This window comes from Halictus rubicundus, chromosome 14 (assembly GCF_050948215.1).
Source record: "Halictus rubicundus isolate RS-2024b chromosome 14, iyHalRubi1_principal, whole genome shotgun sequence".
Classification (NCBI taxonomy): Eukaryota; Metazoa; Arthropoda; class Insecta; order Hymenoptera; family Halictidae; genus Halictus; species Halictus rubicundus.
Window position 1 is genome coordinate 9,707,006 of NC_135162.1, and position 965,765 is coordinate 10,672,770.

General features: G+C 43.1%; 30 protein-coding genes, 9 long non-coding RNA genes, 10 other non-coding genes and 1 pseudogene across 78 annotated transcripts; 17 read left to right on the top strand and 33 right to left on the bottom strand.

Annotated features, from left to right (window-relative positions):
- Nucleotides 1-1,067: 1,067 nt before the first annotated feature.
- Nucleotides 1,068-4,538, bottom strand: LOC143360793 (uncharacterized). The gene is made up of 2 exons (XR_013083346.1): nt 4,084-4,538; nt 1,068-3,994 (listed from the first exon to the last, which is right to left on the bottom strand). It is a non-coding gene; the product is annotated as an uncharacterized LOC143360793 (long non-coding RNA).
- Nucleotides 4,539-6,197: 1,659 nt separating this feature from the next.
- LOC143360970 (uncharacterized) lies at nt 6,198-13,940 on the top strand. Its single transcript, XR_013083387.1, has 2 exons — nt 6,198-11,261; nt 11,314-13,940. It is a non-coding gene; the product is annotated as an uncharacterized LOC143360970 (long non-coding RNA).
- A 1,504-nt stretch (nt 13,941-15,444) lies between these two features.
- LOC143360960 (terminal nucleotidyltransferase 5C) lies at nt 15,445-154,216 on the bottom strand. 3 transcript variants are annotated; one of them, XM_076800181.1, is made up of 2 exons: nt 153,983-154,216; nt 15,445-18,255 (listed from the first exon to the last, which is right to left on the bottom strand). In XM_076800181.1, the coding sequence occupies exons 1-2, from the start codon at nt 154,133-154,135 to the stop codon at nt 16,927-16,929; spliced, it is 1,482 nt and encodes a 493-aa protein (XP_076656296.1). In that variant the 5' UTR covers nt 154,136-154,216; the 3' UTR covers nt 15,445-16,926. The 3 variants fall into 3 exon arrangements, with proteins under 3 accessions (XP_076656296.1, XP_076656298.1, XP_076656297.1); XM_076800183.1 differs by lacking the exon at nt 153,983-154,216 and adding an exon at nt 86,832-87,648; XM_076800182.1 differs by lacking the exon at nt 153,983-154,216 and adding an exon at nt 24,682-24,834.
- Nucleotides 154,217-160,544: 6,328 nt separating this feature from the next.
- Bckdhb (Branched chain keto acid dehydrogenase E1 subunit beta) lies at nt 160,545-174,243 on the bottom strand. 2 transcript variants are annotated; one of them, XM_076799932.1, is made up of 8 exons: nt 173,636-174,241; nt 172,855-172,932; nt 171,963-172,165; nt 171,524-171,679; nt 169,284-169,455; nt 168,265-168,410; nt 162,991-163,077; nt 160,545-161,396 (listed from the first exon to the last, which is right to left on the bottom strand). In XM_076799932.1, exons 1-8 carry the CDS (start codon nt 173,823-173,825, stop codon nt 161,256-161,258), a joined length of 1,173 nt encoding a protein of 390 aa, XP_076656047.1. In that variant the 5' UTR covers nt 173,826-174,241; the 3' UTR covers nt 160,545-161,255. The 2 variants fall into 2 exon arrangements, with proteins under 2 accessions (XP_076656047.1, XP_076656048.1); XM_076799933.1 differs by lacking the exon at nt 168,265-168,410 and having other exon boundaries at nt 173,636-174,243.
- A 1,354-nt stretch (nt 174,244-175,597) lies between these two features.
- Nucleotides 175,598-177,537, bottom strand: LOC143361071 (uncharacterized). Its single transcript, XM_076800333.1, has 3 exons — nt 177,457-177,537; nt 177,074-177,219; nt 175,598-175,983 (listed from the first exon to the last, which is right to left on the bottom strand). The coding sequence occupies exons 1-3, from the start codon at nt 177,514-177,516 to the stop codon at nt 175,785-175,787; spliced, it is 405 nt and encodes a 134-aa protein (XP_076656448.1). The 5' UTR covers nt 177,517-177,537; the 3' UTR covers nt 175,598-175,784.
- Nucleotides 177,538-182,154: 4,617 nt separating this feature from the next.
- LOC143360945 (uncharacterized) lies at nt 182,155-182,858 on the bottom strand. 2 transcript variants are annotated; one of them, XR_013083384.1, is made up of 3 exons: nt 182,712-182,858; nt 182,584-182,634; nt 182,155-182,522 (listed from the first exon to the last, which is right to left on the bottom strand). It is a non-coding gene; the product is annotated as an uncharacterized LOC143360945 (long non-coding RNA). The 2 variants fall into 2 exon arrangements; XR_013083385.1 differs by having other exon boundaries at nt 182,155-182,509; nt 182,712-182,808.
- A 554-nt stretch (nt 182,859-183,412) lies between these two features.
- Fdl (fused lobes) lies at nt 183,413-214,826 on the top strand. 6 transcript variants are annotated; one of them, XM_076800282.1, is made up of 8 exons: nt 183,413-183,961; nt 198,374-198,447; nt 208,334-208,477; nt 208,868-208,966; nt 211,443-211,705; nt 212,183-212,794; nt 212,945-213,674; nt 214,188-214,824. In XM_076800282.1, the coding sequence occupies exons 2-8, from the start codon at nt 198,398-198,400 to the stop codon at nt 214,333-214,335; spliced, it is 2,046 nt and encodes a 681-aa protein (XP_076656397.1). In that variant the 5' UTR covers nt 183,413-183,961; nt 198,374-198,397; the 3' UTR covers nt 214,336-214,824. The 6 variants fall into 6 exon arrangements, with proteins under 6 accessions (XP_076656397.1, XP_076656400.1, XP_076656401.1 ...); XM_076800283.1 differs by lacking the exon at nt 183,413-183,961 and adding an exon at nt 197,418-197,553; XM_076800285.1 differs by lacking the exon at nt 198,374-198,447 and having other exon boundaries at nt 214,188-214,823.
- On the bottom strand, nt 195,522-203,247 carry S-cup (spermiogenesis-related protein stanley-cup). The gene is made up of 5 exons (XM_076800317.1): nt 202,932-203,247; nt 200,414-200,592; nt 199,718-199,918; nt 197,360-197,516; nt 195,522-195,910 (listed from the first exon to the last, which is right to left on the bottom strand). Exons 2-5 carry the CDS (start codon nt 200,503-200,505, stop codon nt 195,572-195,574), a joined length of 789 nt encoding a protein of 262 aa, XP_076656432.1. The 5' UTR covers nt 200,506-200,592; nt 202,932-203,247; the 3' UTR covers nt 195,522-195,571.
- Nucleotides 214,827-215,258: 432 nt separating the features above from the next.
- LOC143361066 (uncharacterized) lies at nt 215,259-218,308 on the top strand. The gene is made up of 2 exons (XR_013083405.1): nt 215,259-216,383; nt 216,416-218,308. It is a non-coding gene; the product is annotated as an uncharacterized LOC143361066 (long non-coding RNA).
- A 924-nt stretch (nt 218,309-219,232) lies between these two features.
- LOC143360846 (vasoactive intestinal polypeptide receptor 2) lies at nt 219,233-223,321 on the top strand. Its single transcript, XM_076799997.1, has 9 exons — nt 219,233-219,609; nt 220,309-220,651; nt 220,970-221,064; nt 221,402-221,567; nt 221,706-221,868; nt 221,982-222,112; nt 222,193-222,284; nt 222,404-222,542; nt 222,798-223,321. The coding sequence occupies exons 1-9, from the start codon at nt 219,527-219,529 to the stop codon at nt 223,050-223,052; spliced, it is 1,467 nt and encodes a 488-aa protein (XP_076656112.1). The 5' UTR covers nt 219,233-219,526; the 3' UTR covers nt 223,053-223,321.
- Nucleotides 223,322-223,592: 271 nt separating this feature from the next.
- On the top strand, nt 223,593-226,827 carry LOC143360791 (protein KRI1 homolog). Its single transcript, XM_076799921.1, has 7 exons — nt 223,593-224,017; nt 224,087-224,178; nt 224,261-224,656; nt 224,715-225,476; nt 225,562-225,822; nt 225,895-226,052; nt 226,126-226,827. The coding sequence occupies exons 1-7, from the start codon at nt 223,906-223,908 to the stop codon at nt 226,754-226,756; spliced, it is 2,412 nt and encodes an 803-aa protein (XP_076656036.1). The 5' UTR covers nt 223,593-223,905; the 3' UTR covers nt 226,757-226,827.
- Nucleotides 226,828-229,037: 2,210 nt separating this feature from the next.
- Nucleotides 229,038-230,947, bottom strand: LOC143360906 (putative gustatory receptor 28b). Its single transcript, XM_076800093.1, has 5 exons — nt 230,716-230,947; nt 230,159-230,335; nt 229,484-229,733; nt 229,320-229,388; nt 229,038-229,225 (listed from the first exon to the last, which is right to left on the bottom strand). The coding sequence occupies exons 1-5, from the start codon at nt 230,937-230,939 to the stop codon at nt 229,100-229,102; spliced, it is 846 nt and encodes a 281-aa protein (XP_076656208.1). The 5' UTR covers nt 230,940-230,947; the 3' UTR covers nt 229,038-229,099.
- Nucleotides 230,948-251,424: 20,477 nt separating this feature from the next.
- LOC143360859 (helix-loop-helix protein 1) lies at nt 251,425-253,190 on the bottom strand. Its single transcript, XM_076800010.1, has 2 exons — nt 252,947-253,190; nt 251,425-251,578 (listed from the first exon to the last, which is right to left on the bottom strand). Exons 1-2 carry the CDS (start codon nt 253,081-253,083, stop codon nt 251,425-251,427), a joined length of 291 nt encoding a protein of 96 aa, XP_076656125.1. The 5' UTR covers nt 253,084-253,190.
- Nucleotides 253,191-258,447: 5,257 nt separating this feature from the next.
- LOC143361058 (NADH dehydrogenase [ubiquinone] 1 alpha subcomplex assembly factor 4) lies at nt 258,448-259,791 on the top strand. 2 transcript variants are annotated; one of them, XM_076800318.1, is made up of 5 exons: nt 258,448-258,592; nt 258,683-258,840; nt 259,050-259,159; nt 259,228-259,450; nt 259,532-259,791. In XM_076800318.1, exons 1-5 carry the CDS (start codon nt 258,576-258,578, stop codon nt 259,615-259,617), a joined length of 594 nt encoding a protein of 197 aa, XP_076656433.1. In that variant the 5' UTR covers nt 258,448-258,575; the 3' UTR covers nt 259,618-259,791. The 2 variants fall into 2 exon arrangements, with proteins under 2 accessions (XP_076656433.1, XP_076656434.1); XM_076800319.1 differs by having other exon boundaries at nt 259,050-259,141.
- A 155-nt stretch (nt 259,792-259,946) lies between these two features.
- LOC143361037 (xaa-Pro aminopeptidase 1) lies at nt 259,947-300,353 on the bottom strand. Of its 2 annotated transcripts, XM_076800279.1 has the most exons (14): nt 300,176-300,353; nt 268,061-268,284; nt 267,587-267,628; nt 266,934-267,113; nt 265,358-265,475; nt 264,492-264,870; nt 264,023-264,143; nt 262,044-262,407; nt 261,564-261,797; nt 261,145-261,311; nt 260,943-261,032; nt 260,634-260,865; nt 260,124-260,561; nt 259,947-260,067 (listed from the first exon to the last, which is right to left on the bottom strand). In XM_076800279.1, the coding sequence occupies exons 1-13, from the start codon at nt 300,351-300,353 to the stop codon at nt 260,539-260,541; spliced, it is 2,352 nt and encodes a 783-aa protein (XP_076656394.1). In that variant the 3' UTR covers nt 259,947-260,067; nt 260,124-260,538. The 2 variants fall into 2 exon arrangements, with proteins under 2 accessions (XP_076656394.1, XP_076656395.1); XM_076800280.1 differs by lacking the exon at nt 267,587-267,628.
- Nucleotides 265,912-266,127, bottom strand: LOC143361177 (small nucleolar RNA U3). Its single transcript, XR_013083422.1, has one exon. It is a non-coding gene; the product is annotated as a small nucleolar RNA U3 (small nucleolar RNA).
- Trnaa-agc (transfer RNA alanine (anticodon AGC)) lies at nt 268,697-268,769 on the bottom strand. Its single transcript has one exon. It is a non-coding gene; the product is annotated as a tRNA-Ala (tRNA).
- LOC143361039 (esterase FE4) lies at nt 271,009-274,731 on the top strand. Its single transcript, XM_076800287.1, has 9 exons — nt 271,009-271,238; nt 271,762-272,050; nt 272,317-272,502; nt 272,888-273,087; nt 273,179-273,347; nt 273,416-273,582; nt 273,841-273,985; nt 274,182-274,314; nt 274,442-274,731. The coding sequence occupies exons 1-9, from the start codon at nt 271,047-271,049 to the stop codon at nt 274,611-274,613; spliced, it is 1,653 nt and encodes a 550-aa protein (XP_076656402.1). The 5' UTR covers nt 271,009-271,046; the 3' UTR covers nt 274,614-274,731.
- Nucleotides 271,962-272,370, bottom strand: LOC143361063 (uncharacterized). Its single transcript, XR_013083401.1, has 2 exons — nt 272,234-272,370; nt 271,962-272,162 (listed from the first exon to the last, which is right to left on the bottom strand). It is a non-coding gene; the product is annotated as an uncharacterized LOC143361063 (long non-coding RNA).
- Trnaa-agc (transfer RNA alanine (anticodon AGC)) lies at nt 289,870-289,942 on the bottom strand. The gene has a single exon. It is a non-coding gene; the product is annotated as a tRNA-Ala (tRNA).
- Nucleotides 300,354-311,309: 10,956 nt separating the features above from the next.
- On the bottom strand, nt 311,310-945,462 carry Alpha-man-ia (alpha-Mannosidase class I a). The gene is made up of 9 exons (XM_076800321.1): nt 944,942-945,462; nt 940,409-940,633; nt 454,785-455,000; nt 321,589-321,768; nt 318,582-318,795; nt 315,981-316,205; nt 314,879-315,084; nt 314,192-314,386; nt 311,310-311,865 (listed from the first exon to the last, which is right to left on the bottom strand). The coding sequence occupies exons 1-9, from the start codon at nt 945,326-945,328 to the stop codon at nt 311,743-311,745; spliced, it is 1,971 nt and encodes a 656-aa protein (XP_076656436.1). The 5' UTR covers nt 945,329-945,462; the 3' UTR covers nt 311,310-311,742.
- LOC143361047 (uncharacterized) lies at nt 339,758-358,614 on the top strand. Of its 3 annotated transcripts, none has more exons than XM_076800301.1 (8): nt 339,758-340,550; nt 341,153-341,272; nt 356,115-356,229; nt 356,525-356,786; nt 357,586-357,702; nt 357,811-357,901; nt 357,980-358,125; nt 358,460-358,614. In XM_076800301.1, the coding sequence occupies exons 1-8, from the start codon at nt 340,314-340,316 to the stop codon at nt 358,605-358,607; spliced, it is 1,236 nt and encodes a 411-aa protein (XP_076656416.1). In that variant the 5' UTR covers nt 339,758-340,313; the 3' UTR covers nt 358,608-358,614. The 3 variants fall into 3 exon arrangements, with proteins under 3 accessions (XP_076656416.1, XP_076656418.1, XP_076656417.1); XM_076800303.1 differs by lacking the exons at nt 339,758-340,550; nt 341,153-341,272 and adding exons at nt 354,581-355,242; nt 355,919-356,038; XM_076800302.1 differs by lacking the exons at nt 339,758-340,550; nt 341,153-341,272 and adding exons at nt 355,249-355,411; nt 355,919-356,038.
- Nucleotides 344,072-345,427, top strand: LOC143361062 (uncharacterized). The gene is made up of 3 exons (XR_013083400.1): nt 344,072-344,203; nt 344,976-345,079; nt 345,168-345,427. It is a non-coding gene; the product is annotated as an uncharacterized LOC143361062 (long non-coding RNA).
- On the bottom strand, nt 360,707-364,957 carry LOC143361055 (uncharacterized). Of its 2 annotated transcripts, XM_076800315.1 has the most exons (8): nt 364,759-364,957; nt 364,145-364,262; nt 363,651-363,912; nt 363,074-363,190; nt 362,888-362,978; nt 361,615-361,760; nt 361,038-361,170; nt 360,707-360,954 (listed from the first exon to the last, which is right to left on the bottom strand). In XM_076800315.1, exons 1-8 carry the CDS (start codon nt 364,909-364,911, stop codon nt 360,901-360,903), a joined length of 1,074 nt encoding a protein of 357 aa, XP_076656430.1. In that variant the 5' UTR covers nt 364,912-364,957; the 3' UTR covers nt 360,707-360,900. The 2 variants fall into 2 exon arrangements, 1 of the variants encoding a protein (XP_076656430.1); XR_013083399.1 differs by lacking the exon at nt 360,707-360,954 and having other exon boundaries at nt 361,037-361,415; nt 361,546-361,760.
- On the bottom strand, nt 366,625-371,105 carry LOC143361056 (uncharacterized). Its single transcript, XM_076800316.1, has 9 exons — nt 370,428-371,105; nt 369,726-369,848; nt 369,505-369,622; nt 368,897-369,143; nt 368,298-368,411; nt 367,939-368,029; nt 367,431-367,576; nt 366,902-367,034; nt 366,625-366,822 (listed from the first exon to the last, which is right to left on the bottom strand). The coding sequence occupies exons 1-7, from the start codon at nt 370,590-370,592 to the stop codon at nt 367,472-367,474; spliced, it is 963 nt and encodes a 320-aa protein (XP_076656431.1). The 5' UTR covers nt 370,593-371,105; the 3' UTR covers nt 366,625-366,822; nt 366,902-367,034; nt 367,431-367,471.
- LOC143361044 (uncharacterized) lies at nt 371,358-375,668 on the bottom strand. Of its 2 annotated transcripts, none has more exons than XM_076800293.1 (9): nt 375,155-375,668; nt 374,578-374,697; nt 374,374-374,491; nt 373,709-373,958; nt 373,445-373,537; nt 372,874-372,964; nt 372,335-372,480; nt 371,664-371,796; nt 371,358-371,587 (listed from the first exon to the last, which is right to left on the bottom strand). In XM_076800293.1, exons 1-9 carry the CDS (start codon nt 375,545-375,547, stop codon nt 371,540-371,542), a joined length of 1,392 nt encoding a protein of 463 aa, XP_076656408.1. In that variant the 5' UTR covers nt 375,548-375,668; the 3' UTR covers nt 371,358-371,539. The 2 variants fall into 2 exon arrangements, with proteins under 2 accessions (XP_076656408.1, XP_076656407.1); XM_076800292.1 differs by having other exon boundaries at nt 373,709-373,973.
- On the bottom strand, nt 381,796-386,111 carry LOC143361053 (uncharacterized). Its single transcript, XM_076800313.1, has 9 exons — nt 385,928-386,111; nt 385,247-385,366; nt 385,055-385,172; nt 384,407-384,653; nt 383,146-383,244; nt 382,925-383,015; nt 382,708-382,853; nt 381,982-382,114; nt 381,796-381,904 (listed from the first exon to the last, which is right to left on the bottom strand). Exons 1-9 carry the CDS (start codon nt 386,066-386,068, stop codon nt 381,857-381,859), a joined length of 1,143 nt encoding a protein of 380 aa, XP_076656428.1. The 5' UTR covers nt 386,069-386,111; the 3' UTR covers nt 381,796-381,856.
- On the bottom strand, nt 387,362-394,015 carry LOC143361052 (uncharacterized). Of its 4 annotated transcripts, XR_013083398.1 has the most exons (10): nt 393,837-394,015; nt 393,156-393,275; nt 392,964-393,081; nt 392,306-392,552; nt 391,048-391,146; nt 390,827-390,917; nt 390,610-390,755; nt 388,050-388,182; nt 387,827-387,977; nt 387,362-387,434 (listed from the first exon to the last, which is right to left on the bottom strand). XR_013083398.1 is itself a non-coding variant. In XM_076800310.1 (9 exons), the coding sequence occupies exons 1-9, from the start codon at nt 393,975-393,977 to the stop codon at nt 387,930-387,932; spliced, it is 1,143 nt and encodes a 380-aa protein (XP_076656425.1). In that variant the 5' UTR covers nt 393,978-394,015; the 3' UTR covers nt 387,704-387,929. The 4 variants fall into 4 exon arrangements, 3 of the variants coding, with proteins under 3 accessions (XP_076656425.1, XP_076656424.1, XP_076656426.1); XM_076800310.1 differs by lacking the exon at nt 387,362-387,434 and having other exon boundaries at nt 387,704-387,977; XM_076800309.1 differs by lacking the exons at nt 387,362-387,434; nt 387,827-387,977; nt 388,050-388,182 and adding exons at nt 389,645-389,808; nt 389,886-390,018 and having other exon boundaries at nt 393,837-394,011.
- Nucleotides 395,291-399,415, bottom strand: LOC143361054 (uncharacterized). Its single transcript, XM_076800314.1, has 10 exons — nt 399,233-399,415; nt 398,465-398,584; nt 398,246-398,363; nt 397,855-398,101; nt 397,270-397,368; nt 396,557-396,647; nt 396,332-396,477; nt 395,979-396,111; nt 395,756-395,906; nt 395,291-395,363 (listed from the first exon to the last, which is right to left on the bottom strand). Exons 1-9 carry the CDS (start codon nt 399,371-399,373, stop codon nt 395,859-395,861), a joined length of 1,143 nt encoding a protein of 380 aa, XP_076656429.1. The 5' UTR covers nt 399,374-399,415; the 3' UTR covers nt 395,291-395,363; nt 395,756-395,858.
- On the top strand, nt 395,300-488,290 carry LOC143361064 (uncharacterized). 2 transcript variants are annotated; one of them, XR_013083403.1, is made up of 4 exons: nt 395,300-395,397; nt 452,669-454,130; nt 454,290-454,723; nt 488,093-488,290. It is a non-coding gene; the product is annotated as an uncharacterized LOC143361064 (long non-coding RNA). The 2 variants fall into 2 exon arrangements; XR_013083402.1 differs by lacking the exon at nt 395,300-395,397 and having other exon boundaries at nt 452,367-454,130.
- LOC143361049 (uncharacterized) lies at nt 401,149-406,258 on the bottom strand. The gene is made up of 9 exons (XM_076800306.1): nt 405,938-406,258; nt 405,464-405,583; nt 404,982-405,099; nt 404,421-404,667; nt 402,671-402,769; nt 402,445-402,535; nt 402,073-402,224; nt 401,356-401,488; nt 401,149-401,279 (listed from the first exon to the last, which is right to left on the bottom strand). The coding sequence occupies exons 1-9, from the start codon at nt 406,076-406,078 to the stop codon at nt 401,229-401,231; spliced, it is 1,152 nt and encodes a 383-aa protein (XP_076656421.1). The 5' UTR covers nt 406,079-406,258; the 3' UTR covers nt 401,149-401,228.
- On the bottom strand, nt 407,394-412,916 carry LOC143361046 (uncharacterized). Of its 2 annotated transcripts, XM_076800299.1 has the most exons (9): nt 412,750-412,916; nt 412,283-412,402; nt 411,657-411,774; nt 410,997-411,243; nt 409,334-409,432; nt 409,111-409,201; nt 408,195-408,340; nt 407,808-407,940; nt 407,396-407,714 (listed from the first exon to the last, which is right to left on the bottom strand). In XM_076800299.1, exons 1-9 carry the CDS (start codon nt 412,888-412,890, stop codon nt 407,667-407,669), a joined length of 1,143 nt encoding a protein of 380 aa, XP_076656414.1. In that variant the 5' UTR covers nt 412,891-412,916; the 3' UTR covers nt 407,396-407,666. The 2 variants fall into 2 exon arrangements, with proteins under 2 accessions (XP_076656413.1, XP_076656414.1); XM_076800298.1 differs by having other exon boundaries at nt 407,394-407,714; nt 409,111-409,432.
- LOC143361048 (uncharacterized) lies at nt 413,781-419,231 on the bottom strand. 6 transcript variants are annotated; one of them, XR_013083396.1, is made up of 10 exons: nt 419,108-419,231; nt 418,611-418,730; nt 418,394-418,511; nt 417,602-417,848; nt 416,974-417,072; nt 415,136-415,226; nt 414,885-415,030; nt 414,361-414,493; nt 414,112-414,291; nt 413,781-414,023 (listed from the first exon to the last, which is right to left on the bottom strand). XR_013083396.1 is itself a non-coding variant. In XM_076800304.1 (9 exons), exons 1-9 carry the CDS (start codon nt 419,137-419,139, stop codon nt 414,241-414,243), a joined length of 1,158 nt encoding a protein of 385 aa, XP_076656419.1. In that variant the 5' UTR covers nt 419,140-419,217; the 3' UTR covers nt 413,781-414,240. The 6 variants fall into 6 exon arrangements, 2 of the variants coding, with proteins under 2 accessions (XP_076656419.1, XP_076656420.1); XR_013083395.1 differs by having other exon boundaries at nt 414,142-414,291; nt 418,987-419,217; XR_013083394.1 differs by having other exon boundaries at nt 418,987-419,217.
- On the bottom strand, nt 420,723-434,522 carry LOC143361050 (uncharacterized). 2 transcript variants are annotated; one of them, XM_076800307.1, is made up of 9 exons: nt 434,350-434,522; nt 423,389-423,508; nt 423,160-423,277; nt 422,490-422,736; nt 422,256-422,357; nt 421,486-421,576; nt 421,275-421,420; nt 421,027-421,159; nt 420,723-420,787 (listed from the first exon to the last, which is right to left on the bottom strand). In XM_076800307.1, the coding sequence occupies exons 1-9, from the start codon at nt 434,488-434,490 to the stop codon at nt 420,740-420,742; spliced, it is 1,146 nt and encodes a 381-aa protein (XP_076656422.1). In that variant the 5' UTR covers nt 434,491-434,522; the 3' UTR covers nt 420,723-420,739. The 2 variants fall into 2 exon arrangements, with proteins under 2 accessions (XP_076656422.1, XP_076656423.1); XM_076800308.1 differs by lacking the exon at nt 420,723-420,787 and having other exon boundaries at nt 422,252-422,357.
- LOC143361065 (uncharacterized) lies at nt 434,188-434,795 on the top strand. Its single transcript, XR_013083404.1, has 3 exons — nt 434,188-434,210; nt 434,307-434,457; nt 434,695-434,795. It is a non-coding gene; the product is annotated as an uncharacterized LOC143361065 (long non-coding RNA).
- LOC143361060 (uncharacterized) lies at nt 435,314-437,239 on the bottom strand. The gene is made up of 4 exons (XM_076800320.1): nt 437,181-437,239; nt 436,901-437,046; nt 435,907-436,039; nt 435,314-435,474 (listed from the first exon to the last, which is right to left on the bottom strand). Exons 2-4 carry the CDS (start codon nt 437,023-437,025, stop codon nt 435,424-435,426), a joined length of 309 nt encoding a protein of 102 aa, XP_076656435.1. The 5' UTR covers nt 437,026-437,046; nt 437,181-437,239; the 3' UTR covers nt 435,314-435,423.
- Nucleotides 438,121-442,019, bottom strand: LOC143361009 (uncharacterized). Its single transcript, XM_076800249.1, has 5 exons — nt 441,804-442,019; nt 439,505-439,624; nt 439,256-439,373; nt 438,165-438,207; nt 438,121-438,133 (listed from the first exon to the last, which is right to left on the bottom strand). The coding sequence occupies exons 1-5, from the start codon at nt 441,942-441,944 to the stop codon at nt 438,121-438,123; spliced, it is 435 nt and encodes a 144-aa protein (XP_076656364.1). The 5' UTR covers nt 441,945-442,019.
- On the bottom strand, nt 443,253-449,477 carry LOC143361045 (uncharacterized). Of its 4 annotated transcripts, none has more exons than XM_076800296.1 (9): nt 449,311-449,477; nt 447,844-447,963; nt 447,631-447,748; nt 445,913-446,144; nt 445,336-445,437; nt 445,116-445,210; nt 444,852-444,997; nt 443,838-443,970; nt 443,253-443,440 (listed from the first exon to the last, which is right to left on the bottom strand). In XM_076800296.1, exons 1-9 carry the CDS (start codon nt 449,449-449,451, stop codon nt 443,268-443,270), a joined length of 1,260 nt encoding a protein of 419 aa, XP_076656411.1. In that variant the 5' UTR covers nt 449,452-449,477; the 3' UTR covers nt 443,253-443,267. The 4 variants fall into 4 exon arrangements, with proteins under 4 accessions (XP_076656411.1, XP_076656409.1, XP_076656410.1 ...); XM_076800294.1 differs by having other exon boundaries at nt 445,913-446,159; XM_076800295.1 differs by having other exon boundaries at nt 445,116-445,206; nt 445,332-445,437; nt 445,913-446,159.
- On the top strand, nt 563,652-563,723 carry Trnae-uuc (transfer RNA glutamic acid (anticodon UUC)). Its single transcript has one exon. It is a non-coding gene; the product is annotated as a tRNA-Glu (tRNA).
- Nucleotides 726,432-727,661, bottom strand: LOC143361010 (facilitated trehalose transporter Tret1-like; annotated as a pseudogene).
- LOC143361042 (facilitated trehalose transporter Tret1-like) lies at nt 728,286-730,208 on the bottom strand. Its single transcript, XM_076800289.1, has one exon. The coding sequence runs from the start codon at nt 730,118-730,120 to the stop codon at nt 728,705-728,707; it is 1,416 nt and encodes a 471-aa protein (XP_076656404.1). The 5' UTR covers nt 730,121-730,208; the 3' UTR covers nt 728,286-728,704.
- Nucleotides 730,958-733,002, bottom strand: LOC143361043 (facilitated trehalose transporter Tret1-like). The gene has a single exon (XM_076800290.1). The coding sequence runs from the start codon at nt 732,774-732,776 to the stop codon at nt 731,361-731,363; it is 1,416 nt and encodes a 471-aa protein (XP_076656405.1). The 5' UTR covers nt 732,777-733,002; the 3' UTR covers nt 730,958-731,360.
- On the bottom strand, nt 733,892-735,492 carry LOC143361041 (facilitated trehalose transporter Tret1-like). Its single transcript, XM_076800288.1, has one exon. It carries the CDS (start codon nt 735,426-735,428, stop codon nt 733,989-733,991), a length of 1,440 nt encoding a protein of 479 aa, XP_076656403.1. The 5' UTR covers nt 735,429-735,492; the 3' UTR covers nt 733,892-733,988.
- On the top strand, nt 742,799-742,870 carry Trnae-uuc (transfer RNA glutamic acid (anticodon UUC)). The gene has a single exon. It is a non-coding gene; the product is annotated as a tRNA-Glu (tRNA).
- On the top strand, nt 769,347-769,420 carry Trnai-aau (transfer RNA isoleucine (anticodon AAU)). Its single transcript has one exon. It is a non-coding gene; the product is annotated as a tRNA-Ile (tRNA).
- On the bottom strand, nt 770,088-770,160 carry Trnar-acg (transfer RNA arginine (anticodon ACG)). The gene has a single exon. It is a non-coding gene; the product is annotated as a tRNA-Arg (tRNA).
- Nucleotides 797,671-797,752, top strand: Trnas-aga (transfer RNA serine (anticodon AGA)). Its single transcript has one exon. It is a non-coding gene; the product is annotated as a tRNA-Ser (tRNA).
- LOC143361178 (small nucleolar RNA U3) lies at nt 798,592-798,806 on the bottom strand. Its single transcript, XR_013083423.1, has one exon. It is a non-coding gene; the product is annotated as a small nucleolar RNA U3 (small nucleolar RNA).
- Nucleotides 891,791-891,861, top strand: Trnag-gcc (transfer RNA glycine (anticodon GCC)). Its single transcript has one exon. It is a non-coding gene; the product is annotated as a tRNA-Gly (tRNA).
- Nucleotides 945,463-959,591: 14,129 nt separating the features above from the next.
- Nucleotides 959,592-960,277, top strand: LOC143360858 (uncharacterized). Its single transcript, XR_013083358.1, has 3 exons — nt 959,592-959,697; nt 959,962-960,094; nt 960,168-960,277. It is a non-coding gene; the product is annotated as an uncharacterized LOC143360858 (long non-coding RNA).
- Nucleotides 960,278-965,765: the final 5,488 nt, after the last annotated feature.

Here is a 965,765-nt window from a genome sequence, read left to right on the forward strand (position 1 = left end):
TCGAAAATTTCTTAATTTTGGTTTTTCGGCAACGAAACTTTTGCCATCGCATTCGTCTCCTTTTTCCGAGTAAAATGACACCAAACACGACATAGTTACGATCGTAAAGCTTCCGACTTGACATTTACGGTAGAGGTACCCGAATTTGAACTTCGCTTGTTACACAAGTAATTGTGATCGGAACTATGTCGTGTTTGGTGTCATTTTAATTGGAAAAAACGAGACGAATACGATGGTAATAGTTTCATAAGATAAATGAAAAATTTTTTAAATTTGCAAACTTTTGGTTCGCCTGCATTAGTGTGAGTCTCGCGTTCGACCGGGTGGATCAGTTAGGAAAGCAGGTCGACGTACATATTAATGTGCCAAAATTAATAATAATTAATAACCACAGTGGAATAGACGAACGTTAATTATTGGGTGTGCTAATAACGTTCTATTTACAATTGTACAAATTGATGGTAATTTATATTCACGCGGTTGCGACCGGAAATTATGAACACTTGTTATCCATCAATTATTATATTGCAAACGTTCGGCCTCGTGCGTCAATGTTATCAATACTTTCAGCTATCTGAAGTACGCAAATATGTATTCCACCGTTCCTAGAACAATGATGTTGATCAGATAGTGGAAGTAATGAGCTGCTCACGATAACGACGAAACGTGTCGCATGTCACGGAACATCGTTGCTTTATTTTTGCAATTATATCGCTGATAATCAGAAAATGCAATAATTATATGTATTTTTAGTAAATATATTTTGCAACGATGCCAAAGTTTATGTGAACGTACTGTTTCGCTTGTAGATCAACGTACGAGATTTGCAACAAACAATCTTTTCGAAAATTTTTGTTCAACTTTTTGTTTAGCCAGTGATTAAATACAAAACTGAGAAGTCATTCGAATTTATGAATGTTATGTTATTTTTGAGTTTTTAACGTGACAATTTTGCATAAATAAATCTCTTTGAAAAATGTGACTATGAAAAAAATGAATTTATGATGAAAACGAAGATTTCGCAGTATGCAGAAGGGGGTATAGATCAGAATGAACTCGTTGAAGAATTGTCGGTGTTTATATGATATTTATTTTCGTGTTTTATAGGTATTAACAGTTCCTTACATATAGGAATACATTACCCATGGGCAAGTCAGAGAAATAAAAAAAGGGAAAAAAATCATGTCACTCGTTTGAACATTTCATTGTTATTTCATCTCGTTCAAAATAGACGACTCTCTCTCTCTTTCAAAACGAACACACACACACGCAAACACACACACAAACACGCACTTGATTGAAATTTACAGTACAACTTCTCTCCCCTTTTTTCGATTTTCCTCTTTTAACGTATAAACGGGTAATGTTAAACTTTATCAATATCGTTATCGTTAGCATCATTATCGACAGATCGACAATCGATGAAAAACCGATTAACATTAATCATCTAATCCATGATTCCCGTACATCTCGTGTGCGTGCATCGTTGTTTCATATTTCTCTATGTTCCCTCCTCGCGTACCTTCGCGGATACAAAGTCTATTTATTAATTAACAAATAATGTAACAAATAATCTTTGCTGTTTCGTACAGACGAATCTCAGGAAAGAACAGATCGGTTTGTAAATCGTTTCGAGACCAGTCTCTCTCTCTGTTCGTCGAAGATGCGTCGAGGACTTCCGGTTCCTACATTATAGAACTACACTTCTCTGTAATCAGTTAACAATTACTAAAATCACATAGAAAATCGTAATTACGCCTAGGATTCTACATTTTTGTAACCACGAGACCGAGAAAACAGACGACTAAAGAATATTTAACCTGGAAGTATAACAAATACAGGTTAGTAGCCCTTACCGGATTCGCATAACCGATGTATTGTGGTAGGATCGTAACGCTTTTATGGATTTTGTTGGCAACAAAATTCCGCACGAGGTTCGCGACCGAATAATAGAATTATTTATTAGTGGACTGCGGTTTTTATGCGTTTAGAAGAAAAACGTACAGGTCAATTGTTAAAATATTAAAAAGATATTGTTATACCATTTTCGACCTCCTAAGACAATTAAAAGTGAGGCTACATTTTTATTCATTTTCGGTTTGTTACAATTGACCCGAACAATGTTTATTTTCCATAAAAATCCGCAGGCTATTTACATATGAAATATCGTTTCTTTCATTCAGCTGATGACAATACATTGTTTTTTAAATTGTATTGTAAAACAGTTGAGTCTTTCTACATTTAAAAAACACATACTTTTTGTAAAACTGTCGACTTAACAAAACATGATTTTAACAAATTAATTCCTTTCTCTCAATGCAACATTGTTTCAAATGTAACACATTGGTGGTTCCTTAATTGTAAAATTATTTATAAATGCACAGGAAGCGATGCGTACTTTTGTCAGAACAGAATATACTTTAATTATTCATAAATAATAATTGAGTTCACCAACGTAAGGGCTACGATTTAATTTGTGCAATATTAAAAGTAATCTGCAAACAGTAATTCCGTTTCGCATATAATTTTGTTAATAATATCATGTTTGACTCAAAGAAAAATGCATTAATAAATCCTCTTTAGTTTGTTGTCCCCATGTGACAATTAGACTGCGGACATTTTATGCGAAATAAAAATTGTCTGCATCCATTGCAACAAGTTGCAAATAATCAAAAAAATTTCTTAAAGTCTTGAAATGTTTTTACTGTTGTAAAATTGTTTTTGTTATAAACGCATAGGGTCCGCAGTCTAGTGATAAATATTCGGAAACAATATTTCATATGTGCCGACGACGCCATTGCTACAGTCTAATCGAATTTCCTACGGTTCTATTACTAATTGATCTAATCCTCGTTATAGTACATCCTACCCTAATCAGAAAAGAATGTATTTGTACAGCCTAACAGGTATGTATATCTACAATGTGATTTACGTCAGAATCAGTCTGCTCGAGTTTCGATCGTTCCCTTTCGGATCGAGATCCACACGAAGGTCTGCTCGAAAAGTGCTAAATGTTTATTTAACCCTAAAAAGTTGTTCTACGTCCCCTGGACCTTCTCGTTCGTTCATTGTCTATTGTCCTAATCGATTCATCGCTTCATCTCGTCCCGTACAAAATCGTGTTGCTCGAAGCCGGAAATCGAAATTAATTTTAAAAATCGCAATTAATTAAAATTCGGGACCACCAAATTACAAATTTTTCCATCATTTTCTGGACTCAGTATGTCACCGACCGGAAACCTATTTAATAAGCTTTCGAGTGACATATAAAAAAGAAGCTTTACGCTAATATATAGTTTTGCAAAGCGTAATAATAATTGAAAAATTTAGAAAAGTTATCTTCGTGATTCTCACGTTTAGTACTGACTCAAATTACTGTAAGTTACTTTTTAAATTGCTAATAATTACACGAAAGATTTTTCAGGCTGCTGGATCGGCACTCGAAGTGTTACAGAAAGAATAACAATTTTGTTTTGGCTCTTCCGTCTCATAATTGACTCGGACAATTTTTATTTTGCAACTGAAGTCCGCAGTCTATTGTTAATGGTACTTTCCTCCGGTACAGTAGCCGCGTGTCTTCGCTCACGGGTAAAAGCACAATCTTAAAACGTTTCAATTAGCCCTCGTTTTCAGAGAAAATAGTCCAGCCGAAGACATAGAAAATGGCGGTCGTTTGGAGTTAACCTGGCGAAAGAGGGAAAATGGTACTCATTGGTAATTACTCGTCGCTTTCGCCTGATTTCTGTGAAAATTAGGAGAGTGGTCCCGAACCTGCCTCTACTATACTCCCATTCCTTAACTTATGCACTCTCTTTTATAGTAATTCGCTCGTTCGACAATCGTGAAAATTATCTCTCTCTCTCTCACACACTCGTTTTGTCGCTTATAGAACTATGTAATTAGTAGGCTGCGGATTTTATGCGTTTCCGGGAAAATGAGTAGGTGACATACAAAATACAAGAAACCATATGTCACATGTAATATTGCATTATACCTATCAAAATTATTTTAAGAGCAGAAATCAATTTTATACGACTCTCCTTTCTCGTAATTGATGCAATTTTTATTATGGGTGCATTATACCTATCAAAATCATTTTAAGAGAAGAAATACATTTTGTATGTCACTCCCCTTTCTCGTAATTGATGCAATTTTTATTATAGGTGCATTATATCAAAATTATTTTAAGAGCAGAAATCAATTTTACATTCGACTCCCATTCTTCGTAATTGATGCAATTTTTACCATAGGTGCATTATACCCATAAAAATTATTTTAGAAGCAGAAATTAATTCCATACGTGACTCCCCTTTTTCGTAATTGACGCAGACAATTTTTGCACAAAGCTCCGCAGTCTGTTAATTAGTTGCCGCCGCTCGGTTCAAGCAATTACATAGCTAAAGGTTCTCGCACATTGTTTATGCAGAGAGGTCTGTGCCATGAGACGATGATCTTTATCTTGATAGTATTTCGATCGGTTATGATTTTCGGACGAATTCTGGACGAAAAGTTGCGATTATGTTTCAGGATTTGTCGCGTTCGTGTAGAGGAAACGGTAAGCTTTGTTTCATGGGGTTTCCCGTAGGACGGCGATAGAACGATGGAAGGATGTGTTGCATCGATTAAATAATAATATATAACATCGCGAAAAATAATAAAACTGTTTTCACTGTGGCTCCCAGTGCATCTGATCTTGTTAAATCACTATATCAAACAATAAAGATAAACTATATAGGACCGTTGACAAAAATTTCGCTTCAGTACTGTGATTTCTCTATATATGTCGCCAAGGCCTGGATGATAAATGTCGCGGAATTATCCCCACTACCGCGGGGTATACCCCGTGAGGGGCCACGAAGCTCGAGAGGCCTCGGATGCCGAGGAGTGTAAACTCCTGGACGATATATGTCGCTGGCAAGACCCGTGTTGCTGACATATATCGAGAATTCGCTGTACTTACTTTGAACAAAATAAAGAAAGTGCAGTCAAGGTGTTGCCACGTGTCCTCGAGAAAGATATTTTCGTGATATTAAAAATTTTTAATTTTGCCGACAATTTGAAACTCGGCGGTGTACCCCCTCGATTAATAAAGGTCGTCTGGTCTTATATCGAGGAATTCGCAGAGACTCGTTCTCATTTCGCGATTTTCTCCCTTTCTCCCGCAGAACAATGAAAGGATTAAGGATCCCTTGATCCAGGTAATTTTAAAAGGGACGCGCAGATTAAAAATGGCGACGATTAAATTTCCCGCAGGACGCACGATCTCCTCAGCGTCTCGTCGACTCTTCTCGTTTTAATTATAAGCATAATCGTATTTTACACGAGGCAATCTTTTTCATAGCAATTTTTATTAAGTCGTGATATACCCTCTTCAGATTAGTGTTTCCAAATGCAAGTCAAGTAGAATTGTATCTCCAAATTGAAACAAAATATTCGAAGACTACTCAACCATAATTTTTCTACATATGGTATAGGGATCAAGAAGCACCTCAAAAATATCCAACACGAAAAAGCATAAGCGTTTAAGGATAGTTCAGTCGGGAAAACCGATAGGAGGTTGTGCGTGATAAAATCACTGACCCCTCGCTATCATTCCCAACCCTCCACCCCTGTTCATTCATACTTCATTAACTACATTCTTCGTTGTTGCTTTGTGATTACGAGCATCGATCGAGCAACATCATCCCCCTGTACTTTATCAAAAAAAAAAAAGAAAAGATAAATCACCTACCCTCCTCTTGAGAAAATTATACTGTAGCGTCTGTGTCGGGTAGTATGGTATAAATTATACTGTATTCAACATTACAAACTAAATGTAACGAGTGTACATCACTGAGAAACGTGCTGAAGTTTTGTATAAATAATCATGGTTGACAGAAAGAAGGTTCCTCTTCACCTTTAATGAACAATAAAGTGCAACTGATTCTCGAGAAATTGTCAAATTGAAAAAATAGTAGAATAATAAATTTCGACTGAAATGCGGTTCCAAATCGAAAAACACAGTTCTCCAAAATCAGAGCACCACTGTTAAGTGTCATCGATACTGACTGCGGATTTCATGCAATTGCGACAAAAAGAAAAAGATTAGGTGAAAATCGTAACGGTATATCGAAAGAATTTGAACAAAAAACCCCGCTTAAAAAAATATTTCAAGGGAGAAACAAATTTGTGATTGACTCAAACAATCTTTATCCCGCGAAAGAATCCGCAGTCTGATCGTTCGATGATTAAATCTCATCGAGACTCGATCCGCTGTTAGCGTGTCGATCGAAAGGAGGGATCCAGATCTTCGAAAATAAATTCACAAACCTCTGAATAATAACCATAGTGTTGTGTCTGGTAAATGCATTTTATTTCCTCTTCTCTTTCAAATATAAAAATCATTATAATCATCGGGGCGAGTACAGTGTCGCGCGGCATCATCGTACAAAAAATCGGTGTGGCGAGCGTATGGTTATTATTCACGTTCCAGCTCGAACATTGCGGATCGATTACGCGGTAATTAATAATAACGATAGTAATTAAAAGGAAAAAAAAAACAGAAAAGAAACTGAACGATCCGCAGAATATCAATAACGCATTGTTGTATCCGATAGTTTTCGCTATCCACCGACCTATCATCACCAACATCATCATCATCATCATCATCAAGTCATCATCATCATCATCAAGTCATCATCAACATCATCATCATAATCATTATAATCATCATTATAATAATAATCATCATCATCATCATCAACATCATCATCATCATCATCATCATCATCATCGTTTTCTTTGCTTTTTCGTTTCTTTTCATCCGCCTAGCTATCGATTCTGCTCGAGGCATCGATCGCACGCTGCACGCTTCGAATCATGACGAATTAATAATGACGCGACGTAATTACGAATTAATTTATTTACACAACGACAGAACGCAGCCGGCTTTCCTGTCCGTTCGTCGCAGGAACTAGTCCTCTCTGTCTCTTTTGATCATGCTTCGTGGCAATTTCGACCGTTCTAATCGAATGATTCCTGCGGAACTTTTCGTTTCGCAGGAATCAGTGAAATCAATTGCAGCCGCCGCCGCCGCCGCCGATCGATCGATCGTCGATCACTCTACCTCTCGGAACTGTGCACAGGGATCCAGAAAATGTACCCTAATTCCCGTCGCAAAACTGCTCGTAGCATGTTTCGAATTAGGAGAAAGACCCTAAATTTGGTCATTAAAATGTCGCTTTGCAATGGCGTATCAATATCTCGGTGTACAAGGCCGTCAGTTTTAATTCTCTCGATCATTGTACGTCGACGAACCGTTCGAAATGGATCATAGTGATTTGTCTGCATGCTCTAACAGTCCCGAAACGAAAGATTAACAATTGAGGAGATTGTTGAAGATTTGCCAATTAAGTGTAAGGGATAATTGTAAGCGTAACTTCTTCTGAAATTATTATTTAAAATAGTCGAGCTTTTTTTTTTGTGGAAACACAGTCGTTAAAAAGTCTTTTAACAGGCTCTCGGTACATTAAAGTTATAATATAATATTATAAAATAAAGACATTAAAATAAACAGATTACAGGAATTTTTATAAGATTATCGAATACAAGCGAACAAATTCATAGATCATTTGACTATATTAAAATATTTATAGATAGTGTGTAACACAAAAACACAAATTAGTATTATTATTATTATTATCGATGACGTGTACGCGTGATGACTTATTTATAACCGTGAATGAAAATGGCCGTTCATACAATTTCTTTTATTTTCTCTAGGTAGACTATAATCGTATTTAACTAATCGATTATTGTTACAATTAGTCGATGACCAAAAATGATGACTTTCATCGAATACTGTTCTCGAGTATGATTTTCATACTCGACGAGGTTTAGGCCATTGAGTACACAGGACATTTTGAGAAAGTGGGCAAGAGATAATTAAAATGAGACAGAGCTCGTTAACGGACAGAATTGTTTTCGAATTATAAAGATCATGAGATCCTCGGATCGAAGAAGAACCCTAAACGCGCCCCCGGTGATTATTTACAAAAGGAAAAGCGAACAACTGTGCGTCTTTGGTACGAATGATTCAGATGATGACTATCCACCTTGATATCAATCTGCGATGCATGCTCGCTCGACATTGTACGGGAAGAATAATGTTTACCGCGAGCGTAAACAATTTTCGAAAAATTCGACAACAATCGATTAACTACCAATACAGCAATTAAACTGCCGATTTAGTGCAAACGAACGAGTGAGAAACGAAGAAGAATTTATGAATATTGTACATGTTAATTTAATTGTCCACTATGCAGTCGACTTGGACAATTTTTATTTTGCATAATAATTGCCAACGATAATTGGGATTTTATGCACGAAAATGAATACAAATCGAAACTGTGAAGACGGTAGTAAAACTTATGAACAAACATTATATTTCGACATTTTAAACGTCCTGCAACATTTTTTGAAAATTATTATTTTTCATAAAAATCAACGATTGATAGCACTCGATCGTTCCTAACCCTTTGCATTATACCAAGTTAGATTTACAAATAAAATTTATCAACACTGAAATTGTTTCTGCCTAGTGCAAGGAGTTAATCGATTTTTTTTTCATCCAGTATAGTAACGTTCAAACGTTTCCGAAATTCCAAGAAGAAATTGGAATTGTTGATTACAGTGTGGAAATCTTTCTGTTTTTTTTTTATTTATTCAATTTTAGTTATATAAAAATGATTCGATGACGTACCATTAGAATACTCATGAAAACGGGACACACACAAATAGGAAATCGTAATTAAAGCTAGAAAATTTATTTTTTTTTTTGTAACTTTCTTCGTTAATTTTGTTTATAAACATTTTGTACCCGCAGTTTTGAGCAGAGTTTTAAAAGTTAATGAACGAAATCGGCTGTCGAGAAATTCGTCACGATAAAGCAGACGACTCGATCCCTCGATCGTTCCCATAGATCCCGTTCTCGTGATTGATCGCCGAGCGAATCGATCGATCGATCGATCGGCTTACCACACGCGAGATCGTGAGGCGTTCTCCAGTTCCAGCATCGCCGATCGAAAGCAACGAAACGATTCGCCGAATAAATTATTCTATAAAACATTCGGCTCACTTTGCGAACTCTAAAAAATTGTTATTTCTAAACTGCGGATTTTACGCATCGGTGAAAACACAAAATAGGAAAAATATCAAACGATTTGGCGTTTGCGACTTATTAAAATGATGCGGAAAATAAATAAATAATTATGCGGCTCCGGTACTCTTGCAAAACTGTACACATAATTTCTCTATTTTTCGCATAAATATCCGCAGTTGTTTTTCCCGTGCTCGAACGTAACTGTTCGCATTAATTCTAAAAAATTTTCTAAATAATACACAGAGTAGGCATGATGTGAATAAAAATTGAAACAACAAAGAGAATCGATCCCTCAACAACAATCAATCGTTATCTATTTCCGCGGCGCGCAATGCGCCATCTAAAACGCGAATTTATTCTAAGTTAATTTTCTCTTTCATAATATATGCATCTAAAAAAATATTTTGGAATGAGAAATTTCTTATTGTATCGACGCGAATCAATCATTTTTACTTTCCGAGGAAAGCGTGGCTCCGAGTGTAACTGAGAATCATTGATTGATGTTCCATAAAAAAGAATGCTTAAAAACGCATCTGTATTGTAGAATGTATTCTATTAAAATTGACAAAAAATGTTGAATAAAAGTTTAACTGTTAACGCGTGTTTCGTTTATACAACAGAAATATGTATAATATGTATATATAAGTATATCGTAATCATGTCACCTAAAATTAAAACGATCAGTATGATCCAGATCGAAACAGATAGATCGCGACGATGATCGATGTCGAGAACGCTGTTTGAAGCTTTCGGGAATTAAATTGATAATTAATAATACATCAGTGAAGAGACGGGCTCGATTGTCTTTTCATTCCGGTTCGCCTAATCTTCGATGTCGTTCGCGTAAGAATCGCCAGGAGACTTCGGAATTAAACAAAGTGAAATTGCAAGGAAGAAAACCGGGATAATATTAAAAAAATTTAAAAACACTAATTTCATAAGTAGCTTCTATATATTGTAATTAATAAAAAAAATTTGTTTTGCATGAAGATTGTCGAAATATAGTGGACTCCCGATATATGTCAACACCTCCGAGGCCCCTCGCGAGGTATACCCCGCGGTAGTGGGGATAACTCCACGACATTTATAGTCCAGGCCTTGGCGACATATCTGGAGAAATAACTGTACTGCAAAAAGTTTAGGAGAATCTAATACTCTTGCACTGTTTGTACTCGTGAAGAGATAAAGTATAAATTTAATTTTTATTTATTGTTTCTTGCAATTGACAATTGGAAAATGTTGTGCATGAAATTACTCGGTCGCTGGTTTGATGGGAGGGGTCCTCCGAGTTCACACGAACCGCATCGAAGAAAAGAAGTCTGACAAAGTTCCAGGAAAACTCGGCACAAAGTATCCAAGCAGCCATGTTGTCGAAAAGAGCACCGAATTCCCCGACAAGCTCGATTCACCACAGTCTGTTGAGAGTGCCAACTTTCCTCGCAAGATTAAGCTGAAGTCTGAAGTCGGTAAACGACTCGAGTCACCTTCTGGTTTTAATTAGCCTATCACCGCCGTGATCTTGAAAACAATTAGAAGATTGCAGGATTCGGGCCGAATGGGAAGACAGGACCTGAGACTCTCGGTTGTTAATTCCAAGAGCCGCCGAGTTCTCGATTGAAATTCAATTCTAAATTCTCGGTTCGAATTCAATTCCATATTTTCAATTCTAGGAGCCACCCAACGAAGGGGACGGCTCCAACCTCACTTTTACAATAAATTTTCAATCTCCCGCAAAATTCGGGATCGGACCTGCTTCGAATGATGATAATGTCTACTTTAAACTGATAACTCATCGAAAGATGACTCGAGTCCCTTTTATCCTCAAGGTCTAGATTAGGCCAACCTGGTTCAAATGCTGATAACGTCCACTAGTCTACAAGTCTCCATTAGGACTCGACAACTCATGATAAGGTGACCCTTCGATATTCAAGGTCCAAGCAGGATACTTCCTCGAGGACTCTGCACAATAAAGAGTATCCTTTCAACCTGACGGATCACCTGGATCTTAGGGGTCTTCAAGAACTTCGTGCTGTTATTTTGCTCAAACAGGACATCAAGAGACTGGAAGGTCATCCGGCCCTAGAAGGACACTCAGAGCCTAGGAGATCATGCGGACCTAGAAGTCCCCCAGGCCTGGAAGGTCCTCCAGGCCTAGGTCATCCAAAGCCTAGAAGGTCACCCAGGTTACTTTAGCGAACCCAGGTGGGGTCTGGATACCCACCAATGCCAACAGGATTATAGCTAATGCGTTTAGATCTAGTAGAGGTACCTCCCAAAAGGATTGACCTGTCTATTGAGAGTCTACAAACGTGATGGATTGGGGGTTTTGGTATTTGGTTCGAGTCCAGGTGATCAGAGTCAACAAAGTTTAGTCTAACGATTAGGACGCTGACCAATGTCAACACGATCGTAGAGCCTAATGCGTTTAGCACTAGTAGAAGTATCATCAGCGAGGGCCCTATTGAGACAATGAGACCTGTCGCTGGGAAGGTCGAGCCTAGAAATGCGATCGAGTGTTTTGGAGTTTTCGGGGGATTCAGTTTGAACCCTGGTGAGCAGGAGCCCGACGGTTAGGACCCAGGTCAAAATCAACGCTAGTGAGGAGTCTTCCGTGAGTACTTGTTCATTGTGGCCTGCTGTGGCTAAGAGGGTGGTAGGATCACGAGCCTGGAAACTCAATTGAGTGCTTCTGTTTAGAATCCAGGTGAGCAGGAGCCAGACGGTTAGGGCCAATGTCAACGCTAATGGGGAGTCTAGTGCTCTTCCGTGAGGACTTGTCCATTGAGGCCTTCTGTGGCTAGGAGGATGATAGGATCGCGGGCCCAGAAATGCAATTGAGTGCTTCTGTTTTGAATCCAGGTGAGCAGGAGCCAGACGGTTAGGGCCAATGTCAACGCTAATGGGGAGTCTAGTGCTCTTCCGTGAGGACTTGTCCATTGAGGCCTTCTGTGGCTAGGAGGATGATAGGATCGCGGGCCTGGAAATGCAATTGAGTGCTTCTGTTTTGAACCCAGGTGAGCAGGAGCCTGATGGTTAGGGCCAATGTCAACGCTAATGGGGAGTCTAGTGCTCTTCCGTGAGGACTTGTCCATTGAGGCCTTCTGTGGCTAGGAGGATGATAGGATCGCGGGCCTGGAAATGCAATTGAGTGCTTCTGTTTTGAACCCAGGTGAGCAGGAGCCTGATGGTTAGGGCCAATGTCAACGCTAATGGGGGTGTCTAGTGGTGTATCTTCCGTGAGGGCTTGTCCATCGAGACGTTCTGTCGCTGGAAAATCGTTAGACCGAGAAACGCGTTTCGGTTCTGTGCGCAGGTGAGCAGAGTTTGGAGGCAAGGCTGGCAACGAACGAACGGTCGAAAAAGACGACTCTAACGACGAGGACTGAAGTAGTGGTTAGTCTAGACTCGGTGGTAGTAGATCGGCGTAGAGCAGAGCCGGATAGAGGTGCACACAGCAGTCGGCCTGGCTCTCCTTAGCATTAACACGCGATATACCAGAAAAACCAGTTTGCAGGCGTTTTTATTAGGCCTTTACTTTCGCCTGCAAACTGAAAGGAAGAGTGAGCGATTGAGCGAGCTGGTCGAACGAGGCCTGCTAGACTAACCGATGAGCGAGCGGGCGAGCGAACGAGCAAAGTGACTGAGCTCTGAGCTAACTAACGGGGTCACCAGTCGATACCAACACGCACGCACACATCGCGCAGAGAGCGTATACCGTGCACACATGTACACTGTCTCTCTCACTCTCACACTCTCACTCTCTCTCTTTCTTTCTCTCGTTTTGCACGCACACTCGTCGAAGACCGCAGAAATCGCAGCGTGTTGTTTCTGTGCGTGTATAGAGCATGTATAGACGCGCAGACACATAATCCGCGTCGCCGCGCTCGCATACTCGCACACCTATGGATCGACATACAAGAACATGTGCGCGGTCGCACACAACCACAGTTTCGAGCGGCACCGACGCTCTCGCTGGCGGTATTAAATAATTACGGTATCTAATAAAGAAAGTTATGCAAGCAGTTGCCGCCGCGACGCGAGAGTTAGGGTCGCCGCAAGGATCGCTCGAGCGCGCACATGTGTGCGATTATGTGTGTCGCTGAAAGATTCCTCCGAAGTTCGCGGGCTCAAGGTTTCCCCTATTTTTTTTTTCTTTTTTTCGTTTCTCGCGAAAATCGAAGCAATCCTCGGGAACTTTTCGATTTTGCTCGTTCCTCGCGATCGATCGGAGATTTTCTGAAATCGTACCTTGACTCGTTATTAGTGTCAACGCACGGTGACAATTAAAGGGGAGACAGGTGAGATCGTTCCGACCGTTTCCTGTTCGCGCAAACTCGTTCCGATCGTCGCGCCGATCGCTCATTCTCGATTTTCCTTTTCAAAAATTTGTATCACGTTACATAGTATCTAAATGAAATGTGTTCACAGCCACACATTAATATTTATACATAGATTTATACATGTATTTTTATATATATATATATATATATTTAAATATATATATATATTTATTTATATTTATATATATATTTATAATATTTTTGTTTTGCAAACGCCACGCCCGTTAATCGTTTTTGTTTTCTGTTTGTTTCGTGTAATCGTTACCACTACTTTCCCCCTCCCCCCACTTCTCGCAGAAATTTCCGTTTCGCAGCAACACGTGCTCTCTCGATTATACGCGCGCATCATTCTCCTCCCGTTTTGTTTGTCGTGTCGTACTCGTTTCACAATTTTTTTTTACGGCTTTTTTCTCTGTTTTTCCGACATTTTGAAAAAGAAAGAGGGGCGACCGGAACACACGCTATGACGCCTCGTGACGCGTGCGGAGCCGTATACACGTGTGCATGTATACGACAGGTATATATACATATAGTTGTACAGTCGGTCGGAGAAGTCTTTGCGCATCCTGCAAAAGTGGAGGAATTTTTCTGCAAATGAGTCGAAACAGCTTGGACCTTTTTTCTTCCTTTTTTTTTTTTTTTGAGATGCTGGAAGAATTAATTTACCAGCTGTGCACTTTAGAAAGAAATTGCTTTTGGTTGAAATCGTAGAGGACACGGTCAAGGTCATCATGTTTACAATTCTTTTTTTCTTATCTGTAACTCTAATGAAAATTGAAAGATTACGATTCGTAGATTTCGTTTCAGTTGTCGTATACATGTTAAAAATTTCATTGAAATTGTTTGGCGCAAAAACATGTGGCGAGCACTGAAAATGTTCAATTTTCCACACATTATTTACCAGAGTATTTAATCTATTTTAAACTTCGTGATTCACAGCTGAGTATTTCTTTAAAAAATTATTTAACATTCTACCTACCGGATGCCTAACCCTTTGCGGACGAAGATTTTCTAAAACATTAAAAATATTGTTCCCGAGGAACCAGATCATACGTCATAACCTTATACTAGCGGAATAAATTTATTTGTAGCCGTCACAATTAATTATTTTAAATCTAGATATTATATCCTCCAAATGAAAGGTCCGTTAATTATTTATCAGATGGGGTAAATGTACAAACAGTGACGGAAATTATTTCTTAATTTGATTGTTTAGCAATAATTAATAAATTGAGAAGAGGGCTACGAATTAACTCTGCATTATTTAAATAATTGCATCGTTTGTTTGCACCCTTAAGGTATAAGCCTAATGCCAGTACTATGTCGACATGCGTCCTCAAAAGGTTAACAGGCTTCTTAATGAGTGTAAAATCATCTGAGATTAAGACCTTGAGTATAAAAGATTAGGATAACAAGACTGTAACAATGTTATCAAATTTCAACAAAATTTCCAGCACGTACATCAAAATAGACTGCAGATCTTTATGGAAAACGAAAATTTTCAACAATTGCAAAACACAGGAATCGTACAGAAACTTCTTCCTTTAACCATTGTTATCTGTTCTGCGGATTTGATGAATTTACAAATGGATCGGTAAAATATCGAATACAACAATATTCTACAGTATTGTCCATTTGTTAATACTATTAAACAAAGAACTTTACGTAACTCCTATTTTGTCCGATCGAAGCAGAAAATTTCTATTTCGCATAAAAATACACAGTCCATCTGTCATTATATGATTAAAAAATGTTTTAAATTCTATAATTAACAATTTTTTCCTATTGCATTGGTATTCTGAAATTCCTTTCAATTTTCTATTGTTTAAAACTTCAACCACTTATATTTATCATGAAGGCATAAATCTGCAAAGCGTATTTCGTCAATTTTCATTAAAAGCCCCAAAAAATACTGTAAAATAAACAATTACTATTTCTTCCACAATTTTCCTATCAACAGTAACTCCCATAGCCCTCGCACGTTCTCCAGAATAAAAATTCATCCATTTACAATTGTGACATATAAAACATAAATTTACTGGTTTAAAATATAAAGCAAATATGCGTGAGACATGTATAAACATTTTTCCGGTTGCGTGATCTACTGAGTTTTCTCGTGCACAAAACAAAATCCGCAAACCAATCGAATCTCTTCAGCAACCATTTTTCTGAATCGCGTACGAGGCTGCGAAATATGTTCAGAGACGTCCCGTGTCCGAATCCGGTTTCAAAAGAGCTCGAACCGTTCGACACGCTTTTCGAAAAAGTCCCTCCATTTTTGGTAGACCTCCCGGACCGATCGTGGATGTACATAGAGAGAGAGAGAGAGAGAGAACAAATCCGTTTCAGTCGTGATTCGCGGGTCGCGTCGCCCAAGCTCGTATTCTCTTCAAGTTCCTGCGCGTTTCCCTCGCGCGATCCTCTTCTCATACCGCTCGCGCTCGTCGAACGTCGCATGAGCGCACGAGCGAGCGAAAGAGAGCACAGTCTCATGAAACCACAGAATCCTCTCAACGAGCGCCGCCGTCTTGGCTAGTTCAAGGTCACCTGACCATCATCATCATCATCAAAACCTCACCCTAACCCCCCCCCCTTTTATTTAATCAATAAACGCGCATGTTTACGTGTGTGTACGTGTGTTTATGCATGTGTCTATGTGTCTGTATATATATATTTATGTTTAAGTGTCTAGATGCTGTCCCGTCTCTCCCATTCGAATGGTTAGGCACAACACAATGTTACTTCGTGTGTCTGGGTCTCTGCACGGAGTCTTGTAGTCTCTCGGTTGATCTCCAACGACCATTTTGTATATAGCGCAGCAGCAAGAGTACCATCGTGGAAATACAAAGGATCCTGCCCCCGTGTGTGTACGTGTGTCCCCGCCCCCACCCCACACACCATCCCCCACCCATATCCTCCTCCATCGGACAACCGAGCTAAGTGTCCACCGCAGTTGTTACACTTTGGCCTAGGGGGAGGGGAGGCCGGGGGGAGGGGGCGGAGAGCAGAGCCAACAAGCTAAAAAAGCACATCAGAAAAAATGCTACATCTTTCCCCTCGACTCTCTCAGTCTTTGTGAAAAAAACTGGTCAGTCACCGACGGTCGCGACAAAAAGCGTCCATCCTCGATCCCCGATGTCCCCCCCTCCCCGTGCGCCTGGATCCCCATATCCTGGATCCTGGATCCGTGATTCATTCCGAGCGTCAACTGAGGAGCTCGCCGGGCCGGCGATCCTGGAAGATCCTCTTATCCTCGAGATCCTGAAGAGAACAGGGACCGTCTAATCGACCGTGGCGATCAGCGTGCCGAAGTCTGTCGCGATTGATGTCCTCGTTGTCCTCCTCTTTGTCCCTTTCGGCGACACCGTTGACAGCGCCGTGGGTGACTGGGCCGGTGGTGGTTGCGGTGGCGGCGGTGATGGCGGCGTTGTTGGCTCCAGTGTCGCATCACGACGAGCACGCCATCCACGAGTTGCAGGTGCACGTGTAGCACGCGGTTGGTATCACCGGAGCGTAGTAGAAACCGTTCGCGTAAACGTAGGTGGCTTGGGGCCCGGGCGGCGCTTGTTGATGATTCGTGAGCCGTTGCTGTTGCTCCTGGCACAGCACCTGATAGGCGAGGCTCTCGATCAGCGAGAGGGTCTGTCGTCTCTCGTGACCCATCAGACACACCGTGGACTCCTCCACGACGTTGTACAGCAGCATCAGGTACTGGTATTTCAGAGCCTCCTCCTCGGGCCCGACGAAATGATTCCACAGGTAGTTCTCCAGCTTGGCGCGTTGCTGGCTGATGTCCGGGAAATCGATGAAGAATCTCGAGCACATGTAACGCTCGAGGGTCTTGATGTAGTCCGGCTGGTAGGGTTTGTACATCTTGACCAGCAGGTTGCAGTACTTGAGCAAACCGCCTCCGCGGATCTCCTCCGGATGCCTGGTGGAGATCAGTTTCTTGTGGAGGTGGTACAACGCCTCTTGGAAGTCTCCGTAGACCGACTCGCCGACCACGGTTGGGTAGAAGTTCTCGCCGATCGGCAGCTTGCTGCACTCGTAGAACAACAGCAGAGAGTCGAGGACGATCTGGAACGAGTCGACGGAGAACTCGAACTGCCGCCTCATCGAGTCGACGAACTTCAGCTCGACGTTCCTGTGACCCCGGGAGTTGCCGAGGGAGATCAGGGACCACCGGTCGCCGTCGTTGTTCACTTTCACCATCTTGCTGACGTAGGCCTCCTTCAGGCTGCAGGTGGTGATGCGTTTGCGGCTGACCCCTTCCGGCAGCAGGTCGAACAACGAGCCGAGCACCGCGGTCTTCACCTTGTCGTAGTTCCTGCCGCTGGACAGCTCCACCGCGAAGATCAGGTCCAGGTCGTTGTAGGGCTGGGACTCGGTCGCTAGAACGTGGGACGCTGCACCGCCGTTCAGCCGGATGTCCCGTACCCTCATGCCAGCTCCGCCGTTGCTAGGGTCCGTCTCCAGTTTGCTCCGGACCACCGTCACCAGGTCCCTCAGACGGACCTCCAGCGTTGGGAAGTTGCCACGCCCGTGGATGCAGACCACCTCGTTCATCACGTCGTTCAGACGACGAACTTGCTCGAAGCTGAGCACCGCCAACCTCTGTTGCGGGTCCGGACAGTCCGGATTGTTGCTCGTGCTGTTGATGCTGTTGGTCTCGTTGCCACCGTTCCCGCCATTCGTCTTCGTGCCGTTCACCTGGCAGAGGGACTCCATCATTGCGACCCGACGCTGGCGTTCCTCGCCGATCTCCAGGGAGCCACACTGCGAACCAATCGAAACAGGATATGTTATTAACCGTGTCATTACCCCGGCCGGGATGGATCCGGTACGAAGGTCCGTTGCTCCCGGGTAGAGGGCGCTGCGAACGTTCGAGTGTAGGGGTGTAATATATTTCTCCAAATAAAGGACGTGTTATCTCTTTCAGTATTTATTTTAATCTGTTGCAATTTGTTATATCAATAAGTTTGTTGGTAGGAAACCAGAAACAAAATAAATGTTAACGACTAAATATAATCAAATTAATCGATACAGAAATCTACATTATCTACAACCGCCACACGAGCAACGAGAGGACACCCGACCACGTTTCGTTTATTTCATGGCGGTCGAACTCGAAATTTAGGGAAATTTATTTATTCGGTGGGAATTTAAAGGCTCAGAGGTGTCTGCTTAACGGGGCCATTTTGTTCTTTTATTTACAGCTTAGCACTTTCAATGCCAATGCTGCTAGCTCAACCGTTGTGCAAGATAAAAATTATTTAACGAAACGAAAATTAATATTCTCTGTCACTGTTCTAAGGTTTTACAGCTTCCGAAAAATGTATTACAGTATGGCCTCGATCGAAGAATTTTTAGTGACATTTTTCCAAATATTGGTACCGATTGGTTTTAAAATTGATATTCCGAACCTCAGAAATAGAAAAATTGAATGATAATATATTTATGGTCCAGTTATGTTGCATTTTGGTTTCGCATAAGGAACTACGAGAGACCTAAGAATAATTAGAACTAGCAATGATAATTACAAGTGTGACAAGAATGCACACAAACGAAGATACCCTGGATGTTATGCATTTAGGATAGTAGGTCGAATGCAAAACAGTAGGACCATATTAAAAATTTTAAGTTGCATTGTTTTCAGCTCGCTGAAATTCTTGAGAAAAAAAATATATCGTTTTAAATAAATAAATAATAGTTCAAAACTATTACGTAAAATGGTATAAAACTCCTTCCCTTTTCTTGTCCCACTAAAATATTTTCAAATTATATAAAAAAAATTAAATGAAACTGAATTAAGGTACAGCAGTATAGAATATTCTTTTGAAAAATATCCTCTTTTTAATAACTAAAGACCTTTAGGGAACAACAAGCGACGGCGAAAACCTCTTGCGGGTTACCGAGGAGAGTGTCCTCGACTACGTGCAAAGGTCAAGGTCATCGGAGCTGCCTCTCCAAGACGTTTCACTCTAATGATTGAAATGCGAGAGTGAAGAATGTTTAAACGTACCCTGCAACTATTTCAAAAAGAACTAGGATCGTTTGGATAAATTTTTAAACGGTTGTGAGAAGTTCGGTAGTATTTATTTGCAATTATAATTTAGGCGGTAACGAAACTCGAGAACCGCAACGTAACATTATAATGTACACAACGCCTAACATAATACGTTCGCATCTTCTTAGAAACTGTGTTTAGATTATTGACACTCAAGATGTTTACGCTACGCTGCAGATAAGCGCTCACCTAAGTCCTTCATTTTCTATCTACACCCAGTTCAAACAGTATCATTGGACATTGCACAGTGAAACATACCAAGCTTTTGTTACATATTCACTTATACATTATATCGTAATTTTTCTTTCGTTTTAAGTAATTCATATTTCGTGTCTGTTATTATCCTCTGTTTATCGAGTTCATTAGTTACATTCACATATTGATTTCATTGCATTTTTTCGTTAAATTGCAATTTAATTATGCTCGGTAAAGCATTTATATACACATTCATGTAATATATTATACATACACGCGTACCTAAAACTGGTACACAAAACATTTGCAATAGATAAATTCCCTTTTAAACAGATGCATCTTTTTTGAAAAACAAAAAAAAAAAGAAATACCCTTCTTAGGTTCTTAATTCGTAGCAATGGGTTAACAAGACATTTTAGATTAAACAGTTATCACAGTTTAGATTAAAAAGTAGATAGTCCGACCTTTAAAATCTTTTTTATTTCATAATTGTCTCAGAAAATTTTTATTTTGTCTCTGTGTTTCACAATTGTCTCAGAAAATTTTTATTTCGTTTCTGTGTTCTATAATTGTCTCAGAAACATTTTATATCGTTTCTGTGTTTCATAATTGTCTTAGAAAATTTTTATTTCGTTTCTGTGTTCTATAATTGTCTCAGAAACATTTTGTTTCGTTTCTGTGTTCTATAATTGTCTCAGAAACATTTTATTTCGTTTCTATGTTCCATAATTGTCTTAGAAAATTTTTATTTCGTTTCTGTGTTCTATAATTGTCTCAGAAACATTTTGTTTCGTTTCTGTGTTCTGTAATTGTCTCAGAAACATTTTGTTTCGTTTCTGTGTTCTATAATTGTCTCAGAAACATTTTGTTTCGTTTCTATGTTCCATAATTGTCTTAGAAAATTTTTATTTCCTTTCTGTGTTCTATAATTGTCTCAAAAACATTTTATTTCGTTTCAGTGTTTTATAATTGTCTCAAAAACATTTTACTTCGTTTCTGCGTTTTACAATTGTCTCAGAAACAATTTAATTTCGTTTCTGCGTTTTATAATTGTCTCAGAAACAATTTAATTTCGTTTCTGTGTTTTATAATTCTCTCAAAAACACTTTTATTTCGTTTCTGTGTTTTAGAATTGTCTCACAAAATGTTTACTCTGCATAAATTATTTTTGGCACTGAAAGAATTTGGCGTAAAAAGTACAATGTTTTTAATAGAGTGAAAATAGGAGCGCGAAAAAAAATGGTCGAATGAGTATCGGAGGGAGAGAGAGTAAGCAAGTACTGCGAGTGTCGATGTGTGCGAAATGTACGCGTGCACATTTCGAAATGCCACGAGGTTACGTCCGGGTAGTGTGCACATTCACGTCTCTAGACCTATTCCAAGTTCTCGCCTGCTATTCCATGGATTCCCATGGAATCGTTCGAACTTTCAAGGAAATGAAGTTGCTTTAACCTTCGCGAGAAACTGCCGCGATTATCCCGACATCCGCATGGAAAACAGAACTTCGCGCGTTGCAATTAAAATGTTATCAACGTACAACAATTACACTTGAGAACGTACAAACATACGTAGTCTTCAATGAATTGCGATAACTGCACCGCGGAATGTAATTTATGCAACAGAATGAAATTAATTTTACAGTTACATTAAACTATACAGTTATAGTGTTTTTTTTTTTTTATTTTAATTGATTTACAGGAAAGTTTCCGTAGGTGATGGTAAGGGTCCCAATTACAGTGCCCTATATTAATTATACTTATTTTTTAAGCATAATGAATACTAAAAAAGAGATATATATATATATATATTAACTGATTTTAATGAAAAAATTTAATATCGCTTTTTCTTAAGAGATTTAAAATGGCCGGCAACTTTATTTCCGTGATTTTCACTTTGACATTTTCCGAGCACAATTTTTAATTTTTTGTTGATTGACAGTTTGATTTTAGGGTAGATAGAAAATTGTGTTACGCGAGAATCCGTTTGAGTTATTTTCGGACTGTTTCAAATCCTGTTTTGAATTGCGGTTCGAGCACGTATGTACATATGTATACACACGTATAGAGTTGCATGCGTGTTGAGACGGACGCGATTATGCTCAATTATCGCCGCTGCATAAGCCGATAGCGCGGCCCGCTCGATTACGAGCTGACAAACGTCATTACAGTTATCGATAGCGGCGACTTACAAGGAGAGGCCCCGTCATGCACCGGGATTTCAAAACTGGATGCCGTAATATTATGCTCCACTTTTCAAAAGAGAAGAGCAAACTGTGGGGATACCGATCACTATGTTAATTGTACCTATTTTTAAAGCAAAATGACTATTAAAAAAGAGGGATACACAAAAATTTTTTTAATTTAATATCTCTTTTTTCCCATATCAACTATGTTACAAAAATAAGTGTAATTAATATAGGCACAGCAATTGGTAACCCCACAGTAATTGCGCCCCTTACCCCAGAAACTTGGAAACTACGATATCGGTTTTGATTTTCAGGTCACGAAACATTTTTATTCTGAACAATAATTGTTCTGTCACGAGAGGGCTCGAAATTTTGGACTGTATCAGTTTTACGATTTTTTTTTATCAGTTTTATAACTCGATTTTTTAGGTTCTGCGTCACCGCAACACTTGTAGAACCGATTCTCAAAAATCTCATTCTCATAAATGAAATCGCCACGATATATTAAAATTTGTTTTTAAGTTTATTTTCTATAATTGTATTAATTTTCATCACTTTGTATCCTCATCGTTCATCGATCAAGACAGATATTCTAATCACCCTCGGACGGCGGGAATTGGGTCCGTTTTGACCCAGCGGTATATTCTTTCGATCAGAACTTTTATAGACAACGATTATTCAGAATGTAAATTGTTCATCTTGTTTTCTCGATCTGAACTTTTACGTAACTGTTGGAAACACGTATTTTCGAAAGTCTTTCGAACCCTGACCCAAAGTCATAATGGCCGTCTACGCAACTTCTGCTGCAGCTCTCATTAATATTCAAACAGTTTTTGACACTTTGAAATTCGAAACATTACTTCTCTTTTACTTCGGAACTTCCTACGACACCGTGTAATTCAATTATTTCTTCGCAGAGTCGCTGAATATTGCAAGTCTGAAGTCACGGGAGTGCTGCGAACAGCTATTGTCACTTTAGTTATTGTCGCTTTCTATTTTTTAAAAATTTTCTTCCCGCGCGAACTACTTTTGACAATTTAAATCGAAGGATTTGAATAAATTGCTATAATTACACTGAGATCTATCAAGAATCGTTATAAAATTTTATCCGAACAGAAATTTCAACAAACAATATGTTTATTTGTTAATTTCACTAAACAAATCGATATGAGATCAAGTACTTTTATGTCCCATAAATAGTTTAATAAATTCCAATTTAATATTATTCTGATAAATAATTCAATCTTTTACCGTGATTTCGTTAGAATTATAGCCTAAGTGACCGCCATTATCCTTACGTGTCCCGCATACGAAGTGCTAAAATTTTTAGTTAAAAAATCATTCGAACTTGAGAAATATAAATGCGAATTCGAAATGCAAATTAATTTGAACGTGTGGGTCAGACTTTGTGGGACAGACTGTATACGAAAATTGCACCAGCTGTTGCACTATAATTGCCAACAATGTGACAGTTACTGCCCACGGGTGTGCAAAATAGATATCAAAATCACGTTTCGTTTATTCGCTAACCGCGCTAAATAAATCAATTCGAATAATTCTCCTGTCCTATAAATAAGAGCCAACAATCTAATATCCGAAAAAGGTAATTAAAAAAAAAAGGTTCTGCAGCGATCGCAGAAAACAGGATTCAACCAAAACTGTACTTCTCTGCCTAATGCTAGTTCGAATAAATAGAAAACCATGTAAAAATATTCTCAAAATCTCTTCACTGACATTTTAACACGGGGCTTTCCAAAACGTTGCTTTCCTAAAAAAATTCTCTTACGTCCGAACTTTGAAAATTTCCGAAAAAATGTACACGTAAAAATATTTGCAAACCCCCCGGTTAAAGCGTGCAGGGAAACAAGAGGAAACAAAAAAAAACTGTTCGAAGCTATCGCTGATAGTTCCTGAGAAAAGCAGCATCGAATATTGTAACGTTTAAGTGACCGTCGTTAGCCCGGTTCTTCCGTGGCACAATGCGTTACGATAAAAATTCCTCGAACAAAATGGCAATTTATTCTTCCGTAAAATGGCGATTGATTCGAAATCCAGCATCCGTTAATACTCGAAAATCCCGATTCAACCACGAATGGCGTCTCCTCGTTACTGTCAATCGAGCCCTCGGTCGTTGCACGGGCCGGCTCGAAATTCCGTTCGCCTCTCTCGCGGAGCGCACCAACCTGCACGTACGTACATGTATGCGCGTGTACGTACGTGTCCACCGATTCCCATTGATTTCCCAGCTCTGGATCCGTTATCACCGCGCACTTCAGCCCCGATAACACCTGTAACTTCGCCAGCAACAGCCGCTCGCTCGATTACAGCTGGTTACGTCACACGCGGAACGCGCCGCACTTCGCGAAGTTGCTGCACCTGCGATCAGCGACTAGGATCGATCGACATCAAGTGGCATCCTCTATCGCGATCGCTTTTCTTTTTTGATCGTGAAAGTAAAAACGTCCACTGAACAAAAAAAAAACCTCGATACACCTGAGACCACCTGAGAGATCACCTGCGAGCTGACCAGAGCAGGGACGAAGAGAGAACTTTCACTCGAACGCGGCGAACGCACACTCGCAGCCAGGCCCACACGCATGCATACCCCGTTCGTTCCCCGACGACGAAGAGGAGAACCCGAAGAGCGAACGAGAACACCACCTGTGGCTCCTGATAGCCGCACGAGATACCACTATGCTAAATAATCGAAATCGGGACCACGAAGGATATCCTTGGCCCTGTCGCGTAGGCTTACCATGAAGAAGCGCTCGACGAGTTCGTCGAGTGGACTCGGTTTGTCTTTCTCTATCGATCCTCTTTCTCTCTGGCTTTGTCGGAACGGTTTTCAAACGAACACTCGGCTCTCGGGGGGTTTTCTTTTGTTTTCTTCTTTTTGATTTTTGATCGACACCGATCCACTGGGAGATCTTCTTCAGGGAGATCTTGTTCACTTCGGCGAGGGGGGTTAGACCGCGATTGATCTGAACCGTGGGTGCGCGTAGATGCTAGGCCAGGGGTCCTAGTCCGTCACGATCGGGAGAGATCCGCAGCTGATGAGAGGCACCAGCGAACTAAGGCCAGCCGAGTGAAAGGCGAATCATGCGAACTGGCGGCGGCGGCGGTAGCGATGGTGGTGGTAGCGACGCTGGTGGCGGAGGTGGTAGCGGCGACAGCACCATCAGCAGGAGCAGTAGCGAAGTCGACGCTGCTCTAGGAGCAGCGACGGCTTCGAGCGGCTCGCGAGTCGGCTGATCAAATTCCTTCGGACACTTCGACTCTACTTTTATCCAAGTTTCTACCAATTTTGTTGTCGAGATAACAGCGAGATACGTTTCTGCTGCAATCTACAACACTTCTGCCAACCGGGAATTCTTTAATTCCGGTAAACCTGGTTCGAAGCCGATTGTCAACGCTTTCTCGATTTTTACTACGGCGGAGGAGTGTATTGGGGAATGCTGCCATGGCGTTCTGAAAGTAGAGACTCCGCGCTTTAAAACGAGACAAGTCTGATCGTTCTGCGACGTTTCGTTGCGGAGTTACGACTGTTTGAAGATCGACCATTTTTGGGCGGAGATTTGGGACTTGTTTGATTTTGCAATTTGGCGGGCTTGCGAATTCGAATTTGCTGACGAAGACACGTTCACGGTGGCCGGCACAGTTTTCTGATTGAAATGATACCAAACACGATGCAATTTGGTTCACAGTTACTCGTGGAATCCACGATGTAGTGGGACCTCTGTTATCCGAACTAACCAGTGGAAGAGTTCAGATAATCGGGGCTCTATTGAATTACGTATTAAACAAGTGAATGTGAACCGAATTGTATCGTGTTTGTTCTGATTTCAACCAGAAGAATGTCACAAATATGATGGTAAAAATTCTATAAAAAATAACTGAACATAAAAAATTATATAAACCAAATTAACACAATTATGAACATAATTAGGTCGTGTTTGGGCTCATTTTACCCAGGAGAATGTCACGAATATGTTAAAAAAATGATTGAATAATTAGATATATTTGTAATGAATATAACCAAAAAACACCGGTTCGGGTAATCGAGATTCTAGAGTATCACAAATTAAATAAGTAAACGTGAACGAAATTGTGTCGTGTTTGGACTGGTTTTAACAAGAAGAATGATGATGATGTGTTAGTAAAAATGCTATAAAAAATAACTGAACATAAAAAACAAATATTAACCAAATCGTGTCGTGTTTGGACTCATTTTAACGAGCAGATTGTCACGAATGCGTTGACATAGGTAGAGAACAATCTCTGTACACGGTAGAAGTGAAATTTTACCGTTCATGAATGGAGAACGCATTCGTCGAGGCATTACCGTGTTTATCAGCACGTTTCCGAAACGCGTACTCGTTCGGGAGTTCGAAAGCAACTCGCATAAAATGATTACGGTACATGGAACTCGGTTACCGAGATTGACTCGAATTCGCAAATGCATACTGAACTTGATTCCGTCGATATCTGTAAGCGCTGCGCAAACCCGCTAATAGAAACCGGAAACTGCGCGTGTGTAGCGGTAACAGAGTGATCCCGAGACGAATTTATCGGCTTGTAAATCTGAGTACGATGTTGCACGGTGCATATGGCAAATTAATGGGCCAGAGCAGTCGCTCGTAGCGCTTAGTATGCCGCGGAATTTCCGAAATTCTTGCCATGCTACTCATAGAACCGCCAAACGTTTGTGTTACAGAGAACAATGCTCGCATTGTTTGCACGATTCATTGTGTTGTCCTGCAAATGAGTATATGATTTTGAATCACTATACACCGCCGATCCTGGGGAGAAATACAAACATCTTCTGCATCCGTTGTAAGATAGCCACGTTTTCCTTTTTTTAAATAATTTTACTAACAATTTTTTTTTAATAATATTCTATCGATCAAATTCGGAAATAAATATGCAATTGTTCTCCACACATACATATTTACGAACAGAAAAAAAATAGATAAATTTATAAAGCGTTCATTGTTTCTAACATTCTCGGAATTGTTGCAAAAAAAAAAACAAAGAGCATAGGAGCTAGAAAACAATCCTAGGAAATTGATGATACAGCCCGTAGATATGATTGCCTTCAGCATTGTTTTTCGTATGTAAACGATAACATTATCTGCGACTCTAATCAACGATGCACATTATCAATCATAGCAACCAATACAATGAAGTATATTTTTAAATTCGTAACCAGTGGAACTCTGGTTTAGAATTTTCAGGAATTCGTCCATTTTTCACTCCTTCGACGTGCGAAGAACATGATGGAAAATTTCGAAACTTTTAAACCAACGTTATAAACTGTTTAGCGGCTGCCTGGTCGTACAACGTTTAATGCAATTTTTTCACGAAGCAATTTTTTTAAAGTGAAGAACATACTTTTCCGCGGGCAGCAAATTTTTCATACTTCGAGGGTTTTCAAGGAAAAATCTGAATGGACGCAGCCTTGTTACTTTGATAAAGTAAAATTGTTATTTTCCGTAGTGTTAAACAAATCGATGGAACGCTGCAAAATGCTCGAACATATGGAACTAATCTTGCACGAGGTAACTGTTCTCGTGACGTAACCCTTTCGCTACGACCAGAAATATCAAAGTTTGATCAACTGGCGAGCGAGAGGAGAGAGAGAGAGAGAGAGAGGAGAGAGAGAGAGAGGAGAGAGAGGCGGTGGCCCAGATCTCGTCACGCTCCTCCAGTGCTTTTTCTATGACGTCAGAGCGAGGAGAACGCGTGGGCGTCACTGAATGAACAGGGTAAGGTTATAGTGTTGCGTGGACAGAACATAGTGAACTCGTAAATTAAAAAGACCGCGAACAGGGGTGCACGTTCTCAGCGTGGGAGGACGAAAGCCGCCATTTTTAAACATTATGCGGGCTCCTCGAAACCCTTCAAACCTTTATAAAGAAGACATTTTTTCAAAAACATTTTCCTCGGGGAACTACCGATTATCATCGATTATTATAACTGATTAACAGTCGACTAATAATTTCTTAGACAATACAGAATAAAAATTTTCTTCGTCAACTGCAGGGAACAGTTTACGAAAGTTTTGAAGCGAGTGGTTTTCAAAGTATTTTATTTTAAAATAAGTATAAAAAGTTTGTGCGTCAGTTGCAGGAGCTGTTCTATATTTTTCGTTAATAATTCTCAAGAATAATTTTGAGCGAAAATATTATAGAAATATTCTTAAAGTGTTTAGATGTATTTATCGACCAGTGTGCAATTTTACAGCACAAGCGATAACCGTTTAATAATTTGTTTTGCTAGAACGCAATATTGTTTATTAACAATATTGTGCGTTAATATTTGCGGCAGTGCGCGAGTCGTAGAAAAATTTATACGCAAGCGATTTATAGCTGAGCGATACGCAAATAGCTTGCTATTAACTGCCGGATAGATTGCGGATGTTTATGCAAATGCGGACTTTTGCGTGTCGATGCGCAGAGATTACAATCTCGGAAATGTTTATTCGGGTCTATTAACTGGTTGTGCTCTGTCGAGATGTATTGCTTCGAGAACGTTCCTCTCAAAAACTGACCTAACACTTTATGCAATGTTTCAGTAGTTGGAATGGTTTACAGAAAGTGTCGCATCAATTTTTGAATTAATCAATTCGTCCAGATCTGCGTGTAATGTATTGTATTATTTAATCGATATTTTTTCACCTGAAATCGTCCGCCATTTTGTCCCGAATCGGTATTTCCAAAAAGGTGTCTCAGCTAAAGGAGGCCACCTAAATATCTCCTCCATTTCTAATGCCACAAAAACTATTTATGGCATAATTTAAATGGTACCGAAGAAAAATTTCTTTTGTCCAGTTATTTTTTCATAGATTTTTCGAGGTCATCTTTTTATCAGGAAAACTTATTCTTTTCTTATTCCGTCTTGTAGGTGGCTGAAAAAATACATTTGAATATTTTTAAGTCATGACCTACAGGTGACCTTGATTACCAAAAATGTGATAAAATTCTAGGATGAAATAAAGCAAGTGGCCTCTTGCAGCTGAGACACCCTGTATAACAAACATCAGATTGCATTTTTATTATATTTTATTTACTGCATTTGCAACTTTGTTTACAATCTTGTGGTCCTGTCAACAAGTCTGTTTCGAGTATCAGTATCGCTACAAACATTTTTTCGACGAGGCTTCTCGACGAACAAACGGTGCAACATGGAATTTCATGGAATTTCGTCATTTCAACAATTTCCAACGTGAACTGTTTATTTCAGTACGAACGATAATGATAAACATGTTGATTAGGAATATTCTCGACTTTTCTGCTTCAGCTCATTCGGAGCGCTTCAATCACCTACTCCGACGAGATACAATGTTTAAACACGTGTTTATCACGGGCAAGATAAAACGAAAGAAACATTTAATTAAGACCTCAGAAAAAATTGTTATGAATGACGAAAAACTGATTGAGCAAACTACAAGCGAAAATGATAACGGTGAACGTATCGTCGGTTTAAAAAGAGATTCGCGAGAATCGTTAAATTTTGCAACGTTTACACAAGAATTTAACAATTGAACTACTGCTGAACGATGCTCACATAATTTTTCGTTTATGACTTTCTGTGAAGATGCGTTTACGGGGAGCTATGTAAAAACTTGTTAGAAATCTGGATAAATACTACTGCTTGTTAACCCTCTGTTGCAAAGTTATAAATATTCGAAATATCACGTTAAATTAGCGACTGCAAAAGTCACCCTAGAATTTTAAAAGTTATTGTATTTTTTAACTACTTCAAAAATTAACCTCTAAACCCCTGTACACCACTATAGTGGCTTCCGTGGATAGCTTTAGTTCGAACGTTACGAACCACTATAGTGGCTCTCTTGGCTTCCGCGGTCAGGCTCGCCGTCCCTGGGAAGCAGAGTTGCGGACAAACGCTCCGTACTGGGGAGATAGAATTGCGGACGAGCGCGCCGTGCTTACGAGGTTAAATAACAATTCGCGAATACTAATTTCAACGGACATGCGCTGATTCGGTGGACAGGTCGCGGGGTTGTAAATGACACAAGAGGCCATCGCGTTATCTCCTTTCGCCAGGATTTTCAATGACCGAGCCCAGGCGACAGCGTCGAGTTAGCACGCTACTTGAAAATGGCCGTATAGATTCACCGCAACCGTTTCACCGACCTTACGCCCACGCAGGGATGGTCGTTGGTCTTGGTGAAGGGTGCGTATTTCCTGACGCCCACGCGATCCGCTCCGGTGGAACAAATGCTGGACCAGTTACGAGAGCGAGGAAGGGTCGACGGGTATTATCGATCTCTCGGACGGACGCAGCCCTCGGCCCACATCAACGCGGTGCCACGATTTTATTTTTACGCCGTTGTCGCCCGTCGTAATCCCGAACGGCGACGAAAATGTACTACGATGGGGTGGAGCTTTCGTGCGTAGTTTTTTGCCCGTGAAACAGGGGGAGAACACTACCCTACAGAAAGCGAGGGTGATCAAACGGTGACGCGATGCTGGAAGACGGATACTAGGGAGGATATTTGGCGTTGCTGATGGCAGAGTAATCGCCAGATCAAGACTTGTTCCCCCACTCTAACTTCCCCCTCTACCGCGCTGTTCCCCCACGCTCCAGTCACGGGCCGATCACGTGACGCACTCCGTCTCTGTGTCACGTGACTGACCCGCTACTGGCAGAGAGAGGGTAACTTTCTCCCTCCCCTCATCTGTCGACTATGGGCAGAGTAGTGGCCAGACCCATCTCTGTGTCAAGGTGTCACGTGACTGTCCCGGTACTGGCAGAGAGAGGGTAACTTTCTCCCTCCCCTCATCTGGCTATGGGCAGAGGTCCTCATTAAGGGGGCCGGCATGGTTTGAAATCCATATACATATGCAAGGGTCAAAATCTAGACAAACTGCCGCTTCAATATCGCAACGAGCAGTTTAGAAGTGGTCAATTGTGTTCCCTAAAAGTCCAATCTACGTCTGTATGGAGCCCAAATTGCGAATTTCTACCTCATCGTGGAGTAATTTGTAATATTCGGCAGAAAATTCGAATTCTGAAGCAAGTATGACGTCACAAGATGGCTGCTGCTGAGAGATTCTCTTAATTTCGAGAGATTTAGTGTTCGTATCGAAGAAAAGGCTCCATACAGACGTAGCAAAGACATGTACAAACACCGTGGTATGCATTTTTAATTGATTACTTACTTATTTAAGACGTAAAATGTCTAGAAAAAAGGCACAGCGTAACATAGCGTGACAGTCAAGCCTGCCGGCCCCCTTAATATTCGTCGACATATTTTTTGGAGATGTTGGATTTATAATGTCGAACCAGAATATTGGGAGATTTCGAGGATTTTGTGTCATTAATAGACTGCGGATTTCGATGCGAAATAAAAATTGTTCTAGTCAATTTTAAGAAACAGGTGAAATTGTGTTGTGTTTGAAAATGACTCGACGAATTCGTTCAGCTCCCGTGCGGCACGTAAATTTGAGAAATGTCAGCAATACACAGTGTCCTCACAGCGGTGATTATATAACATCAAATAGAGAAGGAAGATCGAGAGTCATCGCGTTATCACTTGACCGCGTTGCTTTCTGCATTTGTGACATTTACAGATTGGCAAGTGATAACGCAACGTTCACGTTAGCAAACATTAATGACATTTCCATTTGGCTGTTCTCACAATAGATTCCACTTTTCGCAACGGCGGATATCTATGTAGGCATGGGTTTTACGTTAAAAAATAAAAATAGAAACAATTCCAATTGAAAACTTGAGAAAAAATAAGTTATACAAAAAGTTTCGACACTTGAGTTAATTGGGGTTAATTGGACCCCCGAACAGTGTTAGCCCAGGGCCCCCCAAGTTAACGGTCCGCCACTGAGTTTTCGTCGCCTTTCGACACCCTTCTCTTCGTTTATTCGAACAACAGTGACAGAAAAATTCGAGAACATTTCGAAGACAGCAAACGAGGAAGAAAATGATTCAATAGAAATTTAGCTATTTATGAAAATTCGAGAGGGTGAAAGGAGAAGATGGCGACAGAAAGTTCGAAAGTTTCTTCAGTGTGGACGCAGCTTTAGGCATCGATCAGTGAACCACCGAGCGCGGTCACCGAATTCGCAATCTACCCGGAATCGTAGTAATTAATTAGCGACGAGTTCGCGGAAAACATGTCCGCTGTCAAGGTTAGAGGAAAAGAGAGAGAGACACACACGTTAGTCGGTCAACGTCACAGAATTTTTGACGCGCATTAGCTGTTGCGCAACCAGGAGGAGTTAATAGTCTTTGTGGAACAGAAGTTGAGTAGTTTTACCACCGTCGGTGCCATTGTCGGGCGCGTTGACGTAAAACGAAAAGCGTTTATCGTATCGCTCTTGCATTGGAAAACTTCCCTCTCGAGAGAGAGAGGAAGAGTGAGAGAGAGGGGGGAGACGCCGTTCGGGAGACCAACCCTGCTGACGGCGTTTTTCCATTGTGTCCACGGAACGACACCAGGTTCAAAAGAAACCCGGAGAATTCCGTTTTAAGACACGCCGTGTAACGAACGTCTGCGTTCGACACGCGACCACCGACAGAATAAATAAAGCCGACCACGCGTTTTTCCATGGAGTCTGACGGGTCCGCCATATTTAGACCGCTTTTATACTATGCTTCTCGTTTTGCAACCTCGTTTAAAAATCGCATACTTTTCTTTCCATCGAGCCGAACGTGCCGAGACTTTTTCACATCTCAGAAAACTCAGTTTACCATATACAGCGTTTACTCGATATATGTCCAAAACACGGGTCCAGCCAGCGACATATATAGGCGAGGAGATACTATTCTTTGACCCACGTCGAACATAGAAAAGTACAGCGAAGTCCTAGAGGCGTTGTTTCCGATATCTCAGTGGGGACAGTTGTGGGACTTTTATCGGCTAGGCATTTGGGACGTATATAGAGTGAACACCGTAACGGGTGAAAGAAATTTTGAAAATATTGCTGCTGGTCGGAATTGCGAAGAAAATAGTAGAAGTCAATTTTTGGACTCGTGTGTTTTGATAACCGGTTTTTATATTTAGTTAACTAATTCCTCTAGCGTGTCAAACAATTGCAACTCACTTGGTTCAATTTTAGGAAAATTAATTTTTGGGTATTTTTAGTATTAACGTTCGCAAACTGGCCTAATTTCGTTCTAAATTAGTTGATGCGACCAAACCGGGCGCTGACAAACGGTCATTTATTTCCGACTAATTAGCGTTCGGGTTTATCGGTTGATTCAATTACCACTTTCTACGATGAACATCCAGCGGAATGACGTTAGCGAACATTATAACGTAATCTCCATAAGCGTCCTCGTGTGGACCGCGGGAGGAGGGGGGGCGGCAAAATAAACTCGTTCACTCTTTAGTCTTCTTTCTAAATCGCCTTACGTCATTTATGCGAGCCACGTGAAACACGAACGAGCCGAGTCAAGTGCGCGTAGCACAGAAATTGCGTTTTTCCCGGAACAATAGCCGGAGCCCGGGGACGCAAAGAAACGGCCAGAGATTAATTCCGCGTGATGCCGTTTCGCGAGAAAATGGCGACAAAGACTCCAGCAAAACCGCGGATCCGAAGAATACGTGGCGAAACGAACATTGCAAATTTCGCGACGATAATCCAATGGCTTCGACGCACCGTGCATGCCACATGGACAAAACCAAAATTTTGAGCCGGTAGTTTATTGTCAAAAAATATTTATATTAACTTTGAGGGGGTATCATGTTGATAAAAATTATTTCTATGAGTTTTGAAGGGATATTTTATTGATAAAAAAGATTTCTATTAATTTTGAAGCGGCAATTTATAAATAAAAAAATATTTCTAGTAATTTTTTCTCCTTGATCTGTAACAATTACCGTAATTTTACGAAGACCACCTAGAATTTTGTAGTTGGCAATTGTTCCTAAAGGAAATGAGTGAAAACAGTACATTTTTTTAGGTTAGGTACCCCCTTAAAGAGAACCTTGGCGATTTTTTGAAATTTAATTGGGCGTTGAGAAACATAAAAATACAGTTTGGTCCAGCAAGATTCCATTTCTCAGTACCGAGTGAAATCGATCGAAGGGTAATTGTGCTTCTACTTCTACTTCAGAAGAATCGAGGGAACGGCGATTTTTACAAGGAAAACCGTTGCCACATCTTTTCTGTATTCAGGACGTGGAATGGATACAGTTTTTTCCTCCCGAAGTAATAGTGTGCGCCATTTTTCCCTTCTTTGCGATCCTCGACAGACTTTGCGTAGGCTTGCTTTAAACAATCAGCAAACAAAGTAAACTTTTGCCGTAAATATTAATTTTGTAGTCAACGAGTAGACTATACTATTTTCACTATTTAAATAATGCTTTAGCACTGTGTCAATTTTTAGTCAAATTGAGAGTGATATTGTATTATACATTTGCTGTCGATTACATATCAATTTTTCTGCTATTTATTTATTAGTATACCATCATATATTTATTTATTATTCCGTAGAGATTTCAAGTTAATAATGTTGTATGGAATAAAATTGACGGAATGTTTCTGGTCGAACGCGTTCAATACAGGCTCATATTGTTCCAATTAATAAAGAGTGATCGTCAAACGCTTGATATAATTGAACAGCGTGAAGGAAAGTCCGAACAAACGTTATTGTATATTGAAAAAACCGGCAATGACTTTTAACGAGGATTACGTAATTGCTTAAATTAATTGTTTTCTGATCAGCACGTTCAACAATCGACAGATTTAATCAACTTAGATTGGATTAACACTTAAACTTTAGATCGAATCGACAGATGTCGAATGGCTTCGTTTTGCCGATTGGAGTTTTGATGTGCAATAAAATTTAGCGACACGTCTTATTGTATTTCATAGACTTACAAGTGCCACGAGCATGCAATACTGCTAATAAACAATGCTAGTGTATTTTATTTCACTGTATACAAGTGCACGTTACTTGTACATTCAGTGTAACAAATATTTGAAAAACTTATTGCAGTATACATAGAAATGTACTGTACATAAAGTACATTTAAATACATAGAAATGTACTGTACATAAAGTACATTTAAATACATAGAAATGTACTGTACATAAAGTACATTTAAATACATAGAAATGTACTGTACATAAAGTACATTTAAATACATAGAAATGTACTGTACATAAAGTACATTTAAATACATAGAAATGTACTGTACATAAAGTACATTTAAATACATAGAAATGTACTGTACATAAAGTACATTTAAATACATAGAAATGTACTGTACATAAAGTACATTTAAATACATATAAATATAGATATAAATGTACTCTACATAGAGTACATTTAGGGACTATATGTATAGTATATTTATGATCTAGTAAAATGTTTATGTGAATTATCACGATTCAAACACGGTTTAACACTGTGCATTTAGGATTAATTATGTCATAGGCAACACACACTTAATTAGTCAAAACAAAAACTCAAAAAATAGTGGGATTTGAAAAGAAAAGATTAATAATCTTCAGATAAGTGAATCTTGGGATTCGAGAGAGTTGAAAGAATTCTGTGCTAAATATTGCCTAATCTTGACCTTAATTTCCGATTAAATGAGAAGAAATAGCAATGTTAATAAAACAACATTTTCAAAATACGAAATAATTTGACGGTAGAAAGGGGATCGAAATTTCCCTTTGGATCAAAGGCGAGGGTATATGTCGGCAAATATTTGTCGCCAAATGAAAATGTGACACGCGCACTCCTTGCAGTGGAGTACCTTAATGAGTATACTTACGCGTGCAGTGCACACAGTCTTACGGTGCACGGATCGCGAAGTGCACTCGACGGACTGCAACCTCGTCGATCGAGTATGTCGCAACGTGGGCATAATTCATGTAACAACGTTGTATCGTTTGACAGGGGAAGAGGTACGACCAACAGGTACAGCCGTTATTATAGTAATTACAGTGAAAGACGTTTTCTCGTTAGAATCAAAAATCTAATAGGGTGTATCTATTAACTGGGTCGAATTCGGTTGTTATTGAAAATTGGGAAACAAATTGTAGAAGAAAGTCCCGCATTGATTAATAAATCGTGTCGTCTTTTTTTTTTTACTGAAGTGCAAGAATTTTTGGAAAAAATGTACGGAATGCAAACGTTCCATCGAGCTTAGGCAAACTATAGCGTACGAACTATAGGAGAGCGTTGGCTCTTAGAGGCCCTACAAGAACTTGTATCTCTGTTACATGAAAATTGGAAATCTTGCATAATCACGTATTACATTAAAAGGATTGAACTTAGGATGTATAGCAATCAAAACCGTGTTTACTTTCCTCAACAAGTGCTAATGAGGTATGCTAAATTAAATTAATGTAACTCAACTTTGTTTGCGATCCTCACTGTTGTACATTCTTCGTCCATTTTCTTTTTCAGATGCTAAAGATAAAATCTTTCATAGTACTTAACTTTTCAATTTTTGTTTTATTCAATAAATTGCACTGATTTTGTCTAATTTTTGATATTGTTTAATCGATGGTGTGATCTATTAAAATTTGATAAATGGTTTCTTGGTTTTTATTTTATTAAATAAGCTGTCTTCATTTTATCTAATTTTTAAAATATGATGTGCCATAAAATGTTTGCATTGTTCCACCAGGATTCCAAACACCAACAGCAAGATAAATAAGTATGCGGAACGCGCGACGTTCGAGTGGCGCAATAAACATTTTTTGTAACCAGCGCCAATTAGAATTCTATACTTCTATTTTTTTCAAATATCTAGCACCCACATCGACTGCAAAGTGAATCGAGGCAGGTGTTGCAAACGGAAAATTAAAAGCACTCGATGGGATACGCTGATTAATTAGCCCCGATCGAACGATAGATAAATATTAACGAGCAAAACTTATAAAACAGAGCGTCAGAGTGTGTAATCAACGCGATATCCAGCACTTCGAGAATTAATTAAAAATGCGATCGAATAATATCGGAACAAAAGCCGGTACACGCGTAGTATCTTCATTAATTACGATTTCTATCGAGGTTCCATCGTGATTCAAATTAAGCGTTAATAACGACTTTTGATTAGCTGTGTACCGAAGGTCAGGCTTATACAACTTCAAATTCAGGCGCGATCTGGTTAGACAGGAAAATGATCACGGATGTTCGATCTTTGCTGCGATTTGTCTGAGATTGTGATAACGTTCAATATAAATATTTATATTATAATAACATCAAAGGTTAATATATAGTAATTGAGGGCAAAATATAGTAATTGCTTGAGAATTTTTTGTGCAACTATTTTCCGTTTTGATATTGTTCGAGAAGTTGTTTGAAACTGTTTGAAACTGTTTGGGTTCGTTTGAAGTGAAAAAATTGGAAGTTTTGACTGACTCAGTAGAGAAAAGACAAACTTTCTGCAAAATATAGGGAGAAGAAGTTGTTCGCGCAGTTTGTTGCTGTTGTTCGAAGTTGTTTGAAACTGTTTGAGTTCATTTGAAGTGAAAAAATTGGGGATTTTGACTGACTCAGTAGAGAAAAGTCAAAATTCCTGCAAAATATAGAGAGAAGAAGTTGTTCGTGCAGTTTGTTGCTGTTGTTCGAAGTTGTTTGAACCCGTTTGAAGCTGTTTGAAGCAGTTTGGATTCGTTTGAAATGAAAAATTCGGGAGTTTTGGCTGACTCGGTGGCGAAGAGAAAACTTCTGCAAAACATAAATAGTTTTTGGGAAATTAGAAATGCTCATAAAGTTCACTTAGCAACATAAGCAATATCGAAGTCCATAAACCAGGTCTAACATGTTAGTAAAATTTATTCGCGGTACAATTTATTCAAACCGGGTACACGACGCACAAGCCTTTAATTAAATTACACGGTATAAAGTGGATAACGTATCCGCGTAGGATCTTTCGTGGGACTATTTCTGAAGCTCGCTCTGAAGATTTTCGAGTTCGAGAGGAGAATTTCCCTTTCGTGGCCGACAGATAAACGTCTTAAACGTTGCGATGGCGTGCGGTGCAAATAAATATCAGCGGGTTGAAAGATCAATAAATATCGGATATACTCGAGAGAAGCAGCGAGATGAAATAACGATGCAACCGGTCGATCGCAGCATGCCGCGGACGATAATCGGCCACGCTGACAGAGAAGTTAAGTACCGGCAACGGTTTACTGCCGTCGTAATTCCGCCTTTAGCAGCGCGCTGTCCGCTTCTGCTCGGGGCCCGTTCTCGTTAAGCCCGCGATTCCGAGGAAAACCGCGCTCGCGGTCCTGTCGAACGACCTGATCACAAGGCGGACTTCTCTTGAAAAATCATGTTTATGTAATCCAGTCATGAATCTCAATGCAATCGCTTTAATCGTCCGCGAGTTTTGTCCGAGTTTCCCCGCAACTTGTCCTCGATGTACTGCTTCGATCGCGTTAGTCAATACACCTCCAACCCGGACTAGTCACGAAAATTCCAAACAGTGTCTACTAGGGGGCTATTCTGGTTTTTGAGTGCCATATTTGCCATACTTTGGGAATTTTTTCTGGGAAAACTATTGGATCTCTCGTATCGACATTTAGCACACAGATTTATAGGCATTTGAAGTATATTCACGATTTTTTATAGGTAAAAATAATAAAAATTGCACGAGCTATGCATTTTTTTATGAAGCCTGTTTTAAGGGAGTGTTCTGGTTTTGAGTGCCAAATTTGCCATACTTTGGGAATTTTTTCTGGGAAAACTATTGGATCTCTCGTATCGACATTTATCACACACATTTATAGGCATTTGAAGTATATTCACGAATTTTTATAAGTAAAAATAATAAAAATTGCACGAGCTATGCATTTTTTTATGAAGCCTATTTTAAGGGAGTGTTCTGGTATTGAGTGCCATATTTGCCATACTTTGGGAATTTTTTCTGGGAAAACTATTGGATCTTCCGTATCGACATTTAGCGCACACATTTGCGGATACTTGAAGAGCATTCACGATTTTTTTTCAGGTAAAATTAATCAAAATTGCATGAGTTATGTATCTTTTTATGGAGCCTTTTTTGAAAAACATGGTTCGTCCGTACGTCACAACACACCAATACCGAAGCAATAAAATAACTATAGACGTACGCTAAAGATAGATTTTCTTTGTGTCCTAGAAAACGGTTAACCCTGGGACGTGCGCCTTCTCTTCAACATTACTATTTCCGTGTGCCGTCGCGTCGCGTCGTTGCAAATAATTTGTGTGCAAATTGCGCTGGCAAATAACAACGCTAGGAGCAGTTTCGCGCAGCGAAAGGACGATTCGTTGTGCTCGGCAGATGCGACGTTAGGCCAACGACCGACGAAATATTATGCAATGCGTTTTCAATAGACATGGGGGTCCCTGACGGTGAACAGTTCGCCGCTATCTTCGTTAAAAATACTTCAACGAACATACTCGCCGATCGATGATCCGACAGCGTGCGCTACTTTGCTATACTAAATCCCTCGACAATTATTACGCTGCTAAAATAGTTATCTAGCTAGAATAGGATTTTTGTGCAAAATAAAAATTTCAGGGGGTTCCCAAAGTTTGGGTGAGCCAAATTCCAAAACATTTGGCGGACCAAATAAAACTTAGACAAAAGGGAAAGACGTGAGTGTTTCTATTAATTCAGTACAGCAGTGTGCTCTGTTTGGAATAATTCAGCATCGGTGCACTTTGAGTCCCTTTTTTCGAAGAAATGACTATAGCAAAAGTGGCCGATGGTCGCCGGCACGTTTGCCTCAATCGAGGCAAAACCGTCCCCCACCACAGCGCCCACGGTCCCCTTCCCCTAAACGCCGTTACCATGGAGAAAGGACGCGCTTCGCCCGAGGCGTATTGCTACGGAGCTACATACGGCGCGGGCAACGAAGACGCGAGACCGCAGCGAGCGCGACGAAGGTGCGCGCTGCACGAAACAGAGGTATGGTGGGGGGAAGCGAGCGTTTGAGGGGCCCCGACCGTGCCTAGCACTGGTCGCAGGAATCCGCGGCAATTTTTCACGGAGCACGACGGAATAATATACCCCTCGTGGAGAATCTAGGCCAGCAAATGTCGGTTTATGCAACAGCTCCGCGGCCGCCTATATCCGTAGCCGAACGGCCGCTCTTAAATTCTTTAGCGCGTCGATGCGCGATCAATTATTTATCAATTTTCTTTTTTTTGCCGCGCGCCGCTTATCTATAGGCCTCGCGACCAACGCGATACCTGCCTTTCTGGCTTCCGTTGCGAACGATCGTTTTCGATCCAGTGCTTCCTCCGTCTCATCGGCGTATCGAACACAATCTCCCGCCACTTCTTATCCTTCCAAGTGTGACTTATTCATTTTCACACAGTGCACTCGTATTGAAAAGAGACACGTTTTTTTTTTGTCGAGCGTCTCCAAGGCTTCGCGGTTCACAACTGGTCTACGTCGTCGCCGCGTGCCCCTGTTTACACTTTCCCCCGCGATCCAGACTCGATCCTTCGCGATCCGAAACGATCCAGAACGCTCGAGAACGTTCCGTTGGAACCACGGTGAGAAGCGACATCGACCACATCTTCCGGAAATTATGCAAAATTTTGACCACGCGATTATTTGCTGAGATTCCAGAAGCATATACAGAGTGTCCAAAAAGTATTTCATCGCTAAATTCTCGAGGAGTTTTGTAATATCCCTCGGGGGTTGTATGATGACTTTTAATCCCGAAGACCTGTGCAACGAAACGCATGCGGCGGAACGTTCGCGATTTAAGTTCGCCGTTAAGTACGCACGAAGTTTCGCGGACCGTTTACTCGATAAAATCACGCCCGGTCGCGGTTAGGTGTATAGGTTTTCCATCGGCGTGCGGGCACTACAGCCCGAGTACTTATAATTTACAATATCCCCAGTGTGTCATTCGCGTTCACCATAATTTCCCCGGCTAAATTTACCTCGCGCTCATCCTTGGCGCGCGAGCACACATACATGCACACGGCCCGGCATAAATTATTTAAAGGAGCCGCGGCGCGGAACGCGCGGCTCTTTGATTTATAAGACTGATGCTGTACATTAGAATCCATCGAAACCCGTTATCGATCCTGCGGAATCGTAACGCGTCGCCGAACGTCATTCGCGGGGAAACGAATTTTCCGAAAAATCTATCCCCACCTTTCTGTTTCGAATTATTCTTTAACGAAACTTTTACCGACACATTCCTCACATTCTTCCGGGTAAGACGAGCACAAACACGATACATTTCGCATCGCATTTGCCCGTTTAAAACGCGATTCTGTGGAACCTCGATTATCCGAACCGGTGGTTTCAGAAGATATTACTGGACTGCGGTTGGTCATGCTGAATAGAGATTTTCTGCATCATTTGCGAGCTACTGGGACCGAAAATATGAGACTGAAATTTTTCAAAATCCACCATTTATATTATTTATTTATTTTTTAAAAATTATTTTTATTTTTTCGTTTCGAGTTCTAAAGACAAGTGAAGTAACGGAGCATCGAATGCGAGTTTCGACCCCGTTGGTGGGTCGAATGTTAACGTTGTTAACGTTGCATTGGGAACGGGACAGACTCTTCGAGATCGTTCGAGAATCTCGATGCGGTTCAGCGAAGCGTGGAGCGTTGTTCTGCGAGCGGAGAGCTGAGAACACGCGGAAAAAGGCCCCGGCACGGATCGTTACTGAAATTGAATGGTGCACACTAAATCGCGTGTCGTTCGAGCAGAGTATGCGCGACACGGTGTCGCCTACATGCAATTATCGCCGCGATTGTTACCGCGTTGCATGTCTCAGTCGACTGCATAATTCTCCCACTGAACACTTTCCATTTTCTTTCTCCGCTTTGAATACGCTCGGAATCTGTTCTTCACGCTCGGATCGCGTCCGAAGAAGACATACTGCATTGCCATAACATCGGAACTACGGATCATTATTCGGTTGTCGCGAAAATTATTGCGGCTTCCGTCGGTTCAAATTTCGGAAGGCGATTTTTCGGAATCGACGGAAAAAGGCGAAAATTGTTTTGCACTTAAATTTAATATTTTCCCAGGTCTTATTCGCTCTTTTGCAAAACAAATTCACATTTTTGCGAATTAAATTCGCCGTTTTGCAACTCGAATTTTTCTACAAATTTGAAAGTAATGGTCAAAATGAATTAAGAATACAAATCTATTATTTTCAGCTTGTCAAAGTTTGTCAGGAATTTAACTGGTAAAAGGGCGAATTTGTTGTCTTTTCAAAATCCGTTCGGTCGACTTTGCACGATTTTCGACATAGTACGTGTTACTGGTTCAATCGTCTGACATAATCGCCAGTAGGTGATTTCGCGCGCGTAGTACGAGTAACTATAGTTCGCAAGGCAATTAGCGTAGATCTGGTTGATTGTTGCGCCGCGATAAATCCGAATATAATTAATGTAATTAAGATCGCCCAGTTCTCTGTTCGAGCCCGGGACCCTCATTCGTCTTTTCTTCCACATTATCTGCGCCTATTAATCGTACTGGTTCACGGGATCCCTTTCAAAACCGGTTGAAATCAGATTTTGAAACGAGACCCTCGGCAACAGGTGGTTGAGAATATTTGACACGTTCACTGCCAATCCTAAATCTCACGCGATCAGAGTACCTTAATTGAATCGAAACAGCAGAGTTCAAGTTTTCACCTTTTCACGCTCCACACTGAAATGAAATTCAGTTCAGACATCTATTATAAGTATAAATCGATTTTTCAACGGAATACAGAGTTTACTCGATATATGTCCCAAATGCCTAGCCGATAAAAGTCATAGAGCTATCCCCACTCCCGCGGGGTGTATCACGTGAGGGGTCAAGATCTTCGCTGTCTTTACTCGATATATGTCCCTGGCTAGACCTGTGTTTTGGACATATATCGAGTAAACACTATTTTTAAAGCCTTTAAAAATTAATAACTTTTTAAAAATTGGACCGAACAATTTCAGTCTTTCAGAGATGTTAGAGGGATCAGTTTAGTATGTAATGTGCAGAAATATTTGTTTTAATTGCTCGGTATTTGGAAAATAGAAATTTTAATTTTCGACTGTTTTATCCGTGCCTATAATGAAATTTGAAAATATGTCTTTTCGAGATCGAAGTAGATTATATGCGTGGACAAAGACTCATCGAAGTCTGATTTCGAGAAAAGAAGCTTCCCGTTTTGGAACGGGAAGTTTTCACCGGTTGTGTTCTTCCTATTGTAATTCACAGCGGACCTGCACGATCGCTTTCATTCTACGCGAACCGTTACGAGCAGGAGGACGTGTCGCGACTCTGTATTTTCGCGTTCTCCCATTTCGTTCGCTCGTTTTCTCCTTCTGCCTCCACTCGGTTTCTTTCTCCCATTTTGCGTGCAAACACTGCTGTTCACACTGGTTTCGCACTCCAAGCAGATTCCCGAGATCATTTCAAGCAACTTTTCCCTTTCCGGAACTGTTCTACGCGGCTTCGTTAACGAGTTATTCGCGAAAAAACACGAGCCAATCGGAGCGCGGCTACGCTTGAGAGCAGCGTTGGCACTGGCCGAGCCGGAACCCGTCCGCCGTAGCCGCGCTCTGATTGGTCCGTGTTTTTCGTTAATAACTCGCAAACCAAGCCGCGGGGAACATTTCCGAAAAGGAAAAAGTTGCTACGAATCACCTCGGGAATCGACTACTTCAAGAAAAATAAAATAAAACAAATGTTGTAAAAATTACAAATATTGTAAAAACATTTTCGTAGAAAAACTCGAGTTTCAAGAGGGCGAATTTGATCTGCGAAAGGGGTGTAGGTTTGCAAGGGGGTAAATTTGCAAAGGGGTGAGTTCAATTTGCAAAAAGATACGATCCAGAAAAGGGTTAATTCGGAGTGGAAAACCCGTTTTGTTCCGGGCTGGATCAGGAAGAGATCCGAGGAAGATCGGGGAGGATCAACAGGCGAGAGGGGGTGTTGGCGTGCGTTCGGCCGGGGAATCCGCGCGGATCCGCGCGAAAAGCGAAGCGTGGGCCGCGTGGTCGACGGGGACGCGTCGTTGCTCGCGACGTAACTGGAAAACGGGGTCATCGTGTGTACGCGGGCAAAGACGACGTCGCAGAACCGGCGAGGATGTCCCAGTTTCGTTGCACCGGGGTCGATGCACCCGGCTTCAGTCAGCCGGCGCTCGCGGCCACCGTCGTCGTCGCGAGCTGCAACGCGCGCTGCAACGCGAGAGAGTTTCGATTTCGCGATCGCGCGCATCCGGGATACGTAATTCCCCGCCGCGCCGCGAAAAAAGAAAAGATATGTAGATCCCTCTTCCCCTCCCCCTCCCCACGGGACGAAAGCATCGGCCGCTGAACCGATCCCGACACGCGCGTGCGAAGTGCATCCAGATGCAACGAGATGCAACGGAAGACGCGCGCGCGTCAGAGTGCGCCGGCGATATTGCACCCCTCTGCGCTGCGTCGCAAGCTTGACACCTTCGCTACCAAAATGGCTGCCACGTCTTTCTGGTTTAAGATGTCTGGTTCAAATTTTTGGCAAATACTATTTAAACATTGTGCAACAAGATGTGCGAATTCATTTGCAGAAGCAACATTATTTTCTGTCATGAAAAAATTTATGAATGTTAAGAAACCCGGAGACACATCTACAACTGATAAGGATGTCTGGTAGAGATGGTTCTGGGAAAATGGTTGCCACGTCCTTCTGGTTTAAGATATCTAGCTCAAATTTTTAGCAGATACTATTTAAACATTGTACAACAAGATGTGCGTATTCATTTTCCGAAGCGCTATAATTTTCTGTCATGAAAAAATTGTTGAATGTTAAAAAACCCGAAGACGCATCTAGAATTGATAAGGATGTATGGTAGAGACGATTCTGGGAAAATGGCTACCACGTCCTGCTAGTTAAAGTTATCCAGCTGAAATTTTCAGCAAATACCATTCAAACATCATACAACAGGACGTGCATATTCATTTTACGAAGCAGTGTAATTTTCTGTCATGAAAAAATTGTTGAATGTTAAAAACCCCGGAGACATATCTGCGCAACTGCTAAGGATGTCTGATAGAGATGGTTCTGGGAAAATGGCTGCCACGTCCTTCTGGTTTAAGATATCTAGCTGAAATTTTCAGCAAATACTACTCGAACATAGTATAACCAGATGTATATATTCATTTTTCAAAGCACCGTAATTTTCAGTCATGAAAAAATTGTTGATACTTTGCAAGAGTTCGAAGGTATCCATCCCTTTCAAGCGATAAAATTTCTCGTCGTTCCGAACCGAATTCCATTCTATTTAGTAGAATGAATTACGTACTAGGAAGTGTCACGGTGGGTAGAACATCACTTCGCCGGTGTCGTGGTGTACAATAGACTGACCCCTTTAACCGTCGACACGCATTTTCGAAGAAGCTCGTGTTTCCGCGGTGCTCTTTCACGCGTCCCGTGAAAGTGGCCGCCGCGAGTGTAATTCTGTGTAACACGCTTATCACGTTACCACTACCACCGTACAGCGGCGATTTGCCGGCGTTTTCCAATCTTACATAGCGGAGGCAATCGAACGAGAGTTTTCTCCGCGAGGCCAATATTGAAAGAATAACGAGAGATAGACGATGCGTTCTCGTTTCTCGTAATCCGCTTTAATGATCGCTCGACTGGATCCACGGAATGGCGGATCAACCTGTCCTCAAGCGTTTACGGTCACCGACATTGTCTTTTCTAGCTTTGCACAAAGGATTTTCCAACATTTTTTACCATACAATTACCACTAAATTCTTTTTCACATGGCAAACGTGATCCTCGAAAAATCGCCCCAGAAGACCTGATTATCGAGAAATTGAACATATTCAACCCGTTGCCATTTCGTAAAAAAAAATCGCACGGCAACGAATTTGGACTGATTTTGAAGCTCGAGTATTCTACTTTCGCACGCCGTTACTCACTTTTCTCGAAAATATTTTTACATTATCTGGGAGACGAGAAACCGATGGGCCATTTTTACTAGAAAATGTGGCAAATTCAAACGTCTCCCAAAACTTTGAAAAATTTTTTCCGTGAACTAATCCTCCACGGGTTCGAAGACTGAAGCCTCCCCTACGCAACGAGACCTTGAACGTTGATGTACGATTTTTCTTCACCGATTTATGGAATAAAAATGAGGACCGTGTTCGGTGGCCCGTTGTCACGAATGCAGAAAATTCAGAATAGGCAGATTTAAAAAAAAAATATTTTTCACTCTCCCACAATTGAGATTACTAGCAGAAGAAATCAATTTTTACATAACTTTCTTTTCTTGGAAATCGGGCATAAAAATTTTCACGGAATTCCCAGTTTACTCGTAATGGTGAAGATTCCGAATAATTAAGACTGCTATGGCCACTGTACCATTGAAACGAGTGCCATAAAATTTATTTAAGTCTGAGAACGGAGAATTGTCTTTCGCCGGTGTGAATGGAAGTGATCTAATTCTCGGTTCGCGGAGGATTCAAATGGTGAAACGATAATAACGGCATCAGGCACAGGAATAATCTATTGCGCGGCCGGGTTACGTAGACAAGGTTCGTTTCGCTGATGCAAGAAGAATGAAACACAATAGGTACGAAAAAGAAGCTTCGATGATGAGAAAGGGAGGGGGACGGGGAAGACTGATGGGAAGTCGTACCGGTGAAATGATTATTCCCTGGGAATGAAACGACGCGGAGTCTCCGAGAGGTTCTCTTTTCGTCGTCCTTGTTCCTTCCGATCCGACAACAATTGAAATAGAAAACGCCTCGTAACACTTCAAATCCAGATCAAACAGAACGCCTAACCTTCGAACGCCGTCGCAAACTTATGGCAAACGTCTTCGAATCGTGGAACAAAAATTGAGAAAATTAAATAATATGTTCCCCTTTCTCCGTTTGGAAATCGTGAAAGTACATTTATAAACAAATAAAATTTTAGGACTTCCGTGACTAGATTATGCAACTAATTACGGAAAACTGTACACATTTAACGCTTGGGGACACTGAAAATAAATTTTCGAAAGATCTACAGTGTTTTCTCGATATATGTCCGAAATATCTACACGATAAAAGTCACAGCACTATCCCCACTATCCCCGTGAGGGGCCCCGATCCTCGAGAGACCTCGAGGAGTGATAACAAAACCTTTTTATTTTTTATGATTTTTTTATGGGACTTTCGGCAACATATTGCTGGCATTTTTCTAATTACGATGATAAAATAGATAAATAAATAATAACGTAAATTATCATTTAAAAAATTGTGGAGACACGCTGCTTTCGCAATTGAATGTATATAGTTTTTTAGTTGCCTCCAGAATAAAGAGACAGATTGTTTATACACCTCCGTGTTTCAATATACTTTGTTTTGCTTTTTTCTGCTCAGATGCATGCTCATTTTTCTTCTGTGATTAATTGCTTACGAGATAAGCGATCCAGTATAGTGTAGTTTGCAATTCCAATGTTATCGACTATTTTCACGGCTTGAGCATGAAAAATCCCAGTTAAAAACTAATCACTGTTTTATGTAATATGAATCATTAACCTGATGATCGAAGGCAAGACCGGTGTGCAAATTCATGCGCGTCTGAGAGAATCATTGGAAAACTTCCTCGTTTATCGGTCGAGGCGTTGTTTAAACATTTGTCAAGCTCAATTGTGCAACGTTCAAATTTATACACGCGATCCGCAGAAAACGTAATTATATACATTTATAACAAAAGCAGAAATCACAAAACTGCGATAACTTAACACTGGGATAATTTAAAAAACACTAATTTTTGTTTCACAATTTCTGTAATTGTAAAAATGTAGGGCGAGGGACCCAATTACTGTAGGGATGACAATATTAATCATACGAATGCCTATATTAATTATACTTATTTTTAAAGCGTAATGGATTTCAAAAAAGAGATATTAAATTTTTCACTTGTTATATTATTTTTATTTTAATATTGAATATGTTTTGAAAATAAGTATAATTAATATAGGCATTGGTACCCCCACAGTAATTGGGTCCCGCATCAAATGAATTTGTTATTTAGGTTCTAGTGCTGAGAGAATAAACATGTTTTCATTTAAATTCCGTTTCTCACAATCGACTACATACATTTTCATTTAATCGTCCGCAGTCTAATGATAAACTTCATTGGCTCTCGTGTGACAAAAAATTATGACTACAGCATGATAAGGCGTAATCATAAAGGCAGTCTTTTTGCGAACAAGGGAAATAGAAATTCTACAAGTTTTTCTAGCATGAACGTGAACATCTCGTGCCATGAGTGAGCAAAAACACGTAGTGTCATTGCCTGTCGTAGCAGGTGCAATATAAAACGCAGAAATCTCTTGATGAACATTTAATTAGTGAACGTGACGATAAAAAGATGCGAATCTCAACTCGGTTTATAAATCAGCTCCGAGTTCGTTCATCTTCCGCGAAGCTTTGCTGTTAGATCGAATAGTGCACTGTCCCAGAAAAACGATTGTTGTAGATGCGAATTTAATTGTTCGACGGAACTGTGTCATCGCTTCATTAATATCATTTTTAGGAGGAAGTTCCTAGAAAACGAAGTTCGAAGTGTTCCAATATGATCGAATCGAATCGCATCAAATATTCAATTTTGCCACCTGTTAAACATTACAACTTTCCTCGAGACGCATTTCCTCAAAAATTCAAACGTCTCCAAAAACTATCAAAAATTTTAGACATAAATCTCAAGTCACTTTAGATACTTTCTATCGAGTTTCCGAACAAAAATCTAATATTTCCCATATTTCTAATATTAATAGTTCTAATATTTTTTATTTACAATTCCTTCAAAGGGTTGATTCCTCAGGACATTCGAAGTAACTTTTCCCTTTGCGAAAATTTTCTCCGCGGCTCCGTTAAGGAGTTATTACCGAAAAAGACTGACCAATTAGAGCGCGGCTCGCGCTGAGCCAGACGTTGGCATTGGCCGAGCCGAGGTCCGTCCGTCGTAGCCGCGCTCTGATTGGTCCGTGTCTATAACTCCGCAACGAAGTCGCGGAGAGCATTATCGCAAAGGAAAAAGTTACTTCAAACGACCTCCGGAATCACGCCCTTCAAGGACGTACGACATTTTTGGGACGCCCTGTACACTGTAGAAGAAAAAATATAATATTTTTAAAAACAGTCAGTTTTCCGTAAAGCTGGTGTAAAATGGAGGTAGTAGCAATTTAAAAGGATTTTTAACTCAATTTGTTACCGATAATTGTCCAGAAATTTCGATTTAAAAATCGTAGAAAATTTCGGAGGATTTTCACCTGACTTTGAAAGAGTTGGGGATGTGTCGTAGGTCATGGTTGAATTCTTGGTCGTCGGAGGAGAGAAAAAATCTGTTCTCTCTCTCTCTCTCTCTCTTTCTCTCTCTCGATCGCACGCTTTCCTTTGATCCACGGATCGAATACGAATATGCCTGGCTCCAATGATACGTGGACGACGTTTGCATGCATGATCACGCGCGGGTATCACGTGTCGTCGTCTTAGACAGGTTCTCTCTATTATTAGCGTGGTCGTTTCTTGCACGAATTCATTCAGGTAAGAATACGACGCACGGGAATCGAATCGAGACACACTTAGCCGGTAAGAGCTCGGGATGAATCAGCGTCCGAGGAGAGCAGCTATAATAAACCCGGGTCGAAGAATCCCCGTTTCCAAAGTTAGAAACAATCTCTTAGTTTGGTTACAGCCAGCGGCGGATCTAGGCATGCGGCTTTGCGGCCTGCAGTCCGGGGCCCCTTCGCGGTAAAAAAAAATTATTTCAATTGAAAACTTAAGAAAATAATAAAAATTACAGAAAAATAATAATAATCCAAAAATTTCACTACTTCAGTTAATTCGGGTTAATTCGGCACAGGGCCCACAAATTAACGGTCCGCCCCTGGGTACAGCGATTAACCTGTTCGCCTTGCGATGCTCTATCCTAAATGCATAGCGAATTAATTTGCGAGTTTCGCGGAAAAAGTTTGTCCAATTCTTCTGTCTTAGGGTAACGCGACAATTATTTCTGTCCCTGAATGTTAAAGTTCCATAAATGTTAACGTTAGTAAATAATGCACTTTCACAAAACTCCTCTTTCCTTCTGACTTGGACAATTTTTATTTCCCGTAAATGTCTGCAATCCAGCTATAATGTTGATAGACCGTGTATAGGTTTATATTTATAATAAATCCAAAAACTTGCAAAATGTACGGGCGTGCATTAAATTGTTTAATATAGTATTAGCAGTAACGTACTATTAATAGTATACTATATTTAATATAATATTAGAAAGATTGACATGTCTGGACATATGTCAATATCACATAAAATAAATATTTCACACTCCTGTTGTAAAACAAAATGTTCATCCCCGCCGTTCACAGCTTCCCGGTGCTCACAGGTGGAAGAAAAATATAAAATTTTCTAATACTAATAATTTCCCGGTTATCGCCTGAGCCCAATAAAAATGGCGTTCGCCAAAGGTCAAAATGGCGCGACGCTTCAAGCGGGTCGCCGAGAATTCCAGAAGAGTCTAGCGTCGCGGCGCCTAGACGCCTAACTCACACAGTCGAGTAAGCAATTATATGGCATCGCGACGTTATTTCGTATACAACGCGAGGGCTCTGGCAGCTGTCCGAGGGATTATGTTTGCGGGCGATTCGCCTGGCGACAACGCGGAGGATCAAACGGAATGGAGACTGAAACGAGAATAGAATCCGAAAAGTGGTGGGAGGAGGACAGAAGGGGAGAGAGAGGGAGAGAGAGAGAGAGAGAGAGAGAGAGAGAGAGGAGAGAAGAATCGCGTACAGAGGGGGAAACCTCAGAGGAGAGCCTCTGTATACAGGAAACGCCACGACCTTGTCGAGGTTGAGGCGAACCCTTGCTGGCTTCGTCGGTGAACTTCACAGCTGGACATGCAAATCAGCTTCGTCGAGCTCCCGGCTTTTGTAACGCTCGCGGAGACGTATCTGGGTCGAAATCTACAAGTGGTCGTTGCCTTCCATGTACGGGGTGTCGAGAACGATTTTACACGTCGACCTCTGCCGGACACAAAATGGGGCAATGTTGTGACGTAAATGATCTCGCAAATAAATGAATTTTTCGCGGGTTAACACCTTCTCGTAAAGATTGTCTAGATACACTCAGTGGTGCAACAAAAAATATACGTTTCCATTCGAAAAAATTGAATGACCTTCATATGACCTCTACGCGCCAAACTACATACAAAACCACTACATCAGAATGTAACCATTCGACTGACATAATGGTCATGTGTAAATCGAAGTGGTAATATGCGGTGACCCACCGTGTATAGGGGTTAGTAGAAATTTCGTATACAGGGTGACTCTGGGAACTGGAATAGATTATTTTTTAAAGCGAAAATTTAAAGGATTTTTTCACATATGCAGGTTAACACTTTCTCGTAAAGATTGTCTAGATATACTCAGTGGTGCAACAAAAAATATATGTTTTTTTATGAAAAAATTGAATGACCTTCGTATGACCTCTACGCGCCAAACTACATACAAAACCACTACATCAGAATGTAACCATTCGACTGACATAATGGTCATGTGTAAATCGAAGTGGTAATATGCGATGATCCACCGTGTATAGGGGTTAGTAGAAATTTCGTATACAGGGTGACTCTGGGAACTGGAATAGATTATTTTTTAAAGCGAAAATTGAAAGGATTTTGTCACATATGCAGGTTAACACTTTCTCGTAAAGATTGTCTAGATACACTCAATTGTGCAACCAAAAATATACGTTTCCATTCGAAAAAATTGAGTGACCTTCGTATGACCTCTACGCGTCAAACTACATACAAAACGTCAGAATCTGACCATTCAACTGACATAATAGTCATGTGTAAATCGAAGTGGTAATATGCGGTGACCCACCCTGTATAAGGGTTAGTAGAAATTTCGTATACATGGTGACTCTGGGAACTGGGGCATATTATAGCTATTTTTTAAAGAGAAAATAAAAAAAAATGATAGAGAAAAGATCGTATGACATGATACGTCCTTTTGACCTTTAATGCAACCCAATAATATTTTTTGTTAAACCAAGCGATCCCTTTTAATGTCCTGCGTGTAAAACTGCTGACCCAAGGTCATCGGAATGTCATTGCTTCGCGAGATAATTGCATAAAATCCGCCAGTGTAATAATGAACGATACTTTCGAGCAGCAGTATAGTAGTCAGTTCAATAAACGTATCGACAGAATCTCGAATCTCGTGAATCGTCTGGTGAGTGTAATAAGCGCGCGCGCGCGCGTGTGTGTGGGGCTTGTCACACACGAACTGGCGTTACTTTCTTTTCGTGCGTCAGCCTGTCACGTGATTGCTCATTAACGTGATCACGTGGATTCTACAAGGAACGTGCCAGCCAGGAGAGAAGTAGAATCGAAAGCGACCGTCTCTTGGCAGGGATCTATGACATTACGCAATGGGACAGTTGGGATTGAAATCCGGCGTCTTATGGGGTCATGCCTGGCAGTTAATGATCCGCGAAAGAACGTGATCTTTCGGAATTTTTCCTCGTAAAAATCAATGCACTAATGGGGGAGGGGCTATGCAACCGCAAGCCTAATAAAATGCAATAACATTTTCTTTTTCCTCAAATATAGATACTGTGAAACAAAATTTTTCTTTTTGGGGGGGGGGACATATTAAGCAACATTTTAGCTTCATTTTCACATTTTTTGTGTCACATGAAATTATAAAATGCTGGAGTTGTATAACATTATCTAACTCCATGTCGAGCAGAAAAGTGACTGGAATATTAAAATTGAAAAATTGTATTACCCGAGATGAAAAATAGATTATCTTCCATATCCAATTTTTTAATAATTTCGACAAATGTGACAGTGGCTCTTCAAATCAGCAATATCTTTCGTTGAAAAAAAATCAACTTTAACTTCTTATATTCGTAGTTTTTAATTCTAAAAAGAGAAACATGAAAACAAAGCTAAACTGTTGCTGAACAAATGGTCCCCAAAAGTCTTTTTAGAGCCAAGAGTTCGTCAATATTTTGAAGATACATAAATTCTGAACGTAGTAAAATGGCTGTCCAGCAAAATCTTAGAGTCGCATAATTCGTTCGTAAAGTATGAAACGCACACATCAAAATGATTCACGAGTGGGTGAAACAACAGCGTGGACGTCGACTTTGCATAGTAATCTATTCAACATGGAACGCGCGAGTGCCATCAAACATCTTTTTCAACGTCACGATGACATTGTGTTAATGCCTCGCGTTTAGTGAGCCGTTGTTTCGCATCGAGGATTGTTTATTGAATGTCTGACACGGAATGATAGTTTCCACTGACGCGCGAACGTGTTTCCGAGTTATTTCATGTCTGACACAGGTTGACACTTTCTACTGAATTGCCACACAATTTTTCACAGGTTTCTAAATTTATTTCTATTTTAATTACTATTTGCAATAGTAATTTAATTTCCAATCCGAGTCTTTAAAATTTTCGATTTCTTGTCAGTGATAATAAAGTTTTTGAATTGAAGATAATTGATTTATTTTTTCATTTTAATTTCTTATATTCGTCGTTATTTCAACTCGCAAAATAATTATTTACCTTCACACTCCCTTGTGTAACGATTTCGTTATTCGACGGGCACAGATTTACATAAATTTTTGCAACGATAATGTTGATAAAATTAATTTATACTTCGGTATTGAATAACATGGTAATTAACGGTTTTATTCAAGATTATTTTAATTCTCGTGCAACGGCTGGCGTTTAGGTGTGCAGAGATTAACAACACAGGATTGTTAAAAGAGATTTGTCATTTAAAGGTTAAGAAGAACGCGCACGAATGTAGTATTAAGGGATCATCGGCTCCACGCGTTAAAAATATCACCCGCGTGCGTACATTAACATATTAATTAACTCCTGCGATAAGCGTAATACAAACCGACATGATCACGAATGAGACACGTGTCTGGCGATTACAAGTTATTTATAAAAATACCCAAGGATTCCTCAGCGTCATTTGATTGCGTCTATCGATCCATGTCTCGAACGATTCAGAGTGATCTGTTTATCGTTTACCGCGCGAACTTTTTCTGAATTAATTTTAATCTAATGCTTTCACATCCATAAACAACTGGACGCTAATTATAGAAGCACGTTCAAAACAATGACGCCGTTCGCTTCGAATTCCGTTTAGAGCCTCGAACGTCCAAGAAAATAAAATTCAATTACAAAATACAGTAGGCACATCTATTTCTTCTCTTGGCAATTTTATCGAGTCGAAAACGATACGTCCTCAAATTGTTTAAATGCTTCCACTGCTTCCTATTACATTATTTTCAAAGTAGCTATTTTTGTTTAATTACTGTATTGACCTAGAAAATGTTAACTTTGGTTAAAATCCGCAGTTAACCCCTATCACTTTATTTTCAGCCGATTAGAATTATCGAAAGTGATTTTTATTTAACTATTGTATATGCTTAGAAAATTTGAATATGCCGAAAATACATTTCTTTAATTCCTTCAATATTTTTATCGTATCATTTTATTCTGCTAAAAATGAATCTGATACGGTAGAAAACTAATTGCTCTATTTGGTAATTCCGCTAAGTTGTTAAAACTCTTTTGAACTCCGTTTCTTCAGTGCAAATATTTTTTTTTTTTCATTTTGCAAGTTCCATACTAGTGAATGTTTCGTGCCGATAATAATTGCGGTTTTCGTCGCGGTTGGAACGCGCTCCATTGCAACATTGTCTCGAAAGACGAACGTGTCCAGCGACGACTGTCCTCGCGGCAGCTCTTCGACGCGAAGAAGACGTTATCTCGCGAGCCGTTTCGTAACAGACATTGACATTACGGTAAAATGCTCGTTCCCGCGGATCGTCGACCGCATTTCAACGCGTGGACGCAGTTCATTCACGGCCGACGCCTTTTCCTGGACGCCGGCGTCGTTCGAGCACAAGTCCGTATCGTCCATGATAACACGCTGACACGGTGACTCGACGGAAAACTACCCTAACGGAACTCCCGTGCTCGAGGTATTCGCTATTTATTCCCGGCTGCGGCGTTCTCCAATTTTTGTATTGTCATATTTTTCTACTGCTCACATAAATGCATAAACACTGTGTATTTGATTAAAATTTGTAAATATATACAGTATATTTTATTTTGGAACTTTTGCAACTTTCAATGTTGCATTTTCCACAACACAATTTTCTACATGAACGGGGTGTAAAAATATTGCCATAGTTTTCCACTGCTCACATAAATGAATAAATACTGTGTATTTGATTAAAATTTATAGATATATACAGTATATTTTATTTTGGAATTTTTGCAACTTTCAATGCTGCATTTTCCACAACACAATTTTCTACGTGAACGGGGTGTAAAAGTATTGTCATAGTTTTCCACTGCTCACATAAATGAATAAATACTGTGTATTTGATTAAAATTTGTAGATATGTACAGTATATTTTATTTTGGAATTTTTGCAGCTTTCAATGTTGCATTTTCCACAACTCAATTTCATTGTGGTGAACAGGGTGTACGAATATTATTGTTATATTTTTGCACTGCTCACATATAATTAGAAATGCATGAACACTGTATATTTCATTAAAATATGTAGACACATACAGTACATTTTACTTTGGAATTTTTGCAATTTTCTATTTTCTCCCAATCTGTACTATTTTATTAAAATATATCCTACACATAGATATATTTAATTTTAGAATTTTCAGTAAATTTCTACCACTCTACATTTTGCAAAAATCGGAATCAATTGGTTCTACTTATCGCATTCAACGCAAGCAACAAACCCCCTTCGGCGAACTATATCTACTTTGCCGTGCATTATTAGCTTACATTATCTACAAACAAGTAAGCCCAATAATTACTTTAATGGCAAAATGTTAACACGGTTGTAACGATCCAGAACTGTCATGGAACAAAATTTTAAAATTTACGGTTCCAACGTTGCATGCACCGGTAGCACGATTATCGTGTAAGTAGATTAGGTATGGTAATGGTCAGACAGCTTTGAGCTGCTTCGAATCTTCCCTTTTCAGAGCACGTTCTCCGAGCAATTAGAAACCCGAAAATTCCAATAAAACAGCGTTGTAAATTTTACATTTACATCCTCTTTCCCCAATTGAAATAAAAGATTGTTATTTCACGAAGCTGTTACACTATACTAGATTCAAAACACAATGATTCGTGCGATCCGGACGAGCAGCGTGGTCGCGTCGGTGAGAAAACATTCGCCGCGATCTAGCAGGTATGCAGATGCATTTGCGTACGTGTTCATTCGATTATCGATTTAACCGAAGCCACGGGAACCAGTTCTTTGCGAGCAAGGCTCTTACGTAACGAGTTCTCGTACATTGTTCGCGGACGTCATTGACGTAGCGCGATTATCGGACTTCCTTCTAAGCAGGTGTGACAGATCGACGGTCGCGTACGAACTCCTTCGCATTTCTGATACCAATCCTTTCCCCTAATACGATCCAATTCTTTCGCAGAATTTTCAGTCCGCTAATCAAATATTTGCTCGATATATGTCCCAAATATCTCGCCGATAAAAGTCGCAGAACTATCCCCACTCTGTCCTTTTCTACGTTCGGTGTATCAAAGAATAATATCTCCTACCCGATATATGTCACTGGGTAGACCGTGTTGTGGACATGTATCGAGTAGACGCTGTACTTGGCGCGGAAGAGTCGACGATTATTGGAAAGCTTATTCAGTTTTAAGAATAAAATATTTTATTTACTAGAAAAAGTTTTCAAACTAGTACTAAAAATAGTGTGAATTTGAGGGGGTGATTCGACGCGAGAAAATTAATTTTTATTCGAGATAATAAGTATGTAAGAAACATCTTAAGTAGGATTATTATCACCTCGTTGAAATTATGAAAGGAAGAATTTTACTTGGCTCGCGGTCACTCGTGAATAATTTATATTTTCCATAAAAATTCGCAGTCTATTATTATTTTGGATATAAATATCAATATTCTTCGCTGTACAAGAGAAACTTGTTCTCCAACAGATACGTAAAGATAAAAATTTCGGAGACTAACTAACATTTTAGTACGTTGGAAAATGTCGGCGTCTGCTAACAAGAAACAGGTATTTGCAACATTTTAGCTGCCGCGTACAATTCCGGAAAACACGAGAGACACACGGCGTTCTCGTTTCGGGCGTCCGGTTACAAAAGCCGTCGGGTTGACGTTACACATTCCGCGACTGGTTTTCGACGTTACACGACGTTACACGACGTTAAATAGACGGGCGAGAGCCGCGCCGGCATAGAATTGGAAATTACGGTCGGCATTACAACGAGAGCCTTCCAGCTGTATAGTGTTACGCGGGCGTCGAGTCGAGTCGAGTCGCGAGGCTTCATTCAAATCGAACAGATTTTCTCGTCGGAGCGGGTCGCTGCATAATGCAACAGAGAAGGGAATCGTTCGGTTCGTAAACAACATATCAAAGCAAGGTGTTCGATTGTTCGCAGCGTGCCGGAGAGCCGGGCTTGTGAAAGGCTACACCTCGGGGCTCCGTTTTCCCGTCATCATCGCGTGCCGCCGAACCTACGACGGATCAGCTGTCCTTTGAAATAAAAGTACGGTACTGCCTCGATGCGTGTACAACCCTTCAAAACATTCCGCTAGACATTACGCGTCGTTTGGGGTCGGGTGAAAATTTCGTCCTTCGAATTTTTATTTCTATTGTAAAATTGATTAAACATTCCGCTGAAGTGACATTTATACATTAAAGCAGAGCCTTCGATAAGTGTCTCAGAATTTTTTCAGATTTTTTTACTGCCTGGAATAATAAACATTCAGACCAGGGAGTAAAAGACTCGTAACGCAGAACGCGTTGGTAAAAAAACAATATTGCTGGCGATGGGTTAATTATTTCGCTTAAGTGACATTTATACATTAATGTAGGGACTTCGATAAGTGTCTCAGAATTTTTTCAGATTTTTTTACTGCCTGGAATAATAAACATTCAGGCCCTGGAGTAAAAGACTCGTAATGCAGAAAGCGTTAGTAAAAAAACAATATTGCTGGCGATGCGTTAATTATTTTGCTTAAGTGACATTTATACATTAATGTAGAGACTTCGATAAGTGTCTCGGAATTTTTTCAGATTTTTTTACTGCCTGGAATAATAAACATTCAGACCAGGGAGTAAAAGACTCGTAATGCCGAACGCGTTAGTAAAAAACAATATTGTCGGCGATGAGTTAATTATTTTGCTTAAGTGACATTTATACATTAATGTAGGTACTTCGATAAGTGTCTCGGAATTTTTTCAGATTTTTTTACTGCCTGGAATAATAAACATTTAGGCTCGGGAATGAAAGACTGGTAATGTAGTATAACAGGTCCATTAAGTAAAAAATAATAACAAATAATTTTGAAAATATACGCCTACAACTTAGCTATGGCACTGGGTTAAATCTTCACTGTTTGGTGGAATAAATTCTATTGTCTACGAACCCCTTTTGATCGAATTATTTGAAACACGTATTCGGATATGATCAGTTCGGATAATCGAGGTTCTACTAAACCGTGAATTAAACAGGCAATTAAGCTCCGAATTGTGTCGTGTTTGGGCTCGTTTTAATCAGAAAAATGTGACCGATGCTTCAATAAAACTTTTACCAAAAAATAATTAAGAATAAAACTGGTCTATTGCAGGATTAATATTATTTGGACAATGTTGCGCAGGTATTTCCTCAATTTTGGGGCGGTGTTACAGCGAAACCGTGTTGCAAGAGCAGTGCATTAGTAAAAGGACACCAATACCCTTAAAAACTGCAATAGAACGATCGGCTTCGAATGGAAAAACGTCAAACGCGTGTAAAAATTCGAGGATCGCGAGGCAGCGTCAATCATCGACTCGATCTGCGATTCTATAGCTTAATTATCGAACGGTAATCGCTGGGTTGAAAAAGGCATGGTGGCCTGGGAGGCAAGTGTCCTGTCGACATAACGGCGTCGAATGAAGTCAAAACACTCGAGAAATTTCGCGGTAATTAAGCGCACCAGTTACGTGATCGTTGCACAAAGAAGGCGCGCGAACGAAGTCTACGGTCTCTCGCGAGAGAGGGAGAGAGAGAGAGAGAGAGAGAAACGATTTCTACAATGTTTCAATTTTATACAGGGTGTCCCGCATACCGTGGACGACCGATTGCGAAGTAATTTTGCACGCAAAAGCGAGTCGAAAAGAAAGAACAACATTTTTTCTATTTGAAATTATTCAATAAATTTTCCGAAATCTGATTAAATTCAGTCTCGTAATTTTTATAAAATAACGTACACCAGTGACGGTTCAGTATATGTAACGAATCAGTAGGTCATTTTTGACGAATTTTCATAATCGATTTACTCTAAAACGGGGCGTCAAACGAAAACAATTTTTTCTTTCTTTCCGAGTCACTTTTGCATGTAGAATTGCGGGACACCCTGTACATACATTAGCATGTTTCTCGTCATCGTCGATTTATCTACCCGGAATGCCTACGCTCGTACCGGCGGCCGTTGTATGGAAATAGTTTGAATGCATTTTTCGCGTTCTCGCGTACGCGCACGTTCCTCTGGTACGCATTCTGTCGCAAATCACTATAGCCACGCGACTTCTTCTAGGCGAAACGACGGAACGTACAACAGGACCAAATCGCAAAGACAGTGGTTGAAATCGCGAAATGGGCTCTAATTTGTTTATTGGAAAATCGGTGCTGAAGAAAAATCGGTACCGAAGGAAAATCGGAGCTGAAGATAAATCGGTTCCGGAGAAAAATCGGTTATGAAGAAAAAGCGGTGCAAAAGAAAAATCGGTTTGGGAAAAAATCGGTTTGGGAAAAAATCGGTTCTGAAGAAAAATCGGCACTGAAGGAAAAATCGGTTCTGAAGAAAAATCGGTTCCGGAGAAAAATCGGTTCCGGAGAAAAATCGGTTCTGAAGAATAAGCGGTGCAAAAGAAAAATCGGTTTGGGAAAAAATCGGTTCTGAAGAAAATCGGTTCTGAAGAAAAATCGGCACTGAAGGAAAAATCGATTCTGAAGAAAAATCTGTTCTGAAAAAAATCGGTGCTAAAGAAAAATCGGTGCTAAAGAAAAATCGGTACTAAAGAAAAACCGGCGTTAAAGAAAAATCGGTACTGAAGGAAAAATCGAATCTGAAGAAAAATTGGTTTTCAAGAAAAATCAGTTCTGAAGAAAAATCTGTACCGAAGGAAAATCGGTGCTTCTTTGTATGAACAATCGTTATCGGACGAAAGATTGCAAGAATTGAAGAGCATCGATACCGTTCTTACAGCTGAATAAAACCACTAAAAAGAGGAATAAATTCCTACTTGGTTCCCACGGCTTGCAATGAATGCGAACGATTTTTATTCCGCATATATTTCCGCTGTCTAACAATAACGACTCGTAAAAAGTTGGGAATCACTGTGTCAGATTTTTCTGTAGAAGATTGCAATTCTAGGGTGAAGAAAGGACAGCAACGGAGAAAAGCGAACAACTCTGTCACAGTTAAAGAGGTTTAATTGCGGTTACGTCGCTGAGTCTGACCATGGGGCAACTAGATTCATTACTCTTATGGCCAGACACAGTGTAATCTGTCCTGGATGAGCAACACGTTCCTCACCTCATTTAATTTATCTTACATTACCAACTGTTTCGTTTTTTTCTTCTTCCATGCCCTTAAACAGAGCTCCGTCTTCAAGTTACAATTAAGAGCACAGTTGACACATTTTTTAACCTTAAAACCCATTAACCCTCGCGAGCCAGATACCTCTGACGATTTTAGGGCGATCGTGACTGGATGTGCTAATCCATGAGCATCAATCTTGTTCGCATAATTTTTGAGCCTACTTCTTTCGGGTCAACGTTGACATTCCTACAGGGCCAAGTAAGTATAGTTAACAGCGTCGATTGGCTCCTAGAAAATTAGAATTTAGAGGGTGCAAGGAGAATATTGTGATTGCGGGTCAAAATTGACCCGAATTCCGACATACAACGGCTACTCAACGATTTATTTTAGCCAATTTTTTACTACTCCCTGCAATCTGACTATTTCTTTCAGGATTGTCATTCAAGGAAAGAAATTAACTAATTTCTTTATTAATTTACTATTTTATTCCTTTTAAAATTATTCGTTGAAAAAATCGTTTACTTTTAATTGGTTGGATATGCGATTTTCGGCCTACTAAAATTCTGAAAGAAAAAATAAAATCAAATAAAATAAAATTCTGAATTCGCAGGTGCCTCGTGTCTCACGTCACAAACGCAGAAAATTTCCATTGTAACAATAGCAAAGGCGAAGGGCAAGCTATACTCAAAATGCGAAGAGGACCTAACGCGCTCTTGCGGGGCTAATAATTTCGAAGGGTCGGGGCTGTGCAAAGAAGCAACATTGCCTTTCCGATTGGTTGGGATTAGGCTCGGCCCTAAACGGCGAGGTGTGACGATTGCTGGAAGCGATTCCGCGGAGCTGCGCAACAGCCGAGAACACGTCGGCGAATACCTTTTATCCTAAATACCAGAAAAAGGTCACGTTCGCGGCGAGCGACTCGTCTAAAGTCGGATCGATGGAAGAAGAATAGGGGGACCAACCACGGACATTGTTCGTCACAGATGCATCTTTTCTTCGGCCGCGGATGCACTTTCACGGGGACGCGAGAACCGCGACCGATGCATTTTCTTCGGTGCAATTGCTTGCCGCTGCCGCTGCTGCTGTTGCAGGATCGCCGTGTGTGTGTTTCTCGGTTCGAGAACGCGCGAGAACACAAAGAAAGTGAACGGTTTAGTTCCGACGCAACCGGGAAACGGCCCGTTTATGCAACGGCGACACGTATAACATGTTAGACCGCGCAGCTCGCGGAATTATGCGAGCCTGGGATTAGAAACGATGGGATTCCGCGTTTTTCGCTTATGGCATCCACGTCCGGTTTCCTGAAGATCGCTTCTCCTTCGCCGAGTCCTCCAGCTTTCACTGGACCGGAGACCATTTGCAAATTTTTTTTTAATTTACAGTTTTGTAGACGACAGGTTAATAGCGACTTTGTAAAATAAGGGTAGATTGTATTATCTTTTTGTCGCCAAAGTTGTCCTTGAAATTGATCGCAAAATAAAGTGAAGCTCGAGTGAAGTAGAAATTTATACCTACTCCTTTTTTGTCATAAATCCGCTGTTGCAGAGATTACTATTCTCTGTAGAATATTGTAACTGAGGACGTTTTCGTGACGTCAAACTACGGTGAACGCTTTGCGCATGCGTGGGCGGCTGCGGATTTTTGTGGGAAATAGAAATTTTCGACAGAAGCTACTTGTTTCCTTTCTTGATAATTTTATTTAGTCGAAAGCAATACTAAGTTCAAATTCTTTGCCCCTTAAAATGCAGTAACTTTTTAAAACGGTCTACGAACGGTTTGAGAAAATTAGATTTTGTAGAAATCACTGAAATGGTAGAGTTTGTACAATTTTTTTTTTCTTTTTTAGATCTGTAACGGCAACGAGAATTGAAGTATCGCAAATTGTCATTGGAAAATTGTCTACTGTATTATTAGAGACACCGATGACCAAGTGGTGTCAATAGATCTATTGCTATGACGTATCATTCGTCAAGATCAACATTCAAGTTGGTACCATGAGTCAAGAACGATTCAATTGTTCAAACGGATTAAATTATTATCAATCCACCTCGAGTTCTTAGCATTATTACTTACAGCTATTTGTACGACACGTGTAATTGCACTGTAAAAGCACGATCCGACTTACCTGAAACAATAAAAAAAAAAATCTCGCGTTAGTATCGATGTTGTAAAATAGATTAGATAATAGTATAAAAGTCCTTGTTGACCTTTGAACAGTGTTATACCTAATACAGCGTCTGCTCGACATATGTCCAAAACACGGGTCTGGCCAGGGACATATATCTGATAGATATTTGTGACATATATCTGATAGATATTTGTGACATATATCTGATAGATATTTGTGACATATATCTGATAGATATTTGTGACATATATCGAGTAAAGACTGGAGAAACTTTGCATATTTCCCTCTGGCGCTTTTCAATATGCAATCTAAAATTAGTAGTACAGATTTAGCGAAAGCAGAAAGCATAATTTTGTAATGCGAAGACTTTATTTTAAATTAAAATTTAAATAAACAATTTAGGGAACAATTATTTTTTCGGTTCTAAATGTTCAAATACTTTTTGGTCCTCCGCATGCATTTCGTGCGTTTACACTATTTACGTAGAATGGTGAACATATTAAGAGAATTTTGTAGAATTTAAGAGAATATTAGTTTGCTACCGTTTCTCGTGATCGATGCCCAAAACGGATCATGCTGCAGAGGATCGTTTTCGCGACAGGGGCCACGCAACCCGACGAAGTGATTTGACATTTCCTTGCCTCTCGCCGTTCACTACCTTCGAGGAAAAAACGAGACCTCCAGAAAGCCGGTGAATGTAACCTCGAAGGGTCTCAAGGTGGAACCGGTGCACGGGAAGGAAATTGGGTCGCGAGCCAGCTCGGATTCCCGAGCACGAGATACTTGCAAGAGGCGCACAACAGTGGCAAAAGGCTCGCCCGATCGCATGAGCAGAGTAGGCTGTCTCGCAATAACCACAAGGCTCGAAAAACAACCCGAAAGACCGCTTAAGACCCTCGAATAAAGCATTATGGGACCATGCAGGTCCACGCCCGATCAAGGTCTGGGTCTTTTATTCTCGAGGTTCGGACAACGTGCACGCCTTAATGCATCCGCGAATGCAGGAATGAAAAATAAACAAGAAAATCTCCGACCGAGTTGCGCAAACAGAAAGTAAAAGCCTGAACACTTCCACAGTTTACAGAAAAAATACGCCTTGTTTTTACAATCTTCGAATACTAAACAACAAGGGACAACATAAATCAATAACTTTACCATTGGTGTACTCATTTTTATATTTCTGAGTCGACACAGTTCGCGAATATGATGTAATAATTATTAGGTGCAATTCTATTTTATTCTTCATCAACTGCAACAAAGTGGTTGTAATCTGTCCCAGTACATCATTGCATAGAATTTTTTATAACTTTCGCAATTGTTAACCGCTTCGCTCCAAATTTGATATACACAATCTCGATACTTGTATTTTAGAATATCTACAATATTATTCTGCTAGCATATCTCTAAGTTACATATTTTATTTTTTAAACTCCCAATAGTGAACATTTGAATACTTAACCCTGTTCCAGAACATCATTGCATAGAATATTTTATAATTTTCGCAATTGTTAACCGATTCGCTCCAAATTTGATATACATAATCCCGATACTTGTATTTTACAATATCTACAATATTATTCTGCTAGCATATCTCTAAGTTACATATTTTATTTTTTAAATTCCCAATAGTTAACATCTGAATACTTAACCCTGTTCCAGGACATTATTGCATAGAATATTTTATAATTTTCGCAATTGTTAACCGATTCGCTCCAAATTTTATACACACAATCTTGATACTTGTATTTTACAATATCTAAAATATTATTCCCCCATCTAAACTCAAACTTGCATATTTTATTTTTTAAATTCCCAATAGTGAACATTTGAATACTTAACCCTGTTCCAGAACATCATTGCATAGAATATTTTATAACTTTCGCAATTGTTGCCCGATTCGCTCCAAATTTTATACACACAATCTTAATACTTGTATCTTACAATATCTAAAATATTGTTCTCCCATCTTGACTCAAGCTTGCATATTTAATTTTTTAAATTCCCAATAGTGAACATTTTCGCGACCCATCGAAGAGATTTTTCAAACCCTCTCCAGCTTTTGAAATTTCACCTTTTATCGCAAAATCCGCAGAGTCTTATGACGAACCAGTGCTACGAGATCGCCCAGATTTATTGTCGCGCAATCACTCGACTGTAAAGTCTCTTTTAATTTCAGAAATCGGGTTGACACACTTTCCCAAGAAGATTCCCTGTAGAAGTTCGGGAAAATGCGCAACAAGCGGATGTCCGCTCGAATAAATTTTTGTTAAGACACCGAGCTCTTGGGACCCGATAGAATATTTTTAAAGCTCGCCCGTCCGAGGACCAGTTTTGTTTTGTAATTTCCCCGAGGACCGCCGGTTGACATGGTTTCGCACGGACGTTGAATTGTTTCTAACCGGAAAACGAAAATGTTACAACTAATCACGACTTTCTGTACTGTTAACAACAATATATTACGCCGGCAATTGCACACACAAATGCGAACAGTCTGCAATCTTTTACTGTACCACAAAAACAGGAAAATCTCAATCGCATTTTAATTTAATTCGGGAATTGAAAGTGTAGAAATAAATTAAGAAATGGCACGTTTTAGGTGCCCTCCATTATCATACTTAATTACATTAAAATCTGCATAAAGCGACAATAAACTACAGAATGATTCTACGTAATAACCGCATACCTGTCGCCATTAAAACACACGTTGCAGTAAGAAAAGGATTGCAGGTTCTTGTTCAACATATGTGCATAAATACAATAAATTCCATCGGGTATTTCACGTTACCCTAATCGCCGGCGAATTGTCTGGGATTGTGGCTCGTGTCTCGTGAGAAGGCAATAAAGACTATGAAACCGAGGAATGCAGTAGTCGCCACCGATGCATTCGCTCATAATTGCCTCTCTCCGATAAAATAAATTTCCGCGTGCAGGCGCGAAGAAAGAAAATATATTAATAACTCCAAGTAACGTCTCTATACGAACACGTAACATTCGCTTGTCTCCTCGGCCTAATCGAGACGCTATACGAGCAGGAATCAAGAAGAAGAAAAAAAAATATCCGAGTGTCAACACACTGTCTATTCAATCGCGGTATAAAGTTGTCGAGCACTCGACGGATTCTCGGCTACCGAAGAATACTTTCTCAACGTTATGGCATATAATGGTAGCTCCCTCGACCTGTCTGCCCGCTGATAGGAAAGTCAATAAAAGTCCCTGTCAATCGCGAAGTTTATCGACCTGTCGGGAGCAACTTAACGACAGCCCGGCGAACAGCTATCATAACCGATACGGAGATGTAGCTGCGAAATCGTTACATAAAGCCACCGGAGGATTAGTTAATCCTTTGAGGCCACGCTGATTGCGTTAGGCTTCTCTTCGTCTTCTACTCTTATGTTTTACATGCCCCGAAACTCTGTAGAGAATTCCGATAATTCCAGAGTTTATAATACAGACATTACAATTCTAATTGTAACAAAGTTTTCCGGGAATATCTCGGAAGTTTGTAATTTCCGCCGGAAACGGAAGACATATTCGTATTCAGGACGTCGAAACGAACAGAATGACGTATCACAGGCCTCGAAAGCTCGTGGGGACAATTGTAAAGTTCGGATCATTGGTTCGGATAATCGAGGCTCCACTAAAACGTGGATTAAACGGACGAACGAGCTCCGAATTGTATCGTGTTTGGGTTCGTTTTAATCAGAAGAATGTCACCAATGTTTCGACAAAAGTTTCAGAAAAAAATAATCAAAATCAAAATGGTGGGGATAAATTTTTCCCGAAAAATCGTGCGTATCCGCACAATATATCGGTAGATTGCTGCACATAGAGAGCGTAGGGAAGTCGAGCGTCAAAGTTCTAATTCTGTTAGTATGCCTAACTCTCCTGAGAGTACCGTATTCGATCGGTTTCGAGCAAAAAAAGCGCAGCGATCGATCGGGTCGCAAAAAGAAAGTGAAACGAATATGAACGCGTGTGTCGCGGCCGTTCGAGAGACACAGAACCACGATGCTAGGCCGCCGGGGGTAAAAAAGGTCCGAAGAAAATCGAGCATGCAAAACAAGTGGCATGTCAGTCAGCCCACCGCGGGATTTGCCAATCATAACGAGATCGGTTATTGCTTCGCCAGTCGGATTTCCAGGTGCATACCACGCCCTGGTACGTGCTCGTGAACCTTGAAAGACCAGCGACATTCCTTTTACAGGGCTGAACTGGAGCATTCCCGCATAAAACGCGCGCGCTCTGTGTTCGTTGGAAAACGAACGTTGCACACACATGATCGGCTGGTGAAATGCGCGAGGCATTTCGTACTTCGTTCTCGTTACGGGACATGTAGCTCGGCCATTTTATATAGAGCAGCCTTGCCTCGAACAATTACCGCGAGAGCGAAAACGATCGAGAGAGATCTATCGATCCCTCGCGCCGTCTGTGTCACGCCGATTTTTTTGTCAGCAATGGCAGCTGTCCATTGAAGTACCGATAAAAGGCCGTTTCGATAATAGCGAATAACTCTGCCATTTTTTGATATTTTGCTTCGAGAAAAATTGAGAATAAAGTTAAGGGTTCTGTTAATATGACTGTGAAAGGCCGGAATTTTTCACCGTTTAATTCTCCTTAAAAAAAATTTCAAAAACAGTATGCTTGTAGATGGTCAAGGTGGTCTAGGATCTGGGATGGGTTTCCAAAACGGCGAATAAGTCAGTAATTTTTTAGTATACTATTCTGAAAAAAATGGGGAATACAGTTAAGAGTTATGTTAATATCGCTGTAAAAGGCCGGATTTTTTCACCCATTAATTATCCTTAAAAAAATGTTCAAACACAGTATGCTTGTAGGTGGTCAAGGTGGTCTAGGGTCTGGGATGGGTTTCCAAAACGGCGAATAACTCGGCCATTTTTGAGTATTCTATTCTCAAAAAAATGGGGAATCAAGTTAAGAGTTATGCTAATATCGCTGTAAAAGGCCGGAATTTTTCACCCATTAATTATCCTTGGAAAAATTCCCGAAAGGAGCATCCTTTCAGATGGTCAAGGTGATCTACCCTCTTAGAAGACTACAGGTTCGTTGAAGCGTTCTTGGAAACGCGTTGCGTCTGAACAAGGTTGCCTATCAATTCAGGCAAGAAAAGGAAAAATCCTTTTTTTTTTCCCCCAGTTGTTGCAACTGGCTCCGCCCTGAAATTGTCAAGATACACTCGTTCATCTCGCGGAGACGAGCGACCTCGAGCATCCGGCGATGTGGGACACGCCGAGACGCACTCGGCATCGCCTTGCCGATAAGAGCATGTGAAATGAGTATGCGAAGACCTTGACAGAGGCGACTCCTCCCACGAGTGACCAAGACAAGGTAGACGTCGTGGATCGCATACGATATCGTCGGTTTCTCCGTTGACCGAGGGCCTAACCCGATTCAAATGAATCTTTCTAGACGATCGTCGCGCGAGTTTCGACACACACGGAGCAGACAAGCAATAGTAAATATTTTCGATGTTTCACACAGACCTTTCAATTCGTAACATTTTGTGTCTACTATGTCTACGACATAGTTCAAATTATATCGCCTCCCTATGTCCCCAGTGTCCCCGATGTGGCACAGTATTCCGAAGATCGCAGCGTCCGACAGGCGCCAACGTAATAATTAGATCACCGCATTAAACTCGCATCCTCGTCGGGCTGAATGGCTCGGGGTCGCATAACGCAACATCGTCAGACGTAAACTGGCGATTCGTAGACCCCACTCTTTATTGAAGCATCGGAACAATTCGACGGTCCAGCTCGGTAAACTTTTTGAGCTCGTCAAGTCTCGGCCCGTGGGCCCAGTGTCGCCAGATTAAGATTTGTTTCTCCCACTCCACCCTTCCCCTTCTACGCCGCTATTCCCCCACTCTCCGGCGAGAATCTCCACTTTCTGACCCGTCACGTGACCTGATGCGCGCGCCGAATTCGGGTTGCGCCTGCGTCGTGACTAACCCGGAGTAGCGGCGGAGAGGGGGATACTGTATTCCCCTGGATTGCCCCTGTGTGGTGACAATATCTCTGGTAAATGTCGCTAGACTGAAGTCCCACTGTACCTTTCCCCTTCTACGACGCTATTTCCCCACTCTCCGGCGAGAATCCCCAGAGTCCCGTCACGTGACTTAATGCGCGCGCCGAATTCGCGTTGCGCCTGCGTCGTGACTAACCCGGGGTAGCGGTGGAGAGGGGGTAGCTGTATTCCCCTGGATTGCCCCTGTGTGGTGACACTATCTCTGGTAAATGTCGCTAGATTGAAGTCCCACTGTACCCTTCCCCTTCTACGACGCTATTCCCCCACTCTCCAGTGAGAATCCCCACTTTCTGACCCGTCACGTGACTTGATGCGCGCGCCGAATTCGCGTTGCGTCCGCGCCTGCGTCGTGACTCACGCGGCAATGTTAGAGAGGGGGTAACTGTATTCCCCTCGACTCGAGTAAATTCCCCTGATCTGGCGACACTGCGTGGGCCATTGTTCCCGATGTCAGCGACGCGATAGCAACCGTGCTCGATAGCGCTGGTCTCGATAGGGAAGAAGAAGTGGGCCAGTCGACGATAAACCAACGGTTTCCAACGAATTCGTGGGTGGAGCCCGGCGGTCGCGTGCTCATAAAATTGACAGTGTTCCGTGTCCTATTATAGTGTCGCGATTACGTCGTTTCCGACGGTCTGTTAATCGCCAAGCGCCTCGTTCCACTATTTTATTATGCAATTCGTTCTGCAAACCGTGCCCGGCAAATTCGCCAATCAACTGAACAGCGACATTCCACGCAATTTCTCGAAAATATTTAAACGAAAAAATTAATAACGAAAGTATGGTCTTCGATCTTTAAAATCAGCCGAAAATTATTATTGTGATATTTTTTTCAACGAAGTTGTCACAGTTTATATGTCCACTATTTCTCGATAACATAGTGGTCACACTTTTTGGATTAAAACGTTGAACCCTCGAGGTGGTTTTTTTTTTTTAATTTTTACGTTTTACACGGAACCTTAATTGCATAGTTCTGCGATTCTTTCGACCCCTCAGCGTCCGTCGGGACAGGAAAAATGGCGACCGCCGACGATTTCCAATGTTCGCATGACCGACGCAGCCAGCGGGAAGTGTTAAAGACAATAAGTGTTAAAGACAATAATTGGAGCCTTCGGCGCCGAGCGAAGTTAAACGGCAAGTTGCGCGTAAATCCGATTAATGTTTCCAGTCGAACGAATGGCGCGATTACTTCCCTGCTTTCCGCCCTCGAATGAAAACTCCAATTCCGCAAATTGCACTTGGTCCGCGAGCAGAAACTAGCGAGTTGGCGAGAGTGCGTTCAAGTTAGGTTCGCCATCGCTGGCGAAGAAGAACGTACATCGTGTTTGCGAAAAAAAAATGTACAAAAAATAGATGACTCCGTGACCCAGTTGGAGACGCACGATTGCTATCGATTGGTTTGCCAATCCACGGTAAAAAAGTTGCGAAAATGTGTTTTAACAAGTTGCTAAATAAAAACGCTCAATGGCGAATAACGATCAAAAATAGTAAAAGAAAATTGTTTTTGCCTCGACCCAATGGTACTCAGTATGCAAGAATAGGAGAGATCTTTATTGTATAGATCACTTTCGTGATCCTTAGATCCCAAAAAAAAATTTGATTTGCATGATAATTATTGTAGCAAATAAATCAGTTTATTGTACAAATTATTTTAGTGTAAATAGATACACTATAAATTGTCCATTCACAATCTCAAACGATCCGATAAGCTCGATGGAAAATATATTTTTGTTAACTCGGTTGTTCAACAAATTGGTACCGCACACGAGTCACGATTACAGCACTACAATACTGTGTACACTCCACTATAGTAAATACAAAGTCCACAAGGTCTCGAAACAATGAACAGTCGACGTCTCGAAACACGTCGGGGAATGCAGGAGCAGCGTCTGACCAATGCTGGCATATTCTACTGAACGCGCGCGTTAACGCGAGAAGCCTGCAATTTTTAAAAGCGAATCACGCATAAACCGGAAATAAATAAAACACAAAATTTAATTAGAAACAAATTGAACTCGTCACAAGGTGGGCCATTGAACGTCTCTAATTATTCTCGTTATTAGCGAACAAAATTGTTATCGGACACGATTTCGAAGGTCCTTCAAAATGACACAATTTTTCCTAATTTTTGCTTGATCCCTTGAGTAAATTTTTGAAAAATAATTTTCAGGGTCGCCGGTGTGTACTAAAAAATCCCTAGGTCCCTAGAGTGAAACATAAAATAACAAGGCAATTAATTTCTGTCGGTACACCTGTCTGCTCTCGCATTTCACGAAAAATAGATTCTCGCTTAATTTATATTCCCCCGGTCCCGGAGACTTTTAATTTGGCACGGAGACGGGCAGCCTAATCGACAAGGTTCGAGTGCGTGACAAATGCTTCGGTTCTCGATTGTAATCGCTAATGAACGGCACAAGTTCGACGGGAGCCGAAAGAAAGCGTCTCGAAATCCGCGTGGCAGGGCCTCCCCCTCGAGGTCTTTTTCCTCGCTGGCCGATATTCGCCGGTCTTTAATTAGCCACATGGAGTCGTGGCCGCCGTCGAGAAGGTAAGTCTTTCGCCTCGTGCACCGTATTTAGACGGCCGATTAATTATGCGCTCGAACCATAGACGGCAGTCACCTGTTTCGAGCGGCCGTACACGCGCCTTTACGTCTTACTTCGGCTCGGCTGCTCTAAATCTACCAGCGAGCGCGTGCAACACGTATACTTGACACCGTGCCAGGAGACACCATTCGAAAAACGCGCCTCTTCAACTTTCTACGATTTTGAAGGTCAACCACCCTCCACCGTAGCGGAACAAGAACAATAACTCTCCGACCCAATTTTATATTTATTAAAACACCTGACCAAAAATTCACCTCAATTTATACAAGAATTAACACAATAAATAATTGAAGGAATAGAATAAAATAAATCCTCCTACACCTACAGACTATCTGTTTTCATCCCCAAAAAGTCCAGCCCCGTATGTCCAATAGTTATTCAGAAAAGAATTCTTGAAAATCACTTGTTTCCACAGGGGCGTTAAAGCCACCCCCAAAACACCTGACCAAAAATTCACCTCAATTTATACAAGAATTAACACAATAAATAATTGTAGGAATAGAATAAAAAAAAACCTCCTACACCTACAGACTATCTGTTTTCATCCCCAAAAAGTCCAGCCCCGTATGTCCAATAGTTATTCAGAAAAGAATTCTTGAAAATCACTTGTTTCCACAGGGGCGTTAAAGCCACCCCCAAAACACCTGACCAAAAATTCACCTCAATTTATACAAGAATTAACGCAATAAATAATTGAAGGAATGGAATAAAAAAAATCCTCCTACACCTACAGACTATCTGTTTTCATCCCCAAAAAGTCCAGCCCCGTATGTCCAATAGTTATTCAGAAAAGAATTCTTGAAAATCACTTGTTTCCACAGGGGCGTTAAAGCCACCCCCAAAACACCTGACCAAAAATTCACCTCAATTTATACAAGAATTAACGCAATAAATAATTGAAGGAATAGAATAAAAAAAAACCTCCTACACCTACAGACTATCTGTTTTCATCCCCAAAAAGTCCAGCCCCGTATGTCCAATAGTTATTCAAAAAAAAATTCTTGAAAATCACTTGTTTCCACCAAGGCGTTAAAGCCACCCCCAAAAATAAAAGAAGGAAAACTGAAGTATAAGCAAATGTTATTTGAAAATACTATTGCGAAAATGGATAGATCTAGGGTGATTCAGGCAATTTCTATTTTGCATAAATAATTGAATGCAGTAGATTGATACTCGGTGGGATTGATTGTACGACTAATAATAATTTTTAAGCAGCTCGATAGCGCCGGTGTCGCGTTAATTTGATAAATTGCAGCTTTTCAACGCGAATTTGGCAATCCGAAGATTAATTGATTACCAGGTCGTTAATCGTGCGCGGAGCACCGCCCACGTTTCTCGTATCAATGGGACGATGAAGAAACGTCGAGATAAAGGAAAAAGGTTTGCAATGAATTATCGAAGGAACTGGATTACGAAACGATTTTTCGTGGTGCACGAGACTATACTTAAACACGCGAGACCGAGACGCTCGTACAGAATGGCCGCGTAATCACCACTTGTAGCCCGGCGATGACTTGCGAAACGAGTTTCAGTGAGCACTGCATTGAAGATTAATTTCACCGACAAAAATCGCGATAGCCGATTGAAGGTAATTCGGTGTCATCAAGATCCACGAGGAACAACGTTCGACTGTCTTATTGCAGTGTTCACCTTAGTGCGTTGTCTGCGCTATGTAATAACAACTTTGTTGCGCAACGCGCACGGAAAAATTAATTTAATCGGTTTTTTTTTATCCGCAGGTAGCAGGTGCGACTTTTTTCCGTGCTCAGTTTAATTGGAATTTCACTTATTGTTGGATACGAAAAAAGTAATGGAATATTCATACAATTACAGTTTGCAAAAACGGGCACATTTTTCATGGTAACGGTAAAATTCTCGCGTTTATGGCAATGGTAAAAGTCAGCTCGCCGAAGTGTTACATAGTTTTATGTACAGGGTGTCACGGAAAACACACGTTCAACACTGAATACCCGATTCTTGAAAAATTGCCTAGATTCGAGTTGTAATAACTTCCTAAAAAATTATCGTAGGATTATAAATTTGGACTCATTTTAAAGCTAGAAGCCTCTAGTTTCATACTACGTTGTCTATTTTATTCTAAGATTTTTTTCTCGGTGCAGCGGTCGAGAAACCGGAGGCCCAGTTTTCCTAAAGATTCTGCAAATTCAAACGTCTGTGAGAATTTTGAAAAATTTTTCCCGTGAATGAAACCACCGTAGATTTAGAGGCAGAAGCTTCCTTTTTTCAACGAGACCTTAAAAATTGATATACGATTTTTTTTCACGATGCAGCGGTCGAGAAACTGGAGGCCCATTTTTCGTAAAATTGCTGCAAATTCAAACGTCTGTGAGAACTTCGAAAAATGTTTTCTCTGTAATGTTTAAATATTTTTTGGGGGGACTATGAGAATTGCAAAAATAGTGCGCTTAAAAATTCCGGGAAGGTGCGAACGAACCTAACAGTGCCGGAAGAAGGAAGTATCTTCCGAACTAGCAGCATCGTGCACAAAATGAGCAACTTTGTTCTCCTAAAAATTTCACCATCGTAACTACACGAGCTAAGAACAATGGCCGCCTTTTAAAGAAAGGAGAGCTATGGGGGGCTCGTTACATCGAGAACAAAGGCGACAAAATATTCGCTGCGTAAATGGGGTCGCCTGTTAGACTAGGAAGTAGAAGAAGAAGACGAAGAGGAAGAAGGAATTCGTGGAAAGACGAGAATGCGAAAATTGCCTTAAGGAAAATTGTTTTAAATCGGCAAAGTAAGCAAAATGGAACGTCCACGGACAATTTAAAAATAAAATGTCTGATTCTCGAGAAATTGCGATATTTAACCTGTTGTAATTTCGTAAAAAAAAAAACAATCGTACAGCAATAAAACTTGGACCATTATTTATTTTCCTCCAAGATATTTTTACACGCTGCAGCAGATGAGAAACTGAATACCCATTTTTCCTCAAAAAGTGTTACAAATTCAAAGCTCTGTGAAAACGTTGAAAACGTTTGTTTTTTTTTGCGAACGAATCTTCCACAGATTTGAAGGTTGAAGCCGGCCCTTTACAACGACGCCTTAAAAAGTGATGTACGATTTTTTTTTTCGCTGTTCTATGGAACAAAAACTGGGACCAAGTTCGGTGGCGTAAAACCTTCAACATCGCTGTAAAGTTGGTTGTACGCTTAAACCTTAATAGAAAGTGTAAAAAAAATCGTACGTCACTTTTTAAGGGCTCGTTGTAAAAAGGAAGCATCAATCTTTACATCTAATGTGGTTTCGGCCACGAGAAGAACGTTTGAAAGTTTTCAGAGACGTTTGAGTGTACAGAATGTTCGAGCAAAAATACGTTTTTGGTGAAAGAGATATGAGTTGCATTTTCCGGGGGGGTGCGAAATCGGAAAATTTGCAAGGCGCCCAGAATGGTGAAATGAGAAATGGGCGATGGCGAGAAAAATCGTAGGAAAGGTGAGCATCGGCGGAAAAGAGGGGGGAAGGGGCCGGTAGGCGCGGGCATTACGCTTTTGCGATGGAACGCGCGCGTCAGTAAGCGCACGTTTTAATGTCAAGGAAGGCGCACAACACGTTTTGCAACAATGCGAACGTGGGCTAACAGCCGTCGAGCACGAAGGTGTCCTTTATGCGGCTGCTGGCCTGACCTCGAAAAGATTAACCCCTACCGCGCCACGAGAGATTCAGTTCGATTCAGCTCGATCCTACACATACAGCGACTCCCATTAATATTCCAACAAAATCACCTTTTCAACATCGAACCATGATTAGAGCACCACACGACGCGGGAAAAATTTTTTTTACAATTTCAATTGCAGTGAAAATACCAAAAAAAAATTTCACAACTCTTTTAAGAGGCCCCATGTCAATGGGGGGCCAAATATTTTTATTTATTTTCATTTATTTAAATTATTACAAATATTTTAAACGTGTCAAGACTTTTTGCAACGCTCCGATAGTTTCGCTGGAATTTTTCCAAAATTTTTTCTCCGCGTCATGTGGTAAAATAATTATTCTAAATTCGCAAAAGAAATTCAAGCCGTATGGTTCGATATAAAAAAAGTTATCTTTTTGGGAGTGTCCGAATGTTAATGGGAGTCATTGCAGGTGGAATCGTTCTGCCGGCGACCTAATCTATCTACAGGGTGGGCCGTAATACATGTGTGCGTGGCGCAGCTGAGATCCCATTCCATTAACGTGCCACGAAATGTCGCATTTTTCATCTTATGATCGGTCTCGACGATCCATTGAACTTTAAGATAATGAAATACGATTGCGTCGATTTGTCGCGCCGTATCGCATTATGCATTCTTGACGCTTTCAGGATTGCGTGCAAAGGTCGCCCGGGGTGAATGATACAGTCACTATAAGATAGAGCACGATGCGATAGAACGTACTAATTGGTTCTGGAATCTTGTTTGTTGGGCATACACGCTCGTTGCGCTGTGTAAGTGCATAAGTGATATTTCTCGAATCTTCTCCATATTTGCATCATCACTCAAGTCTAATTTAATGTCAAAGTTCTCGTGAAACAATTCTTGACGAACGGTAAACGAAGTACACCCAAAACCAGAACACTCCCTAAAACAGGCTCCATATAAAAATATATAACTAGCGTAATTCTGATTATTTTTGCTTGAAAAAAATCACGCGTGTACTTCAAACACCAATAAATATGTGTGTAAAATCCCGATGCAACAGGTTTGATACTTTTTTGAGAAAAAATTCTTGAGCATTGGTAAAAGAATGACGCTTAAAACCAGAACACCTCCTAATACAGACTCCATATAAAAATATATAACTCGCGTAATTTTCATTATTTTTACTTGAAAAAAATCACGCGTGTACTTCAAACACCAATAAATATGTGTGTAAAATCCCAATGAAATAGGTTCAATAGTTTTTTTTTAGAAAAAATTCTAGGCAAAGGTTACCCTCCCTCTGTCAGTACCGGAGTAGTCACGTGACATTGCGACGCATGCGCGACAGAGACGGAACGCGTCACGTGACCGTGCTGTGGGGTAAGAGTGGGGGGAATAGCGCAGTAGAAGGGGAAGGTGTCTTAATCTGGCGACTATGGTTGCAGCAAAAGGAGGCTTAGAAATTCTTTGATGACGTTACTATAGCTGAATTGTTCCTTCACAGTTGAAATTGCTGTGGAAAAGTCCACTGGAAAGTCTTCTAAAAATTATGTAATAATCACTGGTAAGTAATGTGTTAAAGAAATTTCTGAAAAATTTCTCTTTGCATTGGGAATTTAAGAACGGAGATTGCCACAGGAAGAATATGTTAATCCGCGGCTGAACTCGTTCACGGTAGAGAAAATTACTGTTGAAAACACTCGAATCGTCCTAATTAGCAGTTTCATTCGGATCAGAAAAAAATTCGCGGCCTTCCTCGTTCGCCTCGCGGTACGGGGTTCTACGGCTCGTGGAAATTAGCCTTTAAGCACGCGAAGAGCAGGCTTTTTGAGCGTTTCGCGGTCGAAGGGCCACGGAAGAATACGAGCACCGCGGGTAATATTTTCTAAATGAGGTCTCGAGCAGGATCGGCGTGGGTGTTACCCGCGGAATGATCTTTTATTTATAGCCGTCGGTAAAACCCGGGAAATTCTGCCATTGAAACTCTGTTGCGACGGCAACGACTGTTCTATTAAAGCGTCTTACAATCTTAAACGCTTCGGTACTCGGCAGATAGAGGCTTGATTGAACTCTTCTGCACGCCGGGGACACAATGAACCGAACGTTCTCAACAACTCTCCAACATCCTCGCTGCAAATATCCGAAAAGAAAGAACAACACTGGAGATAAACGAAAAACTTACAAATTTTCCCGGATTTTTAGGCAAAATAAAAATGATTTTTATTAAATGATGGAGTTACCTATTTATGTTTTGGAACGACGTCCTCCTCGTCCACAATGAATTAAAGGCAAACGAAAGTGTTTCACTCTCATTGTCCCTTTTCCGCGCTAAAATCAACGTTCGCTTATCGCGAAACCACCGATTAAACAACTCTAATTGGTGGCGTACTCCTAATTACGTATTATTCGGTGAGCTGATGATACGCACATCGACGCCAGTGTTGAAACTTGCTATTATCCCTTATTATATTCGATCTGACTATCCTATTGACACCATAGATCACTCTAATTCGGAGTTTCATCTTCGGTGAAATTGCTGTTATTATTATCGTCGGGTTCAATACCGAGCCGGGTTTATTTCCCGGTGTAAACGTAGACTGGTGTTACATCATTGTCGTATAAATAAACCGATCATGGTCGCCAAAAACTGGACAAAATTCATGAAAAATGTTCGGAACGCTTGGGGACCGTCGACCCACGCCTTTCGAAACTTTATTAAAAAATTTATAGCTCAAGGAATTTTTATTATTTTTACTTGAAAAAAATCATACGTGTACTTCAAATACCAGTAAATATGTGTGCGAAATCCTGATGCGGAAAGTTTAATAATTCTCTTGAAAAAAATTCCTGAGGACCGGTAAAAGAGCGACATTCAAAACCGGAACACCCCCTAAAACAGGCTCCACATAAAAATATATAACTCGCGTAATTGTGATTATTTTTAGTTGAAAAAAATCACGAGTGTACTTCAAATACCAGTAAATATGTGTGTAAAATCCCAATGCAACAGGTTCAGTAGGTTTTGAGAAAAAATTCTTGATGATTGGTAAAAGAATGATACCCAAAACCAGAACACACCCTAGAACGTACTTTATAAAAAAAACATATAGCTCACGCAATTTTGTTGATTTGTACTTGAAAAAAATCACGAGTGTGCTTCAAATGCCAATAAATAAGTGTGCAAAATCCCAGTGCAGCGGGTTCGATAGTTCTCCTGAAATAAATTCCCAAAAATTCGTGTAAAAACGGCCTCGAAAACAAGGACCCTTAATTAATTAGTTTGCGGAAACGGCCCACCGTGCACGGTGTATAAATAGTGATTTTGATTATATATACTTTTGTTCGAGTATTCCACGGCGGATCCTGTCCGGACATCCGGTTAACCGAGACAATATTTATCTTTGGATCCCGGTTGCGGAATCCGAATACGCGGTCAGTGGAGTTTCCTCGTGTTACGATTGCGTGTATCGTGAAATTGACATAAGCGTTCAGTATATTTCCACATTAATTGGCATTAAACAAATTATTGAACGGAGAAACAATTTAATCTTCCGTGTCTTCCCCTCGAAAAAATTTTATTTTCCACTAAAAACCCGTCTACTATTTAAAACGCACTTTCGCCGCGTCATTAAGAAAACACACGTGTCAAAAGTTTTTGCGAACAGAGTATGTTCTACCAAAGTTCGATCAAAATCGGTGATTGCATATTACAAAACCGGAGAATCCGATTTCTAATGTTCCTGTCTGTCGCGACGTCCACGAATGTTCGCGCAAACAGAGTAGATAACAGTCGGAGAGCTGTGTCATTAGATGACGTCGAAATGACGACTTCGCAAGTCGCACTATCATCGCAAGAAAGTCGGTTTCGCAGGTCTGGGCGTGCAGAAACAGAGTCAACGAAAGTAGGAAGTGCGCGAGATGAGTGAAAGGACCAGTTTGCAATGATATTACGTGCGGGGATCGTGATCTCAAGAAAGAAAAAATAAAACAGCAAAGATTGATAACAATGTGTGCTACGTGAACGTTCCCCAGGAAAGGAGGAAGTGAAAGCTAAAAATCAGAAATAAAGAAGTACTATTATTGGATTAGGCCAGGGCCCCTCAGGGTGTATGGCGGTGTGGATAGTCCTGTGACTTTTATCTGCTAGATATTTGGGACATGTATCTGATAGACTGTAATCGGTTTCTTCACGATTTTTGGAAAGAAAACAAAATGGTTTACTTCTAAGGATTAATGGAAAGAGTAACGTTTGCAGTATATTCAGCAATTTTTCTTTATTATTTATTGAATTACGGATTTGACTTTTCTGGTAACATGTAGAAGTCATTACGTGTGTCATTTTGACGGGCTCGGTAGTGGTAGTGTTAAGAGATATTCCGATTTCAATATTGCGAAATGGCACTATGAAATCAGGAAAATACGATACGGTTAGTATGATTTCCGGTGGAATGAAATTCGCGGAATTCTAGCGTTATATAATGCCTCGCGGTAGAACGCCAAGTAAAAAGACGACATCGAGAAACGACGATGCTCTCAATGACAAGTTACAAATCGCTACCCCTAACGTAAGGGTAGTTACAGGGTGAGCACGGAATTATGCTCCATTTCTCCCGTTCTGTTTAACGAAAAATTCCGAAAAAATTCATGAACATTCTACCCACCAGCACGCGCGACCGTGAATTTTTTCCGAATTTTCGACCGCATGATCGATTTTTCAAAAATTCCTGAAACCTGTAAAACTTCCTTTTGTCCGAAAATTTTCAATAGGTTGTACAGCAGCTCGTACAACTGTAGAGTTGAGGAACCGCGATTATGTTCGGGTCGATCCAACCCAACGAGAGGGATCGGGCGAGCTCGTTGATTATGCGAGCATGCGACGCGGTGAGAGGTCCGAGGGAACGTCCGAGGATCGAAAACGCGACGCCTTGGTCCCGAGGCGAATCATCCGGCGCAAAGATAATAGGAGGAAAGGAGGAAGTGTGCTGAGACGACGCCGACGCCGACGCCGACGACGACGACGACGACGACGAGTGAAAGGCGTGATTGGAAAATTCAGTGGCGAGATTACAACTCGAACACGACGCACGTGCGCGACGTATCGTGTCACGTAATGTCGCTATCTCGATTCGCTCTCCCAATAGGAATCGAGCGGTGATGCACAGGCGAAACGTGGCGAATCGCATTCACTGGCCCGAGACACGAAAGATACCGAGAGCGAACAGAACGTTGGTTGTTGCCCAACACGACCAGACGTTTTGCACCGGGTCTCGCTCCTTTCCTAGCTCCCCGATGCACTCGCGACACGTGTACGCCGACTTCCCGTTGCATTCTCCTCGAGACGCTCAGCTTCATAAATTGTCCTCCGACCGGATCCGCGATCAACGGTCCCGAAACCGAGAGTCATGCTGCCGACAACACGTGTACCATACACGAATTATTTATATATATTCAAATGAATTATGTCATCATTTTGACTGTATTAAAATTGCTTAAGACCATGCGAGAAGGGTGAACCGCGAGTTGGATTCGTGGGGTATACCCCGCGGCAGTGGGGGTCTGTGACTCTTAGCGGCGAGATAGTTGGGACATATATCGGGAAGACACTGTACTCGGTGGTATCATACTTCTTAACCCTTTTTGTAACTATGTAGTTGCTGTTTGGGACGCTCCTTTATTTAAAATATTCTTCCAAGTGCTTGTAGACACATTAATCCTTTCATTTAATTAATTCGCCAGGAGCTAGTTGAGGTGCTGGATCAAGAAATAATTAGAAGATCAGGAGAACCACTCTTGGTGCCATAGAAATTTTCTGAATTTTGTGTTTACTCTATATATGTCGCAAATGCCTAGCGGATGAAAGTCCCAGAACTATCCCCACTGAGGTATACCCCGCGAGGGGCCAAGAAGATGAAAGGACATGTGGGATCTGTAAGGTCACGTGGATCAAAGAATCCTATCTCCTAGCCGATACATGTCCCTGGCTAGACCCGTGTTTTGGACATATATCGAGTAACCACTGTAATAATATTGCCGGAAACGTTAATAAACGCTTTCCAGTCGAATGATCGAGAATGTCTAAGAAATTGTGCAGGTCCACACCCTCCCGTATAAGGGGGTCGCGAAGTCTACGACCCGAGAGTCAGCTTTCCCCTTTCTATTAGCCAAGGTGAATCGTGTAATTTCGTGACGCGATGCTCGCAATGACCCGCCAGTCAGCCGCGCCATCGAACAAGAGCATCATCATCGAGCTGCGAGTGGGTCACGCCATCCTAAACGCGTCAGCCTTCTAAAATGTCACCGTCCAGGACGCCATCTCCCCACAAGATCATTCCGTCACTCGACTGACTCGAGTATAGTCCGTTAAGGACGGACAACTTCACGGGGCCCGTAAAATCTCGGCCCACTGAAGAACAAACAGGTACCCCCGCATCCGTAGTACGTCGAAAGCCGTCCCGGAGCCACTGACTTATATCGAGAGAGCGTCGCACTTGTTCCTAATTCTCGATGTATGGCAGCAACACGGTTCCTGTCAGCGACGTGTATCATCCAGATATACCTGAGCCGTGTTATGTTTGAACTCCTCGACGCGGTAGTGGGGATAGTTCCGCGACGTTTATCGTCGAGACCTTGGCAACATATGACGGCGCAGAACGCAGTAGGACTCGCCACGACGAGACGCAGAAGCGGCTCTCCCGTAGCAGATTATTTAATTTGTGTCAGCTGTTCGATCGCGACGCGCCGCGGAATGACAATCGGGTCCCTTGAGGTTAACCGTTGCGCATAACCGCGCGCTCAGAAGCATCCGTTTTTGGCACGTCGACGCGGCTAATTGCGCAGTCAACAGGTTGCTCGCGATCGTGAACGCGAACCGTGGCAAAAATCACGGTTAAATAATCGGAGGCCGGGAATTAATTCGCGGCGGTGTATGCGTGTGCGCGCGTGTGTGTGTGTGTGTGTGTGTGTGTGCAGGTTGCAACACGCGCCGTTTCTTCTTCGCATTCTCCCGTCGCCTAGCATCATGCCTGGGATCTCTTCAATCTCTTGTTTGTCGCGCTGCCGCACGGCCCGATCGTGTATTGTTAGAACGATTACGAAATCCCATACTCGAGAATACGCGCGCGGGACGCTCGTGTGACGCGACCTAGGGCAACCGTGTTCGTCGGCAGAGTGCAACAGGCTGTTTCTCCTCGACGCTAACATAATCCGTGGCCTGGTCTCTCTCTCTCTCTCTCTCTCTCTCTCTCTCTCTCTCTCTCTTTTTCTCTCGAAACTTTTACGGCCTCGCCCAAGCGCGATGCCGTCGCCGATAAAATCGCATTATTCTCTTTTCGGTATTTCACTTTCCGCGCCCTCCTGCCCCGTCCCCCCTCCCCACCGGTCAACAAGATCGAAGGTTACGTCATTATACACGGTGTCGTCGGTAGACTGTAGATCAGCCTCGCGGCGGGCAGGGGCGCCCCGCCGATGTCCGCGGGCACAGCCGAGGGCAACGTGACGTCAACAAAGGCAGAGCCATCTCAAGCGAAAAAGAAGTAAACACGTACAAAGTCGCGGCGAACGAACGGACGCAAACCTGTGGCGTTCGGCAGGCACAGCAGGAAGTTGCGACGAATGAAGTATGGCTCGCAAAACGCGCTTAAGAAATCCCATGAGGAGAGTTGTAAATCAAAAACGCGACATCACGCGACGCCCTGGCGAGCCTGCCTGTTTAATGTTTTCTCGAACGTTCAATAGAAAACGGCGTTGAAGATGCTACACAACCAAAAGAAAATGGCTGATTTAAAAACTAGAAAAATGCTAGTAGAATGCTCCGCGAAATAAAACTTCCGATGTGGGAAAGGAAGAGATGAAAAGGGGAAAAAGAAGGGAAACCGTGAAAAGGGAAAAACTCGGTAAAAAGGAAGGTCAAAAGGCAACTGGACGGAGTCGGAAGGATCTATATAATTATATGTTCCCGGGGTAATGAAGGCCCTAGTAATGCCGACAGGATAACAAACAACTACCACTTTTATTACCGCCATTACTGCACGCCACGAGATAAGAGAAACACTTGTTACTCTTCTTTTCGCGTTCGAATTTAAATGCCATAGTTAGACGAAATGATACTTCCTAGCTACGAACACAATAATAGCTAAAAAGTAGTGCCCGCAAAAAACATTCATATCCTTTTCCCGCGTCCGACGCAAGAATAAATAAACAAATAATAAATATTCGTTAAATCGAAAAAAATTGATAAATTGATTTAGAAATCTTTTTTCATTGGTAATGGGTTAATTATTTGTTCGACAAATATGATGCAACGGCCACATGTGTTTTAGAAAACAATAATAAAATAAAAATTTTCTGTCGATTTTAAGAAATTTCTTCATGTTTCATTTTTGAACTCACGTCTGCGTAGTTTTCGACGATTTAAAAAATTAATTTTTCAGATAAATACTACACGAAAGGGGCGATTGAGATTTTCGTGTTGCCGTTCACTATTTGGAAGTCGGCTATGGTCTATTCGAGTGTGCGCGGCTGTTCTATGAAAGCATGTTTGTCGAGTATGTTCGTGGTGGTGCAGCTAGCTGAAAAGGAACTTTTCCGGTGGAAAACATTTCACGTGGCGAGAGCAGATGTATGGCAACCCTATTCTACCCCCATCGCAACGGTTAGAAGCACTACTGCGATGGCTACCTGCGTTGAGTCTCAACGAACGTATCCTGCAAAATGTGCTGCGCATCAGAACATCGTCGAAACAAAATTATAAACTTTATGTCTCAGAATTTTCTCGAAAAATAAACTTTCAGACGACACACATCGTTAAACTACCTTTATGCAAAAATAAAACTGGTCCACTAGAAGGGGAGTTGCATAAAAATTGATTTCTTCTGATCAATTCTTTCTTTATTCATTTTTATTTGAACTAATCTTACCAATAATCAACCACCATTAAATTGAAATTGTATTAAGAGAATTTAACAAAAATTTAGACGGTCTGTATGAATCTTCTCAAATGATTAAAAATGAAGTCGGGATTGATTAGTTTCGAGGGCCACGAATTGATTTGTATACCTAACAAAAGCTATTCACAGTTTTACAAGAGAACGGTCGTTAAATCCTGGTGCCTTTGCATTTCATAATAAAAAGAAAGCGAAGCCCGTTTTATATCTTTCCATTAATCTTGTATACACAAAGAAGTAAGCAGTAACGAAAGTTAACAGTCCCGCGAAGCTTTAAATAACTTTAGATAACTCTTGGTCAGAGTTAATAATCGCGAGTGCTAATAAAACCCGTTGGGGGACAAACTGCATCAAATGCAATATAGAACCGGGACACTGGGTCCCGACGTTTTATTGCATTCTATTCTTTTGCTCCGGAGAAAAGTGATATTTATTGATACAGGGACGTACAAACACTATCCAATACTTCCTAACAGGAGCACTTGTTCGTCGGGTCGCGGAAAACCCGAAAGAATAACATGATGAAATAATTGAACAATTGTAAAGGCAATAAAATGTAATCTAAATTTAATTTGAATTTAATTTAAAATTAAAAATCTGAAAAATACAGTAACTTTTTTCGAACTTCCTTTAGATACAGATTAGTCAACAAAAATCTATTAATAGACTTCCGGTAGATAAAGCGTTGAATTGTTGAACTCCAAAAATTATGAATCGTTCGTTTCGAAAATTGGTTGAAAGTTCGAGCAGGAAGTAAATAGTTCTTTCGTTGGAGAGATATGGTATAAACGCAAACGAGTGTAAACAAATAAAGATATATGCAAACACGGCGTGAAAACGAGCAAGCATCTCGAGGAACAGGATGCGATAAAATACAAGAGGATAATAATCGACGTGTTTTGTAAGAATCAGTGTTGTCCCGTGTGTGTAATTTACGATTAACAGATGGATTAACAATTGCCGTGAATAACACCCTCTTACCCATCCGCGCGTCAATCGATTCTGAGAAAATACGCGAATGTTTGACCTTGATCGATTTGAGGCTTCCCGGAAGACAGTGTCGCGGAAAAAACAATTTTCTAATCAATAACGTTAATTTCGTTGACTTTGTAGACATTCGTCTCTCGATCGTAGATATTGCAATAGTAAAACAATCTTTTCCCTTTTTCTTTTTACTATGGTTTTATGTCGCATCGACTGTTGAGTTGTCTTGTCGTTAACTGAAAATATTATGACTCGGTTGCATTTATGGCAAAAGTGTGAGTAGAGGAAACACAAAATAGCAGAAACCTCGGATGAATTTAATATCAAATTATTTACAACGCATTCAAATTTTTTCGTGTAGCCGCCCTTTCTTGCAACTAATGTAATTTTTATTTTGCATATATAAGTCGCTCCACTTTAACCGTACACTTTCTGTAATTTATAATTCAATTACGACGAATGAAAGTTTCATAAAATTAATTTTTTCACAAGGGTTAAACGATACATTAAATGCAAGTCTGAACCCGAATTATAAATTTTGATTTGATCAGAGAAGAGTTCGAGAAAAAATTCAATTTGTGGTTCCGATTATTATCTGTTTCTAATCAGGCTGATGAATCGGAATACATATAGTAAACTACGAGTTCTAATGCAATTCAATAGTTTAAAATGATAATTCGATTTCTAATTACGGTTGAAGTTACGGCGCGTGTACACCTCATGCCACACAAATTTCAATTAAAAAAAATTAAAATTTATATATTTGTACAGTGATTTCTAACTCCACGACTTCAATTTTAATCACTAGATTACGAATTTTCATGCATTCGTGACGTGTGCGTAAAATTAGATACACGAAAACATTTACATTCTCAGAAAATAATCTTCTAATCAACAATAATTTAATTGTTAGAAAAGAACCTACGAGAATATCAAAATCGCATAATTATTTGGAAGAAGATAATTTACATCTATTATCTGTTCTGCAGTGGCAATATGTTGGCAACAACAAAATAGCATTTTATTCCGATTCAAAGGGAACTAATTTTCCCTCCATTTAATTTCAAAAACGACTCCTACATGTCCGAAGAAGCGATCGAAGTCATAAATAAATTATTTCGTGTGTGTCATCTATTCAAATTAAATTCGTCATCGATACGTTTCCAGACGCCATTCCGTATTCATAATAACGCGCCTCATTTCCAATTACCATTACGTTCCCGTTTCAATTAAACTACATCCCGCCAGCTTGTGAAACACGCGTCTCGATTCTTTCAAATTCCTCAATCCAAAAAGTATCGTGTTGCGTAACGTCGTAATAACGTAACAGATCGAACATGAAAATATTTATTCCAAATTGAATATTTCTCGAATCGTTCAAAAAGACGCGCGGTTACACAGTCTTTAGGAACAATATTCGATCGCAGCCGTTGCCGCCATATTCGCCAATCCTCGTTCGAATTTCACTATTCCCTAACGCGAGTGGTTTCCTGCGGGAGTGGGGGTAAAATGGGGAAAAGAACCGGCTGAAAAAAAGCTATGTACGGCGAAAGGAAGAAAAGGACTGAGGAAAGGTCGCGCGCCTGCGCGGACGATGCACGTTCTAGAAAGAGCGCGACCGTTCGTATATCCGCGTTTACGGTCGCGTAGGCTCGTTTTAAAAACGCCGTCGGTAACGTAGACCCTCCTATAAACCAGCTAGCCTAACATCGCCAGCCGCGTACACGGAATAGTTCGATGAATCTCTCCGATTCTGTAACTCGCGGATCTTCTAGAATCGTCGAACGCTTAACCGACGTTCTTCTAGCGCGAAGTAAGGTTAGGTTCGGCGAGCCGCGTTTGAATCGGATCACTAGAGCCGGCCGATCGATACCGTCCAACATGGTGGGGAAACGGATTCCGCTGCCATATGGAGGCCGGTATAGACAACAAGGTATGTATGTATATCGTACTTACATCAGTTAAGTGCCTCTCGCCTCGCAGTCGTCGGGACGCGTTCGCAAACAACACGTATATTTTCTCTTTTCTTTTTCAGCGGTGCGTTCACGAGGTGTCTTGGGCGGGTCGCATACGAGTATATCCGATCCGATTACGTTTCTTCTGGGTCCACTGGCGCTTCTGTTTATGCGGGGACGATCGATCACCCACACGTGACCGTTCGCAAAACCGTGCGAGAATAGACTTCGAACGAGAATGAATACGGTGCGAGCTCGTCGAGTCTCGCGCTCGAACAGAGTACGGAACAACACAGACACGCACGCACACACACAGTCCTCGGTCCTCGTCACCGACGATGGCGGGGTTCTCTCTCGCAGGTGTTGGAGCCTCTCTTCCACAAAACAAAAACAAATAGGTAACTTCGAGACGGAGTACTATCGCTGCCCGTCGTCCGTGACGGGCAGATGCGAACGAAACGTAATAGACGGCGAACTGGGAACGAATTCGATCGCAGATCCTCTCTCCGTTTATATATATATATATATAGATGTGTATGTATTATGTGTGTGCGTGTGTGTATCTACGTCTGATCGATTCCGGTTTTCACGAGACACCCGTTGACGGTGCGGCGTCGCTTGCCCTCGTGGCTTGTTGGTAAACACACAAGAAGTCACGGGGGGGTTTCGAGCGCGAGAACCTTTCGAAACTCTCGCCGTTTGCGAGAAACGGTTATAGCGCGCGATCGAGAGAAAAAACCTCGGCGGATTTCCAACGTTTGGTTTACACGTTCGACAACACACAACAAGTCGCCGCGGCGAACCAATTGACACTGACAGCCGCGTTCAACTCGAGCGCGCACGCACTCTAACGTCCTCCCCCTCCCGCCTACCCTCCCCTCCTCTGCCAATCGTTCCCCCCACCCACCGCGCGAAATGCCTGTCACCTTCCCTCTTGCCGTGGACACCTTACTCCCACCATTCGATTTCATTGCCTTCTATCCTTCTCCCTCCTCCGCGAACGTCGGCGAAACGTCGTCGACGTCGGCGTCGGCGTTTGGCTCCTCTCTATCTCGTCCGTTTCCAGATAGATACACGCGCTACTGACTCGCACCGCGCGACTCTGATTTTGACGTACGCGTTTACACGCGCGCGTCTTCTGCCACTGCCAGAGGATGGCACGAAAGAATGCCGGCCGGCCCCCGATAACCGACTGCCCCGACGAACGATCATACGTATTTTTAAATATTCGGTGGCCTTTCAGTTCAGTTTTACGAGAGTAAGCGATGCGAACCGTACTGTTTTAACCCGCGCGGCTAGGTGGGGGTACCGTGATCCCGGTCACGTAGACGACTGATAGTAACACGGTGCAAAAATTATGGTAATCTATTAGGTTGGCAAGAAAGTAATTTCGGTTTTTCACTAATACATGGCTTTATGGTTTGTTTGATTGACTTCTGTTAACGTTCCATTTGTTTTCTTTCTGACATTTCATAACTGCATCTTTTAGGTTACTTTTGAAGCAAATTACACGTAATTTTGATGAAAATTGTTAGTTCTGTGTCAATTTGAACATCGAGTTCAAAAACGAACATTATAGGCACATATTTGCTTTTTTATTTCCGTAGAGGTAAAAAAGCTGCCGAGGCTCACAAAGATATATGTGAAGTTTATGGTGTGGATTGCTTAACAGAACGCACGTGCCAGAATTGGTTTAAAAAATTCCGTTCTGGAAATTTCTCACTTGAAGACGACCAACGTTCTGGTCGACCATCTGAAGTTGACGATGACCAAATGAAAGCCATTATTGAATCGGATCGTCATATAACTGTCCGAGAGATTGCAGACAGGTTAAATGTCCCGCATACAACTATAGAATATCGTTTAAAAAGTCTCCGAACCGTTAAGAAGCTCGATATTTGGGTTCCACACGAATTGAAAGAAATTCACTTAACGCAGCGCATCAACATACGCGATATGCATCTCAAACGAAATGAAATCGACCCTTTTCTGAAGCGAATCATCACTGGTGATGAGAAATGGGTTGTTTACAATTACACAACTCGAAAACGATCATGGTCCAAGTGTGATGGATCAGACCAAACCACGCCGAAAGCTGAATTGCACCAAAAGAAGATCATGTTGTCAATTTGCTGGGATTACAAAGGTATTGTGTATTTTGAGTTGCTCCCAAGGAACCAAACCATCAATTCAGATGTTTATTGTCTACAACTAACAAAACTGGACATAGCAATCAAAGAAAAGCAGCCAGAATTGGCAAATCGCAAAGGAATCGTGTTCCACCATGATAACGCTAGGCCACACACATCTTTGGTAACACGTAAAAAGTTATTAGAGCTTGGTTGGGAAGTGATGTCACATCCACCATATAGCCCTGACATTGCACCATCAGATTATCATTTATTCCGAAGTTTACACAACTCTTTGAATGGTAAATTATTCACTAATGATGATGATCTGAAATCGCACTTGGATCAGTTTTTCACCGTAAAGGATCAGAAGTTTTATGAGCGCGGAATTATGAAACTACCAGAAAGATGGCAAAAGATCATAGAACAAGATGGAAAATATTTTATTGATTAAAGTTCATTGCTTTGATAAAAAAATTGGATTTTATTTCCCCAGATAAGAGACCCCACTATAACACGGTTTCTGAATTTATTTTTTGTAAATGTCGAAAAGATCTCTATCGTAACTGTCGTATTTTTACTCCCACCACTGGGGGATCCCCCTTGGAGACAGTCAAGCGGTAAACACGCTCAGTCAGGCTCTATCGGTGAGACTCGCACTAATAAGCAAAAAGCAAAATATTGCAACTTTTCTAATTTTTCATTTTTTTTTTACCAAACTATTACCATCCCATTCGTCTCGTTTTTCTAAGTAAAATGACACCAAACACGATACAGTTACGACCATAATTACTCGTGTAACAGCGACGTTGAAAATCCGAGTATACCTCTACCGTAAATGTCAAGTCAGTAATTGTGACCGTAACTGTATCGTGTTTGGAGTCGTTTTAATCGGAAAAACGAGACGAATAGGACGGTGAAAGTTTCGTTGACGAGAAATCAAAAGCAAGGAATTTTGATTTTTCAATTTAATAGCTGTTTACCGAACGCTAGTCGAGTATTGAAAATTGTGTCGGGAATATTTTGGCGCGCAGAGTGTTTCGAACAGTGCGGCCAAATTGGACCGTTTGAATCGACTAGGTCGGATTAAACGTGGCAGGTTAATTGCTCGAATCCGCAGGAACTTTCACGGTAACGATAGGCGGACAAACCCGAGCGATTTTCACGAAGCGAATTCCCTGCCGACTCAAATGTCATGCGTCATAGACAGCATCACTCGAGCTAAAGGTTATTTTGAGTTCGATTGTTGCCTCAGCTTTCGAGCCGGTATCGCCTACATTTGCTGACCAATGGCACTGTCAAACGCTGGCTTTATTCTCGGGTCGAAGCACGGAATTTGAACGATGAAAGCACAACAAGGACAACAAATTATCACAAGAGGAAATACACTTTTACGCGACTTCTGTTTCGTACAATTGACTTGGATAATTGTCGTTCTGCGTAAAGGTCCGCAGCCTTTCGGTAACTGTCCGACGAATTTATTCTTTCGCAAATTTCTTCGGCAGTCGAACGGATCTCAGAAGCGCGAAGTCGCACAGAAGCTGTTGCGCAATTACTGTTAATTACGGAGCAATTAACTTTTGATGTTTAAGAGCACCGGGACCGCTTTGTGCGCTTCCTACGTGAATAAACATTTCATGAATTGTGGAGCTCTTATCTGGTCGCAGCTGTCACAACGCTTTCGTAACATGAGCGATGGTTTACAACGATAGTAGTACCGAATGCACGGTATTTTTCTATCGCGGAATAGTCACGATTTATTCTTAAGCAGACACCGAACTCCTCTGTTTTGTCTAACCTTCGTATAAGGTCAATTCTATCTCTCAACTATTTAACCCTAGAGCATTAATCTTCGCTATGCCGCCTGCCATTTATCTCTTTTCTGTAATGACCGATTACAATCTCCAATGAAACATAAATAATTATACCTATCGGTGGCAATAGAATATCATTTATTCGAACCGTGATGGCAAGCGAATCCTCACTAAAAAATTTCCGTGAAAATTTATGTTGAAAATATGCAAAAATACGTTTACGGTAATTTGCCTATCATGCTTTACCGACGTAGCAACATTGGGAATGGGCACGGTTAAACGGTGAATAACATTGAACGACATACAAATATTCTGAATCTATTATAGGAAACAGAAGTTGAATAAAATCGTATTTCTTCTTTAAATAATTTCGACTTCAAGAGGTCGTAATAATATTCTCAAACCGTTCCAATGTCTCCGCATTTTAATCAAAATTGTCCACCTATTAATTACTTTTAAAAAAAATACCGGGAACACGTGTCCAGATAGTGTGCTCAGATATGCTCAGTTCGGATAATCGAGGTTCTACTAAATCGTGGATTAAACGAACAAGTAAGCACCGAATGGTGTCGTGTTGGGTATCGTGTTACTCGGCAAAGTGGCGCGAACACGTCGGCAAAAGTCCCATAAAAAGATAATTAAGAACAACAAAGTTTTCCGTCATTGAATTAGCATTTTTGCGTTGCTACCGAGTTCCCGGGCTTCTCTACGCCGGGGGTTGTTGGCATAAACAAAAATGGGACATTGACAAATTGAATGGGACACTGACAAATTCAAATCAGACATCACCGGTACAGATCGGAGCGGTTAATTGATCGTTGAACTTCCCAGGAGTTACGGATCAGTTGGTCCGGTGGAGTTTCGCGTGGAAAGGCGAGTATTGCGCCCACGTTAATTTTGTAACGTTTCGAGCGGTTTCTAGAATTGCGATACTACGGTCATCTATAGCCGGGATGTCCATAGGCGATGACTCTCCGACAAAGCCAGTTAAATATTTCCACATCGACGGAAGTTTCAAAGTGCTGTCGCCCTAGTTTGACACGCGGTCTTCCCATTCGAATAGAAATTTTCTAGATCGATGCTGGGGCACTATGGACTGGCTGGTTTCTTCCGGCGCGGTAGCCGTCGGGGCACGTTCACGCAGAAACCCATTCCGGGGTGCACGCGGAAAAAGGAAGACGGTAATTAATGCAATTAAGATGCAACGTGGCCGAGAGCTGTGTCCGAGAGCGCGCGCACACACGAGCACGTGCAGAGATCATGCGAATTAAATGTGCACGCAAAGAGTGGCGTGGTACGGCTCTCGTAATGTCCGCATAATATTTTCATAATATTCGAGCACGATAAACGGCCATGATATCGGCGCACGCGTTTATCCGGCTCGGGCTATTTCTCTATTGGTGAAGAAAAAAAGCAACGTGATACGAGTAACTACTGGTTTTAATTGGCTGCCGGAGGAACGGGGGGAAAAGATCGTGTTAAATTACACGCGCTCGAGAAATGGTTTCCAACTTTCGCGGCAGCTCGGGGATTCCCGTTGCGGGAAATTCTTAACGCGAATGCTGCGCTGCAACCACGGAATGCGTTCGCGTGTGCGTGAACTCCGAGTTATAATACTGTAATTCTGCAAGACAGACTTCGTAATGATCGATCTTTATGGATCCTCGTGCGAAAGAAAAATTGTCGGCGCTACTCGCACACAGCAGGAGCGAAATGAAAACTTCGTTCTTTAATGATCTCTGATTAATCCGCTTTAAATTGCACCTACTCGCATTTGTCGTTCTTGTCGGCTCCAATGGGGGGATTTAATCCTAATGGTTTTACGGTAGGAGAAGGAACAGAGGGCACGTGAAGGTCACCTTGAATTTTTTTGGCGAGACTATACACTTTTTAGTGCACCGGTCGATGCGGTTTATTAATTTTATTGTTTCCTATGAAAAATTGTTAAACTTATCACACCGAAAATTAGTTTTGTACTTCAATTCAGGGTGAAGGGTAAAAAAATGTAAATTTTAAGGACCCAGTTGTCGTGGGGGTACCAATTACCGTGCCCATGTTAATTATACTTACTTTTAAAGTATAATGCATATTAAAATAAGTATAATTAACATAGGCACAGTAATCGTAACATAGCGTGTAACATGCACGGTAGCTGTTGTCAAACAATCTAAATTGATTCCCAGAACAGACACCGGCTGCAAAACTTCTAGTTTAAAAGTAACGCTTTGCGTTCCCTGCTAAGAGTACAAAGTGAACAAACTAAGTCCACCGTATTGATATAGTGAATATTCTATATCGCGGCACGTATTTGAGGCTGCGTAGGGACACCATTAGCCTAACTAGTTGCTTCTTTCTTTCTTTCTCCTTTAATTGCGATTCGCGTTTTATTAGACAGAGAGGCACGTCGGCAGAGTTTCAAATTGTAGGTCACTCAGTTATCGCGGGTTATTGACTCTACGTCAGATCGTTACTTTCACGTCACAATGTTGGTCGAGCTTTTCAATGAAAACCGTGCAATTTGTCTATTCCCGGTCTTTGTCCGGTTATAAGACAGTTCGAATTCGTGGCAGTTCGAATTCTCCCTTGGAGACATTGCGGATCCCTGATGCAAAATAAAAATTGTCCAAATCGAAGCAAAAATGTAAACCCATTGCCTCTTGTAACAATTTTAATCAGCCGAGGACAATATGTATAACCAAACGGGTCTACAGGAAATATTTTTTTAATATTTTGTGGAGGAAAATACGTTTCAAAAAATTGATAAAAAAAGCTGCGAACGGTCCGGGGCAACGTCAATTTTACAACTGCGAAAAAGATTCATAAATAATTTGTAATCAGGAGAAACAGCGCTGTTTCCTTATAGGTCAATACAGAGGAATTCGAGGACGGTTCGAGAAAACAGAAAACTGAACCGGTCTTCCCATGGTGTTGTTCAGGGTGGAAGGCTTCAGGGCCAGATTTACGACATAGTAGACACGCGACTTGAAAAGAGAATTTGTACTTCCTCAAGCCATTTTATCCATCGTGGTCGTATTTTGCCACGGAAGACGGTTGGACGTTTAGCATCCTTGAAACTAACGGTGTGAATAACGAACGCTGGACTCCTATGGTGGACGTAAATGTTGCACGAAACTGGTTGGTGCACTATAACGATAGCAACCGAGAGTCCTCCGTTTTCTAATAATGCTTATCTTTCTTCCAATTAACGGGGAGGAAGATGTCGTGACGAACGAACGACTCACTTATGGCGCCAATACGCTTGACATATTGTGTAGAGGAGGGAATAATCGAACACTGTATCCAACAATTCTTCTTACTCTGAGATATGACCAGTGGACCCAAAAACTGTCTAATAATTCAAAAAATAATCGAATTGACGGGACATATATCAGAATTGCAGAGCCCCGGTCGAAATGGCAAATTTCAAATTTTCGAGAAATATTTTCTTGGGAAATCCTGCTGTTATTATAAAGGAATGTACTAGTAATAATAAAGCTCGAATCGTTTGGTTGAATTTGCAAAAATTTCGCATGTCGCGAAGAGCGTTCAATGTTGCGAACGCAGTGATGAGCGGGAACGCACATGATCGGGACCAACAAACGAAAGAGCAACGAATGGCGAAGAGCATCGTGCTCGGGAGCACGGGCGAAGTGAAGGTGTCGATGACGTAACGTGCGGCAACCACGAGAGATACGTGGCCGGGGGGAGGGGGGAGCGTCAGTGACAGTAAAGCGGGGCAGCGGGCAACGTGTCACGTGAGAGGGCGAGGGGTAGGGGACAACGCATCGGGTGCGCGCAAGCGCAACGACGCGCAACGTTTGTGGTGCGCACCCGCGTTGTGCTCTGCTGCGCCGTCGCTTAGGCTACGCTTAGGCGACCGTCAAGGACGTTCGCGCTCGGCTCTCCGTGTCGAAGGAGAGAAAGAGTACAGATTAGGAATTATTCGCATAGTTAGGGCACAATGGTTAGGGGCACAGAACGCTCTGTGGACTCCACAGGGCCCCGATTTACACCATTATGTCAGTGTATAATTGAGCCAACTATTTTTAATTTCCAGGCTTCACAGAGCCCCGATTTACCATTATGTCGGTGCATAATTGAGTCAACCATTCTTAATTTGTGTTTAATACCTACATGCATTTTATGTTACATGGAAAATTTACCATTTAGTGCAAACGAATATTCTTATAAGTTTGTTGACTTTGTGATTTTTGGTTTTTTGATGCCAGTAAGGCATGTGCCTCTCTTCGGGGAACTATAACTCCTACAATTTGAGGTATTTCGACTTCAAAGAATTCTGTTGTATGGTCCAAGTAGTGGAAAGTGTGTGTGCGAAAGCTTGATACAAAATAATTATCCGGTTTCTTCAGAAAAATTTCCAAAAATGACGAACCAAAGGTCCCCTCAGCCCTTTTGCATTCTTCAAGTGAAGGGACTGTAACTTCTACAATTCTAAGTATTTCGACTTGAAAAAATTCTGTAGTATGGTCCAAATAATAGAAAATACGTATGCAAAATTTCGACACAAAAGAGTCATCCAATTTTTCGTAAAAAAATTGCCAAGAACGAGGTGTACCCCCCCCCCCCCCCTTAAGTGTCCTCGCAGTTTTGCTAATTTCCCGAAACGCATAGACGGCGCAGTGCACTGATGACGCACGGGTATGCACCTGGGACGCATCGGGCGCGACGGGTGGCTGAATCCCGTGGAATCGGATTCGATTTGTCTCTGAAAAGTTCAATATGTGGTAAGAACCGCGCGGCCACGTTGCATAACGCAAAGAAACAGGCGAACGAACGAACGTTGCGAGGCCGTAGTTATAAATTAAAAACGATTCCCTTGCGCGATAATAAATTTCTTTCGTTGAAAATTGACTTCACATCGTCCCGGCTAAACGATTGCGTTATCCTTCTTTTTTTTTCATGTTCGCCCGCTAATTTCTCTTCGCCGTTCCGATCGACGTTGTCTTAACCTCTATGCCACTGCTGACCGATACGTCGGACGAGATCCACGGATAAAAGGCGGCTCTAATGCCATCGGTTACGCTGGAGGCAACTTAGGCGAACTGCCTTTTTTTTTTTATTTCGACTATCCACTTTCTAAAACACATCTAGTATATCCCCCCCCCCCTCCGCAAATAGTTCATATTTCATTTTAATACGTGACATTTTCCGCGACTATCAACTGTACACTGGCATCAGAATGAATTACAATACCAGAGATAGGCGTGATGTCACCGAACATATGGCTCCTAATTTAGGGCGGTCACTGCTGGGTCGATCATCGCGAAGACTTCTGCCGAGGCCGGAGTCCAGCAGTTTTTCAAATCGTCGAGGAAGATTTTATTCTATTCGCTTCCGGTGCTTAAAATTTATTTGAAAAAATTGCTTAAAATCACGTTTCCAATTAACTAGCTAAATTTCAGTCTCTTAGAAGCACCCACCTAAGCGGGACCCCGATGACCCCTAAACCCGTTCCGTCTGTACATAATTGGTAATGTATATTTAACAGAAATGTTGAGCTTCGTTGGATTTATTTTCGAGCTTCAGATTTATTTTTATATTTAACTTTAAAAATATTTCAGCTGGGGAAGTTTCGCAACTTCGTCGCTGATTTTTAAAACAGATTGGAACACATTTCGAGCTCGTTCGGAGCACTTCACAGTGGTTTCTCGATCGGGAGAGGCAAGGGGGAACGAGTGACTAGAAACGAGAGAGAGAAAGAGTGAGGGGGGGGGGGAGAGAAGAGAGCGAGAGTCGGTACGAAAGCGAGTGAATGAGAGAGGCAGAGCGAGAAAGTTGCTAGAGCCGTTCCACAGGAAAAGGACGCACTGATCGAGCGAGTGCTAGCGCGCGATGGAGGGAGAAAGAGCGGAGCATAGTGAACGAGAGAGAGAGAGAGAGAGAGAGAGAGAGAGAGAGAGAGAGAGATCGCGCGACTGTTGCAGGAGTGTGCGTGGAAACGAGAGGGAAACCGAGAGTGAATGCACCCGCACGATGGAGACGGAAGATAGAGACAAAGGAAGAAAGAGAGAGAGGAGATGAGAGAGAAAGCGGCCGACCGCCGGTGGGACAGAGAAGAGGGAAGAGTACCTCTTGCTTACCGCACCCGCGAATCAACGAATTCGTGCCACTCGATCGGCCTCGAGCGGCCTTGAATGTATCGCAACCGAGTACCGAGCGGAGCAAGATTGTTGCTCGCTTTCTACGATGGTTCTGAGAGCCGCTATTCGCAATACGTTCCGCGGTTTAAATCCAGCTGTGCGCCTCGCAGTCTTGAAACTCAATTTTTATTAAAACAAAAAAAAAAAAATTCAGTTAAAATATCTCTTAAATTATTAATTTTTCCGACACAATACTCCTTTTATAGACCAACGAGTGTAACAGTGCTTGGAAAAATGTATGTTTCCACTTAAGAGAGTCAAGGTGACCTTGAAAACTCCGAAGCTCTTCCACCCAAACAAAATACTGTTACTGCCATATGGTAGTGCTCTTTGTACTGAAAAACTTTGGCTCTTGCAGTTTTTTGATATTTTCAAAAACAACGGAGACAATTATGTGCTAGTGGACCACCCCGTAGAATTTGATGCCGAGGAGGTCCAGAATTTTTCTACAGTTTTTCAGGGCTTCGCAAGCGTCTTTGTTTCGGGGGGAACAGTGTAAATCTCGGCGATGGTGAAATGCTCGATCAACTATATCGCGGGTCATTGATTTAGCCGGTCTCTCGCCTATGCACAGTGTGCACAGCCGGTTGCAGTCGTTATGCATTATGCAAAGCGTCCCCCTCCCCCTCTCTTCTCCCCGCTGTTTCCTCGCGCCACGAAAACCGCCGAGCGCCGTGACTTTAGTCATCCGGCTGGGGAGGGGGGACGAGGGAGGGGGAGGAGGAGGAAAGAAGCGGAAAAAGAAAGAAGCTTGTGCGGCAAACGTTTCTGTCCCTCGCGTTCTACTAGAATTCCTGCGAGAAACGAACACGATACCATTGTGACTACATATACCCACTGGAACTGGTTTATATGCAACCGATACTCGGCCGGTCATTTATGACCGGTGAATTAGATCGCCACCGAGGGCGAAAACTTTGAACTTGTTCGTAAACGCGCCAACTTCCTGCGAAATATTGATACCGACACGACTGGACATAGGTGAAGAGTAATGTGTGCGTACTACGGTGATGCGAATACAGTGACCCTCGTTAATATTCGAACGCACTTTCGAACAGTATTTGTTCGAACTAAACGATTTGACTTTCTTCGAGAAGTTAGTACGATTAGACTATTGGACGATGTATGAGAGAGCCGTTTGAAAGATTGCGACAATTTTGGTGGATTTACAGTGACCCCAGTTAACATTCCGACGCTCTTTCGAAAAGTATTTATTCCAACGACTTGACATAGAAGTTAGTACGATTAGACTATAGGTGTATTTCTATTTTATTTAAATTACGGAACTTCAGGCCGGACTTTTATGCGAAGTAACATTTACCAGCATGAATTGCAAGCTACAGAAACTGCATAGACATTTTTTAATTTTCTTCATAACTTTAGTAAGTCGAAAATAATACAACGGCATTTTCAGATTGAATATTTTCACTGTTTTGCATTTACAGTGACGCTCAGAGTCGCCAGATTAAGATTTGTTTCCCCTCCCGCGACGCTGTTCCCCCACGCTTCCGCCACGGCCCGGTCACGTGACGCGTCTCTGTCGCGCATGCGCCGCAACGTCACGTGACTAATCCTGCGCTGGCAGAGAGAGGGGGTCACTGTTTCCCCTCGATCCGGTCGATTCCCCTGATCTGGCGATTCTGGCTGTGGATCCGTAAAATGTTTAAAAATCGTGGAAGTGTTTAAAAATTTACAGTGACGCTCGTGAACCTTTGGACGTTCTTTCAGCGGAGAAAAAATTGATTTTCGAATGGTTCAGAACCAGAATCGCAGTTGCACGCTTCCATCCGGATGTCATCAAAATTAAATAAAGTATGGAGAGGGTTAAAACGCGAGATCGGCGGACGCGATCGCAGGATCCAGTACTCAACAACCGCGACGAATATTGTATTACAATTACAAGCGATTCGCGTGATGAAAGGGATCGGTTTTTCGTATTATGAGAGACCCGCCCGCGGCTTTGATCGATAACCCGATGGCCTTGAATGGACACCGGACTTTTCTAACCGAGTAAAAGTCGTCTCGGAGGCCGGCCGTTTTACAATTTTAAGAGATTGCATGTCGCCGAAGGCGCATTCGATCATGCGTATTTATGCCAATACGATTGTTCGAAACACTTTCTAATACCTGGCGCGTTGACGCGCGATCATGCGCCGAGAGCAACGTGACCGGCGAAACGTGTCATCGAGCCGGGAAAATTAAGGGGAGATTCTCGCGTGAAGGAAAATTATTTTCATAGCTGCTGACATACGTCCAGAAATTAGAAAAAAATGTTGTATTTATCTTTTGATCGCTATTACAAGCTGCATACAGTTTTTATTCTCTACTATGGTGTTACATTTTGTACAGGGTGTTCCAAAAATGTATTTCCTTGGAAGGGGTGATTCCTGACGAAATTTCAAGTAACTTTTTCCTTTGCGAAAATGTTCTCCGCTGCTCCGTTGAGGAGTTATTAACGAAAAACACGGACCAATCGGAGCGCGGCTACGGCGGATGGACTCCGCCTCCTCGACAGGTCCAGCTGCGCGCGCCGTTGTTATTGACGGAGGCGGAGTCCGTCCGCTGTAGCCGCGCTCCGATTGGTCCGTGTTTTTCGTTAATAACTCCTGAATAAAGCCGCGGAGGAGATTTTCGCAAAGGAAAATGTTACTTCAAATGACCTCAGGAATTATCTCGTCCAAAGAAGTACGACATTTTCGGGACACCCTCTAGATCACTAACTTTGTGTACTGCGTCGTTAGATTGAGACACGGTCGTGCATTTTTTTGTCTCTTAGGTGGGGAAAACAACGCGACTAGGAAATTTCGATAAGATAGATTGGAGTATGTACAACGTGTAGGTTTAATTAATCGGAAAGATACGAGTGTACACCTGAAGATCGCGCGACACCTGGAAAATACGTGGCTTGCGTCAGAGTACAAACAACCGATGCTGTAGTTAATTGGATTGACGTCTTTTCTTTTGCAGTTCGGAGGAACGCGTGAATTTATAACAAAGACCGATAGAATTTTATTTCTATTCTTTTGCTATTAAAAAATAATAGGCTTGACGTGTTTTCCTTCTCGGTAATCGTTGTCGGGAGGATCGCGTGAATTTCAATCATAAAACAATAGAATTTAATTTCCGTTTGTTTAGCAGGAAATAATCGAATTTTCTTTTTCTTTTTGCGCTATTGAAAAATAATTGGTTTGCCGTACGCAATAATTTCGGCCACGGCGACTGATTTTAATCAATTCCGGTATACTACTACCGTAACTATTTATCAAGTTCACATTACCCAATTACTATCTGATATATAATCTCGTTTGCCACATAATGTATCGGCAACTCGTCGCTGGGTGATGCATATTTTGAAAGACTATAACTCGTTTAAAATGATCGATTAGCGATCGATGTAAATTTCAATTTAATAGTCATCTCGCAAGGCTATGACTGAAGCGAGTAGCGATTTACATAAAAATTGGGGCATCTAGATTGGAGATAGAATATTAATTGTTTTACTACTACTATATTTCTTAGTAGTAGTACTGAATAAATAAAGGAAAAATATTATTATTAGACTGCGGATTTTATGCATTTATTACAAAAATAGGTGCATCTAATTTAAAACAGTATATACATTAGGACAATTTAAGAACGTCCATATATTATTTTTAAAAATTTTTAAGGATGGAAAAAAATTTTTATACGATTTCCGTGTCTTGTAAATGACGAAGAAAATTTGTATTTTGCTTAAACATCCGTAAATCTATTATTGAAACATGTTCGAAACATGTCAGTCCGTAGTTTTGGAGCACCCTGTACCGGTTCCGCGTCTTCCTGGTTCAAGAGACAAGATTTAGTAATTAGTGCCTGATGATCAAAACGCACAAGATGTATACCATCGATAAAGCCACTGTAAAAAGCGACTCGTATTCCGAGTGACGTACTTGGCGATAGCATCTGGATCGAATTCGTCGGACCGTTAATTTATGCAACAGGGTCAGAGCAAAATTTGATCGATCGCCGATCGAAATCCGTCAGCTGTTCCGCTGGCGATCGGAAGGGGTACGGACATGCTGATCGAGAAAGTATACGGGTTTTTCATCATCGAAAAGGTTCAATAGTTCTCCTGAAAACATTTCCCAAAATTTGACAAATTTGACACTGAAAGCCAGAATAGCCCCTTAAAGCAGGGTCTATAAACAAATTTATATCTTATGCAATTTGTATTATTTCTATTTGAAAAAAATTGTGAATACACTTCAAATATCTGTGAACGTGTGTGCAAAATCTCAATTGAAAAGTTTCAGTAGTTTTCATTTAAAAAATTCTCGAAAACTGGAAAGGCACTCAAAACCAGAACAGCCCCTAAAACGTGCGGTATTAAAAAATATATAGCTCATGCAATTTTTATTATTTCTATTTGAAAAAAATTGTGAATACACTTCAAATATCTGTGAACGTGTGTGCAAAGTCCCAATTGAAAAGGTTCAGTAGTTTTCCTTTAAAAAATTCTCAAAAATTGGAAAGGCAGTCAAAACCAGAACACCCCCTAAAACAAGCCGTACAAAAAGATATATAGCTCGTGCAATTTTGTTTATTTTTATTTGAAAAAATTGCGAATGCACTTCAAATACCTGTGAATGTGTGTGTGCAAAATTCCGATACAAAAGGTCCAGTAGTTTTTCAGAAAAAAATTCCTAAAAATTTATTGAGAAATTAATGAAGGGTGTAGCCTGGTTTTGAGTGCGATTTTTGAGAACAACTGTTAGGAATTTCTAAGGTGGCAGAAATCTCAACTTGACAAACCGATCGTACGATGACGTTGCGCAAGACAGCGTTACGGGCACGAGCAGTATTCTTTCGTAACTGTTTCTGCACTATGTTCGCGAGCATTTAATCCGTGATAACTCGCGTTCAGCCGTGATCGGGAAACACGGTATTTTCGCAGTGATACCGGTACGAAATTATGCGAACACGTTCTCCAGCAATCGGCGAACAGATGTCCGTGCCGTTTGTACAACGCGACTGCAAATGCCACTTCGGGAGTAACGAAATATCGGCGATATGAAATAAATCTTCGCGAGTTCAAAAGTTCAGTGTCAGATAACCGGACGTTTCCAGCAAAATACCATTGTCCCTCGCATTGATGAAAATTTATTTAAAAAATTCAAACAGCTTTCGACACATTCGCGGAAATTCGCCCGACATTTATCGTATAAAGAATTAGAAAACAATAGCTTCAGGAATAGTAGCTGTTGAATTTTTGACTGAATGAAGATCAGCATGAACACAGTTTAAATTTTTCGTGAATAAAATATTTTTTTTTATATTGACAGTTAAATGAAAGTAATAATTCCAGGTTGAAAATATATTTTTTGTGGCTCGAATAATTTGATGATTGGACGTTTCTCGAGATCGAAGCCGTTTAAGGGAATACGTTAGGCCACGGTTAGGCAGTCGGCTACAGTGGGAACAAGCAACAAAGATTTATGGCAGGCCTTCTGATGAGCGTGGGAAGCGTCACCACGGTTCGCACAACCGCAAACTGTATCAGTTTTAATTGCAATCCCAAATGGTAGCACGTAACAGCGTTTGCTGGGTAACTCAGTTGGCTGTGACTTGAGCAAGAATTTCATCTTCAATCTCGGGCGATGTTGTTGAACAACTTTAGCAACCGTGTTTGCCGGGACTACAAGCGATATTATGCTGGGTGACTCTGGAAAACTGGGTTAGGCTGCGAGCCTAAGTAACGCTGCGAGATCAAAGTCTTGTTAATTTAATCGCTTTTTCTCTTTGTCCAACGAGTTTTAGCTTTCTCGAATTCTACGCGTACCGAATTAGTACATTTGAATCCGTTAGAAATTTGTTGAAACAAATTCCCACAAGATTTGCTATGTTAATCCTACCCAGCACTGAAACTGATTATACAGTCAAAAATATATATATATATATATATATATATATATATATATATATATATATATATATATATATATAATAAGTATAATGTAATATAAAAATAGGTTGGTGAAATCCAGTTTGATTTTAATTATTACGTGTCATTGAACCTATCCTGAAATATTGTGCAAAACGGATGGGAATCGGTTATTACAAGGGTCCGTTCCCGTAATCCATAACGGCCGCCATTGTTAACCAATATCTCGCAGTTGAAGGGTTTACCTGGTTGAGCCGTATCGTGAATGGAATTCGAATTTATCGTCGCTTTAATAAGATTAATTAAATCAATATCGACCGGGGCCATCTGGGCTAAGTCGAGCGCAGTTTGTTCCCCTGGTAACCGCATAAACGTCTGACGGACCTCAGCCTTGTCGAGGAAAGTGAACGATTGCGTCCTCGAAACGGCTCGATACACCGGAAACATTGAAAACACGAAGTACTGGTGTTTTATACAATTTTTAGACTGTGGATCTTTACGTGACGGAAAAATATGAAAAAGAATACGAAAAGTTGGAAAAGTTCTAAGACTAAACAAGCTATATAAGGTGTCCCAAAAATGTTGTACTCCCTTGAGATGATTCCTCAGGTCATTTGAAGAAACTTTTTCCTTTGCGAAAATGTTCTCCGCGGCTTCGTTAAGGAGTTATCAACGAAAAACGCGGACCAATCCGAGCGCGGCTACGGCGAATGGACTCCGCCCCGGCGACAGGCCCCGCCTAGCGTGGCGTTGGCACTGGCCGAGCCGGAATCCGTCCGCGCTCCGATTGGTCCGCGTTTTTCGTTAATAACTCCTTAACGAAACATGGGACGGCATTTTCGCAAAGGAAAAAGTTACTTCAAATGACCTGAGCAATCATTCCTCCAAAGTACAACATTTTGGGACAGCTTATATAACTTATATTGTTCAGACAACAATTATTCTCTCGATTTTAGACTTTCCAAGAATTTTTAAATTAGAAAATACAAACTTCTAATTATTGTGGCTATGAAGAAGGGGTCGAGGGTGGGGAAACGTGGAAGAATGGAAAACGCAGGGTTACAAAACAGGTATACGCGAGACGTTTCGTGGTAGAGTGGCCGGCGAGCGAACCCGATTACGAAAGTTTCGCGCACTGGAGAAGGAATTTATCTGTTTAATCGAATCACCATATAATTCGCGTTTCGACCGCAGGCAACGTGCTCCAACAAATTCCGCCACATCGTCCGGCCGACCGCAAATGCCGCTAATTTTGCAAACGGTAATAGAACCGTGTCCGCTACTGTCCACGTTGCACCATATCGATAGCATTCTTCTAACATGTTCATGGATCTGCGACGGGGAATCAATCTTCGCCGTGGCGGGCTGTCCCTTTCATCTTCCTGCGTCGAACACCGGCGAAACATTTTTCTACTATACTTCGGTCTTCGCGATTATTATCGTTCCACGGTGCGCCCAAGAATGTCCTTCTCGCCGATGTATTTATGGACGGCGAGCCGAGATTCCGCGGAAAGATGCCCGTCCACGGCGTTTCATTCGAGACCGCTCGAAACATGAATGGCACGCGAAAATAAAATTAATTAAAGAAATAAATTTGTTAAATGATTCCTCGTGGATGTGTCTCTACAATCGTAATATGAAAAATATTATTTTCACGGGTTCTAAGCCCAGTGTTAAAAGGGTCCCCTGGAGGAACTTAGTAAAATTAATGAGAATTTTCGGAATTTTTTGTCAGAAAGTGTTTAATATTCAGGCGTATTTCATTGAATAATTAAACAGAAAAAAATCGGTCGAAATGGGATCACGACACCCACAGCGTTCGTCGGAGCGTCTGCGGATGTATTGGTCCGGAAACCTAAAAACATTCATATATTCTGCATGAACACCGTGGCGATAAGTGTACAGTAAATGCATAAAGAATTGTTTGAAAAGACTGTGTTACCGTAAAGGATAGGTATAAACTTTCTTTCGCAATAATTTTCGATCGCGTTATAAGGGAGTCTATAACCGTAGAAGATATGAATTGTATCCAGCCTTTAGCGATTCTTGCTCGCTGTGCAGCAATTGTATATTTATTATTGAACGTGCAGTGGAACGGAAGAACGCACTAGGGTTTAGGATGCCTCTACACATCCGAAGAAAGTTTATTCTCGCACTGTCAATAGTTTTCTCCGCCTTGAAGGGACAGCTTCCAAGGCTGAGTCGCAGTGTTAATCGATTTGCGAGCCTCTAGGCTAGTGATGGGTGCGATCCGATTCAGGTGATTTTCAAGTAATTCGAAAGTCGAAAAGTAAAGTACTCGGTATCGGGAGCTGATATTGATAATTATGGGTCATACAATCGTGGGTTGCTATCAGGAATCGAGACTGATCGAGAAGGATCATACCCATCACTACTTCTTCACTCATCCTTTCCTCCATCCCTAAGAAACTGATAAATACACTGTGCAGGCAACTTGTTCTACAAAAAAAAAAAAAATAAAAAAAATTTTTTAATCGTAAATCAAAATACAATCGTGGGTTGCTATTAGAAATGGGTAGTGACCGAGAAGGATCATGCCCATCACTACTCGACACCGCTCAGGCGAACCTGCTGTGTTCCTACAGCGATGCAAATCGTTTCGGGGCCTTTCGATCGAACGAAAAAACGAACGGAAAAAACGCGTTCGACCAGTCGCCAGCACGATTAGATCGTAGAAAGTAAATTAACATACAAGATCCCGCGAGCACGATAGACCTTCGTTATTTTTGGGCGTGTACATTTCGTCGGAGACAGTAGCTCCTCGACGGAAACGTTAAACCGTATCGAAAAGTCGGCCACGTTTCGTCTACTCGGTAGACGTACAAGTTGTTAGCAGACTTCTCGAAACTGGCGAACGATATAGTAGTCTACTGGGCACGGTTGGGGCCCCTCAAACGCTTGCTTCCCCCACCAACCTGCAGAGCGCACCTTCGTCGCTTCGGAGCAATACATCTCAGGCGAAGCGCGTCCCATCTCCATGGTAACGGCGCTTACTGGAGGGGGGCACTGGGCGCTATGGTGGGGGCTCTACTGTATCAAGTTTTTCTTTGACTTTGTCGTTCTTATCGAGAACCGGAACCATTAATTTCTGTTTTATCTGTCAGCCCGGACCAGAGACAGCGATTTTTATGAACTTTTTTACGGATTCAATTTAAATTACAGCAGGCTAGAAAGATATCACGGGCGGCCGCCCTAATCTCGGGAACGGCTCGTTTAAATAATGCGACATCAGCGATTCCGACGGTTGCAGGAGATTAGGCGACGGGGACGCGGATTACACGCTGAACCGGCTCCCATAGCCTGAATGATCGTGAACCGTTAGGGGGTCTATCTGCTTTTTCGAGAAGCAGAAACTTTTTTGCTGTTTGTCAATCGCTGCATCTCAGTTTCTGCAAATTTCAAAATATTCTAGAATCCAAATGAAAGAAGATAGAGGGATGAAAAAAATACTGACCTAATCTTTGAAGTCTCTTTTCACCACGAAAAAATAACCAATCGAATTCGATAATGTAGACATACCGAAAAAAATGTTGGTGTCTGAATAGTACTGTTAGTCAGTGTACCTCAGTTTCTGCAAATTTCAAAATATTCTAGAATCCAAATGGAAGAAGATATACGGATGAAAAAAATACTGACCTAATCTTTGAAGTCTCTTTTCACAACGAAAAAGTAACCAACCGAATCCGATAATGTAGACATACTGAAAAAAATGTTGGTGTCTGAATATTAATTTTACTTACTGTACCCCAATTTCTGCAAATTTCAAAATATTCTAGAATCCAAATGGAAGAAGATATAGGGATGAAAAAAATACTGACCTAACATTTGAAGTGTCTTTTCACAACGAAAAAATAACCAACCGAATCCGATAATGTAGACATACCGAAAAAAATGTTGGTATCTGAATATTAACTTTACTTACTGTACCCCAATTTCTGCAAAGTTCAAAATATTCTAGAATCCAAATGGAAGAAGATATACGGATAAAAAAAAATACTGACCTAATCTTTGAAGTCTCTTTTCACAACGAAAAAATAACCAACAGAATTCGACAATGTAGATACACTGAAAAAAAATGGTGAACCAAACGTGAAGGTTGTGGGTTCATAGGTTAAATGTCCGTTTATTAACGTAATTAAATGCGACGACGTCTAATATAATCAGAAGTGTAGCAAAAGCAGTCCGATGGAAGATTTCAGCGATTTTAATCCGTTAATCGACGAACCATAGTTAGTGGGACAGGAAACGTTCCTGCAGATTGCGAGCTCTAATTGAAAATATTTTCCAAATACAACGCGGCGATGGAACTACGTCCTGTCGCAATGTTCGCATTGTTCGCGGCTTGTATTCAAAAGACAGTGGGCACAGATATCCATCGAGGAGCGTTCGGTCGTAATAATAATCGACTTTAATGACCCCCATTGTTGACGAGAGCCGGTTACCGTCTTCGTTTCGACGAACCGAGCAGCTACCGGACAAAAATTCAGGCCTCCGCGTACACGGGGCGACCATAATCGTTTTTTCCGACGATATGCGGGGTGGATCTACAGAAAAATAATTTACAATTGACAAGTTAAAAATCTGCTGATCATTAGGATCAATTAGAACAAGAAATACAACGTATCTCATATCTAACATGAAATTAATTTAGATAAATGATTCATGTATTCATTTAGAGCTGTGTCACATCAACGAGGAGATTCATCGTTGTAACCTGCGAATACAATGACGATAAAGGAAAGTTTCAATATAAAGATTGCGATTGGAAATTAACAACATACGTGGATTACACATATAGTGATCGAAAGATAAGATTTATGTTGAAACTGGTTTCAGGAAGGTTGACTTTTACTGCAATGGACAGTGAATAATTCATACGGGTGTAAAACACTCGTAAAATATTCTCTCATGTGTATAATGTCAATAATCATAACTTTCCGACAATTTTTATTCCAATCCTCCAGGTTTTAATCCTTGAATTCTTAAAATCTTTTCACTGTTTCAGATTGCAACTGTTCCTAAATAAAATCCGCAGTCTAAATATAGATATTACGATCTTCACTTTGCAGAGAAATTGAAAATACCTGCATAAAAAAATAATTTTTGATTTTCCGAAGCAAAGAAAGACGAACACTGGCACAGCTCGTTTTAAAAAATTGTCGCACAATTCGGATTTCCACGGTTTATTTATTTCGACAAACCGCCGGTTCCTCGACAAACGAAAGCCGTGTGCGACTTCCGTATCGCGGGCACGGTTCAAGATATACCGCAGATTAGGCTATCGGTGTCTTCCGTTGTCATGCTTCGCTTTCTTCGCTCGAAAAACAAGTCGAGATTGCGGTTGAACCACATTAGAAGATAACCCACCTCAATGTATTTACAAGTGCAGCACGCTTTCGCGAATATCTTTCCTGTTTTGATAAAAACAAAACACTGTTTAGTATATCTCTCCTGGAATTATAAATTTAACTGGGGAAAATTATCGCTCGTATCTCCCACGATACCCCTTTTTTATTTCATTTTCTTTTCGGCCTTATCGCGGGTCGCCTCCTTAAGCCGAGACAAACAACGCCGACGATGTTTTAATGTCTACGTTCAAATGTCAAACGTTTCAAATTCCTCCAAATATATTTCATTCAATTTCAAATGGTTCATTATATTTCAAACGGTTTAAACTATAAATATATTTTATTTCACATCAAAGTTTATCACCAAATTGTTCACCCTCTTCTAAATATATTTTATTTATTCAATGGTTCACCTCCTTTTAGTATATTCTATGTTATAAATGGTATACAGTGTCTACTCGATGTATGTCAGTGACATATATCGGCAATGGGGATAGCTCTGGGACTCTTATCGGCTAGGCATTTCGGACATATATAGAGTGAACGCTGCGCCCTCTATATATATTTTCTTTTGAATATATTTTTTTTTATAAATGGCATAGCTTCTTTTAAATATATTGTATTTTATAAATGGCATACCTTCTTTTAAATATATTTAATTTTATAAATGGCATACCTTCGAAATATATTTTACTTGCAAATTGGTTCGCTTTCTTGAATACATTTCATTCGAATTTTAATGAGCCACCGTTCCAACCCAACAGCAAAGTTCAGAGAGATTTTCAAGGTGAAGTGATCTAACAGAGGTAGAGATTACTAAACTAACTAAACTAACTACCGTATTGTAGAAAGATTGCCTACATCAGAATCGTTTGCGTTCTTCATCGACGTGCAGTAACCGGCCCGTTAATTAGCTATTATTCTGCCGTGAAATAGCAGGAAGAGCTCGGCGCCAGCTCAACCGACGCCTAATCCACGCAAGTTGATGAGCTGGCAGACGATAGGGTTTCTGGCATGCCGGCCCACGTTGGCGTCGATCGGTGTCGTAATCGAAAACCGGCAGGCCCTAGATATTATTTTTTCATGTCGAATTAGTAATATACACTGTATCTTCCAATACATTCCCAATGAAAATTCCAATATCATTGAAAATCCATAAACTAGAGCACAGTATTTGTGCGCGACATATCGTCGTCGGCACTATTTGCAACTGCAGCCGACAACATTGTTGTCGTCACTGAAATAGTTAAACAATCGTGGTTGCGGGGGGGGGGGGCGAGTCCTCCGTTCGGACAGAAGTCTTTAAAAAGACTCCGGAAGAGAATAGTGTTCTCTTGACACGGCGATTGCACCCGGAGATTGCATCGATGTTGCAACGGAGCCATGCGGTTGTGCACTCGGTTCCTAGTGCACGTGATGCGGCGCACTGGCTCGTTGCGAATTTTGAACCCGGTCCAATTGGTGTCCAGACACGGCCAGATTAGGACTCGTCTCCCCCCACTCACCCCGTTCCCCCTCCACGGCGCCGTTTCCCCCACGCTTCCGCCACGGGCCGGTCACGTGACCCGTCACGTGTCACTGATCCGGCACTGGCGGAGAGAGAGGGGGCAACATTTTCCCCCTCGATTCGAGTCCATTCCCCTGATCAGGCGACTCCGTGCGCGGTGTCTCGGCCGACTACCAAAAATTCGCGTCACTTATAGCATAGATCGAACGTCACGAGCGCTGTCTTCCGCCTCTTTCGTCGGCGCACGATCCAGACGATCGCCGCAGGCGTGATTCGCTCTGTCAGTGCCAAAATCTTCGCTCGCGAATTTGTCCAACTCTTTGCTGAACTATTTAGAGCAGTAACGGGACTAAAAAAAGAAAATCGTGCATGAAATTTTTACTCTTTCTGAAATTCAGACTCCGAGGTAATGGCTATTTTTAAAAACTGAAACCTTGTATTTTTATTCCGATGTCCTTGTGAAAGCGCGAGAGAACAAATTCGACGACCTGCACAACCATTTTCGACCATTTCGGGAGGCGCATTTAACAGCACGAATTTTCATGCAGATGAAAAAGAATATGAGAAAAAAAGTTAACGTGCACGCTGAAAGCAAAATGATAATTTCTTTATTACAGCACGCCCATTAGCACATTAAGGTTAACGAGTTTGGCCGGTAAACAAGTGGTGCCAATATAAACGTGTTTAATCACCATAATAAGTTACACGGGCACGCGAGAACGCATCTCCGATAATATTTGTCAGATTTATTCAAATATTTCAATCACCCTAATTTGCTCGTGCAAATTGATCGCCGTGTCAGCAATGATTAAATGTTCATTATTTCTCGTATCCAGTGTGTAAAATCGAAGTTTCAATTTTCGTCATTGTCACTCGTATGCGAAACGTGTGCAACAACAACGACAATGTAAAACAGCCATTGGACAACTATTACCTTTAAGGGTACAATTTTTTAAATTGCAAACAGGAATTAGCGATCCAACACTGTCGCCGGACCAATACATCTCGGTACTTAGAAGTTCTTCAGGGACCATAACCGTTACAACAGAAATGTAAAAGAGCCATTGGACAACTATTACCTTTAAAGGTACAATTTTTTAAATTGAAAACAGAAATTGGCGACCCAACACTGTCGCCGGACCAATACATCTCGGTATTTAGAAATTTTTCAGGGACCATAACTGCTACAACAGAAATGTAAAAGAGCCATTGGACAACTATTACCTTTAAGGGTACAATTTTTTTAATTGCAAACAGGAATTAGCGACCCGACACTGTTGCCGGACCAATACATCTCGGCATTTAGAAGTTTTCGTAATATTAAAAATGACATTTAAAGTCAAAGTAAAAGGGTGATCATAACCAGAAATAAAGTTGAACGATTTTATATTTATTGAAAATGTTATGAGCACATTTTGAAGCCATGGAATTTCGGTGCGGTACGACATCGTCGATATGCGTTCGAGTTGCGCAAAACGCGGCGAGACAAAGAACAGTCCGAGTAAACCGAGATTTAGAAAGGATTAGACGTTAACATTGCAAATGAGCTCGCTCGGACGAAATAGAGACGCAGCGCGACACACAGACGGAAACAAGACCGCGCGAACTTTCTAGATTTTCGTACTCCAAATTAATTATCAGACTGCGGATCATTATGCAACGAAATCCTTAACGCTAACAATTACATTGACACACGGCAAAATATTCCGAGTCGATGTGAAACGGTAGCCCCCTTTCATTACAACGATTTGCAGTCTAGTTAGAACAATTATCCAAGCAGAACATTTGCAACTACTTGCAAACATAATCCCAGTTAGAACACTTGAAGCTTTCCAGTCAGACAGATCGCCAGCCGATAAATCTTGAATAACTTTTTATCTTATTCGGTAAAATTTTCCGAAGTTTCATTCAATATAAAAAAAGAACTCTCCCCTTTCGCTTCGATGCTTGTCGAATACTTTATCGCGTGATAGGCAGTGATAAGATATCGACTATCGCGTGGTGAAATCTTCCAGTTGGTCAATCGAAGTATTATAATTCAGGGACCATGACTGCTACAACGAAAATGCAAAAGAGCCATTGGACAACTGTTACCTTTAAAGGTACAATTTTTTAAATTGCAAACAGGAATTAACGATCCAACACTGTCGCCGGACCAATACACCTCGGTACTTAGAAGTTTTTCAGGGAGCATAACTGCTACAATAGAAATGTAAAAGAGCCACTGGATAACTATTACCTTTAAAGGTACCATTTTTGTAATTGTAAATAGGAATTGGCGACGAAACACTGTCGCCGGACCAATACACCTCGGTACTTTGAAGTTTTTCAGGGACTATAACTGCTACAATAGAAATGTAAAAGAGCCACTGGATAACTATTACCTTTCAAGGTACCATTTTTGTAATTGTAAATAGGAATTGGCGACGAAACACTGTCGCCGGACCAATACACCTCGGTACTTAAAAATTTTTCAGGGACTATAACTGCTACAATAGAAATGTGAAAGAGCCACTGGATAACTATTACCTTTAAAGGTACCATTTTTGTAATTGTAAATAGGAATTAGCGACGAAACACTGTCGCCGGACCAATACACCTCGGTACTTAAAAATTTTTCAGGGACTATAACTGCTACAATAGAAATGGGAAAGAGTCATTGGATAACTATTACCTTCAAAGGTCCCTTTTTTAAATTGTAAATAGGAATTCGCGACGAAACACTGTCGCCGGACCAATACACCTCGGTACTTTTTCGGTCGATCTCCGTCGAAGCAACACATCGGCCTTCACTCGCTAATGAGTTCGTGCGTACGCTTCCTACTGGTTCGCCATCGCGATATATGCTGCTCAATGGCCCGTTTAAATCGTAAATAAACTATATACCGAAACATTGTTTCTATTTGGCCTGTTAAAAATTCGTAAAAAAGAATCGTACGACGATAAAATTGGACTCATTTCAAACCTTGAAGCCTCTACTTTCGCAACCCATCGTTCACTATCTCCTAAACTATTTTTCATAATTTAACAAGCGAAACCGACGACACTGAGAATTTTCAACATGGATAAAAATGATCGAAATGAAGTGGTTCGACGAAATAGGCGAAACAAGATTGCTTATCGAGCCGCGTTTACCTGCCAGGTGACCGATAAAGGAATCGATCGAAGTTACCTTTCGACAGGAACGGGGACAATTTTAAGCCTCGCTCCTTGAACAATTCGTTCGAGCGAGTAGATAATGGCGCCAGCGTGAATGTAGTCAACCTTGTGCGTTACCTACCACACCCTGGTTCTGGATGTAAAACTCGAGAGGTCGGTTTTCACCAGTTTCGAAGTGTGGAAGGTCGCAAGTGACAGGAAAATCGATTTTTTCCCCTTCATTCCGCTACCGGTTTCGTTGCCATTTTTCTATCCGTTCGCGGAACGGAACCTACTCGAAACCCGTAAGTATGCTTTCGCACCTTGGTCTCGCTGAAATTCATAGGAGAAATCGAAAACGGTAAACAGTTACGAATGAAATGAAACATAGTTCCTTTTTTTTGGATTTCTCACGGTGTTTCTTACACACAGCAATTTTTTAAAAATATCAAACGTGTACGAAACGATGAATAATTTTCTCAGAATTTCTCACAGAAACACCGTTTTTCATGCTGTGGACAGTGCCGCCAGATCAAGACTTGTCTCCCCACTCTACGCTTCCCCTTCTACGGCGCTATTCCCCCACTTCTCAGCGGCAAGCATCTCCACGCTTCCGGGTCACGTGACCTGATGCCCAATTCGCGTTGCGTCTAGGTCGCGACTAGCCCGTGGTAGAGAGGGGGTAGCTGCGTTCCCCTCGATTTCCCCTTTCTGGCGACACTACCTCTGTCAAATGTCGCCAGATTGAGACTTGTCTCCCACTCTACGTTTCCCCTTCTATGACGCTATTCCCCCACTTCCAGGCGACTAGCATCTCCACGCTTCCGGGTCACATGACCTGATGCCCAATTCGCGTTGCGTCTGCGTCGCGACTAGCCCGTGGTAGAGAGGGGGTAGCTGTGTTCCCCTCGATTTCCCCTTTCTGACGACACTACCTCTGTCAAACGTCGCCAGATTGAGACTTGTCTCCCACTACGCTCCCCTAGGCTTGCCTTCCCCTCCTACGACGCTGTTCCCCCACGCTTCCGCCACGGTCCGGTCACGTGACGCGTCTCGTCTCTGTCGCGCATGCGTTGCAACGCCGCGTGACTGACAGAGAGGGGGTAACTATTTCCCCTGATGCGGCGACCCTCCGGCTGTGGGTCCGGGTCTCTGAAAATGAAAATGTCCGGCGAGGAAAACGGGCACGGTGGCGGTGGAATGGCTCGTAAACGGATAAGAGAGAACCGTTCGTCTGGAAGAAAGGAACGTTCGCGCCGGTAACCAGAAAAGAATGCGGACCGGCGTGACTTTCGCAACACGTTGAAACGAGACGACGAAGCAGCTGGTGGCCTTGTCATATCGGGCAACGGGAGAATCAATAAGGGGCAGCCGTTAAATAATTAAGAAGAGCATCTCGTGGGATTTATCGGCCAGACCGCCATGTGGTACGTAATTGCGCGCGGCCACCCATATAAACGATATCTCGCCGATCGATGGGGGTCTCGCTCTCCCTCTCTCTCTCTCTCTCTCTCTCTCTCTCTCTCTCTTTCTCTAATGCAAAGGCGTCACGCCCTCAACACTTCGCGAGCGCCGATTGATTTTCAAACGGAGCCAACCTGTTCGACAAGGTGTCCTCTATCACGGCACGCGGTCGACCCTGCCTGGAAAACGGAAACCTCGCGGAACCGAGAATATTATCCCATTTGAAATGCTAACTAGTCCCTGGAGATTGCTCCCCCGGGGGGGATCTTCGCGAGGCGACTTTACTTCTTGTTCTCAGAAGCGGAACGCGCCCGGTTAGGCTAGAACAGGTGGTGGAATCGATGTCCCATTTGCAGCTCTTCACGCGCAGTTCAACGCCAACGGACAGGCGGGCCCTGACAATCATGGCGGCGCGGCTCCGAATTCTCAAGGTTTCGGTTACGGTAAACGATTCTGCGTTAGGCGCCAATAACAATGTTCTCTTACAATTTGGCACATCCATACAACTCAAAAAGCAAGCTTAGTTTTCCATTTTCTTACAAATTAAATGACAAAAAAAAAGACAAGTTGGTGAAGCGGCGTCTGTCACATATAGTGTAGGAGAGATGCCACCTGTCTTCGTATTTTCTCCTGGCGATGCCAAGTCCATTATGTTTCCATATGTCCTTCCTTTGACCTTCATGCTTTGATACCTCATTTTTGTTGTCACTTTTCTATAATAGATACCAGAAGCTTGGGGGAGGGGGGATTGCAAAGTCCCTGGGGATTATTACCACCAATTAAGCTCGGTGCAGTTTCAACTGGTCTCGTCGGTCCAGGCCGTTTTCTTTTCCGGATCTCCTTGGGACGATCTTTCCGGATCTGAGGCGCAGCGTCTTGAGATTGTCCGGCAAAACGTCATCGAGCAATCTCCGCCGTGTGACACCAGTTGCTCTTGACATTATAAAAAGCGCATCAACCGAGCGTGCACAAAGAGGATTCGCAGTTGCTTTTACTCGGTCCGCTTGTGCCGGAGGCATTTTCGTAATGCCATCGGGCATAGGCAGCGGCAGGCATAAATATCTCTCGTCTAACGTAATATTTCGTCGGTTACGATGCGCGCTAATTTCGCGAGAGGAATCCGCGCGACTCCGTTGAATAATCGTTCGGCACCGGTTGAGCAACCTCGTGGAAAGCTTCGAACGCTATGCACGTAGGATCGGAGGTTTTGCTTTTTGTTTTCAATCACTTTGTGGAACTAGTTAGCGACACGCGAGAAGGATTCACAAAAATTTGTGAACTGATGAAACTGATCTCTGGCTACGACCGGATTTAGCGACTCCTTATGCTGTCTCTCCGCTCGTCCCCCTTTGTTTACGTTATTTTCGTGCGCGCCGCTGTAACGCTCGTCGCGGCTTGTTTACATTTTTTTCGTGCGCCCGTCATCCTTCGGACATACACAATCGGGGACGAGAAAGATAGGACACCGGTGTTATTGACAATATGAACGAAACCACGCAATCCTGTGGACAAAACATCACTTTCCTATTCATATAAAATAAAATACACGACGATCACATCGATCCACGATGAACTAAACTTTATTGTAGAAAGTAAAGTTAAAGCTCCAGCTTTGTGTACTGAGATAATCCTTACTTAAAAATGTGGAGCTAGACATCTAAATTAAGATTGAAGGTAAGACCTTAACAATCAGCTTTCCAAGGCAAAACAAATTATTTTAATTACCAGGAAGACAAAGTTGCTATTGGCTCCTAACGCAAAAAGCGTTTCTCCCACGTTTACCCTGTATACTCCACATTATTTTTGGAATTTAACCCTGCCGGGCCCCAGGGACCGACACAGCTTTTGTCAGCCCAATATCATTTGTAGGAAGCTTGAGTTGCAAAGGGGTGAGTTCAAAGCTTGAGTTGAATTTGATTTACAAAAATGTGAATCTGCAAAATATTTGCAGCGCAAAAAGGTGAATGTGATCTACAAAAGGGTACCTGTACGATAGGGCACCTGTAGGTAAAGAACCTGTAGGGACTGCACCACAGAGCACCGAAAACAATGCCCGATATCGCGAATTTTCGGGTCATCGTTTTCCCCCCCTGGTAGAGGTGTCGATAGTCGAGTACGTGTTTCCCGACAGACTCTCAGCTCGCTAATTAACGGCGGCTCGTAAATCGAGAGCTCGATCGGCTCGTCAGATAAGAAAGCGAACCGCGCCTGTTAAAAGCTGCGCGCGATTTAGAGGCTGGTCGGTGCGCGCAGAAAGAGACAGACACTTACGAGCCGCGGCGCGCAATGTGCTCGATTAAAACGTACAACTGAATTACGATAGAGTCCTCCCGGTGATTTATGGCACTCCGAGAGAGCAGCCTGACTCTTGTGCCCGCCGTCGTCGTTCGCCTGTCCGCCGCTCTCGGGATCGATTTAGGCTCGAGACTATGGACTCTGATCGCGAAATGAACGACGTAAATAAATAAAAAAAAAAAAATAATTGACGCAAGCAAACTGCACCGTTGGCGCAGGACACTGGGCGTACAGAGCGCTAAAACTGACTATTTCACCCGAAAAGGAGAAAAATATTTAAAAAGAAATAACAAGTAAATTAAAAATATTGGTACCCGTCAGTTCGAGTCATTGACGAGTCCATCAAACCCAGGATTAAGGGGGGATCCGTGGGAGCAAATTAGTAAAATAAATTGGAATTTTTTATTAGAAAAACATTTGATACTCAGGGCTATTTTACTGGCTAATTGAACAGTATAAGAATATTTTTCTTTAGCACAAGAAAATCAGTCGAGACGGGTCCTCGACACCAAGAGCGTTCATCGGAGCGGCCGCGTTGTATTGGTCCGGCGCCGAACCAACACATCGGGCACCGTTTCTGACCAAAGAACGTACGTATGATAATTTAGGAGGAAATAATCGTTGGCAACGCGAGTCAATCATTTTCTTTCGTCACAATCCATTCGAATTCGTATCGTTCAATTCTTTTCACGCCCTGTAACCACGTAAATTGCTATAATTACGAACGATGGCCTTGAGCGAGCCCCGCGTATTTTGTTCGGTTCACACTTTGCTTTTGTAACAGCAACAAAACGGCAAAGGGGACGCTTTTCCCGGGCGCGTTAAACGGGCTGAAAACCTTCATAAATTACGTACTCTTTCTTCGCGACCGTTGGGAATTTGCGTTTAATTAATTCCGAAGGTTGCGCGCGTATAAATTCCCATAATTATAATCTCGCGCGTCGGTGTTTTGTTAAATCTTCCTCTTTAAAGGAGAACGCCCGTGGTTGCCGGTCGGGAACGCGTTAGAGAAACGGCCCGGCTGACAACGCTTCATGCGGAGAATTAATTGTCGGACAGTAAGCCGGCCGATTAAAATCGAGAAAGTATGATCGCCGGCGAGGATGTTGTTCGCCGTACGATCACTCTACGTGGAAATCCTCTCGACGGAGTTCTCTTTCTCTCGGCGCGCGCAAAAATTGCTTTTTCCCCCGGGAAAATGTCCTCCGGAACGTTTTACGCTTCGTTCGGGCCGGAATCGTTCTGTTATAATTACGTCTTGTTTAGGAGAAAATGCGATGCAGCTGTGCAAACTGTGAGTGAAAATTATGCAATTCCCCATTCTGCTTCTGTTAACTAGGAACCCCTCGCAGCCGAAGAAACCGATTTCATTCATTCCGGCCTAATTGCAGCGTTTACTCTATATATGTCGCAAATGCCTAGCCGATAAGAGTCACAGAACTATCCCCACTCCCGCGCGGTATTTCGCTGTCCTTTTCCACGTTCGGCGTAGTATCTCCTGGCCGATATATGTCCCTGGCTAGACCCATGTTTTGGACATATATCTATATGGTTAATTGTCTAGTAGGGACAACATGGCGGCGATTATTTTCCATAGTAGGGCACGTATTAATTGTTTATAAATTCGGAAGGGAGGTCCGCGAATCAATTTGTGCCCCTAATCAAATTGAAGAATTAGATAGATAGGTGTTATCATCTCGAGACAATAATTCAGGTCCCAGCTTTAATTAGAACGGAGCTAAATTGATCGAAGTACTTTCTATAAATACGACTGAATGGTAATTTGTTGGGATCGTCTAGACACGATCCACTACCATTATTGTCTAATTTCAACAGATCACCGCCACCCATTGTTGCTCGCCGAGTGACATTTACACATCGTGAACGCGGCTGTCACCGTGCTATTGTTCTCAGGTGAATGGGTGTTTATTATCAATTTCTGGCTCGATAGTCGGCTGCAAGGTCCGTCGGTCGTTGCCACTGAATAATTCTAAATCAAATTCAAATGACGATTACGTCTGTAGGATTCTAGTCGGCGATCGGCTACAAGAGATTTCACCTCTGCACACCGAACTTGATCCTCATTTTCGATTCATAAAACAATTTGAAAAAATCGTACATCAATTTTTGAGGCCTCGTTGTAAAGGGGAGGCTTCAATCTTGAAATCTGTGGAAGATTCATCCGCCAAAAAAATTTTTTAACGTTTTTACAGACCATTCAATACACGAAAGTTTGTCCCTACGATCCTACCGAACTTAAGTAGTACCTGATTTTTCAGCTTCCATTCAGAGCTTGACGAAACGGTGGAAAAAAATCGTAGATTATTTTTTAAGGTCTCGTTGCAAAGGGGAGGCTTCAATCTTGAAATCTGTGGAGGATTCATCCGCGAAGGAAATTTTTTAACCTTTTTACAGACGATTCAATACGCCAAAGTTCGTCCCTACGATCCTACTTAACTTAAGTAGTACCTGATTTTCCAGCTCCCATTCAGAGCTTGATGAAACGGTGGAAAAAAATCGTAGATCATTTTTTAAGGTCTCGTTGCAAACGGGAGACTTCAATCTTGAGATCTGTGGAAGATTTATCCGCGAAAAAAATTTTTTAACGTTTTTACAGACGATTCAATACACCAAAGTTGGTCCCTACGATACTACTGAACTTAAGTAGTACCTGCTGTTCCAGCTCCCATTCAGAGCTTGACGAAACGGTGGAAAAAAATCGTAGATCATTTTTTAAGGTCTCGCTGGAAAGGGGAGGCTTCAATCTTGAAATCTGTGGAGGATTCATCCACGGAAAAAATTTTGTATTGCTTCTACAGAGGTTTCAATTTAATTTTTGACGAAAAATAGGGTCTTCGGTTCCTCGTCATGTTGAAATACTTTTCGGATCCGCTGCACCCAGTGTTTGAGGGACACATGTGCCTTGCAAAAAGAAAGTTGGTTGACGGATGTTGTCAACAGGCGAATCGGTGGCGTTATCAGTCAGCTCGTCGCACAGCTCGTACCTAATCAATCCCTGTGAATTAACTCGGATCTGTTTGCTCGAGCACGCAAAACGGCGAGGGAATCGACGAGGGGGTCGAGGTTTGATTACTTATTCGCCCACGTAATTGATCCGGAATCGTCCCCCGGCGTAGTGGACGTGTGTATCTACGGGGGTTGGTCGCGTTATTTCCCTATTCAACGAGGAATGACGTCGCTGGGACGCGACGACGCGTTGCGTCGCGACGCTCTCTCCGTGGCACACAACCCCCTACACACAGACGAACGACGCGCAACGTAGCCGGTTTCAGATGATGCGTGGGAAAAGACCACCAACTTGTTACCAGGCAACCGATTGACCCAGATATATCCTTGGCTGCCGTATACAGCGTACGTGTACACCTCGTACCTATACTATACACGAGGTGTTGCCCTCGACGTTGCTCGGGGCGCTCGGATGTCGCTCGGATGTCGCTTCGAGAGCCTGGGGCGAGAAAAAGCGGCAGGATCAACGAAGAATGACGTACCCGCGCGTTATCGACCCCCACCAGCTTCAACGCTATCGCAGTCTCCCATAGTGCCTCGATTCAATGGGATTTTTCGATCAGCGTCTCGGTTTTTATTAAATATTTCAGCATCGTTCCCGTAAAAATCAATATCATGTTTCCGGTGTATGTACCATATCAATCCAGTGATTTCTTTATATATGTCGCCAAGACCTCGATGACGAATGTCGCGGAAGTATCCCCAGTGCCGCAAAGGTCGAGACGCCTCGGACGCTGAGGAGTGTAAACATACTTGGTTATGTCTCCTGGATAATACACGACGCTGGCGAGACCCGTGTTGTTGACATATATCGAGAATTATGTTACTAATTTTCTTTAAATAAAATTCTATTTTGTTCTAGTCGATGTACGGTTTTTGACCAGACCTTTTTCGAGCAATCAGAGGAATTGGTTTACCAAATGACCTGCAAAACAGATTTTGAAAAAGTTGCAACTGCCAAGAATCGCACGAGAAAATAGAAATGGTAGTTTTTGAAACTTTTTTGTTTGAGTAATGAAAATTTGAAGTATTTTGCACGCGTGTTGAGAATTTCATCTCGCGTCAGGGAATTGTTTAAAAAATGGGAAACAGCTGGTTATAGAGGCTTTTCTCACGGTCGAAGTGGAAAATTGGATTTTTTTCCCCGAGTTAAATTGAATCACCCGGGGAAAATAATTGAATTCGTCATCTGGCCCGGTAATTGTCTCCCCCTCTGACACACTGGCAACTTCGGTGACGTTAGTCTGGATCAATGTCACTGGGCGAGCGGTCCGACGTCACAGAAACCCGGCGCCCTGTCACACTGTTGCGCTTCGCAGCGTTTCGCATACAGGCGGCGGCGTGGGGTCCTATGAATGCTAACGAGTACATCGTGGATGCTCATGTATTTACCGTATACACAGTCGTCGAAAATTCAGTGCGCCACACTGTTGCCAGAACGGTAAATACAGTCACCGCTAATGAGATTTCCATTACGCCTCGCACTCTCGTCGAGTGTAAACCATAATTTCCAGCCCGCTTACGAGAAACATTATCTATTTTTTATATCGTTATTTCGCCCCAACTGTCAGTTCTTTAAGAAATTATTTTTTATACCGACGTAGGATTTTTCGAACGCAAAACCGGTAAAGTAGAAATCTTTATCCTACTTTATCGACTTGTATCCCTACTTTACCGACTTTAATTCAATTAGCAGCATTTTCATTTTCGACCAAAAAGGTGTCCTCGGTTTTTCGCCTTTCGTGGTCAGCTTCGAAAGTAGTCCAAATTTATTATCGTGCTATAATAATTAATTATTTATTAATTTTTGTATTTTTTTTCAAAATTTCGATAGTTCAAATGTTGATAATATCTCGAAAATCAGAGTGTTCGAGTAGTTTTTGACGTTCAAGACTGACTGCACTAGTAGAAAAATATTTAAAAAATTCTCATATGTTTATTGTGCTCGTCCTGTTGGTTTTGGTGATAAGTGTATAAAATCGGGCGTTTGTTTATAACTTTCTAAGAGCATTTAGCCGGTACCAGGCAGCACACAGGTGTCCACCGTGTTACGTGGTTAATTTATTGGTGTTGCCACTGTACAGATAAGAGTTGCTCGATGACAGTTACCGAGTAGATGTATGATAAAGCTTGTCGCGGCCGGAATACAAGGTAGCAGAAGTGTGAATAATTCCGAACAAGTCAGCGAAGTTAAAGAGACGGTCGAGCTCGAATCGATAGAACAAACTCTTCGCTTTAACTTCCACTTCATCAATTATTATAATGAAACGTCACCGGTGGGATTGGTAACGAGCTCTTCTGAAATTCTATCCAGAAAACCGAGCGTTTATTTAAATAAATTATGTAATGCATCCACCGTTCCGATAATTCGCATTCACTGTATACACTTTAATTTGCGAACATTCATGTGAATATTCATAATATTGCTTCTCGATTGGCCTTCAAACTTTGTGTCTACCTTTGACACACCTGTTGCTACACTCGGCTCTATAATTGAGTCAAAACAAGTTTTTATTTGAGTTTTATAACGTCCAGAAGATCGAAGAAACTGATGATAAAATCGATACTCTATTTACAAACGACGGGGTTCCTTTGAATATTCAGTATTACTGTGATAAATTTAGTTATGCTAACAACAAATTCAATTTCTTCTTTATCTCATTCGTAAGGTACCCAATGAAAAAAATTAATATCTCTTTCTTAATATTCATTATGTTTTAAAAATAAGTATGATTAACATAGGCACAGTAATTGCTACCCCCACGGTAATTGGGTCCCTTACGCGTTCCGTCTCCCCACTCTACCCTTCCCTTTCCACGACGCCAGTCTCTGTCGCGCATGCGCCGCGGCTCGGTCACGTGACTAACCGGTATTGGCAGAGAGAGGGAAACTTCCCCTTAATTTGATTCAACTCCCCTGATCTTCGATTTTCGTGCTTTTGTTGGTCTTCGCGAGAATTATACATTCTGGAAATGTCGAAATCGATTTATGCAAAAATGTTTCGATTTATTACTACAGTCCGAATCTTTATGCAAATTCTAAACTTCATGGGTTGTTTTACAAAAACCAGGACGAGGAACAGGTTAAATTTATCAACTAGGAAATTCGGCACGATAAGCAGGCAGTATAAATGTCGTTAACGTTTCTTACATGTTTTTTTATATTTTAAAGAATAAACGCACAAAGAACGGAGTCTAGTTATAATTTCTTTATTATTTGTTTTGTATGTGTAGTAAAAATATCTTTAGCAACAATGTGCGTTCTTACGTCAGCTATTAGTATTGTATAATCGAAAATTGTTGATTTACGATTTGTAATTTTATCGCCGATTACGATTCCAAGATAATGAAATTTAAATTGCCGATTTAATAAATGAGTTTTGCACGTGTGGCCGAGATAGGTACATCATTGTCATGTATCAGATAATTGAATCTTGAGTCGAGCTAATAAATCAGGGTATAAATATCGGGAAAAAAAAATCGCGCAATATTTATTTTGCCTCCGAGTATGGCGAACATGACAGAAAACATTTTTCATAGGAATTGAAGAGATTTATTTTAGGAGATTATTTGCTACAATTTTTCTATCTTAATGTAACACACTTTTTGACGATCCTGTTCGCTGTTATTGATTGCAATTTATCAATCGAACGGATGTTTGACAGATAGGAGATCTTACGTGTAATAACCGTTTGCGCATGCTTCGATAATAAAAGTACAATGATTTACGTCAATCGTCGATTATCGGCGTCCGTACGAACACGAAAAAGCAATAAAAATATTTCCTAATTAATAGTCCGAGACGTATTCCATTTTTACGAAGTTTCATTGGCACATTGTACACATTTATGGCTCTTTATCTAACAACGGATCAACTATCCCCGAGTTCGAGCGCGTTCCGAGCAGATTTTTACAGCTGACCTTCGTCTTATAAGCTCCGGAGCTTATATTAGATAGCACTGCACTCGACAATCTGTTAATCGGAAACACACCTTTCTGATAACGTCACGCTACTTCGATCACTATAACACCGGCACCAGAACTATTCTAATCACCGTATCAAATCGTGTCATTGACAATATCGATCAAATTTATTCCTTTTCTTATCGGCGTTCACTCACTCGAGTAGTTAACGTGTTCATTAACCCTCACACGTGTACAGTTATTCCACAAACTGTCTGAACAATTAATTTACAATTTTTGCAAAATTTTTTTATATATTTAACAGGTCCACCGGTGCCATCGTATGCTTGAAACTGATTTCCAGAAATTAATGCCACTGAATATCAATTTTTCAATATTAAAATTGTTCCGCGGGGTGGAAACTTTATTGTTAAGTAACTCGCAATTTTTATTAACACTAGGTTTCTGGTATTTCTTGGCCCCTCGCCAAGAGGGTGTGCCCCCCAGTGGAGGGGGTCGGCGAACTGACTTAGATCGTGCAGCTCCGGCAGCTCTGGCTTAGATCGAGACTTTACTGTACTCTGTTGTATTAGTTTCTGTAAATTATAATATTAGAACTATATTGTATTATGTACCATTTTTACTATGTTAGTGCGAATTACATTGTTATTTTACTTTCCTAAAAAATTCATTCCTTTTCTGTTCACACTTCCATCAGATAAAAATGTAGAAAGTCTGAAATTCAATTAAGTTGAAGTCGAATTATTATTAACGCAGTCAAAACACATTACCTTGATGATCGATAACATCACATTTCTGATCGAGACAATCTACTCTGTTTATGATAAGAATATACCACTTTGAATTTTTATTATTTTTCATTCGAAAAGAGAGAACAATTTAGAATTATTTAAATTACAAATTATTTAACTAGACTATATAATTTCTACTCAGTTTTGCCATAAATTCATTAAGTGTTAAAAAATTTATTATAATGTTTTTTACGCACTTATGGCAAAACCTAGTAGATCAAATAATAAAAATATCGGAAGAATTGAACGTTCGATTACACAAATTTCCACACACTTCCTGTAATCTTGCGAGCCATGCACAAAATTTTTCTTTTGCACAAACATCCGCAGTCCATTGACTACTGTTAAATCGACAATTAAAGCAGAGAGCGATTATGTGCTGAACAAGTTGTTCCTTCGAGTGTGTTCTCGCTTCGAAGACCGGATGCTGCTTATCTAGGTTTATAATTGCTTATGTGGTGGTCGTTTAAATGTCTAGATACTAATTAATTTCTTTTTTTTTTCAATTTGCTTATTTAACCTGCACTGCGACACTGTTTTCTCGAACTTTACAGCGCGATAGTGAGAGAACGTTGCGTCAGATAACTGCTGCCAAAGACGTTACGATCACGTGCATTGTTAATTCATATGTTATGTCACTTATCCAACAAAATTAATTTTATCCAATAGAATTTATACCTTGTAATTTCAGGTTAATTTTTGGTGCTGTTCCCGCAGGAAATTTTATATTTATATTTCTGGCTTCGCATGCTCCACGTGTACGTTAATAACAGTATTGATAAAATTTTAAATATTTGTTTTAGCGAAAAAAAATTTCTTCTGTATCATATCAAAACGAAGTTCAACAATTTTATTTGAAATTACATAAATTAAAAAATTCGGAACCCGTCAGTTTCAGTATTAACACAAGCCAATTCTGTTTACCTGGCATTCAATTTCGATTACTTAACAAATGTATACTCTGTCTTTTACTGCTTTATGAAATCAGTGAATGTTGCTTGTAAATATTAGTACAGGTTTCACAGAAATTAGTTACGAAGTAATCTTATCAACTTTCGCACGAACCTTGACGCTTGCAGAAGTATGAACAATTAATTTTTACTTTAGCATTTTTCCATCGGTGTAAATGACTATTGTGCTTTGGGAAGTATGAAAAAGTCTCTTTTGTAAATGAATTATTCCTTGGCTGCTTCAATTCTTTCACGCTGACTCAGAATGATTCGAGTATCTACTTACTTTACGCGGTTGATTATGTGTGTCTGATTAACAATAACCCGATAATGAATGGCGGCTACACGTGGCTCGTATTCGAGCATCGAATTCGATAAGACTGATAATATTAAATGTACAAAATCATTCTTTCTTAAACCCAAACGTCAAAAATCACGCGTGCCTTCGAATCCTTGAAATATTCCTTAATAAACAAAATTAATAAAAAATCTTTCGGTCCTCGGAAAAATTTGATATGCTTTTTCAAAATGGTATTACATATTACGCCAAATGATGGAGTGACAATTTTTCTTATTATTTATTATTTAATAATAATAATTATTATTATTTTCTTACACAACAATAACTAGATCAAATAGAAAAAAATATTTAAAACTTTGCACTCGAGTGGTGACTCTGAAGCACCACTAGAAATTGTAGTGGCATTATTTCAAAGAAATTACAAAAAATATTACAATGCATTTGTTACATTACAAAATTTATATTCAACAGATTACCAAATATTTAAATATTATATGTGGTAATCGGATCAGTTTCGTATGAATGAACTGAAAATATTCATAAAACGGAAGAAAAATTTATTTTTAGAATGAAAACAGCTCCGAGTGAAAAGGGTTGAAATGTTTTTAAACCGTTATATAAATATTCTCGTTGGCTACTGTAACAGAATCCTGAAATAAAACCATAACAAGATACACCAGTAAAGGTGTAAAAAGAGACTGGCCGGTGGCGTTTGAAAAGTGAAAATTCACGCTCGCTGAAATGAGTATAGATACAGAATTCTCCGGGGGATATCGAGTTCGAGATTTTTCTGATTTTATTTTTTTCCTTTGCCCGACGAAGCGTCCGTTGCGCTCAAATAGATTCGATTCGGGATTGAAAGGCTATTGCACCGATCGAGCAACAAGTGTCAGTCAACATTCAGCGCGAAGAGAATTTTTCTTTTTCACGGTGGCTCTTTTGTCAATGGCTACACTTCGCGTGCATGCCTCTTCTATCTAATCAATCAGATTTCATGCGGCGTTATGCGCGTCGCCTCCTGACAGCGATTTCTCGCTTGGAAACTCGAATCGAAATAACGCAATGTGTTCTTGGACGTCACAGTTTTCATTTCGGGCTGTTATACTTCACCGGAACAATACATCTCAGACTGAACTTGCCACATTTTCTTTCACTGACGCAGGAACGACTTCATGTGGCTTCTTTTCGTAACAAATATACCGCAGTTTAGGCCAATCTTCAAAATACAACAATTTGTGCACGCGAACGACAATTATTATTTTTATTTCATTTCTACTGCAAGGGATTCTTTAGTCGACGACGGAAATTTTTATTCTAATTTGCACGATTGCATGTCTGAGTGGTGTTTTATGCAAAATGAATTATGGCAATAAATTGGAACCAATGTTTACTCTGTATATGTCCCAAATGCCTAGCCGATAAAAGTCCCAGAGCTGCATATACATTATATACCCTGTATAGGGGTATATACCCAATATATTATATGAACATTATATTATTATATTTTGTAAAACCGTGCAGCCTAACTATCGCAAATTGAATTGTTGTCCGAGAAATGTTTTTGCAAGATTGTCCGTATGATAAGTCGCTTCGGCTTTCGCGTCACTTTCGCCACGTGTGACGAGACGAGCGGCGGGCAACAATTTTTCAAACTTATTTTTCTCGGCCATTATCGCGGCGACAGGCGAGAATTTAGACCGCGCGAGCCGCGTAAACAGAATTTTAGCCGGGAGATTAATCCCCGTTTACACGGCTCCTGCTTAGGGGACGCTCCGCAAATATAATTAACTCGGCCGAGTTACGAGGCACCCGGTATTTGTCTTTAATATGGATCTACCAGCTTGTCGTCGACGTCGAAACTCCTCTCGATTTCGGTTTTAATGTTCCGCGGAAACTGTTGCGCGCAGAAACGGTTCGCAATTTCAGTTCGCAAAGCGAGTCTCGCGTTGAAAATAAAACCAGAATGTTATTAAACAAAAAACCCTTTACCAACAGGAAAAATTTATTATCCCCTATGTCGATATCCGGATGTCTGCATTTTGTTCTTAAAATTTACGTTCCCATTGACAAATAGCGAAATTGGTATTAATTATAATTGTAAATTATTTTATATTACAAGCATAAAAATAGGCACAAGCATAAATATACTATATAAAATTGTACGTGCTTTTAGATGTTCCCTTGCAGTAAATTGCGTTAACAATTTTTCTATTAATCTTTGTTCGTCCCTCGTGTCAATTTATCACATTTGTTCCTCGTTAACAACTATTTTAACTACTACGTTTTCCTACATTTTTCAACTACGTTTATAACCAGTATATAAAATTATACGTTTTTCAGAATTTTGCTCGCTAAATAGCATTGCAAATTTTGAGTTCTATCTGTTGCGTGGATGTATTTGTTAATATAATTTTGTGTTATTTAACATTAGTTTCGTTGAATTCTTTGCTACTGTTAAATAATACAAAATTATAAATCGACGCAACTCGAAATTTTCAATGCTATTTAGTGAACAAAATTTTGAAAAACGTATAATTTTATATAGTAGTGAAAAATGTGATAACGAGGAACAAATGTGATAAATTGGCACGAGGGACGAATAAAGATCAAAATTAACATTAGTTTCGCGGAATTCTTTGCTAGTGTTAATTTCTTCTACGTTCTGTTCGCATTAAAAATTTTGTGCTTGATAAATCGCTATTGTTCGGAGCTTTTGTCCCCGGTCCACGACACGGACCACGAGGGAGGCCTACGCCCACGCATCCGCGTTGTTTCCTTGTCATTAAATTCGATTGTCTCGCGCGCACGTTCTGTAATTCTTTGGGGGGGTTGCGTGGGCGGAGGCTGTCGTCGGAAACCATTTTCTCCCTTTGTCGGACACGAGGGTGAAAATAGGGGTGAACATACAGTCGGTGGTAAAAGTCTTCCTTCACCCTCCGAGATAAAGGAACTTTTTTTCTAGCGAATTGTTTTCCGTCAATTTTCTAATATCTCTTCTCAAACTTAAATAACAGATTTCCATGGAAAATACAAATTGTCCAAGTCAATTGTACGGAACAGAATATAAAAGAAAATGCATTTTATGAATTTTAATGAATTATTTGGCCATTCGATTTTTGTCATAAATAATAGAGATAAGAAGAGCTGACAATAAAGTTGGTCTACTAAATAAAATTGGTTGATTTACTAAATTAAATAAAAAAAAAATGTATTTGTGTGCTCGTTTAGTGTGTTTACTCGAGAGACACGAATTTATTCATAATAATTCGTATTAATTGTTGTTTCGTGCGACCCTCGATGACCAACTGTCCAGAAATAAGGTATCTGTTTAATAGCTCTTGTTTTGCCATAATTTTTATACGTTTTACACGCCTCGAGTGGCTCGCGGGCGTATATCGATCAGCTAATTTGTCTGATAACATTTAATTAACAAATCCCGTGGACTTCATTAACTGGCAACGCGTTACGATACACTTAATTTAGAGAAATATGGCCATATCGGGGCCATTTTTCACCGGGGTTGAACGAACTCCCGTCTGCGATCTCCACGGATCCAGTATTCTTAGCTGGCATAATCACGAAATTATCAACTTATCATGCGAAACTAAAAAACGTGTGTTTTCTGTACTTTGCCGTTCCAATGTTACAACAATGTCATCGTGAAGTATAAAACTGCTTAATCAATGGCTTCGTGGTTCGAGAAATCTTCTTTACAAGTAAATGAACTGTACCACCCAAATTTATACTAATAAATATTTCATGTGTAATTGTTTATAAATTTTTATGAAAGTTTGCTATCTCACCACGTTTCTATTTACCATTTCGATAGAGATTGATATTAAACATCAATTGTTTTAAATATTTTATATATAACAATATTAACTAAAATTTAACTGAATCTAAAATAGAATAAAATTTTAAAAATAAGAAAAATTTAAATGTGGTATTTCTTTGAAATTGAACCAAATTAATTTTTTTGAGATATCAGAAGAATTCTTGCTGAATGTGTCGAAAATTTCGTTTTCAAAATTTCTGTCCGAAAATATTTGGCACACGCTTATTCTAATCAGGCCACACTGCTCTGAACTATTTTTTAACAACTGTGTTTTCTCCACGTTTCACCAAAAAAATTCGCGCGCACCTTCTTGCATGGTTTAGTGGCTCGGTCTACTACGATTTCAATATGTGCTGGCTTTGTTGCAAAACATATTGAAATTGTAGCGAATCCGACCACCGGAGCGTGCATTGGATTCCACTCAAAGAGAAATTCAAGCAGACAATAAAGATGGAGATTATAGCTAGGAACGCATTCATTTGTATTAAAATAATTCACTATTCACAACAACAAGAAGAATACATAAAAATTCAAAAACCCGATTTTAAATTATTTAAATCCGAAACAACAGAATCTCCGTAACTGTCGTATCGTCGGATCTGCGGAGCGACAGTTATGGTAGAGCACCGCCTCTCCTTCTTTTCCGTTCTTATTTAACCAATTATAATCGTAATTATACCGTGTTTGGTGTCATTTAAATCAGGGAACCGAGACGAGTACGACGGCAAAAGTTCCATAAAAAAAAATGAAAATTTAAAAAATTTGCAATCTTTTGTTTCGCGTGCATTAGTGTGGATCTCACCGATACTCGGCCCCACCGTTTGACTGGTTCCCAGGGGGGATCCCCCCGGTGGTGGGGATGAACTATCGACAGTTACGGTGGAGACGTTCGCGACAGTTACGGAGACAATACTCTACTTCTGTCCGTAGCAGGGTTAAGATTCTAATCTCGTAATAGTTCTCGCGGTGAACTAGTTTTTTTTTTGGGAAAATTCCCAGTTTCATTGTTTGCGAGGCCGGCCGACGAAAAGCGAGCTGCGAAGGAGAGAAAAAAGGGGAAAAAAGAGAGTCGGCGTCGGTGTTGTTGCGTGCGTCGACTTATCGGTTCAACGAGCGCATGCGGATAAAGTTGCGTAAGTGAGCGGTGACAAGCAAAGTTATTCCGTTCAATGATCAATTTGTCGAGCGGGCAATACGCTGCGAACGCGGCCCGCTGCTCGGCCGCGCCGCGCCGGCTCTATTTGGAGCGAATCTCGCAAAAGGTTCGCGATAACGACGCGATTTTCGACTTAACCGCTCAATCGACTCGATCGAATGCCAAACAGCTCGGGCACGGCCTGTCGGCGTGTTCGATTTGAATCGATCCCGGTCAGGTTTCACCCGGGCAGCAAAAAAAAAAAGAAACGTTTCTGCAATCGTGTTCTCACTCGCCGCGCAAAACCGAATCTAGACCAAACCGGAGAGCAATTTTAATGCAAATCGGGGGCCGGCTGTCGCGCACAACTTTTAACACAAATTCCAACGGGTCCGGGACTAATTCGAATTGTTCTAGTCGAATGCGGGACAATAGCGTGGAACAATGATTAGATAATAATAGTATTTCTTTTCACGCGGTGTACCAAAGATGTGCTTCCTCGAGAGAGGTGATTCCCAAGGCCATTTGAAGGAACTTTTTCCTTTGCGGAAATGTTCTCCGTGGCTTCGTTCAAGAGTTATTGAGGAAAAACGCGGGCCAATCAGAGCGCGGCTACACCGGACGAACTCCGCCTCGGTCGAGGACAGCGCCGCGCGCAGCGGGAGGCGGAGTCCGTCGCTGTAGCCGCGCTCTGATTGGTCCGTGTTTTTCGTTAATAACTCCTCAACGGAGCCGCAGAGAACATTTCCGCAAAGGAAAAAGTTTCTTCAAATAACCTTGGGAATCGCCTCTTTCGAGGAGGGACAAGATTTTCGGGACGCCATGTAGAAATTTGTTGACAGAATATGTTGATTGCGATGCTGCTTGCTGGGGTCGATAAGATTTGTTGAAAAAAAGGTATGGAGCAATCTAATACGTGAAAATGATGCGAGAGAATTGGATCACTCCCATCACTGTTGCTCGTCGTTCTATTGCGTGCAGTGTCTCGCGTACTCGAACGCACGTACTCGCTAACCGTAGAAAGGCAAGGCCTTGATATTTCGTATAATATGCTTTGAGAATGATCTGCTGGGGATTGGTGCAGGCCTGGTTTCAACTGTCTTTCTTTCTCTCTCTCTCTCTCTCTCTCTCTCTCTCTCTCTCTCTCTCTCTCTCTCTTTCTTTGCCTCTCGCTCAAGTTTTCTCGCGGTGGACCGATATCCGCAGGCCTGTGCTCGCCCAGACAAAAGTATCGCGACACTAACACGAGAGGGAGCACGGTCGCGTTACGCCAGCCGATTTTGATGAAACTCAAAATCTTCAGATGAAAAATATTCGGCACGGTTTCTTCTTTCATCGTTCACGTTGAAGGGGTAAAAGCAGCCCTGGAAATTCAGGGTTAAGGGGGTCGCAACCCTGTAAGCCTAATAAAATGGGGTAGATCTAACATTTTTTTTTCGCGTACAAAGGTACTGTTAAAAAAAAGATTTTTTAGGGGAACATTAAGCAACACTTTAGCTTCATTGTCGTATTTTTTTTACTACATAAAATTACAGAATGGCGGAGTTGTATATTCTTTATGTCCCAGTCACTTTTACCCCAAGCCACCAAGGTTTTGCCGGACATGGAGTCAGATAATGTTATACAACTCCTCCATTTTGTAATTTTATGTAAAAAAAAAAATATGAAAATGAAACTGAAATGTTGCTTAATGTGCCCTAAAAAAAATCTTTTTCTTTTACAATCCCTGTACGCGCGAAAAAAAATGTTACATTAACTCCATTTTATGAGATGTATAGGTTCGTATGGCACTTTAATAATAGAGGTATCTTTAAAAAATGGCGGATGCAGGACAGTCCATTTTTTTTTAAATTGTGCATTTTCGAATTTGTTTGAACAGTCTGAGAAACAATGAACAAATGAAAAGCATTTCCAGTATATTTCATTGCATATTACAAAGTATTTGCAGTATATTTTATTGCGTTGTAGGGTAGGTTTTTAATAGATTTGGATCGTGTTTTACACAATACACAGTCGTAAAATCAGCTAGCTAGTAAAAATCGATACTACACAAGACCTGTTCAGCGTCTCAATCAGAAAAGGAATTATATTGATTCAAACATAAAATGGATTTTATTGATACGAACGTAAAGTGAATTTTATCGATTCTAGCAGTAAAGCACACACTTAAAATGCCGAGATAAGACACTCTCGAGCAACATTTATTTTCTTTATTTATCTGAATTTCCGGTGTATTTTCGATATCCTCCGATTAACGTACTATTATTAAAAAGATTTTCCCTTGAATATACAATTTTATTTCGATCAGTGCACACACAATTTAAAATAAACTATTTCCTATTTACATGTTTGTGGGACACCGTGTACATGTACACGTGCTCGCACACGTGCTACTATTGCAACAACAACAAAAATAGTGAGCTTTTTACAAATAAAAAGCAGATATCGATTTTCAGAAGGTTCTACAGAAAACATGCTCTCGCGCGGAGCTTGTTTGTTTAAACGTTTCAGTTTATTTCGAGACATTTCGCGATCATTGACAACCGTATGGTCCCACGTGTCCGATAAATGCGAGATTGAATATAACATATGCGGCGCATAAATTATGCTTACTGGTTTCTGGAATGCTCGTGTTCAAGGAATACCGGTCACTCGGTAAATAGTTATTTAACGATTACAAGACGAGAAATTTTTCATCGGTTGGATGGCTGATTACCCTTCGCGCAAGATAAACAGGTGGATGAGAAAACGCATGAAATTATTACGACAAGCAACAGGCTGAAAATGTCAAGCTTATCGATTCCCCGTAATTAATAGATTTACCGTAATTAGCGCTCGACGTTCGTCGTTCCTGTACGCGAAAGAAAAAACGAAAAAGACTGTTAAAACACGATTTTGTTCGGACGAACGCGTAAAACCGGAAATATTGTCGTCTTTCGGTAAAATAATTATTTTCCTTTCGCGCAACATTCGCCGAGCGAGAAGATAAAAGTTATTCGGTTAAACGAAAAGAGCTTTCATGATAATTTTCAACCTCCCAAACTCAATTACAACGACCAAGAATGAAATTACAGGTACCTCGTTTTACACTTTTAACAGTTTTTTAACGAATCGGAAAGTTGGGGAACGTAAACGAAAGCTTCCGATAATTGCATTGTTTCTTGAGTGTGGAATAAGAGTATCTCGTGTGGAAAGATAATTAATTAACAAATTGCCTATTCAATTTCTCACATTCGTAATCGACGCAGAAAATTGTTATTTCGCATAACGATCCGCAGTCTAATCAATAACGACCCGATACCGGTGTACCTGTAATATCCAATCGCTTATTAATTAACTCTGCCATCTCCGTTGCCGAAATCTCATCGAGCCACGATTCCTCGATTCGCAACCGGCAAATGAGAATCGAGAATCGATCCGGGATGCACGATTAAGAAATTCCGATCGTGGTTGGTCAGCATCTTACCTGAAACATTCAAATAAATCGAAATTAATTTCCAGAACAGCCAGACCCATTCAGATTACAGAACGTGTAATGTTTTCCGAGAATTTTATAGAAGAATGCGATCGGAGAAAAATGGACGAATTTTTCACGAAATGATCACGATTGAACAATGATCCTTCTTGGAACCATTGATAATTCACTTGATCCAGCGAACGGCAGAAAGGTCGTCGCTGAATGTCGAACACTCCCGAAGTCAAAAACCAGCCGGCGCTCGATCGATCGGTTAAATCGCGTAGGCCGCGAAAGGAAATCATCATAGTAATCGCCGGCGATCGTTGCACGCCTGGAGGCTTTCTCGACGGTGAAATACCATGCAGAAATTCCGCGTCCCTTTCATCGAAGCTCCAATCATCCTCGGCGTCGCGTTGCCCCGTGCTAGTACGTAAAAGCGGACGCAAGAAAGTACATCGTGTGCCGGACTACGCAACGTTTTCTTCTCTCTCCGTTGCGCAATCAACGGCACGGTCACGCGGGCTAATCTACCAGAACAGATAATACACCGGCGACGCCGAATTAACGATCTATTGTTTCGGTAGAGCGGATCCGGCCGCTTCGGTGAACCTCCCGGACTCGAACAGTAGCCTTCGATTCTACGAAGACGAAGTTTCCATTAAGGGGCTATAGTGTTATGGGGACCAGCCCACGGTAATTGACTGCTCACGAGCAGTCGACGCTCGAGCCCTATCCCCACCACCGCGCTCCGACTCGCAGTAGTGGGGGTACGAGCGCCGTGGTGGGGCTAGCGACTCGTGCGCAGTCGCCGCTCGAGTGCTGTCCCCACCAACGCGCTCCGAATCCCGCGAGCTCCAGTAGTGGGGGTAGCAGCTCATGCGCAATCCACTCTTGAGCCCTCTCCCCACCAACGCGCTCCGACTCCCACGAGCAGAAGTAGTGGGGGAAGCGACACGTGCATAGTCCACTCTTGAGCCCTCTCCCCACCAACGCGCTCCGACTCCCGCGAGCTCCAGTAGTGAGGCTAGCGGCTCATGCGCAAACCACTCTTGAGCCCTCTCCCCACCAACGCGCTCCGACTCCCACGAGCAGAAGTAGTGGGGGAAGCGACGCGTGCACATTCGACTCTTGAGCCCTCTCCCCACCAAGGCGCTCCGACTTCCGTGAGCTCCAGTAGTGGGGGTAGCAGCTCATGCGCAATCCACTCTTGAGCCCTCTCCCCACCCACGCGCTCCGAATCCCGCGAGCTCGAGTAGTGGGGGAAGCGGTTCATGCGCAGTCCACTCTTGAGCCCTCTCCCCACCAACGCGCTTCGACTCGCGCGAGCTCCAGTAGTGGGGGTAGCGATTCGTGCGCAGTCGCCGCTCGAGCCCTATCCCCACCAAGGCTCTCCGACCCGCAGCAGTGGGGATACCAGCGCGATAGTGGGGATAGCGCCTCGAGCGTCGGCAGCTCGCTACCAATCGGCGCTCGAGCTCTATCCCCACCACCGCGCTCCGACTCCAGCGAGCTGTAATAGTGGGGAGGTAAAAGCGCGGTAGTGGGGCTAACCGCTCGAGCGTCAGCAGCTCGTGAGCGGTCAGTATAGCATCAGGCCCCTAAATCTTTGCCCTTTAAATGGTAAAAGACACCACATTTTGTTTTTCAAATGTACTTGACGCTTTCGTGAGAGTATTTTCGAAGGGTTTTACTACTGATTTCCGTAACAAAATGGAGTTTTACGAACCGCTACGTGAAGCTACCCCTTAGGAACGATGGTTGGTAGAGCACTTGGGAGCTCTTTGAGCGAATCACTATTGTTCCACGCGGAGAATAACTGTGCACGTGGCAGATGCGCAAGCATCCGCGAATGTGTAACGCTGCCGGCCGCTGGAACTGATCGGCCGGCCAATTTCCAAGCTGTTGGATTCATCACTTTCGCGTGCCGTATCTGCGGACTCGTGAAAGGCCGAGCGGATCGGGTTGTGTAATCGCAGACGATTTTTTAATGATTTGCGACGGGTTTTGAAATAGGCGACGACGCTAAGCCGCCGCGGGTCCGGCGAAGACGGAGCTGATGAATAGAAAGAAAGGGTTAGGGAGATTGGAAGAGGTCTTGCAGTGGGGTTAACGTTGGACATTTGGAGGAACAAAGTTGTTATAGAAATTCGGTTTCTTAATTTTGTTAAGAAATATAACAACCATGACTCTTGACCGGTGGGTCTTGGGGTGCGTGTACCCCTGGGGGTGTGAAGTTTCTGAATTTATTTTTCGGTAAATAAATTATCTTGGAACAGATATAATATTATAAATGAAGAAATAGAAACATATTTTTCAAGGGAGTGGCGATCACTGGAAAGGTCAAGGAACCACTGTTGTATACTAACTGCCGGTAGACTAAATTTTTGACGGGGCAACCTGGCCTCACATAGCAAGTTGGCGTTATGGAACGTGCGAAACGTTCGCGAGGCCTTGATCCGCAAATAGCACCGGCCTGGTAAGAATACCGCACGAAAATCGAAGACCTGCGTTTTTCTTGTGTAATACTAACCGATTCGACCCGATCTGTGAACCCGTCGCCTAATTGGAGCAAGACTGGGTCACTAGACCGCGGATTTTATGCATTTATGATAAAAATCAGTGAATCAGTGAAGACATTTTTCAGTAGACAATTTTAATTTTACATAAAAATCCGTACACGTGAGTTTGTAAGTGTTCGTAAACGTTTATAATTTTATAGAATTTATTGTTTGTGTCGTCTGTAATTTCAAGATGCAAGAGCTACACATGCACACGTCGCAGATGGAGTGTAAGATGGTACATATTTACACCTGTGCCATCACACCTCTGCGATTTGATTGCACAGACGTCTGATCACATTGCGGGGCTGTTCGATCACATTATAGAAACGTGTCGATAAGTTTGCACAGCGTATCACATAATATCAAATAATCGTATCGCATATCAAATGATTATAATTAATCTTTTTTTATTTTAATTTATTACTATTCATCATTTATTTTCTATTTCATGCCGAAAACAGTTGGGTCTATTTTAGCCCACACCTAAATTTAATTTTCCAGTAGCTAATTGTGTCGAATAAGGAGATTAATGTTGATCACGAGGAAGTTAAAAAACATGTTAAATAAAAGCGTGAATCAACTGCATAGGCCACCCTATATACAAAGAGAGGGAGGAGCCTCTCCTCTTTCTCTGACGTCATTTGCCCGAAGCGTTGCCCCAGGGAGCAATCCAAGGCGCTCCTGGGGCAAAGAATGCATGTTGCGCACACTTCAACTGAATCCTAGAGGTTAACATGAAACGAATAAATTCAAAAAGTTTATATAAGTGGCTAAACACTGGGGCCGGCACACGTTGTGTCCGATTTTTTTTTTCATACCTCAGTTTATCGAATGTTTACGAATATTTATTTAAACAATTCATTCTTCTCCGGGAAAAATGATTGCGTTCCTGCAACATACAAGAAATTTTGAATGGTACCAACAACTTTAAACTTGCATGGTGATATGCTCCCTTAAGGGTCAAGGTTTTCCAAAATGACCCCTAAAAATATATCCCCATTTTATTCAAGAACTACCGGGGAAAAGGAAATTTTAAATTTACCAATAATTTTAAACTCGCATGATGGTATGCATTCCCTTAAGGGTCAAGGTCTTGCTAAATGACCCCTAAAAATATATTCTCATTTTATTCGACAATTACCGGGGAAAATAAATTTTTAATTTTACCAATAATTTTAAACTCGCATGGTGATAAGCATTCCCTTAAGGGTCAAGGTCTTGCTAAATGTCCCCTAAAAATATATTCTCATTTTATTCGACAATTACCGGGGAAAATAAATTTTTAATTTTACCAATAATTTTAAACTCGCATGGTGATAAGCATTCCCTTAAGGGTCAAGGTCTTGCTAAATGTCCCCTAAAAATATATTCTCATTTTATTCGACAATTACCGGAAAAGAGAAATTTTTAAATTTACCAATAATTTTAAACTCGCATGAAGGAGTGTCCCCTCGATTCCCGAAGTAATCGGAATAATGTTGCAGGCATGAATTCCTGAGACAGTTCGCACAACTCGGTGCAGTTCGTCCCGTGTTCTAGTTGCAACGGGACGATGTCTCTCCCATGGGATCAATGGGTCATTGCCCCGTGACTGCAGCATCGGAACAGGGCGGCAGGGACACGGAGCCAACCCATGGAAAGTGTTTCTCAACACCCTGCCGCCCGCTTCCACATAAATAATAAAACGATTCTCACAGAGGAAAAAAAAATCGTTCCTTTGGCCGCGGCTCGTCCGATAGCATCGCGAAATATGAGAATTTTCTGGTTTTCGCGTTGCACACCTCGATTAACACCGCGTTTTCTAATTAACGGATCGCGTGGATGTGGAAACCTACGCACGCGTAGAAAACAGGCCCCGGAACAATACATCGCTTTCCTTTGATGCTCCGACTTTACGTCTTCAACTATGCAAACTGAACGCATTATCTACCCACCAGTGTTTTATCATTTTTTAATCCATCTTTTAATCATTTTGATCCCTCGAGAGCAACAAAAATTTCACTGGTGAACCAATACATCCCCAGTCGTCTAATATGAATAAAACACCATTTACGGTGCCGGATCAGACCTCTTTGTGATTTTCAAAATACAATCCTTTTTTTGTACATAAAATTATTAAAAAATCAATATATTCAAGGTAAAAAAAAAATTCAGGTCTTTTTTAATTTTACAATTAAACTGGACAAAATTCCTCGTTGACGACAATTTCGAAAAAATAAGTTTCTAAAAAAGTTACAGCTATGTTGATCTCAAATGTATAATTATCTAAGTTCTCAGCTTCCTTTGTCTCCTTTTTTGTGACAGAACAGAGAAATAAATAAAAATATTTATTGCAGTATTCTGATGATTCTAAATGTTTTTTTTTTTTTTTTGGTGCACTAAACATGTTAGACGTGGTGCCAAAAATATTTCACTGTGATCCCAACTCCTTTTTCAGAAGATGAAAGATTTTAGAGTGGGGGAAGGGGGTATGATGAAAAATGTGAAAAAATTGGAGCTGCATCCTTTCATGTCGCAAGTCCTCGGATTGTATCCATGGGAATTAGATAATAATTGGTTCACTTACCCAGTGAAACACATTACTCAGCTGGCCATTCGATATCCTGGAAGTGCGTATCGCGCAGTTAATAAGAACCGAGTGAAAGTGCGCAGGATATTGATTACACGGCGCGGGATTTTTTGAAGGACCGACATCTTTGTGCGGTTTTGCTTTTTCGTAATGCACCACCGGCCAAGTATTATTTGCCTTGTTGCGCGGAAACGGTGACGCAACGGCGGGGGAGTGAACGGCATTTTCGATGACGATGATGGTGACGCCGTTTTAAAAATAACAGGCCCGTTACGATTAGTACCGGTCCAAATACACTCGCTGCTAAAACTCCTCCTAGTGCAGCTGCACCCAATATTTATATTTTTAGCCGTGTCGGTACCTTGCAAATTTTTCAACATTCGACAAAGAATGCCCGGAAAAATGTCCGTTTTCAAATTAAAATTCGACGATAACATTAAGACTTATATTATCAATAACATATTTTCTATTACTTTTTCTTAGTTTAACTATTGAACAATCCTATTAATAAATATCTGAATTTTGGGTTCCGTCCTGTGACATAGATCGTGTAGGACTACTATTTTTGAGGGGATAGGCGAACTGACTAAGATCGTGTAGCTCCGTTCGGCTTAGATCGAGACCTTACTGTAGAAAGTCTGTAGCTTTACATAACAGAGAGAAAAAATGATCGCTCACAAATTAAAAATTGTATTTAACACAGAGAACTCATTTAAATATTTCAAGATATCAACGTTTTGCCATACCTTTGTTCCTATTATCCGATTAAATTGGAAGAAAATTAGTATCTTGTTAATAATGACTATGATGCCGGTAGGAAAATATAGTGACGTATGCTTGTATAGTGGTGGACTTACAGTGACACGAAGCCCGAGTCCCACGTTGAACGAACAACTTCATAATTTCGTAGGCGTCGTTAGGTAGTAATAATCATGGTTTGGAAAACATCAACCTATAATTATTCAATTAGCTACGTGCACAATGCATCCAATTAAAAGGCTGTAACTTGAAGGTGATACACATAAACTGACGCACACACAGTAGTCTTAAAATGGTAGTCTATACATAGTGGTCTCAAATTAATTTATATGTATCTACAGTAACAGGTATAATTGGAAAAAATTAGAAATTATTAGAATTAATTAGAAAATGTGGAAAAATGTTCTCGGTCTGTTCGACAATTATCGAGTAAAAAAATTTTTTATTTCGCCAACAACGTGCAGGATTGTAGTGTAATGATTACAGTGTGACACGATAAAATACATTTAACTGTATAACAATATTAATTATGAACTTTTCGGAATTTTCTCTACACTTTTTCAAAGAGACGGCTTATTTTTCAAACAACAAAGCAACTGTCGTTTTTAGTTGTTCGGCGATCCGAGGCTAGAGGAAAAAAGTGTCAATAAAGAGCGCGGAACGTCGCGCTGCGATAAAACAGAACAAAAAAGTACTTCAAACAGAGCCGCGTGTATTTCGCTGGAACTCGCGTAATTGACAACGCAAAGTCAGTCGTTAATGTCAACGTACACGGTAATGTATGCCACGTGCGATTCTGTTTAAACACCAGCTGCGCGTAGGGGGTCGGATATGTTTCTGAGTATATCGGGTCGTCTCTCTGATAACCGCTTTCCGCAAGTTAGGCGACAAATTTGCGTTTGGCCTAACCGTAGGCACCATCACATCACGGTGGTCAATTAACTATACCATGCGTGTGATAAATATATGCGGCCTTACCCGCAGGGGCGTGGCTTCATGCCCATGGGGCGTGGCTTAGTGCCCACGGGGCGTGGCTTCGTACCCGCCGCTCTGTGTATGCCCAGATCTATGTTAATGTGAATGTACTTTCGTGTATTAGACTAATAATTATTATTATCTGTACTATTATTGTTGCAATGATTAATAACATCCACCATATGTTCACGGATCGAAACGTCTTCAACAGGGTTCGGGTCAAACCGTCAACTGTGTAGACGCATAATTTACAATACCGACGTCTCGCGTGAATAAGTATAATAAATTGATAGCGACCTACTAACCGCTGTATGTAACAATGCGAACCGGAAAGACAATGTTATCTTATCGCTACAGATAGCGTGCTAAATCGAATAAATAAGCTGTTTACGTTGGAAATACTTTATCCAGGATTACAGAAACGTAAATCATGCATACGAACCAAAGGGGAATCACTGAATACACAAGATAACAGAATCGATATTCGAAACAAGTTATGCAAGGAAGAAATTTCGTGTTATATTTTTAAAATATGCCACTAAACGCATTCGCAGTCTAGTTACCATAAACACGAATCCTTGGTGCATTGGTGTCGATCAACAGCGTACAACAAATAAACCTTCATGTTTACAAAATGAGACACGCTCGCGCCCAGCAACTCCCATTCAATATTCCGTTGAATCGACGATGTACCAGCTTTAATTAAGAAGTAATCACGCATTTATGAACGTCAATTAAGACGGGATTATCGTGCACAACACTCGCTTGAACAAAAGCATTATGTGCAGTTCCTATATGCCGAAGTTCATCCTTCGCGTTTAACAATTTCACGTTGCGTAATTAATCAACGATTTACCAGGAGCGCAGACCATAACCTCGTTAATCGGTCACTGTATTTTCTCGAACATAACCTTGTCGATAGGTCAAAGTATTTTCTCGATCGTCGCAAAAACGTGCCACTCGAAATTCAAACTCGTATTATCTGCGCAAGAAGCATTTTGTTAGTAAATAGTTGGCAAGTTTTTGCAAGTTAATTAACAATAGTTTTGCAAGTTAATTGTAAGAAACGGATGTCAAGTGCTGTGCGTGCCGCGCAAGAAGTCCCGTGAAAGGAATGCGGGGCTGATTGGTCAGGGGGCACGCCTCTAGCTGCTCTATTGGCTAAAGCGGTCGCACATACTATACTATACGTGTGACGTCAAAGCCTGAGCATTGGACCACTGTAGCGTCAACGGTAGAAATGGGCGGAGCGAGGGAGGAGCCTCTTAGCCGTTGTGCCGCCCCGCGAGACTTCTTGTGAAGCATGGACAGTATAAATATCCTTCTTCCTTTTCTAATTTTGACAAACATTTTTGACAAAAATCAGTAGCCATGAATTGTCTTAAAATGGTTCCACCATTCTAGTATCAACACAAAATGTAGGATAAAATGTAAGATCCTCCCATCAGAGAGACTGTGAAAAACGGTTCGCAGCATCGTCGGGACGCCTCGCGCCGTAAATTTTCGCCTTCCATTTTATCCGCGCGAAAAAATCGTCGGGTTTAGCGCGGATGCCGTGCATAAAACAGACACGAGCTGCCCGAGGTTCATTTTGCAGAAAGATGATTTTTTGTCGGCCGCATTTCTCGCGTACCGGCGGAATTCTCTCGTAAATTGCCATCTTCCGTATTGTCAGAGACGGTGCTTAAGCCGCGGGGAAAGTTTTTCCAATCTCCTGCGACGACGTCGAATCCGCGATGCAGGATCGCCGTGGATCGCTCGATCCGATCGCGAGACGCAGCACGCCGTTACATCTCGCCGCGAAGGCCGCGATAAATTTCTCTCGTCTGGCCTAGGTGTGTGGAAAAGATGCACCTGTGCACCCGACTATGCAGACGCGCTGCAGCGGTTCCCAAACTTGCCACTCGACGCCATAATCGACCCATAAACCCTTGCACCACTATTTATTTTGCGGTTATTTCTTCATCGTTCAGAATTTCGTAGAGAAAAAAAGAAAGCTTATGTTTATTGTATGCCTCCAGAGATTATACAGGATATCTAAAAAATGTTGTACTTTCACGGGATGGTTCCTGAGGTCATTCGAAGCAACTTTTTCCTTTACGAAAATCTTCTCCGCGGCTCCGTTGAGGAGTTATTGACGAAAAACACGGACCAATCAAAGCGCGGCTACAGAACGCCGCGCGCAGCGGGAGGCGGAGTCCGTCGCTCTAGCCGCGCTCTGATTGGACCATGTTTTTCGTGAATAACTCCTGAACGAAGCCTCGGAGAACATTTTCGCAAAGGAAAAAGTTGCTTGAAATGACCTCGGGCATCTCCCTTTTCAAGGAAGTACAATGTTTCTGGTACACCCCGTGTATCAACTACAACAGAATAGAATTTTATTTCGTTAGCGTTAAAAGAGACTATTTTATAGAAATAACAAGAATGTATCTATCGAAATTTTTAGGCATGCTTTTGATAATATAGACTCAAAGAATCCTAGACTAAAAATATTAGAATCCGCCGAAATATTTTAAAGAAAATTAATAACCCGTTTGGTAGACTCTGTTCAGAATCTTCTGATGTATGAGATTAGTGCCGCACAGGTCGAGAACACGAAGAGGATGTGACACCTCTTGCGGTCATTGGTAAAAATAGTAACACTGGCGGTCAGACACAGCAGAGCACCGCTAGTTAAGGTCAGGATATTTGTAGACGTCGATGAAAGTGGTGCCACTTGGTAATGAAGGCGAACCCATTCGAAGATTCGAACAATGGAGATAGAACGAGATACAGTGGCACGCAAAAGTATTATCCGAACGCTCCCTATTCAAACTTCCAACAATAAAACCGCACAGTAGCTTGCATTAGCTGTGGAAATGAGTTCCTTCTAATTAATTTTATACAATCAGTACCGTACACCCCAAAAGTTTCCATACTTTGAAAAAAAAATTATTTCTTAAAAATTCTTTTAAAAAATTTTTTTGAAAAAGGTAATGCAAGATAGTCACTTTTAGTTCGCCTAAGGGTTGAGTGAACATGCAAATATTCCAAATCGAGGAACAATTTAAATTGCTGCTTTCCGAACAAAATTTTTCTGTATGAAAACACGAATGTTGTTCGCGGCATTTTATCGGAACGGATTACATTATCAATAAGATCTCGTCGCCGGATTACTTTATCAATTCCTGCTTTAAAATGTGTCTCCATTTCTGGCGTTGTATACAACTCGCATGAACGACCGAAACAATACGCTCGTTCGCGGACTTCGCTCACCTTGCCAGGATATGTTTCCATTTGCGCAAGATTACCCTCGAGCATCTCGGGCGCGATGGATGAGGGATTTGCATGTAAACTACCGCGAACAGAGCGTAGCTAATATAAAGTATAAAGTCGCCATTCCAGTCTTCATCCACCGAGAAATCGCATTCTCTCACGAGAAAGCCTCCCCGACAATTTATCACCTAACTCTTTCAGCGATTCAAGCGACATTAATTGCGTCCATATTGTACGATGGTAATATTGTTAAGGCGGCGAATACATTGACATATCGATGAGTTAACCAAAACTCTCAGAAATGACACACAGGGTGTCCCAAGAATGTTGTGCTTCCTCGGAACGATTCTTGACGTCATTTCAAGCAACTTTTTCCTTTGCGAAAATGTTCTCCGTGGCTTCGTTCAGGAGTTATTCACGAAAAACGCTGGCCAATCAGAGCGCGGCAACAGCGGACGGACTCCGCCCCCGTCAACGACAACGCCGCGCCCAGCGGGAGGCGGAGTCCGTCGCTGTAGCCGCGCTCTGATTGGTCCGTGTTTTTCGTTAATAACTCCTCAACGAAGCCTCGGAGCACATTTTCGTAAAGGAAAAAGTTGCTTCAAATAATCTCAGGAATCGTGCCAAGGAAGTGCAACATTTGTGGGACACCCTGTATTTCGAGGGACAGAAATAGTTTTCTTGTTTTAACCATGTTAATTAACCGATGATATTAAAGTTTATTACTCGTAAACAATGTATTCCCTTAAATTCCCATTTTTGCCATAAAAACCGCAGTCCAACAATCATTCTTTCACTATGTCATTTTTTAACTACTTGAACATTGAAACTATGTAAAAACGATGTAAATGTCAAAAAATTGTTTAGAGGAGACTGCGCAGAGCATTTTCCGTGACGGTGAGTGTACAGACTTTTCGAACAATCTTTTTTCGTGCATCCACTGTACGTTCACCGTCACCGGGGATTCGTGTCGACGGTCATTCGGTTCTTGAAAAGACTGGTGAAAAACTCTGAACGGCGTAGAGGCGATGGAAAAATTAGTGGAAAAAACGTTGGTGGACGTTGACATATACCGAGGGATTACAGTGGTCGATCCAAGCTGCATTCCATTTAAAGCCCGTTGAATTAGCAATGGCGAGGCGGCCGTTTGGGTAGACCAAAGTGGTTCTACCTTTCGCTTAACCTTTTCTTCATTCACGTTACTTTCACGTACGATCACCGACCCCCGATGTCGGTGACAAAACGTTATTCTATTTAAAGATCAGTCCGGTTATCGATGTCGACGGGCAACTGTAACGAAGAATGCCCGCGACGTGGGCGGTGGAAAAACCGTTTCGAACCAGAGAGAACAAAGCGACGGCCGACGAACCTGAGCGCACCGATGCAAAATTAATGCAAACAAATTTAATCATTCACAGGAATATTAAACCCAGTGGATTTGAATTTCCCGCTTCAATCCTCGGACTCCTTGCCAGTTCTACGCCTATGCCGGGGTCATTTCTGACCCACGCCGTGGGTCATGTGACAGTTTCTCTTTCGATATAAGTCGATGTCTCGGGACCGGCCGTATTTCGGATAAAGAAGAAGAGGGGAGAGCGAATGTTCTTATTTCGAAATAAAAGGCGTCCTCTTATATCGGAATAAAATCCCCACCCCGCGACGGGTCACTAATGACTCGTGCGGAACGCCTCTTGTTATTAATATTTACGTGCTATTTAATCTAGGTTACAATGTAATACAGAGAATTCTCGATTTATGTCAACAACACGGATCTAGCCAGCGACATGTATCGTGTAGGAGACATACCTGAGCCGGGTCATCACGGGATATACCCCGCGGTAGTGGGGATAATTCCGCGACGTTTATCATCCAGGGCTTGGCGACATATATAAAGAAATCACTGTACTAATGTAGGGATAAAATTTTTCCTTCGTTCTATTAATATTTCCTGACAACAGTTGATAGGAACATTCACGATTCGCAGTCGAACTTTCCCGAAATGGCGCGACGGTCCGCCATCTTTTTTCAGCATTAGAATTTCGTCAGCAGAAGAAGAAATATGTCGGCGAGCGTTAACCACAGCTCATTACCGTATGCACGCGGGCAATTATAGTACGCGGCCAAGGAATACCGGAGGAGCTTTCACTGGAAGATGTTGTCCCGGCTTCCGGTAGCATAGTGACACTTTTTAGTGGGACGTTCCATTTGACTTTATAATGCGCGCCGTGTTTCCGGTATGCAACGGCCATTGCGAATTTCAATCGAATGCACGCGATCGAATATGGCCGACTCGCGCGTTCTGGACTTTGTGCATTTATCGCGGCCAAACGATTTTCTGCGTGAACAATCTGTCACCGGTTGCTAATCGCTTCGTTAACAAATCCAATTCTTTCCCATGGCCAATTTAAACGAGGATCAAAAGAGCCTAGAAGCGCCAATATATTATTTATAAAGATTATTATTATAGAATATTGTTGGATTGCTATTCAATTTTTATATATTATTATTATATATTATTTATATTATACTTATCATACTAAATAATAAAATAATATAATATTATTTATGTAATTTATTATATCATTTCTATTTGTTCTTTATATTGATTTGTATAGATATATATTATTATATTACTGATAAAGATTAGAATATTATTTTTAATTTATAAGAATTACTAAACAAAGAATATATTATTATTATATATAATTATATTATACTTATCATACTAAATAATAAAATAATATAATATTATTTATGTAATTTATTATATCATTTCTATTTGTTCTTTATATTGATTTGTATAGATATATATTATTATATTACTGATAAAGATTAGAATATTATTTTTAATTTATAAGAATTACTAAACAAAGAATATATTATTATTATATATAATTATATTATACTTATAATAATAAATAATAAAATAATATAATATTTAGATATATAGATCTATGTTATTGTATTAATTATAAAGATCGGAATATTATCATTAATTTATAAAAATTACTAAGCAGAGAATTTTCAGTCAATTTTATAATTTTGCATTCGGACTCTGTTCACGATTTTCTTACGTTGGACAAGTGTATCCTGTTGAAATTAACGCGAGTGACCTTGGCTTCGTAAAATAAAGGTGAAGGCGGTCTTCATGTTTCGATGGAACCTTTTACTCGGAACAGAACGATTGGCAAACAGCTTCGACAGTTTTACAGAAGTTTAAATGGCCAAATTAGCACATACACCTATTAATTAGAAATTGAAGAGTGTAAGACATTTTTCTTTTATGTTGAACATCGCCAACTGAGCAATTACTGCTACTATCATATCGTCGTTTGATTGGTATTTCAATCATTTTGATTGATTGTACTGCACGAAAGAGTAGTTGTTTCCATTTAGAATGTTGAAACACTTTACGGCCGCTATGAATTTATTTAACATGTTGACCGATGAGCCAACATCCACGGAGCACTTTCAATCGTCGGGAAATTTATTTACCTGCAAGGTGAAATCGATCGTGTTAATTATTCCTACGAGCCTTTTAAATCTGTAGAAAATTTAAGAAAATTCGGTTTACAATAACAACGACAACGATTAGTATTCGAAGACCAACGAAGAATTATGTCACCTATACGACCGACGTGGACTGCAAACTTTAAATGTTCTAACATTTTAAATGTTATTCGTTTTCCACGAAGAGATACATGCAAAACTATCCATTACAATTTTTTTCCATTTTTTCCCCATTTTTTTCCTGTTCTTTTCGTTGTCTCCAATATCAACCGAGTTATAATTTGTACAGTATAAACAAATTCACTTGACAATGTGATATTCCGGTACTGTAAATAATTGTTAATCGAATAGCTTTCCAAATGTCAGCGTGTAAATATGTAAACATATTGGATTCTATGTTAAGTCATTAATTTGTTCTCCAAGAGTAACCTGACATTTCCAATTATAAATAAACTGCGGATAAAATATAAAATATAAAAAGAATTTTGAGACTTTAAAAACATCGGTACATTCTTTTCTGGTTACTAAAATTATTAATGGAAAAATTGTTGGCTTCCATCTCTCGAAATTAACACGAACAATTGTTATTTTACAAAAATGCTCCACAGTCTTATTATTAGACACCGGATTTTATTAAAACAGTAAAAAATACTGTTATATTGTTTTCAACCTAAAAACAATTCTCCGGTTGTTGCAGGTCAGATAAACAATATGTATTTAGCAGAATCATCGGTCATTAGAAAGATTATCGGTCATTAGACAAATTATGGGTTTGCTCGAGCTAATCGTAATTTTTGTAAAATGGAGCAGCCGGGTACTCCGAGCTTTTCATACTGTTTCATACGTTTCGAGGGAAAATAAACGAACGATAACCGGCAGCATTGAAACAGAAACGTTTCCGAGCAATTGCATAACATTTTCGTAACACCTGCGTCATCAGGACATCTGAGTTAATTAATTCAATAATCCAGAGGAGTTTATAGCACCTCGAGCGAGCGGGACACAAGCGAAAATTATTAAAAGTTTATACGTGTACGGTAGGTGGGTTGCTCGTTAAGTAATCAGACGCGCTGGCAGCTGTTGTCATAACTTCACCGAACGTATGTTTCTGACCACCACTTTTCGAAAAAAAATTTCTACAAAATTCGATTCAACGCAAAATTTAACGTTCAATTATTTTTACGAACAATTCGCTCGAAAATCGACTGTCAAAAAACGCGGTATCCTTTAAATAAACAAACAAATTAATATATTAATTTCATGCCTAAAAGATAGAGAATTTTATTTTCTCCTTCAAACAAATAATGTTTACGTAAAGAACATGTTTGAAACGAATCGTCTATTTTCATTTTTATTTTACAGTGAGTGTACAACAAATAAAAAAAAAAAGAAATAAAAAAACCTGCAGACTTATCGCCACTGAAGATGCATTTATCATCTTAAACAATTTTTTCTTTCACACTGAATTCGAATTTTGCGAACCGTGAAATGCAAAATTTTAATGCTTCTGCTATTTTCATTTTTAATTGATTCGCTGAACGAAACAACCGGCCGCGAGACACGCGAAATGCAAATCAGATGTAAATGTAGTTTGACAAAGTTTAATTTTGTATTAGATGTAAAGTTTCCGTTTCGAAGTGCGCGTGCAGGACACTTTAAAATTGCGAATCATGGCGGACATATTCGCGGGAGGAAGATTAATTGCGTAACTGGCCGGCTACAAATGCGGCGAACTGTTTTATCCACGCGCGTGATCACATTTTAATTTCTGAAATGAGAATCGCGGCCGACGTAATGTATTTACGGATCTCACGCCGCCGGGCATTCCGCGAATGAATCGTGCCGAGTGAATATCGCCGTTCATTGCATATTCATCGGCCCGTGATTTCAAATGATTCGATCGTTTTCGAGTTCGCATTAATCCACCGACACCGTGCCTCCTGGCTGAATTCATTCTGCGGTACAGAATGACTGTACAGATTGACTTCGCATCAGTGTTTCAAAGTGGCCACCGATGACTGTGGAAATGACAGAAGAAATGGTCAGAAAAAAATAAAAACAATCTGAATTAAATAGTTACGAAAAAAAAACAAAATGATATCAAAATTTTTGCTACCTCAATTAATTTGGGTAAATTTGCCCCAAACGGTGTTAGCCCAGGGCCCCAAAATTGACGGTACACCGCTGAGTATCGTGCTTTTCAATTTTCAAAAATATAAAACTCGTCATTGGCACTGTAGACAAATTTTCCTATCGCCTACTACAGTGTTTACTTGATATCTGTCGAAGGGTCTAGCCAGGGACATATATCGTGTAGGAGATACTATTCCTTAATCCACGCCGAATGTAGAAAAGCGAATCTCTAGAGGCCTCGGTTCATGGACCCTCACGGGGTATACCCCGCGGGAGTGGGGATAGTTCTAGGACGTTTATCGCCTAGATATTTGCGACATATATCGAGTAAACACCGTATTTATTAGAAAAGGAGTCCGAGTAGCAATCGGCAGAATAAAAGCGAGTCTCCGCGAGCGTAAAAACAGAAAAATGTAATTACGATATTATTTTTCCGAGTCATTGTTATCTGACTGGTCCCGCGCGGGAATTATCTGGGGGACTGGTTTGTATTGCCATAAATACACGATATACGAACGGTGTGCTCGTATAGTTCGACTGTAAAAACATCCAGCTTCGATAACCGTTTCTCCCGTGTTATCAGCACCTCTCCCCGTACACATATATCCGTGATTCGCGGCCGTCGAATAATCGAGATCACGTTAAAATTCATCGTCCGAGCCTAACCGCGCTCTCGCTTTATCTCCGGCGACGTCCGGGAGACGTCCGCGAGACGTTCCTCTAGCGCACAGGATATCGGATGGAGAACAATGTCGGCTGCCCACGCAGGATCCAAGTTTTCTCTGAAGCGGACCGATCGATACCTCGCGCCGGAAGTCATCCTTTAGTTTCGAAACTGACGTCACGCCCGGCGAAATACGGCCGGATGTCTCGTGGGCGTGCGGGAGCTACGAAGGTATTCCGGTTTTTCATTTTCAAAACATTTGCTTTTCCTTTTTGACACGTTGTTCAACTCTTACGACAATTACCGGGTAGCCACTATCAAAATTAGTTTTTGAAACTGGTTTTATATTAACCGTCGATCCTTCTTTTGAATTTTAAAAAATTGTGAGTGCACCTTAAACTGCAATAAATGTTTGTGCAAAATCCCAATGCAAAAGGTTCAATAGTTCTCTCGAAAAAAATTTTCGAAAATTGGTGAATTTGGCACTGGAAGCCAGAACACCCTCTAAAAACGTGCTCTGTAAAAGTATATGTAACTCTTGCAATTTTTATTGTCCCTACTTTTAAAAAATTAAGAATGCACCTCAAATGCCAATAAATATGTATGCAAAATCCCAATGCAAGAGGTTCAACAGTTTTTCCAAAAAAAATTCCCAACAATTGGCAAATTTAGCATTGGAAGCCAGAATACCCCCTAAAAACGTGCTCTATAAAAGTATATGTAACTCTTGCAGTTTTTATTGTTTCCACTTTTTAAAAATCATGAATGCACCCATAATACCAATAAATATGTATGCAAAATCCCAATGCAAGAGGTTCAATAATTCTCCGGAAAAAAATTCCAAAAATTGGCAAATGTAGCACTGAAATCCAGAATGCCCCCTATGAAGGAGTGTTTTCGAAGAAATTGTTTCAAGTGTACACTGTGTTCTCTTATTGTTTACGAGGTCGGTGTTTTTACGGAATTCTTGTTATTAGATTATGGTCGCAGGTCCATCTACGAAGACGATAAACAAACATTATCGTCGATGTACTGTGTAGCCCCAGACTCGTAACCGGAAGGTCACGTTTTTTCCATAACACGCGATGACTATGCCGCGCGTGGACATACGTGAAATAACATGCGAGGCGAGATTGTCTGAAATGGGTGTATTATCTTCACGATACACCCGATAACCTTCTGTCTGAAAATTCAGGTTCTATGGTGTCTGTGGACGATGCTCGATCACTCTCTTATGCCCGATTTTTAATACTATACAAATTTAGTGTTAAACAATAATATAGTCCGTTTCAAAACGAATTGATATTCAATGCCACTAAATGTAAAATATTTTAAATGCTGAAGCATTGAAGCCTACATCAAGTAGAAATAGACAGCCATGAACAGACAAATTGGCCGAGTATACTCGGACGATATGTCCGAGTGAATTATTTCTATCTTTCTCCTGTTAGGTAGAAAGAATAATAATAATATTCTAATAATTAAGAATATACTGCGAAGTTATTCATTATTTTTTTTTTTAATCGTTAACCACAGATTTACATTAATTCCAATTATTTCCTTCATTTAATATATTTAAGATTTCTAATGAAAATGTATGCAAAGAAACAACGTGAATAACGTGTAGCTATAGTCTTATATACTTTTTAAAAAATCTTTGAAAGTCTAACACCATTCGAAGCACAGAATAAATGTGGTATTACACGAAGTAGAATCGTCTGTTCGTGCACAGACACACGTCAGACGACTACTACTCGGCATACTTGACAAACTTTCAAGTTCAATTTTCTCGAAAATAATGTCGGCTAGAGAACGTCAAATATTTTCGAACAAACATTATTTACGTTTCCTCAAATTTACATAATCCATGTAAATGAAGTGGGCCAATTATTTATCATTCTAACACTTGCATTTCTCATGCTTCCTGTTCAATAATTTGTATTACAAATTTTTCTGTTCAACCCTGAACATCTAATCGGAACATTTGAATCTAGTGACATTAGACGATACACAAAATGCTTCAAGTGACAAATAAAATTTCTTCGTTGACTGTATCCTGTTTTTTTATAAGGTAAAAATTTTTCCAAAATAAATTATGCATAATTTTCATAATTTTGTATCTTTTAAAACTCTACGGATAGAAACCACCCAAAAAGACACCATACAGCTACCAAAGTTAACTCACTCTAATTCCGAGCCCACAAATTCATCTGGACAACCCCATTAGAACTCTACAATCCGCCCACAGAAATTCGCCGATTTCCATAACCTAATTTCTAACCCAAAAAGACACCAGAGAGCTACCCAAGCTAACTCACTCTAATTTTGAGCCCACAATTTAATCTGGATACCCCCATTAGAACTCTACAATCCGCCCAAAGAAATTCGCCGATTTCCATAACCCCATTTCTAACCTCAAAATACACCATAGAACTACCCAAGCCAACTCACTCTAATTCCGAGCCCCCAAATTAATCCGAACACCCCCATTAGAACTCTACAATCCGCCCACAGAAATTCGCCGATTTCCCATTTTTAAGGTTACCACTCAAAAAAAAAACACCATAGAACTACCCAAGCCAACTCACTCTAATTCCGAGCCAACAAATTAATCCGGACACCCCCATTAGAACTCTACAATCCGCCCACAGAAATTCGCCGATTTCCACAACCGCATTTTTAAGGTCACCACCCAAAAAAAAAAAAAAACACCATAGAACTATCCAAGCCAACTCACTCTAATTCCGAGCCAACAAATTAATCCGGACACCCCCATTAGAATTCTACAATCCGCCCACAGAAATTCGCCGATTTCCACAACCGCATTTTTAAGGTCACCACCCAAAAAAAAAAACACCATAGAACTACCCAAGCCAACTCACTCTAATTCCGAGCCAACAAATTAATCCGGACACCCCCATTAGAACTCTACAATCCGCCCACAGAAATTCGCCGATTTCCATAACCCCATTTCTAACCTAAAAATACACCATAGAACTACCGAAGCCAAACCGTTCCCATTCCGTTCTAAGAAACGAACACGTTTCGCCCATGCACCAACCCTCGGAAATCAATTCCATGCGCCCGCACGAGACTTCCGCAATCCTCCCGCAGAAGTTCATCGATTTTCCCCGAAGTTCATCTTCGAGGTTACCGACCGAAAAGGTCCAATCGGCATGGACGGGAGCTTGTCCGCCGGAAGTCCGCAGCGAGGCCGGAGATCGATCGACCGTCCCCGTGAACAAAAATCGTTACAACCGGCGCAAGTGGAATTCTTGCGCTTGCTTTGTCCCCTCGTGAAAAGATCGCCCTCTCTCGAGGACGCGTCCGCGTTATCGAGCGAGAGAGCGATCAAAAACCGTGCCTTTATTCCGTTCCCGTCGGTTAATGACACCGGGAGCAGAGTATCGGGCGCACGCTCGGTCTCCGCGAGCTATAGTCGCGCACCATCGGCATCGTGGCGCACGAGGCACGAGCCAGCAGGCCGTTCTCGTGTTACATAAGCCTTACCTGCATCAACGGCAGCGCCTGGTTACGATCGACAGGTCTGATCATCTGGTTCTTCGCTATCTGTTCGTCGTTCGTCGCATCCTCTCCTCCGCTAGGCTCCGCCTTTCTCGCCTGGGCCGGTGATTTTTCAGTCACAACCTTCACTTCCTCCATGGTAGAGAGACCGGTGGGACGAGAACTGATCCGATGTTACACTGAGACGTTTTCTTTTTGTCCCCCGAGGAGGCCTGTCCGATAACGTTCGCACAAAGAATACCGGGTGTACTTAAAGGGCAGTGTCGGCCCCGGACGAGAATTCTCACTTTACGCGTGTCACGTGGTCGTGGTCGGGACACCTTCGGGTCAATCGGGTTGCCGATGAGAAGAAAGACGTCCGGTATCACACGCAACGACGGATGTAAGATCGACGGTCGATTTATCCGCGTGTAGATAGACGGTGGAACGAACGGTGGTCGAGGATCGAGGAAACGGTCGATGGCGATGCCGAAAAGAACAACGAGACGACCGGCGGGATTCGACACTGCGAGATTCTCATGCCGCTCCGAACCCGGCGTGATGTCGCCCCACCCGAGCCGAGTTGAACGCCGCGTAACTAGACTCCCCCCTCCCTCCAACGTCAGAGGCCTGGCCGCACGTCTGCCCGAAATCGCCCGAAAGCTGCCGGTCGTCTACGTCGGAACGACGGAGCAGCGCCACCGGCGACCCGTCGCCGACGGTAACGAGGGAAATGCGGACGCTTACACCGCGTGACGGCGGCGCGCCGCGCATTCACATCCGTACCAATACGCCGCACAGTGGGCAATTTGGACGAAATCGGATTCAAAATCAAAGAACTTTCGATAGACATGAGGTAGAGCGATGAAATTTTTTTTAAATTAAAGCTGACACTTTGTAGAATATGGGAAAAATAGGGGGATTGTGGTACGAACGCTTTTTAACCTTGAGAAAATTCGTTAAACTTGCACAATTTCAAGAAAATTTTAGTTTTTCCAATGCCACGGGCGGAAAACATTTTTTTTTAACATGCTATACATCATTTCCCATAGATTTTTTCACGCTGATTTCAGATCTGGTCTCACAATTTGTCTACGGCCTCGGGATTTTGCAAAAAATAGATTTTTGTGAGAAAAACTAATGAAGCCACTTTTTCGTTGAAATGATTGGATGGTAATAATCTCCCTATTTTTCCCAAGTTCTACAAGGTTTCAGCTTGAATTTTTAAAAAATTTCATCGCTCTACCTCATTTCTATCGAAAGTTCTTTGATTTTGAATCCGGTTTCGTCGAAATTGCCCACTGTGACAAAATCGGATTCAAAATCAAGGAACTTTCGATAGACATGAGGTAGAGCGATGAAATTTTTTTTAAATTAAAGCTGACACTTTGTAGAATATGGGAAAAATAGGGGGATTGTGGTACGAACGCTTTTTAACCTTGAGAAAATTCGTTAAACTTGCACAATTTCAAGAAAATTTTAGTTTTTCCAATGCCACGGGCGGAAAACATTTTTTTTTAACATGCTATACATCATTTCCCATAGATTTTTTCACGCTGATTTCAGATCTGGTCTCACAATTTGTCTACGGCCTCGGGATTTTGCAAAAAATAGATTTTTGTGAGAAAAACTAATGAAGCCATTTTTTCGTTGAAATGATTGGATGGTAATAATCTCCCTATTTCTCCCAAGTTCTACAAGGTTTCAGCTTGAATTTTTAAAAAATTTCATCGCTCTACCTCATTTCTATCGAAAGTTCTTTGATTTTGAATCCGATTTCGTCGAAATTGCCCACTGTGACAAAATCGGATTCAAAATCAAGGAACTTTCGATAGAAATGTGGTAGAGCGATGAAATTTTTTTTAAATTAAAGCTGACACTTTGTAGAATATGGGAAAAATAGGGGGATTGTGGTACGAACGCTTTTTAACCTTGAGAAAATTCGTTAAACTTGCACAATTTCAAGAAAATTTTAGTTTTTCCAATGCCACGGGCGGAAAACATTTTTTTTTAACATGCCATACATCATTTCCCATAGATTTTTTCACGCTGATTTCAGATCTGGTCTCACAATTTGTCTACGGCCTCGGGATTTTGCAAAAAATAGATTTTTGTGAGAAAAACTAATGAAGCCATTTTTTCGTTGAAATGATTGGATGGTAATAATCTCCCTATTTTTCCCAAGTTCTACAAGGTTTCTCAGCTTGAATTTTTAAAAAATTTCATCGCTCTACCTCATTTCTATCGAAAGTTCTTTGATTTTGAATCCGATTTCGTCGAAATTGCCCACTGTGCACCGCACAAATGCCAAATGGCCAAAAAGCGGCAAAAAATCTGTAAAAACGAAACTATCCAACGAATCTGTTTGAAAATTTGTGGAGAGATTGCCACAGGTACAACGCTTGTTTGGCGAAGAACATTTTTGTAAAAAGTTGTTAGCATCAAGTGATACGGGCTAATCGAAAATCTCTGTTTTCTGCCCATTTGTTATTTATGGAAGCATACAACAAATCCTTTAATAGATTTTGGTCTGGAATTAATCGTTTTGCCAAGGTGTAATATTGATCTAACTTTGTGCAAAAAATCGTGAGACCCTTCGAGACCCTTTCGCCACAATTTAAGTTTAAATATCAACTTTCAGAATTTCCAAGAGTGGATCGTGCGGAAGTTACGATTATTTGATGTTCCAGGTGAAATTTTTTAGTATTAATATTCCCAATTCTTTGCAACAACTCGGCAGTCCGGCTTGCAAAATTATGAAATACAAGCGTGCGTGAATAAATGCATGCGGTAATGATAAAATCAAACGTTACTATCCATAAGTAACGTTTCTGTCTGTAACGGACAATCCTGGATTTAATTAGACGAATTTAGTTTCTTATTTAATTCTGTAATTATCGCGATGTTAAGAGGAAACGAGAGAACGCTTCCGGACTTGCCAACAGATAATCTACTTCACAAAAAATTGCACACAGTATGCCCAATGGTTTCCAGCACGTTGTGCGCATTTTCTTCTTTTTAATTAACCGAAGTACGAACAATGCTGCGAAGAACAAACAGCTCTTCATATCGGACTGAGACAATTGTAACTTCGTTTCCCCCCCCCCCCCCCATTTTATCTTCGTTTGGTCTCGAAGCAGCGCAATTCCATTTCCGCGTTTCGCGGAGTCGTAAATTCCGCTCGCTCAAACGAGTTTTTGAAATTGATAAATAGACTGCGGCTCGTTATTCAAAATGTACATCGTTGAACTGGAAAAAATTCACTCGGACCCATTTTCGAAACGGCAATGTGCTTACCAATTTTAGAAAATTTGGTCTACTTTAAAGGACGTAGAGAGGCCATTTTGACTGATGTATTGATAAGCGACGTATTAAAAATTACGACAAATTCGAGTTTGGTAAAAATCCGTGCGGGCCAATTTTAGAAAAGATATTCCATTTTGAAGATCGCTTCTAGAAAAATTGCTCTAGTTTAAAGGACGTAGAGAGGCTATTTTGACTGACGTATTAAAAATTAGGACCAATGCAAATTTGGTAAAAATCCGTGCGGGCCAATTTTATGAAAGATATTCCATTTTGAAGGGTAAAAATTAGAGCGAATTCGAATTTTGCAAAAATCTAAACAGATTGATTCTAGAGAAATTGCTCTACTTTAAAAGACGTAGAGAGGCTATTTTGAGTAGCGTATTGATAAGCGACGTATTAAAAATTAGGACAAATTGAAATTTTGCAAAAATATGTCCAGAACGCTTCTAGAAAAATTGCTCTACTTTAAAAGACGTAGAGAGGCTATTTTGACTAGCGTATTGATAAGCGACGTATTAAAAATTAGGACAAATTGAAATTTTGCAAAAATATGTCCAGAACGCTTCTAGAAAAATTGCTCTACTTTAAAAGACGTAGAGAGGCGATTTTGACTAGCGTATTGATAATCGACGTATTAAAAATCGGGATAAATGCAAATTGGGTAAAAATCCATGCGGGCCAATTTTAGAAAAGTTATTCCATTTTGAGGGGTACGCGGAGACTACTTTTGTCGAATTTAAGTGTGTACTATTTCGGTTGTATGAATTGCAAGGGTTAGAGGGAATTGAAATTTTTGCAAAAATCTGTCCACTTTTATTTTGCATTTTGAAAATTGGGGCAAATTCGAATTTTGCAAGCCCTCCGACGGGAGATGATTAGGCGCATCAGGCTGGAGCGATCGAAAATCTTCGAGTTCGCGAGGACTGCAAGCGCGTCGGTGCCATATGTTAGCGTGCACAGAACCGTTGCTCTATTCCCGCAAAAATCGACTAATAAAAAGGCAACTCGTCGACCTTCGATATAGTCTACGCCTTCGCGGCAATTGGCTCTTAGTATCTTCCTCTCTGTTCCTTTCCGCGCTGTTCTCTCCCTCTCCCTCGCTCGTCCTTTCTCTCTTTCTCCCACTCTCTCTCTCTCTCTCTCTCTCCCCCTCTCTCTATCTATCTCACTCCTCCGCAGTGAACCCGTTCGTCTCACTTCTTCTCACCCCCTCCGGTTTCAGCTTGCCCGTGCGGTTCGACAGTGTGCACCGTTGCCAACTTTCACGTATCATAATACACAGTGAAAGAATGTGGTTTCCCTTTCAAATTACAAAATACGGTGTGAGCTCACTGCGGCACCGCACACTTCCTTCGATTATTTCGTCCTGCCCCTTCTGCCTCCGTTTTCCCAGACCCTTAACCCTTTCAAGGTCCGGAGAACCTCCGAAAATGTCTGGATAATTTTTGAAATAAATAACACGGTCCAGATACCTACGGGTCCGATCCAAAAAAAAATTACACTGAAATAATTTATAAGCACCGTTGCGCTGACTTCAACTCCGCAAAGCTATTAAGAGAAATAACAAGTGTCCCTGTACCGTGCAATTTATGCACAGAATATTTATGTTGCATAAAAATCAGCCGTCCAATTTCTAGGCACTTGAATAAGTTTCTGACGTCCAGAATATGCAAAAAGACATGACAATGTAATTTTTCAGCATGACAATGCTAGACCACGCATCGCCAAACCCAGTCGGGGAAACGGGGCTTTCGCAGTTACGGTAGAGACCTTCGCGACAATTACGGAGAGGACACTGTATTATCAAAGTGAGAAGATAGGTTATGGCTAGACTGCGGATCTTTATGCGAATAATAGTTAATGGATCTGTTAATAGACTGTACAATAATTGTGCTGTGCCAAATGGAAGGTTAAAAAGAAAATTTTTAAAATACAAAATTGTAGACTAACCGCCGGTAGATAATTAATTTTACCGGGAATATTTCTATCGGGGACTAGGAAATTCCTCGCGGCAGAAACGAAACAAAAATGTTATTAATTGATATGCTTTCTTGCACTGTAGAAATTTGCACATACTATAGCACTGAAACAGGCCTCTCCCAGTTACGGTAGAGACCTTCGCGACAGTTACGGAGAGGACACTGTATTATCAAAGATGAAAGATAGGTTATGGCTAGACTTTATGCGAATAATAGTTAATAAATCTGTTCATAGACTGTACAATAATTGTGCTGTGCCAAATGGAAGGTTAAAAAGAAAATTTTTAAAATACAAAATTGTAGACTAACCGCCGGTAGATAATTAATTTTACCGGGAATATTTCTATCGGGGACTAGGAAATTCCTCGCGACAGGAATGAAACAAAAATGTTATTAATTTCGAAATTTGCACATACTATAGCATCGTGGGCTAGTGGTAGCTAACGAAGGGAAGTACTTGGAGTAAAATATTCTCTATTTTTCTATTATTTTCTATATGGAGGGCTTTCGTTTGCTAAGAAGAACGTCGGAAAGTTGTTCGCGTGGCTAATAGTTTGTTCGGCACTGCGCGGATCGTTCGTGATCGTTAACCTTTCCGCGAGCGACGATGCTTATCGTGTCGGCGCGACATTCTTCGTTCACGTCATTATTCATCGTTGTTGTCGGTCATTTCCGCATCGATTACAAGGTCCCGGTCGACGGGGGATCACCGGTTGCCGGTTAAATTGGCCGACAGGACAGGCTTCCGAGTAAAATCGCCGATTCCATCGGACGAATCTCTCCTCTCTTGTTCCCCGAGGATAGGCGGGGACAACCGACCCGCCGAGCAACACCTGAGCCAGGAGCCTTGATTGAGATATTACGTTGCCACGCATGACCCGTGGTCTATCTCGATTTTACTGCTAAAGACAGACTTGACCCAGATAATAAGAACCGAACCGAACATTCTAATTGCGAGTATCGGGACTCGTCGGTCGCCGCTAACTTGTTGCGGCCCGCTCCGACGAGACAATGTGTATCATCTTTCGCGCGATTAGTTTGAGCAGGAAAGTATTTGCGCGGTAAACCGGGCCAGGGACGCGGATTCTGCGTCCGCAACGCGAACAATAAAAACCTGATCCTGAGGACTATCCAAATCCTAAACACAGAAGTTTAATTTTTAGAATAATTTTCACAGTGAAATTTTTTTTTTTTTTTTTGTTAACAACAAAGTTATCAAAAACTGCAAATTTATGGAACATTTATTTTCGTAGAGTGACTAAACGATCGCTTTTATGATTTTTTTTTTTCTTTTTCTTTTAAACGCCACACAAATAGTATAATTTCAATTTAGAACAAATTGTACCAAGTACAAATATGAAATAAAATTGAAATCTGTAATTGAAGAACAGCAATGTACAGGGTGTCCCATTTGAAGTGAACCACTCGACACCACTGAAGTGACTAGTATGTATGTTAATGGTTTGCTTTTCTTTTAGGTGGAAGGGTAGAGGTCGCACGAAGGTCACCACCAATAAAATTGAAATCTGAAATTGAACTGTGGATTTTTCTGCAAAATTTTCTTCGTCAATCGCGGGACGGAGAACAGCAATGTACAGGGTGTCCCGTTTGAAGTGAATCACTCGACTTCTTTTAGGTGGAAGGGTAGAGGTGACACGAAGGTCACCACCAATATTTTTAATGGAACCATTCGTTATTTCTCGTAAAAAAATGATTAACTTACTCGTGTCAACTAACCATTAGTTCAGGTGACATATAAAGTGAAGAGTGACAATTTGAGGAGAAATAAATTCCCCGGACAAATAACGCGCAGATAAAAATAATCTCTGAATCAGTCCAGAACGAGCAGCGGAGTGTTGGTACACAAAGAATGAAAGAAATCGATGGTGCAGACGGCGGCGTGTTCATCTCGCGTGGGCGCTGTCCAGCTAGGCAACAGGTTTCCGACGTGTTTCACTGTACCGCAGCTCGGGAGAACATCCCCGGTTTCAGTTTCAGTAGTTCAGGACGTTTCTGACAGCGGCGAAGCACCGCCATTTATCAGGCAGGTAGAACGGCTCGAAGACGTGGGGGAAGGGGCTGTCCCAACCTGTCACCCTTTGTACAGGTGCCTCCAGATTCAAAAAACAGGCCTCCTATTTAAAAACATAATAATTTAGCGTTAGAAAATCTCTCGTCAAGTGTCTCCAATTGCTACTTCCCTAGGGGCTCAGGAATTCGGCAACATTGAGAAGCTCAAGGAGTCGTTCATTGATAAAACTGTATTGTCTTTAATTATTTCTTTGTGAAACTTTTACCATCATATTCGTGACGTTTCTGTGATTAAAACGAGCCCAAACACAATGCAATTCGTGCAATTTGATCAAACTATACTAATTCAGTGACAATATTTTTTCACGTTTGGATAGTCCTTTACGAAACTGTTACCATGATACTCGTGACATTTTTCTGGTGAAAACGAGCCGAAACACGATGCACTTTGGATCACATGTACCCGTTTGATCCACGATTTAGTGCAACCTCGATTATCCGAACCGATGATATCAAAATTCCCCATTGTTTACACTTTGAGGACGACTTTCGTCATATTGGCGTCCTTAGTATAAACTTTAACGTTGCAGACAAGTAATCTAAGACTTTGATATAGGATTTAAATTTTTAGAGAAAATATTTAAAATATTTAAATAAAAGATTAAATGCAAACAGTTGTCTAGCTGTAGTGTTAGATTGGGTCTTTACAGATTTGCACTGACTCGCTTTAGATTGAACTGTTTGTATTTAATATTGATCGATTTAGCCATCGTCCGTTCGGATAATAGAGGGCGTGCAAGAATCGTGGATTGAACAGTTAAATAATGTCCAAAAAGCGTCGTGTTTGGACTCATTGTAATCAGAAAAGTGCCACGAATATGCTAGTACAACTTTCATGAAAAAATTCATTAGTAACAAAAATCTGCAACTAGTTTGATAAAAATTGTTTTCAACTGTGTCCAAGTTTCTGAACGATAGAGTACGCATTTTGGTAATTGTGAAAAGAAAGGGCAGGGAATTAATTTGTACAGTTCGTGTAGGATCGAAGAATTTGTAGCTTAATCCGGGATTCAAAATTTTGCAAGGGACGCGTTTGCACATCTGAAGAAATCGAAGCGTATCGAACCGTCACGAAGTGCACACGTGTGACGTAACAGAAACACGTATAATGATATCCTGCCACATTCCAACGATGCATTCTAATGCATTTTAGGCAGCGAACTGGTTCGCGCTTAATACCTGTAAATAATTTCGTAACTGCACCAGTTAAAATTTCGTTCAACTATTAAACATACCAACGTATAGACAGTCCGGATAAATTATTATATTGACGCGCGCTTTAACTACTACTTGTTCCGCGTTATTGAACATGCCAACATTTACAATATTGTTATTTCATTACTGCTACGGAATCGATATAATTATGTAAACAATATGTAACGTTCAATTTATACAAGGTCTTAAACAAATTTTATGTAAATCCGCTTTGCAAATAACAGCACAATTTTAACACTTTATCTACGGACCACGCCATCTGGCATCGAATCGAACACTGTGCGCTGATACGGATGACGCCATCTGGCGTCAAATTGAATACTACTTTCTACAAAAAATCTCTGAAAAGTTGCTATGTATTTTTTACGGTTTATATTCCATACGTTGTTATCTCCGTTGAGAAAATAAAAAAAAGATATTTACCTGAATGGTCGACGCTATTTCCGCTCCGAATCCGTTCGTTAGCGGTGCTTCGTGTGCGATCACAACTCGTCCCGTTTTCTTCGCTGACTGCAACATTATGCGTTACATTAAACCGTTTGCATAATGAGATTCCTCTCGAGACTTTTACGGACCATTATATATTGCGCAACAACTGAAAGGGTAAACGGGGAAAAGTATCGGGGGAAAAAATATATCATTCTTGAAATCCGTGTAATCGGTGCAACAATTTATGGAATCGAAAGTAAAAGAACTATTTGGTAATGTGAATAATAAAAACGAACGGTTGGGAAACTAGGATTAAGTGCATTTCTCGATTACAGGCTGAATGATGTCTAGAAGAGATGCCGATCTGCATTTCCAGGTTACATCATCTAAAATGTTAGTTTAATTAGTAACATTAGTAAAATAGTTACTAAAATTTACTAATTTAATAGTTCACTAATTCACTAGTTTACTGGGTTACTAATTTACTAGTTTACTAGGCTGTAAATTTACTAATTTAATAGTTCACTAATTCACTAGTTTACTAGGTTACTAATTTACTAGTTTACTAGGCTATAAATTTACTAATTTACTAGTTTACTAGGCTATAAATTTCCTAATTTACTAATTTACTAGTTTAGTAGTTTACTAATTTACTAGTTTACTAGGCTACTAATTTACTAGTTTACTAGGCTACTAATTTACTAGTTTTCTAGTTTACTAGTTCACTAATTTACTAGTTTCCTAGGCTATAAATTTCCTAATTTACTAATTTACTAGTTTAGTAGTTTACTAATTTACTAGTTTACTAGGCTACTAATTTACTACTTTTCTAGTCTACTAGTTTACTAATTTACTAGTTTTCTAGTTTACTAGTTTACTAATTTACTAGTTTACTAGTTTACTAATTTACTAATTTACCAATTTACTAATTTACTAGTTTACTAGTTTGCTAATTTACTAGTTTACTAACTTACTAGTTTACTAGTTTCCTAATTTACTAATTTACTAGTTTACTAGGCTACTAATTTACTAGTTTACTAGGCTACTAATTTACTAGTTTACTAGGCTACTAATTTACTAGTTTACTAGGCTACTAATTTACTAGTTTACTAGGCTACTAATTTACTAGTTTACTAGGCTACTAATTTACTAGTTTTCTAGTTTACTAGTTTACTAATTTACTAGTTTACTAGTTTACTAATTTACTAATTTACCAATTTACTAATTTACAAGTTTACTAGGCCACAAATTTACTAATTTACTAATTTACTAGTTTACTAATTTACTAGTTTACTAGGCTACTAATTCACTAGTTTACTAATTTACTAGTTTACTAATTTACTACTTTACTAATAAAAATTTGCTAATCTAAATTTCTAGACAAAATGGCAGGTTCTAAATTGTTTAATTGTGTAATGTACAACTATTGAGATTGCAAAGAAGCATTTACAGAAAATTTATTCAAAACATTCGTTCCTTGGGATATGTATTTACGGTGAAAACCGCTAAAAATCTGACTAAATAAATTCTTGTTATTTTTATAAAATAATCGAAAATTGCCGGTTTTTGTGTCCGGTGAACCTAATCTTAATGCAAACCCACTGTTTAGTAATTGTTGCTATTTCGTTGAGCACTGTCGGTAGCAAACGTCTGATGGGATTCAGGTGTCCGTAATTTCGAATTGGACAAGAACCGGCGCGGTGTCTACACACGTAGGCGCATTGAATACCCTAACACGTGTCAAGGGGAGGTAATTCCATGTGCGAACGAAGGCACGGGCTCACGGTTCAATTCGTGAATGATTTATGCGCCGTCCCATACGAGCCGGCGTAACAATAATTTATAAGCGACTTGACGCTAAGCGATGCATTAATACAACAGGCCGGACGAATCGTTTTGTTGGCGAGCGTCGATTTCATGGGCGGTGATCGACGTTAGAAACAAGCCGATCGGTGCTCCGTAATTAAGACACGTAGGCGAGCCTAAGCGCGTGTTGTAAATCATTAGGAACGGGTAACTCGATAGTGCTCTCGCGACTTCTATACGCCGGCGCGCAAGTTACCGTGACATTTCCAATTTCAGGTGACCTTACTACAGCGATCGGTACGGTCCTCAATTTATACATTCGGCCGGCAAACTTAACGCCGTTTCAACGCGTTAATGAACACTTAAAACACGCATTTTGTAATAAATCCCAGCACAAAGTCTAACTTCGACAAAATTTCTCACTTGTGTTCTAATCACTGTGACGGGGCGCTTCATTATCGTTTTGTGTATTATAGAATCTGAGGGAATTCATTTTCTATTGCAGTGGACTCTGAGTGACCTTGAGCGACCTTCATAGCAGGCCATTGTATTCGTCTAGCAAAACTCGATCAGAATGTAAATAAAAGGCCGTACCGTTCCATTTAAAAATACAGAGTTGACCTTCATATCTCCTTGACGCCTCCACTTATACACATACAATAGTCACTTGAGATTATGAGCCAAGCGAATTTGGTCCGGTGCATGGACTTTTATCTCCAAAGATAAAGGTTTTAAATGCCCAATCCTGTACAATATAGTTACCCTACAAAAAAATTCTTAGAAATCATTTGTTTTTACTGTTGTTGCACGGGAAGCCCCCCCCCCCCCTAACCTTCAGTTACCCGCACACCACTTTCTACATAACTTTCTACATGGAACTTTACACAACTCCAACATAGATAAATTTTTACCAAATGAAATAACTGCTTTAATGTAAAATAAATGTTTGAGATTGTAAGTAATTACCGTATGCGAGTAATTAAACGTTGATAATGTTGCGAGGCAATAAATGTGCTCTAACGAAATTTGACAGACGTGCATAGTTGAATTTTGTCAAACTTTACGAACCGGACAAATAAAGAACGAACGATTACGTTGTTGACGGGAAATAATTGTTGACCGGTTTCGGAATGGTGGGGGGGGGGGGAGGGGCGCGTCGTCGTGCTCGGTGAATCCGTGAACGTATCGAAATTACGCGAAACGGGTTTCCAATTACGGCCGCCACCTCTCGCGCCTGTTCACGGCTCGGTTGTGTGCACGCGCGAGAATAATGTGCATACCGTACAATCGGCATATCATTAAGCGACTAAAGATCGATTAGCATAAATCGACGCGATATTTAGTGTCCGCCGCTGTATCCCCGGGTATCGTAATTCGGACGAGTGAATGCCGGTTTCGTTTGCGTTTTCGTTGCGCGCGCCGACACAGAACGGAAAGGGCCTTTAACATGTAGGACACCAGATCTTCGCGGACGAGGGAAACGCGTGCTCACAACGCATCATAAAGATTCGCGGTTCATTTGTTACACACACAGTGAACCACAGTAATATTCAGACACTTTTGAAAGGACAATAACTTCCTCAATATTGGACGAATTGGATTTTTCTTTTAAGTTAAAAAAAAATTTTTTGGAAAAATTGCTATTGGTCAGAGTTACAGATATATGTCACAAATATCTAGCCGATAAAAGTCCCAGGTACCATGTCCCAGGACCATGAACCGAGGCCTCTAAAGAATAGTATCTCCTGGCCGATATATGTCACCGGCTAGACCCGTGTTGTGGACATATATCGAGGAAACACTGTACACGGTGACCGGTATTGTACGTCTCTATAACACGTTAAAACGTCGTCGATAGGTGAGAGACATTCACTGCAAGGAAGTTGCTCGTGAGAACAACAATTCGCTGGTGTCGCAACGATGAAGTAATTTCGCGGCCTGAGGTCGACCAGTTGTTACAGGACAATAAAGCGGCGTATCAATTACGGCAAAAAATAGGAGAGAAGAACAAAAAACGAAATATGTTTATACGCATGTAACAACTGTGTTCCGTCGGTGCCATTCCGAAAGGTGCCGTTTCATACCGCGCGCAACGGAATAATACAATCGCGTGAAAGGACATCAACGTTTTACGACTTTTTTACAATAATATCTGTACGACGTCGAACAATCGGCTAGTGTCCGAATAACGCTTTTTTACGGCCGGTGCATAGGAACGATGCACAATATTATACGGGCGTAAATCACGGTGACGAAATAATGGCTCGCGGAAATGCATTCCCGCAAAAACGGTGCGCGTATAATCATAGTGCAATCTTTCTTTTTTTACGAATTTATAATAATCGGTGCCGGCTTCTTTCCACGGTGGTTTCCAAATCGAATGGCGTCGGAATCAACAGGTACGTTTCGGTTCACCGAGAGATTGCCAAATAGGAGCGGTGAGGTGAGATGAAAGGGACATTTCTGTTTCGGATAGCGAAACAGTCGAGCGAACATTTCAAGCCTAATTTGTGGCATTAGAAAGAGCAATTATCTGGTAATCATTTTTTCCCCGATTGTTTTTACTTTTTAGAAAAAGTCCATTTGCTCCGTTTCGTAAATATCGAAATGGACGTACAGTGTGTTCCACAAACTCTGTCGAAGTATCTTCGTTAATTCAAACCAGTGCCGGACACGGTTGGGGCCCCTCAAACGCTTGACTCCCCCACCAGTCTTCGTTGACCCACCGTACGTACCTCCGTAGCAATACGCCTCAGGCGAAGCGCGTCCTTTCTCCATGGTAACGACGCTTACAGGAAGGGGGCAGTGGGCGTTATGGCGGGGACGATCGAGGCAAACGCGCCCGCCACTGTTTTGAACAGTACGCGAGAATTTTTTAAATAAAAATTACCGGATTCGAAGCAATCAATAATATAGTAATATCAGTTTTGTGACAAGTGGACGCAGAAAATAGATACGAAGATCCCTTTTCTGAATGGTGTCACCCTCAATTTCAATAGAACGGCAAATTCCGAATAAAAAAAAGTGCAAAAATCCTATTAATCTTTTTTTCATTTCGATCACACTCCGTAATTGGAAATGAAACGAAAATTCCGCTTGATTAAGAAATTTCTTCGATCCCCGCGTACGTGCGAGAGGGTCTCCATATAATTCCAAAAAAAAAAAAAAAAAATAATAATGTGAAAACCGGTCATTCGACAGATGGCATCGTTAATCAAAATTCCGTGGTGCCCCGGCTCAATTAAATGAAACAGTTCTTCCTCAATAAACCGTGCACGCTCGAAGTGAAATGCCACGGGTGCTCGTGCCTCTCACCGTCTTTGTTACGCGAAGGACATACGGGCCCACGTAATACATACGCTCGCGAACGTAACACACGCGGTTTAAAACGTAATGCCATGCAAACGATCCGGTTGCATTAACGCACGAAGAAAACAGAGCAAATTATAATGACGAAATTACCTTGCAAACGAGTTCCGCGTCCCAAGGTAGGATAGAAACGAGGTCTATCACCTCGCAGGACACGTCGAGCTTCTCCTGGACGAGATCGGCCACCTCCAACAGCACATGCACCTGAGTGCCCCAGCCCACGAGTGTCACCGCATCACCTACGTGCAGAATCGCACACGTGTACACCACACGCACACCGGTTATCGCGGCCGATCGTTTCACCTTACGCGTTCGCGTTCGAGGTGTATTGCTACGACGACTGTGTGCGCGCCGCTCCGCGCCGCGCCAGTTATTCCCCGGTTGAGTATCCTGTTTCAGGACTACGTCGCGTGCAACCCGATTGGACAATGAAAGGACGATTGCGACCGATAAATATTATATTCTAGAATGACGGCTCGTTATTCCCGTGGCACACGCGGCCTGCGACTACAGTGATTCCAAAAAGTATCGGCACATCGAATTTACGATTTCACGGAAAATCGGGGAACCAAATTCTACAGAAATAAATCCGCTCTAAATCTGGCTCTGATTTTTTTTTTCTGAAAGCATTTAATAAAGCAAACGTCCGAAAATCGATTGGAAAGAAAAAAAGCTAAAAATTTCGTGAATACCCAAAAATAAATCAGTCAATCCCTGGGGGTTTCTTAACTCGTTTCTTCGCATTGGTCGAAGTATAAAAATGACCAACCAGCCTCGATTAAAGCGACTTTTGAAATTCCTGTATGGCTAAGTAAGTATGCAAACTTTTGGTATGCAAGAAGTTAAGAAAATGCCAATGGCGCGTTTATAAAAATTCGACACGTTAAAAATTAGTCAAATAGCCCCGGTCTCTCCCACTTTCGAAAGCAACTATCGACGCAGACTCTCACGTAGAAATCCAGCTTCACGGGAGACATTGCACGGTGCATATTTACGAAAATCTGCATAAGCGACAGCCGAGCATTAGCGTCAAATCGTGAGAATATTTGTCGCGTTACGCGACATAACGAGCGAATGATTCCAGGCGCTCGTCTATCTTTCTGGACGCCCACCTTCTCTCACAATCTCAGCTTTGCCGATCTCTATCTTATAATGAGCTGTCGGCACCTCGTCGATCGCCGTGCGGTATAATATTTTCGGCTCGAACATGATGCAGGGATCCGGTTCCTCTATGCAGCTCAACAAGAGACCCTTGGCCTGGCTCGCACCTCGGGGAATAACGATCTGGAAAAAGAACCTTCGGTTAGATATCACTGTACAGTATTCGCTCCGTAACTGTCTAAACCATCTCTACCGTAACTGTCGAAATTTCAACCCCAACTCTTCTAATTTTTCGATTTTTTCTTATGCAACTTTCAACATCTCGTTTTTCTCATTAAAATGACTCCAAACACGATGTAATTACGATCATAATTATTTGTGGAACGAGCAAAGTTAAAAATTCGTGGACCTCTACCGTAAATGTCAAGTCCGAAACTGTTTTGCGTTTGATCTACTCGTTTTTGTCATAAACGCAGTCCACTTATTACCTTGAATACGTGATACAGTGTTTTCTCGATATATGTCAACAACACGGGTCTTGCCAGCGACATATATCGTCGAGGAGATTCTTTGATCCACGCTGAACGTCGTACCCGACGTATTATTTAGGCTGACGAATAAATCTAGGTGTCGGTTAGGCTGCATCTTTGTTTACGCGGCAGATGTGTTCTATTGAAGAGGACCGTGCGATCTTTCAGCTTCAGGAAATGTCGGCGCGATGTTGCGCGACGTAGTTCGCGTAATCGGGATGTATAGTAGCTGTGCAGCGGTGCTTTGTGTGTTCGCGAGGAAAACTTTCTTCATGCATACGCAAAGTACATGTGTCGTACAATATTCATGGAATCTCTTCAAGAAAGTTGAGAGCCGACGACGACTATAGGCAACGCGCAACCTAGCGCCGCAAAGTGTATCCATGGACATAGAAATTCGTTCGCCATTGCTCGCAGAGTTTCTTTTTTCTTACCTCTCGCCATAACTTCGCGCAGTTCACTCTATTAACTCTTTAATCCTCGGACAATATTCTCGGGTCACCCATCAGCAACTCGAGCGCATTTCTTTATTCATTATTTAGGGAAATGATCGTCCTATTTAGGTGCAGTTGGGCAGGGAAGTTTATTGATACAAATATTTAGTAACAGAAATTTTAGTGTCTCTTTGAAAGGGACATTTAACTTGCTATTTACTAGACTGCGAATCTTTATGCAAAATAAGAATTGCAGCAAACTAAATGCATTCCACTCTACAAAATAATCTCCGCCACTTTCTATGGATCTCCATTTCACAATTTATTAATGAATCTCAAATATGTCCACAATAATTGCAAGGACCCTCGGATACATGTGTTTTAGACATTTTCATTCGAAAACGTGATAGTGCACCCATCTAGCGGCAAATACAGTAAGTATAACGCACCCATGTATAGTGACTGTCGGTAATTTTGGCTAACAGTTTGAGCATTTCGCCGCTACGTCGAGTGGCGCTATTTGGAGATTTTACGGAGAAAATGATTCGTGCCGCCGAATACACAGTGCCTTATGAACGATTTGGCAAGAATCACATCTCAAGAATATACATTCGCATCCTGCACCATGAAGCCATCGATAATTCATTTAATCATCGATGAAAAGATACTTTGTACATCATGGAACATTCAATGGTGTTTTATGCGTACATACTGTTCGAAAAAGTCAATTTATTATGTTAGAAAATAAGAAATATTAATTGTTCGTTCTAGTGCAAATGATTCTTACCGAGTCCTTCATAAGGCGCTGTGCAAACTGCGGCACGAATCATCTGCTCCGTAAAATCTCAAAATAGCGCCACTCGACGTAGTGGCGAAACGCTGAAACTGGTCGACAAAATTACCGGCAGTCGGTAATAGTAGTTTTCAAAGGAATACCGACCGTCGGTAATTTTGTCTACTAGTTTGAGCATTTGGCCACTACGTCGAGTGGCGCTATTTGGAGGTTTTACGGAGCAGAAGATTCGTGCCGCAATTTACACGGTGCCTTATGAGAGGATCGGCAAGAATCATTTGCATTAGAACAAACGATTAATATTTTTCATTTTCTAACATAATAAACTAAGGTTCTCCAACTGTATGGACCCATTTAAGCCCAAGGAACATTCCATTCAATTATAAATTATGAAAACTGATTACGGTATCCAGGGCGTGACAGTTAAATAGGGATTTTTAGAAGCACGAAAGAAATATAAAAGCGTTATTTGTGATAGCATAATTATTACGTACCTTTAAACCTGGGGCATGTGCAAAATATGCTTCCGGACTTTGCGAGTGATAGAGTCCGCCATGACCAACGGCACCGCAAGGTGCACGAAGCGTTAATTTGCCACAGTCGAACTCACCGCCGCTACGGTATCTCACTTTGGCAGCCTCATTCACTAACTAACAACAAAGCAACAAGAATTAATGAATAAAACTAGCACATAAATCGGAAATGTCTAAACACTTTCCTGTTTCGAGCAAATTTTGATCAATCTTTGTAATCGTACTTTGCGAGAAAAATGCGGTCATTCTGGTGTCAAGACCATGTTTCGAGCAGAGTTTGGTCCGTATTTGCTATGAACTTGCCACCAAAACTTGTCGACACCTTTATTTTACTTATTTCCCACATCTCGCAGTAAATTCTGCGCAGTTTATGGAACATGTCGAATTGTCGAATAAGTACCTGATCGAAAGCGGGATATATGTAATCAGCGAATTGAATTTCTGCAATCGCAGTCACGCCGATGGTAGCTAAACCGATGCCAAATCCAGCGATGCCTTGTTCGCAAAGAGGCGTATTGAAAACGCGTTCTTTGCCAAATTCCTTCTGAAGATCCATCGTGCATCGAAAAACGCCACCGAAAGCCACGTCTTCTCCAAATATTACTAATCACGAACACAAATAATTAAGATTCTGATAATTACTTATAGACACGGTGACCCGCATAATTATTCACCCGGTTTAAATCAGAATAACGATTTCAGTTTTTCAGCGAAGCTAGAAGAATTATTTATTTATTAATGCTTCAGCTGGTTCATTTATCATAAAAATTGTGAAGGACTGTAATCTTTGTTGTAAATGTAATAATTTCTGCGTTAGCATGTTTCAGAGCGAAAAAGTGTTACCACCGTCCTCAGTCAATCTTAAATAACATTAACGCAGGAATGAATTATTCATTTGGAGTAATGTATTACATTTAATCATGACCGTGACCATTGTAGTCTTATACTAACAATAAATTATACTTCCATTTCCATTTAAAATTCGTTTGGTTTTTTCCAGTTTGTTCCTCTTGTTTGTAACATTTTTATCGTTTATTCGGGTTTTCTTGTGTAGTTCTCGTATTGTATGCTAGTACAGTGATCTGTCTGAACGAATCACAATTGAGTGACATAATAGTTGTGGGCATAAATGCAATTACTATTACTATCTAACGAGTTTCGAACGATAAGATAAAGCAAGTTCAACGCGTTCAACGCGTTCTCATAACATTGGATCAGAACACAAGCAATATTTATTACAAATTTCACGTTTCTCTGCTGAAAGAAAAAAAGAAATGGAAAATTAATGTTACCTGCGGTGGGATCTTTCGTCAACGCCAGTCGAAGTCCATGATTAATGGCTTGGTACATATTCATCTTTTCAGTTTGCCCTAAAACGAAAGTGATTCATCAATTTTCCCACCTCGACATGCTACATTTACAATTTCAGAAATGATCAATAATCAAACACACACGACTCGTTATGGTCACAACTTTATTCGTAACCAATAATTAATTATAAGTCCGATTTATAAATAATTTTTTTCTGTCTGTAAAATGTATTTCTAATAATTCTGTTGTTTTAAAAACATTTGTAAAAATAATAAAGTACAAGCTATCACCTCCGAGACATATTTCTAATATTCCGTAAGTATTTATAAGCATAAAATAATGTAGCTGTTTAAACGGGACTAAATTTAGACACAATTGCGTTTACGCTTAGATACGCGTACAAATAACAAATTAATATTATTTGTGACAGTGTTTGCGATGACGTAAAAATAATCTCCTTTTATCTTGTATTTTCTCAAAGTGTTTTCGTCATTGGCTACATCGCACCGAACATTGTAACTCGATAGTGTTTCGCAATTGTGAAACTACGGATTTGACAAAATTGATTGGGTAAAATTTCAGATTAAAAGAAAAATTCAAGAACATTTAAGAGTATTGAAATTATTGAGAAAAGAAATGCTCGTGCGCACAATGCAAACAATTTTTATTTGATCTGTTCTATTCTACTTGACCTTGTCTATCTGTTATCTTTGTGTGTACGCGACAACACACTACTGTGAGAAAATTTCAATATTTGCTCACCGCCATCGAACGCATTTTTGTCCGCGTGATAAGTGAAATGTATGCACCGTACATTCTTCCGTCGCACATGTCCGTTCCACAATTTGAAAACCAAAGAGCCACGGGTGTTCACTAACCGCGTGGACAGTTCACTGAGCATCATCGTGCATAAATGCCGCTCGTAAGACCGCAACGATAATGCGTAAGACATTATCTTCCGTCGGTTATTTACATACAATATGATATTTCCGAGCTCGGCTCACGAATTTCGTAACCGGCTCGAGATAACGCACGTACACCACTGGAAACGCTGCTTTTCGATTAGTATCTGCCGTTCTTATTGTAGGAGTTTGTGTGTCGAACGATAAGAAACATTTGTTCGTTTGGCTACTAAACGCTAGAACTGCCGATAATAATTAATGCGATCGATCTAATAACATGCTTCGTAATAACGGCAAGAATGCACTTTATTCAGACGTCGTACAATTTTTATTGTGATATGCGTGCTTCGATAATGAAATTAATTCGAGTTTTACTTCACGACTACGACGTACTACAAAGAGCGCGGGCTCTCGGGTGCGGCCCAGTGTCGCCAAGTGCTACCAAAAGTGCTACCAAGTGCTCTCCTTCTTTTCCCCTTCCACTATCCTATTATATCCCCCACTAAGACCGTAGACTGGTGACGTGGCGTCTAGAATCACCGTCGCGCACGCGCAACGTGTTACATGTTACTCTAGTCATCAGAGAGGGGGTACATTGTATTCCCCTCGATTTTCTCCACCTGGAGACACTGGTGCGGCCGCGTGCTTTCTAAACCCCTTGACTCAGATTGAAGAACTGGAGCCAATACCGTGAGTTCTCGATATATGTCAACAAACACGGGCCATGCCAGCGTCGTGTATCGTCCAAGAGACATCTCGAGGCCTCTCGAGCTTCGCGGCCCCTCACGGGCTATACCCCGCGGTAGTGGGGATACTTCCGCGACATTTATCGTCCAGTTCTTGGCGACATATATAGAGAAATCTCCGTATCGTGAATCGTTATTTCGACCTGCAAGATCCGTCCAGTCGCGAGGGCCATTCCCGTTATTCCGGGCTCGGCTTCTCCAGAGAAATCATCGTGTTTCACGCGGTACCCTTCCGGTGCCTGGCGCCCGATCAGAAGGCCTCTTTTTTTTTGTCGAACCTTCGAGGTCGCGTTTGTACCGGGCAGAGTTGGGCAGTATCTAAGTAAAAACTTGTTTAAATAACTTTCAGATAAAGATACTCTGTACCCTTGGCTTTTATTCGAAGTCGGATGAAGCGCGAGAAGTTATCTGTATCTTTATTCGTCGAGTTTCTGGTTATCTTCGGGATTTATTCGAGAGTCAGATACAGCCCAGGATTTATTCGATGGATTTATTCCATTTGAATTACAATCTTGTCCCTCACAGGTTACAAATTAGTTCCACTTTTATATTGCTCAAAGCGTGCTAATTACTCTCTAATCTGCTGAGTCATATTTTATCCGTACTCTAGCGCGGTAGAATTCGAATGTTTAAGAAGTATACTTCTTATATATATATTTTTAGTAATAATTTGTAATTCATTGTTTCAATTTTATTGTCTTAAAATGATATTGTAAATGGTTAACTTGTTACTTATTTAGTACTTTTCCAGATAATTTAAATCATCGATGTCTTTGATTCTAAATTTCTGCATTCTCTACAGAGTCGGTAATTCAGGTATAGGATACCTCGTCTGTGGCTGTATCTTACGAATAACGCCTCTCAAACAAATTCTCACCGCTAGAGGCGTTGAATACGCATACGCCGTTACTTCGAGATTCGATAACCCACGTATGACGAATGAAAATCGTGAAAAGTATCTTACGGATAAACTGTGGTGAATATGTATCTGAGAAAAATGAGTTCGAATGAAAGATAACTTTTGGTTACTTTTTATTCGAAAATTTTAGATAATTTTTTGCCCAACTCTGGTACCGGGTGGACCGCGACCGTACGGCCGTGCGAGGCCCGGCCTCAGCGAATATACAATCCCGGGGTTCTACGATTTCCTGCTTTGCTATGCGGTGAAAAGAATAGCAACGTTACAACATCGAACAGAGAAGAGTGAAGTACGAGAAAGCGGTGCTCGCCATCTGAAGCAGATAGAAACAAAAAGAAAACATGTTAGATCCAGGACAGAACGATCATTTTGAACAACGTGTATGTAATTATGCAGATCGTATCGGTTACCCTTGCACTGCCTTCGTTTGACACGAGGTATAAACCGCCGCAATTAAGCTCGAGAAATAGCTGGCATTTCATTATAGTGAACAGCACCATCTTTTGCATCTTCGGCGGTAAAAGGTACCACAATGTATCGTATCTGTTACATTTAACATCGTCCCATCGTTATTCGCTTATTATATAGTTTACCACATACGTTGTTGATTGTTTTCTAACGAGATTTCAAAGTGGTCGATAGTTTTTTTGTAGGACACCCTATATAGTTTCTTCGATATTCCGGTAGAGCGCGAATAGACGAATCCAATGACTACCATGACCATACAATTACGATCACTTAATTTCGAGATATTTACGTCTGAAAGGATCAAACCTAACCCAGCCTTTATCTTTCAGACGCAAATATCCCGAGATTGAATGATCATAATGGTATGGTTATGGTAGTCGTTGGATTCGCCTTTTTATGCTCTACAAGAATATCGAAGGAAACATGTAGGGTATCTGTTCCGTCGTAAAAACCCTCTGCAAAGGGACGTCGGTACAACCGTGAAGGTCAGTTAGACTAACCACCCGCGGCATAATGACCATTACCGCCATAAAAAACCTACCGTAGTTTGGCGTAGTCAAAAATCCGAACAACCTCAGCTGACGATCACATGTTGACCTGCGAACCGTTAGCGTACCGAAATTTATAGTTCATAGCCGTAGCCGCCTGTAACCAAATGTACCTTCCACTCCCACTCTTCCTAATTTTCCACCACTTCCAACACCTTCCAAACACATCCTTCAACCAATCATAGATAACTTCCCAACACCACACCCACATCCGAGCCTACCTTATTCCAAAATATTGTAACAACAACTGAACTGTCTGATACACCGAACTGTCTAGTACACCGAGCTGTCTAGAACTATCGAGAACCGAATTCCTTCAAACACCGAGCTGTTTAGAAGTTACCGAAGGCAAGCCGAGTCTTGCATTTAGAAATAAAGACTAGTTCTCCGGAGTTTGAAATTACAATCATTCGCCGTTAACCCTTACCCAGTCGCGAGCCGATTCTCCCGAATTCCGGGATCGACGCGACACCACAGTATCGCATAAAAAACATACCGATGACCTTGAAATCTCGTTGACAAATTACATCGAGGATTCTTTTCACTGTTACATGTACCCTTTGAGACGGTATAGCTTTGTTCCAGGGTCTAGGTTCTAATTAGGTAAACGAACTCACGTGGCATCGTAGTAATCAGCGCTGGCGTTCAGCATTACTTGTCCGCTATAATTGTCACCGAAACAAAATGTCAAATACGCAATGACGAAGTGTATAGAAAGCATCAGCGCGTCCTTGTCAGTATAGTTCGTGACGTTCATGTGAAACTGTGAAATTGCGAGAAACAGTCTCATTATCTTTCTTATTGTTTGCCGGGTTCTAATAACTAGACAGCGGATATTTATGCGAAATAAAAATGTTCTGCCTGAAGTGAAATTTAATTTATTTTTATTTGTTTATTAAAATATAACAGTTTTTATAAATAGTTTGAACGTTTTAAATTACACCTAGTCCTTTTTTTCGTCGTAAATTCACAAAATCCGCTGCCTACTAATAACACTTACCCGATATAAATTTACTCCACCCCCGACAATAGACAGTGGTACCATGCACAATATAGTCATTTCGATTTCTGTCACGTACTTATGAACAAAACTTCATCCGAGAAACATGTAACAAAAATACGGCGAAACACACCCCAATAACGGTTCACTATCCGAATATAATATTTTGATAATGTTACCAACTTAATTGCACGACGATGCATGCTTATTGCCGGCACTATGTTAAATTCTTTAATCTTGCTCGAGAACGCCACTGCTTCAATCGCTGTTTTCAGTCGGTGGCTGAAGGAAGAAAAGTATACAGGGTGTATCATCTAAACGGAATCACCTAAACATCTGCATTAGTTACTGTTGTATGAAGAAAAAACTTTCGGAAGTTTCAAGCGATAAGTTATACATATAACAGTGGAAAGAATCATTTCCCAAGATCATTTCGTAACAAGATTTTAAACCTTATATTTCGAAACCTTACATTTTTTTCTTAGATATTATTGTGGAGCATAAAAAGATGAATCCAACGACTATAATAACCATACCACTCCGATCATTTAATCTGAAAGATGAGGCATCCAAACTTTCAGACATAAATATCGAAACGGTATAGTTATTGAGGTCGTTGGATTCGTCTTGTTCTACTCTACAAGAATATCGAAGCAAACATATAGGATTGTACTTAAGGACACACCGATGACCTTCAAATCTCGTTGGCAAATGACCTTGGGAAAAGATTTTTCTGCTGTGATATGTACCTCTTGAGATAGTATAAGTTTATTCTGAGAAGTTTTAACATACAACAGTAAATAAGGCAGATAATTACGTGATCCCATTTAGTTGAGACACCCTGTATATAGATGCTATTCAAATAATCAAGTCCCTATTCGAGCAAGTCAATTTTAGTATAATTAGATTGTGCATTTAATAAATATAATTAGACTGTGCGTTTTATACATTTATAGAAAAAATTAGAACCATTTAAAAATACCGTTCTATTATTTTCGTTCCATTAAAATTATTAAAAAAAAAAGAAAAAGAAATCAATGTCTATGCAACTCTTATACCTTGCAATTAATTCAGAAAATTTTTAATTTGCATAGAAATCGGCAGTTTAATTATTATATACCCCATTATTCAATTTCATTACTATTCCAATAAGAGAAGAGAGAGATTCGAATGATAAGACACATTACGTCACACAGTGAGAATTTCAGAAAACTAATTGAAACGTACTTGGCTATTTTCAGCAAACCACTCGTGTGGGTGGAAATAAGCATGAGCCCCGCTTCCGTGACTGTTAAAACCATTAAACCATACACTGTTGTACATATTATGTGCCAACAAGAAAAAAAGCTTAGCAGACTTGTCTCTTTGTAAACAAATCCCAAGAGGGACAGGTAGTGAAGCTGCATCTCCGGCTCCCCGAATGAAGATAGCCCTAAAGTTGCAAGAAGAGATAATCCGCCCATGCACACCGAAACTGGAACCCAGAATTATGTAATATTAGAGTACCACTTAGGGTAAATGGTTTTGTTCATTTCGGCGGAAGTGTATCGGCGAGACAGTAGTAATCTAATGACGAAACTCTTCTATTAGTAATTATTTTTCTATGAAACTTTCATCATCATATCATATTTCTGACATTTTTCTGATTAAAACGATACCAAACACGATACAATTTGGATTATATTTACTTAGTTAATTCACGATTTTCTAGAACCTCGATTATCCGAACCGATATCGAGGTTCTACTGTATTGTCGATTAAACGAGCAATTGCGACCCAAATTGCATTATGTTTGAACTCATTTTAATCAGAAAAATGTCACGAACATGCTAGCAAAGGTTTTATTAAAAATTGACTAAAAGCAAAGTAGTTTTGTCACTGGTCAAAATATATATCATTGAAGCCATTACAGAAGTATACGTAAACGATGCGGTTAACTATTATCGAATCTTCCAGTAGCAGCTGCAGTTCGACAGGATTGTTTTTCACTTCATCATAATCTTCTTGCATACGTTCGTACATAAATGTCATCTAAAACCACGTTACAAGTAGAAATAAGAAAAAAACGTTATTTGTATGTTAGAAACGCTTCGTTACAAAGTCATATACAAATGAAATTGAATTTGGTAACGGTATCATGTTCTTTCACTTACCAATGGAAATATTATAATAGTACTAGAGTACCGTACAAGATATAAAAGTAACGTACAAGTGAATGACAGCAACACTATTATAGTCTCCAATCCCATTTCTGCATTTCTTACAGTACTACTGATCTGAAAAATATTCCACTTATGGTTTCAAAGTTTTCAATCCCAGCCGGCATTTTACTTGATACAAAACAAACATTTCTTGAACAAATATAATTTCAATGTACATTTGAAATGGAATTTCATTTGAATTATTCAAATATTTCAGAATTGACTTTCACAATTATTGACATGACTGTTGGCATAATGTATGCACACCATTTCTCTATGAAATAATTACCACAGACATCGATAGCCGCGTTCTTTACATAAGATATAAACAAAATCAGTGGCAAACAGATAGTATAATATCATATAATAATAGTCCAGCGTTTCAAAAACAAAAAAAAAAAAATAAATATACGAATGAGTAAATCGACGTAAATCGATGAGTATACTTTCCAATTTCTGTACAAACAAATACGAAAGTTAACAATCCTTATGGATTCGTGGACTCATTATTTCACACGAAACAATTGAAATAAAATTATTCAACTGTGTGCTGTAAATGAAAAGGTGCAAATTTTTTTAAGGGATCATTCCTTTGATTCAGCACCTGAAGATACAGAAACACACACACACACACACACACACACACACAAAGCAAATAAATAAATGGCCAAAGATGTAAGGAAAAAAACATTCATTCAATCGAAGCAAGATAAAAACAAAAGAATAACGGCACTCGTGCGACACCGAGTACAAAGTGCAGTTAACAAATAAATTAATGCAAGATCTTCAGCTATATTACGAATCGGCCGTATGTCCACATTCAGTCGATGAAATGATAAAAGCAACCTAGGCGACACACAGTCTCAAAATTTCGACTGACGACAATTCTACCATTTCTATTGTCCGAAGAAAATTCTTATGCCAGCACTCTTTCTTAATGAGGATTCCATGTTTGTAATGAGGAGGTATAAATTGTCACATGTACTCTCCCAGCGCAAGAGTTTGGATCTAATAAATAATAGCACGCCTACAGTAGAGCTGTTCAGCATCTTTCTTCCCTTGGGCATACGCAGAAACGGCGGCCACGAAGCCACGCCCCTACGGGCACGAGACCACGCCTCTGCGGGCGAGGCTGCACGTATTTGTTGCACGCACTGTCACAGCTACGTGGCCAGCTACACCTGTGCTACGGAGACTGTTGCCAAATGCATACTAATCGATTGCGAATCTTAATACGAAATAAACGTTTCCCATGTCAATTGTTGTATTTAACTTTTGTAATTTAAATGCGTTCAGAGGAATGACCCCTTAAAGAAATATTCGATTATGTCTTGAACCATTATCACCTGGGACACTACACAAGTAATGGTCATCAGAGTGCAAACGAATCTCTGTGTATTCTTAAAACTGGACCTGTCGAAGGGCCAGAGGCCAGTAAAGCGCGTCAAAGTATATAACAATTTATAATTCGTATACTCGAACACTTCCATCTTTCCCGCTGCTGAATCGCGTCTGCCCGAGGAATCTAAAGCAACGTCCAACTACACCTCGGAACCATACTTTATTCATGCTATCCTACTTCAGTTTCAATTTTCCGACAGCTTAAATTGTCCTGACAAAATTGGCTGTAATTCGTTCGCATTATAAACCTCCGTCTGGAATAGATCGGCTCAATTAAGTATACCCAAGGAAATGTCGGAAAAATAATAGACGCTACATTCTTTAAACACGAGTATGACAACTGTGGCCTCTATATCCCTTTGTTTTTCTTGCCTGACGTCTTCCTTGGGGAAAAATATTCCCCGAATTTACTTTCTCCTCTCGATCGGACCTTTCTGTGAATATTCTACATTATTACTCAGTATTATACTACTTTTCTATATTATATTTTATATTAATCCTTTCCTAAATAAGTAGTGACTTGTGAATATTATTTTTATTTTCATAAACAGTGATTTATTTTCCTTTTCATAAATAGTGAGTTTTGTAGTTATTATTATATAATATAAGTATATCATTTTGTACTTACTCTTGTAGTTATACAAGAACGACCGGAAAAGATTAAAACTTTTACATAGCAAGGCTATGTGTATAATTTTTGAAAATAGCAGCAACGTTTCTCAGAAATAATAGAACTTAAATTATTGATGACTAAACGTGAGTGCATGGTATTAATAATTTCGTACATAACAACCGGCCATGATTCACGTATAATAAACGCGTGATGGCTCCCATATCGTGTGGTTCTCAGTGAGCCCATAGACGATTATTCGCGAGAGTGATCGAACCTCGGGGATAGATGATCACTTGCCGTGTAGAAATCTTTCTCTTTTCCTATTCTTATAATAGTAATCTATGCAATTAAACTTACCATAAATTAAAGTTTCATTTAAGCCTTGTGCACTGTTCCGGAAATTGTTGTGTTTTTAGAATTCAATTGGATATAAGAAGGATGTAAAGAATTCTCAAAAAATTATTTATTGTTATGCATGTACAAGTTTAATATGATACTTCGTTGACGACTTGCAGGCATTGGCATTGCAAGATATAAGCACTTAAACCGAGGACATCTCCCATGATTGACATAGGGTAAAGGGCCCAATTACTGCGGCTATCTTAATTATACTTACTTCGTAACACAAAATATTATGAAAATTTAGCGATAACTAGTTCTTATCGCATATACTCGTGAATAGTTAATTATTACCTTAACGGTAATTATGTTGTCAATGGCGACTAAGAAAGGCGACTATAAGACTTCATCATTAATCTCTTATTATCTCTTTTGGTGATAATATTTCATCTTCTAATTGTCTTCTTGCTTCTTTGATCGCAATGTGATTGGTGACAAGCTTAAATGACAAACTTTTATGAAATAAATGAATTAGGTTCATAGAAGAAGAAGCTTATGAAAAAATCTGCTTACTGAAACATTATTTAGTGACCCAGTCTATTATGATTTCTCAAAATATTGAACCTGTAAATTAAAATTGCAATTATCAAATAGCAACCACATCTACAAAATTTTATTTTTTAGTATTAGCATTGACTTACCTTATCCTGTCTTTCTGCAAACAGCTCCAATAAAAAACCTAACCTACATAACGTGTACACATGTAATTAAACCTAGCGGGATCCCGCTGTCAAACAGAGGGGAAATGAGAGTGCTCACGCCCGGGATTTCAGTGTCACCGGTATAGTGCTTCCCTCTAATGTAATTTTTAGCCTGGACCAGAACCTGCATTATCTTACCTGCATCATTAGCAGCGGATTCCTAATAATGCCAGAGTGGATGCTACTTCTATGTTAAAAGAGGCTCTCCTATGTAGGCTCTGATCCAGCCTAAAAGATGATGCAGCTTCTAATACAGGTTAAAAAGATGATGCAGGTTCTGGTCCAGGCTAAAAAGTTGATGCAGGTTCTGTTCCATGCTGAAAAGGTGATGCAGGTTCTGTTCCAGGCTAAAAAGATGATGCAGAAAAATGGGAACACTAAAACCCCGAGCGTGAGCACTCTCATTCCTCTCTGTCTGTGTCAAACTTCCCACGTCCACGGTCACATCGTCAACATCATCACATCTCGTTTCCAGGGTGTACCGTCAGGTGTCCCCAGACTCTGGTTCCATCGCATCAATGCGGTGCTCCGCTCGCGAGCAACACGTTCAGTCGGCGAGCGGTTGTCGCGAGTGTGTGTTCTCTCATAGCATTTCGCTTCAAGCGAAATAGCTGCTGTTGGCGTAATCGTGATACATATAGAAGAAACGCGGGAGAGCTAGTCCGTGGCTGCGTACGGAGACGTTTCGATTCAATACATACAAGGCGATCCATCAGAGTACAGAACGGACTATATTATGCTCGAGGTGTTAGGGACGCTACACCGGGCCAGGTCTTTCGGTGTGTGCCAGTGAAAGAAGACCCACATCGGGAGAAAGATAGAGGGAGAGAAAGAGAGAGAGAGAGAGAGAGAGAGAGAGAGAGCGTGAGCGCGCGCGCAAATTGTGCCTGCTTTCGTGTTTTCGACATGGCTGGGATATACCGTTACCCGTGAACAATTTTTTTTCCCAACCCGTGATAAATCATCCCACCTATTTTCCACGATTTTCTTCTTGTGTCTCATCCCCCCCCCCCTCGTACGGTCTCCCCCTGTCAGACGTGTCTCTCTACCCCCTCGATGAAGGCTCGACCGAAAGGGGTGAATCAGGATTGAATCAATCGCCGCGCGACGGCTACATGGAAAAGTTTCGTCGGGCACGGGGCTACGCGGAACTGGCCAGCGAACCAACTGCGGTCCTGCTGCAAGGTTAGGTGAGTTCGACTGACACGAGCCGAGCCCGGCCCCGATTATGCTCCTCTTCTTCGCACGCACCAGTCCTGCGGACAAGTTCGAGCGGCTCCATTGATTTCCGACGACGCGCTTTTCCGCACGGTTTACCGAGCCCTGTCTGTGACCGCATACTTACTCTAATGAAATGTTTTTTTTTAACCTGTAAGGCTCGGTTAAATTCCACCGAATTAACAACGCAGAGAAACGAGACGATAAAGGGGGGTCCTTGCTCGCGAGAATTTCGCTGCCCCAGCTCGCGAACTCGTGGAATTTTAAGCATCTACGGACTAAATTTGGAATCGACGCTTAGGCACCCTCGGTTGTTTCTATTCGGTCGACTCGCGGACCGAGTTTTAGGGAATTGTATAGTGATTTTATTTATTTATTTATTTTTTGTCATAAAGGCGTCCTCGCTTGCGAGAAGTTGACTGTTCCTGATGGAATTTGGAGTATTTGTGAATTAAGTTGTGAGTTGACGCTTAGGCTCTGTTTTCATTTGTTCGACTTGCGGACCGAGTTTTAGGGAATTGTATAGTGATTTTATTAATTTATTTATTTTTTGTCACAAAGGCGTCCTCGCTTGCGAGAATTTGACTGTTCCTAATGGAATTTTGAGTATTTGCGAATTAAATTGTGAATTCATGCTTAGGCTCTGTTTTCATTTGTTCGACTTGAGGACCGAGTTTTATCGTTCTGAGAATTGTACAGGGCGATTTTATCGTGAGAGGTTTTTATAGATGATTCAGGTTGTTAGGGTAGCGAGACAGCGATCATGCGTCGTTCAAATAACGTGTTTTTACTAGGTCTACAATAACTGTCATTAGTATGACGATAACTCTGATGAAACTGGCGGTATTGTGACTAATGCTTCTGAGACTTCTATCATTCCGTGTTATGTTTATGCAGTCACGAAGCAGGATGAGGCGATGGAAATTATTGTCGTCTGTTGCTAACTATTTTTCGGCGCAAGTTTTTTTCGTAAATGGATATTGGCATCCGCTTTTTCTGGGCCATGTTGGGATTCTTGATTGGCCTAGTATAAATTAGTTTAATCCCTTCAAAGATACCACCTCAATAGTCTTCTACGTATATCACTATGTAGTGTAAAGGACTCAATTACTATGGGGTTACCAATTACTGGCGATATATTGATTATACTTATTTTTAAAGCATAATGGATATTAAAAGAAAGATATTGTTCATGATAGATATGTTCATAATCATTTTAAATCTTCAGTTTTATGAGTGTTGGTATTTCTTATCAACAGATGATAAAGAATATTGAGTCACGTTGAACCGTGACAAATCAGAGCCAACATCGATAAAATTCTTTTACTTCGACTTTTCCAAATTTGTATGTCCATAATTATTGTTGGCCTTTCTTATGTTGTTAAAAAATGTTTAAAAGAGGTCCACAACCAAAATCGGACAGGCCTTCTGCAAATTTGTATTGAAAAAACCTCTGGCACTAATATTTGAGGTTCAATATTGAGTTTGGTAATATTTGCTAATATTTGAGTTTGGTAATATTAATAGAATTATTAATCAACTCTCCATTGAGGACAAATGTTGTCTGCACACAATTAAGAAAACTCGAAGCAGTTAAACAACAGTTGAAATGTTGCTCCTGATGCATGCAGTTCTTGTTGAACGAAAAAAGATATTAATAAAATCGATGTGAATTGATTTGTGCTATAATTAGACTGTGGATTTTATGTATTCATGAGAAACACGAGCGCATCAATCGCAAAACGGGAAAATCGTTTAAAGAATTTAAATATACTTTTCTGTTGCTCCTGTATGCAATCCAGCTATAATTCACGATGCAATCTAATCTAATGCAGTTCGAATGCAATCTAATCGGTGCAGTTAAAGATGCATTAAAAATGCTTCGGCAAATAAACAAGAAAACTTGGAGTAGTTAAATGTAGGACGTGTTTCAATAAATCTCTGAAATCGAACATATGCTGCAATAAAAATAGCCAAAAATTATTGTTGAAATAAAAAAAATGGTTATATTAATTATTGTAAAAAATTGTAGCTAAAAATTAGTGTCAACAGGTTCCAGTAAAAATTGATTTCCCGCAGAAAAACATTTCGTCGACATGCGCGATCGACGATCGAGATGTTAAATAATACACCCATCGAGATTTCATTTCTTAGGCACATATACTATAGTTCTCGGTGAATACTTTTCCCTAGCACGATAAACGCAGGAAAATAGAAGTCTGTCTAATAAATGGAACACGGCACACCGACACGAATAAGCGAGAGCCGCCGTCTGCACACACGAACGATCGAACAAAGGCGTAGCTTGTCCGTGTGTGTGGACGTAGTATCGCGTACGTGTGCACACGAGAGCGTGTATCTTTGTGGAGTACAGGTGAATGGGAGGTGTTGTGAAACTCAAAGAACCGAAGCCCAGTTCACTCGGAGAGGATTCCTTTCGTCGAATCGATCGGTGTGCGTAAATCTGCGCCGCACACTGTGCACAATTAACACCATACACGCACACGTCCAAATGTTTAACCCTTAACCCACTGCAGTCCCGTGTCATTTCGAAAGTCACCTTCCGATATAACAATATTTTTCAATCTAATTCGGCAAGCATTGTGACAGGGCATTGTGACGTCAGCGGGTAAGATATTCTCATAGCCAGTTCTAGATCAGTCCCGTTCAATGTCGCCAGAGGAGGGGAGGGAGCACGAATTGAGGGGAAAAGGTTACTCCCTCTCCGCCAGTACCGGGTCAGTCACGTGACAGAGACGGGACGCGTCACGTGACCGCGCCAAGGCGGAAGCGTGGGGGACAGCGCGGTGGAAGGGGAAGTTAGAGTGGGGGGGGGGCAAGCCTTGATCCGCCGACAACATAGTTAAAACGTGTCACGTGACCGGCCTACGGCGGAAGCGTGGGGGACAGCGCGGTGGAAGGGGAAGTTAGAGTGGGGGAACAAGTCTTGATCTGGCGACACTGGTCCTCTTCAGCAAGGCTTGCGGCGGGCCTAGCTGAGCGCATTGTGACGTCAGCGGGAAGGATATTCTCGTGGGCTGAACCATCGAAAGTGGGCGTGGTTCGTTGCCCGCCTATGCCCGGAATAAACAAGGAATTGTCAATTATTCTTTCACGCCCGAGTCAATTCGATTTTAATTGAGTCAAATTTTCATTACAAAAATTCGACACGTAAGGGGGCGGGTGGTGTCATTCGGGGGATTTTTTCCAATAGTGAATCGGGCGTCGAGCGTATTGTATTGTTATTTTAAGGTGGGTAAAATCGGAGCTGAGAAGGTGGTCGGCGACGACGAGCGGAATTAACGGTTATGCTCGTCGTTCAAGGTTTCGGGGGCAATGAAATGGAGCGCGTAGTATCGGAAGAACGCATTTGCCTGTTATCCATTGAACGTGCCCGCGGATAATAGAGCCTCGAGGAACAGAGTCGCGGAACGACGACGTCCTGTTGTTTATTATCCTAATTACGCAAGCCCGATAAAATCATCGGCGTTCCATGCGGAGCGCGCGCGCGCGCGCGGCAAGAACCTGAAGCAAGCATAAGCGAAAACGAGAGAGGAGACGAGAGAGACAGTGAGCTTATCATCGCGACAGCGGATCGTTTCGGAGCGCAACGGCTGCAAGTGACTTTCGTGCCTTCTCATTGATGATTTATCGAGGCGATCGTGTTATCTTTAAATTTGATATACTTGACCCATTCGCATCATTAGTGTATATCTACGCTCAATTTTTCTGGTCACTATCAACGGAGCGTATACATATATACGCTCAATTGATTTTTTCTTCTAATGCTGAAATATGAAGTTCTTTTATATGTAGTCATTTTTGTACTTAAATATAATAAAAGGAAAAGTTTCGTGATAAAGCCCCTCATTTCATATTTCCTTATGATGCGAATGGGTTAATATTTTCATAAATCCACAAAATCCGCAGTCTGTAACGAAAATTAGTAAATGTCTGAATGAAAATCTATTCTTGTTATTTTCGCGAAGTAATTTAGATAGTAATGTTGAATGGAAGTCTACCGATCCGTATATTCAGCGGTACCATAATCTACTGGTGATTTAGATGCATACACAGCTGTCCTCGAGTTCTAGAAAGTAAATAACGATGCATGAAAGCGTGTCGTTGCTAATAATCTGTTCAATAAATTTTGAAATATCCGTCCGACCGTGTAGAACGCACAGACGTCGTTCTAGGAATAATTTATCATTTGTGAAAAGTAAGGAAGATGAGAGAGGAGAGACGGCGTTGTCTGTCGGGAACGTTAGGCGATAACTTTATTGTGTGCTATACGTCACCGTCCACGCTTCCAGTTACTCCTGATGATGCAGAACTTATGATGGACGCGTGCAGCTATCTCGCCGGAACTTCCAGGCAATAGCGAACGAATAATTGTCTCGATCTCAGTTTCGAAATGCCCTCATCGATCTTCGGGATATCGATCGTTATTTTTAAGCTTCTCCTTTCCGATCGAGTCTCTTGGCGTGTCTCGACACACGCTTATGGCGATCAGGCGTATTCGGACAAAAATAAGCAGGAGGAATTTAACTCTTGGATGCCGTGGGTCAATTTTGACCCGGCGTTAAAAAGAATTCCATCGAAATTATAAGTTTGTAGCAACCAACTTAAATTATTAATTGTTTACATTGGCTTTCGAAATATCCAAAAAATATTCGTACCGATTACTGGCATTTTTTGGGATTTTACAGCCAAAAAATTACTATAAATTGCACGATATATGTCCGTTTAAAGTCGAGACATAATCGAGCTGTATACACCCTCACGGGGTATACCCCGCGGTAGTGGGGACAATTCCGCGACGTTTATCACCCAGGCCTCGGCGACATATACAGAGAAATGTACAAAAAATTCTAGTTCGGAGAGAAATCTGTAAACATTGCAACGTTTCGTGCGGTCTAATCAAAAGAACGGATCCTCGAATTTATTTTGTAATTTCGTTCCGCGAATTCGACGAGGTCCAAGGTTGCAGCATCCCAGATGCCGGCGCATCGTTTCCTTTAATTTCTATAATTCCGCTCGGCTTCCTCCGACCACGGTTGAATATTAAAATAATTACGGCAGCGCGTTTCTGCCTGCCTGTCCCCGTTGTTCCTGCATCGAGGATGCGTGCGCCAGCTCGTTACATTGAAAAATGTTTCAACGGCCCCATTGTTTTCTACGATACCGCGAGCGGTTCCGGGAAAAGAAGGATTTGCTCCTCCTTCGGTGAAAATCGAAGTGACTTAATTTATTTACAAACATATCCCAGTTTAATCTGAAACCGATCATTTTCAATAGAACCTAAAACAGTAGAATGTACTGTTTTTTTTTTTTCTTTTTGGAAACGATCGAGAAATTCGCGAAGGTCGACGAACTAACCCTTAGCATGGCTACAATAAGGCGTCGCTAAGAATTTGCTATATCATTATACAAAATATTTTTCAAATGATTAAATTTGCTTGTATTCAACAAATTGCTAAACATTTCAGTATTGTACGAGTAAATCGTTCCAGGTCGGAGGAAACGGAGTTAAAATAGCTTCGAGTGCGAAGGGTTAATTTCTGCAAATGATGCGTCGACAGGTGAAAAGTGCAAGTAGCAGGCCACGGGAAGCCAAGCCAGCTCGATCGAAAATATCCTATTAATGGTGAAAAGGGGACGAAACGGGGGTAACGGGACAGAAGTCTTTGAAGCGTGCACACGCGACGAGCCTCTCCTCTTACCGTGCGGATCGGCCTTAAATCCGATGACGTTGTGAAAACACACGATCATCCTGTCGATGGGGCCAGTCAACGTGGATAATAACTCGGCCGGTGGCACCATTTGCGCAAGGTCAATTAACCCTCGCACGACGAACGCCGTATCATTATGACCCAGACCGCTCTGTTGTTGCAACCACTAGGGCACACGGTTTCAACTTTTATCGGACCAATCGGGGAAACGAGTTTCTAATTGACAAAGTTAGCAAGCGATAACAAAATTTAGGGATGTACCCCGTTTCCTCGATATATGTCAGCAACACCGGTCTTCCCAGCGACATATATCGTCCAGGAGATCCATCGTCCGGCGCCCTTCGCAGGTCATACACCCCGGGTGGTGGGGATAGTTCTGCGACTTTTATCTGCCAGGTATTCGCGACATATATCGAGAAAAGACCGTACGTTTTGGTTTATACGAGACCTTTGGAAGAGAGCGTTCCCACAAGAATCACGCTAATAGAACCCATACTTGAATTCCTGTTTGTCATGATCGTCGTAATAAACGCGGGCGGCACGTCCACGCGCAGACCTTGCTCGATCCACGTTGATCTAAATACGTGTTTATCGTGGATCGTCCTCCTTCTCTTTCTTCTTTCTTTTGTCCTCCTCATTTGCGAAACTTGTCTCGCGCCACGCGTAGTATTACATCGGTCGAAGTAATTAACTGGGGCAAGATTATGCAAAGTCGGCATGACACAGTACGTGTGTGTATGTGCGTGTATGTGTGTACACTGGCTCGTCTAAAAGGATTAAAAGACCTCGCTAAATATCACTATACACGCCACCGTCGAAAGAGATATATTCGTTTGTCTGCTCGAGATCGAAAATTTCATCAACACCTTGACACTATAGATTGTTTAAACTATTAGCTCTTAAGTGGACTAATAATACCTTATTAGTAGAACTTACTAATTAATAGAACTTGAGAAGATACGACAGTAAATGTACAGAAAATTGTTTAGCGAGACTGCACACTTTCTGCCACGGAAAATATATACAGGGTGGTACAACAACTTGGACCACCTTGAATATTTCCGTCATTTTGTAACAATATGAAAAAATGATTTGTAGAAAACTTGCACGGTATAGAGGGGGGAAATATTGTAACGCAAACAGTGTTTATACGGGTGAAGGAGATTTCAAGGTCACCTTGGTTTCCTTAGACGGAGTTTTGCATGGTGAATCGAAATATCCAAGGTGGTTGATGTTATTGTACACCACCCTGTATACACAGTGTTCTAAAACGATTTGGGCATTAAAATGATCGTGATCCGTGCTTGGAACGTTCAACCTTGAAGAGGCCAAGCAGCGTGCATCTTGTTTCATTGTTTCGTAACTTGGCACGCATGAAATACTTACAACTTGTTAGCTCGGCGGATCGCTCGTGATCCTCTTTCGCCGGGGAGTTCGTTCGCGGATCGTTAAACCCTATTTACGAGGGTCGTTCGAAAAGTTTCGGCCCCCTTTTTTCCGGGAGAGCAGGTGGAAAATTATCATAACTCCGCTCGGAAAGTTTCCCGCTCTCGATCAGGGAGTTTGACGAGGTTCTGCTCCTGAACCGGTTGCGTCCCCAAAAATTAATAACATGTTCGCTACCAATTTCATTACTACACTATTCATGCATCCGAAAATTTACCTATTAATTATAACTGGATAGTTCATCTAATTAATTCCGACAAATAGTTCCACGATAACTCGTCGATAGTACAAAATCAAATTTATTTAGTGCAATCGAAACTACAAAAATCAAATTTATTATACTAATTACTGGAGAGCGGATTTTTCATGCAAAATGAAAATTGTCCAAATTGATTGTAGGAAACCGAAGCTAGATAAAAAGATATTTTCAATATTAACAATATCGTTCAATTCGTTTTCCACGTTTTCCATTTTTATGCATCAAATCCGTAATTAAGCAGTCGCGCACGCGAAACAACGAATCAGGAGATGAATTCTATAGTGATAGTTTTCATGCATATAGCGATGAAATTCATTTTTTCGCAAGACTGCGGATAACGATAACGATAACGATAACACCACTATCACTGCGTTTTGGTATACTAGTTGGGCTGTTATCATGCAAACGGTGGGTGAATATCATGAAGAAAGGAAAAACACTCTCGGTCTGCCGATTAGTAATCAACCCAGTACTAACAAGACAATTTACATCATCGTTACTGTAATTATAACGAGCCATTAAACACGTTCGACGTATCTTAACCGATTTGTTGTTAAACGTCGTCTCCGGTCAGAATAAATAGTACAATTATCTTGTCTAATCAGTTACATTGTTTTTCTTCGATTAGGAAGAATAATGTGTTGCAAGAAGAGCCTCTTTTGACTCACAAGTGCTGTGAATTAAGAGAGTTGAAGTAATCGTTGATTCGCTTGTGTGTGCTTTACAAAATGTCTCGGACAAACGCAGCTATCTGCCTTATTTACTGTTGTATGAAAAAACTTCTCAGAATAAAGTTACACTATCACAAGAGGTACATATACACAGTAGAAAGAATCTTTTCTCAAGGTCACTTTTTAACGAGACTTTAACATCACCGGTGTATTCTTAAATACCACCCTGTATATTCGCTTCGATATTCTCGTAGAGCACAAAAAGACGAATCCAACGACTACAATAACCATACCACTCCGATCATTTGATCTCGAGATATTTGTGTCTGAAAGATCAGGCATCCAAACTTTCAGACATAAATATCTCGAGATCGAATGATCGGAATGGTACGGTTATGGTACTCGTTGGATTCGTCTTTTTGTGCTCTACAATAATATCTAAGAATAATGTCAATAGTTGCCTAGGAAATTGTACAACCAGGAACGCAACCTTTCAGGTGAAATCGAGCTGAACAGGCTTAGGATATTGTTCTTCCAGCGCGATCGGTTGAATAATTACACGCGTTGCAGGAGACCAGACGAATTTACAACACTCGATTAGGCTCGCGAGCTGCTCTAAACGAAGCGGTGGTTCACGGACTGCCTAAAGTGGTCTTTAAGCTGATCAATGAGCTAGTCGAGGACCGCTGGAATGGCCTTCGCTGTTCTGAAGGTTAAGATCTCAGATTTTAATTCGTGGGATAATCAAGTGATGAGGTTCCAGATAATTGTCAAATTTTAATTTAAATTAAATTTGTCGGACTAAACTGATATTCTTTTGTTTCAAGAAAGTCTGAGCTAAAAATTTTTCTTGTGGGTTGGGAGATTAATTTTTCGATACCGAAGGTTATAAACAAATTGTTGCATTGTCTCGCCTACGAGATGGGCTCTGATTCAAGGGAGAGCCATTGAAATTAACATAACGAGCTGTTAAAGGTCGCGTGCGCCCTATTTCACGTAATAAGCCCCACGCTGCGCACCATGGTCGGCTGTTAGCGTTGCTTGTGCCCCATATTACCTCGAATGTGGTTTAAGAACAGTGTTCGCAAGTACCGTACTAATTATAGCGGTCTCATTTACAGCTACTCTCATTTTCATCAACCATCAAACTATCGGTATAGAGTATTTCGCATGGAACAGAAACGAGACAATTGTTATTAAAATTGTTGTTTTAAACTGTAACCCACATGTGCTTTGACAGTCTTGTTATGCTTGACGTCGCTAATGTCGACACTTTATTTACACAAATGTACAATGCGCGTTTCTCGAAAACGCTCGACAACAAATTCCCCTGGAACTGTGAAATTTTTTTATAAATTCTCCGACGTCGTCACATTCAAATTTCTTATTCGAAATATACTATTAATATCAGACTGCGGACCTTTATGAAAAATAAATAATAAATTAGTGCTAAACAGAAATTTATTTGTTTTATTAATTTCGACAAGTTCGGAAGATCGTCATCTTCGAATACTTCTGGAATTTCGACTTCTGTATGTTTTACGCGCTCATTTTCATAAATGCATAAAATCCGCAGTCTAATTATTACGTACTTAAACAATATCTCAGTCGCTATCGTCGGTGAAAAAAATGCCCTGACAGAGGTCCGTGTTTTCAGGACAGCAACATGTTTCTGGATAACGTGTTTTTCAGAAACAAGAAATTTTCGAGTACGATAACTCCTCAAGTATAAATCGAATTTTGTGTTCTTCGATAACACAGTGCTTCAGACCGCATCGATAACACATGATTCCCAATTCGTGATAAACAGTTCTTAAAAAATGTTGACTGCTCGCGTTAACAAGTTATCTCAATCTCACAAGATTATTGTGAATCACAGTTGATAAAAAATACAGAAACAGCTCGAGATGTTTCTCTGAGCAGATTACGAATATTTCACAATTTCTTTTCGACGCTTATGCAGGCAACCGGGCCATTATTGCCAGATCAAGACTTGTTCCCCCACTCTACCCTTCCCCTCCTACCGCGCTGTTCCCCCACTCCGCCGCGGGCCGGTCACGTGACGCGTTTCGTCTCTGTCGCGCATGTGTCAGAACGAATCACGTGACTAACGCGGTACCGGCAGAGAGGGGATAACTTTTTTCCCCTCGATTCGTGCTCCCTCCCCTCATCTGGCGATACTGAACTCGGCAAACATACTTTTACGATCACGAAAACTTTTGACACTCCGATTTAGATCTTCCAGGACAATGTTTAGTAATCAATAAACAAATTCTTGTCCGCAAAGTCTTAAATATTCGGCAAAAAGAAAAATACATACTGGTTTTTCGTTATGCGTACAATCGAATTTGTTGCTAAATACCGCTACCTGTTAATTTCTAAGTACTAATAAATTCGGTTACGTAGTTGGTTTATGTTGGAACTGTGACAAAAGTTCTGCGACACAGAAATAGATTTTTTTCTGAAAAATATTTCTCAATTGTCAGTAGTGAACGTAAACAACACGCACGTTTCATCCTGTAATGTACTTCATAACATATCTGAAGCAAATCTGTTACGGTTATTTGCATTCTTCTGATCTGATAGCGAAGATCTAATAAACACTTTGCTCATGAATATTCCTTCGTCCATTATCAATATGGTTATGTATCAACGATGAGAACGGCGATAATGGTATTCTTATTCATCCAATAAACACTTCCATTAGAAAACAATAGAATTCATTAAAAAAAAACAATAGTATTCCCACGGTTCGGTTTGATAGTTTATTGCAGTTCCGACATAAACGCAACCTTAAGCCCCACGCACACGTCGAAAAATATTGCGTGAAAGTCTTTTGTTCTTAATTATATTTCTGATGATGAAACTCTCGCCAACGCATTCGCCACAGTTTTCTGATTAAAACGAGTCCAAGCACGACACAATTCGGAGCACATTTACTTGTTTAATCCGCGATACAGTAGAACCTCTATTATCCGAACCGATCAGTGTTTAGATAGTAGCTGCTGTGTTAGCAGACTATGGCGGACATTCTCTCATAAAACCCTTCGGAGCCTGAAGAAAGTAGGTTGCCAAAGTAGTTGACGAAGTATGTCGATTTAACGGTCAGACATCGTTAACAATAATTGATTTACCAGGTTGAAAATAACAGTAATTCGTAAATTCTTCTAATTGTTTTTTATCCTGAATCACACCTACTTTGTCGTAAACGCCTAAAATCCGCTGTCTAGCGTTAACTTTGGCTCCGGGTCAAAGTAGACCCAGGCTCCGCTGGAAAAGGGTTGGACAGTCAGTACGCAACTAGACCGCGGATTTTTGTGTGAAAATTGTCAAGACACGGAGGCTGCACATTCGTTTCTCTTCCGAATAACTATGATGGGTTGGAAATAATGGTAGGTCGGGATGCCTCGAATTGAAAAAAATGTTTCTTTTCTTTGATCCGTTCATTTTGATCGAATGCACAAAATCCGCAGTCTACACGTAGCCGTTCGCGTCCAGTTTCAACGCGGTCTCGTAAGAAGGCAGACCCTCGTCGACGCCATCTTGCTCGGTGGACTCATTTCGTTCGGCGGATCTCACGGGTGTAGCGGTCAGCCCGAGAAGGCTGGACACCATCGACGGAATGATGGCGCCAGGTGTCTCCGGGCCTTCAGACTTCTTCTCGATGTTGGCTGGCAAGCTGCGATGATCGAAGATCAGGCTGTCGTAGGTCGGCGGCGGTCCTGGACCAGAGTTAGGCGTCACAGGGCATGATTGGACATCGTATATACTGTCCTCGTGGTGTCCCTCCGTGGCTGATTGTCTCTCGCAGCACTGGACAACGAAAAGAACTTGATTAGGCGCTCCTCAATCAGAGGCACAGTAGCGTTGCGTCACATTCTCATCGGGGACCTTTTAACCTTGACACGAGACAGGGTCGAACAGTACTATTGGACCTCCGTGGAAATCGTTTATGCGTTATTTCGCACTCTCGTGGCAACGCGCTCGCCCTGGACGTAAAAAAGCGACAGTGGAATCGTCGGTTCGGATAACAGAGGCTCCACTAAATCGTGAATTAAACGAGCAAACGTGCTCCGAACTGTATCGTGCTCGGGCTCGTTTTAATCAGGAGAACGTCAGCGATGCATCGGTACAAGTTTCATAAAAATATTGCAATTCTACCGATTGTTATTATAAAAAAATTCGCAAGGATCAGACTGCGGATTTTGTGCATTTCTGGAAAAGCGGGTGGGCGCAATGTAAGAAACGTTGTGGGAACGAAACAATTCGAGGATAATTTTCTCGGTTTTCATGAACAAAGATTCGCGGACGTGCAACGAGGAACAAAGCGATGACGTTTCGAAGCAAACGGTGTTTGACGGAGCATGGTCGAGCGGTGTATTTGCCGGCTCGAGTATGTTGAATGAACAAGCCCAAGACCAACGAGGCAGAGGATAACTAGAAGAGTTTCGGTGCGACGATATTGAGGGAACGAGGCACGGATATAAAAGGCGTAAAAGTAGCCGAAGAGAGCCGAGGAATTCCGAGACGAGGCTAATAGTAGCTTGGCACTCGGCCGTTCACTTGCCACTAGTCTAACAGGATCTCGGTGCAGGTGATAAATTTAATTATCCGTGGCCTGATCAGTGGAACAGCACTTGTTAAACATTATTGAGATCCGAGCATTATCGTCGCCGACAAATAATACTTCAGGCTTCCGGGGCAGGGGGGTGGGGGAAGCGTAAAAGGAAGCTTCTCGATTGGTCATACTAATTTCCCTTACAACCACAAACGATTTCACCGCAAATCGAGTAGCGGTGTAGGTACGCAGAAGCGAGAGCCAGTTCGCAGTAAGTCGAAACACCGGTACTATTTTACATTCAATACGGGATGAACGGAGGTATTGAAATTATATATGCCAGAACCGTTGGCAAACTGGTTTCGTTCCGATCGTGTTAGACTAAGCTTCCTTCTCCCGGCCGAGAAAAAAAAAGAAAAAAAAAACTGTGGAAATGTTTTACTGCCGTTTTTAGAGCTTCCGCTTAACGAATCCTAATGAAGTTATACGTTAGCTTCGATTCGATACGCTTCGAGGGGTTCGATCGTAATTCGCCGGATATTGATTCCGACGGGTGGGGACCGTCGCGACATTTACGATGGAGGCCGTCGCGACATTTACGGTAGAGAATGGTTTTTCCGTTCGAACGGGTAGCGTTGATTTTCCCCGTTTGGGGCCGATATAATGCATAGACGCGAATTATAGCTCGCTGAAAGATGACTCACCGCGGCGTGCGCTTCCGTGGTAAACACTTCCAGGCTGTGGACGTCCGGCTCTGCCCTCCAGTATTGCGGATACTCCTGCGGCCGGCTCTTTCTGATGCTCTTGTGACAGCAGTAGCACATCAATGCGACGACTATAATCACGGCGCTTAGCATCGCTCTGAAAAACACGGCGCGCCACGCGATCCAGAGCATAGGTGAGAGACCGGGCGTATATTTAGCGCGCGTCAACCAACCGCGAGACCCAAGACGATCCGCATAACATTATCGGGGCTCAGTCCGCCGTGATATCGGCCTATAAACCACGACTTTTCCGCCGAGGCGGCCCGGAATCCGCGCGACCTCTCCTCGTTGACCCTATTTGGCGCTACACCCCGAGTGCTATCTCTCTCCGTCGAATAGGATCACTTTCGAACTCAAAAATTGAAAAATTGGCGAACGCGCATGAATCCTGGAACGAGTTCGAGGAGTTTGGGACGAATCAGGGGAAACTGAGATAATATCTTTGCTGCCTCTTTGAACATTCGGCGAGCGAGAAACTGTTTTGAAATATTTTATTATTGATTTGAGTTTTTGTTTTAATCAGAACCCCTTCTGAAATTATGCCCAACGGGGTAAAGAAATTTGTCTCCTATTACACAGTGTACATGCAAATAGCTCTTATTTATATATTGTTATTGTCAAATATATTTTAATTCTTTCGTTAAAGTTACCGAAAACGAGCGATTTAAATTCTTTTTTTTTTCGTAATCAGAACGCGATCCCCTTCCACAGTTCTTTCCGACAGAATAAATAAATTTGTCTCGTATTTTATAGCGTGAACAGCTGTTATTTATACAGTGTTATTGTTAAAGGTATTTTAAGCGGGAGTAATTTTGCAATGAGCGGTACGCAGCGTGAAAATTTGCGATTTAATTATTGTTTCGAATCGGAACGCGATCCCCTCCTCCCTAAAATCGCTTCTGAAGCCGCACGCCAGCCTCGAGGAGGAGCCTAACGCCGTTTACTTTGAACTAGACTGTACGAAATCGCTGGCACGGGATGCTACCGAGGAACGACAGAACGTGCTCACGGATCTTTGGTTTATCCAGGTAATTCTTGCGCTTCTAAATTAGCCTAGAGAGTCAGGCGAGAGCCGGCCAATTGTCCCGTTATTTACGAGCTCGCGTGTATTAACCGATTAGGTTTACCGTAACGCAATTGTTCTTGCGATGATCGCGGTGACGTGTACCGTTTCCCTTTTCTTTAATCAACGTTACCCGGTCGTTTCGAGCCGGCCTGTTACTCGGGCCCGCCATTTTTCTGCTCGGCGAGCGGAACGTCTCCGTCTCGAGTTTGCAGAATTTTTCGGACGCTTTTGGACCTTGCAGAAATTTCAAAAATTGCTGAATATATTTTCGATTGATCGGAGAAGACCGTGTGCAAAATATCTGTGAAACTGTACTATGCTTTCCTTCATTTTGGATTTTTTGGAATTGTTGGCGATCGCCTGTGCAATTTTCAGAATTTTTTAAACGCTTTTCGACCGCGCAGAAATTTCAGAAATCGCTAAATTTATTTTAGATTGCTCGGAAAATACCGTATCTATGAAACTATACTATGTCCCCTTGAATTTTGAATTCTTTGGAAATTTTCAGAATTTTTTAAACGGTTCTGGACCGTGCAGAAATTTCGGAAAACGCTAAATTTATTTTAGATTGCTCGGGAAATACCGTGTGCGACATATCTACGAAACTATACTATGCTCCCCTTCAATTTTGAAATGTTTAGAAATTTTATGTACACCTGTGCAATTTTCAGAATTTTTCAAACGCTCTGCAAAATTACCAGAATTTATCATTTTGCATCAATCGGTTAGGACTGTGTGCGAAGTACTCGTGAAACGTGGACACATACTGTACATAATCGTAAAGATAGTACACCTAATTCCAGAGAGATTAGAATCGTCGAATTTGTTTTTAAAAGATCGGTTCCTCGGGTTAATTCGACAGCCTGCTAGACTCTCTCTGCCTCTCTGCACATAACCTAGAGAGTCCGAGTTTCGAATTCGGGAAGTTCGGGTAGTCCGAAGGAGGCACTTAGGCTAATCGAGTTGGCGAGCGTCGTGTTCTCCGGGCGAACGTGCTCGCGATAAGAGAGACTGCGCGTTATCGCTTGTTTCCTTTAGTTTCCGTTGCTTTTGCGGGAAAGGTCGCCGCAGAAATTCCGTGGATCGCGATTGAGACAGAAAAAGAAACCGGTTCCGATGAGTTCAGAGTCGGACCACTACACCGCGCGTGAGCCGGGGACTGGTAGTCGCGGATTACGCTCGCACGATCGATAGATCCCCGGGATCGACAATGGGTTAGGCTATCTACTCACCCGCCCAGAAGAATGTTGACATTCCCATGCAAATCGGTCTCGAAATGGCTCGTCTTGCTGGCCGCGCCGCTCGAAGACGTGGTGACGTTGTATCCCGGCAAGATGGCCACCTCCTCGTCCACGTTTGCGTTCGTATTGTTCCGTTTGTGCAGACCGAGCTGCGTCGCGGTCAACACCGTCATCTTTCGACCGTACGTCATCCTGAAAGGATTTTCGGTCCATCGATCCCCGTTGACATAGGTATACAGTCTTTACTCGATATATGTCACAAATATCTAGCTGATAAATGTCCCAGAACTATCCCCACTGCCGCGGGCTATTGTCCTTTTCGGCAGTGTATCTAAGAACAGTATCTTCTACCCGATATATGTCTCTGGGTAGCGACACGTGTTGCGACATACATCGAGTAGACACTGCGGCGATGAAACTATCCTCTATTTTTCTTGAAGTTTCGATAATTTTTAGTGTCAGGATTTATTTGTGTTGTTGAGGGATTCATAGATTTAGTCGGGGGCGGAACACTCTGAATATGGTCGCGAGAAAGGGCTGGAGAAGTTGGGGTGGGGGGAATACAGTTTTATAAGGGGAGCCCGAGAAGGGACACACTGGAGACCTTTTTTTACTCTCCTTCGATTTTATCGACCACGTCCTTTGCACGAAAAGTCACCCCCAAAGCTAGCACGAGCCACCCCTTACCTTTTCGTCCGTGGATTCGCGCCCTGGGACATATCCAAACGTCGCGAGAACCGTGACATCATGCTCTTATATCGACACCATCCACGATGCATCCCCGGCGAATTTGCATCGAATTATTCGACATTCAATCCTCCTGGGTAGCCTCGGTCGAGACGCTCGTCTCTTTCGCATCCCTCTGCCTGCGCAATTTACGTTTTTCTTTTTATTATAAAAGACAGAGGAGAGTTACCTGATACGGGGGGGGGGGGGGGGGGCTTTTTAATCGATCATAGATTCCACGTAAATAGAAGAAAATTTTGCATTTATTTATTATATAATCAAACTGCACAACTAAAACACAAAATTATTGAAATGATTAAGAGGGGAAGTTTGTTTTTATTTAATTTTTATCTTTCACCATAGACTTGGAAATTTTCATTCTGCATAAAGATCCGCAGTGAAAAGCGAATACACGAGTACCTACATCTCGTTAGTGAAAAATTGGTACGTTTCTTTGCACCTGCCATTTTCGTTTCGTTCCTTTCATGTTTTTTTTGGGGGGGGGGGGAGTGTTTTAAAATAGACTACATAGATACTACAATCGAATGCGTCTGCGTTTCATCTGAAATACAAATTGTATAGTTGCGGCAAATGAATCTTGGCATAGCTGAACCGATACGAACAGTATGAACACGACTATCAGTGAATGGAAACCTCGACCGAAAGAATTTTATGGATATGAAAACACGCTGCACGTCCTAGTTTCGCTCGCATGTTTTCAACGGGGGAACGATCCTGGATACTAGCATACATAATTAATGCCTTGACATAGTATTCAAATATCAGCAACAGTGGTCTATCAAGATTTCGACATGAGCCCGTAGAATTGTCTGTATCGTCGTGCTAATTGTTTTAAATCTGTTGCCTTTAGTTCGCAATTTTTAATGGTCACTTTTTCAAGGTCTTCGATGTTTTTTCTTCGATAGCCTTGTAGAGCATGAAAAGGCGAATCCAACGACTACCACGACCGTATCATTACGATCATTCAGTCTCGAGATATTCGTGTCTGAAAGATAAGCTCTGGATTAAGTTTGACCCTTTCAGACACGAATATCTCGAGATTGAATGATCCGAATGATACGGTCATGGTAGTCGTTGGATTCGTCTTTTTATGCTCTATAGGAATACAGAAGAAAAAACATATGGTGTCACATAAAAAAATACCAATGGCCTTAAAATATTAGAGAATGACTGGGAGAATATTCTTTCCTATATTGCGTACACCACTTAAATAACGCAGATATTCTGTTTAATAGGGGCACTCTGTATGTACATACTTGTTTAATTGCGATCAATACTTTCTTTCCTCGGGATCGATATATGCATTTTTATGGCAGTGCGGTGCACGTTTTTCTCACAGTAATGCTAACTATAAATCGACAGGAGGTTCAGAAACCATCGATCGGCAAACGAAGAAAAATATTTTATGTGTCCGTCGCGCACATAAGCTGGTTAGTCGAACGAAAAGAGCCTCTCCGGAGTTCTTGTGCCATTCGTTTCGGCCTTCGCGGGTATACCATCGATTTCTACCAAGCCTGCTCAATTGACGAAACTTTTAGTCTAGCAGGAAAATGTCGGATAAATTCGTGACGTATAAATGTTAGACTAGTATCGATCGTTCGTGAGTCTGCAATATTTACGACCGTGTCAGAACCGTCTTCGAGCATTATCACGTTGACCTCGAAAATTGGGCGAAGTCGAAGCAACTTGTTTTACAAAAATAAAATTGACAAATTAAAATTTCTGGTGTTAAGCCTTTTACAGACCATAAGTAAATTTGGCACGCTCTATCTGTCAGTGCAGAAATAAATTTTTAAGTCTCGAGAAACAATTCAACATCGAAGCAATTCATGTAACGAAATTGAAAATGCTGCGTTAAAATTTCTGGTGTTAATTACTGTCATTACTGTCATTATTGCAATAGGAATATATATTGTTAATTCCTTTTAAATTCAAATACTAACCTGTCACAATAATATTTTATTCAACATTAATATTCAAATAGTGAACTAAGTGGTACCTACAAATGTGCATCTAGTTAACTATAACCAAGAAGTTCTAACTGCAGCAAAATTAGTAAACAAAATGCTCCCCATAACCGATCAAAAATCGAACAGCTTTGCAGCATAATTGCTCGGATCCGTTCAAACGATCGATCACTATGAAGACTCGTTTATCCACTTGACTGGGCGTACTGTGTCCGCGAGAATCCTCTCGATCCCGTAGATCACTTTGAAACCTGCTCGACCAGGGTGCATTCACACTCGTTAGAACGCTGAACGGAGAATCAATCAATTACACAACGAACGATACTAATTCCGCAAATCGATCCTCCGGTTTCAATCACTGCGCAACGATCCGATCGCCTATGGATCGTCGGAAAAACCGATCGCGAGATATCCCGTTTCTGTGTTCCGGTCCATTCGTTTCGAGCTGATTCATCGAGCATGATCGGAGCATGATCGTGTAGAATACGTACGCGGGTTTCCACGATTTCCGCGAGTTTCCGATCGGCGTTTTCACCGGTTCCGCGCGTCCTCTATTGCCGCGATGGACGCCGGGCTCTCGATCGGGTTCGCAGGATTTGCTGGTCGCGCGGAACTCTGTAGAAAATTTTGTTTCGAATTCGGCCGATCCGCTCCGGCAACCGTTTCGTTTCGCACTATTACCGTTGGTCATATTATGCGCGTTGCCTGGCTACGCCACACACGCGATTCCAGGCGTCGCGACGCCGTTGCCGACCCGGCGCACGCCGCGAGGCGTCGCGACGCTTTGCAAAGCCAGGACGAAGCGGGATAGCCGACCACTGACGTGGAACTAGGACGAAAGCAGGGACGAACAGGGCCAAGGTGTGCACACCGACCAGCCGTAGAGGATTAGGCCTTCGATATCTTCCCTTACTTAGCCCCCTCCCACCCCCCGCCCCCGCCCTTTATCCTTTCGAAACGGTATCAATCTAGGACAACGACCAACCTTTGCGATTTCGTTCAGTGACCGTAGCCTGCCACCACCGAAATTGAAAAAGTCTTAATGCAATATTCACAAGCTCCATATTTTGAACAAATTTTTATGCACGTCGATTGGTAACCCTTCAAGCCTTCAAAATCTAAAATATCCGCCATTTCAGATAATTATACGCACAGGAACATCACTCTGAAGACGAAATTCAGGAATTCAATGTGAAACCAATTCCTTTTGAATTAATGTTCTATACAGGCTGACCTTGAAATGAGTGATTCCCGAGGTCATTTCAAGTAACTTTTTCCTTTACGAAAACGTTCTCCGAGGCTCCGTTCAGGAGTTATCAACGAAAAACACGGACCAATCGGAACGCGGCTACAGCAGACGGACTCCGCCCCGGCGACGGACTCCGCCTCTTTCCAGCTGCGCGCGGCGTTCATTGACCGAGGCGGAGTCCGTCCGCTGCAGCCGCGCTCTGATTGGTCCGTGTTTTTCGTTAATATCTCCGTAAGAAAGCCGCGCAGAACATTTTCGCAAAGGAAAAAGTTGCTTGAAATGACCTCAGGAATCGTCTCTTTCAAGGAAGCGTATTTGTGGGACTTTCAGAATGTAAGCTTTGAGAAGGGTTTTGAAAAAATGTCTATAACAAATACTAGATTTCTTATGGACCATCTTTTATCACTACCGGGCAGTAATTGTTGAAAAATCCTACAAAAATCAAGTTCAAGCATGCTTGCTTTGTTTGTACGAACTTCTCTGGAGTTGTTACAAGTTGAACTGGCGCGATTTGCTCCCGCCAGAACTATTTCGATAGTTTCCGGAGCGATCGCATAAGCGAACGTTTAGTTTGTTCGATTCGATCGTTCTCGAGCATTAAGCCGATCGAATCTCGACCTACTTGCTCGCATCTAACTAAATCGGAGTCGAGCTTCACGCGGATCGAGCGGCTTCGGGGAAGCTTGAGCTTTTCAAGCCATTCGGGGAATCGATCGTTTTATTCGATTAAACATTCTCAACTTCCCGCGAACTATGCGGGGTTCAATTAGCGTACAACAAACGTGGCGTCTCTCCTACGTTTAGCCAATGAGTTTCGGAAAAGGAGGGAATTTTCTCCGAGGAAACGACCGTCACGAAGTCATTTTCTGGTACATGCTGAAGGACTATCATTACGCTCACACGTGTGCTCGTGGGACACACGTTACATGACTCACGGACGGGTGCGAGACTTTTGTGCAATTAGGTCTCGCGACCCCCCAAGGCGTACCGTACAATTCTCGTGCTCGCGAAAATAATTCGTGGTTTTCGGCCGAGCGAGGATAAAGATAAACGCCTAAGTTTATACCGGGTGTCCCACTTTAATTCGTTCACGCGATCACCCTACCGAACTGTTCATTATTTTAGAAAATTTTTCGAATCGAACTTGTCTACTCGATATATGTCCAAAACGCGGGTCTAGCCAGAGACAAATATCGGCCAGGAGATACTATTCTTTAAAGGGACAGCGAAGCTCTAGAGGCGACCGAGGTCTCTCGAGCTTAGTTCCGGGACTTTTATCGGCTAGGCATCTGCGACATATATCGAGTAAATATCACTGAACCGTGCTAGCAGTAGTATCGGGCCACACAGTGTACACGGGGACAGATTGTTGAAAGATAATTTCAGATTACATTGACCACGAACAGCGAAATGATCGATAAGTACCTCCATTTTCATATAATATGCTTCACGACTATAAGTTATACGGCCATCTTAATTGTATTCCGATCGATACCGGCGTTAGAGAAGCTCGCGAACACGTTTAACTAAAAACTTGTTATACAAACTCCCATTTGGTTCCCGGGCTTTGCAATGAAAACTAATTTTTATTAACACTAGGTTCACTAAAAATCACTATTCTACATTATTTTATAAAAACATCAAGAATTTATCTATCGAAATTTTTAGCTGTTCCTTTTTACAGTACATACCCAAAGAAATCAATTTTTCGAATAATTTCCCATGTAATTGTAAATTGAAAAGATTATATTCCGTCATTTTGGCGAGCTCGTTAAATTGAAATTTCGTGAAAGGGAGATAGATCGTTGAATAAAATATGGCAATTAAAAATTATAGGAAAATGACAGCAGTAGCAAACGCGCGTTAACTTGTACCGGGTTTAGGCGTTCTGGATAATATTGTTAATTAGTCGGGCGGCTATCGAACGCAATCAAAAGCACAGAGTTCGGTTTTCCACCCTTCTCTTAGCGAGCGTAACACGGTACGCGTCGCGACGGCCGTGTCTGCATAAAATTACCGTGAAACTTCCGCTTGTCCTTCGAGTCAATTTATCGTGCAGCTTGTCTGAATCGATTCGCGGCCGGCAGTTGTTCGTTAACACGAAAACTTTAGTCTTTCGATACGCAATACCGCCGGCGGCGAGTTAGTCTCGGTCTGTTTGAGCCGAACTGCGGAACAACTTGGTGGTCGATGTGTGCAGTATCGAGGCATGGCGACCCGTTTGCCACGGGGCCGAGAAACCCCATCGAATTCGACGTCTTCCTCGCGAATTGTGCCAAAAGGTATCCATCACGTCGCCTCCTCAAGCCCCGGCGACACCTCGTCGACAGTGAAACAAAATTAGAGTGATCAGAACCAGTGAATGAAGACTTGACCTTCCGACGGAGACGCCTGGGTCCATCTCGACCCAGAATTATCAAAATTTATGCACAGCTTTGGCAATTAAACTGAATGCATTGGGTCCTGAAAAACATATTTAAAGAAATTATTAATTAAACCTGTAAACGAACACCGTCAATTATGGATAATTATAAAAAGTGTAGTTAAAAAAGTGAAAAAAATCGCACATCAATTTTTAAGGCGTCGTTGTAAAGAGGTGAATTCGGTCTTCAAATTTATGGTAGATTCGTTCCGCAAAAAATTTTTTAATATTTTTACAGAGGTTTCAATTTGTAGCGCTTTCGGAAAAATGAGTCTCCGGTTTGGTTTCTCGTCTGCTATATCGTGTAAGAATATTTTGGAGGAAAACGCATAGTGGTGCGCGAAAGTAGAATCTTCAGGCTTTAAAATGAGCCCAAGTTTATTGCTGGGCGATTGTTTTTTAGGAAGTTACAGCAGGTTAAATATCGTCGGTCTGTCGAGAATCGCAAAATTCACTTTGCGACAGGTTGTGAGTGATAGCGTGAATTACATTTCGTAAGAATTGTGCCGTAAAAGGCAGACGTCTGTTAGTCTCGTTTCGGGCAATCATTGCGCAATGATCGAACTGCATTGCGAAACGAGAATGTCGAGCGTCTCCGGAAAAATCTAGTTATGGGTGATGTGGCAAAAATTAGTCGACCGAACAAATCAATCGTCTGCCACTGTAATTAAGACAATGTTACAATATGTTACAAAGAATCTGAAACTTAACAAATTTTGAAACAAAAGTTGTCACCATGAAACATAAAGTATAAAACGGACGAAAGACTTGGAGAATTTTAGAATTTTCAAATACATTCGTTAATATTTTTAATGTATCCATTTTTTTCACGACACCTTATGCTTTTTCTTAGATATTCTTGTAGAGCACGATAAGACGAGTCCAACGAGTACCAACACCATACCGTTACGATCATTCAATCTCGAGATATTCGTGTCTGAAAGATAAGGTCTCGATTAGGTTCGTTCCTTTCAAACACAAATATCTCGAGATAGACTGATCGTAAGGGTATGGTGTTTGTACTCGTTGGATCCGTCTCTTCATGCCCTTCAAGAATATTGGAAAAGTGGAAGCTGCTAACTTAATAACACTCCATTCGGTAACGTAATCACTTATTTACAAATGTAGCAAAATAGTGTAGGAGTGGGTGACTTTATGCTACGAACTTCTGAACTTTGACATAGCTCCACATGTAAAGAGTTAATAACTTTTACGTTGGAAAAGTGGTCGCATGCCGTGCAAATGATTCGATTTACGAAACAGCAGGTGTAGCATTCGCTAGGACGAAGCCATAGGAGCCATACTAAATCTGTTTAGACTTCGAACAGTCTAAACCCCCAGCCCTGAATCGAACTTGATGGTTTCCCTGTGCATCAAACAGAATTAACGCCTCCGTGAACCTTAAACACGACAAAGCTCAACCGTAATTCTCAATGTTAGTGTAAAAGTAGAGTGGAAAAGAAGCTCATCGATGACTATGCGGATTTTCCGCATTGATATCGTTTACGTGCACGCGAGATGCGACAACGTAAACATCTTACGCCAACGCTTCGCGACACCCTCCCGCGAACTTCTTGGAATTCTCGGCGAAAGCTTTCCTTCAGTAAAGCAATAAATTATTTATCGCGTGATAAACACCTCACTTCGTTATGGCACCCTTCACGCGAATTTCTTAATTCTGCATGTCTCACTTTTACAGAGAAATAAAACAGGGTGTCTCAAAAATATATTTCCTTGAAGGGGATGATTCCCGAGGTCATTTCGAGTAACATTTTCCTTTGCGAAAATGTTCTACGTGGCTTTGTTTAGGAGATATTAAGGAAAAACATGGTCCAATCGGAGCGCGGCTACAGCGGACGGACTCCGCCTCGGCCAATGACAACGCCGCGCGCAGCGGGACCAAGGCGGAGTCTGTCTGCCGTAGCCGCGCTCTGATTGGTCCGTGTTTTTCGTCAATATCTCCTTAACGGAGCCGCGTAGAACAATTTCGTAAAGGAAAGAGTTGCTTGAAATGACCTCAGGAATCAGCCCTTCCAAGGAAGTACGTTTTTGGGACTCCCTGTAGAAATCTATCCAAAAAATCTTGAAAAAAAGAATAGTGGACAGGCCTACGTTGGTTACCTTATAGTGCCTGAATAATTTCCGTATGTTAGGGAGACCTAACTTTTAGCAGGCGATTAATATTTTCGTGCGTCATTGTAATTTCGAATGTTCGGTTTCAGACTCGCCAGAATGATGGGTAGCGTGCCCAGCGGATGGATGAGGAAGGTTCTCCTCTTCCTGGTCCTGATGACTGGGGTGTTGCTCATAGCGATGTACGCACACGCGCCACCCCTCGTCTCTCTGCAGCCATTCTCGTCTCGCCGGTAAGTGTCATCATGCTGGATTAAATCGAACCATGAAACTCGCTCCTCGATCCTGCAATCGTTCACTGAAGATTCCGTAAGTTGACCACCGCGCCTCGATTATTCCGATTCGAAAATAAAAGAATTTAAAAAAACAAAAAAGAAAGAAAGTAAGATTGCAACGGAGCAAAGAAAAAAAAGAGTCCGAAGAGTCATGCTCGATCGGCCAAAGAACCCTCTCAGCGTATCCCAAACACCTTCCTCTCTCTCTCTCTCTCTCTCTCTCTCCTCCAGCGATCATTCTCACCCGACCACCTTAACTTTGGTTACACGCCATCTCTTTCTCTGTTTCTTTTTTTTATTTTTTCGTTAATTACCTCGCATTCCCCGACGACTCGGCGCGCATCAAAGACTGAAGGAGTTGCAACGAGGCTTGGTTACATTCCTGGTCGGTAATGAAAGCACGAAGAGACCCGAGGAACGGCTCTACGAGTATCTGGAAGAGCCTAGGTAACATTCCCCTCTGCCGGAGGGGGTGAACACCAGTACTTGCTAAAGCTTCCTTTGTTCCTTGAAAACACACGCACACAATGGAAAACAACAAGTCCTCGCGATCTTCGGATCATTTCGAAAACAAAAGATAAGCTTTTCGACTTGGTCGAGCCCGTTTCTCTTGCATGATATGTACAACGCTGATCTTAGAACCTTCTTCATTCTAGAACCTCTCTCGAAATGTTTGACTCTTGTCCCGTTGTCGATCGTCTCTTTTATCGAACTTTCATCCTCGTTTCTAACATCGTTCCTTCTGGATTTTCGATTTTCCTAATCAACTGGAGATCTATAGTTACGGATAATTGTGTAAGTCTAAAATGTACATTTAAGTGATCCTAGGCCACTTTCTCCCGATATTTCAAGGTCATCAATATTTTTTTTGACGATACCTTATATTTTTTCATAGATATTCTTGTAGAGCACGAAAAGACGAATCCAACGAGTACCAACACCATACCGTTACGATCATTCAGTCTCGAGATATTCGTGTCTGAAAGGTAAGCTCTGGATTAGGTTTGTTTCTTTCGAACAGAAATATCTCCTGACTGAATGATCGTAAGGGTATGGTGTTTGTACTCGTTGGATTCGTCTTTTCATGCCCTACAAGAATATTGAAGAAAATGTATAAGGTTACGAAACTTTTGAACATTCTATTTATTAATTGCATAAATTAATGTGGTCCTACTAGAAAATTAATGACTTCGTGAAGAAGGAAAAAATAACACATACATAAATTGAACAAAGACTTTATAAAATGTAGCTTCCACTATGAACTTTTGGAAAATTAACAGAGAATAAATAAAATGAAAGCAGTCTAAAAATTCTGGATCGAAAGAAACGTTTGTATTTGTGAAGGGTTTAATTATTTCACCAAAGGGAAGGAAAAATACGAGAATACATTAAACAATTCTTGGAAAAATGTGTGATAAACAAAAACCTTTTTGCATATACTCTTAACGAATCGATAATGTTAATCAGATCGGTCACGCAATAAAAATATCTTTCCACGTATCATTTAATGCAATCTCGTGTAATGAAAACACCGTTATCGTATTTCTAGATTATGTTCGTGAATCGTACAGCAAATGATCGTTTTATCAGGGATAAATGTATCACCGGGTTGTAAGATTTGTTGCGTTCCGTTCGCACAAACGTTTTCGATTGGGAACGGCGTTGCTTTAACTCGTTTAATCCCCCCTATCTAGAACGTCCTCGGAGAAAAATTAATTCTCATAAATAAAACTGCAGTCGGGGATAGCAGTCTCATGAATACTTATCGCCGCAATTTTATCTGAACAACAGCGGCATTGTACACCTATATGTTTACGCGTAAAACAATCACCGCGTAGTTTTTTGTCGCGAGCGATTTATTCGATGCTTTTCTATTTACAGTGTTTACTCTATATATGTCCCAAACGCCTGTCCGATAAAAGTCCCAGAACCATCCCCACTGCTGCGGAGTATACCACAGTGAGGGGCCATGATACATTTAGCGTGGATCAAAGAATCTCCTGGCCGATATATGTTCCTGACAAGACCCGCGTTTTGGACATATATCGAGTAAACACTGTACACTTTCCAACTTTTATCTCCCGTTCTGCGAGTGTCCACAGTGTGCACATGTGATCATACCTAAAGTTTGCATGGTGTATCTTATCTCTGCGTTCACAAAATTCGAAAGGAGATATCAACAATCGCAGTTGCTCCATTCATACTTTCCTGTTTCATACAATATTCATAGTTTGTGCTTCCTTCTCAATGCAGCACTGAGTTACGCTCGGCTCGTTAATCATTTTCCGCCGCTGTGTATCCGTGAATATACAATATACAATACAATACATATATATATATATTTTTGTTAACAAATGTCTGCAGCTTCTGTATGCCGTCCTCTGTGCTTTCCTTTCGTATACTCTATTACTTCTTTAGCGTGTAAGCTATTCTGTACAATAATCTACAAACGAAAGTCGATTAACCCTTCGACGGCGGTGCCTGGGTCTATTCTGACCCGGAGCATCAAAATGGTCATTTATGCAATCTCCGGCAATGAAATAAATAACTGTTGGTACAGAAAGTACCTAAAAAAAAAAAAAAATTAATAATTAAAGCTATAAACGGACCTAAGCATCGTCAATTTGTACAAAATGGCCGGTCGTTCGGGGGTTAAGGAAGATTGATGGGCACTTGGGCCTACTGGGAAAGATACTTGATCGATTAAATGTGTATATGTTTATTTGTTTATGCGACACCTACTTGCTGGGGAATGTGTTAATAACATCAGCTGTTCGCGACTGTGCTCAAGTGCCCGGGAAGCTTCCGAAGGATTTTCGATTATTCGGATCGCTCGTTTCACGGGAGATTCATTAACAAAATGACACGGTATGTCCGTGGACAGTCTTAAGACGTTTCTATTCTGCTCGGGGGGTGAGTACAGGACATTCCAGAGCCCATGGTCATGGGCATGTGTGGCTGGTCGATGCGAGAGGAGAGCCGTGAGGTCGTCCCGTACATCGTTGGCGAGCTGCATCGCCCTTTGCGGTGGCAACACTCGGCTACTTTGGCCCAGGCCGACTGGCAACACCCTCCTAGGTGAAGACAGCGTGGTCATACACTACCAGCAAATAGAGTTTGCCACCGTGAACACCAGCGACCAGGAAACGAAGAACCTGTTGGAGCACGCGAAGGATATTTTCATCGGTGAGAACAAACCGAATTTGTTTAATGCACAAATCAGTTCCCTTCGCGCGACCATTATCGTCACAGTAGTGCCCAAATATACGTGAAAATGAGCAAGCCAAAATATCGCTCACATCGTGCGCAAATACTTTTTCTTGGTCCTTTGTTAGCCTCGAACGTGGAGAGGGATGGAGAAAAGTGGGCATAACTTTTTTCACTTAAATTATTTTTCAACGGAACTTTCACGAACAGACTCGTCGCATTTTTCCGATTAAAACGAGCCCAAACACGGCGCCGTTTGGATCGTGTTTGCTCGATTAATCCACGATTTCATGGAACCTCGATTATCCGAACCGATCGTTTTACCGACACATTTGTGACATGTTTCGTGATTAGAATGGCACCGTCTGTGGTGGGGATAAAATTGTCACGGTTACGGTAGCCAGGTTCGCGACAGTTACGGAGACAGTACCGAATACAAAACCGAATTTCTTTCAGGAAACGTCAGGAGCCTGGTGAAGGTAGCAAACGCGAAGAGCCGGTCCGGGGTGGACACTTTCGTGATTTATCTGAGCGCCGGGAACGGCCGAGCAGTGGGGCCGGGCTTGGACACCGACGAGTCCTATACCCTGGATATAGTGCACAAGGGAAAAGTCCTGGAGGCGAAGATCACCGGGAACAGTTACTTCGGGGTTAGACACGGCTTGGAGACACTCGGACAGATGATCTGGTGGGACGAGATCGCCGGAAGGGAGGGCGCGCTTCGAGTGTTATCTCGCGCCTCTGTGGAGGACAAGCCGGCGTTCCCTTATCGGGGATTGCTGGTCGATACCGGAAGACAGTTCTTCCCGATCGAGAGGCTGAAGAGGGTGATCGACGGAATGGCCGCCTCCAAGTTGAACACATTCCACTGGCACCTGACCGACTCGCAGAGTTTCCCGTTCGACTCGGTCCAGTTCCCGGAGATGGCCAGGTGGGGCGCCTATAGCGGCGATCAGATATACACGCCCGACGACGTGAAAGATCTCGCCGATTATGCGAGGATCCGGGGCGTCAGGGTGCTCGTCGAGATCGATTCGCCAGCCCATGCCGGCGCCGGATGGCAGTGGGGTGAGTTCGCGATTCGCGTTCGCCTTGGAAACATACCTAAGAGCCTATATCCCGCGACCCTGAAGAGCATAATTATCATCCCGGCGTTAAATTAATTTTAGCAATGTCAGGAACCACTGAAGAACCTAGTCCTCGATACGTTTGTTTCAGGGACAGAGTACGGGTACGGGGAGCTGGCACTGTGCGTCGATCAGCAACCATGGTCTTCGTACTGCGGCGAGCCTAACTGCGGCCAGCTGAATCCGATCAACGAGCACTCCTACAGAATATTAGAGGGTCTGTACCGCGAACTGCTCGACCTGACAGAGATCCGGGACATCGTGCACTTAGGGGGCGACGAGGTGAACCTCGACTGCTGGGCCCAGTACGGGAACATCACGGCCGCGATGCAGGCGCAGAACATGACCGATCATCACGCGATGTGGGCCGAGTTCGAGACGAAGATGCTGCAGAGGTTGGTCAAGGCGAACCGGGACGAGACACCGAAAGCGGTGATCCTCTGGAGCTCCCCGTTGACCAAGAGGCCCTACATCACCATGCACTTCGACCCGAAGATTCACGTGATCCAATCATGGGGAGGCAGCAACTGGCCAGAGACACCGGAACTGTTGGAGGATGGGTTCCGTGTGATCGTCTCGCATGTTGACGCTTGGTACCTGGACTGCGGGTTCGGAAAGTGGAGGGAAAGTGGGGAGGCTGCATGTGGAGAGTATCGTACCTGGCAGACGGTCTACAATCATCGTCCATGGAGGGACTATCCCCAACAGCACCTGAATCTTGTTCTCGGCGGTGAGGCTGCCATCTGGAGCGAGCAGACCGGCGACGGTTCCTTAGGTCCTCGACTATGGCCTAGGGCTTCAGCTCTCGCCGAACGACTATGGTAGGTGTTGGAACTGTCAGTTTGTCAAGTGTCCTGGTGAGATGGGGACATGGTCCCTGAAAGGATACTATGTAGCACAGGCCTGGGCACGGTGGTGCCTTTCAAACGCTCGCTTGCCCCACCAACCTCGCTTTCATGCAGCGCGCATATTCGTCCCGTTCGCTGGTGCCCCGTGTCTTTTCTGACCCACCGTGCGTACCTTCGTTGCTGCTCGCGACAGGCGAAGCGGGTCCTTTCTCCGCGGTAACGGCGCTTGCTGGAAGGGGACGGTAGTGGGCGCTACGTCATCTCAATTGAGATAAATGTGCCCAGGCCTGGTGTACCGTGTGATGTCAATGCGTAAACATTGGGACTACGGGAGCGTCAGAGGTGGCGGACCTAGCGGTAGACTCCTCTTGCCCCCGTGCTGTCCCGGGACTCTTCCTCTCATCTCACTAGACCTCCAGTACTAGAGGAGTCAAACTGCGTCTTTTTAATAGGATGACAATTGACGCGAGACATTTCTGTACACAGGAGCGACCTGCCAACGAACGGTTTCACAACGGACGAGAGCGTGTACACAAGACTGGCCAGCCACGTGGAGCTTCTGACGAGCCGGGGATTGAAAACGGAAGCGATGTGGCCGCAATGGTGCTCCCAGAACCCAGGGAAATGTCTCTGACCGTTCGTCAGTCCGAATCTGATCACCGAGTTCAGTTGGTATCGTATGCGTGGCTGCTATGAGGCCCAATGAGGCGGCTATGGCGGGTTCACCTGGGCCACGTTCAAGGTCACCAGGCATTGTGAACAGTATACACGTAACACCCTGATCAGGGTGATGCCGTCTCGAGGCACCGAGCCCATGGCGCGCAGCACTGTAGATGATGTCCTCACAAGCTGGACCGTGTCGTATTCGTCACAGATTGCATCAATCCTGGAGTGCCACCTGGTCGTCGTCAAACGGTGATGTAAGATCGTCGAAGAAGGTGATGATACCGTCGAGGAATACATGATCCAATGGACCGTAGAAGAACGGGACAGCTTAACCCATAAGATCCTTCGCTAGGCTTATCTTTATTACCTGTGCGGAGTGTCATCAATGGACTGCGGATTTTATGCATTCCTGACAAAAATTGGTAGCTGCAATTTTGGAGAGTAGAAACATTAAACGAATCGAAGAGTATCCATTACTTTTGTCCTGCCAACAGTATTAAAGGAAGAAACAATTTTTATTCGGCCCCGGTACCTTGTAATCTCTATTTTGCGTAAAGATCCACAGTCTAATCATCAATATCCAATCCAATGGACCATAGAAGAACCGAAAGATCCTTTGCTAGGCTCTCCTTTGCTACCAGGACCTTGCGCAGAGTATCATCAATTTCCCCAATCAAACTCCCCAAAGTTGTATTCGATGGTGGCAGCGGAAGTCCACTTTGTGATTGATTTGCGCCACGTGGAAAGTCACTATTAGCCGTCGTAGCTTCCACAAAGGTTATGCCAGTTTCCTGACACGACGCATCAACCTTAACCGTGCTCACGAAGTTCCAGGGAATCCAGCCTAATGGACGTCAAGCTGGAGGATGCATCGGGTGTGAGAGAGACTAGGTCATCCCGAACTATCATTCACCATCACGGACAGGGGACTTTCAAAGCGGATGACCTATTGGAAGAGATCAGTACTTAGAACCCTAGTGTAATACTGCATACTACATTCTCTGAAGCTAACGATCTTCCTGGCCTGATGTAGCCTGATTCCACGCCTGGAGTCCTCACTCAACGCCGCTCAAGAATAAGGGTACTCAGCTTATGTCGTTCAGAACACTATCCTTTGATCCACCGTACAACAATGGAAGCTGCTTACACCGAACGAACCATGTAAGCTGTAAGATGTAAGATGTAAGCTGGATTAACGAGAGATTTGGCTAGTCTACTTTTGCGCCAGCAATGTTGGAGTTGTGATACCGGTGATCATTAACTTCTACCTAGATACCTACGCTCATCCACTTAAAAAAAGCATTATGGTGTTCATGAAACTGCGTTCCTCGACGCCCGTCACCTTCTGCAGCTCCTTCGACGGCTCCGATTCATCAGCTAATTGCATCTACTCCTCTAAGAATTCATTCTTGTCGCCTCTGGAGCCTAGTTCAGCAAGCCTCGGCTACCAAGCTTGAGATATACAAATCAGATGTCTCACATCGGAGGTTCCCATTCTTGGACTCACTCCTTGAAGATGTGACAACGAACACTCCAGATGAGCAGGTCTATGAAGACTCGAGCGGTCGGGACAATCACAACACTGCGGCTGATCAGGAGACATAATCGGTCGTCCAACGCTAAAATTGTCAAGCTGAACAATAAGAAAGTAGACTAACAAGTTGAACAATAAGAAAGTAGACTAACAAGCTGAACAATAAGCGTTTAGGGGCGCAGGAAAGCGACGAGCCATCATCAAGAGGCAGTCCAGGTGGCACCAGTAGGCACCGACTACCAGTCAGACTGATCCCTTGGTAGCGAAAGGTTGGAACGACGTCTAGATCATTAGCGGTTTACTTAAAAAAAGAAAAAATGAAAAAAATGAAAAAAAAAAAACAAAACAAAACGACGGCGGGAAGGAATTAATCGAGCGTTTCTCTGTTCTGCCACGGAGACGAAGGCACAATTCGTTCCAAACACGATTTTTTTTTCTCTTTTTTTCTCTCACTCTCTCTCTCTGTCTCTGTCTCTGTCCCTGTCTCTGTCTCTGTCTGTCTCTCTCTCTGAAGAAACGAACGATACTTCGAGGGACACTACGATACGAATTAACGTCAATTCGAGGATTCGCGGGGGAGCCTCGCGGAACGCCTTTTGCCGTAGCTCGATGCCATACTTTTCGTTTGAAGTGCCTTTCCAATTGTAATCTTACACGCGCACGATGAAGAAAAGAAGACTTCGTTCGTCGCACGAATGACAAACACCACACCGTTCCTAAAAAACAGTTCTCGGGAATGGCCGCAGCCGAGACCGCGTGCGCGCGCGCGCAGCGCGTTGTCGTCCTTGTATTTAGAAGAAAGAAAAGAAGAAAACAGGAATCGAAAGAAAGAAAGAAAGAATAAAAAAAAAACAGGATCGTCTTTAGCTAAGCTCTCTCTCTCTGCCCTCTGGATCATCTTTCAGAAGGCAGGATAAACGGGTCCCCTTTCCAAGGGCGTCCGAATTAAGTTTCAGATCTTTTATTGTACCTATATGACATGGTCGACCTTTATTGAGAATTTTAAAGATTTTTAAAAAGAACCTATTTAGCGGGGCGGAAAAAAAGAATGGCTATTCGAGATTTGGTTCTAGAGACTGAGGAAAATCGCCGGCGAGTTATGATTATTGAGCGGACCGTTCGAAGATAGTTGCTAAGATTTGTTGGACTACTTTTACGAGGAAAATCCGTCTTACGAGGAGGGGAAAGTGGTGTAATGGCCTTAGGAAATTTATTGGAGGTCCTAAATCGTAATGCTTCAGTTAGAGACATCACGGGAAGATGTTCATCGGGATGAAGTTTTGACGACACCCCGAGAGAAATAAATAATCGACAACAACGGTATCAGAGGGAAAAGAGCCTCTTCCTTGTTTTACCATGGAGGTACCATTTCGCCGAGCAGTCGGGGTTAAGGAAAATGGCGGCTGTCCGCCCAGACTTCTCTTTAAACTGCCAGATTTGGGTCCTAAAGAAAGATTTGCAGAGGTTTTGTCAGAGGGTGACGAAAAAACGGTAACGCGGCAGATTCGCTCACGTTTATACTCATAATTGTTGCGAAGCCCGGTTAGAACGTTGACAGGAGAGAATCGTCAAAGAGGAGCCATTGTCGCATAATAATCCAGCACCGATTGTCTATTCTAATAACAGGTCGTAGAACGGAATGCTATAACGTCCGGATTGGCGTGACGATTTAATTACGGAATATTTGCGAAATTGTAAACGATTGTACCATTTTTTGTTTTGTTTCGTTATTGTTGTTGTTGTTGTTGTTGTTGTTGTTGTTGTTGCTTGTACCGAACACGTAACACACAGTTGAAACGAACCGACGTCAATTTTTAGAACGTAAACAAATGGCTCTGGATACACGGTTTAATGCAGCTTGCAGGTTTCAATTTCGTTGCGTTAATCCGTGGCTTATTGGATTCGTCTCGAGGATCGAGACACGGCGTCAACGTGGAATAAACAATACGGCCTACCACGATCGATAGACTTGTAAATACGCGATCACTCTTTGGACGGGCGGGAGCAGCGGCGACCCAACGATTACATATTGTAGCTAATTAACGAAATCGAAGACGCTAGCTAGCAGGATGACGAACAGATCGTCTGTACTTACTGACACTTACCGACATCGATGGCTGTAAAATGGAAGTGTGATTTTTAAGCACGATCTCGTGCGATCCGACGCGTCAGATCATCCGCCATGCTGGCCGGATCACCTGTCTAAGCTGTTTCTTGCGGTTTTTTGAATGAATTTTAGTCGGCGACGTGTGCAGAAATTTGGCGACACGCCTCGCGACATTGCGTGAGATTATTATGGTACTGCGAGATCGCATGCGGATGATTTTGCGAATTGATCCACGAACAATACAATCCGTTGTAAAGTGTGGTTGGTGTAAGTTTAACATAAAAGAAATTTTGAATACAACCCGCTTGTTGAGACCTCATTCTTCTCTCCCTTCAGTTAAATGCTAATCGCCTTGAGCTAATTATTTTTATTATTATCGATATCTCAAAAATTCACTTAAAAATGACCTTGGATTACATCATTACAAGGTCATAGTCCTGTGCTATAATATAAACTGCATGAAAGGTATTACATTGATAAAGAATAATGATTATTTCACTGCGGATTTTACGCATTTATGGCAAAAATGGGTAAGTGTAATTTCAAACTATAAAAAGGACAAGAATTTGGGAGTACCAATACACTTATCATGCAACTTGATAAAATCAGTATAGAGAGTAATAAATTCCTATTTGGTTCCTACGTCTTGCAATTAATGCGAACGATTATAAAGAGGATATACAATCTAATATTACATTGTGTGAAAATCCATAAAAGCATAAATAGTATCACAGTGATGGTGGAATAAAACTGGGTAACTGATCATTGCCTCATAATCCTATCGGTATAGATCGTGTCAGTATTGATGTACTCGGTGGAACACTTTAGCCATCATGATTTTGATGGATGGTCCACGTGGTGGTAAACCGATTTGCTTTATTGCATTTGCCGTTTCATACTCCAATAATGGTATTTCATCATTCTGTATCAATATACTTCACTGATCGCTGGTTCATTACCAGATTGCAGAAATGGTTGCAGAAAAATTGTTCGGGATAAATCTGCAAATAATAATATCGAATATTTTATAACAGTACAGACTTTAATAATATTTTAAAAATATTTCCAATGCAGATTCTTCAGGAGTGCTAAGGGTTGAAATATATGCAGTAAACACCGTCCAATAAACAATTCATTTCTTGAAAATATTCCTCGGTGACAAACTAATTTCTAAAGAAGATGTTACGTAAAATAATGCGATGGAAGCTACCCTTATCTGTCCACCTTTCACCTGAAGTTTACCTGTCCTTCCCCACGAGACCATAACGGAAAGAAAATGGTGGGCGAGGCAGGACAGCAAACAGGCCGATTGCCATCCACTCGGGGCTCACTTCGATCCCAGATTTCAAATACCTCACATCGTCTCCTCGCGCTACAAGGAATGCAACTTCCTCTTTACTATCGAGTCTCTCAACTGCTTGTAAATTCAAGTTCGTCGAACCGGTAAATAAATATGAACAATTGAAGTTCGTGAAACGTTGAATTTCCGTCATAGTTCTCCGCAACGTCCCGAGGATCATGATGGCCAATGTCACAGCGACGATGGACAGCTTTTACAGAGAAGAGCAGCTGAAATGCGAACGACTGCGGTCGGAGTGTGAGTCCTTTACAATTATTAACTAGTTAGTTTCGGGATTAATTTATTTAACTCTGGTTCTTACACTTTTCTAAACTATAAATCTTTTGGTTTTTTATTATTTTTGCATAGAACTTCTACCAGCGTATTCTTGACATTTTTCCGATTAAAACGAGTCCAAACACGGTGCAACTTGGATCACATTTACTCATCTAATTCACAATATAGTAGAGCCTCTATTATCCGAACTGATTAGAGAAATCTAACTACAGTATCAGATTAAATCTTTACTGATTTATACAACAAGCCATGCTCTACATATACGAACAGCTTTGAAACATGTGCTCCAATAATGAAGAATTTACATATGACCGGTTCGGATAACAGAGGTCCTACTGAATTGTGGATTAAATAAGCAAATATGCTTCGAATTGCGTCGTGTTTGGACTCATTTCAATCAGAAAAATGTCACAAATACGCTGGTAGAAGTTTCACAAAAAAAAAAAGAAATAATGAAAAACCAAAAAATTTTGTCATTAAATCAGAATTTTACCGAAAGCAACCTAAAGCGTTACTGTAATGAAAAACGCTTAAGCAAGTACAATTGAATTATATTCACAAATGGTCAGAACCACATCCCTCGAAAACCAAAGTCAGTTCAAAGTTAAAAACCGATTTATTTCATTTGATTTTCGCGAGTAGATGATGAAACATCATTGAACAGCGCGGAATTTGGTCACTGTCCCCCATTTTTCGACGGCATTCTCTGCTGGCCATCCACAAGGGCCTCGACAACAGCGATCCTACCTTGCCCACCTGGGACAAAGTTCGAGCCCGATGCAGAACCGAGAACCATAATGGACATGAACGATATGTCGATCGCTACTAAAGTCTGTCTTCCAAACAGCGAGTGGTACAAAAATTCTGAAAGGATTTCGTGGGGCAATTACAGCCTCTGCAATTTTTCTGATGAGTCCACAACTCAGACTGTTATGGAAATCGGCGGCCTAAGGTTCGAGATGGCGTATTCGAGCGAATATGGCCACTCTGATACCTTCCTACTAGGCGTAAGAATTAAATATTATTAGACAGCGGATTATATACAATTACAAAAACGAGTGGGTGCAATTTGAAACGGTAAAACCACTGGTAGAATATAATAGGTTAAAAATAATAGTATTTTTCAATTCTACCAATGTTTCTACTCTTCCAAAATGGCAAAATAAAGATATTCTACCTGAATTGAAATTTATTTTCTTCTTGATATGTTTGTTGCAATTCAGCTGGAAAATTGTTGTTTTGCATAAAGATTCGCTGTCCAAATATTATCTTCGGAGTATCTTGAGAAGCGGACACGTGACTGACCTTGGTTTTTACGTCTGCAGAAATGGCTGCCGATCGTCAGGATCGTCTCGCAGATCGGGTACACTACTTCGTTCACCATGCTCGTCATTGCAATGATTATCTTCTCTCTGTTAAGGTACTTGCACGCCAAAACAGCTTTAATTTTGTGACTTTCAACGTTAACCTAAAAAAGATCTCTTTATGGGCCATTTTATAAAGTTTCACTGAGTAGTTCGGATAATCGAGGTTCCACTAAATCGTGTATTAGACAAGCAAGCGCAATCCAAATTGTATCGTGTTGGGTGTCATTTTCACCGGAAAAGTGTCGCAAAAGTGTTGGCGCAAGTTTCATTAAAAAATAATTAAAACTAACAAAATTATTTCAAAAAATTATTTATTTTTTTACTATTTGCGATTCCCTTGTACACATTTTGCCCCAAACTGACCTAAAACCCGAAACATCCGCACTCTAGAAAACTGAGGAATCCTAGAAACAGACTGCACATGCACCTGTTCGCCTCGTTCATAATGAGGGCGTTTATGGCACTGATCAGGGACTGGATTTTCGACGATGGGATCGGTTTAGCTGTGGACGTCATCTACGTCGACGGGAAGGACGCGTTCATCAAACAGCGAAACGTAGGCATCCTAATGATTCGACTGCGGATTTTTATGCAAAAGAAAAATGGTCCGCAAAAATCCGCAGTCTAGCAATGGCTCCAGCAACAAGATAAAGTTCGTAACTATGAATAAAACAACTTGGAATCGCACGATCAGTTCCAGATCTTGGTATGCAAGACAATTACAAGCATGTGGCAGTACTTTATCGTTGCCAATTACTCGTGGATACTGATGGAGGGACTGTACCTCCATAATCTGGTTGTTTTGGCGTTTTGCGCAGACAGCGCGGCGACTAATCTTTATATTTTTATGGGATGGGGTAAGATGAAGTGGGGAATAATATTCTACAAATTAGCATGCTAAATTAGCTTGTACTTGAAATGCTTGGAGCTGTTTGCTTCAAATTTGATTTGTTACTTTTTCGGGACGAAGGTTTGCCTGTGTTTGTGGTGGCTCCATGGATCATAATTCGAGCTACGATCGAGGACACACTTTGCTGGACCACTCACGAGAATCCATCTTTGTTCTTGGTCATCAGAATACCCATCATGATCTCGATCATAGTGAGTAGTTTTTCAATTGCGTCAAACCCAATCGAACATTAAACAGTATTACGAGATAGACGTAATGAACCTCTTGGCAGTTCAACTTCCTGCTGTTCATCAACATAGTTCGCGTGCTTTTCGTCAAGCTGAAGACCTCTGTGCACCTGCAGCGCAAGAAGATGCAGTACAGGTGAGCTCTCTGCACCTGTGTACTGATTATTCGTCAAACTGTGTACCATTTCTAATACTATTTCTTATTTTTCATAATATCGTCGGTAAAAACTACAATTATATATTATACTTGCACAGTAGGTGGGCCAAGTCCACGTTAGTTCTCGTCCCCCTTTTCGGAGCTCACTATGCGCTGTTTTTGGGCTTCTCTTATCATAAAGATCACCGTGTGGAGCTCATTTGGCTCTTCTGCGACCAGTTCTTCGCCTCTTTTCAGGTAGATCAATCTCCTCGCATTTTGTACAAAGTAAAAATGATCAGAACCATCAAGTTCAACATTTTATTTTTGCACGCGACTGTCCGTTTATTATTAAACCTCACGCGCCACAGATATATTAAGATTAGACTGCGAATTTTATGCATTTTCTATTTTTATTAGGAAATCTTTAGGAAATTGTTTTTGTTAATCATCTAATAATTGAATTTCGTTTCATTTCGTTTCCATGAATTTATGAATGCTCATCATTTCCAGGGTACCTTCGTAGCTCTACTATACTGCCTGCTAAACGCAGAAGTACGCTCGGAGATAAAATTAGCCTGGAGAGCCAGATGGTCCAAGAAAGCCATTTGTCACTCCCTGTGCAAAGCGTCGAGGAGAAGGAAACTAAAACGACAATGCCAGAAGTCCTCAGATTACGAGCAACCCACCATCAGCGGCTCCACTATGAGAAACGTTTTCGTATTGCAAGTGGGCAACCATCAGACACATTCTAGTCATACATTTTAGATGTGCAAACAGATCAATTATTCATTAAAGATTCTACTAAGATATAGTAAGATCCCTTATCAATTTTTCCAACCGAATACTTTTCTGTGTACTAATGTAGGCAAATATTTTATAATTCTCTATCGAGTGCGTGTCAACTAACACTATTTCTCTGTATTATTCCTGACATTTATATATGTATATATATGTATATTGTACATTTATATGTATATTTACAAATTAAAGCCGGCTCGTTATAAATAAATGCAGCATTTGGTTCCTCTAAATTATACAATAGATGGTGTCGCGCCAACGTTATCGATAGTTCGCGGGTTTGGGCGTATTAGCAAGAACTGAGTATTCTGTATACTTCATTTTTACTACGGGTGTTTGTGTCCATGCTAACGAGGAACAAATTAGGTTTTGGTTCGCTTGGTGCAGCACTATCGTTGCAACAAAAGTTGAAGGGATCGAAAATCCTGGAGTTATTGATTATTAAATGATATGATATCAGAGAGGAATAAAAATTTTAATAAATCGTGCGTAATTCTAATTTTTATGTGGCTTATACCAAGGATCGCAGATCTGCAAACAGCTCTCCCTTCCCCGCATGAGTAGCTTATGCCTGTAACACAAGACGTGTTTACGCGAAATGTTGTGTTGTGAGAAGCATGTGGTTTTGCAACGTGCTTGTGACACATAACCTAATTTAACCTGTACAACCGATCGTGTACAGATTTATTTTGTATTCGTCGCAAACAGGAGCCCTTTATCTCATCTTACAGATAATTCTTACCATTTCTATCTATAATTCTGGAAACGCTTAAGAAAAAGTGAGAATTTGTTTATTATCGTTAAATGACTGTATGACACAATGTCCACACTTTTTAATGTAGAGAATTCTGACTCTGACGGAGAACTGAAAATAAACGCTGACTATGCTAAGAACTATAATAATTGGCGGCAGAAGGAAGAGTTAAACAAATGTAAGTATACATTACGCTTTACGATTTTTATTAAATCGCAGCTCTTGATCGAGAATTTTAACGTTTCAGTGAAGACAAAGTATGGAGACATCAATGGAACTACGGTTTCGGATGGAGATTCTGATTCTGAGAGCTCATCGTCCTCTGAAGAGGAAGAAAATGTACAATCACTCACTATCACTCACTCGGTGTAATGAACGAGTACCTAACTGTACTTTGTTCTAATGGATTTCATTTTTACAGGAGGTATCGGAACAGTTTGACAAAGATTTCTACAAAACCCTAGCTTTGTTAAAGAAGAAGGATCCTAATATTTATAAGCAAGACGTAACTTTCTTCGATGACACGAATAAAGTGCAAGAGTCGTACTACGAAAAGAAGAAATCCTCCGATAAATCTAAGAAAGAGAAAGCAGTCTACTTGAGAGATTACGAGAGAGACATCATAGTAAAGCGAGAGGGAAAATTCAGTGACAGTGAAGACGAGGGTACGTTAAGGAAAAGCAAAGTGGAAGCTGAGAAAGTAACATATACGCAAGAACAAGAGCAAATAAAAGAAAGTTTCAAGAATGCATTGCATGACGAGGATGAAGACGATTTGTTAAAACCGAAATCCAAGTCTGAAAAAGAGAAGGAGAAGGTAAGTTATTAGTAAACTCTTCAATTTTCATGTGAAGAACATTACGTTGTTTATTCAGGAAGAAGCGGATTACAAAGAATGGCTGAAGGGACAAGAGTCTAATATAAATGAGGAGGAACAGGAAACACTGAAACCTTTGCGTGATTTTTGGACCAATCCTGATCTAGATGTGAACGAGAAGTTCTTAAGAGACTATGTATTGAATAATAAGTACTCAGACAATGATTATGTAGGCCCTGATTTAGATGGTACCCATTTAGTACACGACAGTGATGACAATTTATCGGAAGATGAGAAAAATATAGAGAGGCAGGAAGAGTTTGAACATAAATACAACTTCAGGTTCGAGGAACCAGATCAGGAGTTTATTAAGAGGTATCCACGTACCATGGAGAATTCAATGCGAAAGAAAGACACACGTAGAGCACAAAAGAGAGCGGAAGTAAAACAGAGAAAGGAAGAGGACAAGCTTCGAAAGAAGGAGGAGCTGAAACAGCTGAAAGCATTAAAGAGGAAAGAGATCGAAGAGAAGATTGAGAAACTGAAAGAAATTACGGGAAACGATGACATAAAGTTTAACGATGTTGACTTAGACGGTGATTTTGATCCGAATGAGTATGACAAGAAAATGTCTGAAATGTTTAATGATGACTACTACGGAGCTACCGAAGAAGATATAAAACCTGAATTTCCGGATATTGACGAGGAACTCGAAATTGAAAGTACGTGGGACAATTATGATCCGAGTGCGGAAAATAATGAGGCATATGACGAAGAGGGGCACAAAGAGGATCCACACTGCGAGGATGAAGGCTTCAATGTAATGTATTTACTATCGATTTACGATAGGTTCCTCTACCTTAAGGATTTTTTCAAACAATAATACGTAACTTATGAAAATCTAGATGGATGCTGACTATGACCCGTCCAAAAGTAATCAGACAGAGGAAGATGGAACGAAGAAAAGGAAACGCAGACGGAAATCCAAGTTTGCTGAACTGATAGCGCAGAAGAAACCGAAGTTTGACCCCCAGCATTACGAGTCCTACCAAGAGTACTTTGACAAGTATTACTCTTTGAACTATGAGGATATGATTGGGGATATACCGTGCAGATTTAAATATAGAAAAGTTGTGCCCAATGATTATGGTTTGAGTGTGGAAGAGGTTTGTGTAGATTTATTAAACATTTTTCTTAGGTTTACAATAATGTAATAATATAATATATGTGTTAATTAGGTTCTAATGGCGGATGACAAGGAGTTAAATAAATGGTGTTCCTTGAAAAAAGCGCTTCAGTACAAACCGGATCATGCGGAATTAAATGATGTCCGAATGTACCAGCAGAAGGCCAGTAACGAGGCACTTAAAAGGAAGATACTCACGAGTTTATACAAGTATGAACATTAAATGACACCATGAGTTCGAAAAATCAATATCAGGTGCACGTTTTATATGAATATTTTTCAGAAATCCGGAGGATGAAGAGGAAGAGGGTATAACGCAGAATGGCACAAACGATGCTACTGTCACTGAGGATGGGAAAGAGACAAAGAAGAAACGTCGCAGGAAAAAGAAGAAACAAGAAGCGCAGAATATTCTATCTTCTAACGAAACAAATGAAGGAACATCAAATAAAACCGATGAAATCAATAAAGACATTACAAATGTTTCCGAAATGGTCTCTAAAAAGTCTAAAAAGAAGAATAGGGAAAATCAAAAACGAGAAAGGGCTGAGGAACAGCTTGAACCATCTGAAGAACCATCGAAGAAGAAGAAGAAACAGCATAATGCAGATAAATCTATTTCTAAATCGGTCACCGAGAACGAATCGCGCGAAGAGAATGAATCCAACAAATCTTTGAAGAGTAAAAACACTGTTGCTGGACGAAGTAACGGTGAAGTTAGTTCCAAGAAGTTGAAGAAGTTGAAGCTGAAGGAGAAATTGAAGAACAAGAAATTCGACAAAAAGAAAGGAAAAGGCTCTAAGCCGAAAGAAACGAATGACATTGTTTCGTTGAATCCGGAAAGGCTAAAAACATACGGAATAAATCCGAAGAAGTTTAAGAATAAATTAAAATACGGGACTAAGCAACATTAGCCTCGGTATTGGCACTGTAAATACAAATTTGTATATATTATTGCCGAAAGAAATAGAGAATGTTTCTTGTATAGACAAATCTGGTATTATACAGCAATTTATTTTGTTTTATGTATGTTAATTATGGAAGGTACAGCCCTGTTTGATGTAAATAGAGGGGGAGAGGGGATACACATTTGGCAAGCAATTGGTTGCCCGCACCCTCGAGTGGGAGTGGCCATGTTGGGGTGAATCCATCTGACATGATAAACGATGTTTGCGGATTATTAGAATCGCAGCAGTCTGCTTGCGTTTATTCTTCCGAAATCTCCATCTTTAATCCCGGCCATATGCTTTGATCGAGGAAATCGGTGCGCAGCTATCTTGAAGTCCTTGATCAAAGTGTTTCTGATTTTTCTTTTCTCACGATTATTAAAACTACGAGAATGTTTTTATGAGCAATTTATTAATATCTCATTCTAATTATACAATTTGGATTTCCCCTGGCTGCATGAAGCTTGTTACATAAATCGATAACATGTGACAAAAGATAGTATAGTGGCAAAACTAGGTAGCTATGCGCATCCGAAGAACTTTTGAGATATTCATGGATTTTAGTTTTTCAATGTTCAAAGTGAAAAGATAGAACAATGTGTCCGAGGATGAACACAGAGCGCGTCCCCGCGAATTCTATTCCAGTGACTGGAATAATTTAATCGACAATAAAGCCGAGGTATCTCTTACGAACGTTAGTTAACGAGACGGGAGAGGATTAGGGGACGGAGGGGCACTTTCGCCCATCGAAACTGGCCTTCACATAGCCTGTGTGCCCCCTTGGGTACAATATATCAATTCTCCTTACCCTCAACGGTAGCAGGTGGCTCCTGACGGCCTGCATCGTTCGCACCCTTAATTCCCAATTAATGTTACACCCGTTGTAAACGTATGCCGACCGTGTCCTGGCCACTGCAACACTTCTTGCGAAACTATTCGTCCCATCGAAACTGAGTACATTTCAAGTAAACAGTATTGGGTGGGGGTGATTTTTCGCCAATTTTTTTCGGAAGAACTATTGAACCTTTTGCATAAAAATTTTGCACACCTATTTATGGATATTTGGAGTACGTTAAGTATTTTTTTTTTAAGTAAATGCAGTCAAAACTGCATGAGTTTCATATTTTTTTATAGAATCTGTTTTAGTGGGTGTTTTGGTTTTGAATGTCATTTTCACCGATTTTTAGGAATTTTTGTCGGGAGAACTGTTGGACCTTTTACAATAAAATCTTGCACAACTATTTATGGATATTTGGAGTACGTTAAGTATATTTTTTAAAGTAAATCCAGTCAAAACTGCATGAGCTGCATATTTTTTTATGGAATCTGTTTTGGTGGGTGTTCTGGTTTTGAATGTCATTTTCGCCAATTTTTAGGAAATTTTTTCGGGAGAACTGTTGGACCTTTTGCAATAAAATTTTGCACACCTATTTATGGATATTTGAAGTACATTTACCCTTATTAGCGACGCGCGGCAACATCATTTTCGCAAATTAAGGATCGATTAGGGACCGATCAAAGGAGGAATCACCTTCGCCGAATTACAAGCTATCGAGTTTCAGGATTACCGAATTTCACGGACTAACGCCTCCATCTGGAATTGCACGAGGTGCTTAGGGGATAGTGTAATTGAGGCATCATCCCTGTCCGCGTTCTAATTGGCGGAAAATTGTTAGGGCGATGGTTCGGGAAGCTTTAACCACCTGCCCGGAGATTCGAGCAAAAATGTCCAAGTATTTTATTTATATTCTCCATTCGAATTTGTTTGTTATCAAACAGAGATGCGTAGAACAGATGCGTTTGTTTCATACTAATTTCCTAAACTGCAAGTTGCAAGAATTTTATTTATATTTTTCGTCTGAATTAGTTGAGTGACGAGTATTTTGTTTAACATTCTATTTTCTAAATTAGCCTCTTACAAATTTCAACTCGTACATAGACCTCTACGATTTAATAATAACATTAATGTAGTCGTACTTATTTATTCAATATTCTTTTACAGATCATGTTTTATCCCCTTCTTTAACGCGTTGACTGCCATGTCAGCCATATTAATATATATTAATATAAATAAATTGCTTTACTCAATTTTTGTGATTGTCGAGTGAACGTGCTAAATTAAGGAATTGATGTTATTTTGTCTTTAATTTGAACAACGCAATGTAATTTTTTACATTGTTTAAATTGCTGCCACGGGCGCAGTTCCATTTACAACTGTCTCGGGCAGATCGATCTGGCTCACTTGGATTAAAATCACTAAATAAGTGCTGATTGTCCCCACCACCTGAAAGTAGAACGTTTTAATTGAATCTAATTAATTTTTTGTGTATCATTTAATAGACGTACTCCATGAATGAACGAATCATCCAAATAGAAAAATCCGCAGGCGGTGAACACCAGTGGATTTTGAATCATCTGCATACTGAAGTCTCGAATCTATAACGAAGAATCATTCAATAGGTATTTATTAGGTGTACAAACCAGTTATAGTATAGTGTTTTATTATAAAAAAATTATTGTAAAATTTCACCTCGGCTCGGAATTCTTTGCTCGTTGAAGGCTCGTAGAGCTGACAGATAAGTTCGCCCGTGTCCGAGGCCTAGAAATAAAAATTAACTATGAACAACAATAATAAATAAAATGTTTCTTTTCTTTTTTAAATTTTTTCTCGAAAATGGAGAAACTCCTCCTGACCTCGCTGCAGATCCTGTTGCACACGTGACTCAGGGTGAAGAGCTTCGACAGGTAGAACAGTATGTTGAGAAGCAATTGTGTGAAGTGACTATGAAATTCGTCGTCGAAATCGCTGGAGAAAATAGTTTTGTAGGCGGAGAACAGCAGCATAGTCAGAAAAACGAAGACCGTACACATTGTCAGTAGAAGCTGCACCCCGAAGAAGTCGTTTACGATCCTGGCAATTTTCACCAGTTGCAGGTGAATTTGCCTAGGTTGAAAAAGAAGCTCGATTTGAATTTGCCGCTGAAACTTGTCTACAAATTGCGACCGATCTGGCTCGGTTCCGATGGCAAAACCAGGGCAGACTCTGTCCTCGTGTAGAGGGCAGGACGGTCGCACTAAGAGCGAACCTAACCTTGCTCTAAGAGTAAACATCAGGAAAAATCCGAGTAAACCATGCTGTAGGAGGAAAAATGAAACTAAACTATTGAGAATACTTGAGATAACTTAAGATTACATAATTTAGAAGTTCAAATAAAATTCAAGGTTTAGGTTCTATCAGCAATGTTAGGAAAATATAATATATTTTCAACCAATTCTTCCCTAAACGAAGTTAGCATTAGCGATAGATTTTTAAAATATTGCCACTGGGTTTAAATTTGATTTGGAATAATAGAGAACCGAAATTCTCACTTTACCGCCCTCATAGTGTTCGCGTTCCCATTGACAACGCGAACGCCTTCCGTCCCGGGCGATTTCTCTTCAACATCGTAGATCATCTTCGAGATCCCTTTCTCTGATGTCGAGTCTGTCGTGGGCAGCATGGCTCTCAGCAGATTGTTCAGTTGATAGAACTTTGTCGTCACATAACTGTTTCATGTTCGTGAGGATACAAAATTGAAATGAAACATTTTGCTGGATCTTCGTGCAAAATAGAAACTCCTCAAAATTGTAGGAAACTGAAGTGAACTGGAAATGTATTTTCTGTTTTCGAATCTTAAAAAGCAGAGAATAATAGGACAACATTCTTCTAATGTCTTTTCATTTTTGTCATAAATGCATAATTCAATTAAAAATAATTTCAAATAATCGATTAAACGAATTTTATGCCAAAACCGATCGAATGCAAAGCAGTGAAGACATTGAAAGAATTGAGAAATACTATTATACCGTTCCCAATTTATTAAAGTCATTAACAGAATTTTCATTTTGCAGAAGAACCCGCAATTTGATTATTATGTATCTCGTACTTGACCCAGAAGAGGAAAGAGACGTCGGCGCTCAGTATTAGGAACATCGGCAAATTCATGGCGCAGACGAGGGTCAGTTTCAAATGCAACGGCATTGTTTCCTCCAACTGGCAATTGTAACTCATTATCACGAATACTGCACCGATCAGAGTGCAGGTTGCAATGAGCTTGAGCTGTTGCCTGTAGTGCTGGTCACGATGCATTAACATCCCCATGTTCTCCATTCTGTGGTCGCTGCAGTCCAACAACGTGATCGCCTCGTGCATTTTCTGACGAACAAAAATATAAACGAACAGCAGATTTCAGTTTATTAAACCTTTATGCAAAATAAAAGTTATGCCCATTAAACAAACACGAGCCAAATTTCAATTAGCATTTTTGGAAAATTCTGAAAATAGTTTAGAGGAAAATGAACCACGGGCTGCGAAAGTATACTCTTCAAGCATTAAAATGAGTCCAAATTTATTGCTGTACGATTGTTTTTCACGAAATTGACGACAGGTCAAAAATCAATTTCTTCAAATACTCATCAGGTACTCATCAGGTACTCGTTAAGTACTCTTCAGGTACTCATTTCCGTGCACGCATGAAATTCTCAGTGCAGCGATAAAAATTGCAAAATAAATAAGCCTGCCACTGTCTGAGCGAACGAAAGGTGTGCACTGACCTTGACATTGACTCTAACTGCGATCATCAGCAAGATCGTCAGCGTAACGTTCCACCAGAAGCCAACAAAGAGCCCTGAGGTGTGCAGGTTGAAATGAACGTGATAGGTTCGCAGGTCGGCGAAAGTGTACCATGAAATAATGGCGATCACGATGGAGTACAAGCTCGTGTACGCGATCTCCGCAACTTGCCGGCAATTAGGTGTCTCCTCGGAGACGTCGAAGTAGCCTACTCCAGTTAGGATGTTCAGGTAACGCAGGGGTTTGGTAATTTGTTGGAACGTGTTCTGTTGGACCATCTCGGACCGAAATGCACGGGAGCGAGTTCGATAGTTCACTGTCTTTTCACGTTTCAGCGGCGGCTTCGACGACTATGCTTGTCATCCTGCGACCTTTCAAATTAATGGCTGTATAACCTAATGGAAGTGTGGAATCGTCTGCTCACTCGTCCGTATCGATTTTACCCTCGTGGTTAGCGTTAATGTTGTTATTATGCGCGATCATGGGCCGATTCGGCTGTAATGCGATGGTCCTGATGACGAGTAAATTGTTTAATGAATGTTTTATACATGTACAGAGTGAGTCGGTAACAATTACCAGCCGAACCGACTTATCATTTATTGACTTTATCGAGAAATGTTTGAAATTAAATTTATCCGAGAGGGCTCATTAGAAAAAGAATTCGATTTTTGAAGGATATTTTCAGAGATGTCAAGGTGACCTTGAGTTTTTCGGATGACAATCTACATTGTTTTTGTTGCTACATTGCAGTCCTTAAGAAGGACGAATTCAACAACTTATAACGAAGTACCTTCAACTGACCTTGAACCTCGACACTGTATTGATTCTATTCGTGACTGTCCTTGAACCGGACTTGTAACTTTTAGATTACTTCCTTTCTGTTCTCAATTAATTTTTTGTATTAATGAGTTAGATTTGTTGCAAGAGTTTTAATGGTTGTTTTACATTTGATTAATAAATGTTCTGGAGGAGCTTCAAATATATAATGTTAGTAAAGTTTCATCTAAATCCTCAAGTGAGTTAATAATAGTAACGCGATAATTATTAGCATGAGGATTGAGGGTACTACGCGAAAGTTATTTTTATAATTATAAAAATAATATTTTAAGTGGTCATGAACAGGAAAAATATAGGAGAGAAAGCACCTTGTGGTAATCGTGTACCTAATAGTTTTATTAATGGCAAGAGGTAATAAAAAAGGACAGGTATCACTTCTTAGATTGACAATAAATTAAGAATTAATTGATCGGAGAGTATTATTATGAACCCGGGCTGGTCACAGTCGAATTCAAACTGGATGGCGAGCCTGTAGACAGTGCCTCAGTCCACTGTATCATAACGAGAAAGTACGTAATCACAGCGCCGATGCTCTGTGACAGGCAAACGATAATTAATTTTATTGTTTACGTAAGAATGCAAGAAACAGCCTACCTGTATTATGAACAAGTTGTTCAGCGGGAAGAGACGCGCCTCTTTCTTGTCCCAATCACTGAGCGAGACTTGCAGAGAAAATTGTTTCAGCTGAAACCAACAAAATCGTAAAAAATAACAATCGACTATTAGAAAATTATACTTTTACTTCATAGAATTTTTATTTTCGAGGAGTTCCCTAATTGGATGATGTGTTAATTTATTCCAGCCCCGTTCAGCTGTCGCCCGTGCGGGCAGAGCGAGATTAGAGCGTGACCCCACTCTAACTTCCCCTTCTACCATGCTGTTCTCCACGCGGTCCGGTCACGTGACGCGTTTCCCCTCCACTCATCCGAAGAGTGCGAAATGGCGGCACGGACCTCGGGCGGCACGTGGGCCACTAATTTTGCCCGCGGGCATCGGCGGGCGCCCCTGCCCGCCGCAAAACTTGCTGAAAGGGACTGATTTATTCTCACCTCGTGTTTCAACTCGAAATCGGAATTGTGTATGGAGCACACTTGAAGAATCTGTGCCACTTTCTTTATCTGGAAATACGGACGCAACTTTTTAGTAAATTAAAAATTGCAAAATCTTGGCATTTTTCAGCTCTATCATGAACAATAGTTACCGACGCAAATGCAAGTTCCCTCACCTCTTTGACGGTGTTCTCGCAGAGGAGGCACGCCGAAACAACTTTCAGCCAAATGTATAGCGCGTCGATCATATAGATAGGCAGAAAATCCATCAGAGCATCCGTAAATGTAGATAGACTTGTCCATTGTGTGTAAGTATAGTACAAAATTGTGACGAAGTTTATCATGGTCACTGTCGAATGACACACTATTTGCGTGCCGAATATCTTCTTCAGCGATTTCGTAATCACGCACAATTGCAGATGGACGTGTCTTCGAGCGGAAAATGAACTGCGTAATTAATCGAATTTCACCTGACCGGTGCACGAGGGTTAGAAACAATCCCGGATACCTGATTTGCTGAAGCATACTGATCTTGTTCGCAGGATACAACTGGCGCTTCATGATTTGAGTTCCAGTGTACGGAATGATTTTGTTCCGATCGGAAATACGATCGACGTGCCACTCGTTTAAACATCTTTGCAACCAAGAAGAAACCAGTTCGTCATTCCACTCCTCCATTCCTATCTGGCACTCCTCGATGAAGAACTTTTTCAGGAGATCGTTTGTTCGTTTGACGTTGTTTCTCAGCCAGCTGGTATGCGAGAATGCGAAATATTATTGTAAAAGTAACACCGAACGTTGATTGGAAGTTGTTGCCGATAGTATTTCACATCCGCAAACGCGTTCCATTATATTATTCTGTGCGGCAGCGCGTGGACCGACCGACGACAATTCACCAATCATTCTCCGTATTTTATCGATGGAAATGTATTGGAAATGACGGAGAGTCTTTTCAAATTTATGAAAGAAAGTGCCACCAACTAATTTGTCATTTAACATTGCAGTGACTTTCAATCTGGACCGGTACAGTCATTATCTAAATTTCTATTGGTTCTTCCTTTGCCATACGTGGGTGCTTCATAAATTTGATTGACCCTCTCAGGATGAATACAGTGTCTACTCGATAATTGTCCAAAACACGGGTCCGGCCAGGGACAATTATCGGCAAGGCGATACTATTCTTTGATCCACTGCCGAACGTACAAAAGGACAGCGAAGCACGAGAGGCCTATCCCCTGGTGGGGATAGTTCTGGGACAATTATAGGCTAGACATTTGCGACATTTCTCGAGTAGAGACTGAATCGCAAATATTTCGGAAATCGGTCACGTACCAAACGTGTGCCGTGAAGTCAGCGAGAATTATTCCTCCAATGCCCACTAAGACAGTATATAGCATGTTGCTGCAAAAGTGTGGCACATTGAAGATAAACAAATACGCCTGGTATAAATACAAGGCAATGTATCCGAATATGATACAGACACTGCAAACACACATGACGATTATCGGCGGAAACACGTTCCGATGCTCGACGGCAACGTTCAGTTTCATTAGGTTCTGATCCGTTTCAGCGATATTCTTCCGCAATAGTGACATCTCCTGCAAGAGAGGAATATTTCCCAGAATACTCTAAAGGGCACTATTAAATTTATGATTCATGTAACGTCAGAATTAATGCACAGTAATTCTACGATGAAACTGAGAACAATATACAGTTGTCTAGTCGATGTATGTCCACAGCACGGGTCTATCCAGAGACATATATCGGATAGGAGATACTTGATCCACGCCGAACGTAGAAAAGGACAGAGATATACACCGCGGTAGTAGGGACAGTTCTGGGACAATTATAGGCTAGATACTCGCGACATATATCGAGCAGAGACCGTATCAGGGAAAAATAGCACTGGAATTTTTTAATTGTCAGCCTCTAATGTGAGTATGAATAGTTAACATATTGTTTTAATTTATTTACCTTGTAGTGTAGCCAGCCTAACGTTTGGCTAGTGAGAGCACACACAATGGTGACCAATAATGCCACCGCGTACATTATATATGCTAAGAAGTTTAACAGTGTTGCGTTCACAATCTGAAAGTTGTAGTACACACAAATAGTCAAACCTACCATTAGGATTAATTTATAGAAAAAGCTTAACGACAACCAAAGCCGTGTATTGGAGTGATCGAGCGTCCTCACTCCAATTAGGCGACTCATCGCGACGATAATCGCGGTTTCGTTGGCGAAATTCTCCGCTTTCATTAAGCGTTCTTTTCTCTTTCACTTCACAGTTTGATTTTTTATGTACTCCGTTCGTTGTCCTTAACAATGGCCAAAACTTGACCAGTTCGTCTTCGAACTGTTTTACAATTTTTTATTCCCCGGGTATCGAAAAATTGTTTACTCGTTGTTTACGAGTGACACATGCAGCTAACGAGCTATATCCTCACTAACGATGGAGGAGACACGAGCATGGTATTTAGTCATAGGCACATGCGTAATTGTTATTAGTATGGCAAAACGCGCAGCCCCCCGATAAAAAGGCAATTCCATTAGAACGAACAATAACGATTATGACTATTATTAAAAGGCTGAATTTTTCACTGAAATTGAATGTATTAGGTGGATTATCTAATTGAAAAGTATGCTAGTTTGATCAAGTTCCACAACTAACTATGGCAGACGGTTTCCACAGTTTGCTAAGATAAAATCAGGTTTATTGTCATTTGCATTGAATAAATAATTGACGAATATTGATTAATAGTACGGAACAAAGTCTATGTTATTCGGTAAATCATGCAAGGATTCTACTAATGACACAACAATATGTCATTTGTTTTATTACGTGCGACAAGTATATTAACCAAACAAGGAAACTTGTTTTGACAAAATGTACGTACATGATTTGCATAACTCTGGTTCACGAAATTATAACAATTCTTCTTCTTTCGAATAAATGTTTAAGGGTATAAAAGTGACGAAATATATTTGTAATTCCGGTATTATTTAATAGGTTGAAAGTAGGATAAATGTAGAAGAGAAAGCACATTCTGATTTTTGTATAATCATTTTATTTTATTAACAACAAGAGAAAGACTGACACTAATAATAAATTACATGCATTTTATAACAATTTTCTCGGAACGAGAAGGAAAATAACATTATCATTTACTGTCATTCCATAGTGAAATAAAAATTTTGTAAATGATTTAATAAACTGTTGCAGGTTGAGCCAGAATTAATTATCCCCAAATTCGTAGTTATTACAGCTTGAACTTGATATTAAATAATTGTCGGAAAAATGGCCTTGTCCTTAAAAAAATTAAAGGTCAAATGTCAATATCTTTTTGTTCGATTCAATTGCGTCTGAAACGATTCAGTAGTATTTAATCCTGATGGCTGTTCCGGCTGTATCGATTGAGCCCATTGTATTATGATGACAAGATACGTGGTTATGGAACCGATGCACTGTAACAGACAGAATTCTTAAAAGAACAAACGAGTATTTTTCGATAAGACGTGTTTGTAGATTAGGATCATCGGATGGCGAACAAACCTGTCTCATAAAGCTGAAATTCAGACGGAAGAAATCGGACTTTATGTTGCAAACTTGGTTCAACGAAAGTTGCAGAGAAAACTGCAATATCTAGACAGACAAACATTGTTAAATTGCAGATCTCTTCAAATAAATTAATCACAAATGCCGTCACTAACTGTTAACATTTTTTTCAGGTGAACATGTGCTGACCGTAATAACAAAAGAAAATACAAAGGAAGTAAGTTAACGAAGATGACAATTAAAATAATTCTCACCTCATCCTTCAATTCCATGTCAAAATCGGAAATCGAGCACTCGTGAATGATCTCTACCACTTTCTTCATCTGGAAAATAGAGGGGACTTGCGTCAGATAGCAAATCACACTGCGAATACAGTGACTTCTCGATATATGTCAGCAACACGGGTCTTGTCAGTGTCATGGATCGTCCAGGAGACATATCCGTGTTACGTTTACACTCCTAGGCCTCTCTAGCTTCGCGGCATACCCCGCGGTAGTGGGGATAATTCCGCGACATTTATCGTCCAGGTCTTGGTGACATATATGGAGAAATCACTGTACAACGAAACATCGAAATGGTAAAATGTTTCTGTTTTTTTATTGGAATTATTGTAGTCCAAAAGAAGGTAAATAATAGTTCGTTAAATCTTTTTATATATTCTATATACTGAGTTTAATAATAATTCGCATAATAGTGTTAACATTTTACCTCCTTGATAGTGTCTTCGCAGACGTAACATGTTACAGTGATCTTTATACATGTGTACAACATGTTCAACACTGCCACAGAAGTTGCTGTAATCCCCGATGTATCTCCATTGAACGTTCTCAATACTGTGTAAACGTAGTACAGAATCGCAACCATGTTTAAGACGATCACGAACGAGTAAACCATGATTTGCGCGTCGAAGGCTCTGTTCATCGTTTTCATGATCCTACACAGGTGCAGGTGGATGCATCTTTGAACACATAATTATTGTTACTGTCACTACGTATTCTTTGTTGATAACCTTTAACGACACCAGTGACATCTTTAAGTGGCAGGATCTCTCATGAAAAATACAGGGGCTAGTTGAGACGTTCAATGAAATCAAGTAATCTTGTACAGGTCACTATGAAAGACGGAATTTTATAATAACAAATTGTAAGTGACTGTTTAAATTATTACCTGATTTCTTGAAGCATATGAACCTTTTTCACAGCCTGCAGCTCGTGTTTCACGCTAGGTATCTTGGTCAATGGGGCAACTCGTATTCGACGGTGAGAATGCTCGGGCCTCCATTTGTTTACATATTTTTGCATATTTATTCGATCTGTTCTGGCCTCGTTTGTTTCATTGCTTAGATCGCCTGTCTTTATCTGACGACCCTCCACCAGGAACTTCTTCAGCAGATCGTTCGTCTGCTGGAAGCTGAATTTCAGCCAACTGATGCATGAAAATGTAAAGAAAAATATTAATAGTAACTTTAATGGAGTTAAATGAAATTTTAATGAGATCAGAAATAAAATACATACCTGGCGTAAGTCAAAAAATCCAGAAGCACCTGCGAGCCGATGTTCGTTACATAGTTGAAGAAGAGTTGGAAGAATATATAGCGTACAGGCCAGATAAAATAACCGCAAACGAAGTGAAGTATCAGCACGTGCAACATCGTGACACTATAACTTCCTATTATCCACAAAAGTATGTTGCGGTTGTTGACGACAGCGCCCAGTTTTGCCAAACTCTCTTCCAAGACAGCGATCCTTCGCCTCAGGCCTGGAATTACCTAGAAGAAACAGGAAGAGGCAATTGGGTGTTATGCGATCGCCTAAACCAGAGCTGTGCAGCGTCTGCCCGTACGGGCAGCGATTTTGTTGCCCTGGGCGTACAAAGAACGGTGGGCACGAAACCACGCCCCCGCGGGCGCGAAGCCACGCCCCTGCGGGCAAGACTGCATGTATTTGTCACAGGCGTCGTCACAGCTACGGGGCCAATTACGTCCAAGCTACAGCCTACCCCCACTCCCCTAAATCTCTTGCCCGTAGCTGTGCCCACAATCGCCAGATCGAGACTTGTTCCCCCACCCTAATTTCCCCTTCTACCGCGCTATTCTCCCACCCTTCCGCCGCGGCCCGGTCACGTGACGCGTTCCTGCTCTGTGGTTAAAAAATGTTCCTGTCTGACAATTGTAGCTACCCTTTAAAACCTAAAAAATTGATTTCTTCTCTTAACAATTTTAATTGCTTGTAAATAATCTGCCTGTAATGTTAGATTCGCCTGGTGTCTCTTCTATTGTTTGTTTCGCTCACTAATTTTTGCTGTGAATGCATAAAATCTATTTATCATAATAATCACTTGTGGTGTCTCCGTGACACCTTGTAAAAATGCTTCGGGTCACTTAATGAATTGCAGTAAAAACTGTTTTCGAAGTTTGATCAGGATATTGTGTCGTCCGTGTGCGATCGAGATTTGTGCATTTTTTACGATCGATGTGGAAAATGTTTGTGTATATTACTTACATCAGAATGATAGCCACCCAAAGCCAGAAGACACACGTAGCACAAATAGTTCGCGATTCTCAAGGACAAATACACCACGGTGTCCACTTTCAAACTATTCTTGAGGAATTGGTACACATAAATCCAATACACACCGTAACCCACAGAGATCATCATGACTATTCTGTAAGTGTAGTTTAAGAATATCCAAAATTTCGTTTCGGAGTCACGGAGCGGTCTCAATCCAGTTACGTTGTTCACTGCGATGACTATCTTCGTAGCACTTGCGAAACTGATCACTTCCGGTTCACGCTTGCTCACTGTCTCCTCGGTCGAATTATTTCGCATTTTGCTTTTTCGTGACGTAGCCCTTTCCGAGATCAGTAGAACCTTTTTACTGACTTTTTTATTTCTTATTGCACCCTTCCGCGTACTCAATTTTTTATTTTTTATTTTTTGACCGCAAAATCTGCTTGTTCTGATTTTATATGGTCCAGACACTGTTTGCTATTCAAACTCTAAATTCTTTTTGCTACACTCTTTTTGCCATTCATTATTCTCTTCACCCTCCTTTGTTCATTTCATTAATTCTGTTGTCCACACCTCAAAAGATTCTGCTTCACTTCAGTCTTCTATCGAGTGCATTAATTATTAAATATTGTCTTCGTTCCTCTTTTCTCTTGTTCAGGAATTCTATCGTTTGCACTTCCAAGGGTGCAAAATATTCCATTACTGTTCCATTAAAACAGATAATCATCTAGTCATTCCATTTACTGCACAATACTTTCTAACATACTTTCTTATAAGTTCAGAATATTTTTTAATGTCTTAGTTTCTGCACTTGGACGTCATGAATCTTCTTTCCACCTTCACCGTTTCGTTCATTCAGAATCGCGATAGTACAAATGGCTAACAGATTAGGGTACCAACGTGCTTGCTTCTGTTTCCATACTAACAACGTGGAAAACACTGTGGCGGTGTGCACGCTCCTGTAACGATTAACAGGCAATTCATTTGGCTGGAACGCAGTGGCGATTATGGTTGTCTTGGCGGTATGATGTTTGTCATGTTTCAGAATATTGGGTTCACTTCGGAAAATTGCTCGGGAATATAGTCAGAATGTTAGGGCAATTTATTATCGATGCACACTTCGCGAGCGTGAGTTTATGGTGATAACCGGCATATTACACGAACTTTTTAATTCGGCGTGTGATAGAAAATTAGTTTTATTTTCATAAAACAATAGGCTGTGGATTTTATTCGTTCATGAAGATGAAATTTGGTATGACGGAAAATGTGTACTTAATTTGTTTAATTCTGGTTCACAAGACAATCGCATTCATGTATGTAAAATTTTTAACAACAATTCAATTTTCAGTTAAAATTTTTAACAGTTATTTCACATTATTTTTGTTAGTAGAAACTCTGGACAATTATGTTCTTTCGAGCAAATGTGTAAGGGTATAAAAGTGAACGAATATTTTTGTGTTTTATTATTATGTATAATAAATATAGAAGAGAAAACACATTCTGATTTTTATATTTATTTTATTACCAGCAAGAGAAGTATTTCACTAACAGAAAATTACATGCATTTTCTTACAATTTTTTCGGAACGAGGAAGACCATAAAATTATTATTTACTGTCATTTCATAGTGAAATAAAAATTACTTTTGTTCAGATCTCGTTCCCTAATTTTATAAATGCCTCGATGAAATGTTAGTTGCAGTTTGAGCCAAAATTAATTATCACCAAATTCGTAGTTATTATAGCTTGAGCTAAATATAAAATAATTGTCGGAAGAATCTCCTTGTCCTTGAAGAATTAAAGGTCAAATGTTAATATCTTTTTGTCCGATTGAATTGTGCGTGAAACGATTGAGTAGCGTTTAAGCCTAATGGCTGTTCCGGCTGTATGGATTGAGCCCATTGTATCAAGATGACAAGATACGTGGTTATGGAACTGATGCACTGTAACAGACAGAAGTAGGACAGAATTCTTAAAAGAACAAAGGAGTATCTTTCGATAATACGTGTTTGTAGATTAGGATCATCGGATGGCGAACAAACCTGTCTCAAAAAGCTGAAACCCAGACGGAAGCAATCGGACTTTGTGTTGCACACTTTGTTCAATGAAAGTTGCAGAGAAAACTGCGAAATCTAAACCGAAAAACATTGTGAAATTGTCGATCTCTTCAAATAAATTAATCACAAATGCCTTCACTAACTGTTAACATTTTTTTCAGGTGAACATGTGCTGACCGTAATAACAAAAGAAAATACAAAGGAAGTAAGTTAACAAAGACGTCAATTAAAATAATTCTCACCTCATCCTTCAATTCCATGTCAAAATCGGAAATCGAGCACTCGTGAATGATCTCTACCACTTTCTTCATCTGGAAAATAAAAGGAACTTGGGTCAGACAGCAAATCACACTGCGAATACAGTGACTTCTCGATATATGTCAGCAACACGGGTCTTGTCAGTGTCATGTATCGTCCAGGAGACATACCCGTGTTATGTTTACACTCCTAGGCCTCTCTAGCTTCGGGGCCCCTCGCGGGGCATACCCCGCAGTAGTGGGGATAATTCCGCGACATTTATCGTCCAGGCCTTGGTGACATATATGGAGAAATCATTGTACAACGAAACATTGAAATGGTAAAATAGTTCTATTTTCTTATTGTAATTATCGTAGGCCAAAAGAAGGTAAATTCGTTAAATCTTTTTATACATTCTATGATATTGTACTGAGTTTAATAATAATTCGAATAATAGCGTCATCATTTTACCTCTTTGACAGTGCCCTCGCAGACGCAACATGTTATAACGATCTTCGTACATGTATGCAATACGTCCAACACTGGCACAGAAGTCTTACTAAGCTCCGTCGGATCGTCTGTGAACTTTTTAACTTCAACATAAACGTTGTACAGAATAATGACGAGGTTCGAGATAATCACAAACGAGTAAACCGTGATTTGCGCGTCGAAGGCTCTGTTCACTGTTTTCATGATCTCACACAGGTGCAGGTGGATGCACCTTTGAACACATAATTATTGTTACTGTCACTACGTATTCTTTGTTGATAACCTTTAACGATACCAGTGACATATTTAAGTGGTAGGATCTCTCATGAAAAATACAGGGGCTAGTTGAGACGTTTAATGAAATCAAGTAATCTTGTACAGGGCACTATGAAAGGCGGAATTTTATAACAACAAATTGTAAGTGACTGTTCAAATTATTACCTGATTTCATGAAGCATGTGAACCTTTTTTACCATTTGCAGCTCATGTTCCGCCCCAAGAATCATGCTCAACGGGGCAACTTGTATTCGTCGGACACAATGTTCGAGCCTCCATTTGTTTATATCTTTTTGCACATTTGTCCGATCCGTTTTATCTTCGGTTATTCTATTGCTCAGATCCCCCGTTTTTATCCGACGACTCTCCGCCAGGAATTTTTTTAGAAGATCGTTCGTTTGCTTGAAGCTGCATTTTAACCAACTGATGCATGAAAGTATTAAGAAAATGTTAATTGTAATTGCTATTTATTTGTCAGACAGAAGGTCATACACATACAGTCCTAAATAAAGATTGTATTAGAAGTTGACTGTGAATTCTGTACGTTTTATAATTTTCCAATGTTATTTAATTTTCCAATTGTCAAATAAAAAATTCCATGGGTCTCTTATGATCTCTCACGAACAACTATTCCACCCCAATGCTACAATCATTAGGTCGCAAACGGTTGTGCAATTGTATCGTTTACGAATCCGAAAATTGAAACAAACTTTGTGAATGACATCAAAGTAATTTAACTTTACAATACATTTTTTTTACAATGTTCCACAATGTAGTATTCGTGGTAATCTCCGATTGAAATGTTTAACGAAGAAAAATCACAGAGAAAATCGCCTACCAGGCATACGTCAAAAACTCCAAAAGGGACTGCGAGCCGATGTTCGTTATGTAGTTGAAGAAGGGTCGGTAAATTGCAGTGTGCGAAGGATAGATATAGTATCCTAACCAGACGAAGACTACTAACAGGTGCAAAATTGTTGAAATATAAGCTCCTATTATCCACAAAAGTATGTTGCGGTTATTGACGACAGCGCCCAGTTTTGTCAAAGTCTCCTCCAAGACAGCGATCCTTCGTCTCAGGCCTGGAATTACCTAGAAGAAACAGGAAGAGGCAACTGGGTGTTATGCGATCGCCTAAACCAGAGCTGTGCAGCGTCTGCCCGTACGGGCAGCGATTTTGTTGCTCTGGGCGTACACAGAACGGTGGGCACGAAACCACGCCCCCGCGGGCGCGAAGCCACGCCCCTGCGGGCAGGACTGCATGTATTTGTCACACGCGTCGTCACAGCTACGGGGCCAATTACGGCCACGCTACAGCCTACCCCCACTCCCCTAAATCTCTTGCCCGTAGCTGTGCCCACAATCGCCAGATCGAGACTTGTTCCCCCACCCTAATTTCCCCTTCTACCGCGCTATTCTCCCACCCTTCCGCGGCGGCCCGGCCACGTGACGCGTTCCTTCTCTGTGGTTAAAAAATGTTCCTGTCTGACAATTGTAACTACCGTTTAAAACCTAAAAAATTGATTTCTTTTCTTAACAATTTTAATTGCTTGTAAATAATCTGCCTGCAATGTTAGATTCGCCTGGTGTCTCTTCTATTGTTTGTTTCGCTCACTCATTTTTGCTGTGAATGCATAAAATCTATTTATCGTAACAATCACTTGTGGTGTCACCGTGGCACCTTGTAACAAAGCTTCCGGTCACTTAAAGAATTGCAGTAAAAATTGTTTTCGATGTTTGATAATGAAATTGTGTCGTCCGTGTGCGATCGAGATTTGTGCAGTTTTTACGATCAATGTGGAAAATGTTTGTGTATATGACTTACACGCGAATGACAGCATCCCAAAACCAGTATACACACGAAGCACAAATAGTTCACGATTCTCGCAGACAAATACACCAGGCGGTCATCTTTGACGTGCACCTTGAGCAGCTTGTACATGTAGATCCAATACATAATATAACCCACGCTGGTGATCATGATCATTCTGTAAGAGTAGTTTAAGAATATCCAAAATTTCCTGTCGGAGTAATGGAGCGGTCTTAATCCAGTTAGGGTGTTCAATGCGACGACAATTTTGGTAGCACTCGCGAAACTGATCACTTCCGGTGCACGCTTCCTCACTGTCTCCTCGGTCGAATTATTTCGCATTTTGCTTTTCCGTGACGTAGAACCTTTTTACTGATTTTTTTATTCTCAATTTTTTATTTTCTTTTTATTTGTAATTTTTTGACCGCAAAATCTGCCTGCTCTGATTTAATATGGTCCAGACACTACCATACGTTCGCCTAATTATGAAAGCTTCGACGGTGTGCACGATCGGCAGCCATCCCATCTGCCTCAAATGCAGTGTCGTTTATGGTTGTGTAAGAAATACGATGTGCTGTTTGTCACCGTTTAGAATATTACATTCACTTCGGGAAATTGCCCGAGAATATAGTCACTATTATCGATGCGCACCTCGCGAGCATAAACTAGTTTATAGTGATAACCGGCAAATTAAACGAACTTTTTTATTTGTTGTCGATTGTGTGATAGAGAATTACAGGCCGGTCTCCGTTAACGATCACTGGACTGTGGGTGTTACGCGCTTATGGTGAAAATGGATGAGTTGGAATAGTTTAAGAATATTGTTGCATCGTTTTCCATTTATTAAAACTATTAAACGAAGAAATACATATTCACCTAAATTCTGTTTTTTTACGATCGATGCAAATAATTTTCATTTTGCATAAAAATCCACAGTCTAATGACTATAATTAATGGAGAAGCGACAAGCAACTTTTAAATTAAGACAAGCAATTTTTTAATTAAAAAATCACTTTATTGTAATTTTTATTCGGACTGTAAGACAATTGTTATTCTCATAATACTGCCAACAATAATGTTACATCTCGAAATGCTGTGAAAAACTGTATTTGAGAGAGTCTAAAGAATTAATTGTTCTAAGAATTTTTTTGCAAATGTTACTGTGTTATTAAATGAAATCTCTTCAAAATTGATTAGTGTGTTATTAACTCTGGATGGTCACGGTTGAATTGACACCCGAAGAATCGAATGAATTCGACGTCTCGTTCCACTGTATCATAACCACAAGGTACGTGACCACGGCACCGATGCTCTGCGAAAGAAATTAGTTTTGTTATTTATACAAGCTGCGGCCGAACAGCGCGTACAAGCGGAAGTGATTCCTCACGAGAGATTAAGTGAAAAGTGTAGAATAAAATTTTTTCATCCGAAGCTTCGTTTCCGAGAAAATCGAGTTTGAAAATGCAGTGACCTGCATATACTATAGCACGCGAACATACTATAGCGGCGGAAAGTGTACCCAGCTCTCCCACTGGACGAAAATGTTACTATTCAGCTTCTTCTAGCGGCCGTTCGTTCCTTCATAGCGCGACGATCATTCCGTCAAGGTCATATTCTAGTACACCCCTCGATTTTCTCGAAAACAAGGCATCGAACGAAAAAATGTTCTTCCTCCTTTTCGATTTATATTTACACGTCGAATCACCCTGTATGGGAATAACAAAAGAACCTACTTGTGTCACGAAAGTATCATTCAGCCAGAAGAGATGCGTGTCATCGCGGTCCACTTCACTGAGCGAGACTTGCAGAGAAAATTGTATGAGCTAAAACCAACAAAATCGTAAATCGCTCCATTATCATTGGACAAGGATTTTATAGAATTTTTATTTTCCTAATGGTGGTCGTGTTAATTGATTCTCACCTCGTTTTTCAGCTCGATGTTGGAATTGTGTATGGAGCACACGTGAATAATATGTGCTACCTCCTTTGCCTGGGGACGTAGGCGAAATTGTTTATTGAGCATTGGAAAATCTTGGGACCTTTGTTTTCCAAGGAGACATTTAACTCAATTTCAGTGAATTCTCGATATATGTCAACATATGTCAAAAATATGTGCTGTGTGTACCTCTCGAGCTTCGTCGCCCCTCATGGGATATCCCCCGCGGTAGTGGGGATAATTTCGCGACGTTTATCGTCCAGGCCTTGGCGACATATATAGAGAAATCACTGTAGTCGATGAAAAATTTGCTCACCTCTTTGACGGTCTTCTCGCAGAGACAGCTGATCAAAACAACTTTTGCCCAAACGTAAAACGCATCAAGCAAACAAAAAATGAAAAAAAAACGCAACTCAGCTGCTATTTCAGTTGGATTTACCAACTGTGCGTAATAATAGTAAAAAATGCCGACAAGGTTCAGCGTGCACACTGTCGAGAAGAACATTATCTGCTTGTCGAATATCCTGTTCAGTGATTTTGTAATTATGCACAGTTGCAGATGAACGTATCTTCGAGAGGAAAATTTTTAATTAATACAAGCTACTTAATTATTCCCCGATACTCGAAACAACCCTCGTGCGCCGTTTTAATTACAAATTTAACCATTCTAATAGTATTCATTCTACAGATACTGGTTTTTCCAAACTGTGTAAATGGTATAACATTAATAAACATTGGAAACAATCTCGTTTCGTCTGAATTTGACCTGACCGGTGCTCGAGGGTTGAAAACAATCTCCGATACCTGATTCGCTGAAGCATACTGATCTTGTTCGCAGGATACAGCCGGCGCTTCATGATTTGAGTTCCATTGTACGGAATGATTTTGTTCCGATCGGAAATACGATCGACGTGCCACTCGTTTAAACATCTTTGCAACCAAGAAGACACCAGTTTGTTATTCCACTCCTCCGTTCCAATCTGGCACTCCTCGACGAAGAACATTTTCAGGAGATCGTTTATTCGTTTGAAGTTGTTTCTCAACCAGCTGGTATGCGAGAATGCGAAATATTATTGTAAAAGTAACACCGAACGTTGATTGGAAGTTGTTGCCGATAGTATTTCACATCCACAAACGCGTTCCATTATATTATTCTGTGCGGCAGCGCGTGGACCGACCGACGACAATTCACCAATCATTCTCTGTATTTTATCGATGGAAATGTATTGGAAATGACGGAGAGTCTTTTCAAATTTATGAAAGAAAGTGCCACCAACTAATTTGTCATTTAACATTGCAGTGACTTTCAATCTGGACCGGTACAGTCATTATCCAAATTTCTATTGGTTCTTCCTTTGCCATACGTGGGTGCTTCATAAATTTGATTGACCCTTTCAGGATGAATACAGTGTCTACTCGATAATTGTCCAAAACACGGGTCCGGCCAGGGACAATTATCGGCAAGGCGATACTATTCTTTGATCCACTGCCGAACGTACAAAAGGACAGCGAAGCTCGAGTGGCCTATCCCCTGGTGGGGATAGTTCTGAGACAATTATAGGCTAGACATTTGCGACATTTATCGAGTAGAGACTGTATCGCAAATATTTCGGAAATCGGTCACGTACCAAACGTGCATCATGAAGTCCAAGGCAACCGTTCCGCCAATATACAGCATGAAGCTATATACTACTTCGCTGTACGTGAAATTTGAAACAATGTTTCCCATATATGTCAGATATGTAATGAAGAATGCGTTTATAAAAGAAATAGTAGAAATTGTCACCGTCCATACGAATACGTTCCGATGATTCACGACTGCGTTCATTCTCTTCAGGCTCTCATCCGTCTCGGCGATATTCTTTCGCAAAACTGACAAATCCTGCAAGAGTGTAACATTTACCTGAATACTACAGTGATTTCACTACTGAGTACAGTGATTTCTCTATATATGTCGCCAAGTTCTGAACGATAAACGTCGCGGAATTATCCCCACCACCGGGGATAAACATAACATAACACGGCTCGGGTATGTCTCCTGGACGATACACGTCGCTGGCAAGACCCGCGTTGTGACATATATCGAGAATTCTTTGTCAAGGAGTCGAAATATTTTTGGGACACACTGTATATGTTCTCACTCACCTTCTGGTACCACCAGCCTAATATCTGCATACAAATATTACTCATAGAGGAAAGTATCAATATGGCTATGTATGTCACGCTCGCTATGTAGTTGTACAGTTCCAAATCTGCCAACACACAGTTCAAATACACGGCATAACTAATTCCCATTATTGCAACCAATTTATAGAAAAAACTGAACGACAACCAAAAGCCATTGGAATCGCTGATTGGTCGAATTGCTAGCATGCGATTTAACGCAACGACGATCGCGCTTTGATCGTCAAAATTGTCTGCTTTCATCGAGCGTTCTTTCACTCTTCCTTTTTGCACAATTTAATTGTTTAAATACTCCCTGTGTTATTCTCGCACAATGACCGAATCTCGGCCAGCTAGTCTCCGAATTTTTCAGAATTCTCAATATATTTTTTATCCTCGGGAAATCGAACGATGTTTCTCAATTTTTTTATTTCTATCAATCGTTTGTTTAAACGTTAAATTGTTTGTTTTAAACGCCCCGAAATTGTCTGCTTTTTTTCCGTCGAGGAACACGTGCAGCTAACAATTGTTACTAACGACGAAGAGGACGCGAGCGACAGCGTTTAGGCATAGACGTTTGAATAATTGTTGTCGCCGTGGCAGGAGTGCACAGCTCTTTGACGATAAAAAAAGGCAATCCATTAGAGCCCAGAAGAAGAAAAAAAAGGGTGATTATGGCAATTATAAATGGGTCGCATTGCCTGTTGAAGTTGTCGGCGTTGCGACCAGGGTTGTTCTTGAAACCTGAAGGTTCGCTAACGGGGTACGGAATAATAATTGTTGTAATTAATTGTATTTATTTTGTACTAAAATTTTGCTAAAAATTGAAAATTAGAAATTTTTATTTAAAATTTTGTTAAATAAGACAGTTAAGTGGCACAGGATGGATAATCGCCATTTACATTCCCGCCATTGCTATCAATGTTTGCGACCAATATATAATTTACTTTTACAAATAAAAATTCCTCGATGATAGTTAATCTTATCCGGCACGTATGCCACCCCTTAAGTAACCGCGGGGAGATCAATACTTGCTTCGAGTGCTTTTAAAGTTCAGTATTTCTGAACATGCTCGAGCAACAGCATAAGAGTAACAAAATTTTCTAAAAAAAAACTGTGCAGATACTTAAAGAATCTAACAATTGTGCTGTATTATTTTCTCAAAAAAAAAAAAAAAAAGAAAAGGAATGAATGTCTAGGGTAAGGGACCCAATTACTGTGGTGGTGCCGATTACTGTGCCTATGTTAATTATACTTATTTTTACAATAGATACTAAAAATGAAAAAAATATAAATATTAAATATTAAAGAAGAGATGTATAATTTTAATATTCATTATGCTTTAAAAATAAGTATAGGTAATTTAGGCACGGTACCCCCACAGTGATTGGGTCCCGTACCCTATGTAGTTCTATATTTTGTAGTTGAATAGTAGTTAGGAGTCTCAAAGGATTATGGCAGATCATTTGCAGGCCTGCGACTCGGAAGCGTGACGGAAAAATGGAAACAAGAGAGGAAACCGATGAGCCGTGAAGTTGGTTCTTTCGGACAACACTGATCGAATGCCAGTTTCGTTCGACGATGGCCAGTAACGATCGAGGAAGTTAGAATTTGGCCTCTCGAGGTCACCGAACGACCACCTCCCCTCCCCCCCCCCCGCATGTCGTCTGCTCGTTATCCTGATTCGATCGTTCCGGTCTCTGCCCCGCCCAATTCCCTGAAACAAGTGGAAACTGCTAAAAATGCACGCAATTCCCTAACAGGATTTCGTAAAAAAGAATTTTAACGCTCTCCCGAAAACTGTATTTGTCACGCGAGGTGACCCTGACCAACGACTATTTTTCACGGCGGAAACACCGTGTTCGATTGCAGTAGTTAGGTGACGAGGACTATAAGGGGAAATAGGGGATTTAGGACCGCGTGGGGCGCCGATAATCCCAGGGGTACCAAACTCTGAGACGGTTCGCTAATTCCCTGAACAAGATTGATTTAAGTGGACCGAGTTTTCTGGTCGATTTCGAACGGCATTGTTGCATTTTTGGAGTTGTACAATGCTCATCGCGTTTGTTTCAAACATTAGCATAGATGTTAAAAATACGATTAAAATACGATTCGAGAAAAAAATATAAATATAATTAAGAATACAATTAGAAAAACTAGTTAATTTCGTTGCGAATTTTCTGTGTTTTATTTATTTATTTATCCAAAGCTCACACATGTTTTACTCGTGAATTATAATAAATAATAACGTCTAATAGTGGTAAACTGTGCAGCATCGTAGCAGTGTTCGTTCGATCAACAACACGCTGCACAACAAACGCATTTTTCGCGGATGTACAGGGTGTCCCAAAAAAATATGTAACTTCCATGTCATAAATTTCTGATTTTTCTTTCTTTTCCGGGTGTAATTAATTGGGAATAATGAGTGGACCAAGATTCAAACTGTGTATTTTTTGGGACACCCTGTACAACGGTTCGTCTACATGATAATTGTACATAATAACTCGTTTACGTGAACAATACAGTTAACAGTAGTGACTAGAGTAACTTATAATTAGATTGCAGATTCCATGATAACTTAAGCTGTGTCCACACTGAACAGATGCACTAAAAGTTGCTGGTTGTTGCGTCCGTGTGGGCGTGGCTTAATATAACAAAGTCCTTGTAACTCGCAATTCTCGGTCGAGTTAGTAAATAAATTACTCCTACAAAATAAAACAACAAAAATCTAAACCGAATCTTGTCATAATCGATAATTGTCGTACATACATGTCGATATAACTGTCATACTTCAATAGGAGAAACGATTGTCCATTAACCCTCGTGCAGTTTGTTGCTTGTCGCATTCTGGGTTACAGAGATGTATGAACTAATTTAATACCAACTATTTATATTACAATGTTGAGTTGTGAGATAGCTTCATTTATAGCTTAAATGGCTACAATTATGAAGCTTAAATTTCATTTGCGAGACATTAATCCAAACAAGCATTAACGCATTTACGCATTAACGCATCAACGCTGTACCGTGTGAGGTGTGCTCGAAGGAATAGTCGCGTCGACGCCTAATTAGGCCCTGTAAAAATAGATTTTCTTCCGTTTCGAGTCAAGCCTCGAGAACATGATTCAAATAGGCGATGTAGCAAATTGCTAACCGGAGGATCTCGATTTTGGAGAGCTTCTTGTCCGGTGGCAGCGTGGGCAACAGCTTCCGAAGCTCTGCGAAGGCTAGATTGAAGGCCTCTACTCTCACCCTTTCTCTGTAAATATTAATTAATTAGTTTTCATCAATGTTCTGTACATACAGAGGATCCAAGAAGTGCTTGAATACTAAATACCCTAAGGGTTTGATATAAGCAACATCCTCGGGTCCGTGCCTTTGCTTAGATCAGTGGTAGGGGCCCCTCAGCTGCCTGCTTCCCCCACCAACGCCTCTTTCGTGCAGCGCGCATCTTCGCTGCGCAGCGGTGCCTCGTGGATGTGGATAAACAACCTAAGCCGCGCATAGGTTAGCTATGGCGGGACTTACGGGGGGAGAGACGGAGGCACCGATGCGCAGCGATGATGCGCGCTGCGCAAAAGAGGCGTTGGTGGGGGAAGCGTGCACAGTGGAGGGGATGTTGCTTAGATCGTACAGTTCGAGTTTGCTTCGATCGAATCTTTACTGTACCAGATCCTACAAAAATTGCCCGTATTTAAACTGTGATAATTTCGCAAAAAATGGTCGCACGACAATAAATTTAGGCTCATTTTAAACCTTGAACATTCCGCTTTCGCTCCCCGTTATTCATTTTATTCCAGGATTTTTTTTTCATGATGTAGCTGGCGAGAAACCGAAGATACGTTTTTTCTCGAGAATGCTATACATTCACACGACCGTGTGAACCATGAAAAATTTTTTTCGTGACTGAAACCACCACAGATTTAAAGATTGAAGCTTCCGTTTTCCAACGAGATCCTAAAAATTGACGTACGATTTTTTTCACATCGTTTTATCGAGCTTCGAACGGGAAGGTGTACCGTCAGTAGCATAAATGGTTCCTTGGGGAACTTGTTCCTCGTTGTTGTTCCATAAAACAGTGGGAAAAAATCGTACATCAATTTTTAAAATATCCTTGCAAAGGGGAGGCTTCAATCTTCAAATCTGTGGAAGATTCATTCGCGTACAAAATTTTTTAATGTTTTCACAGAGGTTTCAGTGTGGAACATTTTAGAGGAGAAAAATGGGTCTTCGGTTTCTGATCTGCCACGTCATGTGAAAATATTTTGGAGGGAAATGAACACTGCGCTTTTTGAAAATAGAGACTTCAAGCTTCGAAATGAGCCTCGATTTATTGTTGTGCTATTTTTTCGAAGGAAATTATCACAGTTCGAATATCGACACTTTTCCGAGTAGTATGTAAATGTTTTTTTGGTCTACAATTTTCTGGAGGGGAAGAAGGTCCTTTTACGGTCCTGGATTTGCAGATTAGTTGTAAATGTTTATATAATTAATAGGGGAAACATTCGACTAACGCTAATTGATGGACGAATCTTTGAACCACATTTTCTGAAACTGTCTCCACTATACCTCGAGTCGAGCAATCGACTTGAAACTTTCAGAGGATCTTCAGCTATATCGCACTCACCGTGTAGCATGAGCTGTTCGATACTTTTGCGTCGCTCTTCTGCGTCTTCGTCTCTCTTCTCTCGAAAGAGTGCCTCCGCCGGGTGCACCTGTTCCATTCACGACAACCCCGTGTCCACTGTTCATGGAATTCTTCATTTGCGTCTTTTTTTTGTTTGTGAAACTAGAAATTAGATAGCTTGCAAGAATTCCTGTTAGTCGACTCCTCCTCCTCTGATTTTTATTATCCTCGTCTCATTCTAATTATCCACGTGGAACAGAAGTTGCAACAGGCACGTCCATTATTGTCTCCACCCTCTGTAATTCAATGTACGGAACATGAAATTCAATATTATTATATTATATAGGGGAGCTAATCTTCAAATCAGTGGAAGATTCATTCACGAAGAAAATTTTTTAATGTTTTTACAGAGGTTTCAATTTATGTCATTTCGAGGAAAAATGGGTCATCGGTTTCTCATCTGCTACGTCATGCAAACACTTCTCACAGGAAAATGAATAACGGGGTGCAAAAGTGGAATGTTCAAGCTTTAAAATGAGTCCAAGTTTATTGCTTTGCGATTGTTTTTTAGGAAATTACAACAGGTTGAATATCGCTGATTTTGCGAGAATCGGAAATTTGATGGTCAAATACTTTTTGGTTCCACTGTATAAACAACGAAATAAATGGGACTATAACAATAACATATTTCGGACGTTGCAAATTATATTTGTTATTAACAGATTATTACGGTTTATCACAATGACCAAGTGATAATTTCATTCGCGCAGGCTGTAAAAATATTCCTGCAGTAAAATCAAAAGGGATTGTGACAATAACATATATATTGGCCTTCTGAATTATGTTATTAATAGAGCTTATTACGCGTAATTGACAGTGGATGTTTTAATTATAGTCTCAGTATGAAAATCGTATTTGATGAACGATATTACCTACAGTTACATGTACATTCACAATTCAGTATAGCAAGCTTGAACAATTTGATCAGCCTTTGAAACGGCACAAATGAGTGATCACTATGATAAACTTAAACTCTGCCGCTTCGGTGTGACTAACAAAATTATTTTGATTCCATCTGGTATTTTTTGGAGTGGTGACTCAACGCGTTAAATTCTTACCAGTGTGTTCAATTCAATTTTTAATTTAATACTGTATTAATGGTAGTACAAGTTATTATATTGTCATAACAGTACAACAATAAAACTAGTGAAGCTATTTTGTCATAATTAATCAGAAAAGATGTCTACACGCGCAGAAACAGCTTCGATGGATTTATTTGATGGAGCACAAAGTAATGGAATTATTTTATTCGCATTATCACCCTCGGTCACGCGCACCAACCATGAAAACATCAGTCGATGTGCCTATCGGCTGAAATCGTCAGATAGTCCCGCGGGAATCACGTCCGAATTCGGGAAGAGAGAAATAATAACTTAATCAAATATTTGCCACACAATGTTTCCGCACGGAACACTATGAAAGGGTTATGTTCCGTCGGGGGTTTTTCTATCCGTTAAACTCGACCATGACGAAATTGGGAAAACCCGTATCAACGTGCAACGCTTATTGAAGTATAAATAAAGTAGGAAATAAATAGAAATAAATTCAATTCTAATAAAAGCAATTTCGTATTTTGCACAAAGATCCACCAAATTATTAAATACACTGTTCATTTAAGGGATACTCTATCCCGCCCTTTGCGTTAGTAAAAGTAGACTGTACGTTGTCCTTTAAAGGACGAAAATAAAAGATAGCGCACCGATAAATAAACTATCGAAGCGGCCAAAGAATCCGGAGACGAACAGAACCGTATTAAAGAAGAAATAGCCCCCGATCCCCAATGGGCTCTTAAATCCCGAGCAATTCGATGGAAACTGACGAAAGGTAGCGTTGCATAATTCAAAAAATGCGTCGCCATTCTGCACAGGATGCGGGGTGATCCTCCTCAATTATTAACAGCAAACGTCCCTCGATCTATCCCGCGATCTGATTCTTATGATAAATCCGACGATCTGTATGGACAGGTCGCGGTCATTTTAATATTTCACAGTATTCGCCACACGTCCACGTACTTTTATGATCAACACGATTTCGCGTAACATCGTACCCCATCTCTGTTTCGTATTCCACCCCAAAAACCACCGAATTACAATTTTATAAATGTGTTTTTTTAACATCTTTTTGACACCCGAAGCCGCAGATGGTTTCTCTTTAACACTGTAATAATTGTGCCAATTTGTGCTACTTTTAATTGCACTATTTCCAAAACTGCATTTATTTAGACCTCGAACGATTTTTATATTGTAATAAATGAAAACATCTTTTTGCTACTCTCAGTTGCACAATTTTCAGAACTGCATTTATTCCGGCTTCGTGCAATTTTTGTAATGTGTGCTCGAACGAAGAAATCTTTGTGCCACTTTCAATTGCGCTATATTCAAGACTATATTTATTTATGTTTATGTAGACCTTGTAAAATTTTTAAATTGTAATACGTGCTTCAATGAAGAAATCTTTGTGCCACTTTCAGTTGCACTATTTTCAAAACTGCATTTATTTAGGCTTCGTGCAATTTTCGTAATGTGTGCTCGAACGAAGAAATCTTTGTGCCACTTTCAATTGCGCTATATTCAAGACTATATTTATTTATGTTTATGTAGACCTTGTAAAATTTTTAAATTGTAATACGTGCTTCAATGAAGAAATCTTTGTGCCACTTTCAACTGCACAATTTTCAAAACTGCATTTATTAGGACTCCATGCAATTATTGTAATATGTGCTTCAATGAAGCAAACCTTTGTGCTACTTTCAACTGCGCTAATTTCAAAACTGCATCGATTTGGTCCAAAACGAGAAAAAAACTGAGATGTAATAAAATGCAATACTAACCATGAGATCATAGTCCGGTCTTCGTCCAGCTCTTCTAAAATCCGTTTACACCCATGGCTCACTTTGGGAACGAAGTGAAAATTTATACTCGTCGTCCGATCACTGTATTATTTTCAAAAACACTATTTTTGCGCGATTGAGAACTGGAGTTTTGAACTCGGCGATTTGATCGAAGCGTTTTTCGACGCAGTATTTTCGCGATTTTTGAGTGGCAAGTGTCAAGGACGATTGCTCCACGAGATCAACAGCACCTCTGATAAGATCTCCAGGATTCCCGTCGGTAGGATGCAACCCCTGCCAGCAGGAAGATCTACCCTTGAACCCTGAGACCACGCCTACGACGCATTCTCTCGTTTTCCACCGTTCGTGTCTCGTTCGTTCATCTTTCTCCCACAGCATCCCCCGAATTCTCCAATCGGATCGTCGATTAGGGGTTGCAAGACCGCCCCAAACCGCCCGCCATTCTGTCGGCGCCGAGAATGTGCGAAGCGTAGGACGTAGATACGCGAATGGGTGGACCATTTTATCGATCATGCGAGCTCTTTAGGCTCCACGATTCTGGCCACCGTGGTGTTCGAAAATTGCTTCGTTTTTCTATATTTCATTGCGCAAACTGAATTTCACTTGAACGTTCCGTTAGGCGTACGAACTAATGGCCTTTTTCATTGGAAATTTGTTTATTCAAGGACGATCGAAACAAGCAGGAAAATTAGCCATCCTGTCGCAGGAAGTTCTTTTATTTTGTTAACAATCCAGAGCTTCAAAAAATTATTATTTAAATGAAAATTATCGGGCTTGTTTCAAATATAATTCAATCATCATTAAAAAGGGTTAACCCTTAAGTAAACTATTGGGGCCGATGAGGTCCCGCTCAAATTTGTGCTAATAATTATTGTGTAACTATTGATAATCTAACTATTTTCGTATGTATTTAATTTTGAATTTTCTATTTACTATTTCGATATAAAATATATTCGAGTATTTTTGGAACTTCTGAAAATGGTTGGAAAATCTTGGAACGACAAACATGGCCGTTTGTGGTCGGCGCTGTTAAATTAAAAACATTGAAATAGATTTATTATCAGTTTTAACAGAACTGATTTGATTTTTTAAGATTTCTCGAAGTGCTGGACCCACTGTAAGATTTCAATAATAATGTATTTTAAGTATTTCGGATTACACTTGTTATTAAACAGGTTTCCCGAATATTCGTATTTTTCAGTTTGTTTATCTACAGTTAAGTAAATTGGCGGAGGGGAGAAGAGATTATTATGTCGCGAGCATCAGCACAGATGCTCCTCCTTCAGCACCTGATCCTCCAAGGAAATCCATACTGTGTTTCGCTGTCCCATCACTCCGTTCATTTTCATACTACTCTATAAAAGTAATCAGCATTTGTTATGTTATTCTCCAATCGGGCACGAGCTTTTGCAAACGTCTAGGGTAAGGGAGCCAATTACTGTGGGGGTGGGGGTGTAACATATATATCAAGTGATTTTAATGAAAAAAATTTAATATATCTTTTTTTAATATTCATTACGCTTTAAAGATAAGTGCAATTAATGTAGACACAGTAATCGGGTCCCTTTCCTGATGAGTTTCGATACAGAAGGAAGACACAGAATGACAACAAAAGAAAGCAGAAGGGTTTCGAACGACAGAGAGATTTCGAATGAAAAACGTCGAGCACGAAGGGGCAGCTTTCGAATATTACAATTGCACAAATTGTTCCGACAAATTGCAACATACGAGCAAAGGGTGAATAACCGAGTGATCAACGTTGAGTAATAATCATGTTGCGGGCAGGGTACAACGGTCACGTGTCGTTGATTACAATCCTGCACTGGGTAAGCTGGACCATCTAGACCACATTCTAATCGACTACCACCCGATTAATATTTCTGGTGGTTACAAGTGTCATGAGATAGTTCAACGTTCGCTATTTTTCATCCCCCAGCCCTTTCAACACCCTTTCTTTTCGTGGGACACGTGACTTTAGAGGGTTGGGAGTGCGGTTGTTGAGAGCTTGAATTGTTGCTCTAATAATTTTCCTGGCTGCACAACTCGTGAACCTGTAACACACAAAAACAGTGAAAAAGTCCAACTGAAAACTATTTGTGAATTTATTAGCGAGTGAATGTATTAGCAAGAACTGGATATATCATATACTTCATTTCTACTACGTGTGTGTAATATGATTTGAAGTCTGTAGGTGTTTGTCTGTGTGATTGGTCTACTCCTATACCTCGTCTGCGATAGTAGCATAAGTTTTTGAGGGTTTATAATTTCTATTTTACTGTATGTTGCAACAATTGCCTCTCCGGTTGCAATCTTATGTAGTTCATTGACTGACCGCTACATTTAGGTAGAGTTCGCTACCATACTGTAGCTTTTTCTACGCTGTCGGTAATTCAGAACTGTAGACAAACAAAATTGTTGTGGAAATTGTTTACAGGGTGTCGAAACACAGGAAATAAACTATATAATTCTAAAATTTGCTTACCTTTCAATAGAGTGGAATTTCTTCCGATTTTAATCGTTCAAATTTCCCGCCTACCTGTTTTGGCAGTCCTGTATCAGAAACCCTACTTTTTGGCAAAAATCGAAACAAGGCGATAGGTTGGCATCATTGTATATGAATCGGAAGACATTAACCTATATTAGGTTAACTAACCGCTGTTAACTATTGCATAAGAATATGTAAAAGTTACATTGTTATTTTAATTGACTGTTACAAATATGAAAAGTATCGAATTGTAATTATGCAGCGAACTTATTAATTCCATTTTGGAAGATAAAATATACAGCGAAATCTGTGTTATCATATCATAATATTCTTATTTAAGGTTAGGACTTATCATGGGAAAGGTATTATCACGTCTGACACGTCCGATTCGAACTATGAATATCGAAAATCGAGCACAGAAAGTTATTTCGAGAGAAAAACCAGTTCCTGCGCCTCATCATGCTTCAGTATCTAAACAAAAAGAATTAGTTGATAAAAGTAAGTAACTTTTCATTTATCAAAACATGCGTATGAGCTTAGAGTCAATTTTAAATTAATTTTAATTTATACTGCACAACTAAATAGATACATGAACGCACTGAGATTATTATTTCCGAGGGTTGTAACAAAGTAAAACACAATTTTTATCATCGCGGTATCCATAACTCTTTTGTATCGAAGTTTCACTATTGCATTTTTTATTTCAGTGTACCCTAACTTCATGGAAGAGCATAACGTGAAGAATCCAGCACTAGATGAACGTTTAAAGAATGTTTTCGTCACCTCCGATGATCCTGTGGTATTTGCTGCTTCTATAGCTGGTCATTTTATTAACTTTGAAATTAGATAACATGCCAAAGTAAACATTTTGTATATCTCCAACAGCAACCAGAACAAAAAACAAAAGAGGAGACAGCAAAAGTATTACCACAAAAAGGAGTTAGTGCACCAGACTTTGAGTTTGGTTTTTACGAAGCAGATACAATTCCTGAGGGCCGATGTTCTCTTAGACAGGCTCTGGCTTTTATGAAGAGCCACGCTGATAATCCTACTGAACACACTATAGAAAAAATAGCTGTACAATATAAACTAGACAAAAATGTTGTAGGTACGTAGTAGTAGACACAATAAGCATTCAAATTATTTATTCTGGGTCATGTTATTTATGATATATTGTGTTTGGTTGCAGCAAGTATACTAAAGCATTTTAAGATCCCTGAGGTTGAAACAAAAACTAACGTAACCGACATAACTATCACACTCAGATCTCTCTAGACTTGACTAGTTTTTATAAGTAGTTTATATATAATTTATGTAAATGATGTATAGATATTTAAATACGCTATTTAATCGGAATCGTAGCCATCTTACCTAGTTTCCGAAATATTTATAAGCATTTGTTTTATTTAGGCTCAATGTAAACAATAAAAAAGAAAAATTAATTGAGTATAGGGTGTATTAAATCAATACCACTATGCTAGTTGTAATATGTGTATTAGATTGATTGAAACAAATCATACATCAAGTTTTTGGAGGTTCTATGGTCTATACAAAAGTCAGGGTAACTTTGATTTATTATAGGAAGCATTATTTATATGCAAGTGCATTTTTAACTACTCTATATTTTGAATCTATACAATAAATTACATGTATTTACAAAAAATTATGATTAATCAAACGGTCATATGTTATTCTATAACAATCTTTTCCTATGTTTTGTCACATCTAAATCTTTTTTATTGTAATTTAAAATTCATCGTGTGTAGACTTTTGTCACTAACAATGAGTAGATATTATGCAGAATTTCAAATCAAACTAAAAATATCTAAATTTTCCGAAAAGTCTGTGTATATGTAAAGAAAAAATTAATTTGACAGTTTTTATTAGAAAACCCTGAATAATATAAATAACTAGATTCTAATGTAAAACAAGTGCGTATCTATATATTTCTTTAAATACTATATGCCAAATGATCTATTACATAAATAACTTATATTAATCTGTTTATTATCACTAGGCTGCGGATTTTATGCATTCATTAAGAATACGACTACTGACTTACTAAAATGATTAAAACAAGAAATAAATATCTATGCGGCCTCCTGTCTCATCCACTCGATATACAAAATTTTGCATAAAAATTCGTAGTCTAATTATCACTCATTTCACAAATTCATGTGACCTCGTTTCCCTTAGTTAACTCCATATATTTGAAAGACCTGAAATATGAAAGAAACGTTCAAATGAACTTAATTAATTACTTAATTAATTAATTACTAGACTACACTTACCGAGTAGAACGTGGCAAACAGAGACCACGAAAACTAATATATGGAATTGTTTAAATAAATAAGATGGCGAGCTGGAAAATCCGAAAAATAATCCCTCGTCGACTGGACTGGATTCCGGGATGATTGCGGTTTTTGTCAAAAGCCAATCGAAAGCGTTCATTTTGAGTCTTCTTTTCAGCTCCGAGCCAACTTCGTTTCGAATTCGACGATTGTAATTATTCAGCCACCGCCTCTGCGTAAACATCATCTCAGAATGTGAAAGAAATAGAATTACTCAATAATCATTACTCAATAATTTATTTAACTCACGTGAGATGGATTCAGCATACTGATGTCTATTAATTTTGGCTCGTACGGAACCAGCGTGACGTCTCTGAATTTCAGAAATTCCGCGGTCTCCTACATCAATTTTATAACCATGATTATAGATTAAGATTGATCAATAGGGTAGGCAGTTTTCAATTATGTTGTTTCGATCTACCCTAATACGTTTAAGCAAAATTATTTTTACCGTTTTATTCGCTTCTACGACTTCAAGAACGTTCTCTAAACGCACACCAAAATCGCCTTCCTTGTAGTATCCCGGTTCATTAGTTAAGAAATATCTTGGTTGCAATTGTATTGTTTCGCACACGTTGTCCGATGTGGCAACTTGCATGTAGTGCATGCTAATAGGTGCTGAAATTGCAGAAAAATTCAATCAGCGAAACAGTGGACCCAAAAAACTGAACGCTAAATTTTGCATTCTCGAGAAATTGTCGACGAAATTGAACTGTGACAATTTCGTTAAAAATGGTACAATAATTTGGGACTCATTTTAACACGTCAAGCGACACGTCGGTCCCTGGGGAGCGACACTAGGCTTTTCGTTTAGTCGACGCGTCTTGGAAGGATTTGTGAATACTTCATTTCTTTTTCATAACTACGAACATTCATGGACAGACGAGAAATGGCCGATCCCGTGGCTGGTTCCATGCAAATAGTCGTAGCCGACGTTCCATAACGGAGACCGTGCGACAACATCCAACTGGCTGGCCGTTAGGCTGCTTGGAAAAACCATGGAGGCTAATTGTATTGCTCCGATTAGCACTCTGGTGTACGCTTTCTTTTGTTCGTCCGTCGGAATGCCGAAATGCAGTGTCCTCGTCACGTCGGTTGTTCCATCTGCAACCAAATATTTAAAAACAATATAACATCGTGCGAATAATTCACAAGTTAATTTATAAATAGACTGCGGATTTGTTGTGCGAAATAAAAATTTTTCAAAGTCAATTCAAAGTTACACAAAATGTATTTCCTTCTCAATAATTTTAATAAGATGAGGATAATTGTACAACATGCTTAAATATCAAATCAACAAGAATGTGAAAAGCAGTAAGATTAAAACAATCATCTCGAGTTATTTATTACCTAAATATTGACCTCCGGAGTCCACTACCAAAGTGGACGTTCTCCCAATCATGATGTTCGTGAGATTGTTAGGCACGTAATGAGGTATAGCAGCGTTGGGCCCGTATCCGGCGATAGTCGGGAATGAAATGCCTCGATTGTTGTCCTGTTCGTATCGGAATTCGTTCGCCAATCTGGCCACCTGCATCTCGTCCCAACCATCCGAATTCAATTCGTACTGGTCCTCCATGTATGCCAGAAAATCGCACATCGCCACTGCGTCCCTCAAATGCGATCTTCGCATACCTTCCGCCTCGATCGCGTTCTTTTGCGTTTGGAAGTCCACGATCGGCGACGGTTTTTGCAAACGTTTCTCTGGCGGAATCTGAAAATCAATAAATACGTATCATTACGCAATATTTAAGCAGTGTGTGAAAACATTCAGCTGAATATATTGGTACAGACGGCGGCCATTTTCCCAAAGCCATTTCTAGAAAACATTAGTATCAGATATTCAGGACTCGTCAAATTTTCTTACATATAAAACTATGTTTCTTTAAAAATTCAAGATGTACATTTTATTGTGTAATATTTAAGTAATATTTACTGGAAATTTGAGTTAAATATCTTGAACGAGAAGGACGTGGCAGCGATTGCCATTTCCGCCAATTCTGCCATTTCTGCAAAACATTGTTTGTGGTACCATATCTTTGTGCTTTTCAGAATTCAGCAATTTGTTCTTTAAAAATTCAAGATGTACATTTTATTGTGTAATATTTAAGTAATATTTACTGGAAATTTGAGTTAAATATCTTGAACGAGAAGGACGTGGCAGCGATTGCCATTTCCGCCAATTCTGCCATTTCTGCAAAACATTGTTTGTGGTACCATATCTTTGTGCTTTTCAGAATTGAGCAATTTGTTCTTTAAAAATTCAAGATGTACATTTTATTGTGTAATATTTAAGTAATATTTACTGGAAATTTGAGTTAAATATCTTGAACGAGAAGGACGTGGCAGCGATTGCCATTTCGGCCATTTCTGCAAAGTTTGCAGTCTGCAGTCGGTGGCCAAAAATTGTTTTCTTTGCATTAATGAAGTCCGTTGAATTAATCGAATTCTGTTTGCGTTCCTTATAGTTAGAACGTAGATTTTTATGTGTTGTCTGTGTCAATTAGGACAGAGGAGTCAAATAAAAATTTGTTCCTGTCTGCGATAGTGTTGGCGTGACGTAGTGCGCGATGCTAGCTCGAGAAGGTTGGGAAGCACTGTGCCATAATAACGAGCGAATTGCTCTCTGGTTTCTGATGCCGCGGGCGTCCAGGCGTCCCTAAGCTCCGGCGATCATGCGGAAGAGAAGGTGGAATCCGTTCGCTATAAGCGCTACGGGTCCGCGTTGCATCGCGTTTCAGCGTTCTACATGGCTATCTCGTTGCTCGGCAGTTGTGCCTCGTGTCTCGGACATTAGGGTAATCAGAATACGGCAAGATTGCGTGAAAACGTGAAAAGGCCACTCGTCCGTGTTTGGACGGTGTTTACGAAGGTGTGTCAGCTCGTCACGTGGCGATCAAGCTAAGCTCAACAAGCTCTACGCGACTAGGGGAACATGACGGAGAAGGTGTCTCTTCGCCTAGGATTATCTGCTCTAATACGCGTATAGCCGAGCGGATCACTATACGTGCCACCACGCCACAGTATCCAGACATTTCTCGTATTTATGACAAAAATTAGTCGACGAAATTTTTGGAACGGTGCAACAATATTATTTCCTTTTATTTTTATTTTTATGCATTTATTAGAAAAATTACCAAGTCAAATAGAAAACTGGAAAGATAGTACAGATTTTAAGGGCACTATTATTTTCGACTTTTCGAAATGATTAAAAGAGACAATACTTGTTTCTTAACCTTCGGTTGCTCACAAGTGAACCGGACAATTTTTGTGTTGCACGAAAACCGCTAATCTAATTATCGACAATTAATGAACGAATTTATACTTACACTATCGTACACTTCCTTGGAAACACCTGGCGTGTAGCCGCATTGCGTCGGCAACCACACAGTGTTCCATGCTTGCGACATGGTCCGCAAGTCATACCAAATCGAAGTATAGTTGTGCCATCTGTAGCAAAAACGCATACACAAATATAATAACAAATATTGCAATTTTCAGCCTCGCTCAATCGTGGTCGACGTGAATGTAAAAACAGTAAACATGATATAACTAAACTACGAATATAGGTCCCGGAGCCATCGCCTTATAACGAAAGAAAATTGTACAGTGAATTCTCGATATATGTCAACAACACGGATCTTGCGTCGTGTATCGTCCAGGAGACATACCCGTGTTATGTTCAGAGTCCTTGGCGTCTATACCCCGGGGTAGTGGGGATAATTCCGCGACGTTTATCATGCAGGCCTTGGGCGACATATATAGAGAGATCACTGGGGTAAACTGTCGTATCCTTACATGACGCAGTTCTCGTGATTGCAGTAGTCCATTTTCAGATGCAGCTCGACCGATCGCAGGATTTTCTGTCGGGGCGCGTACAGGTGAATCGAGGTGAGCGTAACGACAGCGTACGCTCTCAAGACAGGTGTGTCGGGCAGGTCGGATCCACGGATATTGAATAGCCAGGCTATTTCGTCGAGAGCGGTGACGACAAAAGCATCGGCGCCCGAGATTTCCATTTCCTCTCGAACCAACCGGACCTTTTCCTGCCAGGCTCTTCCGGAGAACTTGTCCGGCAGCGGATAAGCCGCGTGCGGATTGTAATTCGGTCGGCCGACCTGCCAGATCAAGTCCACCAGGTTGTTACGGACAGGAACCAATTTTACGGGTGAATTCGCTGGACACGAATCGCTATCGTTAATTTCGGGACATCGTCGTTCGAGGATATCGGGCTGTGGCTGAACAAATCGGGGTTTCTTACAGCGAACAGCAAACACGCGAATCAACACACCCGTTGTAACACCTTTTTTCAAATTCTGTTTCTTTTTTTCAATACTATAGGCGTTTGGAATGATTTTTTTAAAAAGAATCGTTTAGAAGATACCATGAAATATGTTGACAAATATATATAGTGGTCGTTTGTGGAGATTTATATTTTTAATTTGTCGTGAAAAATCACTTCGTTCGTCACTTCGGAAACAAGTTAACACACGAGAAATTTATCGAAGGCTTTAAAGATGTACGAAAATGAAACACGCACGATCATTCGTGTTGATAGAGACGGACTTTTGTACGGCTGCTCTCGATGAGAAACGGTACATATAAATTCAATGTTTATTTGCGCCGACGGTTTTAGTGTCTTTCGGACACTTTTCATTACCTACCTAATGCCTCTTCCCATGAAATCCAAAGGCTGGCGGAAACTAACGTTGGATCTGCGCCAATACGCGCTGAAGGAACGCCTCGAAACTCGTTTATCAGCCATTCAGTGATGTTAGGTACCTAAGATTGTTGAAATATATGTCAGTTAAAAGATTCGAATACATTTTACAGTGTTCGTGTAAGCTGTCCACACCCCTTCTAATTGTGGACAATGAAATAGAACGAAATAAGAACTTGCACAGAAAAAGATAGACTTGATGAAATGGGACTGACTCTTTCGAAAGTTCAAGAGCAATGTTAAAACAGAATTTAAAAAAGAATGACATTGTAATAATAATTATATAAAGGGAGCTGTAAAAATAGTTTTACCAATTGTAAAAAGAATGTTATATTATAATTTTAGTTGTTGGAAGATAGTAATAATTTTGTTTACTTAAGTAATATATAAAAAGACTACTAAAAACAGTTTTCTTTATACCAAATTTGCAAAGAATGTTATATACAAATATTTGTTGGAAGATTAATAAAATTGTGTTTATTATAAATAAATAAAAGGACCACTCAGAAAGCTCCACTTCCCATGTCCCCCGCACTGAGTACAGGGGATGAACGATCATCGATGACTGAGAAATTGGACGAAGCCAACTTCTCGAGTCTTCCTCACGCTCAGGGAAAGGAGCTACGACTCCTCATCGTGGCTGCATCGACTCTAAATTAGAATCAAAGAGAAAAATAGATATACTACAGAAATGATCCTGTGAAGTATGATCTTGGTTTTCCTCACTCGCAGCGACCTATATATCTTAGACAGTGCACATCTTTAGCAGCGAGCGAGCGCGTTCAGCGCGGCGGCCATCTAGCGGCGAAAAGTTGAACTAGCAATTGTAGTAGCGCGCTATAAGTAGCGCGCTCGATTCACCTCAAAACTCTCAAATATCTCGAAAAATATAAATAACACGAGAAAATGTTTGAAACAAAATTTGCTATACACGGAGAGCGGTATATCGTACTCTTACCTATTTTATTATGCAATGCTTTAGAAACGTTCTACGAGAAACACAATCTAATTTTTAAATAGGAACATATATTTTTTATTAGATATTCTTGTAGCTGGCATCGAGACCTTCACAAAACACTACATACTTGTGTGTCTCACTCGATGCGTTATCGAGATATAAATTTTCAAAGTTGGCACGTTCAATTTGTCCAGGTTTTTGATTTTTTGCAATCTGGCTGTTAAACTTAAAATTCAAGAACAAATTGTAGAATATGTATCTAGCTGTTTGACACGTGTCAGATTTTTTACAGAATTTATGCACGCTGTTAAATAGTCAAAGGGGGGAATGAAACTAATTTTTCTAGTTCAATATTACTATTAGAATTTTCCTCGCAGTCAACACAATAGTAAATAAGATTATACTGTTATTTTCGACAATTGTTAAAATACATTGCCGTCGAACTTATTAAAAAAAATTTTATTTTGCGTGCAGAGCCGCAGTCTAATTGTTACCCTTAATTGTCTGTAAAACGAAAAATGCGATTTCCACGACCGGCAAACGGAAGTATGATTGCACTTACATAATCTCGAAAATTCTTCATGAGCATCCAATTACAATCAAGCTGCTGGTCTGCCTGAACATGATACCTTCCATCGGTCCAAAACACAGCCTTCCTCAAGGTAATCACAGCTTCTCCAGAACTGCCAGTGAACCCGGTGATGAATTCTCTTCTCATGTCCCGTGGATCTACCACTTCGCTCTAATGATCAAGCCGGTGATATAATTATGCACAGATCAAGAAGTGATTAGCTGTATTGTGTACTTATGTCATTCGTCGATCTCCAGAATTCCGAAGCTATTAATGATCAACAATTCTCAACCAAATGGAACAACACTCGTGATTAGAAAACACCATGGCGGTACGTCACGTGTGTTCGCTATCAGCGTTTATGGTATTTCAGCCACAACTTTCATACCTGCAGACTGCTGATTTCATGCAATTACGATAAAAATCAATAGTTATAATGCATAACATCAAACGCATCGAACTCTCGCGTGAAATACAAAATGGTGGCCGCTGGTAGCGAACGTGGTAACGGGAAATTGTAATTGGGGGGTGGTTTTTTGCAATTCTCAAACTCGTTAAAATAATTCCTGTTAAATTGGCAAACTTTGGATTTCAAACTGGAAGCTCAAGAAATCTGCAAACGCGATGTCTTACGCGAATTATACCTCCAACGGGCCCATCCGGCCACGACTAACGTAGCTCACTGTCTGAAAAGTTAATGCATCTTCAGGTTGATAACGAAACAACGTTGATACAACGTATCTCGTCGTTTGAAAGTCTGCTTTGTTCGGAACGATAATAAAACGTTTGTAACGATAATATAATAATTGACCATTGGCTGAAAATATTCGATCACCGTTAAATATAATTTTCATTTTATATATAATTAATGAAATTGTATTTATATTTAATATTCGTCTCCATCAATATGATAAATATCTACAAACAGTTATATTGTTACACATTAAACAATTATTCCCATTTCGAGTGGGGCTGCATAGTTCAGAGTTCACATTGTTAATATTTCGATCGAATATTTTCTGCCAGAGATAGAAGAATTGAAATACTTTGAAAGCTATTCAAATAGGATGATATTGTAAATCACAATTTGTAAAATTTGTTTTGTTTATTGGAATTACCTGATGTGCGTCATCCGAGGTGACAATATATCCGTCCAAAGGTGGCCCTTGGACGGAAGCGATGCGATGCATTTCCGATCGCAATTGTTTCAATCTCAACGATGTGTCCTGTCGATTGCCGGGCTGTTTATGGCTTTTTGGTGGACAATGAGATCGTTTTGCACCGTTGTAGTTCAAACTCTGGTCCGTGATTAGAGTTTCAGCTTGTAACGCGTCCGTCACGCCTGCAACATTGATAGTCATTTTCAATTGTAGACTGAGGATTTTTACGTGACATGAAAATTGTCTTTGTTAATTTTAACACTAGGTTTACGGGTTCTAATATTTTTAATTTACGGTTATCGTGATTGTGAAGATCCATCTACGTGGAATTACTCAACAAACTCATTTGCTTAGGTATATATTATTTTAAAAATGGCTGAAAACTTGGATAGACACATTCTTTTTATTTTTATAAGGTAATGTAAAATACTCACATCCAATGCTCCGTAAACCTAGTGTTAACAACGAGTTGGTGCAACTTATAACAGTAGAATTATTTAGAAAAGCGTCTATACAGTGTCCTCAACTTATTGAGATTGTAAAAGAACGTAAAAAATATTTTATACAGGAAAAAAATAACATCCAAGTTACACTTGGAGGCGCCGGGCATCGATCCCGGTACCTCTCGCATGCTAAGCGAGCGCTCTACCATCTGAGCTACGCCCCCGTTGGAAACAGTGCTTCTAAACTGGAATACAAACAGTAATCCTTAAATAAAATAACTATAAACCTGCAAATTTGAAATACAGTGTAAATATACAAGTAACAGAAATAACAATTACCTTTAACTAGTCAGTGAAATGACTACGTGGTACATTATCGACTAATTCACGATTGTAGATATATGCATATGTATACATACAACCTAAAATAATTCACATTCAATGTGTATTTAGGTTGTTTTTTTTTATTTACATTTTTCTTATTCCCATCTTTCTCATTTTCTTATTTAGAAAATCTCATTGGAGATTTGGACTTTCTTGATTGATATATTATTTTCAGTGACCCCATAATATATTTATTTAAATTAGTACTACATTATGCATATATTTATTTATTATTATTAAATAATTCCCCACAAATGAATGTTTGCAATCTCAATAATACCGAAGTAAAAAATTCAGAGTAGCTTTAGAACAGTGTGTCCAGACATCTGCCAATTATCGTATAAGTCGTTGATGATTGTTTCGCTCGTTTGTTATAATTAGACCTTTACGCAAAATAAAAATTGTCTGCACCGATTGCAAGTAAGGGGAGTTGCATATAAATCGATTTGATTTCCTAATAATTTTAAAAGGTTGTGAACAAGATGTACCAGTAATATTCAATTCATCTGATGTTTCTTCTATTTTATGTCACCCGACTGTTTCGCCTAACTCTTCTCTAAATGTGTAAAATCAGTCTAGGAGTTATATAATCGACTCAAGTCTAATATTCCGACGCGTGCATTTCCTGCGCGTAACAAATAGACTGCGGATCTTTTCAGCAAAACAAATAAATTTGCCGAATAAATTTCAACAAGTTGTAATTAAACAAAAAAAAAAAAAAAAAAAAGAAAAACAACAAGTGAAAGGGACAAAACAGGTACAAGATAGTCCTGTGGGAATTCAGAGGGTGTGCTGAGTGGTGCTCGCATAGCAGGAACGCAGATCTCTCGAGGAGGTCGGCCATTCCGAAATCCACGGTTTCGATCGATCCAATTATTTACCTGGCGGATATTATTTAATTGTTACTAATTTCCGCATCGAAATAATAATCACTCGTCCTTATTTCCCTTCTGCACGATCGAATCTACGAAACACAATAATCGACTCTGTTTGTGACAAGCTGTTGCATGTCAGTTTTAACGAAAATACCGTGGAAAATCGATACACGGTTACAGAAATTGCAGAAACGGACTTTCTGCGAGGACTGTACGGCACCCAAGGCAACCGGTCCTAGAATTGTTTAATTTAATAATTTAACGTAAATATCAAGTAATATTAAATATGTTACTAGGGTAGTAGGAGCGCAACGAAAGCGGCTTTTACTCTGTTGTAACTTTACAATTTTCACCGCGCAAGTTTTCCTATGTAAGCGTCCATGTGCCCGAAGGGATGTAAGCTTGCTCCTTTTTTATTTCTGGTCGCGCCATGTCACGCGAGCCTACTCGCTGTAAGCCTAATCGGGCGGATCCGCATTCGTACATTTTTTTCTATCTCGGTGGAAAATTGTCAGGAAAAATTTCTTCGGAGTAATATACGCGATTTTGTCAACACAGAACTGGTTCTAATTTTATCCTTTAAACAATTACAGATGTAACGGCAATCAATAAACTCGACAATGTATGCAGTGAGTATAAAGAAATGTTTGGTCCTTGACCTTAAATGCCAAGGTCAAATTTGTTTGCATTGCGTCAATTGAATTATCGGAAATTTGACCGTGACATTCAAGGTCAAGGACAATCTTGCGGTAACAATTAGTAATGTTTTCAATGAGGCAAATTATTTCTTATTTCAGTTCTCATCGAATTAACTATGAAAATAGGAAATTATTACACTGCTACTATCTTTTTTCCAAAAAAAAAAAAAGAAAAGAAGAATTGTATTCAAATCTTCTCGAAGAAACGCTAACCTAAGCCATACATGACGTAATTTGGCCTAATAGTGCACAACACTTAGTCGTCCCTTGACATTTATTACTTAACGCTGCCGGAAGCATTGTTCAGTTCCGATTGGTATAATTTTATGGAAAATGATTTGCGAAAATCATCGTTCATTGTTATTGCACGGATAATCCATGCTTATGCGAGCACGTTCGCATCGCAGCGACGCTTACGCAATCTATTTTTCCGGTGACTGTCCTTTATGAAGCACTGATGGCCGATCTTTGGACAAAGATGTCCTCTTCTATAAAAGCAACGTCATCAGCGTCCAACGATCTATTCGCGTTCCAGTAATTCAACATGTGGCTGAACAAATGGTTGCTCTACGGATTGGTGTTGGTTTGTGTGAACGCAGATCAGGATGTTCAACTGGAGATACCTCAGGGGATCCTGAAGGGCCTCAAAACTGAGACCATTCTACACAACAAGGGCTACTACAGCTTCAAGGGCATACCCTACGCACAGCCGAATGTGGGCCCCAACAAGTTTCGCGTGAGTACGCAGCTGACTCGGCTGACCTGTCCAGTTCACCTACCGGGTGAATCAACATAATTCATAAACGATGATCGGATATAATTCAAACGTTTTACTGATATATTCCTGACATTTTTCCGATTGAAATGAGTCCAAACACGATACAATTCGGATCGTATTTGCTCGTTTAATCCATGATAATGTGGAGCCTCTACTATCCGAACTGGTTAGTGGAGTTTCAGAGTTTCAACAGCTGCTTAGCTGCAGTGCTAGAATGAATCGTCACTGGCATTTGTACAATAAATTGCTTTAGAATTTCGTAGAGAAATTGATTGTAGTAGAGAATTTCGATATCAGTTCGGATAATCGAGGTTCTACTGTATCGAGAATTACAGAAGCAAATGTGATCCAAGTCGCATCGTGTTTGGACTCATTCTACTCGGAAAAATGTCACAAATAGGTTGGGGAACGTTCCATAAAAAAATAATTTGAAATGTTTTGTCATTGAAGTACTATTGTCTCGCCGCTATATAATTTTTAGATAGCAGAGCCAGCAGAACCCTGGGAAGGCGTGTACGATGCAACCGAACATCGTGGCGCATGTCCGTTCTACTGCATGATTAAAAAAGGGCTAGTCGGTGAAGAGGATTGCCTCTACCTAAATGTTTACACTCCAGTTTTGGACAAAGAAGCCCGCAAAGCTGTTATGGTGTGGTTCCACCCTGGCGGATGGAACCAAGGAACTGCTGACGACATGCTCTTTGGACCAGACTTTTTAGTCGAGCATGATGTCCTAGTTGTTACCGTTAACTATAGACTCGGTGCCCTTGGTAACTACTTTATCCATTTAATTAATTTATGTCTTGGTTGCCGTAGGTGTATTGTACATGTTCGGATCGATAGAGATCCGCAAAAACAAGTTGCTGCAAAATTGTCCTTGACCTTGAATGTCGAGGTCAAATTTTTTGATTGACACGACGCGTAGAATACAATGCAATAAAAGCAAATTTGACCTTGAAACAATTTGGCGAATTGATAATTATAGAACAGTCTTTTTGAAACTCTTGCTCTAATTGATTGATTATGCGTGTTTCAGGATATTTGAATACTGGGGACAAAAGTGCTCCTGGGAATGCTGGCATGAAGGACCAAGTATTGGCCTTGAAGTGGGTCAAGGATAACATACACTTCTTTGGCGGTTGCCCTAATCGAGTTACTATTTTCGGTGCAAGCTCTGGCGGAGGGTCTGTTCAGTATCACATGTACTCTCCCATGTCTGAAGGTAACTGATTTTATCACAACTTTAGAATACTTTTTGGGGTTAGACTTCACCTTGGCAACCCAGAAATTTTTAACTGTTTTTATATAATCCGGTAGATTTTGACGAGAAAATACCGAACATCTAAGTTTTAGACACAACCACACGGTGATGTCGATAACGTAGATTTCTGCTCAACTTTACACACGTATAACTTTTGAACCAGTGAATTCCTGACAACGAAACTTGGATTTTTGGCACTTTCTTGTCAAAATCTACAGGATTCTATAAAAAAAGTTAAAAATTTATGGGTTGCCAAGGTGAAGTTAAGCCAATATATTGACCGTTTATAAATGTTTTCTAGATCTTTGCATGAAATTGTAATAACTACCATTTTTGGCAATTCCAGGCCTGTTCAACGCCGTGATCCAGCAAAGTGGATCGATGCTTCCTCAAATGGCGCTGCAAATCAATGCCAGAGATCATGCGTTCATGCTAGGAGAAGCTCTCGGCATAAAAACCACGGACTCCGCAGAGTTGGTGCAGAAACTCTCCGAGTTCCACGTTAAAGATATCATTGCAGCCACCGACGAAATAACAAAGTCTCTGGTAAAGAATGCTTACATAAATATCAAAGTTAGGTGTACACCCCCGGTATTCAAAATAAATTTTTACGTTCTACCTTTTAACCTGATTGCAGAATGCTTTAGAGGGCAACTTTTTTATATTCGCTCCTTCCATCGAGGCTGATCTGGGACAAGACATGTTTCTTTCAAACGATCCGTGGTACCTGGCGAAGAATGGACAAGCTGCAGACGTACCTACGATGACAGGAATAGTTGCTGAAGAGGGACTGACTTTTGCGCAAAGTATGATTCACAACGTGCTTCGTTAAACTTTAAAATCAATTTTTCTTTTTTATTCAAATCGTAATTAGTGTTGCTGGACTACATCGAGGTGTTGAACACCGAACCAGAACGGTTCTTACCGTCCAACATGAATATTACCGATCCAGATATGCTGAAAGAGCATGGCCAATGCCTGAAGAGGTTCTATTTTGGAGACAATGAAGTGACGAAAGAGCACTTGAACGAATACATTAAGGTAATTGCAACATTGGGACGCAAGGCTTGATCTGGCAACACTGCTCCTCTCCCACTCTACCCACTATTCCCCCACGCTTCCGTCACGGCGCGGTCACGTGACGCGTTTCGTCCCCGTCGCGCATGCGTCGCAATATCACGTGACTAATCCGGTAGAGAGAGAGAGAGAGAGAGGATAACTTTTTCCCCTCGATTCATATGAATTCCCCAGATTTTAGTGAATTTTGGCTTTATCATTAACTTCATTCGCGTTTCACAGCTGATAAGTGACTCTTTCTTCAACGCGGGGCAAATTTTGGGGCTGGACTTCATAAAAAAGAAAAACTCAGCTCCGATCTATCTATATGAGTTCAACTACGAAGGGACGTTTGGATTCGTGAAGAATTTGTTCGGCATTACTAATGGTGAGTTGCTCCTGACACGGTTCTAAAATATTCACTAAGATGAAATTGTTATTAAAATGATAAAAACTGAGATTCTCCTTAATAAATTCTGCCGCTTTTTATTATGAAATTATTTTGATTTACAATTATACTCCCCTAATATTTAATTTCATCAAACGATTCTCTTTAATTATTTTAAATAATCGTTTTTGCACAGGAGTTGCACACTGCGACGAAGTGGGCTATCTGTTTTACGCCAATGCTTTTAAGAACCTGCCCGAGCCAGGTTCTTCTGCAGAAAAGATGATGAACATCATGACTAAACTGTGGACGAATTTTGCCAAAGACAAGTCAGTAATATTAGCCGCTGAATGATCAATTTTAATTCTACCGAATAGTTATGAAATTAAAATAGTTTGGTTTCTGTATTCATTTTGAAACTGTTTACGAATGAAATTCAACAATGATTGTTTCCAGTAATCCAACCTCCAAACTGGATGACGACATCACTGTGAATTGGGAGCCCAGGGGAGACGAGAACAATTACCTCATTATCGACACAGAATTAAAGATGGGGAAGAATTTGTTCCAAGATCGGATGGATTATTGGAAAAAGAAGTACAGCAACGTTATCGGAAACGAAATATGATATTAGAGTCAGGTTTAGAACACACGCCTGTTATGATAACTGTACCTATAATTACAGATAAGGTGAACTGAAACTTAAACGTACAAAATATATTCTACACAATTTATTCACTAGAGAAGCAACGTTGAATATGTTCTTGTATAAAAGAGTTACAATATTTTTTAGAGACTTGTTAATTCGCAATTTATTTTCATTAACCTCAATTTAACCTCAAAAGCTTTCACTGTTGCTATAAAAAAGTCTGAAAAAATTAAGAACATTGCTTTCGACAAAATCTCACCATTTTTATAAAAAAAAATACACATTTAAAAAAAAAACCGGTATCTTTGAAACTTCAACGAGGAGTATACATTCTTCCGAAGAACTTCAATTTTTTAAACATGTTCGCCTAGTCCGAAAAATCTGAGAAAAATACACATTAATAAACGTGACAAGACGCAACTGGAATTAAGTTCCTGGAATTAGTTAAAAATCGATTTTGCGGTGAAAAATTCGAAGAGCGAGAGAAGAGACGAGTGTCGCTGTCCACCGAAGAAAGAGTCGCTATTCGCCTAAGTTCCCGTAATCTGCGACACAGCGACGACCACGTCCGCAGCTTTCCGTTCCGCTGGACACAATTTTTCGTTCTCCTCGTCTCGCTTCGTTCTCGGCTATTGGTTCACCACTCGCATTCTTGTCCCGCGTGTACCGGGCTCGCATAACCGCCGAGAAGGTGCGCTCCGCGCGAGGACCAATTGCATGGCGGAGTTCCGCGTTCACGAGAATCGGGGAACCCGCCGGTTGTACACATACATACATGCATGTTTACAAACCGAAAACCGTTGGGCGCGCTCGACCCGAAGACGCGAAAGAAGAGGCAACGAGCCCGCCATCTTAATTATCCTGTGAAGTGACCAGCGCGATTCGCTTTCTTAGTCGTTACCACGTTGCCATTGTAGGTTTACCATTTGTTCACCACTCACTTTTGTGCTTCGAATCGATTAGTGTCGCAGGAACGCGAGGAGATCGTGCGTGCCGGCTCATGCATGCGCACGTTGCATGACCCGCTTCGTTACCCCCTGAGATCAATAACAATGGAGCCAATCTAGCAAACAAGACTGTTAGTTTACATATTTGTTTAATCAATTTTATCATCGTCCTACCGTGGAATCTCCTCATTTGATATAATTTGTTGATCTGCGCAGACCTCGATTTTATAACGACGTTGATTAATTTTAATATCAACACTGATTCACCTTGATTAATTATAACATTAATATTAACATTCACTAATTTATTTTTACTCTAATGTATCATGTGTGCGCAACTTTCGTGCTGTGCATAGTATCGCAACAGAATTGACGATTGCAGTCGATCTCCTCGGAAGGTATCGCGTAATCAAATGATCCCGAGCCTCCTAGGGGAGATGATCAAGATGCTGCATTGGTGGACCGTTTCTCGAGATGATCTTCAACATCTTCAGATCAGGCTCGCATAGACGGACAGCTGGTCTGCGTTTCATCTTAGATCTTTGGACCAGTTTGCTCGCTCCATTCAGCCACTTATTCCCTTTCATCTGTCCCCGTCACGTAATTCTAATACCGAATTGTCGATGCACAATTGTCTAGTCGATTCGCTTTGACGTGCCGCACGGAGTTGCGTTTCCGACGGGGAATACCGATGACTGCGGATTTTTCTGCAAAATTTCAATTAATTCCAAGCCACAAAAGCTTCCATGTAGTCTGAATAGTATTCTCAAATTCATCCCTGATTATTACTGCGGCAATAAAAATATACTACAATGTGGTCGCCGATGACCCTACCGCGACCTTTATAAATAAACCACTAAATAAAAGTGTTCCTATATTCTTTAAATGTTTTTTTTATTCATTTTCATCAGTCCCGTTCAGCTATTGCCCGTGCGGGCAGAGAATTTGGTTCCCCGGGCAACGAACCACGCCCCCTTTCGATGGCTCAGCCTATGAGAATATTTTCGCCGGTGACGTCACATGGCCCTAAGCTACGCCCCCTTGCCCGCCGGGCGACTTGCCGATCGGGGCTGCTCTACACTGACAATTTATCCCATTCCCGTTCAGCTGTTGCCCGTGCGGGCAGAGAAGTTGGTTCCGCGGGAAAAGAACCACGCCCCCTTTTGATGGTTCAACTTATGAGAATATTTTTCCCGGTGACGTCACATGGCCCTCAGCTACGCCCGCGGGCACCGACGGGCTCCCATTGCCCGCCGGGAGGCTTGACCGATTTCGATCATGAAAATGACGCAACAGTGTCCTCAAATTCTCGCGATGTCTTCACGGTTTCGTGTGCGAATCGGTTTTATTGTGAACGCGTCAAATCCACAGTTTGATAGTTCGCGGGCAAAATTCTGCGATGATGTTCGTCGAGCTCGGCCGAGAGGCAGCGATTATTCAAGCGCACGCAGTTTGCGTCGAGATGATTTTCAGTTTCTCCGTACTAGGTTCTCATGACACGAAGCTGATCTCCCCGGCGCGGCGGCCGCTGGACCAGTTCTTTCATAATTCCCGTTCCGTTCTCTCCCTGTTTTCGTGGACATCCCTTCCATCGATCCGTCCGCTCTCCGCAGCTTTCTTTCTCCGATCCAGGTGTCCCCCCCCCCTTTCTGGATCGGCGAGCATCGGGCCTTGTCGAAGCCGTTTCCGCGAACGAGACAGAACACAGAGCTCTTCTCTGTGTCGCTGTCTTTCACGGGTTCGTCAGGATCGAAGCCTCCGTCGGTAGACGAAAGAAGGAATGCCGGATCAGCGGTCCATATAGTCGAGAAAGTATCAAGTGCTCGAAAAATGCTCGCCGTACCCACACATCCCAGCGCAGACGAGCATTTCGCGGGACACTGTGTATGTGTGCGCGTGCGTTTGGCTTCTCGGTCAAACGGGCTTCGATTTGGGATGGCTCGAGGCTTTTTATAACAGGGCACCAGGAATCCGACAGGGTGTATCCTAGAGGGTAGTTTCCCCGACAGGATACCCGCTCCTTTTGCACCCTTTGCGGCCGGGCACGTTTTATTGTTCTAGATTTTAGGCGGCGGTCGCGGAAACGAGTGGGGCGATCTGTCCAGAGGATTAGCATGATTCGTATGGAACGAAAACATAAGAAAGGAGGCCCACCATCTTCAGGGACTCCCTCAACAGCAACGCAAAACTCACGGAACGAAACAGTCGAAAGCGTGCAGAGTTGTGGCCAACAAGCGATTTACAACTACGTCACCAATTTTAAAAGTAAAATTGAATCGCAATGAAAGCTGAAGTGTGTGCCTGAAAATTAGGTATATATTAAACTTGAAGATGATTTTCAATATTAAATTAATTGAAATTATACTTCGGTTACTTTCGCCTTTCGTCACACGTAACCCCCTAATCAGTTTACCTACATTTTAAGCAAAAATTCAGATGAATTTACAAATCGGAGTTTAGGAAAACATATAAAACCTGTGAGAGGGGTGGGGGGGGGGGGGGTACTTCCCCTACGCAAGTTTCTCATCTGTCATAGATAGGTTACCAGAGCTACCTGTGGAACTATAATTGACTGATGTCGTTTCATACGAAGTTCTGAAGCGAAAGAGAGGGAACCAGAGTTGCACACGGTTAAAGTGTCCACGTCTGATGTCCATTGCAGGTCGCCTCGGGGTGCGACAAGTGGCTGTGTAGCCGTTCGAAATGAAGGTTGCAGAGCAAAATCGAACGGCCAGGGGGTGTTCGACAGCGGCGATGCGTGACGAGTTGTCGCAACCCCGACCGCGGGTGGGTGGGGGTTGGGGGGGTGGGTTTGCACGTGCAGATATGCGCGCGACGGGGGTGGCGCGCTGGCGCTGTCAGCCATCATCGGCAGAGATCGATAACCGGGGATCGGTGTGCGTGTACACGTTCGGGACGAGCCGCGGAAACACGAAAAAAAGGTCGAAGAAAAATAATGAAGGGGTTCGGCGCTTGTATGAGGGATAGGTGGGGGTCCGTTAGAGGGGGCAGGGGGGAGAGAGAGAGTAAAAAGACATCATAAATCGCGCTGAACCGCGACAAAAGCCCGCGCAAAACCCCCTCGCTTCCCATATGATCCTGGCCGTAGTGAGATGGCCGGTTGCTTAAGTGGCCGATTCCCTGGGCCAAGGTCCCTGGGCCCTGTCTCCAGGCGTTCGTCCGTCGAAAGTCTACACGCGAAAAAGATGCTGCCGGAGGTTTTTGTCGGTTCCTTTCGCGGGACGAAGCGTCGCCGGTGCCCGCCACCTTGCCAGGCTAGCATGAAACGACGGAGGTTAGTTCACGGCTGCGGATAGGAAGGGGACACCTCGGCCGCTCTCTAACCCGATTGGAGTAAACCGTTCCGCGGTTAGGGAATGCGTAGTTCGGCCGTCCACCGCCGGAAGCGCTGGCTGCTGCCGTAAACATGGCCTCCGCGCGCACGACGACGAGCGGAGCGGGTGCTCAACCTTCTGCCAGCACACTCGAAATAAATACACATGCTCCTCGAAACACCGTCTAGAAGAAGCTATTGAAAACCTAACTGTATAAATTATTACAAATTTCTGATTCCCGAAAAATTCACAACATGTAATTTCGTCGAAAAACAAAAGAATCGTACAGAAATACATTTGGATTCATTTTCACGCTTGAAGATTCCACTTTCTCGCTTCCAGTTATCCGTTTTCCTCTGAGAAATTTTTTGAGAGATTTTTAAATCATAGAGTTTCGACGAAGTGGACCAAACAGCCAGGAATTATCGGAAACCAATATGTGAAGGAGGTTTGCCGATGGCATTATCTCTTGAACAGGATTCCAGAATCATTGAAAGGTCATCGAAGCATTATTATTCATCGATCGAAACAATATGTCATATATTTGAAGTAGTTACACAACATTTTATTAATATGCGTGATCAGCTCATTAAAATCGCGTGCAACTTGTCTGACATAACAGTCAACAAGGACCTCAAAACTTACGCAAGTTTTGTTAAATTAATATTAATGTACCAAAAACCACAAAATTTAAAATAAGAGTGTATTAACACTCGGTTGAGTACGTGCAAGCGTATTTAACTTATAGGTGAGTAAAAGCGATACTGACGCACGTAACAAAAAAAATACAAAACACTTTCTAACCTTTTCGAATATGGCGCCAATGGATTGTTGAGACCCTCGCGACTAAAACGAGTCCAAACACGCCGTGAATCGGCCTACTTTTATAAACTTGGCGCATAGCAATCACACCTACATGCTCAAATTTCTATTTTTCGAAATCTACGAAACTAGTCCGATCCACGCCGTGTTTGGACTCATTTTAATCAGAAAAGTCTGAACAATCCACCGGTACTACGTTCGGAGAGGGTAACTCAAAAATGGCTAAATTTGAAATTTTCATTGTCGCATGATTAGCGGCACCTATTTTGCTACGGAGGCTCCGGTGGCTCGAGTTACTAACAATAGGGGAAGAGTGGGGATTGCGTGATAATAAGAAACAAAATTGCAGAACGTTCGAGGGCATAGTTTTAAAGTTTACGTTTGTACTGCGATCGATAGACCAGCTGCAAGGCGTCCGAGCGCCGAAGAGGCCAGCTGCGCGACACCCTCAGCAAGTAACACGATCTATGAGCAGCTGTGCCGGTCGATGACTGTCTCGTGAGGTCGTTTAATGAATAACGGAACCAGCTATTCTCCGCGGGGGTTGAAAACCAGCCCCTACGTCCTCGTGTTACCCTGCTACCGAACCGCCCTTGTTTTCCAATAAATACAAAGTGTGCAGCCCTGGACAGACCGGCCTGCACGTAAGGGTTGGACCGTTCGCCACCCTCGCAGGGGTTGAACAGAGCCACACGCGTCCCGCCTTGAACGTTCTATTGGAAACCAATAAGACATTATCGGAAGTATCGGCTCCACTTCTTGGGAATTCTAACAGCCTGCTCCATTTCCGGTCGAGTTTCCACTGAGCGTGCGAGCGGTCGAGTTCGATTTATCGATTCCCGACGAACCGCCACCGTCGCCGGTTGAAAACCTCTAGTTCTCGTATGTCGCCCCGCTCCGCAAACCAATCGGGAATTCCTGCTCCCGATCGGCGAGCAACCCCCGTATTTATTGGCTATCGAACCCGTCGATACGCACCCCCCACGCGCTGATGAACTCTCGATACTTCAAGTTCTCGTAAGATTTGCCCTCGCGCCGCTGATCTTACGTGGACGACGCCCCGAGCACGATCCATCGCGAACTATGCTAATCAACGTCTAATGGCTAAATCTGTAACCCTTATATTTGCACTATATGTTCCACCAATTTTCCCCTACCACTCGGCGCCTCGAGCTCGGAGCCTTGTCTCGGCAGGCAAGGAGAAGGACTTCAAAGAGACGCCGCTGAAAGGTAATTTGGTAGTTTTTTTTTCAATTTCAAATTTGGTACTTTGTCTTATCTTTTCTGACGCGGTACCGGTGGTTTGCTGAGATTCTTCTGGTTAAAACGAGCCCAAACACGACCTGGATCGCAGTAGTTTCGTTGACTTCCAAAAAAAGAATTTTAAGAAATTTTACGATCGCTAGGTATGAAGTCTGTGAATGTCGACCGATTTGTGGCATGTTTGGGCTCGTTTTAATCGGGACGATCCGAGTAACCCGTTGGCACTACATGTGAGACGGTAAGACGAAAATGGTTGAATTTGAAATTTTATTTGTTGCTTAATTTTGCTCGACCCGTCCCACTATTCTCCTGGCTCGAGCTCGATGGTGCGTTATCTCAGCAGACGAGGTTAGAGAATAAACCGAAGGAAAGGAGACAGGCTTCAAAGAGGTGCTGCCAAAGGGTGATATTCAAAATTTCAAATTCCGTAATTTTTGTCGTACATTCCCAAACGCGGTGCCAGTGGATTGTCGAGCTTTTTCTGATTAAAATGAGGACAAACACGACGCGAATCGGACTACGTTCATAGACTTTGTTACAATAAATTTTCGGATTATTGCTATGTGCGAAGTTTATGAAAGTCGACCGATTCACGGCATGTTTGGACTCGTTTTAATCGGGATGATCCCAGCAACCCGTTGGTACCACGTTTGAAAAGGTAGGACGAAGATTGTCCAATTTGAATGTTTCATTGCGCTTTTGTTGTTTCATATTCGCGGCGTCGCATCGCATTCGGGTAATACGAGCGCATAATCGGGAGCTGCTTTGGTCTTAAAAAGCGACCGAGGCTTGCCAAAGAGATTAAACGACGTCAAGGAGGTGGCTTGTGCTCGTTACCGCGATATTAGAGGAGTATCAACATTGTGGGAGTTTGTTCTGATCCTCCTCGATGAAAATTAGCTTTCGATAATGACGCGGCGAAAGTCGCCGATGCTTGACCGGCCAACTTCCACGAAAACCATGAAAGGAAGAGAAGCGTACGCTGGACGAGAACAGAGACTTTCGTGGAAAGAAATGGGTTAGAACAGACGAGACACGCGACTATTAGGAACGCAGGAACGTCGAGCAACGGAACCGGTCCACTGGCCCCAATCGACAGCATGGGTGATTAAAAATCATGCTGATGGGAAAAAATTGCACAATTATAGCTGCAGTCTTGCATTATAACACTGCAAAATATTAGTGTTCTTCTGAATATTTTTTATAATAATGATTAAAACAATGTTTACTCTTTTCGCATGCCAATAATCCTACGTCAATTTACAATTAGACATATTGCTGTCAATTACAACACAGTTTAAAAATTTATTCCGACAAATAAAGAACACATTCAATATTATTCTCCAACTCTATAAAAATACTAACAAGCTTTTCAAATAACTTTTAGATACAGCCACACAACAGCAATAATTATTTTAGAGATAGTATCCCGAATTTAAATACAATTTTAAAAATTCGAGAGTGTGTCTAACAAATAGATTTTATGCGCTGATGAGAAAATTGAGACATTCAGAAAAAAATCATATCAATCTCAACCAATTAAAATTAACCAGGAGAGAAAAAAAAAGTGAAATGAAAAGATTTTCGAGAGACTGGCGGAACGATTGTTAGTTAACAACAACACAGATTTCGCGAACGGAGCATTCGCGTCCCTCTCTTATCATTTCTGCAGCCGGTTATCTCCGTTCCGCACTTACATTATACCGCTTCGCGTTTATGTTCCTCGGGAATAAATTCTCTCACTGCAAAATGAATATTTGTAATAACTTTACATTGTAAACATTGAGCGCGCGACTACAGCGTCAACGATACACTCCAGGAGAGAGTGAGAGAGAGAGAGAGAGAGTGTGTATAGTTTGTTATACGAGAGATATAGTGACGCGAGGATAGGGGTCTAACGGTGGATCGTAATGGCGGCTGTGTAGGTGTACTATAATTCTGTACATTTTGCAACGGGTATGTAACAAAATCGTTGTAAACCAAGTAAAGTTTGCAATTACACAGGAAAACAGAAGGCACGGCGATGTATTACCGATAAACGCGGCGGCGTTACATTTGTAAAGTTCACCTACTCGCCGCGTGTTAACCTGATACGCGACGCGACATTTTGTATTTAAAAAAAAGCACGTTTATTGAACGCGGACGTGTTCGACGCCGCCTCCCGTTTGCCCCCCACTCGATAATTAATTCCAATGCAGTTTCCGCTAATGAATCGACGCGAACCGACCGCTCGTAAAAACACCTCCCACGAATTCCGAAGACGTCTGTGCCCGGAAAACACATTTCTCCAATTTTCAGAGGATCAAGAATTTTTATATTTGTTTTTGTTGTATTTTTCGTTATATTTTTGCACAAGAATCTCCGTAATTGAATTTACACGCAATCGCGTACGTTAATTGGCAATTTATTGCAGCGAATTACGATTTGAAAAAAGAATAGAATAGTTTAAAATTAATTTTGCAGGAGCACAATAAATTAACTAGTAAACTTTCGGTACAATTATATATATATATATATATAATAATGTTTCAGAACTAACCGTTCCAACTGTCATTTTACAAACACCTGAATGTGGAACAAGAAATTTATGTGGAACAATTAATTTATCAACAACAAATTTTTTCACAGCGAGAACAGTATAAACCTGTTATTAATGTCGCTGTACGTATATCTTTCTATTTCAGAAATACAGAAGTACCATAAAAATGCATAATGGAGTCTAATAATGACTCGTAGTTGCCTATAGTCTTCCGCCATTTTGTGATCGACTCCTACCTCTTCCGTCGTGTATAAATTAGAGGAAAATTGAAAGAGACTGAAACGTTTGTGCACGTTTAACAGGTGGAATGATTAGGGTGCAGATTCTATGCATTTATGGGAGAAATGGATAGGGGACATAGAAAAAGAAAAACAGTGATTAAAAGAGTATAGATTACATTATTTCCAATCTGTTGAGCCAATTAGGAATGGGAATCAATTTTTATTTCGCATAAAGGTCCAAGGTCCACGATTGAATGAGCAGTTTCTTGTCGTTGACTCACACGCGTGCAGTAGCGCGCTAGTATGGCAGCCATTCATCTTTCCTCGGGTGTTGTCAATGACCATTTTTTGTTTACAGATATTGGATAAGTGACAGTGCGAGGTAACAGGCAGCCATGACGCGCAGGAACTGTGCGCGTCGCGACGAAGGACGGATACTACTTGTTGTGGATATTAATTAGGGTGGAACAATAGAGAACGAGATTTTTTATCAGGAACGCATCAGGCTAAGGAGGTCGAGGTGTGGGAGTAGCATTGCGCTCGATACCAACATAATCGAATAGCTCCGCTCACTGTACACGTCGACCATGTGTGTCTGGCTTTTTCAAAATCATTTCCTTCTGGAAAGAACATAATCACGATCCATGTTTTTTAATGTTTCGGCGTAGGGGTGTGTACAATATAATTTATCATTAGAGTTCGGATTTTATGTATTTCTGGCAACAATTAGTAATTTAAAACTTTCGAACATTTATACAATTTTTATATACTGTTTTCACCGGATTAAAATTATTAGTGAAAAATATACATTTGTGCACAAACTTTTGCATACAGATCCGGAGTCTATTTATTTTTAATACTAGGTTACCGGGTTTCTAATATTTTTAATTATAAAACATATTATACAAATTTTTCGTAGACACATTCTCGTTATTTTTATAAATTAATGCAGTCGCTTTCAGCGTTCCATGGACCCAGTGTTAATGATCTGCGAGGCGCTATAATAATTACAAAAATAGGAAAACTGAAAAATTATGTGAATTGTTACACAGGAAACGCCATTGTTTAAATCTTTTCTTGTAACCTCATACAGGCTCTTGCAAGTAATCCTGTGTCCATCAACAGTCGTTCAAATGTCCTTGACAAGGGTCGATCATGTAAACGTTAGAATACAGAATTACTGTGTTATGGTATTAAAATAAATTTTAACCTCCCGGTTTCGGCTCCGTTAATTAAAATACTTTGCTCTTATGGGAATTTTGCGGTTGATATCCGGCACTTGACATGTTAACAGCGGGTCGCATAACGTAAAGAGAATGAAGTTCGTGTAAAATTGCATGGTACTACAAGGACATGGAGGAACGAAGGGCTTGAGAAGCAATGCGTGGCCTTACCAAGGTATCAGCCCCCATAGGGAGTGTTCAAAGGGTCCGACCACTTTCCATGTGTTCTATATATATAAATACACATGTTCAGAAGACGCGCGTACGCACACCTTATTGTGTACAGCGTCGATTAAAAGTTTCCGGCGAGCCTCGTCTTCGCTAGGGGGACGAAGGTCAGCGAACTCTAGCTCTAGCGAAGGTCAGCAAATCCTAAACAATCAATTTGAGATATACACGTAACAGCAGTCTGTATATATTGAAATTAAAATTGCCTCTGGCGGAATCTAAAATTATCTAAATTAGCTGTACGCAAAATGTGCATTACAGTAAGAAACGGGTGCGAAGTTGTTTAATAATTTGAAAATAATTCTTAACAGTCTGACTATTTTAAATAATGCCACATTTTGTCACTAAACTTTGCATTCCACTAAACCGCTTTTATGCAAAAGAGAAACCACGGGTTAAATAAAAAGGTGTTTTCTATCTCAATCATTTTGATGGGTTAAAAATAATTTAACAGCGTGTTCAGGATTGTTTTTACTGTTTCATAGCTCACCTATGCTGTCGTCATAAACACATAAACTCCGCTAAAGTGTCCATCGACTCCTGTCGCCCGCGTTCCTCGATCGGCGCGAAAGCTGCGAATTTCCCGCGAAGAATCTCGCTGAATTCGTTCCGCCATCTTTTTAGCCGGCACTGTACAGTCGCACGCGGCAACACCATAACTTTGCAACGGTTTACAGACTGGTTAGGCTCACGCACTGCTCTGCGAGCGTGAGTTATCGGGGAAGCATGATCTCTGCTCCGCTCCTTTGGCTCCTTCCACGTTTGCTCCTTTTTGGGGCCGATGCCAAAGCCTGACTGCGGTCCAACTGTGCAAGGGACGCATAAACAACGAGTATCCTATGGCGTTCGCCACGTGGTGCAACACCATCCCCGTCCAGGGAACCGCGTCCTTGCACAAGTGCACCGGCCCAGGGCGACGCAACAAAATTCTTTTGAACGTCACGGAAAAACTACTGGGTCAACGGACTCGATTACTGTGGGTGTACCGATTACTGTGCCGACATTCACTGTATTTATTTTCAAAGCATAGTGGATATAAAAAATAAATATAATTAACTTAGGCACGGAAATTGGGTGCCTTACCCTTAGGTACCTCAATAACCCTAATGGGTACCTTGGTAGCCTGATTCCCTATCTAATTTCAGATGGGGACAAAGTAAACAACGCTTGAAGAGCATTGAGTCCAAATTTTTATTAGTCGATGCTAAGTGGCCCGTCGGAGTTAGCCCTTAAATGCATGAGTGGGGTCCGCAAAGGACCCCAGTGTTGGATTTTGTGTTAACATTTTTAGCCGCGCCATTTTTAGTTTACAACTAGTTCACTAATTTTTAGTTTAGTCCCACTCTGTCCAGACTCCCCTACCATCGCACGCACTGTCGCTATTGGCCGAAAATGATACCGAAACGCGACAGCGGGCCATACCGAGACCGAGTGAAATAAGTATGATTTCACAACATCGGCGTAGTGTCCTAATCCTGTGACGTCATCGTTCCGTTTCACTCGGTCTCGGCATGACCGCTGCCGCGTCCTTCGTCGGCGTCTCCTCGGTCGATAGCAACAACAGCGATGGTAGGGGAGCTTGAGGTGTTGCTGCATTATTTCATTTCAAAGAGAAGCGCAGCCGAGCACATAGATATTTACTTCATGGTTAAATAATGCTAGCGAAGTGGAAAATGGTACAACGGTATTTTTAATTTCTTCAAATGTTTTCGCAGTTCACCGCTGTAACACGTTCGTCGCCGCGTGATCCATATGTGGGTGACGGAATTATTTGTGCAGGTTTTAAAATGAATTTTTGCGTTGATCTATTCATTGTACTAAACTTGATTAGGATCTGTAACATGCAAGAAAGTTGGACGATTACTCAGTATCATACATTTAATTTTTTGCAATTTTTATTTCATTAAATAACTTACTTCGATTTCATGGAATTTTTGGGGTTTCCAGTTGGGCGTTCAAAGTGTTCAATTGCGCCCACCCGTTTCTGCCACAAACGCACAAAATCTATTGTCAAGTCGAATTGGAGTTGCCCTGCGACGCGAGGACGACTGCGCAACCACGCACCATTACGTCACCAGAGCTACACACGCATTATTAGGATCGTAGGACGCAGGTTGCTGCGGTCGTCCGAACACATACGCAACGCATAGTCGCAAGGGGTGTGAGCATGAGTTCAACGGAGCTCGGGACACGTGCGCTGTGCACGTGATGCTCGTCATAATGGGTGGTGAATTCTGAAACGTTGAACAAAGAAAAAACATGCGGAGCAACAGGAGAACACGACGAAGCGAAAGCTGTTCGACGACAGGCTTGTGTGGGTGTGTCGGTGTGTGCCGTTTATTGTGACCTTCTTTGACCCAGTTGGGTCGACGAGGGTCGCCGCAGGGTCAAAGGGCGTGACAAAAATTCGGGATGACGCACGAGCATGTTCCGTTGAAACGTTACGGCCGCTCGGATGCTAAGGAAATTACGTTAAACGCTCGTTTCTTAATGGGAGCAGCCAAATTTTGGGGTCAAAAAGTCGAATCTGGTAGCGCGTATTTTAGCCAAAGGCTTTTTCGAAATTCGGCCCACGGTCGGATTGACGGTGTCATTTATGTTGAAGGTAAGAGTGCAGCAACGTCCACACGTTCATAGGGTCGCATAATTTTTTCTATTCGGTATCTCAAGATTCTCTTTGGCTCAAATGTATATCTAGTATGTCATTAGGTGCTCTGAAAATTTGAAGTTGATAGCTGCAGTAGATCCTGAGAAAAAGCAAAATGAAGCTGGCTATGTCCCGAAAAAATGCCACTCGTGGTTTCGCTTTAAAGAATTCAAGGTGACCTTTATTTTTTTAAGGGGAATCTTATGTTTTCATTTAGCTAGGCATGTAGCCCGTTCCAGGTCATTCAAGGTCATTCATTGCTGATTAAATCATACGTTCGTGAGATACGTGGTCATTTTTTAGCAGCACTTGTAGCACTCGAAAAATTGTTTTTACTATAGAATATAGCTCCGAATATTGTCCATTATCAACTAAAAATATATTTCATGTCCTGACGTTTAAAAAGTGCCTAACGTCTTTAAACAAATTTGATGGCCATCGTGAAATGTTCTTCCCGAAACAGAACGAGTTTTGAAATTGAAACGGGACACCCCGTATATAGCTTCCTTGAGAATGCTATGCCTGTCACGGTCGTCTCTTTGCGGGCTTGAGTTTCAAAGGGCTCGGTAGTCGTCGGTTATGCTAAAGGACACTTGACCGCGTCCGAACAATGGCGCTGAGAACATAGATCGAGGGAAGAACCAGGATCGCAGAATCCAGAAGGGATGACACAAGATTCAGCAGGAGGCAAGACAATCGCTTCACTATAATTTCAACCAAAAAAAGCCGTCAGACTTCCTCCAACCTTAAAGAAATCAAAATTGCTCAGGTTTAAACATTGTCTGACTAAAAAATTACAACGTAAAAAAAATCCAACTTTTTCTCTTGCCTGAAGAATTGAACAAACACCCTCCCCTCTAAAATAAATTATAAACGTACATAAAACAATAGTCCAATTAACATACAAGACCAAATACAATCATATGAACAATTGATTTTTTAAAAGCACAGACGTCTCCTATACTTTCCTCTAAGCTGCACGAATATTCATAAAACTGGTTGTTAGTGTTGTTTATTTATATTCCACGTAGTCCGATAGTTAATAAATTTATCAACTTCGGCGTGAAAACCGTTTGCAGTTACTATTCGGTAAAATTGTTGAAGTATTTGTTACAGTTCCGCGTATGTTTATACATTGTTGAATCGTTTAAGAATCGTTTTAAGAATTAAACAATTTTCGAAATATCGACCCGTCCGGTTTCTCTACCGTTTCCAATTGTAATAACAATTTGATTGACCAGTAACGAGGTGTGGCTCGGCGCGCTGGTGTTGGTAAATAGCATAACCTAATAATACGTGCGCGTTCAGCAACCTGCAAACATGGCCGTTAGAAAGGGGATTAGAAGCGAGCTTGCCCAGTGAGCTCGGCGCTAGTTTCACCGGCAGTTGTTAGTAAATCATGGTTTAGAATCAACCGGGGAACAGACACGACGTGGAGGTAGCTGGAGGAGCTAAACGAGCTTAGGATAGCACTACGAAGAACGCCTAAATGCTATACCTGAATATTCCTCCGGCGCTGTCGAATGTCAGCGTGGCCACGCTACGATGAATGCCGGGCGAATCACGTTCGGGGTCACTTCTTATTCATTGCGCTTCAATTACGTCACTCATAATTCCTACCGTGAAGTCAAAGACTATTTATTACAGTCATTACAGTTTCTAATTGGCCGAATTATAAGCGCCTCGCTTCCTACTTCGCTAGTGGTTTATGAGTAATTTAATTTTTTTCTTTTTTTTTTTTTTTGTTAGGTTTTAGAGCAATTTACCTTTAGCGACTGCGTAGTCTATGACGCTATTATTGTGAGCGGTTGCCAAGAATTGTGTTTCCTTAAAAATTTTATGAAGTATTATAATTTATTTCTTTTTTATAATAATTTTGTTTGGGATTACTTTTAAGTTTTCTTCGGCTGTAGCACGGTTATTAATGATTAATTGTCAAAAATTTTGTTAACACCAATGGACTTCTATAGTAGAGGTGTTAAATATTATTTGAAAAGAAAAAAAATTATTTGGAGGCGCCGGGCATCGATCCCGGTACCTCTCGCATGCTAAGCGAGCGCTCTACCATCTGAGCTACGCCCCCTGGATGTTTCCAACGATTTATTTCCACGTTACAAACAATCGAGAAACAACTTTCCAACAAAACCGAGAACAAAGTGTAACAAATTAATTACTTCAAAAGTATCCGAATTCAAATTAATATCGAACGATCTCAATTTCTCGATCCGCTAAACCCGAAAGAACGTGTTACACTTTATTCCAAAACCAACTACATGGCCTTGTTTTTTGTGTATAATAATTCCAAATTCTGATTTTCTTATGCATAATAATTCTAAATTCTAATTTGTCTTATGTACAATAATGATTACCACATACATTACTAAACTCCTAAATAAATTACTAAATTCATCTTTTCTTGTTGATTTCTGGTTTGTATATCTTGTTCAGATTAGGTTTAAAATGTGGACGTGAATTGTTATCTTCGCGTACAAATTTAACAAGATCGTGTACAGTGCGGATTATTTGTTCACATTTGTACGATTCAGTCGTCACTCCATTTCGTTTGCTTTCTCATTTGATCGCGTGGCGCCACCGAGATCGTAGGATCACAGAAACGCCAAGAAGTATACTATACACACCGCTATACTACTCTACGAAGCTCCTCGAGATTACTTATCTTTCATTGATAACTTGGAAGCAGCATGATATTCTATGCGAAGTGTGAACAAGTAGGAAAACGTGTTTCAAGTTCTTTCTAAAATTCAAATTTAAGTTATATTGTTTGCGGACTCTATTCTTCAATGTTAAAACAATTATGAAACCTTTTTGTTTCTAATGGTACTTCGCCAACGCATTTGTGACATTTTCCGGATTAAAACGAGCCTAAACTTAAAACGAGATATAGTGGCACCTCGATTATCCGAACTGAAAGTGGAGTAGACCCGTTACCGAGGTACAGTGCTAGATTAAATCGTTACCGATTTGTCCCATAATTCATCTTGCATAAGGGTCACCTTATTCGTGTCACTATCATTCGTTCAACAATTTGGCCATTTTTTTATATTCATGTATTTCACATTCACAAAAATATTCAATATTAAGTACAGGACTGAGACGAATAAAGGAGATCAAGAGGAGATCAAATTCTATCAAATTGAATCCTTGATGGGTCATCCCACAGAGCACAAGTTTTACTGATTCGTTCGGATAATAGAGGTTCCACTATATCGTGGATTACACCGTCAAATGCAATCTAAATGGTACCGTGTTTGGACTCGTTTTAACCGGAAAAATGTCACCGAATATGTCCGTATAAATATCATAAAGAAACGATTAAAACAAAATGGCCGAATTGGTATTCTCTCACCGTATCGAATTCTTCTGAACTCCTCACGCACGGTTCTCGATCGAGGGAGCAGAAAACACAATGAAAAACATAATTTAAGCTTCCAATGTCCCAAAGGGAGCTTTATCGACAGGATATGAAGGGATGACGACGGGAGGAGGTGGATAATCGATCAGGGACGCAGCTCTCGATACCTTGCCCCCGATACTTCGATTTTCGATGCGGTTACGGCTCGTTGCCGCTAATTCGATCGGAACAACAGATATCGTTTAGCGATAACCCGTGGACGCAAACGGCCACACATTTATCGGATTTGGAAATAGTGTACACCGAAATGGGAAAGCTGTTTCGAGGGTGAAAGTGTGACCGAGAGAATGCGAGATCCTGCGAACCTCTGTCGCCATATGACAGCCTGCTACGGGAGATAGCTTCTTTTCCGATAATTTGCCAGCCATTAACATAAAAGGGGGCACACCTGGGCGGGGAAGATGTTTTGGATTTTATGGTTAAAAGTGCGTTTCGGCTCCTGTCGCCGGCTGTGGCCCTGCTCACCGTTTGCTCTTATTTTCCAATACCACGGAGCACGTGCTCTCTTTTCGAGATGGCTGCCTTGTCCGGGAAATTCTGTTCAATTTTTTAATATCAATCAGCAATTAAAGTCTCCTCACCTCGCCCAATTTCATTGGCTCGGCACACGCGGTGTGCCTAACCTCAAAACTACCAAACTGATCAAATTGACCTTTCAGAAATGTCTCCACAAGAGGTTTTTGAATAAAGTTACAATTGCAATTAGACCGCGTCGACTGTAAATAACAATTGATTCGAGTACCCCAACTAATGGTTGGACTGCCGATCTTTGTGCAAGCCTATTCTGTCAGAGAGAGGTTAATTGAAAATGTTTTTCTGCCGTTAGCAATTTTGGAAATAGTCCTAATACTTAATGCAATTTAAATCAGTAAAATTTAAAGAATTTCCGAATGCCGAGATATTGTCATCAACTAATTTATATTGTTACAGAACAGGAGACAGTGGTGTGTGTTGCAATTGATTAGCAACAGTTGGTTGGAATTAATGACGACAATTTTTACTTCGCATAAAGTCCCAATGTAGTTATATAGTCAATTTATAGTTATAGGTGTAATCATATAGTCAGCATGAAGACGCGTCTGAGTGACTGGTGAGTTTGAATGACACTTCAGAATCTTCAAGAAAGTGAAACACAATTGGAACACTGGACGTATTAGAACGATAAAATCGAGAGAAACAACACGGCGCTGACATAACCTCGAGGAATTCGAAGGATTCGTTGCGTCGCGAGAGAAATTGTGTCTTAACGTCGTGGCATCTGGTCTGAAAGGTGCGCAAAAATAGATGGGGCACTATTTCTGTCGAATAAACTGTCTGAATAGTCTGGTTTATTGGATCGCTTGAATTCCACACGGTGACTAATTGTGTGTAGAAACGTAACCAATTCTAAACCTTAAAATTTTAAATTTCCCTCAATTATTCCTAACCTCTATCAACATTGATTAGAAGTTTCAATTTTCCATTCAAATTCATCGCAAAACAATATTTATCAATTAAGGTCGATCGAAGAGAATTCAGTTGTTCGAATTTTCTGCAAAAGTGCACTTTGCGATCCCAAACTCATCCAGCTTTGACTCGACCGTAACTGTGCGCGTCGTGTGTGGTTCGACGTGTATGAGGTCCACGTTTTCAAAGGAATTTCCGGTATGCATACTCCGCATAGTTGGTTCAGCTATCTAGAGGCTTTGCCCAGTTGAACTAACATCGCTAGTATAGCGACCGATTTTGCATATAAACGGCTGCAAGACTGACAAATCTTGTGTGTATGCTGATTCCATCGTTTTGCATTGCTTCAAGTGCAATATCCTGTAAACAGTCTGCAATCGAAACACGGTATGAAATTATGCTATCGGAAACGATACTTTTCCAAAAATAATTTCTGAAATAATTGAATACGCCGTAATTGTTGAGTAGTTTTGGTTGTACATTGTTTATGCCAAACTTCGCAAGGAAGAATATAAATGTTACCGAAAGGCTTGTTTCATTGGCACATTCGGGGATTAAGTAATAATTAAGTAATAATAAGTAAATGTTGCTAAAATCCGTAAAGTACCTGCAACATTTTCACAGTGATAGTTCGAAAGTCACGTTGTTTGGGTTATGTCACAAGTGTGCGATATGTGTCTCGCTTCTATTTTGAGAATCAGCTGGAATTCACGAGAAAAAAGCACCTCCGAGGTACAGTGGCTTCGAAAAGTATTCGAACACAGGATTTATTCGACCTTTAACAAAGTCTTGATATTTAAACGATTCAAGTTGTTCCAATATGACATAATGGGTGGGGAGAGACTAAAGACACGTTTCTTTGTCTATAAAAACATTGGAAACACGTTTTTTATTCATGTAAATATTAACATTTTTTCCCATAAAATGTCTACATTAACGTGTTCACATACGAGCAGTATAATTATAACTTAGTATTATAATTATAAAATGGTCCGACTATGACGCGGAGTCTCGATTGCTCGGTGAATGCTCCCAAGAAGAGACAGTTGGTCAGGTTGTACTATAAATAACGAAAGTTTGCGAACACATTGCCGGTTAAGTTATTCCCGTGGCGGCGCCGTTAAAATATGCACTTGACTCGACAATGAGTCCCGGTAGCATAACAGTTGCCACGTGTTTGGTAATTACACTGCCGGACCTTTATGCAAAATAAAACTTCTCTGCGTCAATTGCAAAAGACAGGAGCCGAATGGACATATTCATTCGTTCTTTAATCATTTTAAAAAGTTGTCGACGCAATGTGTCCCAGAAATGACGTACTTCCTCGAAAGGGGAGATTTCTGAGATCATTTGCAGAAACTTGTTCCTTTGCGAAAATGTCCTCCGCGGCTTTGTTGCGCAGTTATTCACGAAAAACGCCGACCAATCGGAGCGCGGTTACAGCGGACGGATTCCGGCTTGGCGAATCACGGCGCCACGCTAACTCCCCCCTCTACCGCGCCACTCCCCACGCTTCCGCCGAGGCACGGTCACGTGACGCTTTCGCCTCTGTAGCTGCGCTCTGATTGGTCCGTGTTTTTCGTTAATAACTCCTCAACAAGGGCGCGGAGAACATTTTCGCAAAGGAAAAAGTTACTTCAAATCACCCCAGGAATCATCTCCTGCAAGGAAATTCATTTTTGAGACGAAATGCATTCAGCTAAATGAATGAGCTTATCACGCTATACTAAAATTTAATCATCTCATTTGTTTCGACACAGAAAAGAAATTTTTATTTGCATAAAAATCCGCGGTCTAATTGTTACGTTATTCCAAAATTTGTTTTCACGGTACTACCGTGTTGTTAACGAGGAATCAAGTTACACGAACCGGCTTTCGTGAAATTCGTGTGAGAAATAGTTCTTAAAAAAATATTTTTAGAGGCTGTGGATATTTTTTTAAGTTGCCCGATATTTTTCCTCGAACTATTCGTCACCGAAGATTTAGACCAGAAAGAATTTCGCAGAAGCAGATTTTCCAAAAATCCGTGGTCGTAGATTATTAGTACGTGGATTTATATTTACACTCGTCGTCACACGTGTTCGCGGAAGAACTTAAAAAGCGTTTTCTTGGTCGACTGTGAGACTCGGTGTAAAAAAAAAACCGGTAAAAATATTGCCATTTCCCAATTTCCAATAGCATCGAAAATTACCTATAGCATTTCAATTAATCATTTTTAATAATCATTTGACATACGATCAATTTTGATATCTAGTTTCAAAAGCTTCAAAATGCATTTTCAATATACAGATGGTGGAGTAAATTATTATTATTATTATGTAGAATTCTTGTTCTTCTGTTGTGTATAGCCCGTGCTGTAGAACTACACTATAGTCATTAGATCTGAAGACATAAAAATATTCACACGGTGCAGTAAATTATAATTATAATAATAATAATTATTATTATGGAGAATTCTTGTTCTCATGGAATGAAGTCTTTGCCACGATGTGTCTTAAGTTTCGGTTACGTTTAATTATAAAGGGGAAAGTTATGAAGCAGCCGGCACAGGATTATGATGGTCCCCGCGTTCGCGTAATATTTCATTAAAATGAGTAGCTTGTAATAAAGCAGAAACTTGTTTCTGCGAGACATGGAGCACCTGTTTCACATGGCTCGCCAATTATTAAATAGAGTTGCAATCGCCTTTAAACACAAAACTTTTCATAGCGCATGTCCTCTCTTTTGTAAATCGAACTGCTACTTCAAGTTCACACATTCCCATATTTAATTCATTCATTGTTCATTATTTTCTTTTTTTGTTTGTAATTATTATAATCAATTAGACGGGCAATTACACGGGATGCTCGCGGGACGATGGAAGTGCATTTTGCAACAAGTTGGAAAAATTTTGTATAACTCAGTAGAAAATTGTAACGAGATGGCGTCACAAGATGGCTGCCGCTGAGGGATTCTCTTAATTTCGAGAGATTTAGCATTCGTATCGAAAAAAAGGCTCCATACAGACGTAGCAAAGACATGTACAAACACGGTGGTATGCATTTTTAATTGATTACTTACTTGTTTAAGACGTAAAATGTCTAGAAAAAAAGGCACAGCGTAACATAGCGTGACAGTCAAGGCCAAATGCCTGCCGGCCCCCTTAAGGATCCCTGTGGAGATCGATATTTTGAGGCAAGTGGAAGAAGTTCTCCTCTGAAATTCGCATAAGCTATTTGAAGTTCGCCTATAGATCGCACACAGCCGGAGATTATTAGCCAGTTAAGTTCAATGTTACATCCTCTCCGAGGGTTACAGAAGGTCTCCCCCCCAGGCTATCTCTGACGTTGCTCAGATAATCTGCGATACGATCGCGTCACTTAGTTCCGCGGTATTGTTGTTTTATCACTTCCGTGTCTGTCGAACGTGTCACAGCCGCCGTAAAAGACAGCTGTCTGTTATCTTCATTTCGGCCGATCAACCTGTCAAATTTCCGAGATTCCCAAAACCGCACTGCGAAACGCGAACGTTCCTGCCTGCGATGTATTGGTACAACGCTACGGTGTATTGGTTCAAACATGAGTTCAAAGAACGCGAACGATCATTCAGAGTCGAATGACTGGACTTCAGGCAAAAAATGTCCTCCACGGAATTGTGAGAAACAGGACCAAGATCCATAAATTTTCGCATTTTTTAACTGTTTTAAATTTCGCCACTTTTCTGGCAAACACGGAAAATCCGCTGTCGACTGACTGGGCAATATTTTACGAAAATAATACAAATTTAAATACACATACGGATTGCAAGTAACCACACAAAAATCTATTTTTAATTTATTTTATTTAAAACATTTTTTTTTTAATTAGCGTTGCCCGTACTGGGGACTGGGCAATATTTTACGAAAATAATAAAAATTTAAATATACGTACAGATGCAAGTAACCACACAAAAATCTATTTTTAGTTTATTTTATTTAAAAAATTATTTTTTTAAAAATTGGCATTGCCCGTACTGGGGACCCCCTCTCTCTTTCGTATTAGTTTCGTTAAGCGTTTTGCTCTGAAATTTTTATTTCTATTTTTTCAAATTCACCAAAATTTGTCGTAAATTCACAGAATCTGAAGGCGATTAATATCGTCGAGGACTAACGCACTCGCGAAAGCCAACAAAACGTAGTTTTTTCGGACGGAAGCTCGCGGGGACAGCGGATTAAACAGCCGCCCGGTAAAACTCGATTTTCACGCGAACGTCCTTCCGGTAGCCGGTTTATCTGTCGCGCCCCCGTGGCAGCCTCGTCTTGTCTCGTTTTTATTTCCGTTTCGAGGGCGCACGTGAGGCTTTCCGAACGACGTTGTTGTACACCGTTTCCGGTGATCGTAAAACATCGATTTAACAGGCCGCGAACAATCGTCGACGTAAATTCATTGTATAACCCGGGCACACCGCGGACGACCGCCATAGCCAATCTCCATCGTCGAATTCTTTTTCATTTATAGGGGAACTCTTTCGACGCTCCGGTGTCCATTTCCGCCCTTTCACGTGTCCTTTTTTTAGACCACCGTTTTTGCTTTTTTCCCCGCTGTTCGTGGCATTGCAGTTGCCTATCGTTCAACGGCGACACCCTTTTATCCGACGCTTTTACGAAGATTTATCTGCTCGCCCCGGAAAAACGAGGGACGCGTCGCGTCGTCGCTTTTCTTCCCGATCGTTCGACGCTAAGTGACCCGTTGGCGTTAGGCTCGTTTCCGAATCATTTTTACTTATTTCACCATCCGTCCGGCAACCTGGGCCGTTTACGACCGGAGCCGAATTTCAACGTCATTTTCTTTTGTTCCAATATTTTGTTTGCCCCCATTAATTTTTCAAACCTTCGACGTTCCGACGATTATTTAACATAGGGACGTCGATACCTATGCCAGAATTTTTTCAGATTGTTTTAAAACCCGGAAGCCACGCCCCTGCGGGCACGAAGCCACGCCCCTCCAGGCGCGAAGCCACGCCCCTGCGGGTAAGGGTATTTGTCACAAGTATTGTCACAGCTACACCTATTGTCTCCACTTATTGTACAATTGGGAAAAGGTTACAACTAACGATGGAAAATGATTTTTGTTTCGAACGAAGGATTGTTATTTACTAAAAGAACGGCAGAAGCTTATTCCAGTACCTCATAAAATTATTGAAAAGAAGCAGCCGTTTATTTAATTTCGGTTTCTTACGATTGAGCTAGAAAATTGTTATTTTGCACAAAGATCCGTCTATTTGTTGCACGCGTCCTTACCGTGACCGTGCCTCGGTACGTATTGCGTTACAAAATTGCACAATCCGGCACTTCGGCGCAAATCGGTGCCCCTCGTCATTTGTCATACTTAGCGCACCCATGCGCGCGTCATTTTTTAATAACGATACAAATGCGACAAGTGTTTAACTGCAAAAACGCTTCGCGCCGGCGCGGCGAGACATCAAGGGGGCTTCGGATAAATTGTTGCATCAGCCGGTAAATGTGATTTTCCACTGTCAATTTTCGTTCGTTGCGCGTACGTTCGCTTTAGTTCGATAACAATTAATGTTAAGAATCGGATAATTGATTTTAGTTTGTTTCACGTATGTTTTCCGGTTGCTCGATGACAGTTAATTTTGAAGATCTGATAATTGATTAACTAATCATTTTATTCATTCTAGAAATTGAATAAAATGAATTGTTGTTATAGTTCAACGTACACAACAGGATGTTGCTTTGGCGTCAGAGGATTAATGTGTACTGTGCACGCGTTATCCCCGCCACGGCAACTAACAGATGCTTTGAGGTAACGCCACGGTCTAACTATAGCAGTGAACACTGATTTATAACCGAATCAGGGCAATTTTCTGCGTGGAGCACAGCCAAAATCGTCATCCCCGCAGAGCATCGTCCGGACTAAAGCTAAACCATAAATTTTGCGATGGTGTCACGTGAGAGAATCGCAAGTTCGTCGAACTTTTGCAAATCTTGTGTACATTCGCGCCAATTACTGTGCCTCTATCAAATATACTCATTTTTAAAGCTTAATGAATATTAAAACAGAGATCTATAACATTAACTGATTTCCATAAAAAAGATTTAATATCTCTTTTTTAACATTCATCGTGGTTTAAAAATAAATATAATTAATGTACAGTAATTGGGTCCCTTCCCTTAGACGCTCGGACAAGGAAATTAATTTTATTTCCCATAAATAAATTCTTATAATTTTATTAATCAGTGTAGTGTCAAATCCAGACTCCCTAGACACGCTGTAAATAATTATCCGCAAAATATTCTCCCATTAAAAGGGCGCACATTCATTAATTCATTTCGGGAGGGGCAAATGGAAAAGTGGTTGGAAACTGTAACCGCGCTATTACTTCGTTTCTAAAAACAGCGTCACTCTGATTTCACGTAGGTATAAATGCGATCCATTCAGAGAGCTTAATAAGCACAGAGCTCGTGATTACTCGCAGTTAATTCACGGACGCGAAACTTTTGATTCGGAAATCTTTCAAGAATGTCGACGTTCATGCGATTCGTTTAAAGATCGTCGCCGAGCGTCACTGAAATTGCAGTCGGTTGAATGCGCTTTACGCTTCCTACGTGACACGAGGTATTCATTTACTTTTACTACCGCCCTCTATTCTTAATTTTCTTTCACAAACTGCCCGTGTCATGGGTGCATCTCTCGTCTCTTCGTCGAAAAGAAATATTTTATCACGATAACATGTAACATACAATTTGTCACTGTATAATTACAGCAAAATCAATCCCTTTGGAATTTTCTTAATTCCATTTTCAAATGGTCCAGTGACTTTTAAACCACCCTGTATAAACATGAAAGTTACCGTAGACAGACGATAAATATAAATCTCCTTCTCCCACTGCAAAAGGATAAAAAATTTCCAATCATATGAAGAGACTAATGTGGTACGGGGTTGAACGATTAACTAACTAAAAATTAATATTTCTATCACAAGAGGCGCCATAGCTGTGAGAAAATTAACACGGCAAGGGATTAAACAAACTACGAACCACAAATTAATATTTCCAGTACAAGAGGTGCCATAGCGGTGAGGAAATTAATATGGCAAGGGGTTGAACAAACGACAAACTAAAAATCAGTATTTCTAGTACAAGAGCAGTACAATAGCCGTGAGAAACTTAATACGGCAAGGGATTAAACAAATTACGGACCACAAATTAATATTTCTGGTAGAAGAGGTGCCATAGCGGTGAGAAAATTACTATGGCAAGGGATTAAACAAATTACCAGCCAGAGATTAATATATCCAGCGCGAGAAACTGTGCCAAAGGGTGAAACTAAAATCGCGAAACCGGAAGCGAGCACATCAACATTCCCGAACCCGCGTCCGCATTGACCCGAATCCATTTTCGCCGACTGTTTTCCCCCCAAACAAACAAATCCCCAGGCAAACAAACTCTGCACTTACCAGCGACGCAGACGGCGATCAAGATCCACCACGTAGATCCCCGCATCTTCGTCCCGTCTCCGCCAGGCGGTAAAACAAAACCACAATCCGGTCGATGTTGCGCGATACTCGGAACGCCGAGGTCGAAATAAAAAGAGAAGGCACCGTCGCGTGTATAGGTTCTGTTCGCGTCAAGCATACGGCCCTCTCACCTATATTTAGGCGGCACTGCAATAATAGCAGCGACCACGTTCCCCGAACAGGAGAAGCTGGAGAACCGAAAGGAAAGCAACGCAGCGTTCGAGCGGCCGGCCGATCCTCCGATAACCTTCCAGCCAGTTACAATACGTCGCGACCACCTTTTCTTCGGGGTCCCTCCATTCAGCCGTCGAAACTCGACCTCTGATTCGCCACCGCGACCGTCGCGACACTCTCTACGAAACGGCGCCGCCGAATGTTTACCCTAAAACGGACTATCCCGAGCAACCTGACAGACCCGACCGAGCTTGGTCTAGGTGAGGGGTCTCATCTTGGTCCCACGCTCCAACGATCAACACTTCCGAATCACCGAGGACACATATTCCTGATGGACACTGGTCTCCCACTTCTTCGAGCACCTTCAGTACACCTTCGGTTCACTCAAGCTGTTGGGGATAGTCATCGCTCGGAGCGACGATCAGGAAGTGTTGTGTCACTCCAGTGGAACTTGAAGATGACTCTCGATCGACTTTTGCGGAGGCTTTCGGGGGTCCGGGCGAGAGTTTGCCGACGAGAGGACGATCTGGCCGAGGTGGTAGGTACGTTGGCCTGTTGGAGCCTGTCTGGGACAGCGTTTGAATGACGGGGAATCGAAAAGCACGAGGGCGACTGGTCCAGGCTCTAATTCTCTGTCTCGCTCCTCGTCTGCCTCCGCCTCCGCCTCTTGCTCTTCCTCCTCCGCCACCTACTCCACTGACATCAGCGGTGTCGTCAACGAACACTTCCCCTTCCCCAGCATGTTGCTACTGTGTCACCGGCGAGGATTCATAATGTTTTCGAACCGTCGGGAACGCGACGACCCTACGGAGGCCTAGTGTGCACCTAGCGCGAGTCCGTGTTGTTTCTTGGGCCGTGTGGTTTACGACTTTTTTCGTGACCTCGCCGAACGCAGAGAAGGACGGCGCGTGTACACAATGGCCGCGCGTGCCGATGGCGCAACAAACAATCGGTGAGACAATGCTGTGACGCAATCATACAGCTTATTTATTTTTACTTATTTTCAACGACATTTGACCAACACTTTTCTCCATATTTTTCGGATTGAAGTGACACCAAACAGCAAACATTTCAGCTTGCAATATATTTAACACGTTGGACGACGCGCCAGCCGTGCGTGGCTGACGGAATTATTTGTGCAGGTTTTAAAATGAATTTTTACGTTGGTATATTCATTGTACTGAACTTGATTAGGATCTGTGACATGCAAGGAAGTTGGAGGATTACTCGGTATCGTACATCTAATTTTTTGCAATTTTTATTTCGTTAAATAACTCACTTTGATTTTATGGAATTTTTCGGGTTTCTAGTTTGGCGTTCAAAGGGTTAATGGGGGTTACAGAAAAGTTGACAGAACGACGATACAATATTAATTTATTCGTGTATTATAATGAAATAGTAACATCGTATGGGCTCGACGAGTTTTGTGTTGATTCATAGTTATTGTCGGCGCGTTGGATTAGATTTTAGATATATCGTAGAATGTGATAGTACCATATTACAAATAATTCATATCGGTTTTCAACACTGACTGGGTGGGACACATTCGTTTTTGTCGTCTCTGAGCAAATTCTCTTTGCATCGGCAATCAGCTTTCGCGAGAAGTCGGCATTCCTAAACATTACAAAAACGTCAATATAGTTATGAATTATGATTAATTGTTACCGATATACTTACAAGGCCTTGCAGACGTCTGCAAACTAAAGTCTCCCTTGGATTTGGAAGTTTGCAGCTTGGCTCGCAACTTTTTCCACATTCCGACCACCGTTCACTCGAAGAACATTGAGCAGCGCCTACATACGTAGAATAAAATACTAGCTTCAATTAACCTTACAACTGTCGACTTTTTTTAACTTTGTCTCTGTCGCAGGGAATTTTGCATTGTTTGAATATCGTTTGATATGGGTAACTGATATAAAAAAGAAAACTTGGAATAAAATCGGATTGTGAAATTATCGCAGCTTGAATACAGCGCTCTCGCGATAATTGTCCAAAACACGGGTCCGGCCGGGGACATTTGTCGCGAAGAAAGTAACGAGGAAAAATATCATCGGAATTATGTCATGTCTGGTATCATTTTAATCAGAAAAATGCCACGAATATGTTGGTGAAAGTCCCATAAAAAAATAATGCAAAATAAACAAATTGGTTATGGGATTAGTAGTGGTCTCACACCCATATACCCGGTGTCATGTTTACACTAACGGGGCTAGATATTTGGGACATACATCGAGTAAAGACTGTATGTGTCCCGTAATCACTTTATAAGACGTTCTATCGTATCGACATTTTTCAATGCCTGTTTGAAAACTTACAGGTGGCTATCATGGCGCCGAAGAGAAGTACAATAAACGCTCGAGACATTTTCTGCTTCGTTGATTCTTCTCGATTCAGGTCCAGTTTCGTTTCTAGCTGCCAACGCCATCGACTCTGCCAATTTATACTACCTTTCATGCAGACTTTGTCCTTGAAGATAAGATTACAAGGACGTGCACGGTAAACAAATATTTATTGCTTGTTAAAGAAACATAAGTATCGCTTATCACAGGCCACCGATGAATATGCGCGAATATAACGTTGGTTCTGGATAACTCTGTGTACAGGATGATTACAAAGTACTGATCCACTTGAATGAAAATGGCTGATTACTCGAAAAGTAGCTTTACTAAATTAATGAAACAATTTTAATAAATATTCTCGTCACGGTGGCCTTCCATGCAATATTTCATAGTAAATTAAAAAACTTTCAGTGACATAACCAATGTAATAGTTTTCTGTCGTCGTTCTAAGTTTTCGATCCTTCGCTCATTAATAACAAGGGTGGCCCAGAAAGATCGTTCAAAATTCGAATTTGTTTGTGAGAGATTAAACGTGAATTTTTAAAGTAAATGAATCATTTGTATAAATAAATTAATCCGTGAAAATGATTCTCGACAACGAAATCGCATTCGGTAGATCATTTCCGGTTGGTTATCGATAGTACTTGGCAGCCTGGTCATTAAGAGGATTCAATCGGCCATCCAAGGGATTTGTGACTTCGAAGTCAATGGATACTCTCTGTCCGCCGTGGTCCCAATTAGCACGCGATGCAGATGCGGCTTATTCGCGTTAATAGATGACAGTGCCGTTGTTCAGGAACGATCGAAGACACCATAATTAACAGAAGTGTCAAAATCACTAACATTTTCTGTTATAATTGGACCGCGAATTTTATGCATTCACGAAAAAAATTAACGATTTAAAATTCCACAAAGTTAAAAGATCGTTGAAGGCAGAAAGAATCTTCTACACGTTTACTGTCTCTTGCGAGTGATGTAAACAATTTCTATTATTTTTTAATTTTATTCTTTATTATCAATTTTTGTTATTTTGGGGATGGGTGCAGTTGAAAATAGTGGAAAGATTAAACGGCTTCAAGAGTATTAATACGTTATTTTCACTATGTAAAAAGTGAGAATTACCGAGAGGACAAATGGAGGGGTAAAATAACAAACCAGACAACGTGCGATTGTTTGTTTATTCATATAATTTTTAACGTGTACTAGAGGTTCGAGTAAAAACGCTCCGGGGGTTGTTCAAGTGCAGTTTCATTGTTAAAGTATTATCATCATTTATTTATTTCACTGATCATGACAAAGTAATAATCACATAAAGCTGTTAAAAGTAAAACCCCGTTATCACTAGATCGTGTATTGTATGTACAAGTATTATAGTTCCGCGTCATCGTTTTCATTTATCATTCACGTACCTCCGTCTCTCTTCATATACTTTTTTCTTCATCTTTTGTGTTTTTCTCTGTTGTTTCATTCTGGCGTGTCTGTATCGCTCGGCTTACAAAAATTAGGTAAGTAAAGCTAAAAACAGTTTTCTCTAACTTTCTCTCTATCTTTCTCGGTTCTTTGACAGAAGCGCACTTAGAAATTGTCGCTCTCTCTCTCTCTCTCTCTCTCTCTCTCTCTCTCTCTCTCTCTCTCTCTTGCACACACACACGTACACGCACACTTTCTCCCTCCCTTTTTCCCCCTGTCAATCAATCACCCCCTCCGGCGTATGAAATGATATTTTATTGGTACCCAAAATCCCGTTTAATGAAATCTCTCAAATAAAATACTCTAGTTAACAATAAATTATTAAATATCTATTCACAAATATATGTATAGGCTAATTATCAACTGTTTTTCCTCATTTATTACTATCCACGTCGCGTCAACCTATTTCTCAAAACCCCCTCGTCGCTCGCCATCGCCAATGATTATCATTTTCTTTTTTATTCATTTTCGTTTTCGGCACTACTTTGTTACACAGACAACGGCCTAAGGTTCTCCTGTTTACATATATGCATAGATCGAAGGTACAAAAGGATCGTTTGTCCGCAAAGAAAGAGAGGGAAACGAAGATTCCTGTCATACCGAATCGTTTCGCATACTGGATTCGGCAATTGCTTCAGGTAGTGAGATAACAATTGCAATAAGGAATAATAAATACAGTAGAAATCGAGGTTGCGCAACGAAAGAGGTTACCGATCATAGTGATTCATCACAATCCCCACCACGAGTTCTATGACCTTGAACGCGATGGGGGTCGCTGGTAGGCAACGAACGAGGTTGCAACCAGCGAGGTTTTACTATAATATTGTTGAATACGATTGTATTGATTTTTCCACAAATTGTTGACTCACTTTCCGAGGCAACTGTACCAAGTATTGCTGTTCTATTCGCTGACACTGATTCATCGAACTGATTCCCCGTCAGACATGATCAACAAATAACGGATTTTATGCATTAATAACAACAATGTACAGCTACGATTTTAAACAGTAGAGGCGTTAACGCTCATGTCAATAATCAAAATTTTCTACTACGGTCATCGGAGGACATAAAAAAAGTTTACGAATAATTTTGCTACTTGTCAACGAAAATAAGTTTGAAAAAGAAACTGAAAGTGGGTACCTAGGGACCCGGTTAAAAGAATCGAAGAGTATATTACTTTTGTCGTGTTAACAGTACTAGCCCTTGGTACGGCTGGGTCTCCGACGACCCGTTAACAATCCGGTTGATTTTGCGATTCGTTAGGCAATTCGAAAATTTGCTGCACACTTTCGGAATGAAATGTAGCCTTAATGCGTCACACACTCGAATAATTTTGTTTCAGATCCTGAGCATTAATTAAATCGCGTTTTGGGTCATGCTCGTCACGTCATCGTACCAACTGAAGGTCAAACGAAGAAACAAACCTCTGTTCGGTTCCGGTACCTTGCGATTGATGCAGACAATTTTTATTTTGCATCGAAATCCGCCGTCTGACGAATTTTCACCGATTCCTGTTGCGCAGCAATTTTCACGAAAAAAATAACTCGTTGCCAAGATCCACGTCGAGTCACGTGTCCTACAATCATTGAGACGAATCGACAAACAAAACGACAAGAAGACGCAAGTTTCGCAGGTAAACGATCGCACGTTTTCGCGATCGGTTCGTAAATCATTTTTTCTAACCCTCACCAAAAACCCCCTATATTTTGTTATTTAATAAAAAGAAAAAGAAAAAACGCTGAAAAGTATAACGCGCAGTTACAATTCGATGCAAAAGTGTTAAGGAGGCAGTCACGCGTACCACGGGTCAACAAATCGATTTTTTCTTTTACTGTATTTAACTCAAAAGTCCCACAATTTTGTGTTTGGATTACTTTGAAACCTGCCGCACAAAATTATATATTTTTCTAAATTGGAAATTTCGGATTGTGTAACGAATTATTTACTTTCTTGTAGTTTTTATTATCCGTAAAAATGTTTTGTACCCCGACAAAATTGGCTAAATCGATTACGAAAAACATTAGGACGCAAGAGGCGTGATCGCTTTGGGAATTGTTAAATTTAGCAGCGTTCGCGCGAGACCGCCCCCTTTGAAATGAATTTCCGCGTGTGTCGACGACGGAAGTCAACGCGCGAACGAACGGACGACAGTTGAACGAACGGATCACTTGGTAGCGTGACAACGATAAAAGAGTCTCCATTAGAAAGCATATACATATCTGTTCTTTCGCGCAAACGGCAGAGTTTGCTCGTTCCGTCCCATTTCCGAGCACTTCGTTCTCGAGTCGAAACGCGAGAAACACATGCACGGTGTCGTTTCCGACGCGTGCACAGACGTGCGCGCGAGCGCCGGCCATTGTTCCGGATGAACGCTCAAAAGCCGGCCGAAACGATCACTTTTGAGGGGCCACCGGAAGTCGAGGAACGAAACGCGGGATTATTTATAATTTATAGCGTATTAAGTAACTTTCTGGCCGTCTCGGTCGTCGACGAACACTCGCGACGCTCGATCGTTGTTTTCGGAAACTGGACGCGGGACATTTCCCTCGGAACCGATCCTCCGGAACGCGCCATTTTGTTGGCGGGCTCCGCGCCATCTTGCGGTGCTCGCGAGCCGCGGTCGGACTGCGAGGAACCATGGTTTTTCTTTATTGGTCAGGAGCCAGACGAACGTTTAAATCTTTTTCCAATAATTTTGACAAGTTGAACGTATCGGATATTCTTAAATTATTATTCCCAGTGTTAAATTCTAATTGACCGGGGGACATGTGAGAGGACCATTGTAACTCCCAAGATGGCGGACACGGTGCGAAGTCTCGCTACCCACTGAACCAATAACATTTCGCCTGGGGGGAAAAAATTTCTCCACCTTTTATAATGTTTGATAATTTGTTGCTCGCAATCGACCACGGCGATCCGACAGCGAAACGGATCCGGCTCGAAGGAGTCCACGACCGAAGGACGCGTCTGCCGCTCGAAATTCGCATGGTCATACAGTCACACGAGAAAAAACGCACTCACACTCGCTCGTTTTCGTTGCAAAGCCTATACAATTACACCAGTACCTCTACAACTCTGATCTACGCCTCGTACCTCGTATAGAATATGACTTTCTTTTTTTCCTTTTCTTTGAAATTCTTTATATACACGCTAGAGTTTATCGGCTGCTATGTCGTTTACTAACTACGACGCGATTCGCTCGCGCTGCCTTTTGCTTTCCCCTCGTCATTGGCTCGCACGTGAACGCGAGAGCCCTACCGACTGTCGGCCAACGGCGCCGACAGTCCCTCGGATTCACACACAAGCGCAGAACAAACAAACAAACAAACAACAAAATATTCTTCCATCCACACACTCACACGAGAAACTTCTGATGAGAGGCTGCGCGTTGACGAAACCCTTCCGACCAGCTTCCCGAACGAAACGAGATCGAACGCTCTCGAAGATCCCCGAAATCGGTACCTCCAACGTCCCTTTACAGCGAATACTCGATATATGTCAGCAACACGGGTCCTGCCAGCGACATGAATCGTCCAGGAGACATACACGAGCCCTGGCATGTTTACGTTTAGAAGGGACTTGCGACAGATAGCAAATCACACTGCAAGTACAGTGCCTTCTCGATATATGTCAGCAACACGGGTCTTGCCAGTGTCGTGTATCGTGCAGGAGACATACCCGTGTTACGTTTACACTCCTAGGCCTCTCTAGCTTCGTGGCCCCTCACGGGCTACACCCCGCGGTAGTGGGGATGATTCCGCGACGCTTATCATCCAGGCCTTCGCGACATATATGGAGCTGTATATTTGATTCGAGTTCGATCGGTGAAAAATTTAAAAACTGCAGACGTTCTCAAATTTCGTCCACGTTCACTCTAAAAATTCAGCGGGCCAGAGTTTTTGACATTTAATCCCTCGCACTCGGAACTCTTCCTCTTGCACTTATTTGTTTATTATCCACGGAAATAGTTATACTATGTTTAAATACGTTTTGGCATGGAATTTGATTGACACTCTGAACGAGACAGATTCGAGTGCAGAGGGTTAACTGGTTATGTAAATGTAAACACAAAGAAATGTAGATATCAAGAAAAATTAATGTTATCTTGTTCTAAATTAAGGAAGTCTGGACACGATTTTATTGCTTATCCCGATTTTTATGAAACAGGATACGACGAGAAAGAATTCGCATGAAGACCTGCAGTCTAGTAATCAGTAGGCTACAGATTTTAATGTATAAATTTGTTGCAAATACAAATATAAGAATTTGAGGATGCTGTTATTTTATTTTTTAACGTAATTCCTAAGAACGGAAGTTAGACTGAAAATTGCAATTTAGAATGGGAATCCAAAGTGTAATAATGAGAGTTCTTAGGTGATTTGATTAAAATTATTTCCACTTAATTTAGAGTGAATTATTCATTTACAGTGGAGGTACCCTAACTTCGAGGCCTGTCGACTCGGTTTCGCCCGGGTATGCTAGAAAGGCTTGTCGAACGCGAGGATCGATGCTACGGTGATCGTATATCGGTTTGTTGGAAGGGGAACCCTCTGTTCAACTTTTATTGATGATCATTGTGGCAATATCTAGATGACTGTGACACTTGGAGACGTGAGAATTCACTCGATTGTACTGGATTGATTGACTCTAGTTTCAACAAGTTCTACGGACCTAGTTTTCGTCTTTCACACAGATCAACAAACACTCATTTGTTCTTCGAAATCGTCGCGAAGTTCCCCAACCAGGTTTGATTAAAAACTCGTAGAATGTAGAAAGAAATGTGGGAACCGCAGTGGAAACTTCCATTTTGAAAAGTGATTCATGCTTTTACGATATACAGTCGTAGGTGAGCTATCACAATTCGTGGGGAATATGATTAAAAAATGTGTGTGCAAACGGATGTATTAGAAATAGATTAAATTGCAAAATCAAAAAATCGTAAAATTTGTGAAATTGCAACAGTTCAAATTCGTAAATTTTTGTGAAATGGCAAAAATCCGAATTTGCAAAATGCCAGCAAGTAACAAACGTCTGCATCGACACAAATCGGTAGCATTTTATTTTGACCTGGTAGCCGAAAAAAACTGTCTAATTTATTCTGCTTTTTGTAAAACGGTCCATAGAAATGAAAAATTTCCACAAAGATTCGCAGTCTAGTTAGAATAGAGTGGGACATGTTAATTGCTTAACAAGTAGTTTCTTTGAAATAGAATAAATTAGAAGATAAATTTGTTTAAACATTTCCCCACGAATTGCGATCGTTCGCTTCCCGAGGCGGCTGCGTTAGGTGTACAAATTAATTCACGGCTATTAGGCTGTCCCAGAAATTCGTAATTGTCAATATGAGCGTAACACGATCATATCAATTTCTCGTTGTTTCCCAAGCTTCCCGTTATTTAACCGCGCCATTTGCTAATTGTAAACACTATCCGGAACTCACGTTCCGCGCACCAGCGAAGATTTGGAACAGCATAATTTGTACACCTAACGAGTCTCCCGATTAATCTCCCGAATTCACCGGGGCTTTAATTGACAATCAAATTGTACAGTGACCTTTAACGAATCGTCAGGTTCGAAGGTATCCTTCGCAGATCGAGGTAAGTCTTATCAAATGAATGGATTATAATTATAGAGCACCGACGTGTACGTACTTCCCCTAATTGCTCCCCGTGGTTAGATGCTAACCGCTCGAACAGAGAGTTGCCCTCCGCGTTCATGAACGTACATATACCGAAACGTCTAAACAAGTCGACGCTAACGAACAATTCCACGACTGGTCTCTATCAGTACACCATAGCTCGCTGACAAGAAAAGATGGTCGAACAGGCATGATCGATCGAACGAATTGGCGGTTCCCGGCCACCGAGATCGCAGAGGCGCGGATATTATTTATTTAAAAAGTAGAAAATTGTTAGAAAAAAGCGGCGAACGGGTTCTCGTCTCGGTGGAGTTGTGAAGAGTAAGATCGTGATCGATCGACGAGGATCGATCGTTTCCTGGTTTCCTCTTGAAAATTCGGTTTAATCAACTTGCCCCAATTGTTATCAAATTTCAATCGAATCACGATTTTCTTTTTCCTCGGCGCGCCACGTTTTCGAGTACGGTAGAACCTCGCTCGTTGCACGGAAACCGGACCGAGATCGCGCGATCTCTTCTCCCACTCTCTCGCTCCGTATCCCCCCACTCCCTGAACTGCTCGGGACACTAATGCAGCCACCACAATCCCCACCACGATTCGTTAGAAGTTCTGGGACTCGTGGAGGGAGTCGCCTACTGTGTCACGAAAGAGGTAACCAATCGCGCGATCTGTGTCCCCACTCTCATACCGTATTCCCCCACTCCTTAAGTTGCTCGGGATATCGTATAGCCACCATAATCCCCACCACGAGTCTCATAACCTTGAACTTCTCATGGTGGGAGTCGCTAGCGTGCGACGAAAGGGGCAACCAATCGCGTGATCCGTCCCCCCACTCCTTAAGTTGCTCGGGATATCGTATAGCCACCATAATCCCCACCACGAGTTCCATAACCTTGAACTTTTCATGGTGTGAGTGGTTGTTGCGCAACGAAAGAAGATCCCGGTGGAGAAAAAACGGGGTTGCAACGAGCGAGGTTTTACTGTAGAATGTAGAAGAAGTAGAAGATTAAGAGGAGAGGTCGGATCGCCTAATCGACCACGTGAAACGGCCAACAAACTCTGAAGAATCGTTCAGAATTCCGTCCGAGCTGGTTCCGGTATCGTGTCGCGGGCAAAACGAGGAAACAGGAAAGAAAGGGAACAAGATAATGGTCGAAGCACTCGCGCTTAGGGCAAAGAGAAAATATGTTCGCTCTCCCCCAAAGTCCTCGCGCCGCATTCGTGCTTTTTATACTCTACTATTATGTATTCTTGCGCAGTCTCGCTCACCTGTTTTCTTCTTTCTCGCTATTTACAAACGTGTCTTATGCGTGTTGTTTTTATTATTTTTCTGTTTTTTTCTTTTAAATAACGTCCTGTTATCGTCTCGCGCCCCCCACCCCACCCCCTATTTCCACGATTTACCTAAAATAATTATTTTAACCGTATCGTCCTATCTCTCTCTCTCTCTCTCTCTCGCTCTCTCTCGTTCTCTCTCGTTACTCGCTATCTCATTGTCTGTAGTATCTCTCTTCCAGTAAACGATATACATAATGCTTTACAATTTCGAATGTTCACTTTATACCCTGCGCCGCGTGCACTGCCGGAATTCTTCCCTCCGTGTCTCCGTTCTCTATTTCTCTTTTTCTCTCGTTTTCGCATCGTTTCGACCGGTGTGTTCGTTTCCTTTTTTCTTTTTTTTTTTCTCTTCTTCTTACGCTTTCAAGTTTCCCTTTAAATGCTTCCAGAGTATTCTCCTAGTTTTTGGTTATCTCTTGTTCACGTGTACTCGAGCTGAATAGTCTTCACTCGCGTCCGATTTTCGGCCACGGTCGTCGTTACGACAGTCTTTCGCCGTCGTTGTCGACGCCTGGTTGCACCGTCGAACCGTGAGTATTCCTTTCGAATTATAAAGATGGGGATGGCCGGTATAGCGGGTTGCCTCTGATGGGGAGCACGTGCGCCTCCGAGTTGAACACCCAGTCGTCCAGACTTATGAGGTCGTCGTTGCTGAACAGCAGGTAGAGGTACTGAAACAATAATCGAACAGCTAGTTAGTCGGGAACTCTCTGAGCCGAGGCATCGCGAGCCTTCAGGAGGGAGTATGGTGCACAGGGTTGAGAAAATCGATTTTTATTTTCCATACGTCGATGATGTAACCCGGGACTGGACAACTGACTACTCACGAGCTACTGACGCTCGAGCATTTACCCCCACTACCGCGCTGTATTCCCACTAGCACTCTCTACCCCCACTACCGCGCTCCTACTCGCATGTTAGCGTATCGCTAGAGCCGCATCCCCACTACCGCGCTGTATTCCCACTAGCACTCTCTACCCCCACTACCGCTTCTATTCCCACTAGCACTCTTTACCCCCACTACCGCTTTCTATTCCCACTAGCACTCTCTGCCCTCGCTTCCGCGCTCTACCCCCACTACCGCGCTCCTACTCGCATGAGAGCGTATCGCTAGAGCCTCATCCCCACTACCGCTTCTATTCCCACTAGCACTCTCTACCCCCACTACCGCTTCTATTCCCACTAGCACTCTCTACTCCCACTACCGCTTTCTATTCCCACTAGCACTCTCTGCCCTCGCTACCGCGCTCTACCCCCACTACCGCGCTCCTACTCGCATGAGAGCGTATTGCTAGAGCCTCATCCCCACTACCGCTTCTATTCCCACTAGCACTCTCTACCCCCACTACCGCTTCTATTCCCACTAGCACTCTCTACTCCCACTGCCGCTTTCTATTCCCACTAGCACTCTCTGCCCTCGCTACCGCGCTCTACCCCCACTACCGCGCTCCTACTCGCATGAGAGCGTACCGCTAAAGCCGCATCCCCACTACCGCGCTGTATTCCCACTAGCACTCTCTACCCCCACTACCGCTTCTATTCCCACTAGCACTCTTTACCCCCACTACCGCTTTCTATTCCCACTAGCACTCTCTGCCCTCGCTTCCGCGCTCTACCCCCACTACCGCGCTCCTACTCGCATGAGAGCGTATCGCTAGAGCCTCATCCCCACTACCGCTTCTATTTCCACTAGCACTCTCTACCCCCACTACCGCTTCTATTCCCACTAGCACTCTCTACTCCCACTACCGCTTTCTATTCCCACTAGCACTCTCTGCCCCCACTACCGCGATCCGACTAGCAAGAGGGCGTAGGATAATTCTGTAGACTCTCCAGAACGCTGCAGTGTACTTTTTAATAACATTACAGGCACGTAGGAATGTTTGAAAAATTTTTGAAGAGGGCAACTTTTTGGTCATTGACATAAGGGTTCAGTGTTCGCTCCACACGAACATGTCCTCCAGTTCTAATTCAATACAAGATGACTGTGGTTACCAGGATGTTATTAATTTGCTTTTAGCAGACCCGGGAGCTTGCGAGGCTTGCCGCGTATAATTTCCCGGCGACTTCAGGTTAATTAGCACCTTCGCATCTCACAATTAACACGAAACGCTTTCTCTGTTCCGGCCGAAACGGCAAATGACCGGGCTCCTTTCGCAATGTTCCGCGCGAATACGTTGGCTCCGCAAATTTTCATTTGACCCGGAGAGCCGAGCCGGGGTCGCGGCCGCATCGATGAAACATTTTCGCCGGGGCTCTCTCTCTCTCTCTCTCTCTCTCTCTCTCTCTCTCTCTCTCGGCGGGATCCGCTCGCGTTTAAAGTTGCATTATCATGAATGCGAAGCAACCTCGTTAAGTTTGCCGCGCGGAGCTTTTTGTTACGCCGGAAGCGATTAAAATGATCAAGCCGCGACCGCGAAACAGAGCTATAATATTGAACACGCCCAGGGATCGGAGCCGGTGATTAGTAGACAGCGGATCCATTATGCAAAAATTTTTGGTGAAAAACAAGACCCACTTAGAAATGTAATTTTACCGCCAATGAAACATATCCGTCTAATGTGTTACCGTAACAGAAATTCAAAGTCTTAGGAGTCACCATCCCCTCCAAAAATTGTTTAAACAAACCTAAGTGCTCGTAATATTATTAAAAAATATACCGCTGTGTCCGGGAGAGTCTACAGAACTGTTCTAAAAATGTTTGAATTTGAAAATTCGGTTTCTGCTTCAGAACAAAATTTCTGAATGTCTGAGTCTTTCTTTAAAAAAAAAAAAAAAATGCTCGTAGCGTTATTGAAAATTACAGTATTGTATTCGGGAGAGTCTAGGGAATTCCCCTATGGAAAAATCGTTTGTATAATTAATAAAAATTTTTCTGTTGAAAGTTGGACGGGTATTAATGCATAATGGTAGGTACAGGGATGACTTCAGCTTCGGTAAAAGGCTCGCAAATGAAATTGCGGTCGGGGCTAGTTAGAAATTCAGTTTAAAGCTTACCTTGAGCGTCTCGGCGAAGAAGTAGCTTTGTTGAACATCGTCCTGCGGCGGATCAATCAGGTAAACATTGTGAAGCCCGGTGAAGCCTCCAGGAACACGACAGTATTTCTCTAACGCTTGGACCGCTTCCCATCCCCACTCGCGGTATTTCTGGTCCTTTGTTAGCCGCCACATCACGAAATACGATTCAAAGGTCTGAAAAGAAAATATTTTACCTCGGAATTTGGCGTGCGGCCCGTGTGTTTATCCGACAAGCGACGCGGAAACGACGGATTCGCTATTTAAACCTTTCGTTTATTGGCCGACATGATTGTTTTCAATTTCTCCCGCTGTCGTTCAACGTGATTTCTCGTGGAAATAGATCGACGACTTTTCAATTATCGCGTACCAAGAAAAGTGCACATTCGGGTCGCGAGCATTTTTAACTGCACCGAAACAATTAAAGTCGAATTTTATTGGACCTCCCAAATTTGTTAAAATAACATTACATTTCGAAATGAAGATATTTCTGTCAGAATGTTCGACGTCGGAAAGACAGCCACGTCTCTCAAATTTAATTACCCCTTTCGAAGAAATTACAACGAATATCGACAAATTACTCTATCGACCTTATACTCATCAAATTTTCTCCGCTATTCCTGCACGGTTCTCTTTCAGAATTGATTTTGATTATGGCGCAACACTTACTTCCGGTCGGAGGATGTAGTATTTCTCGCCGTTCTTTAAACTCTTCGCTTCGTTGCCCTCGATGAAGTGGAAAGCCTCGGGGCCGAGTTTCGTGAAGCTGCGATCGTACGACTCGTGGCACGTGTTCGTCAAACCGGCGGCTACTGTCATGTATCTGTCGGACAGCTCGTTCTCCATAGTTTTCGCGCCTAATGCGAACATGCCACCTAGAAGGAAACAGATGTTCTTCATGGTCGCTGTATCGTAATACACAGTAGCGCATGTACATTAGAATATATCGGAATCTTCCAAAAATGTACATTTCAATCTACAGGAATGTTCCAAGAATGTACATTGCAATGTACAGGAATGTTTCACAAATGTACGTTACATGTACATTGCAATGTACAGGAATGTTTCACAAATGTACATTACATGTACATTGCAATGTACAGGAATGTTTCACAAATGTACGTTACGATATACAGGAATGTTTCGGAAATGTACATTGCAATGTACAGAAATGTTTCAAGAATGTACATTGCAATATACAGTAATGTGTGTACATTATAATATACAGGAATGTTTCGAAAATGTACATTGCAATGTACAGGAATGTTTCGAGAATATACCTTGTAATATACAGTAATGTACGTGCATTATAATATATAGGAATGTTTCGAAAATGTACATTGCAATGTACAGGAATGTTTCAAGAATGTACATTGTAATATAGAGTAGTGTATGTACACTAGAATATACAGAATGTTTCAAGAATGTACATTGCAATGTACAGGAATGTTTCAGAAATGTACTCTGCAATGTACAGGAATGTTTCAAGAATGTACATCGCAATGTACAGGAATGTTTCAAGAATGTACATCGCAATGTACAGGAATGTTTCAGGAAAGTATATTGCAATGTACAGGAATGTTTCGAAAATGTACATTTCAATGTACAGGAATGTTTCAAGAATGTACATTGCAATATGCAGGAATGTTTCAAGAATGCACATTGTAATGTACAGGAATGTTTCAAGAATGTACATTCCAATGTGCATTACAGTATACAGGAATGTTTCAATGCTAAAAACATTGCTCGGTGCGAATGGTGTGAAGCTTACCAGCGAAACAGGCGAGATGTCCCATTTTGTGGTCCGGCCTGTCGTACTTCAGATCGGACACGTAGAGCAGCTTGCCCGGCGATGTCTTGATCATGTGCTGATCTATGGCAGCGATCGCCTCGTCGTACATTTGCCGAGCCTCGACATCTTCTTTGCCCGATTGGATCCAGGCTTTCAGCAGGTACTCGTAGAAACTGTCGCCGAGTCCTCCCAACGACATGTGATCTGCGGTTCACAGTGAAAACATTGTTAATAATCTAGTTAACTGACCCTTGATTTCATTCGACCCTCACCCTTTTAGTTAACCCTCACGCTTGTGCCAATTTCACAAATTTGTCGCCTATTCCGAAAAATTAGGTTGACTGTCATTTAACCATTCCCTTATAGCTAGACTTCTTTATGGGTTCTTAAAATTTTCAGAAAATTCTATTTAACACTATTTTTATCCATTTCCACGAGGGTCACTGAGAATGAGATTTTATTTGACTCCTCTTTCTGAAGATACGTTTACAAAAATTGCAAACTACTCATGACCTTACTTATGACCTTGTCTATCGGGTTGGAACGAAGGTTCCTAGCGTTTTGAGAAAACTTTCTTCAAGACACTTGTTTACATATCCGATACACCGTAGCCACGCAACACCGAGTGCAGAAGCCTCGGCGAAACGGAAAACGGCTCGATTTAAACGGGACCGGCCCGAGAGTTCGGAACACCGGTCATCCGGTAATTAATTCGGATCTCAGCGGTTAGGTTCGCCGGAAGCGATGGTCGGCCCTCGATACTCAACCCTTCAATGGAACGATAAATTCCGTCGGAGGGTTCGGCAGCCGGGCTTGACGGTCGCCGGTGCGGTGTCGGGTTCAGAAGAATACGAAAAAGAAACCGAAAAGAGGAGAAGGGCGGGGGGGGGGGGGTACGGGCTTCGGAAGGACGGCCGATTGGTTCCAGGAGGATGATAAATATTCGAAGGGGGGTCGTCATACGCGGAACCTGGAAAAGTACGGGGCAGAACAACGGGAGGGAAAAAAGGCTTTAGCACCTGAGGGGGGATGCGTGGCATGATAAATGCGATATTCGGGATCGTGCAAAGAGATCTCTCCTCGGAAGACGACGGAAGCACAAAAGGAAGAGGGGGGGGGGGGTTGGGGGAGATCCGTGAAACGGGAGCAGAAGAGAACTGACCCCTTCCCCTCTCCCCTTTCCCCTCTCCCCCTTCTCCGCCCCACCACCCAGCTTCTCGCGGCGAAACTATTTCGGCGATATAATTGATGGCCGTCAGATTAAAAATCTATTTTGACCCGAAACTCGGCCGGTGGATGATTTATTAAATTAAATTACAGTACCGAAACACGATCCCCCCCCCCCCCCCCCCCTCTTCGTTGAACCGTGCCCGGTCGAGTTTTTCGATTTTTCGTCCCGGCTCGCATTAAAGCGCCCAATGATTCTCACGTGTAATGAGCGTGTCATGTTCCTTTCTCGCTCTCGGCTTGACCGGTCGCTCGCGGGATCGACGATTTCGATCGGAAACCGCGGCCGGTTGCTTTTATTCCCCATTCGTGCTTAAGTATCGGGTGCGACGAATCACTTTTTACCCGGCCGCCCCGAGGATTTATGAAGATGCGCACCGGAGGACAATTAACCCTTACAGTGTATATTTAGGCGCGCTAATGCGACCGGTAGTTGAAATCCGCGTCACGGTCCTCCGGGATATTAAGGCCCCGATGCCGCGCGGGGTTTCTCCAGCGTATTTGTCAGGGTCGGTGAACCGTAAGAGTTCCTCGGCGACTCGCAGAAAATCAATTTTAGCTAACTCCGGCAACGAGCGGTTATCGAGTATGACAATTACGGTAGAACGAACGACACAAGTCTGCGAACTCATTCGGAAAATTTTCTTTCCGTGAATAGATCGTTCCACGGATTCGAAGATTGAATTAAAAGTTGATCTAGGATTTTATTTTTCATTGTTTCATCGAACCGAAACGAGGTCCTGCTAAATTCTCGCATTATCGTCGAGTTGCCGGTACACCTCCCACTTGAAATTCAATAATTCGGCGAACTAAAATCGTAGATCAAGTTTTAAGCATTGGTTGTGAAGGGGAAGCGCCAATCTTCGAATCTAAGGTGGATTCAGTCGCGGAAAAAATTTTTGAACGTTTTTACGGAACTTTGAAGTTTTTTGAGTTTCTCAAGTTTCTCCAACTCTCGAGTCGGAACGTGTTTTCAGTTTACCCCCCACCACGTCAAATGCAAACGTCTTTTTCGGAAATGAACTAGGGGAGATGAAAGTGGAGATTTCGAGCTTTAAAACGAGACCAAGTTTATTATTTTACTATTTTTTTTCACGAAGTTATCACAGTTTGAAGATCGACAATTTTCCAAGGGAGGCTGTTTCAGCGCATCATTGCAATTAGGGTTTCATAACTTCCGCAAATGTTATCGGATTCGTTCCAAATTTTATACATAAAATTTGCACACTCGCATCTTATAGTTATAAGATCATTTCCGGGTCTGACGTGCATATTTTATTTGTGCGAAGTTTTATAAATCGGATGGGTTAAGGCGAGACAAAATCAATGATATTGATTATTAGAACGACTTACGTTGGCCCCATTTTCCGGTCCTCGGGTGAATATAATTCGGATAGAGTCCTTTAGGCTTCTCGAGGTTCTTCAACACTTTCCGGACATTCTCGACTTTGCTTTTGTAAACGGGATTGCCGGTGATGTCGCTGAGGTACGTGAACTCCAGATGCATCGTGCCAATTTCTGACAGTATGCTGCAACCGCTGCTTGCCCATCCGTAATTCTTGCTCGCCTGGAAATTCAAGAGCAACATTCGGACTTAATTAACAAGACGAAGATTCAAGAGCCGTTTATCGCATTCCAGTATAATAACCAGCCCGACTCGACCCGAAGATTCTACCGAATGTACCGAATATGAATGTTACTCCTTTCTTAAGGAGATCTTCCGGTCTGAAGCGCCATTTTGTAGGCCACGTTTCGAAATTTTTGTTTCGAAACTTTCATCACCGCATTCCTGACATTTTTCCGATTAAAACGAGTCCAAACACGATGCAATTTTCATCGTGCTTGCTTGTTTAATCCGCGATATTGTGGAACCTCGATTATCCGAACTCACGAACGGAGCTTATACAGGCCTTGTTTTCGGAAATTTTTGTAAAGAAATCAGACGACTGTTTTGCGTGAGAATGAGAGCACGTTTAATGAGTTCATTTACCTCAATTGTAAACAATTTTTTGAAAATCTTCTTCTTCTTTTCTCATTCCTTTAATTTTCAAATTAAATTAAAAAATTATAAAATTGGGTGCATGGTTCTTAGTGCATGGTTCTCTATTTAAACATAGCTCGAGCATGTTTAAATCTGTATAATGTTATCAAAAATGTAGGGCAATTAAATTTTGCCTCGGTCCCTTCATTTTCAAAATACATAAATAGAAGGGCGTCTAAAAAAATGTGCACTAAATGCATCGTTCTCTATTTAAACATAGCTCGAGCATGTTTAAATCTGTATAATGTCATAAAAAATGTAGGGCAATTAAATTTTGCCTTGGTCCCTTCATTTCCAAAATACATAAATAGAAGGGCGTCTAAAAAAATGTGCACTAAATGCATCGTTCTCTATTTAAACATAGCTCGAGCATGTTTAAATCTGTATAATGTTATCTATTGAAAATAATGCGTCTATATTTTAATAATACAGTTTATTTTCCGCTTTACAAAAAAAAAATGTTAGAGTAGCAAAACGAACACGTCGTGTCGGTTGCCTGGTCAGAGTTTAAACTAAACATCGGTGGCATCGCAAACACAAAACTGTAACGAAGAGAGCACAGCCGATTAATCAAATCGGTGGGCGCCTTCTCATTGGCTATTGTCATGGCATAGAGTATGAAAAGCTCGAAGAGAGCACAGCCGACTAATCAAATCGGTGGGCGCCTTCTCATTGGCTATTGTCATGGCATAGAGTATGAAAAGCTCATATTCCAACATTATCAAAAATGTAGGGCAATTAAATTTTGCCTCGGTCCCTTAATTTTCAAAACGAGTTTCAAAACGTCTAAAAAATTAGGTTCCTTAATTGCATCGTTCTCTATTTAAACACAGCTCGAAGAAGTTTAAATTTTTACATAGCTATCACAAGCAATGGTCGAATCAAATTTAATAAAATTTCGCCTCGGTCCGTTAATTTTCGAAACGCCTAAATTGAAGGGCGGCCAAAAAATTGTATCAGGATCTATTTAAATAAAGCATGGATATATTTCAACGTTTATTATTGCGATTGGTAAAAACAGCCCGTGGAATCGTTCGCACAGGTTTCCACGGATCGATAATGGCTTTGGCGAATCGGCGGGACTCTGTCGAGGGGCAAAAGGAAAGTTGAAATTTGTTTGACAGTTCAATTTGAAAAAAAAGAGAATCGGGGGAGAAGTAGAAGGGAATAAATAAATACGGGGGAAAACGGAGCGGAGGGAAGAACCGATCGAGGAGGGGAAGACGAGCGGAAGGAAGAAAATGAAAAGTTTTGGTATAGTGACTGGGCACCGCCTTTCGCGGCCTCATTATTCGTCCAATTAAGAATTTGCATATTAATCGCGGGCCCGTCGTTTCGGCCTCGAAACGTGACTCGACGGAATCGTTTCAATTAGACCGGCGAATACAACATCGTTCCTCCGTTTCCTAATGTGCGCACAAAAACCGTGGGCGGGATCCACAAAAGATCCACAGATCTTTCCGGCCCTTTTTACGCTGCCGCGGGCATATGCATTGCCGGCAACAAGGAGAAAAAACAAGAGAACAGGGAGAGAGAGAGAGAGAGAGAGAGAAAGAAAAAAAGAAAAGAAGAAGAAGGAGAAAAATGAATTTTACCACGGCATAAAAACCGCAGGCGCATCTTCTTTTCCCGTACTCGCAGCTTACACGCGATTTGAATATTTTTATGTTTCCGACAGGAAGAACTCTCCCGCGATGCTTACGTTACGGTTCCTCCGCGGAAACTATTATTTAATCGGACATTTGAAGCTAGACTGCGCGTGACTTTATGCTAAACGCGCATCTCCATAGATACTGTTTTTAACACGTTGGAAAAAGCGGTTTCTGTTGTTTTTTTCTACTACGCCATACCCCACCAAAAAATCTAAAAATACTCATTGGCAATGCTCGTCACGATATACTAATACAGTCAAAATTAAAACGGCGTCGCTCTTAAACTTCAATGGTAAATCCGATTTTTTGAGGTTTTTGATTTTTCACGACCACAAGTTTCGAGTTTCAAATCTGAAACGAATCGCAGTGTACTTGTCTATCTGTTGGACATCTGTTCGATTTTTTTCAGAATTTTTCCGTACAATTAAGTAGGGAAAATGTGCCAAAAACTGATTTTACCATTTAACCCCTTAACTACCCCCCCGGTCGAGATATGGGGTTAAAATTTTACACATGCTTTTTCTTGAAGCCCTATCGAACGGCTCACGGGCCAATAGTTCTCAATTGTTTCGTGGACGCGTAATTACATAAGAAATAATTAACCTCAAAACGCGGCGATGTCGGCAACAAGGCCCGGCCGTGAAACTGGGAGATCCCAGAGACTTACCCCGCTGTGGAGATTGATGAGAGAATGAGGAATTCCGGTTTCCGTCTGGAAAGCAGGCAACATCCGTTCGCCGAGCTGAGCCGCCTTATCCCGGAACATCACGTCCCCGGTGAGAGCGTAACAAGCCAGCAGACTTCCCATGAAACGAATGTTTGTTTCGAAAAGAGATATCTCCGAGTTCTGTAAAAAGGAAACAGAACAAATCCTCCCGTTAGAGTGCGTCGACAAGTGCATATTCCTGCAAAGGGGTTAATTTTAGCGGCTAGGTATCGGCGATTAATCTGTTACTGGTCCCTGGGACGTTGGCCATCGGGGGAATTGGACAATGGGAGCTATTGGTCTTTGGGGGCATTGACACCTGGGAGCATTGACCCCGAGGGTGTTGATCCTTGGGGTATTAGGCTTTGGGGGCATTAACACCTGGGTGCATTGACCCCGGGGGTGTTGATCCTTGGGGTATTAGGCTTTGGGAGCATTGGCCATTGGGGCATTGGCTATTGGGGGTATTGGTCCTTGGGGGTATTGGCCATCGGGAGTATTGATCTTTGGAAGTATTGGATCTTGGGGGTATTGGGCCTTGAGGATATTGGGTCCTGGGGGTTTTGGCCATTGGGGGTATTGATCTTTGGAGGTATTGGCTCTTGAGGATATGGGGTCCCGGGGCTTTTAGCCATTGGGGGTATTGGTCTTTGGAGCTATTGGCTGTTGGGGGTATTGGCTATTGGCGGTATTAGTCTTGGGGGTATTGGTCTTTGGAAGTATTGGCTCTCGGGGGTATTGGCCATTGGCGGTATTGGTCTTGGAGGTATTGGCCCTTGGGGGTATTGGTCTTTGGAGGTATTGGCTCTTGGGGGTATTGGGTCCTGGGGATGTTGGCCTTTGGTGGTATTGCTCTTTGGAGGTATTGGCTCTTGGGGGTATTGGGCCTCGAGGATATTGAGTCCTGGGGGTGTTGGCCCTTGGGAACACTAGTCAATGGGAGATTTAGTCTTTGAGGGCATTGACCCCCGGGGGTATTGGCTCTTGGTGGCATTGACCCTTGGAGGCATTGGCCCCTGGAGGTGTTGATCCAGGGATCATTGACATCGGAAGCATTTGCTCCTGGGGGCGTTGGCCATTGTGGGCTTTGATCCCTGGGGGATTGGCCCCTGGTCTCATTGGCCACATTTTCATAATTTTAATAACCATAAAATGAGAAACTGGTCATTCGACCACAGTAGATTTAGCATGATATTCTCTAACGAAATATTTTTGTCCGTTTACGAACGTTCATTTGAACCCAATTGATTCTTGCCGATATTAATCTCCCGTTTTTATCGTTTTCTCCGGATTCGCAGAGTCCGTGCGTTTATTATTTCGAAACATTACGGGAAAACATCGGCAAAGAAGCCGGAATGGAAACACACCTGAGTCCGGCTGCACTGGTTTTATCATTCGCAATACAACACGGCTTTGCGAAGTCGGTTATTACAATTGTCTTTTTGCGTGCACGTTTGCCTTGTTTATCGCGCTAACTCGGGTTACGTGCAATTTCGTATTTTTGCCTCGAAAAAGCAGAAACGGGCAAATATATAGGATACAATATTTTGATACTTATTCGTTCATGAAATTATTGAGATCCACAAAGTGTCTCCAACTTGTTCCCCTTTACTTTGTTTAATTTATTAATTATAGTACTCTCTTTGTTCCGAATTCGACAGCAATCCAAAATACTAGCAAAAAGATATATTCAATCATTTTTCCAAAAATCTTCTAACAGAGCTAGAAGTTTCTGAAGGTGAAATAACTCTAAGATCATGTGGTTTTTCAGATTTTTGAGACTCCGTCTTAACGGAATACAGAACGATTTTTCGGGAAAAGGATTTCATCGGTTCGAATTTTCTCCTCACTGTACTTCAAGCTTGTGAAAGCAGCAGGTCCAACTAGGTCAATTACATATTTGATAATTTTGAAAAATGCTCCCCGAGTAAATACTGAGGGATACTGCGAATTGAGGTGCACCCACTGGCCTCTGCATTTACCACGGAACTGCATCACGAACGTGCTCAGCGTAATGCCAAAACTGGATGCAGAAAAACCGTGCATTTTTCTCCATTCGTACGCTTCATCAGTGCATGCACCGTACTTTCTTCGTTAAATTCGCGAGGAAATGCTGCCGGACATTCGCAGAATAGTACATTGCCAAGAAACACTTTTACACGTTGTTTGATCAACCGTTTATGGTCGCCTATGCGTGTACATTACGGGGACCCAGAAGAAAATCGCGATTTTTTTCAAATTTGGCTATTTTTTGCAATTTCTTACAAATTTTGCAATGTACCTGCAAATTTCTGCAATTTTTTGCTATGTCTTGCAAATTTTGCAATTTTTTGCACATTTTGCAATTTTTTGTAACACCTTGCAAATTTTTGCAATGTCTTGTAAATTTGCCAATTTTTTGCAATTTCTTGCTATGTCTTGCAAATTTTGCAATTTCTTACAATCTTTTGCAGTCTTGCAATTTCTTGCTATGTCTTGCAAATTTTGCAATTTCTTACAATCTTTTGGAGTCTTGCAAATTTTGCAATTTTTTACTATGTCTTGCAAATTTTGCAATACCTTGCACATTTTGCAATTTTTTGCAACATCTTGCAATTTTTTGCAATTTCTTGCAAATGTTGCAATTTTTTGCAATTTCTTGCAAATGTTGCAATTTTTTGCAATGTCTTGCATATTTTGCAATTTCTTGCAAATTTTGCTGAAAATTTTTTTCTTGAAAGCAGTTTGCTCCTTCAATATTTCATTTTATGCGGTTTCGTGGTTAGGTGTCCGCATTTCCCCCACTCTGCCGCGTTCGTTCGCGGATTTATGGTGCGCAGAGTTCGAGACAATCGTAAAACAGTTGCTGGTCGGTTTATCAGCGATTGTCTGTACACGGGACGCAAGACAATGCGACTTGATTGCGTTGGACAAGTTTGCCGGCGTGCGTTTGCTCGGGATTGTGTGCGCACATATTCGCGTCGGAACGCATCGTTTCACCGCGAAAGGACGTCGGCATAACGCGCAGAAATGCAACTCCGTTTCGCGGAATAATGCCCCCTGCCCCCCACCACCACCCCTCATCCTTCGCCGGGACGCGATAAACTTGCGAAATTTAAAGTTCGCGGTAGCTTGTATCCGAGTTTATACGCGCCGCGAGAGCAGATGTCTGGAAAGCGGCGGAAATTCGGTAATTAAGTTTCCACTGTGTTTAATGAGCTAAGATTATTATTAGTTTATCAAGTTATTCAGACCGACAAAGTGTCTGGAACTTGTCCCCGTTTACTTTATTCCGTTCGGTTCACGCTTAATATTGTTGTTCGCGATTTCGGCACTCGTTGCCGCCGGTTAATCATTCGTACGTTACCGTCAGACTATACTAATTCAGTGGCAAAACTTTGCTATCTTCAATTATTATCTTATGAAACTTTTAGCAACGTATCAGTGACAATTTTCTGATTAAAACGATACCAAACACGATGCAATTTCGATCGTAATTGCACGTTTAATCCATGATTTGGTAGAACCTCGATTATCCGAACCAGTTAGTGGAACATCCGATAGTTCAGTTAATAGAACAGTTAACAGCGTCAGTTGATATTGTATACGAATTGTTTCAGATCGAGCCACGTATTCGGATAACGAAGAATGCGAATATCATCGGTTCGGATAATGGAGGTTCCACTAAATCGAGGATTAAACAAACAAATACGGTCCAAACTGTATCGTGTTTGGGCTCATTTTAATCAGAAAAATGTCACGAATAGACCGGCAAAAGTTTCGCAGGGAACTAATTAAAAAACAAACTGGTTTTGCCATTAAGATGAATTTTTGTTTTCTGTTGTCCGACAGGAATTGGGAATTAAACGGTGACGCAGCCGGGTCCAGGCGCGCAGCTAATTGAAATATGAAGTGCACCGACAGCAGTTAAAGACTTCATTGTCATTAGCGGTTAAATAGTCTCGGATTAACTGGCTGGTTAAGTGTCCCTCCGGTTTCTTGCGGCCGCCCCGTAGAACCGAGCGGTAATACGTACTTTTGCGTCGACGAGTTGTTAAGAAGCTCGCTGTAGGCTACAATCAACGGGGTATAGGTGCTAATTAGCAAGAACACGAAGATGGCATCCGCAGAAGACGAAAGTATAATAACGCGTCGCGCTCGCAGCCAGTCCGAGGGATCCTTTGATCTCTGTTTTAAAAAGCAAACTGCCGCTAATTGACATTTACGACTTAACGCACCGATTGGAACACGGATAGCTATTTGTCGATGCGAACGTGTGCTGAAACTATAGTATATGCATATATATATATATATATATATAGATGCATACGTATATTCATGTATTCCGCGGGTGTGTGTACGCGGACGGAACTATCATGGACGAAATCAACACAGGTAACAAGATCATTATGTCCACGGAGAGTATGAAAATAATTTTATTGGCACTTTAACGAGGATACTGTCCCTTGTGACGTTAGGGTCGACGCGTCTGTTGCTAGATTGGTTCATAATAGGTCCAACATATATTGTTATATGCGATATCAATTATGGACAATAAATTTGCATCGTCGACAGTGTTAGTGTACCGATTGCGGGACAAGCTAATTATGTCAGTCGGCTGGAGGGGATTAGTCAACCTAAACAAATTGAAATTTTCAAATTTTCAAGGTTGCACACTAGGAAGTTTTTCGGATTCGAAGCAACGCAGCACGGTAAATCGTGTTCGGGACGCGTCAGAAGTTTCGATGTGATGTATCGCGGACTGTTTTGATTACAGGGATCATTGGCGGAGCTTGGTGGCTGTTGCGAAAGCGATTACGTCTTTCTCCTTGATACCACACCCCTGTCTACGGTATCTCGCGTATTAGGATAAACTGCCGCGATTACGACAGGTGGAGCCGCTCGTATTTTGCAATTTTCCTGTCGGCTGTGCGGCTCCGCGAGATGCAGCAAATTGCAGCAAGCTATTTACGAGCACCGTACGCACATTTCGTTCCATCATGCTACTTCTGACGCCCCGTTCTCCGCCGATACAACAACCAGAGAGCACAGTGTTTCTCATTTGCGCGACGGTCAGTCAATTATACGCCCGACCTTTCGCTCTTATTTTATACTACGGCGAAACTTTACGATAGATACAAACCAGTCATTTATCTGTACGCGTTCTGCTACAATCTACAGTAGAGCCTCGCTACTTGTAAACTCGTTTATGGCGCGGAATCCTCGCTCGCTGCACACTAACGACTCCCACCACTAGGCGTTCTGATTCTAGAACTCGTGGTGGGGATTGTGGTGACTATACGATGTCCCTAGCAGCTTAGGGAGTGGGGGAATATGGAGTGAGAGAGTGGGGAAACGGATCGCGCCATTGGTTACCTCTTTCGCTGCACAGTAGCGACTCCCACCACTAGGTGTTCTGGTTCTGGAAGTCGTGGTGGGGATTGTGGTGACTATATGATGTCCCGCTCAGCTTAGGGAGTGGGGGAATATGGAGTGAGTGAGTGGGGAAACGGATCGCGCCATTGGTTACCTTTTCCGCTGCACAGTAGCAACTCCCACCACTAGGCGTTCTGGAACTCGTGGTGGGGATTGTGGTGACTATATGATATCCTGCTCAGCTTAGGGAGTGGGGGAATACGGAGTGAGTGAGTGGGGAAAAGGATCGCGCCATTGGTTACCTTTTCCGCTGCACAGTAGCAACTCCCGCCACTAGGTGTTCTGATTCTAGAACTCGTGGTGGGGATTGTGGTGGCTATATGATATCTCGCTTAGCTTAGGGAGTGGGGGAATATGAAGTGACAGACTGGGGAAACGAATCGCGCCATTGGTTACCTCTTTCGCTGCACAGTAGCGACTCCCACCACTAGGTGCTCTGGTTCTGGAAGTCGTGGTGGGGATTGTGGTGACTATATGATGTCCCGCTCAGCTTGGGGAGTGGGGGAATATGGAGTGAGAGAGTGGGGAAACGGATCGCGCCATTGGTTACCTCTTTCGCTGCACAGTAGCGACTCCCACCTCTAGGTGCTCTGGTTCTGGAAGTCGTGGTGGGGATTGTGGTGACTATATGATAACCCGCCCAGCTTAGGGAGTGGGGGAATATGGAGTGAAAGAGTGGGGAAACGGATCGCGCCATTGGTTACCTGTTTCGCTGCACACTAGCGACTCCCACCACGAGTCCCGGAACCTCTAACGAATGGTGGTGGGGATCGTGGCGGCAGTCAGGCATCGTCGACCAGCGGAGGGAAAATGAATTTCGCGAGGAATGAAATCGATCAAGCGGTGCACCTTTCTGCAAAGAATCGAAATTGCTTTTTAAAACGATGCAAGTACGTAGAAAGCCCGCGTAACGAGTTATTTAAGCGTCGGCACGGGGCGACGCGACGCGACGCGACGGATCGAATCGATGTCCCGATTGTTAGCGAATCAGTGGCAAACATGACATTTCAATTAAAAGTTCTCTGTGACAGAGAGCATGAAATGTTTCCCGCGAGCTGGCAGTAACTGTCGATGAAGGAAACGAGGCGGAAGGAACTTGGGAAGATTAATCGGCGAAAAGATAATGCATAACTGGATTGAAACGTACAGGTCCTTTCGAGACCGTGTCAACGGTCTAATGAGAAAAGTTATTGGAACAAATAGTTTCATGCGAAAGCGAGAATTCCGTCGAGAGAAAACGTTTCCGCGTGAGGAATGTGCGTTTTCAGATTGCAGTCGAATAGTTGTAGGGGGGCCCCTTTTTTTTATTTTATTCGACGCACTTCTTTCTAAAGAATAAAGTACACCTACTTTTGGAAATTATTGCGTGGTTACTTTTTACCAGTTTTTAGATAACTTATCATGTTACTGAATCAGCCTATGAATTAATATCTTAATTTTGTGCTTGTCCAACAGTAATGGGCCCCCGAAGGTCATGCGAAGGTCAACTTTGTTTATCAAACATTTCTGTATCCTCAGTCTACCGTGAGACGTTTCCCCGAGCAAAATGATGGATAGAACGTTCCCCGACAACAAAATTTAAATTTCGATCATATATAGCTAACGCGAGACCCGGCCCGGTTTCTGAAATGACGAGCGAGCCCCGAGGCAACAGAGAAAGAAATCGGCAGCTAGGGGCCAGGGTGTATAAAATTGAAAGAGCGGCGCTCCCATCGGCGGAAAAATCGGGTTAGAGGCCACCAAGGAGAGCAGCTCCTTTTAACGAAGTTACATGCTTAATAAGAAGGTAGCGCTATTAGGTCCTAAGTAAACGAGTTAATCCGGTACACCTGCCAAACCGGAAAGTGTTGCGACGCGGAGCAACGTCTGATAGACGTCGACTCCTTTTAACTTAACGACCTCATAAACCAGCTATCTCGCCCGGCAATATATGAAGCCCTCATTCGTCGACACTCCTCTCCACTTTTTCTTTTCCCATCCGGCACTTATACCCGATCGAATTATAAATACAACCGTCTCGGACCATGGCAATCGTTGCAGCCTAACGTTACTGTCCGCTTCGAATTTCTGGTCAGGTGACTATCCATGTACATTTCTGATCAGCTGTAGGTAATGTAGATCTCTGTTTCACATGAATGTTCAATGTTGTACATTCCTGACCAGCTGTAGATTGATTTAACCCGACGTCCCACATGAATGTACATTTCTGATAAGCTGTAGATCAATGCAGTTCAATGCTCCACATGAATGTACATTCCTGATCAGCTGTAGAGTAACGTAGTTCCATGTCATAAATTTCTGATCAGCTGTAGATTAATTTAGGTAAACGTTCTACACGAATGTACATTCCTGATCAGCTGTAGATTGATTTAGCTTAACGTTCCACATGAATGTACATTCCTGGTCAGCTGTAGATTAATTTAGGTCAACGTTCTACAGGAATATACATTCCCGATCAACTGTAGATTGATTTGACTCAACATTCTAGGTGAATGTACATTCCTGATCAGCTGTAGGTTAATTTAGTGCAATGCTTCACATGATTGTACATTCCTGATCAGCTGTAGAGTAATTTAGCTCGACGCTCCATATGAATGTACATTTCTAATTAGCTGTAGATTAATGTAGTTCAATGTTCCACATGAATGCGCATTCCTGATCAGCTGTAGATCGATTTAGCTCAACATTCTACACGAATGTACATTCCTGATCAACTGTAGATCAACGCAGTTCAATGTTATACATTTCTAATTAGCTGTAGATTAATGTAGTTCAATGTTCCACTTGAATGTGCATTGCTGATCAGCTGTAGATCGATTAAGCTCAACATTCCACGCGAATGTACATTCCTGATCAGCTGTAGATTAATTTATCTCAACATTCCGCACGAATGTACATTCCTGATCAGCTGTAGAATGATTTAGCTGAACATTCCGCGCGAATGTACATTCCTGATCAGCTGTAGAATGATTTAGGTGAACATTCCGCACGAATGTACATTCCTGTAGAACGATTTAGCTGACCGTGGCACACTTCCGATGAGGTGTAGATTGATTTCGCCGAACGTGGCACACTTCCGATCAGCTCCAGGTCAATTTAGCTCACCGTAGAACATGTTACCGAGGAGAATGTTGTGTTTCGAGCAGAGATCGTGGGATTTCTCGCGAGAACGGAAATGAGAGGACGTGGATAGGGGTCGGGGGGGGGGGGGGGCGTGTAGCGGGAAAGGTAATCCCGTTATCGCGGCGTCTTCTACTTTTTAATCTTCGCAATCGCGAAAATCTACGGATGGGGTGGGGGTCGTAGGGGCAAGCGGTTTAACTTTACAGCAACGAGTTTAAGGCTGCTTCTTGCGGCGTGGCTTGTAACGCGATATACACAGAGCGTAAGGCGTATAAACCGCGGGTATCGCATTGTTCGTTCCAGTTTTAAGCGCATTGCCGCCACGAAGTTACCCCCGGACTACTTTTCATTCGCACGAGATACGAGATACTCGTAACCGGCCGGGTCCTGGTCAAAGTAACGTTCCCTGGCACTTAACGTAACCTATTATTCGGGATATAGCAGGATTTACGGTTCACCGAGGGTTTAGGGTTAAGTTTAATGACGGTCGGATTCCATTCAACCGGGCCCGGGCCAATCGGGCGCTCCTATCGAACGTTTCGATGAATTATCTATTATTTCCGGCCGAATTCAATACAGTAGAATCTTCGCTGTACGACCTAATTGGGTCGCCGGAGCGTTTACATATTAATACTTCATTTACATCCGCGATAGTCGTTCCAAGTTTCGGCATCGACGGTCGGGGATTTCTCAAGGAATTGTTCAAAATCACCGCAATTTCATTCATAATTCAGCAGATTTTCAGTGTCAATGTAATACAACAATTTCTTCCGAAATTCTTGCACCGAGGACGGGGTAAGAACATAAGTTTTCCATCAAGGCTTTGGCCACCACACGATATTGACACTTCCGATTTTTTACCAGGTCAGATTTGCTCTCATTTTGAAAATATAAAAACATCAAAATACGATTCACAAGATTTGCATGTTCATCAAATGTCTGTGTTCGACTTTTCCATTTGCATCCGAGCATTTCTAGATCAAAGAATAAAATCGGTATCTGATATTCCTACCCTTTCCTTTACTTATTTTGCGATAGGTATGTAACAATAATTGTAATGTTTTGCAAGTTCTGAACTGAAAGAGAGACGGGAAAGGCAGCAACGGGTCGAAAACATTTCAGTTCAATAAAAGAGTTGATACGGTTATCGACAAAAAATTCTTGGCCAAGTCCTTTGCATTCAAAGGGTTAATTTAAATCATCGATTCCCAGGCAGTTCCTTTCTCGTATGGGCGCTCGATCGGACCGTTGCATCGTCGAGATTCCCTGTTGCGTTACAGGCCACGGTTCACGGGACAGTAAAACGGAATTGTGATGATTATTACGCCCCATGAATGGGAATGACGCGGAAAAAGTAACGGCGGTCGCAAGACGATGGGGGTTGAAGGGAATCAAGGAGAACACCATGGGGAGAGCTGCTTGAGGAGAATCACGGCGCGAGGGTGGATCAGGTGCCGAGTCGACTGGAAATTGGTCCTTGGCCGGCATTACGCTCGAGAATGAGAGCCGCACGATGTTGTCTTCAACTACGAAATACGTGACGGGCCATTTAATGATTCATCGACAGCCAACGTTCACTACCAAAGCTTTCTATTTGATGGTTTCTTCCTTTTCTTGTTCGCAGAATTTGGTGCTCTATCCGACAAAAAGAAATATTTGGCATTCCATTAAAAAAGAAAACTGAAGGTGACCCTCACATCTCGACAAAAAATGTCAGAGACCAAAAAATGATTCCTGAGGTCATTTCAAGTAACTTTTTCCTTTACACAATTTTTCTCCGTGGCTTCGTTAAGGAGTTATCAACGAAAAACACGGACCAATCAGAGCGCGGCTGCTGCGGGCCGATTCTGGCCGGGCGAGAGGCCCCGCTGAGCGTGGCGCTGGCATTGGCCGAGCCGGAATCGGTCCCCAGCAGCCGCGCTCGGATTGGTCCGTGTTTTTCGTTGATAACTCCGTAACCAAGCCACGGAGACGATTTTCGCAAAGGAAAAAGTTACTCGAAATGACTTCAAGAATCGGCCCGCTCGTTCAATTCCATGTAACAAAATCGAAAACTGCTTTTGCTTTCCGGCACATGGATTTTTCGTTTCAAGTATATGGATGTACTGTTCTAGGAAAAACAAATTGTTTCATTTGTTGTTCGCTCGTGATGCGAAAGCGTTTCTGCGAAGTTCACCCTAACAACGCAGATTCCGAGGGTGATATTGTTCGCGAGACGTGCGTTCGCGATCCATAGCTCGAAAACCACTCGCGTGTTTTCCAGCCACTTGTAAGAGCGTGCCACGACTGCACAGCCTGGAGACAGCCACGAAAGCACTTCCGCGAGTAACAAGTTTCGACGCTGGTTTCGCATGCCACCACTTTCGCCCCCGCGTCTCTTCGTTTTCGGGGTGGAAAGTGGCTCACACAGGGAAATGAGCTCCGCCGTTTCTGTCTCGTCGTGTCTCTGTGGAATCAAGAGACAAAAAAAAAAACGGAAGAAAATACAGAAAAACGCGGCGGAAGATGCGTGCGACTTAAGTGTCCGTGGGGACTTACGAGTGTCGTGCTCGTGCGAGCTCGAGTTGGCTCGAGAGACTGCAAGAACCAGCCTCCCCCGAAAAACAGTACAACAATATATACCTCGGTTTATTTTCAAGCCTCCACTTCTGCCATACATCGTTCATTTTTGTCCGAGACATTTACGATGTTTCCAAGAAAATATTCCCGCATATTTTAGAGGATGCATCGTAGATAGAAAGTTATTATTTTTAATAAACATCCGGCGGAAAAGAAATTTTACTTATTCTATTTATTACGGAGAATTTATTCCACCGATCAAACCAAGAAGACCCATTTCGTTCAAAGTACAGCGAATTCTCGATATATGTCAACAACACGGGTCTTGCGTCATGTATCGTACAGGAGACATACCCGAGCTCTGTTATGTTTACACTCCCCGGCGTCCGAGGCCTCTCACGGGCTATTCCCCGCGGTAGTGGGGACAACTCCGCGACATTTATCACCGAGGTCTTGGCGACATATATAGAGAGAGTATTTCCATGTAATAGCGTTTTAAATTGCTTTTATTATAATGAGCGCACAGTGGTTGCGCAACGATTTCTTTCGGATCTGTCTTTTTTCAATATGAATTTGGAAAAAATCGGGACCGCATGAAAGCATCGTTAATAAGTGCTCCACGATTTCCCGTAACGGAACGTCGACTCGTACTATACTTAGGCAAGCGTAATGTTTAATCAACGTTGCGCGGGCAACATCATAATTTCGTGTTATCCGTGGCTCGTTTATAAATTCCATTAGACTAAGAGCTCTCGTTCCTGCCGCTGACATACTCGCGGGCATGATTTTTCCTTAAGCAGCGCTTGGAAATGCGAGTTCCGAACAAAGTTTCGCTGTTACAAGATCTGAAGAGTGGACCGACTGATAGGAATTTATTCAATGGCCGTAATTTAACTGCGGACGAGACATTAGCGACTGCAATCTCTCGATAGCAATCGTATCTTCTGGCTGTGATTAATGTTGTTAAAACTGCCGAGCAATAAACGCGACTGATGTATATTGCTTTGGCATAATTAAACAGCGGATCTTTCGGGAAAATCACATTTATCTGCATTAATCGCGAGAGGTAGGACCGTAATAAAAAGTTCACCAAACTGGAAACAATATATATTGACAATCTAACATTTGTTTAATTTTTATACAATTTTCAATTTCAGCGACTCAATTTTCGCCCAAATGAAAAAGTCTACTAAGAATGTATAATAAGAACAATATTTCGTTCGTTGAATAAGTTATTCGTTCCATAGAAAATGATTCCAACGGTAACAGCTGTAGTCTGTATCTCATCGCACATAAGGGCACATAGGTTCATACATCATGGTAGATAGAACATGCTCAGCAACAGGTGTGATCGGTGGCTAGCACTATTTTTAAACATGTGTGTTGCAGCAGTCCTCATGCACACTTATTATTTTATTAAGATTTACATTTATTATAACTAGAATATTATGCATTATCCGACGATAACAAATGCTCGAGATATAATACAATAAAAACATTAGAATTGAAAAATATTATCATCAATTTATTACAATGATCAAGAGACGAATTAAATTCTCATTTAACCCCTGCTTCATTGTAATAATGGCAGTTTTATCCGGTAAATATTCGTCGCGTTTATTATTTAACATATGTGAATATTTAAGTATTTCTGTTACAAAATAACGAAAGGATTAAACTTCGTTCGATTTTCATAAAAGGCATTAATTAGTTCGCATTTCAAGCTCATCCGAAATATTCCCGATCGCAAAATTTCCGATCCCTGAAGCTTGTGATTGTAAGTTACTCCGCGGGGAATCGAGTATATCCTGCTTTGTCGAGTCGCTTTAAACACGTTTCATTCCGACCGTCGGTTCACATTGAAACCCGGCCATTACTGGTCGCATTACTGTTCGAAAACAATTTCGTGCATCGACTGCTGCAAACGGAACTGCTCCAAGCATAGGAATACCCCTTTTCATTGACAAGGAAACGATCTGGTTTTCTTCGATTCGAAGCGCAAGTGCGTTCCAACTACTGAATAGAAACGAACTTTTGCTGGGAGCCGTTCCCGGCGCAGAAAGCACTCCTTTGCCGTCGATCGAGGCACCGACACAACGACGGGGGAATTCATACTTCTCGAAAGCTCATACATTCCGTTTTACACGCAAAATAACTATCTAGATTCATTACCGAGAGCAGAATCTCTTCTCAAGATAATTTATTACCTTATTCCAAGGACATCAATATTTTTTTACACGGAATTCCATAAGTTTTATTTGATAGAGTTGTAGAGCGTGAAAAGACGAATCCAACGACTATAATGAACATACCATTATGTCCACTCAATCTCGAGATATCAGTGTCTGAATGGTCAGATCTAGGTTAGGTGACTTTTCTTTCAGACAAGAATATCTCGCGATCGGATGATCGTAGTGGTATGGTCATTATAGTCGTTGGATTCGTCTTTTCGTGCTCTACAAGAATATCGGAGAAAATGAATAGAATTCCGTATGAAAATGATCTGGGTCAGGTACGCTACCTTTCAGACACGAATATCTCGAGATCGAATGATCGCAGGGGTATGGTCATTGTAGTCGTTGGACTCGTCTCTTCACGCTCTACGATACTAACGAAGAAAAATGTAAGATTTCTCCTGGAGGAAATATTTCTTTTTTTTTATTTTCAAGGAAAAATCGCAGGAGTCCGAATGTATCCGTAGAATCGAGGTCTGAGGCAGAGAGGCGAATGAAACAGAGGAGGATGAGCGGGAGGAGAGGTGGGGTGGGGGGAGGGGCAGAAAAACGACGTCAGGATTTTCTCTAACGTGTCATTAACTGGAGGAACCGACGACGCCGCTCGGCACTGCACGGTTTTCACGGATTTCACCTGGTGATCTCACGCGAGCACGTAACTTCGCGCTCGGAGCGATAATGTTCCTCTGGTATGGCGGTTCAAAAACGCCGGATAGAGACATTATGCTAGAGTTCAGATAAGAGAGCGGCGTCACACTTCACCAGCCAGCGCCTCGGAGCTGCCCAGCACGCATATCCGTGCCCTATAAGATAGAGATCTGGGCTGCTTCTCTCACCCCTTTTGTTTTTCCAGCCGTTTCGCGGGAACGGGCTGCGCGATTTCTCACAATTATACTCGATCATGCTCTCTCGGACTTGCTCGTTGATTGCCGGGTAGCCGCCGCTTCATGCTCGGTTCCCCGCAAACGACCTTCTTCTGGTTGACAGACAAGTTGGAGAGCTTCCGGCCGGTTATCGCTTTGTCGCGCTCTAAATTTTATCGTTGTTTACAATCGTAAATTCATAATAATTTGCAATTTGCGTATTTCGGATCAGGGTACGGCTGGACATCGTTCTCGAGTGGGCCGAGACTGCACGCGGAGAATAACCGTCGAATAAATTCGAGGTTACAGCGTTTACTCTATATATGTCGCAAACGCCTAGCCTATAAAAGTCATAGAACTATCCCCACTCCCGCTGGGTATACCCCGTGAGGAGCTATGAACCTCTAGAGCTTCGCTGTCCTTTTCGGCGTGGATCGAAGAATAGTATCTCCTGCACGATATATGTCACTGGCTAGACCCTAAGCACTGTATTTGCCGTTTTGCCCGGAAATCACGTTAATTTTCGCGGAGCTCCGACCGGAATTGCGGGGGCAGCCTAAACCCTGTCTCCTTTCAGAAAATTGTGTCGACCTTTCGGCGATATTGCAGCTGACATTACGAAGGATCTGAGAATGCTGCAGCGTCCGGTAACGTCCGGCAGCATTCTCAGACTTTAAATGAAGCCGGGCCGCAATGGCTGGCGGAACGTCGGGTTCATTTTCCAAATGTCACAGCTTACACACGGGCAGCATGAAACTACGGCATTAACTGCAAGAACCAGAATCGCGAGAGCTCCAAGGATCCCATTCGGCTGCGCTAACACTCCTCATTTTCTGCAAACGGAAACATTGATTGTCCTAAACACTCAACGAAATTAGTCGGACGGGGAGAGCCCGACGATGGCGACTGCGGGTTCGCGTGATACAGTTTAAACCGACGCACCACGGCACGGCGCGACATTTAAATCGGGATTCCGGACAGCAATCGAAAAATGTATACGGTGTCACTTCAAATAGGATAGCGGATTTTATGCCAAAAATGGTTGGGTGTAATTTAAAACAGAAAAAACATTAGAGGAATCCAAAACTGTGTATGGTGTCACTTGAAATATGTCCAGATAGCGGATTGTATGCGTTATATGACAAAAATGTTTAGGCGTAATTTAAGAAAGAAAAAACATTAGGAAAATCCAAAAATTTAGACAGTCATTTAAAGTACATCCAGATAGCGGATTTTATGCGTTATGTGACAAAAGTGTTTAGGCGTAATTTAAGAAAGAAAAACATTAGAAAAATCCGAAAATTTATACAGTCATTTAAAATACATCCAGATAGCGGATTTTATGCGTTATAAGACAAAAATGTTTAGGCGTAATTTAAGAAAGAAAAAACATTAGAAAAATCAAAGAATGTATACAGTGACACTTAAGATACATCCAGATAGCGGATTTTGTGCGTTATATGACAAAAATGTTTAGGCGTAATTTAAAAAGGAAAAAACATTAGAAAAATCCGAAAATTTATACAGTCATTTAAAATACATCCAGATAGCGGATTTTATGCGTTATATGACAAAAATGTTTAGGCGTAATTTAAGAAAGAAAAAACATTAGGAAAGTCCAAAAATTTATACAGTCATTTAAAATACATCCAGATAGCGGATTTTATGCGTTATATGACAAAAGTGTTTAGGCGTAATTTAAGAAAGAAAAAACATTAGAAAAATCAAAGAATGTATACAGTGACACTTAAGATACATCCAGATAGCGGATTTTGTGCGTTATATGACAAAAATGTTTAGGCGTAATTTAAAAAGGAAAAAACATTAGAAAAATCCGAAAATTTATACAGTCATTTAAAATACATCCAGATAGCGGATTTTATGCGTTATATGACAAAAATGTTTAGGCGTAATTTAAGAAAGAAAAAACATTAGAAAAATCAAAGAATGTATACAGTGACACTTAAGATACATCCAGATAGCGGATTTTATGCGTTATATGACAAAAATGTTTAGGCGTAATTTAAGAAAGAAAAAACATTAGAAAAATCAAAGAATGTATACAGTGACACTTAAGATACATCCAGATAGCGGATTTTGTGCGTTATATGACAAAAGTGTTTAGGCGTAATTTAAAAAGGAGAAAACATTAGAAAAATTCAAAAATGTATACAGTGTCACTTAAGATACATCCAGATAGCGGATTTTCTGCGTTATATGACAAAAATGGTTAGGTGTAAATTGAAAGAGTAAAAACATTTAATGAATTAAAAAAACTGCCACGGTTCTGAAGTCTAAAAAATTAATTCAGAAAAGAATAGATTTTTTCATTGCAGCACGTACTAGGGGTCCTTAGCTATGGACCGCGAATTTTCAAAAATTGTGGAATAGTCCGTAGAAAATGTGTTAGGGTAACGTGGAAGAAAAATAAAGAAAACGTTCGATTTTTCATGGTTCCAGATCGGAAGAGCCGGTCCAATGGGAATCCGTTGATCGTCGCCTCCTTATTTCTTAACGGAGTGTAATGAATTACTACGAAATTGGTAATTACTCGGCTCCTCGGTCTGCTTCAACCCTTTTCAACATTAAACATCGCGGAATGACGTTGGCGGGGCGCATTACCGGCGACGTGAACGACAGACACTATAATTTTAGCGCAGACTGCATCGGTTGTGTGCACTGGCAAATGAAGGGGTAAGATCATTCGATACATCATCATGACACAGTGCAGCACGGGCGAGTGCGAAGATTAAACGTTATTTAAAAAATTGTACGCCGGCTGCGCGAACTCGCGCCGGATAATTTTTCACGCGATACACCGTATTAGCATAAATAAGTTATACAGTAATTCCGGGTAAGCTGGCCCTGCGGGTAACACCACTCGCGGTCTCTCGTATAAATTATAAACAAATTCCAAATTTCAGCTTTTCGTAGCAGTACGCGCAACCGTACGATCTTTAAGATAACGCAAATAATGTTTCAATATTATATTACGTAAATTGTGTTTCTCCCGGTTTTATAAGAAGAAAAAAAATTCATAAATTGCGCGAATGTATTTATGTTGTAATAGAAAATGATTTTTCAAGACGCACATAATTTATTCTCGTTTCTGTGTTCCCCGCTTTTTTTGGTTCATTCGGACTTGATTTTTATGCAAGCACGTTACGCAAAATGTGCGTGTAATCCTCAGAAGCATATGTAAATCCATGTTAATGTTTCAAAAGAGTTACAAAGGGACGTGTGAATGAAACGAACGTTTCACCAGAAAATCGAATTCATATACAGTGATTTCTCGATATATGTCGCCAAGGCCTGGATGATAAATGTCGTGAAACTATCCCCACTACGGCGGTGTATACCCCGTGAGGGGCCTCGAAGCTCGAAAGGCCTCGGACGCCGAGGAGTGTAAACATAACACGGCTCCGGTATGTCTCCTGGACGATACTTGACGCTGACAAGACCCGTGTTGTTGACATATATCGAGAATTCACTGTAAAAGCAAAAATGAAAAGGGTAAAAATTCATTATCGCGACGATTCTTCTTGAAACCCTTCATCAGCGTAACTTAAATATTAAACCATAACGTCGCTCGACCACTTTCCGGCAATAAGTCATATCCTTCGCGTTCTTGAACTTCTGAGAATGTCTACGAAAAAATAATTAGAACAAAGCGAGCAGAACTGCGTTTTCAGAGGCAGTTGTATTTGCGTTATAGTTCGGAATGGACGAGGAACAGGCGCGTTATTACAAATTGAACGGAAGTCGCGAAGTCTTGTTTGATCTGTGGCCATACATCAGTCGAAGGAAGTAGAAAATGCAATGATTATCTGTGCCGTATGTGGCGGTGCCAACTATAACAATTAATAAGGCTGACGACCGTTGAAGGATGAACCTACCTGTAGCTTTTCAGCCTACCTTCTTCGGTGTTTCGGTGAAATTATTTCAATCCGTGTTCCGACACGTTGTTTAAAATTACCAATCCCATCGTGGATACAAATAACAGCTTCGTGCAAGTTAATTGTCGCAAGAAATTATTTGACTACAATCTTCGCCGTTGAACAGTTCACTCTGTACCCATGACGTTTAAAAAACATTACCATCGACCATCGGAACACCTATGTTCGTCTGTCCACGAGAGGTCAATTCTACTTGTTCCACGTGCGGCGTTCTACGGAAGACTGAAGATTTTCGAGGGATGTCAATGTCCCGCGTTGCACCGGGGGTGGGTGCGGTGGGGGTTGGAGGGGCGGTAAAATGCGAGGAAAAAATACGCGACACAGGCACCCAACGCGAATTCTCAAAACATGTCCGCTTTCGTAGAACCGTATAATTTCCGTAATAGTCATGCATACATCATCGGTGGCGGAAGCACATATCGACCTTTCACGCTGTCCTAGCGCATGAATAAGTAACGTTGTAATTGTAGAATACGTCAGTCTTAATTGTCTCGCTTCCGTGAATTTTCTTTTTTCTTTTTCTACATTTTGCAAGAATGTATTTCCCTAGGGGAAGAAAAAAAATGACAACGCCGAACCTGAAACTGGAAAACCGGAAGTCGGTGAGAGTCGCGTTTCAACCGTTGCTCGCGATGGCTGCATGGGACACGCATTACAAGTTGAGCGTACGTCTGATGACGATACTAGGACTCTGGCCGTACGTCAACGTGAACTATCGCCGTGTACTAAGTACCATCGTGAATTTCGTTTGCGCTACTTTAGCAGCTGTACAGGTACAGACCCTTGAGCTGCCTCTAACGTCCGGCGTGTTTAATATTCCGAGAGGAAATTAATTCTTTTAACGAAGTTTTATGTCAACGTTGTGTCGACGTTCGGTCAAAATGCGGCGACTAATCGAAGCATTATTCGTTGATAGTAAAAAACTGCTGGGGATGACAATTTTGCGAATGAATCGCGCGGTTGTTCAAAAAAATTCAATCTCTACCGTAATTGTCGTTGCACGGGTTGTGATTCATTGATGGTGCACGTTCTTAATCGATGAGAATATTTTGTAAAAAGTTGCGATCGATTAACGTTTATTGGCATTGCATACGCAACGACCTGTATTCATACTGACACATACTATACCGTATTTACGTCGATTGCGATGATATTTTTGTCTCATTAATTTGATTCGATCGGCATAGTAAGTGACAAGAATGATATAGAAGAACCAAATAATTCTTAATAGCAAGATATTGGTAATACAAACATTAATATTTTCATTTTATTAACATATTAAGAAGTTGACTCTAAAAATCTTAAGGGAAAATCGAGAATCTATCGAGTCGACCGGAATTGACGGTGAAGCAAAATGTGGATGCGATTCTTTCAGATGATACCTCTCAAGGACAACAGCATGGAGCTCGTGGAGGTGCTGCAGTGCCTGTCTTTTATAATAATGGTCCTAGGTTCTGTAGTGAAGTTCAACGCTTTCTTTTCCGGAATCGGTACAGTGAGTGCCAAAGCGATTTCTAGTTAAATTAACGCAGATCGAATCAGATCGGACAATTTAAGACGATTGGAAATACAGATCAAGATCATAATGGACACCGTAAAGGATACTTGGAACACAACGCACCAGGACACGCTCGACATTTTAGAGAGGCGTGCCATTCTAGGGAAGCAACAGGGAGCCATTTATGCGAGTAAGGATGGACAGTGGTGCTACGATAATCGCTCGGTCGGTAGACTCTTCCAATTCTGCGTATAGGTCAGTGCCCGGGCACGGTAGGGGCCCCTCAAACGCTTGCTTCCCCCACCAACCACTCTTTCATGCGGTGCCCCGCCGCACAGTGGGCAATTCGGACAAAATCGGATTCAAAATCAAAGAACTTTCGATAGAAATGCGGTAGAGCGATGAAATTTTTTTAAAATTAAAGCTGAAACTTTGTAGAATATGGGAGAAATGTTCAATCATTTCCATGAAAAAATGACATCGTTAGTTTTTGTCACAAAAATCTATTTTTCGCAAAATCCTGAGGTCGTAGACAAAGTTTGTGACCAGATTTGAAATCAGCGTGAAAAAATCTATGGGAAATGATGTGTAGCATGTTAAAAAAAATTCTTTCCGCGCCTGCTATTGGACAAACTAAAATTTTCTTGAATTCGTGCGCGTTTAACGAATTTTCTCGAGGTTAAAAAACATTCGTACCACAATCTCTCTATTTTTCCCATATTTTACAAAGTTGCAGCTTTCATTTGCAGAAAGTTCCTTGATTTTGAATCCGATTTTGTCAAAATTGCCCACTGTGCGCCGTACGTAGCTCCGGAGCAATACACCTCGGGCGAAACGCGTCCTGTCTCCATGGTAACGGGGGACAGTGGAGGGGGGCAGTGGGCGCTATGGTGGGGGACGGTTTTCCCTCAATCTGACGAGGGGAGAAAGCAGATAAACAATTGTAATATATATTTTTGGGGGGATCGTAATTGGTAGATCGTTGTTGGTAGGATAATAGGTTTATTATCGAGCTCGAGCGATTGATCAACGCATCACTGCGTCGCGGACGAGACCGATAAATGTTTTACGTCACAATCGTGCATATGTTACAGTATTTATTTACCCGTCGGCTGTATTCGCGATGCTGTTCCGCATCTCGTCCTATGTACTGGTCGTAACAGCACCCCCGAACAAGAATCAAACAGACATTTTCCCGCTCGTCACGGACTATATTGTCGACGGGGAGAAGAACTTCCTCCCTATAATAATTCACCAATGTTTTGGGTTCTTCTACGTTGCGACTATATATGTGGCTACGGAGACCTTGTTCATTATGTGGCTGCAGCACAGTATCGGCTTGTTCGAACTCGCGAGGTAAAACACCTTCTCAAATCACTCTTCCAACCAGAGCACCTTTAATCGACGGCCCTGTTGTACAGTCGGTGGAAAAAGTATTCGTGCACCCTTTAAGAACGAATGACTCAAATTGGACCGAACGGCTAGAGTGTTCGTTTTTATTTGTGTTAGAAGGCGGCCCCTCACGGGGTATACCCCACGGTAGTGGGGATAATTCCGCGACGTTTATCATACAAGCCTCGACGACATATATAACGTTGCGTGATATGGTTTCCAGTTACCACGTCGAAAAAGGGATTTGCGAGGCACCGTCCTACATCTCGCACGAGGTTCTGGAACTTTACAGGAAAAAGTGTTTAGCAAGCTCGGTCACTTACCACAACGAGGCAAAAATGTTAGTATTCGCCGTATCGAAAACATTCGAGCCTGTGCGGGGTCGTACATTTTCAAAAGTCTCAGAGAGGAAACATTCTAGTCACACACGTGCGACGACCACGACTTTGTGAATCGAACGAATATTTTGCACATTGTTATTCAAAAGTGTACGCAGCATGATATCCGGGGAATTCCTAATTTGAAAAAGGGTGAATAAGAATCAAATTTTTAGAGAAACTCGGGTTGCGAACGGGACACTTTGTTTTGCAAACAGGTGAAATTGATTTACGAAAGGATTAATTTGAAGTGCAAAAAGGTGAAGTTGATTTACAAAAGAATTAATTTGGAGTGCAAAAAGGTGAATTTACAGCAGTATTAGTTTGGAGTCCAGAACCTGTATTAATTGTCCACTCGTGTTTTTGTTTGTTCTTAAAGCTTCGCGATGAACTTGAAAGATAGTTTCTCATTCTCGTATGCCGTTCTTCTCGTGTTCGCTGTCATCTCGTTGAGCATCAATTTCTTCCGTGTAAGTCGATCTGTCGCACCATCGATCACGATACAACCATTGTAATCATGCGTTTCTCCAAATGTGCGCATCTTTCAGCTATCCTTCGCCATCTGCGTGACCCACAATATGGAAGAGATGATGCTGTCCTTATTGTTCTCCATGTCCGAGTTAGTGTACATGTTCTACCTAAACTACGTGGTGCAACAACTTCTGGACTACGCGGATGATTTTTCCACAATCGTGTAAGCTCGGAAGTTTTCTGTTTGTTGTCGGCAGACTACGCTTCGCGACATTACTGTAGGACGGTGAGAGTCACGGTGGATTCGTACAGTTTCGGGTTAAACTTCACTTTGGGAACCCTGAAATTTGTAACTTTTTTTTATGTAATCCTGTAGACTTTGACGCGAAAATGCCAAAAATCCAAGTTTCAATGTTAGGAATTCACAGGTTCGACATTTGCGTCTGAACATCAAGTCACGGTAGATTTTTATAGTTCTGCAACCTTATAGTTTTGTCGTGAATGCTGCTGGGATTGGTTAATTAAACACGCAGATCAATTTTATTCGTGTTACAGATACTCCACTCCCTGGTACAAAATGTCAGTTACCATTCAGAAGGATCTACTGATTATCTTGATAAGGTGCTGCGAGCCGATTATATTCGACTTTTATGGTTTTTATAATGCGTCGGTGGAAGGTTTCTCAGGGGTTTGTAATTATTATTAATCAATGCGTCACAAGAGCACAGTGGCAATATTGCTACAAAAATTAATGTATTTGGAAAGAACGTAATATGGATCGAAAGTACGCTCGGAATACGAATACGCCCTGACACTGGATTGATAGAACACGGAACAAAAGAATTTTATAAACGAACAAGCACTTGAAACAATTGAGTCGCGCATGCACGAAGCGCACGCATAGTCGCCAGATCAAGACTTGCTCCCCCACTCTAATTTCCCCTTCTACCGCGCTATTCGCCACGCTTCCGCCGCGGCCCGGTCACGTGACGCGTTTCGTCTCTATCGTGCACACTCCGATACTCGCAGAGAGGGGGTAACTTTTTCCCCTCGAACCGTGCTCCCTCCCCTCATCTGGCGACGCTGAGTGCACGACAGAAAGCGTGTCATTGTGATCGACTGGCTATCCTAGTCACCCGACGCAAATCCCATAAAAAAGTTTGGTCTATTCTGAAGCACTAGCATGAAGAAACATGTATGATAAAATTCAGAATATTAATTGACCAAAAACACAGAGGTCACTAGTAATTTCGAACGGAAAATTAGTAGAAAGCACGCCAGAACGTTGTCAAACTATAATCGACAATGAAGGAAATTCGAGCAACTATTAAGTAAAAGTGTACCGGTGTTTTGCATGTAAATTTTATTCATATTAAATTTTATGCAATGCATTAGTATTTGCAGATATATCGCCACTACGCTTTTGTGTGTACGTTGTCTTATTGAACCGTGCTTTCCAGCTGGTGAAGTCCACAATGTCCTATTTTATGATGATGACATCTCTCCAGTGAAGAATCCAATGATTCCTTATCCAGAGATACTGGGCCAAGTAGTAAAACCGTTAGTAAGTGTCGTCTTCGCGGTCATAAATATTATCTCATCTCTTTCATAGCACGATGTACCTGTTCAAATAGCGACATTACTTGTTACAGGATTTTCCGTAGTTTGTGCGACAACAGGCGAGACTGTTAACGAATCTACGCTGCGTTTGCGAAGCAGCTACTGACGTCTGTTTCCCCGCGGGATGATTCGAATGATTTAATGGGAATTTCGGGCCGGTTTTATACCCACCGTTCTAAACAATTTAGCTGTAATTATTTTTATCGGTATCGAAGTGGGTGGATATTCGAGTTTACGTGTCAAATGTATGTAGAGAAAGCTGGATAACGTAGATAAACTAATTTTAATTTTAATTACGGAATATTAGGTATGTTAAATTTTGTTAAGGTCTACTAGGTACAAGAAGTTTACGAAAATTCATCGTGGTTGCTACAATAAATAGATATCGTCTTTTCTATTCTTATATTATCGAAATAAGTTGCTCTGATTTTGCGTGACTTTCATGGGCACTGTACACATATAAAATGTAGAAATAAAAATGTTTCTATAACTGGAGCTTTGTCCCTCCGTATCGAAAAGATTCTCAAAAAAAAATGTCATCGTTAGAATGGGAATTTCTGTGCAAAATAACAGTAGTACAGCGATTTCTCTATATGTGTCGCCAAGGTCTGGATGATAAACGTCGCGGAGTTATCCCCACTACCGCGCGGTATACCCCGTGAGATATATCGAGAAGTGACATATATCGAGAAGTCACCTAAATTTTTTTAGTATTCTCACTGTTTTGAATTTGATCTAGTGATTTCCATCATTGGGAACACATATCGACAGAAAAATAACAACACACTGAGAAGAAAAGTAATCGTCACGGTACATTGTTTAGGAACACTAACAAACAATCAGGTTGAATCATTATGCAAAGAAAAATATTTCTTTACTTGCCTTCACTGAAAAGTTTCACTGTTCCGATTCAACATTTCGAACGCTTTTACACTGCCTCAAACACACACACTTTTACACGATTTCAGACACACGCTTTTACACCGTTTCAAGAGAGTATTCGGCATTATAGTCGATCGGTTTTGTTGCTTAATTGCCAAGATGTTTTTGGTGTTCCATGGTGCAGCTTCGCATCAGGTACCCTGCGCGATGGGCAGAGGAGATAGTAGAGGAATTACAGTTGGAATTACAACGTTGGAATTACCAAGATAACGAAGAAATGGAAAGGATTAAGACAAGGGGGATTACGCGAGAAGAAGTCGTCCGTGCGAGATGAGATATGATTGGCCGGCAAGTGAAAAAAGATGGACGTTAAGGGCGATTGTGGAGATAAGGGTTCAAAGGATTGAAAAAAAGGTTCGAGTTGGAAAGGCGAGGACTTTGAGGGAAGCTGGGGATCACAGTAAACGTGGAGGTGAAGAGGAAAAAGGTAAAGAGAAAATTACGGGGGTGAGGGCTGCGAAAAATAAAAATTCTCGACAAAAATGGACGTTGAAAATTGATAACAGCCGAATATTTTGTAGAAGATAACATTTTTTCGGAACGAATCTATCTGAGAATCGAAGATTGAATTTCCCCCCACTACCTGCTTAAAACAGGCACGTATGTCTGTCGCAGGAAAAACGCTTCCCCCACCAACGTCTCTTCCGTGCAGCGCGCACCTTCGCTGCGCAGCGGTGCCTCCCTCTCTCCCCTCCTACGTCCCGTCATGGCCAATCCGCGCGCGGCTTATGCTGCCTATCCACATCCGCATGCACGAAAGAGACGTTGGTGGGGGTAGCAGGCAGCTCAGGGGCCCCTACCGCGCCCGCCACTGGCTTAAAACTTGATCTACGGTTTTTCCATGAATATTTTTTATTCATACGACGTGAGCTGAACAATTCATATTTGCAGAGAAATGTCTTGCGAACGTTGGTCGCACAAGTTTCTCGGTGACGGTGTCAAAGGCCTATCGTAATCGCTAGCAGGTACGTACGTAGTGGCGAAGTGTGTGTAACACGTTGCAATTGCGCCGAACAATCGATTACTATTTTGACAAAGCGACGCTGCGTAACATCCGGTGATCTTGTCTACACCGAAGAGACCAACGTGAAATAAGAGAACGCTAGCTTGATATTCTGTAAAGAACGATTCGTATGAATTGAACGTAGAATAACCGGAAGTTGATCTTTACGCAGGCAAACGACACCGTTACCCAGCCAAATCCTTCGAGGTTCGCCTGGTAGAGGCCACCGGCAAAATTGAAACCGATAGGCTGACAATGTTGCAGAAGGAACAATATCATTTTTTGCGATGCGACGGTTCCCTTGTACCATGGAGCATCGGATCTAGAAGAAAAGGTACAGAGCACTCGGCACGGCTGTGCAATTCTTACGAAATGTTTAAATGTCTATGTAAATCAGGGGTAATCGAACTTCTCCGGCCGGGTGCCAGGGAGTCCCCAACGCGACGGTTCTCCCACCACCGGCCTAACCATAGTCGCCGGATGAGGGGAGGTAGCGCGAATTGAAGGGAAAAAGTTACCCCCTCTCTGCCAGTACCGGGCTAGTCACGTGACCGGTGGCGGAAGCGTGGGGGCATAGCACGGTGGAAGGGGAAGTGAGAGTGGGGGCATAGCGCGGTGGAAGGGGAAGTTAAAGTGGGGGCATAGCGCGGTGGAAGGGGAAGTTAGAGGGGGGAATAGCGCGGTGGAAGGGGAAGTTAGAGTGGGGGAATAGCACGGCCTAAGCGACAGACTCTGGACCTAACCTGTGTGACGCGCATGATACCCCACTCCTCCACCTCCGTTCAGCGGCCAAGTAGAGGGGGCAACTCTCCTCCCCCCAAGTTGGAGAGAAGAGTGGGAATGGGGGCCACAACTGGCCCGCGAGCCGACAGTTCGCCACCCCTGATCTAAATGATATCTATGATCATCTCGAGATTCTTCTTTTACTTACAATGACCAAAAGATGTCGCCGCTGGTATCGAGGCACATTTGACAAATGTTATTCACAATGTACCCGTAGTACATGAACATAGGTAGGAAAGCTAGGTGCACTAATAATTCCTGGATTTGAAATGTTGGCTGCACCACCAGGCGGTCATGCGCCTGCAGATTTATCGAGGGTGTTAGATCGTTCAGAAACATCGAGGAGTCTCGACGCGCATAATTGTGACAAAAGTGACAAATTCATTCTGATGGTCACGGATTACCATGTAACACGAACGAGGGTTACCATATTCATACTTACACGCAGCATACACAAACTGGTAGCCACTACGATCCAAACTTGCGTTGGGTAATACATCTTCGAGCAAACCGAATGTATATAATTTACGAACCTTTAAAAAGCATTATACGCTAAACTTTGGAGACGAGGCATTTTGGTCTTCGATAGAATGAATTGGATACGTGATTGACTGCGAAAGTTTATGCTGGCATAACGAGCAGCGGGTACGCGAACTATACGCACATCATGTAATATGGAATATCTTAATTTCTAGATCTAGAATGTAGAATATTTTGCCACGATTACTATGATAAATATGTACAACAGTGCTGGGCACGGTTGGGGCCCCTCAAATGCTTGACTTCCTCCACCAAACTTCGTTCCGTGCAGCACGCACCTGCGCGCTGCGCTAGCCTACGTAGCTTCGGAGCAATACACCTCAGGCCAATCGCGTCCTGTCTCCATGGTAACGGGGACAGTGGAGGGGGACAGTGGGCGCTATGGTGGGGACGGTTTTGCCTCCATTCAGGCAAACGTGCCCGGCACTGATGCACAATATGCAAAATATGCAAAATGAACAATATATTTTTGACATTCTTCAACAACGATTCGTATTGCAACGGAAATCCCATTAACTAAATCTACCCCTACAAAAATATGCATTCGCATAAATTTTTGCAGTCGAGTAACGCCTAACGATACCTACTGCGCTCCTTGTTGGTGCAACTCCGCGATATCCATTATGTTTTGTGTCTCTACCTTCTGTCTCTCGACGGGCGGAAGACCTTCTGATTTCTCGAACGCAACGTCACAACGATGTCTGTCACATGCAACACCCATGACAGTTGTTAGTTACTAATTGGAGTGATAGAGGGCAAATGTGTAACGCCATATGTGCGTTCCAACGCGTCTTACTTGGTAATCCGAAATAATCCGACTGCGTGTAGAGTAGTGACATACGATGCACTATCAAATCCTATGAAGGTGGAGCATGGCAAAATAGTACAAGCAATCATATGCAACAGCCTGACGTAAGAAAGCTTAGGGTCGTTGGAAAAATAGTACAGTGTAATGCCAGGAGCGGAGCTGTTGGGGGAATAGATCCCCAGTAAATTATATGACGTCAAGCAAACCGCATGCAGAATGACAGCAACTGTAACATCCACGAAAAACATGATATTGTGTTTTAAAAAATACCAATGACCTTGATATCTCGTTACTATATGACCTTGAGAGAAGATTCGTTCCACTGTTACCCCTTGAGATAGTGCAAAATTATCCTGAGGAATTTCCTCACACAACAGTAAATATGGCGGATAGTTACTTGTGAAAACACGATTCCACCTGTCTGTGTCAATATCTTGTGCATACATTATTTTGCGTTCTTCCGCGTCGGTGATTACGTTTCTCTGAGTTTCTACTGTGTCGAACAGTGCCCGTAGCTGAATGAACAAAGTGGCATCGTTATTCCTGGAAAACCGATCTATTCGCAATGACTTATTGTTTATAGCGACTCGCAATAAATAATTCTTCAAAGCGGACCAAACGATTTAAGGTTTCCCGAGTTAGTAAAAGTAACTATTTACACAGAGACGGGACGCGTCACGTGACCCGCGGCGGAAGCGTGCTAGAGGGGAGATTAGAGTGGGGGAACAAGTCTTGATCTGGCAACACTGGTCCCATGGGCCCCACAGAGAGGAAATGAGAGTGCTCACGCCCGGGATTTTAGTGTCCCCGGTATAGTGCTGTCCCCTAGTCTAATTTTTAGCCTGGACCAGAACCTGTATCATCTTTTTAGCCTGGACCAGAACCTGCATCATCTTACCTGCGTCATTAGCAGCGGATTCCAAATAATGCCAGAGTGGATGTCTTCTATGTTAAAAGAGGCTCTTCTATGTAGGCTCTGATCCAGCCTAAAAGGTGATGCAGGTTCTACTACAGGTTAAAAAGATGATGCAGGTTCTGGTCCAGGCTAAAAAGATGATGCAGGTTCTGTTCCAAGCTAGCAGTGGTGCTGAAGAGTGGGAGAACCGGTGGCGGGGGTAGGGAAGACCCTTGAAGCTTCACGTTATTTGAACTTACGTTTGCAATGTTCAACATGAAACCCATGTATCTTGTCAGATGCATCACGTAAAGTAACGCATTTATGACGAAGTTGACGATATTGTCCCGAGTATTTTCTTCGTCCAAAAACCCGAGTAACTGTAACCGACAACATCAGAGCTCATAATACTTGGCGAAATCAGGCTCGTTCCGCTGACACCTTCAAATCTTCAAATAACATTCTCTGTTCACGTTAACGCTAGGTTTACGGAGCACTGAAAATTACTATTTTACATTACATTATGTGTTGAAATTTTTGGCCATATTTCGTATAATTAATACACACACATTACTGTAAATATAGTATAATAAAATATAGTAATATAGTTTTGTTATTGGATCAGTAGTGGTCTCACACCGATTCACCCGACCCCCATTATGTTTACTGTTCTTTCCTACGTTCGGCAGTGGATCAAAGAATATCTTCTATCCGATAATTGTCCCCGGACAGACCCGTGTTTTGGACAATTATCGCGTAGACACTGTGTTCCAGAATTCTACTAAACAGGTGTATATAACCAATAATATTAACACAATTAATAAATAAATTTGTCGAATACGTATCGACAAGGTTAACTATTTCGCCGGGCCCCGTAAACCCATTTGTTAACAAAAGGAAAAACGATTAATGTCGAGAGATCAACACCTGGAACACGAACTCCGTCGTTATTGTGAACATGTACATAAATCTCTTCACATAAACGACCCAGCTATCGTCGTACGGCCAAAGTCCAACAATATGTAGAAAGACCTTGACGATCTTAAGGTGAACGTTCGCGTCCTTCCGATTGTCGTCCATTGCAGCTCCGAAACTGAACAGCAGCTGCACGATCGGCGGCAACAAGTTGCACGGTGCGACGACGACAAACGAATGACGCGGCCGCCTCGCTCGTCGCATTATCGTCGGGGAAAAATTTCTCCTGTTCCAGAAGTTCGCGACACTTTTGACTCCCTAATAATGGGAACGCGGCAATCGGTGTTCCACGATGTTCGAACTCGTGAAAAGCAACCGCGTTCCAGTGAAAAAAAGAAAAAAAGAAACATTTACTGCGATTTAGCAGCGGCAACTTATGGTCAAGAGGGACACAATCTATTGTCGCGATCGGATCGATCGCCGCCAACCAGCAATCATCTCGTCCGATCGTGAGCAGTTCGGAAATTGTCTTTCGATTCTCCGCGGGTCGCGATATTTCGGTCTATTATCTATTCAAGTGATACGCGCGCGCGAGGAAAACACGGAACCATTGGAACGACAAAAAAAAAAAGAAGAAGAGAAACTCGCGAGAATGTTCCGGACGTCTGTTAGCTCAGTTGTTGTCTGGCCGCCGAGCTGTAACGGGCGCGAGCGATCAAGCGGACGTAAACACTCGTCTCAAGGTCGCCAATGTGTTCCTGCATCTTGTCGGACTTTTGTGTACGCGAGCATAACGACAACGGAGTTCGTGATTCAGGTGTCGATCTTTCATCGTTAATCCCGTTATGTTGTTAACCCATTTGCATCATTAGCGTATATATACGCTGAATATTCCTGGTCACTGTCACCGGAGCGTGTATATACGCTCAATTTATTGTCTTCTTATAATGCTGAAATATGAAGTTCTTTTACTTGTAGTCATTTTTGTACTTAAATATAATAAAAAAAAAAAGTTTGGCGATAAAGGCCTTCTTTTCATGTCTCCTTATGATGCAAATGGGTTCATAGACTGCGGGTTTTATGCATTTTCATCGTGGAAATCACGCGTATCATGGAAGAGAGAGATAGAGAGAGGTAAATTCTTATTTAGTTCCCATGCATTGAAATTCATGCGAACAATTTTTATTTAACAACGATTTACAGCGAGTTCTAAGCTAATCTTAAGCTAGTTCTGTAAACCCGAACTTTGAACGGTGATTTTGCGACTGCAAGCAGACGTAAGACCGACATTCGCCGTAACAAGCGGGCAAGGTCAAAGAGAACACTGATTTAACCTAACTTCTGTTATTGTGTGTAGCTACGGGACCAACTATCCGCCTTATTTACTGTTGTGTGAAGAAACTCCTCAGGAGAATGTTGCACTATCTCAAGGGGTACATGTAACAGTGGAACGAATCCTTTCTCAAGGTCATATAGCAACGAGATCTCAAGGTCATTGGTATTTTTTAAAACACAATATCATGTTTTTCGTTGACGTTACTGTAGAGCATAAAAATGTGACTCCAACGACTATAATAACATTTCGATAATTCACTTTTTAGATATTTGTGTCTGAAATGTATGATATTCGACGCGTTCAGACACAAATTGCTCGGGACATGATGATCGAAATGGATATTTAGGTCGCTGGATTCGTCTTTCTAGAGTCTACAAGAGTATTGATGACCAATTATATGGTTTCATTAAAAAGGACATACTGGTGTCCTTGTAACCTTGTTAAAATATGACCTCGAGGTATGATTCTTTTCGCCGTTATATGAAGTTATACACCCCTTGGGATGGTGTAACTCTGTTCTGAACAGTTTTCCCGTACGCATTATTTATTTATTTATTTTTTGTTTGTAGCCCTGTTATTCAGTTGCACCTACTCCGCTACGGTTACTGTCATTCTGCATGCGGTTTGCTTGACGTCGTATAATTTACTGGGCATCTATTTCCCCAACAACTCCGCCCCCGGCGTAACATTGTATTATTTTTCCACCGACCCTAAACGTCCTCCCGTCAAGCTGTTGCATATGTTCGCTTAGGCTATTTTGCCACGCTCTGCCTTCATAAGGTGCGATACTGCAACGTTTGTCACTATTCTACGTGCAAACGGATTATTTCGGATTACCAAGTAGGACAAGTATTACTCGACTACAAACATTTATGCAAATGAATATTTTTGTAGGAATAGATTAGGTTAATGGGATTTCCGCTGCGATATGAATCGTTGTTGAAGAATGTCAAGAATGTATTGTGCATTTTGCGTATTTTGCACATTGTACATCAGTCTACCGTCCCCGTCCAGTAAGCGTCGTTACCATGGAGATGGGACGCGCTTCGCCTGACGCGTATTGCTACGACGCCACGGTGTATTGCTACGTACGTACGATGATGCAACGAAGACGCGAGACACCAGCGAACGCGACGGAACATGTGAACTCACGTCACATTTATATATGATTTCACAATTTGTCCAAGTGCGATGTATGTATATACGATTTGGTGAAATTGGGTGATCGCTAAAAATTAGAGTTAAAAGTCAATGCTGCCGATGGCGAGGTTAAAATGTCACTGTACTTTTGCCTTTTTCAGACGTAAGGGCAAATTGAAGGGCGACGTCAATAATGACATGAAACTAGAACAATTTCACGTGCTCGTTTTCAGCACCAACACGAGTTCACCGGTGCTTATGCCACTTGGAATAGGAGCACCAACAATCGAAACATTCTGAGTAGAACGTCAACAAATTAATTTCTTATAGACATTGCTACCCGCCCAAAACTTATTGGTAATATATTCTTATGGTATATGTTAGAGGTATGTAATTTTACAAGGTATGTTCTCTGAGATTTAGTAAATAATATTTCTACAATGTGAATGTGTTCCTCAGTGACAGAAATGAATGATTTCTCCATATATGTCGCCAAGACCTGTATGATAAACGTCGCGGAATTATCCCCACTACCGCGGTGTATACCGCGTGAGGGGCTGCGAAGCTCGAGAGGCCTCGGTCGCCGGAAGTGTAAACATAACACGGCACGGGTATGTCTCCTGGACGATACTTGACGCTGACAAGACCCGTGTTGTTGACATATATCGAGAATTCACTGTAAAAGCAAAAATGAAAAGGGTAAAAATTCATTATCGCGACGATTCTTCTTGAAACCCTTCATCAGCGTAACTTAAATACTAAACCATAACGTCGCTCGACCACTTTCCGGCAATGAGTCATATCCTTCGCGTTCTTGAACTTCTGAGAATGTCTACGAAAAAATAATTAGAACAAAACGAGCAGAATTGCGTTTTCAGAGGCAGTTGTATTTGCGTTATAGTTCGGAATGGACGAGAAACAGGCGCGTTATTACAAATTGAACGGAAGTCGCGAAGTTTTGTTTGATCTGTGGCCATACATCAGTCGAAGGAAGTAGAAAATGCAATAATTATCTGTGCCGTATGTGGCGGTGCTAACTATAACAATTAATAAGGCTGACGACCGTTGAAGGATGAACCCACCTGTAGCTTTTCAGCGTACCTTCTTCGGTGTTTCGGTGAAATTATTTCAATCCGTGTTCCGACAGGTTATTTAAAATTACCAATCTCATCGTGGACACAAATAACAGCTTCGTGCAAGTTAATTGTCGCAAGAAATTATTTGACTACAATCTTCGCCGTTGAACAGTTCACTCTGTACCCATGACGTTTAAAAAACGTTACCATCGACCATCGAAACACCTATGTTCGTTTGCCCACGAGAGGTCAATTCTACTTGTTCCACGTGCGGCGTTCTACGGAAGACTGAAGATTTTCGAGGGATGTCAATGTCCCGCGTTGTACCGGGGGTGGGTGGGGTGGGGGTTGGAGGGGCGGTAAAATGCGAGGAAAAAATACGCGACACAGGCACCCAACGCGAATTCTCAAAAGATGTCCCCTTTGGTGCAACCGTATAATTTCCGTAATAGTCATGCGTACATCATCGGTGGCGGAAGCACATATCGACCTTTCACGCTGTCCTAGCGCATGAATAAGTAACTTTGTAATTGTAGAATACGTCAGTCTTAATTGTCTCGCTTCCGTGAATTTTCTTTTTTCTTTTTCTACATTTTGCAAGAATGTATTTCCCTAGAGGAAGAAAAGAAAATGACAACGCCGAACCTGAAACTGGAAAACAGGCAGTCAGTGAGTCGCGTTTCAGCCATTACTCGCGATGGCTGCATTGGACACGCATTACAAGCTGAGCACCCGTCTGCTGACGATCCTAGGGCTCTGGCCCTACGTCAACGTGCATTTTCGTCGTATACAAAGCATCGTCGTGAACAGCGTATGTTCACTTTTAGTAGTTGTGCAGGTATTGTCACTTCAACCGAAGCTAACAATCTATTAGTGTACATAATATTCTCGTGTCGCGTATTGCTGATAACACTAATGCGATTAAGATATGCCGATCATAAATTAAATTTTTTTTCATTCCTGTGTTCATCAGGACAACGTCTATCTAAGCGATCAGAATGAAAAAATCTTTCTGTTAGCAGGCTAAGAATAATATCTGATTATACCTTATTTTATTACTATATCACATTTAGTATATTACTCAGCTGACCGGAGTGCTGATGTTGCTCTGTCTTGATATCAAGATATTATTGATAAAACTGCTAACACTTAAATTGAATTTATTAAAAATTTCGCTTTCTGGCTATGAAATATAATCGTATTACTAATTGTCATTACCTGCGTAATTAGGAATGTAATAACTCTTCCACGTATAATCAGTAGGCAACACAATATGTTCTTTTATTATTAATCATCTCTCATCGATACTTCTATTAATCGCGGTTAGAAATTCCGGTTCTTTCAGATCACACCTATGACGCACGACGACGTTGACTTGTTTGTGATCCTACAGTCCCTGTCCCTTGCAATAATGATCCTGGGTTCTATAGTGAAGTTCAACTCAATCATGACGAAGATCGGTACAGTGAGTGCCAAACGATTTCTAGTTAGATTAACGCAGATCGAATCAGATCGGACAATAAAGACGATTGCAAATGCAGATCAGGATCGTGATGGACAGCATAAAGAGTAAGTGGAACACGAGGCACGAGGACACGCTCAAAATTTTGGAGAAGAGGGCCATTCTAGGGAAGCAACAGGGAGCCATTTATGCCAGTAAGGAAATACAGTGGTGCTGCGAAAATTACTCGGTCGTATCTACTTCTTTTGACAATAAGCGATCGCAGTGTGTCGTTTCACCTCGTTGATAATCGTCAACGGAGCTGCGAAAGAGCAGATTCGAATCTACGAAATAAACAACCGTTGTACGCTTTTGGAAAATTCGGAATCGGAAACGATCGCATAACTGTCGCATAAGCAGATGCTCGAGCGATTTATCAATGCATTACTGCGTCGCGAACGAGACCGATAGAATCCATTGTTTTATGTCACGATCATGTGTATGTTGCAGTATTTATTTATCCATCATCACTACTCCTGATGGTATTCCGCACCGCATCCTATGTTCTGCTCGTAACAGCACCCCCGAACTCGAATCTAACAGATCCTTTCCCGGTTGTGACGGACTATTTGATCGATGAAGAGAAATATTTCTTCCTCATAATAGTACATCAAAATTTAACGTTCTTCTTCATGGCAACTATATATGTGGCTACGGAGACCTTGTTCATTATGTGGCTGCAGCACAGTATCGGCTTGTTGGAACTCGCGAGGTAAAAGAAGTCTAACCTACTGCGCGTGCTGCGCAAGAAGTCTCGCGAAAGGAATGCGGGGCTGATTGGTCAGAGGGGAAGGGGCACGCCTCCAGCTGCTCTATTGGCTAAAGCGGTCGCACATACTATGCAGCGCGTGACGTCAAAGCCTAACCATTGGCCTACTGGAGCGTCGACGACGCGGACAGGCGGAGCGAGCGAGCGCCCCTTTGCCCTTGGATCGTTCCGCGGGACTTCTTGCGAGGCACGGTCAGTACTCGATGCACTCTTGCAAACATAGCATTGTTAGTCGTCGACACTTTGATACAACTAATAGCAGGCCCTGAGAATTGTTATTATTACGGTGTTGTTTATGACCGATTTTAGAATGCAAATTTTGCGAAGCTTTTTGATCAAGAAATACTACTGTAGTCTACAGATTTATTGTACATTATTTTCAGCGACAAAGCTGATATTTAAGGTTCCTTTTTTTAGTTTTTATATAGATACATAACTTTGTATCTGGATAAAGTGTATCTCGCTATTAACTTTGCGATTTCAAATTTCATACCGCAATGCATCATCATGTTATTAGAAACGAACAGCTCTCATTCAGGAACTTTCACAAAAAAAGCACGTGACCCAAAACATTCTAGTTTCTTTCATTCTCTCGTGTATTTCTAAACCGATTGAAATTGTTCAGCTTCACTTCGAAAGTGTACCTGACTGAGATTGTATTCTATTGTTCCCGTTGCTTAAGGAATTTTAAAACAATTTCACGATAATCCAAATCCTGAACGCGGCATCCTATGATTTCCAGTTACCACATCGAAAAAGGGATTTCCGAGAGACCGGCCCATATCTCGGAGAAGCTTATGGACGCTTACAGAATGAAGTGCTTGGCAACCGCAGTCACTTACCACAAAGACGCAAAAGCGTTAGTATTCGTCATATCGTATTATACGCGCAGAAAAATCTTAATTAAAACGTCATCTTGAACGGAATCTTTCGATTTTGGCATTGACATTTTTTTTTGTTCTTAAAGCTTCCTGATGTACATGAAAAAAAAATTCTCATTCTCGTATGCCGTTCTTCTGGTGTTCGCTGTCATCTCATTGGCAATCAATTTCTTTCGTGTACGTCGATCTGCCCTTTCATTGATTAGGGTATAAACGTTATTGTCATGGAATTCTAAAAGAATTCGCCTTTTTCAGCTATCCACCGCTATATGCAAGACACACGACATAGAAGAGATGGTACTGTCCTTTTTGTTTTCCACGTCCGAGTTAGTGTATATGTTCTATCTAAACTATGTGGTGCAACAAATCCTGGACTATTCGGATAATTTTTCCACACTCATGTAAGCTACATTATTGTAAGACGATGAAAGTCACGGTAGATTACTACAATTCTGGGTTAAACTTCACCTTGCCAAACCAGAACTCTTTAACTTTTTTTTATATAATCCTGCAGATTTTTACGGGTAAATGCTAATAATCCAAGTTTCAATGTTAGGAATTCACTGGTTCAAAAGGTGCGTTTGAATATCAATGGGAACCACGGTAGATTTTTATAGTTCTGCGACCTTATAGTTTTGTCGCGGAGTATGTGTACAAGCAGCGAATAACGAATGAAAATGAACAGTGCTGGGACCGATTCGTTGAACTCGACGATCAGTTTTACTCATGTTACAGTTACTCTACTCCGTGGTACAACAGGTCGGTCTCCATTCAGAAGAGTCTACTGATTATCATGATAAGGTGCAGCGAGCCGCTTATATTCGACTTTTACGGTTTTTATAATGCGTCGGTGGAAGGTTTCTCAGGGGTTTGTAATTATTAATAATCAATGCGTCACAAGAGCACGGTGGCAATATTGCTACAAAAATTAATGTATTTGGAAAGAACGTAATATGGATCGAAAGTACGCTTGGAATACGAATACGCCCTGACACTGGATTAATAGAACTCGGAACAAAAGAATTTTATAAACGAACAAGTACTTGCAACAATGGAGTCGCGCATGCACGAAGTGCACGCATAGTCGCCGGATCAAGACCTGCTCCCCCACTCTAATTTCCCCTTCTACCGCGCTATTCGCCACGCTTCCGCCGCGGCCCGGTCACGTGACGCGTTTCGTCTCTATCGTGCACACTCCGATACTCGCAGAGAGGGGGTAACTTTTTCCCCTCGAACCGTGCTCCCTCCCCTCATCTGGCGACGCTGAGTGCACGACAGAAAGCGTGTCATTGTGATCGACTGGCTATCCTAGTCACCCGACGCAAATCCCATAAAAAAGTTTGGTGTATTCTAAAGCACTAGCATGAAGAAACATGTATGATAAAATTCAGAATATTAATTGACCAAAAACGCAGAGGTCACTAGTAATTTCGAACGGAAAATTAGTAGAAAGCACGCCAGAGCGTTGTCAAACTATAATCGATAATGAAGGAAATTCGAGCAACTATTAAGTAAAAGTGTATCGGTGTTTTGCATGTAAATTTTATTCATTATGCAATGCATTAGTATTTGCAGAGATATCACCACTACGCTCTTGTGGGTACGTTGTCTTATTGAACCCTGCTTTCCAGTTGGTGAAGACCACAGTGTCCTATTTTATGATGATAACATCTCTCCAATGAGAATCCAATGTTTTCTAATTCATCGATATGGGCCGAGTAGTGTACCCGCTAGTAAGTGTCCTCTTGATGATTGCAAATGCTATTCCATCTTTTTCATAGCACGATGTACCGGTTCAAATTGCGACATAACTTGTTACAGGATTTTTCGTAGTTTGTGCGACAACAGCAGAGAGTACAACGAACCCACGTGTGCATTTGTGAAGCAACTACATACGTGTGTTTCCGTGTGGGAATGTTTGAATGATTTAATAACAATTTCGAACCGATGTCGTGCCCACCATTCTAAACAATTTAGCTATAATCGTTTTTATCGATATCGAAGTGAGTGCATATTCTAGTTTATAATTGTTGCGTGCGTCTACAATGGTGTCAAATGATTGTAGAAAACTCTACCAGACGTAGATAAATTATTTTTTGATTATTCGGCAATCTTTCAAAGAACTTTCTTTTTCTGATCCTTCTGACATCAATATTATATCATAGGTGGCGTCGTTTCGAGTGTTTCGTCAATATTGCTGTCGGTTAAAGCAATTAATCCTCTGGGTATAATGATAGGTAAATATATTTAACAATAACACGATACAATAAGCTCATTGCCAAGTTCTGGTCTAGCATGTTAAACAAACAATTTAAGCATCGTGTGACTAAAGTGATTTGTATATATCCGTGGCTAATCTTGTTCGTGTGTGTACGTTTGCGTGTGTTCGTTTGTGTAAATATGAAAATAAAAAAAATGCTAGTTTAATCCATTTTTGTAATAATGATCGTGTAATTCTCGGGAAATTTGTGTCGTAAAAATGTTAGTTTTGCAACGAAATTGGTCACCGTGTTAAATACTAAATTGCATTTAAATACACTAAAATTGTGTAATGTTATACACAATAATGGTTGAAGTAATATTACTCCGGTGATGATATTCGCTTTATTAAATTCAGATCGGTAACAAACGTTTGATGGGAATATTTAATTCGACTGACAATTGTGGAAAATCATGCATTTCTTTAAGTACGATACATACAGTCAGGCTTTGGAGATAATCCACTCATGCTCGGTCCGCTTATGCTTCTCTTAGCAAACGTAAGGTACTCACCTGCAAACAAAAGAAAAACCATACGTTTATACAATATCAGAGGATGCATAAAAATATAATTTTCGGTAGTAGCATAGATTCGTCAAATATTATTACTCGATGCTTTTGCGAAGCACAGTGTATACTCTGTATATGTCGCCAATGCCTGGATGATAAACGTCGCGGAATTATCATGAAGCTCGAGAGGCCTTGGACGCCGAGGAGTGTAAACATAACTCCTGCACGATACTCGACTCTGGCAAGACCCGTGTTGTTGACATATATCGAGAATTCACTGTGTTTGGTGTTAAAATTATTTTCGCCTGGAACATACGTACCAGAATGTTCGCGTTAATCATGATAATCCTCTAAAAGAATTCTACGCAAGAATTCCGCAGAACTGTCGTACACGTAACTTTATCGGCTCATATGTCCATAGAATACATGACCATTAAGTAAGACACTGATAATTTGGTCATCTGCAAAATAGGATTCGAAGAAACTTCAAAAGATAGTGAGTTCGCGATAAATGTCGATGAATAAATATCTTGAAATGTTGTACCACGGTGAATCCTTCGTAAGACGGGCAGAAGATCCCTCCAAACACAAACACAATATCTTTCACACTGTGACACATAATGAACAACAATAATTTCTGCGCTGGGACAGTCGCTCGGTACCACATGCCAGTGTATCTGCGCAGAAACGGAAACAAATGGCCGCTTTATTTGAGAATTTGATGTTTAATCCTCCGTCAGTGAGGCCTGGGTCCATTCTGACCCAGAGTCCCAAAGTCGTCAATCAATTGCCCAGTTTCTAGCAAACTACAGTGATTTCTCTATATATGCCGCCAAGACCTAGACGATAAACGTCGCGGAATGATCCCCACTACGTGTTGTTGACATATATCGAGAATTCACTGACAACTAGCGTACAGTTACTGCTCTGGGAACAACAGCATGACTAACATGTCCACAAGAAGCAGCTACAAAACTATCTTTCAGAAAGCCCATAAATACAGTGACGAATGACCCTGAGCATCATCAATTGTACGATCCTCTCTGCGAGACTTCATTCGAACTAACTTTGCTCACAGTGCGAATTTTCCCGCGGACAGGTGTATAATCAGTTCGACTCACGTGTCAGAAAAGAATTTGGCGCTGTTGTCGATGGCCATTTGTCCCAAATGATTCGCCAAACCGATGTACAAGAAGTGTCCGATGATCACGGCCGCTATAGGCAAAATTTGCGACAGTCTCCGAAATCGAAGGATAGCGTAAGAGAACTGTACGATCCCGAAAACAACATTCGGTAAGGTTCATTTTATTCGACAGTGGACGCGAGCAACGTGCGGAGAGAAGAGACTCGGAAGGAACGCGGGTCTTATTGGTCAGGCCCAATGTCGCCAAATTAATACTTCTTCCCCACTCTACCTTACCTCTGTCGCGTGACGCGCTTCGTATCTGTCGCGCATGCGTCAGAATGCGTGGGGGAATGGCGTCGTAGAAGGGGTAAGGTAGAGTGGGATACAAGTCTTAAGGGGGCCGGCAGGCATTTGGCCTTGACTGTCACGCTATGTTATCCTGTGCCTTTTTTCTAGACATTTTAGGTCTTAAATAAGTAAGTAATCAATTAAAAATGCATACCACCGCGTTTGTACATGTCTTTGCTACGTTTGTATGGAGCCTTTTTTTCGATACGAACACTAAATCTCTCGAAATTAAGAGAATCTCTCAGCGGCAGCCATCTTGTGACGTCATATTTGCTTCAGAATTCGAATTTTCTGCCGAATATTACAAATTACTCCAGGATGAGGTAGAAATTCGCAATTTGGGCTCCATACAGACGTAGATTGGACTTTTAGGAAACACAATTGACCTGTTCTAAACTGCTCATTGCAATATTGAAGCGGCAGTTTGTCTAGATTTTGACCCTTCCATACGTATATGGATTTCAAAACATGCCGGCCCCCTTAATCTGGGGGCGTATAATGAGTACCTGCTTCCCCACTATCGCTTCACGACCCCCACTACCACTGTTCCCCCACCACTGGCCACTTCATATTACCCTAACGGGCTTTTATCTCTCCTGGAGACAACCTCCTATAGGCTCCTGGCTGCCTAACCCTTTCTCCCACACTCTATGGGAGCAAGGTGGGGGGTCCTCAGGGGTGGGGGGTCTCAGGAGTAGGAAGAGGTCTCGCGTGTGGCTCGCGAGCCACCAGTTGCCCAGGCCTGGCGTCGGCGTCTGTTTTGAAGCGTCGCTGAGCAACCACATAGCAAATGTGAAGGTCAAGTGAGCGTTCAAGGTGGGGATTGGGCGGAGCGAGAAGCTTGCCTCTCTCGCCTCCCGTGCCCGAGTCTCCTCTTTCAGGACGATACGCTCGTTAGGACTCGGGACGTATAAACTCACACGCAGGAGGTTCAAGCTGAGAGAGGCCATCGCCACGACAAGCAGAAAGAAATACCCCATCAGAATCGATTCGTCCACCAGTTTGCGATACCTTCGCACCGTTAAACAAAGGAGATCAGTGTGGGGTCACGCGAATACAGAATTTGCAAACGCTGTTTTGGGACCAACATTCATGGATATACTAACCGAAGCACACGTATGTGGAGCATCGCGACGTCGATGACCTTTTCGATGGTCGCTCTATCCCCCTTTGGCGCTGTAACGGCCATTTTGTTGTCGTTGAAAGCGTTTCGTACGCGGTGGCTGTTGGAACACCGGGAAGGAGGAGTTACAGGTACGTTTGATGGTGTGTTTTGTTCTTCGGGGCAGTTTTTGAACGAAATATTCGGAATTGTTTTCGGAAAAAGTATTTGAGATGCATTGGGATTTCGCGCGCATAGTATATGGTACGCAGTATCGGTGCAATCATGGCAACCCTCCATCCATGCGTTTCAAAACATACTGTCTAAAACAGTATATAACTCGTGTAATATTGATTGTTTTTGCATCGAAAAAATCACACGCGTACCTCAAATACCAATAAGTATGTGTGCAAAATACCGATGCAAAAGGTTCAATATTTTTCCTCAAAAAAATTCAGGAACGGTCTCGAAAACCAGAATGTCACTATAGTGGCGTACGGTGCTTAAGATGTTAATAAGCTCCTTGACAAAATGGTAGCTTTAAGCGAGGCTTAGCCGTTCACATTTTTATTGCAGCTTACCGCAGTATTTGAATCATCCCGAAAGCATGATGGCCGCATAGAACCGTTGTTGCCTCTGTCCCAGCCAAGGTCATTAACCCACAGAGAACCACAATATACGTGTGCATCAATGAGGCGAAATAATATTTCTCGTCGTTTTTCGTGTACGTTAACTTGAGACGCGAGTAGACCATGTAATCGTCCTCCGTGGTCGTAGAATTGGAAACATTATGCATTGTGGTTATGAAGACTACGTAACTCATTATCAGTACGTGAATTCCGGCTGTGTGTGTGTGGGGAAAATGTTTCTGTGTATTAGTGACGTCGACTTCTGAACACGTCGAGTGTCACACGAAACTTTAGAACGTCCATACAAATCACATGAGATCAAAATAACTTATTTAATGATGCAAAAATTAAAAAGGCATTAAGTTCGTCATAGCTAAACTGCAGGTTTAATATCCAGGTAAAAATATCCAATTTTAACATAATTAGAATTAGAATAACATAATTACCCGACAGAATCAGCCCCATGAACTTTCCGTCGTCAGCGTTTTTTAGTAATAATGTCATCTCGTATTCGTTGTTTATTTGTTTCCAATCTTCGCGTATCATTTCAAAAAGTTGTCTTATCTAGAAAATGGCAAATATCCTCCTATGTGCGAGAATGACAGTTCACGTGATTTCTCTATATATGTCGCGAATGCCTGGATGATAAACGTCGCGGAATTATCCCCACTACCACTCGGACGCCGAGGAGTGTAAACATAACGCGGCTCGGGTATGCCTTCTGGACGATATATGTCGCAGGCAAGACCCGTGTTGTTGACATAAATCGAGAATTCACTGTACTGCGTACAGCTGACGAGTGGACAGCTATAACTAGACTGCGGATTTTATGCATTTATGGGAATCACGAATGAGTGCAGTTTGAAACAGCAGAGAGGTCAAAAGAATTTCAGAATATTTCCAACATATTAAAATCATTAATAAAAGAACGAAAAAATGAAGAAGAACGTTAACTTAGCTCCGGTACCGTGCAATTGACGCACGAAAATGTCATTCCGCATAAAGGACCGCAGTCTGTTAATAAATAATCATCGCTAGAATTGCTGAAGTTTCAACTTACACCTTTGAGATGAGACAAATATAATACGTGCTTCAAGAGGCTTATTAGAGTGAAGGTAATGTTCGTTACTGCGTCGAATATGATATTGGAGCTTAATTCATCACAAAACAATAGCGTGCTTATCTGGAACCAACGATAGCAGGTATCAACCATAATTCGGACATAGCCACGTACAGTGATTTCTCTATATATGTCGCCAAGATCTGTCGCCAAGGTCCCCTGGACGATACAAGTCGCTAACAAGACCCGCGTTCTTGACATATATCGAGAATTCGCTGTAATAATTATGCTTCACTGTTGTCATTATTATGTGCAGCCTCGGGACAAGAGGATGGCACATTTTACATTTTTCCACGAAATTAAGAAAGTAATACGTCTATTTTAGATTATTATTAAACTGTGCCCGAACCGGTCGTCAACGACAATACCTGAGCCGTAATCGCGGACACCACAATCAACAGGTAAGTGACTCTCTTCGCATAAGTGTACCATGCTCGCTCGTACGGCCACAGTCCAACACACGACAAGAGAACTCTGGTCACGGTATAGTGATGATCATCGAGACTGTCCATCACTGTGCGACCGCCGGATCGCGTCTAAGCCAGCGAGCCTCCAAAATTACGCTTCACCCTTTGCTTCGTTTTTGTACCGTTCCGTGTCATTTGAATAAATAATGACTCAAAACATCAACCGCACAAAGGAGAGGGAGACCAGCGTCAGGAATCGCTCAGAGTCGAGCGAGATGATTGTAGGGTTCACTATCGATCGGATCGCGAACCTAGCAAATACAAATTATTTCCTCTAAATCCCGGTAAATTGCACACTGGAGGCAAACGCGACTGTTTTTTTTTTAATTTTTTCTTTTTTTTTGTTCGGTAGAACGTTACTCTCCCTCTTGGATCTGAGCATCGATTGTAGTACACCATCTGCCGATTCCCATTATCAGGCGAGCGGAGACCTATACTCCAGGAAAAAAAAAAGTGAAGTCAACGTGAAGCAAGGTGACAAGCGAGCCGATCGCCCTCGCTGCGTTTCATTCTTCTATAGTCATTCCACCGTGCAACAACTTGATCCCGATTCCGCACTTGGACCACTTAGGCTACCGTCGGGGTTGTCCAGAAGAGACCCGGCCACAGGAACGACACAGATAAGCTCCTCGCTACGCCTAATCCCCACTCTGCACGCTCGAGTGGCCTTGAGACTAATTATCAACACTTATATTGTTCTGTTTCGTACATATAATATTTTTCATAATTTTCGAAAGTCTATAACTAAATTTTTAAGGGACGTTCTTTCACGTTGCGAAGGTTTTCCAAAGTACAGTGTTAACTATCAGTATACAGTGATTTCTCTATATATGTCGCGATGGCCTGGATTATAAACGTCGTGGAATTATCCCCACTACCGCGGGGGTATATCCCGCGAGGGGCCAAGCAGCTCGAGAGGCCTCGGACGTCAAGGAATGTAACCATAACACGGCTAGGGTATGTCTCCTCGACGATATATGACGCTGACAAGACCCGTGTTGTGGACATATATCGAGAATTCACCGCACCCCGTGAGGGGTCAGGAAGCTCGAGAGGCCTCGGACGTCAAGGAGTGTAAACATAACACGACTAGGGTATGTCTCCTCGACGATATATGACGCTGACAAGACCCGTGTTGTGGACATATATCGAGAATTCACCGTACCCCGTGAGGGGCCGTGAAGCTCGACAGATCTCGATCGCGTGGATCAAGGAATAGTCCTGGCCGATACATGTCCCTGACTGGAGCCGTGTTTTGGACATATATCGAGTAAACACTGTAATGGAGTTTACCTTTTTCCTAGTCGTCAAGTCATTCTCTCAGTTTTTTTTTTCGTTCCATGATTATTAATGTGTTATCTGGATAAATTATATTTGTATACACACTGACAATAAAAATATTGAATAGTAGCCAGTATAAAACTGGTTCTTAGAAAGTGTGTTTCACAAAAATAGTTTTTTCTTTAATATTCACGCCAGTGAGTCACATCGACGCAGAATACATAACTGTGAAATAGGAGAAAGACATCTTGAGGAGCTGCAACGAAAAGAACAATTCGTAGAAGCTTGTTGATTGAAAATCGAAGGTGAGATTTACCGATCAACAATTTCGTTACCTTGCCGAACCCTTCGTAACCCGGCGTGAAGAGGCCACCGATTAGGAAGGTGTAGCTCTTCGTCGAATGGTGTATAAAAAAGAGTAACAATTTTTGCGTTCGCACCGACGACGTGTACCATCGACAGTTACATCTGCATAGAGAGCGAAGACTATACATTTCGACTGTTGCTGCAGAAAATTGAAGTCATAGACGAAATCGTGGCACACCGATAGTCGTGATACGGTTTTGCTCCGATATAAGGTGTTCGTTCCGAAATAAGAAAGTCGCTGTCCCCTCTTTTCCTTTTCGTTCGCTCGACATTAGTGCCATAACGAGAGGTTACGTTACACTCTACCCTCTTCCCAACGAAATATATCGTCAACCCGTGTGGTTACCCTGATCCGAAGTACGTCGACCCCAGGTCCCGAGCCTTCGCCTTATATCGGATCAAAACTGTAGTTTGGTTATCCCGTTTTTGCAAACTTTGTGCACACTTCGTAGAGGACCCCAGGCGTCTTAATTGCATACATTAATTGGCGTTACTTACAGTTCCGCGAATAGCTCAGAACTACTGTCCATGACTACTTGTCAAATATAGTTTATCAGAAACAGGCACAGCATGTGCGCGGATATTAATATCAGCTGAATCAACAGCTCTTTCAGCTCGCATTGTTCCTGTACTGACTGAGCCATCTGCATGTTTAACAAAGACATTAAAAAGCAGTTCGTGCAAAAAAAATTATGATTTTCATCTTAGCTTGCCAGGAATTGTAGCTTGATTTTTGAGGATATCATTGTACAGTGAATTCTCGATATATGTCTTGAGCTTCGCGGCCCCCCACGGGGCGATAGTGGGGATAATTCCGCGACGTTTATCATCCAGGCCTTGGCGACATATATGGAGAAATCACTGTATTCATTTCGACATACTGAAGTTGTAATAATAAATAAGAAGTTAAATGAAGATACACGGTCCAGTCGTAATAAATCATATTCCACTGCACACCGTGTCCAGATATTTTCAACTAATTTTTCGGAAACGTTACTATACTTACACGCAGTAGGTTCAAGCTCAAGGAAATAACTGCCAGCCAAAGCAACATGAAATACGAAGAAGACAGACAATCCGATAATTGTTTCGCGTACCTTAAAAAAGTATTATTGTCAAAGCGCTTTAAACAAGAAATAGCTATCCTTAAAATATTAATGCAACGAATTGAAAATGTGATTTTCGAGCTGTAAAGTATTTCATTTCGTTTCGAGAACTTGCGCGTGTCTGCTTAATTATTTTCAAAGCTATTATTTAATAAAAAATGCAAAATTCTTCCGAGTACACTGGTCGTTAGGCAAAAAATTCCATCTTCTCGTGACGAGTATACTCGACGTGAACGGTGGTTAGATTAATGATACGAACATTATCGTCTCTTTGTGCAACTTCGTAGCGCTGATTAGTTTGTCCATCGTTAATTTATCTTTCTCGAAGTCGGAGATCCCCGATGATTGGGCGAACGCAGTTTTCACGCGGTAACTAATTCATATGGAACAGCAATTATCAGATGAATTGGTTAATCTTCACCTTGGCGACCCAGAAATTTTTAATGTCCCACTATATAATCCTGTACATCTTGACGAGAAAATTTAAAAAATCGAGGTTTTAAGGCGAGGAATCTGCTGGTTCAAAAGTTATGCGCGTTTATAGTTGAGCGATTTTAAGCGCTTTTGACAGGTAGGGGCGCCGCCATGGACGGCAGCATAAGCTCGCGACGATGTCGATAATGTACATTTGCAAGCCTGGTCGGTCAGCTTGTCCCAGAAAAAATTGTAACCGCCCAACTTCAAAGACGCATAACTTTTGAACCAGTGAATTCCTCGCCTTGAAACAGTGATTTTTGGCATTTTCTCGCCAAGATGTACAGGATTGTGTAGCAAAAAGTGAAAAATTTCTGGCTTGCCAAGGTGAAGTTAAACCGATCGATTAATTCGATTAATAACAGACTGACTAATTTTTCGTACCGGACAACCTCAAACAACGAACGCGTGTGATGAGTGAATACAGCTGCCATCAGGTCAGGCCCGATAATGCCTGTTATCCCAAACACCATGAATAAAGATGAATGTAGGTGCAAGATGTAAGAGAAATTCGGATTATCGGTAAAATAATACATCTTTATGTGTATGTCGAGACCATCCTTGGAATTGTTGTAATTGTTCGGCGATAAATCGTAGAGCAGGTAGCCGCAGATTAATAAATATATGCTAGCTGCAACGGTGCACGTTTAAATAAATTAATCCTCGATAAGATCGATAAAATATCATAAAATATGTGAGAAATTTATTTATAGATTTGATAGATTCTTATGACGAAAATGAGTAGGTGCAATTTCAAGAAGGAAAAATTGTCGGAGAATTTTTAAAGCTTCTGTATGCAACTTTTTCAAATCGTTAAAGGGAGATATATTTTTTATTCGGCCCTCATGTTTTGTGATTAACGCAGAAAATGTTTATTTCGCGTGAAGGCCCGCAGTCTAATCATTATATATCTATTGCACCTCTGTGTAGGCACTGTTCAATATCGGTGAACTTAATTTATTTAATAGAGAGGAATAAGCAGCAATTATTACTTGCAAAACGACGAATCTTAACATTCAGGTCAGCGATATTTTTAAATATAATTACGCGCTCGTTCTCGTCGGTGATGGACGTTCTGTGGTGTGAAATTGCATCGCACAGCTTCCGCAGCTGCGACAATAACGAAGTGTCATTGAATAATTAAGAGAACGGCATGTGGGTAAAATAATAAATATAATATGTAGACTTGCAGGCGCAGATTACTTCGACTTACGAACTCAATACTATACTGGAAACTAGTATGTCTAAACATGACTATAATGGTTAATGCCATATTCGTCACAAATGTGACAATAGTGTTCTGAGTGTACACTGCCTCGTGCAGAAATGCTGCCAGCTGAAAGCAACAATGCAAATCGAGCATTAAATCGATCCAGAAATTTTTTACATAAAGATCCACACATACAGTGGATCCAAAAACGATGGGTGAATCTCGAACAATCACTTCCAAAAATTCCAAAAAGCACAGTGCCCTCGCGACAAATGTCCAAAAGATCTACACTTCAATTGTCCCAGAACTATCCCCACTACCACAGGGTATACACCACTACTAATCCAATAAAAAAACTTCTTTATTTTTCATTGCATTTTGATGGGACTTTCACGAAACATATTTTGCTGATTAAAATGATACCAAATATGATATAATTTATTCGAACAGTATTTTCTTCACGGTACATGTCCCCGATCGGACCCGTGTCTTGGACAACTATCGAGTAGCAACTGTAATTTACTCCAAACTGCAGAATTAGCTCGTGCAACACCTAAGCTCGGCCCAAGCGACCGTATTATGAACAAAATAAAATTTTAAACATATAATTGTGTCACGTGTCAAGTGTTAACGATTCTTCGGGACATTTAACTTTTTGGATCCACATGTAAACGTCAAGATCAACGAATACTGAAAGGGCAATACCTGGAACACAATCGCCGACAATATTAGCAACGTGTACGTCACCCTTTTCGCATAAGCGAAGAACGTTCGCTCGTACGGCCACAGTCCGACGATCGACAGGAGAAACTTGATCAGCTTATGGTAGTCGCTTATTTCGTCCATTGCTCTCCGAAAGCCGGGCACCATCTAACTTCGGAGTTCCACGAAAATTTTCCACGACCTTCATCGTTGCTTCGCGCGGTTGTTTAAATAAATAACGAACCAAAATATCATGGGACGCGTCAAGGGGAAGGACAATTTCGAAATAGTCGAGCATCGAGCGCTATGATTATAGGTTTAGGTTCATCGATCCGTTCGGAACACTACATTTCCGCGGCGAACCCCTCGATTTTGTGGAATCACTATGCCGATACATACGATTCGACTCGAACATTGTTCACGATACACCGACTGCCTTTTCTCACCGTTATCGATGCCTAATGCCTCTCTCCCCTGCACCGTTCACTATAATCGAAAAATCGCAGACCGAACCTGCCACTCGACCATGGACGCTCCGACGTGCAACAAGTTGATGCGAGTTGTTCGCGCGTATGGTCGCCATAGTGTCCGCGCCTAAACTTTGCGAGACGGACTCTCGATTCTACGCACAGGACCTATCGAAATATTTCGACACCAAGATCAAAATTTTGCGTTTTTTTTTCCTTTTTAAGAAAATCAAATTATTCGGTGGAGTTCCAACTTGCAGGTCAAAATTGAACGTTGACAAAATAATTCTAGTTGAAAAAGACAAGAAATTTTCTGGCGATTGTTCAATTTCATAAAATTAAATAAAATTTGAAAGAACGTGGACTGTATAACAAAAATAAATGAACGATTGTCACGGGTGTGTTGAGATTGATCGAATTTGTCATCGAAATATGCAACCAATTTGTTGTTTAATTTTTAATTCTGAATGTTTGGTTTTATTCGAGTTTTTAATCTTCGCTTGAATGTTACAGGTGTATGTGAGGCTCCTTGTGACCACCGTAATGTGCAAGTTGATCATGTTCGTGCGCGTATATTTGCTGTTCGACGTCTACGATCGAAGAATTCTCAACGAAATGTTACTATACTAGGTTCCAGAGCGCAGATCGTTATATTGAATACAGGAACATGAAGTAGGACATCGACATGTTGCATATCTAAAAGGAAGCACGAAATTAATGCCGCGGAAAAATTAAATAACACGAGCTGTGAAGCGCCATTGTTCCACGTTACCATCGCAAAACCTTCGCACGAAGGTGCATACACTTTTGCAAGCGTGAGTATGCTGGGCGTTATGCTTCTTTTCATAATGAAAATTATTAATTTCTGCACTGGTACTGGAATCGAGTACCACTCCGTGTCGTATCTACAAAATTCACTTAACTAAGAACTCGGTATTATGAAAGTGTACATAAAGTGGCAGACAATTGTGTTTGTGCATAATACATTTTTGTGAAATTTATTCGATTTTGTAATATCATTTTCATATAATATAAACACCCAATCGAAGTCGATTTTTCCGGACAAAATTTAACGATTTAATCTCGAATTAATTATTCAAAGATTTAAACGATTGCCTTGTAAGTGCATATTTAAGTGTCAACACTTCGATGGCTGACTGTACATGCAAACGTGTGCATTTTCATTTGAAAAATGAATTTCATCTGAAAACAAAACTGAGAAGCTCATTTCTCGATGAATATTTTGATCTTGTATTTTTTTATAGTACATTTTCTTTGAAGCTGACTGCGATTGGCCGTTCGATAAGTGTACATTCCGCCTCGGAGCCCCCGAGTGTCTCACTTATCGAACAGCCCCGTCAATCGTGAAACATGCGGGTATAAAATCGAATGTTGAGCAAAAAATTACATGAGGTTGCAACGAGAAATTGTTTCAATACGCACATTACTGCAAAAATGCTGGAACTATGGTTTATCAACGACTGCGACACGTAGTGGCACAAGAATAGATAGCTGAACTGAAGAACTATGAAGTAAGCTGCTTCTGTTAGGTCACGAGTAGCTTGTGTCGCTTTTACAGCATTAGCGAGCTGGACAAACATAACTATGATGCGATGGTTAACAATTAGCGTTCACTAAGATACACGGGGTGTTCCGTTTAAATTTCCGAAAAATGTTTCAAAGAAATCCTACGCTCTTTCTATGGCTTAGAGTTTCAATATTACATTTCGTATTATTTTAATGTTAATATTTGCAATAACAAAAAAAAAAAACAGGATATTTATGCAAAATAAAAATGTTGCGCAGCAACGGAATGTACAGGAGCTAAACGAAAATTAATTTCTTAATTGTTTTAGGTGAAAAAGAAGTCAAGCTGGACAACGCACAGTCTAATTATTACCATAATAACAATGAAATTATTTCGGACAAGATCGGGTCGAGAATGATCGAAAAATCGGTGAGCAGTTATCGACGTTACTCACACGGTACAGAGTCATGGTTATAGAAGTCGAGCCGAGTACGAGGAAACCAAAGTAGGATGTCGAGTAAATTTCTCGCTGGACGTCGGCGAACCTTGCAAATTTGATTATGTAGAAATTATTTACGATACCGTCAAATTTATATAAATTTACATTTCTTGTTATTAGACTGCGGATTTTATGCGTTTGTGATAGAAATGAGTAGATCGAATGAAAAACAGTGAAAACATTTTTCAAATTTAATTTTCGACACATTCAGATTATTAAGAAAATAAATAAATGTCTATGCAGACATTTTTTATTTCGCATAAAAATCCGCAGTTATTATACATGTAGGGCAGTGCTGCTCAGCATGCCTGTTAGCGGGCAAGGGCGCCCGCCGGTGCCCGTGGGCACGGCTACGGGTCAGTGACTCGGCGGAGTGGGGGTAGGCCTCAGCACAGCCACGTAGCTGCAGCCTTGCCCACAGGGGCGTGGTTTCGAGCCCCCGGGGGCGTGGCTTCGTGCCCACGGGGCGTGGCTTCGTGCCCGTTCCGTGTATGCCCAGGGCAAGAAAATATATAAGTATACTGACTCGACGGCTCCTTGATGAATCAACGTTGCCTCGACGAATCTCGTACGAACTGAAAGATTCTCCTTAGTGTTGATCGCACGTTGCAGACGATGGCTACGAGAAAAATGTGTCGATTGTGTGCTGTATTGTTAATTTTAATTGGCACAATTACATGCGTTTCTTTAAGTGTAACAGATTTATTTCGTGGAAGTCGATCATTAAAATCATGTCTAACACACGGATTTATGGTCCGGGTTTCAGGGCCGTGCAAACCTGTAATCTTACCCGGCTATTTTGAACATGGCGCAGTTGTGCATTATGAACATGACGACAGACCCGTCGGTAATTGTCATTGTCGTGACACCCAAGAAGATCACGATCGCCAGAACAGTGTTCACCGACACGAAATGTTCGAGCGGATCGATCACGAAGAATTCGGCCGCGAACAGAAATCTTCTGGGACGAGATTCGTTCAGAGGCACCAGGTAGTCGAGGACAACAGGAGCGTATCCGTACATCACCGTAACCAGTGAGCCTGGTACTGAGAATACTATAATTTCGGTAAATTAACATTAGGTTTACGGAACACTGAAAGTTTTACATTAATTTATAATAAGAACAATAGCGCGTCCGTCCGAATTGTTCGCCATTTTTGTATAATACACGGCCAAAAGAAGTAAATTTGTGAAGGCAATTTTAACGGATTTTTCAAGGTCATCGCATTTTTTCTTCGCACATTAACATGGTAGTCGGCATCGAGGTCAGTTCAACGACCTACACGCCATGACCTTGAAGTGACCTTGAAGGCGAAAAAAGCAGTTTCAGTTTGGGGAACGGATGAGGGTTGAATGAGAAGCATAAGTTAACAATAATTTCTGGAATTTAAGGTAACTTTAAGGTAACTGGATTATCGGTCAAATTGTGCCGAGAAAAGGTTTTCTTTTCCTTACGTATGAAAATCGTTTGGACGAGTTTACTATTCTCGGTGTACCTCTTCAGTATATCATACTCATCTGTGTTATCCAACGTGTTCCAGTCCTGCTCAATGCGCGCGAACAAGAATCTCACCTAACGAGCACAATTCTCGTGTCACAATGAAGACTGATGGCCGAATAAGACATACAATATGGTAACAGTAGTTCTTACTAACTTACTTTTCTGATGTGAATATACAACATTAGATATTTGTTGAAGAACGAGTAAGAGCAATGAATAAATATCAACGTTCTAGACGTCTCCTGTAGACTGTATTTGTGCGTGCACAAAGCAGCCACCTGAAATTCGATTATACTAATATTTTAATATTTTAATATTCAACAGTTCCCAATGCAAAGAAAAATTACTTTACCTGATTTCATAGTTTCACGTGTAAAGAAAAATGAGTTTACCCAATTGAACAACTCCAGAAGCAAAGGTAAGAATATTTTAAATAATACAGGGTGTTCGACTAGAGGTGGTAGAAAATTTAAGGGGCGATTATAAGACGAAAATGAAGAATAAAAAAATTGCAATTATGGCTTAATTTGATAGTTATTGTCAATTGAAAAATCCGCCTGAAACGCGGCAACCCGAGCAACAGAGGAGTGCGTTGCTTACGTCACAATGGCGTGCGACAGTCACGTATCAAAGGGGGTTCTCGCCCGTGCTCACCTACTCGAATATTTTCAAGTGCGAAGGACAATGAATTCCCCCTAATTTGATAGTTTCGTGCGCAAAGAACAACGAGTATACCTGAACAAGAATGCTCATGAGAAAGAAATAAAGCAGAGCGAGCCTCAAAAGTATTTCCGGCGTCCTGGGCTTCGTGTTCCACAGTCGCAGGAATTTCAGAATCCCATAATTGAGCCTATAGTAACGATAGCTCGAGAACGTCATGCTCGTTCGAAGGTTCGGTGACCGACTGTCGCGCCTCGACTTTCTCGAAAAATGTTTTTCCCAACTTGCCCCGCGGGAATTCTGAATAAATTGCGGCGGATAAACGGTGACGTATCGAACGGTCGAATTGATACCACTTTTCTTCTGTTTTGTTTTTTTTTTTTTGTTCGAACTGGAAATAGTCGTGGATTCTTCCGATATTTCGAAACTTCGCGGCTTTTGCTTTCTGCCCTGCGAACCCCCCTCCATGAATTTTTAACGCTCGCGGACGCGACGTGGATTTTGCGGACCGGAAAATACCGTCAGTCTTGTTTCGGCGGTTGCGCCACTGACATCACGTTTTCTCGACTGTTACGGAAGTTTGATAGTGATCCTTTGGCCGTGTGGATAATGCTAAACAGTTTTTATATTATCTATACTATAATATAGAAATATTGTACTATATATAATATCTATACTATATTCTATATTATCTATAATATAGTATAGATCATAGATTGTATTATATATCATAATATACATCATAGTTTGTACTACATATCATAATATTGATAATATTTTATATGTTAAACACGTTTTTGTATTTTTATGTGGGAATTGTTTCGAGGTCACGTATTGTGTTTAAACTGCGAGTTTCAAAAATCAGTGAATCGATTGCAAAACAGTAGAAGCGTCCGAAGAATTTACATACACTGTTTTTTTATTAGCCATTTGAAATTATTAAGAAAATAACTTAATATCTGCGAAGCCATCTCACAATTAAGACAGACACAATTTTTATTTTACATGAAACTACGCATTTTAATTATGTTATATTAATACACACATATACAGTGTGTCTAATGTTCCAGATTTCTCAACATTTTTCATTTCTCGAGAAATAAGAAATAAGACTATATTTCTCGAAAATTCTCGAGAATTTTTAATAAAATAAAAAAATATTGGGAAACTTATAATATTTGGAATATCGTTAATAATATTTATCGAAAGGGCAAAAAACCTTAACTCGGTGTTTATTCCTGTTCAATATGTACATAACTTTAAAAAAAAGGGAAAAATAGACGCCAAATATAACCGATAAATTTATTTATTGAAAACCAGACTTTTATAAAGTGAAACATTACGCTTTTGTTTTGAAATAACTTCTTAAGAGACATAAGTCTAATGTACAATCAGAAAATCTACTTCTTTTTTTTGTGACAAAATTTGTAGCCGTAGAAAAATTTCTTTCATTTTGTGTGGATGTTGGCTTTACTAATTATTATAAATTTTCACATTGCAAACATGCATACGTAGGCATTGATTATGCTGCCTGTAGATACGCTTATACGTGCGCGATCGATTAGTAATATGCAATTTGAGTTAACTGAAAATTCATTTCCGAAAACACGTTATAAAATAAATGAGATTCATAAGAATTTTCCTAGATTTCAGTTTCTCGAGAAATACTGGAGAAGGAACACTAAGTGTGTCCAAAATTTATTTCAACACTAAATTTTGCGTTCTCTCAGAAATTGTTGATAGATAATTAATATAATTGTTTTGCAGCACGAACTGAACTTTCCGGGTGCAGGTTAGCTTTGCACAGATTTACTTTGGCCTGCCCCCCCCCCACCCCACCCCTCCCCTGGGGCCGCATTAATTTTAGATATTTTATGCAATGGATACCGGCACGTATTACGACGCTCATTAGGTTCGTCTCGAGAGCAGTTGCCATATTGTAAAAACCATTCCACTTACGAATATTAAATTGCCCCTGGCACTTCGCTCATTTCTACGTCTGCAGGCAAACCCGAGCATATTATATTCTTTCAGAGGGAAAAAACAGCTTTTAGTTTCAAAACAATCTTCTCGCATTTTTCATTCCTTACCGGTAGTTACAACAACAATTTCCTCGAGTATAACAACAAATTGTATTAACAATCCTTCCGAGATTTTTTCTAGTCGTTTTATCGAGGTTCCAATACACGTGCAAACGGGCGTAAAAGTTGCCCAACAAGACGAAGGCGAAAGTGAGAAAAATGTGAGGGAACAAAGTGAAAACAAAAAGAAGAAAAACATTTTAGAACGACAACAAAGTTGCCCACAAAATATTGTTACCAAATTCTTTTGCAGCGGAACACCTGCGCACCTCTAGGTTCCTTCCGTCCTCGAGAGCCCTGTTCGATTCTCTTGCGCAGGTTCGCATAGCTGCTATAAATATACATTGTTTATTGTATAGAGCAGGCTGCAATAACCAACTTCAGCGTGGGATCTTCCCCCTCAACGCAATTGGGGCACCTCGGGAAGATGCCGAGAACGTTAAGTACAGTAAAGTCACGATCTAAGCCCAATCCTCGGCTCCGTGCTGTGACATAGATCGTGTAGGGGTTACTCTATTTTCTAGTGAACAACAATGTCACGTTCAAACTGAATACTTTCTGTCACTGACTAACACAGGGCGGAGGAGGAACTTCCCCCTAATTAACTCGCGCACTTTTGAAACCCCGCACAACCAAGCGCGGTCCAATAGAAAAGCTTCCTGCACTTCCTGAATTCAAAAGAAACAAAAAATCTTGAAACGCAAAAGCCGCGTTTTGTTTTCTGCACTTCTTTCGATGGACTTTTGTAAAAAGATTCACTTCTCCGACGTTCCCGGCACTGTCCGAGTCGAGGCAATTTTGGAGTTAGATTAAACAGAACATTTTGATCGGGTCCCTCTCGTTGTCGCTCACAGATTCTTCATCTTCAGTTGACCAGCATCAGAAGAAGGCGTTCCTCCCCGAACAGTACCGAAGTGATCGGCAAGGTCACCGTCATCAGGAGCAACGTCGACGACCATGATCGTGACACGATGTGAAGGACGCGACTGCAACGCGATCGATTTGCCGGTGTTTTTATAGGGGCGCTCACCCCCCGTTTTCGAGACGACGGTGCGACGGAGGGGGTGACGCGCGACGCGACGGTCGCCACGGAATATTGGCATAAGCTGCAATTACAATTCAACGGCCACCGGGATTTCTCCGACGGCAAAGGTAGAAAACAGGGTGCATGAATGATGACCATGAAGAAATGTCCTTACACTCTTGGCCTTGAACTCCCCCATGCTTCGAAACCACCCCAATAGTGTGCACAGTTAATTAGTTTATTTGCCGATTTTTATGGACAATTTAAAACTAAATACTCCGATTCTCGAAAATCGTTTGCACAGTGCCCTCCCGATAAATGTCGAAAAGATCTTGACTTTAATTGTCCCAGAACTATCCCCACCACCGCGGGGTATACCCTGTTTGTTGCCGAGCAGTGTAAACATAATACGAGTCGGGTGTGTCGGTGTGAGACCACTACTAATCCAATAACCAAATTTGTTTATTTTTCATTAATTTTTTTATGGGACTCTCACCGACATGCTCGTGGCATCTTTCTGGTTAAAATGATACCAAATATGATATAATTCCGATGATATTTTTCGTTTTCTGTTTCTTCGCGATAAATGTCCCTCACCGGGCCCGTGCTTATGGACAATTATCGAGAGGGCGCTGTATTCGAATTGCGATCATTTCTATCTAGTCTTGTAATAGTCTAATAGTCTTCTATTTGCTTTTACGAAATGATCACAATTTCAATGTCGACAATTTTTCGAGAATCAGACATTTTTCGAAATAATACCCCCGAAGGTGAATAACAATATCCCATTAAAGAATGGGGAAACGTGTTACCGGAGGAACGTGCCAAAAGAAAATCGATAAGTCCTCCTGACACAGTGAACAGGTGGACGTCGAAGGTCTTCACCCTCAACCACTTACGCATACAGAAGATCACTATATTTTGTATTGTTGTATTGTTTTCATTTGAATTTTAAATTCTTCTTCTGCCATTTAGAAAATCTTGATTTTACATAGGATCCAATAAGTTGAACACAAAATTTCTGATTGTCGAGAAATCGACGATATTTAACCTGCTGTAATTTCGTAAAAACTAATCGTACAGCAATAAATTTAGACTCATTTTAAAGCTTAAACATTCTACTTTCGCGCACCGTTATTGATTTCCCTCGAAGATATGTCTCATCACGTGACAGATGAGAAATCGAATACTCATTTTTCCCCAAAAATACTGTAACTTCAAACACCTGTAAAAACATTAAAAAATTTTCTTCGTGAACGAATCTTCCACAGGTTTGAAGATCGAAGCCTCCTCTTTGCAACGAGATCTTAAAAATTGATGTACCATTGTTTTTTCACTGTTCTACGGAAGAAAAATGAGGGCCAAGTTTGGTAAGTCCTCATGTAAAGTTGCCCGTACACCTTTCATTTGAACATTGATAAAACGACTAAAAAAAATCGTACATCAAGTTTTCTTGCGTCGTTGTAAAGGAGAGACTTCAATCTTCAAATTCGTGGAAGATTCAGTCACGAAAAAATTTTTTTAATGTTTTTAGAGACGCTTCAATTGGTAGCATTTTCGAGAGAAAACGCGTGGTCAGTCTTGTACCTATCATTTCGTGCAAGATTGTCCCAGGCAAAACTAAATAACGACTAATTAGAGTAGAAGTTTCAAGCCTCAAAATGAGCCTGTTCGTTGACATCATAATAAAATCGAACTTACCAGAAATGTTCATGAAATTAATTTCTACAGCTTGAAACGGAATTGCGTCACTCGGTTCGCATAAATGCTTCTGTGTATTTTCCGGTCGGAATATTGTACTGCCGTCGCATGAATAATACAAATGTGCACAAATGCTTGCACAAATTTGAAAACTTATCAGTCTGAATGCCGAAAGAGTGTGTAACAAACATTGTGAAAGGAAGCCCTTTCCTTGAAAGAGATAATTTTACATAAAGATGGCTCGCCCTCATGAAAGTAAACATCTTCCTATCTTCCTACTCTCATCTACAAGTATGCAGAACTACGCATACCCCGTATACCAATTTTCTACGCTACGTAGCACTTAAATTGTACTATGTTACTGCTGGGATCATGGTTACGACGGGTTCCCTCTGAGCGAACAGATCGTAGTGAAATAAGAGAAGGATGAACTCATCATCTGAAATCGAACCATAATGCAGCATATATGTACTGCGAAGTCTATCATAATCTACTTATAGTGGATCCAAAAAGTATCTGAACACTACATTTCCGGTTCTCGAAAAATACAGTCGATACAGTGATTTCTCGATATATGTCACCAAGGCCTGGATGATTAATGTCCTAGAACTATCCCCACTACCGCTCTAGAGGCCTCGGTCGCCGAGGAGTATAAACATAACACAGGTCGGGTGTATCGGTGTGAGACCACTACTAATCCACTAAGAAAACTTCTTTGTTTTTCATAATTTCTTGACGGAATTTACACTAACATATTCGTGGCATTTTTCTAATGAAAATGATACCAAATATGACATAATTCCGATGATATTTACTTGTGCAGGTTTTCATATTGAATTAGTAGTGGTCTCACACCGATACACCCGTATAGACCAAAGAATGGTAGCTTCTATCCGATAATTGTCGCTGGCCAGAACCGTGAATTTGGACAGTTATCGAGTAGGCGCGTCATACTTGACCCATCTTAGTTCGTTACGCGAGGAATGATAATTTCTACCTAATAGAAAACTAGACTTACGTTTCATTGTAGACGTAGTTACAAGTGTTGCAAAGCTGCTGATCGCTGTAATTATTTAGGAACATGATTACAATATGCGTCACGACCACTACGATAGCCAGCAAGGTTTCCTCCAGTTGCGTGTTCTCCAATAGCAACAGAGAAGCCTGTTGTAAAACGAGAACAGTATTGCACAGAATTTCCCCATCGGTCTACAGTAAATTATCGTTCTATGTCAGTACCACCGTTCTTTTAACTGACACTCATACGAAATCGGTGGTTCTCGCCGAGCGTCCCATTCGAAACACACAGGGCACGCTGGAAACCTAAGAGTCATACCGCGTGAAAGTCATGACGTACAAACATGACTGACGTTCAAACGGAAAGAATATCCGTCTCCGATATAATGTTGCACTGGCTATGTCGGTGTCAGACCAGAAGACCACTACTAATGCAATTACAAAACTTCTTTATTCTTCGTTATTTCTTTATGAAACTTCTAGCAACATATTCGTGGCATTTTTCTGATTAAAATGAAACCAAATATGATATAGATACATACATTGTAATTTTCATGTCTTCACTTTCCCCGTAGTTTGCGAATTTTGTTTATTTTGCGAACTGACATTGTTCTCCGTGGGCTACAGTATTGTTAAAAATTGTGATACCGTCGAATTTTTAGTGGATTAACCTCTTGAGCACTGTACGCCACTATAGTGGCTTCCGTGGAAAGCATTAGTTTGTACGGTACGAACCACTTTGGTGGCTCTTGAGGCCTTCCGCGGCCAGGCGCGCCGTCCCTGGTAAACAGAGTTGCGGACGGGTTCGCCGTACTTGGGAGATAGAGTTGCGGACGAGCGCACCGGGCTTAAGACGTTAAAAACGTATTCGCTCCACCACTAATTGTGCAGTATTTTATTTGTAAAATAAATCGTTGATAACTAATATGTAGACCACCGATTCCAAATTCTCTACTAGACCGAATACAGAACGGTAAAATATGAAAAGGACGAGCTCATCATCTGAAACAGAAACTTGTTCAGTCCGAAGCTTGTCGAGTGAAGATTATTGCTAAAAGCATACGAGCTTGATTAATTACCATCGTGAAGCCTTCGTAACATGGACTGAATAACCCAGCAATATTAAACTTATATTCATTCGCGGTGTTCATCAATACGAACAATAACAGTTTCTGTGACTTCGGTGGTATACAGTACCACATCGAATTGTATCTGTTGCATTCAATAGTTTCGTTATTTCCTTATCATTAGAAATAAAGGTTAAACTTCACCTTGGAAGCCCAGAAATTTTTTACATTTTTTTATACGATCCTGTAGGTTTTGACGAGAAAATGCCAAAAATCCGAGTTTTAATGTCAGGAATTCTCTGGTTCGAAAGTTACGAGTGTCTAAAGTTGAGCGACCGTAAGCGTTTTCGACAGGTAAGGCCGCCGCCATGCTAGTATGTACTCAGCGACTAATAACGTAGGTTTGCAAGCGTAGTCGCCCTCTCCTCTCCGCCCCTCACACGAACCTAATAACCCTGACCAATCTCCTCGAGGCTCGACTCATTGGACGATGCCTGACTACATACCAATATGGCGGCGTCCTTACCTGTCGGAAACGCTTAAAATCGCTTACACACGTATAACTGTCGAACCAGTGAATTCCTAACATTAAGACTTGAATTTTTGGCATTTTCTCGTCAAAATCTACAAGATTATATAAAAAAAAAAAGTTAAAAATTGTTGGGTCGCCAAGGTGAAGTTAAGCCATACTGTTATATAAGAAATGAAAATTTCTATTTGATCGATATCTAGACTTACGTTTCATTGAAGACACTGATACTAATATTGGCAAGCTGCTGACCGCTGTAATTATTTAGGAACATGACTACAAGATGCGTTAAGACTACTAGGAAAGACATAATCGTTTCGTCCAGTTGGTTCATTTCCGATATCAACAGAGAAGCCTGTTGCAAAGCGGGAACAGTATCGTACAGAATCCCCCTCGTCGTTCTACTTGAATTCTGGTAATACTCACGCGATACAAATTCACGGCGAACGAGGCAATAACCACCATGATCGCGAATAAATACGAGAGCATCATACTCTTCTCTGCATACTTATGGAGTCTTTGGTCAGGAATTCAAGTTCCCGCATATTCACGGCCGCGATACGCGAGATGGATAACGCAAGAAACAAAACAGTGATTTGATACACGGTAAACAATGCCGCGGTAATGGTCTACGTAAAGGTACCTACGTAGAAGCTCTTTGGTGCACCTCCATGGCAGGGCCGATGTCTATTGGCTTCGACGTGATCAACTGAGCCGCGTTGTCGACTGTCTTTCGTATTCGATAACTGGACCAAGGAAAATATATCGATACAGTAAAGGTTCGATCTAAGCCAGGCCTCGGAATTAATAGCTCACGTGGAAATCTATTGTCACGAGCGTTGCCCTAATGCGCCCGAGGAGCTCCGAGCACTAGGGCCGCCATGAAGCGAGACGCGTGGCCGGGTCAACGGGGCGTAACCTTCGAAAATCGGCCGTCGCGACGCGTCGTGAGCTATTGATTCCGAGGTCTTAGATCGTACAGTTCCACTATTATTTTATGATCGCGCCGACCGTGGAAAAGGACATCGCCTGTGTTAACACGAACCGCACGTACTCTCTATAATATGTACAGTCTCTACTCGATAATTGTCACAAATGTCTAGATTATAATTGTCTCAGAACTATCCCCACTACCGCGCGACATACCCCGTGAGGGGCCGCGAAGCACGAGATGCCTCGATCGCCGAGTAGTGTGAAAGCAATACTGGTCGGGTGTATCGGTGTGAGACCACTACTAACCCAATAAAGACACTCCTTTACTTTCCATTATTTTTTATGGGACTTTCACCAACATATTCGAGGCATTTTTCTCATGAAAATGGTACCAAATATGATATAATTGCGATGATATTTTCTTGTTTAAGTCTTGTTATCGAACTAGTAGTGGTCTCACACCGATACGTCCTTTTCTACGTTCGGCAGTGGATCAAAGAATAGCACCTTCTAGCCGATAATTGTCCCTGGCCAGACCCGCGGTTTGGACAATTATCGAGTGCCTGTCGAATATATGCAATATAGCATGTTGTGTATACTATTGAACACATACTATGGACCGCTTATTTTGAAAATGGATTAAGTCCATTTTTTTTTTTTTTTAATGAGATCACATAATTTCTATACTTGTGTTTTTGTTATCAACAATAAATGGACTTGCACCACTTTCAAAGTAAACGGTCCATATATGTCTGCATCTGTATTAGAGGGAAGTGTTTATATTGTACAAGGTGAAATAAGTTTTACATTTAAATGTAGTAATGCTATGTTTTGTTCATGTATCATGTATAACACAACCACGAAGCAGGTACTAATGTAACAAGCGTGCAGAGCACTATCAGAAGAAGTGTTAGTAGTGTGAACTGTTAGTAGTTATTTTCATGCATGTTTTTGTAAACATTATTTCGGACATACCCAACAATTTCCAACAATCCACACAAGTACAATGAAACAACTGCGAGAAACCCCTCCGTGCATGCAATTGTTAATAAACCAATTGCGCTGGTCAGTGTCAGATGTACGCTCGCCCAGTCAGCCTGCTTGTTTTGTTCGGAGTAAAAGAACCCGTAGAATCGAAGGGAATACAATTGATATTCTGATCGCAGTAGAGTAGGAGTCAGTACTCTAACTGCTATGAAAGATATTACCACAATTGACAAACCTACAATTCGAAATCGTCCCTCATTTAGTTGTACTAATTAAAAGAGGTAGCAAAATGAACTCAATCAAACGATATTTTCAAAACCGTATTCCTGGCATTGTATCTTTGAATCATGTGCCAATAAGAATAATTTGAAACCAGTAAAGGTCTATTGTAAGTTAATAACAAAAATGCAAAAATAAGTAGCTGTCATTAAAAACGGTAGAAACATTGAAAAAAAATGCTCTTATATTATTTTCTATTAAACATATTAAAATGAGAAAATTTGTATTTTACATAAAAATCCGCAGCCCAGAAATTGCAAATGAAATCTCGAGTCTTTTCTAAAAATCGAATAATCGAAAGCACTGGAGGTTTCAATAATGGTACCCCGTGGCAGGACATTGTTCAATTCTTTTTACCAAGAAACATAAAAATGATGGTCCTCGTTTTGTCTATGTATTTTTCTAGTATCTTCGCCTCCACCGGATTCCGAATCGAGACACAATCGTTGCTTATGCTCTGTACAGTAGTCTTCACCTGCAGTCACATTGCGACAGTTAGATTTGTAATTGACAAGCTCGAACAATTGCTCGATTAATTCACGTACTCACTAGTGGGAAAACAGTGACAAAACCAAGATACCGTAACCAGTATAATAACATCGGACAAGCGTACGATAACAATGTGAGGATATTGCTCAAGGTCATTTCTACTTGTCGTATTGTATTCACCTAGGACGAATAGCATTAGAACATCAAGTGATTATTAGTTTATGTCGAACGAGCAGACTGCGGAGTCTTTATGCAATTATGGCTTCTGAGAATTTTCAAAAAATTCTAGAATATAAAATTCGACAGAATTTAGCATGACTCTAATTTATTTCAGATCCAAAGAGGATACTGCCAAGAAAAATAACACCTGATTGATCAAATATTGCAAATTGCATAAACATCCGCAGTCTACAGTCATCAGCAATCGCGGTAATACATTTTGTTAAAACTAAGGATTCAACAATAATTTTGCATTTGTAGCTTCTCGTTTCTCTATAAAAAATCTCACTGTTCCGCGATCGACACAGTACGCGATAAACAAAAATTAGAAATAACAATGTCCAATCGAAACGTGACGCAAACCTCCAATATGTTCTATGAAAATAATGTCTCGCGTCTGAATTGTGCTCGATACTTTTGCCACGAGTGAGACGTAAACGAAACCACGTGAGCATAGAAATGAAAGAACGTTTAATTATACGTCAGGGAAATAATTCGCTACGAGGTAGATACGTTGATCACCTGAATCAGTATACAGCACAGTGTAAACACCGAGAAAAAGGTTCTCTGAATCTTCGGAAAGATGGAGTCGTCTAAGGGCCAGAGTCCCGTGAAGCGTAACATGAGGTAGTAAGTATTATATTTCCTCCGAAACACGTCCATTTGGGGTGAGGGTGAAGAATGTCTGCGTAGAAAATCTCAAGTGTCGTCCGTTCATCACTAGGCGCCATGTTTTATTCATGCTACCCTGTTTCCGTTACGAATTTCCGTCGGGTAGATTGTCCATAGAAGAGGACTGTAGTCCGTTTTAATAGTTGCCTTCCGTTCCGGATCGATTTCATTAAAATGACAGCCGCAGGAATAATAAAACAGAATATCAATTTTCACGTTCTGGGAATCAATAGCGACCCAAGATATGCCGTTCATTCCCTTCTGTTCCTTCTCTTTTGTGTAAAGAAAGCGTGGAATTGCGTTCTTCGGCGCCATTTCGCAATGTTCACGCGGACATCGTGGGGATTAGATCGCCCTGCGAATTTTCATCGGGAAATTATCCGCGTCACTGCCAGCGTCAAGTGTAACACCGTAGAACCGTTCGAGTACCAAATGAACACCATGCGCAAGGAACATGATTCGTTAATCATAACGATGCGACGATCTACTGTGAACAGTGGCGGGTTTAACGGTAAGCGGACTAAGCGGCCGCGTGGGCCCCCTTCCTTTTTCGTTAATAAGTTTATGAGAGTTTCCTTGCAACTTCTATTTCCAACTTGAGCTTCGGGGCCCGAAAATTTTTGCCGCTCGGGGCCTCCACTCGACTTGAGCCGCCACTGACTGTGAAGTCGTACTCGGACGAAGAACTGAAGGATCGATGCGATTCAAATGATAATAATTTTAACACGCTTCTGCATTTCTCCGCTTTCGATCGTGAAAAACTGTGTGCTCGTCCGCTGGTGCAACAATGGTCGAAGATCGGGTGCAAAAATGTTTTCGGAAGATTATTTGCAGTGATCAATAAGTGAATTGATGTTGTTCATAGTTCATGTTCACTTTCGGCCCGCTCCGATACCCTGATCCGAAATATGGCGGTAGCCGGTCCCGAGCCTTCGTCTTGCATCGGAACAAAACCGTTTACCCAAACATAAGGAGTCGTAGAAGCACCAAGCATTCTAAACGATACAGTGCTCGCTGAGGCCTGGCCGATAAAGCTCAACAACAAGACACGTGTTGTTGACATATATCGAGAATTCGCTGTATGTTATCTATTCGTTGAGACTAATGAAAAAGTATGATACAATGGAATGTCAAGTTTTATTTCCCTTTACACGTTTGTCAACGTCCTACAATCTTTTCAGTAACGTCATGGATTGTTGCTTGCTCGAATTGGAAAATACTCCTCGCATCCTTGCAACTGAATTATGTCATGAACAATTTCTCATTGTTTCAGGTTACCAGTAACGATGCTTTCGATTCGAATCCATCCCTCTGTATGGTGCATTTGCTACTTGATGACAGTTAACCGTTGTCGTATCTACAGGGCAGAATTAACAACGGTTGCGTAAAACGTGAGTACTTAATCACGATTAATTGCTTCTACTAGAAAGTATATCTTCGAGTAAGTATTTGAAAAAAATTGTATCAACAAGGTCTTCGGTTTCAATTATCCAGATCAGGTGTGACGAACTTTCTGACCTAACTCGTGTGCTAGAGTGACGCGGACATGATACCTCACTCTTCCACCTCCGTTCAAGGTCAAGTATAGGGGGCAACTCTAAGCCAGAGGGAAGAGTGGGGATGGGAGCGACAGCTGGCTCGCGAGCCGCCAGTTCGGCAAGCCTGATCTAGATGACCGAGCGTTCGTCTGCCATATTTTTCGAACGCAGGTATGCGAATTTCGCTAAAAAGTCTTAAACAACGACAGACCTCAATTGGCGTTGAATCACCTCCAATTGACTTCGCGTGGACTTGCAACGTTCGAGTCATCTGAATCCTCTACGGCAACTACTATCGGAACCTAATTGCTTTGCTAGACCGAGTAGAGAACAGTAAAGTAGGAGAAGGATGAACTCATCATCTGAAACAGAAGTTTCCTCGCTAGATTGTTATACGTCGGGATTGTTGATAAGATATGAGAGTAACAATTTACCGTCGCAAAGCCCTCGTAACATGGAATGAACAAACCGGCAAGGTTGAACTGTACTTCGGTCGAGCTTTTCATCAGTATGAATAGCAACGTTTTTTGGGACTCGAGTGGTACACAGTACCACAACGAGTTATGTCTGTTCTATTCAACAACTTCACTGTATTATTCTTTTACGAGATACGTTTCCATATTACAAACGGAGTGTACCATAATTTCCCACAATTCTACGCTCAACTCTAAATCGACCTCTCAATGCAATGTTCTATTTCACTGATTCAAAATGGTAACATAATTCTCCAACTACAGTGAAGATTCGAGTTTTGTCACTCCCGACGTTCCCAGCTATTGTCACCCGGACACCTCACACCACTCGAGAACCGGCGCGACGCGGCCACAACATTGTCGCGTATATCGGTGTGAGGCTAGAAGACCACTACTAATCCAATTACAAAACTTCTTTATTTTTCATTATTTCTTGACGGAATTTACACTAACATATTCGTGGCATTTTTCTAATGAAAATGATACCAAATATGACATAATTCCGATGATATTTACTTGTGCAGGTTTTCTTATTGAATTAGTAGTGGTCTCACACCGATACACCCGTATAGACCAAAGAATAGTAGCTTCTATCCGATAATTGTCGCTGGCCAGAACCGTGAATTTGGACAGTTATCGAGTAGGCGCGTCATACTTGACCCATCTTAGTTCGTTACGCGAGGAATGATAATTTCTACCTAATAGAAAACTAGACTTACGTTTCATTGTAGACGTAGTTACAAGTGTTGCAAAGCTGCTGATCGCTGTAATTATTTAGGAACATGATTACAATATGCGTCACGACCACTACGATAGCCAGCAAGGTTTCCTCCAGTTGCGTGTTCTCCAATAGCAACAGAGAAGCCTGTTGTAAAACGAGAACAGTATTGCACAGAATTTCCCCATCGGTCTACAGTAAATTATCGTTCTATGTCAGTACCACCGTTCTTTTAACTGACACTCATACGAAATCGGTGGTTCTCGCCGAGCGTCCCATTCGAAATACACAGGGCACGCTGGAAACCTAAGAGTCATACCGCGTGAAAGTCATGACGTACAAACATGACTGACGTTCAAACGGAAAGAATATCCGTCTCCGATATAATGTTGCACTGGCTATGTCGGTGTCAGGCCAGAAGACCACTACTAATGCAATTACAAAACTTCTTTATTCTTCGTTATTTCTTTATGAAACTTCTAGCAACATATTCGTGGCATTTTTCTGATTAAAATGAAACCAAATATGATATAGATACATACATTGTAATTTTCATGTCTTCACTTTCCCCGTAGTTTGCGAATTTTGTTTATTTTGCGAACTGACATTGTTCTCCGTGGGCTACAGTATTGTTAAAAATTGTGATACCGTCGAATTTTTAGTGGATTAACCTCTTGAGCACTGTACGCCACTATAGTGGCTTCCGTGGAAAGCATTAGTTTGTACGGTACGAACCACTTTGGTGGCTCTTGAGGCCTTCCGCGGCCAGGCGCGCCGTCCCTGGTAGACAGAGTTGCGGACGGGTTCGCCGTACTTGGGAGATAGAGTTGCGGACGAGCGCACCGGGCTTAAGACGTTAAAAACGTATTCGCTCCACCACTAATTGTGCAGTATTTTATTTGTAAAATAAATCGTTGATAACTAATATGTAGACCACCGATTCCAAATTCTCTACTAGACCGAATACAGAACGGTAAAATATGAAAAGGACGAGCTCATCATCTGAAACAGAAACTTGTTCAGTCCGAAGCTTGTCGAGTGAAGATTATTGCTAAAAGGATACGAGCTTGATTAATTACCATCGTGAAGCCTTCGTAACATGGACTGAATAACCCAGCAAGATTAAACTTATATTCATTCGCGGTTTTCATCAATACGAGCAATAACAGTTTCTGTGACTTCGGTGGTATACAGTACCACATCGAATTGTATCTGTTGCATTCAATAGTTTCGTTATTTCCTTATCATTAGAAATAAAGGTTAAACTTCACCTTGGAAGCCCAGAAATTTTTTACATTCTTTTATACGATCCTGTAGGTTTTGACGAGAAAATGCCAAAAATCCGAGTTTTAATGTCAGGAATTCTCTGGTTCGAAAGTTACGAGTGTCTAAAGTTGAGCGACCGTAAGCGTTGTCGACAGGTAAGGCCGCCGCCATGCTAGTATGTACTCAGCGACTAATAACGTAGGTTTGCAAGCGTAGTCGCCCTCTCCTCTCCGCCCCTCACACGAACCTAATAACCCTGACCAATCTCCTCGAGGCTCGACTCATTGGACGATGCCTGACTACATACCAATATGGCGGCGCCCTTACCTGTCGGAAACGCTTAAAATCGCTTACACACGTATAACTGTCGAACCAGTGAATTCCTAACATTCAGACTTGAATTTTTGGCATTTTCTCGTCAAAATCTACAAGATTATATAAAAAAAAAGTTAAAAATTGTTGGGTCGCCAAGGTGAAGTTAAGCCATACTGTTATATAAGAAATGAAAATTTCTATTTGATCGATATCTAGACTTACGTTTCATTGAAGACATTGATACTAATATTGGCAAGCTGCTGACCGCTGTAATTATTTAGGAACATGACTACAAGATGCGTTAAGACTACTAGGAAAGACATAATCGTTTCGTCCAGTTGGTTCATTTCCAATATCAACAGAGAAGCCTGTTGCAAAGCGGGAACAGTATCGTACAGAATCCCCCTCGTCGTTCTACTTGAATTCTGGTAATACTCACGCGATACAAATTCACGGCGAACGAGACAATAACCATCATGATCGCTAATAAATACGAGAGCATCATACTCTTCTCTGCAGACTTAGCGAGTCTTTGGTCAGGAATTCATGTTCCCGCATATTCACGGCCGCGATACGCGAGATGGATAACGCAAGAAACAAAACAGTGATTTGATACACGGTAAACAATGCCGCGGTAATGGTCTACGTAAAGGTACCAACGTAAAAGCTCTTTGGTGCACCTCCATGGCAGGGCCGACGTCTATTGGCTTCGACGTGATCAACTGAGCCGCGTTGTCGACTGTCTTTCGTATTCGATAACTGGACCAAGGGAAATATATCGATACAGTAAAGGTTCGATCTAAGCCAGGCCTCGGAATTAATAGCTCACGTGGAAATCTATTGACACGAGCGTTGCCCTAATGCGCCCGAGGAGCTCCGAGCACTAGGGCCGCCATGAAGCGAGACGCGTGGCCGGGTCAACGGGGCGTAACCTTCGAAAATCGGCCGTCGCGACGCGTCGTGAGCTATTGATTCCGAGGTCTTAGATCGTACAGTTCCACTATTATTTTATGATCGCGCCGACCGTGGAAAAGGACATCGCCTGTGTTAACACGAACCGCACGTACTCTCTATAATATGTACAGTCTCTACTCGATAATTGTCACAAATGTCTAGATTATAATTGTCTCAGAACTATCCCCACTACCGCGCGACATACCCCGTGAGGGGCCGCGAAGCACGAGATGCCTCGATCGCCGAGTAGTGTGAAAGCAATACTGGTCGGGTGTATCGGTGTGAGACCACTACTAACCCAATAAAGACACTCCTTTACTTTCCATTATTTTTTATGGGACTTTCACCAACTTATTCGAGGCATTTTTCTCGTGAAAATGGTACCAAATATGATATAATTGCGATGATATTTTCTTGTTTAAGTCTTGTTATCGAACTAGTAGTGGTCTCACACCGATACGTCCTTTTCTACGTTCGGCAGTGGATCAAAGAATAGCACCTTCTAGCCGATAATTGTCCCTGGCCAGACCCGTGGTTTGGACAATTATCGAGTGCCTGTTGAATATATGCAATATAGCATGTTGTGTATACTATTGAACACATACTATGGACCGCTTATTTTGAAAATGGATTAAGTCCATTTTTTTTTTTTAATGAGATCACATAATTTCTATACTTGTGTTTTTGTTATCAACAATAAATGGACTTGCACCACTTTCAAAGTAAACGGTCCATATATGTCTGCATCTGTATTAGAGGGAAGTGTTTATATTGTACAAGGTGAAATAAGTTTTACATTTAAATGTAGTAATGCTATGTTTTGTTCATGTATCATGTATAACACAACCACGAAGCAGGTACTAATGTAACAAGCGTGCAGAGCACTATCAGAAGAAGTGTTAGTAGTGTGAACTGTTAGTAGTTATTTTCATGCATGTTTTTGTAAACATTATTTCGGACATACCCAACAATTTCGAACAATCCACACAAGTACAATGAAAAAACTGCGAGAAACCCCTCCGTGCATGCAATTGTTAATAAACCAATTGCGCTGGTCAGTGTCAGATGTACGCTCGCCCAGTCAGCCTGCTTGTTTTGTTCGGAGTAAAAGAACCCGTAGAATCGAAGGGAATACAATTGATATTCTGATCGCAGTAGAGTAGGAGTCAGTACTCTAAATGCTATGAAAGACATTCCCACAATTGACAAACCTACAATTCGAAATCGTCCCTCATTTAGTTGTACTAATTAAAAGAGGTAGCGAAATGAACTCAATCAAACGATTTTTTCAAAACCGTATTCCTGGCATTGTATCTTTGAATCATGTGCCAATAAGAATAATTTGAAACCAGTAAAGGTCTATTGTAAGTTAATATGCAATTATGCAGTTATGCGAAAAATAAGTAGCTGTCATTAAAAACGGTAGAAACATTGAAAAAAAATGCTCTTATATTATTTTCTATTAAACATATTAAAATGAAAAAATTTGTATTTTACATAAAAATCCGCAGCCCAGCAATTGCAAATGAAATCTCGAGTCTTTTCTAAAAATCGAATAATCGAAAGCATTGGAGGTTTCAATAATGGTACCCCGTGGCAGGACATTGTTCAATTCTTTTTACCAAGAAACATCAAAATGATGGTCCTCGTTTTGTCTATGTATTTTTCTAGTATCTTCGCCTCCACCGGATTCCGCATCGAGACACAATCGTTGCTTATGCTCTGTACAATAGTCTTCACCTGCAGTCACATTGCGACAGTTAGATTTGTAATTGACAAGCTCGAACAATTGCTCGATTAATTCACGTACTCACTAGTGGGAAAACAGTGACAAAACCAAGATACCGTAACCAGTATAATAACATCGGACAAGCGTACGATAACAATGTGAGGATATTGCTCAAGGTCATTTCTACTTGTCGTATTGTATTCACCTAGGACGAATAGCATTAGAACATCAAGTGATTATTAGTTTATGTCGAACGAGCAGACTGCGGAGTCTTTATGCAATTATGGCTTCTGAGAATTTTCAAAAAATTCTAGAATATAAAATTCGACAGAATTTAGCATGACTCTAATTTATTTCAGATCCAAAGAGGATACTGCCAAGAAAAATAACACCTGATTGATCAAATATTGCAAATTGCATAAACATCCGCAGTCTACAGTCATCAGCAATCGCGGTAATACATTTTGTTAAAACTAAGGATTCAACAATAATTTTGCATTTGTAGCTTCTCGTTTCTCTATAAAAAATCTCACTGTTCCGCGATCGACACAGTACGCGATAAACAAAAATTAGAAATAACAATGTCCAATCGAAACGTGACGCAAACCTCCAATATGTTCTATGAAAATAATGTCTCGCGTCTGAATTGTGCTCGATACTTTTGCCACGAGTGAGACGTAAACGAAACCACGTGAGCATAGAAATGAAAGAACGTTTAATTATACGTCAGGGAAATAATTCGCTACGAGGTAGATACGTTGATCACCTGAATCAGTATACAGCACAGTGTAAACACCGAGAAAAATGTTCTCTGAATCTTCGGAAAGATGGAGTCGTCTAAGGGCCAGAGTCCCGTGAAGCGTAACATGAGGTAGTAAGTATTATATTTCCTCCGAAACACGTCCATTTCGGGTGAGGGTGAAGAATGTCTGCGTAGAAAATCTCAAGTGTCGTCCGTTCATCACTAGGCGCCATGTTTTATTCATGCTACCCTGTTTCCGTTACGAATTTCCGTCGGGTAGATTGTCCATAGAAGAGGACTGTAGTCCGTTCTAATAGTTGCCTTCCGTTCCGGATCGCTTCATTAAAATGACAGCCGCAGGAATAATAAAACAGAATATCAATTTTCACGTTCTGGGAATCAATAGCGACCCAAGATATGCCGTTCATTCTCTTCTGTTCCTTCTCTTTTGTGTAAAGAAAGAGTGGAATTGCGTTCTTCGGCGCCATTTCGCAATGTTCACGCGGACATCGTGGGGATTAGATCGCCCTGCGAATTTTCATCGGGAAATTATCCGCGTCACTGCCAGCGTCAAGTGTAACACCGTAGAACCGTTCGAGTACCAAATGAACACCATGCGCAAGGAACATGATTCGTTAATCATAACGATGCGACGATCTACTGTGAACAGTGGCGGGTTTAACGGTAAGCGGACTAAGCGGCCGCGTGGGCCCCCTTCCTTTTTCGTTAATAAGTTTATGAGAGTTTCCTTGCAACTTCTATTTCCAACTTGAGCTTCGGGGCCCGAAAATTTTTGCCGCTCGGGGCCTCCACTCGACTTGAGCCGCCACTGACTGTGAAGTCGTACTCGGACGAAGAACTGAAGGATCGATGCGATTCAAATGATAATAATTTTAACACGCTTCTGCATTTCTCCGCTTTCGATCGTGAAAAACTGTGTGCTCGTCCGCTGGTGCAACAATGGTCGAAGATCGGGTGCAAAAATGTTTTCGGAAGATTATTTGCAGTGATCAATAAGTGAATTGATGTTGTTCATAGTTCATGTTCACTTTCGGCCCGCTCGAGAGCAAAGTCAAACCGCGTGGATACCCTGATCCGAAATATGGCGGTAGCCGGTCCCGAGCCTTCGCCTTACATCGGAACAGAACCTTTTACCCAAACATAAAGGGTCGTAGAAGCACCAAGCATTCTAAACGATACAGTGCTCGCTGAGGCCTGGCCGATAAAGCTCAACAACAAGACACGTGTTGTTGACATATATCGAGAATTCGCTGTATGTTATCTATTCGTTGAGACTAATGAAAAAGTATGATACAATGGAATGTCAAGTTTTATTTCCCTTTACACGTTTGTCAACGTCCTACAATCTTTTCAGTAACGTCATGGATTGTTGCTTGCTCGAATTGGAAAATATTCCTCGCATCCTTGCAACTGAATTATGTCCTGAACAATTTCTCATTGTTTCAGGTTACCAGTAACGATGCTTGCGATTCGAATCCATCCCTCTGTATGGTGCATTTGCTACTTGATGACAGTTAACCGTTGTCGTATCTACAGGGCAGAATTAACAACGGTTGCGTAAAACGTGAGTACTTAATCACGATTAATTGCTTCTACTAGAAAGTATATCTTCGAGTAAGTATTTGAAAAAAATTGTATCAACAAGGTCTTCGGTTTCAATTATCCAGATCAGGTGTGACGAACTTTCTGACCTAACTCGTGTGCTAGAGTGACGCGGACATGATACCTCACTCTTCCACCTCCGTTCAAGGTCAAGTATAGGGGCCAACTCTAAGCCAGAGGGAAGAGTGGGGATGGGAGCGACAGCTGGCTCGCGAGCCGCCAGTTCGGCAAGCCTGATCTAGATGACCGAGCGTTCGTCTGCCATATTTTTCGAACGCAGGTATGCGAATTTCGCTAACAAGTCTTAAACAACGACAGACCTCAATTGGCGTTGAATCACCTCCAATTGACTTCGCGTGGACTTGCAACGTTCGAGTCATCTGAATCCTCTACGGCAACTACTATCGGAACCTAATTGCTTTGCTAGACCGAGTAGAGAACAGTAAAGTAGGAGAAGGATGAACTCATCATCTGAAACAGAAGTTTCCTCGCTAGATTGTTATACGTCGGGATTGTTGATAAGATATGAGAGTAACAATTTACCGTCGCAAAGCCCTCGTAACATGGAATGAACAAACCGGCAAGGTTGAACTGTACTTCGGTCGAGCTTTTCATCAGTATGAATAGCAACGTTTTTTGGGACTCGAGTGGTACACAGTACCACAACGAGTTATGTCTGTTCTATTCAACAACTTCACTGTATTATTCTTTTACGAGATACGTTTCCATATTACAAACGGAGTGTACCATAATTTCCCACAATTCTACGCTCAACTCTAAATCGACCTCTCAATGCAATGTTCTATTTCACTGATTCAAAATGGTAACATAATTCTCCAACTACGACCAATTCGATACATTTCGAGTGTGCTTAATCAGAAGAGACGCGGACTTACGTTTCCTTGAAAACCTCGTTACTATTATCAATTAGAGTCTGGCCCGAATAGTTATCTACAAAGATGATCAGCACATGCCCTAACACCATTACGATAGCGAGAATCACCTCGTCGATCGGACTCGTCTCTGTGATCGACAGGAATGCCTGTTGTACATCAAAAGATCTTTTCGTCATAGTTCGTTCTATAGACAGACAGAGTAGTTTATATTCTACCGATACTTACACGATATAAATTCACGGAGAACGACAAGACAGCCGCCAGAATCGCCGACAAAGAGGAAATCATCATATCGGTGCCCACAGAATCGGCACGCCTTTCATTCGAAATTCATGACACGTTATCACGATCGATAAATTCAAGACGCGAAACACAGTGATTTCTCTATATTTGTCGCCAGGCCCTGGACGATAAACGTCGCGGAATTATCCCCACCACCGCGGGGTATACCCCGTGAGGCCGAGGAGTGTGAACATAACACACGGTGTGTTGTTGACATATGTCGAGAATTCACTGTATGTACAGGGTGTACCAGAAATGTTGTGCTTCATTGAACGGGGAGGTTACCGGGGTCAATTCAAGTAACTTTCTCCTTTGCGAAAATGTTCTCCGCAGCTTTGTTCAGGAGTTATTCAGGAAAAACATTGACCAATCAGAGCGCGGCTACGGCGGAGGGATTCCGGCTCGTCGACCGATCCCACTGAGCGCGACGTTCTCATTGGCCGAGCCGGGACCCCTCCGCTGCAGCCGCGCTGTGATTGGTCCTTGTTTTTCGTTGATATCTCTTTAACCAAGCGGCGGAGAGCATTTTCGCGAAGGGAAAAGTTGCCTGGAATGACCCCAGGAACCTCTCCCTTCAAGGGGAAGTACAACATTTTCGGGGCACAACGTATAATAAAACACGAATATCGCAGAAATTTCGATGCAATAGTACCAACTTAAAAGCTCTCTGATGCATAGTCACAGCGGAACGGATGTCTATCGAGCCTGGCGAAATCAACATAGCTGAGTCGTCGACTGCTCTTCGTATTCTATAACTGAACGTTGAACAATATGTTGATACAGTGTCATACTTGATGACGACTACACCGAGAATCAGTTTAGCGTCGGCTATGAATTCTTACTGCATCCTCAACGCGAGTTTCTTTAACCTTGACTTGACCTCCAGAGGCGGGGAACTGGCGTGAGTTAGAGTGGGGAGACAAGTCTTAGTCTGCCGACTATGGGCCAGTGTCGCCCAATGGGAGGAGGGGAATCGAGGGGGAAAAGTTACCCTGCCAGTATTGGAGTATGCATGACAGAAACGAAGCGTGTCACGTGACCGTCATGCGGTGGGAGCGGAGAGGGGGGGATAGCGCGGTAGAGGGGGAAGTTAGAGTGGGGAGACAAGTCTTGATCTGGCAACTCTGGGCCCATGGGCCGCCAGTTCCCCGGCTCGCATTCACGTCACTACTGACAATGTCCACCGTTATCTGCGACGATTCAGAATATTTTCTGGAAAAGTGTCGTTTAGATCTTTTTACCTGACGATCTGAAATAACGCAGATAAGTAGAAGCCGTAGAAACCAAACGTCGCTTCTGTAGACGCTATTGCTAATATCCCTATCGAGCCTGTCAGTACAATCTGCAGGCAAACCAGATCGTTCGCTCTGCTTCGCTCGTTGTAAAAATATCCGATAAAATGGAGGTAATGCAGCTGATGCTTCGATGGTATGAACGTGGGAACCAGCAGGAACACAAAGTAGACGAGGAACACTATCACCACTTGGCCTGAAATTCGGAATTACGTTTCGTATAAATCATTTCAAAAATTGAAGTTCGAAATTTTCATCTGATCGTTTGATTCGAGTGGTTCGTTTCGCCTTGAAAATATGATATTGTTCGAAATCTCGGCTGTCTATCGAAAATTCTTACCGCAAATTACAAAGCTCAGGCGGTTCGAATTTTGGATCTGCTTCGAAAGTATTTCCATTTCCGTTTCGTTTCTCAGCCTCTTGTAGTCTCTGTCTATGTCCTCTAGAAATGATTTCAGCTAAACACGCGTAAAACGGGAATAGTGAGATCCTGACAATTACATTCGCAAGCAACAATGATCCACGGGAGAACAGCATAGTCACGCGTTCGCGTACTTACTAGATCGAAATTGGCGATGAAACCGGAATATCGCACGAAGTACACCACCATCAGAAGGGTGTACGACAACATCGAGACTATGTTTTTCAACGTATGCTCTACATTTTTTAACGTCAGTATCTGAAAAAGATTGAACTTTCATTCGGAAGCTTTACGTTAGTAAATGTCGTGCTCGCCTAAACAGCAGCTGTCTAAAAAAAGAGAATAAATTGAATCTCCATTTAATAGGGAAGTAATCAAAAGGACCCGCCAATTTTAACAACCATTTTGGAAAAATCTTTGGCAACCCCAATTGGTCGGAGACCTTAATTGATTTAAAAGCGCAATCGCGTCCGTAACTACTGATACGTCGAATAAAACGGCACACGAAGAGGTATCAGAAGGACCAATAAATAATTGAAACTCGAAACAAATTTTCCCTGGGAACCATGTACAGGGAGTACAGGTGAAAATGAAGAATTGAAAAACCAGGATTTCGGCTTCATTTTTTAGTTATTATCGATTAAGTAAATGCTGATCGGGTTGCCGCATTTTAGGGGCATTTTGAATGGTTAATAACTAGAAAATGAAGCGGAAATCGCAATTTTTTTATTCTTCATTTTCGTCTTATGTTACCCCCTAAATTTTCTCCCACCCTGTGTACCATAAATGCCTTCCGATTATTCTATTAAAATGGTACTACAAGTATTAAGAAGTGGCAAGACCAGTGGAACAGTTTAAACAGATTCATGTCCAGCAATAAATCACCGGAAATCAAATTCGCATCACCTGGCACACTATGCAGCCGATTAGGAGCACATTGGAAAGAACTCTCTGGACTCTTGCACGGATAGAGTTGTCGTACGGCCAGAGACCGGCGTAATACAACATACTATAATACATGCGACAGTTTTTCCGTATCGTGTCCATCTCGCCGAATACTGAACAACAGCTCCGTGAAAAATTATACGTGTCGACCCTCTACGTTTCAATTATGCATCACACCAGGAACAATGTGATATTTATGCTGTTGTACTTCCTCCCACATTTTCATTCTCACGATTGCCCGTAAAAACGATATCTACAGCTTACTCTAATGGCTGACTTCCGTTGAAAATCGATACGATTATCTCGTTTGGAAATGTTGTTGTACCCGAGGTAGACGTTATTCGAATCGCAACGTTCCACCAACGCTAATCTCCGTGGAACTTTGTGAAATTGCCGTAACACAGTACTTCAAGAAGATGCTGATTCCCTGGTGAAGTATGTACAGGGTGTATACAAACTAATGGTCATCCGTCCTAGGGGTGAATCTACACTTCCGGATCGGTGGACATTTGTCAAAGAAACTTGCCGCGAAAATCGTTTATAACAAGGACAATTGTTGTTAATTACAGGATTATTTTGTTCGTGGTCGGAGTAACTTCTTCTCGTTCGCTGTCACGATTTCGTTAAGTGTGTTGTGCAGAGTTTAGTGATTGTGGCCCAATTATTCGGACGTATTCGCGTGAGTCAATAATAGTGTTCTATGGATACGACGGCGGAACAGATGATCCTGAAAAATTTGTAAGTGTACTTTACAGTAGTATTTTATAATGTAGAATTAGTATTCGTATGTAGAACGTTGGATGTAGTGTTTTCTGTCTAAGTGCTGTCTGAAGATGTATTAGTGAGTTCGCATTATTTCACAAAATTATGTTATCCTACCGAGCCGAAATATTAGTTCACGAAAAATATCGTTCCGTTGAGTTGCGTTCAGTAACTACGATATATCTCACAGTGTATACTGGTTTAAACGGTATAGTGATTCCTCTTTGGTGGGAAAAGAAAACAGGCAGAATAGGTGCTACTCGGTTGTGTATTCTACAATAATGATACACAGTAATGTTTGCAATGGTCTTCGATTAAACATTGTTTTCTGAATCCATGCCCGATCTATTATGTTTAATCGTGCCTGTTAAATATCGTTGGAGTTATTTGCTGTACATTCTTGACTCGGTCGCATGATTACAGTTTATGCTTCAAGATCCCAGTCTTCTGGTGTCCCTAAACGAAAAAAGCTGCAAGTTGTAAACTGAATATGGTGGCTGGGCCACGAATGTTTATGCAAATTCCTATTTTTGTTATTTTGTGAAATTTTTAGCCTATCCCATTTCTCATAAAATAACAAAAAAATATATACATATACATATATTAGCTATCATTGACGATATGTTTATTCTATTTTGTTCTCAAGCAACCTTGTACTCAGAGTAAACTGTGTCTTAATACATGTACAATTAATATTCTCATTAACAATATTCATATTTTATTTTGTTCTCAAGGAATTTTCTCCTGAGAATAAAGTGTACACGTCATTAATAATATTTCTATTTTATTTTGTTCTCAAGGAATTATCTCCTGAGCATTTCCTTGCATTTTATAAACTTGTACAAGCTACAAATGCACAAAGATCTGCAGTCTAACGACGACTAAGGAAACGTGTGAACGGTGACACGATGGTATCATATTATAGAAATAAATGTTCAAGTTCGATCAGTAAGAAAGAGTAGCCTGAAAGTCTTCCGAACAGTCAAAGTTCTGAACGTCTACAATATTGCGAGATATAAAATTAAACAGTGTTCGCAAATCCATCAAGATCTACCTTTGAAGGCGAGCAAATTATTATGCGCGATTAATCAGACATCGGATTTTGAGCCGTGCTGTATGTTACTTCGAATATTCGATGTCTTTGAACGCTGAACCTCTAGGACGTCTACTAACACAACTGTTATTCCGAAATGCTCTACTGGAACGAATAGAGAACGGTAAAATAGGAAAAAGACGAGCTCACCATCTGAAACAAAAATTTCTTGGTGTCCGACTTAGGTGATCATTGTTGCGAAGTCGATAGAAATGCGTGTGGAAATTACCATTGACAAGCCTTCGTAACACGGAATGAACAAACCGGCAAAACTAATCTGCACTCCGTTCAAACTATTTAGCAACACGAGCAACAACATTTTCTGCGAGCTCGATGGTATACGATACCACGCAGAATTGTATCTGTTTCATTCAATAATGCCATCTTGTTATTTTCTTTTATCGTACCAAGTTTTCAATTCGGAAGGTGGTTGGCATAATAATGAATCATTAGACTGCGGATCTTTGTACAAGATAAAACTGTTCTATCCCAGTCGCGACAAACTGCAGCGACATAAAAATTCAGTTTCTTTACAATACTTTCTAAACAATGCTTTGAAATTCTTTCACTATGTTTACTACTCTGTGCTACTCGTACTGATTTTTGTCACGAACGCAGCAAATCCGCAGTCTATTAATCGTAATTTCATGAAAGACAAATTATGAACGAATTCACAGTGAAGTACAGTGAATTCTCGATATATGTCAACAACACGGGTCTTGCCAGCGACATGTATCGTCCAGGAGACATACCCGAGCCCTGTTATGGTTACACTCCTCGGCGTCTGAGGCCTCCGGAACATCATTCATAATTCCACGATATTTATCATCCAGGCCTCGGCGACATATATAGAGAGATCACTGTAATTTCTATGGAATTGATAGACAATAGGAAAGAATTTTCCAACGGGTATGAAGTTTTCTGTTAAACAGAATTTCAGACTTACGTTTCAGTGAAAATTTGGGAACTAGTGTTGCGAACAGCCTGGCCGCTGTAATTGTTTAGAAACATAATTACCATATGCATGAATGTCACCATAATAGAGACAAGGACTTCCTCCGGGTCTCTAGTCCCTAGTTCCGTGAGCGATAGAAAAGTCTGTTGTGTATTAAAATCTGTCAGATGTCTTCACAATACAAAAAAGCGTTATAGTGAATTCTCGATATATGTCACACGGTTCTCGCCAGCGTCTTGTATCGTCCAAGAGACGATATATATACCCCGGCGGTAGTGGGGATAATTCCGCGACTTTTATCATCCAGGCGTTGGCGACATATATAGAGAAATCACCGTATTTCAGAATTTGAATACTACTTACACGGTACAAATTCACGGCGAACGAAACAATGGCTGTTACGATTGTTATAAGATATGACATGACCATATCTTTCCCTAGAGCATCGGAGAGCCTTTTTTTTCAAGAATCGACAACGTTCCCGTACGTTCATCGTCCAACGATGTGGGATGCATAATACACGTAATGGATGCATTAGTAGGATATACGAATAAAAATGTTACAGTAACGTGCGCATAATGGTACCGACTCATGAGCTCTCTGGTGCATGTCCACGGCAGGGCCAAGGTTTATAAGATCGGTCGAAACGAACATAGCGGCGTTGTCAACTGTGCTTCGTATTCGATAACTGGGTGAAGAAAAATATATTAATGTAGGTTAACCGTTGCTTATACCATAACTGTCCAGTGTCTGCTCCGTACGGGCAGCGATTTTCTTGTCCCGGGCATACACAGAACGGCGAGCACGAAGCCACGCCCCTGTGGGGGCGAAGCTACGCCCCTGCGGGCACGAAGCCACGCCCCTCAGAGCAAGGCCGCATCTGTTAGTCACACGCATTGTCTCAGCTACGTGGCACGCTACGGCTTTGCAACGGCCCACCCCCACACTACGCTAAGTAGTGTGCCCGTAGCTGTGCCCACAGTCATTTGTCATTTATTAACCATTGTCGTAAATTGAATTACTATTCATTTACTGTAGTCTTCAACGTCTTGTGCATGTCAGACAAGTGAATAATATACCAGGAGCATCTTGCAACGTTATCACCGTCCGCGTACAACCTTTAATCCACACCAATTAACCAACAAGTTTTAATCAGGAATGTTCAGGCACGCGCCGTATTGGCATGTTTCCACTTAAACGAGAGATATTAGGAAGAAACTAACTTTAATAGCGAGCTAATTTCGAACGGTACAGAGTCCTCGTAAGCAGAGAATTGAAAACATAATTGACTCGAGCTGTACGGACACATACGACAAGGAGCCTCATTCAGTGATAGCGTTCTGATGATTAGTATCGCTGTTTAGAAAGGGCTAATTACTAATGAAACGATTGCATGAATGTACACCAGTGCTGGGCACGGTAGGGGCCCCTCTAACGCCTGCTTCCCCCACCAACTTCTCTTTCATGCAGCACGCACCTGAGCGCCGCGTTACGCTCGCTGGTGTCTCGGTTGTCCGGTGTCGCCAGATCGAGAAAATCGAGGGGAATACGATGCACCCCCTCTCTGATGACCAGAGTAATATGTGACAGGTTGCGCGTGCGCGACGGGGATCGAGTGGGACACCAGGCGTCGCCTAAGTCGCGCGCGGCACGTCACGTGACCAGTCTACGGTCTTAGTGGGGGACGTTGGAGTGTGCTCATGGTGGTGGAATGGGATAGTGGAAGGGGAAAAGGAGGAGAGGAAACGGATAGCCAAATGGGCATCTTCTGACGACACTGCGGTTGTCCCACCGTGCTTACCCTCGGAGCAATACACCACAGGCGAAAAGCGTCCTGGCTCCATGGTGACGGCGCTCGCTGGAGGGGGAAAGTGGGCGCTATGGTGGGGAAACGGTTTTGCAATTGAGGCACGCGTGCTCAGCACTGATGTACACCGTTGGAACGGCGATTTGCGTTCGGTTAATCGTTCCGATGACCAAAAAATCGTAAGAACAATTGCGTCAACGCTCACGAACGAACGTTTGCATTATATGTAGAAATCAATTCGCGAATCGAGAAAGTAAAATATATCCGCGAATAGAGTATTTCGCGAAGGAAAGGCTACGAATGTATTTTGACAGCTGTATGTACAGTGATTTCTCTATATATGTCGCCAAGGCCTAGATGATAAACGTCGCGGAGTTATCCCCACTACCGCGGGGGGCCAAGGGAGCTCTAGAAACGTCGGATGCCGAGGAGTGTGATCAAAGAATATTGTCTCCTGGACGATACATGTCATTGGCAAGACCCGCGTTTTTGACATATATCGAGAATTCACTGTATGCTGTTTTGAACGTACCCAACAATTTCGAACAGTCCACATAGATAGTGTGAGAGGACAGAGAACAACGCCTCCGTGCACGAAAGTATCAGCAAACCAAGTGACATCGTTGCGGCGAGGTGCAGGTAAATGAAGATAATGTATTCGTCATCGGCGGAGTAAAAGAATCCGATCATCTGAATGTACTGCGACAGAGTTTTCGATTCCATTAACGCAGGAATGAATGATAGTGCCAGCACGGCGCATATTCCGATCGTTGACATACCTGGAATAATTGACAGAAACGATACTCACTTAGCAGAAAAACTCGCGGTCCACCGATCACCATCGATACAGAAATTCAAATTGTTATATCTTTTGGAGCCAATTTTCTATGAATTTTTAAATTAAAAAAAAAAATTAACTCTCACTCTAACTCTCGGCTTTTTAATTATTTTTTCTATTGTTTTGTTTTTCTATTAATTTTATATATATATATATATATATATATATACCATAAGCGTAGAATCACGGTTATTTTAGAGAAATGTGTGAGAGTGTCTTTTGATTAGGGTGCTCCGCGAAGATGAATGTTCTTACCTAAAAATATAAACACTATGCGTCTCCCTTTCTCTATATGTTTTATCAATATCTGTGCCTCAATCGGATTGTCCAACATGTCGCAATCATGCTGCATGTTTCGCATGAAAGACTTCACCTGGAGTCACACGGACGAATCACCGAGATTGTAATAGTTATTGCAAACCGTAAAATATTTGGCGGGGAGAGGCGACTCGCGCAACGCGCTGACCCGATTGTTCACAAAAAGTTGAACACGGTATTTTCGAAAAATTTTGTTGACCTGCAGTCGCACATTCTAGAAAATAAAACCGGATCGTTTTCCGTTAAATATGAAAGAAGAACCCACCAAAAATCGGATCGGATCGGATTTTGCAAAATGCAGTCGTTCGAACGACCAATTTCTCAATAAAGATTGAATCTGTGAAGCCGTTGGGCGAGTTATCCCTCTCAATTAATTATTTAATGTAACCAAAGCAGCAGCCTCGTGTCCTCGTACTTACTACTGGGAAATTGACGACGAAACCAATGTATCGTATCATAAACAACATCATCGGACAAGTATACGACAACATCGTAAGCATATTGTGCAACGTGACCTCCACACGTTTTATAGAGGACACCTGAAAAATATTTCATTTAAACACGAGGATTCTAATTATTTAATCGAGCGCAAGTCGCCAACAGAAAATAACACCGAAGTGTAGTTATAGTATATTTTCACAAAAATTGTACAAATTCGAATGCACTCTGTCGCTTTTCATTTCGACTCGGAGAAACGCGTCCTGTGTATAAATTGTCCATCAGAATGATCGAACTCTACACGGCAACTATAGCAAAAGCGATTATAAGCGTAAAATTAATAACGAGAACTTGAGGTAGATTCACATTTTCCCTGGGAAGACAGTTGTGCACACTAAACAGTTGTTCAGTTTCATGTTCGAAGAATACTTTGTTGTAAATGAAATGTTCGTCACCTGGATCACTATACAGAAGAACGTGAGCAGAAACACCAGGATTCTGTGGATCTTTGACAGAATAGATTCATTGTAGGGCCACAGACCTGTGAGGCATAGCACACAGTAGTAGACAGTATAGTATCTCCGGAACGCTTGCATGCTCTCCGAGGCTGTTGTCGAATGTTTGCATGAATATACTGAAGCATCGTTCGACGACGGTTCGTCGCCATATTTTATTCAGTAAGTTTCCGTCGTCAATTTCCGCCAACTGTCACTTTGTAAAATCGTATGTAACGGTTCAAATTGCCACCTTCCGCTCGTACTACATTCTTGTCCCTTTTGTATACATATTTCTTTTTTTTTTTTTTTTTTTTTTTCGTTTCCGTTAAAATCGGGCAACCATTGCTTCGTCCTGTCAAGTTTCTCAGTTCCTGTTACACTTCTCGCGGACTGGGCGCTCGTGCGTGCGGCAATTTGTTATTAACCGGAGTTGTGGAAATATATTTTTAACCGTGTACTTTTTCTGTCGGTGCAAGAACTCATGTTCACGGGAACCGATTGATTTCAATAGGGGGACCGGAAAGTATCGTGCGATTATTGAGGTCATTACTAAATGAAAATGTTGCGCATCAATTTCAAGGTACGGGATTATTTCTTTCGTTAACGATCTTCATACAATATTTTCTAATGTTGCCACCGTTTGATACTTTAGTTTTACCGTGAGTGCACAAAATCCACAGTTTCGTAGCGGTATATTCGCGATAGTAATGCAAATCGATGGACAGCAGCGGCTTTCTAATCGTTAATTAAGCACCATTAATTTAAACCTTAGCTTTGGGTTTTCAATGGAGAAATTGGTCTTAGCATTTACTGTATTCTGTGTGACTGTTTTCTCCTGAAACCAAACTTCAAGAATGAAATTTAATCTGAGAAAATGAGGTAGTGTCAGATTTATGTTGACGAAATTCACATAGAAGCAATGAATTCCTAATATTAAAACTTGGATTTTTGGCACTTTCTCATTAAAATCTACAGGATCATGTTTAAAAAAGTTGAAAATTTCTGGTTTGCCAAGCAGAAGTTCAGCCAGAAAATTTGAGAAATTTCGGTCCTATGCAAGTCGTTGCTCGAATAACGCGGCACTGTCAGTGGTGGATACAATTACGAGGCGAGATGATCAACGAGATCTATATATTTGCAAACTTCAACAACAAATTTACAGTGAAAGGAAAGTAAACAAAATTGTACAAAGTGACCGTTGAAAGACCATTCTACCGAAGCACACGTTAGGAATGTAATTTTGAGTCGTGTATAGAATAATTATTTATTACTGAAGAATAATGAATATTAGCAGGATAGATACACATGTAAACGGTATAGTGAATCAGAGACGATATAGTTGTATATTCTACAAGCATAACATGTAATGTTTGATTTTCTCGTTCTTCGACGAAACAACGCTCTGTCGTCGAATTTATCACGTTCCCAAATTTTTTCAAAAATTGTTCCATTCGCATGTTGGATATTATTATCGTTACGCTCGTATGTTCGAAGGTTCCAGCATTTAGGCGTCCCTAAACAAATTACAAGACCGATTTCATTGGAATACAGTAATGTCTGAAACTGCGACATGTTTGCTCACAATTCGATTTGTAATCGTGTAGCATGTTACTTGTAATATTCGATGCTGCTGAATGCTGATCGTCGGCGACGTTTACTATCATAACCGTTCACACAAAATACGCTACTAGACCGAGTACAGAACGGTAAAATACGAGAAAGACGAGCTCATCATCTGTAACAAAAATTTCTCCTGTCTGACTGGGAATAGAAATGTATTAAAAACCAAAAACGAAAAAAAAAAAGATTAAAAAATATGTTAAATTACCATTGAGAAACCTTCGTAACACGGAACGAATAAACCAGCGAGATTAATCTTCACTCCATTCAGACTGTTCACTAACACGAGTAGCAACATTTTCTGCGAGCTCGGTGGTATAAGGTACCACACCGAATTGTATCTGTTTCAATTGAATACCTTCCTGTTGTTATTTTCTTATCATATAGATATGCTTCCGGTGTAGAAGTGGGTTGTCGTATAATTATTCATAATTGTACACAGAACATTTAATCAATCGCTTCAATTTTAGTTTAGCATCGCTTGCCAGCAAATTGGGGAACAATTTTCCAACCGGTAGTCAAACTGATCCAATTCTGTATAGATTTTCTTCGAACAAGTTTAGATATTTTCTATATGACAGAGTGTCAGACTTACGTTTCAATGAAAACATCGGAGCTAGTGTTTATCACAGACTGGCCGCTATAATTGTTTAGGAACATGATTAGCAGATGAATCGATGTCACTAGAACGGGAACAGCGATCTCATCCAGGGTATAATCCTCCATGATCGATAGAAAAACCTGTTGTATATTAAAATCCATCTCGTCACACCGAAACGTTTTTCTATTAGGTTGTTGCATATTGTGAAGTGTCCGATTTTGTACAGTGACGTTCAACGAACGCAGCTTTTATCGAAATCAGGGATGGGTGTATTGGTCCCAGTTCAGACAAGACCGTCCCCACCATAGCGCCCACGATCCCCTTCCCCTAAGCGCAGTTACCATGGAGATAGGACGCGCTTCGCCCGAGGTGTATTGCTACGGAGACGCGAGACGCCAGCGACGAAGGTGGTGGGAGAAGCAGGGGCGTTTGAGGGGCCCCTACCGTGCCCATTGCTGATCTAAATAGATCTATTGATAAAAGTAAGGAATGTTATAATCGACGTGTTCTGTCAATGAATTTTAAGTTTCGTGATTGTGATACGGCAGAAATTGAATTTTGTGATCACTCGCCTACTTTAGTTTCTAGATTGCCGTCTCTACTTTTTATTTTCTTTTTTTTTTTTTTTTGTTTTTTATCATCCGCGAAGAGTACGTAAACTAATCGCCACATTTTGTTTTCCACGCATATGAAAAGAATGCATGACAACCGATTGACGTTGAAACATTTCGGATATAAATTAAAATTGATCTTAAACTTTACACACTGAAAGTATAATAAACTGTAATATTATTCCCGGATCGAAACTCATTGTAACATTTGCAATTCCAAAATCGGGCAATTCGTATGCAACAACCTAACATTCCTACGAGTATAAAGTATTAAGTTCCTCAATTTAGATAATACTTACGCGGTATAAATTCACGGCGAATGAACCAACAACCGCTAAGATTGCCAGCAAGTAGGAGATTATCACATTTTTTCCTAGGGCAGTGGTGAGCCTTTTGTTAAGAATCCATAACGTTCCGGTAACGTTCCGCAATGGAAAGTCATGAGATACATAATACACGTAATGAAGCAAAAGTACAATATACGAATAAATGTTACAGCCGCGTGTGCGTAAAGGTACCAACTCATAAGCTCTCTGGTGCATGTCCACGGCGGGGCCGATGTTTATAGGATCCAATGTAACCAACCTTGCTGCTTTTTCGACTGTGCATCGTATTCGATAACTGGATGAATAGAAATTTAGTAATGTAGGGTAACCCTCGCGCTTATACCAGAGCTGTTTAGCGTTTGCCCGCAAGGGCAGCGATTTTCTTGCCCGGGGCATACGCAGAACGGCGAGCACGAAGCCACGCCCCTGTGGGGACGAAGCCACGCCCCGGTGGGGACGAAGCCACGCCTCTGTGGGCACGAAGCCACGCCCCTGCGATCAAGGCTGCACGTACTTGTCACACGTATTGTCACAGCTACGTGACGGCTGTGCTATAGCCTATCCGCACTACGCTAAGTCGCTTGCCCGTAGCTATGCCCGTGGCTGTGCCCACGGGCATCGCCGGGCGCCCCTGCCCTCTAATAGGCATGTTCAGTGTCGCCAGATCAAGACTTGTATCCCCACTCTAACTTCCCTTTCTACCGCGCTGTTCCCCATGCTTCCGCTTTGGCTCGGTCACGTGACGCGTTCTGTCTCTGTCGTGCACACTCCGTTAATGGCAGAGGGAGGGTAACTTTCTCCCTCCACTCATCTGGCGACACTGGGCATGTTGAGCAGCTCTGGGTTATACGAAGGCATGCTCCGTATTGACGCGTTTAGACTTAAACAAGATGTATTAGGAACAAACGAACTTTAATAGCAAAATAATTTCGGACAGTACAGTCTTCTCGCAAGCAGAGAATTCAAAACATAATTGACTCGAGCATACGACAAGGAGTCTCATTCAGTGATAGCGTTCTGATGATTAGTATGGCTGTTTAGAAAGGGCTAATTACTAATGAAACGATTGCATGAATGTACACCAGTGCTGGGCACGGTAGGGGCCCCTCTAACGCCTGCTTCCCCCACCAACTTCTCTTTCATGCAGCACGCACCTGAGCGCCGCGTTACGTTCGCTGGTGTCTCGGTTGTCCGGTGTCGCCAGATCGAGAAAATCGAGGGGAATACGATGCACCCCCTCTCTGATGACCAGAGTAATATGTGACAGGTTGCGCGTGCGCGACGGGGATCGAGTGGGACACCAGGCGTCGCCTAAGTCGCGCGCGGCACGTCACGTGACCAGTCTACGGTCTTAGTGGGGGACGTTGGAGTGTGCTCATGGTGGTGGAATGGGACAGTGGAAGGGGAAAAGGAGGAGAGGAAACAGATAGCCAAATGGGCATCTTCTGACGACACTGCGGTTGTCCCACCGTGCTTAGCCTCGGAGCAATACACCACAGGCGAAGCGCGTCCTGTCTCCATGGTGACGGCGCTCGCTGGAGGGGGAAAGTGGGCGCTATGGTGGGGGGACGTTTTCGCAATTGAGGCACGCGTGCTCGGCACTGATGTACACCGTTGGAACGGCGATTTGCGTTCGGTTAATCGTTCCGATGACCAAAAAATCGTAAGAACAATTGCGTCAACGCTCACGAACGAACGTTTGCATTATATGTAGAAATCAATTCGTAGATTAAGATATTGTAAAAGCGTCGAAAGTGATGCGGATTATTTTGGAAAGTAGAATGTATCAGAATTGTTCGATAGTAAACAACACACTCGCGAAGAAGGGGCTACGAATGAACTTGAACACCTGAACGTACCCAACAATTTCGAACAGTCCGGATAGATAGCACGCAAAGACAGCCAGCGACGCTTCCGTACACGCAACTGTTAATAAACCAAGCACCGTCGTTATGCAGACGTGTAAGGAAACCAAGTCAGTCTTGTTGTTATGCTCATTGTAAAAGAATCCGATTAACTGCAGTATGCGTAGTTGATATTTGAAATGTAGCAACGTGGGAAGCAGTATCAGAAATACCACGGCGCATATTCCAAGAAACGACATACCTAAAATTTCGTATTAATTTCATTCGTTGAATACTGTCGCATAGCCATCCCCCCTCCCCCCGCGGGAAACGAACTGATCGAATCATTTCTACGGAAGCAGTTGTGCTATAAACGTGGATTATCCTAGTGCAATTTAATTGACACCGTAATGACTAGACAGCGGACATTTGTGCAACATAAAAATGTACAAATTAAAATATTTTTGACAAATTAAACTGTCATTCCGTTGTTAATAATTCCAGCAAACCGAAAGAAATGCGTCGATATTCTTTTAATTCATTTGGTAATTTACATTTCATCATCTTGTTTTTGTCATAGTAAATTTTGATCATTTTCGATTTTAAAGAATTAGCATGTGCAAAGCTGTTTTCCGATTACGGTGCCTTGAGAAGGTGATGGTCGAATATTCTTACCGAGAAATATAAAAACCAAGAACTTGGACTTTTCTATATGTTTTAACAATATTTTCATCTCATGCGGATTTTCCAACATTTTGCAATCATTCTCCATGTTTTGTAAGAAAGACCTCACCTGTAGCCACACGAAGACATTGCTAAGATTGTATTAGTTTTTGCAAACTATAAAATACAGTCTATATTCGATAAATGTCTCAAACATCTAGCCTATAATTGACCCAGAACGATCCACAATTAGATACGTGGCAACCACGGGCCCGTGATTTAGACAATTATCGAGCAGACACTGTATTCGGTGGAAAGAGGCAACTCACGTAACGCACTGACAAAATGGCGATTGTAGGAACCGTTGTTCAAAAAAATTGTACACAGTATTTTGGAAAAATTTTGTTGACTTGTAACTGCACATTCTAGACAATAAAACCCATTGTACTCCGTTAAATATTTACAAATATTTTTTTTATATCAATTATATCGAATTTTGGATGTGCAATTCGCAAAATGCAATCGTTCGTATTACCAATTTCTCGATAAAGATTGAATCTGGCAAGCTGTCAGGCGAGTTATCCCTCCGAATTAATCATTTAATGTAATGGTTCTGATACTCGGGTTCTCGTACTTACTACTGGGAAATTGACGACAAAACCAACATATCGTAAAAAGAACAACAGCATCGGTCCGGTGTACGATAACATCGTGAGCAAATTGTGCAACGTGATCTCGACATGTGTTAGAGAGAATATCTGAAAAATATTTCGATAATGTCGTTCGGCAAGGTTGGTCGAAAGTACTATAAAAAGCGCAAGTCGCCAATACAAAAGTGTAGTTGTAGTGTATTTTCAAAAAATTGTAAAAATTTCTGTGCACGCTGTCGCTTTTTACTTAGGGGGGGGGCGCATCCTACGTGAACTGTCCATCGGAATGGTGAAACTTTACATGGCAACTATAACAAGAGCGATCATGAGCGTGAAATTAATAACGAGAACTTGAGGTAAATTCGCATTTTCCCTGGGAAGACAGTTGTGCACACTAAATAGTTGTTCAGTTTCATATTCGAAGAATACTTTGTTGTGAATGAAATGTTCGTCACCTGGACCGCTATGCAGCACAATGTCAGCATGGAAACAACGACTCTTTGAATCTTCGACAGCGTAGAGACTTCGTAGGGCCAAAGCCCTGTAAAGCACAGGACAGAATAATAGACACCGTAGTTCCTTCGAAACGCGTCCATCTCTTCCGAGTGTGTAGATACGAATGATAACATATAGAATTTCCTGGCTTTTCCAACCACAAATCGTCGCCATATTTAATTCAGACAGTCTCCGGCACGAGTATCCGTCAAGTGGTCCGTTCACACAAATCGATTGTTTTTTTTTCAATCTTAATTGACATGTTCCTTTCGTGCGCTCAGTTGACTTCCCTGTCGCTTTTTCCTCTTCCTTCGTTCCCACATCTTTCCCCCAGTTGCAACCATACACCCGTGCGAGTCGGATCTCTATAGTGATCGATTGGCTCCTGGCATTTGCTTCCCGTTTACGGCAAAGTAGAGAATTACGACCGATCATTTAAAAAATCTATTCACCACGAATCTGTTTCATTTATAGAAGAACAGTTATTTGCATGTAGAATGAGGCACAACCGACTTGAAAAAATGTCATAAAATTTCAGATGCGATGCAATAACCAGCTAAGAATGCCTCGAACTAAAGTCCAACAACAAGTGGCCAGAAAACTTTATAACTCATTTTCTTTTCCACAATTGTGCGACGCATCGTACGGAGGTGAGTAATGATAATTATTCATGGTTTACACTTACTCTCTTCTTTATTAATCGCGTATTATATATTTGTATGTATTAACAGTCTTTATATTTATTCGCCTCTATTCACTCGTATCCGTGACCTTGTGAAAATGCAGTCGTAGACTATATCACGGAAATGCTTAAATTGTTAACAATGATTTTCTTAACCAAACTTCCAAATAATATGGCTCTTTTGAAATGTTCTCTTAGAGAGAACGACACATTATGAAATGACTCTTGATTGTAAATTGAGTATCAGATCGACAGTACGATAAACCATAATAGGGGTTGTTTTAAGAATAAATAATGAGCGCTTGTGAATCTGGATAAAAATATTATGATATTTCTATGCACACTCAACGTCTTGTCGTGCTAATTGTCGCATTCCTGCAAATTGCCTGCAACAATTCCGAACGCTCAAACATGTTTTCTTTAAAAATCATGATTTTCTCGTTACGTCACTGTTGCTTTGGCTTCGGTATTTTGCGTGCTCGAGATGACATTGCACGCGCGGATTAGAAGACGTTGAAATGATCTTTGACTATCCCACTTGAAATCTGAAAGCTGCTTAAATTAAATATACAGTAAATTATTATTACTCGACAGTCGGTACGATTGTGTTCAGTGACGGAGATTTAGAAATGTTACATACATAACACTATGCACAGTTGGAGTTACTAACGATTGAAAACTCGCTAGGCTTCTTCGAGCAGACATTTTGGAGGTTGTGCCTATGTAGCCTTCACGATTACTACCATCTTGATCAACAGTTTGGAATATTTTACTGAGCCGAGTAGAGAACAGTAAAATACGAAAAAGATGAGCTCATCATCTGAAACAAACGGTTGATGAGCCTGTAACCGAACACTGTCGTTGATAAGATATAGATGTAGTTAATTACCATGTTAAAGCCTTCGAAACACGGAGTGAACAAACCGGCGAGATTGAACTGAACTTCGTGTGCACTTTTCATCAGTATGAATAGCAACAATTTTTGCGACTTCGGTGGTATACGGTACCACAACGAATTATACCTGTTTTCATTAGACAGAGTCATTTCGTTATGGTTGTATCGTGCACTTTTGCAGCTTAGAACCGCTTAACCATCCAACAGCGAAGTCTGGGTCTGTTTCGACTCAGAATATCAAATCGATATTTAATTACTCAGTTTCTGGCGGTTAATTTAAATTGACAGCTGTTACGTTAGTAAAAAAAAAAAAGGAAGGAAGGAAGACTAACGTGTCTACAAGTAGTGCTATCGAAACCGCGTTTCCAAAAGTTGACAAATAAAGCAGTGAACGAAAGATAAAATAACGTGCGAGTCTTTAGGAAATAAACGAGTTATTCTGAATTTTGAATTGGTTCAGTGAATTTCGGACCACCCTGTAGAAACAATTCTTGTGCCGCACGAGAACACGGACTTACGTTCCATGGAAGATCTCAACACTGGTACTTATCAGCTTCTGCCCGCTATAATTGTTCAAGAACATGATCATGGCATGCACCAAAACGAACTGTGTGCTAATCACCACGTTATCTAATTCCTCCAACAGCGTAACTGCTAGGAAAAGCTGTCACAGACCAAAATCAACACGTTTTCAACGATACAGATTTCCAACGTATGATTTAAATATGGCGCTGCCTCCTTATTGCACCTGTATTGAAATGATGCTTACACGGTATAGATTTACAGCGAACGAGACGATGACTGCCACGATCGCCACTAAATACGAAATCAGCATGTTCCTCGTAAGATCTGCTGCCAGCCTTCGTTTATAATATTCCAGCGTGGTCAGGATCGAAAAATCAGGACGTGATAACAGAGGAATATTGTTATCCAGAGGGACCAGAGTCGCCAGATTAGGGGAATCGACTCGAATCGAGGGGAATACAGTTACCCCCTCTCTGCCAGTACCGGATTAGTCGCGTGACATTGTGACGCATGCGCGACAGAGACGAAACGCGTCACGTGACCGCGGCGCACAGTGGTGCCAAATGGCCAAAAAGCGGCAAAAAATCTGCAAAAACGAAACTATACAACGAATTTGTTTGAAAATTTGCGGAGAGATTGCCACAGATGCAACGCTTATTTGCCAAAAAAAAACTTTTGTAAAAAGTTGTTAACATTAAGTAATATGGGCTAATCGAAAATCTCTGTTTTCTGCCCATTTTTTATTTATGAAAGCATACAACAAATCCTTTAATAAAGGATTAATAATGGATCCATAACTTGCCAAAACGATTAGTTCCGGATCGAAGCTTTTCAAACGATTTTTTGTATTCCTCCATAAATAAAAAATAAGCGTAACGCAAAGAGGCTTCAGGTTAGTCCATATTACTTAATGTTAAACAACTTTATTTGAAAAAATTTTTTTGGCAGTTAATAGTTGAAGCCATTTGCAATAACGCATATAATTTGTAGACCCCTGAGTATTCAATTATAGGCGGAGTAATTACATAACTATCGCACTGAAAACTGATGAATTCCAGGAGCGAAGAAATGCTTATTTACCATGCGTATATTTCCGTGAAAAAATTTTGTTTCGAAGATCTGTCTTTGGCACATCATGCACGCACTATTAGGCTGTACAAAAATAATTTTCTTTTTATAAAAATCGAAAATTTATAAAATGGATTTTATGCCGCCTTGGCACCATTGTGCGGCAAGTGGTCAATTTGGACGAAATCGGATTCAAAGTCAAAGAACTTTCGATAGAAATGAGGTAGAGCGATGAAATTTGTTTTAAATGAAAGCTGAAACTTTGTAGAATATGGGGAAAATAGGGAGATTATTACCATCCGATCATTTCAACGAAAAAATGATTTCATTAGTTTTTCTCACAAAAATCTATTTTTTGCAAAATCCTGAGGTCGTAGACAAATTTTGAGACCAGGTTTGAAATCAGCGTGAAAAAATCTATGGGAAATGATGTATAGCATGTTAGAAAAAAAAATTTTCCGCGCGTGGTATTGGAAAAACTAAAATTTTCTTGAATTTGTGCGCGTTTAACGAATTTTCTCGAGGTTAACAAACGTTCATACCACAATCTGTCTATTTTTCCTATATTCTACAAAGTTGCAGCTTTCATTTAAAAAAAATTTCATCGCTCTACCTCATTCCTATCGATAGTTCCTTGATTTTGAATCCGATTTTGTCCAAATTGCCCACTGTGCGCCGTGGCGGAAGCGTGAGGCCATAGGCGTCGTAGAAGGAGAAGCGTATAGTATACAAGCCTGAATCTGGCGACTCTGGGCCAGTGTCGCCAGATGAGGGGAGGGAGCACGAATCGAGGGGAAAAAGTTACCCTCTCTCTGCCGGTACCGAAGCATGCACGACAGAGACAAAGCGTGTCACGTGATCGGGCCGCCGCGCAAGCGTGGGGATGCTCGCCGCCGGAAAGTGGGGGAATAACGTCGTAGAAGGGGAACGGTGGAGTGGGGGCGAAGTCTTAATCTGGCGACACCGTGCGCAACACCGACAACATTGTCAGAACAACTGTTCAAAGATACTAACGTGACGGCTCGCTGGTGTATTCTCACTGCCGAACCTATGTTCAACGAACTCGGTGTGGTCGAGTCTGACATCTCTTTGACAGCGGTTTGTATTCGGTAACTGAAGCAGTCAAAACGTATGAACGTTACTGAACTCATTCTAATTCGCTTAATCTTTCGCTAATCGTTCGGGGAGATTGAAATATAGTTCCGCGTGTCACTGTCAGTGGTTCTCAACGTCAGCGATTGTTTCTTATTTACGGCAGCGTTATTATATTATATTATCGTCTGCATGTACGAACCCGAAATTTTATGTGCTGATATTTATTATTTGTTCTAACGATTACTAAAAATTTTGACGGCGCAATAAATCGCAACGATATTTGCGGAACTGAAGACGCGTCCTTCAGACTTGTCTCGGGCCCCGAATTTTGAGAATGTTGCCGGTGTAGAAGCGTCTCGCTCTTCTCTAATCACAGTATGAACATACTTAAAACATCGCAATGTCATTACAAAAATATACCGCCGTATTTCGGAGAGTCTGTGGAATCGCTCTAGGTGAGAAACACTGGTACAGCATTTGCGGTTGGAGCAGTGAAATTTCTCGAAGCTTCAAATGTGAAAATTTAGAAAAATGATTTCAAACATACCTGGCGATTTCAAACAATCCACACAAGTAGAAGGAAGAAACAGCGAGTGTCGCTTCCGTACCTGCTAACGCTATTACGCCGATCGTGCTTACCAGTACGAGATGGTAGCAAACCAAATCGGTTTGCAGGCCCGTCTCATCGTAAAAAAATCCAAAGATTTTCAGATAGTGAATTTGAAGTTTCGAGTGCAGTAGCGTCGGTAGCAGTAACGTTGCCACTACGAAGAGTGTCACACCAAGCGACAGAGCTGCAAATCCGAATAGCTGTCGTTTAAACAAATTTGACGCTGCACGAGCGAAATTCGACGAATTTCTGCATTATGATTTTTGCCGTTCTATTTTACACTTCGAATCGTATATATATATAAACTCATAAACTTTTCGACCGAATACGAAGCAATTTTCAACACGTACATATATCATTGCTTACGCGAATCTACAAAACAAATCTGACAAATGTTCGTCACAAGCCCGAATAAAAAAGGTTGCGAAAAGAAGCAACTCTCGTTACTACTCTTTTCATCATTCCGGTTAAACGAGATATATTTCGAAAAATTTGTGGTGTACGTCGCCGTCGGGTAAACGAATCCGTCGAATTTGCCAAAACAAAACCGAAGACGTTCGGTGCATTTATAAACGAGTGGTTCCGGTTTGAAGCGTGTGTACCATATCGATTGAACTACGCTATTGCTAACAATAAGTTTTCAACACTGTCGCACGCAAAGAAATGTCCATGCGATTGGGATAACTCCGTTCCGATAATGTGGCACGTCAGTCCGACGTGTATCTTTACCTAATAGCGTTAGAACTACGCGACGAGTCTCCGCGATTTGTTTCGTCAGGATGTCGGACTCGATGCGATTGTTCAACGTCGTGTAATCGTTCTCGATGTTTTCGTACAAACATCGTAACTGACGCCACATGAAACGAAGGCAGATATGTAGTAGTTTATAAAAACGCTGATGCGCTCGACGCAGTCGAAACGATTGCGACGTGGCCGTTCAACTTACAACTGGAAAATTAACAACGAAGCCGACGTATCGCAGAAGGAACAATAACATCGGAAAGGCGTACGATAACGTTAGAACTACATTGTACAAAGACAGTTCGATCAGTCTTAGCGTCCGCACCTGGAAAACGTTTCGAATGATTGCGCGGGCGACGTTCCTCGGGAAAGTACACGACAACATCGTTCGACGAGAGAAAATGAAAATGATAAACGACGATAAAGACTGTGAAAACTTTCGGATGCACGATGCACTTTCCATCGGTCGCCATTATTTTTTATGCGACAGGTCATCGTCTCGAGGAAACTTAAGAGCACAGTCTAATTTCTCGGTCAACGAATATTACGTAATATTTCACTGTGTCTTGATTCTCCATCACCTGTATCGCTATACAGCACACAGTTAGAACGGGAAAAACTATTCTGAGGATCTTTGCGAATAGAGACTGGTTGTATGGCCAAAGACCTGTAACGTACAACACGTTATAATAGGTACTGTACTTCTGCCGGAAGAGGTCCATCTTGGAGTTCATGGTGACGACTGAATGCAAGGAATATCGGAAATATCGTCCGACTACACCTCGGTAGCATATTTTATTCAGGCCACTGTTTCCGTTGTCGACCGGTTTCTAGACCATTAATGTAATTCACCCTAATTGTAGATTTCCATCCAGAATTGATATTTCCTTTCTACGATATAACGTATTATTACCATATTTTACTTCAACTTCGTTTACCACGCGATAATATTCTACCGTATCATTTCCCAATAGCAATGGAGACGTGTCAGGGTATTATGGGTTCTCCCTGTGAATTCTAACCTGTGTGTCCGTTTACAACTACAAGAGTGAAACACATGCTCGAGAGGGAACGGCTAAAGTGCCATTTCTCGGATTTGTAAAAGTCAAAGTGAAAGTCAACCCTGAATGAATTCTGAATGCTTTGTCATCCAATTAGCAAGTCGGGACATAAAGAATTCCATCAAACGTACCGATCGGTCAATGGAGTATTTTCGCGCTCGTGCGTTCGCAATGGTCAATGACTATACACGGATCTCTAAGAGTAACCAGCGACCGCGCAATCTCGCTGTGCGCACGTGTTAATTATGTCGGCTGCATAATAACGGATTTGCGCACGTCAACGTCGCGAACAATGAGATGGAACAATACACATAATAATTGGACGCATTCTTTTAAACCGTACGTACGCAGAGATACACGTACACGTACACGCGCTCGTGCGTACAGCACCGTTCAAAAGTTCGGGATCAGTTAAACAAAATTTTAGACTGGTCAGTTACGGATTATTCAGTACACTATACATTCTTTATTTTGCTATATTCATAACTCGATACTTTAATCTTCTACATTCCACCGACAAATCTGTACACACGTTATACATAAGAGAATCAACTTAGTCGTGAAGAATAGAAATATTGTTGCTAAATTCTGGCCTCATCAAATAGACCATCAGATTTTTATAACGTCTAAACAAATTTTCGGCGTTCTGTTTATTCATTTTTGAAAATTTCCAATAAACTTTCACGACGGTCAATTTACTGTTATGATCGTAGCGGCACGGGAACCGGGACGCAGTGTTGCCAGATCAAGACTTGTTCCCCCACTCTAATCCCCCCTTTCACCGGTACTAGCAGAGTGAGGGTCACTTTTTCCCCTCAATCCGTGCTCCCTCCCCTCATCTGGCAACGCTGCAAAACGCTTTCCCCTCCTCGCTTTCGTGCAGCGCGCACCTTTGCTGCGCAACGGTGCCTCGTGGGTGTGGATAGACAGCATAAGCCGCGCACTGGTTGGTTACGGTGGGACGTAGGAGGGGAGAGAGGCAGGCACCGCTGCGCAGCGAAGATGCGCGTTGCACGAAAGAGACGTTGGTGGGGGAAGCAGGCAGCTGAGGGGCCCCTACCGTGCCCATCACTGTTCTACGCGCTACTACGTTTTGCGTTTTAGGAAGGGGTGCGGAGGGGGGGGGGGGTGGCGGGGACAATGCGGTAAGAATTGCTAAAGTGAATAATAACGAACGGATTTAATCAATCCACAAGATGCTCAACACCGTACACGTAGAAGAGTGTACGCAACTGGAACGACCACCAGCTTCTTTAGTAATTGACATTAAACATTAAACCGATAAGAGAACGGTAAAATACGAAAAAGACGAGCTCATCATCTGGAAAAAGAAGCTTGTTAAATTACAGGATAAAGACGTCAATGGCGGGTAGACTGCGGTTCTTCAAGCAGAATACAAATTTTCTAGATCGATTATACGAGAAATCTGAACGAAGTATATCATTCGAGCAAATCGAAAAGAGTGCAACAATATTCAATAAAAGAATCTTCTCGAATGGCTACTCAGTTTTGCTGTAAATGCGTAAAATCCGCAGTCCATTGGTAAACGTAATTAATTACCGTGGTGAAGCCTTGGTAACACGGAACGAACAAACCGGCGAGATTGAATTGCACTTCCACAGCACTCTTCATCAACACGAATAACAACATTTTCTGCGACTTCGGTGGTATACAGTACCACAATGAGTTGTATCTGTTGTGTATCGAACAGCATGGTTTATGCGCGACATTTACGATGTTACGAATGAACCAATGGGATCGGCTGAAGCTTTGCCGTATACCCAATATAAACAAAATTGTGGACTTACGTTTGGTGGAAAACTTCAATGCTAATTGTCATTAGTTTCTGCCCGCTATAATTGTTTAGCAGCATGATTATCACGTGTACCAGCACAATCATCACAGTGATCACAAGGTTTTCGGGTTGGCTCATCTCGTTCATCGCAAGGAGAAGCTATCGAAACCAATCTTATCACACTTCCGTTCAGAGAAAATTGGAAATGTATTGCGGTTGCTTACGCGATATAAATTGACAGCGAACGATGCGACAACCGCCACGATCGCCACTAAATAAGACAACATCATGTTGCTCGTGAGAGATGACGAGAGCCTTCGTTCGTGAATTCACAGTGTCCCATTATGTTCCGAAATAATGCAAGATAAATGTGAACCATTACATACAGTAACAAGAATAACGAACGCACAGCGTACGTATAGCTAAAACACAGTTGCCCCGGGAAGCTAACGATCGCAATTTCTGGGGAAATGACAATTATCGGCTACACTTCGCACACGGGACACAGAAATTTTTAACATTTTTTTGTATGATCCTGCAGACTTTGACGTGACAATACCAGAAAACCAAGTTCTAATGTTAGGAATTGACTGGTTCAAAAGTTATGCGCGTTCAAAGCTGGCCGATTTCAAGCGTTTTTGGCAGGTGAGGGCACCGTCATATTGGTATGTATTCAGATGTCGTCCAATGAGCCGAGCCACCTGTCAAAAACGCTTGAAATCGGTCCACTTTGAACAGGAATAACTTTTGAACCAGTGTATTCCTAACGTTAAAATTTGGATTTTTGGCACTTTCTCATCAACATCTACAGGATCGTATAAAATGAAAATCAGGAATTTCTGGGTTCCGTAAGTGAAGTACAGCCCAATCACGATTTTCGGAAAAATTTACAGCATCTTTTAAATGGTTCGGATATCCCGCACAAATTGCGATGGCTAACTTACTTTCCTGCACATCAACACTGTTGCTTTAATATCCAAACGAAGGTACCAACTCAACAGCACGCCGATGTATGTCCACAGCTGATCTTATATCGATCAGTATGCCCGATTTTTCCGATTTCGCCATTGTGTTGACAGCCGTTTGTATGCGGTAACTAGAGAAATAAAAATATATTTTGTTGAAACGGTCATTTCGACTAATACATTCCTAATTGATTTTCTCATATTGTTGCTAAAAGTTTGGTTAGAGTTTCGTTAGAGTTAAACGTTTAAACAGCGCGCTATACCTGGCGATCTCGAATAATCCGCATAGATAGGAGGAAAAGACGGCGAGCGATGCTTCTGTACACGCTACCGATAGTAAACCGATTGTAGATATGTATAAAATTTGAAAACAAACGAGATCGGTTTCATGGTTTCTCTCGACATACAGAAATCCGAAGACGTTCAGATAGTAAATCTGACGCTGCGATTTTAGTATCGTGGGAACCAGTAACGCAGAAAACAAGATTAGCACTCCTAAGCACATCAGGCCTAGAACCAAGAATGATGTTATTTATTTATAAGAGAGTATCCATTCTGAACATTTATATATTTCGATAAAGGTCCGCAGTCCAGTCACTTTATTATTATTATAGCTCGTTCTACAAAATATCCCAAATAACACTTTCTCTGTCTCTGGGTGGACGTGCTTCCGAGGTTTCAAGGTGACCTCTATTTTATTTTTCTTTTTTATACTGTATGTTTTATATACGAAGGTCATTCAAGGTCATTCGGTGACAGAAGCACGCCCACCTAGAGATTATTTGTCATAAGAAGTCTTCCCCTGAAACAGAGCAAGTTTCGTTTGAAATATTTTTCAGTTTTTGGCGTAATTGCGCGCGCAAAACTTCAAACGGGACACCCTCTACGACAGCAATTTGTATATTCGTAATTAGAAATCGGTCGACTAATCACCTACTAGCGCCACGATCACGCGACGAGTCTCTGCGATTTGTTTCATCAGCATTCCCGCCTCGATGGGATTTTGCAGCGCGACGAAATCTTTTTCGATATTCTCAAACATGCATTTTATCTGAAGCCACATGGAAGAAAAAAGGCGATTAACCGATTCGATCGTTGCACGAAACGCCGTCGCACCCGATGCAACCGAAACGATAGTAGCAATGCTTTTCCTTGAACTTACTACTGGAAAATTCACGACGAATCCAACGTATCGTAAAAAGAACAATAACATTGGAAATCCGTACGACATTACCATAACGCAATTGTAAACAGACATGTCTGCCATTCGTAATGTCGATATCTGAAAAATCGTTTCACTCGATACTCGAAAATTTCAAACATTCGCCCGCGATAATTGACCTCCGTATCACGCGTCAAAAGAAAAAAAAAAAGATTTTCAAACGACCCTGTACACGTAGATTTCGTGTTAGTAAGTGTACAGTACTTTCAAACAACACTGTATGACTGCACATTTACCGTCACATGAAATTACGTGTACAAATTAATCCGTGGCTCTTTCTTCATTTCCTTGCCCCGTCGCGAACAACCGAAGTACAGCGTGTCTCCCCGAAAAAATGACCTTGACCTTGACCTTGAAAGTCAAGGTAAAGAAAAACAAAATGTTCTTTTTTGTTATTCAATCGAAATTCTTTTATTGTTTAGAACGAAATTGTTTTGAACAAAACTATCGAGTATCAAATTATTGCAATCGTCGTCGCAACGTCTCCTTAACCTCTTAAGCACGGCGCACAGTGGGCAATTTGGACGAAATCGGATTCAAAATCAAGGAACTTTCGATAGGAATGAGGTAGAGCGATGAAATTTTTTTTAAATGAAAGCTGCAACTTTGTAGAATATGGGAAAAATAGAGAGATTGTGGTACGAACGTTTTTTAACCCCGAGAAAATTCGTTAAACGCGCATAAATTCAAGAAAATTTTAGTTTTTCCAATACCACGCGCGGAAAATTTTTGTTTCTAACATGCTTGTAACCGTATCGATTACATATCGATCAAGCAACGCGTTGCCTGAGTGACGCGGGCCCCCACCACAGCGTTCCGCGTCGTCCTGCTGTCCTTTTCGTAACAAAGGATCGCAGGATCTCCCACTAATTAGTATGCGCAAGCATCGATCCCCACTCGATAGCGATCGAAGGAGGTCGATGCGAGCGATAGATCCAGCACTCTACGTCTAGGCGCGATCGGGCGAACACGCGGATCCGGGAAGATCCCATAAATTCGGTACGCGGCGGTGAGAGTCAAACCGACTCGGGAACGATAGTCAAACCGACTACGTTGCCCTCGCCTCGCGCACACCTCAAACCGAGGAGCTGGTCGTGCAAACCGCACGACAGCAAATAAACATCATAGTAATCCAGGTGAGGTGACGAGACGAGGATAACGTGTCAATCCCGAGTGTCTTCCATCTTTGAGAATATCGTGTCGTAGTCCACGTACGGGTTAGTGCAGTAGAAGTTACCTCCCCGATACCGGAAGGCATCTTAACCCACTGAAAGTGACGATTGATGCAATCCTCAGGGTCGGAAGAGTAAGGGACGCTTGGTACTCGTCGCCATACTTGTACTCTTCCTGAGAAATCAGCCGAGTGAGAGTGTGCTGCGACGGCCCTCCGGGAATCGCGAATAACGCGTCGTGATACGCATACGGGTTAGTACAGTGGAAGTTACCTCCCCGATACCGGAAAGCATCATAACCCACTGAAAGTGACGATTGATGCAATCCTCAGGGTCAGAAGAGTAACGGACACTTTGTACTCGTCGCCATACTGGTACTCTTCCTGAGAAATCAGCCGAGTGCGAGTGTGCTGCGACGGCCCTCCGGGAATCACGAACATCGCGTCGTGATACGCGTACGGGTTAGTGCGGTTGGAGTCACCTCCCCGACACCGGAAGGCATCGTAACCCGCTACAAGCGACGATCGATGCAATCCTCAGGGTCGGAAGAGTGACGGACACTTTGTACGCGTCGCCACACTTGTACTCTTCCTGAGAAACCAGCCGAGTACGGGGGTGCTGCGACGGCCCTCCGGGATCACGAATATCGCGTTGTGCTCCGCGTACGGGTTAGTGCGGTTGAAGTCACCTCCCCGACACCGGAAAGCATCGTAACCCACTACCAGTGACGATCGATGCGATCCTCAGGGTCGGAAGAGTGACGGACACTTTGTACGCGACGCCACACTTGCACTCTTCCTGAGAAATCAGCCGAGTGCAAGTGTGCTGCGGCGGCCCTCCGTCAATCGGGTAAATCGTGACGCGTTCACATCCGTCGAAAGACCGTCACGAAATCATAAAAGAATACCGAACGCGAATCGCGCTATCGAGCCGAAACATCTAGGCGTAGAGGCCATTGAAATCAAACGAGCGCACCACCACGGTGATGATTTATATAATAGAGCTTAATGAAATGGGCGAATATTAAACTAGAATTGTATACTCAATAGAATTTAAAGTCGTACTGCGTCACGCGAACGCATAAATAAATTGTAAAGCATTAAGGACAAAATATACTGTCATTCTACCTCCCACATCATCTCCGATTGATTTAAAAGTAGATAGAACCTCTCCGTCTCACAGACACGAACCGAGCTATCCAAGGGTGGTAACCGTCCCTTGATTCAAGAAGTGTGATCATTGCCGATCACGCACAGGAAGCGTTAAAAGATAAAATAAACGGTTACATATTTGGCGCCCGAACAGGGACGGCGAGGTTCAGGTACATTAAACCAATCGGAATTGACCTTAAACATGTCAACTGAAACTCGAGCAAGGTCGCGGAAAAATCCGGGGACACCAGTCGTTGTGAGAAATATCGAGTCAGGTTCCGGGACAAACGTAGTTTCTCCGCCAAAAGACCAACTTGACGACCACCTTGACGCGATGAGTATAGAGCAGTTGCGCGATTTGATTCGCGACTTACGATCAAAAATTTCGCGACAGGACGAACGAATCCTCCAACTCGAGGTTAAGCTCGCCGCGGGGATGGGTATGCACGTTGAAAACGCGGAAGCCCGTGCACAAATTGCTGACTGGAAACTCGCAGTAGAATCACGATTAGATCGCGAAATAGAGGCCAACAAAAAACGCGAACAAGAACTCGATGCGAGGTTAGCCGAAATCAGGGAAACCATGATTAGCAACGACGAGTTATACGACAGGATTAGTGCGCACAAGCGCGAGATGCGAGATTGGAGGCGCGAAATAGAAACACGAATTGACCGCGAATCACTGCTGGCCGCAGAGATCGAGGAGCGTCTCCGTAAGGAGATGCACGACGGCTTCGACGAAGTTCTCGCGCTGTCGGAGATACCACGCCGCGTTGCCGCACATGAAGATGCAAGAGAACCTCATTCTCGTGAGCAACGCATCGAACAACACATCTCAAGAGGGATGAACCGTCCACGCGTCTCCATCCAGCCAGAGGCTCCCAATAACCGATGGCAAGCGTACGAATCCACGAGGTTAGAGGCATCGCAATTTGCCGCATCAAGGCCATTCGCCGTAAAACCCAAACTCCCAGTTTTCGAGGGAAAAGCTACGGAAAAACCTCCGAGGTTTCTCCGCGAGATGCGGCAATTCATCGAGGCCGCACGAGTGCCAGACGATGAGCTAAAGTTTATCATTACGCAGGCACTAAAAGGGGTGGCAAGCGAATGGTGGGACATAGTCACCGAACAAGTGACTTCGTGGAATTATTTTTCCCGACTATTCCTCGAACGATTTTGGAGCACGGCCATCCAAAGAAAAATAAAGGATAACCTCGATTCCGGTGTATATCGCCCAGAACCCGGATTGACACGCGTGGCGTATGCCATGAGGTTGATCGGAAGCGCACGTGACCTCGTACCACGACCTGCTGACGAGGAAATCGTATTGTCTCTTGCCCGACATTTTACGCAAGCAGTGGACGACTGCGTTTTGGGACAGAACATAACTACCATCGATTCGTTCTTGGCTTTATTAGAACGATTCGATAATGGCGGAACGGTCAACCGGCAGCGGACGAACGAAAGACAATCTGGCGAAAAGGAATGGATTCCACGTCCGAGCTACGAACCACCACCCCGGAGCCAAACATACGGGTCGAGCGGGCCGCGCCCGCAGTCCAACGAAACTAGCCAACGACCTTCAAGGGAACCTCAGCGTCAAATGGGCGAGTATCAACGCAGGGCGCCAGAAATCCCACGTCCATCTAGGGAAAATTATTCACAGCAAGAGCGGCGTCCCGAGGGTCGAAATCAGGAGGATCGACGATGGAATCCTCGCCCGACTCACATTCGAGCGGCGCAGGTAGAGGAAGAAAACCCTGAAGAAGGCATTGGAATTGGTGAAGAAGAAATATCCATCTCGGAAAACGAGTAAGGAGGAACTCAGAAGAACATCTGAGCGACTTCCCCACTCAGATAAGAGCCACCTCCAAGGAGCCATCTAGGGAAGACCTCTGCTTAACAGTTGGATCGATTTTCGGAGACCTCCGACGTGACCTCACCAACGAGGAATGTCACCAATCAAGACCAGTCCTAGGGACCAATAACAGTCCAGAGGTCTACTTGAAAATCGAGGGCGTTCCCGTTAAAGCTCTCGTCGATACAGGCAGCACCGTAACAGCTATGTCAGAAGAATGGTACCTGAAACATCAAGGTCACTTGAAGAAGTGCCCCATGCTACCAGTCTCGGGAGCAGTCGTAATTGGAGCAACGGGCAGTAAATCAGCCCGACTGAAAAAACAAATATGGGTAACCATCACGCACCCAGAGGTTACATTAGAAGCTCCGGTAGTAATCGTTCCCGGACTAATCTGTGATCTGATCATAGGCGTGGACACGTTACGAAAGTCAAAGGCTACGATCGACTTTGCAAATGACACACTAATAATATCAACCGACAGAACAGGAGTCGTCATCAAGATGAATCAAGAAAGTGCCGAAACGGAAGCGCTCAGAACAATAAAAGGTTCTGTCACGCGTCAAGACAATCTAACATCATTGGAAGCCGTTCAAGCAACTCCCCGGCAAAAGAAAGAACTGCAACGGGTGATCGAGTCCTTTCCCCGAGTTTGGAAAGAGGAGATAGGACGTCTTACGTGCTATGAACATCACCTGCACGTAAAGGCGGACACCCCGTATTTTTGCAGGACATATCCCACACCACTAAAATATCTAGAGGCGGCGGATGCGGAGATACAAAGAATGCTGGACAATAACATCATACAACCCAGCAAGAGCCCGTATATCAATCCAGTGGTTCCCGTATTAAAAAAGAACGGATCGCTCCGTCTATGTCTGGACGCCAGAATGCTGAATCAAGCTCTTGTTGACGACCACGAAATGTCAGAAACACCGGATGCAATCTTCCAACGCTTCAAGAAGGTGGATTTTCTCACAAGTCTCGATCTAACGAGCAGCTTCTGGCAAATTCCACTAACAAAAGCATCACGAAAGTACACTGCTTTCATATATCGCGGGAGGTGCTATGAATACGTAGTAACACCGTTTGGCCTCAAGACAAGCAGTGCAAGTCTGGTCAGAGCCCTACGGCGGGTACTTGAAGGAATGGAGGGCTTCGTGGTGAACTTCATCGATGATATCTTATGCTTCTCAAGAACATTCGAAGAGCACATGCAACACCTGACGACCTTGTTGGAGCGATTGGAGGCGCACAACCTTACGGTCAACTTGGATAAATGTCACTTTATGAGACGAGAAATCAAATTCCTCGGCCACGTCTTGTCGGCAGAAGGATTGAAACAAGATCCGGAAAAACTCGCAGCAATTCGAGAATTTCCGGTACCACGAAACGTAAAACAGCTACGTGGATTTCTCGGACTCATAAATTACTACAGCAAGTTCACGGACAAGCATGCTGATGTCACAACACCATTACTGACCCTCTTAAAAAAGGGAAAACGATGGTCATGGAACGAGGCACAAGAGGCAGCGCTCGAAAAAGCGAAGCAAATTTTCTGTAAAGAAGTGGCACTGCAATATGCGGACGCCAGCAGAGAATTTTACCTGGCCACCGACGCGAGCTTCGTTGCAGTCGGAGCCGTGATCGAGCAGCGAGACGCGACGGGAAATCTGCGGCCAGTAGCATTCGCGAGTCGAACGTTGAAAGGACCAGAATTAACGTATTTTACCACCGAAAAAGAATTATTAGCGATAGTCTGGGCATTGGGAAAGTTTAGATCCTATGTATATGGTGCAAAAATAATACTGTTAACTGACCACAAGGCAATCACTTTCCTAATGAGCAGTAAGCTATTAAACCAGCGTCTCACGCGGTGGATTTTGTCAATTCAAGATTACCGCGTCGAAATTCGGTACCGACCGGGCAAGGAAAACATCCCAGCAGACGTAATGAGCCGGTCGTATAATGAGTCAGACAAAGACAACGTAGGCCGCGAAACTCGAGTACCCATCCTCGCCGCGGTGGCGCAAGCCATGTCCACGAAACTCGCAAAGGCGCTTAAAAGTTTGTCTAATTGGCAACAGGGGGACGACAGGATCCGCGCGATTATAGAAAAGTATTCCCGGCAGGATAAATGTACCATCAAAAGGTATAGAATCCACGAGAATACTTTATATCACGTGGATCGGACCGGTAAAGTCAGGGCCGTGATTCCCGCTCAGCTGCGTGACCGACTAATTACGGAAGTGCATGAAATATACGCGCATCTCGGTAGCGACAAAATCATAGCACTTGTTGCTGAAAGTTTTTATGTTCCAAAACTTCACCGATATGCGCGTAAATTGATAGCTACGTGCGATATTTGTCAACGTGTTAAAATTCCAACACATGCTTTGCATTTCGATCTGCAAACAATTTTGCCCAAAAAGCCACTAGAGATCGTTTCAATAGACTACTATGGTCCATTACCAACATCAAGGGGAGGTGTAAAATATATCTTAGTAATTGAAGAACTATTTACTAAGTTCGTTAAGCTCTATTCTGTTAAAAACGCGACGACGGCAATAACGCTCACGCGCATCTTTAAAAACTACATCCCGCGATATGGTAAGCCACAGAAAATGCTGACGGACCATGGGACCCAATTCACCTCTAAAAAGTGGACACAGAGGTTACACGAAGAAGGGATCCAACACATATTATCATCGGTTAGACATCCTCAAAGTAACCCTGTCGAGAGAGTGAATCGCGAAATTGGGCGAATATTCCGCACGCTAGCGGCAAAGGCACATACATCGTGGGCCATATGGGTGAAAGTGGTGGAAACCTGCTGTAACGAGGTGATACACGACAGTACGGGTTTCACGCCGATGGAGCTCCTTCTGGGAAAACCGCCCACACGACCATGGACCAAATGGTTTATTCAAGAAAAACTGAGCGACGGAACAGTGGAACAAAAATTGCAACTAGCATTCCGTAATGTGTCACGAAAGGCGCATAAACGATGCGAACGAGCAAACAAGGGTAGGACGCACGTACAATTTGACATCGGTGACACTGTCCTGCTAAGAACGAATCCCATTTCAAACGCCGTTGAGCGAGAAGTCGCAAAGTTTTTCCACCTATACGAAGGACCGTACGAGGTGAAAGAGAGAAAAGGTCCCGCGACGTACGTTCTGCGACGCCCGCAGACAGGAGCTATCAGAGGCACATTCCACGCGACAAGTCTCCGGCAATATCATCGGCCAGACAAGGAAGCACATAACGTAAACACAACAGGTAAGATGCGAACAAAGCCAACGTGCAAAACTAGAGCACCCAGCAGATAAACAGAATTATGTCGAGGCAAGGATTCCAAGAATCCCCAAACCTATGGCCTATAAATACGCGCGGAAACTAACATTGAGACACAGTTCGCAATGGAAAACCAAAACGTAACCGTTGAGAAACGCGAGGTGGGCACGCAGGCCTACGCCTCATGGGCTATGGTATCCAGGCCCACACAAACGGGGATGGATCTCCATTATCACGAAATCCCAGAATTAACGATACCGACAATAGTACCGCGGCCCTGGTCCATCGGTCGTGGATCCCGGTATCGTGGCGGCGTGGCCACGCAAGCCACGCTACGAAAAACTCACGCACGGGTACAAACACCGAAGAAGGGTCCGTTAACTGGGACCACTAGGGTCAGTCACCAGATTAAACCCTCCACAACGGCTGGTCCGTCAACGCCGGTGAAGGAATTAGACCTCTCGTGGGAGGTAATCCCACAGGATAACGACAACCATCGCCAGCCGCATGCAGCGGAACTCAGCCCGGGGCTTCCTCCGGAGTCTTCAAAGGAAAACCTGGATTTCTCCTGGGACCAGGTGGAAGACTACGAGGTGGAGGTAGCCGACCTGGATCCCAAGGACCCACTCGGCCTCCTCCCGCTCACGGAAGAGCTCATCCACGAGCTGCTAGAATCACCACGAAACGATAAGCGATAAAAAAGAAAAATAATTAGTTTTTTTTTTTTTTTTTTTTCTTCTTTTCGTTTTACTCTTAGTTATATAAGTTAATATAAATTTTAAGGTACGTGCAAAAGAGCCCGTTTGCTCAAGGCAATATTATAAAGGCAAGGCAAGGTAATATTACTTTTTTTTTGTTAAATTTCAAAGCAGTATATTTTCTTTTCTCTCCTTCTGTTGTTACATTAAGTGTAAAGGGATGCGCAAAAGAAATGTCTTTTTTTTTGTTTGTTGGTGACACATAGAAATTTTTAGTTATTGTTTTGATTAAGGGTGCGCAAAAGAACGTCAGTATGCTCGTTTACTCAAGTCAATATTATTTTATTAATTCTCAAAACAATATATTTTTTTTTTTCTCCTTTTTTCCGTTATGTTACATCAAGTTTGAGTGGGAACGCAAAATAAAAATTTTCTTTTAAGAGTCCTCGTTGGGTCAAGTAAATATTATTTAGTTAAATGTCAGAGCAATATATTTTCCTTTCGTTTTCAAGAACTTTGTTTGTTTATACATCGCGACTGCAGTGCATCTAGACTGCGTTCCTGCGACTGCAGTCGCGAATTCAGTGGGGGGGGGGGGGGGCATATGTAACCGTATCGATTACATATCGATCAAGCAACGCGTTGCCTGAGTGACGCGGGCCCCCACCACAGCGTTCCGCGTCGTCCTGCTGTCCTTTTCGTAACAAAGGATCGCAGGATCTCCCACTAATTAGTATGCGCAAGCATCGATCCCCACTCGATAGCGATCGAAGGAGGTCGATGCGAGCGATAGATCCAGCACTCTACGTCTAGGCGCGATCGGGCGAACACGCGGATCCGGGAAGATCCCATAAATTCGGTACGCGGCGGTGAGAGTCAAACCGACTCGGGAACGATAGTCAAACCGACTACGTTGCCCTCGCCTCGCGCACACCTCAAACCGAGGAGCTGGTCGTGCAAACCGCACGACAGCAAATAAACATCATAGTAATCCAGGTGAGGTGACGAGACGAGGATAACGTGTCAATCCCGAGTGTCTTCCATCTTTGAGAATATCGTGTCGTAGTCCACGTACGGGTTAGTGCAGTAGAAGTTACCTCCCCGATACCGGAAGGCATCTTAACCCACTGAAAGTGACGATTGATGCAATCCTCAGGGTCGGAAGAGTAAGGGACGCTTGGTACTCGTCGCCATACTTGTACTCTTCCTGAGAAATCAGCCGAGTGAGAGTGTGCTGCGACGGCCCTCCGGGAATCGCGAATAACGCGTCGTGATACGCATACGGGTTAGTACAGTGGAAGTTACCTCCCCGATACCGGAAAGCATCATAACCCACTGAAAGTGACGATTGATGCAATCCTCAGGGTCAGAAGAGTAACGGACACTTTGTACTCGTCGCCATACTGGTACTCTTCCTGAGAAATCAGCCGAGTGCGAGTGTGCTGCGACGGCCCTCCGGGATCACGAATATCGCGTTGTGCTCCGCGTACGGGTTAGTGCGGTTGAAGTCACCTCCCCGACACCGGAAAGCATCGTAACCCACTACCAGTGACGATCGATGCGATCCTCAGGGTCGGAAGAGTGACGGACACTTTGTACGCGACGCCACACTTGCACTCTTCCTGAGAAATCAGCCGAGTGCAAGTGTGCTGCGGCGGCCCTCCGTCAATCGGGTAAATCGTGACGCGTTCACATCCGTCGAAAGACCGTCACGAAATCATAAAAGAATACCGAACGCGAATCGCGCTATCGAGCCGAAACATCTAGGCGTAGAGGCCATTGAAATCAAACGAGCGCACCACCACGGTGATGATTTATATAATAGAGCTTAATGAAATGGGCGAATATTAAACTAGAATTGTATACTCAATAGAATTTAAAGTCGTACTGCGTCACGCGAACGCATAAATAAATTGTAAAGCATTAAGGACAAAATATACTGTCATTCTACCTCCCACATCATCTCCGATTGATTTAAAAGTAGATAGAACCTCTCCGTCTCACAGACACGAACCGAGCTATCCAAGGGTGGTAACCGTCCCTTGATTCAAGAAGTGTGATCATTGCCGATCACGCACAGGAAGCGTTAAAAGATAAAATAAACGGTTACATGCTATACATCATTTCCCATAGATTTTTTCACGCTGATTTCAAATCTGGTCTCAAAATTTGTCTACGACCTCAGGATTTTGCAAAAAATAGATTTTTGTGACAAAAACTAATGAAGTCATTTTTTCGTTGAAATGAACGGATGGTAATAACCTCCCTATTTTTTCCATATTCTACAAAGTTTCAGCTTTCATTTAAAACCAATTTCATCGCTCTACCTCATTTCTATCGAAAGTTCTTTGATTTTGAATCCGATTTCCGCGATTCTATCTCCCAGGTACGGCGCGCTCGTCCGCAACTCAGTCTCCCAGGGACGGCGCGCCTGGCCGCGGAAGGCACAAGAGCCACTATAGTGGTTCGTACCGTTCAAACTGACGCTTTCCACGGAAGCCACTATAGTGGCGTACGGTGTTTAAGAGGTTAATGGATAAGCACATTGAGGAACGATACGTGAGTAAAAGAACATCCAGTTGCACGGTCGTTTTCCAATTTTGCATTACGGATCAGTATATTTTTAAATACGTGGTCCGTTACTTTGACGGGGACGAGCGAATTGAATTTTTCAGTTAACAGAATATTTTGAAGGAAGTCGTGGCGAGGCTCGAATCTCCATCACCTGGATCACTATGCAGCACAAAGTAACAACACTGTAAACAACTCTCTGCAGCTTTGCCGTCAGAGAGTGATTGTACGGCCACAGACCAGTAAAGTTCAACACGTTATAGTAAGTACTGTAGTTCTGCTTGAACACGTCCATCTCGGTGTCGGTGGTGACGTACGTATGTATGAAAAATCAGGAATATCGTCCGAGAATACTTCGGTGGCATATATTATTCATTACACTTTGCACCCCTCGCCCATTTCCATCGACCACCTCCCCCTTATAAGTCGAGCGTAATTGCACGCAATTACGAGCTTCTGGCCAGGATCGATGAGAAGTATATCAAATCATTTTTTACAGGAAACATACAAATTACTGTATCTACATCTCGACCGCCGAGCGACGACTTTTTTCCATAATACCGAATGGCAATGGAGACACGACAGGAAATGGAATCCCCCTATAAATTATATTCTGCGTATCTCTTGACAATTACAAAAGAATAAAATACGACCCGTCAAGGAATCGCTGTAGCGACGTTTCGCGGATTTACACAAAAATCGGTCTGTTCGCCATGACAGTGAAACGACCAGCAGCGAAGTGAACTACAACGCGATGAAAACAAGAAAATAGTGTACAGGCACCGAATCTGTTAGGTGTCTACACTACGACAACACTGTGAAAGAAAGGGACTTTAAAGAATCTTTTGTCTCACAATAATTATTTGATATATTAGGCTAGACTTTTTCGTGATCAGACAGCTTTGAAGTACAAGATGTCTCTTTCAGTTCAATTGTTCTTCTTGTTTGTTGTTTAACACGCACGTTTCTCGAAACTATTTCAAACGGACGTGCGCGATCACTAGAAAAGTAGTAATCAACTTCGTGCGAGACTCGTTCATTCGTTGACATATTTATTTAAGGATTGAATATTTGATTTTGTATTTATAATAGTTTTTTTAAACAGTATGCATATACTCATTATACAGTAAGCACAAGTAATTAGAGTTTCTACAAGCTGGAAACAAGTCAAGCTTAGTGCTTATGATAGATGTAGTCGTTAATGTCACGGCCACCTCGTGAAACTTTGTTACTTGAACGACAGGATCATGGTGAAATACGAAAAAGACGAGCTCATCATCTGCAAAAAAAAAGCTCGTTGAATTTAGGATTAAGACTGTCTATGTAGACAATATACAGCGGACTCTCGATATATGTCACCAACACGGCTCTTGCCGGCGTCGTGTATCGTCCAGGAGACATACCCGATTATGTTTACACTCCTCACGGAGTATACCCCGCGGTAATTGGGATAACCCCGCGACGTTTATCATCGAGGCCTCGGCGACATATATAGAGAAATCACCGTCGGTAGACGGCGGTTTTTTCAGCAGAATACAAATTTTCTGGATCAATTGTGAGAAACAGAAATTGAATGAGAATGTATTTTCTCTCGTAATGATTTCAACAAATCGAAAATAGTGTAACAATATGCCTAAGCTGTTCCAATGACTTCTCGGTTCTGCTATAAATTGCGTAAAATCCGCAGTCTATTGATAATGTAATTAATTACCATGTTGAAGCCTTCGTAACCCGGAACGAACAAACCGGCGAGATTAAATTTTAATATCTGTATACTTCTCATCATTGTGAACAACAACATTCTCTGCGACTGCGGTGGTATACGGTACCACAACGAATTGTATCTACGGAATTGAATATCGTGGATTCATTATCTCCTAGAAGCCCCCCCCCCACCCCCACTTTCAGAATTATGTAATTTCAACAGTTGCGCTGAGTTGTACTAAGCTTGTGCTACATTGTAATATTAAAAATGCGATAGAAAGTAGACAAAAAAAAAACGACTTTTAGAGCAGCCCCCCACTTTTAATTTTTTGCAATTTTCTCGACTGTGCCGAGTTTGGATAACTGTCACTAACTTAACCCTTTGCACCCTTGGCGCTATTTTCATTCTAAAACTAAATTTTTCTGCCGTCTTAGAATATTTTCATTTTATTCATACGAAACTGATTCGATTTCCACATATAATATTTAAATGTTTAGTAATCTATTGAATACAAATTTTGTAATGTAACAAATATTTTGTAATATTTTTTGTAATTTCCTTGAAATATTGCCACAACAATTTCCAGTGGTGCTGCAGAGTCGCCACTCGAGTGCTAAGGGTTAACAATTACCTGCACGCCCAAAACTATTGTTTACCACAACTTTTTCCTAGTCATTGTTTTGAAGTAATACCTTAGCACAATGTCAGCACAACTTAGCAGAATTGAGAAAATTGCAAAAAATTAAGAGTGGGGGGCTACTCTAAATCGTTTTTTCTTTTCTTTTTTTTTTATTATATTGTCAATATTCGAGCACAACGTGGCACAAGCTTAGCACATTTCAGCGCAACTGTTGAATTTACGTTTTCTGAAAGTGGTGGGCCAACTTCAAGTGTCTTCAAGTTCGAAAGTGTTGTAGAGCAACATTTTCCATTACTATGATTTTATTTTTTCGTCATCCTAGACGTTGGTAACGTATTCTTAGAAAAAATGTGGACTTACGTTCTGTCGAACAATTCAATGCTAGTAGACATCAGTTTCTGGCCGCTATAATTATTTAGGAACATGATCAGGATGTGTAGCGCAATGATTTCTATAGACAAGACGACATTGTCCAGTTTGTCCATATCCAAAAGCGCCAGATAAAGCTGTTAGGTATCAAAAGCAATACCGTTACGTTCCCATTGGTGATAATTCATACACAAATGTCGGACGATTGTTCCCGTTGATTTGTTTATATACATATACACACACACGCATACAAAATTCGAACAATGCTTACACGATATAAATTTATAGCAAACGAGATGATAACAGCTATGATCGCTATTAAATACGAAATTATCAGGTTCTCCGAGAAACTTGAACAGAGCCTTCCTCCGCACGTTCATAATATTCCAGCATGTTCACGACGACGAAGAGATAAAAGGTAAAATCAGACGTGATGAATGCATATCGAAATACCGATAATGTTGTTCTGATATATTAACGAAGGTACCGACTTAATAGCACGCCGATGCATCTCCATGGCTGATCGTATGTCGATTAGCGTGTTCGAATTTACCGAGTTCGCCATCTCGTTGACAGCCGTTTCCATTCGGTGACTATAAAAATCAAAATATATTTCTGTTGTTAACAAGCTCGTCTTCACTAGCATTCAAGCTCCTTAAGAAGATTTAGCACGGACTAATAGCCGCGAAAAGTACAGCGAATTCTCGATATATGTCAATAACACGGGTCTTGCCAGCGACATATATCGTCCAGGTGACATACCCGAGCCGTGTTGTGTTTACACTGCTCGGTGTCCGAGTCCTCTCGAGTTTCGTGGCCTCTGACGGAGTATACCCCGCCTGTGGTGGGGATAATTCCGCGACCTTTATCATGCAGGCCTTGACGCCATATGTATAGAGAAATCACTGTACCTCTTAACGATCAAAATCGTCATCGATAAATTTGATCAGCGATAAGCTAAATATATTTCGTTCCAACAATTGAATAACAGACTGTAAACAAAGTCTGTGATCTATAAAAATCCATTGATTTTATAAAAATGACCACATACCTGGCGATCTCAAGTAATCCACAAAAATAGGATGAAACTACAGCAAGCGATGATTCCGTACATGCCATCGCGATTAAAGCAAAAGCGGCACCGACCGCGGTTGTACAAGCAGTCAAATCACTCTCCAGGTTTCTCTCAACAAAGTAAAATCCCAAGGCATTTAAGAAACGTGTCTGAAGATTCGATTGCAGTATCGTGGGAAGCAGTAGTGTAAAAGTTACGATGATCACTCCTGCGTACGCTACGGCTACAATCCGCAATAACATTATGTTTCGATTATCGGTTGTACACGACGATTTCAGGGTTCTTATTATACACATTGGTAGACAATATTAGGTACTCGAAGAAGTTTCTGCCTTTGACTAATAGATATTCGGATTAATTGTAGTTGTCCGTAACTTGCGATGGTGTAGCATCTACGTGACAGTACTATAAACAAGCTTTAAGCCCTTCAGTATATGAAATCTGAGTCTAGTGAGAACAGCAAGTGTTTTCGTTACAATGTCGAATTTCGTGCCGACAAAACAGCCTTCGCGGGAGGTGCAGCTGCGTTGCTTCATTTCAAAGAAAAGTGCAGCCGGAAGACGTCGTTTGCTTGCAGAAGTCTATCATCACAGAGCGTTATCCGAAAGAAGTTGTAGAGATTGGTTTCCAGGATTTAAAAATGACGATTTCGACGCGAAAGGCCGGGATCTCTGTGGCGCGCCAGAGAAGTTGCAAGACAAAGGATTCGAAGCATTACTCGACGACGGTCCACGTCAGAGACTCGGAGGATTGTGGGGAACCATCACCGCTAATCGTTATCGAGAACGATTGGTCAATTTAAGTCGGGCATTCACAGAAAAACGTCCGGAATATGCGAAAAGACATGACAAAGCGTTTCTTCAACATGACAATGCTAGGATCGGAAGTTGCAAACACTGTCAAGGATTCGCTGGAACTGTTTCGATGGAATGAGCTACCGCACCCGGCATATTCGCCAGATATTGTTTCATCGGGTTGCCATTTATTCTGATCAATACAGCATGGTCATTCGCATCTGTACTTCGGTGCTTATGAAGATTTCGAACAGTGGCTTGAATTCTTCTATCGCGGAATCCACTTGTAACAAAAGTGGGGATAGGCTACAGCTAACGATGGAACATACTTTGAATAAAATTCTGCCTGAAATTCTGATTTCTCTATTCCAACAAAAGACTTTTACTTACGAAACGAATGGCAGCAACTTATTCCAGCACCGAACAATCATTTTCTAGTAATTTTTCGAGCAATTAGGGGCCGTTAAACGCGTTTACCTAGATGTGCGATGATGACGCGTTTTGCATCTACTATTTGATCCATCATAATTTTCGTTTCGACAGGATCTGTCAGCGAGGCGGTATCATTTTCAATATTTTCGAACACGGATCTGATCTGGAGCAACATGGAAGAAAAAACGGTTAATGGATTGCACAAATATTAGATAGGATAGTTGCAATAAAATGCTCATGCATAATGGCAACGGCTGTTAACGCAAGGAGAATTATATGCTTTGCAAAACTTACTACTGGAAAATTAACGGCGAACCCAACGTATCGTAAAATCCCCAAAATGAAACAAAATGCGAACGATAACAACTGAAGCAAATTAGACAGCGTGAATTCTATCATTCTTAGCGTCGATGCCTGAAAAGATTGTATTTCGAATTAAGAGTTTCAAATCTTTGCAGGAATAACCATTTTTATTTAGAACACCTCGGATCAAAGTGTTTTATGACGGACTATTTTCAAAATTCTTCAACTGTCGTAAAACGTACAGTTTCGATACTTTAGGAGACATTCAGATTTTGAACCTTCAAACAATCAATTTTCCCCATTTTTTAAAAGTACAAGTATTCGTGAGCATGTGTACAAGAGAATTTCGATTGAAAATTGGCAAGATGAAATTGAAAACAGAGGAAAACCCTTCCGGTGTTTATAAAACGGTATTTATTAAAAAAGTCTGACGTATTGTGCTGTTATTATTTTCAATACGGATTTAAAGTAAAGGGAATCCCAAAAAGTGTTTAAACTATTTTGAACACAGTATTTTCGAATGTCGAAAAATTGTTGATCTCTGAACTATGATAACTGTCGCCCGGCAGACCCGAAGATGCGACAGTTACAAAGAGAATACTGCACAAACGAACCAGAACTGTTTCGACCACAGATTTACCAGTACAGTGTTTAATCCATATATGTCCCAACTGCCTAGCCGATAAAAGTCCCAGAACTATCCCCACTGTCGCGGGGTATACCCCGTGAGGGGCCAAGAAGCTCGAGAGACCTCGGTCGCCGAGGAGTGTAAGGTCACGCGGATCAAAGAATAGTATCTCCTGACCGATACATGTCCGTGGCTAGACCCGTGTTTTGGACATATATCGAGTAAACACTGTATCTCTAAATTTAACCGATCTGGTCTTAGAGACGCAAGCCGAGACTCGCAATTACCAAATAAACGAAAGTTCTTCTGCGAAGTTTGTCGGTACAACCATTCCTCGAAATTTCTCCGCGTGATCCAACACCCGTATTTACCCATGAAACACCGCACGAGTATTAAATATATCGATTGAAACATTGAATTTCTGAAGTACATTTTGAAAGTCCTCAGGATTAAGCTTCGAATAGTGAAAAGGTCGGCAGACTTCAAGAATACTGTCAGACCATTCTCAACTTATCAAAGTAATCCAAGGAAGGAACGAATTTCTATTTAATTCTCGTACCGTACAAACGACGCAGAAAATTTCAATTTTGCACAAAGACCCACGGCCTAGTCTACACACTTGTTTAATAAATCCGTGAAAATTCGTCCCGGCAAATATCACGGCAGATTTCAAGGAAACAGTGAAAACTTTCCCGACCCTCGGTCACTTCTCGTTTCATCACTATGGATCGCCTGTTTTCGATATACATACGCTGGTACCGCGACGAGGATAAAAATGTTCTAATAATTCGATTATAACAATATTCCACCGGGATTCGAGTCTTCGTCACCTGGATCACAATCCAGCAAACGGTCAGCAGAGCATCGCCGACTCGTTGGACCTTCTTTAAGAATGTGAGGTCATAGAGCCAGAGTCCGGTGATGCACAAGATATTGTAATAGGTATTGTAATTCTTTCGGAACATATCCATGTCGAAGGCAATTGTAAAATTTGCATGGAACAGGGAATCTAATGTATCGATATAGTATACCTCGGTAGCATATATTATTCAAAATGCGCTGTTTCCCTCGCGCATTTCCATCGACGACCCTCCCCTATTCGTCGCGCGTAATTGCATGTAATTATGAGCTTCTGGCCAGAATGGATAAATATATGAAAAACATCTTTAATAGAAAACGTATAAATTACTCTATCTATGTGTCATCCATCGCACGGCGACTTTTTTTACGTAAGTTAGAAAAACGCGACGTATTTTAATAATTCCCAGTAACGAAGAAGAAACGACAGGATATGCCCCCTACGAATTACAATCGCTGTATCTCTGTACAATTGAATAAAATACGAACGTCGAAGAATTGCCGAAGCGACATTTCACGGACTTTCACAGAAAAAAAAACGGTTCGTTCGCCGCGACAGTGAAACAACCCGCAGCGAAGTGTCAAACTAATCCGAAGGGGAAACGAATTTCTATTTAATGAAAATTTCAATTGTTAACGAATCCGTGACAATTCGTCCCGGCGGAGCTCAAGGAGACAGTGGGGACTTTTGCGACGCACGGTCACTACTCGGCTGCATCACTATACACTGGTGCCTCGACAAGGTTGACAGCGTTTGATGATTCGATTAAAACAATATTCCATCGGGATTCGAGCCATCGTCACCTGGATCGCAATGGAGGTGAAGAGTATCGTAGGGTGCATGACTCGCTGGACCTTCTTCAAGAAACTATTGTCGTACGGCCAAAGTGCAGTGAAGCGCAACGCATTGTAATAGGTAGTGTAATGGTTTCGGAACGTGTCCATGTCAAAGGCGATAGTGGAATGCGCGTGGAACGGGAAATCTAATGTATCGGTCGATTCGGCCTTGATGCCATGTATTATTGAGGGCGCTGTATGTCAGCCAGCCGACGCTCGGCTGTTTAAATCAAATTGAATAGTATACGGCGGCGTTGCATTATGCACGTCGCTTTCTGACGTTCAATCAAATTGCTCTCGTTTTTGCGAGAGATACTCACGAATTTAGTTACACGCGTCTCCGTTTGATATCCGAAGATCTTCAGTACTGCGTGCGGAAAATTGCTGTAGAAAAAATTTGTTGTCTTAGAAAAAGAAAAAGCGACATATAAACACAGATAGTAAACGATCCTACCAGTATACGAATGAATTCTGTGCATTTCCGTATTTGGTTTTTATTCCTAAGGGAAGTACAGCGTCTGCTCGATATATGTCCTATACACGGGTCTGTTCACGGACATATATCCAGGAGACGTATAGCCAGGAGATACTGTCGAGCTTCTTGGCCCCTCACGGGCTACACAGTGAATACTCGATGCGTGTCAACAACACGGGTCTTGCCAACGACATATATCGTCGAGGACACATTCCCCTCGCGGAGTATCCCCCGCGGTAGTGGGGATAATTCCGCGACGTTTACCATCCAGGCCTTGGCGACATATATGGAGAAATCACCGCGGCAGTGCGGACAGTTCAGGGACTTTTATCGGCTAGGATTTGGGACATATACAGAGTAAACAACTGTACTCGTAACTGGAATTGATTTCGATTACTTACGAGCGTTCAACGATCATGCTTTGATTTTCATTTTTTTTTTCTTACTCCTTCGGTGTGGCGAAATACTGTCGAACAGTTGGACCTTGACATTCGACGATCCACCAATCAGTCGCGAGATAGCACAATCTTCTGAAAATACGTTTCTGAATTTTCTGAAGATCCAGACGACGGAATTGCAAATAATACCTTGAAATTTGTGACTTTTGCAAAATCCGATAGGACTCAGAGCACTGTTTCGGTCTTTTTCAGATTTCGCGATCGCTATGTCGCCGGTGAACCTACTACCGTGAACGTATGGCACCTGCTATCTTTGGGAAGGTGGGAACAAACGGCTCAACTGTCTTCCAATGAGTAAGTCGGGATATTAAGAATTAATTTATATCCGAATCATGGAATATATTCTTTTACATCACATACATATAAACATACACACGCATGTACATTGGAGGGGGGGGGGGGGTAGGGGGAGGAGCAGAGAGAAAAGCAAAAATTATATAACAAAGGAATTCAAGTTTGTAAACTCATAAGACGTTTAACGTTGCACACAAAACGAGTTCAAACACAAGTAGGGTTACTGCTAGCGGGAAACAAGTCAAGCTTAGAGCTTGTGTCACTCGATGCCTTAGATTTCGGTTTTGTTGTAATCGGTAATGTCACGTCCAACACACGAAACTTTGTTACTAGAACGACAGGAGAACGGTAAAATACGAAAACGACGAGCTCATCATCTGGAAAAGAAACTTTGTTGAATTTAGGATTAAGACTGTCTATGTAGACAATATACAGCGAAATCTCGATATATGTCACCAACACGGGTCTTGCCGTCTGTTTACACTCCTCACGGAGTATACCCCGCGGTAGTGGGTATAATTCCGCGACGTTTATCATCCAGGCTTCGGCGACATATATAGAGAGATCACTGTACGTAGACTGCGGTTCTTCGCGACAGAATACAAATTTTCAATTGTGAGAAACAGAAATGAGATGAGAACGTATTTTCTCTTCGGATGATCTCGACAAATCGAAAAATAGTGTAACAATATTCTGATACTGTTCCAACGACTTCTCTCGGTTTTCGCCGTGAACGCATAAAATCCGCAGTCTATTGACAATGTAATCAATTACCATGGTGAAGCCTTCGAAACACGGGACGAACAAACCGGCGAGATTGAATTGCACTTCTGTTATGCTTCTCATCAACACGAACAACAACATTCTCTGCGACTTCGGTGGTATACAGTACCACAGCGAATTGTATCTATCGAATTGAATACCGCGGGTTCATTATTCTGCATCGCGCGTGACCCGGCCGACTAAACTTACAACGTAATTAATGGGTAACTCGATCGAAAGCGTGCAGAGTCAGAGCCGGGCAACTTCCTCCCCACCGTCGTTGCGCAACCCCCACCACTAGTTCCCCGGTTCTCCCACTCCACAACATCACTACGAGCCAGTGTTGCCATATCAACACTTGTTCCCCCACTCTAATTTCCCCTTCCACCACGGCCCGGTCACGTGTGGCGTTTCGCCTCTGTCGTGCATCCTCCGGTACTGGCGGAGTGGGGGTCACTTTTTCCCCTCAATTCGTTGTACCTCCCCTCTTCTGACCACAGTGAGCACGCGGTTTCTCTCGTAGGATACCAGTCGAATGGTGGGGGATGCTGGGAGGCGCTGAGAAAAGGGGAAAGCAGCAGCCTGCTGCCCATGGGCTCAGAGTAGCCATATCAAGGCTTGTTCCCCCACTCTAACTTCCCCTCCCACCGCGCTATTCCCCCACGCTTCCGCCGCGGCCCGGTCACGTGACGCGTATCGCCTCTGTCGTGCATCCTCCGGTACTGGCGGAGTGGGGGTCACTTTTTCCCCTCAATTCGTGTTCCCTCCCCTCGTCTGTCGACAGTGTCCCGAGCGAGACCTCATCTCCAGAGAGGGGGAACTGGTTTCCGCGGGCCGCACGCTCAGTGTCGACCCGTCAACACTTGTTCCCCCACTCCAACTTCCCCTTCCACCGCGCTGTTCCCCCACTATTACCAGTCGAATAGTGGGGGACGCTGGCCCAACGGGCCGCCAGTTGCCCGGCTCTAGTGCGAGAGGAACCTTTTGGCAATGGAAATGCATTTTTATACTAGAGTTCGAACTTACGTTGCGTGGAAAACTTCGATGCTCGTGGACATCAGTTTCTGGCCGCTGTAATTGTTTAGGAACATAATCAGCACGTGTACCAGAAAGATTTGAAGACTGATGAAGAAGCTGTCCAGTTTCTCCAACTCCAAAAACGCCAGATAAAGCTGTTCCGTATCAAAAGCAATACTGTCATGTTCCCGTTGTGCAATGATTCGCATGGAAATGTCGGACGATTAGGTCCTCGACTCCATTTTATCCGTACAGAATTCGAACGATGCTTACACGATATAAATTTACAGCGAACGAGACGATAACTGCCACGATCGCCACCAAATACGACAACATCATGTTGTCCGTGAGATTCGTACTGAGCCTTCCTTCGCAAGTTCATAACAATGCAGCATGTTCACGACGACGAAGAGATAAAAGGTAAAATCAGACGTGATGAATGCATATCGAAATACCGATAATGTTGTTCTGATATATTAACGAAGGTACCGACTCAACAGCACGCCGATGCATCTCCATGGCTGATCGTATGTCGATTAGCGTGTTCGAATTTTCCGAGTGCGCCTTCGCGTTGACGGCCATTTGTATTCGGTAACTGGAGAAATCAAAATATATTTCTGTTGTTAACAAGCTCATTTCCACGAACATCGTGACGAGACATTCTCTCGGTCGCAAATGTCAATATGCCGAAGTTTTCACGATTCAACTATATTGCAGATGTCTTCTGTTTTCTGCGACCAATTCGTTTTTGCCATAAATACTGTCTAACGATAGAGATACCGAACATACTTGAACGTATTCATGCTACGGTTCAATATACAGTGAATTCTCGATATATGTCAACAACGCGGGTCTTGCCAGCGACATGTATCGTCCAGGAGACATAACCGAGCCGTGTTGTGTTTACACTGCTCGGTGATAATTCCGCGACCTTTATCATCCAGGCCTTGGCGACATATATAGAGAAATCACTGTACCTCTTAACGATCAAAATCATTACGAATAAATTTGATCAGCGATAAGCCAAATATTTTTCATTTGTTGCATTGTTTGGACAAGTGACCACATACCTGGTGATCTCAAATAAGCCGCACAAGTAGGATGAAAAGACAGCGAGCGATGATTCCGTACATGTCACCGTCAGTAAACCAAACGTGGTTACGATCAGGAGTTGACAGCAAACGAAATTAGTGTGCTGGCTTATCTCGGGATAGAAAAATCCTAAGATATTTAAATAACGTATCTGAAGGTTCGATTGTAATACCGTGGGAACCACGAATACTGCAATTGCGAAGACAATGCCTAAGCACGATAGGCCTACAATCAGGAATAAAATTATTTCTCGAGTATCGTTCGTACAGGATGATTTCAGAGCTTCTATTATAGGTATTAGTAGATCATGAAGTAGAGTCTTGATTATCCGAGACCCGTTTAACCGAGCTTCCGTATTATCCGTGGTGCCCTAATCTCTAGGGTAGTCAATTTTTCGAAAGGTTAACACAAATAGTACAAAAGTGTAAAAAGTCATATTTGGTTACGACAACCTTCAGTCGATTAAACAGTTGATTAAACTCAAATATGTGTGCAATATTGCATTATCAAAGTGCTTTGAGCTGATTTATGGCTCAGTACACATATCCTCGGATAATCGAGACTCTACTGTACAAGGCACGGTGAATTCTCGATATATGTCAACAACACGGGTCTTGCCAGCGTCGTGTATCGTCCAGGAGACATACCCGAGCCGTGTTATGTTTTCCGAGGCCTCACGAGCTTCGCGATAGTGGGGATAATTCCGCGACGTTTATCATCCAGGCCTCGGCGACATATATAGGGAAATCACTGTACTCGAAGAGACTTCTGCGTTTGAGTAATAGATACTAGGATTAATGGCTGTAACTTGCGATGGTGTAGCATGTACGTGACAGTACTATAAACAAGGTTTGAGACCTTCAGTATATAAACTCAGAGTCTAGTGAGAACAGCAAGAGTTTTCGTTACAATGTCGAATTTCGTGCCGACAAAACAGCCTTCGCGGGAGGTGCAGCTGCGTTGCTTCATTTCAAAGAAACGTGCAGCCGGAAGACGTCGTTTGCTTGCAGAAGTCTATCATCACAGAGCGTTATCCGAAAGAAGTTTAAGAGATTGGTTTCCAGGATTTAAAAATGACGATTTCGACGCGAAAGGCCGGGATCTCTGCGGCGCGCCAGAGAAGTTGCAAGACAAAGGATTCGAAGCATTACTCGACGACGGTCCACGTCAGAGACTCGGAGGATTGTGGGAAACCATCACCGCTAATCGTTATCGAGAACGATTGGTCAATTGAAGTCGGGCATTCACAGAAAAACGTCCGGAATATGCGAAAAGACATGACAAAGCGTTTCTTCAACATGACAATGCTAGGATCGCAAGTTGCAAACCCTGTCCAGGATTCGCTGGAACTGTTTCGATGGAATGAGCTACCGCACCCGGCATATTCGCCAGATATTGTTTCATCGGGTTGCCATTTATTCTGATCAATACAGCATGGTCATTCGCATCTGTACTTCGGTGCTTATGAAGATTTCGAACAGTGGCTTGAATTCTTCTATCGCGGAATCCACTTGTAACAAAAGTGGGGATAGGTTACAGCTAACGATGGAAAATACTTTGATTAAAATTTTGCCGATTTTTCTATTCGAACGAAGGACTTTTATTGACCAAACGAATGGCAGTAACTTATTCCAGCACCGAACAATCATTTTCTAGTAATTTTTCGAGCAAATCAGAGTTCGTCAAACACCTTTACCTAGTAGTGACAGGACCACGCGTTTGGACTGTACTATCTGTTTCATCAACAGTTCCATTTCGACAGGATTTTTCAGCGAGTTGCAATCATATTCGATGTTATCAAAAACGGATCTGATCTTGAGCAACATAGAAGAAAAAACGGTTAATGGTTTGCAGAAATATTCGTTGAGGCTGTTAACGCAAGGAGAATTATATGATTTACAAAACTTACTACTGGAAAATTAACGACGAACCCAACGTACCGCAGAAAGAACAAAAGCATTGGAAATCCGAACGATAACAGCTGAAGCAAATTGTACAGCGAGATATCTACCAATCTTAGCGTCGATGCCTGAAAAGATTGTATTTCGGATTAAGCGTTTCAAATCTTTGCAGGAATAACCATTTTTATTTAGAACACCTCGGATCAAAGTGTTTTATGATGGACTATTTTCAAAATTCTTCAACTGTCGTAAAACGTACAGTTTCGATAGTTTAGGAGACATTCAGATTTTGAACCTTCAAAAAATCAATTTTCCCCATTTTTTAAAAGTACAAGTATTCGTGAACATGTGTAAAAGAGAATTTCGATTGAAAATTGGCAAGATGAAATTGAAAACAGAGGAAAACCCTTCCGGTGTTTATAAAACGGTATTTATTAAAAAAGTCTGACGTATTGTGCTGTTATTATTTTCAATACGGATTTAAAGTAAAGGGAATCCCAAAAAGTGTTTAAACTATTTTGAACACAGTATTTTCGAATGTCGAAAAATTGTTGATCTCTGAACTATGATAACTGTCGCCCGGCAGACCCGAAGATACGACAGTTACAAAGAGAATACTGCACAACCGAACCAGAACTGTTTCGACCACAGATTTACCAGTACAGTGTTTAATCCATATATGTCCCAACTGCCTAGCCGATAAAAGTCCCAGAACTGTCCCCACTGTCGCGGGGTATACCCCGTGAGGGGCCAAGAAGCTCGAGAGACCTCGGTCGCCGAGGAGTGTAAGGTCACGCGGATCAAAGAATAGTATCTCCTGACCGATACATGTCCGTGGCTAGACCCGTGTTTTCGACATATATCGAGTAAACACTGTATCTCTAAATTTGACCGATCTGGTCTTAGAGACGCAAGCCGAGACTCGCAATTACCAAATAAACGAAAGTTCTTCTGCGAAGTTTGTCGGTACAACCATTCCACGAAATTTCTCCGCGTGATCCCACACCCGTATTTACCCATGAAACAGCGCACGAGTATTAAATATATCGATTGAAACATTGAATTTCTGAAGTACATTTTGAAAGTCCTCAGGATTAAGCTTCGAATAGTGAAAAGGTCGGCAGACTTCAAGAATACTGTCAGACCATTCTCAACTTATCAAAGTAATCCAAGGAAGGAACGAATTTCTATTTAATTCTCGTACCGTACAAACGACGCAGAAAATTTCAATTTTCCACAAAGACCCGCGGCCTAGTCTACACACTTGTTTAATAAATCCGTGAAAATTCGTCCTGGAAAATATCACGGCAGATTTTAAGGAAACAGTGAAAACTTTCCCGACCCTCGGTCACTTCTCGTTTCATCACTATGGATCGCCTGTTTTCGATATGCATACGTTGGTACCGCGACGAGGATAAAAATGTTCTAATAATTCGATTATAACAATATTCCACCGGTATTCGAGTCTTCATCACCTGGATCACAATGCAGCAGACGGTCAGCAGAGCGTATCCGACTCGCTGGACCTTCTTTAAGAATGTGTGGTCATAGGGCCACAGCCCGGTGATGCACAAGACATTGTAATAGGTATTGTAATTCTTTCGGAACATATCCATGTCGAAGGCTATTGTAAAATGTTCACCGTACAGGGAATCTAACGTATCGATATAGTATACCCCGGTAGCATATATTATTCAAAATGCGCTGTTTCCCTCGTCCATTTCTATCGACGATCCTCCCCTATTCGTCGCACGTAACTGCACATAATAATGACTTTCTGGTCAGAATGGATACATATGAGAGAAACATCTTTAATAGAAAACGTATAAATTACTCTATCTATGTGTCATCCATCGCACGGCGACTTACGCGGCGTCGCACGTGACGCATTGTAATAATTCCCAGTAACGAAGAAGAGACGACAGGATATGCCCCCTACGAATTACAATCCGTTGAAAACCCTCCCCTATTAGTCGCACGTAATTGCATGTAATTGTGACCTTCATTTCTCTCGCGCAATACCTCTGTGGCAATGTAGACATCACACGAAACGGACGCCTCTGCGAATTTTAATTAGCGCATCCGGTTGGAACTACGGTATAAATTATAACGGTAAACGATTGTTAAGGTGCCCTGTCACGGATTTATGAAAGTCGGTCTGCGGAACACGACGGTGAAACAATCCGCCGCGAAGTGAACTAAACGATTAGGCGTGTACACTGTCATCCGCGTCCGAACACCCTAGCGTAGGTGAGATTGTTAGAAAAATTTTTTTCTCACCATACCTATTGGATATATGACGTTAGACTTTTTCGGCATGCGAACCGACAGTTTTCAAAAGTACAAGATGTTTCTTTCGGTTCAATTGTTCTTCTCATTTATTGTTTCGCGTGTCTCGAAAATAATGGAAGAATAATATTACCAGTGATTTCTCTATATATGTCGCCAACGCCTGGGTGATAAACGTCGTGAAGGCCACGAAGCTCGAGAGGCCTCGGTGAACATAACACGGCTCGGGTATGCGTCCTGGACGATACATGTCGCTGCCAAGACTCGTGTTGTTGACATGAATCGAGAATTCACTGTACCGTTGTTCGTGTTGCATGATTCGGTTCTAAGTGCTTTCAAACTTTCAGGCAATTGGCGGGACGTGGACGAAGACGAGCGTTTATTCTAGAAGATTTGTGATCATTTGCGTCATTTTTAACGCCGACCTCGCACGCCTCGTGTCAACATAACCATGACAGATTACGAAAGGTGCGTACATCTTTTATACAGTCGGGGAGAAAATTAAGTGGGATACCTTCCTGAGTTGTTGCGAGGATTAGTTTACCAATGATGATGATGATTGGTCTTAACCTTCGGAGGCCCTAAGCACTGACAAGATGTTGCGGCTCCTTTATACGGGATCATACTACTTCAACGCAATGTAGGCTGGACCTGTACGATTTCTTCGGCATTTTTGACAAATTAATTAACAGGTGATTTTCCAAAAAGAAATTGCTCGCTCACTGTGTTTCATCTTTCGTTCTTTTCCACACACACACACACACACACACACACACACACACATATGCACGCAAACACTTAAGGATATTATTACCATGTAAAATTCAGAAATTTTCTACGGTGCCCCCCCCCCCACTTCTTCCTATTCCCTAAGCACGTGATTATTTTGCTTATTGTTAACCGCTGTGCGACTGTACACGAGAAAGTGAACGCGTCAGCCCGCCTTCCATATTTTAGGTTTGGGAACGCGCTATCGTGCCGAGGGCACGATCAATCGGGGCGAAAGCTATTTCGAAAATAGGGTCTGATAGCGTGTTTTTCGTCGGGGTTATTCGACTGGACGTTTCGCCGGATTACAAGAGACCGGGGTTTGAACCAAAAAAAAAAAAAAAAAAGAAAAAAATACGATCGAAGAGGGCGCTGGAAGTATTAATCTTCGACCGGGTACGCGTTGCCCGGGCCGAAGTCAATTTCAATGCAGGCGCCTATGCAAAAAGGATACAGGCTGCATAATAAACGCCGGGCCGCGACTGAATACGCCCGGTACGTTGATATATATACTGCCTTACGCAAGATTTATAAAAGAATGAAAACAGTGCGTGCCGGTTTGCTGCACACCTGGACAAAAAGATAGCGCATCTGTCGTTTTTCTTTTTTTCGGTTTTGTTTAAGTTCCCCAGCAGAAAAACTGGTACAAATATATTTTTCACTTCGGCAGGCCCGGGCGGGCCCGATTTCTGCCCGGAACTCTCTTGTCCCTAGAAATATTTAGCAAACAAAAATTGCAGATATCGAAATTTTTGAAAATTTTTTTAAATGTTTTTAACCTTGTTAGAACAATTTTCTCGTACGACAAACAAGTTACGGGTTGTTCGAAGTCGTCATATATGTCGTCCGTGTATGTCTTTGAACGTATACTGAAATAGCGCGTGGAAAGAAGTTCCGGTTGGGGTGCGAGATTAAATGAAAATCATGCGAATCTTGATGCATGCTATCTTTTTGTCCCGGAGTGTAGACCGAGGCCGTTGAAACCGTGGGCCAAGGTGGAAATCGATCGTGAAAGGGTTGTGTAGACTGGCCCGTGATTCGGACAGGCAATAAATTCAAGGAGGAAGCTGCGAGGGCTTCACTGTGGCAGGCAAAACGAAAAATCATGGCGTATTATGCGCTAGTCGGGACGAAATCGTTTCCACGTGGTCGAAATGGGAGACCACCGATCCCAACGATTCTTAACAGACTCTATAAAAAAACATATAACTAATGTGATTTTCAATATTTTTGCTCTAAACAAACAATTTGTGTACCTAAAATACTGCTAAACGCGTATGCAAAATCCCAGTGCGAGGGGTTCAATAGTTTTTTGGAAAGAAATTCCAAAAAATTGGCAAATTTGGCACTCAAAACCAGAACATCCTCTCAAGGCATACCCCACAAAAGTATGCATAACTCATGCAATTTTGATTGTTTCTGATTTTAAAAAATCGTGGGTACACTTCAAGTGCCTATTAACATGTATGCAAAAGCCTAATGCGAGGGGTTCAATAGTTATCCTGGAAAAAATTCCGCAAGATTGGCAAATTTGGCATTCAAAACCAGAATGTCCTCTGAAAGCATAACCCACAAAAGTACGCACAACTCCTTCAATTTTAATTGTTTTTAGTTGAAAAAAATCACGTAGATACTTCAACTACCCACAAATGCGTGTACGAAATCGGAATACGAAAGGTTCAATAGTTTTTCAGAAAAAAATTCCTAAATATTCACGCAAGACCCCCTCAAGATTTCATGAATAGAGCTCGATCTAACTGCGTTCGAAAATTGCAGGATTTCGCAAAGTGGCGGCAAGAAGCGGCGAATGGCGTCTCCGTCGTGCAGAGAGTTCAACGAATGATAAGCGTGTTGCAGAAGTGTGAAATACCAACGCGGGAATTCCGGGAAGAACAACGGAACAGTTTCCACGCACGAATTTGCAGTGCGGTGAAGTGACTAATACGAGAAGTTATCCGTTCAGGAATCCGCCATAAATACTTGAGGGTTGGTATAGACCAAGAAAATGTTTGACGTTCCATTATCCAATGCCAGGAATCGAAATCCGCCGAGGATATTCCCCGGGGAAGCCAAATATTTGAGCCGCTCCGAGTCTTCTGGCTCGGTGTACAAGCGTCTCCGCCTCTAGCGGCCTATAGCGATTTTTCGTTTCGCTGAATCATGCTTATCGGTCGATCGGTGTTTAGCAAACCGTTTAAATGTGGGAAACATTGACTGCAGATTACCATTTCGTTGGAAGCGAAACCGCAGCCAGATTACTTGACGTGGTTCCCGAGATCATTTGAAGAAACTTTTTCCTTTGCGAAAATTTCCGCCGCGGTTTTGTTAAAGAGTTATTAACGAAAAACGCCGACCAATCAGAGCGCGGCTATAGTGACGTGTCCCGCTGAGCGCGGCGCCGCCATTGGCCGAGCCCGAATCCAGCCGCTGTACCCGCGCTCTGATTGGTCCGCGTTTTTCGTTAATAACTCCTTAACGAAGCCGCGGCGGAAATTTTCGCAAAGGAAAAAGTTACTTGAAATGACCTCGGCAACCACCTCTTTCGAGATTGCTGGAACATTTTCGGGTCACCCTATAGAGTGCCTATTTGCGTGGATAAGAGTGTGCGCAGACAATAGACACTTTCGGGGACGCAGCAGTAACAGGACTGTTACCAAGTTCGCCTAAACTGAGCTAAGTTTGTCGGTGCTTACAGGCCCTTACAGGTGTGCGTGCCTGTCGGCGAAAACGCTCGGAAGTTTATTCCCATTCTGGTCCTCTCTCTCCCTCTCTACCGTCGCCTCTGCCTCGTGTCCCCCTGCCCTCGGAGAAATACCGGGGACACTGATTTACATAACGATTAAGTTAATTAACGAGGTCCGCCGGCGGATTGTTAATCCCGCGCACGGAAGGACGCGTCACGTCGCGTCGCGTCGAACGTCCCCATGGTGTTTCCCATGGCGTCCCCAACCCCCATCCCCCTCGCCAGCCCCCCCCCCCCCGCAGAACGAGAATTATTAGCGGTCCGGGGTGTGGGTTGTTTGACTTGCGATCGAGCAAGTTAAACGAGCCCGACCTTCGAAAGTGTTGTTCTTCGTTTGTTAGCGGCACGCTCGTGGATTGATCCGCCGGGAATTCTCGAAAGCTAGATTTATGACGAGGGTTTAGGCGGGGGGGGGGCGTAATTGGTTGAAACAAAGCGTACAGGCGGTCCGCTTTTAACGCGTTAAGCGCCATGCACCAATTATTAGGGCACTTGGTACGTATGCTTGCACACCGAATCGATCAGTTCGGTGTCCCATGCCAGGTGCGATCGAAAATTAATTTTTCAATAGGGTATTGTCACCGGGACTATCCCGAATTTTTTCACAATTTTTTAACGTTAAGACGCTTTACTTAACGGTAATATGATTTACAGTAACAGCGTTACCAGGTCAAGGGAATTGAGAAAGAAGATAGTGGGGGAAACTCTATAGTCGGAGCCTCAGTGACGTCACGAAGCTATAGTCTAGTCTACCATAGATTGTGGCGTCGCTATTCGTGCTGCGGGTGGGGATCCTATCGCGATCCTACAGCGTGGAACGTGACGTCACTGGTCACCCCCACTATTGGTACGTTGGTGGGCCACATCTCGGAACGTGACGCAGTGTTGCCAGGTTGAGACAATGCTGGCTATCGTTCATTCGGCGAGACTTTCTTCAGGGATAACGCGCCTGATAAAAATCGTAGGGTTTCTACCTCCTTCTTCACGAAGAAGTTTTCGCAGCTTGACGCAATGACGTTTAGCGTCCATGATGCGTGTGATCCACGCTAGTTGCTCTTCAGCGACGTTGCCGTTTCCCAAGGCGAAAGGTGATCAATGTGCACTGATGAGACACTGGTCTCATTGCGCGAAAAGAAAATTGGTACTCACGATGTCGAAGTCGAGGTTCTCTGCGATCCAGTCCCGGCCCTGTTTGAACTCGTCGTGAAGTCCCATGATGTACAAGGTGTCCAAACCGTCGACGATCGTTGCTCCCATGTTCGCTGCTCCGAAGATGCTCGCACTATGACCCTTCTTCGAGATCGGTTTCAGTTCGTTCTTTCCCCACGCGTACCTGACGTAGTTGTCCCAGCCATGTTTCATCATCTGTGCAAATAAAAATTGAACCATGAGTTAGGTCCGTCTCGGCTCCTTTGCAGTGGAAAAAATATTTTTGAGAGAAATCTTATGTTTTTTCTTAGATATTATCGTAGAGCATAAAAAGACGAATCCAACGACTACAAGAACCATACCGTTTCGACCATCCAGTCCCAAGATATTCGTGTCTGAAATCTAAGATTTTAGGTTAGGTTTGCTCCTTTCAGACACGAATATCTCGAGATTGAATAATCGTAGTGGTATGGTGTTTGTAGTCGTTGGATTCGTCTTTTTATGCTCCACAAGAATATGAAAGAAAACATATAGGGTTCCGTATAAATAAATACCGATGACTTATAAAACATTGTGATTTTGTCCTGAAAAATTTGTTTCGGGCGTAAAGCACAAACGAAAACGTACGAAAATGCGTAAATAAATTGTATGACTTTATACGATAATTGTATGTGTCCATATTTATCTGGTTATTGTACTAACATAAACAGTTTAGCCTAGCGCAAAGTAGTTGGAGTACGTTATCGCAACAAAGGAGGAGTGAATCATCCCCTAAAACATTTAACGTATACGTAGTTGAACACCCTGCACAAGCGCTGATGCGGTCGGCTGATACAGATGTTTGGATCACAACACATTATCCAACGATCTTCCTGTGTACTCTAACGAGAGCCATAATCATCGGCGTTCTAAAGTAATATCGGGATGAACGTGATAGCAACACGGTGCCATTACAGGCCGCGCGCGCTATGCACGATTTACCTGTGTCTACACGTCGATAATTATGCGGCGAGATGAGTTCCCGCATAAACACCAGGAAACGCAACCGCATGGTTAGCCGAAAGTATACTTCAAACCGGAGACCTAACGATCGGGTAGCACATTTTTCTCGGCGAACACGTTCCTTGGAATGTGTGCTGCAAAGAAACGAACTTCCACGAGACTTCAGAGAAGTACAGTCAGTGGCGCACACTTGAAATCAGAATAACTTTTTTCATAAATCAACGGGTGGGCTAGTTTACTAGATGACGCGAGGAATTTCTTAAAAATCGATTTTGCAGTCGAAAATTCGGAAAAAATTCACGGTCGCTAGTACCATGGGGTAGAACGTTCACGAATTTTTTTCGTAATTTTTAAGCAAGCAGAACGGAAGAAATACAGTATAATTCGTCAAACCGTTTTCACCCTATAGCTACCCTTGCGGTGGGGGTACCGACTTGAAACTTACCACAGAGAGTGTTCTTCGGGGAGCCTATCGAATGGTACGAGGAAAGATCAATTTGGTTCGTGTCCCCCCGCGGTAGTGGGGAGAAATCCGCGACGTTTATCATCGAGGCCTTGGCGACATATACAGAGACATCACTGTATACCCTGAAACTGTGAGGGGACAGGGGATTATTCGGTAAACAGTTTCGAGATTCTATTGTTTTAACAACCGTTCGCGAGTCGGGGTAGACTGTAAAGGTCACCGCGAGAAAAGGTCGCCTCGAAGGCCGCAACGAAGACGCAGTTTCTCTCGTTTCACGCATCTTCCTTTTCACAGAAAATCCCAACGAATTCTCGCGAAGCCGTGACAACGCTCGAGGGAACGAGATCCCGACGAGACGCCGGAGGTCGGAGAAGGGAGCGACGTTGCAGAAAATTGCAGATGGTGGCCATCGCGGTAGATACTGGTGTCTCGGATCGCGACGATCGACCCTTTTTGGCGTTATCCACGTAACCGCTACTAATTTGTTCCATGGCGACCGCAAAGAGAGAGAGAGAGAGAGAGAGAGAGAGAGAGAGAGAGAGAGAGAGAGAGAGAAAAGAGAGCGTGTAGGAGAGACTCTGGACAGTCGACTCCGCCGCTCGGTAATCTGGTTAACAACCGTGTTAGGATTAAACCATTAGCCCGGCGGGGAGGGACACTGGAAGGAAGAAGAACGGGGTAGCCGAAGCACGGTGTACGACGTGCGGTCTCGTCCGATTACTTTACCTCTGTTACGCTATTCACGGCCCTGACACTTGGTCTCTCCTTTCAGCGATCTCCCTTAACGGTCTCGACTCGGCCCGAGTGCGCCAGGCTGGGGAAATCGAGGGGAATACAGTTCTACCCCCTCTGTCTGTCATCACCGGATTGGTCACGTGATACTGCGACACGTGCACGGCAGACCACGTGGCCGAAGACAAGTCGAAGAGAGAGATGAGAAAGAAAGAAAGAGAGATTTCAAGGTGACCTCTGTTTTCTCATACGGAACATACAGTTTTTATTTAGGCAAGGTGACCTAACCCGAGACGAATACACTGACTTACAACGCTTTCGTCTGCCAAGGTGATTCAAGGTCGTTCAGTGCCGTTTCTAATTTAGCTCAGCTAGAGGTCAGGTCCGCCTAGAGACGATTCAACAGAGTCAATATTATTTGAAATATCTTTTACGACGAGCTACAGTTTGAGAAACAATTGCGTGCGAGATTTCAAGTGGGACACCCTGTACATTCTTCAAAGACATTCATTTTAAGAAAGCCTTTTTAACCTAGCTCACCAGGTTCGCGTGTGCGAGCAGTTTGCCGTGTAAGACGAAGACGATCACCTGCACTATTATTTGAAAAACAAAAGACAATGGCACGTTGCGAACGGCGGTGTATAAAAATCGCGAAGACAGAAGGAAGCGTCTGCCGGTCGATTGAGAACGCACAATAAACGAAACGACAAATGGAAAAAGAACAGGCAGGGCCACTAGGTTCAGTTCGCGAACCGGTGCACCTTGCGTTGCAGATGGCTGCGTGTGTGCAACGGTGCAGCGGTGCATCGGGAAATCAGTCACCGTATGATTCGATCCCGTCCGGGACTCGACTGATGAAAACTGATTTGCGGACGGAATTGATTTCCTCAGCAGGTAAACGCGGAATGCAAACGAACGCTTGCATCGTTTTTCCTATGTTCGAAGCAATTGTCGCCTAACTGCGGGCCCGGTTTTCTTTTACTATTACGGACGAATTTGTTATTACAATTTATGACGAACATGGGTGAGTGCAATTTCAAATGGTGGAAGGATTAAAACAGTTCCAAAAATACCTAAATCCAGCCGTAAAATCGCGATCCGCCGATCAGTTCGGATAATCGAGGTCCCACTCTATCGTGGATTACTCGGGTAAACATGATCCTAATTGCGTGCTGTTTGGAGTCGTTTTATTCGGGAAAATGTCGCCTAGAAGCTGGTGGAAGTTTCATTTGCTGAACACTTAATTTGCCAAAAGTCTCGTTGTTGTTCGATTTTCAGAACTCCGTTTCCCGTATCGACAATAATCTCTCCGGGTCAGTACTCTCTCAAGAGCGAGATTGCAGAGGCATTTAAAGAGTGGCTGCCCCGTAAAACGCTCAGACGGTTTATGATTCGCGTTGAGATATTACGTTGTGCCCTCATCTCTATTAAATTCGCCAGGCACGCGGAAGAATACCGGCCATCGTCTATTACTCTCATTTCTGGATACCCCGGTGGTTTATGCGTTTCCGATACACGGGCGGCTACGAAAAATTCGGATCAAATTAGTCGGCCCGATATCGAGAACCTCCGCGACCTTTATCGATCGTTCCGCGTGTCAACGGGGTTGCATAGCTTCCCGCCCGTCATTCGATTTTCCCCTAGTGGACGAATGATTATCACTGGGTGCAATTTGAAACACCGAAAGAGTATTAATATATTGTTTACAATCTATTAAAATTGTCACCGGAAGATACTCGGATAGACACAGTTACAGACACGTAATTCCCTATTTCTTAATGTTGCTACGGGAAGAAAAACATTCCCATTTGGCTCCTGTTTTGTTGCAACAGACGCAGAGAATTTTTATTTTGCAGGGAAACCCGCAGCGATCACAGATTAATTTACCTAACCCTAACCCTAACCCGCAGCGATCACAGACTACACTTGAGGCACGAAGATATATGTCAGTGGTGGGCAGGGTAGGGGCCCCTGAGCTGCCTGCTTCCCCCACCAACGTCCCTCTCGTGCAGCGCGCATCTTCGCTGCGCAGTGGTGCCTCGCGTATGTGGATAGACAGCCTAAGCCGCGCACGGGTTGGCTACGGTGGGACGTAGGAGGGGAGAGAGGGAGGCGCCGCTGCGCAGCGAAGGTGCGCGTTGCACGAAAGAGACGTTGGTGGGGGAAGCGTTTTGCCTGCGGCAGGCATACGTGCCCGTCACTGACAGATCTGTTGAATACGGCAACAATTGAAGATTGAGAAACTGTTGTTTATCGACGGAAGGGTTAAAATCGCATTTTTTACGATCACGAAAGTTGCTATTTTCGTGGTTTGATCGAAAGCCAACAGATTCCGCAGCTTGATCCGTTTCCAGGAGATACGGGAAGTTCGTTTTTCAATTTGATAAGTAACTTTCCTTCGAGAAAAGTTGCCTGTGAATGCCAACGAATTATTGTATAGAACCGGCGGATTACTCCCGGCCCGCTTCTCCTTGGAAATATTTCTTGAGTTCCGTTTCTGTTGCAGGATACAAGCGGAGGGAACTTACAATTTCAGTTCCCTTATATCCGGTGGAATGGGAACGGAAGTTGTTCCGTTTCGTTGAAAACTTTTCCCCTGTCCCGGAATCAGTGCAAGTTTATCGTGCCGCCTTAGCAGCGAGATCTTCGTTAAAAATATCGCGGCGGATATTTCGGAGATTACAACCGACGTAAAAATACGGACGAACGTCCCCGCGAAATACCGTACGATACGGACCGGTGCTCGAGGGAGAAACCCCCAACCCCGAAACGGAAATGGAAAACATCAACGTGCGACCGGGGCGACAAAGGAGGGATCGTCTAATCAACTAATTAATCTGGCTTCTCATCCTCAAAAAAACGATTTCCTTCGCGTCTTCTTCTACTACAATTTATTTTACACGGTGACTTCGGTTTCCACCCTCCTGATCGGATAAATACGTCTTCAAGAAAAAAAAGTTAACCAAGAGATGTGAAGGTGGAGGCTTCAGAGAGAGGCTTTAACGAGATCATCGCGGTTTAAATAGTATTGGTGCTATGTACAGTGTTCACTCGATATGTGTCCAAAACATGGATCTAGCCAGAGACATATATCGACCAGGAGACACTATGTTTCACGCCGAACGTAGAAGAGGACAGCGAAGGTGGGCCCCCAAGATGCCAGCTTCCCCCACCAACGTCTCCTTCGTGCAGCGCGCATCTTCGCTGCGCAGCGGTGCCTCGTGGATGTGGATAGACAGCATAATGCCTCCGCTTATGTTGTCTATCCACATCCACGAGGCCCCGCTGCGCAGCGAAGGTGCGCGAAAGACACGTTACCCTGCGGCAGTGGGGATAGTTCTGGGACCCTTATCGACTAGGCACTTGGGACATATACAGAGCAAACACTGTATGTCGATATATGCCCCTGGGTAGGCTCGTGTTGGGGACATATATAACCACTGTGCACCGCTGCCTCTTGATTTAGCCGGTCTCGATAATTGTTCCTAAAAATAGTATTAGGTTAACATTTAACATTGAAACACTGGTGAGGGAGAACAGAAGTATCTCCATGGGACTGATTACGCACTTCCCGAAGTTTTCGCGGTTCCAATCGTGTCGCGAGCACCCTCGACTATGGCCCGAACGATTTTGCAATCGAAAGGTTCATGGGAAAAGGCAATTGCGGCCATGCCCCCCCCCCCTCCCCCCACGGATATCATTATATCCGGTAACGAGTTGACGCTATAATTGGGCTCGGCCTAGCGTGACGATGAGTTGCTGCTTCAACGCCTAGGATGATCCTTCAGGCCGGCGAAGGAGCTCTCTCGCTGCTGCGCGCACCTGCAGTTTTGTACCGTGGCGCCCTCCCTCGGGGAGATGAACCGGCCGAACCTAATTTTCCGCTGAACGGGTAAGAAAAATTGACAGTAGTCGGGGACCGGTGATCGAGTTTTTCCGGAACCTAAACGACGCTTCCCTCGCCGTAGGGAGGGTTCCGTGGCCTTGGTCCTTCGGCGGATGGAAGTTAAATTGCTTCGAGGAATTAATTTCAATATTCCCCCGAGGAATTCCCGGCCACTTTTTAGCGGACCCGGTCGCTAACCAACCGTGGTACGCTTCACTCTGTTTCCTTTCGATAAAAATTTTACGTTTCCAGCCGTTCAGCCGTGGCCAAATCTGATCACGTAATATTTAGGTGCATTGAATACCTCATCAGGCTTTATCACCTTCTAACACTCGAGTGGCGACCGTAAGGCGCCACTAAAAATTGCTGTACCGTCATTGAAAATATTCTTCACATCGTTAACACTAGATTTACGGGACCCGTCAAAATGACGGGTTCTAATATTTTGAATTTGATATTATTAAGATTCTAAGGATGCATACGTAAGAAATTGTTTAGCAAATCTATTTCATTGCGTATATATTATTTTAAAAATATTTCTAAAAATGTGGGTAGCACGTTCTTGTTATTTTTATGAAGTAATGCAAAACAGTCGCTTTTAGTGCTCCGTAAACCTAGTGTTATAGTTGTTCGCATTTAACAAGTTACTAAGCACTTCAGTGTTGCACGAGCAAATTGTGACCGTTTTTGTATGCACAACATGAAAAATATATTGGGTGTACCCATAAGTAATTAATATTATTTGGAAAGAATTTGTTTTGCCTTTGGTTCTGTACTGATCCGTTAATGATGCGTCGATCATTTAATAGTGAAATCGCGTTATAGATTTAGACTACCGCCGCGGCCGCCTGCCAAGTCAAACGCGAATTTCAAGTACTGTTCCGCGAGCCACGGAATGTTCTCAATGGCCTGGGAACTTCTCTGTGGCCAATTAAAGGAGCATTAACTGCGAGAATCGAACGAGATCGACGGATCGAACGAAAGCCGATACGGCGGGTATCATCGACGATGAAGGAAAATGTATTGACGGAATTACGGAATTCCGGTTAAGGGGACCGGCGCGCCGCTGTATGAAACTTTACAGAAGTCGAAGTCGACGTCGAAACGCCTTACCCATAGTGATTAATTTAGCGGAGAGCAGTGAAGTGGATACCGTCGATAATGCCCCGCGCGGAGCTACATAGATCCGACGCGATAACGATTCGATCACATTAGGACTATCTGGAACCGCGTACCCGCGATTATCACTTTGAAAGTCTCCTCTTCGGCTATTCTGAGAACCTGAAGACGTGCTTTCCCTCGAAAATCTCACATTCGAACGCCTGTGAAAATTTGGACAAATTTTTTCCGTAATTGAAACCATCGCAGGCTTGAAGATTGAAGCTTCCCCTTTGCAACGACACCTTGAAAATTGATGTACGATTTTTTTCTGTCGAGTTATCGGCCTTTGAATGGGAGGCACGCATTCATGCTACACCCACTAACTCCCCTCCCCGTTCCGACTCGAACCAGCGCAAGAGGGGAATACAAGCTCCTCCCTAGCTAAAGGCGTGGTCGTGTTCCCCTCTCGCGCTCACGCGAGCTGGAGCGTAGTAGTGGGGGTAGCGACTAGAGCGCCACCGTGTTCCCCTCTCGCGCTCATGCGAGCTGGAGCGTGGTAGTGGGGGTAGCGACTAGAGCCGGCCCGTGAGCAATCAGTTGCAACTGAGGCACCTCATTTTTTATCCATGCAACAGTGAAAAAAATCGTACATCAATTTTTAAGGAGTTGTTGTGAGGAGGAGGCTTCGGTCTGCGAACCTGTGACATTCGCGAGAGGAATTTTGGAAAGCTTTTGGAGACGGATTATTGCAGCATTTTTGAAGAAAAAAAATAGGTGTAGACTTTCCCACATTATTGTAAAAATATCATAGAGAAAAATAAACACGTTAGAAAAATAGAAGCTTCGAATTTTGAAATGAGTCCAGACTTATGGCTGTAGTATTTGTTTTTGCGAAATGATCGCCAGTTAAATGTCGACAATTGTTCGGTCGGCAATGTAGCGTTTAAATACTTCTCGAGCTTGTTTAAGAACAATTGACAATACCTTTGCGCGCGACGTCAGAACGCCAGTTTATGGTTATTTGATAGCGTTCGAGGAGCCGAAATGGCCACTTGGGCGGAGCCCCCCGAAACCGAGGGGGACACGATGCACATTGTCGTTTTATATTGCCAATTCCGGGCGATCATATTGTTAAGAACCCATGCGCAAAATGGGACGCGAATAGGTAAATTGAGTTCCACTTCGGAACGCGGTTTGCCCATTTCGTGAATTATGTGAGTCCACTCGGAAAGCAAATTGCTTCGTTCGGAACGTACGATACGTAACTTTGCTTGAACATTTCGCAACTGCGGGCGAGTATGCTATGGCGGACTTGCTCGACTATATTCGCTGGGATCCAATTACAGAACTAATTATATTTCGGGATCGTAAAAATAGCTCCCTATTAGCCGAAACGGAGCTGACGTGAAATTACTATTCATGCAGATTTTACTGACGCCTTTGTTCTTCGGGAAACAAAGTGGGAAACGTGGAAATTGTTTCAGACGTATCATCTCGGAACAAGGAATATTTAATTCAACCAATTTTTTATACGTATTTTGCCGAAGGTCGTTGCAAGTCGTACAAGTCGTTCACTCTCACTCAATGCCAATAATCAAAGCTATAAAAAAAGTACCAATTACTCTTTCAATCCTCCCACTACTTCTAATAATACCATTTTGTAAATATTGATTCCCGGGTCTTCGTTTCTTATTAATTTCACCAAGCTTCTCCTGCATACCTCGCCCACTTTGTAAACCAATTATGCTCATTGTCTCGGACAGTTTACACAATATTTGTGTCGGCCACAATAAGTAAGACTTCTTACATAATGCTTGTCTGACCCATTCGCGAAGCTTTAAAAGAAACCGTAAACATTCCCGACACCGCACCTAAGAACTATTCCATATTGCTGCGGATATTAACAGACATCTTACAAAAGCATTTCATACACAAAGTATTTAACATTAAAAAAGATCACAGTCAAAATTATTATAGAAAGATTGTCTAGCTGTCTCCCCTCTCACGGTAGGGGCCCCTCAAACTTCCCCCACCAACCCCTCTTTCGTGCAGCGCGCACCTTCCTCGCGTTCGTTGGTGGGTAGCTTCGGAGCAATACATCTCAGGCGAATCGCGTCCTTTCTCCATAGCAACGGCGGTTAGGCGAAGGGGACAGCGGGCGCTATGGTGGCAAAAATTATTATAGAAAGATTGTCTGTCTGTCTCCAGTCTTTTGAAATTGACTTGTAGAATTTTTATTTTCCATATAGAGTCTAGTTCAGTGACGGGCACGGTAGGGGCCCCTCAAACGCTTGCTTCCCCCACCAACCCCTCTTTCGTGCAGCGCGCGCCTTCGTCGCGTTCGTTGGTTGGTAGCTTCGGAGCAATACATCTCAGGCGAATCGCGTCCTTTCTCCATAGCAACGGCGGTTAGGGGAAGGGGACAGCGGGCGCTATGGTGGGGACGGTCTTCTCTCAATCGAGAGAAAAATGCCCATCCCTGGTCTACTTGCTATAACAATTTAATAATCAGAATAATAACCAGAAAATCTCTTTCGTTGCCGATAATTTGATACAATAAAAATCCTTGAAAATACAGGCTGCATGATTTTTTACAAGAAACCACAGACCAGTAATGTAGCTTTTGTTGCTCAGCTACTCTGCGTCTTCAAGATCTTGCATCGAGCGAATCGGCGGCGCGAGTAGGCGTATTAATGCAGATACAGAATGGCGAAGCAACTACGCTCCTCCGAGAAGCCTTCAAGGAGATCGATAGGTCTTGATCGTTTGTTATTCGCGTGTCCGAAGGATTTCATTTCTCATTTTAACAATTGCGCGACCGCGGCTGCAGATCTGTTTTCGTTTTATCGCCGATTTATCATACGCCACCGGTGCTTTCGTTTTGTATGCACGTGTCACGACGAAGATCGCGATTGCGACACTATGATTTACCATCGCCGTACGATAGTTTCGTAAGAAACACTATTCTTAAGTATCTAGCCCCAAACAATTCCATTTCGCGTAGCAGTTTAATACTGAGAGGAATTTTAGTTGGTGGAAAAAAATTTTTATTCTGCACAAATCAACCTCTGTGTCGTTTCTGTCGCTTGTAACTAATTCATCGAATTTTTATTTTGCGTAAATTAATTTCTATTTCGTTTCTGTCGCTTGCAACCAATGCAGACAATTTTTATTTTGCATACATTAATTTCTATTTGGTTTCTGTCGCTTGTAACCAATGCAGACAATTTTTATTTTGCGTAAATTAATTTCTATTTCGTTTCTGTCGCTTGCAACCAATGCAGACAATTTTTATTTCCCATAAATTAATTTCTATTTCGTTTCTGTTGCCTGCAACCAATTGTGAAAATTTTTATCTTGCACAAATTAATTTCTATTTCGTTTCTGTTGCCTGCAACCAATTGTGAAAATTTTTATTTTACATAAATTAATTTCTATTTCGTTCCTATTGCCTGCAACCAATGCAGACAATTTTTACCTCCCATAAATTAATTTCTATTTCGTTTCTGTCGCTTGCAATCGCTGCAAACAATTTTTATTTTGCACAAAGCATTAATTAATCAAAGTGTTAACGAGTCTCCAATATGGCGATCGAATGATTCGAATTGAAAATAAAGTTGCAATAGATTTGGACGTTTATGTCGTATAGAGCGTGCACATCGTGGAAAGAACTTTCAGTACTAATAACGCATAGGAGGTTAGGTTTGTTCCTACACTTCGCGCGTGTCGCTGTCAATTTTTCCTGCCCGTTCAGTATAAAATTACGCTCGGCTCCCCGAGGGAGGTCGTGCAGCACCGCGGCGCACAAAACTGCAACGTGCATGCACTGCGCAACGAGCTCCTTCGGCGTCCCGAAGGATCAGCATGGGCGTTGGAGCAGGAACTCATCTTCACGGCAGAACGAGCCCAATTATAGCGTCAACTCGTTACCCGGTATAATGATATTCGCAGAGGAACGAGGCCGCAATTGCTTTTTCCAATGGACCTTTCAATTGGAAAATCGCTCGGCCCATAGTCAAGGACGCTCCCGACATTCTGAAATTCCAAGGACACCGCGCGAACTTAGGGTAACGCACAATCGGTCACTCGGAATGCCTGTCCTCTTTTACTGGAGCCCAACTATTTTTTTCTTTTTCAGATGGTCAGTACCAATTGGACCTCCACGCTAAATGACAATTGTCAGATGATTGAACCCTAGGAACGCGTCAAATTAGTCGTCTGGTGACGTAACAATCGTTGTTGCTATGAATTATTATTGTTTAGAATGAAAAAGAAATAAGATCGACAGAGATATTTCATTCGGTCATGTTCGTTGCAGGACACCCGGTATGAACGGAACCGAAGGATAGCAGGGGCAGCCCTATTGAGACCTTCTTTCATTCACAGATCAGAGAATAAGATTCGCGCTGGAAGGGCGGGGGTGTCGGTTCCCCGGCAAAGAATAATTCACGCTATTAGTCCGCTAGCGTGGTACAATGCGGCCCGGCCCACGACAATAAACAAAGACATAATTATCGTGAACCTCCGGAGAATTCTGGTCGTCTTCCCTTTTATATCTTCTCCGTCCCTTTTCCTCTTCCTCCCCGTTCGTCTATCGCAGTCAATCCCTGCGAGAAATAGAGGTTCCCTAAGACCTTGTTGCGCGCATCTAAGACGTTGCGCGCGCGTGTGTCGGCGCGCGTGCCTGTGTGCAGTGTTGTCAAGCGTCTAAGACCAGGGGAGTTCCCGTGTCTCGCCCTTATGCCACGTTCCCATGGCGTTCCCATGGTGTTGCCGCTCTCACGTCCCGCGTGACCAGCCTGAATAGCGTGCTCACCATGCCCCGACGCTGAACGATAGTCCTCCGCATCAGAGAATTCCCTCCTGCCATTTTTATGCGAAATAAAAATTGCACTAAATCTATTGATACAGAGATTTACCCGACAGACTGCTAGTCTCCAATAAAAATTGGGACGCAGACAATTGTTAGCTCGCTGCAACAATTAGCAGAAAGAAGGAACGATGTACGGTAACGTCGCGACCTAAGCACGCTCGAACTGCATGATCTAAGCGAGGCGCCTATCCCCTCCACTGCGGGGCATACGTCACGGTCGCCGAGCAGTGTAGAGTGTAAACATGTGAACCACTACTAATCCGATTACCTATCTTCTTTATTTTTCATTATTTTTTCATGGGACTTTCACCCACTTATTCGTGGCGTTTTTCTGATTGAAACGACACTAAATACGATATAATTCGAACTGTGTTTAGTGGTTTAATTGCCCTGTCCTCTTCGTGATCACGAAAAGAATCGTAGAGATGTACGATCTAAGGAAAGCCACGAGTAGAAGTTAATTTATTTACTGCTGAAGCCAAGTAAACTTTTGATTCTTTTTTTTTTTTAATAATTTTGAGCAAGTTGAAATTAATATGCCGGTGTACTGTTAATAATACAGGGTGGCAAGAACGAAGATATTTTACAAAATGACTAGGGTGTTTTGGAAAAGTCGTTTAACGTTAGTTTGTACAGTTCGCGGGTGCGCTAATAATTAGAGGCCACGTTGAAGTGTAATCCCTAATACCCGGGGATTGGCAAACGTTTGAGCAACGTAGTTCCGAGGATCTATCTAATCAGGTCGATATTATTCTGGATCGATTCCGACGCCATTCGAGGCGTGCTGTGCCCTTGCTTTCGGAATATGCGAGCTATTGAATTGGAAATCTGGATCGAAATAAGCCCCGGAAATAACCCCTTGCATTTCGAATTTCAATGAAATTATTATTTCGAACCTGTGCCGGGTACACACCTCTGCTCACGTTTAATTAAATCTTTCTGATTAATTAAATCTTGGTGTTCCCGAACCGCTTGTCATTTATTGCGACATAATAGAATAGATAAGTATTTACATTAATTGTGGCAACTTCGTTGTTATGTCAATTTCATTTCCACGTTTCTCTGAACGTTCAACATTTCAAATTTACTGAATTGAAAAACTAAATAAATAAATTCGGTTACTATTTAAGCTTGAAACTATATCCACATACATTTACAATATAGTCCTATTTACTCCATTTATGTCGCAAGTATCTAGCCGATAATTGTCCCTGGACAGACCCGTGTTTTGGACATATATCGAGTAGACACTGTACTTAGAAAATGTTAAACAGTACCATAGTTGAGAAAATACGTAATTGAAGAAACGACAGGATGAAAATCTAGTCTCAAATAATTTATCCACGTATTCTTCTGAACGTTGTGGAAAACTCGAGCAATTTCATGCCAAAGATAAAGTTGCTTCAATGTTGCTTATCAAGAACTGAAAGACGGGCATTTTTAATTTAAAAACGTTCCGCCTGGATTTTTTAAAGAACGTTGTCACTAGCCCGAGGGTACATTATGCTGTTCTGAATTTTTTACCAAACGAACCACCTTCCATCAACAACACCAAAGAACTTGCGAAACTTCGATTTTTGCTAACTAAGTGACTCATAAAGTTGATCAAAGTTCGTAATAGCATGATACAGCCTCGAGCTACCAAAGAAGATTTATAAAAGTCCAAGGAACCATTGTAAGCTTAAAATGCTTTCTACATAATCCACACTAAAAACAACACGAAAATATTCGATACGATGCAAATTTCTAATATTCAGTCTTAAATAAAGATCAGTAATTTCCGTAAACTGACAAAAAAGCAATTAAAATAATCAAGCGTTTTATATTCCTCTGAACAACTTTTACGCTGAATATGAAACCTTTTTTGACAAAAACTTTGTTTTAATTTAACTAAAAAAAAATAATAAAATAAAATAAAATAGAAAATAGAAAAAATAGTAAGTACCCACTGAAACATAGTATCAATTACTATCATTCGTAATATTGCGAAAATACTGACACTATAGTGCGATTAGTTAGAAATCGTGTCAAGTGCTGACCTATTAATTTTTTCGAAAACGAAACCACAACTAGAAAATTGTTATTGCATATTTTCCATTCATTTTTTCATAAACAATCCACCCGTCTTCGGTTTTACTACAGATTCCGAAACACCCTGTACATAAGTCAACTTTTACCTGCACAATTAATTCAGTCCAAGTTAATTTCAATATTAACAAAAATATTTTTCGAGCAACAGTATCCCGCGAGATTTGACGCGTTGGTGGGGGCAGCATTGAATTAATAGGACCGATTAATTAAGATGACGAAATCGACGGAAGGCAAGCTGACGGCGTGCTATCATCGGCGCGTAGGCGAAAACTCATGTAGTCGCGGAATTTCGGTGCGGAGGAGGTTAAACTTTGCCGAACTTAAAACGCCTCCGCCATTTTCGTGTAATTGATTTAGCGAGGAGCAGCAAACTGGGTATTGACGGTAATGCCGTCTGAGGAGCAAGATCCGCAACGATAATGAGTCAATCACATTAGGTCTGTTCGAAACTCTGTCGGTACGATTATCTCTTTGTAAGGTGGCTCGTCCTTTCTCCGTGTTCCATTCCGCGCCTCTATTCCTGCGAATCTACTTCATCCGATCGATTATCGGTCCACCACATCAAATACGATGGATTTGTCGTCGAGCTGAATCCGCAGTTTCGAAAATTACAACTGACATGACCGATCTTTTACCGTTGCCAAAAAATCAGATTGAACCGAAAATTCGAAAAAAGTAATTAAAAATTGTAAAAACAGATCATTTTACCATTACATTCCGAATTCGACGAATTTACAAGCGAATATCTGCAGGTGAAATATAAAAATGTAAAAACATCAAAAGAATTTAGTATCGACGCACTATCATTCGTTCGTTCAAAATAATGGAAAAAGAAAAATCAATGGACTCATTTTCTAATTAATTTCCATCTCTTGCTCCAACAAAATGGAACAGTCATGGTTCACAAAATTTAAAAAATTAGAATTAAAAGAGTAATTTAAATTGAAGAAAATTAATTTTTTAAAATTATAGATTACCCTTTGTGGTATTATAGATACCGACTGTCAACTTAATGGCAGCTTCTGGAAAAATGACTACAGATGGCAGGATATTGATCGTTTCAGTGCATTCCAGTCGATGCGTTTGCTGCAGGATGCACTGGCAGTCCGTTTAATCGAATGTCGTCGGTTATTTTATAATTGTCAAATTTATCAGAGCAATTTACAGCTTCATTACAAATTTACTGTGAACATGCGACTGGAATTTTTACGGGACTTATAAATGGTAGGGGGACTTCGCCAGTACAAATTTTTTTTTAATGTATAAAATTGAACGTATCTCTTTAATTTCTCCATTGCATCAAATTGCATTAAGAACCTTGAGCAAATCAAATATACGAAACAATAAAAAAAAAACATTCAATTTTTATCATTACTCTATAAACAAATTATGCAGTTTCTTTTTCATTAACATTTGACGGATTTACAAATACTGCTGTATTATTGCCAAGTTATCACAAAAACTCCAATGTGTCATAATATCTTTTGTTATGTCGATTTTACTTGCCTCTTCGTTACTTCGTGAATATTCATAATTAAAAAGTCACCGAGGCACAAGATTAAATTGCATTTTTAATAATCTGTGGCTTTAGAGTGCAGCTGGAATTGCAAGTTGAAAAGTCGGAAAAGGTACTTCGTCGATAATTCTGCTGAAAGAGGGCATGATTAAAAAGTTTCCAGTGCGTTCCTTGTTTCGCTTTCTCAGCAACAAAATTAACCGTAAACTCTGTATAAACAGCGGTTTCGTTCCGCCTCTGTTTCAGCTCGTAGGACGCTATTTTTACGATCGTGAAATATAATTAGTTCTGTAATTGGATCCCGGCGAATACAGTCAGCGCGCAACTACAACCATACTCGCTCCGAACTGACGAAATGTTCGAGCAGAGTTACGCGCGTCTCGCCCACCAACACCTATCGTTCATTCCGAACGAAGCAATTTGTCTCGCGACTGGACTCGCATAATTTACGAAACGGACAAAACCACGTTCGCGACTTCAACTGAATTCGCGCGTCATCTTGTAATTGGGTTCCATTCGAAATTGCCAGCATCGAAACGCTTGCTGTCGAATTAAATACAGATCAGGTATTGGCAATAAATAGACCGACGGTCTTTATGCAAAATACAAAGTTACCAAGTCAGGTATTATTTTATAGGGCAACCTACATATTCTCTTCAAGATTCTCGTAGAGCGTAAAAAGACGAATCCAACGAGTATAATGACCGTACCATTAAGATCATTCAATCACGAGATATTCGTGTCTGAAAGCTAAACTTTTGGGTTAGGCTTGTCCCTTTCAGACACGGATATCTCGAGATTGAATCGTCGAAACCATATGGTCATGGTAGTCGTTGGATTCGTCTTTTCACGCTCTACCGGAATATCGAAGAAACTACATAGGGTGTCCTACAAAAAACTACCGACCACCCTGAAATCTCGTTGAAAAAAAATTAAAAAATGACCTTAAAACCTCAGAAAAGCTGTAAAGCTTGAAATCTTTGAAATTCTCGGGTAGCAGTTTAAAAAATTGATTGTTCCTGCTGCAGGTGAACCCGGGAACGCACAGAAGTCCGGCCGGCGTTCAAAAACAAGGAACAACGGTTCATCTAGATCAGAGGAAAATGAACCATAACAGCCCGTGCCCCGTGCTCTCGGGGAGCACGCACAGGTAATTAGCAGGTGTCGGAACGCGGAAGTCTGGCGTGTAGGATCGAAGGAGCCGCTTACCTCTTTGATCTTCTCGCGGCGCTGATTGGTCACATCATCCAGCGGCGGATTAGGCGGTTTAATGACATAGGGTCCTGGCACTGGGATCGGCGGGGGACCGACAGCCGACGGTTCCGACTGTCTATTCGGGGAAACCAACCTCAGCCGATCCTTATCCTCGATCTTCGGCTCGTCCTGTCCGGGGATCGCGTTGTTCTGCACCCAGGCCGGGTTCAGAGGCTCGATTCGTTCTTCGGGCGCGACGCCGCGTTCCACCACGTTCGCCATGCTCCGACGGGTCACGAACGTACCCGTCAGAAGGACGATCAGTATCACGGACAACAGTCCGCTAACTGCCAATCTCTGCATCAGCCTCATGTCGTCCAGGCACTTGCTGCACTTCGACAAGCTGCCCGGAGTTTCGGTGGTTGCGCTCGTATTGACGGAGCTGCGCTCACAGGGCAGAAAATCCTCTTTGCTCGGGTTTCCTCCGACGGTCGTCGAAAATTTTTCGAATAGATTTTTGATTTTCGCCGATTTCTCGGTTTTGTTTCGTGCTTGTTCGTCGACAGCGCCGGATGAATGGCTGCGGTGCTGGGGCAGTCTGTTGGTGGAACGTTCAGCGGGCTACAGTGAGTTCTGTATAGTGATCGAATCGGTGTCCAATAGAGGGCGTTTACTTCTAAATTATTCGGACCAACTTTGTGCGGCTACTTGGACAAACAGGAGAGAGTCAAGTGCAGTAGGGCCTCGCTAGTTGCAACCTCGTTCGTCGCGCGCTCGCGACTCCCACCACGAGCTCCTCAAGGTTATGGGACTCGTGGTGGGGATTCTGGTGGCTATGAAGATCGACTCAGAGAGTCACTATGATTCTTCACCTCTTTCGGTTTGCATCCTCGTCACCGTTGCGTGCAACCAGCGAGGCTCTACTGTACTTTACTATTCGAACATGAACAGTATTGTCTACTTATTTTTGTCATAAATGCACAAGATACGTCGTCTTCTCATAAAAGTCTCACAGAATCAAAATAAGTTATTCGATCAGTTAGATTGGAGTTTAACCAACGAATATTTATAATTTTTTTTTAACGGTCCCTTCTACTAGACACTCGTTCGATTTGGGATTGCGTCCTGAGGGTTCGACTCTAGGAGTACCAACCACTGAACTAGTTAATTTTGAAAAATAAAAATTAATTTTAGAAAATAAAATAATTTGATAATATTCGTTTGGTAGCGCCATTGTTGAAGGTACTCCTGGGTTCTGAATAGAGAGGACATTTTTGACCGAGGGAAACGGATTGATTGTCTTCGAAAATACTAAAAGGTATAGTAATTGCCATGGTTTAGTGAAGTCGTTGATGATTAACGGCTGCAAGTACATTTTTCTTAAAAATCTCAAATAAAGCTATCAAAAAAGACCGCATGCGATGGTTTCAGAGATTTAATCTTGAAATTTTTATTTCATGAAAATATTTCCAATTTTTTAAATAATTTTACGGACCTTGCTACACCATGAGCTACTACTATACTTAACATTTCAAGCATCGAAGACAAGAAAGGGGGATGGGATGTTGGGAATGTCTCGGATCACGATCATAACGTTACGTGTCTTAAGAAGAACAACATTCCAAACTGTCTTATTCGATTGTTTAAATAAATAGTACATAAAAATGAATCCAACGAATATAATAACCATATGGGCGTCAGAAAGCGTTAAACAAGAGTGGAGCAAAAATAGCGATTTATTTTATACGAAATTGAATTGAATTTAATCTGATTTGCAGTAACTCCGAGTTCCCTGTACCGCGGTGCAAAAATAGCGATTTGTATCAAATTTGATTTGATTTTACCCAATTTCACCTAATTATGATTTCCTTATAAGTCCACTTAAACGGAGCTGGTTTTTGGTTCTGGTGCAAAAATCTCTTGAATTCTGCAATTCTTCAACAAATCAAAACAACGTATAAAAGGTACCAGAACTCATGCATGTTATGATTCAATAACCATATATATGACTCGTACAGTGATTTCTCTATATATGTCGCCAAGGCCTTCATGATAAACGTCGCGGAATTATATCCACTACTACGGAGCTCGTGAGACCTCTAACGCCGAGGAGTGTAAACATAACCCCGGTCGGTTATGACTCCTGTACGATACATGACGTTGGCAAGCCCCGCGTTGGTGACATATATCGAGAAGTGACTGTAATCAGTCCAGAGACTTTTCTCATCGACACGTAAAGTTAGATCGATCCGGGAAACTTGCGGAAAAACGGGTTCGCGAAAATCAAACTCACTTACTTGAGAGCCACCTGTTGTCGATGACTCGAGCACCGCGACGAGTGCTCGATGATCGTTTTTAAGTGTCCTTCAATGACGACTGCCGCTGGTTTTTTTCAGCTCCGGTTCGATTTCATCGACACCGGCTGCTTTGTCACTGGCTAAGCCTCTAAATTACTGGCAGCTGCGGAGAGAAATCATTGATTGCGTTCAGCATCGAACGACCACGAAGTACAATCGGGAGGATAAATCTTTTCTGGGCGGATTTTGCTCGTTCCTCGAGTTCGACTCTTCGCGGTCGGAGCCGCACGATCATGCGAAAACTTTCGACCTCCTTTCTTGCGATGATTTTGTTCGGGCTAACGGATTCGAAAAATCGAAGGCGATCGATTTGTCAACGTATTTGCAATCCTCGGGATTCCTTCGAAGAATTTCTTTCGAAGCGGAATTCTTGAGGCACTTGATCAACATTTTAAATTTTGCGAGGTAATAAATACCTGTATGTATTCAATTAGAGACTTAGGTATAATATTGTAACTTTAATCCTTTGCGGCCAGGGATTTTTAAAAATATTGAAATACAAAATGCACAAGTTCTGAGATATGCATTATTTCCCCCCCGAAAACACTATAAGCCTAAACCTCTGTGAAAGCATTAAAAAATGTTTTCGTGAAACGAGTTAAGATCAATTCTATAGATAGTTAATTTTTTACGTTATTAATACTGGTAAAGTATAGTTAATTTTAACAGAAGTAAATATTATATACAGTTGGACTGTACAACAAATCCAACATTTCCATTTTTCCTACAAATATTTTTTCCTAAAAAAAAAAAGAATGTATGCTACACCAGTTGGTAATTGTTTTAACACAAAGCAAAGATGATTTAAAAAACCAGCAGGAATTAAGGAAGCACACGCTGTCATAATTGGCGGCTAGTCGTCGACAAAACGAATTCCCGAACGTTCGAATATGCATTAAGCGGAACTCGCGATATAAACCTGATTCAATGGGAGCGGTGTCCCGATTACCGGGGGTAATCAGATTTTCGAATTAACAAATCAGGGGCCGGTTATCAACTTAACTTTTAATTGAGAACAATAGCACCTGCGTACTCGGCCCCCGGAGCAGTTTCGTTCGCGGCCGTAACTCTCCGCTGTATTACCGGAACGGTTGTTTTGCCATTACACGCGGGGAAATTCAATTCAGAAGGGAACGAACGGGCCCGGGTAATTGGAAATGTTTGAATTCGCGGCGAATATTAAATCGCCGCCGCGGCGGAATTATTCCTTTCGGACGCGACGGAAAAACGTACGCGTTACATTAAACCGCGGCGACATTAACCGCCACGAATAAATTATCTTCGGCGGCCATCGCGATTTTTCATTTTTATAAAAACATCCAGTTTTCCCTTTTTCGCATTTCCTGCGATAATCGTAGCACACGCGAGCAAGAGGATTTCTTCGAATTTCGCCCGATGTTCATCTGATAATCGAATTTATAAAAATAAAATGTTACGAAGATTTTCAGCCCTTCAGAAAAACGCTTATAAATAATAAATATCGCTTATCACGTAAATCACTTAATATTTTATTTTATACCAAAGTGAACGTATGATAAAACCGTACAGGGTGTGTCAAAATTATATGTCACGACATTAAAATTATATGTCGCGAAATTATATATCGCGAATTGACCTTGACCTCCGAAATCAAGGTCAAAGCGTCCAGAAATTTCTGTTTTATTGCATCAAATAGTACTCATCGCTCAAATCTTCCGACGCTTTTGACCTTGATCCCCGGGGTCAAGGTCAATTTTGCGGTGCACTTTTTTAACAGATCTCCACCGAATCCGGGGTTGTAGAATCACGCAATGGTGGTGGTGAAATTTTTTTTTATTGCGTGCTATAGTACCCATCGCTCAAATTTTCCGACGCATTTGACCTTGATTTTCAAGGTCGATTTTGCGTTGTACATTTTTAAGAGATCTCCACCGAACCCGGAGGTGTGGAATATAATTCGCAGGCATGTAATTTTTATACACCCTGTACGTTGATTCGGGAATCGGTCGAGCATCATGGACAAAACGATGCACTCGATCGCGCCGGGCCGAGTGCAAGCGAGTGCAATGCGTTCGCGAAGTGCGAATCAGAAGAAGCGCAGGCAGATTGGAGATTCCGAAGTCTCTGTCGAAACGTGATCACTGCATTTTTTATCGAGCCCGGGGCATCGCGAAAGGTTTCTTTCTCCCCTACTCTCTGACACACACACAAGCGCGCGCGCGCATACACACATTTTATCCGAACACCGTTGCATCGTTGCATCGAAAGTCCGCGGCGCATTTTATCACCCGGTCGCTGCGGGCGTTACACCTGCAGAGTTCCGATTTTCTTTCCTTTTTGCGGGCCCGGCGATGCACCGTGCCGCTATTTCAAAACCTCCGGGAGGATGCCGCCGCCGCGATTCTCTCGCGCGCGCTATAGTTCTCCACGCTTCGGAGGATTTTCTGCACCCGCGACAAAATCGACGCGACAAAACCGTGTGTCGGGTCGCCTAGCGCCGTTCCATTCGTTTTGCTTCGCCGATCCCTCAACGATTCTGATTCGTCCATCGCTTATTCCGGCAAATTTTTATTTCTACGTTGTAATAAAAAATTTTTAATGTACAGGGTGCAAAGAAACGATGTCGCGACTCCCACAGCGAGATTCTACACCCTCGTCATGGTGGAAATTGACGTGAGAAAGCTGCCGCGAAATTAGCTCTGACCTTGGATTTCAAGGTCAAAAGGTCAAACGTTTCTTTTCATCGCATCGTATACTATCCATCTCAAGGATAAAAAGTGCAAGAGCAACCATTGGTCTAAAACTCGATCGTTCTCTTAAAAAATGACGGTAAAGTTTTCTCATTGTCAAACCGATTTTATTTATATTATATTTCCATTCCTGAGGTGTTTGCAATAGCTTGCCACCGACGAAGAGGTTGGAAATTATTCCTTGCCGCGTGAAATATGTCGAAAATATAATATAAATAAAATCAGTTTAATAATAAAGAAGTTATATCATAATTTTTTAAGAGAACCGTTGAGTTTCGACGTTTCTTCAGAGCTTTTCATTCTTGCGATGAGTGGAATACGAAGCAACGAAAAAAAAATGTTTGACCTTTTGACCTTGACATTAATTACGCGGCCGGTTTTTTGAGTACGAATATTTTTACTATCCTTCCGATTCATTGAAATTATTAAACGCAGAAATAAATTTTTATCAAAGCTCCGTTTCCTCACGATTGATTTAGAAAGTTTGTATTTTGCATACAGATCCGCTATCTAGTGACAACGACAAACTCAAAGGAAATTTGTTACCAAGTTATCAAGAGCCCTGAACGCTCGGTCGAATATCCGAGCATAGTGATTGGAGCGACAGAGAGGGCGACGAGCCAATCGGCGCGGCGGCTGCGTTCGCTCTCGTGCGGTCGGAACTTCCGGCGAAAAAGCGACGAGTCAGGCTTCAACGTCGGCGAACAAAGCGCTAATTACCGTGAGTTACGTTTCACCGGGCTCGGTCGGCCCGTCGTAAACGCGCGGATAAGATATCAAATACCAGATGCAATTTGTGTTTCCTGCGATTCTGGTTTCTGTTTTCGTCCCCCTCCCCTCTCTACCCCCACCCCCTCCATTCGTTTTCGCGCGCTCGCCCCGCCGTTGGCTGGACGAAGGAAACTCGGATTCCCTCGGCAGCCCTGTCTGCTACTTTAATTAAGGTATCGCCGCGATTAAGCGGTCCTAATTGTAGATCTCGCTAAGGTTACCAGGGTGACGAGTGTCCCGAACGAAATTGAAGGGATTAGGGGGGTCGGAGAAATCGGCGGAAGGGCCGTCCCGTGATTCGTTTGTTACGCGACCCACCCCACCGTTCCGAGATACTTCCGGCCGATGTTTTTAATTAGTTCGGGCACCCGGGGATGTCGGTGACGCGCGGTTTAGGGTGACACGTAATTGGAAGGGTTGCCCGGGTAGTTTTCTTTGGTGTTTCTTGATTAGTTCGGCTCTCCGGTTCTGCCGGAATGCTCCGCAATTTCGACGGACCGTTGTTGCGGACGTGCGATTTATTATTCATTGCACCGCCGATCGAGAGGCGACACCGTACCCTCCTCCTGACGTGTCATGACACTTGAGGACTTCACGCAAGTGTATTTTGTAAATTTAAACTGTTATTTTGTTCAGTAAACCTTTATGGGTTCGTTGTGAGACGACATTTTCCAGAAAGAAAATACTATCGAGAGGGGTACGTTTAACAGTGGAGAGAACCCTTTCTCAATTTTCTAAATAGATCGCTTCGATATAGTTTTTATGCGACACCCCATAGATTTGCTTCGATATTCTCGTAGAGCACGAGAAGACGAATGCAACGAGTATAATGACCATACCGTTTCGATCGTCCGGTCTCGAGATATTCGTGTCTGAAACCTAAGATTTTAGGTTAGCTTTGCTCCTTTCAGACACGAATATCTCTAGACTGAACGGTCGAAACGATACAGTCATTATAGTCGTTGGACTCGTCTTTTCACGCTCTACAAGAATAATGAATGAACAGTCGATTTGATGCACTTAACAAAAATGTTTAAGTAAAAACAATTGAATAAAAATAGTAGAAGAATTTGAGAACGCCGTTACATTATTTTCAAAGCATGGAAAACATATTAAGAAAGATAATAAATTTCTATTTCGCGCTAGTTTGTTGCAGTTCAGGCGGAATATTTTTATTTTGCATAAAAATCCGTCCAGCAATGAAAAACACGTAGGATTGCACATGAAATGATGCGAATAACCTTGGAATCTCGTCGATGAATCGGAGCAGAGTAAAACAGCGAATTGAGAGATACGCGTAAACAGGGTACAATGAAGAGGAGAGAGAGAGAGAGAGAGAGAGAGAGAGAGAGAGAGAGAGATGGGGTGAGAAAAACAGTGAATGGAAACGAAATGCGCGAAAGTACAAAGCACTCGTGAAGACAAAAGGGACTTGGAAATTAACAGAACGAGGAGACGTTGCAAAACTGTCCGGATGAGGAGAGATAATGGGGGAAGGTGGGGGGAGGAGGAAGGATCAAGAAAGGGACAATGGAAAGGGGAAAACCGAGTGCGAAGAAACGGGAGGGGGGGGGACTGAAAAAGGAGAAAGTATCGGTGGTAGAGAAAGAGAAAAGTGAAAGAGGACGGCGCGCGAAGGAAATAAGGGCGAAAGGGCGAGGGGTGGGGGGAAGGGAAGAAGATAAATCGTCGCAGGTACACTCGGTAGCCAATAAATCGTGCACCGGGGCCCCGAGGTTACCAAGATTGCTACGTGTCACATTCTTGCGGAAAATTGGACCGGTGGAAGTGCTTTAAAGCCAGGCAAATTCGTGTCGCGAACGGACACATATGCGAGCATGCACGACCACCCAGCGATTCGAAAGAGGACCGGACGGAAAATGGAATTTTCTCGGCCGTTCTCGTCCTGGTTGACCACCGACGAGCTTGTTGCCACACCAGAAAATTATGCGAAACCGATTCCAAAATGCTGCGGGGCAAAGTTTATTTTTTCTTTTCCGGAGACTTGCCAAACATATGTATTTACGCGTACTGCAACGAACTCACGACAATTCGGAATACGCGCAGTCCCATTATTTTCCTAACGCAATTTCGAAAATTCTCGCGTTTGACGCTGCAGCGTTAATCAACAATAATGACCAATTAAAAATTGCGTTCGAACATACGTGTCCACTATGAATTATAAATTTGTTTCCGAGCGGTACGAGCATAACGTAAAACTTCGGCAAAACAAATGTTCATCGCCACACACACACATATATATATATATATATATATATATATATATATATATATATATATATATATATATATATATATATATATACACATACCGTATGGGAAGTAGTTAAACAGGGAAACTTTTTTGCACGGTGCTAATGAAAACGAGTTAATTCCGTCTCCGGCTTGCCTTCGAAAGGGAATTAATTAATCGAGTTTCCAGCAGGAAACGGTCAGTTTAGTATGCATTTTAGTATGCATCAGGGGAATTCACTCGAACTGAGGGGAGTACAGCTACCCCCTCTCCGCGACTACCGACGCAGACGCAGACGCACCGCGAATCCGGTGCGCGCGTCACGTCACGTGACCGATCGGTGGCGTGGAAAGAGGGGGAGGAATAACGCCGTAGAGGGGGAAGGACAGAGTGGGAGGCAAGTCTTAATCGCACGGATCGAGGGGAATACAGTTACCCTCTCTCTGCCAGTACCGGGTTAGTCACGTGACGGGGGAAGGGGACGTGGAGGGGGGAAGTTGGAGTGGGGGCACAGGTCTCGATCTAACCTACGACTAAACCCGCGCCCTTCCCTTTCCCCCCTCTCCCGCTTGAATCGCCAGCAAATAGACTTCGCACCGAAAAGTTCGCCGGCGGCGCGGACAATGGCGGCGGTTAGAACGAGAGCGTCCCGCGATTACGTGTCTTCGGTTGATCAGGGGAACGACGGCGTTCTGGCCTAAGGGCCGGAAACTGGTGGTGTTCGTCGGCGGCCCGGATTGGCAAGCTGTTCGTGATTTCGCGGCCGAAACTGACCGTGCGATAATTTGTTTCGCGGATCGTCGTCGTCGTCGGACGCGCACCGAGAGGCGATGCTTAATTAGATTCGGCCGGGACGTCGGATAAGATCTCATTAAAATTCCATCGCGGGCATCCGTGCCCGCTCGAAACCGCCTCGTGCGCGCGTCCGCTCCGCTGACGCGTGATAATACGGTTTTTCTCCTAAGGGCAGCGGAATGCACACGCGAACGCTCGCGAGCAAGGACAGTTCCTTTCCTTCGTCGACGGAACGGTGATTTTTCTTTTTTTTTCGCTCTCACTCTCTCTCTCTCTCTCTCTCTCTCTCTCTCTCTCTCTGACTCTCTGAAAGTGAGATGGCGCACCGGATGCACCGCCGCGTCCTTATCCGTAATGAAACTGTTGCTCCTCGTGGCAGGTAATTACCGTAATCTCGTTGCCGGGCAATCGTAGCTGCACTTTCGCCCGATCCGCGAACTTATTACGACGTAGACGCCCGTTGCACGTTTGTTTCTGCCTAAAGCCCCGTGCACGCCTCTTGATTGATACCCGCGATGCAATTTAGTCACGTGACCGCGCTTAGAGTGAGCACGACCGAGGCTGCCGCGCGGGAGACTCGTCGGCTGACGTTCTTCGTGTACAGCCAACACTATTTCACGCCATCGTTTGATTATCGTCACGCTCATTTCAAAACTGTGCCTTGTAAACTGCAATACCTTATCGATATAAAAGTCCCACGAAACACAAATATATTAACCCTCTGCACTCGAAGCCATTTTAACTCCGAAACGAAACATTTCTTCCGACCTAGAATATTTCCCTTCTATATATATACTTCTTTCATGTTATACATACGAGAACGGTGAAATTTACTCGTACAATACCGAAGTGTGTAATTTAATAATGTGAAAAATATTTTGCTAAGGTTAAGTATATTGTGCTAAGGGTTAAATTCTGTAATTTTTCCATTTAACGTTCTACGTAATATTCGAATGAATAGAAAATTGCAGAAAATTCTTAGGATGCTTGGACTAGTTTTCTGCAAAGCTTCAGCCGTAAAATTGCGTCCGGGGAATCTTCTGAAAGCAGATTTTCGTCCGCGTTTGAACCAGCGTGCGCTTGTCCCACCGTGGAACACGGCCTCGTGGTCTTGCCTCGCGGAGGCGGGAGCCGTTTCGCGTCTTTTTCGTCTTATTATTCCCGAAGAAGAAACGGGCCGGGCCGGGCTGGGCCGGTCCGATCTCACAAAAGGTCGTATCTGCCGGCGCATCGAGTTCGACGCGGCGTTTGCAACCCTGCCACGCCGAATTACGAGACGAGGAAAAAGAATGGGAAGGGGGGGGGGGTTCGAGCGGATTAAGGTTCGACGGGGAAATAACAAAGAGTTAAAGAGTCAGCCGGAGAGATGGTAAGGGGACCCGAACAACGGGGGGGACAACGAACGAAAACGAAAGGGGCCACTAATAAAATGGAACATTGTGAACGCGCACGCACGGCAATATGCAAATGCGCCGGAAGATATGCGTGTCAAACCGGAGACAGAATGAAATCCGATAAAATATTCCGCTCCGAAGGATCCAACTAGCGAACGACTTGTACCGTTCGCGCCTTTTTTGCAATTTTTTCGTAAACATTATTCGGATCGCTACCGTTTATTAAAAGTTACGCAATTTTTTAACGGGAGTCGTTCTTGGTCCTTGATTTTCCTTTAAATAAAGTTGTTCCGTATCGAGCACAGTGCGCAATTTAATAATTAGCTTTAAAGCTAAAAAGTTGTCGAACGATAATTTTGTTATGTGCAATGTTTGTAAGAATAATGTGTAACATTTGATTTTACCAAGTTAGTTTTAATTGAAATCACGCTTCCTGAGAACCGGTCTAGAAATTCCCATCTAAGTAACCATCGTTTTCTAACTTTTAATTCTTAATTCTTAATTTTTCATAACTTTTTTGTAAGCGAACGTAGATGGTTTCGTCAATATTCTTTTAGAGCGCGAAAAGACGAATCCAACGAGTATAATAACCATACAGTTCCGATCATTCCATCTCGAGATATTCGTGTCTGAAAGGTACCATTTTTCATCCCCACCTTATCACACCCGACCTTTCAGACACGAATATCTCGAGATTGAATGATCAGAACAATATGGTAATGGTACTCGTTGGATTCGTTTTTTCGTGTTCTACACGAATATCGATGGAAATATATAGGGTGTCGAATAAAAAAAGAATTAAATATTCAACGAAACCGAGATATGTATTCGATTGCATTTATTTCTTCATTTTTGGGGCCTACACGGTTGTTCCAAAAAGCTTTCTTTTCAGGTTTCCCTAAAAGGATATTTCTATTTTATCGAACAATTACTAGAAAACAAATTTTCTATTCTCCCAACAATTTTAAAGTTACAAGGCGGTGTATCTCGACAAGGGACTGCGGACGCGATAAAAATTAGTCAATTAGCGTGTCGTTTGAAATGCAACCGTGGAAAAACGGACGGTGGTGTCGACGGTAAAATTCGAGACGAAGTGGAATCACGTTTCCTCCGGAGAATTCGAAAATTTCATTCCAAGAGACACGAAGCTTCCCTCGGCGAATTGTGTAATGACTTGTTAAACCAGTTGGACGTGGCTCTCGCATGGTTCGCCCGCAACCGACTATACACCGGGAAACCGGTGAAGTTTGGCTACAACTTGGTGGATCTTCGCCACCGACACGCCGACCCACAATACACCCCGACAACCAAACTACCCGCTTGTTTCCGTTTCCATGGTCCAAGAGACGGAATTCTCGTCTACGAACCGCGTAAACTCCTTCAATGAACCCTCACCGACAGCCCTCTACCCGAAAATCGATTCCGAATATATCAAATTCGGAAACGGAATCTTACTGCAATATTCCACTGCGAATATCCCCCTCAATGCACGGTGCAAGTCGTTAATACTCAAAACGGAGTAACCTCTTTCAAATTCAATCCTACAGAATAATCTCCGTAACTGTCGCGGAGGTCTCTACCGTAACTGTCCAAATTTTATCACCACCAACGCCCCTCCCCTTGGAACCAGTCAAGCGGTAAAAATACGCTCGACGACCTAGCCTGCGAGGGGTCGAGTATCGGTTAGCGCTAATGCGTACGGAAAAAAATTTTTTATTTTTGGTTTCTCATGAGTCAAATTAGTATACCCCGTGAGGGGTCACGCACCGAGGCCAAAGCTTCACTGTCCGTTTCTGCGTTCGGCGTGGATCGAAATACCCGATATATGTCACTGGCCGATATTTGTCACTGGCTAGACCCGAGTTTTGGACATAGATCGAGTAAACATTGTGGTGAATCTGCTGCATTATTTTCGACTTAAGAAGGAGATTACGTTGCTTCTGTATTTTGCACGCGGCCAAGTTTTACGTCGCAGGAGGACCGCGGTTTTGTTGTCGCAAAGTTTAGGGGAATCGGGCGAGCGTTTGTTCGCCGGCTAAACGTCTGACCAAGTGCCGTCCCATTCTACTGGCCAGCAGCGCGACCGCATATCGATCAATTTTCCTAGGAGTACGGTCGGACATCGCGTCGGTCTCTACCACTAGCCGGGCACGTCCGGGGGGCCGTCGTCTTAGGGAGAAGTGGTTGACTTAATCGCGCGACGTAAGTTAGTGGTCCCGAGTGTCGGTGACGTCAGTCGACGGCGTCGGAGGTTTGCGGTGTCTGGGGATGCGGGAGCTGCCTCGAAAGACCCACCCACGACCGAGAGATAGTTGGGCCAACCATGATAAACACGCGGTATCCTGGGATTAACACGTTGCCCGCATTGTCTTCGGGCCAGCTCCTTCATTCTCGCCGCTGGTTGTATGCAAGCATCACGACCCTAACCGCCGTCGGACCCGTACGCCAAACGATCTCGGACGACTTCGCCGCGAAAGCAGTTACCCACCCGCGCTCTGATGGAAATTGGTTGCGCGCGGGCGACGGATTATACCGAAATTTTCGCCTAACGAACCCTCCCCTTTAGCTCTTGACCATTACAGCGACGAAAGATAATTATAAGTGGTAATGGAAGTGGGCTAAACTTTACTTGAGGAAACCAGAAATATTCAATTTTTAAAAATTTGATACTATAGATTCTGGCGAGAAACTGCCGAAAATCCAAATTTTAATCCTAGGAGATCACCAGTTCCAAAGTTATGCATGTGTAAAGATGACGTAGGTAGAACCTTCCCTTAGCTCTTGACCATTACAGCGTCGACATAGATAATTATAAGTGGTAATGGAAGTGGACTAAACTTTACTTGAGGAAACCAGAAATATTCAATTTTTAAAAATTTGATACTATAGATTCTGGCGAGAAACTGCCGAAAATCCAAATTTTAATCCTAGGAGATCACCAGTTCCAATGTTATGTAAAGATGACGTAGATAAAACCTTCCCTTAGCTCTTGACCATTACAGCGACGAAAGATGGTTGGAGAAACAAGGATAATAAAATATCTTCTGTTTTGTCGATCTCGACTGTTTTCATTTTGAAAATAATAATTTTCCCGCCCAAGGGTTACAGCAGCTTCGAAATTTGATGTGCCACGGCTGGTGACTATTTAATTGGTAGTTAACAAGCTGATAGTCACTCGGAATATGCATCTTAAACAACACCGCCCCGTATTGGCTGCCTCCGTTCGAGATCTTCCATTATGGCGCCATCATGTATAACCTGCTCAGCAGGTGCATAATCATCCCTCAGAATTTCACCCTCGAACGCATGAATACCATTAAGCCACGAGAAGCAGAAATGAGCTGCCTGTTGACACGGGGAAGGAATTGACAGGAACCTAACAGAGGCTGCGATGAACCAACACCTCAAAACAATAAATAATTCTGTATCAAACGACGCCTACTCATTTTTGTCATAAATGCATAAAATCCGCTGTCTAGCCATTCATTTCATCAAATTCTCTTTTATTGTGTTGAATATATAGTCATCGAAGACTGCACAGAATACAAATTTCTGCGTCCACCAGGAAATGATTTACAGCGTTCACTCGATATATGTCCCAAATGCCTAGCCGATAAAAGTCCCAGAACTACCTCCATTGCTGCAGGGCCTATGAGGGACCTCTAGAGCTTCACTGTCCCTTTCTACGTTCGGCGTGACTCAAAATAGTATCTCCTGGCCGATATATGTCCCTGGCTAGACCGGTGTTTTGGACAAGTATCGAAAAACGCCGGAGCCCATACATGTAACAGTTGCCCTAACTTCTCAAAACCCTTCTCGTTGCAGCTACACGAGAACCGATCCCGAACCGAACCAATACACCTGAACGAATTAAAGTCGCTAAACCAAAAAAGAAAAAAAAAAAAAACGAGAAACATACGCACCTGGAGGGAAACAAAGAGAGGTAATGGTTCGAAGTTTCAATCGCGTTAGCGGCACGCGGAAGTCGTTCGTTTGCGTCGCAGAGAGCTTGCAAGTTTCCCGGGTCCGCCGCCGCTCTTAACGAAGTTTCTTTTCCGGGCGTAGTTAACCGTCCCTTACTTGCCTTGCTCGGGCTTAATGTCTATTATTTTCCAACCGGGAGAGAGGGGTGGGGAGCGGGGAGTGGGGGGGGGCGGCGGGGAGGAGACATTAAGGATTCATTGTGACGAAACGTGGCTCGAGAACGCGAGCAATAAAGCCTGTCGTCGTGTGCGCCGGCAGGTGTCAAGCAGACTCGACGAAAGCTTCCCTTTCATCTTACCCCAACGCCTTCAGGGTGGGGGGGGGGCTGCTGCTACGGCACGGTTTCCGGCGGATGTGGACTCGTCGTTAGCCAGGTGAGAGGGACGCTTTGTCAGGCAATAACCTGTTCTGTGACCTGCTACGTTACCGCGACTACAACGACGACACTCCGGATCCTCTCTGACTCGGGACAATTACCACCGAGAAGTTTACCATCGTACTTGGAATTTCATTTTGATGCGGTGCCCGTCCGGGAATGATGCACAAGCTGCCGAGGTGTCGCGCTTTTTTCAGTATTATCTCGCTCAACAACGCGTTTCCCTTACGGCGACTCATATCGGGTAAACACGTTCTTGTTATTTCATAAAGTACAGTGATTTCTCTGTATATGTCGCGAAGGCCTGGACGATAAACGTCGCGGAATTATCCCCACTACCGCGGGGTATAGTCCGTGACGGGCCAGGAAGAGTAAACATAACACGATTATTATTAATATTCGGACAGTTTTAAGAGGATGATAAGTTTTTCGATATCGGACCAATACATCGTTAGGCTACAGGTGTATTGGTCCGATACGACTGAAGCGGTTCCAGTGTGAAGATAGCTTTAGATTATCAGTTAGTTATTTCTGATATTAGTGGAGGATGTTAATTTTGTAGAGCGAAGTGAGTGGAGCTTTCACGAAAGCGGTCAGTTCAGGTCACGCAGTGGAAAAGTACACGAGACACCGTTGTATTTCGGGAAAGGTAGTGAAAATTTAAATCTGGCACGGATCGTGCTCCAATTCCCAGCGTAACGCGACTCGAGGTGGCTGACCAACCTGTTGGCCGCAAACCACATGTGGCAAAATCCTCGATCAAAGTTCCGCTGACATGTTGAAATCGCAAAAACGAGCGATTTCCTATTCGACGGAATTTGATTGTCACACGCGCAGCGTAACAGGGCTCCGCCATTTCTGACCGAGTTTAATTAATTCGTTGTGTACCGTACAACGTCGGGCTATAGCATGAATAAACCTCTTTTCTTAAATTATTAATAAATCACACAGTCGTATCGCATCGATTGCATAATTTCTGACCAGATATAATTTGGAATTAATAAAAATATATCTTTTTAAAGTTTGTAAATTTTATCGTAAATATATTTTCAAAAATTGATGTAGAACACTGTGTAAATATATATGCTCAGAGATTGATATAGAAAATTTAAATTATATTTCGAAAATTTGATATAAAATAATATGTGAATATATTTTCAAAGAGTGATCAAAATGATATGTAAATATATTTTCAAAAATTGATGTAGAAGGACGTGTAAATATATTCTCAGAGATTGATATAGAAAATTTAAATTACATTTCGAAAATTTGATATAGAATAATATGTGAATATATTTTCAAAGAGTGATCAAAATGATATGTAAATATATTTTCAAAAATTGATGTAGAAGGACGTGTAAATATATTCTCAGAGATTGATAGAGAAAATTTAAATTACATTTCGAAAATTTGATATAGAATAATATGTGAATATATTTTCAAAAATTGATATAGAAGGCTGTGTAAATATATTCTCAGAGATCGCTATAGAAAATTTAAATTACATTTCGAAAATTTGATACAGAATAATATGTGAATATATTTTCAAAAATTGATATAGAAAATGTAAATATAATCTCATGGATTGATATAGAAAATTTGATATAGAATAATATGTGAATATATTTTCAAAAATTGATATAGAAAATGTAAATATAATCTCATGGATTGATATAGAAAATTTGATATAGAATAATATGTGAATATATTTTCAAAAATTGATATAGAAGGCTGTGTAAATATATTCTCAAAGATTGATATAGAATGATATGCTGGTATGTTTTCAGACTAAATGAGACACAACAACGGGGGTCTAACAGAACCGAACGGATTCGATCGGCGAGAAATTCTAATGGATGAAAACGCGAAGTTGCTTAAACGGAATTAAGTTTGATATCTGGTTTTGCACGCAACTGCGAATGAACTCCCTCGAGCTTTGCTTTACAGAAACCCTCACAGGCTTGGCTATTATCCAGCTACTATTTCGGGCTGAGTCTTCCGTTTATTGATTCCTGAAACGTCGAACAGGTGTTCGTTGACCGATAAATACTATTCCATTCATGAACGAAGTGACTGAAGTTTTTCTTCCTCGAGGGGTCGCAATGGAGTCCTTTACATCATTACTGGAATAACTAGTATGGCAACTTTCAGCTCCTCATAATTTCAATAGGCTGTAATATTAATCCTTTGCTCTCGGCGCTATTTTCATTCTGAAACTAAATTTTTCTTCCGTCTCAGAATATTTTCATTTTATTCATACGAAACTGATCCGATTAACACGAACCACAATCCACGTATAATATTGAAATGTTTAGTAATCTATCAAATAAAAATTTTGTAATGTAACAAATATTTTGTAATTTCTTTGAAACAATGCCACAAAAATTTCTAGTGCCGCTTCAGAGTCACCAGTCGGGTGCAAAGGGTTAAATTCATCTGTTTCTCCTCAATTTTGTCATAAACGCATGAAAAATCCGCAGTCTAACAAAAAAAAAAAGAAAAATGAATTTTCAAGTGGCTGACGCAGGAAACTTGCTTAAAAAGATCCCGAAGATCCTTTCACAAGGTCTGAAGCAAGCGGATCTAATTGCAGGTTGTTGCTGGAGGAGAATGAAGAGGCCTCGGCTAATTATCAATATCGCGGACACGGACTATCGGAAGTAGCCCGGAAGACTCGTCCGAGCGAAGATTCGGCCGCGCGAGAGGCAATTTATCGTTATCCAACGGCGAAATCTTTTTCCGCGGTGCGCACAGCTGCGCCGAACTTTCGCCGACAACGCATTCTCCCCTGGTCTCATCGGTTCTTCTTTCGCTCGGGTCATGCTCACGCCTACGCGCACGCATCCACTTAATCACGGTGCGCGCAGCCTCGAATGTTTGCGAGCGATGCAACACGATGCAGATAAGGAGTCCCCTTTACGTTCGGGGTTCCCCCGGAGCCCGAGAGAGCGCGCGCGCGCGCGCGAGAGAGAGAAACACGGAAATAAAATTACTGGAACGCGAGGCCGCGCGAAAACATTCTTAATTTGGACGGGGAACAACGGTCGTACGCGATCGACCATAATTGCGAGAACCGGCCGCGAGAGACGTTACCGCCGAGGCTCAAGTGCATCGCTAGGAAATCGATGCAACCAAGTCGACGAATAAATCGAATTGATCCTTTGTACACCTCATCCGCCTACTCCTCCTCCTCCTCCTTCTCCTCCTCTTCCTCCTCCTCCACCGAGGCGTTCCAACCCCGGTAAATTGAATTTATTGCGCTTTGACGTGCACTTCCCAGTACGAAAGTGTTACTGCATTACGGTCTCGTCGACCCGGTTGATATCCTGATTAGGAAGTTTCGTGGATGTGACTTTTTCTTTGGAAATATTTAAGAAACACACGTTCTGCGAACATATTGGGACTGGGTGTGTCCACGTTTCTAACTAATGCGGCTCTGCAATCTCAATGATCGTCAATTAATAACTCCCTTCTAGTGTGGTCCGGTATATCCTATTTATTCTAGTGAATTTTACTATATTCTGGTATGGTCTAGTATATTCTACTACATTCTGGTACGTTCTAGTATATTGTAGTATATTTTAGTATACTGTAGTGTATTCTAGTACGTTTTAGTATATTCTACTACATTCTGGTACATTCTAGTATACTGTAGTATATTTTAATATACTATAGTGTATTCTAGTACGTTCTAGTATATTCTACTACATTCTGGTACATTCTAGTATATTGTAGTATATTTTAGTATATTTTTTAGTATACTGTAGTGTATTCTAGTGTAATCTAGTACATTCTAGTATATTCTAGTACATTCTAGTATATTCTACTATGTTCTGGTACATTCTAGTATATTTTAGTATACTGTGGCGTGCTCTAGTATATTCTAGTACATTCTAGTATATTCTTGTATATTATAGTATATTCTACTGTGCTCTGGTATATTCTGGTATATTCTAGTATATTTTAGTATATTCTACTATGTTCCGGTATATTGTACTATGTTCTGGTATATTGTACTATGTTCTGGTACATTGTAGTATATTCTAGTATATTTTAGTATACTGTAGTGTATTCTAGTATATTCTAGTACATTCTACTATGTTCTGGTACGTGTTAGTATATTCTAGTATATTCTACTATTGTATGTTCTGGTATATTGTACTATGTTCTGTTACATTTTAGTATATTCCAGTATATTTTAGTATACTGTAATGTATTATAGTATATTCTAGTACATTCTAGTTTCTTCTTGTATATTATAGTGTATTCTACTATATTCTACAATATTCTGGTACATTTTAGTACACTGTAGTGTATTCTAGTATATTTTAGTACATTCTAGTATACTCTACTATATTCTACAATATTCTGCTACATTTTAGTACACTGTAGTGTATTCTAGTATATTTTAGTACATTCTAGTATACTCTACTATATTCTACAATATTCTGGTACATTTTAGTACACTGTAGTATATTCTAGTACATTCTAGTACATTCTTGTACATTCTGGTATATTCTACTATGTTCTGGTATGTTCTGGTATATTCGAGAACGTTCTGGTACATTCTGGTACATTCTGGCACAATCTAGTGTATTCGAGCAGGTTCGATGATAAGCAGAAGACGTTCGAGAGCATCACGGCGCGCAGTGTTACCTGGAATAAATTCGCCTAAACACGCGCACTTAAGTATTTTCGTGGTGCTCCTGGGAGTGATTCTGACATTTCGCGATTCCTCCCCGGAGCCGGCGAAGTGCACTCTTGTTCCGCCCTGTGACATTATTCGACAGACGCGCGAAAATAACTTATTCGTATCGGGACCGCCAGCACTTGACATTTCGATCTAATGCCGTGCGAAACTTATCTTCGGTATTGGTTTTTAAATATATATCGGTCGACGACTGGCCGGGTTCGAAGGAAGCTTGCGGCTATGTTTGTCCTCCGGTTGAAGGCGAAATTATTATCACAACTAATCTCCGTGTAGGTTTTATGTAACTGTCGATTTCTTATTGTATGCACTTTGTACCGCTATCAATCTGTTTTATTCTTTGACACGTAGGAACGAGTGCAAATTATAAGCTGAAGGTCACGGAAGATTAGGCGCACATTTTGCTTCATTTACAAACGTTTTTATACTCTAGTGAGCAGCTATTGCGATGTAATTTAATTTAATTTTAATTTTATGAAATTGCAAATAGTAAAGTAAATGATTGCAAATTTCTTTACTTGTATACAGTAGCTCAGATCAAGTAAGATAAAAATTCTAAATAAATGCGTAAACTTTTGGTGGACGAGAAATCAGCAACATTTCATTCCTAAAAATTAGGTGTGTTACTTATTGGCTAGTTGTAGCATTTTTTTTTTCGTGAACTGTGGCTTTTTTGGTAAAATTTAATGGGAACCGTAATTGATCGCGTCAGCACAGGTACAGGTAACATTTTTAACGGAAGTAACAGCGTATACGATAAATCCATCGTTCATAACTTTACATGGTTAACTAGTTTGCGCCAGTTTCTGGAGTTGCCGACTGTACAGTCGGCAAACGCAACTCTGGAAAATGTTCAACTTCCATGCTTGCCGTGTATAGTTCTCGTTACATCGATCCTATCGTTCTTATCGTTACCTATTTTCAATTAGCTGCTGGTTTAATTAGTTCACGTTGCATGGCCCAACAACGACCGATCCAGCCATACTATTTTCATGTAATTTATTGAATAGCAAACGCCGGTTGTTACGCAACGTGTCATCGGCAGGTGCTGGAGAACAGAATACATTTTTCAAGTTTATTTATCGCGTGCTCGCGGTGAAAAATTATGAGGTCGACTCAAGCCGACCGACGATCGATTTCGAAAACCTTTCGAACGAATGTTAATTGTTTCGTTTCAGGAAACGATGCGTAAAAAAACAATACGAAATTACAAAGCGTATGTTAAACATTTTCGAAATGTTTATTCGGATTAAATCGTAGAATCGCGTCGCATTAAAGCAGATTTGTTAACACGGAACGAAAACAATAACGACGCTTGAATCGGCGGAACGCAATTAGCGCAAACGTTTCATTAAATTAATAACAACTGGATTACCGTGGCGGCGCAACCACTATTAAACATGATTAGGTTGATTAAATGATACCTGGCATCAAATTTCAGAGCAGTACGCACAACGTGTCGTGGGGCAAGTTATTGAAAGTCCCAGCAACCGTGGCGACAAGCACGTTTGATTAACCTAATTGCTTTCGAAGTATTTTACCCATAACGCGACCGACCCTGTCCGCTATAATTAAGTTTCACTATGGGACGCTGCCGCGATTTAGTCGTTCGAAACTATACCGTATCATTTCATCGATGAAGTTTTAATACGAAGGGACCACGCAGAACCGCGATTTGCAATCTTCACTGTGGCGTCATAAACTAAAAACTAATTATAATAATCTTGCTTCTGTTTGTTACATTAGTTTCATCTTAGGGGAATTCATTTTGGAATTCAACCAAAAATTTGTTCTGATTTGAAATAATTATAAGTAGTAATAGTAGTAGACTAAACTTTACTTGAGGAAACCAGAAATTTGCAACTTTTTCAAATTTAATACTGTAGATTTTGGCGAGAAAGTGCCGAAAATACAAATTTTAATTCTAGGAGATCAGCGGTTCCAAAGTTATGCGTGTGTAAAGATAACGTAGATAGAGACTACGCTTGCAAATCTACTTTATCGACATCGCCACGTGCTTGTGCTGCCACCTAGCGATTGAAACTGGGATTTTCGACACTTTCTCGCCAAAATCTACAAGATTACACAAAAAAAAGTTAAAAATTTCTGGTTTCTTCAGGTAAAGTTTAACCATAGCACTATACTAATAATTAAACTCCAGAATTTGAAGCAACATAAAAATTGTCTGCATTTGTTTCAAGCTACAGAGGTTACGTAGACATTTACCACTTTTATTAATAAAAGTAACGAAATGTTTCTGCAAAATGGCAGAATGTTTCACATTTTCTGCAAACGTCAAGAGACTAGTAAGCAAGATAGCCAGCACACAATAAAAATTATTGTATCATGGAAACGGCTGGGTTCACGACGAACGTTTACCAATGCTTTTTCGCTCGATACGCTATAGCCCGTTCGTCATAATAATTTCGAATTTTTTTCCGGAACACCCTGTACGTTATTGCAGCAAACGTGAACGCGATGCAATGCCACGGATGAGTGCCAATTATATTTCGAGTTTCCCGTGTACTGCAGTTCACCGGCTTGCTTCAATATTTTACCGAGTCTCGTAATCGCTCTGAATTAGTAATGAACCGATTACGCTCATCGCCGGAATATGCCTGCTCTCTGTGCACGAGCAACCTGGAAAACGCAGCCGGCGGTAAGCAAACTACGGATTTCATGCATTTCGAGTGGAGACGGACGTAATTTCGCCGATTCTGATGTTCGTCCGATAAAAACGTTGTTTCAACAGATTTAACGTCGCGATCCCGGCGATCGGTGCTGTAAAATTTAATTGGGACGTTCGATTCCAGAATCGTTGCTTTTACAGTCAAAAGAATATTACGATTGCAGTCATGAAGGGAATTTCCTACTCTAAAGGCTGCACAGTGGTTTGGAAATCGGCTTTTCGTGGCCAAATGAAATTTTTTTTCCAAAAATGTACTTCCTTGAAAGGGGTGATTCCTGAGGCGATTTGAAGTAACTTTTTCCTTTGCGAAAATGCTCTCCGTTGCTTCGTTACGGAGTTATTAACGAAAAACGCGGACCAATCAGAGCGCGCCTACATTCCGGCTCGACCAATGGTAACGCCCCGCTCAGTGGGACCCAGAGTCGCCATATTACGACTTGTCTCCCACTCTACGCTTCCCCTTCCACGACGCTTTTCTCCCCACGGTCCGGTCACGTGACTGACCGGTGGCAGCAGAGAGGGGGTAGCCGCGCTCTGATTGGCCCCGTGTTTTTCGTTACTAACTCCTCAACGGAGCGGCGGAGAAGATTTTCGCAAAGGAAAAAGTTACTTCGAATCGCCTAAGGAATCACCCAAGTGCAATATTTTGTCGACCTATTCCTTGGGAACACGGGAAATTAATAACATATTTAGCAGAGCGCGATGTTCAAGTGCAAGGGGTTGAGTACACAAATTAGTTCATAGCTCTTCATTTTCTCGTTCCTTAATAAACGACCAAAATACATTCGAAAATGTATCGAGATTTTCAGTTACAATGGATCAGGGCTACGGAATTAATTAGCACACCGAATGAATTCTTCACGGAAACTGAAATAGTTGACGGAATTTCTGAAATTATTATACAACCTGTTGCAGATCCGCGCGCGCGCGCGCGCGGAATTGTAGTCTGTTTTACCGCGTTTCACGCGAACGCGGCAAGTGCACGAAACGCGCGCAGCCTGTTGTTCGACGTGGCTCGTAAATATCAATTTTCTTGAGGTCGCAATTAGCGTCGGAAACGATATCAGTTATGAAACGATCCAATCATTTCTCGCTCGGCGATTCTAAACAAATTGACGATCGGCCGGCCTCGCGCGTTTAAATAGTATGATGCAGGCTCATCCGGTATCCAGATAACTCACGCACGGCTCTTAATTCCGGACCGGTTCTTTTCGACAATTATTCCCGACCAATTAGGCTCTGTACACGGTATCGGTCCGCTCGCTCTCGTCTCCCGATTCGCTCGACAGATCTGCGTCCTTGGACGATGTTTACGCCAAACGGAAATTCCCAGTGGTTAATTACACGATACCAAATCAGAGTTCCTTTCCTCCTCCGAAAATTATAATAAAAATATCGGCACACTTAACTGCCTTTGATTTGCGTGCCATTTTATATTCCAGCTACTCAACCTTCTTCGTAAATACATAAAATCTTTATTCATCGTTTAGTGTGAAATAACACAGCCGGAACAATACATCGCAGCGGAACGGCGTTCGACTGGGCCGGGAACGGAGCCGATAGTGTGTACCGAGCTTTAACATCCGGTGGAGCAGCGTGCATCATCATCATCGGTTGCTCGATCTTACATAACGACGTCTAAATACACGTGTGTGTACCCGATTGTTCATTAGTCACGCGAATTATACGTGCGGCGTGTTGTTTGATTTCGCGAGCCGCGCTCGATCCTTCAATGAAATAATGACCCGGTAACAAAGATGTCAGGTTTATGCGCGTCCGACGCGGAACACCTGATTAAGGGGTTCATAAAATATTCGACGAGTATTTACATGTTCGCCGTTTATAGTCCCAGTCGGATTCCACGCGCACAGACTCGTGGAATATTTAACAGCTTTCGCCGTGCGATCAATATATCGTTACGCGTCTCCCGCGACGGAAACTCGAATGCCCGGGCATCCTTCGTCTGGAATCCGTTTAATTAATCTTTCATTCTATCGCCCGGCTCGGTGGAATTAATTTCACTCTACATTCTTATAGTATTCGCACAGCCTCTTTCTTCCGCTTCCTCCTACTTGATCGTTCCTCGTACCGTTCGACAGGACCCCCAAGTACAACGCTCTGTGCCAAGTTTCACGTCCGCACCCCTACCACAGGGGTAGTTATGGGGTAAAAACAGTTTAACGAATTTTGCTCTGTTTCTCCCGTTCCGCTTAACAAAAAATTACAAAAAAATTCATGTACATTCTACCCGATAGTGTACACGACTGTGAATTTTTTCAGAATTTTCGGTTGCAAATTCGATTTTTAAAAAATTGTAGAAAGTCGAGGTTGAAACTGATTTTATATGGAGGTTATCACGTTTATGGTGTTATGGTTGTTAATGAGTAATATTCCGTGCGTCGCGAAGAGAGTTCTTGATTAATTGCAGCGTTTCACCGAGGGCACTTATTATCACGCGATCGCCCCTGACACTCTAGTCACATCACACGTGTTTACACACGTTCCAGCTCGTTATGGCACTTTGACCAATCCGTGTTAGGTTCGAAGGTGTGACTGATGGATCAACATTCCCGGCTTGGGAATTTTACTAATTGTTGCGATCATGCTCTAAGACTGCAAAATAGCAAGAGAATTTAATTTTCAACTTTTACAAAATCACTGACGGAGAAAGGACATTTCCATTTAACTCCCATGCAACTGTGCAATTGTGGGACACAATTTTGATTTCACATAAAAATCCGCTGTTCATCTAAAAAGTATTCGAACACTGTGAAATGCAAAAATATCGTAGGCAATAAATAAACAATTTGGCAAAAGCTTTAAAATGAATCAACATTGTTGTACTACTTTTTAAAAATAAAATTGTCGCAGTTCAAATATCGTCAATTTCTCGAAAATTGGAAATTTACTGTGCAAATAGTTTTCGAAAAGAATTGTAGTCGTAATTGTTTGTGTAAAGAATTTATTACTTCAGACCCACGTGTCTCCATTTAGTTCGCATAATCGAGGTTCCCCCGCATTTACGAGAACACAACGCGAGATAAACTAAAGTGGGCCAGAACTTGCCTGCCATGAATGCTGTAGTGCGACAAAGTGTTTCTTTACGCTGCCATAACAAAGTTGCGCTTACGGATAGATTACGATTATTCTATAAGTGTCTGACTCGTTCTATTCACAGGCCAGTTCTTGCACGGAAAATGACGGCTACGTACGCAGTTAGGGTTTTGCTGGGATTCGCGTACCCCTTAGCTATAACTCAGCGTGAACTATGCTTATGGACCTTGCACTTCGTGTGACTCAGACAATGAGTAACTGGGTATGAGTTAGTAACCTCGTTTTCACAGTGGACATATTAAACTGGGGGACACATTAAACTGAATGCATCTGAACAAAGTGAAACGCTTATTGTTCGAACTGTGATCAAGCGAAATGTGGAACGATGTTACCACATTCTATTCTCCCGTAGCATTTACGCTGCGATCAATTGTTTATGTACGGGTCACAGAATTTTGAACGTCGTCCACTTAAAGTGACAACATTTCTGTATTTTTATATTTATGATATTTATGCATTTATAGCATTTACTCATTCTTTAAATATAGGAGAACACTTATAGCACGGTGGTGGGCACGGTAGGGGCCCCTCGGCTGCCTGCTTCCCCCACCAACGTCTCTTTCGTGCAGCGCGCATCTTCGCTGCGCAGCGGCGCCTCCGTCTCTCCCCTCCAGCGACTTATGCTGTCTATCCACATCCACGAGGCACTGCTGCGCAGCGAAGGTGCGCGGTACACTTAAGAGACGATGGTGGGGGAAGCGTTCTGCCTGCGGCAGTTATGCGTGCCCACCACTGGGTATAATGATGACATCTTCACTGCATGCTCACTGTCAGAAATGTACTGTTTGACGAATTGACCTTGTCAATGTCAAAATCAAAAAATCAACAATGAAAGTTCAAATTTCCATAAACACCTCCTGTCTACTTATAAAACTTTTTGTGCAATTGTAACTAGTTTCCGGAAATTTGTAACAATTGGGGGAGAGTGGGTGAATTGGGGACACTTAAGGAAAAAGTCTAACAATTCTTTGTGCTTTTTGAACAATCTTTTCTGCATCTACTGCCACCCAAAGTAGGGTAAACGGTATTTGTTGATGTCGAAGTTTTTCTCGTATTTCGCAAGTTTACACGCTGCAATATTCGAGGTATTGCGATTCTATTGGAATTATAGGTTAGGTGACCGCCGCAGATGATGCGTGCGACGGAGTAGGCGTTCGAGTAATTCGCATTCGACTGGCTCCGGTAACAGTCGTTCGGCCTCCAGCAGGCATGCTCGCTCGTGCGCCAATTAGATACCGTTGCCAAAGTAATTAAACGAAATTGTTGTTCACCCGTTAGATCCTAGGAAGTGGCTGTGTCGCTTATCGTGAAATTAATTTGGCTCGCGTGACGCGACGCGACAGCAGTCGCGAGCGTCTCGTTATGGCGTTACGGATTGCAACATTCCGTTTCGCTCGAAGCGGCGAGCATAGTTGCTGTTAGAACCGCGGGCATTCCTTGCTGTTTTCGGCCACCTGTTCCGGCGTAATTGAAAAGTACAGATCCAGCCGCTATATTAACTACAAATCACCCGACGCGCGGCAGCAACATTTATTAATACGAGGTGTGTCCAGAAAAGTCCAATAATTTTTCACGACGACAGTCGCATTGATTGACGTTGAAATAAAATTTGAAAAAGTAGCTAATGAACCTGTAGACTGTATTAGCTCAAAGCTTTATGTTCCAAAAATGTATTGCGTTGAACAGGCCGATTCCTAAGATCATTCGAAATAACTTTCTCCTTTACGAGAATGATCTGCGCGGCTTCGTTGAGGAGTTATTAAGGAAAAACACGGACCAATCAGAGCGCGGCTACAGCGGACGGACCCCGCCCCGGTGACGGGCCCCGCCGCTCAGTACTTGCCGCTAAGGCGGAGTCCATTCGCCGTAGCCGCGCTCTGATTGGTCCGTGTTTTTCGTTAATAACTCCCCAACGAAGCCGAGGAGGACATTTTCGCAAAGGAAAAAGTTGTTTGAAATGACCTTGGGAATGGCTCGACGAAATACTTTCTTCGAACGCACTGTACACCAAACCTGTAATGGCACTTCTCGATCAAAACGTTTTATAAGAATAAAACAATAATCCGGCAGTGTTTTCCGACGTTTGCAGGGGAGCGTCATGTACAAGGACACGGTGTCGCACAATTTGACCGCAGACTGTTCGAAGGTTAAGGAGATCCCCTTCCGCGAAATTACATAACTCGAGCAGAAGTGGGATTCCAGGTGTTGCAGAATAGCTTCTTCTCGCGTAGACCTCACGCGAGGAATCCTGACCGCGTCGCTTAGGCTAACTATCGCGTTCTTGTTCACGTCAGCTTCATCTATTCCGTCCACATGTCGACACGCGCCACGCCGTGACGTTCCCGGAAATGCGGCCGCTTCTTACATGGTAATGCGATCGCCAGTTATGCCAACAGAGTAGTCAGTTGCAGTGCTGGATTCAATCTACATCGATTTGTATTTGGTCCTCGCATATGAAACGTCCCGTTCGTAACAGTATAATCAACATACTGTGGTTTCTCGATATACGTCAACAACACGGATCTTGCCAGCGACATATATCGTCAAGGAGATACTATTGTTTGGTCCACACTGCACGTAGGACCCGATTATGTTGACTCTCGAGCTTCGATGCTCCGCGGCTTTTATGACTTTCATCAGCCAGGTATCTGCGACATATATCGAGAGAAGACTGTACCGCAAACTTCTTGATCGTATCATGGTTTCAGAAAATTGTAACGAGCGGGGACAATCTATCGAATGTTTCGAATAGAAAAATCACCCGAATAACAGCTTAAACCCTCCCGTCGTTATGCAATAAAATTCCTGCAAAAGTCCTCTTTGCAAAACCGCCTCAGACGACTACAATAAATGGAGTGGCATGTATTCGAGTGCTTATCGATTCCTCGCTCGCCCCGGACTCGAGGAACGTTGCACACGTTTCTTGTGCCTGACGGTGGGGCGCCATCGGACCCGCCTCTAAATCCTCTTTGAATTCGAGTCCTCAATCGCGACCGCATTTTCCGGCAAATCGTATTAGTCGAAATGAAAGAAAAATGAAACGGATCGGTATCTCTTGACGAAATCGACCCGAGCCACCTAGCCGGCGCGCATACACACACGCCCGGCCTGCGCGCACACACGCGTGCATACACATTGACCCGCTCCGCAAATTTATCGTCGGCGAACGAGCTGTCAGGTGGCCGTTTCGTCGTGCTCTCGCGAAAAAACTTGCCGGAGGTAAAGATCGATTCTCGGTAGTTGATCCTTTGCGTCCACTGATTGATGTCTTTCTTTCTCTCTCTCTCTCTCTCTCTCTCTCTCTCTCTCTCTCTCTTCTTCTCTGCGACGTTGTGTTCACTACAAAATTATTGCGGCCCATCGATCATCGAAATTTGACACTTATATGCACCGAAATCTCCCTAACAGTGCCACGGCCCACGGGTCAGGGATGATCGATCGCTCCTCATCGTGATTGATCCGCAGCTACCGCGCGGAATACGTCGTGGGTCGTGTCCTTCTTCAGGGCTGCCTTGTGCCTTGGGACTTTCATTGGCCGCGGCGGGGATCATGACTGTCGAAAAATTTTGATCAAACGGAAAGCGATCGCGTCGAGCGTTCAGCTCCGGCGTGAGCCTCGAACTCGAACTCGTTTGATGATCGAATCGCAAGGACTTCTCAATGTGAATCAGAAGTATGTGGCATCGAGCGGACTGCGAATCTTTGTGCAAAAGTAGAAATTGTATGAATCGAAAGAAACGGGAGCTAGGTGCCCGCAGGGGCGTGGCTTCGTACCCGTGGAGGCGTGGCTTCGCGCGCAGGGGTGTGGCTTAGTGCCCGCCCAGTCCTCTGATAAGTCCAAAACGTTGAAAATTCTTGTTGTTTCTTTGACGATCAATTGGTAGACGATAACGAAACCGTAACCTCGTCCGTTTTCGCCTGGACTCGTGAACAAGACGTTTGACCGATGGTTTCAGCTTGCGAAATAAGTGTGCAGAATGTGTCAAAGCGAACCGAGCCGAGTCAAAGGGGGATTTTTTAACTGGCGTACGTTGGAGTGGTTGTTTTATGAAAAGCGGAGGGGAGGGGGGTGGTGCGAAATTGCTTCGGACTGGCTCGACTGGCAGATAGGCCAGTAGATTTTTAGCGGAGCGAGCCGAAATGGGACGGTGAGTGAAAAATCGTGGTTTTAGAAACGCGGTGTAGTGCTCCGCAGCTTTCTGGACGGAGCGAGCGAAAATTGCGGTTTAGCGGAGGCACGGTGAAAAACACTGGACCGAAAAAAGCCGCCGAGCGAAAGAGCGACAGAGAGAGAGAGAGAGAGAGAGAGAGAGAGAGAGAGAGAGAGAGAAAGAGAGAGGGGGGAGGAGAGGGGCTCCGCGGGAGCAAGCGAAATTGAGATGTTACGCGAAGGCGAGCGAGACTGGGCTTTTAAAGGAGCGAAGAAAAAATTGAGTCGCCGGGAACGGGGAAACAAAGTGGTATCCTCGACGATAGAACGACGTGAAATTACTAAAAAATTAATTCCGTACTAATCAAAATGACATCAGGCTCCGGTTTAAGCGACGAAAGCTTATTCCTCTCTTTCTTCCGCACAACTTTCACTCCAGGCTCGATAACTCGACTGGAAAAAATCGTAGATCGAGTATCGAGCGTTCGTTGCAAAGGGGAAGCTTCGATCTTCAAATCCACGGTGGTTACAGTCGCGAGAAAAATTTTTCAACCGCTCTACCGCCGTTCCAATTTGTAACGATTTGGAGCAGAAACAGGGTCCTCTGTTACTCGGGCCCAGTGTCGTGGAAAAATATCTGAGACAGTAATAAACAATGGATGGAGGGGAGTGGAGGCTTCGAGCTTCGAAATGAGAGCGGGTATGGCGTCGTACTATTTTTTTTTTCTTTTACCGAAATTATCGCAGTTCAAATATCGACAATTTCGGTGCATCTTCGATTTTGCACGCCGGCGCATAAAAGAAAAATGGCTCCGATCGGCGTCCGAGCAAGGTTCCTCTGTAATTCACGGAGATCAGGCATTTTTCGGAGCATCGCGTTCGCCCGTAAGACACTCGTTCGATCGAAACCGCCTCGGTTCTTTTTTCCGTTCCGGAGGAGGAGAGGGCGGGTGTGGTGGGGGCGGGGAAAAAATTATTTAGAATTACCCGAATCCGGCGAAACTGCCGGCAAGATCCGCCGTGGCATAATCCGATACGGAGGATCTCGGGTGGATCGGCCGTTCACCTCCGGTATCAGCTTCCCGATCTCGGGGGCTAACGTCTTCGGATTCCTCGCGGCGCTTTAATCCGGCCGCGGCCCCGAAATCTCGCTCTTATTACCGCCCCACGGAAAGCCGGATTATCACTGTCTTTATCCCGGGCCTGCCTCGCCGAAATTATATCGTGCCTTATCGATCCGCAACAATATGTCAACCCATCGATCACGGTAATCGCGGATCGACCGGTCGACGCGCCCACCGGGCTACAGCGCCCGGCAAAAGAAACTTTCGGTGAGCGTTCCCGCTTTCGAAAAATCAGATACTTTTGAACCGAGCATAAATTGAATAACCCTGTGCACTCGAAGCCGTTTGAAGAATTTTTTAGTTTTAGAATATTTCCCTTCTATATACTTCTGTTTTCGTGTTATACATACGAAAATGGTGCAATCGTACTCGTACAATACCGAAGTGTTTAGTAATTTATTAGATACAAACAAATTTAACGCTCGATTCACGGAACACGTCAAAATGACGGATTCTAATAGTTTTAATTTACGAATGTTGAGATTGTGAAGATGCGAACACGAGGAATTATTTAACAAATTGATTTCTTTGGGTATATATTGTTAAAAAGATGGCTACAAATTTTGATAGATACGTTCATGTTGTTTTGTATCAAGTAATGTGTAACAGTCATTTTTAGTGCTCCGTGAACCTAGTGTTAATAATGCGAAAAATATTTTGAATAATGATACAGCAATTTCTAGCGGCGCCTTGCAGTCACCACTCGAGTGCAAAGGGTTAAAAGGACGACAAAAAGTTGCTCAGTGGGGACATAATTAATTCCGATATCGAGCAAATTCCATATGAAAATCGAGGGGAGTACAATGTACCCCCTCTCCGACGAGCAGAGTAACATGTGACACGTTGCGCGTGCGCGACGGGGACACCACGTCACGTGACCAGTCTACGGTCTTAATGGGGGACCTTGGAGTGTCCCCATGGTGGTGGAATGGGACAGTGGAAGGGGAAAAGGAGGAGAGGAATTTTCTGACGACATTGGAACTCGAATTGAGGGGAAGAGTTACCCCCTCTCTCTCTCTCTCTCTGTCGGCACTGGATTAGGGGGGAGGGGCTTCGCGGAGGGGGAGCGGTAGAGTGGGGGAAAAGTCTCGATCTGCCTACTCTGATTCTCCCCGAGCGTTCACTCTGAAAACAAGATGGCAGCGAGAAACGCCACAGTTTTTCCGTTCCGGCAAACTCCGAAACGCCTGGAAACAACTTGCAGCTCGTTGAACCGCTTAGGCGAAGGAACGTTTCATCATGCGGGGAAAAGCCGTTTTTCGCGCGGGCAAAGCCTGATTAGTTATCGGACAGGGCGACTGACTGGCGGGCGGGCGGGCGGCAACGATAACTTTCCCCGAAGTTGCCCGGAAACTATTTTGTGTGTGTGTGTGTGTGTCTCGAACAATAAGGATGGATATATCGGTTGTCCTGATTCGGTGTAAACTCGCTGGCAGTGCTCGACTTCGCGGAGCTGGTTCTAATTAATTGGCATCGCGCGCGAACTAATAACGCCGTAAGAAAGACTCGGTCACCTCGGCACGATGGCTCGCTCCGACGAAATTGACAAACCGGACGTGCCCAGGCGATCCTAACTCTCCGACGGTCCGGCAAGTTCTGATGGTCAAACTATAATCACGCACACCTGTTTCGGAATACCGCGTCCTGATAATCACCTGCCATCTTGTAATCGCCCGTTAGAACCGGCCTCGGGTCTCCTCTCTCGTAACAGCACTATTATTAGTAATAATTTATTATACATAAATATTGTTTAAAAACAGTATCCAAACGATAAAAAGAATTTTGGACAGACGCGTTGTTTTTCCAGTGAAATATTCATGTGGAACCGCTAGGCCGGTTTACGCGCTAAGTATAGCGGGTGTCGAGCATGACTTCAACTTCGCCAGTAATTCGGTTGACCTAGATTGACGGTGACTTAGTCATTCATTGAATAAACTCGGTTATCATCCCACAGTCGCGAACAGTCGATTATAGTCGGAGACAGAAGGAACTCACGTGCCAGATTAGCATCGCATTACGGAACATAGCGATTCTAATCGTATCAGCGGCACTTGTTTCATAATTAGCGGAATCTATTGAACGGTCGAGTGATCATTGCCACTCGTTAGTTGCGCCAGCGAGTCTGCACGCTATTTGTCAGTACAGTGTTCACTCGATATATGTCCAAAATGCGGGCCTAGCCAGTGACATGTATCGTCCAGGAGATACTGTTTTAAGGACAGTGAAACATATAGACCTCGATTCACGGGGTATACACCGCAGGGAGTGGAGATAGTTCTGGGACATTTATCGGCTAGGTATTTCGGACATATATCGAGTAAACAGTGTATACACCGTCCCCGATTGTGGCCATATAAAAATATTTTTCCGTTCATGTAGAATCAATAGAAACCTCCGCGTATTAGGCAACTTGCTCTAACGTAGTTAGTAGATTTTTCGCTAAATAAATTGAAAGCCGGTTAGCCCCACCCCCCGCCCCCCACCCTCAGGTTTACATCGAAGTTCCGCCCCGTTATTAAGTAGTTCGCCGTATTCGCGGAAGCTCGCCGGGGCTCTTCCGTAAATCGCAACAACGGAATTCAGTAAGACCCTCGCAAGTCCTTGAAACTTAAAACAACCAACATGCCCCGGGGTTCTTGCGAACGTCGAGCGTATCTACTCGGGCCGCCGCACCATCGGAAATTCCCCGATCCCTACAGCTTCCGAACGATAACGGGGAAATCTCGGGACAGAAGTGAATCCGCGCACAAGGCCTGCGATTTTCTGCGTTCCAGTAAATCGCAGTTAATGCGCACCAGCCGGACGCCGATCAGAGCCTAACCTTCAACTAAGCGCGCGCGCACAGCAGAAGCGAATAATGGACACGCTACGAACTACGAAGAACACGTTAACCAGTTGCGTTGCGATTCATTTTACGCGGTTTCGGTGATTAGAACCTTTTTCTTTTGTAGTTCGTAATTTCCCCCTCCCCCCAATAAAGGGGAGAATTTATGTGTCTGTGTGTTGTCCAATGGATGTACATTAACGAAACCGAAATAGAATTTTATTTCGGCTTAAGGGCCCGGACTTCGTAGATTGCCGATAAGGTAGAGTGACCAGGTTACCGACGAAAAATGGTTTCACGCATCTCAACTTTTCGTCCCGATACGAGAATATTTTTCGCCGGGAAAGGGCTTATTCGAAGGAGAAAGGATCGATCCAGCGCGCGCTGGTCGTGAGCTGACGAGATTATGCAAATATTTGGTAACATAAGCGATAGAAGTAGGCCAAACATTAACGATGTGCGTCCACAACAGAGTCGCCGGATCAGGGGAACTGACTCGAATTGAGGGGAAAAAGTCTCACTCTGATTAGTCACGTGACGTTACAACACACGCACGAAAGAGGCGGAGCGCGTCACGTGACTGGGGCGTGGCCGAAGAGTGGGGGAGTGGCCTAATGAAAGGGGAGCAGTAGAGTGGGGAGACAAGGCTTACTCTGGCGACTCTGCGACACAGAGGGGGAACGCGTCACGTGACTGGGGCGTGGCCGAAGAGTGGGGGAGTGGCCTAATGAAAGGGGAGCGGAAGAGTGGGGAGACAAGGACTACACTGGCGACTCTGCGACACAGAGGGGGAACGCGTCACGTGACTGGGGCGTGGCCGAAGAGTGGGGGAGTGGCCTAATGGAAGGGAAACGGTACAGTGGGGAGAGTAGTGATAACCTTGCGATTCTCGACGCGACCAAGGTGGGCGTTGCTTGAGACAGAGGTTGGTGGGGGAAACAGGCGTAGGAGGGGCCCCCCTTCCTCTAAGGAGCACCGAGCAGTGCTGGGGAATGATGGGACGCACAGCCGTCCCTGTGACGAAAGTCGGAGCACGTCCAGGACTCCTTCGACCACGGAATCATATTAAATCGAATCTCTGCAGGTGAATCCGGCCAGGTGGCGGTATCAACGTGGTCCTGTCGCCCTCTCTCTCTCTCTCTCTCTCTCTCTCTCTCTCTCTCTCTCTCTGTCTCGTCTGTGAAACAGGTTCAAGGAACAAAAGGAGAAAAGGCACGGGCGTGGGGAACCGGCGGAAACGGAACGGGGTGAATAAACGAAGCGGCGGCGCATTCATCATTGGCGATCGCGAGATCGATAACGGAAAATGGCGGGACCGGGACGGATCTTCGCGCTGCCGGCCGAACTCTTCGGGCGTGTTCGCGGAAAATCGAATATCCCCGGACAAATGAGTATTTATTGGAATTTCGTCGGGTGAATGCAGCCCCGAATAGTTCATCCGACGGTTCGCGCAGCAGCGTGTTTCATGCCGGTCGTCGTTTTGCCGCGCGCCTTTCAACCCCTGCGCGAGGCATCGCGAGGCATCGCCTCGCTTTTCATCCCGTCAAACAAAGTGACTCTTCCTCCCTCTATCCCCCTCTATCTCTCTCTCTCTCTCTCTCTCTCTCTCTCTCTCTCTCTCTCTCTCGCGTGCTCTCTATCTCTGCAGGCATCGAACCGGCCCAATACACCGTGGAAATTGGGTAGACATTGGAAATGAATCGAAAGAGCAAATAACGGCGAGGGTAAGCGACGAAACCGTGGGCTCCGCGGCAAGTATCTGCAGCCTTTGTGCACGGTTCAAGTGCACTTCCACCATCGCCTGGAACACGATTTTACTGCACTCGCGATGGATACTCGAGTCCCTTGTCCCCGTACCACCGATCCCTCGAGCACCCTCCATCCGGATGATCCAACCCCCTCTTCCTCTCCCACTCTCCCTTTCGCTTTCTCTTTCTCCTTCTCCCGCCCCTCTCGCTTCTCCTTTTGACGCTGGCCGACGCAACGGGGAAACCAGGCTAGCGCCTCGAGCCCGTTAAATGTTACTGATTGAATTTTCGAAGGGTGATTCACGCGACAAAAGGGGACACCCCGATTGTGCGCGGCCAGTCCACGGACCAAACCGTCCGGTAATTCGGCCGGTTTTCGATCCGGATTTCGCGTTGCTCTGCAACATAGCGGGTTCGAGTGGCTGCGCGGGAATCATGGCGACGGTTACTATTTTCGGTGGTGAATTCATTTAGGGTCCGGACACTTCTGCTATTGCGAGCTTGGTTGAAGCGTTTGCCGTCCGAAGTGATTTCTCTCTGTTATTTCGCGGGTCGCTTCAACCTCGTATAAGTCAATTAGATTGTTCTCATTGTGCACAGCGGCCCACCAAAGTGTTCGAAAGTGACATTGGAATGACCTTCTTTTTTTCGAAAATTGGACCAGACGAATTGACTTCATTTTTGGTAGTTGGAACCGTGTGCGTAAACGATTCCTAGAAAATTTGAAATTGGTTACAGGAGAAAATAAAAAAAGCCTTTTGTAAGAACTTTTGTAAGAGAATTTTCGATAATTGCGTTTGCGCTTTCTCAAACTTTTTTATTCGCAATGAAAACTGAAAATATGTGACCTGTGGATATAGTAATTATCAACTTTCTGGCAGTTTTGTGTAGACTCCACATCGTGCCCCTGTTCATTAACACCTTGCAACAATATTCCGAAATAGTCCCAGCAATTTCACCGAATAATTTTCCTCCGAAAATCCTTAATCTAAATGTAATTAATAGCCGCGGATCTGTGTGCAAAGTTTACATTGCATGGCTTATTCAATAGAAGCCAGAACGGGGAGTATGTTTAATTTATCAACTAGAAGATTCCTCATGGTAATAATATTGTTATTGTTTGTTATTATACATGCTGCAACTACTGCACTTTGCACGCACTATGAATGCATGAAGGTCCACACTCTATTAATCTGCATACTGTTCCAGTTCGACTGTAATTATCACAAAACTGCGTAAATCGAATATAAAACAATAAATCCTTAATGTTCAAAAAATACTGTTGCCTCGAACTCTATAAATTGATTACAAAAAGAAATAATTCTCCTGTGTCTTGCAATTAATACCGACAATTTTCATTTCACTTTCAGTTTTTATTCATTCATCTTTATTCCATTTTTAAAGATCCAGTGTTTCCATAGCAACGAACAATTTCCAGATTCTACGCGTCCTCCACCGAGCTCGAAAATGATGAAAGTCGGCGCGCGTTTTCTTTAATTAAAATTTCGACGTTATTTTTCAAGGGAGCACCGTTGCGTGCTCGCCGGGGCCGTGTTTAATTTATTTCCGTTTCTAAGGTTAAGCAGTTTTAATTAATTTCTTGCCGCTAAGCTTTCTTCATTTTTTAATCTGTGACCGGACGCGTTCGACTTCCGACGGGGGAGGCGCCAGATTATGTATTGCAAATTTTGTTCGCCCGCCGCCACGGCCGTGTTAATAAATCGGCGCGCGCCCCCGCGCCTTAAGAAAGTCAACTTTCTTTAATTAAAAGAACTACGGTGGCTTAGTTTTCGAGCAAACTCGACACCGAGTACCACTCTCGCTCTGAAGTATGATTAACGGGGACCGCGCGATTCTGCTGGTTTTCCCTGTGCCGAAAAAAGAGGGAACAATTTAATAATTATTATTTATGGTAACCCCGATGATCTGAAATTTAACGTGCATTAAACCGCACACAGTATCTCTTACATATTACTGTTTACTGCAGCCTCGATAATCTAAAATTGAATTATGTTACAGAAGCGGATACAGTTCCATAAATAAAAGAAAAAGAAATTTATTTCTTTTCCTAGGATACAGCTTCAAACAGATAAAATACGACAGTGTTCTTGGTATCTTTATGCGCTATAATAGTGATGAAAGATAATCTGTCATAGGGTAAGGGACCCAATTACTGTGGGGGTGCCAGTTACTGGAATTTTGTAAAAAAAAAAAAAATTACTGGATTTTAAGGAGAAAAGAATTGAATATTTTTAATTCTCGCTATGCTTTAAGAATAAGTGTAATTATTGTAGGCACAGTAATTGGTACCCCCACAGTAATCGAGACCCCCACCATATTCTAGTATATTTATATTTGCCGGAAAAATACTGAAAAATATCTGATTCTTGGATAATGGTTGAGGATAGCGTTTGAGACAGTCGAAGCCAATTAGCAATGCGAATGTTATTGACAAGAGATCTGAACGCGTTCGCCGGAAGCCCGTTAACAGGGAGAATGAAATTGGGTAAGCGAGAAGTTTAAATAATCTTCTGTAAAATGGCATTCAACAGAATGGTTTTCTCCGAGGACAGAAGCCGGTGGTAAGAAACTGGCAAATATTGGCTTATTTAGCAGACGAAGGTTCTTTTGAAAGAAAGGCAGGGGACGCGACGCGACGCGGCGCGGCGCCGGCAAACACGGACGGAATTCATAAACTGTTCGTTCCCATGATGCTCCGGCGAGAGGCCGAAGGTGCCAGACTTTGCCGCATACTTGCGTCCTATTAGTCGCCGGCAATTACGCGTTAATGCCTCCAGTTAACGCATTAATTATTTACACAAGGCGACCGCGGGATTAAGGATTCCGAGAGGCTGCCAAGCCCCCGGGTTTCTTGAGGTTGCAGAGACTACCTGGGCTTGTCTGCTGCGACTGACTAAGCGTTCGCCAGACGAAGGAATTTAATTAATTTCGGAAAAGATCATCTTAATTCGCGAGCGCGGCCGCCCTCGACATTTTCTAGAGAGACCGGCACGAATCATTCATTCCTGGCGCGTCCCGCGAAATTCAATTTCCGCGAATTTCAATAAAATATCCGATTCAATTTGTATTTGCGGGATCGTTGATTAAAGTCCAGACGAATTTAGGATTGCCTTTTGCTGGCCGAACATAACGTTTCAATGGAATCGCTGGGAACGTCGAATTGTAATTAATTTTTTATTTTGAGGCGGGATATCGGCTCGTCGATGTCGTTAATTTGTGCACATTTCATTCACATTTCATTATTTTTCCTCGTATTAAAAAGAATTTAGCGAGATCCATGCACATAAAGATATTTGACGAATTTAATTAGTCTGGGAATGTATTTTCGTCCTGATTATGTTTGTTCTGTTTGGAAATGAAAGACTGGATTTAATTTGGATGAAGCCAGACCGAGATTAAATTTTGATTTCTTGAAAATTTTGTATTTTTTTTTCCCCCTCGAGGAATTAAGATTAATTACACGGTTTATACACAATAGCACAACACGCAATTTCTTTCTGAAAGACAGTGAAAAATGCGACAAATTGACACTGGCAATTTAGGTTTCGTTTAAACCCTTCCTCAATTTATAATTAGTATAATTACGGTAAATGCAGGACAAAATTTGCAACGAATGCTAAGCAACGACCAGAACTGTTGGCCACGTATCAGGTTACACAGTAACACACTAAAGCATCCCATCAATTATACGGTCGTCTCATAATCGATTCACTCGCCTAAGATGATTATTGTAGATCTCATGCTTGACACTTGTCGACGGTGAGAATGTTTGCTCCTGGGAACGTGTCCCAGCCACTTAAGACTAATATACACAAGATTAGAACTGAATAGTTTGGAATTGTACCGCGAACTATATAGAAATGTTAGAACCAATTGTTCAAATTCTGAGGAACGATTAGACGCACAATGGTAAACAATTCGGAAATTAAATGATTGGAAACACTAATTGCTCTCACAAAAACCAAGCAGCATTGAACCATTAAAACACCAATGAAATTAATATTACTCAATTTGACCCACTCATTTGTCAATTCGATTAACTCCACAATATAAAAAATAAAGAAAATCGAATGAAATAGTGTACATTCGATTGAAAATGTCCTTTCAATTTTTGCAATTCAGCGGAACTAAGACGGACTTTTATGCGAAATAAAAATTGTCGATGTCAAATGCAAGCAACACTAACCCTATAAAATATTGTTTCCAACTTTATTAATTTTTATAATTTGACAATAATATATTGACATTCTCTTTCTACCGTCTTAAATTGTACAAACTCTTTTCCGCGATAAACGCGTAAAATCCGCAACTCTAGAAAATTAGTTTTGGCCGAAAAATGCAATAAAAATTCGAAAGGTGAATCAACTCGAACTTGGCCTGAAGTTTCGACGAAGCAATGCATAAAACACGCGTTCATCCGAGGGCGGAGGAAATTTCGAAGTTTGTTTCGCGAGTAGTCGAGCATCTCTTGTATTTGGAAAGTACAATTATTTGCGGGGCAAAGCAGCGGAAACGCTCGTATTGATCAATAGATCGGCCAAAGGCTCCGCTGGGCCACGGTGGTGTCGCGTCAATCATTAATCACGGGTCAGTGGATCGCGATAACCGACAGCAAAGAAACCCACCGGTGTATTCTGATATTCAACTCCCCGGCGGGAATGAATCATTTAAACACGCGGGTCCCGGCAACTTCGTAATGATATCTAATTTAATGTCCAACGCGCGACACTGAACGATCGTTCCCATCAGTTACGCGTCGCAAACTTTCCCCGATGCACGAACGGACCGTATTAACCGGCCATTTCTCCGCGCCTCCCCCGCGAGCGAGCCAACAGAGTCACGAAACGCGGAAATGACCTACGCGGAAATTCCGCGTGCGTTTCCGCGAAACGTGTACGATCCCCCCCCCCCCCCCCGGGGAAAAAATAAAAAAATTCAATTACCCCGAGCGATCGATCGCTGATAACTCGTCCTCCCCCGGCAAGAAGCGCCGATATTTTTCAACCGTTTCATTCATCATCATAACCAGACATTACTCGACTCTCTATTACCCTACTTTGCGGTGGGTGACGCCATGCTGAAGACCGACGGGTTCAAGAGTCGTACAAATTAGAGGCGACAATGAAAGTCTTGAAGATGTGGCGGGGTTAGGCGTTCTTGAACGGTTGAGAAATAGGAGATGTTCGACGATTTTTTAAATATGCAAAATTATGTTTCTTTGAAAATTGAATAGGTGCGTCTTGTTGTGCGATGTTTGAGTAATACTTGCTGAAAATTTCAGCTGAATATTTTGAACACGGAGGACGTGGCAGCCATTTTCCTAAAGTCGTTTCTACGAAACTTTTCCGTCTAACCAATACACCTCCTCTTTTTCTAAACTTCAACAATTTTTTAAGTATATAAAATTATGCTTCTTTGAAAATTGAATATGTACGTCTTGTTGTGCGATGTTTGAGTAATACTTGCTGAAAATTTCAGCTGAATATTTTGAACACGGAGGACGTGGCAGCCATTTTCCTAAAGTCGTTTCTACGAAACTTTTCCGTCTAACCAATACACCTCCTCTTGTTCTAAACTTCAATAATTTTTTAAGTATATAAAATTATGTTTCTTTGAAAATTGAATATGTACGTCTTGTTGTGCGATGTTTGAGTAATACTTGCTGAAAATTTCAGCTGAATATTTTGAACAGGGAGGACGTGGCAGCCATTTTCCTAAAGTCGTTTCTACGAAACTTTTCCGTCTAACCAATACACCTCCTCTTTTTATAAACTTCAACAATTTTTTAAGTATATAAAATTATGTTTCTTTGAAAATTGAATATGTACGTCTTGTTGTGCGATGTTTGAGTAATACTTGCTGAAAATTTCAGCTGAATATTTTGAACAGGGAGGACGCGGCAGCCATTTTCCTAAAGTCGTTTCTACGAAACACTTCCGTCTAACCAATACATCTCCCCATTTTCAAAGCTTGAGCAATTTCTTAACTACATAAAATCGTACTGCTTCGAAAAACCGATATGTACATATCATTGTACGACGTTTAAATAATATTCGAGGAAAAATTCAATTGAATATCTGAAACTAACGGGAAGTTAAAGCGGTTATGTTAGAACGGTTGGAGAATAAATTACGCGAGGATACTTCCGTAATAAAAGACACGCAGCGAATGTTGGAAGGATCGTTACGAGTTCTGACAATAATCGTTCAGATAAATGCATAGCTCGGGCGTAGTTGTGGACTGAGATATTGTCATGTTGTAGTCGTTTCAACTGGTTCGACGGTTCCGCCGACGGCATCGACTCGCGTAACACGATCCCCTCGGAAGATATCGAGGATCGCGAATTTTTTGCAACTTTCACCGGCGATCTTCCGTGGGTCGATCGCGACTGTCCGCGGCGAACGTGGGAACCGATTCCGTTAATGAAGTTACGGGCACGAGCAAGGTAATTTAATTGCGCCGGGAGAAAAGCTATCGGCCGTGTAGCGATCGCTCGCTCGCGCGCGCGCGCGCGCCCGCTTGTCCTGGAAATCGAACTCATTTTCACGCCGGCCAACCAGCTATTCTTCGATGAATGATCCGCTCGTCGTGCCGCTAACGAATACGCTGCCGGTATCCTTCGACACCGCGTGTGGAAAACCGCGGTCCGGTTCGGTGGAAAACCGAATCGGTGTCCGATAACTCTCGGCTGGTACGGCCGTAATTAACTCGCCTTAATTATAAATGTGATCCCATTCAAAACGGGCCGCGGGCTCGGACGAAAAGTCGCGGGGCGAGCGAACAGGCTCTGCAAGCGTTTCGCGGTGGTGTATGTTTTTCGCGAGGAACAGGAATGGGCTGGGGGGAGAGAGAGGAAGCTTCTTTGTATAATCCGCGAACGTTGCCCGTGTGCCCACGAAATGAATCCAATTTCATGGAATTGACATTTCATTCTGTCATTTATTATTCATACGCTGGCTCGGGGGATCTGTTGACACACATATAAAACAGCGGCGAGCGAGGATTGTTACTCTCTGGATACTGTCTCTCATTCTCTCTCTGCTCCCCCTCTCTCTCAGTGATTGAGAAGAGAGACAGAGAGAGAGAGAGAGAGAGAGAGAGAGAGAGAGAGAGAGAGGATGTTCTGTTGTCACCTTGCGTGAAATTGCGCCAATGATCGCTGTGGACAAACTAGAGCAGGCCACCGGTGCCCCGAGAGTCTGTGACGTAGAAGCGGCTACCCCCACCATCGCGCCCCAGTCGCTCGGCCGTATTCCCCTCTCGCGCGAGTCGGCCGAGCGGAGCGCGATAGTGGGGGTAGCCTAAGTCATCGACGCTCGGAGCACCAATTACCCAGGTTTGAGCTTAGAGTCTAGAGCAGTGATGGGCAAACCGCTTCTCCCACCAACGTCTCTGTGCAGCGCGCACCTCCTCTGCGCAACGGTGCCTCCGCCTCTCCCCTCCTACGTCCAGCCGTAGCCAATCCGTGCGCGACTTATGCTGTCTATCCACATCCACGAGGCACCGCTGCGCAACGGAGATGCGCGCTCCACGAAAGAGACGTTGGTGGGGGAAGCAGACAGCTCAGACGGCTCACCTAACTTAGAGCAGACCCCATAAACGCTTGCTTACCCCACCAACCTCTGTTTCTTGCAGTCGCGTACCATTGTCTCGAGGAGAGGGATCTAGGGGAGGCAAGGGAAAGGGTAGAGGGGATCTAGGGTAGAGGGGATCTAGGGGAACCAAGGGAAAGGGTAGAGGGGATCTAGGGGAGGCAAGGGAAAGGGTAGAGGGGATCTAGAGGAAGCAAGGGAAAGGGTAGAGGAGATCAAGGGTAGAGGGGATCTAGGGGAGGCAGGGGAAAGGGTAGTGGTGATCTAGGGGAGGCAGGGGAAAGGGTAGTGGGGATCTAGGGTAGAGGGGATCTAGGGGAACCAAGGGAAAGGGTAGAGGGGATCTAGGGGGGCAAGGGGAAGGGTAGAGGGGATCTAGAGGAAGCAAGAGAAAGGGTAGAGGGGATCTAGGGGAGGCAGGGGAAAGGGTAGTGGGGATCTAGGGGAGGCAGGGGAAAGGGTAGTGGGGATCTAGGGGAGGCAGGGAAAATGGTAGAGGGGATCTTGCGAAGGGGGGATTTAGGGGAAGAGAAAAATGGGTAGGAAAAATTTTTAAAAATTAGAAAGATTAGAAGAAGTTATGTAGATTACTATTTATGTAGATTAAATGTTGTAGGTAGCTCCTTGCAATTGATATTGACAGTTTTACATGAAAATCCGCAGTCTACTCATTGGTTACTCCCAAAAATTCTTTCTCATGCTTTCCTCGTGAAATACATCTTATCGCTACGTTTCGATTGCTAAATAAAATGAGTAAGAGTATGAGTAACGAGCACGACCCGATATTAACACTAGGTTCACGGAGCACTGAAAGTGGATTATTTCAGATCGGATTATTTAATAAAAATATGAAGACTATATTCAGCCAGATTTTCAGCAGCTTTTACCATTCTTTTTATGTACATTCCAAGCAATAAATGTTTCAAATAAATTTCCAATAAATTCACTTTTACAATCACAGTAATTGCAAATTGAAGAACCTAGAATCCGTCGTTTCGACTGTCCAACGTGAAGTGGCTCTCTACAATAAAAGTTTCCCGACCAAGCAGCGATCGGGAAGGTGTCGCAAAAATCCCCCCCAAAAAGAGAAGAAAAAATGTCGCGAAAAACAGCAGAGTCAGCCGCGGAGCAAGCTCGTCCGATAAGACGATCGTGGCGCTTTTTCGGGCCGGCTCGCTGACAAATTGACAGGGGCTGTCGATCCATGGAAATCGCTGGCAACTCGGAAACGTTCCCCCGTCTGCCTCCGAATAGCTTTTCTCGCCGATCCGAGAGGGGATCGCATCGCGGGAGCGCTATAGCAAGGTCGCACTATAGCAAGGTCGCACTGTAGCAGGTGCCGCACGTGCTTCCGGCTCGCGCGCGGAATTCCGTTCGCGATATATTCATGGGAATTCGTCGAACTCGAAGCGGTAATGAGCCCCGTCGATTTCGAGCTCGGAAATTAGAAAAGGCGAGACAACCGGCGACGTGGTGGGGGAAATGGAACGGCAGGGGAGGGGAAGGGAGGGGAGGGGACTGATAAGTCATGCAAGGAAAGAGTCGGATACGTGATTTGTCGTGGACCCGACGGGACTTTATCGGGGAATTCGAGTCTGGTGGTACGCGAGAGTTCCGCTTCCGGTCCCCTTTTTATGGTTCCTCGAGCGTGGAAATTATGCGACGAACGAGAACCGGCGTAATTCAACCGGCGGACCCGGGGATTCCTCTCGCGAATAATAATTGCGGAGCCGATTGCCGAGGAGGCGTCTTCTCGCGAATGAAGCGGAGATATCGGGAGGCATCGAGCCTCGGGAAATTATTTTAATATTTTCTTATTATTATTCTATAGAATTTTATTGTATAACATTCGCGTGGCATTTAACAGGTTAAAATATAAATTTGGTTTCGAAGTTCACCGGCGAGGGTGAGCAATTGTTTGCGTAACAAGCGGATATTTCTACCGAGTAATGTATATTCATTTAAGAAACCAGCCCCCCCCCCTAAATTTCAGTGATATAGATCAGGGAACACGCCGGTAACGAATATTCATATAATGGTGACATTAATGCGCGATAACACCGACGCAGGGTTAATAACGGAGGAAACCAGGTAACCAATGTTCCACCCATATTTCCCATCGCGCTGTTTGCCCCATGCTTCTTCATTAATTAGTATGTCAGCTTCTCGTTCCGCTTACTACGCGAAGGACACACCGGTTACGCCTCTGATAACCCGGGAAACACGACATTAGTCTTATTACGCCAACCGAAAAAAACCACCCACCCCCCTAGTGAACTAATTACCCCGGCCCGTTAATGAATTAATGGACGAGATGTATTACGGCTGCTTAGTTCGCCTAGAATTAGGCGGGACACATTAGCATCGTAATAAATCTGTGTTCGACCGTGTGTCGAGCGCGGCAACTTCGAACTCGAAATACCAGTCGAAGATTAATCAATTAATCAATTAATAAAACACAACGAACGAACCACGGATTTCTAAGGGAAATAACGATTTATCAAAAATTCATCTTGAATGTCAAAAAGTTGAAAATTACGTGTCCCAATCGATCTCCAATGTTAATGACAAATTACTTTCTCGATCACGATTAATATTTAACTGTTCCATTTAACAGCGGAATTAAGCGATTTATAGGCTGCGGATTTTAAACACACAAATTAGTGGACCCAATTCACAGCAATAAACAGATTAAAAGAATTACAGAATTTTGATATTTCACTCGAAATTTATTAAAATTAATTAAGTAAGGAAACAATGTTTGTTTAGCTCCTGTTTCTGGTAATTAAGGCACGAAATTTTTATTTTGAATTTTTTATACAATTTTTGTTCTTACAATATGTGCTTCAATAAAGAAATTCGTTTGGAATTTTCTCAGGAAAATATTTCCACAATTTGAATAATTCTGGATAAAAAAAAAAAATTCAAAGAAAGACATTTCGATCCCGTAGATTTAGTGTTAGGATCACAAGGAATATATTTCTTGCATTTCGTTCTGGAAGCATTGTTTAGCGAGCGAAGCATGCTCCGCGGAAAAATTCGAAAAAACGGATCCCCGACAGAACACGAAAATCGCACAAAGGGTTCGCAGGAAGAACGAGGAAAGTATCATCACAAAGACCTCGCGAACGAGGATCAAAGTGCATCTTGAAGTTCAGAATGCTAAATGCCAACAAAAAGGAGAGCGTGTAATCGAGGAGGACAAGGAAACAGTATGAATATACATGCTCCGAAAGGGGTCGCTACCCCCTGGCACGGTTGTATGCATCTTTACACGCAGGAAACAACCTGCAGAAGGTAATTAGCATTTTACCAGCCGGCGTTCTCGCCGTGGGGAGACTTCCCCGAAGGGAACACGCCGCCTCGGTTTCGAACGGTGCAAGTATGCTGCGAAATTGAATTATTTCGTTGTTCCCGATGCGTGTTTCCCTTCCTTGAAATTTGGAATGGGGGAGAACATAAATAACAACACGAAGTGACTATTAGCAAATCCCAAAATACCCTAGAATCCAAATGAGAGCAGAAATTGCGACGAGAAAATATTTCTCTGTATATGTCGCCAAGACCTTGACGATAAACGTCGCGAAATTATCCCCACTACCGCAATACTCCGCGAAGGCCTCCGAAGCTCGACAGACCTCGAACGCCGAGAAGCGTAAACCTAACACGGGTATGTGTCCTAGACGATACATGACGCGTGTCGTTGACATATATCGAGAATTCGCTGTATCGATTTTCGAAGTCTCCTTCTGCAACGACCAAACGACAGACACGTCGATAATGCAAATTCCGTGGGGGAAAAAAAATTGTTAGAGCAACGTGGGACCTCGATATGTTAACGAGGAAGGTGAAATAGAATTTTTAATGAGATTTGCGAATTACTCGGAGGGGACACCGACGTATCTGAATGTGTGCGATAATTTATGTAACAGCAGCCTCGTCCCTATATTTCATCTATGGCGGAGGTTCGGGCTGGTTCAAAGCACGCGTGAAAATGACCGGAAACACGGGAACAAGTTCTCGGCCGTGGATTTTTCAGCCGTCCGGTTGCAGGGGACAAGAAATTGCACCGGGAAGACGGAGTCCGCAGTGTGCATCAACGACCGTGCGGCCGTCGGTCGTGTAATGAGAACTCGAAAAAAAAAAGGTTGCGCGTCCCTCGCCGAGAAAATACGCCCGAGACTCGCGCGAACATTACGCCGGATTTTTCTTGCAACCTTCACACGGCGGAATTTCGATCGCGTTTCATTAGTTCGTGCAAAAATAATTCTGACTCCCTAGAAATTCAAAGTTACACGGGATAAGGTCAGACGGGCGGCGCGAGGGACGATTCTACGTTTAAAAATAAATCCGAAAGAAGAAACAACCTTTTTTTCCCCTCAACTTCCCCTTCCACCGCGCTGTTCCCCCACTTTTCGGCAGCGCGCCCCCCCCCCCCCCCACGCTCCAGCCACGGCCGGTCACGTGACCCGATGCGCGCGACGCAGCGATGCGGGCGACGCGGTGGAAGGGGCAGCTAGAGTGGGAGAATATCGCGGTGGAAGGGGCAGATGGGGTGGGGGAATAGCGCGATGGAAGGGGTAGCTAGAGTGGGGGAATAGCGCGGTAGGGGCAGCTAGAGTGGGGGAATAGCGCGGTAGAGGCAGCTAGAGTAGGAGAATTGCCGGTAGGGGCAGCTAGAGTGGGGGAATAGCGTGATAGGGGCAGCTAGAATGGTGGAATAGCGTGATAGGGGCAGCTAGAGTGGGGGAATAGCGCGGTAGGGGCAGCTAAAGTGGGGGAATAGCGTGATAGGGGCAGCTAGAATGGAGGAGTAGCGTGATAGGGGCAGTTAGAGTGGGGGAATAGCGCGGTAGTGCCAGCTAGAGTGGGGGAATAAACGCCGTGGAAGGGGCAACTAGAGTGGGAGAATAGCGCGGTGGAAAGGGCAGCTGGAGTGGAGGAATAGCGCGGTAGGGGCAGGTAGAGTGGGGGAATAGCGCGGTAGGGGCAGCTAGAGTGGGAGAATTGCCGGTAGGGGCAGCTAGAGTGGGGGAATAGCGCGGTAGGGGCAGCTAGAGTGGGAGAATTGCCGGTAGGGGCAGCTAGAGTGGGGGAATAGCGTGATAGGGGCAGCTAGAGTGGGGGAATAGCGCGATAGGGGCAGCTAGAATGGAGGAGTAGCGTGATAGGGGCAGTTAGAGTGGGGGAATAGCGCGGTAGGGCCAGCTAGAGTGGGGGAATAAACGCCGTGGAAGGGGCAACTAGAGTGGGAGAATAGCGCGGTGGAAAGGGCAGCTGGAGTGGAGGAATAGCGCGGTAGGGGCAGGTAGAGTGGGGGAATAGCGCGGTAGGGGCAGCTAGAGTGGGAGAATTGCCGGTAGGGGCAGCTAGAGTGGGGGAATAGCGCGGTAGGGGCAGCTAGAGTGGGAGAATTGCCGGTAGGGGCAGCTAGAGTGGGGGAATAGCGTGATAGGGGCAGCTAGAGTGGGGGAATAGCGCGATAGGGGCAGCTACAGTGGGGGAACTGCCGGTAGAGGAGTGGGGAGCGAGCGATCTGTATTGGAATGGCTACGCAGCACGCGCACGTGTTAATAAACTGTTCTGCTTGAGCGAAGAGTGTCCTATATTTAATTTAGGGACCCGTTCTTCCAAAACATGATGTAAAAATGCTCACTTTTAGCGGTCCGTGGGGCCAGCGTTAAAGACACGAATAGAACGCATGAGAACCGATCTGGAACAGGCGAGGGGCGTCTGTGCCGTCGTCGTCGGCCGTGACACCAAAGAAGATCGCGCGCGCAAACACCGTCAAAGAGACTCGCGAGCCGGCGAATCAGGTCGTGTCGTTCTTATCAAACGCGAAGTACAAATATCCAGCTAATCAGGGTGGATCTCGTCGAAATTCGCAGCCGGTAAACTGCGACGCGCTCTGATTCACCGGCGTCCTTCGGGATGTCCTCGGGGGAGAAGGAACGACGACGACGACGACGACGGGACGGTGAGAGATACGGAGAAGGAAACGGCAGAGTAAACGGAAGGGATGCAGTAAATTCGAGAAACGAACGGACGATTATAGCTCGACGGTTTCTTTTAGTTATGCAAACTGGCGAGGACCCGGGAACTTTCGCGCCCGGAAAGCGTCGGGATATCCTCTCGTTAAAGGAACGGGAACTAGCTGCAGTCACTGAAGGGGGGCATGGAGGGAGAAAAAAAAAGTGCATCGTTCGCCTTATAGGAGAGTCCTGCCTCCGTCTCTCCCCTCCCGCCCCCTCTCCGCGCCGAAAAATACGACGAGCTCGCGCGAGAATCGACTCCTCGACGTGACTCCGAGAGATATGCCGGCCATTCGGCTTCAGGGCCTCTCAAACTTGAATCCACGACGAGCCGTGTTGTCTATTAACGTCCGACGGGAACCGGTAAGTGATCGTTTGTACGCCGCTCGGTCAAAATACCAGACGGAAGCGAACCGACGAGTTTATCCGCACGAGAGATGCCCGGAGAATTTTTTAAAGAAGTAGCACACTCAACTTTGCACGCGCATAACTTTTCAACTGGCGATCTCCTGGGACTGAAACTTGGATTTTCGGAATTTTCTCGCCAAACTATACGGGACTGCGTGAAAAACAGTTGGAAATTTCTGGTTTCCTCAAGTGAAGTTTAGCCTTTTTTGGGAATTTTATTGGAATCGCGAGAGACCAGAATACCACTGCAGGGTGAATAATACTGCTTCGCGCGACGAGTATTGAAACGATACATTTATAATTTCCGCGTAATCGTCATAAAAATTTTTTGAGAATTTTTTGAGACCAACGAATCGGTATCAATTTCTCGACAGAAAATGCGCGATAAACCGGGCGCGTGCGGATCTAAATCAAACCGCAGGGAAACTGCGACGGTTACGTAACCGAAGAAACATAATCGTAAATCTGCTTTCAGTACGGCGTTATTAACTTCGGAAGTCAGGGTGAAGATCAAATTACGGGAACACGTTTCATTACTTCGCGTAACGTGATACTCGTAGGAGAGATGTTTCTTTCCGTTTCCCCTCCTTATCGGCCGGGATTTTCTTATCAAGAGAGACTTCCAAAGACGGTTCCCGCTGATTAATCATCATTACAATGGACGGGGAAGATTGAAAGAGCATACTAATGTTCCGCGAAGTTTTCTCGTCAAAGAGAATCGCCGATTCTTTGGCGTTCCAGAAAAGATTCCGGCCGTTTCAGAAAAGTTCCGGTACCCCTCGGATTGATTAAAATATTCGGTCGTTCGATCAATCGGTCAATTATAATTAACCCTGAAATAGTTTCCCGTTTTTTGCCGAAAAATCACAATAGAAATTTATTGCAACAGACAGCAGCAAAATGGACGTACACTTCTCCCTCTAATAATATTACAGACTCATGTTATTATATCAAGGTTAAGTATCACAAAATTTATAATTTTCAACAGGGACCTGAATTACTGTGCCCACATTAATTATACTTATTTTTAAAGGGTACTGAACATTAAAAAAAAAGAGACATTAAATTTTCTTTCATTAAAATCGGTTTTAATAGTCGCTATGCTTCAAAAATAAGTGTAATTAATATAGGCACAGTAATTGGCACACCCTCAGTAATTGGGGGTCCTCGCTCTATCCAAGCACGAATTAATTTCAGAAAAATGAATGATTCAATTCGCATAGTTCCACAGCCGCGGCAATATCTCGGCGAGCATAACCTCGAAAGAGTCGGGGGGGGGGGGGCAGCCATAAGCAGTGGTCCCTGCCATAATTTCTACGCAACTTCTTACTTCTTTATCTACTTTGGCATTTTAGCCGCGCTTAAAAAGAAAGCGGCCGCAGTAAGGACTCGAATGGCCGCGGCCGGAAATTAAAGTTCCCGGGTTTACTTCCAGGTTTGAATAGAAATAAAAAATGGAGTTTTATCTAAATATATGAGTAATAAAACGCAACACGCGAGCCAGAGGTTGCGGAGTTCTCCCTGTTACGTTCTCTTTTCTTTTCTTTTCTTTTTTCATTCCGGACCGAGTCCGGACACAGGCACAAACTAACAAGGATCACAAGATCGTTTCGACGTTTTATACTGCCTCATAAGAGCATCTTTATCGTGGTAAATTGTGGCGGGCTCGCACGCTCCGCTACTTACAGTTATTATTGTGGTCTTTAAACGGCACGTCATCATTTTCCATTTACTTCCTCCGCGGGGCCCGGCCTGCTCTCTCGCAAACCGGTCTACGTCGAAGCTCGAACATATCGGTGACAATGTCACGGCGATAACGTCGCTTAAAGAATTTACTTTGAACTGCCTGCGACGCGTTTCACCGGAAACGGAAGACTTATTGTAGCTGCATCAATGGAACAGTACTAATTTAACAACAAACCGTTTCAATCTTAATTATTTCTTCGTGAAATATTTACTAGTGTATTCCTGACATTTTTCTGATTCTAACGAGCCCCAACACGACACCATTCGGACCCTGATTGCTCGTTTAATACACGATTTAGTAGCACCTCGATTATCCGAACCGTTGATATCCGAATACAGTCCAATCCACAACCAATTTCTATACAACATAATTTATCATACAAATCAGTGAAGACTTAATCTAATGTTGCAGTAAGTGTCCTAATATTCCAATACACATTTTGCACTGGTCAGTTCGGATAGTCGAGGTTCCACTTAATTGTTGATTAAACAAGTAAATATGACCGGAATTGTGCCGTGTTTGGACTCATTTTAATCAGAAGAATGTCACGAATATGTTGGTAAAACTTTTTTTATGTACAGTCAAAGTAGTGTTCGCCTATAGTTCATCCGTGATAATTTCGTGAAAAATGAAATGATGTTACCGAAGAGAGAGAAGCTATCTGAACCTTGCATAATAATTGAAGAACAATGAATCATTAATAAGTTTCAGAGGAGAAAGTCCTCTCGAGACGCACACGCTCTCGTTTCCGTATTTGTGTGGGTACGTAAGCCGATTAAAAAGTAATGAGATACCTTTAAAAATGTATCGATGCGCATAACTAAGGCAAGAGAGTTCTCTGATGTTGGCGAAACGTGACACATGTATAATGGAACACCGTTACAAATTTATGACAGCAACTTCACCGAAGAAGACATATATAAATGCACTTTCTTCTTGCGAACGCGAGAAAACGAAACGACAGTGAAATATTTTCAACGATCTCTCGCTTCGTCAACTTTGAAATTAGTTCGAATGTTGAATTCGTAGAAGAGAAATTTGCAGGGTTCGCGATATGCAAAAGTTATGGAAATCTTTTTTATTCGTCCCCCTTGCAAATCGCGATAGTTTATCTACTTGAATTTCCACTCATTTCTGCCGTAAACAATTCCTGGAAATTTTCTGAGCAAATGATGAAATGAGGTCACGCTCTGAAAAAATTATGGAAGAGAATAAAAATGAAACAAAATATTACAAAATTAATATTTAGTGTATCAATTGCAAAAATGCTGTCATATTATTTCAATTCTATTAAACACGTTCGGAGAGAAAATAAATTGTTAGTTTACTGCAATTTACTGCGGAGATACGTGATCACAATTCCGCAAACATACTGAGAACGGAAAATTACTTTGAGCAACAGAAGACACATGCGGGAAATACGAAGCGATAAGGAAACGTGGATGTGTGTGCCGGATGATGTGTGTTGTAATGGTGACTCACTGTCAATGGTCAAGTTACATAGAGGCACACGGCTGTACGTCGAAGACAAACAAAAATAATAATCTCAACATAACCAAGATATCGTGTTGCGAGTTTCGAAGTTTTCGAAAAAAACCGTGAATTGAGTTTACGTTTTTATGGCGTGCCGGTACCTTCATTAGGGCCTACGTCTTTTATGGCAGTCGGTAAATCAGCCTCCATGCATTTTTATAGCTCCACACTTACCTTCACTTTGGCTCTGTAATTAATTGTTATGGCTAGAAAACGATGGCGAGTGTATTCTGATGGTGAGCGAAGCCTCGAATACTATACCAATAAGTGGCCTGAATTTTATTCAGATTATTGCAGGAGAAAATTTTGTATATTGTCATAATATTATCTCAATATTTGTGAAAATGTTATATTAGTTTACTTTATTAGATTTGCAAAAAAACAAGAGTGGAAGAGACATAAAACGTGAGAAAGAGAAAAAGAATTTACTCGATATATGTCCAAAACGTGGGTCTAGCCAGGGACATATATCGTCCAGGAGATACGCCGAACGTAGAAAAGGAGAACGAAGTTTTAAAGGTCTCTGGGGATAGAAGTGGGGATAGTTCTGGGACTTTTATCGGCTAGGACTTTGCGACATATATCGCGTGAACACTGTATAATCTTTACTGACGCAAACTGCTTTTTAATAAAGTCCGATTCAATAATTTTTTATAAAATGAAGAGCTATCATCTGTAGATATTTGTTGAACAAGTTGAAAAATTATTTTTGACATATTAGGAATGAATTAGGATCGAAGGATAAGGTTTTCGCGTAAATTGATAAAGTAAATGAATGTATTGGCCGGAGATTCCGCGGGACGCTTCGAAATATCGGATTTTCGGGAAACACTTGCACCGCCACAGTGAAACACTTAGGCGATCGAAGATTCCGCTCGACGCGACGGTAAGGCCAAGCCCTGAAAAGACCTCGTGGCCTAGTTCGCGAACTCGGGACAGCGAAACACTTTATTCGATTTTGGTCTACCCCGTTTCCACATGCCGCAGGAAAATGTAGTTGAAGTAGTTCGACGCAAAGACAATATTGATCTTCATTCAACAATGAATATCGTTGGGGCTGGTGCAGCCGCCGCATTCGCGGAAGCCCGAGTCCCTCGACCGAAAAACGATCAAATTTATCAAGGCTTGCACAGAAATGAAAAGACAATATACGACGAAAAAGTCGACAAAATTTTCGCCAAAAAGGCCACGGACATTTTTTTTTATATAGTGCTCAAACGCCTCGAATTTCTTTCTCGATCACTGACCTCGAATTTACTCTATCAAACAAGTCTGGAAAAGATGAGACGTTGAAATAAATCGAAATCTGTAAATATTTATTAGATTGTGTATATCTTCTATCCACAGAACCGAGTAAATAATTTTATCAACAAATTTGTGACATTCTTCTGATTAAAATGAGTCCAAACACGACACAATTCCGGTCATATTTACTTCTTCAATCCACGATTAACTGGAACCTCGACTATCCGAACTGACCGGTACAAAATGTGTATTTGAATAATGAAACACTGACTACGACATTAGATTAACTCTTTACCGATCTGTATAATAAATTACGTTGTATACAAGTCGCTTTAGATTGTATCCGGATATCGACAGTTCGGATAATCGAGGTTCTACTATAAATCGTGTATTAAACGAGCAAGCAGGGTCCAAATAGTATCGTGTTGGGGCTCGTTTTAACCGGAAAAATGTCAGGAATACACTAGTAAATATTTCACGAAGAAATAATTAAGATTAAAATAGTTTGTTGTTAAATTAGTACTGTCTCACTGATGTGTACAATTCTTAATTTGCCGAGCTGCTAAAGGAATATTCCGTGCGAAAGTTGGGACAAATATTTCGCAAACATTATTTACGTTACAGAATTCGCCGAGTCAGCCGGCGATCAAGTGGAATAGGACACGTGTCCATATCAGTCAGAGACATTATCATCAGCCTCCGTTGTTCCGGCCAGTGGTTCGTTCGGAAGAGTTTAAGCCTGCTGTCAGTTGACACAACGCTAGTTCTCATCGGGTTCTATTGTTTATGTGGACCGCGCTACACTATCGCGGCGACCAAGTTTCCGAAGTGGGCCGCGTCGCCCCTCTGTTATCGCTGAACGTCTCTAATCGCGACCCCCTAGTCTCATCTGTCGATAACCCCGCACTATGAAATTGCAAAGTTTCATCGCTAGCCTACTGCGAACGTCTTCCCCTGCCGTGCAGTTTTGCAAACATTAACTTAAACACTGCGCAATTATAGAATATATAGTATTTGTTATGTCAGAATTGTTCTTCAAACCGATTTTAACAAATAGCCTTCTACTCTTCAAGTTTGTGTCCATTGTACAAAATTTTATTTTTCTGTGGTCTTTGTTCCACGTTGAAATTAATCAGCACCAAAAACAATTGATTTATAATCCACATTGCTGGACAATTACAGAATATCTGAACTGATATTCAATTGAATTGAAATCGATTTTTCAATCTACGTTCAACCAAGAAAATTTCTTTTTGTTTATTTTCCCGGGGAGAGGTGCTCACACAGCATCCAGCATTATTTAAACCGTGTCCCCATCGAGTAGAATATTCTGTCGTAATTTCTTACGTCAGTTCCTTCACACATTTTCCTCAAGATTAAATAAATTATGAACTCCACCCCCCCCCCCCCACCACCGTGTTGGCACCGTAGCATAAAATTTCTGGTGAATCATGACCGCACCACCGAACCCAAGAATGCGAAAATTAAAATGAGCGAAATACTTAAGATTCTCATGTGAAGCAGGAGGAACGATATTTTGAAATGTTTTCTGGGAAATTATTACCCGTAAAAGTTTGTTATTCTACGAAGAGAGAAGCCCAGAAGAAAATGTTGAAAGTCTTGGAAAAATGAAGAAATTATGAAATTATGAAAATTATGGAATTTCGAGGTAATTCCACGAATTCGCTATAGGATGTGTTCCCGTAGGAATTTAAAAATTTTGTGGGGCAATTTTGATGTTACCTTGCATGCTTAACCCCTCGGCTTACAATGACGTGTCAGAGACGTGCTAAGTCTACCGGGCCAAACAGAAACAAGTCATGACAGAGACGTGATGTGCTGACCAGGGCCAAACATCAACAAGACGTCACGGAGACGTGGTGGGGCGGCCGTGCCAAATGTAAACAAAACGTCTCGGAGACGTTGTAGAGTAGAAGAGACATGTATAATATACAAATCATAGGACGTCTGTGTACAATTTCGAACGGTCAGCCAAATCGTGAATGTCCCGACGCGTGACCGACATTGTAATTTATGGCACACGCTATTGGAAGTTAAATCGTAAGTGGTTAATTAGTAGCATCGAACGCTTTTGTCCACCGTCACGGTATTACGACAGACCCGGCCGTTTGATTTTTCTCCGCCTGGACGAGCGGTTTCCCCCACCGCGCGCCGCCGCGGCCGTAAATAAAGATCATCGTGTACACAAGTGACTTAAATAGTGTTTCGGAGGGTACAAAGAGAGCCGGCGAGATGGATGCGACGGCGGGAAAAGTTTTATATTCAGAGGTAGGAGAATTCACAGTCGGCGGCGTTGCGAGAGAGCCCCGGGACCATAGAAAAGGATACTTGTCAGAGCGGTTTCACGTAGCCGTTTCCTGACTATTCATTACGAGGTAAAAATTCCGACGGACCCGGGGCGCTGTTCCCGACAGCAAAATATATTTCCGCGAGGCGTTAATCAGGCCGTGGAAATAAATCAACCGGTGCCCGGTATTGTTCCAGGGTCAACGCGGACTTCTCTCCTCTCTCCGCGAGAGGAGAGACGCGCGCGAACGGACCAAACCCGCGGGAGGGCGGGGCGAGGCGGGGCTGGACGGCCGGAGGAGGGGAGGGGGAAGTTCCTCGACGGAAGTTCTCCCTGGTGAACTTTCATTACGCCCTCCCTCCCTCCCTCCCGTTCCTCCTTTTTCCCTACCCCTTGCCGGTTCTCCGGCAAGTTCCGCTCCAGGTATGATTGGAAAAGTTCGGAAGATAGGGTGCCGGTTATTTCCGAATGTCGATTTCCGACGATAGCTCGACACGCGTGCTAGAACGCTGCTCAAACCGAGATCTAACCCCGGGACCCGGCAGATGAATTTTACCGCGGGCTAATTCGTTCTGAAGGATCTCCGGCGAACAGCGCTTCTAATACCGCGATAATCGTTCCACGAAAGATACACGCTCCGAATCGGATGAGTTCTATTGTAACTTCGCAGATGTCTTGCTTAATGAGCTCTCCATCCGTTTTACAACCCACTCGGCAGTACATTAATTAATTTAGGAGCTGTTCCAACGACATCTCTCGAAGTATACCGTCAGATCAGTCATTCAGTGTTTCGAGGTACCCTTCCCCTTCTACGACACTATTCCCCCACTTCCCGGCACGCTTCCGCAGCCACCTATCGGTCACGTGACGTTGCGCGCGCAACCCATTCGCGTTGGGTCTGCGTCGTGACTAACCCGATAGAGAGGGGGTAACTGTATTCCCCTCGATCTCTCCTTTCTGGTGACACTACCTCTGGTAAATATCGCCAGAGTAGGATTTCTTTCCCACTGTACCCTTCCCCTCCTACGACGCTGTTCCCCCACTTCCAGGCGGTGAGCTTCCCCACGCTTCCGCGCCACCTATCGGTCAGGTGACGTTGCGCGCGCAACCCATTCGCGTTGCGTCTACGTCGTGACTGACCCGGTAGAGAGGGGGTAACTGTATTCCCCTCGAATCGAATAAGATTGGTCCCCCACTCTACCATTCCCTTTCTACGACGTTATTCCCTTTCTAAGACGAATGATGTCCTCTCGCGACGATTCAAGTCCGAGGTCGCGTGATGCACACGGTCGATTTCTCCGGCGAGTGTTTACCTGGCGCAGGAACGACGCGCCACGGTGCACAACAGATTGATACACGATGGTGCGTCGTTGCACGAACGAGGCTCGTGTGACGTACGGCTTCAATGATTCGCCGTGAGGCGAATTGCCATTCATGCCGCGCCGCGAACTATACCCGTCGCCCGCTATCTCCGAGATATGAACGTGGCTCGTAAATAGATAGCCTCCTTACCACCTTGACCGTATATCCCCGAGATTTCGCGTCCCCGTTCCACGACGCCCACGTTGCACGTCGCTCCCTTTCGGCGTCGTCTGACCCTATTCTTCCGTGGACAATCATTTCCTCTGCTCTTTATTACATACCTTCTTCTTAAACGGCCTTTAACGCCGCTCTTAATCCCGCCGCATTGTTCGAGTAATTGCTACCGGGGACCCTACGAATGTGAGACACCGTTTCGCTTTTTTTTTAAAGTCAGAATAGAAAAATCGAGGCACATACTTGTACTCGAAATTATCCATTTTAAACCATCCAATTTTAATCTATGTGCGACCAAGTTCACTCGAGTTTTGGGGTCACCCGAGCTTTGGGGTCACTCGAGCTTTGGAGTCACTCGAGCTTTGGAGTCACTCGAGCTTTGGAGTCACTCAAGCTTTGGGGTCACTTTTGGGATTACTCGAGCTTTGGGGTCACTCGAGCTTTGGGGTCACTTGAGCTTTGGGGTCACTCGAGCTTTGGGGTCACTCGAGCTTTGGGGTTACTCAAGCTTTGGGGTCACTCGAGCTTTGGGGTCACTTTTGGGATTACTCGAGCTTTGGGGTTACTCGAGCTTTGGGGTCACTTGAGCTTTGGGGTCACTCGAGCTTTGGGGTTACTCAAGCTTTGGGGTCACTCGAGCTTTGGGGTCACCTTTGGGATTACTCGAGCTTTGGGGTCACTCGAGCTTTGGTGTCACTCGAGCTTTGGGGTCACTCGAGCTTTGGTGTCACTCGAGCTTTGGGGTCACTCGAGCTTTGGAGTCACTCGAGCTTTGGGGTCACTTTTGGGATTACTCGAGCTTTGGTGTTACTCGAGCTTTGGGGCTACTCGAGCTTTGGGGTCACTCGAGCTTTGGTGTCACTCGAGCTTTGGGGTCACTCGAGCTTTGGGGCCCCTCTCGGGCTATACTTCGCTACAGTGGGGGTAGTTCTGGGACTTATATCGCCTAGACATTTCGGACAAATATCGAGTAAAGACGGTATTTTGAAATTTGCAGAAAGCAAAGTACTTTCAGCAGTCTTTTGACGCTACAAAATATATAATTTAACGTTAGAAAAATTAAAAAAAAGTCCTCCACGTGAAAAATGTCAAATTGACACCAGGGACGGATAAAATAAAATGAGTCGTTTCACTTTGAACAAGGCTAATAATTTTTCCAAAACCGAAGAGACGAAACCGAACACCTGCTCTCTGCGTTATTCAGGTCCGATTTGTGACCTGCATGAACTGCCGATACACGAACGCGTTTGTCGCCCACAGACGGCGCACGGCGCGCGGTGCGCAGGCCACCGTGTGTTGTGCAAACGCGAACTATTTGTACCGCAACGCCGCCGCCGCCGTGAGCTGCCTAATTGATAAGGTTTTCTCGTGGTTCCAGGGGAAAATAAAAGCGTTGTCCCGATCGCGACACCTGAAGCTTCGATCGAGCCTCTCGCGCAGCGCTAAAAACTTTTAAAAAGTCAGACGAAACTTTTCTAAACGAAATTACTGTCCGAGACTTGTTAGAGGGGTTTATCCGTCTCGTATATCCGCACAGGAATTTTTATAGTGATTTTGCGTGTCGTGTGGCCTTAGAAAGTTGGCTAATCGCGTCGACGATCACTTTCACTGTTGCTGAAAAACTTTATTGATAGTTTCTCATGAATATTCAACAAGGAGAAAAAGATTAACGCGACATATGCCATTTTTTGTGTTCCATTAAGGGTTTCGTTTAAACAAATACAAAATGAAATCTTTTTTTCTGGATCGTGTTTTTAAATGATATTTATTTTAATAAAGCAACTATTTCGTTATTATTGACAGACTCGATTACAAAATAAAAATTTTCAAAGAAAATAATAATTTCAACATGTCAATAATAATATAACAACATTCTTAAATTCTACCAATGTCCCCACTGTTTTTCACTCATGTCCGACGCAAGCGCGTAAAATCCGCAAATTATTAGCAAACGATGTTAAAACTTGGACAATTTGAAACACTCTTTTTTTATTATACGGCGCTATTCAAATACGTGCGAAACAAGCGTACGGTGTCACGTACGGTCATCATGTTTTATTAATGGAAAAATTTAATTCGTAGTGCGTTCGAAAATCGTCGTTTTACGCGCGGTGTACATTTGTTGGACAAAAATTTTTTAAATTCCAACTATAAAATAATTTCGTTACGTTTTCCAGGCTGCGAGGAAAAATTGCAAAGTGCGGGGAGTTCATGAAGAGATATCGAATCGATTAGGGATCCGTTTATGTCGGTCGATGATTAATATTTTTCGATTGAGAGTTTCGAAGAATTTGAGTTGGTCAAAGCGGTATCGGTGCGCGCGTCGCACCACCACATTCATACCGACACATGCTGTGGAGATTATCGTATTAAGCACATGGAACTGGGTTGAGGGGTTAACGCCATGTGTGCAACACGAAATGCTCGAGCTATATCCGACATTAACAGGAAGACACTTCAACGATAGGTGATACCTGCCGTCACACGCGAAGATGATACACGTGTCTTCGCAAAAAATGGTTTCTTCAATCCGAACCACTCATACATCAATTTAAAAAAAAAATACATAAACACAAAATTTCCCATTCTCGAAGAATCCACTCGATACGTCAACTGTGATAGGGACCCGATTACTGTGGGGGTACCGATTACTGTGCCTATATTAATTATACTCATTTTCAAAACATAATGAAAAGGAATTTAATGAAAAGAGTTTAATGTTCATTGTTCTTTAAAAATAAGCATAATTAATGGACAGTACAGTGATTTCTTTATATATGTCGCGAAGGCCTACATGATAAACGTCACTACTCCACACCGAGATGCCCGGGTATGTCTCCAGGACCATATATGTCGCCGGCAGGACCCGTTGTTGACATATATCGAGTATTCACTGTAATTGATAACCCCACAGGAATTGGTTCCCCCACCCTAATTTTACTTTCAAAAACAGTACAACAATATTTTTGCATAAACCCAGTGGCATTTAAATACAAATTGTTCGAATTTATTTTAATCAAAAGTATATTGGTAAACGTTTCACAGAGAAATAAATAAAAACAAGAAAAAATAGTTTTGTCATTAGATTATTACTCAAGGACTAATGTACTGAAGGGATCAACGTACTCGAGGGATTAATGTACTCATGGGCTCCCTACACGAGTAGGTCATCAATTTCGTGATGATGTTAGTAGCACGGATACTTGTTTTCTAATACGTTCGTCTCTTTTTAATGGAAAATCAATCTGCAATTATTCGGGAATACGACCCGTAATACCTTCGTTTATCTATTTAGCAATTATTGGTGTTGGAAACCAGCGGTGCACTCGAGCGCACTTGTTAGTGATGCCGGAAGTGATTATAATGTTATGGTAGTCCGATTGACAGATAGATGAATAGTGTTTTGGTATATTATTGCAAGCGTTGTATCCTTTGCTGGTTGCCGCAACTAGCTGCAAAATTATCGATATTGAATTATCGGAGTGTAACTGAAATGCATTCGCGCGGTCGCATGTGGTTCATATTAATAACATTCCATTCGAAAAATAGCATAATCGCTTTTGCAACTGATCGGTTTAATGTAATATTCAAATACTGGACACCGTCCGAGTAAAAACTCACCACAAACAGAAGATACACAACTAATCTAACTTTAAAAAATTTTTTATCTTTTGGGATCCGATGATTGATACAAGTCTAATTTTCTACTCTTTGGTTGTGTCTTTGTACCTATAAAATAATCATCTATTACAGCTAATGGTTTTCTAATAAATGTTAAAATATTAGACTTGGTTAAAATATTTTTCTGCTTCGGATAAAAACCCCCCCTTAATCCTTTGTACCGTGATTTATTTTGCAATTGCCAGTGACTAGAACTGAAGGAGTTCAAATCCATTTCTGCTCATTTTCTTGTTCACGACTCAACGCCAGCTCGACGCTGTCGCTACGCTCCGCGGTGGCCAGTGTCCGTCAGACGCGCTCCTAATTTCGTTAATAACTCGAAAACAAAACGCTGCAGCGCGAAATGGCAAAGGAAAATGTTGCTCGGGATCGCCTCAGGAATCGCCCCTTTCCGGTCGCAATCACTTCAAATGACGAACACCCTCTCGATTTATTATTCCCGAGCAACCGAGCCGGATTTCTCTCGGTCCGCGCGATGCACCGGTGCAGCTCGATAGTTGCAATCGAACGAGTCGAGAACGAGAACGGGGCGGATCGTTCTGGCGGTTGGTCGTCGGGGGAAACGTGACGTTCTAGCCGCGATAAATATTTCGCAGCGACTTCTTCGGCGTTACGAGGATCCGTCAGACTGGTTTTTCTGGATTTCGAGCCGGGCGAAAATATGAGACGGCCAGGGCACCTAATATTATCTCCCGAAACGGACGGTTCTGCACGTTGCCGGACGTTAATCAGCATATTAATTGCGCGATATCGGTGGACGCAAAGTGGTCGGAGAGAGAGATAGTCCCGGGAGGAAATACAAATAGCATGGCCCGGTGGTTTTTATAGCCGGCTTCGACCGATAAACGTCTCGTATCGACACCGTCTTGATGCACGACACGGCCCGTCGTCGATGTCGCGCGTTTTATGGTTCGTTAAACATAAACGGAAAGACATTAGTCAACGCCGAGGACGTCGCAGATACCTGCGGGCCGAAATGGAATTTTTATTTCCGAGATACAGTGGCTCGCGATAACCGTTCGATCGCTCGGCGATAGAACTTTTCATGAATAAATTATACACGTTCGGCTTCAGATTTTAGAACACTATCGTGACTATTATAAGATACAGGTGTCAGGATTGTGTATGTCAAATTTGGAGCGGCTCCGATGACATTTCTCAAAGTTATTAAATATTCACTGCAAGAGTGTAATCAAATAGGGCCACGAAAGTGCACCCACACTATTAGAATTTCCATAAATAAATTGTGGACGTTAGACTTCAGATTTGAAAATAACATTTTGACTATTATAGAACACAGGTATCAGGATTGTGTATGTCAAATTTGGAGCGAATCCGAAGACATTTGTAAAAGTTATTAAACATTCATTCCAGTGGTGTACTGAAGCGGACTAACAAAAGAGCACCCACCCTGTTAGAATTTTAAATAAATAAATTATGCACATTGGACTTGAGATTCGCAAGTAATATTGCTACTGCTACAGTACACAAGTATCAAGATCGTGTATATAAAATTTCGAGCGAATCGAATTACATTTGCCAAAGTTCATGCTATCGATTCAACTGCATAAACTGTTTAATACACTCAGCGAACTGTCCATTGAATAGCATTCAGTATGTCACAATGATCGAGAACTTTTTTAATATCGACAAACTGTCCGCTCCCGCGGCAGACAAAAAATTTTTATTTCTATATTTCATAACTTCTATTCATGTTAAAAACTTCCGAAGAAACTCTTCTTTATCCGTTCCCGCCGGAAGTTATAATGTGAAGACATTTTTTAGAAAAGTTCCACCTTTTAAACGAAACCCATTACAAAGTGCCATAACTTCCTCGGTCTCTGCTTGAATAACGCACATATATATGTCAGCTACATAGAAAAATATCAAAAATTTTAAATGTCTAAAATATCAATTTATCACAATACGGCTATCGCTGTTCGGCGACATCTTCAACGCTAAATTTCCCAGTCTCGAGAAAACGTTTAAACAATTATTTCGTTAAAAAAGAAAAAATGGTACAATAACAGTTCCGGTATTATTTGAAAATCCTGAGGTACGTACATTTTTCGAACGAGAAACGGGGATGTATTATTCAAGGAACAAGTGTAGATGGTTCCAGACCGTTCCCTTCCCAGACGCTATTCCGAAGCCGGCACAATCGAAACGCCTTTCACTTTCAGCGCACGGGCATCGGCGCGGCGTTGTTGAAATTAGCATGAAATGTCAATGAAAGAAAGTTCAAAACTATCGGGTAACCCAGACTGGACGGGGAGTGTCGAAGAACGCGGGCATTGTGCGCCCGACCGAATATTAGTTGCACAATAAACAATACAGAGTTTCGCGTGCCTGGAAGAACTACACTTCATGTCCAAAAACGAATCAACCCAATTTAAAACAGTACGTTAAAAGAATTTAATAACATATACTACTCCCACCTCTATGAAAAAGATTGTATTAATTTAAAAAGTATAAATCATCTGCGGTAGAACCCCGCTCGTTGCACGGCACTGGGCCCCGAAACCGCGTGCAAAAATCAAGGTTGTGCCACAATCTCCCACTATGAGTCCCATAACCTTGAACGCCTCGTGGTGGGGGTCGCTACTGTTCGACCAGAGAGAGCTAACCAATCATAGTGATTCGCAGTCGCCGGAGTCCCCACCACTAGGCCCATGACCTTGAACGCCTCGTGGTGGGGGTCGCTACTGTTCGACCAGAGAGAGGTAACCAATCATAGTGATTCGCAGTCGCCGGAGTCCCCACCACTAGGCCCATGACCTTGAACGCCTCGTGGTGGGGGTCGCTACTGTTCGACCAGAGAGAGCTAACCAATCATAGTGATTCGCAGTCGCCGGAGTCCCCACCACTAGGCCCATGACCTTGAACGCCTCGTGGTGGGGGTCGCTACTGTTCGACCAGAGAGAGGTAACCAATCATAGTGATTCGTAGCCGCCGGAGTCCCCACCACGAGTGCCATAACCTCGAACAACTCGTGGTGGGGGTCGCTAGCGTGCAACGAAAGACTATTGAGAATTGCCGGTGAGTGTTGACGTTTTTTCTTTTATTTTCTATTGAAAAACGGTAGTGCTTCCAGTGTGCTGTACGAGATCTGAGATTCTCAAACGGAATGATCGTTACAGAAGAACGCGGGTTGTTCTGGCAGAGGAGATTTCCCGCGCGCAAGCTCTAACAAGCAAACAACGAAAATGATAAATAAACAAGGAATGTAGCCGACAGGGGAGGAGAACAGCCCTGCGAGATAAAGGATCGCGGGGGCGGTTTGTTGTGGGTGACAAAGATGGGAAGGGCGAGGGAGGGGAGGGGGGAACAGAAAGACGGGCACTCGAAAGAAACGGAAAATGAGGCCGGGGAGCATAAAGTTGCATGCGACGCTGCACCGAGGGCGCAATTTAAATTTTCGGACTGACTCACCCCGCGTCTGGAACTTTTTCAATGTATACAGTTTTAAAAGGCCGGTTGCATAATGCAGAGCACCCTCGTATCATCCGCTCCCCCTCCCCCCCCCCCCTCTCGCAGAGTCGGGGGAGGATTCTCGGCTATCTTGTTCGTGAATTTGTACGTGCATAGAATATAAGCGTGGCGGCCTCGAGCTTTGCCAGGGTTACCATTTAACGCGACGTATTCCACCATTTTTTCGCCCCCGTTCCTCCATTTTTTCGCGGTATCCACCCCAGAACCTCCCGGCGCTAGGAAATTTACGATCCTCCGATTTCACCTTTTCCCACCCCTTCGCCAGCCCTTTCCCTTGTTCGCCCAACCCTTTGCCCCGCGAGCTCGTCCCTTCTTCCAACACTTCAACCCCTCGCACATCTGCGAAACTATTCGACGAGCCTACTTGACTTTCATAAGCGGCACGCGCGCGCGCGCACGCGACCATATCCATTCCACCACGTGAACGTGACCGTAGAGACCGCGGCATGATCGAATGAATTTCTCAGCTCGCACCGCGCGTGTCTTACTCATTGGTTTACATGCCTAGTGTAATTAGGGTTTTAAATATAAATATTTGTAAAATATTTAGTTAAGTATTTAGTGCATCGATTGCAATAAATAGGGACCTCACGAAATATTCTCTCCCTAATGATTTTAATCGACTGAAAAGAATATACAGGGTTTCCCAAAAATGCATTTCCTTCGACAGGGTGATTCCCAAGGTCATTTGGAATAACTTTTCCCTTTGCGAAAATGTTCTCCTCAGCTTCGTTGGGGAGTTATTAACGAAAAACACGGACCAATCAGAGCGCCGCTACGGCGGATGAGCTCCGCCTCGGCGACAGGTGCCGCCTAGCAGGGCGTTATTCCGCGCTCTGATTGGTCCGTGGTTTTTCGTTAATAACTCTTTAACGGAGCCACGGAGAACATTTTCGTAAAGGGAAAAGTTATGTCAAATCACCTTAGGAATCATTCTTTTCAAGGAAATACATTTTTTGGACACCGTACACATCGACGTTCCTAATTTCCAATTTCAAATCTGACACCAATTTTGCGAAAAATGCATAACATCCCCGCGAGTCCAGTAATATAATTCTTATGCTGAAAACTGTCTGTACTCCGCAATTTCCAGTTAACGCGATAACGACTTTAATCAGCGAGACGCATCGAAATCGTTCGCGCACAGTGAAATCCTGCCATAGAAATCGGTTTCGGTTTCAGGCATATCGGAGCCGAACTTCGTTCTCCTTTCTCTTCGCAGCATCCACGTAAAACGAGGCCGATTCCGCGTGCGCAAGTGTAGCGTACACGCGGCTATCTATGTACACGTACGTGTATACACAGATACGAGCAGAGACGGTTCACTCGAGGGGAGATTCAATGAAAAGCGGTGTTATACGCTTCACTCAGGAATGCTAAGGGTCTTACGGCATCGAGAAATTTCATAAGAACGAACCGGTTTGGTTCTCGAATTACTCGTCCCGATGCAGCACCGTGGAATCCACCGAGGTTCGTTAAAAGTGTCAAATATCGAGGAGGAAGGCGATACGGGACGGAAACCGTGCGACGCGTGGTCCATAGCCAACGCGAGAATCAATATTTTCACGGGAAAGTACCAATTTTATCAACTAACAGTCCTCCCAGTGGCGGCTCGAGTCAACTCGAGGCCCCAAACGGTAAAAAGTTTGGGACCCTTAGAAGTAGAAGTTGCCAGGAAACTGATAAACTTATTAAATAAATTAATGCTCCGAAATTCGGGGACCCATGGTATCCCGGGGCCCCACGCGGTCCTTAGTCCGCCCCTGGGCCCCCCCAGATAGAAATCGCGTTAGAAAAGGAGACCAATAATAAAGTACAGTGAATTCTCGATATATGTCAACAAGGCGAGCTCGTGGCCCCCCCTTCGTAGTGGGGATAATTCCGCGACGTTTATCATGCAGGCCTTGGCGACATATACAGAGAGATCACCGTACACAACATTAATTATGTTCCATAATTGTCCGTTATCACAACGTACTCGAATTACACACTTTGTTGTTACTTTCTACAGAGTGTATTGTTAATATTCCAGCTTTATGAATTATTTAGTAAAAATTGAACTGGGAGGAGCATCTGTTGAACTCGATCGGCAAAGTTCATTCGATCTGCATAAAGACAACCCTTATAGAAATTTGTAATAATTCTCTGATATTCCACTTGTGTAAATTATTTGTTAAAAATTGTACTGGGAGGAAGTCTTTAATTGGACGATTCCTGGTAATAACAAATTCGCAATAGTACTCGGGGGGGAAGTGAACATTTCGCAGAGCCTCGACTACGGAGATTCGTCAGCTCGAACCTAATCGCCGCATCGATCATTCTCGGTTGGATTTTACGCCGTTCCCGAGATCGAAGATCGCTGACTAATCGCCGATTCTTTCGAATTCCGCGACGTCGAGGTTTATGGCGCGGCGAAAACACGCATGATTCCACGAGCGCGTCGACGAGAATTTTATCCGGCTTGTTTACAATGGCGGGAGATGGCGAAGCATGAGCGTGCGTCAATTACGCGACAAAAATGTGTGTGCTCGGTAAATGGCTCCGACGCGTGAACGGCATGCGAATCGGCGACAGTTTTCGAACGGCATAATCGAAAACAGTCGACGGAATTTCGGCTCGGATTCAATTATTTAATCGAGCGATTATTATAAAACGGTTTGTTCGCACTCGGCGAAAGAGGATTCGAACGAGATTCGAAAGAGATCACGGTTGTTCGAAGATGTCCGAAGCCTGGAGAAAATAATGAATCTAATAAAAGGGAATGAAACAGTAACAATAAAAACGCCGGTATGAAATAGAGTCGTAGGAAAAAGGGACTGAATAATTCATATTGCGAGCTTTCTGCTGGCCAAGATGCGCATTGTTGACATTCGTTTTATTGCGCGATTTGATTTAAGTGCGTGGTTTGTTGCACGGTCAAATGGCGGACGAGCGAAGATAAGAAATTGTTACGCTCGTCCTTCTTTTTTTTATTCGTTCCTCTCTGATTTATGAATCATTCCGTTGAAAATCGAGCGTTAAAGCACTCGTCTTTATTACATCAGAATGGACAAATTTCAAAAAGTAAGAACACCACGTTTCCGGCCGTATTACTAAGTAAAATAACTCGTACACGTACACTAATGCTGCAAATAGGTTAATAGGATTTTTAATAATTTTTGATAATTAATAATAATTACATAATAATACTGTCGAAGTGTCCATTAAGAAAATCTTAGCCACGGATGACAGTGAGATTTCATTTTCGAGCGTTTATTCGAATAAAGCAAAAACTCGGACATCGTCGGTTCGGATAAGCGAGGTTCCGGTTTCTCGTGGATTAAACGCGTCAATGCGATCCTAATTGCGTCGTGTTTGGACTCGTTTTATCGGGAAAATTGTCGCGGATATGGCGATGGAAGTTTCCCGAAGAAAATCATTTCACACAGACGTGAAAATAAGAAAAAATTGCACCGTACGATACGAGGTATCGGAGTTTCGAGCGTGACTATATTCGTTCCGCTTGAATTAGGCGCACGGGAAGCTGTTTGCCAGAAGGTGAAGCGAGAACGTAAGGTTGTGCAAACTTGTGGAACGACATTTAAGGTACGAGCAACGATACACAGAAAGAGGTAGGAATCGCAGCCGGTGGCTCAGGTAAACGTGCGATCCTCGCACAGGTGTTTGTTCATCGTCGGAAAGGTTACTTTGGCTCGTTCTGCTCAATTTAAGGACGCAATTTAAAAATCAGACGATCTCACCGGGAAACGTAATGAGGAAAGGCGGCTCGTTTATGTTGGTTTTATTGATCTTCCTCCCCACCCCTCACCCCTATCTCTCTCTCTCTCTCTCTCTCTCTCTCTCTCTCTCTCTCTCTGCTAGCCACGCACACCGATACAGTTTTTACTCTGATTCTGACAATCGACGATAATTGCGGGTCGAAACGATAGTGGAGCGCCACACGGGCATCACGCGATACAACGTTTATAAAACTATAAAGCGGCAGGAACCGTGGAAAACGCGTGGTACGTCTGACCAGGCACGCCACTCCTATTTCCGGTTTCACACGGTCACCGGGCTACCTCGCTACACCGAACTATAGTGAACTCTCCCGCGGACGAGGAGGAATTGTTTTGTCACACGTGTCAGAAATAATAATACTCGGCGAAGCAGAAGGGAGCATCGTCCCTTGGATTTCTGTATCATTCGGCCCCTCATTTGTTTATTTTTAACGCCCGCTTTCGACTATGCTCGATACATCTGATCATTATACCGGATATTCGATTAGTTTTAGCGTCCTGTAATTTTGAGAGTTCTGTAATTTTTTAATCTGATTTTCTTAGATATGAACGCGACCTTCAATTTTTTAAACGGAATGTTCTAAGTATTTTTTACTATTATATGTACACATGTGCCATAACGAATTCATACGTATACGACGTAATGGCCATCAAGGTGACACAAGGTCAAATTATTCTGTGGCGTCTGCTCAACTATGCTCGACAAACTTTATTGTTTTTTCATGTCAAGTTATGTATCTGTTTAGAAATGAAGGTGACCTTCAATTTCTTCAACGAAATGTTGTGTATCTCTTCAGAAACGAAGGTGACCTTCAATTTCTTCAACGAAATGTTCCAAGTATTTTTTAATATTATACGTACACGCGTGCCATAACGAATTCATACGTATACGAGATAAAGGCCTTCAAGGTGACACAAGGTCAAATTATTTTTTAGCGTCTGCTCAACTGTGTTCGACAGACGATTATTTTTCATGTCAAGCTTAACTATGTTCGACATATTTAACGACCTTTTTTTTTTGTTGATTGAACGATATTCGAATAATTTATACAGTTCAAAATTCGATTTATTTCCTATCGTTATACGGCGCCTGATACGCGCAAATTGATATATTTGAATTTAGTAATTAATTCAGTTTTTTTCTCAATAACCTCTTCCCCAGGAGAAATTATTATTTTATTTGAACAGGGAAAATGAATTTTTTGTTATTCGCCAAAATGAGGATAATGAAATGTTCGAAATGGTTGTTTGTTATCTCGTTTTGAGCAACATGCGCCCAACAACGCTGGTTCGACGCAAAGATTAATGTTACACTGTTTCTCGTTTATGCTAAACGATGCACATACATTTAAAGGAAAATAGTACACGTGTCGTGCATTTATGAAAAATGAACAACACTTCACTTTGTCAGATACACACATACATGAATACCTTGACGGATAGTTGTTGCACAGTCTATTTGCAAAATTTACGTTTGCTTAGCAAACTCGTGGGAATTTCCAATGTTTTACGAAAGATGGCAATTAATATCACAGTTCGGCGGAAGTAATGCGGAGGAGCGGTTATTGGAGAACGAAGAGGTCACACGTTTCAACTGTGTAATAAATATTTATAGTTAGAAACGTGTGGCTGTTCATGCTCTAAATAATTTAGTGTTCTCCGGAGTTCGGTAGATGTAAAATGGTAAAATGGTTTATATATGTCTTCGTACACGAGAATAAACTCAGCTAAATTTGATCCGATTGCTATTTTGGTAACTGCATTTATGTATACTTCGATTTGAATACTAAATCTGTACGAAAAATTAATAAACTCATTTACAGTCACTTCTGTGCATCATTGTGCACGTTACTGTGATTTATGACATTTATAGAATATCTACGTATGACATTTATCAGAATAATAATGTAATGCAGATTACAAAATGTACATAAGTAATTAGGAATTAATATACTAACATTCTCAGTCTTTTAACCATGCCACTTTGTTAAATTACACCTAATCATTTTTATCATATATAAATGCATAAAATTGGCGGTCTAATAATAGCAATACCGTTTCGTCCATTTTTAATAAAAATTTTTTTTCAAGGTGCAGTGTCGATTATATATATGTCGCAAATGAGGGGCCAAGAAATTGTAAGATCGCGTGGATCAAGGAACAGTATCTCCTAGCGGATATATGTCACCGGCTAGACCCGTGTTTTGGACATATATCGAGAATCCGTTTCTTTTCGACCATGTTACGTAATGCTCGCAAACTCTGTCCTCCCAAACCGAAAAATCACTCATCGAAACAATTACACCTCCCCGTTACGTAGTCGATAATCGCTGTTCCATTGTACACCGAAACACGCGAATAATTAATATCGCAATTACGCGAATTCAGTTGATCGATTACCCTGTTATCACGAATATTACTCAGCTTTCAGCAACCGGGTAAAGTCCTGTCGACGTTAAGATGAAATAATAGTAAAAATAGCTACCTAATTACCCGCACTTATCGAATATCGAACTTCGATCAACGCGCGCTTCGAGGTAGCACAACTCGACACAGTCGCTATCACGTTCCGAACCACGTGCCGAAAGAATTCAGCCTCTCCAGAGAAAGCCACGGTTTATCTCCGCCGATGAAAGGTATTTTATCGCGTAGCGGAACGAGCGAACACAATCAGAGATGCGATATCACAAACTTTCTCGTACTTCGAAATATCTATTAGAAACGTCCATCGGTCTGAAACAACCTTGATTCCGTACACAGCCAATCCAGAAGCGCAGACGCTTTTGAAGGGACGATAAAACTTTTTTAATACCGGACCACGCGCGATTTGCATTTTTCTAAAGCCGGGCACGATTATTTCGCTACCACGGAAAAAAATTTTCAAAAAATTGCGATCGCTTGATCTCGCAATGATACTTCTAAGTTCACGAACGTGGGCCTGGAAAATTTCGAAAGTACACAGATCTGTACCGATTACACAGTACCCCAAATCTGGTACAATGATAGGATTGGTACCACCTCAAAATGCAAATTGCTAATCGATTAGACCGGTGGTTCTTAATTTTCAGATGGAAAATTTATTTTTCAATGAATAATCTTGCTCACAATTCTCTAGACAAAGAAATAGAAATGCACTTTCCAAGGGCGGTGTGAGGACTTATTTCTAGATTCAAGGGTGCGCCTTCTGTCGGATAACAGCTAAATAAATTATTACAGTGGCACACAGGTGAAAAAAAAAATTGTGTCTCTTCAGCGAGACGTCCGTGAATTAACAGCAAAATTACTGTGAATAACGGCAAATGTTATTTTTCCGATTTAATAGAAATTACCCGAAAACTCGCCCTCGTGGCCCTAGCCCGTGAGCTCAAAACTTCGGAATTCCTTCATAGACCTTTTCTCCCCCCCGCCCCTTCACCAGTGAGGTATCCGTTGGTCAAAGAGTAGGGTACCGGTCGGCGAAGTCGACGAACTCGTAGAAGGTTGACGAAGGCCGTTCGGATCTATTTATAGCGAGCCGGTAACGAGGTAGACATTTGTCCGGAATCGTATTTTGGTAGATCCCCGAGTATTCGGGGAATACCACGCGATAGCTACAGCACTGGTCTCATCGAACCACGCAATTATTTTCGCGATGACCCTTGGCGAGCTTCCTCGGGGGCCGAGCTGCTTATCAATGCGACCATTCACGCGGCGCGCGAACGCGAACGTGCCGATGGGATTGCGGATCTTTGTGCGAAATAAATTAACAAGCCGAACAGAAAAAACATTTTTCCGTCCGACGCCTCGGTCTCGAGAAAAGCGAGTTCACTCTTACGGGGAACTATCATAGAATTGATCGATTATTGTCCTAGGGGTCCTCCGAGAGTTTTTAATAATTGTTAGCAACAATTGCAGGGGACAGTAACCGTACAGATTTTCTGCTTCAACAATTTTGACAAGTTGAAGAAAATATACCGACCGTATTAAATTCTTGTAATGTTGCAAATTTCAAGCTGAGATTGCTCCAAGTGCGACAGTTCAGAAGAATGTACAGAATTGTTCACCTCATTTTGACAATTGTTGATGAATATCCATCTACGATTCCCACGATTTTTTTAAAAAAAATTGTCCTCAGGGTCGTTAATTTGCACAGTAGTGCGACGTTTTAGTCAATGTTTATGGGAATATTGTTAACAAAAGATGCTGAGATTACATAATTTTTTGGAGTCAGCTCAGGTTTTCATTTTTTGAAATGCTGTCTTCAGGGTCGTTAACCTGAAGAGTACTGTGACGTTTAAACCAATACTTATGGGAATATTATTAACAGAAGATGCTGAGATTACATAATTTTTTGGAGCCAACTCTGGTTTTCATTTTTTGAAATGCAGTCTTCAGGGTCGTTAACCTGAAGAGTACTGTGACGTTTTAACCAATACTTATGGGAATATTATTAACAAAAGATGCTGAGATTACATAATTTTTTGGAGTCAGCTCAGGTTTTCATTTTTTGAAATGCAGTCTTCAGGGTCGTTAACCTGAAGAGTACTGTGACGTTTTAACCAATACTTATGGGAATATTATTAACAAAAGATGCTGAGATTACATAATTTTTTGGAGTCAGCTCAGGTTTTCATTTTTTGAAATGCAGTCTTCAGGGTCGTTAACCTGAAGAGTACTGTGCCGTTTAAACCAATACTTATGGGAATATTATTAACAGAAGATGCTGAGATAACATAATTTTTTGGAGTCAGCTCAGGTTTTCATTTTTTGAAATAGTGTCTTCAGGGTCGTTAACCTGAAGAGTACTGTGACGTTTTAACCAATACTTATGGGAATATTATTAACAAAAGATGCTGAGATTACATAATTTTTTGGAGTCAGCTCAGGTTTTCATTTTTTGAAATGCAGTCTTCAGGGTCGTTAACCTGAAGAGTACTGTGACGTTTTAACCAATACTTATGGGAATATTATTAACAAAAGATGCTGAGATTACATAATTTTTTGGAGTCAGCTCAGGTTTTCATTTTTTGAAATGCAGTCTTCAGGGTCGTTAACCTGAAGAGTACTGTGACGTTTTAACCAATACTTATGGGAATATTATTAACAGAAGATGCTGAGATTACACAATTTTCGGAGCCAGCTTTAATTTCCATGATTTCTGAAAATACTGTCTTCAGGGTCGTTAACCTGAAGAGTACTGTGACGTTTCAGTTTCTTGACACAAAAATCCGGGAAAGATCCGAGACAATACATTCCACCGATGAAATCGCGAAGCGTTATCTGAGCACCCGTTTAAGAATTAAACGAACCACGAAGAGACCTAAAATCACGTTCACGTGTAAACAGTCAACAGAGATCGCGGGCTATCTAAGCGTCGGCCGAAGAGATCGCACCGAAACGATCTGCTCTCAACCGGCGCGATGAATTATGTAAACACAATCGTACTCCGCGTCCTAGCCTATTATCAATTCAAGCATCGGCGCGCTGACAATGGCGCCGACAACGGACAAATTGTCCGCGTAATCTCGGCATCGAAACTAGAGAATCGAGTTCCCAACGCGGCTGAATTACGTTCTAAGATCCCCTCCAATTCGATCGTGGATCGCGGGAAACACGCTGCCAGAAAAATAAAAGAAAACCGTCGTCCCGAGGGTCGGACAATAGCAACAAACGGAGATCGATCGATCGGTACACGATTCACCGATATCCGGTTCGTCGGGGACGAAAGGTCGCGTTTTCAATTTCCCTGGCCGGCTGGGTATCCGAGCACAATGACACCGTGGGCTCCGATTGCTAGACAAGAACGCGAGTCGAACTCATTAACGACGCACTCCGGAACGAGCAAAAAGCCTCCCGGAGAGTCTGGGACACCGAAAGCAACAAAGACTCCGGCGGGAGAAAGGGCGCAAAGGGCCCCCTCCTTCTCTTCCCCCGCCGGTGACTTGGGGGGTTAAAGTTCGAATGAAAAGTAGTAAAATTACCTATATACACGGTGTGTCCCGGCAGCTGGATCGTCGATCGCGAGGACACGGATATTCAGGGGCTCCGTTATCTTCCCCCACGATCAAAGGGGGCCCGTTAATTAACAGCAATCGAATCGCGCTCGACTGCCAATTACCGTCGCGCCGTTTTCACTTCGCGGAGCACAGAGGTTGTCGGAGCACTCTCTCGCACGCACACAGGAACTGGCGACAACGGTTTTTCGAGCCGGCTGAAAGTCGAGGACAAAAAGGCGTCGAGCGTGGCAGACCGGAAGTCGTCGAATGGCAGTGAGAGACACGTGGGTCCCCGATGAATCCCGTGCGGCTGCTAGGAATGTCTAGGGAACAAGGCCGATGGCAAGGCAGATTAGGCCGCTTCCGATAACACGAGGTCACCTCGCCCGTATCAACACAATTCCCGTGGATCCCCGGCGAAATTCGGTGGGACCAGGTGCGAGGCTAGTTAGCGCACGGGTGGCGTGCTCGAGAAACGACGATCACTCTCACACCGCACACAGGAGGGATCTCTTCGAGATCACGAGCACTGGCACTGCACACGAGGAGATCGTTGACGATCGATACCGGATTTTTCTAAAATTGGGGGGGGGGGTGGAGGGCCGCACTGGGTCTGGGTGGTGTTGGTCGTGTTCACGAAAGAATGGATCGACGGAGATACGCGTCCCTGCTTCTCTGATTTCGATTACTATACCCTCTCGCGTGGAGACCGACGCTACTGTACGACACACTCACGCGCGCGATCGCGTCCGCCGGAGCACTGACACCACTCAGAATTCCACGAGTGACTGCAGCCGCACACACGACTCCAGTCGGACGACTTCTCTTTCGGCGGCGCGGCTCGTGCGGCCCGAGCGCAGCCGAATCGCCACGAACCCGCTTCTTTGCGCTGCCGACGACAGCCAACTGCTAGCAATACCACGCCGACCGTCCGACGTGACGGAACGAGAGACTGGATCTCTCCGCTCCGTACACGAGCGATCGAGATCCAACTTTCCCAGTTTCAACCGTTTTTTGGGTGTGCACGAAGTTCCCTTCTTCAGCGTCCTCGTCACGGTCTCCGTTCGGAGAAGTGTTTCTTCAAGTTGTGGTGGCAGTGAGGAGATAGTTTTTAGGACAGAGTCAGCTCTGATCATTGCTAGATAGATATGATTTTCGTGGGCTTTCTTTGGTACATGTCTTCCGGGTTGAACACTCTTGCGAGGTTCTCGGGTTTTTGGAGCGTCGATTTAGACGATTTTTCGAACTACGAGTGGTGTTTCAGGCGATTGGGGAGATGTGGATAATGATTGTTTATACGAATGTAGTTGATACTGGGCCCTGCTCCGATTTCGAGCATTTTTAAGATGCTCAACAGGGGTGATCATACTGAGATGTGTTGGTTCGGTTTTAGAGAATGTTTAGTCAAAGCTAGTCAGCAAAAAGTCTAGATGAATGTACATGACCTATTGGAGCCAGCTCCGATTTCGACAATTTTTGAGATGATGTACAGGGGTGATCATTCTGAGGTGTGTTGGTTCGGTTTTAGAGAATGTTTAGTCAAAGCTAGTCAGCAAAAAGTCTAGATGAATGTACATGATCTATTGGAGCCAGCTCCGATTTCGACAATTTTTGAGATGATGTACAGGGGTGATCATACTGAGATGTGTTGGTTCGGTTTTAGAGAATGTTTAGTCAAAGCTAGTCAGCAAAAAGTCTAGATGAATGTACATGACCTATTGGAGCCAGCTCCGATTTCGACAATTTTTGAGATGATGTACAGGGGTGATCATTCTGAGGTGTGTTGGTTCGGTTTTAGAGAATGTTTAGTCAAAGCGTGTCAGCAAAGAGTCTAGATGAATGTACATGATTTTTTGAAGCCAGCTCCGATTTCGACGATTTTTGAGATGCTGTACAGGGGTGATCACACTGAGATGTGTTGGTTCGGTTTTAGAGAATATTCAGCGAAAGCTTGTCAGCAAAAAGTCTAGATGAATGTACATGATCTTTTGGAGCCTGCTCCGATTTCGACGATTTTTTAGATGCTCTACAGGAGCGATCATACTGAGATGTGTTGGTTCGGTTTTAGAGAATATTCAGCGAAAGCTTGTCAGCAAAGAGTCTAGATGAATGTACATGATCTTTTGGAGCCTGCTCCGATTTCGACGATTTTTTAAATGCTCTACAGGAGCGATCATACTGAGATGTGTTGGTTCGGTTTTAGAGCATTGTCCTTCCCCGTTCAAATGCTTTGTACGCTCACCGGGCACAGCTATAGAGCGGCCTGATAGAGTCGCGTGTCTAATTCCCCTATACATCAAGTGCCAGCCCGTCGAAAGCTGCAGCTCGGGCAGCTTCGTTTCTTTCGAAGACAAAACAGCCTGGTCCCCGAGAAACTGTGTGAAACAATCACCCCGACGGTGTCAAGCATCTCGCTGACACAAATCAATACGTGTCGCTGCCAACCGGGTGGCAGCGTACGTGATCGCAATCTGCGAGGTGTCGCAGCTCCGCAGCTGACGAACGGATCAACCAAATAGGTAGCCGTGCATTTTCTCGTAGATCTTATTTTTCCACGAAAGAGTAAGATCTACGGATTTCGACGAAATTAAAATTGAATTATCTCTTGAAGTAATAATTTTCCGACACGCATGGGTTAGTACTTTTTTTATAGAGAACACCGAGATGCACCGAATGGCGCATACAAAATGATTCCGTAAAAGAAAATATAGATGACCTTCGTGTGCCCTTCACGCGTAAAAGTAGAAAACGAAACATCGGCGCTGGATTATTCATTGAAATTAGACAGCCTGTGTATTTCGCGATAGAAAAATAGAAATTTTAGGCGAATTGTTCTAGAAATGGCGGAACGACAGCATCCTTTGCGTCGGGTCGACTCGAGGGTTAACGTTCGGCCGAATTTCGCGATGATGATGTAATCTTGCCGGCTGCTAGGTGGGCTCGCGTGCTCCCGGTTATTAGGCCGAAGTTCGACAATTCGCGAGCACAGTTAAACAGATTTCGATGAACCCGTATTAGCTCGGATGCGCACGTCGCCGAATCTTCTCCGCGAATCGAACACCTCGCGAAAATCATTTTCGTCGCGCGCCTCGCCCCCTCGCACCCCTAATCTAACGCGAAACTCGAGCGAGTTACGGTCGCATCGCGATCGAGTACGAGACGCTCCCATTCAGCTCGGATTAAGTTCGCCGGTTTCGCGCGCCCGGTTGAATAATTTTATGGCGTCGTTGCGCGAATCCTCGCGCGCGAACGTGACCGCCTTTTATTAGCATGAAATTCTTTATTGAAACGGAAGATCCTCGCTCTCCTCTGGCCGGCATTACGCTTCCCGCCGCGAAATACAGTGAGTTCTCGATATATGTCAACAACACGGGTCCTGCCGGCGTCATATATCGTCCAGGAGACATACCCGAGCCGTGTTGCGTTTACCGAGGTCTCTCGAGCTTCATGGCCCCTCACGGGGTATACCCCGCGGTAGTGGGGATAATTCCGCGACGTTTATCACCGAGGCCTTGGCGACATATATAGAAAAATCACTGTACTTTGTTTCCTTTAATTACATCTCGGAAACGTAAAGGTGTCTGAACTTATCGGTGACTCCTTCATGTTTTTTTTTTTAGAGTTCGATGGCGGTGATGTTAAAGTGCGAGCAATTATGTTTTAGCAACATTATCGTTAAATAAAATTAAAATTGTCTTTATCAATAGCAAGGTATCAGGTGTGATTAAAAAGACATCTTGTCACGGATAAGTGTCGCCCACAACCCCGCAGTTTATGCGCTCCCTCATAGGGCTTATATTTTAAACAAATACGTCTCGTAACACCAACAGAAAGTGATCAATCATTTTCGGCTTTAACAGGATCACTATCATCGTCACAGATAAGTGTCGCCCACAACCCCGCAGTTTGTACGCTGCTCTGACATTGTCACACGAAAAATGCTAGTATGATAATTCACCCATTTCTGCTGTACACTTTAAATCAATGAATTACGTTTCATTTATAGCGTGACATTTTAAATAAATATGTGTAGCAACATTAACAGAAAAAATCGTTCCGCAGCCCGTTTTGAAATATACTCGTTTCTGTCACAAATCATGGCAAAATGATGTATTTCGCGAACATAAAAAATTCACGTTACAATATTTCCGCATCGTAATATTTCGAGAAGATATTTCGATGGCCTCCTTCGGCAGAGACATACTATGCAGAGTTGCCACCTGTGCCAATGCATGCAAATCGTAAGCTCGCAGCCATGGTTCGAGTCGCTGCAGCTCGCGGTAATGCGAAATCAAGATCAACCGAAGCTGACAAAAAAGATGCGGTCCATGAAAAGCTGATGCGAATGAAATTCGAACGGTATTCAGATTTCCAAGAGCCCGACGCTTTTGTACGTCGAGAATATAATTCGCAAGATTTCCCTTACGCCTTTCATGCAGAATTTTTATCCCGCATAAAAATCCGCCAGTCAGGCTCAAAATGATATATTTTTCTGCGTAACGATCGGTTATCTCGAGCAACTTTGATCGCAATAAATAAAGCTCACCGAATAAATGTTTGATCACTGAAATTTCAGGTAAGTACACGATCAATAATATACTATTTACTCCGCCGAGGAGCATCGTTCTATCCAGCATCCGCTTAATGTTCTTTCACTCTGAATATTCGTCTCGATACCGAGCCCCATTGGAAATCAATAATCAATAATAAATTACGTTTGGAAACCGTTCCGCGACTTAAAACACAATGCGGACTTTGATTTACTCGTAGGGTTGCCGGATGCCTCGAGAACGGATCAAGTTGTCCAACTAAACTGTACAATCGAATTCGACGATCGATCGATCCCGGCAATTCAAGCTGAAAACATTGACCATCCTAATAAAATATTTCCCTCGACTGAACGAGTCGCCTTTATCGACCGACAATAAGCGTAATCGCATTCCCTTAAGACGCGTTTTGCACCGGAGACGTGACTTTTAGAATACACCTTTAGGATTAGTAACAATAATAATATAATTCACTATTTGGCTAATTTTGCTTTTTCATTGGAAAATTTGGTAATATTGGTAATATTATTCGTTTATTGTTGGTTTTATTTGGTAATATTTTTAAATGATCGATTTTCTGGTGGTATCGTTAATTTTATAAATTGAAAAATGAATTTTGATAACAGTGGGCGGGCTTAATTATTTTAATGGTTTAATCAAACATCGAGAATACTAAAGAAATGGAATATCGAAGGTGACTTATATTAATGTATATTAATTCGTAAAGGATTGTAGTAATTTTTAGAAAGCTCTGTAGTTTACATGTTTCAGCCAGCCAAAGACAACAATTTCGAATAATTTCTCATTACAGAACTTCGAGCAACTGTCTCCCGCGGTTTGTAAAGCAATAAGAACTTCTCCGCGTTCCGCAATACATCTCAATGGCGAATCGGTATTTCTTTATGGAAGCAAGTTTCGAAGTTGTAATGAGCACCATCTTGTTAGCAAATTTCTCGCGTGTTTACAGAACTCTCGTATGTACCCGGTGGCTTGTGCAACGTATCGAACAAACAAGGTGTACTTGAGAACATTAGAAGGTGCGAAAGTGTGAAGCAGTTTCAGCAGATTATTCGCGCAATCTGTTTAACTGTTTAATTAGCAGCATCTATTGGAAAATGTGAAACTCAAAACTGAAGATTTCTCTTACTACAAACGAATAACGTAATAGGAGCACAGTGAGAAAGGTGTCACCAGAATTGACCTTCAATTTCAAGGTCAAAAGGTCAACCATTTTTTTTTCACTACAGCGTATTCTACTCGGCGCAAGGATAAAAAGTGCAGAAGGAACCATCGGTCGAAACGCAATCGTTCTCTTAAAAAATTATGCTAAAATTTTTTCAGTATCGAACTGATTTTTTTTTTGTATTATTATTTTTTGTATTAAATAACATAGTGTGTTATTGTCGAAGCCGTTGGAAACGATTACTTTGCGCGCGAAATATACCGAAACTATAATACGAGTAAAATCAGTTTGATATTGAAAAAATTTTGTAATAATTTTGTCCAGAGAACTTTTCTTTTTTTGAGTTCCGACCGATGGTTTGTTTCGCACTTTTTCTCCTCGCGATGAATAGAACACGATGGGATGAAAACAATGTTGTTGACCTTTCGACCATGAAATTAATTTTACTCGCGAGACATTACCTGGAAAGAAAGGTTTGAAATGGTCGAGAATCGACAATTAGGTGCGATCGGTTATGGTTGCCAACACTTTCGCAACTATCTCCGAGCGGAATGAAGTTAGGGAGACCAGTTCGACCGCGGCGCCAAGGAGAAACAAGAACAAAATTATGTTGCAGCGTTCGAGGAGCTAGTTAGCATATCAATAACGTAGCCGGGAGTTCGATAACCGGGGCCGTTCGCCCTCGAAAACACGTTGTCTTACTATCAGTATGTTCGGGTAGCATACCACTCGGAATACTGCACTCCAATTTACCTGAATGTAAATCCGAAGTTTGACCGCCGCCTGCTACGCCGGTTTCGCGGTCACACGTAAATTGAACGGCAACCTGGCGAACCGTGTCGAAGTTCGACGACCGATCGACGACGAAAAAATGTCTTCTCGATCTTACCTGCAAACATAAACAAGAACAAATGTAGTATACGCAATATACACGGTGAACAATTTATTTATATTACAGTATTTATTACTAGTCCGGATTGCCTCGTCGTTGGTACGGACGAAATTCTTTTTGTCAAGCATGAGACAGCGCGAGAGAGCTTTAACAAAAATTATTTTTAAATTTTATTGCCAATTATTTTTCAGGAATTTTCAAGGTCACCATCAACTTTTTACAAGTGAACCTATAATCCTTTTACACTTGCCGTTCAGTGGATATTCAGGCGAATTCTTTCGCAAAGCAGTGCTTTTATTTTCCACGTGTTTGGTTTACCGATCAGTTCGGATAACAGAGGCTCTACTGTATCGAGGATTAATCGAGCAAATGTGACGCGAATTGTGTCGTGTTTGGTATCGTTTCGATCGGAAAAGCGTCCCTGACATGATCGAAGTGTCTTCGTTCACAAATTTTAATTTGCAAACACACCGACGTGCAAAATTAGGGAGGCCCCAGATCTCCGTCCGTAAATTGTTGATTTTCAAACTGTTGTATCTTTGGAAGAAAAAATCGTAGAACGATGATACTTGTCTCGTTTTCAAGCGTGGAATCTCCACTTTCAAAGCGCCGTAGCAATCCTCCCCAAGAAATTCCCCAATCATAGTAAAAATCGCGGTGGGTAGGTGATTAAAATATCGAAGGCGTTCAGACTGAAGTACGTGGGCTTTGGACCGAAGCATCGCTTTGGAAAAAATTCCGGCGAAACGGAGCGTTATTAGCAACGCGTCGCGCGTCATTTCGACCGTCGACGCTGAACAATCGATCTCGATTAACACCGCAAAGCTGCCGATATCCTTCGACTCGGTTCGGGACAAAGGGAAAACAGGGCGAAACGGCTCCGGTGGCGGAAAGTAAGGAGAACAGCGAAAGAGGCAAACAATGGAGGCGAAGAGAGAGAGAGAGAGAAAGATAGAGGCGGTTTTGTAATTCATATTAGACATCCAAAGGAGAAAGAGAGAGAGAGAGAGAGAGAGAGAGAGAGAGAGAGAGAGAGCAATCAAGCGGTCGACTATCCGGATTCCCGTGTCGAATTAAACTTACAGATCGTCGCGAGGAGAGATCCGGGCGAATTCGAATGAAAGGGAAATATTGTATTTTTTATGAGACCCCGACGACGTCTCCGGCCAGATTCACGGGGGTGGGGGCGAACGGGAAAAAGACAAGAAGAATGGGAGGTTGTTCCGGGTGTTGAACCGTGACGCAAAGAGAAGGAAAATATCGGGGCCGGCCCGGAAGGATCAAAGTTAAATGAATGCGTTCCGTGGAACACAAAGGATTTTCAGAGCACTTTATTAAGCCGAGGAACCGTGCCCCCCTCCCCATCCCTGCCTTCTCTCTCTCTCTCTCTCTCTCTCTCTCTCTCTCTCTCTCTCTGATTTTGGCCCTTTTCGTTCGGCGCCGCTTGTCTCGCCCGGCCGAGAGAGAATCTTAATGGAAATGTAAATTCACGCTGCGAGCACGCGCGACGTATTCCGTCGAATGCTTGCCCGTCCTCCTATTCTTATTCTTCGCTTTCGGCGCGCGCCGGTTTTCATTGAAATTTTTCGACCGGGATATTGTTGTCGCGATGGTCCAGCCTCGGACTCGCTCGTTTTTGTTTTTCACCCCGAAGATGCTTCTCGCCCATTACAGTGATTTCTCTGTATATGTCGCCGAGGCCTGGATGATATACGTCGCGGAATGTGTGAAAAGTGTGGGTGTATGAAACGTAATGGTCATCCGTCCTAGGGGTCCTAGGGGAATCTACATCTCTGGGTCGGTGGACATTTGTCGCAGAAACTTGCCGCGAAATTGTTGCTAACAAAGAGAATTGTTGTTAAAGTTTTTAAAAGAAAAGAAAGAGAAAAGAAAAAGTTTGCAAGGAACCGTATGTCGCAAACAAATAGTCATCGAGATATAAGCTGTTGATATAGAATAACATAGAATTAGTATCCGTATGTAGAATATTGGATATAGTGTGTATATATATCTCAATAACTATTTGCTTGCCATATATGGTTCCTTTCAAACGTTCTCTTTTCTCGATGTATAGAAGTTGCCGATGTGAAAAAGCGTAAACCACCATTTTCTTTGTCATAAACAATTTTGCGGCAAGTCTCTTTGACCAACGTCCACCGATCCAGAGGTGTATCTACATTGCATTTCATGCACCCTGTCCAATGAACGCTAACAGTGTCGAACGCCTGTGTTCAACGAATTGCTAGATGCGTAACCGAGATAGAGAGAAAAGGTTTCGCGTTCGAAGATTGAACGCATCGTCCGAGAAATTAGAGATAGCACGCTATAATTTTGCTAGTGCGGTGGAAACGTCTTCGCCGCGGTACGTGCGAAGACAATTCCCTCGGGACCCGTGTCCGTTGCCGTTTCGTTCGCGAAAAAGTTTCGCGGCACATTCCGCGCGTACGTTTAGATAAACCACTTTGGTTGGCAGGTCGTTAGACGTGCGTTGAATGAAGATGCGCCGCTCGACCGCGGAGACGTGTAGACGGAAATTTACGTTTATCACACGGCATCGAAACCGAATTGTTCGGCGCATCTTCTCCGCTCACCAATCAACACCCTTCCCCCACACCGAATTGCGTTAACCCTTTCTGTTAACTGTGTTCCAGAAATATTCAATTTGTCACCCCCTCCCCCCGCCCCTGGTACAATACGTTGCCCAGCTTGTTTTCTACAATAGGTCAAAATGTCGGAGGAAAAAAATATTTCCTTTTTGAAGGGACGAATGGGATTAAAATTTTTCTGAAGGTCATCGAAGGTTTTTCAAAATGGAACCACATATTCTCACCATCGCGATACGATAGTCAAGGTGCATCCAAACACCTATAATACTATGACCTTCGCGTGACCTTGAGCGCAAAAGATCCAGCTTGCGTCCAGTGCGTCCGGGCTTACGGTCGCACTGTTTGTTTTCACGAAATGATCAAAATTTCTCGATTGTGATTTAGCGTAACATTTCTTGTCGGAGATTGAATTCTCGATATATGTCAACAGCATCCGAGGCGTCTTGAGCTTGGTGGCCCCTCGCGGGATATATCCCGCGGTAGTGGGGATAATTCCGCGACGTTTATCGTCGAGGCCTTGGCGACATATACAGAGAAATCGCTGTAGATATGGGTTCCGAAGAAAATGAAGTACCGCTTCCGGAGCGACAGCAGTCGAAGCGGAATTAACATGGTCGATCTCCCGAATTCCACGTTTCCCGAAGGATCTTAGGGACGGTTGGGTCGAAATTAACACAGATCCGAGGCGTGGCGTGGCGACTCCCGGTAAACGTCAAGGTAATATAACTTTTGTTGGTAAACGGCGGATAGAGGAAGACGGAATGAGACGGAGAGGGAGAGGGAGAGAGAGAGAGAGAGAGAGAGAGGATCCGAGGACAAATCAGTTGAGCTCTCGCGACGGTAAGCCCGCAGAATCTATCTAATTTAGGGTCATATTGGAGGGCAGCGCAGGAAGATATACCGGGGGCACGTAGGAGAGATTTGCCCCGAGGACGAAACCACTAATCCTTGTGTGGTAATCGACGATTTCCGTCCCTAAATTGTCCTTCCTTCTCCTCCCCAGCCCGTCCTCCCCCCCCCCCCCTCTCCCTTGCAGGACGGGAAGACCCCTTACGGCATTAACCTTAAAGCGGGGCCGCTTTTGTTCCTGCGACAGTAGCTGCGGTATAATTGTTTCGATTACCGGGCGATCAGACCTTGATGGTCACGATTACGACCGGAAGATTCGACGGTCGGTTTTACCGCGTTTAGATGATAGTGAGGATAAGGAGAATGATAATGGAGGCGGCGGCACTTCATGATAAAGACGGGAAACAGAAACGACGCGGTTTTCCGGACTTCATTGTACGTAACGCCGGTGGAGATCGCTGGAAGATCGCTGGAAGATCGCTTAGAAGGTCGATTTATAATATCCGCATAGACAAGGGAACGGTTCCGTTCAGCGCCGATCGGACGATTCTTGAATGCGTCGGAATGTTCCGGACACGTATCGGAAACTGAACAAAAATGGCGTTATTAAATATATATTATTATACTGAACGCATCACACAAATACTCTACGGAACTGAGAATCGACCTTTAAGGGGGCGTATTCTCGTTTTGAGTCTTCACAGAAACGATTTTTGTTGCGTTCTCTTCAAGTATGCTCTTGGACGTGCGTGCAAAAACAAATTTGTTGGAATTCGTAAAATTGATTCGATCATGGCCGTTCGAAGGATGCAACTCGATAGGGTAGAAATACGAGACCCCGGAATTTTCACCGATACGCAATATTAATTTTAGTTCTATTCTGAGAATTTCTAGATTGAAAAGCAAAATGGGTCACTGTGTACAGGGTGTAAAAAAATTATATCTCTTGTACGCCCCTGGATCGGTGGGGATCTGTTAAAAAAATGCACCGCGAAATTCAAGTTCTTGATTGACCTTGAAAGTCAAGGTCAAAGTCAATTTTGCTGTTAATCATGCTATGGTGGTCGTGACATATAACTTTTATACACCCTGTACAAGTTCTCTATTGCCTCCGGAATTTAAGTACCGTTTATTTTGAAAGTGTGTCCATTTTGAAAAAAATTGAGATATCGCATAATATGTATTTTTTTTATGTCAACAAAAAGTGGACTTGCACCACATTGCAAAATGAACGGCCCGCAAGAAGATCGAAGAAGTAGTCGTACCGTCTGTTTCTGTTTTTATTAAATAAATAGCTTCGAATTTTTGTGATGGCTGGATAAAGAGACATCGAACGTGACCGAGGCGTATTTACGTTACGAGCCGTAATAAGGTAAAATAGGGACGTGTGTTTCGCATAGTTTGGAAAAGAGGGGTCGACAGTGTCTGGCGTCTTTATGGAGACACGCCCCCATCGCGTGTTCCGAGGCTAATATGAAAAATCGATGGCCCCTTTTTGGGGTCGTGATTAAAGGAAGCGACGGGTTTCGCGCCCTCCGTAGCGTGACAGCCGTTCACGTTGCCCTGTGACACGTAATTTTTTCGATGGAACGATAGATCGCGCTGTAGTTACACAGAGGGGGGTTCTAATTTTGTATTGTCAGCGATGGTAACGGCGCAAAGTGGGCAGACAGGGATGGTAATTGATCGGCCGTGATTCGGGAAATGGGAGTACACCGTTTTCAGATCCGATTACAAAGTCCTCCAACACTTCCTTTCAAACGAATTAAATTAAACGCCTTTGTACACTGGCAACATATTTATGTTGACTGTAAGTGTCACTACGGTGTTTACTCTATATACGTCCCAAACGCCTAGCCGATAAAAGTCCCAGAACTATCCCCACTCTCCATCTGCAAAGAATAGTATCTCCTGGCCGATATATGTCAGTGGCCAGACCCGTGTTTTTGACATATATCGAGTAAACACCGTATACTACTGAATTACGACCCCATGAGATATATACGTTAATAGAAACTGTATTGACAGCAACTATTATCTAACTAGTTGCAACTATCGCCAACTATTTCCGGCATTTTAATCGGAACAATGCAAGTGAAGCACACAGCATTTGTACTAATGGCAAGATTATCGTCCCCGTTTGTCTTCAACGTTCCAGATCAAAGAAAGGCACTTAACAAAATGGCTGCTCCGCGACGCACGGGTATATGAAAAGTTGAAACCTATTTGTTGATTGCTTTTCCGTGAAATCCGCACGGCCGTGAGCGAGAACAAGGACATGTTCGTTTGTCGCGGGACCGGGCCGAGCATCATCCTGAAAATGCTAGTTTTTATTTATGAGAAACGCGCGCGTGCAGTTCATACATTACGGCCGTATGTCGTTTTAATTTATGCGTAACGAGAATCTGCGGAGATTAAATGTACAATGCTTTTCCTATTTTTTTGTTTTTGTCTGTTGTTATCATCTGGCTACCTGGTCATTGTGTTTTACTGCACGGTCGACTGTAATATACCTTAGCACTGTCTGGCTCGTATCTTTCGTATTTCAAACGCTATTATCTATAAACATTTTTCCAAAACAATTTATTTTATCTTGACGTTATACTCGACGTCGCTGGTGCCGCGGTTGATTCACTATGCGAACCGTTGTTTTTATAAAGTAACGCAAAATACATGGATTCCTCTATATATGTCGCCGAGGCCTGGACGATAAACGTCGCGGAATTATCCCCACTGTCGCGGGGTATGCCCCTTGAGGGGCCTCGAGAGGCCTTGGAAGCCGAGGAGTGTAGACATAACACGGCTCGGGCATGTCTCCTGGACGATATATGTCGCTGGCAAGACCCGTGTCGTTGACATATATCGAGAATTCACTGTAGTCACTCTAAACAATTACCAAACAGAGCGTCGGTGTGTCTAACAAGTTTACGATTGTAATGGTTATAATTTTCTATTTTCCTTTTTCCTTTTCGCGAACTATGGCACCGGTGGAATGATCTGTTTCTCCGGAACAACGGGAAAGCGCTGATCAGTCCGAGGCGAGTTCAGAGTCCGGCTGCTGAGCTGGTCCACGCGGGAGAGCTCGGTAGCTTTAATACTCATGTGTCAGCACATACATACACGCAACTCTATTCACACACACGCGCGCGCCCGCCGTCCGACTGTCGTATTTCTGTCCCGAGTTTACACACCGCGATCAGACACCGTGATTCTCCGATGGGGCCACAGGCGATCGCTCGATCCACTTCCATGGATTGGCCCGGGCATCAGCAAATGCGACCAAACGTAATCCATCTCGCAGCAACTCTCACGCTCGACTTCTTGCTGCTTCTTCGAATCCCGTACGCATTAGCTTTCACTTCTACGAAGCCATAATGTGCTGACTCTCGCGAGCAATCGAACTTCTTTAGTCAACTGGAATCGACATCTTTATTCGGTACTCCGAAAATTCGGCAACTTCATGCTAATTCCTTTTGGAACCTAGAGCAGACACCAACTTGAAATTTTAGGAGCATCTGGTATCGTGATAGAGCTGCATTTTGGCAAAAGGAAATTTTTAAATACACAGTAGAAACAACTGTGTAACGGTTTCAATGGGAAAATGGAAATTATGGGAAGTGGACGGTTTTGAGGTACACAGAAAATAGAGCAACTTTATGCTAACTTTTCTCAGAATCTAGAGCAGACATAAATTTGAAATTTTTAGAGTAGCTGGTACCATGATAGAGGTACATTTTAGCCGAAGGGAATTTTTAAATTCCGAGTAGAAACAATTGTGTAACAGTTTTAATGTAAAATGCAAATTATGGGAAGTGGGCGTTTTTGGGTACACAGAAAATAGAGCAACTTTAGGCTAACTTTTCTCGGAATCTAGAGCGGGTATCAACTTGAAATTTTTTAGGCCTCTGGTAGCATGATAGAGGTGCATTTTAGCCGAAGGGAATTTTTTAATTCCGAGTAGAAACAATTTTTTAACAGTTTTAATGTAAAATGCAAATTATGGGAAGTGGGCGCTTTTGGGATACACAGAAAATAGAGCAACTTTAGGCTAACTTTTCTGAGAATCTAGAGCAGACATAAATCTGAAATTTTTAGAGTAGCTGGTACCATGATAGAGGTGCATTTTAGCCGAAGGGAATTTTTAAATTCCGAGTAGAAACAATTGTGTAACAGTTTTAATGTAAAATGCAAATTATGGGAAGTGGGCGTTTTTGGGTACACAGAAAATAGAGCAACTTTAGGCTAACTTTTCTGAGAATCTAGAGCAGACATAAATCTGAAATTTTTAGAGTAGCTGGTACCATGATAGAGGTGCATTCTAGCCGAAGGGAATTTTTTAATTCCGAGTAGAAACAATTTTTTAACAGTTTTAATGTAAAATGCAAATTATGGGAAGTGGGCGTTTTCGGGGTACACAGAAAATAGAGCAACTTTAGGCTAATTTTTCTCAGAATCTAGAGCAGACATAAATCTGAAATTTTTTGAGCATCTGGTACCATGATAGAACTGCATTTTGGCCAAAAGAAATTTTGAAATACCGTGTAGAAAGAATTATACAACCCCATCAATGTGCACAAATTTTGCACTCTTTCCTACAACCTAGATCATGCTGCCAATCCAGCTGCAGGCCGAATTTCGAAAAAGTCTTTGGTGAAAACACATGGTTATCTGTAGCAGTAAAAGTATCAAAAATTTCAACTCTGGAGAACTGGACAAGTGTTCACAATCGAAGAATCAACCCCTAACTCTCCTAACTTGATTCATCCATTAGAGCACCGATGGGAACGACAATATAATATGAAAAAATAACTGAAAGCACGTTTTTCTGGAGAACAAAAAACGAAATTGCCTACTGGTTTTTGTACGTGGAAAAAATGTGTTGAATTGAGGCAACGAACTGGATTCGGGAGGCGCGAGTTAAAAGCACCAGTCAAGCAGCGGTTTTTATTGTTCCTGCAACTATTGCCCCATTTAGGTTTTTGGCCGCCTATAGTTTCTCGTTCGCGCTCCGGCAAAACTCGTTAACTGTATCTTGAATCGTTTTTTTTTTCTTCTCCCGTGTTCGTTTGTTAATCTCGATTTGCCCGAGTTGAAGAGAATTCTTTTTTAGTTGGCACTTATCGGCCGCCATTCCGCTCGACGTTGCATTCATACGGTGAATTCACATAGTTTCATACGCTGCACTCTGTAATATTTTATATATTTTTTTTATATCAAATTCGCATTGTCCCCGTGGATTTTATGCACCAACGAGACGCAGCAACAAATCGGCCAAGAACCTCGAAGCCTAGTTAGCTTCCAGCACCTATTGCCTCCATTATGGTCGTTTCAATTATCCATCCTGCAAAACCTTTTAACGAGCCAACGAGAACGAAGCTAACAGCCTGCAAAGACGTGACATAACTTTCGCTCGCGGGTGTTAATTTAGGCGGTGACGCGTGACAGAAACAGAAGCTGCATCGACGTCGACTTCTTCTCGTAATAATTCCAATTGTTTACAAATAATCCGTTGCTCGCCCAAAGGAAATCCAGGCAAGCTGATACATTTTTCAGTTTTTCGTCTCTTTGCCATTTTTATACACATTGTCAACATAACTGCAATTATGTAATTGTCGTAGGAGATCGGTTAAACAATTCTGGAACTATTTGTTCAATACTGGTCTAATTACGGAAGATAAATGACAAGTAAACGGCACACTCCATACTTAAAACTCTCTTAGTGATACCATACGGCGATCCTAACCTCCAACCATAGTCGCCAGGTGAGAGCGTTACCCTCTCTATGCCAGTAGCGGATCAGTCACGTGACATTGCGACACACGACAGAGACGGGACGCGTCACGTGACCGTGCCGTGGAAGTTAGAGTGGGGGAACGAGTCTCGATCTGGCAACTACGCCTCCGACCTCAGCGCTGCCAACTCTCACACCTGACACTTAACTCATACTCATACGTTCAAACTCATTCGTAACACCTGTGTCAATTACTTGCATAAAGTGAGAAACGTCGAATTCGGTCGGTAAGGAAGAAAACGACAGGATTAGTTAGAGAGCAAAAATGATGAGAAACTATAATTTTAAACATTTCCAGCTCCTCGCAACGTTGGCCGATTTGTGTGACGCTTACAGAATGTATTCTATAATTGACACGGGTCCACGGCCGCGTGAAATTCGCGGTCAGTTCCGAAAATTCGAGCAACTCCGGTGGATGAAGACCGCCTCATTAATTCAAGAACCGGCATTCGGTAAATGCAATTTGTCCCCGATTTAAGCGTCCATTAGGACACCGCAAAAGTGCCGTGCGGGTCGTGAAAAGAACAAAAACGGACCGGGATTCGGGGCCCGACGCGAAATTTCCGGGGGAATCATCGAAACGAGTCGGCGGATTTTTTTACCGGGGAGTATCTCACGCACCCCCGGAATGAGTATAAAACGTTTCGCACGGTGTCCTTGCTCCTCGGCTAATTCCCGGGCATCAAGGTGGCTACCACCGAAACTGGCCGTGATATTGCCATTCGTTAGCGGGCCGGTCGGATGGGCGTACCGGCATGGCAGACAAACTGGGCCGACAACAGTTGTTTACGATAAGTGACGCGAAATAGCACCGGGCCGAAAAACGGAACGGTGCCTTGACGAACGGCTCGCCGCGGACAAGAAAACTCGGCGAAATTCCCGATGAGATAGATATATTACTTAGCCGGGGCTTTCGTTCGGTGAACGGGCTTTTTCGGGCCCGGATTTGTGCGGCCCATTACCATTCCGGAGCAAGGTATTCAAGATGCTACTCCTTTGACTACCATCGCCGAGGAGCCACTAGAGGGACCTTATACCAAGGGTGTTCGATTACCCGTGTCAAATATTTTCGGGAATCATGCCACGCGTTCGTTAACCCCTCGCCCTTTAATGCAGTTTTTGGAACACATTTTCTGCCCCGGAGCAATACACCGGTTCACGAATGCTGTCGGACACTCGCTGTTAGTGAATAAATTAGGCAAGTTTGGCGCCTGGAAATTATACTGACTACTACACCATACGAGTGTCCAGGTAAACTTAAAATTAATATTATATTTTTATATTAAAATTGTATTTTATGTTCTTATATTAAAATTATATATTATATTTTCATGTTAAAATTATATATTATATTTTTATATTCAAATTATATATTATATTTTTATATTCAAATTATATATTATATTCTTATATCCAAATTATATATTATATTCTTATATTCAAATTATGTATTATGTTCTTATATTCAAATTATATATTATGTTCTTATATTCAAATTATATATTATATTCTTATATCCAAATTATATATTATATTCTTATATTCAAATTATATATTATATTCTTATATTCAAATTATATATTATATTCTTATATTCAAATTATATATTATATTCTTATATTCAAATTATGTATTATGTTCTTATATTCAAATTGTATATTATGTTCTTATATTCAAATTATATATTATATTCTTATATTCAAATTATATATTATATTCTTATATTCAAATTACATATTATATACATACTTAATATCTTTCCATTCATTCCGTCCGGTATGGTCTAGTGGCTAGGATACCTGGCTTTCACCCAGGAGGCTCGGGTTCGATTCCCGGTACCGGAATATCTTTTTTTCAAAATTGTATATTACATTTTTATTTTAAAATTGTATATTCTAAATTATATTCTTAAATTTAAATTAATAATATATTTTTATATTAAAATTATATAGTATGTTCTTATGATTTAAAATTTGGCGCAGGTCAATGTTTCAAAAACAGAAAATTCGCAGTCTACCGATTACATCGAATTGAAATTAAAATGAATTCATAATTCTTCAGTTTGTATGTTAAATTTAGTTTTAAAATGCATATGTTCGAACACCGATTTCTTGATTATGTTGTGTAGAGAGTTAATTTGATCAGAAGAGCGGATAACAATCTGTATATTCAGCTGTTTTCCTTCTGTTTCTCGATTAGGCTGGGGCAGATCGGGCTATTTATGAGAATGCACAGTTTCTGCGAACATTTCTCCAAATAAATGTGCCGCGGGCGTGCGTCAGAGCGGAATTCTGCAGGATTTCGGTACGTCGAATTTATTCACGCGGGGCAATCCTATCACCGGTCGGACCGTAGTTTCAATGCTTATGGTATTTAGTCTGAAATACCTTTCCTATGGTGGTAGTATACTGATTTCGTAAATCAAAGGCTAATCGCGTAACCCACATGTGATTCGCCTGTGTTCCGGAAAGGTAAGCAGCCATCGAACGTTACTGGCGAACGCAAATAGTCGGACAACCACGCGTTAATTACCTTTTGAAATATGCTCTTTGCTCTGTCTCTCCCCACTGTCGATCATTCTCCGGAGTTTTCAATTCCGAGCTGCCAAATATTAATGATAACCAGAGCCAATTACCAGGGTATAATTATTCAACTTTGAGAACATTCTCCGTATAAGCCGAACAGTTGAACAGACACGATTGACACCATCGAAGAAAAATATTTTCTTACAGTTCAAGCATGTGTCTATACATTCCAGGAAAGTTTGTTCATATATTGTTAATAGTTTGCTGGGAAAAAATTCGTGGAGATTGATTCACTCGTCGGAAGTAATATTAACCGAGAAGTTAAACTGACTGGACTTTTTTAGTTAACAAGCGAGGTTGCTTTATAAGTCTCCTAATGTTGGTGTAAGTAATTAATTAGTAAGAATAAATTTCTTTTGACAGAACAAAATGCAAAGTTGAAGCTGAAATTCTTCGTGCTGGAATTCTCAACAATGTTGCTAACATTAATAAATCAGGACCTGAAGTGGTTTAACGAAGTTTGAAAAAATAAGAACGTTGCAGAAGCATTCGAGCAGGTCATGCATTGCTTCGAACTAGTCGCTCGTAATTACTTGAAACGTTCTTCCTCGAGACAGAACTTTTAAAACCGGTTGCACCGGTAACTCAATTTACAAGCAATTTATTTGCAAGTTTACGTGAAGGCCAGTGATTAAATTCTGTTCGGTCGCAACTTTTTCCTGTTAAAAAGAATTTCAATTTCCTTAAAATTAATTTTCTGCAAACCTACAGTCATTCCATGATAAGTCGATCATTTCTCGACGGCACCATCCGCGATTTTGTTCTAAACAAAATATGTTGTAAACCATGTGAAATTAGGGGGGGTTCAAGTCATCATTTTGCCGGTTTAGAATTTGTTTAGAAATTATTTGTATTTAATTTATCGAAGGTTGCAATTTTTGCCGATTTTGACCAAAAAGGGGGTTCAATCACGAATTTTTATCTCGGGAACTGATCGTCCGATTCAGCTAAAACTTTTTTCGTTTTATTCAGAAAAGATTGGGCTATTGTAAAATAATTTCAAGGAACATGTCCATTCGTTTTTCAAATTTTAAATCACTTTGGCCCATCACCGAAAAAAACGCAAATACAGAATTTGTTTACATTTTTCGACACTATGAAGTTAATTATCGAGGTTGAAAAATTATCTTACAATAGCCCGATCCTTTCTGAATAAAACGAAACAAAATTTAGCTCAACCGGACAAACGGTTCCCGAGATAAAAATTCGTAAGTGAAGCCCATTTTTGGTCAAAATCGGCAAAAATTGCAAACTTCGAAGGCGAGTAATTTCTAAACAAATTCGAAACCGGCAAAGTGATGACATAAAAACGCTTACTCGCGGAAAGTTGCAAACCCAAGTATGTGTTAGACAGTGCAATCGGTCGTTCTCAATGACCGGTCGATAATGCGGTCAAGTTATGATCGTGTTTCGACCGATTCTAGGATCCTGGCGAATCCTTTTTCGGCAAATTGGATATACGAAACTGTGCGTTGCGAAAACGGGTCGATCCGGACCGGATCTAACGTGGGACAGAAATAGGATCCTCAGAATCCCGGCAATTTTGGGCAAAACCGGGCTCCCTGTTCTCGTCCGAACAAATCTATCCTAGCCAGCGGTGTTACCCAAGTATTAAACATATCAGATTTCTGGATCCCGGAGATTGGATGCGAGGATGCGAAAATGTATCGATCTTCTATTTCCTGATACAAAATTCCATCAATCAGTAATGAGCTGCAGCCAATATCCAACGAGAACTCCTTCTTTACTTTTCATTCGCTCCTAATGAGAACCACTTCTATTAAGGATCACTTAAAAATTGTACAGGGTGTTTCAAAATTACATCTCGCGACCACTGTAGCGTGACTCTGCACCTCTGGATAGGTGGAGATTTATTTAAAAAAAGTGATTAAACAATTGACCTTGAGACTTTTTTCAAGGTCAAACAATTTTTTTTATTGTATCCTATAGTCTTGATCGCGGGGAACAAAAGACCTCGAAGGAAGTATAGGCCCGAAGTGAACCGTTCTCTTAAAAAACAACCTTAAAGTTTCGTAAGCTATTTTATTCCATGCTGGATCACCCAAAATGGCATAAACGTGTAGGGGAGAATCGAAAATCTTTACAGTTTTATATTTGAGCTATACATTTTTACCATAAATATATGTAGTTTACTAATGGCGCGGGAATTTGAATGTGTCGTAGCGACCAGTGCCGAGTAGCCTCAACGAAATAGTCTATTATCGTCGGACCGCGTATTCAACATTTATATTATGCATTGATCCGGGTGCTTGCGGTGCCCGTAACGACGATTCGGGAGAAATGCATACGGTTTGCGCGGCGTGTGTAGGTGTACAATAAAATCGGAATGTATTATAATATTTTCCACGGCGGGACAGCGACGTGATTTAATTCTTTTATGAAGTAAAAGCGCGGCGCGGCTCGATAAAACTGAATATTCAATTTTCTTCCTTTTCGACGAGCGTGCTTGAAACGTCATCCCGCTCTCATAACGCAATATTGGCAGCATGTCGCGGCACAGAAATCACTCGTCGCGAGTTTTCCCTGTGTTCCCCCGACACGAGAAATTTATCTGGATCCCACATGGGAGCAGATAGCTGTTTCTATCCGCGAGATCCTCGAGGAGGCTTCCGGTCCCGTATTCCAAAGCAGAAATGCACGTTGCCCTTTGACGCGCCGCGGATATATACGCCATTTCCACGGTGAATATGAAATGGTCGATTCCGTGAATTCATAATACCTCGCCCGTGAAATATCCGATAGCGCGGCCACTAAAATATCGGCTGTTCGAGGAAACGTTCGCTAATTGGCCGGCGATATAAATTTAATGGTTTAAAAAAAACATTTGGCCCTTGCCCTGCACGCTATAAATAAAGTACAGTAGAACCTCGTCCGTGCTCCAAATTCAAACGTCTCCGAAAACTGTCGAAAATTTTTCTCGTAGATGAAACTACGACTGATTTGAAGTCTGAAGCCTCCTTTTTGCAACGACACCTTGAAAATTGTTGTACGATTTTTTTTCACTGTTTTATGCAACAAAAAGTGAAGAGACCTCGGGCCTAGGCAACTCACGTCGACGCTCGGGGTCGTTACCCCCACTCAGTGTCGCCAGATGAGGGGAGGGGAGTAGAAGGGGAAGTTAGAGTGGGGGCACAAGTCTTGATCCGGCAACGCTGCCCCCGCCATCACGCTTCGACTCGCATGGGCGCGAGAGGGGAGTACGTCCGGCGCGTTTTGCCAGCAACGAGCTGGTATTCCCCTCTTGCGCTGGCGCGAGTCGGCGCGCGGTAGTGGGGGTAGCGTGCGGTTGAAGGCGCGCCTCTGGAGCTCGATAAAACGACTATAAAAAATCGCACGCCAGTTTTCGAGGTGTCGTTGCGAAGGGGAAACTTCGATCTGTATATCCGTGGTAGTTTCAGTAGCGGGAAAAATGTTTCAAAAGTTTTTCACACGAGAATTGGCCCCGGTTGACGCGTCGACCACCGGAATGTCGCAAACCGGGCTTTCACGAGAAACTTTGCAATAAAAATCGTTGGTGGCAGTATCGGTGGATGAGCCAGCCGGTTACCGTATCGGGAAGAGTAGCAAAATTCTCTGACAGTCGGAGCACCGTTCCCACCGTGGTAAAAACGTTCCGGCGGTGATCGCACGTTGTTAATTAACGTTCTTCCGTTCGCGTTCCAACGGAAAAAGAGGTTGACCGATAATGAACCGCGGGCAGAAACAACCACCCCCCCCCCCACCGGGTAATCCGCGATACCTCGTGTTATGGTTGTGTGCGAGCCATCGCGTGATTTTCCCCGTTGCTCTGTCCGATGAAATTCGTTCGAAGGGGATCGAGGGCTGTTTTGCAAAACGTTCCGAGGGCGGAGAATAATGCGCTGGGAGGCATCGAGCGGAATGATGAATGCGCGTAACAGCTGCTACAAGCTCGGATAAGAACGCGCGTGACATTCTCAAAAAAAAAAAAAAAAAACACGACCCGGGGGGTGTTAAATCTGTGAAAACAATGACGACATGATTAACCCTCTGACTGCGAAAGACGCGTACACTACTGTGTACTGTGTACTGTGTACTGTGCGCTACATTCGCGATATATGTCGCCGAGGTCTGCATGATAAATGTCGCGGAAGTATCCCCACTACCGGGGGGGGGGGGTATACTCCGTGAGGGATCAGGAAGAGAAACCTTGGTCGCCGAGGAGTGTAACGTAATCCAAAGAATGACTTTGACTAATAAAATATAGGACGAATGTATTTACACTGCTCGGCGGCGAGCATCGCTGTCCTTTTCTAGGTTCGACGCGGATCAACGACCTGGCGGATAAACGACATCAAGAGCCGTGTTGGTGACATATATCGTATAGTGACTAATAGACTTCGGATCTTTATGGAAAATAAAAATGATAAATTGTACAACACAGGAGCCAACCAGAAATGTGTCATTCCGTCTGTAATGATTTTAATCAGACTGGGCTTGTAATTTATTTTAACTATTCAAAAGGATATTGTTCGTCGACTGCAAACGAAAATTCCTACTGGTCCGTTGACGCGAATATTGCGAGCGAAATAATTGAAAATAAACCATATAATGTTTAACTGCCTCTTTCAAATGATAAATGCATTATTAACGCGGTATAAATCTATTAGCAATAATCGTGCACGGTTCTACACTGGAGCCTGATAATTATATTCATGTGAACAATAATTACTGCGATACCCCGGACAGTTTTTCATGGATGCAAAATCGTGCAAGGCAATTGATCATGTTAATCGGTTGCGCATTACCGCGACTATCGCAACAAATGGGTTAACAGAAATATATGTATAAAAAACAATTGCGAGAAGCGCATAATGTCCCCCAAAAGGTGCACCATCGAATCAAAAGATAATGTCGGAATAAAATATAGATACAATTAGAGGAAATAATGTCCTCCCGAAGGTGTCCTATCGGGTCAGGAGGTGTTAATCATTGCATAATGGCCCTAATGAATTGTGTTTATTGCATCATTTCGTGAAACGGGCAAATTATTGATAATAGAATTAATAGTAACCGAATAGCTGTTAAGTGAAATACTAAAATTACATTCCCACGCTATTTCGGAGTCGCCGGGATTCACTGAATCGGAATCTGTCTCGATCCTGGCGGAGCCTTACGGCTTGCTCAATAATTAAACGTTGACATTAGCAGATCAACTGTGCGTCCTGTTATCATGGTTGTGGCAACGCTGACGTGGCGTAGATAGCACCAAAAAGTGGTCACGTCTCGGGAGAACAGGCAGTTTGGTAATTCATGTGACATCGCGACTATCTTGAGACATCTAACGCTAATGAAACGCCCTGGGCCAATAGGAAATTGTGGCTCGGTAAACATTAATAAACTTGCACACGCGCCACGTTCACCGACGTATCAAAGTGTCGCGGAACGTGCCCACACGCCAACTAATTCCATCGCCGGTCAGATGTTACCTGAACCCCCGACAGATTCAGATGATCATCTCTCATTATTTACTATTTCACGAGTGGATCGAAATTTTGTGGTATTGCCCCAACGTTGGTGGAAAAATATGCAACATAATAATTGCCAATCCGATAGTTGCGTGCCCCCAGAAACTCAATAAAATTGAGAAGCTTGGATTAAACATACTAATTTAATGACATAACTTTTTCGTATTCAATTGTTTCTTTATGGAAAGTTTAGTAGTACATTCCTGACATTCTTCTGATTAAAATGAGCCCAAACACGATGCAATTTGGATCACTATTACTCGTTTAATCCACGATTTAGTGGAACCTCTACTATCCGAACTGTGAATTCTGTATATTCTATCAGGGTATAGCGTTCTATATGAAAAACAATTTGTTGTACACTCTAATATTGCAGCTAGCTATCTGTTCTGTTATTCAAACACACGTTTTTCACTGGTTAGTTCGGATAATCGAGGTTCCACTTTATCGTCGATTAAACAGGTAAATATGGTGCAAATTGTATCGTGTTTGGACTCATTTTAACGAGAAAAATGTGACAAATACATTGGTAGAACTGTTTATAGAAATTCGCTTTTACATTGTAGTTGTCATGAAATGAAGAACGAGGAGCAAGCTTTGTCAAATAAAATTGTAAACTTCATCATAACGAAGCTGTTATAAATTTATTTATCTGTAACCCATTTTGTCGAAACTGTGACATTTCAGTCACTGGAAATCAGGATTGAAAAATCCCCAAAAATTTTGACGGATGTGGTCTTGCGAAGAATAATGAAAAAAATAGTAGGAACGGTGGTCTGTCATTTTTGTTCGAATCACGTCTTTCAGGGATTTTCGATGAACAATCCGGAATAAGTTGGTGGCATAAAAGCTCGAAAATCTCGACTTTCGGTACGTGAAAATTGGAAACCGAACGATTCGATCGTGGTTGATTACGCAACGGCTCGTCAACCGTTGCGTTGTTTCGCGAAAATAAAGACCGCAGCAGTCGACAAGTTCGTGTCTCTTGTCCTCCCGAGTGTCACCGATTGCGAACGAACGGACGACAGATAGAAGAATTCCGAATAACGAGAATGCCCGGGAATGATCATCAACGGAATGCAATTCCGCCCGCGAAAGAGCAATAATTAAACATTGTCTTATAAACTCTGTTCTCCGTTCTACACTAAATATTCAAACGTCTGTGAAAGCTTCGAAAATTTGTTTTCCCCACCGAAACCACCACAGATTTGAAGATCGAAGCTTCCTCTTTCCAACGACAACCTTAAACATTGATCTACGATTTTTTCTAACCGAGTTATTGATATTTCAGTGGTAGGTCCACAGGCAACTTTGCAGATAAAGCGGCGTTCACACTGAAGCAAGATCGAGTGACTTTTTGTCGCCTCTCGTTGCCTTCTTTTATTCGGTAAAACCAGCGACTTCTTCAAGGCGCACGCAACATCGAATAGAAGTTGCTCGTTGTCGCTCCGGTGTGGACGTAGCTTTATGCGCAAAGTTGCCAGGAGACGTTCCACTCAAAGCTGAATAACTCGGCGAAAAAAAATCGTACATCGCTGTTCGAGGTGTCATTTTAAAGAGGAAGCTTCAGTCTTCAAATCTGTGGTGGTTTTGGTAACGAAAAAAATTTTTCGGAGTTTTGGCAGACGTTCGAAATTGTGGTATTTCTGACAGAAACGTGTCATTGGTTTCCGGGCCGCCGTGTCGTGACAAATGGTGTCAGGAGAAAATGAGCGACGGGTTTCGAAAGTAGAGGCTTCTGGCTTTGAAATGAGACCAAATTTGTCGTCGTGCGATCATTTTAGACGGAATTGTAGCGCTTCGAACGTGGACGATTTTAGGAAAATTATAAATTTACGGCGACGAGGAGGGGATTGGGTTGAATTTCGACTTGAACTGGAAGAAAAAAAATATTTTCCTCGGGGGCTGGACGTTTCGGTAGATCGACCGGCTAATGCGTCGAGATCAGAATCACGATTCAGGAACCATCGTCAGAAATAAAATAGTTCCCGGGACCCACGGTGGCTCGGCCGAGGAGATAAATGGGCTCGTCCGCTTAAAAGTAACACGTCGACCCCGTTTTATCAGCGCTACGGGATTCGTTCGTTCTCATGGCAGGTTGCGCTAAACCCGGCCAGATAACGAACATCCAGCACTGTTATTATTCCGTAACCGGCGATAGTTAGGTTCCTGCCGGATTGATTCGCTGCCCGGTAAGCGTAACTACCAGCGTTGCTATCGCCCCTTTACAAATTGCAGTGGAGCCTCCCGTATCCGAACTAACACAAAAATCTTCTAACATTAAATTTCATCTATTCAAGACTCTCCACAATTCGCGTAGCATTTAACGATCCCAATTATTTCGCCTAAATCACACTTTTCAACGTAAATAACTATGCGAAAACATTTTTTCTCGAGTATGAATCTTCTTCAGGTTCGAAGAGCGAAGTCTCCCCTTTACAATGCCACCAAAAAACTTGATGCACGATTTTTTCTAGCCATTTTATTAGTGTCCCGATCGACAGGTGCGCCGGCTACTTTGCGATTCAGCCACCGAACAAGGTCCTCGTTTTCGTTGCATAAAACCGTGGAAAAAAATCGTACAACAATTTTCAAGGCGTCGTTGCAAACCGGAGGCTTGGATCTTCAAATCCTCGGAAGGTTCATTCGCGAGAAAAATGTTTTACGGTTTCCACGGTGGTTTCAATTCGTAGCGTTTTTCCGGGAAAACGGGTCTCCGGTTCCTCGTCCGTTGCGTCGCGTAAAAATATCTGAGAGAAAAGGGGACAACGGGGTTCGAAAGTAGAGGCTTCGAGCTGCGAAACGAGCCCAAGAAGATCGCTGTAGAATGATTTTTGACGAAATCGCGGCAGGTTCAGTATCGTCAATTTCTCGGGAATCGGACATTTTTAGGGGCCTTTTTGGCACGGTGTTTTCAGGGACATTCGTGCGAGGATAAGAGTCGGGTTAAACGTCGCCGATTTTTCGCGAAGGTTCAAGTGTCCGGGAACTTCTGGGCAGGAGTGTACACCACGCAATATGACTGAAGTAGCAACGGGGCGGGGGCGGGCAAAACGAGAGAAAGCTCAGACTCCCCGAGACATTAATCTCCTTAAAACTAAGCCAAGTATTACACGATTAGTTGCTGCCTTAAATTTGTTCCGACAGAGCCGGCGGCGTAGCAGAAGCACTGGATTTACCGGTTGAAACCCATTGTATCGTTGGTGTTACAAAGTTATCGAATAAAGTATGCATCCGGCCCTGGCGCCCGTACGAAGTTACTCCCGAAAATTATTCGCCCGACCGGCCGCGAAGCTGGTTGAGTATTGCACCGGGCATAAATAAAGGAGAATTTGCCGAACGGTTTATATCTTGGGGCGTTAATCTTCTTAAAACCGGCGGCAAGCATTATAAGATTAGTTGCTGCCTTAAATTCGGCCGAGCGTAATCTTTGCGTAAGAGGATTTCTGGTACCTACGCGGCCGCGGTTATTAATATGTTATCAGTCCGGAGACTCCCGCCAATTCTTTCTACTTTCGAACGATCACGGACAATTCGAACGGAGTTCTGCGAGTCGATTCGTCGCGTGGGACAAGCGAGTTGCGGATTTTGTGCGCCAAGATCTGGAATTCCGAGCATTTGGAGTTTTTCAAAAATCGAATTCGCAGCCGAAAATTTTGAAAAAATTCACAGTCGTGCACGCTGTCAGGTAGAATGTACATGAATTTTTTTGTAATTTTTTGTTCGGCAGAACGGCAGAAATGGGGTATAATTCATAAAACCGTCTGCACCCTGTAGCTACCCCTGTGGTGGGGACAACGACTTGAAACTTGTCACAGAGGGTGCTCTTTGGGATCCCTATCGAACGGTGCGGAGAAAGATCAATTTGCTTAGAGGGGAGAGAATTGACCCCCTCGTAGGGTCATAGAGAGGGTAGGACCTATTTTATTTTTTAATCTGGAAATTCTCAGAGCAGAGATAAATGCAGAAATTCGAGGAGTTTCATACGTGATGTGCTGCGTAAACATAAATATTGTAGATCGAATAGTGCAAAATTGAATTTGCAGAAGGGTGAGAATTCGGTTTGCAGAAGTTCCGATCTGCAGAACGGTGAGCTTCGAGTGCAGAGTCTATAATGACGACAATAAATCGCAGCCGTCTCACTCACTCTCTCTCTTTCGTATATGGTATTAGATCTTAAAACTGGATCGATGGCGATCAATTTGACCGGGGTCCGGTCCAGTCGTAAAAAAAAAAAGGAATCTATAAATTCCCGTAAGGAGCCTCTGTGAACTTTCCACTTGAAAACACCGCTGAGTCGTCGTTAAACCGTCGAGGAGCGAAGGGGGAGGGGGGTGAAGAGGGAGGGTAGAAGAGGGAGGGTGGGGGTAAAAATGCTCGAGAAAACGAATTGCGAAGGTGGTCGTCGACGAGGTCAGGTCCGACGGAGTCGTTATGACCGTACGAACTCGGGTTGCCCGACGATTTTCGCCAACGGGAACGGCCATGCGGTTGCTGCCGCGAGCCTTGACTATCGCAGATTAGGGATACTTCGTTGTGAACGTGACCTGCGAACGCTCGCCCCACTATCTCTCGATGTTACCCGCACTTCTCTCCAGATAGCAGCCGGTAAAAAATTGTTTATTTGACCGACGGTTGTCAAACGGGCAGTGTCTCCTCGGGCACTAATAATAATTTCAGGACCGTTAAATAAATGACGCTCCCGACCACCCGAAATCATCTCCGCACACGCACAATTTGCCAGCGACAAATATTGAAAATACAGTGATTTCTCTGTATATGTCGCCTGGGCCTCGGTGATAAATGTCGCGGGATTATCCCCACTACCGCGGGGTATACCCCGTGAGGAAACTCGAGAGCAGACCATTGAAACAAATTTAATTCCCGGATCTCGCAGACACAAGTTAATAAATTGTTAACAAATTTTGAAAAATATTTAGATCAGATTGCTGGTAATAGTCTCACCTTGCTAATGTTTTTACCGTTTTCTATTTCGTCACCCCCTTTTTTGTCCTGAGCGCGTAAAATCCGATTTGTTATCAACATCATAAATATTTTGTGATTAACATTATAAATCGTCAAAGATGTACCGAAATGTGTCTGGGAAAGCGAAGATACGGACCACTCGGTGTGGAAATGTAAATCGTGTGTTTCCCAAAGAGCAACATTAATCAAAAACATACTGAAAATAATGTTAATATTCCTTCTCTCTAATTTTTAAATTCTACGTGACGTCTCTGCGAAGCCCGGTGTCGAGGCTGCAGATTTTTATGGGAAATGTTTGGCATCAATTACAAGAGGCAGGGACTACTTAATGAGTTCTAAATGATGAATGGACTCATCTGAAATTTTTTCCAGTTGTTCTACTGCCTCGATATGCAGCAGCTCATTGTTGTAAATGAAACGGTATTTTTACGAGAATCTCGAGTTCCGAATTTCTATTTTATTAAATAAACTGTTGCAGCTTTTGGTTGTGGTTTGGAACCAACAAGATTGGCTCTGGGAGCAGAGGGGAGTGTCCCTCTTTCATTATGTTGAAAACTTCGAACGGTCAGTCCTTCGGCGTTGTCCAGCCTCCTACTTTAAGATATACAGCTGCAACGGGATGAATTATCACGAGTGCAGTTTCATCACGGAAATGTGTTGGCTACGGAACAGGGGGGGAAAAAGAAAGAAGAGGAGGATGAAGAAGTGGAAGAAGAACGTTAGCAACCGGGCGCGAAATAAGAGACCGGACGTAGCATACGCTTTTCTAAATTCCCGCGGAAAGTGCCGCGTTCCGTGCCGCGTCTGCCAGCACGCTTCCGGTGCGGTGGCTTTCAAAGAATTTCATTGCTGTGAAACATGACGGCAACTTCTATCAGAATTTTCATTACGATTATTTTCACTCCGGTATACAGGCTCTACAGCTTTCCTTCGCTATTTTTTAGGCGCAGTTAACAAAACTTTTCTAAACCTCGAAAAATGCTGTTCACGTAAACGAAGTAAAGGTCACCTTGACTCTCTTTAAATGGCACCATATGCTTTGGACGTCCAGACGAGTTCCACAGTCCGTTATACTGTGACCTTGAAATGACCTTCACACTAGGTTCACGGGACCAGTCAAAATGACGGGTTCTGATATTTTTAATTTACAATTATTAAGATTCTAAAGATACATCTATTATTCAACAGATTTATTTCTTTGGGTATATGTGCTTAAAAATGGCTAAAAATTTGGGCAGCACAGTCTTGTTATTTTTAGAAATGTAATGTAAAATAGTGCTCCGTAAATCTAGTATAAAAATATTATTTCTTTTCAGAATTTCGAGGCGAACTGGGTAATGCAAATCCACCGAAAGAAAAGAGAAAAAATGGCGAATATTCACAACGTCCAGGCAACGTGGAATCTGAACGGGTTAAGTGTCACGCTTTTCGTCCCGATTTCCGCGGGCAACTGAAATGATAGCGAAAAAAGAAAAGATATTACCGGGACATCAAAGAAAGAAAAGAAGAGAAAAGAAAAAATTGAAACATTTCAGCGCGACGTTTCACGTGAAGAATTAATAACTACAGGAGGCTGTCGCTTGCACCCGAGATCGAAATGAAATCGAGCGGGGGTCGACCGGTGGAATTGGACTCGAAAGAAAAAAAAACCACGGGTCCGTTTCTCTATTCCCGTGGCTTTGTAATCATCGGAAACGTTCCCGTGGAAAGAACGGGGAAAAGTATCGAGCCCGGGTTGACCCGGTCGTAGCCCGTAAGAGGAAAGGGTGAACAATTGACCCGTCGCTGGCCGTGTGACGAAAACGAAGACGAGTCGCATCGAACGGAGTCAAATACAGGGAAGATGGACAAAAAAAGAAAAAAAAAACACGAACAAAGCAAAAGAAAAAAAAAAGGAAAATAGAACCCGTGGCGAATAAAAGGGAAGAAGGTAACCGAGGAGAAGTGTGTCGATCGTAACAACCGTGCGAAGTCGAAAAAGCCAGAGAGAAAGGAAATACGAGGAGACGGTTCAACCAGAGAAAAGTGAAATTGGAATGCACCGACGAAAACGGATCGAGTAACCAAAAAAATTTCGCACGCTACGCTTCAGGTACGGGACTACAGTGATTTCTCTGTATATGTCGCCGAAGCCTGGACGATTAACGCCGCGGAATTATCCCCACGCATTCCTCTGCCCACGGTCGCCAGATGAGGGGAGGGAGCACGAATTGAGGGGAAAAAGTTGGCCTCTCTCCCAGTACCGGACGCGTCACGTGACCGGTGGCGGAAGCGTGGGGGAATAACGCGGTGGAAGGGGAACTTAGAGTGGGGGCATAGCGCGGTGGAAGGGGAAGTTAGAGTGGGGGAAGTTCGCGGTGGAAAGGGAAGTTAGAGTGGGGGAATAGAGCGGTGGAAGGGGAAATTAGAGTGGGGGAATAGAGCGATGGAAGGGGAAGTTAGAGTGGGGGCAGTGCGCGGTGGAAGGGGAAGTTAGAGTGGGGGCATAGCGCGGTGGGAGGGGAAGTTAGAATAGGAGCATAGCGCGATTGAAAGGGAAGTTAGAGTGCGGGCATAGCACGGTGGAAATGGAAGTTAGAGTGGGGGAATAGCGCGGTGGAAGGGGAAGTGATAGTGGGGGCACAAATCCCAATCAGGCGACTCTGGACCTAACGCGTGTGCCAGAGTGATGTGCATGATACCCCACTCTTCCTCCTCCGCAGCCAAGAAGAGGGGGTAACTCTCCTTCGCCTAAGCCGGAGGAAAGAGTGGGGATGTTGCTCGCCAGGTGGTCAATGCATGACTCGATTCGAATGTTGAATAACTTTCGCAAATCTGATCAGATTCGTCTCAAATTTGATATAAATAATCTCGATGCTTGTGTCTCACAGCAGTTACAGTATCAATCGCAGATCTTAAGTCTAACGTGCATAATTATTTAATTAATATATTTATATTTCTGAAAAATACTTTCCCTGTCCCATGTTCAATAACTTTTACACACGCGATCGGATTCGCGTGAAATTTTATACATAGAATGTTTATTCGCATATCTTTCAGTAATTATAATATTATTTGCATATTTTAACCGTAACGTCATATTTTATTTAGTTGAAGTTTCGAATGGCGTTGGAATGCTTTCGTGGCCCAGCGTAGATAGATAGGAAGATTGGCGAAATGCTGACGGAGATGAGGATGAAGGGAAAAGGGAGGTAGGTCCGGAAGGGTAACAATAATAAGGGAACGCTGGCAAAGGCCGCCGGTGGGAAGAATAGTGGTACGTGCGTCGGGGTATGTAGAAAAGACACGTGAAATCATCGGTGTACCGATTTCACGAGGTACAGCTGTTTCGCAGGGACAGAAGGGAGCTACGAACGGCCATTACGCGAACGTTATTTCACTGAAAGGTTCGTTTTCGTGCCGGAGAGAACGAGCAGTAATCGAAACACCGTTGTACGCCCGGTTTTTTCCCTCCTTTCTATTCGACCGGTCGTGAACTAGCAAGGGCTGAACTGGCAAGCTTTTTCCAGGTTCGTTTCGATCCTTTTTTCAGATCGACTGGAACGAATTCGTTTCGAAAGATCCGTCGGATACGTTTGATCCAGCGCACCGGACGGTGGCCGTAATAACAACCGTTTTAATGGATTGGTGTATTAGAAAAGCTGCCTTCAATTTTTATATTTTATTAGACCTGGAACAGGTCCAAATTAATTACTCTATCCCCATTTCTATACAATTACCTCTCCACTAATGGGGCATTCCTAGGCAAACTTTTGCATAACTTTCTGTCAATTTTTTTTTGCAACTTTTCAAAAACCTAAAGCGATAAAAAACTAGATCTTTACTTACTAGACGGCGAATCTTTGTGTAAAATAAATATTGTCTAGTGTATTTTTCTTTTTTTAATAATTTCAGTGGGTTGGAGATATTGTTTGCCGGTGATACGAAGCGTATCCAATGTTTCTCCTATTTTGTGTTCTAAATACGGATTGTTGACATAACGAAATGAAGAGCGCAAACACCTTTATATTTGTCTCGGTCAATTTTCTCTTGTGGGCATTGATGATTGTCGGGCAAGTTTCAATTGTTTGTCAGAAATACGAGGTCTACCATGACTCCTAACTTTACAGAGGCATCCAGTTGTTCCCAAATTTTCCATGCCAATCACAGATAGGTTCTCTAGTTGCCATAGTTTCTCGAAACCAATTCGGAACTTCCGCTGCATAACAGTGACGGAACACGGTTTGCTTAATTGAAGAACACAGAATACCTTCTACACCGACGGCGAGGACCTATTGCTCTACTTTGGTCCAGACAGCATCTAGTCTATCAATTTTACTGTACCCATCTCCGGATTTACTTGCATGTCAAATTTCCAAATTTGTATTTCAACAATTTATTTTTGGGCCACCTCTGACACTTAAACTGTCATAACTTCGGGAAAACGAACCACATGATGATCATTCTGGGCTCATTTCAAAGCGCAAATCCTCCACTTTCGGAAATCCTAATCAACTTTCCCGAAGCGGTATCTGCATCACGCTGAAAAATAGAAAAGCGAGGACAGCTACCTCCCTACAAAACTCCCTGCCAACGATAAGTTGATGATATTTAAAATAATACAATTTCTGGAAAACGAATCGCACGATGATCATTCTGGGCTCATTTCAAAGCGCAAATCCTCCACTTTCGGAAACCCTAATCAACTTTCTCAAAGCGGTATTTGCATCACGCTGAAAAATAGAAAAGCGAGGACAGCTATCTCCCTACAAAACTCCCTGCCAACGATAAGTTGATGATATTTAAAATAATACAATTTCTGGAAAACGAATCGCACGATGATCATTCTGGGCTCATTTCAAAGCGCAAATCCTCCACTTTCGGAAACCCTAATCAACTTTCCCGAAGCGGTATCTGCATCACGCTGAAAAATAGAAAAGCGAGGACAGCTATCTCCCTACAAAACTCCCTGCCAACAATAAGTTGATGATATTTAAAATAATACAATTTCTGGAAAACGAATCGCACGATGATCATTCTGGGCTCATTTCAAAGCGCAAATCCTCCACTTTCGGAAATCCTAATCAACTTTCCCGAAGCGGTTTCTGCATCACGCTGAAAAATAGAAAAGCGAGGAGACCTTTTCCTTTTCAAACAATTTTTTTGACAGCGGCGCTCTTTTCATTCAAAATTCAATAAAACGGTGGCAAAAAATCGCACACAAAATTTTCAGAATTCCTTTCAAAGAGGAGACTCTGAGCTTCAAATCCTCGGTGATTTTTCCCGTCAAAAAAAAAAAATTTTAAGTTAGGAGAGTCGTTTGAATTTGGAGGATTGGACCGACCTATGGTTTGAACCGAAGCGTTGCGACCGAACTATAAGGCAAAGGGTTGATTAGAATTCGCGCGGCAATCGCATAACCGCGGACGGAAGATTCGGGTGGGAAGGGAACGTGATAGAGTGACGGGGGATGACGAGGGTCGGAGGGAAGAAAAGTAACTAAGGAATACGGGGGAACGACGGGAATAAGTTTCTGTAATTTTACTGGGCAAATAGTAGTAATGGGCTCGGAAATCCCCCGGGACTTCTAAGTGGCGGACTATCGGGGAACTAACTCTCGCGACTTCAGCAATTCCGTAATGACACTCTCGGATGTAGCTTGGCACGTGTTACGAAGCTACCAATTAGCGTTGCTCTCGTTTACATTAGAAATCGCCGCATGCCGAGCGTAAAACTAGTCGCCGGTTACCGATTAAAGACACCACCTGGCGCATCAAGATCGTTAATTACTTAATTACCCGGCTAGGCCGCGGCCCCGAGCGTCATTTTCATTGGCTAATGGCACCTGGCTGACGCCGGGGGCTCCGCGGGCCCGGTCCATTCGAAACCTTGAAGAACCACGACTGGTTCACGCTAACACACCTGACCGACCCGTATCGAAACCACCGCCATCTCACCTGTCTGCGTTTATGGGCCTGCCACGTGCTTTGGTTAAGAATAAATATTCAACTATTATTGTCTCCGAATACTGCAAAATGTTTGATTTTTGTTGGGGAAAGTAGTGAAATTTCGAGCAGTAAATAGGATCGGCTCAGTTGACTATTCGAGGGCAATTAGTACCGCAAGACTGCAAATTGTGCAAAATAAAAATTGCTCGCGTCAACTATAACAGAGCTGTTTAAAGCCACGCCCCTGTGGGTAAGAAGCCACGCCCCTGCAGGTACGAAGCCACGCCCCTGCGGGGAAGGCATGTACTGGTCACACGCATTTTCACAGCTCCGCGTCCAGCTACGATTCTGGTACGGATTACCCCTATTAGCAATATAGTACTGTGATATTTCTAGCTGAATGGTGGTACCGTTAACAACAAGAAATATGGAAAAATTCTCAACGATACCGTTGCCGTGATTGAAAAGTGTGTTGCATCATTTTAATTCCAAGACACGTTTACGCGGTCTTTATTTCCGCGGATCTGTTTTTATGGAAGATCCAGAAAAATCTGTTTTGATCTCGCGGGCAGACGGTAAACCGCAGAGCCGAACATGGAAAAGAAGCCGCGTCGTCGGTGGTGCGAGAGCAGATTTATGGGAATGTTTAATGAGAATCTCGGTAGATGAGACTCCGGAAACGAGATGTTGTCGGGGGGATTGCAATATCATGTATGAAGCTTAGGAGAGCGCACTGGAGAGATACCGGAGAGAAGGAGAACGAGAGAGAGAGAGAGAGAGAGAGGGGGAAATTCATCGGCGCGCGACTTGCATATGGCGACAGCTGTTTTTGTACATTCAATTTTGCGTAATAATATTAATTTAAAAGTCAACCTCTATAAAGTTACAACTTGTCGGATCTGGAAAAAAAAGGTGGACTGTCGTGTCGCTCACATTTGAAGAGCTGCATCTTCAGACAAAATTTGGTTGACTACGATGAAAAGATTGAAGAAGTAATTCACACGCAAATCTTAATTTTTATTTCAGCAAATAAATTGCTTCGAACTTTTCCAATTTTTGTAATCGCCGATTAGGCGTGGCAGGGGCCCCTCATCTGCCTGCTTCCCCCACCAACGTCTCTTCCGTCCAGCGCGCATCTTCGCTGCGCAGCGGTGCCTCGCGGATGTGGATACACAGCATAAGCCGCGCATAAGCATAAGCCTAAACCGCGCATATTATGAAAGAGAGGTGGGGAAAGCATTTCATCACGCATACGTGCCCACCACTGACTTAAGAAATACTATTAAATATTAAAAATACTTGACTTCTAGGTGTTCACTTTATTAAATAAATTACTTCGGTTTCGCCCGATTTTCGTGGCCGTGGAAACGATTGTTTAACATTTTCTCTGTCCTAGTAGTTTTTGTTCACAACTATTGAGACTGTAAATGTGCACCAATTCCTCAACAAATCTATTTCTTCGAGCGCAGATTATTTAAAAATTGGGATACGCACAGTCTCGTTATTTTTGCAAAGCAATGCGAAATAGTGTTGGTGCAGCGTAAAGCTGGCGTCAATAGTGTTTATGATACTATTTCTGTAGTCTCGATGTGGTATTTCCGCGCGGACTATCATTAACATCGACGATGATCGGTCGGGACGGTGTGGCTTGTTAATCGATAAGATTGCGGTTGATACGCGTGTCTAAACATTGGCCGCTGGAATATCATTGAGGGAAGAGAGTAGAGGGAAGCCTTATTCGCACATGCTTTATTCACGGGGCGAATCTATCATCATCGTGAATAACAGCGACGGAGTAGTCGGGAGTAATTTCACCCCGATCACGGCAGATCGTCGAACGATAAAGAGCTTGCTCGCACGTGAAACGAAGAAATAATTTCCTGGGAGCCAAGTCGTGCACGCGACCGTGGATCTCCTATGGATCGCGTGCCGCCGCTATTATTTTATTATTGGTCTCCCTTATCCGCGGATCTTTTTACGTATCGTGGAAACCGGATATTACCGATGTGTGCTGCACGCTGCGGACCCGAACGGGAGCACATTCTCCCCTAACATCCGCCGAGAATCGTACGAATTATTTCTCCGGGGGTTTCTCGTGCCTCGAATTCGTCATACAACTGTAATTAAAAAATAATAAAAAGTCCCCCCAACCAAATTGATTTTTCGTCACACCATTCGACAGGGCTCCCAAAGAAACCCCTCTGTGGCAAGTCTCAAGTAGCTACCCCTGCCACGAGGGTAGTTACAGGGTGAGCACCGTTTAATCAACTATCCCCTATTTCTTCTGCCCGGCTGAACAAAAAATTACGAAAAAATTCATGAACATTCCACCGAGTAGCGCACACGACAGTGAATTATTTCAGATTTTTTGGTTGTAAAATCGATTTTTTAAAAATCCATAAAATTGCCGATGGATCGAAATCTTCAATCTTTATCTTTACACCCTGTAGAATCTCGAATCTCCGTCCAGTAAAATTACAGAAACTTATTCCCCGTCTTTCCTTAGTTACTATCCCACCCCCCGCCACCCCCAACCATTCTTTCTCCCTCTTCGTCCCCGTTTCGGAGCTGCAGCTTTCTCAGTCGTTCGCATTATCTTCTTACTCTTCTTCTCCCTTTTCACTCATTCTTATTGCCTCGGTTATCCCCTCCCTCTTCCCATTCACCCCTCCCTTCGCCCCCCATAACGCCCGACCGTCGCTATACCCGTTCATCGAATGAATCTCGTCCGCTTCGTTTGTTCAATCGATATAACAAAGTGCCAATTAAGTGGCCGCTCAAACTTTTCGACGATAATGAGGAGGAAAATCGGTATGGCGTCGGGCACCGGGGCGGAGTGGAAGGAGAGGGGCGGGGGCCTGTAATAAGCAGGCAGGGAGATACTTTTTAATGTAATTAGGGGCGCGATGGATTTAACGGCGCACGGCTATTAAGTCTTGACCGATGACGAGCGTTCCTGAAGGAAGAATTAATCTCGCCGTGCGTAAACTCCACCCGGCGGAAATAACTTTTTCTATGCCGTGAGACCTGCCGGGACGTTTTCTCTACTCCCCCCTCCCCGCCCCTAAAAATATGGTAATTAAAGAGCCGAGGGAAACTGCTGAATGATGTATTAATTTTGGTTGACGGCGGAGCCGTGTCTCGCTGACAAAAGTTTGCCTTTCAAAACAGAATGTTTGCCGCGACGGTAAAACAGTTACAAAAACTGCTCCGTAGACGCGACCCGACAGAAAAATTTAGCGTGCAAATGTCAAAATACAGAATTTTATAATTCGATGGCGTGCAAATTTAGACTAACTTAATACGCTTCGGGTGGGGTGAGGGACCCCAATTACTGCGGGGGTGTCAATTACTGTGCCTCTATTGTACTTATTTTTGAAGCATAATGAATATTGAAAAAAGAGACATTAAATTTCTTTCGTTAAAATCGTAAAATCAAAGTAATTGGGTGCCCCACCCTATTCGAGGTAAACAAGAAAAATTTGGAAAAATGTTTACTCGATCTATGTCCAGAACACGGGTCTAGCCACGGACATATATCGGAGAGGACACACCATTCTCTGATCCACGCCATTTGGGACATATATAGAATGAACACTGTATATGTCAAAAATTTGTTAACGTTGAAGGAACATCGAAGGGCGAAGGGACACGTTTCTTACGGGTCCAAAGAGACCCGGTGTCTGTGAGAGAGCAACTTCTGAAGATCTTCTTGTTCCGTGATCGAGATCGAGTACCGGCGAACAAAGAGCTCGGGCTATTCCGTCATTCGCGGCTGGTGAGCCCTAATTATGGTTCCCATGGTACGCGAAAACGTATCGCCGAGTCATTGGGAATGAGTTTCATTCGCCGGAAGGAATCCGACGCGCATGGCTACGTACAGAACGAACCGAAACGATCCGATTGTTCCCGAATGAGGTCTGTGTCAGAAGATTAATCGCCATTAAAACCGAATCACGAGAAACGCGACCCGAGTTTTCGCCTACTTTCTTCGTTTTCAGTTCGACGAATAATTTAACAGAGTCCTGGACAACAACGGAATCTCATTCTCGCATCAGAACGATCCACCGCGTTCAAAGTTGTTTTGACCTTCCGTGACCTTCTCTCGGCGAAGCCTGGGTCTATCTTGACCCAACGTATATCAACGCCGTTATTCAATTAGGCAATTCCCAGCGATAAAATCAAGAGGTACTACCTACTAAAAAAAAAAAAACTAACTTGTCTACAAAAAGTATTTTCAAATGTTTTAAAAAATTAAATAAATACTATTAATTATTTTAATACTTGTCCGCTAACCGAGGACTAATCGTCAACTAGTGTAGCTGGAAAAAATCACGCTGCAATATTTTTAGCCTCTGTTGTTTATCTTTTTTCAATTTTTACTTTTTCAACAGAATACGTGCAGACATTTTTATGTGCTCACAATGGAAATATTCGTATTAATTATAGGATCATCGATTATTTAAAATACTAATGTTCACAGTGCACGCGTGTTCCGAATGGAAATGGGAATCATCGCAGCGTGAAAATGAACAAAATGCCGCAGAAGCAACGTAAAACGAAGAATTTCAATATCCATTATGTGGAATCCGGTCGAGTGGCAATCATTTTATTACGAATTCCCCATTAAATGGGAGTAATCGAAATTTACACGTCGAACGATTTTAACTTTTTCCGAATGGTACGCCTCGTACTATTACGTTGCCGCTGGTAACATTGTTTATTATATTTGCAATGCTTTACTGTGCCAATTACCGTGCCTATATTCATTATACCTATTTCTAAAGCATAATAAATATGAAAAACGAGGTAAACAATGATTTCTCTGTATATGTCGCCAAGGCCTGCACGATAATCGTCGCGGAATTATCCCCACTACCGCGGACGCCGAGGAGTGTAAACATAACACGGCCCCTGGACGATACATGACCCCGGCAAGACCCGTATTGGTGACATATATCGAGAATTCACAGGAATTAGGTCCGTTACCCTAATTTTACTTTCAAAAATATCACAACTTTTTTTCGCATAAACCCAGTAGCTTTTGAATACCACTTTAGCCCAGTAACAGCAGATATGATCCAAATTGTTTGACCGGCGGACAAGAGGCGTTTGCAGGTCCAAGGGAGGGAGAAAGGGGAAAGAGGGGCGTGTATAATTTTCTTAAGCGCCGGGGGAATAAGTTACCCCCCCCCCAGGGAGGGGTAGATAGAAGAATAATGGTGGTTCCGTTCGATAGGGAAACCGCGTTGTTAGGTGAGATCCAGAGGAAATGGAAAGGAGCGAGGGGGCAGAGGGGATGAGAAATAAAAGCGGTGGACATAGAAGACGAGGAGGAGAGGACACTGAGAAGAGGAGGAAGGGTTGAATGTCGTGTCGGCGGATCGAAGGACAGCAACAAGTGGTGGCGCGACTCTTCTCTCTCCCCCTCCCCTCCCCTACCCGCCGTCGCCCCCCACCCCACCCGCCCCTTCTCTCGCTCTTTCCGGCCACAAAACGACAGAGAACAGAGAAACGACGGAATCGAGGGTTGAAGCAGATGCGGGACCTCTGAACCGCTCTCCACGGGCCGGAAGTGAAAATTCATCGCGGAATCCAGCCGCAGTTCGTGACGCCGGAAGAAGAGCCACCGGGAGCTGTAAAAAGCGTGTTCGAAAGTCCCGGGTTTTTGCGAGGCGACGCGGTCGGCTTTATTTTCCGCCCTGCCTGCTCTGACTTTCAATGAAGATCTCGACGGACAAATTCTGCCCCTAATGAATCTCGTAAATTCCGGCGCCGTCCTCGTAAAAATTGATTCGGGAACCCCGCTTCGAACATCGATCCTCCCTTCTGTCTCTATCCTTCCCCTCCCTTCTCCTCCCCCCCCTGACTGCTCTCTTCGTTCACCATTGTTCCCACTACGCACAGTGATACGAGCGGATGATAATCGATATGGAGGAAATTCATGGGCGCCCCCAAATGCCTCCTGCCGATTCGCGTCGTCTCCGCGCGACGCACTATACAGTTTTCTCTCCGTAAATGTCGTATCGTCGGGTCTGCCGAGCGACAGTTATAAAATAGCATAGTTCTGGGATAGTTCTTTGTCTTCGAACGTGTTCACCGCTTGACTGGTTCCAAGGGGAATCCCCCCAACGGTGGGGACAGAATTGCGACAGTTACGGTGGAGACCTTCGCGACATTTACAGAAAATTTATCTCATAATCTGAGAAATTATACGTATGTTTTTGTACTCTTTCGCTCACTCCGGAACCAACTACGGTGTGTATAGCTGATATAAAAATATGAAAATTATAAAAAATTGGCGGTGAGAGGATTAATTTCCACGCTTCCTTGCGATGCAAATAGGTCAAGGGTCAATGTTGTTAGTGAGAGGGTAACTGTCGCGAGTGAACGACATTTTCTAGTGGACCGTTCCTAACGGGTCGTTAATTAGCGCAAGCGGGAATACGCATAAAAATCTATGGACCCGGTTATTAGAAAAACGTATTTTAACCTGTTGCCGGGTGTACGTGGCCAAACCCGCATTTCTGCGACATGTTAAGGGCGGAACACTGAGAGTTATCATTCTACGGCGCGCGGGCGCGATTACGAGCAACACCAGTCGCTGCTTAATGATGCTTGATGAATGGCATTTCTGCCGCTCATTGAGTACTCGGCGCAAATGTTCCTCCGGAGAATTGGATATTGGAAACCCGACGGAGTGGGTACTCGATTCCAACAAATTGGAGACCCGCTCGGCGAATAAATACGCAAATCTCGGTATTCTCGGAACGGTATTCATGAGGATGGGTTTCGTTCTTTCCGAAGAAGTTATTCCGCTCGACAGATCCATAATTAATTACGGATGGATGCGTGTTACACGCTATTCCCGGTTTCCAGAGTTGCACGCGGATTTTTACCCACTGCGAGTAAAGAAAAAAGCGATGATGTATAAATATTATACTAATACGATTATTTTATTTGTAACCTGTCCGAAGTCTAACGTAAATAACACGTTACAATTAATTTTCTGTTGCAGTTGGAGACAAGTGACCTTGCATGACCTTCAGAAAAAGTCACCGTATTCGTCCTGGGACACTGTCAGAATGTAAACAAAAGGCGATACCGGTCCATTTGGAAAAGAAAACAGAGTTGACCTTCGTGTCTCCTTGACGCCTCCGAGTAAGTATGGGCTGACGCAATGAAGAATGATAGGGAAATTCGTTGCAGTGGAGGAAGATGGGTTTCGAGGGAAAAGTTGGGCGCAGATGGCGAATATATTCGAACGATTCGGAGGGAAATACCGTGCGGACGGAATGGCGATCGTCGAAGTCGAAACAGACGAACGTGACGACGAGAGCGGCCGGTCCATTCGCATCTAACGATATTGCTGGCGCGTCGAAATCGATGGTAAAGCAATTTGCCGAGCGTTTACACGACATATTAATGCAATTTGCATGGGTCCGTGGTTCCGGTGGTTCCGCACGCGAGTCGATTCAGCCGATTTCACGTGGCTCAGTTTTATCGCCCCTCCTCCGTAGGGCACGATCAGCCAGACACGCTCGAATATTGCTGATCGATTATGTCCTTCACAAGGTGGCCCCAATCGCGTGGCAAACTCGCGGAAATTCCCGAGAAACTCCATGAATTATTCCATTTCGACGCGAAATACTATAAAGGACAGAAAGGGGAGTGGGGGTTTTTCATGCAACGGCGACAAGTGATTTTTCAGAATTTTACTAAGTAAGTTATTAATTAATTAACTTAGAATTCATATTAAGGCATTATAGTAAGGAGGTCAAAAGTGCCCCCGAAGCAAATTGAATTTCCAATAGGCCATTCGATAGCTTGTCCAAAGAAAATACTCTCTGCCAATTTTCAACCCCACAGGTCGACATGGGGGGTAGTAACGGGGTGACAAAGAAAATCAGGTTTTTCCGTGATTTCTCTCACCCTCCCCAATTGAAAATTCTGAAAAAAATCAGGCATGTTTTAGCTCTTAGAATGCACATCTGTGAATTTTTTCAGAATTTTTAGCTTCGAATCCGAATTTTAGAAAATGAAAATAAATTGAGAAATATCGATTTCTTGTAGAAGTTATGAGATACTGGGTTTATATTTTTACAGATTTAGTAATTTCTCTCACTCTCTTCAATTGAAAATTCCGAAAAAAATCAGGCATGTTTCAGCTGTTAGAATGCACATCTACGAATTTCTTTCAGAATTTTTAGCCGAGAAACCGAATTTTAAAAAAAGGAAAAATGTTTGAAATGCCGATTTCTTGTAGAAGTTATGAGATACTGAGTTTATATTTTTACAGATTTAGCACCTAGTTATGGTTGTTGACATATAGTTTTTTCAGATTTTTCAAAGTGTGGCCGCATAGAAAATTCGTTTAATGTCGGCAATCTTGAAGTGCTCCTCGTTATTGAATGGTCGAACGGAACTATTGAAAGGGTTTCCCTTTGAATCGCAGAGGTTCACCTCGGCACCACTATGCTACACTATTTATTTACCCCCTATTAGTCGCAATTTACGTTCCCGGCGACATGCAGGAAACGTAAAAACACTCGGCCATTAACTCCGCCGCTAACGAAAGCGGAAACTTTGTGAGCTTAAAACGCGCTTAATGACGCCCGTACCTTCCTCAGCGAATTCAAGTGTGTTTTTAATGAAAGTTTTCAGCCGCGAAGTGTCTTTTAATTTCCATCAAGTACCCGGCCGTCACGGTGGCACGCACGGAATGTTATTATAACCAAAAGTGGTTATAATCGCTGGCTCGAACGTTTCCGCTTCGAGGGGAACCAGAGGAAACGCGGCGATTAACGTTCAAACTTCCAATTACTATAATGTAATTGGAATAATTCGTTCGCGTGTTTTACGGGCCAACTGGGTATTTTACTGTTGCATGATAATCGCTAGATTACAACCACGATTCTTACGGCTTTGGCATCCTTATTTATAAATTTTTTACAACACAATTTTCATGGAAATTTTTTAAAAATGTTTCGACCACAACATCAGAAAATGTCCTTTTCTCAGTTTCTCAATTTTTCTCTTCCGTTCCGTTGAACGAAAAATTACGAAAAAATTCACGAACGTTCCACCAAACGGCACACACGTCCATGAATTTTTTCAAAATTTTTGACCGCAAAGTCGATTTTTAAAAAATTGCCTTACACTAAAGTTATCCGATGACCAGGTTTTTAACGGTGTCTTATGATTATTAACGCGTACTGTAATCCCAATAATAGTGCGTTAAAAATTTATAAACTCATCGTTCCGCCGAATCTCATAGTTTCACAGCTGGAGGTTGCTGAATTTAGGTGGGGGGCGGTACAATAGAAGTTCGAATAACAGGTGTTCACATAACGGAGGTTCTGCTCTGCAACCACCATTTGCCTTATGAATCGCCATAACCACAATAGCCAGGAAACAGGAAGAAACAAGAATCCCGCGGATTTCCGATCGATAGATCTCCGTCGCCGGAATTAATTCGCCGCTTAAATACGATCACAACTTTCCTGCACCGCTCGCTCCGCCCCCTGGCCCCGTGGGCCAGGGGCCAGGGGCCAAGGGGCCAAGGGGTTATGCAACGTCGTTCGTCGGCCGACGTGACTCAAATTTACAGCCACGCTTCCCTTTTTTTAATACCCGTTCGGCCCCGATATTACGCTGTTTTCACAATGACGGGAGCAGCCGGGCGCGCTAGGGGTGTTCCGGGCGCGAGCTGTACGCGCCGCGTCCTCGCTAAAATTAATTGCCCATAAAATGAAACGGCTATTTTTATGGTCCCGAGGATGTCCAATTACGGGAGCGGACAGTCGAGACCCGGGCGGGGGTGCGCGGTGCGAGCGCGCGCGCGCGCGCAAGCGGATCTATGAGGCCGTTGCGTTTTTCGCAATTTTGTACTCAACAGTTGAGGATTGATTGCGCGAGCTAATGGAACGCGTGCTGCGTTCGTATCAATGAAAAATTACGAACGAAAACCGACCGGGAACGCGACGCGGATTTTCCGCCGAGGATCTATCACGCTCGGAATATTAGATGCGCGGCGCGAGAAAATGTTTGCATCGATCGCAGGACAACGAGGAACCCGATCAAAATTTCTTTTCCCTTACAATGATCTCAGCTGAAAGTGATACACTGATTAAAGTACTAATTTTTCTCAGAAATGCCTGAAATCCGCTGTCTAGCGCGTACTGTGCGCGCTCCGCGAGTTGTACTGTGTAGGAAAGCGCGGCGCTGATTGGTCAGAGCGGAGGGGGCACGCCCATGTGGCACGTGACGCCGGAACCCTGAACGCTGGGACCACGTGACCCTCAAGGCGGAGCGATCAGTTTGAATAATATTGTTTGCTACAGTTTCACTAAGAATAGTGTCCCTGCTACCGTCTTGTATGCCGTTTTTGTTTGCACTAATTTGCAAGAACGACCTGACGCAATTTAGGACAGCAAAGAAATTAAAAGAGTCCAGGTCTATATATTATTTTCAATTTATCATTGAAGGAAGAAAGGCAAAAATAACTCGTTGGCATTTTGAAAGAATTCTACAGAAGTCGAGAATTGGAGATGCAAAAAATGTCCAATTAGCGGACAGGATTGTCCATGTAAGGAAATAAATAATTTCTTAGTTTCACGACTGGCCTGGGTAAAAACACGGTCGCACTGCAGAGCAGTTATTAGTTAGGCCAGGCTCCGCAGATTACGGTGGCCTATGCATCATCCTTGCGTCGCATACGTGCACGACAAATGTCGCAGAGTTAGCATGAGTTCGTGAAAGTGTAACAGTTGGGCCACCGCGCGACGAAAATCACACTTTAACTCTTGCTGCTTCTCCCCGAATTTGGCCACTCCGGATACATACATACGTTCGTCGTTAGCAGTTTGCTCGAATGGACAATTTCGCTCGAGGGTGCTTCGGGGAGCATCTTCATCACTTTTTTCTAGATTACTGTGCGAAGTGGAACAATAAACATCGAGCAGCACACACGATCTGATGAAACATTCAGCGACAATCCAGAATGAACTGTACGCAAAATTTCGTGTATGTATTTTTCATTGTAACGCGGATTTTTATACAAAATAATTTCTCTTTGTACCGACAAAAAAAAAAGAGCTGAAAATTTAGACCAGAAATATTTGAGTTGAAATAGCTGGAACTATTTTAAAAATTCATTTTTCCGATATTTGCTTTGACGAATACTAACTTATTTTGGACCAGTTTAAAGATTAATAATATTTCTGTTGGATGAAGATTCTAGTTTTAGATATTTAGGTCAATTTTTCAGAAAATACGTCTAATATAATATTTCAGAGGAGTTCCTATAATTATTTAATTTTACATTTAATTTTGGTGGGATTCTCGAGTTCAAATTAATCTGAAAAGAATTTTTATAATACAACAATCTAGTGTCAATTTTAATGCAAAGTGCATCGATGGCAAGAAATAGCACCGCACTGCAAATAATAAAATCGAGTTCTCAAAATCCGATATTTTGCACTCGGCGCAATTTTAATTCTAAAACTAAATTTTTCTTGCGTCTTAGAATATTTTCATTTTATTCATACGAAACTGATCCGATTGGCTAAGCGACCATAGGCTTCAATTAAAAATCAAAAATTTCGTATGTCCGCGTTCGTCCCGGCGAGCGGGCCTCTTGATTTTTCGTTTATTTATCGAAACGATAAAAATCAAGCTCCGCCGGTGCAGTTGACTTATTGAATCGACGATTGTGAATCGGACTAGTATCGCGTGATTGGAAAAACAGTCGTACAGAACACGGACCGCACTGTATTTGTTGTACTTTTCATTTCATGTTGGACCGCGCGCGGGTCGCTCTATAGAAACAAGAATACATGCACGAGAACGCTAATTGAATTGCAATATAATATTGTACAGCGGAGCTTCTATTACTTTCGTGTTCTGTGTAACAATACACAATTTAGACCAACTTCATGCTACGCGATTTCCCCGAACCGTAGAAAACCAGTTCTCCGATTATGTTCCCAGTTGGAAACAGTTGTTGTAACAATTTTAGAAGTGGACTAATAATTTATATTAATACACTACTATTTGGAATTTCCGATAGGCCCTTCGAAACACTTTCTGCCAATTTGCAACCCCATAACTCGACATGGGGGGGTAGTTACGGGGTGACAAGGAAAATCAGGTTTTTCCCTAATTTCTCTCACCCCCTTCAATTGAAAATTCCGAAGAAAATCAGGCACATGTCAGCTGCTACAATGCACATCTACGATTTTTTTCAGAATTTTTAGCTTCGAATCCGAATTTTAAAAAATAAATTTAGAAATATTGATTGCTTGTAGAAGTTATGAGATACTGAGTTTATATTTTTACAGATTTAGTAGTTTCTCTCACCCATTTCAATTGAAAATTCCGAAAAAAATCAGGCACATGTCAGCTGCCACAATGCACATCTGTGCATTTTTTCAGAATTTTTAGCTTCGAATCCGAATTTTAAAAAATAAAAATAAATTGAGAAATATCGATTTCTTGTAGAAGTTATGGGACACTGAGTTTATATTTTTACAGATTTAGCACCCAGTTATGGTTGTTGGCCGAAGTGGGGGCACACAGTTAAAAATCAAAAACCGCTATTTTTTCTATCGGTGTGCATTCATATTCTGAAAAATATGCCATTAGCAAATACATTATTGAATGTTCTGAAAAAATATAGGGGGTGTCCTAAATTATGTAGCACGGATACAGTGTGTTTTAAACAAATGTAGGTCAGCTTGTTTAACGGAAGCAAATACCCCGGCAGTGCTGCGAGGGTAAAAAAAAAATGGCAACGAGCGTACTCTCCGTCGAAAAAGTCGAAAATCGATGTAACGAGGGTAAACGTGGAAAACCGAACGGGTTAGGCGAACAGCGGAGATAGTTTCCGGACTTGTGTTAAGCAAATTCTTCATTATAGTCAGCAGAATCGCTTAGGAACGAGAGCCGAATAAGGCTTTTCCACGGTCGGTAGGCGCATTGTTCCCATTGGATACCAGTTATTCGCAATCTGCAGGGGTGCAGGCTTTAGTTTGAAGTTCGAAACGGATCTCCCGCGACCGTACAATGCTAACTCGGTAATTTTGAGAGCTCCGGCAAATAGTTAATGCGCAAAATGGCGTGCCGGTCAGGTGAATGGCCAGAAACCGTGGGGGAGGGGGACGAGATAGATAACCGTGCCAATTTATTCAACCGAGTCCGCTGCATTCGATCAACGCCGCCCGCAATAGAGATATGCTCATCGAATCGTTCATGCATTGGCCTTTTTCTCGCGACTTCCACGGACAGTATAAGCCGAGGCTCATTTTCAATCTTGACGCATTCATTTTCCCAAAGCAGCGTTCGTTTTCCTCTAAAATTATTTTATAAATGGGAATCTCAGTGACAAATTTTTCTCTTGAACGAACGACACCTTGAAAATTGATGTACCATTTGTTAACACTAAATCTACCACGGTCGAAACGACCGGTTTTATGTCTCACAATTATTGAAACTGGCAAAATTTATGGATAACAGTGGAATAAATTTCCTTGTCCAGGCATTTGTTGTATCGAAAATTAGGGACAATCAATTTAGGGGTGCCATTTTGCTAAGGCAATATTTACTGGATACATGCTTGTTAGCGTTAAAACGGATTTGCTATAGAAAATTCTGCTAAACCGATCTCTGCAATTTAATGTTACAAATTACTACCAAAAGCGGTCCCTTTGACGGCACCGCGTAACGATCATGGCACGGACTGTGTCCGCCGGTATATGTAATCTCGCTATCATTGGTTACCGCGGCGTCGGTGCCGCAGTCATCGAAACGCGGCCTTAGTGACAGGCCTGCATTTTCCGTTTGAGCTGTATCACCGGCCTCTGATTTTCCGTCAACGCTGTCGGCGTCGGTGTTTGATTGGAGTCAACAGTCGTGTCGAAAGGGTTAATATACCATGGCAGCGACGCGCAGAGCTATCGCTGCTTCCCGGTGATTAGGCTCGCACAATCGGGCCCGGTAATGCACCGGCGACGCCTGCATTCCTCGAGGGGCCACGCACGGTGCGTTCAACGGCACTGCGTGCACCTATTCGCCGCGCTGCGCTTCGATAGGGCGCGTTGAAAAGCCCGTTCTCTCCACGGAATTACGTCGCTCGAAAATTACAGGCGACGCGACAAAAATATTCCGAATTTTCAAAATTCTCGATATACGTCAACAACGCGGTTCTTGTCAGCGTCGTGTATCGTCGAGGTGTCCGAGGCCTCTCGGTTTCGGTGGCCCCTCGCGAGGTATACCCTGCAGTGGTGGGGATAATCCCGCGACATTTATCCTCCAGGTCTTGGCGACATAGAGAGATCACTGTACAGTATTGTGTTCGTTTGACATTGCAGTAACCTTGGAAAGCTCTGCAGAGATCACAGTATACTTGAAGGTGACACCGGGGCGTTTTCAAAACACTGGAACACTTTTGTCGGAGTTGATGTGCCGATATTGCACAGTCCTTCTATAAACAATTAACGAAAGTACAAGATTTAGGATTCTCCCAATTCTCCTAAGAAATCGTTCAAAATTAACGGCAGGCAAGAGCAGCTAAATCAATAAGGAGGATAATGAGGCGTTCAAGTTTACATGATTGATCTGAAGAAAATGGAAAAATAAGCAAACGTCAAAATAACAAGTAGAAGAGTTTTTAGTTTTTTTTTTTTAACACGAGCGCACTAGCACAGTGGGTAAACAAATCTCAATAGAAACTTTTCGCTCGGCAGGTGAAGCATCCGTGCTATGTCGTTGGTGTTAGTGTCATTGCTTTGTAACAGATATCTAGGGACTCATCTACGGAGGCTTCTTATTTTCGTCCTTTGTCGTCGCAACTGTGCGCTGCGCTGCGAGCGAGAAACGCGAAAGCAGAGTGCTGTAGAAAGGGGAAGAGCGTCCCGAGCGTGCCGTGACAATGCCGTGGGAGCGCTTTGAAGCCCGTCTTGTCGATCCAGCGGGAACACCGAATAAAAATCTCCTCCCCTAACAGCCGCTCTGCCGCTCTTCAGACGACACTCGAGAAAATATAACGCGCAGCGGCGTCATCCTTATCGGCCCTACCGTGTCGCATCTGCCGGCACCGGATTAGTCACGTGACATCGCGACGCGTCACGTGACCGCGCCGTGGTGGGGGAAGGGTAGAGTGGGGAGACAAGTCTTGATCTGGCAACACTGCGCCAGAGACGTGTCACGTGACCGGCCCGTGGTGGGGGAACAGCGTCGTGGAAGGGGAACGGTGGAAAAGGTTAGAATTGTCAACGATTTATCGCTCTGAGAATGTTTACTCATGCGTCGAGACAAATTTGTCTACTGGCTAAATGATTTAGAACAAATATTCGCGTGATATTACACAAATCCAGTAAATATTCGTTTGGAAATAGCAGGACATATTACGACATGGAAATGCATGTATGCAGGTGGTAGTTGGGTATTAATTTATTGACTTAAAATTCCCAATGAACGATAAACACCTTTGCCGTACACGTCGGTATCGCGGGCGTTTAAACGCTTTGTTACACGCGCGAAGTGCGTTCATAAATAATTATTGACGGGAACTGCATTCGATGAAAAATCATTGGAGCTTCGGTCACCGTTAATGAATCGTGCTCCGGTTAATCGCACTCCGCCGAGAACTTACGACCGGTCTACGCGAGCTTTCGTCGAACAGGCTCGGTTGTGTCGGACGGAAGTTGATAAATAATTGCCGAGAGTCGAGCGGAACACGGAGCGTACGCGATCTTCGAAACAGGTCCGTGGGGAGACGTACCAGTTCCCGACAGAGAGCACTGGAGACGACTAAAATACGATACAGAGTGCTTCGACGATCATCGTCATATTACCGGAAACGTGTCCTCGCCTGGATAACTGACGACATTCACCTCAAACGACGCCTTCGAACTTTGGGGTTGAAAAATAGGAGGAGCTCGACAAATCTTTTTACATGGAAAATTGTTTAAAAATTGGTAGCTACATCTTGTTGTGTTTCTGTAGCGTTCACTGAAACATTCAGCTGGATATCTTCAACAAAAAGATTTAGATCGTTTTGAAAAATATTCAACAATTATGTGTATCAAACGAGTGGGGGTAGGCCCTAGCACAGCCGTAGCTTGCCACGTACAAATACATGCCTGCCTTGCCCGAGGGGCGTGGCTTCGTACCCTCGGGGGCGTGGCTTCGACTCTCAAAGGCGTGGCTTCGACCCTCAGGGGCGTGGCTAGACGCTGAACAGCTCCGAACTGGACGGAAAAGACAGGTAGAGGGTGGGGGAGGGGCGGTTCCAGTTGAAGCCGATTTTGAAAAAGTCAATTTTATGTATCGAGGGAATGTTTTGCAGGATAAGTAACACGGCATCGTTTGCCTAGCTATTCGCCGCGGTTTCTCCACCGCGGCCCCCGTCGTAGCTATTTTCCGGCACTCTCATCTATCCTCATTCCAGCAGAAAGGTACACGTTCTAAATTTCCAGGAGAGAAGGGTAGGTGCTTCGGATAGTGGCGGGCTCCTTTTGGCGCTTACCCCTAAAAAGCTCATAATATACGAACTTGCCACCGCCGACCTCCTCGCGATTACTCTATTTTGCCCGTGTTTCGAGCTCGCTAGTAAGCTCCTCCGTATCAGCGTGAGTTCATCGTGGCTGGATGCTTGCACCGTTACACTCATGCGACCAAGGACATTGCATAATACTCGAACTAGGTCGTCGGTTTCTTTGCTTTCGATGGAACGGCCCGTTCATACCCTTCCCCGTTAACCCTTTCGACCCTGACACAACATACAGCGGATTCGGAAAGTGTTTGCAAGAAAATAATCTGGGGACATCGATGTGTTACATTCCTTCCACTATTGTTAATCATTTTAGAAGGAAATCCGTATTTTTAATTTGTATCACCCTCGGCAGTCCAGCGATCAGTCATAAGTACCTGTTAAAAACTTTAAACACGCGTGGCTTGTGAACCGGTGAATTCCTAACGTTAAAACTTGGATTTTTGGTATTGTCTCGTCAAAAATTACAGGATTAGACGAAAAAAAGTCGAAAATTTGTGGTCCCCTAAGCTGAAGTTTAACCCAAATTGAATTCCTAAATCAAATCTGGCAAACAGGGGTTCATTCAAAATGTTTTCCTTTTTCTAATAGTTTTAATATATTAAAAATAATATAATTCGATCAACTAACAAAATTTCAAGCATAAATTCTGGCGTTCAGACGTGAGGGAACGCAAATTCCCATCGGCAAATAAGCTTCTCGGTTTCCAAATTCACACGGGCCGGATCCGTTCGTCGCTCGTTTCCAGCAAGGAACAGGGGAGCCGGTTTCGTCCAGGTAACCTGACACTGAAGGCTTAACGCGTTAGCACCATACGAACCGTTAGCACCATGGGCCGGTTGAACCCCCGAGAAATTCAATCACGGACACACGCGAATAAAAGGCCCCCATTGTACGCCATTGTTTCTCCGAACGGTTGATTAAGATCCGTAAATACAGCCGGCTGATCACTGTGGGAAGAAAAGAGGGGGGCCGATGGCACGTACAGGGTGTTCCGTTTATCTTCTCCACTCTTCTCTTCGTCATTATGCAAACAGACAAAAATGACTGAGAAAAATTGTGATTCCTATGTTTTTTTTTTTTAATATTTATATTATAGGATTTTATAAATTTATGGCAAAAATGAGTGGGTGTAATTTGAAACAGAGGAAAGATCAAAGGAATTTGAGAACGTCAACGCATTGTTTACAATTTAATAAAACTACAATCGAATTAGAAAATAAAAAAAAAGATCAAGTTAGAAACAATTAGAATAAAAGGACCTATACCCTTAAAAATTGGAAAAACGTGTTAAAATCTCCTCCCACGCTGGCACAACAATTTTCAAAGAAGCGTTCAATAAACAAAGCGCAGCACATTCAGGTTAAACGTGTCGGCCACTTCGGGGGCGTTTAGGGTCGATTCATATCGGGTTTAATTCGATCGAGACGACAAGTACCCACGACATCCTCGGTCACCATTATTAATTACTAATTGGCGTTAGGACAGTGTGCGCCGGTTATAAGATACCGACAGTGTGCCCCCTTTATCCCCCCACCACGCTCCCGCATGGTTCGTATAATTAGTCGAAGAGGACCAACCAGCCTGGCGAGGATCATTAAGGATTTATTTACAGCTGGTACAATGCCCGCTGATCTTCGACAAGATACCGGGTGACCTTTTAACCCCTTCCACCCTCGACAGGATCCTCATCCTTAAAGGGGTCTTCTGGTCCAGGGCGTCATTTTGTAGGTCTCATTTGGCAATTTTTTTTAGAGAAATTGAACAACCAGTTTGTATCGAAGTTTTGCGTACTTATTTGCTACTATTTCGGCTGTACGATAGAATTTTTTGAAGCCAAAATAATTGAAATTGTAGGAGTTATGGTTCCTTAGCTTGAGGTATGCAAGAGGGTTAGGGGGGTCCTCTGGTCCAGGGCGTCATTTTGTAGGCCTCATTTGGCAATTTTTTTAGAGAAATTGGACGACCATTTTGTAGCAACGTTTTGCATACTTATTTTCTATTATTTGGACTGTGCGATAGAATTTTTTGAAGCCAAAATAATTGAAATTGTAGGAGTTATGGTTCCTTAGCTTGAGGTATGCAAGAGGGTTAGGGGGGTCCTCTGGTTCAAAGCGTCGTTTTTTAGGCCTCATGTGGCAATTTTTTTAGAGAAATTGGACGACCATTTTGTAGCAAGGTTTTGCATACTTATTTTCTATTATTTGGACTGTGCGATAGAATTTTTTGAAGCCAAAATATTTGCAATTGTAGGAGTTATGGTTCCTTAGCTTGAGGTATGCAAGAGGCTTAGAGGGGTCCTCAGGTCCAGGGTATTATTTTGTAGGCCTCATTTGGCAATTTTTATGGAGAAATTGAACAACCAGTTTGTATCGAGGTTTTGCATACTTATTTTCCATTATTTGGCCAGTACGACAAAATTTTTTCATAGTTAAATAATTATTAAAAACTGAAAGAAATAGCACGGGGGCAGCTAGCTCTTGTTGATTCCGGTAGATCCTTTCGCGAAAGCGCGAGACGTGTTTCCGTCGCCTGGGACGCAAAAGCAATCGGTTAATTGTCACTCGGCGCGAACAGTTCGACGTCTAGAGGTCCAGGTAGTGCGGGGTAATCCTCTCGAAAGGATCGATTCCCACTAAATCGACCCTCGCTCTAGCAAACCCGGTGTAACTAGGCTGAAACTTCTCCAGGAGTGTGTCTGCGCGGAGTAGGACAAGGATACCGCATTAAACCACATTACGTAAACCCTTATAGTTTAAGCTTAAACCCGATAGCACAGATGCAGCCGGTCCTCGGGGATTTCACGGGCTCCTAAAACTTTCATCAAGTCGTTCGTTAAGCCAGCTCGCGGTTTATAGACGTATCCGCCAGTGGCACGGTTGAAAACCGCCGCGCCGGCCGATCGGCCTTCTCTCTCTCTCTCTCTCTCTCTCTCTCTCTCTCTCTCTCTCTCCGAATCCCTATCAGCAACGTATTCTTCGGGCCTGTTCCGTAGATCCTCCTGACGCGTCGATGCCCCCGGGCAATATATTAGCGGGGATTTAACGCCTAGGCTAGCTACACGCTAGCTATGCTGGCTGCCAGCCGGGTGGCTGCTAAAAAGGACTTAACGCGTGGAATTTCGACGACAGACGAAGTTCCTGGAATTAGAGGGGGATTACCGGCAACCGAAAAAGTACTCGCGGGGATGACACATATGGCACCAGAAATTTTCCTTAATTAACTTTCTGTAGCCCTTTTAACGCGATTTAAGTCCCCAAGTCCACTTGCGAGATGAGTCCCGCAAGTGGGCGTGGCCTGAACATCAAATCCGAGATCCATTGATCACCTCGAAGGCAAGTGGCCGGAAGAAGTCGTTGAGTCCCTGAAAACGTCTAATCGCAAGACGATGCGGTGGTACTCCGCTGGCCAATTAGGCGAACCGGGCTCCTCTCCCGAAGCATCGTGCAGGTGGTCGAAAAGCAAAATTTCCATGTCCACGTCCGAGGACTTTTCTCCTTCTTCTTTTTTTTTTTTATTTTTTCGCGTTGCTCAGTTAGAGGTACGGTCCTCGCATCTCCATCACACAGCCAATTATTCGGCGAATCCGTATCCGGTCCCCGGGGCTACGGCGAAAGGCTGCGTCCCCTCGGCCATTATTGTAGAAGCGAGACTCTCATCAAGGAAACGTTCCGGCATCCTCCGGACTGAAGTGCGCGGGGGTACTTTTGCAGTCTTTCTGGCTCCTCCTCGTCGTCTGTCGTCTGTCGTCCGACTCGCCGGAGCAAAGGGTCGGCCCTGGATGATGCTAGAAAAGCGGACAATCAAACATACTACAGATGCCGGCCGAGTCGAGGAAAGCCCCTGGCTACGACGAGGTCTGGTTCTCTCTGATTTCAACGTCCGGTCCACCGTCTCTGTCTTCGTTCGTTCCCGGCCTTGCCCTCTTCCTTTGACTCGATATTTGCGTGCCGACGGGAAACCGGCGTACTCGGCGGTGGCGAAACGCGGATTCCCGTCATCGACCGGCCAGCCAACGCAAACACGCGACTAGGCACGTTTTCATGGCAGTCGTCTCCTGGACCTCCCAAAAGATATGTACGCTTCGTCGTTGACACATTCACCGGCTGCTTGGTACTGATTTGTTCGAAAAAAAGGATTCTTCATGCGTGGAGCGATTCCTCAGGTCATTTGAAGAAACTTTTCCCTTTGCGAAAATGTTCTCCGCCGCTTCGTTGAGGAGATATCAACGAAAAACGCGGACCAATCAGCCCACTGACTGTCACGTGACACTGCGGCTCATGCGCGACAGCGACGAACACGTCACGTGACCGCGCCGTGGGGGACCAGCGTCGGCAGGTCCCGTTGAGCGCGTGGTTGCCATTGGCCGAGCCGGAATCCGTCCGCAGTGGCCGCGCTCTGATTGGTCCGCGTTTTTCGCTAATAACTCCTGAACGAAGCGGCGGAGAACATTTTCGCAAAGGAAAAAGTTCCTTCGAATCACCTGAGGAATCGTCCTCTTCAAGGAAATATATTTTTGTCGAGAATCTATTTTTGCATCGTCGCGTCTTGATTGGTTGAGCGTTTAAAAACAATTTCGCCTGAGCAATCGTAAAAAGGTTGTGTGGACTGAAGGAAGGCCTCGTCCACTGGAACAGCGCAATTTGATCCCGATAGTCGAATCGATCTAGTTTATGTCAGCTCGTTTGACAGAAAGGGGGTGGGGGGGACACTGAAGAGATCGCGTGGAGATCCTGTAGCGCGAATGCGAATCGTTTTTTATCCAACTGTTACCGAAGTCTGTCGACTGTTTTACGATTCCCGGTTTATATACTGGAATTCTCCCGATGGCTGGATCGACTCCCTATAAACTTTACTCTTCCGGAAAGTGGTCCGCAGACTGAAGCCTCCCGTCAAAACGTGTCCGTGACGAGCAAAGACACCGAGCATCGACAGATCCACGCTCCCGGGAATCATATTTCACCGGAGGAACTTAATCTTGCGCCGACGCGAGAGAGACACCGAAATAAAGTGAAAAATGAAGAATCTATAAAATCCGGACGACGCCCGCCCTGGGACTTTACGGGCTTCCAAAAAATTTGCACGTAATTTATCTTTACTGTTCTCCGCGTCGATCCGTGAACTCATATCTCCGGAACCCGTTCAGTTTTCGAATATTCTTTTTTACTGTTCGTCTTCGTTCCGGTCCGAATGTTTTTCACCTGCGAAAAACTGAAATTAAATTTCCACGGTTGTCGGGCACCTATTTTCATTCGGACTGTTCAGAAAATTCTCTATTGCGCGATCAAACCTATTTTTTGTTTTTGAGACTTTTGTGTCCACTTTTTTAATGTTTGAAACTTTCACCGACCGCTTGGAAATTCCTTTATTATTTCGCTATTGTATCGACGAGCTATTGTATTTTATTGTAAAAGCTTCGATTTGTTTAATTCAGGTGATTTTTGTAGAAATAATACCTTATTAAAAAGTCCACGTTTTAGGCTCAACATTTTTAAGTTCTTTAAAACACTACCTAGGAATAGTAACAATTCCACAAATTGACCACTAACTCTTTAGACCATGAGGACTTTTTATTTTTTTGTATAATTTACTGACAAGTTATACTTCTTAAGACAAACCTGTTAGGACACACAATGCAAAAGCTGCTCAAAAAATGACACTTTCACGATTCGGCCAATACCTAAATTTTAAATATTTACAAAAAAAAAAAAATTAATTGCCAAATATTGTCCCGATGGATCGATCGTCCTGGTTCGCGAGAAACTCGGTATTGTCGGAGGATTCTAGATCCGGTCTAATTATACTCGCGCCTGTTATTACATTCGCAGTTGTAAATTCCGCCTGGCAAGTGTTCCAGCGGAACGAAAAAATCTGAATAAATCCGTCGGGCGAGCAGGGCCGGCCACGTTAAGCGTACGCTAATTGCGGGAAATCGGATTTTGCAAATGACGCATCGCGCTGGCTCGTTCGCCCTAGCAGATCCGTTTTATTTCAACCGGCGGCGCGGCACAACGATTCCGATTTATGATCCGCTCGAGGGTGAAAAAGAAAAAAAAAAAAAAAAGAATTGCACGAAACACCGCGCGGATTCCGACGACGACGAGCAGGCATCCGCGGACCGTAATCCTTTTCGGCCAGCTGATTCCCCGTAAATCCACTTTCGCCTCTTAAGGGACAAACTCGAACTGTTCGGGAACTTCTTCCGGACCTGTCCATGATGAAGGCGACCGCGTCGAATCAGTTCCCATGGAATCCCGATGCTTCGCTGTGCTCGCAAATCGAGACTCAACAGCTCCGAATCAATACAACGTAATGCGAGGCTCAGCCGGACGAGTATCGGGACGTTTTCTCGAATTTCCTAGCCCAGTGGACATTTCTCAAAACGAGTTATCCTCCTATACACCGGGACAAAATTAAGAGGACACCATTAGTAACGGCACTGGGCACGGTTGGGGCCCCTCAAACGCTTCGATCCCCCCACCAACCCGCGCGGCGCGTTCGCTGGCGTCGGAGCAATACACCGTCGCGTCGGACCAATACATCTCAGGCGAAATGCGTCGTTTCTTCACTATAACGACGCCGACTGGAAGGGGACAGTGGGCGATATGGTGGGGACGGTTTCCCCTCATATTAACACTAACGTGCCCAGGCCTGACGTGAAACGATTTTTAAGAAAATTTGCAATATTCCTTCGGCAGATCTAAATAGGTTATATTCAGGTCAGTGCAAAGTGTCCCGAATCCTTGTATTTTAACCCTAATTTTTTTAGAATACACTCAATACGAATTTATGCATTGCGAATCGTAACTTAACGCATTGATATTTCTTTTTTAAATAACTTTTTGGCCATCGAACGTCGCAGAGGGTTGTTGTCCGCGTTCGTTCTTTGACCGATTGTTGTCCGCGGACTTCGGGACCGAGGGAGACTTGTCGGCCGGCGTAAGAACGGTGACGCGAGATTACGGCTCGCTTATTGCAGTTATTATCGTAGCAGTTTCGCTGACAGCGGGCTGGCCAGGTTCTCGCGAGGGAGCGAGCGAGCTGTTTTAAGGAGCCAATTAAAACATTTTTATCTCGTTGCTGGTTCAACTCTGTTCGGTACTAGCCCGAGTGCATTTTAATCTAGAGATGGCCGACCCGGAGGTTCTTTGAAAATCGAGCAGTCCGCCCGTCGTACACTCGACCTTTCGTCCTCTCCCCCCCACCCTACCGTTCTTGTTCTTCTTCGCCCTGGTCTTCGAAATTCTGCGTAACGAGAACACGCGAACCGGTGGATATACCTTGGAAGATGGACTCGTGATTAACGAGGTCATTAAAATATTTCATATTAAAATCACCATTGCATCGGGTCGGTATACAATTACGCGGAACAACTCATTCGCAAAGTTGCGAGCAACTAGCTTGTAATTTGCTAGCCGTCAGACGAGAATGAGATACATTGCAGCAGCGGATTTACACAAAATTGGGACCTCGTAATCCGTTTAATAAACTCTCCTCCATGCCCTCGATGTGTTTTTGTTTTTTTGGATTTCTTTTGTATCCTTGTGATAGCCTTCGACGGCGAATTTTTTCGGGCATCAGACGGAGAAATCGTTTGGCCGTACATTTTGTAAAATGTTTTTATTAAAGTGTAACTCCATACCTGAAGTTAATTTATCCTTCAGTGCCGCGACGTGAATTTGTCCGAAAGCTTGATATCAAATTCTTGTTCAATTTCAAAAATTTGTTCGATGCATTTTATTTTATTCATTGGACCCTGAAAACGGGGTTACTTTTTCGGTAGAATTTCGAGGAGCAAGGTCATATTTCGTCTGAATTTGAATCAACTGATTTACAAAGTAACAATTTATAATGTTGAACATTTGAAGGTCGATACAGTAGATTCTCGATATTTGTCAACAACTTGCCTCTGGCGCTTCGCGGCCCCTCACGGGGGATACCCCGCGGTAGTGGGGATAATTCCGCGACGTTTATCATCCAGGCCTTGGCGACATATATGGAGAAATCACTGTACTCCATTTTTAATATTTCAATATTTTTTTAATATCTCTGTGAACTTATTATCAGCTATAAAAATGAACTCTTTTCGACTATTAGGTCCAGAGATAATCCATATTAATGACAATCTAAGTACGTACCAAAAATTTAATCCTGAAAAATATTAATTTCAAAATTCACTTTCAATAGAAATTTCACGAGTTCGACTATTCGCGCCTCGGTGGGGCGCGGGAGAGGTTCTCCGCAAGATGGCGTCCGACGTATATTAATTTTTGCGAAGTATCAAACTTTAAGTGGCGGTTTCGACTAATAGTTTCGGAGATAATTCATATTAATGACAATCTAAGTACGTACCGAAAATTTAATCCTGAAAAATATTAATTTCAAAATTCACTTTCAATAGAAATTTCACGAGTTCGACTATTCGCGCCTCGGTGGGGCGCAGGAGAGGTTCTCCGCAAGATGGCGTCCGACGTATATTAATTTTTGCAAGGCATGAAACTTTAAGGGCCGGCAAATTATCCGTTTTCTGGTCGCACACATTGGGACCGTTTTCGTGTAGTCGCGGCGGGGGTTGAAGGGGGCCGGTGGTTCGATGAAAAAAATTCGGAGATTCTCGTGACGTAATAACCAGCTATCGTGCAAATGACGAATGGAAACGGGGAATCAAGAATGGAGCAAGGCAGCAGCTGCCATCGCTCGAAATCCCAGCACTTTGCTGACATTAATCACGAGTATGGTGGCGAGGGTAAGCCACGTCGGCGGCAATATCGTCCGCAAACGTTATTTTATCGCGGTGAACGTCGGTAATTGTACAGTAATGTTACCTTTATTAATATCGACGATGATAATGACGTCAGGGCCCGGGCAACGCCGCCGTTACGATAATGGCGGTAATGACTGTCTGCCGTAGGACGGGTCCATCGGCCCCGATAAAATCATTTCAACAATGACCGTCCACCCCTCCCCTCCCCCCTTCCCCGCCTGCCCGCACTGTCGTTTTTGCTTGTCGAAAATCAATATTTGCACTGTTTTGCAACGCCACGGTCGCCCAACCGGCCGCGGTTAATTACATTATTTAAAACCGTTCCGCGACGTTGTTTTAAACGCCGACCGTCATTAAGCATTCCCTTTCGATTCGATTGCATAACCGGTCACGAAATGGCTTGCGATCCGACCATGATTAATAAACGGCGGACGACTCGATCGAATCGTCGACGCACAACCCGGTTCGCAATACTCGGTTACGGTTGATTCGGTTTGGGGACACTACGTCATTACTATGCATTGTTGTTGCTAGATTTTTATGCAAAATTACGAGGCACCCAGTAAAAATGTCGTCCCTCCTTTAACAACTTCAGGAAGCCGGAGACAATACGTCGGTACGCAGTAATTGTTTCCCGGAGCTACAAAAATTTGCAATGACCTTGAATGACCTTGGAAGACGACAGTGTCATAGATCAGTGGGATAGGTGAAAACAAACAGTATGAGAAAACAGAGGTCACCCTGAAGTCACGGAAACGTATCGAGGTTTTGCATTTTGCAACTGCACCGAATTTTGCAACAGATAAATGCGATTTTCTTAATTTAACTCTGTCGAACTCGCCCGTAAAAATGGGAATTCATATGTTCGGTGTGCCGCCGCTAATTTTACGAACTCATATCGGCCGATGTCAAGAACCTGTCCCATATTGTCCCGTTAAAAGTATTTTAGCGGAAGCAATAAACCTCGGTTATGCGAAACATTTCATATCCTTTCAAGACCGGCCGGAGTTTTCCGCGGGAAATTTGACGAAGATTATAACGCATTTCGGGCGGAAATATTACGGTCGGCGCGCGCGAGTCGTTCCGAGGCCGCACCGGCAATTAAACTTGCGTTCATCGATCGTTTCGAATGGTACGCCAGCCGAAATTTCTATTCCGTCCTATTCTTCGGCAGACTATAATCAAGTTCGCCTAATCGATTTCTCCCGGAGGCGGCTAGTTCTTGTACCTCGTCTCCCCGGCGAACTATTCGAAAACTTCGCCGGGGATGTGTTCAAGATGAAGAGAACAGCGAACTACGGAGATTGGAATGGTCCCAAGTGAAAGTATGGGATGGAAGTGAAAGTTTATGAACGGTTCATTCGTCAAATATCGTCCCGAAGACGCGATAGCATCCGATCAAATCTTGGAGAGAAAAGTCCCCGAATTTCCTTTTGATTAAATCCAAGAATCTGCATCAGAATTGCTAGGCGTTCCCTTTAAATGGGAATTTAAATTTAACCCTTTCGATGTCGAATAAATTTTTTTGAGTTTCATTTTTTTTTTTTACGAAACTTGTACCGAGATACCCGTGACATTCCCCCCGTTAAAATGAGTCCAAACACGACACAATTCGGTTCGCATTTGCTTTTTTCTAATCCTCCCACCTGTTCCATTGGTTAGTTTGGATAACAGAGGCTCCACTATACCGTGGATTACACGAGTAAATGCGATGCAAATCGTGTCGTGTTTGGTATCGTTTCGATCGGAAAAATGTCCCTGCTACTGTCAACGTGTTTTCGTTTGCAAATTTTAATTTGCAAGTACACTAACTTGCAAAATTAAAAAATCCCCAAATCTTCACGCGGAAATCGTTGATCTTTAAACTGGTATAACTTTGCAACAAATCATCGCAGAACGACCAATCTTGTCCCATTTTAAAGCGTGAAATCTGTACTTTGAGAGTGCTGTAGCAGTCTTTCCCCAAAACGTTCCTTCATCATAGTAATTTTAAATTTTAATTAATTTTGATACATTGAACGGAATTTCTGAGGACCCATGATTTCCGAATGGTTTTTGCTACCAAGAGCTGTTTAACTTCCATAGTGTTTTGCTCTTAGGACAATATTACGAGCAACTGTGGTCACCTGTGAGCTGCATTCAATTTCTCTCGGTGTTATCCTCTTAACGCGCGAGCTTTTGTTGCAGGAAAGAATGTGGAGATAACGATAATAGACTTTTAAAATTTTAATTAATCCCCTATCCGGCCTTCTTTCCCTTCTTTTGTAGGGGGCTCGTCCGGTGAAAGGAGCGGAAGAATAACTGGATATAAGGCAATTTTTTCGAGATCCTTTGATATGGGGATTGAATTACAAAGGTGAAACCTGCTTGCAGTCAAATGTGTATCCTCGTGTCCATTGTGCAGTTTGCAGACCAATTAATTCGACGATTAATCCACAATCGTGTAAGTAATGTGCTTGTCAAAAAATACAGTTTTAAGTGTACAGAATGTGGAATTTTAAAATGCACAAAATGTAGAATTTGAAAATGTAGAAAATGTAGAATTTTAAAATGTAGAAAATATGGAATTTTAGAATGTACAAAATGTACAATTCTAATATGTTATTTTAATAATATAACTTATTACTAATAAAATCTGGTATAGTATAGTATGTTCTAGTACACAACATTTTATTTTAATATTATTACTTAATGTTAGAAAAAATTAATATTATTATTATTCATTCACAATTGCGAATCGGTAGGTATCGCGAACTTTTAAGTGATCTTCAATTAATCAGAGGTATTAGCAGAGGAAGATCACATTTAATTCGTATCAATTTTCCAAGTCGATCATCCCCGCCGATATAAATCGTAAAAGCTGAAACAAATTCATACTTGTGATTATTTGATCGTGCGAATGGTTCTCCCGCATCGTTTAAATAAAAAGGGAACGGTCGGAGCGATCCCGAGAATTTATACAAGCTGATAATCGCAACCCATAAAAATGTATCGAGAGGAAAATATAAAATGATCAGCATCGAAGTAATGAAATTCCTTCACCGAGGAATGTTCGGGAATACTTTTGGCTCGCGAAGTATCGCAAGAAATTTCGCAATGAGGGGGTGGGGGAGGAGAGAGAGAGAGAGAGAGAGAGAGAGAGAGAGAGAGAGAGAGAGAGAGAGAGAGGGAGAGGGAGAGCTCCGTATTAACAATGAAATAAAGTGAAGTTTAAATTGCTGCACAGTGAAAGGTATTGACACTCGATTGCAGGGCACGATCTCCATTATCCTCGTAAAGTTAATCACCGTCAGAACCTTCGATATTTAATTCCCTATTCCACGGCAGTCAGACGTGCCGCATATTGGCTGCCACCCTTCTACAGGGTAGGGAGCTGTCCAGAAATAATAGAACAGAATCCAGCCGTTTTCTCTTGTTCGGCTGCTGGAAAAGTCTTATCGAAAATAAAAATCCAGAAGCTATCCAGAAGAGTATTTAACAACTCTCAAGTACGGTACGCCACTATAGTGGCTTTCCGTGGAAAGCATCAGTGTGAATGGTACGCCACTATAGTGGCTTTCCGTGGAAAGCATCAGTTCGAACGGTAACGCCACTATAGTGGCTTTTGTGCCCTCTGCGGCCAGGCGCGCCGTCCCTGGGAGATAGAGTTGCGGACGAGTGCGCCGTACCTGGGAGATAGAGTTGCGGACGGGCGCGTCGTGTTTACGAGGTTAACCTTTTCTCCTATAGTTTTGGAGACTTTTTAATCTGACTTTCTCCTTAAAAAAAAATACGTAGCAAGGATTGTGTGATTATGTGATTGTGTGATGAGAGGGTCAGTATTATGGCTGTCAGAATTTTAAACTCCAGTATAAAAGCGGAGAACGAACTGACAGGGGAGAAAGAACTATGCAAGAACAATATAAAAGTAATGCAAAAATGAAACGTCCCGAGAGAGCACGATATTTGTGGAAAAGATATCCCCACATTATTCCGATTAAAATGAGTCCAAACACGACGCAATTTGGATCATATTTGCCCGTTTAATCCACGATTCGATAGAACCTCGATTATCCGAACGGTTGACGAATTCTCCATTAAGTAATTACTCGCGTATAAACAGTCCAATCTACGTTACATACAACAGAATTTGTCCTGCAAATGCTAGTTTGGCAGCTTATTACCCCAACGCTCATGCTCCACTCGTTCGGATAATCGAGGTTCCACTAAACCGTGTATTAAAGGGGTAAACATAGTCGAAATAGCGTCGTGTTTGGGCTCGTTTTAATCAGAAAAATGTCACGAATGTGTTGATTAATGATCAGACAGCGGATATTTATGCAAAATAAAAATAACCCACATTGTCACAAAGTGGAGTGAAATGAATAGTTTGAATAGTTTGAAAACAATATAGTTTTAAATTAATGTTTCTACAGTACTAAATTACACCTACTGATTTTTACCGTAAATGTAAATCCGAAGTAAATTCTTCGTAGATTCCAGTAGAAACATTTTCAGAAACGTCTGCGCGAAACGAGCAGACGAGAACAAAGAACTCAAGAAGCAAGAACGCTCCATAAAAGAGACTCGGAAAAAGGGAACGTCAGAAGGCTACCAAAAGAGACGGGGGAGGGGGTGCAGGTGGGGGGATGATGCAAACTGCGAGGGGTATGAAGAGAACCGAGGAAAGGGGTAGGTTAGGGTCGCAGGGACGGAAGGAATAAATTCTGTTACGTCGCAGTCCTCGTGCCATCTCGCAAATAGGCCATGGAGTCAGAGTGGTTCGGTATAGGTGCCGTGGGATTCCCTTGCACTTTCTTAGCCCCGGAACATCAACAGGGTAGATCTTCGGGAACGGCGTCGCCCCCGGGCCGTCGGCGGTTATTTACTTTTATCCAAAATCGATGCGGACCGACCACGCTGTACGTCTTCCCGTGGAGAACTTTTCTTGCCTTGTTTTGCGCCGTGCCGGATCCTGTAACCTTCCTCTCTACCTTGTTCACGGAAGCGACGTCTTCCCGCCAGAGATCCGACGTTGCCTCTCTCCCCAGAATTTCGGAAATGGTGCACCACTAACGCTGGGTTTACCGGGCACAAAGAGTGGCAATTCTGGATCGATAAAAATTTTAAAATTCTTGAAAACACCAATTCTCTATATATGTCGCCAAGGCCTCGGTGATAAACGTCGCAGAACTATCCCCACTACCAGGGGCTTTCCCGTGAGAGAATACAGAGGACTGTAAACATAATACAGGATATGTGTCGCTGGCAGGGTCGAGAAAACACTGTACAGTGATTTCTCTATATATGTCGCCAAGGCCTGGGTGATAAACGTCGCAGAACTATCCCCACTACCAGGGGCTTTCCCGTGAGGGAATACAGAGGACTGTAAACATAATACAGGAAAAATGTCGCTGGCACGATCGAGAAAACTCTGTACAGTGATTTCTCTGTATATGTCGCCAAGGCCTGGGTGATAAACGTCGCGGAGTTATCCCTACTAACGCCGGGTATACCGCGGAGTATACGTCAGCCGATTTTAACGAAAAAGATTTAATATTCATTACACTTTAAAAGTTATTAATATCGGCACAGTAATCGGTACCCCCACAGTAACTGGGCCCCTTGTCCTATACGCGTTGGAAGGAATAGATGTACCGAATAAATTTTCTGTAATTTTTTACGGTGCCAATAATTGTCAATTAAAAAATTTAGAACCCGTCCCCTCGACGCAAGCAAATTGGGCCCGACATGAGGGGGACGTTCCTCGGGGCCCGTTTCTTGCGGGACCACCCAGTCGCGGCTTGTACACCGGGGGACATCCCCGGTGACCGGTGCAAGAACCGCCATCGGTGACTTAGATTTAGGCTCGGTACGTTATACGAGCAGCGAGTACGCGAAAAACACCGGTAAGCCGCGTTGCCTGGTGGACAACGACGACGAGCGTTATTCCCTCGTGAGCGACGGTGACGTGACGGCGAAACCTTTTTTTGCGAAACACCACCATCCATCCACCATATGCTCTCCGGTACCTCCGGGCCTGGACCCGTGACACACGCTGGAACGATCATCGTCTCGAACACGGCGCGGGACAAATCCTCGCTGATACCCCTAACCGATATTCGCGACGTACACGGTGACTCTTAATACAAGTCGAAAATTATTTTACTTTAACTCTCAAATGAGATTTATTTCACCAAAGATATTTGACGTGTTTGTGTTTCCAAAGATATATTAAATGTCTTGAGGACAAAGTTGGATGGTGAAATATAGCTCACAGGATACCTAAACAATGTTTGTTTTCTTGGGGACGTCAAGGTCACCTTCATTTTCTTAAATGGGAACACCTCTTTTGAAACTCCCACGATGATAGACCCTTTCATCGGGAATTCAGTGAGTATAATTACTCAAGGTCATTCAAGGTCACATACAGAGGAAATTGAGAGTGCATCAAGATCACCTTCATTTTCTTAAACTGGACCACCTCCTTTTAAACACCTACGATGATAGACCCTTTCATCAGGAATTCAGTGACTATAATTACTCAAGGTCACTCAAGGTCACAGACAGAGAAAATGGAGAGAATCAATGAATCAGTGTCAGCTTTTAAAAACGAGCAAGGCGAGACAGAAATTTTTATTTTGCACAAAGATCCGGACGTCTATAAACAAATTGAATTCGATAAATGCGAACACTCTACGGTTCAAGAGAAACACGCCATTTTGTGTTCGGAAAGTTTCAACTTTCACGACCAACCCGCTTCCACCGTGGATTGTATACCTTTCCAGGTTAAGAAACAATTAACAACTAGTTTGCTCGGCCGCGGAATGGATGATGAGGCAACCTGTACGGAGCTAAAACAAAATTCCGGAAATAATTTATAACGTCGGTGCGTTACGAACAACTGTTTCGACAAGTTTGTTGGGCTTGTAGAGACTCCGGGAGCTGTTTAAGTGTTTGATCAAAGTTTTAGCATTCGGTAAACATATTCGTATCGATACCAATCAAGCTAATCCGCGTCGGTGTGTTTAACATGCAGCGTTAGCCGAAAGTTAGTTAATCGAGTTAAACGGTTAAAGTAAAGTATGCGAAACGCAGAGATTGATCCTGGCACACGCGTTGTATTTCCGGTAAAGAGGGGAGGGGAGGGGAGGGGAGGGTTTAGGCAGAGAGTGATATTGAAAACAGTATAGCAACATGGGAGTTCGGTTAGTTTTTTTTTTTTTGTTTTTTAGTCAGAATCCGTTCTCTTTTCGAGCAGCTCATCTTTTTCATTCCATTTGTCCTACACGAGCGGACCCGCTGCGATTCGATGTTCGATAAACGATCCGCAGTAAAAACAGCTGCTGACCGGTGTATCGCGTGTTAGGGGAAAGTTAACTCGATCAGGCTTTCGGATGTTGCTTCGACCTGAAATCGGTGTCTGCTTGGCGAACGAAGCACGTACGTACGTTAGAAATGGTGAAACTAGAATTTCTTTGTCAGGTCCTTTTCAAGTGGAGTAGCAAAACAAAAAAAAAGTGAATTAAAAGGTAAATGTATGGTAGTCTACTACTTGCAGCATACACTGCGAACGAATCGAGTGGGAGCACAGAAAACGCGACTGAAAACGGAACCTGCTTGAAAGCACTGCTTTCCTTTTCACGAAGTGCTGTACTCTCTTTCTCTCTCTCTCTCTCTGTAAATGTGAAACAGACGCCCACGATATTTGTGCAACATGTATCCTCGCGTTTTTCTGATTAAAACGAGCCCAAACACGATACGGTTTGGAGTGTACAGTGTCTACTTCATATATGTCGCGAATGCCTATCCGATAAAAGTCCCAGCACTATCCCCACTGCCTCGGAGTGACCTAGGTCGCCGAGGAGTGTAAGATAACACGTGAATCAAACAACAGTATCTCCTGGCCGATACCTGTCAGTGGCTAGACCCGTGTTTTGGACATATATCGAGTGAATACTGTATTAAGAGCAAACAAGGTCCAAATTACATCGTGTTTGGGCTCGTTTTAATCGGGAAAACGCCACGAGCACGTTGCTCAAGGTTTCATAACGGAAAACAGAAGAAATTCTTTCTTCTAGGATCTCTCTTCCCTTTCAACGAACAAAAAGAGAAGACCCCAGCCGACGACATACCCGTGACTTGACATCGGTAATGAGTGTTCCAGGTGGGCCAGTTCTCGCGAGCAATCACTTTCCCAGACGTGGTCTACATGCTCGCCGGCGTGCTGCGCGTGTATTCAAAAGAAACTCGGCTTTAAACTGCGAAAGCAGAGATATAGAAAAAAGAGTCATTCCCCTGGCGGTTAGGAGACAGTAAAAGTGCCGTAAACCATTGGTAATTCCTCGTGGAGGAAGGGGGTTAGTTTCGAGGAAAGAGGCGGCGCGGCGGAAAGGCTGACGGGCCGCGAAGGGAACCTAAACGCGGCGTATCAGAGTCGGCCGACGAAATGATCTTGTGATAAACGAAGAGGGATATGCGGAGCAGCAGCTATCGCGATCCCCGCGAAATCCGTCGACACGAGCGGCACGTTATAGCGCCGGGGTATAGCGAGCGGCTGCACCGTATGCAGTATGCAAATGTCGTCGTCGTCGGCGGCGGCGGCGCGCGATGCACCGCCGATGCAGGGCCCCGCGATGCAACCTCTGAAAGCTGAGGAGCGTCCGGCAGATCGCGTGACGCCGCGGCGCGGCACGAGCGGGAAATTATCCCATCTTCGCGTGGTTTGCACGCCATCGTAGACCGCCAGCGTGTTCAACGAGTAGCGGGAGGTCTCTGATGGAGATTGCCGCCCCGCCACGCTGGTAAAACGGGATTAGCGACTGCTCCCCGGACACCGGGGGACGTATCGGTCACAGTTTTCGGCTACCTTGTCGCGCCATAACCTCCCGAGCCCCGACGATCGTTACCCTCAATTTTTATTACAGGGAAACGGACCACGTGGAATTTCGCTGGTCTTTTGGGGGGTTTGTTAGCCCCTACACTGCGATTTTAAACAATTTTTTTTGCAGCAAAATAAAGGTGGTAGGAATTCGCAGTTTTGGCATTTGTTTGCCCCCTGACTCAAAATTTTAGACAATTTTTCTTAGGAGGAAATTGACAGTTTTTGACGTTTTCTAGTCCCCTACCTTGCGATTTTAATGAATCTTTATTTCAGCAAAATAGGGGAGGCATTAATTTGCAATTTTTGGAGTTTGTGCACCACCTACCTTGCAAAATTAACTAATTTTTATTAGGAGGAAAGTGGCAGTTTTTGACGTTTTTTAGTCCCCTACGTTGCAATTTTAATGAATTTATTTATCCTAGCAAAATAGAGGAGGTATTAATTTGCAATTTTTGGAGTTTGTTCACCCCCTGCCTTGCAATATTAGCCAATTTTTATTATAAGGAAATCGGCAGTTTTTGTCCTTTTGTAGTCCCCTACCTTGCAATTTTTTCTTATCAAAATAAAGGAGGTATTGATTTACAATTTCCGGAGTTTGTTCACCCCCTGCTTTGCAAAATTATACAATTTTTATTAAAAATAAATCGGCAGTTTTTGCCCTTTTTAGGTCCCCTACCTTGCAATGTTTATCTTAGCGAAACAGAGGACGTATTAATTTGCAGTTTTTCGAGTTTGTTAAAGTTTTATTAGGAAGAAATAACCAAGTAGGAAATTTGCAGCTTCTGACCTCTATCACTTGGAATTTTAACTAATTTCGATCAGAGCATGATAGAGAAGATAGGAATTTATAATGGTTTTTTTTTTAATGCCAGTGTTACAATCGATCGAAACAGAGGAAAGATTGCTCTAGAGAGAATCGCTTCCGGCTAAGGTCAATGCTCAGTGTTCCTTTGGTTTATTCCTCACTTTCCAGCTGAAATGGAATGCTTCTCGGTAAGAAGTTCCAGCTCGACCGGTTTTCCGTGTTGGACGATTCTGTCGCGACGGTTTCAACTTCTATTTATCGTGATCGCAACGACTTTTGATTCTTCTTCGAGAACAGTCGGCGGAAACTGTTCTTCCTCGAAATGGCAGTGTATTGGATGCATTTCCAACTTTTCCAACGGCGATATTTTTCTTCGTGCTTCGAAGAAAAAGTAGGAGGTTACGTTGCGGTTTGCAAAACGTTGTGGGCTGCACTGCGGACTTTGTGAAATAGAGAAATATACAAGTATAGAAATATGGAAATATAGAAATACAGAAATACAGAAATATAGAAGTATATGGAAATATAGTAAAATATAGAAAAATATAGAAAAATATAGAAATATATGGAAATATAAGAAAAATGTAGAAATATAGAAGTATATAGAAATATGTGGAAATATATAGAAATATAAAAAATGTAGAAATATAGAAATATAGAAATATAGAAATATAGAAATATAAAAATATAGAAATCTAGAAATATAGAAATCTAGAAATATAGAAATATAGAAATATAGAAATATAGAAATATAGAAATATAGAAATATAGAAATCTAGAAATATAGAAATATAGAAATCTAGAAATCTAGAAATCTAGAAATATAGAAATATAGAAATATAGAAATATAGAAATATAGAAATATAGAAATATAGAAATATAGAAATATAGAAATATAGAAATATAGAAATATAGAAATATAGAAATATAGAAATTTAGAAATATAGAAATGTACAAATATAGTAATATAGTAATATAGAAATATAGAAATATACAAATATAGAAAAATATAGAAAAACAGAAATATGGAAATATAGTAATATAGAGGTATAGTTTGACTTCAAACTGATGTTGCCTAGACAGTATTAGACACAGGGCTGAACTATTATCAGACTCGAGCACCAACTGTGGAAGCTTGACATTAATTACTAGCACAGCCATTAAATTATTATTGCGAAATGATATCGAATGAATAACATTCTATGTGGCGAGGAAGACTAATCTTATCATTCTTCGAATCGATTAATAATTTACATCGTCTAATAACTCACGGTAGAAGGATCCTCAGTATTTATCATGTCATCTGAAATATTAGCCACTATCGTGAATATCGCATTGCACGAAGAGGTTTCATTTTAACGCATTTAGAATTGGATAACGGTTCCGGTCAGGATTACGTCACTGCAGTCGTGCGAACTATACGTCTTTCGCGTAATTTTTCCTCCACGAAAAATATACAATCATACATATTTCCTGCTCTTTTAAATATTTAATCTGACTTCAATCATTTTTCGTCTTTCTCTTTTAAACCGTTCAGATCGCGTCATAAACACACACACACACACACACATAACTCGACTCATAATTTTCACCGAACGTTTCTACGGCCGCAGTATTAATTAATTGCACGTATGTTTAGTCGAAGCAAGCAAACAGTGCAAATGAATGAAAAGTCAACAGTATAACGTACGAGTGTTTTCTTCGTTCGAAAACAAAGCTGCTACAATGATAACAAACTCGACGGTTTTTAACATATGCAAGTCGTACGTTATGTTAATATCACATTTCGTCGCTCCTCTATGCTTTTCCAAATTTCGAGCCCACGTCCCAGAACCGTAGCTTCATTTTGCATAAAACAAATACTTAAATTATCGAACACGCATCCGAACTATTTTCAACAGTAAATAGCAGGCATAAACAATACCGATAACAATACATTTTCATACATCAGCTTTAGTCACAATTCTGACGTATGTCGATTGTTGCTCGAAAGCCGTATAAAATTATATCGTCTCTAGGCAATAAATAAATTTAGGAAATTTAATTTTCTGTTTTTGGGAGACAAGAATATCTGACCCCCGTATTTATGTCATATTATTCAGAAATTTTTCGAACATTTTAACTCATTTGACAGAATTTTTTAACAATTATAGATTAACAAATAATAGACAATCGTGACCAATTAGTGTGTCTATATTAATTATACTTACTTTTAAAGCGAAATAAATATCAGAAGAAGAGATATACAGTGATTTCTCTATATATGTCGCCGAGGCCTGGATGATAAACGTCGCAAAATTATCCCCACTACCGCGGGGTATACCTCTTGAGGGGTTAAGAAGCTCGGGAAGCCTCGGATTGAGAAGTGTAAACATAACTCGGCTCGGTTATGCCTCCTGTACGATGCATGTCACTGGCAAGACCCGTTTCGTTGACATATATCGAGAATTCGAGCTCATCTCCACCGCTACGGGTCTCGGATGACTCCGGCATAGCACAGAGGACGGATCAGCGTACAATATGAAGCATAATCAAAAACAAAGCAAATCTACTGTGACCTAAAAGCATAACGTCGGGGCACTCTACCGGATTAAAATAAACGGATCCGATGTCGCCGTCGATAATGTCACTTTCATACCAATCTCGTCGAGTAATTCGCCCTTGATACTCGACCCGGCTTCGACCCAGTTTATGGAGAAAAGCGCCATAATTCCCAGCCCGTGTAGCCCTTAAATAATCCTCGCGTAAAAAAAAACGCGTACGGTCGCGCGTTATGGTCGCCGCCATAAAAGATCCCGGAGCCATTCTCGTTTCTTTCCGCGGAGGACGTGAGCATTAAAGGTTCGTCGGGATGAGCCTATCGTACATAGAAATTCGTACTGTTAATCCAAATCGCGGTCGTAAATGTTTAACGACGTAACTTCCGTTCCGCGTATGTTGCTTAATGACAAACCTTCGCGCGACGATTCGCGGCCTAACGACCGTTTAAACCTAACCTGTCGCGATCTGTCCGCCTGCAGGACGCGCGTCGATACACTGTCGTGAAATTAATAGGGTCCGAGCTGTCTCCTCTGAACCTCGAAGCGTTATGGGAACGGTATGGGAACCCTCGGATATATGGGGGGCAGAATTAAACGCTCCCGTAATCTCCTACTTAAAGTTACGCTTGCCCGGAACGGCCGTATAAAACTCATTTTCTACTTTTACCCGTGGACGCGCTACGGACAACAGTCCGACAGAAATGCCAGCTGAATTTAACCACCTGCACAATTTTCTTCGCCGCTACAACAATTAGAACCTCGTTTCTTTAACAATTTTTAACGTTTTTTTAACAATTTTTTTCCGTCGCTGAGTCCACCGTGGAATCGAAGATCGAAGCTTCCGCTTTGGAATCATGTATCCTGAAAATCTACGATTCCTTTTTTACCACTGTGTCACGAAACAAAAGCGAGAAACCACTCCGGACCAATACACCGCTCGAGGTGTAGTGGAAAGTTGACGGTACACCTTCGGAGCTCAATAAAACGAGTAAAAAAAATCGTAGATCAATTTTTTCGGGCTCGTCGTGAAGAGGAAGCTCCGGTCTTTAAACCAAAAACGAAAAAAAATTCGAGAAAAAATTTTTTCAATTTTCTGAAATAAAAATAAACCGTCAAGATGTATCCTACACCGCTCGAGGTGTAGTGGAAAGTTGACGGTACACCTTCGGAGCTCAATAAAACGAGTAAAAAAAATCGTAGATCAAATTTTTGGGGCTCGTCGTGAAGAGGAAGCTTCGATCTTCAAACCAAACAAGAAAGAAATTAAAAAAAAATTTTTTTTTAATTTTCTGAAATAAAAATAAACCGTGAAGATGTATCCTACACCGCTACACCGCTGGAGGTGTAGTGGAAAGTTGACGGTACACCTTCGGAGCTCAATAAAACGTAAAAAAAATCATAGATCAAGTTTTTGGGGCTCGTCGTAAAGAGGAAGCTCCGGTCCTTAAACCAAAAAAGAAAAAAAATTCGGAAAAAAATTTTTTCAATTTTCTGAAATAAAAATAAACCGATAAGATGTACCTTACAGTTGAAAAGAAAAATTGTTGAACATTTTCGGGGGTGTTTTTCGGGTTTCAACGTTATTTTCGGCGGATTAAAATACTAATATTTGCGGAGTTGTGGCCGGAACGGTTTCGCGGGGCGGACAATATGATCTCTATTGCGGCGGGACACGTTAGAACGTTCGGATCCAAAGTTCCCGGAAACAGTTTTCCACGGTATCCACCAGTTTGACCCGTTCAAAGTGATTTCCGAAGTAAAGGGCGAGGCGCCGGGATCGCGGAGGAACGCGAGCACAATTTCCAACGCGTCGAGGTGTATTGGTTCGAGCCTCGGTTTAAACAGCGTTTCGCACGTACCCGGCCGCGTTGCTCGGAACGTGCGACTGCATTTCCGTGGAACAACTGTCATCGGCCACGCAACCAGAGCATTTCCCGAAAGACGACGCAATTTCGAGGAGAATATCTTCTGGCTTCCGGTGGAGCGAGCGGCGGGGATTGTCGCGGAAGTTGTCAAAGACACTGCGGCACGTTCGGTATATACAAAATCGAAAAGGCGGATCTCCGCGAGCTCGCGCCCCGAAAAGAAAGACCGTGTCTCGCGTTAAACGTGACGAATGTACCAAATGAGAATGGTAACGTTGAAGAGACGCTGGTGATATCACACCGCATGTATTCCGGAATTACACCAGCAATTATTTACCGAATTTCCGATTCTCGAGACGTTCACAAAAAAAAAAAAAAAAAAAATACAAAGGGTCAAAAATAGAGAAAAAAGATTTCGCACGATAGTTTTCCGCGGTATTGGAAGCCGGGGGGGGCTCCGGTCGAATTCTTAATCGGCGAAATAGTTTATTCGATTCCGTCTGCTGATTTTTCCTATTCAGAACGCGATACAAAAGCGGAAGGTCGGCGGAGAAAACGGTTCGGGATCCGAGTGATGAACGAATTCGTGCTTCGCGGCTGCAGCTGCGCGGCGTACGTAAGCGTGATTTATCTCGTTTTGCATACCAATTTCGGCTGCCTCCGTTTGCCGGCCGTTGGGACTTCCGGTTTACGTTCGGATAAATTACCTCTGCGTTTCGAGCGGACGAGCATCGATTCGGAATCGATTTTACCCCGTCACAACGGCCGCGGGAAGTCGCGTCCCCATTTTTACCATTCGCCCGCGGCGAATATTAAATAACGAAATTGTTTAACGCCCTCCTATTCGATTTTATTCTTATTCCCGGTTCGCACGTTCTCCCGTCCCCTCGCCGACTGATTATGAGATATTTCCAGCGTCGATTCAATTTCATTCGTATTCTCGGATTGACCCATCGTTGGCATACAGGGCGTCCCAAAAATTGTTGCACCCGAAATGGAACATTGGGATCATTTGAAGCAACTTTTTCCTTTGCGAAAATACTCTCCGCGGCTCCGTTGAGGAGTTATCGACGAAAAACACGGACCAATCAGAGCGCGGCCACAGCGGGCGGACCCCGGCAAGGGGCGGGTCCCGCGCAGCGCGGCGGTGGCATTGGCCGCTGCGGCATCGCTCTGATTGGTCCGTGTTTTTCGTTAATAACTCGAGAACAAGGCCACGGAGAAGATTACTGCAAAGGGGAAAGTTTCTTCAAATGACCTGAGGAATTAGCCCCTTCAAGGAAATACAACATTTTTGGAACGGCCTGTATAGGGTCCCTTATTACTGTCATTATTTCCTTTAATAAACAAAATTGGTAACAAGGAGTGCAAAATGTGTTTAGCATGCATTAAAAATAACAAATGTGATCTTGTGAAAATTTTATTTAATTTATAATACCTAGAATAACTTCAAAAATAGCTTCATAACAGTTTCAGGTTTCAGGAATATTTTGTAAAAATAGGAATTGATTGGAAATGCTGAAGAATCGTCCGCAATTGGCATCCCCGCGAAATGAGCCGGTCTTGTAGACAAAGAAACAGGAGGGGACCGAATTAAGTGGGATAAGAAAGTGTCTCGAAGCGGATCTATTGTTCGTCGCTCAGTTAGAAGGGGGGGATGGGGTACAGGAAGAGGTAAACAAACGAACCAAAAAGAAAGGAGAAAAAAAAAACGGAAAAGAGAAATGAAAGAAATGAGCGATTGTTCTTGGCGACCCGACGTCATTACGGTGACCCCCGTGGTCCGCGCCCCCGGCGCAAGTTTCGTTTACGTTCACCCTTACGTTCTCTAATGAGGAAGCTATAATATTACGCGACGTAAGTAATGGACGTACAGAATGAGCCCCGTTACGACAACGTCTTGCCCTGGGTGATGGTTAACGGCTAACGATCCGCCATCCTCTCCTTCCTCTGCTTCTTCCGCTTTCATCCGGTTGCTTTGTGTCTCTGAAAAGGAGACAACTTTGTGTCTCTTCTCCGTCACCCTCCCCCCTTTTTGCCGTTCCTCTCCCGCAGTGTTTGCATTCGGTGCCCGCGAACGCTGAATTTACGGAGCGAAGCGCTACTTCCTGCGGTCTCGCTATACTAGTCCTAAACCCGGAGACCATAACCGCCGTCAACGAAATGGACAAGGTCGTCAGCGATAAACATTTTTTTGCATCTGTCAACACGAGCGCGGGAACAATTTTTTCCCCCCTTTTCACAGTCATTTTAGCAGGTCGAACATAATGCATACGATATTTTGCACCTCTTTGCTGTTTTAAAATAATTCTGCTCTCGTCGTGAATGCATCAAATTCACTTCATGTTTTGACAGAACAATAAGTATATTGTATAGTACACGTCAATTAACTATTTCTCCCGGTTACGCTCTGATTTATCAAAGTGTGGGCCTTGGGAGAACTTGAAACTTGAGGGCAGAGTTGTACAACATGATAAAAAATTTGTTATATTTGTGATAAAATTTTTCTAATTTTACTGAAATTGTCACCAACATATGCGCGACATTTTTCCGAGCAAAATGAGCCCAAGCACGGTATAGTTTGCATCGCGTTCGCTCGTGTAATCCTCGATTCCGTAGAACCTCGATTATCCGAACCGTCTTCGAGGTTTTTCTGTACCGCGATTTAAACGAGTAAATGTGATGCAAATTGCATCGTGTTTGGGCTCGTTTCAATCGGGAGGGCGTCAAGAATATGTTGATGAATGTTTCATAAAGGAAATCAGACATTCGTATCTTTTCATACTTTCGATGTCCGCGTGGCTATGACCTCGATTCAAACGGGATTTGAAATTCGGCAGAACTGAAAACTTGACCCGTAGTTTCCATGTTCTTAGTACACTTGTTGCACGTTGCCGTTACAGCGCCCGCCGAGCTAAACTTGGTAGCTATAACTTTAAGAAAGCGCCGTCTATTAGAGCTACTGATTTAGCTTCTCTCATTATCCCGTCGGTAACTGCGTTATTGCCGGTTTCACTTGCACTAGATAATACTAGAAGTAATAGCCGTGTTGTTGTTCTCTTGTTCGCTGATTGTTTCAAACATTTCATTGTTCTGTTGCACTATTTCCGACTTTTTCGAATGATCAACAAAAATATTTCCGTTACCTGTAATAGTATGAAAAGGGACCTAGAGGAACTATGGAAAATATTGTGATGTAAACACTTTATATGCGCGAGAGCGTTTCAAGGAGATTTCAAGGTCACCTTGATTTCTGGGAAGATCTTTTTTTGTATCATGAATCGATAGAGTATCAAATTCTGCTTAAAAATGTGTTGACCTTTATATGACCTCTAGGATCAGTATTAGATCTATCTCTACTTAACGAGATGTATTGGATTATTGCGCCACCCAGTATGTATGTCCGCTATTGTGACGAATGCAGATGTCCTCCATCTTTCGTGTTCAATAAATGACGGAATCATGGCAGTCTACGATCTCGCTTCACCCTCGGGATCACAGTCTTTGACGAATTACGTACACGCGGGATTCTCCTAAATCTATCGGATCAGGCGGGCAGGTAAACAAGAGGTGTTAATTACATGGCGGCACAGGGAGGTGTACAACGAACACCAAGACGCACCGATGGATTCTGATCGGCGTATTACGTGTGTTTGATCATGGATCGTTCCGGCCGCCCGGATCGTTCGTCGATTGCCGTACAAATTAAGCAGAGCCGGCTGGTGCGCGGTGCCACGGATTGTCTCGGAATGTTTGCCTATTCGCCCGGGATGACTTCCAATTGGACAGCCGAAGGATACCTTGACTTGCTGATCCTGATGGCGTCCGTCCGATCGCGCGCGAGAGAGTTTCTCTAGTTTCCCCGAATCGACACAAAGGAACGTTTCTCTACCGTTATCTCGGATCGCAGACATTCCCAGCTCGATTTGAAAACAAAACACGAAGACAAGCAAGACAATAATTTTCTAACCGATTCCTCTGTAAAACGTTTACCAACGTATTCGCGGCACTTTCCCGATTAAAATGAGCCCAAACACGATGCAATTTGAACCGTGTTTACTCGTCTAAAACGCGGTACAGTAAAAACTCGAAACCGGTTCGGATAGTCGAGGTTCTATTAAATCGAGGATTAAACGGGTATAAGTGATCCAAACTGCGTCGTGTTTGGGCTCGTTTTAATCAGAAAAGCGTCACAAATACAATGGTGACAGTACCATCAAAAAAAAAAAAAAAAAAAATAGTGAAAAGAAAAATATTTTTGTCCCGAGATTATTATTGTCTCTTCGGACTATTCAATGTTACTGGTTTTCTGGGCTTCCATAGGCGTGCACGCCCCTTTCCCAACGACCGAGGCATCGTTTCAACTATATTGCCCGACAACGCCTACTCAAATCATGCATCGCCGCGTCCCTTGATCGATAGCGTCTTCGCCGAAAGCTCTTCTAATTTCGTCGGTGGCGTAGGCTCGCCGGCTAATGTTCGCCTGTCGGTGTGTTTCGCGTTCGCGCCTAGGCGTCAGGAGGCGACCGGAAGCCGACTCGGCGCGGGATCCGCCGCTAGAACCCAAGGGCAAAAAGGCTCCGGTGTGCGTGGCGTGGCGAGAGGCGGCTACGCGGCGATCAATCACGCAGCGGGGCGAAACACGCGGCGCGAAAGCTCGTGGCGAACGACGAAAAATGACGCGGCCGGGTTCGCTTGCAGGGCTTATTCACGCCGCGTCCGCTCCTCCGATTACAATGTCCCCGGGACTCCTGTTTCCCGCGAGCAAGCACAACGGATTTACGGCAACAACGGGGTTGAGGCACGGGGGCTGCATATTTATTCCCCCGCGGATCACCGCGGAACATCGGTCACGCGTACACCCGGACCCCGCGATAACATCGGCCATTATCTCGCCTATCATTCATTACCCTCGAATATCCTTAGGCTCCGCGCGCCGCCGGCCAGTTTACGTCGTCGCCGCGGCCGTAAAGCAGCGACGACACGCATTTACACCGCGACGAGAAAGAAACGCGGGCCCGAGACCCGGTCGCAACAGCGGATACGGCACCGGGCAATGGGATCCGCGAGCACACCTCGAAGACGTCCGTCTTCGGATTAATAAATGACCACGAGCGACCGCCTCGCGAATGTCACGCTTTCGAACGGCTGCGAAACGCTTTGCTCGCTGAACGCGCGTCCACCGGGTGAGTCGAACGTGACGAGGTGCGAACATTACAATTGCTGGAAAAATTGAACCAATGAAACCATTTTTCTTTTTCATCGTTGTCTGTGTATTTGTGACGCTCTCCCGATTAAAATGAGCCCAAACACGACGCAGTTTGGATCACGTTTACTCGTGTAATCCTCGATTTAATAGAACCTCGATTATCCGAACCGTTTTCGAGTTTTTACTGTACCGCGATTTAAACGAGCAAATATGGTCCGAATTGCATCGTGTTTGGGCTCATTTTAATCGGGAGAGTGTCAGGAATATGGTGTTGAAAGTGTCACAGAGAAATAATTATTTTATCTAGGTTACCTACCCGAGCAAAAATTTTTATCGAAATTTCATTCCAGTTTCGCCTTTCGTTTCGGATAGTTAAACTTGTTCGGTCCGCCTTGTATTTAATGAAAATAGATAGTTTGAAACTCTTTCGTTTAATTCGAGAAGGACGGTTCGAATAGTTCGTTCCGGTTTTTGTTTAACTCGAATATCCCCGTGGAACGTTGATCGTCCGTCACAGGAAGACACATTTCATCGCGAAACGTTACAGTATAATATTTTTCCTTCGGGAAGCGGCTCGCATCGAATCTCCAAACGAAAGTTTCGCGGCAGAACGGTCTGACAGAAACTTGCGACGTAGGACACTGATTTATTTTCCGCTGGCAAAAGTACGAATTCCTCAGCTTCCCTTCGCAGTTGGTAAACGAGTACCTCGCGAAGAGTGATAGGCGAGTTTATCTTGCGCGCGGCTACGCTGACACCCGAATGCCTTGCATGACTGATGCCACAAGTGATCCTGAAGAGAAATATAGATCTGCGTGCTCTGTCGTCGCTGTAAATCTTCCCATTTTCTATAGGAAACAAACGCAACCCCTGCGGCGAAAGGACGAGACGAAACTTCGCCCTCTCTGCGCCAGTCTCCAGCCAGTAAACGATCCAAAGTATACGGTCCTACACTTTCATGCACCGCGCGAAACTAGGCAATACTGACATGAAAACAGAAAGCTGGAGAAAACAGCTGCAAGTATAAAAATGTTCTATAATTATCCTGCAATGATTCTATAATTACTAGACCACGGAATTTGAGGCGTGGTTCGGAACAGAAAGAAAATATTTTTCTGTCTCGCTTCGTTGCAATTCAGAAAAACTTATTGTTCAAAAATTGTTGCACTTGAGAGAGATAATTCCTGAGACCATTTGAAGCAACTTTTTCCTTTGCGAAAATATTCTACGAGGCTTCGTTAAGGAGTTATTAACGAAAAACACGGACCAATCAGGGCGCCAATGCCAACGCCACGCTGGGCGGGACCTGTCGCCGGGGCGGAGTCCGTCCGCAGTTGCCGTGCCCTGATTGGTCCGTGTTTTTCGCTAATAACTCCTAAACGGAGCGGCGGAGAAAATTTTCGCAAAGGAGAAAGTTGTTGCAAATTGCAGGAGCAATTGCCCTGCATAATAAATTATTACTGTTATGTTAGTTCTGGAGCGAGTTCTGAAATAAAAGAGAGAAAATATTTCGAACTTCACGGGGTTAAATCTTATTGGGCTGTATAAATAATTTATGGATTCGATCGTCAAATGGTTTTTCCAATTGTAACGTTTGCGGAACGAAGAAAAGAACGGAGTACGAGTACTTCTGATGTCCTTTCTTGGAGAACCGTCGGGTTTAATCTTTTCTCGCGAATAAGGAGTCACGGTCCTGTTGATTTTGTCGAATGTTACGCTCCATTCTATCGTCGCGGGGGAAGAGCGTTTGCTTATTGAAGAACGAAACTGTCGGGTAGGAATCGTTCGTTGCTCGGGATCGCGGGCGCAGTTACCGAGTTGAGAAAGCTCGCTCGCGAAACGGGGTTGATACCACCCCGAGGAAGTTCTTATCGGTGACCCGGGGGCACACCGTAAAACGAGCCCTTATCCTCTACGTAAACGACTATCTGTATCCGTAGAATAAATAGGTTTCTCTCCTCCTCGAAACTCCCATTAAGAAAGCTAATATTTTTCCGCGTGAGCCTCTCTGTCGCCCCGGTTTTATATCGTCCGCGAGCGTCCCGACGCCTCTTCCCTGCTAATAAAGTAAACCTTTTGTAACGGAGATTCTTGATTACAACGTGTGATTTGCATTTTTCGGTGCTAAATCGTTTGCTCTCGCAAAGCCAATCCATTTACTCGACGATAACGGAAACAGCAGCACCGGGCGCAACGTGACAGTATTATTTGGTGCTTGACGGATTAGTTAATTATGCACTTTTTTCCCCCTTTATTGTCCCTCGTTAGCCCAGCTTACATCTTTATGTTTTCACTCTGGAATCATTTCACTGTCCTCAATATTGAGTTGCGAACGGTTGCGAGATTGCAGTTGATTTATTTTCTATTGACCTTGAGTGACCTTGAGTGACCTTTCTAATCCTTGAGCTTCGGTCATTGTATACCATTTCATTTGAGAAAACAGACGTGACCTTCGTGTCTCCTTGACGCCTCTACCTATGAAAGAAATAGGATTAGTTAATTATTACCGCAGAGTGTTTGGTGTCACATAGTGAATTCTCGATATATGTCAACAACACAGGTCTCGGCAGCGCCGTGTGTCGTGCAGGAGACATAATTATGTTTACACTCCACGGCGCCGGAGGCTCCTCACGGGCTATACACCGTGGAAGTGGGGATGGTTCCGCGACGCTTATCGTCCAAGTCTCGGCGACATATATAGAGAAAGCACGGTAGTGTTTTAACTTAGTAAATGAACCAAATGGAAATTGAAAGTATAGGCTTTCCATCCCCGTATTACACTTACACGAGGGGGCGCAGAGTGTTCAGTGTCACATAGTGAATTCTCGATATATGTCAACAACACGGGTCTTGCCAGCGTCTTGCCAGCATAATTATGTTTACTCTCCACGGCGCCGGAGGCCCCTCACGGGGAATACTCCGCGGAAGTGGGGATAGTTCCGCGACGTATATCGTCCAAGTCTCGGCGACATATATAGAGAAATCACGGTAGTGTTTTAACTTAGTAAATGAACCAAATGGAAATTGAAAGTATAGGCTTTCCATCCCCGTATTACACTTACACGAGGGGGCGCAGAGTGTTTAGTGTCACATAGTGAATTCTCGATATATGTCAACAACACGGGTCTTGCCAGCATAATTATGTTTACTCTCCACGGCGCCGGAGGCCCCTCACGGGGAACACTCCGCGGTGGTGGGGATAGTTCCGCGACGTATATCGTCCAGGCGTCGGCGACATATATAGAGAAATGCGGTATGGAAATGTACCAGGTTCGGAGCAATTGCGAGGAACGGAGTACCGAAACGCAGAGATTTATGAAACGGACTACAGCGGAGGGAGACAGGCGTCCGCTCGAATGGCAACAGAGTTCGGACTATCAGCGCCTCTTTCACGGCATCTGTCGTTGACTAAGTTTTACGAATCACCGGGCGAGATTCCGGCGCCGAAACGCTTCTTGCCCGCTTATCGAGGCCAGCGGACAAGCCCGATTAATCTTCCAGGTTCCAACTTCTACAGCCCACTCGCTGAAACAATGCGCCGCATCTCGCATAAACTTCCGCGCGCGCGCGCGCGCGCTCCTTCGCTCGCTCGCGCACGCCTCGCCGCTTGCTACGAACTGGTAGCCACTCGTAACTCCTCTGCAAAGCGGCCGCATACAGATAGACACGCTCGCACCGGGTCCCCGTGCGAGCCTCCGGGTCAGATAGAGGCCTCGGTGTCGACCGTTTCTCGTTCGATATATCGCGGGAAGTGCCGGCTGCCAGCCCCGTCGACAGCCACGGTCAGCTCCGGAGTGGCCGTGCGTGTCGCGTCAACCACAGTCCGTCTCGCAACACCGATACCTCTGGCGAACATTAACGCGTATGCGATTTTAATCACCGGCACTTACCGTCGGCGATCAACTTTCCCTCGAAACTTTTCCCTGTGCACGATACACGTCGCTGACAAGACCCGCGCAACTGACATATATCGAAAATGCAGAAGAGAACTTTCTACGGCAATTTACCAGAGATTCTCGGACCCTGAAGAGTCCCCGAAGAGTCTGAGATAAACTCGCCACCGTTAGCAGCAGTTATCGAGATGGGGGAATCGACTGAAAATTGTTTAAACAAAAGTGTCCGGAGCCGGGTGACGGTAACCTCGGCGTGAAAAACGTTACTGCGCCGCGCAGCTGACATATATCGAGAATGCAGAAGAGAACTTTCTACGGAAATGTACCGGAGATTCTCGGACCCTGAAGAGTCCCCGAAGAGTCTGAGATAAACTCGCCACCGTTAGCAGCAGTTATCGAGATGGGGGAATCGACTGAGAATTGTTTAAACAAAAGTGTCCGGAGCCGGGTGACGGTAACCTCGGCGTGAAAAACGTTTCTGCGCCGCGCAGCTGACATATATCGAGAATGCAGAAGAGAACTTTCTACGGAAATGTACCGGAGATTCTCGGACCCTGAAGAGTCCCCGAAGAGTCTGAGATAAACTCGCCACCGTTAGCAGCAGTTATCGAGATGGGGGAATCGACTGAGAATTGTTTAAACAAAAGTGTCCGGAGCCGGGTGACGGTAACCTCGGCGTGAAAAACGTTTCTGCGCCGCGCAGCTGACATATATCGAGAATGCAGAAGAGAACTTTCTACGGAAATGTACCGGAGATTCTCGGACCCTGAAGAGTCCCCGAAGAGTCTGAGGTAAACTCGCCACCGTTAGCAGCAGTTATCGAGATGGGGGAATCGACTGAGAATTGTTTAAACAAAAGTGTCCGGAGCCGGGTGACGGTAGCGACGGTGTGAAAAACGTTATTGCGCCGCGCGCAGTAACGTTAACTAAGCTCGGCGCAGCGATTACAGTCGAATAAACGTCTTAATGGTTAGCCATAAGAATGATTCAGCTCGAACTTCTCGACTCCGGTGTCCCCCCTCGTAATCTCTTACGTTATTAACATCTCGAACACCTGCTGTTCTAGCCAACGTGAAATACGTTTACACAGAGCGTTGTCCCGGCGTTTTTTCCTTTTGCCCGGAACAGCGGCGAGAGGCACACATCCTGAGGGGGGAGGAGAGGGAGAGAGAGAGAGAGGGAGAGAGAAATAGAGAGAGTCTGCGGACCGTAACTAACTCGGCTAGTAGCCCGTGGAGGTTGTCAAACACGCGAAGAATAAACGTATTTCAAGCTGTTTTACGCAGCTCGTTCGAACCCGGCACTGGCTAGAGGATAATCATCGACGCGACTATACATTGCCGGGGAGTCCACCAGTCATTGAACGAAACGCGCGTCGACGGAAGCCATCCTAACCGGCCGCTTTCCGCCATTAACGATCAGAAGGAAAGTGGAGATATCGTTGGTTCAACTGTGATAAGAATACCTGATAATTGGACCGCGAATGTTTATCAATGCGAATTGTAATGCCTCATTACCGAAGGCCTCATTATCCGACGGTACTAATTTTTGTACAGGTGGAGGCGTCAAGGAGACAGGAAGGTCAACTTCAAATGGAACGGTACGGTTTTATATTTACATTCTGACAGTCGGTTTCAAGACGAAAACAATAATCTATTTTATGAAGGTTATTCAAGGTCACTCGAGGCTAGCTGCAATGGAAACTATCGATAGCAATTTAAAAGAGGAAATTATTCCCGCATTACCTAGTAAATTTATATCTCGAGGAAACTCGGGCGCCATTCGGCTCAATTCTTAAAAAGTTCATTATTATCTTAATTTTTGCTCCCGTTTCAAGTTACCCGTCCTCATTATGAAACCGGTAGTCAACCGATGATCATGCGAGCCAGCATCGCTGACAACGAAGAGCCGCCGAATCAATACACCGCGGAGCAACACATCTCGACACTTCGCTCGCTAATAAGTCGGTGGTAAGTTGAAGAATTTGGAGAGGGATCATTTCGGATTATTCATGACACACCGGACCGTTGGTAGACACGCCTAATGGTCCCGGAGCATTCCGGGCAAGCGAACAATTCGAATTCCATAATACCGAGACGTCTGAATTGGCAACGTCGATTCAGAAGAAAATTCCGCAAACAGCGAGTTATCCCCCTTTTCTGGCGGCAACAAAGCCTGTCACCCTTTCAACGTGTCCCCGGCGCGGAGGGTGGCGGTTCCTACAGGACAACGGTCCCGAACGAAATACGTTTCTTTCCCTGTCAATGGGACTCTGAAATAAATTCCATTGCCGGAGGGGTTGCGGGAGTTGCATGGTATTTTCGTTTGCACAAGGAAACCGCAATAATGCGGAAAGGATAGAAGAGAGGCGGGCGGCTTGGAAAATACGGGTTTCACAGAGGGTGGCGACGCTTTTTGTTCGCGCGCCGCCGCGTCTGTGGCGGGTCACGAAGTGAGAAGGGTTTGGGGGAACAGGTTCAGAGCGGCGCGGAACGGCGCGGTTAGGGGCGCGGAGGGTGCCAGGAAAAGACGGGGTGCTCGGATATAAAGTCCCCGGTGAGAAAGTTGTAAGTAAACCTGCCGGGGGTAGTTTCCTGTTCGCGGGTTTAACGACGCGTTCTGATTTCCATCCCGTTTTCCCGCGCGTCCGAGTTATTGTGTTTCGCGATTCCGCTTTTTTCCCCCGAAAAGGTGTAGCCGAATATGCTAAAAAATGCCCTTCGAATTAAACGGCCTACGAGCCATCCGATAGGCCATCGAGAGAAAGCATGTGTCCAATTTTAACCCTATACACCGACCAGGGGGGTAGTTGTGGCACACAATGGAAACAATTAGATTGTGGCCTATTTTCCCTATTTAGTCGCGTGCGAAAATTCTGAAAAAAATGGAACAGACGTCAAACACCCGGACCCATGTCCCGGAATTAATTCGGATTTTTGGGTTGAAAATCCTGGTTGTGAAAAATCGAAAACATTCGAAAATATTTTTGCAAATGGTAACAAGGTACCAAACAGGTTCTTTTTGCACTGGAAAATTGTAATTTTAACAACGAGGAATAAATCTTCTCTGCGCCGTTAGTAAAATGATATTATAACCGTAGAAGTGTGTAATTCACGAGGAGCTGTATATAGCGGTGCGAGTCATTAAACGGCGCAAAACGTTTGAGAATGGCCGTGAGGATATCAGTGATGAATATCGCGAAGGAAGGCCGAGAATAGCGACATCTCCAGAGCCCACGTTCTGCAACCATAACTCAAGAGTTATTGCGTAAATTTCGGTGGGAACAATGGGGAACGCCCAGCTTGCAGTCTGGATTTATCGCCGTGCGATTTTCATGCGTTTCGTCGAGCGTAGACCGATTTCGACTGGTAATTGTTTCGGACGTTCATTTTTTTTTCACGAAACTAGATTGAACGTTGTCACATCTTCAAGAATCCGAAATGTTTAAATACTCCCTTGGTTCCGTAAAAAGAATTATAGCTCCAAGAGAACTGTCGTTCAGCTGTCTAGGCGACAATCAACAAAGTCACAACCAGTTTCTTCTTTGATCGCCAAGCGTGTGCGGAAGACCCTCGCCCAAACCCCGAAGATGTTAAACACGCGCGACAAAGGACCACGAAAAACGAGGTTCCCGAAGCAAACCGGGAGCACGAGGGTACGATTCCGCTTAATTGGCCCGCGTTCCATATAAATGTATTTCATTTCACGGCTCGACAATCCCCCGAGAGACTGATGTTTTTCGCCCCGGAGATTTATCGCGGATCGAGAGAAAGAGAGAGCGAGCAAGAGAGAGAGAGAGAAACAGAGAGAGAGAGAGCGTTTTCCTTCTCGCGAGGGACGTTATCCTTTGAGGAGCCAGAAGAAGAAAGCTGGCCCGCACAATGGGCTTCTTTGTCCGACCTAATAACACGGGATATCGGGGCTGCCCTCCCTCCCCTATCTCTGGATCGGGTCAGGAATAACCACGTCGCGATACAATAATACGATCGATCGTTTTCGATAGCGCCGACCGAAGGGGAAACGGGCCGGGAACGTTCCGACGATTTAGCACCATAGAGCCCTAGATGAGGGGAGGCAGCACTGAGGGGAATACAGCTACCCTCTATCTGCCAGTACCCGGTTAGCCACGTGACGTTGCGACACATGCGCGACAGAGGCGGAACGCGTCACGTGACTGGACGGCAGCGTGGGGGGAATAGCACGGTAGAAGGGGAAGTTAGAGTGGGGGGGACAAGTCTTGATCTGGCAACTCTGGCTGGGATATCGGAAGGCAACGTAATCGCCAGAAGAGGGGAGGCAGCACGAATTGAGGGGAATACAGTTACCAGCTCTCTCCCTCTCTCTCTCTCTCTCTCTCTCTCTCTCTCTCTCTCTCTCTCTCTCTCTCTCTCTCTCTCTCTCTCAGTACCGGGTCAGTCACGTGACGTTGCGACTCACGCAAGATAGAGACGGAACGCGTCACGTGACTGGACGGCAGCGTGGGGGGAGTAGCGCGGTAGAAGGGGAAATTAGAGTGGGGAGACAAGTTGCCTGATGAAGGGAGGCTGCACGAATTGAGGGGAATACAGTTACCGTCTCTCTCTGCCAGTACCTGGTCAGTCACGTGACGTTGCGACACATGCGCGACAGAGACGGAACGCGTCACGTGACCTTGCGGAAGCGTGGGGGAATCGTGCGGTAGAAGGAGAAGTTAGAGTGGGAGCACAAGTCCTAATCTGGCGACTAGCACTTATTGCGTTAATTCTCCTGTTTTTTTTCTCTCGCTTGAACGCGTAAAATTTCAGCGCGAACCGTTGAACTGATTCGATCGTGGATAAGGAGAAAGACAATTGAACGTGTCGATTTCAACCGCGCGCAATAAAATCGAGCGCAATTACGAGGGAGAATGCGTTGCGGAAACGCGTTATTCGCCGAGCTATCGCTGGAAATATTCGATTACACAACTAGTCACCCTTGAAAATTGATTGGTAGATAATTGCCGGGCGGAACGAATATAGCAATCACTGCTATCATAATTAAATCTGAATGAATAATCAATCGCATCCATTTAGCAATTACATGTATTTTCAGCAGGTTGTAGAACAAATCGGCGTTTAGCGAGACAAATTTCGGGAACGTGTTTGCCACGGGCTGTCCGACTGTTTCATTTTTCTTCCGACTTAGAGCGCGTATACACTGGTCACGGTAGAGTTAAAATTAAATTAACATTTTCGTTTTGATTGTGCTGAAAATTAGCTTTCTAGACGATCCACGTGCGAGTGACACAATTACTCCTTCGGATTTAAAAATTAATTTTAATGTTTCACGAAGTCGTATCACATTCAGTGTAAAATACAGTACGTTCGTGTAACATACGGTGTGAAATGTACAGTACATTCGTGTAACATACAGCGTGAAACGTACAGTAGATTCGTGTACAGTAAAAGTGTTCGATGTAATCGGCGCGCGGAGAAAGATTTCATAGAAAAATAATTAAGTTGATCATCGTGCGAATGAATTATCGTTATTGTTCCCCGTAGCTGTTGCCCGTTAGACCGTCGATTAATCTTCGGCAACGCGCGAACAATGCAACAAGATATATTTTCCCGAAATATACAATGCCTTTATTTCTACGGTTTTTATTGATCGTCGATAATTTTTCATGTCGGCCGGTCGCGTGTTAACCGAGGCTTAACTGTTGTTGAATTGATACAAATTGTAACAGGCCGAAAGCCTGTCCGGCCGCTGATAAACGATCAGTCGAAGGTGGCTGTACAGAACAACACACTCGGTACCTACACTTAAAAATAACACATCAAACTTGATCCCTGGCTTTATTAAAAAAAAAAAAAGAACAAAAACCGTCTCCTCGTGCGCCATAAGTGAAACGTAACGGTAAGGGCGAAAAAATGATCGTGACATGCTATCGTGAGCAATTTATACAATTTTATAAGGGACCGATTGTTAAATCAAAAAACTCCGGTAATAAATCTCTGGTAATAAAAATTTGCAGGAAAATTCATATTTCACAGTCTGTGATGATATAAACTCTGTTTGCTTGCAAATTTTCTCTACTCGAGTCTCTACTCGATAATTGTCGCAAATATCTAGCCCGTAATTGTCACAGAACCATCCCCACCACCGTGGGGTATACCCTGTGGGAAAGTTGTGAGAAATAATTGTTACAGAATTGTCATAATATATCGCGTGGTAAAGTGATCCATCTGGCTTGGCAGAAAGACTGAAGACTGACATTTACAAAACAGTTTGTGCCATCAATTATGAGACCGATCGTACATGTAGAGGGAGCAAAGTAAATATTCGAGTCCGTTCGCCGATTTCCCATAATCCATGGGGGGTGGGGGGGGGGGGGCCGGGCGAGCACCAATATTCGGGGGAAGAAAGATCGGATCAATTATCGATAAGATGATTATCGCGGACCGCGCGTTTATCGAATCTTTATTACATGCTCCAGCGAGCCGGCAAAGAAGTTTCACGGGAGCTTAATTGAAACGCAGTTGCGGCGAACCCTGTGAAAACATTTTTCCGAATCAAGAACTTCCCCGAAGTATTTCCGAGATCTCCCTTCGGTCGCGTTTCTTTCCACTTTGTTACTTCCGTCGCGCCTTTAAAAACCTGAAATGTCCAATAACCGCTCTTTGGCTCTGTCTGAATAAATTTTCCGTGCTACCGTTCAATTTTTAAATAATTGGCGAACTTGGCTCTCAAATAATTATATTTTTCTCATCTGAAATCGTTGCCAAATATTTCCACAGGACCTGCAACATTTTTTAAATAAAATGGGACAAACTGGCAGATCACTAAAAATTTTTATAAACACTCCTCAATTTTTTTTTAAAATTGGACCAAACTGGTAAAATGGTTATTGTCCTCCCAAAGTGTCCAAATATTACTGGGTTTATTATTTTTATTATTTGTTTGGTTGCGGTTGATGAAGAAAATCTTGCAGTAAAAAAAATTGTGCAATTTCCAATTTTTGTAGATAAATTTTTAAAAAGTGGGGTCAAATATCATCTCACTTTCAGTGGTAATAGGCTTTGTAGATTAAAAATTAAAAATGTAAACTTTACCAAATCTTATAGTCCACCATTTTTAAATGTCCCAAATGCCTAGGCGATAAAAGTCCCATAACTATCCCCACTACCGCGGGGTATACCCCGTGAGGGGCCGCGAATCTCGAGAGACCTCGCGCGGATCAAAGAATAGCATCTCCTAGCCGATACATGTCAGTGGCCGGACCCATTTTTGGACATATATCGGGTAGACACAGTATCCGCAGTCTAGTAATAACAATAAAGTGGTAACGGTCTAGATCGTGTGTCTCGGATTTAATTGAAGAATAATACCGGCAATAATAATCCAGATCTGAGATTTAATGGTGAGCGTTAGCGTACGGTCACAATAATAGTTTCTCAGAGAGTAATTCGCAACGAATTCTCTTCGTCCACTCGTAATAGTGATTTCCTCTGGTGGAAGAGAAATTCCTAGAACTGAACGCCTTAAGAACAAACAGCCGTGACGTAGGTGGGGCAATTTCCACGTAGGAACGGAACTCGCGAATACTTGGAAATACTGAAAACTGCAAAGCACTTCGGGAACCCGTGCCTGCACGCGACCCAGCCTTCGCTCGAGCCACGCGTACGGATATTTTCCGCGGAAAATTACAAATTGCCTCGCGCCCCCTTCTTTTCTAATAACCGAGGGCATCAATGGAGGACCTAATGGAATTGTTCGAGTGCAACTCAGACTCTTCTCCCACGGGCGGAACAATGCTTATTCAACGCCGGACAAAAAGTTTTATGAAATCACCGGTTCGTCTTGGGAACTCCTCGAGAAGGATTTTAATTTCGACTTGAAATTCGGGTGAGACTATTGGCGAAATTATCCTTCATCTTTTCTCCCTCCCTCTCCCCCCTCAGTTTCTTACTGGCAGAGATAATTAAATTACACCAGTGGTGGGCCCGGGTAGGGGCCCCTGAGCTGCCTGCTTCCCCCACCAACGTCTCTTCCATGCAGCGCGCATCTCCCCTGCGCAGCGGTGTCTCGTGGTGTGGATAGACAGCATAAGTCGACTATGGAGGGGAGAGTGCGCAGCGAAGGTGCGCGCTGCACGAAAGAAACGTTGGTGGGGGAAGCGTCTTCTTGCCAGCGGTAGGCATAACAGGAATTACACTTATCATTATACCGGCAGCTCTTCTTGCAAAATAAAAATGGTCAGCAACAACAGCAAGAAACAGGAACCAAATAAAAATGTAGCTGTTCTATCAATAATTTCGAAGTGATATATTGATACACTTAAATTAATTTAATTCTTTTACTGTTTCATATTCCATCCTTTCGTCATGCTATATAAATCCTGTATGGTTTAAAGCAACAAATGAATAAATAATAAGTGCATAATATGTACAGCCTTATGTTTTACATTTCCTTAGGAATGCTCGTGTCTTTGTGAATTTGACTTTAGAAGTTTTCTTTTTTGGGCAAACAATTTGTGAGTTACGGAAGCGGAAACGGGAGAATTGTGGTGTACAGTTTGTGCGTGAAGTATGGTTTATGGTATTGCCGAGTTTGTTTAGGAGTATGATGTCGGGGACTAGGAAACACAGCGGTTGTTCGAATAAATATCTTGCCTGCATCATTGTCGATCGCGGCCACTAATTCATTCCCCATTGTCTGTCGCAGATCGTCGATACTAACCGCGTGTACGCGAGGATCTTTCGCTCCGCCACGCAGGAAGAGGTAATAGAAATATCCTCGCGGTGACGTAGACAGTGGCGTCGGGGCGGATGTGTGATCGAACCGTTTGCGCACGCGTGGAAGATGACGATCGATCGAGCTATTTCAACGTTCTATAAAATTATTTTTATAAAATGTTTCTGGGACACCCTGTATATAGGATCGGGTTTTTGGTTAAACTAGCTAACGACATGCGAGAACAATGACAGTAACAAAAATAATTTATAAAACTGATGCGCTCTCTAGTTACGACCGGACACGACTGGGCAGTGTTGCCGGTGGAGGGGAGGGACCACGAATTGAGGGGAATACAGTTACCCTCTCCCTCCGCCAGTACCGCAGTACGCGCGACAGAGCGGAACGCGTCACGTGACCGGGCAGAAGCGTGGGGGAGCAGCGCGGTAGAAGGGGAAGTTAGAGTGGGGGAACAAGTCTCCAAATGAGGGGAGGCAGCACAAATTGAGGGGAATACAGTTACCCTCTCTCTCTCTCTGCTAGTACCGGGTCAGTCACGTGACGTTTCGACACACGCAAGATAGAGGCGTAACGCATCACGTGACTGGGCAGAAGCGTGGGGGAGCAGCGCGGTAGAAGGGGAAGTTAGAGTGGGGGAACAAGTCTTGATCTGGCAACGCTGTCGCCTTTTGTTTACATTATTTTTGTGCGTGCCGCTACGACGCTTGTCCCGGCCTAATCTTAGTCTACATCTTCGCTCTCGTGTGCTGGTCTTGAAACCTAGCGATGCTCCACTTCGCATAAGCGCCACCACATGCTGTCCGAAAGGTTAGGCCTATTGTTAGTACATCTTCCCGGAGTATTGAACAGTCGGTCGTACTTGTTCGTTCCTTTGTGTTTGTCAGGGCTCGTTGCAAGACCTCCTTACATAGATTTACTTTCTAAAAGCAGCTGGGGAACCTATCGACAAAGTTATTAATAATGTGACCGACTTCTATGGATTGGGAATTATGCGAGATTCAAAGCACATAGACGAAATGCAGAGCACTGGTATTATTTTATCGTAAAATATATTCCGATTAAAAATAATATCAGTACGATCAGAACAATGCGAGATCCAGAATGCGTCTCAAGTTGTTGGTATTTGAACTGCCATAACTTCGTAAAGAAAAATGGCACGACAATAAACCCACACTCATTTTGAAGCTTGAAGCCTCTACTTTCACAACTCCGTCGTCCATTTTCTTGGAAAAATTGTATTGCGAGATATAGCGGGTGGGAAACTGAATATACATGTATTGTATAATTACAGTGCGTTCTCGATATATGTCAACAACACGGCGTCATATATCGTCTAGGAGACATACCGGAGTCGTGTTATGTTCACACTCCTCGGCGTCCGAAGCCCCACGGGGTATACCCCGCGGTAGTGGGGACAATTCCGCGACGTTTATCATCGAGACCTTGGCGACATATACCGAGAAATCACTATATTTCTATTCAGTATTACAAAATTCCCTTCGGCTAAAATGCAGCTCGAGCATGGTGCTAGAAGCTCGAACAATTTGAAGTCGACATCTGCGGTAGGTCAGTAGAAAAAAAAATGTCCACTCCCTTAAATCATAAAAGGCAACGGGACAAGCGACAAAGCAGCACAGCGACGCTAACAAGGTAGAAGATGGGAAGTCGCCGCACGACTGCGCAGCCCTGTTGAAGTAATTCAGTCATCCGACGGTATTGCAAGAATAAGAAGGTAGAAGCAAAATCATTTGCGCGAATCGGCTTCTACCGCCTACGCCACTGTCTCGGAATGCCGGCGGGGTATACGCGCGGCAGTAGGCAGAAGACTATGGAGGACCGAAGGAGGACTATAGCGGGGCGAGCAAGGCACGCGAGCACCCCATCGGTTCTTTGGCGAACGAAGACGTGGGAGTGCCCATTGGCACGGAGTTACGACTCTCGTCGCCGTCGTTCGTTACGTTTTCCCGCGACCCTCTCCCCCCGCCCCCCAGGACTATAGTCCCATGACTTTTCGACCTTCGCCGCCGTACACCGGGGCACGCCTCGCCTTTGTCTAACGCGGGGCTTCCAGAAGTCCTCGCGATGACGCCGCGGCAACTTCGCCGGGAGGAGCGTAAGGATTCCCAGCCTTCCCCCTCCCCTCCCCCTCCCCCTCTGCATTACTTCGTGTGGCAGATTTGAAATTTTATTTACGAGCCGGCAAACTTTGCCGGAAACTCCCGATGGGACGGGCACGCTCGGCCTCCCTGTACACCCGGAAACGACTAGAAACGGCCGGGCAAAGTTGCCCGGGTGTTTACACTTCCGACTTGGTTGCAAAACTTTTTGAAGATTCATACGGGCAACCACGAGCGTCAAGCGATACGAGCCCGTGGTGAAAATTTTACTGACGAGCGAGTTGAAACATATTTTTGGTGGCACTTCTCCTGGACACGTCTTTCTATTGTCTCTCATTTCTAACCGAGTACGGTAAAACCTCGATCTAAGCGCAACTAGGCTACGCGCTCTTAGTCGCTTCGCCCCTCCCCTACGCTGGGTGGTTAAAATTCGCGGGCGAGTTGAAAGATATTTTTCGTGGCACTTCTCCTGGACACTCGTTAGTCTTCTCATCGACAACCGAGTACGGTAAAACCTCGATCTAAGCGCAACTAGGCTACGCGCTCTTAGTCGCTTCGCCCCTCTCCTTCACTGGGTGGTTAAAATTTTATTGGCGGGCGAGTGGAAACATATTTTTGGTGTTACTTCTCCTGGACACGTCTTTCTATTGTCTCTCATTTCTAACCGAGTACGGTAAAACCTCGATCTAAGCGCAACCGGGCTACGCGCTCTTAGTCGCTTCGCCCCTCCCCTCCGCTGGGGGCGTACCCCTCGAGGGGCCGCGGAGCTCGAGTGTACAGTGTAAACATGGCGCGCTGTCCTTGCCTACGTTCGCAAGAAGATAGTAGCCCTACACGATCTATGTCACGAGGACACTGTGCTTAGATCAGGACTCCAAGCGACGATTTTGATATTCCGGATCAAAATAGACCCAAGCCCCGTCGTTGACCCACATGCACCCTGACAGATCATGGTTTCACAATTGGTCGGGACCTATGGGAAGGCAGCTAATATTTTAGGGGTTGTTCCGATTCTGGCTTGTTGAAGTCCCTTTCGGATCCGCTGTAGTTTTAATGCGAAAACTAGGCGTACACCGGCGAAACCAGCTCGCCGGTGATCATTAATATCGCATAGAGCAGACGGTATAATTAGGAACGAGCGTACATCATAATTAATGGAATGATACCAGGTTGAAACATACTCGTAATTGATCGATATCTCCCGACCGGCGAAAACACGGGCTCGTAGGTACAAGCAGTCGGCGATCCCGAGTCATTAATCTAATCCCGGTATCAAGATGACCCGGTAGCCGTCGACCCGTTCGATCAGTTCTAGTTGAATTAACATCTCGCCGCTCCTTTCGGACGCCTCGTCTAGTTTCGCGGAGCAGGCCACGACGAGCAAAAATAGGCGAACGAAAGCGCACATTTCGGACGCGACGCGCCGGTGCCCCGGATCCCCCTTGATCGCGAATCGATCGGACCGGGCTCGATCGGTGGTCCGGTTCCACCTACGATCGGCGAGAGACAGTTCTCGGAACTGCCCACGTCGATCGACCGATATCGGCGTCCGGCTACCGATGTCCGCGCAAGAATCGTAATTCGTCATACAGCGAAATGTCCGAACGGTTTACGTGGCCATGATCGCGTGCGCCGCGAGTATGTCGCGCCTGATGTTGCAATTCCGGCTCGTGTCTATAAATCATACACCTCGCGGTTTCAATAAGCGCCGACTCGAAATGCGACATGCTTCACGCATGCTTTATGCATGTGTCGTAAAAATCCTACAAAATTTAAATATGGTCTCGAGCACAGTGATTACTCGATATATGTCAACAACGCGGGTCTTTCCAGCGTCTCGTAACGCCCAGGAGTGTGTCACACGGTGGCGGGGACAATTCCGCGACGTTTATCACCCAGGCCTCAGCGACATGTATAGTGAAATCACTGGATAACACCGATAAGTCCAGTTTTCTCTGAAATGGACATAGATCAAAAGATTTGTTGTGAACAGATATGTAATTATCAGTTCTAATTATTAGTGTGTCCCAAAAATGTTGTCCGAGAACGAGGTGATTCCTCAGATTATTTAAAAGAACTTTTTCCTTTGCGAGAATGTCCTCCGCGGCTTCGTTCAGGAGTTATTACCAAAAAACGCGAGCCAATCGGAACGCCGCTGCAGCGAACGTCGACTGACGGCATTGGCCGAGCCGCGAGCCGTCCGACGTAGCGGCGCTCTGATTGGTCCGGAGTTTTCGTGAATAGCTCGTGAACGCAGCCGCGGAGAACATTTTCGCAAAGGAAAAAGTTCTTTCAAATGACCTTGGGAATCCTTTTCAAGGAAGTAGAACATTCTTGGGAAAGGTCGAACACGGTTGACCTGTCGACCTTGAAAATCTTTTTGCTCGGTGTGTTTTGTGTACCAAATAGATACAGAACGATTAATTCTGACACTATAGGAGGGAAGGTCAGATTCATTTACGTAACACTGATCTCTATGGTTTCGTGTAGCGTCTTATGGCGTTGCGGTGGCACGGGGCGGCCTGTCGGGCCGCCGGTAATAAAATGGCGGGCAGGAACGGTCGCAGGAACCGTTCGGCTCTAACAATCTTCCCACACGCAGGCCCGGGGATCTCTTTCACAGTCGCGAGTTCAATCACATCGCTGCGTGTCGTTCCCAAAGGAACAGCGGCGGCCGGTCGGCATCGTGGCATTTAATTTTCCTGGTCGGCAGCGCGAGGCCGGATGAAAGGATCTTGCCTGGACTCGCAAGGAGGAAGGACGAGAGAAAATTCCGGTCCTCAAAGAGACCTCTCTGGATCGCCCACGCCACGTGCCGCCGCGAGATCACGTCTTCTGTTCCGCCATTTTCGCGTGCGTTCGCGATTGTCTCTGTGCGAGCTGCGCTGTGGCTGCCATCTTTATCTTGCTCGGCAATACACAACGTTATCGCGGTATTCCCGCATAATTGCATCGAGCACAGTGATCGCGTGTTAGCAGGGGTTAGGCATCCACCAAACCAAAGGACGTTTGATCCCCCCTTCCTTTGTCTATCAATTGTTCTACTTTCCGGCGGCCCTTTCTTCAATCAAAGTCCGAGCAAGCTGATACACAGGCCCGTCATAGGAGCAATCAGCGGCGTTTAGTAAATGGCTGATGCCAGCTGGATGCTATACCCGATGCGGTGTCCTCCACCGAAAGAGGCGCTGGCGGATCCGAGAAGTGAACTGTCAGTCCATCGTTGCGGCCGGATTACGCAGTTGACATTATACCGACCAAAAGCTACCCCCCCCCCCTCCCCAACCCCCTTCTGTTGCTTTGTCACGTTGCCATCAGATTCGTCGCTCGTCTCTGTTTGTTCCATCGCGGGGAGAAATTCCATTCGGAGCCCGACAGATTCGCGAGATTAGCTCCATTGACCAACAATGCCACATTGTTCGGCCAGGGTTCCCGCAATGGTTTAGAACGCCAACTTCCGCCACCGATGCCGCATCCGACTTATCCGATGATCAACTTCGAACAATCGGCATTGTCGGCCGGGGGGGGGGGGGACTCGCGCGCCGCTTTTAGCCTGATCGATACCTGGAACCGGTAATTATTATACCGGCGAAATTAAATCGATGACGGATTGCCGATACTTGAACCGTAACACCGCGAGAAACCTCGCGCGACGCGATCTCGAGGAGCTACGTGTCTTCCTCTCGTCCGTTTGGGAAAACGAGAGAGACACAACAATTCTTTTTATATGCGAAATTACGTTTCTTTGAAGAATCATTATATACATATTGTTGCACGATAGTTAAGTAATGTTTTCTGAAAATTTGAGCTCAATATCTTAAACTAGGAGAAAATGGCAGCCATTTACATGTGCCTTTGAGGTTAGAAAATAGAAATATACCTTTGAGGTTAGAAAAGAGGAGTATACCTTTGAGGTTATAGAAAATAGGAGAACTTCAACCATTTTTTTCCTATGTACAATTATGTTCCCTTGAGAAATCATTATATACATATTGTTGCACGATATTTCAGTAGTATTCGCTGAAAATTTTAGCTCAATATCTTGCAGTGGGAGAAAATGGCAGCCATTTTCCCGGAACCAATTCTGCAAGACACCGTTTGCGGAATATACCTTTGAGGTTAGGAAATAGGAGAACTTCAACCATTTTTTTCCTATGTACAATTATGTTCCCTTGAGAAATCATTATATACATATTATTGCACGATATTTCAGTAGTATTCGCTGAAAATTTTAGCTCAATTACTTGAAGTGGGAGAAAATGGCAGCCATTTTCCCGGAGCCAATTCTGCAAGACACCGTTTGCGGTGCCAGAGGTGTTCGATATTTTCGAGGGCGGCGTATCAAAGGGTGACCATGACAATCCTGCTTTTTTCGGGACGAACCCGACGGATCTGGGGCTGCAGGACGCAGCTGACAAGCAGCGGATAATTCAACGATTCGTCTCTGATTGGCGATTGTGTCCCTGAATCGAATTAACCTTCGCTCCTGTCGTTAAAACGTGCCGCGCTCGCTTATTTCCTTGAAGATCCTTGAACTCTGACGACAAAAGGAATCCACCGGGATGAAGAACGAAAGTCCTTTTACGAACATCCTCCGCGTGGTCGAAGGTCAGTCGAGAGAGATCAAGATCATTTCTCCCTGAGCCATTCGAGAACTGTGACATCGAGATATTTAAATATTGGCACAGTGAGTGGCATACAAAAATATATTAATTTTTACATATTTTTTATCAAAAATTTAATTCTTAAAGAAGCTCTATCTTTGGCAAGCTTTTAAACTCGATGGAGTAAAATATTTGACACGTTATGGCCACTAGACAATATTATTTTCAAACTATTAAATATATTGAGAAAGAAAATAAATTTCTATTCGGAGGTTTCTTTCAAAATTTTAATTTTGCGTAAAGATCCTCTGGTCCTAATAAATAATATTAAATTGTTAAACAAATCTTGAAAAGTATTTTAAACACAGTTATGATGTATGCAGTTCCCTCGTTTAAATACGCACAACGATCGTTTCGCACAGGTCCATTTTTCCAGCACAATGGCTACGATTTTTCTTCTTAGGTTTACAACGTGAAACTCGAAAAATTCGCCAAGTGGCCGTAGACCGTCCGATACACCGTCGAAATATCGGACTCATTGGAAGAATTCAGGGCACGAGATTATCACAGCGTCGGGGTCGCGCGGCTCTCATGCTCTTGTTATATCGAATTCCTTTGGCGACGTGGTTCCAGAGGAAAACGGTGTTCAGGTTTGTTTTTCATGTCCGACCCGATTGGAAAGTTCTCCCGGTCGCTTCCTTGCGAAAAAGTTTGCTCTTATCGTGTCCGTGTCACCGCGCATTATCAAGTTAAAGCGGAAAGAAGCGTGCGCAGACGTACACACAGTATGTTTCGCCCTCTTGTCGCTGATGAATCCCGAGAACCTGTCCGAAGTTGTACCGGTTTCTCCCGGACAATGAGAAAGCACGAAGGAAACCGTGCGTCTACTTTGTAAAAGAAAATTTATCAAAGAAATAAACCCATCTGAAAGATTACCATTGAATTTTTCCTGTCCCGCGTTTACGCGATTGACGTGTGTCTTGAAGTATTCAGAATTCACTGTGGAGACATTTGAGAATGTTATAATTCGTTTTACGGGGATAATGAGAATTTTGTTTTAGCTAGTTTTAATTTTGCTGGATTAATCCTCGTGAGATAGTTGTGAAAATTGTAGAGATTGATGTATTGTAAAAATTCTTTTCAAGCTTTTGTTAACTGAATAACGTTAATAAATTAATAGAGCAGGGATGGGTACTTTGGTCCCAATTGAGGCAAGGCCATCCCCACCATAGCGCCCACTGTAACCTCATAGTAAGCGCCGTTGCTATGGAAATAGGACGCGATTCGTCTGAGATGTATTGCTACGAAGCGAACGCGACGAAGGTGCATGAAAGAGAGGTTGGTGGGGGAAGCAGGCGTTTGAGGGGCCCCTACCGTGCCCATTACTGCTATAGAATATTATTTACTAAATTATAACAATCTTAAAAATTCTTCTCAAGCTTTAATAAATCAACAGAGTCTTATTTACTAACTTATAACAATCCCAAAAATTCTTTTCCACCTTGAATGAACTGAACGCCTTTAATAAAATAACAGAGTATTATTTTCTATTAAACTATTGACATTATTATAGAATATAATTACCGAGAAGACAATAATAGAGCATTATTCGATGCATTATGAATTGCTTTCACCTACTGCGAAACGATTTCCGTCTACGTTCTCAAAATGCGATTTTCAAAAACGTGACCTCATAAATACAGCACACCGTGTCGATTTAAAGCAATAATCGTGCAGCGAAGTTCGAGTAAACGCTCGAGATTTTCCGGGAAAACTCCGGCAAAATTCATGAATATGTTTCGAAAGAGGAACGACCGAAAACTAAATTAAAGGTTAGAATGTACACAGGGGCAGGGGCGGGGAGGGGGAGGGAACTTTCGAAGCTAATGAATTCTTCAGTCGCGTTTCTAAAACGGCGAGAGTGTTAGCTGCACAGCTACAAAGAGGAAAAGCGAGGAGGCGAAGATACGGATTCGCTTTTATGTCCCCATCAAATCAGCTCAGAAATCTCCATGACAATGGCCGGGCGAGCTCGGCCGACTTTCGCAATCAGTCTTCATCACTTGATGATTCGTGTTATCGAGTTTAATCCCTTTGTGCAAACGAATTGTCGCACGATCTCGCCCGGGACCCGCGATCTTGTTTCACCGACACGCGATTATCCTCGATGAACAGGCTCCGCTGGCGAATTAAACGAACGGAGTGGGGGAATTTATTATACTAATGCCCGGAAAGTGCGCGACAATGTTCGCAAATAAGCTCCGGATTCTATGGATTTACGACGAAATTGATTATGACGGAATTAAATCAAATGAAAATGTCCTGCTTTCTCGGGGTACTGTGTTTTCTCGATATATGTCCCGAATATCTAGCACATAAAAGTCCGACAACTGCCGCAGGGTGTACCCCGCAAGGGTCCATAAACTGAAGACTCTATACTTTCGGTATAATTCGATATGTGTCCTTGGCTGGACCCGTGTCGTGGACTTATATCGAGAAAACACCGTATACGTCAGTAGGGGTAGTTCTGGGACTCTTATCGCCTAGGCATTTGCGACATATATAGAGCGAGCCCTGTAATTTAATATGGTTTCGAAATTGTTTAACCGTTTTTACAGTTCTGCAGTCCATTCATTACTATCTTTACCTCGGCTTTATCTGGACTAGTCCATTTACATATTTCAGTTCATTTTTCTCCATGCGAAAATGACACGAATTTAAAATGGACTTCCCCGAAGGCAATTGCAGGAGGGCTTAGTGGATGAACATGTTAAGTAACAATTTCGTGGATTTGAGAAAATTCTCTTCAAATTTATTAGGAAGTCTCCATTATAAAAACAAAAAGATTTTACCTGTTCATCCCCTAAGCCGTTGAATTATAAAGTTCAGCCATGTGAAGTTGAAGATCCCGCTTGTCTTATCCAGGCTTAGCCATGCTGTTAATACAAAATCCGTAATTTCGTGGCATCCGGGCTATCAAGAAATCTTTAAAATCCCCCGGCGAAAGAAAGAAACTTCGATCGCCACCTACGCTGGAGTGAGCGTTCCCCCTCTGTGTGTGTGTGCGTGTGTGTGTGAGAGAGAGAGAGAGAGAGAGAGAGAGAGAAGACCCATTACCACAAAAGCAGAGAGACACGCCTTCTCGCCCGAAGAATTTCGCTTGACGAACCCGGAGGCGGAGGATGGCGGGGACAACTCGGTAAACCGAAGTTCTCTCCGGCGAATACTGAGTCAACAGTCGTCCAATATATATTCGACCCGGTGAACTTGCACGGGCTGACGTTAGGACTGGGTAAATAAACTCCAGTAAATAAAGCAGCTTCTAGTTGCCGGCCTCGCGAGCTAGAGAAGTGCTCCTTCTTGGTACACGAGTGGCCGCCACCGCACAGTCTGTAGCACCCTCTTCTCGGCCTCCCCGACCGCTAGATTTTATGGGGATTCCGTTAATGGCATGGGTGGAGGGAACCGTTCCTCCCCTTCACTCTCCCCTCCCTCCCCCCTCCCTCCCCCCTTCGACGTTACCTACTTTTCCGGCGGAGTTTAACCGTGCCTCCAGTTTCGGTTCGCTGAAACGTTCGAAATCCTCGAGACCGCCGCCACCCCCTCTTCATGGTAGACCCGCTCGCTATACTGTTTCGGTTTTTGCCGCAGAAAACTGTACAAACTGATTACGGGGGCGGGTTGTCGTTCCCGGACCGCAGCCTCCTCCGAAGAAATCGACCGAGAAACCGGCACCGATCCTCCTGGGTTTTATCGCCGACAGTTCCCCCCACCCTCGATCCACGAAAACTCCCGAGGCCTCGCTGATTGAAATTCGCAGAAAGCTCGATGTCCTCTGCCACGCGGGTACACCTTGATCGCGATTCCCTTCGGGATTCCGCCTTGTTTCGCCCCGTCGTAAAGCGACGAAGAGATCGTCCAGATATTTCCCAGCCACTTTTATTTTCAGCTTTATATCACCTGCCTTTGTTCCCGCGAAAAATGAAAAAGCTGAACGAGTGCTCGGCAGATTTGAAGGTCACCTTGGTCTCTCTAGATGGAATCATATGTTTTCAAACTCCTACGACCGTACTCCCTTCCCGAGACAATTTCAACGATATTCTCATTCAAGGTCACTCAAGGTCATTTCAGGTGATGAACCTAAAAAAGGTGTACTATTAACCAGTTAGGTGTCTATTAACCAGTTTCTGAGGGGTATACTCGTCATGAGGAAATGGGAATGCAGTCTTCGCTCGATGTATGTCACTAATATCTAGCGGATAAAAGTCCCAGAACTGGGGTATACCCCAAAACTAGAGAGATCTTGGTCTCCGGGGAGTGTAAGGCGCCTGCAACAAAGAATAGTGTCTCCTGCCCGATATATGTCCGTGGCTGGACCCCTGTTTTGGACATATATCGAGTACACTCGAACAGGTTAATTTTTGCGACCGAATTTAGGTACACAAAAGAGCAACAGCTGACTGGTTAATGAAATCGGACTGATTTCAAGGTCGTTGCCGATCGCCCTCCACAGGGCGATCCTGATTGGGGTCATCTTCTTTTTACCTAGCCCATATTTGGACTTTGTATTCCGTGTTCGGTAGAATGAAAGTGTTTATGAACGTGTTCGAGGGTTTCATAAAAATTTTTCGATAAAACGTTCGAAATCCCGGCAGCGGGCAGCAGAGAATAGAAGAATGAAACGCCACCATAAAAGAATATCAACGCGCCAAAATGAAGAGAGCATTCTGTTCGAGGCATCTTTCTAGTCCCTTTGTAGCAGGTTTTATGAGGATTCCCCTAATGTCGTTAAGAAGGCAGTAGCCTTTCCACAGCCTCCGGAAAAACCTCTCCACCGGCGGATATATACCGGCATAACGTCTAGCCGACGTACTTGAATAGGAGAAGTATCTTCCGGACATGTCTTCAGTTCGGATTTACGACGGATAAGAAAGCATAGCTATAGTCGCTGAAAATGTTTCTAACAAGATCTTCGTGATTGCTCCTTGCTGTTTCTGCTGAATTACCCGTGCCTCTCGATAGAACCTGTACGCCATTTTTCCCGGATTAGTAGCCCTGCGCTCTTCGAGTACTTCCCGGAGCGATCATATTTTTATCTCAGACTGTACTGTATATTAGTTCTTGTTCGATCTCGTTACTTCAAGGCCAATTGGAGGAACACCGTAAACAATATTATTACTAGTTTCAAAAATTGAATTTTGGAGAAATTGGATTTTCAAAATTGAAGAACCAACAATATTCAAATTAAAATATCTGCTATAATACTTTTAGGGTTGTTTTAAGGGTTAATAATTTTTTGTGGAGAATAAAAGACTGCATCGGTAGGTGCTCAAAAAAGTGTACGGCCCCATTCAAAAAATCAAAGGTGACCTTCAAATCGCCTAAACGCCTCCACTATTGAAGAAGTCGTCCACAACTTGCCCCTCCTGGTACCAAGTAAAATTTGTGAAAATAATTTTTTTGTGCAGCGCAGAATTTAGAAGTTATTCAACTGTATAAAGAGAAAAATTGTTATGATATTATCTCTCTCTCTCTCTCTCCCTCTTAATTACAGCCACCGAGTCATTGGCGGCGGATACGAATGCGTCGACGTTGATGATAACGAAGTAGCCCGAAAAATGTCCGCAGCGAAGGAGGGTGGGGGGGGGGGGCAAAATTGGAAGCGGGCAGCGTGGTTCTGACAGGGCGCGAAATAATGTTTCAAACCGGGTCGCAACCGCGACAGCGCGAAATAGAATCGAGCGAACGGAAAGCCTCAGGTTCCAGCAACCTGGTTGATAAAAAAAGGAACAAACAAACGAAGAAGAGCTGCGAGCCGACGAATAAAGCGCGAGGGAACAGCGTGTCCCTCGGATGTGACGGTGCAACAAGCCCATTCGTTAGAACTTTTCGTTCGCTGCGACTTTCCCGTTTCGCTCGGCGGGCTCTCTTGTGTGGCCGCGTGATCGACCGCAGGAACGACAAGCAGAAATGAAAATTCATAAATCGGTCAACAGCGTTCCTCCTGCGGGAGCTCGTCCTTCTTCAGATCCTCGTTAAAAAGTTAGAGTGGACTCCTCGCCGGGATTGATAAGTAGCCCTACACGGAAACACTGGTACAACCACCTAAAGAACAACGAAACTGGGTAATGGCTGCTCGAATTTCATCCTTGTCGTCGAAACTTTTACCTAACCCCCGGTTATCTTCTCTTCCGTTCGTTTATTTTTACTCTGGCTGGTCGATAGGCGAATTAGAACAGCGGGACAGAAAAATTATTTGAAAAAACTGATTTTAATGTCGTTGATAATTTTGTTTTTGTACGGTACCCTATATGTTTCCGTCGATATTCTTGTGGAGCACGAAAAGACGAGTCCAACGAGTACCATGACGATACCATTACGATAATTCAATCTTGAGATATCCGTATTTGAAAACGTAAAAAATCATACCTCACCGACACGAATAGCTCGAGATTGAATTATCGTAATGGTATCGTCATGGTACTCGTTGGATTCGTCTTTTCACGCTCTATAATAATATCTAAGAAAAATATACGATTTCAATAATATATCAGCACATATAACAAAACTTTATATATTCTTCGATACGAAACTCGCTTTAAAACAATCGCATGCCATAGCGATTTATAATTGTCGACTTTACGAAGAACACCTAAATTGCTATGGTAGGATGCATCGTTTTTCGCAGCCGAAATTTAGGGTTTCAGCGAACCGAGTTTGTTCGGAACACAGTGAAACTATTTCAACTTCTTCGCGGCGATCACAAAGTTGAAACAGCACCTAATGCGTCAACAATTCACCGACGCCATTAAAAGTTCCAAACACAGCTGGAAATAATTTCGAACCGAAGCGAACGAACGCGCACCTAATTGCTGATTCTTAGTCCCGTGCTAATTAAAAGCGCCGGCCTACACCCCCTCCCCCTCCCCGCCGATTTTATACGCGCAGCTTTGTAGAAACAGAAGCACCGTGAATCATGGAGAGCCGTCGTTTTCGGTAGTCTTTTTCATCTCGTCTTTTTACTCTTTTGCTTTCTTTCTCTTTTTTTTTCAGCACCAGAAAAAAAAAACGCGACCCGTGGCGAAAAACCGGGGGAAATTTCGCATTTTGGGTCGAGGGAAATTTCAGTGACCCGAATTGCCCGCTGATGCTCGTTACCGGCAAATTAAGGATCATTTCTGGCCACTATTCTGACCACAAAACGAGCAAAGTCGGTAAAACGTAGCCAAATGTGCAGTAGCATTTTGTTTTTCGAATGTCACGCCTAATTCCCACACCACTCGTGACAAATAGAATGTCAATATTCGATCACGTGTTTGCGCTGAATTTAAGAGCGACGTTATAATTCCAAAAACAGGTTAATCTATCTTAAAATCGAATTTTAAACATTAAATTTCCGGTTCTCGAAAAATTGTCGATATTTTATTCTAAACTAATAATCTTATTAAAAACGTAATAAGTCCTCAGCCGTGGGCGATAGATTTAAAAAAATTATGAAATCATTTCAAATATCCAATAAACGAATATTACAGAAATTAATAATTTCCTAATTAGACAGATTTCCATCGAGTAAAGTCGTGGCAGTTCGAAGAGGCGGAAGCTGGAAAATGTTACAGTGTATCGTTAAATTTTTAAATGCGGTCCTCTTTTAAAATAACGCTGACATTTCCGAATAATTTTAGAAGAGTCCGCCAACGGTATAACGCGCGAGGATGCTTGAAAAGTCGCTGTCTGATAATCAGATTCATTCGTTGCTTTTAGGGGAAAAAAGTTAATAATAAAAGTTCCATATTTCGACGGTTGCCGAATGCATGAAAAATTTGTTTCCAAATGCGGAACGTTGTAACAGAGATGAAGTGCGTACACTCGAAATGAAAAAATTTTCGGGAATATGTGATTATTATTCGGAATTTTTTAGAACTCGTTTCGAGGACTCCGAAAACTGCGAGGAAAGAAATTATAAATAGTAAACAATTCGTGAGAATCCAAAATGCATTTCTTATGTTTACACCACTCGGCGTCAATAGTGGGGATATTTCCGCGACGTTTATCTTGCAGACTTTGGCGACATATATCGAGAAATCACTGTAATTTCTTTTAAGAAACTAGAGGTAAAATGCCCGAATGCATTTCTTCGTTTATATTTTCTCTTTTGGCAAACAATTTACTAAAATGTCGAACAAAAAATTCTCAGGAATCCAAAATACATTATGCAATACGTATTTTTGCTTGTGATTTCTGGATGCATCATCGCAAAATCAGAACGATCGCATGACACGGTTCCACGGCTCGTAAGTTTATATTATACTGGGCGTGGAGTAGGCTAGGGCTCCGTTTCGATTAGGCGAAATTGCCGCCGTACTCGGTACGTTACAAAACACATAGCCGTAGTGCAGAAATAATACAGTTGCGTGAAATAACATAGTCGTCTGTAACAAACGATCTTCAGCGTACATGGCCTACTCCGATAATTGAATATTGATCGGAGTTACTGACGTTGGTATTCCTCAGGATCGCGTATCGTGTTCACACTGATGGAATTACTTAAGCTAGCTATGCTTTGATCGAGAATCCATTCGATTCAATGATATTTCTCGTAGATCATACTTCGCTGTTCCGAGCTTATTCCGTTCCCCACAGTTCCTTAAATAAATCATTTCCACGGCTACAATAATCGTCAACCCCTGCTGATATTAATTTCTTCGGAAACGATTAAAACTTCTTTATTCTTCATGATAGAGATAGCAAAAATTTAGAATTTATCTGTATCATTGCTTAAATATTGCTAACACATGAACAAAATTTTATTTCAACTGAAAGGCAACAAATAACTATTTTTTCAATTCTGTTTAGAAGTTTCATCCCTTCGTTTTCTTTAAGTGTTTAATTGAAAAATAATCTTGGTTTACAAGTGAAATTATTAGTATTGCAAAATTTTTAAAGAGCAATTGATAGTGCTTCCTTCGTGGAAAATTATTAAATTATTGCTGGTAGCTTCACTTATTAAATTAGACAATTTTTATGAATAATTTGATTTGTGAAAAAATATTAAATAATTGCTGGCAGGTAAAGCGTTCGCTTACTGAATAAACCGGACAATTTTTACAATGACAAGGGCCGAAGTGCTAACAAAAATAACTAGGGTAAAATGATTACCGATCGGCACACAAAACGGTTTCCAAATATTTGACAGCGATGTTCCTTTTCAGGAAGAACTCGCCTGTCACGAAAGATTTCTCCTCCGATTCGTCGGCGTGTGCATGTTATTATTTTTGGCACGGAAACAAAAGCGTCGAGGGTGGAACAAGCTCCGTCGTCGGAAATTTGCGAGATCGGCGAACAGGAAGGGGTGGAGGCGCGCGAAAACAATGATTTACCGTTTTATTTTTACACAAACAAGAACGGCGGAGGGGCTTGGTCGCGGCATAGTCACGGAAGACTCGCGAATCGACAGTTCGAGCTCGAGAACTGCAAGGAACTGTAAATTTAACTTGATTATTCAAAAAAAAGTTTTTCCATTTTTTTTTTTCTTCACCCAACAATGACTCTCACCAACATATTCCTGGCATTTCTCCGACGAAAATGATACCAAACATGACATAATTCCGACGATAGCTCCGGGACATTAATCTGCTAGATGTTTAGGACATATATCGAGTGAAGACTGTAAATCGAAACTGTAGGTAGGACTTGAAAGATCTGTGACTTCAAATGACATGAAATGAACCTTTAGATTTTAATACTATTTTCTGATTAAAATACTTACACAAAACGCACTTACACGTACACAAAACGATCTAGAACAGTGAATTCTCGATATATGTCAACAGTACGGGTTTTGCCAGCGTCGCGTATCGTCCAGGAGACATAAGGTATACAGGGGTATAACCAGCGGTACCGGGGACAATTCCGCGACATTTATCATCGAGGTCTTGGCGACATATACAGAGAAATCACTGAACTCAAAACAACTCGTGTAAAAGACAAATGTGCCCAGCCGTAACAAACAAGCTAATCAATCGGCCAAGCACTGAACTAACGGCAGCAGGGCAACAGTATCACGAGGAAGACGCGATAGACGAATTTCCTCCGTGGAAGGAATACATTTCACCGTGAACCGTCTCAATTCTCCCGGACCCGTCCATCGGGTTCCCGCGAATGAATCAATCCGCGCGGAAATTCCGAGGCTGTGTCGAAATTGTTTCCCCTTGACAGACGCTTTATCCTCTTAATCCAATTAAAAAGCGTCGGCGGAGCCGCGAGGAATCGTGACGGGACAAAAGAACGAGGAGGGGAGGGGAGGGCGGTGGGGGGAGGAGGAGGAGGAGGAGGAGGAGAAACAGAGAGAAGACAAAACGGAAAGAAAGGGAAGGAGGAAAAGTAGGATGGACCCGAACCGATTTTCCGGCCTCTCGTGTCTTCCGGTTCCACGGATTCCTCGGTTCACGATCGAAGTAATTACTGCGCCTGGAAACGTACGGGGCCACATAAATTGGCCGGAATCGAATTGGATCCGAAGGAACGTGTAACATCGGCTCCTTTCCGTCGCGTAGATCTCGCAGCCGTTCGATCCCGCCGAAGAACGGAAACGTGGTTGTACGCCGGTAAAAAATCAAAAAAAAAAAAAGGAAAAAAAGAAAAAAGAAACGAAAGGAACGAAAGAAAGGATGAGGGGGAATCGATCGACGCGTCGCGACCGGTGAATCGGACACGCTGTTGATTCACGTTTCTCCGTTCGTTTCGACGTGGCTCGAGGAATGCGCGCCCGTTCCGTTCGATTTCATTGCTCGCGCTGCCGAGAATTCCTACTGGATCTCTAATTGATTCATAAACGGGCGAGGTACGTGTCACTCGCGAGCCGTATTTCTTTAGCAAGGATGTTCAAGGACGTTGAGAGAGTTTCCCAATAAAAATTGTTCGAAAGTGACGGCGATTTGTAGCTCTAGAATTAATATAATAAAAGGAAAAAATTTTCAAAGTAATTTTTTAACGAGATTTCTTCGATATTCTTTTAGAGCCCGAAAAGCCGAATCCAACGAGTATAATAACCATACCGTTTGGTTCGTTGAATCTCGAGATATTTACTGTTGAAAACGTAAAAAATCGTACTTTCGGAAACGAATACCTCGAGATTGAGTGATCGAAAAGGTATGGTCATTGTACTCGTTGGATTCGTCTTTTGATGCCCTACAAGAATATCGAAGAAACAACATATGGTACACTCAAAATAAAAAAAAAATCGACGCCCTATAATCTCGTAAAAAGAATGCACCCTTTGATATAGTGTAACATGGTCCGGAAAAGCAATAAATGACACAGATAGTGACCCTAGTTAACTGTCACACCTAGGCATGTCTTCAAAAAATGGCGGACGTCGGATAAAAAAAAATGGATTCGCATCTGCGGTGAATCGTCAGGTATTTCAGAAGTGAGAGATCGGTTTCAGCGACGAGATTTTATTTAGTTTCCGGATTCTGTTAATTATTTTCTATCTATTTCCCAGCGGAGCACGGTCCGCCGGTGTTTCCTGATTGAAAGGATTCGCGCAGTTCGACGACGCTCAAAGGTGAAATAAACAGAAGCAAAACGTTCGGTAACATTTATTGCAACGGGATCGCGTTCATTTCGTTCGCCGTGTGCGAGCTATCCGTGACTCTGAAATTAAAGCTTCGGAAGAAATTTCATTTCACCGTTCGCTGCCGATTCATCGCTCTGCATCGCCGCGAACACAATCTCGCGCGTTTCCCCGTCGTTCACCGAGGACAATGTTTCGAGCATAATCCGTCGCGGATACGACGCGCGATACCACTCCTCCGAAAGAACAACTTTTCCTACGAGCGAAATAAATCGGCCGAAATCGAGCAGGAGCCGTGCTGGAACAGAGACGCTTTCGCGTTGCTCGCTTTCTCGATCGATCGCGAACGCCTCGTTGGAAACAACGAACGGAAGGGAAAACGGATTGATTTGTTGACTGCCGATCGAATGTTCCGCTTCGATTTTCGGTCTCGTGCCGACTGCCCGTTTATTTGCGTACCCTTTCACGTCCGGATACGCGACTGCGCCTCTTAAAGTGGCTGGAAGCGTTTAAACACCATTCTTCTCAGCTTTTCCGCGACCTCTACAAATTAATTGAGCGACTACAAATTTATCATATGAAAGATTCCATTTGAAAATAATATACAAAATTATAACAAAAATATAACTCCTTGAGAGGGACGATTCCTCAGGTCATTTCAAGTAACTTTTTCCTTTGCGAAATTTTCCGCCTCCGCTTCGTTAGGGAGTTATTCACGAAAAACACGGACCAATCAGAGCGCGGGTACAGCGGCTGGATTCGGGCTCGGCCAATGGCGGCGCCGCGCTCAGCGGGACACGTCACTATAGCCGCGCTCAGCGGGACCCGTCACTACAGCCGCACTCTGATTGGTCCGCGTTTTTCGTTAATAACTCCTTAACGAAGCCGCGGAGAAGATTTTCGCAAAGGAAAAAGTTGCTTCAAATGACCTAAGGAACCTACCAAGGTTCAAGGTTCCCACAATTACGAATTTTTAAGACAGATCTTTTATTTTATTTATGTTGGCTACATTAATGGTAAAATCTGAGAAGGTTATAAATTCTCCGAATACCATGTCGTGCGTTATTTAAGTAAGGACGTGCACAAAATTAATATGATACTCTTCATGCATTGGGTCGTAACAGAAATTTTATCTCGAATATCTTGCCTTCATTTACGAATAAAGCGGAGAATTATTGAATAACATTACTAAGTCACTCGTTCGAATGTACCCTTGCAATTTTTAGTGGGGGTTGGAAATGGGTCACTTTAACTGGCTGGCGTTAATCAAGCGAAATGAAGAATTATGACAAAACGTGCAATCACTCAAAGAGCTACGAATTGTGTTTCGATCACCACCAAGGTGAAGACGCAACAGCGCCCCGGAAGGTTTCCCGCAAAAATGAGAAGGCAGCGATAATCGATCACTCCGAGACCCGGCGAAAGGGGTCGGTGTTTCCATCAATCCGCGCATTTCGAGCGTCGAACAGCGTCTGGAACTGTATCGAGCAGGGGGGGAACATTTATGGGACAAGCATAGCCATCGCAATGTCTCATCGGTTCGGGTCCATAACTTTTTCAGCTCAACAAAGCGGGCTCCACCTGACGCGTAAACTCCGGCTGACAAAAAAAAAACCGTCGAATGAGTCATTCAAGTGGGGGCCCATCTTCGAAAAGTGCAGCAATTCATCCCCCGGGCTCCCGGTGTCACGGGCCCCGGGCCCCAGGTTCCCGGGTCCCAGGTCCCGGGTCCCGGGGACGTCCGAAGGTACAAAGCGCCAACCGGACAAAAAAGCTCGAACGCCTTCCGAGATTCGACTCAATTAAGCAGGGAGCCCTCGGGCCTCTTGACAAAGTACGACATCATTGTTCCTTTATGGGCGGCCCTAAATAAGCTGGTCTGCCAGCATATTGAGCAGCGAGCTGCCGGACGGATGAAGAGGACCGCCTTGTAAAAACGAGAGGCGAGCTCGCGATTCCGCCCCGAAACGAAAAAGGAACGGAGGGAGAGCAGCACGATCGACAGTACGAACGCACGACAGCGACTGTCGCGATCGGCAAAGAACCGGACGAAGAAACCACCAAAGAAAGAACACGAGGGGGGAACATCTTGTCAGTCACTCAGCGGGAGCGTCAGACTGCTGCTCGACGACGTGGGTAACCGCCAGTTGCGAACTGCCCGAGTTTTTTTCCCCCCTACCCCGCCCCCTTTGTCTCAGCGAACCCGGAAATTCGGATGCTCAATTGGTACCACTGATTCATTGCAACAGGACATATCCGTAACGAATGTACCACCGCGCGTCGAAAGCCTAAACGACTGTCTGTCAATGGCCCCCGAAGAATGAATGGCGGTTGCCGGGAACCCCGCACAACGGTGCCCTAACGCATTTTTAGAAATATGGTTACGAGAGTAGCCCCTGGCCAAGCAATTAAGCTAATATATAACATTAGAACTACCGAGCAAATAAACAGATTTTTCCATTCGCAATTCGTCAAGTGATACCAAAAATGTTGTACCTCCTTAAAAGGAACGATGCCCAAGGTCATTTGGGATAACTTTTTCCTTTGCGAAAATCTTCTGCGCGGCTTCGTTGTGGAGTTATTAACGAAAAACGCGGACCAATCACAGCGCGGCTGTAGTGAACGGACTCCGCCCGGGTCACGTGTCCCGCTGAGCGCGCTGTTACCGTTGGCCGAGCCGGAACCGATTCGTTGGAGCGGGGCTCTGATTGGTCCGCGTTTTTCGCGGATAGCTCGGTAACGAAGCCACGGAGAACATTTTCGCGAAGGAAAAAGTTACTTCGAATGATCTCAGGAATCACCTGCGACAAGTAAAAAATAATAATAGTAGGGGTGTCGTGAATTTTGTGCAATGATCTCGGTGCGCCGCCAGACGGACAAGTCTGAGAACCACTGGAGGTAGCGAATGTATAAATTAATAAATAAATTTAATATTACGAAAGTCTTGAAATAAAGCTTATTCAGAGGATGCACAAGGAGGTTTGTGAACGTCGATTAACGTTCCGCGATTAATTCAATACTTTGTGGATGCCGCCCGGACGGTTTCCTGCGGCACAGTGAAAACGTGAATCGTGCTCGCGGTCGCAAGGGATTACGGATCAGTGAAATGCTCCAACGAAAACGCGTCGGCCCTCTTGGGAGCCGAGAGTAGGAACAGAAGGGGGCTAGGGCATTCAGTTTAATTTTAAAGGTTCCCAGCTTCCAAGCCGGAGGGGACAAAGAATGGGAAAGACGGGGACAGTTGCATCTTTCAACGATTGCCAGAGTCGAATCATTCGCCTCGTTTCACCGAGGACAATCGCGCTTCAATCCTTTCAAGCTGCTCTGCTCCTCCCCTCCCTTCCCCTCCCGCCGTCCTACGTTAAATCTCCTTTACCTCGACGAATAATTTCGCTCGAGCGACTTAATTACGGCTCGAAGGAAATCCAACGACGCGTGCGTTTCGCGTCAGTTTTTGGCGATTTTCGTTCGATACCCTGGACACCGTATTCCCGCGTTCGATCGAGTTAGGCGAGTTCGACGGGTAAGGGGATCCATCCGAAACGTCGCCGATGTAAAGCCGATGTAAAGGTTCGCGATGATTTTGAAGACACAGCGAATTCTCGATATATGTCCACGACATATAGGGGCTAGGAGATGCTATTCTTTGATCCACGCGACCTTACCACTCCTCGGCGTACGAGTAGATCAAATTCAAAACGGTGAGAATACTAAAACAATTTAGACTTCTCGATATATGTCAACAATACAGGTCTTGCCAGCGTCATGTATCGTCCAGGAGACGTGTTATGTTTACACTCCCAGTAGCCTCTTCTAGTGACCACTCACGGGGTATACGGCAGTGGGGATAATTCCGTGACGCTTATCGTCCATGCATTGGCGACATATATAGAGTTGTTTTACTTTAGAGTTGTTTTACTTTTTAGTGTTGTTTTATTTTACACTGCATTATAACAGCCATGGATAGCTCGGACGGGGAAAGTTACTTCAAATGACCTTCATATGACCTTCACATTGTTCCGTTTCAGGGAATCCAACATTTTTGGAAAACCCTGTATTTATAATAACAAGGTGGCCGATTACTGGCACGAATGGCTGCGTGCGATGACCCTACACCGAAATTCAGGGGAGGCAACGATCAACAAAATGGCCGTGATTAAACATTTGTACCGGTGAGAAACGGTTCGGGTGAGATTCGACGGATAATCCTGTTCAAAATGAAGAAAAGAAATCCGGCAACGGCGGCGGAGCCCCCGGGTTAAACATTTCCGTGACAGGTTAAAAATATTTCTTCTATATGTTTAACACCGTGACGTTTCGCCGACGAAATATCGCCGCACTTACCGTAAAAGGGATCAACGCGTATTTCCAGCGCGCCGCCCGGAAAACTGCCCGCGCGCTTGCTATGATTTATGCAAATACCGACACGCGGATATAGGAATATAACGTTCGCAAGTCGGCCGCTCGGAACGGGAACGAATAGATCACGATTACTCGACGACAGAGTCCGAGGAACTTAGGGCATGCGCGAGCAATACGTATCACTTTGAGTTTGAAGTGAATGGAATAAATATCTCTCTCTCTCTCTCTCTCTCTCTCTCTCTCTCTCTCTCTCTTTCTCTCTCTCTTCGCGCGGCGGCCGACCCTCGAGCCCTTTCAGCTGTTGCGATTTATTAAAATACAGCTCGCGAGCCTACTGGCGCTGACGCGTCCGAAATTCGCGATGTAAATTTCCCCTGGACCATAACCGCTCCGACCGAATTGAAAAAGGCGGATTAAAAATGATTTCATCCGACCGAAACAATTTTCGTGTTATTTTCCTCTCACGGAGTACACATTTATACCTCTTTTTAATCGTTCTGCGAAGTAAAAGGAACAGTCTACACGATAATTGTCCAAAACACGGGTCTGGCCGGGGACAACTATCGGCTAGGAGACACTATTCTTCGATCCACTGCCGAACGTAGAGGCCTCATTTTCATTATAAAAATGAAACAAATATATTGGCGAAAATCTCATAAAAAAATAATGAAAAATAAAGAAGTTTTTTTTTTTATTGGATTAGTAGTGGTCTTACACGGATATACCCGATCGGTATTATGGCAACCGAGCCCTCTAGAGCTTCTTGGCCCTTCACGTGTTATAACCCGCGGTAGTGGGGATAGTTCCGGGACAATTATAGGCTAGACATTTGTGACATTTATCGAGTAGAGATTGTACAACCAGCGGCGGACCTGGTTAATTTTGGGGCCCTGGGCTAACACTGTTTGGGGGCCAATTAACCCAAATTAACCAGAAAAAATTAGCAAGAACACTTTTTGTATAATTTATTTCTTCCTAAGTTTTTAAATTGTTTTGCTTTTTTTAGCTCAATTTCAGTGACTTCGTCGTTGTAAGAAGAAAGTTAACAGACTGGTCGCAAAGTTGTAGTATATGTACGTGCCATTAAGGGACTCGTAAAATTGTTTACCTCACTTCTCCCGGTTCAAATTAGCTTCAATTCACGAATTAATTATCAGATGGATCATCAAGGATCGGCGCATTTCGATTTCATCGGGACAGTGCCTGTTCGTAGCGGAACTGTAATTACCTTCTAATCGATCCCGATGTGGTTTTTAATTCATGATTGCAATTTCCGCACGACACATGCATGAATAGTGCATTAACTGTTTTTATGTGAAGTCGTTAACGTTTCCATTAACCCCTCGCACTGCGATCTATTTTACGATTAAAATGATTAGAACTTCTTTGCTCGATTATAGCTCACAGGAGAAAAAGGAGAACAATCTGGACACGATAGCAATTTAATGATTGCTCAAAATGATTGCTCATGATTTTGCTTTGATGCAAAGTTAATATTTAATTTTATTATCCCTAAGTACCCTAATTTAACTGATACAAGTGTTGAAAAAATTGATCAGACTATGCTACATCTTGTGGCAGTAAGTGACAGGAAATTTCCCAATTACTTACTAATCAATTAACAATCGGAATCGTTACGGGTCGTCCGAGATCCGGCCATACCAATAACGGTTAATACTATTAGCAGGGCAAAATTAATGTTTTGAAGTAAAACTTTCTAATTGCTTACCAATCAGGAACCGAACAATCGGAACCACCATGGGTCGCCAGAGACCCAACGACAGCCAGCTACGGGATAAATGTCACTCGGAGAGTGTTCCGTGAAAAATGCATTTTTCGGGAAACACGTTAATAATGGCTGCCACCTTAATCTTCCTCTCCCGCTTCGTGACGCAAGACTCGAGGATTGCGAAACAGTTACATCTTCGGGGCTCAAGAATGTCGTCAAAGGATTCCTTTATCTAAAGAATAAAATACGCCGCGGGAGGGATCAGTTTAGTCGTTTTGCTTCCGGCGCGGTCGCCCAGTGGCTGCCCAGGATTTATTGGGCCTCGCGAGGGAACGTCTTAAGGAGATTGCAATAACTTTCGCATTATTACACGGACCTGGCAACCATCCCATTGTTGAACACGAACGTTAAGTTTTGCGACCTGAAATCTGGTCACGATCTCCCGTCATCTCGTCGGTCGACGTCGTTAAACCTGCCAATTCAATTAACGTCGACTCAACAACAGAATTAAATATTATTCAACAAAAATTGCCTAACATAGACAGGTTTTTTTTTTAAAGAAAATGATTTTACATAAATAGAAGAAGATTAAAAAGCCTTGAATCTATCGCTCCTACCGTTGTGATGCATTTCCACTTTCAGTGTTTTGTGCACAACATAACCTCAAAATTTTATAATTTCTATATCTATATATTCTACACATATTTTATTTTATCTTATAAATGGAACAAATAACATACGCACACTAAGTACTAATCACAGGGCCCACCATTTTCTAAGACAATTGTATAATTATTTCAGTGTTTTATGCACAACATAACCTCAAAATTTTATAATTTCTATATCTATATATTCTACATATATTTTATTTTATTTTACAAATGGAACAAATAACTTACGCACACTAAGTACTAATTTCAGGGCCCACTATTTTCTAAGACAGTTGAATAATTATTCCGAGTATTAACTATAATTTTTGGTATTCCACGGTCGGATAGCAGGCATACTGTGCATGCGCATTAAAATTCCTGACGTTCTCACAGGACGGTCGGCCGGCAAACAGATCCGCCGAAGATCGTATCAGCCGTTCCGAGATCTCTCGATCGGTAACAGAAAAAGGATCACGCAATCGTGACTAAGAAATCCCTACCGAAAAGTTCGTGGCACAGGAGCAGGAAGTTAGTGGACCCCGCCGATTGGTCACGACAGCAATCAGGTCTGGACTTCCTGCAGCGTCAGAGGCTTCATAACCTTCGGCTTCGTTTCAGCTTCGTTCACTCCGTGAACCCACGCTAAAGATTATCCCACGAGAGATTATCTCGTTCGATCGCCGGGCCTCGATCATTAACTTGCGCACTGTACTTTGTTCGGAATGTCTTTCCGCCCATTCGCCATGTCCGACTTGATTTTACTCCCGAGATTACCGGGGACGGCGAAATCGGGGGTCAAGCGCGACACTTATCCCGAACATTCGAATAAAACAAATCTTCTCTTTGATGCATGGGTTTTACGTTCTGGTTGTTAATGGGAATGTAGATTTTGATGGAAAATAAAATTTTTGTTGCTTATAATTTTAGTGAATTGAAGATAATGTAGCGGTATTTGTCACCGGAGAATATTTGAAAAATTGAATTTTCCGGAGCACGTTTGCGCACGGTCGAGGGCAGTGCACGGTGCAATCGCTATGAATACTGAATCGCGGCCACCGTTAATCGACGGAAGATCGAATCGCAGGTACGGAGAGCCTAAACCCTATTAAACAGACAGTAGAGTTTAAATCACATTACGATTGAGAACTGCGGGCAGAGTTTGCGTCCGATCTAGTGACGGCTGTTCCCTACGTACAAAAGTTAAGTCGTGACTTGACCCGGAGTTAAATGGTGTGCCGTGCTCTGCTCGTTTCCCGTCTGATGAAACAACGGACTCTCCCGGCGCAGTTATTTTCGAGCCCCATAAACTTCAAATTTTCAGTGAATACTGGATACACCAGAAGTTGATACGGGAATGGAAACAGTGCCGAGTGAAGACTGGCTTAGCGCCGCATTCTCTGTGTAATTAAACGGAAAATTGCGGGCCTGGTACCTTGCGGTGTGGGATACGGTGTTGGCTTTGCTGTTACGACATACTTTTTAGCGAAACAGTACCGTGCCGCTGAAGGATAATTCAGATTCTTCCTGATGAACAGCTCCGGAGCTGGATTATAGTGAGAGGGCGTTGCAACTTTGGGGCATGGTAATTTTGGGGCGTGGCCATTTCGGGGCGTTGTGAACTTTGGGTGTTGCAATTATGGGGCGTTGCAACTTTGGGGCGTGGCAATTTCGGGGCGTTGCAACTTTGGGGCGTTGCAATTTTGGGGCGTAGGAACTCTGAGGCGTTGCAATTTTGGGGCGTTGCAACTTTGGGGCGTAGGAATTTTGAGGCGTTGCAATTATGGGGAGTTGCAACTTTGGGGCGTGGCAATTTCGGGGCGTTGCAACTTTGGGGCGTTGTAATTTTGGGGCGTAGGAACTTTGAGGCGTTGCAATTTTGGGGCGTTGCAACTTTGGGGCGTGGCAATTTCGGGGCGTTGCAACTTTGGGGCGTAGGAACTTTGAGGCGTTGCAATTTTGGGGCGTAGGAACTTGGCGGCGTTGCAATTTTGGGGCGTTGCAACTTTGGGGCGTAGGAACTTTGAGGCGTTGCAATTATGGGGAGTTGCAACTTTGGGGCGTGGCAATTTCGGGGCGTAGCAATTTTGAGGCGTAGCAACTTTGGGGCGTTGCAACTTTGGGGCGTTGCAACTTTGGGGCGTGGCAATTTCGGGGCGTTGCAACTTTGGGGTGTTGCAACTTTGGGGTGTTGCAACTTTGGGGCGTTGCAATTTTGGGGCGTAGCAACTTTGGGGCATAGCAATTTTGGGGCGTAGCAATTTTGGGGCGTTGCAAATTTGGGGCGTAGCAATTTTGGGGCGTAGCAATTTCGGGGCGTGGCGAATTTGTTATTTTCATTGTGAAAAAATGTTCCATAATTGCCAGAGTAGTCTCCAGCCCAGCGCTGTATTGTCGGTGAACCGAAGCCCCATCTGCCACGATCCCCATATCGAAGTGGTCGTTCCCTTTCTCTCTGTCTCTCGATACTCTCGTTCGACCGACAAACGAGTCCTCGTGAACACACGGGTTAGAGTACCGCAGCGTGAGATTATCTCGCGATCCCGAGTCTCTATTATGATTCAACTGACAAGCTATTTGTTGTCCCCGGGGGAAGAGCTCTCTGTAGCTCCGTCTTTCTCAGCGAGCTAGACGTTACAAAGCGAAGACACGAACCCGGTGTCCGTCTTCTTTTTTCACGGTCTCCTTGGCCACCCGTTCTCTTTCTCTGACTTTTCTTCATCGTTCCCGTCGCGTTGGTCGCCTTCGAGAGCCAGCATCCTCTCTCTCTCTCTTTCTCTCTCTCTTTCTACCTTTCTCTCGTCCCTCGTTGTCTTTCCCCTGGTCGGATAAGGGATAAGGAGTCACGGCTCGGGACAGGCGAACCCGGGGCATTTTTACTTCGTCCACGAGGATCACGAGCACCTTCCTGAAGGTACCAGGACTCCAGAGAACAGATGCCGGCCCGATATCTTCTAACCGGACCCAGGCACGAACGCGCCGCGCATTTCTGATTTGCGAGCGACGCGTCCTCTTCGAGAACCCCCGTTGCTGTTCTCTGTTCTCACTCTCCCTCCTCTCTCTCCCTCTCTCCCTCTCTCTCTCTCTCTCTCTCTTCTTTCTCTCTTCTTTCTAGCTGTCCCCTTCGACCAAACGCCGCCGGAATTTCAGGGCGACGACCATAGGCATTTTAACTGGGCACGGACAACGGACTATCGCGTGGCTCTGATGCTTCGGAACGGACCCGAGAGCCGGGTCACTTGTTGCCCATTAGGGGTGGCACAGGTATGCCCTGATTTGGCACTGTTTAACCCTTCTCCGATGTCCGCTGGCTCAGCGAACGGGCTCATTCTTTATTCAGCCGCGGTCTGCCCTCCGTGAGACACTCCGGGAGCTTTGCAATGACAATTAACCTTCGTATTCGACCGCAAACGGTTAAACAAGAAAGCGATCGCGCGGTTTAACGGTGACCGAATATTAATAGGAGTCCTCGAAACAGGAAAATCCACAAAAGTGTTTCCGTCGCGACAAAATCTATTCGGTCGAGTCGAGTTCGAGCAAACGGTTGAGGGACCGGGCGAAGTGAGCTTGTCGCGCAGAAGTGACTCATAAATATCAGTTAGTCCTGCGGCGACGTTTTCACGGTCCTTTTGATACAGTGGCCCGCGGTCTCGCTGGGTGTTCAAAAGCCGCCACGGGAGAGAACCAACTGCGTCATTCCGGTCTGGCCCTCTCGTCTTCTCATCCTCTATCTCCTCTCTCTCTCTCTCTCTCTCTCTCTCTCTCTCTCTCTCTCTCTCTCTCTCTCTCTCTCTCTCGCGGGCCGGTTGCCCGGCTCACGGTTGTTGTCCCGCTGCTCGGCACGGTCTGTTTAGTGGCCCGGATGGGATTTGTGGGCATCGCGTGATGTATCGTCGATACCCGTTCGACGCTGGTTCGGGCCGAGTCGCCTGCTGGGTCCACGAAAAGGGACCCGGTTTGTCCGAAACGTCGCGATATACCGGAGGGAGCCGACAGAACCGACGAGGAAAGAAGAGGAGCGCACTCTCTCTCTCTCTCTCTCTCTCTCTCTCTCCCCTCCCTGCCTCTCATCTCTGCGGACGGTCAGGTGACCTCGACGACGATTTAGCCAAGGACGAGGCCGGTTCCCGCACGACCGGACCTCCCAAAGTTCTGTCCACCGGCGATCCTTATTCGGGCAACTTGCCCGGCTGAAGATACGTACTTCGTCGCAGATCCTGATCATGCACATCAGCCGGCTGCGTGGTGTGGAAGCGTTGATCTTGCAAAAATTGTCACTAGGGGTGTGCGAGAACCCGAAATATCGGGTCGGGTCGGGAACGCGAAATTTTGTCGGGTTCGGGACGGGTACCCGAAAATTTAGAGATTCTCAAAAGTGTCGGGATTCTCGAAATAATCGGGATTCCCTAAAGAGTCGTGAATTATTTTCAAGAGTGTCATACGTTATGTCCTCGAAATTTTCGGGAAAACCGATTCCTTATGGGAATCTCGAAATTTTTCGGGAACCCGACCCGACCCGACCCGACCTCTTCCCTATTCGCCCGAACCATTGGATTCTCGATATTTCGGGTTCTCGCACATCCCTAATGATCACACAACCCGCAGAAATACTCGGGAACGAGGTTGAATTGGAGAAAATTTTACGTCTTCGGAAGCTCTGATTGTTTCTTCAACTCCGTCGGTATTGTTAACCTACTATTATATTTTGTAAATGTCCCAGGCGAGGACACGACGCTGCAGGCGAGGAATAGGAAACTGTGAGTCACCGTATTATCACGTCGGGTGTTAATTAATTGTCGGTATTACCGCGGAGGAAGATCAAAGTCCTGCCGACAGGCATCCTCCAGAAACAAGAGGGGAAAGTAGAGTCGAGGAATTTCATTGACAGGGATCTGTTAATTGCTCGTGGCGGCGACGGATTTTGCAGTTGTTTACTCACTTTTCTCACTTTATTATCCACGCCTGATTTCCCAGTAGAGAATTCTTCGCTCGCTGCACTACGACCGGTTATGTTCAATCCTTACCTGGAACAGAGGAAGAAGAAAACATGTAACATGTGTTGCGGAGTATAACCCGCGGTAGTGAGCGATAGTGATTCTGCGACAATTATAGTCTACATATTTTGGACATTTATCGAGTAGCGATTGTACAGTGTCTTGGCTGCCATAAGCGTATTCTACATCTACGGATCGATGAATACTTGCAAAAAAAAAGAGTTGCCGTGAAATTGTCCTTGACCCTGAATTCCAAGGTCAAACTTCTTTTCGTCGCATTATATTCTACGCTTCGTGTCAATACAGAGAAATTTAACCTTGAGATTCAAGGACAAGGACGATTTTGCGGTAACCTTTTTTTTTTTACAGATCTTGTGTAAACATTTCTTTACACCCTGTACAATCAGGGGCGGACCTGGTTAATTTTTGGGGCCCCGGGCTAGCGCTGTTTGGGGGCGCACCCAATTAACCCAAATTAACTGAAGCAGCAATAATTTTTGTGTAATTTATTTTTTCTTGAGTTCTTAATTGAAATTGTTTTTGTTTCTTTTTTTTTACCAGGAAGGGGGCCCTGGACTGCAGCCCATGCCCAAACCCATTTTTCGTTTTGCTTTAGATTTTATCTAGATTAGGGACCCTTCGTCCTTAACCCTTCAAGGGAAAAATTGTTACGGTCAATTTCAGTTACTTCGTCGTGTACTCTTATAAAAAGAAAGTAACAAATCGGTGGCAAAAATTATGGTATACGTATGCGCCATTAAGGGACTGGTAGAGTTGTCAGCCTCGGTTTCGTTACGATTTTGCAAGCAGCGTGGTCTGCGAAGGGACGAATTTGCTATTGTAAGAAGCTTGGAAGAGAGCTCGCGTAAGGGTGGATTCGAAGTGCAGGACCTGTAGAGCATCCTGAGGAACAGTAAAATCGCCGCAGCCGAGAAACCGATCCGCGATTACGTTCGAGCTCTCGGTAGCTGGTGTCGCATAATTTCTTTCCGATGGCCCCCGGAGCCTCTGCCCCGAAAGGCAGCTTTGACTTTCATGGATCCCGAGCATAGAGAGGAAGAAGAATCGGGGGCGAGTTACCCCCCTCCCACCCCTCCCTCACCCCCTCCCTTTCTTCTTATTTCCCTTTTTCCTCCGGTTTTATCGGAGGAAACGAGAACTCTCATTCCCATGCGCCGGGACACGGGGGTTGTGCGCGCCGTGTGTCTGCAGCCTCTGCGGACCAACCTCGATGTCCTTCGCATAACAGCTTCATTATGCGACATCTACGATCTTTCCGGGTGCACGACCCGGATACGTGGCCGGCCCAGAGGCCGGAGGAGGCCAGCTTTTCTTAATTTCGGGCCGGAGGACTCGGCTCGATTTAGGAACGTTAGTTAGGAGAGGTCCGCGAGGTCCTTCAGGGACGCTGTGAAGGGCTTCGTGCCCTTCCGAGCTGCTTCCGTGTCCCCTAACTTTCAAAACTTTCTATCCCACAGGGAGATCCGCTCCTGCTGCACAGGATCCTGCCCGGCCTTTGAGTCCGGTCCCGTTGTGTCTTCAGAGGAGACACCGTCTTCGTCAATGGGGCTTAATGGTGTTGGAACTTTGGAAAAATTTACCCTTCGCAATAAAACAAATTGTAATAAACAATTTTATTATCTAGCTTCAGGTACAGCTAGAGCAATTTTTATTATCCTGAGAATTATTTTTCTCTTGCAATTTGTCGCTCCAGAAGTGCCTGTAGAAAGTATCGGTATTGTGTTTACTCGATATACGTCTCAAATGCCTAGCAGATTAATGTCCCAGAACTATCCCCTCTGCCGCGGGGTATTCCCCGTGAGGGGCCAAGAAGAGACCTCGGATCAGAGAGTTAATCGTCTCCTGGACGATATATGTCCGTGGGTTTTGGACATGTATCGAGTAAACAAATTGTTTTTGTTTATTGTATTCTGTCGAATCGCCATGAAAATTGTCCACGAGTGGAGCAGACAGCCTCGGGCTTTTTCTTGTCAATTCTGAAATATCGAGGGCCTGAAAAATATTTTTGATTTCGTTCAGCTCATTCAAATTGAATTTCAACGGGGTAGTTGCAACCTAACTAATGTAAACTAATTTTTGAGGTACACACTAGGTGATGTAGTAACATAACCCTGCATTGTTTGTATCGTCTATGCTATATAAATATTATGCGGTTTAAAGCAACGAATAAATAAACAATAATAATAACCTCTTCAAGATTATAACACCACTTTTGGACTGACAATTGAAATTAGACACATGTGGCATTATCGAAGATTTAATAATTTAACGTCATTCAACAAATGAACCGAACAGCTCGGAGAGAACAGTCCAATATCTATTTTCGGATTCATTTATTCGTCGCAAAAATGATTGTAGTGGCAGTGGATTGCGATCTAGTTGTAGTTCAACGGAGGTCAACGACCCCGGATTCTTATAGAAATAACGCTCGGTAGATTAAAGAACCATTTGTGAATATTAATTTCGGAGGACATCCGGGTGAAATGTGTTTTGTGCAAAAAAATTTGGGTAAAATTCCAGAATTCTCGTGAATTTTGTAAAGTAATAAGAAATGTCCTCCGTAAACCCAGTGTGATAAACCTGTAGACTACGATAGCGATTCTAGATCCGTTTGTCAAAAGCGCCCGCCTAACAGCAGCGCGTCGTTTGAAAAAATGTGTGTTCCACGGAAACCGGAAGTGCACTCCTAATCCGAGCCGCAACCGCAGAATCCGGGCGAGAGTGGGACGGTCGGGGGAACGACCATGGCTCATCGGAACTAATTATAAGAAGCTACACCGGTAGTTTTAACGTTCTTTTAGGCAAGTTCGCTGGCGAAGTACGCTGTAGCGCATCCACGGGGCCCGAAATTAGTTGACTAAGCGAAAAAAGACAAGCAATTTCTTCGGTGGGTGCCCACGAAGAGGTCGAGTGCGGTCTCTCCTCTATATATTTCTTTTTTTTTTCTCTTTCTTTCCGGCGGTTTCCTTTTTTTTTTTTTCGAAAGCCAGTCTCTGCCGCGTTGGCCCTGGAAAATAAACTGGCCACTTTTATCGATCGACGGTTCTGGAGTCGTTTCGTGTCCGCTATTAAACGCCCCGCTTGCATTGAGCCTCCTGCACTCCTCCGCCCCTATATCCGTTTGCTTCTATCCGTTCCTCCTATCCTTTCTCCTCGGCAACCATCCCCGATGGCTAGCCGGCTGCCTCCAACCCTTCGCGATCCACCCCCTCCGCTCCATTAAGCTCGAATAATCAGCCCTCTCTTTGCAGGCGAGCTCATCGCAACGAGTAGAGGCACGTCCTCCTCGACCTCATATCCGCGAAACAGGATTTCGAGAGCTCATTATCCGTGATTCAGTGGCCGCGCGGCTCACACCGCGAGGATAACGCGCGCCAAACCTCACTTCCTCCGATTTTCGGACTATTTAGCCGACGATCAGAGCCCCTCTATCGCCATTCGCATTGTCCCTGTCGTCTCGACGCACAGCCGGATACGTACGCGCGCCATAACGCGGCGCACTTTCCCGATTTTTGTCACGGTACAGGAACCTCCTGGGAAAAACTTCTGCGGCGGATTGAAAGCGGAGATTCGACGCTTTAAAATGAGACAAGTGTCGTCGTTCTGCGAAATTTTGTTCGAAAGTTGCAACAGTTTAAAGATCGACGATTTGTGGACGGGGCTTCTGCTCGATTTTGCGCGTCTGTGTAGATTATCGACTTTTATCGCGGTGCAGGAACCTCCTGGGAAAAACTTCTACGGCGGATTGAAAGCGGAGATTCGACGCTTTAAAATGAGACAAGTGTCGTCGTTCTACGATATTTTGTTCCAAAGTTAGAACGGTTGAAAGATCAACGATTACCGGGCGGAGATTCGGGGATTCTTCCATTTTGCACGACAGCGTGTTTGCAAATTCGAATTTGTAAAGGACAATACGTGGAGAGTAACAGGGACACTTTTCCGATTGAAACGATACCAAACACGACACACTTCGGGCCGTTTTTGCTCGTTTAATACACGATATAGTGGAACCTCTATTATCCGAACGCGGTGGAACAGGAGTTTCATATTTATTTATTAAAACGTTCGCTGTATAAGCGAATATAACTCGAATTATAACTACTCGAAGCGTCCCAAGGAAAGGACTGGCAGTACATAGATGGAGTGCCATAAGTTGTTTACCGAGCCATTGCTGTTTAACGCCACGAGGCCATTAGTATTGGAAACGACTCCGCGGTCCGATCGTTCACATTTCCAATTTACGATACGGACAGCAGAAACAACAATGACACAAATTCAAGTCATCGATGAAGCATTGCAGCGGCGAATGCAGTTGTGCACCGCGATGACGCAGTGATACAGATAGCCGCCGGATGCGGCGGAAACTAAACGCTCGCGCACCGGAAATGATGCCGGCCACCTCCGTGCACTTCCCTGTTGGGCTTCCTCGATTTGATCGTGTTCGCGTTACATCCAGCGGACATTCGTCTGGCGATCTCGTACCGAGTTGCCAGGATTATGGAGCCGGTGCTCCCCAGTCGATCGAAAACGCAATTATTCTCGAACTGTTGAAAAATTGACTCGAAATACTCCTGACCCGTCCAATGGACGAACATTATTAAACGGAAAAATTACAATTATGACGTTGTATACAGTAATTCCTGGAAATGGCGTGGATCAGGTTCATACGAAACATTTTTGAAAAACATTTTTTTTTTTAATGGAACTTGACATTTTCTCTTCGATATTCTTATAGAGCATGAAAAGACGAGTCCAACGAGTATAATGACCATACCATTTCGATCACTCAATCTCGAGATATTCGTGTCTGAAAGGTAAGGTTTGAGTTAGGTTTGGTTTTGGTGCTTTTTTCAGACACGAATATCTCGAAACCGAATGATCGGAATGGTATGGTCATTATACTCGTTGGATTCGTCTTTTCGCGGTCTACAAGAATATCGAAGAAAATATATATGGTTCCTCACTAACAAAATACCGATCACCTTCGAACTTAAATATTTTCCATCGACGAAGGAAAATCTCTGTTCGAACATGTCCAAATCGAATTAAATCGAGCTGGTCGCCGTGTAATGCGTTCGGATTCAGCACCTAAAACGGGGGATGTATATCGGGGTAGATAAACGATCGTTCTCGCCGGGGGGTTTCATTGAATAAGAACGCGAAATAAGATTTACCGAGGGCAGAACTATTCTTTATGGACCCTTCGATCACTCGTAAACGAGTCCTGCCGAATATTCCTCCAAAAACGCGGCCTCTATCAGGCGATTCATAGTCGCCGTGAAACTAGCCTTGCATAAATCCATCGGGCGGGGGGAGGGGGAGGAGCAGGAAGAGGAGGAGATCAGAATAAAATTCGATGGTGCGGAAACAGGTGATGCTGGAACACGGCCAGAAAAAATATTTGCGAAAAGTAGGTCGATTTATAATTTTTCCCATGCGAATCAACGTCGAAACGACGTTTCTTCTTCTTTTTTGAAACGTCGTTCTTTTTCTACAATTTAATAATTGCGCACGCTTTTGCAAAACTCTCCCGCATTCCGAAATTGTTGGCAATTTGGTACATGTTAAGCGGACAGCATTTTTTCAGCCGGGAGATTGAGAATTTTAATTTCGGAAATTGTGGGCATTGTGAACTTTGCGCGACGATGCTTTGTGAAATAACAAATACTCGTGTGCTGTATAATATGCACGAGGCTTTAAAGCATCCTCCACTTTCCGAATAAATGAAACATTCTCTTTTATTATACGTAAAAGTTGTTACAATGTTGCAACGAGATCGAGATTGAAAATTATAAAGCCGAGCCAAAATTGCAGTACTATCATATTTGCGCCAAAGTAAGACAAAATGAGATTCTTTACGTAATTATTTACGAGAACAGTAAATCCTCAAATTCGAAGACTATTTCTATTGAAAAATAAAGATTTTGCGGATTTACAGCAAACAGAAAATAGTAAGAAGGTTAGAAGAATTTAAAAATATTGTTTCCAACGTAGTAAAATTATTAAGAAAGCAAAACATTTTTTTAAACCCTGCGGTTGAAGCAGAAGAATTTTATTTTGCGTAAAGCTACGCTTTTAAAGGAGTAAAAATGTTAAAAGGAACTTAAAAATACTAAAAATAGAATTTCAACATTCTGATTCTCACGGTATTAAAATTATTAAGAAAGGGAAAACGTTCCTGTTTAAAATCTGTTTGTTGCAAGTCGGATGCAAAAGTTTTATTTTGCAAAATGATTTTTCATGAATCCAGTTATTAATACATATTAAATACTGTGTTCAACATCAAATTCTCGATATTGTGGTCGAGCGAAACCACCAAAAATATGAACAATTTCGATTATGCGGTCTATGTCAACCGTAGGAAGTTTATGAACAATTGGGATGGCAGAAAGCAGCTTTCTCTTCTCGTTAAAAACGATGACTTATACCAAGCGCCAACCGATCCGATCAGTATAGTAGCGAGGAGCATCGATCGATCCGGGACACAATTGATCGTCCAGTACCATAAACATCTCTACTATGTCAGCTTTATCGAACGTTAACTCGACGTTTATCGACGAGCATCGCTCGTCATCGCTCATCCTGAAATCCTCGCGAGACACGCGCGGCATTCGCGACCGCACGTATGATCATTTTTCAGCATAGTTATCGAATGATCGTGTTCCGTGTCGTGTCCGAAGATCTTGTCTTTTTGCAATAGACTGTCAAAAGTATTTCTGACCGACCGCGTCCGTGCAAAAAGTACACCGTTTTTTCAACAAATCAGTGGAAAATATTCGTCGAGTGCAAAAGTTAATTATAACAAAATGGCCGCTCATAAATTTATTAAAAATTTCGCCCGACCGGGACATGCATTTGTTCGTCAAATAATCAAGCCATAAGAACGCTTGAATGTTGTAAAATTCCACGGGCATTCTATCACCGAATAATGTTATTAACGCAGTTCGCGCGGAGACGAGCGTTGCACAAACAAATCGAAAATTGCGTTATCGCGAATCGCGTGACGCATGTAGCCCGGGTTTCGCAAATCCAATTTTCCCGATAAAAGTGGATTCGAAATGAATCTCCGGGCTTTTTCTGTTTATAATTTCCTGTCCCGCATTTGTTTACATATTGCCTGCGCGGAGAAATAAATGTTCGCGCGTTATTGTTTGATTAACGGCTCCTTCCTGTGCGATTTCCGTTTTAATTTGATGCCGAAAGGAATATTCGAACGTCAGATAGTTAAAATGCAATCGGTTTCAACCGTATTTTAAACATTGTTTCGAATTCATATTGACGGTAATTGCCCGCAAATTATTGGCGATCTCAATTCTTGTAAATGCGTTCCAAAGGTCATGTAAAAATATTGTCACAAATTATTCAAGGAATGTAATGCAATTTTCCTAAGTGTACACATATATTTTTTGAATGATGTCTTAGTTATTTTTTATGATACTTCTCGCCGACATATTCGTGACAGTTTTCCGATTAAAATGAGTCCAAACACGACGCATTTTGGACACATTTACCCGTTTAATCCACAATACAGTAAAACCTCGATAACAGATCGGATAATCGAGGTTCTACTAAATCGTGGATTAAACAAGTACCTGCGATCCAAATGGCATCGTGTTTGTACTCATTTTAATCAGAAAAATGTGACGAATAATTTAGCAAAGACTCCATAGAAAAATAATTAAAATCATATTTTTAAATAATTGACCTTCTGGGATAAACTTTCCAGAAATATACGTATCCGTTCCAAATGGTGTACTTACGTATTCATAATGAAGGACAACGCAAGTTTTGCGAAATTATAGTTAACGAATGGAAGAACGCGGCCACGGTAGTCGGTCCGATTGCTAATGAAATAAGTTAATTAAAGGCACAGCGACTTTCTTGCAGTTTCAATGAGGTGGTTAACGAGGTCGCGAAGGAGCTTGATTTAGAATTTCGATTTCGAATCGCTGTATCCTGATGAGCCCTGTGAATCCATGTCATTAGCAATCGTGAGCTACGTGACTGGAACGAGAAAAATTGCCCGTGAAACTCGAACTTCGCGTGACGACGTTAAGATCTTTGTTCTCTGGACCGGGACCGAGATATCCTTCGTTACAGCTATGGAATGATCAAGACTATGGGAACAGAACGGACCGAACTTTTCGAATTCACACGATTTGAAGTCTCCTTTTGTTATAAATTTTTCAAATATCAATAAAAATGTCAAAACTTCCCTTTACAAATTCTTTTACAATTTTTAATAAATTATTTTTTAATTTTGGTCATACATTGACAGATATTGAAAAATGAAATTTTGTAAAGCCAGTACGATAATAATTAAATTAACTACGAAGTCGTGTACAATGGTTATTTATTGTATCCTGTGAATGATGATATTCGCCGGATAAAATTTTGCGAAACATAAAATACGAGGCAGGGGCTTTCCTTTGCAAATCTTATTGGCAGTCTTTTATATCCGGCGACCGCCATCTTCTTTCCGGATTAATTAAGGCCGAGACACAGCAGCGGTTATAATTTCCTTTCCACGTTTTAATTACGAGCAGGACGCTCGTCGGCGAAGTTTCCTTCAATCTTTCGTCTTCGGAACGTCAAATATTTTTACCTCTGAAATCATCCCCCTCTGAAGTCCTCCGTAGTGACGTGAACAGTTATGGAAGGGGTGGGGGGTTAGAGCACTCAAACTTATCCCATGGAACAACACTTTTTCCAAAGTTTCTGTATAAATTCCGCTTTCGACCGTTCACCGCGAAATATTTCTCGCCCGAGACCGTAATTCCACATCGAAGTTATTTGTTGGCCTCCACGGGCGCGGGACTGAATGTTCCGCTGGGAGCGGCGGTGTGTCGACGAATCACCTATTTTTCAAGTTTTTAACGCTGTCTAATTGACAGTGCGGTGTCCTACGGTTTTCTTTAGGGGGGCAGGTATACCCCCACTTATGGGGATAGACTACCTAAAAATCTGTTGGTTTCGAGAATTTTTTTAAACAATAAATAATGAGTGAAAAATTCTGATATTTCACAGTGATATTGACATAACTGTTACCTGTATTCTCCATTTTTTCCAGAACAAAATATCAAAAAATGACGGAGTTATTCGCTGTTTTCGAAACCTACTCCAGACCACCCTCGCTATCGAAAAATGTGCCGAATTCGAGAATTTTTTTAAACAATAAATAATAAGTAAAAAATTCGGGTCTTTCACGGTAATATTAACATTATTCTTATCTGTATTCTCCATTTTTTCCAAAACAAAATATCAAAAAATGACGGAGTTATTCGCTGTTTTCGAAACCTACTCCAGACCACCCTCGCTATCGAAAAATGTGCCGATTTCGAGAATTTCTTTAAACAATAAATAATGAGTGAAAACTTCTGGTATTTCACGGTGATATTGACATAACTCTTAACTGTACTCTCAATTTTTTCCAGAACAAAACATTGAAAAATGGCGGAGTTATCGCTTTTTTGCTGCGGGGTTGTGGACGACACTTATCCGTGACGTGTTCTAGAGATTTTTGTACCGCAGTATTTGATACTGTCGCGAGCAGCTCGGAAGCCGGAAATCCGCAGTTTACGTATGATCACGCGCACGAGAAACCGCGCGGCGTTAATATCGAGAAATTCCGGATCTAATCGAAACGAACCGAATGATCGATACCGTTCCACGGGAAATCCAATCGGCAATTATCAGCCGCAAACTTAATCGGCGGCTGCCACGGTTTCCCTTGTTATAATGAATTCCAAGCTTGCCTCCGTTCCGATTTGGTATCCGTTGTCGGCGGATATATCCGGCGAACTCGGATGCACCGCGATAAATAAGCGATAAGGCCACCGGACTGTGCATCCTACATTCGATCCTGAATCCTTGCTCGATCGTATAAATCAATTAGCGAGTCGGCTGATAATGTTAACGAACGTATTCGCACCGCTGCCCAACGGTTCAAAATATTTTCGCCAGCGCCTTTCAACGTTCCACGACCGTAAAATAGTTAAAATAGTTCCTCACGTTATTGTGCACGAGAATGTACAGGGTGTTTCAAAATTACAAGTCGCGACCACTATAGCGTGATTCTGAACCTCTGGATGAGTGGAGATTTGTTTAAAAAAGTGGTCCGCAAGAATGACCTTGACGCTTTTTTCAAGGTCAACTATTTCTTTTGATCGCATCCTATAGTACTCATCGCGAAGAGCAAAAGTCTCGAAGGAGCCATAGGTCTCTGGACAACCGTTCTCTTAAAAAATAACTTTAAAGTTCCGTAAACTATTTTATTCCATATATGTCTATAGGATGTCCCAAAATGGCATGAACGCGGAACTTTTCTACTCGCAGTGTTTGTAAGACGGTGAAATGAATGAATAAAACTGTTGAATCCACAGGAAATGTAATGATTATTTATGCAAATTAACACCATTACGGTTCGGAACGTGGTAATGCGAATTAAACAGGCATTTGTCTCTTGAGTGAGTGCTTTCGCTAATTTAAACATTAAACGGAAAACAGAATTAATCCCCGTTTCCCTGTTGCATTATACCTTCCGATACGTTCTATTTTAATGATTTGCATGCTCCATAAAGCAAATTTGCGCGTCCGACCGCACACGAGTATTGTACATTTAATAATTGTAATCGGGTAACAAAGGACGAAAAATTATGAAAATGCGTATGTTCATGGAACACACGCAGCGAATTTACAGGAAAACAGATTAGATTAGAAATAAAAATTAATTTTCAAACACGTCATTTTTTTTGTTAATTAGTGTGGGCAATTGGCAGGATTAAAAGTACACAGCTAGCATCTCACTAAAAATGTCAAAAAGAGAAATGTCAGAACACGTTCCGATCGTGTGTCTTGCACGATAATTGACACAAGCGGTTTTTACACAGCAGAAAGGAAGGTCCAGCGATGATAAATTCAAAAACGACAGATTCCAAATAAAAACAATGGAAACGGAAGTTTCGAAAGTCTGCGGAACACGCGGGTAAAGTAAGTAATTCAGGACATCTGGCTCTGGTCCAAGTAACGTCTCGCTTCCTTTGTCAGTCCTGTTCCCTCGCCGCATATATTCTCCCTCAATTTCCCATAATTCACTTTGGCCTATTCGAGATATAAATTGATATATTAGTACCCATTACCTTGCAAATTTCTGGTTTAGCTCGGCGAATTCGCCGAACGCGGGAAGAATCGCTAAATTTCAAGTATGATCTTTCTTCTGCCGCGCGTCACGAAGCTGTTCGTTCATCGTAAAAACCCATCGATCATTTGACAAATAAAAAAGTCCTTCTCCGAAAGAAATAAAATCACTCGATTCATTCGCTCGTTTTTGCAACTCGTCTTTGCCAATCGTTTTCAGCAACGGCTGAACAAAGGGCGCCACGATAAAATCGACAATTACAGTGAATTCTCGATATATGTCAATATCACGGGTCTTGCCTTGTATCGTCCAGGAGACGTGTTTATACTCCTCGGCGTCCGAGGCCTGTCGAGCTTCGGGGAATATCCCGAAGTAGTGGGGATAATTCCGCGACATTTATCATGAAGGTCTCGGCGACATATATAGAGAAATCAAAAGTGAAAGTGAAATAAATCGGAAACTTAGGTGTAGAAGTTATTCACAGCTTCGCCGAATGTATAAATGTCTATGTATTTTTCAATTTCTAAAAAAGTGTAATTCAATGAAAGAGAAAAAATTGACCACCGTGTTACCTCTGGATAAAAATAAAATTGTAATTTTTAGAACTTGTATTTTATCGTTGTATTTATCGTAATAATATTGTACTTGTTAAACAGAGCCGATTCGAAGGTAAAATAAATCCGGTTTAAAACATCGGCGAACGATTTGAAATGAAATCCGTGAGATCGGAATAAAATATACTTGCAGCGAAGTAGAATGTTTCGAAAAGAATTCGAGGCTCTCGGCGAACGTTCGAGAAAAGTGCTAATGACTGAAGGAAACGGGTCTTCGGAAGACAGCCTCGAAATTCCTCGCCGCTGATTTCCACCCTCTTCTTCTCCACGGCCGGAGACACCCGCCATCTTAGCTATTTTCCAGCCTGATGGTTTATTAATCTTTAATGGGTATAACTTCCAACACCGAAAGAGTTTTATATCCTCGAACATTTTACGCGGCACTATCCTTTTTCATCGAGCCACCCCCGACGTCCTTTCAACCACCCCCTCCCCACCCCCCTTCCGCTTTCTCTCTTTCTTTCTCTCCCCTCTCATCGTCTGGCTTTTTTACCCGGTGCTACGACTTGGCTCGTATAAAATGATAAAATGATTCGGCTATACACAGTCAGTCGGAAAAGTCTTCCTGCACCCTTAAAACACAGCAACTTTTTTTAAGATCGATTCGAACGACTTTTTGTTTGGGATGTTAAATGAATACTAGCTGATGAATCCAATTGTATAAACATAAAATACTCCTGCCAAAATTTTCCTTTCTCCAGTTTTTCATAATTTTCTTAAGCCACCCCTTAAAAGAGAATAACTTTTTTAAGACCGATAACATCTTGAGTCTTGCGAGCACCAAGAATATTAACCCAAAATTAGAAGCGTTCAGTATGGGTTAAACTTCACCTTGGCAACCCAGAAATGTTTAACTTTTTTCTATATAATCCTGTACATCTTGACGAAACAATTCCAAAAATCGAAGTTTCAAGGCGAGGAATTCACTGATTGAAAATAGTTAAAAATTTATCGACTGCCAACGTGAAATAAAGCCCGAATATGATCTTCTTTCGGTATATTTTATTGGCAACATTTTTGTAAATAATATCCTTTAATTTGCTTGCAACGTTTAATTAAATTTGCTGTATACTGGACCGGACAGTTTTGTAAACAAATTTCACGGTTTTCACCAAATTCCAGGAGAATTGGATTTTCCGGGGGGGATTCTTTATCGCGCAGTATCGATTACAAAATAATTGCTGTATAAATCGGTTAATAAAAACTAAGCCGCACAAATCTGTTTACGTGATAAAACGTGTACAGAGAGAGAAATCTGCACCGAGGTTGAATTAATTGGAAACATTCGGCGCACGCACGGTGTTCCACCAATTTTTTTCCGCGGCGCGTACACGCTGCCAGCGAATTATCGGTTAATTGCACACATCGGGAAAGCAAGTCATTTTTTTTTTCGAGGCAGATTTTCATTTTCAGGAAGCGGGGCCACACCAAAGCCATAAATTGTCTCTCAGAATAATAAAGGGAAGCATGCTAATAATCCGGAATTATAAATCCCTCGGACTATTGATCGGCCTGCAGTTGGGTAAATCATTAATTATGAGAGCAGGTAACGCGGAAAATTATTTATGTAATGGAATTTACGGCGATGTCATATGATGTTATGAGGATATCAAAACTGAAGCTTTATGAAATTTCGCTAATAGAATAAACCAATGAAGATGCTCCCGGAGCATAATAATCTCTTTACGAACTCGTGTTTGCAACGATTATCTCGTTTGCTCGTTGCAAACAATTTAATTGGCTTACTGGCAAAAAAACAAAAATCAAGAATGTGTAAAACCCGACTATAAAAAAACATATAACTGATGTAATTTTGATTATGTTTTCTTCAAAAAAATAATTTAGATACTTCAAATATCCATAAGTGACTATGTAAAATCCTAATGCAAAAAGTTCTACAGTTCTTCAGAAAAAATTTGTCAAAGATGGTTACAAATTTCGAAACGAGAATACCCCCTAAAACAGACTCTACAAAAAAAATATATAACTCGTGTAATTTTGATTCTTTTTTCTCAAAAAAAAATAATTTACGTGCTCCGAATATCCACCGATGAGTATATAAAATACTAATGCAAAAAGTTTTACAGTTCTTCAGAAAAAATTTGTCAAAGATGGTTACAAATTTCGAAACGAGAATACCCCCTAAAACAGACTCTACAAAAAAATATATCACTCGTGTAATTTTGATTCTTTTTTCTTCAAAAAAATAATTTACGTACTTCAAATATCCACCAATGAGTATGTAAAATTCTAATGCAAAAAGTTTTACACTTCTTCGGAAAAAAATTCCCAAAGATGGGTACAAATTTCGAAACGAGAATACCCCCTAAAACAGACTCTACAAAAAAACATATAACTCGTGTAATTTTGATTCTTGTTTATTAAAAAAAATAATTTACGTACTTCAAATATCCACCAATGAGTATATAAAATCCTAATGCAAAAAGTTTTACAGTTCTTCTGAAAAAAATTCCCAAAGATGCGAAAATTCCTATAAATGAGTGTGCAGAATCCCAAAGCAAAAAGTTGAACAGTTTGCCTGCAATATTTAGGACAGTGATTGAGAACATTTTTAATTTATGGACAAGTGATGTGTTCGAATGGGAACTGATTAATTATAAAAATATAAAGTCCGAGAATGGTTGAAGCCGTTCCGAATGTAGACCACTGTCAGTTATTTCACGAGCTGTCATCGTCGACGTGTACAAGTGAACGGACATCGATGTAGACCACTTGTCTTCCAAAGTTAATGTTAATCAATATTGTTGTCAATAACGTTGTCGACGTAGCCTGGTTTCGGTGGGTTCCTGTCAGGGAAGACAGCGAGAAACTGTCGGGCGCCGATCTCGCCCCGGCCATATAACGCGCGAAGTGTCGGTAATTAAATTAAAAAGCTGTTCGCGCGTTTTACGATTATCATAACGCTGCCTTAATTACTCTTAATGGTAACGGCCGAGCTCATCGCCGTTCAATGAGTCCAAAATGGCGGTGGAAATCCTTCAACGTGCGGGGAAACTAGGGTATAATCGCCAGTTAGTTGCCGGCGAACGACGTGCCCGGTAATTTCGCGTGTGTTTCATCGTGTTTACTGTGTTTCCTGCGGAAAATTGTTCCCAGAGGCCGCGTCTCGCCGAGGAAGAATGCGACGCGGGAAATCATGCGAATATTTTATGGCGCATAAAACCGCTGAACGGCTAAAGCCTACTTCTGCCACGCTTCGCGTCGTAAAGCAGCTATTAAAACTATCATGGTCTATGAACGTGCGAAATATTTTTCGTCGCCACCCCCCACCACCCCCGCAAACCCAACGAAACTCATTGTTAGCCTCCCCCCCCCCTGTCGCTTTATCCCGCCCTTTATGTTACCTCGGTAATTAAGCAACTCCCGGAAAGCTCCAACCAGCTAATATACCAAGTTCGGTGTACAGAGTGACGCATTTATGTTCGAAAAAATAATTTGTCCACTACAATTGTTCAGGGATACCTGCGCAAACGCCTAATGCGATAAGTTGAATGGTTCTTCTGAAAAAAATTCCGAAAAATTGGAAAAATGACGTTCAACACCATAGTATACACCCTAAGACAGACTCTGTAAAAAAATGTATAACTAATGTAATTTCGATTGTTTTCACTTTTCAAAAAAATTGCATGCACTTCAGACACCCGTAAGTAATTCTGCAAAATCCTACTCCAAACAGTTGAACAGTTCTCCAGAAAAAAATTCGTAAAGATTGCCAAGAAAATGGCATCCAAGACCGGAAAGCCCCCTAAAACGTGCTCTATAAAAGAATGTATAACTAATGTAATTTTGATTGTTTCCACTTTTTAAAAAAACTGTATGTACTTTAGACACCCGTAAGTAATTCTGCAAAATCCTACTCCAAACAGTTGAACAGTTCCCCAGAAAAAAATTCGTAAAGATTGCCAAGAAAATGGCATCCAGGACCGGAAAACCCCCTGAAACATGCTCTATAAGAAAAAATATAGCTCGCGTAATTGAGGCAATTTTTACATAAAAAAAAATAATATACGTATTTCAAATACCGAGAAACGCGTGTGCAAAATCCTAAGGCGGACCGTTTAGTAATTCTTTTGGAAAAAATGGTTGAGAAGTCGTCGAGAAAATCGCATTGAAAACCAGAGGCATCTTAACAAATGGTTCGAGCACTTCATCTGCCGACATCAGCTCCAGGGGTGTACTTTGTCCATCGATCCATCGTGGCAGCTGATTTCCCGATACGATGAGGCGAACGGGGACGAAATTGTCTCGCTGGTCGCATAAGTGCCCTTCGCATTATACGCGAAGAGTCTCGTAGACCACGTCCGGGAGCCTCTTTCTGTAACCCAGTCGGCCCTCTATCTTCAAGAAAAGAATGAACGGGGGTCTGAGGGGATGGGGATTCGAAAGGAAGGAAGGAAGGCAGCCAGGCAGCCAGGAAGGAAGGAAGAAAGAGTCGGGAAAGAATGAAGAAACGGCGAAGAAGAAGGAGGGAGAGGCTCGAGAGACGAGTCAAGGGTGGAGAAGGTTGCCCGTGTGAAAAGCCGGCTAACAAAGGTGGCTAGAACGGCCAGACACATAGGAATTCACCAACTATTTATAGCGAGGAGTTATTAGCAGCCGCGTAAATTCCTTCTCGATCGTTCCCACCCAGTCGAAATCATCCCCTAATCCCACCCCCACCCACCAATTCATTAACTCCATCCGAATTTTGGGGAATGAGACATTACTGATCCAATCAATTCCAATCTGCTCCATTTTGTCTGGCAAAATCTTCACTTGTTATCAAATTTTACCGGAGGAAAAATTTTTAACTAAAATTAGCATTTTTTGTCGTGCAGTGTCATGATTATTAATTCTTTTCATTTCTTCCCAGCTCAAACTCCTGAAATGCTTTCAACTGGATTAATTCGTGGAATGCTTTAAACTGGACAAAATTTTAATTAAAATTGGTAATTTGTCGTACAGTTTCATTGTTATTAATTCTTTCTATTTCTTCCCAGCTCAAATTCCTGAAATGCTTTCAACTGGATTAATTCGTGGAATGCTTTAAACTGGACAAAATTTTAATTAAAATTGGTATTTTGTCGTGCAGTGTCATGATTATTAATTCTTTTTATTTTACTTCGCAGTTCAAATTCCTGAAATGCTTTCAACTGGATTAATTCGTGGAATGCTTTAAACTGGACAAAATTTAAATTAAAAATTGGTATTTTGTCGTGCAGTGTCATTGTTGTTAATTCTTTTTATTTCTTCCCAGCTCAAATTCCTAAAATGCTTTTAACTGGATTAATTTGTAAGAAATGTCGATTGATTCTCTGGGATTAAAAATTTTCGTTCCGCAGATTGCTCTCTGATCGTGATTATTGGGGGGGATAAAAGGTCGAAAAGAAGCGAAGGATCATCGATATAAAGGGCGCGCGTGCACGCGTCTTAAGACTTCTCTTTACCTGTATCAATCATCCCCTTTAATTTCCCATGGGCACCGTGCCATGGAATTAGACGATTCGGACCGTGTGTACGTGCGTAATTAGGTCTGAGGATTTTTATGTACACGCGAGACTCGACGTGACCGGACCGGGATTTCTTCGGCAATAAGAGCGAGCCACGATTCCGTTTCGCAACGATGATTGAACAAACGTTCCGGATGCGCCGGTGCTCGCCGGGAACTTCAACTTCTTTCGTTTAATTATTCAATTCAATCAGAACGAGGGCAGAAATGCACGGAACGCGGGCAACCAGATTTTTGAAACATAATTTCCCGAAGAAATTGAAAAATATTTCGCTAGAACAGAAAATTGTGACAATTTCGAAAAACCATAGGTACAGTGGAAATGTGAATTGTTGCGTTGAAGCCTGAAGTAGTATTTTTTATCTACAAATTATCAAAAATTAATTCCACCGTAGCTATATTTCAGAGTATTAAAAATTCGTCTGCAGTCGAACAATCTTTTAAAAATTGAAGAATCAATTTTTCAAAAATGTTGTACTTCCTTGAAAGAGGCGATTCCCGAGGCGATTTGCAGTAACTTTTTCCTTTGCGAAAATTTTCTCCGCGTCTTCGTTAAGGAGTTATTAGCGAAAAACACGGACCAATCAGAGCGCGGATACAGTGGGCGGAGTCTGAGTCAGCCAATGCCAACGCTTCGCTCAGCCGGACACGCCTCCTAGCCGGAATCCGTTCACTATAACCGCGCTGTGATTGGTCCGTGGTTTTTAATTAATAACTCGTTAACGAAGCCACGGAGAAGATTTTCGCAAAGGAAAAAATGTCTTGAAATGATCTCAGGAATTATCCTTTTCGAGGAAGTACAACATTTTTGGGACAGCCTGTATACTTTAATCGCTTTCTTTGAGAATGATTAAATCTTTCTTCGATGCAGCACATCTGTCTTATGAAAGAAGTTATTGAAGTTATTACAAAACCTATTAAAATACTTCCACTGGATAAAGTATTTTAATAATCGATATTAAGTTCGAGGAAGTATGTAAGTAAAAGAGTGGCAGTGGCAAAAGGGGAGTATTTAATCGATTTTTTGCAGAGTAATTCGTGTTTCTAGTTTACCATGAAATACCAATTAATTCCGCAAATGGATTATAGCTTAAAATTGCGGGCTCTTTTTATAATCAATGAGAGAGAGAGAGAGAGAGAGCCTTTATGCAGATTAATTGAAATTTTAATTATCAAAGTCTTTTTAGTTTACGCTTTCTGGCAGCGACTCGCTGGTATAAACTCTTCAGCCACTAATTCTTCGGGTTAAAGAGCTTTGAATGAAAAAGAAAAAGATAATTAAAAACATTTAACCGGGAATAGAAGCTCGATGAAAATGTGCAAGACGTAACTTTGATCTCGTAACTTGGTGTCGGAGCAACGCTGTATTGTTTAACTCTCAATTTTTGCCTATTAATTACACGCTTCTATTCATCAACGAACCGTTGATTAACGGGCAATTCATTCATCTTAAATATACAGCAAGTAAAAGAATGTAACGTGCGAGAATAAAAACTAAAAAATTTGTTTAATATTTGAAGAAGCGGTTAATATCTGTAGAGCCGGATTCCTTATTGAAAAATACAGTACATAATGTTGAACGATGAGCAATGTTCGTGTATCGCCAGTGTACTCGATCAAATGCATTTCTCATCCCCAACATTCAGGGTTGTTTTTGTCCCGTCAATATGAACGATGTTCCCCGCAAAAAAAAAAAATATGCGCCAGATATTTTTAAAAGAACTATTTTTCATCGAGGTTTCATAAAAATCGGTCTATATTACATCGTATATAGCCCCACTGTCATGTCAATGGAAACATCATTCACGCTTCTGCACGTACAAAAATGTAAGGCGCAATAACTTCAAAAAAAAAAAAAAAAAGAAAAAACTACTTAAACATATTTTACATCTTTCATACTGTAACCTATTCAAACTATTGGAATGAAATACTGTTCTTCGATCGCATCAATCGCTATCGAACGCATCATCTCTACTGTAACTGTCGCGCGCCGGGCTATGTGACAGTTACGGAAATATTACTGTAGCGGGTCACCCTATACCCTACTGATTATAGAATCCTCGAGGAGATGGAAATTACTAATTGCAAGAGAGTCCTTTAACGAGAAGACTGAGGATTTTTTAAGGAAACTCATAACTAAAAACCTTTAAAAAAAAATGAAGTTGCATTCTTTTTGCGGCAATGTTCTCGGTTTAAGGGTTCTCAGTTTTAAGTTCGCGGTTCAAGGGCGTCAAAAAACTTAAAAATTTCTGGTTTTTCGATCCAATTGTTAAGAAAAAAAAAAATCCGAAAATTAATGCAATATCCTTTTTGCATAAAAATCCGCGATCTGCTAACGCAGTTAGTCGCAAAATCTGTACCGCCTGTAATCGCGGTGATTCAACTTCCTGGCGGAAGAAAGAGACGGCGGGACACGCATACTCGCGTAGGTATGGCGGCAGGGTGCGCGAGAGCGTTTCTTGAAAGCTTAACGATTCCATTAGCGAATTTTTCATGACCGTGGCGAAGCTTTCTCTCCGGTGCCATTCGCAGAAAATCGCGCGTGACGTCCACGCCGGATTATCGGGTCCCCTGCGTGTCCGTGTCAAAACGAATGCAACCTCGGGCTCGCGACGGGCCGGGGACATCGCTAAAGTCCCGCTGTCACGGCAGGAATCTGTCCGAACGGAACAGAGCAGACGCGCAGGACCTCGCTCGGGGAACGAGACTCGCGTGTCCCTCGGGAACCGCTCGTAATTCTGTTATGCTTGCACGAACAACAGCCACGACGCAACGTCCGCGCGCCGACGTTCATAATTATTCGAACGGATCAACAGGCCGGCAGAACTCCGCTTCTCCGTTCTCGACCCTTCACGCGCGCGCAGACTATGAATTATTAGCCTCCTTAACGCACCGTGCACGGCAGACGCTGATTCGTTCGTAGTTTTCTCCCATAATGTCTCGAAAGAATCGCGGCAAGAAACACAGTTGGTACAGCGACATCTTCGTAACTGTCGCGCGGACGTCCACCGTAACTGTCGCAGTTTTATCCCCGCCACCGGGCGGAGATCCCCCCTGGGAACCGGTGAATTAATTTTTCCATCGCTATGCTTCTCTATGTTCCGCACTTTAAGAAGAATATTGCTCCTATTTTGTAATTGTCGCTCGGCAGATCCGGCGATGCGACAGTTACGGAGATAATACTGTAGTGGGACACAGAATGCTTGAGGAAATGTCCAACAGACAGTGTGTGTGTGTTTGCGTTAGATAATATTTGAATAATCTTTTCGAAGAGCGGTTCGCATAAAAAAAAAAGTGAGAAAGAGAATTTCGCTCTGCTAATTACGCGTTTAGGGTGTGCTTTAAACGATCAACACGCTCAGAGTTGATCCAACGGCTCTCCCCCATCCCTCTCGCAGTAAATCACGTTTCTCCGGTTCTTTTTGCTCGAGGAGCCGTGAAGAGGGGGAAATGGAAAGGGGCGGAGGGGCGGGAGGGGGGTTGGGTACTTTATTTTCGAGCCAGTTAAAATCCAGGTGTGATAATTTAGTGGGAGACATTTTACATGGCGTGAAGGCGCTCGCGCGCCACGTGGAAAAAAACCTAACCTAATCCGGGACTCTGAAATATCTCTCTGTTTTGCTGGGTCCCGGGACGTCGCCGAAGCAACGTACCACGGCTGTGTCTCGTTCTTCGGAAAAACGACCAGAAAACGAAAATAAAATGCCAACACTTTTTTTGCTCGGCCGAGCACCGCCGACTCAGGATTGAATAATGAGAGAGTGCGTTCGAGCAGACTTGTTTCGTACAGCGAGACGCCAAAGAAGTTGTCCAAACGCAAATTCGAAAATCACATTTCCCACTTGAAATAACCGGGATTTGCGGAAACGTGGTTAATTCACGCTGGACAATTCGCTGAAAGCAATTTCACAATTTTGCGTCCGCAGACATTTTACTACAAAATGGTCGCTACTAGCCCGTTCTAAACATTCACTTTTTCATAAACAAATTCCAATGGTAAACGGTCTAGGGACTTTTGGGATCACCCGGTATACAGAAAAATTGACATAATACAGTGATAAGTAAGTCACGTCGATTCCCGATATAAGTCACTTGCGCGGTTCTGGCGAGTGACATTCAGACGAAATCTGCGGTTGGAAATGTGTAAAAGTCACTGTCCGTGGTAGTGTCGGTAGTCCCAGTGACCTTTAAACGCGAGGCTCGCAGTGACTTATATCGGGAATTCACTGTATTGCGGATGCGAAATTTGATTAAAAGTATTCAAATTGCTGTTGTTCTTGAAAAATGTATTAAAAAATCATTAGCCACGGACCGTAACGGGAAATATTATTGATATTAAATCTGACGTTGCTGGTACAGTTACGGTCAGGTTTAGAGACGGCCCGGTTATGATTAAGCATAAAAGAAAATTATTTAATTAAATCTGAGATTAATGGTACAATTATGCTGATCATGATACGTCATTAGGAAGTGGCGAATAGATGGGGCCGGCCAGTGGCAGGGTCTTTGGACGAATCAGTGGCCGGAGCACGAGGCGTTACCATGCTCGTGTTCCCGATTATGAAACACAGGTCGGTGATTGCAGGCGCTGGCGTAAACAAATTAGCGGCCGTGCTCGTTTACGCTCTCGTTCAGGAACGGCGCAAACGAAATTACGCCGGCGCCAGTTAAATGGAAGGCCGTGTAGCGTTCTTTTGTGCGTCCGTTTCAGCATTCCGTTGCCGGCGCGCGAATTCCCGGGCATGCGAAATCATCAACGCCCCGCGAACGCCCCCGTCGTAGATCATTGAAATTTTACTCGGCCCCGGGAGAGATTAAATTTCTTCGGCTGTCGGGCTAAGCAGCCGCCGCCGCTCGCCGAGCCTCTTAATGGAGCACCGACGTTTAGCTCCAGTTTTCTTTCATCGCCGAGGCAGTTAGCGCGAACATAAGATCGTTAGCGGTCCGGAGCATAATGCTTGTCGCCTACTTAATAACTGGCACGCCGCTGGACTTGGCAGCCCACAATCGTCCCCACTACTGTTTGCTAGCTACGTGTCGCGGCGAGGATTGACACTCGATACGACAGGCTACAGAACAGCGTGAGTGACCTTGTAAGTCTAGTCTCTCGATATATGCAAAATATTTCGGGACCCAAATGTCGCTTATATCGTGTAGAGACACTGTTCTTTGATCCCCTGTAGCCTGCGTTAAAGTGGAAGTTTGTAGAGAGTGAATAAAGCCTTGGTACTCCATAAAGGGTTTCGGTGGGGCAATACATTTTGCGATAGAATTTGTTTCTATTTAATTGTGTCTTTGCAAACCTTTGACCAACACGTTCCCGACACTTTTCTGATTAAAACGAGCCCAAACACGACGCAATTTGGACCGTATTTACCGGTTTGATCCGCGATATTGTTGAACCTCGATTATCCGAACTCGTCGAAGGAGCTCAACGCTGGCCTCGTTTGGATATTTTTGTACAGGAATGGGACGATTGTTCTGCATCGCGGTGTTGGATGCATGTTATCCATTAGTTGGACTGTATAATGTAATTTTTTTAAGTCAAAATATTTAACGTTACGGGAGTCCACAGTTTGTCGAAGCAGAAACTTGCGAAAAGAGCTGTTTTATTACCGTTTACAATCGATTCGAATGAACGATGTGCAACGAACGATGTTGGAATAACGTAAAAATGTGCAGTTTCCCGTCGAAAGGAATTGTTTTACAGTAACAACGAATTATAATTGATTTGAACGAACGAAATGACGGTCGAATAACATAAAACTGTGCAGTTTTCCATCGAGAGGAGTCTTTTCACTGTACCAGTGAATTGTAATCGATTTGAATGAACGAAATGCTACGAACGATGTTTAAATAACAATGATTAATAATAATGTTGAAATAAAAATTTTCTATTTTTCTGTGTCAATTTTGTTCCGATCATGTTTGCATAGTGATAGGGGAATGTATTTTTGCAATCTGGAGAACGATCTCGACACATAAGTAAGCCGCAAAAAAGACACTCCACGTTGATTCCAGATAAAGTATGTCGAGAGAGATAGAAAGCCATTTGGAAACCACTCAGAACTACTTATGGCACACTCAGCTATCCGATTAGGGGTTAAATTATGACGTATTTCGGCACCACCTGTACGCCACGGATAACCGATACTGATGGCACACGACCTGTCGCGATGCTAATTTATGCGAGTTTCCACGCGTACGCCTTTGCGCTATGTCGCAACCGGACTGCCCTCCTCGAACCATAAATGGCGGCTTACTTTATTGATCTTTTACTAATTTACTTTATCGTACACAATAACTTAATTGTTGCGGACAATTCCTGCCGGAGAAATGGTTTTGAAAAAATGTTTTACAAACAAACCACCTACCGGCAATGTAGTTAAACGCAAGTATATCAATTTTAGCCGGGGAAATTGTTTGAAAAAATATTTTACGAACAGAGCACCGTGAAAAAACATTCAACCCCAACTTCGTTTGTTGTTCCCACCCCCTCGACACGGACGGTGATTGTTAAACGAATCACCTGTCAAATATTTTTGGCGAGTTTTAAATTATTTCAGAAGGTCATGAAAGTCGATAAAAGTTCACTTTTGAAATTCGGAAAATCCCCTTGGATCGATAGGCTTGTTAAATTTGGATGAACGTTGAAGAATTTTGGAGGGTATTATTTATCAAGCAATAAAATTCTACTGTCCGAATGTTAACAAAAGAAAAAATTCGAAGCGTTTATGGGGCGATGCGCGTCCCTGGGATATTTATTCTTATGGTGTTTCTCGGCGGAGGAAAAATTTCGGAAATTCCCCCTGGCCCGGCGTCCCCTCGCGACATAAAAATATAAAAAAATTCGGGCGGTATAATTTAGGCCCGAGACATTAATACTTCCACTCCCGATACCAATAAAAAGTCGCCCACGACGGACGCATAAATGTCGTCCCATAAAACCCCGGCGTGCACCCTTTCTTCCGGCGCTCATAAAGTCCGCGACGCTTCAAAACACCGGGCAGACGTAACAACGGCAGCGACAGCGTTGTATTTCAACCGAGGAAACCTCTGATCCTCGACCGTGAAGCTCGACGAAATATTCGGGCATGGGTTCTCCCGCGGCCATTTCGATCACTGACAGCCGCAGGATGAGCTGGCCCGATGGGTGCGAGAGGTCAGACGGTTTCTTTCACTATAAAAATAAATTGAACGCGTGACAGGAATTTTTATTCGCCGCTTTGTATTTTCTGAAGGGAGCCCCGACGTCTTTCTTCCATTTTGCATTGTCGAAATCTAACGTCGGTTAATTTTTAAGCCTGAAATGTTGGAAATGGTAACGAAAATGGCACTTCGAAAATTAATACGCCATTATCGGACGGCCGAGTCGAAATAAAAATTGTCTGCATTCGTTACAACACGCGGGAGCTATACGTCAAATGTCTTAGGAACAAGGTCACTGGTTTATTTTTCTTTTTTAGGAATCTGAAGGTCACCTCCATTTTCTTCTAAACGGGACCACCCCCTTTTAAATGACAGGAATTTTTATTCGCTGCTTTGTATTTTCTACGGAGCCCCGACGTCTTTCTTCCATTTTGCATTGTCGAAATCGAACGTCGGTTAATTTTCAAGCCTGTTCACCCAGTTTTCGGACACCCTGTTCGCGAAATATTGGAAATGGCAACGAAAATGGCACTTCGAAAATTAATACGCCATTATCGGACAGCCGAGTCGAAATAAAAATTGTCTGCATTCGTTACAACACACGGGAGCTATACGTTAAATGTCTCTATACGTCAAATGCCTTAGGGACAAGGTCAATCTCAAGGTCACCTCCATTTTTTTTTAACGGGATCACCCCGTTGCAAGTACCTGCGATGATAGGAGTCCATTCGTTATAAATCCAGTGACTATAATTGCCCAAGGTCATTCAAGGTCGCAGATAGGGGAAACGTATAAATTAACAAAACCAGAATCATAGTTAATGTCTAACATTGTGTATGGTGATTGTAGGAGATGCTGTGTCTCGCTTCGCGTTTTCCGGGAACGTCGATTATGAAAATCGGAGAGTCTGTTATTAAAAGGCAGGGAAGGACGGGATTCGGTTTATGCGAACGATTCCCATCAGATGGTGTTTCCGGTTCGAAGGTATTCGATATCCGATATTTATGGGGCGATGTTTCGTTGCTTGGTCCGCCGGTGAATTCTTCTTTCCCCGTTCAATTTGAATCGAGGACGATACCGATACGTATGTACGATTCGTCGGACGTTTCTGAGAAATCGATTGCGATATCGAATGCTTCTCGGTTGGCCAGGTGACGTGGCCACTTCCGGCGAGCGACTTTCAATACGGACACTGAACTGATTTGTTGCAAAACTGGGCAGGTTCGAGCGTGAAATTGTTTCGAAGCGGAAATATTTTTAAATATACCATAAATATTTTTAATATATATTTAAATATATGAACGCTCATGCTATTGCGTCAAGCTTACTTCTGTTTAATTAATGGGCTCCTGATGGTCAGAGGTAGACCTTGAGAAAATTAAAATGACCACGATGAAGATGGAACGATTTTTATTTATATATATATATATGTATATATTTAAATATATGAACGCTCATACTATTGCGTCAAGCTTACTTCTGTTTAATTAATGGGCTCCTGATGGTCAGAGGTAGACCTTGAGAAAATTAAAATGACCACGCTGAAGATGGAACGATTTTTAAAAAATAATTTAATTCTCTTAAATTTTTATTTTTGATTTAATTCAATTTTTTGTCCCACAATCCTCACATATCACAAATTCATTACCACGGTGCAGAGGGTAGGAAAAATTATTTTTTTTCAGAGGCACCCCCTTTAAAAATTGCTAATAAAGACGGTTTGACGGGAAGGCTGGTGTCACGGTGGAAATCTTTATTCAACGAAGTTTACCAGTTTATCGATTGGTGTTCGGCGATCTCTCCGGGGTGTCGATTATAAAAGGATGAGCCCGCGGACCATGTTTTATCCGGCAGCTCCCCCTCGCCAGGTTGCCAGGCTAAATCCTGCGATCCCATTATCCGTGTCTCATCCATAATGATGCAGATTACAATAACAAATAGGTGGCACAGGGGGTCGGCAGCCCGGACACGATATCGCGAGAAAAGAATCTCCGAGATTCTCTTTCTGCGGATCTGCCTGGCACCCTCGAGAGGACCTTTCTCGATTCAGCCAGCGGGAAAAAAGCTCCGCCGGTCCTGGCAGACTCGAGTACAGTTTGCCGAAGCTGGAAAAGTTGAAGGTGGAAAGCATCGGGAACGCAGAATTTCTGTGTTTCGGACACCGGTGGTGCCGACAGCCGGATTTCTTTCGGTAAATTTGTCGCCCTTTTCAGACCCTCGCCAACGTTTTCTCGGAAAAGATATACAATCTACAGAATGATTGAACACGTATTTTTCTGTCTGAACACCATCCAGAAAGAAATATTTTGATCCAAAAGCATTTGTTACACGACTCGACTAGGATTCCATTTAGCACTGTAGGTAATTGTTTATAATTTTTCTTTTATGAAACTTTCACCAACGTGTTCCCCGGATTTTTCCGATTAAAATGAGCCCAAACACGACCCTGTTCGAAGCACATTTGCTCGTTTAATCCACGATTTAGTAGAACCTCGACTATCCGAACTGACGATTCCCAAATCATTTTTCGAGCACGTAAACGGTTCAATCTAAAGCAATACAACACGATTTATTGTAGAAATAAGTCATAATTTAATCGAGCGCTAGCTAAGTACTACTGTTCAGTCATTGTTCTATTTGGCAGTTCGGATAGTAGAGGCTCCACTATTTCGCGGATTGAACGAGTAAATGGAAATGAAACTGCGTCGTGTTTGGACTCGTTTTAATCAGAAAAATGTCACGAACATGCCAGTATTTGTTAGAATTATGATTATGATAAAAAGATATGACAAGAATTTTTGTTATAATTGCGTCAAACATCTGCGACATAGTTTCTGTGACAGTGGAGACGGAGAGAGTATTTCTGTTCAGTTTGTCGTCTCTGTAAACGTTTTCGCTGCGGCGCATTATACAAGAGTTTTCAATTAACCGACTCGGCTATTGTCATTTTCGGATCTAGGGTAGCATTCGCGATGGGCGAAACAGTAGAATCGGAATCGTGACTTCGGACACGAGCTGATTTCCAAGCTCGATGTAAATGCTCCCGGAGGACAATGGGAGGCGACTGAACGAGGTCCTTTACGGAGAACGGTGACCTGCGTGATCAACAAAAACAGTACAAGGGGAATCAGGGCTGGAAAAAGGACGTGCCAATGGTGTATCAGCTTAATCGATTCCTGCCGACTGAAACCGGCACGCTGATGGCTCTATCTAGTTCCATCGGGACCTTCGAATCTGTTACGCTGCGCTCGAAATTTAATGAGAACTCGAACAAACATTTTGCAACGTCCCAAAAATTCTCTAAAATAAACTTTAATATTTTCCGCATTTACAAACTGTATCCACAAACACTGCTCGAAACGAAAACTCGAGCAGAAATTCTGAAACAGATGCCCAGAAATTGTCTAAAATAAATTTTAATATTTCACCGAAAAATTCTGAAACAAATGTCTTAGAGAAAGGGAGAAAAATTATCGCAAATTTATTTCGACCGGGTTAAAGTTTCTTTCGCCACGCAAAAATGGAGGATGTCGATCGGTCATCTTAAATATTCATAAACACGCTCTCGGCGAACCTAACGAACGGAAAATCGAGCATAAAGGAGTCCGTCCGGCGTTTTTAATCCGCAGTCAGAAATCACTGGAAAATTTGCTTTGTAAGGGAGCCGCGTTAAGGCAGATTTTCCTTCGGAATATGCAAGGCGAGTGGACAGTCCGGAAGCAATCGAGAATTCTATGAATAATAATATTCCTATTTATTTCGCAGGGAGTAAAGCAAGGGTCCCCATTTTTATGCGAAGACGATTAAAACGGGGGGAAAAAACAAGCAACAACAACAACGTGGAATAAATGAAGAGCTTCTGTAAACAATATCCGCTTCTGTCTCGAGCACGGCCACCGGATTCTGTCTCTTTTGAAATGATGAAATTACTTAATAAAAATTCATTGATTCTGACGTACTTTAATATCTTGCGAATTATTTAAAATTGCACAGACTATACATCCGCATATTTAACCATCGACATACAAAAATACATTAATCTTGGCGCACTTTAAAAAATTATTTAAGTTATTCGACGTTGACGAGCCGAAGAAGGAACATTTGCAGACGAAACGTACCTACGTAAGTGTTTACAGAAATTATTTAATCAAAATACATTGATTCTGGCGTATTTTAATATCTTGCAAACTATTTAAAATTGCACGCAGTGTTTAACTATCGACATATAAAAATACATTAATCTTGGCGCACTTTAAAAAATTATTAAAGTTATTTAACGTTGACGAGCCGAAGAAGGAACATTTGCAGACGAAACGACTCCGAGTTGGATCTTCTTAAACGGACTCGTTATCCTTTCTTCAAATTAGTAATTTAAAAAGAGTATGCAAATAAGGAGCTCCCGGTTGCGTTTCTCTTGTTTGCTGTGCAATTTTCTGCAAGCTTGTGCCGTAAGTGCGTGTGATATACGACGTTGAAACTTGCAACAGCTAGAACAGACTGCGGAAGTTTGCGCAGACAAATTCGCATTTTGCAGAAGAATTTATGCAAGCATGAGCCGAGTAAACTGTTGTTCGTTCCTGACTTCATTGAATCAAAGCGAAACTACGAAATTTCATTTACATTTGTATTTTACAAATCTCCTACAACCTTTATGCGATTCTCCATAGCATACAGTGTTTACTCGATATATGTCCAAAAGACGGGTCTAGCCAGCGACATATATCGGCGAGGAGATACTATTCTCTAGACAGCGAAGCTCTAGAGGCGTCGGTTCGTGACCCCTGGTGTGGTACACCCGGCAGGAGTGGGGATAGCTCTGGGACTTTTAACGCCCAGGTATTTGCGACATATACAGAGTAGACACTGTACTCCTGCGTTTCAGACCCGGGGGCGTTAACATCGTTGATTTCGCTCGATTCTCCATAGCATACAGTGTTTACTCGATATATGTCGAAAAGACGGGTCTAGCCAGCGACATATATCGGCGAGGAGATACTATTCTCTAGACAGCGAAGCTCTAGAGGCGTCGGTTCGTGACCCCTGGTGGGGTACACCCGGCAGGAGTGGGGATAGCTCTGGGACTTTTAACGCCCAGGTATTTGCGACATATACAGAGTAGACACTGTACTCCTGCGTTTCAGACCCGGGGGCGTTAACATCGTTGATTTCGCTCGATTCTCCATAGCATACAGTGTTTACTCGATATATGTCGAAAAGACGGGTCTAGCCAGCGACATATATCGGCGAGGAGATACTATTCTCTGGACAGCGAAGCTCTAGAGGCGTCGGTTCGTGACCCCTGGTGGGGTACACCCGGCAGGAGTGGGGATAGCTCTGGGACTTTTAACGCCCAGGTATTTGCGACATATACAGAGTAAACACTGTACTCCTGCGATTCAGACACCGGGACGTTCGCCCGAAATTCAACGGAACCTTGTTTATCGAACTCGTTCGTCGCCTTTTACGGTAAAGTGAAAAAAAAAGAAAAAATGGGAGTAAAGATCTTGCAAACTGTCGAAGACATGGCGACAGTTCGTCGTCGATGGAATCCGCAAATATTTCCCAAGACGGAATTTTCCTCGCGAGTCTCCCCGGTCCCGGCCAACACATCGTCCGTTTACAAATGTTCGCAAACATTCGCACAGGAGCGCGGAAAATACGGTTCCGCGACTCGAATGACCGTGGGACTAGCGGAAGTCGAACGGCGGGTTCCCGGTTGTATCGATTCGATCGATAGTCCCCAGACATCGATTCCCAATATTTCAGCACCCGTTCCTGCAGAAAGCACGCCACATCCGCGACTACGATTTCCACCTTTGTAGTCGTCATTTCGATCTTGCCCGCCTCCTTCCCGACAGAAGTTGACCTCGATTCGCGTCCCCTCGACCCCCCGGCCGTGTTTGTTTCGGGAAAGCTGCCCTTTGAGACAGAGAACCGACGGGGACTCCTGCACCGGTTAATAATTGAAAAAGCGGACAAAGGAGACCTTGAGGAGCCAAGGCGTTACGAATTCCTCTTTCTAAGGTCTTCCTTCTGAACCCGTCGAAGATTTTTCCTATCGCTGCAAATTCGTGAGGTGTTGCTCTTGTGACGTATCGGTAGCAATGTGAATTGCTGAAACTCATGTGACCTCTAGCTACGACAGGACACGACCGTGTCGTCCTCTGTTTACATTATCCTCGTGAAACTACAACGCTCGTCGAGGCTTGTTTACATTTTTTTCGCGCGCGCGCCGGTGTCGCCAGATGAGGGGAGGGAGCACGAATTGAGGGGAAAGCAGCACCTTCGGAAGTTCGGCCGCGAGGGAGAAGTAGTGGAGGGGGATTTTTCGAAAGGGTAGGGCTAATTTGCACGTCCCTCTTAGGAGTGACTCTCGGCGAGTCCCTCAAACCCCCAAGGTTGCGATGACCTTGACGGAAGCGTAGAAGAATAGCGCGGTAGAAGGGGAAATTAGAGTGGGGGGACAAGTCTTGATCTGGCGACTATGTGACCGCTATAACGCTCGTCGTGACCTAACCTTAAGGGGGCCGGCATGGTTTGAAATCCATATACGTATGCAAGGGTCAAAATCTAGACAAACTGCCGCTTCCAAATTGCAATGAGCAGTTTAGAAGTGGTCAATTGTGTTTCCTGAATGTCCAATCTACGTCTGTATGGAGCCCGAATTGCGAATTTCTACCTCATCGTGGAGTAATTTGTAATATTCACTCTTAATTTCGAGAGATTTAGTGTTCGTATCGAAGAAAAGGCTCCATACAGACGTAGCAAAGACATGTACAAACACGGTGGTATGCATTTGTAATTGATTACTTACTTATTTAAGACGTAAAATGTCTAGAAAAAAAGGCACAGCGTAACAGTCAAGGCCGAATGCCTGCCGGCCCCCTTAAGTCCTAAACTATATCTCCGCTTGCGCGTGGCACCCTTCGTGTATCTCAGAAATTGAAGTCTGCAGAACAATCTCAAAACGGTTTGTACACCAATACTCGTGAAAGAAAAATTGGAATAGAGGAAAAAGGGGGACTAAAATTTTAGCACACACCCAACTTTCCGGACGAATGAGCGTTTGCCAGGGAGACGGGTTTCGGGATCGGCGAAAGGTTTCCGATATCTGTCGCTCGGCCTGTAACGGTGGAACACGGGTTGGCAGTCGGGTAAGCAAGTTGTCGGGGAAAAAAGTCAGCGGAATAAACGCGCAGGAATCCGGCTGGGAGGAACGTAACCACGGTGAATGTAAATCTCGCGTAACAACGCGGCTCTTTATCCCGATCGGGAGTATCGCGGGTGGATATCCGGTTTTCGTTGGCCGCTCGACGCAACGGAACGACGTAATAAAGTTTGATCGTTGTCTCGCTGCTTTATTCCGATACTCCTCCTCGGTAGACGCGGCTGTTCCTCGAGAGAGAGAGGGAGAGAGAGAGGGGGGATTCTTCATCTCCGAACACTGTGAATTCATTGACTAACACATCTGCTCGGAGGGACTCGCAATTGGAGCAATTCTAAATAAAAGACGCGTTCGTTCTTCCTGTTCGACTGTCTCGAAGCAAGCTGCGGGACTGTGGGCGACACTTATCCGTGACAGTGGTAGCGAACGTGTTAAGATGCTCTTTCTACTTCTGCTCTTTCTCTATTTGATTGTTCTTAACTCTTCGGCGTTTCGTTTTATATTAAACTATCCTCGCATAGCGAACAAATTGTTTAATTTAGCTAGTCACTGTGGTCATACCCCCCTTCAACAAATGGAGCAAAAATGATTTTTCGACGATCAAGAAACCAAGTCACTCCAAATCACTCCAAGAAAAGACATCTTTGGTTACGTAATCAGCAGCGCCGCCATTTTGGGTCGAAGAAATATTTAAAAAATTTGTTTGAGTACCTTAGGATATGCTGCGAACCGTGTTTTAATTCCAAAAAAAAAAAAATGTTTATGTTCCCAGGGCCGTTACTGTGGCCCCTTAAGTGAACTGCGGGATTGTGGAGGACACTTATCCGTAACAGCGTCGCCGAACGTGTAAAGAATTTGGCGAAGTTTTCTATGTTTTCCTGTTGGGGTTTGTCGACGATTTAGACGTTTCTCGGACGCGTTTAATCGGTCGATAATTTGTTTAACTGGTTTTATTTGACGGAAGAGCGAAAGGTGACTGGCTTTTAGCTCAGTTCTCGAAACTCGCGACCGGTTTCTGTTCCACGGAAGGGATCAGCCGAAATTACTAGGTCGTGAAGAGCTGCAACGATGCACAAGACGAGACGAAACTTGCATTTAACGGCGAGGATTAGCTGTTTCGCGCTGCGGAGCTTGTTTCCCGCTGACCTAGAAATTTGGAACAATGCTGTTTAGGGTGTAAGGAGACACAGATTAGTAACGCAACTAGGTTAAACCGTAGGCGCTGCAGATGCTGAAGATGTTTCACAGGACTTTTCCCCTAAGCGAGCCGGTGCTCGCTATGGTCTCACTAGTCAGGCGAGAGCACGTGTCTCTTAAGGGGGGACTTCTTCTGTAACGACAGTGAAAACTAGTTTTTTATTTAGAACTGTTATGGAACTGAGCTTCTTGGGATGTAAACGGTCTTGAAGAGTCTGTTCCTGGGTTAAATTCTTCAGCAGTGAATATCAATTTATTCACACTGAGATTAACTAGACCGGTGCTGGGCAACTCGTGGCCCGCGGGCCAACGGCGGTTTCCCCCACTACTTTTCTATCCCTACCAGCGACTCCTACCGGGCCTACTGGTGGGGGGAAGGAGTTGGTAGTAGTGGGGCGTCGTAATAGTGAAGTATCAGTTAGTGGGGGAGTCGCATGACTAGGATCCAGCGTTGCCAGATCAAGACTTGCGCACCCACTCTAACTTCCCCTTCTACCGCGCTTCCGCCTCCGTCCCGGTGAGAGGGGGTCGGAGAGGGGGTAAATTTTTCCCCTCAATTCGTGCTCCCTCCCATGTTTCCAAACGAATGAAATAAAACAGTTTTGATTGCTCGATGCTGCAAGTCTTTGCGTCGCCGGCCATAAATCTCGACGAACCAGTTGCAAATTCGGAAACTTGCCTCGAACGAAAATCCAGCTCGCTGCGACGCTTTTTCGGAAAGAAATCCCATCGTTCCGAGTTCCTTCCCATTTCTCGCGGAATATAAATCACGATTTAAACGCGAATGCAAAACGTGTTTTGTTCGTCGTCGCGGGGGACGCGCGCGATTCTTGGATTCGCGCGAGCAACGCGAAACATATCCAGAAAAATCGCATTTCTTTCCGCGAAGTCGATCAATATTCATACGCGTCACGTTCCTTTATATCTGGGATGCGCGGAGTTTTCACTCAAGAAACACGTACCGCCGCCTCGAGTTTCCCCCATGTAACTTCCCGAATAAATCGTATGCAAATGAAAAGTTGACAATAGACCGAGCCGATGCATCCAGTCGTGCACAGATGCAGAAGATGGCTTCCGTTGTTTTTGCGACACCCCCCCCCCCCCCCCCCTTCATTAACGATTATGGGCTTACTCGATTCTTGAAACGGCGCTTAGCGTTATGTCGATTTAATCGTAGATTATTTTTGCAACTTCCGTGCAATTTTTTACATTTTTCATTTCGGCAGCTTCGAAAGGTCATTTTTGTCTGAAAAATTTTTGTCGTGCCTGAAACCATCCTGCGACGACGTTTTAAATCGGTCCTGGGCAACTTCTCCCCCGCCGTCGCTTCTCGACCCCCACTACCGGTGTACGGGTTCCCCCCACCACTTGCCACTTCGTATTCTACCGCGCCGTTCCCCCACGCTTCCGCCACGGCCCTCAAAACCCCATAGGAGCATGGTGGGGGGTCTCAGGAGTGGGCGGAGGACTGTCATGTAGCTCGCGAGCCACCAGTTGCCCAGGCCTGTTTCAATCAATGGTTTCGAGAGATGTGAGCTGAAGATATTTTTGCTCTCTCGTCGGCCCCCGTTCCCAGCTCTGGTCTAATAAATTTCAATCAAGTTTTGGATTAGAGTCGGCGCACGTATGAAATCGCAAAATTGGCTCGATCGTTCTATAGACAAAAATAAATATGTTCCACAGTATTCCCTGATCCGTGGCAATAGATCTTCGCAGCTTATACGTCCGTGAAGTATTTCTCCTCCCATTCGCTACCGATCGCGAACAGTTAACGTTCCGCTGATCGGATTTTTCCTCGATTCGGTTCTCGTGTTTCAATTCTTTATGGCTGTACAATCTCGGAGTGACGCGGCACCGAAATATTTCTGTCCCGTCGATAAAACTGAATTTGCGTTATCGACTCATCGGCAACGACACTCGGCCGCTGCGCAATGAACAAATATTTGCCGACGCTATACTTCCGTAACAGACCGGAAGTCGGGTCGATTCTTCAGGATAATTAGATTTCGGACTTTTATGGAATGTAAAAATTGTCTGCATCAATTGCAAAACACGGGAGCCACATTTATTTCTCTTTTCACTAATGTCATTGGAAATAACGTAATGGTAGTTTTACATTCTGTAAATATTTTTACAGGTTCTAAAAAACCACCGGGAAATTTTATACAGGAAGAACAAATGTTTAACGCAAAATTATAATTAATATCAAGGCGAAATAATTTGTAGTCGATCCAAACGCAAATATTATATGGCAAAGGAAAAATAATTTTCAATGGATCCAAACGCAAATATTATATTGCAAAGGAAAAATAATTTTCAATGGATCCAAACGCAAATATTATATTGCAAAGGAAAAATAATTTTCAATGGATCCAAACGCAAATTTTATAATACAAAGGAAAAATAATTGTTAATGGATCCAAACGCAAATATTATATTGCAAAGGCAAAGTGATTAAGAATATGCTATTCAGACCACTTTCATAATTACCGGCACGATCGCGTAAACGAAACGTTATGTTATCGACGTTACGGGTCAAGATGGACCCGGGCGCCGCTGTGGGTGGGATAAATGTTAACCTGACGAACGGCCACGCATGTTCAGCAGGTTATGGCGCTTTGGGGACGGCGGCAGAAGATGGATTTTCTAGCGCTAGACGCTATGTCTAGAAACGGTGGGACGCAGATATAACCGGAGTAAATATTTGTGGATAGCAAAGGCGGAGGATGGTGTTTACCTCACGGCTTGGCTTTTCGGCGCGAACAGCAGCCTGTTTGGGAATTAGACCGACGACGTGGAACGCGTCCTGCGATCTTTGTGAACGGCCGATTCGAGTGTGCGACGTCGCTCGGATAAATCCCGTCAGCGTGTGCCATCTAGCCGGGGGATTAACAGAATTCCGTAAGAGCAAGCTGGAGGAGCCCTAACGCCAATGTTCAATTCGGAACAGCCACCCAACAAACCCTGGAAATGCAGCAGGGCGTTCGAAGTCGATGGCCCTTCATGGTTGCAAGGAATTTCTGAAGATTTCAATGAAAAAAACTTGAAATTATTAAAAATTAAAATAAAGTAGTATTATTAGTAGTAGTACTAGTATTATAGAGTAGTAGTACTATTTAGTAGTATTAGCAGAAGTAGTATTTAAAATTTGGAACGAATCCGGTGACTTCTCGATATATGTCGCCAAGGCCTGGACGATATACGTCGCGGAATTGGTCCCACTACCGCGGGGTATACCCCGAAGCTCGATAGGCCTCCGGCGCCGAGGAGTGTAAACGTAACACGGGTATGTCTCCTGGACGATATATGTCGTTGGCCAGACCCGTGTTGTTGACATATATATCGAGAATTCAAGTAAATAAATTCTGCACGTTAGGATTGAGATTGGAGAACGATATTGTAAGTACTATAAGATTAGTCTAGGTTGAATTGTGACTAACAAATAACTCGATAGCGTTTTCTCCGGTAGGAAACACGACGAGCATACATATGAGTTAGAAAACACGGAAGACCGTAGGTGTGACAATTGTATTCTGATCGTTTCGAGAACAATGAGCTGGGAAAAGAGTAATAAAACACTCTCGTCGCGGTTGTACAGCCCTTCCGGGGGTTCAAGCAGAATTATCTTCTCTTTCTTTCTTTTTTCTTCGAGCAAGTGCAGGGAACTATGCACTCGGCCATTCTTTCAACTGATGGCCCAGAATCCTCCATTTTTCCTCTCCTTCTCCCCGTTTCTCCAGCGCTGCCATCCTTCCGGATTTCTCGTGATGGAAGGGAACCCGGAGAATTATGGAATCTTCGGCGAGTTTTCGAGAAATGCTGCCCGGGAGCTTCTGAATTGGTGAATTTCGACGGAAGCTTAATAAAGAAAGTTGGACGAACGCATTTCTTTCCATCTTTCAAGGAAAAAACACTATTATCTATATGCTCTATTTCTTACAATTTTTCGCGTTGCGGAAAACAGTCGTAAAATTGAAAAACGCCATGTCATAAAATTAAATTAAAAAACGAAGCAAAAGTACATTTAGGTTCGCTTGCGTCAGTGACCCAGGATAAAAGGTCAATTGAATAAACAGTTAAGTGTCTTAAAACCACTTTCAAAAATTTTTACGCATTTTATATCTCCATTTCTCCAGTTTGTTTCCATCTCTTGCAATCGATGTAGAACATTTCTATTTTGCGTGAAGAACCACGTCGAATTTAATCGCAGCTTATTAACGTGTAATTAACACCGAAAGAAACCGGGCAGGAACAAGACTCTACGAATGTGACGACCTGTTTGCTAGATAATTAGTAACGCTTTAATGAATGCATTCACAGTTGACGAACCGGTTCGCAAATTAATATTAAAGCGACGCGACGAATTTCAAGCCAGCGGAGAACATTATTAATTAATTTCTGGTAATTAGACGCGGGCGTCGCGCGGGGGTCGACGCGCGATTTCAAGAATGTTTAATAATCGGAAACAAAACGGGACCGAGTACGATGACGATCGTCTGAGCTGCGTGTATAGCAAACGTATTTCCGTGAGATGCTTAGGCGAATGAGAGGCGGAACAGAGCCCGGGATACTCAACCTTGAAAGGAATTTCGTGTGAACAATCTGGTAGTGTGAGGAAATTACGTGTGCAGTGATGCGTACTGATGTGTCTGTGTGTGTATGAAAACTTACGGACTAAAATGTTAATTATACCTAGTAAAATTGTCTGCTTTAATATCAAGTCACAAAATCTACACAGACATTTATTTATTTTTTAAATAATTGTAATAGGTTAGAGATAATGCTATAGTATATTTAAATTCCTAAAAATTGTTGCATTCCAATTATATTATTTACAGACACCCAGAGTCGCCAGATGAGGGGAATTTGCTCGAATCGAGAGGAAAAGGTTACCCCCTCTCTGCCGGTGCCGGATCAGTCACGTGGTATCGCGACACGCGTCACGTGACCGGGCCTCGGTGGGGGTATAGCGCCGTAGAAGGGGAAATTAGAGTGAGGAGCCAAATTTTAATGTGGCGACTCTGCAGACTCTGTCACCATTTCCAACTTTATCCTTTTCTACATTTTAAATTCCAAAAATAATTTCGAAAAATATGTTATCTTTGCACTCACCCATCTTAGAGGTAACGCTTTCGAATGGAGGAATGGATTGTCTCACCTGAAACAAAAAATATTTTGTTAGTTCGAGGGTACTGGAAATAATGTAGTAATTAACGTATGGCAAATATGTTTTCTCCACCCCAGAATTCTTTTTTTCTTAATCATTTTTTCATGAAACCTTTACTGGCACATCCGTGACACTGTTGTGATTAAAATGAGTCCAAACACGATGCAGTCTGGATCGCAATTAGTTGTGTAATTCACGATATAGTGGAACCTCTATTATCCGAACTAGTCAGGGGGCGCAAGTGGATGACAGAACAGTTACCTAGCAGTGAGGAGTATTAGATTTCTTTGGCATAAAATTTGAACAAAATGACAACTTTCTCGGTAATATGGAAGTTACGGGGGGTGTATATTTGTCACACGGAACATTCGCACGCAACGCTGATTGATTTGAATCCATTAGTAACACAAATGAAGGGGACGTGATACGTGGTCCGTTGTACTTCAAAACCACTCATATCTGCATACATACGAGCCCCAAACGCATTATATTAATTAAATGAAATTTCCGTACTTCACGTGGTCCGAATGATCAGCACTCTCTTTATTCGATATTGTTTCACCCGACACCGAAATTGTTTCGAATTGTTAATTATCTCGCCCACTATTCTCTCTTGCGCGGCATACTATTTGAAACATATAATTAGAATGGCCGCTGCTAGCAGTTGTATAATAATTTCAGTGGATATTGTGTAAATAAAAAAAATTGCATTTATATCTGATTAATTTCAGTGTTGAAAAGGACTCAGAACCCGACAAAATGGCGGGGCTTGTGGTCCCAGTGTTAGGACTTTGACATTCAAAGTGGCAACCTCAAAATTCCACAGAATCAAAATAATTTATTTAACGCGACAGAAATTGGAAAATTAAAATGTACGATACTGTGCCGTAACTGTTAACGTAGTAGCTGTAACTATACTGTAACTGTTAACGTCGCAACTGTACCGTAAATGTCAACGCTTTAACCTTCTCGCGTTTCGAAGATTTCAACTAGGACAAATATATTGTCGTGAAAATTCATTGTTAGAAATTGTTGGCGGGGCTGAAACGAAAATTGCCAATGGATTTTTTTGCAAAAAAAAAATAAAGATAAGGGATGATTGCGTACGAACGCGGTGGTTTCGCGTGAGACACTAAATCCGCGACCCGTCTCCCACCTAATCAACCAGAAGAGGAACCCTGCCCGCAGCATTTGCCGGGTGCAATTAGATGCTGCAATGAGATATCGATTAATAGCCACCGCGATGTCGTGTAATTATAGTGATCGCATGAGGCAGAGTCATAATCACGCCGCACACTCCCGACGAAAGCCTCCCTGGAACAGGTAGCCGCGCAAAAACGTCAATTACAGTAATGCCAGTCGTTAGCGAGATTTTTACCGGATTGAATAACGCAGAAATTATTTCGGGCTCTCGTTTATACGGTCGATTCCAAACAATATCTTAACAATATCAGCTTTCCCTTATTGCACTCTAATAACTGCACCGGAAATTATTACGCAAAATAAAAACTGTAAGCATTGCTTCTGTTTTGAATAATTTTAGTCACCCGAAAATAACAAGTGCTTCTACATTCTTCAAATGTTTATGAACCATTTTAAATTCGATCCACTTTGTTGTGTCATTAGCGCATAAAATTCTATTGAAAAATTTTTAAAGTCTGCAACATGTTTCTCCGAAATATTTCATATTGGATAACAAAGAAAAAAGGCAGAGAAACTTGGTTTCTATTTTTTTCAACTGCGACGCAGCCTAACAAAGAATATTGAAAAAATTCAAGATACTGTTGATAACAAAAACCTCGTTGTTGAATTAATTTCCGGAACGGTGGCTTTTCGTTCGAGACGGCGCAGAGTTCGAAAGAGAGACGCGTTGTTCGACTTCATTGAATTTTCGTCGATTTCTGTAAAGCGGGCGCAAACGTCAAAAGTATGTGGAAACGTAGCGGTGCAATAAGGATCTAAAAGATAAGCGGCGCGATATCCACGGTTCCCTTTATACTTTTTAATAAAATGTATCCGACGGCAACGTTACGTCCCCCGAGCGAAGTATTATTCGAAAACCCGACAATCCCCTCGACGCTATTCCTTCGTCTCCACGTTTCCGTAGATAAATCCGCAATTTACGATATCAAATTTTTGAAAGGATCAACGTTCCTGCGCGAGCATCTGAAATCTTACCCCGCTGTCTACAGGAACCAGCGAAATATAAAGTATCCTGTCCCCGGGGAGAGCGAGCTGTTAGACCGAGGTTTTCGCGAGCCGCAAAACGATACTGCCTCGGCTCACCACTATCTTCAGTATGACAACTTAATTGTCAAAAAATATGTAACACGCAAATCCTTCGAATTTTATTTTATTATATTTTATAATTCCTCTCACTTATTTCTAGAAAAGCAAGGCACTTCCTCAATGCGATTCCGTAAGTTCCAATTTTGAATAACGACATACACTGTATATGTCGCAAATGCCTCGGCGTTAAAAGTCCCAGAGCTATCCCCACTGCCGCAGGGGTGTACCCCGTGAGGGGCCATGAATCGAGGCCTCTAATTCGGCGTGGATCAAACAATAGTATCTCCTGGCCGATACATGTCCCTGGCTAGACCCGTGTTTTGGACATATATCGAGTAAACTCTGTATATACGTTCGGTCAACAGCACCACGTGTACAACGCCGTCCAATAAGACTAGGTGCCGCTAAAAATTGCTATCATTTAAAACAGTTTGTCCACTAAGAAATTTCCGGTAACAATTTTTATTTTGCATGGAGATTTTTATTTGGCACCAATTGCAAGAAAGAGTGACCACCGTAGACCTTCCTGTTCTTCTTGAACAATCCTGATAAGTTGAAAAATGTTTTCATACATCCCTTTATTGTTTCTACTGTTATAAATGGCACCGACACGGATTTTGTCATGAATGCATAAAATCCGCATAATGGAAATATTCCAACGCGGAAAATGTCTTGGTTTCGAAGTTGTAACAGCTTCGGTTGCAGAAGAGTTGGTAATTAATTTTGCAATACGAAGGAGCATTGATGGGATAACCGGGTAATAAGATGTCTCAGTTTAAGAGGCTCAGTCGGTTTTCAAGCAGCATTTCCCCCGGTGCCTCTTCTTTTGTTTCTCGGAGGGTGTCTCGTGTCCTAGTTCCTCCCTCTTTCTCCCTCTCTCTTTCTCTCTGGGACGCCAGCAGAACCACGGTTCGTCTGTTCCAATTTCCGTCGGTGGTCACCTACCTGACCACGTTAGCCAACTTCCGAGTTCACGTAAAACACCCTCTCCCCCGCAACCGAGTGCCCTCTGTACCCCCGAACTTTTCCGGCGAGTAAATAGCGGGCCGGGACAGAAGACGTGCAATGCACGCCACCGCAAATACACTGCGACCGCGCGAAGACGCATGCACACCCCTGCGAAATTTATTTCGCGAATCGTCGCCGCCTCGTCGTTCCGCTTCCGTTCCTCCTGCATTCTGCATTGTTCGCTGTTACGTTCCGTTCGATCCGACACGATATTCACCGTTCGAAACCGGCCCTAAAACAACCGGTGCTTCGCGTCCCCTTCGGTTCTACAACCTGTCGTTCACCTATTATTTTTGCACCACCACCTTTCGCTAGAAGATCCCGCAGTGCCTCGATAAACGCGCTCTCGTCAATTTTAATCTCGTCAATCTACAAATCAATCTCGTGTAATTCTTATTGACAAACCGATCGAAGACTTTTGGCACGTTCGGAACTACACGCCCTGCAGCACGAAGCGTCAACGTAATAAATACGGACCACCAATCACTCTAGATTCTGTTAATGCGTAAACTTCACCTTGGCAACCCAGAAATTTTTTACTTTTTATTGGATGATCCTGTACGTTTTGATTATAAAATGCCGAAAATGGAAGTTGCCAGGCGAGGAGTGCACTGGTTCAAAATTTATGCTTGTTTAAAGTAAACTTCACCTTGGCAACCCAGACATTTTTTACTTTTTATTGGATGATCCTGTACGTTTTGATTATAAAATGCCGAAAATGAAAGTTGCCAGGCGAGGAATGCACTGGTTCAAAATTTATGCTTGTTTAAAGTAAACTTCACCTTGGCAACCCAGAAATTTTTAACTTTTTATCAGACGATCCTGCACGTCTTGGCTAGAAAATGCCAAAAGTGGAAGTTCCAAGGCGAGGAATTCACTCCTACAAACGTTATGCGTGTCTAAAGTTGAGTCTACACTTTGTTCTGGGACAAGTTGTCATCGAACGGTAACTAAAATATACAAATAACGCCTTGGTTAATAACGCAACGCTATTTCCTAACTAAGAGTTAGTACCTAAGTTTTACCTATGACCTAATATTTCAAGTAGCCTGTGGTGCCTAGCCCACAGCGAGGCCTCCTGCTCCAGCGTTCCCGCTATCAAAAAATCAATATAGACGCGAATTAATATGAACGATTGCAACGGCCCGCAATCACGGTTGCTCAGCGCCAGAACGAGATTACGATTAATTAGCAGGGTAACAGGAAACCGAGCGCAGATATTACGGTCGATTGTGCAGAATCATCGCGGCCGGATTTCGGGAGAATATTTCGGGGGTCGCGAAACGCGTTAGTTCCGGCTTGCTACCGGCGAATTCAGCGCGAAAGAATCGCGACACCCTGCGCGCGGAGCTTTCCCCGGTGCCTCTATGTCGCCGCGTATCGAAATTTTTCCGCGTAATCGGATTAACCACCCACTGAAAAGGGCGGATATACATCCCTGTTCGTTTCGTCCGCACGACCGACGAGATCCCATTCAATCCCCCGTGGAATTCACAAGCCCCGTGCAATCTGAAATGCGATCGAACGTCGCCGGGCTTAATATCTCGAGCCGTCCCTGGCGCTCTCGCTTTGCTTCGCCACGCGCGTCCGAAAGACCGTCTCATGCGAAAAATGGCTATCATGCAGACGGGACCAGCAAACGAGAATGCGAGCTCCAACGGCGAATTCCTTAGGGCGACTCGACGGTCGTTTCGCGTTGCCAGGTTTCAATTGGAGTTCGAGGACAAGGATCGTGTAGGAAGAGAACATCGCCTCTAAACACTGACCGAGGCAGCCCGAGCTTCTCGGGCCCTCGACGGGTACGTGCCCCCTCAGTGGAGGGGATAGACGAACTGACTAAGATCGTGTAGCTCCGTTCGGCTTAGATCGAGACCTCACTGTACATATATCGACGTTCTTAAATTCTTTTAGTTCATCCACTATTTTTAACTTGCAAGAACTCTGAACGATGAATAAGTGGAATTGTTGTGATTTTTCGAACCTTTTTGAAAAATGTCCACGGGGAATTTAAACTGCCCAAATTTATTTATTACAAGCAAGAAAAATACTTGAAAATCCGGCAAGAGTATGTGGATTTCGTTTAAGGAATACGGGATGCGAGGATCCCAGGCGCAGCGTTTGTTAACGAAATTTGCGTTGGGTTTTTGTTACCGGTTTCGACGGTTGGGTTTCGATGTGTTTATTCGGCGGATTCGTTAGTTAGTTCAGGGTTCTTCCGTCGGGGCATTTCGTTTGGATTTCCCGCACGCCAAGAGAAAGAACAACCGTTTCTAATGACGGGGTGGGTCCTCTTGGGGCTCTTTTTTTCGTTTTTCTTTTGTCCCCTCCGGAACGAAAAACGAGAACTTTCGAAAACACGATCCGAAAGTCGGTGCTTAATCCGGCAAACTCTTGCACACCGTTAAAACGCAACTCGATTGAACTATTTTACCTTATTTCAGGGACTAATTAACAGACTAATGGAATCACTGATAAAATATAACGCGATTTCACCGCGCTTTAAGGTTTACGGAGGGATTACTCGATTAAACGAGAGATCAAACGAAACTAAATTCAACTATTTTATCGTGTTGCAAGATTAATTGAGAGATTGTTAACATTTCATACCGGAAGCTTATTAATTCGATTTTCAATTGCACCAAAAGGAAGCTTGAAAACTTCTTTTTACGTCATAACCACAAATTAAATTACTAGGCGACCGTACTGGGGGGTGACAACAATTGAAATTGTTGTTGTTAAGCAATCCATAGACTTTTCAAAATTATAGATAAAATAATGAATAATAAAACAATGGATAAAACGAAACTCAATTTCTTCGAATTTCAAGATTAATTCAGAAACGACCGAGAAAGCGTGACTTTTAGGATTTTTTTCCCGCGCAAACGGTAACGCTGTACTGAAAACATGCTGCGGTATTTAAACCGTGTATTTCAGAGAGTATCTCGTATTTTTTTCAAACGTAAAACTCTCCAGCAATCACAAAGTTATGGCTGATTCGCCGCAGGTCCGCTCCGATAAGCGATTTCGATGGAGTGCGAGTATCTCTGTGTTCGCGGTTCAATTTTTAAAGTGAAAATGATGGCTCCTAAATGACTAATTTAATTATGTAAACGTAAGAATACTCGAGGTTAATGGGGCGGGTATAATAGGTACACTCATTGCGCGGGGGTTGTAAATCATGAAACGCTGTCAACACAGTTACGGGAGGGTAAATGATAAAACACTTATCGAAGAAAAGGTACTAATGGAAAACTAACGATCTGGACTGCACTCAAGTACAGGTTGAAGCAACCCGGCAATCTCCGTAAATTTGCGGACTCGGTGAATAAATGCACTCGCAAATTATTCCGCGGGTATCGTTTCGCAATCCCGGAAAACGAAATCCCGTTTCACCAGTCATTAAAACATCCCCGTTGAACAATTAAAATTAAACAAGTCCCGCGGACTTCATTTGCCGGCTTACACTTATTTTTAAACCATAATGAATACTAAAAAACAGATATTCAATTTTTCATATTAAAATCACTTAACAGGTATGTCATACACCTTTTTAAATACTTATTATGCTTTAAAAATGAGTACAATTAACATAGGCAAATCGGTACCCCATTGGGTCCCTATTAAATGATTTAACAAATAGGCAGTAGTAATTAGAAAAGTAAAAAATTATTAACCTTTAGCACTCGAATGTAAGGCGCCACTAAAAATTGCTGTATCATTATTGAAAATATTTCTTACATTATTAAACTTGCTTGTATTTAACAAATTACTAAACATTTATAGAAGGGAGATATTCTAGGTCGGAAGAAATGTTTCGTTTTAGAGTTAAGATGGTTTCGAGTGCAAAGGGTAAAATTTCTGAGAGGCTTCTGACAATGTTTATTTCGCATAAAAATCCGCGGTAATAAAACTGTTATTTTAAAATTGCATCTATTTTCAGATCGGGCGAGAACCATCGCAGTCGTCTGATATAGTGGTGTGGCGTGGATGTCAGTGTGGAGCGTCGCGAGAAATTTACGCGAAACCAATACATTTCGCGTGCGATTTTGCGCGACAAGCCGCCGCGTAGGAGTGAAATTATAAATTGATGCCTCTTTCAATGGATCGTAAGTCTACCGACGCGGTAATATCATAAACAACGAGGTGATTTCCTTGCCGTTACCATTGACCCTCCGTAACGGCTTGTCGCGGATTACTGACATTAGTAGATCGTCAATCAATTTGATAAACTATTCGCACGTGTTCCAGACGATGTACCGGTGGGGCTATCTCGATATCTGAAACCGATCAGATGTCGAGCCTGCGATTTCTCGAAATAAAAATTCCACATTGCTGCGACCACTCAAAATCAATCGCACAACCATCTAAATAACCAAAAAGAGTACTCCTCATGCATGTCTTAGAAAAATAATCGAGACCAAAGGAGCCCCAATTACTAGTGCGAAATAAGATACGAATAATCAACCCCTCAAAAATTTGAATTGAGTCGAATTGAAGGGTGGGGGAATAGGGTCGTAGAATAGGAAGCTAGAGTGGGGAGACAAGCCCTAATCCGCCCCTAATCCTAACACAGTAGGTAAACACTATTTTCTAGTGTCACTTCAATGCGCCAGTAAGAAAGTGTTCCGCGAATATCTCGGAAACTAGAAATTTCCGGCAAAAACGAAAATGACCTTCGTACCCGGCACGCGGAAACGAATAGAACGCCGCATACTAGGTACTAAAATTTTTGGGTTGCAATTGCGAAGTTCAGAGTCCGGTTGATATTTCAGCGACCCTCGCAGCCACTACTCTGCGACGGGGATTGCAAAGCCTGTGAGAAGACGATAAAGATTACGTACGCCTACATGGACTCGTACCCGGATCAGTTTCCGTAATTATCGCCATCAAGCCGTTCAGGCTTGATCGGGGCGTCGGCGGTCGTCGCAATCCGGCAAACAGGCTCGCGTCAAATCAGCTCTCGGCCGCGATTGATTTGCAGAATTGGGAGTCGAATGCGCGATTCTGGAGCAGCCGAGCGTGGCTCGAGGAGTCACGGGCGAAAGCTTCTCGCGGGTACCCTATGCATTCTGCACGCGTCAACGGGACAGCGGCGTTATAACCGGCTTAAAATCATCCGCGACTACAAAAGGGAGGAGCGACAATGACGTCGCGTCGATGCGACCGACTAGCCGAATACCGGACATCAGCCGGCCGACAATGCCTGGATTATCTTCGGCACGACAAAGCTGCCTCGTAAACTCAGTTTCGCGTGCAAACGGGTTTGCGAACGCGTGGCACCCGCGTGATCTTTCGTTTTCTCCCCTCCCCCTCCCCCTCCCCACCCCCCACAGACACTTTGCGCATCCCCTGTCGGTCGCAATTTGTTCCTCCTTCCTGATCCACGTGATTTATGCCGACTTCCTGCGGAATTCACCGGGCACCGATCGGGTCCGGAAAGAAGAGACTCGGGGCGGTAGTGGCGCTGGAGGGGAAAGCCTAATCCCCACCACGAACGCTCACGTGACCTTCATCTTCTAACGCGGTTCTCTCGAAACGATAACCACTACATCTCCAGTTCCGGTTGACCGATCGTTTTGAAATTTTTTGAGAATCTTCGGGACCCACCCTGTTCTCCCACACACCAAACTTGTTAAAATCCTCAAATTTTTTCTTATTTTTTTTACGTGCTGAAGGAAAACCCTGCTTTGCCCCGTTTCCCCATTCCGTCGCGTCTAAAAATTCTGAGAAAAATCTGACACATTTAACAAATCGAACCGCATATTCGAGAATTTTTTCCGATTTTTTAGTTGCAAACTCTGATGGTAAAAAATGAAAAACCAGAAAATATAAGGTATTATCGGCAACAGGAACCCCAATTTTTTCATATTTTTAACCAGGGTGCGTTTTCGGCGTTTTAAAAATCATTGACAGCATCGATCTAGCGCTCGGACGAGAAAAAAATCTCTGGTTTCGACTGTGAATCCGTGGTCATCGGGGTGTTAATTTTCCCGCCGACTATAGTTGGAGGGTTCGTCGAGGCAGGAGTCGTAGAGGGGGCCACGGTGGGAATTAACCTAAGCGACTTCCTCGTCGGACTCGCGTACCGTTGCGAACGCTGCTAGACTAACAATGAGGATCGGCTGGGCGAGAGTCTCCCGCCGTGATTCCGCGTATGAGCGCGCGCGTCCCGCGCAGGTACAAGTTTCCATGTGCGCGGAATGCGGACGGGAGAGATGCAGCTCATGCTCATCTTCTCCGAAGGCGCCGCGTGCTTCCGCAAGCCGAAGAATCGAGACGATCATCAGCGAAGCAAGTGGGCAAGATGCATCGGATGTTCGGTTTTAATTCAATGTTCGCGCGGCCCGCTCGGCCACGTTCGCGAAGACCATCCTGGAAACCCATTGCGATTCCCCATTGAGTCCCGAATTAACGACGGCTCCGTGCTCCGAAATAATTCTCTCGCATCGTCGATCTTGCTCTCGCAATAGCTCTCGGTATCGATTCGTTGCCGGAAGCTGCTCCTCCTAACCACTTCGTTCTTGTTTGTTTATTAATCCTTTATTTATATTGCATTTCCGATATATTTCACGTGCCAAGAAATAATTTCCAACGGGGTTACGCCGATATCTATACAAACCGTCTGACTGACAAATGAAAATACAAATAAAATCAGTTGAAGACACTCTGCCATCATTTTTTGAGAGAACGATTGCGTTTTGACCGATGGTTCCTGTTGCACTTTTTACCCTCGTGACGAGTGGAACACGATGCAATGAAAAAAAATTGTTTGACCTTTTGACCTTGAAACTCAAAGTCAAGGTTGACGGCTACGATTTTTATGGCAATTTCCAGCAAACCTAGGCTGTAGAATCGCGCTATGATTCTCGCGATATATATCTTTACACCTTGTGTAAAAATGAAGAAACTTTCCATACAGAGAATTTTTATTCCGAATAAAGGTCCGCCGTTTAATAATTAGATTGTTCTTTTTTCCGTTGCTTCGTATTTGGGATTGAGGTTGACTGTTACCGTCGGGAGTTGTTCGGTGAATGACACGAGTTTCAGCCGGTTCGGTGAAGATCAATGAGACGTCAAACAGGAATATTCGGAAGGCAATCCCTGTCGACAGTTCAGGAAAAAGATTCGACCATTCGGATCCGAGTAGGGCATTCTCCGAACAGATATTCCCTGGTGCAACTGGAGGGCCGATTACCCAGAGATTACTGCAATTGCCAAGGCACCGGCTCCCCCCCCCCCCCTCTCTCCCTCTCTCTCTCTGTCTCTCCTATACTTCCAGGGCTATTGATATTCAACTAGGAGCACGCCAGGGTAATTTCCCGTGGTCTGATTGTGAGTATCATCCCCCCACCCCTACCCATGAAGACCAGTATCCTCTGAAGACCCGCCTCCTCCCAGCCCTCGAGAACGTATTTAGGTCCGCTCGCCCAGACGCCAAACTTACGATTCAGCAGTCGATTACTTTGAAGCGACGAGATGCCAAACGATGCCCCCGTCTTGGTCAAAGTTCGCGGGGGAGATTACGAATCTCTAATCTCGTGAGCCTGCTACGTCATCGAACATCACAACTGTCGATTTGCTACTCACTTCACGCCAGTACCACCCGGCGAGTCCAAATGAGACTTTCCGATTTAACTGACTTTCTTAATTGGACAAAACATTCAATACAACTGAACTAGTTTTGACACTAAAGAGCTCGATACAGTGAACTCTCGATATATGTCAACAACACGGGTCACGCCGTGTTTTATGTTTACACTCCTCGGCGTCCGAGGCCTCTCGAGGTCAGTGGCGGCTCAGGGGTATACGGTAGAGGGGATAATCTCGCGACGTTTAAGATCCAGGCTTTGGCGACATATATAAAGAAATCACTGTATTGTGGAGGGGGCAGGATCGATTTCATTAAAATTCCGAAAGGCTGGGGAAGCGGCGAGACTCCTATCCGGAAAATGAGCTAAACTTGTTCCCAAGATGGCGTCGTTGTTGACGTTTTGCTTAAAAACAGGGCCGGTGCGCGCAGATACCGGGGCTACGTGTAAAGACGCGGTTTTATCAGCGATAAAAATGTATTAGCGAATCTTATATTCAAGACCAGGCCCTCGTCGAGAGAGATAAAGCCGCGCACGATGCCTCGTGGTACGTGCCTGATCTGCATGCCAAGAAGAATAACGCCTTCCTCCAGTTCTCTGCCCGCGCGTTACACCGGGAACGCTTCTGTGTTCGGATCGAACCGATCGCTGATAATTCGCGATCTCCGAACGGAAGGATTCCGCTTCATTATACCAACGTACTTCCGACCGACGTGGAAACGAACACGAAATTCGTTACGGTCGACTGACGGGGCTAGGACGCGAGAGACTTGTAAACTTCACCGGATGATCGAACTTCACGCGAAGTTGCGTGAAGCGGAATCGCAAATTAACGCGTCCGAGCCTGGCATTTCTGCGGGCAACGACCATTTCGAAACGCCCGTCCACCGGTCGCTTTAATTAACGGTGATCCACCCTAACCGTGGAAATTTTGCATCAGTCTATAAAAATAACCAGCATTTGTCCAGCCTATTTATTCCGATTTTTTACGGTTTCAATCACAGCCTGTGTCCGAAACAAATGTGTTAGGTTCTGCGAGCGGTGGCGCCGCCATTTTGGGTCGAAAAAATACCAAAAAATTTTTCTAGGTACCTCGAGATATGTTGTAAACAGTGGACCAATTCGATTTTCTATTAAACTACTTTTTCATACCTAAAGAAATTGTTTGATTTGAGCACCTCCAGAAAAAGACATATTAGGTTGCCTAACCGGTAGCGCCGCCACTTTGGATCTAAAAAATTCTGAAAAATTTGTCTAGGTACCCTCAGATATGTTATAAACGGTGGACTAATTCGATTTTCTATTAAATTAGTTTTTCATACCTAAAGAAATTGTTTGATTTGAGGACCTCCAAAAAGAACATATTAGGTTGCCTAACCGGTAGCGCCGCCATTTTGAATCGAAAAAATGTCAAAAAATTTGTCTAGGTACCCTGAGATATGTTGTAAACGGTGGACTAATTCGATTTTCTATTAAACTACTTTTTCATACCTAAAGAAATTGTTTGATTTGAGCACCTCCAAAAAGAACATATTAGGTTGCCTAACCGGTAGCGCCGCCATTTTGAATCGAAAAAATTCCAGAAAATTTGTCTAGGTACCCTGAGATATGTTGTAAACAGTGGTCCAATTCGATTTTGTATTAAATTACTTTTCCAAACTGGAAAAAATTGTTTGCTTTATTTTTAGGCCCAGCGGTCATACCTCCCAAAGAAAGTGCAACAAAATTGATTTTTCGTGGGTTCAACACGGGAATACTGATCGAGATCGTCCGAGCGGTTAACGCAGAAACTTCCCACTGATCCATAACCTTTCCCGGTAAGTCGAGGGGCTTGGGAGACAGGCTCGCAAAGCCTGGACACGCGGTCCCAGGTAAGATCACGGTCGGAAAGAATCCCTGGGACAGAAGCAATGACACACGGCCGCTCGTAAAACACCGCGAGAAACCATTTTAAAGCAGCGGACGTGGGTACGCGCGTACCTCGGTTTATGCCACGGGTTTTCAGGGTTGGATACGTCTTAGGGTGGCTGCGGCGAGCGAGCGACTATACCCCAGCGAAAATCCTCGCCGATCAACCGGCTCCCTGTTTACGCGTCCGGGTTCCGCGCGCCGGAAAAATATATCGCCGATAAATTTCTGCGACTTCCGGCCCGGGCTCGGGACGCGCTACCTTTTGATTTATGGGACCTGTCGACCGGCGCTTTTTTCCCACCCCGACGGAGATATTCGAACTGGGCGTGACACTCTCTCTGCCCGAGCGACATTTGACAGCCTTCCTCTCGAATTTTCGCGAATACCTGTCGATCGGGGCTCGTGAGAACGGTGATTTGAAGATGGGCTCGGAAGATTTATTCTGTTTAGCACTCTGATCGTCCCTCCTCCTCGGCGCCATAGTCGTCCTTGCGCTGGAATCCCGAACAAAATCGATCCGGGTCAAACACCTCCAAAATTCGCGACCTACTCGATATATGTCGCCGAGACCTCGATGATAAATATCGCGGAGCAACCCCCACTATGCCCCGTGAGGGGCCCCGAAGCTCGAGAGATACACCACACTGGGCAAGGCCCGTGTTGCTGACATATATCGAGAATTGTATCATGTGACATGTATCGAGATTTCATCGTATCTTCCAAAATGTCGGGAATGTCGAAATCTCTTTCTGGCAGCCGACTGATCCCGATTGCGTTCGGTGTCGATCGCGCGTGAAAATTGTTCGAACCCAGATCAAAGGAGCGGTTTAAGTGGTTTACATTGAAGTTCGACTAATTTTGCGGGCACACGGCGATGCTGCTCTCCTGGCGGGCTGTACACTTTGATTGAAATTAAATGCATATTTGAAGTCCGGCCGGAGAAGTAGCGGACCGGTTGAACAAGCTGAAAGGAGGCCACTTTTCCAACTCTCCCCTCTGCTCTCTCGCGATTGGAGGAAATGAAGCGCCCGGAGACTGAAAGCGTTTTCCTGTCGCGTGTGCTCGACCACGAAATCCGCGAACCGAGCCCAGCCTCGGCGTATTTATTTTTATCTCGCCGCGCGCCGTCCGTTCCCAAATATTCTTGACTGCCCGCCGCTAGACCGCGGACGTTCACGCGAGCCGACAATTACGCGCGTCCATTTATACAATAGAAAATTAGGCGGCCCTTCGGCACGACGCTATCTACGACCTATACAGGGCGTTTCAAATGTCGCGACCACTATAGCGTGATTCTACAGCTCTGAATAGATAGAGATCCGTTAAAAAATAGTGGTCCGCAACGATGACCTTGACCCTTTTCTCAAGGTCAAACATTTTTTTCTATTGCATCTTATAGTACTCGTCGAGAAGGACAAAAGTCTCGGAGGAACTATAGGTCTGAGGTCAACCGTTCTCTTGGAAAGCGACTCTAAAGTTTTGTAATCTATTTTAGTCTACATGTCTACAGGGTGTCCGAAATATTTATGTATTAAAATAGATAAAGATATTTTTCTGTGAACTGTCTGCCGGCACGAATCCCATCAGAATCGCCTAGTGCAATTTGCCTCCCTTTTGACCGGCAACAGATTCGCCTGCAGCGTTGTTTCTTTGACGCAAAAAGGTTGATCATCTGTTAGGGCGGTCCGGCTGCGTATCGCCGTCGAGGGCGAGCGTCGTCTTCAATTTCCGCGAGAGTCCACTGCGGTATAATTTCGCGGATCGATCCACCGAAGAGCCCGGGCCTGGGCCGCGTTATGCTCTTCGGCTCGCGTGATTCCGGACGGTAAAGCTCGCCGTTCCCCCGAAGCTCCCTTCTTCTCGCGAATTCGATACGTTGTTTCGCTAAACGCGTGACGCGAGGCGGCGCAGACCTCGGCATTGTTCTTTCCAATTTCAGACGAACCGTCCGAAGGTTTCGTTCAAACACAACGCGCGCCGGAATATTTATGGCTCGGCGTGCGTCGCCGGAACTAACGACCGCGCAAAAAAAAAATATTTCGACGTATTCAAGCTTATAAAAACTAACGACCATGCTCAAGCGCGCGATATATCTCCCTCGGGCCACAGAGCTCTTCACCATTTTCAAAAGCAAATATTTTTAGGCTCCCCTCACTCGCCGCAGAAGGTCCGCCGCGGCAATGTTTACTCATCTTTGAAAATGGCGAACGTACAGCGAATTCTCGATATATGTCGCGGGTCTTGCCGGCGACATAGATCGTCCAGGAGACATACCCGAGCTCTCGAGCTTCGGCGGTATACTCCGTGGTAGTGGGGATCACTCCGCGACATTAATCGTTCAGGTCTTGGCGACATATATAGGGAAGTCACTGTATTATGCAGGGTGTTCACGCTATTCGTTTTTCTTGCAAATAAAGAATATTAGGATGAAATGAAAGAGAAAAAGGTAATACTGTTAAGTAATTTTTTTTTTGTGTTGGCACTATTTTGTTTGCTAGTGAAGGTGACCTTCAAACTTTAAAGGGAATGCTATATATCTTTTCATATCGTGTGAAAGTGTGCGTCAGGAGAAATTCAATCGTTTACAACACGATGGCCTCCAAGGTCATCCAAGGTCAGAAATTGAGGAAACATTTTGAATATTTCGTACGTAATGTTTATCTTTCCTTTGTACGACGTTATGCCCCCACGCTTCCGCCGCGCGTGACGCGTCACGGTGTCACGTGACTAATCCGGTACTGGCAGTGAGGGAGGGGGTAACATTTTCCCCTCGATTCGAGCCAATTCCCCTGTTCCGGCGAGTCTGGCGTTATCGGGCTTCCAGTTCCTTCAAACGCATTGTTTTAGTAGGACTGTCGTCCGATACAAAGAGCCTCGTTCTCGATAGAATCGCGGGGGTGGAAGAGGAGAGCGTGCCGAAGAAGCAGAAAAGGGTTTCTGGGTTTCTGTTCAGCGACAAGATCAATTCTACTTCCGTCGCTAACGAAAATGTCGTTTCTCGCATCAGCTCTGTTTAAGCTTCCGGAAAGTGTGATAAAATCAGTCAGATACCACGGCCGACCTGTTTTCCCCGGTCTCTCTCTCTCTCTCTCTCTTTTCTTCCCCTCTTTTCTTCGATCTTCTCGAGCACAGCACTCCCCCGAGGCGCCCGAAGCCGCAATAGTTCGCAATTTTTCCGTGGAAGTAACGTTCCGACGGGTTTTCTAAATTTAAATGACATCCTCCGCGGCGCTATTCACCGTTTAAGTGTCACTCTCCTTCGGCGACCAATTTATACCCGGGCTTGCACCGGGCCCGACGCGCGCGCCTCGGATTTAATTGCATATTCGTCCGATTAGTTATTAAAATTGATCAACTAATTTCTGGGCACCGCTAATTCTCAGAAACGGATTCATCTTTATCGGCGGCATTGATCGTACAATTTTCTCGACGTTTCTATCAACATCTTCGCGAGGTCGTGTAATGTTTGCAAAATTGAGGGGCGGGTTGTGAGCGAATGATGCGCGCCTTTCTGCAACAATAGTAAACAACGGCTCACAATTTCTAAACGGTCTTAATTTCAGCTGGTATTTGTTTGGCGTGCAGCGTACGCCGATGTGCATTGCTATATTTTCGCAGCTCCATAAATATTGGATAAACTGCAAACTCGTGCGCGCTTTAGTTATCTTGGTGTTCTTTTATTCATTTGCTAGAGGGTATTTTATTCGGTTGCATGTTTGCAGCGGGTTAAACGAGTTGAAAAACTGAAAACAAAATATATACAAACACCTTTCCACCGTTTTAACTGTAGCCAATTCTTTAATTTATTTCATTTTTTTTTTTTATTTGAAATTTAATGTAAATTAAATTTATTTCAAAATTTATTTCTATTAAAATGATTTAAAGTTATCAGAGAGAAATCTGTTTTTGACTCCCGTTCCACGCAGTCGGTGCACACAACTTTTATTCAGCGCTCGGGGCTAATGACAAAAATAATGCGTCATTCTCATCTTCTTACCGTCATCGAGAAACAGACTTTCATTGGGAGGTCCTATCTGTCGCAATTGTTCTCTCTCGTAAAGATCCACTAATACATCCACTAATGATCTAAAGATCGACTAATAACGAAAATAAACAATTCGGCGAGACGGTCGGTGTCGATTCGTCGCCGAGAGCCAATCTAAAAATGTGACGCCTGGCGTCAATTATACAAAACCATGGGGGGAATTAAATTAAGAAACGTCTCCCACCCTCTCTCTCTCTCTCTCTCTCTCCGGCTCGTGTTGAGTTAATTCAATCCAACGGGGAACGGTCTTATCTCGATGCAGGATAACGCTCGGCGTGTTTCGAAGGTAAGCTGTTCGGGGGCTTTATCCTTCTCGGGCCGGGTTCGGGTGTGAACTGTTACCATTCTAATACATTTTTTTCCCTCCCCGTTCCGCGATCCTCGAGGCGGCCGCCGCTGGCGAATCCTGATAAAATTTCTCTTCCCACCGTCGCTCTCCGGTTTTCTCTCTTATCTCCTTTTTTTCTCTTTTTTCTCCCCCTCCCCCTCCCCCCCCCCCCCTCTCTCTGCTTCGTCGCGATCGTCCGCAACGACGAGAATCGTTTCTTCAATTTCGTCAGAGACTTTGGACTCGCCCGAGATTTAATCAACGTCCTCCGGCTCGTATAAATTTCCTAATGGACAGGCAGCCCGGGGAACGCCAACTCCCTCGACGACTTTTCCAGCTGGAAAACCCGCCGTTTCCCGACGAACGATACCCGACCCGACGGGTCCCGCGCTTTATGAAACACCTCGTGCCTCCGCGAGATTTCTTTGCCGCCGATCCGAACACGATTACCGCATTTGCGAACGTCTGCGACGCTCCGAACGCCCCCGAAGCGGATCCGATCGCGTTGTTAACACTTACGGAATAGTAGAAGCGAGTTTACATTCGGGGCGGGGGGACCGCGGGCCTCCGGGCGGGTTCACTAATTGTCGACAAGACCGCGGTAACAAATGACATTTGTGTGTCGAAAAAGCGGGGCACAGTGAAGTTCTCGATATATGTCGCACAACACGGGTCCTGCCAGCGTCATGTATCGTCCAGGAGGCATGCCCAAGTGTTATGTTTACACTCAGAGGTCACTCACGGGGTATACTCAGTGGGGATAATTCAGCGACGTTTATCACCCAGGCCTTGGCGACATATATAGAGAGATTACTTTAAATAATTTTTCCTTCGAGATTCTCTGTTTCCCAACCGTACCTTTCTTGATAAATAATGGCAGCGCGGTCGGAAGTTCGGTCAGGGAGAAATAATGGAGGGGGAAAGTTTAGGGGAGGAGTGATTTGCACATCCCCTCCAGGGGCGATACTATGGGGCGTTAGACCTAGGGGTAATGCATTTGCACCCTCTCCACTTTAAATGCACAAAATCCGCAATCTTATCGAACATGGCTCGAACATGGATTAATAATTTCAATTGAAGAAAGTAATAAGGAGGATGGCGCGAGCTTGTAGGAATAATTGCGTTGTAAAAACAGAATGAAGTTGGGACGGGTGTGGTCATTAAGCCCGAACAGGCACGATTACACGGAAACGAAGGGTACGTCGAACAAGATGTCACCCTTTGTTTGCGTGCCAGGGATGATGACATCAAGCGACGACGAGGAAATCCGGAGGAATGTTTATGAAGTGTATAAAACCGGGCGGATGCGGCCTGGCTATGCATAAAGCGACGCGGAGGAAGCGGAGTTATGAGGTTACATTTTCATTTCGCCAACAAATTTACCCCTAAATCGCGGCTGCCAGTTCCCCGCAGGAACAAATTAATCCTTCAACGTGCCGCCACCCTTTCCCCTCCACCCCCTCCACCGCCTCCACCCCCCCACCCGTTTATTATCATCAACGAGAAGCAAAATGTGACGCGCGAACCATGGAAAATTGCATTTATCCGAAGCAGGAATATATTTGGTGAAAACTCTATTCCCGCGATTTTTGACATTTACAGGGAATATCGGGATACCGTCACTCTCGTTAATAGTCTGCGGATCTATACAAATGGAAAATAAATGTTTTACAGGTTGACCGTGCGAAACAGAAGTTAAATATAAATCTATTCCTTCTGGAAATAATAGAAGAACAACATTGTTAAATTCGTGAATTCACTTTTATACAGGGTGTCCCAGAAGAATGTATACGCTGTTCAACGAGTCATAACATTTCTGATTCTTCTTTCTTTCCAGAGTGTAATTAATTGGAGATAATGAGTGAACCGAGATTCAAACTGTGTATACATTGTTCGGGGACACCCTGTATTTTTGTCATAGAAGTATCCATAGTTTATTCATTAGTATATTTTTTTCTCTTTCGATAAAGAAATTTATCTCCAACTTGTCATTTGAGTAATAATTACGTACAGTACTAAACAATTATTTTGTGACTAAAATGGTAAGTCAGATAATAGTATTACTAATATATATGTATCATTATAGGTAGGTCGCATATATCGTTATCTCACTGAACAGAATACAAAACGTTTGTATTCTCATAAATTTACGTAGTTTTTCGACCTATCTTAATTTATGCAAACAAAAAGTAAGGATAGTAAAAAGTTAAGTAACTGTACATTCTTTTTACTTCTCCAAATGCTGAAAATATAAATTTTGAAGTCCGAACTGAAAATTGTATTTGAGAAAAATAATTATAGTTTTTGTCGACCATTGTAAAAAATCTGCAACATACATATTTATTTTTTGATAGTTCAAATCATTACGTTTACTCTGCATTCTGTAATCTAGCAAAGAAAGAATCACCAATTGTTTAAATGTCCATGTATTGATTAGACACGCAGGTGTGGTCGTTGTTTAACAAGTACCTGCAGGAACCGAACTGTTGATAACAGCTGATCTCAAATTTCCGAATGGCGAATTGAAATTGCTTTAATTAGTAATTAGTGGGATTTAGAATTCGATAAGGGATCCTATTTTTTATCAAATTTCAAGCTGCTTTCCCTTCGGTGGCAATGCTGAAAGAGCATTAATTACCCGGATAATTGGTATTGAAAGTCGAAGCCACTGGTCGAAACTCTAATGATCATTTATTCGTTCTATATACAGGATATTTAGCAAATTACTACGTTACGACCAGTCAGCGAAAGAAAAGAATAACATTTCTCCATCCGAGAACTCGTTTTCAAGAATATTAAATATAATATTAAATTATATTTGATAAATTATTTAACATTTAATATTAAATAATTTATTAGATATGAATCAATTAACTCGTCTGTCCATGACTTCTTGTAAACATTAATGCGAACATGACAAATTTTCCAATTCGATTCTTCTTGAAAACAATTCTGAAAAAATTCTACACTTACACGACTAGTTTTCCCCATCAGCAACACCATTTATTATACAACTGAATAAAGACTTGGTTCATCACTGAAACTAAGTAATTATTTAGCTCTTTGACATTTTTCTGTTTAGAATGAGCCCAAACACGATGCAGTTTCGACCACGTGTACCCATTTAATCCACGATTCAATTGGACCTCGATTATCCGAACCGATAGTGTCCGAATACGGACACTATCCGAATAAGTGTTCAAGTTTAACACAATTTGCAGCTGTTCAAATGTATAGAGTTCTAGGAGACTCTGTGTCACGAAGGTTGTTACTGTCCACCTTCATGTCGAAGGATTCCTCTATGTCCTGCAGGGTCCTGTCCTTCGTCTCGGGCAGCGTAAAATACAAGAACATAGTCCCGAGAAGCGTGATAACACCGTAAACCGCGAAGGAACCGTACAGCTGCAACGTTTCCATCATGGCCGGCAGAAACTTGACGACTATGAAGAAGGACAGTTAATAACTGCCGAGGCTAAGTCCAGACCCAAGGCCCCTACACTTGCTAGAAAACAGTTCACCACATAGTACCCAAGGCAGAGGCACCAGGCCGATCGATATGGACACCATGGCGACCAACACCAAGACTATGGGACACCAAGGCTTCCCAAGGTTAGAGTACAAATCGAAGCCCAACAGAAACAAGGTCGCAGCTGTTACGTATCCGGACACAAAAGTCATAGTCCTTCTTTTGCATAATTTAATGAAGAAGCACGAGAAGATGAAGATGAGACACCTCATCACGTCGGTAACCACGGTCCCAAGGTCAGCGTACGCAGGACCGATCACATCTACCAGCATGTCAACCGAATAGAAGACTAGAACGGCGTTGCCACAGAATATCGAGATGGAGAAGTAGACGCACAGGATGGCGAGAAGATACAGAAAGCGCCTAGGGGTCAGTGTCCCCTTCAGCTCCGAAAGGGTGGACTGAGGGCCCATCTTCATTTCAGCGGTCACCAAGTTTTCCAGAGCCACATACTCGACCAAGGATTTGTGTCCTCGCAGGTACACCCACGATTCGATCGCCCGGTCTGTATCCCTTTTGGTTAGCAGCCAAATAGAACTCTCTTGAGAAGCGGAGCAGGTCATCAAGCCGAGGACACTTACAGCCACGCAGACGTAGGCTGTTGTCCTCCAGTGTAACAGGAGTCCGAGCACGTGGACCAGTAGAATGCCCAATGACACCGCCGTGGAGTTCGTGCCTAGGAGGATCCCTCTCAGACGGGGTTCCGTTACCACGCTGATGAAGACTGGCAGAAGAGGACAGACCAGTCCACCAGCAAAACCGCACATCACTCTTCCGATGATGAGAGTAGTGATCCCACCTGCAAAGCTGATCACCAGCCAGCTGAGGACCATCATAAGGTGGATCGACATCACGAACCACCTCCTGCCAATCATATCGCACAGGAGTCCAGCGATCCAGGAGTCATCAACAACGTGCAAACAAATATACGCTGGTGGCCTTCGCTGAGCAGTAATTGTATCGTGACGAATAATCAACGATGCCTAGGGCTTGGAAAATGAAAATTTCTATTCTTGCAGCGGTTATGAGGAATTTGTGCAACTGTTCTGGTTAGACAGTGGGATTTATTGAAAAAATAAATGAGCCTTTTTTTGACGAGGTGGTATTCGAAGTTACGGATACCCCGCCCCTGGGGGGAAGGCGGGGATATGTGGGACTCCTCACCCCAGGGGTCGGCGACTTAGGTACGCCCACCGTAACCACCCTGGTAACCCGCCCTAGGCTAATGAAGGGAGGGGCCAAGACCTCGAAATAGAACTTAATATTAAAATTAGAATTAATACAAAACAAGGATTACGAGTAAAAATCTCGTGACTTTGACATCGTTTCGAAAGTGCTCGAGTCCTTTGGAACACCTCGGCGTTCAGTCACCAACAATCAAACAGGATGGTCGCATCTCTTAATTCTTGCCAGAGTGTTTGCGCTGAAGTTTATCATCCGTCGCCAGTCGAACGTTGCTTCTGGCTGCACCTGGAGGAATGATGGGTATCCAAATGACAAGGAACTAGTTTTCCCAAGAACAACACCATTTATTATACAACTCAATGAAGACTTGGTTCTGGACTGAACCTAAGTAATTATTTAGCTCTTTGACATTCTTCTCTTTAAAATGAGCCCAAACACGGTACAGTTTGGACCACATGTAATTGTTTAATCCACGATTCAGTAGAACCTCGATTATCCGAACCGATAGCGTTCGAATACTTTTCTCCTTCTCATGGAAATAGCTCAACGTATAAGCTATCGGATTAGGTCGAATAATTGAGGTTCTAGTATGTGTCTGAAATGTTCCTCTAATTAGTACAACGCACTCTTACCGAAATCACTTCCACATCACACCGTTCATTTCAGACTTAATTCTAGCTCAACCTAATCGTGGGCAAGTGTTCAAGTGTAACACAATTTGGAGCTGTTCAAATGTATAGAGTTCTAATGGATTATGTGTCACGAAGGTTGCTACTGTCCACTTTCCTGTCGAAGGATTCCTCTATGTCCTGCAGGGTCCTGTCCTTTGTCTCGGGCAGCGTATAATACAAGAATATAGTCCCGAGAAGCGTGATAACACCGAAAACCGCGAAGGATCCGTGCGCCTGCAACGTTTCCATCATGGCCGGCAGAAACTGGATGACTATGAAGAAGGAGATGAAAAAACAGCCGAGGCAAAGTCCAGACGCAAGGCCTCTACACTTGCTAGAAAACAGTTCACCGCATAACACCCAAGGCAGAGGCGCCAGGCCGATCGATGTGGACACTGTGGCGACCAAGACCAAGACTATGGGACACCAAGGCTGCCCAAGGTTAAAGTACAAATCTAAGCACAACAGAATCAAGGTCGCACCTGTTACGTATCCGGACACAAAAGCCAGAGTCCTCCTTTTCCACCTCTTAATGAAGTACATCGCCATGATGGTGATGAGACACCTTATCGCGTCGGTAACCACGGTTCCGAGGTCAGCGTACTCAGGACCGGTCGCATTCGCCAGCATGTCAACCGAATAGAACACTAGAGCCATGTTGCCGCTGAACATCGTGAGGCAGAAGTAGACGCACATGATGGCCAGAGGATATAGAAAGCGCCTAGAGGTCAGTCTTCCCTTCAGCTCCGAAAGGCTGAACAGAGGGCCCGTCTTCATTTCAGCAGTCAACAAGTTTTCCAGAGCTGCATACTCGTCCAAGGATTTGTGCCCTCGCAGGTACACCCACGATTCGAACGCCCGGTCTGTATCCCCTTTGGTCAGCAGCCAAGTAGGACTCTCTTGAGCGACGGCGCAGGTCATCCAGCCGAGGACACTTACAGCCACGCAGACGTAGGCTGTTGTCCTCCAGTGTAACAGGAGTCCGATCACGTGGATGAATAGAACGCCGCATGACATCGCCGTGGAGTCCAAGCTTAACAGGATTTCTCTCAGAGAGGGGTCCGTTATCTCGCTGATGAAGACTGGAAGAAGAGGACCGACCAGTCCACCAGCAAAACCGCACATCACTCTTCCGATGATGAGAGTAGTGATCCCACCTGCAAAGCTGATCACCAGCCAGCCGAGGATTATCATAAGATGGTACGACACTATGCACCACCTCCTGCCAACTATATCGCACATGAATCCAGAGATCCAGCAAGCTGGTAGCATTGGAACGATCAACGAAGAGGCGACCCAAGTCAAATCTTCTGAGCTCAGGTTGCGGAAGCCTTCGTCTTTCGTGGTGTTTGATTGCAGCTGTGGTAGCAGAACCGCGCTGTACCCTACCGGCAGGCCACACTCGAAGGTAGCTATCAGCACACATGCAGATGACAATAGCTGTCTGGAGCGGAGCACCAGGTCCGTCTCTTCGGCTTTGTCAAGAAACTTCAGCATCGTTCCTGCGTCAACTGAGGTTTTCGGTATCACACGCTACGAGTTACACAGAGGGACTGGCATGGGTATTCAAACTCTTGATAATGGTCGCAGGAAGTTATTTCAGATTAGCTATCCTAGAAATGTTAAATAGACTGCCACTCACTCAATCTATGTTGTCGAATTGCGCACAATGAGTTTGCAATTTAAATTGACTGTGCTGTCATCAACAACGTGCAAACACATACCCGCTGGTGGCCGTCGCTGAGCAGTAATTGTTTCGTGACGAATGATCAACGATGCCTAGGGCTTGGAAAATGGAAATTTCTGTCCTTGCAGCGGTTATGAGGAATTTGTGCAACTGTTCTGGTTAGACAGTGGGATTTATTGAAAAAATAAATGAGCCTTTTTTTGACGAGGTGGTATTCGAAGTAACGGATACCCCGCCACTGGGGGGAAGGCGGGGATATGTGGGACTCCTCACCCCAGGGGTCGGCGACTTAGGTACGCCCACCGTAACCACCCTGGTAACCCGCCCTAGGCTAATGAAGGGAGGGGCCAAGACCTCGAAATAGAACTGAATATTGAAATCAGAATTAATACAAAACAAGGATAAAGAGTAAAAATCTCGTGACTTTAACATCGTTTCGAAAGTGCTCGAGTCCTTTGGAACACCTCGTCGTTCAGTCACCAACAAACAAACAGGATAGTCGCATCTTTTCATTCTTGCCCGAGTGTTTTGCCCTGAAGTTTATGATCCGTCGCCAGTCGAACGTTGCTTCTGGCTGCACCTGGAGTACCGATGGGTATCCAAATGAGAAGAACTTAGTTTTCCCCAAGAACAATACCATTTTTATTATACAACTCAATGAAGACTTGGTTCAGGACGGAACCTAAGTAATTATTTAGCTCTTTGACATTCTTCTCTTTAAAATGAGCCCAAACACGGTACAGTTTGGACCACATGTAATTGTTTAATCCACGATTCAGTAGAACCTCGATTATCAGAACCGATAGTGTCCGAATACTTTTCTCCTTCTCATGGAAATAGCCCAACGTATAATCTATCGGATTAGGTCGAATAATTGAGGTTCTAGTATGTGTCTGAAATGTTCCTCTAATTAGTACAACGCACTCTTAACGAAATCACTTCCACATCACACCGTTCATTTCAGACTTAATTCCAGCTCAACCTAATCGTGGGCAAGTGTTCAAGTGTAACACAATTTGGAGCTGTTCAAATGTATAGAGTTCTAATGGATTATGTGTCACGAAGGTTGCTACTGTCCACTTTCCTGTAGAATGATTCCTCTATGTCCTGCAGGGTCCTGTCCTTTGTCTCGGGCAGCGTATAATACAAGAATGTAGTCCCGAGAAGCGTGATAACACCGAAAACCGCGAAGGATCCGTGCGCCTGCAACGTTTCCATCATGGCCGGCAGAAACTGGATGACTATGAAGAAGGAGAGGAAAAAACAGCCGAGGCAAAGTCCAGACGCAAGGCCTCTACACTTGCTAGAAAACAGTTCACCGCATAACACCCAAGGCAGAGGCGCCAGGCCGATCGATGTGGACACTGTGGCGACCAAGACCAAGACTATGGGACACCAAGGCTGCCCAAGGTTAAAGTACAAATCTAAGCACAACAGAATCAAGGTCGCACCTGTTACGTATCCGGACACAAAAGCCAGAGTCCTCCTTTTCCACCTCTTAATGAAGTACATCGCCATGATGGTGATGAGACACCTTATCGCGTCGGTAACCACGGTTCCGAGGTCAGCGTACTCAGGACCGGTCGCATTCGCCAGCATGTCAACCGAATAGAACACTAGAGCCATGTTGCCGCTGAACATCGTGAGGCAGAAGTAGACGCACATGATGGCCAGAGGATATAGAAAGCGCCTAGAGGTCAGTCTTCCCTTCAGCTCCGAAAGGCTGAACAGAGGGCCCGTCTTCATTTCAGCAGTCAACAAGTTTTCCAGAGCTGCATACTCGTCCAAGGATTTGTGCCCTCGCAGGTACACCCACGATTCGAACGCCCGGTCTGTATCCCCTTTGGTCAGCAGCCAAGTAGGACTCTCTTGAGTGGCGGCGCAGGTCATCCAGCCGAGGACACTTACAGCCACGCAGACGTAGGCTGTTGTCCTCCAGTGTAACAAGAGTCCGAGCACGTGGATCAATAGAACGCCGCATGCCATCGCCGTGGAGTCCAAGCTTAACAGGATTTCTCTCAGAGAGGGGTCCGTTATCTCGCTGATGAAGACTGGAAGAAGAGGACAGACCAGTCCACCAGCAAAACCGCACATCACTCTTCCGATGATGAGAGTAGTGATCCCACCTGCAAAGCTGATCACGAGCCAGCCGAGGATCATCATAAGATGGCACGATACTACGCACCATCTCCTGCCAATCTTATCGCACAAGAGTCCAACGACCCAGCTAGCTGGTAGCATTGGAACGATCACCGAAGAGGCGACCCAATTCAAATATTCTGAGCTCAGGTTGCGGAAGCCTTCATCTTTCGTGGTGTTTGATTGCAGCTGTGGTAGCAGAACCGCGCTGTACCCTATCGCCAGACCACACTCGAAGGTAGCTATCAGCAAACATGCAGATGCGAATAGCTGTCTGGAGCGGAGCACCAGGACCGTCTCTTCGGCATTGTCAAGAAACTTCAGCATCGTTCCTGCGTCAACTGAGGTTTTCGGTATCACACGCTACGAGTTACGCAGAGGGACTGGCATGGATATTCAAACTCTTGATAATGGTCGCAGAAAGTTATTTCAGATTAGCTATCCTAGAAATGATAAATAGACTGCCACTTACTCAATCTATATTGTCGAATTGCGAATAATGAGTTTGCAATTTAAATTGACTGTGCTGTTATCAACAACGTGCAATCAAATACCCGCTGGTGGCCTTCGCTGAGCAGTAATTGTGTCGTGAGAAATGATTAACGGCACCTAGGGCTTGCAAAATGAAAATTTCTGTTCATGTAGCGGTTGCGAGAAATTTGTGCAACTGTTCTGGATAGACAGTGGGATTTATGAGAAAAATAAATGAGCCTTTTTTTTACGAGGTGGTATTCCAAGTTACGGATAGCCCGCACCTGCGGGAAGGCGGGGATATGTGGTACTCCTCCCCCCAGGGGTCGGCGACTTAGGTACGCCCACCGTAACCACCCTGGTAACCCGTCCTAGGCTAATGAAGGGAGGGGTCAAGACCTCGAAATAGAACTGAATATTGAAATTAGAATTAATACAAAACAAAGATTACGAGTAAAAAGCTCGTGACTTTGACATCGTTTCGAAAGTGCTTGAGCCCTTTGGAACACCTCGTCGTTCAGTCACCAACAAACAAACAAGATGGTCGCATCTTTTCATTCTTGCCAGAGTGTTTGCGCTGAAGTTTATCATCCGTCGCCAGTCGAACGTTGCTTCTGGCTGCACCTGGAGTACCGATGGGTATCCAAATGAGAAGAACTTAGTTTTCCCCATGAACAACACCATTTATTATACAACTCAATGAAGGCTTGGTTCAGCACCGAAACTAAGTAATTATTTAACTCTTTGCCATTTTCCTGCTTAAAATGAGCCCAAACACGATGCAGTTTGGACCACATGTACTCGTTTAATCCACGATTCAGTAGAACCTCGATTATCAGAACCGATAGTGTCCGAATACTTTTCTCCTTCTCATGCAAAGAGCTCAACGTATAAGCTACCGGATTAGTTCGAATAATTGAGGTTCTAGTATGTGTCTGAAATGTTCCTGTAATTAGTACAACGCACTCCCACCTAAATCACATCCACACTACACCGTTCATTTCAGACTTAATTCTAGCTCAACCTAATCGTGGACAAGCGTTCAAGTGTAACACAATTTGCAGCAGTTCAAATGTATAGAGTTCTAGGAGACTCTGTGTCACGAAGGTTGTTACTGTCCACTTTCCTGTCGAAGGATTCCTCTATGTCCTGCAGGGTCCTGTCCTTCGTCTCGGGCAGCGTAAAATACAAGAATATAGTCCCGAGAAGCGTGATAACACCGTAAACCGCGAAGGAACCGTACAGCTGCAACGTTTCCATCATGGCCGGCAGAAACTTGACGCCTATGAAGAAGAAGAGGTAATAATAGCCGAGGCAAAGTCCAGACGCAAGGCCTCTACACTTGCTAGAAAACAGTTCACCGCATAACACCCAAGGCAGAGGCGCCAGGCCGATCGATGTGGACACTGTGGCGACCAAGACCAAGACTATGGGACACCAAGGTTTTCCAAGGTTAAAGTACAAATCTAAGCACAACAGAAACAAGGTCGCAGCTGTTACGTATCCGGACACAAAAGTCAGTGTCCTCCTTTTGCACAACTTAATGAAGTAGCTCGCGAAGATGCTGATGAGACACCTCGTCGCGTCGATAACAACGGTTCCCAGGTCAGCGTACTCAGGACCAATCACATCTACCAGCATGTCAACCGAATAGAAGACTAGAACGGCGTTGCCGTTGAATATCGAGAGGGAAAAGCAGACGCACAGGATGGCGATAGGATAGAGAAAGCGCCTAGAGGTCAGTGTCCACTTCAGCTCCGAAAGGGTGGACTGATCGCCCATCTTCCTTTCATCGGTCACCAAGTTTTCCAGGGCCACATACTCGCCCAAGGATTTGTGTCCTCGCAAGTACACCCACGATTCGATCGCCCGGTCTGTATCCCCTTTGGTTAGCAGCCAAGTAGGACTCTCTTGAGAAGCGGAGCAGGTCATCAAGCCGAGGACACTTACAGCCACGCAGACGTAGGCTGTTGTCTTCCAGTGTAACAGGAGTCCGAGCACGTGGACCAGTAGAATGCCGAATGCCATCATCGCGATGGACGAGCTTAACAGGATTCCTCTCAGAGCGGGGTCCGTTATCTCGCTGGTGAAGACTGGCAGAATAGTACCGATCAGTCCACCAGCAAAACCGCACATCACTCTTCCGATGATGAGAGTAGTGATCCCACCTGCAAAGCTGATCACGAGCCAGCCGAGGATCATCATAAGATGGCACGATACTATGCACCACCTCCTGCCAATCATATCGCACAGGAGTCCAGCGACCCAGCTACCTGGTAACATTGGAACGATCACCGAAGAGGCGACCCAAGTCAAATCTTCTGAGCTCAGGTTGCGGAAGCCTTCGTCTTTCGTGGTGTTTGATTGCAGCTGTGGTAGCAGAACCGCGCTGTACCCTACCGACAGACCACTCTCGAAGGTAGCTATCAGCAAACATGCAGATGCCAATAACTGTCTGGAGCGGAGCACCAGGTCCGACTCTTCGGCTTTGTCAAGAAACTTCCGCATCGTTTCTGCGTCAACTGAGGTTTTCGGTATCACACGCTACGAGTTACGCAGAGGGACTGGCATGGATATTCGAACTCTTCATAAAAGTCGGCGTTAGTTATTTCAGTTTAGCTATTCGGGAAATGTTAAGTAGACCGCCCCTTACTGTTGCTATGTTGCCGAATGACGCACAATGAGTTTGCAATTTAAATTAACTGTGCAATTATCAACAATGTGGAAACAAATATTCGGTGTTGGCCTTTGCTGCGCAGTAATTGTGTCGTGACGAATGATTAACGGTGCCTAGGGCTTGGAAAATGGAAATTTCTGTCCTTGCAGCGGTTGCGAGGAATTTGTGCAATTGTTCTGATTAGACAGTGGGTTTTATGAGAAATATAAATGAGCCTATTTTTTGACGAGGTGGTGTTCCAAGTTACGGATACCCCGCCCCCTGGGGGGAAGGCGGGGATATGTAGGACTCCTCCCCCCGGGGTCGGGGACCTACGTATTCCCACTGTATCCACCCCGGTGCCCCATTCTAGGCTAATGAAGGGAGGGGCCAAGACCTCGAAATCGAACTGATTATTAAAATTAGCATTAATACAAAACAAAGATCAAGAGTAAAAAGCTCGTGACTTACACTTCGTTTCCAAAGTGCTTGAGTACTTTGGAACAACTCGTCGTTCAGTCACCAACAAACAAACAGGATAGTCGCATCTTTTCATTCTTGCCCGAGTGTTTTGCGCTGAAGTTTATGATCCGTCGCCAGTCGAACATTGCTTCTGGCTGCACCTGGAGGACCGGCAGGTCTCCAAATGAGAAGAAACTAGTTTCCCGACGTGCTTTATCCGGTCTGCTCTTTTCAAGTACGTCGAAACACACCCAGGAGAGTCGGTACTCCTCGGCGATTCTCCTCGTGTGTCCTCATAAAGGCGCGCGCTGTTAAAAAGACCTCTTTGTTGCTCGGGGAGGCTCACATGGTAACGAGACTTTGGAGGGCCTTCCGCATTAAAAGACGCGTTACTTCGTCGTCGGATTCGGGAAACAGAAGGTTCCAGAAGAACGACCACGCACTGGCGTACACAATGGCGCACGGTTAAAATTACATCGGTTCGGGAGCCGCCCGTTAAATTGACCCCCCAAACTTAAATTAGACGTCATTAGGCTTCCTGGCAGCGGTGCTCAAAAATCCAGAAAATGGGTTCTCGAAAAATTCGAGATTCTCAAGTATCCCTCCCTGGGGGGAGACTCGAGAATATGTGGGACTCCTCCCCGAAGGGGTGTACCCACTAAATCCCACCACGGTGACCTCCCTGAACCCTAGCTCGCGACACTCCGCTGCCCCTGGCGAATCCCTTTCTCGCTTGGGGGTAGGGGACCCATAGGGCCCCGCCCCGGCCGAGGGAGGGAGTCACCGCTCGTGGTAGGAGGTGACCGGGGGCGTGTCTGGACGGCACGCCCCGGCCCCTTCACCCCACTCCCCGCAGACGCCCCGGAAACGGGCGGCCAGTCGGCCAAATTGAGGGGCGGAGCAATTAAGCTCCTCCTCCCGCCCGCACGGCTGGCCCACCAATGGGGAGAGGGGACAGTACATGGCTCCTCCCATGAAGCGACCAGCTGCCTAACCCGACACTTTCCAGGTCGGGCACACCTCTGGTTCCTGAGAAGTAGGTCGCAGGATTTTGAAGATATTTTAAATGAACGAACCCCGAATGTTCGGGGGAACTGTCGATCCGGGGGAAAATCTCGTTACACGCCTAATACCCAGGCGGTAATTCGCGCGTTGCTCTGCTCGCGAGCATAATACGAGGTTAGGTTGGTTTACTAGCTCTCCCTGGGGAACGAGGTTCGTAACGCGAACTTTTCCCGGTGCTTTTCGCCCCGTTTCCCGACAAAGGGTGCGTAAAAGTGGCTGCACGAGTGCACGGGGCCAGGCGAAATCTCACGGCAGCGCGAGGAAGATTGATACGGCTGGAACGAAGGGAAAAACAACTCGCGTGGGATGCGTTTGTTCGAGGCTCCTCTCGGCGAAGATAAAGGATACGGGCCCGGAGAAAGGAAAGTTCCAGGAGCAAGCAAATGGCGCGGCCGCGTAAAAGCGGATGTGTATTGTACACGGAGATTCTGGATGGGGTCGCCAACCTTCGGGAGGTGTAATCTACTCGAGGGTGAAACGAGAGGCTCTCTCTCTCTCTCTCTCTCTCTCTCTCTCTCTCTCTCTCTGTCCGTTTGTGGCCGAGGAGAAACATCGACTCGCATATTTGTCGTTGTAACACTGATGCGTTCAGTCATCCAGATTATTCCCGGCAAGGCGTGCTACGCGAACGCCTGACTTATTATCTCCAAGACAGTGAGCGATACGACTCCCGGCAAATGGACGAAATTTTTCATGATGAATGGGAAAGCTTGTCCCGAGGTAATGCAGCGCGAGATGGTCCGAAGAATGTTTGCTCGAAGTTGCTAATTGCGACGAAATTTGACACGCACGTGGACAAACGAAATATTTAGGCCGTGGGTTTCACGGATTCGCTGTTGGTGCTGGCACAGTTCTTTCAACTGTGCTAGTATTTTCTAAACTACAGCGCTTTCCCGATACATGTCCACAACGCGGGTCTACCCAGTGACATATATCGGATAGAAGATACACTGCCGAACGTAGAAGAGTGTAAACATAATACGAGTCGGGTGTAACGGTTCGAGACCACTGCTAGAGTCCAATAACAAAGCTTCTTTATTTTTCATCACTTTTTTATGGGACTTTCGCCAACATATTCGTGGCATTTGTCTAATGAAAATAACACCGTTCAACTTCCCCCAAGGTTTTCCATCGGATTCAAGCCAGGGGGAGCTGAAATCTCCAAAAATTTCCTACATTCATTTCCAACCGAAAATTCAACCACCATTCCGACGATCAATCAGAGGAATTTTTAATTCAGCAATCAAATTGGCGAGCGTTTGCCAGCGGCCCGATCCCAATCGAGTCAAGAACCGCAAGCTTTAGAACTTCCGCGGAGCATTAAACGGTTCCACTCGCTTTGGCCGTTGATGTCAAAAGACATGCGAAAAGTCATCGAGTGTTCATGCCATGGACGTGGAAAAAAGCGAGGCAAAGCGGGCAGAAACCGTCGGAACGAGGAAAGAAGAAGAGTATAAGGCGAGCAGTGGCCCGTTCAATTTCATCCCGGTTTTCCCGGTCGTTTTTCGAGAGTTCAGAACCCGTTTGAAATTCCCTGGGCCGCGCACCGGCGGCCAATAGAAAATCAAGAGATCTGCTCGGTAAACAGAGGGGAAACCACGTCCGATTCTTGGCTCTTTGATGCTCGGCAGATATAATAATTGCATTGTTAAACTCGTCCAACATCTGCACCGTTAAATTTGCATTGACGTCGTCGCGTTTCGTCGAAGAACTACTGCCGTGTTGAATAAAGTTCCTTTTAACTTACACAGTATCAATTTTTCACGCGAATTCGTGCCCGAACTGCGCGCTCTCGCGGAACATTGTCAGACACACACATACACACACATACGGCAGAGCATTTTATGTCTCTGAATACACGATCCTCCCTCAAAGTGAGCAGAACACGCTTTCAAAATTTCGAAGCACAGCCCGTGCACAGAGTTACTGACAGAAGGGAAAGCTTTTCATGAAGAAAGCCTTCCTCTCTCTCTCTCTCTCTCTCTCTCTCTCTCTCTCTCTCTCTCTCTCTCTCTCTCTCTCTCTCTCTCTCTCTCTCTCTCTACTCGACGATTGAACGCGCCGCCGCTTTTTGTCGCGGCACGGTTATAACCCCGTGGAAGCACCGTAGAAAAGCATTGCCGTAAGAGGGGGCGGGTGTAAAATTGATGTATGAGACACGATGATCAATGGAGATCTTCGAAATAAACTGCGCGAGGGGTTTTACACGTGTTGGGGGGAGGCGTGAGTTGAAAAATGCGAGCGTTTCGAGCCGAGATTGGAACTGCGAGGTCTCGCAGAAAATTTCGAAATAGCAAACCTTTGCTTAACCCCCTCGACGAACCTTCGAAATGTATTTGAAAAGTGCAACGGTTCCGTTAAATTATATTTAACATTCGTCTCTACCGAAATGGCTGATAGAAACGCAGTGAAATTGCACATAATGATTCCTGAGAACATTTAAAGGAACTTTTTCCTTTGCGAAAATGCTCTCCGCGGCTTCGTTGAGGAGTTATTGAGGAAAAACGCGGACCAATCAGAGCGCGGCTGTAGTGACGGGTCCCGCTGAGCGCGGCTATCGTGACGTGTCCCGCTGAGCGCGGCGCCGCCATTGGCCGAGCCCGATTCCAGCCGCTGTACCCGCGCTCTGATTGGTCCGTGTTTTTCGTGAATAACTCCTTAACGACGCGTCGGAGGACATTTTCGCAAAGGAAAAAGTTTCTCCAAATGATGTCAGGAATCTCCCCTTTCAAGGAAGCACGTTTCTGGGGCACCCTGTATTGCGGAATCTACTTCTACCACACAGTAAAACGAAATTCTTTCTGTATGTGTTATGACATGTATTTCTTCAAAATGTGACGTTATAAACGGAACATAATTTGCTGATTTAATGTGTAGAGCAAAACCAGGTGGATTATTATACTGGAACCTTCTGTGCGACTATTTTTGGGGGGCGCGCGAGGGTTGAAGGCAGGAAGGACCGCAGAAAACACGATTGAGGGAAACGTAACCGGGGAACGGGTGGCGGTACAATCGATAGCTCCCGATTCAGGTCAAAACCGAGATGATTGGACGGGACGGACGATAATCAGTCGCGTGTATAATCAGCAATTGTAAACGGAGAACCGATATGAAGAAGATCGCGCGCGCGATCCGGCATTCTGCGGGCTTAAACTCCCGGGTAAAGTGCACTCGCGATCGCATTAAGCACGGGCTCGTTCAACTCTCGCGGAAAAATAATGGGGAAAAAATGTCGACAGAGAGACAGAGGAAAAGGGGTGAAAGGGGAAGGGTGGGGGGAGGGGATCGAGAGAAAGAGACGCGGCGTCGCTTCTCCCGCGAATTCATAACGCTCTTCCGCAATAATATCACAAACGTATTGCGAGCACGCGGTCCGTACGAGCCGATGGAAAAATGATTGTTTTACAAGAGGTCGGCGGGGGCGGCACACGGTTCCATAAAATCGGTCCGGGCTATGAGAAAAACATTTTCTCCTGATTCTCCGATGGCGGAACGACGCCCCGTCACCGCTTATGGCACCGACAGCACGAATATGCGGCGGGAATATGCGTCTTTAATGACGCAATACGGAGGATACATTGAGCCCGCGATAAATTCGCTGCCGGATATAGGTCCCTGCCCCCCACCCCTCAACCTCTTCGGCCCCTTCGCCGACCCTGTAAACCATTTCGAATGATGTATGCAACGAACGAGATCGTGATTTCGGGAAGAGGAGTATTTTGGGATACGTGTGTGTTTCCTCGGACCGATATGAAGCGACCGATGTCGTATAGCACATAGATTTGATGTTTGAGGCTCCCGTGTATCCCAAGGGACTCGTAAAACGGACCTGGTTATTGGATCGTCGGGAAGCAAAAATAAAATTTACGGGACGGTCGGGCAAAATTGCATACTTCATTTGGTATTGTGACTCGAAAAAATTCTATTATATCATATAGTCAAAATGCTAGAAAACACGTATGCAAAAGCACAATACGAAACAATCGTCCGATCTCTCTACACAAAATTTCCAAATAAGTCCTACATTGAGCTCCATTGACGAGTTCGGATAATCGAGGTTCTATTCAATCGTGGATTAAACAGGTAAACGCGATCCAAATTAGACAGTGTTTCGGCTCGTTTTAACCGGAAAACTGTCGGGAATATGTTGGTGAATGTTTCGTAGATAAATGATTGTCGGGTGAAGTCGGAGAACACTTTTCCCAGACGGATCGCACCGCAAAATTCGGAACAGCAGCGGGACAATGAAATATCTGAACGAAAGGTAAACCAGCAAACGGTCTAAAAGCGCGAGGCCGCGAGACGAACCGTGTTTCCCGTCGAATCGCATTGCTGTTCCCGTTTGATTCGCGGAAAAACGAGTAATCGAGTCGCGTTTCGAGCGAAATAAAAGCGTGTCAACGAGCGCAATACGCGGGGCCGGTTGATCGGCGAATTTCACGGGCAGCCACGCGCGAATTATCCTCCGCCCGTTAATTCACTGTTTAAGCATATTATTCGCGGCAGATTTAACTATCAATCGACGAGATGGGAGGGGGTGGGGGTGGGGGCATCCGATTAAACATACGCTTAAACGTCGAGAGCGCCGATGGTTTTTTGCGCGTCTCGCCGTTTGTATTTTTAATTTTCCGGTCGACACGCGGCCAAGCTGCTCCACCAGGCTAAAGCTTCATTAAAACGTAGTCGGTTGATCGTACAATTTGTCAACCGTGGATATCCGATAATTGTTCCGCTGCGTATCGCCCGGAACGAAGTACGTCCGACGTCCTTTCCGCTCGGACGACAGGCCTTTCCTCGCTATCGACATATCGCTAGGGTAACAAAAAAACACACACACACACACACACACGCGCGCGCGCATACAGTGAAATGCATTATTTGTTGCCAGAAACAATCGATCAACGTTGCCAGCAACCGATACGACGGCCGCCGAAAACGTAACACTTTTAAATCCGATGACAGCGGCCACGGAATTCAAATCGATGGCTACGGATTGCCGCGGGAAAACTGTAACACCCTGTGCAACAGGGGCGGACCGTCCATTTTGGGGCCCCGGGTTTTCGTGGGCCTGCCCAATTAACTCGAGTACCAAAACGTTTTGTATAATTTATTTCCTCTTTGGTATTTAATTTGAATCGCTTTTATTTTTATTAATTTTGTATCAATCTAAAATATTTCTTTGTTCGATTTATATTTCTTTGTTCTTGACATTGCGATTCTAACGTTCACCGTAGTAACGACTTGTTAAATATTGATACTAATAAATATTGATACGAAGTAACGTAACAACAATTAACTTTGCCTTTCCGTGTACTGACCTGTATTTAGTTTAGTTGTGTTTGTGTAAACGCATAGAGGCCACTGTCTTATCGTAATTGTACCCTTGGAACCAGAGAGACCATTAGGTTTGACATTGACAATGTATTTATTCTTGCCGATAGTGTAATACATATTCAAAAGTGAAAATGCAGATGTTTGAAAAACAAATGCATGTAGTTGCAAATGATCATATTCCGTGCTATCTTCAAAATTACGTAACGCAACAACAGGTGTTTCTCTTCTGACAATTTTTTATAAACTTTCGTGGCTAGTATTTTTTATAACAAATTACAGTAACAATACGATAAGAAAATATTGATTATAGTCAACTCCAGGATCGTCAAGTACCTATTTCGAAGATTCAGTATTCATTCCGTCCGGTATGGTCTAGTGGCTAGGATACCTGGCTTTCACCCAGGAGGCTCGGGTTCGATTCCCGGTACCGGAAATTTCTTTTTTCCATTTTTTTTTCTTCCAGATTTTTATGTGTATGTTATACATTTTCTGCCTCTCGATGCTGAAACTCTTTTTTTATTAAAAACAAAACGAAAAACAAGCGAAAACTTAATTTTTACGAGAGCAGCCTGAAGATGCAACATGTACGACTTCTGCTCAAATTGAAAGAAAACTAAATATCCGATTGAATTGCAATTTTGCAAATTATCTTAATTTGTTATAAACTTGTAAAAACGATTCTAACAGTTAAAGTAAGATTATTATAATTATCATACAGGGACCCTAAATCTTTTTCAGAGTCAATAACGGAGCCGTATTATAACTGCACCAAGGACTTTTATACACGGTTTGTTACCACGTTTTAGTAACATTTATATACCTTTTTAACAAGTCCCATTAATTTTACCTCGAACCACTTAACACGAGTAAAATCCGTAGACCGCGGACCTCAATGCAAAATAATCATTTTCGTCGGTCAATTACACAAAAACCTTATAAAATATTTTTTCCATCCTCCACAAATTTTAACAAATTCGCAGCGAATGAAGTGGATCCGCAAGAGCGCACTTAAATTTCCTCAAGTAAATAAACGAATCGCTTCATCCCACCGACGAAAAAAGTTTCGGCTGTTGCGAAAACGACGTCCCGCTCTCTCTCTCCCTCTCTCGCGGGAACGGTACGAAAAATAGTTCTGTTAGGGTTGCCCTCAAGCAAGCCGTGTCGAACGAGGAAAAGTTACTCAATTAGACCCGCGGACGTCGTTCCCGGAACTTACTTTGTATTTGACCGAAACTCAAATTCTTCCTCCTTTTGCACCTTCCCGCGAACAGGCACGTACTTTCCGCCAAGTTTTCGCGCGGCATTACCGCGTCCCGCAAAGCAAACTTTTCGTCTCGGTATCCGCGGCACGTACACGGTTGAAAAATGGCCGAAAAAAAAAAAAGAAAACGGCCTTCGTTGTTCGAATGTGTGTTGAAATGTGCGATTCGATGTACGGCCGATCATGTCTGGACTGCGGATTTTTATAAGCTCATTTAAGGGCGCCTGCTGTTGCCCTTGGGCACAGCTACGGGCAAGCGACTTAGCCCACCCGGAGGGGCGTGGCTTCGTGCCCGGAGGGGCGTGGCTTCGTTCCCAGGGGGCGTGGCTTCGTGCCCGCCGTCCTGTGGATGCCCAGGACAAGAAAATCGCAGCCCGTACGGGCACACGCCGGACTACCTTATTAACAATTCTCGGAAACTTTTTCAAGCAAGTAATACATAATTATGTTGTACAAAGAAAGCTCTATTTCAAGCAGCGTAGAATCGACAATTCTGTCGGCATGTTCGACCGAAGCGAACGTTCAGTTTTTCTGTTTGGAATAAACGAAAAAAAAAAAACAAACAAAACAAATCCTCCGGTGCATAGGGAGGTCTAAGCGTTATTGCAACGAGCGGCAGAGTTAATAGATCAATCCGTTGAATGCACTGTTACATTGTGTGCTTTGTAACACGGTATCGACGATTCGGTTTTGGATAAAAGTTAATACCTTGTTTAGACTGCGAACAAGTACAAGTGGGGAAATTTTTATGGAAAACTGGTAAGTTAGGCTGCGGATCTTAATGCGAAATAAAGATTTTCCTCGTTTCGATTTTAGACGCGAAGACCAAACATAAAAGATGCAAGATTTGTAATTGTAGAGGTGTACGTACACTTAAAAAAAAAATGCATTCTAAAAGATACTGACAATCTGTGTATACATTTCTAACTGGCATGGATACACGAGTGTATTCAATACGAACACTTCGAAAAAGCAAATTGATTTACACACGTACCATTTTATTTGAAAATTTGTCTATAGAGTTACGCGTATAAACAATTACGAAAAAAAAAAATATTCCATAGAAATAACCAAAATAATTCGATTTCTCAGAAACAAACAAATCCCCGATAACAATGCCCATGACGTATCGCTATAAAATTGTTAACGAATTTATTCTGTATAGTCTATAGATTGCCCCTCTGCCCTCTGTTCCATCGTACATTGTTCTCGCCTAACTGCCACAGAGGCTATCGTGTCAGCGGCGAAATATCATTTTTATGAAGCGTTTCTATGAAAACACTATGACTTTCGATTAGATCAATATATCTGCAGGCCCGAAATTCAATGAACCATGTTCAAATCGAATTACCCTTCAGTTTTTTAAAAATTTTCATTTATTCTTTTAGAAACAAATTTCGATTTCAAATGGTCTCTTGAGTCCGGTTGCCTTTTCGGCCATATTATAAAAAATATTGAGCAATTTTAATAGTAAATTTGTAGGATAATTTATCTCATATTCGGGGAATGTGTACAAAAATTGTTTCGTTAAAAAAAAAAAAGTTACAGAAGCAGAAATATAATATTTACTTCATTATATTACAACATAGATATCTGCAAAGGGCATGTATTAAATTTGTATTGCAAGCGCAGATAAAAAAGTTAAAAATGTTAATTCCTTTTTTCATAAATTACCTAATATATTGATCCTTCTAGCATCTCGAAGAAACTCAAAAGTTTTTGGAGGGTGGCCGGACACTTTTGCGGCCGACTGTAATTGTTAAAATTCTGCTCAATTAATTCCATATATTCCATATATTTCTTATATATTTTTTTTTAATTTTTATACTCCTTAATTCTTACCGCGAAGCCTTCCTATCTGTTAACAAACTCGAACGTAATTTTATCGCCGGCTCCCGTTGCCTCTTTTCCCGACACCTACACGGGTGGGAAAAATATCGCCATCGAGCGAGTAAGTCTACGGCCTCCCATACACTATTAAGCTGTTGCAGGTGTCTCGTATGACCTTACACGACGTCAGCAAACTTTTCTTTCCGACGGTGGCTGCTCATGCTAGCAATCTGCTATCCGGCGGAGGAGAACTCTTAACGGGGACCTCGAGGGCGATATGTATGGGGCTTAAAGGTCGGTGTTCACGGGAGGGGGGGGGGAGACGCGAGCCGGAGGACAGACGGCTTGTTCGAGCAATTACCGACGCCATTTTATACGACGGCGCAGACCACCGCACTGATTTTCTCAACGATTTTCCCAGATTAACTCCTCCGCGTCTCCTACACTACCATACACCTTCGGCAAGCGTAAATGTCTCCGACCTACACTGTGTTAATTTAAACCACGGTACCGAAATAAGCAGCTATACTTACCTAGTTTCTATAAATATTCTGATCGAGCTACAGTGACCCCGATGAGTACAGTGTGGTCCAACAAGGAAACAAACGCGATTTTGTGTATCAAGAAAATTCTTAAATTCTCCGGGCTCCAAGCCACGCCCTCCGGGCTCGATGCCACGCCCTTGCGGAGAAGGTGGAGTATATTTATCGGCGGGTTTAAGATATTTAGCTCAAATTTTCAGAAAATACTACTCGAACACAATACAACAAAACGTAGGCACATATTAATTTTTTCAAGAATGTTTTTTTGTTACAACGTACCAAAATAGGGTCAAACTTCTCTTAGAGCTGAACCGTCCCAAGGAGTATAGCATCTTAAACGTCATGGTATTTCCAAGTGCCACGAGCATCGTGCACGCTTTGTCCTCAGAGGTCACGCGTAACAGCCAAGGAATCGTCCAAGAATGGGATAATTAACGACATCCTCTCTCTCTGTCACTACTTTCTCAGTCTCTCTCTCTCTCTCTCTCTCTCTCTCTCCGTTCCTCTCGGAACGTTCGCGATTCGTGTATGGGCCGGCCGATCGAGATGAAGAGAGAAGGCCGGAGCGTATCGCGAAGCTGAAGACCCTCCGCCGAACACAATCAACGATCGAAAAAAAAAAGTTTCAACCTGGGCGGCATTTCCTCACCCCCCCCCCTAACCCCGTATGCTCGTCCACTTAGTGCTCCTCGCGTGCACCGGGGAATTAGCAGTAAAACTGCGAGACAAATTTTTGAAGCGGCGTCAACCCTCCCGGGGCTAATGGACCCGACCACTTCGTACCGCTAATTGCGAAATACATTGCGCGATATAATTGGCGAACGCTCACTTTCGGGACGCTCCGAGACGGTAATCTAAATTGCGACGGCGTTATCCTTGACGTTTCAAGGGAACACGGCGCTATACGCACCGTGTAACAAGATTTTATTGGCACTCCTGTAATAAGACCTTATTGGACACCGGCAGCGAAAGAGAAAGAGAAACGGGGAAAGAGAAAATGAAAAACTTATTGCTTAAAGTACCAATGGTAATATTTTTATTATCAACTTTTTAAATTTTTGTTAATTCGCTGAATTCTAGTCTCTAATTTCCGCGGAGATGCGCGAGAGAGACGGTGGTGGGGGAAGCAGGCAGCGGAGGGGCCCCTACCGCTCCCCCCACTGCCCCACGCTGACGTCACTCACTGGAGGGGGAACGGTGGGCGCTATGGTGGGGATGACCTTGGCTCGAGACAGAAATGGCCATCCCTGACGTAAACAAAGGCACCCAGGGTTTCGCTTAGATCGAACCTTTACTGTATTTCCGGTTTTGAACAAAAAGTGCCCGCTATTCGATCAGAAAAGAATGAAACAACATTCGATTCCGCATGCCATTCGCACGAGCTCGTTAACTAGTTAACTCGTTAACGGGCAGGCTGAAGGTTGATCGTTTTGCACGATTTCCTCAGATAATTGATTAAGACCGCGATCGTAAAACATCACAATGATTGTCTTAACAAGGAGGCAATAACACTCGTTCACCTTAATAGGAGAGCGACCAGCGTGATAAGAAAGAGAGAGAGAGAGAGAGAGAGAGAGAGAGAGAGAGAGAGCGAGCAAGAAGTAATGGGCTGCTCTCGCAACACGGACGGATTTCTTTCCGCGGATAAAGTTGCCACTGTCATTAAATTAAACGAGCGTGCGTTCACGTATCTTCATTCGACGGTAGCGTGATACCCGTGGCGTGTTAGTCGTGTGCGACATCGATTCTAATCTCCGTGTATCTAATCTTATCTGTTCGGTGATTAGAAATTATTACAGCGGACACAAATAGCGTTTCGACGCTTCTCCGATTAGCCAGAAATTCTCGACGAGCTTCCGTGATTTCGTTGAAAAAAATAGCAGAACAATGAATCTCGAGTCATTCTGAAGCTGGAAGCCTCTACCTTTGCGGAGCACTATTAATTTTCCTCGAACATATTTTTGCATGATGCAGCAGGTGCAAAACCGAGGACTCGTTTTTGGTTGGAAACGCTACAAATTGGATCCTGTGAATTAACATTTTCTTTTCTTAATGAATATTAAAGATCGAGGCCCCCGCAAAACTTGATCTAGTACTAGATGGTATAATAGACGAGGTTAAATGATGCCAATAATAAGATTGTTAGACGCCACAAGTAATGTTCATAAGTATCCTTCATATGAATTTGTCATTGCCGTTAATCGATACAGAGCGAATCATTACAATATAAATTCGTCATTAGCTTGCGAAGGAATTATTAATTATTGGAGACATGAACGTATTGATGACGTTTGAAATATTAACCGTATTACTTCGCATGACTCACCTTTGACAATTCATAACATCTCTATTGCGAAAATAAAAAATTCATTTGACTCGTGGAGAATAAAACCGATACAGAATCCAAGAAGGACTTAAACAATTCATTTCCGATTATCGAAAAGTCGATATTTAACCTACTCTAATTCCGTAAAAAAAAAAAAAACAATCGTACAGCAATAATCGTGGGCTCGATCTAAAGCTTGAAAATTCTACTCTCGCACACCGTTATTAATTTTCTTCCACGACGCAGCAGATGAAAAACTGAAGTCCCCTTTATTCCTAAAAAAATCCTACAAACTGCAACCACAGTGAAAATATTAAAAATGTTTTTTCTCCTGGATTCATTCTCCGCAGTTTTTAGGAACCCGTTGTACAATGAAAAATTTAAAAATAGAATCAACAATGGATTACGAAACTGGAGGCTTTTTGTTGTTAATTAATTACATTTATGTTTAAAACACTTCTTGGACCGAGTGTACGCGCAACTGAACACGCATGAAGCGAATCTCATCGGAGCAATTTCGGTTCGAATTACGCGTGGAATATCGTTGATATCTGGAAAAGGATACGCGATCGATATGGATCGGAGATCACGGTGCAGAGAGGAGGAGGAGGAGGAGGAGGAGGGGGAACAATTTTTGCGAATCGAGTTTAATTACTTGCGTGCGATCGATTGCGAGCGAATTGAAATTGTCCGGCTAATGGAAAAATAACAGGGAGTGGGAAACGGCACGGCCGGCAAATAATGCAGCTCGCTTTTAATGTTTAATATACGCTCGACCACCGCACCGTCGCGATTATGATTCGAGCTATTGAAATATTTTGCGTATCGTTTAAATATTTATGAGCCGCGCGCTCTTTAAATATACCCGGATTGCTGACCGACAACTGGGTCGACGGAATAATTAGCTTTCGATTGGCGACTGTCTCCATAACTATTACACGATTACCCGAAAACCGAGTTGGTCTAAGTTTATCCTGTGACAGTAACTCGAAGCAACTGTGAGGTTAATGATACGGCGTCGCAACTGGAACATTTCTAATTGTTTAATTACGTTACTATAGTATGGCGATACAGATACTCCTGGGATAAAATCATCGCCTGCAGAATTCCGTAAACTTTCTGCAATAGTTAGTCCATGGTTGTTGCCGAGGCATCCATGGTGGGTTACAACAATCATTGTAATTCCGATTCAATTAATTATATTTTATAAAACATTCGGTCCAGATGCTGTGAAAATATGCAGGAAACTAATATTAACGTCTCGCGAACTAATATCGAGTTTCAGAGAATCAAATATAATTCTAATTGTCATAATTCTGTTAATGAGAATTTTCGTATCGGAGCAATTTTCAGGAGAGACGTTTATTCGATGAAAATTGTCAATCTTATGGTAACTTATCGGGCACGCGGTGGACAGTTTAAATTGAATTTGTTTATTTGATGATATTGATTACATTTAGAATAAAGTATGCACAAATTGTAGTATTATAAATCTCCTTTAATAGTTTCCGGGTCAATTTTCTATTTAATATTTAATTCACAAAAATTGTTATTTGCGAACGGTGCAAGCAATTTTATTGATTTTGTCGATCTTCGTCAGTCCATATTTTCTATTTAATATTTATCATTACCCTGCCGTGAGAAATTGTATTAAAATAGATGCCCAAAGTGTTTAGAATGTAGAATATCTAGTTTTATTGCATTAATGTTTCAAAATATCTTGTTAAGTGACAATTTCTCGGCCATATGCTACTCCTTTAAATAGAACAACAAGGAGAATCGATATGTATAAAAAAAATATAGGTACCCACTTGAACAAACACCAATGACCTTCATATGACCGCTACGCCTCCAGCTAGGGAAAAACCTTAGACCATACTGTATGTATACTTATGGACCCGGCATAGGTATAGTGTATGCATAGGACGGGAGTTCTGGTGCCCACAACTGACGTCACAAAATAATTCAAAATGGTGTATATTGCATGAGCCGAGGCGCGTGTTATATTATCGACATCTACACTAAAATTTACCTTTTCGTCCGAATTACAATCGACAGAATGAGTTAGCACTGTTTAAAATGACTAGAGCAAAGTCAAAATGAACGTGCTATAAAATAAAATATTTGGACGGAATGCGACTTCTCCACAGACTATAGCACTTTGCCGTACGACCTTGGGACAGGACTACCATCATACGGTCTAGGAGAAAAGCGACTGACACCGTTTTGTAGCCGTTTAGAAACCATTAATTTTTTCGAAACTCCAACCGAAACAATCGCCCAGTATAGTGACAGGAAAACGTAACGAGGTTAGGAAGGGTTATCCGAAACATTTAAAGAATGGCGCCGGATCGTAAATTGTTGTCGGGGAATCAACACGTAAGTTGCGAGAGCCCGGGCGAGCGTAGCAGCCCGAAAGGCAAATTCCCCGGGGCAGTTAACCAACAATACCGCAAATTGCGATCATGTTGTTACTCCCCTAACCAGGGCAGTCTCTCGGTGGACGGGATTTATTGGGCGAAATCATCGCCGGAGGCGAGCCGAAGTTAAGTCGGATTCACGAGGTGTCCTTCGTCGCAGCTCTCGAAAGGGGGCGTGCACCGGTCCGTAGATTGTTGCCGGGTTTGCGTGCCGTGAGGGTGTAATTCAAAAAAGCCCGCGTCCATCACGTGATCCTGAATCTACCCCCGATTAAGGCTTATTACTGGTGAACACGATCGAGGAGAGTTCCGTGTTGTCCGACGGACAAAACCGAGGAGCGTCTGGGTCCCCTTTTTCTTCGTCTCTCCTTCTTCAGCACGTCGACTGCCGTCACGTGAAGACGACACAACGTTTCGCGTGAAACATTGATCTTGCTCCTGATCTCAACGAGCACAAAAGAATTTTTCCCCGAGTTTTGTAACGAGCGTCATCATTTTTTTTTTTAAACAAAATCTTATGTTTTCTGGGGTAAATATTGTAGAGCATGGAAAGACGAATCCAACGACCTGAATAAGTATACCGTTTGCGTCATTCGATCTCGAGATATCTTTGTCTGAAACCTTAAAATATCTCACCTTTCAGACACAAATAACTCGAGACTGAACGATTGCAATGGTACGGTTATGGTACTCGTTGGAATCGTATTTTCGTGCTCTACAATAGTATCTCCGAGAAAACGTAAAATTTAAGAAAGTAAACTGAAAAAATTAACAGCGTGCAGAAACAATTTTCTGGTTGCAGAGTGCTGTCTTCTTGTCGCGGAGTGTACGTCTCGCGCATGATATCATCATTACCGTCGGCTGTCAAAGGGTTAACGGAGGATTACGATTCAGGAATGGAACAGCCTAATCGCGGAGGTCACGGTGCATCGGTGCCAGTCAAAGAGTGTAATATTCGAGCGGGAGAAAAAAGAAGAAAAGGAAAGAGAGAGAGAGAGAGAGAGAGAGGAGCACGACTCAGTAGGAAATTTGCAGCGGCGTGCGTGCCGACAATAGCTGGGGGCCATAATTGCAGTCTAAATATGCATGCTGGATGCGGCTGTCTGGACTGACTGTTCCATATTCAGCGATTAAGTGTGATGTACGAGTTTTGAGTGTCGCGGCATATCAAACAGGCGTAATCGTACGCGGAGTAATCCCCCACTCGCTGTCTGTTGTTGTCTCCCTCCGCGCTGCCATTCGTACAACACTAATTCCCCCTCCACGTGATAAATTCGCGCAATTAACTACGCCGTGCACGACGTCGCCGGAACGTACGTATCGTGAATGCGAAATGAATGGCAATACGATTCTTGTCGGGCCCGATCGAAAAAGTATTTATGTATATTGCCGTGGCGAAGGCGCTGAATGTCGATTCGCGTCGCGGAAATTAGGCTGACTCGCATAACGCCTGCTCCACCCAATAACAAGCTACCGTTCCCTGCACTTGTCTCCTAAACTGTGCGGTTGAAATTCACGCTCGATTTAACTCCACGCAGCCTGCTATTCTACAGTTTTCGGTTCCGTTCGGCATTTTCTTTTTTTTTTTTTTTTAAGGATTTGGATCGCTTTTTTAAATTAAATTTCTGCACGTATATTCGCTATTGCCTGACGTACAGAGCATATTTTTTCCACGCCAAAATTCATGGAATTGTGCGAACTGCACTTCCCTGAACAGAGGCTTTCCAAAATACCTGTGCCCTAAGGGCTGTCAGTTTTTGGCACAGTTTGCGATTTTTTTAAAGGAAATCGGATCGCTCTATTGAATTGAATTTTTGCATACATGCTTAGCATTATTTGGAGTATAGAATGTAATTTTTTCATGTCAAAATTCGTAGAATTGTATGAGCTGCATTTCCCTGAACAGAGGCTTTCCGAAAAAGCTGTGCCCTACGGGCTGTCAGTTTTTGTCACTGTTTGCGATTTTTTTAAAAGAAATCGGGTCGCTCTATTAAATTGAATTTTTGCACACGTATTTACTACTATTTGAAGTGTAGAATATAATTTTTTCATGCCAAAATTCGTAGAATTGTATGAGCTGCACTTCCCTGAACAGAGGCTTTCCGAAAAAGCTGTGCCCTAAGGGCTGCCTGTTTTTGGCACTGTTTGCGATTTTTTTAAAAGAAATCGGGTCGCTCTATTAAATTGAATTTTTGCACACGTATTTACTACTATTTGAAGTGTAGAATATAATTTTTTCATGCCAAAATACGTGGAATTGCACGAGCCGCACTTCCTCGAACCTAAAGGAATTATTCGTTCAGTATTTCGATTCTAGAAAATGTTCAAACAAATGAGACACTTCTACTTTATTCCACGGGACACGAGCAGCACCTGTAATTATGTGTCACACATGCGTATCGTTTTATTCATGAGCCGCTCATTTTTATACAATGAGGTCCAACATACGCCACGTGTCGCGTCTCATGATATTTCGGCCCATCTGGCGCGTGGAAGGCAAGAAACTCTGACACATGGTCCGGGAAAAATGAAATTTGTATTTTTCTTACGGTGCCCGCCTTTCAATAAGTGCGCAAACACATCGCCTATTCAATAATCTCACCAAAATCATTTTATTAACACACTCCCCTTAAAGCCCCCTACTGCGATTCAAAATCGAAGTAAACATATTCCACAAAACATATTAACGTAATCTCAGTTCTAGAAAGAAAAAAAAATGAAAATATACATTTAATTCTAATAAAAAACAATTTCACAAATTAAAAAATATGGAAATTGAAAGATACGAATGTACCAAAATCGGTTTCTACATTTCACATAAAGCAATGAAAAATGATCTCTCGGCTCCCATAAAATAATAGGTAATTATTTCAAACAACACGTCCGCAAATAAATATGTTACCTCGAGGATACCGCGTCGAATAATTAATTTTAATAAGGTCCGAGTCTGAGAATCGGTTCCTCGATATGAACTTTTAACGGGAACGAGCCATTGTTCTCTACGAGCACGAATAAGTTTATCCTCGTTTGACAGTCGCAATTCACAATTAGCAGAGGGCTCGGCCCGTAACCGCGAGGACTGTTTCAGTGTAATTATTAATAAGGGGGTATAGCCGAACGGCGGATTTAATCATGTACATGCAACACACTTTCCCCGCGGTTGACTTATGCCCTGGAAACACGCGAGCCCCGAAGAATCGAGAACCCACCGGCCTCCCCTTGCGCACGGTGGCGCGAAGAGACAACCTGAGAATCCGCCTTAATTCTGTCTCGGCCCACGGTGCTGATTCCGGATAATAAATTTAATCTGCGGACGACCAGGTTTCGCCGCTTGCTCGCCGTTATGGCACGTCTCGTCGTTAACTCGTTCTGAATGCCAGTACGTTTTCGTCTCGCGTGGTACACTGTCAAAAACGGACTCCGGCTGGGAGCGTTGCCCTCCGATTTTTTTAAATGCGCGAGCTCGTATATCCCTCAGCTAATTAGAGCTTTAACTGTCAGGTGGTCCTCACTTTTCCATTTTTCCCCCGAAATTGCTCGCTGAGAAAACCAGGGTGAAAGCCACCCCTAAAGTTGGGAGATAATCAGTGAAAATCAGCAACCAGATTAACACGTTCACTGCCATGTCACCCAGAATTGGTGACGGAATTATTTGTCCAGGTTTCAAAGTGAATTTTCACGTTAATATTAGGATCTGTAAAATGCAAGAAAGTTGCAGGACTAAATATCATACATTTAATTTTTTTCAATTTTTATCTCATTAAATACCTTACTTTAAGTTCATGCAATTTTTGAAGTTATAGTTATCGCCAGGATGCTTCCATCGGAAGTTATCAACTTTTTCTTGAAATTGCGGGAAATGTAGATTCAGTCTTGCGATTTTTAAAAATGCCTCCGCGTCGAGGAAAAATTCAGTAGTGCGTCAAAGAATAGTATCTCCTAGCGGATATATGTCACTGGGTAGACCAGTGTTGTGGACATATATCGAGAGGACGCGGTTACCGCTCGGCGCTCGATAGTAAGGGGCTCGACGGAGGGAAGAGGAGGCAGGCAAGAAAATGTCTCGTCTTCGTGTCACCGTAGCCAATACCACGCGAGTAATCAGGATTTAATGGCTCAATAACGTCTGTCGCATCGGCCTGCTGCGGACCAACGAAACAATTTATCGGTCCCGCCAGTCAATAAATTCAGCTTTTGAGTTGTATACGGGCCGCGCGCCGCGGCGCGCTTGAATTTCGAAACGGCCGCATCGAAATCGAAGCGACGAGTACGAAAATGATGCGGATAAATTACGCGGAAGATAAATATACCGGATATTGCGTGCCGGTGATCCGCACCGATTCACTTCCCGTTGATTTTGTCACGAAGCGTCCACGGTGTCCCGCGTTTTTTAAATTAGCAAATTATGCCGAATGACGTACTTTACTTATCCGCGTAATCAGCATAATTTTTTCGCTGCACCCGTGACGTAACTAGTTTGGTGAACCGATACAAGAATTTCCATTTACAACAGTCATCAGTATTTTAAACTATTCGCGCAGACTAATAGTCACAAGAACAATTTAAGAATTTCAGAGCACTGAAAGTGACTATTCTGCATCACTTTGTAAAAATTACAAGAATATGCTGTCCAAATTTTTAGCCACTTTTTTTTTTGTAATAACATATACACAAAGAAATAAATTTGTTGAATAATTCCTCAGGGATGAATCCTCCCTGCAAGGGTCCCTCTTTCTTGCAACATTTTAATTTTGCATAGAGTGATTACAGTGATTTCTCCAGATATATGTCGCCAAGGCCTACATGATAAAAGTCGCGGAATTATCCCCACTACCGTATACCCCATGAAGGGCCCCTAAGCTCGAGGGGCCTCGGAAACCGAGGATCTGTCTCCTGGACGATAGAGGTCCCTGACAAGACCCGTGTTGCTGACATATATCGAGAATTTACTGTATTTTCAATTACAAATTGTCACTTTTAGTAATTTCTTTTGACAGAAGTGTAAACCTCGTCTGTACCACGTATTCACATGAATTTACATTGTGCAATGTTGTTGAAAACAACGCCAATTGCGATCATATATCTCGCGTTTATGCGAGCATAAATTCCACCCCGGTCCAAGACGCTACGCGTGAACTATGATTCGCAGAACGTATCAGGTTCGGTACGTCTATATTGAACGTCATTTACGATATTAATACTGAACAAAGTGTACAACCGGAGCCATTCATTATTTCCAAGGCGAATATAAACCTGCGCGCCGTAATGGCGGCAGTTTCCCGACAGAAGAAAGACCAACGAAAGGGGTCGTTCGTGGCAGAGTCATTAACAGCTGTCGCCTGTTTCGATATTGCCGTCTGGAAAAAGCAATTCCACGCTTCTATTCTGCATTAGGGGTCCGCCCTCGGTTTATGCTAGCGCCGGCAGAGATTGCCGATGACGAGTTTACTGCTTCGTTAACGCAAACACCCAACCAACGGATCTGTTACAGACATCTGCCCCGTCTAATACATTTATCGTTGCCATTCGAAACGCGTTGTGCCCGCTATTAATTTATAATGAGGATTTTTATGCACGATGAAAACTCTCTGCATCGTTTTCATACAGAAGCTGCACAGACATCTACACGTCTTTCCTCGATATTAGGAAAAAGCTGCATTTACTTATTTTCTGAATAATAGGAAAAAGCTGCATTTATTTATTCCCTCAATAGTAGGAAAACGCTGCATTAGTTTATTTCCTGAATAATAGGAAAAAGCTGTATTTATTTACTTTCCTAATGATAGGAAAAAACTGCATTTATTTTCTGAATAATAGGAAAAAGCTGCAATTATTTATTTTCCCGAAAATTGGAAAAAGCTGCATTTATTTATTCCCTCGAAAACGCTGAATTAGTTTATTTCCTGAATAATACGAAAAAGCGGTATTTATTTACTTTCTTGATGATAGGAAAAAACTGCATTTATTTACTCAATAACAGAAAAAAGCTGCATTTATTTATTTTCCCAAAAATAGGAAAAAGCTGCATTTATTTCTTTTCTCAATAATAGGTAAAATAAGTTAGTAAATAGAATTTATTATAAATTTTTCGTGATAAATTTGCGTGATGAATGCTATAAAATGCTGGTAAAGTCAAATTCTTTATACCGACCCGCTAAATATCCATTTTTATTTTGCATACAATTGTCAGTATACAAAGTAGTCAACTCGCGAAGTTGTGTGCTGGTTTCGCGAAAGGAATTTGTTGTAAGGGGAAGTTGTAGAAATGCGGGATTAATAAATAAAGGAACGGCGATAGTTTATCCTGAAAATTCCTCGATTTTCAGGCGGAAGGTAAGTAAAAGACGACGCCGGAAATCTTTCAAGAGATGTTTCGCCAATGTGGGTAACGTATTGAGGCCCTAGGGCCTAGCTAGAAACTGTGGACTGGGCTGCAGAAGACTTACGTTACCGAGACATAATGGTCTTCACAGTTTCCCAGGTCGACTTTCCCCAGAGAAAAGCAACGTACCTGTAAGAGCCGAAGATCAATACGGCTCGAAATGGATGGGACGTCATCTCGCCCCGACCACTTCGGAACTAACATAAACGTCCGTAAGGAGTTATACACTGTCTCTATTTTGCGTTTCGACAGCTAATAGCTGACTCTCTCACTGTCAAAGCAAATCTGCGAACTGTCCCCTCACTTGGGGGTTACTGCAGTTTATGGCATTTCTGACAAAAATTGGTGAAACGACTCCATGCAATTGCTGCACGCTTTTCTAAAAATTTATTTCACGGAACACCTCCATACTTGAAATTTTAGACTTCAAGTTCATGAGTCATTTATTTCTTTTAACAATTAAAAAAGAAATTTGATAATTACATATTAATAGAGTGATTTCTCTGTATATGTCGCCAAGGCCTCGATGATAAACGACGCGGAATTGTCCCCACTACCGCGGGGTATACCCTGTGAGTGTGAACATGACACGATGTTGCTGACATATATCGAGAATTCACTGTACCCTCTGATCTTTTAAATGTTCCTATTGTTTTTAATTTCTCCACTCGGTACAGACAGAGCCGTCGCTTCAAACGTATTTTGATCGACAATGTGCACGTGCGCTCGCGACCCATTCAGCTCGATTACAAAGTTGATGCCGTTGACAGTTGATAAGATTGCCAGATTGAAATTATTGACGAATGATTACGCGCGGACATTACGGTATCAGATTCAACGGGGCGACCATTCCCCGGAATGAAATGCGAGGGGTCATGCTCGCGGCATCGACGTCGATTTCCCGCTGATGGCAATTTATGGCGTGCGCTTGTTTATTTAAGATATACGGGGCCTCGTCGTCGACGACCGCGTTCGGTACAGCGAACCGTTCCGTCAAACAAATTTAGCTGAATTAGACACGATTTTTCCAATGTCAACGACTTCATAACATTTTTAGTTTAAAAAATTACTTTGTTACCGTTCACTGTCTACGCCTGTGGCGAACCATTGGAATGTCAAAGTTGATAAAACAGTGATATGGTATTAAATATTAAGATAAAGTTGCTCTCCACAACTTTTCATTTGAGCTTACAACGAAAATATATCAAATGCGTTTTGCAGATTGATGTACTCGATAGGGGTGATTCCTCTGATCATTTGCAATAACTTTTTCCTTTGCGAAAATTTTCTCCGCGCCTTCGTTGAGGAGTTATCGACGAAAAACGCGGACCAATCAGAGCGCGGCTACGGTGGACGGACTCCGCCTCCGCGGAGGGGCCCGCTGAGCGTCGCGCTACCGTTGGACGAGCAGCGGGGCCTGTCGCCGAGGCGGAGTCCGTCTGCTGTAGCCGCGCTCTGATTGGTCCGTGGTTTTCGCGAATAACTCCTTAACGACGCGTCGGAGGACATTTTCGCAAAGGAAAAAGTTACTTCAAATGACCTCAAGAATCTCCCCTATCAAGGAAGCGCATTTCTGGGACACATGCTGAAAATTTGATCGAAATTGATTGAGAGATATAAACGATTAAAGGTGCTTACTGGGGCCACGGGTTACGAGACAGACTGTTCTTTCAAGAAGTATTTGAAAAAGTCGACCGGCAGAAAAAGTATGACAATAAACGAGGTATGTTTCCCCCAGCGAGATTATGGGTGTTCATGCTCAGAATTCGCAAGCGATATCTCGAACACTAGCTTGACGGATCAATACGATTTTGTGGGTTTATCGAGGACATAAATTGGAACGGTCTCGGCGGAAGATCATCGGCAGCGCGAACAACGTTGTTCCGAGAAGAAGTTGTTTTGCTCTGCGCCGTTGCGCCGGGGACGAATCAATTCAATGGCTCATCGTCGGAAACCATAAAGATATTCTTGTTCCAGGTTTCTTTCGCTCGGCTTCCGGCAACCGTGTACACGGATATGTGCGCCCGAGAGGCTTTCAGGTGGTCTGCGAAAAGTGCAGCACACACCGGAGTGGCGTTCCTGTTTGCCCGACAGCTGCACGCGCGTCCTTTCTTCGGGATTACTTTGCACCGTGTCTTGAATCCGACCTCGCCGGGCTTCGAAACGTTCGAGAGAATTCGTACACGTACTCGCGACTATTTGCCCGCCGGAAATTTTATTCGTTCTCCCAACGGTCTGACGAGATTTTTCGGAAAAGACCGGACCCGAAATTGCTAACAGATAAAAAACACGGCTTCCACGATTTTCCCTCCTACTAAATCGTCCGTACACAATCGTAAAAGTAGTTGCTGCCTTATATCGAATAACAACGAGGCTCGAGGACTTTATTTACAGCGAATCTCGCGGAATCACAAACCGCTACATTCACGAAATTCGAATACTCTTCACGTAAACCTACAATTCTACATTATAAAATACTAATGCAAAGTACAGCTATTTGTTTGCGACATATGGTTCCTTACAAACTTTTTCTTTTCTCGATGTATTGAAGTTGTTGACGTAAAAAAAAACTTTAACAACAATTTTCTTTGCTGTAAACAATTTTTGCGGCAAGTTTCTTTGACGAATGTCCACCGATCCGGAGCTGTAGATTCACCCCTAGGACGGATGACTATTACTTTTTGTGTATTGTTTATGTTACTTATTATGTTACTTTTTATGTACTGCAGATATGCGTGTCACATTTTCCCGCTTAAAACGAGCCCAAACATGACACGGTTCGGAGCAAATTTGTGTATTTAATCCACGATATACTGGGACCTCGATTATCCGAACCCTCGATATCCGGAGTCTTCATTATCCTAACACGTTTCACGCGCGGATAGTGACACGAATACAGCGGGCATTCTCGAAATAGAAATCGATATTTCAACTGATATAGTTTATAAAATGAAATGAATCCAGTTTGTAAAAAAAAAAAACCCCGAAACCATTGAAGTGTTCAAAAATATTGGAAAATATTTTTGTGGCTATCCACCCCGGATTGAAACATCGAAGCGTCGCTTTTACAACGAACCTCCAGAGCTCGAAATACAATTTTTATTTCGGTCGTTTCAATAAGTGAAAATTATTCAAAATTTAGCTCTCGTCTCGTCAGAAAACAATTCCTCCTACGGAAAGTTACGAGTTACGAAAGAGAGTTAAAATTTGCCGAGCAGTGTGATCGACTGAAAAAGAAAATTCGTTGAACAGCAACACACGGCTCTGGTAATTCCCCCCCCCCCAAAAAATGTTATTTTCGTTGCTATAAAAACGGGTCTCTCGCCTAATGACGAATTCGTGGTCCGGGGTGCACTGCGGTCGATCGCGCGTAAAATATCGTCGCCAATAAAGATCCTCGGTTATTATTTATGACGGTCCGGCGAGTCCGCGGGACGCAAACTGTGCGACACCCAGGCTAATGTCGCTCTCTATGTCGCGCGACAGAATTAAAATGGCGGCGTGCAGCGTGCATAATCGTTCTTTCCCCCGCGGTTAGCCCACCCCCCTCCCCATTCCAAAGTTGCAACGAACGCCCCGAAGAGGCAGTGACGTCTCCCCCAGCTTTGCAAATTAAATATTCTGACCAATTGATCCTCGTCAAATTTATCGAGAATCCCGAAATTTTCGAAAGCCTGATCGGACCTGGGTTGCCGGACGCCACCTCGACGAGTCTCGCGTCCACCTCGGGCTTTCGAAACCCGGTCCCCGGTCGTGCCGTGGGATCGTTACAGAGGTCAACCTGGCGGGCTCCATCGGTGCCATCGGCTCTGGAAGCCGACCGGTCGCAAATTGCGCCCGGAGAATGTACGATCGTGGCCGGTGCGTATACTCGCGCAGGAACCGAAGCCGCAGTCGCGACAACAAATAAGGAATGAAAAATATAGCCCTTGGCGCCCGTACAATGGCGATATTTATAAACGCATGCTGAATCCTTCCATCCCCGATACCGCATCTTTCTCACTTTTTCTGCCCGTTCCTTTTTTCCTCTCCTTGACTTTTTCACCCGTTCCACCGCGGTTCGACACTCTCTTTTCTCCTCCTTTCTCGTTCATTGTCTTCCTCTTTCCGTCCCGTAGTTCTTGAACGCTCCTTCTACCTTCGCCCCTCCCCCCCCCCCACCCCTCCCCTACCCGCCCGGTTTCTCCGGGCCACTCTCCATCGACTCTCTTCTTCCCTTCCCTTCGATCGTCTTTGACAAATTCCCAGACGGAAGGCACACGCCTAAAAGGATCGACTTCATAAATCCTCCCGTGGCGGTAAACCACCGCGCGGACCTCCTCCCGTGGATTTATTCGGGACGGAGGAGCCGGAGGTCGCTAAAATTTTTGCGACCACGACATCCGCGTTCTGGAACGGCTTGCGGGAAACGTTTTAACGGTCCCGGTGCCTTTTTTTACGGGCTTTCGCCCACGGACGTGTCGTCGCAGATATTGCGACGCCAAACGTTCGGAGGTGTCGAGGCGTCTTCTCGGGGGGACTTTGACGCGATGGTACCGAAAACGACCCGAGGTGCAAAATCTAATGGACGTGTTAATCGGCGAACGAGCTTGCGGACAAATTGTGAAGTGGGACTTTTGAGGGGTATAGAGATTTATCTTTTATCCGGCGTTTTTGTTGCGAAATGGCACGCGGAAGCCCGGACCCTTGCAATCCTCGTGTACTGTGCGCTCCGCGCGAGAAGTCTCGCGAATGCTGATTGGTCAGAGTGGAGGGGGCACGCCTCTAGCAGCTCTATTGGCTCGAGCGGTCGCACATGCTATGCAGCGTGTGACGTGGAGCCTAAGCATTGGACTACTGGAGCGTCAGCGGTGGGGATGGGCGGAGCTAGCGAGCGCCCCCTTTGACCTTGCCCCAGCGCGTGAGACTCTAGAGACTCTAGACGTGCGGATATAGCGTTGTGCCACACACACTCTCTCTCTTGAGGTTGAGGGCCCCAAATATTTTTTGGGGCCTCCGCTTGACTGGTGCCGTCACTGGTTTGACACTGGGCGGAACTATCATGGTCTCAAGGTGTAACAAATTTGTCGAACTTCGCAGACAATACGGAGAAGAGTGTCCACGCGTAGTTGGACGAGCAGAGCGACGAAGTGAATTCGCTTGGGCAAAGCAGGTCGACAGCTGGCCGCGGAATAATTCAAAATCTCATTCGGAAAGAATGAATGGGCGTTGTAGCGGGAGATATTATTTGCCGGCAGGGCTCGGTCTCGATTTCATCGGAGCGAAGAAACGGACGCGGCTTTGTCCGGGAGCGTTTTCCCCGCACGCTGTCGAGTTTACGGTGGAATGCGGCCGGGGCGCGGGTGAAAATTTCAAACGGTTCGCCGGGATAACAAATTTAGAACTCAATTACAAACGGCAGTGGCTAGCGGACAGAGCTCGCGGGAAAATGTAAACTTGGTCGCGTGCCGTTCAATGAAAGATTCAACGCCGGAAGTGAGGAAATGGTAGTGAGCCTGTCCACGTGTTTCCGCGTGTGTGTGTGTGCGTGAGAGAGAGAGAGAGGAGATCTCCCCTCCGTACCCCTTCCCCGCCGCGGAATGAAATGTAAACGCTTCTGGTAGAGCGAGCCGAATCGAAATTTTGACATTGAATGCGATTCATGACGGTTGCGGTGTCGGCCTGTTGTTGCCCGCTAGATCGGACACGATAATCAAAGGTAAACCTGGCCGGATGGCTACCAAATCAGGATTTTGAAATTACGCTGTCGGCCCTGATAGCCGGCCTCCGCGTCACCATCGATCCCTCATTAGCGTGGCATGATCGAATGGCAAGCTTCCGCGACCGTGTTGCCGAACGGTGAGGCGGCCTAAAGTTGTAATGTTCAATTCTTAATTTCCGGAATGATAATGTTGGTTTTGGGAAGCAAGGTATTTATTTAGAAAGAATAAAACACAGATATGATTTTGAACGATATTTGATCGATGTTTCCTCTACTAAGGCTAGGCTTAGACTAACTGACTTCGGCAGCTCGTCGATACGTTTGAGAACGATAAACATCTGAATGGGACACGTCGGCGGACCAAAAGAAGCGCGGCTCTGTCTTTGATTCGATACCTAAAGATACCGCGAGATACAATGTAGTGAGATACATATACAACAGTTCCTGGAACCGTATTATATATAATTTCTGTACATGCATCTATAGATAATGCTGAAATTAGCTGGGTCACCGACACGCGTGGGTACCGTCAATTCAACCACTAAAACACAGTTCAAAGTATATCGCGTTTAGTGTCGTTTTAATCAGAATAACGCCACAAACAAGTTGGCGAAAGTCCCATTAAGAAACAACGAAAAACAAAGAAGTTTCGTGATTGGGTTAGTAGTGGTTCACACCGATACACCCGACACCGTGTCGGGTTACGCGGCTTGTTTACGCTTCACTGGGCGACCGAGCTCGAGACCCCCAGTGGAGGGGATAGGCGCTCCGCTTAGATCGTGCGGTTCCCGTTCGCTTAGATCGAACCGTTACCGTATTTTCGAACTCGGATTCCCCGGCGGTGATCAAAGGGAAATTTTCGAAAACCGCTAATGGACGGCCGGCACTTGCCGCGGACTCGCGATTGTACCACCGATCTCCTTATCGGCTCTGATCGCGCACCGCGATCAATTCGTCCCGGGGTCTGTTCCGCGCTGAAGCATCGCCAAGCAGATAAATCTACATACTTTTGCGGCGGTATGCGAGAGAACCGAACCGAGACGACGAGGACGCATACACGCGCGGTACGTGGAGGCACGCGAGACGAAATTCACGCGTGTCGTAAATCATTCTCCGTCGATTCACCGCGCGCAGTGTCGTCGACGATCGTTCCAACGGCATTCCCGTTTATGGCACCTGGAACGCCTACGCCTATATGTCTCGTTTATGCTGCCGTAAAATTCGTCCGGGAACGGGCGACGTCTCGACGACCGGCTGACCCGATGATGAAACGAGGATTTTTGTTCTCGAGCCTCGAAGCGCAGCTCGCTCGCGACCAACCGCATTCCACGGAATTGTCAAGCAGAATCTCGTTTATGAGCTCCGCGAGCCTGCCAAAAAATTGATTTTTTCCCACGTCAGTCAACAGTTGCACGCGCGGAGATTACTTCCCGGAAGTTTCACCCTGAAATCCGAAACCGGAAAGTCATTTGTAACGTGTAACGTTTCTTGCTCTGTTGCTGCGAGCGTTGAACGTAAAATTGATGAAACCTTTTTTGTTTTTAATTATTTCCGTGTGGCACTTCCACTGGGACATTCGTGACGTTTTCCTGATTAAAATGAGCCCAAACACGGCACAGTTGGGATCGTGTTGAATCGTTGAATCGGTGGTTAAGTGGAACCTCGGTTATCCGAACTGATCGGAGGAATATGATTTTGTCGGATAAGAAAACAGCTATTTAGATACGATACTAAACTAAATAATTACTGACCTGTACAAGCAATTGTACAATTGGATCGTTGTAAATTGACCGGTTTGTGTTTAAGAATGATGAATTCGGATAACGGAGGTTGCACTGAAACGCGAATTGGAGATATGCACCGAATGATATCATGTTGGGTGTCATTTTAACCGGAAAAATGCCACAAATATGCTGGTATACTGTTCCCCTTTCCACGTTTATTCGGACACCCTGTAGACATATGGAATAAAATAGTTCACGAAACTTTAGAGTCGTTTTCTAGGAGAACGGTTGACTCGAGATACATGGTTCCTTCGAGACTTTTGTTCGTCGCGATGGCTACTATACAAAACTATAAAAAACAATTCTTGACCTTGAGATTCAAGGTCAAGGTCAAATCTGGAATCCATTTTTTTCTCAGATCTACACCGATCCAGCGGTGCAGAGTCACGCAATATGATGTTGAAACACTCTGCGTAAGAAATTGGTGTTATCTGCTATATAAAAATTAACAAATTAATCGCTGTGCCGTCGAAAACGACTTGTCGAACATTCGGCGGTGTGAAGCTCGCCGGTGCGAATTAATTCGTCTCTCGTTTACACGCTATTCCGGCGCGGAGATAGCGGGCCGCGCGGAACATTTGTCCGCGACCACTTCATTTTCTCTGGTTTTGAAATAAAGTGATTTATCGGCGCGCAGGCTCTGCGGTCCCCTCGATATTTATTGGCCGCGTGTACCCATTATTATTGGCGTGCGCCGCGCAAATTTGTTTAATGCAACGGACGGATGTTAGTTTTGCCCGCGTTACGGTCCGGGGGGGGGGGGGGCACCGTCGACGCCGCCGCGATTTGTAAATCCGATGAGATCATTTTCGGCGAACGGAATTCGTTCCTGTCAATTTCGTTCGCGAATCGGTTGCTTAATCAACGCGGTCCCGATAACGCTAATTTCCTCGACCGACCGCGCAAGAACAATATTTTGCGATCATCAGGGTAGACATCTAGTGAGTTCTCGATATATGTCGACAACACGGGTCTTGCCAGCGTCGTTTATCGTCCAGGAGACATAACCGAGCCGTGTTATGTTTACCCTATGTTTACCCAAGTGGGGATACTTCCGCGACTTTTGTCGCCCAGGCCTTGGCGACATATACAGAGAAATCACTGTACCTCGGTAGCTCTGAATAAGTTTACCCTAATCGTTAAAGTGATCGTCTTCAGGAATGAAAAATCGAATCCAGCGATCACAAAAGTAGCCGAAAGATGGATTAATCGTCGTTATCAGCTATCTATCTTTTTGACCGCCGCATTACGCGAAATGGTGAATAGCAATTGAAGTGATAGCTATTGCCGGTATAATCACAGTCGAGTACCATTTATCAGTGAGCAACTACCGGCGAAAGTATCGTTAATTCAGCGCGGTGTTAATAAATAAGCGATAAAATTGATGTCGGTCCGCGTCGGTGAATCACGCCCATTGCTTCCGGAAATGTAAGTGTCGTCGGAACCCGACGGAACGCGAGAAATTCCTCGTTCCTCGGGAATTCTTCGCGCCTGCTGAGAGTCTCTTCCATAATTTATCCACGAAAAGGCAGACACGAAAACGTAGTTTCGTTTGCATGCTGCGGAACCCCCCCGAAGCAGACACATTTAGCCGGTTTTTTCTTCTCTTCAGGTTCATCTTCCACGGATTGTTACTCCAATGGCGATACGTGTCACCGTTTGCTGGCATTCTTTAAAAATTCTCTCCAACTACTAAATACTTGCAGCAGCACTAAATATTCTTTTTATCGCCATAAAGTTCAGAGCTACATTGAATCAACATTTTCTTGAACCAGAGGTCGCGGCCCTTTAAACGATAGCGATCGATTTGCAGAAATACATATTTCTGCCATCTTGGAACGCCCTTCTGGGCGCGCTGAATTTTTCCCCGGGGGCTTTCCCCGTACACGGCCGGGGCTGGAACGAGATTTTCTTTTCGAAGCTGCTATTACTGTTCGGTTTAACGTCAATATTTACCAGCTCTCAGGATCCCTATTTCCCTATGCCCTCGGTGTACGGTGTTCCCGTATGAATCGCGATGAAAGCACACCCGTCCCATTCGACGGGATTCGCCGTTTTCCGGGCGGCCGGGGATGCGTTACATTCATACTTACAACCCGTATGTAAATGATCGTCTCGCATCCGTCTAATGCCCACGCTCGGATGCGCCTCTGCCCTCAAGAATTTGTTCCAGCATCCACTTGGTTCGCGACCCCCGGTCGCCGGCGGAATTGCTCGCGGAATATCGATGAGCTTGCAGGGCATAGATCTGCGACGATTGCCCCATTCGTTCCACGCTTTTTGCTTGCCCGCACGCCTTTCTATTATTCTAACATGATGGCGAATTTGCTTAATCGCCCGATAAAATCGTCATAAACGGTATAGTCGATCGCTTCGATTCAATGCCGCTCGGGACCACGCCGTTGGAACTTTGATCGAAGAGTATGCGCATGTTTGCGTCAAAGTGTTTTGAGCCGGGTCTACGGCTGATGCTGAGGCGGTCCTTAGGATTCGGAGGGTTTATGGTAGGGTCCTGGCCTAACTAGGCTAAACTCTGGGCCATCTAACTGAGATGAGTGAAACTTGCCGGGAACCCAAGGTCACATTGCCCTAAAGCAGTAGTGGGCACGGTGGAGGCTTCCCCTCTTCCCCCACCAACGTCTCCTTCGTGGAGCGCGCAACTTCCCTGCGCAGCCGTGCCTCGTGGATGTGGATAGACAGCCTAAGCCGCGCACGGGTTGGCTACGGCGGGACGTAGGAGGGGAGAGTGGGAGGCACCGCTGCGCGATGGAGGTGCGCGCTGCACGGAAGAGAGGTTGGTGGGGGAAGCGTTCTGCGGCAGGCATACTTGGCCATCACTGTCCCAAAGAATTGGGACTTCGTTCCAAGAGGATCTGCCCACGGAGTGGGGAAGGCGAGAGGGGAGAGGACTGTGTTGGACCCAGTGTCGCCAGATGGGGGGAGGGAACACGGATTGAGGGGAAACAGTTACCCAATGGGCGCTGAGGGAGAAGCGCGGTGGAAAGGGAAAATCGAGTGGGGGAACAGGCACTGATCTGACGCCCCTGGGACGGAACGCGTCACGTGATCGGGCAGAAGCGTGGGGGTATAGCGCGGTAGAAGGGTGAGTTGGAGTGGGGACACTCTGTTAACCCTTGCATTTGGAAAAATGATTAACCCCTTGTCCTACCTGGTAACTCCCGATTGCTCGGGCCACAATAAACACGAAGGTCGGTGTGTTTATTATACGATGTACGCGGTATGTATATCGCGAGCCACGGGCCCGACACGTGTTGTTTACGTTTGGTCCGACCGTAGTACCACGAGTCAGACTCGTGTTTATTGTTTTTGGCCAGATTTCACAAGCGGTTAATTTGGCGAATAATTTAATTTAAATATTGCTAACCGAGGCATAGTCAGCGGGTTCGGGAGCGCAGGCTCGTTAGTCCCCGGCCAATTTCACGATCCCGGTTAATCTCGGTCGATCGAGACTAAATAATCGAAATTCTCACGCTGCCTGGCGGAAACGGAGCGAGCGCCGTGAACATCGCGCGGAGTTCCCGCGACGCGTAAAAACACGTGAGAACGTCCGGTAATTGATGCACCGTCGGTCGTTAAAGGGGTTAACAAGAGAGGCGATGCCGATCGATCCCGAATCTCCCGTTTTCCGCCACCAGCGAGTCCGACCAGGGATTTTAAGATCCACGACACGAATAACGTTCGACACGTGACCGTTGGCCTCTTCATCGTTCACCGTCGTCCTCGTCGTCGTCGTCGTCGTCCGACCGCGAACGGACATGTCCGACGGGTTGTTTTTATTCGTTCGAACGCGAACGTCGGGGCTTGGCCCGGCTTCGACGTCGGCGGAAACTTAAATCGTAAAAGTTTAATGGGGTTACGAGCCGCAGCCGCGCGCGCGTTTTGCCTGCGAGCGTGCACCGGAATCGATACACCACCCAACCCCGTTCGATTTGATTTCGAGAGACCTCGAAGCTTATCTCGCTTCTGCTGCTGCTGCTACTGCCGCTTTACCTGCCCTCTAATTAGACCAATGAGCCCCCAGTGAAACGAATCGGGGATCTATCTTTGGACAAAGATCGATCGCGGCTGTCGCTCCCCGTAGACAGTCGCGCGAGTACTCGTCGTTTCTAAACAAACGCTTGGAATTCACAAAACAAGTAAAAACATTGATTATTAAGTGGATTCACCGGACCCCTAAAAATGGCGGATAATATTAATTTTTTTAATTTACGAATGGTGAGACTGTCAAGATGCATCCGTGAGGAATTATTTAACCGATTGATTTCTTTGGGTATATATTATTTAAAAATGGCTACAAATTTTTATTGGTACATTCGTGTTATTTTTAGAGAGAGAGAGGGGGGGGGGGAGGAACAGAGAGAGAAGAAAAATATTTAAAAAATTTATTGTGAAATCTCTAACATTTACAATGAATTTAATTATACTCTGTATTACGCACTGCATTACGTACAGCTCTGTCAACAAATTGGAACAGAACAAGTTCCATAAATTCGATTCGTTTCAATATCTTCAGGCCCGCTTAAAAGTCAGACTCGAAATATTAAATTTTTATAAATTAATCTATTGAAATAGTCATTGTCGTATAGAAGAATTGTGTCGCGGTAACTACTTCTTATTCGAAAACTGGATCACAGCATTCGACGGCCCATTAGCTCAGTTGGTTAGAGCGTCGTGCTAATAACGCGAAGGTCGCGGGTTCGATCCCCCCATGGGCCATCTTTTTTTTATAACATTGCGATTGTTTTATTTGTTCTAGAGACACTAACAAACTCATCTCCTATAGAACAATCGAGTTTTATTAATTTTTTACACTATAATTATGTCATGCTCTCTTATAAATTCACACTCGTTCCTTACTGCACATTTGTATTCATTCAAATTTCTATTTATATCAATAATTTTTATTGACAAATAATATACGAAACTGTCGAATATATATTCTACAAACATTGTTCAAAAAACAATTTTTATAGAATTTATATTTCACATTTTCATATTTTATTTTTCAATAAAAAAGCTATAGAACGGAAATCTTGAATAGTGCAAGCTCAAAATTGAACATTTCTTCAAAAAGTGATATCGTTTCCAGCAATTTTTGTAGCAATATTGCTTGCGTTGATATCAGTATGCACGATCAATATACAGATTTTTTTAAATAATACAAATCGTGATACTAATCAAATTTTATAAAGAAAACAATTTTTTATAATATTAGACGTTCAGTCACATTTTAAATGTATTTTCTTTAAAACCATTACCTTTAACATTTAATTTTTGGAATATTTAAACAAAATTTATGTTTCATTAAAAACTTAGCTAGCGCATAGAACTGACCAACGAACGGATCGATAAAAAAACGATTTTAAAGTAGAAAAAAAATATTCGATCCTGCCAGGATTCGAACCTGGAATCTTCTGATCCGTAGTCAGACGCGTTATCCGTTGCGCCACAGGACCCGGATGATTTCACTTTCGCAGTTTCGTGCTCCGTGATTCTAAAGCTTCACGGGTATATTTACAGTTAATATGAAACTTTTCGCGAACGTTTCACGACACCAGATCTGGATATACGACTCGGTAAACTATGAAATAAGTATAATAAACGGAGCAGTTTTCACCGCTTGGAAAATTTAAGGTCGACCGTAAAATTTTATTACCTCGAATATAGAGTCTCTGCGAAATGTGTTTGGTAACTTCCAAAGATTGTTTTTCCATTTATGGCGCCGATTACCGGCGCCCTCGCGGTGTTCTAATGAAATTTAATAAAAATTTCACGGGCGACAGCTAATCCTCCGAATGAAATGAAATGTGTAATTTAATCGGAACTCTGTTCAAAGATTTTTAAAAATCCGATCTTTGTGGTGATTTTTCAACCGAATATTTTAACATTCGTCACAATTCCGTCGATTCGAGGAATACGGCAACACCGGCATGCACTCATCGACAGATATATCTTTCGGCAACTTTGAACAACTCTTTGCAATTAGCGGAGACGTTGCAATATATACTCGAGGGCGGAAGAAAGATGATTTATGAAAATGAGACAAGGAAGAAAAATAGTCCTGGGAAAGGCACTTAATGAGGAACCATCATACCCGGGAAAGATCGATGATCCTCAGTTACCACCTACTCTTCAAACGAGAGTGTGCAAAAAATATTCTTGCGATTAGCAAACATGCTGGGGGCTGTAGAAATGGTTCAAAATGGCTGCCACGCCCTTATAGTCCAAGATATTTACCTGAAATTTTCAGCAAGTACTATTCAAATATCGCATGATAAGATAAGTGTATATTCATTTTTTAAGCAATCATAATTCTATATGCAAAAAAATGTTTAAATTATAATTGAATTTTAACAATTTAAAGTTTCAGGAAATACTGTTCAAACAAAGAGACATAATTTTTTAAACCCAATTTTGCGCGGAAAAAAAATTGTCAAACTTCCCCTATTCGACCGCTAAGCGTCCTTCAAATAGAATTCGAATGAGAAAACGAGTAATTGGGTATTTGCGGGCTTCAAAGCCCGTCGCGATCGAAGCACTTTCTCTTTTAGAACGGTTTCCAGGAGTTTTGCAGACATCCGACGCCACGCGGCGCGGCGCTGCGGCTGGAGACGCGCGTCCCGCGATATCGGCCGTCGTCGAATATTTTAAGGTTCATTAAAAGGCGCAATAATGAAGAAGTCTTGACCGGCTCTCGAATAATTTCCGGCTGGTTCGTCGTTTGAACGAAACTACTCTCTCCCCTCCTCGCCCCTCCGCCGGCTTTCCGGACTTGGTCGTACTTTCCGCCGTTTCTCCTGTGCTCGAAACTTTATCCGCAAAGTCTTCCGGCCCCGACGGGCCTGCGAAATTAAAGCCGAACTTTCGACGGAAAAATCGTCAGCCTGTTTGCCAAGTAGTCCTTCCCCTTTCGACGTCGGCAGTAAAAATATCGGGGGTTCTCCCCTTCGCCGTGGAAATTCTTCCTTCCGTGGATTTTCCGCTTGATTATTTCCCTCCTCGCGGCATTACGTGTCTTAAGATCGTCTGACCGGAATAATAATCCTGCGAGAGCCTGCGGGGACCATAACCATCCTCAATCGTGCAGGGCTTCCTCGCAAAAAATCGTAGCAAAAAATCGTAGCATACTTTGCCAGCGAGATAGAAACAATTTACATCGAAAGCTCAAGAAGAAAATAAATTATATTCAAATTTTTTGGTTAATTGGGTAGGTACCTCCAAGCAGTGTTAGCCCCGGGGCCCCGAAACTAACGGTCCGCCGCTGAGTTTTGGCACAGTTCGCGTTTCTCGTAGGAATATTTACTGGGTGTACAGATTAATACATGTCCCTCGCAATTAATCGATCGTAGATTGCGAAACTTTACGTAATATAACGATACAATATACTGGGTGTCCCAAAAAGATTGCAATTGAAGGAGGTGATTTCTGAGCTCATTCGAAGTAACTTTTCCCTTTGCGAAATTCTTCTCCGCGGCCTCGTTAACGAGTTATTCGCGAAAAACGCGAGCCAATCACAGCACGAGGCAGGTCCCGCCGAGCGTGGCGTTGCTATTGGCCGAGGGGGGAATCCGTCTGCTGTAGCCGCGCTCTGATTGGTCCGCGTTTTTCGCTAATAACTCCTCAACGAAGCCGCGGAGAACATTTTCGTAAAGGAAAAAGTTATTTCAAATGACCTTGGGAATCGCCCCGTTCAAGGAAATATATTTTTGGAACACTTTGTATATATTACTAGTACAAACTCATAGCATTTTTTTTTAAAGCTTGAAGCCTCTACTTTTGCCGTCCATCTTTCATTTATTATCTAATTTTTCCATGTTACCAGACTTCTTCCTAATTTTTGTTCTATAAAACAGCCGATACAAATCGAGACACTCTGCGAGCATACAATCTCAACGTGCGTCTTCAATTACTCTCGATGGAAAGGGGAGGGGGGGGGGAGAAGACACCCGCGGTGATTTTTAACGATCCAAAAACAACACCTTCGCCACACAAAGGGGGTACGTGCACAGGGTCACAGTGACGACCAGCAACGTAAATCTGCGGTACGCAGGCGCGTCAAGCCCGGCGATTTCGGGGAGGCCTTTCGAACACGAAACTTTCCTGCTGGAAGAAATGACAGGTAAGCGAAAAGGAAAGCGAAAAGCTCTGGGGTAGGTGCAAGCCGTAGATCAGAATTTTATGGCCGATCTCTGGGCTCGCAGGCTCGCGCGCAAGACGTCCTGAAGGCGGTCTTGGCCACGTCGAAAAACATACATTCGGCCGAGTGGGTCGCATCGCCGCCATAAATCTTCGGCTTTATGTTACGATCCTGAAAATACACCGCGAGGAGGCTGGCGACACGCCAGCGGATCACCGATCCGGACACGTTCCGAACCGTTCCGGACACGTCTCCAACTTCACGCACCGGTCTTGCCGAATCCAGAATGCAGTCGGCGAACTCGCCTAACTGTGAAATTGTTTACCACACCCTGTGAATTAAGCACTTCTGAAAGTATGGAGATCTTTGAGCATGCAAGTAACCTAATTTCGGCCTCTAAATAGGACCACAATAAGTAGACTGCGCGTCTTTATACGCTTCTGGCTTCTGAAAATTTTTTAAAAATTCTACGATTTAGAATTTGAACCTAAGTGCCCCTATCACAAAGTGTGCTCTTCCAGCTTCAATTTGAGCCGTCGAACGTCCAAAAATTCCCACTGGAACACATTCTAAAAGCGTCTCAAAGACCCTCTTGAAATCGAAGCGTTTTCGTCTGACCCAGTTCGGATAATCGAGGCTCTACTTAATCGTGGATTAAACGAGTAAATGCAGTCGAAATTGTATCGTGTTTGGGCTCATTTTAACCGGAAAAATGTCACAAATATATTAATGAAAGTTGTATAAAGAAACAATTAGGAACAAACAAGTTCTGTCAGAAAAGTATTAACTTTTTGAATAGAGGAAGTTCAATGTTGCGTGACCTACAGTCTTCGACAGTGAAGAAGTGATTAATATTTAGTAATAATTATTAAAGTCGCGGAAGCAAATCTTCCAGGAGCCTAACTCGGTGTCCACAATAGGCATTATTTACCACACCATAAATTCGCTCTGGAGAAAACGCAGTCAGCGATCTCTTCAGGTATACAAACGCCAGGCTCCGGCAAAATTCAACACGTGGTTTAACCCTCATCAACTGTTGCCATGAGTGCACTGAGCAGACAACAACGTAACGAAGTTGTCTAATGAAATGGAATACTTTAAATCATTTTGAGTAATAACTTACAACAGTCTGGCCACGTGTCTGTATGTATATGTGTGTGTGCAAAAGCTACTAGTGTTCTGACTCCGTTCTGTGCTGTAGAATCTACAGTGTTTTTGTGAACGTCCCCGTACTATTATCGCAATTTCATAAATATGAATAAATAAACGACGCATCTTAGATTGTTTATTTTACAATCACTGTAAAGATGCTTTTGTCGACATTCGATACATTTATTTGTTCAGACGTATTTTATAATTGCAACAAATGAACAGAATATATTGCAAATAATCGAACGAATTTATGTCACAAGTGGATATGTTAATAATGGATGCTCCCATTCGTAGCAACAACAAATATTTAAATATTTTCATTTTAAAATAAATATTTTTATTTCAGCTTCGTCGAAGTGCTCTTCGTTTATATTAATGTCGTCCGAATGTGTATTTTGAAATGTTGCTGTTCCGCCAGGCTCAGCAATTTGTCCATTTATCGCATCGGATTGGTGGTCTACATTAAATTCTATATTAAACGCAGATCCTCATTATGTAACTAAATTGGGTACGAACGCTGAACGTTCTATTTCTCAAATGTGTCGGTCTATTTAGAATTCGCCGTTGAAATGTTAATTACGTTAAATGGGATTTCGATTAGCTGATAAGGAATCGAATTTGCTATTACAATTTAACTGTACCATCAAATTGCGGTCTAGCAATCGTCCCGCAACATGTCGGTCTCGCAGTATTTGCAACCTTGGAGGCAAATGGACAAACATTTCCGAATTTTTTATCCTAAAAACAAAATTTCCGGTTCCCAAGAATTTCACTGTGAAAACGAGTGCTGGGGGTTAGCCTTGACCCTATATTTATATTATTTTTATTAAAAAATATAGGTAATTTTAAGCGACGCCTATTTTTTTCTTATCATTGAAACTTACAAAATGGCCGAAACAAAATAGCGTTCAGCGATGCGTAAACTGTATTTTTATATTTCTTGTATTAAAATTACTGAGGTTGATAAAAATTGTTAGAATTAATTTGTACTTTTTTCCGTCACCCAAAAAATTACAAAATGGGGGTCGTACGCGTCCGTAGCAAACTGTCGTCGGGTCGTCCGACTATTTTTGCGAAAGCGCGACGAATGATCGTGGCGATAAAAAGCTGGAATAAACGTTCCGCCCGTAAAAAGTATAATTGCACATAATTGTGCTCCGAACGGCGTGTCCTCTCCTGCCGGGCATAAATCCGGCGAACGGTAATTTGTATTCGTTGCTCCAACCGAAGCGAAGGTGGCTCGGCGTAGATACAAATCTTCAATTATTGCAAATGACGATACCCGGATTAAACGTCGTCGGGGGAACGGGGTCGCAGGAAATAATTCCCCCGTGGAAGAGCTTAAACTGTATTTGCGTAGCCCCGTGACACGAGCACGGTGGCGTATGAACAACGCGCACTGAAATAAGAGACTCCACTTAAGCGACAGATTTATGCGAACAGATATAACGCGGTTCTCACAAAAGAACCAGTTCTTTTTTTTTTTTTGCGGCGCGTACTCTTCGCATGACGCGCCGCTTGTGCGTGAATTATGACGCCCACGACCACCCCGACGCCACCCTCGGTTTCGTTTATAATTTCGCATTGTCCGCGACAGTTACGCTAACTGTCGCAGCGTCGCGAATAAAGCAACTATACCACTCGCTGCGATATCTCTACTTCCACCGTGCGCATATGCCTATCGCGGTGTGATCGGGAAAATGGTGGTCCCTGTCCGAAAGTTAAAAATTTAATTTCAATTTTATTTTATGCAGATTTATTTGTATATACTACTACCACCTTCTAAAATCAGATTCATAATTTAAATTCGTCTAGAAAAAGGCGTCGGTGAAAGGAATATATTTTAATTTGAAAAAAATTATCCTGCTTCAATTGGAGGCGCCATCTTGAGAAACGGCGTTAGGGGAAGGGGTGGCAACGTGGCCCCCAGTATTATTATATTTTCTTTTGAAGTCTTGAGCTTGAGAAGTCGAAATTTTTGGAAATATTATGAGTCTCTTCCACGTGTCTCCAAAGCTAAACTAAAAATTTGAAAAAAAAATTTTTTTTCGTTTTAGGCAAAACGCAGTAGCGACGACGGTCGAAAAAAATGGAATACAAAAGTAAGAGAGCTTCGAGCGCAACGAAAAGGAGAAATGAAGGGAGCGCAAGGTGGTATCAAAGGGGAACGCGCGGCCCACGAGTAGCCATTTGTTTTCGGGCTTGCCTAATGATCGTTAAGGGCCAATAAATATCTCGCTGCTCGCCGAAAGACCGTGTCGTCCCTTGAGAGGGCCTCGCGGAGACGCGATAAAACATTTTCTAGTTTATATGCTAATATCACTGGTTGTAAGTGCCTTCCGCGCGTGCGCGCGACCGCGAATCTGTGAATCGAGCGACTCCACACAAGCGGATCCCACTTTCTTCCCTCTTTTAACCAACATTCAACAAAAAATAACACTCCGAATCCAAACTGGAGTTTTATGAACGAAGTTTTCATAAATATTCAGTCGATACAGTGAAAAGAAATCAATTTTTCGAAGCCATCCCTGTTTTTCTTAATTCTTTGTTAAACTTCACCTTGGCAACCCAGAAATGTTTAACTTTTTTTTACATAATCCCGTAGATTATGACAAGAAAACTCCAAAAATCCAAGTTTTAATGTTAGGGATTCACTGGTTCAAAAGTAATGCGTGTTTAACGAAGTAAAATTCGAGTGAATTAAATTATTTCTCATTTGAATGAATTTGTTGACCTGACCGCAAGGAATATTTGAGCTCGGTGTTCAGGCGTGTACTTTGAAATGCAGAAAATGGCGGATGGTAAAGCGAAGCTTGGCAATGGTGGAGGCGGAATTGGAGAATTCGCAGATAGATGCCGCCGAGCAGATAAAATTGCGTGGAGGTTGACTGTAAATTTTTCTAATTTAATGCGCCGGTAAAGTGCGAGCGGCGAACGACTTTCCAGCAAGGTGTCCGATTTCTCATTACGTGACTGTAATGCCGAGTCCCGCCGAGTCCTGCCGAGGAAATATCGAATTCGGTGGTCACGATTAGGGGCGGGATCAAGAGCATCGTAATTAATACCGGTGGTTGATTGATACGGTCCTGCAGCCTCGCCGGATACCTGGGAGGTATGCGAGTGTTACGATCACCGGTGGTTGTTAACTGAAAAATATGAAGTTGTGACTCTTCGCAATCTCCCGTCTGTTTATTGCAATGGGTTGTTCAAATTTTATATCGAACCATAACCATGCTGCCTTAAAGACAATTGCATCGATGCGTCAACGGACGACAAAAATTTCTCTCGCGACGATTATACTGCGGATTTTATGCATTTACGATAAAAAGGTTGCAATTTAAGATAGTTCAAATATTAAGAGAATTTAGAAACCTTAAAATTCTTTAAATTATTGAACAGAGAAAAAACATTTTGGTAGCTAGATCTATTGAAATCGTATCGATTTTATTTTACACAGTTGCGAAACCATTTCCCTGGAGACAAATGTCACAGTTATAGAAGAGGTACAGTGAATTCTCGATATATGTCAACAACACTCGTGTTAAGTTCACACTCCTCGGCGTCCCCTCGGCGGCCCCTCACTGGGTATACCCCGCGGTAGTGGGGATACTTCCGCGACGTTTATCGTCCAGGCCTCGGCGACATATATCGAGAAGGTATAACATTCTTTGCAGCGTTCCGATCGTGGAGAAGGATGGAAACAGAAAGAGGTTCTGAGGATACTAGTTTAATCGGAGAAAAGAGACGAATACCACCAGGGGTGGGGATAAAATTTGGACAGTTACGGCAGAGATCTCTCCGACAGTCGGGCCAGTAGATCGAAACGATCCTGGAACTTCGGGGAATCGAGTCAAAGAGACCCGGTTCGAAAAACTCAAACACGGTCGCGCGCCGTTGGGGAAGTTTACCGGGACCGTAAAAAGAACCGTAACTTTTAATTGCAAAATCCCCGGGGCGCGAACTTCTTCGGTCGAACTTGCCGCGCAACCCTTTCGCATTCAAATTCGCGGGATGCGTTCGTCGGGCGTCGTACAACTTTCTAGACAGACGTTTTCGCGTCGGCGGAGAATAAAATCCATCCTATGGGGGGGGGAGGTAAGGGGAGGGGAGTTAGGCTACCCCACCGAAGCTCCCCCCCCTCTCTCTCACCCCTCGAGGTTCGATTAAATCGGGAATCGAGTCGAAATCGTGGCGAGACGGATCGAGAGACGGCCGTAATTGGCCCTCCTCGCTCTCTTGTGCCGTCGATTCCCGGGCTCCCTTGGCCCTTCAGTTGGCCCGACGAGTCGTTAATCTTCCCCGAGATATACTTGATCATTGCACGCCTCACTACGTCTTCGTTTACGTCGAAAGGGATCGAGTGCCGACAATTTCCCGTTTCCACTCTGCCATTTCTGCGTTCCGCGCGCCCTTAAGGAGCAAAGAATGCCCGAGAGGGGTCTCGGCGAGACAGAGACCAAAGGCTACGGGGAGGGGAGGGGGAGGGTGGAGGGGGTAGCGGCCGGCGGAAAAAGGAGGATCAGAAAGTGGAACAGGGAGAGATGAAAGAAAGAAAAAGAGGGATCGAGAACTGATCAGGCTTCTTATTCTTTAACGGGGCTCGCGTGCGATACGACGGAGAGCCGATAGAGATAGAAAGGGGGGGGGGGGGAAGGTGGAGGAGGATGACTCCGCCGAGGGATTAGCAATCTATTCGTTAGTCGATCTGCGCCAGTTGGAAATCTGGATCCCGTACGACTGGCTCTGTGCTTCTTAACGATTGCCTTCAATTTGGGATTCTTCTAACAGGGCCGGACCACCGGGTCTGGAACCCGATGGTTCGCGGCTCCTTTCATGCCCACGGGGTATTCGAATCCTGGAGCGTACACGATTTCCGTCTAGGATCCAGGACTGTAATTAGCGGCTGTGTTAATTGATGCTGCCCGACTTAGCGCGAACCTTAGCCCTGCCGATACTGCCTGCCGGGTGTAGTCATACGCCGTAAATAGACCCCGAAAGCCACGGCCGCTCGATAAGGAAACGCTTTCGGGGCTGCGCAGATTGCCTACTCTAGGCGGCTATTTACGAGCCGGCCAATGACACGCGCGCTATACTCGGTTCCTCGATCTTCCACTGAGAAATTAAGTTCGGTGATGTGTCGACATTGTTCGTTTAATTTTTGGTGGTTTGTCGATGTGGATTTTTATGGGAGATTATTTTTATTTTCTGTGACCTTGCGATTCTTCAGGGTGACGCATATTGTTGTTGGACTGCGGGTTTTGTTCGTTTGTGACAGGAACCAACCTGAGCAGCTGGCCGCTCGATAAGGAAGCGCTTTCGGGGCTGCGGAGATAGCCCACTCTGGGCACCCATATATGGGGTGGCCAATTAATTTTTGGTGGTTTGTCGATGTGGATTTTAACGGGAGATTATTTTTATTTTGTGTGACCTCGCGGTTCTTCAGGGTGACGCATATTGTTATTGGACTGAGGGTTTTATTCGTTTATGACAGGAACCAACTTGAGCAGCTGGCCGCTCGATAAGGAAGCGCTTTCGGGGCTGCGGAGATAGCCCACTCTGGGCACCCATATATGGGGTGGCCAATTAATTTTTGGTGGTTTGTCGATGTGGATTTTAACGGGAGATTATTTTTATTTTGTGTGACCTCGCGGTTCTTCAGGGTGACGCATATTGTTATTGGACTGCGGGTTTTATTCGTTTATGACAGGAACCAACTTGAGCAGCTGGCAGTCCATAAAATTGGTATGCATAGTGGGTTCACGGGCGCGCGAGAGTGCTTTCAGGAGCGTTTAGCAACAGCTACGTTTCCACGGTCTGATAGTGAGTTCGGATTCCGAAGTTCCCGGGGCATCGTTTCACGGCGAGCGGGGTTAGTCTTTACGGGATTATGTGTTCACGGTAATGGACCAGCTGAAACTCCTTCGCCGCTTCAGAACAATATCAGAACATGCGTACAATAACTGGCAACGATATCCTCTTTACGACGGCCGGACTTCGGTATAAGCTCGACAGCGATACAGGCGATTCGATAAGCAAATTCGCCATTACAGCCGCCATTACAGTGGCATTAATAGCACTCCGCGAAGAAGCGGTCCCTATGCGATCTGCTGCCTTACGGTACGATTTCCTGTTATTCCGTGTCGGTGTTTTAAAAATTCACTGAATTGGATACTCTTTATATGTCCCAAATGCCTAGCCGATAAAAGTCCCAGGACCATCCCCACTGCCTCGGGGCACCCCGCGAGGGGCCCTGAAGCGAGGCGTTCAGAGCAGTGGTGGGGGCACGGTAGGGGCCCCTGGACTACCTGCTTCCCCCACCAACGTCTCTCTCGTGCAGCGCGCATCCTCGACGCGCAGCGGTGCCTCGCGCCTCCGTCTTATGCTGTCTATCCACATTCGCGAGGCACGAGGAGACGTTGGTGGGGGAAGCAGGCAGCTCAGGGGCCCCTACCGTGCCCACCACTGCTCTCTAGAGCTTCACTGTTCTTTTGGATCAGAATAGTACCTCCTGGCCGATATATGTCCCTGGCTAGACCCGTGTTTTGGGGTTACTCTTATTTAATTATATTCATCTATCTTTTCGGACCGTGTTATTTCGAAATTGCGTAAGAGAAAGAGGTTCGAATGTGTGCGGGAGTAACCAAAATTTTGTGGACAGGTGTGCTAAGCGAAACGAACACGCATCCGGCTAATCAGAAGAATCTGCTCTTTAAATAACGTGGAGGATGAAAGACGCCCGCTCCCAAACAGAGACCTTCCCGTTAGAAGGGATAATACGATTAAGGTATGCGCTCTCACGAACGCCACGATCTCTTTCGATCGGTCGATAGCTGAATGCCTCCGAAGGAACTAGGTAGAAGTTCGTACCGAGAGAATGAGAGAGAGAGAGAGAGAGAGAGAGAGAGAGATTTTCCGGCTTTGAATCAGAAACATCAAACGGCTCGCTGCGATATCGCGTTGAATTCGCCTAGTTTTGATGCGATTTGCACAATGGATGGTTTTAATGCGCTTACAGCTCGGAATAAATAGAGTTCGGAACGGTTCTATCGCGATCCCTGCCTTTGCCGGAACGTTTTAATCATTTCTTTGGGAAACGAAAACGTCGGATCCCATTCGGACGAACGATTTTATTGGACTTCCATTGCGCCCGACCCGAGAACGTCATGGACCTAGGATCTTTCCACGAATTACCATTTTTGGGATTAATTTGACGCAAGTAAATAGAATAAAAAAATTAAAATATTCGTTTTCATTCATTTTCACACGTTTTCTCGTATGTCGGAAGCTTGTCCAGTCGTTGTTTGTTAACGTTTTATTTTTCTCGGGTGATTTTTGCTCCCACAGAAATTATTTGGAATTTGCGTTCTGCGATTGTTAATGTTGGGAGAACGAATATTGCTATTATTATATTTTTATTTATTTTTATTTATATTTATTTATGCTTTGAAATATGACAACATTAGGACCACGGCTCCTTTGTTCAGTTCTAAAATTAACAATTTAGAAGTGCATCGGGGGACGCGTTCAAAGGGCGAATGTAACAGGGACCTAATTGTTACTTTGCGATCGCGCTCGTTCTATAATCTACCATGGAACTCTGCCCGGTGGTTGACACTAAACGAGAATTCAATGCGGCCTTATTCCGTTCAACAGAGAACAAACGAAGTCAACACGCGCGTACCGTTTTGCTGGCTGAAACCACGGTTTAGCGGTCGCAGCTACTGTTTAATATTCGCAGAAGTTACGTTTCCCTATTTAATCGAGACAAACCAGCCAGCAGCGGATGAAATCGATGCCTCGGCTCTGTAGAGTCGTGTGCAGACACTGGACTAGTTTACCCAACAACCTTCCTTTATTTCCGTTCACAATATTTAACCACGTTTTATTTATTTAAACCAGCACGAATAGAAAAGGAATAAAATTCTATTCGGCTCCTGCTTCTTGGAATCGACCCAAAAATTTTTACTGTACATATCCATAGCCAAATTATTATTATTATTATTATTATTATTAAATTATTTTCTATTTATTTTATCGTTACAGCGATGGGAACTGTCGTCCAGAATTTCCTGGAAGAACGAGAAAGTTTGTACAGTGATTTCCCCATATATGTCGCCAAGGCCTACACGATAAATGTCGAGGAATTATCGCAAACATTCAGCCTTGCTCACAGGGTGAAGGACTTTAAACAGCATTCTAAATATGCTAGGCGAAAGTATAGTTCCGACTGGCTCCGGCCATAAGGTAAATAAATTATGGAATTTCATGCCCGGAGCTCGCCGTTTAACCACGTTTTATTTATTTAAACCAGCACGAATAGAAAAGGAATAAAAATGATTGAAAAATAAACCGAGTTTCTATTCGGCTCCTGCTTCTTGGAATCGACCCAAAAATTTTTACTGTACATATCCATAGCCAAATTATTATTATTATTATTATTATTATTAAATTATTTTCTATTTATTTTATCGTTACAGCGATGGGAACTGTCGTCCAGAATTTCCTGGAAGAACGAGAAAGGTTGTACAGTGATTTCCCCATATATGTCGCCAAGGCCTACATGATAAATGTCGAGGAATTATCGCAAACATTCAGCCTTGCTCACAGGGTGAAGGACTTTAAACAGCATTCTAAATATGCTAGGCGAAAGTATAGTTCCGACTGGCTCCGGCCATAAGGTAAATAAATTATGGAATTTCATGCCCGGAGCTCGCCGTTGAATTCGCATGATTCCCAGGCTTCAAACGATACCGTTAGGAAGATCGACGTTTCCCCGGGACTTTGTACCACACCGTCTGCGGCTCTCTTTCATTTCACATGCACGAGCTAAGATTCGGCGCAGCGGACCACCGGAAATTATTCAGTTCGTCCATGCACGGAAATTGCCTTCGGTGGAGGGGCATTCGTACGCAGAACGCGTTCCACGGTGTTCCTTCCCCTGCCGGGCTTGTTTTGCGGTTTTCGAATCCTGCGTGTCCGACCGTGTATCTGGGTCGATCGGCCGTAGGAACCACGCTTTGTTCGGCCCGTAATTAACTTTACGCTGGCACGAAATCCGCACGCCGATACCGCCGGAATAATACTGCGAACTCTGAGAAAACTCCCTGCGAGACGGCGACGTCGCCCCAACTTACAATTCTCGTGTAACAAGTGCAGAAATATTTGTGCGATTTTTTTTTTTTTTGTTATGCAAAAAATATTTACATTACCGGAGCAAAGCTTATTGGCACGCAAGCAGGCGACTTTGAACTTTGGGAACATTTTTTTTTCACTAATTTTCTGACAATTATTACGCTCCTGTGAATCTTGTTAAATTTTAGTTTAAATGCTTTTTGCAACGAGACATAGTTTGGGAAATCATCGCAAGCGAAGCTTCGAATGGGACACCCTGTATGTGAAACATTTGGGATCGAAGTTTCACTTGCATTGCTGTTTTCGCGAGGTTCGGCACCAGCGCGTCGAGGACACGACGCTAATTCGATGCTAATACTTGTTTATCTATGGTGATTTTGTTCGTAAAACCTTTACCAACACACGCGCGACACTTCCCCGGTTAAAATGATACCGGACACGGTGCCACTCGGACCGTAATTACTCGGTAAAAACACGATTAAGTGGAACCTCTGCTATCCGAACTCCGGCAGACTTCGGTATAACGCGCTCGAAACCTTGTCTTTTGATCGAGAAATTCTAAGCAAATTACATCGATATTAAACCAGTTCGTTGGGAAATAAAATTACCATGGTTTTTTAATTTTATTTTTGGTTATTTGACCCGGCGTAAGCCCGGGGCCTGGCGTAATCTCTGATTTTCGGAAAATTTGATCGCTGAACGTCAGAGGAACGCTTTCTATTATCAGCGCGAGTTTGAAGGCCGCTTTAATCTCAGACCTAGACGGGGTCATTGCGGTCGCATTGCGACCGACAAGTCGTCGCTTTGTGCGCTTCGAATTGCCGAATAGCGTGGCGCAGCCGAGGTCATTAAATGAAGTTAATTACGTCTGTATAATCCGTGAACAACCTAGAATTCTGTTCTGCCGTGAAAGCCGTGCAACAACGCCGATTACAGGACAAATTGCTTCGCCGCGCGATGCAACGTCTTAATTGTGGCCGCGCACGTGTGTGTGTGTGTGTGTGTGTGTCCGTGCGTGCGTGCACGCGTGCGCGCGTGTGTGTACGCCCTACAACCTACACGCGTTCTCGACAGAGACATTCGCGAAATTAACTGATTCTGTGTCTGAGTCATACGATCGTCTATGAACTTTTGACAAGGAACAAAAAAAAATTGAATAGTTAAATTGTTGTTACGCAAATACGTTCGGTTATGTCAGAGAAATTATTAAACAAATCCGTGTGTACATTGCAATAAGCATCGAACGAATTAAAGCGTTATTTTTATATGACAAAAGTAGGCTGCGGATTTGAGAAAAAAAGAAAATTCAAATTTGTCAATTCTGAAAAATTGTTTCCATTGAATTGAACGATTAACAAATGAACAATGATTATCAAAGAGTCAGATATTTTGGTACAATTCAAGTTCGTAATTGCCTTTCGATTTCTGAATTATTTTATTATTGGCACATCGTGGGAACGATACTTTCTATATTTTGATTGAATATTCGTGCTGGTACAATATGAAAGAATATACAAGAAGTTGCGCTGTATAAAAGTAATCTGCATTTTAATGTTGGCTTATCATTTAAATTGAGAATTTCATGCATTTATAGCACATACGATTTATTCATGAATAATAAAAAAAAAAAAACACGCAATTTATTCATGAATGTTAAAAAAAAACGTATATCGGCTACAGCAGGTACATCCTGACTGCAGTGCGACACTTAGAGGATACTGTCAGAATGTTTCATTGGTTAATTCTACTTTTGAATTTTAATCGAACCCAAAATTTCACTTATTCATTTTTCCCATAAAATTCGCGGTCAAGTGACAAATAAAAAATAGTAGTGATCTTTTCTAATGTAGAAAATTCTTAAATTTATTAATTTCGAATTAACACGTTCGCGGACGTGAATGCTATAGCATTCATTACCATAGTGATGTAAACTGACATGAATGCTATAGCATTCAAATTTTAAAGACATTTTTTATTCATTTAATTTCATACAACCTTGAGTCTTTGTGATTAATCAAAGTAAATGAGTTTCAAAGTAATGACCAGCTGTCATTACCAATGACAGTTAACTTATTATTATTGTTTACGTCCAATCAGATTTCGGATGGTACAACGAGTTTCAAGAAAAATTGCCTGTCAATTTTTGCAGCTCGCTGAAAGTTTCACTGTCCGTGAACGTGTCAATTGAGCGTTTTCCCAGGCAATAAGCAAACGAAAAAAAAGAAAGGCTCTGAACGAGGAGCGCTTATCGGAGTTTTCAAAAATTCATCTGGATCGCATGCCAGAACTGCATCTGCCGTCGGTAGACAAGACGCGATTGAAATGCGTCTCGGTGCTCCCCGACAAGAGCATTTAACAAGTAATAATCAACGAAACTCGCGTTCCAGTGTGCAACGATCGAATCTGGACGGCGGCCGGGGGAACCAGTCGGAAAAAGTGAAGCGGAACGCGAGGAGAGAAGCCGGCGAGCCGTCAGATAAGCTAACAAATGTCCCCAATGAATAATAATAAGTGGCCCGGTCCAATTTGTATTGCATTTACATTCGGCGACGTTCTGGACGTAATTTATATGGCTGGCTAGCCGACCACGTTCTCCTCGTCCATCGGCCTTGTTTCGTTTCTTCGTTTCCTCACCGGCCCGCTAGATAAGATCAAATTAAGCCTGCTTTCTATGCAACGATTTTTATGCACGAGACCTGCCGCGGATCCGCTCTTTCTTCTTCCAATGAAACAGATATTATCAGCCAGTCGGCCTGTTATGTTCTCGCAATCGACTCGATAAATTGATACCATTGTTCCATCCGCGACGATCCAACCATCCCCATCACTCCGGGCACGTTCTGGATCGATGAATTAGGCCACGCGGAAACCTCGCAATTCTTGCTCCACGGAAATTACTGTACAGGCTCTCCCAGCAACACTCCCGGAAGTTCCGAAGAAAATTTCACTCCAGAGAATTAGATATTTTATAATTAAGATGTGTAATATAGTAATTTGTTGTAATGCCTTGACACAGATGATTCCCGAGGTCATTTGAAGCAACTTTCTCCTTTGCGAAAATCTTCTACGCGGCTCCGTTCAGGAGTTATCAACGAAAAACCGCGGACCAATCAGAGCGAACGGCTCGGGCAACGCCAACCAGTGCCAACGCGTGTTCCCCCACTCTAACTTCCCTTTCCACCGCGCTACTCCCCACTCTTCCGCCGCGGGCCGGTCACGTGACGCGTTCCGTCTCGGTCGCGTGACCAACCCAGTAGAGAGAGGGAAACTTTCCCCCCTCCCCTCGTGTGACGACACTGTTGGCGACGCCACGCCCAGCGCGCCGATTGGTCCGCTGTTTATTGTCGATAACTCCTCAACGGAGCCGCGTAGAACATTTTCGCAAAGGAAAAAGTTGCTTCAAATGAACTCGAGAATCCCTTCCACGCAGTTAAAACATTTTTGGGACACCTCGCATGCACAGTAACTTTTTGATAATGCTTCTTCATGTATTCTTGGTTCTCCGGAATTATTGCGACAGATGTTTTTTAGAAACTGTACCGTCCGTATAGACATTTCGTGCACCGTAGTCGTGGAACAATGGCCGTTCCGATCACGTTTCAATTTCGGTTGCCGGCTCAGCCATACGGTGAACCGCGTGTAACGTTATACTACTGTTTCCGCGATACCCGTTCTCCGATTACAAGTCGCGAAACGTAACATCGTGTACGCATTATCGCTAATAACGTGGGCGCGATTGTTCGCGGGCCGGTCGCGAAATCAATTTCCGTTAATTAATCGTCATCGGACGGTGATCGCGCGTCATTCGGGCGAAACGGTAACTATCGCCGGGTGCAGGACAAAGACGCGACGGGACACGCGTCGCGTTTCGAGAACGGGCAATTTCGTTGTAGAAAACTCGTCGCGGAACACAGCCGGACGGTGGCCCGGCTGAATCTGTTTCGACGTTACACTATAATTATTTAACGGGCGGAGAGCCCCGCCGCGCGCTGTAAGGTATTAATACGTTCCCACGGCGAACAACCGTCGGAAATGATATTCGCCTATTGAGCGTGCGTCGAACGAGAGAACGACGGTGGACGACGGTTAAGCTGGTTACTATATTCACGGATGCGACGAAACACATTTTGTTGGCGACAATTCGCCCGAAAAGACCGAAGATTAAACCTCATTGTTGATTTATTTCCCTGCTGCCGGCGCGCAACGTTCCGCTAACCGGATCAAACTTGGGCAGTTCGGTCGCCGAACACTGTGCTCATTTTCCCAGGAACCTTTTTTTAGATCTGGTCCTTTTCGCTAGATTTGGTGAGTTTTTCTTAGGCTGCCTAGTATTCTGTAATAGAGATCACTTTGAAATTTCGTTCAGGTGATATTGTACTATCATTTATTTGAACATGTTTCTACGGAGATGTCGAAATCAGTGATGGGCGGGCTTTCCCCACCAACGTCTCTTTCGTGCAGCGCGCACCTCCGCTGCGCAGCGGTGCCGCCCACTCTCCCCTCCCATGTCCCGCCGCAGCCAACCCGTGCACGGCTTAGGCTGTCTATCCACGTACGCGAGGCACCGCTGCGCAGGGAAGATGCGCGCTGCACGGAAGAGCCGGTGGTGGGGGAAGCAGGCAGCCGAGGGGCCCCTACCCTGCCCGCCACTGGTCTAAATCATCGCTTGAACGCAGAGAACGCAGAAGTGATTAATAATATTTGTGATAAAGAATTGTCTGGTTGGTAACGGAACTCCTTCCTTGCCATTCACTTTATCAACCAGTCCGCAAAAACTGAGATTCGCATTTTACCTTTTTTGAAGAGTCCCTCTTCTTGCAACCGATGCAGAGAATTTTGCGTAAAGAGAGAGAGAGAGAGAAAAAGAAAATAATTCCAGAGAATTTGACTTTCCGGCGGTTCGATGGAATGATCAACAGTCGATTCGGATACAAAAGCTCGCCGAGCTGTGCGTAAACAAAGGTCGAAAAGATCGGGCGCCGCCGACATCGAAATTCCTTCCGCACGGATGAAACGTTGAAAATCAGCGTCGGTTGCGGGAACGTGGTCTGGCGAGCGCGACGAACTCGGTGTTTTGATTACGGTGACAATTTCACCGGAACCATAAAAGTTTCACCGTTTGCTCTCCGGTGGAGGGGGAGGGGGCGGCTTGATTTTAATAAAAGCGAACGAGCGAGACTGGAAGTTCGGCTTTCGCCGGAACGGTTCGCGCAGTACCGAGGAAAAAACGAAAGGATCGAGTCCTTTCCGAAGTTTTCGCCGCGAGACTTTTCCTCTGGCCCAGATATTTATTCGAAGTTCGCGGAGAGGATGCAACGGGGCTCGTTGACCGAGCTCGGGCTCGTCGAGGGAGGGGGTGAGGGGGATCGAGAAATTGGCAGAGAGCTCCCAGAAATCACAGCGGTTGGCTTGCGCGTTCGCGATTTTATGCGGGCACGTCAACAGGTCGAGCTCCACCGATCAATTTTATTGTACAGGGTGCATAAAAGTTATACGTCACGACCACCGTCGTTCTACTCCTCTGGATCGGTGGAGATCTGTTGAAAAAAAATTCACCTTGCCCCTGATTTTCAAGGCCAAAGTGTCGAAACATTTTTTTAATTTTTTCACCTTGACGTGCAAAGTCCATTTTGCGGTGCATTTTTTAGAAAATGTAGAATCACTGTGGTGGTCATGGCGTATAATTTTTGTACACCCTGTACGTGGAATGTTCAAGTAAAGGGACCAGGGACTGAGAGTCAGTGGTACTTTCTACCCGGTGTCATCAGATTAGTAATTGTCTCTCACTATACACTTCCCCTTCTACGACGTCACTCCCCTACAGCAGGCATCCCCACTCCTCCGCTACCGAGCGGTCACGTGACGCGATCCGCGCACCCAATTCGCGCTGCGTCTGCGCCTGCGTCGTGACTTACCCGGTAATGGCAGAGAGGGGGTATTCCCCTTTACCTGGCTGTCTCTACTTGTGACTCTTCTATGTTTTAATAGCTTCTAGGTCCTGCGAGAGATTTTGTTGCTTACCTGAAACAAAATAGAAAAAATCATTGGTTTGATAATAATATAATAACATATAAATACGGGAGGCAATATTTCAGGAGGTACCAAATATGGTAGAAGACAATTAAGAAATTGTACAAATCTTTTTTGCAGCACATGTCCTACTATTTGGTCCCATTAATTGCTCTCGAAAATTAAAATGTTTTTCTAGATAAATTAATAGACAAAGAGCAACAGCATTTTAGTTTCATTACGCATTTCTGCGGGAATCATTAGCGGCGGCGTTGAACGCTTGAATGTTCGTGAGCAACAAAAGTGCATCGTTTCTTTGGCAAGGAGCCAGAAATTAGGGTACCGGCGAGTGCGCGCGCGCGCGCGCGAAAAGTTTATTTTGCCGGACAGCTTGATCCGTTTTGCTTGATCCATTTACGCGCGGTGGGGGGGGGGGGGGGAGAGAATTTATCGGACGCTAAACCGGGAAATGTTTTCCCATCGTTCTGATGAAAATGACGAGGAAAAAACGATCGCGGAATATCAATGAACGTGATATCCGGCACGGCCGATAAGTTTAATCTTTAAACGGGCCGCGCGAAACCCGGCGGAAACCGAGCGGAAAAAAAAGATACGGTTCTCGATCCTCGATCGAGTTGCCACGAATTGGCGAATTTGTTGTACACGGGTGGAAAGCGAAATAGCTTGCCGATGCATCGAATCGCGAAACACGATGCATGATTTTATTCTGTGTACGCAAAGGAAAAATATCATTCGCGCAAGCCTCGTCGGTTCCGTTCCGCGAGCCTTTCAATGCCAAAATGGCGCCGGTCGAATACGGTTCAATCATTCGATGTCGAGGCGGCTGTGGATTTTATTGCAAAACTGAGTAGGCCGAACACCGAATGAATTTAATATTACTGGTACGTTATTCACAATCTATTAAAATGAACAAGAGAGGAGATAAGTTTGTATGGAATTTTTATGATTTTTCCTGCAATTGATGCTGACAATGGTTATTTCGCATAAAAAACCGCAGTGCCTCGAGACAATTTACTTTTCCATTGCAGCTGGCCTGGAGTGACCTTGAATGACCTTCGTTATATTTTTGATGTATTTGAAAGAAACAGTTTCCATCGCTATATCTAAACTCCATCCGACTGAGGAAGGAAGATATATCATAAATAAATTCAGCTCGATAATGAAAAAGTTTTGGCATCATTTTTTAAGAGAACCACTGAGTTTTGACCGACGGTTCCTCCGGCACTGTTTATCCTTCCGACAAATAGAATACAATTAAATTAAGAACAATGCTTGACCTTTCGACCTTGAAATTCAAAGTGTAGAATTTCGCTATGACAATTGCGACAATTTTTGTACACCCTGTAGAATAACAGCGTTAACACCAGGTTGTTGCGAAAAATTGCGCGTCCACCGAAGAGTTATGGTGCCTATCGGCTAAGACGGTCCTGTCCGGAGACTATGGCGGTCCATAACCGTAGCATAATAGCCAATAGAAGTGCTGCGTGAACCCTAAGGACACGAAGCTATCCGAGATGTCCCTCGGTCGAGGCGTATTGCGTCCCTGTATCCTAACAGGAATACCTAGGTGGGTTTCCCTATAAAAATTACTCCTGTAAACAACAACGTAATCCATCCGATTCTAGCACGGCCAACGGTCATAAACTTGAGCGTAAACACCTGTACGTAGAGGCACGGCGGGGCCGTTCCTTCGACGCATAAAGCGCATTGTCCCCAAAGGACGAGGATTGCGGATAGCGAGAACCGGAGAAGATCCTCCTCACGGATGTCGCGGGGAGTACAATGCGGCGTACCCGGTCGGCTCGCAGGACACCAATGTAGCCATCGTTATTGCTACTTTATTGCTCGTAAATCCTGCGGCGCGGCGTGCGTATCCTGCCGTAGAAGGATACGAGCGTATCTTTTAACTGGCACCGATGCCATCCCGGACCAGCGAGAACCGAACCGGACGAAACGAAACGAAACGAGCGTCCAACGACGTTCGACGACCACCAACGAGTACACGAAGAATCCGAGCCATCAACCCGCACTACCTCCCGGCATGTTCTACTATTTTCTAATTAACCGCTCGATACAATTGATGCCCGGCTCGTTAAGGATTAACTGGCCGTGCGAGCGAGCGGCGAACAACCACGATTTTCAGGGATTTGGCATCCGACTATCACTCTTAATAGGTTAAACAATTATAAATATACATGCTACTTTTTATTCCGCATAAGAGAAATTAGTTCAGGAGATACGGGGGATTAAAGACTCAGATATTTGGACTTTCTCCATTTTTTTTTTTTGGTACGATTCAGAATTTCTTTTCGAATCTATGTAACGCTATCGCAATGTGCCACCTTTCAGCTTTAATTTGAGCCCTCGAACGTCGAAAAATTCCTACCGGAACGCACTCTAAAACAGTCTTAAAATTGAAGTGATTTTGTCCGGCACAGTTCGGATAATCGAGGCTCTACTGATGTCGCGGATTAAACGAGTAAATTCAATGTAAACTGTGTCGTGTTTGGACTCATTTTAACCGGGGAAATGTGAGAAATATTTTAATGCAAGATTCATGAACAAACAAGTACATTACGTTATCGTCGGCTTATTAGAACATTTCCGTTTAACTTCTGTCCCTCACAATTGCCTCGGCAAATTTTTATTTTACATCAAGACCCGCAGTCTAATTATTAGGCTTCGGCATATGAAATGATTTTTAACAGCAATGTCAAAAGAGCATAGATTTGTTTTAAATAAAGCTCATCGATCAAACTGTTTGTAATTCCGTCAACAAATTACACAATTTGTCGCGTTACGGAATCTTTTGAGAATCTGTTTGCAGAATTTCATGCAAACATTTTCCGAGCTTCGAATATGCCGGTACTTCCATGAAATATTTAATGTGCTATGAAACACTCGGATCATATTTGCCGGTATACGTTTTCCCATGTCCGGCGCTGAGCCGTCCCGGTGTAGACATATTAAACAGTTCAGAATAATTTCGTTACACAATTGCTCCGGCACACATAAACGTAAAAACGGCTAACCGGAAGGGCGCAAGAGTACGACTTCATTCGGTTCGCGGGGTTAAACCGTTTCGCGTATAAAAACCGCCGCGTTTTGCGGACCGGTAATGATTGTCTTAACCACAATAGAATATTCAAACCTGGTGAAATAGACTGGATTATTGTTCTTTTATTCAACTCGCTAATTTCACTCGGTACATTCTCTGACGATACGACATGTTAAATTGCGCGAGGTAACGATCACCGTGAAGATTTAATTTCGCCGAATGCTGTTCAAACAATTTTCCAACTGTTCCGAAATACAACTTTTTAATGAACCCTCAGGCGCAGGATACTTTCAATTAAATTTCATGGAAATAATATTCCGTAATAGAGATCACTTTGAAATTTTGTTCAGGTGATATTGCAAAATCATTTATTTGAACATGTTTATATGGAGATGTCGAAATCAGTGATGGGCTAAACGCTTCCCCCACCAACGTCTCTTTCGTGCATCGCGCACCTCCGCTGCGCAGCGGTGCCTCCCACTCTCCCCTCCCACGTCCCGCCGTAGCCAACCCGTGCGCGGCTTAGGCTGTCTATCCACATACGCGAGGCACCGCTGCGCAGGGAAGCTGCGCGCTGTACGAAAGAGCCGCTGGTGGGGGAAGCAGGCAGCTGAGGGGCCCCTACCGCGCCCTACACTGGTCTAAATCATCGCATGAATGCAGAGGTGATTAATAATATTTGTGATAAAGAATTGTCTGGTTGGTAATAAAACTTCTTCCTCACCCGATCATCGCAAAACGAAGTGTAAATGATTCTGAGATCACCGCTGACGCGAACTGTTCCTCGAGCGGAATTAGCGAGGCTGCGAAACTCCGGAAGCTTTTCAGCGGGGCGCGACATTTCACGGGAAGAAAGCGAGTTAACTACCTTGTATTTAAGAGTGGTGGGGAGGGGGGAGGAGGAGGAGGGCTCCCCGTGGGACAGAAAGTTGCGTCCCGTCGCAATGACGATAGCCGAAACGGTTTAACGTTCTCCGGGAGCCGAGAGCCGGTAATGGCCCCGGTCGGAACAGTTTCAGAAAAATGGCCCTGCCGGCAGAACTTGAATAAACGCCGGCATACCAGCAGCCCGGATAAAACGATTTACTGGCGCCCAGCGAGTGGATAACGCTATCCATTTGTACGTAATTCCAACATGGTCGCGCCTTATCCGCACCCGAAACTGTTATGGCTAAACGAGTTTTCGTTTCGCGCCGTTGTCCAACAATGGGAATAATAACTGACACTGTCTTCCACTCCTAGGCGAAGTCGTGTGCACTCCTCCGACAATTTTACAAGCAAAGTCAACCGAAAGCTTAAACAATTTATTTTCAGTTCTTCTTCTTCTTCGCACCGCTCCTATATATTGTGACAATAAACATTATATTACGCGTGGAGGATTAATCCCCCGGAAGAAACGTGTTTGTTTAACATAAATCTCTTCCTTAAACTTTGATTTATTATTTTACTGAAACGAACAGTGACGGGCAACGTCGGAACATTTGGAAATACGTTCGATTTAGTGCAAGTACGATGCACGTCGTGTCGAGAGGTGCACGATTTTTCTTATTTTTCTGTCTGCACGAAATGATGTTGTTTATGAAACTTTTACCACCGTGTTCGTGACAGTTTTACCAATAAAATGAGCCCAAACACGATGCAATTAGGATCAGGATTGCGTGTTTAATCCACGATAAACTGGAACCTCGCTTATCCGAACCGACGATATTCCACTTCCCCGTTACCGAAAGTAAATTTTCCAGGTTATGTATCGTGTTATTCAATTCTTTAAACGTCTTGTCCAGCCATTTTGACCATTAGTTCATGTTCACAAAGGAATAACTGATAGATTGCGACAGTAGAGGCTTCAAGCTTTAAGATGAGATTAGGATCGTTGTCGCAGGACTCCCTCTTATGAAGCCGTGGATATCTTAGACCAGCGAATTTGTCATCAGTGCTCTAAAGCTCCGAGCTAACGCATGCGAGGTCCCTGGCAAAGTCAGACAGATCAATTTGGTGGGATACCCTAAATTGTCCGGCGAGCAAATCGCTGCAAATAATTGCGGATAGAGCACTCTCAATCGTGCTCGCCCACCCGTTGTATAACTCCATTAGGCATTGCGTGGGAGAGAGAGTATTGGTGCTCTAGTAATCTACGATCCGAAGACCCACAAATGTCGGCTTAGCTAGAGATCTAGGTGCAGAGATCCGTGATCCAGGGATCTTAACATTAGGTCCTCCCTGGCCTACGATGCCACATTTTTTGTATCCCAATTTCAATAAGACGGGAGCAACGTAACAAAATTTTAAAAATAAGTGGATAAACAAATTGGGGATTTACATAGAACTGTCCCGTAACGAAGGCTTACTTCTCTCGCAATTATGTCTCAAATTTAGGATCTACATGGGGTATACAAACGCATGTATCGGGGATTCGTATTATCCTTTGTCTATATGTCGCTGTCTCTGTTCCAGTAAAAGTGCAATCAACGGCGCGGTTACAGGCGATACCAGCATTCCAAGGCGACACAATTATGTCACGTTCCATCCGCCTAATCCACGCATTCTTTCCGCGGCTGATCACGCGAACGTGATTAAGGCGTAACGCGTAGGTAGCTTCACAGACGTTCTGCTGAAATAATTGCTCGACGTTACACGAATCCGACACGGCTTTTCCCCGGTTTTACCGCTGAAATTCTGTCACTGTGAACCGAGGAATATTCGGCGAACGAGTGACACGTATCCCGTGCCAGAACACCGACATGTACACTGTACCATTAACGCGTCTTGTCGTTTCTATATTTTCTACAGAATCGTCTACAAAAATGAATCCCCACCCGTTCCGTTTCACTGGCCGGATAAAGAAGAGAATGCAGATTCAGGATTCAGTTCGGATAAGGGAGGTTCCGCTGCAACGCGGACTAAACGGATAAATATAATCGGAATGGTACCGAGTTTGGGCTCGTTTTAATCGGCACATTGTCACCACTATGCCAGTAAAAGCACCACGAAATAATAATTAACCCATCTGCATCATTAGCGTATACAGGGTGAGTCACCTAACGGTTGCACCTCAAATATCTTTGTTGTTTCTAAAGATACGGAAAATATGGTAAGGACAAAGTTGAATGGTACGATGGGGCTGACACGATGCCAAAAAAATTTTGCTTTTATGTCATTTTTTTTGGAGATATCAAGGTCACCTTGACTTTTTTAAATGGAACCACCCTTTTCTTAAACACCTACGATGATAGTCTCTCTCATTAGGAATTCAGTGACAATAATTATTCCAAGGTCAAGGCTCAATTTTCCTGGTCAACTTCTTATGAAGTTCTTCTACTTAGTCATTTTTGTACTTGAATATAATAAAAGCAAAAAGTTTGGTGACAAGGGCCTTCTTTTCGTATTTCCTTCTGACGCGAATGGGTTGCATTAACTGTTTAAGACTGGGACTGAAGTGTGACAACGTTGTGTACCGACATCGAGCAATTAATTTCCCTGTCGCCGTCTCATTATCGTCGGGGAACGCACGTTAATCTGCAATTACCGCGGCCTCGTGGGCTAGATTAGAAGTATCCTCGGCTATTCAGCGTTCGAGGAAGGAGGCGGCCGGAACAATTCTCATCCGAAATCACCTTATCATATTTCATACCCCGTTACACCCTTATCAGTTTCCCGTTTCAGCGACGCGTATCCTTGCCGGAGAGGTTCGGGTTGCGTATCGCGCATAAAATATTCACGCGCCTCGGCTTCACGCTTCCTCGGTCACGCCCCCTCGATGTTTAACGAGCCGCTTTCAATTCTGACTTTCGATTGCGACTCGAGAGGAAGGTTCACCTCTTTTCATTCCAAACAGAACCGGAGAGGGAGAGCGGGGGGAGGGAGAAGAGAGAGGCGCATAGACACACACACACACACACACACACACATATATATATATATAGACAGGACGCGCCGATTCAGAAGCGACCGAGCGTGACGCTGATAGCTTTGTTGCGGCAACACGCAAATGAGAACCACTGCGAAAGACGCCCGCCAAGTAGAATAGGAGATTCGCGAGTTCGAAAGGATAACAACGACCGAGCACAATGCGACCGTGTCATCCACGTTCCTCGAGAATCGAGCCCGCGAGAACCGAGATTAAGGGAATCCTGTTTCTCGCGCTCTATTTTTATTAGGCATTATTCGCGAGACTCTGCGGAGCACTGAAACCACCACTAAAATGATTAACTTTCACGTATTCGTCACTTCCTTCCGGTTCAGACGAGTCCAAACACGGTACAGTTCGGAGCAGCAGTGCCTGCGCAATTCGCGATAGAGTGGAACCTCCACTATCCGAACCGACGATATCAATCTCATTCTTTAGCGTGAAACAGCTCAATCTTTTGATTATTCTTTCACGAGACTCTTGAAAACATCTAATGCAGAACTTGTGCCTCATATTTGTCCCAAAACGGGACATTTGTTGTTAAACATTTTCTTGTTAAACAGTGGGAGAAAAATCGTACCGCAATTTTTAAGGAGTCGTTGCCCAAAGAGTGTTTCTTCAGCCATCAAATTTCCGGCAGTTTCATTGAAAATTTTTTTGATGTTTTCGGAGGACGTTCGAATTTGCAGGACTTTTTCAAGGAAAAATGTGTCTCCCAGTTTTTCTTTAAAATTTCTGTTTGGAAGCTTCGATGATCGGGCGAACGTCATTGAGATTTTAAATTTGAGAAATGAAGGCGAGCGAGCAAAGACGCGCGCTCAAAAGCGAGATTGCATTCCTCGCGGACTCGCTCTCGTCGCCCGTTCCACATGCTATATGTCGTCCGAAACGCCATGGCGGTTACAATACCCTGTTACAGGCGCGTATCCGGCGCGGCACATGCTTCCTGTTTGCTGTTAAATAAAGCCTTTAGCTTCCACCGGACGAAACTAACGACGCGCGTTTACCGTGTAAACACCGGTGCCATTAGTCGCGCGAGCAGAAGGGATATTACGAAGTTAAGGGGTAAATTTATATGTCGACGATCGCTCGCGCTGCTAAAACGCGGTGCATCATTGACGCTACTTTCAGTAATTAGCCCCCAAACCACGCCCGTAATTACGTGCCGATTTGCCACGGCCCCACCCTCCCCTCCCCTCCTCCCCCACCACCATCCTGTCTACGCTCTGGTTTGTCGAATTAGCCGCTTTGTATTTCGTTCGCCGTGATCCTTGCTTTGTTGATCGAATTATAGTTTCTATTTTGCTTTTGCACCAGCTTGTTTCGGACCCTGTTCGTTAAGCGCCGCGATACGCGTTTATCTTGTGGAGTTTATATGTCAGGTTGTTCCGGAAAGTTATTTCGAATTGATGAAGAATTTCGTTGCTGTGGTATGAATATAATAAAACATAGTAAAAGTCAATCGAAGCGAAGCAAAACTGTGTTTAATTAATGGGTACGGCGAAATTGTTGCACATGGCGTTCGTAAATGAAAGGAGAGTTCTCAACAAGCAGTCGTGGCCGAGTGGTTAAGGCGTCTGACTAGAAATCAGATTCCCTCTGGGAGCGTAGGTTCGAGTCCTACCGACTGCGAGATGTTGCAAAATTATTTTTTCCACCTTTTTTTTCATCCAATTTGTTATACAGATCCTACAATCGTTTAATGTCAACATTGCCTACTTCAATTTTGTAGTTAAATTATTTTATAATTGCATATTATTTTCTTAGTCGGAGTTCTGTAATCTGTGCGTTTATTTTAATCTGATTTCAGTAGTTGTAAAATATAGCCGTTAAGTGCGTTTACTGTAAATTGTTATCGATGTTGGTGTATATATATTTAAATAATTATCTAAGCAGTAAATTTGAACACAAAGCACACAAACGTGGTGAAATTTCAAACAAGTTAGTTCCCAGTTTGTGCAAATGGAAACTGTGAGACTCTACCTGTTTTCGTGGCAGCACGTTCATGTATCAATTATAGTGTTCGTTGGACCGTGATTAGAAGTGGTCATTATAACGGAACATTTTTCAGTGTATTTCGCGCTAACTTTGTGCTGCAACGGGAAAATACAAAGTTCACTTGAAACGAATGCATTTTTTCATCCACCGTAAAAATTAAATAACAACAATATTTTATGCAACTTGCTTAGTAAAACTTCATTCGATTTGTTGATTGGTAATGTATAAAAAAAAAGATTGAACCTCAGTAGAAAACTTAAATTTAACAACAACCACGTCTGTCCCTTACAATGTTTTAACAAATGTCAGAGGGTTAACAACTAAACTTTGCAATCTTCCTTCAAGGCATTCTAATAATTAATAAAGTTATTTATCATCTTTAAAAATGATTCTATGTTTCACAACAACAAAATGTGAAACCAATATTAAATGTCGGAAGAAGAATTTTTTGTTTGTTAATTAAATAAAAGGCGACCACTCAGAAAGCTCCACTTCCCATGTCCCCCGCACTGAGTACAGGGGATGAACGATCATCGATGACTGAGAAATTGGACAAGACCAACTTCTCGAGTCTTTCTCACGCTCAAGGAAAGGAGCCACGTCTCCTCATCGTGGCTGCATCAACTCTAGATTAGAGTTAAGAGAAAAATAGATATACTACAGAAATGATCCTGTGAAGTATGATCTTAATTTGACTGAGCGGCGACGGTACTATATCAAGCACACGGCTCACCATTTCAGCTGCGAGAAACCAGTTCAAGATTTTGGCCATCTGTCGGCAGGAACGCGAAGTAGTTTCGATGATCTCACCGCGTGTTCGTCTACCACGGTGCTCCCCACCACGCGTCCCTAACACGAGAACTACCGAGCTGATCAAAATGACTCACGTAAGATTTTTTATTTCACTGAACTTGTTTAAATACTTCTACCGAAAATTCTTAAACAAATTCTGTCACTTGCGTGAACTCTTGCAATCTTTATCCAAACAATAGTCTTCCACGTGGCTGCTCAAAAATGGGAAACAGAATTGAAATAGAATAATAATATAGAATAATATTTTGAAAATTGCAGGCATAAAATTTACAGTCGGTTTGTCAGTGGTCGGGAGCCTGATAACGTATAATGAATTCCCAAGCCGCAGTCTTCGCGTCTTTCGTCAGCGGGATTTGCATGACACAAGAACAAATTAGGCGAGTCGTGTTGGTCCGGTGGCGCGTTTCGTCGCCATCTAGAACACGTGGGCGTCGAGTAACCCACACGCTAGCCAAACCGAGGTGGGTGGACACGTGTGCCGGTTGTTTGCCATGTGAAATGGCCCACAGCAACAAGACAAGTCGCCGGTACACAATGTGAGCATACATTACTTACAGGCACCTACGGCCGCCATTGTGTCACCGTGCCATACTCATCCTTGTCCTCTTTTTGCCACTTATTCCTGGATCCTCATTACTTCTCGTCCACTGCCCCCTTTTCTTTCAACTCGTCTCGTGTAACGCACTTTCTGCCAAAAATATGTGGCAGAAACAACAATGCAAAAATAAAAATATATACTTGGTTTTTGGAGACTAGCAGCAATTTGGAATTGCAAATAAACCATTGCAATTATTATATCCAGGGCTCTTTTTGACTGAAAAAAAATCTTTTTAATTTTCAAATCGTTATTACTGAAAAATCTGTTCAATGTCATTACTTTTACATTTTTCCTCAAACTCAAATGACGAAGAATAGACTATGTATAAAATCCGTGATTCAACAAGAAGATGTTTATTAAGAAAATTAATTTCCCTTCTCCGGAGAATATCTACCCATTAAAAAACGATTATTCGAGCCAGCGTTTCAATTATCAGGATTAAAATATTAAACACAATAAAGTGGGTAACGCCGGCGATGATTCGATCTGAACACGTTTCAATTACATTCATAACGACAGCAGCTGTACGGCGTGAAGCTTTTGTGTGCTTTGCGTGAGTATCGCGCGAGATACCGGATTAACCGGAGTAACGCACAGTGTCACTACAAGAATGACTGTAAAACCGTGTTGTAAACTACAATCTCCTATCAGCTGTGCCGTGACGTCTTGTTATCGCAGTCTTATTAGGTTGTAAGCTGCTTGTCACTCCGAGATAATACAGACGGCGGTTTCATCCGCGGTGCTTCCCCGTGTATCTCGTTACCGGCACTACCCTAACTCTCGAATACGCTCCCTTGCGTATCGTGACACACATTATTCATATTTACCAACGTTGGTAGTTTCTCAAGAAATCCCTGAAAATTAATTTTTTTCACCTTAACTTTGATCTAGAATTTCAAGGTCAAAAGGTCAACCATCTCTTTTCTATTGCATCGTATTCCACTCGTCGGGAGGACAAAAAGCGCAGAAGGAACCATCGGTCAAAACTGAACCGTTCTCTCAAAAAATTATGCCAAAGTTTTTTCATTATCGAACTGAATTTAATTATATTATATTTTTATGTTTAATTATATTATATTATATTTTCCAGCGATAAAGCCGTTGGGAATTATATCGAACATATAATATAAAAACAAATGTTTGACCTTTCGACCTTGGAATTCACAAATGGAAATATTCTAGGTCAGAAAGAATCTCTTGGATTTTGAGTTGAAACAAATTAGTGTTACGTCATATTTTGCTAATTTATTTGAGGGAAGCCTTAAGCGCCCGGTGGTGGGGGGAACCCCCGTCAACAGGTTTCGCGCTCGGAATTGGCGATTTTTGCAAATCGTATTCAGGTGTCTGCATTCATTTGAAAAATCGGTGTCCGCATTCGTTTCAATTTTGGAATCGGCGTGCTCGGGCTTCCGGTAACTAGTTCGGACAGAGGCCGGTGTACACACCGCATTATGGGCAGCGGAGAATTCGTTTGAAGGAGCTCATGAATAACAAATGCGTTCAGTGGTTATTTCTCACAGCGCGGCGAGCGTTTCCGCGAACGCGAAATTCCGTTCCGAGCCACCCCTCTTTGTCGAGGGATCGCGGGGTGGTGGTGGTGGGGGGAGGAGGGGGTGGAATATCGAGAGGGCGGTAAATAATATCCACGCGTGTACAGGCGTCAAGCGATAAATCACCGGTCGGCGTGACAGGAAATTGAACTTTCGAGAATACTTATGCCCTCGTGATTATTCATGTCGATAGTACGCGTTCTACTAAGTGAAAAGGTGCGAGGGGAAAAATGGCCGACATCATATTTTAGGCAGGATCGTAGATAATAAATAACGCGGCCGCTGTTTTCCTCGATTCGAGCACGCGAGGCCGAACCACCTCTGAGAACACGGAAAGATACTTTCTTATTGTCGGGCTCATCTTTTCGCATTTTTTCCGGGAGAATGGAAGTCGAATTCATATTTCAGACCGTCTGAAAATGCTGCGAATTGGATCTTCCATGCTCGAGGCGACATAATTGAATTTTCGTATTGTATACAGTGCTTTCTCGATGTATGTCCACGAGTGACATATATCGGAGACACTGTTCTTTGATACACAGACAAGGACGGCGAGTGGCCTCGGTCGCCGAGAAACGTGAACGTAATTCGGGTTAGGTATATCGGTGTGAGACCACTACTAATCCAACAACAAAAATTTGTTTATTTTCAACTATTTTTTTATGGGACTTTTGCCAACATATTCGTGGCATTTTTCTAATGAAAATAACACCAAACATGGTACAATTCCGATGATATTTGCTTCGCAAAAGTCACTTGGCCCTGGTACACTGGGGTCTCTCGTGACCCCGGCAATATTGCTAACTGTCGCTACTGTACGATAACTGCAAATCCAGTTTCCTTAACTTCCTCGGAGCAATTGGACTGTTTGGTAATACGCGAAGGTGTCCGAGAAAGTTTGTAAACACTTCAAGGTCAAAGTGTCACGGCGAACTGTCATCGCGTCGCTCCCGGAATGAATTTTATTTGTCAAAGGGATACTCGTCACGGGTGCGACGAGATCATCGGAATCCTGAAGATCAACAAGCGCAAATTGCATTACAAATTAACCCCGGGCCAGGGGACCGGCGATTTTCGTCGATTGCGGTTAATTAAAAAACCACAGACGAGCATTATCCTATTGACGTTCTTCCATTACAGGGGCCACGGGCAACGAGTTTTCGGGGGATAGATTGTATCGCGGTATGATTTACGGACTTTTTGCGCAAAGATAATGGGCCCCGGGTCGAACGAATACGCCGATAGCCAATTTCTTGGATATACCCCGAGATACATGATACACAGGCACCGTGCAACCCTCCGACGGGAGAAATAATCTCGTTTTTATCGGGGCTCTCGCAAAATCCTCCAATTAGCGCGCATAACATTACCGTAATTACAGTACCTACCGACCGGGGGGTGGGGTGGGGTAACCGCGGCATCATCGATAGGGTTAATACGCTACCCGAAATATGCCGCGCGGTCGCCTTTTTCTTGCCTTTTCATCGGCGAGAGATTATGTTCCGGCCGGGAGATCTACCGGCGTAAGTGCGCCATTAAAACATAGCACCGAGTTTGGGAAAAGTAAGCGAAATAAATTGATCGCCATTACGGAAGGTGTTCGGCGATCATCGAACCGCCACCGGAAATTTCATCGGGAATTCGAAACTTGACCGCTTTATCATCTCCAGGCACTCGCGACGATTACTCTTGTCACTTGGATCATTGATCTTCAGCATGAAATATCAGAGGGAACGCTCGCCGCGGGAGAACGTCGTCTTACGCTGTCTAAGATCCCCGCGATGAAGACTGTGGTTACGCAACATTCAACTTCCTCTATTCGAAAGTTAATGTTTTTCCGACAGAACTCGTTTGTTCATAATCGTTTCTTAATTCAACTTTCATTGATAGATTCGTGACATTTTTCCGGTTCAAATGAGCCCAAACACGATACAATTTCGATTGCATTTACTCGTTTAATCCACGATTAAGTAGAGCCTCGATTATCCGAACTGGGTCAGACAAAAACGCATCGATTTTAAGGGAATGTGTTTTGGAATGTGCTCCCGTGGGAATTTTTGAACGTTCGAGGGCTCAAATTGAAGCTGGAAGAGCACAGTTTGTGACAAGCGTACGTAGGTTCAAAAAGAAATTCTAAATCCTGGCAGTTTTTGAAAATTTTCAGAAGCCAGAAGTGCATAAAGATGCGCAGTCTTCGAGACGCTTTTAGAATGTGTTCCAGTGGGAATTTTTGGACGTTCGAGGGCTCAAATTGAAGCTGGAAGAGCACACTTCGTGACAAGGGCACTTAGGTTCAGGAAGAAATTCTAAATCGTAGCATTTTGTAAGGTTTTCCAACCCGTGGGTTCGAGGAGCCCCTCCCTTGGGAGTGCTAGGGTTGAAGCAGGAGAAAGGAAGTAGTATTTAATGGAATCGTGCCAAAAGGGAAGAGTCTGAGGACCGAGGCATCCGAACATGACTCAGGGTGCTGGGCAATAAATATCCGCGGAAGGTAGAAGCGGCGTTGTTTCGGTAGGCGATCGCGGCAGCTCGTAGAGGCCGTCGAAGAGGCAATCTTGCTCGTTCGAGTGTCGATGCCATCTTACTCGCGTACGTAGTCACGGTTACGCGCGTCCAACAAAGAGGAAAGAGAAAGTGGCCCCGTGGGTCCGAGAGGAAGGAGGCCCCGGCCTCTCGGCCTGAACCGAGGCGGAGGGCAGAAAGGAAGGCGACTCTGCCTCGTTCCTCTCGGTTTTATCTAGTATCAAGAAGCGCCATCGACCGCCGGCAGGTAGGCCGCCTTCCTTGCACGATCCCATCGCGGACAGCGCATTAAAAGCAAAAATAAAATTATTGGAAACCGGCGGAATTCGGCGTCGACCAGCTGCCCGTTCGGTGGTTCCAAGCCGGTAGATATAAACGAGCACGTTCATCAAGCTGGCCGACCAGCCTTCTGGCTGTCTCTGCCTCTCTCGCTTGTCTTCGTACCCGCGGATGGCCAGCTTCTGATAGCATTATATTCCCCTCTGAAAATTTTTCCTTCTTCCTCTTTCTTTCTCTCTCTCTCTCTCTCTCTTCTTCTGCTTTATCTTCAGCTTGCTCGCAGCTCTTAGCTCCCAGCACCGTCCCAAGCAAATCTCCGAAGTGCCGACTAGCTGTGTGACAGCGTATTTTGATTACCGCGGTCAAGGCTTCGGTGCGCTCGCGCGGCCCCTGCTAGTGACACTTACGTGCGACAACAATCGTGCATAACCCGTAAAGAACCCTTTCCGCCAAGTTTCACCCCTGTACCTCGCCCGTAAGGGTAGCTACCAGGAAAAAACGAAAAACCAGTTTTGGCCCCATTTCCCCCACTTAGTCGCATCTAAAAATTCTGAAAAAAATCTGACACGCTCAGCATACCGAACTACACATCTGAGAATTTTTTCCGATTTTTCAGTTGCAAACTGTGGCTGTGAAAAATGAGAATCGCCGGAAGATTCGAAGGATTGCGTGTTGCAGTTAATTCTGTCAAAAATATATGACTGATGTTATCGTGGCCGTGTTAATTTCCTAATTCGGTAAGCCCATGGTGCACGGCTGAAGACTAGAAAGGCTCCCGGTAGTCTGAGGCGCCGAGAAAGACAAAGCGACATCAGAAGCCCCGAAAATTTCCAGCACCTGATAAACCATCCTCGCCGGGGTGCGGAGGCAAAACAGCCCCTAATCTCTTAATTTCTCAAATTCCGCGAAACCTCTCCGCTCTCTGGGAATCCTGAAATCCCGGGTAGCCGGCCGAAGCTCTGAAATAATAGAGTCCCGGGCGAGATAGAAACGTTGCCGGCGCGTAGCCAGGAGAAGCGGCAGGTCGGTTGTCAGCGTGATCTCCAGCCGATATGCTAACGAATCGATCAGCCTTATCACCCGGATACCTACACACCGGTACACATAGGGGGGAGAACCTCGCAGCGAGGAATACCGATTCGCCCGTATGCTGACGGGCCGGTTAGGGCAACGCGTCGTCTTCGTGGTCGCCCGGTTCCCTTATCAGGATTCCGTTGCCTCGATCGGCAGGCATCGCCGTTCCGCGTGCACCCGAAAGATTTCGAGGAAGCGCGAGTTTCGAGGAAGGCGCGCGAGGAGAGCTCGATTAGCTCGGCAGCCTTTCAGCAATGCGGTTTTATCTGCGTAATGATATCTTCGGAGGAACGCGAGAGCAAGAGAGAGAGAGAGAGAGAGAGAGAGAGAGAGAGAGAGAGAGGGGGAAGATGGGGGATGGGAAACGGTGACCGCTGAAGAGAAGTATCCTTCTGGTCGGCGAAATCTCGACTTCGGATTACGGCGACGTCGGTAGGTGAGACCTCGGGCTGTTCTTACAACGGTGCTCCCCGCATTCCTGCCGGTAGTGAGTAAATAATTCCCGACGCCACGGAGAAAACGTGGCTCCATTATGGTAAACCAGCGCTAAGGGGCCATGCACGCCACTCGGGAGCCGCGCTTCCAGCCGAGCAGCTATCCTCGCGAAACCGATTGCACCTCCGGGGAACCAATCCTCTTCCTCCATTTCTAAACTGAATCTCTCCCCTCCCCACCCCTCGCCCCTTCTCACGCTGTTTACCCATCCCCGGTAATGTTTTAATTGATGAACTTTCCGCCCTGCTGCCCCGTACCCCAAACGAACCGTCAACCCCTTTGCTAGGCGACAAAGAGTCTGACCAGGGATCAGGACTTCAAACGGAATCTGATGATTGTGAGTGGTGTACCTTCCTATTAGGACCAGGTAAAATTGTGTTAATTTGTGGTCAATGTGTATGCATTTAGTCAATATTGATGTAGAATGAATGGGGTGACCTGCCCTGTGAATGAACACTTCACCCCTGGGCACAGAACGAGCTAGCCTATTGATGAAGGTTGCAAAGTGGATCTGCTCAATATGACGTTGTGGTTTTATACTGGGAGGCAGTAAAATTGTATTAATTTCTGGTCAATGTTTAAGCATTTAGTTAATGTAGGTGTAGAATGAATGGGGTGACCTGCCCTGTGAATGAACACTTCACCCCTGGGCACAGAACGAGCTAGCCTATTGATGAAGGTTGCAAAGTGGATCTGCTCAATACGACGTTGTGGCTTTATACTGGGAGGCAGTAAAATTGTATTAATTTGTGGTCAATGTTTAAGCATTTAGTCAATGTAGATGTAGAATGAATGGGGTGACCTCCCCAATGAATGACCACTTCACCCCCTGGCATAGAACGAGTTAGCCTATTGATGAAGGTTGCAAACAGTATCTGCTCAGTATGAATATTCACTAAATATAACGATCCAAATATAAACATTCGTTTTGAAGGGAAACATTTTTTTATCCAGTGTATTGTGTCAGTTATGTCGCCTTCCGACGCGACCTTTCAGCACAAAATAATAATAGTTGCGTTCGCTTTGAATCATTGATCTATCGGCCATCGTTTTCGATGAACGTGCTCCCATCGATCAATCAACCTTTTCACTTCGTTTTGAAAAGATTTTTGGATAAAAAAACTGCTGCCTCGATTGAGCCTTTAATCTTTCGACGTCGAACGTTACTGGTCCGCCCAATTACTGTGGCGTATCGACGTTAAAACCACTCCATTCCACAGTTTCGAAGAAAATACCTGTTCCGATTTGCGAGGCCGAATTCATGAAAGTGTAATTTTAATTGGCTCCGTAACGCGAAAATTGTCGGATTAATTCCCGGCATATTTTATGGAGACCGCCATTACCATAAACATCGATCAAGTCGTCTCAGATTTCAATAAGATCGAAGCAGGTTTCCGCATGATCGAGCACCAAAAGGATCGCGGAGGGTACGAATTGCGAGGGCGTATTAAAACCTCGAGAGGTCGACGGAGTGAAACTTATCAGGGACGTTGAGAAATACGCTGATTACAGGACTAATTACGCAAATCCGGCGCGTACACGTCGTCGACACGATAACGGCTAACCAGAGATTCCACTTTGTTGACGACGACGAATCCTCCCGGCGAAATAATATTATCGCGGGGGCCCGAGGCTATTCCGGCACGATCGCGAACCCTTCGGGTGACAAAGGGCGACGAGAACCACTATCTGACGATGACCCTTTCAGTTCGCCGGAGTTAAGGTCCTTCTTAAAAGGACTACTCGTCCCGTTCCTCTTTTCTCTCTGGCTTTCCTCAAACTCGCTACAGTCTTTTTCGTTCAGAACGCGACGCGCTATCGTATACCACCGCCGGAAGATAACCGCGCCGAACCCGGGATGCCTTAAGGGGTTACACACACCTTAAAAGTGTTTCTTGAAAAAAGTTACAGGATTATCGTCGTCCCGGGAATGAAAATAGATCCAGTCGGGAAACAACGTTCCACCATCGTGCTGCGGAAATTGTGTGACACGCTCCCGAGGAATTGCGTTTCAAACGCGATTGAGCTGCTCGAGCAAGTTTGTCTATCAAGGAAATCGATCATTTCTCTTCAGTTCCTCTTGCTTCGCGGAGTATATTTTATGGTTGATTAACTTGTTAGCTTCACCTATTTTAAAAGGGCACGAGGGCTGGTCGCGCAGTATACTCTAATTTCCTGTACCTTCGGATGCTGGTCGTAAAATTTCGAAACGGTGTGATAAAAATGTTATCACAAAATTATCACGAAGATGTAATAAAAATTTTATCACGAAGATTGTAGGAGCATTGTGTATTCGGTTAATCTCTGCGAATACTTTTGTGATCCTGTTCCAGCACGTCTTATGTTCCAGCACAGTTTGCGTTCCAGCACATATTATGTTCTAGCACATGTTATGTTTCAGCACATGTTGCGTTCCAGCACATTTTATGTTCCAGCACATCTTATGTTTCAGCACAGTTTGCGTTCCAGCACAACTTATGTTCCAGCACATCTTTTTGTTCCAGCACATTTTATGTTCCAGCTCATTTTATGTTCCAGCACATCTTATGTTCCAGCACATCTTTTTGTTCCAGCACATTTTCTGTTCCAGCTCATTTTATGTTCCAGCACAGTTTGCGTTCCAGCACATCTTATGTTCCAGCACAATTTGCGTTCCAGCACATCTTATGTTCCAGCTCATTTTATGTTCCAGCACATCTTATGTTCCAGCACATCTTTTTGTTCCAGCACATTTTATGTTCCAGCTCATTTTATGTTCCAGCACATCTTATGTTTCAGCACAGTTTGCGTTCCAGCACAACTTATGTACCAGCACATCTTTTTGTTCCAGCACATTTTATGTTCCAGCACATCTTATGTTTCAGCACAGTTTGCGTTCCAGCACAACTTATGTACCAGCACATCTTTTTGTTCCAGCACATTTTATGTTCCAGCACATCTTATGTTTCAGCACAGTTTGCGTTCCAGCACAACTTATGTTCCAGTACATCTTGTGTTCCAGCACATCTTATGTTCCAGCACAATTTGCGTTCCAGCACATCTTATGTTTCAGCACAGTTTGCGTTCTAGCATATCTTTATGTTCCAGCACATCTTATGTTCCAGCACAGTTTGCTTTCCAGCAGAAAATCTTGATACTTGTGCCTTACAGTAATAATATTATTTCCAAATCTCACATTTGCATATTTTACTGCTTTTACGCCCCCTGACCTGTGTAAACTTTTGTTCGGTCGCAATTAACCGAGAATTTCAATTTGGCACAAATATCCACAGTCGAGTCACGACTGTGTTTCTCTAGCTGAAACCAATGGTCCTCAAACGGTCACAAGGAATCGAAGAAAGGCAACTTCTACACAGGTTCGTTTCAAAATGGATCGGTTTGTTCTCTTTGCCGGACCCGCTCGCCGAGCAGATTAATATTTCAGCTGTTACCGGTATCGAGCACGCGAGTTATGTCTCATTTCCAGGAAATCGACTCCGTTCGATCGGCCCACGGCTACGCCGCCGGATACCGGAGGGAAAGTACACGCAGAGGAAAATACGATCGCCTAAGTTCGGTTCGAAAAACTCGAGGGAGAGAGAAAGAGAAAGAGAGAGAAAGAGAGACATCTGGCACAAGTTCTTTAACAGAAATTCCAACGTTATGTACGAACTTCAAAGGGATTCGTGCTATTACTTCCCCCCTCCGCCTCGACGACTTTGTTAATCGAGAAAAGTTTCGGTATTATTTACCCGGGGCTGTTCAATCTCGAAATACAAATTTGCCGAGGCCGGCCCGGCTCTAATTGGCCCGGCCTCTCGCCGTTTTGTTTGCCTGTTCGCCAAAAGTGTTCCGGAACGTCGCACAGAATTATTGGGAAAGAACAGGTCGCTGTAATAATTGAGCGAAATTTTGCCAAAATTTCGTGACGCCTCGTACGATAAATAATCCTTCTAGCTTGTCATTCGGTCCACCCATAGACAAGTTATTCCGAAGCGTGTGCCGTCGATTATGCGACTGTGCCTGTGCCCTGGAATCTCCAATTTCTAAACTCAAGATATTAACAGTATTACATTTGCAATCGTTCCCGTAAACAATTAGACACGCGGCTCTCCTTATCGTGGCAAAAGGCACATTAATATATTTGTGACACTTTTCCGGTTAAAAGGAGCCCAAACACGATACCATTTCGACCGTATTTACTCGTTTAATCCACGATTAAGTAGAGCCTCGATTATCCGAACTCGGTCAGACAAAAACGCTTCGATTTCAAGAGGGTCTTTGAGACGCTTTTAGAATGTGTTCCCGTAGGAATTTTTGGACGTTCGAGGGCTCAAATTGAAGCTGGAAGAAAGCACTTTATGACAAGGTCACTTGGGGGTTCAAAAAGAAATTCTAAATCGTAGCAATTTTTGAAAGTTTTCAAAACCCAGAAGTTCATAAAGATGCGCAGTCTTTGAGACGCTTTTAGAATGTGTTCCCATGGGAATTTTTGGACGTTCGAGGGCCCAAATTGAAGCTGGAAGAGCACACTTTGTGACAAGGGCACTTCGGTTCAAGAAGAAATTCTAAATCGTAGCGTTCTTTGAAAATTTTCAGAAATCGACTGGACGAAAAAATGAACAGAAAAATCGAACGTTCACGGTTCGACCCTGAAGGCACAGAACGTATTAAGCGTGGAAGATTGTGGACATTCTCTCGCCGAATGGCCAGAGGGTGACTTATTTTGCTCCGGGGGTGTGGGTGGGGGGAAGAAACTTTGTAGGCACGTACGAGCGAGCCGGTTGATGTATGCTACTATTAATTTATGAAGTCTCGTTAGAGCATGAAAACGTTGGTTCATTAACGACCGCATAATGTGCCGGGTTTATTTATGGGTATACGTGCCGCGCCGCCGCGTTAAAATCTGTTGAGTTATGAATTGGCGATGCAACCGACGGAATGAAAAAATCCAGTCCGAACGCGCGTTTAATGGCGAGATATATATATATATTTCTGCGGCGCGGATATTGTGCGTTCCGCATGGACACGGCCCCCGAGAGGAAGATTAATTCCTTCCGATCCGCCGGGGAGATTGATTTTTCGAAGAGAGAAAGGACCGTTCATCATCGGCCGGGCAACCATTGACTGCTACTTAACGAGAGTGAAAAACGATGTAATTAATGCCGACAGCCGATGAATCGTGCCCGGTTGACGCAACGCGAGGCCTCTTTGATCTCACGCAGCCAATCCGATCTCGGCCCTGGCCGAACGTTTTCTGATCATAAATAATTTCTCCGAAAAATGGCTATCTAAAACACTGTTGAACGAAGAAACAAATTTTCGCGTTCCCGTGGGGAATCTTGAGAGAGTTTATGAGAAAACGTGAACGCGGCAGGCCAGGTGTGGTAGGCGGGTTGCGGCGTTGCTGGTTTTTGATTTGGTCGCGCAAGAACGCTAATGGGCCGACGCGTGACCGGCTCAGGTGGTCGCGCTGCACTCGGTGCATCCGATGCACTCGCCGCCGCGCCGATGCACTGCTGCGGAACACCGTCGTCGCCCCGCAGCTCGCATTTACATACCGGTACCCACACGGCGCATGAATAAATATGTCGTAGCCTGAGTGACTTAAACAGTCTAAACAGCGGCCTGCTTGGGAAACATCGCGGGTGCATCCCGTGTGCCACCGTGCTCGGTGCATCCGGATCCTTTCTTGGCCGGCCTGCATCGATTTGTGCCGGTCTCTGCGAAATACTGGGTCGCCTGCATATGAAATGTCCAACTCTTTTTTTCTCTCACGTGGAGTAGCATGAATCCTCTCACCTATTCTTGACGCGTTAAAAATTCGCAAAGTGCCCCCCCCCCCCCACTCGCTCGAATACCGTTCCAAGCTGGCACGCGGTTAAACAAATGAAAGTATAGGAAATAATCGAAGCACGATCTTTCCCTCGCGGTGCACAGGTTTTTGCGAACTCTCAGTTTTCAATTTAGAAAGACTGTTAGGACGTGGAAAAAGAAATATGTCCGACCGCAAATCACAGTCGCATTACGCGTCACCGCAGGAGACTGCTCCATACGATCTATCTTCTTTTATTCCACCGCAAATTATGCTGATCTTCTTCGTCGCCGCAGCGAACGTAAGTGGAAATTTCGTTGTCGACCTCTGCAAAGCAGATTCTCAAATGAAACTGTCTTCTTCCCAATGATTTCCCTATGAACCCTTTACCAACGCGTCCCCCACATTTCTCTGATTAAAACGATACCAAACACGACACACATCGACATCGCTCATGCTTGCTCAATTCACAGTTTCGTAGAACCTCTACTATCCGAACCGACGAAATTATTCTTCAATTATTCGTTATTCTTCAACCAATCCACACGTAACACGATTCACCGTACGAATCAGTAAATACCCGAACGCTGGAGCTCCGCCGATCACCGTTCGGATAATAGAGGTTCCAGTTTGTCGCGGATTAAACGCGCAGACACAGTCCGAATCGTGTCGTGTTTGGTATCATTTTCACCGGAAAACTGTGACGGATATGTCAGTAAAGGTTGCATAAAATAATAATTAAAAATGGCGGAGATCTATCGATTTTTATGGTCGACGCCAGCGACAGGAGATCGAGAAACGGTGCGTGTGCTCGATAATATATGACACTTCGGGCCGGCGGCGTTACTGTGATTCAATTTACGAACGCTTATTGCTCCGTTACGCAAAAACTCTGTTGCCTAAACACTTCCGGAACGAGGAGCCCATAGCGATCGAGATCAGTCTGTGTCTCGCGAGGCGACAAGACCGAGATCTTCGGCGCAACACAGCTGTTCCCTGGCCAGTCAATCCAAGTCGCGGTTGTTACGGGTTCGCGTGAACTTCGGGAATATTTCATCGCGATCTGTCAACTGTCGCTGAATCACCCGGAGCCGCGACACCGGCGCGTCAGATCCATTAGCGGGTTCCGCCAGCTAATTGCGCTCGGACCACGAGAGCGTTCTATGAATTTTAACAGGGGGCCAGGGAGGGGGAGGAGGGGGTGAGTTCGTTCCTTGAACGTTTACCGTTAGCAGTGGTCCGGGGATGAACTTGTCCGATAAACCGGATACACCGGGCCGGTATCCGATCAGATTTACAATCAATACGGTAAGCTCGCGCGGTCCAGTAATATATTCCGAGAACCGGTTCTCACCGTGTTACGTTCCGCGGACTATAACGCTATGCAACGAGTGATAATACACGTATAAACGTACCCCTAATAGCTTTCGATTACCTGTAAACTGTCTACTTTTCCGGTGACTTACGACCCCGTTTCGTTATCGTTAATGCGGATTAAACGATCGACGCTCTCCGGACCCCTGCGCCCGAGATACCGGGCCGGGCCGGGCCCGGGCCCGGGCTGTTCGGTATCGTTGCCGCCGCGTTTCAATCACCAGATTACCGAACTGTTTCGTTATTAATAGACCCGACGATTTTTAACCTGTACATCCCCCCTCCCCGGCAGCTTTTTAACGCCCCCGTAATCTGACTTTCCAAACGTATTTATACCGGGAATTAAAATTAAGCCTCTGGATTTTCGTGGAAAATTAATTTTCTATATTCGTATGCGATGCCATAAAAATGTTTTTTTTTTTCTAGAAATATCAACGTCACCTTCATTTTTCTTCAAACTGGACCACCCTCTTTTAAACATAGTCGTCATATAGCCGTCCTTTCATTACGAGTTCAGCGATCATAGCTGTTCAAGGTCATTCAAGGTCACGGACGGAGAAAATTTGTTCAATTTTGTTAGACGGGACCACCCCCTTCTAAACACCTACGGTGATAGCCGTCCTTCCATTACGAGTTCAGTGATCATGGGTGTTGAAGGTCATTCAAGGTCACGGACGGAGAAAATGTATTCAATTTTTTGAAACGTGACCACCCCCTTTTAAACACCTACGGTGATAGTCATCCTTTCATTACGAGTTCAGTGATCGTAACTAGTCAAGGTCATTCAAGGTCACGGACAGAGAAAATGTGTAAGATTGAAATATATGGCAACGACGAGCAGACAAAGCACAGAACAGTGAAAATGTCAGATTTTAAGGATCTAAAATTATTCAGAGAAGTGTCACCTGCCGGAAGATAAAATTTTGAATTTGCATGAGTATGCAGAGTATGGTTGTAACTTAGAGTCAGGTAACCTGCTGAGGATCACGGGAGTGTCGGATGGATCAAAGGAAGATCTGACCATTGAGACTGTTGGCTTCGAGCTCATCGAACCACATGGATTGGAGCAGCTTCTGCACTAGGGAATCTAGATCGGATTATAATTCGTTTTGAGGATTAATTAACATTGAACAGGATCGCTGGTACCAGTGGTCGTAAAGGATTTCTCCGATCCGGTGCTATTTCACTGGCGATTATGCTTCACTCCCCTAATATGTGAACTCCCCTACTTCCCTACTGTCGATTTATTATTTCTCGACTTTTCTTCGACTTAAGAGGCTATGAAAATTAGAAAAAAATATTCTGGCAGGACTGAGGTACCAACCATAGAATCACATGTCTCGAAGACATCTCCTTTTCTACGTTCAGCTGTGTATCAAAGAATCTTCTACCCGATACATGTGCCTGGGTAGACCCGTGTTTTGGACAAATATCGAGTAGACATGTATGTTTACACTCCTCGGCGACCTCGGTGACCGAGGTCACCTTTATTGTTCTTTTCTACGTTCAGCTGTGTATCAAAGAATCTTCTACCCGATACATGTCCCTGGGTGGACCCGTGTTGTGGACAAGTATCGAGTAGACACTGTATATCGTCGAAATGTTCTATTTTCGATACGATGCAAAAAGGTCGAGATCTTGCAGTCAGTCATGTTAGAATATCGTCGTAATTAAGTCGCCCCGTCACACATTCGGACACGGTCCATTAAAATGGAATACGCTTAGACTACGGTCGAGTGAATTTGCGAGCAAGCATGACAAAGACTCGGGCGTAGACCAGGGTCGTAGCAAATGGAACCTGAATATGATAGAACTGTACAATGCGAAAGAGTCTGGCGACCGAAGGAAAATCGAGTTGAAAATCGCGGTTCGAACAAAAGCAGCTTGAAAGGTATGAAACGCGCGGGGTTGGGGGAGGGGGGAGGGGCAGGCTGCCGTTGAAGGAACACACGAATTGTTTCCATTGTGCCGCCGAAATGGGAAGGCAGTAGGCGGCTGCGACGGCTTCTGACACCCTGTTACGGAATACGGCGGCGCACCTAAATAGTTTGTTTCTTAGCGGAATTTATGTTCGACTCGTGTAATCGTGGAAACGGGTCTCCTTGCAGACCCTGAAGATCCCATCTTGATCTTCGATTTTAAATATTTCTTTGAATATTGAGACTGCAAAGACGCGTGGAGAATTATTTAAAAAATTTGCTTCTCTGGATATATATTATAAAGAAAAAAAAAAATGGCTGAAAATTTGGATGGACACATTTTTCTTATTTTTCTAATGCGAAATGGTCACTTTTAGTGGTGAGAAGACGAAAATTCTGAACCGCTGTTCCCCACAATCGGCACAATTTTTATTTCGCATAAAGATCTAGAGCAGCCTGCCGCGGGCTAGATGACTCATGCGCTCGAGAGGTCTCAGACTCCGAAACGATAATTGCACGATCACTATATCCTGTCCCCACGAGTGCCCCGCTCGTCGCCTCGCTGGACGACGTTACTTTATCGGCGCTTCGTTTAACCGGTTTATTCGCGGCGAACATTTGCGAGTAGTCTAGAGTTAGCCTGATCAACAAGCGTCGTCCGCGCCGAACTCGTCGACGCAGCAAATCCGTTTATCCATGCAAAGCCGAGATACTCCGTCGGAAAATACGAACACCTGTCCCCGAAATCAGGCAGCTGCGTCGACGGGTCCGCCTTAAAATCCTACTCAACCGTTTCACTGTTTATTCTCTGCTAATACGACCCCGCTGTGCCGCTTAAGGGGGGATTCTCGTGTAAATGCTCCGAAAAAATCGTCTCTTCCATTTTATATGACCATAGCATGGATCACTAAACAAGAGTCAGTCGAGAGTCAACTAATAACCAGCACAATCAAAATCTATCTCAGAAGATTAAAACAATTTGTTTGGTAATTCAGCAACAAAGTCTGTCCACCTCTTCCAGCACCCAATCAAATGACATACGCAACCCTATTGAGGAAACAAGGAGAAAAATGACATCGCAGGTCGAAGCCACGCCCCTGTGGATTCGAAGCCACGCCCCTGTGGATTCGAAGCCACGCCCCTTTGGACTCCAAGCCACGCCCCTGTCACGAAACCACGCCCCTGCAGGCTTGAAGCCACGCCCCTGGGGTCTAGGCTGCGGCCTACCCCAACCCCGCTAAGTCCCTTGCCCGCTAATAGGCATATTAGGCACAGTCCCCATGAACGTCGAATTTCAATTGGCCCTCTCCATAATCCTGGCAGAAGCTGCCGCAGTCCCAATCGATTCCCCTCGAAACGAGCCCAATCATCAGTCCCCGCTTTTCGAGGGACTCTAAGAAGGTCCTAACCGCGAGTTAAAGGATCGATTGTGATAGTCGAACCGGTAACAAGAAATTGAAAGTCATTTCCGGGGGGTGAGGGGTGGAGTGGTGGGGGACTGGGCCGGTGAATGCATCGGGCGCAACACTTCTCGGCTCGTTGACCCAAGTGCACTCGAGGCTCGCCTAACGCCTCGACGAAATCATTTCAGTCAGTCACTTCAGGGTCCCGGAGAGGTGCGGAGCCAATGCAAACACCTCTCGGGACCATGAGGAAGACAAACACCGGCCCAGGGCTGGACGAACTTGCTAACTCACTTGCTTGTACGCGAAAACCTCTTTGTCCTTTTTTGCGCAGACCAGCCGGCTCCCTGATCCCAGCCGATCCTCTTTGGATCCTCGTCGATCCTTCCATCATCCGGCAACCGGCCTCCAGTCACCTAGACTCCAGGCCCCGGCGATGTTTATCCATCGAACCGCTCCGAGGAGCGGAACACTGTTTTCAGACCATGTCCTGGTAATTCCATGCTTCATCCGAGCTCGTTTACTCGTCGCCACCGTGGCTGATTGGATTCATTTTTACAGAGAACTTATGGCCTCTATCGTTGATGCAGGAAAGTGTTTATAGTGGCAGATTTATGGGAGAGGATGAATGCTAGACAGGTGCACGATCGACAGCTGTTGGTGCAAGATCGCGAGAATGTGCAGATTTACATGTGTTTAGTTAGACTACAGAAAAATTCGAATTCGTCGAAATTGTAAACTATAATATAGAGACCAATGTTAACGGAATTTTGTACTTTCTCTTCGATATTCTTATAGAGCACGAAAAGACGAATCCAACGACTACCATGACCATACCATTGCAATTATTCGATCTCGAGATATTCGCGTTTGAAAAATAAGATACCTAAACCATACTTGTCCCAAATCTTACTTTTCAGACGCGGATATCTCGACATTCAATAATCGTAATGGTACGGTTATGGTAGTCGTTGGATTCGTCTTTTCATGCTCTACAAGAGTATCGCAGAAAATATATAGGGTGTCGTATAAAAAAAAATATCGATGATCTCGAAATCTTGTTAAAAGATGTTAAAATATTCCTGAGAAATTCTGCTACAAAGTGAACTTGCGCAGAGGGCTCTTTTTTCTTTGAGAATTCACTTGGACTGGTCCAGCAGTTTTTATCGCTTACTGTTAAATTTCAATCAGCCATGAATTTACGCGATATTAATTTCCTTCATTCATTTTCCCCGGTTTTGCGTCATTCTTTCTCGAATACGGTTCTCCTGTCGATACTACGGAAAGCTTTTAATACTGCTTACGACAAAAAGCTATCAAACGTTTTGTTTCCTGCTGATCAGTCGCTGCCTGCTCTTATTGCAATCGATACGTGTATTTTAAATATACACTTTTTACTCGATGAAAACGTTGACGTATCGGATGAGATCGGCGTTCTATAGATTCGACGTGGCTATCGCCCGTTCGTTTACTTATCGATGGACAGGAGATTGGAATGTTTTTTTTTCTAAATATCTGCCACATCCAGTTGCCAGATCGTTCGCTCTCCGCGGTCTATAGCGTTCCTTGTTTTTGTGGGAATTGAGAAATATTTATGTTGGAGGCATCCTGGGCTGTACCGCCGCGGAACTTTTATACGTTTCCATCGATCCATCAATTTCCGCCTGGATTGCGGTCGATGGAAAAAGAGACCTCTCTATAAGTTCACTTATCAATATGTGGCAGAACCTGCTTCTCTGTTGACATTATATTCCACAGCAATTAACAAACCATCTCAATTTGTTAAAGTAGTTAGTGCGTTCCAGCTAGTTAGGATCACCTAAATATCTGGCCCAGTGACTCCGAAAAATTTCTCAAGATTTTTTAAATATTTATCAACAAGATTAGAATTGTACATATTTCCTTCGAGATTGTTGTAGAGCATGAAAAGACGAATCCAACGACTATCATGACCATACCATTACGATTACTCGATCTCGAGATATTCGTGTCTGAAAAGTACGGCACCTAACCCTAATCTTGCTTTCAGACGCGAATATCTCGAGAATCAATGATCGTAATGGTATGGTCATGGTAGTCTTTGGATTCGTCTTTTCATGGTCTACGGGAATATCGAAGAAAATGTACAGGGTGTCGTACAAAAAAGAATAACATTGGTCCTGAAATTTCGTGAAAAAACAAACCTCGTTCAGAAAAGTAATTCGTAAAAAGTGCCAGCCTGTATACGGGCGCAGAGTATTGTTACTTTGCGAACGAAGAGTCGCATCGATCGGCGGGGCTAAAAATTCTCTGATTTTCGTGCGCGCGGTATTATTTCTGGCGGTGCGGCGCGGCGTCGGATCGTGAAAGCGCGTTGTCGGTGTAGCGGGGCGCGCGCAACAATAGAGCTCACTCGAAACAATTCCCTTGAACTCGCACAGGTAGAAACGGTCCGGCATTAAGTCGAGTCTCTTCACGAGAGTGGGATCTCTCAAGGAAACCCGATGTGTTCGCGACAAGAAAGAAAAGGGGGTCGGGGGATGATGGGCTCCGTGTTTATAGAGCCCAATGGAGGTCGTGGTCGTGGTACGAGCGCCACGAGGATTGAGCAAACAAACGGGGAAATCTCGAGTTCGAAGACGGCTTCACTCATCATCATTAACACCGCATAATACGTTCGCGAAACAACCGGCGTCGCGTCTTTCTTTTTTCGCCTGGTCTCCTCGCGCGTACCCTGTCCTCCCCTTTTCGTTCCGGTCTTTTTGCCATCTCGAGGAACTCGGCGTCCCCGCAAACAATGTTTATCCTCGCTCTTGGAGTCCCTTTCTCGTCGTCGTATGGCTTCGCCAGCTGAATTTTAATACAACTTGATCCAAACGAAATTGTTTTGAAATTGACGTCATATAAAGTATAGAAACATGTGACACTTAAAGTATAGAAACGTTCTTCTCAGAGTTTTTGTCTCAGATTCTTTCAGAAAACGAAAAAGATTGTTGTCCATTAGGGACGTTTCGTGTTGGTGCGCCGAGTAGCGGAATTACTGGGACACCCGGTACAGCGAAGTTGACGTTATCGACTCGATCCTTTCGACTAATTTCTCCGTGACTGCCAGCTATTCACCGAGGCTTACAGTTTTACGTGGACCGATCCGCATTTAACCCGACAGCCGAGGACTGAGGTCTGTGTACAGAGTCGGCTGCAGGAAACGTCCTTAAGTTAAATATTATGTTTGCTGAGCGGTGGCGTCTCCGTCGAGGACGTTATAGGAGGCTACGTGCCGATTCCGCGTCTGCAATATCGAATCCAGCTTTCGAAGCGTCTCGCAGTAAATCGAAATAGCGCGGGAGGACGTCCAAAGACGATTTCTCCCCCTCCCCCTCTCTCCCCCCCCTCTCTTCAGCTCTCCCCATTTCTCTTTGGCTCTTCCCATTTTTCAGCTTCGCCGGAGACTAAAGTCTCGATACAGTTCTTTGCGGCGTATAAAAATCAGAGGAGCGCGCACAAACGCATCCCGATCAGCACCCCCACCCCTCATTTTTCGAAATTATCTGTCGTGATCGCTATAGCGTGATTCTACGCCCCTGGATGGTTCCTCGATTAATTGAAGTGTTTATTCGACAACTTACTCTGGCAATGTTTAATTGCTTCAAAGTGTGCAGTGCGCAGCTGCACTGCAAAGTGGACTCTGGTTGGAATTTAACTGAAGTGGGCTTACCTGGAACAGAAAAAATTATAGAATTAATTTCAATGGAAACTGAAACTCGATTAATAAATTGTCTATGGATTTACAGATTGTATTCTACCATTGATAAAATTTTCGGAATTCGTTTCTGTGTTTACTCGATATTTGTCCAAAACACGGGTCCAGCCAGGGACATATATCGGACAGGAGATACTATTCTTTGATTCACGCCGAGCGTAGAAAAGGATTGCGAAGCTCCGGGGACCTATACCCCGCGGCAGTGGGGATAGTTCTGAGACATATATCGAGTAGGCATTTGTGACATATATAGAGCAAACACTGAAACCACAGAAATAAATGTTTAATCAATAATTTTCTGCTACAGAGTAGTGTGAAGTATTTTGCATTTGATAAGTCGCCTTTTTAAGTATTGTGAAAGAACGAAGGCGGACCAAAGGATGAACGTGTTTCGGAGAAAACAATGAGGAAAAATCGGATACATAGTATGCTCGTGAAGGTATTTTCCATAAGCTTATTATTACCATTAGTCAGCAATGCAGAGCAACCCGATATAATTTAAACGTACCATATAGGAATGATTAACGATCCAAAATTTGTCCGCACAGGAATTGTTAATATCCCGAAACGGAATGAAATAATGAAATTCAAAATATTAATCATACCGCGTGTCAGCGGTGTCTTTATAATCCACGGTACTAACTAATTACATTAAAATAATTATTCAATTACACAACACAGAAATTCAGTTACCATTGCCTGCAGAAATATTTGGCGACCGAACTAATTGTTAGCTAAGAATTTAATGAACACTGCAAATTTATATTCACGTCCACTCGGTTGTTTATAATACCAAATTAACCAAAAATGTGACGTGTCATCTAGGACCACAGTGATCCATGAATAGACCGGTAGATACATATTTATATTAATTGACAGTGCAAAATGAAATAAAAATTTAATTCTTTTTTAAATAATTTTCTTCTGTGAAAATTGAAACGATATTAAATAATGTGATAATAGAATTTAAGAAATATATTTGCTCAGGTCAAGCTTTCGAAATCGGGTGCTCCAGATTATGTTGCCGGTTAGTCTCGCCGGCCGGTTCAAGTTTCGAAAAAATAAAATGGTCTCGAGCTGGGAGGCCACTAAATAAGAATCAGAATGGTACTTCGAATTCGTCAATAACTTTTGCGCCCACCCAGTCCGGATGGCCCGGTGGGCGTGGCATCGGCGGAAATAATAATAATTGCGCGACGCTATGGTTGGATGCCGCCGTTAATATCGCGACGCTAAGATTTTCGGTTGCTTTTTTCGGGGCCGTGTTTGCGGCCGGCTCGTCTCATAATTTGCGCGCGGTTTCCTCTCCCGACCACCGTGGCTCTCCCCTTTCCGGTGTGCAATTGGAACCGCAAATTCGACGATGCAGCTTGACGCCTGTCGGACGCGATTACAGTATTACAGGCTCAATTGCATAACAACGGACATTAAATTTTAAGGTATCGTGAATTGGAAAAACGGGGGCCCGCGAGTCGCTCGTTGAAACAGAGATTGACGGCGAACCATCAATTATTTTCGGGGCATTTGCCATGGTATAATCACGAGCTCGCTTCAGAGGTAAACTTCGAAAATGTAGAGCACGAGCCCGGTACCGCGAAAAGGGTTTTCAGTGTAACAAATCAGGTTTCGGATCTTTTCAGTTTACGCATAACATGATTCTGTAATTTATTAACAGAAATCTCTATGCAAAATAAACATTTTTTGAATCAATTGCAAGACACAAGAGCTAAATAGAAATTCATTTCATCCCTCTATTTTAAATTTTACCTATTCATTTTTGGCAAAAATGCAGAAAGTCCGCAGTCTATTAACCCCCCGTGGGCAACCTGCGAATTCCTTTCCTCCAATATTTATTTTCCCCCGTTTTTAAACATTCCAACGATTCTATATTAACACAGGGGCTTCGGTACGTATTCCAGAAATTTTTCAGATTTTTTTTCCAAAACCTAGAACACTAAAAACGGCGTCAAAGGGTTAATAAAAATAAATATTTCCAGTGGCGACTCTGAGGCTAAGGGTGGACCTCGAGTCCTAACCCTGTACCTTCAGATTTACATTTCATTTTCCTTCCCAAGGATGGAAAATCAATATTTTCAATTCGACAAAAAAAAAAAACTCACCCCTCCATGCATAAGGGTAGTTGTTAAGTCGCATGTGTAATAAAAATTCGCGCCACCGCAGCGTAATATTTCACAGATCGTCCAGGCAGAAAAAGAGCAAGCATCCCCAGCGAATTTGCTAGCCAGAAATCCGGTGGGGAAGTTGCGAAGCCTCATGCCGAATTTCGACGGATTTATCCCCGCAAGATTCCCTCGCGCTCTCTGGACGCTCCGCGTTAAAAAAGTTCCACAGTTTTTCAGGATTACGGTGCCGGGATCTGGTACCAGGGCGCGCGGCGTCTTGTCTCATCGTTTGCGAAAGTGCATTCAACGAGGAGCAACGAGGAGCAACGAGGAGCAACCAGGAGCAACAAGGAACAACCAGGAGCGAGCAAAAAGTTCTCGAGTCGCGTTATTTCTGTTTTAATCTCGAACTACGTTGTCCTACAAATTTCAACTTTCTACGGAAACTTTGTCGCTTTGGGGAGACGTTAGGAAAATGACGCTCTGGACCACATGACCTCCTTAATACGCCGTACCAATACACCACACCAATACACCGCACCGTATCAATACGCCGTACCAATACACCGCACCGTATCAATACGCCGTACCAATACACCGTACCAATATGCCGTACCAATACACCACACCGTATCAATATGCCATACCAATACGTCGTACCAATATGCCGTACCAATACACCGTGCCAATACGCCGCGCCGTATCAATACACCGTACCAATACACCGTGCCAGTACGCCGTACTAATACACCATACCAATACGCCGTACCAATAGGCCGTACCAATACACCATACCAATACACCATACCTATACGCCGTACCAATACACCATACCAATACACCATACCAATACGCCGTACTAATACACCGTACCTATAGGCCGTACCAATACGCCGTATCAATACGACGTACCAATACACCATACCAATAGGCTGCACCAATACACAATACCAATACGCTGTACCAATAGGCCGTACCAATACACCATACCAATATGCCGTACCAATACACCACACCGTATCAATATGCCATACCAATACGTCGTACCAATATGCCGTACCAATACACCGTACCAATATGCCGTACCAATACACCGTGCCAATACGCCGCGCCGTATCAATACACCGTGCCAGTACGCCGTACTAATACACCATACCAATACGCCGTACCAATAGGCCGTACCAATACACCATACCAATACACCATACCTATACGCCGTACCAATACACCATACCAATACACCATACCAATACGCCGTACTAATACACCGTACCTATAGGCCGTAGCAATACGCCGTATCAATACGACGTACCAATACACCATACCAATAGGCTGCACCAATACACAATACCAATACGCTGTACCAATAGGCCGTACCAATACACCATACCAATACGCCGTACCAATAGGGCGTACCCATAGGCCGCACCTATAGGCCGTACCAATACGCCGTATCAATACGACGTACCAATACACCATACCAATAGGCTGCACCAATGCACCATACCAATACGCCGTACCAATAGGCCGTATCAATACACCATACCAATACACCATACCAATACGCTGTACCAATAGGCCGTACCAATACACCATACGAATACACCATAACCATACGCCGTACCAATACACCATACCAATACACCATACCAGTACGCTGTACCAATAGGCCGTACCAATACACCATACCAATACACCATACCTATACGCCGTACTAATACACCGTACCAATAGGCTGTACGAATAGGCCGTACCAATACGCCGTAGCAATACGCCGTAGCAATACGTCGTACCCATACGCCGTACAGAGTGTCAAATGATTGACGTGCACTTGTGTTCGCATTCTAGACTTGAAGACAGCCAGGGGAAAAATGAAAAAGTGGGAATAACGTCGAGGATACAGTAGCAAGATTAACATAGATCAACGATTGGTGTTGTTGCTGAGATCCTTGGTTAGATCGGGAGAAACCGGGTCCGGTGGAAATTCGAGGACGGGATTGCAGAGTCACCGGGTAGGTCCCCGTGAAAGCTTTCGGAGGCCATTCGTATTCCGAGTCCACGGTTACAGTCGAACTTTCCGTAGCCGCGAGAAGTAGCCACGGCTCCGCCGAAAGTTTCTGCCGTGCCTCGAAAATACGGGGCGGAAAAACCGAAGAAAACGAGCGGAAAACTACCCTCGTGTGAAATCGAAGGGAAGACGAGGGTGTGGGGCGAGGGTGTGACGCCGGGGGAAAAGGTGTGTAGCATGGGATTTATTGAAACGCATTAAAGTTTGTTGCTTTTATGGGCCGCGTCCTCCGCGGACAACGTACCTCGGCCCGCGGTCCTCGCCCCACCACCGCGGAGTTAAAGAACGTCGTTGATTTATGCGAGTTGGAAAACTTTATTAACGTTCTGTCAAGAAACATGCTGCCGAGACGAAGTGTAACGTGCTCGGGAACCAGAGGAAACGCCTTCGAGGGGGTTGAAGGAAACCGGTACTCGCAGACGCTCGCGGACGGGGTGTGGTTGCGGTAATTTCGTCGGGGGATGAGTTTCGAAGGGTTAGACTTGTAATTAGTTATGGGGGGCTCGGTTTTTATGGGAATTTCTTGCATATTAACTGCACCGCCGCAGACGCCTCTGCTGCCGTTGCTTGGTTAGGCACGAGCAGACCCTTCGGTGTATTGTTCCGGCGTTTCTGTGTACAGGGTGGCCCTGAATTTCTGATACTGATCTGTTTAGGGAGTCAGTTCTACTCAACACGAGATGATAATTAAGACGGGCGAATTGTGTTGGCGGTTTTTGTTGTAAAGAAAAATGTGATTAAAAAGCAAAATGGCGCACCTAATTGAACGATACTTGTCTTGTTTGTATTTAATATTAATTTTTGTACGTTGCTCAGAAACGACATGAATGAACATTTTCATTCTTGAAGTACTGTTTTCATGTACATGCTCTGCCACAAGTTACAAAATTGCACTGAAAATGACCCCTGCAAATTTCACTTAAATTCTGAAGGAAACATCAATCATCGTGTTTAATTAATCGCAGTACTTCGTTACATGAACCCCTGTTACGTGAACGTGCTATTGTACGTACCCCTGGCGTTTGAACGTTCTATTGTACGAATAATGTACATTCCATAACAATACTGGATGTGCAAATATATTAACAACGAGTGTTTACATACTTGCTTCTATAGACGGAAATGCATTCCCAATGACTCAGAGTGAACATACAACATTTGAAGGGAGATCTGGTAAAACTGAACTAAAAGTCAAAAATATAAAATTGGGGAGGTCAAATAAAATCGTAAAATTTCGGAATTTCCGATTCGCCTAAATCCCTCGCCAGGATTTCTCGTGGCCAGGATGAAATGAAAATCGCGCACGGCTTGGCTCGTTATCCGCGATCCTCTTTTTTTTCGAGCCGGGGACACTCTTAGGAAGGTTATCTTTCTTCGGTAACACCGACAATGACAAAAGAGATCCCACCGTGGCCTCTGTTGATCCTAATTTTTGCAGTTTCCCCGCACCTAAGGGAACCCCAGCTGGAAGACAGTCGCCGGGTTTAACGAAGAAATGTTGGGATACGTCAGCGAAGCCATCCCCGACGAACAATTTTTTACACGCCGGATAAACTAATAACGTCTGCGGAGATTTTCATGATTCGTGTCCGCGCGAAATGGACGGGAATTCATCACGGGAAATTATCGACGAGCATTCCCTTCGGCTCGTTCAATGGGAACGGCCGCTGAATGTGCGTGATTAATTATTCCGTGTAATAGATGTAAGATCACCCTGACGGGGGATCAAATATTGAATGTGTGCGGAATACTAATTTCTCGTGATAGACAAATTTTATATTATCAGATTTTAGTATTCATAACCGAGGGAACTTATAATGAATGTGTAATAAATGTTCATTGAGAAAGTGAAGGCTAAACTTCACCTTGGCAACCCAGAAATTCTTAACTTTTATAATCGATTTCACGTATAATTTTTTAACCGGTGAGTTCCTAACACTAAAACTCGGATTTTTGGCATTTTCTCGTCAAAATCTACCGAGATCGTGTAAGAAAAAGTTGAAAATTTCTGGGTTGCCAAAGTGAAGTTCAGCCAAAGTGAATATTCAGTAAATATGGTTTTTTATTTAGGTAGATATATTAACTCGGGAACTATTACGTATTTTTTAATTTGTGATCGTTAAGAATTATAAGAAATTATTCAAGAAATTTCTTTCTTTGGAGTAAAAACCATGAAAACTGAATGAAACTGAAAATATCTGAGATGCAATGTTTCTCGGTTGCAGACAATGCAATAATTCGTTAAAATGTGTCTGGAAAACGGAGTGATCGATCAGTGAACAAGACAATCAAGATATAAAACAGCAGCACAATAGTGCATTGATCGACGAAAGTGGTCCATCGTTGCTGGGACAAACGGTACGATCTTTTTCAGGGCTGCTTGATGACGAGATCTATTATCGACGATTAAGCTATCGATTACGGACCAGAGAAAGCATTTTCCAGAGGGGGAAAAAAGGATCGCTTGGAAATTAATTAAGCTTCGAATAAAATTAGAGGGGATAACAATTTATCGGGAAATCGGATTTTCCGTAGCATCCTGGGGCAGATGGTAGAACATGAGAGAATGGCTTGCGAACGATTCTTCCATAGTGAAATTGTGCGACTTTCTTTTACCACTGAGGGCTTGTAATAATTTGTTATGGAGACTTTGAACTTCTGACAGGAATATTCGTAATAAAATAGTTGTAAACAAATATTTAAAATATATTTAATATATCCCTCGTTACAGTTGTATATGAATAATTGAATCTGAATAATTGTTCAGAAGTAGAACAGATTATAACACTAGGGGTTAAAGTTCAGAAAATGGGTCAAATCGGATCGAGCTCAAATTTTGCACATAGCTTCATTGTGTATTAAAAACACGTTTCCCAAAAGGATTTGTGACGACTCGAAAAATTTTGTTATAATATTGATATCATTTTCTACCTTACCGACGAATTTTGGTTAGATCTGGTTCGTTTCTGAAAAATCCTTTTGAGAAATCTTTTTCCAAAGAAGTTAGGACAATGTTTGCACAATCGTATTCGTGAAAATGCATTCGGCACTGCTGAAAGGATTCTTGGAAAAAATTGTCGATAACTTTTGAGCAAAGAAATACGTATTTCAGGTATTTCGCCAGACTTCGTTATCTCGCAGCTTTTTTAAACCGATTTCGAAATAGAATATCGGTGTTCGGAGCAGAGTGGAGAGGGGCGGGGGCAAGAATTCAATTTTGTAACCGAAAGGAGCGGCGGGATCGGGCATTGTTTTTGTTTTACTAAAAAGATAGCGTCACTGTTTGATCAATGGGAAGAATAACGGAACTGCAGGGAGACGTAAATCAACTTTTCGGAACGTCGACATGACCTCAAATGCAAAACAGTCTCATCGTTATTCCCTCCAGTTGGTCGGCGGGTAATCAATTCGTGAAAATTCTCGAATTAAAACGCGCGCGACAAAATACAAAAAAAAAAGGAAAATAAAAAAACAGAAAAGAAGAAGCAGAGGAAAGGAATTCGGTTGCAAACCGGTCGCTGCCTGGGAAATGGCGTCGTTACGGGGCTCCACCGCGCCGTGAGCCAATTATTGATTTCAAAACGCCTCATCCCATTGTTCGGACCATTTCTCGTCTATGCTCGCGAAATAGTACTTCTAACCCAGTTTTCTCTGACCTGATTCCGAGTTAATAGGACTGGCGCACGAGTGCGAAATAATTCCCTTTTCGAATACCCCTCTATTAACAAGTTTTCGATCAATTTTTCCGGCTTCTTTTTATTAAACGTGCTACGTCCGCAAAATTGCTTGTATCACTAAACTGAAAATATTCGTAAAGGCGTACCTTTACATCACACACTATTAATGCAAACTTCTATTTTTATAGACTCCATTTTGTTAAGGTTAGAGTAAAAAGAGATTCGAATTTGTCGTATACATAAATTATAATATAACGACCAATGTTAATAATTTTGTATTGTCTCTTCGATAGTCTTTTCGGGCATGAAAAGACGAATCCAACGACTACCATAACCGTACCGATGGCATTATTCAATTTTTTAACATTTTTTAACGTGATTTCAAGGTCAGTAGTATTGTTTTCTACGGAATTCCATACATTATCATCGATGTTCTCATAAAGCATGAGAAGACGAATCCAACGAATATAATGACCATACCATTTCGACCATTCAATCTCGTAATACTTGTGTCTGAGAGGCAAGGTCATGGCTAGGTCACGCCTTCAGACACGAATATCACGAGATTGAATGATCGAAATAATATAGTTATTATACTCGTTAGATTCGTCTTTTGATGCCCTACAAGAATATCGAAGACAACATATAGGATTCCGTAGGAAACAATCTCGACTTTGAAATTTTGTTAAAAAATGTTAAAAAATTGACTGGTCGCAACGGTACGGTCATGGTAGTCGTTGGATTCGTCTTTTCCTGCTCTGTAAGAATATCGAAGGAAAAATATAAAATTACGTTCATACAGGTTATTACATGCAAAATAATTTACCACTGACCTTGGAACCTTGTTGAAAAATGTGAAAAAATTCTTGAGGTATGACTCGGAGTAATTGATCCGAAGAAGAGACTTGAAGGGACAAAAACGCGCTAAACTTCGGAGGCCGTCGAAGCAATTAAAGCAAAGATCGTAATTAGCGACGCTCGGCGTCGGTGGAATTCAATCTACGACGCTCGGAGCCCAAATCGGAGCTGTCCGGAGGAAAAACAGCCGGTGAAAATGGCTCGTGTATCTTGAAAAATAAGTGTCGAATCGAGTGGCGAACGGGCTGACGTTAATTAAAAGTGGCCCAGAAGGAAGACCTCGTCGGGGAGATTCTCCAATGGATTCGCCGATAATGGATCGAACGTTTTTCGCCGGGGGGATAATCTTCTGACGCGTTCTTTTTGCTCTTTAAACTTCACCCAGTTTTTAACTTCCACGATTCCCTCGTTAAGATAAAGGACGAAAGGTGGCTCTCCGCTCGAGCCCGCTCGCCCGACGATCACTATGATTGAATGGTTCCGCATGCTCGACAAAAATAACCGAATGCCAATTATTCCCATTAACGGTCCTACGACGGGTCTGCTGTGACCCAAAATTACACTCTATTCGCCGAGAGATGTTCCAACTTCTAATAACCGGGTCAAACTATTAACTAGTTTTGTCACAGGTCCAATCGGAAAATCAATATTGAAGTAACAAATTTTCAAAGTTAAAGTAACACAAAAAAAAAATTAGTAGAAATCCAATTAATATTTATTTCGCGGGCTAGAAGACTTCCTCCAGTAGAAATAAAAATATTATCAATTTTGAGTAATGCATATGACTTTTTAATGCTTCAGAAATTTGTATATTTCAGTGGTCTAGGCGAAGAAGCAGCACAGTCCGATTGACCATTGACCTGCACTACTTGCACTCGGTAAGGTCTATGCACGGTTAGCTCTAACGGCGCTAATCACCGGGAATTACGAGCCTACGGAATATCAAATTAACAAGTGCAGGTTCGCGTTACATCGTAGAACGCCGCTGTTCATTATTATTTTCGCCGGGGATGCTGCAGCGCAATATATTTTCATGTGATTCTCATGGGAAGCTGTTGCGCGCCGCGAAACAAAATTAATTGTGGCCATTATCTTGTTTGCACATGGAAATAATTTTACACCGAGCACACATCCGTATCTCTAAAACTGACGCAAACAGGCCCGGCCGTGTACTAAATTTTTAAAAATACAACATCGAATATTTAATGGTACAATCGTTCCTGTTTCTCTTTTTTTTCTCTTTCGGTCGCGTTTATCCGCGCTGATCGATAAACAGTTCGCGGAACGCGAGCCGCATAAATTTTAATCGGAAACGATTAAAATATATTTTTCGACGCGCTCGATTCTATTTTGTCGCGGTAAACATGCGTGTAACAGATACGGAAATAACGCGATTCGACCGGGGCGAATGGAAAACGCGGAACAATAAAAACTCGAGCGAAAAGTAAAACAAATGATCCCGTTGTGTTTCGTGTATCGTTGCCTAACATTTAACGAAATCGCACGATTATTGGGGAACGCGCATACTTTTTCTTTTTTTTTAGTTCTTTCGCGATTATATCGCAAACAACGAAATACAAAAATAGGAGACGCGGAGCAGAAAATAAAACAGTTGGACTATTTTGCAAATTGTTATACATTGCTGTCTCGCTTTTAATGAAATCGCACGATTATTAGAAAAAGTACATTTTCATGGTTATAATATAAAACTGGAAAACGTTGAAGAAAAAATTAAAAGCTTCGGAGCATTTCGTACATTATTATACACATTTAATGCAATTGCACTATTATTGGGAAAAGTACATTTTTGTGTAATCGATGTTTTCATGATTAACCAAAATTAATGAAACCGTGATTATCTCATCAGGGAAACCTCGAATTGAAAATGATATTTTAAAAAAAATAATATTATTCTTGTTTACCAGCTGGTAATTTTTACCAGATTTTTATCCCTCGGTAGTGGGGATAGTTCTGCGACGTTTATCAGCCAACTGTTTGCGACATATATCGAGAAAAGACTGTATCAAGCTTTCGCACCGATAAAACTTATACAATCAAGTCTTGAAATATACAAAAATTGTATCAGGTCGTTTAAATGGCATTTCCAACGATTTTTAAAAATCGCGTGATAAACAGTGAAAATGATCACAGTTCGACTCGCGGTTCTGGCCAAATAAATTGGCAAAAATCGCGTGAAAAAATGGCGACTCGAGCACCCTTTTAACGTGTTTTCAATAATCCCCAACGAGCCGGTAACGCGCTCCCGATAAACCTTGTCCGTTCGGGGGGAGGGGGCAGGGTGTTTATTTAAAGAGAGAGCGTTTTAAACAGCCGAGCATCAGTATTTCTGATAACATCGCAATAATTGCTTCAGCGTCGATCCCAACGGCGCAGGGTGCATAAAATGATATATAAATTTCGTTTCGTTTATAACCACGGGAACATTACTTATTGGGGAACGTCGCGCGGCGAACTCGTTATTTATTCCGCAGAGAGTCGCATCGCGCCGTTCAAAAACATTATTAGCCCGCTCGTTAACAGGTATCGGCCGATGCTTCCGATGAATAACGAATACGCCGCCATTAGAAAACCTGCTGGTATATTGTACGGTGAGAAATGGGGCCATCCGAGGCGACGCTTCTTCCCTGCAGGACTTGCTGGAAAATATTAGGTGTTTGAATAATTAATTGATTTCTTTTATATTTTAAAAAATTTTTGTTTATTTATTTTTTATTTATTTTCGACGCGTCGAACGAGAAAATGTTATTCCCCCTTCTCGACTTGTCTCTGCAGAATCAGCGCCCAGCCTTCGACAACACCCAGTACAGAATTTTCTCCGTATATGTCGCCAAGTCCTGGATGATAAACGTCGCGGAATTATCCCCACTACCGCGGGCTATACCTCGAAGCTCGCCTCGGACGCCGAGGAGTGTAAACGTAACGCTGCTCGGCTATGTCTCCTGGACGATATAAGACGCTGGCCGTGTTGACATATATCGAGAATTCACTGTATGTCGAACCTATCTTGTCCGCGAATCCTCTTTCTCTCTTTCGTCGAGCAGCAGAATAAATGGAGGACGACAATTAGCTCGTGGATTTCATGCATTTAGAATTTCATAAAAATTTACTAGAATATAAAAGAATTAAATAAAATCTTTATTCGATAAATGAAAATTTTGTACGTTTAAACGAATGGACGCGTTGGATCGATTAGGACAGTTAAACAAGAAAAAATTGTTAAACAGCTCCTTGCAAACGGGCGGAATTTTTTATCTCGCGTGAAGGCGAGCGCTTTAATGATAATGTCGGAAAAATAGACGGAAGCTAGTTTCGGGAATGGGTCGTTAATTTGTTCGAGTGGTCGGGCCCGCTCGATCGGAATCTCCCGACGAGAACACGACGACGGAATGGCGAAGATGCGACCATAACGAACCGTGGGACTTTACGGAGCGTGAATAAGCACACGGGAACGGCGCAATTGTTCCCATAAATACGTCGTTAAACGGGAACGCTCGGTGTTACGGGTTCCGAGCCGGTGCACCAAAGATTTCGCACTCGGACACCAGGAGTTCGCGAACCGGCGAGTCCCGAGGAATTTGCGTGCGACACGGAGGGACTTGCATACCGATAACCGTTAACACCGGCCGACATTGTCCGCGCCGACACTTTTCTCTCACCGTGTATACTCGTGATCCAAGTACCGTCGAAATGACCTGCGAATTTTTCGGCACTTACTCAGAAATATGAATATTTTACACTATTACATGTAATACATTGATTTCTCTATATATGTCGCCAAGAAAATAGTGGTCCTACACGATCTATGTCGGAGCACGGACACGAGGATTGCGCTTGGATCAACACTTTACCGCGTACATTTCTGTTGAACAGCAAACACAGTGATTTCTCGATATATGTCGCCAAGAAAATAGTAGTCCTACACGATCTATGTCGGAGCACGGACACGAGGATTGCGCTTGGATCAACACTTTACCGCGTACATTTCTCTTGAACAGCAAACACAGTGATTTCTCGATATATGTCGCCAAGACCTGGACGATAAATGTCGCGGAATTATCCCCTCTACCGTGGGGTACACCCCGAAGCTCGAGGGGCCTCGGACGCCGAGGAGTGTGAACGCAAGATGGCGACACCCGTGTTGTTGACATATATCGAGAATCGACTGTAGTATTATTGTCATAGAAGTGAACTTAGCCCTTATCCACCGGTGTTAAATAATTCTGTGAAGTCTATGGCCCAGAATGTTGGAGTGCAAGCAAATTACAATTTTTCAAATGACTAATTTAAATATTTTCGGAAAACCACTAATGTTAGAAGTGGAATCAAAATGTCACCAATTTTTGCGAATATACACACAGTACCTTGCAGTTTAAAAATTTGTAAAAGCCATAAATGTGTGTTTCTAAAAATCGAGAATATAGAGGGAGAAACTTGTCTGATCAATGCTTGCCATTTCTACTGGCAAGGCATTAAATTCTTAATTATTAGAAGCTGGGAGACAAAAATTTTAGAAATATTTTTTTTTAAATGTTCTTTTCTTTTCAGATTGTGTTATTTGTTACTGTGACGTATATTGGATAATGAACACTTTGCAGAATTGCTTAACGAACGAGAATAGATAGTTCGTGACTTCATGTTGCAGGGTGGTTCGAGTATACGATGACGCCGCGGTTTCTTCTTCGGGAAGATTGAAATCGCGACAGGTTACAGGCATAATGTTGCACTTAAGTGCACGGGTCGAGTATAATTCTGTCATGATGTAAATTAGCGGCGACATCATTGTAAAGCGTCATGTAACAACACACATGGATTATTTACGATGTAACGCGACCCGATCGATGAACGTGTTTCCTCCTCTGACTCGGTGAGTCCGCCGATAATAAAACAGTGCAACGACCGTTCTAATATTTAATTGTTAAATGCTCCCAAAAAACACTTGGGTAATAATAAAAGAAAAAAATAGCCGCCAAAATAAATTATAAAAATATTTTTTCCCGCTCTTTCACGACTTTGATACGTCACAGTGATAATTGACAATCATTATTTAATATTAAAATTCGTTCTACGACCTTGTACGTGACATAATGAGTAGATCAATATTGTTTCAAAAAATCGAGCATCGTAAAAAAAGTAATTACAAATTTTCGTGCGTAAACTTTGTGTTGTTGATTGCGAGGCGTGCGAAGACAATTTTGTAAAACATTCATTGGACCGGCAAATAATTTTGTCTGTATGCAGGTTCATGTTTTGAAGGATTAATTAATGGAAACGGGACAGAAATTTAATACATCGATCAATATTTTCCCTACGCAAACAGGAATAAGTGTAACATTACACTTGCAGTTGAACTCTGTTGAAATATTTATCCTGCCGCCTCTATTCTGCAATGTTTATTATAAATTCATATAGACTCGCAATTTATTCACAACGAATCATCCGACTCATTTATATTTATGCAACAATCTAGACGGTGTATGAATATTTCCGGTGAAATTTAATTGCGAAATTTCAACATCGCAGATTAATATTGGAAAATGTATAATATTGATGAAATGTATAAAAAAAATATATAAATTGTATAATTGATTGATAAAAAATTGAGTGGAAATTGCACGCTGTCCTAACTAATGCCAACGTTATTGTATTATAAGTGACGCGATACCTGTCTCCGTATAAATACACTGTAAACAGAATTTAATATTAATAAAAATTTCTACGAGTTCTACAATTGTCACAAAATTAGTTAACCTACAATTTCCTGCAATGTGTAATTACTTAGCTTAAGGATTGTGAAGCATAAGCCATTTTCTGTCGTTAAAAATTGTTGTAAATAAATTTGTTAGATCAGTAAATATTTCTCATAATTTCCGTAATTTTCAGCTTTCGCGGTTTCGCCGCATTACGCGGCAACCGGTTTCAAACGAATTTGAATTCGATTTGCCTGTTCCGCGCACCGAGGCATAGTGATTCGTCGGTTCAAGTGTACACCACACGTTTCCAAGATTATTTCGAGAAGCAATAGACAGTCTGTCGCCATTCATCTTCCAGAGGTATTTTCATTCTACGCCGGCGGCCTCCTCGAAAGCGCTCGTCACTCGATTACGAGTGCTCTCCGAGGATTCGAGAGGATTTTAATTAAATCCTCGACTCCTGTCTCTTTAAAGATACCATTAGGCTGAATCCGTCTCCGTTCACGTGCGTCGCGTCGCTCGAGAATCAAATCGTTTGTTTTACCCGAGCGAAAGAGGCGGTTTCCGGCGTTGAATTTCCGCCGATGCTCGATCAGTTCGAAAACCTCGAATCGCGGGCCTCCTCTCGCCTAACTGTCCGACGATTACGCCAATCGTGTCATGGACATTCCCACGACGGCTGAAAATACTGATCAGTTCTGTCCCATGGTGCTCTACAAAAATAGATTTTCTAAAAAATGAAATTTTCTTAATTTTAACTGACTGGAGGAAAATAGTTATAAATTCCCTTTTTCATTATTCTTGGATAAATTTTTATTCGGTGAAAGCAACTATTTTAATGCGTAATGAATATTCACTAATGCTTTCGGATCGTAAGCATTGTTATTGGATACATTTTTATTCGGTGAATGCAACTGTTTTAATGCAAAATAAATATTCGCTAATGCTTTCGGATCGTAAGCATTATTGTTGGATACATTTTTATTCGGTGAAAGCAACTGTTTTAATGCAAAATAAATATTCGCTAATGCTTTCGGATCGTAAGCATTATTATTGGATACATTTTTATTCGGTGAAAGCAACTATTTTAGTGCGAAATAAATATTCGCTAATGCTTTCAGATTGCAAGTATTACACGTCAGTAGTTAAAAGTGAAATTCTTCTGACGTTTTCACTACAGTCTTCACTCGATATATGTCGCAAATATCTAGCCCATAAAAGTCCTAGAACTGTCCCCACTGTCGCGGGGCAGATTCGCTGTCCTTTTCTACGTTCGGCAAGGAATAGTATCTCCTGCCCGATATATGTCACTCGCTAGACCCGTGTCGTGGACAGATATCGAGTAAACTCAGTATTCTCTGTTCTTCGTATAGATTCATAAAATTGTCCGTCTACCACAGGGTTGGGATTTTATATAACAAACAACCACCTGAAATAACAAATTATTAAAATACTCTAAATACTCGAATACTCTATTATTTTTACTTGACAAATAACAAAAATTCTTTTTATTTCGCGTTCAATTCAAATGACTTCTTTCCAAATAATTTTTTCATTTCTGGCACAGCTCAAGTAGATTTAATTAAATTATGTAACCAATTATTTATATAATTTGTTTAAACAATGCCCAAGTCTACCACTGAGAAATACGTCTAAAATGAGAGGTGAAAGATGAATTCGGACGCGACTATAAAAAAATTGTGAACGAAGGCGGAAGAGGTTCGCGACGAAGAAGATGGCGGCCGGTGAACAAATATGTTTATCGCCGGTGTGAGAAATTCATTTGCAAATGGAGGACAGCCGAGAAAGAAACCTCCTGGTCCAGGATGAGTCCGACAAGATCGGTCGGCCAGGAACGTGTTTCATTTATATCCGCCGGCTGAAAGACGTCCCCTGGGAGGGGGTGAAAGGCTCGATCAGATACAGGACTAACCCCCGGGTCCCGGGTCCCGGGTCCCGGGCTACGGTGTCGAGATAATTTGCTATGCAAATGTCAAAGCGCGGACGACTCATATCGGGCCGGTTCAATTATGTATAACGATTAGTTAATTAGCACGTCCCCGGCTGCTATTTAATTGCTCATTACGGTCGTGATTTGTAATTAAACGGGAGACGAGCCACGATCCGATGGGCAAGAAACGCGGCCGCCCGCGATACGTCGCGTCGTGACGGATACACCATCGGCGACGTCATTAGCGAAACGCCGTAACCAATTTGCAAAATTAACCGCACATCGAGTGCGCCACCGATCGAGTGTCGCACTTTTTATTTCGCAAAATTGCAGAGACCTTGGGACTCAAAATTCGGGTAGGCCGATTCAATCATTTTCTTAGTAAAATTCCACTTGTTCAAGTTCTAAATATTTCTAAAAATTGCTTCAGGTCAATTAAATCACATTTTCAGTGAAATTCTATTTTGTCCAAGTTCAACACGTTTCGTACATGATCGTGCAATCGTACATGCGTCGTTTCGATTGTTTAAAAATTGCACGATTTACAAGACTCACAGCGTTTTCTCGATATATGTCAACGACACGGGTCTTGCCAGCGACATATATCGTCCAGGAGATACTATTGTATCCTCCGAGGCCTCTCGATCTTCAGAGGCCCTCACGGGGGATATCCCTCGGTAGTGGGGATAGTTCTGCGACGTTTATCAGCTAGGTATTTGCGACATATATCGAGGAAAGACTGTGTCCAACTTTCGCACCGATAAAAAATATACAATGAAGTCTTGAAATGTACAAAAATTGGGTCAGGTCGATTAAATGGGATTTTCAATGAAATTCTGTTTGTTCGGGTGCCGGCACGTCTGTTGTTGATTGATTGAAAAATGCGAGGCGCCTATTTGTGTCATGAATGGATCCACAGCGTAGCGATCGCATCCCCGAAAGCGAGCACTCCGGTCTGGCAGCAAGTAGACATCAAATTGTCAATTTCCTGAAGGAGCAGGACCACGTGACGCGCGGCGTGCGTTTCATCGCATTTACTGTAGGCAAGGCTCGATAAGCGAGAAAGGTGGTCGAATTCTCCTCATAGATATTTTACGAGTGAAGATTGATGGTTACTCGCGTTTCCAGCTAATGCTATCTTTTTCGATCTGCGCGAACCGAAGACGGTGGGAGCTTCCGATTCTCCGGAACGTCCCGAAGAAGATGGATATTCCTAATTTTCCTAGCTACAGAGCTATCGGCTTTTAGGGGAAGGCCTCCTACTATTTTTCTCTGTTCAATTTTATTCCGGCGCGCGCTGATAGAATATGTTGATCAGTCGATCGGAAATACCCTTTAGGCTCGCCCCATAATAATTGCGATTCCGTCGCGTCGACTTCGAAAACACCCCCCACTGCCTCGACACACGCGCATGTACAACAAATTCGCGTTCGCATAAGTTCTAGTCAGAGTTTGCTGTCGGGCAACTCTAATGCGCCGGGAACTTTGAAAATTAATAACTCGACGACGACTTGTGCAAAATACATGTTCACCTAGCGTTTTGAGAACGTCTTAATGTCAGCTATGAAAACGTGCAATGAAAAATATAGGGTTCCATCAAAAAATTTCAATGAAACCTTCAGAGGACGCAGCAAGGTTATCTCAAGGTCAAATAAGTATCATCAAGTGCGACATGTCCCACACGACACCGTACCACTTTCGTCTGAAACATCTTTTTGTATCTCTGATACTTACAGAAGTATTATACTGAAATATACTGATCCTTACAGAAATTTTCTTTTTAAACTACAAAACGGTGCAAGAGTTCAAGGAAAGAATTTAATTTTGCATAAAAATCCGCAGTCTAGGGACGAGGCTTAATTGTAGTTACACTTAATTTCAGCGCAACGATTTTACCAGCGATTGTAAAGCCGGGTTCATTGGAGGTTCAAAGCATGAAGCTGTCCACAGTTCGAGCAGTTGGGAGCTTCGTGTAGAAATAATTTTGTGTGTATAAATAAATAAATTTCTGGAGATGCTCCGCAGAAGGGACAAGGGATTGAGCGACGGTCGACACGAGGGCTGGAGGATCCCGAGCCGTGGGGCTAGACCTTAAGCCAGGTTCACGGCAAGTGTGGCCCGGCCCCGAAGTCGCTTGTTTCCTGAATGTACAATCGGAACCGAAGGAGGAATTCCGCGGAGGAGTCTCGTTCCGTTGCGTACCGCTCGTTGTCCGTTGATAAATTAAGTGCCTCGGATGCAGACGATAAATTCGCTAAGGCCGACCAGCGGCCGATGATTTATATCGCAGACTACTCCAGGAAGCCCGTGATCTATGACCCCGCGAGGGTCAGCCGGAGGTAAGACAATGCACGCCGAGTTAGCCCCGTAGAGATTCGAACACACACTCACACGCGCGTACACGTACGCCTGCGTGCGTTTCCACTCCCTTGTACACTTAAATGCATCTCGCGAGAGAGAGAGAGAGAGAGAGAGAGAGAGAGAGAGAGAGAGAGAGAGAGAGAGAGAGAGAGAGAGAGGAGGAGGAGGATGAATGATGGCCACCGCGAGGAGGAAAGTCATACGCGACTAAACGCGACGCTGAGTATGAAAAATCGAGAGGCGGATACTGCGGGGGAGCCGCAGAAATTTTTAACCAAGGCCAAACCGGCTCGCGAAACCATCCACCGCTTTCTGCTCCTTCGTCGATTCGACCGACCCGCGGAAATTATTTTTCTAGGTGAGCCTAAGTACCACGGTACAAGGCGATCGATAAATTGTTTAAAATAGACTGTATGTGCAGTGTTGGATAAAGCCTCTAAGGGGTCCTAGACAAAATTTCCATCGCTGCCCCGTTTGTATGGTTACAGTCTTTTCTCGATATATGTCGCAGATACCTACCTGATAAGAGTCGCGGAACTATCCTCACTACCTCGGGGTATACCCCGTGAGGGGCCCCGAACGCCGAGGAGTGTAAACCTAATACAGGTCGGGTACCTGGATCAAAGAATAATATAGTATCTCCTAGGCGATATATGTCGCTGAAAAGACCCGTGTTGGTGTCATAGCGAGGTGGGAAAATTTCCCACAACTGAGACATAATCGTCGCCACCGTAGCGCCCACTATACACTTCCAGTGAACGCCGTTATCATGGAGAAAGGACGCGCTTCGCCCGAGGTGTATTGCTACGAAGGTAAGAACATACGGCGGGGCAACCAGTGTTGCCAGATGAGGGGAGGGAGCACGATAGAGGGGGAAAAGCAGTATGCACGACAGAGACGGAACGTGTCACGTGACTGGGCCGTGGCGGAGCGTGGGGGAACAGCGCGGTAGAAGGGGAAGTTGCACAAGACTTGGTCTGGCAACACTGGGGGCAACGAGGACACGAGACACCAGCGTAGGCAGGTGAAAGTTTGGTGGGGGAAGCAAGCGTTCGAGGGGCCCCAACCGCGGCGGAGCGTGGGGGAACAGCGTGGTAGAGGGGGAAGTTGCACAAGACTTGGTCTGGCAACACTGGGGGCAACGAGGACACGATACACCAGCGTAGGCAGGTGAAAGTTTGGTGGGGGAAGCAAGCGTTCGAGGGGCCCCAACCGCGGCAGAGCGTGGGAGAACAGCGTGGTAGAGGGGGAAGTGAGAGTGGGGACAGAAGTCTTGGTCTGGCGACACTGGAGGCAATAAGGACACGATACACCAGTGTAGGCAGGTGAAAGTTTGGTGGGGGAAGTAAGCGATAGAGGGGCCCCACAAGCGATAGGACCAGAGTCGCGAGATTCTCCCCACTCTACCGTTCCCCTCCCACGGCGCGATTCCCCCACGCTTCCTCCACGAGCCAGTCACGTGACGCGATTCGTCACTGTCGCGCACGCGTCCCAACGTCACGTGACTAATCCGGTACTGGCAGAGAGGGGGTTACCCCTCGATTCGAGTCAATTCCCCTGATCTGACCACCCTGGTCAGTATACTCTGGACAATATAGTCCTAGTTACCGGAGGGGTTAATTGAAGGGCATCGTGTCACGTTTCCTCGTCACGGCAATTTTTCTTTCAATCGGTTTCTGGCGCATCGGTTGAACAGCAGCTCGGTCGGCCGAGATTTCTGCCGATCGAACGATCGAACGGTTGCGCGCTTCCGCGTCTGTTTCACCGGTGTTCCACAGCTTCCAGGCCCGTGACTTTCCTCGTGCATGCTACCACGTAGGAAACCCGGACACGTATCGGGCCGCGTATCCAACCGGAATAATCGAACAAACGATTTCGTTCAGACCCGATCAGCAGAAGGCATCCGCCGCGAAACATGATTTCGAGCCGGGCAACAGTTTGTCGGCGGACTGTGCCGGTGGATCCCAATTCCGTCAATCCTCGTCGACTGGACTGGGAACCCCTTTTTCCCCGTCCACTACCCCTCCCCACCCCCGCCCCCGCATCAGTCACAGGATCATTTTCCAGGGATTCGGTTTTAATCTTGATTCGAAAGAAATTGAGGACCGAGGATTATTGGGGACTAATGCCTCCCAACCGATTTGCCAATTGAAACACGGAAATTCGGGGATTCCGTCTCGATTAATTAACCACTCGACGTACAATAGTAAATTTATCTTTTTGCACAATTTCAAGAATATTAAAACTGAATTAAAGTAAACGTGTGATATGGAATAATTGTTGGACTAATCAGAGCGCAGCTACAGCGGACGGACTCCGGCTCCCGCTGGGCGTGGCGGCAGGTCCCGCTGGGCGTGGCGTTGGACTAGCCGCGCTGTGATTGGTCCGCGTTTTTCGTTAATAACTCGTTAACGAAGCCGCGGAGAACATTTCCGTAAAGGACAAAGTTGTTTCGAATGACCTCAGGAATCACCCCTGTCAAGGGTCACCCTCTGTGAGGGTGTCCCAAAAAATGGGACCCAGTTTTGGGACACCCTGTATACTGTGTAGGAAGATGCTATAGATGCTATGTCCTCGATTCTAATTAATGCAGAATTCAATAGGAATTCTTACGGTTCGTCGTGTCACGTGAGTGTGCCGCCGCTATTGAACAATTAGTTTCAATATTTACGAGCGATATTACAAGCGTACGAACGTTGGAAAAAATTCGATTTGAAAACGTGCCCGACGGTAAACGGAATTTCCAGCGTGATAGACATCTCTGTTGGATTTCCTGATCCGAGAGGAAAGGAATTTAATTCGGAGACAATAAAATCGTGCTGCTAAGAGCGCGCCCACTATCGATCCGGCTGACAAGGAGCGGCAATTTTACAATGATAACTTTTCGTTTATCTCGAAAAATTATTCGACAATACGGAAAATGCGCCGATTATATTAACACACCGAGATACAATTTAATCACCTTCGCGTAGATTCATTAATTTCATTTCCCACAAGTCATCCGGCTTTTCGCATTTATTAACAAAGTGTAATAATCCAATCAATGGATTATAAGTAATTTTTATTTCACCACGGTTTCGCATTTAAATTTGGAATATATTTACATTTGCAATTGAAAGGAATATGCGTTAATTTAACACGTCGATTTAAAAATCGTTGACTGTAAGCAATTGTTATTTAATCACGGTCAGTCGCATTGAAAATTAGAACATATGTATTTCTATTTGAAATTCAACGATTTTACGTTACAACCCGATAAATATTTATTGGGTTGTCATGAAAGTTTGTATAGTGTTTATCAAATTAAAATTCACAGATAAAGTTAAGATGTTTATTCATAGATTCATTCAAAAGCATATTTTCCATTCCGTTCTATTACGTTTTGCTGAATATACCTATGAATGAATATCTCAATTTTATCCTTGAATTTTCATTTAAAAACCGTGCGAATTTTCGCCCGAACCGATTATTTGTATCGTAAGTATCTCGAGTGGATGTTTATTTGAAACATTTCGTTAATTAAGGTGCGAAACGTTACGGTAAAGAGGAAAGTTGAATGCAGTATGAAAGCTCCGGGGGAGATTTTAAATTGATGTAATATGGTCCGCAAAACTGTTTACATGTTCTTTGAAGCATTTTTAGATAATACCCTCAAAGCAAACGATATAATCGCATAATACCGTGTCCCGGTTCGGAGCAAAAAGATTTTCATCTACACGGTTGTAATAAACATTTCTTCTTTGTTTCTCTATCTGTTCTCTTGACTGTATTCATGGTTTTAAACAACGTCCACATTAATTAAGTTCGCAACTTTCAAATGACTTCAATTGTTCATGTAAGCGTGGGCTTAACTTCACTTTGGCAACCCAGAAATTTTTAACTTTTTATTAAATAATCCTATACATCTTGACGAGAAAATGCTGAAAATCGAAGTTTTAAGGCGAGGAATTCACTGGTGCAGAAGTTATGCGAGTTTAAAGTTGAGCGATTACGCTTTGTTGTCTAATGTGACAGTAATGTTTTCACATTGGACTGTTTTGAAGTGGTCACGCAGTTCATAGTTATAAATATTCCTCGCCTTAATTTTGTTCGTGACTTTAGTGGTTGTGCGTGCGATAAACACGAATTGAATATTATTATTTGTCACTGTCATGAATCTTATTATTGGGCTTTTAATTGGGGAGCAGGCCATGTTTCTGGCTTTAATTAATACTGCTCTCGGAATGGCCGTTGCCACTTTGTGACCAACCTCAATAGATACAAATTTATGAATGTGCTCAGTGTTATGTTAATTGTGGATATAATTAACCTGCCTGTTATGATCTGTCCTCCTTTCGTACTTCTTTCATTTCTATTGTTAACAGTGGTGGAGTTTTATTCTTTGTTCACTCGTGCAACATTATTTGCATATCAGCACAGAAGCCTCGTCTCTACAACAATATTATCAAAATCTGCATGCAAGTTTAATTACTCGTCGTGATATGTGTCTGTGCAGAATATTTTATTTGCAATACAGACTGTAACCTACATTTCATGGGCTTGCAAACTGTACGCGCATAATGCACATAATGTGTACCTATACATAAAATATGAGCTGGTTTTAATCGATAACTTATTTATTTATGCCGTGATGTGCATTATCGTTCCAGCTGTTTTGCAATTTTTGCCCTGAACTACATCGTCGCCAATAGTTGACAATTTGAAATTGTATCGAATAAAATTTCGAAAAAAAAATTCGATTTCAAATTAAAAAGAAAATTTTTTTATGCAATTCTGTAGATTTTGGCGAGAAAATGCCGAAAATCCAAGTTTCGATCCTAGAAGATCACTAGTTCACGCGTGTGTGTTTTCAGTGATTTTGACAGGTAATCTACACATCTTTACACACGCATAACTTTTGGACTAGTGATCTCCTGGGATCGAAACTAGGATTTTCGGCATTTTCTCGCAAAAATCTGCAGGATCGCCTAAGAAACAGTTAAAAATTTCTGGTTTCCTTAGGTAAAGTTTAACCATTCTAGCGTAGAGACATTGAAACACGTATTTAAATAAAGTTTGCAGGCAATTTCTGAGCTGTTTAACATGCTTATCGGCGACTAACGAGGAGAACTTGTAGAAATTACGTGTGGCGAATGAATGAATAATTCAAGTTCGGTTATAGTGCAGTGGCCTAAGGTGAGCTGGAGTGCTCTTGATAACAGGGAAGGACGGGATGACCACACGATCCACAAACACCGGGCTCGTGATAAATCAGCTGCGGTCGCTCCCATGCCTTATCAGTCACGCCATATTCATAACGGCTCGTTCTGAGCCGGTGATTTCGACTGGCCAGTTGTTGTCCGTCTCTATTGTATCCGGTACAATGTTCGACCTGTATCATCACAGAACTGCCTTATCGGTCCTTTTCAATGACTAATTAATTCCTAGTGCCATTACCATCAGAAATATCCTAACAGTCCTTCCCCCACCAAAAAATTTTAATTTTCTTTTCGGATAAATCAAGAGTAATTAGAAAATCTGCTCTTGAGATTCTTCGGTCGAATTTCCACTTTGATGCGCCACTATGTAATTAGAAGCCTGTGTCCACATTTGCACGTCTGCTTAGCTGACATTCAGCGACTCAATGCTCGGTTAATATTTGCCGAGAGATCGAGCAATATTACCATAAGATAACCCTGTGTGTCAAGCTAATAGCAAACCACATCAATTCATTCGATTCACTGATAAAACTGATCTACCTGTTCGAGATTGTAATATCTAAACGAGGTGACACTTATAGCACAGTGGGACGTCAAGTGTCTAATTGGAGATTAACTGATTGGACAATCGAGCAGTTTTGGAATTACTTACAACAGTTACAACGGAATTACTTACTGTTCTCAAGACTAACAGACCTTCTCGATCTAAGTCCAATACTCGGGTCCGTCCAGTGACATACATCGTGTAGGTCTACTATTTCCTAGAATTTGGCGCGTTAAAACACATTTTCTCCGAGGAATTCGTTTATCCGTTGTTCCGGCTGATTTGTTCCGGTTGAATTTCTGTTAGTATTTCCAGGACAAACGGAGGGCGAGGCAAGCTTTCATATTCGCGAGTCGCGCGCCGAGTCTAATGTCGGCCATTTAAGTGGTCCCCGGGTTCTTAAAGCAAACCGGCAACTTTCGTCGGGGCTTAGTTCGACGGAAAAGGAAATTGTCTGATCCTTCACGGTCGATTTCCACTTTCCTGCGGGTTTCCGCCAATGGGTCGCGGGAGCGTTCGAGGAGGAATAGTACTTAAAAATCCTTCGCCCCTCGCCCCCGCCGCCGTGGAAACTAAATCTTCAACACCCACTTCCTGCTCCGGAAATGTCGAAAGGGGTGAAACATTTACGCAGCCGGCAACTTCGACGAAAGTTTTAAAGACACTCCGTCTTTCGAAAGAATGTACCCCCCCGCCCCCTCCCCCTACCCCCATTCGTTTCGACCTTTTTACTCCTCTCCCGCCGAGTATTTTTACCCTTAAATGAAATCGAGCCATTACGCGACGGGATCGGAAAGTAATTTCTATAGGGGACTAACTAAATTCATTTAACGCTAAGTTGATAGCAAAAGTTCACAATTCTTCGAATACTCTATTTCCAGTCTAATCAATTCTCTCCACTTCCGTCGGGAAATCGACATTTTTAGTGAAAAACGGCGCCTGGAGAGCTCCGGCAGTGAAATATAATATTTATAATTTATAATATATGTTATGTATATAATATAAATATTTAGCATTTACCAACGTTTAATTTTATTTAAGCTGTGTTAAATTTGTATGTACTGTTCAAAATTGGTCGACGTTGAAATCATGAATTGAGGCAATTTTTTTTTTAATTTTAAAAAATAGTGATTGGATATATACCGCATAGTAAAACAGTGGGAGAACATTTTCATTTCGTTGGCTGAACTAATCGTGCGAGGTTGAAGATAGGTGTGAAAATATCTTCAAAGAAGAGGCAATAATAGACAATAATTAATAGTGCGAATATCGGAGTAATTGTTCGTGTAATTTCAATATTGTTATTTCTACACCGTGATGGAAGTAAAAGCAGAATTAACATATTCCACTATAATGATATACAGTGCATTCTGTGCGTACAAATTATTTTATGCAAATACAGATGCAAATCTACGTTTCAATAACTACAAGGTTCAATTATCTTTATCAGTCTATAAATATTGATTCTGAAATCTTGCCTTGTGTAAACTGTGGATAAGCAGGAACAAAGTTCTTAATTATGAAAAACTAATGAAGGAAATAATATTTTTCAAAATAAGTGTAATTAATATAAGCACAGTAATTACCCCCATAGTTATTGGGTCGCATCCCCTAAATGGATTTCAAACTTTTGAAAATTGATGTTTCCCATCATTGTACGAATATAGTAGAATTGTGTTAAAACAAAAATTGCATAATTACATCGCGAGTCGTTCGAGAATGTAGAAAAATCTGTCTCCGCGAACGCGTTTCGACTAACGAGCCCGAACCTAAAATGAGCAACGCGAGTTTCCCATTATCACGTCATTAATTCTGCGAGCGTGGACTGTTACGTATACGTACAATTTGCAACTTAACGAGAACAACCCCGGACGATTGATTTATCGAAGGGGATATTAATATCACTCGGCTCGGAACCGGTCACGCATGGGCGTTGTTTTGTTGGCACTGACCGCACCCTAGGAATGTTAGGTTACGCCGAAACAATGTTAAGGGAACACCCACTTTTCCTAAACATACGGCGAAAACATTAACCGGGGATTATGGTTTGCGCACCTGCTATCGGGTTTCTGCCTTTAGTTTCGTAATAATTAGCCTTGTTTGATGTATAATCAATCCCCCTGTAACACGATGCTCTGGAAACACCGTGGTTCCGATGTAACGATACTCTTCGACACAAACAAATTTTTCGCCACTTTGAACGATTCTTCAAAAAAATTTGTTTAACAATGATTGAACTTTCTCCTCGTGAAAAATTGTCTCGTTCTAAAACAGCAGAAATATTCAAAGAATTTACAAACGTATTGTTTTCAACTTATTAGGGTTGTTAAAAATGGGAAGAAATTTTTATTTTCCACAGAGATCAGCTCTCTATTTGTAAAGTATACTAATGGAGAAGTAAATGAAAATAATTTCCACAAGAAGAATTTGTTGACGATAAGTTCAAAATAATTATTATTGAATAACGTCGGTGTCGATGAAAATGATATAACCAAGGTGACAGTAAATTATTCTGTCGGAGAACTGGTAGAACACTTGCACGGGGCGAGAAGAATTCTCGAAAACGATCGTTCCAGCAACAATAACAACAACAAAAAACAAAAAAGAAGAAATTGCTCGTTTACATCTTAACGGGTCGCGTGCAGTTATTTCCGGCGAGATTGAAATATTTGCATGAATATCGATTGGCTGGCGGAAAGATTCATAAAATTCGGGACTTTTCAATTTCATCTTCATAGAAATTGATGAGTTTTTACAGAGCCGGGGCGCATCCGTTTCCGGACGGATCAATTCCGGCCGGAGCGCCGATACACCGCGCATAACTGGCCTGTTGTAATACCGCATTTGCATTCTACTATTTCAGACAGTTTTCGAATCGTTCGGAAGGAACCGACACTGACGTCTCCGAAAATTCCCCACCGAATATCTGCCAAACACAATACAAAAATACAGAAACAGAAAGTAGCAAATTCGCCAAATTGTACAAACAGTATTTCACATTCAGATAATATGCACAGTTTATTTCGAAAGTGGAGCAAATCCACTTTTCGCGATAAAAAAGCAAAATACAAATATACAAATTACGTGATATCTCACATTTAAAAAAAAAATGGACTCGCACCACTTTCGAAATAAACATAACAAATCTCACCCAATTTAATCAACTCAAAAAAAAAATGATATTCGAGACCTTGTAAAATTGCTAGCCAATGAAATTATACAGTTGTCACTAAAATCAGATGCAATTTAAAACAGTCAAATTATTAAAACATTTCAAGAATATTATTCCCAAGCTGTAGAAATTATTACAACATTTTTGTTCAGCTCGTGTTCCATACAAGTCAATTTTTATTTTAGAGTAGTTCTATTTCTGTAGAAATCTTGGGGCTGCAATCTCTCACACGAGCTAATTAATCACAAGGCTAATTTGTATAGGAAAATAATTAATTTTTAGACAGCACCGGGAGTTGTTAAAAATCTCACTGTTTAACATTTTCTGGAACCCTCCTTTCCCTTGCAGTGCCTCGTGTTCGTCAGAGGATCGACTCGATTGTCTTCTATCGATCATCAGGGTGCTTCTCGATATATGTCACCAAGACTTGCCAGCGTCGTGTATCGTCCAGCAGTCATGCTTCGCGGGGGTATACTCCTCGGCGTGTATCCTCGTGTAGCGGGGATAATTCCGCGACATTCATCATCGACGGCACGGCGACATATATCGAGAAATCAGTGTATTTACCCGAGGATCGGCGAGCGAGTCGGGAAACGAGGTCGACGTTAATTTTTCCGTCTAGATCGCCATCGATCTAGGTAAATCCGGCATCGACAGCTGGCCGGGTGAAACGGTTTCGCTCCCGGAGCGCGGCGCATCCATCTCCATAAATACTGTCGAAGTACTCTCGAAGACACACTGTGAATATACGCGAGAGAATTCCACGGGACGATCCACGATGCGTCATTCTCCCGTAATGGTTTAAAAGCTTTCGTCGGTGTGGGCGCGCTTTCATGGCACGAGGACAAGGGCCACGGACGCGGGGGTTTTAGGGTAAAGAGAGGGTGTTCCCTGTCGGCGAGAGAGGAGAGGGGTGGGGCGGGGAGGGGGGAGCTCCGGTTCGAGGATAAGTGCCGTATTGGCATTTGACTGCCGGCTAGGGGCACGTCTGGGAAATGTACAGCACGGTTCCCGAGGAATGGGAAATGGGTTGGCCGGGTAGAGATGCTGATGGTATGAGATGCCTTCGAATGGATGGTTGTCTGAGCCCATCCACGGCGAACAGAGACCTTCGAGTGTCTCCGTTGGAAAGGGCCGAGACGTTCGATTCAATCGAACCGAATTCCTTTCGCCGTGGAATTCCGGCCGAGAAGTTTAGGGCTCCGTCGCGCGTTCGTCGTCCCCGCGACGTCGCGTCGTCGGCCGGGGAGAAAAGTCCTCCGCTTAAAAGCGTCCGCGTTTACAGAGGAGATTGCTCCGTCCGGCTTTCGAGCTCCCGACCCCGCCACCCCCGCAATTTCGAGCCCCCAGCGAAACCGTCTCCTCGCCCGGCAATTAATCGCGACCGGGTCCCCGGATTCGGAATTTTCGTTTGTTCCGGCGCTGCGTCTGATCGATCGGTCCGCGAAGAAAAAGCGACGCGCCTCGGTTTGGGACGCCGAATTTGAAAATAGTCGGGCGAGTTCCCCGAAAACCGGACAGCAGCGATATCTTTAAGATTTGAAATGCGATGCGATCGTCATTTCACGTGAGCAGTAGCGGGGATAGATCAAAGCACAATCAGGTTTCGACACATTCCAGTCGCATGTGCATAGCTGGGAATATCAGTCTATCGTTGCGTTTAAGTACAGGCTAGTGTGTATCATACAAATTAGAAAGTGTTACATCTATCAATTTTGGTCAGTCGAAAAACTTATGAGTGGCATTATTATGTCTTTTGGTAAGTCGTTTTTTTAATTACCTCTGTATTTTGTATGTACAGTGCACTGGTTGATACAACAAAATAATTTTCTTTATGGCTTCGGTGTCCCCTGGTTCCGGACAGATCATTGTCCCCTATCACCGGACAATACAAACCTGAACGTTACTTATTCATATACGTATTAATAATAATTATTCGGGACGTAATTATTATTATTTTGTTTTCAGTGGTTAAAAATCACTTTAAAAGAAATTTTTAAAATAGTTGAAAAAAAATAAATAAATAAATGACCGAGGAGAAAGACAACAAAAAGAGGATGACAGAACAAGTAAAAAATTCGGGAAATAAGCGTAAGACAACCAGAACATTAAAACTACGAGAGTCAAACTTGAAAACCAGTTGCGTGGTTTTGTTTAGAAAACAATGAAGAAGACTGGATTCAGTGATATCCCGGAATGTGCAGATAACTATGTTTGTGATCGCTGTACATTATTTTGAAACTATTTTTAAGCTACATTCTCAATGTATGTAATGTCCGGTACTAGGGGACACTTTACGAACTGTGCAATTTCTATACCAAACTTCAATCAAAGTTTTAATTAATTGTTAGAATAAAATTATTTCTTTTCTTGGTTTCTACTGATTGATAATGCTGTTAAGTTGTAAATAAAATGGTATAGAAGACATGAAATATTTTATTCTTTTATTTATTCAAGAAAACCCTTAAGTGTCCGGTACTAGGGGAACTCCCCCTAATCTCAATTTTATTTCCGCCGGCGGAATGATACTAGAGATCAAGTTGGCAGATTTGGAAAGAATAAGTGACTAATTGTGAACGGTAAGTGATACGGTTGTCCGAGGTGAATTTTGTCCTGCCTTGACGCTGCCCGACCCACACTATGTCACAAGTGTAAGGACAATATATTTATGGTTGTTAATATGTGCAGAAGATGGTAGAGTCGCTGCTCTTCCCAACACATTTTGTCCGATCTCGATGTGTCGACCCGTTCCGGAGATACGAGCGTCCAAAGTTTTACGCGCGAGATGAATGGAGTGGGGGGTTCATTCATAAATAATAATAGTAATAGTAAAAACTGACCTGCCTCAACCCGCGGCGCGTGGGGGTAGGTCAGTGACGCGAGAGGAGGGGATAGCGAAACGACGACGATATCTCGGGAACCGAGCATCGGATCGCGACGAAACAAAAGCCGTTTCGAAGCGGAGGCTTCGCGCTCTCCAACCGCCCAAGATTCGTCAAAATAGCATCCACAGCTTCAAAGTTACAACAATTCAAAGATCAACTAATTTCAATACGATTTCCCAGGATTTTTCATACACTTCGGTGGGTTCAATCGAATAGATATCCTTCATTTGACACTAGCGAACGCACCTGTGAATAAAAATATTGTCTACAACTGCAGTTAGTGTAACGACAATTAGGTACAATAATTAATTTCCCCATAATTAGTTTCTAGGCTAGCAAAGAATTCGCTCGCAAATAGGTCGGCCGTCCACCGAAACGTTCGCGCGCGCACCTCGACTTTTACAGTACGACGAAGTTTGCATTTATGCAATAACCACTCAAACTTTCGTCGAACTGGTATCCGGCCGGAATCGTTCTGTCAAACTGGGAAGTGTTTACAATCGATTCTTCTGGGGAGAGAGAGGGAGAGAGAGAGAGAGAGAGAGAGAGAGAGAGAGAGAGAGAGAGAGAAAGTTCGCAGAGAGCTCGCAGCCAGGAAAACTTTGCGAACGGCCGAGTTCAGCCGACGTGGAATCACAATGGCGACTTAATGCAACCGTTCGAAAAGAAGATAACCGTTCCGGCGGCGGTTAGGGTTCCCGCGCAATTTGTATCCGGCGGCTCTCCGTGCGCTCTTATCTGATCGGCCGCGGAAAGCGATATAGCGCGATAACAAGTGTGTGTACCGACGTTAATCTCGCTGCTGAATGGACGACGCGACCAAACACAGATGTTATCCGTGTGCACGGAGCCTGCGAGATCACAGAACGACGGCCGAGACCAATCGGCAGTAGCTCGCCCGGCGAGCCTAAACTTTCATTCACAAACGGCGAAACTGTAATAGTTCAGGTCCTCTCGTAACGCGATTCTCTGACCACCATTTCAATAGTTCGTTTCCAAATTTTAATTGTATTTTCTAAAAATACTGCGATTTCTCGATATATGTCGGCGAGGTCTGGACGATAAATGTCGCGGAGTTATCCCCACTACCTTATCGGCGTGTACCCCGAAGCTCGAGAGGCCTCCGACGAAGAGGAGTGTAAAGAAAGTATGACTCGGGTATGTGTCCTGGACGATATATGACGCGTGTTGCTGACATATATCGAGAATTCGCTATATAGAACTCGAGTAGTTTCCAGGAGTGTTCCTGCCCACGTTCGGCGCGGATCAAAGTACCTCCTAGACGATATATGTCCCTGCCAGACCTCTGTTTTGGACATATATCGAGTAAGTATTGTATTGTTTTCCCAAAATTTTATGATTTAAATTTAACGTGACTTTAAATGTGATGACTAGGCTTTCGGATAATTGGAAACACGGATTATTCCAAATTGTTATTCGCGGAAGCAGACCACGTGACCGGCGAGATTGCAAATGGCGGTTCCTCGATGACATTTCACAGTCAACGTCGTTCAGGGGGGAAACAACGATAGCCGATCAAATGTTCGAATTACCGTTCGAATACAAAGAGATATTCAATACCAGAGATTTGCGTTCCGCGAACGAGTTTCCCGTGCGCGAATGGCCCGCGGGGAAATGAAAATTTTGGGAACATTGACGTTTCGATTAAAAAGGGAACTGTAACGTGTTATCAATGTGAATGAGGCGGTGTCAACGCCAGGACGAAGGATATAGTGATGTTGCTATACAATAAATTGCCAAAAAATCTGTATCCCCGATTCTAAACGTTTAAAACTAATTTCCATTCAACGAAAGCAAAACTGGCGATTCAGATTTTAATAATAATTAAAAAATTCTAGAACCTCGTACATTTTAAACGACGCTTTTCCGTCGACGAACGAACATTCCAAAAAGCTAATTTTCCGGAGCGAATTACAAATCGATACCCGAAGAGCACGACAATATTTCATTCGGCAATTATCTTTAAAAACTAATCCATCAGAATCGACTTATTTCTGCACGGCCGAGGGTGGTCTTGGTCGTTGACGAGCCTAAACAGACAGTTCCGAGTACAAAGTGTCGAACCCCGAAGATAAACGAGGACGATTTAAACCGTCCCTTGAACTTCCTGTCATAATTAGCCAATAATCCACGGGATGACAAATAGGCAGAGGAGAGACCACCGCGCTGTTCGGAGCGGAACGGAACGGAACGGAACGGAACGTAACCCTTCCGGCGGCTCGCGATTCGTCAATATCTCGTTACTTCTTGAAACCCCGGGGAACTAATTGCCCCCATTTTTCTTATCGTCGTGCCGAACCGAGTATTCCGGGGGAAGCAGGCGCGTCGGACAACAGCCATTTAGCAATTGGCTCGACGGGGCCACTCAATCGTTTCTCGGAGCCGACCTCGGATCGTTGTTTAAACATCTCATAGTCAGCCGCTTAAGGGATGCATTGTCTGAACAACGGAACGGCAGTTGGCTCCGGTCCAGCTTGCCGCTCCCACAATCCCCCGAAACCGGAAACGCTCCGAAGAGCCCGGCTGCGAATCCGAAGGATATTAAGCGAACTCCGGATAGCTAGACGCTGTGCCCCAAACCTTCGACAATTTTTTTTTTTATAAATAATACTGTCCTTAAACTAGTTAACACTTGGTTTGTGGAGCGCCAAAAGTGGCTGTTTTAAAAATAATCCGAATATTCAAATTTCCCTCCCTTTTTCATAATATTCCCAAAGAAATAAAGGGTGCCCCTAAACCAAATTGAATTTGCAATAGGCCGTTCGATAGCTCATCCGTAGAAAGTGCTTTATGCCAATTTTGAACCCTATGTGTCGACACGGGGGGTAGTACTGGGGTGGCAAAGAAAATCAGGTTTTTCCGAAATTTCCCTTATCCCCCTCGACTGAAAATTCCGAAAAAAATCAGGCACATTTTAGCCATCAGAATACACGCCTATGAATTTTTTCAGAATTTTCAGCTTCGAAACCGAATTTTAAGAAATTAATAAAAATTCTGAAACTCCGATTTCTAGAAAAAAGTTATGCGACACTAAGTTCATATTTTCACAGTTTTACCATCTCGTTGTGCATGTCGACAAATAATTTTTCCAGATTTGTCAAAGCGGGGGCACACACACAGTTAAAAAAAAAGATCAAAATCCGAGAGGCCGCGCGACTCCGCGCTATTAATAATTAATAAGCCGGCTCTCCGGTCGTTACGCCGGCGCATAAAGCTTGCATAATGCGTCGCGCGCCTGATCACGGCCGGTATCGTGGATACGAAGATAGATAGCGGATGACACCGGCGATTGGAAGCGCCCGCCATTTAGGACGATCCCGGACCCAGGTCACGCACTCGGTTTGTCCGTCCTACAAGCAATATCGTACATCTCGGCCACCGGACACCGGAGAGTGATATTTATGTCGCGACGGCCCCGGTAAATATGAAAAGGATCGAGCATCATGCTAGATATACTGACCGTGATGTCGCTCGAAAGTCTGCGCTCGATCCTCCTTATAGAACTTTAATAAACTTTAACCGTGATGTATTGCTCCGCGTGGGCAATGCATGGTCCCCAGACGAGGGGAGGCAGCAGGAATTGAGGGGAATACCCTCTCTCCGCCAGCACCGGGTCAGTCACGTGATCTTGAGACGCTCGCGTGACAGAGACGGAACGCGTCACGTGACCGGGCCATGGCGGAAGCGTGGGGGAACAGCGCTGTAGAAGGGGAAGTTAGGGTGGGGCTTAATCTGGAGACTCTGCGAGTGGGACGGAACCGTCACGTGACCGGGCCGTGGGAAGCGTGGGGGAATAGCACGCTAGAGGGGGAAGTTAGAGTGGGGACACAGGGCTTAATCAGGAGACTATGCGAGTGGGACGGAACGCGTCACGTGACCGGGCCATGGCGGAAGCGTGGGGGAACAGCGCTGTAGAAGGGGAAGTTAGGGCGGGGCTTAATCTGGAGACTCTGCGAGTGGGACGGAACCGTCACGTGACCGGGCCGTGGGAAGCGTGGGGGAATAGCACGCTAGAGGGGGAAGTTAGAGTGGGGACACAGGGCTTAATCAGGAGACTATGCGAGTGGGACGGAACGCGTCACGTGACCGGGCCATGGCGGAAGCGTGGGGGAACAGCGCTGTAGAAGGGGAAGTTAGGGCGGGGCTTAATCTGGAGACTCTGCGAGTGGGACGGAACCGTCACGTGACCGGGCCGTGGGAAGCGTGGGGGAATAGCACGCTAGAGGGGGAAGTTAGAGTGGGGACACAGGGCTTAATCAGGAGACTATGCGAGTGGGACGGAACGCGTCACGTGACCGGGCCATGGCGGAAGCGTGGGGGAACAGCGCTGTAGAAGGGGAAGTTAGGGCGGGGCTTAATCTGGAGACTCTGCGAGTGGGACGGAACCGTCACGTGACCGGGCCGTGGGAAGCGTGGGGGAATAGCACGCTAGAGGGGGAAGTTAGAGTGGGGACACAGGGCTTAATCAGGAGACTATGCGAGTGGGACGGAACGCGTCACGTGACCGGGCCATGGCGGAAGCGTGGGGGAACAGCGCGGTAGAAGGGGAAGTTAGGGCGGGGCTTAATCAGGAGACTCTGCGAGTGGGGCGGAACGCGTCACGTGACCGGACCGAGGGAAGCGTGGGGGAACAGCGCAGTGGAAGGGGAAGTTAGGTTGGGGACACGGGGCTTAGTCTGGCGACTATGGGGCAACTGGAACAACGTCTCTGATTTGATTTAGTACTCTTCTGCTTGGCCGTTTCAAGCAAAATATACGCGTGGTAGGAGACGCAGAAGGTATTAAGCTGACAAATATAATTTTCTTCGGAAACGAGGCTGGCAAACCCAAGAAAAGCAATGTTCAATAGAAGCAAGGTATGACGTCTCTGAATAAATATAATTTGCTTGTCGAATAGAGCTTCGGTCGTCATGGGGGAAACATAATGTAGGATGTGTCGCATTTAACTGTCAGCCTCGCGGAACGGTGCGTCTCACCCTGAAACCGTGGAGTTCGATTGCTAGACAAGGGTTGGGAATCTTTCTACCGTTTCGAACGCAGCCCGATTCGATCGTGAACGCGTAAAATCCATACTCTGCAGATCAGATCAACCGGTCTAAGCTCTTCTGAATAGGAAACGAAAGTTTCCCGGAACGATCTGATTCGGGGAAGACGGGATAACCGGCAATCGCAAGGTAAACGTGGCCGCCGCCCACGCGATCCAGCCATCTCGAAAGGATAATGCATGGCCGGACGATCTCTCATACGAAAACGCATCTTTTAATCCGTCGGCGAACAATACAACAGCCGGTCGGCGGCGCGGCGAATGAAAACGGGGAAGAAGAGGGTTAGCGTGATTCCACCGATGGTGCCGGGGTTGGGAATCGGTATAGTTCGGCCTCGGCGCGGCGTGATCCTCGAGGAAAGTCCGGAGGAATAACGGGGAATCCGCGATAGGATACGGTTCAATTATACCTGTTCCTTTCTTCCGCGGCTCGAGGTAGAGGCGAAATAACAATGCTCGGTAAGATAAACACACGATAAGCGGGTAGCATCGCCGAACGGAATGAAACTTGCACACCGTGTCTCTCGTACAAAGAGTCTTTCTTCTTTTCACCGTTGTTCGATTCTCTTGTTGTTCCTGCCGATGGGAAGGCCGATCGGGTCTCGTCTGCTGGCTCACGATCATCCTAAGCTTCTGGTTCTCTGCTGGGGAATTATGCTCCCCGTCGGTAATGCGATTGACAGTTCGTCAGGAGCTATATAGCTTGCTCTCTGTGTTTGCATTGCGTAGAAGAGTCCAGTAGGCGGGGCAAAGGCGCCCGCCGATGCTCGCGGGCATGGGGGTGGGAGCACGGAAAGGAGGGGAAAAAGTTACCCCCTCTCTCTCTGTCGGTACCGGGCTAGTCACGTGACACTGTGACGCAGACTCGACACAGAGCGTCACGTGACCGGGCCGTGGCGGAAGGGTGGGGGAACAGCGCGGCGGAAGGGGAAATTAGAGTGGGGGAAAAGCGCGGCAGAAGGGGAAATTATAGTGGGGGAACAAATCTTGTTCGGGCGACTGAGGACTATGTGGCGTTAGCGGGAAAAATATTGCCATGGGCGGATCCATCGAAAGGGGGCGTGGTCTGTTGGCCGCCGAGTCGCTTATGCCCGGGGCAACCAAAAGGAAGAGCGCGACAGAAGGGGAAATTATAGTGGGGGAAGAGCGCGGCAGAAGGGGAAATTAGAGTGGGGGAACAGCGCGGCAGAAGGGGAAACTAGAGTGGGGGAACAAGTCTTGTTCCGGCGATTGAGTGGCGTCAGCGGGAAAAATATTGTCATGGGCGGATCCATCGAAAGGGGGCGTGGTCTGTTGGCCGCCGAGTCGCTTATGCCCGGGGCAACGGAATTCTCTGCCCGCACGGGCGACAGCTGAACGGTGCTGGTGTGGAATAGTGATCTTCGTTGGCGGGTGTTCTTCGGAGGAATTATTTCGATGACAGTATTTCATAAGCGAGTCTTTGCAACAGAACGGATCTAAAAAATTAATCTATGTTCACACTGAAGCAATGAAAGAGGAGGGAGGAGACAAGACAAAAAGTTGCTCGACGTTGCTTTGAACTGCCGGTGCGCAACAACAATGTCCCAAGACGATTGTCAGGAAATTGAATAAAATATGGGACATGAAAATAAATTTTTAAATCACTTTAAGCTTCCCACAGGTTTAAACTTCCGACTACTTCTACCGACTTCTGGCAGAACGTCTGCGTTGTTAATTAAAGAAAAGGTGAGACTACCGGTTGTACAGGTCCTCGAAAAAATGGCGGACTTCAGGGGATCGTAAACCGCCGCGGCAAGTAAAATTTCCAGAGACGCGACGCACGGTTTAATAGAATTTCATTCGTTTTATGCCCGTCTTAACGCCCATTCACGTCATTTCAGACGCAATTATCGGAGTTTCCCTGTCATAAACAAACGGGGCCGGGGGATTTTAACAGCGCGGCTCGAATCGATACGCCGGAAGTGAAGTCAGTAACGTAAATCCCAAGCCATCCACGTTCTTAACCGCTCCCCCCCCCCTTCTTTCGCCACCTTTCTTCATTCCCGTTCGTTCGCCGTTCCTCCTCATCCCGAGTTCCTTTCTCATTATTATACCACACATTTTCTTTTTACCTCTGTCTTCATCTCCCTCGTCCTTTACCTATAACTCGCCGCTTTTCTTCTCGTTGGGTCCCACTCTCACTCTCTCTGTCTCTGTCTCTCTCTCCCTGTCTCGCTCACACTGTTCCGTTCAGGCTCGTTCTATTTTTCGTCCTCTTCATCTATCTTCGTTAATGTTTGTCCGCTTTATTTCTCCTCGGTCGTTCCTCGTGACGTGGCCCCTCGTTTTTCTTCTCTTTCCACCGACCTCCGTCCTTATTCCTCTTACCAGTTACTTTTTCGTAATTTCCTATTGCTGATACTGGGCTTCCAGCCTCGGGAATTTCACTTCCTTCTTCTCTTTCTCCCCCCCCCCCCTCTCTCTCTCTCTCTTAATTCGTGTCTCACTTCGAGAGAAAACATTTGTACCATACAAATTTTCCTACGCTGCAATTTCACCAATTTTCTAGATACTTTCAGAGCAGAGAGTTTGATTCTCCGGGCATTAGCGACTCGGCGGCCAACAAACCACGCCCCCTTCCGATGGATCCGCCCATGACAATATTTTTCCCCCTGACGTCACATTGCCCTCAGCTATGCCCGTGCGGGCAGAGATTTTGGTTTCCCGGGCATGAATGACTCGGCGAACAACAAACCACGCCCCCTTTCGATGGATCCGCCCATGACAATATTTTTCCCGCTGATGTGACCTTGGCCTCAGCTATGCCCGCGGGCGCCCTTGCCCCCCTCAAAGCTTCCTGAACGGGACTGCCCTACACTGACGATTTATGCCAGTCCCGTTCAGCTATCGCCCGTGCGGGCAGAGATTTTCGTTCCCCGGGCAAAAGCGATTCGGTGGCCAACGGACCACGCCCCCTTGCGATAGTTCAGCCCATGAGCTGAGTATTGTCACGAAAATATTTTTCCTTCTGACTTCACGTTGCCCTCAGCTATGCCCGCGGGCACCGGCGGGTGCCCTTGCCCCCCACAAAACTTCCTAAACGGGACCACGCTGACCCTAACGACCCAACCCTAACTTGCAGAGCCTTCAAACTAACTGGCACACGTTGCCTCGTAAAAATCCGGAACAAAATTGTGTTTTTGTTGGACCCAGTGTAAAATAATAATGAGTGTCTTTAGTTTCTCAGGAAAGCATCGTTACAATTTCAATAATTGTGGACTAATTATTGTTCAATTACAGTGAAGCTTGTATGATGAGTTCGTGCTCGAATTTCCTCTGAATTTTTCAGCGACGCTGGTTAAACCGAAGCCTCTTATGTTGCTCACGTTTGTAGGGTATCGTTGATCAATTTGGGAAGCTCGCGGTGCGTAATTATTCACAGTGGACTAGGTTCGTCGGCCGATATTCACTGTCGCACGGGAATTGCGAGACCAGGGAATAATTAAAGGAAAAATGGGGGAAATTCGACATCGAACTACGGGAGACTCGAAACAGCACGCGAAGCAACGTAAATACCTTAACTGTGAAATGGTTCTTTTCACACCGGTCTACCAATACTGAATGTTTACCATTATTATTAATGACTTCGCGCCACCACCCTGACGCAGTGCATGCAACTCGCGATAAGAACCGAGCGACTTTGAATTAATGCATTTGTTGGGGCAATTTCAACACCGTCAACTCAGTCAAAACACGTGCGTGTGTATCTATAAGAATATGTATGCTACTTGCACAATTGCTTGTACCCACATGTTTCAGACGTCTTTTTCGTGACAGAAAAATTCACATATATCGTCAAAAGTGGAATTAAGTTATTGAAAAAAAGTTTGTGAACTAGGCTTCCTACGATTGCTCGCAAAAAATTCTGAAAGATGAAACCATCTAAATACTCCCCCAAAAAGTCGAACAGAATTTTGTTGTAAATAAAATACGATCATGCTACGATCTCTGATCTGCAGTATTACCAAACTGAGGATTTTATGTATTAAAATTAAAACGATTTAAGAACGCCGATATTTTCAGCTGTAAAAATTTTTTTAAGAAATTTGTACTCGGCTCCCGCGACTCGCGACATTTTCTATTTTCCATAAAGACGATCCAGTGATCGCTAATGCGTCGTCCGGAAGTCGCAAAAAATCGCGGCGACGAATTAATAGCTGGTGAACCCTTCGCGGATTAATCGCGACGCCGCGGGGTTGATTAAACGTGCAACAATGTTTCGCCCGGGCAATATGAACAGGTTTTCGCCCGCGCGTTTCAATTAATATCCCCCGGTAATTAATCGGACGTGGCCGGGGGAACTCTCGGCTAGCGGTATTTTCGTTCGAAAATAATCGGCGAAACTATGCGTCGAAACGCCGAAAATTTCGTTTCGCCTCTGCACAACGGTTTAATTAATCGGCTGCTGCTTCGGCGTCGCTTTCGCCTCGCGAAGTAACTGCCGAAAGGAACACCGATGAATGCAGACAATGGGCGGGTTCATATGCAATTAGCAAACGTGTTTCGCCAAATCGGCAGAAGAAAAGTTCTGCCAATCGGTTGCGAGAAACGAAACTGAATCGAGCATACACTTCTCCTTTCGGTGAGCCAATCATTTAATTATTTATATCGTTTAAATCGCATTTACAATTTAAATCGATTTAAATGATTTAAATCATAAATTTGAATTTAAATCAATTATTTAAGTCACGTAAATTAATCAAATTTAAATTTTAGTCTATTATTTAAACCAACTCAATTTTAATAACTCGAATATAACAATCTTCTCAAATCCTTCTGTCTTCCTATTTTCATATTTCATCTGCTCATTTTTGCCACAAACGCATAAGACTGTCAGTCTAATAACAAAGACCGCACGAAGTCTGAATAAATCTCATAATTACTACAAAACAAAAAATCTCGCCAGTTTTAACAGTCGATTAAACCAACAAACAGCAGTGCAGTTAAATGAAAAATCGTGCACGTCAAGATTTGTTTTAATATTTCCAGGAAAATGATAGAATAGTGCAATATGAAAGCATCGTTTAAAACAGGACATGCTCGCGAGTATGTACTCGGTCTAAAAAGCATGAGGAATTTTTATTTTGTCCACAATGAAATTCGCATCAATCTCGCAGCTGGCTTCCCCGGGTATCCGGTCAATTAAATGAAATCAATTCGGTGTCTAATTAATTAAACGATCGTCTCTTTTTTTGCCCGATTCGATGGTCCCGGGGAGAGTGAGAGACCCCCTTCAGTGTAGCCCCGGTGACGTTACGGTTTTCATTGAGCAGATAGCTTAATTAAAAATTTCATCGGGGGTGAATCCGGTAATTAAAAACGCCACAGTGCGCTGACCTGTCCTTTAAAGGGACAGAGAGAGCGCGCGAGAGATCCAATTGGTATCGACGCGAATCGAGACCCTCCCCTCGCCTCCCCTCCCCGTCTGTCTAGTAGGCTGAATGATTCTTTAGAAAGCCAGTAACGCGTGCCCGCGCAAATACTTTGATGATCGTGAATGATGTTGTCGCTGCACGCGACAGGACAACTCTGTCCGGCGACGGTTAATGATGTAGTCACTCCATCAAGCCCCCTGTAACGTGTCTTAATTTTACACACGCCTTTTAATCTTTGATTAATTCCCACGATTCAACGGTTCAGCCCAATATCCATTATTGTTCGCGAGCTACAGTCATTTTTCCCTCTCTCTCTATCCTTTTTGACACATTTTCTGTACTAGATGCAATTATTCCTGACTAAATGCTCATTTTTTAAAAGTATCATTCAAGATATGCCTTATTTATGGTTTATTTCAAGGTCGTTCGTATTTTGTTTCATGACACCTCATATGTTTTCTTCCACATTCTCGTAGAGCATAAAAATACGAGTTCAACGACTACCATCACTGAACCATTACGACCATTCGATCTCGAGATATTCGTGTCTGAAAGGTAAGACAACGATGTCTTCAGACACGAATATCTCGAAGTACAATGATCGGAACAGTATAGTCATGGTACTCGTTGGATTCGTCTTTTCGTGCTGTACAATAATATTTAACAGAAAACATAAAGTTCCGATTAAAAAAAAATCAATGACTTTTGTTCTTAAAAAATTACCTTGAGAAAATATTGAGGAACGAATATAATTATTATTAAGAAACTTATTGATCGAAGTTGCTGTTTCTTTAAGGTTTGGGAGAAAATTTGTCCCTTGATTGTGTTTTGTTTTTCATTTTTGTGGGAGAGTGTATAAGCCGCAGAGAAAGCATATTTTTGCACGCACCAACGTGCACAGCGTGCGAGGTCTTCTTAATTAAAATACGCCGTCATGTGTTAAAGTTAAGAGATTACGATGCGTATTTATGTCTCGGAAGGAAAACCAACGCATTAATCAACGTTTAAATGCACTCGTGCATCGTTCTACGTTACTTCAAAGCGGTCTGTATCATCGTCGAGTGTTTAACGGAGGTAAAAGCTCGTTAATTAAGCATCGCCATGGCTAATCGAGAAATCTCGTTGGCCGTTCAATACCGTATGATTCCGTTCGTTGAAATTACTGCCTTTCTACAAACCGCTAAGAAAATATTAAAGCAATTTTCTCGACCAAGCGCAAATAAATGAAAAGTGTTTCGAACAATTATACATTGCACTGGATATCTATTATGAAAGAAACATTATTTATTCACCAGGATTTATTATTATTTATTTGCCATAAATGAGGCCACGAATTTTACACGGCGAAGTAATACTAGCACCATTTTCTCGATCAATTGCGAATAAATTTTACATGAAAAATATAATTCATCAGAAAAAGGGAAACAATGTTTTAGTGATGACATGTTCCCCAAAAAAAATGTCCCAGAACTTATAAAAATCCCAATCAATGTTTCCCAAATCAATTTCGAGCCACGAAATATTTACAATATAAACGCAAATGTTCGGTGAACATGTTCGTTTTTGGCATCGCGCTGTCACATTTTCGCTGTTTTTGAAGCGTGCACGACCAACTGTGGCCATCGGGCTCCATAAAAAAAGCATTCTGGCAAAATCCATTGTACCGCCGGTAGTACGCATGGCGTTCGACATATTAATTTTTCGCCCATCAAATTTTTTGTTTAAGCACCCGTGATCTCAGACTTATTTTGGGAGTCGCAGTTTTTGGAGGGTGTATGATAAAATTCGAGTAGAACATTTTAGAATAGAGTACGCGCAATGGTAAATTCAACTTTGCAGTTAAATAATTTTTCCAGAGCGAAGATTACAGCGGGAAACATCACAGCCCATCAAAACGTAAAGGTACAAACTCCGACAATCAATTTTTTGCAAATAATCGATAGGCAATCGAGGAGGGGGAGGGGAGGTGTTAGCGTTTACGGAAGGGTTGCAAAAGGGTCGAAATTCTTCGCAGCTGCGCGCGATACCCATAATAACTCACTTTCTGGCTGTTTAATGGTGATGCATTATCGGCCGCGTGGCCAAAGTGCCTAAGGTGCATCGACAACCTCACTAAATTTCGTTTAACACTTACCGTGGGCCCATTCGGTTCCGGTTTTTACCGAATCCCTTTTTTGCTGGTGCAATCCCTCGCTATAGCAACCGCCCGAGAGTCGAAATCATTGGCGCTTACCTGAAACGAAACGCAAAATGACGTTCAACTATCAACTAATTTCGATGTTCGGTTGAGAATTAATTCTATTAAAAATTCCTTCCTCGTTTATCTACCAGATAAAATATTCGATAGAATTTTAATGAATTTCTTAAGATCGTCAAGAGTATTGAATATTTGGTCAAACTTCACCTAGGCAACCCAGAAATTTTTCAACTTTTTGCTATACAATCCCGTACATCTCGACGAGAAAATGCCAAAAATCGAAATTCCAAGGCGAGGAATTCACTGGTTCGGAAGTTATGCGTGTTCGAATTTGAGCGATAGCTTTTATCCACGAACCAGTGAATTCCTCGCTTTGGAACTTCGATTTCTGGCACTTTCTCGCCAAGAAGTACAGGATTATGCAATGAAAAGTTAAAAATGTCTGGGTTTCCAAAGAGAAGTTCAGCCGAATACCTTTCTTTCTGTTTATGAAATTCATTTGCGCAGCTGAGTATAATATTCTTTGGGGCCGTTTAATGGTGAATGCGACACGCATTACTAGATTGACTAGCAAGGAGAAAAAATGAATTTTTCGCAAAGAACCCGGTGTAAAGAGTGCGATTTCACACGGTCCATTGTCGTCCACGCGGGCACTAAACTTGTCGCTTTAAAACGGGGCTTTTGTTTCCTGTTGGGGCCAACTTTTTGAGATATCGTTGCCCGCGGCGTAACATAATTTCGACTATCTTGATATCGCCGTCCCGCTCGGGCCGACTTGGGTCTCTTGCTCGCGCTAGTATGGCGGCTAACACCAGCCCTCGAGCGGTAATGGCGGTCAGCGAGGGACGCCGAGTCAGCGTTCCTTTTTACCATCACTATTACCCACCTGCTGTGCGCGTATTTCCGCGAAATAAACTGGGCCACACTGTTTCCGGGACTCTCGTCCGTTCAGTGGTCCCGAAGAGAATACCGAATTCAACCAATTCGCAGTTTCGTCATAGAAAATTTGGAAATTTTCTCGACCAACACTGCACAGTTGAAGCAACTAACTTCCGACCCCTTAGAAAAATTGCAGGAGCACAGCGACTGGATTTTCTTAATAATTGTATGCAAAATTTCTCTACTCTGTTAACATATGAACAGAAGATATTAACATAGAATGCATAGAGAAAATCGAATTAATCTTGCGCATGTTATTAAAAATTCTATGGTGTCGGAGAATCTCTTTTCTCGGATTCCACAGGAGAGAACATTGCATCGAATAGAATAGAATTACGGAGGACGTGATTTTTTGGAAAATAAAAATTAGTTGCGTCGGTTACAGAGACCAGAAAGCGGAAAGCTTCTCTTCACAATTTTATCAAATTTTATTTTATCAACCCGATAGATATTCCAAAAATTTTTAATCCGCGTAAAATCCGCGGTAGACTGATTAATAAATTGTTCGACTGCGAGGAGTGTGATACGGCGAGACAAAAATTCCCCGGGGGAATAGGTTAACGGGAGCTGAACGGGGAACATACTTATTCAAGAATTACCGTAATCGTAGAAGTGACGTGAAACCGATAACGAAACTGGGGCGAGAAACAGACACGGCGAGCAATAAAACTCGGGAATAAAAAGCGCAGCGCGGCGCGGCGCGAGGCAAACGGAAGAAAAGGAAGACAGAAAGAAGAGCAATTAACGGCCAGCCCAATGGAGGAAACAAAACGAGAGTTTCGAGAGGGAAAGGGAGATAGAATAACGACGTTGGTAGCGCGCGCGGGAGAACAACGGATGAACGAACAAAACTTTTAAGCCAGTCCGGTGAAACAAGCGAAACGAGTTAACGTTAAAATTAGCAAGATGAAACACCCTAACGAAGTCCTCCCGGCGCATATTTCAATTCCAGAAAATTATTAGAATCTCCACTGCTTACCCCAATCTACAAAAGGCATATTTAAAAAATTTTTAAATCATAAACTTTGCAACTTTGGCCAATGTTAATTTTCAATCAATTCTCTTTGCAAAATAACACGGTATATTAATATTTCTGATGGCAAATTCTTCTGGCAAAATTGAGTGGATGTAATTTCTGAGATTAAAATCATTTAAGACTATAGAAATGTCCGGTTTCTGTCTCTTATTGACAATTTTTATTTTGCATATGAGTCCACAATGTATTGACAACTATCGCCCGACGAATTTGCAGTCCCAAAATTGGTCATGTCCATTCAGCTAATTTTCTAAAGTTCGCTTATTTTGATACCACAGCGAGTTCTCGATATATGTCACCGACACGGGTCTTGCCAGCGACGTGTATCGTCGAGGAGACACACCCGAGGTTATGTTTACCTCGCGGTAGCGGGAATGAGTCCGCGACGTTTATCATCCAGGCCTCGGCGACATATACAGAGAAATCACTGTACCTCCAATATGAAATATTTCGAGAAATGATTTGTCAAGGAATTCATTTTTGCAAGAACAGTCATTAAAAACATGGAGGACCCAACGGTGCCGCGAAGACGTCACAAGTTCAACGGCGAGTTCCCACGCAGTCCCGCGGTAAGAACGTTAACATAGCAATTACAGGACCGTATAATAAGGGTGAAATGCAGCAGTGTTAATCGTCGCGAAGATAAGCTGAAACAGCGAGAACGATGTAGGGACACCGAGAACGCGTAAATGCGAAATTTTACGAGTCGAGGGGTAGCGTGGGGAGAGGGGTGGGGGGAGGGGGGAGGAGAAAATCGTCAAACGGAATTTTCAACGACAGGGGACTCGCGGCTGCTGCGAATGAGATAAAGTTTCGCGATTTCTCCACGGTTCCCGCGACCGTGAATATAAACAGGTTTCCCCCGGAACGAATTTTTCCCCGTTGGTCCACCGGCGCCCATAGAAAATCTACAACAATTCAGACGCGCCTTCTATCTATCCCGGAGAAATGAGCAGCGGGTGTACGAAAGACGAAAACCGCGGAAAAGTCGCGGGGAATAGACGGGAACTCTGGGTAGGCGGGGGGAAAGGAAAGAAAAAGTATTGGCACGGTGCCACGATCGTTCGGGTTCGATTCCGTACGGAAACCGCTTACTCGGAGTGATAGCTCTACAAGAGTATGCCAATGCAAATATAGAAAGCGTGGGAAAATGTACCTCACAAAATTACCGCACGATTCCACCTGACGGGGATTTTTGTGAATTTTTCTCCGGAAAATTATCGACCACGCGAAAATTAATTTTTGGGGGGCTGTTCCGACACATCTCTGATCTGTATGAAAATATTTTTTCCTCTTGCGAAAATGTAACTGCACTGGTTTTACAGACTTGTAGCTTTGAGGTGTCCCCCTTAGAACAGACCCTATAGAAAATTTAATAACTCGTGCAATTTCGAGTGTTTTTCCTCGAAAAAAAAAATAGTTTGAGTACCTCAAATATGCATAAACGCGCGTGCAAAAATCTACGGCGACAGGTTCAATGGTTCTTCCGAAAGAAATTCGGGAAAATTGTTTAACCGAAAACGGTACGTCCCCCGGATGCTTTACGCCGCAATTTCAGTGAAACGAAAAGTCATATTACTTTGCATACCATTTTTGCTATAGCGGGGATGCGAAACCTCTATGCAGAGAAACGCGGCGCACCGGGGAACTACTATAGCCGCTTGCATTAAATAAACAAGTTACAGTTACGTACCGAGCGTTCGTGGCGCGGTTGTTCAAGATGTTACACCGGCGAAATTCTTAATTTTCGCGGGTCTCGCCTCCCGTTACGAGCACGTTCTCGGAATCGGCGATCCGCCTCAATTTCGCCTCGGGCTCCCGTTCGCCAAATTACGTTTCTACTCTTTTTACTTTTGCAAAATTTTTCACGGGCCGAGCAGGCGCGCCGCGAAAAAATTTGCAACACGCGCGCGCAACCCCCGAGAACGTTTCTGCGACTGCGGCCGGAAATAAGTGGAACAGGGATTTCACATTTGTTTGTTCTAATCGATCGGGGAATTTCAAAATCGTATACTAATACAATCCCATAAATTGAACCAATACACCACTGGAAATTGAACCAATACACTAGTACAAATCGAACCAATACATCACTACAAATTGTACCAATACACTAGTACAAATAGGACCAATACACCGCCACAAATTGGACCAATACACCACTAAAAATTGAACCAATACACTAGTACAAATAGAACTAATACACCACCACAAATTGTATCAATACACGGCCACAAATAGAACCAATACACTAGTACAAATAGAACCAATACACCACTACAAATTGAACCAATACACTAGTACAAATTGAACCAATACACCGCCACAAATTGGACCAATACACCACTAAAAATTAAACCAATACACTAGTACAAATAGACCTAATACACCACCACAAATTGTATCAATACACTAGTACAGATAGAACCAATACACCACTACAAATTGAACCAATACACTAGTACAAATAGAACCAATACACCGCCACAAATTGAACCAATACACCGCCACAAATAGAACCAATACACTATTACAAATAGAACCAATACACCACTACAAATTTAACCAATACACTGGTACAAATAGAAGCAATACACCGCCACAAATAGAACCAATACACCAGCCCAAATAGAACCAATACACCACTACAAATTGAACCAATACACTAGTACAAATAGAACCAATACATCGCCACAAATTGAACCAATACGCCACCACAAACAGAACCAATACACTAGTACAAATAGAACCAATACACCACTACAAATTGAACCAATACACTAGTAAAAATAGAACCAATACATCGCCACAAATTGAACCAATACACCGCCATAAATTATAGTGATACTTGAACTAATACTAGAAATAACATGCTTGACACTCGAACCAATACACCACTAGAAATTGAGCTAACAGTGATACTGGAGCTCAAAACGCTCGAACCAATACATCTCTAGAAATTAGCCTAATACGTATCTTTTTTCAGACGGTGATGTTTCAAAATCGTGTAGAGAAATAGAGTAAGATAAAAAATAATGCTATGGGAGTGTCAGAATAATTTCGTGCAGAAATAATTAACAATTCGATATAAAGAATTCGTGCGATTACAAACTTAACGCAGCAACGTAAACCTTTCACAACCGAGCCGTAGAATGATCGTCTGAATATTCATAACTTTGAGTAACTCATTTTGCGGACCCGGGATCGTTAATCGGCGATCGAAACGGTATGCAGGATCGTAAACCGCGGGCGATCGATCAGTTAAATTCGAGTTAACGGTTTCACAGGGGTTCGATCCGCGGAAAGAAGCGAATAGAAGATTTTTACGAGTCCCGTAAATTTACAGTTAACGCGGGAGAATGTTAGCTAATGCCCGGTGTTCCCGGGCTAATGATAATCGTTCGTCCGGGTGAGCGAACGATGTCGAACGCGGACTTTCGAAAGCCGGTATCGAAACACTTCCTGTCACTCAATATTTATCTATCTACCCCCGTTTATCGCCTTGCTTTACGAGTTCCGTAATGGCTGCGGTTAAATGAATTCCCTTCAATTACGGGTAATTGCGCCGGCAGATCGTTAACGCAGTTAGTTGGCCGTTCCGCGTGCAAAACTTATCCGCGAACGATGAAGTTCCACCGTTACTTCTGTTCCTATCGCTCTCGAATCGAACCCATTCGCTATTAGTCGCGTAATTCCCCCCCCCCCTCCCCCCGCGGAATCATTATGCGATTTACGGCCGCCGTCGAAAGTCCTTGCAATTCTCCAAACTGCGTATTGTGCGTTTTTCTGAAAAAATTTTTGGGACGACGAATGCTGCAATTTTCCGTGTAATTAAAATCGAAAGTTTTGCAAATTTCAAATGAGAATTCATTTTATTTGTTAAAGATTCTGGAGGAACCAAGAGGCTGGACTTTTGTAAACAGTGTTCGGTATAACTTCGAAACTGTGGAGACTATTATCCGAGAATTTGGGTAATATTGTTGCACTATTTTGGGTTCGTTCAAATTTTTAAGATCCGCTGTAGAATTGCGATTTTTCATGGATCATAGTTCGACCTAGTTGATATAATTGACGTGTATATTTTTTCCTGTACGAGTCTTGAGTTCGACCTTGGAATTATTATGCGATTTACGGCCGCCGTTGAAAGTCCTTGCAATTCATCAAACTATTTTGCGTATTGTGAGCTTTTCTGAAAAAATTTTTGCAACGACGAATGCTGCAATTTTCCGTGTAATTAATATCGAAAGTTTTGCATATTTAAAATGAAAATTCACTTTATTTATTAAAGATTCTGGGGGAACCAAGAGGCTGGACTTTTGTAAACAGTGTTCGGTATAACTTCGAAACTGTGGAGACTATTATCCGAGAATTTGGGTAATATTGTTATCCTATTTTGTGTTCGTTAAAATTTTATGTTACATAAAGGTCCGCACTCCAATTGCGATTTTTCATGGTTCGACCTAGTTGATATAATAAACGTGTATGTTTATTCCTGCACGAGTCTCGAGTGTGACCTTGAGTATGACCTTCACGTTCAAGGCCATTTGTTGTAGAAAGAAGACATTCGAGGAGTCGCATATTCGAATGAATGTTTTATTGTGGAATTGTTATTGCACGGTTGCACAAAAATTTTTTTGTCCGGAAAGCAAAATGGTCGGACATATTTGAAACGGTTTGATGGTGGTCCCGGTTAATCTGTTGTTGGGCCGCGAGTTTCAGTGGTCGAAAAGTTTCGCGAACCGACTTCCTGGCGCGGCAGTTTTGCGCGTAAGCCGGTGAAGTGCGGCAGGATAACAAAGTGTTTCGCGTGTGACGCCGCGGCTCCTCGCGGAATAAATAATCCGGAAAGTTTAGCCTTATCTTCGGAGCAACATAGAACTTGCGCGGAAGTTGCACCGAGATTAGTCCCGGAACGAGATTATTACGCGGAAGGAATTTTGATGCTATGGAACCATAACCGCGGATCCGAATGCACGAGTCTCGCGACCGACAAAGAGAAATTATGCGACTCCTGTGCCAAAACGAATGATTCGCAATCTGATCCATTCATGGATCGAAATTTCTACGCGGGGATCGCGCGCACAAAAAATGACTAGTGTTCGATAAACAATTTATCAAATTTTAACAAATACCCAAAATCGTCCACGATGGTGAATAATAATAATAATTTTTCAACAATTATCCAAGAAAGCAGAAGACTGAAATTTTGTCGACAAGAATATTAAAAAAATTTTTAAAACAAATTAGAATAGCTGGCTACTCGAACCACAGTTTTTCCTTTGTTGATCATATTTTCTTTTTTAAACAAGGTATTAATTACCTCGCGGATATACCCGGAGCGGCGTATCGTTTGTTTCTTTAACGCGGAAATGAAATTACAATTGCTACCCCGGTTTTGTAACAATGCCGCAGTGTACCGCGGATAATGCGTGTTAACAAAAATATAATAGCATTAGCGGCGTGTAAAGATGTGATCCGATAATGTCGAGATTTGCACGAGTGTGCGTACAAACGCGCATTAAAATATCAAGTCGTATCGCGTGGTCTGTTCATTTCGCTCCATCAGATTTACACGAAGAATAACTTTTTGTGGGACTGGCAATTCAAAAGCAACGAGACCGCAAAAATGTTTAAACGTTTATTTTATTGTGGAACGTTTCTATTGTATACGTGGAAATCGCGTTGCCGGTCGATACGTATGAAAGCGGAATGCGCAAGAACTTTAAACGAGCGTGTTTTCGCGTGAAACGCGCATCGAAGTATACCGGGTGAGCCACCTAACGTTTGCACTTCAAATATCTTTGTTGTTTTGGAAGGTAGGTCAAATGTCTTGGGGACAAGGTGAACGATTCATAAAAACATTTGTTTTCGTTAGAAATCTCAAGGTCGCGTTCATTTGTTTTCAAATGTTTCCTCTGTATGTGACCTTGAGTAATTATAGTCACCAAATTCCTCATGTAGTGGACTGTCATCGCAAGTGTTGAAAAATAGTTGGTCCCCTTTAAAAAATTGGAGGTGACCTTGAGATCTCTAAAGAAAAAGTAAATAACACAAGAACAAATATTTTTACGGCATCCTGTGAGCCCCATTCAACCATTCACCCGGTATAACATTTTCCCAATCAAGAGTTCCATCGAACCAGAAATAAAATTATAGTTTCATGAGTTATATAAAATACGAAGCTGGACGGTAAATTATAATCGAAACACGATATGGATTCTATAAAATTCAAATTGGTAACATCGATTTTCAAAACGGTTTGGTAAAACGTTTACGTTAATTTTTATGCATGGAATTTTTTGAATCGTACAAAATCAATTCTGCCGACGAAAAAGAGTGATTTTCGAACGTTCCGAAACACGTTATGAAAAATTTGGAATCTTTTTTCGTCGCGTTCGAAATTTTGCATTCGGTCGAGCGTCACGTGGAATATTGCAAAAATGCTTCTCGACGGATTCGCCTAACCGTTGTTAACGACACCATCGAGGAGAGGTGGTAGAGACGGCGGTGAACTATGCGACGCGACCATACGTCGAGATGTCCAGCAGAAAATCGACCGCGAAATGGCGGCAAAAACGGAAGGCAGTCGCGTGGGTGGGGACGGGGCCGTTTTTACGAGTGCTATAAATCCAATCGCGATACAAGGTATAGAGATATGTAGGTAAATTTGATTTATGGCCGGCCATAAATAATACCGCGGAGACACGTTTCAATTACTCTAAACGATCCGTGTCCCGGGAGGATATCCGAGCACTTCGACGGCCATCGCGAGATCCTCCAGTAATGCTTCCTCGATCGTAAAGCCCTAATCGCGCCGGTAGAAATTCAGATTATTTTCTTCGTCCTATTCAAAAATCATGCAGGTGTTCAGATTTTTCGTCCGCTCGCACACATTCGCCCTCTCATCGCTCTTTCTCTTGCCCGCCAAGAAATAAGATCAAGAAGAGGAAAAAAGAGATAAGCTCCGCGGGCAAGAAGTTCTTCTTCTTCTTGATTTGAAATCACCGCTTCCTGTTCATAAGGTGCGAAACGTCTCGGGCATGAAATTACAATTTTTAGCCCCGGAGAACGCGAGAGAGAAAAGAAAAAGAATCAGAACGGGAAGGCTTCGTTACACCGTTCCCGGTTCGTGCGTGCTACACACGTTCTTCCTGGTAAACAAAACGAATGTTCAACTTATTACATCCTGCAATGCCTCTTGAAAAAGGCATAAGAAGAATTTTCGAAGTATCTTCGAAATTACAGGAATTACGGGAGTTTGAAGCTACCGTTCGGATAATCGAGGTTCTACTTAATCGCGTTTTAAACGGGCAAATGCGGTCCAAATTGCATCGTGTTTGGGCTCGTTTCAATCGGAAGAACGTCACGAGTATGCCAGTAAAAGTCCCATAGAATAAACAGTTATAGTATCTCAAATAAATTAACATTTCTCCAGTGTAACGCTTACGGAGTAGTAGATTTCGGTGTGTACTCGCGCTCCAAGTAGGTTTGGATTCCCAGAATCTGGATCGCAGGATTAATTTAGCGCGAAGGTGTACATTTCTTTCGAGTGTCCTAATCCGCGCATCGACCGTGGCATTATCGGCGCGCGCGCGCAACCATAAGGGCCTGTTCACGCGGCGAACTTATTATCCTTCGTCGCGGCGATCCGAGCGGGAAGCGTCGAATAGGTAAATCGTCGATAATCTCCGCTTGAATGGTTTATCGGTGACTAACCGGGAATTTATTGCGCATCAAATTTAACCCCGTGTCGCCGTGTTGACGTAACATTATGAATTAATCCAGCTGGCGGCGTAGTTTAGAAAGCTCTGCTCGCCGATTACGGATAAACGCGGGTACCCCCACTCCACGGCCCCCTACTGTTTTCGTATAATTAAAACTTCCCCCGAAGAATGCAAATTTCGGCCAGCTATTCGCCGATAACCGGCCAAGCGGATACCGGTTATTATTAATATTGCGGATAGGGGCCCGGTAATGCGATGTAATTGCCCGGCTAAATCATATTTCCGGATTATTGTGTGTTGCCGCGCAAGTCGAAAACTGGCCCCCTTGTGGCGATTGAGAACGATTTTAACAAACATAAAATCTTTTCTCGATTTATGTCACATTTACCTAGCGGATATATGTCCCGGACCTATCCCTACCGCCGCGAGTGGCCTCGGTAAACATAATGTGGGTTGGGTATAGTGTAGCAAAGAATAGCATCGCCTATCCGATATATGTCCCTGGGCAGACCCCTGTTTTGGACATATATCGAGTAGGCGCTAATATTCCACGCACCTCTCCACTTTCTCTCTATTTTTGAAGAGTAGGTACAGTACAGTAGGACCTCGCTCGTTGCAACCTCGATTTTTGCACGCCGTTTTGTGCAACGAGCGAGGTTCTACTGTACTCGGAATTTATTTTAGAGATCGCAGGGTTATTTCACTGCTGAGATAACTGAGACTTCTTTGGGACATGTCTTAACCTATTATCTGAAAGTGATTGTGATTTTTTAAAAAATTTGTCTGAAATAATTTTTGAGAATATCAGCTGAAAACTAACGAATCTTTGGGAATGTATTTTGGACAATATGGGAAGCTATCTTTTTGAAATCTTAGGGTTATTTCACTGCTGAAGTAGCTGAGACTTTTTTTTTAAATTTTGTTAACATTTTGTCCGAAGGTAATAGTGATTAAAATATTTTTTTGAACTAATTTTTAGGGCTTTATTTCAGTTATTACAAAATTCATTTCAGATCCCCGTATTCTATTTCTGCTATTTTTGGAATATTTCCTCTGCACCCCGATATTCGCTTTTTAATTCCTGCGCGAATGAGATTTTTTCGAATATATGTATTAAAAATGATATCCCACGAAGTTAAAGGGATACTGTACAATTTAAAATCCCCTTTAGTGGCACGGTAAATGCGAGGTACATACGTAATTATTGGACTTCTTCCGAATGCATTAATGTTCATGGAAATGAGATTAATGTTGAATGAAAATGCATGAAATATTGCAGGTGTTCGGCAGCCTAGGGCTTCCTACATAAAAGAACGACGCTACATAACGATATGAAATGCGAATAAATTATTATTAATAAATTATTTGCACAAGACTGAATTTAATCCAGGAAAGAAAATAAATTTCGATTTCACTCCAGTTTGCTGCGATTCGGGAAGAAAATTTTGCATAAAGCAGTGACGATAGAACAATGATCGAACGACGCTATCGATCGGTAATGTGCGGTAGCGGTATGTTCGATCGATCGGGCCATCGATAAACAACTTTGTTGCTCGTGATTAATCGAACAGCAAAAGAATGTTGTTGCAGGATGAACCGGGGCGAGATTACCGATTGATTTCCTCGGATCCACGGGCGAGCAGTACAGCGCCATTGACAAATCCGACAGACAAATGGCGCAAAACGGTTCGCAGGTTCTAAATTACGGGACACGGTAACCGGTAGTAAAATGAAATTTGTCAGTGCCGCGGACCGGTTTGATCGCCGTGATTTATGCCACGCAACAAGGTGTTAGCGCATGAATCGTAGCTCGCTCGTTTTCTTTTCTGTTTTACGCCGCACCTGGGCCCCGCGTGGACATCCCTATTACACAGCTATTTCGCACGCCCTAATCCCCACTCTTCCGCACTATGAAAAATCACATCGAACCACTAGGAACTACTCCTAACTCAAAAACCAAAAAATTCCTCCCCCTTGGAATATTTCCTTCCTAATTTTTTAATAGGATAGAAATAAGTTGAATTGAATAAGGTAGAAAATATTTTTAATATTAATACAGCAATTTTTAGGGCCGCCACTGGTTAAGGGGTCTCCCATGACCCCAACGTAATTTCTGTAACCAAGGTGGTGTCACTAGAAAAATTGTACAATTAAGAAAAATATTAAAAATATCTCAGGCAAAAATGAAGGGGGGGGTACACTACATTGCACTATTTTTTTTTTTAACGAAATTGTCACAGTTAAAAGTATCGAGAATTGTCAGTCGCAACTTGGGAGGGCCCAGGCGATTCGCTGCGCGAGAGTTTCCGGAAGCCGAAGGTTTTCGTAATGGCGCGGGTAAGCGGCTAATTAATTAGCATGACACCGCGTTATAACGACGCAACGAAGTCACGCTACGCGGATTCTCGTGTCGCTCGTCACGAGCCGTCACCCCGTCACGGAACTCCATTCGTTAAGGGAACCACGTTGGTCACGTTTCGCATCAAACGGTGCATCGATCATGACAACGTGGAAATACCGGCTGTCATGAGACGGCCCCGTCATTATAGGTGGCACCCTCGTTGACCCTGCGACTGTCAACGACGTTACCCGCCAGCGAGCGCAAAAATTCCGCCACGCTCCGCAACGCTCCGCAACGCTTCGCAACGCTTCGCAATGCTTCGGAGCAATACACCTCAGCTTCGACTCCTCGCGCGCCTCTTTCCGCAAGCATCCGCCATCGTGGCAATTGATTTATAGCGCCACCGCGACGGGCTTGTTCTCCTTTTGTTTGCCAACCGGTGATCGATGGTTTAATTCGTCTACGAATAATGCCAGACGACTGCGGTTATGGCGAACGCAAATCCGCGGAGGGGAGGAAACGTTTATGGCCTCGAATCGCATATTCGCGTTGCTGTGTGTATTGTTCTGTGAAAACTTGGGGAACAAAGTGTCGCTTACGTGGTACACAGACGCTGTGCGTTGGCTGTGTGTGGTTAACATTTCAAAGAGAATAGGCGAAAAATTGCCGGAGGTGTATTGGTTCGGCAGTCGTTTCGTCGTAAAAGATTATTGTTTTCAGCCATTTTGCAACGACACGTTTACCAACATATTCGCCACATTTTTCTGATTAAAATGACACCAAACACGGTACAATTTGGATCGTGTGTACGCGTTTAATCCGCGATAGAGTGGAACCTCTATTATCCGAATTCGTCTATGGAATTTAAGCGTTAGATTAAGTAGAACAGCTGCTTAGCTACAGTGCTAGATTGAATCTTTACTTCAATTTTCACAGTTATGCGACCGATGCTGCTTAGTACCATTCACAAGTTTGTTTAAGAATTTTTATTAAATATAACCTGTTTCAAAATGACTTTGCAAATTATTTGTTACCCGATCGTAGTTGTTGAAAAGTCGGGCTCGGCTACATAGTATTCTACATATAGTGACATTCAATTAACCTTGAATCTGGACAGTCATTTCAGAGGACAACGTACGTGTATCTGTTGGGTGGAATGAAATTGGTAAAACTAAGAATGAAGATTGCTTTTTATCAAAATAGAATTCCTATTCAATTACCTCCGCGATAAAATCTCTCTCTCTCTCTCTCTCTCTCTCTCTCTCTCTCTCTCTCTCTCTCTCTCCGGCGAAAAAGAGTTAAATTAAAGTGTAGATATGTTGGCCAGGCAATCGCCGCATTAATATTCATAAAGATTTGTCGCTTCGAGCAAGCTGCCATCGCGTTTACTGCATTGCGAAACTGTTCGGTGGCGCGAATACGATTAAGTAAGCCGGGCCCCGTTCGTTTCGTTCGCGTTTTCTTATCAGTGTAATGCGTCTGGTGTTAGCGCGGTAACCGCGACCGTAGCCTAACTTTATTGGCATCCTTACACGCCATATCAATGCTACTTCTTTTATGCTCGAAAGCGAGAGCCGAAGCTGAAAGTGGCGCGGGGCAGCGACCGGATCGAGTGCTATGCAATTTCGCGGTATATTGCGGATAAATGAAATAAATGAAATGCCCATTTTGAACAGGATATTCTAAATTCAGTATATATTATACTACATTCTAGTATATTATAGTATATCGTAGTCTACTCTGGTATATTATAGTGTATTCGTGTATATTATACCACATTCTAGTATATTCTAGTATATTGTAGTCTACTCTGGTATATTATAGTGTATTCGTGTATATTATACTATATTCTAGTATATTGCACTGAATTCTGGTACATTATACTACATTCTAGTATATTCTAGTATATTGTAATCTACTCTGGTATATTATAGTGTATTCGTGTATATTATACTACATTCTAGTATATTCTAGTATATTGTAATCTACTCTGGTATATTATAGTGTATTCGTGTATATTATACTACATTCTAGTATATTCTAGTATATTGTAGTCTACTCTGGTATATTATAGTGTATTCGTGTATATTATACTACATTCTAGTATATTCTAGTATATTGTAGTCTACTCTGGTATATTATAGTGTATTCGTGTATATTATACTATATTCTAGTATATTGCACTGTATTCTTGTACATTATACTACATTCTAGTATATTCTAGTATATTGTAGTCTACTCTGGTATATTATAGTGTATTCGTGTATATTATACTACATTCTAGTATATTCTAGTATATTGTAGTGTACTCTGGTATATTATAGTGTATTCGTGTATATTATACTATATTCTAGTATATTGCACTGTATTCTGGTACATTATACTACATTCTAGTATATTCTAGTATATTGTAGTCTACTTTGGTATATTATAGTGTATTCGTGTATATTATACTACATTCTAGTATATTCTAGTATATTGTAGTCTACTCTGGTATATTATAGTGTATTCGTGTATATTATACTATATTCTAGTATATTGCACTGTATTCTGGTACATTATACTACATTCTAGTATATTCTAGTCTACTCTGGTATATTATAGTGTATTCCTGTATATTATACTGTATTCTAGTATATTCTAGTATATTGTACTGTATTCTGGTACATTATACTATATTCTAGTACATTATACTAAATTCTAGTATATTGTAGTACATTCTAGTATATTGAACTCTATTCTGGTATATTATGCTACATTCTAGTATACTCCAGTGTATTATACTGTATTCTAACATACTGTATTATATTCTAGAATATTGTAGCGCATTATAGTCAGTTCACAGACAATTCAGAGTACAAAAAATTCAGGATTGTCTTCACTCCCTGAATCTGAGCTGTAGCACTAAAATATCACATTTATAAACTAAAAATTAAAAATTAAATAACGATTTGGGAATACAAACTTCAGCAGGACGTGCAGCTTAAGCATTTCTATTGAACCATTTCATACGTTTCGTTCTACAGGTCGCTTGATCCAGGAAGTTCGAAGGTGCATTATGAAATTGCGTGCGCAGAACGCGATACACTTGATTCCATCGCTATTTCCGCGAGCCTTTTGCAACCCGACAAATCGCGCGCAGAATTTTCGAGACAGCTCGCGTATAAAGTCGAGGCTTTACTTACGCAGTTCCTCCTCGCAATCCGCCACCCCCTCCTCCTCCCTCCCTCCCTCCCGCCGCCCCCGGGGCGGGTTACAGTTGCTAAGTCGTGTCGTAAACATTAATTTCCGCGGGCGGAATAACGGGGGTTCATTATGGTATCGCGTATCAAATTTTCTGCAGGCGGTTAGCGCGGAAATTACGCTGAATCTCGTTACATCGGGGCCATGAAAATTGGCGAACTTTTCGGCGGTTGTTAACGACCGAGCATTGCCACCGAAAATCGTACAATCCTCCCTCTCAATCGTACTCCCTCTCAATCAAAACAACTTCTTCTAAAAATGTGTTCGAGCTGGTCGCGAATTTGGAATTTCAAAAATTTTTTACCGGCTAATGTGTACAAAAATTTGTGAAAAATTACATTCGGAAGAGTAATGGTATTTGGGGAAAGCAAAGGACGGTTTTTTCCCTTGAAAATGCTGCGCTTTCAGTGAAAATTGAAAAAATACGTTTTGCACACGAGTTATGCGGGATGTGACCGGACGAACGGCTCAACCGGGCTGGGGATGATTCTGCGTGTAAAAACAAGTTGAAAAATATGGTAGAATAACACATCTTCGTTTGACGGCTAGTTTTCGAAAAAAAAAATCGAGTTCGTCGGCCTGGCGAGCTTCGATGTACGCAGAAAGTAAAATTGGTTGGTCGTAATCAGACATGTCGAACGATTCTTAAGCACGCGTATTCGGCACATTTTCGAACTCGATTTTCTCAGAAAAGGGGCGTCGAGCTTAAAAATGTTGTTCCTTTTTTCCGAGTTGTTTTTATACGTAGAATCATCCCCTGGGCGGTTTTAACAGACGTGGCCACACCCTGTGCAAATATAGTGTGTTTAAAAATTGTTACAAGAATATAAATTGTTCCGATAATAAAATATTTGACAAACTGCACAAAATTCGCCAAAAGATTTTTTTTTGAGATCCCCTTAACCGACGCAGTGCAACTGGTTCGGTCGAATCACACGGATGCTCGGTTATTATGCAAAAATATGGAAACTGCGAGTTTTCCGGGGGACGAATCACGGTTCAAGGAGAAGTGGAGGGGGGGGGGGAGAGAGAGGGAGAGAGACGTCTGAAGGATTCGCGGCGACGAAAGGAGCCGAATTTCGCGAGCGTCGGTTGTCAGGGCACTCCATTTGCCAGCGAAATTGCGTTTACCCTCGCGGAAGTCTCGCGGAAGGTGGCAAACGCGGCGGAGAACGTAGACAGGCCGCGGCATGATGCACCGTTCCAGTGATTTAGGGCGTTGCGTCGTTTGCACTTGCACCGTGCAGTATTTATTATTGTCTCTCCGGTGGCGGGCATGTTTATTATGATTGCCCGTCGGACACGCGGCTCGTGCATCTTTGAGCTTTTAATTTAAGCACTGCCGGTGGTAACGCTGACTCGTTAATGGGATACGGTTCTTGCCGCCGAGAGTTAAGGACACTCGATCGGGGGATCGTAACAACGGGCCGAAGGTAATAGGCGCAATATCTCCTGATGCACAGTGGTTTAAACGGGCAACCATAATCGGCCCACAAAAATTACAGCTATCCCCGGACTCGTTCATCATTGATCTCGAAGGCATTAATCACGGAATGGAAAAACAATTCTTTAGAAAGCTTCTTCACTGATTCACACGTGAAGCGCTTTTTAATTCTTACGTGAACTATTACCGATTCAGGCCCACTCAAAATTATACTAATAACTATTTAACGTGTGCAATACTACGTCCTCTTATTTTCCAACTGATCAAAGCTATACATTTGTGTCGTTCAAAAATCGCTGCCACGAGCGTCCAGTTTAAGAGATTCTACTCAAATTTTCAGCAAATACTGCTTAAACAGTACACAGCAGGATGTACTAGATACTTTTTCAAATAAACAAAATTGTATACATTAAAAAAATTGTCCAATGTCCCCAGTTCTCCGATCGATCAAAGGTATAACACCACGAACGGTGTGTGCCAGAATTGCATTAGAAAAACGTGTGCCATTTTCCTCCAGTTTGAGATATTCCGCAAATACTGCTTAAACAGTACACAACAGGATGTACTAGTTACTTTTCCAAATAAACAATATTTTATACATTAAAAAATTGTCGAATATCCGGAATTTTCCAATCGATCAAAGGTGTACCACTACGAATGGTGTGTGCCAGAATTGCATTAGAAAATCGTGTGCCATTTTCTTCCAGTTTGAGATATTCCGCAAATACTGCTTAAACAGTACACAGCAGGATGTACTAGATACTTTTCCAAATAAACAAAATTGTATACATTAAAAAAATTGTCGAGTGTCCCCAGTTTTCCGATCGATCAAAGGTATAACACCACGAACGGTGTGTGCCAAAACTACATTAGAAAAACGTGTGCCATTTTCTTCCCGTTTGAGATATTCGGCTGAAAATTTCACCGGACACTGTTCGAACCTCGCGCAACAAGACGCGCCTAAAGTTTTTTTTTCAAACGAGCATGATTAAGCGTGCAAAAAAAATGGTTGAGCTTCCCATATTTGTGGAAGGTACGTAATCTCTTAAGACTGTCGGCAGAGTGTGACAAGGGAGCAGGTGGAAAGAGGTGGATCGTTTCCGGCGAGACGATCTAATTATTCGGGACACGTCAGGCGGTTCTCGACGCTACCACGATTTCCGTCTTTGAAATTCTGCTGGGGCGATCGTTGAAGATCGTGAACGAGGTACCGGGACACTCCGCGGCTTGGGACATGACCGTTCGCAGCCCCCAGCGGCGGCTGGACTGCGATAACAGAAAGAGAGAGAGAGAGGGGGGGGTGCGAGGACGATTCGTGGGGGGTTGCCTCTGCCTTTTGCATAATTTGCCGAGCGAGGAACAGCGCGGCTAATGAACTGTTAAACGAGCTCACGATTTCAGACTCGCCAGCAGGAACGGAAATTAATGCTGCGCGCGGAGAAGGGTTGCGTTTAGTGCGGCGCAGGCGAGCTACCTGCGCGAGCTTCAAAGTCCTCGGTTAACTACCGGCTGCTGTTTAGATAGATAGATTGACCTACTCACGATTTATAGGCTAAACGCGACGGTGCCTCGGCTTCTTGATTATTGGCGAACCATTGGAAACCGATAATAGGATTCAAAGGGTTTGCCATTTGATCCGAGCCGGCTGAAACGCTGTTAACGCTGATTTCTGTATCTTCCACTCGCTGGATCGCTCTGCCGGAAAACCACCAATTCCAACATTTGCCGTCAATCGAGAAGACTTGCGCGAAACACGGAAAATTCATAAGAATTTGTTTGCAGTTCCAGGAATTCATCAAGCATTCCGGAAAACAGCTTTACAATCTCAATAATTAGATAATCATTTTAACGTGGCCAGTGGTTCAACACTGGGCTCACGCAGCACTAAAAGTGACTATTTTGCTTTGTTAATTTATAAAGATAACAAGAACGTGCTGCCCGCATTTTCAGCAATATTTTTCAAATAATACTTGCTAAATGATTTCTCACGTACGCATCCTCAGAATCCGAATAATTTTGAATTAAAAGTACCCAGAATCCGTCATTTTGCCGGGCCCGGTAAACCCAGTGTTAATAGTGTACCCTCGAGGCAATTTTCACTGGAAAATCTAGACGTTTAATAATTGAATCGTTTTCTGTGGATTATGCACGCGAGACGAGTTCGCGCGCGGCAGCCGAATTTTTCGGAATTTATGGGACACGGGAGAATTGAATAATGTAAAAACTGTTTTGAATAATGACATGGCAATTTTGAGTGGCACCTCGGACTCATCATTCATTCATCAAGCGTTCGCTTCGAAGAAAGCGCGGGGCGAATTTTTCATCCTCAACGATCCGCTTCGCGTCGCGGCGCGGCGCGGCGCGTCGTCGCGGAAATAGAACGAAGCACTTGAAAACGGGCTTTTGCTTTCGAGAACCGGACAGAATTATTTAATTCCCTTCGGTTCTTCTCCGGGCCGAATATATTAAACTCATTAAAAAGTTCGAAAATTAGCGGGAGAAGGGGAATAGTAATTCTGCCGGGGCCGTGCTTTAAGCACATTTAATGCCCGAGAAAATTCTTTCTGCCTCGTAAGTTGCGCACTTTTTTAATATTCATCCGGGAGGAGGGAAGTTCAACGATATCATGAAATATTCCTGTCGCCTCGTTCCTCCCTTTGTCCACTTCCTCTTCCCCCCTTTTTTTTTTTTTAGATATGCGCCCGGGCGCACCTCCGGGGAAATCAATATCCTCCAATTTCGCGCGCCTTGAGACTTCCCGATTTCTCGCGGGACCGATCCCTTCGACGTCGGGCGGAAACGTTCCCCGCGTTTCGAATGCCATTTAGAAGATACATACGAATCGGATACAATCCACGGAAAATTAAAATACACACTCCCGGGGCCGAAACCTCCCGCCAATTTCAACCGCCGCATTCGGATGCGGACCTATCGCGGAGAGGCCGACGATCATTACTAAACTTTTATCGGATTTAATGAATTTACTATAACGACGGAAAAGGCAAAAGAATTCCTGAGTGGCTCCGATGAACACTACATTCCCGATTCTTGAAAAACTGTCGACCCTTAAATCGTGATACAGTGAGTTCTCGATATATGTCAACGACTCGCGTCATATATCGCCTGGACCACGGGGCGCGTTATGTTTACACTCCTCGGCGTCCTCTCGTGGCCCCTCACTAGGTATACCCCGCGGTAGTGGGGATAATTCCGCGACATTTATCATCGAGGCCTTGGCGACATATACAGAGAAATCACTGTAATTTCGTCAGCATGATGTAACCATCTAGACTCGTTCGGGAGCTTGAAGTCTCTACTTGCGCACGCCATTATTCATTTTCTTCTAAGATATTTCTAAAGAATGTAAAACATGTAAATAATGTAATGTATGTATGTTGTATAATGTTTTGTTGTCCCCCAAAAACGGTGTAAATTGAAACCTCTGTAAGAATATCGACCGGAGACTGTAGAGGTCCCTTAAAAATTTGGAAAAATTGTCGGAAGACCAGGGGACCCCGAAAAATTTTTCAGAATTGTTTAAACTATCTCGCAAGAGCCCGCAAGAATAAACGCATCAGAGTCGCGAACCGTGCAAGCTCCATCATGGGTCTCATCATCTCGGCGAAACCGTCAGGATCCGTCGTTGGTATCTATTAATTTTTAATTACGTCTATCCAGACGAGCACTCGCACAAACCGTCCCGGTTAACAGGTTAATTAACGAGCCGCCGCGCCGCCCGGCTCGCCTATTCATCACAGTCAAGCGACTCGCAGTTCACGAGCAACTTAACAGCGACTTTGCCATGCCGGCGCTGCCTCGGGGCCAGAATAACGGAAGAGTTTCTTGCGACTCTAAACGTCCGAGTAGAAAGGATACTTCCTATAAAAAGTAAGAGGCCATCGAGGGGATGACGTCGATAAGTCGATAGCACTCTACGGATGGATTTTTCGCGCAGCCAGCGCATGACCGCCGCGCCGGGATGATCCTTGAAGAGGGACTCGCTCGTAATCCAGCAAAACCTCAAGGATAATCCAGTATACGGTGGAGGGGGAAGAGGGGTGGGGGGAGAGGGCTGATCGAACCCTTTTATCCGTTTCGGGGACCATTTACGTGTCTGCTCGTTCCACCTTATCTCGCCTCGTCCTCCTGACCTCGCGCTAAAACGTCGATCCGCAGCCGCGTTATCGGTCCTCCTCTCCAACCCCCCAACCCTCCACCCCCCACCACCACTCAAGCCGTTTTGCAACCCTTCTGCCACCGCTCTCGAAGGTCTGGAAGGTTCCAAGTTTATCGGCGGCGACAGGACTCGCGGAAATTCGCGATATGTCTGCCCGCGGAATCGATTATCCGTCGACGGAACGATCCGGCGCGTCGCGACGCTTCCTCGCGATACAGGGATCGCGTTCCTCGCGACAAGATACCGTGCCGTTCATCAAATTTTATGAGGGTGCTCGATCAGTCGTGGTTCCCAACCCCCAGAATCGATCAGTCGTGGTTCCCAACCCCCAGAATCGATCTGCACGCTCTGGGAACAAGAAGATTGAGCGCGGCAGTGCTCGAGTGTATTGTTCCGGCAACACCAATTCAATCGTAACTCTCTTGTTTCGAACGATATCTTCGCGACACTGTTACCAACGTGTTCGCGAGGATCTTCCGGTTAAAACGATACCAAACACGATACAGTTTGGACCGCGCGTACTCGTTTAATCGGCGATACAGTGGAACCTCTATTATCCGAACGCTCGAGCTACACTGATCAGTCAGCCAGCTTAGACTGTTTACCGATTTGTGCTATGAATTGCGTTGTATATGGGTCGCTTTGAACGTCACACTGAATTATTTTGAATATTATTTTGGTGAGTTCTGAAATAAAACAAAAATATATAAATATTGCAATATTTTATATTGTCAATGGTATCGAGTGGAATACTCGTTCACAGTTTAAGAGTAGGAATTGAACTGGTGTTATTATGGCGGACAATTTTTATTTTGCGTACGCGTCCACCATTAATGAACCAGTTTACTCGTCGAGAAAATCGGACGAGAAACCGTTGGAGATTCCTGCATCGCCGAGATGGTTTGTCCACAGTTAAAAATTAACGCCCTCCTTTATTTACGACCCCCATCGCCGATTCAACGAGCAGCCGTACGACGATTAAACTTTGCTTCGACGTACACGATTCCGTCTCTTAAACCCGAGGAAAATCGTTTTCCCTAATTACCAAGCTCCGCTCGAGCTCCCGGTCTGCGATCATTCGAAAACTCGGGATTGCTACCCCCCCCCCTGTCTTTTGCGAAGACGATTCACGGGGGCAAGGAGCGAGGAGTACTTGCCGCGCGGACAGATGAAACGTAAACTTCGCCGGCCACCGTTTTTCTTTGCAATTAGCCGGCCGATCTTCGATCTTGAACTGTTATTATTCTTGTCCGTAGTTAATTCGCGATCGCCTCGCATTAACGGCGTGTATACTTTCGACGTGACATCGTCGAAATTACACGCTCGCGACTGGTCGACGCTAACGAGCCGGCCTTGGCCGATCTAATTACGGAAATATTGCGATTCATTTTTTTTTTTTTTGGAAATTTGCTATTCTTTCGGCAACGCTCTGTGCCTATGCGAACGCTAATTTGGCAAGATAGTCGATGTAGCTACTGTTCCATTATCTGAAAACTCGAGCCCCACTTCGATCGCGTTCGGCGGACCGGTGGGTCGGAGTTCGGATAATCGAGGTTCCACTACATCGTGGATTAAACAGTCAAATCCTATCCAAACTGTGTCGTGTTTGGGCTCTTTTTCATCGGGAAAATGTCGCGAATACGTTGGTAAAGGTCCCGTAAATGAATAATTAGCAACAAAACTTTTGCACGCCTTTTTGTCTATCCTTCATCAATCTTTCTCCACTGTAGAATGCAAAATCGTCAATTTAAGCAAGCGCCCCTTATGATTTGGTTAGTAACTGTAATAGATTTACACTGTTTACTGTTTCGTCATTATGTAAGTCGAACCAAAGTGGCATGTTAATTAAATTATACCGTGACAAGTAGAAGAGTTCGCTCCGCGTGTTAAGGTTACCGGCTTTCCTTAACGGAGGATGTATGGAGAACTGTAGAAAAAATATTGCAGACATGTACGCACGAGTGGGGCGCGTGGGCGTCGCAACAAAATCCTGTGAAATCTGCGGGTAGAATTTAATTACAGTGAGCCAAGGTTACGGACGGTCCGGGACTACGAGCGAAGCAAGAGGGATCACCGCTAAAAACCGAAATGAAATTTCAAGACGGCCAGAGACGTCGTTCTCCCTTTGCTCGCATTTATCTCCGAGGGAAAAAGACGCGGGGGTGGGGGAAGGGGGTGGGGGTGGGGGGAAGGGATCGCGCCGAGACTCCGAAGAAGACAAAACGACGAAACCACGGGGCTTTGAACGGATCCCGATGCAAGGCTGAGATTTCCCGGAGACTGAACGGGCTCGGGACGACCACCTGCGACAAATTATAGCCGAAGGAACGTTCCTATTGACGCGTCCCGACGGCCATATTGCATCGCGAGGATTGTCGCCCTCCCGGCGAGAATCTATCGGGATTATTCAACCTGTCGAAGTTACCTCGTGGAACGGGATATTTTGCGGCCCGTAATACCCCGACTAGCATTTATTAAACGCTATCATCCCCGGGACTGAGGCTCTCGGCGAGAGGATGAACCGAGATTAATTATGCTCGACGGCGACACCTCTTCCCGGCGGCGCTGCACTCTAATTACTCGAAAGGGAACGCCGGCCTCTCAAAAATTCAACGCTCGCGTCGTTTTTTCGCGAATCGACGGGGGCCTACAACAGGAAACAACAAAAAACCAAAGAAAATACGTGTATGTGTTGGGTTGGGTCTATTCAATTGTCTATTCAAAACAGAAAACAGTATTCAATAACAGATTTTCCATTCTGATCTATCAATTTTGTCCACTTTTCAGGTAACTTGATGCTGCGAATTTTAATTTTAATCTTTGAATTTCAGGGTGTCCCAAAAATGTACTTCCCCGAAAGGGACGACTCCTGAGATCATTTGAAGTAACTTTTTCCTTTGCGAAAATGCTCTCCGTGGCTTCGTTGAGGAGTTATTAGCGAAAAACACGGGCCAATCAGAGCGCGGCTTTAGCAGAGGGCTGTCCCGGCTCGGCTGAGCGCGGCGCTGGTATTGGCTCAATCGGAACCCGCCTACTGCATCCGCGCTCTGATTGGCCCATGTTTCTCGTTAATAACTCCTCAACGAAGCGGCGGAGAAAATTTTCGCAAAGGGAAAAGTTACTTCAAATGGCCCCTAGAATCCCCCCTTCCAAGGGAATACACCATTTTCGGGACACCGTGTGTACAGTGCAGGAATGACCGGAAGAATATTTCTCGGGTCTTTACAATTAAAGATATCGACCCCAATTTTTGGGTACGTATTGCACAAACAACATACGAGAAGATGCACACCTTGATTTTTCAAACAAGCACGATTTCCAATAATAAAAATTGTTAAACTCCCCGAGCAAGGACCTAAAATAAATTTACAAATTGTTGAATTAAGCGATGACGGCTCGGATCCGGAGGAATGACAAGCTGGTCCCAGTTCGAAACTGGGCCACCCCGGGCCCGGTGGAAGGGTCAACCTCCCAAGCATTCCATCCCGAGCCCGAAACTGTCCCGAAAACATTTGCGCGGCGGTCTGTCTGCTCGTTTTCCGCAGCGGAGCCGCGTCGTCTTAAGCCGCACGAAAAGAGGCTTACACTGATTGACGGGGAAGTTAGCAGAACTGCCGGATTGACGGTTTACACGGCCGTTCTCGCGTATTAGGGTCCCATCCTCGACTCCTCATTTTATCCGCCGTCCCGAAAGACGATTCGTCGCGCGGCACGAAGGAGAACTTCTCGCGGCAACGACGCGAGGCCCGCGCTCTTCGAGATTTCGAGAGCGATCCCTCAAGCTCGCTGTCTCCTCGTGTCCGACACTGACGCGGAGAATCGAAAGCCGTAAATCCGATCGAACGCGATTCGGGAAGATGACCGACGGAATTAGAGATTCCTTTGTGCAAAGGCGGCCCGGACTCGATGCAGCTGCGAGAATTATGGGACAGGGGACTCGCGAGCGTGATTGAAAGTCGGAACGGGCCGAGACGCTTCCCCACCACAGGGAAATCGAAAAGGCTGACAACTCTGTTCCGGGGATTGCTGAGTTATGGCGAGTGCACATGTTATTAGACAATATTAACGCGAAATTTCTTGCTATGGAACCGTTCCATTGTGCTTCACGTGCACGTATGGGTCAGATTGTATCCTGTTTGGTGTCGTTTCAATCAGAAAAAATGCCACAAGTACGTCGGCAAAATTTAAACAAGTGAAAAATAAGTGAAAATCAAGGAGATTTAATGTTGCACTCGCATTGTCTCGCCGGTACGCTTTTGTTGCCCCCCTCGGCCGCCGCGGTCCGTGTTTATGTTTACACGCGCCGTCCTTTTCTACGCTCGGCGCGGTCGACGCGGTCAGGAAAGAATACTAATCATAGCAAAGGCACGGACTCGAGGGTTTCGTTTACCTACATCGAACGGTGTTACTAAATTTATACATTGCCAGGACCTACAGAAAATAACCTTTCGTGCAGATTCAACTATTTTCAGATCAGGCTAAGGGACCCAATTACTGTGGGGGACCCTTACCCCTCATTACTTTGCCAATATTAACTATACTTATGTTTAAAGCGTAACAAATATTAAAACAGAGATACTAAATTTCTTCCATTAAAGTCAGATAACCTCATATATCTCTTTCTTCATATTCACAATGCTTTAAAAATAATTACAATATAGGCGCAGTAAATGGTACCACCGCAGTAATTGGGCGTTTAAACATTAATCCTGTTTTCCGATATAAAGCAAAAACGAAAATAGAGAAGCATGTTGGCAAATAAAATATTCGTTTCGGTCATGACCGTTCACGTTTTCAGCAACTTCGTTTCGAAAGTGGACTGTCCGAGGGTGGGGGAACGGGTTTAACGAAATACATTCCCGCCGGGGGAAATGGTTCGAGCATTTAATTATAAAATCTTCCTCTGAAGTTAGCCTTTGCATAAAGATCGGTACTTTAATAACACCCGGACACAAGAGGGAATTCACAGATGTAAAAGCGCGTTCCTGCATCAATTAAGCCCTGTTGCGCTCAAGAACCGTGTCGACGAGTTGTCAACGAGGCGACTCGCGTATCTCGTCCCTAACTAAATTTCGCACGGGTCTCTGCGCCGGATGCTGCGACAGAAGGGTATCCGGCACCGCGTTCGCGAAAACTTTTTGAGGCGGCGGAGCGCGTCAAGGCTCGCGGTTTTTCATTTCCAAAAAAAAATTTCGAGTTCCAGCTGACCAATAGACTCGACATTCTTGGAGGAATTTCTCCAAACCCTTCTATTCTTTTCTAATTTTTTTCTCGCCAGGCTGAAAGTCGAAAAATATTAGAGGGGCCCATAAGTGATCAATTATTTTGAAATCTAAAACAAACTTTGTAGTAAATTCAAGTTTTTATTTCTTATTGTCAAGGACAGTTTGCCATCTTTCCTGCAAATTTTCAATCCCCCTCTTATAGAAATCCAGGGTTCGTCAAGCAAAATATGACTCAAGGACACCGCCATTTTATTACAGGGTTGTCAAAAAAAATTATACTTTTCAGAATATTTCGAGCACAGGCTGCTTCACCGAAAACTGTAAACGAATACGTGTTTCGACGATCGGTACGGAACTAAAGGCAAAACAAATTCTGCGCAAATAATCGATTACTTATGGGTACCGATTTTCAAGAGTCTCGCCTAACCTCGAAGAAACTTCGCCGCGAACAGGTTGCCGTCGGCGAGGAGTGGCTGGAAACCAAAATGAAGGTGGAACGTTCGCGAGAATTCCGGCGCGTCGGTGTGCGCGGCGAAATAATCCTGCAAGTTTGTTGCGAACATAGATAAAACGTTGTTACTACGGCGGCGACATGTCCTCAGAGCGGCGGAACGTTTGACGATTGCGAAGATGGCGTCCTCCGTTGCTCGGTTGAATGGGGTTGAAACGAGAGCTTTGCGAAACTCGGTTTGCGACAAAGTTCGTGTCCTCTCCAGCGTAAACGCTCGTTATCTCTGATCTCGTATCGCCGGCATAGGCGAGGAGACCTTCTCGCGATACCGGAATCGCGAAACCGGGTGAAAGTTATCGGACTATACACGCCGCCGCGATACGCTTATACTTCGGAAGATGGGTAACCGTACCCGGGGATCTTTAGTTATAACCGCGACTAATCTGTTGTCGAATGAAGGACGTTAATTAAGGCCTCCTCGAGGAAATGGAACTTCTCGGCTCCGGTACCGGTTTTCTTGCAACTAGGGGATGGATGGGCCGAGAACCCTTCTAGCTGGCAATATTCTCTTGTGCAACGACCATGGTACTGATGAAATAAAGCCTGCAGGGCGTGTTCCATGCATATATTACACACTGCGGAACCAGCAGAAGTCTCCCTCAAAGTAGCTGCGTTTAAGGCGGAGACATTCTTTTAAACAATATCCACCTCCCAATATCACAAGTGTTCTTGCTTGGCTCGACGTTAAGGAATACTTGCCGCTCTCGGCGGCGGTGAATAGAAAATTATGCCAGCGCAACAGCGCGGGGAAAACTGTGTAATACCACAGGGAAACTAATAAACTATGATATTGCGAAGTCTCGGTAAGAATTATAAACGCCAAGCATCGGAGACTTTGATCTACAACAAGCCTGTTCAACGTCCACGATTTTCTTGCCGTACGCAGGGCGACGGGCTCCTAGCCCCGCCCCTTCGGGCACGAAGCCCCGCCCCTGCGGGTAGGGCTGCATGCATTTATCGCACGCTTTGTCCATAGCCGCTAGACTTGTTCCCCCACTCTAACTCCCCCCTCTACCTATTCCCCCACGCTTCCGCCAAGGTCACGTGACTGACCCGGTACTGGCAGAGAGAGAGAGAGAGGGTAACTTGCTCCCTACCCTCATCTGGCGACTATGGTTGTACCCACTTGACTCTACGCATAAAACAGGACAACGGTGTTCCAATGAACCTTTAATAAATTAATAAAAAATCAAATAGATTGCAAAATTAATTCTTTTATGATCGAATAAAATAAAAGAGTTCTTCCTGGGCAAGCTACCAATGATTTGCATTTAAAATTGCTGACAGGTGATTGCGATTAATTTATCCAGCTACCCTAAAATCACTGTTTACGTGCCCAGTGATGAGAGAGCGTGATGAATTCGTCTTTTTATTTTTGTACAATTAACGCGGACTAGTTGTTAGGTTTGTACGGTTATCTCTCGGAGAGGATCGCAGCTGTTTATGCGGCATTGTGGCGGTTTTGCAAGTGGATGAATGGGCAAGTTAAACGCACGGACGTGGTAAGGTGGATCGGGGATTAAGTAGTTCCGCGGGATTATGGTAATGTCGCTGCTCCGCGATACGGCTCGAATGTTTTTGAATCAAGTAGATGCTACGCGAGACGTCGTAACGAGGGGAGTGTATTGTTTCCGTCTCTGGCTGAAACATTCTAACGTGCAAGTGACATCGCCGCTCGAGAGAATCTCGATCTCGTTGCGCCACTGATAAGCCGTTGTTTGAACAAGTTGAGCAAGACGGTTTTCCGCAGAGAGTGCTATGAAAAGTATTCCGGCGAAATTAGTATGTACGTGATAGGAAACTCTGGGACAATTTGAAACGTTGACGGGTGACGGAATTATTTGTCCAGATTTTAAAATGAATTTTCACGTTAATATATTCGTTGTACCAAATTTGATTAGGATCTGTAAAATGCAAGAGAGTTGTAGGACTAAATATCATACATTTAATTTTTTCAATTTTTATTTCATTGAATAGCTTACTTTGATTTTATAGAATTTTTGAGGTTTCTAGTTTGGCAGTCAAAGTGTTAAAACGTAGGATGCATTGTTGCTTGGTATAATTATTGCTTTAGTACTGCATGGTATAAATGTAGGTTATTTGTAATATTAAATTTATAGGGAGATTCTATACGGTGTACTGTAATATATTTTTAATGGACTATTTTGTGCGACGTATATTTTCCTGTGAAATAGAATTTACTTTATGCGCGACATACTTATTTAAAGCCGATTAGGGACGAGTCGGGAGATGACTATGGTATAAGCATCGGTGGTTCAGTGGTAGAATGCTCGCCTGCCACGCGGGCGGCCCGGGTTCGATTCCCGGCCGATGCAAGTTCTTTTTTTTTAATTTTATATGAACAAATATCACCCGTACCTAACCTATTTTAATAAATTCAAGTATTGCCAAAATTATTTTGAACCTAATGTAGGAAAAAAAAGGTCAGCTGAAAACAAGAATCACACAATTACGACCCAGTGTATTTTTCTGTTTTTATTTTATTTACTTTTCACTTGCACAATGCAAGTTACCACATTTTTACACTTGCTGACGGGCAGAATAATAAAACAAAAGTCGTGTCGAACTTTTGAACTGTAAGGTGGGTACATCTAGCGAGAACGCGGGAAAGTCAGTGTATTTTATACGCTCTCGTGATAACACCGAGGCAAGTTTTACGGAAACTGCAATTCAGAAAATTAAAAATTTTTTCACATGTAATGAAATAATACACGTCCCTAACAACAACTTTTTAAACCAATATAATAATTTACTATTCAGTCAAACGTTTCTTCTATCACCTCATACAATAAAAAATTCCTATTTTGCATTGGTAAAACTGTTTTCGCTCAATTTGCTTCGAAATAATTATTTAGTTAGTACCTACATATTGACCCTCCAGGATAAAATTAACAATAACAACGACTGTGAAAAATCCAAGGTCATCAAAACGCGGCCGAGGTCCGCGAAACGTTTCGTTTCCATAATAAAAGCGCTTCATTTATTATTACAAAAATCAACCGTCTCCAAATTCCATTTAATAGCGAAAGGGTCCGAACGCGTTCACCGAAACGCGGAACACTTTCCGGCAGCGTTCGCGAAACAAACGGGAATGCAATTCTATGAATGAGCTGGTCGGCGACCGGGCATACGTGCATTTCTACGGGCCGGTGATTAGCATAAGTTGCGCTTTATTTCGCGCAGGCGATACGCGTTTGTATGCACGGACGTCGTGGAGAAGGAAAGGGGACGATTGCATTGTTGCGCGGGTATAAGGCGGCGTTTTAGCGTGACATAATTTGTCACGCCGTAATCGGCCGTGGAACCGGACCCCCGGTTGCATGCACGTGAAACGCAAACTGCGCCGACGAACGCGACTTTCCACCTGATTACTCTGTCGTGTTTTTGCCTCTAAATGGGTTACACACACACACAGACACACGTGCACAGAGAAAGATAGCACACGTGTGCCATCGTTACACCCGGTGCATTCAGACTTCTCCAAATTCTATGGACGGGAGCCCCCTCGGATTATTTCTATCTTTATTTTTCCAAGGTTGTTTCAAGGTCACTTCGTGTTTTCCAGACGGAACGCCATATATTTTGATATTATGAAAGTATAGGGAAAAACAAGTGCGGCACACGTCTTTCAGATGACCTTGAGACCCTGTATGTAATTAAAACAGGCCTCCCACATACTAAATTATCGTGCTTCACAATGCACGCTTCGCAAAAGTATCAAGTGAAACTGTGAAATCGCTTCGGACAGTATAAAAAACGAAACAGATAACGGGAAGAATCGTGGACCGGGCGATTAAGCTTCGCATAGCGTGAATTCACGAGCATGCTACTCATGCACGAATCCGCCTGCGTAACGGTGGGAGGGGAGGGGAGCGGGGCGGGGGAGATAAAAGCGTTCGCATGGAGTCTTATCATCGGATTCTCGTTCTATGGACGGAGCCGCGAACAAATTTCCAGAAATCGGATCGACGTCGACGGGCGCGTGATAAATCACGGCGGCATGAAATCCGGCTGGCAGAGAGAGAGCGGTGATTTCGGCCGTTCGATTAATTGACGGAAAAGGGGACGTGGAAGAGAGCGTTGCGTAAGTTCCGAGCGTTTAACAAGATTCTGCGGTGAATGGGGAACGAGTGCTTGGATTTCGAGAGCGATGGACAGCCGCCAACCGTTTATACGGTTTGCTGTAACTCGATGAAAAATCGGCCGCCGGCGTATCGGGTTCCTTTTCAGCGGAAAGTTCCACGGGGAACGATTACCTCGACGATAATGAGAGCGCCGGCGCTCGGTTAAATTAATTAGGACCCCGCGACGCACGGATCGGAGCAGTTGAACCTGTCGAGAATTGTCAATGTCTCGAATTTAAATTGCTTTCCGTGGGCTAAATTGTTTTAGCGTCTTTCTTGTTTAATATTTGATGCGTAAAGTGTTCATCGACGTACTCGTGGCATTTTTCCGAGTGAAACGAGTCCAAACACGGCACACTTCGAAGCACATTTACCTGTTCAATTGACGCTTCAAGTGGAACCTCCATTATCCGAACTCATACACAATTTTCACGTAAACAGTACCATCCAAAGCCATGCGTATACAACACGATTCGGTGTACGCATCGGCAAATATTGAACCTCCTAGATTTTAGCTGAATAACTGTTCGATTATCTGAACAGTTCGGATAATAGAGGTTCCACTGTATCGCGAATTAAACGAGTAAACAAGACTCAAATCACATCGTGTTTGGGCTCGTTTTAATCGGAAAAATGTCGGGAATGCGTTGATAACAGTTCCACAAAGAAATAATTGAAAATAAACAAGTTCTGTCGCAAAATGAATACCGTCCGACAAACACACCGGTGTCGATCTTGTTTTCTCGCTTTTTTGTTTCTCGTCTTTTGCTAGGTTTTAGCAGTAATAATGTCCGGCTGTAAACTGCATAAAAACGAACGGCTGAAGGCTCTTATGTCAGAAAACCAATAACATTTGATATGATCCAGTTACAGCCGGCACGGGGAAGCGGAGTTTCTTTGTTATCAGAGCGGAAGAGTTTCGCGTGTCTTAGGGAACGGTGGAAACGCAGTGTCCCAAGGACACGTCCAACTCACGGATGACAACAATGCAACCAGCGCCGGATGTGCATGAATCGTAACATCCACGGAGCAGCCACTCACGGTGCCCGTATAACTCTGTAATCCACTTCGCAAGTTGCGACTCTTCAGCCGGCATGTTTCAGGCGGGATATCATCGGCCTACTTTCCCGCAGAAGCTGAAGAGCCGCATAAACCATAGTCATATTTCGGACGACGGTACAAGGAACCTGTGCCGCAGACTTCACCGCGGATGCGTCTCAACGAGACCTACTACATTTTTCATTTTTCGACTGCAAATTTTACGACAACACACGCGCGCGCAGACATGTAAATCGTATTGTTAAAGACACACGAGTTTAAGTGGAGTTTGCGAATCTTAAGATTTCTTCAAGTTTTGGATTTTCAAGGTTTTGGGGTTTTTTTGGATTTTTCCACCCATCTCTTGGAACTTTTTGGGAATGAGGACAGTTTTTGGCGCTGGTGGATTTTTGCAGGGGTTCCGAGGTGCTCGAGGAGGGGAACGTCGGTAAGGAAGAGCCCTAAGCAAGTTTTGGAGGAATTGCGGTTGAGGAACTACTTCAGTTTCAGGTGGCGCTAATCGCGAGATTATGTTTTACGCTGGCGTCAGCCTGCACCGCGTGCACATTTGCATCTTATTGTCGCGGTGATAGGCAGGCGGCCGCGCTCATGCCGAAACTTCCGGCGAACAATGATGCGAGGAGGATTTCTTTGTGCGGTGTCAGTTTGATGCGGATCGCCCGAGATTTTCTGTAATTTTGCCAACGGACCAAACGAAATTAGTTATCAGTATACTTCGCAGGAAAACGAAACAGTATTCAAACGATTATTTGCGCAAAATAAAAATGGTCCGAGGCACTTGAAACAAACTGAAGTTAAACGAAAGTGTATGTTCTCTTGACAACCATCTTAATAACCAACAAAAACACAGTGGCCCTGTGAAAGGGTGAAACTCGAGCCAAAAAGATCGAAATATTCGCGGCGATGTATTGGTTCCGTAGGAAACAACTGTATCATACTTCTCGGGCTAATTGCGGCCGTTTTTCGACCAATTAATTTGCCCCGGTAATTAAATTTGCATGTAATTGTGAGACCCAATTACCCCGGCGGCGATTCTCCGGGCATCGACGTTTACAAAAGCCGGGGACACAACAAGTGACCTACGCGGAGATCAAAGGAAACCAAAATGTGTTAGTTTATGAGCCGGTCACGGGACGCGGCCACAGGAGACGCAACAGAGCCCGTTGCTTTGCATATAGGCCGGCCGTATCACCGTTGCACGCATTTGCATCTTTATCATCGTATCATTTGCAAACAGCGGCCACGGTTTCGTTGATGCCGGCGCTCCATGATTCGATGACAAAGAGGCACCTCTAGCGTTCCCGACGAAAACCGAAACTTCGAAAACGAAGCAACCACCATTAATTACCTTTTTCCTGTTATTTAATATTACCCACTAATTTGGCACTATAGGAGAATCGGACTGGAGAACTATATTATGTATTTCTTAAATAATACAGAAAATTAACGATACGCACTTGGTCGTTTGTTATGTAGATGATCAGCACTAGAACTACCAAGCCCTAAACGAGACTGATGCATTTTGCAATTTTCTAGGCCCGCTAGAGCCCAGCTTGCTACGGCCCTGCCCAGAGTTGCCAGATCGAGACTTGTTCCCCCACCCTGCCCTTCCCCTTCCGTGACGCATCCCCACGCCTGCGCCACGGACGGTCACGTGACGCGATGCGCGCTCCCAATTGGCGTTGCGTCCGCGTCTGCGCGGTGACTGACTCGGTAGTCGCAGAGAGGGGGTAACTGTATACCCCTCAACTCTTCAATGTATTTATTCGGCAATGTTGAAACAATTTGTTGTACTGCAAATAGGTATAGAGACAGCATTGAAAACTAATTCAGGACCGACACTATTAAAAAAGATCGGTGGAAGCCACGAGAGATCATGGTCGAACACTCGATCAGGATTGCCGAGAGGCGGAATAGAAGGGGGCTATCGTGAGCATCGAGCGTCCGGGGACAATCACCATTTTGCAATAACGAATTCCGCGTAACGACGCGTTGCTAATTGCAAGGATCAGCAAGGGAACAACGAGATTCGAGGAAACGGGTGGCTACGCGAACACTATAATTTCTCAGGGACGAAGTCCAGGGACTGGCCGCAAAAAGAGTGGACCGTGGGGGTAGGGGAGGGGGGAGGGTGTGGGGAGAGAGAACAGAGGAGGAAGAGGATCGAAGGACAATGCTTCGACGGTCCGCAGGATACCACGGAAGAGGAGGGTTGGATGAACCTGAGGATGAAGAGGCCAAAAAAAAGAAGAGGAAGAAGAAGAAGAAGAAGAAGATTGCAGCGGAAAAAAGAAGAAGATACACGGCCGCCGCTCTCTTATCCCGGTCGATTCGTTTTATCGGCGTCGTTGAGACGAGCCGGATGATGAGTTTTCCCTTATTTGTTTTCATCCAATAAGCGAAAAACAGCCGGCCCCCACCCCCTCCCCTCTCGCTCCCATCGTTTACCGGAAGAGGTCCCGGGAGAGACCCGGTCTCGCCCGGCGAACGCTATCCCGCTGAATTCGTGCCGACAATCATGCTAGTCGCCGAGACAATCCGCCTCGACTACCTGCGAAAACGCGCCGCTTCATGGATAAACCGTTTCGACGATGGCCGACGAGTCGTGGAACCGCGGCCACGAGCCACGCCGTTCCGAGATACAGACCGAGACAAAATTATGGTTGTCCAAGCACATACGACAGACAGCAATGCTCCGACAATCGGGGTATATTTAAAACATTATTATCAAAATATTATTAGCAGACAATGTTACACAAATACGGTGAAACCTTGATCTAAGCGCGACTAGGCTACGCGATCTTAGTCGCTTTACCTATCCCCTCCACCGGGGGGTCATACTCCGCGAGGGGTCGTCGCGGTCACAGGACAATAGTAGCCCTACACGATCTATGTCGGTGCAAGGACCCGAGGATCAACACTTTACCGTGTTCATTTCTGTTGAACAGTAAATACAGTGGTTTCTCTGTATATGTCGCCAAGGCCTGGATGGTAAATGTCGCGGAATTATTCCCACTACCGCGGGCTATACCCCCAAGCTCGACAGACCTCGGATACCAAGGAGTGTAAACATAACACGGCTCGGGTACGTCCCCTGGACGATATATGTCGCTGGCAAGACCCCCGTGTTGTTGACATATATCGAGAATTCACTGCACACGCCTCGGCCGTGGAGTGCGATAACCAAACAGCGTTCGCGTGCGCAGGTATAGTCGGCTAACCTTTCCGTGTGTGAAAACCAGTAACACGTTGACAGGTGCAAAGGTAGTGTGGTGGTGGGAACGTAAGGTCGTGACATTGGAAGGGAACCATCGAATACGGTAAAACGGGCACTTGCATGGCCGACAACCTGGTCGTCGATGCGTAAAATTAGACTTTGCTCGCCAGAGACTTGGCTGATAGTGATCTTAAGATTTCCCACGTGACGTTAACTCGGTGCAGTGGGTCCTGGGAACCATGGTTGACCCGAAATTTATCAAATCATCAAATCGTTGCTGCTTGCACTAGGGCGACTTTGAACGCTAATTAACACGTCCAGGGTTACATATTTTATATTCGAGTCCCATTTTCGAATGGGAATAACGTGATTATTGATTGTAATGTTATCCGACGGAAATTAACTAATTACCGATTGGAATGTTCTCCAATGGAAATGATTATTGATTTGCAATTTTAACGGAAATGAGATAAATATAAATTGTAATGTTTTCTAATGGAATAATTTTGAATTGGAGTATTTTCTAAGGGAAAACGAAATAATTATTGATTATGTTTTCTCGTAGCAGGTATCCAATGGGGAAACTTCCTGAAGGTGGCGCAGATTCGATCATTAAAATCCTCGTTACTAATTGCAAGAGGCAACGGGGCCGCTGCTGGCCGAGAAAGTTTCTTGAGGCTACCGAAATTCATCCGCTTATCTTATCTTAAAGAAAATTGCACGCAAATGGCCGAGCTGATACGAGAGTCTTAATTAAAGCCGGGGTCTGGGTTCGCCGCGCTCATTTCGCGAAATAGGAAACACTATACCGAAACGTAAATTCGCGAGGCTGAGCGACGAGCCTCTTATTCGCGGACCGGAGAACGTTCTTCAGTCGGGAAAAAATGAAAACGAGAACGAATTATGGCGACGACTATACTTTAGACTCTCGGCCGTAAAAACCGTAGCAACTCAACGGACCAAGAATTTGTATAAAACCCGGAGCCCCATTGTTCCATTAAGTGTTCGCAAATTAATTTGTGGTTCTAACAATTGATCAGCTACAGCTCCATTACGAACCGAAATGTTTAGAACAAATACTGTTCTCCGCGAAAAAATAGAAAATTTTTCATCATTTCTATAGCACGATTATTAAGAATAGAAATAAATTATTATTTCTTTCTTCCCTCAATTTGAACATTTTTATAGAAAATGCAAATAAAAATATAAATATTAGTAATATTTTATATTATTCATGTTTTAATTTTTTAATTTTTTAATTTTTAATACATCCTTGGAGAATGGTGGGGATTGTTTTCAGGAATGTATTTTGCTCGTCTGTAGATGAAGAAATTTATGGAGGAGAGTTGAAGGAACAAGCAGCATCGGAAAGCATGGACTAGAGAAACATGGCGGACTTGTGGATTCCAGGACGTAGATTAACGTATTACGAAGTAAAATATCGAAGTACCACTGAGTGAAATAACCAGTGTGGTCGACGACGATAATTTGTGAGGATTACGTGGACGGTGTACCCCTCTCAATCTTCGAGTAATCACTGGTTGTAAATGCTAAAGGAAACTGACGACTGGCCCCCCTTCAGCGTTGCGAACCTGTCGCCGAGAAAAAGATTTCTGTCCAAGGGGACTCGTCTTTATCAATTCGTCGCGGTTATGCTCCGCGACGACCTACCATTCGTTTATATCGCAATCAAACGACCAGATCTTGAAGCATCAACGTCCACGCTCAAAATCTACATAAGGCGCGGTGCAAGCAAAAATATATAGAGCTCCACTAAAAAAGAAAAGCACATATCTCGTTTCTTAAGAAATAGTGCAAACACAACTAAAATTCATAGGTAAAAATTGAAGATTGCAAGCTGAGTGATAATTCAATACACTTTTGGGAATCAGTGCTGGGTCCATGTAAAGATAAAAACTTTTTTCCCTTGACACCATTTTTCGTCCATTTTTGTCGGTAACATGGTCGCTCTACCTTATCGAGGATCTACGGGGTCATTGTTCTCAAGTGATCGTTTTGTGGTGCAAGAGGGCCCCGTAGCGAGAAAATTTGAAAATTCGTGACACAAAAATTGAAATGCATTAAACATTGCAAGATTAATAATAATAGGGGGCCACACACTCGTAAGAATTGCAAGGTGAATAATAATAGAGACCAATCCAATTTTGGGAATCAGTGCTGGGTCCATGTAAAGACGAATACTTTTTTCCCTTGAAACCATTTTTCGCCCATTTTTGTCGGTAACATGGTCGCCCTACCGTACCGAGAATCTACGGAGTCATTGCCCTCAAGTGATCGCTTTGTGATAGAAGAGGGCTCCGAAGCGCGAAAATTTGAAAATTCGTGACAAGAAAATTGAAACGAATGAAAAATTGCAAGATTAATAATAATAGGGGCCCGCCCACTCGTAAAAATTGCAAGGTAAATACTAATAGAGACCAACGCGAATCAATGAAAATTCCCTAGATGACGGTCGAATTTCTGTAAATAAAAATCGAATTTATAAAAATTGAAATAAATTACAGATTGCAAGGTAAACAATAACAGAAGCGTATACACTGTTGGGAATTATCGTTCGTTCTCGAGCTCGCCGTAAAATCCGTCTAAAGTTTAAACTCTAAACGATGGTCGTCGCGATACAAGAGGAGCGCGTCATTTTGAAAATTCGCGACATTCCCGAAGCATTCCCTGGGGGAGGGGGCAGAGGGATTCGGGCCCGGTATCCGACAAATGTAACGTCCCGCTAAAAACGTAGTTTAGGGTTTCTTACTCATCCTCCTGGCCGGCCGGGCGGCTCGTCGTCGAGCGTGCTGGTACAGTTGTGACGGGATTCCATCGGAACGACTTTCACAGGCTCTCTGGAGCATCTGCGGGCCGCGTCGAAGTACGACGTGTTACATCGAATCGTACACGGGTAAAGTTTTGCGAAATGCCGGCTGCCGATGCACGCGATCCCATCGTTCCCCGTGCGCGCCGAAAGAAAACCGGATTCGCCGGATGAAAGTTGGTTTTTCAGGGTTTCCGGCGAAATCATTCGCTTCATCGAAACAAAAATATTCCTTGACGACCAGCACGGAGAGTTTCATTCCAGCAATTTTTATTTTCTAAATATTCTCTTCTTCTCTCGGGATTCTCGAAACGAGACATTCTTGGCTTTTGGAGACTTCAGTTGTATTTCATAATACGTATACAGCATGAACGAGAGTCGTACGAAGAGCTTGCTCGTTTTATTTCGCGGATTAACGCGGAGCAAAAAAGATTTATCCCGGCCACCCAGGAGTCTGCTTAAAGCACATCACGAAGAGTTTTTTCGTATCTTTAATACTCTACGAGATAATTGGCAGTATCACTTAAGCGGGAACAGCTCGCATATGCCATACACGAAATATTCAAACTATGTGATTCGTTCATTCCTGACGTTTTATGACCTTGAAACCGCAAGGTTCGCCAGCGTTCCATTAAAAATATTGCTGGCCACTCTCGTCTTGTCAGAAGTGTCACGAGCGCAGAAAACTCTGCGACACTGAGCTAGATACAGGCCGAGTCGCCTAACGTGTGAGGTGCATTGTACGAGGATCTTTGTTGTTTTGAAAGATACTTGAAATTTGTTTTTTTTTTGAGATCTCAAGGTCACCTCCATTTTCCTAAACGGGACCAGCCCCTTTTTAAACACCTACCACGATAGTCCCATTCATTACAAATTCAGTGACTGTAATTGCTCAAGGTCATTCAAGGTCACAGACAGAGGAACCGTCCGTACAACCTAATACTCCCTACCGATGACTCTGTTCCACCTAGATTGCCGGAAATCTCACAAAATCACCGAACAGCTACAGTGTTTACTTGATATATGTCCCCAAATGCGTAGCAGATAAAAGTCCCATAACTGTCCCCACTGCCGGGGGGTATACCCCGTGAGGGGCCGAGAAGCTCGAGAGACCTTGGTCGCCGAGGAGTGTAAGGTCGCGTGGACCAATAGTATCTCCTGGCCGATATATGTCCGTGGGCAGACCGGTGTTTTGGACATGTATCGAGTAAACACTGTACCTCATTCACGATCGGCCTAGCACGTCCAGCACGTTATTAACGGCCATTAAGCCGATCAACAATCTGGTCCAGCGATTTATACCCTGGTCATCAATGGTCCCTGGCCCCCGGGACCAATCCGTGTAAACGGTCCCGAAGAATGTCTCTTGTCCGGGGACGACGGGACGCAAAGGAGGGTGGAACAAGGATATCGACACGGTGCTCTTCCAACGAGGAGCGAATCCCGGTCCCATCGTTTCGCGGGGATCGAAACGCAGAAAGTGGCGGCCGGAGGACGTCGGAGCGGAAAGGTAGCAAGAAACGTAACAATGCAGCTGGGAAGCGTGGCGGCCCCCCGTTCGCAGATGGAAGGGGTCAGATCCGATGCAGGTAATTATCTTAGTTCCAGGTTTAATAGACGCCCGGTATTTCGGATTGGCCCTAATGACGGCGTTTTACTGAATTTATATCGTCGTGCCACCGTCGAGCTACCAGATTGCTACTGAATTATCTGTCCTCCCCTGTCTCCTTTTCTTCGCGAACCGTTTTCCCCTGCCCCCTTACGGTCGCGTTGTCCAGTCGAAAAGGGACCAGCTGTCTTTCTTCGGGCCCGTGTTGTTTGCGATGTGCCTCCTCCTCCTCCTCCTCCTCCTCCTCCCCCACTCTTTTTCGTCTTGATGTATGTTCAATTATCTGTCCACGCACGTGGTCATGGTCTCTGGAAACTGGACTGGGTTACACCGGCCCCCTAGAGTATCGGTCGGCGAGGTTCGGAGAAGAGCCGAGAGCAGTCGAGACGGAGTTCAGAAGAGAAAGACATTTGTTATGTTAGGGTACCGGGAGACGGTCTGTCTCCGAGGAGAAGAATCTGAAAAAGGATCATCCGGAACCGATAATATGCGTCTCGTCTCGCTGCGGGAACTGACTATGCCTCGGATACCTGGCATGCGACCGTGGGTGCACACGGGGTGGGAAATATACATGTGGGCAGGGGCGGAGAGGGGGAACAAAGGGTACACCATGCGAAAGTCCCGTGCATAAGAAAACGTTCCCTCGGCGCTGAGGAAGTGCTCTGCGGGATCGCATGGGAGACGAGGAATCTGTTATTGGAATTTTAACAGCATCGACCGGTGAGGTATGCTGGGACGGTCGATGGACTGGATGAACACGAGACGTATTCCTATAAGGCCAATAAGCTGCTCTTCAGCGTAGACAAGCATAGAAACGTTGTTGCGCCAGTGGGCGATTTATGTTTGCGTTTAACCCCTGCGCTGTCGAGGGATTTTTCGGAAACGCACAAGTAACCCCGCGATCAATATTTTGACGTTCTCCCGACTAGTTCGGATAATCGAGGTCCCACTACATCGTGGATTACACGGCCAAATGCGGTCCAAACCCTGTCGTGTTTGGGCTCGTTTTATTCACAAAACTGTCAGACACACGACAATAATAGTTTCGTGTGAAAATTATTAAGAACAAACCGAGTTTTGTCACATATAAGTGACACCGGTCCCGACGTTTACACAGTACCGTACTTGTTTCACGATCATACTCGCGCTTCTTCGCCTGGTTTCTTTTAACTACACTCAGGGACGGATGATCTAAGTACCATAGAATGTTTCGGGTCTATTTTCACACTGGTAGACACAACCGAAAAGCAGTAAAAAGGGACGATCGACTCCCATTGTCCCGCCGACACCCGGCGGTTCTATCTCGGAACGTCGAATCTGCCTGCCACGGCAATTCGTCCGATTGTATTGTCGGCCGGGAAATTTATGTTTATCCATTCGGCTCTCGGTGACGATAATATCGTCCCTCGAACGGTCCGTTCGGTTTTCCGTTCTCGCGAGGACAACCATAAGATTGCAGAGCGGCCTCCTCTCCACCCACCCTCGGCCCTGTGTTTTATTGTGCAGACGTTAAGAGAGCATTGTTCTTTATCGTACCCCGTGCGCGGGGTATCGTCGCGATTTTTGCAATTCTACGAGGGAGAACGCGGGTCTCCGCGGGAAAGAGTATCGCGCGGCCGTTTTCTCCGTCCGGATCCCGTGTTTATCGGCCCGAGAAGATTGAAAGACGCTGCGCGCGCATTAAACCAGCCGGAAACGACGATAGATCCGATTCGTTTGTTTGGGGAGGGTTAATGCGGCGGACGGAAACCGTCTAGCTACTTACTCGTTCGCGATCTTCAGTTAGGCGAAGGGATGGTAACGCCCCCTACCCCGACCACTTTTATATTTCTTCCTAAAATCGAATTTAAATTGATTTTAATTTTTGCTTAGAAAGGAAGGGTAACCAATGAGGTAAAAGAAAAATCGATTTTAACAGCCTTTTGACAGACTGTGTTCAAAAAGCAGAATATTGGCCACTTTTTGGGGAAACATCTTTTCCAGTCGAAAAATAATAGTGCAACGTTTTTTCCACAGAAATTGGATAAACGCATCGAACGTTTAAGCCGTGTTACACGATTCCGAATGCTACTTTTAAGGTCCAACACCTTCCCCCTGAATTGATCCGATTATCAGAGTTGGGAAACTCCCTAATTGATGAGCCGGAAATTAAAATGATAGCAATTCCAAAGCGAGAATCGCAGGATTAATGGCCTAAGCTAAGAACCCCGAAAGTTAGCTGCCCAGGTTGGGAGACTTAGTACCTCGAGCGTTCAAACCACAAGTTAACCAAATTTCGATAGTCGAGGCAGCTCGAAATTGAGTGCTCGAGAAAATTTTCTTTTAAATATAATCAACCACGTGCACAAACTCACAAATCACCCACAAATAACCTAAACGTTTGTAAATTAAAAAATTGCTGAAATATACCGAAAACATCATTGGTTCGGATAATCGAGGTTCCACGGTGTCGCGATTTAAACAAGTACGCAAGACTCAAATCGTATCGTGTTTGGGCTCATTTTAATCGCACAAATGTCGCCAATGTGTCAATAAAATTTTCACGAGGATATAATTTAGAGCGAACAAGATCCCCAAAGGTGTAGTCGGGATAACTCCTCGCAATTGTCGCGCGCACCTCGTCCGCGCGCATCGAGACGCCACGGTATAGTAAACGCGAGCCGAAAACTAGGTCAGCCGACATCCAGCGATGTTCCTTTCGATCGGGACACAATGCGTTGGCCGTGAATCGTGCGTCCAATTGAAAAGCGTTCGTTCCGTGGGTAGGCATCTTAATTCTGATGCCACTTTTGCGGCCGGAAGAATTGAAGCCGCTAATAAGCGGCCTGGTAGAGGTTCAAAAAAACCGGAGGATCGTTAATGGGCCAGAGAAAGAGAGAGAGAGAGAGTGGTGGGGGGGAGAGTGTGGATCGATGATGAAGGCTGGCAGGTCGGTGCCAGGATGATCGTAGAAAAGGATATAGAACAGTGCGAGTGGCGAGAGAACTCGGAGACAATGAAGGGCGCCACATTAATATTCGTAGCATGCGCCGCGAACCTCTTTCGCTCACTCTCCCTACCGTCACCCTCCTTTACCGTCTCTTTTCGACCATCCCTCTCCCGCTCCGTTCGTGTATCCCCGTCTCTTTTCGTTCGGCGAAGCTTCCGCCCGGAGGCGGCTCGTGCGCCAGATTGCGATCACAACAGCTTCGTTAATTACTAGATCCTCCTTCCTCTCGCGGAGCCGGCCGGCCCGGGATCGCCCGCTACGATGGATTTAAACACTATCGTTCCCTTAGGACGCTCGTGACGATCGGCGACGGCCGATTCCGCCGGCTTCCTGCAGCTGATCCACTTGGTCTCGGTCTTGGTCCACTCCTTCAACGGTTTCTTTCACCCTTGACATGCTTTCTCAACGAACTCGGCTCGGATCCTCTCGAACCCCCTTTGTCCAACGATCCCTTCTGGGATACGAGCTCTCGTGATCCCCTGTTTTTCCTTCGCCAGCGGATCATGTCCTCTAAAGGGAGTACCGATGTTCTCGATCCCCTCGATGTTCACCCCCGGAGATGTTTACCCCTTCGCCGGGTTCTCCGAGATTTTCTCTTAATTTTTGGCTCAACTCTCGCAAGTGTCAGCTGATAAGCCTAGCGTCAATCCTCCTATTTCGTTTTTTAGGGGGTGGAATTACCCCTCGAAGTGGGGGTTCGGAAACCCTTTCAAACCAGCACAGATAACATCGCGACGTTTTCCCGAGTAAAACGAGTCCAAACACGACATCGTTCGGACCATATTTGCCTGTTTGATCCACGATTCGGTGGAGCCTCTATTATCCGAACTGACATTTGTCTCCAAAAGCAGTTCAATCGAAAGTGACCCATCTACACCATTGTACAAATCAGTAATCTAGCAATACAGCTGGCCAACTGTTTCATTCTCTGAACGCCCGTGTTCCACCGAGTTCGGATAATAGAGGTCCCAGATTGTCGTGGATTTAAACGAGTAAATACGATCCGAATCACACCGTGTTCGGACTCATTTTAACCAGGAAAGTGGCAGAAATGCGTTGGTAAAAGTGTCATGAAGAAATAATTAAAAACAACCGTATTGTTTACAAATGATAAAGTGAAATACCAATTTTGATCGAACGGGTCTCCGATGATCGCAATATCGGGAACGTTTCTGCCGATCCACTGACTCTCGCGTTCCAATATTAATGATTACACCGACCCAAAACAATATGCGAGCATCCAATGATGAATAGACTGCGATTCGCTCGAAGCACCGACCGTGTTAAAAGCAGAAGACAGCCGCGCCGAATATTAACGCAGTATTCGCCATTGTTTACGGGTCCTTGGCTCTTGTTTCCCGACGTTGATGTATGTCCTGTAGGATCTACACAATAGTCTCCGTCTCCGCATTCGTTAGCGCCTCTTTGTAACATCGAAATAAGCGTGCGCGGTGGTTACGCGACAGTCGCTAATTACAACGTGCTTGTACGAGGATATTGTAGATATCGCATAATAATTTGTTTCGCCTGGAAATTTTTCACGTGTCAACCGTACGCACGTTATTCAAACAACGCGGTTGCGCAAATTGCGAAATGGACATTTAAATAACATGTTGTTCTCTAGATTGTTCCATTATGTGGCTAAAAATTCAAATGATTTCTCATTGTACCGCTCTTTTCGCATTCAGATTAATTGTTCAGCTAGGTCATCTTTCAAATACTAAATATTCAAAGTGTGTTGATGTGTCAAGGTCGCTCAAGGTCATTTATTGTACTGTTTCATTTGAGTTCGCAAGGTAGGCACCATCATGTAGGTCAAGATTACTTTAGATTTCTTTTTCAGCCGTATGAAGTACTTTGTTTTATTGATTCAGCGACTTAACTGTGTTGATGTTTCAAGGTCGTTCAAGGTCATTCATTGAAACTACATTATTTTCAACCATAAATCTACCGGTGTCCAACATTCCAATGACCTGACAATTTGTTAGCTTAAAAATCGTCTAAAGTCGATGGAATTTTAAGTATAAACAAGATAAGATAAGATTTGGGGATGGGGGCAGAAAAATTGTTTACGAGCAGCTGTAGCAATAGTACTGGAGGATCCTTACGAACGAGTTCGGGCCACGTTCCGGTATCGCAGACGGTGCTTTTTGTATAAATAATTGAAGCTCCTCGGTAACCGCGCAAATAACCGAGGAAGTGGGCAACGCATACAAAGAACGAATTACCTCGTGCCCGTGTTAACATCGTGGTAAGCCGGCGACCGAAGGACACGTAAAGAAGGTCTGGTTTTCAAGAAGAACCGAGGCCAGGGTCTCGTACCCGGCACGTGATCAAATTTTCAGAGGAAGATTAAGCAGATTTGAAAGTACGTGACGTAACGGCGTGGCTCGAAAATCCACTTACTTTGCCGGCGGCTTTAGTTAACTCCCGGGAACAATAAATACACAACTACCCTGAACTAGAAATTTCTGCATTATCTCCGGGCCACCGCGTACCTACCACATTGTTGCCGGAATCTCTCTGCCTACAGCCTAAGTACACCGATCAGCAACGGGCTATCCTTTGCCCCCGCGTGTGTCGAGATCGGATCGAACAGGTGTCCTCACGACCTCGGGAAAAATATTCAAAAATATTCAAAATATTGATATTTTTAAATAATACTCGTGCAGAACGGAGGATCGCACAGGTATCTCGAAAATTTCGCGAATTCAAACGCCTGCACGAGGACGGGACAATTTTTCACCTGCCTGGAACCAACGCAGGTTTCAAGGTTGAAGCTTCCTCTTCAAAATGGCGTCCGAAAAGTCCCTGTACGATTTTTCCTAGCCTCTCTATGGAATTTTTTCCTGTTATCGACGGAAGAAAATAAATAGGTACAGCGCATGGCTGCCAATGGACACCGTTCAGAATCATAGTGATTCCATGTAAAACGCGCCGGGACGCCGACAGCGCGCATACTCGAGCGGCCGGAGCACGTTTGCCGAAAGTGCTCGTCGAATTAACAAGTTCCGCGGACTATTCCGGCCTCTTGAGCCCATCTTCGTTCGCCGAGTACAGAAACATAATCACGTGACGGCCTTTGACTGCTAATTTCAGCCGGCGAGCATGGGAAATGCCCTTCGTGCGTTCTAACAAATGCCCCGGGCCAACTGCGGGCCACTCGACGAATTTCAGACATTTCTGGTGGGGAAAAGACATTTTTTAAATCTATTAATTCCACGTCATATCTGGTCATTAACGGTGGCTTGGACTGGGGCACTTTGATTTCTCTATATATGTCGCCAAGGCCTGGGTGATAAACGTCGCGGAATTATCCCCACTACCGCGTGCTATACGCCGCGAGGCTCTAGAGGCCTCGGACGCCGAGGAGTGTAAACATAACTCCTGCACGATTCTTGTCACTGGAAAGACCCGTGTTGTTGACATATATCGGGAATGTACTATATATATATATATATATATATATATATATATATATATATATATATATAAATTAATATAAGGGAATATTTTTGAGAAGAGATGTAATTCTTGGCTTTCAAGGTCGTCCAAGCAAAACAAGGCTACACCCTAACCTGATGAAATGCGCTATTAATTCGGGGCTGAAGGTTTTGTAGGGTTCTTCGTGATTGGTATTTACCGCAATTTCCTTAACTGTCGGGCAAAGTATATCAGGGGAATTTGGGGGAGGTCAAAGATGGTGGTTCATCCAATATTCGGGATAGATAGGCCGACGGATGCGGGGAACGAGTATGTCGAGCACAGACCGTCAGAGTCAGGAAACTAGGTGAGAGGACTTCTGGGATTAAGCCATTTTTCCGGTACGTGACTCCGTGGCCGGATCGGGAAAGAAGTTTCGTGGCAGGTAGTTTCCGCGGGATGTTCAACATATTTCCTTCAGAATGTCTTCGCCGCCTTGCTCGATTGCAATAAATTTTACAGGGACGTTACACACAGCCGGCTTGATAACACCGTAAACCGCCCGGGCAGATTATCCGAACGCTTTGCCGCGGAACGTCCACCGCCGGCCCCGAAAAATTTTCCGAAAAAATGTGCTCCGCAAGTCTCGCAGGCGAATTTGCAAAAATTTATTTAGAATTGTTCGCGGAAGGTGCCGCTTGCAGGAACATTTAAACAATTTCTCAAGAGCGAGCCACTGTTTCATCCAACCTCCCTCCCCGTTTTGTAATTCGCCGTCCGGATTCCGCTCACGTACGCCGTAACACTTACTGCAACACATTTCCCTTATAAATCTAGCTGATTGTTAGACCGCGGAGATCTTTATGCAAAATTCCCTGCATCAATTGCGAAACATAGAACAGCAAATGCAAAGTATGATTGTCGAAGCTTGAGAACAGTACAATGCCGTTCCTGAGTACAGCCTCTACTCGATTATTGTCCAAAACAGGGGTCTGGCCGAGGACATAAATCGGATAGGAGATGCTATTCTTTGATTCACCGTAGAACGTAGAAAAGGACAGCGAAGGTCAAGGGGCTCGGTCGCTGAGAAGTGTTAAACATAATACGTATCGGGTGTAAAACTTTTTTTGTATTTTTTGTTATTTTTGTGTGGGACTCTCGCGAAAATGTTCGTGGCATTTTTCTGATTAAAATGAGCCCAAACATGACACAATTCCGATCACCGAGACGTAGTGGGGATAGTTCCGGGACAATTATGGCCAAGATACTTGGGACATTTATCGAGTAAAGGCTGTAGTCTTAACGTGTTTGAAATTGCAGCTATTAATTTTTGTCGTAGACGCATGAAATCCTGCTGATTGTAATTGCTGCTATTACTGTCCACATTGCCCGCGTCCACGGGGACGACAAAACTTGAAGAACAGGGTAACAAGCTCGAATTTCATTTTCCTCTTTGCAGAAGAAGAGGACGGGGGAAAAAGCAAGCGGCCGTTTCTGTAGTGTTTCTTTTCCGGGGCGCGCGTGGAGTGCGGAACGTGGAAGAAGAGGGACAAGTAACTGGTAATAACGTCGGGACAGCATAATAATTCTCGTCGGCGAGCAGAGCAGCGACCGAGCGAAAAGAATCTCGCGCAGAAACGCGGCCGAAACGGAACGGAGAAACGGCAAGAAGAAAAGCCGGGAGAGGAACAGCAATGCAAACAATGTCCCCGCAAGGTTTTTCTCCGGTCGGTTGAGAATCCGTCTCGGGGCCGAGGCGTCCGTTTTTTCGACGTCGGCCGCGATAAAGCGCGCGGATCCCCAGCGCCGGAGCACATTTCTAACCCTTTGAGCGCCGAATGCTACCGACAGGACACTCTATCTTTAAACTCTGTTCGCTGATTACGCGAGCTGTACCATTCTGGTCGCAGCTCGTGGGAAATCGATAAATTTATTCTCAATAAATAAAATATGCGCGTTGGAGTTAAGGTAGGAACATAATATTACGGGTACTGTAAAATGTAAGTATCCAGATCCTATATATCAAATTTGGAGCGAATCCGATAACGTTTGCAACAGTTATTAAATATTCACTGCAAAGGTGCGCTGGAAGATGGAAAGTACTCGAACCCCGCTCTTAGGGCATCAAATAAATAAATTATGTAGGTTACACTCAAGGTATGAAAATAACATTGTAATTACTACGAGATACAACTATCGAGATTTTATATATAAAATTTGGAGCGAATCCGATAACGTTTGCAACAGTTATTAAATATTCACTGCAAAGGTGCGCTGGAAGATGGAAAGTACTCGAACCCCGCTCTTAGGGCATCAAATAAATAAATTATGTACCGCAGAGTCTAGATATGAGAATAACATTGTAATTACTAGAAGATACAACTATCGAGATCGCATATATAAAACTTGGAGCGAATCCGATAACGTCCATGGAAGCTATGGAATATTCATTGCACTGATGCACCGGAAAAGGGTCACGAAAGTATGCGCAATATGCGGCCGCAGTTTACACCGATAGATTTTGCTGCGCGCTTATGTGCGTCCATAGTGCTCGAAGGGTTAAAGAGAGTAGGAGGCCTCCGTCGATCCGAACTTTTTCCTTTTTATTATTTTTTTTTTTTTTTTAGCTTGTTGGATTATACGCGGCTTAACCGGCCTCGTTAATGGTCCGTTCGAACGTAATCCAATTGCGTTTTCAGGTCATCGGCCGAGAAGATACGGCAATTGAACTTTATTATAATGGGACTTGTTCGAGTGCCATTCGTTTCACAGCGGTACCGGCTCGGCCATGGTTTCGTATGCTCGAGGGCAATCGCGATGCCAGGAGGAATTACGAATTATCCCTGTTACGAGGTCCTCCGAATTTCAGAAATAGATCTGCAGACCTTCAAACACAGAGCAATCCTCGTATCGGTTAGCCTAGAGGCCATTTCCAGGAGTCGGACCAATACGCCGGAAGGCCTGGACCAATACACCGGTAGTTCTGTACCAATACACCGAGCACTAAAACTGATAAAAACTTTTTAGACATCAGTTCCATCAAGTACATAGGAATCCTCGTATCAGTGAGCGTATAATTAATTTTTAGGAGTCGGACCAATACAACCGGTAGTCCTGTACCAATACACCCAACACTGCACCTGTAAAAAACTTTCCAAACATCAGCTCCTTCAAATACAGGGGAATTCTCGTATCAGTGAGCGTGCAATCAATTTTCAGGAGTCGGATCAATACACCAGTGGACCTGTACCAATACACCGGTAGGCCTGTACCAATACACCGAGCACCACACCTAACAAAACCTTTTTAAACATCAGCTCTTTCAAATACAGAGGAATCCTCGCATCAGTTAGCGTAGAGACAATTTTCAAAAGTCGGACCAATACACCGGCAGTCCTGTACCAATACACCTAACACCACACCTGTCAAAAACTCTGTGTTTTCGGATGCCAAACTGTTTTCTGCATCCTACAACGTTCGTCAGGAACAATTCTCGAGTCACCGATTCGATTTTCGAGTAAGGGAATATAGTCCAGAAAACGGGATTTTCCCAGGGAGCGAAATCATCTTTAGCGGGAACGGTGTCGAGAAACGGGAGAGACGTACATCTTCGAAATCATCAGGACATTCCTCGTGGAGAGTCCTCGGATGCTTCTTGGCAGGGTTACCGGGGGTCACGTCGCAGCTTTGCTCGTCCGCTTTCGGTCGCCATTTGTCACGGTGACGTTTGCAAGCGCGCCCCTCCGGTCCGGCGACTGGGAATCGCGCGGGCTACGTGCGAGGTAATCGCGCGAGAAGATGCAAAACGCATTCGTCAGGCTCCGAAGGACTTCCATGTGAAATCCTTCGACGGAAACCATGCTATCGGCTTACCTGCCGATGGGTAAAAATCACCGGCACCACGAAGAAGAGAGCGAGTAAACGAACACGGGCGTGCTCTCACAGATCCAGGGCCGCGCAAAATGAACATTTTCTTCCTTCAATTACCGGAAGTACTCGAGCGTCCTGTCATTTCTGAGGAGCGAATCGCTGCGCGGCAAAAGCGTGTCCGTGGTGGGGGAAAAAAGGGGAGTAAGGACAGTGGAAAAAATCAAAGCGTTTGGAACGATCGGGATGGAGGGTTTCGGGGGGGGGGGGGACGATGGGGAAGGTCGATCTCTCGAATCAGCAGAGGTCTACCTTGATGTCCCGTAAGGGAAGGAAGGGGGATAGGGTCGGCTATTATTGGATTACGGTGGCTCTGGCACGTTTCACCACGTAATCCTAGAGCACCGCAAGGGTTACCGCATTACAGGGGTGTGCTGGCTGCTCTATGCCCTCTCATTCACCCTTCGGGTTCATCGCACCGTAGCCGTCTGCCTTCGAGCCCCTATACACTAGGCCATCTGCAGCTTAGAACACGTTTATGAATTTCAACTTGGCCTGCAGAATATAACGCGGCCTGATTTGCCCTTTGAACCCTATTCACGCTGCAAATTTAGGGACGGAGGGAATATCATCATTCGACCGGTTTAAGTGCTATTTAAATCGGTCCCCGGCTCGAATTAATTTTCTGGGTCCCTCTTTTAGGAATGACCAGCAGGGCGGGGCACTTCTTAATCCTTAATCCCCTATTTTTTCCTGGCGAGAAGGCTTAAAATCATAGTTGCGGCGTTAAGGGGCCAGCTCGAGGTAGCCTAAAGCGATCAGAAACGTCGGAGAAACCAGTGCCCCGGTCGACAGGGATTGAGCAATCAAGAAAAATACTGGCTCGCAGCAGATGTCCCGAGATTCTTCGCTCGAGGAACCGGTAGAGCAATCCCGGGGACATTTGTTCCGCGAGGGGATCGATCGAGGAGGACCCAGCGATTTCGGTGGAAGAGACAACTGATACACGTGCAGGAATGTTTGGTTACCTAGTCCGTGGAGCCGGCTGTCTGTACATCACTCGGTGGCCGTGACTCGGGCCCAGCACTTGGTCCGCTCTTATTGCCGTTCGAGTCGGTACCATTAGCCTTTTACCAACGGTTAGGCATCTTGTAATTTCTTGTATTTCCAAAGAGACGATCGCCCCCCCCCCCAACCAGCGCCAATCGGACATTGAAGAACGACTTAGACATGGTTACCCGTGTTCTTCCTCCCTTTCCGAAGCGTTTCGAGCAGGCTAGCCGACGCACGGATCGTGTCCGGAAAAAGTCGACCCGACGTGTCGACGAGGGGACATCAATCTTTAATCGGCCGTAATTTCGACGTTTCTGCAGGTTTTACCCGACCTGAAGAATGAACTGCGAAAACTCCCGGCGAAGTGTGTTGGAGTTTTGGATTTTTTTGAAAATCGATTTTCCAGTGGAAAATTCTGAAAAAATTCACAGTCGTCTGTGCCATTAGGTGGAACGTTGGTGAATTTTTTCGTAATTTTTCGTTGAGCCAAAAGGGAGAAATAGGGTATAATTCGCTAAACCGAGGTTACCCTGTAACTACCCTTGCGGGAGGGGTGCCGACTCGAAACTTGGCACAGGGGGATTTCTTTGGGAGCTCTATCGAATGGTAGGAAGAAGATCCTTCTGTTGTCAATGTTGAAGCAGGGGAGTCTATTGTAAATTTCAAGGCTCGACTTTTGTGCTTGGGGATTACTTTGCGACAGTTACTTTCCGAGGTGACTGTACGTCTCGGGCGATTTATCCTCTTCGAGGCCGCGAATTTCCAAAAAATCTGCGCGCTTGCCCCCCGAGTGGGAGTCAAGCTGGAGTGTCGCCTTGATGTAAAACTCGGCCAAATGAAAGCGTTGCAGAATCCGGTCTGGAAACGTCCGAGTTTCTCGCAAGGGAGCCTAAGCGCGTATGAATAAACGTTTTAGAAGTTCTGCCCACGGTTGAAGTTGATTTACTCGCTCCAGATGGAGGGAGCCGAGAGGCAGAAAGTGATGGAGCCAAACCGAGAAGAGACAGACACAGGCCGGGGGAGAGGAGAAGTGACCGACGATGGCCTGACACCGGGGTTAGGTTACTGACCGAGTTTGTTGGTTAGCGTCCGTAACCGAGGTGTACAAATACAGCGGCGGGTTTGATGTATTCAGGGAACCGATCGGATCGGCTAGAAACCGTGAGCGAGGATGTGCATTATACCCATTGAACTGACAACCGGGAGCTGGCACGGCTGAAGGCGAGACACGGATTTAACGTCAGCCGATGTGGGAGTCCTGAAGAATCGGTTGTGCTCTTCGGCTATTCGTGGTTGCTGCCTGTTCGGGATCGCGATTTTTCATTTCTTAACACTACTGACAATTGCTCGAACATTTACCGATTTGAACCGACGTCCTTCTGGGCTCCAGGCAGCTCGTGTTCTGAAGACAATTGTCGATAGAAGAAAAATTTTCTATCTATCGAGATAGAGAACTACAACTGGAGAAAAATGGAAATTCTCTATCCCGATTGCAGCAAACTAGAGCAAAATAAAAATTGTCTACCTCGATTGGAGCCGCAACCGGAGCAAAATAAAAATTCTCCAGCTCAATCACAACCACCACTAGACCAAAATAAAAATTCTCTACCTCAATTGCAACCAACTGGAACAAAATAAAAATTCTCTACCCCAACTGCAGCAATCTAGAGGAAAATAAAAATTCTCTACCTCGTCTGCAATCACAACTGGGTCAAAATAAAAATAGTCTACCTCAATTGCAACCAACTGGAGCGAAATAAAAATTCTCTACTGAAACTGGAACCACAATTGGACGAAAATAAAACTAGTCTACCTCATCTGCACTCAACTGGAGCAAGATAAAAATTGTCTACCTCGATTGGAGCCACAACCGGAGCAAAATAAAAATTCTCCAGCTCAATCACAACCACCACTAGACCAAAATAAAAATTCTCTACCTCAATTGCAACCAACTGGAACAAAATAAAAATTCTCTACCCCAACTGCAGCAATCTAGAGGAAAATAAAAATTCTCTACCTCGTCTGCAATCACAACTGGGTCAAAATAAAAATAGTCTACCTCAATTGCAACCAACTGGAGCAAAATAAAAATTCTCTACTGAAACTGGAACCACAATTGCACGAAAATAAAACTAGTCTACCTCATCTGCACTCAACTGGAGCAAGATAAAAATTGTCTACCTCGATTGGAGCCGCAACCGGAGCAAAATAAAAATTCTCCAGCTCAATCACAACCACCACTAGACCAAAATAAAAATTCTCTACCTCAATTGCAACCAACTGGAACAAAATAAAAATTCTCTACCCCAACTGCAGCAATCTAGAGGAAAATAAAAATTCTCTACCTCGTCTGCAATCACAACTGGGTCAAAATAAAAATAGTCTACCTCAATTGCAACCAACTGGAGCGAAATAAAAATTCTCTACTGAAACTGGAACCACAATTGGACGAAAATAAAACTAGTCTACCTCATCTGCACTCAACTGGAGCAAGATAAAAATTGTCTACCTCGATTGGAGCCACAACCGGAGCAAAATAAAAATTCTCCAGCTCAATCACAACCACCACTAGACCAAAATAAAAATTCTCTACCTCAATTGCAACCAACTGGAACAAAATAAAAATTCTCTACCCCAACTGCAGCAATCTAGAGGAAAATAAAAATTCTCTACCTCGTCTGCAATCACAACTGGGTCAAAATAAAAATAGTCTACCTCAATTGCAACCAACTGGAGCGAAATAAAAATTCTCTACTGAAACTGGAACCACAATTGGACGAAAATAAAACTAGTCTACCTCATCTGCACTCAACTGGAGCAAGATAAAAATTGTCTACCTCGATTGGAGCCGCAACCGGAGCAAAATAAAAATTCTCCAGCTCAATCACAACCACCACTAGACCAAAATAAAAATTCTCTACCTCAATTGCAACCAACTGGAACAAAATAAAAATTCTCTACCCCAACTGCAGCAATCTAGAGGAAAATAAAAATTCTCTACCTCATCTGCAATCACAACTGGGTCAAAATAAAAATAGTCTACCTCAATTGCAACCAACTGGAGCAAAATAAAAATTCTCTACTGAAACTGGAACCACAATTGGACGAAAATAAAACTAGTCTACCTCATCTGCACTCAACTGGAGCAAGATAAAAATTGTCTACCTCGCTAGCAGCGAACTAGAGCAAAATAAAAATTCTGTATCCGAATCGCAGCAAGCTGGAAATAAAGATTCTCAACGGGGAGGGTTAAACAATTTTTCGATCGCGTCCTACGGGAGTCTAGAGCAATTCGAGAATCCCGTCTAGCAGTGGGGCTACCTTGAATCGGCGTGGCGTTATAAAAATTCTGTCGGCACGCAATTATTCTTATTATTCCCGGGGATTCTTTAGAAAGCAACCGGGGAATCGCGGCGAATATTTCATCTTTTCGGTAGACAATCGCGTCGCTTTTCCGAGTGGGATCTCTCTCTCTCTCTCTCTCTCTCTCCCACCCGCTCCACAGCGCGTCTGGCTTGGCGAGGCGGTGTAATGGGATCCATTCAACAATTGGCTTAATTTAGGTAAACTCGATGGCTGAATCGAGAGTTTTCCTCGGGACGATTACCGGGGCCGTGCCCGGCGTGGAAATCCCCGGTGATAATAACGCGAGGAGCCGCTGATTCCGTGGAAATGCAATTACGGGACCGACCGGCTGCAGCTATTCCCCGTCGAAAGAAATCCGCCGGTTGGAGGATCCTCTCGAGGCGGCTGAGAAATTACTTCGCTTCTCCGGATTGCCGTGATATAAGTAAGAGCGTTTTTGGCCCGGGACGCTACCCCCACCCCTCATCCCTCCACCCCCACGCGGAACACGAGTTTGTCCCGCGGAACTTTCTCAAGTTTTATTCGTCCGCCTCGGCTGTCAACCAGCCCGACGATTTTCCGCCGTGATCCACGGCGCCGCCACCCACGTGAATAATCTTTTCTTTTTTTGTTGTTGCTTTTAATTGCCCGCTCGTCGGACGAGGAAACGGCGATCCTGCTGACTCGGTGCGATGACATTCTAATACTAAATCCACCGAAAACGACAAGATTCAGTTTATCTCGACTCGTTGCTATTTTTATTCTAATGTCCGAATTGAGAGGTGAACTCTTTTTGTTAATAAAATTATTAAGAGGAGAGTCTGTTGAGAAAAAATGCAGAACCCGCATTTGATTTCTTTTCTTTTCTTTGTTTGTGGACGGATTTTACAGTTTCTGAGATGCATCTGCAGCTCGGGCTCGCATTGCTCGCCACGGAAATACGCGTGCGTCAGTATATTCCGTTATGGTTGCACGGGCATCGTTGCCGTTTATTTTTGGGTCTGTCTGCTTAGACTAAATTTTAACCCATCAAGTACACCTGCTGTCGTATCTAGGAAATACGAGAACCCGTTTCACCTGAGGCGGTCTCGGCGGCAAACATCGCAAGCTCCCGGTATTATCGCGTGTAATTCTGTTCGAGCTTTAATTAAACTAGCCAACGGTTAAAGGTGACGTCTCGGTGGATAATTTCCTGCGAGGTTAAGTGACATGGCGTATTCAAGCTGGGGAAAAAACAAATTTCGAAAAAACCCCGAAAATCTGCTCGAATTTATGTGCTCTCATTTACAAAAATTTCCTCCGGCTTAAACGACAGGTATTCGAAGTTATAATTATCAAGAGGGGAGTGCGAATTTTATGCGAGCTCCATGCATCGCTTTGTTATGTATTTTTACATAATTTTTCTTTGTGACGTTGCTAGTGATTATCTATCTATATTGAACATTTGTTTCACCGAAGGTTTTCCTAAAGGAATGCCAAAGTCAATTCCATAAGTTATTTTGTGTTATTTTATTGTCGATGTTAATTCTTCGCACTTATTAGCTAGCAGCAGTAAGTCAGGCTTTACGAGTGGAACGTGGCCAGCGCGATAGCGTTAGTCATGAAGTTCAAATAAATTGTTTCAGAGATAGGGAGCGCGGCAGGAAAATATAAAATTATATGGTTGCCGCGTTTATTGTGCTGGACTGTTCTAAATTGCTCTTATGAAGCACGGAAACATTTAACGCAATAACTTTACCAAATCAATTTTCACCAAGCTAACATTCCTGTTTAAAGAAAAAAATTCCTTTTTGTCTATGTAGTCTAATTTTTACTCTCAGAGTCGCCAGATCAGGGGAATCGACTCGAATCGAGGGGAATACCCCCTCCCTACCAGTACCCGGTTGGTCACGTGACAGAGACGCGTCACGTGACCGGGCCGTGGCGGAAACGTGGGGAAACAGCATCGAAGAAGGGGAAGGTAGAGTGGGGGGACAAGTCTTAATCCGACGACTCTGATTATGCTACTGTCATTAAATAAATTATCCCATTTTTACATTACAGTCGACAGTATTTAAGTTGCACAATTTTTATTCTTCAGTATACTCCATGTGGATTTTCTGCATTTATGGGAAAAGTAGATAGGAGGGATTTGAAGCAGTAGGTAGTTGAAAAAAGTTAGAATTATAATTTTTCTTTTGTGTAAGCCTGACATGTGCTATAGAGAATTTTTCATGGCGCAAGTTGGAGGGACAATAGAATGGAGTTTGATAAAATTTCGCGCACATCCACAGCGTCGCGTGGGTGGCCAAATTGGCTCGATCGGTAGTTCGTTAACTCACGTGGAAAATGGAATCGGTTCTAGGCGATAGCTCATAAAGTATCATTACGAATAGCCACTTAATCACGGGTTATCGAGCTCCGAAGTATACCGGGGCAAATCCGCCACTTGGTCGGAACCAGTTGCCATGATTCTGTGTCAGCCATTAGATTTGCCCCCTCGCAGTTACAAACTCGACGGCCCGTGATTAGGTCCTCTTAATGGCGCTTTTCTGTTTCTAACTTATGGCGACAATTACGCATTGCGTCACGTACGTGCGTTCTACGTTTTCAAATGTTCACTTGAAATATCGAACAACTAAAATTCACGAAAACTGAGCGGCCAGCTTTCGTTACTACCGGGTGTCCCAAAAATTTTGTACTTCCTCGAAAGGGATAATTCCTTGGATCATTCGAAGCAACTTTTTCCTTTGCGAAAATTTTCTCCGCGGCTTTGTTAAGGAGTTATTAACAAAAAAGGCGGGCCAATCAGAGCGCGGCTATAGCAGAGGGCTGTCCCGGCTCGGCGACAGCCCTCGCCGCGCGCGGCGCTGGTATTGGCTGAGTCACAACCCGCCTGCTGTACCCGCGCTCTGATTGGTCCGTGTTTTTCGCTAATAACTCCTCAACGAAGCCACGTAGAACATTTTCGCAAAGGAAAAAGTTACTTCAAATGGCCTCTAGAATCACCACTTCCAAGGAAATACAACATTCTTAGAACACTCTGTATATTGCACACATAACCTCTCCGTCAAGTTCTACAGAAGTAGAAACAACGCTTCAATTGTTGTTTAAAAAAAGATATCCCCATAAACTGTCATCGGAATAAACGAAATGAGTCGGCGTCCGCTGCGAACGTTCCGGTAACGATGATTAGATTCCAATCTCGGCTCGCGTTCGCACGCTCTCGTAATTAACACGCATTTCGAATAATTTGGGCGGGCAGATCGGTTGCATAGGATCCGGGTATCTTTTATGCAAACGTAAAAATCAATTGGCTTTCGTAACGAGCTGGTGTAATTCTCCATAGTGACGCGTCGGGCACCCGGAATAATCAATTAAATTGGTTCTGTTACAGCATCGATCCAATCGGAGACCTTAATTGCGCGGACAAGAGGTGTCGATAATAACAGAGAATTCATCAAACGTTTCGTAAGTATCGCGACCGATGCGATACCGGAAGCTCGGAACTTTCGTTTCTGCACGATATTATTCTGCCGATGAAGTTGTCAAACAGAATTAGGCGAAATCATAATTGAAAACTTTCCGGCAGAATCATCGGATGCTGTCCGAGCAGGAACTGTTTCGTTCGGACAAACGCAAATAATTAATTTAAATTGCGTTTCCACTTTGCAATGCTGCGACGAGCCTTCTGTCTTGCTGTAATAACAATTTTAAGAAATTGTTGTTTGTTGAAATTGTTGTGGAAAAGTAATTATAAGTTCGAATTCTGTCCAGCGGATTTACACGTTTCCGTTCTCGACGGTAAAAAAGATTGTTTAAACTGCCGAGGAAAGCATCTATTTTCCCGGTCTATGTCGTGAATTATTTTTAATTAATGCGGATGTATCGTGTCCATTAATCTTGACTAGTCCTGTTCCATTACACCTCCCCATTCTACTTCTAATTATCTTCGCAAGCTGTATTCATAGAGAACGTTTCATTAATCATTTTCTTATCGTAAACACAGTATACACGTTTTTCCGTATGTAGATTTCTCTTCGTGGAAGAGACTGCGGTAGGTCACATTTTGCAATCGACGCGTGCAATTTTCATTACGCGCAGAGATCCGCGGTCCAACTTGTCCACGTGTCGAACTGGAATTAGTTAATTAACCTCGTTAGCGAAATAATCCCGGGTCTTCCAGCTCCAGGCGGTTCAACGATTCCCGCTTCGGCGTAAAAACATCGGGTTATTTTTACGGACAACAACAACACGACGAAATCGATACCTGATGCGCGAGATGAAAATGTCCGTTGGAAGAATGAGAAGGCGTTGATAATGACGCGCGTCATTTATCATCCGGCCCGTGAGATTCTAGTTTATTTTTTCCCTCCTCCCTTCCCCTCTACTCCTCTTTCTCTCCGTTGGCCTCTTTTTGCGGTCCCTGATAAATGTAGATTGTTCGGAATGGTGTTCCAAACAATTTCCGCGGCCATGAAAGTTTGTTCGGGCCCGAGGTCTCCATTACATCCAGCTTCCCTCGACTTAAGGTCGATAGAATTGTGGAAACGTGTTTAAATTTGCATTTCATTCCGGTGTCGAAGCCACCTGGAAGCAGCGAGTTAAGAACTGCGGGAAATAGCTTCCCGAGATTATACCTTGGTTCGCCATTAATCCGCGAAATTAACATTTTCCGTTATTCCTCGGCCAGCAATCCCCGCAAAAGAAATTGCGACCTCCATCGTGTACGATCACCTGTCCAGCGAACGAATCAGACTGCGGGACCATTCTTACAGCTATTCTAATCGATAACGTTTGGGGCCAATGCTTTGTTCTTATAACAGTGTTCCGCAACCACTGTGCCACGGCACACTAGTGTGCGCTGTGCCGCAACCGCTGTTCTGCGGCACATTAGTGTCTGCTGTGCTATAACCGCTGTGCCGCAACTCCTATGCCGCAACCGCTGTGCCGCGGCACACTATAGTGTGCTGTGTCGAAACCGCTGTGCCGCGGCACACTAGTGTGTGCTGTGCCACAACCGCTGTGCCGCGGCACACCATAGTGTGCTGTGTCGAAACCGCTGTGCCGCGGCACACTATAGTGTGCTGTGTCGAAACCGCTGTGCCGCGGCACACTATAGTGTGCTGTGTCGAAACCGCTGTGCCGCGGCACACTATAGTGTGCTGTGTCGAAACCGCTGTGCCGCGGCACACTATAGTGTGCTGTGTCGAAACCGCTGTGCCGCGGCACACTATAGTGTGCTGTGTCGAAACCGCTGTGCCGCGGCACACTATAGCGTGCTGTGTCGAAACCGCTGTGCCGCGGCACACTATAGTGTGCTGTGTCGAAACCCTGTGCCGCGGCACATTAGTGTGTGCTGTGCCGAAACCGCTGTGCCACAACTGCTGTGCCACAACTGCTGTGCCGCGGCACACTATTGTGTACTGTGCCGCAACCGCTGTGCCGCGGCACACTATTATGTACTGTGCCGAAACCGCTGCGCCACAACTGCTGTGCCGCGGCACACTATTGTGTACTGTGCCGCAACCGCTGTAGCGCAACTCCTGTGCCGCAACCGCTGTGCCGCGGCACACTATTGTGTACTGTGCCGAAACCGCTGTGCCGCGGCACACTAGTGTGTGCTGTGCCACAACCGCTATGCCGCAACCGCTGTGCCGCGGCACACTATAGTGTGCTGTGTCGAAACCGCTGTGCCGTGGCACACTAGTGTGCGCTACCGCTGTGCCATTTTGTTGTGTTTCGTATCTGATAGAACCATATACGAATAATTGAGTGCTACGTCTAGACTGCGAATTTCTCTGCAAAATATCTTTTGACCGAGTCAATTCCTCGCCATAAAACTTCGATTTTTCCTGTGCAAGCGCAGAAGCTGGAACGGGGATCAAATGAGCCGTGCGCATTCGCGTTTCCTTGACGCCAGAGTTTACCGTTTTGCCAAGGAATATTAATGCCCGTGGAAGTTTCTTTCCCGAACGGCTTGCAGACTTTTCGTACGTCGAGAGCACGAACTCTTTCCCGAGTTCCCGGAGTTATGCTGCGAGCCGAGCAACCGTCAGGTGGAACTTATTAGAGGCGTAACGAGAGATGCTTGAACGTGTAATTTCTGTCGCGCCGCGTTACCCTCCGTTGCCAAGGATTTTCTGTTTCTCGACCGCGCGAAATGGCACTTGGATTGCTGCGTGTCTATGTTGACTATCAGAATCCAGGAAACGTCTAGTGTTAATTAATTCGAGTTGAGACGAATCAAACAGTCTTCAGCGTGGGGTGGAACATATATTTTATCTCGGCCAATTTTCGTGAGGGGGTGTCGTAGAAGGGGAAGGTAGAGTGGGGGGACAAGTCTGAATCTGGGCGATTCTGGGCGGGGCATGGATAAGTGACCGAAGGGAAGCCATAAAATTCGGACAGCAACGAAACTGGCAGATTGCGGTTTCTTTTGTCGCGACCCATCTCGTTATAAAGTTGAGAGCGACGTTGTTCGGGGTCTAGAAAGTTAGATACAGGGTGAAATGAAGAGAACAGATTCCGGTGGTATTTATGCAGTATTCTGAATCTTGAGAGGCTTCGATCCGCGGGCTCGGGCGGAGTGCATCCGTTATTCCACGGTTGTCCGTTCCGGTGGGACGCCGGATATTCCAAAGATGGCACCAAAGCACCGAGACTGCGGAGTCCATAGTGACTCGATGGCACGCGAGCTTCCCTCTTTGACTGGAATATTAATATCCTCCGGCTGCAAGCGGTCTAAGGGGACACATAAAGCGAGAGAAGAGGGACTACTCGGGAAAACTAAAACCCCGTGTACCCCGCACGGCCAACGGGAACACACGTTTGCTGTGGCTTGTTAGAAATTCATATCCGCATTTTATGGCCCGCTTGTAATTTGACGGCAATTAGTTCTCGGCCCGGGGCCAACGAACACTCGCAATCGACGGTGCTGCTTTTTACCTTGCAAAAGGAATTCAGTTTTCTCCGGCGTTCCCACCAGAAAAACACGGAAACCGGCTGAAACCGTTGACAAATGGCGGCCTCGGAATCACAGTGCCGCGTAAATGATATTTTCGAAAATTCACGTTTTTCATCAAAACACTTCATATACGCGCTGTCTGTGGAAATTAACGAAATAGAATTTTGTGCAATTTATAATTAAGATTTCTAAACATTTTGGTAATTATTTTTAAGAAATGAAAATTTTTTTATTCATTTCGGGTTGAAGGTAATGGATTGCTGTATCTAAATTTTGCTAATCGCTCCTCCCTTTCAATTGGCACACTCAATTGTGTCCTAAACGCATGAAATCCGTCTATTTCATATACAACAATCTGCAATACCAAAATAAAAATTTTTTCAGTTAATAGGAGTTTATTTCTCCCGTCAGTGGTCTTATTAAGTCGTGAGAAATGTGTTAATATTCTTTCCAGTGTTGAAATTGCACTCGCTTATTTCCGCGACGAGCGCATAAAATCCGCAGCGCGGTCGTCAAGGACTCGGTTAATAAAGACTTCTCACAGGACTCGTCCCACCGGCAGTCGGTAAGGACTCGGCGAGAAAGGAAGCGTCCTCGAAGCTCGAGCGATATGAAAATCAGGAAGAGATACCGCTCGCGAAAATCGGAACGAATGGCGCGCGACAGCGAGCGCCATCTTCGCGAATCGATTCCCGGTAACCGAGAGTGTCTGGCGGCCTAATTGAGAGTTTGCCCCCGATAGCGAAAGTGTTCCGGGACACTTCCGGTTCCGGAGCCGGGATCGAATGTCAGGTCATGAACTCGATCGCGTGAAAAGACTTCCGCTAACAATCGAGCGATTTCCAGTCGTTGAAGCGTCCTCGGTCTCTGTCTCGATCGACTCGATCCGACGCGATCCGACGCGGCCACCAATTGATCCCTTCTGCGCTTGTTACTTTAAGCTAATTTCTAGAGCGGTCGGGAACTTAGGCTCGGCCTTTATGCGAATATGTGCTCGTCGTCCCATCTGGCAGGGATTATGTCGGGCACAAGCGTCACTTGATTGAAAGATGGTTACGCTGATGGTTTAGGGGAACTGCGAGGAGTTACGGTACGGCCTTTATGAATCATGTGCTAACAGAACGTAGAACATGCTGGGCTTTACTGCGGTGGACACAATAAGTTTGTAGACAAAGTATATTTTTTCATTTTTATGGAAGAATGTAACTAAATTTTGAAACGTTACGTTATCGAAAAGTTGGAAGTATACCTGTCATTCCAGTACAGTCTCTACTCGATAAATGTCGCGAATGTCTAGCCGATAATTGTCCTAAAACTATCCCCACTACGAGAGGCTTCGGTCGAGGGTTTATAATACAGTTAATGTTAAAGTTTTTAGTTAGTATTTTGTTCGGATTAAAACTGACGTCCAGTGACTTATAACCGCGAGGTTGTGTGACTATGGCTGCGTGCAGGTCCGAGTAAAATCGTGTTAAAAGCGGACATAATAGACTAGGAGAATCACGCTTGCCCGAGCGAGCATTTTCGACGCCTGTGCGTAAACGCCGCGGAAATCCGGTCTGTTGCGTTGGTCAGTACGGTGACCAGGGAAATAAATGAATGACATCGGCATAATTACGTGGTCGAGATTTCGGTTTCCAACATATTCATAGCTGACAGCAGGATAATAATCCAGGGCTGAATGGACTCTGCGTGTTCCGAGAGTTATTTTCGCGGTATCCGTGCGGGATGGATTCAGATCGCCTGGCGGTCCGTTCTAATTACGCCTCGTAATATGATTTAATGACAGTTAATCGGTGTATATCAGTTCACTGGCTACCGTGATCGTTATAAATTGACTTGGACCGCTAGTTAAATACCCGCTAACCAATGATCTTGACCTAATCACCATTCTTTCCGACCTCGTGCAACACGCTCAAAATTCTTCTTTTGACATACTAACTGCAGTCATCTACGACTGACTGCAATTTTTAAATAATAATTTTAACGAGTAATTTCATTTTTAACTAGATCATTTTTCGACTAGACTTCAACGGTGGTTCGGCAGAGTGTATAAAAATTTTGTTTGGGACCTACGAAGTTTTTACTCGATATATGTCGCAAACATCTACCCGATAAAAGTCCCAGAACTATCCCCCGTAACACTAGAGGAGTGTAAACGTAGTATGTGTCAGGTATAGTATATCAAAGAATGGTATCTTCCAGCCGATATATGTCCATGGCCAGACCCGGGTTTTGGACATATATCGAGTAGACACTGTATGAGTGAAAACAGCAAGACTTGTATGTTGAATCTCCTTTCTTGTTAATATTAGAAATCTTAACATATCGGTAGATTTTATGCATTAATGAAGTTATTAAAAAAGAAAGAAACTCCCAGGTGGTGCATCACTGCAGAAAATTTTTATTTTGCATGCAGATTGGCAGTTGCAGGGGTTCGATTAAAAACTTGATTAGACTTCTTGGAGTTTTTTCGTCAGAAAAATACTTTTGTAAAACAAACAAAAATTGAATAGAAGTTTGTAGAAATTTTCGTAGAAAATTCTCGTAGACTATTTGCTGGAAGATGTGGTAAATATTGTCCGCAATAATGTCGCCAGAGGGTAGATTGAAGAACCATCGGTGTATTTTAGCGAATCGCATACGCGTATACGGTGCACTCGGCCGACACGGTAATTCGAGAATTCTCCTCATATTTCCTTCCGAGGAAATACGAAATGTCACGAAATGCCATGAAAGGGGGGACTTTAACCCAGATTTGCTCATTCTCCTTGAAATTGAAAATTTGTCAGAGCCTCGCCCCGTTCAACGTTCGCTCCTAACCCCTTGAGACTCGAGACGCTGTTTTCCTCGTACCAGCAAATCGTTCCTACTATTTATTATAAATAAAAAAATCATCGAATAGCTTTTCCTTCATCCGCGAAATTATCGAGGACAAAGCAGCTCACTCTATACACAGCTGTGAAAAGAAAAACAATACCAAGGGGTTTCCATTGGCAAGCCAAGCGCCGACAGAGAAAGAAGAGCCGAACACTTCCATGAATTTATCGCGTCTCCCGAAGCTGGCCGGAGCAATTATGAATATTTCGAGAGTAATTAAGCAGTCGGCTAAACCCGTGTCCGATAAAAAGCTCCGGGCGGTCGCAGTCGGCTGGTAATTAAGGCAAAACAATAAACGAGCTGCGTCGTAAAGTCTGGTTGGTCCTGATTGATCGTGGCAGACGGGGAGGCTCGTAAAACTGTTCGCCGTCGACGACCGCGTCAAAATAAACGCGGACGGCCCCGGCATCGGAACCCGCATGCGCGACAGTGACGATACGCGTCACGTGACCGGACGGAAGCGTGGGGGGAAAAGCGCGGTGGAAGGGGAAGAGTATAGTGGGGACGCGAGTCCTAATCTGACGAATGGACGGACAGGGACGGAACGCGTCACGTGACCGGGCGGAAGCGTGGGGGAATAACGCGGTGGAAGGGGAAGGTAGAGTGGGGACACAAGCCTGAATCTGACCACTATGCGTGTGTGTAGGGTTAACGACAGAAGAGACGTCACTGGCGTATAAACTCCACATTTGGTGTATCTCCTGAATGGGGAGGGGGAATCGCTTCAATTTTATTTTCGTGTTACTTTGTTACTAATAGTTAAAGGTGCATATTTTCAAGTGTATATAACAGTTGCAAGAGACAAGAATTTTGTCACTTTAGAAAAAATTGCAATTCACCTTGGTTTTAAGGCTTCCAGGTGTGTGTGTGACCCCTTGATATATTCAACAGGTAAAATATAACAGTATTTTAGAATTCTTCTGTTCGAAATGACGGCCACTGATTTTCGGCAGAAATGCATAAAATCCGGGGTGTCTAATCATTTACGTATTCGTCACTTTACGCGCGTGTGTGCGGGTGTTCGTGTCACCTGTTCATTTTTCCGCGTACTGTTCGCTCCTCGGCGAAAAACCAGCGATCGAACGGACACGGAATATTAAAAAGTGAAAAACAAACGGATCCACCCGGTGGCTCCTGCGTTTAAAAGAAACGAACCGGGGGAACGATGGACGTAATAACTCGTCCTCCCCCACTTTCCAGCAGCAGCGAGTGCGTAGCCGACGGTTCGATATTTAAATTCGAACCCCCGGTGCACTTCGGCCTGCATCCGTGCCGCGTCCCACCGAGGATGCATGCGCGCCGAGTGTAATAAAAGCCGAGGCGCGCGGAACGGTCATAATCCACTTTTGTTTGCAGATTTATCGACGCTCCGTTACTTTATGGGAACGGTATGGTCGGCAGCTTCAAACTTGTGCAACATAACGGACAATTTTTGAATCGGTTTGATTACGGCGCCGGGGCCCGAAGAGTTATGCGCCGCGTTTTATGGTCGGTCATCGATCGGAAGGCGGCTCTGTGATTGAAAGAAATTACCAGCGTCCCGGATATTTATATTTCCCGCCTTGTTAAGTAAATAAATAAATTTAAAAAATACGTGAAAAGTAATTGAGTAATTCATTTGAAAAAAGCCCATTAAAAGTGATTGGAATGTATTGCTTTATAAAGGTGACACGATTAATTTTATTTAGATTTTGTCCAATTTTTACTCGGCTACCCCCACTACCGCGCTCCGCCCGTATTCCCCTCTCACGACCGGAGCGCGATAGTGGGGGTAGCCTACGTCATCGACTCTCGGAGCGCCAACTGGCCAGGCGTGCTATAGTGCGTGCTTGAGTAAAGAAGTACGATTATTTCCAGATGGTGGTAGGTTTAGTGGCGCTAATGAATTTTATCGCTTTGCGTTTAATCAACGGTTCAACATCTAAGCAAACTTCATGAAAGGCTGCATTGTTCGTTTCTGTATTGTTTTTTTTTTTTTTGTGTTCGCGAAAATCTATTTGGCAAACAACGCGTCGGCGAGCCGGCACGAAGATTCACAGAGTGAAATTCACGCGCACGTCTCCCAGTCGACTCGTTAATTCGCGTTAACGTTTTTATTGCGAGGAAAAAGTACCGACAGCGCCCGCGCAAATACGCATTTTCTGTGTTCCATCGAACGAATCAATTTGCCTTTTCACCTCGCCCGGGGTCTGTTTATTTTCACAGAAAAATAAAATCGCGAAAAACGGAATCCGCGCCGGGGAAACGCCGCGAACCGTTGCGTTACGTTGATCTTTTTTAACCGGTTTATTCATTTCGCCGAATGATATTGCAACTCGACCGGTATTTTCGTTTTATTGCGCACCGGTGATGTCATTATTCATATGTAATTTAATCCTTTTTGCTACACACGAATTTTTGTTGGCACGAACAGTATGTTTCTCGTTTCAGTTGTAATTATGTGCGCGCCAACACTGCGACGGCGGTGCCTGGGTCTATTTTGACCCGGAGCATCAAAATAGTAACATGATCCGAACTATGTCGTGTTTGGTATCGTTTTAATCAGAAAAATGCCACGAATCTGTTGGTAAGGATTTCACGAAAAAATAATGTAAAAACAAAAAAGTTACCATTAGCATCGAGTAAAAACCTAGTAAAATAAGCTATGGGTGCAAAATGGAATATCGAGCCTAGCAGAGTGGACCGATAAAACAAAGAATTCTAAGAAAAATAATAACAACTTGGGAACGAAGTTTCGAGTGCCAAAAAAATAATCAAAACGCCGGAACAGAACGGTTTCTCGGTCGCGCGAGCATTTTCAGCGGGGCAACAGATTATTTTCAGGATTCGCGCGTATCACATCGCGAATTTGGTGTTCGCGAAAGAGAGGTACGGGAAAATTACGATGTATTCACCGGACGAAGTATTCCGAAATAGGTTGGCCGTTGTAACGCGTCGGACGCCCATGCAACCGGTGAACGGTTCGGAGCTCCTAGCCTGGAAATTAGATTGCACTCACGTTACCCGCGGCAAAAGTTCACGGCACCGTGCGGTTAACGGTTCCATCGTGTTCCTGGCTAGGTCAGGCGTACATATATACGTGCTGCATGCTCGCCTCGATCGTCGAAATCGAGTTTGCGTGCCACGCATCGCAAAGTATCCTCCGGGCCGCGTGTTTCGAGTTATTCAGCCTCGATTTCGATCTGGCCCGAGCCGGCCCGACCCGGCCCGACCGACCCTCGATTTCTCTCTCGTACGCCCGAATCACATCGAATCGCGATCTCCTAACGGAAACTTTGCCTCGCTCACTTTCTTTGTCTTTCGCTTTCGAAAGAACGCCTCATCGATTCTGTTTTGTTTTCTTGTTTTTTTTTCAGTGATCAAAAAAGCTAGCCGAACAATAGCTGCGTACTTTTCTCCTGAGAATATTACGCCATGATGTTGTACCGCGTACGACCTCCAAGCCTGCCCTACCAAAACAATTCAATTTGACCTTCCGATGACCCTATCGAAAGCAAACAACCCTGAAACATTTTTGGAAAAAATTATTTACAAGATATTGACCCGCCTGAGGATGAATGTATGATAATAATTTATCGATTGAGGTTGTAGAGCAGTGGGGCCCCTCGAACGCTGGCTTCGTGCCTAATCGCAAGATTAAGACTTGTGCCCCCACTCTAGCTTCCCCTTCCACCGCGCTATTCCCCCACGCTACCCACGGCCCGGTCACGTGACGCGTCCCGCCCCTGTCATGCGTGCGCCTCAATGTCACGTGACTAGTACTGGCGCGTTCCCTCTCCATGGTAACGTCGCTTATTGGAAGGGGGTTTCGCCTGAATCGAGGCAACTGTGGCCAGCCCTGCTGCAGCGAGCGGCGGCGTCGGTGAGTTTTGGTGAACAGTCGGGTCAGAGGTTAACCACATTAACACCACGAGTCGAACACTTAGCGCATACTAAATATCCTTCAATATAGACAAACTTTGAACACGGTCTTATTAACCGGGCCCCGTCTTGCCAATTATTAACCCCGAAACCAGCAATTTTCGTCGCCCCCCTTACACGTTCAACCGTTCATTTCGATCTCTCGCGTTCACCTCGGAGGAATCGTATACCGTCGAAAATTGCAAGGATCGCCAATTGATTTTCTGCCGATGGTCGTCACCCCCTCCCCGCCGCCCCACACCCCCACCACCCCGGCAGTTTCGCGAGCCCTCTGGGGTGCTAACAACTTGCGCATTTTCGTACGCACGCGTGATCGTTCTATATCACGCGATGGCAACGTGCAACTGGTAATTGCCGGCGAGTTCCGCAGAATTTCAGGGTCCGCTAATGACGCACTTTAGGGAAGGTTCGCTTGTTGATTGAAAAGAATGCCGCGGAATCGCACACGCCACCGTACGTGTTCCCGACGATTACGCACTGGTTTAGGCGAACGCCACTTCCTGCACCTTCTCTCCTCCTTCCCCTCTCTACCCCCACCCCCCACCCCGCTTGGCTATGCCAGAATTATTACCGCCTTAATTGCTTTCTGTTGCCACTTCATACCGACAGAACGCTTATAATGATGAGCAGTCACGATAGGCCGAGGTGTTACCGCCCGGCCGGCCGTTTGTTCGAACTTTCACTTTGAAACGCTGTTCCCCGAGTCCTGCTGAATGACTATGCCGAACTTCTGCGAATCGCACCTGTTTAGCCGAATGCTAACCGTTTGAGAACCATCTTTGTTCCGCCCTGGGCTCGTTTTGAGAATGAAATAGGAAATGATAGGGTCGCATAGTGATGCACCGGTCCATCAATTCCGCGACATTTGTCATCGAGGTCTTGGCGACATATACAGAGAACTGACTGTAGACGCAATTTAAACCGGTGAAAGCATCAGGAGAATTTAAGCGTACTGTTATTTTCAACCTGCTGAACATAATAAGAAAAAAAAAAAATACTATTTCACCCCAATTTGTTGCAATTCAGGTAAAATTTAAAATATTTCAATTTCAAAAATTCCGGTATATGCTTCGGAAAATGTTGATTTGCCTTGATTAACTGTTTCCTACGACGCTCTCGAGTGATATCCATGATAAAACCATGTTATAAAAGTAAGTTGTTCCGATTTTTATCAGCTGTTCGTGCATTATCTTTTGTAGATACTAGTACGCGGAATCGCAGCTTGATAGGAATTCTACTGGAGCACGAAGTAGAAATGGAATTCTACCTGAACATTAACAACATTATTTAAATAAACCGTTGGGGACCGCTCGATCAATCGAATTTTTATAGAGTTGCGTGTATTTCCTGTGTTTTCCTTCTAAACCATCGGAATGTAAAACAGACGATATACGGAATGCCCGATCAGTTGCAACAGCCGTTATCAATACACCTAACCGCATACGCTCGGGAACACGTTTACATTGTAAATGCAGCGCGACACGCACGGTCACATGTGTTTTGCGATACGGTCTCGTGTGCGATTGCTCGTGTACCATTGAAACGTAAACCGTTTAACGATCATTCGAAATCTCGACTGCACAATAAATATATAAATATTATTCGTACAGTGTTTGAACACTAAATATCCCCGGGAAATTGTCAATATTTGCGCTATGATAATTTCGTAAAAAAAAACCAAATAGTACAGTGTTTACTCGATATATGTCCAACACACGGGTCTGGTCACGGACATAAATCGGGTAGGAGATACTACTCTCCGCTCGGCGACCCAGGTCTCTCGAGCTTCTTGGCCCCTCGCGGGGTATACCAGCAGTGGGGATAGTTCTGAGACATTTATCGCCAAGGCATTTGCGACATATATGGAGTAAAGACAGTACAATCATAAATTTGCAGCAAGTGAGAAACTGGGGGCACGTTTTCAGCGCAAGACGCGTTCCGCCGTTAAGCAACCGGCGGCCCCATAAAACAGTGAATTATTTACCGGTACACCTACTATACCATAGCATCGGATCAGGGTTAATCAATCCCCTTTTGATCGTAAGAGAATCACCGAGGCACAGAGCCAGCCGGGCAGCAAATTTCCGGGGCGTACAGCCCTGTGGTAAGCCTTCCTTTATCCGGTGGGCATTTTTATTGGATCGGTCCGGGGCCGAGATGAATCTCGTATGCCGCGTGTATCCGTAAAAATTTATCGCCCGGCCCGAGATCGCGTCGATGTAAGAACGGCCATCAAGGCGATTTTAATGCTTCCTATGGCGGTTTTCGAGCACACGTGCGTGCGCGCACACGTGTCGGGGCCCCGGTTACAATGTGCCGCCGGTAAAACGCTCGTAAACACGCGAGTCTCGCCGATATCGACTCGCCGCCGACTACCGGGTATCGGCCCTACGTGTGCGGAACATGGCATCGGGACGTTTTATTGGACGTTATCCCCGGCCGTTTGTAATTACTTTGCCTGCTGATCGGTGACGCATCGCGTGGTAACCGGTATTTCGAAAATCGCGGTATCGCGGAAACGCGAACCCGAAGAAGGCCTCCGTTCGACCCACAGATTAATAAAAACCGTACGAGCCTGTGCCACCGAAAGAATTTCTCCCTCTCGTACAGGGTGGCCCAGAAATGTTGCACTTCCTCGAAAGGTGTGATTCCTGAGCTAAAAATTTGAACGACGCGAAATGACCTTGAATGACCTTGGCGGACGAAAGTGTTACGGGTCGTCGAGTTCGCCTAGGGATAGGCTACACGCCTAAAAGCCTGCACTTCCGCGTTAAAAACAAAAGTTCTCCTAAACAATCCAAGGGAAGACAGTAGGATCGTTCAAGGAATCTAAAAATGCTGTATTATTTTCAACTCGTTAAAGTCGTTAAGAGAAATGGAAGTCTCTGTAATTCCCCTATGGCGTGAGATTGATGCAGATAATTTTCATTTTGCATAAAAATCCGCGGTCTAATCACCGATTATACAGGGTGGGGCATTTAGAACAGGTCACCCGAATAACTTGCTTGCTTTTCAAGGTAGAAGAGAATGCATCAGACCAAACATACTTGGTATCGAGGGGCTCATGATCTCATGTTACTAGTTTGTTTACACCTGGAACCGTCAAGGAGATATGAAGGTCAACCGTGTTTCTTACATGGGCCGCTACGGTTTTCTATTTACATTCTGATAGCGTGCGTCCAGACGAATACAATAACCTATTGCGAAGGTCACTCAAGGTCAACTGGAATAGAAAACAAGTTTTCACGGATTATTCCTGTCTTAAATGGCGCAGCCAGTATAGTTACAAGAATGGTATAGTTACGGGAATGGTTACAAGAACGGCGCGCGTCGTTCGAGGCCGATTTCAACGCGACCTCCCGTTTTCAATGACTTAGGGGCGCTGTCGAAACGGTGCCGTTTTCAATCGCTCGGCCGCGATTAGAACACGCGCACGATTAGCATCATAAAGTTTTCGCGGGGGACCGTTTAATTCCGGCCGGGGCCGGAAACGCTCCGGCGAAATGGGAATCGGAATCGACGATGGAACGGCCGGGCCGGGTCGGGTCGGGTCGGGCCGACTGCCGATGCATCGCGATGCATCCGATTCCGCAGTTTACATGTAACCGATTAAACTACGCTGACCGCCGACTCATCTGTTCCGAAAGCCGGATATGTCTTTTCGGAGGATTCCGGCACTGTTGCAACGGTGCAGCGTCGGAACGGGCAACCGGTGCGGTTTCGCAGTTGCAGTTCCAGCTTTCCACAATGGTCGACTAAACGAATGGTCCTTGCTAAATGGGCCGTTCGTCACGGCGAATACTCTGCTGCCCGTTGTCTTCCTGTTCTCCTTTCTTGTTTTTGTTTTTCTTTTTCTTTTTTTTTTTTTGTTTTTTCATTGCAAGACTCCTCCTCCCCTTTGCGAGAGCAAGAACAAAGGGGACGTGTGCCGGTGCGCTGATTTGTTGACTTCGAGAACGGAGGAGCGGCGGCATGTCTTCTTGTTCTCTGATCTTGTTGATAAAAATTGTTTGTCACGTGTAGCGTTCTGCGTGTCAAAAACAATTGCAAAATAACTTTAACCCGATTACAGTATTATTTTGAATTACATTCACCCATTCACCTTTTCAAAATACCGCAAAGCATTTACTCTCTTCCTACCTGTATCACGAGTTTTGAAGAACTATGAATGAAACACTCTTTGCTTTTTTCTATTCGTCCCGCCAGTCTCTTTTTGAACAGTTCCTTGACTGTAAAGCGAACAGGAACGGAGCATTAACGTAGAATTCGTTCACCGACGATACGCAGGTAGCGTGCGAGGATTAAGGACCCTTGAAACGCCGCACAGTGGTCCGGATCGCAGAATTTAGGGACATTTGTGTATAACTTTTGAACCGTTTGAGATATTGAAACGCGGGGTTTGAACTAAGAAATATTATAGAATAATCTCTTTCTAATAATACATGTTAGAAAATATGTTTCGTTTGATTTGTTAATTAATTATTTTTATAAATTTTTATTCAGTTGTTAAATCAGTTGCTTTCCTTATTAAAACCATTGTATAATAATTCGAAATTCAAATCTTATAGTTTTTTATATATAATGTGATTATGTTATTAGAATTTTTGATAAAATGTACAGGTATACAAGTTATTAAGTAAGGTATCCAACGTCACAAATATATATTGCGAGTAAAAGTAATATTAATATCTTTTGAATTGATAAAATAAGAAGTATACTAATTAATCTTACCATTTTGTTGTTGAAGAAGTACGTGGCTTTTGTCTTCTTTATTCTTTTAATAATTCTTCAGCCTCTGGACTTGATAGGATTTTTGATAATATTCTAGTAGGATATATGAAATCATTTTCTAACCACTTTTTCTCCACCAATCCACTTTAAACAACTTTAAACAACCAATCCACTTAAACAATTTAAACCACCAATCACATATAACGTGATTGGATCCATTTCGTTTTTAATTTAAGACAGTTTGTTTCAACTCACCTTAAAAATAGGCGATCAAGTCTTTATCCGAGTTCACTATACACTTCACTAATAAACTTAATTAAACACGCGAATGCACAACAACAAATACACTAACAAAACACACTACAATACACTAACAAATACACTATAACTAAACACACATAAACTATATAAATGAAAACATAAACTATGAACAAAGCACAACGAAGAAAACTAGCTAACAGCATGCAGTTTTCAAGAAAATGCTTCGAGTCTCTGTTGAACTCTCTTGAACTTGAAGAGGACAGTCGCAAATTTTCCCCGTGAAAGCCGGTGTTTCGCGCAACGCGTTGCGTTCCCGGATCTAACTGGGTCAAAAACGGAACGGAGCTCCGGATAGAGGACCTTTCACCGGTCCAAGAATCCCTTTGCGTCAAACGAAATCCCTTGAAACGCGGCGGATTCTCTTTCCGGCCCTTTTAAACGCGGAAATTCGTGTTCGTCGGCCGGGAAACCCTTTTGAAAAGCCGCGAAAGCCGTGGACAAGCTCAAAGGAGCCGAAACGGTATTCGGATGTCGTGATAATTATTAGCTTTTGCGGTCGAAGGGCTCATCAACTGGACTGCACTTGTCACTAATAATTATTGGCTAATTGGTTAGTTGACAAAATGCTGCGCGTGGCTAGCGAAAGGTCTCCAACGCTATTCGAACCTTAAACAAATAAAATATACACGTTAGTTAAGACTACGTTAAGACGTATGACAATAATACAGTCCTCTCTCGCTATATGTCACGAATATCTAGGCGACAAAAGTCCCAGAACTATACCCTTTTCTATATTCGGCAGTATATCGAAGAATAGTATTCTTGTAGACGATAGATTCTAGAATATACGCGTATGACAATAATACAGTCTTCTCTCGATATATGTCCCGAATATCTAGGCGATAAAAGTCCCAGAACTATACCTTTTTCTATATTCGGCAGTATATCGAAGAATAGTATTCTTCTAGACGATAGATTCTAGAATACACACGTATAACAATAATACAGTCTTCTCTCGATATATGTCACGAATATATAAGCGACAAAAGTCCCAGAACTATACCTTTTTCTATATTCGGCAGTATATCGAAGAATAGTATCCTTCTAGACGATAGATTCTAGAATACACACGTATGACAATAATACAGTCTTCTCTCGATATATGTCCCGAATATCTAGGCGATAAAAGTCCCTTTTCTGTGTATTAAAGAATAGTATCTTCTAGCCGATCTATGTCCGCGGCCGGACCCGTGTTTTGGACATATATCGAGTAGGGGATATATCGAAACTGTTATACGACGGAAGTATCAAGATTATATAAAATTTGCAGTTCATTGATTGCACGCGAATCGAACGGCGGGGTCGTAAAAACGTTATCGTTCGGTCATCAAACGTTATGTCAATTATTAGGGCAATACGCGGAGGAATTGCTGATCGTTTGCGTACAAGCGGCTGCATGCTAGCACCGCGCACAATAACCTGACCGACGGTTAACAAGCGACCGCAATCAGAGATAGAAGGAACAAAGCCTAACTCGACCGTTGAGTCGCATTAGCGAACAGCGAGCCGATTATATTTCATTAGCGGGCTGGTTTAGACAAATGAAAGTACACGGGGTTTTATTAGAAATTCAATGATCGATTAGAGCGAACGGATGGGAATGAAAGCACGGTTTCGACTAGAATCTATTAGGAACTGCAATTAGAAATTCATTATAGTGGAATTCCCTAGTATTCAAGAAATATTTATTTTAATCATTACCGACAGAAGAATGAGAGAAAAGTCGAAAAGCTTGGCAAAGAGCAATCCAAAAATCGGGGTTTTATTCTAATATCAGTTAGAATACTATTAACATCGTAATAACAAAATATTCTAATATTTATTCTAATATTTGAATGAAATAAAATTGAATAAAATAAATGAAAAATTCGCGGTACGAGCGTAGAAGCAGAGCCACCGTAGAACCGAATAAAACAATAATTGTTGTATTAAAAGTTTCGATATCTTTTGACCTACCGAGTTAATTACTTCCGTCGCAACGCTCGCCGGAACACGCGCAATTCGAGAGCTGCAAATATTTACGTTTCCGTTGCATAAAAGGGCAACCATGCCGCGCGTTTTTACGCAAATTTTATGGGCCGCTCGTGGGCGGAGAAAAACACTTTTCGGCCGGTGCTATCAAACAGCGTCGGAATTGGATGAATTGGAAACGCGCCATCAATTTCGGGAAGCGAACACAAACGTTCGAAAGTGCGCGCGGCGCGCGAGAAAAAAAAATACTCGCGGCCATAAAGCCGACAATGCACGCGGTGACATTCCCTGATACGAGATTATTAAAAATTGACGGAAAACCGGGAACAGTCCGAACCGTTTAATAGACTGATAAATAGATAATGGGACGGCGGACCATTCACGAGCGAGCGTGCGCTCGGAAATTCGATAAATACCCGGTGAATGGAGATATCGTGGGGAGGGGGGAATCGTGGGCAAAAAATTTGCCAAAACTCCCGCGCCGCGAACAAAATACCGCGCATTATTCATACGCCGATCGACCGAATTGCAGTTTAAAAGGAACCCGAATTTTTCCGGCCGATAACGATTTGCGGGTGAAACCGGACGAAAATGTTACACCATTCGAGTCTGGCCGATGATTTCGCACCGAATTTCACGGCGCAGCAAGTAGACTGTATATTACATCTGTTAGTATGCTTTTGCCGAAATAATGTTTTCAACCCTCCGCTGACAATATCGGTTACCGAGCATTTCCCCGCGACTGGCTGTCGAATTATTATTTTCACTGCAAAAGGGTTTAAAAATTTCGACGAAATATCACTTGCATATTAAAGTAGGGACTATAATAAGTATCCTAGAATTTTTTATGTCAGGGACTCTGGGTTTTTAGGTCCCAGGGAAATTCTTCTTTCTCCGTAAGTGTCACTCCGTAATTGTGTCTTGAACTCTCATTTTTACAGCAACGTGGTGTATACATTCGGTTGAGAAATTACGTGAAGATTAAATTAGGGACTATAATAAATGTTCCAGAATTTGTTTACGTCGGTATATTTTTGAAAAAATATTTTTAGACCACAGGCAGTACGAGGCAAAGCGTTTATGCGTTCAATTCGAATACGCAGAAATTTAATTTCGATGATCGTTGCTTCCAATTTTCTGGCCAATGTTAAGTGATACTACGTGTGCTTGGTCAATAAACAAACGTGATAAATATTGTGATATTCTCGTGTACATTTATTACAGCAGACTTTTCCGAGGGCTTTGTTTTCGCCGACTGGTTACCAGCTTACGGTTCTCGGTTTCCGTTTCGCAACGAAATTCCAACGGTAGTTGCCGGCTCCGCGGCCACTCGATTCCGCAGTTGCGCCGGCTGCATTTGCGTATAAATGAGAGTACAGTATGCGCATTCGTGGATATTCCGATTAATAGCGTTTCCCGTAGGTCGTGGAACGTAGCGGCCCGGAACGCGCGGCTAAATCACCGCGAAATGAATGCCGGGTCCCGATGAGATTCCGATTTACACCTAATAAAAATCAGCTCGTTCGGGAATCACCGGATAAAATCATCGACAGTCCCGGCAGTCAGTGCGGCGTTGCGGCCGATAAAAACGAAACCGGTGCCATTAAAACGAATATATTTATTTCATTCGCGCGAACAGACTATTAACCCACAATAGGAGCGCACGGTGTGACATTTAAACGCTGTGGCGAGTTGTTCGGTTGTAATTCCGTCGTTAAGTTATTTTTAGCTTTGCTACCGATGCATCTTGATTACAATTAGTCGAGGACGACGCGGACAGATCAATCCTCCGACACTCAGATTTATAAAATGTCCCTGAAAGTGTTTATTTCCATCACAATAGGAGCGCTCGGTGTGACATTTAAACGCTGTGGCGAGTTGTTCGGTTGTAATTCCGTCGTTAAGTTATTTTTAGCTTTGCTACCGATGCATCCTGATTACAATTAGTCGAGGACGACGCGGACAGATCAATCCTCCGACACTCAGATTTATAAAATGTCCCTAAAAGTGTTTATTTCCATCACGATAGGAGCGCACGGTGTGACATTTAAACGCTGTGGCGAGTTGTCCGGTTGTAATTTCGTTGTTAATTTATTTTTAGCTTTGCTACCGATGCATCTTGATTACAATTAGTCGAGGACGACGCGGACAGATCAATCCTCCGACACTCAGATTTATAAAATGTCCCTAAAAGTGTTTATTTCCATCACGATAGGAGCGCACGGTGTGACATTCAAACGCTGTGGCGAGTTGTCCGGTTGTAATTTCGTTGTTAATTTATTTTTAGCTTTGCTACCGATGCATCTTGATTACAATTAGTCGAGGACGACGCGTACAGATCAATCCTCCGACACTCAGATGTATAAAATGTCCCTACTGTCTATAATTCTGTTCGTTTCTCTCATAAATGAATAATGTCCGCGGTGGGTTTATAAAATATTGAATTATTTATTTGTCCCAAAGTGTTGCCGCCGAAAGGCGCAGCCAAGGTAAAAGATGGCTGTTCCCCGCGCCTGAATTACAGTCGACATAATCGCGCCCCAGTGCATCATTCCCGCAACGTCTCGGAAAAGACTCACCTCTTTCACCTTGTCCCTTCGCTCCCTGGCGACGTGATCCTCATCCTCCCCGCCGACGGTTAAAGGCAGTTTATCCGCAGGGGCTGGTGGCACTGTCTCCAGAATGTCATCCTTCCGGTGGACGACCACAGACGACGAACTACTCGCACGCACTCGCGAATCACCAACATTCACTTCCGGTTTCTCCAGCGTCTTCTGGTGCTGGTACTCCTCGTCGATCTTCGCCTGAAATACGGGTACCAAGTCGGTTTGTTGTTCAGGATTATCGAACAAGTATTGGTATACAGTACTGTGGCTCGATGTGTGTGGAAAATACTGGACCGGAAGTTTACTTATATCGTGTAGAGATAGTATTCTCTGACCTCTTATCTCACTGTCATTTCTGTTTCAAGATTATCGAGCACAGTACTGTATATTACAATACTTGTTGCACCACCGTGTGATCAAATTTTTGCGCCAACTGCATCAATTTATTTACAAACTGATGCAATCGTCCGTTGCGTACCGTTACACTGTTTTTATCGGAAGTTCAAAATGTCTACAAAGGTGTACCGACAAAAAATGCATTACTCTAGGGTTTTAAATATTCATGGAGTGTTCTTGCTTTCAACGTGAATATGTTACATACGAAAAAAAATCTTTATTACCTCGACTATCAAAACAGTACTGAAGGCAACATTCGAAAAATATTTTCCAAAGAATTTTCTTCGTCTAAAACACTATTCGGTGAAACCTCAAATCTTCGTTGAAAACCCTAAACTTTGCCATTTATTTTCTCAGTGATTACTCGAGATATCCGAACAAAATAAAAACGAAAACGAAGCTAAAACCTAGCTTTATTCGTGATATTTTTTTTCAGAATTTCGAATCGGTTATTAAGGGTTGAAAAAAATTTCTTTTCAGAGCTGCTTTTCGCGAACAACCCTTCGCGCGAACTACGGCCGCCTGGGGGATAAAAATGTACGCGTTCAGCAAGATGTTTATGCAAAATAAAAATTGTTTACCGCAGTTGCAAGAAGCAGAGACCAAGTAGAAATGATTGATCGATATTTAAACATTTTTTTAATTATTTATGAGAAAGGTAGAATTTTCTATGAAAAGTTGAAAGTGCAGGCTGTGTCGGACGGGGCATCGCGATTTTATTGGCCAATCAGTTTCGGCAAGGTTCTAATGCATCTATCGTCCGTGCTGGAATAGTAGAGGCACGGATATCTGATTGCAGGCAATATTAATGCACAAACGTGGAGCATGATCGATTCGCTTTGTTCGCGCTTTGCCGGCGAGTGTGCAACGTGTTTCACGGCGATCAAAGCAAACGTCGCGTCGGCGTTGTACAGGTTTAGGATGCGTGAGGGCTGGAGGGGTCAATAATTTGCGACACAATCACTTTGTGGCATAAACGATCCAATTTATTCGACAAAACGACTCCATTCGTTTCGAAACGGTCGCGAGATACGTTCCCGCTGATACAACAACGGGGAATATTTTTTGCCAATCAAATGTGAATCATCGATAAACTCGATGATTCCGTAGCAACGAAGAAAAGTTCACTATCTGTCTGCTGTTAGGCTTATCGGTCTTATGAGACAATTTATTATCAATCTTCCGTGTACCAAAATCACGATTACGTTATCGGTCTGATTGCTACGTAAGTATTTGCAGTCAGTGTTTACACTGTTATCAGTTCATGCGATAAGTATATTTATACTGTTGTACTGTCAAATGCGTGCTTCCAAAATTTTATCAATTTATAATTCGGATAATTTGTATTTTACATGAAAATCCGCAGTACGGTGACGGGACCTTTGCGACACCCGGTACATAGAGCGCAAGTGAAACGTTTCAATGAGGGTCGATACGTCGGAAATTGTGCTCTGAAATTTTAGGGTGAGAGTCTATTAGCGTTGATGAAACTTGTTCTCGCGGACGATGCATTGTATCGCTCCCTCAAAAGTTAGATAATTAGATAATTCGATGCCAGTTCGACACAGCGCGCACATTGTTACAAGATTCGCCCGTTCAAAATTTTCGATCCGGTCACATGTTGCTATTCAATCGAGAAAAACAATACCAAACAACATAACTCTGATCCAAAAACAATTCAGGTAAGGACTGCACAAGGCTCGTAATTAGACTGCAGATTTTATGCCTGTGTAAAACAATAAAAACCAATTTGTACTACAATCCATTGAGTAAACAATTTTATTCAAGATAGGGGACCCAATTACTGTGCCTGTATTAACTATACTTACTTTTAAAGCGCAATGAACATTAAAAAAGGGATATTAAATTTCTTTCATTGAAATCAGTTAATGTCACACATCTCGTTTCTTAATATTCATAAGGCCTTAAAAATAAGTATAATTAATACAGACACAGTAATTGGGTCCCTTACCCTACACGGTGTGAGAATATTGTATTATTAAAGAAGCTCTGATTTTGTCTTAGTTGATAAACTTCGAATTTAGACTTTGACAAAGGAATCAGCATAAACATTTGCAGTGTAATAATAACACTTCGAACCTGATGCATTGGGAGATGAATTTATGGGAACAATGATTTTCGTAATTCTTGCTCGAAATTCATACTTCCTTTATTTGATAATAACAAAGATACAGCACTGGACGTGAACGTTGAATTATTTAATATCTAATAATAAATAGAATGATAAATATGTTGTATAAGTTTAAGAAACTTCAACGTAAACTATAAATTTTTAAGTTACCGACAAATGGGAAAAGTGAAAGCATCGGGAGAATGTTTGTCTGGTACTGTGAATAAATGTTTGAATTACAATCGACAGTGTTTCAGATAAGAGGACGGAAAATGTTATTTAAGTAAACCGGAGTGCAGATAAGCGAAGTTCCACCACACAATCATTTGGAACTTGGTCAATTTCCAACGCAGGCGTGTGAATATCTAAAAGGGAAGTGTTGCGCAATGAAATAAGTCTCCAGAACGATTAAATTTTACAGAACTTATAAATTACAGGAACCTGACAGTGTTATCGTTATGAATACAATTATGAAAACGATAATTACGATCATGTATATCGTTATAAGGAGGTGCTCAAGTTAAGTAGGTCACCCTGTACGAAGCCTATGCAAACAAACTGATATTATCAACCTCGAAAATTAAATAACAAATTCGAGCAGAACTATTTCACGAAGCATTCGCGAGCCTACTTTTAACTTATCTTTACTCGACGAACACGCTAATACCGTTTGAAAAAAAATGACGGCCAAATACTCCCATTAATATTAAAAATTAAAATAAATCTATTCTACGCAATTCAAATCATCATAACACCAATTACAACGCTACGCAGATAGAAATCTGCAGCTCTGTTTACAAAAGAAATCGATTTCAACCTTGCAAATAACGTCAAACTATAAATTCCTCTCTACCATCGTATTCACCGTCCCAAATAGTGCAACATTCGCCTCACGAATTTTCTCCTACGTTCAATATTAACAAAGACGTTACCCTATTGACCTACTCTAAAGCGCCAAATAATTCGTGCCGCATTTGTACGCGACAACATACGCTCCCGCGGCACGAATTATTCGGCGATTCCGCGCCTCTACTTCCCGCGTTCTCCGCGTGAATATACAATGACGATCATCGAAAATAAAACATGATACAGGTTGGCCCAAAAGTCACTAGACCATTTTACAATAATAACTCAATTAAGCTAAACAATAGCCCCAATTATCTTCCAAAAATCTGTTCTCTCGTAAGCAAACCCGAATTTCGAATGGTGGGGAAATTGAGGGGAAAAGGTTACCCCATCTCTGCAAGACATAGACGAAACGGTAGAAGGGAAATTTAGAGTAGGGAAAACCACCTTGATCAGGCCACTCTGCACTTTACAGGTGTGCGCACGTGTCAGGATATAAGCACGTAAACAAACCAGTTTGGAAATCGCCTAACAGCCGAGGAATCTGGCCAGAGTGGAGGTTACATTTGATCAAGTACACTACTCTTGTATACTTATATACTTCGCTTTGGTACCAGCTTACTTTTGGGCCACCTTGTAGAAACGTGGCGAACGTCAGACAAGAAGTTCGCGAATCGCGCAACACACGGACATTCCGTCGCACAGCCACGTGTACCGATGCGTCAGGATGTCGGTGCGTAAACAAACACGACCGAAATTCATGTAACAGCTGAAGAAACCAGGTCATGGAGCCCCGATCGGAGAAAATGGAGTTAACGGTCTCGTGCGTCAATGTCGAATGTACGTTTTGAATGTCACGAGCGGAAGACAAAGAGAAAGGGAGAGTCGGAGTCGTCGAGAGCAAGAGAGCGAGAGAGAGAGAGAGAGAGAGAGAGAGAGAGAGAGAGAGAGAGAGAGAGACACACAGCGAGAGAGAGAGAGAGAGAGAGAGAGAGAGAGAGAGAGAGAACGTTGGAAAGAAAGAGTAAGAAGCATGTGGTGACAGGTGGCGCGCTTTCGAACTCGCCGAGAGAATTCGATAGTCGAGTATCGAGACTCGAAAGGAAAGGTGTCTGTCGTAGGATGCTGTCGACCTGGAGCTTCTGCTTGTCCTCGAGGAGATGCACGTCCTGATGATCGGCGCCCTCGTGGCCAGGTGGCACGTCATTCGGATGGGCTTGAGGGCCCCTCAGGCCCATTTGCATGCGAGGTGGCGCCGGTATGAGCAGCTCCGGTCCCGCTTTCTGCATGTGTTGGTAGACACGGTAGACACTGTTCACGGCCGCGCCGCCGGTCCCCGAACGGAAATCCGGCAGGAAGAAGAACATACCGAAACACACGACACCGAACGACAACACGCACGACACCAACAGGATCAGGTACTTTCCACGCGGACGGAACGAACGTCTCGAGAACAAGGACACCGGCACACCGTTCACGAACCGCTGATACGACGGCAACACGCTCGACGACCCTGTCATTTTCACGGCACCCGTAAACACCCACGCGAAGCAACGAACGCACTTCCTGTTTTTACAACAGACGAGAAACACCGAGCACCCGTGCGCGTTGTTGCCTTTTTCCTAGCCGTCGCACGCCATTACGGATCAGCGGGGCACGCGAGCACCACCTGCGAGGTAAACTTGACACTTGCCCGCCGCAGCAACGCCGATCAGCTGGCGCGACATGCTCGCGAACTATGCGGAGCGATCGCGAATCAGACGGTCATGGTTGCTGCCATGATAACCCCCGATCACAGATATAAGATCCCTACCCGTCAGAGAGGAAATGAGAGTGCTTACCCTCGGGGTTTTAGCCTGGAACGGAACCTGCATCAACTTTTTAGCCTGGAACAGAACCTGCATCAACTTTTTAGCCTGAACCAGAATCACAGACGAGGTACAGGAGTAGACCAATCACCCAATGTATTTTCTTGTCTCACGTCCGCGGGGCTCTAGAGCCCCCTTACCATTTTTGTATCACATCCTATCGTATCGGTTGGAACTAATATTGTGGAACCAATATCACAGACGAGATATAGGAGTACGCCAGTCACATTATACTGTTTCGTGTCGCACGATATGAAATACCGGAAATCCTAATGAGAATCGAGTATCTTGTATACTATGTAATCATGCATAAAAGTTACTTTGACATGCTTTACAACATGCTCAAGACATGCTTTAAAAGTTACTCTGTATCTCGAGTACTATTAGCCATTTTTACTAAAAAGATTAGGTGGTAAGATAGCCAAGAGGGTATTCGACAGCATCATTGGTAAGAGGAATTCTTATAATCGTTAAACAAGCAGAGACAATAAATTTATCAGTGCACATTTATCCATGGTTCAAAAGTTATTCTGTACCTTGAGTTCTATCATCTATCTTTACTAAAAAAATTAGATGACAAGATGGTCAAGGGAGTGCTTGTCGACATCATTGGCGAAAGGAATTATTATAAACATTTGTTTAGAACTATAGCGACGGAAGAGGGTATGGAAGTTGCGATAGGGAAGGACAGAGAGTAAGCGTAGACTGTATGGTATTAAATAATATATTATAACAGGAGGTGAGGTTTATACAAACGGCGAGATGATAAGGCGGTCAATCAAGCGAGCCAAGGACGACGGGCAGCGGATTTGATATTTTGGAATTTGGGAAACGATGGCCTCGCGACAAGTATGACAACAGACGTAAACAAAAGGTTTACGTCTGCGTTCGTTCACCCGAGGTCGGCCTCGAGCTCGACCGGCTGAGCTATTGTCAACGCCGGGACACGGTCGCACCGAGACAGTTCTTATATGGATGCCATAAACTTTTTGTTTGGTAATCCACATAAGAACTGTGGTCGCCCGAAATGATTTTTGCGTTACCGGAGTTACCAGTATGATAAATTAATGATTACGAATATTCATAGCTTAAAATTTATTCTATATCTCGGTTTCTATAATTTATTTTTACTAAATAATTAGTTGGCAAGATGGTCAAGGGAGTGCTTGTCGACATCATTGGTGAGAGGAATTGTTATAAACATTAAACAGCCCAGAAATAATAAATTTAACAGTGAATTGCGTACGATAAATTAATGCGTGCGAATATTCATGGCTTAAAAGTTATTTTATATCTCGGTTTCTTTAATTTATTTTTACTAAATAATTAGATAGCATGATGGTCAAGGGAGTGCTTGTCGACATCATTGCCGAAAGAAATTGTTATAAATATTAAACAGCCCAAAAATAATAAATTTAACAGTGAATTGTATACGATAAATTACTGCGTGCGAATATTCATGAATTAAATGTTACTCTGTATTTCGAGTTCTATAATTTATTTTTACTAAATAATTAAATGACAAGATGGTCAAGGGAGTGCTTGTCGACATCATTGGCGAAAGCAATTGTTATAAACATTAAACAGTCACAAATAATAAATTTAACAGTGAATTGCGTACGATAAATTAATGCGTGCGAATATTCATGGCTTAAAAAATATTCTGTATCTCGGTTTCTATAATTTATTTTTACTAAATAATTAGATGGCATGATGGTCAAGGGAGTGCTTGTCGACATCATTGCCGAAAGGAATTGTTATAAACATTAAACAGCCAGAATTAATAAATTTTACAGTGAATTGTATACGATAAATTACTGCGTGCGAATATTCATGAATTAAATGTTACTCTGTATTTCGAGTTCTATAATTTATTTTTACTAAATAATTAAATGACAAGATGGTCAAGGGAGTGCTTGTCGACATCATTGGCGAAAGCAATTGTTATAAACATTAAACAGTCACAAATAATAAATTTAACAGTGAATTGCGTACGATAAATTAATGCGTGCGAATATTCATGGCTTAAAAAATATTCTGTATCTCGGTTTCTATAATTTATTTTTACTAAATAATTAGATGGCATGATGGTCAAGGGAGTGCTTGTCGACATCATTGCCGAAAGGAATTGTTATAAACATTAAACAGCCAGAATTAATAAATTTTACAGTGAATTGTATACGATTAATTACAGCGTGCGAATATTCGTGAATTAAATGTTACTCTGTATTTCGAGTTCTATAATTTATTTTTACTAAATAATTAGTTGGCAAGATGGTCAAGGGAGTGCTTGTCGACATCATTGGTGAGAGGAATTGTTATAAACATTAAACAGCCAGAAATAATAAATTTAACAGTGAATTTCGTACGATAAATTAATGCGTGCGAATATTCATGGCTTAAAAGTTATTCTATATCTCGGTTTCTATAATTTATTTTTACTAAATAATTAGATGGCATGATGGTCAAGGGAGTGCTTGTCGACATCATTGCCGAAAGGAATTGTTATAAACATTAAACAGCCAGAATTAATAAATTTTACAGTGAATTGTATACGATTAATTACAGCGTGCGAATATTCGTGAATTAAATGTTACTCTGTATTTCGAGTTCTATAATTTATTTTTACTAAATAATTAAATGACAAGATGGTCAAGGGAGTGCTTGTTGATACCATTAGCAAAAGAAATTGTTATAAACATTAAACAGCCAGTAATAATAAATTTATCAGTGAATTGTGTTCGATAAATTTATACGTGCAAATATTCATGGTTCAAAAGTTACTCTATATTTCGAGTTCTATTAGGTATTTTTACTAAAAAATTAGATGGCAAGATGGTCAAGGGAGCGCTTGTTGATACCATTACAAAAAGAAATTGTTATAAACATTAAACAGCCAGAAATAACAAATTTATCAATAATTACTATCGCGGCGATCGAGATCTGGCGAAGCTAGTTTGGGGTGGGGGAGTTGCGCACCGCGCACCGCGCACCCCACCACGGCGTCCGCGCTCAGTCAGTCGTAGTGCGCACTCAGGAGTGAGCGGAGGTGCTCCGGGACCAGAAGGGCTACCGACCTTGGAGTTCACCAGAGGTTCTCCAGAGCTGTCCTGGCCCACCCTGACCACCCTGGCCTACCCTCGCCTACCTTCGAGTGGACCAGGGATCCTCCAGAGCTGCAGTGGACATCACTGGTCAACCCTGGTCCACCTTAAGCTGTCTCGCGGTCGGCCAGCGGTTCCTGGAAGCTGTCTCCGCTCACCTTGGTCAACTTTCAGCAACCGGTAAGTAACAACACAAATATACATTTTCTGTTTTGGAATGCGTATTGATTCAACGAACGCCGTCAATTATTATTTCTGTATTTTTAATTCGAATTTGCCTCGGAATTTTTCAAAAGTTTCTTTTCTTGAAATTACATTATATTATATTTTTGGCATAAAATTAGTACTCTGAAATTTGATTATATTATATTATATTTTTGACATAAAACTGGTATTTTGAAATTATATTATATTCTATTATATTTTTGACATAAAATTGGTATTTTGAAATTATATTATATTATATTATATTTTTAACATAAAATTGGTATTCCTCCGATCGGAGGTCCCTCAGGGGCTCACTCACGGGCCGGGCCGTGGGTGAGTACGGGTATTAGCGAACCTAGAGCGACCCTAGCTTGTTGATTGTTGCGTCCCAATCTCGCTATATTTATTTTTGATTAAAATTGTTCAACTTTCCAATTAAAAATTACTTCTAAACTTTCAAAAGTTCCTATTCTAAAATTTATATATCTGATTTAAAATTGGTATTCCTCCGAATGGAGGTCCCTCGGGGACTCACTCACGGGTGCGTCCTGTGGGTGAGTACGGGTATTAGCGAACCCGGAGCGACCCTAGCCTTTATGTTGTTGCGTCCCCATTTCGTTTCATTTATTTCCTATTGGAATTGTTCATGTTTCCAATTGAAATTTATTTCTGAACTTTCAAAAGTTCTTATTCTAAAATTTATATATCTGGTTTTAAATTGGTATTCCTCCGAACGGAGGTCCCTCAGGGACTCACTGCTGTGGGTGAGTACGGGTATTGGCGAACCCGGGGCGCCCCGAAGCGCCACCTCAGTAGATGGAAGTTCTGACTTCATCTACTCTTAGTTTCTTGTCGGGTAGGCCGTACTTGTGTACGGGGTTTGTTTGGCTCTCGTGAGCCTGTTAGATTTGCACTCTTGTGCATGTTAGGTAGGCCGTACTCGTGTACGGGGTTAGTTTGGCTATCATGAGCCGTTAGATTTGCACTCTTGTGCATGTAGGTAGGCCGTACTCGTGTACGGGGTTAGCTTGGCTCTCGTGAGCTGGTGTTAGGTTTGGCTCTCGTGAGCTGGTAGATTTGCACTCGTGTGCATGTTAGGTAGGCCGTACTCGTGTACGGGGTTGGCTTGGCTCTCGTGAGCTGGTGTTAGGTTTGGCTCTCGTGAGCTGGTAGATTTGCACTCGTGTGCATGTTAGGTAGGCCGTACTCGTGTACGGGGACATCATTTCTTCATCGAATACTTCGGTGTTCCTTCATTTTGTGTCTAATTGTTATTAGTCTGTTTTAGTTGAATTACAACAGTTCAGCATGTTCATCGTCGAACGAAAAAAAGGAATCGTATGAAGACTCCTCGTTATTAATAAGTTAGTATTAGTTGTCGAGCAATTATTGTGTTCGATTTATTTTGTTAGTTTCGCTTGTCGATGTGGGTCACAGCCTTCTGCTGTGACCAGTCGGTAGCTTCACCCTCGAACCAGAACCTTCTGCTCTGGTTCACTTATTTCATTTTTCTTTTTCGAAAATCTCAGCCTTCTGCTTTGATTTTTTATTCTGCCATCGCGTCTCAGAGCCTTCTGCTCCATCTTCATTTTCTCTTTCATTGATCGAAGACTTGTCTGATTTAGTTTTTTTTTCTTTGCGCACAATAATTGCTCGACTTGCGTGCGTGCGTTAGTTAGTAAGATTACTTCTCGTCGTTATAACCATGTCGAGTAATTATTGCCCCAACTTCACTTTGCTCGTCTCGATTTTTGACTCCGACACAGCCATCTGCTGTGTCGGACCTTGCTTGTATGTACCAGACCGGTTGGTACCGGTGCTCGGCGTAGATCCATTGAGAGGGATGTTCGAGAGACCTGTTCACTCGTGTAAAATCCTCCCTGCCGTAAGTCCACCCGAGTCGCCTCAACGCTAGTCGTTGCCTGGCGACAGGTGGGTGGGGGAAACTTAGGGTATCGTTTGAACGCTTCTCTCGGCCATCGCTCTTCGTGAGGACACGTCGGGTACCGGTGCTGGCTGGAGTTGGTTCTGCAAGCATTGTACGCGTCGCGTCACCCTCGATCCAGAGCCTTCTGCTCTGGTTCGGTTTTGTTTCTCTCTTTGAAAGAATCAGAGCCTTCTGCCTGATTCGTTTTTGATCTCCCGTGAATCGGAGACTTCTTCTCCGATTCACACCTTTTGCTCCGCAATAATTGCTCGACATACGCTGCGAAATTTAGTTTGTAAGACTCGAAAGCGTCGTTGTAAGAAAGGGAGTCAGAAGGAAGCGTATTGAATTCCTTCTGGCTTCCTTTCGGGTCTCTTGTGCAGCAACCTCCTCGTGGTGAGACCCGGGCAATCGGTAATATTCTCTATTTGTTAGATCTTCTATTATCTAACAAATAGAGAATAATATCGAGCTAATAGCTGCTAATTTATAATTTGCGATAACATTGTGAAATAAAATTTAAGACGTACTAATAATAAAAACTTGTGTATTTAATTGAATTGTGTCTCAATTTATTTTAAACTTGTTTGGGGTGGGCCAAGGGTCCTCCCTGCTTTCCTTCGTGCTTTCCTTGTTTACCCTTGGCCCACCTACGCCTTCTTTGCAGCTCTTTTTAATTATTAATCGAAACACACACTTCTTGTTTCGGAATACTTTTTCATTCAATAAACATCCTACATTTTTTCTGGATTTCTAATTGAAATTTGCTTCTGAACTTTTCAAAAGTTCCTTTTCTTAAAATTCCTATGTTTGGCTTAAAATTGGTATTCCTCCGAACGGAGGTCCCTCAGGGGCTCACTCACGGATGGGGCCGTGGGTGAGACGGGTATTGGCAAACCCGAGGCGACCCTAGCCTTTAGGTTGTTGCGTCCCTATCTCGTTAGATTTATTTTCGAATGGAATTGTTCATCTTTCCAATTGAAATTTATTTCTGAACTTTCAAAAGTTCTTATTCTAAAATTTATATATCTGGTTTTAAATTGGTATTCCTCCGAACGGAGGTCCCTCAGGGACTCACTGCTGTGGGTGAGTACGGGTATTGGCGAACCCGGGGCGCCCCGAAGCGCCACCTCAGTAGATGGAAGTTCTGACTTCATCTACTCTTAGTTTCTTGTCGGGTAGGCCGTACTTGTGTACGGGGTTTGTTTGGCTCTCGTGAGCCTGTTAGATTTGCACTCTTGTGCATGTTAGGTAGGCCGTACTCGTGTACGGGGTTAGTTTGGCTATCATGAGCCGTTAGATTTGCACTCTTGTGCATGTAGGTAGGCCGTACTCGTGTACGGGGTTAGCTTGGCTCTCGTGAGCTGGTGTTAGGTTTGGCTCTCGTGAGCTGGTAGATTTGCACTCTTGTGCATATTAGGTAGGCCGTACTCGTGTACGGGGTTGGCTTGGCTCTCGTGAGCTGGTGTTAGGTTTGGCTCTCGTGAGCTGGTAGATTTGCACTCGTGTGCATGTTAGGTAGGCCGTACTCGTGTACGGGGTCATCATTTCTTCATCGAATACTTCGGTGTTCCTTCATTTTGTGTCTAATTGTTATTAGTCTGTTTTAGTTGAATTACAACAGTTCAGCATGTTCATCGTCGAACGAAAAAAAGGAATCGTATGAAGACTCCTCGTTATTAATAAGTTAGTATTAGTTGTCGAGCAATTATTGTGTTCGATTTATTTTGTTAGTTTCGCTTGTCGATGTGGGTCACAGCCTTCTGCTGTGACCAGTCGGTAGCTTCACCCTCGAACCAGAACCTTCTGCTCTGGTTCACTTATTTCATTTTTCTTTTTCGAAAATCTCAGCCTTCTGCTTTGATTTTTTATTCTGCCATCGCGTCTCAGAGCCTTCTGCTCCATCTTCATTTTCTCTTTCATTGATCGAAGACTTGTCTGATTTAGTTTTTTTTTCTTTGCGCACAATAATTGCTCGACTTGCGTGCGTGCGTTAGTTAGTAAGATTACTTCTCGTCGTTATAACCATGTCGAGTAATTATTGCCCCAACTTCACTTTGCTCGTCTCGATTTTTGACTCCGACACAGCCATCTGCTGTGTCGGACCTTGCTTGTATGTACCAGACCGGTTGGTACCGGTGCTCGGCGTAGATCCATTGAGAGGGATGTTCGAGAGACCTGTTCACTCGTGTAAAATCCTCCCTGCCGTAAGTCCACCCGAGTCGCCTCAACGCTAGTCGTTGCCTGGCGACAGGTGGGTGGGGGAAACTTAGGGTATCGTTTGAACGCTTCTCTCGGCCATCGCTCTTCGTGAGGACACGTCGGGTACCGGTGCTGGCTGGAGTTGGTTCTGCAAGCATTGTACGCGTCGCGTCACCCTCGATCCAGAGCCTTCTGCTCTGGTTCGGTTTTGTTTCTCTCTTTGAAAGAATCAGAGCCTTCTGCCTGATTCGTTCGTGATCCCCCGTGGATCGGAGACTTCTTCTCCGATTCACACCTTTTGCCCCGCAATAATTACTCGACATACGCTAAATGGTAAAGTGACCTTTTCCGTCTGTGGAAAAGTAATCTTTCCCATTTAGCGATCTGCGAAATTTAGTTTGTAAGATTGTAAATCGTGGTTGTAAGAAAGGGAGTCAGAAGGAAGCGTATTGAATTCCTTCTGGCTTCCTTTCGGGTCTCTTGTGCAGCAACCTCCTCGTGGTGAGATCCGGGCAATCGGTAATATTCTCTATTTGTTAGATCTTCTATTATCTAACAAATAGAGAATAATATCGAGCTAATAGCTGCTAATTTATAATTTGCGATAACATTGTGAAATAAAATTTAAGACGTACTAATAATAAAAACTTGTGTATTTAATTGAATTGTGTCTCAATTTATTTTAAACTTGTTTGGGGTGGGCCAAGGGTCCTCCCTGCTTTCCTTCGTGCTTTCCTTGTTTACCCTTGGCCCACCTACGCCTTCTTTGCAGCTCTTTTTAATTATTAATCGAAACACACACTTCTTGTTTCGGAATACTTTTTTCTGGATTTCTAATTGAAATTTGCTTCTGAACTTTTCAAAAGTTCCTTTTCTTAAAATTCCTATGTTTGGCTTAAAATTGGTATTCCTCCGAACGGGGGTCCCTCAGGGGCTCACTCACGGATGGGGCCGTGGGTGAGACGGGTATTGGCAAACCCGAGGCGACCCTAGCCTTTAGGTTGTTGCGTCCCTATCTCGTTAGATTTATTTTCGAATGGAATTGTTCATCTTTCCAATTGAAATTTATTTCTGAACTTTCAAAAGTTCTTATTCTAAAATTTATATATCTGGTTTTAAATTGGTATTCCTCCGAACGGAGGTCCCTCAGGGACTCACTGCTGTGGGTGAGTACGGGTATTGGCGAACCCGGGGCGCCCCGAAGCGCCACCTCAGTAGATGGAAGTTCTGACTTCATCTACTCTTAGTTTCTTGTCGGGTAGGCCGTACTTGTGTACGGGGTTTGTTTGGCTCTCGTGAGCCTGTTAGATTTGCACTCTTGTGCATGTTAGGTAGGCCGTACTCGTGTACGGGGTTAGTTTGGCTATCATGAGCCGTTAGATTTGCACTCTTGTGCATGTAGGTAGGCCGTACTCGTGTACGGGGTCATCGTTTCTTAATCGATTACTTCGGTGTTCCTTCATTTTGTGTCTAATTATTATTAGTCTGTTTCAGTTAAATCAGAACAGTTCAGCATGATCATCGTCGAACGAAGACAACGAATAGTAAGAAGACTTCACTCAGTAGATTGAAGTTCTGACTTCATCTACTCTTAGTTTCTTGTCGGGTAGGCCGTACTTGTGTACGGGGTTAGTTTGACTCTCGTGAGCCGGGTAGATTCGCACTCTTGTGCATATTAGGTAGGCCGTACTCGTGTGCGGGGTTAGCTTGGCTCTCGTGAGCTGGTCTTAGGTAGGCTCTCGTGAGCCGGTTAGATTCGCACTCTCGTGCATATTAGGTAGGCCGTACTCGTGTACGGGGTTAGCTTGGCTCTCGTGAGCTGGTCTTAGGTTGGCTGTCGTGAGCCGGTTAGATTCGCACTCTTGTGCGTGGTAGGTAGGCCGTACTCGTGTACGGGGTCATCGTTTCTTCATTGATTACTTCGGTGTTCCTTTATTTTGTGTCTAATTATTATTAGACTGTTTCAGTTAAATCACAACAGTTCAGCAAGATCATCGTCGCACGAAGACAACCAATAGTAAGAAGACATCACATTATTTATAAGTTCGTATTAGTTCTCGAGCAATTATTGTGTTAGAATCACTTTGTTATTTTCGCTTGTTGATTTGCAGTTGATAGCGTCACCCTTGAACCAGAGCCTTCTGCTCTGGTTCGCTACTATCATTTTTTTTTTTTTCGTAAATCTGAGCCTTGTGCTCCATTGTTATTTTCTCTGTCATTATTCAGAGACTTATTAGACTTAGTTCTGTTTTTTTGCTCACAATAATTGCCCGACTTAAGTTCATGCGTTAGTTATTAAGCTTGTTTGTTAGTATTGTATATATGTCGAGTAATTATTGCCCTAACTTGACTTTGCTCGACTCGATTGTCAACTCCGACACAGTTTCCTGCTGTGTCGGACCTTGCTTGCAAGTTTTGAACCGGTCCAGTTGCGATATTCGGCGTGGATGCATAGAGAATTGATGGTCAGGGAGCAGTACTCGCCAGGTAGAACCCTTCTTTCGTAAAATGTCTGCCTAAGTCATGTCAACGCTGGCGTGACTCGCGCCGGGAGCAGGGGTTCCATTCCCCATAAATCTTACCGTCGCCTTGTTGCGTCAGCGTTGCTCGTGGCGGGTAGTTGGGGAAGGTAGTTCTACCGTACGGTGGAGGCGTCCCTGGCCGTCGTTCTCTGTGAGGAAGCGTCGGATACCGTACTGGTCGGCAGATAGCTTGCAAGCATTGTACGCGTCGCGTCACCCTCGATCCAGAGCCTTCTGCTCTGGTTCGGTTTTGTTTCTCTCTTTGAAAGAATCAGAGCCTTCTGCCTGATTCGTTCTTGATCCCCCGTGGATCGGAGACTTCTTCTCCGACTCGCACCTTTTTCTCCGCAATAATTACTCGACATACGCTGCGAAATTTAGTTTGTAAGACTCGAAAGCGTCGTTGTAAGAAAGGGAGTCAGAAGGAACCGTATTGAATTCCTTCTGGCTTCCTTTCGGGTCTCTCCTGCAGCAACCTCCTCGTGGTGAGACCCGGGCAATCGGTATTATTCTCTATTTGTTAGATCTTCCATTATCTTACAAATAGAGAATAATATCGAGCTAATAGCTGCTCATTTAGAATTTGCTTTAACATTGTAAAGTTAAAATTTAAGACTTGTTAGTTATTTACACTGTTTTTGTTCCACAGTTTACGAGTTGTGCACACAGAAAATTTAACTTTGAAATGAGAGTGCTCACTCCCGGGACCAGAATCTGCATCATCTTTTTAGCCTGAAACGGTAGCTGCAATAAGCGGCAGGAATCATCTGCTACTGAAAATCTGTAAATAGCGCCACTAGACCGTAGCTGCAAAACGCTCAAACTGTTAGCCAAACGTTACCGACCGAGTAACCGATATTGGTACCGCCAGCGCCACCTGGCGGTGGAAACCCGACAACTAACCGGCTACAAGCTTGAGCGTTTCACCACTACGAGGAATGGCGCTTTTTGCAGACTTTGCCGGACTTTATGTGTGGCGCCATCCAGCGGATGTTCGTTGAATGAACACTTATTTCAAAACAAAAAATGTATGTTTGAATTGTTACTTACATAGAGCTGGTGAAAGTTGACTAAGGTGAGCGATGAAGGCTTCGAAGAATCTCTGGCCGATCTCGAGGTAGAAGGTGGACCAGGGACGCGTTAAATGACCCATGGTCCACCTTAAGCTAGTCAAAGGTAGACCAAGGCTGGCCAGTGATGTCTAGTGCAGTTCTGGAGGATCCCTGATCAACTCGAAGGTAGGCAAGAGGAGGCTGGGGTCGTCAATAAATTTGTTATTTCTAGCTGCTTCATGTTTATAACAATTTCTTTGGGTACCGATATCAACAAGCACTCCCTTGGCCAGCTTGCCATGGAATTATTTAGTAAAAATAAGTTATAGAACTCGAGATACACGATTCCTTATCTTTGTAACAATTCCTTTCGCTAACGACGTCGACAAGCACTCTCTTGACCATATTTCCAACTAAGGTTTTAGTAAGAATAGGTAATGGATCCCGTTTAAAAATAATGCAACGAGTTTTTTTTGAAACGGTACGCAGAAACTCGTTTTTGCCGGAAATGGGGAAACGTAAAAGGAAACATTGCAGAGAACGGTTCATAAATGTTTAATGTAAAACGTTTCCGTGAGGGAGCTAATGATTAGGGTGGGACAACCATTACGATGCGAGCGTACATTTTGTGGCGGAAACGGAGCACATGAATAAAATACGATACCGAGGTGATGTTTTACGCTGCTACAAATTATCGATGCAGACGTTCTTCAACATCGAACATGATGGACGTGCTACGAAAGAACTACAGTACCTATTATACCGTGTTGCACTGGACTGGGCTCTGGCCCTACGACCAAACTCTACTAATAAAGATTCAGAGAATAGTTTTTAACCTACTTCTTCTCGCGATCATAGTGATTCAGGTGATCAAAATTCAACTTATAGTGGCATTTTAGTTTCACAAAAAAGCTGACATTCTTATTTCGATGGAAGTGACGACACATTTCTAACGAAAAGTGACAATGCGATGTACAGTTCGTTAATAGCACGGATCATTAGCTTTGTCGAGATTAATAAAAATTTCTTTGGCAAGAATAAGATATATTTATCCATTAACCAAACTTCAGAATGACGAGTTTGTCAACATATTTCAAAGTCATTGAAATCGGTGAGGAGTATTTGTATCGGGACATTTCAAGCCCATCAAAATCGGTGAGAAGTCCCGTTTTCTGAATATATTTACCAATTTATCTTAACAGTGTCGTACAATATTGAAAGTCAATTCTCTGGGGAATAATTTTGTGCGAAACAATTTCATTCGAAACTACCGAGTGTGCTATCATTAAAGGGATCAAACTGTACAGATTGTTCCATAAAAGAGTATCAAAGGAGTGCTATCAATAGTCGAAAACTATTAAAGACACAAAATATTTTTCAGTTATCGACGCTGAATTTTGTACAAATATCGGTGACCGCTATAGTTACAGCGTTATCGTACAGCTTCCCGTTGTTTCTATATTTTCTACGATACGTTGGTTTTGTGATAAACTTTCCAGTAGTGAGTTCAGAAAGCACGTTTTACAATTAGCATATCCGCCCAGTGCAACTCTCGTAACTATAACGTTGTCTCCCCTGTAACTTTAGATAAAAACTGTGTTCGAAAGTTATGAAAAAGATTTGGAAACAATAAAAGATCCTGTCGAAATGAATATGTTAATGAAACACGTGGAACAGGCCAGACGGACAATCAAAGCATATCTAGGTAAAAATATGCGACACACAGGTGTCCCTACGATCTTTGCAAAATATCACATATAGCACTGTCTAAACAAAAGATTTCACGGAATTATTTGAAAAAGAAAAAAGAAGAAAGAAAATTCTAGTAATACTATAATAATAATACTATAGATGGCACGCGATTATGGCACTCTACAGTTCTGTGTGTGATTCTGTCTCGTTGTAGAAATACGTTTCTCAGAGAGCGATTAATCAAATAATTTTCTGTAAGAGCAACACTGAAAACCACACATTTCGAATTCTAGTCGTGTCGTATGGAATAGCGGTCTACGTAATTCTGACGATACTGATTCCTACATTAGTGCAATCGGACCTCCAACTACATTATCTACGCATGTTCGGATTCTTTTACGATAAGGGAAGCCGGCAGGTTAATTTGATTTGCGTCCACCTGGTATTGGTAAGCGTGGTGGGTCTCTTCTCGATAGCAGGCACGGAATCATCCCTCGCTGTCTATTGCGCCTATGTTTGCGGACTGTTCGAAATCGCCAGGTATCTTTCAAACAATTATTCACACGAGCCAATCACACTAAAATAGAAGGAATCGTCGCAACTCCGTGCAACTACTCTTTCATTTTCATTTTGTCCGACTCGCGTTTCGCATTCCGCGGACACTGATTCTTTATTCGTTGATTCCACCCCACGACGATTACATACAATAATTTTTAACGACGTTGGTGTATTTGATGCTTTCAGTTACCGTATAGACAACGCAGTTAACAAATTGGCAAACTCCGTCACATCGGAGCTAATAGACGTAGAATCAGCTGTGGCGTTACACCAGCGAGCCATCGAGTTGGTATCCACATTCGGATATTTCGGTAACAATTCGGTAACAATATACTTCATTTTGTTTTCGTTACGTTTCACGTGCACCCCACATCCGTCGACGGTCAACGCACTGAACGCGAATTCGCGGACGAAGAATTACCGGAAGTCTCTCGAGCAACTTGCTGGTGTCGTATTTAGTGGCGATCGTATGCGTCGTCCTCTCGTTCGCTATCACTTTATACCGTGTAAGCATTCGAATGATCAGAACTGGGCCAGAAGAATTCGAAATTTCTGTGCTCGCGTCGCGAGAGGAACGTAGGCAATAATACAGTTTTCTTTGTATGTGGCAGCTACTTCTAGCAACGAACAACGTGGCGGACATGGAAAATCTTATTTTCTCTGTCAGTTTAGTTTTGCTGCAACTTGTAATCATGTTCTTAAACAATTATTCCGGACAGAAACTGAGGAACACCAGTGCTGAAGTTTTTAATAAAACGTGAGTCCATGTTTTCATTCAAGGAGTGCATCTATTATCAAGGCTAGAGTAAATAAACCTAATGATGCGATAGTAGAAAAGTTGAACCACGGATGAGATGCGAAAAAACAGATTCGACAACCCGGATTGCCGCATTTAAATTTCAATTAAATTTTGCTCCCACCTGTAGTCGAACCTAGAGATAGTATAGTATCCAAATGTGTGTTAGCTTAAGCAACTGTTTATTATAAGCCGGTAATAAAATGTGACCGTTCGATCGAACAGATATAATTCATTGTGGTACTATATACCAACGAAGTCGCAAAAAATATTGTTATTCGTCCTGATGAGAAGCGTGGACGACGTAATGTTTGATTTGGCTGGTTTATTCACTCCGTGTTACGAAGGTTTCTCGTTGGTAATTTATCACGTTTATATCTCATCGACTTGCTATTCGATTGAACTCCATGGTTAAAATGTTTCTGTTGCAGATGATGAGCTCCTCCTTCTCATATTTTACTGTTCTCTACTCGACCCAATAAAATATTTCGAAATGTCGGCCATCGCAGTGTTGATAATAAACGATGCAGTTTGCAGAACATCATAAACACGTGACCTGATAATTTAACTGTCGCTATATCGCACTTTAGAAAATGATCGAGACTTCGCAGTAGATTTGCGAACGCTCACGACTAGATCGACTAATCGATCCACTGCCCGCGTCTCCTAGCAGACTCTGCTTCTTTTCTGCCATCGGCTGGTTCGGCTGACCGGGAATGAAAATAGATTACGCTAATGGAAGAAAACTTCTTAACGAAACATCCATTAATCTGTAGTTTATTTCGTAAGACATCATCGTTTCTACAATAATTGTAATTGCTGTCTTGTCGCTGTTACACATGATTGAGCCTATGTATGTACAATAGTCCCAACATATTTGATCGGACAGATCAAAACGCGGAAACGGATTACCTCGACGTTCGCACAATAAATGCACGAACAACAAAACGGGGAAAAAACAGTGGGAGAGGTCTCGGGAACTTACATTATTACCGAGTTGCAAAAATCGAGTGACAATATGAAATCGTTGTACGCAACGGGTCAGCCTGATCGATCGACAGCTCGATTGTCCGTAAACAATTTTCTTTATTGACTTTATTGCAACGCTGGCAGTACTATTTCGTAAACGAATTTCCTTTTTTTCATCTAACGTACCATTTTCCGTCGCGGCTCTCTTCCCGTAACAATCGTACAACATTCGAACGAATAGTTTTCGACGAATCGAAAAACTCATTGAAAATAATCGCACACACTTGGCTAGTATCGAGATTCAACTATTGTTGATTAGACGGCATTTTACGTTGTATATTACTATTCAAACTTATTCGACACGAAATTTCTGATACTTTGGAGCACAGCTAAACATTTACTGTCGACAAAAATCTTTCGGAAGTGCACATTTCACGCAGGGAAAAATGCTCTAACGATCTTTGCTATTTGTTCGCAGATCGAGCGACAAGACGAAAAGAAGTTGTGCAACCGAAACGGATAATAAGTCTCCTACATTTCAACGTCTCCTCTGACCTTTTTCTTAACAATTGCGTAAAATCGACGTTTCTATATACACACACAGACAAATCCTCCTCACTCTCAAATGTTTCAACTATAAATCTGTTAATAATAAAAAGGGCGATCGAGCTGTCGACCGTTCAACGAATTACAATTGATCTCGTTTCCGCGATGAATCTCGAGTCGCGAATCTGAAAATTGGATCGTGAACGCGCTGATAAATTCGACGGGTAAACGTTCGCAACGATCGGCACGATTCTTCATTATTCCCTCCCGGTTCGCAATTCTTCGAGTTGAGTATTAATACCGCGATCATGCGAAACCAACAAACGTGAACGACGATCGTCACGAAATTCGAATAAAACAGGAAAATATCGTGGAAATACACGCAACAGAACTGGGGAATGAAATCCGATGTTCTACCCCGAATCGTTTTATCGCGCAACTATAAGTGTGTCTTACAATTAAGGGAATGTCGACCAAAAATACGCTTAATATAAAACTTAACGTTAATTCTAACCCGAATACTCTTAATTTAGGCATAACACGGCCCGTGCCCTTGTTCCTTGACAAAATGTATCATCGATTGCAACTCACTCTTATTTCATTAATTTCTAAATCCGCTATATCTGGTAGCTTAAAGTTTTACTAAATGCTAACAACGCGTTTCACAGTTTTTCTTCTTTTTTCTTTAGAGAGAGAGAGAGAGAGAGAGAAGAGTCAGTTTCTATAGATAAAGATTACAAACAATTCGTCGCGACTCGATTTTAAAATTGCATTTATTCTCGCAGAGGCAATTACTTTCATCGTTTACGTCACGGTAGAAATGATTCCGACTGAATTCAAGTTTGGACAAGCATTGTTTTCGAAATGATACCACCTCTTGGATTCCCCTTTAGAAACAAGTTTCGAGAGAACTTGTTGCGTGAACGTTTGCTGTGTATGATCAAGAAATCAAGCTCGACGTAGCAAGAAATAAATCGGTGAGGTTCGCAAGTAATCTTTCTTTTTTTTTTGCGCGCGCGCGCGGTGTCTAACGAAATCGGCTACACTGTCGCGCATTCTCGAACAGGTTGAACCGTGAGCGCAATCGGCACGCGGCGGAAACATGGACACGGGCCCCCGGACTAACGATCTAATGACTAGACAGCAAGCAAGTGTTTGTATTCTCTTCCAATCAATCAATCGTTCGAGGATGAAGGTTCGTGTGTACTATAAGGTATCGTTAGGCGATCTTACAATCGATCGATCGGCGATTATCGGCGGTCGACAAAGCCCTCGGACGTCGACGTCGAAGAAGTTCAGGGACACTTTGCGGCCCCGTTCCCCTTTGTGGCCGTGGCTCCGCTTAAATTCGATTACGGCTTATCCAACCTCGGATCCTCGGACCTCGGACCTTGGCCCTCGGACCTTGGATCCGTGGATCTTGGATAGCGCATGGATATACGCGCATGCTTATTTATGTATCATATATGTAACTATACGTATTATATACACGATTTCTTGTTTCCTTCCCTATGTACAGACTCGCAGTAATCGGGTGTTCGTCACGTCACGCGAAATCGTTCGAATCGTTTCCTCGCGGGACAGAGAACCGCGTGGCAGCCCTCGCAATAATTATTATTTCTCGCAAACCGTTCGTTCTCCCGCTCGATTAATTAATTGCTGGTCGGAGATCGTTCGCTACGATGCTGTACCGTTTTCCATGTTCTTCGCACATCTCTCCGTTGTTTCTTACAAAATCGTAGAAAAAAAGCGATCGTTAGAAAATATCACGACGACCAGTCGCACCGCCGACCATGATTAATCAGTCGAGACATGCTTCGATCGAAAGAAGTCCGGTCTCACGGGTGAAAATCGTTGCGTCTCGTTGAACGCGTACATCGCGATCGCCGTTTTTTTTTTTTTCGAACGTGGTACGATTAGGTATTGGGTAGACCTCGTTCTCGAATATTGACAACAGCGATGCGCGGACGGTCGCACGGTAACGTTCATTAATTATTACAACTTATGATAATTTCGTGCTGTCGATCGTACAGCGTTATGATGATCGCGCACGGGTCATTGTCAACACGTTCGTTATCGGGAGGGTGTCGTTCACTTTGCTGCGACAGTTTGCGAAACAAGCACAGTCGCGCGTTTCGAACACGTTTGAACCTGTCCAAAGCTGTTTCGCTACGCTTTACAATAGAACACATGTTTTTTTTTGCAACGGGATATATTGTTTTTCTCGTGAAATGCTTTTTGAGACGTATATGGACAAACGAATTTTCTAGAGAATAACATAGTGCCTAGATCAGTGCTGGGCATATTTGCTCGATCGATGCAAAACTGCTCCCTTCCGGTTAGGGTCGTTGCCATGGAGAGACGCGACGAAGGTCGAGGGACCCCCACCGTGCCCAGCATTGGTCTACATTAATTTTAAATATTAATTCAACAAGATTGTAATTGCATTCAGCATTGACGTTGACGTTAACGTTTAGCTAACGAAATTTCACACTAGAAGCGAGTACAAATTCGAACCTTTTCGGGGACTGCTCGAAAGTTATTTTCCGGCAAAATGGCGTAGCAATGTAAACGAGCCCTAATAACAGAACGTTTTTCAGGCGTCACGTGTCGGACTCTTTCCTCTGTGTTCAGCGATTTTTATGGAGCGACGCAAAATTGCTCTACGACTACGCGGTGATTAGTACGAATATGATCGATTAAGAAAATTTCATAAATAAGTGATGTAATAAATAAATTAACAGATAGTTAAATAAAGCACGGCGAAGATAGAATATGTTGTCGCTGCCGAACGTAAGTCTACGCAATAATTTAAAAATAAATAATTTATCAAAATTCTTAGAATAGAATAATTTAATATGTCACTAGAAAAGTAGTTGATCGAATGCTTCTGTAGAGTACGTGGTCGCAGGTGTTACATTAGTTACAGGTAATATCAGTGAAATTACAGGATTTCACTAAAATCTTTCGTTCCATAGAGTTTCAAAAGTAACGAGAAGCATCGATTAATCACTTTTGCTGTAACATGTGTACGCATACTGGGCTCGGTGGTCGAAAATATAAATAAATATTTATATTTTCTATATTATATTCTGCCCGCGTTGAAACAGGCCAGCTCGCGCGTTATTCGACTTTTCCATCGTAAAGAAAGGATTTTCGGAGAAAAGAGTCCGACGATGAGAGTAGAATCGTGTCCTCGGTTTTATCAGTTCGATCGATGAATTATACTTTCTTTATCACGCGACCTTCGCGTAGACTGCACAGTTCGTCCTCGTATGTACAACGCTGCTCTGTTGTTTATGGTACACATTTTTCCTCTGTTTCTCGTACTGAGAGAAAAAATATACATACTCCTCGAACATACCTATGTATGATATTTTCAACAGCGACAACCGTCCTCGTCGACTGCATCTCATAAACTACAAATTACATAATTCTTGCGATTAAACTTAACTACGATAGAAGCTTCGCTCTCAAGACGGTCGATAGAAATGTAAAAAAATAATCTCCGGCGCTAATAGATTGTACATCGAAAAATTCATCGTATAAATACAATAATAATAATATAGGAACAAGAGTGACAAAAGAACGGAAAACAACACGCGTAGACTAAACGTTACAGTTAAGACAAGCTGCCCTCGGCGTTCATTTATAATCTGAACGAAAGCGTACGACGAGATGATGATAATTAAATTATCGACGGATGAAAAAGATTTGTACAGGTTTAAAAGAAATTATGTGTAAACACCGTTGCAACATGATTCTACACCTGATCTGATCTGTGACAAAAGTTTCCTGCAAAATTGACCTTTCCAGACTTTGTCAAGGTCAATTTTGCAGCAAACTTTTTTAAGAGATCTTAAGGCGATCCTAAGGGGTGTAGAATCATGCTGTAACGGTTTTCACATATAATTTCTTAACACCCTCTACACGCTCACTAAATACGCATGATTTGAAGATGGAAGTACGAATGCTTCGATATAGAACAAATGCTCCCTAGTACGTTAGTAAGAGTATAATTAAATAGGGATGAAACGATGTATCGTACACGTCACCGTGATCGCACAAAGCGTCGCAGTTTCGACTGCAAACAGCACAACGGTGCGCGTAAACATGATCGAATGATTATTAGCGAATCTCTTATCCTGCGAATACCCGGTATGTACAACAATTACGAAAAAGCGGTTCACTTAATCGTCTAACGACTGCAACGTTTCTCTCAGTACGCGAACTTGACGAATCACCGAACGGAAAAATTCAACAACCTCCCCCCTCTTCGGATCGCGAGTCCTCGCGCTCATCCGGCCTTCTCTTCGCAGACGCAGTTTCTACTCAGGAAAAACGAACTCTTGGTCCCTATATTTTTTCAAAATCTTTCCCCTCCCTCCCTTCCTACAATCTCCTGTTCTGTTCTCACGTTTCTCTATCTATTTTGTGCTCGTCCGCGCAACGAACGGAACCCAAGGTCAGTTTTCTGCTGCATGGATCCTCGTCTGGTGCGCGGACAACGCCGA

Excerpts from the sequence above, each read along its gene's own strand:
- LOC143360960 (XM_076800181.1), bottom strand. The coding sequence starts at position 154,135 with ATGGAGGAAGTGAAGGTTGTGACTGAAAAATCACCGGCCCAGGCGAGA. Across the intron at positions 18,256-153,982 it reads AGGCGCTGCCGTTGATGCAG|TGTGGCTCCCTGGAGATCGG; the intron begins GTAAGGCTTATG and ends ATTGGTTCGCAG.
- Bckdhb (XM_076799932.1), bottom strand. The coding sequence starts at position 173,825 with ATGTCTTACGCATTATCGTTGCGGTCTTACGAGCGGCATTTATGCACG. Across the intron at positions 172,933-173,635 it reads CAAAAATGCGTTCGATGGCG|GGCAAACTGAAAAGATGAAT; the intron begins GTGAGCAAATAT and ends CTTTCGTTTTAG. Across the intron at positions 161,397-162,990 it reads AAATAGCGTCGACCATTCAG|GAGGCCTGTTTTTTGAATCT; the intron begins GTAAATATCTTT and ends GTTTTTAAATAG.
- LOC143361071 (XM_076800333.1), bottom strand. The coding sequence starts at position 177,516 with ATGACTATATTGTGCATGGTACCACTGTCTATTGTCGGGGGTGGAGTA. Across the intron at positions 177,220-177,456 it reads GTGGAGTAAATTTATATCGG|TTTCACATGAACGTCACGAA; the intron begins GTAAGTGTTATT and ends GCAATTTCACAG. Across the intron at positions 175,984-177,073 it reads GCTGATTACTACGATGCCAC|ATACGATACATTGTGGTACC; the intron begins GTGAGTTCGTTT and ends TAAATGTAACAG.
- S-cup (XM_076800317.1), bottom strand. The coding sequence starts at position 200,505 with ATGCATCGTGGATGGTGTCGATATAAGAGCATGATGTCACGGTTCTCG. Across the intron at positions 197,517-199,717 it reads GTCAACATTCTTCTGGGCGG|AGCGATGCTAAGCGCCGTGA; the intron begins GTGAGTAGATAG and ends CGTGTTTTTCAG. Across the intron at positions 195,911-197,359 it reads CCACGGAAGCGCACGCCGCG|TGCTGCGAGAGACAATCAGC; the intron begins GTGAGTCATCTT and ends TTCGTTGTCCAG.
- Fdl (XM_076800281.1), top strand. The coding sequence starts at position 205,880 with ATGTGTGCAGTATCGAGGCATGGCGACCCGTTTGCCACGGGGCCGAGA. Across the intron at positions 211,706-212,182 it reads CGCGAAGGATATTTTCATCG|GAAACGTCAGGAGCCTGGTG; the intron begins GTGAGAACAAAC and ends AATTTCTTTCAG. Across the intron at positions 212,795-212,944 it reads CGGCGCCGGATGGCAGTGGG|GGACAGAGTACGGGTACGGG; the intron begins GTGAGTTCGCGA and ends CGTTTGTTTCAG.
- LOC143360846 (XM_076799997.1), top strand. The coding sequence starts at position 219,527 with ATGATGGCCAATGTCACAGCGACGATGGACAGCTTTTACAGAGAAGAG. Across the intron at positions 221,869-221,981 it reads TTATATTTTTATGGGATGGG|GTTTGCCTGTGTTTGTGGTG; the intron begins GTAAGATGAAGT and ends TTCGGGACGAAG. Across the intron at positions 222,113-222,192 it reads CCATCATGATCTCGATCATA|TTCAACTTCCTGCTGTTCAT; the intron begins GTGAGTAGTTTT and ends ACCTCTTGGCAG.
- LOC143360791 (XM_076799921.1), top strand. The coding sequence starts at position 223,906 with ATGTCCACACTTTTTAATGTAGAGAATTCTGACTCTGACGGAGAACTG. Across the intron at positions 224,018-224,086 it reads GAAGGAAGAGTTAAACAAAT|TGAAGACAAAGTATGGAGAC; the intron begins GTAAGTATACAT and ends TTAACGTTTCAG. Across the intron at positions 226,053-226,125 it reads ATACTCACGAGTTTATACAA|AAATCCGGAGGATGAAGAGG; the intron begins GTATGAACATTA and ends AATATTTTTCAG.
- LOC143360906 (XM_076800093.1), bottom strand. The coding sequence starts at position 230,939 with ATGGAGAACATGGGGATGTTAATGCATCGTGACCAGCACTACAGGCAA. Across the intron at positions 230,336-230,715 it reads TCTTTCCTCTTCTGGGTCAA|TTATGTGACGACAAAGTTCT; the intron begins GTACGAGATACA and ends AACATGAAACAG. Across the intron at positions 229,734-230,158 it reads AACACTATGAGGGCGGTAAA|GCAAATTCACCTGCAACTGG; the intron begins GTGAGAATTTCG and ends TTTTCAACCTAG.
- LOC143360859 (XM_076800010.1), bottom strand. The coding sequence starts at position 253,083 with ATGAAGAATTCCATGAACAGTGGACACGGGGTTGTCGTGAATGGAACA. Across the intron at positions 251,579-252,946 it reads CGAACAGCTCATGCTACACG|AGAAAGGGTGAGAGTAGAGG; the intron begins GTGAGTGCGATA and ends TAATATTTACAG.
- LOC143361058 (XM_076800318.1), top strand. Across the intron at positions 259,160-259,227 it reads TGGTATTTGCTGCTTCTATA|CAACCAGAACAAAAAACAAA; the intron begins GCTGGTCATTTT and ends TATCTCCAACAG. Across the intron at positions 259,451-259,531 it reads ACTAGACAAAAATGTTGTAG|CAAGTATACTAAAGCATTTT; the intron begins GTACGTAGTAGT and ends GTTTGGTTGCAG.
- LOC143361039 (XM_076800287.1), top strand. The coding sequence starts at position 271,047 with ATGTGGCTGAACAAATGGTTGCTCTACGGATTGGTGTTGGTTTGTGTG. Across the intron at positions 271,239-271,761 it reads TGGGCCCCAACAAGTTTCGC|ATAGCAGAGCCAGCAGAACC; the intron begins GTGAGTACGCAG and ends TATAATTTTTAG. Across the intron at positions 272,503-272,887 it reads GTACTCTCCCATGTCTGAAG|GCCTGTTCAACGCCGTGATC; the intron begins GTAACTGATTTT and ends TGGCAATTCCAG.
- LOC143361037 (XM_076800279.1), bottom strand. The coding sequence starts at position 300,353 with ATGCTTGACGCGAACAGAACCTATACACGCGACGGTGCCTTCTCTTTT. Across the intron at positions 268,285-300,175 it reads GATCGCCGTCTGCGTCGCTG|GCGTGACGGACGCGTTACAA; the intron begins GTAAGTGCAGAG and ends TCAATGTTGCAG. Across the intron at positions 261,033-261,144 it reads TCGTAGAAGCGAATAAAACG|GAGACCGCGGAATTTCTGAA; the intron begins GTAAAAATAATT and ends AAATTGATGTAG.
- LOC143361047 (XM_076800301.1), top strand. The coding sequence starts at position 340,314 with ATGTATTTCCCTAGGGGAAGAAAAAAAATGACAACGCCGAACCTGAAA. Across the intron at positions 356,230-356,524 it reads ACAGGGAGCCATTTATGCCA|TATTTATTTATCCATCATCA; the intron begins GTAAGGAAATAC and ends TGTATGTTGCAG. Across the intron at positions 358,126-358,459 it reads GATAATTTTTCCACACTCAT|TTACTCTACTCCGTGGTACA; the intron begins GTAAGCTACATT and ends CTCATGTTACAG.
- LOC143361055 (XM_076800315.1), bottom strand. The coding sequence starts at position 364,911 with ATGGTTGATACCTGCTATCGTTGGTTCCAGATAAGCACGCTATTGTTT. Across the intron at positions 363,191-363,650 it reads GGGATGATTCAAATACTGCG|CCACCGCGTACGAAACGCTT; the intron begins GTAAGCTGCAAT and ends GTGTTCCAACAG. Across the intron at positions 360,955-361,037 it reads CTTACGAAGGATTCACCGTG|ATGACCAAATTATCAGTGTC; the intron begins GTACAACATTTC and ends CCTATTTTGCAG.
- LOC143361056 (XM_076800316.1), bottom strand. The coding sequence starts at position 370,592 with ATGGTGCCCGGCTTTCGGAGAGCAATGGACGAAATAAGCGACTACCAT. Across the intron at positions 369,144-369,504 it reads TAAGATTCGTCGTTTTGCAA|CTAGCATATATTTATTAATC; the intron begins GTAATAATTGCT and ends GCACCGTTGCAG. Across the intron at positions 368,412-368,896 it reads TCGTTGTTTGAGGTTGTCCG|TTACCGCGTGAAAACTGCGT; the intron begins GTACGAAAAATT and ends CATATGAATTAG.
- LOC143361044 (XM_076800292.1), bottom strand. The coding sequence starts at position 375,547 with ATGGAGGGGGGTTCGCAGGGCAGAAAGCAAAAGCCGCGAAGTTTCGAA. Across the intron at positions 373,538-373,708 it reads GCCATGTTCAAAATAGCCGG|CCATCGTCTGCAACGTGCGA; the intron begins GTAAGATTACAG and ends TTTTTCTCGTAG. Across the intron at positions 372,481-372,873 it reads TAACCATGACTCTGTACCGT|CTCGCTAATGCTGTAAAAGC; the intron begins GTGAGTAACGTC and ends ATGTTTGTCCAG.
- LOC143361053 (XM_076800313.1), bottom strand. The coding sequence starts at position 386,068 with ATGGACGTGTTTCGGAGGAAATATAATACTTACTACCTCATGTTACGC. Across the intron at positions 383,245-384,406 it reads GGATTGTTGGAAATTGTTGG|TTATCGAATACGAAAGACAG; the intron begins GTATGTCCGAAA and ends TCCTTGGTCCAG. Across the intron at positions 382,854-382,924 it reads TCGCCGTGAATTTGTATCGC|GCTTCTCTGTTGATATCGGA; the intron begins GTGAGTATTACC and ends GCTTTGCAACAG.
- LOC143361052 (XM_076800310.1), bottom strand. The coding sequence starts at position 393,977 with ATGGACGTGTTTCGGAGGAAATATAATACTTACTACCTCATGTTACGC. Across the intron at positions 391,147-392,305 it reads GGATTGTTCGAAATTGTTGG|TTATCGAATACGAAAGACAG; the intron begins GTATGTCCGAAA and ends CCCTTGGTCCAG. Across the intron at positions 390,756-390,826 it reads TCGCCGTGAATTTGTATCGC|GCTTCTCTGTTGATATTGGA; the intron begins GTGAGTATTACC and ends GCTTTGCAACAG.
- LOC143361054 (XM_076800314.1), bottom strand. The coding sequence starts at position 399,373 with ATGGACACGATACGGAAAAACTGTCGCATGTATTATAGTATGTTGTAT. Across the intron at positions 398,102-398,245 it reads CCTGAGCTTTGTAATTTGCG|GCCAAGTGGTGATAGTGTTC; the intron begins GTAAGAATTTTC and ends TCCGAATTTCAG. Across the intron at positions 397,369-397,854 it reads GCGTTATTTCAGATCGTCAG|TTATAGAATACGAAGAGCAG; the intron begins GTAAAAAGATCT and ends TTCAACGTTCAG.
- LOC143361049 (XM_076800306.1), bottom strand. The coding sequence starts at position 406,078 with ATGCAAGCGTTCCGGAGATACTATACTGTCTACTACTGTGTGCTATGC. Across the intron at positions 404,668-404,981 it reads CATAGTGTTTATATTTTTAG|GTATGTCAACGATCGGAATA; the intron begins GTAAGAACATTC and ends CAATTATTCCAG. Across the intron at positions 402,536-402,670 it reads ATGCACCAGAGAGCTCATGA|GCTCTCCGATGCTCTAGGGA; the intron begins GTCGGTACCATT and ends TTGAAAAAAAAG.
- LOC143361046 (XM_076800298.1), bottom strand. The coding sequence starts at position 412,890 with ATGGACGCGTTTCGAAGGAACTACGGTGTCTATTATTCTGTCCTGTGC. Across the intron at positions 412,403-412,749 it reads TGTGCTGCATAGCGGTCCAG|ATATTCTCTCTAACACATGT; the intron begins GTGACGAACATT and ends AATATTTTTCAG. Across the intron at positions 411,244-411,656 it reads CTTGGTTTTTATATTTCTCG|GTATGTCGTTTCTTGGAATA; the intron begins GTAAGAATATTC and ends ACGAAATTTTAG.
- LOC143361048 (XM_076800304.1), bottom strand. The coding sequence starts at position 419,139 with ATGAACTCCAAGATGGACCTCTTCCGGCAGAAGTACAGTACCTATTAT. Across the intron at positions 418,731-418,986 it reads TGTGCTGTATAGCGATACAG|GTGCGGACGCTAAGACTGAT; the intron begins GTGATGGAGAAT and ends AACGTTTTCCAG. Across the intron at positions 415,227-416,973 it reads ATACACCAGCGAGCCGTCAC|GCTGGCAGCAGATCTTACGA; the intron begins GTTAGTATCTTT and ends TTATAAACGAAG.
- LOC143361050 (XM_076800307.1), bottom strand. The coding sequence starts at position 434,490 with ATGGACGTGTTCAAGCAGAACTACAGTACTTACTATAACGTGTTGAAC. Across the intron at positions 423,509-434,349 it reads TGTGCTGCATAGTGATCCAG|ATATCGACATTACGAATGGC; the intron begins GTGATGGAGATT and ends ACGATTTTTCAG. Across the intron at positions 422,358-422,489 it reads GGATTATTCGAGATCGCCAG|TTACCGCATACAAACGGCTG; the intron begins GTATAGCGCGCT and ends TTATTTCTCTAG.
- LOC143361060 (XM_076800320.1), bottom strand. The coding sequence starts at position 437,025 with ATGGACAAACTGGACAATGTCGTCTTGTCTATAGAAATCATTGCGCTA. Across the intron at positions 436,040-436,900 it reads ATTGAATTGTTCGACAGAAC|ATACAATTCGTTGTGGTACC; the intron begins GTAAGTCCACAT and ends TCAATTCCGTAG. Across the intron at positions 435,475-435,906 it reads GTTACGAAGGCTTCAACATG|ATGATGAGCTCGTCTTTTTC; the intron begins GTAATTAATTAC and ends TTTTTTTTGCAG.
- LOC143361009 (XM_076800249.1), bottom strand. The coding sequence starts at position 441,944 with ATGGACACGTTCCGAAACCATTACACTACCTATTACAATGCGTTGCGC. Across the intron at positions 439,625-441,803 it reads TCACCTCCATTGCGATCCAG|GCATCGACGCTAAGAATGAT; the intron begins GTGACGATGGCT and ends CAATCTTTTCAG. Across the intron at positions 439,374-439,504 it reads TCGCCGTTAATTTTCCAGTA|ATCAGATCCGTGTTCGAAAA; the intron begins GTAAGTTTTGCA and ends ATGTTGCTCCAG.
- LOC143361045 (XM_076800294.1), bottom strand. The coding sequence starts at position 449,451 with ATGGATATGTTCCGAAAGAATTACAATACCTATTACAATGTCTTGTGC. Across the intron at positions 447,964-449,310 it reads TCTGCTGCATTGTGATCCAG|GCATCGACGCTAAGATTGGT; the intron begins GTGATGAAGACT and ends CAATCTTTTCAG. Across the intron at positions 447,749-447,843 it reads TCGTCGTTAATTTTCCAGTA|ATCAGATCCGTTTTTGATAA; the intron begins GTAAGTTTTGTA and ends ATGTTGCTCAAG.
- LOC143361042 (XM_076800289.1), bottom strand. The coding sequence starts at position 730,120 with ATGCTGAAGTTTCTTGACAAAGCCGAAGAGACGGACCTGGTGCTCCGC.
- LOC143361043 (XM_076800290.1), bottom strand. The coding sequence starts at position 732,776 with ATGCTGAAGTTTCTTGACAATGCCGAAGAGACGGTCCTGGTGCTCCGC.
- LOC143361041 (XM_076800288.1), bottom strand. The coding sequence starts at position 735,428 with ATGCGGAAGTTTCTTGACAAAGCCGAAGAGTCGGACCTGGTGCTCCGC.
- Alpha-man-ia (XM_076800321.1), bottom strand. The coding sequence starts at position 945,328 with ATGACAGGGTCGTCGAGCGTGTTGCCGTCGTATCAGCGGTTCGTGAAC. Across the intron at positions 321,769-454,784 it reads AGAACCTCGACTTCGACATC|AACTCGGAGATATCTCTTTT; the intron begins GTGAGTACCAAT and ends TCCTTTTTACAG. Across the intron at positions 315,085-315,980 it reads ACATCTCGCCTGTTTCGCTG|GTGGCATGTTCGCATTAGGC; the intron begins GTAAGCTTCACA and ends GTTTCCTTCTAG.